Source organism: Emydura macquarii, unplaced genomic scaffold, assembly GCF_026122565.2.
Source record: "Emydura macquarii macquarii isolate MOO-44397 ecotype Brisbane River unplaced genomic scaffold, CSIRO-AGI_Emac_v2 contig_1363, whole genome shotgun sequence".
NCBI classification, from domain to species: domain Eukaryota; kingdom Metazoa; phylum Chordata; order Testudines; family Chelidae; genus Emydura; species Emydura macquarii.
The window spans coordinates 14,803,375-15,898,359 of record NW_027131500.1 but is presented as its reverse complement, the minus strand read 5'-3'; the positions used below and the strand labels follow the sequence as shown (position 1 = coordinate 15,898,359).

Genomic DNA, 1,094,985 nt, shown 5'->3' with positions numbered 1-1,094,985 from the left:
TCCAACATGAAGCTGGTGAGTTTAGTTGCCTGCAAATCAAACCCCTGTCTCTTTCAGAGTTCACAAAACCATAGGACCCAGACACCATCTCTTGCTGCTGTGTTATTTCCTCAATATTACTAACAATGCTACGGTGTAAATTATCAGTCCAAACCAACATTCTACATATAATTAAAGGTTCATGATCAATCAAAAATGAATTGTAATATGTAAGTGTGTGTACGGTTGATACTGGATTTTGAACTGGTTTGTTTCTCCCTTTAAGTGTTCTGAAGGTACATGTGTTGTACTCAATAATTAATACATTTATATGTAATACACAGACCTTGGTGGGTTTTTACCCCCTCCCCCCCCCAAAGTTGGCTGAATGCTTTATACAGAGGCCTGCTGAGTTCATACTGTTCAGGTAATAGCCTTTTTGGCTTCAAATTGTGAACTTCATTCAGCAGCATGCTTCTTTTTAATGGGATTTGTTAGTTTGTTAATATTAATTATTTCTTTGTGTTTAATATGACTAGGTTTCTACACAACTTAGCAAATTAAGGTCTGTGTCACCTGGCTAAGATTTTCAAAAATAGGTGCTGTCTCAGAGTTTAACATTGCTTCTGGATGCCCAGTGCCACTTCTTTAGGTGCCTAAATGAAGCTTTAATTGTCTAATCTGAGGCACTTATTTTGGAAAATCTTGACCTCTCTGTCTAAAGAGAGATACATAAATTTAGTTAAGTTTCAGCATTCTAGGAGTACCAGGATTGGGAAGTAGCACTTTGGTAGGATTTTCATAGTCTTCTCATACTTTGTACATATATTTAGCAAGGCTGCCACAGCTGAGTAGGAGTTCTTTAAGAGCCTAATTTAGAGCCCACTGCTGTCCTAAAAACTTTAAAATGGCACTTAGATGGAAGGAACTCCTTTTTGTGACTCACAGTATGTCTTGCCAGCATTCCAGTTGCAGAAAACATTCTTAAGTCATAAATCTTACTGTCTCAGTCCTGTTAACCAGTGCCACACAGGTCTTTGTGTCTCTGTTTGTGTCTGCCCTTCCATTTCTTCTCTCTCGCCATCCATTTGCAGAAGCCCAGACCTGATCTTTGCTTGTAAAGGTTACATAGACTTTTAAAATCTAATCTTTTACACATTTTATTCTCAGAGCTTGCTTTAGGTTCAGTAATTTTCTAACATTCTTGTATTGATTTCTAGGACTGGAAAACCATCAGTCCTTTTTCGCAGGATCTGTGGGAACATTGCTTTCTGTCATTTACATTCTGTCCCATATACTAGTATAGCTGATACCTTTCTCTAGGGAATTACTTTCTGCTTGGAGGAGAAGATCAGGGCAGAGGCACTCAAGATAGACAGGAGCACAAAAAAAAAAAAAAAAAACATGCTGTAGCATCTGAGATGAAAGCATGTAGCTGTAACTCTGACCTGAACAAACTATTTGCCTGAATCTAACAGAGAATCTTCACCTCCTACAGTATTTATTCCCAACATCATTTTCGTACCAGTTTAATTATCAGTCCCATTTTTATAAAAGATTTTGAGGTATTTTAATAGTTTAGTTAAGTAGTTCGTGTGTTTTGCAGTGCTTCAAAGCTGTAAAACAGTGCAGCAGTGAAAAGTATTATAAATAATTTAATTTAAAAAGCATGATTTTGCCCATCATGGAACTTTAGATCAACAGGATAGAAAATAGTAAAGGAGAGGCATTGGAATTCTGTCACAAACAGATTTTTTCAGAGGTTATTTTTATGTGTAGTGCCCCTTCAGACCTGTTGCAGGTGCAGAGAAATCCTAGCTCATGTAGTTCCAGACCACCAGCCACAGCCTGAAATGCTCATGTGATGTTTACTGCTCATGCTCCAGTGCCAATACCCATCTAAATCAGGGCGGAGTTTGAACTACTTTTAGGCTGACAGAGCTCCATGGTAATAACTGTGTCATCTTAAGAATCATGGTGTTGACCTTGGCTGATTTCTTCTCTTTATTTAACACCCTCCCACACAGCACCACCACAATTTCTCATACTACTTCCAGATGAGGACCAAACAGCCCCAGCTGGTATTGCATAGGAGCAATGAAGTAGGTGGTGGGAAGGAAAAATTACATATTAAATATGTGTAGTATTATTGGGCCCCAGTCCAACAATTTCACAACAGGGGCAGGTTTGCTTCAGTTGGTCCTGTCTATGGATTATAAATCATCTTGATATGAGTGGTGTATGCCAAATACTATCATATAATAGCAGATTATATTGTTGTAAAAACAATAGTATTACCCCTTTTGACCTGAGCAGTTAGTCAAAATTTGTGGTTCTGGAGATTGTCCCAGCTTTTTCTCAGGGTCATGCTAAAAGTCCTTCTCCCACTGTCCTTGGTTTCCTGCTCTTTCTCTATTACATAAAGAAGCTCAATTGCTTTTTATATTTATCCTACATGAAGGATGGCTGTTCTACCACCTTCTTCAGTGAAGTTTCACCTCACCCCCAGCTCACCAACAGTTTTTGTTGGGGAATATACTACAGGAGTTGTAAACTGGACTTTTTGTTGACAATGGGTTTAGATGCTTACCCAGACAAACCCACCTTATTTTTTCCAAATACTTCCATTAAGCAGTACGTCAGTGTGCACTAGGGAACTTATAGTGTGCAACAGCAGGGTCTACTAAGATATAATGAGCCGCACACTAGTGTGGAGTAGACTTACATCCCAGCATGCTGCAGTAAGGCCAGATCTATACTATAAACTGAAATCAGTATAACTACGTCTCTCAGGGATATGAAAATTCAACACCTCCTAGGGACAGTTATTCCAACCTAACCATGGGCTTCTGCTGTTGACGGAACTACAGCCTCTCACGGAGGTGGAAAAACTCCACTGATGGGAGAAGCTCTCCCATCGTCATAGTAGTATCTTCACTAAAACTCCACCGCATTTTAAGTGTAGACCTGCCCTGGTGTTCCTTAGGCAAATCCTGATTGTTTCAACTCAGTCCACAGGTTTTCTGATTCCAATTTTCTCTAGCATTAATGGAAATCACCTGTATGAATCCATGTGCATCAATATATGCAAATACCCTTATATTTCCCCCCCACAATGTATCATGACTACAGCCAGCACCACTTCTAAATACATTTCAAAACCAGCATTTCTCATGTCATGAAGTACACATAGTAGCTGTATCTTGAACTACCATTTAGGGACACAGATTAAGGTGCTCCTGTACCTTTCACTAAAATAAACCATTTTTAGAGAATGTGCTTATGTCCCAGCAGCTATATTAATAGAACAGCATTTCAATGAATGGTGCATCAGGACACATCAGCTATATTTGTCTTCATCAGCTTTAAAGGTTTTCTCATTAAATTGGTACAAGTACACCTGTACTACTGTGCATCTTTACTTGCTATTATGTGTTTAGTTTTGTATCAATATTTAGCACTCTCAGAAGGTAAAATAGATTTAAAGCTATCCTTGCTATATTAATTTTAAGAGCAAACAAAGTCGAGCATTGTGGTTGAAGATGTGCAGTAGAAGTAGCCAAATGTGGCTCATGAGAGTTCTACAACATCGCCAGAGGCCACCCTACTCTGTTATACAAATGTGCAGTACAGGAAGACCAAAGACCATCAGGCAGCTTGGATGAAATGTGCTGGAACCTGGAGTCCACACTGGCATTAAAGATGAACTAGTTGCAATCTACTCCATTTTATTAAGACGAATTGTGGCCCTTGAGCTCCTGGCCATGTTACTGAAGTGGTTTGCAATGGCAAACGTGAGTTAAGACACTCCTGGCACATAGTGGCCACCACTAAAATGTCCAGGATATATCAAAGTTATTTCGCTTTCAAAGCATAAGGAAAAACTGCTTTCACAGTGTTAGTAATAGTTGGCAAATACTTTTTATTGTGATCTTTTGCATTTTGATAGGGTACATGTAATATACCCCTCCACCTCCTTCCAGTGGTGTGTGGTGGGAGTAGGTTTTTGTTTCTGTTTTTAGGAAAAAGCATGCCCACTTTGTGGTAATCAGATGCACTGATGTGCTGGGGAAAAGAATGGAATTATATAGCTCTATTCTAATCTCTCAGTTTACAGCAATTGGCTTTTCGAGGTATAGTAGTTGCCACGGTAAAACTCTTGGCTGCATCCTTGATGTAACCTATACTTTACAAAAATGTCAAATCTCTGGCTTGAGGATTTCTATCTTTGAAGAAGGAAAAAACAGCTCTGCTCCAAAGTCCTAGGCCAGCTGTCACACTTAGACTCCCAATACAGTTGCTGTTCTTGTCTCTCACAGACAGACACAAAACAATATCACTCTTTACTTAGATTCTTAGTTATTACTGAGTTTTCGGCAGGTTTATCTGCTTCTCACACTTAAGTGAGGAATTCTGTAGTGACATGAAGTATGTCACAGAGAGCAGCTATGTGGGGAGTCTTAACACAGAAGCTAACGGTAATGTGGACAGTGTTCAGACTGATAGCCAGAGAGTTGATTGAGTTAGCTAGTTTTTCAAATAACATCAGCTTCTTCAGTCCCAAATAGTGACTTGTGTTTCTGATACGTGATTAGCTTCGGTAAATCAGTGTCCTCAGCAGCTTGGCTCCCAAATTATGAATCGTCACATTGGTAGAAAACACTGATCCCATGCTCTGGCCACCTCTACACTATTTATAATACATTTAATCCATATTCTAGTGAATTGATATCCATTAAATGGCAAAACCATTATAAAATAAGATCTGCACTTCCCACCTAACTAATACCTCATTCAATCCACCCCATCGGATGTACCCTAAGAAACTAAAGAAACTAAGAAACTAGGGTCTTTTTGCCATGTGCCTAGAGACTTTCTGTTTCAAACAGCGTTCACCGCCTCAGTTTGTGGACAGTTACAGGCTCAAGATGGCGTCCAGGGTCACATGAGCATATCACATGTCCTTACATGCTTTGATGACTCAAAGGAGCAGCCATTGCCCATATTCTTTCTAAAGCATCCAAAGGAATGGCTTGCTGGGTGGGATTAGTTTCTTTGATGTCGCATTGTTAGTGTGAAGTGTCCTTAATGAGCTATTAATGCATAGCTGTTTGGCTCAAATGTAAATCTTAACCGGTGGGTATCACCCAGGAACAAACGCATTTGGGATCAAATACATAGCCAGTATTCATAACATTAGATATAAAGATGATATGCATATAAATAGGATAATCATAGTTGATAGATTGTTACTTTTCCATTGACACCTTACATGATATACGTCGTACAAGATTTGTTGCAACTGTTGAAAGTGGTAGCAACAAAGATACAAATGGTCGTATTTCAATCATACAGCATCACAGTGAGCTAATGCTTTAAAAAATTAAGCACTGAGTAACGGCTTTAATTTAAAAGCAACTAGACTAGAATGATTTTCTGGGCTACTTAAATCCTAAAGTTTCTCCAGATTCAAAGTTACTTTGGGCTACAGCCACACAGGGAATTAAGGCTCTACATTGCAATGCTTAATTGTAGGTGGTCTGTCATCTTGTGAAATCCACAGCCCAGTTAGGTGTCCAGGCTCACTATGCAGTGCACAGGGCAAGTTAAGTGCCTAAGAATGGGATCCAGCAAGCTGAGCAGGGAGTTGCTTAAAATAACCGATAGGAAATGCCAAGGAGAAGGGTGTGGCCTAAGCTCCATCCCAGTCACAGACTTAGTTGTCTTCCTCAAGCCCAGAGTTAGGCACATATCTTCACAAGGGATTCACAACCATGAACCCTTTCCTGTAGATGGGTGCCTAAGCTAGGTCAGTCCTTTTCTCACAAAGAACTGAGGAGGAATGCCCGCTTTATAACTAATAGTTCAGTGGTTAAACAACTCATGCAGATTCAAAGATCCACTCTCTCTGAAAAGATCAAGGAATTGACCCAGGTTTTCCCCCTCTCAGGAGAGTGCCCTCACAAGCAGTCTATAATGTATTCTACAACGGGACTGTCTCAGTCTTTCCTGCTTAGAGCTATTCCATGGTGTATTAAGTACTTCAATAGTGATTGGAGCAGCTAGTTGAACTTGAGTCTCCCCTATTCCAGTACCACTAGGCTACTGAATGAGTTGCTTCCCTGCCGCCAGGAATATTTAAGTATTCACTACAAAGTACAATATTTAAGTATTCAGGACAAAGCTTCAACAGGAGAAATGAACACTCACCTCAAAATATCCCACAGCCCAGGGGTTAAGGCATTCAGGTTGGGGATTGGGAAACCTTGCTTCAAATCCCTGCTCTGTCAGAGGAAGTGAGGATCTCATGTCCTGGGTGAATGCTCTTACTACTGGGGAAAAGGGAAATGGTGTCACCACTGTCAATGCTAGATGTTCCCTTCCCTATAGGACTGTGTCTCATAGGGATGCTCTACTATAGCCTCTGAGCTTGCCCACTGGATTGGGCCCTATGAGTGACAGAAGCAGAGAAATGCCTAGTTTGAGAATTTCACTGGCGTTTAAGCATGAGATAGGTACTGGGCATCAGGACTTAGGTGGCTATGCACATGCCCAGTGGTAGATTTTTAATGCCAGGAGGAATCTATCACCAGAATTTAGATGCCTAGGGAAGTTTGATGCCTACGGGTTGAAGCAGCAGCTGAATGGAGGTTTTGATTATCTACATTTTAGGCTTAGGCACCTTAAGTGGCAGTTAGGCACCTAAATCCCTTTGTGGATCTAGCCCTTTGTCTACTCATATTTCATTCAAAGAATTCCTATTGAAATGAATGAAACCACTGTACAAAAAAAAGGGGGGGGGAGATCAGGTTGGAACGTTTAATATAGCAATCAATATAAAATCATTTTCATTGTCTATAACGTCTGATGAGAGCTCTACTAAAAGCTTGTGTAGTATGTAAGATAGGGAAGACGAAAGTATAGTCTGTCTAATTTATGGTATAAGAATAAACTACCTTATATGCATGATTGTTTGTCTTAGCAAAAAACATGAGCAAATTCTGCTTGTTTCCATCTCAGTAATGTTTTTTTATTTGTTGGTATCCTCTGTAAATTGTTAGCACTTCCCATATTCCCTCTGCATTCTTTCTACTTAAAACTCATTTTTCTTTTAGTTATATTTTTCCCTTGGCTTTGTCATGAAGATTTGAGACTCAAATTCATTTCAATCATTTAAAATGTATGCTGTTCTAGGTATTGTAGCAGCATGGAGAGAAATATAGTACTCGAATTAGCATAGGGAGACACTATTAAACTCAGAAAACTACTTATAATAATGCAATAAAAAATTTTCCAAGCAGGAGCCTAGAGGAAAATGTTGTTTCATTCCTTAATTTGTCATTTTACCCAGAAACTTTTAATCGATATTAGAAGGCTCTAATGCACAATTTGTAGGTGGTAGCGGTGGTGGGTGGACGTGATGATTTTAGAACAAAGTGGCATATTTGTTTAATACATTATCACCTTTGAAAATTACATTTTATTCTTGTTCTCTTTTTATTTTCCTGTTCTCATAGGTTACATTTTGTCATCTTTACCTTTATTCCACTTTGCAGGGAAAATACAGTACAGTTGAGAGGTAGATTCTGGATAATGCAGCAATGTTAGACAGCACAGGGTGTTCAATAGACACATTAAGTACATAAGAACTAACTTCAAAAATTTCAGAGGTCCAGTTCAGTTCAGATTAGCACTGCCAAAGTACAGGTGGTTATCCTATCTGAAATGACCCTGGTAAGGCTGAAAAAGTGGGATGGAACCCCCAATTTCCCAGGAAACTTCCATCAATTTTTTCCTTCATTCATGTTGGAAATACCACTAGGACAAATTTTCTTGGGGCAGTTTAGAACCTCCCTGCCCTTGTCCTGATTGGTATCAAAGAACAAATAGGTACATGGAAAAGAAAAATAATAAGAAAAGAGTTAAGAGAACATTTCCTCTTTTTAATAAAAAAAAATGTTGGATTCATTTTAAGCTTGGAATGAAGGTAACAGTGCTGCTGCTAAAAGAGCTGAAGTCTAGGCCCCAACACTTCCTTTTCAATGACTTATAATTTGCTATCACATGCATAAAACTTGCCGTCAAAAACAGGCCTGTAAGGAAGGAATATTATGCACATTTAAGCTATTATATTAAAAATATTTGCATAGCAAATCAAAGTCATTCAATAATTATTTTTATCTTTATGTATGGGTCAGTACATATTGGTATAGTTTCTTAATGTATTATACATCCAGTAAATGAAACATCTCCCTTTGTTTGTAGGCCACATTGTCTGTATCCCGCTTGCTCTGAGTGAGAGCTCTGACCACTCCTTATCCTTCTCTGATTTTTCCCTACCCCTATTAGCAAGTAGGTAGGGAGGGCTCTCTGGAGAGCTGGAGTTGTGCTACACAGTAGATAAAGACCCAAGATCTGAGTAAGTCTTAATCACTCGGGGGGGGGGGGGAAAGGGAGAGTGGGAGATCTTATTCCTTCTTACTGCACTATTGGCCAAGTAATGTAAAGATATAATGTGACACACTGCACCCCAATGTACACCCTTATGGTGTGATTGTGAATCATTCATGTTCACACTTATAGTGTAATTGTGTACTGTTTAATGCACTGTGTGTAAAGTAAGATGTTTTTGGAATGCTCCTAGCACACTAAACATTATTGTTATAATGATATGTTTGTTGCAATGTCATATGTATGGTTATGAGGCTTCACTATGTAATATTCCCAAATATGTGTCTCATGGCTTGAAACAGATTTAGGCAAAACTCTACAGAGCGGAGAAGCAATTTGCACTTCATTAGGACTTGTATAGAATAACGCAGCTCAACATTCCAGGAACAAAGTGCTGGCCCAGACAAATGAATCCATAAAGAACCACAGTGACTCAGGGCATGGAGGAAACCAAGCACGGATACTGTTTGTCACCTGGCCCAGAAAGAGGGATTAAGGCCCCCGGGGGTGGGGGGAGGGGAAGGACCATGTTAAAAAGGAGAGACATTTTGCAATCACCCTCTGTCTTTCACCTCTATCTATAAACATCATCAAGCAACTGAAATGCTGACCCAGGGGGGACCCTGGCTGGGAGGCACACCATGCAGTCTGTAGTGAGAATCATATAAGACTGTAAGGTTGCTGAAAGTGTTAAGCTTAGTTTAGAATGTGACTTGCCTTTTATTTACTTTTGATTAAATCTGATCTGCTTTCTTCTGATTTATAATCACTGAAAATATTTCTGTACTTAATAAATTTGTTTGTTTTAATCTAAAGCAATGCATGTGGTTTGAGGTGTGTGAAGACTCCATTTGAAGTGACAAGATGGGTGCATATCAATTTCTTTGATAAATTGATGAACCAATGAGCTTGCAGTGGGCAGCACTGAACATTGTAAGACAGTAGTTCCTAGATTTGCATCTGGGACTGGTGGTGGTGACTGGGGTCATACCAGTGCATGATCTCAAGAGTGGCTGGCCAGAAGTACTCACTCACTTAGTTGAGAGTAGCTTGTTTGCTGTAGGCTGTGCATGGGCTGACCCAGGTTCACACCAGGATTGCCAGCTGTCCGTAAATTTAGGAACAGTCAGGAAAAAATGTATAATTTTAACACGGTCCATAAATCCATAAATAAATGAAAATGTTCATAAAATTGGGTATAAATAAAACATATTGTATTTTGACATTGATTGTCATAATTGAGAATCACTTCTTGTATCATAAAACTACATTGACCATGACTTTAACAATTTCCTGTTTTCTATTATTGCACTCGCCCAAAGAACCTGATTGATCAATTAACTGCAGCTAAAACAATTGTATAATTCCAAACTCCTGTGTACAGTATATCATGAGTGAGTACACACTTTTGTGGCATTATTGTATTGCTTATGGTATTTTTAGTGATATAAGTAAAAAGTTTACCATGTCAGTAAAAAAATCAACTCCAGATCTTCATGTCAAGAAAAACTAAAATGCATGGTTGGCAACTGTGGTTCACACAGAAGGGCAGGGTAAGATGGGCTCTAGGAGTCAGGGATTGGGGTGACACAGCAATACACCAGTCCAGATTGCAGAGGGGAACTAGGGGCTGTGCTCCTCTTGACCTGCTGCTCACAAACAGGGAAGATTTGGTAGGGGAAGTAGAAGTGGGTGGAAACCTAGGCAGCAGTGACCATGAGATGGTAGAGTTCAGGATCCTGACAAAAGGAAGAAAGGAGAACAGCAGGATATGGACCATGGATTTCAGAAAAGCAGACTTTGACTCCCTCAGGGAGCTGATGGGCAGGATCCCCTGGCAGGCTAATATGAAGGGGAAAGGAATCCAAGAAAGCTGGCTGTATTTTAAAGAAACCTTATTGAGGGCACAGGAATAAACCATCTCAATGTGCAGAAAGAATAGCAAATATGGTAGGCGCCCAGCTTGGCTTAACAAAGAAGTCTTTGGTGAGCTTAAACACAAAAAAGACACTTACAAGAAGTGGAAGCTTGGTCAGATGAATAAGGAGGATTATAAAAATACTGCTCGAGCTTGCAGGAATGATATCAGGAAGGCCAAAGCTCAATTGGAGTTGCAGCTAGCAAGGGATGTGAAAGGAAACAAGAAGGGTTTCTACAGATATGTTACCAACAAGAGGAAGATTAGGGAAAGTGTGGGCCTCTTACAGAATGGGGGAGGCAACCTAGTGACCGAGGGATGTGGAGAAAGCTGAGGTACTCAATGCCTTTTTTGCCTCTGTCTTCACAGACTAGGTCAGTTCCCAGGCTACTGCACTGGGCAGCACAGAATGGGGAGGAGGTGAACATCTCTCAGTGCTGAATGAACAGGTTCAGGACTATCTAGAAAGATCAGACATACACAAGTCTATGGGGCCAGATGCAATGCATCCGAGGGTGCTGAGGGAGTTGGCTGATGTGATTTCAGAGCCATTGACTATTATCTTTGAAAGCTCGTGCCAGTTGTGGGAGGTCCCTGATGATTGGAAAAAGGCAACTATAGGTCCTATCTTCAAGAAAGGGAAGAAAGAGGATCCAGGGAACTACAGACCAGTCAGCCTCACCTCAGTCCCTGGAAAAATCATGGAGCAGGTCCTCAAGGAATCCATTTTAAGGCACTTAGAAGAGAAGAAGGTGATCAGGAACAGTCAACATGGATTCACCAGGGAAAGTTATGCCTGACTAACCTGACTGCCTTCTTTGAAGAGGTGACTGGCTTTGTCGATGTGGGGAAAGTGGTGGACGTGATCTACCTTGACTTTAGCAAAGCTTTTGATACAGTCTCCCACAGTATTCTTATCAGCAAGTTAAAAAAGTATAGGTTGGATGAATGGACTATAAAATGGATAGAGAGCTGGCTAGATCATCGGGCTCAACGGGTAGTGATCAATGGCTGCATGTCTAGCAGGCAGCCGGTCACAAGTGGAGTGCCCCAGGGGTCGGTCCTGGGGCCGGTTTTGTTCAACATCTTAATTAATGATCTAGAGGATGGGTAGATTGCCCCTCAGCAAGTTTACAGATGACACTAAACTAGGGAGAGTGGTAGATACCCTGTAAGGTAGGGATAGGATACAGAGTGACCTAGACAACTTGGAGGCTTGGACCAAAAGAAACCTGATGAGGTTCAACAAGCACAAGTGCAGAGTCCTCCACTGAGGATGGAAGAATCCCATGCACAGCTACAGACTGGGGACCGACGGGCTAGGCAGCAGTTCTGCAGAAAAGGACCTGGAGGTTACAGCAGATAAGAAGCTGGATATGAGACAGCGCAGTGTGCCCTGGTTGCCAAGAAGGCTAAGAGCATATTGGGCTGCATTAGTTAGGAGCATTGCCAGCAGATCGATGGAAGTGATTATTCCCCTCTATTTAGCACTGGTGAGGCTGCATATGGAGTATTGTGTCCAGTTTTGGGCCCCCCACTTCAAAAAAGATGTGAACGAATTAGAGAAAGTACAGTGGAGGGCAACAAAAATTATTAGGGGGCTGGAGCACAAGACTTATGTGGAGAGGCTGAGGGAACTAGGTTTGTTTAGTCTGCAGAAGAGAAGAATGAGGGGGGATTTGATAACAGCCTTTTACTACCTGAAAGGGGGTTCCATGGAGGATGGATCTAGGCTGTTCTCAATGGTAGTAGATGACAGAACAATGGTCTCAAGTTGCAGTGGGGGAGGTCTAGTTTGGTCATTAGAAAAAAGTTTTTCACTAGGAGATTGGTGAAGCACTGGACTGTGTTACCTATGGAGTTGGTGGAATCTCCATCATTAGAGGTTTTTAAGGTGTGGCTTGACAAAGCCCTGTCTGGGATGATTTAGCTGGGGTGTTGGACTAGATGACCTCCTGAGGTCCCTTCCAACTCTAATATTCTATGATTCTATGACATATAATCTAGCTCTAAATTTTTGCTGTACTTACATATATGATACTCAAAATAAATTAAAAAGCTGTATAACCATTCTACAAAAATCTATTGTGCAGCAGCCAAATACATAAGCCTTAGGTTACACTTTTCTTTTCAAAATACCGAAAGTGATTGCAATATGCACCAATCCCTTGTCAGTTCATTTCAGATCAGAGCTGTAACTTCACTGATACAGCGACAGCATATTGACAAAGTAATCTTTGCCCAAGGAATGAGAGTCGTGATGCTGTCTGGATTAGGGGTGACCATTTATAATTTTGTTTATATCAATATTGCAAAATTACAATAATTCATATGAGATATGCCATGTCAGGTACCCTTGGAAAGGTTATAATTCGCTAAGATTGATAAGCACATTTATATGTATATGTCAATTTTGTATGCTAAATTCTAAATATATAGGGTATATTTGTATTTCAACTTGTACTGTATTTCTGAGTGACTCCCCAGACAGGATGGCAGCAGCACTAAGCCTGCTTAATCGCCCATCAAGGGAACTCACAGATACCCAAAGAACCCAGGGGCCACATCTTATGAGTCACCATGGCATATCAGAACATGCCTACGGACAGGGACTCTGAGGCTTTTCCAAGCCATATGCTGTGTGGTTGTGACAAGCCACATGACAAAGGAACATAAAAGGCAGCTGACCATCCCCATCTTGTCTTAAGTCCTGCTTCTTAGCTCTGGATCAACAGATCCACAACCAAAGCTGTGAAACAAAGGACTGACACCCATCCAGGTACTAGATGTTCACCAGAGGGACTGCACAAGCCTGCAAACTCCTCAGTTCTACTGAGAATCCGATATATATGGACTTTACAGTCATTTGTGTGTATCTGATTGTTTTGACCAATTTAACATCTCTCTTATTGTTTCTTTCCCTTTATAATAAACGGTTAGTTTTAGTTACTAAAGCATTGATTGGTAGTGTGGTATTTTGGGTAAGATCCAAAGTTATATTGATCTGGCAATGTGGCTGATCCTTTGGGGTCAGAAGAACATTTTGGTAAAGGGAATAGAATCTTAAATAACGTCTCTCTTTACTGGATCTATTTGCTACTGGGAGTCAGAGGCTGAAATGCAGTAAAAGGGACTGTGTAATTTTTTGTTTTAGCTTCTTGATAACCAGTGTGGGGAATCAGAAGCACTGTTAATAACTAGTTGGTGACTCTAACTGCAGTGTTAGCCACCAGTTTGGGATAAGCTGCTCTCCTTTTTGCAGTCTGCCCTGACCTTGGCATTTTCAGGTGGGCTACCCTAGGCATGGATTTTTGCTAAATATATATTCCCATACTGTAGGTAATAACTTGCATTGGCAGGGGGATGGATTACATAATCTAATAAATCCCCCTGTCATCCCATCACTAGTTTCTCTGAATCTAGCAGTTAGCAATTTTTTCATATTGTAAAAATGTCTTTAAATTTAACCAATTGGCTCAGTTTTGCTACCAAATTAGTATGAAATTAAATCTAGGGTTTGCACTAAACTATGCTCAGGAGCCTTGATTTCTGCCAAATGTATTTGGTGTCACTGACATTCTTGCACACAAGAACAACATGTGGATTAATATATGCTCAAACCAAGATTAGCAACATATTGTCACATGGAAACATTCGTTGAAGGTTTGTGCTTTATAACAAGAATAACTACCAGGTTCTCAAAAAGAAATTGCATATATGTTCCAAGAGTATTTGTTTGTACAACTGTAGAGGAATCGAATGTCCATATATGTAGGTACTTGGTAAAGTCCTTGCAGACCCTACACAGCTTCCCAAATGGACAAATCTGCAGTGCCAGTAAATGAGCATTTCAGTACTATGATAATTCTTGGAAGTATCCTTTTCCAGAGGAGTACTTCTGAAAGTGATGCCTGAAAACACTTACAAGATGGTAAAGAAATTGTAATCAATATCAATATACTCATTCCCTGTCTGCATTAGCAAGTATCCCCAGGCTCAAACCTACCCTAAACATTCACAGATGTCTCTAACTGTATGTTGTCAACTATATTTCAAGTGCAGCCCCATATACATTGTTTTTGGAGACGCTAAAAATTGTTGCTTAAAACCATATATTACCATGCACTCATCCTCAATTCAATCTTTTTAAATGGTATGTATAAAACACAGTGAATGCATACAGACATGCTGCAGATATGTGATCTAAACACGGAACAATTCAGTTCTACAAATAGTCATATTACTAGGTAAGATACAGTATTTTATCACAGGGGAAGTGCATATCTTTTTGATGGAAGCATGTCTCATTTAAAAATATATAAAAAAGCAACCATAGCAATAAAGCAGTAAACATTTCAAATGCAAATCTGAGCACAAAAAATTCCTATTGTGACAGGGGCTACCGGAGGGTGGTAGAAGGGCGCTACGTTAGCCCAAGAATGATCAAAGCCCTGTTCCCCTAGCAGCTGCCCAAGGCTCCCTCCAGGCTAATCAGGGTCAGCTGAGGCCAGAGCCAGCTGGGATCAATTAGGGTCAGCTGAGGCCAGAGCCAGCTGGTTCCCATTAAGCACTGCCAGGGAGCAGATATGCGGTCCCTGCCAGCCAGGCAGGGTGCTCTGGGAGTTTGGAGAAGGAGCTGGAGCTGGGAGAAGGAGCTTTGGAGTTTTGGAATTTGGAGAAGGAGCTTTGGGGAAGGAGAAGGAGAACCGTGAGTGGCAGAAGCCAGAAGAAAGCAGAGGGGCCACTTAGCCCCGACGGGGTCCCGGGTAGGGAAGCAGCCCAGAGAAAAGACTTAGAGTTTCCTTAGAGCAGCAGCCACCCACTGCTGTCAGCCAGGGACTCTGGGCTGGTGTCCGAAGGAGAGGGCGGGCTCGGACACCCCCTACCCCCCAAACCCTAGACCCCAAGGTCCCAAGGACAATACTCGGCCTGCGAAGACCTGTGGGAAGGCCGGTCCGTAGAGAGACGGCCGCCATCTTGAGGCTGGTGGGAGCCCCGGGTGGCCATTTTGTGTCCTGCCCCAGTAAAAAGCGCTCGGCCCAGGGGAGCACGGAGGCCACCCCATCACACTATTATGAAAAAAAAAACAAAACAGTAAGACACAAATAAAATGAAAGTGAAATCTATGTCATAGAATGAGAGGGTCTGTGTAATTGTAGTTAGAGCAGAATGTGTTTAAGCCTGGGGAAATACTGAAATGCAGATGTGCCACTTATTGAATAAAAACAAACGAATAATTTTGCTATAGTATCATAGCTACAAGGTTTTTGGAAGCTGACAGAATTACATCAATTTTTATGTGCCATTCAAGGTGTACTAGATTTTTTTAAAGTCTGTATCTGATCTTTTCTTCAACTTGCAAAGCTTTTCTTCATTGTCACAAATGCCGTTAAGCATTCAAAATGTTGATTTTACTTTGCCAATTAATAATAATTTGTGAAGGTTTTTTTTTGATTGTGTGTGCTGTTGTTGGGTTTTGGTTTTTTGTAAACACCCGGGATCTGAAACGGTTAGCTGCCACCCCCCATTGCAGTGAATTTTACTTTCTATAATATTTATTTTTCCTGGGTGACACCTATACCATACCACTTTTGTATTTATACTCTTCTCACCCCTGTATTTTACTTTGTATTGAACTATACTGCCCCCATTTCAATAAGGAACAATGAGCTCTTGCAAAGAGGAAGGATAGTCCTGTGATTAAGGTCCCTGGACTTACTCAGAGGTTCTGGGTTTAATATTGGGCTCTGCCCCAAACTTCCTATGTTACCTGAAACACTTGATTGGGGTTACACTAAGTTTAGGCAGTCAGTGAGCACTGGGTTGCTACACCAACCCTAAAGCTAGAGCTGGCTGGCTTTGAATTAAATTTTGCCCACAGTCACAATCTAGCCGTGAATCTCCAAATGTCTTTTATCTTTCTTTAAGCGAACAGAAGCAGGAAATGCTTACATAGAAAGTTACCCACAGACAAGAACAGCCTGGATGTACTTTCTGTTTCCTGGAAGACGTAATGATCCTCATGCTCTCCCTGGACATCCATCTACGTATCCATTTATCTTTTCTATGTGGAGTAGATTTTTTTTTGTTTCTTTTAAATCAACTTTTGTTAATGAACCTATCCTTGTTTCTATTTCTAAAACTAAAGTTTAGTAAAACACGAATGTGTATGTATCTGAATAGAGTATTATTTTTGCTATATGTATTTATAAAACATACACTACCTGATCCAGCCATAATTAACTATGTGGAAACAGCATGGAAATCAATGGGAGATTTTTACACCAATTAATGTCAGGAATAGTTAATGTTCAATTTCAGTGCATGTTCAAGTGAAGGAGTTTGATACTATTGAACAGGTCTCTGTAGTTTCTGGCAAAAGTTCCTCAGTCTTAGGCTACAGAAGTTAATATTCATGCTGAGCCTACTTTCAGCAGGGAAGTGTTTACTATAGAAAAATGTATTGGCTGTGAAATCAAGAATACGAGGACAGATGGATGAATAAGTGTTGAAGTAAGGAAAAATGAAAAGGATATGTTATTTCTAAGTGACGGTGAATTATATTGCTTTTGCCCTTCATAATGATGTTTATTCTCATCTGTTTCTTCTTTCTATGATATCAGCAGAACAGAAAAAATACTGCAGCCTGGTAATTAACATGAGAGAGAAACACATTTAAAAGGCAGATTTTTCTTTTTAAAAGGCAGATTATTATAATATCTCAGTATGTTTTCACATTAAAAATCTAGGTTATGCACTGGCAACCTATTTAACAATGTCATATTGTCTCAGCTTCTGCTGTTTGTACAGTGGTGAAACAAATGGTTTTCCAAGTCAGATTGTAAATGTATTGTATATTATATAATAATTATATTATAAGATTCTTCTTAGTAACTTTGTTAGGTAAAATTAAGATACAGTACTGTATAATAATGTCTCCTGATATATTTGTATTCTAATTTGTAAAGCAATTTGAGTCTTCATTTTATACAGAATCTCACTCTGTTTCATTGAATAATAGTAATAGAAGTCTTGATCCTGCAATCTTTATTCAGGTAAGATTCTCAGTTATTTCAATTCCATTGTGTTTGCATATTTACACTGTAAACAAGTGTTTTAATGGGAGTATTGTCTCAGTAAGAACTACTCTAGCCCACTAGTTGTGAAGGTATCAAATAGCATCATTAGTATTAATGGTAGCACTCTGTGGTAGTGCCTTCAGGTCCTGACTGGGATCATTCCCATTGCACTGGACACTGCACATACATATAGCAAAAAGACAATCTCTCCAGATACCAGCATAGAACTTCTCAGGGATGTGCACTGATCCACTAGAGAGGACTGATTTTTGAGGAAAGGTTGTAATATTAAATGGTATTTTTAAAAGGACATGAAAGACATCTGAAAGTATTTGGTAGGCACAGTATTGTAATATCACCTTTGAAAATTCAATCTTTCAGATCACTCACACCTAGAGATCAGACACAACAACAGTCCTTGTGCTGGTAGGAAGACAGAGAGAGTTGGGCGGTGCAGGGTAAGACTATGAAGCTGGCCATGCACTCTGCGGAGGACTGGGGTCCTGAAGTACAATTCCTTGCAAAACTCCCCTTGAGGTGGTGTGGTTGTGCACCATCCTTGACATGGGTTAGCTCTCAGGGACACACTCTGGCCCAAAGCTGCATAGAACTGATATAGGCCACCAGCCCATCATGTGGGGAATATTTGAAAGAACTCCATCATTTTCATCCTGTACATTTTTAAGCTTTTAAGTTTTTTTCTGACTCAAGAGAACAAAATCATAAGCAGGCTAAAAGCCCATACACAATGCTGAATCAGCTAGGTAGGTGAAAATATAGTTATTACAGCTTCCATTGCTTTAATCCAACTGACAGAAGCCACAAGATTCTTTTTTGCTGAGTCAAATCCTGAAGAAGTTAACATATCCTGTTTTAAAATTTCATTAAATCTTCCAAATATTCAGGGCACATCATTCCCAGAAATGTGCAGAAAATGCCTATGACATAGCCAACCAGCCCTTTTTCATTGCCTGACTTGCGAGTTGGATCTTCTCCATATAGACTGAGCAACTGTTTAAATATTATCCATTAGCCCTGCTGATGCCTTTTTTTGTTGTGAGACAGCATTTTTTTTTTTTTATGTTCGAATATCTTTGTAGAAAATGAGTACTACTTTTGGGAGAAATTGTGCCCCAAGCTTCACATTCATGCAGGGGTATAAAAGGAAGCAAGTACCTCTTTGCCCAGCCTTTTTGTGCAATGATCCAAGTGGAAAGGGTAAGGAGTGCTGCTTATCTGCTGTTTTCCCAGGCATGTGGATGGAGAGTAGTTGAAAGGTGGGCAGAGTCTTGACATCACCTCCCCCACTACAACAGTCCACACAACTGAGCCACTGCTGAGGGGAAGTAATTTACCACTTCTCCCATACTCCAAGAGGAACCAGGGAAGGATTTGTGACTCCCCGCTATTCACCATCTGTTGTGTATCTTGTATTATTGCCTAGGTTGCCATAGCAACAGAGCTTAGCTTGTTGCCATAACAATAGAGGTAAACTATTAGGGGATAGCCACTCCTGGTTGGTTTTAGTGTAGTTCAATAAAGACTTTTGATGGGTTTACATCTCTGTGTTCCCTGCTGATTTCTCTCTGAATACAAGTACTTTCCAAGGATTTAACATAACAAAAGTGGCAATGGAGGCTGGGATCAACCTGTGCTGCAGCAGCAAACAAGTAAGAGTCATTGTAAGAAAATAAACCTTTTTGCTGTTTTGGGGGCTGGGCTGTACACTGACGGTTCAAACTGAAACTAAAACAGGCTCTGCTTTGTTCTGAATGAAGTGAAGCAGACAGACTGGGAATGGGGAAAAGCAGTGCTAGTGAATGGAAATCACCAGCAATTGTGTGTGAACGACCCCAACACACATGAATAAACAACACTAAAAGACAAAAGAAAGGGGGGAAAAAAAGAAAAAAATGAGGGGCAGCAATGGCTACCCTTATGGGGCCCCTGGGACTTTTTGATGACACTCTAGAAGTCTAGAGGAATGGAACTCATATATGAAGCGTTTTCAGCTTTTTGTTATTGTAAATGAAATTACAGATGCAAAGAAGGTGCCCATTTTCTTAAGTGTTGTAGGAGCTAAAACCTATAACTTATTGAGCAGCTTAGTGCACTCTGATAAGCCATAAAATCTTACAGTGACATTGTGAAAATCCTGGACGCACATTTTTCTCCAAAACCAGTGGTAATTGCAGAGAGATTTAGGTTCCACAAAAGGAATCAAGAAGAAGATGAAATTATTGTGCAATTTGTAGCAGCTCTGAAGAAGCTTGCTGAGCACTGTGAATTTAATGATGTTTTAAATGGCACCCTATATGATAGGTTAGTGTGTGGTCTGCACAATAAAGCAATACAGAGGCGCCTATTGACAGAGGCCCAGCTCAGCTGGCAGAAGGCCATTGAAATTACAGTCTCTGTGGAGCTGGCCACAGAGGAAGCCAAACAGCTCAGTGCATTGACCAGAGTACATAAGATGTCACAAGAATCTATCTACAAGACAGTGAGGAGCCGAGAATGCTACCACTGTGGCAAGCCGGATCACTATGCATCGGAGTGCTGGTGTAAAGACTTAGTGTATCGACAATGTGTCAAAAAGGGACACATTGCACGTGCCTGCAAACAAAAGAAAGAAGAGTCAAACAGAACAGGCAAGCCAGAGAAAAAGAAGCCTGCTGCCTGGCGGCCCAAAAAGAAAAATCTCCATGCGGTAGAGCAGACTCAAGATGATCAAAGTGACAGCCAGTCAGAAGAAGAAGTGCCACTCCATGTCTTGTCCATGGCAGTTGGCTCACATGAATACTGGGTAACCCCACTGTTGGAAGGTAAACCTGTACGCGTGGAACTGGACACCAGCACAGCAGTTTCGCTGTTCTCAGACAGTGTGTACAAGGAGACGCTAAAGCCGACAAAAATTGCTCTGAAGATGTACACTGGAGAAACTGTGCCTATGTTAGGCACTACTGATGTTAAGGTAGAGCTCAATGAACAGACTGCTAAATTGCCACTGTTTGTGGTGGATAGCAATTACCCAGCCTTAATGGGAAGGTCATGGCTTAGGAAGGTCCAGCTGAACTGGGCAGAAGTGCACAGAATGGCTAAAGAAGAAACAGGTCTGACAGCTGTATTAAAGAAACATGCTGCTGTTTTTGGAGAGGACCTGGGAAGTATGAAGGGAATCACTGTGAAATTGAACATTAAGTTTGACAGCCAACCAAAATGTCTGAAAGCCAGAATTGTGCCATACGCCATCAGGCCAAAGGTTGAGGTGGACCTGGAGCACCTGGTCAAAAATGGAGTCCTAGTACCAGTTAGTCACAGTCAATGGGCAACCCCAATTGTTCCAGTATTGAAGAAAGATGGTTCCATTCAGATAGTGGGGATTTTAAGGTCACTGTTAACCCAGTGTTGTGTGCAAAGCAATACCCTCTTCCCTGCATCATGACCTCTTCGCTGGCTTGGCTGTGGCCAAAAGTTCAGCAAGATTGATCTGAATCAGGTGCATTTACAGATGCAGGTTGATGAGACGTCCCAAGAGCTGTTGACTTTCGTGACACATAAAGGACTGTACCGATACTGTCGGTTGCCCTTTGGAATAATATCTACTCCAGCTTTGTTTAAGAGGGCTATGGACCAGATCTTGAGTAGGTTGCCAGGAGTCCAGTGCTATCTTAATGTCATCCTGGTCACTGGCAAGAATGAGGAGGATCACCTTAAGAACTCAGAGGCTGCCGTACAAAGACTGGAAGAGTATGGCCTATGAGTCCCCTAAGACAAATGTGATTTTTTCCAGTCCTCTGCTGAATATTTGGGACATATCAATGATGCTACTGGCCTTTGTAAAGCTCCTGTAAAAGTCAAGGCTATTGTGGAAGCTCCACCTCTTCAAAACATAAGTCAACTTCATTCTTTTTTAGGGCTATTGAACTATTATGGAAAGTTTATTCCACAGTTTGCAACACTGCTGAAACCACTACATGAACTCCTTGGCTAGAACAAGGTCTGGAAGTGCACTGAAGCCTGTGATGTTGCATTTAACAAGGCTAAACACGCATTGCTAAATTCAAAGGTTCTGATGCATTTTGATCCGTCTTTACCTCTACAGTTGGCCTGTGATGCCTCTCCTTATGGAGTGGGAGTGGTCATGTCACACATTATGCCTTCTTGAGAGGAGAAATCCATTGCTTTTGCCTCACGCACCTTAAGCAAAGCAGAAACTAACTATGCCAAAATCGAACATGAAGCACTGGGAATCATTTTTGAAACTTGGAAATTTCACCAGTACCTGTTTGGATAGAAGTTCACACTTCTCACTGGTCATCGACCTCTAACATCAATTTTTGGACCATGCACAGGCATTCCACCTTTGGCTGCTAGTTGTCTGCACACACATATGAGATCAAATATTGGAAATCCACTCTGCACTGCAAGGCAGATGGTCTCTCAAGGCTGCCTTTACCAGTTAAACATCAAGATATTGGCCAGAAAGAAATCTTCTACTCTGAATAGGTAGAGAACACACTCATCACTGCTACTCAATTAAAGGCAACTCGCAATGACCCAGTACTGTCCCAAGTTATGTACTTAGTGATGCACGGAACATCTCTATTGGACTCTCAGGTCTCACCTGACCGTCTTCCTTATGTGTTTAGGAGGATGAAGTTATCAATTCATTCTAGTTGCTAGTTGTGGGGGATGCGCGTCATTATTCCATCACTACTGAGATCACAAATGTTTAGAACAGCTACATTCAGGTCACTGTGGAATAGTGCGCATGAAAGAAATTACACGAAGCTACTTTTTGTGGGGTGGCCTGAACAGTGCCATTGAAGAGGAGGCAAGCGCTTGTACTTCATGTCAGAATGTGAGGAACGTGCCTCAGTTGGCACCCCTAAACCCATGGGACTGGCATGAAAATGCGTGGCAGCGTATTCATGTTGATTTTGCCGGCCCATTTGAAGGAAACATGTTCCTGATTGTGGTAGATGCCCACTCTGAATGGCCAGATGTCTCTCTAATGCCGTCCAATATTGCTGAAAGTACTATCCAGAAACTGTGAAATCTTGTCTTTTCGGTCTGCCAGAACAACTTGTGAGCAACAGTTGTTCATCTCTCAGGACCTTGAAAATATTGTGAAAGCAAATGGGATACATCACTTCAGCACCATATCATCCATCCACCAATGGATTAGCTGAAAGATTTGTGCAGACCATGATTCTTAAAGACCATGATTCTTAAATCTGCAAGGGGACATTCATCCATTCAAAAGTGTCTGGAAACCTTCTTACTATCCTACAGAAACACACATCATGCTATGATCAAAGCGTCCCCAGCCTTTCTAATGATGGGACGACAGCTGCACACTTGCTTTGATCTACTGAAATCCACCAAAGCACGGATAGTTGTGCATCAACAGCAAAACCAAGTCATCAGACGTGTACAGAGCAAAAGACCGAATCTTTAGTCTTGGACAGCCTGTCCTAGCTCAGGACTATGCTTCTGGAGCTAAATGGGTCCCTGCTACAGTCATCGCCCAAACAGGACCTGTTTCCTACACTGTCCAGACTGCAGGTGATCTCACCTGGTGGAGGCATGTAGATCAGTTGTTGCCAGGTCACACATGTCCCAAGGACACATCACCAGTTGCATTGCCTGCCCTCACCATTACAGGTGAGATATCATTGAGTCAAGAGTCACCTATTCCTGACTCCCCTTCTTCATCCACCTCTGCAGCTGATACAGCTCCCTCCCCTGTTTGAGCAGATACAACATCCCCATCTGTTCGAGCTATGAGTCCTGAGCCCATTGTTATACCCGCACCAATAACAACTTCCAGTGCAAGAACACCAGAAATCCGCCTTAATCCACCTAGAGAGAGAAGACATCCTCAGAGGCTGGATCTTTAGCTAGGGCAAACCCATGTTATGGGGCAGAATAGTCCCCAGGGTTTAGCCGGGAAATGAGGCAGTCTACCTTCATTCCCTAGTTTAGTGATTGTTCTGTCAAATGGACGTTTTCATTAAGGGGGAGGAAATATTTTGTGTATTTTATGTCTTGCCTTATTGCCTAGGTTGCCGTAGCAACAGAGCTTAGCTTGTTGCCATAGCAATAGAGGTAGACTATTAGGGGATAGCTCAACCAGTTCTGGATGGTTTTTAGTGTAGTTCAATAAAGACTTTTCATGGGTTTGCATCTCTCTGTGTTCTATGATGATTTCTCTCTGAATACAAGTACTTTCCAAGGATTTAACATAACATCATCCCTTATTCAGGGCGACCAGGGAAGTGATAATCTAACCCTATATTTTAGATTCTTTCTCTCTCTCATTCCTTTCCTTTTACTTGGTAATGGATAGCTTATTTTGTGCTTAAGATGTCCAACCAGACGATATTATATGATATAGAAGATATGAAGCATATTGCTTAGATAAATTTATAATTTCTACCACTTTTTACAATATTATTCGTCCTTCAAAATAGAAAAAATAATGCATGTTCCTGAGACATTTTATTGTATCATTGGTCTCTGACATACAGTGAAATATGTCTATATGAAAAGTTCTGACTGTTAAAATAAATGTTCTCTGTAACTGTCTTAACAATAGTAATACAACTCAAGACAGTTTTTACTTCCCCCATTTCTTGCCTTCTATAAACATAACCTTTTGGCCATTTTGGGGAGATTGTTTTGGACACCAGCTGAAAACTTCAAGCTTTCATCATTTGACTTTTCCATCATATTGCAATGTGACAAGGGGTAATTCACTATAAGTCCCACAATTCAGTGGGTTTCTGCAGGGAAGTGATTTTGGGATCAGAGACAGTTAAAGGAAACCTACATAAAATATAGGTGGTGTATCTATGGCAGTTGCAATAAAGAGGGATCAATATAGGAACAGTGCAATTATTCACCTAGGAAGACTTTATTTTACAATATTTTAAATTAAATTCTTACCTGAGTTTTAGAAATGTAATTTTTCTGAGAACTCCCAAAATATTAAATTATTACTATTGATTGACTATGCACAACTGGTTTCGATTCTAAGGATGCAAGCCACAATAGTATAAAACAAACAATCCAAACTAAAAGCAATCTAAAGGAGATTATCCAAATTACATTTGATTGAGACACACACTAGGCAGCATGGCAAAAAGGTACAAAGGCAGGAATGAGCAAAGGAGACAAGGGAATGTATACAAGTGAGAGTTAGTTCAAAAAGCAGGTTCAACTTGTCCAGTTTTTATTTGTTTCTGACTAAATAATTTCTATAAAATAGTCCACATTCATTGCAGATATAAGTAATGAATGAAGTCAAGCCCACTTTTGCCAGTGGTGAATTTGGGATGGTATGTTTTAGATGACTAAATTTTACCTACTAATACGTAACATCCCAACATTTCTAGCTTTTGAGCAAGTATCAGAATCATTTTAAAGCAACAAAAGAATGACTAAACCATAGGTAATACATGAATGGCACATCAGTGATGCTTAATTGAGGGACACATTTATCTATAAGGAACTGATGGAAGAGGGTACTGAAAGAATATTGCCTAATGTTTCTCTAAGGTACTAGCAAGCATTAGTTCAATTAAACTGATATTCAGAAAAAAGTATTCGTTTCTTATTCTTAAAAAAGGATACATCACATCAAAGGTTTGGATAAAGTTAGTAAACATCCATTGGGAGGTAGAAGTATTGTATAACATATAGTGGAGGCTTGTGTACAGAGAGAAAGTGAATGATATGGCTGGGGCATAGATCTTACAGGTGATAGCTTTAGTCTTCACATAAGAGGGAAGAAAGAGGGTCCCTGATGCTCAGACTGGTTGTACATTAGACAACTTACTGAGGGCTCTTCTTAGCTCAGTAACAGGTAACAAGTAACCAAGGAGCCATCTGCTGGCTGGAGATAGCTCGAGTGCAATGTATTCATTCCTCATCTCCTTGATGTCAGACATCCTCAGCAACAAAAGCTCAGAGGGAAAGTGATTTATGAGCTGGGACAGTACAGAGAGGCAACACACAGACTGCAGTGACTGGAGGAATTCTGCATACGAAGGACAGAGGTAAGCAGGATGACCTTGTAGGTGATGGGGAAGTTCATGCAAGAGTGGTCATACAGAAATTATCTCCCTGATTCTGAGCCTGGAGCAGAGGAACAAGGTCATAGTCAAATTCCTACCACAGATAGATACACCCTTTAGGGATGTTTAACACACTGCTCCTAATCAATGCCCTCCTACATCTTTTCAAATAAACTGAAAAAAATTCTTGATGTTTTCCTACTCGTTATACTGGAAATAGGACTTCAAATTCTTTTATTACCTTGAAAGTAAAATTACTTTAAAACCTACAGCATTGGCCTCACAAATATCTTACTAAGGGATTTCAGCTTCTGGAACAACACATCTTTATATTTTTATGTTTTTGATGTTATTTTACAGCTTGTTAACCTCACTAGCTTTGTCTTCTACTTTCTATTATTTTCTTTTTCATCTTCTTCTAATAACTCCATTTCATGTTCAATGAAGTTGTTAGCCCTGATCACACCTGTTTTATGTTCATTGTTTTCCTCCACAGTAAAAGCCATTTTTAGTCTCTTTCAATTTCTGTTATATTTTCCCCTTCCCCACTCCCCAAACACACACTATATTGGCTTGTGTCCTGTGTGTACATATGTAGTAAAATTTACCTGAGCCTTCTTTCTCAACACAAATATAGCAAATAATACAGATTTAGATTAATGTCTTGCTGAAAGGCATATATACACAGAAGACATTTTAGAAAGAGAAAAAGGCATCCAAATCAACACATTTTATTGCATTTGATTTCATTCTGATATTTTTAATTTCAAATCATTCACCTCCAAACTCCTTTTCTCCAATAACTATTTGTTTAAAAAGACATTTGTACATTAGCTGAGATCTCTGACAACTTATGTGAGATGTTTGTTAGATATTTGTTTAAAAGTCAGCTAACTGTCTGCTCCCATTTTTCTCATTTTTCGATGATTTATTTCCGAATTCTTTATTTCCGAACTCTTGACCAATGTCAAGAGTTGTTTACTTCATTATTTCCTTTATAGTTTTGAAAAAGTATCACAGGTAACCTCAAAATTTAGTCTTTTCCAAATAGATGATAAGACTTGATACTCTTTTATTGATGCACATTGCATATGCTCATGCAATTATCCAAGAAAATGAAGACCTGGAGTCTTTCAAGATCAGAACAGATTTAATAAGTGACCTATAATATTTGCTTGCATTCAGCTTTATGTTAATATGACCTATTGTCTATTTCACCTTTTTCTTGCAGCTGTGGACTACCTTGATATTTTCAATGATTCTTCCATAACAAATCCCAATACAGAAAAATATTAGATTATTGTTCCATTTTGAACATTATTAGTATTTAATTATTTTATTACTGCCTTATTATAATTATGATAATAATATAATGTCTAGGAGATGAAGTTATGGACCAGGACTCCATTGTGCTAGATGCTGTATAAACACAGAACAAAAAAATAGTCCTGCTTCAAAGAGTTTACAATCTAAAGGACATATTCCTTGATTTGATTCTTTTCTCCAGGAATATTTTTATCATCTTCAGTTACATTAATTTATGGTCATGTTGACCTGATCATCTCATCATATCTAATCTAATCTTTTGATTCTGGTGACATTTTGCATTATTTGTTCTGCTTCCATGTTTAGAATTATCTGCAAATTTGCTTGTCTGGCTTCATCCAATGATGAATGATATATTGACATTTCTAGGTTGAGCAGGAGCTTTCAATTGCTCCAGATTTTGATCTCAGTTACAGTGATGTAAAATCCAGAGTAACTATTGAATTTTAATGAAGATATTCTGGGTTTGTATTGATGTAATTGGGATTAAAATATAGTTCAAGAAGTTGATTTGTTCTTTTAGGTGAGATAAATGAGTGAACACACACACACACACACACAAAAATTCAATACATTAACTCAGTATACTTTATTTGCAACAGATCCTGCAGAAGATAGGTGGAATAGCCTCCAGAATAGAGTGGAATAGCCTCCAATGCTACAGTTTTGTTATCTAATATTATATATTTCTAAAAGGCTTTTGCATTTATGCTAATTATGAATTAGATTTCCAGCATGCTGTTCACTTTTGCTAAGCTTCACTGCAGAAACTTACTAGCAGATAAACTCTTTGTAACCTGTCATTTGTATATGCAGAATCTTTCAGAAGTGATGCCAAATATAAACAGTGTGCTGGGATAATTGGCACCCATGTTTTTTTAATTAAATAAGGTGCTAAAAATAATGGGGGTAAGTGTCTGATTTGTGCCGCCTGAAAAACAGAAGGTGCAAACTAGATAAGAGAAAAAAAGAAAGTTCTGTGATAATTGGGGTCTTTTCTGTCTGTTGTAGACAAGGAGTGCATAAATTTACCTTAAAATTAGTTCATATTCTTTGGAGTAGTGAAATTTAAGATGCGATTAGGAAAAGTCTCAACCCTTTCTGTATAGTGCCAGTCTATCTTTGACTGATAAACAATGGGTGAACTGAGCTACCTGATGTCTCATTAATCAGTAATATAGAACATATCCATCTAACATAAGGGAAAAAGGTTTGTATGTATGTTAAATCCTGCTAACCTATTAACTGTTATTTTTTCTCTCTGAAATTTACATTTTTTACACACCTCTGCCCCTCAGCATCTTGAGAAACCTTATTTATTGGGAAATGCCATTTAAATGTAAATCACTGAACTGTAATTTGAGGTCCCACTAATTTGCCAATTTACTCCCCTTCCTACTGCCCATACTGTGAGACAAGCAAGGTAGCAATTGCAACCCAGACAACAGAAAGAGAGAGAGAAACACCTCAGCCAGATTTCTAGGTATAAGTAGTTTAGAAGGACAGCAATTGTGGGACAGCAAAGGAGAAGTACATGATGAGGAAGAAGCAGACAGGCATTACTGAGGAGCTAGTTAGCAAATTTTGGAGTAACAAAGCATAGGGGATCTTTTGGTCAAAAAGGCAGGAGATGTTGGGTCAACATTTGGGAGAAGCAAATCGGAGGTGATCTTATCAAAGGCAATGGGTAGAGGTGCAAAAGGGAGCTGTAGGAATCAATATAAGCGAGGCAAGAGCACAAAGGGCCTTGGGAGCAGGAAAGGGGGAGAATTCAGTAATTTAGGGGAAAGAGGGAGAGCTGAGGCTAACAGCTCTCTGACAGGCGAAATACCCCTCTTGGAGCTGCCAACAAACCATGAACAAACCAGCATCTGTGTTTTGCCCTTTTTTTCAGCCTACGGATCCAGCAGAACCTCTCTTGTTTCTAATATGTGGATAGAGAGAAGATAATCTATTTTTCTTTCCTCAGTACTCACAGCTTACCAGCTGAGAAGCAAAGTACTAGTGGACAGGGGGTAACAGTATTCAGGAGAGCAGGGTCTTCCTATATACTGGAGAGGATCTACAGCTGCTTCTGCTTTCTCCAGTATTCAACTACTCCCTGGTGCTCAGCTGATTTTGGCTCTGACCTCACTGTTATTTGCATGACTCTTCCAGACATGCAAATTGCAATGATGTCACTAGGAGGCAAGGCTTGAGTTTCTCTCATTGTATTTTTCCCATGAGAACAAAGGTCAGATACACTATTTTTAAAAACATTTATTTTATAACAGATACAGTGACATACACAGTAGTGGGAAATATTGGCACACAAATCATAGTTATACAGATATGAATTTAACTGATCAAAGCATATTTTATGGGCTTTTCTTATAAAACTTGGAGTAATGGGTTTCTACTGAGAATCCACAATCTTATTTAAAAAATATAAACAGCAGGTTTTTTAATGAATATAACAGAAATGGGTCTTCATTAATAGTAAATTGAACAAACTGAAATAAGATTCCAAACGCAAAAATATATTTTTTGGTCATCTTTAAACCCACCTACTCAGAAATTGCAAAAACTTTGTTTAATTAAAAACACTATGAAATTAACAAACAGGGTAAAACTCGAGTTATGCAATGATGTATCAAGGCTTAAGTGTCCCATATCACACAGTGTAATTGTAAAAGACAACTAAGTGTACGCTGATGTATTATGAACGTTCACATGTTCTCTAGCTCCCTAAATTTCTTTTCTGTGTTGACTCACATGACAGAATACACCCCTGTATTGGCTATTATACTATTATAATAATCTTTGTAGGAAGTATGCTTTATAAGATATCATTTGAAAACTCATAATTTGCTGGTCAGTGATGTGCTGGTAAATATGTGGGGCAACATTGTACGTGAAGTTATAAAAATCCCCTTTATGGTGTTATTAACACATGTTCCAAAACTCACAGCCCTGCCCAAAGAGAAGTTGTCAAACAGATCTGTCCTAAACAAAAGAATGTATGTTCTGCTTAATTTGCATGTAAGCAGTAAACAGAGTCATCAAGTGAGAAGGGAAGACGAAGGAGATTCAAACAGGTGAAAAGAACAGCAGGGAAGATCCTTCTACATTGACTGTTTGGTTCCTGCTTCTCAGACAGATAGTTTTTCAAAAAGCGGAATGATACTGTAAAAAGGAAGAACAAACACCCCAAGGAACCTCCCCTCCCCCATTGTCTTCACGGCATCTGAAAAGACAAAAGAACCAGGTTTTGTATTCTGGGGGAGAGGTTTTGACCTGAGAGTTTGGTGAATAATCTGCTGGAGGATGTGGTGAGAACCTTTACTAGAATTTAACATAGTTTGTTTAGTTAGGCACTAATGAACATCTTATCTTTATTTTTCCTGTAACCATTTCTGACTTTTATGCTTTGTTACTTATATTCACTTAAAATCTCTCTTTGTAGTTAACAAACTTGTTTTACTGTTTTATCTAATAGTCTACAGTCTGTTATCTTGAATGTAGGGAGGATAGCAAAATGGTACTTTGATTGCTATATTTCATTTAGACTAAGTCAAGAATTTCTACATTAAATCCATCCGACTTCCATGCCATGCAATCCATAAAAAGTCTGCTGAAGTCCACTTCCAAACTGTTTAGATGTATTGGAAAGCAATATCTGGATATATCTTTTGATGAAGTGGTCCCTAAGATATGTATTCACACATATAGCTGAGATCACCATTGTTTGCTCAAACAACATCTATCCCAAAATTAATTAATACAATTGCTGCAACAGAAAATAGGGTTCTTTGAGCTTCCTGTTCTGAAAAATGAAGACATTTAACCAATGTCAGAATTGATAGTGAACCAAAAAAGACTTATCTCCAGTTGGAGAATGCTTTAGTATCAATTCAGCTTTTTCTCATAAACTGCCTTTAAGATATATAGTAAAACTTTTTAGATTAAGCACTTGATTGATTGGTGAGCATTATAAAAGGGAGAGTCCATGAACCAAAGAGTTTCTATCTAACATTTTAAAATGGCAACTTCATGATCTTGCAGCACAAAAAATCATTCTCCTTCAGAGCAATAAAAACTTTTCATAACAGTGAGAAGTCTGTATAAGGGAATGTGGATATCATAACATTTCCACATCTCTGAAGGATTAGAGATATTTCACTACACCTCTAATCTCTCCACTTTACAATTTGCCAGTGCTGTGATTATCTTCTGATATCCTCTATAATGATCAGGTTTTATATCTAATACACCTGAAACATTTAAGACATTACTTTTTCTACAAACAAACATGTTTCCACTCCCCACTGACTTCTTTTTCTTTAAACTACAGAAACAACAGGTAAATGCAGATAAGCTTTTTGTAGACAGAGTGTAGGTATGCAGCATATCTGAGATCTGGTTTGTATGAGTGGTCTGTCAGTGTAGTTTTCCTTCATCGTCCATTTATTTTTTTAAATCTTTCCACTAAGTTTAAGCACTTCTATTATTCTTCCATTGATTTTTTTTTAATCTCATCTGGTACAATGATGAAATGATTCAAGCTCATCTATTGAGTGCAAAATCTTTTTTTCATGTAAGTCTGAGTATGAAAAATGGAAAGAAAAAGTTGAAATGATTGCTTAACACACTAATGCTTCCTGCCTTTGTTCACTGATCCTTTACAGTCTCTGTTGCCACAACTTTAAATCCCATTGGGGGATCAAACTCAGAGACTGTAGTGAATTTCTGAATTTATATTGTGTATCATAGAGGTCATTTTTCTTAGTGATAAGGAGCATGATTGCATCTGGAGAGAAAGGAGAAAAAGAATTGGTAACATTTTACAGTCTTTGAGTACAGCAACCCATTATGACTGAAGAGTAGATATGAGGAGAGTTTGCTCCTTGGTGAATGTGAAGTTATTCCATTTCCACCTTTCACAGCAGGTGTATCAACAACTCTATATTGGCAGAAGACAATGCGAGTAATGAAAGTATGACACACAGGAGTGATGGTAAGACATAGAAATAAAGTTCTGCCCTGGCACATTACAAGGGTCAAAGTTTCAAAAGGTTAATACCTTTGTCTCATGACATGAGCCAGCATCCACTGACTCCAATGCTACTCTGTCAATAAGGACAAGTAAGTAATACCATAACAAAATACAGGTACGTTTTAGGAATGATTTTGTTCTTATCTCCAAGATTATGTTCAATCTTGCACTGATGTAGCACCATTATCTTCAATGGACTTGCTCTTACACTGCTGAGATCAAATTAATTTCCATTGGTTGGTAAATGAACATTTGGTTGTAACTGAATTCTCCATGAACAAAACAGTACAAACACCTTGATTTTAGTTAAAACAATGAGAGTTTCAGATCTTTATTTAAAAAATCTGGAATCAAATTTGGTCTAAGGGTCTGATGTGGTGACCACAGAAGTCAATGGAAAAAGATAACCAATTTACATTCATGGCCACTGGATCAGGCTCTAACTATTAGACTTAAACTAATTTACAGTAGTGTACATTGACTTGAATAAAGAATCATTATTTTGAAACAATCTTGTACTAAACAATAATTGAGAAATCTGTGTATCTGAATGAAAATTAACTGTGAGACAGTCCAGCAGAGAGAAATGGAGATTGCAAATGATTAAGGAAAAGTGTCTGTGGGAACAGGAAGAATTATATTAAAGTTTGCTGTAGGTTTGAATTTTAAAAAATCAAACTTATAGAAAAAACTGCATTAGTGTCAGGTTAAAGATTTAGAAATACAACATTTTGAGCAAGCTACAGACTCTGGAAGATGATTAACCATTTTGTAGTCCTCCATTAAGTATTTTTAGCTGCTTTAAAAAAAAGGCAGCAATTTTCTTTCTATCAGCTGAGCACATTACAAAATGCTGGAGATGATTATGAAGGATTTCTGAACTCACTTTTTCCAGAAATTCTTGTGATAAGCATTCATGGTTTTCACTGTGGCATTTGGATTTTTAATCAATATTAAAAAATATGTTTTCCAGGGTCTTAAGCAAATAAACCAAGAAACTGACGAACTCCAAGAAATGGCTGGCGACTCAGGGAAGTACAAAAGCACTGGAAAAAAAAAACAAACGTGCCAGTCTCTTCAGTCCTAATTCAGCAATGTACTTAAGCATTTGCCTAATTCAGGTACAAGTGAAAGTCCCATTGAAGTCAACCAGTGTACTCATTCTTAAAAGTGAGGCAACATTTGTAAGTACCTTGCTGAATCGAGTTAATGAAATATTAAAAAAAACTCTGAATACTGAAAATAATCATCTATGTAAACTCTTCATGAAATAACGGAATGAATATTTTGATCTCTAAAGGGTACTGTAACCATAACCAATGAATAATACAAGTCTTAATCACTGTTTTGAATGAATTGTAGCCATCGATGATGAGGAGAATGTAGGTGTGTATGTGTACTGTATCTGGAAAGTAAAGTATTTGATTCTGCACTGCACAAGTTTTACTTGAAAACTTAATTCACGGACTTGGATAAGAGCATTTATATATGTATATAGTAAACTATTATAAAGAAAAGTCTATAACAATTGAGACTATTCTGAGGTAGAATTTTGCAAGGATTGGAGTTAAACTTCCTTAATGATCTGACTGTCAATAGCATATGCATTAAGAAACACATCCTTTTGCACAGCCTTAATAAATGGCCACTCTATTAAACATTACTGTAGAATGGCAGAAGAATTGATCCATATATGTAAAGCTAATACATCCAGAGAAATATAGCCTGAAATTAGATATTAATTTAGAGAGGGAGACTTGGAAAGACATATAATATAACCAGTATAATGCAGATGAAATTCTAATGTGCTATATGGTAAACAAATTCCAGGCCCTATGCTAGAGTTGAATATGTAGAGCCATCATACAGTAGTCACTCCAGATATGGCACCAGTGAAATAGCTTCTAGAACACTACGCATAGTTTTGGGGATCTCCACATCAAGTAAGATGTCAGCAAATCAGAGGGAATTCAGAGAACAACAAAATGAGTTAAGCAGCTAGAAGATATTAACATATGAGGGGAAAAAGGCTATAAGTGATAAATATGTATAGCTTGCCTAAATGACAACTGAGTGGAGTAGAAAGGAAGGGCAGGGATATGCTAATGAGTATCTGAAGGGTGTAAATGCCAATTAAGTAGAAGGATTATTTAATGCGCTCCTAGGGAGTAGGGATAATTAATTAAAAATTAGCCAAGGAAAATCTAAACTGAAAATAGGCTTCACTATTAGGAATTTTGTTCCTATTAGACTGTGAAATAATCTCCCAAGGGAACTGGTGAAAATCATATCACTTGAGCCATTTAAAACAAGGTGTTTAAATCAAAACACTAGAAATATACTGTAGGGAACAAACTTGAATTTGCAGATAGATAAAGAAGCTGATCTAATTGACCTATTTCCATTGTCAGAAGTTACGATTCTGTGATAGCAAAAACACCCCTCCCCCCTCTCCCCCCCCCAAAAAAAACAAAAAAAAACACCCAACTCCAACAACCTACAAGAATGGTTGTAGTATGGAGTAACTAGATGGAAGAAGGCAAAAAAGATTCATATATAAAAAGAAACCTCAGAGTTATTCATTCTAGCAGTTAGAGCATCCAGCAGCAAGTTTTAAGGGGTGAGAAAAATTCTCTGGTTTTAAAATTCAAACTAAAAGCAAAATTCCTTATAATAAGTTATCTGCAGTGATCGAAAGGTAGTAGAGGTCTTGCAAGGAGAGAGAGGGAATTCCTATTGTAGGAATTATCTTTTCTGTGGACAGTACACTGGAGGCAAAGCACTATGAATGTATGTCAATTGCTTAGCTATATTTTTTTCTTCTCTTTCCAAGTCAAGTCTCTTCAGCCATACTGTACTGCAGCCTGTGTACTAAAACTGAACAGAAATGAGTCAAAATTGAATTTTCAATGTATTGATCAAATCCCAAAGGAAAGATTGTAAGTGAAGTAGTACCTGGCCTCTTTAGATGTATCAGCAGACTACCACCAGGACAATTAAGGTCTAAGTGCAGAAACAGGAGTACTTAGAAGGGAGGGAAATTATATGCTAAATAGAAAATTTTGATCCTCACACTGAAAAGCTTACCTTAGAGCATTTTCATTATGTGGAGCACATTTTAATAGAGATTCTCATTGACTTTTCCCTCCCATCCGCCATCACACAACATCCCTTTGCAATTATAGTATGACGCTCCGAAAGTATACACAGGGCTGTGAGGCACCTCACTACTATTTGCCTTTAGTGTGAAGCAGTCTTGTCTGTGCCTGCTGCATCTCAGCTCCCTGAATTCAGATGCCTCCGGCAACACACAGCCTGCCATCCAGGTCTCCTCAGACCTTGCTCTCTCAGTTCAAGCTAGTAACAGGCAGAACATTCCCTCTCTGTAGTATCCAGCCCCTGTCACTAAACGCTCTCAGAAATCAGAAATAGAGAGAGTGTACACACAACTTGACTGGTAGAACTTCAGATCAGGTCTTTTATAACACAGCACTGTAATCTATCTATAGTAAAATCAAATAAAAGTTTATTAACAGAGGTAGAGATTTAAGAGCTGCGTAAGGCTAATAGAAATAGAAATGGTTACAAACAAAACAAAGTATTTTCGAAAGACTAAAACTTAACTTTAAGAGGTCACAATCCTTTGTCTAATACAGTCTCTCACCTAAGCTTTTCTGCAGAGCTTGCTGGATTTTCAGTCAATGAGGGATCAAGAATGTTCTCAAATCACTCTCCTTGACCAAGGGTGATCCTCAGTGAAATGGATAAAAAAGCATCCTTTGTGTTGGCTTTACAATGCTTAATTTACGTTAGAGACAGGCATAGCTGAATAGACTTGCTTTTGTCCAGCAGAAGGCCTGTTTGTCCACTCAGCCTTGGTACAGATTTTAAAACATAATTTCAGTGTGCATACACAATTTCTTATATACTCTCAGTACATACATTTCACAACAGTATTAATGACTGATGTGTCATTGGCTTTTATTTGATACCTTACGAGACCCTTTTTATGTGACAGCAATATGTTAAATGCAGTGAGCTTGTCAAGCCTGGCAGGAGTTGCTGTTACAGAACTTTGAGCTCTTTGTTGGTTGTCACTGAGGTATTCTTAGGGACATGTAGTAATTGCTTACATGGAAAATATTAGAAAAGTATTTTTAGCTGCCTTTGATGTGATGCAGTAGTTGGAAACAACTCTCTCTGGACTACCAGCTAGTGCTGTGCAGACTGGCAGTGGTCCCTGGACTACAGCGTGAGAACCACTGCCAGAAAGGATGGTTTTGCTTGTTAATCGAAATGGCTTTCTATTGCTCATTCCTTTTATTTTGTTTCTCAAATATATGTACAATTGCTATTTCACGATCAGCCACATCAGTGTTTTACAGTGATATAAGTTTTATGATTGCTGATTCAGAACTTATACTGTTCTTTGGCTTGTTCCTCCTCCCCCAGATTTTCTTTGGAGATTGATACAAAGAAATAATTTAGCTTCTTTGCAATGTCTAATCTTCCTTACTTGCGTTCTTTACCGCTTGGTGGTCCAGTAGACCTACCAGTTCTCTCACAGGCTACCTCTCTTTGAGAGATTTTGCTAATTTCATATTATTTGTTTTTCTATCTTTAGATATATGCTTCTCAGCCCTTGATTTAGTCTTCCTATTTTCTTTGTACACATTAACTGCTATAGTTTATGTTCTATTCCATTGACTTCACCAGAGTTGGATTTCTATTTTGCAAATAATACCTGTTTTGATCAAGTAACGTCTTTAATTTTGTCACTTAGCCATACTGAACAATTGATAAAACACTTATATAATGTTTCATATATGATAGAGGAAGAAATTTTCCATCAGAAGCATTAAAATCCCAACAGGAGCCCAATTATATTTTAGAATCACAGGTTAATTGAAATCTTAATTGTTAAAATGTCACCTTTTCTACAGTTCAGTGAATAGGATCATTGCTGTGATGGTACCCCCCTTTGTAGTGTAGCTTAGACATAGTAAAAACATAGCTTACCTTTAATTCAATGCCTCTTGCTATCAATTGTCAATGGTTATATTTGTATTACATAGCAAGATCAGGCAGACTGGCTCTGAAACCAGCATAGGAAACCCATTTGCCCAACCTCCAAATCATATGGTCAATGCATGCTTAGCATAGAAAACAAGGAAGGCTGTATATGATCATGAGAAGTGGCAGTTTAGGAGTATGAACTTTAATAATTAAAAGGAGTGTTTGAACAGACTGGAGCTGGAGAGGCCTGATTTTTGGGGATTCTGTTGATATTCTGGCTGAACAATTGGCTCTCTAATTCTTTGGAAAGGATTATCCTGTACAAGTCAGTTGTACTGATGTGATTTTGACCCTGAATACCTTTAAAGAGACTCTTGAGGAAGATGAAACGATAATCCAGAGCAGAGGAGTTCCACAAGGACAGCCCATCCCCCCATTAATTACCTTCTAAAAATGCAGTCATTTAAAGCGAAGATTTACTGACATGGCAGGAGAGGATATTGATACACTATTCAGAGTGAAATAGAAAGTATGTGTTATACTTAATGTTCTGGCTAAAAAAAAAAGAAGAGAGGCATGTGAAGTACCATAAGTGATATCAGAGAAAGAACATCTGTCAGGCCAGTATTTGTGAGCCTGGTTGCCTGAAGGTTGGCTCCTATGTCTATATTTCAGCACCTATGTAAAAGTGTTTTGATTTTTTTAAAGGTGATGAACCCCAAATGTGTTTCACTGCTTGTGAAAGGCAGACAATGTATTACACCATTATTCTTCCTCAATGGTTCCTGACCTAGGAAGCCATCTTAAAAATGTTGCTGGGTCTCCATAAAAAGCTATCCAGCTATTCTGTTAAGCAGACTTAATCAACTTTTTAATTTTACTAAGGACAACCTGTATTTAGCTCCCCATCTACTATCCTGAAAGTATATTGTGTATATATTTATTCTGTTGCTTTATATTTCATATATTTATAGATGAATCGATTATTTTAATATTAGGAATAAGATTATAGTTATATTTCTGGCAAATACCTACTCTGTATCAGCAAGATACTTACAGAGAATGTATCCATGCATCCATCCAGATTCTTCTACCAGGCACATCTTGACAGTATCTTAGTGCTTATAATGAGCTCTCTGTACTTCTATCGTAATAATAAATCCTAAGCAGAAATAATAATCTTCAAAGAAACAAAAATACACAAAAAATGTAGCTTTATTTCTTTGATAGAAAAGGTTTAGGAGTTTAAATATTTATAAAACAAGTATTCATAAAGTTAAACACAATAGAAAAGTATCCATGTTTAAGAAAAATTGCAAAAGAAACAGTCATTTTTAATCATTCATGTTGTGTTTGCAAGCCACAAGAACTTAAAAAGTAAAACTGATTATAAACATTACAACTGACGTTCATTCATTCCCTCGTCCAAACAGAGAGAAAATATCCAACAAAGTAATCAAATGGCATAAATGATAAAGAAATAATACTGGTACAGGGCAAATGGGATTATTAAAATTCTTTATATTTTAGTTGTTATTAGTAACGTATATGCATATATCAATTTATTTTAAATATATGATTTACAACATAATATTTTCAAGTTTTATGTTGTCTCTTTAAATCTATATTGGTTATATAAAACAGAATTACTTTTTTTTAAGACTTCATTGTTTTGTTCTATTATAGTTTCCACGATAACCCCTGTGGATCAAAGATTGAATGTGCTGTCCTTCAGATGACGCTACCTATTAGTCCATTTTCTTCACAAAATTTCTTTTTTCTACACATAAAGGCAAACCCCAAAGCTATCCTCTAACCTCATTTAATCCTTTCACTACCTTGATAACCTGCCCTGCAGTATTTTATCTTTATCATATTTGGGAAAGAAAGCATTTCATCTGCAACTTTACATGCCACCAAAATTGCAACTCAAGCCCATGCTCTAAAAAGATATGACACTATAATACAAGGAATCACGACGCAGAATCTGTTTTTGAAGGGTATAGATTCTGCCAGGGCTCCCAAGCAGGCCAGCCTTGACCCCAAAGTGGTAAATGGTAAGGGGCATAGCCAGGGCATCCTTGTGGTTATATGATTCACTGCATCCTAGGACAGGCTTTGTCAGTGGGACTCATGTGGGTGCAACTTTGTGCAACCACTGCTGCTCTCCCCTTTAAGTTACTGTCCCTCCACTGGTGCAGGAAGATATAATTTACTCACCATATCACACCAGTGAGTTGGAGACCTAGCAGATGTTTATTGTTGACTTTTACATAACTGCAGTTCCATGACTATTTATTTAGTTCTCTATTCTGCAACCTTTGCTCACATAGGTAGTCCTATTGAAGGGATGTTGTTTCTTCTGTGCTGATATGCAAAAATGGAAGGTATACGTTTTCCCTATAGGTCCTGGTTATAAGAAGTTCATAGTTTAATTTTTGAAACAGCAAATAAGTGCAAATATTAATACAGTTTGTCATCTTCAAATTATGATTTAAAGATGGAAGGGAATGGTAAATCACTTGAGTTTTTTGTTTGTTTAGCTTTTTTGTGTTCTTTATTTTATTTTTAATTTAATTATATTTTAATATTAATTTTGTACTAAGTTCCTTACTTTTTTAAACAAGCCTTTTTAAAAAAAAATTAATTTCAACGGAATGAATGAGACATTCCTATAACCTGTAAATCAGTGGCTCGATGGGTCACATTGTCTCCAAGAAATGTAAAAGTTTTCTACAAGAAAGAAAGAAACATTATGTCACAGCTCATCTGTCAGACATCAACACTCTTCTATTCTTTGCCATGTAGTCCTTTACTTTTTGTTTTGTTTACTTTTAAAAAGAAAAAGAAGACAAGTTTGTCAGTAGCAGCAATTATGCAGCAGTGGGAGTTATGTACATCAATATATTATGCAAATAGAGGAGGCATAAGAGACTTCTACAAGTTGTTCAACTCCCTTGAAGGCTTTTTACCAGTGCTAGTGGGAATAGGCTGATGAGTCCAATGGAACATTTTTATAGAACAAAAGATTTTTCATGAAACTCACAGAAAGTAAAGCTATAATTTGACCTACCTCTAAATTTAGATTTCTCTATCCTACCAACTGCTAGGGAGTTTAGCACTTGTTCTGAAATTTGGACAGCAAAGTGTACATGCATTATGATTTCAATAGGGTTGTTTTTTCCCCCATGTACTACATCTTTTTGACTATGTACATTTCACTTCTTTAGGAGAAACTGTGACCTTACTTCAGATTTATTATGACAGTAAAATATTTTGCATTGGGATATGCTTTATTACAAATGATAAATAAATGCCCTCATACAGAACTTAAGGGAAAACATTTACACTGATGCTAGTTAATACCAAAATTATTGAAAGGATAAGTGTGGATAAATAGTCCAACGAGGTATATTTATATCTTAAGGACTGAAGTTCATGCCATATCATAGTATGTAAGAAGAAACAGAAAATGGTTGTAAAGCAAAATCAAAACTGCACTTTGAAAACTTTTTCTCTGGTCTTTCTTCTTTTTCTATGATTTTTCCCCCTGTACTGTTCTTATCTAACAATAAAGAACTTGAAATATTTCAGTAATAGTTTTGCTGATCAGAATGGACAATTAACCCTCACTTTCCAGCAAAGAGAAATGGAAAATTCCTGCAAACTTAATATTTTCTCTTTTCTTTTTTATTCACTAACATAATCATTCAAAACCATTTGGTTTATTAACAGAAGTAAATAAAGAACCTTCTTTTCAAGCACATTATATAACTTTGGTTAGTTGGTTTTTTTCTTTGACCATGCCATTTCTTTTATCTTATTTCTAACAACGGTTACATAAGGACCAAGCCTTGCAAACTCTCTGTGGGCTTCACCCTGAAATTGCTGAGTTCACTCTACCATTATTGATTTGAACTGAATGGAAGTGGAGGTTGCTTAGCAATGAATGGGAATGGCCCCAAATTTTATATACTTTTTTTATTGCAACAGGAGTATAGAATGATTGGGCTTCAAAAGTTAAAGTGTGTCCAGTTTTTCATGACTAATCGTTATTTATGATAAAGTGTCTCTTGTAATTTAGGATCTAATTCAGGAAAGCATCTCTGTTCAGGGCAGCAGGTAGAATTATCAAAATCACACAGAAAAGGCAGAAGTTTTCAATAAATATTTCTGTTCTATACTTGCGGGGAAAAGAGATGATGTAATCTCATTATACGGTGATGATCATACTCTTTTTCCATTCCACTAGTATTTCTGGAGGATGTTAAACAGAAGCTACTAAAATTAGACATTTTTAAATCGGCAGGTCCAAATAACTTATGTACAAGAGCTTTAAAAGAGCTGGCTGAGGCGCTTGCTGGATCATTAATGTTGATTTTTGGAAGGTCTTGGAACATTGGAGAAGATCCATAAGACTGGAAGAAAGCTAAATTTGTGCCAATTTAAAAAAAAAGAATAAATAGGATGATCTGGGGTATCACCCTCACATCAATTCTGATCAAGATAATGGAGCAGCTGATACAGGACTTGATCTATAAAGAATAAAAGGGAGGGTAATGTAATTAATGCAAATAAACGTGTTTCTGGAAAATAAATATCACACTAACTTGATTTTTTTTAATTAATTATAAGTTTGGTTGATAAAGGTATTAGTGTTGACATAATATACTTCTGGTATCACACAATATTTTAATTAAAATACTAGAATGGTATAAAAGTAATGTGGCACACATTAAATAGATTAAAAACTGGTTAACAGATGGGACTCAAAATGTAGTTGTGAATGGGAAATTGTCATTGAGTAGGTATGTTTCCAGTGGAGCCCTGCAGGTAATCACGGATAAAGCTTGCAGATAACACACAAAAATTGGGGAGTAATAAATAATGAAGATCACAGGTCATTAATTCAAGACAATCTGGATCGCTTGGTGAACTGGGCTCAAGCAAACAATATGCATTTTAATATGGGTAAATGTATACATCTAGGAAAGAGAATGGAGGCCACACTTACAGGATGGGGAATCTATACTGGGAAGCAGGGCTCTAGAAAAAGATTTGGGGGTCATAATGGATAATCAGCTGAATATAAGCTCCCAGTGTGACAGTGTGGTTAAAAGAGCTAATCCAATCCTGAGACGAATAAACAGAGTTATCTTGAGTAGATGTACAGCATTATTGTATCTTTATATTTGGCACTGGTGTGACCCTGCTAGTGTCCAATCCACAATTCAAGAAGGTTGTTGATAAATTAGAGAGGGTATAGAGAAAACCCACGAGAACGATTAACGTGATAGACACGAAAAGCTCAATCTGTTTATTTTAACAAAGAGAAGGTTAAGGGGTTACTTGATTACAGTCTATAAGTATCTACTTGGGGGGAACAAATATTTAATAATGGGCTCTTTCAAGCAGAGAAAAGTATAACACGATCCAATGGCTGGAAACTGAAGATAGACAAATTCAGACTGGAAGCAAGGTGTACATTTTTAACAGTAAGAGTAATTAACCATTTGAACAATTTACTAAGGGTTGTGGTGGATTCTCCATCACTGACACATTTTAAATCAAGAGTGGATGTTTTTCTAAAATATATGTCCTAACAGTTATTTCCAGGAAGTTCTATGGCCTGTGTTATAAAAATGATCTCATGGTTTTTATGTGTGCAAAATTAAGCAAGGAACAGCTTTCTCACAAAGCATAGCATGAAGAAAGGAGGAAAAAGAGTCTTACTGCTAAAGCATAGGACTGAGAATCATGACATGTAGGGTCTGTTTTGGACTCTCAAAGATCTTGTGTTATTTTGGACAAGTCTCTTAAACTCTCTATATTATAATTTCCTCATCTGTGAAATAAGGGTAATGATATTTATCCACCTACCTTACAGGGATGTTGGGAAGCTTAATTTGATGTTCGCAAAGCATTTTTAGAGTCTCAGAAAACAGGTGTAAATCAATATTACTGTGAATATATTTAAATAACCAACGTTTTCCTGAAAAAAATATTTTCTATAATTAAAATGTGCGTAAGCAAGAAATATGTGGAAAAGGCAGTGATAAGCTTATATGTACACATGTTTCATTTGCAAAATGTTTTATCAGCTATCACTTTTAATTGTACAAATGCAACACTTCTTTTTCAGACATCTCATTTTGTTTCAGATTTAAAACTTTTATGCATGTTCAGTGAGACTCAGAAAAGCACTAGAGCAATCCCCCGGTTTTGATGAATTAAACCAATTTTACCTTCTTTAAAAATCTCTTCACTTCTCTATGATTCCATTGTTATTCCCTAGCTGTCAAGATATTTCTGTACAATGTGGCTCATTGATCTTTTTCCCTATATTTCATTTTAGCTATATGAAACCTGCTGGACAGCTAATAGCTAATAGTAATGTAGGATTCTGTCTGTTTTCAGAAGTTATTGCCTTCTCTTTTCCACTTGTGTTAGTGTTTGCAAGTCTTCCAGCTTTGAGCTACACCAGTTATTGGAGTTAATTTCATTCCCATTAAAAGATACTGAAATTCTTATAGCATGTATTACCATAAGTTTACTGGGGCCCTAACTCATAGTTTCCAATAAAATGTACCAAATACAGTAGCTTTGGTCATATTTCCAGGATTTAAATTTTACTAACCTTTTTGCAGTCAAAACATGAACAGACCAATTAAAGGCTTTGTTCAGTGTAGAGAATGATGGCATTACATGTATCAATTTTTTATAAATATCATATGCCCCTCAGGTTATTTGTTTGATAGTAACTTGCCTGGCTGCCAGGAGTTAAATCTAAGGAAGCTGTTAAGGGAGAGACCAACAGAAAATGAAACAATGATGCATAAAATTCCTGGATGAAACAATGCAAAAGCTGTTTATTGGGGAATACTCTGGAGCTAGTCCCTTCTAGGCTAAAATGGTTTACTCTTCCTCTTCCACTTTGAAGCTGAATGTGATGATTACTGGTCTTAGACCTCTTTAAGGACCTCTTGAGAGTACCCCTGAGGCGACAGGCCTAGCTTCCTGCACCTCACTCGAGGTGGAACCACATAGTCCAATCACTCTGAGATTGGATCTCTGAACCACTGCCTTGTGGTCTCAGTTTTGGCACCTGTAAGAGCTTCCCTTCAGGAGCCTGTGACAGTATAAGTGTGCAGTGACACAGAAACAGCATCTTCAAAGCAAAGTTACATTTATTCAAAGATACAAAGCAGGTAGAGCACAGAGGAAAACCAGTAAAAGGCCTCCACACATGGGTATTTCTTACACCTCTTCAAGAGATATCTTGAACAAGCAGCTGAGCCTTTCAGAATATTAAGGAAGCCTCTGAGAGTGTGTTTACACAACCCACAGCAGAGAGACTCGGAGTCAGGGTCATGCTACACTACTAACAATAGCTCTGTAGACGTTTGGGCTTGGGCTAGAACTCAGGCTCTGAAGCCCAACTTCCTCACCAGGCTCCAGCTCAAGCCACACCTTCTACAGAGCTATTGTTAATGCCATAGTGTGACCCCAAGACTCTGAGACTTGCTGCAGGCTTCTGCTCACTGTGCAGACATACCCTGAAAGACATAACCAGAAATGCATTTTTGATGTTGAATATCCTTATTTGGCATCCTTTCTCATGGCTTCTACCAATAAGAACAATGGAAAATACTGCCAGGATATTGATGCACTACCCACAGTTTAATGCATGAGCTTTTTTATTTTTTATTTTTGAATTAATGAACAGATCCCTCTCTACTTCCTCTATTGGTGAAAAAGGAAAAATGCTGCCAGAGAACTTCATTTACATAGGCTAGCTTACCCACAATTTCTCTGGTGTCACACTTGGGGAGTCACCATAACTATATGTGAACTTGGATTTGGGGAGGGTAGCAGGGTCCCAGAGAAAACTCAGAGACAGAATGAATTTTTGTTTTGTAGTAAAGAGTCATTTTTAAGCACCTAGGATTCTGCTTTGGGTTCCTAAGAGTTCTTGGTTCCCTTCCTATGGGACTCTGTACTGAGAAATAATGCACACTAAGGACTTTACTGCAAGAGCTGATACAGAAGACAGCAGCAGAGCTGAGTGCACTGTGGTGAGGTCTACCCAGCATCTTAGTAAATTTGACTCAGTAAAGTGGGTTAGGTAGTATCACCGCCAGCGGGGATTAGGCACAAAGCTCCCTTGAAATTGGAGACAGATCTTCAAGCAAACAGTTGAGTTACTGCTATTTACTGATCCAAACCCCAAATGGGGTTCAGTGGATGGATGAAGTGATGAAGCCAAAGGACTATTACCTGTCAGACATAGTTAGTGATAGTGGGAAGGGAGTTAGAGGGACTATTGCCAATGTTATGGGAAGTTGGGGGGGTGGTATTTTACTCTTTATTTGCATATATATGCTCTGTTACTGTGTTTCTGAAAATTTATGACAATGTTCCTTTCCACTAGTAAGAGTTCCTTGTTTATATTCAGGATCATTTGTGAATGGGGAAAAATCTGCCTTGTTAAGGACAATAGGGTTCATTTTAGACTATTTCTACTCTATGAGCTAGGGTGTGATTCTGCCTGAAATCGGGAGCACATTCTTGGCACTGCTCAGCCACTACCCATGCTACTGAAGGTACACTGCTATTTATACTTGCACTAGCTCAATGAGAGCTCATGTGAGTATGTGTATATGGGGCAAGGAAATCACATCCCTAACTTAGTGCAAACATAGCCTAAACTTCTTGGGTGGTGACTTATCCTCATTTAATTATTTCTGGGTAAGAGCTTGAACTGGTTCAGTTATTTGTAAGAGGGGCCCCCAATACATTGAACCCAGCCCTTTTGTAACCACCTGGCAGAAGTCTTTTATGCAACTATTAAATGATAATAATAATTGGCTGTCCTCGTGATTTCAACATCTGAACAGAAATGTGGGGAAGCACATCTTCTTGTCACCTGGTTAGTAGCAGGCATTAGGATTCTTGTGTTCTATTGTTAGGCAGGTCACTTAACTTTATTGCTGTACTTGTAAAAAGTTCTCATATTCCCTACTTATTCAATGTTTAGCTAAGATTAAAAATAAAAATGGATTTAAACCAGGGATGAGTTTAGCCCATTTTATACCTTTAATATCTCTTTGCAGATCTTTATTTTTGTTGTTGTTACTTTCTTTGAGTTTCTGCCAATTTGTTTTCTGGCAGTGAAGTGCCCCGATCTGTATGCAGTATTCTAATTAAACTGCTGTTTAAAAGAGGCTATCTCTCTAGTCTGTAATGTAATGATTCTTCATGTGGTGCTCAAAATCCATTAGTGTTTTTTTTATAATTTTCCTCTTCTGGTCATGGTCACAAAAATGGCCATATGCCCAGCATTTCCAAGAGATCATCCTCCATCGTCCTGAGGAATATTAGCATGTAGATAATGTTCTCCAATGTCCTTTTGCCCTACTATGTTTGAGGACCACAAGCCTATACTCCTGTGATGAAAAACACTCAGAAAAGAGTTTCCAGACTCTCCTATTCCACTGGTTAGTAGAACTTCTCAACATGCAGTTAGCTCTTTCAGTTTCCTGAACAGGTTTGATGTTTTCTTCACGATTTCAACCACCATTTTGTCAGCAGATTCAGGAAGGACTTACAAAATTCTAGAGTTCAAAACACAGTTTGGTCCACCAACAGTGCATAAGCATTCTGCTGATAGCATATCTACAACATAAAATCAGATAATGTCTTGGGATTCATATAGGAATAATTCAGTTTTTTTCCTAAGATGCACCTACCAAACAAACAAAACCAAAAACTCTTCTGCCTCTCCATGTAAAGCCTTTCTGAGGGGCTTTAGCTGAGGAACTAATGCTGGAGGTGTTTGAATCTTTAGAAGAAAGATTCAGATAATTGGGCAATGATTTAAACATAAACTTGAGATGAATATTGTAACAAGTAACCATAGTGAATTGTGAGCTGCACTCTGTATGATGTAACCTTGTCCAGAAAAGAGATGCTTAGCATCTCATTCCTATTGAAGCGATCAAGATGGCAATCTAGGGCTTTCAACTTTGAACATCGCTCAGCTGCTGACTCACCCCCATGAAGCAATGGGTTTCCTACCTAGGCTGACCAGATGTCCTAATTTTATAGGGACAGTCCTGATATTTGGGGCTTTGTCTTATACAGGTGTCTATTACTCCCCTCCCTCTGTCCTGATTTTTCACAGTTGCTATGTGGGCGGCATGACTGGGGGAGGGGGCTTGAGCACCTCAGTGGCCCACATGGCAATAGGAGTCAGAGACTCTATTGAAGCGAGCGGTGATGCTCTGAGAAGGGCTCTAACCATCAACACATGGAAGCAGGACATGCAGGAGAAATTAAGCCTGAAATACTGACAAACTTTGACTCACGGGCTGAAGGTGGGCAAGATTAGATTAAGGGAGAGTGCGTCTCAGGACTTCTGTTATTTTGCAAGGATCTGAAGCTCTTGGGTGGTTTGTGAATGAACAGACTGGTTAAGAAATTCCTTTGCTAAGCCAGTGTTCCTTGCAACCCTGCTATGTTGACCCCAGAGGGATTAAAATAGAAGCTCAGAATAAGTGGAATTTTGGGGAAGTGGGTGTAAGCAACTGGGAGGCTTGGGAATTCTGAGGCCTGGATTTCAGCATCTAGGGTGGCTAGGTTGCCACGCCTTATGTCCAAAGACACAGTGTCAGACAACAGGTCTGAGTATGGGAGTGTCCTATAGACACAGAGCTAGAAACAGGAACTAGTCTCTGCCCAGACCCAGTGACTGGGTCTACTTGCAACAAACTGCTGACTGAACATCATGGTGCCGAGCCAGACTGTAGAGGAAAAATGTAGTTTAGCTATGGAATTCTGCATCACATTTAATCTCCGTGCAATCATGCATCTCTCTCTTTCTTTTATTTTTTTACACACACATGCACTCTTGTCAGACATAATTCTCTGTGGTTGCACTGGGGGTAAAAGTTGGGAAACTGAGGCACACAATCACACAATTTAGGCTTAATCAATGTTTGCCTTTATATAATTTCAGACAGAACACTTACAGTGTTTGGACTGTAATAAAAGACAAACAACAGACAAGACAGAATCGGTAAATGAGCTCAAGTCACCACATTCTGGTGCTCTGGGCAGTTCTTTCACCTTCTCTGATAGTTGCCGCCTTCTCTGATCCCGTGGTCTAGTCCTTCATTCCTGTTCTTCAGTTTCTGGTCCAATCTTTCTCCATTTTGGGCCTATATTCACTTAGGTCTTTTATACATTTCTATGTTACAAATTACTTAATTTTTATCCAATTGTATTTTAGCAAATCAGCCCTTTGGGATCTAGGTAACCCATACACTACGCAAGCACAAGCTTTAGTGACCTGATGTCTGCATTTTTCCTGCTGGGGTGGCAGGTGCTGGGTCATGTTGTTTTTGTGTCACCCTGTCTTGGATCTTTCCAGAAAAAGGGTGGATTTTTTTTGTTTTGGTTTTATCATTACATCTTCTAGCACAGCATGTTACCTTTGTTCTGTCAGCAATAATATTTTCAGAAGATTAGCAGTTCTATGTAAACGGAGAATTGGCAAAATTCTTATGCTTATGCCTGCAAGGACTTGGCCTAAGTGTTAACTCGTCTGTACTCATTCACTATCGGAATTACAAATCATTAAAATAAAACTAACACCACTTTTAATCTTACCATTTAACAATTCAATTTATATTTCAATGTTATAGTCAGTATATATTATTCTGTGCTACCCTTAATCTACTGGAAAAGAGAGGGAGAGTTATGGAAAGCAAGATGATTCTTGAATGTCAACATTTCTTATCTTCTTTAAACATGGTTTTTTCCCCCACTAAACATCCAGTTTTGTTTGTGAATCATCACAAAGAAAATTTCTAATCAAGTTTCGTGGAATGAATTTTGAGGGGATATCTCAATTTTAGGACCTTGATGTTTAGTTGCTTTTAATGGTACCCCAACAGCTGTACTTCAGCAGAAGGTGGTAAAAGTAGAAATTCAGTTTGGATATGGCCCTTATCACTGTAGCACTAGGTTCAGCAGCATCTGTGATAAGAACGATGAGTTCTCATGCCCTGTGGCATGTGATTTAGCCTAGGCCACAAAGTCCCAGAGTAAATAAAAAGAAATAAGGATTGAAAATGGAAGTGCCAGAGAAGCAGCTAGATACTACAGAAGCTCACAGGAAAACAGAGGACAAGAGGGGCTTTCAATGGCAAGAGCTTGCAGGGAAATTATATAACTTTGTAATTAGTCTAATGTCTTGCCATAGTTTAATACAAATTCTTGTTCTTTAATAAAACTGTTTCTTGCTCTTGGACAGGAAGCTGATGTGTTCTTTTATTTTAATTCTTAAGGTAACTTTTTATTTGAAATAATACTAGTTTGAATAATGATTGATTGGCTAAAGTGTATAAGTTAGCATTAGTTTCACAATCTCTGACAAACATGGTTATTGTGATCTCACACCACTTTTGCACAGACCGTCACCCCCATTGACATGTCTAATTTCTAACCAGGGACATCAAAGTGTTTTATAAACACCAATGACTCACAAAATGCTTGCATGATGATCCAATGGGTATTATTACTGGGGCCTTGTGATGAGGTATACTTCTCATAGTGGCCCTGCAAGAACTGAATTAGGCCAAGTGGGTCCAATCAAACAATTAAGCTGCAAATGCATGTGTGGAGGGATGGGATTTTGGCTGTATTGAGAGAGCTCATTAGAAGGAAGCTCATGTGTCAGGAAACAGGTAGGGCTTCTATAAAGCCGGTAGAACAGCAACAGTGTAGGGGAGCAATAGGAAAGAAACCTATACTTCTGGTAAGAGAAAAGGAAGAGTTGAAGCAGTACAGTAGGAAGGTGTCTAGGGATGAGAGGAGTAAGGCTGGTGTGGCTGCGGATGTTAAGTGCTTGCTTCAGGGCCCTGGACTAGAACCCAGAGGGGGGGCCTGTGTTCCCCTACCAACCACTACAGAGTGGTGTTGCTAGGGGCAGTGAATAGGAAGTGAATAGGAAGACTGCTGGCACTGCTGATGCAGAAGAATGGTGAAAGACACCCCTTCCCCCCTGCCCAAAAGGAAAACCACAGCGTGGCTTGATCAGAGGGTTGAGTCATGAAGCTGCTGTACTGCAACTCTGTGAGTGTGAGGAGATCTGCAATGGGGAAAAATGAAGAAAGGAATTGCTGAACTGGTGAGAGTGAATCACCAGAAGGAGCTGCCAACCAGTGGTGAGTACAGCACAGTGTGACAGGCCTATGTATTATTATAGTGACTGGCACTATAATAAATGTCATAGCTTGGATTGGTGATCCAAAAACTTATATACATGTGTAACTTTGCTCATGTGAGTAGCCCAATTGACTTAAAAGTTAGTCACATATATGAATATCTACAGCATTGAGCCCTAATTTATAAACTTCTCAAGGTCAGACCCCTGTTCTTTTATTTAGCTCTAAAGCAGCTGTTACTCTTGATGCTAAATATGTAATAGCTGATAACCACCTTTTTATAAATGGGGTAACTGTGGCCTCTACAAAACTTAACATGCTCTATCTCCATTGACTGGATGATGCCCTCAGTGCGTTCCCAGCCCCATCCACTGGGAAGAACAAAAAGCCACATTTATGAATTAATGAATGCTGTGAAACTAGGCTTTCTAGCCAACCCAAAATTATGCTGGATTTATTTAAAATGTATTTCTTCCCACCTGCCCTCTTATTAAGTACATTGATCAATTAGCAGCACATAGCTTCCTCTTGAAATATTTATTTTATCAGCAGTTTTATCCCAATAAACACTGAATGGGATTTAATGTTTTCATTTCGTTATACAGAAACAGTAGTTGACAGATTTAGTCCTTTAATATAGTACTAGAGTTCAAATGAGTGTATTTCATGTTTTACTACTCTGAAAGATAATCACGGGGCAGTTCATTTGTTAAGATTCCACTACAAATACATGGTTGTTGCTTTTCTATAACTGATACACACACAAATCCTTTTTAACAGTTCTATTACTTCAGTGTTATTCATTTCACTCATTGTCATGTTAGATTACATTAACAGCATTTTTATTGCAGATTGGAAGGTACTAATAGAATACTAAGGATAAGTAGCAATGTTGTAACACAATCCTTCCTTCCTCTCTCCCCCTCCCCAAGAAACAAAACAACAAAAAAGTGTTTTGAAATAAAGCAGATTAATTGTCCTATGGGACACATTTTCAGAAGGGTGGCCTCCTTTTGCAAGCTCACAGTTTTGCATCTGCACTTGAATGGGGTGTGCCACTCTGGATATGTGCATTTCTAATTAAGACTGTGTCCAATTTCATCTTGTGAATCAAAAGTGAAAGTGCAGATTGCATAGGTTAAAAGGAGGCCAAGTCTGAATCATTTAGAAAATGATTTTTTATTTTTTTTTGTCGATGGTATCTGAATGTATACTCTGCATACCTAAGCTACAGTAGCTTCACTGATACCACTTCAAGAGGTTTTATGTCGATAAATATGTCAAATGTTTTCTTGTTAAGCTTGAATTACTTTAATTGAGTTGACATTTGACTCTGTTAATCAACATTCATCTCATCTCAGTTGAAGTAATTTAACCTGAGTTCGACTAAATTAAATAGCCTCACTCTTTAGGAAACTACTTACTTGGTGATCCTCTGCACAAGACATTGTTTGGATTGCCCAGAGGAAAGCTGGGAAAAGTGTCATTGGAGGCATAGGTATCCCACAGCCTTCAGTTGAAATTTGTCTATCTTCAACAGTTCCTTCTAACTGAGCTAGTGGAGCTGTTTCTCTAACTCACCAGCTTTTATTGCCCATTGTAACTGACTCCATTTCCTATGTTCACGTGCAATGCTCTTTATATGATGTAGTTGTCTGGAATCTGTGCACTGCATTGGTCAATGATCTCCCTTTGACCATGCACAAACCCAGAAGTCTGATTCTCCACTCACTCCAGCCTTACACCAAGGTCACTCCACTGATATCAATGGAGTCACTCCTGATTTACACCAATGTAAGTGACTGAAGCATCAGGCTCCAAATATCCAAGTCAACATATACTGTCGACAGGGCTGCACTGTCAGGGATAAACAGGAGCAGGAAGGTGAAGAGTTGAGATCTCCTCTGCAGGCAACTCTTTCTGCTGGGCAGTGTGGGCAGTTGTCTCTCTGGCTCCATTTTCTCACTGCTCCTAGTCTTTCTTGGATTGGTATACACCAAGGGGGGAGAGGGTTGGAGGAAGCAGCTATCACACAAACTGTAGTTGGAGCTGGCAACATACGTAGGCCAAGGTTGTGGAGAAGACTCCTTGCAGGGTTTCTTGAATATTCCAGAGGTGGGGGAGGCAAGGTGGCTGGTATTTAGGGGACTGGGCAAACCCATGGATATCTAAATATTTACAGGAAAAAGCCTTTAGATTTTAGGACAGTTGCAGACAGCAGAAGCAGTTATGTTGGTTCACTGTCTCTCCACACTTGATTCCCGGTCCCCCAGTTGCAGCTCCCGCTCCACCCCATACCAGCACAACACTCAGCATTTTTTCCAGCAAGGAAATCCTCATAGGTTTGCAGGAGAACCACGACACAGAACATGGTCATCTCACTGCCCTGCCATGGGCAGATGCCTTCCCTCGCTATGGATCCTCACTCCTCATGGAGTGGATGAGCTTAGATGGCTTGGATCCCCTCTGCTCACCCAACCCCCCCCCCCCCCAAAAAAAAAAACCCCAAAAAAACAAAAAACAAACCCTCTTATTGTCCTTCATCAGTCTTGAATTCACAGTAGAAGCAGATCTGTTGCCATTTGTGTCTATTTGTGCTGGGGGGGTTTTAAAGTACACCCACAGTTTACATAGAGGCCCCTTTGACCAGTCTCTGATGGAATTTAAAACATTGAACAGGTGTCTCAGTTACTATCTGTTCCAGATTTTTCAGAGTATATTAAATTATGACGCTATCCATATTTACATATTTGTACAATGACAGTATGGGCACTGTTGGTTCATATGGTTTAATAGACTGGTGTAATGATACTTTACACTTTGCTGCCTGAGGATATTGCTGACTTGAACTGTGGACGTTAACATTATAGAGATTTAAAATGAGTCTTGACTCATGGCCACTGGAGTGGTGTATATGTTCTATGGTGGTTCTAGCTCTTCCCCACCCTCCAGTGCTGCATTGTTAAATCGCTAAGGATTCTGTTCTCCTCAGAGATGCAGTGTGTGGTCAGTTCAGTGCATACCGTCAAAGCAGCAGCACAGACTGTCTTTTTGTTGTTGATCTAAAATAGGCCATTCTTCTTTGTGTTTATGTAGGGATAAACCAAACAACCGAAAACTCTAAATGTAAACAGTAGCTTTTTAGATAAGGGAATTGTGGAATGGAAAGAATATGTGGAAAGACCTTTCGCTCATAGTGGGTGATAAACTAATGTTTGCTCTTGCTGCCTGACATCCCTCTGAGTTCAGTTCTGCTCACTATTGTTTTATGGAAACATAAAACCTAAAACAGGCAGATAGCTTAAAAAGAGCTAAAATAGTCTTAACTTTCTGCGACTCAACAGTTCTGAAGGCTGCATTAGTGAGCAGGTGAAGAAACCGTTGTTGGAAGAATAAAGCAAAAGATAAAAAGACAGTGTGTCACCATCTTGCCGAGTTCACTCTCAGGCTACCATTTAAGGCTGTGCTGGAGCAGGAGTGAAATGCAAAAATATGTGCTGTGTTTCTGTACACACACCATCCTGCCCTGCCTACTAATGTCTCCTACTAATATGTAAAACACTGAGTGATTACAGAGAGCCCCATGTTGTTACTCCAGATATAATCACCACTGAACTCCTGAGTGCTCAGTTCAGGATTTCACATAAGCCCATCTCCTTCTGTGATACCTTTAGAACATAAGATGCTATGGTGGTTTATAGTGAACAACTTTGTACCACACTGACTGAACATATTACGCTGTGAGCCTTGTAATAGAGCCCTTGGAGGGCCAGGTGCTCTAATGGGTTGTACACCCAGTATTGCCTCTCCATTGGAAAGCCTTTCACGGTTTAGTTCCTCACCCGGGGAGGGGTTTATCTTCACCTCCAATTGCAATGACTTTGCACTCTTCTTAAAAGTGGGAGGTGGTGTTGGGACGTGGCTTATGCAACTCCTGCAGCAGAAGCCGTTAGTAGGGAAGCCTTGGCCCTCCCATTGCAGCAGGCTCTGACCCAGGAGTTAGCAGTGGCTGGCAGCCTGGAGTGCTTTTGGAGTTACTCTGCCTGGGTCACCATTTGTCTCTTCCCTATGGCTCCACATCCAGTATAAAGTAATTAAAAAAAAAAAAAAAAGAAGAAGACAACTAAACCTTCAGCCCCCCATGGGGCTGTGTGCAGTCCTACTGCTCTCTAGGAGGCTTCATCAGCACACCTATCCAGGAGCCCTCAGGGTACATCTGTCTTGCTCCCCTGACTGAGCTGGGTTCCTCCCTTTTAAGCTTCTTCTACAGTTGGAGCATGCTCTGCAGGAGTGCAGGGGTAAGGTTGCCTGGGCCCAGTATTGTTCTTTTACCCTTTTGAGCCCAGTGTGGGGTTTGTACTACCCATAACAAGCAAAAATATATATTAGGTTTAGAGTTTAGAATTTAATATTGCAAAGTGAGTGCTTGAATTATTCAGGACCCAGATCTGCAGGCAAAACTCACTGCTAATTACAATACACAATATTTTGATGACAAGAACGTACTCTCCTTCTTTCATCTCCTGCCTTTCTACCCTTCCTTAATGAGCCCATTCAGTCTCTTGCAAAATGGTTTTGTCTGTTTGAAAACTTGTTCTTACTAATGAGTTCCTAAATGCCAGGAAACAAGTTTTGCTGATACAAAGTCTTGTTACTGAAGTTTACCATATAGTTAATGTTCCTCATAACTGATACACTAACACAGTTTCAGCTTTAAAGGACTTTACCATGTCTAAAGACAGTATATGAAGTAGTAGAAAGATATGTGCTTCACTGAGAAGCACAGAAGATGAGTGAATCTACTGACTGATGCATTGCTATTTCACACAAACTTTTTGTAACATGTCAATAAGAGCTTTTGTGCAATGAGATAGTTCTACACCAGCTTGTAGGTCTATGCTATGCATATTTAAGCTATTACTACTTCAGTCAGAAAATTACTTGCATTGATTTATGGGCACTTTCGGAGTATAGTCTCACCCATTCAGCTGCATCAGTTTCTGCTTGCATACTTACTTAAAGACAACACTTTACTTGAAGAAGGTAACCCCCTGCTTATTGATTTGCTATGTGATGTATTAGTATCTGCAGAGTTTTGTATTGGCACCCTAACTTAGTAATGAACCATTTTAGGACTTTAAAAATGCAGATATTTAATGGATGTGTTTCATCTACAACTGCACAGAATGACAACTTCTGAACATATGATTGCACTGTGATAAGCTATACTTAGTCCAACACACTGAACAATGTAACTGCATTTATGCATAAAATAATACTCACAGGTGATACTGCTCCATAAATCAGACACTCTTTCCCTCACAGACAGAGAGAAATATTCTCAGGAGCTACAGAAGACTGGCATCTTCGATTGAACTGACTCTTCACAATGGGTGTCTCCAATTGTTATAAAGAAAAAGATAAAGGGCTGAAATTTGTCCTGACTTACAGGCATGCATTCATATTCAGCTCCTCAAAGCTGAGATTGCTATAATGCCCCATACTGTTGTTTCCAAGCACTACATGTATTTGCTTATTCTGCCTGGGTAAATATTGATATATTATGAAGCAACACCAATAGATTGCTTTTATACTATTACTGCACTTGATTACTTCTGTGGAAGTAATCTGGATAATAAAGGCTACTTCTGGTCAGTTACTGAAGTAATCAAATTCAACGTTTTTAGTCATGAAGGAAATCTAAAAGAACTAGTGTCTGAAAATGGACGCCAATTCACTTTGTGGAAATTAAGAATTTCTGAAGTAGAAACATTTTAAGCAGAGCTGTTCATCTGTTTACTGTCTCTCTGTCAATATGGAATTAGAACATTATAAATCAAGTTATGAACTATTGTCTGTAAACTACTGTTCTAGAAGAAAAATTCTGGGAATCATTTGCCACAGGTTTTTTTGTTTTGTTTTTGTTACAAAACTACTGAATGACTTGATGTTCAACAATATAAATGTCTCTCGGGAGTTGAGCATTCAGGCTAAATTGTTTTTCTCTAAAACCGTAAGTCTGATAAAGAGGAACAAAACAATTCAGCATAGCAGTGTATATGATAGAGCAGAATTAAGTATAAACAATTCAGAGGCATGCTGTAACACTAAGTATGTAGGACTCCACAGTGTTTCCTTGGTAAGAATCCATTAAACCTAGATTTAAAAAACAGTTAGTGAACTTCAGATTGTGGAACGTACAGATGCTACATCTAACAATCAAATTCCAGAAGACTGGAAGTGTGCTAATTTTATGCTAATGATTAAAAAGGCAAGCAGGTTGATCTAGGTAACTGTAGGCCAATTAGCCTGACATCAACCCCAGGCAAAATAACAGAAGGCTGATTTGGGATATAATTGATAAAGAATTGGACAGTAGTATAATGTCAGCCAACATAGTTATATGGAAATAAGTCTTTTATGGTAGTTGTCAATGGGTAATCATCATAAAATATCCTTATTCATTATGGATTCCACAGGAATCAAGTCTGATCTCCTGTATAACAAAAGCCATAGCATCTCACCAAGTACTTCCTGCATCAAATTTATATCTTCTAGTTAAGCCAGAACACTTTTTAGAAATGCTTCAGCTGATGGTGAATCCACCACATTTGTTGGCAAGTTGTTCTACTCATTAATTACTCTCACTAAAACTTTGCATCATATTTCTAGCTTGAATTTATCTAGCTTCAGTTTCCAAGCAATGGATCATGTATGCCTTTGTCTGCTAGGTTAAAAAGTCCTTTCCAATCAGAAATCTTCTCTCCACATACCTACTTATAGAAAATGATCAAGTTCTTACCCTCTCCTTGATCGGCTATCTAGCTTTTTAAGGCTCTTGCTTAATAAACATGGATGAACTTAAACATCAAGGCTAATAACTCACAGTGCTATATCACTTTTTATTACATAGATACTATAAAATATAGTTAAAAATAAACAGAAATCCTCTGATGGGAAAAGTTATTTCTGCCTTGGAAGAGCTGTGTACTTAATTAAAGAGATGTAAAACATTCTTTTGCCCAAAAGGTTCACTTAATATTCTAAGCATTCCATCTAATTTATAACTTGCAAACTTTGAAAGCAAACAGTTTCTAATCCAGGGAAGAAAATCAAAGAATGATTATTCCTCTGAACCTTCATAAGAAAAACCCCTCTAACACTAGTGGTTTTATTTCCTGAAATTGAACAGACTGAGGATCAGCAAAAACATAGCTCTGACCTGTGACACAAACATATTTAACTGCTTTAGCCTTATATGAAATTGCTACATTGTTTGTTTGGATGTGATTAGGTCTTTATTTGAGTTCTCATATCTTGCCCTGGGCATTCAATCTGGATAAAAAAGCTTTGTTTTTTCTATCCCCTGCACCCCAGATATGGAAAATGTTAATACTCAAATGTATTTGGGCCAGAAACTAGGTAGGATCTTTTTAGTTATAAAATACATCCAGATCTGCTTTATTTACTTAACTAGTTCTATTTTTGCTTTATTTAAACCTTCTATGAACGAATATATTCTGGTCCAGGATCACATTTCAAGTTCAATTAAGTCTGCTTTTGAAATCCTTGAAGACTCTGTTTTTGGAACTGTTTTTTGTTTGCATCTGCACTCTTCCTTTGGGTATCATAATTCACTTGAGTGTTATGTAGTGCCCACAGTACATATGGTGCATTATACATAGATCTATTTTGTTTGGTCTAGAAAGATTTTGATGTCCTACACATTTGCATTTAGATATTCCTTTGAATCCAGAGAGATTCTTTTGAAAGCTTCAATCAGGCTGTGACCTGTGAAAGCGTTCCAGGTCACAAACCATGTCAGCGTGGACTCTGCAACAATGGATTAGTAAAGGGAGGGCAGATGAAGAAGTAAAAGGTGCCAAAAACCCCAAACAACCCCCAAAATGTAATTTTAATTTAATGATTTCACAATATATTCATGGTTGCAGAAATCTAAATTCCCTGTGCACATCATGAATACATGTAACACATTTTATTAGGGATACTATGGCAACAGAAACACTAGACATGCAGGGTTAATACATTCAGCTTCTATCTTGTAAATGTGTATTATCAGACTGACTGCAGTGTTTCCCACCCTGTGGGTCCTGACCCCTGGGGGGGTTATGAAAGATTTTGTGGGGGGGGGGGAGGGGAACAACTCCATCCAGCAAAACCTGCTGTCTTTGTTGAAACCGCTTTTGACCTTGGGGCTCAGTGGGTTCAGCTCCCCACTCTGGGCATTATGACCTGGCCCCTGGCACAGGGGATTGCAGAGCTGCTCAGGTTTGGCCTGGCCTGGTGACTGGGGGCAGCTGGGACAAATTTGAGTAAATGGTCTTCAGTAGGAGTAAGACGCTGCAACCTTGTGTGCCAGGGGCCAGGTCATACCAACCAGAATAGGGACCCATGGCCAGTGGGAGAAGAGCTGCCACTCTGGGGTGGGCTTACTCTACAGTGTCCCTGGCTTGCCACACACTGCAGGCAGCACCTGATATGTCCTGCCCCCCCTCCGCCAGCCAACGTGGAGGCAGAACCTGACACCCCCACCCCCAGGATTATGTTTAGATCATATTCATGCCATGTCTGGAGTAGTAGTGTGGTTTTTGTGCTTTTAATATTGAAATACCTCACCTCTGAGATCCCTGGGGATCACGTTAACAGAGGTGAGCCCAAAGGGCACTGCAACATAAAAAGACTTGGTTACCACTGGCCTAGGGTATGGCCAGGACTGCAAAATAAATCTGCATTCTGTTCAGACTCTGCTGTGTCTACTTTAGAGCCCAATCCTGCAAGCCTCTGCGTGGAACTCTCATGACTCTGCAGAAGAAGGTTTTGGAGGATTGGGCCCCAAGCGAAAAAATCTGTAAACATTAACAAGTTAGTGAATCTTCTCACGTGAAAAGACCTAGTGATGTGACTGAGATGACGACATGTGAGTCAAGTTAAGCATCTGCTTAAGTGTTTCTAGGATCAGAGTCCAGGATAGTAATTGTTTTAGTTCACAGATCTTGTTTTTCTTCTAGATTTTTATATAGCACCTATCAGTGGGTCAATTAGTAATCCATATAATAAGATTCCAGGATTGTCCCCCGTCTGTGTCATTCAGAAGCCAAAGCGTGTATCTGAGTCAGTGTGAAGCAACTGAAACAGTTACAATCATGGTAGAGAGCTCTTTTTGTTCAGAATACCACCAGGCTCACTCATCACTAGGAGTCAGTCTGTGACTGTCCAATTTTTAAGTTTTCAGCCATTTTGACTTTACAAATTACATGTGTGCAACAGCAAGGTATGTATTTTTGCCAGGCCAAGATTCCTAGGCCATTGATATCAGAGGTAATGTAATCAGTCAGCACCCCTTTATAGTTAATTTGCATGCAACAGTTCAATTGGTTGTATCAGAGACTGCACAGATGGTGGATTACTTGGCCTAATTGCCACAGTTCTTCACAGCCAGAACCCACGCAATAACCCCAGACATACTCCCCCTCATGATAGCACATAAGCCTCATTCATCAGGTGCACAAATCCACACAATTTTCCCATCCTGACACAATATGTACACATAACACCAACCATCACTCTGAAGCTCTGAAATGATGGAAACAGCTCCAAGAATGACAGAAAGCATTTTTATTTAGTATATCACAGGTTGAATAAACACTGGGATTCAGTCTGCTTCCATACAGTTTTTAAATTCTCAGCCGTTTTCAGCTTTGTTTTCTTTTTGAGTTTTTTTTTTTTTTTTTTTAACACACACAACTTTACAAATTACCCACGCAAGAACATGGGTTTTCAGTTACTAGTAAATAATATTATGGATACTGAAATGAATAAGATACTTTAATATACCACATAAATTCACTTAATTATTACCATTTTATTTTAATAAAGGGGATTTTACACATTCTCTGCCCTGCTTTAAAATAAGATAATTGAAAATGAAGGCCTTGTTCCTCAGAGATTCAAAGTTTTTATGGAGGAAATGCAGGTTTCTAGGGCCTGGCTGCTGTTGGAGCTACTATTATTTTATGCCATCTTAAATAGTCAGACATTTTGGTCTAAGATGAAAAGCTGTTTTCATGTCTCAAATAGTGCCCCAAAAGGTAATTAATTAGACTGCAAGTTCTTTGGGAGCAGGGGTCTCCTTTTTATTCCATCTATACAGTACACAGCAGAATGGGCTTCTGGTCTGACTTAAGTTCCTAGCTGCTATTGCAATGCAAATAAATATTTATTAATAAACTGACCAAACATCTATAAACTACTAAATATCAACACAGATGCTGCTGCAAGGAAAAACTCAAGCCATACCATGACATCAAATTCCCAGTGAGAATCACAGTCTTCTCCTTCTTCGAGTCCTTCGTGCATCTGTCCTGAAAAAATTCCTAGAAAACTCATCAGCTAACCAAATCCTTTTGTATAACATCAATCCATCTAATTCTGGTTTTTCCAACCGTTCTCAGACCCTCCACATCTAAGTTTAACTACCCGTTTTCTGTATATTCTTCCAATCTTTTCTTCACATGCCCAAATCATCTATGCCTTAATTCCCTCAGTCTTTCTGTAATTGGGAATGAATGAACGAACACACGCACACATGAGTACCAATAAAATTGCCAATTTTCCAAGTGTTATGTATAAATCTAATCTAGACTCAGGAAATAAAGTTATCCCTCCTATTTAAAGAACAGATCTTGGATGCTTGCTTTTAACTATACCCACTTCTAGGCCACCCTTAGGTTACTTTTTGGTCTCCTTCCATAAATGCAGGCTAAGAGAAGTAATGTCCGGATAGAAAGGAAAATTGTAGACAGCTGTCAATGATAATACCGCTGCAGCCTATGACACTCAAACACAGGTGTTGTATAGTTTTAACAAGTAGTCTCCAAGCTCTGGATCACAATGGACATGACAATATGCTCTCGCTGTATTGTTTAACTGATTTTTCTGAGTGGCTAAAACAGAACTATCCAAATTGTTTACGTTCTACAGAACTATGGCATAGTCTCATACACAATTATTTTGCTTTTTTTCTCCCTCCATGTGAATGGATTGCCTGACCTGATTTTATGTCCATAGTAGAGCTTTACACAATTAGCTTAGTACATACGAGAGTGTGTTGGGATGGGTAGGTGTTACGTGCAGTATTCCTGCTGTGTATATTCAGTCACTTGTAAAAATTTTGCTTCCTGTTGCTATTGTCTGAAATGGCATTTCATTCTCACAGGAAACTAACTCTTTTCATGGAGATCAATGCACTCAAAAAGAAAGGGGGCGGAGGGAGTGAATGAATGCAAAGGAAGATTTAGCAAACTGAATTTTATATAAAAAAAATACTTTTGTTAGGGAGAAAAATAATCCATCACATGCATTCATCAATAACTCTCTTTAATTAGATCACAGTCCTTTGAAAGAAGAGTTAAAATCCAAACAAGCAAGACCCCAAATCAGTCAGTTGAGAATTGTCCCCTTATACACAAAGAACCAGTTTTATGCTAACTTACTGACAAAAAAAGACTAAAGAAAAAGAATACCCTGTAACCATATAAAAACATCATTAGTGGGATGTTGCAACTGAGTCTAACGTACTGAGGTAAAAAAGTACTATAATTATTTACAAATAGGCAAACTGTGGAGAAAGTGACTTTCCCTAGGATACAGGAAGATTCATGTCAGAAGTGCAATTAAAATTTGAGGTTTACACCTCCCACTCCTGTACGCCCATATCGCTAGATCATACCTATTTGTACGATATCAAGGGAAAGATGATAGCCTATAGCCTTTTATTAGTGTAAAAATTTGCTGACACTGTGCATTCATTTTGTCATAACATCAAAGTGACCACACTAAAACACTCTAATCTACAGTGAATCATTAATGCTATCAAGAGTCAAGTTTCACCCTCTGCAGCTTTGTTTATAAACTACGGTAAAAGGGAATAAATCAAAGAATTATACAAGTGGTGATTTACCAATCATCAGCATCAGTCTAAAAGGATGTGGCTGATAGTGAAATTGCTTCTCAATTACAACTATTTTTTTTAAAAAGGAATAAACTGTAGAAATAACCTCTGTGGCTAATAACTATTTAAAAGGTAATTTAAAAAAGGTAATTTAAAAAATGGGCCCAAAATAAAACTGAAGTCATATGTGCATCTTATAAAGATACATTGCAACAACTTTCTAATTTTGACAGATTTCAAATAGAAGAAACTTATTCCATCCAGATACCTGAAGCCCAATTTAAACCGTACACATTCTAGGTGCACTCATTTTTGGTTTTGATGACAAGTTACACCTTGTCGTACCTTGTTTGAGTAGAACTCTTGGAGAAATGGGTGAAAAACCTGATCACCTGAAGGTCACACTTACTATGAATAAATAATCTAATACATTCAAAGTGTGTGATGATTTGAGAAATAGCTCTGTAAAAATGATATCTACTATAATGCCTACATTTGGACAGATGACAACCTATTATTAGATAGCTAATTACATCTTTGTTCAGGCTTAGATCTGTGTACTACATTACTCCAATAGTCTATGTGAAGTCTGAAATGGGAAATTCAATCCCTATGTTGGGCTGTGCAAAGAGAATGAATATTCTAGTGGGTCCATGCTGCTCTGTCAATCATAATGGGCTTTCCACCTGGATACTATGCATCAGAAGAGAGATTCAGCTTATGTGTGTTTTTGTTTTTGGTTTAAACAAATTGCCTCCCTCTACGCGCAAGCACAAAATACTTCATACACTTTGAAAACTGATGTATATGTCCAGTGTTAGAGATGTGAAGACTAAGGGTACGTCTGCACTTCCAGCTGGGTGTGTAACTTCCAGCTCAAGGAGACATACCTTAATAGCTCTGATCCAGCTAGCACACTTAAAAAAGCAGTGTAGCTGTGGTGGCATAAGCAGTAGAAGGAGCTAGTCATCCAAGTACATGCCCTAGCATCTTGGAGGGGTATGTACTTGGGGTAGCTATACTGTTTTTAGCATGATGAGAGTAAATGAGCCAGGAATCCCACTTGCAGCTCTAGCATAGACATACCCTATGTGTTAAGTTAATGAAAAAGTAGGTCAGGAAAGATGATTACAATGGTCACTCTATATCTAGACATTATTGTTTTCATAAAAACAATCTGGGTTGGGCAGTGGAAATCTTTCTGAATAATTAAAAGGACAGAAGGAAGGCAATGACTGGTTTAAAAGTCTTTTTCCTATTAGAAATAAGCTCCCAAACTTGCCTAAGGATGGTCTTAACTTAAAAAATGTAGCACCAATGTCTTTTTTGATAAAGCCCCAGCTCACTGACTCTTCTGGCTCAAGTGATAGGTTTTTTTTTGTTTTTTTTTTTTGTTTTGTTTTTTTAAATGTCCCCTAGATGGTGAAGTAGTAAAGGGATATCTCTCTTACTGCCTAAAATGGTGGTTCGGGGGGGGGACCTGTAGACGCACATCAAAACTCCTATGTTTCACCAAAGGCGAGATAAGCTTTACCAATTGGGTGCATGATGTATCGTTACTGGGGCTGAAGGGAAGCACTGCAATGGAGAGAAAGGGTTAACATAATAAGAGAAGTTTTCCATGGCAATCTGTACTCTTCTGCTTCAGCATTTAGCATCTGCTAATGGCTTATCACTATATTAATACACTAGGAGGGTCTGCTCCATTTATATCTTAATTGAGCTGAAGCACCTACATCATATACAAATCTTAGATACATGACCCTAACAAGACCTTTTAAAAAAAACAAAACAATGAAAACCAATAAATTATCCTTCTCTTGTCTCTCTAGCCTACATTAATCAGGACTCTGGTTCACCAAGCACCTTATCATGGAGCTGCTTTGATAGATCTACACACCTTAGGGCAAATGAGAAAAAAACAAAAAATGTGTTAATTAGAGGGGATCCTATCCATGGAAGAGTCCTTGTTTCTCATCCTGAACATTTCTCTTAGCTATACATATCCCTTTTACTTGTACACTGAACTAGACCAAAATAATTGTAGCTCCCCCCCCCCCCTTCTGTTTCTCTTGCTCTTCTTATAGAACAAAGGTTTAATTTAAGAACACTGGTGTAATTTCTCCAATAAAATCAGGATTTGTATGCTTCTGTTGATGGAGTGGGCCCACTTCTAGTGAAGATGCCTTCCTTTTTGAATGACAGCTCACTCAGCTGTTGAAGGTTATTGCTACTGGGATTCTCATTATTATCAAAGTTCATTAACTTTGGAGCTTCTGAGTCTGAAGACGTGGCAAACTTTTAATGAAATATATTTGATCAATTTCCTAAGAAACTGTTCTGTACTTTTCCTATATTTCCTTTCCTAGTCTTACTTACCTGGATAGTGTAAATATCTGTAACACCTTTCACAACCTGCATATTCTTCCTTCTAGATTTATGGCAACATTATAGTTCACAAATATAGGTGTGTTTTTGATTAAGCCTTAATTCTACCACAAATGCTCACCAATGTCAGTAGAAGCTGCCTCTGCATCATTAAAATGAAATAGCATCAAGTTAGCACCAGGGGTCTCCTCTTCAAAATCTTCCATTGCATATTTGTACTCTAGAATGTAAACTCGTTGCATCTCTTCCTCTGTCATGCACAATGCTGAGCATAGCATTGCATAATTAAACATCCATTCTCTTACGCACTGGCAATGTTTCTGTGCTGGGTGGGTGGGAGAGATTTTTGGCACAACTCAAGACAACTGTCAAAGCTACACCTACATGAGAGCACCTATGGTTCAGGAAGTAATTCTGAGAGGATAGGGATGTCTGCTGTCCTGTCCTACTGGTGTCTATATTCAAAATTAATACCATCTGAGGATCAGGGAATGTTTAATACTGGGACAGTTGTCAACTGTGATTTGAGTTCCTGAATGCTTTGACATGCATCGATAAACACACATTGCACTTTCTTCACTAACAAATAGTGTGGTTAACTATATCCACAAAACCCGAACAAACTGCTCGTAGTAAAAGGGTGAGACTAAAACATTATGGGCTAACTTCTCTTCTGTGATAAGATCCATTAGCTGTAGGAGTAGGGGGCTCCCTTATTCAGCGGCTGCAACTGCTCCAGCCCCATTCTTACTGTAAATTACAGCAGCTTAAAGCTAAAGAAATGTAATTTAAAGCAGTTATCTATTGCTCCTAACAAACCATATGGCAGTTGAGAGTTGATGGAACATTAGCACAGGAACTGCCTTCATCAGCTTTATGCCGGCCAAAGCTTCCCCCTACCAGTGGGATTTCCATGTGATTAGCCTGTTAGTCAGATTCTAGTCTCTCAACATTGTGTGAAAGGGCCAGATTCTCTCTCACAATTTGGCTCCTCTGTGCTAATGTACCTTCCTCACATTTTCAGGGTTTGGTCAAGACCGTTGTGATTCTATGGTCCTTACACTTATTGCTATTTCCTGTGAGGAACTTCTATGCCCTAAAGTTGGACTCAAGAGATTTTAAACTATTTGATATCTGGATGGCTTTATGCATAAGACAGCATTCCATCATCATTAGGACCAGTCCCAGATGGCTGTTTTCTTGCAAACAGTGACCAAATCCATGATCCTTTAGACACATCCCCATGTATCACACAGAACAATTCTTTTGGTGTTTATGCATTTAAAATGTTTGTAGAATATTATGTTTCCTCTTTTTGATGTAGAAACAAACTACTTCAAAATAATGGGGAAAGAAAGGCAAAAGAGTAAGTGATAGTTAACTAAAATATGTGAGGGGAGGGGTTGTTTGTTCCATCAGAATATTTGTTTTGCTTGGGTTGGCAAATACTCCCTTCATTTGCATGGGCGGTAATGTTCATGTCAAGAGTTTTTTTTGTTTGTTTTTTTTTAATTTTAAGATTATTTTTATTACCGATAGCTATCATGTTAACACTAATAAAGCCAATTATAAATAGGTTCAACTGTCTCATTGAAAGAGAAGCATTTGGCTACTGTCATGTTCAGCTTTTGTTTGCCATTGTAGTCTGACTGAATCTAAATTACTCTTGCAAAAAAGGGAGGGAGGGAACCTTCTGAAATTGGGATTGGTACCCTTGTCTGTGTTAATTAAGAAATACTTGTTGTGTAGGTCAGAATTATGAATATTTAATCACTAATCTTGCTCAAGTGTTTTAGAAATACAGAGCTGGGCTGATCTTTTGCATTGCCATTATGGGAATTTAGAACATTACAGTAATTGGGCAGTGATGAGTGTCAGGAAGAAGAAAACTTGTACAAAGGTGCAGGTTAATTAATTTTACCACATGTGAGAAAAATACAAATAAGTGCAGTATGTATGTTCAGAAGACTACATGTTCTATGCTATTTCATTTTTCCTATGTTACCTTACTGTAACAACTCAGTGGCCCTCAACTTTCGTCCATATTGTTACAACCTATTACATTAGAAAAAATGTAAGGATATTCCTCCATTAAGTATCTGCACTCCCTCACATCTAGTAGAAAGAAAGGAATGGTGGTTGTGACACCCTGAAAACCTGTCTGCAACCTCGTGAGAGTCGTGATACCCAGGTGAGAATCCATATCTCATTTAAACATACAACACCTATGAACAATAGCCATAGCACAGCATTTGAGTTACCACAGCTACAGGGATATGCTGTAAAGTCATAGTGTAGTAACCATTAATAAATATTAAGGACCTCATGTATCATGGTACCACTCCATTTGTACATTACTGTAACTCTTGAAATCAATGGAGATACTGGTGTAAAACTGGAGAAATGCCATGATGAATAGGATCTGACTTTCCAAATTCTGGCCAGATTTCATTTGCTGTATCATGCTACAACTGTCCTAGGATAGCAGTAAACTTTAAAGTGGCCGTTTTACCAGCTTATCAAATTCCCTTTTAGTAATAACAACCATTCTTTCAATTTTATCCCTGTTATCAGTTCACTTTAGTTTATCACTCCCTGTGAAATGCATTAATTATATCAAAGCTGGCATAAGTTAAAAATATCCACTAATGGCTACTGGTTGAACAGCTATCTAACTTCTACAGACCTCTGAAGTGTCTGGTTTTTTTGTTTTTTGTTTTTTTTAAAGGAAGTGGAATTTCTGGTCATTTTTGTCACAGCAATAGACAATTCCTATGTTCTGTCTGAGACATATTTGATGTAATTTACAAGGAAATGTACTTTAGAGAACACCAATGAATACATCATAAACCCACACTCCTCTTCCACCAAAACCAGTTAAGTTGGAAATGTCACATGAAGAGACAAAATATCTGTCTTCTCCAAATAGTTGTGTAAATATCATCATTCTTGGTTGCATTTGATGATCTATATCAATATAAGATCATCTCACTGTCAGAGATTTTAGTCCAGTTCATCCCTCTCCCCCTAAACTTTTAAAAAGTAAATTAAATCACTAATATGTGCCACTTGTAGTTCACTTGTTCAAACGTAGGAAGAGACAGGGCATTGGAACTTCTCTCGCATATGATGAAAGATAAAAGGAAAAAGTAGTAATCCCTTGAATCAACTACATTTGCCATAGGATTATAATTTTAATAACTTGGCATTTGCAATCAATTATGAGCAAAAATTTAGATAGTCCTCTTTCTTACTGAGATGATCCCTATGATTAAATACAGTATCTATTACTTTAGCTTGTTGTCAGTATTAGCTATGTGATCTAGTATATGTGGGCCATGACTATAAATGATTGCCATTTTGGGTGTCTATATCATTGTTTCACATGGCACGTATGTGTTTTCTAGATTCTGAACAACACATGGAGTGCTGGCTGTCTGAGGAAGAGAATGACTTTGCCAATTGATTCAAAGGTAAAGCTAGCTGGCAGCTATTGTGATAGAATAAATGAGTGAAATATATCATTACCCCTTTCGCCTGAGATTCTTTAAAGTCTCTGTGTCCTAGCCACAATAATTTACCCATTCTATTACTTTATTTTTATATCTTCAACATGGGATAGCATTTATGTGTTACTTTGACTATTCCAGAGTGCTGGGGAAGATAAAATCAGTGTTCTCTATTGAGGGATTTTTCCTTCTTTCACATTTAAAGAAACACTGTCCACTTGAACTCTACTCAAATTTTTAAAATATATCCCACTGCCAAATGTGCACATTTGAGTGAGAGAGAGAGAGAAAGGTCTAAATGTTTTTCTCTCACCTGTTTCTATATGAAAGACTTAGAGAAACTGACTCTATAAATTTACCATATTGGAGAACAATGAAAAAAGGTCTTTACAAAATCCCTGTCATAAGCACAAATGAGAGAAGTAACTTTGCTCTCTAATCTCTTTCTGTTCTTGTAACAGTTGTAAGGAAAAAAGTTCAGACAAGTGTGGGTTGTTTTTTTTTTATTAAGTTAATGGTGTTTCAATTCTTCTTAATGAATTACGTGCCATGTGAAACAATGAATTTTCCTTTCCTCTCTATTCATGCTCTTCCTTTTTAGGTTTAAAAAAACCCCACAATTAAAAATGAGTAAATTCTTTTTTAAAAAACTGTATGTGTTTAATAGAAATATTTACAGATAAGTGTACCAGTATCTGATGACGACATCGTGGCATCTTGTGGCTGTATAGTCCAATTAACAATAATCAAAACTGTGAACAGATATCACACAGGAATGTGCGGACACCCACTGGTCTGATGCTTGGCCCTTTGTTCATTGTTTTTTGCATCTGTCTCTTCCTCAGAGCATTTAGAAGCTCTGTTCTGATCTGTCCAGGGTTATGTCTTCAAAGTTGTCAATATTTATGCTGCATGAGGTGAGATTCTGCTTAAGGGTGTCTTTGACCACCACTCTTGTGTTTTCCAAGTTTCAGCTTGCTGTAGAAAATTTTATGTGGAACTCTGTCATCGCCATTCTGATAAGACTGAGCTTTGATGCTCATTTACTTTTGCTCTTCTGGGGATGTTAATGTTTGAGCCTTTGTCTCACCAATGGCCCTTCATATTAGAGTGGCGACAGCACATGCAAAATTTTTCAAGTTGCTTTCAAGTTACTGTCACATTTTTGATGTAAACTGCTGCTTTGTATGTTATCAGTTTCGTTGACTGTTTGCTAGCTAAGCACCCTATGGCAAAGTCTTCTGAAGGCCTGGTTTGCCTTTTTATTGTTTGACATTTCTTAACCCAGAGAAATGTCACTTAAGGTGGTACTAACAACATATGTCAAATGATTGATGCTTGTTCATTATATATCAATGATGATGTGTGGGTTAGTGGTAATGGTGGTTGTTACTAAGAGGGAGTTTGATGATAAGCTGGTGAGTGTTACATTTTCAGAGTAGGTAAAACATTGAGTCATCATGCAGTCCACAGTTGAATTAAATAGATTAAAAATAATTATTTTTTTCAGTTCCAGGAGAAGTTTGTGTGTATTTTCTTGAGGAATTATACACTCAATAAATTAAGTTACAGCATAATAATTAGATCTTAAACTGTTCCTTTTGGACAAGAACTTCAGATTTTAATAGTAGAGGATCAATAAGGTTCTATAGAAGTATTACTGAGTAACTTCCATAGAAAACATGGGAGGGAACCCTATAATATTTTAATAAAGAATTATGCTCTTTGTATTGTGGGGTTTTTTTTGTTTTTGTTTTTTGTTTTGAACCACCCTCCAGAAGGGAATATTCGCTATTAAATTCTGTAGGATGGTTAAAATCTACTTTAGGACTTTTCCATATGAGATTGAACTTTTAAGGATCATGCTTTGAGCAGCAAGTGTGGAAAATAAGCCCCAGTGTTTAGTGTAAGAGAAAATGGGAACTCCATGCCTTATATTTAGCACATAGCAGCTGAAAACTTACTTATAGTGCATGTGGATGTGCATCAACCTTTACAACTGTTTCAGAGAAAGTTGCCACAGAACGGATCATGCACTCTTCTCTGAAGATGCAGAGATCTGAAGATGCAGCAGAATTGTTGGGGAAAGGATAAGGGAATTTGAATAGAATGCTTGATTCTCTTATACTAGTGTGAATCTGGAGCTGCTCAAATGAAATCAGTTGAGTCAGACTAAAGAAGATCTAGTGCAAATGAAAGGAAACTGTGACTTGGATGTTCTATGCCCTCTGTTGGCAGTGAAATCCAGCTCTGCAGTGTATGTGAGTATGCAGAGGAGTGAGGAGTGCAGTTTGCTGTACTTCCCCAGGTAACTGGACATGGGAGCATGGCAGGAGGAGGGGTTAGGGCTGGTGGATTAGCCACAATATGAATTTGCTGGTCAGTGACACCTATGCAGCAGGAGCACAATAATAGCAGAGAATACTACAAGCTTTCTGCAGCCATAGGTGGGGATAAGGAGGATTTCTCATAACTCTATCCATATGGAACATACCTGTGCCAAACTTATGTAGGCCTGGTGCAAAAAAATAAGATTTCGCCCCAAGTAAGGGTCATCCAGTCACATTAGTTAAACTGAATCTTTAATTGTACTTGAAATATACATTTTTTTTTTTTACCTTTAAAGAATAAATGTTTTGTTTAAAAAAAAAAAAAAAAAACTAGTTATTGACAAGAAACAAATTGTTTGTTAATGTATATGAAATACACATGTAACTCATTGAGGGGGAAAATAGATAGTGCTGTTTTGCTTGTTTCTTGCATCATCACCTAAAATACCTTGTAGAATATCACAGTAGAATATTGTTAACTAGTAATTGTTAATATAGGGTGAAAGAGAACGTATGGAAAGGTGGCATTTAATATCAGAAGTAAAAACAACACACAGATACCTGAAAATAAAGTATCCGCTTTCAGAGTATGAGGAATTATATTCAGTGCTTTGTCTATATTACAGAGATACTCAAGAGCAAGAGACATAGCAACCTACTTTATGTTCTCCTCTTCTACTGCAGTCAGATGCTTTATTTTCAGTTTCAGGGAGCAAAAAACTCATTTTGCTGAATAAAATGCCTTTTGACTGTGGGATTTTGTTTTGCTTTGGTTTTTTTGGCTTTGTTTTTGGCTTTTTAAAAATGGCATCAGGTCAGAAAATAAGCCAAAAGTACAAATTGCTGTTTTGCTTTCCATGAGAAAATGTTTAGGTAGGTCTAGGCAACATCTGCAGCTGTGAGGAATTGCTGATTTACTTGTTGGCTGAAATTATCTTCAAAAAGAGTATAGTAAATAGTTGCTGCTTCCCTTTAAGGCAGATTGCAGTATGTGTATAAGGAATGCTTATCAGGTGCATATTCTTGGGTTTGGCTAGAGATGGCTGGTGGAGAATTCTTCCTCTGTTGGGAACTCCTTGCAGGTGGAAATTGAGTCAAGGCAGTTCTGCCAATTCCTTCACAAGCACCTTCACCCCAGTGAAACAAGAGGGAAACGTGTTCAGAGATGTGAATGGGACGTGAAAGGGAGAGAAGGAGGCATGGCAGAACAGAGCTCTACTTCATCTGATTCTCCCTGAGGAATTGCTGTCCTGCCAAATGGCCTGGGATGTGGGAGCAATCAGCTTCATGTGACTCCCCTCTCCACTATAGCTGAGAAATGTTTAGCTGTAGTGGAGAATCAGACTCCTGTTTTTGTTTTTTGTTTTTTGTTTAAATAGGCCTAATTCCCTTCTCACTTTAACTTGTTAGACAAAACGTAAATGCGTGTTTTGAGATGAATGATAAGGACTGATTGAGAAATGTCACTTGAGCAATTGAACTGCTTTGGTAACAGCTTGAGAAATGTTAAATAAGCAATTCAATTTGACTTGTGATCCCTCTCATTTGCGATTCTGTTCCCATTGCTTTGCATCACCAGCCTAACTAAAAACATGTGCTGATTGGCCTCCACCTTTTGGTATTATTAATACACCTGACATTACCCAAATGCCATTAGAAACAGATGCTGGGGAAATAATCAAATATACAAGCTTCAAATGCCACCTCCTTTCTTTTGTGTGGAACTGGAGGGATAATTATTATTGATTGCCTTTGTAACTGTTTATTTTGGTTCTTACCATGAGCAAAATTCGCATCCTGGAGCTGTGAAATTGTGGCAATTGTAGGGCTTTGCTGATGACACTTCTGTACTAAGACTTATTTACAAGTTGTGTTTTTTTAAATGTATGCACAGGAATTGTTGCAGGGCATAACTCTCCAGCACATACACCACAAATCAACATCTGTCCATATTGAAATGAAAGATTTTACTAATCTTTGGAAACCCTTGAACAACTCAAATACTGCATTCAGATCATGAATTGGGTAGCTATGGCTACCAGAAAGGCAGATTGTTATAGGAATGAAAGTACGTAAGAATGGCCATAGCCCATCAAATCAGAGGTCCATTTAGTCCAATACACTGTCTCTGACAATAACCAGTACTCACTGATTCAGAGGAAGGTGCAAGTATTCCTATACTGGACAATTTAGGAGTTACCTGCCCACAAAGTACATTTTTTCTGATCTCAAACAACTAATTGATTTAGGCTCTGAAGCATTAGGGTTTATATGCCTTATATTTTTATCTTGTTTAATGTATCCATGGCTTTATATACATACATGGCTAATTCTGTTCTACATCTTGCTAAGCTCATGGACTTAATGATGCATTGATATTTTGAGTATATTTCTTTTCTTTGAAAAAGGGTAATTAGAAATCAGGGCCAACCTTAGAGCAAATGGTGCCCCAGGCGAGGAACATTTTCAGGGTCCCCCCCACTCCTTTTGTTAAACTTTTGAATACCTTATTTTTATTGCATTTGTAGCCCATTTCACAACTTTTGATGCATGATTTGCATGCATGGTTTATCCCTCTCATACAAGACAAGCTCACATGCTAGGATCAGTAAATCTGTATGTATTCATGCTATACATAAGCAAATTTAAAAAAATTGTTTCCGCTAAGCTAACAACAAAAACAGGCCCCTGAACCTGGCACCCTAAGCAGTCACCTGCCCCTAAATCTGGTCTTGTTAGAAGGGACTGATTTACCTTCTCTGTCACTCATTATTTGCTATTCATGTCCTTTCAAACTAAACAGCCCTAATGTTTTCAGCCTCCACATATGGAAATCTTTCCAGGCCTTATAACCATTTTTGCTGCCCATCTCTGAACCATCTAATGTTGTAATATTTTTTGAGATAGAGTTGCCAGCACTGAACACAGTAGTCAAGGTGATGGCAGAGCATCAATTTATATGTTGGCATTATATTTTCAGTGTCATTTTCTGTTTTATCCGAACAGTGTTTGCTTTTTGAACCACTGCTGCACAATAAGCAGTCATTTGCTTTGATCGCTCTGCAATAAGCCCCAGTTAGTTTTACTGAATGGATACATTAAGATTGGAACCCAGCAATGCCTAACAGCAGTTCAAATTATTCCTTTCAATCAGCATAATTTTCCTTTGTCAGCTTTGAATTTCAACTGCCTTTGTATCATTTACCTAGTTTTAAATTCCTCTGGAGTGCCTGAAATTCTTCACTAGTCCTGTCAAATAATTTTTGTCATTTGCAAATTTCATACATTTGCCAGAGCCACTAATGAATACAGTATATTTAACCACCATTGGTTCTGGGTCCAATTCTTGTAGTATCATACGGCTAACGGTTATTCATGCTCTGTGTTTTATCCAATTTCTGGTCCATGACAGAAATTTTACCTCTTTCCCTATGACTCCTTAGGTTTTTAATAGCCTCTTGCAAGGCAATTTGCCAAAGGCTTTTAGAAAATCCAAATACATTTTGTATACCATTCACCTTCATTCTCCATTTTACTGATACCCTCAAAGAATTTGAATCAATTGTCTCTCTAGTCTAATGTTCCTTTACAGAAGTCAGTAACACTATAATATAAAGATCTTGATTAGGGGTGGCCCCTGCCTCCCTGCTGGGCAGAATTCTCTAGCCTGACCACCCTGCTGCCGGGCAGAAGATCTAAGCGCCCCACCCCAGTCTGGTGGAAGGACTGGTCATAGGGGGCTCCGCAAGTTGCAATGTAACTGTAAAAGAGCCACATGCAGCTCACGAGTCAGTTTGGCCACCCCTGATCTAGATACTTTATCATTTGATTTCAGATTGTTTCAACCAATTTAGCTGTTACTGAGGGTCTGTAATTTCCAGGATCACCTAAGCACCGCTGCTAGATATAGGTACAATATTTGCTATCCTCAAGAGCTATGGGATAGTAGGTGATTTTAATGAGCTTGTTGTTTTTGTTAGCAGTTTAGCCACTTTAGTCTTGTGTTCTTTCATAACTCTTGGGGACTGATTGTTTAATTTACTATTTTGTTCTAGCACCTCCTCTTTTGATACCTCAGTCTTCAGCAGTGCCTTGTCTTTGAATGATAGTTTCTCTGATGATCTGCTTTTCAGGAACTAAATAAAAACATTTCTAGCAAGTGAATATAATATAAACTTGTTTATCAAGTGGTGCCAGCTCCCTCCTTGGTTAAATAGAATCATTTTCTCTTAACAGAGAAAATAAATGTATACATTTCCTAGTCTCCCAGTTCTCCTACCTTGGGTACTCATACCTCTCATACCACAGACTAGGGAGGATATGGTTTTGGGAGTTCCTTTCTCATACTAGCAATACATTCCTGACATCAGATTGATTTAATCCAGCAACCTGCAGGTGTATTGTTAAATTAGTGTCTAATGAACTATACTCATTAAATACCTGCTTTATCCAGTCACAAAAATAATTTTCACCACTAAAATTCAATATTTAATCTCTGTAAATGTGAGCAGCTAACTTAAAAAACCCCACATCTTTAAAGTTTCTACCCACAAATAAAAGTAGATGGAGAGCAGAAGCAACATTCACATTTCTACTGGAACAGATTATTGGTGTGCCAGCACATATGTACCTTTAGAAATATTCTTCTCGCATACTGAATATTTTATAACATTCAGGCAGAGCAGTACATGCATATTTATTTCAAGATGGTTTAGAAAGACTGTCCTGCTGAAAGTTGTTAATTTGTACAGTAATTATCTGTTGTATATCAACAAATGTAAAGTATATCTGTCACAATGAAAACAGAAGCAAGCTTCAGACTTGAGAAATCTTTAAGAGGTCATGTTTCTCTAAGAGTAACCTGCTAATCCATTTAATGGATGAATTGTTCATCACGTTTGCCTTCTAGGATATATTACAGCAATGGTCTCACTAAAGGGCTCTGCAGACTAAATTAATTACTTTTTCTTTGGAAATGACACAGGTGAAAGACACTTTAAGTATAAGAAAAACTAGTGATATTATGGCCGAAATATCTTGGAAAAGTTACTGCATTAGTCAGGAGCACCCAACCTATTTAATTCTGATAGCTAAAACTAACAAGACATTATTACATAAGTAGACTAAAGTTCAGTTAAGTGTTCCTGATCAAGTGATAAGGGCAACACATTCTTGTCATTGCATTTTTAAATTTCTTGTTAGCATTTTTTTTCCTCCTCTGGAAGTATACCAACATTCTTGACATCACCACCAGATTTTTATATTTAGGGGCAATTTAAAACCTGTGCGTTGTACTGTTACAAAATAATATTTTTATTAATCTTCAGGTAGTTATCTCTTAAGTATTTAAAGTATTTAGTATTTTTACATAAATCATCTATTTGTTTAGGTTTTTTTGACAAAACATAAGTTATACAATATTTCTACTAGATTCAGGTTTTAACTTCTGGCAGGGTGGACATTTTCTTTTATTTAAAAGGAAATCAGGAACGAGGTACTAAAATAGTTGAGATTAAGGAAAAAATCAGACATTTGAAGTGCAGAGATTTGTAATCCATTTACCTTGCTATACATATTAGGTCTTATATATAATAAAATCACTAGCCCATTCTATTTAAAAAATAATGGCAGACATTTATTTTTCACACATACAGTCCCCACTCCAGTCCCTGAACCTCAGTAAAAGATTGGCTCAATTCCCTGTCTCTGGTGTTCTATTTGACAGTTGCTTGAGTTTCCTCAGTTCTTTTTATAGCACTTACAGTTTTAGTCTGTTTTAAAATCCTTCAGTTTAGTTCCAGAAGCATTTTACTTAGCCCCAAACCATGCTTGCTTCGTAACTTCTGAATACATGTTTAGGAATATAAACTGTTTAGTTTGATTGGCTGTTAATCCTGTTTTATATTCCTCTTGTTAAATTCACATTGTGTTTAAAATGTGTAATTCACTTTTGTTTAAATTATAAACCTTTTTAAGTGGACAAACAAATGACAAATTCTTTTAGGCTCCTATAATCACACAAAATTCTTATCACAAATATGATAACCTTAATATTACCAAAGGTTGTATTTTCACCGGTAATGAATAACTCTGTTCCACAGCACAACCTTGTGATGCCTATAGGTGCGCAATAGAACCAAGCTTTCAGATTATTCACAGACTTTATCACAAATAGAGTTAACCTGTATAGCAAATTTCAAATCCCATTTCAGATCTGAATTTCTCCTCAAAATCAGGGATATTTGGATCCAAAGATCTAGTTCAGGTCCAGTTCTAGTTTATAGTGTATAAAAGCAGCAGGGATTTGTCAGTTGTTACTGAGTGATCTAATTTTCCAAGGAGTCCTCAGTGAAAGAGGACAATTTAGCACTTCGGCCACACTCCAACAAAGCATGTAAACACATTTAATTCTACATATTTGAATCATTAATGTCAATTTTTCTAAATCTGAGGGCTAGTTTCTCAAACGTGCCTTTTTAGACACCTAAGGGCATATCTAAATAAGTATTGTGCATCAAGATGGGGTGTACATTCTATACTTCTCCAGTATGCCACATACTAACTGCAAGTGGACCTTGCTGATATGTGCTAAAAGTTCCCTAATGTACATGATTCTAAGGAATGGTAGGAGGCAAAACAGCACAATAAAGATAATTGATTTCAAGAAGGCATACTTTAGCAAACTCAGGGAGTTGGTAGATAAGATCCCATGGAAAGCAAGTCTAAGGGGGAAAACATTCAAGAAAGTTGGCAGTTTTTCAGAGACATTATTAAGGGCGCAAGAGCAAACTATCCCTCTGCATAGGAAAGAAGTATGGCAAAAGACCATGCTGGTTTAACCAGAAGATCTTCAATATCTGAAACTCAAAAAAGAGTCCTACAAAAATGGAAACTAGGTCAAATTACAAAGGATGAATATAAACTAATTCAAGTATATGGGAACAAAATTAGACAGGACAAGGCACAAACAAGATTAAACTAGCTAGAGACACAGAGGGTAACAAGAAAATATCCTACAAATGCCTTAGAATCAAGAGGAAGACCAAGGACAGGGTAGGCCCATTATTCAATAAAGGGGGAAAAAACAATAACTGAAAATGTGGCACTAGCAGAAGTGCTAAATGATTTTGTTTCAGTTTTCACTGAAAAGATTAGTAGAGACTGAACATCCAACATAGTGAATGCCAGTGAAAATGAAGTAGGATATGAGGCTAAAATAGGGAAAGAACAAGTTAAAAATGACTTGGACAAGTTAGATTTCTTTGTTACTAGGGCCTGATGAAATACATCCTAGAATACTCAGGGAGCTGACTGAGGAGATCTGAGCCATTAGCAATTATCTTTTAAAAGTAATGGAAGATAGGAGAGAATCCAGAGGACTGGTAAAGGGACAAATATAGTCCCCATCTATAATGACAAACCAGGTAATTACAGATGTTACAAAAAAAAGCAAACATAATTCTGGGATGTATTAGCAGGAGTGTTGTAAACAAGACATGAGAAGTAATTCTTCTGCTCTACTCCATGCTGATCAGGACGCAACTGAAGTACTGTGTCCAGTTCTGGGCACCACGTGCCAGCAAAGATGTGGACAAATTGGAGAAAGTCAAGCGAAAAGAAATGAAAATTATTCTAGGTCTAGAAAACACGACCTAAGAGGGAAGATTGAAAAAAATTGGGTTTGTTTAGTCTGGAAAAGAGAAGACTGAGAGGGAGACAACAGTTTTCAAGTACATAAAAAGGCGGTTATAAGGAGGAGAGAGAGAAATTATTCTCCTTAACCTCTGAGGATAGGACAAGAAGCAATGGGCTTTAATTGCAGCAAGGGTGGTTTAGGTTGGACATTAGTAAAAGCTTCCAGACTGTCAGGGTAGTTAAGTACTTGAATACATTACCTAAGGAGGTTGTGGAATCTCCATCATTGGAGATTTTTAAGAGCAGGTTGGACAAATACCTATCAGTGACGGTCTAGATAATGGTTGGTCCTGTGTGATGTTCCTCTCTGCAATCTGGACTGGTATTTCTCTGTGTCACCCCAATCCCCCACTCTTGGAGCCCATCTCACATTGCTCTGCTGAACCCCCATTCCTGGGCAGTTCATGCACAGCCTCCTGCAAGCAAGCTGCACTTAACTCAATAATTGAGTGCTACTGGCCTGCCACTCATGGGATTATGCAATAGAATGACCCCAGCAACACCCCTAGACCCAGATGCAACCCAAGAAACTGTCATCTTACAGTGTTCTGTGCTGCCCATTTCACATTGCAAGCTCATTGGCTCATCAATTTATCAAAGAAATTGATATGCACCTGCCTGGTAACTTCAAATGGAGTCTTTACATACCTTAAACCACATGCACTGCTTTTAGATAAAACAAACAAATTTATTAAGTACAGAAAGATTAAGTGATTATAAATCCGAGGAAAGCCAGTCAGATTTGATTAAAAGCAAATAAAAGGCAAATCTCATTCTAAACTAAGTTTAATACTTTCAGCAACCTTACAGTCTTAGATGGTTCTCACCACAGGCTGGCTGGTCTGTCTCCAACCAGGCCCTCTGTCATCAATGCTTTCTTGATGTTTGTTGTTTGTAGCTAGGAATGGAAGAGGAAGAGAACAGCCAGAATGTCCCCCTTTTTACCATGTTTCTTCACACACACACCCCCAAAACCCCTGCTCTCCCTTTCAGGGTCATGTCCTGAGACACTGTGGTTCTTTGTGGATTCGCTTGTCGATGTCTGGGTTAGTTCTTTGTTATCAGAATGCTGAACTGGGTTGTTCTATACAAGTCTGAGTGAGGTGTGAATGATCCTCCAGCTCTGTAGAGTTTTTCCTAGATCTGCCTCAAACCATGACACACACATTTGGGAAGATTACATAGCGAAGCCTCATAATCATACATGTGAACAATGGTCAGTACGCCACGAGCATTCCAAAAACATCTTACAAGACATATGTTGCATTAAATAATACACAACTGCACTGTAAGGGTGAACATGAATTATATACAAGCACACCATAAGGTGCAGATGAGGGTGCAGTGTGTCACATCCTGCCATAAGTGCAAGGGACTGGACTAGATGACCTCTGGAGGTTCCTTCCAGTTCTATAATTGATGTAGCCCTGCGTCTAACATTTTAAGTGTTACTGAGATCTCAAACCCCAGCTGAGCTGCACTCTACCCCTGCAAGCACCTCAATATCCATAGGTGCCTAAATTTCTGCTGGTAGGCATGTGCATACCCCTTAAGTCCTCATCCTTCCTCACCACTAACAAGGTGCTCAGAGTCCTAGCTCATGCCTGAGAAACCTATCAGAGCTTAAACTAGGTGGTGTTACCCCACTTTGCCTACAGAGTCTGATCTGGTAGGTCTGCATTCTTAGCATGCTTAACCCACAAAACACACACAGAGGCAAGCAAGTTGAGAACTTTTGTAGCCGTCTGGTGCACATCTGTGTCCTAGTAACTGATAGCTCAGTGGTTAGAGTACTCAGCTGGCATGTGGGAAACTCTGAATTCAATCCCTATGCTTGTTGACTTGGAGCAGGAATTTGACCTCATCATAGCAGGATTGAACTGGACTCTCAGCTGAGTGCCCTAACCAGTGGGTTATAGAGTCATTCTGTAGCCCACTGAATATGATATATTTATACAAAACGGAACAATTTCACCAGGAAAGATGGAGAGAGACCCACACCTAATAGCCTGGTGGTTAGGGCACTCAGCTGGAAGGTTGGAGGCCTGGATTCAAGTTCCTGCTCCAAATCAGAGATTTTTGAAAACCACTCTCCCACGTCCGAGGTGAGTGTCCTAACCAGTCGGACAGGGGTGTGTCTCTCCCATTTTTTTTCATGAGAAAGAGCTGATATGGCTTAGGGACCAAACTCCAAGAGAAGGTTCACAGCTGGGACGCCCAAGCATAGGGAGGTACCTTCCTCCTTCATGTCAATCAGGTGCCTGGAGTCCAGATAAAAGGAAGTTGGGTTATTAAATACTGTTGTGAATCTAGGCCCTAAGCCTGCCCTTTTCGTCTGAAATTCAGTCCTGGCCATCTTAGGGAGTTCTCTGCTCAGTGTGTAACGTATGGGGAGCCTGGGTACCGAGCTCGAGGCTGTGAATTCCATTAGTTTAAGTGTTACAACACCTAAGACATAGTCTGCACTATGGTTTTGTCAACAAAAGGCTACTTTCGTCGACAAAACAGTGAAGGTGTGCACACTGCAATGCTCCTCTCGCCGACTTAACTCTCCCGATATGCTGACATACTAAAATAAAGCTTTTTGCGACAGTTAGATCAACGCACAGTCAGTGTAGATGCGATACTTGCTTATGTCACCCTAGTTGGCCTCAGACAACAATGCCCATCATGACTGCTCTGGTTAGCAGTTTGACCTCTGCTGCCCTGAAACCAGGTAAACAGGCATGCGCCTCTCCCCCTTTAAAATCCTGGGAGTTTTTGAAATTCCTTTTCCTGTTTGCTCAGCATGGAGAATGCACATTGCATCTTCCCAGATGACCATGCCAGCGTTCCACAGCAAGCCCATTCCCACCTGTAGTACACCAGAGTTATTGGATCTGCTGGGTCTATGGGGAGAGAAGGCTGTGCAGTCTCAGATCTGCTCCATCTGTAGAACTTTGATGCCTACAGGCAGATTGCTCATGGCATGTGGGAGAAGTAGCAGGGCCGTGCTAAGGTCAAGGAACTGCAACAGACGTACCGGAAGACAAGGGAGGCCAACGGACAGTCTGGTGTGGCGCTGAAGACATGTTGCTTGCAGAAGGAGCTGGCTGCCATCTTCGGCAGTGATCCCACTTCCACCACCAAGAGCCCATGGATACTTTGGGGGAACTGGAGGCAGCAGAGTCAACCCCAAGGCTGAAATGATGGACAAGGAAGTGGAGTTGGAGGAGGATGTGGAACATGACACATTTTGTTAATGCACACCGGGATGTCCCAGGAATCCTCCATGGTGATCTCTAGGAAACTTTCCTGGAGGTACTCTGCAATCTTCTGGTGAAGGCTCCTTGGCAGAGCTGTTTTGTTTCTTCCCCTGCTGTATGAAACTTTGCCATGCCAAACAGCAATTACTTCTGCTGGAACCAAAGCAGCACACAGGCTAGCAGCATACAGACCCAATCTGAAGTCACACGCATGCAGGATATGCACCTTTGTATCCTGGGTACCCTCTGGAGTGAGATCTGCTTCAATCACCCTTGCCTGTGAAAAATGGAGCAGGTGTTCAGAATAGTTTCCCTAGAAGCTTGTAGTGATCCCAATTGGAAATCACTCAACCATTTATTCCATCTTGCCCCCTTTTCCCAACCCCCTCCCCCAGCCTGAACTTACCATGCTTAAGGCTTTCACCATGCTGTGTGCTTGCTAAGGGAGAGTGAGAAAGAGGTGTATGTAACTGTTATGATTCAAGGCTGGGAGTGCACTCCTAATAATGCCTCTATATTTTTGCTTCTGTAAATGTGCTCTTGAGGGCCACCTCCAGCACACTGGCGAAGTGCCTCCATCAGATAAGGAAGCGAACCTGAGGAGTAAGGAGGACATGTTTAAAGAAGTGCTGCAATCATCTGAGGCTGCAGATAGCAAGCATGGAGAGAGACAATAAATTAAAAACTCCGAATGGACAGCCAGGAGAGGAGATGGGGGACGAGCGGATGGTAAAGCTTGTGGAGGACTAACAGACGCTGAGGTCCCTAACTGCGCTGCAGACTAAACACATCTGTGCTCAACTCCCCCTGCAGCCATAGACCACACTATTCAATGCCCTCCCCCAAATTCTCTCCCCACAGCACTCACAAATAGCCCGCCCATCGCAGTACCCCTGGCACTCCACCGCAGGGACATGTTTCATAATGACATTTGGACTTACAGCAGTGAGAGCCTTGTTTGAGAGAGGTCCATGTCATGTGCCTAGCAGGAAGTGGAAATCTGTTTATTGCTGTCTAATAGAAATGTCAGAAATAAAATGAATATTTTGTGTCCTGCACGTGGTGGTTGCTGCTGAAATTCATTCACACTGGCAAGCGACACATTTGGAGGCTACAGTTTAATGCTCAGGCAGCAGTCATTACAAGGGTCATTCAAGGAGGCAAGTAAACAGTTCCTGGCTGAATGCATTACAGAGACACACATTAATGAGGTGCATTGTCAAAATGCTGCTTCAGAGTCACCCTGATTTGAATAGCCCCCCCATTGAACCACTCCAATAGACCTGGTATCTGGCTGCTCAAAATCAGCTGCCAGGCAATCAACATCAGTGCTACTCCCTGGGGAAACTTTTCCCCTTTAGCTTCACAAATGTTTTATGTAGAGTACAGCAGGTGGCTATGACCATTGAAATATTTTCCTAGAGGTCTATACTACCAAAAAGGCAGCACCAGCAACCCTTTAATCTGCTAAACACACATTAAACACCTGCTGAGCCAGTTGTTAAAGCACTCATTGCTGTCAATGTTTCTGGTGTAAGGCTGCATGAGTCATGGGAGTAAGGAGTATGCTGGGTCTCCCAGGATTACTATGGGCATTTCTACATCTCCTATTGGAATCTTCTGGTCTGGAAAGAGAGTCTATGCTTGCTGCTTTCTATACAGGCCAGTGTTCCTGAAGAGGCGTTCATCATGCACCTTCCTTTACCACCCCGTATTGATGTCAGTGAAGCGACGCTGGTGATTCTCCAGCACCTGCAATACCATAGAGAAGTAGCCCTTTCTATTGATGTACTCCGGTGCATGTTGATCTGGGGTCAAAACTGGTATATACGTGCCATCTATCATCCTGCTGCAGTTAGGGAATCCCATTACTGTAAAGCCATCCACTACTTCTCACATGTTGCATAGAGTCAGTCCTTCATAGTAGGAGATGGTTAATGGCCTTGCACACTTGCATCACTGCAACCCCCACGGTGAACTTCCCATCTCCAAAGTGATACGCGACTGACTGGTAGCAGTCTGGAGTTGCCATCTTCCACCCTGTGATTGCCACTCGCTTTTCCTCCATTTCCATGTCCTTGCATTGCTTGCTGCTGCCCTGTGGCACACTCAGTTCCAGGAAGGTGACTTTGCGCATCCGTAAGTTCTGCAGCCACTGTTCCTCATCCTATAAAGAAAAACAATGTGATCCCACCACTCCGGTGCTTGTTTCCCGAGTCCAATAGCGACGGTCGACTGTTTGCAGCTGTTCCATGAATGCCAACATCAATCTTGAGTTGTTTCTTCCCATGGCACACAGCAGGGAAGGCATCATGGATTCCTGTTCAGATTCATGAAATACTGCAGAATCAGCCACGCTGTGTTCATAACACACATTATAAGACTGGAGAGCAATGAAGGATCCATGCTTTCAGGCAGAGCTGGTGGGTGTGCAGTTTACAGGTGCTGTTGATAAATTGTACGAAACATACTTGGAAGCCCATGGAATGATGGGACAGATAAAACTGCATCATGGGATGATGAGTCAATCCCCATGATGCACTGCGACCCATTCCCAGAACACCTAGTGGCAGAAGGTGGCAAGTTGCGCAGCAGGATAGCTACTCACAGTGCATTGATCTCTCTGGCGATGCTACAGCATCAATTGTGTACACGCTCCATCGATACCAGGAGTGTTGTGTGGACCTGCACATGCAATGTAATTAGACTGGTTTATGATCGTTGCCATAACTTACATTGACTTACTCTGCAGTGTAGACATAGCCTTAGTCTCCTTTGCAAATCTAGATTGCAAACCTTAAATGTTTGCATTCATATACCTTTTGTATGTTCATAGCACTATATAGATATTAGCTCAGTTCAGTCTTTACCATACTCCTGTTTGACAAATGAATATTCCCATTTACCAGATGAGGAAAATGAGACTAAGTTAATTATATGAAATATCTAAAATCTGGCACCTAGCTATTGTGGTGATTGGTGCTCTAAATATGGATAGACAGATGAAATACAATTGCATTAAAACCAACTTTTATCTACAACTTGACTGGAATGAAATTTTCATGATAGCAATACAGGTAATATACAGGCAAACAAATTATGTAGATTTACTAGTGCATAAATTTACAGGGCAAACTCAGTTACTAAAACTGGTTCATTTTTTAATTTTATTTACATTGTATATATTCATTAAGTGTAGGAATAGCTCCTTTAATAACAATAATCCCATGGTTTTGATTGTGTAATTAATCATAATTTACACAATTTATTTTATTTTAATTTAATTTACTGTTCCTTTAATGGGTACTTCTGTTCTAAATGACCCTATCCTCTGCTCCTTACTACAAGTGACATCCACAAAGCTAATCTGCTACTCCTTCCTGGTTTTGAGAATTATTTTTACCACTCCAGATTCTGAAATGCAATAAGGCAAGAACTTGAGCTTTTTTCCTGAAGGCCAAACATGTTCAAGAACAGATAATTGAGATAAACTATACTAGAATTCAGTTTCACAGAGTAGAGTACAAAATCAGGAAACAATAGTAAAATTGACAGCAATTACACAACTATGTGGATGCTATTCAAATCCCTATTTTCTCTTTAGTCTCTCTTTTAAATTACTGCTTATTTTGTGGCTTAATGAGATAAACATAAAACAGAGAAACCTGGTCCATGTCTTTGAAGTTGTGTTGTACCTATATGGTGCCTGTGAGATTATGCTTGATTGTAGAAGTCTCAAAACACTTTATGTTCAAAGAGAATTGTCAGAAAGTAGCAGTGGTTCTGAGCAACAGAATTCTGCTGTGGAGTCAGGTCTATACATCATAAAGATTTGGGGGTTTTGGTTTTGAGTCCCTCTGTAGTAGAAAGGGAGGTTCTTTGAATCCTTCAGTGTCCAGCTGAACCAGAACCAGCTGGGTTCATTCACACATTGGTGGAGGGCCAGAAACTGTAGGTTCAGGCAGAAGTTCAATATTACCCAGCCACCTTCCTCCCTAGATCCAAGGCACTCCCATCTTACCTTTCGATTTCTTTAGCTGGAGGCTGCCTCACTCCTACTATGTCCCCCTGGTGCCAAGTAGCCAGCTCTGCCCTCAAAGTGTAGTCAAATGGCCATTCACCTTCCTGCATGATTTTCAAGGAGCCACTTGTTATGCCCAGCCGCTTTCCCCACAATATGCACACAATCTTCAGCAGCAAGGTAAGATTGGAGCTGATACAGCCCTGAGTTGATCAATAAGAGAAGAAAATCAATTTTATTCCTGCTTCTATGTGCTGGCTTTACTGAGCTAGCTGCAGAGTTACCCTGTAATCCAATGCATGACAGTTAACGACCCAACAAGTTAATCTAACAGGTTACCCAACAAGGGCATACTAGGATTTATTGGGCTTCCCTTCCCAGGCCTTAGGGAACCCTGAAGTTGGGAACCCCCATTAGGGACTGTTGGAGATCCGTAGAGAGTTGCTTGCCAACAGAAACGGAAGTACTTCTCCTTTGATTGAGGGCAATAGGCCATACCTGGGAAGACCCTCTGCTCTTATTGGGGTATCCACCCAGCATCCTCAAAGGCCAGGGCAGTCAGAGGACGTTACTGGCTTTAAGATGATGCAGTACTTAAGGCAAGCCTCCCTCAAAGACATCTAAGTGAAGCTGAAGACCCCATTCCTTGCAGGGAGTGGCTCTGGGGTGGTAAACCTAGACTGATGATGGTTGAGAACTTTTTCCACAGCAGAACTGAAGATTAAAAATCACAATAGAACCTTAGTATATATTTCCACACAGAGGCAAATTCAGAAGTGGTGGTGGTGGTAGATAGAAGTCTTTATCCTCTCCATTACTTACTTGCACCCACTACCAATTTTTAAGGGAGTTTAAGTGAAAGTGGGGTCAGCGTCTACTTGTAACTTCTTCCAGCTCTTCTGTATGTAACTCAAAACAAATTATACTCATCTACAGATGGGTGGAATGTAGGGGTTGTGTGAATGTAAAGGGAAATTACAACACTTCATGCATCACTACGGAATTTGCCCCTATATGGATGCTCTACTGTGTAGATATCTCCATTTGCTAACTGCTTCCTGTGTCTGCCTTTATGATGGCCTTTTTCTAAATATTTTTGTACTGGGCTGTGAAGGTTCTACTCAATATTCTTAAAAAGAGAGCTAAATCCATTGTATGTTCTAGCTGGACTTCAGAAGAATTTAGTCATGTTTAGAGTGTGACTGAGTTAAGCAGAGGCCATTTTCCTCTGTCAGCCAAAGTGGGAGTGCAATGAAGGCTTTGGATACCGGTTTGCCTATTTCAAGCTAAACCCTGATTATGCTGGGGCGGGACATTTATCTGATTTATATTTTGGTGGTTTTCCTTAATCAGCTTTGTTTCTGGTCTGTTAGTACAAAATAAAAACAAACTCAAAGCAAGATAATAAACGCCCTTTACAGTTTTGGTTGGAACAGTGTTAGAACGGTCTCCCTGTGAAAGTCAGCAAGGGAATTCAGCTCCTTGGTCCATTCATGCAAGTCATCATCAACACTGGGCTAGGTGTAGATTTCCAAAAGGTATCTGTCTGAAGTCACAAACCATGGGCTCTGTGTCATATTTCAGGATGAAAGATTTTATACTAATACTTAGAAACTTTTCTCTATTTTTGGCAACTGTACTGCATACATCTTACATTATATCAGCCACTGGGTTTTTGCTGCTCTGTCTTAAGGACTGCATTTTGAAAGCATGTTGGCTGTGAATAAACTACAGATATACTTTACTGAAAGTGATGGGCAAAAAACTCTTCAATGCTTCAAAATGGCTTTTCATTTGACTGAAAGTAAAATTTCAGTGTTTTATACAGCTGAAAAATTCATGTTACAGCAGAAAATAAAAGCATCATGCTGTAGAATGTAACAAAAGCGACTGGCATTTATCATTGACAGATTCACAGAATTGTATCAGGTCATCCTATGTATGACTCAACTGTATGTGCATGTGTTAACTGATAATTTACAAACACTGACTTCCTCATCCATGTTGAGGTAATCAGCAGCTGTCTGCAGTGTATTATACAGACTGTTAGCACCATGTCATCTTTTGCATTCCCTCCCAGCTTTGATAAATAATAGTCAGCTAAATTCTGCCCTTATTTACATCTGTTTATCCCCCTGAAAAAATAAAATTTAAAAAACAAACCCTGTCTTGGCACTACTGACAGAGGGAGATAGAAAAATATATTTCTCTTGAACATGTTGTTTTAGGAGATGATCTGATATCACAGTAACAAAAATCAAGATAGATCAGCTAGGCATTTGCAGCCACATCTCCCCACATTTACATCCCTATAACCAATGGTTTCTGCCCTGAGTTATACCGCTGAAACACTATCAAGCCATGGGAGTTGCAAATGCTACTAAGGGCAGAATTTGGCTCCTTATACTTGGTTAATCATCTGTCAAGATCCTTATACGGTATTCTTCACCATAGTATCTGTGTATCCTCCCAGAATTATAATGATAAAAGTGTAAGAATATTCTCAGGTCTGGCCAAGATATGAAGAACATAGGCTGTTAAGGCCCCATTTCTATTGTCCCAATCCTGGGGATAACAAGGGGCTGGTATAGCAACTGGCCTAAGTTTGAGGAGTCACAGGTTAATATCATTCCATGATCAACCTTATTTAATTCTGTATGGGTATATAGCCTTTGTCCATGGTCAAAAATAGATTATCCATCAATAGCTCTGGCATAGTGCCTATTTCATAGTGCCTATCCCATAGCATAGCATGATAGGAAGGGTTCAGAACACAAGCAGTATCTAGATGAAGCTGGGGGTGACCCCCAGTGAGCTTTGCAATTAGCTTGCTCAGGAACGGAAGATTAGATACTGTTGGTTGTGAAAGACCTGGCTTATTAGGTAAGCAACATAGAGGCAGATGCTTCTGCTTATATGAGCACACACTACGGATCCCAACCCAAGAGCACAGCAGGCAGGAGTGCCAAGTTCTTTTGATCGCACAAACTCCTCAATGCTATTCAGGCCCCATAGATGGTGATAGGGTGGGAGGGGGCAAAAATGCACATGGTCTGGGCATTCTGCCATTCTTACCCCACCACCTGAAATGCAATCCATTGTAAATTGATACCAACTGAGTCAGCATTAATTTGAGACCCTTCCTATTCCTTGAGTGATGCAGTGCTCATCAGCAGGTAGGAGAGCACTTGGATTTCTCAGGAACAAAGATGTCAGACTAGTGTGGAAGGAAAGGATTTCATACCAATGAGCTCTCACTTTGACATACCCTCCTGCAGAAGGCAAGGCAAGATAACACCATCTCACATACTCAACAGAAGAATGAGTATATATTTGCTGAATTTCCAATCTTTCTTCAGGTTGTCTCTAATTGGGAGAATACTGGGCCCTTACTGCCTTCTTCCACCATTTCCATGGGTGGCATACAGATCTAATTACAGAACTCCATTTGATATTAATGGGAATCAGCACCAGCTCAACCTCTCTGCTTTGGTTTGAAAATAAAAGTGTTAAAGAGGTGCTCTCTTTTCAGTTAGGTGGTTGAAAATTGTATCTTATGCCGCCTCAAAATTTATAAAGAAAATAATGTTTCATTTAATTTTTTTTTGCAGAATTTTTCAGGTTTTCATTGAAAAATTTAGAAAAGCTTTTCAATTATTGTAACTAGTACTTTTTAAGAAGTTGACATTTCCTTTTAATCAGACCTTTTTAGCTGAAAAAAGTTCGAGGAAAAATTTCCAACTATCTCTAGTTATACTTTCGTGTGTGTGTGTGTGCGTGTCTCTTTAAGCAGTGGATACAAAAAGGAGCAACTCAGAATTCAATGCATTTAGGTGTACCTTGATCCTTGACTATCTTTTCCAGTAACCAACACACCATACAAATGCTTGAGAGCCAAGAATATTGAAATAACCTTACTTCAGCCGCCTTTGCTCATCATACATTTTACACATAGAGCTAAGTGAAATGTAGTAACCAATGGCAACACAACAGCCAGCTGTAGCGCAGACAAGTATGTTATCATCTCAGTCTCTGTAGTGGCAACCTGTTCCCCTGAATATCTCGCTCTGCCCACTCATGGGAAGCAGCATCACTGTGCTAACAAAAGGAAAACAAAAATGCTGCTATTGCCTGAACATTAGCATTAGAGCTAGTCAGAAAAAGGAATTTCTGTTTTGTGAAAAATTCTGGCATTTTGAAATGTTTTTGTTTCAAACCAGAACAAAATTCTCATGGAACAGAAATTCTGAAAAAATGATTGGGAACCATTGAAATGTTTTGATAAGGTTAAAACATTTTATATTAATACATAAACTATAACATAAAGCATTTTAATATGTCAAAACAAAATAAATCAAAATGGAAGTCAAAATAAAATGAGAGTTTGAGATTATGAAAACAAAATGAGAAATTCAAAATGATGCATTTCTGCCTTTTTCCTTTCAAAAACATCCAAATCAACATGTCCCTGAAAAACATTTTGAATTTGATTCAGCTGCATTTCTGATGGAAAACACTTGCATCAAAATTTTGGCAACCAGCTCTACTTAGCACTATATTGCTAAAAAGCTAAAGACTGTGTAACTGATAGAAGAATTTGGTCTGAGCTACATGGGGAAGTTAGTGTGGAATAGTGTGAAGTACAATAACTATACCACAGTAGCTCCCCATGGAGACACTTTTTTCCACACTAAGGTTTTGTTTATACTTGGATCTGGGGTTGTGATTCCCAGCTTGCATAGACATAGTTGTTAGCTCTGCTTGTGCTAGCACAGTGTTGCCAAGGTAGCACAGGTGGTGGTGTGGGCTAGCCACCTATGTAAATACCAGCCTGGACTCCTAGGTAATAAAGTGAATGAATATATACCATCCACTCACTGTATTCATCAGACTCTTACTAAGATATGAAAAAACCTGAACCTGTGACTAAAAGGACGATGTGAGTTGAAGGTGGAAGAATAAGGTGACTGAACTGAACATTTGTCTACAGAACATGACATTTCTGAGGCATGTAGGATCTGTGATGAACAATAGATGTGAGGATTGAAAAAGAAAGCAGTGGAACTCCCTAGCACCCAAGAGAACACATTGGGAACACTTCTAGACTACTGCTTTGAAAGCTGAGAGATCAAAAAAAAAAAAAAAAAAAAAAAAGAGATGGAACTATAGGAAGTTTAGAAACTAAAAGCTGCAGAATTTGGAGAGTGCAGCACTGTCATGAATAGGGATGCACAAACCTCAGAGAGAGGTTTAGCTGAACATACTGTATCTAATTCAGCTGAACACTGATGAAGCTGAAATGTCATTCTGAAGGTTCAATTTAGTCTTGGGACTTGGTGGTCCTGCCTAGTAGGCCTGGATTTAAATAGATATAAATAATCTAAAAACTTGTGAGCAAACTTCTGGCATGTCTACACTGCAAAAGGCAGTCGATTTAATTTCTTTTGACATCCAGCTGCCTCACTAATGAAGTCAGTCAGGCGTGATCGCACCACTCATTGCATTGGGGGAGTGCATCCTCACCAGCTGCACTTGTATCGATGAACAGAGCAGTGCACCATGAGTAGCTATTGCACAGTGCAACTAGCTGCAAGGGCTTTTGGGAAGGTCTTCAGCATCACATGATGCAGTTTCCTCCCTCCGTCCTCTGAAATCAGCTGCAAACAAATCAATACTTTTTCATGCCTGTTTTCAAAATGCTGGCTCAGCTGCGCTTACGCCATTGCCTGAGAAGCATGGAGCCCATTCAGCTCTGCATTCTCATTGTGAGCATCACAAACACCTCACGACCTATCCTGCAGTATTTCCAGGGCCAAGAGAGGAGCTGCAGCATGGAAAATTGCAATGTTACTCAAGCAGCCCTGCTGCAAGCCATAGAATGAAAAATTCCCGGTTGCTGCTGGCTATCATGCAGCAGCTGAACTCAGTGGAGCACCAGTTCTGGTCCTGGGAAACAAGCACTGACTGGTGGGATTGCATCATTATGAAGGGATGAGATGATGAGCAGTGGCTGCAGAACTTTCAGATGCATAAAGCCACTTTCCAAAGAACTTTGCACAGAGCTTTCCCCAGCCCTGAAGCACAGGAATACTAACATGAGATTTGCTGTGACAGTGGAAAAGTGAGTGACCAGCAACGCACCAGACTGCTACCAGCCAGTTGGGAATCCATTCAGAGTTGGTAAATCCACCATGTGAGCTGCTGTGATCCAAGTGTGCAGGGCCATTAATAGACTTCTGCTAAGAAGGGTAGAGAGTGTGGGAAATGTGCAGGACATAGTGGATGGTTTTGTCCTAACGCAGAGGGGCAATAGACAGCACACACATCCCTATCTTAGCCCCAGACCATCTTGCCAAAGAGTACATAAACCAAAAGGGATACTTTTCCATGGTGTTGCAAGCACTGGTGGATCACAGAGGGTGTATCTCTGACATCAACGTGGGAGGGTCTGGACAGGTGTATGATGCACACATCTTTAGGAACTCAGGTCTGTTCAGAAAGCTGCAAGCAGGGAATTTCTTTCCAAACCAAAAAATAACCACTGAAGATGTTGAAATGCCAATAGCAAGTCTGGGAGAGACTGCCTACCCTTTGCTCCCATGGCTCATGAAGCTGTAGACTGGGCACCTGGACAGCGATAAGGAGAGGTTCAATAATAGGCTAAGCAAGTGCAGAATGGTAGTGGAATGTGCCTTTGGACATTTAAAGGCTTGTTGGTGCAGTTTGCTCACTAGGTTAGACGACAGTGAAAGCAATATCCCCATTGTTATATCTGCCTGCTGTATACACCGTAATGTCTGCAAGACAAAGGGATAGAAGTTTCCGATGGGTCGTGGAGGCAGATAGGCTGACTGCAAACTTTGAACAGCCAGATACCAGCTTATTGTAGAAGCGGCATGTTTCTGGTGCTGAATCAGAACGACTATTCACCTCCCTTATCTTTGTTTGCCTAAGTTCTTTGATTTGGCCCTGGTGTTTTGAAGACGACTCAGCTTCTCTGTACAATTTCTCAGGTCAAATTAGAGAATTTCTTATGCTAGTTCTGCTGCAGTCAATTAGTTTCTCTGTCTCTGACAGATCCTCTGCCACAGTTGCTGCACTGATGCTCCTGCAGTCACATCTATGCCAGCAGTCTGTGATGTCATGCTTGCATGTTCATTTTATTTTATCTCATTTAGATGTACCATGGCCAACTGGAACAGGAATAGCTGCCGAGTGGCCGTCACTAGTGTCAAACAGGGCAGGAAGCCAATTAGCACTGACTGAGATGAGTATGAATCATAGAGGAGGGATGGAGTCCCATTGACTTGATATTTGGAAAGATAGGGACCCTCCTATTTCATCATTTTTTGTTTCAAAGGTCCAAACATTCCATGCCATGTGAATAATGAAATCTATAGGAAGAGAAGCAGAAAAGTAATCTGAATTGGGCATGAGACGTAAAGATGAAACTAAACTGATCAAAGGTTCTTCCTTAGTCATCATGGCAAAGTAGTTTGGGACAGACTAGAAAAAGCCATAGTTTTCAGCTGTCAAGTTTTCATCCAATTCTAGTATAACATAGTGTCAGATAGTTAGCCAATGGCTGTTGAAATTTTCTTTAAAAAGGGGGGAAATTGATAAGGATCCAATCTTTAAAAGTAAATGTTTTTGACTAGCCCACTTTCTGTGTTATTTCTTTTTACTGGTGGTGACATAGAAAAGATACAGCTGGTGTAGTCCATCAATTCTCACTCCCTTCCCAATTCACTAATCCTATTTTTCATTCCCCTCCTTCGTATATTCAGTTATCAGTCTACCTGCCTGAATTAATTTATTGACCATCATCCTCTCAATCTATTCAATACTCATCCCTCCTCACCCAATCTCTTTAAATCCTTCATATCTTTGAATTCATGTGTTCAGCTCTTTGGGATACTTGGGGTGGGACAATTTTCAGACCTTTTACTTCATCAATGTCCTCTCCTCAACTCATTAGTTCTTAGAACACTTCTCTTCCTTAATTCATCAATTCTGGGGCTTCACCAAACAACGGATCTCTGTTCTGGTCTATATAGGTTCTTATGCCACTGCTTTCATTGTAGTATCTGAGCTCCTACTCTGGCTTGCCTACACCTGTGGACAATCTCCCATTCACTGCTTCCTGGCTGCCTGTCACCTCTTTAGCCAGATGGCTCCATAGTAGACTCTGCCTTGACTTCACAAACTTACCTCCCTAACAAGGTAAAGGCTTCTATTACCTCCAATTCATGAACATGTAGGGGACGCTAGACCTTATCTCCTCCTCCACATCCTGCTCAAGTGGAAAAAGTGGGGCGCTAGGAGTTCTGACTCTCCAGCATCCAGGTACAGGAGGATTTGGCCCCATTACCTGCCTTCTGCTTGCTCAACAGGGGGGATGAGGGCATCTAGTAGGGCAATGAGTTGGGGAAGGTAATGCGCAGGTGCAGTTGGTGGATGCCACAGAACAGAGTGGTAGGAAGTGGTTCTGGGGAGGCAGAGGAACAAAAGAAGGAGCAGCAGGTAGAATTGCAGTTTGTGGGGAAGGAAAGTTGCAGTAAGTGGAGGGGTGGTTCTGGGGGAGGCAGTAGGGGAAGGGATGAGTAGCAGTTGGGAAGAAGACACAGAGGGAGCAGTGAATGGGAGAATGGAAGGGAGGCAAGAAAAGTGTAGGAAGGAGACCTGCATGAGGAAAGAAGATGCTGGGCCCTGAGGAAGACAGTGAACAAGTGGATTCTGGAGGGTCAATGTAGTTAGTGCCAAAACAGTGGGAGTGAGGCCAGAATGAAGGAGCAGAAGGTGGTAGGGAACAATGGCAGGAGGAATGGAGGAGTAGGGCCGGCTAGAGAGGGTAGGAGTTGGTTGTGGGAGAGGGCTCTGGAGTCTGGGGAAAGGAAAGGAGGAGTATGTGAGTGAGGCTCCGTGGTGAAAAGAGGGAGAGAAGCTTTGTGAGGCAAGTGGCTAAATAGGAGCTGAGAGGGATGTGGGATGTGAGGTTGTAACATAGTAGTGGGAAAGGTTTATTCATAGATTCCAAGGCCAGAAGGGACAATTGAGATAATCTTGTCTGACTTCCTGTATAGCACAGGCCATAGAACTGCCCCCAAAATAATTTCTAAAGCGTATCTGTTAGAAAAACATTCGATCTTGATTTAAAAATTGTCAGTGAAGGAGAATCCACCACAACTCTTGGTAAATTGTTCCAATGGTTAACTGCTCTTTACGGTTAGATGTTTATGCCAGTAGACAGGGTATGGGGAGAGGGTGGAATTCTAAGCTTAGAAAAGGAAAGGAAGGTTCTGTTGGCTGCCGATGGGGATGAACTCCCCATGCCATGGTGAAAGGCAAAGATACACCCTGGCCTGAACAGCTCTTTGTCTCAGACAGCTTACAGGCAGTCTATGGGAAACAGGAAATAAGAGATGCTGCACTTCTCATCACCTCCCCACAGCAACAGACCTTTTGGAATGAAATTATGAAAAGGACAGAAAAGACATTCTGACATTAAAAAAGATTAGCCTGGATAACCCTAATCCTGCCACAGGAGTGGGAACCTTGTTATATGGGACTTTTAGAAGCAGTCTGGACAAAACACTGAAATTGTACAGGTGAGAACAATTGTGCATTGGCAGGATATTAACTAGATGATCTACCAGGCATCTTTCTTTTGTGTCTGTTATTCTGTTTTTAAATTGATCTTTAAAATTTGGACAGAAAACTACATAAAGACAAGTTATTGCTCCAATATAAAACTTAGAAATTTATTATTCATTCCCCTGTGTTATAGATCACGGCAGAGGCCAAATTCTGCTATCACTTACGTTTGTGCATTGCCATTAAAATCAATGGGATAGCTTTAAATAACTACTTTTTTATTCATGCTCACAACAATAGAGAGCTTGTTTAGGAAACAACTGCATTGTATATAGAATCCTAAAACACCTGAGGGTTTATGGTCCATTATCCCAATTTTTGAAGGAGAACTATAATAAGTTTATTAATAAAGGACTAGAGTGCTGAGTGCATGCTAATTCATCTTTCTGAATTGAAGTGATGTACATAACAAAACTTGCTCCATAGAGCACCCAGTGCTATTAAGTGATGAAAGACTCTCCAGAACCCTCCTGGGAAGAATAGCCACGGCAACCTCATAGATTCCTGCGGGAGAGATCTGCCAAGTAATGGGCTCTCTCAAGTGGCTCTGTCAACTGATCCTTTCTCTGAATTCCTGTTGATTTGTGTCTTTATAGTCATTCTCTCATCTATGTATAGCGGGCTGTACATGTATAGTGTGCAGCAATAGCAATAATAGATGTGTGAGGCTTCTGACAAGTTTAAATAAGTTTAGAGAAGGACTGTTTTTCTGATTAAACAGCCCTTTGAGTCTCTAGCTAGGCCTCTAAGAACACGAGCCTATTATCCCTTTAGTTATCTCTACAGCAAGTTTCTTTTGAATAGAAGTTAAATGTTGTTACAGGCTTCTCTGTTTGCCCTCATTATTTGTATATTTTTAAACATTTGGCTGAAGAAAAAAGCTCATGAAGTAGCCACTCAACCCCAATAAAAGCTTCTTGTTCCTTGGTCTGAAATGTCATTTATGTCCCACAGAGGTGCATATTATCAATCATTGAGGTCTAACAGGACTCTGCATCTAATTTATAAACTAGGCAACAATAAGAAAGTTTAAAAAAGAAACAAAAATCACTGTAGCAGAAGATTAAGCCCTTTTAGTTAGCAGCATGACAACAATTTCTAATGTAGGGCTTACTATTGCTAACTTCTAATGCTACCATTGGGATCAGAAAATATAACAGCAAGTTTTTTTCCTAATTATTTTAGTGTTAGAAGGATCTAGTGCTTGCTTATGTGGCAAGCACCAAATTTCTTCTCTCTTATAGAGGAATAAGTGGAACAGCTTATTATCAGTGTAAAGAACTGTGATGATGGGCGGGAAATGCTTCTGATGTTAGTCCATTTGCTTGTTTCTCATTTGCGATGAAATTTTCTGGCCTTATCCTGATCTCATTTAGGCCCCAACCCCACAAGGTCCTTACTTGTGTGCTTAGAATTAAGTGCATGATTAGTCCCATTGAGGAGTTCTATGTTCACGCATGCAAAAACCTGGACTAAGTAACGATTCCTAAGTAGAGCCTGGATATGCATTTTATTCTTATTCATGTGGTAAAGGGCCAAATCATGGCAACCTCATGTGGATTCCTTAGCGGGAAGAGAAGGTGTGGTGCTCCTTCATTTTGTTCACCCATCCCAGTGGCAACCACAGCTCCAAAAGCAGTGTTTACTGACTGCAAAGCTGGGTCAGGCAGCTGGCACTGTACACCCAAAGGGGACATGACTTGGTTGGTAGAGGACATAGCCATGACCCTTACACGCACAGGCTACATGAAGCCTGTCAATGGGGAAAGACCCTTTAAAACATTCCACTGTGGAGCACATGCCCTCCAGTACTTATGTAGGCATTGTGTTTCCCTCTGCCTTATGCAGATAGGACATCACCAGTACTACACCTGCTTATATATAGTCCCCACTGTAGCTTGTGTACAGTATCAGCTAGAATAGTGGCAGGTGCACATCAGTGATGCTTTTGCATCATACACTATATGCCAGATTTTTGCAAGGGTGTGCAGAGGAGAAGAGGCTCAAGTGGCCTTCCCCCCATTCTGTGCTATGGCCAGTCACAATGACAGTCTCTGTGCTCAGGAGAATGCAAGGATGCACATCATCCCAAAAAGGGCAGGAAGAGGCAGAATCACTATTCCATCCCACTTCCATATCTGCTTATAGAAAAGGTAATTTGTGATAGAGGGAGGAGGCTGTCTCACCCTGGGGAATCCCATAAACTAGGCCCCATTTGGGAGCAAATCCCATGCTGAGTTTCTTGGGGGAAGGGTATCCAAGAAATATGAAAATGATGAAAATTGAAGAAAGCAGAGACATGAAGATGAAAACAAATAACGAACCAGGAAGATGTTAACAGGGGAAAAAGAGCAAACGAGGTAAAAAGAAGCAAGAAAAGCTTCGCAGAAGAGCAATTTTAAAGGGAAAATTAAACAGCATAGATGTCCTATGGCACCATGAAGTTCAACATTGGGTTAACTGTCAACTAACTTTTAAACAAGTCTCCTTATGCAGGACATGATTACTGAACAACTCACCATACGCATCCTGGATCTTGCTTTTGTCTCTGTCTTTATATCCCTAATATTGCCTGTTAAATTGAAAACTTTCTAATATAGCTAACTAAAACTGCTGATGCAAACTAAAATATTGTCAAATGACAAAAATATATCCTAATTTATCATAACTCAAAGAACCCTTGAACGAAATAGATATAGAAGGCAGGAAGATCGGTCTTTTATAAATGGCATTTTATTTGTAGTAGGATGAACATGGAATTCAAACAAATTTATTATTGCTATATTGCAAAGTTGAGAAAACAGACTCCACAACTAATCTCAGTGGATTAACAGGACATTTAAAATGTACCGAATGTTTTTGTGTGTTTTTCTTGCCAGCATGAATGTTCTGTGCTTAATGATTTTCAGTGGGATTTTGTTTTTGTTCCTTTAACAATGAAACCTCCATATCATTAGCAGAGGGAATTAAAAGATTTTCTCAGACACTGAACAAACAGATCTTATTCCCTTTGCAAGCTATTAGACAACTTGTGTATGTATTCATTTGATAATATTGAGAAAAATTGCACTATAGAACATGCAGAAAGTTTAGTGTTACCCTGCAAACTAGGCTTCCTGCCCACCACATGAGAATTTCTATTAATTATTTCTGCTTTTTTTCACCACAGGAGGTTGCTGTTTCATCAGCTGCTCTGCCAGCCATTGCATCTGTAAAAATTAACATGTTTTTTCTCCGACTCCTTGTAATAATAGCTAGATTGGAAATTCTTGTTTCTGTTTAATTAACACTTTAAAGTTGATGAAAACGAGTATTAATCTTTAGCAATATCAAATAATGCAAAGTATCTGATTGCAATGAGCACAGGAATTTCTCCTAAGAAAACGTAGATGAATGTCTCTCCTTGTTAAAGTACTTACAAGCCCCTCCAAGAACACTGATAAGACGTGAAGGACAAAGCAGTTCAGATCAAGTAAGGGCCAACATGACCTTGAGCTGTGTCAGGTAAGAGTAATGCAGCCCTCCCAGATTCATGCCAAGGAAAGATCCCACAATATCATGTATTCTTTTTCTGTATAGAATCTGATAGACACAGGAAATGCACCTTAGCACTGTAGAAGACACAAATAGCAGAACATCTGAAATCTAGGAAATATATTATAGAAGAGTGCCAGCTCTGCTCTAGTGAAGGTTAACAACTTAGTTTTAGTTTAGTCTTAGTTTAAAACTCAATGCTTGTAAGTGTAAGTGCTCAAAAATATGCAGGAGTATTTGGATTCCTTGAAATGTGTTGTGCCTCACAGGCGTGCAAACTTTGGTTAATGATCCAAATTTGGTCCCATTTAACCACAGAAATTCCAAAATACAACCATCCCTGCAAAGAACCTCCCCCCCCCAAAACTTTTCTTAAAGTAGACAGACCTGTTTGGGCACTTTTTTATGCACAGAGATCAAACCAGGTGTGATATATCAGGGTCTCACATACTTGAGATATCCCAACAGAGGGCATGCCACCCTACTAGCCTTTTGGAGAATTACAACTTTATTTGATGAAGGGTTTGGTTCTCCTCTTAGGCACACACCAAGCAGTTCTGAAGCTCACACATGAAAGTTAGCTATGTCTCCCAGGACCCAAATAGCTGAAGGGGAATGTTACAGCCATGGACTGACCCCACCACCCAGGCCATGTCTATCCCACAGTGGCTACAGCAGCACAGCTATAGCACTGCAGCTGTGCCACTGTAGTGTAGACATTTTCTACATCAAGGGAAGGGGGTATTCCATCAATGAAGTTTAGCCCCTTCTCCAAGGAGGTGGACTACACTGCGGGCTTTAGGTCAACCTAAGTGCTCAACTTGCAAAATTTTTCACTGCCCTCTAATTTTTAGGAGTGGACCAGACCCAAGACATTGAGTTCAAATGCAACCCAAACAGAAATATATTAAAAAAGAATGCATCTTGCTACAATCCGCCTCTGTCAAAGGTATGCTTTTTGAATTTTTGAGGAAATCATCATACAACAGAATATTCAGAAGGCACTGAAACTGTTTTTCAGATCCCACTGATGTAAGAGTCTTTTTCTGCTGATTTAGGCCTGGTCTACAATGGAGACCTTTGTCAACCAAAGTCAGCTTTTTGCACCAAAGCAGTGCTGGTGTACACACTGCAATCATCCCCCAACCCAACTCCCCGGATTTTGTGATAAAATAAAACCACCTTGATGAGAGGCATACAGCTTTTTGCACCAAACTTTTAGAGATCTCTTGGAAACATCCCTGGAGGTACTCACCCATTCTCTCCCAGAGATTCCTCAGCAGAGCTGCTTTGTTTTTTCCCCCATTGTAGGAAACTTTGCCGTGCCATTCGGCAATCATTTGTGCAAGGACCAAAGCTGCACACAGGCAAGCCGTATAGAGACCCAGTTTGAAGCTGATTGCCTGGAGGAGATGCACCCCTGCTTACTCTCAGGAGTGAGATATCGGCTTCTGTGGCCCCCCACCTATGGAAAATGGTGGCACAATTTGAAATTTTGTCCCTATCTACCTGCCTCAATACTCCAAACAACCACACAGAACCTTTTCCCCAGCTTGAGTGCCCCCTCCCCTGAGGCACAACTCACCATGCCCCAGTTGATCATTGAGCTGTGTTTGCGCCGGGGACAGTGAGAAAGAAATGTATTTTACAGTAATGCATCAAAGCTGGTGTTTCACTCATCATAATGCTTCTGTTTATTGTGCTTCTACAGCTGTGCCTTTAAGAGGAAACCCCTCAGCACCTGCTGAGCACTTGCAGCTGATAAGAAAATGACCATGGAGAAGCATGAAGATATGTTTCAAGAATTCCTCCAAGCAGGAAAAAAAAAAGCATGGAGACACTGTGTCCAAAAGTCAGAAAACTGATAGCTAGGCGGGGAAGGAAAAGCAGGGTTGAGCGACAGCAGGTCAGAAGCACATGATAAAATCCATGGAGGTGTGAACGGAGCTGCTAAAGTCACTCAGAATGCTGCAGGCTGAATTAATGAGAGCTTGCCCCCCTCCCTTTGCAGCCAATACAGAATTGCTTTCCATGCCTTCCCCAAACTCCACCCACACATTTCTACCAAACTCCTGGCCCCTCTTGGTACACCATTCATTCACCCCTTTCAGACAGCTTCCAGAATGATAGCTGGACTTACACCCAGCTGTCATCGCTCACACTTCCCCTCACTCTTCTCCCCTCCAGCCCAGCTTTTCAGGGGTGTTGTCAATAATTGTTATTTAATAAAGACCTACTCTGTGCAGAATAAGCACGATTTATTTCTCTTGCACACCCTCGTTGCACCTCACATTGATGCACAATGAAAGCTAGATAGCAGTTATAACATGGCACTGTGCTGTTTACAAAGACACCTTATTGGTGCTCATTGTCAAATACATCCTCAAGGCCTCCCTGATTCAAATGCCTCTGCACCCCCTTTGTCCCCCTCTAATAGCACTGACATTGGTTGTTCATATTCAGCTGCAAGGCAATCCACCTCTGCGCTCCACCCAGGTGAAAACTTTTCATCCCTAGCTTCACAAATATTAGCGCACACAGCAGATGGCTATAACCATGGGAATATTTTCCTCGTTTTGGTCTAACCTCCTATAAACCAGTGAGCTCTTAATCTGCCAAATGCACATTCAATGGTCATTTGGCACCTGCTCAGCCTGTTGTTGAAGTGCTCCTTGCTGCTCTCCAGATTGCCCATAGAAGGCTTCATGATCCAGGGCAGTAAGGGATAGGCTGGGTGTCCCAGAATCACTATAGGCTTTTCAACATCCCCCATTGGAATCTCTTGGTCTGGAAAGAAAGTCCCTATTTGGAGCTTTCTGTACAGACCAGTGTTCCTGAAGATGCGTGTGACATGCACCTTCTCTGCCCAACCTGTGTTGATGTCAATGAAATGCCTACGGTGATCTGCAGAGATCTATTGATATATTTCATTGCAAGATAGTCCAGGGCCAAAAATGGGATGTATGCCATCTATCACCATGCAACAGTTAGGGAATCCCATCGCTGCAAAGCTATCCACTCTTTCACACACAGACTCTCAGTCCTTAGTAGCAGAATGCCATTAATGGCCCTGCACACTTGTGATAACACAGCTCAAGTGGTGGACTGCCCAATGATTAGTGATGACTGAAGGGGGCAGCTCTCACTTTGGTGTCCTTGTGCCACAGGGCAGGGCCAGCTCTGCACAAAGTTCCATAAAGATGCCTGTGAGCATTTGAAAGTTCTGCAGCCACTGCTTGTCATCCCAGACTGGCATAACAATGCAATCCCACCACTGTATGCTTGTTCCAGCCACCCTAAAGCGGCAGTGCACCATGTGCAGATGCTCCGTGAATGCAAACAGTAATCTGGCATTGTTTGTTTACGTGGCACACAGCAGGTTAATCACCTGGGATTCAAGTTCTGATTGGGACCTCATGATATACTGCATGGCCAGACACGATGATGTGTTCAGAACACTGACCACAACAGTGCAGGATCCATCCTTTCAGATAGAGATGGTGGGTGCTCAAGGAACTAGAACGATTGAAAAAATGACAGAAAATGCAGTCGGAATCCCATGGAATGATGGGATGGAAATCACTGAATTATGGGACGTTGAGCCCGCACCCATGATGCACTGCAATCCCCTCCGCTTTCCCACAGTTTCTTATGGCACAAAGTGACGAGCTGCACAGTGGGATAGCTACCCATCGTGCACTGCTCATCAATGCTAGAGCACCAACTGCAGATGCACTTCGTCTATGATGAGTGTGGACAGGCACAAGCATGGTAATTACAGTGCTCTTTGATCATCACTGTAACTTACATTGACAAAACTGTCTAATATAAACACCACTTCTCTGAGTGGCAAAGCATCACAGTCAACCTAATTAGGTCAATTCAGTGTCCACATAGATGCTGCATTGATTAGGTAGACTGTTCCTGGCTTTCAGGAGCCATCCCACTATGCCCCACACTGACAATACAAATCGATACGAGTGCGTCTGGTGAGGAAGTGTACCACTAAACGAGCCAAGTGTGCGCGCGCACACACACACACACACGTGATTTAATAACTGTGGTGGCTGTATGCTGATGTAAATTAGGTGGACATACTTTTGTAGTCAAGACATGACTTGAGCCTACTCCCTGACAGAATCAAATATGTGTAAAGTTTAACAACCATTTCACAACCCTTTTACACACAGGATACTACCTAAATCTATACTTTCCCCTAGCCATCATGAAATCCAAGCCTGCTTTCTTATCCCACAATACCCATAGTAAGCCCATCTCAGTGCCCTGCTACTGATACAACCTACACAATTCTGTATTGCAACGATGCAAACTGGAACCTCTTGCACTTTTTTCTTTTGATCACACATGTTCGAGGAGGAGAAGGCTCAGACCTAGATCTCATATCACCAACATTGCTCTGTGACACTCAGACTAATCCTTTTATCTCCTCATATCATGAACATCTCTACCAACCTGCCCCACTTAGTACCTCTATCATTCAGTACAGCTACACCTAACACTGAATGCAACTGGAGTGTATGCAGATAATTCCAAGGGGCTCCTCCCAACTCTAGGAAGCAGACTTAAGGTTATGTGGGCATTCACGCATTCTGTATTTCCTAATTTTTTACACGTTTTCATTTCACTGAACTGGACATTCTTAGAAGGGAACAAGGGCAATCTTAATTCTAAATTAACTTTTTTTGTCATTTAATAATAGAAAAAAGAAAACATGCCAGGCATATTACAATATGGATGAGACAGTTAAACTGGTTTAGGAAACCAGAGTGACTCAAAAAGAGTCTGTGGTCTGACTACTGGCCAAGAAAGATAATTTTGGCTGATGCATTTTTGGATGGGTTGGAGAAAAGCAATAAGGACATTGGGGCACCTTCCCTTCCCCCCTGCTGCTCCATGTCAACCTCACCACCCTTATCGCCACCAAATCCCTTTACTAATTTCCTGTCCCTAGGCTTTTGCATTAGTTTCAGATCCTCTGACCTTCCCTTCAAAGCTTTGCACAGCTTGTCAGTCTGTCTCGAGTGGCGCATGACCACCAACCTCAGGGCAGATTGTTACAAAGCAGGGCACAAACCCCAATCCAGTTGTGAGTGCTATACTTAGATTTCACCAACCAAGTATCAAGTGTAAATTTCTCAGGCATTACAACAACCTTAACAGGCGTCACAGACAGTCCCCTTGGGTACTCTGGTCTATCTTGCCAGCCTTTGTGATAGATGCTTCCTTACACCAAAAAATCACAATACTCAGGTTACTCCGTCCTAAATGACCAGTCACTTACCTCAGGATAATTGCACCTCAGATCTCAAACCAGAGACAACACTGGTAGCTAATCCTGTAGTAAACTAAAGCTTTATTAACTAAGGAAAATAAATGCTATTTACAAGCATGTAAACAGACACAACTGAGTTACAGTCTTAGGTTCCAAAAGGGTAATAGAAGCTGCTATAATATGCAAGCTCTTTATATAGATATGTCCTTTAGGACTAACCCAGACCCAGCTGGGGAACCCTTGCTTAGAAATCTTTGCCCTTGTTCAAGCAGCATAGTGGTCATTTCTTTTTGGGTACTTTTATTCCCTTCCCCCAGAGCAGAAGCTGATGGGAGGAGTGTTTGTGCACATCTTCATGGGTGTGGGGGAAACAATCAACAAAGTATTTCATCCATGGCTGTTCCAAAATGGCTTGTCTGATGTCTATAAACTTTTTTTTTGTTGCGGAAGATGACACCTCTTGTGGTAAACTAGCATGTCACACTTGGTAATGCTTCCCCCCGTCTGGGGTTTACAATTTTAGAGCTAACAGTTATCGTTGCAAAGCAAATTTAAATACTTCAGTAGCCGTATCCCATGTTTTAAAGTGAGATTAATGCATACAGTAATTTACAAGCATTTCATAGAGTCTAAACCCTAAAATACAGTCTTATAAATCTAATACCTATTTTAACAATAACACACAGGTGAGCCAGACGATGCATTTGTCAATGTTCAACTGACATGAGCTAGCACCTGATCTGCTCCCTTCCTACAAACATTTCAGCACTCTCTTTTACTTCCTATCTTGCACGACATGACCTGCCTGTCTTCTCTTTAGTGTTCCCATTGGTTCTTTCTCCCACTCCCAATTTTATGTGTGAGGTCATGTCTATAAGTACAGTGCTGCAGCACCTCCACAAGTGGCATAAGTTATGTGGGTGGGAGAAGCTCTCCCAGAGACATAGTGCTGTGCATATGAATGCTTATGTCACTGTAATTTATGTCACTCAGTGGGATGAAATATTCACCCTCCTCGGAGATATAAATTTTGCTGACATGGGCAGTAATGTAGACATAACTTCTACCCATGCTGCACCCAATACTTCTAATGGTCTCATTGTCAAGCAAACGCAGTTCCTTCAACTCTCTCTTTGAGACTTATTTTGTTCACTTCAGCTACTATTCAGCAAAGCATGTTAGCACATACTTAACATTAAAGCAAGTGCATAAGTGTTTTTTCTGAATCAGAGCCTTATCTTTTTAATGCTGATCTAATCTCTGTTCATGCTCCCAAATCTTATTTGCATGTGTTGTAACTGTTACACACACAGTCATTCCCAGTAAATTCAGTGTTGGCATCTCAAGAAAATGTAATCCATTCAAACCAGGCATTGTCTATCTTTTTATCTGGAATATTTGATTGCACTTGAAATTGCTTGTGCATTATGTTCAGTTACTCTCTGTCTTCAGCAAATTCCATCAAACAGTTCTAAATTGTGCTCTGTCGGTACAATGCAAAACTAAAGAATATGTTCACACAGTGGTGTGCTTACCACATAGCTTTTCCTCACCACAATACTTCTCTTTTTTGATTGATAAAAATATGCAGTGGAGAATGAAAGACAAATCCTAAAAACAATCCACAGGGCACATCATCCATTCTCCCATTAGTCAATAAATGTGTGTCCCTAGAAAGATACTACAGCCTTGCCCAGCCAGACTATTTCATATCTCCAGTCTTTACTGTCTGAGTGAAATTATGCATGCTTATTTATGACAATAGGTTAATACGAGACATTAGTCCAGAGTCAGATCTCAGCTATGCTGATGTAAATCCAAAGTAACTATTCATTTCAGTATGGGAGATCTGACCATAGCCCATTAATGTTTTCTAAAAGGAAAATGTTTTTCTGAATTGGCATTTAACTAGTGGTTTCAGTGGGAGCAGGACCGGGTTTGTGTATTGGAGGAGTGCATTATTCTTATAAATTAATTTTAAACAAATATAGATGCTGAAAATGATTGTTCTCCTCTCAGTTTGCTGCCATTCTCTGGTGCAGTTTGAACATTCTCTAGGAAATGATCACACTGCTGGAAATTCTGCATAGGTTCAGCATGTAGGGTATTTTTAATTTTAATTTTTAACTATGCTTATTAGCTTGGTAGTTGAATTTTTTCCACAGGAGTTGAGGCAGTGGATGCAGTTTCCTACATGGAACAGAAAAGTAAGGCTGAGAATTCCAACTACAACTTAACACGAATATACTGTTTAATTAACTAGTGTAACCATATTGGCTCTGTCATGGCTCTTACAGAATGAGTTTATGAGCTATTTAAAAATACCCCAAACTTAAACAGATGTTTATTTTACATTTGTTGTATATAATATTTGATAAACATTACACTAAGTAACATATGTCCCCAAAATTAAGTTCTTATACATTTTTCATGTCACAAAATAAGTCTGACTTGTTTTCTCATTCATTATACATAGCTTCAACAAGTTCTTTACCTGTCTCAGGTAGATTTTGCTTTCTCAGCATCAACTGTGAATTTGTACATTGAGTATTGGTGCACTTGTAGTTTATATCAGAGAGAAGGATGGATCAGTTAATCAATAAAATAGTTCCTTCATTTTGATTTGATTGTTGTGGGAGTGTCCAGGTTACTTCTACAAACATTACTTCTTGAAATATGATACAAACTACTGTAATAGAATTGATTTGACTAGACACATACAGGTTGCATCACTCAAAACATGATCTCATGCAATTATAAACAGTGGTTTCTACTATCTGCAGTATAATTAGTTTGCAGTTTTCTGCTATCTGCACCTGGTAAGCAAAATAGCTGGAACCATTTAAAGAATATCCACTGGACTTTGAATGGAAGGATGAGAGAGGATTGCAACAGCCGACAATGGATTAAAATGAATTACACTGATTTATTCTTTATAACAATAATGTTTCTTAAATTCAGAAATACTTTTGTAGCAAGATAAAGTTGAAAACTAGTAGATCAATACAATGTGAATACCAGAGCTGATGGATTAGCAGAAAAATATCAGCAAATATTCAAATTCTAAAACAAACTTTGATTTGACCAAATTCACAAAGCTGTCAAATGAAAACATTTGAGTGTTCAAGCTTTATAAAGCACATAATTTAAATGTTGGTGCTCAAATATCTACAAAATCAAATTATAAATTGTATATTCAACTGTAAAAATCTTGCTATGTTGGTTAAATATATTAATAATTTAGTCAGGAGACAAAATGCCATGTGATTTGCATAACTAACCAACCTTCTTGTGACTAATTTGAAATTTACACTTGTTTGAACAATCTGAAGACCAACAAATACTCACTGAAGAAATTTACAAATAATCCGAGAATTTCCACACACTAAACAATTTGTAAATGTGGGAGGGTTAAATTTGAGGAATAAATTAGTTATTTTGAATAATCTGCTCAGATTCTAGTAATGATTTAACCTTGAATAAAACATACTCTGGCTTCACTGATGTCCATGAGAGTTTCAACTGAGGTGAAGATGGTCAGGATTTCACCCTCTACGTTTCATTTTCACTGTCAGTTATACTTCACTATTGACAATCATTTCAAAACCAAAACCAAAACCAAAACCAAAGTTAAGATTTTTCAGAGGTAAAAAGAAATACCACCTTCTCACCTACATAGATCTAGTCAGAATCCCTTTCCCTTCCTCCCAAAAGTAAACAAAAATGGGGGAAAAAAACCAGGAAAAAATCAAACTCCAAAATATTTCAATTCTGAAAGACTTCCGTGATGTTGTCTTGCAGTTGTACTTCAGGTGTTTCATGTTACAACTCACCTCTGTAAACTAGTCCTTGGTCAGATTACATCTCCCACGATGCACCACGGTGTTCTCTCTGAAGGGAAGTGCTGCATCATGGAAGTTGCATCACCACAGTGCATTATGGAAGATGAGGTCCATCTGGGGAGCCAAGCCAAGCCAATAGCAAAAAACGAAGACATGAGGCAACCAAACTGCAATTCCTGTTGAGCAATGTAGTGGCCTTTTGGTACTGAAATTTCAGTTTTCAAGCATTTGGCTTTTTGACACACCTCCCCCCACCCAAAAAAAAATGTCAGGAATTGGGTTTTTCAACAAAAGTTTTTCAGCCAGCCCTACATCAACAACATCACAAAAAGAGAGTGTCAGGGATTTAATGGTGTATCTATAATATTTTATTATTGTATGGGTAGGGAAGAATAAAAATATTGCTAAGTCCAAGATAGAAACATTATTTATAAGATCTCAGACAATGGCTATACTTCAGATAAAATACTAATTTGCACAACTTTTTAAAAATCCATATGAGCCTTATTAATGAAAGAAAGACATTAACAATGTGGATCCAGTTACATTAGAGAACAAAAGATTGATCAACATCTTTGTTTTCCTTGGCATAAAATACAGTAATTATGGTGGAAAAGAAGAATTGGTTGGCACAATTTAGACTTTCAAAAGGCCTTCACAAGGTCTCTCACAAGAGATTACTAAAGAAACAGTCATGGATTGAGAAGCAACTTTGTCCTGGATCAACAACTGGAATCAAAGAGTAGGAATAAACACCCAATTTTCATCATGGTTAACTGCGGGATGACTAAAGGTACTAGGACCCATGTTGTTTAATATATTTATTAAATATCTGGATAATGGTAAGTAGTGAGGTAGCAATATTTTGAAATGACAAAATTATTTAGGTTAAATTGGGACCATTAGATGTACCTTGGATCTTTCTTAGTACTATGTAACAAGTAATAGTTTGTCGTCTTTTTTTCCAGTCCACCTTTTGTCCTCTCTTTTCCATTCAGTTAATGCAAACAGTTAAAACAAACCTGCTTATGGGGGAGAAGGGGGATTAGCAGGATTAAGAGATTTTTCTAGTGTTCTACAATCATTAATCAATGTGTCAATAGGCTCATTATTGGGCAATGCAGGCCTAATGTTCTGTCTGAAATCTGAATTGCTTAGAATTCTTTCTTGGATCTTAATCTGTTCTAGACAGATGTTAATATTTTCTGACATTTTCTATAATGGATTTAGGTAGTTCCAGAGAAAGCAGCAGTGAGACAACCCTTAAATTGAACATTGAATGGAGACTAGCCCTACATATCTTGGGCTCTGGCTGAATGACATGTATTATTGAAATGTTTGTTGATGTGAAAAATATAAAGTCTGACTGTTGTAATTATGTTATAGATGGGACTGGAAGCACCAATTAAGTTTGCCTGACATATCCCATCATAAGACCCTGTTTTAAGTTACTTATAATATTGCCAAATGTTAACCCTTTGAACTGAAATTTTCTATGCTGGGTGTCTGCCTCAGGCTGTATTATTATTATTATTTTTTTAAATGTCAGTCAAATTGGTTCAGTTGTTCATGAGAATGAGGATCTGGCAAAACAATGTATTTTCCCCAAGTTAAAAAAAAAGAGACCTTTCTGTTGAAATGTGCTAGCACACCCAGGCTTTGGAGTAGGAATTTGAAATTTAGCAGATGGTGGCCTTTGTGTCAGAAATGTGCCTTTTGTCATCTCGGTGGATTCTGCCCAAATCTGGCTAGATGGTAAGAGTCTGGTGGGTGGAGGGAAGAGTTCTCACATGCTCAGTAGCTAAAATCTCAGAAGAGTCTGTCTTTGATAAACATGCTCTATTCCCTTACAGCTCATACTTGTGACCAGATGGTTAAGTTGTCATCTTTACAGAGCAATTGAGTATGGTCCCTCCAGCCCAAGGCTCCTAGGGGGAAACCAGACTTCCCCTGTAATGGATGATCCCAGCCAGGCACTAGAACTAAGACGCAATGTTTTGTGCTTTCCATGACTCTCCTACTGGCAACCAGGCAGTGTGGAGAAAGTAGCCAGCTAGTTTGAATGCAGAAGAGACAAAAGCTAGACTGGGGAGAGGGAAAGAAATAGACTGGTACAAGGAGTACGGGGAGACTGGGATGAGTTCAGGGGGTGAGAAACTGAATGGCTGGACAAGAAAGGGGAGAGAAGTCTGGGATAGGGTGAGAAGTCAGAATGGGTGGAGGGCAGGCTGGACTGGAAGCCAGGACAGGTAGGAGGAGGAGCTGGGAGGGAAGAACTGGGAATGGTTATGCAAAAAGAGAGTGGGGAGGGGGTGAAACTACGATTAGTGGGGAAGATTGGGACTCAAAGTGAGCTGAAAGGGGAGAATAGGACTTGCTGGGTAAAGAAACGGAGACTGAAATGAGAAGCATTAATATAGGAGATTGGGGCTGGGATAGCAAAAATGGGGGTGGGACCAGGGTCCAGGGGTATGAGATAGGGGACAAGGCAGAAGAATCTGCGTCCACTCCCCTCTAGATTCTGGAATGGAACTCAAGATTCCTGAATCTTGCCATTCTTTTACTGTAAGCAAATATCTATGTAATGCACCAATATCCCCCTCTAGGGCTGGTCCAAATAGAAGAAGACAACCTGTTACTGTGGCCAATCTTTGTCTGTGCAGTGGATCTAGGTATTGCAATACTGCTGATAAACCACGTGTGTGTCAATACGATGCTACATACTGCAATTAGGTGGAGGTTTTTTTCATTTTGCTTCATTAAAATCTAGAAAATTATGCACACAAAAGCTATAGCAAAAGAATATTTAAGATTGTAATGTTGAGCACTCAAAAGTTAGTAAATTCCAGAATTAAGGTTGTCTGAGTAACCAACTCCCTTGCAGCTCCTGCATTTACGCAGTGCTCAGACTGGGAGGAGAATCAATGCTTTTATTTGCAGCACTGTATCAAGGTTTCTGATGTAGTCACCAGCAATCATTGTGCCATGAAGAAGGATCTTGGGGTCTGTCAGAAGCTGTGGACTACTGGAAAGGTCACATGGAAGAAGGAGGGAACCTAGATGCCTATTAAAGGTTTGAGGGGACAATAAGAGGACCAGGAGAAATTGGTGGCCATACAAGGGTTTAGTTGGGGTTGGTCCTGCTTTGAGCAGGGGTTTGAACTAGTGACCTCCTGGGGTCCCTTCCATCCCTAATCTTCTATGATTCTAAGAAAAGGGAGAGTCAGATGGCTGCTGAAAGGGGAGAGGATAATGAAAGGGAGAGGAAGGGATACCCAAAAGGATGGGGCAGTTTGAATAAACTGCAGTCAAACATCCAAACTCTTGGATAATTCTTGAAACCTGACCAAACCTTTTGGCATTCTTCCTCATTCACTAAAATACCCACTCTACCAGCAATCTAGAAAGCACCCCTCTTTGAAGAGCAATACCAGAATCTTCACCTACTTGCCTGTGTCATAACTAACCCAAAGTCAGACCTGGACTATACATTTGGTACAAAGTACAAAACTGTGACAGTAACATTATCAAAGTTTTTACCTAGCAGAAAGAGCTTTCTTGCTTTAATGCAGGAACAGTTTGTAGGTCATAACAGTCAGGAGAAACCACCTGGGAGTGGTGAAAGGAAAATTTGTAACTTTTATGGGTAATGGACCTGGAAGTAGCAATTAAAGGAGATAGAAAATGGCAAGATTCTTCTAACTGAATGATGAACTCCTCCTCTCTTGGATTATTCTAATGGTGATCAGTATTTTCATATGGCAGAGTATAAATTTAATTCCTATTCTTGTGTCAATGAGCTGTATAGGAACTGGAGAGTAGCATAAAAATTGAAGTCAGACTTTTAATATATTGCATGCCTGAATCTCCTCAACTTTACACCAGTAAGAGGAGAAACAAGCCCTGTATGTCTAAATCAGTCTTCTACAGTATAGTGAAGTACCTTGCAATCCTAGATATACTACTAAATAGAATGGTATAATGTAATAAAGATTAATTAAAAAAGCATAAAAGCACAACTGTATATGCAAAGTTAAGTGAGACACTGAATCTAAGTATACTGCAAATATAAATCAGTCCACCGTAAACTTAAGTCAGTCCTGTGCAATATATTCGATTGCCTTTCAATATTGGGAATATAACTGAGTAAAACGCTATAACAGTGCACCCTAATGAAAAAGCCTCATAAAAACAAATATGTATGCAAAATTATAAATGACATTAATATCTGATACAAATCCAGCTTTGCATCATGGAAGCAGTATAAACATTAAAAAAGCAGCAACAACAGAATTTTCATAGACAGACTAATGTCAGAAGGGACAATATGATCATCTAGTTTGACCTCTTGCACAATGCAGGCCACAGAACCGCACCTACCCACCCCTGTAATAAACCTCTAACCTGTGACTGATTTATTAAAGTCCTCAAATCATGGTTTAAAGACTTTAAGGTACAGAGAATCCACCAGCAAGTGAGCCATGCTGCATGCTACAGAGGAAGGCGAAAAACCCTCAGAGCCATTGCCAATATGCCCTGGGGGAAAATTCCTTTCCGACCCCAAATATGGCCATCAGTTAAACCCTGAGCACGTGGGCAAGACTTACCAGCCAGACACCAAAAAAAGAATTCTCTGTAATAACTCAGAACCCAACCCAACTAACATTTCTTCACAGGCCATTGGCATATCTACCACCAGTAGTCAAAGATCAGTCAATGCCAAAGTAGGTTGTCCCATCATATCATCCCCTCTATAAATTTATCAAGCTCAGTTTTGAAGCCAGCTAGGTTTTTTGCTCCCACTGCTTCCCTTGGAAGACTATTCTAGAACTTCACTCCTCTGATGGTTAGAAACCTGTGTCTAATTTCAAGTCTAAACTTACTGACAGCCAGTTTATATCCATTAGTTCTTGTGTCCATATCGATGCTGAACTTAAATAATTCCTCTCCCTCCCTGTTATTTATCCCTCTGATGTATTTATAGAGAGCAATCATATCTCCCCTCAACCTTCTTTTGGTTAGGCTAAACAAGCCAAGTCTTTGAGTCTCCTTTCATAAGGCAGGTTTTCCATTCCGCGAATCATCCTAGTAGCCCTTCTCTGCCCCTGTTCCAGTTTGAATTCATCTTTCTTAAACATGGGGGACCAGCACAGCACACACTATTCCAGATGAGGTCTCACCAGCACCTTATATAACAGTACTAACACCTCCCTATCTCTACTGAAAATACCTCGTCTGATGAAGGACCGCATTAGCTTTTTTTACGGCCACATCACATTGGTGGCTCATAGTCATCTTGTGATCAACCAATACACCCAGGTCCTTCTCCTCTGTCACTTCCAACTGATGTGTCCCCAGTTTAAAGCAGAAATTCTTGTTATTAGTCCCTAAATGCATGACCTTGCACTTTCCACTATTAAATTTCATCCTATTTCTATTACTCCAGTTTACAGGGTCATCCAGATCATTCTCTATGATATTCCAATCCTTCCCTTGTGTAATCCACAAACTTTATTAGCACATTCCCCCTTTTTGTGCCAAGGTCAGTAATTAAAAGGTTAAATAAGATTGGTCCCAAGACTGATCCCTGAGGAACTCCACTAGTAACCTCTCTCCAGCTTGACAGTTCACCTTTTAGTATGACCCATTGTAGTCACTCCTTCAGCTAGTTCTTTATCCACCTTTCAATTTTCATATTAATCCCCATCTTTTCCAATTTAACTAATAACTCCCCATGTGGAACAGTACCAAATGCCTTAGGTAAATTTAGGTAAATTAGATCCACTGCATTCCCTTTGTCTAAAAAATCTGTTATCTTCTCAAAAAAGGAGATCAGGTTGGTCTGGCATGATCTACCTTTCGTAAAGCCATGTTGTATTTTATCCCAATTACCGTTAACCCTGACGTCCTAAACTACTTTCTCTTTCAAAATGTTTTCCAGGACCTTGCATACTACTGAGGTCAAACTAACAGGCCTGTAGTTACCTGGATCACTTTTTTTTCTTTCTTAAAAATAGGAACTATGTTAGCAATTCTCCAGTCATATGTTACAACCCCTGAGTTTACAGATTCATTAAAAATCCTTGCTAATGGGCTTGCAATTTCATGTGCTAGTTCCTTTAATATTCTTGGATGGAGATTATCCAGCTCCCCCGATTTAGTCCCATTAAGCTATTCAAGTTTGGTTTCTACCTCTGATGTGGTAATTTCTACCTCCATATCCAAATTCCCATTAGCCACCCTACCACTATCCCCAAGTTCATCATTAGCCTAATCAAAAATGCAGGCAAAGTATTTGTTTAGATATTTGGCCATGCGTAGATTATCATTAACCTCCACCCCATCCTCAGAGTTTAGCAGTCCCACTTCTTTCTTGGTTTTCTTCCTATTTATACGAGTACAGAGCCTTTTACTATTGGTTTTAATTCCCTTTAAAAGGTCCAACTCTACTTGGCTTTTGACCTTTCTCACTTTATCTCTACATGTTCTGACCTACAAGAGGTAGCTTTCCTTGCTGATCCCTCCCATCTTCCACTCCTTGTAGGCTCTCTGCTTTCTCTTAATCACCTGTCTGAGATGCTTACTCATCCATCTTGGTCTACAACTCTTGCCTATGAATTTTTTTCTCCCTCTTGGGATGCAGGTTTCAGATAGTTCCTGCAACTTTGACTTGAAGAAATTCCAAGCCTCCTCCACCTTTAGATCCACGAGTTCTTCAGTCCAGTCCACTTTCCCAACTAATTCCCTTAATTTTTTAAAGTTAGCCCTTTTGAAGTCAAAGACCCTAGTCACAGATTTATTTTTGTTTATCCTTCCATTTAGTTTTAACTGAATTAGCTCATAGCTGCTCGAACCTAGGTTGTCCCCTACAACCAGTTCTTCTATGAGGTCCTCACTACTCACCAATATCAAATGTAAAATGGCATCACCTCTTTTTGGTTCAGTAACTATTTGGTGAAGGAATCTGTCAGCTATTACATCCAGGAAAATCTGGGTCCTGTTAATACTACTAGCACTTGTCCTCCAGTCAATAATTGGGAAGTTGAAGTCTCCTGTAATCACCCAGTTCCCAGTAGTGTTTACTTCATTAAAAGCCTTAAAGAGGTCTCTATCCATGTCCAGATCAGATCCTGGTGGTCTGTAGCACACCCCAACCACTATCCCAGGGGAAACTCAGTTTTCTTCCCCAATATGATTTTCACCCAGACAGACTGTCTTATGAATTCCATCACTTCTAATTTCTTTACAATCTACCTCATCATTGATATACAATGCTACTCCACCACCTTTGCCTTTATATCTGTCTTTCCTAAACAGCACATACCCTTCAATACTTGTACACCAGTCATGACTACTATTCCACCATGTTTCTATTATTCCTATAATATCTGATTTCTCTTCCTCTACTGTAGCTCCAGTGCCTCCATTTTGTTACCCAGGCTCCCTGCATTTGAATACAAACATCTTAATTTTTGCTGTTTGAGTTCGCTCACATTCCTTACCTGTTTTGGCATAGTCATTCTACTACCAATATCACCTATTAGACTGGTCTCTTCCTCTTAATATCCATTCTGCTCCCCACTGCTTTGTCCTGCACAGTTTCTGTCCTGTGTACATTGCTATGAGTGGTTCTGGAAACATACAAGAAAGCAACAACACATTTAATTATCAGATCTATGGTGCAGCGATAATTTTCAGCAGTTTCAAACTGCATAACACTATATGATATGCAGTTGTTATATTCTAACAGATGGGCTGGGACTAAATAGAAAGAACCAATTCACTATGTGGTCTTGAGATGTTCATAAAACTCAATAGCATCATTTTTTTGGAGCAGCAGACTTAAAAAAGGATTTTGCTATAAACAAAAGGATATTTGCATTGGACTCAACCATGACAACTTGTTAATATTTGGGGTAAAACTAATGAAGGATGACAACAGGTACCATAGTCTAAATGTTCATGCACCCAGGGCAACCACAAAAGCAGCATTTTCTGCAAAAGCATGTATGTATGCACCTGTTGTGCCCTTTATTAAAATGTTGGTCCTTACTTTTATTTATTTTATTTAGTTAATTAGATTTTTAGTTAATGACAACAATTAATGATTTTCCTCAAGAGATCTAAATGAAAATGGATTAAAACAGCTGTTTACAGAAACAGTGGAGCAGTAGTTGAAACTGCCAATTCCAGTTATATCGGTTAAAGAATTTTCACCCATTTACCTTCCGCAGCATTTGGTGAATACATAATCAGAGAAATATATAAAATGTTTTAATATAAATTGGCCAAAACCTGAAGTCCTTACTTCACAATCTGGCCCAATATTAGTAATGCATTTTATTACATCAACGTCACACAAACCGTGAGACTGATATCCTTGGGGAAAAGACTGCAATTCCTTCCAGGGAAAGATCTTAAAAATCCAGAGAAAAGCCTAGGCTGAGGGTCTAAGCCAGAGCATTATTTGGCTAAGATTTTACAAAGTTGGAATTTTTGAATGTTCAGTGCTGAATATAGATCTCATCAGATGACACTGTTTACTAAAACTAACATGGAAGTTATAGTGGGGAAAAAGAAAACAAGTCACTTCTCGTTATGTGGTTAAAAGCTAGAGCTACCCGGAAAAAATTTGACAGAACCATATTTCATTGTAATGTGCAGGTCTGTTGAAATCTAAATACTTTCAAATAGACTAAAACTTGCCAGAATCTTGTTTTTAAAAAGGCAAAAAAAAGTTCTGACAATGTCAAACCATTCCTTTCAATACTTTCAGGACAATCGGTTTTGTTTTGGAAAAGACTGTGTTTCAAATATTTTAATTTTTATAAGGAGGGTTTGAACATCCTGCCAAGCTGTCTGAAGAGAGGGGAATAAGCATCAGGGCTAGACTGTATTTATATGAGCACACTCACCCTGCATAGGTGCTCAGCATGATGGGACTGCTTTGTCTAAATGATTCCTTTGGCTGGTGTTGGGTTACTAATCACTTTAGTGTTAAATGCAAAGGTATTGAAATGTTCTCATTATTGTATGAGCAAAGGGCAGCAGAACTGTGCTTAGCCTGTTCTGACTGAAGTGTCACTATCATCTGAACCACATTGGCTAAGCAAGGGGCTTGGATACCAAAGTCCTGTGAAGGTGGATAGAGGTAGGGACAAGTATTCCTGTCTGGAAGGGTGGGTTCTGCCTAAGAGCCACAGGTACGGTTTAACCTTCACCTCCACAAAGATAGAGCTAGTTAAGATTCCATTAGGAGTCTTTTGTTTTGTTAAGTGCTCGCTAGAGCTGAAATTATCTACTGTGGGACAGCGCTCCTGCCTGCTTCAGCACTGAGGTTCGCCCACTAAGCTGGCAATCATTGAGAGCTGAGAATCAGAAAGCCGGGTGGAACCTCAAGAGACAGACCTGAAGAGGTCATAGTGGAGAAGCAGGTGGTAGCAGAAGGTGATGGTGTGCAGTAGGGTGACCAGCAGGATGGCTGGCAGGGCGGCCCATGGAGTGGCATGAACAAGGTGCCTTCTTTTCCCCATCCCCCAGACTAAGGTCAGTGGGGTGCTGTGGAAGGAATGGGCACATTAAAGGAACATCTTGTTGCTGGACTTAAGAACTTGAGGCAAAAGGAAACTGCCCAACATACTCTGGGGAGGGGAGCAGGGCCTGTGCTGCATCTGCAGCCAGGTCCATGCCTTCCGCCTCCAGGGCCTACGGAGACTCCTTTTATAGTTCAGGTAGTCCTGCATGGAATGCACTGGCGCACACCTTACTCCACCACCTCCGGTATGACTGACAGCTCTTTTATCTCCACTTGAGGGGTCTTCCGCAAGACCTCTCTGAGCTGCCGGTCTTCTACCAGGACTTCCTTTGGACCTGGAGGCTGGTCTCGGCAACCAGGTCCGTGGTGGCTGGCAAGGGAGCGGATCTCCTCGTGGAGTCCATGCTACACAATCCCCATCTCAGTATACAGGTCCATGTCCCAGAACCCAAATAGAACACACTCTGGGGTGGGTGTTTTATTCATGGGTTTGTGTGTGTGAATCCTGCTTGCAGCATTTTCCCAAGATAACGTCAGGTTGCTTTCCCCCTTTTGTTAGAAGCCTCTTTTCTACACTCAGTCTCTGTGCTTGTGAGAGGGGAAGTATTGCCTCTAGAGGCACACAATGGTTGCCGTGTAATGGTGCCAAGTTACTATGTAAGGGTTCAGCCAGTTTTGTGTTGTATTGTTAAAATGAATCCCTAGATATTGAACTCAGCCCTTACTGCTGCCTACTCCAACTGGCAGAAGGATTACAGTTTGTTTATTATAATATGACAGTTTTAACAAATTGAAATAAAAACAAATGCTTTTTTAAAAAAGTGTTTACAATGATGTGAAAGAGAAGATTTTTAGAATTTTCCCTTGGAGCATTTCAGTTAGTTGTTTTTTTTTTCAGATTCAGAATGAAGCCAACATTTAAAAAAGTCTTTCACAAAACAAAACTTCTGTCCTCCACAGCTCTATTAAAAGCATACTTCCTAATGTACCCTTTTGCTTCAGTTTGGTTCCTCAGTAAAAGCCCTGTGCCACTTCTACTTATACTAAAATGTAAGTCCCAATTCAGGTAGATTCTATACTACATGCCTAACTAAGCATTTGATAGAAGTTGGTCCAATAAGAAATTCTCACCCACCTTCTCTCCTTAAAACATTTGAGTAATTCCATGGGACTGCTCATGTGCATAAATTTCTGCTTATGCTGAATTACCTTGCTGAACAGGGGCTTAAGCAGCATTTACAATAGGGGAGGCACAAGTATTTTTAAACTGTGTCATGGTGAGATTTGGCTGAGTTCAAGAAACTCTGTTATTACTCTGAAACACAATAGTTCCTGGTGGTCCAATCCATGTGTATTGGTAATGCATACATTGTTTTAACAAAAATCGGTCCCATCCGACTGTAAGTTTAAATGGAGGCATAAGTGTTTTTATTTTTATTAGGGTGACCAACAGTCTTGCAAATCATGGGACAGTCCCGCAATTGGATCCTTTGTCCTGCGTGGACTACATAATGTCCTGCAAAATATACAGTCAGGGGGAGGAAAGGGGGCTGCCCGGCTGGACTGCTGTGCTCAGTGTGGGGCTAGGAGTTGAGGAGGGCTGCCCGGGTGGGCTACTCTGCTCCAGGCTCTGGAGGCTTGGGGCTGGTGAGTGCAGGGGGGCACAGAAGGGGCAGGGCCAGGAGGGAGGGGAAGGGCCATGGACAGAAAGGGTGGGGCCGGCTGCAGGGCAGGGTTGTTTACCTTGCAATAAAGTTAACTGTATTGATAGCTAGCAGCTAGCTACTGAATGCAGAGTTTAGTTAAATGTGTTTTAACTGTTTACAGCTTCCTGAAACGGGCTATTTTGCTATGTGGTGAAATTAGTGCTCTTGGTTACATTAAAGGAATTTATTTATTTTAATTTTACCGTGTCCTGTGATGAGATCATGCTGTCCTGAACTTGGACTCATGTCAGTTGCTCACCCTAATTATTATATGTACTGGACATCAGTATTACTGTATGCTTCCCATTCATATCATTTTGGGGAGTTGATTACTGGCTTTATATTGTCCTAACAGTGTTAGGTGGAGTGGTTTTAGCTTCTGCTGAGGTATTCCTCTTTCTGTTGCAATAACTTCCAAATAGACCCATATGAAATGTACAGCTTTTATCTTTTAGAATTTCATATGTATTTGTAATTTTTATTTCTGGTAATTTCACACCTCTGAATATTTTACTCAATTTCAATAGTCATTTTTGCAAAAACACAGGCAAAACCCACCAGTTTTTCTTATGTGACTTTTATCTTCACTTTAAAAAAACAAAACAAAAAACTTATTTTTGTTTGGAAAACTTAAAAACAGTTTATACACGACACAAAAATGCTTCTCACGTGTATACGTGCCCACACAATCTTGCATTCGAAAAAAAAATATGGAAAATATTTGATTTTAAAAAGTTTGCTATTATAATAATTTCACACAATTTTATCTCCAAATTGAATACACCTTTTCCTGATGCAGATCTGATAACTGATTCAAAGGAACAGGAGTTAAGGGAGATAATGGTTTCAATTTCTATTTAAGCTGGGAATCTGGCTGTGAATTTCTGAAAATAAGAAATTCAAGTGCGTCTCTTTTAAAAAAAATAATTTCTTTAAGATTTTCCTTCCAATAGTAGTGATATTTTGAAGTCAATGCCACTGTAGAGGACATTAGAACCTGACCTATGACTTCACTGTACGATTCATGAATAGGCTATACTGACTTTACCCTTCATTGTCACTGAAAAAGAACAACATACCTTGTTTGCATTGGACTCATGCAATACTAAAATTCTTCCATTATAACTAACTTAAAGCATTGCTGCGAGTTCAAAAAAAGAAACCAATGATGTGTAAACTTGCAGTCATGGCTGTTAATGCAGAAGACCTTGATTTAAGGAACACATACAGTGTTGCAGTAATGTATTGCCACAGAAAGGGAAATTGCAAGAACTTTGTACTACAATAATATGGATCTGCAGGGGTTTTGTGTTTCTCACCATATGAAATGAAGGTTTTTCAAAGGCAGGCACAAACTTTAATGCCCACCACCTGACATCTAGGAAAACCAGACAAGTGAACAATGTAACTGCTGAGTAATTATTAATGCCTTAAAATCTTGAATTAAGCTTAAGGGCATTTATTTAAGAAAATTAAAAGAAACCTTTATTAAAACAAAGTGACCATGAGAATGCAGCCTCTCTCTCCTCACTTTCTTCCAGGATTGTAACAAACCTTTCTATTGTAAACTACTCCACAATGCTCCAAACATCCTTGTAACCTCAGGTAAATTAAATGCCAGTAGGTGACAATGAACAAATTCAGGGGATAACACTAATGGGCAGTATAGCAAACCCTAATATGGACGTTACCTATAAATTACCTTGGCAGTGCTCCACAGATCACTAGAAAAGAACTTTGGACAACTTTTTTTTTTTTTTTTTTTAATTTCCAACAACCTAATTATTTTTTGAGAAATCTAAAAGTAAGAGAAATGAAATGCATGGCAAAATAAAATAATAATATTGTGACATCTAGTAGATAGTATTAGAATTATACAAGTTAATAATGCTTATGATACTGACCACAAAGAGAAGTTACTCACCTTACTTCTGTGTCTCAGTTTCCTTATTTATACAGTGTGCTAATGTCTATCTAACAGGAATATTGTGAAATCTGTTTTATAAATATTTGTAAAGTGATTTAAGATTTTCAGACAGAATGCGCTATAGAAGTTGAGATTGTTATTAATTTATAATCAGTCATTTTTCCCTCTAGGTTGGCTTTTTATGTATAGGGACATTTTTATTTTTATTTTTTTCAGTGGACTTACCTCAATTTTACACATGTGGAACTGAAAGCCAAATTTAGCCCACAGACTAAAATTCAACACTTATAACTTTACCTCAGGAAGAGTTTTGTGTTGGCTTTACTGCACCTATAGAGAAAACAAGTTGGAGAAATTACTTATCTGAAAGTTGATAGACATATGTTACTAAGAAGGAAATTCTCATAAATACTTAGATTTTGTGAAACAAGTTTGATGGGAGGAGAATATGATGTCTAAAATATAAATATGATAGTTCGAGATGTCTTCCTTCACTTGAATACTATTTTTCATATTTCCTTCTAGTTTCACCTTATTTTTCTTCATTTTGCAGTCTTAAGTCATGTGGTGAGCGCTACACTATCAGTGCACTTGGTTTATTGGCAAAGGATGTACAGCTTAATGGTAAATGTTTGGAGTTTGAGTTGTATTTAAAACTTGTGGCTTACTGTTAATTTAGCCTCACTATGCCTCAGTTTATTGAATTGTCAGATGGATCTAATAATGTATGGACTTGATTCACCCCTGCTGGAATGGACAGAAAGATGAATTTCAAATGATTTTTTTTTAAATGATTGGTCCCATCACTACTGGGCTAAAGGGAATTCACGTATGTGTCAGGGTGGGAGGAGGAGGAAGAATCCCTCCTGTTGAATCTGTTCCACTTTGTATAAATTAAATATTCAGTGGGCCAGAGAGACACAATGACTCTATAGATTGGTGGTTCGGGCACTCGGCTAGACAGGTTCAACTCCCTGATGCAGATCAGTGATTCAAATCGGAGTCTTTCACATCCCATGGGAGTGCCCTATCTATTGGGCTATAAGGGCTTTGATGAATCTAGGCCTTCATCTTATTTTATTAAAAATACTTGGAAATGTCCAAAATATAAATAAAACTCTCCATTCAACCTGAAACAAAATGTTTTCAGAATTTTCAATTTGCCAAAAATTCTGAAAAAAAAATTAGGTTGACCCAAAATGTATTTTTTTTTTTTAATTGCCAACAAAAAATGTGTTGTTTGCACGTTTCAATTGTGAACATCCTGGGAGAGTTCAGGTGGAAGCCATGAAAGCTCCTTGTTAATCAGACTTTTGGCTGCTGGAAGCTCAGAGATTGGGTCTCCATGCAAGCTGGCAGAATTGTGGGCTACATCTAGTCTTCGGTTTATAAACTATTGCGGAACTTCTATTCACCTGAGTAAATTGCTCACCTTTGTGAGTATGGGCCTGATTGCGGAACCCTATCAGCTGAATGGAGTTATTGGCACGTAAAGTACTATCACTAAAAAAGAAACAGACAAATGCATGCTAGACGTGAATTGTTTTGTGTTTTATATAATTTTACCAATTACTAGAAATAATTCAGAGATAAACATGAGATGCAATCTAGACCACAACGGAAACAGGTGGTCATTGAGGCCAGCTAAAACTTGAAATGAATTTTTAAATGCTGGAGAAAATTAGTTATCATGCTTCATAAAATCCAGGAAACATCATTTGCAAAAAAAAAAAAAAAAAAAACAAAAAAAAAAAGGCTTTAAAGATTTTGTTTTAACTTAAATCAGGAGACTACTCTTAAAAGAATCTGTTGCAAGCTAAAGTCTTCATGTTACAGTTAAAGAAATACTTATCTGATTAACTGTGGTTTGGAATCTTTTTATGTTTGTATCTCTTGAGACAGATTTTTATAAAGGGTACAGTACATAGGAGATTAAAAATGACATCTGAGGATAACCTGCGGCTTGGCTCTAAATAGTCTGATTATACTGCAATATTTTAGTTAGGCCTAGGTAAAGCTTAGCTATCTTGTGTAACAGAAAGTGGTTAGTATTGATCCAAAATTAAATGGCTTCAAACTAAAAGGCAAAGCAATTATCATATGTATCTTCATCTGTTACAATGTGGTTACCTGCAGAATCTTGTGCAATATGTTTCAAGACACAGATTTTCCTTGAAAAGTTCAGTAAAACATGACCTATTTAGCATTCTGAATACTGCAGAAGTTCAGGGCCAAACTTTTCTGAATGGTTTTTAATCTTACACTAGTAACAAACTGACTATTTTTGTAGTGACTGCTTTTCCCAAACTTTTATGAGGAGTGAGCTCTCTTAAAGTAACTATAATCACTGTAGAACCACTAATGTGAATGAAATAGTTCGTGCACAGATATAGATTGCCAACAGCAACCACCAAACAAAACACAATCATGGACAGTCTGAAAGAAAGTTACTAAAAATAAATAATTAACCTGGTCCAATTGCATCTAACCTTCCTCTCCAATTTCTTTAGAGCAGTTACTTTTTGTTAACACTTGTAGCAAATGGTGAGAGAATGTTAGACCCTTTTGAGGGCATCATGCCCTAGCCAAAAAACAAAGTGCATTTCTCTAGTGGATGAGTCATCTTGTAAACATTGGGCAAGATTAGCCCAATGACGATGAAGTAACCAAAACAAGCAAAGCCAAACAGCCCCAATGGAGTTAGATGCTATCTACTATGCCCTTTCTTTTTCTTATCTGCATTCGCTATTGATTAGTTAGTAGTAGTTTGTCCTGCTTCCTTTCGCTATCAGCTTGTATAAACCATTTAAAACTATATCAGATATAAATTAGACTCACTATAATTTCCAACCATGCAAGTGACAACTTTACAATCCATGTTTTTTCTCTGACTACCAGCCATAAAATACAAGAGCTCTGGTGATTTATACTGGGGCATTCATGAAGCTCCTGCCTCTACTGCTGTAATATTGCCTTGGATTTTTCTTTGTACATAAAATCTGTGGAATAATCTCTTCTGCCTGAAATTAGCCCACTTTGTCTTCCCATAATCCCCCTTTTCCACACAGAGTAGTTTAAATGAAAAGGGTTACATATGGATAAATCTTTTGTGGCTGATAGAACCATTGGCCCATGGAAAACAGAGGTTGATTCATACTAGTGTGGTGTTCTTCAAAGCTATGGAGAAGGAGCAATTTACCAAGTGCAAAATAAATTCTGACACGTTATTTCTACTAAATTAAAATTATGTTTTGCTATCTAATTGATTCCTTGACTTGGTAGTAAACTCTGTTCCTGCTCTGCATAATGCAGCCGCAAAGATTAGACTGATTGTCTAATTCTTTTTAATAGATGGCTTTTGGAGCAATCCCTGGGATCACAAGTGAACAAAATATACTTTTTAATTAATACTGTAATTCTTCACTGGACTTAATGATCGTGCCTTTTCCCAAGAGCTGGAATTTATATTGGTTCAGTTGGTAAACATAGCTTTGTCAACAGTATTATTCTTGTTCCGGCCCACTGAATATTTCTTAGAAAATAACTAAAGATGAATGGCATATTTGTGATGGCCTCAGAGTGAAAGTCTTTGGGCTGAGCAGAAAAGTCTGGAAACAGCAGCCTTGTTATTTTTATTTCCTAAAAGTTATAAATAGGGCAGGAGACTTTAGGGGATGGGTTGTATTGATATTGTATGTTGCAAAGAGTTATTTAAGTAAGAGATATAGCAATGTGATCTCCTTGCTATGAATCAGTTTCTGCTGCTAGTTCAATGAATCTCAAGTCTCCTTCAATACACAGAAATTATGTAAAAGTTTCCCTGACGCATCTAAGATGATGCCTGGTCCAAAAGTTCCAGAGGGGTCCAAAAGTGACACAAGAGCAGTGCAGAGCAGTCACAGAGAGCAAAGAATCTGTCCCAATATATTTACTGTAGCTAGTAACATTGTAATGATTATGCTGTGATTTTACATTAGTTATACACTGAGAATCCAAATAATTTTTTTAAGTATGTTTAGTACACTTTTCATACTAATGGACTAACATTTTTCTGTATCACTTTATAGCTGTATCTGCAACATTCAACATTTATCATTCACAGCTATGCCAGGCTGCGGAAGGCAGCAATTCTTGGTGCCATGTTATGAAAACCTATTCTGAAGAGGTTCTATCTGTTGCGAAATCCTAGTAATGTAAATCTTTAAGGCAGCAGCAAGATATACAAAGCAGCACAGCCAACCAGGAAGTGAGAGTTGTTGGGTAAAGGAGTCCTTTATCTTAAATGAATCCTCTTTACCAGTTCTTATGAATTTTCTCTTCTGTGGCTACATAACACTTTATGACTTCAAGGCTGGAGCACAATTTCACTACATGATCATGGTTGCATGATGGATTCAGATTGGTAGACTATCTGCAGAAGTGTCCAAATAATTTTTCTGTCACTATGCCATAGTGAAATCTTCACTCGAACATAGAAAGTGCTTTCTAAGACATAGGCAATACTTTATATTTTCAAAATGCTCCTATTTTTAATGCACATCTTAGCTATGGTACTATTAAGGATACATAATTGAGATAGGCTTTTTTGTTTAATGCAACCTTCCCAGATGGATAGAGAAAACACATCATAATGAAGATAAATTATACCCACATAAATCAAACACTAAAAAATAGATCTAGGGCTAAATGGAACAAATCATTGTTAGTCAACCATTCCAAAATTAAAATCCTTTTCAGAGATACAAGCCCCAAGTCAGCAAGGTAATTAAGCACATGCCTCACTTTAAAAATATGAATGACTCCATTGACTACAAGTGGGGCTACTAATACTACTTTAAATAAGCACATGCTTTAATACCTCGCTGAATATGGACCTGAGAGAGAGAATGTTGTGTGTGCACTTCAGAAACTAAAGTCTGGAGAATAATCAGAGAAATTCAAATATGTTCATGGCAAACTTTTTTTTTTAAAAAAAAATAAATTATTGGATTTCATTGGCAAAAAATGATAAAATGTCACCCTTAATCAAATTGAAGTATTTCAAGTATTATACATGAATACTGTTGCAGCAAAGCAAACATTGGTAGTTTCTTATAGTTTTAAATAGAGTCATCCTATATTTAGAATGAATAGCTTTCAAATACATACTTCTGTGACATGCAAAAGAAAGATCATCCTGGCACAATATCACTATTTTGAGAAACACGAAGACTTCTTAAGAACTGCAAAATGAAAAAATGTTTCTAATGGGACATAAATTAAGTGAAAAGATATGGTCTCTTTACCAACCAAGTAATGTAATGAAAAACCCTGTCTGTTTGTAAATAAACAATTCATGCCAGCATTGACCCATTTACAAAATGTGATTAGCTCTGATGTAGCTACAACTGATTTACAGATGCAGAAGCTAGATAAATGTAATCTAAAAGAGAAACTAATTCTGCCGGTAGTAGGCTTGCTGCCTCTGAAATACAGCAAGATTTCTCCAGGGTCACAAAACACTTCATGCATCCTTCGTGACTTCCTAAATTTCCCCAATATAATGCCACCATATAAGAGATTTATTAATAAGCATTATTATATGCAGCAGTTGTTCAAGACAGGCTGAACATCTTTTGTGGCCCCTCACTGGATAATTTCACGTTGTGTATCTCAGTTTATCCACTCACAAGCTTGGCACCACACTGAAAAACTCCCGTTGATTTAAATGGGTTTGCGATCAAGGTGTTAGTGCTGTGATTTGATAGCATTAGGAGTGTCAAATCACAGGTAATATTACAAATTTCATTTTAAAAGAAAACAAGTTCCTTTTATCTGAAGTGCCTCCTCACCTAATTTTGTTCTACATCTCTCTTTTGATCATCTACACCACCAGTTGAAGGGTTTTAGATTAGAGAAGATTTCAACGGCTCCTCCTAAATCCCCTTTTTGCTGCTCTTCCAGTGGTGCAAGGGAGACTTAAATCCGCTTTAAGGCAGAACATGAAGATTCACCTAGCATAGCCAACTCTATTCTAGCTGCTCCTTACCTCACAGGATGGAGAGAAGCTCCTTAGAAGCCATTACCCAATTAAAGAAATTGGAGAACTCTTTTAAACATGCGAATATGTTTGACCCATTGACTTCTGACACTTGCCTTAGACATGCATTGGTGAGAGAGAGGAGGCCATTCTCCATGCCCATTTCAGTCCTTTCTGCTGAAAATGACATCAAGACTGACAAATTAGTGCCAAATTAAAATATGGTGGTGTTTTTGTGATTTGGAAATCTGTCCAGTGTAAATTGAAATTAATTTACCAACTCATCTAAGAAGGAGAAGTGTTATATCTATTGGCATCTTTTGTTTGAAGTGACATCTTACACCTTTTATTTTGCTAGTGAAAATTGCTGGTCAAAACTTTTTCTTTGTAAAAGCCCAAATAGGGCAATATACTCTAGCCTCTCTTGGAGCACGAGGAGATGCTAAACTTGCCTTGTTTTCCAAAATACTGCAGCAGTGACAGAGAACCATTGAAAACTAATTTTTGCCAATACACAGAGAGTGATGATTCAGACTTGCTTATAAAGAAATGCAAAAATGTGTCATTTTATCACGTTATTGTTATAAAGGTCTAGATTTATTATTATTATGATAGCTGTATGATTTTGAATATTGTTGACCCCACTCTCATAAAGTGAGTTAATATTTTTGTTTGATTATTTTAAGAACCATTTGGCAATAAACACTGTCAGAAATTTCAAAATCTTGTGATGACATCAGTCAATGTGGAGAGCTAGTATTAATGTAGCTAGGTAAATTTTATAATTTACCAGTGACATGCCAGATGAAATAAAGAAAGCAGAAACAATGGCAACTCTTGAACTGTTTCTTGCAGAAGTGGATGGATAGACGCTAACTATTTGAAAGCTCTTCTAACCTCTGTGATACTGCAATATTATCCCAGCTTAATTGGGAGAATTTTTTGAGAGAAGAAAAAATATTCCAATCAGCCTTATAAAAACATTTTTTTAAATTTTTGTCCTAATTCAGGGTGAATACAGTAGGTGATGTCTGTCTCTAAAGCAGCACGCTGTTTTTGCTATAATATGGAAGATAACATGATATTCCCAAAGATGGTATAAGCATCTTTTCAGTAGTTTGACCTTGGTTGCTCCCTCCTGCTGTAAGTATTCCCTGAAAGCATTTATTCATTCTCACCTTTTTTTCTTCCATAATGCTTTATCATCATGCCTTTTTCAACCTTAACTGTGCCAATATTTTCTCTTTTATCGTCTTTTTTTTTCAGTTGGCTAAATAGACTATTCCTACTTGTGGCTTTCCCCCTCCCACCCTCTGATTTTTGCTCTCTGCCATTTTCCCAACAGCCCAGAATCTCAGAAATGTGCTCAGTGGATCTGAGTAAACAGTGGTGGTGGGGAGGTGGGGAAGAGCAAGATAATCACAGATGGGTTATTCCCCGAATCTCTGGGACTGCCATAGGTCAATTTGGCCTCCAGTGTAATTAAGAACAGCCTCAAAGCTATTGTAAGTTATTTCAGCTGTGATGTTCCCCAAGAGGCCAGTTGTATTTCAGCTGTGATGTTCCCCAAGAGGCTAATTGGGGACATTGGAGTGTCCTCCAACCATTGATGTGTCCTGGAAAAAGGTCTGCTCAGGCCTTACTGTGAAGTTAGCTCTGTACCACCCCCATCTGTTCCAGTCCCACAGAATTACTCCACACAAGGAGGAGATCCTCAAGAGGTGAAACTCAGAGCAAAATAAGTCTCTAGAACAGATTCATTTTCCCCCTGCACTCTGTTGAGTTTAATTACTGAACCAAAGTCCACAATCTATACACTAAGGGTGACCTCACTCCAGGGCATAAACTGCACAATTCTATGCCTTTGCTTGAGTATGTAATAATAATCTATCATGTATCTAATCAAAAAACAAATTCCAAACAAAGCAACAAAACTTGGTGGAATTATGGGTAAACAATTTTTGTGAATGAAGCTGGCTAAAATTGGTTGTTCCTCTTCTCCCCTATAGAGGGAGCAGAGTTCCAGCCCTCTGGCCCTGTGGCTTACATATATATTAATATTTATTACAATGTAATACTTCCCATGGAGTAGCACACAAAGATTTTAATTATGTTTGGGATCCCACTGTTCTATGTGCTTTCAAAAACAGACAGATTGGTTTTTTGGGGGGCAGTTGTTAAATAATTGTGTAAATAAATTTACCTTCTTTACTCCCTTTTCCTTCAATCATAGTATAACAATAAGCTCCTTTTACAGCTCATATTAATCCAAGCTGCCCCTTCCTATCCTTCTCAATATGGGCCCCATTGTTTAAGATGCTGAGTGCCTTCTTTTCCAAAGGAAGGTGAGGGTTCTAAGCACCTCTCAGAATCAAACCCTTTACTCGTCTGTTTAAAGATGTTGTATATTCATTTAAAATTAGTGAATCCTGCTTTCAGCTTCTCTCTACTAAAAAATGTAAATCTCCAATAGACAGCTTTCTCACCCCCCCCATCACCATAAATGTATTTGTGGTTACACTCCCCACAAAAATCACGACAGGAATCTCACAACTTCTGAATCCCATTCCTCTAAAATGTTGCACCACATTATATGCCTATTCTTCCTGAAATGACATACCAGTTACTAGTGTGTATTCTGTTTTATAATCTGAGAGAAAGATTATCTCATAGGTAATCCTAGGCTTTGATGTAGCCCATAGAGTTTTAAAAACCAGTTCTCTTGAAGCTTCTTTGAAAATCTCAAGTGTCTAATTACAGTTCCTTGTCATTTATGATGCTAAAATCATTGAGGATGGAAACTTCACAAAATTCCAAATACCCAGTGGATTTCAGCAGTTTACATTAACACATTAGAATGAGGATCAATCTTAATCTTTCATAGTATGCTAATAATGACACTTGCTTTCTTTCACTACTGTTTAAAAGCCTCATTGAGGATGCTGGGAAAAGTATCTAGGGTATGGGAAAATATTTCTAAACTTTACTCCACTTTCTGAAATTTCCTCCTCCCTCTCAGCAAATCAAATTAAACCTGTATTTACAAGCAGGGAGATAATTTTTCACACAAAAAAGAAATTAATTATTTAAAAACAAGTTATGTGAACAATATTTCTCATTAGATGACAGTCATGTCATGTTACTTTTGAAATTTTTATGGTGGGTTGGTTTGACTGATCATGTCAGGTACTGATGGTACTGGTTCTTGGAGTAATTTAGTCTACACTGTCGTGGTCGGGAAGGTTAGCAAAAGCCCAGATTGTTCTCTCTGAGCTAGTGAGGGAGGAGAAAATGGTGTTAGCTTGTGGCTTTGTGCTGCTGTGTGTAGCAATAGGGAGAAGGTGCACAGGAAGAAAAACATTCAATCTTTCCCTTTGGCTTTTCCCAACTTAGTGCTTACTGGTGCAACATTAACATACACTTAACACAGCTTTTTAAGAGTTGGAGTAACATATTGGAGTATTTCAACTGAGCAAGTTTTGGTTTGTGTGATCCTGAGAACTGAAATATATTTTAGCATTTTTGAGAGGCATAAATAGAAAAGCAGTATATTTGACCTTAGTGACAAAGACTAGAGTAGTTTTAGCGGTCAGACTCTAATTGTCATTTCCCAGATGTGTCTGTCACTTATCTTAGGGCATGCCTAGTTCTGTCACTTATCTTAGGGCATGTGGGATCCACGTGAACCTCCATCTGTTTCTGAGCATAGGGAGAAAGAATGAAACCAGCCTAAAATAAGTTGCAGTTTTGTTGCATTTTAAACAAACAATATAGTGAAATGGTGAACATATGCCAAAACTCTATCAATGTATTTACATAAGGAATATTGAAAAGGATATTCTTATAAGCATAACTATAAATCTGCTGCTACCATGTTTTCAGAAAACATCAGTCACAATATTTGTTAATGGAATACATGACTTGGATCCATAGATGCCATGGTGATAGGCACCTTTGGAAGATAACCAGATATGCTTTCTTCTGCTTACATGGTACAAAGGGGAGCTGAATAGCTCACAACTTATGAAGAAAAGTCAAAGGGAGGAAATACGCTGCAAAACATAAAAGCAGCTATGTACTATATTCATCTCCACTGTGTAATTCTTTCCAATTGTTACTGCATAGTTTGACTGAAAAGCAGGGCTGGGTAAAAGCAGACATTAAGTGAACTTACATCATGCAGAACATTCTTCGTGAAGGACATCCAGACTTCAAATACACTTAGCACTGCATGTTACTGCTGTATGTTAGACAGTTGTAACCTCCATTCCACTGCTTTTACACCACAGAGAGTGATCTTCATATGCTGAATGGACCAGGTATACCCATGAAGAAAGTTGAAGTGTGAAGCATAATACAGCAGGATAACGATCTGTAGGTTTGTCCCCTGTGGATGTCTGCCTTTCTGTGACACTATCAAGCCATTCCTCCCGACCTCTCCTGCTCCCCCCTCCCGCTTCCATATCCACTCTTCCACAGGCCCCAGACTTAGATTGAACAATATGGTAGAGCGACAATAGTTCAGGAACCAAAGTAATGTCCTCCCCTTCCTGCCTTCTGTGGGTTTGAAGAGGATTTAACCTTTAGTCAGAAATACTGTTTAGCAGAACTCAACTTTTAGCAAACGACAGTGGGCCGAATCCTCCTACAGTGCCATAAATCCTTTTTAAAGGATTTAAGAGTTTTTTCCTTGCATTACTTTAAAAAACCCTGAAAAGGGGATGATGTTCAGAACCTTAATCTGAAAAACAAATGTTCCTTGCAGAGAGCTGTTCTCCACAGGCATTGTTGTAGCCATAATAACCCAGAGGAAGCTGACTGTGCATTCAGACAGTTTGAACAGAAAAAGGTTAGATAAACAGGGATGTCTCATAATGAAGGCTGCTTTGTTGATAAGAGAACAAGCTATCTGAATGCTAAATTCAACTTGCTTCCTGTTGTTGCAAAATTGTACTATGTAAAGCAAGCAGATAGCAATGGGGTACTCATTTCAAAATTGAATCTGAAGATGTGAAATCAGTGTGAATCACAGGCCGATTTTAAGAAGCCATAAATGCCAACATGCTGACAAGAGAGGCAGATTCTTGGCCTAAATAAATGTTATTATTTATTTAAGGTAAAGGTCCATGGCAGAAAGTGAAAAGAATATCAATTCCCTTATTGTAATTTGTATTTAAAAGCTTGGGTCCTGCTGATTTATTCTTTCAGATTTCCAAGAAATTAAAATATTGAAGATGGGGAAAAAAGAAAAATCATACAACAGAAGATTTAACAGAAAAAGAGCCTTCAAAGAAAACCTTCCATCAGCAGGATTACGTAGGATCCATACAACGTAAAGTCTTGATCAAAACTTGCAGAAGAAATATTGGTTCTGTTAGACTGTCAATGCCACTCTTGAAGGCAACATTCATGCACAAATGAGTGATTTTTAGGCTTCTGGTACAACAGTCACTCTCGACACTGTATCTCACCAGTTATTGTCCTGTCTTATCTTTCTCTAGGTGTGAAAATTATTGACAAAGTTATATTGCTGTAACTCTGGCAATACCTTGATGTCTTCAGACTCCTCTGACCCTTTCAAATGCATTATGTTAGAGAGGTAGCAATAGCTTCATTGGTCAATTAATGTTTCCCATTGGACAAAAGGCAGGTGTCCAACTGGATTCTTTTAGATCTGTCAGTAGCCTTTGATACCACAAACCATGAGGTGTCCAAGGACACAGGCAGCAACAGATAGGCTTGACTAACTCTGTTCTTGTCTTTTCTCTCTAGGTGAAATGAGTGTGTAGTATTACACATCTGCCCTGAGTGCACTCATGTGAAATATTGAAACTCTCTATTCAGGCTCTTTTGTTCAAGATGTGTGTGTGATTGCTAATGGAGACTGTTTGGGGCTACAGATTTAATAGTGTACTGATGACGCATAGCTCTACACCACTGTTAAAATGGACCCAGATGATGTGGTCACTAGTAAAGCTAGTCAAAAAGATGTTGCCCAACTGAAAACCAAAAACATTTAAGTGGAAAACTGACCATTTTTCAGTTTTCCAATGAAAAACTGAAAATTTTCTAGGAAAGCAGACATTCCACAAAAACCTTTGCTTAGTTGAAAACTTAATTTTCCATCTAAGAAAGCTTCAACAGAAAAATTTTGACCAGCCCCTAGTCATTAGGCTTTTCCAGTGATGGCTGAGAATGAGGCCTGGAAAAAGCCAACTAACAGAAAGTGAGACAGAGAGAATGTTAGAGGCAGTAAGTGGCCCCTTCCTTTAAAGGCAAAGGGGCATCTTATTACTAGAGTTCATACTAGCAGTCCATTTGATTAACAACTGATTCTGGGTGTCTAGATAGAAACCAGGGTCCACACTCCGCTCCGCTCCCTCCCACCCGAACAGCTGTGCTTGGCCAGGGAGGCTGTGACTTTACCCATCAGACATGGACCTTGCCAGTTATCAATGCTTTAACGTCTCCAGAGTAGAGAGGAGAATATATGAGAATTGCCAGTTCTCATTCTCCTTGTCCTTGCTTTCAAGGCCTTACATTATTCAGACCAAACATCTTTGATCTTTGTCTTCTGCATTCCTCTCTCCTTTTCCATCCATCCAGTGACCCTTTTGTCTCCTTCAGCTCCGTCCTTCATGTCTCTCCCCTACGCTGTATTGACTTGATTCAGGGCACATTGAAAGTGACATCGATTTAGCTAGGCTTTTCTGAAAGTGGACCATAAAGAGGGTTGTTTTCCTTTTAGATTTTATGGAATGGGGATCATTGTCATTTGTATTTTTAAATGAATTGATATATTTAGATGTTGAACATGCATCAAATCAGATAAATACTGAATGCGCTGGCCCTCATCGGTTTGATGGATGAACTTGGTCTTTCATCACCTAGAGCAGAAACTTGATTAAACCGGATAGCTTTGAATATCATGGGACACTTGGTTAGTTAACAGGTATTTACCAGCAGAACCTCTGGTTGCAGTCAGTAGGCTCTAGAGTGACCAGACATACCAATTTTATAGGGACAGTCCCAATATTTGGGTCTTATATAGGCACCGATTACTCCCCTTCTCCCCATCCCAATTTTTCACACTTTCTATATGGTCATCCTAGTAGGTTCCCATTCCTTTAGAAATAGGCACTATAAAACATCCTGTATCCCTACCCTTTCTATTGCTGATTTGATTCAGCACACAATCTTTTTCCTCCTAACAGCCCTATTTATTCTTGCTATTTCATGAAATCTGTACATAACTCAAGCAGCAAAAATTAAAATAAAAATCCCTGTGCCACCACCACACTCAATTAACTGCAATGTGTACAATGCTGTGATTGAGTGTTTTATACCATTAGAATTTAGGTCACAGTCCCGAGTTTTCATTACAGTGAGACAAATTCCAAGCTGTGAGCCTGATGTGAGAGATAGTAAAAGTGTGACAGCAATTCAGCAAGGGACATTAAAAACATTAATGAACAAACTACAATCTGAAACTGAAACTTTTAAGAACTTAGAACTATTCTCCATAAAAATAAAACCAGGAAAGCGTAACCGTTTAAGATAAAGACATTCCCAAAAGACCCAGCCAATGAAAGTGAAAGTTGAAACTCTTCAAACACTGTGGTTAATTTGGAACACAACTGAGTCATGAACAAAGAAACCAGCACAATAATATGGTTAATTGAGGACAAAGCAGGGGTTATTCTCACAATAAATGTTTGATACCACTAGAGTTCATGGAGTATACATGGTGTTGTTCTATAAGTTTTTTCTGAATAAAAATGAGGTGCGGTTGGCTTGGTTTTTTGTTTGGAATCTTCACGTTTAATAAGTTCTTGAAAACCCACCTACTACAGGAAATACTCCAGCTATAATGACTACACATCCCTCAGTGACTGTACATGTATTTGTTTATGTTATGATGTCCATAACATTTCCTTCAAAGTTTTAGCCTGCAAGCTCCTCAGACCATGTGAGTACCATGGTAGAATAAATGGTAATTGGCAGCCTGTTTGTGGCCAGAGCGCACACACATCAATGCCTCCTGCAATAGACAAGTATTGTTTCTAAGTGCTAAACCAGATGGCATGTGATGGATGGTCTGGATGATGTTTGTGGTAATGTATCTCATGTGACATTTTGAAAAACTCCTACATTAAGAAATGTAATGGTAAAAAAAATTCTGGAAGCGTATAAAATAGTAAGAACCCATTCACTTTATTATTGTGACTAACGTGTCAAAAGATTGCAGAGATCTAAAAGACGATTTTTGTCCAGACAACTCTTGGATATAATTGGTCTCTCTCCTCACAGGTCATCCTGGAGATGTAGTCCCTTATGGCATCTCTCCATACCTTTAACATTTATATTTTTATAATATCTGAGGTACTCTTAGATGGTCAAGATTTGCCTTGAAAGATCAATGGAATATCGTTAAATGTACTATTTTCATTTATACTTAAATGAGGGATTTAAATATGGGAACAGATTTTAAACATCTGACATGGAGCTCTTTTGAAGTGCTCAGCACCTACAATTGGGGGTCTGATTTTCAAAAAAAACATACAGGCATCTGAATAATATCCACATATTCAAGAGTGCTTAGTGCCCATTGTGATACTTATGGCCAGAACTCAGCAGCAAGTGTGCACAGTGCCTTTGAAATTCTGCCCCCAAATTATAGGGGCTGAGAGTTTTTGAAAATTCTAGTCTTAGAGTCTGAGAGGGAGATAGGAGAGGCCTGGGGGAGGCCTTTGTCCCCCAAGCCTCACTGAGCCTCAGTTAACTTTGTACAATTGGGTCTTTGAGGTACCTTCTGAGTGGCTGCTTTTCAGTAACTGTATCACTGTTGACTGCAACAGGGTAAATTCAAAATAGAAGTTGGAGGATCCTTTAACATAGGGTGGCAATGGGGAATGACCAGTTCAGGGTAGATGGGGAGATGCAGGAGGGAAAGAGTGTGTTTATCAAAATCAACTATGAAACAACAAGACTCACGCCTAACTTCACATGGCTTGTATCAGTCTGATGTCTCTCTTCTATATGTAAGGACTTCCTATAGCACCCACAACAGCATCTCTTTTGCCCCCAACTTTGTTAATTTCTACTTAGGTCTTCGCTCTGAATATCTATCTTCTTACCAGCTCTATTGCACATTAACTAAATGTAAAGAGGCCAAAGATTACCCCATCTAAAGAGATACAAAAACATTTCATTTTCCATGTTTACTATTCCAGTTACCCAAGAGAGACTAAAAGAAGGGACAAGGTAGGAGGTGGCTGAGAAAGTTACAAATAAAATAATTTTGGTTGAAGATAAGACAATTGCTCCTGTATACTTTATTATTCCTGGGGAAATTCTGTGCCAAAAAAATAAAAATTCTGCACACAATACTTTAACATTCTGCAAATTTTATTTATATAAACAACAACACAGTGATGCTAGTTTCGGTTATTTTGACAAGTTATTTCAAAATAACTAACAACTATGTCTGTAACAATATAGACAACAAAAAAGATTTCCCCATGAGTAGAGAGTTAAAAAAAACCCTACGACAACCCAGTTCCTATTTCTGTTATGCTTTTGTCAGGCATCTGAGTCAGGGTGTCACACATGCTAACTGGGCATGTCTTTGGGGAAAACACTGCTCTTCCAGTCTTTTAGTCAATTCTCGTTTTCTCACCCTGTCCCAAAATATAGGGATACCATATTTCAAGATCCCAAATCCCCCTGCCAGTGGGAAATGGAGATGGGGTACAGTTGGGGGGTGTTGGAGGAGTTATTTGGGGATGTTGAAGGGGTGTATGCGCCCAGCCAAGGGACATCCCCATCCCAGATGCCCATACCTCCTTCCCCACACCAAGCCCAGACATAGGCTCCACTTCATATAGCTTCATTACTGTCCTGCCAGGCAGAGATGACCAGTACCTGCTGATAGTGTGAGGAGCCCAGTTTAAAGGTTTGGCTACCCCCAAAACAGATCGAGTCATGCCAACAGATCTTCCCATCAGACTCCCCTCCTGGAAAGCAGTAGCCCCTCCCGGCAGCTCCTAGCTGTTGGTCTTGCCTCTACCCACAAGGTGCAGTTTACCAGCTCCAGGAGCCGCCATGCAGGAAGGGGGCCCAGCCACACATCGTGACCAAGCAAGACCGGCAAACCGGGGATCACAGGCATACTGCAAGCTGGAGAGCCAGGCTCTGTAGGGTCCAACAGCTCTTAGCAGCAACCCTACAGTGCCAGTTCTGTGGGAAAAGACAAAATTCAGCACAGAACATTAATTCAGTGCAAATTCAATTTGAGAGAAACCAAAATATGCATCAGACCTGAGTATTATGGGTAAGATTCTTACCCAGGGCTGTCAAAACATTGTACAATTTCTGGACCAGATTTTGTTCTCAATTACATGGGTGCAAATTGCATGTAATTGAGTGAAATTTGGCCCTTTTTATCCAGAAATCATGTAATCGAAGGATATTTTCATAGCCATAGAAATTCAGTTTTTGCATCAATAAAATCAGAATTAGTGTTCCTTTCTCCTTGGGGGAAGAAGAGGGGCCTTCTGATAAAGTTTATGTATTTAGGCTATCATATGGGAATAGCTGCCCTCTGTCCTCTTTGTGGGGTGTGAGTGCACCCCTGAAGCCTGCACCCTATTTCCCTTTCCTGTCTGACTGCTGGTCTACACTGCGGGCTCCGCAGCGATCCATGCAACAGGATCAATTGAGCAGGTCATGTAGACCCGCTCAATCGATGGGAGAGGGACTCTCTGGTCGACGCCATTAGTTCAGCTCCCGAAAGGAGTAAGGCTGCGTTGACAGGAGGGCATCACCTGTTGACACAGCAGGACGTCAACATAAGTACATCAATGGAAGACATGCAAGCTATGTAACTTAGCTTGTATATCTCCCATCGACCACAGGTGGCAGTGTAGACCAGGTCTTAGATTGGAATCTCATGTTTCTCTTAGACTAGACCCTAGTACATTACCCCATGAAGAGCAATCACATATCACCCTGAAGGTGTGACTGGATTTGGGATATCTGTGCTTTCCTTTGAAAACCTGCAAACAGTGATGTTGACCACCAACCTATCTGAAACAAAGTATTTCTATTTAGCAGCATTAGAGAAAGAGAAACAGGATTTTAACAGAACAAATAGCCTTCATGCAAATTTAGTTTAATCTAATCTCATTATTCACCACAGACTAAGTGAGATGAGCTTTCCTCTTAAATTACAGGAGTGGAACAAACCAATTTACATTCTTCTGGCCAGCCCAGATCCTCCTCTCAATCCTTTTCTCCCAGCCAAACCATTCTATTCAGACTGGTTTCAGTGCTTTCCAAACAGAGATGACTAGAGCCATTAGAGCTAGTCAAACTACTTGCTCTGCCATTGTCTTTTAACAATCCTTAAGTGTAAGCTGTTAAGTTAGGCAACTATTAGAAAAGACATCCTCCCTCTTTCCCACAATGGGTAGGCTCTGCTATGCCTACTGTAAATAATCTATTTCTATATACAGTGCAAAATCAACATGCTAGGGACGGAGCCAGATACAGCGTTAATTATTAAAGAACACCCCTACCCCCCATTTGTCACACAGGACATTTATAAAAAAGATTAACAGAACACATCCTGCTACCCTTCAGCCCTTCTGCTCTGTGGAAGCCAACACAATTTTTTTAACCAGACTTTCAAACTTATTTTCAGGGGGACATTACATTTAAAACATTAACTACCTTTAAAATATTGTCAGAAAACCTTAAAGTAAAAACTGCACAAAATGTGGCAGGACATCAAAGTTTAAAGAAGACTATATTAAAAATACCATTGTACAATATTTTCCAAATAGTATTAATAATTCTGACTGAATTTTTAAAGTGACTTAATTCAGTAGTTATTTTAAATTAAAATTAAAAAAAAAAACCCACCCTCCCATTCCCCCCTCCCCCTTAAAAAAAAGCTGTACAAGAAAGTACAAGATACAAGAAAGGGCTACAGTAAAGAGACTGATGGGGTTCCACTCACCACTGGTTCACCTCCTTGTGGCTAGGTCTAAGAATTAGTACACTATTATCCTCCTCCCCACCTTCTCTCTCTGGGACTCAGAATGCTACCTCTTTGTAACTTGGTCCTCCAGCCCTGTCCATGTTACCATGGAAGGGTGGGGGCTATAAAGTCCCACTGGAGAAACTGTATGAATCCCACCTCAGAGGGTCTTCCATCCTATGTCTTCAATTTCTATCCCACTTTCCTGGTAGTTGGTAGTCCCAAGGCCCATGCATTACTCCAGGTTTTAGCCTAGGGACTCTGACTAGCAATCCAGATCTGTTCAGTCTCAGATCCTGTTGCTGTTTTCCTGGGCTCCTTCCTACCCTGCCTCAGTATCTCCTTGCCTATCTCTGGTTTACCACTGAGATTCCTCTGCTTCCCATCTCAGCATCTTGATGGACTACCAAGTCCTTCTCCCTTTCCATGTAAGAAGTGATTGCGGACCTCCTCCCAGGTTTATAAGCCTATCACAGCTCCACCTCCATCTGGGCTTCATCTGCCATTAGGCTTTATCAACCCCTGGTTCCCTCCAGGTGCAGCATGGCTCACATTAACCTGGCCCACATTAACCTGCTCAGGGGTTGTGTGGGATGGACTTTGAATAGCAGACGCTAAAACTGAATTAATTCATAGTCCATTTAGAGAAAGAAGAATATTTAGAAAAATTATCACATATTCTGACATTTACATTAATGATGATCAGAATCTCATATACACACTCAGCCACATATATTTGATATGCTCTCCAAAATAATTAAACTTAACAGCAATATATTTTATGTAAAATGTAATTTATTTTTTTGTACCTATAAAATAGTTTGCCTGATATTAGGACTGGCCAGTCGCTTTTGGCTCACTGTATAATGCCATTTCAAAAATTCTTGCTTAATCAGAGATAAAGGAGCAGGGTTCATAATGGGAAGCTGTTTCTGAAAAGTCTGTGCATCCCCAGGGTATAACATTAATTAGAAGGTCCTGATCCTCCAAGAGGCTTTGTGCTTTACTTCATACGGGCTTCAAAAACAGTGGAGTACCAAGAAATGTAATTCTCAACTCCAGAACAAAGACTTCCAAACTGAAAATAAACCATTCTAGCATGAATCATTAACTGCTTGACTGATGCCTCAGGTACCTGCTAAGGTGCCCAAAAATTATAGCAAGGGGAACTATGTAAGAAAGTGGAAAGATAGGAAGGCAAAATGCACCTCCAGTCCCATTTAAAAGGCATGGCACCTTTGAGATAACATTTGCCTGGAACCCTGCCATTTCAGAGGGAAAGCATTGCATTTTGTTGTAATGCAGAAGCACAACAAAGCCAACAGATTAACCTAAGGCTGAATTTTAAACATTATATCAAGGGCTATAAAGGAAATCTTGACATAAAACATGTTTTTTATCTTTAAGGTGTTCCAAAAGGATGAAATCGGAATATACTTTTTGCTACTTTTGTGGTTTGGGGCTGTTATTTCAGTTACAGTAAGTCTTGTATAATATATGCACTGAGAGAAAGAAAGTCTAATTTTTAATGTTTGATTCCTCACCACAGAAGTCAATGAGAGTTTTTCCTATTGATTTCAGGATTGTGGCCTCATTACAGTAGCAGATCACTTATAATTTCAAACACTGCTACATATATATGAAATCAAAGATAAATCATCATTAATCTGTGTGATGTGTGTTATGATCAAACTTTATTCTGTCATTCCTAATCACACACAATCTTATATATGTTTAAGTTAAACAAAAGTACATTACTATGACAAGGCAAATCAGAAGACCAGGGAAATATGGTACATTCAGATATAATCCTTGGTTAGTAAAAGCAAATAATCCTTGAGAGCTAATGTTCTTATTGGTTCACTTCATTGTAAAGCTATTATTATGCAATACAGAATGTATCAGTGCAATGTAATTGTTGTATTTATCTTATTGCAATCATAAAGCAGAAGCAAAAGTACAAAGGATATCAAACCAATGGATTTTTCAATGAAGATGGTACTTCAGACTTCTGATACAGACGGGCCTTAACTTGAACTTTAAAACCAATTTCTATTTCCTTTCACCAAATTTTAAGAGACAATGTTAGATTTCAGTTTTTGAGTCCCAACTCACACTGATAGTTTTGAAGCAGTGGCATACAGAAAACTATAAGGGGACTGTGTGCTGGATCCAGTCTGGATTCAGCCCGAGACCATGAAAAAATTGCAACAACTCATCTGATTTAGTTTCAATTCCAAAGTCTGAAAGAAAGCAGTAACCGAACTAGAAACTAGATCCGAACATCATCTCCTCCACTGAACCACACACTTAGAGACTGAGCAATACTGGTGCCATTTATCCAAAGCAGTTCCTTAGACAGGGGGTTAATAAGACAGAACTCAGCTCAAAACCACTTCATGTTTTGGTTTTTCTATGTAAAATCCCAAATAATGAGGTTCAGTAACATCAAAATCGAGAACTCCTGATTTTGACCATGTCTACTCTTTATTTCACAATGTAGCTAATGGCAACACAGACTTTTAGTCAAAACCAAATATATTTCCTTTGTGTTCATTTTAGACTTTGACTTATGATAGAATTTTATTTACCATTGCTTCCATACTAGGCTAAAACATTCTTGTATCAGTTCATATTCCCATTCATCATGTTTTCATTAATTTATTTCTCTCTATTTTCTTTTCTCAGTTCCCTAAAATTTAAATTGCACTGATTCAATAAAATAATTATTTTATTGTATTAAATCCATTTGTATTCATTTTGGTATAGCACCTAACAGCATAAACAACCAAAGTTGTTTGAGCAGCAATAGGTTTGCAAAGCAATGGGAGGATACAGGGTTGGTTTTATTTGTGTTTTTTCTCTCCCTCATGCCATAGCTCTCAAACCTGCCAAAAAGCAAACGAGGAAGAAATTAACAAACAGGACCCAGCAAGAAGCACTGAATCAAAAAATCCAAACAACATTTGAAATATAATTAAGCAGTTAACTTGCATTTTAGATGCCACTACCGGTAATACATTGCTCATATGGCACAATCTACTCCCAATAATGATTGTCTTTTATATCTACTTGTGTATTACATATGGGTAGGCACGGAGGGAGGTGAGCAAGAGAAAAGATGGCAGGAGAGCATGTTTAATCTTGTTGACTTGTGAGCAGGTGTTTAGAGTGAAAGAGAATGTATCATGGAACTTACAGACTATAAATACAGCTAAAGATATTTTCCACTGCATTATAAGAGCATCTTCCAGTGCCATCTTAGGTAAGGCTTTGCCAGCATTTCCTTTTTAATCCTCATTTTTGAGAGGTTTAATAACTATGGTTATAATCCATATTGGACAGAAACAAAGTATTGGGCTAGTTTACAAAATATTTCTTTTTTTTTTTTTTTACTCATCTTTGAGCAATGAAACAAGTGACAACTAAAACTGACTAAACAATAGGCCATCTGCTCAGCTGGTGTAAATCAGTGAAGTCAATCAGCTATGCTGATTTATACCGGCTGAGGACATGGCCAATTGTTTACCCAGATTTAGTAGTCACTTGTTTCATTGTTCAGAGACTAGTAAAAAAAGAAATATTTTTGTAATCTTCTAATTCTACAACTAATAATTATTTGTATTGCAGCAACACCAATGAGCTCTGGTCAAGTCACCACCGTGCTAGGCGCCATACAAACATATGAGAAAAATGGTTCCTCTCCTGAAAAAGACACGTGAATTAATATATCTTGTGTACGTGTATTTGTGAGGCTTCAAGAACCGAGGGCCCACAATTGTTCCTACAGGAAAAGGGAGAAAGGAAGTGCAGAGATAAAAAAAATTACTTTGCAAAATTTCAGGAAAAACCCTATTTTTATCTAATGCAAATGAAAGTATAGGTATTTGTTTAAGATGGGGGAACGATGTGTTTGATATGGTCCTCATCATATAGTACTTTGCTGTTGGAATGAAATAAAATAGTGAGATAATGCCTGTTTGCATTGTTGCCATTAATAGTGCTAGTCACTAAAGCTGGTCAAAAACTTTTTGACTAAACATTTTTCCACCAAAAAATGACATTTCATCAAAACCCAATGTTTCCACAAAACATGTGGTTTTGACTAAACTGCCATCAGGCAGGTTTTTCAGATCCAAGATGGACATCTGGCTGAAACAAAGAAAAACACTGACTCTACAATCAAGTGGTTATGGTTACTCACCTGGGATGTGAGGAAACCCTGCTCAAGTCCCCTACCTGCATCTGGCAGAACAGAGACTTTAACATGGGGCTCCCACGGTCCAGTACTTGCTTTATCAGAGATGAATACACACCAAATCCAGCTCTGAACACCTCCATCTTTGTGAGGAGGATGGAAAACTAGATCCCATTTATGCAGCTCAGGACCATTTTTCTCTCTTATATTCCTATTTATTTATATCATTGTTCTTGGTCTTCAGCTCTTTGGTAAGCATGAGGCTGTATCTACACACAAACTTGCACTGGTTTAATTAAACTGGTGCAAAGTCCTGTGTGAACACATACTTCGGTTTAAGAGATTTACTGCAGTTTTTTAAAATCTGTTTCTAATTATACTAAATGAAAATAAGCCTGATTTAAACCAAAATAACACATCCTTTCATACTGGTGTGATTTAATCAGTTTAAAATCACACCTTAAGTTAAGACAGTGCAATGCTCAATGTTGACCCACCCTTAAGACAGGATGAAATGAATGTAGACCCTTACATTTATTTGATACTGGCTTTTTTGAGTGAGAGTGAGTATGTGGTCAATGTTTTAGGGCCAGATTCTGAGCTGTCATAAATCAGTTTAGCTCTGACTCCAGTGAACCTATGCCAATTTACAAATGCAGAGGATCTCATCCTTTAACTCATTTTGCTGGACAATGCCTCAGTCAGGTTGGAAAGAATACCAAAAACTGCTGTAGCGGCATTGGAAGTCTAAAAACGCGGTGAGACAGGGATCTGTGGGAGTATTTTTAACGGAACTGGCTATGAACCTTCTGAGAGAGTTAGGCCAGGTCTACATTAAAAAGTTAGATGGTCCCAGCTATGTCACTCGGGAGTGTGAAAAATCCATACCCTGAGTGATGTAGTTAAGCTGACCTAATCCCTCGTGTAGACAGTGCTCGATGGATTGAGGAATTCTTCCATTAACCTAGCTGCCACCTCTCAGGGAGCTGGACTACCTGTGCCAATGGAAGAACCCTTCCCATGTGCATAGGCTGTGTCTATACTGAAGCACTACAGCAGCACAGGTTCAATGGTGCAGCTGTAGCATTTCAAGTGTAGACAAGCCCTTAGTTTCTCTCCTGTTTCAGCTTTTGACATGGTATAGTCAGATGTGAAGATGAGAAAAATTCACACACAAAAGAAAGTGTTTGAAAACTGATATGACAAGTGCAGGACGGTAGCTTGCTACAACTGAAGTTAAGGTAGTAATTCACTTGTTATAATGTGCAGACCTATGTGAATAACTGATTTTTTGTTTGCTGGCAGTTCTGAAGAAACTGAAAAAAAATTATTTGATCTGAAATGAAAAAATTTTTTTGGAAGTTTTGGTGAATTGAAAGTCAAATAAAACATTTCATTTCTGGACACAAATCTTTTTTTAATAGAAGCAAAGGAAACAAAGGGCAAGATTTACAAAACCACTAGAGGAGGTGGTGGTGGTGATAGTAGAGCCACTGCAGCCCCCCCTTATGGGAGCCCCAATCTCTCCTGTTGAAGCTGAACCACTTTCATATAAATAAGTCATTGGAGCAGGAACTTGAACTCCCACATCCTAGACATGTGCCCTAAGTACTGGGTTACAGAATCAGATTCATGGTCTTGCTCTGGCCTAATGCCTATTTGAGTATTTTGTTTGAAGTGGAACAGTTTCAACAGGAGAGATTGAGAGAGCCCTTTCCCAGAATTGCCTATAGCCTGGTGGTTAGGGCACTCACCAGGGATTGGGGCAGTTTTCTAGGGAATAGATCAGGGATTTGAATTCAGGTGGCCTGCCAGCCCGACCAGGTGAGTGCCCTATTCACTGGGTGTATGGGGGTTAGGGCTGCAACCACTCAAAATTTTGTGAATGGCACTTAAGTACCTTTGTAAATCTAGCCCCAACATTTTTTGTCTGAAACAATTCAGCAAATTTTTGTCAAACCATGAAGAGTTTCAGTCAACCCAAAACTGCACTATCTGGCAAATAAACTAATTGCCTGAAAAATTTCAACCAGCTCTAATGAAGTAGCTAAATAAAAGGTGTGCCCAGAGTTTTAGAATAAGAACAATTAAATATTTCATATTTTGATTCTATCTTTACCTTCCATTAAACTGGATACATATACTTTCTCCACATAACACTACTGCAAGGCAAGGAAAAATAGCACATATAGAGCTAAACTATTGAATTCTGACTCTTTTGTAATGTTTGCAAATACATGGGGGCTGGGGAGGAGGTGGATTCTCTTGGTGCCAAGAATTTGTTGTTCATTCATTGCCAAGCAACTGACCATATGCCAATAGAATCCAAACTGAGTTTGGAATAATTAAAAAGAGGAAAATGTAAATTAGCTGGCTTGTATTTAAGGCTCCTGGGTGTCAATGACTCAGGAAAGTCTGTACCACCTACCACTTGAGTGCTGAGAAACAAAGTCTTAGAACAATATTCACTGCTGAGATAAGATGGTACACATGCCATTGACTCCAAAAGAGTTGTTCCTTCTCATGTTAGCAGGGAATGTAGCCCTCTGTATTATGTGCATTATGCCAATCAAGCATATTCTCAGTCCTAAGCAGACAGAAACCATCTGAATTTGAGGGAAGAAACTTCAACAGAGCTAAAATATTCACTAACACAAATGCAAATGATTAGACATTAAAAACAAATTCTCCCCCCACACTCTTGCAGTGCAAACAGTAAGTTTCAATCATGAACTGAAGTTGGGGACATTGGAATAAAGCTCATTGGTCTTCCATTGTAGTAAAAAACCTGCAGTACTTCCCTCATGTCATTTCTATATTTACAAAATTCTTAACATTCATCTTCCCCTTAACTTCCAGAATGCATCTAATATTTATAAGCACTTATTTTATTTACTAGGATTTGTAGGGTAATGTTATCTTACAAGATACAGTGGGCTTGCTGTAGAAAGAAAGCTCATCTGAGGACCTGTGAATGATATTTCTATTTGCCAGGTCAAATAAATTCATTTTGCTTATTATAACCTTAAGGAGTATGGTATCCTATTTCATTATAGATTTAAGGGTGGGAGTTTTCACAGGAGTCTATGGGTATGTTTACACAGCAAAGAAAAACCCATGGCTGGCCCGTGCCAGCCAGCTCGGGGCTCGGTCTACAGGGCTGCTTCATTGATGTATAACCTTCCAGGCTTGGGCTGCAGCTCAGGTTCTAGGACCCTGTTAGGTGGGAGGCTCCAGCCAAAGCCTGTAAATTTACATAGCAATGAAACAGTCCTGCAGCCTAAGCCGGAGTCAGCTGACACTGGCCAGCTGTGGGTTTTTCTTTGAGGTGTAGACAGACTCTAAAAGTCCACTGAAAGCCAGCGTGAATTAGACACCTAACTCCCATAGGCTCTTTTGAAAATCCCACTCCCAAATCTTTTAACTAGCGATCCTATTAACATGTAGGTTGCTATCCCCATATACCAAAGTACTCTGGTTAATAGATATTAATATGGCATACTATTGTTTTCTATAGCTATACTATAGCTGTAACTGCTTCAGATAAATGATGATTTTATGCAAACAGTCATATCTGTAGCCCAATAGGACTAGCCTGCTTGCTTGCATATTATGTGTGTGAATATATAAAATCTTTTCTTATGAAGTTCGTTCCTTATTAATTTAATTGCTTATGTCATTATAATAGATTTGTATTAAAAGTATTTTGGCTGTAACACAAGATACCTACAGGCCACATCCTGTATGGTGACCTAAGGCAAGTTAGCAGACATAAGTTCAGGACCTTTAGCCTAGATAATTGATGATGAGCCATATATATACTTTTTCCTTTAGCTATTACCTTTACCCTAGATAAGTCATGAGACAATAAGGTGGGAGGCTACCCCAGCTCATGCCCTCAGGAGACTTAACAGGTACACCACAAGAACATGGTGAGGCCAGAAACAACAGAGGTGAGAACAAGCGAACTGTCTGGAAAGGATATGGATGTGTCATTTGCACGCACAAATATGCCAGCCTATAGAATATGAGCACCCTAATATTTTGTGGGTGAGGAAGCTACGTTTGGATAGGAAGGAGGGCACATAGTGCTCAGTTATAAAAGTGGCAACCCAGCACATTAAGAGGGTTCTTCTGTTGGTTCCTAGTCTCAGGTCTTATGTTTAGTGATAGAGTCTCTTGAGCAGTTCCTAAGCACTCTACCTCCCACTTGAGAATTGGGGAACCTGAACATCAACATACAGGGGCGAGGCTGGACCTTTGTCTCTTACCACCAGATCATCAAGGAAGGGTGTGAGTGTATTAATCCAAAAGCTTTATAGTATATCATACCACTTGTATTTCCAGAATAATAGTACTGCCTTTGTAATTTTGACTGATTGTTATCCATTTGATTATTATCCTATTTTCTCTCAATAAAGTCTTTAAAGCTATATTTTGGTTCTCACTGAGTGTCCTTGCAAAACTCTGTGTAGCCGGATTCTGGGACAAGAACCTTGTTATCCTCTGATCAGATCAATTGGCGAGCCTATAACCCCATTCTATAAATATCATTATTAAAATTAGTAAGAACCTAAAATCAGGCAATAAGTGCTGTGTGTTAAATGGAGTGGCGCTCTAAGGTGGCTGGTGCACTGTTTTTTTGGAAGCAGCTAATCTGTGAATAGTGTGTGCGCTCTGCGGAACAGAGGGTGGACACGCCAGAGGGACTCAGGGCTTGGAGCATGCATATTACTAACCAGTAAAAGAGACAGCAGGGTCTGAGTAGACCTAGAGGGGAATGCTTTTGTTGCTCATGGCTGGTGGAGTTGGGGAGCTGACTCCAGCAGACACACACAAGGCTTCGTCATGCTAAGGGCAGGTGGTAGTGAGGTTTCTCACAACCCTAGGTACCCTCAGGAAGCGTCACAGCCAGATTCAAGGACCATATGTAACTAAGTTTAACACGCTCAGGGTCAAAGGATGGCAAGCCCTTGGAGAGTCACACAGAGAGGAAAGGGCACAAGAACCCAGAATTCCAAAAGATATTTGAGGCACCTAAACACCTTTGAGGATGTGGCCCAAGGAGTCTTAAACCCTGTATCTTTTGTGCAGAAGCTAATCATAGCTGCAGTCCTTGCATTCATCTCTGCCTCAGACAATGGGGGTAAGCAGAATAAGCAGCAGTAGAAACTCCAAAAGGATTAGGCAGGTGGAGAAGTGTCATCTTTTTGACTGATAAGAAGCAGAGAGAATACATTATTTTCCCTTAAAGGGAGGGTAAGATACCTCCCCTGCACACTGGGGAGCTCTGTTAGGCATAATGGGCCTAATTCATTAAAATTTTGCATGTTGGGCAATGATTTACACCTGCAAGCCTATATTAAAGGAGAATGATGATGTCTACGGTCACTTTGCACAGGTGTAAATGACTACAAAGGGTACACGGTATCAGAGAATCAAACCCAATGCTTTCTCTGCAGCCATTGTTGCCTCTGTTTGATTCCACATAGCCTCCAGCTCAGGTCTCTCTGTGTAAAGCACAGGTGAGCCCTACAGATGAGATTTTCAAAATGCTAAGTGTTGTCCTAACTTTGCCACTATTGAAGTCAATGGTAAAACTTCCATTGACTTCATTGGGAGCCTACTTAAGTTCAAAGTTTTTTTGTAAATTCCACCCTAAATAAGATTAAAGGAGACTAAGTCTGAAATATTGTAGGCTGGTATAACAGACAGAGAGAAGACTGGAAAAAGGTATAAATTACACTAACATGGACTGTCCTCAGAATTTGGCCCACAAAACTTAGCAAACAGTTTCCTATCCTCATTTTGTTGGTTATTTAATTTTTTTTTTGTTGCACTAATGGTGTGGCTCATGTTGAAAGAAATTGTATTCCACTTGTTTTCAGGTGTGTTGGTAAGCCACACTCAAAAACTGGGCATAATTTTGAAGATGCTGCTTTGTGTGGTGTACATGCAAAAACTCATACAAAAACTGTAGGAAGCATGGGGGAGGAGACAACTAAATGGGACTGTGTCAAACCATCAGTAGCTGGTTATGAGAGATAATATATTAAAAATCTGTGTCCTTAACAATTCATTTATTTTGTTTATTAATATATGTCACTAAACAAAGATGCTACTAGTTTGTTTCTCTCCATTTCTTTCTGAAACTAGCAGCTTGCTAATTCATATCACTGCAACACAACACAGAGGTCACGGCCATGCTCATACAACAGGCAGATAGCATGTCTACACCTTTTAAACCAGTTCTAAGAAACGTTGCCTTCTTTAAAGCTTAGGAAAGATTCAGCATGAGTCTGTATTAATGACTACCTTTTTTTTTTTTTTTTTTTTTTTGCCAGTGATTAATTTGTGGGTCACTGAATTGATTTATATTCTAGTGGGATAATGCAAAGATTTTCTGCATAAAGGAGTTTATAAATAATGCCACTGAGGGAAAAGTTTAGGGTGAAATCCTAGCTTCTACTGACTTAAATGGGAGCTTTGCCATTGACTTTAAATCAAATTATGAGGACTTCAGTAATTTAGCCCAAGGTTATGGGACTGTTATAGAAATGAGTGGGCAAGGTTCTGTTCCCTGCAATGTGCAGGTCAGACTAGATGATCATGATGGTCTCTTCTGGCCTTAAAGTCTATGAGACTTCAGTGGGCACAGGACTTTTCCTTTATTGTTTTAAGGTTTGGATTAAAAAAATTCTCAGAACAACCAGTTTAACTCAGCCCCTAATCCTTCTGAAGGATTTAACTTAATTCTTTGAAGTTTGCGATACAGAAGCCTGAGACGAGGTGTATGTACTCCAGTGGGAGAAGGGAAGATAAATTTCTGGGAACAGTTTATTTTAGTCATACTCCTGGAAGAGCTTTGTTTCATTATCCTGAGGCTGGGGAGCCAGGTTAGGTGTTTGTTGGAGAGAGAGAGAGAGAAAAAAAAAAAAAAAAGACAAGCAATAAGGACTGGTGCAGGGTCTTTGACCTTTTAGATCATTGTTGTTTTTTGGGATGCACAGCTGGCCAAACCCAGACTCTTCCTACCACTCCATCCAAAAGCTCTTGTGGATGAACCCATGAACGTAGAGTTCATGTCCACTCTGCTTAGGTATTTATAATCCCATGTTGCTCATTGTAAAAAGTAGGGGCTTGTTTTCATGTCCTTGTACAATACTTCCCTCACTTACAGCGTTATGCATCCTACTGTGTGCCTGGCTGCTTTCCTTTCATACCAGACGTGATTACACTTCAATGGTGAATTAACTCAAGTGTGCCTATAATCAGAAGAATGACTAAAAATGGCAGCTTCTTATTCAACATACCTTCTCCCATATATATTATTCTACTAAGCCCCCTAAGTGTTTACTCTGGATAGCAATGCAGAGACAATACAGCTATGGATAAATAGCTAGATTGCATTCTGCAGCATGCTCACCAACAAAATAGTTAACAAAAAGCTGACTGAAGAATCTTTACTACTTGTGGTGATGCAAGACACAAGGTCAGATTCTTATCTCACACTAGTGTAAAGCTGAAGTTTTGAATCCAATAGTGTAATTTAGATCTGAATCTGGCCTCCAGAACACAACTTGAGTTTCCAATCTCAGACTGAGGGTAGAAGAACAAAACAGTTTGTCTTATAAACTAAACAAAGCGTTATGGAAGTCATTAAGAATGAAAACAGAACCACGTATATTGTTTTTATAGCTGTACTTCAAGAACCATGGTCACTATTTTTTAGGAAGTCTCTAGTCCCAGTCAGCAGAGACCATAAGGATGTGAATTGGTACAGCAACTGGAAGCAAGAGGCCAAAGAGTGTAGTCACACTGACAAGTGGCTATAGTTGTGGGAATGGACAATGGAACTTGGACACTGTTCCAAGCAGGAAACAAACAAAATCCTGAAAAGCAAAGAAGATTGTTAATAACCCTTTTAGATGACATGGCAATGGGAAATGAATAACATACCTTCTTTATCTGTATAATACACAAGAAAATATATAGAAGATGAAATTAAATCTACCATTCAGTTGAAGCTTCAAGTAGAAGTGCCAGGAGGAACAAGAGGAAAAATATTGCACACGTGGATGTGATAATGTGCAGAACAATCCACAGGTAAAAGCATCAATTCAAGATGGAAATAAAAAAAATCATTCTTTTTGCTGAACTGGCTGAAAGTCAGAAACTGTTGAGTAACTGCAAAGAAGATTTGTTAGATTGCAGGAAAGATGCCGAATCCAAATAAAATGCAGCAATGGTGGTTCCAGCTGGAGACTGTAAATAAGATGAAGGTAGTTAAGAAGCCAAGCACAGATTATGTAAACTGTGGATGGAAACGGCAAAAGAGACACATGAGAGAAGCTCAAAGAAAAGCAGTGACTGAAGAAAGATGAGATGTGACAGAAATGTAGGTAAATGGAAGTAATACAAATCAGAGATACAAGAAAGCAAGCTCACCGCAAGAAACTGAAATTGTATATAAAATCATGAGAAAAGCATTGGATTAGAGACACTGTATAAAGATGGTGACCTGTCATGGTGAAATGCCCTATAAATAATGTGAAGAAAAAATAGATGTGGATTAGAAATCAGTAGCAATCCCACTATATGGAAAAATGGAAGTCAGTATATCATTGCTGATAGAAATAATTGTGCTATGCTATGTAAACTTTCAGAATGGAGATTTAAAATTACGGAAAATTTTACTCTGATCTGTGAACATAGATAGGACGTTAGATATGTCTGAGAAAAAAGTGCTCAAATGTACAACTGTGGCCTAATACCAATGTCAAACTCAAAAATCAAACTACATTCCTGAGAGGGCTGTCAATTAATCACAATTAATGTAGGCAATTAACACAAAACAAATTAACTAGATTGAAAAATACTTACAATTAATTGCACTTTAAAAAAGAAACAAAAGAAATAATATTTTTCAAGTCACCTCAAACAAGTCCACTCAGTCCTACTTCTTATTCAGCCAATCGCTAAGACAAACAAGTTTGTTTACATTTATGATAATATGCTGCCCGCTTCTTACTTACAATGTCACCTGAACGTAAGAACAGGCATTCTCATGGCACTGTTGTAAGTGATGTAGCAAGATATTTATGAGCCAGATAAGCTAAATATTCATATGCCCCTTCATGATTTGATTTGTAAGCTCTTAAATTTTAGTTTTTTTTATTTTTGAGTGCAGTTATGTAAAAAACCAAAATTCTACTTTTTTAGTTTGCACTTTCACAATAAAGAAATTGAACGACTGTACTTGTATGAGGTTATTTGAAAAATACTATTTTGTTTGATTCTCTTTTTTACAGTGCAAATATTTGTAATAAAAATATAAAGTGAACATTTTATACTTTGTATTCTGTGTTGTAATTGAAATCAATATATTTGACAATGTAGAAAAAACATCAAAATATTTATAATAAATTTAAATTTATATTCTATTTTTGTTTAACAGCGCAATTAAAACTGACTAATCGCTACTATCTTTTTCATCTCACAATTAACTGCAATTTTAAAAAATAATTTGACAGCCCTACTTTTCCCTAATACCACGAGACTCACTTCTGACAGAGGAACCACTTTGGCTTGATATTGAGTGTCTTTTTAAACTGACGAAGTGGGTTGCAGCCCACGAAAGCTTATGCCCGCAGAAATTTGTTAAGACTTTAAGGTGCTACAGGACTCTTTTTTTTAAACTATGCTTCTGTTGCTCTATACTCCTAATTCCCTGAAGAAGGTCCCGTAGTCCAAAATGCTGGATTGAGCTGTTTGTATATGGCTAAAAGATAAATGCACTTTGAATGGCATATGAGTAAAATCTTCTCTTGAAGATTCTCTTAAGCTGAAAGCCTGAATCCGATTAGGTTTTTACTTTGCTGAAAGATAAACATGCTTTGAACTCCATCTGAGTAATAAAAGTGTCTTTTTCCTATGGGATTAGGAGAGTCCTGCTTTTCTGTTGGCAGCACCCAGATTTCTCCAAGGCCACTAACTCCAAGAATCAACATCTAAATGTTATTCTGCTGCATACTAATAATAGTGCTGGATGTACAGCTGAAATATTATTTAAACTCTTTATTTAAAGACTGATATTTTCATTGTTCTATTTTCTCACTTATTCTTTTGCATTAAAGTTCTATTTTCTCTATTGAAAAATCTTTCTGCTCTTGCCTCTCTCATCTTTTCCCCATGCTCTTTTCATCCTCTGACTCTCACCTTCTTTGTCCTGGAATCATGGATCTTCCTCAACAGGAGGCACTTATTCAAGAAAATAGCTACAATTACACAGACACACAGAAATAGTTTCCACAGATTGAGTTCCAGTTTAGCCTCCTGGTTTATCAGGAACCACACCCTGCCTGAAATTCTATAAAGCACACAGGGTCAACTAATAATTGAATAATATACTGCAAGTGAATGATTATATTTCTCATTTGTCAAGTCCCACTTGTCCCCAGTCTCTGAACCTCTCTCTTTAAGTTTATACCTTTCTTAAACAAATATATATATTTTAATTAGACATTTTATTCCTCCTCAATTGATTCTCTTCCTTCTGTCCTAGCTATGGTGGTACCACCTCTGGAGATGCTTCTGTATTCCACAGGATGCCAGGCCAGCCTGCTGCATTCTGCCTCTGCTTTGAACATCATTCTTTGTCTATGGAGCGTGTCACTGCAGAGCACAGACTGAGATATGAACCAAAAGCAGTGGCAGGACTGTACTGAGTTGTCATAGAAATGGAACATGAAAAGCCCTTACCAATTTGGTGGATACTGATATACCAGAAATAGTATGTATATAACTTCATGTTCTCCTTTTTTTTTTCATTTTTCAACAAGACCTTCCTGGAGTACCAGAACAATTTGATCCATGCTCCAAATTAACATACTTTCTAGGCTCCTATTTAAAATGCTTTTTACTGCTAGGTCAAATTTAATTCCTAGGGTAACTTCTCTGAAGTCAAGACAGTTACATCAGAGATAAATCTCGCTTATTGTGGTTGCTCTTTGAACTCTTTATGTGTATTTTTGGTTTCATGGTTCAGTGTACCATCACTCCTTTGTTTGTTTTGTCTGTCCTGAACAAATACTCATTTGGTATAGGCTTTCTCCAAATATTTGAATGGTAATGTTCACAGAGTTACACATTTTTATTGAAATGTATTAACCTTATCACCATGCATTTATTTTTTTCATCATTTAAATTTAAAATTTAAAGAAGTGGTAAATGCTTATGTTCCAAGACTAAAAGATCTGGCAAGTCCTTGAGTGTTTTGGACTCATTCTGTTGACTTGCAAGACATTCTGCAGCTGTTATTTAAAAAAATTAAAAGTCATGTATGCTCAGAAGCAATAGACAACTTCAAATGTGGCTGAAACTAATCTAGAACAGGGGATAAAGTGCAACTTTTTCCAGTGTATCACCTACATCACTGTCAACCTCATAGAAATGTAGGGCTAGAAGGGATCTCAGGAGGTCATCTGGTTTATCCCCCCATGCATTATGTTGAAACAATGACATTGTTCCTGATTCTACCGATCTCTGACTTCTTTGCTGGTCTATTGAATTTGATGTCGTTTTCAAGTTTCAACACAAAATGCCTTCCTTTTTACATGTATAACCGTACATACACTGAAATGTGTTAGGTCAGTGGCCTAAACCCTCTGATAATTCATTGAGCTTACTTCACATTATACACTGAACAATACATACATTCCTTCACAACCTGTGCTTTTTATATGCTTTTATCTTTTCAAGGCTGATGGCTTTTTTATTTTATTTGCTACTCTTATGTAACGTATGTCTATTGTGCAATACTTTGTTAGATCTCTTCATAACACAAAAATGGCTTCAATACGGTCTGCTCTCCCTGTTACCCTCTCAAAAACAAATTCCAACAGCATAGACGGGATTTGTAATAATAATAAATATCATAGAGCCTTTTACCTGAGGACCTGTACGCACTTAAATATAAACACATGAAGACTTCTATGAGACAGATAAACATTGTGCTAATTTTATACCTAAAACTGAGTCCAGGGTGCTAAGTGACTGGCTTGGGTCTCAGTGAGCCTATAGCAGATCTAGTAAATAGATTGTTGAATTCTAGCCCTGTGCATTAGACCATGCTTATTCCATTTCAAACTATGCTAGTTATTTTAGATCAGCTCTTATTTATCCAGATGTTTTAATGTTTATTTAATTGTGCACACCAGTAACTTTGTGTGTGTACAGTTATTCTAGAGGTACTGTCGGTTTACAGATGGATTATAGACCCTCTTTCTGTGGGTACAGGGTTAGTGCTATTCTTTGTGTTTCTCATCTGGCTGTTAAGCACTTGACAATTAAGACAGTGACTCCACAGTTCATTACCTGTTACTGTGTCCTTCCCTTGTTCTATTACAGCTAAATACAGAATATGGTTCTATAAAGCACCCCATGTAACTGCAACAATCTGTCCTGTAGGGCAAATCTCTCACCACATTTATCTCATTTATCAGCAGCAACTTCTTCCTACAAAGCTGTACCTGTGTATTTTCCACAAATGACCTCACAGCACATCTCTCTCTCTCTCTCTTCTTTAAGAAGAAATAAAATGGCCCATGCATTACAATGTATAATGCAAGGCTCTAAGGTTATACTGGCACATCAGCTGGGAGTGTACTTTCCAGCCTGGGTAAACAGACCCACAAAGTGCTGCTTGAGGTAGCATGCTAAAAATAGCAGCATAGCTTGGGGTAGCATGGGCAGTGGCTTGGGCTAGCCACCCAAGTACGTACCCAGGGAGTCCAGGCAGGTGTGCATACAAGCGGTTACCCCAAGCTGCTGCTCATGCCATCCCCAGCTGCATTGCTATTTTTGTATGCTAGCTCAGGCAGAGCTAGTGCGTCTGTCTACGCACGCTGGTCTCCACAGACCTCTGCCCCTTGCACTTTCCAGGTCTGTATCAATTAAAAATTGCCTCTTTTGAAAAACTATTTCAAATCAATCACCTAGGTCTATAAATCAATTGAAACCCTTGTGTTACACGTAAACTTAATTTTGTGCAGTATTGTGACCAGGTGCCAAAAGGGGCACACAGCATGATGGATGTGGGTTACAGACACTCCTGAGTCTGGAATGTACATTCTAGTTCACCAAAGGTTGCCATGTGAGATCACCAATGAAGCTGGTGCCAGAATGGTGATCAGTGAAATACACGTACAAATGTTGTGTAAGGAGTTATGTATTTGTACTGAAATTATATTCTTGAAGTTTGTAGTTAGGCATGGTGAAAAGTGAAAACCAGGTTCAGTCAGTCAAGTAATGTTTCTCCCCCTCTTTACAGGTACACTGAGTATTGTCTCATTCACAGTGGTCTCCTTCCACTAATCTGAACTGTATGCAAAAGAAGGATTGCAAGAACTTCAGAAAGAAACTAACAGGAAGAGAAAAACAGCCGGGGAAGAGACTATTATCCTGAGATGCACTTCAAAGATTTGCTCTACTATGTTTGGAGGACAAAGACATCACAGCATTCCTCACTTAGGAAGTAAATGGACAGCAAATTTGCTTCATGAAAGAGGGATCTCAACCAGACAGTTGAAAACAAGAAAATTCTCACCCGAAGTTCTTTCCCGTGAAGCAGGAAGTCAACCTGTCAGTCAAATTTAGTATCAAGAGAGCATGTTATGATTGTGTTTTATATGTAACCATTTGTTTCCAACATTCTTACTGTCACTTGAATCTCTATCCTTTGATAATAAACTTATTCTTGTTTTCAACGTAAGAATATCTAAGCACTATGCTATTTAGTAAATGATGATCCTGAGTTGAATCTTACAATCTGGTGTGTACTGTTCCATTGGAAACAGCAGACCTGGTAATTCTATGAGTATTTAGAGGATAAGGGGCTGTGTACTGCAGGGAAAGCTCTGAGTGTTTGGGGGCTGGAGTGTGCCTACCACTACCTGTATAGAGAGAGCAAGACCTGCTGGGGACAGGAAGGCAGTACTTGTGCTGCCAGAGTCTGTAGGTTTCAGGGATCTGATCCACAGCAGGAATAGACAATACTGCTTCATGCTAAAAGCAGGTACCTCACAACCATGGATGCCCATGGGGAGCATCACAGTTATACTTTGCCAATGAGCTCAAAGTAATTTTTGGCATCAATGGGATACCACGCTTGAAATGGTGTGTGTGTGTGTGGGTGGGTGTGGGGGAGAATGGTCTATTCCTAAAATTTGTTCTAGCAGGAAACGCTAAGGAAAGGAGAGGTTATTTTATATTCCCCCTCTAGTGGATCAAATTCTTTTGACAATACTGCATGTGCCTGCAAACCACTGAGTTATCCGGGAACAACTTCTAATGCAATGCTGTATAGGATGAAAACATTCCACCTAGCTATGAGAGTAATTGGAAAAGGATTCCTGTGCTCACCAGTACAGCAGAAAGCAAGCTTTATCTTGGATTAATTATTGAACCATTCCATGAAGTAGAAATAAAGGTAAACTGAGGCACAGATGTATTACCAGTGAGTGATTAAGTAATTTTGCCTAAGGTCACAAAGATTCAGTAGCAGAGATGGATATAGATCCCAGTAATTCTCTTTCCTAGACCTGTACTACTTCATCAGTAATAAGTAATTAAGCATCATACACTGAACCTGATTTCATATGTGATTTATAATTTTGAGCTTGCAACTAACAATGGGTACAATTTTTGACAGCACAAATACTGTAGTTACATTTTATTGTCTTAAGATGTTTAGCCTCATCGTACTTGCAAATCACAAATCAAGACCAAAACGTTAAAACCCATCTGAAGTTAGGCACTTCAAATCATTGATAGCCTCTACATAAAATTAGTCTGATTTTCAGAGGTGATGCGCACTCATCGTGAAGTCATGGGAGTTATGGGTAACCAGTGAAGTCATGGATAGTCATCACCCCTGAAAATTCAGGTCATAATTTCAATTTTAAAGTAATGAACACTTATTTCAAAGGCCTTTTCCTTCTCAGAAGATGCTTCATGGCAATTGTGCAGACAGTAAATTCTTTATATATTAAGGAGGTCATTCACTAGTCTATAGAGCTACTTGAAATTTCTCCTCTGTGCTGCTTCATCTGCATATGCAGCCTTCTCCTGAACCCATGCATTTCATTCTCATCTGCATCTTTTCTCTATTTCTTCGTCCTTCTCTTTGTATCTTGGGTACTCCCCATCCCCAAGATTTCTACCTTTAACTTGCAATTTTCCTTTTTTGCCTTCATAGCTTTATTCTCCTCAATCACTGCTCATGTCCAAATGCAATTCATGCATCTTTCTTCCACCCTCTTCTGTGGCCCACTGCAGAAGAACCAGACCAAAACAGGTGGTGCCTATCAGGGACTCTCATGGACAGATACTGAAAATACATGAAGAACAAGCCAGACAATGGAACGAAAATTTCCATTGCATATTAAACTGTCCAGAGCTGACAGTCATGCAGATGCAAGAAAAATGTAAATATTGAATTACAAATAAAAGGGGGATCAGTAACACCCAATGGAATTGAAATAGCCATCAAAGGCCTCAAACAGGAGAAAGCTCTTGTGGCTGACAGAATTCAAACAGAGTTATTGAAGGTGGAAGGGAAAATTCTGAATGAGCAGCTAACAAAACTAATTAAATGTGTAAAAGAGCAAGTACCACAAGACTGGAAAAAGTGTGATCTTACTCAGTGCACAAATTGGAGAGGTATTGTGCTGCTATCAGTCCAGGCAAAATATTGGCTACCATTATGCTGAATAGAATAAAGACGACAGTGGATGAAATATTACAAGAACAATAGGCTGGGTTCCATCGAGATAAATCACTTTGTGAACAGATATTCCCTCTGACAGATCATCGAAAAAGCTACTACTATTGCTTAAAACCCATCTTAATCTCCTTTATTGACTTTGAGAAAGCATTTGACAGTGTTCATACAGGAACTTTGTGGAATATTGCTATAAGCTATGGGACAAGTTGATCAACATAATAAGGAGTTTATCTGATGGAAGTGGATGCACAGTAAGATTGGGTATAGGCCTGGGTGAATGGTTTGATATTGTAACTAGAGATAGACAAGATTGTGTGTTATTCACCAAGGCTCTTTGCATAGCAATAGACTGGGAGATAAAATGGAGAACAAAAGAGCTCATGGCCTGTGTAAAATGGGTTAGGGGAGATGAGTTACACAACCTTAACTTTGCCAACAAAATTCCTTTATTAAGTATGACCTGGAACAGAATGATTGTCCTCACAGAGGTAAAACAGGAAGCAGCAAACACTGGATTGAAAGTAAATGCACTGAAAATCAAGGTTATGGAGGTAGCAAACTGGACAATAGATGCAAAGTTGTATATAGATTAAAAAGAAATTAAGCATGGTAGAAGAGTTCTACTATCTGGGGAATGTTATGACATTTGAAGTTGGCCACAAAAGGTACGAGATTAGGAAAAGCAAACACTACTTTGGAAGGATGAACAACATCCAAACAAACAGAGGTCTCCATATCAGACTATAGGTCAATGTACCATGCGATTGTACTGAGCGTACAATTTCCAGAGCAGAGACTTGGCTGATGACGGTGGCTACAAAAAGATTGGAGACTACTCATCACAGATGGCTGAAGAAGACAGCACACATTTCCTGAAAGACAAAACAAACGCAAGAGTAAGGGACCTGACAGAGAAGGACATGTTAGAAAATATTAGAGAGACACGTACACCATATAGAAAATGGGAGACAAGCTAAGTGACCATTGAACTGGGCCCCAAAAAAAGAAAGCAAAGAAGGCCAAGCAAGAACTGGCAGAAGACAGTGATATAGGATGTTGAATGTGCTGGCATTACCTGGTAAGAAGTACCAAGAAACCATAATCAAAGGAGAAACTGGACTGCTTGATGTGTCAGTGGCACAGAAAGAACTAGGATCTAAGCAAAATAAGGTATATTAGGGAATGCTACAAATCTAAAAATATCTTTGTTTTAAGTGCTTCTTTCCAACCTGGGTTGAGAAACTGGATCTATTTGTCCATTGCCTGAAGAACAATTACAATAACTTTCCAAACATCTTCACTATAGAAAACCGGCAAATTCTAGCTATTTCCCTATGACCCCCTTCTAAATATCTGGAAGCACCAGCAACATAAAAACTGAGGTCAAATGCAAGTTTCAAAAACTTTCCCACTGTAATCTACTCTGAGTCATGAGCTGGCTCCTGGCTTTATAGGTTTATGAAGTGTCCCCTCACCTTGGTGATATTTCCCAAAAATATGGGTGAGTTGATAAGTTTAAAGAGGTAGGCCTGGTCTTGTTAACTACCACAGGACAAAGAAGGTTTCATTTATCTACGTAACAGAGACAAAGTAGTATGTAGTTCAGTCCTTCCCACAAACAGCAGATCATAGAATCATAGAAGATAAGGTTGGAAGGGACCTTGGAAGTTATCTAATCCAACACCCTGCTCAAAGCAGGACCAACACCAACTAAGTCATCCCAGCCAGGGCTTTATCAAGCCGGGCATTAAAAACCTCTAAGGATGGAGATTCCACCACCTCCTTCCAGCACTCCCATTCCAATGCTTCACCACCCTCCTAGTGAAAAAGTTTCTCCTAATATCCAATCTAGACCTTCCCCACTGCAACTTGAGACCATTGCTTCAGGATGCTTCTTTCTGCTACAGAATTAAAATCTTTCTTGGGAAGGAGGCTTGGTTTTCTATTTGAAGAGAGCAGGCACAAACTAAAATCTCTTCAGGAAAGCCTCCAGTTCCTGTTTGCTTATTCAAAACAAGATTCAAACTACAAACAAATGTATCCAGTGTACTCTTTCAGGAACTGGCAAGTAATTTCTCTCTACACAGCAGCAGCCCCTTTCCTAATGGGCTGTCCTCTTTACATGAGCTTCTAAAAATTGGGTACAGCTGTTCAGAATCCTCCCTTGAACTTTTGATGAAAGTTCTTTGGGTCCTATCTTCCCACTTCCATTGCAGGTGCTGCCTCCCATTGTAAGGGAAACAGACACAACATAGTCAATGCCAACACTTGAGGGCCTGGGTCCCAGCATGTTTGTATTTCCCATTACAGTAAGCAAGACCCTTTTCTTTAGCTGACCTGAATGACAAGAAAGTGGGGTACCTGTAAATACTTATTTTATGAGCACTAACAATGTTCAAACTGTTTGAAATCTGATTTTAAAACAGAAATACAGTGACAGTATGTGCATGACTCAGAGGGGACTGCAGTGTTGTTGTAGCCACGTTGGTTCCAAGATATGAGAGTGACAAGGTGGGTTAGGTAATATGTTTTATTGGATCAGCTTCTGTTAGTGAAAGTGACAAGCTTTTGAGCTCCACAGAGAGAGTTCCATAGAACTTGAAAGCTTGTCTCTTTCACTAACAGAAGTTGGTCCAATAAAAGATATTACCTCACCTCCCCCCCCCCCGCCCTTTTCTCTCTGATGGGATTAACATTTGACAGCACTGTGGATTGTTGGAGGATTTTTTTTTTAACAAGGCATTTGGTACAAATCACTTAGAAGTGTGGTTATCATCACTTTTTTTAAAAAATAGCAATCTGGTGTTAATGCAGTCCTAGTTAGGATTAATGCCTAAGCTATCAAAAGATCTGTCTTTATATTGCAAAATAATAGAGTTTGCCCAAAACAGTACAGATCTCAAAACACCAGAAATTCACATTTTATTAAAACAGGAGAGTCTTATTTTGTAAGTATTAAAGAAGAGCACAAAGCAGATAATGATGTTAATTCAGCACAGTGCTTAAGACACCCACTGGCTGCATGGTGTCCATAGTGGGTAACAGATGCATAAGGGAAGAACTAATTGAATTCATGACTTCCTTTGGAATAGAGATTTTTCCCCAAATAATGGTATTTTGTGCTTTGTTTATACCACCCAAAATCTCTACTGTACTTGTAGAATCCAAGACGTCTTATAAGGACTCCTCAAGTGTCAGGCTCTGTAAGTGGACTGGCAGGGCCATTTGAAATCTGAGGTTAGGTGGAACAGTCAGTCATATCAAAAATTCAAAATATATTTTCAAGTCAAATTGAAGCACTCTCTATAGAATTTATGAGTCAGTTTTATGTTTGTTAAGTACTTTACAAAAGACCTTTCTCAATAAGAAAATGGCTCATGGTAGTGGAACCATGCTAGAGCAGCTCTGCCATCACCTCAATTTAGAGCACCTCCTTTCCTCTCCAGTCCGGCTACTCAGTTTGTGACCTGCTAAGAGAGTTAGTGAAAGGCCACAGTCTGCACTGTGTTCATTTTTCTGAGGAAACTCAATTTTGTGTCTCCATTATGGCCAACCCACTGATGTAGCTGGATGAGGGCTCAAAAGCTTTACTTGGATAAGAAAGAGAATGTTGATAAGTTGGAGAAGCCTGAGGATCCTGATGAAAAGGGTGTGGTCTCCATTTGTGACATATGTTCACATGTTTATGAAGGTTGGTGGAAACTGATCAGCTACTGAATGCTCAGGTAGCAGCTGTGGCCAAGAGTGTTTCTTTTCCATTTGCACCTGATAAGATAAGTATGTTAGTTTCTTTTGGGTGAGGGCTTTCCCATAATTATCTATGCTTTTGGCACCTCAGTGCTAGACTAATGTGATATATTCTATGTTGGCCTACACCGAGAAATCATTCAAAAGCAGAAACTAGCGCAGAAGGCAGTAAACCTTTACTGAGTAGATTTTCACATCAAAGGCTCACTGAACTGCACTGTCTGGGTTTAATTCAAAGTATTTGTTTTGACCTTTACTGATGTAAATGGTTTGGGACCAAGTTATGTGGTACTTAGGGCTAGTGTTTCAGGAACTTTCTAGTGTCTGGGTTGGCTTACAGATGGACAGAATTAGCCAGCTAAGGAGCAGAGCACATGTTGCACCCTCCTAGAGGTTACAACAGATGTCACGTACCTCTCAACTCTGGGAACTGATACTTCCCGGAGATTCACCAGGAGTAGGATAATTATCTCTTACTCAGGGCAGGTCTATACTATTGCTTCAGTCAAGGGTTCTCAACCTTTATATGCTGGAACCCCATTTGAAAATATTACAGGCTGCGATAACCCCCTCAAAAAGTGATGACCCCCCGATGCCATGCCACGCTTACAGGCATGCATGGGGGCTGACAGCTTACGATACCCCCCATAATAACATCGCCACTCCTTGAGGGTCACAGCCTCCGGTCTAAGTCGATTTAACGTATGTCACTCAGGTGTGAAAAAGACACTGTCTAAGAGCTGTATACTCCCATGCAGCTGTATACTCCCATGCAGCAGGAGATGCTCTCCTCTCGTGAAGGTGGAGTAATTAGGTCAATGGGAGAGTGCTCTCCCATTGGCATACAGTATCTTCACCAGACACGCCGATGTAGTGCTTCTAATGTAGACCTGCCCTCAGAATATGCCTCAGATTTAGCTTGGTTTTGCTATTTATTGGTGTGCAAGGAATCCTGGTTACAAATCAGCAGAATATTTGTATGTCTGCATGCACATAATGATGCCACAACACAAATAATGCAATGAGACTGGTTTCCAACATCTGCTGATTGTCTTTTTGCATTAGATGGAGTGTTTCATTCACAATTTACCGCTCTGATTCTGTAAAATCAGCATTTACCCATAAAACAATGCAGAGAAGGAAATCTATTATTTTGTTCATGCTTTTGAAAACCTAGACAAATTAGGCAACATCCTATCTCCACATAATGTAAAGTTATAAATTGTGTATGCAGAAAGGGAAAATAAAAGCAGAAATATCAAAGACAAGAAATATATCATAAGGATGCTATGCACACTATTGGAAACAAGGCTGTTTTGGTATTTCTGTCCTGAACCCTTAATCTCTAGGGATTATCGATTTGAGTGGTTCTTTTGTTTGGATATACAAGTACAAAGAGGTTGTGTTTTTTGTTCTGCTTTTTTCCCCATTCATGTACACAAGAATGCCCTTCATGTCATTGCACAGGTACCAGTACTATAAAGGTGCAATAGGTAATGATGTCACTGCACTGTGCCATTATAAAAAACACACATATACCAAAGACACAACATTTGATAACTTGGCTGCCTAATATCTGGATGTCCTAAAAATATGCTGGCAGGAAAGGCCCTCTAGGGACAATTCTGCCAGCTGGGGACTGCCACAGTGCAAGGCACTTTGGCCATATCTTCTCCTAGTCCCAGCCTAGGAGTCAAGGCATAGGAATGGGCGACAGACACCACACAAGGGATTACTCTTTGTCAGAGAAATCCCCATCTGTCTTATTAGTCTGGCTTTGGGGCTTTTGTGTTGCCAGATGAGCCAAAAATGGCTGGAAAGGGAGTGCTGAGGATCTGGCCTTCTATTTTTTTAAAAAAGAAAGTCTCATTAGGTGAAATTTCAAAACTGATTGCAGGAAAGGGGTTGCAGCTTTTTCCAAAAATGAACTGCTTGTTATTGTCTGCGTTGTTTCTGCCTTTTGTGGTGGCACACAGAAGTTTATTTTCAGTTTCTTAAGAGGAAGTTCATATGAAGTGCCTCTAGCACTTTGGCAACATCAGAATTGTCTGCTAATGCACATTCATAGCCATCTTCCTGTATTTTTTCAGCAACATTTATTAGCAGCACCAGTCACCGTGACAGACGAATAATGTCAGTTCAGATTTCTACCAACAGCTTGTTGCTATGGTTAACTTCAACAAGAATGTCATGCCAAATAACAAGGCATAAAGTAAATCTGAATTATGACATTTCTGCCTGTAAGATCTTGGCTCCTATGTATGCTGCAGCAAACTTTGATCTTCATAGCTTCACCTATATCTTGCAGAACATGTTGAAATTCTACAAGCATGCAGTGAAGTGCATTCACACTTCTCTACCTAGATATAATAGAGAATATTTGAAAGTGGCTAGAATGTTATTTTCAAATGAATTCTCCTGTGTAATATGAAGACAGAACAGGGGCTGCCGATCATCCATAGCAGCTGTAGAAGGAGACAGGTGTGGCTAGCTAATGTGATATGTCATTCACTTCTAAACGCAAGTGGTGGCTTTGCAAGCAGCAGGGATGTATAAGAATATATTGGCACAGTATTTAGAACAACAACATCACAGAAGAGAGGGGTTGTGTGTTTTTTTTTTAAATATGCCACGGATTATTTATATACTCAAATTTTAGCACTTTTCATGGATAGAACATCTCACTCACCCTTTTCTACCCTTTATTGTGTCAGCAATTTCTTTAAAAGGTATTTTATCTAAAGATAGTGGAATGTTTGAAGGTTAAAAAGATTGTCTATTTCTGTGGGAAAAAAGGAGCAACAAACTTTTTTTGGATGCTGGGTTGTTTGTAAAGAGATTCTGGTTGATCTATTTTAGATTTTCAAGTTTGGAGATGTCCATCAAAGCTTTGTGATCCAAAGTTCCACTTTTCTACCTGAATAGATCTTCTTTACCTGCAGTTGCTCATCCTTCAAAGTCTATTATGGGGCTTTTTGCTGGGCTTGCAAAGATATTTGTGATGTTTGGATTCTTCACAGGATCAGAGCCTCAACAAATTCTGAAGAATGCAAAAGCTGTGAGATTTGGTAACAGGCAGTGCAAATACCGAACTGTCAGCTAGACTTGCTCAGCTACTGAAATTGGACAGGTAAAAGGGTTTGTTGGGAACTCTACATGGATATGCAGGTGGTGGGGCTATAGGATAGAAAGAGGTCTAGAAGAGATAAATGGGAGTCATTTGGTGCAACTCGGATAAATTAGAAACTTGGACTAGATAGAGTTGCAGGAGAGAAAAGCTGACAGACATGGGTGGAGGATAAGCTGCAGAGAAGCATGAGAGAACTCATGTTAGTATAATCACCCTTTGATGCTTAGCTGGCATCAGACTCTGTATGTCCATGCTCTAGACAAAGTAAGTATCACACAACATGACAAACACAGAAATCAATTAAAATGTATTTGGGAAGGTTTAAATCTGAGATCCACCTTGGACAGATTATAGAAATAGACTTGAGAAACAATGTTCAGAGCTATATCCAAGCTTCCCCAGAACTTGTGGGGGAGATGAAGGATATTTGATTCAATGTTATCTCTAGGAGTATGTTTACAAGCCAAATCAAAGGCTGATATAATGGATTTCCTCACCATAATTAGAAACCCTTGTAAACAATACCTGCTATTTTTGATGAATTTGTCTAAAAGATGTTGAAGGAAAAAACGTGGACATGGAAACAATGAGGGAAAGAAAATCTAGTAATGACAAGATCATCCCGTCACTTGCCTTGTCCTTATTTCATTTTACTATCCTCATTCATTTAAAAATGGTCTTTAACCAAGGCAAGCTTACAAAAATACAGTGGCTGATAAAAAACCAGAGCAGGGTTTAGAGCTCCAAAGTTTTGGTATAGATCTTCATACAAAGGTGGCTCTTCAGATTTGTGGTTTTGGTTTAGGGTCCATCTTTACATAAGACCAGATATATCTGGTACTGTTTATCATACAAGATTCAAGTGTAAGAATCAAGATGCCTCCACCTCTCTCTCAATATGGCCCTTTCAGCAAGGCATTTAAGCACATGCTTAAGTCCCACTGAGCTCAATGCTAGACTTTAAGCACATAGACACAGTATCTAGAAATCTTAGAAGACTAAGTCAATGGGAGCTAAGTTGCTTATGTGCTTCTGTACATGAGAAGACGACTTTGGCTCCTTAAGTCACTTAGGCACTTCTGAAATTTTACCTTATGAGGTTTAGTTATTGAAACTAATTTGGGATTGCCATTAGAGATGGGCAAACGCATTCAGATAAACTGGAGCAAATTCAAACAACATATTGAAGCAAACTGTATAAAGGTTCAAAATTGGTTGTCTAGGTTTTAATTTTTGTAGTTATTATTTCTCGGGTTCATGAATATCTACTTTTACATAATCTAGTAGCAGGAAGTACCCTAGTAATCTCAAAAAAGACAATCTATCTTAAGAATTTTCAGAATTTTGCTTACAGAAGAAATTTGGATAATTAAATACTGATCAAATAAATATTCAAAATGCAGCAGTTTTGCTAAATAAGACTACCGAGTCTTTTAAAGTTAGACCATCATAAAATTTCCTTGGCATTTACTGCAGCCAGCTGGCTTCTATAGTTTAGACCCAACCTAATTCTAATATCGATATGTACTTTATATATAATTTTTAAATGAAAAAGTCAGGAGCACCGTTCTGTTCCTTGGGAGTGCAAAAGCAGTAACTGGATAAGACAGAACTGAATACTACATATCAAAGTCAACAGCAGACAACACAGGTTTGCACAGAGAAGAGAACACAGAGAAAAGCCTATTCTAATATTGGTTTTGTTTTATTTATTTTCTGTGTGCTTCAAGCAGTGAGTTTTTATCCCAATGCAAACAGAGTCCATCCTAGGAAGATATATTTTATTGAAAAGATTTTTTTTTTTTGTAGAGCTTTCTGCATCTGCAAGGCATCCATAAAGCAAACTGAAATTTAACAGAATGCGGAAAGCAAACTACAGCACTGGGAAAGGACCAAGACATGTTTTAACTTTTTATAGTACATGGAGCAGCAGCTCTCTCCCCCAGTGCTCTTTCTTTATTCTCTGTGACTCTCTCTCCTGGACACAGGGGCATTCAAAAACAAAGTAACAATCCTTCAAAGAGATTGCCCATGAAACAAGGTATAAATCAACAAAAGTAAGGGTGACAGTATCTCTCCCGTTGTTTTCTTTGCTTAATAATTTTGTCTGTTAGTCTCTGCCTGTCTTTCTGTCCACCAAAAATAGTGATAGTCATGCATCTCTCACTAGGCTAAACAGTATCAATGGCAATAGTAGATGACTAAAATGCACAATAATCTTCTTGTGCCCATGTTCTTTCCTTGACAGCAGTAACATGTAAAAGGTATTAAATTAGCATTGGCGATCTAAAATAGTACTGTTCAAACAGTGCTACATAAAGCGGACCAGGGAATTTTTAGTGTGCACTGGCAGGGTCTACACAGACCGATTAGTGCCCAACACAGAAGTGCATTTTAGAAATTACACCCCCATAGTGTGCATTGCCACACCATGTAGACATGCCCTAAGAAACGTAGTCGCTTTTGAAAATTTTACCCATAATGGAAAAATCTTCCTTTAAACTGAAGAGTCTCAGTTGCTCGTTCACGTACACACATTCTTCAGAGTTGCTCAGTACAAGTTAACAACTCATTTGCCTAAGTTCTTCGGTTACAATACTGCTTGTGCACACAGGACACAAAGATAGCACTTTTCATGAATATGAAAGGTTAACAAAGGGATGTCACCTGGTACAGGGAGTGGTAAGAAAATCTCAGAAATAGGGAAAATTATAGCAGGTATTTAAATGGATTGAGAGTATTAGCAAGTCTCTACATTTCTCACTGATTTTCAGATGTTTCATCTTTCTCACTATTATTGCATTGAAAAGTAGCCTGAACCCAAACCTTAAAAAATGAGAATTGACCAAATGTCAAATCTATTCTCAAGCCTAATGTGCAATTTTTACAGGATTGGATAAACAACTCATCACTTTGGTATCCCCAGCTACCAACAATCTTTCCAGTGACTTCTCCACGTCACCTCTAATCTATGACCTTTCCCACAAACAGCACCAATATATATATATAGATCCCATAACAAAACAAATAGAACTGCTATCTTTTTCCTAAGCCTGGGCCTGGTGGGGATTTCACCCCCCCGCAATATATGTTCTCTAGAGTTTTCCCATCAAAAGCACTCCCCAAAGTATGTCAGTATTGAAATGAGAAACCAATTTTATGTCCAACAGAAAAGTCTGCTAGGCTTCATAATGGGGTATCAAATAAAAGAGGATGTGGCCATTGGGCATGTATATTTGGTAAGATTAGTAAGATAAGAGTCTAGAACAAGTTAGAAAGAGAACTGATGTTATGGATCTTAAGGGATATTTCAACTGAGCTTAAAATAAGCTGCACAAGCAAAATGGAGGAGAGTTTCATTTCTATTGAGTTCTATAAATAGTACAGCATTCTCCAGTAAGTCATAGGTGTCACATCACTAGCAAAAAAGCTCTTTGCCTGATCCACTCCTGAGGGAAGTAACAGCTGTTTGTGGAAAAAAGTTTAGGGCAGCAGACACTTTTCACATACAAGGTGGAATGAGGTGTTATAGAGGACGATACTTGTGGCATGAGGAGGCAGTTCCAGAATGCTGGAGTTTATAAGGAGTTAAATGAAGCCTATTAGGGGATGAAAAGAAAACAGGAATGACCTTTGGATTTTGACCCCCTTCTGGACCATCCCAGAACAGTGCAAGGAAGACTCCCCCTCTCTGGGCTCTAGGAGCCATATGGCTTCCCCACTCTCTCCTGGTATGTGGGCTTTGGGAAAAACTCCAGGGAGGAGTCAGCCGGAGACTAAAGCCAGCAGGGTAGCTGCAGAAAGTAGTTCAAGCAGGGATTGCTGGACTAGAGAAGGAGGGGGTAAAATAGGCAGGCCCACATATCACTTCCAGCACCCTCAGACCCAGAACTGTACAGAGGAGATACCCTCCTCTCTGGAGGCACAAGGAGCAACGTGGCATCCCACAACCATGTAGCTTTAGGGAGCAAATGGCAGGGAGAAGCCAGCCGGAGGTTGAAGTCAGCAATAGAAATGGGTGAATAACTGATTTTTTTAGATTGGCCAGAAAACAAACAAAAGAGAAAATAAAAAAACATATATCAGTTCCGTTCCAAAAACGTTCAGAATTTATCAGCCAGAAAATCCCAGGCAGCTTCAGAAACTGTCTGTGTATGCATGCATACACACGCCCTCCTTATACTCTTTAGGACATTTGCCTGGAATGTGGGTGACTGCAGTTTGAATCTCCACTCTGGAGCAAGGACTTGAACTCAGATTGCATCATGCCTTGGTGTGCATCGTAACTACTTGAATCTTCTGGAGTATGAGAAGGGTGTTTGCTTTCAACCTTTCTTGCTTAAGTTATTCCACTTTGTATAAATATATAAATATTAAGTGGGCCAAAGAGAGAATGACTCTATTGCGTGGTGATTAAGGCACTCACCTGGGAGGTAGGAGATGTGGACTAAAATCCCTTCTTTGAATCAGGCAGAGAAAAGTTTTGAATCCACATCTCCTACCTCCCAGGTGAGTGCCTTAATCACCAGGCTATACAGTCACTCTCATTCTCTTTGAATAAATGGATATTTATGTGTTTATATACGAAGTGAAAGAGCTTCAGCAAGATAGATTAAGAGCAACCTGCACTAGAACAACCTATGGCCTGGTGGTTAGGCTGCTCACTTGGGTGGAGTAAAGTTTGTGTTCATGTCTCTACTACAGGCTGGAGATTCAAAGCTGGGTCTATCACATCTCAGGCATGTTCGCTAACCACTGGGTTAAAGCTTACGGCACCCAGACACACTTTTTCAAAACTGGCTCTTAAAACCCATTCCTCACTAAAAACCAATCAGGTCAAATTCACAAGTTACTTTGGGTTGACCAAAGCTGCATTTTCAGCAAATAAACTTTTTCAAAAAAATATTCACTCAGCTCTGGCCAGCAGAGCAGAAGCAGAAAGCAGTTCAAGCAAGGATTGATTCATGGACACTGACGTCAAACTGATTTCTGCACTTTTGACTCTGAACTGTCTCTCCTTCGTACCGATTGGCTGTTTGCTCCATCCCCTCCATCCCTTATCTTTCCATGTAGCTGCTTCCCTCCTAACATAACATGAAAGGATTTAAATAAAAGAAAACAAAACAAAAATTATTAAATAAACATGACATTTGCTACCATTGCACTGTTCACTGAGATTGTATGCACTATCCCTTTCTCTATCTTGTCTATTTACATTATAAACTCTTTGAGGCAGGGACCATTCCTTATTCCATATTCGTACAGTGCCATTCTTGGTTGACTCTGTGAGGCACAACCATAACAAACATGGTAAATGATATAAAAAATAAACATGTAAACATTTATGGCTTTGTAACAGAGGGGAGCAAAGTACTATGCTTTTCCCCTTTCCTGTACCTCAGCTAGCCTCTCTGCCGGACTACAGATCGGAGTTTAGTCTTTTTACGACTTTGATATATATATAACTATATTATACAGATTTAAATCTCTGAGAACAAAAGTGATGCAAAATGGCTAAAGGAAAAACATTTATAAAATCTAGATGATATTGATATACATACATAAGCTAATTTAGAATCCTTGAAACAACTGTGAATACTTTGAATTACAGTTTACAGCCAACATTTTCAAAGTTTTCCCCCACATTTTAGTACTTGTTACTACCACAGGTTCAAGTACAAGATATAATTATACATGCACACATACACTCACTTCCCTGGGCTTTTTTTCTGAGAGCACTTACCCTTCTGTCGCTTTGGAATGGTGTCCAAACCCATGTAAGGCATGCCAGTTCCTTAAAGTCTGGGAAACAAGTGATCATCTCACTGTCTCCAGCAAACTCTGCTTGAGTCTTTGCAATGTCAGTCAGCAATTTGCACAGCCTGCAGCAATTCTAATCCTCTTCCTCCTCTTTTCCACTGGTGTGAGGGAAACTGCAGTCTAAATCCAACAAACTATAAACTCTCTGGACTACAATCCTTGCAGCAGACCCTTCAGAGCCTAGAACTGCTTCACCACTGAGCTATTCAGTGTCTGGCTCCCACTCCTCCTATTTATAAACTCTTTCCCTTACCCTTGAGTCCCCATTGGTTCCATTCTCAGAGCATGACTGTGGGTATGTCCCACAAGGCTGCTTGCCTCCAATGGAAATTAGCTGTTAGAAGCTACATAGGTCATTGAGCACAGCTAGTGCCCACCACACCCAATTGCTAGATGATTTTGGGTCACCATGCCCAGTCCGGCAGCTCTGCAGGAGCACAGAGTATACCCAAAACAAAAATGAGGCACTACATATTGTTCCCACTGTTTCTTCCCTTATTTATACAACTAAATGCTGCAATGCAAGCATGTGGGTTACATCTTTGTATCATAACTCTGTATCAGAGTGTAAATGTAAACCTAAACTATCACAGCTAAGCATGGTCTATGTATATCTTATTCAATTTCTTCACATGGCAGTCATGTCACATCAGTAAAATCACTATGGCCTGAAATGTGAGATATGCAGTCCTTGTGCATTAATCATATAAGGAATGATGTTAATCTCTTTCAGCTCTTCCTTCTAATTTAATGATGTTAATCTCTTTCAGCTCTTCCTTCTAATTTTTGTTAATGCTTCTATTTTGTTAATACTTTGATGAAATGGATAAATGCTGTCCTAGGGAATATAAAGTGTATATTATTTTTCATTTGGAAAATATATATGCTGAATTATCATTAAAAAACTAACAAAAACAGATGTTTCTAATGCTTTCACAGATAACAATAGAAAGAACAATTAGCTTTAAATTCCATTTACCAGCTGAATTCCCTTTCTGATCCATTCCCTAATTACTGTTTGAAGAAGGTTGGAGCAGATCGATGGTTGACTCTAAGTGTGTTTTTTTCTCTCTCTCCTTTTTTAGCATGAGGTATTGGCTTTATTGTTGTTTTTGAATTTTGCATCAACAGGGAGACCAACAGCACTGAGTCCATGAGGAGATGATAATATGGCTGAAAGGATTTTGAAATCTTTTTCACAAAAAGGACATCTTTAAGGCAGAATGTTATATTTCAGTGAAGTGGTGTGCTCTGTAATATATTCATAGTAATAAAGTCCTTATATGGTGTTCACTCTCATTCTTTAAATAAAAGTTTTTGTGAAGTGTTTAAATTTGTCTTGATGTTTGGGAGTGTATAGATTTTAAATAATGTTCTGATACAAAGCAAATCTTGCATTCAAAAATTTCAGTGGTAGCAATACTATGCTGGAAGGGAGTAGGCTGAATTGCTAGTACAGAAACTATTGAAATCTGATCAATAAAACTATTCCCTAGGATAAATGTGTTTTTTTTTCTTAAATGTAGTGTTCCTCTTTATACAAAGGAATATTACTTTACTTCTCTTGGCCACTGTTTTACTTTGACAGCATCTATGTAGAACAAACTCAAGCAGAAAATTTGCTGCATCATTATATTTCACTGTTATACAGTCATATCATCAGTTTTCTTGTCTGAAATCAGCCCAGTAGCCTGTTGCTGTCAAAACAATTGAAGAGAAATAGGTAAGAAAAGTAATATGGTTTCATTTATCTGAGGAAGGGGGGAAAAAGCCTTTTATTTCTTAACTTGAAATTTAAACCTGTCAAAAAGAAGTCATATAAAAATTACATTTTCCCTTTTATCTTCGGGTCTGACTACACTAGAAACATCAGTCGACCTGTATTAGGTCAACTCACAGCCACCACGGTAATTACTGTGGTGTTTCTGTTCACACTTACCTTTTGGGTCAGTGGTGCATGTCCTCACCATGAGCACTTTCACCAACCTCAGAGGGCAGTGTGGGGAGCTGGCAGCTCCCTGCTGGGAGCCTGGTGCCCCACAGGCTGCTGGGCTCCTGGCAAATTGCCCCCCACCTCCACTCCCTGTTCCTTGCTGGGAGCCGAGGGAAGCCCCATTTCCTGCTGGGAGAAGGGGGGGGCCCACCCGGGGCGTCTCCTCTCCTTGTTCCCTGTTGGAAGCAGGCAGGGGTGGGGAGGGTGCCTGGGGCTTCTCACCCAAGCTCTCAGTCAGGAGCAGGGTCCCAGGCTGCCCAGGCTTTTTGCCCCAGCTCCCATCCAGAAGTGGGGTCCAGACTACAGCGCTCCAGGGGAACAAGGGGCAGCTGAGCTCTAGCTGCCCAGCTTTCTTGTTAGTTTCACGGCTTCTGCCATGAAATTGACAAGGCAGCGGATGTAAGGGACACAGACACTGTGGTTGCCCTAGCAACACTGACATAAGCCTTACACCTCTCATGGAGGTGGGGTTATTATGTCGATGTAGTAGGGCACTTACATCAGTGGGAGGAAGACTGTGGACACTGATATAATTAGATCAATAAAAGCTGCCTTATGTCGACCTAACTGTGTAGTATAGACAAGCCCTTAGTGTTAACATAATGAAAGATCTACAATTCAGAGGTTGGGGGTTTTTTTGGCCCATCACTGAGAAAGAAAGACACCCACCCTGTGTCTCATCTGGATACAGTAAAAAACACTTACATGGGAATTAAGTGTTTTAAAATGGATACACTTGCCTACTGCACATCATGAAATAGATTCCTATTAAATGAAGTTGCTAGTTGGACTTATACTCCTGGAGTCCAATCATTAGTACCAGTCATCTCTGTCTCTTTCCTGAGTTTCTGATATGCAGTAGGTTGTCAAAATGACAGGGTTACTGAAGGCCAATACCTATAGGCAATTCATAGAAAGAGGAGAAAGTTCCTTTCATTTTCTTTCAGCAGGTAACATTCTAAGGTACTTTTGCTGGGACAAATATTTGCATTTTACAGGTAAATTCTCTTTCAACAGTTCAAAAAGCATGACCACTGTGAAAAGTAAGTGAAGCAAAAGTGTAATTTTAAATCATATTCCTTTCCAGTCTTTCTCCAAAAAATATTTAAAACTGGAACTGGATCATATGTATGGGGTTTCTTATTCTTCACAGCAATTTGGAGCTGGACAGAGATATTTCAATCTTAGATATTACAAACTGAGCCCGCCCCACTTTTCATTTCATATTTTAAGGCACGGTAAAAGCATTAGTGCCTCGTAGTAGAGATGAACCAGGTCTAGGGCCAACTAGCCTAAGTCATGCAAGTAATGGGGAGACCAGAATTCAAATTCTGGTTAAGGTTACAGATATTGGGTAACATTTTCAAAATTGCTGATGTGACTGAGAAGCCTAAGTCCCACTGACCTTCAATGAAACTTAGGCTCCTTAGAACCCAAGTCACTTTTGAAAATTGGATTTAATCATTTTTGAAAATACATTTTGTAGGTGTAGACAGATAGACACAAACCTGCAATTTACACTTTTCTCAAGAGAGGTTTAAGACTAAAATAGAAGAGATATTTCAGTTTAGATGGAGGACTTGCGAACCTTGACCGAGATGCTTGTGAGAGCTTGCACAATGTGACCGGTGCCTAGAATGGACCACACTAAGAATGCCACACCCTGGGCAGACTGCAAGAAACAGGGCAGCTCCATCTCAAAAACTGGTGGTTTATTGCATAATTAGGTTCACCAAACCAGAAACAAAAGAGCTTTTGAAGCACCACACTGGTTAACAAGAAGCCAACCACAATCCCCTGTAGGCATTCTAGCCCTTGGTTCCCATCCAGACAAACTGGTTTTACATGATGAGAGGTTACTCAAAACCCAATTCACCAGACATGAGGTTTCTACCAATCCCAAAGCTGAAGAGCTGATTCCTCTCAATGGTCCCTTACCACCTGAATAGTCCATCAACAACTGAATATTTCATCAACACAGAGCTGGGTAAACTGAATGTCAAACCACGGAAAATAAGGAGTACCGCTATAGCCAATTGAAATTTCAAGGGAGAGATTTAGGTAGTCAGAATATAATTACTAAAAAACTGGAATTTAGCAAGGACACCAAGGGTAACAGTTTTACACTTGTGAAAAATGTCATGCAATCTTCAATAAGAAATGTCCCAGGTCTGAATTTTATGTTTCATTCTAAAACCAGCGCACCTCCTATCATTATGGTGTAAAAAATATTGATAGTTGTCTGAACTAGCCACAAAAATGTCAAGAATGTCTTTATTATACACAGAAGTATAAGAATAGGTAATTACTAGTATACTTTTTGCAGACTTACTGGGCAAAATTTATCCTCATGCAACTCTATAGATTTTTAGCAGCGCTACAAAGAGATGAATTTGGTCCATTATGTATTTTTCTGATTTTACAGAAAGAAAATAATGGTAAAAACTCTAGTGTTTGCCAAGAGCTTCAAATTTCTTTTTGTTGCTCTAGTGAGTTTAAGTTGCTTCATTGGAATTAATAACAACCCATGTATAATTATATCAAGTACCACTAAATTATACATACATTAAGGCTATAATTCTATTTAAGGGTTCTAGTGATACAGTAGAATTACAACTTTATATATGGTTGGAGGCACATTTTTTCCTTATCTTAAAAACCTAAGAAACATTCTTTCACAGAAAATCTTGAAATTACTTAGATTAAAGTGACTTTGAAAATCATGGAAGCCTATGAATAAAGTGTAGAACAGTGTACATTCTCTCTAGGGACCATATATAACAAAGGAAGCTCTTCTACATTTTTCACAACAAATATCCCTTTCTCTGCCTACTTCTTGCCTACTGCCATCAACAGGTTTCATAGTAGCTACTTGGAATTTCACGATCTGATTCCCTATTCACTTAAATGGCTGTAAATCAGTAATATATATGCAAAACATGGGCAGGAATTACTGGGTGAAATGCCATATGTTATGCAGAGGTTCAGAGTAGTAACAGCATGACGATACTATGGGTACATGTTGAAAAACTTATAATAAAAATATCTGCATACTAGATATATAAAATATACATTTACAGAATCACTTTCTTATTCATTAAATAAAAGCCCAACTTTCCTTTGTTTACACTGCTCAATTTCCCTTTTACTTTGGGAAAATTGTGTTGACTTGAAGGAAGGACATCAATTGCAAAGTCCCTCTGAGACCAATAAATTGAGTTCCTTGTAGTTTGCAGTGTGTGAAGCTTTCAGACACAACCTTAAAAACTAGGAGTTCTCTCTGTCTGTAATGACATTTAAATCCACCATCCTTATTTTAAGAAAAAGTGATGTATCTTCAACCAAAATTATCCTGTACCTCAGTACTTTGTCTATGTGGCTTCTGTCTTCCATCCCAGGCCTGGCTGCATTTTATGTAGGCATAACATTCTATGGAGGCAAATGAGATGAAAGAGGTCTATGCAAATGAAAAAGATCATCATCAGTGGCTGTTATTGCAATTATTTCTGTAACAGACCTGTTCAGCTAGAAGCTGCACATCATGATACCTCCCTTTTAGTACAAAAAACTTTTTATTAAGGCAAAATTACAATAAAACATCAACATACTGCATTTACATTACTTATTACTTATTCAGGGTCAGTTTAATATTCAAAGAAGTTAACTAATGATTCTGGCTTGCCGGGTGGGAAGACCTCCTCCTCTGCGCACGCTTAAAAAAAGGGACCAAATTTCTAAATACAAATCTTCTCTTGTGTACATACCTGGCATGAAAGCTTTTCCATTACAAGGGATAGTCCATATTTTACTATAATACAATTCCATAGAAAAGGAGAAATCACATTTTTCCAGTAATGTGCAATGTACTGTTACTGACCCAACAGCTCTCAAAAATTAGATTTACAGGCCTTTTGACCTTCCCTATGGTTCCACTCCTCCCCCCCTCTTTTTTTTGTTTATTTTAAAAAACAATCATGGCATGAAATGATTATATTTTAATACCTGAAAGGCAAAATTCCCAAATTGGCTGGAAAGCATGTCTCATGTTAAATCCCCAGACATCCATACATTTGCCTGCCCTGTGTCATTCCTGGTTCAGATGTTTCTAATTATAGAATCTTTTGGTGGAAAGGAGCACTGGCTATCTTGGTTGGTAATTGTCCTTGCTTTATAATATGAAGGTCAAGGCAAATGAAAGCAGCTTGTTTAAAATAAATGGAAATGAAAGGTGTGGGTCTTTCTTTAGTTTGTTTTTTTGTTTGTTTTTGACGGGGGAGGAGAATGTTTTTAATTTCTTTCTCTGAGTAAAGAAAATACACAATGGAAAATGATGTGAAGTAATACCCTTGTGAGAATGAAAAGGTCACTCCTCATCTCTAGGATAAGATGCAGACAAGTTTTTTTTTATGTACACATATACCTTAGTATCATTTTACTGTGCTTTACAACCTACACAGTGAGAATTAGGCCATAGGCTACCTATTTCATATGTGGAAGTCCCATTGAATACTACTAGTCAAATTCAGCTTAGATTTTCACCCAATGCATTCCCAGTGAATCCATGGGTATGCAGAAAGTGTAAATCTGTGCCGAACTTGGCCCAAGAGCACTGAGTACAGACCCAGTGCAGAAAATAGCAAGGAAGGAAATGAATTGCAGATTAAGTGTCATAGATTCCCTGCAGACAATACTTGTGCAGAGCTTTCCCTTTGGTTCAAGTAATAGAATATTTGCTGGAGAAGTGAAAAGCCTCTCTTCCAGCACCACAGAGGAATTTTCCATATAAATTATTGTTAATTGCACATTTATTCTTGTATAGAACTGTAAGCAGGTATATGGAACAGCCTCCAGTTGTACTTATATAGAAAATGTCACTGTATAAATGATTTTTTAGCTCAGAAGTGAAGAAAAACTCAATAATTCATAAGTGGTGGAACCACAGGCAAAAATTAGAGATATTTCCACACATACTGACTAAAATCTGTCCGTGACATACTCAGCAGTATGTTTATTCAATGAACTTCATTTCATAGCTGATATTTGTTCTGTCTTTTTACTTTAATTTTCTTTTTTTTTTTTCTAGGATTATTTTATCCTTGACCAGAGAATGATATTTACTTAGTGTACATATGTTTACTTAGCGTATATACTTTTAGACATTCTGACTTATTTAAAATCACCATTCACTGACTGAGAGTTAGCTAGTTCTAAGGTAGTTGGGTAGTGGGATTGTTTTGAAATTCTATTCTGATTGAAGGGCAGAAAAGGCCATGTCAATATAGTACAATATAGAAAGAGAGAGAAAAGAGCGAGAGAGCGCAAATGCTTTGATACACCCAATCTATGTCCCTGGTCCTGCAAACAACTGTACCATTATGGACCTTTCCTCTCCTGCAACATGATTTTTTCTTTGATTATCTCTGATAGGTTGTTTTAGGAACTGAAGAAACAGCTTTTTAAAATTTCCTCCCATTGTACTTTTAAAATGCTATTTGGGAGCTCAGAACTTATGATAGGCATTTTCTTCTCTTAGTTATAAGTCTAAATAAATAAACAAAAATAGTCATGGTATTTCCCTGCCAGATTGAATCATTATATATGGTTATTCAAAAACAATAAAGATGTAAAATCACTGTGTCACAGCAGGAGAATTAATTTAGCTAAGCTGCATAAAAATGTGACAAGAAAAAATCAGTATACTTTTAAATGTCAACAAAATATGCTTCCACTTGTTACATTCACTTATAAAATGGTTTTAGTTTGATACTGTAGTTTTAAAGATAAGACTCTATTGCTTTCACAATGATCTTTTCCATTTACAAAGAAAAAAATCTGTAAAAGGACAACCTAATACCATATATAGGAGGCATACTGAAAATATTTTACTCAGTAGATAGCAACATTTGCAGGCAGAGAATAGCCTTGTATTAGAAATAAGTTGGTGTAATATAATAAGTAAAATAATCCTGTTCAAAACTCAAAGCTGCTCCTAGTTTATAATTATGTGTGATATAAGTCTTTGTCAATGTGTCCAACACTACGTGTGTTGGAAAGGTTAGAATCCATTTGACTGGTGAAGTTGAACACTTCAGAAACAAACTGGATAAAAAAAAGCAACTTACTTCAAACATGATCCTCTGAAATGCTGGACTCTTGACTTGATCTTGCAAAGCACTTAAGCATGACCTTAATTTTAAATAAAAGAATAATCCCATTGGGGCTAAGGGAATAGAACCCATATTAAATAGCAGAGCAATAGATACAACTTCAGTGTTCACTTATTTTGGCTGCAGGCAACATGACTATGTCACATATAGACAAATCCAGTCCATGTTGAGTTTTCACTACATATGCCCCCTGCACATTCATATTTAGGTGTCTAAACCTTTTTATTTCTAAATTTTAGCACAGAATGGCCATTTAAAATACTGAACAGTATTTCCCTAATAATGGGCAGCATGATAATCCAAGTTTGAATTTTGTAAAATAAGTCCCATTTGCATGCTGTAGACCCCCCAAAATGGGAACATATTCCAAAAATTAATAATTGATATATTTTCTTGCCAAATCCCCCAATTGCCAAAGCTCCTTTTCTGATTTTCCTCAAACTTCCCAGAGAAATTCTATCCCAGTGTAACATAATGGATACTGTCTTCGACTTTGACTATGGAAGGACTAATGCCACTCAATTTCCAAATGCATTTCTAATGTACTCGTCACTGTGCTATCTAGGTGACTGATAACAAACTTAAGATTTGTGTAAGAAACCTAGTTCCTTGATTTTGTTCCTGTTTTATTTTGTAGGTTTTGAGGTTTCCTCCTCACCCAGATACATTTTTTCTTCTTCTCCTCCCACCTTTTCCAAATGTTGCTCTCCTCTTCTTCCAGTTTTACAGGATGCATTTGCAATGTATCTTCCTTAGCGCAGTTAACTACAGTAGCATTTTATACTCTTTCTACCATGTATTCTGTATTTTCCTGATATTTTAAAATGACTAAAAATAAAGTGAAAAAAACTCCACAGAAATAGGTTTGATGCCTGATGTTTGACCAATTAAACTGCAGAATTTCCTACTGTCATTCTACAATGGAAATTTGAGGCTGTTTCCTGTTAACTTAATGATGACTGTACCCAGGCTAATATACAACTCAATCTTCAGCCTCAGAGTTTATTTTGTTAAAAATGCAATTAGTACCAAGTTAATAGGAAACACTGTCAAATCTAAAGATTAAGGGCAAATTAGTGCCCTGTGCTGCATAGATTCACTGAAAGGGGAAGACAGTCAATTCTCAGAGCAGCTGTCCAGGAATACAGGCTAGCACTCTCTTGAACAACGGTAGGAGAAACAGATAAGATGCCTACAGCAAAATCAGAGGCAGAAAGACAGTCTTTGCAGTGTGAATTAATCCCAACATACATTCTGTTTTAAGCAGAAGGGGTAGGGAAACACATATGACAAGAATTGGCCCTAGATCTTGAAGGTGAATCTACAAAATTATATCAAATTTCAATGTGAAAATCATGCTAAAGGGAATGACATCCTGAATATGTTCTTATACCTCATTAATATGCTGAATCTGAAATACAGGAACTTTAGCAGTAGGAATCAGCATGTACTATAATGTACATAAACGTGAAATACTGCACTGTATGCAAAATAAAGCTTTAGAAAGTGTCACAGCACAAAGCTACTCTAAACAATAGGAGAGAGGTGGATGGTGCCGGGAATCAATTTAAACCATCAATTGACGTTCAGTTCTCTAGCTGCCTACTTCTGTGCAAGTGACGTATAATATCTAACATTTCATAGCATTTTAGTACAAAAACAGAAAAATCCTAAAAGTATTTTTCAACCCACAAAAAACGAGGGAAGGAATACTGGAAAGCCAATGGGGTGGCAATTCAACAAAAAGGCCTGTTCAGAGAGGCTGGATGAATTCAACTCCAGCTCAGATTGGGTGCCTCCACTGAATGGCTTTTCGGTAGCCTATGTGAAATGGGTTTGGTGGTTTAACTGATATTCTTAGTGGATAGATGTCCACATCACAAAAAACATCAGTACAAGCTGACAATGGCAATCTTGCTGGAAGCATTCAAAAAAGAGCAGGGATTTAATGGGCAAAGAAACAAAACTATTTTCCACTGGTCCTGATAGCATAGTTTGTGTCAGATGGATGCATTCATGGGTGGAAGTTTGTACTACTGATTCTTTTGCTGTACTGGAGATTAAGGGTGAAATTAACACAAATACAAAGCAGGGAAGGACAAGGGTTATGCACCACTCAAGTTTGCTCTAAGACCTCAAAATAAGAATAAATTGGTGCTTGTGCTTTATGCCAGACCTCTGCTGCACAAGGCTGAGTTGCACCCTAAATGAGAAATTTAGTCAATAGGACTGTTATTTTTTGAGTACCAAACCCATACCAAAAACTGAAAACAAAATACTTGCAGTGGAGCTCAGGGGAAAAAATGTATCATTAGCAACATTCTTTTCAAGTTCACCCTCTGAAATGTTTACTTAATGTAAAATTATTTAGTTATTCAAAAATATTGCCATGAAAAGAAACATGTAGAGAAAGGAAAGCGATTAAAGCAATTACTTTGTATATACAAACTGACATTCTCAAGACAAAAGTCAACAGTTAAATCATTTTGTTATTTTGTCTTGTCTTTATACTGTTATTTAATTATTTTATTTAATATACGCAATTTAAAAGAAATGCAAATGATGATTGGTTAGCCTGTAGATAAGATTGGTAATTAACATGTTTACTAAAATTATGTATTCAAAAATATTGATATCAAAGTAAAATCTTAGTCTAAAAGGAAAAAAGATTAGCCTTGAGCAAAGAATACAACTCCGGCCTAATTAGACAATAGGTATTCAGAAATGTCAGATTAAGGCTTTTAATTTTCCCTTGGATCATGCCATTCCATTGCTTATATTTTCTCTGTTCACAATTGGATTTATTGGAGCAAAGGCTTATTCTTCTATGAGCTGTCCCTGATGGTTAAAAAGAACTATTATATTAATAATTCAATTTAGTATTTATTATGTGCACTCTATTTCATAATACTTGTATGACACTGTCTAACTCTAAATTATATGTGTGCAGTGTTGTTGTAATCTGTTGGTCACAGGACATTAGATAATCAAGGTGGAAGAGTAATATCTTTTATTGGACCAGAGCTCTTTTGTGTACGCTCAAAAGCTTCTCTCTCTCACTGACAGAAGTTGGTCCAATAAAAGATATTACCTCATCCACCTTATCTCTCTAATTGTCTAAATTATGCATTCTTAAATTGAAATACAGTGGGCAGGATTCTCCACTATGGCCATTCTGTGCTTGGGATAATAAAGGAAAGGGAGGGATGAAGAACAAAGGTGACTTTAAGCCACGTTGTGTCTCCTGAATGCTTTGCTTTTGCTGGGGACTCAGGGCAATTCTAAACCTAAGAGGCTGGTCCACAGAAGTGCAGCATGTCCTGGCCAAGAAACTAACGTGAAGGTGTAATTACTGTATCACAGAATCATGGGGACCTTGATAGGTCATCAAGTCCAATCCCTTGAGTTGTGTGCAAGCATACCTAGACCATCCCTGACAGGAGTTTGTCCAATCTGTTCTTTAAAAAAACCTCCAGTGACGGAGATTCCACAACCTCCCTTGGTAACTTATTCCAGTACTTAACTATCCTTTTAATTAGAAAGTTTTTCTTAATATCTAACCTAAATCTCCCTTGATACAAATTAAGCCCACTACATCTTGTCCAACCTCAGCGGCCAACAATTGATTACTGTCCTCTTTATAACAGCTCTTCACATATTTGAAGACTACCAGGTCCTGCTCAGTCTTCTTTTCTCAATCCTAAACATGTTTGGGTTTTTTAACCTTTCCTCCTAGCTCAGCTATTCTAAACCTTTTATCAGTTTTGTTGCTCTCCTCTGGACTCTCTCCAATTTGTCCACCTCTTTCCTAAAGGTTGGCACCCAGAATTGGGCACAGTGCTCCAGCTGAGGCCTCACCAGTGCTGAGTAGAGCTCCCATGTCTTATAAAAAACACTCCTGTTAGTGCTACCCAGAATGATGTTAGTGCTTTTTGTAACTGCATCACATTGTCTCATATTTAATTTGTGATCCACTATAACCCAGGTCGTTTTCAACAGTACTACTGCCTAGCCATTTATTCCCTATTTTGTAGTTGTGCATTTGATTTTTCCTTCCTCGGTGTAGTCTTTTACACGTCTTTATTGAATTTCATTTTTGTTGATTTCAGGCCAATTCTCTAATTTGTCAAGGTCATTTTGAATTCTACTAGTGTCCTCCAAAGTGCTTGCAACCCTTCCCATAAATTTTATAAGCATACTCTCCACTCCATTATCAAAGTCATTAATGAAAATATTGAATGCAATCAGACCCAGGACTGACTTCACTGGTACCCCACTAGATATGTTGCCGTAGTTTGATAGTGAACCATTGATGATTACATTTTGAGTACAGGCTTTCAACCAGTTGTGTAACCAACTTATAGTAATTTCATCTAGACCACATTTCCATCGTTTCTGTATGAGAGTGACGTGTGTCTGTGTCAAATGCCTTCCTAAAATCCAGATATATCAGGTCTATTGCTTCCTCCACCCACTAGGCAAATAACCCTGTCAAAGTAGTAAATTATTCAGTTGGGAATGATTTGTTCTTGATAAATCCATGCTGTGTATTCCTTGTAAGCCTATTAGATGTTTACAAACTGATTGTTTCCAAGAATCAAAGTTAGGCTTATTGATCTATTAATTCTCTGAATCCTCTTTGTTCCCCCTTTTAAAGATAGGTACTATGTTTGCCCTTTTCTGGTTCTCTGGGACCTCACTTGTCCCGTATGAGTTCTCAAAGATAATTGTTAGTAGTTCTGAGATTGCTGCAGCTAGTTCCATAAATACCCTAGGATGAATTTAATCAGACCTTGCATATTTGAATACACCTAAACTATCTAAATATTTATTCATTTGTACTCTTCCTTTTGTAAGGTTCTGTTGGTTCTATGTCATCTAGTTCCTGGAGGCCATTTCTCTTTAGGAGTAATGCTCCCTTTATACCAGTTGAAGCTGGAGCAATATAAAGGGGCCACAGTGGAACAGGAACTGAGTGGTTTATTTATTTTCAATGGAATCATAGCAGTTAGAGATGGAAAATATTTATTAGTGCATTTAATCTACCTCCCTGTCAACATAGGACTATTTCCTTATATAGTTTTTCCTACTGCTTTGTTTAGTCTAGTTTTTAATGTGTCTCAGTACAAGATTTTCATGATCTCTCTTAAAAGATTATCCCAAATAGTTGTATAGCTTTTTTCTGATATTTATATCTTACAGTAACCATTTCTATATTTCACCCCAATATTGCTTCTTATATTTTGAGAATAGTCCACTGTATGTCAGAACATTTGGGGTTGGGCAAGGGAGAGAGCCATATACCAAGCAGGGATCCAGACACACTCCCCCCAAAGAGTAGGGAAGGGTTGAAGTCACTATTTCCACTTGTATGGTAGAACAAAGGTCTTGCAGGAGCCCTGCTTTATAGTTCTGCAGTGGGCCTTTTGGTTAAGGGATTGAATTTCTTCACTCCACTCATAAAAACCTTCTTATTTCTTGCACAAATTCACCTCTGTGCAGAGGGCCAGTAACAAGGCATATGTGCCACTTAAATCTCAATTAAACCCTATTTGAGGGCTTAAATTGGATTTAAATGTTACACAACCAAAGCTTGTGCTGGCCTGAATAGGACTGAATTTCACCCTTCAAGCAAGTTCCAGTGTGTACAGTAACATTAGATACAGCCTAGAACTATCCAGCAAATTTTATGTCATGTTAGCAAATATGCCCTCTTATTAAACCCACAATTATATTTTTGTGACTAGGAAGATAAACAGGGATTACAGTACACATTATATTGCACACAGTAATGAGCACAAGGAAGATTTCCAGTCCCAGATTAACTGATCTTTACCTTTGTTATGCAGTGTTTGCTTTTTTACATTCAGTATTTGCATACTTAATCTCTCCTTAATTCTTCTGTTTTGCGATTCTCATCACAGATTAGGACACAACTCAAAGAAGAAAACAAACAACAACAGTACATTTCAGGATGTAAGAGATTCTACACTCCAGCAAGCCCTGAACAAGCTAAAATATTACCAAGAAGTCTATTTTCTTTAATAAAAAAAACCTGCCAGGCAAATAATACTGACTGAAAAAAAGGTTATCTTGGTCTCTGCAATTTCAGTTTTGTGTATTTGAGCAAAACCTCACATTAATACTTTACTATATAGCACAGTCTTTTGATAGTGAAAGTAAATATCCCAATTTTTATTTTTAATCATATCATTAGTCTGGGGGGAAATGAAACTAGAGACTGTCAAAAAAAGTGATTAGATAGTTAAATACAGCAGATCAAATTAGGAAAAAAATGACACCCATCCTTGAATAACTGTGATCAGTAAAACATTAGCACAAAAAATACACCAACGTAACATTACAGTTCTGATTTAAATAAAAAGCCAGCCCCCTGAAGTATTGGAGGATTATGATCCAAATACTTGAATGTATGTAGTAGTATGGCATGTATGATAGGCTACTATCCGTGAGGATCAATTTAATGTTATGTTTGTAGAGCTTTTAAATTAATTAATTTTTTTAAATGATGGCTTGAAGGAACTCCAGTCCCCACATTGGCCCCCAATAAAATAGGCAGAGAAGAAAAGAAAAGTTTAAAATTTCCGCATTGAGATAATATTTAAAAAAATGATAATAGACTTACAAAAATCAGTTTTACTTCTGAGAGTGAGAGAATTCTTCCAACAGATTAAAATCATCAGTAGGCCCATGCATGAGCAAGTTCACCTCCAAGTTCACCTCCTGAAAGCAAACAATATAAAAGGTAGGGAAGGCCACTGTCTTAAAAAGGATGTGGCCATTTTTGCAGTTCAATAAATTCTTTCAAATGGGCCTCCCTCTGTAGATCAAACTGGCCTTAGTCAAGGTGGCCCTAGATACAGCAAGGAAGCCCTGTATAGATCACCAGAGGATGGGGAGTTTATTGTTGCAAATGCATGAACCCCCCCTCAGATATGAACATTATTTTTTTTAAAATAAACCTTATGGTGTTGGTCTTAAACTGCTATAAAAGAGAATAGGGATGAAATCAACAGGATTTTATGGAAATTACAAGACCATTGTTAGCTTGAAAATTGTTCCCATCTGAAAATGTTATATGTATCTGCTATGGTCACAAGAAACAGAAACATGGTGAGGCACAGCTGTCAAGTTTTGTGCAGTTCCCGATGGCATTTTATACAAATTCTTTAATTAACTATTTTGCATACTTGCAAATAATTTTTAACATAACCATAAACTTTAGTTTGAAAAAAAATGATGATGAAAGTTGTCAGCTTGCCTGCTCTGGTAAATGGAGTTTATAAACAGAGAGGCAGTGGAATACGCTTCTCACAAACACAGCCCTTCCAATGTGTCTCCACCCCAAACCAGGGACTTTCTTTTTGCTCAATCTCCACGGCTCGTGTTCTTCTTGGTCCCTGTGCTGAGTCTCCCAATAACTGTAAAGCACACTTATTGGTTTGTGATGCAGGAGCTGCAACTAAGCCCTACCAAACCCATCTCATAAAGGGGCTACCAAACATCCGTTCAATGGGACTAACTTTTAATACCTCTTAAACTGAGCTAGGTTCAAATTGGTGACCCAGAAATGAAAGACTTTGTCATTCTTTAGCAATATTATATATTATACTTTAAAATACTATGTTAATCAAATGTTGTGAATGCAAAATCAAACTTCTGAAAGTTAGGAAATGCCAGATTTATGGTTAGCCATGCAACCTTAATTCAGCTTCCTTGTGCATATGTGGTATGAAGATATCTTTAATTAAATGATCACAAACTATTTCTCCTAGCGTGTGTGGTCAACAGGATTTGAAGAGGACCAGCAGCTCCACAGTACACAACTCTTACCCTTGAGCTAAAGGAGTAACTACTACAGAGCTAAGAGATAACTTGGCACAATTGTGGTGGATGGGGGGCAGGCAATGGATATTGGGGGGTTAGTTATTGAGGGAGTGGGAGACCTGTACACATCCTCTCCTATTTTCCCCTGTACAGCTCAGACTCCCACATTCCCATGGTTTTTAGCCATTGCCCTATTTTTCCACCTTCTCAGCTCTATTTAGCTCCCCGCTTCTCAGTTCCCCACTTCTCAGTTCCCTCAGTATTAGATCCCAATTCACTTCCTAATTCTCAGCTTCCATGTTCTCAGCTCCCTATTCAGTCCCCATCTTCTAATACTTCCCCATTTTATATTCACATTCAGTTCTTCCATATCAGTCTCTTTTTTTCAGATCTCCATTCAGTTCACCCCCGTCTTAGCTGTTCACCTCCTGACCAGTTGCTTCTCTGCAAGCAAAGTGAGGTGTCCTCCTCTCTGTCCCTCCTGCTGGCTTGGCCTTCTGAGCAGGTAGCATTGCAACCTCCAGTGGCCAAGAGTAGAACTGCAATTCTAGCCCATAGCCTGGCTTGATGCTGTAATTCAAGGATATCTGACACTTGACCATCCTGAATAAGCTCAGAGAGCTGCTGAAAACACATGCACAGATGGTTGGGGAAGAGGAAGAGCAGGACTGAGCACACTGGTTATTGTTCCAGAGGGGTAGCCGTGTTAGTCTGTATACAGCAAAAACAACGAGAGTCCTGTAGCACCTTAAAGACTAATAAATTCCTGCAGGCATAAGCTTTTGTGGCTGCAACCCACTTTGTCAGATGCATGAAGTGGAAACCACAGATGGGAGGTATATAGTCTGATTGTGTCAAGTTGTGATTGTGTCAAAAGTCAAGTGTGTCAAGACTGGGTCTGAATAGGGACTTGGAATGGTTATCTCATTACAAGAAGTACTTGTCACTGTTCACACATTCTCACCTTCTAATCAAGAGTTGTGAATAGGCCTCATCTACCCTAACTGAATTGACTTTGCTAGCACTTGCCCTCCCCATTGTTATGTTTCTAACCTTTGGATGTATATATATACACCTCCTATCCGTGGTTTCCACTTCATGCATCTGACGAAGTGGGTTGCAGCCCACAAAAGCTTATGCCTGCAGAAATTTGTTAGTCTTTAAGGTGCTTACAGGACTCTCGTTGTTATTGGTTATTATAATTCTCATGCATTCTCAAACCTCCTCAAACCTCTCCCCACCTCCGCCCTATCCTGCTCCTGAAAAAGACAGTTACTTACCTCGTAACTGCTGTTTTTCTAAATGTGTTGCTCATGTCCATTCCATTATAGGTGTGTGCATGCCTATAATGGAATGGACATGAGCAAGCACTCGAAGAAGAAAGACCTTTATGAACAATAATACAAACCAGTAAAAAAAACCTGAATAAAATCTTTGGAAAAGGGATTTTTAAAAACTTGCGGGAATACTGTTTAAAGAGTGCACTATCAGAAAACTGAATTCTTAAAATTAGACTTTTCAAAAACTTCTGCTTACAGAGCCCTTTTAAATAAGGTTCTACTGAACTAATTCTACAAAGCGATAGATTTTCAGAGAGAATAATATCCTTTCTACAGAATTTTTAAACCAACCTATAAAGCATTATATCCCTACTATGTAAGTACAATTTCAAATTCTAAAGAAAAAAATGATATCCTGTAAGAACTCATAAAGGGACATGACTTACAAAATACATCAGTACAGGACCCATCTATTTTAATTTTTTTTTAACTTACATAGCTAAACAGTGCAATACATTCACCCACATTGGTTTTTCTAATATATAGTCTTAAACTGGTCACTACTGAATAAGGGATATAGAAAGGACACCCATTCCTATTTATTTTGTATTATATTTATTCAGTACTTTCTCATTTACACTACAATATTTTCTATCAGGTACAAAATGCCCTGTAATCATTTCCTCTATTTTCATGTCATATGGCAGAATGTGCCTCATTAAAAGTTAACTTGTTCATTTCTGTTCTAGAGGTCTGCAATACAGTATATGCTTTATACAGTACAGTGATTCCTTGTTTAACTCTGGTTTAATCATTTCTGTGTGTTATGTCGCAATTCAGGGATTTTGTTTGTTGTGCTACACTAAAACCACATTTTTGCTTAAACAACGGTGCATACCCTTCCCTTGTTAGCATATGTCATGTGTCATTTGCAGTGTAGTACATCTTTACATTAGTTATGAGGGGGATGGAATAACCCAAATTAATACTGGTGACGCCTCTTTTTGTTGAGTTATGCATATGTTTTATGAAGAACAGGGTTTACAATAGAATCAATTACAAACTCTTTCTTCATGATACAATCTCAGTAGTACTATGAACAATTTAATAGTCTGACCTGACCTTTCCAGGTTAGCAATCAGAGAATTAGCTAATCTGTCTAAAGATGCTATTTTTCTAATCTGAAATTTGACAGAGAACAATACCCTGTCTGATCAGAAGACATCTATTGCAGACATAGGAGTGGTCAAGTTGATTTTTAAGATTCTCTGCATAAGGTACACACCCACTTATGTGATACTAGGATCAAACAATCATCTGTAACATATAGTGAAGTCTTTGAAGCAACACGGTGATTGGGTCCAGGTCATTAAATATTTGTCATGAATTGTCACAGTCTTTTCTTGTTTCAATTTCTCCAATTCTTTAAACACTGAATAAGAGATTATTTGAGTGGACAATAAGAAATACATTTTTTCAATTATCTTTAAGGAGAAATTCTCAGTGTGGTTTCTAATTTTCTGTGCACAGCAAATGATGGTTCATGTAAAATTTATTTCAATGTCAGTAATGCAAGGACTGTTTTTTATAGGATTAGAATCTTTCTGTCAGTTAGTGTGCAGGAATAGGTAAACTTCCATATATTAAATTATACAATCTTCTCATCATGATTTATGTTCACCATCCATAAATATGTAGAAAAAACATTTCTCCTGAAGAAAAAATTCATTTTATTTGTGTACACAACACCAGATTTTCCTTTGCAGTGTCCATTAGAAGACATTTTGATTCCACAACTCTTACACCAGTTGTTTTTCTTAGAATGTTGTTTCAAGAGTACCATAAGGATCCTGATAATGGGGTTAGCACAAATAATCAGCATCTTGAGTTTAATAAATTGAGAAAAGTTGTATACATGAAAGATATGGAGCACAGAAACTGTCCCTGAAGAGTTGTTAGACTTTAGGACATAATCTCTGTGTGTTTAGGTGACTGTTTCACTACATTACTAGTGAAAGAAGAACTAAAATAGATAGCATTAACATTAGAAAAAATGCCTTGGTAATAAAGGTACCAAGAATCATAATAACCTAAGCTAGCATAAAGTGCTGGTACACTTAAATTGTGTATTCTACAATTTTCAAGTTAGTCTCTGATTTTTTTGTCCCCTAAAGTCTGGAAGAGTACTTAGGCTTTAGGCTCTTAGGTTTTGGGCTGTGTACATACGTGCTTGTCTGATCAAACAAATGAGAGGTTGCATGTGCAATTTATGTAACCAATTCTGAAAATGTTGTCCCCAAATTCTAATTAAAAACATTAAAATAATATTTGTCTTGGTATATGATGTATTTAATCCTCATGGAAGAAAAGTACGAGTAGCACCACATTTTGTGATTCTAGCTCATCAGGAACAAGGAAATTAATCATGCCATTCAGTCAGTGAGTAGTAACCTGTCACAAGTGCCTGCATATATTAACTTTCACTTAGTCAAATGAATAAATATTCAGCAGGGAAATTGTTTGAGTGTGTAGCACACAGTCAAGTCTCTTTTCAGGAACATTCAAAGTATAGATGAATTTACAGTGCCAAACAGAGAGGCAAGTCTAAAGCTAAAATGGAATTAATTAAGCAAGTGTTGTAGGATCATCATAGACAGATTACAAATGAGATAAAGTCTTCAGTTTCTAAAGCACTGTGCGCTGGCCAAAGCAATTGTTCTATAGAGTGCTGTGTCTGGAGAGGCAGCTGTCATGTTCTTCTGTAGCATATACAGACTCGTCATAGAGCTTGCTTAAACACACCAGGTGTGTTCATCATAAGATCCTTTAATGCTCTGACAGGTATGGCTGAGGTTCGTTTAAATAAAGTATTTTACACACTGTGGTGGCTGAATAGTATAATACAGTTGAGCATTCCACTTCATCTCCCCTTTAAGTTCTACTTTCCTACCATTTACAATATTTACACTATCGTGATGTCTTTGAAGGTCAGTATGAAACAGTCCATTTAGCGTGTCTGAATCACACTGGTTTTCTATTACATGACCCGAACATGTACCAGTTTGGTCACCCGCCTGTCCATTATTTGCAAAGATTGGCTGTCACTTACCCCAGATCAATTTGTACCTTAGATCTCAGATAACAATGGTAACCAATCCTATATTAAACTAATTAAGGATTTATTAACTAGGAAAAGGAAATGAGAGAGTTATTTACAAGTTAAAGCAGGCAACATACACACACACACACACACACACACACACACAAATGAGTTCAGTTTATGGTTCCAAACGATGACAGATGTAGTAATCTGTCAGCACTGAATGTCTTTTAACCCTTTGTTCAAATGCACTCTGAAAACATAGCTTTTGTCTTTGTAAATTGTTTGTGTTGTGAACTGGCCCATGCTGTTCAGAATACCTGCAGGACTAGTCAGAACTGTGTCAGGTGGACTTTAGCTCTGGGAGGGATTGAAAGTCATTGTAAGTCCCTTTTGAGATGACTGTGACATAATCTTCTGAGTCAATTTTAATGTCAATAGTTTTGTCATGAATTTTGAATTTCAAACACAATGTCATCATGAGTGATAGATTCCAGAAGCAATGGCTTTTGATTGTCTGTAATATGAGTCAACTCCCTGACTACATTGATGTGGCAAACAACTACAAATGTCCACATTTCATGCATTTATTACACTGTGCACCGCTGGCTGGACATGGATCATCTCTTGGGATATGACTTTTTCCACACTTTGTGCTTGTAGGCTGGAATTTGTCCTTTTTAGCCCCTCCTTGCCTTAGGGATTTTATGCTAATGACTTCTAGCACTCAAGTGTCTGTTATAGCTTCTAAGCTAGTTTCAGGTTCTTCAAGTTGCTCCTACCTTTTGTTCTGGTTTTTGTTCTTGTTGGGTTTTTTTGACTAATTCTGAGTTCTCTGATACCTGTACAGCTGTAGCTGAAGTTAAATCTCTTTTCAGTTGTAGCTGCTGTGAAACGTTTTTACCTGTTAACCCAATAACCAGCCTGTCTCTTATATTTTCATATTTAGCATTCCCAAATTCAGTTTTCAGCCAATATATGCAGAGCTCCTATAAAGCATTCACCATTTTCTCATGGTTCCTAAATTCTCTAGTGAAAATGAGCTCTTTCAAAAACCACATTTCTTAGAAGTTGTAGTCTGGTGGCATCGTCCAGCCAGGGCATCACAACCCTTCCTCGGCCCAGGCTCCGAGGAAGGCCACAGCACCTTGGTCTAGGGGAATATGCATTGCTGATTACAAACGGGCTTCGCTTACAGTCTGTAGCCCTCTGTCCCTCACGTAGGGCAGGCCTGATAAGGAATCTGTAGCCCCAGCCTTCCGACAGGCAGGGCTGTGAAATAATCTATTGCCCCCAGCCCTCATACAGGGTAGGGTAAGCAAGGAGTCTATATCCCCCAGCCTTCCAACAGGCAGGGCTGATGAAGCAGTCGGTAGCCGCTGGCCCTCAAGTGGGTGGCTGGTAATAGTCTAGAGCCTCGGCCTACCGGTCAGGCAGGGCTGGAAAAGCTCGGTACTCTGTGGTATGCAAGTCCAGAGGAAGCCAAGCACTCATGGGTGGTTAGGGAAGGGGGGAGGTGGATGCAGGCCCATCCGACTCCACTGCATCCCAGACCAGGGCCCTATCAGTCAGCGGGGATCCAACCGCAACACGCTGACTGACCCAACCACAGACTTAGCCACTCTAGAGTCAGCTGTCCCTGGGCTACTTCCTCCCACCCTTTCCCCAGGTACCTGCAGCTGGATGTCTCCCTCCGGGTCGCTGGGGTAGATGTCGAGCGGGAGCCCTATGAGTCCATCTCCATCGACCGGCGACGGGTCCAGCAATTCCTCAGGATTGTCAGCGGAGGGCAGCTCCTCCAGGTCACAGGGTCCAGGGGGTCCTCTGGTACACCAGGCTCAGGCAGCTCCAGGGGGTACCCAACATCAGGCAGTTCCTCCATGTCAGGGCCAGCCTCAGGGGCTTTTCTCCACTCAGTGGTCTCAGGAGGCTCTTCCCAGTCACTAGAGCTCAGCAGCCTGGGCAGGTCTTGGAGGCGCTGGTCAGTAGGGCAGTTGCTCTGCACAGCCGCAGGGCCTGGGTCAGGCCCAGACCACAGCTTCTGGCAGCAACTTCCTCCTCACTGAGTTGCTAGGCCAACCTTTTATATTTCCCTTGCCTGCCCTTGCTCTGCCCCTCTGCTTCCAGGGAATTTGGCCTGAATGGCCTTGTTCTGCCCAAGCTCCGAGGAAGGCCACAGGGCTTTGTTACAGAAGTATAATGCATCAAACATAGCCAGAGCCTTTGCATAGTCATCCTTGTGACTGTCTATAGTAAAGTCAAAGGGATTTAAAGATATGCTCTGCCTGTTTCCCCATGGCATAAATTAAAGAAGATACCTGTATTCTCCAGTTTCTTTGTGGAGTTTGTTTGCAATGTGAAATCTTGCAAAATACTGTTTCCAGTTTGTCCACTTTGAAGGTTTGTCTAACCAGAAATTTTCTGGGGCTATTGAAGAGTGGCACATTGACGAGATCCTGCAAGCTTTGTTGTTTTGTTCATTCTGTTCGCAACCTTTGCTCTTTTCCTTCAGTTTCTGTTCTTAGTTTACTCCTGACACCATGTCATGTACTTCTGTACCAGATGTGGACTGGTCACAGAGCTTGCTTATACAGACCGGATGTGTTCCTCATATGATCCTTTAATGCTCTGCCAGGTAGGCTGAGGTTTGTTTAAAGAAGATATTTTACACGATGCCACCTACTGTCTGAACAGTATAATACAGTCTATCATTCCATTACAGCAGTTCTAAAGGGATGCTATTTGAGCAACCTCCTACAACTAAACTACAGATTAATCTGCTGGCTAATGTTTGTCATCATGGAATGACACTGTAATGAGTTGAGTTACATTATTACTGTCGTCTGTCACCTCCCTCTATAACCATTTCCATGGAGTGTATTTGGAACTAGTGGTGAGTTTAGATTTGTATATAGAAAATCACTTAAGAAAAAATATAGAAACAAGTGTTGCTGTGATCTTTAAAATTCTTTATTTCTGATTTTTAAAAAATGCTTGCCTATATCTGTCTATCGCATTTTAACATGCCCATTACTTTATTTACAATATAATATTTTAGATTTAAAACTAAAAAGAAAAAAGTATATATGCTGTAGAATTTTCTTTAATTTTTACTGTTTTTCATACATACTGGACTTTGCTATTTTAGATTATGTAAACACAGCCAGTAAAACTGGTGTGTGCAATTTGTGGGATTGTTTTAGTAGTAATTACACTGAATTATGAGAAGCAATATTAAGCCACAATCTTTTAAAATGTACACACATTTACTTGGAGAGAGGAGTACAGGTTGCAAAAAGAAAGAGTTTGGAAGAGGCATGAGGAAGTCAGTCTATATGCACGTGAGCTGAATGCTAACTTCAGCTGTAGCATCACTGTAACTAGTTGTCTTAATGAAGTGCTGGTTTAATTTTACAAAAGCAGAGTTCTTTTATGTGGTTATCCAGCACATGGTACATGAAACATCATGGCAGTGGTCAGCCTAGTGAAACCCACAGCAAGGAAGAGTGTGTGATTAACAAGCAAACAAGGCAGAACCTAGAAACAGAACAAACGCATCGTGGAGGGACCCAGAGCACTAGGAACACTGGGTATGAGATAAAAAACCTTGAACATGCTTGAAAATAGCTGAAGCAAGAACTGTGTCTGTATACTGAACTGAACAAAGAGGATAAAGATGAGAAAATGAAGGTGAAGCTTTTTTACTATCTCACTGGGAGAAAAAGGACAGGAATACTGTAACCCCATAAAAATGAAACTATAGGGAGATACTGATTTTTTACCCAAAACCAAAAAGCAAAAGAAGGAATAGATATTTACGTTACAGAGCTGACATCCGGATGTAACTTTGGAAACATTAAAGATGCCCTGATTAAAACAGAATCATTTGTGGAGCTTACAGGAATGATTGTTGAGAGAAACAGATCTAACACTAAAAAAAATGCCTTTAAATTGCAAGGGCAGCTGAACTGTCCAGGGAAAGGATCAAAATAATGACAGCCACTAGTGCAGACTGGCATTATGATCCAGTTTACATACTGTGGAAAGCAATGTGAAAGGCTATAAGAAAAATGCCCAGCCTATGGGTATTGTTGTCAGGGGTGCAATTGCTGGGATATGGGTGTAGAAAAGAGAACTATTTTATGTCCCAGTGCTGCAGGAACAAAGAAAAATTAAAGACAGCAGTGCACGCAGTGATTGAGAATGTACAGACTTCCAGTGAAGAGGAGGATATATGTGGTGTAACTTTAGCAGATCCAAAAACTCCCAGTGTGCATGCATTGAAGAAGAAGGTTGCCAGTCATTCAACTACAATATTTGCCATTATACTCTTAGACCAATGACCAATTTGATTCAAACTGGACTAAGGAGTCAGCTGCAATGTAATCTCAGCAGCACTGATAACCAGTGGAGAAATGTGACCAAGTGCTGGTGATGTATAATAAAACCACTCTGAGGCCAATAGGCAAATGCAGGCTGTTGATAATAAAACAAAAGATGTTATTGTTTGGAGTTTATAGGAGTTGGCAGCCAGGAGTCCCACCCAGGAGTCCCACACGGCAGTGTGAACCATGGATTTGATTGCAGTACAACACCAGAATATCCTCAATATGAGACAGGAGGAAGAACAGTCACTGTAGGCCCTTGTCCAGCATTCTAACAGAATATAAGGATCTATTTCAAGGAGATGAACTTGTAGAGGGCAAGCTGAAATTTGACGTTGAGCCCCTAGTGTAACTGGAGAGACTCTCAAAATAGTTTCATTAGCCCTGGAGGAGCCACTGAAAAAGGAAGCAGCAAACATCCAAAGAAGAGGCATCATTACACCCCCTCGAAAATAATGTAAAGTTGATCAGCCCCATAGTAGGTAAACTGAGCTTCTGTGTTATCCCCAAACCACTCAACAGAGCATTGAAAAGTCACTAGTGTTACCAGTGATTGAGGACATGCTACCTTATGTATCCAGAGCAAAAGTGTTCACTGTTTGTGATGTTAAGAATGGTGTCATAGACTGCTGGCTTTAATACTCTGGTTACATAGGTAATTTCATTACAGAGAAGATTAAAGGCTTCACTGAAGTCAATTAACCTGTTATGGTGGGGATTGTTGACACTTGGTGGTAATTGTTGGGCGAATGAGGTAATTAGCTCAATAAAGGGAAGATATATATTTGACAGGAAGTAAAGGGTGAGCTGGGCATGGTAGACAAAACTGGGTGGAAGCCAACACAAGCCTGTGTTATGGTCGGCAGTGCTTGGAATCTAATAATTAAAGGTAACCATGCGGGAAAGAACTGGCTTGTGCATGTGTTGTGAATAAGAGACCATGCAAACTGGCCAGGGAGTGTTGCACAGGGAGCAGCACAGCTGAGGGAGCACTCTGGGACAAATGGCTTCTGGATTATTGAGCTAGATGAGCCTGCCAGGCACCTGATAATTTTTGCCATGCCTTTTGGCTGGTACTGTTGGGTACAACTGCTTATGGGCATCAGCCTGTCACCAGAAGTGTCTTAGTGGAACTCCCAGGCTTCAAGGTTGTAGCTGGTGACTAGAGCTGGGTGGGAAATAGTTTTCCCATCCTGTGAAACTGAGATTTCAAAAAAAAAAAATCTGTTCCACCATGGAGAAATGTTGAGACCTTTTGAAACTGAGAGAGAATGAGAGCGAGCGCGAGTGTGCATTTTGCAAGCTTTGGCATACCTGTCATGCTAGATTCAGACAATGGGCCACAGTATGCTGCAGCAAAATTCAAGTGATTCAGGAACAAATGGAAGTTTGAGCACAAGATGTCTTCCCCTTGGTACCCATAAAGTGAGATGGCAGAATAGGCAGTAGAGACAGCCAAGAGATTGATGGCAAAGGAAAAACAGACAGGCAGGGATCTCTATCAGGCAAGTTGGACCATTTCAAGATGCCCTCCGGGGACTACATAGTAGCCCAGTACAGAGACTGATAGATTGGAGACCCAGAGGGGTAGTCTGCTGCAGTCCAGTGGAGGGATAATGCACAGGACACAGAAGCAGTTAAGAGAATGTCAAGCTAAGCAGGCAGCACACTACAACAAAGAAGCCAGCAATATGAAGCCATTGCACATAGGTGAGCAGGTCTGGGTCCAGTCATCCAATAGCCACATAAAGCAATGGCAAAAGGCAAAGTCCATCCTGGGACACAGGTCATAAGCAGTAGCTACAGTCACAAGACAACTTTGGAGCTGAAACCATTGACAGCTACAGAGTGGTGAAAGACAGCTGGCACGCACAGACAGACAGGGCGAAGGTCAGGACCAAGCGAACTTAGAAAGAGCCTCAGCCATTAGCTGGTCTGATGTAGGAGGGTCAGAAGAAACAAGGCATATGAGTGATATAGAGGCCCAACAGGACACCACCCAACAGAATGAAGGCAGCAACGGGTTGGAATCAAGTCACCGATAAAGAGTTGGATTAGTTTTACGAGCATGGAGTCCTTTCATGTTATTACCTAGCATGTGGTACATGAAACACTGTGGGTAAGATCCTGAGCCTATGAAGTCAATGGTAGTTGTGCAACTAACTTGAATAGAGCCAGGATTTAGCCCTGCGAATAGTCCCACTAAAATCAGTGGGACTACTAACTGTGTAAAATGAAGCACAAGCATAAATCTTTGCAGGACTGAGGCTTCAGACAGTTGAGTTGTGTGCACTTATCAATTAAAAAGAACAACAGTTTAAAGCAGTGTGCAATACTGACAGGTGTTTGGAGAGAAATTAAGTACACTATTTAATTTGACTGAGCCTAGTGTACGTGCAATTTCACTGAAATTAGCATTCTGGATCAGTGAGAATTAGTCACCTGCTGTGAACTAAAGGAGATAATACCAAGCTTCTGCTTTGGATGCTCTGCATCAGATTCACATATCAAGGTTTAATTTTGTGTCAAGGACACTGCTAAACAAAGACAACTTAAAAAGATTACATTTTGATGCCTGGAAGACATAGTGAATGTGAAGTAATACATATACCATGGTTCATTGCTGAGATATTTTTAATTGTTTACTTACTCTTCTCTTTAAATATATATATTATTATTGTGGACCTAAATAAAGGTCCTGTTAAAATCAGTAGGCGTGTTGACATTGTCTTCACTAGGAGCAGAATCAGGCACCAGAGATTTGCTGTACTGATTAAGCATTTCTTTCCATCCTTCCTGAGCTGTGATACACATAGAAAAGGAGATCTTAACCACTGCCTGTTCCCGGTTATCGGTCAGCTATGTTCACAACGACTGGACATGCCATAGCTGGGCATTTTACAGTTGCCCCTGCCATTGAGGGCAGGCAGCAAGCTCATTTATTATCCCAGTGCAAATAGTGCCTCCCTCTAACATCAGCAGCCTGTCCAGTATCATGATGTACTTTCATTGCAACTCTGCGGCTCCACAGATAACAGCATCATTCTTTATATAGTGTCTTCTGTTAAATGGGAGGCCATACAAAGGAACATCCATTTAACAGGATTCTGTTGTATTAATTTAGCTAGTGAATGTGTGACTGAACTTTGAGTTGAGACTGGGTAGTTCCTGATAAGCAAGAGATGCCTTTGAACTCATTTATATCCACAGACCAAAAGATGACAAATAGTATCCCACACACACATTATTAATTCATTGCTTCTCTGATTTTTGTTGTACTAGCATTGACAAGAGATTTTTAAAGAGCTAGTGGATATAATTTGCTGTGGACAGTGAGTCTTTCTTTTAATATCAAAGTGATATTTTTATATAAGGTAATCTTGCACTTAAGAGTCATTTTCCTACAATCTTAAATCAAAGTATGTGGTTTATCTGCAAATGGATAATATCAGTGTCAGGTGGGTAAACCAGTTTTTAAAAAAACACAGAGCCTGTCTGAATTTCTGCTCCTCTTCTGATCACAAGCCAGACTTTGGATTCAGTGCTGTTTTTAGCAAAATTTTCTCCATATTGTGAGGCAGATAGGCCAATATATAGAATAGAATACCTACATTGTGATTCTAGGTAGAAAAGACTTGTTTCTCTGACCAAGTTCAAGTCTAACCATTCACCTAGTTTTTGTGGGTCCAAAAAGTGTTTAAAAAATAACTGTCCCTTTCTGGGCAAGGCTGAATGAATTTATGATCAGTGTTTTCCTAACATTTCATTTGCAACATTTTGTATTTTTAAAATGATTTTTCACTCAGGATTTTTGAGGCCTTTTTGAGATAATGCCTGCAAACTGACCCATGACTTCAAATGTCTCAAAATATCTACAGACCTCTTGACTCATTGTCTGGATATATTTTTGGATCTGTGGACTTTCCAAGCTTGAAGTTACTGGAATGGGAGGTTGTTTGTTTGCACAAAGGTGATCTCATCAAACCTCATTGGGAGATGTCAGCACCCTGAGAAGGGAGTGCTCAATTCTAATTCATCAATGGATTCCTAAGAGAAGTTCCAAAGGGGGCATAACTAGGCAGGCCAGCCACCATCTTCAAAAATTGAAGAGGGGAAGGAAAGCTTTGCTTGTTGAATTGTTTGGATTGTTGGCTTGCATGCCTCTTATAACTGCTACTATAGCCATTGGCTTTCATCCTCTGGCCATGTGATGCCACTCTGCCCAGCAAAGAGGCCAATGCTTGCTCCACCCTCCCAGCCATCAAGGGGTAGGAGTCCATCAGTGCAGATCCAAGATTTACCATCTTCAAGCAGGTAACTTCTAGCCGGCAGGCAAGTCCACCAACATTAAAACATATGCACTAATAAGATCACCCGCTAATGTTTAGAACCACACGTCAGCTACCTGAAACTAAATGAAACCACAAGAGTTATGACAACCATTCTGCATAACTATCAGCTTCTTTGGTTTTGTTTTCTTTTCCAAACTTTATTAGAAGAGGGATGACTCTATCTCAGCATTTTTGCACTTGTTTTGTACTGCAGCAGATGCCTGATAGCGAGCAGGTATGTGTTGCTAGAAGCCGAAGACTGTGTTTGAGAATGCCACCTATAGAACAGTTCCTCAAATACCTAAAGCACTGTTAGGTTAAACAGCTTTGCTGTCTAAAATGTTGCTCTCGTACACATGTATTTCATGTGTTAGGAGTTATATGTTTAATCTTGAGAAATCATGTTATTTTCATCTACATTTGTGACTTGAATTTTAAATGTAAAAAGCTGTATTATCTTGTATTGTAATGTTTCAAGTAACACTATGTTGGGGCAGAGTTAACAAGACTGACCATAGTCTAATTATCAATAATTTGGGCAAGGTGCCTTAATTGGCATCAGAGATGTAATCTCAATGTTGGCTTCAACCTGAGAGTGACTTGACTCTTCCTGTATCAGCTATTTGTTTAAAACATAAATATATCAATTGGCCTTGAAACTGAGATGATCCAATGGAAACTCCATGTTCAAACACACTAAATTCTAGGGGAATTCGGGTGTGGATCTAAACTTTGATCTTGTGTCCTTCTCTCTCTTTTAAATCAATTGATAATAGATCAGATTTTTTCAGTTACCCATGTAGAAACTTGAATGAAATGGCTACATTTTCAAAAGTACTGAACTCCCACTGAGAAGAATGGGAGATATTGGGTAATGAGCAGTTTTGAAAATCTGTCCATTGAAGTAGGTGTCTAAATAGAAGTTTTTGCTGAGTTTCTTTGACAATCTGACTCAGCATTCTGTTCTATTCTAGTCTAGTCTAGTCTATTCTATTCTATACAGGTTTTTATACTACACTCATCACTTTAGTGTCTGAGTGTCTTCCACTGGTGCATTGAGCAATGTGACTACATAGCAGTTGTTTGTTCTCTCATCCTCTCCCCAGAACTAGAAGTGTCCCCTACCAGGATTCTCTATCTCCCTTTGTCCATAAAGGACTGACCCAATAGAAAGAAAGAAAAACATTTCTTTTCATAACTGTCCCTACATAGTTAACCAGGAAATCAATACAAAAGAAGCTGAGGTGTGTCTCCTATGTTGTGAAGCAAGCATTTGCACTTCTAGTGAGTTCATGCAAGCAGATCATTTCTTAATGGCCAGTCTCTCTACCTTGCTGATTTAGATTTCAAATGCATGTTACATGGAATTCACTGATTCCTCTCCTTCACCACAATTTCCCTTATGGTCAGTGATGATATCCACAAATATAATGTGGATATTAAAATGCACCAGGATATCAGTTCTACAAGTTTAATAGCAGCAGTAGGGCAATCAGCATATGTACATCCTAGTCTATCTCCCTATTAATTTAAACAGTGTACTTTTCTAGTTTGTATGTCATATGAAACTTTGTCAGTAATAGAGCTGAGCTGAAACATTTTCTCAGGTATTCATGTGAAAATAATTAATCATCTATGCTCCTAATTTATATTCAACTAAAAATTATATTGCCTTTAGTAAAAATAAACAGGCTCTAACACTGTAATTTAGATCACTTCAGTTTGTGAGGTGAGGTGTGTGTGAGTGGAAGACGGGGGAGAATTCAGATAAGTTAATACTTATCCAAAAGAAAAAGTAATTGCTGGAGCAATTAATGTTACATTTTAACAGGTTACTTGGGCCAAAGAAAACCTTTTCCTAATGGTCTATTAACTCCATATTTCAGAATGCAGCTATTTAAATAAAAACGTAACATAATCCATAATCTGCAGGTTGATTTTACAAGGCAATGTAGAAACTGTCTGAATTGTGTTGTAAATTAATCTACCCTTTTAATTTCTTGCTCTCTAATTGGCAGTAATAAAAAATAGAACCTACGTGAAGTCTAGAGTACTCTGTCAAATAATTACATGGGAATACTAATCAATTTGACTTGATCATAAAAACGTTAGCCTTCTAATAAAATTTATCAAAAAATGTATTAACATTGACAGGTTATTAATGCAGTCTATGGAATGTAAATATAACCCACGGGCTTTATTTGTTTAGCATTTGATTTGTTTAGACCAAAGAAAGGGAGAGAAGCAGGAGCAAGGAGACATGGATTTTTGTTTGGAATACTGTGGGTCTCTGCACACATGAAGCATGCCAGGCTGGATAACTCAGCTAGAAGGTCCCAGAAACATCCAAAAATAGGGTTTGGAAGTTTTTACATATACTCAATAGCTGTTCCGGAAGCAATACACATATTCACCATTTGAAAGCTTATCCAACCAGAGCTCTAGGGGTGGGGTGGACATTATAAATATAGGCGTTAAAGCCAGCTTTGTTAAAGACTCAGCAGCTGACTGACATAGGACTAAGGCATGTATCTTCTGTGAAGACTGGATCTGCCTGTACTACTTTGGATACAGGTCAGTGCTGTTCCAGATTTACTTACTATGGAAGCTCTCCATTAGGACAATGTTTTTCCACCACAATGTTTTATGGAGCTAGAAGAATCATAGAATCATAGAATCACAGAATATTAGAGTTGGAAGGGACCTCAGGAGGTCATCTAGTCCAACCCCCTGCTCAAAGCAGGACTAACCTCAGCTATATCATCCCAGCTAGGGCTTTGTCAAGCCTCAGCTTAAAAACCTCTAAAGATGGAGATTCCACCACCTCCCTAGGTAACCCATTCAAGTGCTTCACCACCCTCCTAGTGAAAAACTTTTTCCTAATGTCCAACCTAGACCTCCCCAACTGCAACTTGAGACCATTGCTCCTTGTTCTGTCGTCTGCCACCACTGAGAACAGCCTAGCTCCATCCTCCCTGGAACCCCCTTTCAGGTAGTTAAAAGCTGCTATCAAATCCCCTCCTCATTCTTCTCTTTTGCAGACTAAACAAGCCCAGTTTCCTTAGCCTCTCCTCATAAGTCCTATACTCCAGCCCCCTAATCATTTTTGTTGCCCTCCGCTGTACTCTCTCCAACTTGTCTACATCCTTTTTGTAGTGGGGGGCCCAAAACTGGACAATACTCTAAATGCGGCCTTACCAATGCCGAATAGAGGGGAATAATCATTTTCCGTGACCTGCTGGCAATGCTCCTCCTAATGCAGCCCAATATACTCTTAGCCTTCTTGACAACCAGGACACACTGCTGACTCATATCCAGCTTTTTATCCACTGTTACCCCCCAGGTCCTTTTCTGTAGAACTGGTGCCTAGCTCGTCGGTCCCCAGTCTATAGCTGTGCCTGGGATTCTTCCTTCCTTAGTGGAGGACTCTGCACTTTTCTTTGTTGAACCTCATTAGATTTTTTTTGGCCCAATCCTCCAGTTTGTTTAGGTCCTTCTGTATCCTATCCCTACCTTACAGGGTATCTACCACTCCCCCCCAGCTTAGTGCCATCCGCAAACTTGCTGAGGGTGCAATCTACCCCATCCTCCAGATCATTAATGAAGATGTTGAACATTTAGGATAGCTAGGAGGGGAGCAATTGACAATCCAAGAGGCTACAGAGGTTATGGGACTTACAGTTAGTTATTAGTTAGGGAGGCCACTCAAGACTATCTGCCACTGTAGGCAAAATTTCAGTGTGGCACCCCCCTTCCTTATGGGCCTAGAACAGCAGATTTGGCCCAGCTGCCCCTTGTCATAATGGAGGGGTAGCCAGGCCAAATATAAGTGAGCAGCATTGCACCCCAGTGTACTGGGTCACAACACAATTTAAATGTGTCATGTCCATTATGACAGAGGGCTGTCAGGGCCAATATGCCAGTCTAGTTCTTCTGTAGCTAGAGCATCTATGTCTAGTTAGCTGCTTTAAACTGGGATTTTATTCCCATTAGAGAACAGGAGAGTTCAGTGAGGTGAAGATTGGTAAATGTTTGCCTGACTTAGCTGAGCCCATGTGGAAAGATAGTGTCCTATAGAGTGAGATAATTATGGAAATCCAGGGAATGGATGTTTTATATGATGATCCTCATACTTATAAACTTTGGATTTCCTATCTTACGAGATACAGATTTACTTTCTTATGTCACTGAGCAGACAAGTCCACTATGAACCCAAGGACAAGAATGATGCTAGCTGTAAGGATCCCCAGATTTTTGTTTGCTGACAAGACTTTGAGGTGGTTGGAAAAGAATAGCGATGCTGCCATATTTCTCAAGCTCTGAAGAATCCAAGTGACACACTACATATTATGGCCACAGTACAGAGAGGGAGAAATCATCTCTGAAAGACAATCACGTACACTAAAGAAAATGTGTACACTAATGTACAGAAGTGTAAATGTTCAGTATATGTAACAGCAAGAAAGTGGAGAAGTTTATATAAGGACCAGTAGATACACTACCTAACAACTTATGTGTAAAAATTATCCATAAGTATTCCAAATATTATTTATGCTTTTTGTGCATTAAATATTTGTTTAATAAACTGTATGGTAGTCCATTTTTCAACCGGAATAGGAACTATATTATTACAGGTACATTCAGGTTTTACATATGATAGCCCTTAGATTTAACACTATGTACTGCTTTCTGAAAAGTCCTGAAAACGCAGAACTCTCTCTTAGTCAACAGCAAAGAATTAAGCTGAGATGCAGGAAAAAGGAATGTGTAGTGGAGTTAAGTGTAATATTACCTCAGCACCTTGTTACATAAGAATTATATGGGATTGGATGTTTAATTGTATTACCATAGGTTCAATCTTTTTTAAAAAGTTAGTTTTTTACTATTTATTTCCACTGTCTTTACAGTTGATATGTATGTGTATTATACCTGTACTTGTAAATAAATGGAAAGAGGAATTTAGCCCAGGAATAGTATGTTCTTCCAGAATAGTATGTTCCCCCATCATACCTCAGCCTGGCTCCAATAATAGGTGTTCCTCATATTAGTCATAGTTAAGGTCCTACTTAATTCACGATATTGAGGAAATTGCTGATCTGGCAATATTAGGCTTCCACTGCAATTTTGACAGTAAGAGTCCCTGCTCTCAACCCCAGGTGGTCAACAGCTGGAGCTCCCACTCTCACCCCCAGACAACCAACAGTGGAAAATTGTGGAAAAGCTATACGGGACCTTATTACTGCATATAACCATTACTACTTTTCCACGATTTTCCATGGCTTGTCCACAACGCATCCACAATTTTTGGACAATTATTCCATGATTTAATTAGGGCTTTAGTCAGAATACTTTTCATGGCATACACACAGAAGAGTTAGATAACAAACATAAACACTGTCACCGGAAGGTTGCAGCATAACACTACTTTAATGCAGAACAATACACAAGAACCCAAAACAGAGAGAGTCAAAGCAAACTGCTCTCTATAACAGAGAAGCAAAACTCATCCCACCTTACTATAGGTTAGCTGACTGCAGGCTGACTGCTGCCAGGCCCAACTTGCTCACCCCCACACAGAATACCCTGGCCTGCCAGAATGACCAGGAAACCTCCCTGAAATTTAAAGTGACAACTTACATGTTAACACTATTCTCAATAAATCACATTCAGAATCTGGAAGTAATGCATCTCATAACTCATAGTTCTTTAGCCTTGCACAGTGAATGGTTGAAGGAAAGTGAGGACACATTAGCGCCATTTGTACACACAAATCAGCTATTTTGTATATCCAAAAATGTACTGCTAAGAAGGTGGGTTCCCCAAACTAGTCACACTTTTGGACAGTGGGATCTATTAATAGGGCACATAAAACACAGAAACAAAGGTTTCTATATAATCTAATTGGGAGTACATTACCGCCATGATATTGAAGCGGTAACATTTCTTAGACAAATCTCTGAAATGATTATTTGGGTCCTGTTCTTGCTCCCAATGAACTCTATGGCATTTTGCTATTGACTTTAATGAGAGGAGGAGTAGGCCTTTAATGTGGTTGAGATTCTCAACTGATAAATCTTGTCTTGGGACTGGCATATGCCTTGAGTGAAGATGACTTGCCCAACATTACAGATGAAGTGATTGAAAATTAGGTTTAAGGACAGAAGAAGATCCAGACGATCATCTAATTCAGAGAGAGAAGTTAAAGTTTTGTTCAGATCAGAGTAGGTAGATAACTGGTAAGAAAGGGGTTGTGATAAGACTCTCATATAATAATTACCTTAGTTAAGAAAGAAGCACCAAACTTTCTGCTGTGCCAGTTTTATGCAAGAATCTGTTCACTGGCTGGGGATTGCCAGAGCAGAGTGCACCCTCTGTAAACCCCTCTTTACCACACCCCGTTCCAAAATTGCCTTATACGCTGGAACTACAGGGAGCACATGTAGTAGTAGCCAGTTCTGCACAATGCCAGGTCTGCTGTTGACTTTCCAATGTTAGAGCAATCCTCAGCTGGGGAATTGTGACCAGTTTCCACGCCCTGGGCCAGATCTGCAGCAGACATCAATGCACACCAGTGGAGGATTTGGCCCTTGTTCTTTAATCAAGAAAGGGGGGATCTAACTGCCACTGAAACATGATACGAAACACATCTTAAATGGAACTGAGAAATATTTAAGTCTTAGCCTTATCTGCACTATTAGACAAGAAAAAGAAGGGTAATTTGGTGGCAACACAACTAATATGTATTAAAACCTCTAGATCCACTAGGTCAAATTTCCTTGTTACATTTGGTTAATATTTGTAATGAAAGCTGTAACAGCCAATAGAAAGCTTCCTTGGAAGAAAAGAAAAAGTTCCTTCAGCTGTACCTCATTATCTGCAGGTTGCCTGCTACGGTATTTTACATTAGCATGTTTGGGCTTTAGTGCAGGTAGCCCAGGCTATTTTCGGAAGTCAATCAAGAAAACAGAAAGATTATTGCATGGGCAATAAACTTTGTTTCAACCCATAAGATCTTAGTACAGAACATGCATTTCCTAAGAAAATCAGCATTCCCAACTTGATAGTGTTTTAAGGCTGCATGTGTGTGGGAAGATAAGCACAAAAAAGGGAAAGGTTGGAAGTTGCATGAGGCAACTGGTGGCCAGCTACAATAGCAGAATTTAGCCAATTAACAAAGCTCCCCATCTGGAGCAAGACTAGGTACCCAATTTATCATCAGAAGCTCAAAGTTCCCCTTTTTGTTCAGGAATTAATTTTTTTGCAATGACTAAATATTGTACCTTATATTTTGATCAATTATTGCTTGTTTCAGTGATCAAATTCCTTTAATAGCTTACAAAATTCTGTAGAATAAACACTTAACAATGATGTTGGGATACAACCCAGAACAAATTCTGGACTTTTATGTGGATAAAGAAACAAAGACTTTTATGGAGAAGTCTAATTTCTTTCTTAAAAAGAATAACTAAATGGTCTAGAAAATGAGAAATCTTTGGAAATGTTTGTCTAATTCCAACCATCGTACGCTTTAGAAGGCAGGTGAAATTTCACAACACATGACTTATTAGCTTCATTATTATGATTCATGAGAAGCAGATGCATTACCAACAAAGATGTGTTTCTTCATAACCGCTTTTAACAAAATGTTCATAAAATGATACATCTGATGAAAAAAACTCAGAAAAGCAGTTTCTCATTTATTTTTTAGTATGCATTTGAATTGCAATTCAATATATATGAAACTGTATATTAAATGCAGTTTATTTTATTCATCTATTTTCCAGGTCTGCCTGTCTACATGTCAAATGGCCTTCAAAAATTAAAGCTATTTTCAGGGAGATTTTCAAAGGCCAAAGGGAAAGCTAGGGGATCATTTGCTGTTCACATTCATTGGCTGTTTGTCAAGTAACTCTCCTTTGTGCTCCTTTAAAAATTATTATTAATTGTAAGCAGTTTTTAAATTATGAGTCCACACCTTACGAAAACCTTGTTTAAAATATAGTTTGAAGACAGGTTGCAAAGGACTTTCTTAAAAAATGGGGGGAAAAAAACCCTACATTTTGTTAATATTCGATATATTGACAGGATCAATGTGTTAATTTCTCTTCATTGTCGGCTCATTTCCACTTTGCATTTAGCAAACAAAGTTCCATCTTATTTTGGAATTGGTAATCAGGCATGAACATTCAGTCCAGTCGGCTTCTGAGCCACAGAAATGAGAAGTAATACAAGCAGCTTTTCATTCACCCTCACTGAATCATTTCATTCAAGCCTTTACCTAGTGATTAAATTACAGCTCCCGTAATAAATTCATGTCTACGATTCTCTGAAAAGGCAACAGTATAAGCCTGCCCAACGATGCTGGATATGTTCATGGGAGGCCAGCCGATGCTGAAGCCTATGCTGCTGCGGCTTCGGTGATACTAGTACTCGCACTAGCTAGATTCAAGCTAGTTCGGGTAGGTCTACATGTGCTGCAATCACACTTGTGGTTGCAGTGCAGCCACACTTGAAGAAGGATGTTAAACAACTCCTACTAAGGATAAACATTTCAAAATAAGCAGGCCAGATAATTTGCACCTGAGATACATAAAGAAATGGCTGATTGGCAGTTACTGCCAGTCAACTTGGTTTTATGAAAGATATTTCTTGTCAAACAATCCTGATTTCATTCTTTGATGAGATTGCAAATTTGGTTGATAAAAGTAAGGGAATAGAAGTAATAACCTTAGACATTTGTAAGGCATGTGATTTAGTACTGATTTAGAACATTCTGTTTTAAAAAATAGCACTAAACAGGACGAATAAAGCGTATATTAAATGGATTAAGAACTGTCTAACAGAGATCTCAAAAAGTAGTTGTCAATGTGTAATCATCAAATGGGTGTGCTTGTAGTAGGGTTGCACAGGGTTTGGTACTATGCCTGATGTTACCCAATGTTTTCTTCACTGATATGAAAGTAAACATAAAATCACTGCTGATAAAATTTGCAATAACAAAGGTTGGTGGAGTAGTAAAGATTGTGGACACAGTAGTCCTACAGAGCGACCTGGATCACTCTTACAAAAATGTATTGGAACAGAATCAAATGCAAAGTGATACATCTAGCAACAAAGAATTCAGATCAGATCTTTAGAATGGAGGACCATATCCTGAAAAGCAGTGACTCTGAAAAAGACATAGAGGTCATAATCAACAAGCAACTCAGCACGAGCTCTCAGTGCAATGCTGTGGCTAAAAGGGCTAATATAGTCGTTGGATGTATTAACAGGACAGTATGGAGGTAGTTTTGCCTCTATATATGGCATTGATGAGTCCAAAACTAGAATACTGTGAATCGTTCTGGTGTCCATATTTTTAAAAGGACGTTGAAAAATTGGAGATGGTGCAGAAACATTATTTGAGGGCTGGAAAACATGACTTACACTGAGACACTTGAAAATCTCAATCTGTTTAGTTTATTAAAAAGAAGACTGAGCTGTAACTTGACAACAGTGCATAAGCACCTAAGGAACCGTTTAACCAGAGAGAATAATACACAACAAGAACCAATAGGTGGAAACTGAAGCCTAAATTAGAAATAAGGATGATTTACCTGTGGAACAATCTACCAAGGGATGAGGTGGATTCTCTATCTCTTGATGTCTTCAGCTCCAGACTGGATGCCTTTTAAGAAGATACCTTAGCCAAACCTAAGTTACTGCGTTCAATAAAGTGATGACTGGTTGACTGTAATGGCCTGTGATATACAGGTGGAGAGATGAGGTGATATAATGGTCCCTTTTGGCCTTAGAATCTATAAAGCTATGAATTGAAGGTCTTGTGTGGGGTTTTTTAAGCTGAAACAACAGTGATGAAATATCTTAATAAGAGGCATACCTAATAAAGAATGTAATAAATAAAATGGCTTACCTGTGTCAGCGATTCTTGGCCCTTTGAGATGTCTGCCAGAAAATATCCAACATGAAAAAGGACAATGAAAATTAATTCATTAAAAAAAAACCCTAAAGTGAATTAAAACAAAACTGAACATTTAATAAATAGCAACACAACAAAATATGGTTAATTTCTTATCAGGCTTGTAAAAGAGAGAGCCAAAGAAGTTAAAATTTGATATATTCAAGATCTCTATGTAAAGTGTTATTTTCTTTTATAAAAATGTCAAAATGCAATGTAAGAACTAACTTGTAATAATATTAAGAGTGTTAAATAAAGTCATAAAATTTGAAAGAACAAGAGTAGGCTACTTTATGGGCCAGATTCAGCTTGTACAACGATATAAATTCCACAGCTTCCCCAAGCTCAGTAGAATTACACCAGTGTAAAAGCAGTTAGAGAATCAAGCCCAGTGTTCATAACACTTGCAGATACTTATTGGAGTTCTAAGAATGCAATAGCAGAAGAGTATTTTGTCTGCCATTTTGCCTTATTTCAATTATTTATTTAGGAATGAGTAAATCCCGTGAACTTTCAGGGGTGCAAATGGAGGCAGAATTTACACTAACCTTGAGGTAGCCTTCTCCTTCATTAGTTAAACCACTCAAAGGAAAAGTTAAACTATTGCTTATTATTAAAAATAAACTTGATGGACTCAATTCTCTGCTTCATCTCCTGAGAAAGTTCAGCCCAGGAGAAGGATGTCTTTATGCAACTTTGTACTGCCTAGAGTCTGGGCTGTTATGAGGGCTGAAATTTCTCATGGCGTGAGTTAGAGAAACCCTGGCATTGCTCTAAGTTATTACCATTACTTGGACTGCCTATGGACTGTTCTGCATCCCAAGAGCCCCAAGAGCACTGAGCACCAAAAGAACCACCCTTCTTCCTGATCTGCCCCCTTCTGCCATAGCTGATATTGGGGCCTACAGAGAGGGAGAGCAACACAGGGTCACAGACACTATGCTGTTCTAGTGCCTGGAGAATTCTCCCCCAGTCCATTGTAGGGGGCAGAATCTGGCTCAATATTTCTTCTGGGGAAATGCTAAGCAGTTCTCTCCCTTCATTCCCCTGGGGGAAATCACTAAGTAAATATGTGGAAAAATAGAATGTAATAGCCTGAAAGCACCCACTAATGTCTATTATGTGTTTTTAAAACTATGTTTAAAAATTGCTTGATTCCTTGTGAAGGGATTTCACTCACTATGAAAATTATTAATATGCATAAGTGAGTGAATGAATAAATGAATGATGTGCTGCCTTAATGAGAACGTGTGCTATCATGGAGGCTAATATAGAAAATGGATTATACCTCCAACTTTTGCTGAAATAGGGTTTAAGTCTTGGCAGTATGCATAAAATTATGATTACTGGTGATGGAGTGTGTGACTTAGGGCATAAGGAATTTTTGGACTGTTTCTAAATGATACATATTTTTAATTATAAAATACATTAATTATTTTTAGATGAAATACGAGAAGTAGCAAAAGAGATAAGCAATAAACTATTTATAAAAAAATATACTTCTGGTACAAAATATAAGTAATTTAAATTATTATTGTAAAATGTAGGGCAATATATATAAAATCACATATTATAAAGTATAATTATTCTGTTTCAATGTTTACCAACATTACATCAGAAAATATGTATGTAATCCATGATTTTATGAGAGTTTCTAGTTGTCTCAGAAACAAAGGTACAAAGATAAAGGAGAGGGGAAAATTGCATCTTGCTCTATCTGCTCATATAGAAGTAGATAGTGTTACTCCTTTCCTTGGGTTGCCTATACTGCCAATTTGTGCAGGGGAGTGAAAAAAGATTCTGTGGGGTCGTTACTTCCATCACCATGTAAGAGGGCAAGAAGTAGGCAGGCAAGGAAGAGGAAAGGATGTAGCTTTGGCTCCACTCTTCAAGTAACCAGTAAGCACAGCAGAGCTGAGCAAGTATGGGTTGTTGGGGGCAGTAATTTGCTACTGATACAGTAGGCCAATAGTAGATTATTTCTGCCCTAAAGCAGATGGGAGACTAGAGAGGGAATTGTACCTCTTAAAATCTTTCTGCCCTGAAAAGGGGCAACAATATACCTCCCCTTACTAAGGGTTTGAAAGTAAGATTATAATCTAGCCCCAGATGATTCCTTTGGGTCACTACCAAACCAACATGGAATTATGCACATGGAGTTAAACAAATGAATGTGATTTATGATTTTAAAAATCTGCTTAACCATCTATAGGTCCATGCAAACCCTTCCCTGTGAATAGCTCTGTTATTCATTTTGTATATGCTTTTGTGACTGATAGGTAGGGCTCCATATGTTAGTTCTTGATATCTCCCTTCTTTCTCTTGAATATTTTTGCTTTATTTTTCCCTCCTTCCTCTTGTATTTTTCTTATCTCCCTCCTTTCATTTCTCCCAGGCTGACACTTTCACTTTTAAAACTATTTAAATTTCTCAAAGCACATAACATTTTTATCATATCCTTTTCCTCATGTCATGTTCTTATTATGGAATTAACTGTGAATGAGTGTATGAATGTAGCCTTCCATTTTTTCATACAGACTTTCCTGTATTACAAGCGAATAAAGGGATATTAGAAAAAATCATATATATTTGTAGAGAAAGGAGATAAACAAAATTGTTTTTAGATTGATGATTAGAAACTCTGCTAATAATATCAGGTGTTTGCCAGTAATAGATTATGATTTAGTGTTCACATTCTGATTTTTAAGTGCCATCTTAGTACAGTGGTAAAATGCCTCTATGACCGTCACATGTTGAAAAGAAAAATGATCCATTTACTTTCTGGGAAAATGGTGTACTGTATTAACTGGTGGCAACCACCTGTTTGATAACACACCTAAAGGGAATAAAAGGAGAGTAATTAGGCTACCAGTAGGGACACACTTCACCATCACACAGTCTTGGAATACCACAATATATTTATCAGCTTTTAGAATGCTAAGTATTTACTTTCCTCTATTGCAAGTTGAGGTGAGTGTGATTTCCTAGCCTGGTGGCAAAGGATAATAATAGATAGTGGCAACTCACAGGTTGCAGGAGCAGTCATGGGGGATGCATATGCTTCTTAACTTCCACTCTTTCAGCAGGGTGTTGATTTTTGGGGGTGAGGAGAGTGTGTGTGGAGGGTGTTTGTTTTTAAGTTAAATCAAGATTAATGGATTAATGAAAATATTGTATGAGATGCTTGTAACTGACAGTACCAAATTATGAATTACTGTAGCACAGAATCATTTGTAAATTAATTCAATTTTTTTTTCATTTGTGGAAAAGATACTGATTAGGGTGACCTTGCATTTGAGAAGTAGATTCTTTGTGCCAAATTCAACACTGGCATAAGTAGGTGCAACCCTATATGAGCAGTGATATCAGTAGAGTTATATCTACTTACACCATCAGTGAACTAAGAAATACTCTATTCCTGAGAGAGATCCAAAAAGTAACTTCTAGTGAGGCTAGATTTGGGTCATCCTGAAGGATCAGCCCTTCTGAATTCCCGGGTAGACCTGCTGCCCATGGAGCAGGAAGACCCTATTTTGAATCTCAGATGAATTATTGTTTGCATGCACAGGAAGTCCTGCATCTGGAAATTCTGCTATAGGAAAAAAAAATGTGTCTAGCAAACAGTATGAGAAATGCAATTCCCACATGACATGTTTGTCATCCTGTCAGATTTGGAGGATCTCATTAGAAAAATGCTATGCAGAACAATGAATAAAATGAAATTGTGTTGAAATTATCACCAACATGAGTGCTGATTAAAGACTGTCAATACATTTGACCTTTGAAAATGCTGAATGTCGAAATTTTTATTAGAAACACCTTTCATTTGTTTGTTTCAAAATATTTCATTTGGAATTTTCCCATAAAAATTGGAAAATTTAACCAAACTTTCTTGAGAAATAAATGTCAGGAAATTTTTCCAGTTGGCAACTTTTGCCCAGTTCTAGTCTCAATTCTACACACATTTTTTAAAAAACTTGATTATGATCTACTGCCAACCCAAACCAGTAAAGGAACTTCTCTGTGCATGAAAATGTCTGACTAAAGAACTGCACTCGATAGAGTAACACGCATAAAGAATATGTAAAGGATGGTCCTGTCAAGCTTAAGCGATAATATTATTCCAGAAATTAATGGATTAGGAGTTTTAGAACTGTCTTTTAGAACTGTTAAATTGATTTTTAAGAAAGGGATAGAATGACAGCTTCCAAAGAGCTTTTATATTACTATAAGAATTACATTGTTTCTGGTGTAATTTAATGCTCACATTAGTTGCCTCCTGATTACAGTAACGTTTACTTCAGCTTTAGAGTTGTAGTAACAACAATCACTGCAATCACTGCCTGAGCAGTGGTGGAGGAGGGGAAGGGAGGATTTGTGACAAGGAGATGGATGCTGCCCAGTCCTAGGACAGCTCCACAGCTCCCATCTGACAAGCTAGGCTTTCTATTTTTTGTTCCTAAGCAGTGGGTAAACCTTTGCCTTTATAGGTCAGTCTATTGCTACACAGCCAACATAAACAGCTTTGTGAACCTTTCCTGGCCTGTAAGATCATATGTATTCTAAAGCAGATAGAGAGTTGTAAGACTGGACTTCTTGAGGTTCCTCCCAGCCCCACATTTCTATTTTTCTATATTAGAAACCATACAAAATCCCAAATCCATGACTAAAAATTCTGGAAACATTAAAATAAAGAAATAAAGAAATAAAGAAATAAAAATCTTTCCTTCAAATGATGTTAATAGTAGCATAGGGTTGGGAGATAAATATAAATCAAGAAATGAAGGGTTTTCATGAATTGCCATGTATTTTCATGAACTGCCTTGAGCAGGGCGTTGGACTAGATGACCTCTTGAGGTCCCTTCCAGCTCTAATATTCTATGATTTTAAGTCCCGGTAAGCTATAGGATTTTTTTTTTAAGAGGTGAGAAGAATATTTTTTTTAAATGTAAATTATCCTGAAGAATTAGGCTGAGAAAAGATATTCAGGCAACTGGCTTCTTAAAGAAAAAGCAGTAGAAAGCATCACAATATTTTGTTAAAAAATCTGTCAAAACATTGAAATGATAGCAATGTACTACAGTATAAAAATGCTTCACGTTTTGTTATAAATAACTGAAGTGTAGACCTTTCTGGATTTGGTTAGGATTTTATTACACCCTTTGAATAATCTTCTCTTTAACCGCACTTCCTCTTGTCTGTTGGGGCAAAAGTTTTGAGACAAAGTGGAGAATTAGGCACTGGGAATTTATCCTGTTGTACATTTTGAAGATTGATGAAATTCTATCCTCCTTAAACAACATACTGGATACATGAAGCAGGAGATGTGGGGGCTGTTTGACTCAGTGAAATTATTTCTGATTTATAAGCTGCAGAAGGCTTTCCATCAAAACAGAAGAGAAGGCAGTTGTGTTGTCTCGAATGAAATCCAGATTCTCTGCAAACAGAGAAACTTGATTTAAAGGGTATCATTTTTCCTGAAGTTAAAAGCTCCCCCTACTGCTACTTATATTAAAGGAGGCTCTCAGTTTAGATTCTGGCAAAGAGCATTTCTTGCTCTCTGATAGATTTATTGTCCTTCTGTCAAGGTTCCCAAACAAATACTGGTACTCAGAATATGAGGTTACTGGCCTTAGTCTTTTAAGGTGCAACTCTTTATCAAGTTTGAAATCATGAGTGATGCCTTGCTAAATTTATAATAGATATGGGCTACCATAGATTGAGCTTCAACTGTGACCTCATTTTAGGCAGTGTCACAAAGAGATATGATTGCGGTCTGGATTTAAGGAGAAAAGAAACTGTCCCTTCAACTTGATGAGTTCTCTTTGTTCCTGAAAGTTTTAAGACCGATCAGATCCACACTGGAGCACAGATATGCTACCCCATTAAGAGTTCTGTGAGACTTTAATGCAGCAAGACACTGGCTAACTAAAGGGTACTAACAGAGAAATTAAGTGGAGGAAAGGATTTGTAGCCTTTAGGTTTAGTTATTTGCTAGGTGAGGCATACGTATACGTTAAGGTGATTATGCAATGAGCCTACAAGCCTCAAGGCCTGTAGAACAATAGCTTAGCCAAAATAATTAAAGGATAAGGCCCAACAAGCTTAAGCATATGTAGCTAACAAAGAATAACCTTAGATTAGTGGTTCCCAGCCTTTTCGGCTCAAGGGCCACGGGTATCATTTTTACAACCCTGAAGGGCCACCGGTCTCTGCCAGCACCCCACCCTCCCACTGCAGTCAGATGGAAGGAGTTCAGCAAGGAAGCAGCCTCCTCGCTGATATCCGTCCCCCTGGCTGCCACAGGGAAACCGCATGCATCCTATAGCCCTGTGCACTCCACCTGGGTCCCAAGGAAGTGGCTCTCTTCTGCAGCCAGTGGGATGGGAGATCAGTGCTCCCCTCTCTGGCCTGCCCATCTGGCCTGCTGACACATTTGACCATCCCACTTCCCCCCCTCCCAGCCCTGCCTCTCTTCCATGTGGGCCCAGCACACAGCTCCTGGCCCTAAGCAGCACCACATGGCAGCTGCTTCCCAGTCCCGGCCCCGCCCCTCTCCCATGTGGATCTAGCAGCACCCTGGCAGGAGCCATGCTACTCCTGGCCCCAAGCAGCACCGCACACTGGCCAATCTCCCTTCCAAGCCCCGCCGCTTCCCCCCGCCACTCTTCTACGTGGGCCCAGTGTGCAGCTCCCGGCCCCAAGCAGCGCTGCACGGTGGCCACTCCCCCTCCAGGCCCCATCCCTTCCCCCCTTCTCCCCATGTGATGTGGGCCCAGCTGCTCTGGCCCACCTTAAGAGCAAGACTGAGAGATGTGGCCCTCACAGCTGAAAGTTTGGAGACCCCAATCTAGACCATTCCTGACAGATATTTGTCTAACCTGCTCTTAAAAATTTCCAAAGATGGAGATTCTATAACCTCCCTACACTATTTATTTTAGTGCTTAACTAAACTTGACTGTTAGGAAGTTTCTTCTAATGTCCAATCTAAACCACCCTTACTGAAATTTAAACCCATTGCTTCTTGTCCTATCCTCAGAGGTCAAGGAGAACGATTTTTCTCCCTCCTCCTTGTAAAAATATTTTATGTACTTGAAAACTTACCTTGTCCCCCCTCAGTCTTCTCTTCTTCAGATTAACCCAGTTTTTCCAATCTTCCTTCAAAGGTATTGTTTTTTAGACCTTTAATATTTTTTGTTTTTCTTCTCTGAGCTTTCTCCAATTTATCCACATCATTCCTGAAATGTGACGCCTAGAACTGGACAGAATCCTCTAGCTGAGGCCTAATCAGTGTAGAGTAGAGCAAAATAATTTCTTGTACTTGCTTACAATACTCCTACTAATACATCCCAGAATGATGTTTGCTTTTTTTGCAACTGTGTTACACCATTGACTCAGATTTAGCTTGTGATCCACTAGGACGCTCATTTCCGCAGAACTCCTTCCTAGGCAGTCATTTCCCATTTTGTACGCATGTAACTGATTGATCTTTCTTAAATGGAATACTTTGCATTTGTCCTTATTGAATTTCACCCTATTTACTTCAAACCATTTCTCCAGTTTGTCCAGATCGTTTTGAATTTTAATCCTACCCTTCAAAGCACTTGCAACCCCTCCCATCATTGTATCATCTGCAAACTATATAAGTGTACTCTCTATGTCATTATATAAATCATTGATAAAGATATTGAACGGAACCAGACCCAGAACTGATCCTTTTGGGACCCCACTTGATATGCCCTTCCAGCTTGTCAGTGAACCACTGATAATTACTTTCTGGGAACAGTTTTCCAAACAGTTATGCACTCACCCAATCTTCATTATGGGAAAGGGAGAACAGCTATACATCTGGGAAAACACAGAAACAAAGCATAATATTTCTTCTGCCAGTATCTTTGTCAATAGTACATCTAACTACTTTCTTGGCCACCAGTCGGAATGTCCCACAGGTAATAGTCTCTTGGCTGCACCACCTCAACAATCCACCAAACCCTACTCATGGTTAGGATCAGTGAGTAAAGTAGTCTCTTTACAAATCTGTCTCTAGTCCCAAGGACTCCAGTCCTAAGTTACTGGGTCTCACCTGAAGTGCCAGCACCTATCCCATCTCAGAAATTCAGCTTTGTTAAGTAAAGGAAAGGCTACAGTCCTCTGCATGTCTCTTGCAGTGAAGTCCTCGGTCTGCGCTCTCTCTCACAACGAAGGCTCCACAGGGGAGGAGCAAAGAGTACTTAGGACCATTGAGTTAAGTCCTTGGGCTTGGAAGTGATCTCTTTGCTACACGGCAAGAACTCTTTCCCTTCTCTGAGTCTCTCTGGGAGCCTAGTTTCCCTCCCAAAATCCAAGTTCAAGGAGACACTTCCACATCTTATTGTTCTTTTACCTGTTTTAAAAATATCAGGTATTTGTGTTGCAGGGGATTGTACATTAGGTCTAAAAGAAACAAAAAGTCATCAAAAGTTTCAGTGACTGTGTATTTTGAATGACAGAAGTGAAAGAGACCCTACAACATCTTTTGATTGCTAGGGATTTAAAGAGTTTGGATGGAAATTGTGTAAAGACATGCTTATTATATAGATTATTTCACTTGAATGCTGGAAGATTTCCAGCATTGTTTAGCACAACTAAATCTGCGCACATACAGCAGAAAACATTCTTATATATTCTCCTCAATAAACCCTGCCAATTCACTTTGCTGGTAACCACTTCTTGTATTCCCCAGTGCTTGAACATTTGGATGAGTGAGGGTTTTTTCCCCACAAAAAAATGTTCACAAAAAATGTTCATGAAAAGCAAAGGCATCCTGAACACTATTGTGAACAGATATTTTGGAAAGCAAACTGGAAATGGGTTAATACACTTTTTGGAAAGCTTCTTATTATTTCCAGAATAGCTATATTGAACATTTATGAATGTGTAGTACAGCTGGTTGGAAATTTTCCATAGTAGACTGCAGATTAGTTGAAACTGAAACAGCTCCCAAACACAAATTTGAGAGCAGAAAAAGCAACATCCATTTATAAAGATTAAGATATCCATTCACAATGTAAAAACAGTAGCATGTGACATAGATAACCAATCACATGGCATAAATATCAAATGAGAAGCAGCAAATACTCAGTGGTTAGCTCTTGAATATATCAAAGGCTAAACATTGTGCAAAATAGTTTGCAAACAATGGTGAAAAATGAACATATTTGTGATAATCATAATGTAATTATCATTGTAGAAGATCCCCTGTAGGGGGGGCAGTTCCAGTGGCTCTCCCTTGGTGTCAATCTCTGAGGGAGGCCACACCTCCTGGCACCTAACCTCTTCAAAGAGTCCAAGTTAAAGGGGCCGCCTCTGGCCCTTAGTAGGGCGAGCTTTGGGTTTGGGTTGCTCCTTAGGGTTAATAGTCTCTAGCCCTTGAATAGGGTGAGCAAACAGTCTATTGCCCAGCCCTCAGCAAGGACAGGCTGTCAGTGGGGAACAGTCTCCAGCCCCTCACAGGGCAAGTACGTCTATGGCCTGGCCCTCAGCAGGGTGGGCAGGCAGCGGTAAATAGCCTCCAGCCCTTGGCAGGGTGAGTAAACAGTCTATGCAGGGTAGGCAGACAATGGGGAGGGGAAGCAGTCTCTAGCCTTCAGCAGGGCGAGTAGCTAACCTACACCAGGCCCTTTGGCAGGGCATGGCAGGCAGCAGGCAACAGGCCCTGGCCCTCACTGGGCAATCACCCCTAGGCTGGGTTAGGAAGGGGGGAGGAGGATGCAGGCCCACCAGTCTCCACTGTGTACCAGCCCAGAGCCCCCTGTCACTGGGTCAGCGGGGCTCCAGCCGAAGCATGCTTACTCGGAATGAGCGCAAGCTCAGCCAGACCATAGTTGGCTTCTCTGGGCTACTTCCTCCCACCCTCTCCCTAAAGTACCTGGTTCCTCATCGCTTGACAGCAGGTCCGGGAACTGTAAGGGGTTATCTGCAGAGGGAAGTTCCTCTAGGTCCCAGGATCTGTGTGTCCTTTCTGGCTCACCGGGGGTTGGCAGCTTGGGTAGCTCCTCCAGGTCCTCAGGGTCCCAGGAAGTAGGCAGCTCTGGCAGCCTCTCCTCCAGGTCATAGGGTCTGGGGGTCTCTTCTAGATCCTCAGGGCCCCACACCGTGGGTAGATCTGGCAGCCCCTCCTCCGGGTAGCAGTTGGGTGTGGCATAGACTTAGGCACCAAGGGAGAGGCATCCTTCTCCCTCAGCTGCTGGGCTCTGACTGAGTGGGCAGGCCTGGCTTTTATAGGCCTAGCCCCACCTACTTACTTCTGGTCAGGTGCTGTACTCCTGGGTTCCAACACCCGGAGGGGGGCGGGTTTGCTCTCCCTCGGTATCAATCTTTGAGGGAGGCCACACCTCCTGGCTACAATCAGCAAGGAAGGGGGAGTAGGAGGGAAGCTATATTGTTGGATACATGAATTAGCTAGTTCCTGGAGAGAAGTGTCCTGAGCTGTTTTGATGGCATGAGAAAACATGATCTAGGCCACAGGATACAATCCTTATGCATCTCAACCAATAGCATGTTCACTGCTATGTCCTGCTAAAGTGAATATATTGAGGCTGGTAGAGCAGAGATACGGAAAAAAGGAAGTTGATTGGCTACTTAGATACTGGAGAGGCAAAACTGAAACAATTGCTGCACAGGCTTCCAAACAATTGTAGGGGGCCAAATTACAAAATATAGTCCAGGAGCTCTGGAAAATGTTGTGTCTGCTGGGATGACTACATGTAGAATTGTTCCAGAATTAAGCAGTAGAGCTCCACTGAGCTGCGGTGCCAGGCCAATAAATTGGAGAGAGAACATAAACATGGTGATAGGTTCTAATGAGAAACCTAAGTTATCTGAAGGCTAGTGACTTAATTCAAGAGGAACACTTTGTTGATACTTGTAAGGAGTAAGAAAGGCCTAAAACTAGAGGATTAATGGATTGACTGATTTTCTTCATGATTTTTAGAGAAGGGATAATAATTTAGATATTTTTCCTTCTTATTTCTTGCTGGGAAAAGAGGGCTATGCGAGAGGTGAAAGTAGCAGATGGCCAAAATAATTTAGTTTCACTGTCGATCTCACATGAATTTCCTTCTACAGGTCTAAAGGAGGAAAGCAAATAAATACCACTAATGGGAGAGAGAGAGGTAATAAATGTATATGAAATGGAGCACTAGCAGTTGCTTTCTACCTCAGCTTCTTTTAGGTAGCTTCAAAAGCCTCTTATGTAAAGAGCTACTCTGACTGTTGAAAAAAGGGAACAAAGTACAGAAGACTTTATAAAAAGAGGCATTTCTAGCTTCAGGAATTTTTTGACACAATGTATAAATAAACTGTTCTATAGTCAGTGACATTGAAATATATTAATATTTTGTGGTTTAAATAAAACTGCAACCTATCAAAGAAATATTTGTACTTTGTTTTGGCAAGGTGAAAGGCGGGGGGACCTGCTAGTCTCAACTCTCATTTCTATTTAAATCAACTTATGACATAACCATAGTTTTCAATGGAAGGACATCAGAGCAGCCCAGGATTTCCTGGCAGCAGCACCAAAACAGTTCCAGTGAGCAGAGGAGGAGGCAGAATTCTGGAGTGTCATGCAGGGGATACACACCCTTTTGCCAGCATAGAGGTCAGTTCCTGGAAGTCCCTTGCTGCCAGCATTTAATGGGCAGGTGATGGTAGGTCTGGGCAGGCCAGAATAGGAACAACAGCAAGACCAGAACATCTGTTGCTCTGTGGCGACTCCTTGTTTATTATTATAATGCCTAGAGTGTGTTAAGCATAGTACAGCACAGAGGCAGACAATTTCTTTCTTTCTTTCCCTGCCAAGGGGTTACAATGGGGGGGACTTCTCTCTGGGAGGAGAATTATGCCCCATAAAAGAGCAGTTTTATGTATTTGTTAAAATCAATACACCCCTGGGGAAAATAAACTACACATTTTTAAAGAAAATTGTTTATGACAAATGTTGAGGTTCATGCCATCTTGTTTAATTCTGTGCAGCTGTGCTCCTCCCTCCTCTAATGATTTTTTACTTGATGGAAATGAATAAGCAAAATCAGCAGCTTTGGCATGTTTGATTTTACATGAATGATCTTGGAAGATCACCATATCAAACATTTGTCAGAACCTAGGAAAATGGCTGTTTGTATGCATTGCATGTGTAGCTGGAAGACAAATCTGCTGGGAAACTGCAAATTCCACATGGTGAGGTTTTACAGACTTCTCAGTTACAATACAATACACTATATGTAAGTGTCGTTTAAACCAAGTCAGCTAAAACGTTTGTAGGAATCACTAATTTAATTTACTGTGGTTTCACATTTTCTATGATAAATGAATACGTATTTATTTTCAATACATTTTCTATTATAAATAGAATAAATTATATTATTATTAAAGAATAAACATGATGTAAAGTTAGAATTGATCACTGACTACATTTTTTGACACTATCGCTGTTGTAACAGCATTAAGGAAGAAATGTAAATCAGTATTGTCACTATGAAACACAAACACTATGAAACATCAATTTTAGTGCTATTTGTAATACAAAAGATCAATCTACTAACTATTATTATGTATACCATAAATAAGTACAGTGAAACCTGTCACTTATCAATAAAATCTACCATCTCCCTGAGAATTCCTCCTCTCTTTGATGCTCCTTTTGTGTCCCTCTCCTATTCATGAATCCATGCCTTTTATCTTCTTCCTAAGACACTACCTCCCTCTTCTTATCTATAATGGCTCTGATTTTACTTGGTGCTGAATGTTCTCTGTTCCCATTGCATTCAACTACTTGGATTCAACAGGAGTTGGAAACTTTGAATATCTTGCATGTTAGATTCTCAAGTGCCTGACACAAAGCCCTCTGAAATCAGTGGAAAGACTCCCTTTGATTTCAACTGATGTTGGGTATGGCCCCTAGTGATACCACCCTATTCCTTCACATTCCTCTTCAGTACTCGCTTCCCTTAACTAGTTTTCCACCACTGATCTCTAATCTAGCTCATGTAGTGGCACCAAACCTAGCAAAAATAGTAACAAAGAGACATGACACAAAACAACATATATAATCAGCTCACCCATAAGTTAAAAATGATGCTCTGTCCAGTGAAATTTTCTTTTCCCATTGATTACTGTTGTCTCCCCTGCACACCTATACACACCTGCTGTTGTTTCCATTGTTTTAATGGAATTATTTAATCTGGGAGATCTACAGAATGCAAACCTTGTCCTATCATTGACAATAGCATACTACCTACACAAGTGGTCATGTGAATTTAGGCAACATCATCATGAAAATATTCCCAGGCAATGTCAAAATAATATTATTAGAAGCTGAATGAAGAATTTATTTTACAGTTTGGTGGCTGACCCAAAGAGTAAAATAAAAACCGGTTTGTTTCTAACCAAAACTGATTTTTTTTCAGTCTCTCTCACTGAAACAGAAAACCAAAAAAATTGCCCCACCTGAATGAAAGATTTTGAATGTCTATTTGAGCTGACATTTTGTTTTTGAATATTTCATTTTGAAACAAAATGTCAAAATGGTTCTTTTAGAAAATGTTGAAACAAACCATTCCAATAACAGTTTTTTCCCCACTTTTTTTTCCAACCATATTCTCTACCATATTCAGTATTAACTCATGATTAATCTCATGGTGTCTCAAAAACTGTATTTTTCATTGAATTCACTGTTTGCCAAAAATATTTTTTGCTCACCTCTAATCATTATACCATTGGTTTGTGACTCTCTGAGTCACTGTTGGAAGCAATATTATATCTATCTCCTTTCTAAACCCTTCCTGGCTGCTGAAATAGAGAGAGAGAAGGAACCTACTCCAATCAGTTTTCCTACTTCTCCCAGCTGATTTGTAACTGAGTAGTGTGGGAAATGCATATGTAATGAGTGTCCATTTATTCTGCTTTAGATAAGGCAGAGCAGAAGGAGTTCCCGTAAGACCTACAGAATCCACAAGTGCCACATTAAGCCCCAATGTATACACACAAACCATCACTGGTAGACCATACTGTTAGGTATGTTTTTCTCTATAGAATCTACACACTAACTTATAATACTCATTAAATCACATTTCACTTAAAAGATAAAAATTATATTTTTAAATTGTTACTGGCTTTTATATTCACTACTGTAGATATTTGTTATATTCTTGTCACTGCTAAGCCAGGATATCAAATTAACTGTGCAAATGCTTCTTGATACTTGCTATGGATTTTATCATATTTTGGAAGAAAGCTGAATTGCCAGAGAAAGGTATTGAACTTAATATGAATAAAAAATTGTCTGAGAACTATCGAGTATCTTCTCTCATTAGTAGTAGTTGTAAAATGTTTAATGAGGTATTACATGACCAAGTGGATGATACTGTATTTAATAATCAAGGTGCATATGCACTGTGGTATATGCCATAAGTCTATAAATCATTCAGAGTAAATTTGCACAAGTCAATTTTATCTTGTCTAAGAACTCCTGTTGTGACTAAAGTACTGAGGAAACACACATGTATTTAATTATATATACATATATAAAGATTCAGAAAATATTGTTTTATAATATAAAGATTTACTTTCCAAATCTTTGCTTATCCATGGTGCCCCCTTATATTCAACGTTGTTTCAGGACAGAGATGGATGGTCTTCTGGTTCAAGCACAGGTATGATAATCACGACATCTGGGTACTATGCCTCCAAACCCACCGTGAGATTAGCTGCAAATTACTATAAGACTAAAGTCACAACAATTAATCACAGCTTCTTTTGGGTTGTGGCTTCCGGATGGTCAACCAGGACATCTGTGGCAGGTGGAGGAATAGTACCCAGAGCTCCTGACTATCAGTCTTGTGCTTGAACCAACAGACCATCTTTCCTTTCTCTGGTTTGTTCATCAGTCTCACTCCAAGCTGCCCATATAACTCTGACTCAACAGTGAATATAAAACATAGATAGAACTTTGATATCCCCAGTACAGAAAAAAAGAATCTTACAAAGCACGAGACAACCCTTAAACAGGCTTAGCAAGAATATAAATATGACCTTTAAAGAAAAAGATACAAGCACATGAATTACTCTATTTCCTAACAAATATAGTATGCAGCTAAGAGCTTTAAACTCTCAGCCCAAGGCTTTTAGAGATTTTTGAATGTCTTATTGCAAAATGTGCATGTCTCCTGAAAGCTTGCAAAAGGGAGTAACGTCATACAGAATAAATTAGTGGAAATTTTCATAAAAACATGTCACCAGTTTAAGTCAGCTGTATAAATGATCAATAGTAAGTTATTATCAAATTTATTTTTGGTGAAATAATGCCTTGTGCCAGTGGTAATAAATAAATGAGTAGCTTGGTACACTAACTATACAGGCTTTAGAAGAATCATCATAACATTTGAAAGCCCAAAGTCTTGTTTGAATCAAGTCCTGAAAAATCAAAGTATATGATTGCTATCTGGCCACCACAAGTTTGTATTTGGATTACCATACTTCACTTTTTAGTAGCTCCCAAAAAATCATTTGTTCAGTTTGGATTAAATATCTCCATGAAGTCTAAAGTCCTGGAAAGCACTTAAACACATGCTTAACTTTAATAGTTAATTTAGTAAGATTAATATGTGCATAGCTGTTGTTTCATAGTAACAAAACTAACTCATACAACATGATAGAACAACTAATTAAATGTCTCCTAATAGAGATAGATGTAAGACAAAATCCTAGCTGTAGGAATAGTATTTTAACATAATAATATATTGCTCCCATCAGGCTTCATTACAACTCCTGGATATTTTTAATTCTGCTCATATCTAACACAACTATCAGAAATAAAGTATATCTTCTGGCTTGTCACAAAAAACATGTAATCAATTTCAATCTAAAAGTAAAAGCTATAGCGTGAGCTTCAGTGAAAAATACCTTTGCTTACTGTCAAATATGTTTGTGAGTGGTTAGTGTCAAAAGTTTCTGTGACCTTAATTGTAATGAAAATATACAGTCACACTGATCTTTCCCTAGAACAAAAAAGGCAGCAAAGCGCAAATTTACAATTATGCTGTGAAAAGGCTTGAGATGACCAAACAATGTTTGATTATTTTTGGTTAACTATTTTGAATATTTTCTTCTGTTTTTGCTGCCTTCTTCCTCTACCAAAGTCTCCACATTTGTGCCTGGTCAAAAAACAAGCTAACAGACTAGCTAACAGACTGTTGTCTCCTTCTTTTCAACAGATGGAAAAACTACTTTTGGTTTTGCTAGTAAAAACTGATTATTCTGAACTGAGTTAACAATACTAGATGAAATCTTTATTATGGTCACTCTGACTTGTAATTTCTCCGCTTTCACTTTTACACAATAGGACAAATCCAACTCACTTTAATCATGTCAACTATATCCCAATCACCTTGAATGAGACCATAGCTTTCATGATGAGGTTGACCAGGATTTATTCCTGAATGTTCATATCTCTAATTGATAATAGTGCATAAAGATTCTGCATCATTGTTTTTAACCTCAAAAAGCAGAAAACCTCTCATATGAATGCATCCCCATCTCATTAAGTACTGACACATGGGTACTGTTGTGACATTTTGCTAAGGACACCCATTATGTAACTGCTCTGCCTTAGCAAGAATGAAAGCTTTGCTTCTTCGAAGTTGTGTGTCAGTTTTCTGCCTTGCCAGCAAACTCTACAAGACTGTCAGTCTAAACCTTGCCTTGAAGGTAATAGTCAGTGAACCCCAATTCCCCAGAGATGTCTCCCTGCAGTGTCCAATCCCTCTCACTGGATATGCACAGAAATTGTTAAGTTTGCTGCCTCCAAAGAGACAGAGCACACATCACCAGGTTAGACTCACACTTCACTTTAATGCACAGCTCTGAGATGGTTGTGTAATAGAACACGAGTAAGTTTATTAATGAAGAACAGAGATTTAAGTGATACTAAGCAAAAGAAAAAGAGGCAGGTATGGCTACAAATAAAATAAAACAAAACATGCTTTCTAGTGACTAAAACTTAATCTTAGCACGTTACAATCTTTGCCTAAGCAGTTTTCTTATTTACAATAAGTTATCAGCATCTCCAGACTTTCACACTAGGGGATCCAACTTTCACAGGCTTGAAGAATGTTGTATCCTATGTCCCTTCAGTGAAGGATAACTAAAATCTTTTTGTTCCCCTGTTATTACTCAGAGTACATTTTCTCTGCCTCAAGAGCCAGGAATGTTTCCTGGGCTGTAGATTCTGTCCCACAGCATGGTTATTCAATGTTCTTCTCCTTAGCTTGTTTAGTTTGATGGCTTTGTTACTTCATAGGTAAATGTATTTGCATTGTCCTATAGCTTACAAAGCTTAATCCAGATGGGTAAATACACATTTTTTGTATAGGACAGGCTGGGTTTTATTCTCTGCCTCTCAAACATTTTAAGAACATATTTCCCGCACACATCTATAACTCTTTGTACCCAACCTGTACATACATGACATACATACATGACACAATGATTTTCAGGACCAGCGTGTCACCAATTTCCATATGATACACTACATGACACCTTTGAGATATATATTATCAGTGTGCTGCAGCAATGGGTGTGTCAGGCCTGATGTAAGTTACAGCAAGAGGGGGCCCACTTCCAGTGGCATTGAGAGGTTCCTGGGGTCACAACTGAATCAAGAGGATAGAAATTTAAGAAAGAAATAAACAAGTGTGCAGTGGAGACCTTCAATAGTTATCTGTGGTTTATGTGTCTGGTTCAACATCTACAAACAATGCTGTCTAGTAAAACCATTGATAACATATGACACCTAATGCTCTCTATAACTTTCTCATGATGGGAAAGGGTACTGAGATTAGAATTAATGACTGACAAGGATATATAGTAGACTGCATTAACATTTTCTGATAAAGTGAATTTTCCCTCATTTAAAAAATTAAACATATTTCACTGATCTGATTTAAAGAATGGCTGCACATTTTACACAAGGGTTGCATATTATACTACTCTTCTGGTGCAACAAGAATCTTTTATTAAATGAGAGCAACTCTGCCTATGGCATTATGTAATTATGCTAGAGCCTTGGTTCTAATAGTTTTTCAATGAGTTGATTTTGAGTTGGCAGTGACATTTTCACTCATTCTCAGCTGACATCACTTAATTTCACCCACTGCAATAATTCAATCTTCCTCTTCATACCTATTTATTGCAAAGAAGTGAACTCAGAATATTAAAATGTCTTCACATATCACATATTAGAAGCATTTAAAAATTGGAGCCATACAATTTTTTTAACTTGTGTTCAGTTAAGAAATTGAAAAATAGAAGCAAAATCTGAATTTTGTTGCAAAATGTAACAATTTGTATTCAATGTAATAATGTGCATACAAAAGTATTTGTATTCTAATTCCTTTGCACCATTGTGGCAGCTGTTTTATACTGCCAGAGTGTTATGAAGGGGTCGGAATGTAAATGAGTATCGGATCCCAAGTATGCTAACTACTCTGGTATATCTGTGGCTTATCAATATAATTATCATAGTGACAATGTAGTGTCAGAGATTCCAAGGCCAGGAGGGACCATTGTGATCATCTAAACTGACATCCTGTATAACACTAGCCACAGAACTGCCCCTTAATTAATCTTAATTAAAAAATTTCCAATGACGGAGAATCCATCATGTTACTTTGAAAATTGCTCCATTCATTAATTACCTTCACTGTAAAAAGTTACCCTTGCCATTCCATTCTAATCACTATTGTAAATATTTTTCTACCTTTCACAAACACATTATTTTTGGTTAAAATTTCTCGTATGTAGTCTCATACTAAAAGGACTGTTATTTTGAAAACAAGTATTGAAAATTTTGAAAAAACTCATGGAGCTATTTTTAATTATACAGAAGTTATGAATTTGCATGTTTCTTTTTAAATGTGACCCTAATCTTCTGTCAACTGACTTGAAATGATTTGCTTAACAATATAAAGGCTCACATAAGAGCTCTGGCTAAAGAACCGCACAGGAGAAGCACAAAAAGAACTGTTTACATATATGCAGATATCTTTTGTACCAGCGAGCATCTTAATATTGCACCATTAAAGTCACTGGGAGTTTCGAAATTCCTTCTAAGACATGAAGGAGGTCTAAAACACAAAGTAGATCTCTCCTTTGCTCCTTCATATTCCATGTGGAATTGCCAGCTCTCTCATTGACCCCAAACAAGAGGGATGCCAAGTACGAGTAGCTTCCTCTCACTTTCCAATCCAGGATGGTCCAGGAACCACAGAAGCAGCTCTGGGAGTGGCTTTACATTCCTTTAAGATCTGCAAAAGACCAAACTATCTGCAGGGCCTTCAGGTTTCAAGATGCAACTAGAACCATCACACATGAACTCATCACTTCTCAATTATAATGATCGGTGGTTTACTCTTGCCTGCAACTGTCTCCCCTTTCTGCTTCAGGATCAGTTCCTTCCCTCTGAGAGTATCCTCCTTCCCACCTTTCCTTACTTTCCTTCCATTCATCCTTCTCCTCATTATTCTTCTCCTTCAAATTCTGCTTCTTTCCAACCCTTTCCAAAGCAAAACCACCTCCAGAAAAAGCACTCATTTTAAGGGTTTTTTTTTGCAATTGTTTGAACTAACACAACATTCACTTTGTCTGTCTGCTGTCTTTTTCGTGAAAGAGTCTGTCTCTTTGAATAGGTTGAGAAAGTAAATTTGCATGCAATGATTTATATTGATTTATACAATCAATAATAAGTAACAGTGGTACAGTAACTTGAAGTAATTCTCCCTGATTCTCTAAGGTGCTGAGCACCCTTGACTCCCATCTCCTAGTAGGTGCTACTGGTTTTCCAAATATGTCTCCAGTCTTCAAATTCAGTCTGTTTATCTAGGATTTTTTCATGTTTTCATTTCTTTCATTTTCTATATCCCTGCTGCTCAGTGCTCTGTAAATAACAAATTGCACTCCCTTTGCACTCCAGTTATTTTTAATAAAGGTTTCTGCTGTTGACAATTATCTAGTTAATGCATTCTTATTTTTTCCCTGAGTAAGATAATGTTTGGTTTGAGTACATTGGTTATATAAGAGATCGGTGCACTTATATTTCAATTTGAGTTCAACAAAACCCCTGATTTGATCTCTACCAAATAGTTCTTGAAATTTACTTTTTGCTAACTTCTTCTGCTACTGTAGAAGAATATTCCTAGCTAAAGAGAACGAGTTTTATTGGGGCTTAAGGTGTTTATTCTTAGCAAAATTTGGTCCTACTTGCCCATTAATACCTATTTACTCAGAGTACATATTGCTATTAATTTTATTAAACAAACAATTGTTTAACAATTGTTTATACTTCCTTACCTCAGCAATAGAAGATAGTATGGCAAATGAATTTCTCAGACTGATCCTCATAACATGAGAGTTAAAATGTATGACACTTTTTGTTGGGATGAACATTATTAGATGTGAACATTTGCCATGATCAGGAGAAACAAACAAACCACTGTAGAGAGCAGAAGAAACTCCGGCCTTGCTTGCACAAAATGAATACAATTATAAGAAACTCTGCTGATCACCCTAAATAGCTCTCCTTTGTTTCATCGCACACTCCGATTTTGTTTCTGCACAGATGGGGTCTGAAAAGAATTTCATGACACCTCAGCTATTTGTTAAAAATGAAGTTGAAAAGCCTTTCCCATTACATTCATTCACACATGTAACTTGTGATCTTTGGACAAAGATAGAAGACAGTGCCTTTCGGATCCCCAAAGGGTATTAATAGATATTCTCAGTTCAGAGCTTTCATTTTACTAACTATGGCCTGAGGCGGTAATAAATCATTTTCAAACAGTGCAGTGAATAAAAGATAAGTACAAATATCACCAGAATCAATAGCCTGGGGTTTTATCATTGTACTATAATTACTAACATAATTTAGCTCTAATGCTATCTAAAATTGAGTTTAATTACCTAAAGGGAGCAGAACAATGGGATAGAGCGTATAAACTAAAAATGACACAAATTATTTTGGCAAAAACAGACCTTCAGCTGAAATTTTCTAACCAGACTAGACATCTGAACAGCCACTTGAATCCACATTGCCAGTTCCAAACAGATGCAGGAAAGTGTAAGAAATTAGTTTGTTAACTTCTATACATTTGAAGGAAAATGTACTGTATGCCTAAATAACAATGGACTTCTGTTCCCTCCATTTACATCTTCCTTTCTTAATGATGACAGTTTTGAAAATTCCACAAAGATCTTCTTTTGGTAGGGAAATCCTGGGGGCAAAAAGACTTTTACTGTTCTGTTAGTAACTTGTACTGTACACCGCACTTCAATCCTGACCTGAAAAGACCATATTTCCCAAGGATAACAAAGTAATCGAGTCCCCATACTCATGTAAGCAAAGACTGACAGTTGTGCCAAACAGTTAGAGGTTTTTATTTATGCTCTTATCTTCACAGAGCTCACCTGAGACCACAATGCTTATTTCAAATGTCTCCATTAACAGAAGTCTTTTAAAAAAAAATGCCGGAGTTTTTCTCATTAGTGTATTTTGTTTTAAATTAGAAGCTTTCCTAGAATACAATTAAATTACATTTTTATTAACCTAGCAAATGCCTTCTCTGAATCATTTTAGCAATCCAAGTAGTTTAGATATCTAGTCTGGTTAGCCCAAGGTCTGTTTTTGCCAAAAGAAATTATGTCGTTTTTAGTTTATATGCTCTAGCCCATTGACTTTTTTTTTTTTTTTTTTTTTTTGCATTCCATCTATAATATTTTAGACTGCTCTGTGTGCATATGTAAAATAATGAGAGTGAAATCACCACCAGCTTCCATCGTGGTAAATTATTATATTGTTGGGCTCTCAGCTTCAGAAACCATACTTCTACTTCAGACACGAACTTAAATGCTGGGAGATCAAAGGATCAAAGAAAATCCTGCAGCTTTTATTCAGGCAAAACTCAGTTGAACTGAGTGAGAGTTCCGCCTAAGACATAATTGCAGTAAGTCCCCAAACGCCCAATTCTGACACCTCTATTTACCTTGAGTAATATTTAACTCCATAAGTAGCCTCACTGACCTCAACAGCAGGAAAGAAAACAAAATTACTTCAATGAGACTACACATGCAGTAAGTTCTGATCAGTGTAAGAGTGTATGAACCTGGTTCTAAATTAACCTTTTCCTAAGGAAATAAAGCTTTCTTCAGTTACAGACACATGAAAAAAAAATGTGTTCTGATTAATCCTATCATCTATGGAAAAAATAATTCATTTTTAAAAAATGTTTGGCAGCATTTTATTATATTTTCAATTTCCCAAGTTAAAGCTCAATTCAAAATTACAGTAATAGAAAGTAAGTGGGTGCAGCCATAATAAAAGATTGACGGAGCAAAGAGAACAGAATTAGAAAAAAATTGTGTGGGGGTTGACGTACTGCATTATATTGAAGTTCCAGAAAATGAAGTTCAATCTATCATAAAATATAGCCAAGTTTGGAGTGATGATTGATTGTTTTGTGAATGTTTAGAGATTTCTTGTGAACTGTGGGTTTTGTTCTGATACAGTGAAGTATACGGTTATCATCTCTATTGACCAAATGATCATAGCTCCCATTAACATTAATGGGGCTATCACACATATCAGTCTGGATAGCTGGCAAACCCAGTATACTCATTTCCTCTGGTCCTGTCTACTTGCTCCATCTAGGATCAGATATCCATTTTCTGAATGATTAAAAGGAATGTGATCTAAAATTAATTATTAATTTTAATCCTTGTCTTTTTGCGATGTAATTTACATCAAGATGTGAAGTTTCTATCTTAATCACTTTTAACAGTCAGAATAATCAGTAAAAAGCAATAATTTCTGCCTATTTACAAATTAGTGGGTATGTACATATTTCTCTAGCATTTACTGAAAGTCTGTTTTGACTCATGTTTTGAGTCTTCCTAGTTAGCTTGATGGCTTAAGATTTTTAAGTTGTTTACTTTTCTATTTGCTCTAGTACTTGATTGTGGGTATTTTACATGTGAAATGTTGGGCCAGATCCTTAATCTCATTATATTTTTTTCCCATTACTCCATCAGAACAAAGCAAATTTAAAGACATCAGTGGCACAGAGCTGGCATAATGGGTGCCTTACAGATGTGATAGATGATAAATGCTATGTAGCCACATGGAAGTTAGCCAATGGCAGCATGGCTCCTTCATGGAGTGTTGCCTGGTGGGAAGGGCCATAAGGAGAAGTGGACCCTCCCTGAGAACCCCTCTGCCTTGGTGATCTTTAGGCTTTCCTTCTGAGGATATGTGAGTTTGGAGGCTTTGGCCCTGGCGATTCTGTGCACCAACGGTCACTTCTATATCAGAGTATGACACCTGGAAGATTCAGCAAGATGATCAGCACATGATTTTCTGCCCCTCTGACCCTTTTGTTTTGGTTGGTTTGGAGAGCAGTTTACCCCCTCAAGCAATCAAAATGAGAACTGAGCAAAAGATTTAGAATTAAAAGTGCTTTTCATCTGCAAATGGCCTGTTTTTTTAACATGAAAATTTTTACCCAAACCTGACTTTCAAAATTTTTCAGAAATTGTTCATGGCTTTTTTATAAAAACTTGTAACAAAAAACAAAAGCAACAACAACAAAAAACATGTGTACAGCTGTGATGGAAAAGGCAAAGAGAGAACAAACCCAAGTGCCAAGGTATCTGTAGTTTCAGTAGTTCTACTAATAAAGATATCTTTTTGTACTCAGGGAATTCAGAGAGTCAGTAAAATAACTGATGACTTCAGTTCACCCATTTTTTTATGGCTTGCAAGGTATTTGGTATGTTAAGAATACAACAAGACAAATCCTAAGGCACTTATTCCATCTTTACTCCCTTGGACTTCCATGTGTGTTTTCCTTGAGCACATATGTCATAATCTTATCCCCATTCAAATCAATAGGTGTTTTGCCACTGACTTCATGATGCAGGATCAGATTTTGAGTGAAGGACCATGAAGTGATCCAGGAGTGAAATATTCATCCTTCCCCACCCCTCCGTGTATTTATGAAACTAAAATAAAAGAACAATGTCATAAACAGATCATCTGTGAATATCTAGATGGGGTTGGAACAGTCGTTCCAGCACTACTTTTAAATTTTTCATGGTGATTGAAAATGCTCAAATATTTCTACTTTATCTACAGGTTAAAGTTACCTTAATATCATCCTTGTCCAATTTTCGTCATTTATTTTCCTGTAAAGTCTAAAATGAACTAAGGATAATATAGCATAAAGAGTACTGCTAAACTCTACATTAGCCTCCCCTTGAGGATATTTTCATTGTCCCTTGTGTTTTGCTTTTTAGCAAACTTGCTGACATTACTTTTTTTCTCACCAAGCCTAGTTTGTACATTTAAACAAATAATTCATTGGCAAAGGCTGTGTATTCTATTTAAGCTCTCACTTCACACTGTATTTTGTAGTGTAATGTCTTTTGATTGTATTGCTGCTTTGATTCATTCATTGCCCTGACACAGGGATAGAATGCTAGATATCAGCACATATATCCTTAAACTGTGGCAGATACTTTACTGCAGGACTTTACAGTGTTCGTTGACAAGAAAAAGGTAATTAAAAATGAAGATTTACCTTTTTCTCTCCTCACAAATCACATTTATTGTTATTCATACTTTTTTTCTACAAGCATTTGAAGGGAATACATCATAAACTTTTATGATGTACATGAAAAAGTGGGTAATATTCCAAATAGGTAATAACTTTGCAAATTGTATGGAAATTAATGGTAAATGGATTGGTAGTGCTGCTACCTTTTAGATACACACTGCAGCAACATTAATCACTTATAGATTTTTATTCAAATGCTTATAAGTTCAGAAACCTCTTTCAATATAAAACACTCATTGCTTTGTTCAACGGTCCTATAGATTGTTTTGCATCACCTCTGGACATTTTCTATACATTTCCTGCTTAAATTATTGGGAAGTCAGTCTCTGTATTTGCAAGGTTATAGAATCTATGGGGGAATTCAAATCACAGTGGCTGAAATGATGGTATATAGGTGGGACTTACAGCAATCTGCAACAGAGCTGGAATGTGAAAGCTAGCTTGATGAAATAGTCACTAAAATTGGGCCATGAAGAGCCTTTCCTATCAAAATGACAACTTGCTATTGATTACGTTCTGTTATGTTCCAGTGCCGTGGGATTTTCTGGAAGAATGAGTTACACATCTGTACTGCAGTGATAATATTCACACACCACTTCTGTGGCATCTTGTCTACAACGGTAAATATTTACAATGGGGCCAATTACTATGCTGTGATATCATGATAAAGAAGGAATGTCAAGCATGACACCCGATGTATTTCCACTATTATGGACTCACTTGACAACATATTCTGTTATATGAAAAACAGATTTTAATGAACTCACTTGAAAAATTATTCATCTGGGCTGTACTGATAAGCATTTCTGGGTATGTCTACACAGCACACTAAACCCAGGTCTGTGTGACCTGTGCCTGCAGACTCGGTGGTTGCAAGCCCATGCTTGAGCATCCACACTACATTGGAAACCTGGGCCTCACAATTGTACTGGTGAGGTCATACTGCACTAAGCAGACCTGAAGTCACAACTTCGTCTTCTGTAGGTATATACTATTTATCTCAGATTTTCTAGTTCTCTCACCAGCTGAAGCCCATTTAGAGCTTGGTTCATAGTGGTTGTGGGGGAATTTGTCTTTCTGTCCCACAGAAAATGATCAGAATGTCTTGGGTAGTTTTAGTCCATGAACACATTCAGCCAAGCCATTTTGTGTCTGCACACTCCTAGAAGCTGGAATCATCAACATGCATGCCAACTTAATGGAGGAACATTGCCATCTTGTGCTGTCAGTCCTATTTCAGGAAACAGACGAAGCATCTACAAGATGCTGGTGGATATTTTGGTGGCAGTTTTTGAATTGCCAAAGGCACCTCTCTGAGAGGGATATCCTCATGCCGGCTACAACCCAGCTGATGCCGCTGATGCCTGTTGCCTTAGCTGCAGACTCCTCCTGTGAAGGTTGGTGTTTATGGAGCAGTGAAACAAGCACAGACCGGTGGGAATTCATTGTCACGCAGACCTGGGATGACTAACAGTAGGCCCAGAACTTTCATGTGAATAAGCAGAAGTTTCTGAAGCTTTGTGATCAGCTTGCCCCAACATTCCAGCAGCCCCAACATGGAATGATTGCCCCAACATTCCAGCAGCAGACTACTACATAAGACAGAATATGCCCATCCAGAAGCGGGTCACGCTGGCCAACTGGAAGATGGTTACCCCAGACTGCTAGTGGTCGATGACTAACCAGTTAAGACTTGGCAAATGAACTGTGGGGTTTGTTGCATCAGAGGTATGTGAGGTGAGCAGGACTGTAGTGTACCCAAAGGTGAAGGGCATTACAAGTATTCCTGAAATTATTGCTGGCTTTTGAGAGAATGGGGTTTTCAAACTGCACCAGGGCCATTGATGCACCTCACACACCTGTAGTTTGCCCTCTGCAAGGAGCACATAAGCTGCAGAGGATACTACTCAATCATTATGCAGGCCTTGGGTGACCACAGTGGTAGATTCACGGGCACTAACATGGGATGCAGTAGCAGGGTGCATGTTATCAGGGTGTTCAGAGATCACAACTTTACCTTCATGGATAAGCTAGTACATTATTCCCATGGAATGACATTGTAATAAATGCAGTCACTGTCCATACTGTTCTTCTAGGGAACCCTGCTAGCCCTACCATGGCTTATGACACCATACCCTGATTTCAGAGAACCTGGCAAAAGAAGGTTCAACTACACACTCAGTAGCTGGTGGAATGTACATTTGGCAGATTGAAATCACATTAGTGCTGCTGTCAAAATCATTTGGATGCCCGTGTCATCAATACAGGCCACATTATTGTGGCCTGCTCTGTTCTGCACAATGTCTGTGAGGAACAGGGGGAACCTTTTTACCAAATGGACTCAAGACAGTGCTGTATTTCTGAACCAATACACACAGCAACAGGAATCAGGAATGGTTGTGCCCTCATAATGGGTTTGCACTGTCCAATACATCAGAGGAAACAAAATGTCAGTGTTTATGGATTTCTGTTATGACAGTTGTAAATTTTTATTATGAACGTTACTGAGAATGTAATTTATTAACATCTGTGCCATTTTTAACATTACATATAATAAAACTTGCTCTTATATCCTTTTCTGAAAATTCAAACACTTTATTTTACACATGTATTTGCATACCAATGCAAGAAATAGAAAGGCAGACTAGCTGCCATCAAACATACAGCACAATAAACAAACTCAGTGCCAAAACATTCAAAGGACCAAGTTCTCAAATGGCATGTTCAGTTATTTCCTAGATGTCCCCTGTCCCTCTGTTCTCCTTGGCCTTCTGGTGCATTTTGAACACAGGGCCTGAAACTGGACTGAAGTAGATGAATACACAGGGTGCATTTGTCCATCCCATTTACTAGTGATCATTGCCTTGGACATGGTCCAGCCACCTCCTGAATTGTCCAAAATCTGCAGGGCATGATAGTACAGAGGGGACTCAGGGTCTGGGGCAGAGGCAGGTGCTAAAGGTAGCACTAGAGCCTGCAGTCTGGTAGCCATAAGCACAAGCACTCTCTCAAATAGCTCCTTCTACTGTGCTGTCTTCCTCCCTCAACCTGTAGTCACACTCCATGAACCTATCCATCAATTCTCGTCATATTAAGTAGCCTCTCTCTTTCCACCCTTCTTGCATCCTTGTTCTTTTCATACTTCCTTTGATCCTTCTGAAATTCTATCTGCAGATTTATTTCATCTAGCAGCTGTCCCATCAGCTTATCTCAGTCTTTTTGTCCTTACTTGCAATAGGTTGGTCACTACCCACACATGGTGCCATGTGTTTTCCTTCGTGGGAGGTGGAAGGGCCTTGAAATGAGAAAGAAGGAGTACATTATTATCCGACCATGATAAAAGATTACATTTCCCACTATGAAAGATGCTACATTAATTCAAGGTAAAAAATTATTCTTTTTAATCAATAGGCTGTATTTTATTCACAAAAACACACTGGTCAATTCAGATGTCCTTCAGAGCAGCACTGAAAACCCCTACACATTTTAAAGATACACATACACAATTCAATTGAGATTTCTATATCCCCTTCATTTTCTCCATGGTGAGCTGGTTGGGAGGGGGAGGAAGAAGAGCGTGGGGTTTTTGAGTGGTTTAGTTACTAGCTATATTTTTTCAATCCTGTCATATAGGGCAAGCACCGAGGAACATTGATATTCTGGAGTTCCCTGAGTGGAAACATGAATTTCTGTTCAGACCTGGGGAGGACAGCCACCTGTGTGTGCTAAGGAGGCCATCATGGGAACGGGGGAAGGAGACACTGAGGGAATGACATGGGTTCTGCCCTGAACAGAAACACAGCATATCCCAGGCTTGTATTAATTGAATAGGCCCGTAAGCTGGAAATCCCTCTCATACATATATTAATAAAAACATTACAGCAAAAACTTACCAGGCACAGACATTTGCTCTAATGATGGTTCCCCAGCAGGCTGCTCCCCAGAGTCATCCCCAAAGAGCTCCTCCAAGTACAGACTGAATATGTGCTGTGGCTACTGTGGTCATAACCACAAAGAGGCATAACTTCTTTGGTTACCAGCCTTAGCACCAGGTCACTTCTTACTTTTCATCAGATGGCTGGCTCTCCTCTAGCAGTGTCTGTGATGGGGGAATTATAAGGATGCCATCCCCACTCAGCAGATCATCATGTACCTTGTGGGCTCTGTGCTTACTACTGTTCCCAGTACACAGTCCAATTTTTCGTAAAAGACGTATGAAGATGGGGAGTTCCCAGAGGTACCATTAGTATTCTTGACTTTGTGGTATTCTTTCTTCTGCTGCTTGATTCATTCTCTGCATTGTTCTGCTGTACAGTCAATCCCCAATGCTACCAACTACTCAAATATAGTTTTGTACACATCAGCAAGAGCACAAGAAATGAAGTCAAACTTCTTGCTCATCTCTCACTAGAGGCTAACCAGAATCCAGCTGTATTCCTCGAGCCAGCTAGTAGCACACTTGATGCAGGACTACTTTTGAGTGATGCCTATACTAATACATGTGAGCATAGACTGTTTCCAGTTCAGCAGCCTGTGTGGAAGTAAAGGGTTAAATGCCAAGCAGCAGCATTTTAACCAGGAGGTTGCTTCTAGTTCCTGGGAAGTGAGTGACAAGTTGGAAATTTTGAGATTGAAGTGCAGGAAACCGCCACCCCACGGGATTGCAGGATAGCTTTGGCAGATTCTACAGACCAGTCTGGCAATCAGACTTGAGCTGCATACATACTGCAAAATGACTTTGACCAGCAGGAGTCAGGCTCTGACTCAACCCTCTAACTGGGTCCATAGACCCATACCCAGAAGGGTTCCTGAACTGAGTCAGACTGATTTTGGTGTGAAAGGGAGAAGGGCTTGAGCTTAAACCTGATTCAGAGCTCAGGCTGGATGTTTTATTCAGACATACCTTCAACATTTTAGCAGGGCAACATTTTAGCAGGGCATATCCTGCTTTATTCAGACATACCTTCAACATTTTAGCAGTGACAACATTTTAGCAGGGCATATCCTAAGATTATCTAATGACCTACATGTCATACTACAGTGACTTTGATTATTTAATAGGTATGTGTTAAGATGACCTTTCTATACTCTGATATTTTTATTGGTGTCTAATGCAGGGCCCAATCCTGCAATGTTCCCACTGACTTCAATGGAGCAGCATCAGGACCACAGCTACCCTGGAAAGAAACACATTAGATGTAGAAACTTTGACACATTTATTACATTTACTTGTCTTGGGCATCACTTCTCCCCTTTTCACATTTTTCTGTTTCTTTATTCCTTTTTCTTTTCCTCTCCTTTTACCTCCAAAAGGATTTTTTTCCATCTTCTGTATTTTTCCCCACCCAAATTCTCTTTCTATCTACCTATTTCTCTTCATCTCCACTCTCTCTTCTGCAGCTGGGATTTGACCAGCTTCCCCTTGTTCTCTCTCTTTTTTGCTCTTCTCCCCACATTCAAGTACAGATGACCCTGTATTAAAGGGGTGTGATACATAGAAGTGCCAGTAAGAGGCCAAATGAGCTTTACCTTCCTAGCTCCAGGCATCTGATGTGGGCCAGGGTTACAAAATGTCCATAGTGGTCACATAACAGCCATTAGTATCCCCTGACTTCAATGGCTACTTATCTAGTACTGACAACTACTTCTTCACTCACCTGCTTCTCTCCTCTCCCCACTATTCCTCTTTCTTGCAGCCTGTCCTTCTTTTACAAGCCACCTTTTCTCTGCCCTCGCCAAAAAGAGGTAACGGTCTTCTCTCTTCTTCTCAGAAAGTGTGGGGGAACACTAATGGGCCTACATCCCTGCCTAAGTTACTGCTGATGAGCCATGCACCTCTGCCCCATTCTCCTGACATAAGGACTGTTACAGGGGCAGAAAGCAGTGTGGTGGACTTCTGCTTTGATTATTTTCTCATAGTGGTATAACAGCGGAGGGCTGGCCCTCAGAACCAGGCAGACAGAACCAGTTTCCTGTTAGCCCCCATCTCCTCTCTGTCTCCTGCACCATGTAGCTCTCTGCCACTGAGACAGAGAAGCTAAGAATAGGTCTGCACTTAAAATGTTGCATCAGCGCAGCTGCACCATAGTAGCGCTTTAATGAAGACGCTCTGTGCCAGTGGGAGAGCTTCTCCTGTCAGTGTAATTAATCTACCTCCCCGAAAGGCCACAGCTATGTCAACGGGAGAAGCACTCACACTGACCTAGTGCTCTCTACACCAGGGGTTAGGTAGTATAAACTACACTCAAGGGCATGGATTTTTCACACCCTTAAGCAACATAGTTATACCAATGGAAGTCTGTAGCGTAGACCAGACCTAAGTGACTTGCACAAGACCACAGTGAGACTTGAATTGAGAGCAGATCTGCCTAACATCTGGCTTTGAGGCCCCACTTCAAGATTGCAGCATTCTCTGGCTTCCTGAGGTATTAGCTGCACTTTCTATGGGTTTCCATGGATCTGTGGGCAGTGCTGAGATCATGTAAGCCATGAAGATTCATTGTGACATCGTTGTGTAGGCTGTGCATATGGTGCATCTGCAGAGGGAGGAGGTACTGCTGTCCAGGAGGCAAACAGCAGAAGTGATTTGCTACTTCACATTTTCTCCGCACACCATGCTCCCTACTGCAACCTTACACAAAGCTTATTCCTGCATGTGCTGAGAGGGTAATTTTTTGCTGCTCTTCAGATATACAGGCAGTTCAATGTACTGGTGCAGCATCAATGGAGGAAAAGAGGGGAGTATTAAGCAAGCTGTTTTGAGTATTGTAGGCAGTGTAGTCTGGCCAGTGGTCATTCAAATATGGACTGAGCAATAGAGAAACATTGGAGAGGAAAAGGAAAGACAGGGCATAGAGATATATGTGGATGCTCTATAAAATTCTAGCTATGCCTAACGGAGAAAGAGAAAAAAATTCTATGACTGAAGGACAGCCCAAGCATTGTTGCAATGGCTAGTAGGAGACCCAGGATGGGAAGAAGCCTGAGAATGCCTGATATAGGAAGGGAGTCATTAGTTCGCTTCAGGAAGGGGAAGAAATCAAAGAGCTGGAAGACAAAAGGAAGAGTCTGACTGTGTGCACTGGAGGGATGAAGGTACAAAAGAGGGTTGCTGAAAAGTGCAATTCAGTTTGTATATGTATTTTTGGTTTTCATACACTTCCTTCACTTTAAGCCATAAAAATGTGATTGCTTTACTTTCACAATCCCGTCTTTAACTACATCTAACAATCTCCAATCCCATGTCGCTGAGTGGAGCTGGAGGTGATGGCAAGTGTCTGACTAGAGGCCGGGGAGGAATACCTGGTGCTACTTCATGTGTATTGGTTTGCTCTTGTTTATTACTATAAATCATAGTTTCTCAACCTGTGGTATGCGTACCCCCAGAGACACAGGCAGGGGGTACCTGGGGAAAAACTGAATGAAGGGGAGGCGGGTGGCAGTTGCTGACTTCTGGGGAAGCCGGACGGCAGCAACCCACTTTCCACCCGGTCCCAGCTCCCAGCTGGGATGCAGGCGGCAGCCGCCACAGTCCCGGGAAGCCAGACAGCAGCTGCCCACTTCCTGCCTGCTCACAGCTCCCAGCTGGGAGGCAGGCAGCAGCTGCTGGCTCCTGCGGCAGGCGGGCAGCAGACACCCCGGTACCCGCCGGGTCCCAGCCCTCAGATGGGAGGCCGGTGGCAGCCTCCTGAGTCTTGCGAGCTGGGCTCACCACTGGGTGGCAACCACCTGCACCCTGGCTCTGAGCCAAGGGACAGCCTCTAGCGCCCCGGCTTGAAGATGGGCAGCAGTCGCCTGCCCACATCCCTGGGTCGCAGCTGGCGCGGAAGCCTCCTCTGCCCCAGCTTGGATTCGGTGGCAGTCATCCACCTCCCGGGCTGGCAGCCAGGTGGCAGCCGCCTGCAACTAGCCCAGGTGGCAGCCCCCCTCCCTGGCTCAAAGCCCAGTGCCCAGAAAACTTGTCAATTTCACTGCTCTATGACAGACCCAGATTTTACCAGTTACCCTCTTTTCCTGTCTCTCTCACTCGCTCTCCTTCCCTGTTTCTCTCTCACCCCTTCCTCCTCTCAAATCTATGGCAAAAAATTTGGCGCAGCGCTTTATATTCCCCAGCATTGGCATGCCATTCAAAGCCTCCTAGCTAACATCACCTTTAGCCCAGGTACATACTTGAGTTGTGCACCTGTAGGCGTTTCGGCTCCGGGGGAGGCCACAGCGCCTTCCTACAAACGGGGAAAATAGCTCGCGCTGGGCAAGTGAGTAGTTTTCGCAAGTCACCCGTGAGCAGGGTGAGCACTCAGTCTACCGCTCAGGCCCTCAGGCAGGGCGAGCGAACAAGGAGTCTGTTGCTCCAACCCTTGTGGCAGGGTGAGCAGATCGCTCCGGCCCTCAGTCCGGGCGAGCAAGCAAGGAGTCAAGTGCTCCAACCCTGATGCAGGGTGAGCAGAGGTGGCAACGGCTTCAGGCGGGGTCAGGAGAGCAATTCTCCTGGGGTGGCTAGGGAGAAGGGGAGGGGGACACAGGCCCACCCGTCTCCACTGCATCCCAGCCCAGGGCCCTAGTAGTGGCAGAAGCAGCTGCCACTGTGTCGGCGGGGCTCCCGCCGCAACACACCGATTATATGGCGGCTTCAGCCACAGGCAGTGGCGGTCCCTGGGCTACTTCCTCCCCACTGACCCCAGTACCTGCCTCCTCCGTGCTGGGAAGATAGTCTGCCTGGGGTAGCGCCGTCAGTCCCTCTTCGTCGACCGGGGGTAAGGCGGGGAGCTCCTCTTCAGGGGGTAACTCCTCCAGGTCATTGTATGTTGGGAGCAGCTCGGCCTCGGGCAGCTCCTCCAAGTCCTGCCCCGCTGCAGGGAGGGGCTCGGCGGCCAGCAGTTCCTCCAAATCCGGCCCGGCCTCCGGGGGTGCCCACCACTCGGGCTGCTCTGGGGTCTCGGCCCAGTCTGGCGGTTCCCGAGCCCGGTCCCAGGCTCAGGCTCGGGGTAACTCGGCCCAGTCGTCCTGGCCGGGTTGCCTAGTCCAGCTTCTCGAGGGCCCTATCCAATCCCCGGGCCCAGGTGGCGCCGGGGTTCGTTGGCGGCGGCTAGGCTCTGGCCTAGGCCTCTGCTGGCGGGGCAGCACATCTGCTTCTGGCAGCAGTCTGAGCCCTACTGAGCTCAGGGGCCAGGCTTTTGTACTTCCCCTTCCTGTTGGGGCTCCGCCCCGCGGCTGCCAATTGGCCTGGCTGGATGGTCCTATCACGGCCCGGGTCCCTTGTTGCCGGGCAGACTCCGGGGCAGGGCGTGAGTTGGACCAATCAAAGCGCTCATGCCCTTCCTCAGGATCTGTCTCCGGGGGAGGCCACAGCGCCTTCCTACAGCACCTCTGGTGTAAAGGTGGTAACCCTACCCACACTAGATCTGACATCTGTCATATCACGGCCTTATATACACAGCCCTTCTTCCTACATATCGCTCACATTAGTCTGTAAATATAAAATCTAGTGGAATATAGAGTGTTGGGGTACTTATTAAAATCTTCAGAAGTTAGGGGGTACTTGCTACTTAAAAGATTGAGAAACACTGCTAGAAACGACTGAGGAAAAAAACTGATGAGTGGCAAAACTAAGTGTTTTATTAAATGTATTTTTTTTTTTTTTAAATAAGCAGCCATCCTATTTCAGTTACAAATATAGGGCCTGATCCCAACTCTAATGAAATCACTAAGTAGATTTCATTGTGCTTTAGACCAAGCACATAAGATTTCCAGTCTGTGAAAGACCAAGCACATAAGAGTTCCAGTCTGTGAAAGACATCTATACAGTACAATAATTTGATAGAATTAATTAGTTACATCAATTATTCTCTGTCAAATTTAAGAAAAAGGACAAAAGGTAAAAAACAAATGAAAAATCAAAAATAAAATTTAACAGCCCTTAGTTTAAACTGCCAATGAAATAAATCTTATATTCTCCAACTTTCTCGTTGTGTCATGTTAGGGAAGGCAGATTGGGAGAATGGCACATAAGGGAAAGTAACAAGAGGATTTGAAGAAAGGAAAGCGGAGATGGGATCTCTTGTCCAGACAAGTCACAAATAGGACAAACCCTGAGTCTCACCACTATCCAGATTTAATTCAAGTAGATAACAATACTTGGGGGTCTCCTGAACTTTTACATGTTTACAGCACAGCATTGGGAGGTGCCATGAGGAGGTACAATGGCAGCTCCATGAGGCATTGTGCCTGAAGGAGACAGAGTCCTACTGAGCAGTGTGATAAATACCACTTTTGTTGGTTGCTCATTCTTCACCTATCATCTCCACCGTGGAGAGGCTAGTATCACCAGTAACCCTGGCATGGCATAACCTTGGTCTACACTGTGCTTGGTCCTTGTGCTGCAGCATGTGGAGCAGGGAAGAAAGGGTTGGCCCCTTGGAATCTCCCCTACCCCTGGAACTGACAAATCTTAGGCTTTTCATTTTCTAAATGGATCCTAGTCCTGTTTTCAGATCATTCGTCCAGTAGATCTCACTCTCCTTACACAATGAAAGGGTAGCATTTTGGTCTTAACTGATTTTCAGTAACTAATGTAGCTAAAACTATTTGTATTCTATAGCATGTACTTTTCATTTGAGCTTTAAGCAATTTAAACTCTAACAGAGACTCCCACTTCTAACTAAATAAAATATTTTAAAAGGTCCATATTAGCCGTGGGAACATACAGCCTTCTTAATGGCAGGATATAATTTTTATGCTGCCAAGAAAAAAAAAATCAGCTAAGCAAGTCTACATTTAATTGCAAATGACCATAAATATGAACAGCCATAGGGCCTGCACAAACATTGATACGTTTAATTAGATATGGCTTCAAGAACGAGCTTTAAACTTCCATTATTTTCCTCCATAAACATCTGCTTCATTATTTTTCCATTATATAAATGGATGTTTCTCTACAATGAAGTACTGTACAGAAAAAGCTGATCAGTTAGCAATTAACCCTGGAAAAGTAAGCTCTAAATAATGTTACTTTTTTTAATGTAAGCCAGCCAATTCACAAAGAATCTCAAAACATCAATGTCTAGTGGGAATTCCATGATTTACCATCCTAATTATTATTATTATTATGGAAATTCACTAAAGGGATTCAGTTAGGAATCAGTTTAGAAAATACCTTATTTGATCTTTTAGTACTTAATAATGCTTAACACTTGTTCCAGGCTTTTAATCTTCAAAGCCCAGTACAAACATTGTTAACATTGGCTGTTGACTATAATTTTCTGTCCTTCCCCCCCGCACACACATTTATCAAAGCATAATTTTCAGTCCTGAGATTGCAATGTTATTTTGGCCAATTTTATATTAATTTGGCTGTCACTGGCAATTAAAGCAAAGACCTCTTTATAGTCAGAATAAGCTATACCATTCATTATTTGTTCATTAGTAGTGTTTCATAGAAGGAAGCATCCATTAGATCATCTAATCTAACCTCCTGCATATCAGACCATTAAATTTCACCCAGGTACCCTATATTAAGCCCAAAGACTTTAGACCAAAACATTTTTCCTCAGAATACTAAATTGTGCACCATAGATCGAAAACCACAGAGACCAAGTTAGCACTAATGCTCAGAACCTTAATGATTAAGTGAGATATGTCCAGATAATTTCAGTACACAAACCACACCACAGGCTGCAGAAGAAGATAAAAAAACCCAAAGGTCACTTCCAATCTGACCTGAGGAAAAAAATATTTTCTAACTACAAATCTGGAGATCAGTATGACCCTGCGCATGCAAGCAGGACACCAATCAGGCAACCAGCAAGGATTCTCTGTATCATCTCAGGGCAGTGGTCCACCTTCAGCTGTAGCCAATCTCTGAGGCTTCAGAGGAAAGCCAAAAACAAAACGAAACAAAAAGAAAGATAGTATACATCTAGTCAACTGTGCTTTGGGGGAAAATTCCCCCAAGCCCATTCAGGCAGCAGGCTGGAGCCCTGAACCATGAGATTTAACTATAGTCATCAGCTTAAAGCAGAGGTGCAAGCATTACGATAATGTTGAAGGTGATACAGGTAGTCATGTTCTCCCCATGGCCCATGTAAAAAGGGGAAGAACAGGGGATCTGCAGATTTACAGACCCCGAGACCAGATAACACCAACATGATTATCCAGTCAAATCTCCTGCACAGAGGCCACAAGGCTTCTCCCTGAAACTGGATGAAAGCACATCTTTTAAAATGATGTCTAATCTTGTTTTAAAGTCCCTAAGCAGTGGTGAGTCCACGACCTTCTCGGTGAGCTGTTCCACTGTTTAATCCACCCCACAGCTAGGAAATTGTGTCTTATTTCAAGATTGAGCTTGTCTAACTTCAACATCTAGCCCCTGGAACTTGTTATGCCTTAGGCAACGGGGTTGAAATGCCCCTCAGTACAGATGTTTTTCCATGTATAAGGAAGTAGACATAGTGACTAGTCACCTCTCCACTATCTCTTTGATAAGCTGGGCTTGGTATGCCTCATATTGTAAGGCCTTGTCTACCCTAGAAAAATAAGTTGACCTTGCATAGATCAACTAATTACTGTGGTGGCCGATGTTCACACTACCCTCTTTGGGTCGAAGGAGCAAGTCCTCACCAGGAGCACTTCCACCGACCTAAGAGGGGCATTAGGGGGAGCTGAGAGTCTGGTAGGGAGTGAGAGAGGGGAAAAGAGGAGGTGAGAATCCAGGGCAGCTGGACCCCACTCCCCAGGGGTAAAAAAAGTGGGAAAAATGAGTGGGAAAATAATCCTCTTCCCACTCATTTATTTGTGTGGCATATATTTAGGGCCCAATTCTGCTTCCATTGATTTCAATGGAAGTTGACCAGGTCATTGGTAATACACCGTTTGGAATATTGACTTGATTAACTACCTATAGCGTACTTTAAGGCAGTTGGCTAGTATTTTCAAAAACCAAAAGGGAGTTAGGCAGTGGGCATTGAAACTGAGCCAGTTTACAAACTTCCATTTGAAACTGCCAGTTTACATAAATAATTAATATTTACATGAGTAAGTGTTGCAGGATCAAGTCACATTTTTTAATATTTTACAGCTAGAACTATAGAAAGCTTCCTAAAGGAACTGCAAAGGAGTTCCCTCACCCAGGCATTACCCAGCGGTCAGGAAGTGTGGCAAGTCCTCATCTATCCTGGTACCACTGTTGACAGTCATTTGGATCCTGCAGTATTCTGGTCCTTCCATGACTCAGCCCTCTGGCCAGGTCATGTGGCACTTCTTTCAGGATACATGAAGAGCCAACAATGGCATAGCACTCTGGGTTAGTCAAGGATCAATGGGGTCTCCCCCTGCATTGAGGTCTCAGGGTCTCGCCCTTCAGACTTCAGAGCTTTCTCTACCCTAGATTCTTTGTATCAGAGGTCTGCTTCTGCCTTTCGCATCCCTTAGGGATTGGTAGGAGAACCCAGGCCCACTCTCTCCACTGGGTCCAATCCAGGACCTAGTGGAGGCTGCTAGATCCTGCACCAAAGTGTTATACTGCTGCTGCTCCCCCTGCATAAAATCATTCAGTGTATTTACAGAATCTAGTGCGTAGTAAATAACTAAATCAAAATATTTGGCAATTTTTCCACATTTCTGCAAAAATATTGTGGAAAATATTCTTGTTATTTGGGGACAACACTCCATACTTTTCTTGTGCCTTGGTGATAAATTTCACGGTGGGTCCTTTGCATCTTCAAATGTTTTCATTGGTTTGGAGACAGCTGAGTTTGGAGCATACACCATAAAAAAATAAGACTAGAAAGAAAGCGTTCAGTAATCTTAAATTGTCACTTACAGGTTAATTACCAAACTTGCAGCCATCAGGGTTCCCCCTCTTCTCCCCCCATAGGGAATATTACACAGAAATTTTAGTTGCCGTTTAAATACTACCCTCTCAGAGGAGAACAATCTATTCAGCTGTTTATAGCATTGTTGTAATTCAACACTCAGCAGCTGTTCAGCTCATCTGCATCACACCAGGGCTCTCTGTTCCTCAGTATATTGATGCAATCTGTGGCAGATTTAGTTCTTCACAAGAGCAGTGAGACTTTGGGTATGGCTACACAGCAAAAGCGCTGCTTGGGATAGCCTCCTAGAGCCATTTGAATGTCACTAGTTGTGGGTAAAAAAAGCAGTGAGGACTGCTCAACGTGGGCTTCTGGCCAGGTAGAACCAGCTAAAGCTGGGGAAATGCTGATTTTTCAAAATTGAAACTCTTTGACGGAAGGGGTTGGTTTCAACAGGTTTTCCGTTTTGGAAAAGTTTCAGTATGGTCAGAGTGCCCCGTTCTGATATTCTCAAACTGATACAGTTCAGTTTTTTGGTTCAAAATTACTTTTTGTTTAGAAATAAGTTAATTTATGGTAAAAATAGTTTTAAAAATTTGAAAATGTTCAAAAACAAAATGAAACATTTCAACTGACACAATCCAAAATTAGTGGATTTTAAGTTTGCAAAAATTTGAGATTTTGACTGTGTTCCAGTTTGGGCCTAGATATTTTTTATTATTTTTATTCTGAAAATTCTCTTGAAATGGGAAAACCATTTTCTACCCAGCTCTCCCCAATGCCCCAGACTTTCTATATTTTTTAAAAAATATAATAATACTCAGTCTCATCCCCCATCACCTTAACAAATATGGCAACAGATAGACTCTACACACTCACTAATCAATGGACTTCCTGAGGAGCACAGAGGAGAATATTTCCTTCCTCCCTTCATTCATAAATAAATGAAAAACAGAGAGCCATACCTTGGCAGTACAAACAACCCTCTCAAAGACAAGCTAGAAGTCATGCCCTACTCAGCTATGTTAATTATTTGTTCAGGATAACTCTGCAGCATTGCATGGGTTCTTCCTGGAAACATGGCTGTGTGCCCATGCAGAGGAGTGAAGGTTGTAATTAGTCTTCTTATACCCATATTGCCAGACCTTGTATGGCAGGAACAGCAAACTGTCACTAGGTAGCTATCCCCTTCATCTTATGCAGGTGGGCAAGCAGTGGGTGGGCATGGATGGGGACAGAGCCCAGAGGGAGCAAGAGGAAAGCTTACAGCCACAGTTCAGTCCATTCCCTGTTGCTGGGGCAGCACAGCTATGTTGCCACTTACTCAGCTTGAATTGCACGGTGCCCATCCAGCTCAAAGGGATGGGGATGAGCGGGACAATTCCACAGAAAGTGGTAATGAAGGAGATTCTAATAGAACGTTCTCTAAGAAATCTGTCAGTGCAACCTCAGCCATTTTCATTTGAATTGCAATTTGTATTTATTTTTTAAGTGAAACAAGTATATATTTTTAGTTTCATCCACAGTAGATGGGACACAACCTCCATAAACAGTCATGGGAGTTGCACAATGAATTTTCTGCATGCATCAATGAAAATGTACAGCCTAAAAATTGAAGGATGATTTTCTGACTCTCTTCCCTATGATTTTCCAGAATGCTAACATAGCAAAAAGATAAATGACTGTCAGGATTTTTGCCTTTAAGCTAGAGACAATAGAATACTAGATTTTTTTTTAATTTAAACACACACTTAAGATATCTTTCTTAGAAAAAGAGCATAGAAGAGCTGTCAAGATTTAAGTGACTATAAAACTTCTAAACACTTTGCCAGCTTTGCCAAGGCTTACATATTTAATGAATGCTTTCTACTTCAATTGCTATTCAACCATTCATTTAGCAGACCTAATAACTAACTTTCAATGGATAATTTCTTAGACTTCAGCAATTTGCCTTGAAGTGTAGATGGTATGTGCCCAGATATAATATTTCTTCTTCTATAGCGATGGTTTTTCAACTTTTTAACAACAAGATCAAATGCCACTTTCATCAAAAACATCAAAAAATAAATTTCAGCCTTAGCAAGGCTGTAATTAGAGAATGCAAGTAACACTACCTGGGACATAAACCAACCTAAACTGAATGAAATGTTATGTCCCTCTGGTAAATTCTTCATTTATCCAGATTTGAAGATGAATTAACATATACTCCATGGTAGCATAGCTAATAGCCATAGCTAACAGCATAGGTCATAAAAGTATTAGATAGTCCCTTTGCACAGGAATGACAGAAGAATACCTGAAACTGCAACAGAAAGCATGCTGCCTTTGTTGCCTGAACTGTTCTGATAAGTTTGAAGCTTATCTACTTTCAGAAGCCCAAAAGGGATTTTGCAGGGAGAAAAAAAAAAAAAACAAGCAAACTCATGATGTGTCTTGAAAATACTTTTGGGAGACATACACTTCTATTTAGGAAGTTAATATTCTATGAAAAAAAGTGCACAGTTACAAAGTTTATAGAACTGGTCAAAAATTTGCTGGGGAAAACTTTTAATCAGAAAATAGGGTTTTAGCAAACTTGAAAATGTTGGGAAACTAAGAAGGGTGGAATATTACTCACTTTTCCCCAGTTTTAAGATTTCCCATTAGAAAACCAGAATTTCCCAACAGGAAAAATTCTAGAGAAATCTTCATGTGAAAAATCCTCATATTCTGGTCAGCTCTCAAAATGTATATTGCAAAAGATAACTTTGCCATCCCCAGAGTGGGACTTCAGATAGAATGAGAAAAAATAGATTTACAATAAGACTACAGAAGGAAAGCGTAAATAGGTTAGAAAACAATGAGAGAGGAGTCATAGTTTGTGGGATTTATTATATAATTCTACCACAGTGAGTTTCAGAGATATTCACATTACATTTGTCCAACCTTGGAAAGGAAAGGAAATAGGAAGTATCCTGGCAAGCAAATCTTAGTTTAAAGTTTGTGATAACTTGCAGGTTTTACAGAGATTTGTTAATAACTATATTATGCCTAGCCGTTAGTCTCCTATATTTTCTTCTCGTTGTTGGGAACTAGTGAACTTTGCCTTGGACTGGAGCACTAAGTGCTTGCTATTGACTCTTTGAACTGCAGTTCCATCAAGTTCTTCCTGAACCTTTGTTTGTGAGCTTCAGGGTTTTGTTTTGTTTTATTTTTTTGGGTGGGAGGGAAGGGGATTAGATTTCTCTCTACGAAATCAATTTTTGATGTTTCAACTTCATTTCTTTGGATCTTTTGGCAAGAAAGCTATTTGAAGGTGGAACAAACAAGTGTTTCCTGTTCATAATGAGTGGTCTAGGAGCACATTGTTATTTCACTTCTCAGAATTCAAAAAGTTTTGAAAATATAATACACTAAAGAATAGTTCACTCTTTCAGAAGGCTGGTGTTCAGTTTATACCATTAAATACTCAAATCTGATTATGTGTGTAGTTTTTTAATATAGGAGAGAAATATATTTGGGGAAAATTTCCTGGCACTTATTAAAATTAATTCATTGTCTGGAATTACTCTTTCACTGCACTTCAATTTCTGTAGGTGCCATTGTGTTACTCCCTTAGTAATAACTCCTTGAACAGAATGAATTCCTGAAGCTGTATGTTTAACATTCTCTGAACACATACACCCAGTGGTGTAACTCAGCTTCTGCATTTCAATACACAGTAGCTAAAGGAAAAGTGATATTTTACTCCCGATTGTTAGACTCAGTGAAATCTAACACACCCCAAAATGGTGGAGGAATGTTAATACAGGGAGTAATGTTAATATATTTCAGCTGTGTCTATTAAGGCAGGACTGCAATATTAGCTTTCATTGTTAGCATCATTGTACTACCACGTTTGCTAATTCCTTCATGACTTGGCTCCAACCTCACATACTCATCTTCAGAATATCCTGCATTTTCATTCCAATCTCCCACCCATGTAAGGTATACTCCCTCAACAACCTCCCACTTATCTTGAGGCGGTGGGGAGGGGTATTAGCCTCATGCTTCCAACCATCTTCTCTCCACATGAAGCTGCTCTTTCCATATGATCTACACAAGGGTTCATAAGGTGAATCACAGAGGCCTGGTCCACACTGCAAACTTAGGTTGATGGAAGCCGCCTTCCATCGACCACATAATGTATGCTTCTCCACTGCCAGGTCCATTCCGGCAACCTAGCTCAGCAGAAACATCAACTCAATAAATCCACCTCCACGAGAGATGTAGCACTAAAATTGAAGTGAACGGATTGAATGAAAGGCAGTGCAGGCAGTGTGTTGAGTAAATCAACATCATTGACCTCCAGAAGGTGTCCCACAATGCTCTGCTGTGACTGCTTTGGGGATAGTTTTTTAACTCTGCTGCACCGCAGCAGCATGCACAGGAGACAGCTCTCTGCTCAAAACCTGGGAAATTTTAAATTCCCATTTTCTGTTTGGGAAAGAGTGGAGAGAGAACACTAGCACAACTAATTGTGGCAACTGAACGCCTAAATGTGCTCCAGCCTGGAGTAGACTTGAAGTGTTGGATCTTATCAGTCTGTGGGGAAAAAAGTATGTTCAGGCACAGCTCCGATCCAGCTGAAGAAGTGTCAATATCTACAAAACGATATCATGGGGCATGCTGGCAAAGGGGCACAACAGGGATATGCAGCAGTGCCACGTTAAAATTAAAGAACTGAGGCAGGTGTATCAAAAGACAAGAGAGGCGAACAGTCGTTCTTGTTCATCAACAAATACATGATGCTTCTATGATGAGCTGCATGCAATTCTCGGAGGCAACACCACCACTGCCCCAAAATGCAGCATTCATAACTCAGGGGAATCTCACTCCAGAGCCACTGATGATGAGACTGAAGAAGAGGAAGAGAATGGGGGGCAGGCAAGTGAGGTATCCATTCTCCACAAGAGCCAGGAGCTGTTTTTAACTCTGAAGCAGCCCAGCTGGACACAGAACAGAATCTTGGCTGACCGAGATGCCGGGGAAGGCACCTCTGGTGAGTATGGAATTTCAATCACAGTATTGCATTTACATCCCCTGATATATTCCATTTAATATGAAAAAAATGTTTAAGGTGTAGTGCTCCAAATATGCAGAGGGTTGCCCCCAGAAAAGACTATTTATGTTCACAAGGATAGCCCGAGAATCCTCCAAGGATATTTCCAGGAAACTTTCATGGAAGTATTCTGCAATCCTTTGCAGAAGGTTTCTTGGGAGGGCAACCTTATTTCTTCTACCATGATAAAGCACTTTGCCAAGCCACTCCATTATTAAATTTTCTGGCATCATCGCAGAACACAGCATAGCAGCATAAGGACCAGGTCCATAGCCAGACGCCTGCAGTAACTACTCCCTTTCCACCTGTGTCACGCTCAGGAGACTAATATCACATAGGGTCACCTATGGTAGATGGTGCAAACTTACAATATATGTTCCCATATCAAAAAACAGTGTGTGTGATCCCTCTCCTGGGCCAGTTTCTGTCTCCCTCAACCAATGGTTCCCTAACATGAGGTTGTTCTGGATAGCAGATCAGGGATTGCATGTTAATATGTTTTCTCCTGCCCGCTGCCTCCCCACCATCACCTCCTCTAGGGAAGCCTCCTTCAAAAACCAAATTTTGGTAATGATGTTCGCTGCTCATGTTCCTGGGGGAACGGGGGAAATGTCCCAAACACTTCCTGTGCTCCAGGGATTTCCGAAAACTGGAGGCACCATCCCCTTACTCACCATGGCTGCCACACAACACACACTCATGGAAGAGGTAGTGATTGTGATGCTGGGCTACCGTTCACTTAAGAATAATGAGTGAATGAGTGAATAGCAACCTTGCATTTTACCCATAGTATGCACTAACAATTGTTGCCTTGTGCTTTGTGTGCCTTGCAGTGGAAAGCAGGGCCTTCAGTGCATCTCCACTCCTGTGGTGAGGATGTCGCATATTAGAAGGCATAAAAAGAGAACTCAGGATTACATGTTCAATGAGATAATGAACACCTCTGGGACAGGGAGCACATAGCCTGGAGGATTTCATTGTCCGAAAAATTAGACAGAGAACAGGAACATGAGCATGAAATGCAGGACGAGATGTTGAAGATAATTAGGGATCAATCAGACATGTTGAGGCATCTTGTTAAGCTTTAGGAACAGCAGCAGCTGGATAGACTCCCTCTTCAGAACTTGCAGCAACAATCAACCTCTTCCCAAGCCCTGACCCCAAGTGTTCCAGGAGGAGATTGGGCAGGGTACAGTATGTATTCCACTTGACACCAGAAGAGGGGAGTGGGAAGATAAGGCAGCCATTCTAAGAACTTTCAATGTGTAGGTTTTGGTGCTTGCATCAACAAGCAATGTTTGTTTTCTCCCTCCCTCCCCAATTCCTCGAGAATGTTTGCTAACAGTTAAATTTTCCTTTTCCTCTACTATGTATGTACAATAAAAGTCAACTTCTTTGTAATTAAATACTCTTTATTTATTACATTCACATGGGTAGTGGGGGGAGGGGAGGTGCTATGACAGTGCAGCAACAAAAGGGATAGTATGGGAAAGCAAAGGACAGGTAAGAGGTGCACATTACTATGGCTCATTACAAAAACAGGTTTTCAAAGCATCCCTGAGGTGAAGAGCTCCTCACTGGGCTCTCATTATTCCACTGGTATCTAGCTTCTCAAATTGTGGCCAGTGATCTGCCTCCACGACCTAACGCAGTGGAAACTTCTCTCCCTTTGTCTCACAGACATTATGGAGCACACAGCTGGCAGAGATAATGGGGATATTTCTTTCGCTGAGGTCTAATCTAGTGAGCAAACTGCACCAGCGAGCCTTTAAACATCCAAAGGCACATTTCACCACCATTCTGCACTTGCTCAGCCTATTATTGAACAGCTCCTTATCACTGTCCAAATGCCCAGTGTACGGCTTCATGAGCCATGGGAGCAAGGTGTAGGCTGGATCTCTGAGGATCACTACTGGCATATCAACATCATCAATAGTTATTTTTTGGCCTGGAAAGAAAGTCCCTGCTTGCATCTTTCTGAACAGACCTGAGTTCTTAAAAATGTGCATCATGCGTCTTTCCAGACCACTCCACACTGATGTCAGTGAAACACCCCCTGTGATCCACCAGGGGTTGCAACACCATGGAAAAGTATCCCTTTCGGTTTATGTACTCTTTGGCAAGGTGGTCTGGGGCTAAGATAGGGATATGTGCCATCTATCGCCCCACCGCAGTTAGGGCAAAACCATCCACTATGTCCTGCATGTTTCCCAACTCACTACCCTTCTTAGCAGAAGTCTGTTAATGGCCCTGCACACTTGTATCACAGCACCTCCCACGGTGGATTTCCCAATTCTGAATTGATTCCTAACTGACCAATGGCAGTATGGCATTGCTAGCTTCCTCAGAGCGATGGCCATTCACTTCTCCACTGTCAGAGCAGGTCTCAAGTTGGTATTCCTGTGCTTCAGGGCTGGGGACAGCTCTGTGCAAAGCTTCTTGGAAAGTGGCCTTATGCATTCAAAAGTTCTGCAGCCACTGCTCATCATCTCAAACCTTCATAACAATGCGATCCCACCAGTCAGTGCATGTTTCCCAGGACCAGAAACAGCGCTCTGCCAAGTTCAGCTGCTGCGTGACATGCAGCAGCAATCTGGAATTGTTTCGTTCAATGGCTTGCAGTCAGGGCGGTTTGAGTAACATCGCAATTTTCTGCACTGCGGCGCCTCTCTCAACCTGGGAAATACTTCAGGATACGTTGTGAGGTGTTTGTGATGCTTACAATGATAGTGCAGAGCTGAGCAGACTCCATGCTTTTTGGCAGCTGATGCGAGGTTTCGAAAAGTGGCGTGAAAAATGTTCGTTTGTTTGCTGTTGACATCAGGGGAAGGAGGGAAGGATAACATTGCATCATGGGAGTCAGAAGACCTTCCCCAAAGCCCCTGTGGCTAGTTGCACTGTGGGATAGCTACCCATGGTGTACAGCTCTGTCTGTCAATGCAAGCGTGGTTGGTGGGAACACACTCCCCAGACGCAATGAGTGTGGTGTGATCACACCCAACCGACTTAAATAGTTTGGCGGGTGAATGTCGACTGAAATTAAATTGACTTCACTTCGCAGTGTAGACATACCCAGAGTTAAACAATCTATGGCTGTCTCATCTTCCATTTGCTGAGATCAAAATGGAGCACTACATGATGGAAATTATAGGGCCTGACTCACATTTAAACGAATGCCCCTTTACATCACTTGGGCAGTAAGAAGTGGCCATAATTCCTACTTTGCCAGAGTGGGATAAGGGAGGTTTAGTGAAAAAATTATTATTGGGCCCAAAGTCTCCATAGATTGCGCCCTATTTTAAGGCAAAAGGTAGTTGTAATCTGTTCCCTTTCATTAAAATAAAGGGATCCTGGCAGACTGTCAGTGCATCCTCTTCAGTAGGGCAAAATTTGGACACTGAACTATGCCCCTTTATGAAATGCCTCTAATGGATTCAAAAAGTAACAATATATAAGACGAAATATTAGGAAGTGACTGCAGTAAGTTTTGACTATTAACATTAGATTCCAATATAGAGGGAAGGAAGAAAGAGGGTTTTGCATGTAAAGTCTAACAGAATTTTATTTAACATCATTTTGACTTTATACTGTAAACATTTTGTCTTGTCTGATCTGTTTGTTCAAGTGGAGTTTCACTGTATCAATACTAATACAGAGAGGACATAAAAGTTGCTATTCATTTCAGAGTTTCTATGGCACCATTTGTTTTATGACTTAGTATATAGAAATTTGTTCTTTAAACTGTGTTTTTGATGTAATGGTATTTAAAAGGTTACCTTCCATGTCATGGCATTAGTGATTTCTTGCATTGACCCCTATAATTTTTTTTAATCTAGTTTACCAAAATAGAATCCATAGGATTTGAATTTATCGTAGGTGTATTTTTGAATCTGTTATTTAATGAATATTGATGCCTTTTCAGCATTTTAGTGAAGTTTTGTTTCCTTTCAATACGTTTTCTTTGAATAACATGCATGTTACATGCATATTTGCTCTTCTCTGTTTCTCACCACAGAGAAATAGAAAGGTTTTAATTCTGAGAATATTCTGAAAGCTCTCACTGTAATCTATCTTCATTTAAAAAGGAATATTCACAATCACTTCCTTCTGCTACATAGCCTTATTGAGCACAGTACTGTGCTCAATATAATAAATACCCTGAAAATATTAAATGTATCTTGATCCTTATTCTTTTTCTTTTCTGAAATGCTCTCAAAACATGATTTAGCGCAGGTTTGGGGGTTCATATTTTGGCTGCCACGTAATGTGTATTGTCTTTTGTGAGTATATGTGGTAGGCAGTTGCTCTGCTCTGAAGTGTTTCAGCCTGAGAGACTCATCCAATAAAATACCTGTTTTTGTATATGCAGACAACTTCAGCAATGAACTGCTAACAATGGCATGTCTTCCAAGACCTAAGCCTTTTGTTCATGCAAAGAAACAGGAACTGTAGGGCCAGGTCTAGTCCTCCAAATAAGGTATTTGTTTGTTTTTATTAACAGCAATTTCTGTAAAATCCTAGGGGAGAAAAGCACAGGGTAATTTTTAACCTGGATGTAGCTAGGCTAGGTAAAGACTATATTGCACTCAGGATTGAGAACAGTAGTCTTCTGAAGGAATCTCTTTTGAGCAATACAAGGTGCTTTGTCCCTTCAGGAGATAAATGTTTTGTGCACACAAGATTTACATCCATTCCATCAGCAATAGCACAAAGCTAGATAAGAAAGCCAGGTCTCTTTCAGGGAAATATTACATCACTGGACCACATGCTCTTTCTTGCAATTCTCCATTGATGTTTTTAATAGTAAGAAGTTTGCAGTACAACTTTCATGCCAATATGACATTCTATAGTGATAATACAGCATAATTTTGATATGCTGGAGGGTGGGTAGTTCCCTGCAAGTGCAGCTTTTATCTATAGGACAGTCACAAACCTTGCAGAAACTGGTGGGTGTTATTACCACCTTCCAGTTAGGCTAAATGAGCTATCAGTTAAATCCCCTTTGTTTAGTAATAGCAGGAAAAAAATAGACACTACCACCCAAATCCCAGGTTTTCCCTGGGGTCTGAATGCTAATGTGGGTATTGGGTATTTTATGGGGAGGAGGGGGGTGCTGTGTGTGTGTGTAAGTCAGAAGAAGCGAAAATCAAGCAGAAAACCAGGAGACAACAAAAGTAGCACTTACAAATGGTCAAAAGAAAAAGCTAAGAGCTTTTTGGGCAGAGTGCTGTCTGGAAAGAGGCTTGGAATTGTCAACAATAAAATTGTCCCCTTTTTAATTCCTATGCTCTTCAAGGGAACAGGATTTTGGGTATGCTATTTGGAAAGAAACAGGATTGCATAAAAAAAATACCCAACAATCATTTGTTTCTCCTCCTAAGAGAAAAAAACCCTCAAGGCCCTACATAGTGGTTAACTGTGCAGGTCAAAAGAGGGGCAACACTATTATTACATTTAATTTATATTAAAAAGGTCCTCTTTTGATTCAACCTCTTCATCAAAGCATGTATTGTATGTTGATTCAGGCTACTTGATTTGCAAGTTTATGTTATAACTAATTTGAAGCCTGGTTCAGAAGAGAAAGAAAGATTGAAGTGTGATGATTACTTCTACCCATAATAAACGTTTTTACAATACTAAAGTTGTGACAGCTGCCATCTTGGCCAACCAGAGATTGAAACATGGACTTCCAAAGCTAAACCCATGAGGTCTTTACAGCTTGAAATAAAATATAACAAGCTAAAAGCTGAAATAGACACATCCACAGTGGGTTGGGCATGGGGGAGAGACATAACATAACCCTCTATTCCACTGCTGAGTGCATTTTATGTCATTTTAGGTTTTCTAAGATAGGAATGAAGTTTTCAATCTTTTTGTAGCATTTCTCAGAGATGGCTTCTGTGCGCGCTACTCCCATTGGGTGAAGGAACTAAGGCTTGATACAAAGAGATGACTTGCTCTTGCAGCTGAAGACAATTCTCTGCTGTGCAATTCAGAAAAGGATAGAGAATTAAAGGGTTAAATCCTGGCTCCAATTAAATTGATAGCAAAATTCCCATTTACTTTAGCATGAAATCCCTGGCCCCATTAAGAATTTAGCTTCCAAGTATTATCTTCCTACCATTTTCAATATACATATTGTGACCTGTCCCATGCCCAGGGTAGCCCCCTGAAAATTCCAAGGTCAGGGCAGGCTGCATATGGAGAGCAGATTCTCCCAATACTGGTGGGTGACACTGAAGTTGGGCTTCCCAACCAGCCACAAACTGCGCTTCTGAATCCCCACAGAAGCCAGTACGCAAATAAACTCAGCCCCCCTTTACTGCATTTCAGCTTCTGGCTCCCAAATCAGCACTAGGTCCAGTAAAGAGACCAGTTGTTTAAACTCTATGCTCTTTACTACAAAGGTTCTCTCTGACCCCAAAGAGTCAGCCACAGTACCAGATCAATATAAGTTTGGATCTTAACACGCTGCCAGCCAATCCTTTAGTAACTAAAACTAAAGATTTATTGTAAAAGAAAGAAATAGACCATAAGAGACATGTTAAAGGATTAGAGCAATCAGATACATACAAATGATTGAAAGTCCGTATACATCAGGTTTCTAGAAGAATTGTGGAGTTGCAGGCTTGTGCACCCAATCTCTAGGTGGTGTGCACCCAATCTCTAGGTGGATCTCAGTCCCTTGTTTCACAGCTTCAGTTCAGTTGTAGGTGAGCTGATCCAGAGGTAAGTTGATACCTGAAGCTGAGTTCCGGTTGAAGCCTGGTGACTGAAGACAAAATGGATTCCCAAGGCCTCTGCCTTATATACTCTCTGGCCCTGGCCCTGTGGTTCATAGAGTTTTACAGGAACTAAAATGGAGTCCAGAGCCACATGGGCCAGTTCTGGTGCCTCATCAGGCATGCTGCTCATGGAATTTACAGGAACCAAAATAGAGTTCAGGGTCACATGGGCAAGTCCTGGTGCCTCACCAGGTATATCTCGGCTTCTCCCCCTGAGCCCCTTGCACCTGGGAATGTCTTAATGGGCCATTAAGCAGACTATTGTTCTTCAGCCCTCCTGTCTGAGTCATTACTCAGACAGCACCCTTTGAAATACAAATATATCAAATATATCTATAACTTCCATTTCACACATCACACATGAACATAAGTATTATCATCTTACTTAGCACATTATAACCTTCCTAACTGTACCTGACATGGCCTATCTCACATGAATTCTTATGATTTTGACAAATTGATGTTAACCCATATGTTAAATGCCCTCCCCACCCAGCATGACACATATCATAGGTATACTTAATTCTTTTCCAATAATATCTGACAATATAACAAAGTTTTGAGTTTATATGCATTTCCATATTAAGTTAAAGAATGTATCTGCTTTAATCTGACATTTGATAACGGTACTTAGACGAAATAGTATTTTTCAGTTCACCTCATACAAGTACTGTAATGCAATCTCTTTATCGTGAAAGTGCAACTTACAAATGTAGAATTTTTTTTACGTAACTGTACACAAAAACAACAATGTAAATCTTTAGAGCCTACAAGTCCACTTAGTCCTACTTTTTATTCAGTCAATCTCTAAGACAAACGAGTTTGTTTACATTTACGGGAGATAATGCTGCCCACTTCTTATTTACAACGTCACCTGAAAATGAGAACAGGTTCCCATGGCACTGTTGTAGATATGTAGCATGGTATTTACACCCAGATATGCTTAACTTTTGTATGCCCCTTCATTCTTAGACTTACAGATTGCACTTTAAAAGCCTTTTTTACTGTGCAAATATTTGTAATAAATAATTAGGGCTGTGAATTAATCCCACTTAATGCATGTGATTAACTCGAAACAAATTAATATTTTTTTAAATGAGCATTAAACACACACCAGGGCACCGTGCTCAGGGGAGCACCACTGCATTCCCCTGCGGCAGAGGTGCCCCTCCCCTGCTGATCCGGCTTCTTCCCCCATCCCCCCACGGAACCACCTCTGGCTAAGCTGCTCTGGACCAGGATCCTGCCTCCTCTCTGCTAGACAGAGAGGCAGTGAGGGAGTGGCTGATGTCAGGGTGTCTCCCTCCCCCCCACCCATATACCTGGTCACTGCTGGGCTAGGGTTAGAGAACAGGGGGAGCCTGTCTGTGTTGGCTCAGGAGTGAGTGCTGCTGACAGCAACTGCTGGGTGAAAAAGTGTTCAGGCTCCTGAATGGTCTGCTTAAGGAGAAAGCACTCCCCTCACACACACTTCACCCCCCAAGACCAAAATATTTAAATAAAGGATATTATATTACTGTTTAACATTGCAATTAAACTTTTTTATATCTTGCAATTAATTTATTTAATCATTTGACAGCCCTAACTATTTTATACTGTATTGTTACATACTAGCATCAATAAATAGAGTTTTAGTAATGAGGCAAATATTCCCCCACTTTTCCAGTTTGGTGTCTTGCCCTATATTTTTCTTCCATTTATTCTTCAATAAATCAGAAATCGAATTTAATTCTTGAATGTTTCGTATATTTTAGATAGCCTATTGATATCACATCTTCCTTGTATTAATTTAATCATGCTCACTAGTTTTGCATTATTATCTACACTAACACCCACACTGTTTGATGATGCTTTAAATTTGCTGTTTCAATGCATTTGGTTAGTGTTCAAATTATATTCATCTTGCAGTTGGGTCAGAGTTAATCTATTTTTGTAACCATTACATAGACAGTATAGAAGTACAATTTGTGTATCCTGTCAGAACTAAAAGCAGACACCTCTCATAAACTGCTAATCACGCACTGCCTCCGGGGCACTTCTCTTCAGCTCTTGTGCCTGATTCTCAGTTTCATTACGCTGATTTTAGGGTGGTCTGTTTTTTCACTGAGCAATGTAAATAAGGGTTTAATTATGACATGTTGAAATAATCATAGCTCATGATTAAATATTAACTCAATTTCTGTGCTAATCTAATCAATATACTGAGAGCAAATTTTTGCTTCACCTCTGCAACAGTATTGTAATGAGCTTCCAGTCCTGCACTAGCTGCATTGCAGGTGAGCGTTATTTCAGTGAAGCCAATGGAAAGGAAAGTGAAACAACGTGTTCTGTTGTGGGGGGTTGTTTCCTGCTGCAATGATTTGCTCAAAACCAGAATAGACACATGATTGATATGTATAGTACATAAACCAGGTCAGTAAGTATTGTTACTTTGATCAAAGTTACGTTGCTTGATATTTAAAGTGCAACTGGTACTATAGTATTGTTTTAGTTTCTAAGAGTTGTCTTGAGACTTTGCTATAAGCATTGAGTTAGGAACAGCACATAATTGCATATGAGTAGACCAGGGTCCAACTGCGGTATCTGTCCACTCCCCATACATCTGTACTGGAGTAGGAGTAGTGACCCTGCAGAAACTGCTCAACTGCAACCTACAATACGGGTAGCCCATCCTGCAACTTTAAGATAAATGTAGCCCACACAGGGAAGTAAGGGAGCGCTTTATTGCCCTTACTACCCTGTATGTGTGCATAACAAAGGTTGCAGTTGTGCTCAAAGTTTTCATTCTTTTTCCCTACATTTTAGTCGATAAAATTTGTTTGTTTGTTTTTTGAAGTTCATATATATGAGTACATAGAGCACTGGACTAGGACACAGGAAACTTGGATTTGATTCCTGGCTCTGCTACCAGCCTGCTGGGTGACTTTGGGCAAGTCACTTTACAGATGTGCAATCTGTAAAATGGGGATAGTGCTACTAACCTCCTCTGTAAAGTGCTTTGAGATATACTGATGAAAAGTGCTATATAAGAGCTAAGTATTTATTATTATATATGTAAATCCTAAATACATTGGAACAGATCCTCAGTTGGTATAAACCAGCAAAGATCTATTTATGTCAGTTCACAACAGCTCAGGATCCGTCCCTTTATATTTTGGGAAGCTCATTTAAAGGGCAGATGGTGGCCATGTTTTCCTCCCTTACTTCAACTGTATTGAATTATACAGCTGAATAGGTTCTTCATTTATATGATGAATGAACTCTTCCCTATAACTGGTAAACAGGTACAAAAACACTTTTGCATAGATGAAGCATAAATATGTTTTCAGTTATACTGCCATATATTAATTCAAAACAGCACAGTACCTGAGTTAATATTTAATCCCAAAATAAGATTATTTATAAATGTCATCACAATTTAAACGTTTATTTGCAGTGTTCCATAAAAGAACATTTTCCGTATGCCAAGAATAAACTCAGTCAACTTTCTGCTACCTCTACTTGTACATAAGTAGTGATGCTTTATTTATATTTTAACCAAATAAGACAGTGATTTCTTATTTTTCATATGCATTAATACTTCTTGTGATATAAAAGTGCTTAGAAAGAAGCAATGCTAGAGCTGGGCAACATTTACTAGACAAATAATTATTTGTTAGTGATGCCTTCCTTATAGCCCACTGGCCATGGCATTCACATGGGATGTGGATGACCCAGGTTTAATTCTCTACATCAGTAGTTCTTAAACTTTTTAAATGGAGCCCCTCCATGGACCTTTGTGGCGCAATCACACCCTCCTACCCCCCCCCCCAAACCTCCTCACACTTTCAGAAAAAACCAGGGAGCAGCAGCAGGGGAGCGGGGAATAGGGGTGGCAATAACTGCAGCAGTGCATGGAGTTGCGCAAGCAGCAGGAGGGTGGGGGCAGCAGCAACTGCAGCTGCAGTGTGGGGTGCGTATCTGGCAGTGGGGGGGGGGGGAGGCTGCTGTTGCTGCGGAAGGTGGGCGGTAGAAGTGGCTGCCAGCAGCAGCAGTGTGTCATGCGGGCCCGTCCATTTAGATGGAGAAGATTGCCCCTCCCCCACAGTAAGGAGTGGGACAGGAGCAGGTTGTCCTGCTCCCCAGCGGGAAGCAAAGGCTACAGTGATGGCAATCTCATCAATATACTGAGAGCAAATTTTTGCTTCACCTCTGCAAAAGTACGGCAGGATATGACTAGTGGAAAAACGAAACACTTCCAGCTTTGTTTTAGAATCAAAGCTTTTCGCACAGCTACAAGGAGTTTCAAGGTGGCTTCCTATTCCCAACTCCTAGTCATAGATATGATGGTTAAAAACCTGCTAAAATTGTAAACTATCCTTCAACTTCTCAGGGGTTCTCCCAGTTTTGCTCTAAGTCTAGAGAGCTCTGTACGGAATATGTAATCTAGGTCTAGCCGCAGTCAGTGTACAAAGAGAAAGCCTAGAGTAAGGTGGGGTGAATTATGCCTCTCTGCATTAAGGAGCAGCATCCTTTTTCCCTCTCTGTTTTTGGCTCTTCTGTGTTTGAGGTTCTGGATTTTAAGAAATAAAGTAGTGTTATGCTGCAAACTTCCAGAATGAATATTTTGTTTGTATCTATTTTTTTCTGTCTGTTGTGAAGCTAACAACGCCCACAAAAACACATTTTGAGCAGAGCAGGTAAAACAAAAAACATTTTTTTTCAGTGAAAACTTTCAATTGTTTTATTTGATTGCTCCAACAGCCCCTCTACTCCCACTCCTCCAAAAATGTTAACGGAAATTTCTCATTCATCAAGGTTTTTCAGCTTTTTTTTCAATTTTTCTCAAGAAAAAAACATTCCCCCGTCAGTTCTAATTTTGAAAAGATATTGTTGTATAGTGTATGTATACACATTAAGGTTCTGAGACTTTGGCTTCCTCCCTCTGGCATGAGGCCATTGCCTCTCTAGTCCTTTAGGACTAAATTTTAAAAGTTGTCCCCTGGCTTTATGTTTCCCTCTCGAAATACCTAAGAGGCTGATTTTTTTGGTGTGGGATGGGAAGGGACAGAAAGTTAAATTATATTGGCCATCAAAAAAGGGGATTCTTATTAGCTACCAAAAGTTTTGGATCAGTTTTAATCAGATTTAGCATCATTTAATTTTAATTATTCCTGTAACATCCAAGTAGGAGGAGCAGATGGGCTGCAAGAGAGAAAATCCTTTGGGTAAACAATAAAACTATTTTATAATTAGTAAAAGTGGCAAGGGAAATTATTAACACAAGAGAAGTAAATCGATCTCAGTTTTAAATAAGATTTGTTTGCAAGATTAGCCCATTGTGATATCTATTTTAAATTCCATTTCAAGTTTTTTCCTACCCATAACACGTTACAGAACACAAGATGACAAATCATATTAAAAAAATCTAAAATAGCTTCATAACCTACCTTTCAACTGCTTTAAACTGATTTACTGTATTAGCCCATATTTAAGGGCATATTCTCATTCTGTGTTCTGCATCGATATAGTCATCATCGTAGTATCTTGGCACCAAATAAAAAGTTAAAAAATGCAAATACCCTGTAACATGTCTCCTAACTGGCAATCACTGCAGACCCCATAATATTTCTCTCTACACTGTCTCCATGTCTACAGGAAAGATATAGCAGAACTTAAGACTGAGAGATTGTTCGATGTTGCTCCCTACTTTATAGGCAACAGCTGCATGTCCATGCCCGCTGGCAAGCTCCTTCTGCTCCTGCAACACTTCTGCGGGGGGGGACCATCGTGGTGCATAACTTCATAGCGTAGTTCACTGGCCTGATCTTTGCTTTACTGAATAAGACCATTCTCAGTCTCCTTGTCACCCTTGTCAGCATAATATTACCAAGAGTCAAGCTGGCCTAAAAAAGATGTACAGGTGATTACTATCCATCTGACCCCACAGTGTCCCCTCCCCCCCAAGTCACTCTTTACACCTCCAACGCCATAAGAGAGCCTTCAGTGCACAAACAAAATTGCAAAAACAATCAGGACCATAGCTCCAACCACCCCACCTCACCCCAGCACCCCACCTCACCTAGCAGCATGAAAGCAGACACAATGGACTGAAATCCAAATGCACCCAGCATCCTCTATATATCCAGAATACTTACCACCTCTGAGCTCCCCCAAAGAGTGGGAAGATCCTCAGGGAGCTAAAATCACAAATACATACTTTAAAAAACTCTCATGACTTGTCTGGAATACGCCCCGCCCCACTCCTACAGCCAAAGCACTTGCAACAACCAGACCATCAAGGACAGGGCCTCTCTCCACTGCTGACAGGCTGACCAACCTGAGGGAGAGAAATAAAGAGGCTTACAGCAACATGTTTGCAGAACTCACGGCTAAGTCGCACAGAAAAGCCAGGTGGACTACGAAGTGGAGACTGTACATAAGGAACCAGCAGGAGAAAGAAACACAATTCTCCCAAGAGACTGTAGCAGTGGCCAGAGAAAGTGTGGCTGTGGCTAAGGACAGAATCACCATGCTGAAGGAGAGAATAGGAAAAAACAGATGCAGAGGCAGCTCATGGATCCTGAGCCAGAATGCCGTCCTGCAAAACCTTCTCCTGCTAGTCCAGCAGACCTTGCAGTCCCATAATTTGGACTTCAGCCCCTCGGACCAGCAGCAACTCCTAACCACCACATCCCTGCAGCAGCGTGCTCCTATTCACCTCTCAGATCCAGCCTCTGGGCTCAGAACACTTGCACCTGGGAGTCCAGCTATTTTGAGTCCTGCAATACCATTGAAATTTGGAGCTGCGGCACTCAACCCCAGAGGCGTGATGTATACTCATCTGTAACTTTATGCCTTTTCCAACCCCCCAAAATTGTTGTATTGGGGGTCGTTCTTACTGTTGCACTTAGAATTCTGTTTGTAGTGTGGCATTCATTAAAGATTTGTGTATAGGTGGTTATTTTGTAGATTTGGTAATTTATATGTATTTCTAAATACAAAGATGATATTTTTCTATTTTCTATTTCTATTTTCATTAAAACGTTATTATTTTTATAGTTGTATAATAAAGCCCTTCACATATACCCATACTGTGCAGTGTAAACAGAAAATCCCTTTAAATAAAGATGAAATAATGTATATTTTGCAAAAGCACATAGGGAATAAATTTCAACCACTCACACTCAATATTCCAGTGCTCACAATGGCTGTATCCTAACACAACTCCCACAGGCTAACATGTTCAGCAATGAGACTCAAAATACATATAGGCATTCCCCACAGCATTCCCCTAGCTGTTTGTGTTGCTATGGGATGCCTTGATGGCTGTTTGAACCTCAGTGCTTCAGTCTCCCACCCTTTTTTTCCGCCCGCTCTCACAAATATTTTTGCAAAACACAACATGCAGTTAGAACAGCGGGAACATTTTTTTTCCCCTGCTGCTTCCAAGATAAACCATAAGCAGCGCCATCTGTCTTTCAGACAGCCAAATCCATATTTGACTACTGTTCTTCAGCTACTGAGGTGGTAGATAAAATATTCCTTTCTGTTGTCCAAGTGGCCTGTGTATGGGTTCATTAGCCAGGGCCCCAGAGGATAAGCTTGGTTTCCCACAATAACCAGGCTACCCTCCACACAATTAATGACTACAGCAGTCCCAGGAGCAAACTGTCCCGTCTCCATTAATTTAAATAGTACTGAGTTCCAAAAGATCCTACTATTGTGGACTGTCCTAGACCACACTGCATTTATCTCTGTAAAGCTGCCACTGCGTTCACAAGTCCTTTGAGCACTAAGGAGAAAATATTCCTTTCTGTCTATAAATTCTGTGCTATGTCTCAGGGAAGGGACAAATGATAAGTACATGGGTTCCATGCGGAAACCCCATGCATGCAAAGCCATCAATAAGCTCCTGAGCATTATCCAGCTTCATGATCCAGTTACACTATATGTTATCAATGGCAGAGAAGATCTGAATGAGAATGGCCCCAACAGTTGATCTCCCCATGTTGAAATTGGTTGGCTATCGACAGATAACATTCTGAGGTGGCTGGCTTCCAGATGGCAGTGGTGACCCATTTATCTACAGATATAGAACACAGCATGTTGGTATGCTCTCACTGAAGTTCCAGGGCCAGTTATGCACAATAAAAATGGTAGCCCTCCCCATCCTGAAGTTTTCTTGCTACTGCTGGTTATCCCAGGTCTGCAGAATGATTCTTTCCCACAAATCCATGTTGTTTTTCCAGGCCCAGAAATGGCACTAAATGCTGCATAGGTGATCCTGGAACCAGTTCTCTTGACCAGACAGCTCAATGTCATCTTGTTCTGCCTCGTCCTGCTGCCAGAGGAGCTGCTGCTGACAGAATATTCTCAGTGGTGTGATGAGTGAAGTCCAATGCTGAATTCATCCAGCTCTGAGCGCTGTAATACAGCCCAAGCAGCTGGTGCATATTCGCATTTGTCACCGTAGTGGTGCAGATAATTGTTTGGCCCTTCCTGTCCAATAGCAATTTGAAAATGATGTGAGCCAACCCAGAAAGGAAGCATGAGATGGAAACAGTGAAATCATAGGATTTTAAAAAACTTAAACCCACCTAGCTTTCTACAGTTCACAGTGAAAACAATCCCATAATGCACACTGTTCAGAAGCAATGCAAAGGATCATGGGCTATGCCTTCAGTTCACAGCAAACTGCTGCTGTGTGTTCCCATGATTTGAACTGAAAACAGAACAGGCATTCTGTGTGCATGCCATTTTTGTGACGTGTACTGTGAGTTACCTGATGCACATCAGAAAGCTTCAGATTAACCCCCGCTGCATAGACACTGGGAACATTAACACTGATTTAGGCATTGACATTAACAGAAGCAGAATTAGGTCAATGCTGAGTGCTATTGAAAGAGAGTGAAATCCAGTGATTAGGGCACTAGCCTGGGACTCTGTTGCTTTGCGTTCAGTTCATTGCCCTGCTAACGGTGTCCTGTGTGACTTTGGGCAAGTCACTTCCCCATCCCCCCATAATGTTAAGACATCTGTTGAAGGCCATGTAGTAGGCTACTGTATGTTGCACAGACCAGGAAGAAAATGCCGTAGAGGTAGTAGAAAGCTGTTAGGTATGCCCTTTCCATATAAGATAGAATAGTGAACTAGGGATGTTATAGAGAGACAGCTATGTGGGCATTGGACAGAGAAGGTCATGAATAAGGAGAGACTAAAAAGTTCAGATATTTTAGGTGTCTGAATGCTTATCTGAACCAAACTAGGACTCTAACCTTTCTGAAAATTATCCATCACTAATTAAAAGTATTTTTCTACGCCAAACCAGCTGTCAAGAACATGCAAACATAACCTTGCTTCACTAGAAGAAATTTAGTTCATATAATTATGCACTGAGCATTTTAAGTAGAGTTATAGGTATGAGTTGAGAAGTACTTGACCTTTGTGTTTCATACATGAGTTAAAATGAATTGCCTTTAATACAGCAAGGAAAGAATTCAGGGCCATTTTCAGAAAAAAGAGGAAGATGCTGGGCATGTTGTTAAATGGAGAGTCAGTGCTTTGTTCAAAGTAATCTCAGATAAAGACTGAACTCTTCTATCGTTATTACAAGTGTTACAAGTCTTACGCTGACTGACAAATATCATGGTTGTCATGTTTTTTCTCCCATCTGTTCTGAAAGCCGAGTAAAAACTCAATTAATATGGTTTCCGTGAGTCAAGACTTTGCCTGACAAATGGTAGGAAGCAGTGTAAAGAAAAAGTCCTGTGTGGGCACTGTGAAAGATTAATTTTTGAAATAAGCACAAGTTGTGCCTTTATTATAAAAAATGGAGTCTTTAGAGTTTCTTCACACAGGATAAGGAGAAATGCTCTTTTTATAACACCTTTGGCCATGTGTAACACAAGCAGTAACTATTGTCCTTAACATTTTTGTATGATTCATATTTTATTAAAGCTTACTGCTATTCCCACGCGTTTTAACTAGAGGAGAATTATCCATCAAAATGGTATTAAATGGCAATCAAAATCAATAACAAATTTACCATGCTATCATTAGTAGAATAAACAGCTATACAAAACTGAGCAGCAACTGAGGAAAAAAGAATATATTGCATTGACCTGATTTCTTGGAGAAGGCTGTTGAGGATAGTCCAACTCAACTCATGATTTGAAATATGTCCACAGTGTGCTTGATTTACCTATTCAACACAATAGACCCACTAGACCTAAATATGACTAGACTGCTTCTGAGTAAGCATACCTGCAATGAGCTCCAGGTAGATCTGTTAATGAGTTCGTGAAGATAATGATGAAATTGTAACCAAAAAAGAGAGGTAGCAGAGCAAAAAGGTTCATTGTGATACACACATTTTTCATCTTAAACCAAGGACTAAATATTGAATGCCTACCAAGTTACTATAAACAAGGAACTTTTAAGTTTTGTCTGAATCATTTCAGATCTTTATTTTTGTCTGTATAGATGCTGGGAAGTAACTTTAAATTCCTATACCATTGGAACCCTGGCTAATGTTAACAGGTTAAATCAGAGACTTCGACATCTCAGTAGATGAAAATAACTGGGTGCAAAATTAAAAAACCTCTTTGTGGTGTAGGAATTTTCACATTGTAGGCATTACAGTAAGAAATAATTTGCATCCACATGTATAAGCCCACAAAAATGAAAATGCTTAATTACATGTGGACAACATGGTTCTAAGCCTACAAGTATAGATGCTGATCATGGGGAAATACTTCCTTAATTATAGCTTTTCCTACCCCTGATCCGAATTTATACTGAAGGGCTAGGGTGTGTGTAATGGGGTGTTTACCCCACACTTACCCTGAAAGGATTAATGAAGATTTTAAGAAGGGGGCTAATTAATGCCACAGGCCACAGCAGAGAGGAATCAGGTGGCTGAGTAATCCCCCGTAATTGAGTGAGGGAGCCCAGCTGAGGTGGAATGAGTTGGGCTGGATTTACAAAAAAAGCAGAAAAGTGGGGGAAGGGTTGCTGGGAAAGGTTGCAACTGCAGTCACTCCATGGAAGGGGTGTTTGAAGGTTATATATCCATGTAGCTTGCAGTTGTTCCTTGGGATGAGGATGTGGAGAAACTGGCAGACCTAGAGAAGGAAGGGAGAGCTAGCAGGTTAGAAAAGAGCTCAGGGAAATGCAGCAAAGTCTGAGGCGGAACAGACCTTGACTGCTGCCCAGAGGATCCCTGAGCTGGAACCTGGAGTAGGAGATGGGCCTAGGCTCCCCTGTTAGCCACTAGCGGGGAGTAAATAGCAAGGCTACTTGACCTGTTTATGGGAGGAGACTTTCCAATCCTGGTAAGGGAAATTGTTTAGTGATCTGGCTGGTGGACCAAGTCATGAAGTGGTAGCAGTGGCTTGTGGACCAAGAGAGGGGCTGAAGACCTTGAGAGGAAGAAGCAGAGGATGGTTTGCAACTGCAGGAAGGGGTATCACCACTGTGACCTTTCCCAAGGAGTCCTGTGCCATTCTACTGGTGAATGGAGCACCCTGTTACAGGGAGGAAGGAATTAGAGAGAGGGACTAAAATCGGAAGTATGTTGCAGTGAAATGTGAGAATATCATCCATATAATTATAATTTTTATGGTGAAAAGAAAGACCATCTTTTCCAGAGAATGTGCAATCTCATGGGATGTAGATAGCTGAAGGGTTGGAGAAAGGGCTTTAATATATAAGCAGAGTGATCAGTGTGATGACAACCACTGTAGTTGTGTGTGTTTGTTGTTTTCTTTTTTTTAAGGAACACTATATTCCACTACCTTCCCTATTCTCTTTTCATAACTCCGTGCTTTCTGCCTCAGCAATTTCCCCCTTCACTTCCAATTCCTATGTCCCTCCCATGCTTCTAACATTCAATTTCCCTCCTTCCATATACCACTGATCCTCCTTTATTCATGAGGTAAACAAAATAAATAGACAAACAGATGTTATAGGACCTGATTAAAACCCCATGTCAATAGGAATCTTTCCAGTGATTTAAGTGGATTTTGGGTCAAGACCTTAGTCAACTAGTTTGTGTAGGCATTATAGAATAAGTGGGTCTTCAGGAGAGATTTAAGTGAAAAGGATGGCTTTGGAACAGTTCATAAAGGATGTCCCATGAATACGAGTCATGCAGGGAAAGGTTGGTAATTTTATGCAAATGATTCACACTTCTGAGTTATTCACAATAGTCAAAAGAATAGTTATTATAGACTCTAAGGTCAGATGGGACCAATATGATCATCCAATCTGATCTCCTGTACAATGCAGGCCACAGAACTTCACCCACCCACTCCTGTAATAGACCCTGACCTATGAGTGAGGTTATTAAAGTCCTCAAATCATGATTTGAAGACTTTATTGGCTGATTATCATAGGGGCACTATTGATGGTGAAGGTTAATGGACTTGCTACCTGGAAGGAAATTTGTCATCTTCTGTAGTGGATAATCCCAACATGCTGAACTAAAATCCTGCATCCAAAATTATCCCCACACCCAAACTTGAGGGTACTTTGGATCTATATCTGAACTTTGAGGATCAATCCTATCTTTATAATGGTCCTCAATTACTACCCCTCTCAGATCCATAAACACACAGACTATGGAAAAGCTGGGTCTGGATTTGAATTTTATAGTTCAGATTTCATACTGAGCTTTACTGAAAATGATTTTGCATTAGGTGGAAGTTTTACTCCATATATCTGTATGAATGTGTGAACATTATTGGATTTTAGTAAGTTCTGTGCTATAACTATTTCAAAGAAATTGTATGTAATGTACAGAGCATAAATTGCTACTTTCTGAAAACTGTTTGCGGAATAATTTTTTTCTGTCCCATTTTAGCAATGTATTCATGTTGTGGATTTGGAAAGATTTAATGTTAACGTTTATTTGCGTGTTTTTGGTCAATATGACATAAATAGTCAATTTTGTTCATCATTCCCAGTGCTAAGAGCTAAGAATTTCCAGCTAACACAAACCAGTTGTAATTAAGTGATTTGGTTGGTAACTTGCATTGTTGGCTTTTTTCTTTCTTTCTCAGAATTAGTACATTTCCCCCCATTTTTAGACATGTTAAAGGTTTTATTTCACACACACTTTTGTTGCATAGCACAAAAAGGTTTTTAATCAGTAAGGATTGATAACCATAGTTAAACAGAATATTAACTGAATGATGAATGTAGCACAATTGTTTGCTTATGCACAAGATTTTTTTCTTAAAAGAAGCAAATTTTCCTTGTTTAAGTCCTAATTGGTTCAGCACTCTCTCCAGAAATGTATCCTTCAGCTTAATCTTCTCCTGATGAACACAAATCCAAACACAATCTAATCAACTTCTCGTTCCCCATTGCTGGTCATAGCCATGTCTTGACTTTACAAAGATCTGAAGGAATATTCAATAGTTCAAGCTGAGCCTGAAAGGATATGAGCAGGCAAGATAACCATATTAATGGGAGGGTAAAATTTGATATGTTGAATATTTAGTGTAACCCATATTCTCCATGAGCATTTCTCTATGAAATCACATCTCAGACAACATAGTTGCATCTTTAAAAATGTTCACGTGTGCATTTCAAAATTATTTTCAGTTTCTTGAAAGTTGCTTGGGAGAAATTTATCTTTAGTAAGATTAATCCTGGCTAACTTTCTTCAGAGAACCAAAGGTGCAAATCTGCAAGCAGAGAGTCTGAGTAAATTTTGCATGGAGAGCAATGGTAGAATGATAGATCTACTTGGGTAATTGACTCGATTTATCTGCCATACGCGGACCTCTGACTTCCATTCCTCCTTCAGCTGTTAATTTCTGACTATCTTCTATTATTTTGATGTTGCTGATCTGAGCAGTTTTCCAATGTGGCTCATTCAGATGTTTGTTCTTTTATATAAGCTTGAATTTCTAGCAGATCTAACTAAATGGCTTGTAGATTTTGAACCACTGGCTAGGCTCATCATGAAAGGAGATGTATACTGTGACACAGATTCCTTGGCAAAGGGTTCCATGTTCTTTGATGTAATGAGTTTGTCATGTCTGAGATGAGAATTGTTTGCAAATGCATCTCTTAAAGGATATTTATCCATAAAGAGTAACATGTAAGGTATCCACAGAAAGCTCGTTATTTGTCAAGACTCAATCATTCTGATATGTATGAATAGGATATTCAATATTTAAGGAATAGCATATTTATACTGAAAGTACGCTTCATGGATTTGGCATAGAAATTAGTCATCATGGGATAACATTCCTTGGTGATAGTCCGTTCAGGCAGGAGGGAATTGTCACTCAGCGCTGTTTAGCTGGTGGTATTGAGCAAGGCTAAACAGTTGAGCCTTGCATTACAACAAGACTTTGAATGGAAAGCCATCAGAGGCAATCACAAACAACCAAAACCCCTTGAAAGTATGAAAGGAACATTACAAAAAGACAGGGGTTCATCTTGTCTATGGCTAGCAAATAAACTAAAAGACTGTTTCAATATAACACAGAGGAGGGAAAGGTCCTCTGGCTCCATTCATTGAGGAAATCCCTTGTGAAGTGGGGTATTTTCATGAATGTTTGGATCCTGGTTGTTGCGAAACCAGCCAATTCTGCAACAGACTGAACTTTCGGTGGTGGGGGGGAACCTACTTTCTCAAGTGTAGACCTACGTTCACGTTGTTGCAACACAAAACAAAATTGTACAATTTGTTTCCATCACTTTCTCTCATTTCTAGTTAAATCTTTATTCCTTCTTAAATAAACCTACTTTTGTTTTATTACAAGTGCTGTGTAGTTTACAGGAGTGGTGGTTTAAGGTTAAACTGGGATATACTGCACCTCCGCAGTAGAGGATGTGGAATTTGAGTAGCTAGTGTCAGGGCCTGGATATCACAGGGGAATGCTTCAAAGAGACTTGGGGATTGGGTTTCACCTCTTGTTAATGTGCAAGACTGACAGGCTAGCATTGCCCAGAGGAGAGTGGTTGAATGGTTGTAAGGCTGGTGGTGCTGGCGAGCTGACACCCAGCCAAGCACAGGAAAGCAGCCAGGGAATAATGAAATGACTGGACCCAGAGAACTGTCATGTACACTTGCTGAATGAAAGAATTAGTGTGCAAGTTGCCTCGTCTGTCTGTCTCTGGTATAAACAGGGCCTTGCACCCTATGTAATGGATGTGAAGTTTGTAGTAAAAATGGGAATGCTCTGGTACTTCTCCCTTTGAGTCCAGCCCATCCTAATATAGCATTGGTATGTAAAGAATGAGATATCTCCTTAAGTACTATCACAAAAATTATAGATAATTGTTTGACAGATCAGCTCAGATCATGTTACACACTTCTCATATCGTTAACAACCAGTGTACACATACTACTTTGGAGTACTTTGCTCAATATGCCATGAACACCTCTGGATTCCTGTTAATCCTGAGTAACCATCTTGTCCTGTTCATCAACTCTTTTGGAGAGAAAGTAGAAAACTCGCAACTCTCACTATTTTATTGGTTATGGCACCCACACTCAGTTTCAATATTGAAACAAATGTCAAGAATTCCTCTATAGTGAAGGCATTTCTGTGCTTAAGTTCAAAACAGCTTTCCCTAAAAAACCCAAACCAAACACTTATTCTGTTCTGCAGCCAAATAGCACTGCTGGGCTCTGTAGTGAGCTGCCTACTGCTTTGCTGTCTTAATCATACAACGCTTGCTATGCTTGAGGTTTCAGGTTGAAACAGCAGCTGAGTAGACCAGGACATCCACATAACAGAAAGTGCAGTCAGCAAGAGTGCAGGGGTAGATATCCACTGAAAGTTGTCTGAAATCACTGAAGGAGAGAAGATTGTATTGATTTGTTGCCTTCATTTCTGCAAGCCCATCCATTTATGGAAGTCTGGAAAAAAAACCTTTTGTTAATAGAGAACTAATGCCAAGGAAAGTAAGAGATGTGTCTGAGTCAGCGGAAGGGCAAATATAATTTCACCAACATAAATGTCAGGTCAAAAATGGGACCATACTAGTAAGTTACAAGTCACTTCACCTTTCTTTGCCACAGTTTCCTAATCTATAAAATGACCTCCTTTGTAAAGCACTTGAAGAGCTATGGATGCAAAGAGCTAGTCCTAGTATTAGTAGTAACAATTTACTGAATATGAAAAATATTTTAGCTTGCAATATTAATATCATTTTGTTTCAAATGCTTATCAAACAGACAAGACACTTCAAATTCAAATATCTGGATTGAGTGTGGGGACAACTGCCTCCATGTCCTTTCTTCTTCATAATGAAGGCCAAGGATTAGGATTTGGAGGAAAGTGGCATGCAAAAAAAACTGACCTGTATTCCAGAGGAATTCTTTTTAAAGACCCTAACCTAGATGTGAGGGGTGGAGAGAGAAGAGGAGAAGGTTTCAGCCAATTCCTGCTTTCTTTCAAAAATCTATTCCAATCACTGCAGCACCAAAAGTTTATAAAAATTGAGTTGGGTTTCACCACTTTCTCTGGTCTCATTGTTCCTGCCCTTCTTTAAATTGTTTAATTTTGTAGTTCTGTGGAAAAGCCTAAAAACTGAATTTGCCTTTGGCAGACAGAATTATTTCCAGAGTACCTTTGAAATCTCTTAATTTTCCTATGAAAAAGGAAACCAAAGGCAAGCAAGGTGCGGAATTTGAAAAGCTTTCCTGAAGTTTATAGAGCCTAATTCGGATTCAAGCATTCCAAAGCACGCACAGCTTTATATTTAATCTCTCTGGTTCCCCCATCCTCAATACACTTCCTCCCTTCTGATAGATGATAAAATTGGTAGTACAGATCCTTTTGTTATTTATAAAGGGCATTAGATTGAGATGTATCTCCCAATGGACATCCTAATTGCAAAACTGCTCTCTACTCTCAAATAATAACTAATAGAATCTGCTTGATTCTTAATTGAAGACTTCAGGCAATCTATTTTCATCATGCAGTTGTTGATGCTATATGCTCAACTGACTGTGGTCATTATATCATGAAAACCAAAAGTTTCAGCTTCTTGTTTACCATGCAGTAGATTTGTATTCTATTCTAATGTGTTTTTTATTTTGCATTCCGTTCCATTAGGACATGTCATGAGAATTTATCCTTGGCTACAGTTGCTTCTTGAAGTTGTCAGTTTTTGAATTAGTCATCTATTAAAGGCAATATTTCAGTACGAGGTCTGATTGTATCAGGAATTATAACATGCTCTTTTTCAGGTCAGAGGAGAGTATATTTTCTTTATAATTTTGGTTTTGAAAGGATTTAAAAGGTGTAACCTGAGATAAGGAAAGTCATTTATTAAAAATGAAATAATGTTAAATGTATACCACTCACCATTTGAAATCCAATGTTATGAAAGGTAGGTTGTTAGGCCTAGGTAAAGTTTTGTTAATTCAAATTCTGCATGTAAAAAGTGTCCACCTGGCTGTTTGGGTGCAGCCTTGATATAGCTGGGAGCAGTGGAGATACCTTCTGGGGTTGGAGGGGTACAGAGATCTTAACTGCAAGCAGCTGAGGCCTCAGTGTTCCACATGCCACCTTTCCTTTCTTTTCTCTCTTCCTGTCCCTCTGCTTTCTGTATGTGGGGACTGTTTCTTCTCCCCCTCACTTCTTCATTGTATTCAGAGCACTAGGAAGGGAGGCATCACATACTGAATCCACACACTGGACTCCAGGGCCTACCTCTCCCACTGCTGCTGTGGCCAGGTGAATGGTTCCAATTTGGTGGTGGTGCAAGGAGATGGGGTTGCTACAGTTTGCTGCCTAGCCAGGATAGTTATTATGGGCTCCCAGTTTCAGTCCCACCCTTAACTTACTAGCTGGATACCGAGGGCTAGGACAATCACCAGTTTGGGCATCTGCAAGAAATTTGTACCACAAGGCAAAATTGGCCAATTGCTGTGTGTTTTTTTCACTTTCCACAGGTATCCATGAGATCTGATTTGGGGGGGGGGGAAGAGAGGTGTTGGTTACAAGTGCTGCAACTTTCAGAGTTGGAAAAATTAGGGCCAGAAGGGGACCAGGAGAAGTCATCAAGTAGAGACCCCAGCGCTGAGGCAACACAAAATAAATCTAGACTATCCCTGACAGGTGTTTCTGTAACTTTTTAAAAACCTCCAACCCCCCCCCCCCCCCCTTGGCAGCCAATTCCAGACGTTAATTACTGTGACGTTCTGGAGTGGAAACAGACCAGGGCGAGGTTGTGTCTCCACCAGCCCTGCAACCTTGGGTGCCTCACAATGCTTTGCTATTGTAGTTCCCAACCTGAGCCACTCCTAAACAGGCTGACAGCATGCAGGTCATACCCTGAGTGTCTGTGCATAGCTGCAGCCCTTGTCCAGCAGCTCTAACCCCAGCTGCCTGTCAGCAGCACTCCAGTCATACTCTGGCTTTCAGCAGTCTTGGTTACTACTTGCAGGGTGACCCCAACACACTCCCAGTCCTGAATTTTCCCCTAAAACAGGTGTTCTGCACTGTCCAGCCCTTTCCTGCACTGTTCAGATATTAAAGTCCATTGTCCCTTAAAAGGACAGGGACTGCTACTTTAACTGGAGATACCAAACAGTTCACTTTAATCACAGCACTGGATTGGATTTTTTTAAAATGTAACCCAAAAGAAAAGACAGGATATTAAGTTAATTCAAGTATCAAGTATTAAGTATCAAGTCAGAAATGGTTTAAAGATTAAGCATTAAAGATTAACAGCTAAAGCTTAACAAGCCAGACTTGGTTCAAGGTAAAATCCTCACCTCATGTTCCCAGCAATGCAGCTGACCAAAATGTTCAGGTCAAAGTCAAAAAGCTGGTTCCTTTGTCTTCCTAAGTGAAATAGATAAGCTTGCAGTTTTCTGCCCTTTCTTTTATAATCCAGTTGACCTTTGAAGTGGATTCTTCTGAGAGTTACACCTCAAAGCAAAGTTAAATCAAAACAGCAAAAAAGGCGATATGGAGTCTGGTGGTGCAGGAGGCTCCAGGCTCTTTCTTCTCACCTGTGTTTGCTGAAATGTAAATTTGCTTTGTTTCCTGCCATTTCCAATCCCTGCTGTCTCAAGAATTCTGTTTACTATTTATAAGTAAATTGAGGTAAAGATTTCTTTGCTGAGGTTACTTCTGTTTGGGCAAGGCTTTGTAGTTTTGACCATGCATTAAGAACATCATCCAGGAGGATTCCATACCTTTACATATTATGTTGCTATATACATTTCACCATGATATTTTTGACCAGCAAGTTATTAGGTTTCAAATTATACCTCACAAGGCATATTTTATATAAAGATCACTACAATAGTGTGTAGGGTGCGAATGCAAGGGCGTGTTTGATCACAACTTCGACTATGACTAGAAAGATTTGCCTTATAACTAACCTCAATATCCCATGCTGCAGATTCAGCCTTGCTTCTTATCCTGCCTTTGGGTGTTATGGGGAACAATAGATCACCATCTTCTTTATAACAGCCTTAACATATTTGAGCGGTTATCAGGGCCCCACTTTTCTCAAGAATAAATATGCCCTTACAAAAAAAAAAAAAAAAGAGCTTTCCTCCTCAGTGAGGTTTTCCAAACCTTCTAGCTTTTTGTTGCTTTCCTCTGGACTCTCTAATTTATCCACATCTTTCCTAAAGAACTCACCAGTTCCGAAAGAACAATTAACTAAGTGTCTCACATACAACTCTCCTGTTAGTACACCTGAAACACACCTGTTAATATACCTTTTTGGCAACTGCATCACATTGTTGACTCATTCAGTTTATGATCCATTATAACCCCCAGGTCCTTTCCAGCAGTACTTCTGCCTACCCAGTTATTTCCCATTTTGAAGTTGTGCATTTGTTTTTTCTTCCCTACATATAGTACTTTGCATGTGTCTTTACTGAATTCCATTTAGTTGATTTCAGACCAATTTTCCAACAAAATCAACCTTTGTCAAGGTCATTTTGAATTCTAATCCTGTCATCTCAAGTGCTAGCAACCTCTCCCAGCTAGTTCTCACTCACAGATTTTATAAGCACACTCTCCACTTCATTATTCAAAGTTATTAGTGAAAATATTGACTAGTCCTAGACTGACCTGTAGCACATCATTAAATGCATCCTCCCAGTCTGACAGAAAACCAATGATTCCTACTTTGAGCATGATCTTTCAATCAGTTACACACCCAATTTACAGTGGTCTAGATGAAATTAAATGTTCTGCTTTACTTGACAATGTTATGTGGGACACTGTCCAAAGCCTTACTAAACCCAATATCTATCATGTCTACTGCTTCCCCCATCCACTACAGTGGTAACCCTGCTAACTAAGGAAATTTGGCATTTGACATTATTTGTTTTTGATAAATACATGCTGGAGAGTCCTTATTGTGTGATTCTCTAGGGCAGTGTTTCTCAAATAGTGTTCCGCGGAACTCTGGGGTTCCGCGGGCTGAGTTGAAGGGTTCCGCGAAAAAGCGGAACTGCACCGCCGAACAGCTGATGGCACCGCCGAACAGCTGTTAGCGCACCGCCAAACACTGCTTAGAAAGCGTGCCGCTGAAACGAGGAAAATTTCCTGGACTTGTCGGCAGAGGGTATGGCATGGCCGCGCAAGAGTTCCATGGCGAAATATAATTGAGAAACACTGCTCTAGGGGATTACACATTGATTATTTAATAATTTGTTAATAATAATAATAATAATTTGTTTCCAGGTATTGAAGTTAGGCTGACTGATCTATAATTCCCAGGGTCCTCTTTGCCCCTCTTTCTAAAGATAACTACTATGCTTGCCCTTCAGTTCTCTGAGATCTCACCCATCTGTCATGAGTTCTTGAAAATACTTGCTAATCATTCCAATAATACTTAAGCCAGTTCCTTAAATACCCTAGGATGAATTTCATCCAGCTCTCCCTCCTCGATTACTTCTAACTTATCTAACAATACCTGGTGAGGAGATATACTTATGTCTGGCACATCTTGTGGCTCCCCTCATCTCATTTCTCCTATCTCCAATGGGAAGCAGGGGAGCAGGTCAGGAGTCCTTTGCATGCCTAAAGGGGGCACAGCCTTCACACCCATCCTCAGGTCTGCAGTACATGGGCCCAGGTGACAGTTGTGAACTGCACTGAAACAAACCTACCAGGCAGATTGCGGGTAGGTAGCTCAGTTCATTAAAAACTTTAGTTAAAGTTCCAACATCTGCATTTAACCATCCGATGTCTCAGTCATTGTCTGTGTCCATAATAATTGGCTTAAGTTTGGAAAAACTACTTGTTTTTAAAAAACGGTTTTGAAACTTATCAAATTATAGACATTTAAATAGTTTGACACTGTTTACCAAGGCTTTCAGTACATGTCAAACCATTTCAAAATTTATTGAAATAGTTATCAGAATTTGTCAAACATCTAAAGTTGGCAAGAAATTTCAACATCCTCTTCCCTAAAAAAAATCGGTCCCTAAAAACAAACATCTTTGAAGTTTTTTTGTAAATGAGGTTTCATTTTTTGACAAGCTCTAAATGATATTAATGGCATGAGGAAAAGTCACAGGCTCATATATAGATCTTAATCTTGCAAACCTTTAAGTTTATCAACGTCAATGGGACTATTCATGTAAGTGGCGCTATACATGTATACACATACACACTGAGTCAGGGCCTTACATTGTAAACCATGATTGTCAGGATGTTTTGTGCAAGTTCTCATTACTAATAAACTATAAAGTTCAAGATCCTGTAGACACAGAAGAGAATGTGATTAGTGATTCCTCTAGCTTTTATGGTTGGTAGGGACCTCCTCACTCATTTTATTTAACTCCCGCATGCTGATACCCATCAGTGCAAATTTATCTTTTCTTGTTTAAGAGTTAAATCTTTTTTTTTCCCCTTAGAGCAACTGATAGCATTTTAATACTTTTCTCATTGGACAGGTCCTTAGCTAATGTAACTTGGCATAGAATCATTGAAATCAAGCAGTATCAGTGAAAATACCAGTCCCTCCAGAATGGGATAACCTCCAAGGCTAAGAGTAATGCATGCAGACTCAATTCTTTGGTCCATTTGATAAAACTACTAACATAGGTACACATATGGATTGTGTGTCTGTGACACTTCCCCATCAAGAATTGAACAAAGACCATAATTTTTTCACATGAAATAAGTGTAGTCAATTTTAATAGTGTGATTTATCAACAGGACTCACTGAAGTCAATGGAATTCTACAGCTGAGGATCTGGTTTAATTAGCTAAGCTATGTTAGGGTTTTCTATAACACTCATCACTGTAGTGTTTGAAACCTGGAATACAAAGCCAGAAATCTTGCAGATAAAGGTTCAATATCTCTTACCAATCAATCCCCAACCTAAGATCAATTTTAGATAAAGAAGTTGAACTTTCCTCACAACTAACTTGATGCTGCTAGTGATGGCTCGCTGTATTGTCAAAGAGGAGAGCTGAGTATAATTGCCTTACTTTGTATTCTCTCCTTGGTCCAACAGTAGTTGGGAGATGTACAAGTCAGTGAGCAAAGTCTCACAACAATCTGTTGAAAAGTTTGCAGGCACGTTTAGAAGCAGTGGTAGTGGGCTCCAAAGGGAGTTCTATCCATTTTTCCTGAACTTGAAGCTGCCTTTCAGAACAGTGTCTTAAAAAAGGCACAGAAAGACATGTGCAAAAACCTTCCATGGTTATGTATACACTGCACATAGCTGCCTAAACTGAAGATGAATTTGTTTCAAACAAGAATGGGCATCATCTTTTCCTCTAATAATAAAAAATTAAAATTGCAATAAGACTCTAGATAGGTAGATTTGATTAAAAGTCTCTGTCAAAGTATTCTTCATAGGTTTATAAATATCTGCTATGGTAAGCTAGTCTCCCAAGTATGAAAAGCTTACAGAACTGATGAAGTAAATCCTACAGAATGCTTGTAATATCAGAGCTCTTACATGTATGAGTATACAATATGGCAGATATCTGGCATGAATAGCCTGCTCTATGAAGGAGAATGACTGCTTTGGAGCTGTGTGGGAATCCATGTCAATACTCAGGCTATGTACACACTGACAGCAGCAAATTTGCCACTGTCAAATCGATCTATCTGGATTGATTGAGCAGGAGTGAAGACCCGTTTAATCGATCCAGAAGTCTATTCAATTAAACCCACCTCCTCAAAAGGCGTAGCACTGCATCGAAAGGAACGCATTTTCGGTCAGCGCAGCACAGTGAAGATGGCGTGCTAAAGGGAGTTACGCAAGCTACACAGAGTAAGCTACTGCCACCAAATTTCCGGGTGAGTATAACCTAGGCCTCAGTGAATTGTCAGCTACTTTGAAAGACTGAGAAAATTAAATTAAAGGCATTACTTTTTCTGGTGATATTGCATGTGATGCATACTGTAAAACAATGTATTTTATAAAGATGAAAATCATTGGTAAGCCTTCTAACCACCATTAAACAATTGGCATGACCTTGGGCTTCCAATTTGCAAGTATTTTTAGAAATCCATAACTGTCATAATTGATTAAACTTTGTTACCATACTTAAACGCCTTATAAACCTTCCATTATTCTTGAGTAATTGGTAATAATGTGCTGTTGTTCTAATGGGTGCTTGTGCAGGACTGCAATATTAACTTTACACTCTGATTTTTAGCACATTATAACTAACAGGAAATAGTGTATTAATTTTCAACTTTTTATATTTGACATAGCTTTAAGTCACATCAAAACTTCAGAGCATCTCCTCCTTTTGTTAAAGATACTTCTGAATACTTGAAATCATGGAACTTACCTACAGACCTATCTAATGAATTAATTAATGAAATCTGCAGAACAAGAAGGAAAAAATATTACCCTACAGGCAGCCTACATTCATCATACAGGCATAAAGCTGGGAAGCTTAACAGCTTTGACTTTTAGTGAACTCTTCATTAACAGAAGTCCAACTTAATCATGCTTTATTTAAAAAAGATATATATTCTTATAATTATGATGCAAACAGTTAATATTTCCTGGAATATACTATTTAACCAGACATGGATTATTTATTAAGGACACTGGATGTTTACTAATTGATGGAAATGATTATTTTATTTCATATTTCTCCAAGTATACTTTCAACATATAAAAAGTATTCAGTTATTACTATATAAACCATTGGTGTATTATCTGTGTTCAAGAATTGGGGAAATAGGTCTACATTAGCTCCCCTTGAAAGAGTGATTTTGTTCCCTTACACAATTACTGTAGATATGCAACCTCAAAACCAAATGCATCCTCCCTGATTAAAGTCACCCTTTCTTCCTTAAGATAGAAGTAACTATAAAAGCCATATAAAACTATAAAACAGTCAGAGATGCCCATAAAAATTCCACCTTCTTGCATGAGTACCATGAAAGCAGCAGCAGAGACCACCTTAATTAGGCAGTAGTTGTAAGACTTTTCCTTTCCAGAGACAGTGCGCACAGTTTTGCTGCACCTTTATTAAGAGTGATAGTCTTCTAACAAATGCCTATTCTCTTGAGTGACTATTGGTTGCTCCAGTTAGGTCTCACTGTATTTATTTCCAAGACTGATAGTTATCTATATTTCCAGGTTAAATGGCAACTACTGTTCATCCTTCCGCCATCCAGGCCCAAATGGAATGGGACACTCTAGGTGAATCCCTAAGCAATGAAGCATGAAAGCCAATATGGCACAAAGCATTTTATCATTGCCCAGCCTATGTCTAACATCAAAATTAATTCATCCTAGTGGACATCAGACTACAGCTCCAGCAAGCTGTTGATTCTGAAATCTCTCACTCATTGTAATACAGTGGCTTTGTGCCTATGAGGGAGGAAGTCATAGTGTTCTCTAGCGGCTGGCCTGATAATTACCTGTTACTATTACTATCATCTTCTACAATGTATGTGTGAGTCTTAGTCCCAGCTCCCTGTATGCAAGTGTACATTGTATGCGATTTATACAGTAACAGTGGGCTTGTCTACATGGTGCACTCCCAAAATGTTTCCTACAGCACCTAACATAATACTATGAGACTACATTAACATGCACTAGGGAACTTTCACTGCATGACGGCAGGATCCACACAGGCCAGTTAGTGGGCAATATACTGGTGCACTTTAGAATTTATAACCCAGAGAGTGTGAACTAAGGCACTGTGTAGACAAGTCCTGTGTCTGTTTATAGCTTTTACTACAGATTAGCACGAAGTTGTTGGCTCTGAACGGTGGATCTCAGATTCTCAGGACAAATATTATCTTACAAGAAGGTATTTAAAGAGTAATTTACGGGCTAGTGGTGAAAACAACAAACTCACATAACCCAATTATTCTTTCACAATGACTTTCACACTTCTTCCATGCTGTCCTGGGCATATAGAAGGTACTTTTCAAACTGATACACCAGACAGACTATAGAATGATCAGCATGTGCACTGAAACAAATTGGAAGCTGCCTCTTTTTAATTATTGAATAGTATCTTGGAAGAAGTCCTAAAAACATTCTTAGCCTATTATGCTTACAATTGGCTTGGATCAGGGGTGTGCATAAGAGGGGCAACCAGAGGCACAGCGCCCCTCCTCCCCCCCAAAAAAAGTTCCATGTCTCCCTGCAGCCTGGCAGGCAGGAAGCAGAAGGAGGGCTGGGTGCTGACTGAGCTCATCCGCTCCCCACCCCTACAGCTGCAGCCTGCTGCTTCTCCTTCTATGCTGCTGGAGTCCCATATGTTACCTCTGTCTCCACCCCTGACTCACCTCATCAGATGGTCTGCAAAGCAGGCAGCAGCCCTGGGACTCCAGCAGCAGGGAAGGAGAAGCAGCAGCTGTAGGGGTGCGGGGAGGAGGAACTCAGCAGGCAGCTGGACACCCTGCTGCTTCCTACCACCCTAGGCTGCACAGAAAAAAAAAAGCAATAGAACTACGTTTTCATGATTGTAGGGCGTACAACAAGGAATACTATAATGATGTTCAAGTAGCTGGGTACATAGAGTATTTAAGAATGTCTACCTTAACACAGATGAGTGTTAGGTATAAGCACAAGAAGAAAACCTTTTAAGTAGTTTTTAAGCCGTAAACAACAACTACAGCCTTGAATCTGTAAGGCTGGTTTCAAAGTTCTCCTGCTCTTATTGCAGGAAGAGAAGAATACAGACCGTGCTTTCTGTAAAAGTTCAGAAATACATTAAACTAGAGGGAAAAAATGATACTGCCACAATTTCCTGGTGATTAGGAAAGAATTGATTCCAGGTGTAGTAATTACTTCACTGGGGAAAAAATAAATGGAGGCCAAGAAAGGATAGTGAATTCCCAGTTTATTTTATTCACACTTATTTATATGCCTGAGGAGGTGTTTTTGATGGTAAAGTCATCAGCAAATCTTACAGTTCACAGGTGTAGCTCCATTTTCAGAACTCCAGCAAAGGCAGCTGTGTTTGAACAACTTCAGCTATACAACAACAGTTTCTCTTCCACTTCTCCCAAGCCACTATTCCCAAAGCTGCTGTATGTCTGCTTCACTCTTCCCCTCAAATACAGTAAAGATCTTTTTTGCTAAGGGACACTCACAGCCTTCTTTAGAATTATTGATTACAGGCATTGGTCTAGCTGCATCGGTGTAATCCCCGGGTGTTCACAGGCAAGGGCCCAATGTCAAGCAGGGGTAAGCTCTCCTATCCACACTGTCTGTCTGTCTTATTTGGTCCAACTACCAAAAACCTCTGAGTAGTGAAAGAAAATAATTGTTTGCTTGACCACAGTTACTCCATTTTAGTTGTTTTTAGTGTTCTGCTTTCTGTTGAAATCAGCCACCCCCTCCTCTTTTCTTTGTTTATGGTGCTCATCTCTGCCAAGGTCAGAGACAGAGATTAACAGGAGAAATGAGGAGTCAGCCTTAAGTAATTTTTGCTTTCTCTTCAGTCTTGGGAAATAGACTAGACAATTTTGATAGATATGTTGAAATCTTCTGCCCTTATATTTTATATTATGCATATGTTTATAGTTAGAAGATGTAGAAAGTGTAAAGCCAATAGCAATTATAATAATAATTTGAGTGTACCAATGAGCACTAAGAATTTATGCATATGTAATTTTATGTTTATGTTTATGTTTGTATAAATATGCAAGAGAGCATGCCTTCGAGGTCTCACACTGACCACTTGCTGGGAAGTGTCCGACCTCTGCAGAAATAAAACTTGGAGACTGCCCAAATACCTGCTTAGATCTCTTTTTTATCTGGTGCAGGGTAAACGAACCTCATTTGGAATATTTTTCCAACAGTAGCTCTCCTTCTTTAATATATTTAACCCCATATCACCTCTACAAAATAGGGAAGCATGGTCATTCTCATTTTGCAGACAAAGTGACTTATGCAAGGTCACACATCAACTCTGTGCCAGAGCCAGGACTCGATTATTTACATTTTGGAAGCATTCTACTATGGCAAGGTCCTTTGGGTTTATACTGTACCTGCCTGGAGTTATAGAGGATGTTACCATACTACAAATAATAGATTAGAAACTGACTTTAAACAGGAAAAAAAACTGACACTTTCAAGTCACTTTCACAGTATTAGCAACCCCAAATAATAAAAAATCATGAGTCTGGCTCACCAAAAAATCATAAAATTGGCTTAAAAATCATTAGATTATGTAAAAATAATAGATTCAGTGTTCTTTTTATTTGCCTTCTGCTTTTTGAGTCTGTAAGGTACTGAGGTCACATTTTGAAGCATTCTCTACAGCCGTGCTAGAAACTTACTTTTCCTTTAAGAATGAAGGCTGAAATCATCACATATCCACTTGATTCCAGGAGCTGGCACTTTAAGGAAAACAATAATTATCATGAGACTCATGACAAAACCATGAGAGTTGGCAACACTGCTTTCACTTCTGTTTAAAGGCTAGGTACTTTCCAGAAGACTCTTAAGCACAACACTACAGTGACTGAATTGCAGTTCTCATAGGAGAATATTTAAAACCAAACACCAAGACAATTCCACATCTTAAAATTGAGAAAAAAAAAATGAGTTTTCTGAGGTATCTGAGGGCCACTACCCATTTAGTTTTGATATATTAGGCCTGACTGACCTCTATGTACCCAAAAAAGGGGGATATTTTGTTCAGAACAGCAATAAGTAAATGAACAAAATACCTGAAGAAGTTTTAGGTTATACCTCCAATTCAATTACCATAAAAATAAAAACAAAATTGTTCACATTTTCAGCAATCACTCTCTTAATCAGACCATAAAAAATAACCAACCCAAGGCCAAGTAACAGACAAAATGTCAACACGCTAATTCCAATCTCAATTAAATACAGAGATGCAGCAGATTCCATTGTTCCACCAATTTAAGTAATTTATCCTTGAAAAGTCTTTTTAGCCTGTATATCAAAGCTAAACTTTTTACATGTTGGACATGAGGACTAATATCAAGTGAAAGTAAGTGTGGGCTAGGGAACAAATGCACCTGCTATGCTGAAGGCAGTGCAACTGAGTTCCAATAAATCTTTCTGGCATTGAACTTATCAGAAGTAAAGCTTTCTTGTGGGATCTTGGTTCCTCTTTCCCAAGTTAGCTGGGTTTGGAACTGACAGCTCACTTAACTTCATAGGGAGAGAAACTATCTCTTGCCTCAAGTAACTTAAAAGTGAGCTTTCTCACAGAGCAGGGGAGACAGGTTGCAATTGGAGACTCATCGCAACTAGATGGATGGTGTTGCAGAACAAGGCTTCAAAGGTGGTTAGATGGAGACAGGACTAAGTGAAGGATCCTCTTTTCACTGTAAGGGACTTCTGATCCCCTAAGGGAGTGAATTCCCAAGATAAACTCCAAATTTTATTCATACATACAAGCACATGTGCCTTGTTCATTAAAATAATTCAACATCATTATGTAATGCTATTAGTATGAAATATGCTTAGTGGCTACAATCCAGTTATAATTACTTCATAAATTTATTTGTAAAAACTAAATAGACATTCCGAAAATGGCAAAAAATCAAGCTAATGGCATTTACATATAAATCACATTTTACAACAATCTTCTGTATAATAGACTCTATAGTTTGATTACAACATGTTTCTTTACATAGATCAAAATTACTGAGTTCCCACTTGGCTGACAAAAGTTTGTTAAATATACACTAACAACTCTCTCCTGCATCAAATTTGTCATAAAAAAACCATGACTAAGTCTGAAGGAAAATTCTGCACTTTTACAGAAATCATTAAATAGAAATAATTGTTTTAACAGAGGGATGTTTCATTTTCCCCCACTACTTCTAGCCTGCTCTTTCACACCAAAGCTAGCTGCATTTCAGTGGAGGGAGAAATGGTTCTCAATATAATGTCATTTGGGTGCCTTCAGACTGAGAGGTAATATAGTTAATAAAGTATATTATTTACTGAGACTCGTCTATGCCTCAGTTTCTGTGCCCTCTACCAGGTTAATCCATTGCAAAGCCTTTTAATTTGGAATTCCACTATTGTCACTGTGTTGGTTTTATCTGGTCTTGAAAGCTCCTATCAGGTATAAATTGGCAAATCTGCCACAGAGCATAGCCACCTGGCATTGTTCATCACACTTGTTACCACTGAAGCAATTAACTGCATCTAAAAACCTTATCTTACTAGATAAGGTCTCAGTCCTGACTAACTGTTTTTCCTCCATATCAGTATACCCCATATTAAGGAAATATCCAGGGTACATCTACACTGCAGTTAGATAACTGCAGCTGGCCTGTGCCAACTGACGAACTCACAGAGCTCAGGCTAAGGGATTGTTTAACTGCACTATCAACGCTCAGGCTGTAGCCCACGCTCTGGGACCCTCCCACCTTACAGGGTCCTGGAGCCCAGTTCCCCTCTTGAGCCTGAACGTCTACATCACAGTTAAACAGCCCCTTATCCTGAGCCCAGTTAGCTGGCATGGGCCAGCCTGGGGTTTTTTAAGTGCAATGTAGAAATACCCCCATTCACCTAGAGCTGGTAACCTCCCATTTAAAAACTGCCAGGACAAGGACGTATTACAACAGTTGACTCGACAATATTAGGTCTGGCATCTTTTTCATGCTTAATCTGAGACAAATGTTTTTCAATTTAATTTTGTTAAAATGTCTTCTCATGTAGCAAAATCCTGGACCTGTCTGCGTACTCTTCCTTTGTTCATTATATATCACTGACATTTTCTTTTTTTCACCTCTGTTATGTGATCTTTTGTAAAATACTTTAAGATATTGTGGCCGATGGCCGACTCCCCTCTAGTGGATCTCGTGCTTTGCTCCTGTTGGGGGCCAGGAAAGTGCCCATCACCCCGTCTTCCCTGGGGGAGGGGGGGAAGGACCCGGGCCCACCCGCTCCTCCGGGTCCCAGCCCAAGGGCCCTATGAACCACAGTGGTATACTGCTGGCTCTGTATTGTTTGAGCTGCAGCCTCTTCCCCTGGGCTACTTTCCCCCCTCAGTCCTTCTGGCCTCTCAGGCCCTATGTTCTTGCTGCCCCTTGCTGGGCTCAGTACCTCCGCTCTCCCACACTCCACTACTTCGGTCTGCCACGCCACGCCACCTCTTCTCCTTCCAACTTGTACCCTGTGTGTTTGGGGGTGGGGTGGGGTGGAGCCCTTTTATGGAGCACCTGGCTGATCACTAATTGGCCTCAGCTGGCTCCTAATTGCCCCCTCATGACTCCAATTAGGCTACAGGGAATAAAGCCCTGATCATCCTGGGGCTGATATACCTCCCTTCGTATATCCTCCTGCTACCCTCTGCCCTCGATATATCACAATATGTATGAGAAAATATAGGTGACTTGACACACTGGATGGATGTTTGTCAACATTAACATATTGAATGAACTTCAAACATTTTAATGGGACTATGTTGGCCAACATCATTTGCTTCATAAATGATTGTTATCCAAAGCACAGTTGTTTCTTTCTTTTAGGAGTGCTAGATTGCAGTCCTGCATAAAATATATTAGTATTTAAAGGTTCCACAATTCATTTTCATAGTTGACTTTCTGTGCTCATGCAATTTAAAAACCAGTTTCTTAACTGTCCGTTTGGCTACTCCTTCAGTTAAAGATGTGCCCCTTAATCAGAACATTTTTTAAAAGAGTGTAATATGTATTGAACAATGCTACAAGAAGTCTTTTGGAATTATGCATTCCATCTGTGAAATTGAAATACATTCTTTAGAAATGAGAAACGCTGCAGCCTGCTCTCACAAAAAGAAGAATATCAATATTCTGTAGAGGAGAGTGCCCCCAATAAGAAAACCTAAATGTTTTCAATAGAACATATTTCAATACTGCCTATTCAAAGTCTTGAGGAAAGGAGCACAATGAAAAGCAACTCAGCTCTCTTTCTTTCCTCAGTCATGACTGAAGGCAGGAGATGCAGAAAGGGTTTTATATATCATTTAAGGGGGAAAAAGAAAAAAAACACCTTCCAGCTTGAGAACAAAACTATCAAAAGTCAATAATACCTTGCCAAATCCAAGCCCGCTGGAAATAGGAAAAAAGTTCTTGTCTCAGCAAGTTCTTGAAGAAGCCAATTTGTCTATAAATCTTATTAAAATGAGATTATCCTCAGAAATGCAACTATAAGAGCGTCTTTGTGGGGCTCCATATGTATTCTCTCAACACAATTCTGTTTCAAATGTGCTCAGTCTAGAAGTGTGTTCCTTAACAGTCAAATCTGCAAACTCACTCAGGGATTTGAAAGTCAAGCCGAGTTCTTTCTAATCATGTACTCAAGGCTTGAAATGGATGGGGGTTGAGGTGGGAAAGCATTGGCCTTCTCCTAAGCTCCACTCAGTTGAGATAGACACCAAAATGAGGGAGACACTTATGTGTCAACCTTGCTCAACCTGACTTGCCATTGGTGGAGCTCGAATCCTCCTCTGAGATCTGCTGGGCTTGACTCACCCTCTGTGGGACTTGGCTTGTCCTCCATGAGGCTTGGATGTCCTTTTGGGCTCAGTTTGTTTTCAGAGGGACCCAGGAATCCGCCTGGGATTGATAGGCTTGTTGGTTCCCTCTATTTGAGATGTTGAGTTGTTCCCTAACTGGCTACTGTGGCTGTGCTGGTGGGCATAATGTTCCTGCTGCCTCTGCCTAGTGTTCTCTCCCAGGAAGGCGGAAATGCTTGCTGTTTTTGTATTGTGAGGGTGGCAAATGAACTCCCACTCAGGGGTTCCAGACAGCAAAAGATGGGGGGAATTATCAGAAGTTGGAGGCTCAGCAGGCATCCCCTCTCAATGGGAGTCTGTGGTGGTTTATGAGGGACATTGTTTATTTTTATGCTGGGCCTTCATGGGAGGGGCTACAGCTGTGTTTGTTTTTGAATTATTCTCCCTTTACTTAGCCATTAATGTCTAGGACAACACAGAATAGCTGCAGAGCAGCAGTCAGGCAATCGTCAGGAAGCCCAGAAGTAAAATAAAAAGTGATAGCTAGCCAGAAATGTCCTGATTCATCAAGCTGGCATAAGTCAGAAGAATTTGAAAACTGCAAGCAATGCCAACTCCAAAAAGATGTATTATTGGTCTCAGTAAAGTGCAATTGACATATTCCTCTACGTACAACTCAAGGTAAAGATGAGGGTTAGGTGAGGGTTAAAAATTGTGGTTAATGATGCATGAGCGAACTAATTATTACCTCATACTGAATCTTCCTTTTCTAAGCAAAAGAATCAAGAAGATAGAAAAAACATAGTCTCCAATAGCACCCATTAAATGCCAATTGCCTGATGCCTCTCAGACTTAAGGCCAGAGCAGGACACAGAGACAGCACTTGCATCACCAGAGGATGATCACCTCCTAGTCATAAGCAAAGGAACTATCATACTCATCCTGCTGGATCTCTGTGCATCATTTGATTCATGAATGATGCCTTATTCCAACCCCAAGAGGGGTGCATTGCAATGCACTGAAATGGCTGAGATCCTTCTAATTCTGAATCACAGGTTCATTATAAGCAATTGTTTCTGCACCTCTGGGACCCTCGCCTATGGATTCTTTGCTACCTTCACGCCTTTCTGGCTGGAACTATGCGGTCTTTCACTAAGCCTGTAGACTGAAGGCCCCATTTACCACTCATGATAATCAATAGGTCTAACTGTATTTGACATCTGCTAGAACTTTCCTTCGGGACCCTGTGACCAGAAGCTGACTAACGTGACTCAAAACAGGCCCTTCAAAACAAAACTATTGTTTGTTCACCCAAAGGTACATATCATTCAGAGAAATGAGTTAAAACAACAGAAGTCTGCACACATCTGGTCTCACTAAACTTTATCCTTTCTTTGCTAGTTTTAGTAAACTCCATTTAGCCCAGCTACATCCATTGCTAGCTAGGAGACACAGACATGACAGCCCTGCCTTCTCTCTGCCTCTCTGTGTTTTGCCCAACTAACTGCTGCCCATTCACCCCCCACTCTGCTTCTCCAGGGTGCTTAACTGTTCATGGGCCTTTTTGAGCCTAGATTCTGGCCTCCAGGAAACAGGTGGCACTAGGAAACAGCATTTTTCCGATTGTAGTCTAGACACTGTAATCTTAATGCCCTTTAAGTTGTTTACTGCAGGTGTATCTGACCATTGTTTTGTTTCCTGTTTACTATTCTTAAGAACCGCTTAGATTTAACGCTGTAGTCAGACAGAATCATATCAAGCAGGTAAACTGAGGTACAGATCATTTTCATGCAAAATACATTCTCCACATAAGGCTCAGACCTCTACCTCATTTTACTCTCTCTCTATAGAAGGCTGTTGGAAAATCAGGTGAGATATCACAGTCTGAAGTACCAGCAGGTAACACCAAATGCTTTTTCAAAAATGTAAACAGGACCAATTCCCAACTCTACAAATCCCTAACCAAAATCAGAATCTAGACAAGGGGCAATTTGAACCCAATCAAGACTGAGATGATAATAGTGTGAAGTGGAATGCATGCCAAAAAAATATTGTCTCAGGGGCTGTGCTGCTCAAATAGCCGTCCACCCATAACTGGCAAGAAGACAATGTTCTATCCAATTTTACAATTCTGGCCCAAAGGTTCCATGTATTCCAGGCTTTATTATTGCAACTTCTTATATCGAAGAATGAAACCACATGCCTTGAAAATCTCCAACTTCTGCAAATCATAGCAATCTCTCTTTGCAACACAGGTGGACAAACACAGCACCCCAATACTTCACTCTCTGCACTGACACCCCAATGGATACACGGTCCAGTCTACTGTCTCAACCCTGAGATTCAAAGCTCTCCACAGGATTGTCACTAGCTATCTGGGGGATCACCTCACCCTCTGAAACAATGCGCTCCCACATATGTTCAGAAGGGTAGTCATAAATTCAGATGAGGAACACTAACCTCACTAAAAATCACAACTCATCTTTTTTACTTCCCTTCAGTAAGTTATTCGCAAATACTAACACATACAACTAAACCAACAAGCTAGTTCTCTTCAAATATGGGACTGAAGAGAGCAATTTCTATTTTTTTAAAGAATTATTGGGAGATGCTTAGATCCACTGGTAATGGGACCCATATAAATACATAAATGAGCCTGAATACAAAAAATGAACAGATCTATTAAGTGCCAGTATTGCATAGTCACTTTAAAAAAATCCAAAACCCATAAATAGCATTTACATGTCTAGACCCTGGCTCATAGAGGATTATCTATCATAAGGCCATTAGCCTGGCATGACAGGATCACAACCAACATATCATCAGGTACATAAGACAAAAGGCCTTTTAGGCAAGGCACCACCTGCATCAGCATTATCTAGCAAAAAGCAAAGAGGCTCTGACACATAGCAGTGTCTCAAGCAGTTCCTTGCCCCAGCCAGCTAGCTAAGTCTGCTTCCCTTCCCAGCAAGCTGTAAAGTCTGAGGCCTTATTTTTTGGCTATGTAGCAGCAGCCATATTAGAACAGAAGCAGCCAAAAACTTAGAAGCATGTGGTCACATCCTCGATAAATTACATCAAACAATGTAATATCAGGCTGTTAAGATGGCATTCCTATCCTTAATAGTACCACCAGATAAAGAAACAGATCTTAATGTGTTTAAAGAAACTTTGTTTTATAGCATTCTGTCTGGCAAGGAATCAATTGTCAACAGTTATGGTAGTAAAATTTACACTTCCTTATTGTTTGGTCTTTTGGTTCCCGCTTCTCTATTGTTTATCTGAATGATTTCTGTCTGGTTCTTTGATTGTTTCTGTCTGTCTGCATAGTTAATTGTGCAATATTTAAAGTAACTAAAGTGCTGCAGTCCTAGGGCTAGAGTAACTCCTATGACCTAAGCCAGGGTGGAGGGGCAGCAGACTTGGGACACATGCCATTTTGAGTGGGTCAAAAAATGCAGGACAAAAAAGTTAAAAATGTTGTCCACTCGCTCAACCAGTAAAATAAACAGCAAAAAAGTATCAAAATTGTGAGAATCCAAAAGTTTTGACCTTCTCAGACATAGGGTTTCTCTGGTTGCATTGTGTACATATAAATGTGCATCTCGCCCCACAAGCAGTTTCACAGCTCCTGACTGCACAGCAGTTGCGTTGTGCTCTGCCCCTGTTATGCACCAGGCCTGACCTTCTACAGGAGAATCTTGCCCCAAAATTATTGCAGCTAGTTTTTATGGTATGCTAGATTTCTCATGCTCCAGACTGCTGCATACACCAAGCTTAAGATTTGGCCCCAACATAATAAAATACTTAAAACACAAACTGTCTAGGTCAGAAGTTCTGATTGAATGAAAATGGAAAGAATCTTACTGAGCCTATCATAAAGCTCCAAATGTCGTCATGCACTCTTCTCTTGCTGCTGTCAGTATTATTTTCATTAATGCCAGCTTGGCCAATCATTCTTATATTCATCAGGCATGTGGCACTTTCCACTGTCTCATTAGAACTCTCAGGGCTACAACTAGTGTAAGAGAAACCCATCTGAAGGCAGATGGAGAAAGATGGAAGTTAGGAACAGGGAGACAAAGTAGAGTGCTAAGAAGATGGGACTAAATACATGATTGCAAGCAAGAAGGAGAGGCTGTTACAAATGTCAGTCTAATACATTTTTGCCATCAAGACATAGGAATAATCTGAGGGACAGATTTGCAGGTTGTCATTGCCACAGGCACCTCCAGAACATTTCATCATTTGAACATGCTGCCTTGTTCATTCTCTCTGACATCCAAAAGTTCCTGAAGGCTTTTAGAACTCTTTGGCAGCTTCTACTCAACAGATTTCCTTCTTGTCAATTATCTAACTCTCTCTGTGATTTCTTTCTCCCAAGCCTGAAGGTATTTTTTCCTTAAAATGTAGTAGCTGCTAACACTGTAGTAGTGGGAAGAAAATCCACGTCAACCAGTAATAGAATATGGGCTAATTGTATTTTCCAATTTTCTTATGATTGTGGACTCTTGAAAATTCCACCTGTCCTGCTGGGTCACTTCTACTGAATAACATTATATTTCTAATAAACACAATAGTTATTTTCTTCAAACAAAGGTGAAGATTTAAGGCTATAGGGCTATGTACCTGGAAAGTAAAAAAGATTTGAGAGATCAGATTTACATTTTAACATTGTTAGTTTGCATTCTAGCACCAGAGCACACAAAGTTACTTTGGAACAAATATCAGCTCATACTGCACACAACTTTAAACAACAGAAATATGAACATTCACCAATAGATTAGTATGCACATGCAAAAATGGCTACTTTTGGAAATAGAGTATTTGCAAGTTTAATATAGGAGAATAATTTCCTGATGCTCCATACAAGTTGTTAGAAAATGGCTGAATTCCTTAAATGGGCAAAGTCATGTCATTCACTTAGACAGAGAGGTAATCTAAAAAAATTTAAATCAGAAATACAACTGCAAATACACCGTTGAGTAGCATGATTAGTTTCTGATGGGAAGTATCTTCCTTCTCCCTCACTCCCAAATTAGAAGCAAAACTAAAAAAAAATGCTGCTTTTATGGAAACTCATGAAATCTATATCCTCAGTGCAGAGGATATTCCAGCTCTACATTTCTACAATTCTATGGTTCTATATTGTTCGCTGGCTTTGCCAGTGGTGAGAATTTTATTACATAGTTCTGGTACCTAAGTGACATCCTCATATTCACGAATCTGTAGAAACTCTCATGCATTTGTTTCTCTAAAAAGTGACAAATCTACATGCCATGTAATAGGGGGAAAAGTGGACTTTTGTTTTGGTTTTTAAGCAAAACCTAATCTATCAATTTAAGAGAGGGTGGAACATATAGAAATAAAGGGTAGTGTCACAAAAGTTAGAAATATCCTCTCTCTCTCTCTAACAACTTCTGGAGCCTATCTACAGAGCAGATTCACTGTTGTGTATTCAATCAGTTTTATTAGCTTTCTATCTGTGGGAAGCTCTAAAAGGCAAGAATTTTAAGAAACAGCAGATCCTGACAACATCAATTGTTTGAGCAAAGCCAAATGACATGTTTTACTGTGACAGCATTTGCAGATGCCAAAAGAAATTCTTAATCTATTTCCAAATCAGAAAAGAAGCAACATATTCTGTGACAAATTAAATTGGTACCCCTTTTTGATCTGAGTAGTTAGCCAAAGTTCAGGGCCCTAAGGATTGTTTCTGTTAGAAGGAGACATTGATGATAGAATCAGGTAACTTTGATGCAGTCTTTTTTATTTGCAAAGAATATACAAAGTTTCCCTGAACACTGGAGAAATCAAACAATAGAAAATAGTTTTCTTGCTCACAGCTCTAAGCATCTTTCTAGCCAGCATTCAGCTCAAAAGCTCCTTCACTTAGCTCTTTCTCAGTGATTCTGTCACTATGGCTGGTGCATCCTTTCTGCCTTATTCATCAGCTTCTCTGATCTTTTAAAAAAAACCTTTTTATACGGGCAAAGTTACAATAAAACATTAACATATTGCATTGTACACTAGTTATTATGTACTTATTCAGGATCCGGTGAATATTCAAAGAACCTCGGTAAAAATTCTGGCTTGCTGCTGTTTCTCTTACAGGCACATAAATCTTCACAAAACAATAGCCAGCGAAACCCTTCTACCCACATGTGTCTTTGCTTGGATGGTAATATGTCTGTGTTTAAAGTAGAGGCCATTATTATTTTCAGCTATATAAAAGAGCTTGTTAGCTTCTGCAACTATCTTAAAGGAAGGGTATACTCCTTGCCCCAGTTTCAAAGAAATTTAATCTAATCCATAACAATGTAATTTAATTCCTTCTTATTTTCATATACAGATTTAAATGCATCCTAGCAGCAGATGGGAAAAAAACACAACTACAACCATCATTTTCAATTTTCAGTGCCTACAGTTAGACATCTAAAAAAGTAGCCTGATTTTTACAGACGCTGATCACCCACGTTTCAGCACCTCTGCTAATCAGGGCAGTTATTTACTTGCCTATATTTTGATTTAGGAACCTAAATTTGGGCACACTTGTTTTATAATTTTAAGCAAAATTTAATTGTCTTTTTGGATCTTTTGTTTCCTATACACAATTGGGACAGAATTTTTCTATTCAGTTGATGCAGGAGACCAGGGAGATGCCATCAGGGGGCCAGTTACCTCTCCCTAGTTCTCAAGCTGAGGTAGATAGAAGCAATTTAGGGGTACTCTAATTTATGATACCCTAAAGGACCATATTCCAGCTGTGGGTTGGTATATGGAATTCTATTCTTCCCTACCTCTGCCTTGTCCCCCACCTCAAAGTTAGGGAACAGCTAATGGCATAAGAGCCAGTTATGTCAGTTTTTCACTAGCTGACTATTTCCCTCAATTGGAGGAATTCTCATCTTGCATCTACAGCCAGATTCTGGCCCCTTTGTGCTGCAAAAGGTTACAATAAAGACACAGAAGCTGGACCTACATGAATATCGTGTTCCTTTCCTTAATGCTAACTTTCACACTAAAGGTCAAATTGTCAGAAATGGTTTCTAATGTAATCGCTATTTTATGCCAACAATCAACTGTGGGAACACCTTTGTGGGCAGTTTATACTTCAGGAACAAAGGACAGAATTTAGATAAATCACTACCTGATTCTCAAGTGCAATTAATTGCTGCTATTTATGCCCTCGACTGAGCATGTAAAATTATGTCTGTAAGTAAAACTCACACCAAATTAGAGGCTGAGGTGAGCACTGTAAATATCATAGAGGATGATGGAAATCGCGCCCCAAGGAGTTTACAAATCTGTGATGACAAACATTTAATGTTTTACAATCCTCTGCCAACCTTCCTACCTTTCCTGTTCATTATTTTAAAGTGAATTTTAACTATTTGGCAATTAACACAGACTGGTCTTGCAGAAGAAGTGTGTTTTCAGGAGGGATTGAAAGGAGGAGAGTGTAAAGGTTTGTTACATCAGGGTGGGAATGCCATTCCTAGTGCAGAGAGGGCTGTGTGGGGAAGGAGGAAATGAAGGGATGAGCTTAGGAAAAGGATATAACAGGAGAGGTGAGATGGAGTTCACTGGGAGTACAAAGGGGAGAAGTATTTACAGATATAGGGTGAATCAGAGAATACAAGGTCAGGATGAGGCAAAGGAGTTAAAACATGACGTGGAACACAATGGGAAGCCAATAAAGGGACTTGAGTAAAGCATTAATATAATCAGAGGCAGATGAATAATATTAGCTTAGTAGAAGTATTTTGCAGATAGTCGGTGGAATCATTAGATATCGCAAAACCTACCACACATTTATTTAGCCTGGCAATTGTATTTCAAATTTTGGGTGTATTTTGCTTGTGTTGAGGGAGCCAGACAGGAATTTTTTCCCCACATACATGGATCACCGCACTAGCGGCTTGATGCATTATGGAAAGAACAATTTTTTCCATCCTCTGAATAATTGAGGATTGGCGACTGCCCAGGATATCCAGATTAACAGTAGATGTGATGTATTGGAATGTTCAGATAGTACATAGCCCTATAGAAATGTTAGGTTACAATTTCACCAGCAGATGTATTGTTTATTACAATGCATATTCTGTATGTTTCAATTGTCTGAGAAGCAGTTCCTTTAGAAAAGAGAAAAGATCATATTTCTGTCTATAATGTGTCTGGGTGTTTATGGCTAAAATAACAATTGTACACAACTGAAAACAAAAGGGATATGATCTGCTAATCTTGAGTTCCCATTAAATAGATTTGTCGATTCTAAGGCCAGAAGGGACCACTGTGGCCATTTAGTCTGACCTCCTGCATAGCCCAGGCCATAGAACTTTCCCAAAATTCCTGTTTGAACTAGAACTTTTGGAAAAAGTCTCATCTTGATTTAAAAATTGCTAGTGATAGAAAATCCACCATCACTTTCGGTAAATTGTACCAATGATTAATTACCCTCACTATCAAAAATGTGTCTGAATTTGTCTAGTTTGAACTTCCAGTCATTGGACCTTATTATACTTGGTCTCCTAGAGTAGAGTCCATTCTCAAATATTTGTTCCCAATGGAGGTGCCTATAGACTGTAATCAAGTCACCCTTTATCCTTCTCTTTGTTAAGCTATAGAGGTCGAGTTCCTTGAGACTGTCATAGCAAGACATGTTTTCCCATCTAGATTATATGAGGGAGGAAGCAAGAAGAGCTCAGTGGATATTTTGTTGTTTGGTTTACTGGAGTTTCTGAAAAACATGAAATAAAAAAAATAGATGCAAGTTAAACCAAATTTGAAAAATTCAAAAAAAAAAAAAAAATTTGGTGAATCAAAAAAGTCTTTTTCAATTAAATTATTTAATTAATCATTTTAATTTACTATTTACAAGGTAAAAAATATCACCCAGCTCTACTATCACGTGATATGGAGAATCTGGACTTCTCATCGTCTGACTCCAAGCTTTTCTAATGCAAATCACATTTTAATTCAACATCTTCCCCATGTACCTACATACATTGTACAATAGTTAGTGTTGACACATGGTATAGGGAAATCACATGCATATTCCCACACTTTGTTATGAGTTATCATTTCTAGTTGCCTGTATTTTCTACAGAAACAATATATACCAGGCAACTTGGATTGATAAAGCATGCAAAATCATATAATACATTGTAACTTGCTAATTTTATGGGCATCTCAGGTGTGCCTACATCATTCACTTTGTGGATTAGGTTTTTTTTTCCTTTAAAAGTCTGTGTACTAACACAAAAGATCAGTCCTTTAAAGTTCTGCCCTATGAATTATACTGTCAGTCATTTCAAAAAGTGTAATTACTAACCTCCAGGAAGCCTAAACACATAGAGGTGGAACTGAACAAGTACAGCATTACAGAGAAAAGCTCAAGCAGTAAAATATTGAGAAAACTCACCACAATTATCCCAAGAATAAGAAAACATCCTGGGACAGACTCCCCTTCAAGCCCTCGTGACCTATATTGACTGCATAATTCATGGGCTTCAATTCCACACTTTACCCAGTAGAAGCAGCAGGATTTTGCTCTAAATCTGGGCCGTACAGTAAGCATGAGAAAAGAAGCAGTTGTCCACCTTCACAGATGCCTTGCAGAGTGATACACCCGTACAGAGATAACCACCTAACTGCAGTTTTCCATTCATTACAATGAGTGCATTAGGGGACTGGTGAACATTCAGGAGCAAACAACTGCTTGAAATCTCCCAACTTCTACAAAACAAAGTAATATTAACAGAGAGCACATTATCATTGTGCAATCTGAGGTCTCCCCTTTAACAAGCTGAACAAAGTATTTTTGTCTGTAGCTCATATTGGATTTTTAATGGCAGTCTAGCAGCTTCAATGTAACAAAACTAAGAAAGATCTATTTTCCTGCCTGCAGGGCCTTGTTTGTCTGTTCTTTCCAGAGATGAGAGTCAACCATCGATAGTTACTTCACGGGAAGCAATTCTCAGCAGTCCAGCATAACAATATTTGCTGGCATTTCCTAATAATCCACAGGTGGAGAGAAAACATGCAGCTGTCATTTCTTTGTGTGGCTAAACTAGCATAAAGGTCTCTCATTCTTTTCATCCACTCACTCATTTCCAGTACCTTAAACTCTGAAAAAAGAAAAAAAAAGTGAAACAACTCCTTTGGGTTGAAAAAAGAAACTTCATCATAAATGTTTAATTCAGACATTTCTCTTTAGATGTTTTTAATATTTTGGGCTAAATGGTGGCCATTCCCGCATGAACTCACCCTGGCATCAGCCACTATTGAAGCCAAAGGATGCTAGCTTTTCCAAAAGTGCCAGGAGGGAAAAGAAAAGACAGTGCCATGTTTTTTATCTCCCTCCTGCAACCACCACAACCACCAGCAGGTCAACGATGCAAATAGGCAGCTCACACTGACGGCTGTTCTCCCTAGAAGTTCTGCACTATCCTCTACTCATGACCATTCTAAATAACATACTTTCTGTCTTTATATATGTAGTGATGTTTGCAAGATATAATAATACAAATAAATAATAGGACAGTTAATATTTCTTTGAATGGTTGTTACTCTCCTGCAAATATAATAGATGTATATGTGTAAAAGGTGAGAACTCCCTAAATAATAGAATAAGCACCTCACACCCACACATGCCAGATAAAACCTTTGTGTTTCTTGATTGACATGGCTCCTCCAATTCTAATATGTTCTCTCTTCTTTCAGATTATCCATTTTTCCCACTCATTCCCTTATATTACCATAGATTTGTGTCATTCCACACATGAGATAACACCTTAGGAGATAAGGGGCTGAATTTTTGTCTCATTTATCCTAGTGGAAAGCAGGACAAACTCCATTGAAACTAATGAAATTATTCTACTGTAAAACCAATGTGAGATCAGCCTCAGGCCCAGTGCTTTTCACTGCACTCATTCTGCTATCTTGCATCTACAAGTACATGTAGGAGCCCAAGCTTTTCTCTAAACCAATTGCCTGAATTATTGTAGTTGCACATGGCTCTTCCACTGAACCACGGGCTTGGCCTATCTGGTAGGCCAACAGTAATACAAGGAGTTGGTGCCAGTGTGACTCTAGGTTCATACAGTAGGTGGTTGTAATGTGTAAAATGAGGACTTGGCCTCTAGTATATAAGCATTCAAATTCTCCTCATTTAAATTGGTGTGTAACCAGACTAACTCCAGTGAAGTCAATCTTATTCTATCAAGTTATTCTGAATTTGCATCAGTATAACTATTGCTGATGGGAGCCACCTCAATGAAGTTGTGGGAACTGTCCTGAACAGATTAGTTGCTGTTATTTCTAACAGGTGTCAAACTGATAAAAATAAAATTTGGTCACAAGAGAATGTGAAGTACTTGAAAGATAAACAGTTAAAGATCACAACAGTAATTATGCTGAATTGGGCCACTGTATATGGGAACACTGATTAAACCATTGTTATTATACAGACAATCAAAAAGCGATAATAGTATGCATTGGGAGCCCTGTTGAAATGAAACCTCAGAGAAATTGTTCAATGCATTGTTTAAGAACTAAACTTATCCAGCTAAACGTAGTCAAATAGCTATTATGCATCTAGAACGGAAGTAAAAGAACACACACTTGTTTCAGCTAAATCTGAGTTTGTAACTTGAATCCTCTGCTTGGGTTACCTAAAAGAGAAAGTAAAATATCTTCTCTTTATTATTTTTTATTGAGACAAGTGTTAACATTGTAGCAGATACAGTTCTATGAATGAATGAAAATATATATATATATATATAAATATTCTTTTTAATCCCGTCAACTGTGGATGTTAATGGAAAATCCATGTGTTTATTTTGTAGGAGTTTGTTTATTTGCAAATATTTACCAGGCCTGTTATGATTTTCTGTTTTCCTTTTTTAAAAACAATTGTTGTTTTGTACTATAAATTAAATTTAAATTTTTAAACAAAGTCATTTCAAATTAAATACTGAACATTTTTCATTTAGAAAATGTCAAAATGGGATATTTTGACAACTTTGAATCTTTGGTTTTGACAAATTGGTATTTTCTGACCAAAATAAATTGTCAGCAGATTGCTGACCAGCGCTACTAAGCATAGTTTTGGGACACAAATTGATTGTTATAACTGGTGAGCTCATTCATTGCCTTGTGCTAGAGTACGTTGGTTTAAATAAATTTTGTTACATGACATTTACAAAAAGGGCATTCCACTGTTAGATTATAGAGGCAATTTAAGTTAGCAAGGTCCTCGCTGTGAATGCTACAGAGAGTTTTATTCTGATAAAGTAAAGTATACCTTTCAGAAGTGAGAGATCACTCAATCAGCAAAGTAAATATGAGGAAATACTACAGATTTGACCTCTTTAATGGGCCTGCCAATGAGCAGAGTGTCAGGTGCCAGTTAGATGAACAGTGTTAACAAAATTCTGAGGGGGAGGAGAAGAGATTTCCTGGAAACAAGACATCAAAGACAAATGCTTACTTACAGCATGCTATTAAATGAACATGAGTTGCTCAGCCTCAACCATGTAATGAAACTGCAATGGAATAACTAATGGATCACTGGGAAATCTCAAAATTATTTCCACAGGTAGCAATGGAAAAACCTCCCCAGTTTTTTCCATGTCAATCTTGTGTCAATTGTGTTTTCTTGTGTCAATCCATTTTTTTCAGGATTCTGTGGAAATAAATCCTGCGTGATCAGGATAATACTGATACCAAATGATACACAGATGGATGGAAGGCACTATACTACTACATGCAACTATCCGGAAGGCTCTAGCTAAATGATCACTGAAAGTAACTTTAGAAAAGCAATATGGAGACTATAATGACCTAATTTTATAGGCTATGGAATTAACAAACTTTCTGCTGGATACGCAATTCACAATCCATCTCTTTATATGAAAACTTACATTCAAGCAATGAAGCTCTAAATACGATGTTTTTTTTTTTTTTTTTTTTTTTTAAATCTCCAAAACAAACAGCTTCCTAATTAAAGAAAAGGATTGATTTGATTCCCAAAATGCTTTCTTGGTGATTAAGAAAGTAGAGTATTAGGTTATTAAAACAATCCTTGAAAAGCACTCATATTTACTGAACCAAAGGATTTCAGCGTTTGCCAAATGTAAATATTATTAGGAAACATGCTACAGAGTAATAGACATTTGTGAAACCTCTGTATAAATACACCAAAATAACCAAATGGTCATCTACTGTATTACTGTCTCTGGAAACCATTCCTGGATATATATTTTAAGTGACTGACACTCAGGATGGACCTTTGTGCTCATTTGGGGTCCCATTAAAGTCAGTGGAAAAACTCCAATTGTCTTTGATAGGAATTATACCAGATTTCTGTTTTACACAGCTGTCTGGAATGGTAGGTGTGCAATCTGGATACCATAGATGGGGCTTTTGTTTGTTTTGGAGGTCCAATAAGTATTGAGTAAGTCTGTCCTATTTGCCCGCTAGTACTCCATTTGCTTGTCATTAACTGCTATCATCATATAATGAGGGATACTATCTCACTATTTATGTATAAGCTTCAGTGTCCCCAGCAAGGGAAATAGCATGGGTCTAGCATGTGATGACAGTATTGTAGTGCTTATTGTTTTTGTTTTCTTCAGTGGAGCTCTTGACTCTGTTTTACAGCTTTCCTCCGGAGAATACACAAAGAACTGCTGCTTCCAGAGACAATGCAAGAATAATACTCATTCCCCTCAAAAATCAACAAACCGATGCAGGCAAAGTAGGCCAAGACATCCTTCTGGTGAATCAAAGAAAATGTCTTATTTGGATAACAAATAAAATAAATGAGGGTGGGAGAAGATCCCAGACGAATGTGTACTCATGGTATGAACACTGGACAGCTTCAATGGATGCTGCTGGCTCTGGTACATCTAAGCATGTCTGTGTGAGAAGAATGGGGGTCTAATGGTGGATATGGGGGCTTAGGGAGAATGTCCCTACCTCCTTCAGGTGACTCACTCTGTGGCAGTTATGTTTGGAAGTAGATTGGGGAACTAGAGTTCTGAGCATAGATGCTGCCATGCTGCCTTGGCTAGAGCTTAAAGTCAGGAGGGCCATTGCCCGGGATCTTCTAGCTGTGCTCCTGCTCAGCCTTCCACCATGAGCCCTCAGTTCTGCTGTCTCTACATAATCATTAGCAAATGACAGCTGGGTTTTGATGGTGACCTTTCAGTTATGGAGGTCAATGTGTAATAATTGTATGAATATGTGATCTACTCAGCTAGCCAATGCATTATTTTATCAGGCCATTAGAATGTGGGAATGTGTTGCACCCATTTAATATTAATCGGACTGTTGGAATAACACGAAGGCAGACAACCTTAACAGCCCAGATAAGGAATAGCCACTTAAAAGACAAGAGCAGAACTATCAGTTGTGAAGAGGCAACTTCCAGGCTCCAGCAAGCTTTGCACAGCAACTTGGCCAAGATTGGGCACCTAGAGATCAAAAGGACTAACTAATTGAAAAGAGTCCCTGGAGAAAGTGGGAAGGAGGGGTAGGAAGTTGTCAGCAGCTGGTGCAGAGGAGAGCCACTGATACAGAGCAAGTCTGCAGCAGGAGGCTCTCTCTCCATCCCAGAGTGGTGGTATACCAGAGTTAAGTGGAATTTACCAAAATCTGGAAAGGAAGGTTAAGGTTTAGGCAAGTTCTACAGTTCTGTGGGGTTTACCTTTTCCTCTGATGGCTATGTTCCTATGGGTGATTAAACATTATGTCTGTTTGAAAGGAGCTCTTTTGAATCACTTTAATTAGCCTCTAGTCACCGGCTCCCAAATAAAAGCTACTTGGAAGTGTCAAGTACAGTTGGGCACGAGGATTTATGATGGTTGAAAACAGGGAGGAGGGTTAAATTCATAGTACAGTATGTGTCATTCATCATTAACCCTTCACAACTAAAATATTGTTTCTAAGTTTCGAGTGAACTGTTAATGGACTTTGCTTGTGAGTGACCTGGTGGTAGATTCTGACTAATGCTAATGAATTGCCTGTACATAGATATTCCTCAAATCCATTTAGACTCAACTGGGGTATGAGTAAGCCAGCTGCAACAATGTCACAGTATATGACAGGGTCTTATAGGTCATTTTTGCATAGGCAGTTGTGACATATACATATGGACACATGGAGCCTCTGTATCTATTTAACAGAGCCACAGTTTCAAGCTCCTCTAGAACTGTCTGCAGATCAAAAAATTGGTCAATGGCACCCATTAGCACCTTTCAGCATAACAATACCCCATCTCAACTCTGTCCATCCTCCCAATGGAGATGACCAGGTTGATATTCTGAATAATTCATCTCCCAGGCAGAAAAAAAATAATGGTTGAGGAATGACCGAATGGGGTGAAATACAGAATTCCTGGCAGAGGCAGGGTGGGGGATCCTGGTATGGGAGGAAGGGTGTAACTGGAGGGGCAGGGGGGGATTAAAAGACCTTGTTATGCGGGGGAGAGGATGCACATCCCTGATATGGGGGAAAGGGAAGAGGGCACACAAAGCACATGGTACTGGGGAAGGACTGCAAGGAAGGTGGCACAGAGTGTGCTTGTGGAAGGGAAAGGATGAAAGGACCCCTAGTGTGTTCAATGAGTTATGCAACCCTTCCCTACTTCTTAAGCCATAACATGCTATTGGTTAAAGTGACAGTTAATTTTGTTTTTTTGCACACGCACACAAGTTTTAATTACCAGGGAAGGATATCAAAAGAAGTGTTATTAAACAAGGAGAGATCTATTGTTCATCTGCATGGGAGAATATAGGACACCCCATCAGCAAGAAGATTAAAAATAAGAATATTAACATCATGACTAATAGCAAGAGGTTATTTTTTCATCAAGAAGATTAAAGTAAGAATAATGATAATACTCATGAACAGGAGCATGAAGAGATTTTTTCACTGTTTCTGCATATACAAGGGCAATTTCAATGCAGTTCAGTCTTTTGCTAAAACTTGAATTTGTCAACCACTCTGAAGTAGAGCTCATCTGAAGATGTTAAGGTGAGGATAATTTTTCCATATTTTTTAAAAGCACTGGTACAGTCAGTGAATGCAATTTGACTATTAAAAGAGATACATTAGATATGATAGATTAATGGAAAAAGATTTTTTTTAAATAATGGTTAATAATGTTATATCAAGACAGATTAATGCATTTCTTTCTACACTTATGCTTTTGTCACTGCAATTATTAAAAATGATTTTCACATGGTTATTCTTAAAACCAGGATTCTTTTCTTTTCTTGCTACTCATGCACACTGCTCCTATTAACAGTTATTGGGAGTTTATACACAAAGGAGAATAAAACTGAAGCCATTGGCAAAAGTTACTGCGTTTTAAAGCACCTCCAGAGTGTTTGACTTTACCAGTCTACTAGTGACATAAATTAGCTCACTGTCTTTGTTTGCTGCTCCGATGTATGTCTTCTTCCCACGCTGCTTGCACTATGTGAAATGGCCTTTCAATTCCAGCATACTAGGGTTCTACCCACTTCATATTAAAATCCTCCAATGATCCACTTTTTCCATGGGTTTCCCAAGCACTAACTGCAGGCAAATGCTTTCCCCAGCCCACTGTCATATGAGAGAAGGAAGGAAAGGGAAAAGCAGAGGAACAACAATGTTACTACTTTCTCTAGATCTGCGAGTGTGTTTTGTCTTATCTGTATCTAAATTTAGGCAGATTAGAATTGTCAGATCCAGAGTTCAGGCTATAAATTTCACTTCTTCATGGTGGCTGTACTCACTATTCATTTCATTTCACTTTAGGGTCAGGTTACAGCTGCATATTTCCTCTTTACTACTTGTTCTTCCATAACAATATCCGTGTGTTCATGTGGTTATTGATAATCACAGACAGAATGACGTAATCAGCAGTGGTCTTAGACTCTGATTCAAATGAAAATCAATAAGCAGACTGAAGGGAGAATGTACAGATCAAAGCTGCCAATTTTGGCTTTCTCCAGGAGGCTAATACTATTTTCTTTGTGTGCAAAGAGTTCTCTTTGAAGACATTCATACTGTATACCTGACATGCTCTCTCCTATCTCAAGCTAATTAACAAGTTAGCTCCTCTTCTAATTTACCATTGCCCCCCATGATGAATGCAATATGATAGTCCTCTAATATTAAAAGTTTTCCCAGAGTAAAAAACACCCAGAACTGCTGCACTCAGAGTTGTGGCTAAGGGGGGGCCTTGGCCATTAGGTTCAGCTTTGTATATACTCTGTCCCAATGTTTTAGAGGTTTCATATCCAGTGCTGAAGTTGAGTTCCACTGTAGTTGTGCTATAGCTGTTCTTCCACTATTTGTAAAGGTGTGCTTAGAGTACGATGTCTTTTGCAGGCTCCTTTACAAACCTGAGTTTATTTGACATCTGAGGACTGCATTCTAGGCATTAACATGAGAATGGTCCTGCCTTAAGATGAAATATTCAGGGCTCTAAATTAGCCAAATGTCAGCACACATTTCTCAGTGTATTTTGGGCCAGATTTTTAGCCCCAACCTACCTGAGTCTCCGGGCTTTACACTTGCAAATTAGGTAATTTAACTTTAAGTGCCTAATATGCAACTGCAATCAGGTAATTTTACATTTGACACACTTAAATTATGTCTTTAATTAGTTACAACCACAGGTTTCATGAGCAAAATTGGAAGCCAGCATTTATGAATCTTGCCCTTGATGATTATGCTATCACATCTCCCCTTTGCCATCTTTTCTTCATGTTGGACTTTTAGGCAGAGTGTCTCTCCCAAAACAAATATTCAAGAGCTAATATACAAATAGCCTATCATAAACACTTATACAAATGCACTGTTGGACAAAATGAAGACTCTTTTTCAAGCTATGTAAAGAGAACTTGAAGGACTGGTTTGTGGCTAGCACTCTTGCAGCCTTTATAATAATGTCCAATGCCAATCACAAGGTCATACAAGCAACTAACTGGATTATATTATTTAAAAAATGGAATGAATATAGTGTGGATTAAAACCTGCTCATACTTTTAAGAAACACTATAACATACTCTGGTGCTTTAAATAAATATAGTTCTTTGGGTTCAATTAAAAAAACCCACCAACACCTAAAAACAAAGCTAATTTTAAACTCTTGTTTATAATATAAATTTTAGAGTCGTATTCTCTTCTCATTTATATGAAGAGTAAATCCCTTTAAGTGAATGGATTCAAACGGTGTAAAATTGTTGTAAGTGAGAAGAGAACCAGCCATTCGCTAAACAAACCAAAAGGGGCAGTCTATATCACTAGGTGAACATCTGGTTGTTTGAAGTGGTGATGGTTCTCTATATTTGTTCATCTATTACATATTGAAAGTTAGATTTTTCAGTTTCGTGCATATAAATGTGCACATACATTTGCAGCCACAGACTTTATGAATGCACGTATGTAACAAAAGCACATAGATCTGGTATCTGTATAGGACTTAAGTTAGGCCGCTAATCTCCTTGCTTAACGATCTCCTCCTGATGATGGACAAAAATTAAGTGTCCATGCTGATTCTTTTACCAGAGATAGAGAGGTGATGTGGGCAGCAGTGTCTGCAGTATGTAAATTACATGCATCGCTACAGCTGTTACATTGGACAGTTCACTAGTTTAGCTTTCCCAGCATCTAATAGAAAGCAGGACATGGCTGGTTTAGACTCAGTCCATGTAAGACAAATACGTAATATAGAATTATAGAAGATTAGGGTTGGAAGGGACCTCAGGAGATCATCTAGTCCAAACCCCTGCTCAAAGAAGGACCAACCCCATCTAAATCATTCCAGACAGGGCTTTGTGAAGCCACACCTTAAAAAAACCTCTCAGGATGGAGATTCCCTAGGTAACTCATTGCAGTGCTCATCAATGCAGCATAGAGGGCACTTCCCTCAATCTGTTGGCAATGCTTTTACTAATGCAGCCCAATATGCTGTTAGCCTTCCTGGCAGCCAGGGCACACTGTTGACTCATATCCAGTTTCTTGTCCATTGTAACCCCCAGGTCCTTTTCTGCAGAAGTGCTGCTTAGTCAGCTGGTCCCCAGCACTGCATGAGATTCTTCCGTCCTAAGTGCAGGACTCTGCACTTGTCCTCGTTGAACCTCATCCAATTTCTTTTGGCCCAATCCTCCAATTTGTCTAGGTCACTCCGTATCCTATCCTATCTTCCAGCATATCTACCACTCCCCCCAGCTTAGTGTCATTCACAAACTTGCTGAGGGTGCAATCCACCCCATCATCCAGATCATTAATGAAGATGTTGAACAAAACAGGCCCCAGCACCAACCCCGGGGGCACTCTGGTTGTTACCAACTAGATATAGAGTCATTGATCACTACCCGTTGTGCCCCATGATCTAGCTAGCTTTCTATCCATCTTATAGTCCATTCATCCAACCCATACTACTTTAACTTGTTGATAAGTATACTGTGGAGGATCATATCAAAAGCTTTGCTAAAGTCCAGGTATATCACATCCACCACTTCCCCACATCCACAGAGCTAGTCATCTCATCATAGAAGGTAATCAGGTTGATCAGGCATGACTTGCCCTTGGTGAATCCATGATGACTGTTCCTGATCACCTTTCTCTTTTCAAGTGCCTCAAAACACAAAGAGAACACAGTAGGTTTGGGGAAACAACCAGAGGAATTGTGAGAAATTATACTACTGATCGCTAATGAGGGGACTGGATTGCCCGTTGTTACTCAGACTTGCAACCTAGAAATCTTGATGGATCCTTGGCTGTTGGAGGTACGGAGATAGCACCAGAGTCAATTGTCCACCTGCGCCTAGCCAGAATGAGGATAGTGTTGGGTTTTTTGGCACATTTCTCATCTCATTTAATCATTCTTCTCTTCAGATTGTGTTAACACAGCATGTTCTTCAAACTTTAAGATAACTTTCAGACACTGCATTTGGTGCAGAGCACAAGTGTTCATTCACATAGCTGTGCTTCTTCAGACCATTACTCAATATGTGCTCTAAATTCCAATTTATTTCTGGGAGCAATTCAAGCTCTTGGTTTTGACATACAAATTATCAACAGTTTGATGCTGGTTACTTTAGATACCACCATTTTATTCATGTAATGCATTGGTCATTGAGATGAGCTGAGGTGAACATGCTAACAACCCTCAGGTTTAAACAGGAGAGGGCTGTGGCAAGGCATTGTCAGTAAATTCTGGAATTTACTTCCAAAATTTGGTCAAGCAAGACCACGGTCTGTTGTTCTTCAGCACATGCAATAAAGCTTAGTTGTTTTTGCATATTTCCCCCAAGGAATGGGCTGAATGATTGCGAAGCTGAGTGGAAACAATGGAAGTAGTATTGGATATTGGAGTTGGTGCAAATTTATCGCTAATTTACTACTAATAGATGTATTTTTAGAAGCTTTTGATGCCGATGATTTTCCTTACCCTAAGTACCGTGAAAGGTTAAACATCACAAGTATGAATGAGGAAGATGAAATGACTAACAGTGGTAAATGTAGGAAATGTATAAATAATTGGCAGCCCTTTTTCAAGTTAGCAGGACTCTTTTCCTGCCACTTAAAATGAATGGCCCATATTAAGCTGGCATTGCTAACTCAGTTACAAGCCTACTCAGGGTACCTAAATATTTTGTGCTAAGTGGGCAAGAGGATTTAATAATTATAAATGAAGTGTGTTATATAACTGTCAAAGTATAAGTCTTCTCAATAACTTTGCAAACTATATTTAAGAATAATTTCACTCATCACTGAAATGCCTTAAAAGCACACTGCAAACTACACATTTCAACTTGAAAGTGAAGAAAAAATCTGCATCTAATTTAAACTGCAGGGTAATATACATAGCAAGGAGGAATATAATTACCCTATCTGGAGTACAGCCAAGACACAGGGCTTAAAAACAAAATAGTGCCATGAGATTTTAAAAACTAAAAATGTTCAAGGGCTCGGTCCCTTACCTCCCACCCAGCAAACAACCCCTCCAGTAAAAGCCACCATGTTAATTCCACTGCTACCTATATCACTTACAGTAGCAAAAGTGGTTTTTTTTAGAAGTCTCACATCTGAGAACTTGTTAAGCCAGATGCTGCTTAGTATTTGGTTTCTTAGCTGACAAGATCACAGCTGAGGTGGCACTGCTACAGGCAAACCCCAATGATTTTAATTTTGAGCCCATATTTTTTAAATCATTACTAGTACTAGTGTTTTTAAAAAGCATCTGTAAACGTGTGAACAACAAATATTCATGTATTTTGGATGGTATGGGAGATTTTCAGGCATTTTTAGAGGTGTTTTTTGGGCCCATGGACTGTTTTGTACCATATGTCCGCATATTGGAAATAACTTGTTTGCAGCAGAGATAATTAAATGTGTTAAAGTAGGTGTTCTGAACTTAACTTACCTATTTATGTGAGAGACTTAATTGGCGATTAATTGACACTGATGAAACAGAGCAGTCTGTTGAAAGAATATAACTGAAGGCAGATGGTGAAACTATGGACCATGTATACATATTGGACGACACAACCATCAGATTTCTGAGTAGATACTGCCACTAGTTTATAAAAGGAAACTGCAGTTCCTTCCACCTTTCCTCCACTGCATTAATTGATGTAGGTACTCAACATAAGACAGGTAAATCATATTTCAACTGATTATTGGTATCAAAGAAGTTATTAAAAAGTCAGTGTTCCAGGGAGTCGCCTCCACACCATCCCTTCTCCTACCTGACTGATGGAAAATTTAACATGATTTCCTTGCCTCTGGTAGAGTTAATTCTTCTCTCTGGATACTGCCAAATCAGCGTTGCCAGAATCTTGTCTTATAAAAGTATAGCACTTTTCTGGAATAGTTCAGGTTGCAACAAATGGCAAGCTAAGGATTTTCAAAGCAATTCACAGGGGGAGGCCTCCATTCTGCTCCCATGCTCTTCAAATTACACATTTTAATCTGTGCTGGCCTTTCAATATACTCAGTTTTCAGGAAAAAACTTTTCCAGTAAATTATATGTTCTGTAAGTTTGTTTGCAATGTGGTTTTTTTTACACTTTTCTGTGTTATGACCAGATTTCTCCAGTCATTAGCTAAGAGCAGACCCTAAAGATTTATCACAGGCTATCGAGGAAAATCAGGATTTTTACCACAGGTTTCACCTCCATTTTTGTGAGAGTCCCTTGATAAAATACTGTCACAGTTCATTATTAGGCTATATTTTAAGAGAGAGTATTAGTTGGGGATTTATAACAACAATAAAGAAATAAAGAATCTGAAACTGCCTATTGTACCTTGCATAGCCACATCAGGGTGAAATTTGGCAGCATTGAAGTCAATAGGAGCTTTGCCATCGACTTCAATGGAGCCAGAACTTCACCCCAGATGCAGGAAAACTGGAAGGACTTTTTCAAATGAGCAACTAGAAACCAACCAAACTATGGACCTTTGTGATACCACAATTTTCGAACAAAGCAAGCAAACGACTGCACCAATTACCTTAATTCTCCAGTCAAAGATATACTTATCATAATGCATTTTGAACTAGAATTTAACAAATTACTGGGCCCACTATGTTAATTGAAGTTTAACATATTTAATTTACAATATAAGGGGCCAACTACTACCAAATATTTTGGAATACTTAAATAAATTTACTTTGACAAAAATTGGTAATAGACTACTATATTTATACTTCAATGAGACAGTGGGGGCTAACACACAATGTGGAACAGCTTCTGAGAAGTATCCTTTACTGTAGGTGACATAATCACACTATGCTTTATATAGCAATAGCAGCCCTAAGTTTTTCTGTGTAGCAGCGAATGTAAAGCTTCCCAATTGGTAAAGTTTCTCTTAACAATAATCATTGGACACATATATCATTCACAATATGCAGTAGGTGATGAAAGGTAGATGAGCCTCCTCTTCTCTGGCCTTCAAATAAAAACCAGTGTGATATTTTTCTCGGGTTACTACAATAAGATATAGTTGGGCTGTATTGGAACATTCACTGAAGTCAAGAATGTTTAAAATGTAAGGGGTTTATTCTCCTTTTGTCAAGCATTTTCTACATACAGAACATCCACATGGTGTAAGTTACAGAAGAAAAATGCATAAGCAACAGTCTACTGTAAATAATTGAGTAACAATTTACATGGCTCTCATTCACAATGGGAAAAATTGTTAAAAAGGAAAACAGATTCAGTAGCTAGAAATGTAAGCAGATTTTTATTTTAATTAAATCTACCTGCCAGGAAGTTTCCTCAAGCTAAAGAGAGATCTACTGTATCACACAACACAGGATGCTAAATATACACACAATTACAATGCTAGAAAATTGCAGGTTTCTAAGTGATTTTACATAATCTAAACTGGAGCAAAATTTTATTTTAAAAAGGTTTTTTTCCTAATGGCCTTTAGTTAACAGAGAACAGTTTAAGAGCCCATAAGCATCCTTTAGGAAAATAAAAATAAATAAAAATTATCCCAAAATATTTATGTCATTACTGAAAGTCTGGATAGATATTTTACTGCTGGCTTCAATTTTTGCTGGTTTCTTTTTGCTGATTCTATGTGCTAACTTTGTTTTAAATTTGAGAACCTTATCATTCCCATTTAGGTGTGTGCAGGCAATGTCCAAACTTAGAGTAATAGTTAAACTAAAAACTATTATCTTTTTTAAGATAATAATCCAATTGGAGACTTGGACTGGAAAATCTACGGAGCTAATTAAAAAGGTTATGAAGTACTTGTACATGACGTAATATACAAACAAAAACTCTATCCACTGGCTGTAGTCTTAAATCCAGTTCTGAGTTTTCTGTTTAGTACTTCAAACTGCATGTCTCATAAAATTATTTTTAAAAATAACTATTTTCTTGCCAGTACAAGTGAAGTTTCATATCAGTTTGACAAAGTGTGATTTATTCTAAGCAGATACACATGATGTTTCTCTTTAGTACAACTGAAACTCCCTGTTGATGCAACCCTGTGATAGCAAAATAGCCTGACACTTAGATCTGTTACAAAAAAGGTAAAACTTCTCCTAGCAATTGAAAGCATCTCAACTAAAACTCACAATAAAAATAAACTTCTCAAACTGCAGTGATCAAAAAACAGAGTACAGAAAACATTGCAAATATAATTTTTCATTTTTTTCCCTTAATGTGCTCCCCAATCTGACGGAGACTAAAAACTTGAGATACTAAATGCTTCTTTTCAATGACAAGCAATCCTGAAGCCACACTGGGAATACATTATATAGTTTCTACTCTTCCATTTCCTTGTGAGACATTCCTTTCAAGGCACAAAAAGATTAAACAGTGGACAGGACAGAACATTTCAGTTTAAGAAGTCTAAGGTTGCACAACACTTCTTATTTTTTGTTGGAAGGAAACCAAACCAGAATTTAAATATATTTCAGCATGCCACTTATAAGTGCAATGGATCACACTGAGTCATTTGAAATTCCCTGAAGCTTAGGTTTGGTTTTTTTTACTACTTTAAAATATTGTATCATTTCATAATTAATCTTTAGAATGCTCCCATGATTAAGGTATTTATCATAAATTTCAATATTGATTCTAATCAACCAGTGTATCCTCAGATGGTCATTACTAATAAGTCCCTTTAAGCAGTAATCACAGTTTTAATAATTTTTATGTCAAAGTTAATATCAAATTGTATCTGAGCCAAACAAATGACAGATACAGAAGGGTCTAAGTTTCAAAGGAAAACAGTGTAAATTTAAAGAATGGAGTTAAGTGCAATGTACTGTAAAACTATTCATTCAGTAATTATCTAATATGATTTCTTATGCTTCTCCAACCCAAATTACTGTGTTGCCTCTCTCAACTTCAGTGATTTCACAATTTAACTTATTGAGTCTTCCATCCAGGATAAACAGGGATTCCTTGGAAGGTGTCATAAGATACTGGCCAAAGAGGCCACTGTCCTTGATTAGCCGGTTCTTCCGGTTCCATGGCCATTCTTCAGTCTTGACAGGCTCTTTAAGGCTCTTCACCATTTTAACTTTTCCAGAGGAGAGCTCTACAAAAAGCACATCAGTTTGTGTGCTGGAGCTAGCATAGACATTGTATTGATGGGCTTCAGTAAAGGATGGCTGAAAAGCCACATCAGATATGTGTAAGTTAGTGTGAATATCAAATGCATTCTGTACTTCTCCTCTGATTGTAATGGACTGGACCCTCATGAGACCTTTCACATCATCAATGCTGACAAGGTAGTGTCCATCTGGAGAGATGTATGGGGTGCCTGTCACATCACCATTGTATCCAATCACAGAATCAGTGACACTGTCCACTATAAGCTGTGGTGGAACAGCCCCAGTGGTATCGGGCTTGCAGCAGATAAAATAATATCCTCCAAGGTGTGTATAAGACAGAGACTGAGGAATGCAATTATAATCCTTTAAACTAATTGTCTTGATGTATGACATAGTTTCAAGATCAATTTTCTGGAGCACAGGCTCATCTTTGTGAAGAATAAATCCAAACCTAAGAAGAAAAAGCACATAATCAAAGAAAGAAAGTCCGTAGTCTAATTATATACAAACATGCAATCTATGCAAGCAGAGTAGAGGAGTTAGGATGTATAACAGTGTGTTCCTACATATCTCAGCTTCAAATGTTTCCAACAGTAAGCTGCTTATAAAAATCTAATTTTTTTTGGCTGTTTTCTTGGCTTCTTTGCAATTATAATTCAGAACATGTAAAACAAAATATCTTAAAACCATAGATCTAGTTAATTGGAAGAGCATAATTAGTTTTTTTTACACAGGATAAGGGGTAAACATTATTCTGGATGCGTCTAAATCTACTGAAATTTTGATTATTCCGTTATAAAATCAAGTAACTTTTACCAAAAACAGAAGGGATATCAAGATGTAATACATCCCACATATTTTAATTCACTTCATTTAGTTCTCATATTTTGTTGAGAGCATCAAATTAATCCATCTGAATTGCTATTCAGATAATAATCCACATCCTCCTCATTTTAATTCATCTGAAATAAATATCAGAAAAGGATTTAGGTTTATGCCTTCCAACCAGGAGGACCTCATTTGTTAAATTTTTAGACATCCCTTTATGCACTTTCATAAATCACAGAAATTCCTATGAAAATCAGTTATACAATTAATCCTTAAAATCCCTAAATTTTATATTGATAGCAATTTTAATGTAAACTCCATAGTAGTTCTCTAACTATCTGCACATTGTCCCACAAAGGAGCATTTCTGTTTTCCTATAATTATTGCATTGCACTTTAGTGAACAATACTCTTCCCTTCACGAGAAGCAGTATCAGCAGCATTTTTTCTTAATAGCTGTTTCATCTTGACACATAACTCAAATTGTAACTGACCCCTGGATCCTGAGAGCCAGGTTTTCTTGCTGCTGCGTGCTAATACATCTGGAAAGCCTGACAACCTGAGCCAATGGGTTAATAGGATTAACAACAAATAAGGATACCAGTGATGCTGGGACAGGAAATTGGAATAGATTGACTGAACAAGATTAGGCCCATATTGTGTTTTGGACAGTCTGATTTTGGATGCCTTTTGTTTTAGCTTTGACCTTGACTAAAAATACTCTTCCACATGCTTTTCATGAAGCCTACTGAGAATCAGAATGCATGACATTGTGTTGCTGAAGATGCAAAATACAGTATTCAAACTTCTGCAGTAAGAACAGTGTAATTTGGCTAATGCTACATACATTGTGAAATGTCACATGGAAATGACTGTCAGAGATTTAAAACAATATTGGGCAGTATTACATACTGAATTATCAGTTGTAACAGGAGGTGACCTATCAAGCAACAATCTCAAATCTCAGAACTTTATGGTGTACCTCAATGCTCATATCAACATACCATATGCAAATGTAGAGAGGAAGCATGACTTAATAAAAGTGACTAGAAAAGGGTAAATAATAACTAAATTCTGATGTCCTTTATGTAATGACCTCCACTATGGGTTATCTTCAGGGATTGATCCCTGCTCCTTCAGTGCTAAATGTAAAGGAGCATTAATTGGTAGCTACAGTAAATTCATAATCTCCATGAAACAACCAGTATAACACACACGTAACAGTGGGTTATATTTACCTATTACTCAATCTTTCCCCATAAAAACAATGCAGCTGGATTTTTACCTGGACAAGCAATGACTGGGCCAGATAACGTCTTCAGTTTTGAAGCAAAATTCCCCTTTTACTTCACCATTAATACCAAATCTCTCCCTCTCCCCTCAAAAAAAGTTGTAATATTAAGATTGATAAGTCAAGCATTCAAAAGTCAGTAAATAAAAATCAAAAAATGGTTTGTCCCACAACATTATCTCACATTAACTACATAGCCTCTCTCTTTTATGGTATGCACTAATAAAAAAAATTACATTTAACATGGAAAACAGAATTTGAAAACACCATGTATTGGCAACACAGCTGAGTTAACATTGTGGGAGAAAACTGTAATATTTGGCATTTCTTGACTTTTGAGATAAGTGAATAAAATTGATGATGTTAAAAAGAATCAACTGAATATTTTGAGTTAAATCAGATTTTTTTTCAAAATTAAATATATTTTTTTTTAAAATAAACCTGTTTAAAATTAAATTTGAAATTATAGCAATGTATGTTAAGGCCTAATGTTACTGCAATTTATTTGTTGACCTGAGACCTGATACTGAAAAGGTTATTATGAAGCCTTAATTTATATATATTATTTGCAAAATTGCTTTTACGAGTTAAGTCAATGTAGTTAAAATGAAAGTAAGAAAACGTAGTACAAATATTAGCATTATTTATGTAAGTTTGGCAATAAAGCTGAGGCCTAGCAATGTCTATTAGTACTTATATTTTTGTTAGCATAGGTTCTAAGATCTTGCAACATGTGCCTTGCAGTAAACATGGAAAAGAATCTGTACAACATTTGAAAATAATGGAATTTTAGGGATTTTTTGTAACAGGAGCTAACTGCATTGATGTATTGAAATGATTAGGAAATCTACTGATGCAAATAGCTTATGTTAACAGCTGGAATATTGATGACAGTCACTCAGAATACCACACACAGGCAAAGGACTAAAATTTAACCAGTTATAGTCTTGGACACGTGTGGCGGTTCAGGGAAAGGGGGTACAAAAACTAATGGATACATATTCACAAATGGGCTCATCAAAATGACAAGAGCACGCAGCAGTCCAAATCCTCACTTCCACGTACAATGTGGTCCACTTATTGTTCTTTCCATCTTCATTTCTAATGGTCTCCATAAGATTTTAAGTATGAGAAATACATGGGGAACATTTTGTTATCTTTACTCTGCTTTATTATAATTTTCTGTGATTTCAACTATATTTATGTATATTACCTAAAACGCAAAGTCTCTGTGTGCACCCACCAAACTCATACTTAATAAGAATTTTTATGTAGCCACTGAATAAAAGTCTCTTCTTAGTGATCTGTACAATCTGCACTCTAAATTTATCAGAGACTAAAATTAAAACATAAATGTAAATAAATATGCTGGAATAATGAACTCTCCTCTAATTTTAATGTGTTAAAGGGTGCTACTTTTTAAATTTTATATAGAAACATGGGGAAACAATTTTAACTTTTGAAGTCAATTCAGGCTTTATAAGTATGCCACAACGTCACATTAATTATCTATATTTTATTTAGGCTTGGAATAATTTGATTTTATTTTTTCATAATTTTGACAGAAAATATCAATGTTTATTTTAAAGATTTTATCTATTTAAATTTTCACAGTTGCACAAAATGATGGGTTTCAAGCATTTGTCCCATATTTTTATCAATTTAAATTTGTATAGTCTTGGAGCATTAGGGGGGTCAGACAATTATTTAACGACAGTAGACATTCACATTAAAAAAATTAAAGACTTAAACAGTTAAAACACTTCAAAATAGATAAATCAACAAGTCATACTTATTTATTTTTTTACTATTCGTTCGCTAGTCTATTTGTAGCAAGCCTAATTCAAAAGTCAAAACCACTGGATTTTGACTCGAATAAGTTCTCAAGCAACGCTTTTCTTACATTGCTTATCTGTAAATTTCAGTTATTACCGATGGAAACATTTTTGAACACTTTGTGTGTGTGTGCAGTGAAATTGTCATTTACCAATAAAAATTTAATCCTTCCAAGCCTAGTTCATAGAATCATAGAAGATTAGGGTTGGAAGGGACCTCAGGAGGTCATCTAGTCCAAACCCCTGCTCAAAGCAGGACCAACCCCATCTAAATCATCCCAGCCAGGGCTTTGTGAAGCCGCACCTTAAAAACCTCTCAGGATGGAGATTCCCTAGGTAACCCATTCCAGTGCTTCACCACTCTCCTAGTGAAAAAAGTTTTCCTAATATCCAACCTAGATCTCCCCCACTGCAACTTGAGACCATTGCTTCTTGTTTTGTCATCTGCCACCACTGAGAACAGCCTAGCTCCATCCTCCCTACCACTTCAAGTAGTTGAAGGCTGCTATCAAATCCCCCTGCCAGCCTTCTCTTCTGATGACTAAATAAGCCCAGTTCCCTGAGCCTCTCCTCATAAGTCATGTGTCCAGCACCTTAATCATTTTTGTTGCCCTCCACCAGACTCTCTCCAATTTGTCCACATTCTTTCTGTATTTGATGGGCTGAAACTGGACACAATACTCCAGATGTGGCCTCATCAATGCCAAACAGAGGGCATTTCCCGCGATCTGCTGGCAATGCTCTTACTAATGCAGCCCAATATGCTGTTAGCTTCCTGGCAGCCAGGGCACACTGTTGACTCATCCAGCTTCTTGTCACTGTAACCCCCAGGTCCTTTTCTGCAGAACGGCTGCTTAGTCAGCAGGTCCCCAGTCTGTTGCACTGAATGCGATTCTTCCGTCCTAAGTGCAGGACTCTACACTTGTCCTTGCTGAACCCCATCAGATTTCTTTTGGCCCAATCCTCCAATTTGTCTAGGTCACTCTGTATCCTATCTCTCCCCTCCAGCATATCTACCCCCCTAGTTTAGTGTCATTCACAAACTCGCTGAGGATGCAATCTACCCCATCCTCCAGATCATCAATGAAGATATTGAACAAAACAGGACCCAGCACCGACTCCTGGGTCACTTTGCTTGATACTGGTGGTCAAATAGACATCATGCTGTTGATCACTACCTGTTGAGCCTGATGATCTAGCCAGCTTTCTATCCAACTTATAGTTCAGTCATCCAATCCGTACTTCTTTAATTTGCTGTCAAGAATACTGTGGGAGACCATATCAAAAGCTTTGCTAAAGTCAAGGTATATCACATCCACCACTTTCCCCACAACCACAGAGCTAGTTATCTTATCATAGAAGGTAATCAGGTTGGTTGGGCATGACTTGCCCTTGTTGAATCCATGCTGACTGTTCCTGATCATCTTCCTCTCCTCCAAGTGCTTTAAAATGGATTCCTTGAGGACCTGCTCCATTATTTTTCCACGGATTGAGGTGAGACTGACTGGTCTGTAGATCCCAAGATCCTCCTTCTTCCCTCTTTTAAAGGTCGGGACTATATTTGCCTTTTTACAATCATCTGGGGCCTCCCCCAGTCACCATGAGTTTTCAAAAATAATGGCCAATGGCTCTACAATCAAATCAACCAACTCCTTCAACTCCCTCGGATGCATTACATCCAGCCCCAAGGACTTGTGCATGTCCAGCTTTCCTAAATAGCCCTGAACCTGTTCTTTCACCACTGAGGGCTTCTCACTTTGTCCCCACACTGTGCTGAACAGAGCAGTAGTCTGGGAGCTGACCTTGTCTGTGAAGACAGAGGCAAAAAAAGCATTGAGTACTTTAGTTTTTTCCACATCATCTGTCACTAGGTTGTCTCACCCATTTAGTAAGGGGCCCACACTTTCCGACCTTCTTCTTACTGCTAACGTAGCTGCAGAAACCTTCTTGTTACCCTTCACGTCCCTTGCTAGCTGTAACTCCAATTGTGCTTGGACTTCCTGATTTCACTCCTGCATTCTCAAGCAATAGTTTTATACTCCTCTCTAGTCATCTGTCCAAGCATCCACTTCTTGTAAGCTTCCCATAGATTTCTCTGTTAAGCCAATCTGGTCGCCTACCATATTTGCTATTCTTTCTACACATCGGGATGATTTGTTCCTGTGCCCTTAAAAAAGTTTCTTTAAAATACAACCCATTCTCCTGGACTCCTTTTCCCCTCATATTAGCCTCCCAGGGGATCCTGCCCATCACAATTCCTGGAAGAAGTCAAACTCTGCTTTTCTGAAGTCCAGGGTCCGTATTTCTTCTGCTCTCCTTTTTGTCAGGATACTGTACTTGACCATCTCATGGTCACTAGTTATATTCAGGCTTCAAAATAGAGCAAATGCTGGTATTTCTATTTTTCCAAACATAAGTACTTTCAGTTATTGTTTTGCAGCAAAGCTTTTGCCTTAATTACTTTTGGCTTCAGTTTAGCTAGCAGATGCATAAAAATATTTTCTTCATTTGGACGAATTTATTCAAAGCTGAGAAACTGCCTGGGAGATGAAAAAATGGGAAAGCTTGTTTTCCCATTCCTATCTATAACTAAAAATTAGGTTGGAGGGGATAAGATCTACCAGTTCTAACAACCTTGAGGACAGGTGGCCAGATTTTCAGAAGTTTTTAGGTGTCTAAAGATGCAGTTAGGCACTTTTGAAAATCCCATTACGCACCTAAGCAGGTGAGTTGCCCAATGAAATCAATGACAGTTAGGAGCCTAACCTGATTAGACACTTTTGAAAATCTCATTAGGCTACTATCTGCATCTTTAAGTATTCAAATAATTCTGAAAATATGAGCCATGTTGAACAGAAACAGTCAATACCTCCTTTGTTTAATAAATCTAGTTTTAAATGCAAACTGTGTTTTGATAATCTTAGGTTTTTTCTTCTGTATTCAGCACATCCAAGGTAATTTTATTTAACAATTAAAAATTCTAAACTACTATTATTGTACATTTTTAACTAAATTCCATTTTCCAGCCAAATGCAGCTTGATACAAATCTTAAATAAAAATAATCAAGTAAATATGAAATGCATCATTCACCATTTTCTAACATAATAAAAAGTGTAAAATTTAAGAATCTGAATAAATGTATTTTAAGCTATATAATTGCCCAAATAAGTGTGTATAGATGGAGTGTAAACCCCTTAACACAAACAGTAGCAAATTCAGTATAAAGACTGTTTAGCTGTAAATTAACGTTTTAATGGTTATACAAATCAATTAAAATTATTCTTTCTTTAAGAAAAGAACTAAAAAGTACAAAAGCTAAACAAGATTAAAATCAATTATTAAAGTTGCCTGATTTAAATCAATCCACACAGCCTTTGAGTGCTGAATTAACAGCCCTAATGGTCAATTAATGCTAGATTTTTTCATATAATTGTACTTGATTTTAAAAGAGAAAAAATAATAAATTATTCATCTTAGCTCTTGAGGTCACACCAGGGAATTGGTATGTTTCTCAAACCACACCTACAGTCAGACTTTGGTTAACCAGAACTCGTTTTTTAAAAGGAAGTGTATATTCTCCAAGGTCTATCTAAAGATGAGGTACTGTGTAGCTCCTAAGAACCACAAGAACTGAGTTGCAGAAGACTTTGGTCCATCAGGGTGAATTATATCTATAGTCCAGAGCTAATCAGCCAACAAACACAGTTAACAAGATGAATTAACACATTACACAGATACCACATGCTTTTTGGCTTCCACCATTTTCTCTAGGACAATAGCCAGATTTTGACAAACATACCAATCCCATTGTGGCACCAGTGAGAGCTTGGGCCAGGTCAGGTCAGGTAGCTAGTCCAAGTCACCACTAGTGTTACATCTACTACAATTATTTTTAGTGTTCTATCTTGAGCTGAGCTTGCCCAAGAGAACCAGGAGACAATCAACCCAGCTAGAAGTATTGAATCATTACCAGATATTTATGAGTCAACTATGAGATTTAACTGCAAGATTGGATAGGATTCTGAAGTCATATGGCAAGTCTCCACTGATGTTTATATACACTGGAACAAATGACATGGCAACATGTGGAACTGCACATATTATAGAAAATTTCAGGTATTGTGGAAGGAAGCTGAAGAAGACGAAAGTCCAAATTATATTCTTGGCTTGCGAAGGGTGTGAATCTGAAGGTTTTGGTTTTGTGGAACACTGGGCCATATTCCAGTGGAAAAGGGGCCTGTATAAACAAGACAGCTGACACCTCAAAAGTAGGGGGACTAATCTTTTCAGCTAGAGTACCAGGAATGCATTAAACTAACAGTGCAAGGGGAGAGGTATGCAGGCAAATAAAATTTGGTACAAAATCAAACAGCATCTCATTAACAAATTGAAACAGTGTGACAAACAATGTGAAGAAAAGATAGAATAGGCATTACTGAAACTTGATGGGAAAATTTGCATGATTGGAATGTTAAAAACACTGGTTATAATCTGTTTAGGATGGAGAGATTGGTCAAAGATGTGGTGACACTATTAAAGACACCATTACCTATTTTACAGTTATTGATAATGCAGAACTGCAGGATCTTGAATGCATATATAATAATGTGTTAATTAACAATGCCTAGGAGCAGGTAATGGTGGGGGTCTGTTACAGACCACCAAATCACACCTGAGAACAGGATGAGTGACTCTTTAAGCACCTGCCTGTAATATGTGGAATGAAAAAAATGTGTTATGAGGGATTTTAATTTGGGAGACATGTTCAAGCTATCATGCAGCCAGTAGTAAAAACATCAATAAAGTTCCTAAAGGTTATAGATGATCATTTTCTAACACAAAAAAGTATTGCATCCATAGCATGGTAATTATTTTGGACCTCATTATGATGTTCATTAACCTCTGGACTGAAAGTTGGTGGTTGTCTAGAGACCAATGATCTTGACCTGATTGCATTCAATATGGGCAAACGGAACAATGTCAATCAGTAATACTTGGTGCTTCAAAAGGACTAATTTCCCAAAGATGAGGCAAATTATGAGCAAAATTGTTTGGGAGGAAAAATTTAGACAGAAAAAAGTAAGTGAAAATTCAGAATTCTTTAAGAAGAATGTATTAGATGGCCAAAAAGCCAAGATTCCAAAAAATCAGGAAAAGATGACAATGTTGGCTAAATGCCCATCTTTGTTCACTGGTGAAGTGAAGGCAGACATTAGAAATAAAATAGCAGCAGATAAATGGGAAAACAAGGAAACAGACAACAAGCAATATAAATGAGAAGTTATCAAGTGTAGAAAATTGATAAGGGAGGTTAATGACATCAGGGAAAAATCCATAGCTGGCAGGCTAATACTGATGAGGGGGGAAGCTTTCTTTTAGTACATTAGTAACAAAGAAACCTAGCAATGTTACAGGCCCATTACTGGAAGAGATGGTAAAAGTATTATTAATGATGCAAAAAAGGCAGGTTTGTTCAATAAATATTTCTGTTCTGTTTCTGGAAAGAAGCAGAGGGTGTATTCATCTCACATGAGGATGATGAAGTACTTTCTAGTTCATTTGTAACTAAGGACAATATTATTACTAGTAGTATATAATGATGATAAGGCAGTCATACAGAGTGGTCTGGATCACTTGGCAAGCTGGGCCCATTCATAGAAAATGCTTTTTAATACTATCAAATGCAAATTATACATCTAGGAATAAGGAACGCAGGCCACACCTACAAAATAGGCAACGCTATCCTGGAAAGCAGTGATTCTGAAAGAGACATAGGGGTCATAGTTAACAAGCAACTGGGTGTCAGTGCAATGCTATGGCAAAATGGGCTACCACGATCTTTGAATGTATAGCAAGGAAATAGTGAGTAGGTGTGGGGAGGAGATTTTGCCTCCATGTTTGGCATTGATGAGACTGATACTGAAATACTGTGCACAATTCTAGTGGCCACATTTTAAAAAAAGAATTTGAAAAATTAGAGAGGGTGCAGAAAAAAATCACAAAAGTGACTTGAGGGCTGATCAAAGTGCTTTACAGGAAGAGACTCAATTCTTCATTTGTTTAATTTATCCAAAAGATTGAGAAATGACTTGATTACAGTGTAAGTACTTTCACACAGAGGAAATACTGAGTTCTAAAGGGCTCTTTAATCTCGTGGGAAAAGATATAACATAAACCAATGGCTGGAAACTGAAGCCAGACAAATTCAAATTAGAAATTAAAGACACATGTTTTAAACAGTGAGGTTGACTAACCACTAGAATAAACTACCAAGGGAAGAGGTGGATTCTCCATCTCTTGTCGTCTTCTTCAGCCAAAATAGGTTATACTTTAGTCAAACACAAGTGGCTGGGCTCAAGACCGGGCTAACTGGGTGAAACTGAATGGTCTCTGATATACAGAAGGGCAGACTAGATGATCTAGCCTGACAATTTAAATTCATAACTTTGCTAGATACTAAATTGAACAGAAACACTGGGTTTTTGGGTTATTTTAAGAATCTATAACCCACTTACTCACCCATCTTCTTTTTTGTCCTTTCCCCAGTGTGACTGGAGAGGTGTTAACAGGATTCTTCACCTTGAATGATCCCTTAAAATATGTGTTAACTACATTTGCTAAACAGATCTCTTCTACCTTCTATTTTCCAGAGTACTTTTCTGAGACCTGAAGAAGAACTCTTGTATAAGCTGGAAATCTTATCTTTCTCCCCAACAGAAGTTGGTTCAATAAGAAATATTATTCACCCACCTTGTTTCTCTAAAACCCTGGGACCAACACGGCTACAACAACACTGTGTGGATGACTTAATGTTTCTTTTTCTGTCCTTAAATTATGAAACACTCTACTCTGAGGCTTTGTCGGCACAAGCCTCACTAAATTGGTTTAGAAACTGATTCAGTTAAATCAATACAACCTCCTTATTTATGAACTCCTTATTTTGGTTTAAGAGTGTCTATACTCAAGGGTTGGATTGATTTAACTAAATCTGTTTCCAAATTATTTTAGTTAAATTGATGCCATTTTCCTATGGAGTCAAAGGCTCAAGTAACACCAAACAGGCTTCTGGCAAAACAGCTTATTTAGGAGCTCAAAAGTTGTAATTTACCTGATCTGTTCCAAACTTTAAAATCGCCAGTTAAAAAAAATCAATGTAGGGAAAGTGGGAGGGAAAGAGATTTTAAATAACATTTTTAAAGGCACCTTTTCTACTTATAACTCTCTTTTTTAGAGACTGTCACTGAAATTGGGATGCATGGGGGTGAGGAAGGTGCAAGGGGTGTCTGGTAATTAAGGTACTAGACTGGGATTCAGACACCCAGCTTCAGTTCCTGGATATGCCACAGACTGCTTGCATGATCTTGGAGAAGTTAGTTAATTTCTCTGTGCCGCAATTCCCATCACTGAAACAGGGATACTACTACTTTCTTTTTGACACCCCTTGTCATTTTCTTAGATTTCATACTTTTTGGGACAGGGACTCTCTCTTACTCTTTTTATATACAGCATGACAGGATGGTGATCTTGGTTGGGGCCTCTAAGTACTATTGTAATAAAAATAATAAAAAGGAAAAATAAATTACACCTCCCTGTGCGGGGGGTGGGATGTATTACCTTGGAGCTTCTGTTGGGAGGAAGCAGAATTAGATTATGGTTCACTCTCAGAAGAATCCCATCGGCCAAGACTGCTGTGCGGATACACTAAACCACCCCATCCCAGTTTGGCCTGACATCTTATTCTTGACCAGATCAGCCCTCACGTTGGCTGTGCTGATCCTCTAAAGTTCTTCAATGGAGGTGAGATAGCAGCTGCCTTCTGCTACAACCCCTCCCTGGTACACTTTTGTGTCCCAGGGGCCACAACCAAGGTCTGCACCAGCATAGACACTTAGGTGGCTGATTCCAGCCCACTCTGTTAAAACACTTATGGCTGGGATTTTCAAAGGAGCTGGGCATCTAACTCACTTAGGTTTAGATTTTCAAAGGAACCTAAAAATAAACATACCATAACAAGAATGTAGAGGCTCTGTGTTCATATAGACTTTGGCTTTTCATACCAGATTTGGACCATTTTAAAAATAAAGATTTTGGTTTTTAAAATAAACCTTGCACCTTTTTGGTCTATCATTCTTATCATTTCCATACTCTCCTGGTTTCACAAAAGGGCATTTTAATTAAGCTTTTCTGAATGAAAAGGAATGAATGACCATTTGTGCACATGCATTTTTTTAAACTAAATGTCCCTTCCAGTCTAAAACCTTCCTTTCTTGTAAGGCATTGATCTAGTAACTAGGGGAGTTGGTTGATGTTTATAATTTTACATTTTAAAAGATTGTCAAAGGAAGCTCCAAGCCTGGGATGGCCACTATTTTGAGGGGTACAAATTTAAATAAATAAATACATACATACATACTAATAAAAATGCACTGTTGTTGACATGTGTTCTTATGTTAATCAGCAGTAAAATGTGGAAGCTCCTCAAGCAGTGGTGGATGGCTTGGAAGACTAGCAATGGGATAGATATGGAATCTTTTCTCACAAGATTGCCAGTTGTATGCAGTGTTGTAGTTGTGTCAGTCTCAGAATATTAGAGACACAAGGTCGGTGAGGTAATATGTTTTATTGGACCAACTTCCGTTGGTCAGAGAGACAAGCTTTATAGCTTACACAGAGTTCTTCTTCAGATCTGGGAAACATACTCAGCCCCCACAACACATCTTTCAAGAAACATGAGTCCTACAAGTGCCTATCACATCATATGGTGTACCTCATTGAGTGCACTAAATGTCCCAGTAACAATTATGTGGATGAAACCAGACAATCACTACATTTTGGAATGAACTCACACAGGAAAATGATAAAAGACAAAAGCACCATATAACCTGTGGATGAACACAAAGCGATCACTTTATATCTGACCTCTCAGTCCTCACCCTCAAAGAAAATCTGCACAACACTTTCAAAAGACAAGCCTGGGAGCTTAAATTCCTAACTTTGCTAGACACTAAAAATCATGGACCGAACAGAGACGCTGGATTTATGGCTTAATATAACAATTCATAACCCACTAACAATCATCTTGCCCTCTTCTTTTCCTCCCAATGACTGGAGAGTTGTTAATGGACCACATCACCTTTAATAGGCCTTTGAAATATGTGTTAACTACTTATGCTAAACAATCTCTTCCATCTTGTATTTAGCTGTGACATTCTGAGTACCTTTCCCAGACCTGAAGAAGAGCTTCATATAAGCTCTAAAGCTTGTCTCTCTCTCACTAACAGAAGTTGGTTCAATAAAAGATATTAACTCACCCACATTGTCTCTCTAACACTGCCAGTTGGAGTTTGGCCTAGGTTAGTAGCAAATGGCTGTTTTTGCCATCTCATGTCTTCTGTGTCCTATATAAAATGAATGGGTTGCCATCTCAGTCCTGATTCCTAGTAGAATGATGTCCATTTCACAAAACCAGCTTTAAATTGAACCCATTGTTGACAGTCTCAGCAAATCGGTTACTGACTGTATTTCACTAGCCTATTAACTTTATATAAGGTTCTGCACTGCTACCCCCTATGCTTCACCTGCTCTGGGGCTGGAGGAATTTTATCGGCTTGGCTTATTTCAAAAGCACTTAATTTTAAAATATTTTTGTTTTTAAAAAATATAGCCACTCATAATCATGCCATGAAATTATGCCTGTGGCTGTAAGGCTGTTTTATGACGAGGCCTCTAGTAGAACAACAAAGTGATACATCACAGGACCTTGAGTTTTCCCAAATGATTTATAGGTAGGAAGTGGTGTGTTTAATGCAAAGTTTCCTCTCCTACAAATTGATATGCAGAGTCCTCCCACTGTTCATTAATCCCTGATTAATATTTACGAGTTCAACCCTTAGGTCTCTTCCATGCAATAAAATCATGCACAGTAACAGGCAACCTATATGGCATTTGTCAGAGCACATACTGGGAGCTCAACAACTCAAGTCTGCAAGACTCGGTAGCTAAAACTTGGTTTTTCAACCATTTACTTTACAATTAATGAAGGTGGGAAGCTGTAACCTGTACACACATCACTGCATTTAGAGTATTTGTCAGAGATAGAAAAAACTGACTACAGCTTTTGTTTCTCCATTTATTCCACCTGACTGTCTAATACAAATCTCAATCTTCCTAGAGGTAAAGACATTTAGCCAAATTGTATTTTGTGACTAATAATCAAAAGAAGAAATCTGAAGTAATAATACTTTGTACTTCTATAGCACCGTCTAGTTGTGGACCTAGAAGCACTATACAAGCATGAATGAATGGAGCTTCATAATACCCATATTAAGTACTCTGGGTTAATACTATTATTATACTACCAACTTGGGTAAACTGAGGAAGAGAGAAGTTAAATGACCTCTCCAAAGTCACACAGTGCAGGTGGAAGACAATCTAGGAGTCCTGCCTTGCAGTACTCTGCTCTAATCATTAGACAACACTTCCCCCAGAAGTAAAGCACAACCAATGCAGATAGTTATTTGTTTTTCTAATTCAAATGAAGGTAGCCTTATTTAAAAATATAATACCTGTAACAACTAAGTTAACAATATGTTACAGTTGACTCCCTGTATTGTCTCAAAATCTACATCTGACATGAGACTTTTTTTTTCTGTTATGTGTTTTTTAATACTTAGCTGTGCTTGTATTATTGCTTGTTGCCTTCCGTAAAGATTGAGTGATGTGCAGAATAAAGTACCAAAGAAACAGCTTTCTAGATGGACTTCATATGAGAGCTGAGGTGAAATAGATCAGTTCTTATATAGTAGTTGCAGTCATAGTTAGTAGAATAAAATGCACAGAGAAGTACAAATGGGCACATTTATTATAGCTCTAACGCTAGAGCTGGAACAGGTTCTGAATGGCTCAAATGTTGGGACTTGGATGAGCTTCTCTGAGCCCTGGATTTATGAAACCAATAACCAGTTTATAGGCAAAACCAGAGAATGGTAAAAACTACCAGCTTACAGCTCTGCAGCATGTCTTCTCAAACAAACCCCCCATCATGAAAGACTTCCACCGCCTCTCTATATACATTGACAGCCACTGCAAAACTAGTTCCCTTTCCTTCAAACCCTTCAAGGCCATAACCTTAGCTACCTCTGAAAGTTCCTCTCTCCAGTTCCTCCATTCTGTCAATGATGGCCTCTTCTCCCATTTTTGAGTTACTCTTACTTCATCAGCTATGTGAAACATTTTATCTCTATTATCTTCAACCAGTGAGAACTTGCATACTTTAGGTATGACCAATTTTTCACATTCTCTCCTAGGATCATTTGATTTCCATGGCAGGTCAGACTAGTGGTCTGTCTACATCAGCATCCTGTCTGACAGTAGCCAGTACCAGATATCTAAGAAACCCTGCAGTAAGCAGTTAGGAAATGGCCTCCACCCAAGGAAAGTTTATTCCCCATCCCTTTCATTTAGAGTTGGTTTATGTCCTGAAGCATGGAGGTTTAATTCAGATTTTAAGGTATATTTATTTTTAAACCCTAACCATGATAATTTTGGAAGTTCTTATTATCTACATTACAATGACTCTATTGGTTTTTCAAGTTCTACCTGCCTCTTTTTGTTTGTTATCTCTACCTACTCTCACATTATTTTTCAATATTATCCATTGTTTTAAATGCTGAGGCCTGTAAGAAGAATGAATCACACATTATACAAATATATTAGGTTGTAATGTAGATCCACAAAAAGTGTAGAACAAAAATCTTTCACTGTATGAGAAAATATAGTACGAGAGTGCAATATACATAATTATACATAAAATATACATATTATACTGCCACCATGGGATTTATGTAACTATCTTCTTTCCATTGCTGGAAACACTTACACAAGAGGAGATTCATCATTGTCTTTTAGTACGAGTTATTTTCACAACTGATCCAACTCTATTGCTACTGCAGAAAAATAATTAAGTATCTGGTAATACCAACTGTTGGATATGCTTTATATAATACTCCTATTCAAATTCTACCTCTGTGCCATTTGGACTGACTGGAGCACTCTCACTGATGCCATAAACCAATAGGAGTAAAGATTCTCTTTTATTAGTGAAAGGAGCATCCTCAGTTTGATTGTGTTCTTTCTTCGTTATATGTATCTCTATTTGTACCCCTGCTTTAAAAATGTTTTAAAGGTATGAGTACAGTTTAACGTCTAGGTGACTCTGTGGATAGATGTATCTGAAGTTTAGATGCTTATCTAAAATCTTATATGAACTAGCAAGCTCATGGAAGCTTTCCCATTCAACATTTTCTTTACTCCCAGCCAAAAAAGCAAACAAACAAACAAAAAACCCTCTACCCCTTATAGCCAATAGGTCCCCCCAGCCTTGTCAGGGTAACTCTCTTCCTGTCCTCAAGCACTAAGAAGAAGCTGGGAAGCCATCTTCTAAACTCCCACAGTGATGAGACTCTTTCATCTATCTCTGTTTGGGGATTGCATTGTCTTACTCATCCAAACCAATATCCATAGCTGTTAAGCAAGCAGGATAAATGTTGTCCAGTTCCCCTCTAAAGATAGGAGCCAGAACCAGTGGACACACATGATAGCGGAGGCTGATGGTCATATTTAAATATGAATTTTGTAGTCTCTTTTTAAATCTATGATCTTTTTATGCTTTTATCTGGAAGCTGCATTCCCTGAGGCTGATTCTACTCCCTGTATGCCACTCTGACAGAGTATACAAGCTGAAATAGAGCCACAAGTAGCTAAGCAAGAATATCCCTGGTGAAGAAACTGCATAGGACCAGCATATGCCCCTATGCAGCCCCTTCCCCTTCTTTCCTTGCAACTTCCATGTGGGGGCAGAAGACAACTGAGGGCTATGGGAGATTCTGGTCTACTGACAGGATCCTGGATAGGCTGCTATAAGTTAGAGCAGCCCTCTGTTGGGAATCCAGAATGTGCAAGAGTGACAGAAAATCAGCTTTGCCCCCATGACCTTGTGCTGCACCACTCGGGAAGTGGAGCTCAGACGCTAACCTGCTACGTTGTACTCTGCATCGTCCAATTCTCAGGATGGCACTCTTTTCTGATAATTTATTATTATTATTGTTATAATTAAGACACGTAAACTGTTGTCATTTGCTTTCTTGGTTGGTTCTTAGCTGCAGTGATGAAAATATCTTTCATATTATACAAGGATTTTCCTTGAAAACCTTTGAATTCAGTTACTTCTTGACACATTCTACAAGTTTCTCAATTTTCTTTGTAATGAGTGGAGCAAACAGCTTTACTTCTGATGTATTTTTTTTTTTAAAGTAAAGAGAGAATTTTGGTGTCAGGAGTAGGGAGGTCATGTGACTTTTCTTTTATTTTCTCCTCTCGAAAGGCTGTGTGTTGAGTTAGTGCACGTATGCTTCTTCTAGGTCAAATGGAAGGACCTCTTAAATGTAACATGAAGACCTTCTATCGTCCCCTCCTTAAGGGATGAGCATACTGTCTCTATTTATAAATAAATTCAGTCCTGTGCTTTGGTTTATGAAATTGATGCTCAAATTTATACTTCACTATCATATAACACTGCTAGAGATGGATCCAATCGGTCCTGAAGTTTGGGGGGATTCATCATTTCGATCCAAATTCTGCAGCTTAAGCATATTTTAATCTCATCACTGCCGGTAATGTTTTAGAATGCTGAATATTAAAAAGAAATATAACTCTGCTCCTGAGGACTGTGGGCCCAAAGACATTTGACAGAACTGCAGATTATACGGCTATATTTTTAAAGTCTTGTATTTCCCACAATGTATATCTTGGATCAGTTTATGAATAAATGACATGGAGAGCACCCTGGTGTGCCTCCTTTTGGGTCAGATGTGGTCCTATACATGAGCCCTGCCTGACAGGTCTTTGCCCAGGTTATAAACAAGTCCAGATAGACCTTTTTATCAAAGAGCATCTCCTTTTCCAAGGGTCTGATTTATTAATGAGAGCCATAAGTGTAAATAGGAACTTACTCGGATACACTTGGGCATTCATCTTCTTTGCCTCCTTCATTCTTCCCTGCACCCTGCACAAGGCAACAGGCACTCTGTTTCTGAAACCCTTCCCATTTCCTTCACCATATTACTCCTTTTCAGTTCTTTCTTAAGTAGGAGGTCCCCAGCTCTCCTTTTTGGAGATGGGTTGTGTTTATTAGTTTTTCATTCTCTCCTTGAAAAGAGGAGTCTCTCCAGCTGTTCTCCCTGGAGCTGTTATTCAGATTCTCTAGGCCTTCTTAAGTAGGAGCTCTGAGCTCTCTTCTCTGGACGTAAGTGAAGGTCAGCTTCTCCTTCAGATGGCTACTTGTCCTTAATCAAATTTCAGGCTGCTCCACACACTAGGCTTTCTTATTGGGATCTCCTGATGACTGCCCTGCTATGAGGGAGGAGACAGCATTCATTTTTCCACCTCATTCCCAATTAGCTGGGGGAGAAGGGAGTCTTTCCTACCCTCTCTGAAAAGCTACTGGTCCCAGGTCTGTAAAAAACAACTGTAGCAGGTTTAGCCTACCTGAACACTTCTTGCTCCTGGGATGGCTTCTGCTCCAATATTTCTTTGTAAATATAATTGGACCTATCCAACTTTCAAAGGACTATGGCAGGTGACAGGGTGGGCTTACCATTAGGCACCACTATCCTTAAGCAGCTGTCTACCCCCTCACATGTTGCTTAAACCTCTCAGATTAATTTATCTTCAAAAACTTTCAGCTTTCTTCTTGTGTTAGGTGTCCAAAACCAGCCTGCCATTTTTGGGCAGGCCTGTTAAAGCATTATTTTTCTAACTAAATGCAACTGATGACTGTTCATTCTGATCACACCACTATTCAGTGGGGAGGCCTCTGGATTTTAGAGTCGTGGGTGCCCAACATGCCTAAAAATCACGCTCAAGAGGTTTCAAATTTGGCATCCAAAAAATGGAGGCACCAAAAAACTAGATACTTTTGAAAATTCTAGCAAAAGTGACCAAAGCTGCAGTGAGAAACAGAGCCAGAGCTAGATGTCAAATGTTGTTGGCTCTTTCCCCTGTCCAGGGCATAATTCACTAGCCCTGACAGACACTCAAGTGACTGTCCTCTGTGGCCAAAAGTCACAATGGCAGCTCAGGAGACAAGCTAGCTCATCTACAAGTAGCTGGTTAGGAGGGCAACGGTGCCAACCCCAGTGCCCACCACAGTTGCAAATTGATTTGGTTTCCTCCTAAAAATTCAGGGATCTGTGCAGATACTTTTTATAGGATTCAAAGATCAGTCCTGAGTAACTGTAATAGAGAATAATACATAACCAGTGCATTTTAGGGAAAAATCAGTTTTCAAGCGTTAGTGATCAATTTAGATATTTTTTATACTTTTACATTTTCAAGACTTGGTTCTCAAGGAAAAGGGCTAGATCCTTGAAAGAAAGAGAAAGAAAAAAAAAGAAGAAAAGAAAGAAAATAACAAAAAAGAAAGGAAAGAAATCTATGATTCTCCCTGGCATTTCTACGCCCCTAATACCAAGGGAGGCCCATGGCAAGAGATCTATAGTTCATCTCTGCTAGCATCCTTCTCTTTCTTCCCTAATGGTTCACTGACTCACATATGCCTGTATTTTTATCAGTTCAGAGGTCTGCAGAGTTCTGAGAATTGCACAGGAAATTTACCAATAAGTTTTCCAAAGGTAGCTGTACTTACTGCAAATCTAAATGGGCTAGATGCTGTTACTATTCAATTAAAAGATTTGACATACTTTGCTAGCATTAATGTGATAGCAGCCAGTGATATGGCTTTACTAGATTTCTTTCAGATATTCCATTTACTAATGTTGAAACATATTTAGAGAGGAAGATTGAACTCTGAAGAAAATATTAATATTTTCCCCAGGAAATCCTAGATACATTATCTGCAGCATAGCTTTAATATTTTAGGGATGACAGCTAAATAACTCAGGCTGATGTTTTTAAAAAATTGTACCATACACACAGCAGTAGAAAAGCACTGAATTACATTGTTAGTGTGTAATGATGTGGGTTTTTTAAAAAAAATACCATGATTGGTGTGATTATTTTTTAAATTATTCTTTTTAAAAAAGACAATTTGAGTGTGCTTTTGTGTGTACACACAGGCTGACACTGTCAAAGCTAAGGAGGAAATTGGACATTCAGTTCCCATTAATTTCTAATGGGAACTGGGCATCTCTCTGATTTACGTGGCATGTGTATACTGTTATATATTATTTCTTTACATAATATGTATGTATGGAACAGGCAGAGTGGCCATCATTAAAAAAAGAGTCAGCATTTGCCAATTGTTATCACACAATGATATTGGAGATTACTACAATTTCCCACTGTTTAGAATAGGAGACACCTGTGGGAACTGCGTGGTAATATCTGACTTCTATATTACGTGGTAGTGCTGGGTGGATAGCTCAGGCAGAAATTCAAGCCCACTTAAAGCAATAACATTTGTGTTCCTGCTTCTTCTTAGTTTTAACCCAATTAACCTTGGGTTGAACTGCTGCAACATATCACTTTGACACAAATGTCATTAGAGGGTCAGATGCATGGGCAAGAAAAACCTTGCACCTTCTGAGATCTGATCCCTGAAGAAAGAGTGTGGTAGCTGTTTCACTGCATTTCTGAAGCCCATTTTTGGAGTTCAGGTGATTCAGATTTGACCAAACTTTGTATTCAGCTGCTGAATCTGAACACCTCTAGGTTGTTCCATACCAGTAACACTGCATTCCCAATAGTACACTGTTGCCATGATGACATCTGATATAGTTAACTCCTAGAATGAAGAGTAATATCATCTGAAAAGTGAGATGTATGACTTTATTCACAGTTCTCCTGTTATTCTGAAAATAGTTTCAAACACAGTTACAAGTACAAGTGAAGATGTGCCCTTAGTCTGGTCTTATTCTAAATGTTACTTATTAGAGAATACTGTGCTCACTATTACACAGGGGTATCTTGGCAGAGAAGAAGGTCATACAGTTAATAAAATAAAAAGTTAAGGAAAAGTGCACTCAAATAGTCCAAAATTACCATTATCGCTTTTTTTTAAATGTAAATGTTATATTTCTATATTATATATTAATTTTTAAACGTTTTTGTTTATCTAATGAAATGAGAAGGAGGAGGAGTTGAATGGAACATGCTGCAGTCCCTGGGAAATATAAAGTAATTTGCAGTTTCTATCTCAGTCCTCGCTCCCACAAAATACCCACTGAAGTCAATAGGCATATTTCTGAAATGAAGGCTGAATAGAGTGAGTGAGGAATCTAAGCATTTGATCGTATGAAAGGAGATTGAGTGCTTAAAGAGAAAAATTCCCTCTCAAAATAAATTAAAAAAAAAAAAAAAAAAAGGAAAACAAAAGGCGGGAAAAAAGGAAAGGGCTGGACCAATTAAAGAGCCAGGATTTATCCCAGCTACCAGCAAAGAGCAGCAGCAGGGTTAGTGGTGCTCCAGACCTCTGTGGAACTCCATGTTGATATAATTGTCTGTCCATGAATAATCCACAAAGATTAATGTCACAAAGAATGCCTTGCCAACCAACCTGGAAAACTACTAAGTATCACAAATAAAATTCAAAAGAAGCAAAATGTAATCTACTAGCTATTTCTCTCATGAAATGGGGTAATATTCACTACAATCCTGAAGAGGGAAAAAGTCTTTTAGAAAACTAAAAAGAAAAATGTTTTTGCATGTTTTACCAGGCTGTTTGGCTCAGTTCCTTTCAGAGGCCCATTTAGATTTTGTGACAAATAAAATATCAAAATTATTATGCTTTTCATTCTAAACATTTGATCTTCTAGGAAGCTAACATTTAGTATCCCAAGCACTAGCTATTTATTTCTTTTGTTATTATCGAGTTTATAGCTACACATAGATGGATGTGTGAGCATGATTGACTCATTGCATAGATCATTTATTTGATCTGGAAGTCTTGCATTCAGACATTTTAAAGTACCACATGGATAACTTTCTTTGGCTAAAATATTTTTTAAACAGGCTATACTTCTTTACAGTCATTTTGTAATACAAATGCCCTATTGTATATTACATATACATATATTTATCTGTATATAACATACACACATACACTTTAGACTGAACTGTTTCTGATGTTAAAACCTGCACAGCAAACCTCTCGTCATGTCTTAGAAAATCACTGTTGCCTAGGACAGTACATTTCCAGCAGATGCCGAGAATGGTCCTTTGTTTAATTTCTGTAATTCAAAAATTGTTGTTTGATGATAACGAAAGGCTACGTGGATTTTGCCCAATGGCTATTGCTCATCAGAATAAAAGTTGTTTTTCTTTTGGGTGCTATTACAGTCTTTGACCTTTAAAGTTCATTTCCTTAATTTTCCTTTCCTGCTGTTCTCTATGAATAATAAAATGCTACTGTATATTTCCATCAATATTTAGTGTTCTGTTTCTGTGAAAGGAAATCATTTTTTGCTTTGAATATTTGTGTGTGAAAATTCTAAGGATTCATCTAAGAGGCACACTTTTATAATTCTGTGTAGTTTTTGTTATTGAAGGCCTTTTTCCCTTCCCCTTCCTTCCGCAATTTTACTTGTTGCAGCACAGTCAGAATGTTACAATATTCATTATAGAAAACAAAACAATATTTTACAGCACTAGCCTGCAACACTGCAGTAACACTGGTAATCTACTCATTAGGGGAATCCAAACATTGTTACACTCAGGATCATAATATGGGATGGATGAATAGGCCAACCAAAAAAGCAGAGCAGAGGAATGACAGGGAAATTTAGTCCTGTTGGATAAAAACAGCCAATATTGTGTGAAACACCCTCATCCCCCAAGTCAAAAGGAACTGAGAGGTCAGTTCTGATGAAAAGTAGGACTGATAGGACAGTACATCTAGTCCTCATAATGTTCAGGCTTGCTCAGCTCACTGCTGTTTCAAAGGAAGTGCTGGGTTCTGAGCTCTGTAAACAAACCTAAAGGTGTGTGAGCATTTATGAACATAAAAACAGAGATAAGTACTCTGTGTAGAAGTGAGAAGAATGGAAGGATTTTCTCACTTTTAACTTCATTACTTTTATTGAATGTGCATTTATTGCTCTCAGCCCAACCCAGCATGCCAAAGTGACAAACCAATAATAATAAAGATGATGCAAATCATTTGTGAGGCTTTTCTTTGCAAATCAGTATTACCCATCTAGCTGATCAATATACTTCAGAATGTGAGTAATTTTCATTGATATTTTAGATTTACTCAGTTAGGCTGCTGAACTAATATTCTTCTTGGTTGATGTGAATTCATGTTCCAGGTTTGTGAGGAATTTCATTCTGGAACAGCTTTAAAAGGTGAACTACAAATGTTTTTCTAAAAGGTTAAGAACTTCTTTGTGTGATTCCAATAATTGCCAGAATTATAGGCTTATTTTTTAATTAGCATTATGTTTTAATAAAAGAACATTCAGACCATGAGACATCAGAGCTCCTCTTTGGTTGCTCTCCAATGTGACTGGTATCACATATTCCAGAAACAAAAAGAATGACAATGATTGTTGTTGTGACATTGTTCACTCGGGCAGAGAACCACCACAATGGTCCAAACATTACCCCAAGTGAGCAATCATCTCCAAATCAACTGGATTACTCACATATAAGTGTTTGCGTGATCAGAGACAAAGTTTGCATATTAGATTTATGTAGCTGACAAAGTGGTAACACTGTCTCAAATTCTGATACAATTATACTAATTTTCACTGCTTTATGCTTTTTATATTTAAGATATGTTTGCACAAGGCAGAAATACAACATAACATTGCAGGGTACTACCGACACAGGGATTTCTTTATAGGATGATCCTGCACATCACTGAAGTCAACTGCAGTTTTGCCACTGACTTCAACAGGAATAGGATCCAGTCCCAAGTACAAACAGAAGGAAGATATACTTATGTTAGATCATGGCAAAAAACATTTTCCAGATTTGTAAATATCTAAAGGGGAGAGTGTGTGTGCATGTCAGTTGGAGGTGGGAGGATGTGCTACTTCATATGGAACTATTTGCCATGGTAAATTGCATTATCTTTTTAACAATTATTTTTTCTTTCTTGGAGAGCTTACCAACAAATGTCAGTGATTAAAAAATATATTTTCAGGTCACATTTAAGACTAAGATAATCAATGACAAACTGAACAAAAGACACTGTTAAAGATAGTATTCAATGTCAGCATGAGGAAGGTGAGAAGAAGATGTGGGACTCAGAAAAAGATAGTAACATCAAGATGTGGTGACATCATGTGGAATGAAGAGAGGAATTTGTACAAGTCAGAAGGGATGATGAGTACAGAGGGCAGAAAGAATCATGAGGTAAAGATCAGAATTGCTAATGGTTGTGAAATACCTGTAACTCAGCAGAACAAAGAGTCTCAAAAGATTTGTTTATTCATATTAAAAGTTGCACCCACCATCATGATAGCTGGACACGTTACCAAAATTAAAATGAACTTATGGAAACAGTCAAACTCACCATAGCCTCTGCCACTCCATTCCACTATCAAATCAAATCATAGAATATTAGAGTTGGAAGGGACCTCAGAGGTCATCTAGTTCAACCCCCTGCTCAAAGCAGGACTAACCTCAGCTATATCATCCCAGCCAGGGCTTTGTCAAGCCTCAGCTTAAAAATCTCTAAAGATGGAGATTCCACCACATCCCTAGGTAACCCATTCCAGTGCTCCACCACCCTCCTAGTGAAAAACTTTTTCCTAATGTCCAACCTAGACCTCCCAAACTGCAACTTGAGACCATTGCTCCTTGTTCTGTCATCTGCCACCACCGAGAACAGTCTAGTCCCATCCTCCCTGGAACCCCCTTTCAGGTAGTTAAAGGCTTCTATCAAATCCCCCCTCATTCTTCTTTTTTGCAGACTAAACAAGCCCAGTTTCCTTAGCCTCTCCTCATAAGTCCTGTGCTCCAGCCTCCTAATCATTTTTGTAGCCCTCCGCTGTACTCTCTCCAACTTGTCTACATCCTTTTTGTAGTGGGGGGCCCAAAACTGGACACAATACTCTAAAAGCGGCCTTACCAATGCCGAATAGAGGGGAATAATCACTTCCCGCAACCTGCTGGCAATGCTCCTCCTAATGAGAAAAAGCCATATATAACTGTTTTGTACTGCACCCTAAAAATCACCAGTAGAGTTCTAGCAAATGGAAGAATCAGAGATAAATCTGACTTTGCAAATTTAGGGCTCCATTTCCATTACATTGGAATAACCCCTGAAGGGAAAAGGAACTTCATGAGTTCCAATTTGTGGGTTTTCTGAATAATTCTTCTGTTAGGGTGGATGACTGGGAGCGGTGTGTCCCCAAGGAAAAAAAACTGCAGGTTCAGCCTGAGAACCCATGAATCTTGAGACTCAAATGGATGTTGAGGAATCCTCTGGAGGCTCTAATCCATCATGTAGATGTGCAGAGCTCATGAAGAGTTTAATGAAACTATACTGATGTAAATGAGAAGAGAATTTGGCTATGTGACTAAGTGCAGATGGAGACCTAAGTGTTTGACAGAAATCTTGTTACCAACACTTGCAATTCTATTGCAAGCTCATGATACGGTATTTTGTGTGTGTGTGTGTGTGTGTGTGTGTGTGTGTGTGTGGCGGGGGAAGGAGAGGGTTAAGTCTTTGAGTCCTGTCATTACATGAGAATTCCACTTTTCATGAAAAAAAAAAGTAAGTTTCTAGCACATAGAGAGAAAAGCTTGAAAATCTGAACTGAGTGTGCCTTAAAGCCTCAAAAACCAGACATCAGATAAAAATATCCCTAAAGATATTTTAAAAAACCTCATTCTATCTAAACCAATTTCCTGATTTTCAGGTGCCTGACACATGATTTTTGAAACCTTGGGTTGCCAATACTGAAGAGTGGAAAACACTTGGGTCTGACTAATTCACAGAGTGGGAATCACGAGTAATTCCACTGACATTACTGCAGTTACCTCAGTGAAAAACCTGTATAACATCTGCAAAGAAACCAAGAAATCCAAACCCCCTTAGAAATTGATTGAACAACAGCTCCTGTATATCTTTGATGGACTTTGGGTTACAGTCTACATTTTTGGTTCCTATAATTCAGACACAAGAGTATATATCTGATAAATATTTTAAAAATATATTCCATTTTATCATTTGCTATTAACTTGTAGGTAGAAAACCCACCAAAATGAGGTAAATTAACTTGTGGTCATTCTGTGCAATCAACAAAAACATTTAAACAATAGAATAGTCTCTTAGTACATTTGGGTTTTTTGTACTTAATTTAGTTTAATAATTGTGCTTTCGTGGCTGACAAAATGAGTAGCCATTAATTTCAAGATCACTTCATATATAATAACTCAATGTTTATAATTTGATTTATCTGAAATAGCTATGATTAATTAGGAGGGCATTAAAGACAAGTTACCTGCTGCCCTTTGAATAACATGGGTAGCAGGCTACACCTCTGGGGTTAGTTTTCTGCTATACTTGAATGTGTTTTAGAATATATTACACTTTGATTTATTTTCACGTAGCGCTACATACTGCTTTCTCAAAAGGTGAGAGAAGGTGCTACAATTATTTGAATTAATGGTTTATTTGGGCACTTCTAATGGTCAAAATACCCATTATCTTTCCAGTACACCTGCCCTTAAAGATATGTGCACAGACACTAGGGAAGAAGAAACATATAGGGTGAAATCCAAATCCCATTGAAGTCAATGGCAAAATTTCCATTGATTTCACTGGGGCCAGGATTTCATGCACACAACTTATTTAAGGCCAGATTCTAGCCAGTGCCTGAATTGCTGTGGAAGAGGGATTGGGCACAAGGAATTTCCTTTCACTACTACCCTTGTCCCACAGAACAGGGGCTGGTCAGAATCCCACGTTTCTAACTGTGTGTTAGGCATAATTTTTTTACAAATAGCTATACAAGATTAGGTATTTACTATCATCTTTACTTTGTTAACAAATAGCAGCTATATTTCTACAACCTTGCAAAATTCTATCACACTGAAGCACAACAAAGATTTTAGGTGTTGTTTTTGTTTTTGTTTTCTGGGTGAATTAATCAAATGTTCTTTTTTCTTTATCATCAGTTTTCGTGGTATAAAGGAGGCAAGTAAATTTCATGCCTGAAATGCTGGTCAATTTTCATGTTAGTTTTTTAAGGCTAATTTAATAAATGTATCCTTACTGATTAGCTATGTTGGAAAAGGTGTTGCCTCTATAAATCAATGGCTTTTAATAAAAATAATAAAGACCACAAGGTTAATTTAGAAATGAATCACAATCTGTAGCATACTATAAAATAATGTTTATTCTTTTTATCTATTAATTTAAATTTGCAAACAATGGTCAGATGAATCCACAGAGCTAACTTGAACTGCTACATCAGTTCATTTCTTCCATAAATACCAAATGATCTATGCAATCTAAAACTCTTGTTCATTTCTTTGATTACTTTTAGAATACAGAGCCTGGAGGGTCTCGATTTAAAATTAGAGGCAGATAAAGTCTTAAAGAAGGTTTCCATCAGGTCCATATTTTTCCTGTAAAATCTATTTATGTACCAAATTGTACCCTTTCCTTCTTTTGGGGGGAGGGGGAAGGAAAGGGAGACATGGCAATAGGAAAGAGGGCTGAAAAATTCTGCAAGACTTCCAGCTAAAACTCTCCTCAACATTGAGTGGTTTAGAGAGTTAAACTCCAAACTTGAAAAGATGCTGCTCCCTGCACAAGCAGTGCTGTCAGTAGCTGCACAGAGTTAAATGTCAACTGGATACTAAAGTTACCACTGATTGCAGCTGCTCCCCAGATTCTCTCTCCTCCGCCTCAGAGAAGGTCTCTCGGAAGTCTTAATCCCACAGAGTTGGAGCATATTAGGTTCTTTTGGTCTCAGGTAGCATGCTTTGGTGCTGCTAAGTCTTCTATGCCTGACTCGTTAAGCATCACCTGAAATGGCTTCCCCCTTAGTTTACACTACAGCTGAGAAGCACTGGTCCCTATATTATAAACTCATCATTAATATTTGCTTACTAAAATGTATGAATTGTGCATAAATTATCATTTCCCTTACCCAACTTTCAATGGTATTTGTAAAATACTGAATTGTGGTCCATTATCTTTGAACTAGACCACATTAGCTAGTTGGCTATACAACCCAAAATTTAACGATCTCTTTACTGTTGTTTTGACAAAGATAGGCACATGATTTACTGCCTACCTCATCTGATTTGCAAATCAAAGCAAAATTTCTTGATATTTAATCTTATAGGATTTTTTAAACAAAATGAGATTTTTTTTAAATGTGCTGATTTACATTTAGTACAAAGAACGTGCTTGCAGTCTTTCAGCTATTCCACAGCAGCGTGAGAGCCAATGCTCTGGAATAAAGTTGGAAACTTTTCTTGTGAGTTTTTTGAATGCATTCATTCATCCCAAGTGGCTCACTTTTAGTAACACTTACAGCAATGTATTTCCAATCTCTTTTTAAGAATGGCTCAGTTTTTAGAAAGGTTGTTGTGAGCAAATGAGTATAATTTCAGAGTGGATATTTCTCCTATTACCATCTACACAACAGAGAAAGAGAAGAATGAAACATTTCCAACAGAATATTTAATTTTATTCAGATCCCGACCCAACCCCCACTAGCAGGTTGATTGTTCAATTCTTTCACAGATTGAGGTAGGTAACTGTATGATGTTCAAAATGTTTGCTAAAAAGATTAAAGCTGCTAAAGAATTAGAGAGAATCTATTACAATGAGTTCATTTAATATTGCTTTGAAACGTTGTACAGCAGTGTAATGATAGACTTTAATTAATTCCAATTATCTTTTGTTCACTTAGATTTATGAACTGAGGAGCTGAAATAATCAGTCTTTGTGCTCTTTAGACGTCTAAAAACAGTATCGTGGGCCATCTCACACATTAATTACAAATGTCTATTTTTATGATAAGGAACAGATATTAAGAGTCAATTAAGGACAATATAATTGCTTGTATTGATCTACCTTGGCATAAAAGGTGGTTCATAAAATGAAATTTTCTTCAAAGTAAATATATGGGGCCAAAGACTCATTTTTTTTGCAGGCAAATCTCCCAGGCGAATAAATTGGGTGTAGGTTTGTCCTAGTAAAAACTGAGTAAAACTGACTAGGGGCCTTGAGATGTGGTTCACTAATAATATGTTCCATCATAAGCATGGTATCTCAGTGCCTTTGGCTGCAATGGGGAGGGGGAGGGAGAAATCTACTTTCAGGCTGTGTATACAGAAAATGTGCATAGCAGAAACTATATTTTTATACACACGCGCGCGCACACACAGAGTGCATGCCCTGGCACGATTTAACTGAATTGGCCAATATGTCACAGGTACTAACAAAGTACCAGCTGATAGCAGGTTAGGCATATTTTTGCAAGATTTAAAAATGCTAAATAAAAATAAAAATTCTCTGCTGATGACCATATGCTCCTAGCTTATTTATAGGTTTGGAATCACTGGTGCCTTAACGGGTTGTACCACAGTATCCTTCTAGCTTGTGATCTGCCTGAAATGGAATTCTAGTTCACTGGACTCAACTAGCAGATACTAGAGTCTCATTAAACAGTATGGAAGTCACTATTCAATCCCGCTGAAGTCAATGGAACTTTTACTTGAGTAACAACCTCAAGTATGTGTCTTTCATTTTTAAGTGTTAAGGGCATGAAGGTTTTTTGCTGTCCATTGGAAGAACTCCTGCATGCATGGTACAACCTTTCCCAGTGAAACTAGCAGGGGGACCTGCCAAACCATAAAGTGACATGGGGATTATGGGGTGAAATTTACAAAATTTTCAGAGTTTCAGCAGGGAATGCATCCCTGAGCTGAGAGTAATTGAGGAAATCTTAGACTTCCTTCCTGCATTTGAGATAATCGGGCAAGGATTAGGTAACTAGAAACAAGGACAGGGAACTCTGGAGATATTAGGGCCACCTTTAACAACCTTTATTATATGGTATGCTTTGGTGTTTAAAGATGGTTAACTGACAAGAGAGCAATGTGGCCAGAGATTTAGGGAGCTTGTTTAACAGTATTTTAGCAAAGGAGAAGGATACTTTGACCAACCAGCAGGGAGAAAGGCACACCCTGTGCTCCTGGCCATGCTGCAAGATGGGGGGGGGGGGAGGCGCTTACCCTTTCACCTCCCAGTGCTGGTGGCCATTCTCCTCTGCATGACTACATTCATCTTAGAGAGAAGGAGAAGGGTTTGGGGGTGGCTTCAGAGACAAAGCAGGACTCCTGCTCCACCCCATCTTGGCACTCATCTGGCTAGCTCAGGGGAGGAAACCAATCAGGTTTGGTCAATGCCTGCTGCTGCCATCTCATGAGATCTCTCTCTAGGCCCTGACACAATCTTTGTTGATGACCAAGCACCTGCTCACCCTTCCTAGTAGTTAATTGTCCTGAAAATGGCAGAACTGGGACTCCCACTATGCTGTCAGCTTAGCCACATCACCCCTTGGTTATGAAAGAAAGTTTGGGAAGGAATTTTCTCTCAGGTCAGTACTGGGCATTGCTCTGAGGGTTTTCAGGTTTTGTTGTTTTGCCTTTTACTTACAATACTTGGGAAGCTTTGTTGAGTGGGTAGGGCTGTGAGTCAACACAACTTTTAACTGGTGTCCAGCATGGGGTTAAGGTAGCTGACAGTTGGTCAGCTCCAGGGATAAACCTGAGCAAAAGACTCAAAGTATCTGCCAAATTGGATTTTTTGAAGTGAGAGGAGGTCTCTGTGGTTTAGCATGGAACACAGAAACACCTTTCCACCCTTATTCCCTTATAAGAAGAGGATGTAGTGAGGGGATCTCAGTGGCTGGTTAGACCTTTAGAGTACTTCATGGTGGAGTCCTTGTTGTGTTGTAGCATAAAGCCATATCTTCCTGTATTGGGCCACTCTTTTGCCTGGTAGAGTTTGTCATACTTTTCACCTCAGCATTAATTCAGATCAATAAAAAGTTATGGTCTGCTGCTGTGTGTTGTGTCTGCATTCACCTGTGTATCTGGGTCAAAAGCACTGGAAATAAACTCCAGATCCCAATTTTGGATTCGCTTTAACAAACACATTAAAATAAGGTTCAGACAGCCACTAACCCTGCCCTATCTCCAATATTATTTTCAGAGAATAATCAGCAGCACTCAGTTTAATCCAACTATTCAGTCAAATAGACACAAAGTTTAACTTGTTCCCCCCCCACCAATCCATTTTCTCAAAAAGTCTTTGCTCTAATGTACTAAGTTCACATCTCTTAGGAATCTTTTAAATCCTTAGAGCTTTGAAAGCTATTCGCCAATGTTCATTTAGGTGAATGGTTGAAGTACAGTACTCAGAGCACAAGTCTTGCACAATTCATTTCTGTTAATGCTGCTAAGGTGCAAGGAATACATTTACCATATTTGTCATTTAAAAGGTAACAACTTATTCTGAAAAAAATCTGTCGTATAAAATAACCTAGTGACAGCCCCAGCACTGTGAAGTAGGCCTGAACCAGAGCAGGCCCCAACCATGGATACATATTTGAAGCTTAAGGGTCAATCCTCACACTGAGAAAGAACAAAACAAGGCATTATAGATAGGGATGTTCCGGACGCATTGATTGTTTGTTCATGCCACCCCAGGCTCCACTATGATAACTGAGTGCTTGAACATATGAGTGGGAACATCCTGCCTAAACATTTTGTGATTTAACATTTATGACACATTGGGGCTCCGTTTGTGAAGATCTACGTATGAATGTTTGGGAACGTCCTGAAATCTAATTGTGATAATTTACGAGTGAAGTAAAGTGCACAATGCGTATCAGGAATGTGGTTGATGTGTAAATCATGGGGCAATAAAAGAGCAAATAAGATTTCTTTTATTTCCTTTTAGTAAAATTGGTATTAATAGAATTGGTGTAGGTATAAGGATTTTATTATGTTAGTAAGTAAGTATAAGATAATATACCAATGTGATGGGATAACAATGTAATGATTTTTAGTAAGTATGAATGAGGAGTGAATGCAGTTTGAGTCTGCTGAGATAAGACGGCAAGGAAGTAATTGCTGAGGTAATGGTTCTCAGCCTCCAAGAGCAGGCGGGAGAGAAGATGCTTTTGTTTAAATAACTTTTACAACCCAGATGGCCGAAGATCAAGATAACCCTGGAAAATAGGGGAGTTAACACCCAAGGACAGGAACAAGACAAAGTGCGAAAGGAATGAAAGAAGAATAGGAAAGCTGTCACACTTGCGATATCAAACGTAATTGATGATTACATCAAACAAGGAGACTATCTGACACAACAAAATCCATAGACCTGAATGGGGATGGACAACTATAAAAATGGGGAGAAGAAATCTGGCTTTGGGCTCGTTCTGCAAACCCCAAGGAGCATCGTGTCACGACCGACAGAGCCTGGCTCCATCCTTGAGTCTGAGTCACCTGGCTCGAGCAACACAGAGACTGGTAATTACATCCCTCCTGCAGAACTGTGTGTGTGTGTGTGTGTGTGTGTGTGTGTGTGTGTGTGTGTGTGTGTGTGTGTGTGTGTGTGTGTGTGTGTGTGTGTGTGTGTGTGAGGAAGTGTGTTTTAGGCGATTGCTTTTTCAAATATTTTCTGTACTCATAATAAACGTAGCATACTGCCTTGTCCACTGAATAAGATCCTGCTGTTTATTTCATAAGTGTAACATTAGAAGGAGTGTGTTTCTCTTTTTTAAATGTAAAATTAATAACAGCAAACTGCTAGGGATGATCAAGCATAATTCTGTCAGTGTTAGTCTCATTCAAATAAAGATATAAAACTCACCTGTATTTATATGAAGTTTTAAATAAGTACGTAATTGTGTTAAAGGTAAAAATGAAAAAGAACCAATTGTCCACCACAGCTGTACATTTCTCACCTTCATTTATGCATATGTACATACACTATCTCTCACACACAAATCTCCTCAGGCTCTTTACTTAATAAATAAAAACTCATTAGAAAGAGCATGATGTAGGTGATATCATTTAAATTGACTTACACAAGATGTATGAAATCTTTTGAGAGTTACGGTCTCTTCACAAGACAACCTCACTGGCTTCAAAATGCTTCCCCTCCTCTCCCCCAAAACAACTTAGACTTGAGTTGCAGAAAGATAACCTCAGATTTGTCCTGGACACCAATTTGGTAAAACAGGTAATCTACTTCATCATTCACACAATTTAATTTACAAATGACAAATGTGCATAACTACAGAAGGTTTTCATTATGATGGAAAAGTCTGCTCTTGCATGGACAGTGGGACTGAATTCTAACTAAGCAAAGAGGAGCACTTAAACAGTTAACCGTATCAAGTCACTCAGCCATTTGGGTTATTTCCCTTGTAGCTGTCTCTTGCTATTCTAGTTCATGACGTGTTCTCCTGGTTGGTTTATACATGAAAGGATAATAAGCAGGAAATCTGATATTTGTTGCCTAACATCCTTAACACACTTGTGTTGTTATTGAGTATTTTCATTGCTCACGGATGACAGGTTAGATTTAGAAAGCTTTTCCATACCGCTAATTTGATGGATTTCTCTGGTGCAGTTAATTTAAAACCTTCCCTGACACACTGCTCATATAGTTCATTTTTATTTAAACAAAACCTCAAAGTGTTTGAAAGCCGGGCACAGTAGAAGGTGAATTCCTTAAGTAATGAACAAATTTAACTTCAGAAAATAAAAGAAAGTATACAAATGTGATCTTTATCGCATAGTTGCTTTTTTAATACAAGATGGAGTCAGAGTTTGGTACAATTTTAACAATCAAACTGCAGCTCTTTTCGGTTTCAAATTCCTTGGGAGATAAAATTTCCATATGCATGACCAAGGTCAAGATTTGTTTTATTGGAATGAATATTGGAAGAATTTGGTGAAGTATTTGAACTATTGGAAATCAAGAATTTTTGTGGTCAAAATAATGTCAAAAAAGAGGAAAAGAAGAAATTACCTCTTTGATTACTAAATAGGAAGAAGTCATTTGCTTCTCTGGATCAGAGGCTTTTAATGATACTCTAAAAAGACATTGTCAAACTATTTTGCAAAAACAGTTTTTGATTTTGATTTTAAACACACTATTGCTTAAAAATTAAGGTCACTATGTCTCCTTTAAAAATTTGAAAATGGCCTGTCCTTATAGTAGTTTTTTCTAAGCATGAGGATGATAGTCTTTTTGGAAACATCTTTTGGGGCATTGCCACTGCAGCACAAACCAATCAAACCCTGGTGAATTAATTTCACTGGTTATATACAGAAATCAATTATGTTAACATGGAGAAAAAATATTACAGGCTCTTTCCAAACAGAGGCCATTTTATTTTGGACTATTTCTTGGAAAAAAAGTGCAAAATAAATTAGAAGTTAGAGAAATCAGAAGCATCAATAAAATAAAATAAAATTCACTAACTCTAAAAGTTGTGGTTCTTTTATTTTATGTTGTCATTCCATATTCTATTTTATTCTTTCTATATTTAACTCAAATTCTAATTTATTTTTCTTTTCTGAGTGTTTATAATTTAAAATTTAATGTGTACAATTTAATTTTTATTCTTCTTTCCTCTTGTTCTGTTGGATCTATTCCAAAACCCACTGAAGTCAAAAGAAAGATACTCACTGACTTCAATGGGCTTTGGATCAGCCTCTTTTGACCGACCTTTTCCATTTCCAGGTCTCTTTTGCCTTTTTCAGACTTGAGTATGGAGGTTATATTACCTTTGTATTTAGAATGAGTGAAGCTGCTGCTGGAATATTGTTTCTAGTTCTAGTGTCCACAATTCAAAAAGGATGTTGAAAAATGGGAAAGAGCTCAGAGAAGAGACACAAAAATGATTAGAGGGATAGACTCAAGGAACTCAGTCTAGTTAGCTTAGCAAAGAGAGGGTTAAGGGATGTTGATCTCATTTTAGAAGTACCTACAGGGAGATCATATTTTACAATGGGCTCTTCAATCTTCAATAACAAGATCCAATGGTTGAAAGTTGAAACTAGATAAATTCAGAATCTTCTATGATTCTATGAAATATGATGCACATTTTAACAGTAAGGGTAATTAACCATTGGAACAATTTACAAAGGTTGTGGTGGACTCATCATGAATGGGCATTTTTAAATCAAGATTGGATGTTTTTCTAAAAGATACCTTCCAGTTCGAAGAGGAATTAGTTTGGGGAAGTTCTATGGACTATGTTACAAAGTAGGTCAGACAAGATGATCACAGTAGGCCCTTCGGTGAACCTATGTCCATTTCCACATTTCTGTTTCCTGTTCTGACTGTATGCAAACCAGTATACCTCACTGAAATGTCATCTCTGTTTCACCATAAAAATCTGCACAGAGAATGTTTTATAGATATATTAATTTTTGGACCCAATAAAGTTGGTAGCAGCCATTTAAATAAGTGTGTCTGCCTATATAGTGTAGAATCTTTTCGTCTTTCAAGAAGCAAAATAAATATATTTATTACTAATATGGCACAATATGTACCCCTCTGAAAAAAATGTTACAACATATGCCAATATTTATTATTACGTTGACTGACTATCTTTATTCTGACCAAGCTTTTTACCGAAGCCATGCCTTGGGATGTAAAAGACTCACACACTGTGCTTTACTGTTATACTTAAGTTATACTGCTTAAACCGAATACAATTAGCAACACGTAGAAGTGCCCGACAGGATCCATTAGTTTAAATATTTCTCAGGAAGACAATTAAATCAATTAGTCCAGCACTTCAGTGTAGATCAATGCCAGCTCTTTCCTGTCAATGTTGCTCTCGATTATGGATTAAGGGTTTGTGGGCACCTTTCCAGGTAAGAACCACCACCGCTGTATGCCATTAATGATAGAATTCAATAGAAACTGAGTCTCTGCAGGGCATTAATAAGAAATAAACAAATTATATTCCATTTATACTAGGAGAAGTACTTCCTTACTTGATTGCTACTTTAAAGGCAAGGGCCACTATTTATGTAAAATACTAACTACTACAAAATGTAGCAGACATGATTTAATGATTTTCTAAGTATGAAGATAAGGATTGTTTGTGCACTTATTCAGGGATAGTGTGTATTTATGTTTAAATCTATTTATTTAATTAAATAAAAAGGATTAAATTAATTAAATAAATATGTGCATAGTAACACTTGTAATCATAATTTATTATTCAAATGTATTAATTTACATTTCACTGGATGTTTTTATTTACATGTGACTGGGTGATAATTCACTTGTTATCTAAGGATTACGTGGAAAATTAGACATTTTGTCTTTTAATGTGACAGCATCTTTAGAAGAACTGCAAAGATGCTTTCTGATTCAAAGGACCAGATTCATCAAAGGTGTAGGGAATATTTTTAGTTTTGTGAATTTCAACAGCTCAGTCTTTTTCCTACTCATTTGAATTCAGAAACCAACACTGACAAATACTTCTAATGATACATTTCTGAACTTCACTTTTAAAAGAAAGTCATTGCCAAACTTCTAAATATATATTTAAAAAGGGGTAAGGGATATATATGATTTGAAATTTTAGCTGAATCTCCCTCAGGGTGAATAATGCTTGTTCAATTATAGTGAAGATATTCCTAATTAAAGTAGTTTTGTACAAGTATCAAAAGCCTTTGAAACTCAGAGTACTAAACGAAGAGCTCAATTATTTGCAACATTGGTTTGAACTAAAAGCAGGACTCGGTGATTCTGGGGCTGACCTTGCATTCCTTGAGCACACAATTGGGAGAAAGTAGCCAACTGAATTTTATTGAGATATGGGTTAGTGGGCACTGGTCCAAGCAATATTCCCTACAGCTCTGATGAATCTGATCCTTTGTATGCCCAATGAGAATTAATGGAAATTTTGGAGGTGTTGGAGGAATATGTGGCTGAATTCTGTATCTGCTATGGACTGAAGCAGTAGTGACTGCTAGAGGCAAATAGGGGAGGGGGAGGGGGGAAGCCATTTAATACACCTGTCATCATACTCTGAGAAAATAGAAGTAGAATTAAAATTGTCATTCATTTACATATGCTGGGGACTTCCAGATCTTCTCCCTTGAAGTGGGTGGAAGGGAGAGATTGGAGTGTGAGTGGAAATTTAAGATGTTTTTCCTCCTTTCTTTCTCATTTCAAATATCTGCCTCCTTCCCTCACCTCTTCACAATTTCTCATTCCTCTCTCACTAACCCAGATCTCCATAAAATCCTACTGGCCACTTTCTCCTGTACCTGGTATGTTCATATTGCAGGCAGAGCATGTATAGTCTGTGGGATAAGTAAGCACAGTTCGTGGAATTCATAGGCTCCGGTAGTTCAACCGGTGGATTGTTACACCCTGAGAGAAATAGCTAGAGTCTACGGAATTTAGAACCTCTTTCAGCACAAATTGTAATGAGCTCCCACTGAAACCTTTGAGAGCTACACTTTTTGTCATGAAGAAACAGCAAGAAACTCACTATACAAGAATTCACACACATTCATTTGTGACAACATAATCAAGGAAGCAACTGGTTACATCTAACGTACTCAATGTCAGAAAAGATGCTCATTGGTTATCAGGACATCCAGGGCCCAATTCTACTTTGTCCATGGGACTTTCGAGTGCGTGTGCAATGCATGAGCAATACCAACAAACTGATATCTGTGATCTTCATTCAAGGAAGCATCCAAACGCCACAAATAAATCAACCCTTCCAATTACCAGAGAACACTCAATCCCAGCATTATTCCATGTGTAAGGCCCCTATTGATAGTCAGGGGAAGTTTACAATATATGACAAGATCAGGAAGATATATGCTATAACATGGCCTAAGTTTGACATCCTTATCCTTACTCAGCAAAATTCCCACTTAAGTGGGCCCATATACAATAACTTTATAACACAGCAATAAAAGTTATCATTCCTGGGGGCGGGGACTTCAAACAATATAGTGCTTTCTTTACTTGAGATATCATGGTTCATTTGAAAGTTAATTACAAAATATTATGATTCATATGGAACTTACCTAATATGGGTGATGATAAGGGTTGTAGCTGGAATGAAAAAGTCATCCACTCTGTCAAACTGTTTCCCCACTGGCTGAGTATGAATTGTGTGGTGAGAAACACTCCCACTGGCCTGTGTTATTACCTAGAGTATAATAATAATAGTATTACTTGTTTCAAAAACACTCCAATAATTAGTCTGAATTAATGGGGTTTGATTCAAAATAATAAGCAGGTTTAAAGACATCATCCTCCCTCAACTCCACCATTGTCACCACAGGAATGCTATTATGTGTAAGCCAAATTTAATAAAATGGTAAAAAGTCCACCATAATTTTTTTATTTCACCTCTGTTTGCATTATTCCTTGGCTATGCAAATAAAGAGCAGTGCAAAGGACAATGGAGTAAAACTGACTGGTATTACAGATTTTAGAGAATCATTGTATGCCCAGACCTTAACCCTGTTGTGATAATCAGACTTACACATTTATCCTAATTGTGAGCTCAAATGTAAAAAGTAAGTACAATTTATAAAATGTCACTGTAACCAAAAACAAATGTTGATGGGAAATGATGCAAAAATCAGACACAAAGACTGAATTAATATAAACAAAAAGTCCTACTAATATAATTCAAGGACTGTGTAAAAATTATGACTGGTGAAAAAGAGAAATAAAGAGTCAGAAATTGATTAACTACAACTGATGTTTAGGAAATTAGCTCTAATTGTGAACAAAATAATGAAGGAATGGGCCATTTCACTCATCACTACCTTTTGGGGGTACTTAAAGAAAGAGACTTTGGAAAATAACTGGCTACTTGACCATCATGGCTGCCACCCACCATGTCCTGGGACCTGGATCATTTTTGTCTTAATCCTGGTAAGATAGCTTGATGAAGCCAGGCCAGAAAGGGGCCTAGATGACACATCCACCAGTTCTGGAATGTGGGATTTCGTCTTTCTTCCTCACCCCCCTTCCCCCCTCTCTGCACCCCTCCAATGTGTTTTTTTCGTTGCTGTGCATCAGTGATCAAAATGAGGCAGCTAAAAGGAATGCCCTACAGCCTGATGCTGGTACAAGTTTGCCATGTCTCAGAGTGGTTAATAAGACAGTGTGCTGTGCCTGTGTGTTTCCTGCAGTAAGATTCCAAGTGAAAGTCAACATCAAAGATAGAAAATGCAGTTTATCTTTGCTCTTCTTTTCTCTCCCCTTTTTGTGTGTTTGCCTGGCTTTATTGCTTTATCTTTTTAGAAAACAGGACTGGACTTTAACAACAGCAGCTACTAAAGCTCCAAACCATTTAAACTCATTTCTTCTCTTTTCCCCATGAGGACAGTTGCTATCTTTTTTTTTAGACCATCTAAGACACTGTCAAACAAGGCTGGTCTCTCCCCCCCCCCCATTCTAAAAACTATCTACAGCTAAAGGAAAGGAACAAGGAAAGATGTTTAAATAAAAGCCTCATTTAATATTTTATATTTCAACTGCTTTAACTCTTTCTTTTTTTTAATGTATCATTAAAAAAGGTTAGCAAGATGTTTAATGTTGTATTTGCCATGGTACTAAGCAGGCTAAGGTCTCTGTGTACCAAACCTTCTTTAACATTGTTTAATGTTGGGCACTGCTAAAGTTTTGTAAAACCTTAAAGTTTTTGGGCCCTATCACAGGGCAAGGTTCCCTCATTCTGGAGTCCTTACTGCAAACAGTGTTCACGAACACAGAACTCATGGCAAGTTCAACACTCAGCGTTTTGTTTACAGTGTGAATATAATAGAACAAGTATCCTGCTTGAGGTTCTTACATTGTTGTAGACATAGTATGAGAGAAAAGAGAGAGATCGTACCTCCCTGAGGTCCTATGCTTCTCTAATCCTTCCTTCCAGCCTTCTCCTCTTCCACTCTCTCTTTTAGTTGTTCTCAGCTGATGAACTGAACCACCTTGTTAATTGGATACCCATTCAATCCTTAACCAATTATCTCCCTAGTTTGCTCCATGTGGGGATGCATAGCAAGTTCCCAGAGGAGTGAGTCAGTCTAAAGCTACTCTCACTCTGCCACAAGCCCATATATTCCATCTAAATTAATACAACAACCCTCATGTTACTTCTTATTCTAGTACAGTTTTTTTAGGCCAAGGTCAATCAGCACCTGAAATCAGGCTACTGAATCCACAATTAGGCGTTTAAGTTAAAGAGCCAGATTTTCAAGATATGTACCCAGTAGTTCCTGTGGAACCCTCCCCCCCCCCCCCCCCCTACTTGCTTAGATGCCTAAATATGAATTTAGAAGGTTCCGTTTAGGCGACCATTTAAAAAAAAAAAAATCTTGGTCTTAATCTTTACACAGAGGGGAAAAAACATATTTAGGGGAAGATTCTGTGAAGCAGTGAGAAAGGAAAAAGAAAAATGAAATAGCCAGATATCCTGACATTATGATAGAAAAATTACCACATTGTTATGATGTTATTTTAAATAGAAGTAGAAAACAGTATGAAAAAATAGAAATTTAAGTGCAACTGTTTGAAATGCATCGTTTAAATTGCTCTCCAGTGACCATACTTAGGTTTGCACATACTTGTAAAAATTGTAAAAGTGAAGCTTTTTATTCTTTTATTTCCAAAAAAGTTCAAGTGATGGGTTTTTCTTAGATTTCACACATCTCCATAAAGCCTGCATAATTTTACTGAAATGTAGTTTAATAATGCTACATCTGGGTAGCAGATCAACATACTTAAAATCCACTGAACGCTCCAACCAGGCACACAGTCATAGTAAGTAGCAATACATACAATCTACACTGAAGAGATATGCAGCTACAAAACATGCTATTCTTGTCAACTGTGTGACCCCCTGCCATTATCAATTCAATACTATCACCCTTTTGAAATGAATATGATGAGAACAACCAATTTTAGTAAACAAATTCACAGGTTAGCTGAATTATTATCAGATAATTTACTTCACCACCATTGTTGAGATGATTAAGTTTATGTTTAAAGGAAGACACACAAAATGTTGTGATATAGCAGGTTGTCGGGTTTCCATAGAATTTAATAATTTTGGAACTAGACAGCGTTTCCAGGTAATTTTAAATTACTTATTTGCTGAATGAAAAAAAAAGTATTTCCAGTGAAAAATTAATCTAGGTATACAATGAAAACTGTCTTCCCCAACACTATTCTGTTCAAGTGTCTTAGTTTCAATCCTTTTAAAAAAGGCCCACACATACACTAAATATTTTAGGTCTATTTTTCTTCTCTTGACTAGGGTCTTCCATTCTTTGTGCTCAATTTTGACAGATGCTGAGTTCTTGGGAGATGATGAGCTTTCTAGACTCCCGGTGATATCAGTGACTGTTCAAGATCCTCAGCACCTGCCATGATCAAGCTCTAGATTTGCTGTTTTGTCATGCAGGCAAGTGTCCTCTCCGGATATGCTGAGTCCATCATGGCCCGGATTTGGGACAGCATCCTTCTTCAGGACATTAAACATCTGCTTAAATGATGTCTGGAATAAGGATGGAGTTATATAAGAGTTAAATGCTTAGCTGAATTGGGTCCCAAATTTATGAACTAAAAATTTTGAACCCAGGTCTCCAAATGGTGAAATGCCAGGACATGAATCTGCCACCTACCTATCTAATTCTGCTAGTGCTGTGTACCATGTGTACTCTGCCCCAGCAGAGAGTACAGCTTGGTGATTCGGCAGACCTCAATGTTACTCAAAGGAAGACCAAAGGCTCGATTCGGTGGTGAAGGCTTGACCAAGTTTATTGTCAGCAAAGCACTGTACTAGAACTCTGTCCAAAAGGTCACAAGGATATGAACACATGTATGCCCGTGACAGGGTACTGGCTCAATTAACACTGTGTTGTCTGCTAGACTGGTACAAAGATGCCCTTCCTTCCCCTCTCTTTTTATACATTGATACATTCCATATATTACCAGGGGTCTGTGTTTTCCTGTATCACCTTCTTAGGAATTTGTTTATGTAGTTAGTTGAGAACTCTGTGTGTTCTGTACCATTCCCTCAGGTCAGGAACATGCTTACTTGGTTAGCTGATATCTAGTGTCACTATTCTGACGAGGCCTGCTTTTGCTTCACAGCCTTTCTTTAGTTCATACTTTAAGCTATACTTAGGGCTCTATCAAGGGCTGCACTACCCACTGATATTTGTTAAGCTCAATTATTAGCATCACTGCAAAGATTCACATAAATATACTGACCTGCAATGTTGGTGAATTCTTTTCCATATTTCCCCAGCTGAGCACCCATACCTGATCATGTGATTTGTCATAGTGTAGTTTTACTGGAACAGGGTCTGTGCTTACTGCCTATAGTGTAAGAAAAGTAGAAATAATCAGTCTCTTTTTGATTTTGTAAAAGGAAAATATACAAGGCCGAGTTAGAAATTTTGACTGTATGAGATCTTTCAAATACTTTAAGACTACATTTAAAAATCAGGCTGTCAATTGTTCAAGCAGGTCTCCGACTAATTTGAAGCTATTGTATTTCTGTTTAAATAGTTATCTTTATTCATTATTTGCACAATGGGACAGATATATGTTCACTCAGCACCCAATTGTATACCTTACTGGAGCTACAAAGAAGCTCAAGCCAAAAGTGGTAAATCAGCCAAATGTTTATTTAACCTCCTTACCATATTGTATAATTCTTATGAATATGGGTAAGACTTTGTATTGGACATGGACTGAAAAGGGAAGGTCATTTTGATCATGGATTTCACTAAAAGCTTTGCATTTCTCTTGAGTTGTAGATCAAAGTTTGCAAAATCCCCCTAAAAATTTCAGAGCTTAAAACAGCAAGAACATTTGTATAGTACATTTCTTTCCTAGCTGGATTACTTAAATGACAAGGCACCTTTAATAAAGAAAAAGTTCATATAGTACTGTGTATATATTAGTATTTTTATTAGTCATGCTACATTTGCTAATGGTTGGTATTTAATTTACTAAACATGAAAGAAATGACTCTCACAAAAATGTTATTTTATTCTAGCTAATTGGGAGCTTCTGCTACAGGTCAATAATACTTCAGTTTTTAAATTAATTAAAGTCATTTCGTATTTTTCATATTTTTGTACTTTTACAAAATTCATTCACTACAACACCTCGCCCAACCCGTAACAGTATTTACCTATTTTAACAATTCTCCCTCTATTGTAACTTCTGCCTCTCTTATTCAGAGTGAAAATCTTATTGCACCAAATAAAATGTTCTCAGTTGGATGGGGCAGTATGGGTGCTGGGGTATTTGAGGGAAAACTATGTGAGTGAGTGAAAGATATGTTCAGGTTTGGATTCTAGATACAGTTTTGGCAGCTCCAACTTTTCAATTTGATGAAAACTACTAGGTGACATCATATGTAATGAGACCCCAGAAGAGGCTTGGAGACCATCTTCAAAAAGAGAGCTAGCTTCAAAAGCAAACAGTTGGCCCCATCTATATTTTTGTGGTCATATAAGGTACATCTACACAGCAATCAAAGAAGTGAATGCAATTCAAGTAGGCACAACTGCACTAACTTTAATCAAGCTAGCATGGTTGAAAGTAGGAGTGAAGATACAGCATCATGAACCCTGGAGCAGGCTAGGGTTTCAGGTGTGATTGTACAGCTTGTGCTAAGACCTGTGCTGCCCTGTCTTCACTGCAAATTTTAGCCATGCTAGTTAGATTAAAGCTAGTGCACATATGCCTACCCAAGCTACAGTCACATCTTTGACTTCAGGATAGACACACGCGTAGTGTGGGCACTTCATGGCTGGTTTCAAAATATTATGATACTACAACAGAAAGCTAACTAAGCAGAAAAAATGTGTCAACATGCAATGTCACTATGCAATATCATTTCAAGGCTGTGAAACATGTAGAAAAGTGTATTGGGCACACTCAAATAAAATGTATTCAGGTGAGCTCAGAATTCCACTAGCACTGTTCATATAACCTTAATAAAATACTGAAATATTCAAACATTTACATTCATTGCAAAGCGAGAAAGAAACTGGGAATAAAGAAAGAGTAGACTTTTTTCCTCCAAGTGATTGTAATCATTCACCAAGGGTTGGATTCACAGAAGGTCTTATGTTCTGCCACTTCTGATACCTAAATCCCAGAATCACGCCACAGTGGAATTCACAAAACCCTTGTTCAGATGCCCCTGAATTCTATAGGGGCTCAGCATCACCATGACTAAGTTTCTATGTGAATCTAGCCCCAAATCAATCAATCCGGAGTAATCCTGTTGGAATCAACACAGTTATACCAGTGTGAGATCAGAATTTTGGTCAAGTAACATTCCCTGTATTTTGAAGCTTTGTGATCAAGTCCTAGAATGTCACAGAGTGCAGCATCACAATTTTAATTCAATATAAGTAATTTGAGTTCCATGCCTCTTCAGCCCCATCAATTCTTTTAGGCATTTGCATGCTGCTCTTTCCTTTCTTAGAAATGGATTGTTAATAAAAACCACACAGCTGAGAACATATCTGAAGACTTTATAAGTGTGGAATGGGGGACAACAGAGCATTTGATTAATTGACACATTGTATTATAAGTGAAGTGTCACAACTGTGGAGATTATTTTTCCATTTTGGTCATTACAGAAGAAAAAATAACATGTGGCACTCTGTTTTTTTTTGGTCTTGCCATTATAGAACAGTAAAGCACAGCTTGTTTATCAGTTTGTCAGGGAGAGTACCAGCTGGCTAATTAAGTGAACCTAATTTAAACTAATGATGTCGATCCTCAAGATAATACTAATGGCTGGATGAGACTGCAGATGATACTTAACTGTACTCTTGAGATGTCAGAACAAGCCTCTGCTGTGTCTAAGCTGAACTTAGTTTTCCTTTTGAATATATAAAATGAAGCCTTGTTTACTGGCTCTCTTTTTTAAGCAGCAAGATAACCCTTGTAGAAAGTCATTCACACTTACCAAAACTTTTATAGTACTGTGAGAGAAGCTACTTACTGTCTAAAACAATAGCTAGACTGCTGTATTGTTTAATTTACTCACTTGCCTCAAATTTCCATTTAATTACTTCAAAGGAAAGATCTGAATGACAAATATTTATGGTTACACAAGAATGATTCCATTTCTTCCCATTTGATAATGCTTCAAGTTCCCAATCCTGACTGAAACCCCATTGTGCCAAACATAGCACAAACACAGAAAGGCAGTCCCTGTGTTACCCCAGAATTGGAAATTCCTGCATGTACCCAGAGTTTGATAGTACTGCAGTCAGCAAATGTTTTATATTCAGCCACTGACAGCTGAAAACCAAACATCACATAGCTAAGAAAATCTTAGGCCTTCATGAGGCAAGGTCAGACAATGCATGTTTGCAGCTTTGCTATCAGAATGGGAGGCTGGGACAAGAAGTGAATGTATTGTGAGACTAGAAGTAATGTTTGGACAGCGACCTTGGTATTAGGTGCCTCTAATATGTTTTATTAATGTTTTATTAATGTTATGACTAGAAAATTTTTGATGATAAGAGATAATGAGTAGTTTTGCTGAAAGTAGGAGAACTGGTGACCCACTAGGTATCCCTATAGGCTATGTGCTTTGTCTGAAGTTAGTTATAAAAGATTAGGTGACAGAGCTTGCTGTGGAGCAGTGAGAGGAAGTTTTCTTTGAGTAAGGATCTGGCATCTAAGCATCCAGCAGTCAGAGGAAAGGATCCCCCCCAAAAAACAAAAACAAAAACAAAACCCTGGCCACTGATTTCTCGAAACCACTTCTTGTCTTCAGGTAAATACAAGTGTTTTGAAATGCTCTAATCCTACTGCGACAGAGTGTGTGTGTGTGCGTGCGTGTGTGTGCGCGCGCGCGTGTGCTTGAGATCTAATAAAAAAAATAGTTTAGATGAAAGCCCTCCTGCTTGTGCCAATTATTTATCAGATTGAGCTGTGCCCCTATTTTTTTATTTATTCCTGATACCATCTAGAGAGAAACAGTTAAGTTCCGAGAAACCCTGGATAACACCTGTCTTAAAGAATTGTTTAAGGCTCTTATCCTACAGATACTTAATTTTATGCATGTGAAGAGTCCCATTAAAGTCAAAGGCTCATTTGTGCTTAAAGTTAAGCATGTGCTTGTTTTCAGGATCGAGATCTAATTTATTTGTAACTCAGAACATTTAATATAGGATCAATCATCTTCACTAATTATTTTTATATACTTATTTTCCTAAAAAATACATCATCTTAGAACCAAAATTTCACATGCACCTCTACAATTTTTCCTTTAGTGCTGATTTTTATCAAATAAATAAACAGAACCAGAAACATTTCAGTTCAAACAAAATCACAAAAAAAGAAAAACGAATGAAAGCAAAATAAGAGATTAAATTTATAGAGGAAAAAAAACCCAGAATTCTGCAGCTTAAAAGTCTGCAAAATACCTGAAAAATTGATTTTAGTGACTTAGAGTTTTCTCACTTTAGAAACTTGATAGATTTTTTTATTATTGAATCCATGCCTCTCTCAAATGTTTTCCCCACTTTTGTTCCTGACCAGAACGCTTTTTTTTTCTGGCATGTCTCTAAACTTAATTTTGCAAAGCAGATATGCAGTTTTATCTTAGGAATTAGAGTTTAAGTGATATGCAACTTGTCACTAATTGTGCTCAGTATTTAAGTAACAGATTACCAAAAGAGAGGACAGCTAGAAATGGAACAAGATGATCAAAAAAGAAACAAAGGTTTAAATTAGAGTTGTCAAATGATTAAAAAAATTAATCACAATTTAAAAAGTAGTCGTGATTAATCGCAGTTTTAATTGCACTGTTAAATAATAAAAAAATACCATTTATTTAAATATTTTTGGTGTTTGGGGAAGTGTGTGTGTGCGCGCGTTGGGGGAGCACTGTCTCTTTAAGCAGAGCACTCAGGAGCCTGAATGCTTTTTCAGCCAGCAGTAGCTGCTGTCAGGAACACTCACTCCTGAGCCAGCAGCATCAGCAGTAGCTGGTGCCACTGCCACCAGGCTTCCCCTGTTTCCTGACCCCCAGCTCAGCAGCGACTTGGTATATGGGGGAGACGGGGGGGAGGCAATCCTGACATCAGTCCTCCCCACCCTCTCCCTGCACAGCAGACAGGAGGCAGACTCCTGATCCAGAGCAGGTTGGCCATGGGCAGCTCTCTATGGGGGAGGAGGTGGGAGCAGCAGTAGAGCAGGGCAGCAGGAGGAGGGGCACCATGCCCTGGAGGCACGCAGCGGTGTCCCCCTGAGCACAGCATCCGGCTCATTACAAAAAATAACATGCTAATTTGTTCTGAGTTAATCACATACGTTAACTGCGATCAATTGAAAGCCCTAATTCTTATTTTTTAAAAGATAAAAAAAGATAGTACCATGTATAAGTCAAAGCATGAAGGGCATACAAATGTTTAGCATATCTGGCATGTAAATATTTTGCAATGCCAGCTACAACAGTGCCATGCGAATACCTGTTCTCACTTTCAGGTGACATTATAAATAAGAAGCGGGCAGCATTATCTCCCTTAAATGTAAACAAACTTGTTTGTCTTAGGGCATGTCTATACTGATGGTGGCAAAATTGCCGCCGCCAGATCAATCTTTCTGGATCAAATGAGCGGTCAGTGTAGACCCGCTCAATCAATCAGGAAGTCGACTGAGTAAAACCACCCCCTCAAGTAGTGTAGCGCTGCGTCGACAGGAACAGCGCAGCACAGTGAAGACACTGCGCAGAAGGGAAGCACAGCAGTCGACGTGAGTTACACAAGCTACTCTGCGTAGTTTGCGTAACTCCCAACGACTGCCACCAAATCTCCAGGTAAGTGTGGATCAGGGCTTAGAGATTGACTGAACAAGAAGTAGGACTGAGAGGACTTGCAGACTCTAAAGTTTTACACTGTTTTGTTTTGCAGTACAGTTATGTAAAAAAATAATTCTACCTTTGTAAATTGCACTTTCATGATTAAGAGATTGCACTGCAGTACTTGTATGTGATCAACTGAAATATACTATTCCTTTTATCTTTTTACAGTACAAATATTTGTAATAATAATATAAAGCAAGCACTGTGTGCTTTGTGTTCTGTGCTGTAACTGAAATCAAGATATCTGAAAACGTAGAAAAACATCCAAAACTATTATAATAAATTTGTATTCTATTATTAACAGTGTAATTAAAACTGTGATTAATCATGACTAATTTTTAAATCTAGTTAATTTGTTTTGCATGAATCACTTGAATTAACTGTGGTTACTTGACAGCACAAGTTTAAATTAGAGGGGAAGTGCACCAAGCACCTTGTCTCCCACTGGCTGGCCAATGGGAGATAGTGAGCCCAGGGAAGAAGAGGTATCACTCCTGCATTCTGCCTGCTTGTACTCACCCCACCTTTCCTCTCAAAGTCTGTCCCCTTCCCTGCAGGTCCAATCAAGTTTTTAACCCATTGAGCCAGGTGGATTGCATTTTAGCAGGTATGGCCTTATTAATATACAGAGGAGACTGATTTTTTAGATTTTATTTACTTATTTACTTACAAAGGAGGCAATCTATTAAGAAGTAGCTTAACAAACAGTTTACTATTGTATTTTCCAAGAAACTCTGACTTTTTGCAATTTCCTGTGCTAGGAAATTGTACTCATAGGAATGACAGAAATAAATACTTTTCAAACAACTGACATGAATAAGTTAAATTCCCTTTTCACCTCATTTTATAGTATATATTTACAGACCTAACTTTAAGGGAAAGAATAAATTACTGGTGCTTCTGGGGAAAAAACGGGGGGAGATGAAAGCAGATGTCTTATTAAAAGATAAGGAGAACAGGACTGTTTTTGCAGTAATACAGGCAATGCTGAGCAATGTATTTGATGTAGTATGTGTAGGGTGCTTTTTTTTTCCTTCTTCTCTACTTAAACACTCACAGACTTTTTCAGATTGCTGTATTTTAGGTATATGCATGGTTAACAGTAACCGGTCAGATTAAGCAAGTCCTATGGTATTTTTGCTGTGTCCTTGATTACCTAAGCATATCCTATGTGGTCAGGAAAGTCAGTTCAGCTCAGAAGAAGCCCTGTTCAATCTCTTTAATAGAGAGAGTGGCTGCTTTTCAGTTCATTACTCTAGTCCAGTGGTTCTCAGCCTATTTACCACTACAGGCTGCATGTGCAGCTCTCTATGTGTTATGTGGGCCACATCCACACAATATATAATATATACTACTGTACATCACTTAGCATTGTACATCACTGTAAATCACTTAAAACTAGCACAAAAGTAGCCAATCTGTTTATTGAAATAAAGGGTTTTTCTGTTAACAAATTGGTCTATACCACTGTGGCTGAGTGGGTGTGCATGTGTATGAGAATGAGCAAGTGTGTGTAGGTGAAAGTTGTGTGAAACAGACGGGAAGTGCGTGCGTGTGTGCGTGTGTGTGTGTGTGTGTGTGTGAGAGAGAGAGAGAGAGAGAGAGAGAGCGCCACTGTGTGAGTCATGGGAGATGGACAGCATCAGTACCCATAATATATAATACTTGCCAGGCAAGGTGGGAGGTGACTCAACTGGTTTCTGTACAGTAGTCAGGATTTATTCTGGGCTGTTAATCACTCCAAGATAATTGTGAATCCCTGAGCTCAATGCTTAAAGTGGCCTGGAAAAAAGCATGTGTGTGGGGGGCAGGTCTATGATAATCCCAGCTGAAATAAATGTTCATGCACTAGGTAAGGCAGTGCTTAAAATGCACCCCTCAGTGACTCCACTCCAGTTTTCATTATTTTTTGCAGGACTGTGACCCCTTACAACTCTGCCCTCTTTAAGCCATGCCTGAGCTGGGCCAACAAAGCAGCTGCAGTGTCAGCAATGTGTCCTCCTCTGGGCTGCTGTGCTGTAGTGCAGAAGGCACATGCATGGCATGCGGCACACAGCAGCCCTGTGACCTGGGCTCCTCTCACCTGGAGCTCATCTGAGGTGGGGGCAGAGCCCTGCTGGAGGCTGCCCAGCGGCTGCCTCTGTGCATGCATGAGCAGGCACTGACCTCCAGCTGGCATTAGTAACTATGGAGGGGGTGCAGCTGGGATAGAGGTCTACTCTGAGCCCCACTCAGTGCAGCAGGCACCAGGAGCATGCACTTCAACCCCACATGGGGTTCAATACTGGGGCTCTGTCCAGAGGGTCACTGCTGTGGAAGGCATTAGAAGCCTGTAGCAGAGATTGCATGGGAGGGGGACACAGCTCCTCCTCACCCTGCCTGCTGTGGCTGCCCTGTCGGGCACATGTTCCTCCACACTTTCTTCCTGGCAGTCAGGGGCAGGGGTGATCCCACCCACCAAGCCACAGGGGACCCTAACTGGGAAGTCACCCACAGGACAAATTTCCACCCCGCACCAGCTGTTTACAAATAATGGTACACATTTTAATGTAATGACTTACAGGGCAGCACCTGTGAGCTGTGAGCTCCGGATCCTGACATGGCCAGCAGGGGATGGGAAGGCAGGTGCTATCTGCTGCAGGCATCTCGGGGCATGCCACAGCCTGGAGCATGCTCAGTCCCCCCAGAGGCAACATATAACTGTGGCTAGTGGTGGGGCACAAATGAAAGGTTCTGGGGGGTCATGTGCCCTCATTCCATTTCTCCAGACCCTCTCTGGCACAGACATCCAGAAGCAAGGAAGCAGTGCCCCCTCGGCAGTGGCGCTCCCTGTGCGTCCCTGCAGCGCGGGGAGGGAGAAAGCAGCAGGCTGCTGGCAGGAAGCACTCCAGCAGGGCTCCATGGTGCTGTCTCCCCCTTAGCCAGCCCCAGCCCGGACCCAGGAGTGAGGCAATCTCTGCCGCAATCTTTGAATTTTTTTGTAGCACACTTCTGGGCTGCAGCTGTGTGCTAGTTGGGCGGCAAGCAGCCCATGGGCTGCGGGTTGAGAACCACTGCTCTAGTCTAACAGTTAGTCTTAGGCCTATTGTCTGTCTGACTTTGCATAACACCTTTGAGGGCTATTTATATTTGTCTGAATTAAGTATTTTCAGGGAAAATGCATTTCCCACTAATATATGAGTCTCCCTGTAACATTAAGAATAAGGCTTATGTTCCTGGGCAGAGGCCTCCACGCATGAGAGAGGCCACCTCTGTAGTTCCCCAATTTGGTGTGCAGTGTATCAGTATTATCATTTAATATTTTGCTTGATACTAATATATCTCAGTATTCCAATGGGAATTGATATTCAATTTTTTCTTGTGCCAAAACTGAGGTTTTCTGGGGAAGTCATCCTTGCATTGGCAGTAGAGTCAGCACTGGGACTGGTTGGAGGAGGCTTGTGCCTCCCATATTAAGGGGCTGGCTTAGTTCCTGGTGCTCTTTTCCCCATCCACAATACCCTACCTACCTCAGCATTGGGAACTCTTGCAGGGGAACAAAGAGTTGACTCCAGCAGACAGCCTTTGCTTTGGGGTATTGCCCAGGAGGTGATGTGGCTGTTTTGTGGCCCCTTTGTGCTGCTATAGCTGACACAAAGACTACAGATCAACTGTAAATGAAGCCTGTAATATTTAGGCCCCATTCAAAGATCTATATGCTTGGGCCCAAGACTACAATATTACCTTTTGGAATTACCTTATATATTGCTTGGAAACAGAGTTACTCTTTGTATTTTAATTTTTTTTAGGATTTATAAATTCACATATTGAACAACTCTAAGCACATGTTCAGAAAAACACCCACAATAATTAAATAGCAAAATAATTCACAAATTGACCCAATGACAGTTAAATAATTCCATTAAATCTATTGATCTAAAAGGACCTCCAATCTCTCCAAGTCACATCGTCTGGTACACTCATAATGCAACAGACAATGATGAAATGCTGGCCCCACTAAAGCTGATGGAAATTTTGCCAATGACTTCAGTGAAGTCAGGATTTTATTTTTGACTCTACTAGACCATGAGATGAATAAATATGAGAGTCAAGGGACTGGAAATTATCTGCCACCAGCCCCAGTCATTTAATTTTATGATTTTTTTGCTTGGGATATATCTCAGGAAATCTCAAATGTCTAAATTGTTTTTGTTTCAATGTATTCAAAATGGACCCATTTTTCGTATTTTTTATTTTGCTTTTAAAATGTATTATTGAAAACATTACTGAATTGGTTATCAAATTTAATTTTGAAATTAAATTATTTAATTTATCAAAAACCAGGTTTTCAAAACAAAAAAATGGATAATTATTTTGATTGTCTTGTATTTTGATAACATTTCCAATATTGTGTTTGACCAAAATTTTGAAAAAAATGAAAGACACTTTTTAATAAACTAAAGAAAGTATTTGTCACAAAAAATGTTTTTGAAAGCAGGACCTTTTTATTAAAAATGTTTTATTTGAAATATTTTTGATCAGCTCCTCTCAGCATTTGGTCAATTTCAGATTTTAGGAAGAAATAATACCCGTTGTAGGGTATTACTGTACTAATGTATTAGATGCAGTAAATATAAGAATTAGTTTTAAAAATATATAAAAACAGCTTTATAAAAATATAACCTAAAATATGTAAATTCAAATGTTTTTGTAATAGTTTTTGTCAAGTATAATGTGGGCTGGTTTTGTTGTTGTTTTTAATTTAGGGTAGTTTTTGATGTATTCAATTGAATTTTATGATGACAAAAAGAATCTTAAAAACAAGTAATTGGAATGATTTATAGCACAAGTTAAAAACTAAGGGTGTATTTTAATATTTTTGTTAGAATCTTAAAGTGTTATTAAAATCAAATGTATACATGGTTACAAAGCATTTGTTATACATGAGCTTTACATCATATAACACAGAACCTTGTGGATATTAGAAACACTTGTGTGACTGAAATTTGGATGAGAACACGCATTGAGGTATTCCAAACCCTAACATTAATATTTCAACTACAGTTGCCTTTTTTTCCTGAGGAAGACAGCTGAATTGTTAACAAGTTATTAGGATCATTCATGAACTGGATTTATAGCTGCTTGCACTAGAGTTAAATTTATTTTAGAAAGTGCAGATCTCTATTTTAAAATAAATTTAAAGCTCACTCTACATGTTCTGAAATGTACTGTAATTAGAAGACGCCTCTGCTGGCAAAAGACTGTTGATGATTCCAAACTGAATGCCTGTAATTGGTTGTCCTGTGTTGCAGCTGAAAACAAAGTAAAGCTAATCTTCTTGGTCAGATGCCAACAGTCAGGAAGCCTAAAGAGTGTATGGTATAACGTACTCCACTCTATATCATCATATCTGATTAAAAATTAAAATCTGAGTATAGTGCCTTTGTAGGAGCATTAGGCTGAAACTGAATGAAGAGTAAAAAGAGTTCTATTGTAATTTTCTCTTTCGTAAATGTTATCTGTCTTGTTATGAACAGTAAACTGAGTTTATAATTTAAGCAATCTCTTCAGATTTTGGAGATACATTTTTAGACATTTTAAAGCTTATCTTGTCATTTTCCAAGCATATTTTTATATTTGAGCATTCCACATAGCTAGTGATACAGGGCCTTGATTGACACAAGTTGGAGGACTCACATGAGTAAGGACTACTGGGTTATTGACATCTATAGGACTACGCATGTGCGTAAGGTCACCAGAACTGAGCCTATAGCAAGATTTTACACCACCCTGTCAACAGATCAAAGCTGAACACCATCGAGCAAATCAGGAGGGATTCTCACCTCTGCTACAATCTTTCTGTGCCAACATAAAAAAGCTATCTATCTAGATCTATCTAGAGAAGAATTCCCTGGGCAAAGGCTTTGTGCAAAACAGATGCTGCTGCTCTGTGACACCACTGCCATTTACCCTATTCTGGCATAGCTGTGTGTCAGAAGCTGGGCTGGTGGGGTGGGAGAGAGCAGGGCCACAGCATGTAACACTGTAGGGATTTTGGGAAGTACTGTTGACCACAGGAGGCCAGGGACAGGTTGCCATAACTTAAGAAGTTCCTCAGGGTTGTTAGAGTCATGTTGGGTGCCTCCCTAGCTCCATAGCAGCCCAGAATTGAGGGGACAGAAAGGTAGCTTAAAGTCACATTAAGCCTCACTCTCCCTGGCCTGTGGAATTTTGTGCTGTGTTTAAGAGGCACAGAGCAGAACCTAACCCATAGCATGCTGAATGTCTGTATATAGGGACTATATGATCATATAAAATGGATGCAATTTTTTTAAATTGACAAATTAAAAAAATCATTTTCTGATGGAGCATCCTTTAAAAAGTAGGATGTTTAAAATATTTATAATGCTGTCCTGATTCTTTATGTTTTTAAATGTCTTTTCAGTTAGTTTCTTGCTTGCTATATACAGGGAAAAAGAGAGAGACGACACAAACTGCAGTCAAATACATAAAGTAAACAAATTGGGGGAAATTATTCATTAACTTCTTTCAGTTTCAGTAATGTTTGGTATGAATTGTAATAACAGTATGTTGAATTGTTTTCAGACAAAAATGTAATTGTCAGGCTGACTGTGTCCCTGTAAAAGCATGTAGAGAAGCAGAGCTGGAAATGCTGTGCCCAGACTTGTCATTAATTGTAAAGTTAGAAGTAAGTACCTGCACAACTTTTTGGGATTGTACATCAACAATAAGCACTCTGTCCAAAGTGGGTTGAGTTACGTAAATGAACTTGTCTTTGATATTAACAGCAGATGCCCACACACACCTCTGAACAGTATCTCTTTCAGCTTTGGGACAAACTTCATCCTATAATGCAAGAGAAACAAAGGAGAGAGAGAAATGAAAATCAAAACAAACTCGAGCAATGCAAAAGACTAGTCAAAATTACTGTTTTTACCATGTTTCCTCCTGGATCAAATACAAGGAATATTCATATCATCCAAGGGATAAAAAAAGGTTAGGGTATAGACAATTCCAAGAGCTGTCCATCTTAGCATTAAAACCAATATAAATAAAACACCATTCAATCAGATTTTTTTTCAAAATCTTATGAGTGAAATCCTGAACCCATTTAGCCTAACAGCAAAAAATCCCATTGAATTTGAAGCCTTAGGAAGAATTTGAAAAACATTCTGTTTAGAGCGGTTTAGAGACAGGATACTGGACTAGATGGACCATTGGTTTGACCCAGTATGGCTGTTCTTATGTTCTTTAGTGGAGAAGGGAAAAAGGACATTGAGCGAGGCAAGATAGGAAACTGATTCAGAAAAGCATTCTTGTTGAGGAAACCACTTATGCACTTGCTTAAATTTAAGCACCTATATAAGTGCTTTTCAGAATTGGGGCCCAGAATATTAATTGGAGTGTCTATCTATACACTGGTGATTTCAGATGTGCATTTTGAATACTGGTTTGTGTGATGAGGATATATTTAATTACAGTATTTTTTTTTCTCAGTGACTTCACAAGGTATCCTATGTGTGAGTGCATCAGGCAAACTATGGGTGTACACTCTTGGAATTTTAAAATATATTTTCTTGTGTGAAAAGGAAGTCAAAAATCATGAGACAAAAATCATGAGACAAACACATTTTATGTGTTATTAATAAATAAATATGTATTAATTAGCAATTATGTGAAACTAACCTGGAGATAAGAACATAAGTACGGCCACACTAGGTCAATGTGTCTAGCATAGTATCCTGTCTTCTGACAGTGGCCAATGCCAGATGCTTCAGAGGGAATGAACAGAGCAGGTAATCATCAAGTAATCCATCCCGTCACCCATTCCAAGCTTCCAGCAAACAAAGGCTAGGGACACTTCAGAGCATAGATGGACCTATACTCCATGAACTTATCTAGTTCTTTTTTGAACCCTGTTATAGTCTTGGCCTTCACAACATCTTCTGGCAAAGAGTTCCACAGGTTGACTGTGTGCTGTATGAAGAAATACTTCCTTTTATTCGTTTTAAACCTGCGGCCTAATTTCATTTGGTGACCCCTAGTTTTAGTGTTATGAGAAGGAACAAACAACAGTTCCTTATTTACTTTCTCCACACCCATCATTATTTTATAGACCTCTATCATATCCCCCCTTAGTTGTTTCTTCCAAGCTGAAAAGTCCCTGTCTTATTAATCTGTACTCATATGGAAGCTGTTACATACTCCTAATAATTTTTGTTGCCCTTTTCTATATCTTTTCCAATTCCAATACATTTTTTTTGAGATGGGGTGACCAGCTCTGCATGCAGTATTCAAGATGTGGGCATACCATGGATTTATAAATATTTATAGGTATGGAATATTCATAATATTTTTCTCTCCTATTCTTTTCACTCACAAATAATGTAAAACAAATGCAATCTCAGATCATAAATTAAAGAGGTAGTGAAAATAAAGTTTAATTCTAAACTCCCAATGCTTTTGCAACTACAGAGCCATTACAGTGGCTTTTTAGAAATCCACAACATGCTTGCTGACCCTTGCTCTGTCCAAAACATCCTTCACAAAGATATATACAAAGTTTCAAATCAATAGTACAAAATCAGTACAATGCCAAAACTCTTATCTAAAATATGGTTTTAACTCCATGCATGAATCAGTTCCCACTTGACTCCCTGTTTATCCAATTACCCATTGATCTGGCAGTTCTAAAGGTCCCAGAAATATTTTTGATAAATGGAACTGAAATCTTACCTTTTAAAGAGCTAAAAAATTATCTGAGAAGGCTGAGCTTGGAGTTCTCTTTAAAAAGTATACTCTCTACTGTTAAGATTCCATATTAATTTCCCCAGTGGTTGGGTAACTGGATAAAATAATGATCCCTGAAAATATAGGTATAAATGTACTATTTTTTCTTTTTAATTAAAAAGTGAGCAGTTTACCTTTCTCTCTAATTTAGTCTTTGTACAAAACAAGAAAACATCTGATAAAATAAAATGGAAAAAGTTAATTTATTTCATTCTTTTCACCACACTTCCTTAATCAGAAAATGACTCGCCCTAAATCTAATCAAGGGATGGAGGAAAATAAACCCTTGGGAGTGCAGTAAAGAAATAAGTCGATGTCAGGGGCAATAATAAAATCGAAAGAGAAAACATTTGTTTGTAGATTAATGTGGATAAATTTTACTTTCATCCAAAGCCACTAAAATCAAGATAATGATTCCATTGTCCAGCTATCCTGAAGGGAGGACAGGAGACATTACATATGGTTTTAACCAGGCCACAACTTTATTATTAGATGTATGGGACTACCCAGCAGATAAAAGTGTACAGTGCTGGTAACTCTATGTTCATTCAATACTCTACTCTTTTTCCATGCAGGTCCCCCAGCCAACCCATAGGTGGGACCTCACCATCCCCCCTCTCCTCCCCGAATAAGCGTTAAGGTGGTCTATAAGAAAGGGTTTCCTGCCAACTAGTCATGGGAGCCCTGAAACCTCCACCCTCCTTCCCCATTCCACTCCTTTAGCAAACACCTCCTTTTGAAATCCTTTACCAAGCCATTTATTCAGTCACTGTATACTTTCCCTATGGAGTACCTGCATTAGACATCCACCCCACGCTAATGAGTTCATATGACATCATAATGACTTCATAGCCTAACTCCCTTCCCTACTCACTGTAACGAATCCCCCCAAACCCACTGTGGGAAAGTTAAAAAACAAAAACCTCCACTCCACTGTGGCCAATCTGGTTGTGAGGGAAAAATTCCTTCCCAGCCCCTCCTAGAAAGAAGCAGCTAGTGCAATGCCCACAGCAGGTCCTGACCACACCCACTATTTTGCCACCTCCAAGGGGAGTGAGTGTAGGTGCTTCTCTGCCTGGCCCACTGAAAAGGGGCATCTCCTACTGGACTTGTCCCTTTTCAACTCCCCAGCCCTTCCAGTCCCTTGGGATGAGTCAGCGTCACCATACTGATCCTCCTCTCCCTTTTGCATGAACTTCTGAGACCTTCTCTTCCCTGCCCCCCCGCAAAGTGCTATTACCTCTCCCCCTGGTAAACTGGACAACAGACCCCCTGCTGCACTTAAAGATGCAGTGCAGCCAATTGTATGTCATAGGCTTTGAATCAAGCCCTTTAAACACTGATTTCATAACCTGATGAACGATTTTGTTCTATAATTGAAACCAATAATTTCCAAAAACAAAAAAAAAACCCAAAAAAATCACACCTCCTAGTTAGGGCTTTAGTTTTCAAAAAAAATAGTTTTCCATAAAAAAAAGTGTTGGGCAAGATTCCAGTCTGAAATTGAGGAAGAGCACCCCAAACATATCTCACAAAGAGTACAACTGCCTTTATGCATGCTGAACCAGTGGGGGTTTTCCAAATTATATAGCAAAGTATAGCTTGCCTTTCATAGTCTAGTCTTTTGTTTGCTAGTATAATTCATCTGAGATAGACCAGCAATCTGGGAAAGTGAGAGGACTATATATACTGCCCCCAGATAAAATCATCTGGTACCAGTGCTAGCTATTGTACAGTATCAGGTTTTACAAAACACTGTATATGTTATTATGTGCACTCATTTTAGAAGGACGGGTTCATGGTCTAAAATATTAAAACTATAATTTAACAACAGTAGTTGTGACACAATTTCAGGATAAAAAGTAGCATTTAAGAATCTGGCCCCATCTTAACTTTATATGCTTAAATGCTATCCTGAATGGGGGGATAGGGGGGCTCTGTGAACTAATTGGTATAATTGTGTAAAGGGCAGGCCAGAGTTGAAATCTTGGCTCCACTGCCAAAATGGGAGTTTTGTCATTGATTTCAACAAGCCTGGGTTTTCACCAGCCTCAGGGGAAGGGAGTGGATATGTTTTTGTTTTAACAATAACTCAATAATTTTCATTAGAATTCACTCTGCAAGGCAGAAAATCCCGTGCATGACAGGTGGAATTTTAGGGTTTCTAGAACTTTATCACAGCAGACAAAAGTACGTAATCATCAGTATGGACTTTTCAAGGCCAATGAAACTAAAAGCCAAGTACAAAATATATTTTAAGTACTTCATTATTACTCTCAGAAAAGGAGAGGTCCACTTTCTTCTGGCACAAATGTAATGAAAGGAATAATACTTGCTGAAACATGTGAAGGGAGTTTAGGTTTAAATTTTTCTGGAAAAAAGAGAGCAAGTTTGGGATGCCACTGAACCAGATATGGATGCATGCAACCAAACAATGCTTCAATCCAGCAAAGTATTCAAGCACATACTTAACTTTGAAGATGCGAGTAGTCTCACTGATTTAAACGTTAAGGACCTATATCAATGCTGGATTGAGGCTCCCATTGGCACAGTGCAGGGAAGACACTGCGCAAAGGGGAAGCACAGCAGTCGACGTGAGTTACACAAGCTACTCTGCGTAGCTTGCATAACTCCTATCGACTGCCACCAAATCACCCGGTAAGTGTACACCAGGGCTTAGTATATATATATTTGGTGGGAAATTACTTTTACCATCATCAAAATGTAGACATCTAATTTGCTGAACAGAGTGTACTCAGCTACCAAAGAGCCCTAAATATGAGTTTAAGGAATGTATGGAGCAGTACATCAGAAATGTGGTTTTTTTAAAAAGCAATTCAAAGAGCTGAGCATATGCTTCGTTTTCTTCTTCCATTGAATGGCTCATATTCAGAAGTGTTTGTAAAAATCACTGCGTGGTTTCTTGTAGACATATCAAAGGATTAAATAATGGAAATATATTATCCATGGTAGGTAATTTAAGTAATGGGGCAAAAATATATGCATAGCTATACAAGTAGATATAACTAAAATCCTACCTAGTAAAACTCTCTGACAAAAGAAGAAAGAATAACTGAGAATGCATCACGTGAATTCTCACCAGTCAACAAGCACAAGCTGAAAGTTGATTCAATCTGACTGCACCAAGATAGAATTTTTATTTAGAGCAAACTTAGAGCTTTTTCCAAAGAGGTATGGGAAAGAAATACTCTGCAAAGGAGTCAGTTGTTATCTAAAGTTCCTGCTTAATGAGTTATTTTGAGTAGCACACAGCTGCTGTCTTAATATCAAGAGTGCATACAAGGAATTCTGTTAAATCCATGCTTCAATCCTTCTTGTAGGAAGAAAATAATCTCAGTGGACTTCTCCTATTACACTCCAGAATCTTTCATTGAAAATCAAACTTTTTTTTTTGGAGGGGACAGGGAAGTGAAGATTGTATAAAACAAACAAACAAGGAAACTGTCTGAATACTCCCATGTTTCCTTCTGCAAGAAAAAGTCCCCATTAACCTGCCTATTCAAGGGAAGAAAAAGTCAGTCCTCTGATGTACATGCAGCACTATCATTGAAGTTAATGGAGGTGACCCACACATTCAACGGCAAAATCTATTGCCCTCCTTTTTAACTATATATCCATGCTACCTTATATTTTATACATGACCAAGATACATTCTACAGAGACACCAATTTTGTTCCTATTTAAAGAAAAAAGTCACTCTCTAACACTTCCTTGGCTTAATTACAATGTTATTTTGGAAAAGGAAAGCTACAAAAAAGAAATAAGGGTATTTTTTTACATTAAACTTACTTATCCATAACATTAATCATTCTGAATGTCATTAGATTCTTAAACTAAACATAAGATACATTTAAAAATATGCTGCTCTCATTTTCACTTTAATCCAATAAAACTTTCACAGACTTCTTAAATAATCAGCTTTTGAATTAACCATCCACGAAGAAAGGTCTTTGCCTTATTTTTTGACTTTGTCAACCTAATTTAACTTAAGCATCGCAAATCAAGGGATGATTAGCTGCTGAAAGTACAATTATTCACAATAAAAATATATCTTGCCATAGAGTATTGCATACTTTGACTTCTGTAATGACAGCTGCAGAGGCAAATTCCAGAGACAGTTCGGTTTTTACTTAAATGTACGTCTGGTAATTGGGAAACAAACACTGAATGGGATTGCTCATGGATTGTTAGACTGAGGTTTTCATCTAAAGGTTATCAGTCAAATCCAGTACAGATGTGCCGTGAGAAAGAGTTATTACCATTTATAATGGACTATATAAAATGAGTTAATGTAGATACTAGCAGACAAGTTGACAATTTGGTTAGCAAATGAGTTAATGCAGAGTTAATGCAGAGACTAAACTACTGTTTACCAAGTGCCACTTGTGTACACAGAGCTTTACAAACATACACAAAAACTGAACACATGAGTAGATGGAACTGGGTACTCCATTAATCGAAAAGAGACGCAACTACTTATACCAACTCTAATTGAGATCTATAGTGAGAAATCCTTGACTGGTGTTAACTGTCTCCATTGACTTCAAGGAACTATGACAATTTACACCAGTAGAAGATCTTCCTCATGGTCTCTGATTTCACAAGCTGACAATCTAATTTCGACATATAAAAGGAAACAGAAAACAATACAAACAGAAAGCGCAGAAGGGACATCATGTATTTGAAGATCAACCTTGCAAGAGATTTCTAAAAAATAGGTCTTAAGGAAGTAAGATAGAGAGGTTGTTTAACAAAGTTGCATCAGGCTCTTGCCAAGCACAAAGGGTGATATGAAAGAAGGCCTGAGGTTGAGAGTGAAAGGAGACAGAGGGAGTGGTTAGCTGAAAAATGTGGGAGGAAAGAGAAAAATGAAAAATGAAAGAATATAAATGTTGAATTGAAACAGAAGATCAAAAGGACACGCTAAGGTGAGGAGTTTGAATCTGAGCCAGCAGAAGACAGGATTAAGTTGTTTCCCCCTAACCATGATCACCCCAGTTCAGCACCAAGGCACATTGGTTTGTAGCAATTACCTGTTCAGTGGATATGTAGAAGACTTTACTTCCCATGACCATCATCCTGTCACCTTTTACCAGCATTCAATTGACATTTCTCTTGTAAAAGAAAATAATTATTCAGGGGAAAAAAACCCTATTAATAAATTTGTAAAATACTTGCCTCAAACCCAAGCAATTTTTCACTGGGCTTTATGTGTCTCTGAAATTCACATTCTATGGGTTGTATCACTTTGATTCCATCTTCATAAAAAACATAGAACATATTCCCAATTCCCAGACCTTAGGAACAAAAAACACATTAAAATGCACAAAATTAGACCATTTAAAAAACAAACAACAACAAAAAATCAGCCAACTTTTCTTGAACTAAAGCCCTCACCAGATTACTGGGATGAGATCATTTATTAATACGTATGATGTTAATAAAGCTAATCCTATGGGATCTTTTACTGAAAAGCTAAAACAAAAAGCTGTGACATTATTCAGGATTTCACATTGTTTTTTCCCCCCTGAGTAAACCAGTGGGCTTCATGAACGCAGATTTGGAAATGTATGCCATATTGACAGCTTTATTAATGAAAACAATCATGTGATTTTTTTTTTATTGGGTTCAAATGAAAATTAATTACACACATTTTCTCACTTGTCCTTTTCTGAAGGTTCAGTTAAAATAATTTCTATAACATGTTGACAGAAACTTCCTGATTTTTTGGTATTCCTTATTAGTTAAGAAGATATTCCTTATTACATTTTACTGGAAAGTCATGGTGGAAGAAAAGGGGGCCACTTCTCCAATTTGTCTACGTCTTTCCTAAAGTGTGGCACCCAGAACTGGACAGAGTACTGCAGTTGAGGCTTCACCAACACCAAATAGAGCAGGACAATTACCTCCTGTGTTTCACATATCGCACCTAATACCCCCAGAATTAGATTAGCCTTTTCCACAATTGCATCACACTGCTGGCTCATATTTTGTTTATGATCTACTATATATAACCTCTAGATCCTTTTCAGCAATACTACTGCCAAGCTAGTTATTCCCTATTGTGCAGTTGTGCGTTTGTTTTTACCTTCCTAAGTGTAGTACTTGTTGTCATTGAACTTCATTTAATCGATTTCAGACAAATTCTCTAATTTGTCAAGGTCATTTTGAATTCTAATCCTGTCCTCCAAAGTGCTTGCAACCACTCCCAACTTGGTGTCATCTGCAGATTTTATAAGCATATTCTCCACTTCTTTATCCAAGTAATTAATGAAAATTTTGAATTGTACTGGACCCAGGAGAGACCCATGTGGGGCCTCACTAGAGATGTTCTCCCAGTTTGACAATGAATCATTGATAGCTACTCTTTAAGTACAGCCTTTCAAGCATTTGTGCCATAGTAATTTTATGTAGACCACATTTTCATAGTTTGCTTATGAAAATGTCATGTGGGACCATGTCAAAAGCCTTACTAAAATCAAGATATATCACATCTACTGCTCCCCCACATCTACTAGGCCAGTAACCCTATCAAATGTTGGCTACTACTTATAACCCTATTTAACCACCCTCTAGAAGGTTATAAATTGATAGTTTAATAATCTGTTCTATTATCTTTCCAGGTATTGAAGTTTGGCTGACTGTTCTATGATTCCCCGGGCCTTCTTCATTCCCCTTTTTAAACATAGCTACAATGCATGCCCATCTCCAGTTGTCTGGGACTTTACCACATAACTGCTTCAAGGTTCATATGCATCCACGCTGACCAATAACTACAGTGAGATTCTGTACTAACCTGATTATCAACACAAACTCCATAAAGGCAGAGCGATACGTAAATATCGGACTTAAAGGAAAAAGGAAATGATGGTGGGAGTGTTACAACAGTATAGGAAAGGAGCAGTCAAAGGCCTACTTTCTCCTGGTTTTGCCTTCATTGGGTGGCTGCTGTCATCTTCCTGCTAATCTCAATTTGTTAAAGTCACAGGGATTGACCAACAGCAGACAATAAGAGAATCTGCCATTGACCTGCAAGTGTTTGGGTACAGCTATTTCACTATACCCTCTCAGTCTCTGCTGCACAAATAGGAGTCCTGAAGCCCTACAAAGGACAGGGACACGTATACACTGTTCTCATCAGTCCACACACAGCTACATTATTATTTATTATTAACAACTATTTGTTACAGAAGCAATCAAAATGTAGTAGGTGCTCTCTAATCACCGACAGAGGATCTGGCTTGAAAAGCCTACACTCAGACAATCAGGGCTAATAATGTGCTCAAGACAAGAAATGAGAGAACAGGGAGGGCGATACACATTAGATTCTCAGTCCCCACCAACTGAATCAAGAACCTTAGTATGTGACTCACAATGTCGTCTTGGAAAAGTCACTTGAGCTCTCTGGGTCACTGAGGTCAATGGATTGACTAATTTATACCAGCTGAGGATCTAGACCCATAAAATAGGGAAGTTGTAAGAATTAGTTAATATCTGTAAATCACTTTGGCAATATAAAGAATTATATATGCTAAATGTTATTTTGAAATGAGGCAATTTTCCAAATGAAATGCTATATTTTGAATTTTGATTTCTATGTAACAGAAAATTCAATCACAAAACATTTACTTGAGTGTCACCTATCAACACCAACTGTGGCAAAAGAGCACTGTAGCACAGAGCAAAATCTGTGAGAAACTTAGCTACCATGAATCTTTCACTGAAAGTAATTGGAAAAAACTTTACATTTCTGGAAATATTTGAAAGTTTCCCTATAAAACTTTAATTGAATATATGTCTACTCAGAGTTAAGTATAAAGATTCATACTAACGCCTCGGCTTCAACATTTTCCCTTGTGCCTAGATCTTGGTATGGTAAGTCATATCAAATCATTGAACTCAGATCCTTCAAAATACCTATCTATTATTGGAAGTAAACCTTAGAAAACACTAAATTGCACAAACACCTGATACTGCTTATGCTATAATATGTGTCCCTCAGAGCAGGTTTCAATAAGTCATGAAATTCCCCCCTCCTCTGTTCCCCTAAGTCACAACTTTATATCAAGAAGAACCTGTTTAGTCTCATTAACTAATTATCCCATCTGAATTCTCTATTATTCTAGGAGCAGCACAAGATGACACTCTTGACAAATGATTCACATCATGAGGTCAAAATTCTAACTACAGATAGACTGATTGGCTGAAAGATTTAGAATATCAACAGGACAAGTTAAGGGCAAAGCAACAGCCTGGATTTTCAATTCTAACTTTGAGTTTCCTTGTTCCTATGCTTTTAACCCTTAACATTACACAAATGTAGGTTAAATACAAACAATAAAAGTAAGTTGTTCAGGAACTGTAAATAATTAATTTACCCCAAAATAAAGTAAAGCAGTTGACAATGGCATGCTTTTATAAAGGCATTCAAATACCATATTTTACAAAAAAACCCAAAAACCCTGCAAATGAGAAGATAATTACTATAACTACTGACTGCCAACAAGAAATGTAATAGGCACAAAAGAAAAAAAAATATCATAGTACAGAAAAAATAACTTGTGTTACTACCTTCCTCTCGCCACAATATGTTTGCAACTGCAGCATGTAAGAGAGAAAGAACAGAAGAGACAAATGAACAAGAAAAAAAACATGAAATGGTATATCATTCCCCGGAATAATTATGGTACTACATTTCCTGGCTCATAAACTAAAGAACTTGTATATATAAAATACAGTGAAATGACCAAAAGATTCATATCAAACTATTATACTTCAAAATGGGAAAAGCGGTGATTTGTCCATGCTTGTTATTGATGTTATAGGATTATTTTTTGCAATTAATTTTCTAGCTTTTTCTTAATAACGGATGTTTTTAATATTCCATTACTAAGAACAAATCTTGAGTTTATGTTCATAGAAATACAGATAAGATTATAGTCGAAGTTAATTTTCATCTACTGTTTTTAGTGCAAGTAATGAGTTTTGAAGAATTATTCATTTTAGAAAATAGTGATGACACACACACACACACACACACACACACACACACACACACACACACACACACACACACACACACACACACACACACACACACTCCATTGACCAGATGTCCTGATTTTATAGTGACAGTCCCGACATTTGGAGCTTTGTCTTATATAGATGCCTACTACCCTCCAACCCCGTCCCAATTTTTCACACTTGCTATCACCTAACACACACACACATATCCCCCTAAAACCATATTTATAAGAGGCATTTAAAAATCATTCCTACTTCTATACTGCTGTAACAGGACTACTGACCCTTCAAAATTGATGGTATGTTTGCCCTAAAGGAGCAGAAAAGGGGCACTAACTTTGTAAGGCAACACCCATAAACTGAGAGTTACATTTACATGACATCCTTAGCCATATTTGAAATTCTTGATTTCAGTGTTTGGATTTTAGACATTTCGGATGGATGGAAATTAATTATACAATCTCTGCTACCCCTTCCACCTGGGAGGATAGACCAGACCTAAATATAACTGTATACATTCTAAAGATTTAAAGCTCAGTCTGCAGTGGAAGAAACTTATCAAGCAAACACAGAAACAAAGGCCTTGAAAAAATAACTGTCCTCAGAAATGCATGCAAATTTCAAGGAAAAAAAACAGAAGAGAGAGCAAAAGGTTTTGTAAGCCCCTGGAGAATGCCATTAGACTTTTTACTAAGTTCATGATTCAGAGACTTGGGAAAACATGGCAATTGGCTTTTTCCTATTATCTTATTACCTTCTCATTTTATTTCACAAACTGTTTCTCTTAGTAGTATTGACTCGCTGTATGACCTTAGCCACAGTACTTAAACACTCTGTCTTTCAATTTCCCCATCTTTACTAGAGGATGATTACATTTATCCACATTCAGCACTTTGAGACCTATGGATGAAGTTTTCTACATAAGTGTAAATTATTATTAGCAATAGTGCAGTGTAGTGCTATTGAATTTTGGAATCAAAGGTTCACTCTTCTACATCAAAGCATCAGAGATGTACACGTTATTAAAATATTACTGAATGAATGTTTACAAGCTTTAAATTGTTTAATTTTTGTGCCCTTGTGTGCATAATACCTTCAAACTCCCAATGCTGCATTATCTTCAAAATGTGACCCGTTAATTTGCTATACACTACAAATGATTAATATTAATTGTGGTCCTGATTCTGCCACTCTTTATTCACACTATGATCTTTCTATATATGGGGGCAGATCCTCCTCATTTGATGTAAATTGTAAGAGAGCCACTGACATCAAAATTGAAACAACACAATTTTATATCTAATTGTATATTCTCTCAATAATTTATTTTTATATTTGCTCTTTTGATGTCAGATTGACTTCTTATTTCAAAAAGAGATCGACATCAGTGGAGTTATGACAATTTACACCAGCTCAGGATCTGTCCCCAGGTATCCTACTGCTTTCAGGGGGACTATTTGCAGAGTAAATTACTACCCAGCAACTGTGAGGAGGGCGGAACTGGGCTTTATGTTTACAGCACAACATGAGCTTGTCTTGCAGTGTGATATTACACTGGCAACCATAAAGTAGTTAATATGCCTCTGGTAGAGTGAGGTACAATGTTTTTTACTTGGCTACTCATGTGTAGGCAATTTGGCAGTTCTGCTAAATTATATTTCTTTTGTCCTTGTGTAAAAGGGTTTAACAGTTTGCTGCAGATCTAGCCCTTTCGCTATAAGCTGCATTCATGTAGGGATGGAATATTAGCTTGATGTCTTATTGACTGATTCTTTTTGTGAAGTAATAAACCAACTTGACATCAGAAGAACAAATATAAAAAAGAACAATTGAGAGGGTATAAAATAGAGATTTTAATTGTGTTACTCCAGATAATGGAGAGGAAAAAGGTTGGATTTGGATTTTTTTCTACTTAAAGAAAATTTTCAATGAGATAAACATAGTCCTGCTGCTAAAGACTCAAGCACCCCTTCTTCTGAACAGGAAGGTGGAGGGTGGTAAAAGGAGTACAAAATCCACCCAATGAGTTTCAATACCCTTTAAGAGAAGGAAGTACAGTCAAAGCATTGCCTTTCCCTTCAATTCCTTAGAAGCCCCTTCTTGCAAACAACCTGCAGTGGAGTCTCTTCATGCACAGGGGATGCCAGCATGAAGGGCTGGGGGGAATAGAACCAGGAAAAACACTCTATATGTCATGCATCCCCAGTGACTCAATCTCTCCAAGAACCCCCCCCCCCCCCCCACAAGAGTTAACACAACAGCATTAACTACCCCCTCTGTAGAGCTGCAGGGAGGTAGGGCACAAACAGGGATCCAGAGAGCAGCCTGGATGAGTAGGGCATCCTTGCAGATGCACTAGTGTAATGTGGGTGGAGACTGTATTGTGCACAAACATTCAGTATTTGCAGCATTTGTGGGCTCAATTTGCCTATGTAATATTATGAAGTTAATTGGGGTCTCTCTGCAAGGCTGAAAAGCTGTCTCCCTAGGGCAAGTTGGAGGACTATTTCTTAAAAATTAGTTTTACGCTCCAAAGAGTTCCTTAAGGAAGACAGCATGTGACCCAAATGTATTGAAAGCCTCCTGCAATACCAGTGAGCTGTCACTCCTACATTTGAATAATAGATTCTAGGGACAGTGGAAGTGGGGAAGGGAGATAAAAGAAAATTAAAATAATTCTCTCCAATTATTTCAATTACATGTAAAGAAATGGCATTAACAAATGCACAACATTTAAGACATTCAATACAGAATCCAAAGAATCTGGTTAATGCAAAATGACATATATAGTCTAAATTTGTTACAAAAAGGAGTAAAGGGAGACAATCCTCTGCTTTAGAAAAACTGACTTGCTACTTGAAAATACCATTAACAAACCTGATAAATTGTAGTGAGGAGAAGATTTAGCATTGCTTTTTGAAACTGCAGCTTGGATGCGCAATACAGATTTCACAGATTTTTAGAAGGGACCATTATCAACGTCTAATCTTTGGCACAGACCAAAGAGTCTCATTGAATAATTTATGCATTAAGTCCACAACTTCTATTTGAGCTAGAACATATTTTAAGGAAGATATCCAGTCTTCATACAAAGATTGTAATAATTGAGGATTCACCACATCTGCAGGTGGAAGGCACTATAAAGAACATATTCTTTAGATTCTTTTTTTAATAAAAACTAATCACTTAGCCATACCCCAACACTCAACTCTTGCATTTTTATTAGGCTGAAGATGGGAAAATGTATGATTAATATAAATAATCTCATAGATGAAAATTCTTCCCATATATTAAAATGGAGAGTTGTCATGTTCCAGGCTTGTTATTTTTGTTTCATTTGTATTAAGCCTAGGGTGGGTTTTTTTTTATGTTTTTGTCAAGAAATGCAGGATGTAATGTATTCAAAATACTTATTAAATAGTTACATATTTAATAATACAATTATTAAAGAATAATAATACAGGTCAAGATCCAGAACTTTTCCCCTTGAACAAGTGGTCTTAACAACATCAGAAACCTGTGCAAATAGATTTGCACAATATTTCCCTAGGTGTTTATATACAGCCCAAGAAGCTCCCAGTGACTAGCAAAACATACATATGCAGTATTTACAAAAGATGACATAAATAACTAAAATGTATTGCAACTACAAATTATAAATATGTGTATATGCTTTTGTGGAGTGTTCCACGTTCCCAATACCTGACCATAAATTACGAATATGCATTTTTAAAACCCACTTTTTCAATTTTTCAGCCATTTATTCATCTTCCTTCCTTGGTGTCCACTGCTTTTTCTCTCTTTACGGAAGGCAGCTCTACAACTATCTATAAATATACTGTTAGCACTTCGTAGATTGTCCAGAATTAATCTTCTTATACAGTGCAACTTCTTATACTATTTGCATAGAAAAAAAAAACCCACATGCCACTGCTGGAAAAGGTTGCTAGGACATTGTTCTCAAAATGAAATCTCCTGTTTCCTACTACACTGTGCTGCCACCAAAGTATTGTCATTATAGTTACTCTAACTGCCATAAGAGCTCCTTAAAACAGCCAAAATATAAACTTCAAATGATGTGCCACATTTCCTGGGTGGCACCCTCTGGTGGACTCTCTGGACACAACTTTGTGGGTCTCTGCTCTTATGTCATTGCTTTGATAAGGTCCAGTGTAGTGGTGCATTGGCTCTCTGACCAGAGTACCCTTCAGTCCTGCCACTTTCAGGGTGTAAAGGTTCAAAGGTAAACAGGAACACAACAAACTCAATTCAAAACAAGGTCATCCCACAAAATCTTTGGTGGGGCTCCATTCAGAGCTGGTATACCAAAGACTCTGTACTTCTGCCAATTCCCTTCCCCCCTGCCACTCCATTGGGTATGGTTGACCCTTCTAGGAGGGCAGATCTGGCTGTCAAGCAAGATCTGTGTCAGGGCTGCAACTAGGTTTCTATCCCATCAAGAGAGGCCTGGCCCTCCTTCATGGTTAACAGCAAATTAGGATAGTTCTCCTCCTTTTAGATCTCCATTCCACATCCAAGATTGGTTGCAGGTGTAGTAGGGCAGGACCTCCTGGATTCTCAGACTTTCCCTAACCCTTTAATTACCAGTGGAGGGCCTGCCAGCTTTCTTAAACCCCTCATTGCCAGCGTGGGACCTCTCTGCCCTATCACATGATATTACAATGATTATTGAGCCCATGTCCTAATTTTTTCTTTACAATGAAATGGCAGAAAACAGATCAAATTGTGGTCTTTCTTGTTTGTTTTTCACATGACTTGAACTTCAACAATTTTTCATTTAAATTAATAATTTCCTTTTGGCAGCATAATTAGATCATCACATTGCCAGCAATCAATGAGCAGTATACTATGTTTCCAGACAAAATACAGGGTAAGGCCACTGAGAATCAGAAAAGTCATTTGTTTTGTATAAAAAAGATGTTCACGTTTTCCATAGAACAGTTTTACCTTTGAATCACATGCTTCAATGGCCATCAACTAAAAATGGCTGATGACCTTTAAGATCTATTAGCTTTTATCTTCACTAAAACATTGTTACTTTTTTCTGGACCGATATTATGCAGCTTGTGGTTAAATAAGCTTTCCTTCCCTCTCTGTTGGTATTTCAAATCACAGGGCTAAACAAAACATTTTCAATACCATTTTGTTGTTCTGGTTCTAATATAGACTAAGTGGAAATCAATTGAAAGCTTAAGCTTATAAAAGTTTCCAGAATCACTATGCTGGCTGAACAGTTTAATTCAAAGCAGCCTCAGAAAAGGGGGAAAAAACCCTAATAAAAAAGACAATTTTCTTCTGGGTTTACATACTGATCTAGTAATAAATACATTGTTTTGACATCACCATTTATAATATTATATTAACAGATTTAAAACTGAACATCCATTTGTGGAAACCTGGCAAGTGGAAAAAACCCCGCAATGATCTCTCCTGATACCTCATGAAATAAATACAACTCAATTGCTCCAATTTCTGGATCTCTAGTGCGTCAAAATGCCTTTCCATAGCTTTGCATTTATTAAGAATATGTAAACTGAAAAATTGATGGTGAATCAGCAGTTTCATTTTGCAGGGGTTTGGCCATATTTTTTATTTTTATTATGTCAATTAGGACATGGGCACAAAGACCCCCATCATCAATGGCACCTCATTGGGCTAGTCTGTATACAAACAAATAGGAAGACACGATCCCTGTTCAAATAACCTGCAACGTAATTAAGGGCATTGCCATTTTATTCATCTGTTTCTTTATCCCCTTATTAGAGATTATCTCCAAAAATTCCTTGGACTAGTATTATTAATTCTAATAGATAGATCGACACACACATACACGGTCCTCAACTCAGGTAATCTCCTTTCACATAAATCGCCCTACCCACCCTTTGGCGTCTGCTCTCTAGGGAACAGGAAATCCACTGAGGGTTCCTTCTACTGGCTCTGGTGCTGCTCAAGTTGTCAGCTGCTAAGGGCAGTAATACCAAATGTTTTCATTAATTGCGATCAACATGAATTCATACCACATGAATTTTAACTTAAAGGTTGGATTCAAAACCATTTGGTTTCATTTGGTTTCTTGCTGACCATTCAAGCCCACACAATTTGAATACTTCTAAATGAACCCCATCTGGGTTTTGGATTAATCATGAAACCTGAAACAAGGAAAGAATTTTTGCATGCATTTGGATTTTCTGTGTTATCTTTCAATAGTGTAACCAGACATAACAAAGATGTCATTTCGGTGATAGGGGTGCATATTATATGACACACATAATCTTGCTGTCAAGAGATTAAGTATTCACACCTTCAGTGAATCTGACTTTTCAGAAGTAAAATAGATCCAGTGCTCATCATCAGTATTAGTCAGCTGTACACTGCTCTCTTTTATTTTCTTTCTGTAAGCACCGTACGTGGTTTCACATGGCTTGTGATTAGTGGTTATAAAAAAATTAAATTAAACTTTTATAATTTTGTTTACAGCCTTAGCCACCCCAATACAACACACTATAATAGTAATGACTGCAGACACTATGGCTAAGCCTGGCCTTTTCAGACTCTTTTCTTCTCTCCTTATATCAGGAATCTTGGTTTCTATTCCCAACTCTATCTCAACTGTCCTGTGAGACACTGGATATGTATCTTATTCTGTGGTGCAGGTTTCCCATAACACCTTAAACATCTTAAATGATGTTTTCTGAACTTCCTCGTTACCATTTAGTTTCCCTTTATTGGAATTTTGGGTAAATTTAATAATGATATGAGATCCTAATTCAGATTTTCTCAGGGTTCACTATCTACCAATCTTATTGTCAAATACTGCTCTTTATCCACAGTGAAACTCATATTAACATGAATTAAATGTTCATGTGTGGGATCACACCAATATATGGTCCTAAAAATTCATTTCTAAGTAAGTTTCAGGCCTGTTTACACAGTACTGTGTAAATTAGTACAGACAGCATGAGAGAATTCTGGGAAGGTAGTTGCAATACACTTTTACTGCTCTTTGTTATACTATAGGAGTAATTGTTGAGAAATAATAATTTCACCTTTTGGGAGAGAGATTCTCTGCTGGATTCATATGGTGATAACTCTCATAGGCAGCAGCTGTATATACATATACGCACATCAAAAAGGGACCATTATCCCTAATGGTATAGTTTGTTTTTGTACATCTAAAGCATACACACGATACTCCTAAGTGATAGGGACAATGCTGTGTCATTATTAAGCCTTCGTACTGGAACAAAACAATGCACTTTTTCAAACCATGAAACCATGGCTTATTTTGGTTGCTATTCATGTGATGGAATATATCTGACAAAGTAAACCTGATTCTTTTGTCCTACATTAGCATCATCTCAGATTTAAGAGAAAAAAATGAGGCTGCTCTGCTTTCATGTGATACATGCTTTGATTTCATTTTGGGGTATACTAAAACCAATTACCTAACATCTATTGTCCTGACTAATTATTAAGCTTTTACTTTTCAGTTAAAATGTCACAACTGCCATATTACTTCCTATGATCATATTGTTCAGAGCAGAAGGTTGTTTGATTTTAATTTTTCATAATTATATCTTGAGATACTGTAACTAAGCATTGCAAAGATGACATTTCAGTGGTAGGTATGCATATTATGACACACATAATTTTGCTGTAAGAGATTAAATATTTACACCTTTCAGTGAACCTGACTTTTTAGGGGTAAAATAGTTCTGGAGCTCATCATCAATGTTAGTGAGCTATACACTGCTCTCTGATTTATTTACTATAAATTCTGGTAGTGATCCATCCTGAACTCCTTTGTCATCGCACATTAACACAGTATAATGTATATGAAAATCTGAAAGTTTAGCCGTATTTAGCTTTGAATACCTAGCCATAAAATGAAATGCCAGCATAAATTATCTCCAAACAGATTAGGTAAATAGGTATAACTGAATATGAGACGTGACAGGGAGATTCCATTAAAGGTGCATAAAGCCTTGCAGGGAAAATTTGGGCAATAAATCATAGTAAAAAAGCTTTTAGTCTTATTCCAAATTTTAGGCAGTGGAGATGCCCAGTTGCTTATGATGGCCATAAACCTGTCAAGTCAGTAGTATTCAGATCACATAACCTCTTGTTAGGTGATAAGACTATGACATTACTCCAAAAAGGCACTGTTTTAGAAATAGATCTATTTAATGACATGGAAAAGGCATATTATTTTTTAAATACAGCCCCAAGATACAGAATGCACGAGGCAGATAATTTTCAGCTTGTTCTGGGTGAACAGATGAAAGGATTTATAAAAAAAGTTGCTTCATGAAATGTGACAGTGTCACAGTGGCTAAACTGAGTAACATGGGAAGTTGTAATTGATGTTAAGGAATCAAAACTCCTTAATAAAATTTTAAAAGGTCATCAAATACTATTAAGCTGCTCCAGAAATACCATAATGACATTATATGACAAATTTCCACCTCACTATATTATTAGGTACATCTCTTACATGCAAATGTAAATCTGGGTTGCAAAATAGTTAAAAAAAGATGCTTGAAGAGACACTGTTCAATTTAAGCCCAACATTTGCTTTGTAAACCAATCTTCTAGAAAGCTTGAAAGCAATAGAAATGTTGTTTGATTTTAAAAACAAACAGACAAACAAAAAATCAAATGAATTATTTGATTTTTAAAAGAGGTCATATATTTTCATTATCTGCAATTCAAATATTATATTATTCAGCTATTGTGCAATGACCCAACAGTGAAACTGACCATAAGCATTGCCACCTAGATGCTTTCAACTCAAATTTACTCACATTCATTAATATTTAATGAATTACAGTACCACAACCAGAGCACCTGCACCCTTCTTATTTTGGCTTTGCCTTGGGGCTTTCAAAACCCAGGTTGATCAGACTGTAATTCTGATAGTAAGAACACTTATACTAAACTGAATCAGTACAGGACCTGCTGCAGGCTCGCACTCACATAATCTCATCAATGATACATTCATTATGATGGAAGGAGAAGGTAGCTCATATCAATGACTTTAATGAGAGAGTTGAGAGCTTTTTGAAATGCAGCTGCATGTACTGCAAACTACAAAAAGAAACAGCTGTCTTATCAGCATAGTTATTGACTTCTGCTGACCAAAAACACAATCCACACAGAGCACTAACCACAAGACCATTGGAATGTTATGTACAAAGTATGACTGCAAAAGTTTTGACTCTCTAAATTGTGGGAACTCAAAATGGAGTGTTTTAGATCTGAGAAAAAAATGTATTTATTGGTATCATTGGATGGTTAAAAGCTTGTCAGAGTGTACTCTACTGTAGTCTCTATTAAAATAAAACTGGTGTCAGGAATTTGTTTGCAGAATGAAGTCTATACCCTCACATGCTATTTCTTAGTGCACAGAATAAAAAATGAATTATAATATAGGTAGTGGTCTACATTTAAATATGATCATTGCCGGACAATCACATTGAATATATGTGCTAGAAAATTAATCCATTTTTGGTGGATAAAAAGTTGCTTTGATTGTAGAGTATTTTATTTTAATGTTAAAGAGGGGTTTTTCTTCCAAAATGGGTTAGGTCATTAGTTTAAGATCAAAATCTACAAAGCAGGATGCAATGGCTAGACATAAAAAACTATATGCGTAAATTAACTCCCATACTCATAACATACTCATCCCATAGCATACTCCCATCTATGTTAACAATGCATTTGTATACATTTGTATGTGCTATTTCCTGATTTTCATGCACAAATGCCCAATTACATAGGCAAAGAAATTTTTTGGCCTGCTTGTCTTTAAAGACTAAAGGCTCATATACAACTGCATTTCAAAAACAAATCTTTCTCACACACACACACACACACACACACACACACACACACACACACACACACACACACACACACACATTAAAAAAACTATGTTAATGAGAGGTCTCAAAGTCAAGCGTTCAAAAGTTAGGAAATGACAGAATTAAGGTTACCCATGCAATCTTAATTTGTCCTCCTTGCATGTATGCATTAGGATACAATCTTTAATTACATGGACACATACCATTTTTTCCACAAGAACTCTGCCACACAGTGAATCAGCATCTATTCAATATTTATTTTATTCTCTATATTCAGTGTTTGTCCCCAGGCCTTATTTAACACACACCATCCAATCCCTGAACTGAATACAAAATTATTAATTTCCTCATGGGTGTTTTTATGGTGTTTTCATCATAGTATCTGAGTGCTTCACAAACATTAAGGAGTTTAACTTCAAAATATCTTGTGAGATTAAGTGGCAGCATTAAATCCAATTTACACATGGGGAACTGAGTCACGGAGAGATTAAAACTGTCAGAAGTGTCCACTAATTTCATGAGCTCAACTTGAGTGACCTATGGCCTGATTTTTCAGAGTACTTAGCATTATGTACTACTGTATCTGTTCACAGCACAGCTCCCACTGACTTCAGTGGCAGTTGTGATTGCTCAACACCTTTGAAAATCTGTCCTGAGGTTTCTTACGCTGGACATCCAGAAAACGAGGAGAATACTTTTAGTGGCCAACTGTGCACAGTTTGGTTTAAGAGATTTGCCCAGCATACCGCAGGAACTCTGTGACAAAGACAGGGATAGAATCCATTTGTCCAGGGCAGAATACTACTGCCTTAACTATTAGACCATCTTTTGCAGTTCCCTGCTATCTTACATCTGCAACAAATTAGGCAGGTGTTCTACAAACAACAGCTTCCTTCACTACATATTTCTGATTAATTCTTGGAGCACTGTCCATCCTTGACATTGAATGAAGTAGGGATCCTGTGGAAAAAATAGTATACAATCATACCATTATAGGCTATCATAATGCATGCACAAAAGATGGATGAATTAAGTTTACATGGGAAAACTTAATTCTAGCATTTCCTAACTTTTGAGTTCTTGGCTTTGAGTGCTTATTTCTAGCATATTTTTACATATAATTTCTTAATTAAAAAATCTATCATGTGGAACAACACTGAGCCCCAAATTGGGTCACCGGCAGGGTTCAGACAATTACAGCACACACCTCTAGCACTAGTAATCAGTAGCAGTAATAGGCAGTTTTCTTCTATATGGACCAGATATTAGAGAGTGGGTGAGTCACACACCTGCCCTTGATTTCATATCTATTTGCTAACAACAGAGGAATATAAAGAGTGTGGACTCCTGGGTTCAATTCCAGGTTTGTAGAGACTGTGCTCTCATGGTTTTAGACCCCTCTACTCCAGTCTGACTCCATTCCCTCTGTTCTTATGCACCCCTCCTGGCTTTTACTCCATAACCACACAACTCTATAACCACATAACTCTATAACTTCAGAACCACAGCCTCTGATCCTATCTTCACACCTGTTGCTATCCCTGCCTCCTTTGCTTCCTCACACTCTTCAGCTCCTAGTTCTGGGAACCCTCTCTTCTTATCACTGATTCCTCTTCTCTCCGCACTCCAATCAGTCTACTTCCTCCTATTCTGCTACAGTCTAGGTGCTAGCAGGATAGCACTAAGAGTACAGGAGGGAAAGACACTGCTTTCAGTTTCTGTACCAGTTCCACAGTGGTCCCCAGCAGCAGGAGAGCAATTACAGAGAAAGTCCTGCTCAGTTTTTGAAGCCCCAGGGATGGAACATGCCCAGTACAGACAAAATTTGAAGGCAATTCAGCTGCCAAGCTTTAATAAGTCTCTATATACCATGGAAAAACTGTGATTATTTGGAGTCTTATAATGTGGCCAAATCTGGGCAGATTTTAATTGGGATGACAAAAGGTACATCCGAATGCCATGTCTCCTCCCCTAATGTAAGTCCTTATTCGAAAGTGTGGATATGTATGGGGAGATTTTGATGGATCAGTAAAAGGGCCAGGGACCATTACTGATAGTGTAATATTGATTATCATACTTGATGCTAACAGCAGGCAAAATCGGTAGGCCTTTTTGCAGGCCTGTGCAGCTGAGCATGACTAAGCCAGGAGGAGAGGGGGTTTCAGTGACCACAGGATGGGAGCCTCTTGTTCTACCTTTACATGATCCTGCTCCCCTCCCTGATGAAGTCTCTGTTGAATGTGCTGGGGTCTCTGTTTTAGGAGAAAAACAAGAAGCTTATCTATATTTACCGTCTGGGTTGTGTCTGTCAGGGCCTCAAGGTATGCAGATTCTGCAGGAACACATCTGGCTAATTAGTGATCTGAGAAAACCTCTTGCTTAGCTTCTGAAATTGCTTGCCAACAAGTTTTTTGATTGACATGTCATTTTCTACTAACAAGGATAAATTAGGGGGGGAAGAGGTTTGGACTAGTGAGATCTCTTTATGGGCACGGTTTGGGGTCCCCAACGGCATCTTAAAGATGGGCCAATCGGACAACTGCTGCTATATCACTTCATAGCCACAACAAACTTCAATAATTATTGAGGGTTGGAGGGTGTTTTACCAACCTGTTGCAAATGTGTGTAAGTGCTTGAGACTACATACAGTACAGCTTTAAGTGAGAACATTCTTGTATTATACTGTTTGTGCCAGCAATCTATCGGTTGGACAGCCATGTCTCCATTGATTTATTTCCTAACACCACCTTGCACAGAGTAGCTAGCAAGAGCTTTGGGTTGAGAGAACCCCAGGTAACAGATATTCTAGAGCTTCTCAACAAACTATTTTTTTAAACATAAGCAAAACAATGTATTTTCTCCTAACTTTTTTCTCAGAAATAGCTGAACCTATTTGTTGAAACTTAAACAAAGAAGCAAACAAAAAAAGCAGTCTAAGGCAGACAACCAAAATGGAAAGTTTCAGCCTGAATGGTTAAGATTCAGCAACTGAAAATAGAATCTAATAATGGGAAGTGTGTGGGAATTTTACTCAGTCTGCATAATATACATATTTTGAGGAATAATATGTAATAGTATGTAACTTGAAAAAATAGCATTTTTTCAGATCTGGCAAGAAAAAGATATTGATTCTTAGGCTCAAAAAGGAGTTTGTATGCTGACATAGTAATCCCTGAGAATATGCTGTTTGAAAGAAAATGCTCTCGCACATTCAACTATTATGCTTCTTGGGCAATCCTAACGTAAAAACGTATTTTAAAAGTTTATTTTGTTTTGTTTTTAAAATACATACTGTATAATGCTCAAGGGCTAACAAGAGGCTAGATTTTTTTGAGATTGACATCATTCGTTAAAATCTTACCTATATATAAAAGAACATCGTCTTATTGTTTAATGTAGGCATAAATTTAACAGTTCTGGATGACAAAGCACATTCACAGTGTTTTTCATTTACTTTAATCTTGAATTTCCATCTTGATGATGAATTATTACCATCTAGCTGTACTGACTTCTCCTGGGAATGGGAATGTGTCAAATATCTGTGCTACCTGCTAGAAACTTTGAAATAAATAACGTCCTTACTGATCTACCTAAACCATACCTCACACTATTTATTTTCTTTTATTCTTGCTTCTAGCATCAGACACCACACAATCCACTACAGGTCCTATCCATCACTCTATTTCTCTTTCTGTTATAAACCACAGGATATTCATCTCTAACACACATCATCATGAACTATTAAATCTCAGCAAAATAATCTCAAATGTAAAATATAACAGTAAAGGAAATGCTCTGATTTTTTTGTTTACAGTTAATAGCTTCAAAAAAGTAAATTTCAGAGTATAACTTTTGTTAATGAAACCTAAGAGATAACAAATGGAAACTGTCTGCTTTTCATTAAGGCAGAGGTACAGAAAAATGTAAGCCTTTCTATCATATTCTACAAGACCTAATTCTTTCCAAGAGTTTTTGTAGGGACAAGAAGGGATTCATTCTCTACACCAGATAATTCTAGGGCTCTGGTGAGATGATAGCATTTTTGTTTATGTCCACTCCGCTATATATACTGTAACTCTTTCAATACACAAATTCAGCAACTCATTTTGGTTGGACTGAACAGGAGATGTCAGAAATAAATGGCCAAATGGATTCTATTATGCAACACTGATTCAATATTAATTGTCAAAAGGTTTTACATGCATACAAAAACAGTAGTCGGGATCAGTGCAGAAAGTGAAATACTTATAGCTGTAAGGATTGCATCCTGTGTACTTTTGTTTGTTGTCTGGACGATTGTGTTAGTACTGTTAGGCACAATGTAATACACTATAAACTCTTTAAACTCAAGATAGACATTGGAAATGCTCATTATAAATCTTGACCTCTTCAGCTGCAAATTGACATTCTGAATTTCCCAATAGTCTAACATACTGTTGTTCTTAAAAAGCACAGGAATTCAGGCAGGCTGACAAGCTGGAGAGGAGCTATGTTGCTTTCCTCCTGATGCAGCATTCCACTACAACATTTACAACAGGACAGTTTCTGTGTTTCAGTACGGAAAAATAAAAGCCTAGATTAAAAAACTATGTATCTCTGCTTTATTCCCTTAATGGAGAATAAAAGTAGAATCTTTTATAATGAATGTAATATATAAGGGCTACAGCTTATGTGAGATGATATGAAATCACATTTGCACCACTCACTAGAGGACATTCTTGGATCATAAGCTGTAGCCTCCTCAGCAGGAATTGCATTAGAGTTAAAAAAAAAAAAAACTTTGTATTTAAGTAACAAATAACTAACCAGATGGTTCTGGCGATGTCAGTCTCATCCCTGTTAAGGGCAAAGCAATTTTTTTCCAAAATGCAGTGCTTTTGAGGGCTATGAATAAAAGCAGCTTGAGGTTAGAGACAAAGCTCTCCTCCTATAACTTCAAATGTCATAAATTAAATAAATATTCTGCAAAGGGGCATCTTTTTCAACAAGAACACAACAGAAGTACTAACAAAAAAGCATGTGCCCTAGTATCTACAATAGATCAGCACTGGGGCAGGCAGGCTAGCATTTGTGCATGTAAAAACAATAACTGGATACTGACAGTAAGTACCCATTTCCATGCATGTGCCTATTCTCTGATTTGCACATGAGAATATGGGTTGTGGTACCAGAATGAGTGCACATGCATCTTGTGGAATATTGAACTCATGTCAGAAATATTACAATAAGATGTAATGAGGTATAAGAAGCTGAGGACAATAATGTCCATTTTCCTATAATCAGATTTTTAGAAAATCATGTTCAGAGATCCTTAAGAATAGGGCAATAACACTCCCTGTCCCCAATATACATAGTCTGACTAGAACATTCAAAGTAAAGCAAGCAGTCTGTTTTGCTCGGATGGATCATCTTAGAAATATTTAGGTTTATGTTCTGTTTTTCTTCTGTTACAAATTTCAGCTAAACCAAAAGTCTACACTAACTGCTCCTGACATATTGCTACTAGACTTGAATGCATTTGCTGCATGCATTATTTACTGCCTGTTACATGATTCTGTAAGTCCTGTAAAGTAAGTTACTGTAAAGTCTTGGCATCATTTTATGATTCATGAAAACAGGACTTTGAATTTATAAAGGGAATCTTTTCTGAGTTTGGACCCCCTAAAAATTACAGCTTAAAGTGATTTTTCTCTGCCTTACCTTAGTTATGAGTTTTATAAATGAAAAAGAATGAACATGGTTGTTAAGCATGACATAATAATGATAATAATAATAAAATACTAGATATTAAGTTAAAAAAACTTTAAAAGGATATATATTGAACATTAAAGGTGAAAGGCCCCAAACTTTATCTCAAACACATATATCATTTTAAAACATGACCTTCTGATTTTGGAAAAATCTAACAATTATTCAAATTGAAGATGACAGCCTTGATAAAAATTAAAGGCTACGGTATCTGTTTTGTAATTCGACAACAGCAAAACTAATGTACAGGATTTCTTTGCGATCATGGATGTTCAAGTGAGCTTTAAATTGTCCTTCACACTCTTTAGTCCACTCTTAACATCATGAAGAATTTATTTTAATATCCCCACATCTCACAGGGGTGTTTTTACAATAAATCAGTTCATGTTTGTGATGCACTCTGATACAATAGTGATGACACTCCTGAGGAAATTACTAATTCTCTCTTCAGAGCAGGGTATGAATAGTGTGCAGTAAATAAAACCTAGGGCCAAACACTGAATAATGAAGATACAACAATATATTGAAAGCTGCACAGTAATTTAGCACCATTCATCCTATGCAGCGAATGAGGCAGGGATTCTGTGGAAAAATAGTATGTGATCATGTAATTAAAAACTGCATCAAAATGCACACGCATAAGGAGACTGAATTAAGGTCATCAGAATTAAAATTACCTTTATATTTCCTAATTTCTAAATGCTTGACTTGCAATCTTAATAATGTTCTTTCAGTGTAGTTCTTTGTGTACAACTGCCTAGATTTAAAAAAAACCCTGCAAAAGAGATCATCTATCACATGGCATCATAATGACTCCCACTGGTTCATCAGAAGATCAGACTGTTTAGATCAGGAATTCTCAAACTGAGGGCCGTGAAGTTATTATGGGGGGTTGCGAGCTCTCAGCCCCTACACATGCTGGGGCTCTGGCTGTCAGCCCCATGCATGGCTGACAGCCAGAGCCCTTCAGAGTTGGGTGGCTAGAGAGCAGCGGCTGCTAGTGAGGTGTCCAGCTCTGAAGGCAACGCCACTCCCAGCAGCAGTGCAGAAGGGTGGCCTGGCATGGGGGGGGAGGGTCATCACTTTTGGGGGGTGGGGGGCTTGTCACAACCTGAAATATTTTCAAAGGGGGTTCCAGCAAAAAAAGTTTGAGAACCCCTGGATTAGATCCACTGTATAGACCTTTTCCACTTGAGCTAAGGGAGCAACTGATAAAGGATGACAATCTACTGTTTCTAAGTGGACCAGCATTAGAGGGAGATTGTGATGGAGCTTACCCCCTGCACCTGCAAGGCAAGGGAAAGAATCCATGTTCTACACCTGGATGCTGATTAACTGATTGCCTTCTGGCCAGAGGAGGCAGAACTAGGCCTTATAATTTTTCTGAGGGAGCTCATTTGGGAAAAGACCACAGAAGTGACTGGTCTCTCTGGTGGAGAGAAGCCCTAGGTTAGGGTGTAAAAGACAGGAAGTAAAAGAAGAACAACTCTACAAGAGCAGGTTAGGCTCCTGCAGGAGAAGACCTGAGGCAGAGTGAACAAGTGAGGCTTGAGAGGTGTGGAAGGGCTATTAGTTACAAGATTTGTTTAGACTTCATTTGGAATTGTTCATTCTACTCTGGAAGGGCTTCAAACTTTTATGTGACTTGGGCTGGAAAGCCAAGCCATACAACATCCCAAGAGGGAGTCAGGAAAAATTGGAAGCTAAGAAAGAAGATTGTAGATCCAAGCGAGAGTCCGGGGGGGGGAAGGGGGGGATGCCAGAGAAAAGGACCCCATGAAATACTGTGACCAGAGACAAGGGAGCAGTCCTGAACGGAGAATGCACTACTAGAAGGATAAGACATTTTGTCAGTGGATTTAACAGATATTTGCTGACAGAAATGGAATAATCATTCTCAGGGATCTTGGGTTCCGTTCCAGATTCTGGAGGTCTCTAGAACACACACAGACTCCAATCCCAGTTTCTTCCCCCACATCCCTCTGATTGCCATCTATTCCTTCACACCCCCAGTCCAGCTCCTGTCCCCTCTGCAATTCAATTCATGGAGCTTCCTGCTCCACAATGCATGGTCCCAATAAGGTGAGCACAGGGGAGATAGGCTTCCCTGACTTAATTTGGGTACCAGGACATAGCATAGCAGAGTAGCAATTGCATCGGTGGGAGCATGCACAGACGGACTCTTTGGAGATTTTGGCTGTTAAGCTCTACCAAGTCTTGACAAAGGATATGCAAACTGCAATTTTTCAAAGGCTTATAACTTAGCCAAATTTGGGTGGATTATCATGAGGACAGCAAAAGACACATGCCTGACATAAAAAATAGCTCCTGCCAAATTTCAAGTCCCTACTCCAAAGTATTAGAGCATCTCCAAGCAAAGGTGACCAGAATTTTTTAAACATGTGCATAAAAGTATTTTTCCTGAGCCTTGTTCTCAGAAATGGCTGAACATTTTTGGTTGAAATTAAAAACAAAAACAAAAAAGCAAAAACAAAAACAAAAGCACAGCAAAGCCCAAGATAGATATCCAGCATGCAAATGTTTAAAGTTTGGTAAAATTATATGCAACTGAGAACAGGAACTTATAATGAGAAGTGGCAGGCAACCTTACTGTAATACAATAATATATATTATCTATAATGTCTGTGATTGCTGAATAATCATGCAGTTTACTAGGGAATTAATTAATTGAATTAATGCAATAAGACTCATTATTAAGTTAACCATCAGTTTTACTGGGTGTACTTGCAATGAATGGACATCTGCATGGTATTAACTAAAACTTTCAGAGTTGTTCTGCCATGAGCTAGGCTTAGTGTAATACTAGATGTGGATTCTTTGAAGAGTCTCTTATTCAGTTGATATAAAGACCAATGGTAAGATCCTTTGTAGGAGCAGATTTTTTGATAGCCCAGAGCCCAGTAACATGCTTAAACCAGGGCCATCAGTAGGAATGCCAATTGTTATGCTTATTGCTGAAATCAGCTAAAAGGAGGTCTTCCTTGTGCTAAGATGTCAGAAACAGATCAGAAGGGGAGGGTGAAGTGAAAGCCCTCGAGGAGTAAACATGACCCTCTGCCCTCCTGACTTGAGTTGTTTGTCCAAAGCAAGCGGTTTTGCAAGATGGAAAACCTGGCAATAGTTAACTATTGCTATACAGCTGGTTAACTGATGGAGAGTTCCCCCGCATGACTGATGGAAAATTGCCTACTTGACAGCCTGGAAATCTCCACTCTTAACTTAGCTTCTGCTCAGCAGTTTTTTTTTTTTTTTTTTTTTTTTTTGATGAACAAGCTATGTAATACTAACAAACTGGATATAAAAAGAGGAAGAAATCTGAGCTCGGTGGACACTGGGACACCTCTCAATTCCCCTGCAGACAGAAAGCTGGCCACTGGAAGTCTACAGTTATCCACTTGAGACCTCCTCAAAATCCTAAGTAAATAGAAATCTAGAGTTAATCTGGGGTGCTCTACTAACCTGTTATGGACATGTGTAAGTGCTGGAGACTAAATAAAATAAAAGTTTTGAGTGAAAGCAACTTTGTTTGCCTGTTTGCATCAACCATCTATCGGATGGATGGCCATGTCCCAATTGATTTATTTCCCACCACTTCCTCACAAAGAGAAAAGTGACCAAGAGCTTTGGGTTCAGCAAACTCTAGGTAACACCGTTGCCTCTAAAATTCCTCGATACCACTCTAGTTCTACCAAAGGCACTTAAAGCTGCCTTAAGATAACAGCTAAGGATTTCCTTTGGATAGTAGAATCCTGTGCTGGCATAGGACTAGCGTCACTGCTGATTTTTATTCCCTCAGGCTAGCAGGTGCTTAGGAGAGGGTTGGGTATGGAGGGAGAATTACAAGAGCACAAGATGGCAGAGCCAGACTACTGCTCATTGGAGTCTGTTATCCACTGGAGCAATTAGAGCTGCCCTGAGGCTACTCTAATGTGAACCAGGACCATGTTTGACTCTCAGTACACTCCAAGATCAGAGGAGCAGAAAAATGGCAGAAAGTCACCTATGCTTCTTCTCCCTCAGCTGTGCTGCTCTGACGTATCTAGGGATCCAGATCCTAGACAGAAATTAAGAGGGTATTTTTTCCAGGACATTACAATATGATAATATGATCCTCAGGGAACGATCCAAACAATAATCCTGGTGTGCGGAGGCAACAATTCACAGAATTAGACATTTCACATTACTTCTGGATAAAATTAATATTTTAAATTAAACACTTTTCAATGGCACGTAATTATTATTACAACTCCTTTTTTTAGTTTTTAGCTATCTAGACATACCAACTATAATTTATTTAATACTTCACCGTGGTTTTCAATATCAATTTTCTTAACATAGAGCTGAGCGCTAATATAAGAAATAGACTTTCTTCCCAATACATACGGGTCTTTCGAGCAGAATCTTCCACAAAGAGAGAAGAAATATCTTCATCCACTCCTGCTTCATTCTTTGCAAGACAAGTATATGCTCCTGTATCTTCATAGCGCACATTGCTAATGTGAACCTCACTGCCATTTGCTGAAAGCAGAGGGAGAACATGCCATGTGAACAACAATTTCAGTTTTGCCTCAGTGCTTTCACATTACACACTCAGGCAGTTTTTTCAGTTCATCCTAATTAAATGGATTTCCTTTCTGAGTTCATGCATTGAAGCCACACCAAACTACTCCAAATGTATTCAGTTGGTTAGTGAACTTTACTATTATCCATTTCACAGAGAACAGGAATAGTTCAACTGTACTTGCTGCTTGGATCTGGATGTCAGTCCCAGATTATATACTTGCTCGAGTGCTGATATGAATATGAAAAATCAATATGCCCTTTTCTATAGACTTTAGCTATTGTTTTGCTAATGCTGTATACAATCATTTGACATTCTGGAATCTAGAATTGCTGATTTAACACAAAATAACATGGCTTCCATAGAAAATAATGGGATAAATTTTCAGCATAATTCATGCTGAGAGATACCGCTCCTATCTTATGGGATGCTACATGACTGAGCTTCTTTATAATTCAGTATAATTGAGTTAGAAAAACAGAGGGTTGAATTTGCATAAACCAACCTCTTTTTCATGTGTACACTGCTGCTCACAAATTAATAAGACTGCCAGTGCATACTCAGATGACAATTTATATGTGCAAAATGTATTTGGACAAATGGATTTTGCACATGAAAATTCTCTCCTATGTGCTTACAGCTGTAAGAGTCTAACAAATGCAAACTGTCAAAAGAACTACATAATCACATGCTGAAAGCAGATATAGGTTATGGGATACTAAACAAGGAGACTGGGATGAGAATCCTTTGAAATATCAGTCTAAGAAAATCCACCTGTCTGAAACAGTTCTCAAATATACACTGTTGCTCTAATACATTTTTCAGTTGATAAATCTGTTTTTTTTTTTTTGTTTTTTTTTTTAATTTGAGCAGCCATAGGGACTACTACATCTGGGAGTGAATGCAGAATGGCAGCTGACATTTTTGTGCAGAATATTATAGTAGGATTCTGAGGAACTCTGTCTCTAACAATTTCAGAGCTACATTTCAAATATGCCTCTGAAACAGTACTCACAAATAGGGTTTGTGCATAAATTTGCACATGCAAAACCAATATTTGTGCGTACAAATGGGAAATTGGATGTGGAATTGGGTACATAGGTGTACAGCTGTCCGATTTTCATATACAAATGCCTTTTTATAATAGGAGTGCCACATTGCTGTACGTGCAAAAGGTGCCTGCTCAACTTCAGAATCCGTCTTTAAAAATCTGGCCTTTCCAACTGTATATGGACAAAATGTGACCCAGGAATGTGGCATAGAGCTTGTTAAGGAGCACTTTTCTTTTGTTCCAGTCTTTACATTTATTTTTTTACTGCTTATTTGAAGAGTATGGGATAGAGAGGTTATAGGAAAAATGTATTGAGATTATCCATAACTTAATTTTTAATAAAGTGTATTAAGCAAGAAAGAATGAAATATGTTTTCGTTGAAGAAAGATCTTTCTCCTCATTTTATTTATCCCTAGATATCTAACATTAAGGCCAGAAGATAATCTCCCCATACAACCTTGCAGAGCATAAGTGAGCTGTCATGAGTCCAGAGGATGTGTTCCCATAGACAGTGGTCCTGCAGAAGGGAATGTTCCCATGGTACAAAGTGCTCCTTCAAGGGGAAAGTCGGTATATCTCTTGGAGTTAGGAGAGTACTATACAGGAGCTCAGGATGATAACCTATAGGAAAGACGCAACACTCTCTGCACCGAGCCATCTGCTACCCACCCATCTCTGCATTTTTCCCAGCTGCACTTCGGTATACTTGTGGGAGAGACTCCATACTGTCTCACTCTCCAGATACCTCTCTGTCTAGAGGACTCATTGCCCATGCCCTACCTTTGAAGTTGAAAATAATAAAGTTGTGAAGGGAAACTAACACCACAGGGTCCCTTTAAGTGGCAGATCATCCAAGAGGAGGATGGAGGTGAAGGACAACAAGAAGCTGTGCACATGGAACAGAAGGGAGCTCAGTGAGCTAGCTTTCCTACATTCAGACAGACCTAAGATCCACAAGATAACTCCCCTTTGCTTCACAGAAACACTTCCCTTTAGATGCTTCTGTTTGCAAGAGTGCCTACCACACATCCATGAAATAAATCTCTCATGGCACCCCACACCAGCTATGTATCTTTTGGGTGCTTCTCTTCTGGCCTGGTCTACTATCAGATCCCTTATTAGAGGCCTGAGGGTTCCTTTCCCTCTAACACCTCAGCAGAGCTTGTTAGGGCACTTTTGTGTTTAGGCAATGCACCTTCTAATGCAGGTATAGCTGCTTGCTGACAACATAGAAACTCTCAGCATTGAGGGACCCTTTCCAATGAAAGGTTGGGAAGTCCTTGGGATTAAGTGGGTAAGATTGCACTTTAATAATCAGAGAAAGAGGGAGAGACTAACAGGCCAAGATCAGCCTTTCATTTACACTTTATACAAAGTATAAGTTCCCAATATAGAAACTTTGTACTTTAAAAGATGCAGGATCTCCCATACATCCTATTACATTCATTTTGATGTATGTTCGATCAAAGCTCCTAACAAAGCCCAAGACCCATTTTATAGCAGTCAAGAAGTTAAAAACATCAACACATTTCCAAAAGCAACTAGTGATTTGTAGTGCTTCAATATTTGGATGTTCAACTTGAGACCTCTTAAGGAGTCCTGATTTTCAAGAGTTCTGAAATAAGACCCTTTTGAGGTGTCTCAAGTTCAGCAAAGGCTAAGGCATTCACAGTCACTAATCACTTTTGGAAATTTAGATCTAAATGACTAAAAATACACTAAAAATTAGACCCATCAAAGCAACTTTAAGTACAACTGAATCTAGTGTGAGGAAAAAAAGGATGTTTTTAATTTTGTTTTAGAGTTAAAGACAAAAGTGGACCCTAGAATTAGATCACTCCAAACTTCGGGAAAGTTTAGATCCAGACCTAGACTTTGTGGCTTGGGATTCTTCTTTCATATTAAATAACAGATTGCCATTATTTATAAATAGAATTTTAATATTTAATACAAAACATATGGGAACTTGTAGCCTCCCTTTGTTTTGATCAATTATTTAACATTTCAAAGGATTTAGATATATCATATGTATGGAAAGACCTACGCAAAATAAAGATGCATAGTATTATGTGAGACTGCATTCCAAAAAGCCATATTGACATTAGGCAGCATGGAGGCAGCTTCAGTAAGGTAAGAACTGACCTGAATCCAAACTGGATATGAACCAGAAGCTAATTTTACTAGGAGTTTGAAAATGTTGATTATTTTTCTTTTTCTTGGATTTCTGCATGTCTCTGTGTCATGATTTTGGTTACAACAGGAAGTACCGAAATACTGCAAAAGGCTATCCTCGTAATATTTCTGACCTGAGCAGATTCATTACGTCTAGAAATCTCATGAAAGAGCCTGCTTCTATCCAATTTCCAGCCAAAAGTGGCATCCGCATTTTTAATGCTTTCTCAGACATTGTGATACTATTTACCCTGAGTAAGAGTGCCAGAATCTGGCCTATATTCTCAAAATAAAAACCAGGACATACTTTGCCAAGAAATATTTCTATAAAAAGATAAAAAAAAGAATACATTTTTAAAAACGCTATGCAGTTGTTGCTAACTTACACCTGCACATTTCTCAGAGTGGAGGATTTTTTCCAGTCACTTAAGGCATGTCTCCACTGCAACTGGGAGCTTGCTTCTCCGGGTGGATAGACAGACCTGCTTAAGCTTGTGCACTAAAACTAGCAGTGTTGAGACATGGGCTAGCTGCCTCAGTACAAACCATGTACACTAATGGCTCAGTTCTGCAACCCTTTTTCAGGTCAAGTTACAGATATTCAAAGTAGTATTCCCCATTTACTGCAATAAGATTACTCATGTAAATAAGTACCACTCATTGAATATGTCTTTACAACACAGCTAGCTGGAGTTAGCGCTTGAGTTAACTGCACTCAAAGGAGACTAGCTTCAGAGAGTATGTCCACACTTCAGTATTACTACCTAGCAGCAACAGATCTTTAACAACCCTCCTCCCTCTCCCCTCACAAGAGCTAGCTAGCTTGAGTTTAAAGCACCACTTAACTCAAGCTAGAGATTTTTGTGCATGGAGAGGGGTTGAGTTGGGGTAACACTCAAGTTATAACTCAAACCAACTGTGCTGTGAAGACACATCCATTGTAAGAAAAGGTTGCAAAATATGACCATGACAATTCAGATACTTAACGCTTAGATTCTTGTACTCAACCTACAAAGGACACTGCTAGTATTGCTGGAATGTCTTTTATTGCCCATTCATGTCCAGCAGAGAACTCTGGTTTTTAAATCTTAAAAGACTGTATTTTCAGCCTGGCTTTTGGCTGTGGGTTTTTTCACCTCCTTGCTTCCATTTTATTTACAGCACGTGTCACAAAATGGTATGAGATATCTTTACTAATGACTTTATATGTGTTTCATTATAATGTACAATAACTGATTAATGCTCTGTTGTTTTAGTCATTCTTGACTTATCGCAGTGAACAGTTTTTGCTGGTTACAAACAGAAACTGCAAAATTTACAAAATTCACTTACATCCTAATCCATCCCTAAATCAAACTCTTGTTTTCAATGGAGTTAGAGTAAAAAATGAATTTGGCACAATGGGTCAAGTTATGCTCTCATTTATGGCGGAGTGAAGCTGAAAAAACTCCATTAAAGTCAATAGAATTAGTTTGGATTTAAACCAGTGTACAAACAAAAACAGTGAGTTAGATTCTTGGCTATCTTCTTTGAGACATATTATTTGCTCCTAAATTAAATAAATAGTAAAAGCAGCTTTTTCAGTTTTTTCAGCAATTTTCAGTATTTCCAAGTAAAAATCTTTAGCGTTGAATTGCAACAAAACTATTGTCTGGACTATGCCTTGTACTACACTCACCTGTCAAGGGGAGTAAGGGAGAATAAGAATCATCACCCCTCACATGGATCTTGGGTTTAAGATCACTTTCTCCATCTGGTATAGGTTAGAGGGTATGGGAGGAGCCTTAGCTCAGCTCTGTCAGTGTTCTGACCACACGGCCCTAGAGTAGGACTGGGGACAGGTTCAGATATTGAAATTTACTGCTGGCAGAGGCCAGAATCAATTACTCTCCCCATTCCATCGCTAAAGCAAAGGGGAAGCAGGGCAGGATTTGTGCCTCAGAGGGTATCTCTAAGGTACAGTGTGTCCTGAGGTGCTGCAGTTCACACTTCAGTCCTTGGTACAGGGCTGCACCTAAAGGCACAATTTTTCCCTAAACAGATAAATGAAAGCAGCATAAAAAGTCAGATTCCACTGTAGAGACATTTTGTAGTGCTGTTTTCAAAAAATCCATGTCTATAACCTTGAACAATGGTAAGTATGTCTCTTTACCTTGAAGGGTTAATTGTTTGGATAACTTTGGAGTAATATCAATTCCATTCTTCAGCCAACCAAGCTGTGGGTTGGGGATACCTTCTGCGTGGCATCGGAGGCTAGCTGTCACACCAGGCTCCCTAGCCTGACTCTCTGGATAGACTCGAATGACTGGGGGAACTAAATAAAGAAAACAATTTTCAGTCAAATAAAAAGCAAAATTATCACAATTTTTTAAAAAACAATTCTCCAAGCAATTGATGTTAAGAATCATGAAGCCATATACAATAAGATAAGGAAAGGGCAATGTGATATTACCATCATACTTAACAGCATCTGACATTGAACTCTATTACAAGTCAATTTATGAAAGAGAAAGATCGCCTCTGAGAAATTCCTCTTTCCATTGTCAACAGTGTGGTTGCCCAACTCTGAAATTTAATTCAGTTGTTCTTTGGGTTTGTTATTGATTTTTTATATTTATTTCCTTTGAAGAACTGGAGTGAGTGTGAATCATTTATAATATACCAGCATCTTTCATTAACTTCTACACATAATGTTCAGATATGTTTTACCTACACTTCACAGCTTGACTTGAGATTTTTGGTTGATTTACAGTCTAAAAAAAAAAAGTCTGTTCTCCTCCATCTTCTTGTGCTCTCATACATCTTCCTGTCTCTGCCTTCACCCCATAGCTTTAGAAAACATTTCCTCCAAGCAATGAGCATTAATCCATTTTATATAAATAACCCAAATATCCATACTTATAATAGTTAATGCTAACAACATTTTTTGAAAGTGATAAAAACTTCATGATTCAGGACTTAAGTCAACATTCTACTCTTAGGAATTAGAAAGAGTCCTTCAACAGGGACAGATCAGCTCACATCTGCCTATTGCAGGGTTTCCTGTCCCTTCCTTTGAAGCATCTGGGGCTGGCCGCTGTCAGACGTAGGATAGTGGGTAAGATAGATCATGGGTCTGCTCCAATACAAAAATTACTATAGTTATAATTATTTTAATTGATAAATAGGCTGGCTGGATAACAAGGAATGAATTTTGTGAAAAACTTTGAGGTTTCAATTTTTGTTTTCACTGTATATCAGAACAAAACAGAGGTCTTTGGAAATTTTTACTGAAAAAACAAGGGAAGAGAGACAGACTCAATTTCAACTTCCTGCTCTATCTGATCAGAGCAATGACTTGGTCTCCTACATCAGGTAGGTGATCTAACCACCAAGCTATTGGCAGTAGGTCTTTTCTTGCGCTCTCTTCCTTCCTTCCCTACCCCACGCCACAGAGAAACCCTCCTGGACTGGAGACATCTTCCCAACAAAAGCTTCATTAAAAATGTTTCTACAAAACGTTCCAGTTTCAACAAATCAGCATTTTCACACACAAAAAAAGAAAAATTTCTATTCAGCACTACTGAAACTACCAGTAAAATTTACAAGACATAACTATAAAAAGCTGAACATGTAAGACAAGCATGTAAACATCCAAGCAACTCTTAAATGTATTATATTGTTCTCAGCCTCCCTTCCACCAACCCTTCATCCCTTTTTGCCTGTTATCATTTGTCACATTATTTTTAAGTTTAGACCCAAAACATGCAAATGGATCTATGTGGAAGGATTTTTATGCATGCATGGAGATTCATGGACATCAATGCAGCTCTACTTGGACTTAAGATTCACTTTCATAGATTCAATTCCAGGATCAGAGTTCTAGATTGTAAGATATTTGGGATATACCTTTTTTTCTTCTTCTGAAAAATCTCATGCATGTGTTTGAGATTGTAAGAGGAAGCATCAGGAGAAATTAATAGGTCTGTATCAGAGCCTCATGTTCCCTTTACCAATAAAATCCACAGTGGAGTCTTTCTTGATGTGTCACTGTTTTTGTATGCCTAGACAACAGCAATGGTTCTTAGCACCTGTAGAATTTGCTCTTGTTGAAGGTCCATCAGAGTTCACATTTAATGAGATTTAGAGGCAAATGCTTGCAATTTTTTTTCTTTAATTAAATCTCATTATATTCCCCATCATTTATTAATTTAAACTAGTTGTTCTTAAGTGGTACTATTTTATGTATACTTTAAATGCTGTTATGGTGCCCAAATACCTATGGTAACAGGCACCGTTTAAACATAAAGGAAGAATAAACAAATAATGCATCAATACTTCTTTGTTCTATATAGCACTGAAATTATTAACATATGGTGTGCGTCATTTTCATATTATCCTTAGAGGATTTTTGGGCATGCTTTTTCTGAAATACTGAATATCTATATTTTACACATTTAATTGATACACCCAAAATTCCACTAGCAGCCAGCAGGGAAAAAGAAAGATCATGTTGCATGGCTAAGTTGCAATCAGAAGTTTATATTCATTTGGTCACTCTGTTACTCAGTTACTGAAGATCTACAGTATAATGTATAGCGACTGTATGACAACTGTAAATATAATTTCTAAAGTCAAAGAAAAAATAATATTTTATGCTAACAGTGAAATCCTCTAATTAAAAATGATTGTTGTTTCCCACTTTTGTTGGCTGTTCAGTTTAATTGTGCTTTTAGTAGATCCCGGTAAGGGCTAGAGCTAGCCAAGGCTGATTACAGAATGAGTCAAACCTGGGAGAAATCCGGGTACTTGCCCTATAAATAGCAGGAGGAGGGTGCAATGAAAGCTCAAAAAATGATAAAGAGTGTGAATGGCTCCTGCAGGGACGATCCTGAGACCAAGGGAGTCATGACAGAGAGGAGCTGTAGGAAGAAAGTGGCTCCTATTGGAGACCCTGACTGAGAGAACGGTTTGGAGTCCTGGAAGCCAGAGGGCTGCAGAAGGCTGAGCTCCAGTGACGTACAGCCTGAGGATCCATCTAAATGGTAATAAAAAAAACTAGCACTGAGTCTCAGAGCCTGGGTGAATCGATTTGGGTTTGTGGGGCTTGGGGCTAAAAACTGCAGTGTAGATGTAGAAGCTTGGACTGGAGCCCAGGCTCTGAAACCCACCTTCCTTGTGGGGTGTCAGACCCTGAGATCAAGCCTGTGCCTGAATCTCTAGGCTGCGATTTCTAGCCCTGCAAGCCCAAGTCAGATGACCCAGGCCTGCTGTGGCTGTGCTGCAGGTCTTCTATTGCAGAGTAGCCAATTGGAGAGAATTTGTACTGGGATCCAGCCTTGGGAGGAAGGAAGTCCACAGCCCTAATTTAAAAGGAAAGAGTGAATGAATTGGGAGTTGGCCTGGAGTGCCAATCTGTAAGGTCTCAATAAATGGGACCCCAGCAGGGAAATGTTTTAATTACCTGTGCGCTGTGAGTTACTGAAGGGCCCTGACAAGGAGCAAACTGGTAGCAGAGTGATCTCTGGCCATGAGGGGAAGCTCAGTAAACAACCACCCTAGTACACTGCCATTATAACTAAGTTTATATTTCTGTCTGGCTTACTTAATATTGCATTACTTACACTTAGGCAGTTTCTACTTCTCATTCAATTTATTAATCTGAATCAGTGCACAAACATATACGTAAAGCATGTCTTAGCTATTTTACAGGTTTACATTGTTGGTTACTGTATGAACTTCATACATATGACTGTATATGTGTGTATTTTATCATACAGTATTTTACAATAATTGAGATGAAGCTACCCAACTAATTGTTCTTAAGTCATAGAGCCAAACCATCTGTTTAAATGAGCTCCAGAGGTACAGGCCACAGTAATCTGCTTTTCTAACTATGCCCTTAGCAAAAAATAATGATGATTAAAAGCACATATCTAGGTCTTGTAAATGTGCTACAGTACACACTTATCAATGAAAAATCTGCTATGTAACATGTCACTATTGGCAGAAAAAGCATGTGATATCACAGTGGACTTATTCCTACTAGTAATCAATGATTAAGCAAGATTTCTTAAGTCTGCTAATTAGATTTTTTGAAGCACAGTAATTGGTGATCTTATCTTTAATTATACATTAAATAGCAGGGATTTTGAGCTTCTTTGTAAAAGAGAAACAAGTTGTAAGGGAAGTTAAAGCAATATACCTCCCTTTCACCAATGTTTTATTTCCTGTAATTAAATAGAATTTGGAGCACTTAACTGGTGTCACAAAACACAGTTGGAGAGATAATGAAGTACGATAACTCTAAAATAATCAGTTAAATATTTTCAGGTATTATCCAACTGCTTACAAGGAATGCCCCAGCATGTTGTCCCATTAGGGTCCTGTTAATAAGGAAATGCCTCAGATTTCTACCTACTAAGAAATACACAAATGTATTGTACCTGAGGAAGGATTTGTAAAATTAGAGGTAGCAAGGGTTTTCTAAACATGTAAAATGACAGATAAAAGGCTTTTAAATAATAGATATGGCAGTTAAAACACCCTTTTTCTCAAATTTAAATTTGATTTTTGCACATTTTAAATCTTTATCTATTACTTCCTGCAAGTGTCTCAGAATGCCTATAGGACTCGTCCATTTCCTGAAAATAAACAGTTCTATTAGCTAAATAGTTGGACAAACTCCTATACTTACTACTATAGCGACCTGACTAGTTCTATTAAAATTGCTGTTTTTCTGGCTACTTCCTCCTAACCCCGCACTATAGGTATGAGTTCTAGTTCCTCTACCTGATGGAATATGTAAGAGGTGCTCAGATATGTAAATTGTTTAAATGCTAATCCAAAATTAGTCAGCAAATGTTTTTATTTACAATAGTGCCACCCCAAAGAGTCAAATTAGGAGTAAAAAATGTTTATATATTTTTTTAAAAAATTGCTTTGCTTTTTCAGTTGTCTTTTGATTTTTTTTAACTTTCCCTGTCCACCACTGTGTGCGGAGCAATTAGCATTGCCAACTCTACCAAATTCATTGCTTTTTGGCCCATGCTGCAGGGGCAATAACCCCCACATCATCTTATCCCAGCCCATCAATCAATTCTGCCCCTTAACCCCCACATCAATCTTGTGCCCACATCTGCCCAACTCCCACATCAGTTCTGCCTGTCCCACATTGTGATTTTGGAACAGCATCTTTTAAATGGTTTAGCTTCCTAGTCAGGAAGTCTAGGAGAGGCACTGCAGAAGCCCATGTTCTGCTATGCAACAGCTTTGAGGAACTGCATCATGGCATAAAGAGTATCCCTTTCAAATGCCTTGTCCCAGAGTGATTTCTGTCCCCACATCAGTTCTGTTCCTTCAGCCTCACCGCAGCTCCTGCTGCAGCTCAAGGTGGTCTTCACCCCTCTCCCAGGCCTTGAGAGGGTATGTAGCAGGGTCTTCTTTCCCCGCTCAGGTGTTGCAGGGTCAGAAAGGGGTGGGGAGGAATAGAGAAACCATTCCTATTGCTCACAGGAAGGGAGGGGAAAAGGATTAGCAGGGCCCTCCCCTCTTATAAGAATGGTGTCAGCTCCTAAAGGGAGGAACAGAATTCTGCTGGCTTTCCACAGCAACCCTGATTGGCTACTCTTCCCCAGAAGGGCAGGTAAGTGAGGAAAGCAGCCAATCTGAATGGATTTTCCCCAGGTAGGGGTGACATTGGATTGGGGCTGAAGCTCCTCATGTCATCATCAGATTGGGTCCAATCCTATTCGAAATTCCATCACTTGTGAACAAGCTGCAAGATAGCAACACTCAAAGTTGTGAAATAATTCTTGAATCACTCATCCGTTTCTACATCCAGCTGAATAATATCCAAATGATATAATTGAATAACATTAATTTATTTTTCTTGTGTCCACCCAGTATCAATGATTATGAGTATGTCTACACTGAAAACACCTATGGCTGGCCCATGGCAGCTGACCCAGGCTTAGGCTGCGAGGCTATAAAATTGCAGTGGAGACATTCAGATATAGGCTGGATCCCAGACTCTGGGACACCACAGGGGGGAAGGTCCCACAGCCTAGGATCCCAGCTGAGCCTGAATATCTACACGGCAATTTTATGGCCTTGCAGCAGTCTGAGAGTCTGAGTCAGCTGACATGGGCTAGCCATGTCTCTTTTATTGCAGCGTAGACATACCATATGTTGCCCGGTAACTGCTGCAACCTATAAAGGATAAAAAATGCAACATTACTACAGAAGAGTACATTTTAGTAATTACTACCATTAAGAAAAATATATATTACACACACAAAACTATGATAAGAAAGTTAAGATAGGCCAGAATTAAAGTTGCCTTTGGGTTTCACACCTATTTGCTGATAGCATAAGAATGGTGAAATTCAGGAATCTTGGGTGCCATTTCTGGAGGGGAATGTTCTCTAGTGGTCACAAGCCCTTCTACTATTGTTCCTGCCAAGCCTGACTCCTTCTGCCCCATTCCCAACCTGTCCCAGTACCTGCAAATAGTGCCAATCTGTCCCAGTCCTGTCATCCCACTATAGCTACTCATGCCAGTCCTAAACCCATTCTTGACCCCTGGCTCCTCATCCCACTTCCACTTTTCTTGCCTAGATAAGTGCTACTCTTCTTCTCTGGGCTCCCTATCCAACTCTCAGCCTTTTCTGCACCACAGCTTCCAATCTGTCTCCCTGGGCTCCTTATCCCAGGCTTCTCATTTCTGCTACTTGCCCCAGACAGTCCAAGTCTATCCCTTCCCAGTCTCTGTATTTGATCTCAATCCCACTATTCCCAGTTCCCCACACTGACTTTCTCCCAGTCTTCTTGCCCAGCCAGTCCCAGTCTCCCTTCCCAATTTACTAATCTGATATCCCACAACCCTGGGGCTCCTTCTCAGACTTCCCTGCCTGGCTCCTTTTCCAATATCAGTCCTTCCCTACCCCCTGGCTTCCAGTCCACCTCTCATCACTATTTCCCCACTTTGCCCCTAGTCTCCTCCTCCCACCGACCCAAACTCCATTCCCAGTTTCTACCCAACCCCCAACTCACAATCCTAATCTATGCCCACCTCCCCCAAGGGTTTCTTGTCCTTATGCTGCCTAGACATCAACAGAGGAAGTATTGATAGTACAGGAAAGAGAGTCTCCTTGCTGTAAATTCTGTCACCCATTATCACAGCAGCCACCAGCTACAGCTAACACTGCAAGAAAACTTATTGCTCAGCTCTGGGGTTGAGCATGCTCAGTTTCACTGAGGGGGATGGAATTTTCAAACAATCAAAGTAAAGTTACTAAAGTTGCAAAGTCAAGCACTCAAAGGTTACAAATGTCAGAATTAAGGCTATTCATACAAACTAAATTATGGCCCCCGTTTGTATGCATTATAATATATTCTTTAATTATACAACCACATTTTTTCCCAAAGCCTGGTTGTGATAACCCTAAGAACTGTACTTCACCTTAAGAGTATTTATTCATTTTTAAAAACTTCTTTGGTACAGCTGTGCTTGTACCCCTCCATCTTAACTTTTGCCCAATTGAGTTCTACTTGCATGAATGCTCATGAAAAACAAATTTTAAGCATGCATGCTAAAGCTCTCTCTAATTGTGTATTTTAAATGCATATGCTTGAGTACTTGCACCAAAGTAGTATATTTTATAATGGACAGGGGATCTCATGAATAAATAGTGGGGATAGGGTTTGTAGGTCCCCTCATCAGAAGCCTGCCAAATACACAATTAAATGAGTCAAAGAAGGTTCTGAGCTACACTCTTTTTAACTAAGATCATCAAAATATATGCAATTACTGATTTGAATGTGATGCAGGAGAAAATCTATATCCAGTTAATACATAGAACAGTAGCCTAGTGGTCCCAAAATGTTTCCTCTCATGCACCCTTTTATAGTAATAGAATGTGTTTGTAACCCCGCTGGGCTAGGAGAGGAGTTGTGGCTGGGAGTGGAGGCTGGCAACCAAGAGCAGGAGCCGGAGGCTGGTGGCTGAGCCAGAGGCCGGTGGCCAAGCCATGGCCAGGAGCAGAGCTGGGGCTGGGGCCGAGAGCTGTCCCCAGAGCTGCGGCCAGGGGCTAGGGCAAGGGCAGGGCCAGAGCGCTGCCACACTGTGCATCCCCTGACATTTCTCTGCATCCCCCTAGGGGGGCACACACTCCACAGTTTGGGGACCACTGCAGTAGCCTAATTTTTCGAGGAATGATGCCTCAGGCAAGAGTTGTCAGTCCTTATACTCCAGAGAAAAATAACCACTACAAATGAGATGAAATCCATTTAGTAAAAATAAAAACAAAATTCTATAATGAACTGGAAACTACCAATGCTCTAAAAGATCAGCTTTTCTTTTACAATTAAGGAGAAATATGAAACTTGGATGCAAAAAGCAGTTCAGGTTAATGAATACAATCTGCCAGTTCCTCAACTGGTGTAAATCTGCATAGGTTTATTGATTTACACCGACTAGGGATCGAGCTCAGTGGTAAAATATGATCTCACTGAAGAGGGTTTAGTTCAGAACCCAAAGGTGGCCATGGGGAAAACACAATCATTCAGCATGGAAGTTTCATAGGGGGCTTTTGAGAAAAAAATCAATAGTAATGATCAGGGAGAAAGATCTCATGATATGTTATAACTTATTTAGATATTTTGTAAAATACACAATGTGATTCAAAGAGTTTATAATCAGTCTTTGAAGGCAGTCTTTATTTATTTATTTATTTTAAATAAATAAATAAATATACATATTCCTGAACAAACAGGTAAAATCTTCGACTTTTCTGTATCATAAATGATCACCTCAAGTCCTGGAATGTATCCTTTGGAAAAGCCATGCAAAAATATCTATGGTCATTTCATTTACATGAGAGAATAACAGAGCTGTAAATAAGGATCTAGTCTCATCGAGATATTGTGCACATAACTCCCAATAGATTAACACCAATGTTCATGGAGAGAATAGAACCATAAGAACATCCTCATACACACAGATGTCATGGTAAATATTCAGGTAATGAGAACCCAAATGCAATTACTTCTAAGGTATCTACATTATGCTTTTCCCAGGGTACTTTTGAGAACTCGTATGTGTCAGATGTAGTAGAGTCATCATTTGAAACCTCAGGTTACTGTAAATTGTTCTAATGATATCACACTAACATAATCCCAAACAACAACAACAACAACAACAAAATGAATGAATTATTTTCCTCACTGGTCCTTAATAAATACATTTAGTTAGGATAAAGCAGAACATCCCCGAGCAAGGAAGTAAAGTAACTCTTCTATGATACAATCTATCCTTTCCCTCCCTAGTATCAACATGTGATCTGTTATCTTCAGAACTAACTGAATTGTTGTGATTCTAGCAGGAAAACTGCATGATATAGGTACTTTGAAAGCAGTGGGTTGGGGATATTTGGGATGAACAGCTGACCCACTGCAATTGTTTTATTCCAGAAGAAAATAAAAATGAATTGGAGGTGAATCATAAGGTCATTCACAAGTAAACCAATCAAAAAAGTTAGATTATTTTTTAAGTTTCTTGCTGCTACCATTATTTTCTATTATTTTGAAGAATTCTGCCACTATTCTTCCACAGTTTATTCATACAGCTGCTGTAAAAAAGGTTAGAAATAGGTTGGAGGGAAAGAATACAAATATCTTTAAAATACCGATAACTCACTACTGCATTTGTGGTGTTCTATTTGCCCTATATGTTCCTTTGTCATGAAAGCAAGATTTTAATGAAAAATTATGGGGCTGATTTTATAAATGTTATGGGTTAGTGAACTAGCCAATGCCTCTTTGTACAAAGCATTATTAAAGCAACCATTCTCCCATCACTGTCCTTGCACAGGTTTTGTCTATTCATGATTTTCATATTAGTTCATGCCATCGAAAACACATAGAAATACGTCAGATCTTTAAAATATGCAAACATACTCCAACATCCAAATCATCTGGTCCAAACTCTATGGCCACATTAATCCCTCATTTTTATCAGCATCAAATCACAAATTTTAGGGGAAATTTATTGACAAAATTTAAGTTTTTTTAAAAATAGATATTTCATAAAGAAATTGAGAGTAGCCCATTTCAGTTTTTGACATTAAAAATTATGGGGAATAATCTATTGGATCAGAAAGACTCAGCTACATGAGCTCTTCACCATCAAGCAGGACTTCAATGATCAGCCAAAAATGGTCCTATGCCTAATTATCTGTTTAGTGTGAAGCCAAAAATCTTTGCCCATTTTTGTTGAGTAGGTTCAGTTAGTCTTGTAATTTCATCCCTCAGGTTAGAAATAATTTGTCATACGGAATAATTCTTTAATAGTTACATTTTACATGTGGAGTTTTAAAGAATTCCAAATGTGACATATATTCGTTTAATACAGGGCCCCAATCATGCACTGTTTTACACAGAAGCGTGGCTACAATATTGGATCTGTAACATGTCATGGTAGAGCTACCTACTATATGCTGGCAATATATTTTAGCTTGATTTCACCATGGAAAATTGAGCATGGATCCATGGAAACATTTTGATGAAAGGGCAAGAATTTAAATTAATTCTCTCATTTATTAGGATTCATTATTCTAATGATTCTATAACACTTTGACAATGTAAAATATTATATAAGTGCAAAGAATTATTAATCAGTAAAATAATTATTCCTGCACCAGCATTGTTTTGTGATATGAATTGTCTATTTACTATATGTATGAGAAAAGGCATAAAATAATTAACTCACATAAAACATTATTTACATAAAATGTAAAGAATGTATTTTATCCATAAAATACAACTTTTTATGCAGTGATTATCTGTATTAGTATTTAAATATGGGCTTCATTGAAAAGTTGTGGGTTTTTTTTAACACTTAATATGCCAATTCAGAACCAAGTTAGTAAAAGAGCATTAGAGTTTAATCTTGGTACACACAAAATAAGTCAAAGTAAAATATTTTTTTAAAATGTTGAAGGATTGGGCAATCTGGTGAATGCAAATTATATAGAAAACACTTCTGAGAAAATATGGATTAACATACATGTGTATTGCAAAAGTGCTTAAAATCTAATTAAAGTGTCTTCAAAGTACCCTCATGCTAGATGTAAGAACAACTAAATCTCACTATCTCATTAACTTTCTTTTGACTCTTCTGTTAAGACAAATGTCATTATATTAACTAGTTATTCTCTTAGCCTATGAGTACTGACCATCTTGTCTCTCTTTAGGAACATTACAGTTTAGATGTTCAGATGTAATCTATGGAAGTGCTGTTCACTTGACCAGAGTGTTAAACTTAATGTTTATGGTCCCATTTAATTACAACATACAAATTCTAATGGTTTAATCAGCATACACTCTTATTTGATAATGCTATAACAAACAAAATAATTATGCAAGAGTGTCTTCGAATATATGATACTCTTGCTATTACATTAAATACATAATGGTACAATTCATGTACATTATAAGATCACCCACCCATCTAGGCATTAAATGCCTGTCAGGATTTATTTTAACCTGATCCTAGATCTGACAGGCCAAAGGAAAATTGTACCCAAACTTATGTGAGAAGGGATGGCTCAACTGCTGATTTTTAGAGCAGCAGCTGTCAGGGCAGAGAATATATGGACTAGTCAATTTGTCTGGGTAGCTTTAAATAATCTGATAGTGACATGTAGTAGCAAAGGTAGCTATTGCTTCAGCACTATGAACATTTACAATATTCTCTGAACGACTAACAAACAGTGACCATGTGCTGATGGACATACACATTCTTGCAGTTTTGGGATATCAAAAAACAGTGTTTCAGCCGTGGATGTTTTATTGTATAAGCACCCATTCTGAAAGAAACGTGTTTTTTCTGAAGATAGCCAAGAAAAGCATAAAATAGTTTCCACCACTAGTGCCCTGCATTTCTTATGGTCTGATTTTCAGAAGCATTGGGCACCAACAAATCATACTAAAGTCAAGGGAGTCGCAGAAGTTATGTTCTCATGGTTTCCTTGTGCACTCTCTGCCTATCTGCTGTAGCCATCTGTTGTCTCTTGTCTTAGCTCTTCAGGACAGGAACCATCTCATTGTTATATGCAGGTACAGTGCCTGGCACAATGGGACTAGGGACTGTAGGCACCGCAGCAATATAAGTAATAAACAACAGTAGCAGCAGCAGCAGCAAAGCAGGTGCCCAGTACCTTTTGATAATTAGGCCATTGATGTATAGTGATTAGGAACAATCCAGCATTACTTACTCAGGCAAAACTTCCACAGACTTAAACTGGAATTTTGCCTGAGTAAGGAGCACTAAACTGGATCCAAATGCCATACAATAAGAACTGAATAACACACTATTATTTGTGTTGTAGTAACACCTAAAGCCATTCATCAGAATAGGGTTCCTATTCTGCACTATGCAAATATATAGGAAGCTCCTAAATTTATAGCTCAATCTGAAACAAAGACACAAGAAGTGGTGGGGGGAGATGATGATGATATGAGTAATACTAATATGTCCATGCCGTTATATTGCCTTGTTCAATTTTCAGGTGTAATGTTTTATAGAATCATAGAATATTATAATTGGAAGGTCTAGTCCAACCCCCTGTTCAAAGCAGGACTAACCTCAGCTAAATCATCCCAGCCAGGGCTTTGTCAAGCCACAGCTTAAAAACCTCTAAAGATGGAGATTCTACCACCTCCCTAGGTAACCCAGTCCGGTGCTTCACCACTCTCCTAGTGAAAAACGTTTTCCTAATATCCAACCTAGACCTCCCCCACTGAAACTTGAGACCATTACTCCTTGTTCTGTTATCTACTACCATTGAGAACAGCCTAGCTCCATCCTCCCTGGAACCCCCTTTCAGGTAGTTAAAGGCTGCTATCAAATCCCCCCCTCATTCTTCTCTTTTGGAGACTAAACAAACCTAGTTCCCTCAGCCTCTCCTCATAAGTCTTGTGCTCCAGCCCCCTAATCATTTTTGTTGCCCTCCGCTGGACTCTCTCCAACTTGTCCACATCCTTTTTATAGTGAGAGGCCCAAAACTGGACACAATACTCCAAATGCGGCCTCACCCATGTCAATAGAGGGGAATAATCACTTCCCTCGATCTGCTGGCAATGCTCCTACTAATGCAGCCCAATATGCTATTAGCCGCCTTGGCAACCAGGGCATACTGCTGACTCAAATCCAGCTTCTTATCCACTGTAACCCCCTGATCCTTTTCTGAGAACTGCTTCCTGGCCCATCAATCCCCAGTCTGTATCTGTGCACGGGATTCTTCCGTCCTAAGTGCAGGACTCTGCATTTGTCCTTGTTGAACCTCATCAGATTTCTTTTGACCTAATCCTCCAATTTGTCTAGGTCACTCTGTATCCTATCCCTACCTTCCAGGGTATCTACCACTCCCCCTAGCTTAGTGTCATCTGCAAACTTGCTGAAGGTGCAATCTACCCCATCCTCCAGATCATTAATGAAGATGCTGAACAAAACCGGCCCCAGGACGAACCCCTGGGGCACTCTGCTTGTGACCGGCTGCCAGCTAGACATGGACTTATAGATCACTACCAGTTGAGCCTGATGATCTAGCCAGCTCTGTATCCATTTTATAGTCCATTCATCCAACCTATACTTCTTTAACTTGCTAATAAGAATACTGTGGGAGACTGTATCAAAAGCTTTGCTAAAGTCAAGGTAGATCACGTCCACCGCTTTCCCCACATCCACAGGACCAGTCACCTCTTCATAGAAAGCAATCAGGTTGGTCAGGCATGAGTTGCCCTTGGTGAATCCATGTTTATCTTTAAATAAATATCAGCGGGCCCCATTTCCCCCTTAGGTTAGCCAGAGTTTACTGGCTGGCTTCTTCTTGGCATCAAAAGAACTCTTGAGGAGAAATTTAAAAGAGGAAGGTTAGTGGTTTTATGCATTAGTTCAGGAAGGGCATTCAACATGCAACAGGCAGCATGGAATAAAATGCAAATACACTTGTGGAAGATATGGACAAACGGACATTCAAGGCTGACCTCACTGAAGGAACAGAGGGAGTGGAGACACAGTGTGTGAGTGAATGATCATGAAGGGATGAAGTTGGGGCAATAACAAGAATCTTGAACTTCATGTGAGAGAAAGTGGAGTTACTTGGGGAATTCAAAGGTGGAGTTGGTGAACGTAGTCAGATTGAAGGGCGAGGAAATGGTCATGGTAGCGGCATTTTGTATGGGTAGGATGGACAGATGCGGATAGTAGTTATCATGGGAGGAAATGAGAGCATGGATTAGAATCACTGATGTCTGGACTGAGAGGAAAGGACATATATTAGAGTTGAGGGAAGAAGTGGCAGGAGTGGATACATGTTTAATGGATCTTAGCAGAGAGGGAAAGCCAAAGTTGATAAGAGTTTGGGCCCTAGCTAACAAGGAGAATGTTAGTGGTATCAACGGTCCCAAAGAATGGGAGAACGGAGTGGGCTTCAGAAGAATAAGGGGTTTATGGCTGCTGGCCAGATATCCAGGGACAGATTACAGAGATACAGGCTTTAAAACTTTAATCCTGCCAAAAATATCGGATCAGATGAAGAATGTTTAAATCGGGAGTGGAAAGGTAGATATCATCATAAACATGGAAACTGAAGCCATGAGCGCAGATAAGGTCTTTCAAAGAAGTGGCAAAACAGAAATGAGGGAGGCAAGGAGAGCACCCCTGTGAGTCCCCTCATGAGAAGTCTCACAGGGGAGGAGGATCACCACTGAAGAGTAACTTGAAAGAACAACCTGAGAGATGGGAGGAGAACCAAGAGATGAGTATCTGGCAAGCCAAGGGAAGGGCAGAGGTGGAGGATACTGATTTCAGTGCAGGTTTTGCCTGAGTAAGGAATATCGGATTGGGGCTTTATATGCTGACAAGGATTTTGAACTTCTTAGCCAAGATTTTCAAAATCAGAAGCCTAAAGCTGGACTCCAAAAACCACAATTAGGCACCTAAATAGATGGTCTGACTGTTAAAAAAATTAGAGCAGTCAATGACTCTCATGGAGATTAATAGGAGCGCAACACTTTAGGCTTCAATTTTTTAAAACAAATGGATTTTTTTTTTCAATTTGTATTATACTTAATAATTTTTGCAAAGCAACAGAGCTGCAAACATTTTTTCACAGATTGTACAGTATAATGATTATATTGCTATTCGAAGTTACTTTTTTTATAAATACCTATTGTACAAATAGCATGATAATAATGTGTATTAACAATATTAAGGGCTTAGAGTACAGAAAAAAATTGGTTTTGTATTATTCTTTTTAAAAAGTATTATTTATGTAGGATCACTAAATACTGTGATTATATTTTGTTTTCCTGCAAGCTTATACATAGAAGGAAAGCTATTAACAAAAACATACTGTCTGTATCTACTATTGCATTCAGCTGTAATATAAAGTTAAATAATTGAAAAAAAAATCTACTGAATAAAATCCAGACACTGTCCTATGACTAGGCAATTAGAACATCTTTCCTTACCATTTACTTGGAGGATATGAGTTTGATAGAGATTATCATAGCCATCAGCATAGCAGCTGTAATTTCCCATGTGCGTTGTGGTAACCTTAGTAATGTACAAGGACCCATCATCTCCAAAATCCTACAGGGAAAGATTAAGAAGAAGGTGATCATAATTACTTCAGCAGCACTACAATAATTGTGTTCTTCACCTTGGCAACAGAGCTGTGACGCAACTATCAAACATCTACATTTCAAACCAGAATATGCTGAAGACAATTAGGGTGACCAGCTGTCCCGATTTTATGGGGACAGCCCTGATATTCAGGGCTTTGTCTCATATAGACGCCAATTAACTTTTACCCCTTGTCTGATTTTTCACTCTTACTATCTGATCACCCTAAAGAAAATCGAGTAACTCCAGATATGCATTGGTACACATAAGAGAAGATTTCCATCTTAACATCTTATCTAAAGTTTTGTGCATCTTCCCCACCCCACTGTTTATCTTAAGTAAAAGGAAATACCAGTTTTCTGGGATTGCTATTTACCAGAAGCTCGGAATGGGAGACTGGATGGATCATTTGATTAACTGTTCTATTCATTACCTTGGAAGCACCTGACATTGGCCACTGTCAGAAGACAGTACTCTGGGCTAGATGGACCATTGATCTGACCTAGTATGGCCATTCTTCGTTTTTTTTGTAATTCATTAAACCTCAAATTTTAGTATTAGTTTACTTTTTATTGTATCTAATATTTGTATTTAATTATTGTAGCTATGGGAGAGGGGTTAACTTTGCCTCTACCTGTTCACATGGAGAAATAAATCAATCGCTGCCCAATTTATATCCAATAATGGTTTAAAGTAAGAAACTAAACATGATGCAGGACTAAGATTATATTTAACCTTGATAATGAGCTATTATACAGAGAAAAAAAGCTTTTTTTCCCCATGAATTTTGCTCTCACTTTTAAATTATATCTCTTAGTTCCACTTTAAATAATGGACAGATTCCACAGGATTAGGGCACAGACTGGAAATCAGAAGACCTCGGTTTGTTTTCCCATTACCAATGTCTCACCATATACAAATCACAACTGTTATATTCTTTACTTTCCCCATCTGCAAAATGGTGATGATATTTACTTTTCATTGTTAATTAATGTGAAATCTTTGGAATAAAAGTGCTAAGTTTAAAACACTATTTTAGTATTCAGATACAACCTTAAATTTACAATATGAGGTTAAAATTATGGCAATTATTTGGCAGATTTATGATAATATAGCTATTCAAACATATTCCGTTTTCCTGGTTATCTTTCATTTCTTCAGAGATTACAGTCTGGTGACTTTAACATAATAATCATCTTTCTTCTATGTTCTTCATGTGTCCCATGAATTTTAAAGTACTATGTACAAACCCTACCAGGTCTATATTGTTCTACCTGGTTACTCTACATGATTTACTTTAGGAAGTATGTTTCTTGACCTTTCTTTTTAATTTTGTTTATGTATTGTATGTTTTTGTGCTGCATTTTTCTTAGTGATTATGTTCCTTTCTGTGCATTTAGAAAAACAGAGAGCATATTTTCATAAAATACAAGTTAATTTGAATAAAAAAATTCTACATATTAAAAATGCCTGACTGCTTGTTACCTAATAGCATGTGGTTGCATTGTACTCGTATAATTCTCCAAGATCACTTCTGTTGTCTGATATTTATACAGCACCAAGAAATACAATGGAAAATGAAATTAAAGAATACAGAAAACTGTAAGAAGGCTATATTCCTTCCACTTTCCCAAATACAACAAAGGCTTTCAGAGCCTAGAAACAAGCAAGGACAGTCAAGAATATAGGTCAGTGGGACTAGAGCAGTCTTTCTTAAAGCTATCAAGAGTTGAAAGGGTTGAATGTACATATCTAGAAAACCAAGTATGAAATAAACCTTTGATTCACTAGAATTGTGCTAAGCACAAAGCAGTCATGTCTTATTAGGGTCAAGGAGTTTGTTACAAAAGCGATACATTTATAAACATTAATTTTCAAACTAAGAAGAGTTATTGGGCAGATTCTCAGGTATCTTTGCACATAGACATAATTGGGCTGCAACTGGCTAATGGTGGTGGGTAATTCTCAGCTACATAAAACCACTGAAGGTGACTCCTATGTCAACTGTGCCTGGCATAGGAAAAGCATAAGGAGTAGGCCATACCTCCAATTCCACTATTTCAATTCTCAGTTGGCATATAGCCCATTTATACCAGGGTTGGGCTAACACCAAGGAAGGCACCTTGAGAATCAGGAAGCAGTAACCTGATGAATCTCCATCTCCCCCCTGTGCTGAATGTATTTGGATGCAGGAGAGAATCAGGCCCATCTTCTTTAGTGGCTTTATGGCATTGTATCTGGGGAGGAGTGGTGACATTCTGAGAGAGGTGGAGGAGAGAAAATAACTTACTGAGAGTTCCTGCAAGATGTCGCAGAGAGCTGTCTATCGGAAACAAAGTATCAGAGCAACTATTTTGTTTAATCATGGATGAGACTGAATCTTCATCTTCATTAATGATAGGTAGATGCTGATACTATGACTGTTCTTTTAAAAATCCAGTTCAGATAACAGGACATTAGAGTGCCAGTAAAAATGTACTTAAAAATACATTATATACCTCCCTAGAGACAATTCAAAATCAGATAACAGAACAAAAGCAAATTCTAGTACAACAACCAGAGACAATTATTGACTAATATAAGCAGCTGATCAAAGACAGACAATTAAGTAATGAAGACCTAAATGCTGTTGTTGTTAGTCATTGTATGTAGAATATAATGACAGTCCAAAATGCCTATTTTCAGAAGCATCTATTACAGTAATTATGAGAGGTATTAACATTTTGAGTTCAATCTTGGCATTATGTTTGTCTAGCAACAGCTGTGAGTCTATCATATAGGTCCAGTGACCAGGATGATTTTTTTTTAAACTGCCTCTAGGCATGACATGCAATTATTTCTCTTGGCTGTGACCCTTGTTGTCATTTATGCCTTTGTATTTGAAGATTAGATTATTGCTTTATATTCTGCATAGGCTATAATTGAGTCCCTGGAGCAGACTAGAGTGAACTGTTTTGTGAGTTGAGGAGAATAGATTATGCCATCCAGATGCTAGCGGTTAGAGGTGGGGGCGGGGCGTGGCAGGAAGGAGAATCTGTAGGAAGCTAAAACCAACCAGGATCCCCATGTGGAAGATAAACAGACACACATTAAGCTAGACATGTACAGTCTATTTATTGTTTTAAGACCTTTTTCTCTGAATTGCTTTGGTTCCAATGAAATAATACTTTGCTTTAAGAAGATTCTCTAGTCATTGATTTCCACTGCCATTGCTGACCTCATAGCGCCAAAACCCCCTGACTTTCACACAGTCCTGCCCCAAGCTCAGAAACCATCTACCTAAAATAGGTGCTCAGGTGCAGAGGATCTTCCCCCAACTTCCTAACCCCAGCTCCAAACTTGGAATTCTAGCCCCACAGAAGCAGGATGGGAGAGGAAATCTGAATGATTGGTACTTAAACTCTGAATGATAGCATAGCAAACTCCATTTGGGCTCTGAAAATAAATCTGGGATCTGTGCTTCTCATGCATAATCACCATATAGTCAAAAATGTGCCCTTAGTTACACCTGAAACTCCAGAAGGGTTTGATGAAATGTGGATAAGCATAAGGGTTAACAATGTGGATAAGCATAAATCAAAAGACCTGTAGAATCTTTGGTACTAGTGATAATCCATGAGAAAGAAAGAACCCAGCATGCACCTCAGAGCCCAGATGAGTTTGTAGGGCTGGTATTTCGAAAAAAAAGTGTGTATATATAAATTGTACATATTTAATATGAGACACAAACAAAAATTATTCTAATCATTAGAGAGTCCTTTTTCAGAATAGAACCAAACTTTAAAGTATCCAACTTCTGCTGCTCCCATTCTGTTCTTTTATCCAGTTAATGGCATTTTGCCCTTTTTTTTTTTTTTTTTTTAATTGCTTATATATTTTGCTGTGTTCTGCACTTTATTTCAATTGCTGTTCTGTCTAGTTTTTTTCCTTTTACTCTGGAGGTTGTTGCTATTTGCTAAAATATAGGCCTTCCAACTATCTTTCTTCCTCACCTGTTCTGCTCCTTTGAGCTAAGATGTGCTTCAAGGGTTCACTGTAGAGCTGCTGGTTCTGTGTTTGATTTTGATGATAAATTAAAGATTCACTGCACAGTTACTTGAAGTCAGCTGATCCTTGTTGCCAAATGTAGTTTGGTTTTTTTTATTTTTTGTTTTGGTCATGAATGAAAGAACACTAGAACTGTTTAATTATGCAACATATCCTTTTTGGAAGACCTTACCAGATGTAAGCTCCTTTCTTCTTTACATATAGTAAGTTTTCTATACATTTACAGTCTAGCGTTGCTAGTAGGGCTGGCCAGAAAACAAGAATTCTGTAGTTTTGACATTTGTTTTAATTTCAGTACAGAATGAAAACAAGACCTTTTAAAAATTTATGAAAAAAAAATTCTCAAGAGAACCACTCCAGAACAGCCAATAGCCCTGTGGTTTAGGGCACTTAGCTGAGGTATAGGTTTAAGTCCCTCCTCTGAATCAGGCAGAACAAGGACTTGAAACTGGTGTTCCACATCCAAAGTGCCCTAACCTAAGCACCTGGCTGTTCCTCTCACTCAATATTCCATCCTGTATCTGAGAAATCTTCCTAATAAATTTGGTCATTGAAACCAATACATTTCTGTGAAACATTTCAGTTTCAACAACATGGTATGTTTTAATAGGAAAAAAATAATTGAAAAAAATTGATCAGCTCTATTTGCTAGTGAAAGTCCGCAATGCATTATGCAGTTCATTGAACCGGAGTCTCCAACTCTACAGCAGATTATAGAGAGACATCACTGGAGTGGAATTCCTACCTTACAGTAATATAACTCAGGCTGCTGCCGTGGCTTAAGCAATTCTATATTCTCTGGTTAGTAGTTGTCTTAAGCCACTATATAATTGGCTACTCTAACTTTTTTAGAATTTAGAATGATTTTTACTCAAGAGCTGGAGCTCCTCAAAAATGTGCTTAGTGTGCTGATCAGTTAAACTCTGCCCTTCAGTGTATTTTAATCATTTGAAGCAATGTTGAAGTTCACCTATATCATAGCTCCCTCTCTTATCTCCACTGTTCCTTGGAAATACGTCTTCTGTTTTAAACATGGAGATGACAAGTTATTCTACCCTGATTTGTCATACTCTGGCTGTATGTACTTAAAATTCATATTGACTAAAAATTAATATTCTAGAAGTAGTACCAAACTGCACTGAATAAAGGACACAGCCTTATGTAATGACCACTGATTAGTTTTGACTGTACACATTAAGTCTTATTCCCTGAACGTACAACTCAGATCAATAGACCTTTTCACCATTATTTCACGTGAGATAATGTTATACTTATGAAGAAAATGCATTTTAGAATTTATCATTCGGATGGATTATTTGAGCAGATAAATCTTGGTTCATCAGCAGAAAATCTCTCCAGACAAACTTTGAGGTTTGATACTTATATTCTTTATCACTTGCTTGGCTCTATAAAGTAATAAACCTCTTTGACTGACATTTTTCTCCCTGCTAGCGTGCCACATGTTTTCAAGGAGTGGTGGTTTAACTAAATGGTGGAAGTAGGTACCTTCAAAAGAGCCATGACAGTGGTAGAGGGGTAGACAACAGGCTGCTCTCTCCTACTGCATACACAATATAGATAAACCAATCACATGATCTAGTTTTACTTGGACAGAGCCATTTTTCCATATGATATCCCAGGAACTTTTATTGGGACACATGAAATAGCCCAGTTTTTCATTTAATCAATCAAAATGGTTGGGTTTCTTTTTTATAAGTACAGAATAAATGTTCATGGCATATTATACCAAGGAGACTGTTCCCTGTGTTACCAATAAAAATTATTCATTCTGAAAAACAGATGTCGCTGTTGTGCCAGGAACTGGTAATAGCAACCTCAGCACACATGGAGGCAGAGGAAAGCATTTTATTACCTTTTAAAAGGCATTTTAGGGTTTTGTGATCTGGAAAAAAAAATTGCTACGAAAGCTTCCTAGTTTTTGAATTTGAAAATATGGTCATCTTAACCATAGAGTGTATGTATGGTAACCACTGCTGAAATACAAACTATTAGAACTTCTAAAATTAAGTTGATAATCTCTTTCATTTTTATCACACAAAAACATTGTGAAATTCAACTGTTATTTTGGAAATGATGATTCTTAAATGGCCTTGTATTCCGCTAAAGGACTCGGCCATTTAAAGATCATGAGGTGTGTGATGAATATAAATTAAAGGGATGGTGTTAAATTAAAAACTATGTTTACAATCAATTTTCACTTAATTACGTTACTGACAATACAATAGGAACCTAAAGAGATATTTGTTTTCAAAATGGTTGTTTTATCTTCTTTAAATTTACAGTTTATTTTCATGTGTTAATTCCTATACAGATGGAAGGAATTTGGGAACACTTCCTAGTCCTTGCTTATGTGTGACTCTAGAAGCCACTGGCTTCCACCCAATGTAATAAACAAGAAGTGCATATAAAAAAGCAATTTAACTCCAATCTGTGAGTTATTGTAAAAAATGAGAATAAATTCATAGATATTTCATTATATTAAGCTATTGTTATATTACTTTCTTGAAGTGTTATTTATAATTTCTACGTATTACTATATGCCCTCACAATCTCTGATCTTTTCCCTCTGTTAGAAAACACCAACTTCCTTTAACAAAAACACAAAAGCAGACCACCAGTGGATTTCTCCCTCTCATCCCATCCTGCCAAATCTCCCTCTGTAAAGATATCATGCACAACACACTCAAGAGGTCTTCCAGTATCTCCTCACAATACACAACTTTCTAGAATTTTTGTGGAGGTGGCCTGCCACAGCATTTTGGAAATAATCTCCTGCAGACGTACAGGATTTCAAAAAGGGAGGAGAATTTAACATAGGCATGTTGGGGGGCTGCCTTGACACTATATTTTGGAGTAGGGCTCTTGGTTTGGCTCTTTTCCTCTCTCAAACGAGGGATTAAGGGCTGAAGTTCTCCTTATCCTCCATGACTTCAAGAACAACTCCTCTTGTCCTTCTGATAGCAGCACAGAACTGGTGTGCTCCTAAATGACCTGTCATAAATAGGTTCCATGTGCATATGCACACACCTACAACGGTCTTTGTTGTGACCTGTGATAGGCAAGTCAGACTAGACAATCACCATGGTATCTTGTGGCCTTATACTATGATTTTATGGATTACAAATGACTCCAAAACATTAATGTGGCATGTTTACCTGCTTTCTAAAACTCCACATTTTGGAGCAAAAATAATGAAAAAAGGAAAGTTGCAGAAAAAAGGATGGCTCATAGAACATAGAATCAGACCTTATTTTGAAATAGAAATTTTGCATTAAAATGAATTATTAGCAAAAACATAAAAATTAATATTTCTATAATGATAGTATATAAAAATTGTCTTTCTTACTGCAGTCCCTAGGATGTAGCACTAATGTACAAAAAACAGTACATCACTCAGTACACAATGAAACTATAGTGGCTGGTATCTGTTTATTCATAGCCGACAAATCAAAGGCTATAACACCATACTACTAGATTTCTGGTATATTAGAACAACAATTTGTGAGGGATTTTACACTCCTCCTTCTTGCTAAATTCCCGGTCTCACTGAAGAAAATGGTGTGGGGGAGGGGGGGAATCTCTCATTGAATTCAAGAGGACAAGGATTTAGCCCTTAATACTTAGCAGTTCACAATGGTATACTATGGGAAAACTTGCAGCAGTCATTGCTGTAATCTAGGAATGTCGTGAATGGCAGTTGTTTGTTTGTAAAATTGTGTGTGTGTGTGTGTGTGTGTGTGTACATTTATCTTTCTATACACTGTTCGCATCTGTTTTTAATTGACACCTGTAAATTCCAGTAATAATTAGACATTTTTCTTTGCATACTGTATATTTTTATTTCAATAATTATAATCTATGTTTTTTTATGAGGAAACCAAGAAAGGAGATAACTTTTTGAGATTTAACTGACAGAATTTAAAAAGAATCTTTGATGTATGCTCTGCTTGTCAGATAAATACCACTCACATGCTTCGTGTTAATGTCAATTTCACAATTTATAGTTTTGGTAGTAATCAGTTTCTCTCTTTGCATTGGCAGAGCAGTACTACTATGGAAGGAATTACATTTCTATATGGAAATCTGGGAATAGCTACACAAATCAAGGATCCAGCTGCACTAATCCAGGATCCTTTAACCTTTTCCTTATAACAGGAGAAGGAGAAACAAATCAAAAGGTTCTTTAAATACCCAATTTTTTACCTTGCTTATGTCTAGTCTGGGATTTTTCAGCTGCAATAGAAACAGAATCCATACTAAGGCCCACATTCTTAAAGGTGTTTGGACATTTCTTCACTGAGAGCTGTAAGGTCCAAGTCTCATTTTCATGATTCTGGGATTTAGGCTCCTAAATGCTTAAATCACTTTTGAAAATGAAATTTAGGCTTCTAAAGCAATTAGGCATAGCACAGCAATGCCTAAATACCTTAATAAATCTGGGCCTAAGTCTACAAGAAAGCAAAACTACCTATAAACAGCATACTGTTCCTACATTATTTGCTATTTCAAAGACCACTTGTGTTCCAGAAGTGCTGAACATATAACTCTAGCAGAAATCAGTGGGATCGGAGAAGGCTCAGCAAGTCTTAGAATTGGTGGACAAAGTTTGTTAATGTAAAAGAGTGAAATCCAGTGAAATTGATTAAACTGTGTCTGTTTATACCAGCAGAGGATTTGGCCTTAATGCCTGCCTCCCTCTTCACAATTCTGAGTATAAAATAGGAGTTGAAGTTTTACACAAGAGACAAATAAATGGCATCAGCTATTGCCTGCTGCTGTTTTATGCTGCAAATATCCACCAGTTCTGTGCTCTCCAAACTCTGCAGGCACACTGAGGGCTGCTTTTTGGCTGTGCCTTGCTAGGGGAAAGTGTCATTTGCTCAGGACTGAAAAGTTGGAGATATCACTTGACCCCCTCTAAGAAAGTACTGATAAATCCCAAAATTCTAGTAGCCCCACCACCAGACAGTGGACGAAGACTATTCAGTCCCTGCATATTAACAGAGAAAGTGACTCTACTGCTTGTAACACTTCTGGCTGAAGTGTGCTAAGGCCCAACGCTTCAGAGTCAAGGACAAAAACAGTCATGAAAATAGAAGTTGGATGGCATATATCAGGATGGTTATGAAATTTGAATTTCAATTTAGAATACCGACTCTTGAGGGTCATCTACTGGAGTGTGTTTTGGCTTGCTACTTATCATAGAATCATAGAAAATTAGACTTAGAAGGCACCTCAGGAGGTCATCTAGTCCAATGCCCTCCCCAAAGCAGGACCAACCCCAACTAAACCATCCCAGCCAGGGCTTTGTCGAGCTACACCTTAAAAACTTCTAAAGATGGAGATTCCACCACATCCCTAAGTAACCCATTCCAGTGCTTCACCACCCTCTTAGTGAAAAAGTTTTTCCTAACAGCCAAGTTAGACCTTCCCCACTGCAACTTGAGTCCATTACTCCTTGTTCTGTCATCTACTACCGCTGAGAACAACCTAGCTCCATCCTCCCTTTCAGATAGTAAAAGGTTGCTATCAAATCCCTTCTCATTCATCTCTTCTGCAGACTAAACAAGCCTAGTTCCCTCAACCTCTCCTCATATGTCACGTGCTCCAGCCCCCTAATCATTTTTGTTGCCTTCCGCTGGACTTTCTCCATTTGTCCACATCCATTCTGTAGTGGGGTGCCCAAAACTGGACACAATACTTCAAATGTGGCCTCGCCAGTGCCAAATAGAGGGGAATAATCACTTCCCTCGATCTGCTGGCAATGCTCCCAATAATGCAGCCCAATATGTCACTTATCTTCTTGGCAATAAGGGCCCAATGTGGACTCATATCCAGCTTCTTCTCAACTGTAAATCCCAGGTCCTTTTCTGTAGAACTGCTGTCTAGCCAGTCGATCCCCGGTCTATAGCAGTGAATGCGATTCTTCAGTCCTAAATGCAGGACCCTCCTGGGTATCTACCACTCTCCCCAGCTTAGGGTCATCTGCAAATTTGCTGAGGGTGCAATCGACCCCATCCTCCAGATAATTAATGCAATATACCCCCAGCACCAACCCCTGGGGCACTCTGCTTGTTACCAGCTGCCAGCTAAATATTGAGCTGTTGATCACTACCTGTTGAGCCCGATGATCTAGCCAGCTTTCTATCCATTTTATAGTCCATTCATCTAACCCATATTTTTTTTAACTTGCTCATAAGAATACTGTGGGAGACTATCAAAATCTTTGCTAAAGACAAGGTATGTCAGGTCCACCACTTTTCCCACATCCACAGAGCCAGTCATTTCATCATAGAAGGCAATCAGATTGGTCAGACATCATTTGCCCTTGGTGATTCTATGCTGACTGTTCCTGGTCACCTTTCTCTCTTCCAATTGCCTGAAAATGGATTCCTTGAGTACCTGCTCCATGATTTTTCCAGGAATTAAGATAAGGTCTGTAATTTCCCAATCCTCCTCCTTCCCTTTTTTGAAGATGGACACTATATTTGTCTTTTTCCAATCATGCAGGACCTCCCCCAATTGGCACAAGTTTTCAAAGATAACTGCCAATGGCTCTGCAATCACATCAGCCAACTCCCTCAGCACCCTCGGATGCATTGCAGCCAGCCCCATAGACTTGTACATGTCCAGCCTTTCTAAATAGTCCTGAACTTGTTCTTTCAGCACTGAGGGCTGCTCACCTTCTCCCTATTCTGTCCGCCCAGCACAGTAGTCTGGGACATGACCTTGTCTGTGAAAACAGAGGCAAAGAAAAAGCATTGAGTACTTCAGCTTTTTCCACATCATCTGTCACTAGATTGCCTCCCCCATTCTTTAAGGGGCCCACACTTTCACTGGCCTTCTTCTTGTTGCTAACATACATGGAGAAATGCTTCTGGTTACCCTTCAAGTCCCTTGCTATCTGCAACTCCAATTGTGCTTTGCTCTTCTTGATTTTACTCCTGCATACTTGAACAATATTTTTTTACTCTTCCCTGGTCATCTGACCAAGCTTCCACTTCTTGTAAGCTTCCTTTTTGTGCTTAAGGTCACTGAAGACTTCTTTGTTAAGCCAAGCTGGTCGCCTGCTATATTTGCTATTCTTTCTGCACATTGGAATGGTTTGTTCCTACACTCATAATAAGGTTTATTAAAATACAGCCCGCTCTCTTGGACTCCTTTCCCCCCTCATATTAGCCTCCCAGGGGATCCTGCCCATCAACTCCCCAAGGGAGTCAAAGTCTGCTTTTCTAAAGTCCAGGGTCCGTATTCTGCTATTCTCCTTTCTTCCTTTTGTCAGGATCCTGAACTCCCACATCTCATGGTCACTGCTGCCCAGGTTATCACCCACTTCTACTTCTCCTACCAATTCTTCCCTGTTTGTGAGCAGCAGGTCAAAAGGAGCCCGGTCCCTAGTAAGTTCCTCCAGCACTTGCACCAGGAAGTTGTCCACAACTCTCCAAAAGCTTCCTGGATTGTCTGTGCTCTTCTGTATTGCTCTCCTAGCAGATGTTAGTGTGATTGAAGTCCCCCTTGAGAACCAGGTCCTGTGATCTGGAAACTTTCACTAGTTGTCTGAAGAAAGCCTCATCTACCTCATCCTGCTGATCTGGAGGTCTATTACAGACGCTCACCATGACATCACCTTTGTTGCTCTCGCCTCTAAACTTAACCCAGAGACTCTCAACAGGCTTTTCTCCAATTTCATACTGAAGCTGTAGGCAATCATATTGCTCTCTTACATACAGTGCAACCTGCTCCACCTATTCTCCCCTGCCTGTCCTTCCTGAACTGTTTATACCCATCCATGACAGTGCTCCAGTTGTGTCAGTTACCCCACCAACTCTCAGTTATTCCAATCACAACTTAGTTCCTTGACTGTGCCAGGTCTTCCAGTTCCTCCTGCTTGTTTCCCAGGCTTCTTGTGTTTGTATACAGGCACCTAAGATAACTAGCCACACTTGGTTATCTTAGGATAAGATAGTTCTCACCAAGAGTGACAAAATTAAACGTTTTGGACAATCAAATCTCCACTTTATGACCAGGAATGGCTTCTTTTTACCGAAATGTCTGAGTGCTCTGATAGCGCTGATGCTTATGAGATGGTTTATTTTAGATACTGGGTGGGATTTTAAAAAGTACCTAAGATTTTTAGAAGCACAAATCTCATTGACTTTCTAGGGTGTTTGTGCTCCTAAATCACACAGGAGCTTTTGAAAATCATACCCATGTTTTGATATATTTACTAATATGTATATAATCAAGTGTACGCTGATCAGGCTTCATAAATTAAAAGCTAATGTGCCATTTGCACAGTTCACCTTTCTACCTACTGTGGACTTTTCTCTTCCACTAAAATAATTTTTTCTATCTTGGCTAGTTCTATCACATCATGGTTCTTTTTCCTGCTTTGTTTAGTCTCGCTGTCTTTGATTACTCACTTGAGTGTTCATATTATAGGAATGTTTTCTCACAACATTAATGAAAATTCAATTATTTTTTTAAATAAAAAGAAAAGTAACTTTTAAAGTATTTCAGAATTTTTGTGCTGTAAGTGGATCTCTCATTTTATTATTGTTATATACTTCAATTTATTTAGGTAAAGCTATCTAGCATTTCCCCAGCAGGGTTAGATCATATTTTTTCCCATTAGACAGTTTTAATAACCGCTTATGTACTGTTTTGACATTCCTCTGTAATAATTACTCCATCTTCATAATCATAAAAGATAAGTTAAGCTGGTATGAATTTAACACAGCATGTTCCATATAAATTCTGAAAAAATATAACCAAAAAGCTGTACTAAAGCATTCCCATTATTTTCATCAGCAGCATGCCACCTGTTACAGTAGAAGCAATGCAATGCATTCCATCTGTAGCCAGGTCTCAATGTATACTTTCTCAAGAAACCAGCCACTCCCGCAACCTTTTCTATCAAGTTCTGTTTAACTGACTCTATTTAGAAAAACACTTTGGGCTGGATCCTGCACTGAAGTAAATCAGTATTGCTCTATTCAAATCAATGAAGCTGCACTGATTTACATTACTTGAGGACCTGGCATTATTTCTTCATTCTGAATATGCCAATCTTTACTCCTCTAAAGTGATCTTTATGTTCTACTTGTACAGGATCCAAGGGGCTTCTTATGCAGTAGTAGCACTACTCACTGTAGGTAAAGATGGCAGAATATAGCCCTCAGTAAGATTGATTAATTTCAATGAGTCTGTATCCTCAAACACCATAATACATCATTTGGTATCTCTTTTGGGCCATCAATTTACCGTTTCACTAGTCAGTTACATCACCTTTGGTTTTTTTTAACCTAGGTGTGGGTTGATGATATTGGGTTTCATTCTTTCATTTGCAGTTACCATTTAACTATTTAATTCTACATATTTCTAAATAAAATAACCTGTACTCTTGGGTTGCTTCCAGCTTTGAGTACAGCTCCACTGAAAGTGCCCCGTCAATTTTCATTTGCAAATAGTGAGCTATTTTGATGGCACTCTATTCAAAAGAAGATATGGTTTGTAGACAGGTTATATCTAATTATTATTTTTATATCTCTTTCCACGCATAATAGTGTAATAGTCTGAGAACTGATATAACTAATGGCTGAAACCCCAGCAGGGCACAGGGGCATCCCAGCACTGCCCTCTTTCCTTTAGTCACATCCTTTTTTTCCTGCTACTCCAGTAACAAGACAAGGAATGTGAATGGCATAAAATTTCCATATTCTGGGATAATTTCCCCTCAATCAGTGACACTAGATTTAACGCAGACACTGTCAGCAGCATGGCACAAAAAGGGTACACACACTGCACAGTCTGATCCAATGAGTATAACTTTAGTATTCTAACACTTCACATTCAATAACACAAGAATGTGTGCTAAAAACACCCAACTTCTAATGGTTAAAATTGTCCCGATGAGAATGAATTTACCGTTCATTGATGTTTCAAATAAATGTTAAAAGCATTCTTTTTCCCTTGAAGCTCTGCTCAATGTACACTGCTATTCTACTGCCAGTATCATTTGCCCTTAATATTGCTGCATTAGGAACAATTTGTTGTCATCTATTGGAGGTGACTTTAATATTACTTTTATTCCTACCACTTTGCTCTAAAAGCCGCACTTGAGTCTGTTATAGCTGTTTAAAGTATTTCTTTTTAATATTATAGAAAACATAATTTTGGGGTCAGATTTAACTCTATCTGTGGAAGCCCCTTTCCTTATAATGGAAGTAATTTATAATTTTAGAGTGAAGGGTTAAAAGTATATTTTTGTTCCTTTAAGATACATTAGGTAACAGTTTTATCTTTTTTTCCCTTTTGATTATAACAAATGTCTCTGGATGCCTGTTTATGAGTTTAGACAATTCAGACAATTAAATTACAAAAATGAGTCTTAAAACCTATATGTTACTGAAATCTTCATCAAACCACATTTCCAAAACTGTCAGAAACAGTGCATGTCTCTAAATGCAGTTTTGAGCTTTACACAGGCAACAAAAGCTCTGTGGGCTAAATCTGCATTTGATTACTGCGGAACAACACTGCCCTGCACAGATATGAGAAAACAACCAAAGGACAATAAAGTACCCTGCCAAACACATACCTTTCTTTCAAGTAAATTACAAGCAATGCAGATATTTGAGAGCCACCTCAAAATGTTGTTTTACATAATCCTGCTTGCACCTAGAATGCATAAAATGGCTACTCTTTCTTTCTTTGTTTTTCAATATTATATTTATACATTGGAAAGTTTTGGAAATTCGGATGGTTCCTCTGCCCTTTGTTACAGTAGAATTCCAAGTGTCCTAATGGTCCAAAATCAGCACTGTGTTTTCATGGCTTTCTTTTTGTTTGAATTCAAAGTCTATAAAGTTCCTGCATCTTGACAGGGGGTTAGACTAAATTACCTTGTGTGATAAAGTCAGGCCAGAGGGCCTCAGAAGGGCATACAAGGGCCAGTATGTAAGCCCAAGAATGCCAAGGGCCCTTTTTCCTGCAAGCAGAGGAGAGATGATTGCAGAGCAACTAGAGACACCTGGACCCAATGAAGGGCTACTCCAGGTGTACTTAAACCCTGCCTTCCCTAAAGCGGGGGGGAAGCACAGGAGAAGGAAGCTGCCAGAAAGCTTGTGGCAGCTGGAGGAGAATCTTCCCCCAGACTAGGAGACAGTGCTTCTCTGCAACCAGAGGAGCAGAGAAGGAGACAACCCTTGGCCCCAGCAGCAGGAGGGAGCCACAGTAAGGTGCCTCCCCTGGCCCTGGGGGCACGCTGAGTGGAAAGGACAAAAGACTTGTTCAACCTGGGGAGACGGGGTAACTGGTGACTCCCTGGTCCACTACAAGGGGTAGAAGTGTGAGACCCACTAGGGGGAAGTTGGCTGTTTGCCACACTTGTCACTTCCTATAAATAGTCCTAAAAACCATAAAAGAGGGGCAAGTCAGTTTCACCACAACAGAACTAGCAAGTGTTAATGGCATACATGGGAGGACAGGGGAAAGGGAGACTGCTGAGTACAGTGGCCTGAATGGTTCCCTCTGGGTCCAGTTGGGGGACAGGAAGACCCTGAGTTATCCTCTGCACCCCTGACTTTAGCTGGTATCACAAAAAAAGAGCTGTTATTGTGGTATTTCTGGTTGAGAAACTCGAAAGATGACTACTTGCAAGACATCTCTTACCCAGTTTAACATTCAGGAAGTTCAAATAAGCTGCTTACAAACTTTTGGGTGCTCATCTGAACCAAAGCACTGAAGATTTGTCATAATTCATTTAGTCATTGCCCGTCTTCCCCCTCAAAATAATTGCTAGTTAGACGATAAGAAAGTATCTGCTGCTTAGATGATGGGGGAAAAAAGAATTGTGAATTATCATTCTGATACAAGGTGGGGCCCTATCCAAACATTTAGTTCTACAGAATTAGACAGAAAATCTCACAAGAACAGCTTCTCCTTTAGTAGTCCAGGTCTTTTGCTTAATGTACAAATGGAACATAGATGTGAAAAAAAATCAGTAATAATTACACCTACTAGCCTTAAATCTAGACTTTTAAATCAAAATGATTCAGTTGTTTAATTTTGGGGAACACTGGGAAATGAAAACTCTTATTTGGACTTTTTTGCCAATCTCTAGCTCTTTTATTTATATGCAGCACTCACACATAATCCCCTAATAACAACATAGTGCTAGTAGTAACTGTTGTATTTCTCATCAGGATTAATAACAGATTGCCGTTTCTGGTAATTCATTATGCATTATGTTACAGAAAGAATGAAATGACACAAATATGCATACAAAGATTTGAAGGCCATTTGTTTTTCATAAAAAGCCTATATGAAGGATAGGGAGAGAATATAGGCTGACACAGACAACCATGCGCATGTGCACACGAGTGACGTATTCCTCCTATTATCTTCCTTAGTTCCTAGCCTATGGATAAAGAAAAGTGTTGGAAGATGACATTTGTTCTAGCTGCTTCATTTTAGCAAGGGTTTATCCCCGCTTAACATACTTCGCACCCCTTGTATCTTTTTTGTTAAATAACTTATTTGTGAAAACAGCTTAACTCCAGTCAATCTGAACTAAGAACTTAGCATCAGGTAGAGTACAGCAAGTAGAATGAATTAGTAAACAAATGCACAGCAAATGATGAATTACACTAATTAAAAACTGCAAGTTTAGAGACACTTGGCATTTATGTTTAATGTCAGTCTTAGTTAGGTGTAAACTGAATACCTAGACATGGCCTTTCTCAGATCTCTTGCACAATGCAACATCCTTGTCAGCTTAACCTAATATCATGAGAAAAATTGTACTGTGCAATATCACTTTTGTTATGGAAGTGGAAGAAAAGACCCTTCAGTTCCATTAGCAGCATGTTCAACACTTCTATTGTAACTATTGAAACCAATTATGTAAGATTGACTCAAATTTTTTCTTCTACCAGAAAGGGTCATAAAAGTGGCCTCTTTAAAAATGGCTTTTGTATTTCACTTTGATACCATGTTCTGAACAGGCAAGCTGTAGGACTATTAAAGGAGGGCAGAGCCTGCCAGGAAAATAAAAGACTGTTCGTTACTGTTTTGGAAAAGCTATATTCACAAAAGGGGTTCCGCAGCTACATGGCATTGGCAGAAATTCCTGACTAGGGCTGAACCAGTGTTCCTCTAAGCTACTGACGTATTTTCTTTTACCCAATGATGTGAAACAAAGATGTTATCAACAAATTAAATAACCCTACCAATATCCTATTGTGCCTCATCTTGCCAAGTTGTCTCTGTATTCCCACCTTCTGCAAAAGTTAAAACAAAGACACACACGCCCCTCTCCGCTGCCCTGCCCCCCCCCCCCCCAAAAAAAAAAAAAAACCTTCAGGGCACACCACAACAGATTTTGACCATTCTCAACCAAAAGAAAAGTGAATTCCAAAATCACAGGAATGCCATGCTGACTGTTTCCTTTCTTTCACACACAGCCAGTGATCTCCAGCTCAGGCATTGCGCAGGAAGTGGGGAGGGCAGGCTCTGTCTCAAGCAGACAGGTCCTAGGAAATTTAGGGCTTTAACTGTTGACATCAGTGCCTTATATTCTACCCAGAAGGCAACTGGTTAACCAGCGCTGATCTCAGAAATCTGGTGCTAGGTACTGCCAGCAAGAATCTCACCAAGGCACATCAAAAGTGCAGCTTCGTTGCACATCAGCTTTAGCTTCTAAATGGACTTCAGATGTAGCCTTATGTAATATCTAATTGCAGTAGGGTAACCCTGAATTACCAAAGGCTTGGACTTTTCTACACACTATGGCCAATAAAACATTTGTTCCTTCTGTCTCACACTGATTTTTATTTTGCCTGATTCTATACCTATGTGATGGAAATCTGTGTGGAAATTACCCATTTACTGGTGTACCACAGTTTCTGGCTGCCATAGTGCTACAGAAAAATCCTGCAGATATTGAGTTACTAAGCTTTTACTGAATCCACTGGTCATTTGTTACACATCTAAAATTTGTCTTTTGCCACTCCTGTTTTGATAACTATAGACTGCTGGGGAGTAAACTGCAAAACATAATGTAGAGTACATGTATTTTCTTTCCATGCACTGTAACATTAAGAAGAAAACATTTGGCTTCAGTGTGTTAAACACACAATGGAAAAATTAAACTATGAGGCCCTGATCCAGCAAAGTATGTAAGCATATGTTTAAATTTAAGAAAAGTAGTCACACTGGAGGCAAGCAGATGCTTGTGTGTTTCTCTGGATTGAGGCCCAAATTAGCTATTTCTTTTGAGAGAAATCATCTACTGTTATTGTAGCACAGTGACAATTCAGCTCAATAACCTTGTTCTTTTTTTATTGCAAACACTACTCATTAATTCCTCACTATCAGATTTTAAAATTTCTATCATACCTTCAAAAACATTCTGTTTTTCAACAAGTTTTTATTTAAATTCCCTGTAGCACATAATCAGAAATACAAGGTAACTTTTGAGATACTTATCTTGACTTCTTTGGCAAACTATTGTTAGAAAGTTGATGGGTTTTTCCTTAAAAATAAAAATAATAAAAACAGCTAGTTGATTTTAGTTTACTTGTTTAGTCTGTTTCTTTCTTTCACTCAGGTAGTTTTCTAAATTAAGCGTCATTCAGAACTTCATTCAGATGGCATATTGCTTTGTGTACCATAAAATCACATACCTAGAAAATACTTGGTTTTTTGCAGCATTGTCCCAAATTTCCATACTAGACAATGCAGACGCACTCTTATTGTAAACCATGAACGTTAATGTCAGTATGTTTGACTGGGTTACGGAAGCACCAGTAAAGCAATTGTTGTTAGGCACAGTTCAGACTTCGCCTGGAAGGCTGACGTGCACACAAGGTCCCTTTCAATTGTTGATGCCATTTGCTAAACCCTAGATTCAATTATATTTTACTCTATTTATAGCCCTATCATCAACAGTTGCTGACAGGTCATGCTACTCATTCCAGAAACAAGACCTTTAGTAAAATGAAATCATATGTGGGGAGGAAGGGCAGGGACATCAAAGGAGCTTTATTTCTTTACTTCAGATTTAAAATGTTAATGTTTAAATGTTATGTGCTTAAACTGTACTGCTTTCATTCCAGAATAAATTGTTTAAAATTAAGCATAATGTGTGTCTGTGTCCAAAACGTGCATGCAAGGTAAAGCCTCCCAATTTCCTCAATAATCACCAGTGATTATTCTGTTTCATAGAATTGAAAACAAAAATCTTGCCTATTGAAATTTCATGACATTATCATTTTGCATATTTACCTCTACTTCCTTTTACATTATTTATTATTATGGGAACATCCAAGGCCCCAATCAGCATCAGGACTCACCGTGTAATATGCCATAGACAGGAAGACAGTCTTTGTCCCAAAAAACTCACAATCAAATTTGAAACAAGGCCAGCAAGTGAGTGTAAAAGAATCCAAGTCAGAGGGGAGGAAGATGAGGGTAAGATTAATAAAATCACACAGTTACATGAGTTAGCTTTCACACAAATCTGAATTACTTGAAAGTTTGGCTGTCAGGAAGGCCAGTGAAAGAGTGGTTTCGGGATGTGAGATGACAAGACTTGAGCAAACTTTCAGGTGTGTGTACACAAAGACACAGATTTTAGAAATCTTATGGAGAACGACGTGGCAGGATGTAGAACAGAGAGGGTGAAAAGCAAAATTCGATTGATGGACAAAAAAGTCAGGAGTGGAAAGGTAAATTTATGAATCATGGGCATGAAGAAGGCTGTTGAAGCAAGGAAAATGGAAGCGATAATCCAAAGAAAGGGTGTAAAGGAAGGAGCGGACGGAGGTTAGTGAGAAGTTTTTGGAAAGTAGGAGAGGGGAGAAGGAGGCCCAACTAAAATAGATGATAAGGGAATGGTCACAGGAAAACTAAGAAGGTGGCAAAGGGCAGTATCACAAAAGTCAAAGGGAGACTTTGTCAAGAAGAGTACAAGCAACATTGTCAAAACAAGCAGAAAGTTCAAGGAGGATGAGGAATAGAGGCCCTGAGATTTGGTGTGAGGATATCATTAGAAGCCTTGGTGAGCGCAGTTTCAGTGAACTGGAGAGGGTGAAAACAAGAATGGAAAGGATCCAAGAAAGACTTGGAGAAGAACTCAAGGCAATGCTTTTAGACAGTACACTGTAGTGAGTTTACAGGTCAAGAGAGAGAGAGTAAGAATAGGAGAGGCCAGTGTGGCTATGAGTGAATTTTTCTTGGTGATAGGAGAAGGAAGACTAGAACATGCTGTGAGCACGAGGAACGAAAGAAAAATAAGAGCTTAAGAAGGAGACTGATGTCGGTGACATGAACGGGAACAAAGGAGGTCAGAAAGTAAAATACAATGAGATTATTAAGGCAGGTGGAGGGGTTAGAGAAGATCTGATGAGAAACCTGGATGTCAATAATGAGGGGGAGGAAAAAGTTTGCAAGACTGTGCTTGGAGATGTATGAAGATATCAGAGGCTGAGTGAAGTTTTAATTAGTCTAAGGTGGTAAATAGGATGATGAGATTATGGGCATGGGAGACAATGAGAACACAGAAGTAGTGTTGCTTGAGCAGGATAATGGCAGAACTCAAGGAAGAGAGAATGAATTTAGAGTGGAGGAAGTCAAAATGGCCATGTGCCTTTTTCCACAGACATTCAGAGGTGTCGAAGCAGATGCTGGGGGTAAACCAGGGTTGATGGGACAGACTTTACAGAAGGATAGCAAGACAAAGTTACACGGACTTATAAGACATTTAGTTGCAAAGAGACTTTTACAGGGAAGAGGGAACATTGAGACTAAAGAGCATGTATTAATAAATTAAGAAATGTATAATAAATAAATTATTAAATGTATTAAATGTATTAATAAATGAAGAAACCAAATAAAAGCCATCCATGCTTTTCAAAAAGCAAAAGCAAGAGGATGAGTACAAGCAACAGCATTGGGAATCTTCTGTGCATGCTGCTACACCATTCAATACATAAGAATAAATAAAGGAATTACACATTTTTAGGGAGTTTTGTACACACAGGCAATGCAAGACTGAGCCCTGAAAAAGTTAACAAGGAAGACAGCAAATCTGGATGTCCATTACATCTTGATTGAATCTGCTGATATGTAACATGCTTATCAAACTAAAGTACAGGTTCTTCTAGAACAAACAAAGGTTGTCCTATAACTGAAGAGAGCAACCACTAAAGCAGATATATATTCCTGAGCCTTACCATCCTCTGTATACCCCTGAGAATGGAATGGACAGAACCAATACAAAATGTAAGCAGAAGTAGCACTACCAAAAACAACAAGGAGAAACAGACTTACTACTGATGATGGTTATTGGCTAGTAATGTAAAGATCATTCATTTTCTAAAACCATATGTTATAGCAGGGATCAGAAATTAAATCAGCAAGAGGGAATATTTATGTACCAGAAGTGGCATCTAACACTCAAGGGAAGTTGATGATGTTTCTATTCATTCTCTGTTCGATAACATGTAGCATTAAGGGGGAAAATGCATAGAAAATAAAATAAAAATTATCTTGTAAAGGCAAACAGAAGACTTAACAGATGGCACTTCAGCAGGACCATAAATAATTGTGCTTCTGCATCCAGGTGCTATCAGTTTTCAAGACAAAGGGGGTCTGGATTTTCAGGAAACAGAGAATAGGAAATGGAGCCTTTCACCTTCAGATCACCTATTCAAATTCAGCTGAGGCAAGCAGCCATCATGTATTCTATATCCTATGTAAATGAGTTTGGTGGTGTCTGTCAAATTCCCAATAGAGAGGTGTCAAGATAAAAAACAATGTCCAATAAATGGCACTTTTGTTGGGAGAGGGAAATCAAGACAGGAATGGCCATGGAGACTGCAACATCTTCTCACTCCTTGAGATGATCTTTCTAGGTCATTGTTAAGGCATAAAGCCATGGAAGGGTGGAGAAAAAATGCCCTTTATTTGGCTGAGCTTATTCTGGGCTCAACACCTTCATGACCATTAATTCACAAGAAAGATTTAAACTAAAAAAAATATGACATAAGATGCATTTAAAAATGGCAATTTAGCATAATAGGCATGGATTCAAAAGATGGAAACTATTCCAGACAATCAAGTAAAAAATGTATAGGAAGTATTCAAAGTCTTATATGGGGAAGTCATTGTTATAATTTACTTTGCGTTTAGGAAAACTATGTAAACTGTGTACAGTGCTGTTCAATACTTCACAATAGAAATGTGAAAAATAATACAATACCAATATTTGGACATAGAAAATGCCTTGGCTATGAAAACAAAGGGTACTAATTTATGTCTGGAAGTGGAAACAGTTCCAGATGAAAAGTGGTGAAAAATGAGTGTTATAGTATATAAATGGATTTTAACTTAGTATAAAAATGACAAGAAAGAATTCACAGGAAGGTGATAAAGTTTACATATGCTAGAGAACTTGCGACAAGGAAAGAGAAATCAGTCAGTACTAAAGTAGATCATCAATAACATTTACAAGTAAATAGAGGTATGGTAGTAGGACCCTGGGTAGATAGATCAGTGAGAAGTTTAATTTAGAAAAATGTTAAGTGCCATCACTTGAGAAGTATGTCAGACAGACCATCTTGTGCTGTAATTCTGTCAGAGCTCACATATTAAGCAGGGGTGATCTGGATAAGTAATTTGCTGCATCTCAGTCCTGCTGGCTGCAGTGTTGGAGATTTTATAGGTGGGTGGCAGTGTGCTTTTTGAGTTAGCTCTGATCAATGCCCCAGCACGGTCATGAAACACTTGTGGTCCTGTCCTCTTATAGTACTTAAGGGTTGTATGGTATTCTGGGGAACATTATAGATGTTATCTCTGGCCAAATTTCCATCAGGATAATTACATTTTGCCTGTCTAAACTCTCCCTCCCCAGATGCTGTATTCTTTTTGCACTTCCTGCCCTAAACCACAGGGTATTGCTGTTGGGCTCAGTTAAACAGCTGATCAAAGACAGAAGAATTTTAGTGGTGGGTAAAGTAGCCTCCCGTTAAATACACTATAACAGTGATTCTAAAGCTAGGGTCATGAATCATTGAAGATCCACAGAATTTCTTCCTCCATAACAAAGTATCTGTCTCTTTCTTCAGGCACTGACATTTCCTGCTAGTTATAGCCTAGTCCAGGACACACTCTAGCTTCCTAGAGACTTTCTTTTAACCAAATAATCTGAAAAACAGTCTCCTTTTGCATCCAATGCAGTTACTTCATTTGATTCTGATTAAAAAAACAAATTGTGGATGGCACCAAAACTGGTAAGGTAGCAAATACAAGGAAGGACAGTGAAAGATGACAGGAGGAAGTTAGAGAAATAACCAGCAGTGGGGTAGTACTCAAATGTGAAATTCTTCATTAGGAGAAGAAACCAACGGCACACATACAAAATGGGGAGGAATATAACTGAAGTTGCTGTATAACGTGAGTATATTCACAATGGTAATCTAAATATGGGTTTAACAGTTTTTAAAATGATTTAAGTGAACTATAATTTTGGAATGGATATACCAGGTTTCTGAGATCCCAATATGAACAAAAAGTTAAGAACCACTGTCTCTACATTTATTTAGAAACAGAAATGGAGAGAACAATGATACACAGAATCTGAGTTGTAGAGAAAAAGGTTAGAGATACTGGATTTAAAAAGGATCTAAGAGAAAGATCGAAAAGGAGACCACAGTGAAGTACACAAATTTTGAAGTGAGCTGACAGGATAAAAAGTGTTTTTCTGTGCTACAGTCAAATGCAAGAATGATGAGGCCTGAACTTAAAGGCAGGACTGGACACTAAATCAGATGGAACCTCTTTGAAAAATACTAAAATCTACTGTAGTAATAGAAGTAAAGAATGGTTTTTGAAAGAACAAATTCAGAGAAATGCAATGCTAGATATAAAGACTGCCTGCTAAAAGAAAGAAATAAGTCTGGAAGGGGGGTCCCTGACCTCCTTTTTTCTTGAATCATGAACAATTCATGACTATTCACGTCATATGACTTAAAAATGGAACAGGTATCAAAGCAAGGCACAACTGTGCAGAATACTACTAACAACAATGGTGCAAAGCAGGAGGAAGAATTTTTGTTTTCTTTCCAAAGACAAAGATAGCTCTATAATTCCTGTAGTAGAAGAAACTAATTTTTTTTAAACCAAAAAAGACTGTGCGTCAGCGGAAAACAATAAATAGGATGCTTACAAATAAATGAGAACACTGTCATGCTTTACAAAAAACCTGGACATTTGTTTAACATTTGAAATTGCAGAAAAACTCATACTCCTTCCCATTTGTTTGTAGTGTGTGTAAAATGAACCATGTAACATTTTGTGTGCAAAAGGGAACTATGTAACACGTGCAATATCTTGGTTCCCTAAAACAGCATATAAAATAGCCATGCCCTTTTTTTGTTTTTTAGGAGTATATTTCCTTTGTTGAAAATTTAACTCAGATATATCCAGACTCTTTCCAAGCCTTTATGCTTCTGCTGCAATCTTTGGCTAGTATTTGTTCTACTTAAGTGACTACATCCCTGTAATGTGTAAGAGAAATCCCAAGTATGGAATTAGCAAACATGAGCCTCTGTCCCAGCTTTCATATATGTTTTTTGTTTCCCCACTATTTCCTCATGAATGGAAGCTTGCTGCTTACTTAAAGTGAATTTCCAAGTCAAGATTTTCAAAGGGGAATAGTGATTTGGGATGCCTCATTTTCAGGGTGCCCAACTTGAGATACATAAAAAGGCCTGATTTTGTACAGACTGAGTTCTCAGCACTTTCTGAAAAATCTATCCTTTTCATGGTTATTACAATAAGCAGGGTGGATAGATTTAAATTACCAATTTTAATCATGATTTAAATCATTAATCAGAAAATCTAGATTTAAATAATCAATTTTAATCATGTTTTCCATTTGTACTTTTTCCATTATTTTCCTAAAGAAAGATTGATTCTTATTGGTTGGTAACCATTAACACATTAATTAAATATAGCCTTTACACTAAATGTGGTGCTTCTGTTTGACAATCAGGAGGCTATATCTATTTATGTATATCTATATACATTTATTTAAACAATTATATTGCTCAATTTACATTTATTTAGATTCTTATTTTTTACATTTTTCTTATGTTAGAAAATGATGAATGATGCATTTCTTATTTACTAGATGACTCCTTTTTACTTGTGATTTGTGACAAGCTGTATCTGGGTGCAAATTCAAAATCAAAATTAACAATTTTAAAAATTGCATTTTATTTAAAAATTAGCATTTTAATTTTTTTATTGTTATTAAATAAAATTGTCTTATGGTCTGGAAAGTGTACATTTATCAAACATATTTTGAATTTAAAACTGACTGACTTATTAAACAAAGGAAGTTTTATTTGTAGTTAGTGAATTGAATTGATTGTTTCTGGTCACCATGTCCTTTAAGGCTTTAAAACAAGTAGATAATCTCTCACATCTAGTTTTTATTAATCTATTAGAAGAGGAAAACAAGCTTTCCTGCTTTTTCAACTGCCAATCTTTTTTTAAAACTTTGAATGAACTAGTCATTAAATTGAACTAGTTGAATCAACTAAAATAAAGAAAATATTCTTTCTGCACCTGCGGTAGAGGCTACTGCAATCAAAAGCTGGTTTAGCACTTCAACAAATTCTGGATCCAGATGCTTAGCCAGTGACTTCCACCAGTTCAGTGATTTGACTTTCTTTAAAACTTGACAGAAAACTTGACAAAACTTGCTTAATATTAGTTTTGTCTTCAGTGTAAATGAATTATTGTATTATAGTAAGTTTAGGCCTTAACATAGGTTGTCAATTTTAAATTAAATTTTAAACAGGTTTTATTTAAAGGAAAACTCTGTATTTCATTAAAACTTTTAATAAGCCAATCTAAAAAATCTAATTTAAAAAAAAAAATCATCACTTTTTATCCATCCTGGCAATAAGTGTTGCAGCAGACAGGCCAAGTTCTGGGCAAGAGATCTGCATTTTTTGCTTCTTTATAGACACCATGCTGCTTATCCAGGGGGCAGTGGACTCTAACACAGGAATGATACCTTCCTCTGCAGACTATCCAGCTCCTTGAAGACACAGTCATACAGTGCCAGTGGAATTTTCCTGTGTGATGAACACACTGCTTCAACCAAGCAGCACCTCTGCTTCCAGCCACAGCTCTCCTCCCAGACAGCCATTACCCATTCTTTCAAATCGTCTCCATAGTCCATCGGACTAATCTTTTGCTTTCCTGTACTGCACATACGAAGTTCCAGTGCTGTAACTGATCAGATCCCTGGCCTCATCAGCTGGGTCACCGACAGCTTTCATCCACTACCACAAATTTCAATTTTTTTTCTGATTTGTTAACATGAGATTCATTTTCATACTGGTTGTATTGTGCTCTCAATGTACATTGCCTAGAAAGTACCCGTTCCGACTACAGAGTCAAGTCTGGGAACTACTACATTAAGGCCTCATGTAATCTTACTCCCAAACAACATTGTTATATACAATGATGTTAGTATTCTGCCCCAAGTCTCTAAACTATATGTATATCTATACGTATTTGGAATTAGGTATAGTCAAGACATCCATATCTTCTACAGTCTGTGGAGCCATCCACTTCCCATAAAATTCTAAAACAAATGACTAAGACGTACTCTCCTGTACGTTCTACTAAAATGGTTCCATTTTCCATACTCCTTACAACAATGCCCAAGTGCAGTTTTCTTTTATCCATTTGTGCCTTTTGCCACAGTAAATGTAACTCACTATAAATACAGGCCTCTGAATACCCCAGTCCTGCCCTGCTCACATTTGCTTCTATCTTGCAGCGTGTACCACTGCAGGTGTTTAGACTCATGTCACTTAGGCCTCTGTTGTACAGGTTTAGTCTAGCTCTGTATTTAAGGTGAGATCCCCATCTTGGACTAACCACAAACAATGTACCACAAATGATGTACTCCCGAATCAGGGAGTCTGTCAGATCACAAAGCTGCATGTGTCCCCCATGTCCACAATATTGTCACTTAGGGTATGTCTACACTGCAATGTAAATCCAGGGTTAGTAAGCATCAAGTTAACAGACCCTAGGTTTGTTAACCTAGAACTTGAGCATCTACACTTATTTGTAGCCCCAGGTTAGGAATTGTTGAACTGTGGGTCCCAGCCTGGTGCTCCAGCATCTACACTATTATGCAGACCCAATCCAACCACACATATCCCTGACTTTATAGCACCCTCCCAGAATGTGACCTCTCTATCCCTTTATACAATCAACTTTTCCACATTGTACTACAAACACAGGACAGAAAGTGGACTCATGGGATTGTGGAATACTTTTGGTGAACGCCCAGAGAATGAATTCAGTAGGGCTACGTCTACACTGCAAAGCAATAGGGCTTCAACCGTGGATCCCAGCTTGACTTAGATTCAGACCTCCCACCCTATGGGGTTGTAGGTCCCTGAGTCTGAGTCTTGGTTAGCACGATGTATGTGTAGACAGAAGAGGGGTTAGACTTGAGCCTACATTTGAACCCAGGGCTTATATTGCAGTACAGAATTACCCTTAGTGGTCTATCCCTTCTGTCTCTTGTGAAGAACTTGTACAGCTCCAAAGTTTAACTGTGCTTTGGAGAGCTGCTCATGCTAAGTAAGTGTTGACCTTCAGACAGACATCCATTTCTCTGCCCTGCTTCATAATGAGATAAAATAAAAGTTCTATTTTCCAACTTTCTTCCTTCTAATGCTCAAATTCCTGCTTTTAGTTGGTCCACACCTGGCCTCTCTGAAAAATACAGGATTCCTTGGGGCTTCAGGCCATGTACTGTGATTCACGTTGCTGCATTCTGGACATTTTCGGAGACAAATCACTGCTGCCATGGTTTGCTAGCAATGAGTGATACAGCAGGCAGACAGAGTTGTAGGAAAGATCTTTACTGAGCATGCTGGGGCCAGGAAGCAGGTGCAAGGAGCACAGAGAAACACATGGTTACAAAGAGGTATGCCCTTTACTAATGAACCCAGAAGTGATACCAAACCTGAGTCAATGCCACAAATAATTAACTTTAAGTGCCTTCCAGCATAGTGCCCTAAAGTCCAGCCTTTTCCCCTTTCTTTCTCAACTTCATGTATTTTCAAGCACTGGTCCACATCACTAGAACAACATTTCTTCTTCCTGTCTCTTAAGTGTCTTTGCTTTCTTCTTTCAATCCTTCCTCAACACTCAACTGTTGGAGTCTACTCCTGTGTGATACCTCCCCTCTTTCCTGATCTCTTTTTAAAAAAAATTTAAATACAGAATTTAAAGTCTGATAATTATATAATACAGTTCACATTATTTTTGTTTAAAACCTTCATCCTTCTATTCCTTGCCTCTTCCTTGGTCTACTGTCTTCATGTTCTCTGTTTGTCTCAATCATATAGTAAACTCTTCCAGTATGGTGTTGGGGCAGAGCAACTTCACATCACTCTTAGTGAAGAGTTGTGCCTTGATAGTGCAATCTAGCTCTAAATTAACATATTTAGTAGAATTACTAATTGACCAGTGCAAATACATAGAAAATTTTCTTAATATTTTAGCTGAAAAAAATAATAATTTTCTATTATTTGATCTGCCATCTTCATTTTGAATTTCACACAGCCGGATGAGAATGATAGCTTTCATCCAAGAATCATAGCACTTGACGACAAATATTAAAGTTTCACTACATCCCTGAAAGTGAAGTAAATATCATCATAAACATTTTACTCATGGTTAAAATGAGACACAGAGGTGAAGCTGAGGTACAAAGAAGTTGTCACGCAATATCAGTGACAGAACTAAAAATTAGTGCCCAAAAGTCACGATTGACTCGATGTTCTCTACTTTAATTACTAAACTACATTCTTCTTAATTGGATAGCAGCTGTCAGTCCTTTTTAAAAAAACCAGAAAACACAATGTAGAACTTTACATTTCCTATAGGATATAGCTGTCACAGATGCAACAAATTAAATACCCAAAACACTGAAGCAAATCATGTGGCCTGTGCCAAACAACCTCACTTGACAGACTACTTTCCCATGGAAACACGTGCCTGGGGCAGATTCATCCCTATGTCAGTGCAGGGATAAAGGGGGAAGCTGCTTAGGCCTCCACTGTTCAGAAACTGATGGACAGTCCTAACTTGAGTCCCTCTTGCAATGGCTCCTACGGACACAGAATTACTCGGAGGCAGACCTATCTGCCTATATCCCATCCTGCTCCTGCCACAGCCTGCACACACTCCGATCTTGCCAGGGCACAGGAGGCATTTATGTCCGTACTACCACCCTTTTTCACCAGCCTAGCTGGCACAAAAAAGAGCTCTAGAGCCAAGATGACTGGGCCTGGATCTTTATCCACTTCGTTTAACCCCATTGATAATAAGGTGCACCTACATACAATGTATACTATCTATACACAACCTACGTTTCAAATGGCACATCAGAAGTCTAGAGTTAGTCTAACAAGTAAGTGGTGTAACAAAGGGATAAAATAAAATAAATATTGTGGGAACTAATTAAGTCAGCATCATCAGAATATGCAGCTGCATCAAAGTTAGGAAAACAGTAGTCTATTTTCTTTGTTTGTTCAACAGACAATACTGAGTTTAGTAATTCTTACTAACAGAATAACAGTATCAATGCTTAAAATACCTAAGATATGGAAAACACAGTATTTGGTATATTTTTTTGAGTCTATATTGTAGACAATAATTCTGAAAGTGTTTGGATTCATTATAATTTATGTTGGAGAGATGAATGCTGTGGAAGGAAGTTCTTTTTCTTTTAAGTCAACTAAATTCTCTATAACGCTGTGTCTTTATGGTAGAAGTATTGAACCTCTAGTGATTAAGTCCTTGAATCCCTTTAGACACAAAGCATAATGAAACAATAGGTAAATTCCCTAGCCCTCTTGTGTATATACTATACATCATTTTGTTGCATTGATTATTGCAGGTCCACTTTAAAAAGCTATGATCTACATTGTACTTGGGGCAAGGTACTAAAGTGGGAGATTTAGCAATTTCAAGCAGAAAACAGTTAAAGATAAATTTTAAGTATGGGTATTGTGTTAAAATATTAAAATTAGAATATAATACAAAACACATTTCATTAGGTATGTAGCTATGACCTGATGCAATACTGTTTGAGAAAACAGTGTACTGGGCTGATCGTATACAAATAGCAAAATGTATTTTCCTAGTTAGTACTACTAAAATATTTCAGGTTGTAAAAGGTGCAAATAAGAATTTTTAAAAAATTAAGAAGAAAATAAATGCTTTAAAAATGTTGGATTTTCAAGGGACATCAAACTGAAAAGCACACATCTGTTTTGAAATCTTGTACCTAGTGTTATCACAAGAAACTCCTTGGATTTTTATAATTCAAAGAGACTGGGGAAGGGAAAGATCTCTCTCTCTATTTCTGTTTATTATGTGCATCTGGCAGCATCTTGTATAAGGTCAGTTTCACTTATTATTTATTTATATTGCAGTGCTGTGTAGAGGCCTCAATCAGGTCAATGTCCCATTGTCCTAGGCATTTTACACACTCAACAAAGAGGGGATCAGTTCCTTCACAATCTTACAATACAAAAGCAGTCAGAGGAGGGGAGCACCAGGGTCTGCATCCACATAGGCACTTAGGTGCCAGAATCTCAGATTTAGGCATTACTGAGAGCCACAAAACCTCTGCTCAGCTGCCACCTAACCCTCTGGTGCTTAAACTCACTCAGCACCCTACATTTCTGCTGTAAATGTTCTTTGGGTGCCTAAATTTCTGCTTCTGGGGATGCATCTTGCTACCTCACTCTAGCACCCTGGATGCCTATCTCCTAACTAAGTGCCACTGTGATCCACAAACCAGGAGAAGAAACTTATCTTGTTGGCAGGAGTAGTAGGTGTGGTCAGAGGTGTGTGCGGGGAAGTGGGGGGGGGGAAGATGGAGGACTCCACCTCTTATAACCCTTTAGCCTGACGGTTAGGGTACTCACCTGGGATATGGGTGATCTCACTTCAATGTTCCCCTCCCCTAATGAGGATTTGAACAGGCATTTCCCACCTCTTAGTTGATTGCCTAATTACTGAACTACAGAGTGATTGTCACTTTTTCTCAGGTCCAATTAATATTTAATTATTTACTTAAAGTGCTTCAACAAGAAAGACAGAGAGACCCACATGAGAATAGCCCATGGCCCAGTGGCTAGGGCACTAACATAAGAGGTGGAGAAACAACTCATCAAATCCATTCACCTCATTAGGCAGAGGGGGAGGGGGACTGAATCAGGGTGTCCCACATCCTGAGTAAGTACCCAAACCACTGGGCTATAGGTTATAAGGGAGGCCTCATCCCTGGCCATTTTGTGTGAAGTTAGGGAGGCACCTAACTCATTCTTGCAATAAGTGGCTTAGGGAACTAAGCCTCCTGAGTCCAGGAGGGTGGTTCCCAGATGCAGATTACAAGCAGAAATAGACGTCTTCCCCAAAGCCTGAATGTAGGTGTTGAAGTTCTGTGACTGGAGTAGGAGTTTACGACACATCCCTCTTGTCAGCACTTCCCATTCGCTAGCTTGGGTGTCTTCCCACCTAGTGGGCTCACTTTTGTGGATTGCATTTTTAGGTGACTCTCTCTCTCCATGCATTATATAGGGAGTCTAGGCTTAGACTAACTTAGGCTTTATGGATACCAGTTTTGCTCCAGTGGTTTTATAGGCACTTAGAAATTAGACATTGCAACACCTAAGTCCCTTTTGTGGATCCATGCCAAGGTGACAGTAAGATGGTCACAGGGTGAGCTGGCCCTTTATGTGGGCTGGGAGGTGCTTCCACAGGTGACGGGAATGAGTTCAGGAGTCGCATGATAAGAGTACATGACTCACAACCAGGCCTGCTTCAAGATATGTTGGGCAGTATGAGATCAGCGAGGGACTTAAAGAAACAGGAGCTGCTCTCCATAGAGAGATGTACTGTTAGATTGTAAACTCTGAGGGGGACAGGGGCCATCTTAATCTTCTGTCTATGTACAGTGCCTAGCACAACCAGGTTCTGCTCCATGCCTGGGGGCTGCTAAGCAATACTGTATATTTATAATAATAAATAGAGACTCTCCTTAGTTCTAAGGCATAGGATCTGAAATCTTTAGGGAGCAAGAGCCAGCTAGGAAGTGTGGAGAGCAAACATGCTGGAAGAGAACCTCAGCAGAGGCAGAACTAAGAAGAACCCTGTACCAGAGATGGTGAGCCATCTGGGTGGAATTTTTTGTGTTGTATTGAAATTGACATTAACAAACTAGATTCCCAAAAGGGGAGAATTACTGAAAAAACTCCCACAGAGTGAAGTTTCCTTAAGTGAGGAAGAAGTGGAAGCTCAGGCAACAGCAGGGAGAACTATAAGTATGATAAATTGTGGCCACAGCACATGACTTTGTGTAGGGCTAGTTTCACTGTTGATGGATGGCATGCCTTTCCCCCAGCACTAAAAGGAGCATCTTTACTATTAAAAGCAGCAGTCGAGCTGAAACTGGATGGAACAGGGAACAAGCTGCAGGAAGCTGTGTGTAGAGAGAGCAAGGGGAGAGGTGAAGTCCTAAGCATGTTTTGACGAGAATGTACTTCCACTCAAAAGACCCTTCTAAACAAGCAGGGATGAGAAAATGCCTTTTAACTGTTTTTTAAAAGGGTGGTTTAGAAAGTGTGCTCAGCAGTGCCATGGTAGTAAACTAATTAAAAAAATATAGTTAAAAAAAGTCAAGTTGACAACGACCCTTTCATTTTGTGAGCATAACAGCTAACAAAACAGATATATGTAAGGGTAAGAAAATGTTTAAAATGCTCAGAGTGATGTGCAAGATAACAATTTCTCATTTTGTTAGCAGTTCATATAAAACATTTATTGTGTATCTCCTTCCAGCTAGGTTGCCTCAGGTTATTCTCCTGAAGATGCCTTCAGGGCAGTGGGGACTGGGTATACATCTTACATAACAACCTTTCAATGCCACAGGGCCTTTCAATTTGGAATTATAAAAGACATACACAAATTAACAACTCCAGCTTATTCAGATGTGTTTAAAAGAAGAGACAGTTGGATGTAAAATTAGAATTAGTGAAAAACAAAAAATTAGACCCTAAATTGATATACCAGAAGTTGTCACCCATCTATTCACTGGGGACGATGTGGAGCTGCACTCCTCATGTCAGAATCTGGAAGACAACGGACCAGACTCTGCTCTCGGTTATTCTGATGTAAACCTGAGAGCGGAATGCCATGCACTCAGCTCAACAGGTCAGAGACTTAATTGGACCTATAGTGTGGTGAGCAGCTCCTGAAAGAGATGTGGAAGCTAGAGAACGCAGGGGTGGGACTCTCCTTCTCCATGGCTCTCCCCCTCTCACTAACTAGCCAGATGGAGACAGGATCTGACTGGCCAGTTTCCCCCCACCCAATTAATTTAAACTTTTGACAGGGTCTTTTGGAGCCTCTCTCTCTTTTTAGCTGCCCCACACTCCTTGTAATTGTAGTACAAGAGCTGAATTTTTTAGGATATTTGCTTGTTTTGGGGTCAGGAGGGAATTTTTTCCATTGGGGACAAATTGACAGAAGCCCCGTTAGATTTTTCACCTTACACACAGCATCATGGAGACACAATTAGATCAAAGAGGAGGACCTAAAAATATGTATTAGGAATTTGTAGGGTATTTAATTAATCAACTTGTGGCTGCAATTCAGCAGAGATAAAGGGAAAAAAGACCAGCTTCCAGAAGTAATAGACACCTCAAATTTCATTGGTGGTCCTTGCACCTATGGGAGAAAGGGAGACCTGAAGATTTTGCTCACTGAGGTCTCCCTCGTGAGTGGGAAGGTAAGAGGTTTTGCCAAAGTAAGCGGAATCCTTTGGGTAGGCTGAAGGGAGTCTACTCTGTATAATATGTTACACAGGGGGAGCCCTGTAACTCCACACTTCATAATTGTCTCTTCTGGCCTTGGAATCTGTGATCATCTGGTCTGACTTCCTGTATACACAGGCCATAGAACTTCCCCAGAATAACTCCTAGAGTATATCGGTTAGAAAAACATCCAATCTTGCTTTAAAAATTGCCAGTGATGGAGAATCCACCACAACCCTTAGTAAATTGTTCCAATGGTTAATTACTCCCACCATTAAAAATGCACGCCTTATTTTCAGTCTGAATTTGTCTAGCTTCAACTTGCAGCCATTGGATTGCGTTATACCTTCCTCTGCTACACTGAAGAGCTCACTACCAAATATTTGTTGCCCAGGTAGGTACTTGATTGAGCTCTTTGAGCCTATCAATATAAGGCAGATTTTCTAATCCTTAATGATTCTCATAGCTCTTTTCTGAACCATCTCCAAATTGTCAATATCCTTCTTGACAATATCCCTCTTGAATTGTGAACACCAGAATTGGCACATTATTCCTACAGCAGCTGCACCAGTGCCAAATATAGAGATAAAATAACTTTTCTATTCCTACTCAAGATTCCCCTCTTTATACATTCAAGGATTGCATTAGCCCTCTTGGCTACAGCGTCTCACTGGCAGCTCATGTTCAGTTGATTATGCACCATGACACTTGAATCTTTTTTCAGAGTTGCTGCTTCCCAGGATAAAGTCCGCCATCCTGCAAGTATTTGTTCCTAGATGTATACATTTACATTTAGCTGTATTAAAACACATATTTAAGGATAAGATTATGTCACGAATTCCGTGACTGCCAGAAACCGCTGAGACATTTACTGCTTCAGCCCTGGGGCAAGGGGGCTGGAGCTCTCAAGGGTGGCGGAGGGGCCTGGAGTTCCCTGCCGCTGCGAGCAGCGAGGGGACTTGGAGCTCCCAGCTGTTGCAGGGAACGGGGTGACCCACAGCTCCGAGTTCACCCCTGGGGGATCCGGAGTTCCCTGCTGCCAAAGTGAGGTCCAGAGCTCCCTGCCTTCGCTGTCAGTGGGGACACCCCCGCAGTTCCTAGCCATTGCAGGTGGCAGGGACACCTGCAGCAACCTTCTGCCATGGGAGGCTGGGCGATAGACCCAGAGCTCTGAGCTGCTGTGAGGGTCCCCCCAGCTCCAAGTCCCATGGGTGGCAGGGGCCCCACAGACCCGAAGCTCCCAGCCCTTTCTGGTGTTCTGAGCCATGCAAGGGTCCCAAAGCTGTCAGCTGCAGCAAGTTCTTACCCATCCCACATCATCCCCTCTCATTGCCCCAGTCAGCCACATTTTGTCACTGTTGTTTTTAGTAAAAGTCAGGGACAGGTTTGTGAACTTTTGTTTATTGCCCGTATCCTGTCCCAGACTTCTACTAATTGTAACTGTGACAAAATCTTAACCTGACACATAGTGTTTTCTTTTTCCCAGTTTACCAAGAAGTCTAGATCACTCTGAATCACTGACCTGTCCTCTTTTTTGTTTACCACTCCCCCAAAGTCTCCACTTTGATGATGATTCCCCATTTACAATCACATTTTGAGACCTACTAGTTAGCCAGTTTTTAATCTATTTAATGTGTGCCACGTTATTTTATATTGCTCTAGTATTTTAATCAAAATGCCATGTGATAGCAAGTCAAATGCCTTACAGAAGTCTAAGTATATTACATTAACACTATTACCTTTAGCTACCAAACTTGTAATCTCAACAAAACAAAGATATGAAGTTAGTTTGACGGCATCTATTTTCCATAAACTTCTCTTGATTTGCAGTAAATACAGTATATTTTAATTCTTTATTAATCAAGTCCTATATCAGCTCCATAATCTTGCCCAGGATCAATATCAGGCTGACAGGCATGTAATTACTCGGGTCATCTGATTTACCCTCTTTAAAAATTGGCACAGCATTAGCTTTCTTTCAAATAGCTTTTTTTCCAGTCTTCTGGAACTTGCCTTGCTCTCCAAGACTTACTGAAAGTCAATATTAATGGTCTAGTGAGCTCCTCAGACAGCTCTTTTAAAACTATTGGATGTAAGTTATCCAAACTCACTCATTTAAAAATATCTACCTTTAGTACCTTCAGTTTAACATCCTCCAGAGAGACTAATGGAATGGAAAGAGAGTTACCATCATTTTTTGATGAGACTATATCATCTTTATTTATCCCCAAATACCGAACAGAAATATTTACTGAACACTTTTGCCTCTGCTGCACGGTTATTGATAATTCTACCATTTCCATCTAATGAGTGGCCTATATAATTGCCAGGATTCTTTTTGTTCCTAATGCATTTTAAAAAACTCCTTATTGTCCTTAATCTTCTGATCTCTTAACCCACTTAAATGTCTGCTACAGGAGAGTTGGGAGAGACAAGGTAGGTAGCACCCTAGTGTTAAATTACTAAAGTTGAAGACTGCCACTAAAAACTACCCCTATTTGTCTTCATTAATCTGTGTGTCCTGATCAGTTTGGCCCCTCAGCTTGATTTTTCCCCCATTGAAATCAATAGTAAGATTCCCATTGATATCAACAAGCATAAGTTCAGGCACATGCTGCTTCTGAAATAACCCTGTGGCACAAAGAAAGTGGAAAGCCCATGTATCTCCCAAGCAGGGAATTCTTCTAGCAAGACAGAATCCCCAATGGACACATGGCTGATGTAACTAGCTAGCCACCAAAATAATTGGGGAACTGTAAGTAGTACCCCAGTGCTTTCTCTCCTATCCTGAGTAGATCTATGAGCAGCAGAGTACCTAGACCCATAGCACTTACTCTATAGCACTGAACAGTATAATAAACAATATTAAAATATAAATTTATGAAGTCCTCTTAATGTTCAAACAGATGAAAGCAAATGGGGTGTTACAATATAAAAAAAGCCCAATTCTACAAAACTCCTTGAATGCTAATGGATCATGTAAGTAATACCACCATTTATTTAAATACAGCTCATTGTGGATAAAGGTGAAAAGAAGAGATGGAAAAAAGTGTTTGTGGAAAAGGGCTGGTAAATATAGGGATAACACTGGTCAAAATAAAATACTTTTCACATAAAAACATAAATAAAAAAAAATATAACCATCTTGTATGAACAGTAAGGACTAAAAAACCCTGAAAGGCATATGTATTATTAAATAATAGGAAGTTGTATCAGTGAGAATTTAAAATAAACATAATTGTTTTGATGTTTAATTCTAAAGATCCAACCAAGCCAACAGTATTGGTATTTGATCCAGTAAAGAAAGAGGAGAAAAAACAAATAATACTCAAGACTTAGAAGAAATAAAACCTAAGAGATAAAGGACAACTCAGTGCAGATAAAATAGAAATGTGCCAACTTTGGTGAATAATTATTAATCAAGTATGACTACTTTAAAAACTATAATAAATAAAAAAGTATAGGAGCTAGGCAAGAGACAAGTTTTAGTCTATCAATAAAATAATATATGAGGAAAAGTAACAACTAGTTTGTTAAAATGAACTTCATACAGCCTGTTGGGAACACATACTGAAGATAGTGCACCAAGTGGAATTTGTGGAAACTAATTGCATTGCTGGTTGACTGACCATTATTTACAAAGGGAAATCTAAAAGAATGTGTTTTAAAATTAGCTATCCAGAAACCAGATCACTCTGAAACAATACTGTATTTTTATCTAGCTAGACAGAAATTCTAATCTGAATACAAAATAAATACAGAATACAAAATTCTGCTGGGCACAAAGGATAACCATATCTGGGAACATTGCCATCAGCCACAAATATCTAAAAAATCACTCTCCAATCATCCATACAATGTGATAAAACAGGGGCCTGATCACCTCATTCTGCAGGAAAGGTCCATGGTCAAGGAGTACTCCACTAGGTCCTCCTAAGAGCTTTCTCCAAACCATTCAGTAGAGTGAGGGCACGTTTCTTCCTTGCAGTTCTAACGGGGGAGCAGAGATAGAGAGGCTCTACTCCCACAATCCATAGATTCTAGGGTATCTCAAGGAAGCTTTCTCTGTGAAAGCCCTGCACTTTTGCAGTGTTTTTTTGTATCAGCTGCTGTCCCCTTTAGGCTTCCTTCATAGAGGCTATGCTTGGAACCTTTAATGAAATACAATACTACACTATGGAAGGGAGCATTGTCTCTGGCATATTAACTTCTCATGGATTCACTGCTGGGCTTTGGGGAAAGAAAATGGGGAGAGAGGGCAAGAAGGAACATGCCTTTGCAACTACAGGTAGAATAAGTGTCTCTCTCAGGCGTCTGATACTTCCCTGTGGAAGAAAATAGTGGAATCCATGCACAGTTCTTTCCCTCACAGTGCAGGACACAGCAGGATGATTAATCTTCAGAGGTGTATTTGTAGAAGCTTAACTCCAAAAAATCTATAAAGTTGTTTTTGAGAAAAGAGAAATTGTTTTCTCCTTGCAAGTTAGACCACCCTGTTCACATTTCTAAAAAGGTACCACATTTCTCTTCCATCCAGGTACTTCAGAAATAGCTGGGATGCCTAGAAGCTATACTGAGAACATCAAACTGAGAACAACCAACTGAGCTATATCAGCAAAACTTAATCTTTTGTAATGGACTAGTTATGTGACTAGTTGTAGTATAAATATAATAACATTAGAAGAATGATCAGATGTTGAAAGGAAAGAAAAATGCTATTTCTGGTAGCGAGTAGGTAAAGAGATGAGAGGGTGGAGAGCAGTAAAAGGAGACAGTAGAAAACTCAATTAAAAAGGTCAAATGAATGAATAAAAGAAAATTGGGAGGGATAAAAATCAGATCCAAAATGAGTAAAGCCAATTAAAATGAAGTATTAAAAACAATACATATTATGCATTAAATGTAAAATGTGTTTACTATTTCCCCCTAATATTTATTGCTTTCCTTGACTAGGAATTATTTTTGATAGTGGGATGATTGATTGGAGATATATCATATCACACTGTAGAAAAATAACTCCTAGTCAAGGAATACAAGAAATATGATTGAAAGATAAACACAAATCTGAACTTAATGCTATTAACCTACATTTTGCTAAGATACTCCAAATGTTTATTAACACAATGATAAAATGCCCAGAGCTTATCAATTCTATAATGGGTCATGGCACAAATGTATTACTTTATGAGTCATGTAAAGTCTGCATAGACATCATTAATTCACATTCGGACAGTTGCTGATTATTCACAAGTCCCAGTAGTTTAAATGGGAGAAATATCAGGAGCAGAATGGATTTACACCAACAGTAATCATATGAACCATAAGAAGAGCTCAGGAATAGTTAGCACTCCTAGAATTGCTACTTTGCTGCTACCAATAAGTATTTGGTATTCAGGATGTGACAATATCTGTGGTAATACACACAAAAACCATGAATACAGATGTATCTGTTTAAACTGCATTCTGGTACAACAGAATAGTAATTAGTAAAAATATCTTATAAAAATGAAATGCTCATCTCTTGACAAAATATAGAAAAAATACTGTGTGTCTATGTCTAAGCTAGGGGGAATGGTAGATACCCTGGAAAGTAGGGATAGGATACAGAAGGACCTAAGCAAACTGGAGAATTAGGCCAAAAGAAATCTGATGAGGTTTAACAAGGACAAGTGCAGAGTCCTGCACTTTGGACGGAAGAATCCCATACACAGCTACAGACTGGGGACCAATGAGCTAGGCAACAGTTCTGCAGAAAAGGACCTGAGGGTTACAGTGGATAAGAAGCTGGATATAAGTCAGCAGTGTGCCCTGGTTGCCAAGAAGGCTAATAGCATACTGGGCTGCATTAGTAGAAGCATTGCCAGCAGATTGTGGGAAGTGATTATTCCCCTCTGTTCGGCATTGGTGAGGCCGCATTTGGAGTATTGTGTCCAGTTTTGGGCCCCCCACTACAAAAAGGATGTGGACAAGTTGGAGAGAGTCCAATGGAGGGAAACAAAAATGATAAGGGGGGTAGAGCACAAGACTTATGAAGAGAGGCTAATGGAATTAGACTTGTTTAGTCTACAGAAGAGAAGAATGAGGGGAGATTTGATAGCAGCCTTTAACTACTTGAAAGGGGGTTCTAGGGAGGATGGAGCTAGGCTGTTCTCAGTGGTGGCAGATGACAGAACAAGGAGCAATAGTCTCAAATTGCAGTGGGGGAGATCTAGGTTGGACATTAGGAAAAAGTTTTTCACTAGGAGGGTGGTGAAGCACTGGAATGGGTTACCTAGAGAGGTGGTAGAATCTCCATCTTTAGAGGTTTTTAAGATGCAGCTTGATAAAACCCTCGCTGGGATTATTTAGCTGAGGTTAGTCCTGCTTTGAGCAGAGGGTTGGACTAGATGACCTCCTGAGGTCCCTTCCAACTCTATGATTCTATGACTCTATGATTCTATGTCCTCAGAGTTTAAAGAAAATAGCACCAATGACACTTGATCACCTAGCAGTATCTTTCACCATTGACTGCCTCAGGTATGTATCCTGTACACTCCCAGAAGTGGGGCTAATTTATGTTTCAACAAAATAGCAATTCAATACCCAGATTAAACTTTCAGGATTGGATATAAGGAGGCCCTGACCTATGTCTGACTCCACTTTTCCATTTATGTATTATGACACAAAACTGGCGTTTATGGTGGGTGATTTAGTTATATGGAATGAAATTCTGAACCCAGTGAAGTCATTGGAAAAAAATCCTATGGACTTCACTGGGTTCAAGATTTCACCCTAGACTGCTGTGTGAAAAGCTGTATATGGGAGGAAAGATGTAATTTTTACATCTGGGCTGTTTTCATGTGCACTTGCCACATGAAATTCTCTTAATGCTTGCATCCATGCTGCTTAGACCGATGCAGTGTCAATCTCTCACACACATGCGATCTGGGTCTCGGAGGCATTTTGCTGGCAAGAAGTATTTAGCTGTCCTTCTAGGTCATCTGTTGTGGTCATGTCATTTCACAAAGTGTGCCACTAATGACATCAGCCTGTGTTGCTGTTGTATAACTGCAAATTCAAATAGATGCTTTCCGTTAAGCAAATATACCATAGTTTATAACAACATTACAGGTGAGCACAAAACACCACCTCTGGAGATCTTTGAAATACAAGTGCTCTGAATGTTAAAATTGCCTCAGTAAGTACAACAAATGATTAAAGTGTGACAAACGGTAACACACCGTTGTTCTCTTTTTTAGGTGTTTATTTTAAGATCCATGTATCTTTCAGTGCTAAATTCATTTTCTGTTGTGGGATTTCAAATGCAGTTCTCCTCCGTGGAGCTATCCAACTATGGTTCTTCTTTTTCCCAGGTTTTTATTTTTGCCAGTTTGCCCTAAATGGATATTAAATAATGACTGTATGACAACTCGAAGTGAATGGGAGTCTGGAAAGGATTAAATAGATGAAGAATATCAAATGAAACAAATACTAGAGGAGCATGGAATAACCAAAGAAATACCAGAAAATCCAAGCGGAGAACAGGAGAAGAAAAAAGGTAGATCAAAGTGATGCAAAATAGCTCAACATGGAAAATAATTCTCGTGGAATAGCAATGACTTAAGGAGTAGCAATTCAATATTAGAGTAAATTGGTGCAATTCCACTGGAGTCAATGTATTTATGCCCATCTATGCTTGTAGTGATTTTAGCTTCAGAAGTTCCAACTTGCTTGGACTAGTTGGAGGATGAGCAAAGAAGCTACAGAGTTAAGTAGCAGATCAGAAAGGATGGGAAAAATATTAGTTGATTGTGGGCACATCATCCAAACAAAAATTACTGTGAAGTACAACAGCTGAAAATTAGAATGCTTGCAAGATTGATATGCTCTGTTTATCTAAGTTTGCAAACAGAACAAACAACTACAACTGGAAGCAAATCTTGACCTATTCTTGAGTGGAAGATGGCAGCATGTATTCTTTGATCAGTACAATCTATCGGCAGTTTATCATTCCAACTACAGCGATCTGCAGGTGTTTGTAATGTAATGCTGTGCCATGACTTAATCATATTACAAGCTTTATGGGGCAGGTATTTTGCTATTTGTGTATAAAGTGCTATGTGAATTCACAGTGCTATATGAATAGACTTGGGTGAATTTGATTATTTTTTAAATATCATTTTGATGATAGTATGTTTATTTTTAAACATTTATTGAATTTTAGCAATTTAAATTTTAACAGTTGTGCACCATATTGAGATTTAAAAAAAAAATTCCATCCATTTAAGTTTTCACATTTGCAAGAAATTATGGGGGCGGGAGGGTCAGACAATAATTATTTCATGAGAGTAGATGTTGAGATTGAAAAATTAAAGCCTTATAATTGTTAACACAAATAATCAACAACATCATGTGTCAAAAAGAAAATAGCCTGAAATCAAACTTTAATAAGTTTTCAAGAAGCATTTTTCTTATTTTGCCTATCTGTAAATTTCATTTATTATTCAAGGTAAATATTTTTCTTTGGTTTGTGTTTGTATGATATCAATATTTATTGACATTTGCCAATACAAATCTAATCCTTTGAAACCTATCTATGAATAACATTAATATGGAGATGTTCTTAAAACAAAAAATATGAAAGAACCTCACAGTTCTAAGTTTCTATTTTTGATAACTTAAAATGGCCAGATCAAAGCAATACATTTTAAAATACCCAAAACTTTAGCTGAAAGTTTGTATGGCAAGTTTCATCTGGAGGTGTTTGTTGTGTGTGGCAAAATTGTAATTCTAAAGAAAGTGGTTTATAATTAAAAATGCTACCAAAAACTTTAGTGTTATTCATGATCACATTAAGAAATACAATATATATTATCAGATTCCTAATAAAACCACCAATTCACAGTAAACCCCTTATTACAAAAAACAGTTTCCATTTTTAAAGAAAAAAGTCAGTTACTCTTCTTTTTATGATCTGTTTGCATCATGATTCATTTTCATGGACAGGATCTTCATGTTGTTATATGTAGTATGACACAGGTTATATTTTAATGTGACCTCATCTCAGTATTCTTACACTGCTATATTAATTCTCTGAAATGGTTATCCTGTACATCTGGTCTTCTCTGTGTGAGACTCTTACTATTGAATCCTATGCTATGGTGGAAGTTTTATCATTGACTTCAATGGGAGCACAAGTAGATGGTGCAGTCACTATTAGTCATTATAAAAGGTATAACAAAGTCAGCTGCTGATGAACAAGGAACCATAGACAAACGGGTGAACGTTGGTACTAAAAGACCAATAATTAAATTAAAATTATAATATGTATTGAAGTGCTACATTTAAAGGGTATTTTCTTTGTCGCTTCGTTTTATGGATATATATTGTATGAAAATGTAAATCTTTTATAGATCTACATTCGTTAGCAGAGATCACCATGGTCAATTGACAGATATTTTATCTCAAATTGCATATACATCACAAACTTGATTATCCAAATGTTGCTGGGATCATATTGTAGCAATGCACAAAACTTCCAAACAATAGATAAGTATAGATCTAAAAAACAATTCAATTCTCATTTAATTTCTCATTGTAAAGAAACATTTACAGTTTACTATAACCAAGTGCAGCGTGACTCAAAATAAGGGAAAGAGCTGTAAATAAAAACAATCATATTAACTCTCATTTCTTCTCTTTTCTGGCAAACACCTGGTTAAAACATTTGTGAGTAATATCACATCAGAGGCAGTTATCAGCTTGTCAAATAACACTACTGATTTTTCATGACAAAGATTTTATAATGATGCCATTAAATCATTTTGGAGCCCTGCATTACTTACATTGATGTCTTCCAAATCTAAGTTATTTAGAATGACATTGTTCCTCTTCCAGATGATAGGCGGTCTCAGGGCTCCCTGAATGGCACAGCTTAGGACAGCACTTTGTCCTACTGTTGCTGCAGTGACACTTATTTTCTGATCATCTGGCAGACTCAGCTGAACAATCTCTGTAAAAGATGTATTGTTTGTAAAGTTAATTAGCATGCAGTTTCATAAGGTTAATTGGCATGCAGTTTCCACACCATAGTGATTTAAGGATTCTGATTTGAATGAAAGGGAAAAGAACTTTCAAAAGACTGTTGGAAGTTTAAACTGTTCCAAATAAAAGGTCAGCATGACATTTCGATTAAAGTGACAGACAAGTATCACCTAGTCGGAAGAGAAGCATTTAACATGAAATAAATATCCAAGATAATGTTATAACAAATATGGCAGACTGGATCCAAAAGTAGATCCACAAAAGTTATTTAACTGCCAAGCCAGCATCTGCATTTGAACCAAAACAGATCAGTTTATTCACCAACATAGAATTATAGTAGCCACTGAGGCATGTTCATTTCCTGCTAAGTCAGAACATAAATGGAGCTGAATGAATAAAATATGCTGATGTATTTGGGAACACATAAGAGGGAAATAAAATGTGTTTGGGAAGTCTAAGATAAGGCTCTGAAACAGGAGATTTGTAAAGTGTAGTTTTATTTCTTTATATCTAGTCCACCTTTGTTTAGAAACAGTTTAACTCAAGAAAGTAAGGTTATGGCAGGCAACTGATAAGTTGATTTTAACAGATTTATTGTTGAGGTCAGAATCATTTGTATAAATATTTGTATACCTATTAAAAAAAAAAATAGTATTTTGATGAGACTACAAAAAAAAATCAACAAAAAAAAAAACACCCTACTTGGATACTATGTGCAAACATTTGCTCTAATGGAACAATTTACAATGGTTGCAGACAATGTGGGTAAAATCCCAGTTTAAATCAACTTAAAAATACTAAAAGAACTCAGGACTGTGTTAGAAAAAATGTCCCAGAAACATGAATATCCAAAAGAAGACTTTTCCTACTTAATCTAAAATTCTCAAGGGAAGAGGTGAAACCTGAAAAGAGAAAGTAAAGTTTCCAAAAAGCTAGGGAAAAGTGTAAATTTTAGTACTCATAAAAACCTACAAATAATGTCCCACAGTATAATAAAGTGTTAATGCTGTATTGACCAAATACTGGGTAGATCAAAATCACTGATTTTTTAAAAACAAATAAATATAATCAGAATTTTTTAATTTAAATTTGATTTTTAATTTAAATTACATACATCTTTATTTTAAAAATATACCTATTCAAAATTAAATTTGAAATTATGATAACCTATGTTAAGTTTTAAATTTACTATAATATATATTAAGATAATTTAAATTAAATAAAAAGAAAATAGATTAGGCAGTACATTTGCTGCTTTAAACAAGTTTTAAAGAAAGTCAAAGCACTGAACCAATGGAAGCCACTAGCTAAGCACCTGAAACCAGACTGTGTTGATGTGCTAAACCAGCATTTGACAGCAATAGCCTCTTCTGCAGATGTAGAGAATATTTTCTTCATTTCAGTTTACTTAACTCATTCACGTAAATGACTAGTTCATTTAAAGTTAATGTTCGATAAATTGTTGCAGAAGCCATTTTGTTCCCAAGATTGTTACTGGGAATCCATGTTGTACTCCTCTTCTTCATGGACTTCAGCACATTTTTTGTCAGAGGCAGGAAAGTGTCTAGATCATGTGACCTGTAATCTGCCTAGAAGCCGGACTCTATATAAGGACTGTGTGAGGCAGTTCTTGTGGCTGTCCATTTTGGTGACAATCATGCTCACATCTCACAGAAGACGACATCGGACCAAGATTAAGCTGGGAAGAAGACGACTACCCATGTTCCACTCATTCCTGATCTTCATCCATCCTGATTGCATTCCTGTTCCTGTCCCTCTGGTGTCCTGTTCCATCGTTGTCCTGTTCCTTACCTGTCCTTGTGGTTCTTACCTGTATTAAAGGCATCAGTGGCAATGTACTGATTTATTTGTTGTTTCCCAGGGTTATCATTTGGGCCTTGGCTTCATTGCCTATATATACTCTTTAAAACCACTGAGCTATTTTCCTGTTGTTTCCCAATAAATGTTATTTGATTTATCTGATTGCTGCTGGTGATTCTGTTACATGAGTAATTGGTCCTGGTGACAGATATCAGTGGGGGAATGAACCTGGGGATGGAAGGGTCCTTTGTACATTGATTTCATTGTAAAAGCTTTTGGAACTATTCTGCTCAGCATAGAAGTTCTAACATTAAGAAACTATTTGGGAGTTGAAAAAAACCAAGAAAGCTTGTTCTCGTCTTCTCATCCAAGAATAAAAACTAATACAAAATTTCTAAAGTTTACAAGTTCTACTATCTTGAAGGTCATGGTGACCAGAAAAAAAAAATCAGTTACATTTACAAAAAACATAAAGGTAGTTTTATTTAACTTAAAAATAAAAATAAGAAACCTGTTTTTGTTCATTTTCAATTGAATTCCAATTTCCATCCAAATAGAATTTAGCCAAGTATGAATATAAAAAATCACCTAGTAAATAAGAAATGCATCATTCACCAATTTCTAACATAATAAAAACATGTAAATTTTAAGCATATGAATAAATGTTTGCTGAGATATATAATTACTCAAATGAGTGTATAGATACAGCATATCCACTTGGTTTGCAAGAAGAAAAACAAATTTAGTTTAAAGCTATATTTAGTTGCAAATCAACATGTTTTAATAGGTTGATTCTCATTGGTTGGTAACTTTCTTTAGGAATATAATTTAAAAGTATATATGCAAAACAAGATTAAAATCAATTATTTAAATCAAAGTTTCCTGCTTGATGATTTAAATCATGATTAAAATAGTTGATTTAATTGAATGTGGGAATGTTCTCTCATTCTAGCTCTCAGAAGAACTGTATTATTCATGATCTATTGGGCACAATAGGATTTTAAATTATTTCCTTTAAAAACAGAACTAAGTTAATTTCTACTGGATTACTGCAGTAAATGAAACATTTCCTTTAACTTCTTATGAAACTCATAACAATAATAGTAAAGAGCATATTTTACTGCATGAAATTCGTTTGAATCCAAAAGAGACCAAACACTTTACAGAATACATACACGAATCACTGCATCCACCAAGCAAGCAACCTCTGTGACAGAACATGGAAGATATTATAGAGTATAGCAACACTACACAACAGCAGAGGACAAAAACTAAAGTGCGTGTAGTATTCTAAATGAAACAGTAAGGGGAATAGAGGTAGGTTAGAATTTAGGTAGGAATGATATGCTGTGTTCTGATGACCTTTCTGCAAAAGCATATCATACAAAGAGCAAAGATGACAGAATTCAATAAGACTGGAGGATCTCAGTAATTCAAATGTAATAGGTTAGAGAAACTGAATATGTGCAAAAAGAAGATGACCCTATCTACAGTATACATGGCTCTCTAAAGAAGAGAGAATTACTGAAACTTTGACAAATATTGGAGTAAATAAGCTCACAGATATTTGTTAGGGAAAAGTGAGACAGTATTTCTTTAACTGGTTAGCATTAGAAACACACAATCTACATTATCACTCTGGCATAATTAATACACACATTTTTAAATAGGTACTTGTTAGAAACTAGGTGTTCTTAGTGGCCTGAGAAGAGAAATTGGAACCAAGGATACCAGAGTTCTAATTCTGGCTCTGACAAAGATTCCTTCTATTGCCATTGGCAAGCCAATCAGCCTCTCTGCCTCAGTTTGTTTTCTGTAAAATAAGATTGATAATTACTTAATTAGCTACCATCCAGGTTTGGCATAAGGATTAATTAATTTATATTTGTAAAGTACTTTCATGGGGAAAGTTGTTCTTTAAATCCTAAGCATTTGGAGGAAACACACTGTGGAGTGAAGCTAATAATTTAAAGAAGATTAAAAGGGCTGCGTGGACTCTTCATCCAAATTTACCATTTAGATTATGGTGAAAATTAAAGAGGCAACATATTTCTGATTTAGGGGAAAGTTATGTCATAGTATCTCAGATCCATATATTTATCACACACAATCCCCTATGCATGGAATGTCCTCTCTAACTCAGTTTGCCAAGCCTCCGGAAAATCTACTTATTTTATGATGCTCACAAGATGCAAGTAAATAATATTTAAAAAGCAAATGTTCAACTAAATTATCTCCGCTTCTGGATTGTCCAGTGTTTTCTGTTTTATATGGGTCTGCTTTTCAGAACTGCTGATCACACAAAAGTCCAGTTGAAGTTTATGAGAGCAGCGCTTATTCAACACCTCTGAATAGTTAAGCACAATGTCAGTGCTAAACAAATAACATTATATGTAACACTTCTTACTAAAACCACAACATTTTTCACTGTAGCAGAATCATGTAATTTAATACAGTCATTGCACTTAAAATAGGCTAATTCTGCCTCTGTGCATTTTTTACTGTCCTTTTTATACATACTACAGGGAACACCTAAGGGATATTGCAAATAATAGTAGTATTTTGTTATCTAAGAAAAATCAAAAGTTTTAAAGTGTGACTACTTACTTATACCACAGAGAGAGAATTACATTTATTACATTTTCCTACTGGAATTATAACAGGGCTGGCTATTATCCATTTTATGAAATATCCAAAGTGCTCCACTAAAAATGTTTATATATTGTATCTTTTATTCATTTATCTTTATTGCAAAGTTTGAGTGCCTAAAGCGTGAGATAGCCCTCTCCTTTTTTATTCTAAATAAATTCAAATTTAGAATAACAACGCTTATGAACACTTGAACCAAACATTGATAAAATAGACTTAAGCAGCTTTATTTTTGTTGTACAATATTTTAGAGCTTGCCATGGAGCTAAGGGCAGTCTTGGCAATTTAAACAGGCCAGCCTGCTGTAAACAACACAGTTAATGTGTGACCCACTAAATGATTCTTATATTAGAAAAGCATGCTTTTTTAATAATTGCATCACATCACACAGAGCCAGGAGGATTTTCTCTACCAGAACTAGAGCTAATAAACCTAAATCTGTATAATGTAGTGAGGACTGACACAAAACAATGCTGTTCTTCACCTATTTCCTGGACTTCTTAATAATGTGTCGATAAATCCACTAGCCTCCCATGTACACATACATAATTGGAGGAAAAAAGGAAGAGCTCGTTACACCCACAGCAGTTAAAAAAGGCAACAACAGTCCTAACTTTCTCCAGACTGAATTAGAAACATACAAACACAGTCCACTTAGAACGCGTTTCTATCTTCTGTCAAGCTTTTATTTAATGAATAATCTCAGTGGGCTTTCCCCTGCAAACAAAGGGGGCAGAACGCTGACTCCCATTATCCAAACAGGGAATCAGTATATCATAGGATACTCTGAGGGCACTAAAACAACAGTCAGGAGGGGTGGGGGACATGAGGAGCAGAACAATGGAAAATCAGGCCAAGAGCAACCTCCCTATATTGTCCAAATCTATGCCTCAGCCCTGAGCTAGTGGGTGAAAGGCTCCAGGTGAAAGAAGAGATTATGTCCTTTCAAAATCCATGGCCTCATCTTGATGCCAACAAAGATGTGAGTAATTGCTAATTAAGACAGTTCTTCTGTGGACACCAGTACACTACGAATTGGACTGAGAACAGCAACTTATTTCACCTAGACAATTGAAGAGCCATCAGCTTGTAAAGACTCAAACTACTGACCTTGATTCAATGAGAACCAGTGTCCTACAAATGAAAAATCTTTACCCTATAACAAATTACCTTAGCCAAAAACAAACAAAACCAAGCTACACTTCTGCCAGGTCCTTGTTTGAACCAATTCCATTCCAGCCAAAACTAAAAGCTTTTGATCTATTTTTAGAAAGTCTGTTTTGGTGAGATACGGAGCCTCGTTTTCACTTGAGGGTTGTCACAGCTTCTCATTTTGGGGAAGGGAGATGGGGGTTCTGAGAGTTGGAATGTTGAAAATTGTATTTTTGGCTGCTGGATTAATCTAATCCAAAATAATTTAGAGGTGGCATAATTAAATGAAGCTCTATACTTAGGAACATGTGTGGAATTTAAAGCTGTCAGACAAAAAAGTGCTGAGGAGGAATTATTGCTGTTACCACCAGCAGTAACTCCTGGACAGATTTTCATGGCAACAAGGTGTGGCTTCTCTCAATGTGTTATCTCCTACCACAGCCATGCTGACTCACGAAAAAGGGCAAAAAGGCTAAAGAACGTTTAGCTGGAAGCACTAGAAAGGAATACACAGGATTTAGGATTAAAGTGGAGCAAACACTGGACTGGCTACTCTGTTTAATTCTGATACTTATTTGAAGTCTTTCTTGCCCATTATGCTTTCTTCTGCTGTGCACATCATCTTACCCTCAGGAAGACATCCTGGTTTCCATTTGCAGAAATCATGTAACTCGCTCATCCATCTGCTGTACAATTCTTCAATCATTCATGGAGTCAAATGAAACTCAGTTTGCAACAAATTCTTCATCTCTCTTTTACATCTCAAACAAGCAACTGGTGAAATGTGAAAATATTAACTTTATGGGGCTGTCGTCCTCTAATGAAATTAAGGGAAGAAAAAATTGGATATTCTGAGTAAGTTTAGTGTGCTACCTTCCATACACTGGAGCCCTTCAATGAACCATGACAACCTTTCGGGATTCATCCCAGGCTAACCACTTCACTGCTAAATGCTACACAGTTACAAAACTTCAGTTATTTTATCTTTCAGTCTTTAAATAATTGGAGTGTCCCCCAAAAGCATCACTTTTTTCCATTCTTCTTTAATTAGAAAATTAGGTTAATATAAAATAGGCATTAATCTTTAGAGTATGGCAAAAAACAGCAACCTATGAACACTGCTGAGATCTTCAACTTGCTCTTTTTTAACCACAAAGGCAACACTTAGTAATTAGCACAATTAAAAAGAGAGCAAATTTTGTCTAATGTGTTTCAAATAGTAGGCATCAAAGAAGCATTTCACTAGCTTTAGGAAGCACAGCTTTGTTGTTTCATCATTAAATTATAAAACTCAATATTCCGGTTTTCTCTGGAGCATAAATATTAATCTTCTATTTAGACAAGAAGAAATATTACATCAATTTGTTCTTCTCCAAAAGGCATGCTCCATAAATCAGAGTTTAATATATTGCCCAGCAGAGACACGTAAATGTGATTTCCACATTTTTTACTGGAATAATCATGTGACATACAGTTATGAATGTCATCAGATAGAATAATCTTTAAAAAAACCCCAAAACATTGTGTGAATTAAGTGGAATATCTGAAGTCATGTACTATAGCTTCTAAAGTCAGACATATCCATGTGGAATATTTCAACCCTTGCTCCCTCCATGTTATTAGAGATGTATATGGGGTGGACTGCCTAAAACCACCTGTCTAGCCGCTGGCAGATACAAAACAGATATTACTTCTAGTAGACAAACATCCCACTGTAGCATTTTTCACCTAATGATCTCAAAGAACTTCCAAAAATGTCATTGGTGGTATTAGTGGTTGTACCTGTGGTATGCAGGAGGTCAGACTACATGATTTGGTGGTCCCTTCTGGCCTTAAACTCCATGACTCTATTACTCATAACTTACATATGGGGAAAGAGAGGCATGGAGGGGTTCGCTGACTTGTGCAAAGTTACACAGCGAGACAGTGGTAGAGTTGGGGCTAGTCTTCAAGACGTCCAGCCCTGGCTGTAACCTCTAGACATGCCATAATGCCAAGTGTTGTTTGCAGGGTGGCAACTTTAAAAAATAAAATACAGAAGTCTGACTTGTTGTAAGAATGTTTTTTTCTTTCCTTTACGTCTCTTTGAAGAATTAGAAACACTGCAAATTGAAGTGTTCAGTGGAACAAAGATTATCAGAAATATTTCCATAGAATCTTTCAATCTATAGTGTGTCCAGAGTGGAAAACATCAACCTTATGTTTATCTTCTCATTTTCTTTAGCAACTCAGCAAGCTTGCCTTTCATACTAGCTCCTGGTGAGAATGATTATGTTTCTTCATGCTGTAAGTCACCAGCAAACTTTGTTCATATCTTTATCTTTAGTGCAATATAGACTCTAGTTCAATCTTGAAAACTGCACTAAAAGTTTGGGGCCTGATTCTCTTCCCTTACTAATGTTCAGTAGTACTTTGTTCTAGCCCCATTTCAGCAAATGATTTAAGTACATGTTTAAGTTCATATCTATTCAGCAAAATATTGAAGCATTTGCTTAACTTTCAGAGTGTGTGCTTAAATGCTTTGCTTAATAGGGCCTTACGAATACTCACTGATTCCAAGGAACTACTAAAAGTGAGTAAGGATGGAAGTCTGGATTTCTTGATTTTTTTTTAAGGGCTGGCAGTGACAACGATATATACAGTACAGCAATGTACCCCAATGGAAGATACACTTTTAATACTAGGTGTTAAGATAACTGATATACTACTTATGCATAAATATAATTCTAGTTTCTATGTTTCTCTGGGGACCACGAGAGAACAAAGTGAAAAAAGACTATTTACAAATACTTTTTTTTTTCTTTAAACATATGCATGAACATCACTATGAGTCTAGTTTTATGAATGGTTAGAAACAAAGCCTACTCGTACTAAAGCACATTTTCCCTCCCTTTCTCTTACATCCAGTGTATTCTCTCTCCCTCTCACAGCCAGCATGTTTATATCATTGGAAGTTCTTCTGTACAAGCCACAAGGGTGCAAATAAGCATACGGAAATAATTGCTTTCTAACTGCAGCGGACAATCAATATTGCGGTGGGGAGAAAGATCAGTGAATTATAACAGCAGAGGTAATATATTCTTACATTTCAAACATTCACATGGGTCAAACTCTGAAATCTTTATTAAGGCTAAATTTTAATTTAAGTTACTCACAGAGTAAAATCCTGAGACTTTGTACTCAGTTTTTACATTATGAAATCAATGGGAACTTGTCAAAAGGACAAAATAAACATGAGTAATGTTCTTATGTTTCAGGGTTACTGGCAGTTTTGTCTAAGTACTAAATAAAATTACTCATGTCTGTTATTCTGCTTGTATCTAGAAATAAAATTAAATAAATGTACAAACGTATTTTTACAAGACAATTCCAGAATCTTGACGACAGCTGCTAAAAGATGATGAAAAAGTATTTGTGAACATTCATTCAAATAAAAGTCTTAAATTCACCTGGATGATAATTGCAATACTTTTTATATACTTCACAAACATTTGTAGGACTGATTTTTTGAGGGTCCCAGTAACAGACATGGAACGAGAAAGGTGAGAATATTTGTGCAATCTTCATACCAATAGTACTTGTGAGAATGTGTGTTCTCACTTCTATTTGAACCACAAGTTACCTATTCAAACTGTCCTCCTGTTTATCCATCAAATCAGTGAACGTAATGTATATCATGAGACTTAAGTGATCATTCATACCATGTGAAGAATAAATTAGAAACAATGAGGCAATTGTTGTAGCAAATAGTTCGTGAGCAATCTATAGGCTCTAGCTATGAGTAATCCAACTAGCTGTATTTATGTTATAATGTAAGAGGTAGAATTTGTGAGAAGAGCTATAAAATAAGAGCTTTCATATTTTCAGTTTCTCCATGAATATCTTCACTTGTAAAGTTCTGACCTAATGGATATTAGGAATTTTCTGGTTTTCATTGAGTTTAGATTGATTTGGAGAATAATCTCTATCTATACAGAAATGGTACTGATTGGCCTGATCCACTGTTATTTAACACAGGATATTCTTGAAGCAATAGTTATTTGCTATTGTCTCTTCATTGAACTGAAGTGTGCCAGCACAAGCCCATTTTTGTGTGCATTTGAGAAATTTAAAAGTTCATCAAGAGAAGGAGGACAGACTTCCAAATATTGTTTTCCACCTGACAAAGAAGCTGAAAGAAGTATTATGAATATTATTTTTAATTAACTACTCTAAAAACTTGTATATAGAAATATACAAAGACAATGAGTTAGGCTTCATATAACAAATGTTCGTTAGCTTTTGTAAAGTTTGAGAAAAGGTATACATTTTCACCAGCAGAAAAGGCAACTTTTACCACTTTAATCAAGATGGCATACTCAGTTAAAGAGATATACTAGCTCTACTGTTTGATTAAGACGACATAAATAATCTATGTGTAAGATATATTTTTCTACTGCTCTGCTATCTAGTGGTAATGATAACCTTATTCACTAAGAATTCATGAAATAGCAAATAATAAAGAGCTGCAAATCAAGGTAAAATTATAGTACTGATATTGATAGAGGAATTCCCTAAAAATGTCTTCACTAACACTCAGTCTTCTATATGATATACATTCATATTCATGTTTGCATTATGATTATGGGCTTATCTAGTAATTATATATGCTGGTGCATAATGTTTTTAAAACCTAAACTGAGTGATGCCAGGTCAGAACTAATCAACGTATTTAAGTTGTAAAAAAATGTTTCGTTGGGTGCACTATGAAAACAAACAGTGAGATGTCTATTTGCAAGTTCTTTATGTACGTTACATATGTAATGCATGAAATTATGTTTTTCATTTGGGTTTTTTTTATTGGTTTTGTTTTGTTTCTTTTATAGGTAATACTATGAAAAACATCTCTTGGTGAAGTTGAACAAATCCCACTTTTTTCTGATATTCTAAAAGATCAAAATATATTTTATACACTAGTTTTCATAAAGAAAGCTACATTTTACCAGTGAAACACTCATTTTTGGCATAATAATCTCTTTATACTTTAAAAAAATCACAATTTTACTCATATAGTAGAATTTACCAGGTACAGCCCTAAAAGTAAGTAGCAGAAATAGCAATCTTTTTACTAAATAAAATAAATAAATAAATAATAAAAAATAAAATTCACTAAAGACTCATGAATATACCTATTTTTCCAAATGCCTATTTGTAATTCAATAAGTTAAAAGCCGTAGGTACATAGGACTTTCCATACCCAAACAGACAAATGGTATGGTACACTGTTTCCAACAATGATCACGGTCAGATTCCTCACTGGAGGGAATAAAACAATATCTACACTATAAAAACACCTCACAGTATTGTTTTACAATGGATGGCTATTTCTTTCTTACACTAGCTGATCATCAAGATTAGGACTGATAACAGAATTCTAAGTCATGGTTTTAAACAGCTCATTGAGAGCAATGTTATCAGATGACTGAAGATGAGTAAAACTGGAAACAAGAAATTAATGGAAAGTTTGTCTAACATCAACACTGTGTAAAATATTTGAATAAATAAGAGAAATAAATTTCAAAATAAGTACAAGACAGCAATTTCTTGCACAATGCACAAAATGAATTTAAAAAACAAATTGTAACAGAAAATCCTCAATAGTCAATAGTACATTTTATACACAGGAAATGCAGCAATCGTAATATATACAGATTTTACTCTAACACTATACTATAATGTGTTAACTTAGTTGAGCAATTAAATTGATGATTATCCTATGATGATCAGCTAGATAAGAAGTTGGCGGATGAACTAGGAATAAAGAGTAATTCTAAATAGCAGATAGGAGATATCAATGAGATAGAAACACAGGTTCCACAGACTTTGTACTGAAACCATTCCTTTTTAACATCATTCTCAATTATCTTGATTAAGAAATACATTGTGTATTAATCACATTTATAGACCATATTAATTTGGAGGGACTAAACATACAGACTTTGAAGGAGAGAATGAAATTCTAGAAATTGTTCAGAGAAACAGACAAATACCAACGGAATGAATTTAATTTAGAAAACCTTAAGATAATACTGACACCATGCAAAAGAATACAGTGGGAGACTGCTGGTTGCAGAACAGTAATATGAAGGACAGAGATATAATTGGCTTGAGTTTACAGTTTGAGATTATCAAGTAAAAAGTGAGATATGTTGTATGCAAAAATGTATCATATGAGCTCATTCATATTTCCTTCAGATATAGTCTTGGTAAAGTCACCCTGTGTACCTGGTGTATGCTATAGTTCTTCACTATAAAAAAGCCATTGATAGATAATAGAGTCTTCAGCAAAGGGAAACAAAGGCATGATAATTTATGATACATTATAGGAATGCTGTGTGCATAGTTTAGAGAAAATGACAACAGAGAAGTGATAGACAATTGTGCATAAATATCTGCTTAGAAGTAACAAAAGAGGGAGAAGAAATTGTCATATTTTCAGGGCTGACTGTACCACAGACAAGCCCTCCCGGCTTGGTCTTCAAGGACATCAACTTATGGTTTCACCTCTCTCTCAGATAGAGACCCTTGTCCCACTCCTTTTTTAAAAAAACAAACAAACAGGTTTTAGAGGTTGCACTGTCTTTCTGATACTGTAATATCCCCAGCAAGCCTGGGTGCCCTCAAGGAAGACCAGCAGGGAGGTCAAAGGTGCAGTTAACCTTAAAACTGTAACTATATGGTGGCAGCATGTATGATCTATGCCAGTAGGAAATTACCAGTAAAGTGCCAACAGCAGTGCAAGGAGGTACTATAGAAAGAAAAAGCACAGAGAAAAGTCTTTTTTTTTTTTCAGGAAAGGAACTGTGAAAAGAGAGAGAAGGGAAAATGAGTTATGAACAGCTGAAAGAAAGGCAGCTGGTCGAGATATGAAGAGACAGGCAGCTGAACACTGAGGAGCAGACAAAGGCACAACTGGTTGACCTGCTATACTCTGAGGACTAGAAAAGGAATGACAGTTCAAGATCCCAGGAAACACCCAGCCCACTGGCAGAGACAGCAGCAGGGGGGAAATCTTGGAATCTACTCCCTGGTGGAAGCAGGTCAGATGCTGACAGAGACAGCAAGTGCGCCCCACTGTAACAGGGATTGAGGACAGATGGGCAGTTAGAGCACAAGAAGCTACAGCTGGACAGGGACATTCTGGAAGATCTGTTCCCTGCATGTCAGGAGAAGCAGCATCAACTCCAGAAAAGTATCACCTGTCGAGGTTTTTGAATATAATGCTTCAAACTGGGTTTTCCAGAAACTCAAACGAAGAAAGGGCTTTTGGTATAAAAAGGCTGAATTTGAATTGACACAGGGCCTTCCTTCCGATCAGCAAATGGAGTGTCCTAGGGAGGCCCCAGCCCTTGTGGAAGGGTTGGAAAGACTTTGGCCTACTAGGGTCCCACAAGACTGAGCGGCAACTCTGGTATGTTTAAATCTGGTTGTTTGTTTTATGTTTTCTCTGTAATGTTTTAAGAATTAAGAATAAAAGTTCTTGCTTATAAAGAGCTGCGTGGTAACATGTCAGTGGTGCCAATACACTATCCATAGCCCTAGGAACCAAGCAATGCCCAGACTGGCTTGCTGGGAATATTACAGGATAAGACAGAGGAGTGTGCAGCCTTTAAAACGTTTGTCAGAAGGAAGTGGGAACAGGATGTCCACCTGAGAGAAATTATGGCCAGGAGCCTGAAATCTTAAAGTGGGTGCCCTCAAGACTGAAGAGGGAGTGGTTCAAAGGTGCAGTTAACCTGGTATCTGCACAGAAGTACTTAAGTTTGTACCAGAAGTTAGACACTGAAACTAGACTAAGCATTAAGCATTAGGAAAACATTTCTAAACAGTGACATCAGTTAGAAAATAGAATCTCTTGCCAAGGGAGGTCATTAAAGTCTTCAGAAGGAGACTAGCTAAAATATTTAAATGATCAGCATAGGGTAGGCCTACATTGGTGCAGGAATATGTTCTAGATAGGTGAAGCCTAAAACCATGCCTATACTTCAAAATGGAATTATTTATCAATGGTTAACAGTGGCAATTCAATTTTGTAGCATAAGCAAGACCCAGGAGGTAATTTCTAGCCCTCATTTATGACTTCCCAATTTTCTTATACTCAAATGTTTTCAAAAGAAAACATCAGTTCTTATTATTCTAAAACAATTTAGAAAAGCACCTTTCCGGGATGGTCTAGATAAACATAATCCTATCTCACCACAAGAATGGGGGTGAGAGGTTGGATTTGATGACCTTTTGAGGACCCTTCCAGCACTACATTTCTATGATTCTGTGATTATTTATTTGTGACATGGCAGGGATTAAAGGCCCTAACAGAGTTCAGGGACCTATTGTGCTAACATACGTTGAAAAACCACAGTTATTGTCCCCAAAAGTTTACAATCTACCAACCATGAACATACAGCTACTGGTTCTATATCTGTGTTCACTGATGAAGTTCACTGCACTAGACAACTGGGATCATATTAGGCAGGTTTAAGATTTCAGCAGCCAAAGTAAAGGAGAAGAGATGAGCTGAAAGAGATTTCTGGGGAAGACGTCACAAATGCTGAATGATTAAAATGTCTCCGAGAATGGAAATATTTTATTTTATTCTAAATAGTTCCAGCTAACAAGTATGTAACAGGAGGTCTCTCTATTTACCAGAGACAGACAAACAACCAGGGATCAAAGAAAAATAAAAGTTGTCAGGCAAAATGGAATTTCACAGGGATGTCCCTCCTTCAGTAGGGAAGCAAACTTCATGCCACTCACCTCTCTGAGCCTCATGGACTGTCATAATTGATGTTGCAAGTTAGCTGCTAATAGCAATAATACCGTCCTCTAAAAAAACATACTAAGAAATTGCTTTAGAGACAAGGACCAATGATCTTCAGAACTTGCAGTCTCCTTTGTGCTTCCCTAATTCTGGAGATAGCTGGGCGCTGCTGTGGCCCGCATTATAATTTGGAATAGCCTCTGGGATGTCTAACTAAAGCTTGCTTATAAAAGCTCCCTCCCATCCCAAGAGCTGATACATTGGCTGGGGAATGCCAGAGAATAATGTTCTCTCGGCATACACCTCCTTATAAGCCTCTGATTGAAGAAAAGAGGTGGTGGCATAGAAAAAATTATGCCAGTTCTAAATCAGGCAGGGAATTCCTTCCCTACACATTGGGAAATTACACCTCCAGCTGCCTTCACACCACAGTGCAGTCTTCAAGGGCTGGACACAAACACAGACCCTCCTAATGCCTCTGGGGAGCAAGCCACACCTGAGTAGGAAATGGCAAGTTCTCACATGGTGCTTCTTTTGGGATAGGTTGTCAAACCGTGCCCAGAAACTGGTATCAAAAAGCTGCAATTGAGCCCAGAATGGGAATATGGAAAGCTGGAAAGTGAACTTATGAAAATGTTATATTCTAAACTTTATATATCACATTTTAATTGATAAAATATTATGGCAGGAAACCATTTAATTAACCAAAACAGGCTACAATTATATATTCCATTAACAATTGCACAATTTGAGCCTTCCCATTTATTTATATAGGTTTTAATTTATTTATGGTGCCACAAAACACTCTTTGGAATCTAAACTAAATGAAAATTATGCAGGCTGGTGTTCACTATCAAGAATTAAGACTGCATTAAGCCTGTATTCATTTTGTTTGCCTACTTAGAATCAGAGCAATCATCTTGTAAACCCACACAAGGGAGCCTTTTGTCTATAGTCTACAGTGTGCTTCAAGTCTATGTAGTTCATGGAATCTAAAATCAACTGTTGTGATGGGATAACTTCTGCATTTCATTTTTGTATGGCTTTAGTGTCAGTTTATGTATTTTTGAAAAGCTTAGTGTTATTGCATACGATATTTTCTTTTGCTGTTACTTCAAAAGGGTACTAATTACAATACAAAATTACAAAATCGAATAGGGTCAGGTTTGCTTTGCCTGACTATTGTTTGCCTCACTTTTGAGGAGAGATTTCAGGGTTTGTCGACACTGCAGCAAAACACCCATGGCTGGCCCAGGACAACTGACTCGGGTTCTCAGGGCTTGGGCTGCAGAGCTATAAAATTGCAGCAGAGACGTTTGGGCTCAGGTTGGAACCCAAGTTCTCGGACCTTGCAAGGGGGATGGTCCCAGAGCCTGGGCTTCAGCTCAATCCCAAACATCTATACTGCCTGTCGCGAGTGGTTTACTGAAGTGTAGACATACCCTCAGTTTCTGCTACTAACACATTACCAAATAAATAAAGCCCCTCATTCTTCCCAAGATTTAATATACAAATGTACCATCCTAACTGGGACCAAGATGGTCAGCAGAACATACATTTGTGCTAGAAGATTAACTGAAAGGTGATTTTACAATGAATTATTCTGGACAACATTTTTCAAAAGCTTTCTTGTCTAAAAAGGATATAAAATCATGTAATTGGACCATCCATCCAGAGGCTATGGTTCCAAAAAGAAAGTAGTAAGATTTCCAGTAATTTCTGATAGGTGGCATTCCTGTCAGTTAATTGGAAAATGTGTCAAACTTCTACTTTTTGGTTGTGGCAAGTCACACCGTGCCATTAAGAGTTTATAGTATAGCACAGTTCAGCTGGTATGAAACAACTGAAAAGCAAGTGAAGTGCCTTTTATATCACTGGCATCAAAACCATCTACCTCAAAATGCTGTAACAACCTCTCAGATCTGGGTATCTTTATTCTTTCTGTTCTTTCTCTAACAAGGTTAAAAAGCAGTACACTAATTAATAACAACAACACTATCATTTTGATCAGCTCGGATTTCTAAATTTTTAAAAGGCAAAATGAATTTCTATATAGGTAATATCAGAATTTGTTCTTGCTGAGAAGGACTCATCTTTTCATTTAAGTCACTGGACAGGACAGTAAAATCCAAATTATTCTGCAGAAAAACCCCTTTATTTCCAAACCACAAACATATTTTGTGATTGCATTTACCATAATAAGGTGGTACAAAGGCAACTTAAAACACTGTTTGGAATACTGATGATTTCCAAGAATTGCTATTTAAGCAGCACAGCAAGATAATACTTTATTTATGCATCTTATCGAAGCCAACACCAACAAATCTGATGGAAGAATTTGGTTGCTAATGATATCATTTAGAAGTAGTTTTCCAACGTTAAATTTATCTAATTTTGTTATCAGCCTAACTGCATATATTAATAAATATAAAAATAACAAAACACTAAGATGTTGTCACAGGAAAAATCATGTAATTATTTGCTGAATATATACAGTACCAGCCCAGTCCTGAGTCAGGTCTGAAGTTCCAGAATATTATGATAGGTTTCCAAAATAAACAGTATAGGCGGTGGAACAAATAGGAAATAACCTGCTCAGAGTATTGCTTATGAACAAGTCCAAGACAACAGATGTGCCCTCCTTTGCTCTAGATTCTAGTATAAACAAATTATTCCCATGTTCAATGAAATGTCTCAGCATGAGACCTGTTTGAGTAGATGTTGTTTTCCAGGCATTGTGCCAACAATGGGACTTCTTAAAAGTTAAACTCAATTCTCACAGGTCTAAAAACTAAGCAGCCCCATGGCAGCTGTCTGAAAGAAAAAAAATAAATAAAAGCACTGACCAATTGTGAAGCTAGACAGTTGTAGCTATTTCCCCATTCTAGCTGAAGTGATGCAAAATGGGTTAAAATAGGAGAGAAGTAAAGATAACAGAACAGCACCTTCCAAATTCAAAACATTCTAATACAGCAACTAATCACCACAATTCCCATGTGAGAAATATTTGTATTCTTATCATCCCATTTAACACAGACAGACACAAAATGTTTAAGCAACTTTCTCACTACTACACAATGTGCAGTGGCAGAGCTGGGGTTTGAACTCAGGAGTCCTTGATTTAAAGAACATAAGAACCACCTAAGAATGGCCATACTGTATTAGACCAGTGGTGCATTTAGTCCAGTATCCTGTCTTCCAATAGTGGCCAATGCCAGGTGCTTCAGATGGAACGAACAGAACACAGCAATTAGTGAATGAGGCATCCCCCGTCATCCAGTCCTAGCATCTGGCAATCAGAGGTTGAGGGACATACAAAGCATGGTGTTGCATAATTGACCATCTTAGTTAATGGTTATTGATGGACCTATCCTCCTTGAACTTATCTAATTATTTCTTTAACCAAGTTTATGTTTTGCCTTCACAAGCACCCCGGCAAGGAGTTCCACAGGTTGACTGTGCACTGTGTGAACAAGTACTTCCTTTTGTTTGTTTTAAACCTGCTGCCTATTCATTTCATTGGCTGACTTCTGGTTCATGTATTATGTGAAGGGGTAAACACTTCCTTCCTTATTCACTTTCTCCATACCGTATCTCTCTACCATATCCCCCGCCCCTTTAGTCATCTCTTTTCCAAACTGAACAGTTAACGGTCTCTCCTTATATGGAAGCTGTTCCATACCCGTAATAATTTTTGTTGCACTTCTCTGTACCTTTTCCAATCCTAATGTATGTTTTTGAGATGGAATGACCACAACTGCATGCAGTATTCCATGCTATATCTTGATTTATATGGTGGTATTTAGTGTCTTATTGTCTATCCCTTTCCTAATTTTGTTAGCTTTTTTGACTGCTGCTGCACATTCAGTGGACATTTTCAGAGAACCATCTGTGACGACTCCAAGATCTCTTTCTTGAGTGGTAAAAGCTAATTTAGACCCCATCATTTTGTGTGTATAGTTGGATTATGTTTTCCAATGTGCATTACTTTGTATTTAACAATGGTGTATTTCATCTGCCATTTTCTTGCTTATCATCCCGTTTTGTGAGATCCCTTTGTAACTCTTTGCAATTTGCTTTGGACTTAACTTTCTTGAGTAACTTTGTATCATCTGCAAACTTTGCCACCTCACTCTTTACCCCTTTTTCCAGATCATTTATGAATATGTTGAACAACACTCATCCCAGAACAGATCCCTGGGGGACACTAGTATTTACCTCTCCATTCTGAAAACTAACCATTTATGCCTATCCTTTTTTTCTGATCTTTTAACCAGTTATTGATCCACGAGAGGACCTTGCCTCTTATCCCATGGCTGCTTACTTTGCTTAAGAGCCTTTGGTGAGGGACCTTGTTAAAGGCTTTCTGAAAATCCAAATATACTATATCCGCTGGATCATCCTTGTCCACACGTTTGTTGAGCTCCATCAAAGAATTCTAATAGTTTGGTGAGGCATAATTTCCCTTTACAAAGGCCATGTTAACTCTTCCCCCAACGAATCGTGTTCATCTATGTGTCTGATAATACTGTTCTTCACTACAATTTCAACCTATTTGCCTGGTACTGAAGTTAGATTTACCAGCCTATAATTGTGAGGATGACCTCTGGAGCCTTTTTTAAAAAATCATGTCATGTAGAAGCTGGTACAGAAGCTGATTTAAGTGCTAAGTTACATACCAGAGTTATTAATTCTGCAATTTCCTTCAGAACTCTTGGGTGAATACCTTCTGGTCCTGGTGACTTATTACTGTTTAAATTATCAATTTGTTCCAAAACCTTTGCTATTAACACCTCAATCTGGGGCAGTTCTTCAGATTTGTCATCTAAAAAATGGCTCAGGTGTGGGAATCTCCCAGACATCCTCTGTAGTGAAGACTGATGCAAAGAATTCATTTATTTTCTCCGCAATGGGTTTATTTTCCTTGAGTTCTCCTTTAGCACTTTGCTCATCCAGTGCCCCCACTGATTGTTTGGCAGTCTTCATATTTCTGATGTACTGAAAAAAATTGCTGTTAGTTTGTGTGTCTTTTGCTAGTTGCTCTTCAAATTCTTTTCTTGCCTGCCTAATTATACTTTTAGTCTGGACTTATCAGAGTTTATGCTCCTTTTTATTTTCCTCAGTAGCATTTGACTTCCAATTTTTAAAGAGTGCCTTTTTTTCCCCCTCTAATAGCCTCTTATTCTCTGTTTAACCATGGTGTAATTTTTTGGGGATCCTCTTACTATTTTTTTATTTGGGGTATACATTAATTTGAGCCTATATTATGGTGTTTTTAAAAGTTTCCATGAAGCATGCAGGCATTTCACTCTTGTGACTCTTCCTTTTAATTTCTATTTAACTAGGTTCCTTATTTTTGTGCAGTAATCCTTCTTGAAGTTAAATGCTATTGTAGTAGGCTTCTTTGGTATTTCTTTGGTTACCAGCTTTTTGTTCAGCCCAGCAGAGCACTCTGCCCTTCTAACACAGTAATATGGCATCCAAAACCAAAATACATTCTTTTTTTAATCTGTTCCCAACTCAATTGAAAATCACTTTTCTGTTGACATGTAAGGCTAATAGTAGAACAGCTCAAGTTTGTAAGATACTTTGCACAAGCTGATTCCATAGGGAGCATTACACACAGGACTGATAAGGTGAAATACATCTATTCACATCTTGATTTAGTCAAATCACTATTAGATACTTGTATTAACTGGAACTGATGAAATATCTTTCATCTTCTGATTAGGTTAGGGCCAAAATATTAAATAGAAGCAGATGTTCAAACGAGACCTATCAGCATTGAAGTAAGTGAATGAACTATATGCAGGTATGCAGGAGACCAGAATTTCTGTAATATTAACCAACTGCTATACATTATATTTACCAATAACCTCAATATAAACTTACGTGATTTCATAGTTAATAAGATGCATGCATTTAGAGTTAAGGTCAATTTTAGCTTTCCAACAGTACAATCTGTTGAATGTGCTCAGTACAATCTGTCAGTCTTTCCTAGTATTGGGACCACAATACACTAAACAGACATCCTGGTGTATCTAAAAGTTGTCAGTCCTTGTGCAGTTTTCCATCTGAGTTAAAGACTGCCTATCTTCCCAGTGCAAAAAATATTTATAGTTATTCACATCCATATATAAAAATTCCCAAATATATAACATCCATAGGAATATATATCTCAGGGGCAGATTAAGCCTGTATTTAGGTTCCCAACTCCTGGAGTTGAAGATAATGTCTGCATTTCTATTTTTGTTGCTTTTCCTTTTTAGGAAAAAAAATCTCATGGTTGTGATGACTGAGTGCAACCAATTCAATGACATCTGTCTGAATCTGCAGGAAGCCTGAGATGTCCCACTCATCATAATGGGTTGTTAATTCTCCAACTCGCTGCTCTGCAGACTCTCCAGACAGTACCTCAGCAGAATGGGGAGGCGTTGTTCATTGCTACCACTCCATCAAGATGGTAGGGTGCCCTCCTGAAGACACAAAGCAGTGGTCCACAAGAAGGAGACTCAGCCTGCCCAAAGAGGAGTTGTTGTGGGCTCCCAACATACCAGTGTGAGTGGCCTGGCTAATATCATCCCAAAGAGGAGTGGGGGCTCCTGTATTAGAGTCTGTGTAATCTCAGACAGTATACAAATTAAAAAAACAAACAAAAAAATGCTTTATCTGCATTATGTATCATTCCACATAAGAGATGAACACTATGGTCTAGATAGAGCTCAGCTACAATGGAAAGCTGAGAAAGGAAGAAAAGGTCTTCGATTCACAGATTTTAATACCCTTCCCCTCCCTCCCACACACACAGGGTCCCAGAGCCTAGGCTCCAGCATCTACATCATAATTAAACATAATTAAGCCCCCTGAGCCCGAGTCACCTGCCACAGGCCTGCCACAGGTATTTAATGGAAGTGAAGACGTAACTTAAATTTTTTACTGAAAGGTATTTCTCCAGCCCTCAAAATAATTTTTGTGGCTCTTTTTGGCATCTTATAACATCCTTTTTCTAACATCCTTTTCAAAATGTGGACACCAGAGCTGTATGCAGTATTCATCTCACAATGGTGTATTCAGAGATAAAAAATCACGTCCTTATTCCAATTCATTACTGTCCTATTTATACATCCTTCATGAAATGACCCTCAAGTAGTTTATTAAATATTGATTGTTTCCTTGGGAGAGGGAGTTTATTCCCTTCCCACAGAATGGGCAGAAGGTTCCATTTCCAGAATCCACAGATTTAGGAAGATACACCAGAAGCAAAAAAAAAAAAAAAAAAAAAAATTGATACAGAAGTCTTATACCTCCACACTGGCTTCAGAACCTCGTTTCCTTTATAGGCATTGTTTAAAAGTGGAGTCCTGGATTAAGGACTGGTGGCAAGAGAACGATAATATAAAAATCAAATAATAAATAAACTCCCTCAGCAACCCAATTCCCATAGTAATGACAAAATAGTACACATTTGTTTTATTAATGTTTTATTCTTCACATTATAATCTTAAATCGGAAAAGAGCCATAGTTAAAATAAATTTTAAAGATGTTAATTCTGAAAACTTATGAAGAATTCATGAAGCAGGCTAGTGCCTATGCAAAATGAGTTGTGTTGGGGTTGGAAATATTTAGTCAATCTGATGAGATCTGATTGGCTGAGCATCCCTAAGTACTTTATAGAATTAATGAAAGGATTTTATTTTATTTTGATTTGTTCCTTAGCATTTTAACAACATTAAGGAAATTATATGCAAACTGTTTTGTTGACAGAATCATAAGAGCCTGGTTACATGTTGCAGTGATGTTCTCTAGTAAGTTATTCAGGAATGTCATGTTTAGTTACCAGCTCCAGGGCTCTTGTTTCTTGGGCTGACAGGAGCTGGAAACACTGCAAAGACAATATGCTTGTTCCATGTTGGGAGGGGAGCAACGGCCGTCTGTCAGTTAACAGTGACCTCTTATTGATCATGGGGCTTTTAAGCTCCATTGGTTTTTAAGGCAGACCTATCTAGACAGTCATCTTCAGATAAAAGGATGATGCTAATGCTGCAAGACTTTCAGCAAAACCAGAAGGGGGTTAAAGTTGGGACATAGCAGGGTTCTGTCAGAGATGCAAAGGACTCACTGAGAATTAAATTGTATTGGATAACTTGAATACATGTACGGAGATGGTTTAAAGTGGGGGCTTTGTGCATTGATATAACTGCAGTACAAACCCTTGTGCTCTGTATTTTTATTTTACAGAAAGTATTTCCAAGGAGAGTTGGGGAGGGGAGGGAAAAGGCGGCCAGCTGGACTCCATGAAATAATGTTTTTTAACTACATATTTTGTTTGGGAAATAACTTTTCTTTGCAGGAAACTCCCTCACTTCATGCTACCCCTCAGAGCTCCAGGACAATCCTAATACTGGAATCACATTGTCAGGGAGCCCAGGGAAGTTGCATGATGTCCAGTGTGGTGGTACAGGACCTTTAATGAATTGCTTGATGTAAAACCTGCCTCCAACAGAAAAGTTTTCTTCTCTTAGAAAGTCTTGTCCATATCATTAACTTTGAACTTAGTTCCTGTGTGCTGTAAGACTATTCCAAAGGATGTCTGGAGAAACAACCCCTCCCTCAGACTCCAAATACACAGAGGGGGAGGGGACAAGCTAGTCTATAATCCACTATACCACAATGGCTTTAATAGAGAATGGGATTTGCAGGTCAGACCTTGTGAGTCCCAAGAAAACAAAGTAAAATAAACTAAATTTACTGGCATAAGTTTGCCAAAACTATGCAAACCAACCTGTGAGTTTTTCATAATGTTATTATAACAAAATAGCTCCTGCTGGTTAATTAAACATCAGTGCTAATTAAAAACTTTAATTTCAAACTCATAGTATATATATGATGAGATTTGCATCTCAATTCTCACATTGTAAAACTGAGAATTTATACTAAATTAAAAAAAAGATGTCAAAGATGTCACACAAGATTATTGGTAAGAGATTGCTTCATCTCCTAGTTCCTAGCATATGACATGGTTATGGGTTGTAACATTTTTATTTGTTCTGTTTTGTACTGGAAAGAGCTTTGGGAAAGTTGCCTTCACCTAATGTAAAATCTGGGCCAGATCTTCAGCTGGTGTAAATCAATGTAGTTCCATTGAGCTGAAAGCTTTGCTGATTTACACCAGTTTGATCTGGCTCCCTATAATCTTGGAGTGATATTTTAGAAAGATACAAGCAGTGACACTTAGGTTCATACATGGCACTCATCTAGCAAATCCTGTTTCTAATGTCTCCTCCCAGATTTAGTATTTTCACTTTTCAGCTATGGGAACAAAGTCACTCTAGCACAACTCCATTGACTCCAATAGGACAAAAGTTTTGTATTACTCTTAAGTATTACTGTAATACAGTAATTTAAATATAATACAGTATACTATTTTATGAACCTCAACAGTATTACCAGGGATTATTTAAATAATGTGATATATATTGTTTTCTAATTATTCTGATTTTTTAAATTGCTCTTAACGACTACATTTGAAAGGACAAACAAGCTTACAAGTATATTAGCTTTAGGATGAAAAAAATGCAAAATGATGCCAGTAGGGATTATTAGTGTCATTAATATTTATCATTTATTTCTATCTTAAAACAAAAAATCCAAAAACCCACCACTACTCATAGCCAGCTCTTTATGTAATTTCTCACCATTACCCTATACCATCATACTCACTTATGTTTTGACTTAAATTAGATCGTAAACTCTTTGGGTAAAAGGAACAGCTCTTGCCTTTTGTTTGCTCAGAGCAGAGCACAATGGGACTCCATTTATGACTGGGCCCTCTATTGCTACAGTGATGATGAGGATGATTCAGACAGAGGAATACATAATAAAGTATATGCCTTTAATTGTTTTGTGGGGCTCTTGGCACATCTCTGGAATATTTGGAAAACAAATTAAGATACTGCATACATGGAAATGTTAAGGCATTAATATTACAATATTTTTGTATTTAAAATTACCAATGCCACTGTTGAGGAAGACTTAGAATGTAACTACATTAAAAAAAAAGTCATACAGAAACATAATCAGCACAAGAAGATTAGCGATAATCCTTAGCTCATTTCCATATATTCCACTTTGGAATGAAATGAGTTGGTTTGCAAAGAATGTCTCCGAGAAGCAGCACTGGGAAGGAATAATTGCCTTCACTAATAAAAAACGTGCACAGGAAAATAACTTCTACAAATTGTACGCCTTAAGCAAAGGAATTACCTTATAGATTTTCTATAGGTAATGCAAATTACTACAGCTGCTACAGGCCAATGCAATTATCTGATTCATCAACACCTACCAAATAATTATTATGAACCAGGGGATTTTGTAACTGATCAGAGACTGATATGATATTAAAAAATCAAAATACAAATCTCAAGATTCAGGAATATAACTATTTTATAAAAGGTAACAAGCATACACAAACGCATACAATTCAATCATATGAATGCTTTATAGACCATCATAGCTACTTTCTTCTGGATTATGAAGATTTTCTGGAAGTCTTGAATATGTTCCATGGAATTTTAACATTTTTATATGTGCATATTTTAAATTATTAGCAAATACATTTGTGTAACCTAGATGTAAATGTAAACAACTATATTCAGCCAATTCCTTGTTACTCATGTAAGACTGCTTACTGTATATTCACTTGTTTTAATAATGAGAAATGCAACATTTGTCATGTTTTAGTCAATTCCCATTTAACTTTGACATATTAATGTAGTTTGTCTGTGTGAGGGGGCTGCGGTGTCTGTCAGATCTATCATTACAACAATTGTAATGGTCCTGTCTTCAGGAATTGATAGTGTGTTCATGCTCTTCAAAAAAGGAAAGAAACTAATGACAGATATAAAAGTGAATATATAATCTGTACAACACTGATCAGTACAAGGTAAAACAAGGGCATCAACATTTTACTTTAGAAGTTGTTTATAATAGATTGTGATTTGGTACTAGTGGTCAATGTAGTAATGACAAGTATGAAAAATATAAATTATGAAGACAGCCCCAGAAAATAATTATTAAAATTACAGTATTATGAAATGTTTGACTACCATACTTTAAATAATAAACACCATGTTATATTCAAGATTATTTAATAAATACATTTCTGGGACCAGGTGCCATTACTAAACTACTCTACAAATATACTCTACATAGTTTATAAGATTCAAACATATCCCCCTTTCCTGGGGGCACTGGGGTTGGCATTTTGTGGCGGGGAGGAGAGAAACAAACAGAAAGGTGAATAAGGTCAAACAAATCAGCTGACACCCCTTTTTTCAGGTTTAATTGCTCCTAGCATTCTCTCTCAGGACTATATAACACACAATCTAGATGCTCTGACCCAGAGAGCCACTCCTACTCCCTTTATATCCAGAAAGGAAAATGAGTCACCTGGCTCAGTGAGTCAGTAGGACCTACTTAACCCCTTCACATTAAGATTAACACCTGATAAATAAAGTGGAGTGTTCCAGGGACATAATGCTAGCTTGATACAATTCCTTTGTAGTGGGGGTGGAGCTTGTTTTTGTTTTAAATTATTATTATTATTATTAACTGATTTCTTAAACAAAACTATCAATCTTTTCCAAAAGTTGCCCTCTGAGACATAGATGGGTTAACATATTGTGATGTTTTCTGATATAAATGTACTAATATATGTAATGTATACTGGAAGTTATCAGGTAATAAGTTTCTAAACTGATGTTTTTGATCATAGTGATATCATTTTCGTCTTGGTCTTTTATTGAGATCTAAAAGTGTTTGCCCCCCACAGAATCTGACCTTGTGCGCTAAATTACTAATATTAACCTAGTACATAGTAAAGGCTTACTGACAGTTTGACACATTAGCCTAAATTACAGCTGACAGCTCCTTTTTTAAATACTTTATTTTGCTTCTCTCTCTCAAAATATCTTCTGTTGTCTAGGCTCTGAGTTTCGGAAGTCACTTTTTTGGTTTAATGAGAATGGAAGAGTCAGATAGCAGAACATCTTTTTTCCTACCCACTTAACTTCAATTTTTATATAGGCCAGATATACTGCATAGGTGATGACACATGCAGAAGGTGAAAGAAAGAGACAACTTGCACTGTCAAGTAAGAATCCCAAGTAATGTTTTCTTTTTCATTGAGTTCAAATATAGTCTTACAGTGCAAAGTGTTTGAAACCGGGCTTCTGGAGTCTGTGTGGGGGGGGAGAAAGGAAGGGTCTCTCTCTTACTATGTGTTCGTAGAGTGCCTAGCACAACAGGGCTCCAATCTTGGAACCTTTCAGTGCTATTGTAATCCAAATAAATAATAAAATATTTTGACAAGCAATTTTCAATCACAAAAACACAGCGTTTGAGTTTCAGAATGAAATTTAGGGATGGTATTTTAAAAATAAAATTGATTTATCTGGAGGGGGGACTTTTGGGATAAAAAGCTGATGCTGTTGGGGAATGAAAGAAGAGAATGAAATAGTGGGGACTTTGCTTCCCTTCCTCCCTAGCTCCATACCTTTTTTTTTTTTAAATTTCTACAGTGATGCAAAAGTATTTCATTTTTTGTACAGTTTTGCAAATATGTAATCTACTGGTTTTCAATCTGAAGATGTTGTCAGGTAAGACATAAGGACCCTGATGCTACAAATAGTTACACAGTTGCTTAATTATAAGGACTCAAATAGTCCAACTGAATTCACCATTGCGGTGCAACCTAAGGAAATTAGCAAGATTTTTAGAGTGATAACTAAACTATTAAAATATTTATTCCCAAACACAAAGTTAAAAACAATTCAAGGTGGAGATGTGTTTCGATGTACTCCAGCTATCACTCCCCGAACGCTTAACTTTTACGAAACTTTGGAAAACAAACATTGAAAGACAGAAACAAAAAATTAAGAAACTCAATCAGTTTCTGCTGCCATCAATCATTAACACACCCAAGCTTCGGTTTTCCCCTTGGTTTGTTCTCTAATTGATTTTGTGTTTAGTAAAGATTTTAAAATAAGTATAGAATTAGAATACATCACGTCATGCCATAATTATATCATTTTTCTCATAACATGATGTGTTTGATCCAAGAATGTTTTTATAAATGATATTGGAATGACTGGTCTGTTCAGTGTTCTCAAAATGTCTGGCTTTCGTAAGTATAAACAGAGTTTAACTTTTATTCAGTAAATATTCAAAATTATAGAACAACTAATAGTATTTTGTAGCCAATAAATTTGTAATAAATGTTATGTTAAAGTTTATTTAGAAATTGATTTCAAAAAAGAAAAAAATGTATAGTCTTAGTCATTTGTTATTTTCTCCCTTGCACATATTTAACCACATTTTAAGTGGTATATTTAATATTGGTTGGGCACTGTTAAAAGAACTGCACACTACACATGTTCCCTGCAGGAACTGAACCCACAGTAGTTTGGAAAAGTGATTCGCCCGCCCACCAACAGTGCTACATCACTAGGGAAACAGCTACTTCAGTGAGGCCACGTAATGAGCTGCAGTGGCTTTTCCTGTCATATGTGATATGACATGGCAGTGGAAGTAAGGACAGCTCACCAACCCCATTATCCTTATTCATCCATTCAGACACTATTCATTAATCCCAGTGCATTCCTGCACCCAACCTGTGGTGACAATTATTTAAAAAATTGCTACTACTGTGGTGGTAATAGTTGCTAAAAAATTCCACAAGGAAATATGATCTTCAATGTTAAGAGTTGCATGGAAAATAAGACTTTGGGTTCAGTCTGGCCTTAACTAAGTTTGCTTTTGTGAAATAAAGAGGGGAGAGTTGGAATGTACCAGTGTATTGGACTAATTAACCATATATGTCTAAAAAGATAAAGCACGATTGGGATGGACTAGATCTTAATTGCCTTGTTTAGTCTGTGATATTTAATACATCATAATTCTATGTTATTTTTAGTGTTCACCAAAGAACAAGTTAGACAAATGTACAGGGCAATAGGTCTCACTACAGTAATATTGGTTCCTTTGTTAACTAAAGAGAACGCTAGGTATGCTATAAGTGGTTTTGTGCTAATAAACACAGGAACTTTTCTTGTTAACTTTATGTCATTGTGGGTATTTAGCAGGTAAACAATAGTAGCAGCTGGTGGTGCTTCTGCCCCCTCCTCCGAAATCAAGAGCAAAAAAATTAATAGTCATGTTAAATTTAGCCTCAGTATCTTCTAATGAAATTTCTATGTTTTGGTAGGGGAAAAATTAGTATGTGCAACCAAAGTTTTAATCTTTTATTAACTGTGGTGATGTGGGATAATAGTAAAGAGGAGAGACTTGAAGGAAAGCACAAAGGTACAAATGACCAAATAACTAAGGTAGGACAGACAGGGAGAAGAAAGGAAACAGAAGAAAATGAGAGCACAGAAAAGGACAGAAAGGGAAAAGTGGAGAGGAGGAGCTAAGAGAATGGGATGGAAGAAAAAAGGACCAAAAAGAGGAAAAAAGGATGCAAAATAAAAGGAAAGAAAAGATTAAAGATAGTATATGAGGAATCCTCTTTTACTATCATATAGAGATCTTCAGAGATTAGCAATGGCCTGAACCTAAAGGAATCATGCCCAAGAGCGGAAATAAATCAAATATTTTGCAAGATTATTAGGATGAGTCACAATTTCATTCTGACCGTTATCTACATGGATTTTTGGCTATATTTTAGATTAGTCAAGGGCAGACAAAAATCTGCAACTGAAAAAAGGCTATATTACTATATTATATATTGTATTTTTATGTCATTCCAAGAACATCACCCCCTCCCATATTCCATACTCTCCCTCTAAACTGCTCCCTTTATCTCTGTCCTTGTCTACACTATGGAATAACAATTGCAGTTTAGCAGCTGATGCTCAGTAACTGGTGTAGCTGAACCAGAGGCTTTCAGTGCAATTCCTAAATGAGTTATGCTAGCTTTCATGGAGGAAGGTCAACCTGGAAGAGTTACAGTGATACAAGGCACTCAGAAAGACCACGTATTGTGCTAATGGACCCCATGAGCCAGAGCTGCCCCAAAAGCAGGTGGCACCATCCAGGAAGGATTGGGGATATACAGTGATCTTTGCTGACAGGGCTTCCATGGGGCCCAACCACAAGTTAGAGCTGAAATCCCCAGAGATGCCTCAGGAGTGAATTCCCCTGGTGCACAGAGACATACAATTTCAAGCTCTACAACCAGCAAAGGTGAGTACAGCCCAGTGTCTTGTAAAAATCTTATACGGAGTCAGTTTACAGTTACAGTACTTGAGGAGAACATCATAGGGATGGAACCTTAGTTGGTGAGGCTGTACTGACCTTGGTGGGACCACAACGCTTTACATCAGCTGAGGATCTGGCACACAGTGTTAGAAACAAACACACCGTCACATTTAACATCCGTAGATTAAAGATGTGGCAAACGTATGGGGCTTTTAAGGGTTAAAAAAGGGTTTGGGAGCTTTTTAAATAGTTCTCAACAAAATACTTAAAATATTCACAGGTTCCAGGGAATACTGTATGTTCCAGATTACTCCTGGGAATGAAGCCCCTGCAGGAGAGTGGGGGGAGCCTTCTCTCTGACAGTTCCTTTGGAAATAGGAACAAGGACAAGAATGTCCTTACACAATTACCATTCTCTTAAGAGGTGGCTAATTTTAAATTAAGGGAGAAGGGGGCACCTGACTTACTGAGTAAATGGCTTTGGTTTTTTGCTTACTTTTCTGAGGCTGATCAGCCACCATCTGGCTCTCCTTCTTGCCAGATTGTTCCCTCAATTAAAACTTACTCCATCTTCATGGTGAGATAAGAGAGAAGGAAAAGAAGAAAGGTGCTGCACTTACTAACCCCAAACTCAAACTGATAATAATAAGTCTGATAGCCTATATGCCAGTTTTAAAAAGGAAGGATTCAGGCAGGAGTAGCTGATAAGCAGGAAGGGTTCTAAAGAATGACATCTCTGGTGAAATAGATTTTAGTAGTGTATATTTTTTTTCTATCTCCTAAATGAAGTAGTAGCTGGTAATAGAAAAAGGAAGTATTTGAGGCTTATTAAAGCCTTACACTGGAGTGATAGAGTCAGTCTGACTGTGGCTAGACCGGGGTACAAACTCCTAGAGCAGGGCTCAACCAGCCACTATGAGCAGCCCAGCCAACACCTTCTGAACAGTTCATCCAAGGCATGGTTAGACAGAAGGGATAAATCCTTTGTAAAAAGCTAGGAGCATTCTCCACAGGGACATGTTTTGAAAAATACCTGTAATTTGATGCAAACTGTTCCACTCAAAAAGACAAAAAGATTGATTTTCAGAAGTATCTTCAAAGGACGTGTCTTAAAAAATACATCCATGCAAGGATGATTTAAAGGTATTAAGAAATGAGGTTGAAATCCACCAAGGGCAAGGATCCCCTTGCAATCCTATATTCAGTTCAAAGACTGCTCTCATATATATATATATATAAATAAATAAATCACATCTATAGAATCTAGGACAGTATTTATGTATTTAATAGTAACATTTTGGCAATCTATTTCAAAATTTTTTTTTATATCTTTCTTGCTGTTGTTTCTTCCTTCACTTTCATTTTATCCTAGTAGTAAGCCTTATTGTCCTTTCCTCCATCGCTTTTAGTGATCTTTCATTTCATCTTTTTTAATTCATAGCTTTTGTTTCATTTCTTTTTTCCCCTGAGTTATGCTATATCTCCTTATCCCCACCAATCTAATTTCTTCTCTGCTCCATGACTTTTTTTTAAACTTTGCCCTTTAACCTCACCACTCTTCTGCCCAGTGACTCCATTACATCCACATGTTCATTCTTAACAGTGCTCTAATACACAATTTATGTATTAGCTTAGACTTCAGGATGTGCACAGGTCAATGTTCTTTCGGTTTGTAGTTTCTTATAAACACTCCACATCACTCTTTATATATAATGAAGATAAGAATCAGCTTGCACTCCTTGTACCAAATCCTCTTGGGGAAAAGGTGGTCACAGAATCTCCTTTTAGACAGACAGACAGACAAACAGTTTATACTATTACATTTAACAACCAAAATTACCTCTTAAGAGTTACTGGAATTTAAGTCCAAAACAGCAAGTAAATGCATATATAAGGATCAAAAACTAACTGTTACACTGTTCAGCTGAGATAAAGAAATACATAATTTTGCAGTTTTCAAGCCACAGATCCTTGCTACAATATGCAATTATATTTCCAGTCACACAGTAATGGCCTATCTTGTTACAGCTCATGCACTTTTCTGTTTGTACATCCATTACTTGACAGAATATATCACCATTGACACTGTCTTTTACACTGAGGCAAGCGTGGTACCTACATATTTAACAACCATAGTTTAAAATCTTTCAACCATATTCTCCTACTGCAGAATAGGAAAAACCCTCATTGAAAGAAGTAAAAGGACCACACACATTTTCTCAAAACTTCCAAGAACAAAAGTGGGAGGGAAGAAATGCACAAAAAAAGGAATACTAAGGAAGATTAAAATACTCGTTCATGGGGTATCAAAAGAGGGAGTTAAGCAGGTGGAACAGAGAAAAAGTGTAGTGTTAATTGGACTACTAGCAGAAATTCAGAAATAAATTTTCCACCCTACTGCCTTAATATATTAGAATTCCTTCATTTAGAGAAGAGGGAGGAGTGTTAGTTCCTCCCTCAAGTAAAAAAAAACCAAACAAACATAAACCCATTACTGTATGTGTACAGTGAGATTTTTTTAAATCTAATAAAGTAAAGGTACAAAATTACTATTTTTTTAGTTAACGAAGAAAAAAATATCTTCAAATCACCTTTGCTTACATTTTTCAATGATTAGCTAAATCAAAGACCCTCACGCACTCCCCACCTTCCAAAAATTAAATATGTTCTTAGGCTGATGCCTCCAACTATAACAAGTCATGAACCAAGAGTAAATCATCTGGTTAAATTTCAAACCCATAAAATGAGAGTAGATAATGATAACAGACCCGTATGACAGAGGAAAGTCAATACTGTCAGAAGAAAACAATAATTCTTTTTATGGAAACAACTGACTTATTCCAGTGATAGAATGAGTAAGGAGTCAAGAATGAAACATTGGGGCATATCAATCCACTCATCCAGTTACAAGTAGAAACTCCATTTATAAACAAATGGAATGGAAAATAGGAATGAAATGAAACAAAACAGAATTGTCTGGCCCTGAGGGTGAAACAATGCTAGGATAATTCATCCTACTTGGTCAGAGAAACTTCAACAGAATTATATTCTGTCAGAATATATAGTTTCATCAAAATGCTTTGCAAAATCTGGTCGATATTACTGGAATTTCATTTATAAAAAAAAAAAAAACAAGAAGTTCTGGCGATATGAAATGGGATGTTTTTGACATTTTTGGAAGGAACCATTTTTTATTCTGAATTTTTTTTTCAATTTTTAACATTTTACTTTATTATGTAACAAAATTTAAAAAGTTGAAATAGAAACAAAATATTTTGACTAACCTAAGAAATTTTTTCAGCATTTTCTTTCATGAAAAATTGTGACGTTTTCGGGTTTTGTTCCATTTCATAACTAAACCAAGTTTCAAAATATTTAAATCCTTTGTGAAATTGAACTTCCATCCTTCACACAGCTCAAATAATTAATTTAACAGTATCCTGTGATCTACTGTTACAAGATCTGCTGTAATCTCAATGTGTGTCAAGGGGGACAGAGACTAAGGGAGATCTTGACTATGAGGTTTCCAAATTAATTGCTGCTCTTATGTTCAAAAATAAATGTTTTTGGTATGTGAGGACCCAAGGCAGTTGACTGGTCCCACGACCTAACCTCTTACAACATGAATACAAATGCATTATATACAAAGTAGTAGTCAAAATATCTCATGCTCAGCTCAAACAAAATGGAATTTCAGTACCCAAATAAAGAACCATGTTTAATTTTTTTTATAAATTTGATATAATTTCAGATTCAACTAATAATGCTTCTTGAGTGCTAGGTGAAATACATTTTATTATATTACACACCAAAAGCTGTATTAAGAAAAAACTATTAAGGTCGCATAGCCAGGCCAGAATTAAAAAAGGCCAGAATTAAGATTGCCTGTGCAACCTTATTTCAACATCCTTATGCATTTCCTTAGCTTTCTTAATTCTGGCTTTTCCTAACTTTTGAGCGATGGTCTTTGCAACCTTAATATTTGTAACATAGTTGTGTGTGTGATATCCCTTTAAAAAAAAAAGTAAAAAAAAAAAAAAAGAATATTCCTTGTTTTTAAAAAAGTTATTCCATCATGTGGCATATTGATACACATCTGGGTCATCAGCAGGGCTGGAACCTTTAGATTCACCATACAGACAGACCTCTGCCACTTGAGTTAATGGAGTAATGAATAACATTAGTAAGCTCTCATCCTTTACATGCCCAGCACTAGAGCGGGATGAGATATACACCTTGCCAATGGTATCAGATATTTGCAAATAGAGGAATGAGGAGACTTGGGAGTTTTGGGTTCCATTCCAGGCTCTTGAAGGGAGTGTGCTGTAGGGGTCATGGACTCTTCTCTTTTTCCCTCAAGCATAACCTCTTATGCCCTTATATCTTTCTCAGTCCTATCTCTTCCCTCCTGCCTCTTTGTCTCATTTTCTTGCCTATCCCATCCTAGTTCTCTTCTCCCTCCTGCCCCAATCTTCTAGCCTGGCCAGTCCCCAGTTCCCTCCTCCAGGCTCATCCTCCAATGTGTATCCTCCCTTCCCCATAACGTGGTTCACAACCCCAGTCTCCCTCCTGGGTTTTCATTCCAGTCTCAGTATTCCTCCACCCAGCTCCTTAACCCAGTCTCTTTGCTACCTAGGTCCTTGCTCATTCAGTCCCAGTCTTCCCCAGCACCCCAGTTCCTTTTCAGACCTATCTCCCCTCCCCACATCCCCACTATCCTCCATCCTGCTTCCTGCTCAGTCCCTCTTTCAGCAGAATGAGTTTGGCCACCCATCTCCATAACATATTTGTTTTCAGAACCATACCCTATTGTTAGTTAGATCCTGATTCTACACTCCTTATTCAAAATTGAAGTTATTGAGTAAAATCTTGAAGTCAATAAGAGTTTTGTCACTAAGTAGTGCAGGATCAAACCCATACAATTGTTGAATTCTTTACCAGTTGCACAACACAAGAGAGTTTTATTTAGATCACTACTATCCCAGCTCCAAAAATATTATATATCAATAGGATGAATCATCTGTCGCATGGATTCCACATGAGATTTGGAGGCCTGGCAGCTAAGTAGCACCAGTCAGACCATATTAACCTGCACTGAAAATCTGAACTTATGAAAAAAATGCACTCCTACATACTGCATCTCTCAGATACAAACTCTCAAACCCTGACATTTTTATAAACAAGTGTGACAGAGTGCTGGGTGGTATCTCCCTAGCCAGCCCTCTGGATGCCAGCACCAGCTAACTAAGGTGCATTTGAGCTGGTTAGGAGGACTTGTACCTGATTAGGGAATGGGAGACAGCTGTCAACCTAACTGAGCTGAGAAGTTGCTTATAACTGATTAGCAGATAGGAGGCAGCTGCCAGGCTGACTAAGTAGGGCTAATATGCCAGACAAAAGAAGAAAGGGGGAATCCAGGGGAGTGAAGAGTCTCTACCTGTCTCATAGGAGGAGAGAAGCCCCAGAGGCTGCTAGTCCTAACCAGGCACTGTCTGAAGGTGGGGGATGCATAAAGGCACTGTAAATAAACTGCACTAGTGACTGCTAAACCAGAGGGTCTTCAAGTCATTTGTGAGCAAAAGGGTGGTGGAAGCGAAGGGACTGTGGCAGGGCACTCTTACAACAAGCAAATAAGTAGTACTATATACAATACTACATACAATATATGTAAGGTATGTATGTATACATTTACTTACCAGTAATATTTTCATGTTAAAGCTTTTCAATAGATACTTATATTTCACTTAATTAGGCAGTGAACCATTGTGATTGTTTCCTTTTCAACAATATTTGAAGTAGAACTCCCCAACTTCCATAATGTACAAAAGGCTGACAAACAATAGATCAATAGAGTGATTATACAGTGCTTTTTCTAAACCCACACAGGAAGTCTAATGAGGAATAAAATCAATCATGAGTCTTGATATGTCTGATTATGAAGGTTTATCACATCATTAACATCACATTCATCCAATATCAGAAATTAGAAAATGATAGCACTATATGCCATCAAGCTGAAAATAGTGTTTCCCATGGAAACAGTGGCATGTTACAGCATGCATGGTTGATGGTATGTGAAGAGCAAGAACTGAATGCTAATTTTTGGAAAATTAAATGAATTATTTCAAATTATACACACAGAATGATGACAAATAAAATATACAGCTGTTAGTTATAAGGGGGTGACTGATAAAGTTATGAAAGTTTTTATAAGTACAATTCAAGTGGAAGATTATAGGGTATATGGACAGACAAACATTGGAAATATTAGAAAAGTTGCCCACATAGATAACTATATATTCCTATCACCATTTCTCTCATTCTCCCTCTCCATTCACTCTTTTTGTTTGCTGCAACTATTTGTTGCATCTTTTCTTAAATTATATTCTAAGCTCTTCAATTCTAGACTATATATAAGAAAACTATGTATAAAATATAAATGAAAAACTTTTATGTTTGAAATCTGTTTTGTGTGTATATAATTACATTACAATAATTAAACAAATGTAAAGGTTGCAAAGTCAAACAGGACACCGGCCTCATTCAGTTCAATATTTCTTTTTATCCTCCACATTCAGTGTGTGAACCAAGGCCATATTTACTACATACCATTCCAACCTACACTCAATACAATATTAATTTCCTCCTTAGTGTTTCTGTGGTGTTCTCGTTATGTATGTGAGTGCTTTGAAATATTAGTGAATTTATCTTCACAACACCACTGTGAGAGTACGTGGTATTATTTTTGCCTCGTTACAGATTGGGGAACTGAGGCCTGGAGGGATGAAGGTCAGAATCGTCAGTGTCCATTAATTTTGGGTGCCCAATTTGAGATGCCTGGGAGCTGATTTTTCAGCGTACTTAGCATTATGTAGCACTTGATATATTCAAAGCACATCCCATACTAACTTCATTTGCAGTCATGACTGCTCAGCAGTTCTGCAAATAAGACCCCTGGATACTCATAAAAGGAGAGCACACAATTAGTGACGACTGTAAACATTTCTGCTCAAGCGATGTGCCCAGCATCACATAGAAACTCTACCAAAGACAGGGATAGAATCCAGTTCTCCAGGGTAGCATTCTACAACCTTAACTATAAGGCCATCCTTTCTTTTGCTGAAATCCTATGTCTCGTTCACTACACCCCTTCTAGTTTCTGCAATGAATGGGGAAAACCCTGATTCATTCTCAGAACTTCATCCATCCTGTGCATTGAATGAGACATGGTCCTTTCGAATATATATGTATGTGATCATATAATTAAAGTTTGTATCATAATGCACACACTGGGTGGCTGATTAAAGATTGCCAGGAAAACCTTAATTAAAGCATATCTTTACTTCTGAGCACTTGACTTTGCAACCTTAATGTTTTTTTAAATGCTTCCCATCTTTTAAAATATTTATTTATTGAAACAAACTGAAAAAAAATCTGTCCTATGAAATCATATTGACCGCAAGCTTGGCTCATCAGCAGATGTCAAGTCTTTAGATCCACAGCACAGACCTACCTAAGATAACATATTAACTGTGGTAGGAGTAGGTTTGCATCCTCCACATTGACCAGTCATTGAAAAAGAGACACTTTACCTGTGGGTTTCACAGGTGTTTTCTGACAGCAGAGAATGTAGAAATTGGGTTCAATGTCAGGTTCTTCAGGAATTATTATAATAGTGATTATAGAACTTTCTGACACTGTGACAGCCTCTCTCTTCCTCTACCATACCCACCCCCTGCTGCCCCATTCTATCTCTTTCAACCTTCTCCCCCCTCTATTTCTTCCCCACACTTCCACCAGCTCCCAACCATCTGGCTTCTCCAACCCCCCACCATCATTATTCCTCAGGCTGTATATATAATCAGCTAAAATTAGATCAATAGGAGTCATTCCTGAATAAGGACTACATTTGGCCCAAGCTTATTATCTCCCCTTGAATACAAGAACTTGAATACAAGAATGCAATGGAACTTTCTACAGTGTCCATCAAACCACTAGAAATACAGGACATAAGCTCTCCAGTATACTGTATGTTCTTGTTTTCATAATTAATTAGTATCCCCAAACATTTCATCTAAACCAGTAGCCTGAGGGACAAAATAGGAACTCAGTTCAGATGTACAAAATGATGTTGTGCAACTTTAGTTGAGGACTTGTCTAAATTTCCTTTACTCAACCCTTTTAAAAGCTAGACAGCATCCTAAGCACTTAATAGGGTGGCAGCCTGGAGAACAATAATGCTCACAGGGTTAAAGATAAATTTGTTAAATTCTCATATGATAACAATGAAAGGATTCTTCCAGTGTTTCATTTATAACTTCAAATGATGCCTTGGCTTTCTTTTCTTTAATGTCTTCAAGATATGATCTCATGATGCTAGCCAATAAAACCTACTATCTGATTCAAAAAGTTGAAATTAAGCATAATTCCCAGTCAGTATAGTGATGCAGAACAGAAGGAGCATTCTCAGGGACAATATTTGATTAAACACTCTAATCATGACATATTGCAGATGACACTAAGCTAGGGGGAGTGGTAGATACCCTGGAAGGTAGGGATAGGATACAAAGTGACCTAGACAAATTGGAGGATTGGGCCAAAAGATATCTGATGAGGTAGGACAAGTGCAGAGTCCTCCACTTAGGACAGAAGAATCCCATGCACAGCTATAGACTGGGGATCGACGAGCTAGGCAGCAGTTCTACAGAAAAGGATCTGGGGGTTACAGTGGATAAGAAGCTGGATATGAGTCAGCAGTGTGCCCTGGTTGCCAAGAAGGCTAATAGCATATTGGGCTTCATTAGTAGGAGCATTACCAGCTGATTGAGGGAAGTGATTATTCCCCTCTATTTGGCATTGGTGAGGCCACATTTGGAGTATTGTGTTCAATGGACAGCAACAAAAATTATTAGGGAGCTGGAGTACAAGACTTATGAGGAGAGGCTGAGGGAACTAAGCTTCTCTTGCAGAAGAGAAGAATGAGGGGGGATTTGATAGCAGCTTTTAACTACCTGAAAGGGGGTTCCAGGGAGGATGGAGCTAGGCTGTTCTCAATGGTAGTAGATGACAGAACAAGGAGCAATGGTCTCAAGTTGCAGTGGGGGAGGTCTAGGTTGGATATTCGGAAAAAGTTTTTCTTTTGGAGGGTGGTGAAGCACTGGAATAGGTTACCTAGGGAGGTGGTGGAATCTCCATCTTTAGGTTTTTAAGCTGCGGCTTGACAAAGCCCTGGCTGGGATGATTTAGCTGAGGTTGGTCCTGCTTTGAACTAGATGACCTCCTAAGGTCCCTTCCAACTCTAATATTCTAATATTCTATATTGTGAAGTACATAAGAGAAATTTGAGTCATTCATGTTATGCTTTTTAGACTTTTCCAGTTGTTCACCATAAATGAATTAATTAATTAATTACTTTTAAAATTATATTTCTGCAAGGTAACCCAGTAAATCTGGGCCAATTGTTTCCTTCTGGCTGAAGGAAAGAAAAACACTATAGTGAATTTAATTATGTCGAGAGAGATGAAATTTTGCTGTTAACTACACTTTCATAGACCTATTAAAGTCAGTGGGGTTTATGACTATAAAATGAGGCAAAATTTTACCAACGATGGCCAGTAGTTACAAATATACACAAACAGTAACACTGACAGAACTTAAGGGATACATTTTCATTACTTTTAATAAAATTATTTGACTTGTTCTCTGAAAACAGATTTTATATAAAACAATTTTATGGAAAACAAAGTTTAGCCCCTATATCATGCGCATGTGTCAGTTCACTAAAGTGACAGTGATATAATTAATATAAAAGGATAATAAGATTTGACCTAATATATTGAAGCTTAGCTTGATAAATGTATCTAACTGGAAAAGGGAATTTATGCAAAAATCAGTTTCATTTGGCATCCACACATGTATTTGCACATGACTAGCTCAAGCAAAAACATTTTACTTAGATGTTAAAAGTCTAGCAAACATTTTCAAGCAATTTTACTGGTATGAATCCCTATTTAATTATTATTATGTTTATTAAAAATAGAGATGCTGAATATTAATATTGCATACCTGCAGTTACCTCAGATTAAACATTTGAAATGCAGCAGTTAAATCTACAAGGTATTTCTGGAGCTAATCAATAAGAAATGGAAATTTTAAGAGAAGAGTTGGCATCCCCAGTAACTCATGGTTTTATACATGAAGGTTTAGTATTTTTAAAATATAATAATTTACCCATTTTATTTAGTGCATAGCTTCATTTACATTCTGAATTTCAATATTCCTTTCTCAAAACCATAATAGAATGAATAAATATTTAGAACCTCTGAAATTACCTGGAATTTCACAATAATCAGATTTTAGTAACTATTGTCTTTACTTCTAATTCTATCAGCAAAGCGATACAACGATCAATCTAATATAGTTATCAATACTAAATCTTCCTAACTGCAGAGGGGCTTCAGACATGCTGAAACGTAACATAATTGCAGTAGTTCCAATGGATCAGAAGGAGAGAGAGAGAGAGAGAGGCCACACAAGAACGCTAAAGTGCTCTGTGTACTATGGAATGGGGCTGTGCAGGAGGTCTCTACAGGAGTCTGAAATGGGGAAATAGGGTGGGCTGGAGTGGCAGTGGTATAGCCAGTGACTCTGCAAATCTATCAATCAATTGGAAAAATATTCATAGGCAAGGGGAGAGGGAAGGAATATAGGATGGAGGGGGAAGGCAATGGCCTCCACCCAGCTGTAAACGTGCCATTCATTTTGGCTATAGGTTGAGAGAAGGTTTCCATACTTCACCAATACTGATTTCCATAAAATGTTTGAACTTTGCCTTGGAGTCAAATTTCACCTCTTACATTAAACTAGTTGATATGCCCTGAGCATAATGGGGCATGTTCTCTAAGCTTCATAACTGTTTGATCCCCACTAACACCAGTGGGCCAAATTCTGTCCTCAGTTACATCCCCCATAACTCCCACAACTTTGGTGGGGTTTCCACAGGATTTGAACCAGTGTATTTTAATCTTGGAAAACAAAACCAGACAAACCCCAGTCAGAAGAAAACGCAGACAACCAATTATTGTGCTGGGGGCAAGAAGGGGCACTCAGTATCCCTAGTGGAGTGAACCACCATATTCTTAAAAGTTCTTATCACACTGGACAGTTAAATTGGTTTGCTGGAACTCCTGGTGTCTAAAGAGCAGATGGTAGTAAGATGGTAGTAAGATAAACTATGATCCTAATCAGCCTCTACAAATGCTTCCAGCCTATATTAAAATAAACTTCGGTGAAGCTCCATGGATGTGATAGCTAAATATTTAGATCCCAATTCTGCAAAGACTTAAACACAAGTATACTTGTAATTTTATACACAGTGAGTAGCTCCACTGCATAAGAATGTGCTTAACTTGAAGGCAATGGGACTTAAGCACATGCTTAACTTTAAGTATTATTCCTGAATCGAGGCATGAATGTAACTCTTTTTGCAGAGCTAGTAGCCAAATATGTACAAAAATTAAAGAGCTGAAGTAAAAATGTATTAAATGAGAACTGAATTTTTTGCATAGCTCTACTGCTGGATTTATCATTTATAAAAGTGTACAGATTTTTTTCATTAACAGAACTTAGATGAATGACATAAAATTCAGTAGTAGATAGGTATTGTAACTAAGACTAATCAGTGTATATTTTCCTATTAAAATTACTTTGTGCACTCAGTTAATTACTATGGGTGACGTAATGTACTGTAAGGGTATTTCTACAATGCAATCAGAGATGTGATTACAGATCAATACCTGTGCTAGCTTTAATCTAGCTAGCACAGCTAAAATAGCAGTGAAGACATGCCAACATGGAACCCAGCATGGATTAGGAGCATGAGTATGATCCAGGATTTCAGACAGACTTATACAGACCACAGCGTGGGTCCATGCCACATATCTTCACTGCTAATTTCAGCAGTATTAGCTATATTAAAACTAGGTACACCTACCCAAGTTGCAATCACACCTCTGACTGTAGTGAGAGTCAGGAATATAGCTGATTAAGTAACATACCTTATGGTTGCTAGCAGTTCTGGAAAGCAAATGTTTCAGATTCAAAAGAAAATTATTTTTTTTTTTTAAAATTCAACAAATAGAAAAGTAAAAAACCCACAAAGTAACAACTTGTTTTGGGTCAAGTGACTATTTTAATGTATTTAAAAATAAATATATAGAAAATATTAATGTAAAAAGTAGTTTCAAATAAAAATAAATCAGAATGGTTTATTTAGAAAATGTTGAAAAACATTTTGATTTCTTTTCAAGAATTTTATTTTATTTTTAGGTTTGTTTCTTTGGTTTTTGTTAAACCAAATCACTTTGCTCCAGCCAGAGACCTGAGTGGAGGCAAAAGATCTCACCGCATGATTTGATATTTCATATACAGTAATTCTTTACAAGTCAAATGATTCAGATGACACAAAAATGGACCCAGTGCTCCACCCCACTTAATCTGAAGAGAACTTTTTTGTTTGTAAAAGGTTGGATAACTTCTACAATTAAATTTAATTTTCACAGTTTTGACTATCAGATTGAACCAGAAACAGAATACTGAAAAAGTGTGAAAACGTTTGCTCTTGTGATACATTTAGTCTAATCAGATGCAAGAAATCTTGTAAGTGAGCCCATTTTTGCAAACATTTCAACCCAGTGTTGTAGGCGTAGGATGTTGTGAGAATTCATAAAAGCATTCAAACTTGCCCCTGAACCTAAAGGTGGATCCACTAGCATGGGACCATGCACCCATGCAGAGCCTGTCTTCAACAAGGCTCCGCACGGCTAGAAATATTTATGCTGGGGGATCCAATTGCAGGAAAGAGTTGGAAGACTGCTGAACATTCTCAGATTTGCCCCTAAATAATTATAAATATGTAAAAATCAGTTAAAAAAAATCAAATTTTAAACTATAAACACAGAAAAAGAACACTTTTTACCTTAAAAGTTTACCAAACAAAATGTTACTTTCATAACCTTAGTCTAGTTATTGTGCTATAAACAGAAAATGTGCTATAAACAGTTCATTACCGCTATAATTTTGAGATCATTGCCCAATTGGATCCTGTCCTTATGGTTTATGTAAGATACAACAAATGTAAATGACTTATGATATACACAAGAGTAAGAAAGACTCAGGCCGTATATTAAGTCATCTTGAAAAGGAGGCAAACCAAACCAGCAAGGACAATTTGCATTCTTGGTTGTGAAATTCTTAAACAAAACAAAGATTATCTACCTGAAAAATGGTTTTAATATCATGAAATTGTTGAATTTATGGCTGTTATTGAAGGTAGCCAATGTCATAAAAACAGAAAGGTTTTTGTAGTATAACTTTCATTATACGTTGTTAGACTAAGTTTATGAACTGTATCATACACGTTTAATTCCATATCTTATTTTCAACTAGGAAGATAAAAACACTAATACTAGTTGAATATCATCAATAGTCATCCATTTTCAGTCTTTTATGTTTTCTGTGTGTCATCACAGATAAGACCAATTAAAAACCCCATGCAGAAGTCCACAAGCTCTATCATACTAATGTAAACAAATTTTGTGGGCTCCTATCAATAAGTAACTCCACTCCTTACCCCCAACACTCTTACTTCACCAAAAAAATAAATAGATATATAAATTCTACAAATATGTGAAAAAGACTTGATTGTTACAAGCATTCTAGGTCAGGGATGTGCATCAACCCTCTCTTTAGCTAGGTGGAGTATTTAGATGAAGATAAAACATTTCAGAAGTGACCCATTTCTCCTCTTTTGCTATTGCTGTTTGATGAGAGGCAGAGACATTTTCTGAACCCAGGAAGCCATTTTACTATACTTCTCTGAAATCCAAAGGATTCCAAATCCAGGAGTCCTATCACAGACTAAATCCCTGACACTGCAAATACCTACACACAGGCTTAAATCAATGGGATTACTCATGTGTTTGAAGTCAAGCACTTTTATAAGTGTTTGCAGGATCCTCCAAAATGCTAAACACTTTGGCCCTAATTCAAGCAAGCATTTGAGCAAATGAATAATTCCACTCAGACAGATCAGACTTAAATGCTTGGCTGGATCAGGAAATGAGAGAAGAACTATTTGTTGAGTCCCTTGTTAAAATACTAGTAGTACACCTTAGCACTGGAATAAACTTTCCAGCCCACAGCAGAAAACCCATACTTAAACACACTTACTTGGTGGCAGAGAGAGAAAGATATGTATATTAACCACAACTTTAAAAACATCAGACCTCTATATAATTGTGGTTTTTTTTAATTAAATTTTGAAATCATTGTTCATTAGTACCCAACACTACAGATAATAAAAATTAAATGCATAAAAATAGTCAAAATAATGGATATCAACTAAGCACTTCAGAAACACATCAATAAGGTATTAATCTACACCATTTATTATATACAAAGTCCAATCTGTTTTTGAAATAATATAGATGTTCCCTCCAACACAAGTACTACCATATGTCCTCAATGTGAGGGATTGTATCTATAATACAATATGAATAAAATGCACTAACATTGCTTCTATCTTCAGTGATTTATTCATCTGTGGAGGAAGTAACCAGGTGAATTTCCCCAATCTCTCTTCCATTCTAGACAATCTATTCCCTGGCTCTGTATATTTAGCAACTCCCCACACAGGGAATGCATTTGTTCCTCTCCTCTATATTTTTCCTTTATTTTGCATTATCTATTTCTAAATGTTTTATGACACAACACTGCAATATATTTACCTCTCCCTGCAGCTTTGAAACCTTTGTGTTGTGCCCTCCACCCCTCAGCAATTTCATAAATAAATCACTACAGTTACACAGAATTCTGAGTGCTTAAGAATTCCAGGGGACAGGCTCAAGAATCCATGGACAATTTTATTTTCAGTACGGCACAACCCCAGTTTTTAGAAGGGATTTGGAATGAATCTAAAAATCATTGAAAAACAGGATTTTGGATAAGTGGAATGCAGTGTGTAGGATGACATGTAGTAAAGACAGGACTGACTGTTGGCTACCAAAGAACTTTTACCTATACAGTGACCAAATTAACAACATATCAGGACAACCAACACACACACACACACACACACCCCCCTCCCTATACAATATACATGTAAATATATGCAATTATGATGTACTATGTGAGTATGCAGAGAACCAGCAGCAATCAGGAGTGATGAATATCAGTGTAAAACAACATTAGCTTTCATAGATTCCAAGGACAAAAATCCCCGAATCTGACTTCCTGGATAGCACAGACCATAGACCTTCCCCAAAATAATTTCTAGACCATATCTTTTAGGAAAAAAAAAAATCCAATCTTCATTTAAAAATTACTGGTGAAGGAAAATCCACCATGACCCTTGGTAAATTGTTCCAATGGTTAACCAAAATCATACAAATAGCTATAACTGAAGTGTTTGATACTCCCTCCCGTCTCCAATACACACATGCACTGGTTTCTATGAAAAAGTCAGCATTTACTAAAAATCACCACACCACTTTATCTGGGACACTACAGTTATTTTCTATTCTACATGTAGAAATAGACTTCAGTGTAGCAACTATTGGCAATTTTTTGACTTTGTAGCAGTAACCATAACAGACGAGCTTTATGTAAACAATAAAGAAAATCTAATATATATTACCATCCAACATGACAAAAGATCCATGGTTTATAAAGGGCCTCATACATTTTTGTATGTTCCGGCTTTAAAACATATTGAAAGAAATCTATCACAAAGGATTAAAGAGACCAACTTTTCCAGACTTCATAATAGCTCTTAGGACATGGTTCAGTAAATAATATCTTCAGCTTTCATACCACATCATTTTCTGCAATCCTATTTTTCATTTTTAGTTTAGACTTTCCAAATCTATCAATGAGTCAGAAGAAACCAACTGTCAAAATGGAAGCTTTTTAGAAAAGCATCTTGTGCATGCACCAAAATGATGGACACAGTCAAATATGGTTATTGGAAACTATCGTTATTATACACTGCCCTGCTGAGATTATTTGATGGTTTAGAGAGATAGAAGTAGTTTCTCTTTAAAGAAAGGTTTCCTTCATATCTTTTTTTTCCTCCAAAAAGGGTGCTTTTTTAAATGATAACCTTTAGACTACTGTATAGCAGGAGAACTAGGAAACTAAGAAACTAGGAAGATATAATCAGTTACTCGCCAGCTAAAATAAGCACTCATTTGCTAACTGATAAATTTACTCATTTCTTAATGAAAAATAAAACTCTAAATTTAGATTTTTATGATTTAAGTGATGACTCAGTGCTCTAAAAGTAAAAAAGCATTAAGAATGATCCTGTCCCAGAGTATATGCAATATAAATGAGACAAGGAAAGATAAGGAAAGGGAAGGAGCTACCAAAGCTTTTTTTTTTATTGTTAGTTTTGTTTTTTCCCCACTTTTTTGTAAAGATGGGTTGAGATACTGTGAACAGTTGTGTAATGCAATCGTCCCATGAATATAGTGTGTAAAACTTGGAACTTTTAACTCATCAATATTTTGTGTCTTTAAATTTTCAAAATGAAATGAAATTTTAAAGCTTCTTTGCTATTTTGAGACGCATTTCCAATTTAGGGACCAGGACCTCTCACAGGGATGTCCTAACCACTTCAGGGGGTACAGAGAAGGGAACAATATGTAGATGGATTCTTTGGATCTGCTCTTCTGCAGTGCAACTGTGCTTGTGTAACTGCACGTAATGTATCCTCTTGAAAAGCACCCCTTTTCCCTTTCTTCCACAACCATCTCCAATGGTGAAGCTGATGTGCACAGGGCTGCAGGCTCAGGAAGCAGCTCTCTGGATTGAATCTTATTCCTCTTCTCTAATAGCACTCAATTAGACTGCAAGAACACATGAAACCCCAACCTCTAACATCATTTAGCCTTCTGCTAAGGTGGGAGTAGAAAGAGAAAGCCACAAAACAAAAATTAAACACACTAAACTTTAGAAAGCAAAACCAAAAACAAGTTACATTTTTTAATGGGGGGAAAGAACGTGGAACAGATGCAGAATGGAAGATAGAAAATGGATAGGAAAAAAATGATATAACTGTGCAGGGCATGACAAGAGGAGACACAAGAGGGGTACCCTGAAAACTTTCATAAAGGTTATTGTGACTAATAATGGCTTTTCAAAGGGGCTGACAATTAGGGTGGCACCACCAGAAGAAATTGGTAACCAGTGAATTAGAGGTATCCTTCAAAGACTTGCATATCCAGCTGTAGTATTTTTCCTAGAAAACGTCTGCGGAGTGAGAGGTGGGGAAGGGAGTTGGGGGAGACAAGAGACAGTGCACTTCCCCCAATCTTTACACTTCCTTCTTCAATCAGCCCACTGTAGCCCTGATCAATCCCCAGGCTCTGTGAGAAAAGATGAAGGTAGGAACACCACAGTGAAACGGGTACACAGGGGCTCTCCCTACTTCCATGTGAAGGGCTATGATCTGTGTGGATGGTCTCATGCAAGCTTGGATCCAACCGATATAATTGGGTCCATTCAAAATATGTATGCACACACACACACACACACACACACACACACACACCCAACGCATCCCCACTCCACGGTTATAGGCCACTGGGCACTAAAGAAAACAAAAACAAAATTCAACAACGTTTTAAAATGCAATATTACCCATTTTAAAAAAGAAAAGCAAGGGTTTAATTGTTTCTTGAAATAAGTTTGTTGTGCTAAGATAAGTAATAGATAAATCAATGCTTTTTTTAATATTTCAAAACCAAGTATAATATGCTGACTATATATAGAATAAGAATTAACTATTTTCTCCCACTCTGAGGATTTCTATTTCCAATATTACATTTTATTTCAGTTGGCCAGCAATAATCTCTTCCCAAGTCTTTGACGTAGGCAAGATATGAACTTAAAGAAACTGCATATGATAGCCCATTACGGCAGCACAAGATTAAAGAGAAAAAAAAGACTATAGGAGTCAAAAGCTATGGATTAATAGCATAATAATACTTGAAAATGTGCTTATTACTTTTGGAAATGAAGTCTGAAATGGAATTTCCTGAAATCGGTACATTTTGCCAAGGTGTTGTTTTCTAAAGCAACAGAATGAAACTAAAAGAGTTTCCCCTCTAATATTGTTCTTTGAAAGAGAGAGCTTTTTTAATGCTGATTTTGTTAGCATTATATACATTTGAAATTTAAGAACAGTCAGTAAAATAATTTGTCCAGCTTGTATAACAAAGTTCTACACAAGCTTTGCAAAAATGGAAACAAGATATGATTTTTTTTTTAAATAAGCCCTGTCCTGTGCATCTTAGATATTTCTAATAGACCTATCATGCATGATACTACCTTGGTGCTCATTCTAAAAGAGCAATATGAAACATAACCTTCTGTATATTGTGACTACCATAAATGCTCAGTAAATCTAAGAAGTCTAGATCATACAAAAAGGCTTTTCTGAAAATTGTTCCTTTCTGTGATTAAGGTTAATATTTTAATTTATATTTACCTATTCATATAAAGAGAAATCCTAAGCTCCTTTCTGCTCTGAGTCAGTGGAAAAAGCAATTGAGTAAAAAAAAAAAACAAAAACAAAAACACAGATGGATAAGCCTTTGTGGTAAACTTACATATTCTGGGAGGTCTGTTGGAGACAGCAGCATGTTCCCTTACTTAATTCAGTAAGCTAGGCGCTGCCAACTACTTTCTGAGGAAGTGACCAATTGAATTCAATTTACACAGGTCAACTTCCAGCTGGATGCCCAAAGATCATCCCTAAACTCAAACTTTGACCTTAGCTCCAGATGCTTTACATTGGCATGAAGTTACATTGGCATGATTTCACTTTTGGAGGGGGATGGGGGAATTTGTTTTGTAATTACGATGAGTATATAAAATGATAAATATTCTTTCAGTAATTGTATTTAGCAAGTGCCCATGTGTTCTGCAGCACAAGCATGTTAATTATTTTAATTTACAGGTCAGTATGTTCAAAAAAGGCTGAATAATTTGGAAGCATAAGTCCTGTTGGCCTTCAAAAGGGGTTTGTGTTTCTCAATTACTTAGATGCTTTTGCTAATTCCATCCTTATTCTGGCAACATGAAATATTCATCTCTTTTATTAAATAGATTTTAAATGAGTGGCTAAAAATGGTCTGACTTCAGGGCTGCTCTGCACTTTAGAAAATAAAGCAACTTATTTAGGCACCTAAAAATGGACCTCACAGACTAGCTTTAGGCATTCATTTTTGAAAAATCTCATCCACATCTTAAAATACAATGGATATGTTTAGGTCTTTGCATTATAGCAGAAGAATATTGCCTGGTGTATGTGGTCCTCCTAAAGACCTTGACACAGCTCAAGAATGTGAGGCTATGCCACAATTGCATTAGCACAGGCTGAGACTGAGTTAACACAAAAGTTTATGCTGTCTCAGCCACATTTGAGAGTTTCTGTCACAAGTGGTTTTCCACAACACAGCAATGTTTTTATCAGATGATTTATTATTGGCAACATTGTTTGGTGCTGGGGTATTTGTGTAGAGACCAAACGTTGGCTGGCACAGGAGTTGCCATAGTTTTCTTACTTTGTGGAAGGAAAATGACCTTTGTAGGATCAAACTATGACCTCTTTCACAGACTGGGATCTTGCTTTTCAGCCTATAGATATTTGTTTTTTTCCTCTCATCTACTTCTACAAAAACCTCTTTAAACTTTCTGAGCACTTGCAGAAACACTAAAATAATTATTAATTTCCTTCTCTTGTGCATTCAGTTCTCTTCAGCAAACTGTGGGTGGGAGGAATATTGATGACGTGGGTGGCAACAGGGATCTTTGAGTAAATTCTATGCAGAATCACGCACAATTTGGCAAGGGATTTTCAGCCAGGAAGCCTAATTCAATTTCTAGTCTGACATGCTGTCCACCATAACAAATAATTTTATTATGACTTCTACAAAGATGTATGGGTAACCACAGTGTGCAGTTCCTTTTAAATGATGAACCACTTATATTTAATATGCTCCCAATGGCATACAACAGCCTTGAATGGGTACTTGGAACTTGTTACACATGGACTGTTGCTTTTATGATGGAGTTATTTGCCCTTTCTTCCTGTTGGTAAGGAAAACTGTTTCCTTCAAATATTTCCAAGGGTCATTGTGACTATGGATGGATTTTCAAACATGCCTACAATAGCTTCCTTATATGCACCTGACAAATGGCATCCATGGGAAGAGAGTCCCTTCTGAAAATGAGTCCAAGTCTTTTAATGAATATTACATTGTCATGCAAAGATATGAATATTCTCAGAATTGATTCATAAGCCATGACACTTACAACTAATGATTTTTACACAGTACTGAGAGGCACAGTAGATAGCAATTGGATTTCCAAGATATTAGGGATGGTTTCAGTCATTGTCTTTTGCTAAGATATAGACAAAATATTTAAAATTGGTCTCTGCTCACTTGTTTCTGAATATTTTTTCATCATTGGGTGGGATTTTCAAAAGCACTTAGGTGACATAGAAATACAAGTTCAGTTGCTTTTCAGTAGGACTTGTGCTCTCTAAGGCAGTCAGGTGTTTTTGAATATCCCATCCAATGACAAATATCAACCAAGTGGATCTATTGCAACCCACTGCTACCTGGCAAGAAGATGGAGAAAGGGAAGGTGAAACAATCTCAGTCTCATCAATCCCAGGCTCCAGAGACATATCCCCTGTCTGGCTCCATGGAACAAAGTTCCTACGCAAGTCCATTGGTGGTCTGGTATCTACCTCCGTGCAGAACTCATGCGCAAGAGCTACTGACCCATACCACACTGTCTGATAGCTGAAGAGGTTGCAAAACTTGCTGTCCAGGCATTTATAGGCACCTCACTGGGATCTTACATCAATTATCTAACCGCTACCATATGGAGAAAAACTGTCAGGTACATGGTTGCAGCAAAATGCACAGTTCTACAGCTGTGGAACTGCAAAATTCACATGACCGTGCCTTTATATTTATTTAAGCATCTAGGTGGCACCAGGAATAAGTACAGTAGTTTTTCATTTCTAGACATCTGTGCTTAACAAATACTGGCTTAGTCACAGTAAAATGTGATTGGTGCACTCTCACTTGTCTGTTTTACAAGTCAGCTATTTGATGCAAACATTTTCTGTACAAGAGTGATCTAGGACTGATGTAACGTGTTCATCCGGTTAAGATCAAGGCACTTGGTCAGAGCTGTGTGAGATGCATAGACAGCATTGATTTGCACTGTATCTAGCTAAGTAAACTGATATTAATCCTTCATTTCTATTAACAGAACATTATTCAAATTTTTAAAAACAAAAAAAATATTTAGTAAAATTACATGATTAAACATCAAGGGAGACAAGTGTGGTGAAAACCGATGTTTGTTTTCTCGGTTGATCTGCCTAGGTACAATGTACCGGGGTTCTTGGAGATCTACAGCTACATAATTTGACAACCATAATGACAGCATTTTAGATTTAAAAATGCACTCAAGGAGTTGTGGAGTGATCTACAGCAGAAAGCAGAATTGAAAGAGAACATTGTTATTTTAACAGTAAAGTAACCATTTTAAATACTGATAGTAACCTTGCCACACTGCTATTGTATGTGACATTCCACCTATAGAACCCAGTTTTGCCCTCAGATACCAATATATAAATCTCTGCAATTCCAACTAAAGTCAGCTGGAGCTGTAAGTGCATATAAGAGGGCAGAATTGGCACACTGCATATTGAGGTTTGTATTTAACGCCATAACCACTCATCCAAAATACTCATCTGAAGCCAATGAGAGTCTTGCACCTGGACTTCTACGAGCTTTGGATCAGGCTCTGTGTGCATGATGTGGGTGAGTAAATGAAACTGAGTTACAGATAAGCAAAAACTGTGAAGTTGAAGAAGGTTTGCAAGCTCCAAATGCCACCTTGAAATGCGTGGGGCTCACAAATGTGTTTTCAAACAAACACTTAGATAAAAGTAATCAAGAATTATTACTTTAAATAAACAAATCCAAACCTTAAAGCACTTCTATGCAATTTATAGAAATTTAGTAGATTTTAGTAAGATAGCCACTATTTTGGTCACACATAGGGTTGTTTTTTTTTCAGATAGATAAAGAACTTGCTTTGAGTCTCAGCAATTACACATACACTATGGAATCCTTCCATATCTGGGAATCACTTGACATCACTACCAATGAAAATTAATTAGGCATAATGTGAGAAATAATTTCAGCCATATTGCAACATAACATTTAAAAAACCACAATATCAGTTGCTAAACTGTGTCATTCAACAAAATAAAGTGCATGATTCTTCATCTATTCCCTGTCAATCTCCAAAATGTAAAATAAATAAATAAAACAGGTATGGGAAATTTAAAAAGATAGGAAAGTAGACACAAGGGGATCAGAAAATGTTAAGACCAAATCCTACAATCCCTTCTTATGGCCTCGCACTGAACTCAGTGGTTCTGTGGGACTGTATAAGGACTCCATGATATGGGCCTTATGGACCTGATCTAAAACTCACTGAAATATATGGAAAGATTCCCATTCATTTTAGTGAGCTTTGGATCAGATGATGTATTTGTATTATTGTTGGGCCCTGGCCTCCTTTATAACTGGGCAGAAGAAGAGTCACAGATTTGGTAATATGATTTTGCAATATTTCCATGGAATATCTGTGTTTGATAAATTTACAACTAAATAAGACTAATTAAAGTGAAATGTACATCAAAATAAGGCAGGAGTCTGAAACAAAATCTTTTTTGGGATGGAGGAGCAATGGAATATCAACCCAGATTGAAATTTTAAGGAAGATACTGTCACTTTCGTAGCCAAAACTCCCTGATCACCCTGGAAATATGAAATGTTTACTATCCAGATCTGAATTTTCTGACCCTAACCCTATCTATACTTTATTTTAAAGTGCATTCCATTATTTGAAGCATACTATAATACATTATGTAGAGAACTAGAACATGGTATTCTAACCTGTAAGTAATCACTATGGATCAGATTGGGATATCCTTATTGATTCTGTGCAGCCCCTTACACCACTATCATTGAGAGTAAGGGTATCAGAACTAGGCCCTCTATTGTTTTGCACAGCAATTCTTCAGTTAGCTCCTCGTGTATTCAGTAGCATTTAAAAAAATCCAAATTGCCTCAATATTTGTTTCCAGGCACCTTTATTCACCATAAATTGCCCTGAAATAGTTCTACACTATCTTCTGTAGTGTGTTACCCTTACTAATGTAATATTTTTTTCTCCACCACACAGAGGTGCCACTTGCTACAACTGGAACTTTACTTTGTTGCATTATTTATGATAAAGCTTGTTATTAACATTCATTGTATTCAATGAGCTCTATTCAGAAATATCCACATTACCTTAATTCTTTTCTACTGCTACCATAAATGGAATTGCCTACAAATTTATCTGCATCTGTTAAATGATCACACAGAATAATTTACTACTATTTATTTGCTTGTAGTAAAGCCTTGAGATTTTCTAAACCTTTGTGAAGGCCACCTGAGCTATACGCTTCAGAGATTTTCATTTTAGAAGTGACATTAAAGAGGACAATATATTAATATAAAATGATTTGTTTCAAGAAATTGAATAATACTGCTAAAGTATAAAGACAAAAAAGACTGTATCTAGATCATATAGAATTACATTGATATAAGAAATGTTATAGCAGACCTATTGTTAAAATTAATATAACCATTTCTGTTTAAAGATTGACTGTTCAAAGTGCTCTAAAATCCATACGGTTAATTGGACTGCCTTGAAATCTCTTTTGCCTTATGGGGGTGCAGGATGTGGTCAGTGATCCAAATTTGGGGCCAGCTGACCAAGTGGTTTCCAGAATATAGCATCCAGGAAGAAAAACCCAAAACTTTTCTTAGACATTCTGGCAATGTATTTTTGTGCACAGATAGAGATCAACAGGGTCTCCAATGCTCAAGGATTACCACAAACAGAGTACATGCCACTCAGAGTGCCAAACATTTCCCCAAGCTCATCCATTTAATCCTCACCCATAACATAATATTCAACAACAAACACTTTGTCCAAACCATGGGAACAGCCATGGGTACTAGGATGGTTCCCAGTATGCCAAAGTCTTCCTGGGCCACCTTGAAGAAGAATTTCTGGACAAATGCACTACAAAACCAATGACATACTTGAGATACATCGATGATATTTTCATCCTCTGGACAGACAACTTAAACTCCTTCATATATTTCCACCATAACTTCAGCAACCATCACTCATCCATTAAACTGTCTCTAGAATACTCCCACACCAACATCAACTTCCAGCAAACAATAATCAGCTTCAACAATGGAACCCTACAGACAACTAGATACACAAGAAACCCACAGATTACAGACCTACATTCATAGATCCAATAGCCAGCCCAAAACACATCAAGAAATCTTATCTACAGCCAACCACTCAGATACCACAGAATGTGCTCTGAGGAGGAAGTCTGGGACATACACGTTAACTGTCTCAAAATCGCCTTCACCAGACAAGGACACTCCATGAGAGAAGTAGATTGTATTATGGAATGGACCTCCTAAATACCCCGAGCAACCCTACTTCAATACAGAAATAAAGCCACCTCCCAACTGCACACCCTTAATTGTCACCTACAGTCCCACACTGGAACTCATATGGGCGATCGGAACTCCATCCTGAAATAATTTTTTTCAGAATCCCCACTTTTGGCCTTCAAACAACGCCCCCAACCTCATCATGTGAAGCAAGCTCCCCATAGAGCAGGACATACCCACTCAAAGTGACATCAGACCCTGACAGAAAAACATATGCAAAACCTGCAGACATATCTCCACTGCTACAACGATCACACACCCCCAACACATCTTTCAAGATCCAAATGTCCTACACATGCCTTCATAACACATGGTGCACCTCATCCAGTGCACTAGCTGCCCCAATAGCAAATACATGGGTGAAACCAGACAATCACTGCACTGTCCAGTGAACAAACACAGGAAAATGGTAAAAGGCAGCTGTATGTACACACTTCTTACAAAGTGATCACTCTATATCTGACCTATCAATTCTCACCCTGCACAACACTTTCAGAAGTCAAGCTTGGAAGCTTACTCAACTTTGCTAGATGCTAAAAATCATGGACATTGGATTTATGGCTTATTAAAACAATCTATATCGCACTAGCAAACCCTCACCTCCCCAGCTGCTTCCCCCTCCCCCTTCCTTTCCTCTCTTTGGCTGGAGGGGTGTTAAGAGGCCACTTCATCTTGAATGGTCCCTTGAAATATGCATTAACTACTTATGCTAAACCATCTATTCCATCTTGTATTTAGCTGTGACACTCTGAATAAGTTTCCCAGACCTGAAGATCTCTGTGTAAGCTCAAATGCTTGTCTCTCTCACCAACAGAAGTTGGTCCAATAAAAGATATTACCTGACCCACTTTATCTATATGACCCATAACTCAATTAGTAAGACTTCTTAAATGTATTACTGGTACCCAGAATGGATTGAATATGCAGAATTGCACATTCAGAATCAGAGGTTGCTTTTTTGAATATCTGTTCCAGAAATTGGTTAAATGGACCAACATTTATTTAAATGAGTTATCCAGTCCCTAACTATCATATTCAGTATCTTCTTTAAATGTCCATATATACTCTTGGTTGTAGCCAATGAGAAAAACTACAGAACATAAAGTATGTGATATTGACTATATAATACCATACCTTTCTTCATCTTTTATGATAAAAATATTATACAGATTATGCAGTATGTTCCCAGTGGATCCTGCATATACAAACAAGGAGACCAGTAGTTTTTATTGTTTTCACAAAATGTTGAATATGCTCTAATAATTTAAGCAGAACAATCATCCACTGGCCATTTCCTAAGAATTTTTAAAACCATACCAAATAATTCATATGGAATCATTTATAAATGATGTTCATCATGTTTGCACACTTCAAAGAGCGAGAGTGTGGTATTTCTGGATTCACTAAACTATTTCCTTTTTAAAAAGAGTGAAGTCTGGCACTCATGAATGAGAAGGATGAGTAGCAATTAATAGCCAGCACCAGAGTTAATGCATGCAGTAGTTGTGCAGGTTTCTCCACATACTTCTGTCACTGAACCTCAAGATTGATCTTTAACACTCCTGTGCTTCATTGTTGATTATGCCAGATTGTGGCAAATTATTAAATAAGTTAGTATTGCCCTTCATAGAGCAATAAGAAGGAAATTAACTTGGTTTTCTACTTGTGATCTGAGTGAGAATTAACACCCAAACACACCTTACACTCCCAGACTGCTCTGCTCTCACTTATATAAATATCAATTATATGCCTCTTAAAATTCAATGCAGTTACATCAATTTGGAAAACAATAAGAGGTGAATCGGGCTCTTCATTTCATAACAGAAAATCTAAGGTGGCTGGGAAGCCATGCTTCCAGTATCCATCAACTCCCATTTGTTTTCTAATAGCTTCCCAATTTTAAACATTGTCTCCTCTAACATCCTGTAGCAGTACGCAGAAAAGAAAAACTCTTAAATTATAATATTGTTACCCCAAAAATGTAGGGTCATGAAACAGGGAGAACAGCAGTATCTGGAGATGTGATAATACCATATAGCAGTAAACATTTGCTCCCAGACACCTAGGGCATCTAGTAATGAGAGAAGGTTGTCAAAGAACAAGGACCACTCACAAGTTGCACTGAAAATTCATGAAAATACATGAATCCTCTATGGAGTATCCTTTGACAAATTTTGTTCAAGAAGCTCAGTGGGGAAGATCAGCATGAGAAGCATATCTGTATCTTTTAGGCTTTTGGCAATCAAAATACAGAAAAAGGAAATGGCTTGACCAATTTTACGGATTACTACCTGATCTTGAACATAGTAGCTTTTCACTAGTGCATCCATAAATTCATTTGTTGGCATAAAAACAGATCTTCTACAGATACCCCTTTTATCAAAATCATTGTCTTGAGAAATCTGAACACCAATGCATCTCCTATTAATTAATTCTGTTTCAGGATGTTCCCCCTACATCATAATAGTCAAATTGTGCTCACTGTTGAAGCACTTCATCATGGCACTTCAAAATTAGGGAATTTTATTCTTAAAAAGAGTGGGATAGAAAAGAAAACGTGAGCATAGTAAACAAAATCTTGTCCTTACCAAATGCTCTGTAGAATTCTTCCAGAACTAGGTGCTTGTCACTGTTATAATCCTCATATTTTAGCAGATCGAACAGAGAGCAGTCCGATAGATCCTTGCCAAGCTCATCCTGTTTTATTACCTGACAAGAAAATTATAACCATGAAATTACATTTGAGCTCTTAGAGTTTCACGGTATAATTAATTGTTTCTAATAATCATTTAATAGATCATTTTAAGGCTGCTTTGGGGCAATGAACTGAAACTGTGTAAAGTCGGGGATTTCTACTTGCTTTATAATTATCGATTACAATTTAAAAAGTTAATATCTTTAAGATAGTGGCAATGAGTTTACACAAAATTTTTTGAAATATGAGGAATATATAGTATGGCACAATATGTAACACTCTATAGATATTCTGGTTTGCAAGCAAGATTTCACTGTATTGAAATTCTTTACAAAGACATTGACAAAAAACAAGAACTACGATCAAAGACATTGTCCCCTCCTTATACAAAGAATGTATTAGTAGCAAGTCTCTCCATCCTATTACCCTCCCTTTCCTCAAGTCAGAACTTTTAGAAGCTAACTAAAATAAATTATTACATCAGCAATTTCATCAACTTCTTATACACATCTGACAAGCCTATTATCTATCTTAAGAACCTGTTATAATAGACCTGAAAAGACATCTCAGTGTCTCCACAGGGGGGACATCCCTTTTGTAAGTGGCTTATAATTAGTGGTTATTAGATTTCAACATTAATGAACTTCTGCTGAAGGAATGTTATCATTTGTGAATCATTTATGTTCAGTCTCTAGACTTTGCAGGGACAAATGTAGATTAAATCAAAAATTGCCAGATGCTAGTCTGTAAATCCCATTGATGCACCTAATATCTTAAAAGTACAATGAGATCTTTCATAACAACATATGCTCAGGACCTATGTTTTACATCACACCTTAAAGAAAAAACCATAAGAAGCAAAGAGAATACAGCCAACTGCTGAAATGCTGCAAGCACCTCAACCTCCTGCAATGAACTTAATTCAGTTTAAAACATCCTTTTTTCCCTCCAAAATAAATAAATAAATACAATCTATACTTCCGCTGAAGGGATATTATAGTTTACACTATTACTTTTGAATTCTGTGTCTTCCTGTAACCATATGTAGAGGATCCAGACCATTTCACAAATACATAATTGGGATGTTCCAGTTGCTCCAACCAAAGGGCAACAAGAGTAGAAAAGAGCAATGCTGCCAGCTGAATTCCCAGCTATCTTTAGGGCAAATGAAAAAACTTCTAATGATGCAAATACCATAAAATAGAAGGACCATAAAGATAGGAAGTGCAAACATTTTCCCCCAATAAATCGGAGGGCTCTCCTATACATCTGTATAAAATCCTCTAAAAATGTGACAAAATGTATACATTATTCATTAATAATTTATAAATGATAATTTATAAAGCACAAGCACAAAAAGCTTAAAAATTACTATGCAAATAGTTTGGCTCTTAAATAAAAAGATGTTACCTGAAGAAAATTAGTTCAATTATGCATTTTTATCTAGATTGTTTATTACAATTAATGCCACTTGAATGCAAAAAAAATATGTATGGTATCTATGCAATGAAATAGGTCCTTAACCACCCAAACAAGCATCTCCTTAGCTGGCTGATAAAAGGCAGAATTGCAGCCAAGGCCAATTAACAAATATACATACCTTATGTTCCAAGTTAGTTACTGTGCTTGTAGCATTTGGAAATCTCATTGTTACAGAAGTCTTACAAGTTTCAGCTAATTAACTTCTAAATTTGAGATGCTTGAGGATGTTAAAATTCACAGTTAGCTCATGAAAACAGAATGTTATGTACACAGAATCCCTCAGGGCAATGGAGCCTTCACCATCCAGCCCAGGGGTAAAAGGGCAAAACCACACTTTCCCCATAATAGCTACTCTGGGTTAGGCATCTGAACTGACAGCAGGGAGCATGTCTCTATGCTCCGAATCATTGCTGGGCCCCACTTGACTCAAATGCAAAAGGGGAAAGAGGTGGGATGTTGAGGATCCTGAAAAAGGCAGACCAGAACTCAAATGTGGGGGGGCAGGGAGTGGGAAACGAAAAAGAGAATGAAACTGGGAGCTGGAAAGGGGATTGGGGGGGTGGGGAGGGTTTGGGACTTAGAGCCAGAAAGAAACAGAGGAGGCAGACTGGGAGGCAGTGGGTGAGCACGAAACTGAGACTGGGGGAAGAACTGAGGCAGACTGAGTTGGGCAAGGAGACTGGTACTGTAAATCAGTGTAACAGGGGGTAGAGATGGGGGAAGGAAGGAAGAAAGAGCCAGGGTGCGGGAGGAGAACTGGGGACAAGGAACTAGGAGGCAGAAGGTAGAGGAAACCAAGAATTAGCTGGGTTGGGAGACAGACTTGGTAAAAACATGAGATGTGGAGACTGGCCCCAATAATGTGAGAACGAAGAATGGAATAATGTGTACCAAAAATACAAGACTGGATTAGGTCAAAAGGAACAGAGAAGGCATCATTGGGGGGAAATGGGAGGAATCTGCAGTCAGCAAACATCTGTGAAACTTGCTTGCAAAAGTATCCCATCTCCTTTTAGCACTAACATATGGGTTAAACAACCTACTACTCCTATCAGTCACTCAAATAGCAGAGGTCAGTGTAGTGAATCTAAATGCTGATGATGAGCCACATGGGTATCAATATGCTGCCATTTGATATAATTGCTATTCTTTATATTGGCTTTTTAATAAAACCTATGAACCCCCCCCCCCTCAAAGTAGCAAGCTTGTAAAGTTAAGCATTCAACAATTAGGAAATGACAGGATTCAGGCTGCTCATGCAATCTAAATTCACCCCCCTTGTGTATATGCGTTTAAAGTGTGTATTAAATTACACTATCACCTTCATACATTCCATAAGATCTCTGCTTCGTTCAGTGCACAGGATGGATGGTTCTCTGGAGATGACGGTATGTCTACATTTACATTGCTACAGCGGTGCAGCTGCATCACTTCAGCTGTGCTGCTGTAGCACTTCAGTGTACGTGCTACTTAAAGCAATGGGAAGGCTTCTCCTGTCAGCATAAGAAATTCTCTCTCTTCTCTGTCTATTTATCAGAAGCCTTAAAATATTTTTAATTTATTTGTGTGTATAATATATATTTTCAGTCATATGATTTGAGTAGTGGAAACAACTTATTTGGTTCCATCAAGGGTAACAATGTGTTCCCAATGGTAGATAAAACAATGAAGAAGTTTTTCTACTAAAAACAAAGCAAACAATCATGGCAAGATATACATGTACCTCTCTTCCCCACCCATCTTTTTCCTAAATCATTTTTAGTTTCCTATTCTTTTTTCTTTTCTTTTATCTTTGACTATAAGATCTTAGGGGGCAGACACTATCTCTTTTTATATGTTTGTACAACATGGAGAACATTTTGGGCACTTATTAGTAAATCAAGCTCAATAAAAAGCAAAGGAGGTAAAGCTGAAGAGCCATAACCTGGCCCTACTTGTGCCACAGGTATGAAAGTGCACTACCATTTGGAAAGGAAACTCAGCATGATGGAAGAGATGACTGAGGGCATCTCCCTGTGAGAGGGAGTATGGCAATACCAGGTTTCAGCTCCTAATGATGGATTTCAAAAGTGAGGAGCTATACAATGAATGATGCTACAGCATTCTGTCAGGATGCTGTCTGGAGGCGGAGGGCAATGGTGTGACTGAGGATAGTAGTCATTGCTGTGTAAATAAGGGATACAAGGTACTGAAAGCAGTAAAAAGAAAGAATGGCATTACTATATAAGGAAGAAATAATATGCCATTCTTTTTAGATCTCAGTGCTTTGACACAATAGAAGAATAATACAGTTGAGGAAACTTTTGTCTCTGAGGGAATAGATGTTGCTGTTATTCAACCCCAAGCAATGGGTTATATATAAAACGATGGACCCATCTGCTCTAAAAAAAATAATCAGTAACATTTTATTGCTAAATGTAAGTACTGACAGTGATCGGATCAAAATCTAGTAACAAGGGTCTTGAAGATGAAACAGTTACTAGGAAAAATTGATGAAAATGTCTACTACCCTGCCTGTATCTCTTGGAAACAATGAGTGCTAATACTACGATAAAATTAAAATGACGGTAAAGTTAGAATTTTTTTTTTTTTATGAACTACCATGCAATAACTTTCATTTGTGGACATTACTTTTCATCTCATCTGTGAATAAATAATTAACTTAATATGTCATCCATGTAGGCACCACATGAATTAAAGACCATGCCTGTGTTTCTGTGTGTCTACTACCTAAGCCTTAAGTAAGACAGATATGCAGGCAGACCTTTGTTGTGTTAACCTCCTTTTCTCTTTGTTCCTACTATTGAGCTTAAACAATACTTCCTTTAGAATAGGCTGTTTTGGGTCACTGTTGACTGCAGATAATAGCTCCTGAAGGGAAGATGTACAGGATACCACACCCAGTCACGCCTGCTGAACAATCATGGTTGGTACACAGGGTGCTGTAGCCCTGATACCTGGTCTAAAGAGTGGGAAAAACCGTGGGATTCCTTCCAGAATAAGTGAAGGCAAGGAGCACCTGATGAGGTGATGAGAGATCAAAACTGCAGCTAGCCCTGAACTGTGACATATATTTAAATTGTACTTGTCCTGTATCCTGTACAACACTCTAAATATAAATAGGGGTCTTGTTCACATTGCTGTGCTTCATGAGAAACCAGTCACTACGCCTCAACATATGCTTGCAGAGTAAGATTTTTGGTTATAAATTATAAATTAAAAAAAGTGTATTCCTATCTGACTTTAAAGATTTTTCTATAGGTTCAACTCCTCACCTCTGGAAATGGCAGTCAACTTCATAAGTCAATTTATCAACAGATAGTAAGTCTCCCCGCATCATAACTAGAATGAATTCAAACTGAGACAATATCAAACTAAAATATGAAAATTATAAGTTTTAAAGATATCCCACCAAATGTTTTCATTTGTCCTATTTTAAACTGGTAAATACAAGAAAAAATATATCTTGACATCTGATACTCTAAATAGTAGGTCATAAATTAGAGTGTGAAGCACACCTCATTCTTAATCATTACTCCATCTGACGTGCTTAACCTGTTTTTGGATCAAGTCATTTTAGGAGAATTTCCCCCTTTTACATCTGTATAGTTTGTTTTTCACACAAGCATAACGAGTAAATAAAGCAGCAAAACAAAACATAGCTTCTAGGGACTTAATCAAGTATAAAACTGCTTCATCTTTTTGTTACACTACTGCAAAATAATGCACTTCAGCATGACTAGTTGAGTTTGATGAAGCATATTAAAAGCTGAAATACCTTTCAGTGAACACTTTTGGTAAATAAAAAAAAGATTTACTGTTTGTAAAAAGGTCAGTCCCACCATATGGGAACTACTGCATTCTTCACAGGAAGAGCACAATTTTATTCCCATGTCTCTCCTTAGGATCCTTGCTTGCACACTTGTGCGCGCGCACGCACACGCACACGCGCACACACGCACACACAGTATAAAATAACAAAAGTAATAAAGAGATCTACAATAACAGTAAAACAAGCAGAGTTTATAATCATGTATTAAAGTATAGTTCGTTTTATGTGTGAGAGAACAGATAGCGAGAGAGTCCATTTGCCAGGTGCAGATTCATAGCTAACCACCAGCAGGGCAATCTTCTTTTATTATGCATAACTTGAAGAATGATCCTTCAAGGTACCAAGGTACCAAATGTAACTTCAACCATTACTGAAGTTTCTTATTGTTACTAATAGTTTAGATATTTTGAATTACTGTTATTTCTGAGAGAGGGGGGAAAAAGATGAAATCTTTATCACTAGATCTCTAGATTGTGCAAACCTTACCCATGCTGGGTTAAGCATTTACCTACGAGTGGTCCCATTACCGACCATGAAAATAGTTGCATGGGTAAGTGTTCATTAACATGAGTAAAGACTCCACAATTTGTCTTACATTTACATCGGATAACTGAGGTAAATATATTCTTGAGCTATAATACTGTATTAAATTATAGGAAATCACATTCACTTGTTGGTAACAAATTACAACAGGATTATGGTTGTTCAAATGAAAGGGAAAACAAGTAGTTGTTAGCCAACTTTAAATACTATAATGATACATTAAACAAATTGACTTTTTTGAAAGGTCTCACTCTTGGAAAGATCACTTTTAACAATTCAGAAAAGGATAGGGCTTTACCATTGCAAAAGCCATAATCCCTTTGCTGGGAAAGGTCTTTACATCTCACATACTGTGGGAAGAAATTTCATGACTGAACCTGCTGTCCTTATTTGAAGTCTCCAGCTGATTAATTTAAGTTGTGCATTAGTAAGAGCTGACTATATATAGCACTTTACATACTCTGAAGTAAAGTGGGTTTAGATTATGCAGCAAAACTTTCTAGTTGCTATAACATTTCAGTGCTGCAAATTGGAACATTTGTGGAAATAGGATGTAATGAAACATTGATGTTTTTTAAAGAATAGAAATGGACAAAATGACTTCAGTATTCCTTAGAGGGGTTATATTAATTAATTTTTTCATGCTTCTCCAATATTTCAGATTTTTAAAGGGCTGCAGATTTTTATATTGGTGATTGGTAAATGCATTGTAGAAACTGCAGCATTGCCAATTCCCCAGGGTTCAAAAATCAGCAATCAAGCCTCCCCACGCCACACAAATCATGAGATTGTCTTTAAAATAATTCATTGTGGTTTCTTGATATTTGCCTTCTGGTTTTTGAGCCTACGGGGTGAACTCAAATCATATTTTCAAGCTTTTCATCCAAGCATGAGGACTAGAAACTTAACTTCTATTTGGAAAAAAAAAGTGAGATCATCATATATTTTGATTACTACAGGAGTAGGGCCTTAAATAAAAACACCAAATATGACAATACTTGCAACAGAGTCATGAGATTTGGCAACTGTGAATTTGTCAGGTGGGAGGGTCTTGCAGCTGGGACATTTGGCTCCCAGGAAAACATGGACATTGTTTATGTGTTTGTACCCAGGAGATTGATGAGGCTTTTGGCAATAGGAACGATGTGCCTCTGTTCTCTTCTTCCCTCCTCCAAACAAGATTAGAGGTGATAATTTCTAGACCTTTAACACATCAGTTATTACCCGAACAACTGTTGACAGCAACTAGCTGCCTCAGCAACCTTGCTATTGTCCATCACTGTTATTCACCATTGCTAGGATTATTCAGGATGGATGTTTCCATTAACAATAGTAAAGTTAAAATTTAAATCTTCATAAATGGGCTTATAGCTACTGTCTGAATCTGTTTGCACACTTGGGAAAACAGTACTCCATTAATTTACACTCTGTTCTCATTTTGAAGCTTCTTTTTTTTACACACATCCATGGTAACTGAAATGTGGAATACACAGGGTGCTGGGTACTTATGCATTTTTTAACAAGTTTCCCAAACTATAGTGCAGTATATTAATTTTCTCAGCACACATTTTCCACTATTAAGCACTGTTGCTTTTTATTTTATTTTATTATTTGAGAAAATGTAGGGTTTATGAAAGAATTGGGGGTGGGTGCAGAGGCCAAGTCAAAAATACTTTGACTCAGGCATCAGGAAATTTACCCATATAGTTCTGTAAATGCTACTTTATCCTGACATTCAACACTACTATTTTAGTCTGGATCTTCTCACACAAAGGCTGCCAGTCATTCAAAATTATATGGTGGATTTGTAGTGTAAACAAATGGGGATTAGTGTGAAACTATGAAGCTAATTTGGAATTGTGAAATAAAGAAGGATTTGAAATTCAGTCTCCCTATAGTGCAAATCAAGTGAACTAATTGATATCACCATCTGTTTTAATTGTCAATAGTATATTTATACTAGGTATCTGGAATTTATAAACTTTAACTTCAGTCAAACACACACCGTTTCAGAGCTATGGCTTTTGGGGGGTATTTGGCTCACCATATATATATATGTATATGCTGGTGGGATTTTTCTTTTTTTTCAAGATTGTAATAAAAACTGTAAATGATTAGTGGTCTTCTATTTATTGATATGCAACTTCCATTAATAGGAAGTATGTATGTTAAGTAGGGAAAGAAGAAACAACACCATGATTGGTAGTAGAAATGATGACTACTCTGAAAACCCTCTCTGCTCTTAAGTCCATCAAAGGGTTGGTAGAGTAACCCAGACCTGCTCACTGTACTGGGTTCCAGCTCAGGGCACTGAAGCTAGATAAGCTGGATGAGGATTCATCAACTCTGGCTGTGCCCTGAGCTCCTTCCTATCTTACCCTGGATTTCTGCAGGCTTGTCAACGCATAGGTCTGGTCGTCTCTTTATAGGGTGTTGTATTTGAGAAGCTCTTCAGCAGGTTGCTGACGAGAGTTCCATTCTCTAGCCATTTGTCTGGTAGCTGCCCTGCCCCTCTGCTTCCCAGCCCTTTTATCTTCCCAGCTGCTGTGAGGCTGCCAATAAACAGTGCCGACAGTGCCTATGTTAGCTCTTTTGTTGCTGAGCCAACATGGGGTACATACACCCCCTGACATGGTATACAGAATGGGGAGGTATGAAGATTATATTGGGATATAATGTTAAGTAGTGCAGTAAGTACAGTATCAACAATTTTACAGAATTTTTGAATTTCCTGATGTATTTCAACCTTAACATAGTACTAGTGCTTCAGGATAATAATAATCCATTTCAAGCCGTCTCCTTGAGTGAAGTCTCCCATCTAATAAGCTTACATATGAGTATCAAATAAAGCAAAAGGGTTGCATCAAAGGGCACCAGATATCATATCTATGCAGCACTAGAGATTTTCCAATCTTGGCCACAGGCAAATTGAAAAGGTATTGTGCTGATGAAAGTAAAATCCAAATTTACCTGAGAGAGTTCATTACTGTCCACAAGTCCATTGTTGTCAGAATCAAAATATTTAAACATCTGATCCACCAGCAATTTCTTTAACACCATTTTATCTTCAGTGTTTTTTTCTTTTTCTTGTGCTATGTATCTCTGGTTTTGTAGCTCCAATAACATAGTTTTCATCTTGCTGTATTCAGTGGATTTGCACTTGTCCCCTGGAAAGAAAATGAACAATTTGAGATAATTTTGAGGAAGATTTTAAAAATGGTTTAAATGGATAAACAAAACTTGCAAATACAGAAGACGATATCTTCTCCTACTAACGCTATCCAACAGGGTTGACATATGCATGTGGGTACATTGCTGTTTTCATTTGTACCTCTATTGAATTAGAGATCTGTTCTATAAAGGCTGAATCCAAATCAGTGGGAGGCTTTGCATTTATTGACACGGGCTTTGGATCAGTCCAAATATGATTGTTATACTTTTACAATCCTATGTGGTAGTTCGGTTTTCTGTCTCACAAGACTTTTGATTAAAAATATTTTGTAACTTACAGAGTATCCAACATCCTGCCATTCTTTTCACTGTAGGTCATTTTAGAGCTGGACTATTCAAAGATTTTCATAAAATGTCATACATAATACACTTTGTATGAACATTAATAATGTTTATGTTGCAGTGCAATATAATGCAGTAACGATGGTAAACATGATAGAATATGGTTCATAACAATATTTGACTTCAAAAAGCAGAAATTACAACTGTGAGTGTTCATAAACCAACCCAACCTCTTTATCCACTTGGAATACTAATTTAATTTTAAATAGGGAGGGAGAGGAAGAGGGAGCAAGAATGGCATAAGATCTATAAAGATAAAGTGGTGAGGTAATATCTTTTAGTGGACCAATGTCTGTTCGTCCACTAAAAGATATTACCACACCCACCTTGTGTCTCTGATATCTTGAGACCAACATGGATATGACAGCACTGCATACAAAAAGATCTACTTTATTCCTTTCATTGTCAAGTCATTTTATATACCAGGAACTACATTCTGCACATGTCCCAGCTACAGTGACTATAAAAGCTATTTATTCTTCAACAAAATTTAATAAAAGCTCCCCATTTCCTCTAACCTCCATCACACACATATAGGCCACATTTCAAAGTGAAGGGAGAAGTTTTGTTTCAATATTAGAAACAAGTTTAAGGTTTTAAGACAGAGTTGTTTGTTGAGATCACAGAAATCAGAGAAATGTTGGACTAGAAGGGACCTCAAAAAGTCATTTAGTCCCTGGCTAAGGCAGGATTAAGTATACCTAAACTACTCCTGCTGGGTTTAGTCTAATCTGTTCTCAAAACCTCTAGTGATGGAGATTCCACAAACTCCCTATGTAGCCTGTTCCAGTGCTTATCTATCTTTATACTTAGAAATATTTTCTGATGTTTAGCCTAAATATCCCTTTCTGCAAACTAAGCAGATTTCTTCTTATCCTACCCTGAGTGGACACTGTTCTCTTTATAACAACCTTTTACATATTTGAAAACTTATCATGTCTCTCTTCAGTCTTCCCTAGACTAAACATGCCCAGTTCATTTGAACCTTTCCTCATAGGTCATATTTTCTAAACCTCTTACCATTTTTTTTTTGCTCTCCTATGGTCTTTCTCCGGTTTGATCACATCTTTCTTAAAGCACAATGCCCAAAACTGGACACAATACTCCAGCTGAGGCCTCACTAGTTCAGAGTAGAGCAGAATAGTTTTATCTCGTGTTTACATATGACACTCCTATTAATATATCCTCCTCCCAATCCCTGCTTGACGTTTGCAACAGCATCACACTGTTGACTCATATTCAATTTATGATCCACTACAACTCCCAGGTCCTTTTCTGCTGTACTACTACCTAGTCAATTATTCCCTATTTTGTAATTGTGCATTTGACATTTCCTTCACAAGTGCAGTATTTTGCCCTTTGATTTACATCTTATTGATTCAGACCAGCTCTTAAATTTGTCAAGGTCATTTTGAATTCTAATCCTGTTCTGCAAAGTGCTGGCAACTCCTCCCAGCTCATTGACAAATTTCATAAATGTACTTTCTGCTCCATTATTTAAGTCATTAATGAAAATGTTGACAAGCACCAGACCCAGGACGGATCCCTCCTTGACCCCACTTGATCTGTCCTCCCAGTCTGACAGCAAACCATTGATAACTTCTCTTGAATATGGCTAGTCAACCAGTTGTTCATTCACCTTATAGTAATTTCACTGCAACCATGTTTCTCTAGTTTGCTTATGAGAATGTCACTTGGGACTTCCTCCCTATCTACTAGGCCAGTTCTCCTGTCAAAGAAGGAAATTAAATTGGGTTGGCCACTCTGTCCCATATGCGTTTCCAGACAGTGGCACAAGACATGTCTGGCACAGGCATTGCCATAACAGACACTGCTGATCAGGAGATTCCAATGGCACACCTAAAGTGGGATTCACACAAAGACTTTAAGAAAGAATGACATCTAACATTTATTGTGTCTAACAAGCTATTGGGTCTCAAAGCTGAACAATACATGCAGATCCTGCCTCATATCTTATGCATGGTCCCTGATCAAAGGGTTTACAGTCTAAGGCACCAGTTTCGCAAAGGATTCCACCTATCTTAGGACAGATGCCTTGTGGTTAATGCACTGTACTGAGATCCAGGAGATCTCAGCTCAATTCCTATTTCTGTCACAGAAATTTTATGTGACCTTCAGCAAGTCATTTAGGGTTTGTCTAGTTTTGGAAAAAGAGAATGAGGTTAGCTAAAGAAACCACAATCTTTTCCCTAGTGTAGACATAGGTCAATATCTTTTACTTTGTTAGCTGGACCAAGCTGACTCTGGGCTCTCCCATCTGTACAGATGAGATAACACTTCTAATACATAGAGGTATTATAAAGTTGTGTTCATTATTATATGGGAAACGTTCACATGAAAAGCATCAAGTCTTTTTGTGGACACAAGATTCCATAAAGTCTGAGTTTAATTTCATAGAAAAATCATAATGCTTAAACAATGAAGGTTCAATATTTTTACTTTAAAAATATCACTGCATTTACTTAGGTAATTATGCAAGTGTGCTTTATTGAAAAAATTTAATCACTTACTAATGAAGACATTTTTCATGCCGTAATGAAAACCATTTTAGCTCTCAAGCTTGAAGAATGGGTCAGTTATTTGAACTAATTACACTTACTATGGACAGGTAGAGGAGGAATACAGAAAATTTTCTGTGACTCTTATTTACTCTTGTTTATCTCAAATTGAGTAAAATAGTCATATTTAGACAAAGTGGACTACATAATTATAATCTACATCTAGATTTGACAATGATAGGGAATCTATTGTTTTTGTTCTGTATTAACTGACTAAATAGAGACTGCTCATACAGAGTGATGTATGGCAATTACTATTGGCATAATAATTTAGATACTGTCTTTTAGGTGATTCACAATGACTACAGATTAAGGGAGAGATGAGTTAAACTCTTGCCTGCAGTCACCCTTCTAATTACAATATAACAGTGTCACTGTCAACTAAATACCTTAAAATTATCCCCTATCAGTTGTTAAAATGGTTTATACTTACTACATTGATTAATCAAGTCTTCATGGACAAAATGTTTCACTAGGAACAGAAACTGCCAGCCTTAATTAAAACTATGTCATGGGTTTTCTACCCTTGAGGTAATTTCTGGTCCTTCTACCTCTAGTTTCTGTTGGAAATTAATATTTTTTCTAAGGAAAAATCATAACCATTGGTATAACTTGCTGATTACAAAAAAAAAAGTTTTTATTGTGCTTGTATTTTATTAATGATTGTTATGGTAAACAATTTTAATGTGAAAAAAGATTTAGGAAAGAAACTACCATTAGTCAATTTGAGACATAAATGGGTAGCTAATTATTTTATAAATTCTGAAACCAAACAAGGCTTGTCTGTGGCAAGCCAGATATGAACTAAGTAAACATAATCCACAAAGCAATTTTATATGTCTATAGTCCAAGTCTTACAGATGATCATTTTCAACTAAACTGCTGTGTTTAAGTCTATTCTTTCCATGTCATTATTTGCAGCATTCCTGTAAAATAATAGCTGTAATTTCCTTTCACTGTGTACCTGTTCACTCTACAGATCAACCCGATTCTGAATTAGAATTCCAGCAATGGTAGTAAAGTGCCATCCAACATATTCTCCATCTCTATGAGAGTGTTATACAAAAATTCTAATTTTTAACCAACTTGCTTAAAAGACAGTCATTTTTCTCAAAACATACAATAATGGTCATTATTTACAGTACTTAAAAAACCCTCTTTTTCTGAATCAGTTAGGATTTAAACAGATGCCATTGCACTTTGCACACTCTATACAAATAAAATGGGTCAACAACTGTAATTAAGATGCTCTAATTGTATAGGTTCTTTCCCAGTTAGGACTGTGTTGTTTGTAACCTTGGCAAGTTATTTAACCTCTCTGTGACTCATTTCTCTTCTACAGAATAAGAATAATAATACTCCCATAACACACAGAAAGACCCCTCAATTTTTGTACTCTGAGTTATTGTGTACAATGCATTATATAAAAGTATTGTCAATAATTATGTTAGTATCTTCCAGCCTGAGAAATTATAAAAGAAAATAACTCATAAAACATATGCAGTAAGTTTTCTATGACTATTGTTTTTGTTTGTTTCTTTTTAATTGTTCACGACAACTATCAATAAATAATGCAAAAATAGCCTGAATTTATTGACCTTCAAGCATGTTGCAAAAGCCATCAATTTGACAATACTTCTGGCGAGGGCTGAAGCCAGGGGGACAAATATATATATATAATTCTATATATGTATATATATTATATATAATTATCAAAATAATGTTTAGATAAAAATAAATACTTAAATACACATGCTCAAATTCTTTAGACTTCATTTTCTCTACACAGTTTTCTCTTAGCATTATAAGAAATCAAAGAAAGGAGGATGGGTAGAAAGGTAGAGACTAGCACTGGGATTCTTTAAGAGTAAGAATGAATCAAGAACCTGCACAACCTTTGACAGTTCTATAGAAAAGTGTGGTTATGTCTAACTTTCCTTACTATGTTTCCTTTTTCATTATATATGACAGACAGAACTTTGCTTATCTTGATACTTTGTATCAAAGTTGCTGTGAAGGCTCTGGAAACTTCGGAATAATGTGCACCTTTCAATATCACTAGGTGTTCCTGCAAAGTATTTCTGTTTTATGTTAGAAGTAGTTTAACCTTTGGTAATGGTTTAAGGTTATTATTTGTGATACAACAGGTTTATATTAGAATATTGAATTTAAATAGTTTGGTTTTAGTTCTCTTTATCTGTAAAATGATTAAGTATCACAGACCTAGAGAGCATTTTCTGTGCATTTGACCTGACTCTCCGATTACCATCCCATCTCCTTTCTTTTCACCTCTAAACTCCTTGAAATTTCATTTAGATGCCTTGACTTCCTATCTTCCAACTCCTTCCTATGTCTCTTCTAATTTATATAAATACAATAAGAATGCATGATACCATGCTACAGTGTAAAGTTTGTATTGGCATGAGTTGGGATGGCCAAATTATTTTAAAATGGCAAAGCCAATAAAGCCTTTTATAATCACACCAATATGCCCTACATGCTATAGAAAATTACGTTTTAGAGTCTTAAAAAATAATTGAGACCATTTTTTGAATGCTGCTGCAAAATATAGCTCTATGCCTTAGTCACCATGAGTCCAACTGTACAGGAGTCATAGGGAGAGAAAAATCATAATCAAAATTTAACATACCTCTAAAAGTGATCAGAAAGTATCAGAAATAGTTTTCCATATTTCAATGTGTCATGACTTTAATATTGTTGAGACTTCCAGAGCTAGACAGTAGTGATGGGCATCCAGATGGGAAGCTATGAATCTTTCCTTTCCAAAAATATAAAGCTCCTAAACTGCGCAGCTAGTTAACAAATCATAAACCTATCAGCCTTGATCCAGTTCTGAATATTGCCATTTATTGGCCTCAAGAAAAATACATTTCAGGGGAGAGGAACAAACAAGCCTCTGTCATTTTAAAAAATATGATTTTTAAAATAGCATCGGTTAGAAACTACTCATAGGTTCAGATTATTAAAAGTAGTCTGGGCAAAAATGGATTAGTGTGTGCAAGGACAGTCAGCGACTCCCACCACATTCTTGGCACTATGAACATAGGTAGTCCTGCTGACTTCAGAGGAACTATTATTTATTACCTGCATTGTTGTTGCAGCTGGGAGCCCAAGTCATAGAGTAGCTCCCCATTTTGCTAAATACTACACAAATACATAACAAAAAGGGTCCCTGTCCCAAAGAGCTTACAATCTATACATAATACAAGAAGTGGATATAATAGATGGACAGAGAGCACAAGGAATCAAGCAGACAGTGCTGGTTAATATGATAGGCAATGGTCTCAGCAACCCACTGACTATTTTCAAGTTTGGTTGTAGGACAAAAGGCAAAGTGTTTTAAGTGGTGAGATTTAAATGGGGACAATGAGGTGGCTCTGCAGATATTTACTGGTGAGAGACAGCATGGAGGGAAAGAGAACAAAGATGCTTGTTTGAAAATTTAATAAGTAGATGAATGCTGGCATTTTTCGCAGCGTGAAGGCAGGAATTGACTTCTCAATAGCATCTGACAGATAGCAAGCAGAATGGGGATAGGACATGAAGACTTTGAAAGTAAAGACAAAAAAGTAATTTGTCTTTGATGCCATGAAAAAATGGGAGCCAGGGGGAGCCACTGAAGGGATGAAATGAGTGGGGTGACTTGGCCAAAGTGAGGAGCCAGAAAAATGATCTCTGCAGCAGTATTTTGAATAGTTACAATTTAAGCAAGATTGTGTTTGCCAAGACCAGAGAAGATGATGTTATAGCAATCAAGATGCAAGAGTTTCAGCTGTGGGGATGGAAGAAGAAAAGCTGAATCTTTGGGTATTACAAAGGAATTCTCAGCAACATTTAAACACAGCCTGGATTTGAGGACCTAGAGAGAGATCTGAGTCAAAGATGACTCCCAGGTAATGGGCCTGAGTGACAGGGAGGATGATGGCATTGTTCCTGGTGACTGAGGATATGTCCATACTTTGAGCCAGGGATGTAAAGTCCAGCTTGAGGAGATGTACCTGTGCTAGCTCTAATCATATTAGCATAATAAAAATAAATGGTAACCACAGCACTCTCAGCAGCAGGAGAGGCTAGCCATCTTGAGTACACATTTAACAACTTGGCCTCAAGGTGGTTAGCCCCCCTGCTGTTTTAACTGCACTAGATCAGTCATAACTAATATGGGTATTTCTCTGCAAGCTGGAATTTACACTTGAAGCTTGAAGTGTAGACATACCTGAATAAAGGAAGGAGGGGGAAAGGGCTTGAGAGGAAAGATTAACAGCTCAGTTTTAGTCACACTGAGCTTAAACTCACAGCTAGATTCCACAAGATTACTTAGATGCTTAAGTATAAACTCATGCTTTGCTGGATCTTTTTCCATCTCCCCCTTTTTGAACATGCACCAAGGAGCTGGGTAATATCTTGCCTTTAATGTTTCCCATAAACATTACAATCTTGAAAAAAACTTAATAGGAGATACTATTGGTAAACACTAATTATAGTCTATGTTTTTTCCTTTTCCATCTCTATCATTTGCTTGAATGCTCCAAGGGAGGAAGTAATTCAGCTGTAAGGTTTTCAGGTTTTTGTATCTACAGCATTTTTCTCCTAATACACTTAATGCATTTCATTATTTTTTTATTTGCTTCATATTGGGTTTTAGATAATATGGCTGGGGGTTTTTTTTTCTCTCTTTTTTTTTTTTGTGAAATGCATGATGAAACTTAAACAATGGTAAGTGAACCAAAAAAAAAAAAAAAAGAGTAAAAGAAGTGTCCATCCTTTGTCCCTTAGTTTGGGAGTATATTGTATATTTTGTAGTTTTCAAATATTAGTAAGTGTGGGTGGAGGCATGTTAATAAGAGTTCAAACTTTGTGAAGAAGTGGAAATATTTGTGTAGCACAGTGCAACACCCCGCCTTGGTGCTTCCTGCTTGTTATCAGGGGTTTCAGCCCCGGCAGACGCCTCTGTCTGCGGTGTCTCGTGCCTGCCTCTGCTCATCCCTCACCCTCATGACTCAGCCCTTCGCTCCTGTCACAGTCTGTGCTTCCCCTCTTCTGCGGGATTTTGCAGTCTGGCCTAAACCACTTCCCACAGTGACCACTGTAGTCCTGCCACCAGTGCTATGGTAATGAGGGGTTGTGGGAGGGACCCGAGTCTGCCCACTACTCCAGGTCCCAGCTCAGGGACCCTAGGTGCAGCAGCCTTTCACTGCATCCCCCTAACTCCTCCATAGCTTTCCCTGGGCCCTTTTCCCACAGCCCAGGACTTTCTCAACCCTTGCTTCAGGGCCTTTGGCTCTGCTGATTCCCAGCAGCCCGCCACGGCTCTGTCCAGGGTACTGACAGTCTTTCCCCTTTGAGCTTTTGGGAGGCTGTGTCCCTGCTCTGCTTTGTCATTTCTTATATACTGGCCCCCTGGGCCCTGATTGGCTGCCACCCAGCTCCTTTGTATTTGCTGCCTTTCCAAGGGCCCTCTTAATCCTTTCCTGGCAGTGAGGGGCAGGTGCCCAGTCACAATTTGCCTATTTGTTTCCTTCCACTCTGTGCAATTCATTCTAACAGCTTTGTGTTAGTTACCTAGGAAACAGCTGTAAAGTAGAATTTCTAGGTACTATTGTGCTGATAGGCAGAGTTTTGAATAGATGTTTGCCTATTATGCATAAGAAAAGTAAATATTTGACAATTGAAGTTTTTTTTGATTTGTAAGGGGAACAAACATTGAAAATTAATTAGATTATACTTATGAAAAGTTAGTTAGGGTAGGGAAAACTGTACTAGCCTTACAACTTACTTTGTGTGAATAAATATTTCTGATTGCTCTAGAAGAGGGTATTCACGGAATTTTTTTTTAAATCTCAAATTTCAGCCATTGTACAGACCGTTGCTTTAGACGGTGTCGTTTCAGCACAGGGTTCTTTAGTTTTGTCTATCAGCTCTTTAAAGGAGCGATGAGACTCTTTGTCGAGGAGGTCAATGTACCTGAGGAACCTAAAGCCTCTGGTACCAAAACTGCTCTCTTTTTCTGGTGACCTCCTTTTCTTGGCACGCTTAGTTGTAGATGAAATAGTGCCTTTTTCTGGTGTTTTCTTGTGAGGAGCCATTACCATGCCAGGGTCTGAGACAGGTCTTAGTGACAGCTCCATGAATAGTAATTTCAGGAGGAGATTCCGGTCACGCCTCGCTCTGACCTTTAGATTTGTACAATGGACACATTACTGGGTAATATACCCTTCACTGAGGCATCTGATGCACTCAGAGTGTCCATCCGAAGCTGGCATCGCGCCCCTGCATGAGGTACAGTGTTTGAAGCCGTGAGAACCCAGCATAATCCTATGTATAATGGAGGGGTAAGTCTGAGGGATTTTTTTTTTTTTTTTTTTTTGGAATGGGAAAGGATTAAGTTAAGGTAAACTAAACTATGCGTAAAACTGAGTAACTTTACAGAAAAGAAAGGACTTATTGAAGATTTCTAGTGGGCTGTGAAGAACTATTGGGAGCTTCATCTTGGACCGTGGACGGTTGAAAAGGAATTGAGGGGCCCAGATGGGTACTGCTGGTGAAATCTCTGATCAAAGACTTGCCAACACCTGGATTGGAGCACACGCCGGGGCACTACTCAAAGAAGAATATTACTTATCTCACAGTTTTTGGAAAATACTTGTGTGTAGAGAGAAAAGTTGGTCTCAGTTCAAAAAATAATAAAAGGGCTATTTAACTCATATTTCAGAGGTCCTAGAGTCTTGGCTCCAGCCTGAGCTTGAACATCTACACCAGTTAAACAACCCCTTGCCTAAGCCCTGTTAGCCCAAGTCAGCTGGCATGGGCCATTTGCAGGTTTTTAATTGCAGCACAGACATACCTAAAGAGGCTAAGTGACTTGCCCAAGATCATGCAGGCAGTGTTTGGCATACTACTGCCAAACCTAGAAGTTCCAATTAAGTTTCCAAAAAGCAACCAAATTTCTGTGTGTTCTGCTGGAACAAATTATAGTTTTCAGAGTGCTAAAAGATGCACGTAAAAAGATCTTTTTATAATATCATAATGGATACCCAATGTAGGATCTTTGACATCAGTAAACAGCTTTGTGAAAACTAGGGAATTACCTCAAGGCATATTAATTAAAAAACTGGAGATTTCTTTGATCTTGGTGGCATGTTATATTTCAGGTATTTACTTCGACAGAAGGATGTACAGATGTTTGTGCAAGTGAGCGAGTGTAAACACACACATCTATCACTTCTGCTTGAACATGTAATCAGGATTATTCTCCTATGTGTTAGGAGACCGCACTGTTAAAAATTAAAAGGAGATTTTTTAGTTCCAGATAATACTTGTGTTTTTAAGACAGCAGGATCTGAATATTCATCTCCTTTATGTGTGTGAAATTTTAGTGCCTATCACATGCTGTGAAAATATATCTGATACATCCATTAAGTTACCATGATAGTTGTTATAACAATATGTAATAAACAACATATATAACAAGGTTTTATAGAACAATCACATACAATGGAATTTATAAGGATTACGTCTCCTACAGATACTTCGGTCCCATTACGAACATTTTCAGTTGATTATCATGTTGCTTCTAGATTCGGATCTAAATTACAACTATGTAAGTCTTAAAGGACGCTAGTGTACCTGGCTTTTTTTTTTTTTTTTTTTTTTTTTTTTTAAAGATATTAAATTATAGCCAGAATAATTTTTCAGAGCTGTTGGAGTAATAAAGTTATAATATACTGAATTAAAAATATGTTTCAAATCAGTAATTGGTCTGGTAATGACATCTTTACCAGCTATATTTTCTGAATTTCAATATAAAAGGATTTCAAATGTAGAACTTGAAAACATATCCTCTAGAATTTGAAATTTCATTAGATTTGTTGTATAAAACTCAAGTTTCTGAAAGTCCTACACTGTTTTCTTTAATTAAACATCAAGTTGACATGTGTGTGTGTGTCATGTCTTGTCTACAGACACCTATAGACAAATCTTCAGTACTTAATAACCCACAGTGTTCAGGTAAATTATTCCGTCTCATCCAAGAGATAATGTCCCAGTTAAGGCAAACACTATTAGAGGCTGAATTAAATTAGCATTAAAAATACAGGTATTTGTATTTTAAAACACTCAGCTCATCCTTTGAGAGGAGTAGCTGTAACAAATACTGTGTCCTAAAGGTGTTAAAGCAGATTTAATCCTAAAAACTGAAGTCAGGAGAAAGCATTCCCCCCCCCCCCATTCAATTATGGATAGAAACAATGATAACTGTGTTAAAGAAGTCAGATACTGAAAAATGTTGCCCTACTTGTTAACACATACTGGTCAGCATGTTCACTGGAAGTCTTGATAGATGAATATGGGAAATGGAAGCTTTCATCTTTAATTTGCTGTTAAAACATCAAATCAGGTTGACAGGAGCAACCAAGAGTCATCATCATCACGTTTTTGGGGGTAGACCATGTGAAATGATTTGATTGTCCCCAAATATACTTTCCGTTGTATATATGTTCAGATCACAAACATCATCACTAAAGTTAACACCACAGATGGAAAATGCATGAGATAGGCCAAAGACTGAACTAGCATTGAGACTATTTATACAGTTCGACCTGCTTCTAAAACGGAAAAAAAAAAAAAAAAGGAAATATGTATGTGTTCAGTGACTTTTTGCCAAGTTACACCAGTCCTAGATTTGACTTAATGTCTCTGATATATAAGTCACAAGGCTATATAATAAAAAACATTTATTGAAAAAGAAAACAGATATAGATGGGAACACATAATAAAGGGACTTAATTTTCAATCACAGGTTACTAGTACTTCACAGAAGTTACTCATTTTCCAGCAGAAGAACAGAGCCTCCTGATTGTCTGCTTTGCTTTTCCTATTGTAAAGGATTTTTAAAAGATTTTAAACCTCTCTTCCTGGAATGTAACAATGAAACTGTCTGCTAGACGTTTGATTGCACATAAATAACTCAGTTTAAAAAACAAAACAAAAAGTATTTTGGCATATTCAGTCAGTTGAGAGACCCAACTGACTGAACTTTTCAGGTTGCTTCAGAATTTCAAGATGATCGTTAACAAAAATATGTAGGATGTCAAAAGTTCCTTTATATAACTTGTCTGAATGTTGTATGTGCCAAATTCTGACCTCAGTTACATATCAAATCACACAGAGTTGCACAAAAGTGACAAATAGCTTGACTCTGACTACATTCATTCTATTAATTACTGGCGACTCTTCATGAGTCACAGCGTCTAATGTTTGCTTTTTCCTTAATGCAAAAGTGTTTTTCTATTTAAAGATTCATATGATTTTCCCTTTTTGTTAGCATGATCTTAGCTTTATATTATTTCAGTAGATGATACCATGTTATATTGAATGCCATAGATCTACATAATGAAACCTTTAAATCACACAATTCCTTAAAGCTGTGTTTTCGTTGACTGTAACGCTCTCCCAACTGACCTACTTTGACAGCTGGCTATTTTGGCTACTAACCCATTGTGATCCACTAACTACTAGACTGGTCTTTTTGATCATCTGAAGATTTTTATTTCTACCTTTTTATTTGTTCAATGTTCTTTGATTATATTAAATAAGGATCCTCAAACATTACTGGTAAGCTACATTAAAAAAAAGAATCAGGTTGCTTCAGGAAATAATATATCTATGCATGACTTTGTTAAAGAAAATATTTAATCCAGACACTCCATTTAATTCCACTTACAGTTTTTCATATTTATCATCAATTCTTTCGAGGCAGTGAGAAAATTTACCTTTTTCAATGCTTTTTGATCCTTACCATCAAGATTTCTCTTGTTTTATTTTTCTGCATGACCCCCTGAATTTGCAATTTCAACAGTACTGGAACACCTTTATATGTAACTTTAGCAAAAAGTTAACCCTGGTTTTCTCTATACTTTCCATTCACTCAATTTATCAAAGAAAAAAATAAAAGCGAGGAAGACATAAAAGCATCCGGTCCCCAGAGAGGACATTGCTGAAAGTGAAGGTCAAGACAAGAGTTCAAAATGGTGCTTTATTTTCCTCTCTAGTGGAGTTAGCCCTACTATTGCAGTCATATCTTCTGCCATAGGGTCTGGACATTTTTTCGTCTTTCAATATTTATTCAGAATAATACCATGAAGGCATAAAATACCCTAGTTTTAACATGTTAAAATAAATACTGAAAGATAAAAAAAAGCCCAAACCCAGAAGGAAAATGCTTAAGGACTTGAAAGGCTGACACAAAAAGACAGAGAAAAGTTGTTCTCTCTTGCCCCAGAGGACATGACAAGAGGCAATGGGTTCAAACTACAGTATAGCAGATTTAGATTAAATCTCAGAAAAAACTTCCTAACTGTAAGTATAGTAGGATAACAGAACAGACTGCCTAGGGATGTTGTGGAAGCTCCTTCTCTGGAGATTTTCAAAAGGAGGCTGGATAGCCATCTGTCTTGGATGGTTTAAACATAGCAAATCCTGCATTTTTTCAGGGAGTTATACTAGATGACCCTTGTGGTCTGTTCTAACCCTTCAGTGATTCTATGGTTCTATGATTCTAAGGCAGTTTTGAGTTAGCCACAAATCCATACAGATGGTTTACTTTTGTTTCTTGTATTATCTCTACCACAGGGTTATATTGCTATTCTTTCAAATAGTATATGGAAAAGGAAAATGTGTGTTATGTTAAGCCACTATCTTACTTTAATGTTTCCCACATACCAGGCCAATCAATTATTCTCTAGAACAGGGGTGGGCAATAATTTTTGCAAAGGGGCCACTCCACGAATACTGGTAAGTCTCATGAGCCTGGGCCACTTCCAGTCACATGACCGGAAGCAGGAGGGACACGACCAGACAAGAAGCTAAGCCACCCAACGCTCCATTTATCTTGGCAACTGGAGCATCGGGCAGCTTAGTGAGTGATTCTCGACTAGTCACTTCCTGAATTTCCTGCTTCTGGTCATGTGACTGGAAGCCAGAAGTTTGGATAGCAACTGGCTGACAACTGCCTTATACTCCTGCATGGCGGGCCAGACAGAAAAGTTAGACGGGCCAGATCCGGCCCATGTGCTGTATTTTGCCCACCCCTGCTCTAGAGAGATTCAATTTCCATATAAAAAAAAAACAACAAATATGCAAAGTGAGTGAAACCAATGAGTTTGCAGAGACAGCTGAAGTGTGAACTGCCTCATTCATTTAAATGGCTGTTCAGTCTGTCCCCTTAATTATCAATATGGAAGTTTAAAGTATCTCAATGATCGTATTAAACCAAGTAATTATCATATTATAAAGGTTTATACCAGCATTTTCCTTAGAGGTTTGCACAAAGAACTAGATACTACAGTTAGGGCTGGTCTGCACTGGAGAGTTTTGTCGAGAAAAGTCAGCTTTTGTCCACAAAACAGTGGAGGTGTACAGACTAAAATGCTCCTCCCATCGATGTAACTCCCCTGCTACGCCAACATACTAAAAACACCTCAATAAGAGCTGCAGGGTTTATGTTGGCTTAGTCAGGGCAACATAGTGTCAATGTAGACACTGCATCCCTTACATTGGCTGTGGGGCTGAGCAGTGAAATTGACAAGAAAGCCCCCTGGAAAGCTGAACAGCTGGTCTCTGCTCCAGACTGGAAGCAGGGCGAGAAGCCCAGGCAGATGGTCTCAGCTCCCAGTTAGGAACAGGATGAGAAGCCAGGCACTTCTCCACCCACTCCCTGCCAGGAGTCCAGGCAGCCTTATCAATTTCACAGTTGAGCCATGAAATTGACAAGGCTACCCAGGCTCCTGGGCAAGAAGCCAGGGCAGGTGGACCCCACTCCTCAGGGGCGAGAAGCCACAGGAAGCTTCCGCCTGGGAATGGTGAAGCCCCGGGCAGCTTCCCCTAGCTCCCGGCAGGGATGAAGCCTGGGGCTGGCTCCTGACCGGGAACTGGAGGTGAAGGGGGGAAAGGCAGCCCACTGGGAGACTCTGGGGCTCCCGATAGGGAGCTGAGAGTGCAGTCTCTCAGCTCCCCACATTGCCCCTCTTTGGTGAGTGGAAATGCTTTTGGCGAGGACACACTCTGCCGATCCAAGGAGGATAGTGCGGACAATCAGACACCTCAGTAATTACTGTGGTGGCTGTAAATCAATCTATGTTAGGTAGACTTGTTTTTCTATTCATGACAAGGCCTTGTAGTCCACACTATAAAGTCCCTAAATTTCCATGGGGACATGGAATACGTATAAATGAAGATGTGTAGGCCGTTAACAGCACATGGTAGAGTACATGGAAGGAGGGAGGCTTATTGGCTTCATTTTCATGAAGGGGAGTCAGTTTTCAAAAGTATGAATAATAATTTTATTAATATTCATCATTTCTTTTGACTTGAATCTTGAGTACAAAATATAGAGGAATGACAGAGTAGGTTGGACTGGTGGAGGAGGGGGTGTGAAGCACTCTACCTGAAAAAAAAAAAAAATAGAATCAAAGTAAAAGCCCTAAATGAATCCAGCTATATCATAGAATCTCTATGGTTAGAAATTCCATGCTTGAACAAGAAGAGTACAGCAGTCAGAATATACTACTGACCACCCGACCAGGATAGTGACAATGACTGAGAAATGCTCAAGGAGCTCAAAGAGGTTACAAAGGCAGAACAGAAAATAATAATAAGGGGTATTTCAACCTTCCTTGCATTGACTAAGTATTTGTCACCTCAGGAAGGGATGCAAAGATAAAATTTCTAGACATCTATAAATGACTTCTTTTTGGAGCCCACAAGGAGAGAAACAATTTTTGATTTTGTCCTAAGTGGCACACAGGATCTGGTCCAGAAGGTGACTATAGCTGAACCATTCCTTAATGGCGGCCATAACAATTAAACTTAATATCCTTCTGTTTGTGTGTGTGGGAGGGGGGGGAGGTGGAGAAGGCGGAAGAAACCTATCACAATAGCATTTAACTTGAAAAAGGGGAACTACACAAAAATGAGGAAGTAGTTAAATGGAAACCGCAAAGGTGAAATGCCTACATCAAAACTGCATAGATAGTATTTAAAAACACCATACCAGAGGCTCAAACTAAATGTATAAGACAAGTGGAAACACACACACACACCACACACCACACACACAATGGCTAAACAGCAGAATAAAACAGGTGGTCAGTAAAAAGCCAGTTTTAAAAACTAGAAGTCAAATCCTACTGAGGAAAATAGAAAGGAATAAACTCTGGCAAGTCAAATGCAAAAGTATAGTAAGGCGGGCAAACAAAGAGTTTGAAGAGTAACTAGCTAAAGACACAGAAAGTAACAACTTTTTTTTTTTTTTTAAAGCACATAAGAAGCAGGAAGCCTGCCAAACAATTAGCAGGGGGTACTGGATGATCAAGGTGCTAAAGGAGCACTCAAGACTGTTTCAAAGAAGCTAAATGAATTCTCTGCATCGGTCTTCAGTAATATATCACTAGGACCAGAACCCATATGAAATTGCAGAACTACTAATGCTGGTATGTAACCTATCACTTAAATCAGTCTCTTTATCCATTGATTGGAGGACAGCTAATGTTATATTTTAAAAAGGCTCCCCCAGCCATTTTGGCAATTAGATGCCAGTAAGCCTAACTTCAGTACCAGGCCAACTGGTTGAAACCATAAAGAACAAAATTATCAGACAGAGAAAAACACAATGTTTTGGCAAAGAGTCAACATAGCTTTCATAACAAGAAATTATGCCTCACCAATCTATTAGAATTCTTTGAGGGAGCCAACAAGCACGTGGACAAGGGTGATCTGGTTGATGCAGTGTACTTGGAGTTTCAGAAAGCCTTTGTCAAGGTCCCTTACCAAAAGCTCTTAAGCAAAGTAAGCAGTCATGGGATAACAGGGAATAACCTCTCATGGATCAGTAATAGGTTAAAAGACGGGAAACAAAGGGTAGGGATAAATGGTTTCACAATAGAAAGAGGTAAATAGCAGGATCCCCCAAGAATCTGTACTGGCACCTTTGCTATTCAGTACATTCATTAAAGATCTGGAAAGGGCATGAATGTGCTAATGATACAACATTACTCAAGATAGTTAAGTCCAAAGATGATGGAGAAGAGTTACCCAGTTTAATGAGATCTCTTTGTGACTTGGCAACAAACTTGCAGATGATATTCTGTGTTAATAAGTGCAAAGTAATGCATATTAGAAATAATAATCCCAACTATACATACAAAATAATAGGGTCTAATTTAACTGTTACCACTCAAGAAAGATCTCGATATGCGGCATCAGTCAAAAAAAGCTGTTAGTAACTATTAGGAAAGGGATAGACAATAACAGAGTAAATATCACAATGCCAGTATATAAATCCATGAAACACCTACTCTTTTAATACTGTGTGCAGTGTGCACTCCTATCTCAATATTATATATATATATATATATATATATATATATATATATATATATATATATATATATATATATATATATATATATATACAGCTTTCACATGAGCAGAGATTAAAAAGATTGGGACTGTTCAGTTCAGAAAAGAGATGACTAAGGGAGCATATGATAGAGGTCTATAAAATTATTAATGGTATGGATAAAGTGAAGTGCTATTTTTCCCAATCACATAACACAAGAACTAGGGGTCACCCAATGGAACTAATAGGTAGCAGTTTTAAAAACAAACATAAGGACTTTCTTCACACAATGCAATAAATCTGTGGAACTCACTGACATGGGATGTTGTGAGGGCCAAAACCATAATTGGATTAAAAAAGAATTAGATACATTCATGGAGGATAGGTCCATTAATGGCTATCAGCCAAGATGGTCAGGGACACATTCCCTCTGAAACATCTGACATCAGCCATTGTCAGAGATAGGATACTGGGCTATATGAACCATTAATATGACCCAGTATGGCCATTCTTATGTTATGTAAAATTAATAGTATATATACACACACTTGTTGCAGCAGAATTTCCAGCATATGCCCACCCCTCGCCCTCCTGCCCGCTCGGTGCAAACAGTAAAACCGTGACCTAACCTTATTAGGCTGCATCCGTTGTTTTTCCCATAGGCATCCAGGTGCCATGTTGCTATTCTCTATTATGGGAACACCGCCTACATGTCCAGTGTCTGTGTTGTTCACAGATAACCGTCTCTGTAACTGGGGCCTTTGTTGCCCACTAATAACGGGCTCCGTGCCCAGTGCCATAGTCGCTTCATCCAAGGCCACATGCCTTGTCATAGTTTGGCACGTACTATTGTGTATTCCTCCTCCAATCCAAAGCTAGTAAATTTGTGACGCATTCTCTAGTATAAAAAGGGATACGCCCCATGCCCAAATTGAGAAAGCGTACGCCAGCCTGATCAAACTGGACCCGCCCCGCTTCTCCCGCTCCCGTACTCTGAGCGCGAACCGCAAGCCGGCCCGAATTACGTTTCCGTAACGAATGACATGCGATTCCTTCTGTGCCTAGTGGTAAGATATAAGAAGTAACTGCTTTGCCTTTTTTTTGCTTGTTGCATATATAATCGTTTAAGCTAAGTATTACAGTGTGTACCCCATATTCCTTAATAAAATTTTGTTGTATTATCCAACTGACTCATTATTGACCCTGGGGGATCCATAACCTGACGAGACAACACTGAGTTTCAAACTTTTTTTTTCCCCAGCCAAACAGAATTAAGAAATAGTTCCACCCCCCACCCCCCAGAACAAAATGAAAAAAAAAAACCCCAACCATTTGGCTTTTACAAACCAACAGAACATTAGCCAAATGGGGAAAAAAAAAGTAAAGCTATGAGAGTGAAAAAAAAATATTAGCTGTTGTATTCGCTACCAAGCAAATAGTACAATAATTTGGCCTACTGTATGAATTACATCTACAAAACAAATGAAGGATCACTAAACTAAAATTTATTTAAAATAAAAATTATTGCATTTAATATTGTAATGTAATGCAACTGTAATGTTAAAGACTACCGCATTCACAATTCATTTTTAAAATAAAGAGCTGCAGATTACATACCACGTGTCACATTATTCACTATTATGTGATCCTATAATTAAAGACCCGAACATCTCTCTCATACTATTATCATACAAATGGTGAAGTTAAAGATGCCTTAAATTGGTCATTCCTGATTTAGGGGATTAAAATAAAAATTCACTATTTATGTTAAATTAACATTTTTGCACTCCATGCAACATAATGAACCTGATTCTTCTCTCTTACCAGCCACTGGAGTCGCGCCCATATAAACCAATGTGAAAGGAAAGTCAGGCCCAGATATGTTCATAGTGGCTTACTTTCTGATGTGTGATTTGTTTCATGAGTTATGGGATGACACATGTAGGCGTGTTGTGACAAGTCATTCCTAAACAAAACCTGCATCATGGTTTCCTTTTACAGAAGAAGACATAAAAGGTTATCCTAAGAGAGTAGATCAATCATTTTATTCTGGCTTCACTACTAGGAAATAAATGTTTCAACCAAAGATATCTCTGTACAACTACAAAGGAGGCTGCTGATCTAATAGTTGAAGATAGCCTGTAACACCAACTCAAGTGCAGTCTCATATCTCTATCCTTCATTTTGGTTTGACGCAGAAGTGTGTGATTAAAAAGGATTTGAATCCACAGCTACTATAACTTGGTCCCAGATTTTTTTTTTTTTTTTTTTTTTTTTAAATAAAATAAAATAAAAACAGTGAAGCTTGTCTTTCCTTTGAGCTTTTATTTCACCTTTGGCCTTCAGGATAAAGGATACAAAACCTTCTAACAAAAAAGGTATGTAGTTTCTATTCTATTTCATATTATGAATATGATTCTGCTTCTGTTTCACAGAAACACAAATGAAAATGGCTAAAGACTGTGCAAACAAGTCATGAAAGACACTTCTATCAAAATGGAAAGTATTTATTTAAATTCAGCTCCACAGATATCAGTTTGGATACGTAATTCCAACTATCTTGCCCAACTGTCTTATGCAGGAAATGGAATAATTAGTTAAGGGGCCAACCCAAGGAAATGGTATGTTGCTATTTAGATCACACTACTTTGAAGCATATACACTTTTCACAGAAATTTAGAGGTATGACGTTATCTAGCATACAACCACCTATTAAGAAGGTCTGATTAGCAGTGAGGGAACAGGATTTGATTAAAACAAAAACAAATTCATGACACATCCCTTGTTTTGTGCCACTCTCTCTTGTGAATTGCAAGTGAGGATGGAGATGGACATTTGGATTTTTGGTTAAATGGCTCCCACGTTACTATAATCTTGTAATTTTAAAACAGGAGGACTCCTTGAGGCAATCTGTCCTGACAATAGTGAAAAGGGGGAAGTAAAGGTCACCCCACACTCTTACTGGCCTTTTCCCTTTAAATGTTTGAATCCAAAGGATCTTGCAAGTCCCATGCTTAGTCTGTGTATTTAAACCATAGGCTCTAGCATGGCTGTCATTCTATGGCCTGCAACCCAAGCTACTAACCAACTAAGGAACCTAAGCAAGGCTTGCAACTCTATAAAAGCTGATGCACAAAGGCACTTCAGTGATATAAATATTAAATTTCACATAACAAATGACATAAAAAGAACATTACTCAGATTGCAAAATAAAGCAGTCCCACTCCACTCCCAGTCTAATGCTTGTCCCCTCTTCATTCAAATCAGGCAACTTCCTCCTCCAGGCTGTCTGGGCAGCAGCACAGGGGCCATTGAGAACCCAGGAGAAACCACTCCCTGATCCCATTTTTGGTGTCTGGCCCCAACATGGCCCTCAGGAGCCCAGAGTCAGCCCTGGCTGGAGCATGTCCCATGCAGATGGAAACTTGAGATATTTTAGCTGTGAAACTGTATTTAACTGCATATCCGAGCTGTGATTTTTTGGAGGCCTATAATTTGGCCAAAATTTAGGCAAATTCAAACACCACCAACCTACCAAATTATAAGTCCCTGCTCTAAAACATGAGGGTGCTACAGTTTCTCAAAGAAAAAGTCATCCAATTTTTTATTTATTTTTAACATGGGCAAAACAATGAATTTCTCACTGGCCTCATTCTCAGATATGGCTGACCAATAATGGCTGACATTTTCTACAGTATACAACCCACAGCTGATACCCAGCATGAAAAATGGCAACCTGAATGGTTAAAGTTTGTGAATGTTTTAAGCAACTATGCACCGGTTTTCTGATCATGGGAAACACCAGGCTACATTAACAGATGATGCTACTAGCCCTTCCTACAGTAATAAATATTTTTAAAAGGAATAACAAATCACTAAATGAAAAGCAGAAATTCGGGCACACCTACTGGAAGTATCCCTCAATAGAGTAGTTAGATGAGAATACCGTTTCAATGACCCATATCTTCATGCCATTTTAATTTCAGTTTTTACACTATTGTTGCTCACACTACATGGCTGACAAGCATTTAAGAAAGGAGCAGAAAAGAAAGTGCAGCATTTGGGCAGAATAAGTTATAAAATATCTCAAATAATTGCCTGCTTCTAGATTTAATTTGACTTTGTTTCAATCAAGAATCAGTTGCGAAAACAAGTTTGCAAAATGTTATATCATGTGAAAATGTCTCAGCCAATTGCATTTTTATGGCAATTTGAGGATAAGTATACGTGCTAATTATACCATAGACAACCCCCCCGCTTTCTATCTGATAACAGGGTAGTCTAACAGAGTGTGATGTGCCACACAGTTTTCAGAAGTAAGTCGAGTTCGAACCATTCTTCTGCCTTGCTTGACAATCAATTCTCTCCTAGGAACTTGTGTTTGAGACAGGAAAGGACAGTGCTGTTTGACCAAAAACCAGTTTCCCACGCATCCTTTCAGGTCCTTTGCTGGAACTGATCTGATTTTAAATGAGGGATTTTCTCTCTCAAAATGGTTACAACTTATTGAGCAGACTCTGAAATCTGTGTTCAGGGATGGGCATCTGTTCCGCTCATTTTACTATTTGAAGATTTGAGTTGTCCAGACTCTTGTGGATAACTGAGGTTCTACTGTATATAAAGACAACCTGAGAATACTGGCACACATTTCTCCTGAAGAAAATGTGACTTTTTTGTTTAATTGCACTTTCTGTACAAAGTATATTTATTAACAGATTGTGTGATGCCTCAAATAACTAAATCTCCTTTTGAAACACATTGAGATAAAATATTTCTGTATGTTGTACAAAGGTACTTCACTGTGTTCATCAAGTTGTTCATATTCCAGATGAGTTGTGACTGAAATTTAGGGAGAACAGATTAAAAAGGGCCACCTAGTGAGACTTCCTCCTTGTGAGAGAAAGGAGGCACAGTGAACTGAAATGTATAATGTTATTTCAAGACAATCTTTGAAGACACAGGGATTTCTTCTTTTCCTTAGAGTTCTGGAAATATTAGAGAATAGAACCTTTAACTAACAAGGAATTCAGATCAAAGATACACATGATAAAATTAGACAAAGCATATCTATAAATTCTCATCATAATAAAATACCATCACTGAATCCTTATTATCAGTAGATTTCAATGCACTTTACAAAATGGAAGCAAGCATCATCATCCTCATTTTACAAATGGGGAAACTGAGGCAGAAAGAAGTGACGTGATTTGTCTAAAATCAGCTAGCAGACCAATGGCAGAGCTGGGAACGGAACTAAAGTCTGTTTTAATAATTGGGGCCTAGCAGACCTACTCCAGCTGTAAGCCTAACTGTGGGAAAGTGGACAGAAGTTTATAAAATGGCTCAGTCACTTGCAATAACAAATGCTGATAGGAAAAGACACAAAAGGAAGACAGAAAAGTTTAATTAATCCAAACAAAAAGGCCTACTGCTACAGCACAAGAACTGAGTTAAGACCATGCTTGGTAAACAAGAAAAGTGTCAGACCAGAAATTAATGAACCAAAATTTATGTTTCAGACATTAGGCCTAATTGGTGGATAAAATAAGCAAGGGATGGACTATTTGTCCCATCATTCCTTTCTTTTGGGATTCTCAAAAAAAAAAAAAAAAAAAAAAAAAAAAAAAAAAAAATTGGTGGAGAAAAAGCTGGCTGCCTCGATGCTGGGTGACCAAAAGAAGGGGAAGAAATGAGCTTCACCATCATGGCTGCCACAACCACCATATTCTTGGACCCTAGATCTTCTTTATCTTAATCCACAGAGATGTCCTGACCAGACTGGGCCAGAAAGTGGAAGTCAAATGACATTGCCACCTGCACACACACCAGTTTGTCCTTCTTCTAAACTTTATTTCTTCTCTTTCCTATCCATTCCTTTTGGCTAATAAGAGTTGTGCTTAGCCAGCCAAGGCTGCATATTTTGCAACAGTGCTATAAGCCTGTGACAAGAAGCTTACAAGAAGTGGAAGCTTGGTCAGATGACTAGGGAGGATTATAAAAATACTGCTCCAACATGCAGGAATGAAATCAGGAAGGTCAAAGCGCAATTGGAGTTGCAGCTAGCGAGGGACATGAAAGGCAACAAGAAAGGTTTCTACAGGTATGCTACCAACAAGAGGAAGATTAGGGAAAGTGTGGGCCCCTTATGGAATGGGGGAAGGCAACCTAGTGACAGAGGATGTGGAGAAAGCTGAGGTACTCAATGCCTTTTTTGCTTCTGTCTTCACAGACAAGGTCAGCTCCCAGACTACTGCACTGGGTAGCACAGAATGACGGGGAGGAGGTGAACATCCCTGAGTGCTGAAGGAACAGGTTCAGGACTATTTAGACATTGGACATACACAAGTCCATGGGGCCATATGCAGTGCATCCAAGGGTGCTGAGGGAGTTGGCTGATGTGATTTCAGAGCCATTGGCTATTATCTTTGAAAGTTCGTGGCAAATGGGGGACATCCCTGATGATTGGAAAAAGGCAAATATAGTGCCCATCATCAAGAAAGGGAAGAAAGAGGATTCAGGGAATTACAGATTGGTCAGCCTCACCTCAATCCCTTGAAAAATCATGGAGCAGGTCCTCAAGGAATCTATTTTAAGGCACTTGGAAGAGAGGAAGATGATCAGGAACAGTCAACATGGATTCACTAAGGGCAAGTCATGCCTCACCAACATGATTGCCTTCTATGAAGAGATGACTGGCTCTGTGCACGTGGGGAAAGTGGTGGACGTGATATACCTTGGCGTTAGCAAAGCTTTTGACAGTCTCCCACAGTATTCTTATCAGCAAGTTAAAGAAGTATGGGTTGGCTGAATGGACTATAAAATGGATAGAGAACTGGCTAGATCATCAGGCTCAAGAGGTAGTGATCAATGGCTCCATGTCTAGCTGGCAGCCAGTAACAAGCAGAGTGCCCCAGGGGTCAATCCTGTTCAACATCTTTTTGTTCAACATCTTCATTAATGATCTGGAGGATGGGGTAGATTGCACCCTCAGCAAGTTAGTAGATGACACAAAGCTAGGGGGAGTGGTCAATACCCTGGAAGGTAGGGATAGGATACAGAGTGACCTAGACAAATTAGAGGACTGGGCCAAAAGAAATCTGATGAGGTTCAACAAGGACAAGTGCAGAGTCCTCCACCTAGGATGGAAGAATCCCATGCACAGCTATAGACTGGGGACTGACGGGCTAGGCAGCAGTTCTGCAGAAAAGGATCTGGGGGTTACAGTGGACAAGAAGCTGGATTTGAGTCAGTAGTGTGCCCTGGTTGCCAAGAAGGCTAATAGCATACTGGGCTGCATTAGTAGAAGCACTGCCAGCTGATTGAGGGAAGTGATTATTCCCCTCTATTCAGCATTAGTGAGGCCGCATTTGGAGTATTGAGTCCTGTTTTGGGCCCCCACTACAAAAAGGATGTGGACAAGTTGGAGAGAGTCCAGCGGAAAGCAACAAAAATGATTAGGTGCTGAAGCACAAGACATATGAGGAGAGGCTGAGGGAACTAAGCTTGTTTAGTCTGCAAAAGAGAAGAATGAGGGGGGATTTGATAGCGGCCTTTAACTACCTGAAAGGAGGTTCCAGGGAGGATTGAGCTAGGCTGTTCTCAATGGTAGTAAATGACAGAACAAGGAGCAATGGTCTCAAGTTGCAGTGGGGGAAGTCTAGGTTGGATATTAGGAAAAAGTTTTTCACTAGGAGGATGGTGAAGCACCGGACTGGGTTACCTAGGGAGGTGGTGGAATCTCCATCTTTAGAGGTTTTTAAGCTGTGGCTTGACAAAGCCCAGCTGGGATGATTTAGCGGAGGTTAGTCCTGCTTTGAGCAGGGGGTTGGACTAGATGACCTCCTGAGGTCCCTTCCAACTCTAATATTCTATGATTCTATGACCTGAAAGAAGCAGCTCAAAACAATGCTGGTACATGTTTGTCATGTCTTGGAGTGGCTGATAAGACCATGTGCCATGCCATGCCAGCAGTGAGGTTGCCAGTGATAGTCAACACCAAAGACAGAAGCAGCATTTTATATCTCTGCTGTTCTTTTGTTTACCCTTTTGTATGTGTTTGTTTTGTTGTGTTCTAGGAAATGTAATTGGACTTTAAAAACAGTTCCAGCCCATCTCAACTAATTTCTTCTTTTTTCCAAAAGAACAGTTAGTACCATATTTAATACTATGTAAGAGATTGTCAAACATTTTTTCCCTTCTAAAGACTGTACAGCTAAATGGAAAGGGAACATGGGACCTTGTTAAAATGAAAGCATTACTTAATACTTTACATTTCAAATACTTGAACCATTTCCCCTTCTTTTTCTGTATTGTTAAAAAGAGGTTTAATGGTATCTCTACCATGTCACTAAGCAGGCTGAAGTCTCTGTATACCAGACCCTGAACTTTATGCATATTACTGAACCTTGTTTAAAACTGTTTAATATTGGACAGTTTCAGAGTCATGTTAACACCTTTGACTCTTTGGCCTCATATATTCCATGTAAATTAATACAACAGGTCTCTTGAGCCCCATTCCAATACTCTTCCAGGTCACACTGCCTCTCACTCTAGGTAAATGAACTGTATTATCTTAATAGATATTATTTTGACTTTTTTTTTTGAATGCGAACATACTGATTCATTTATTCTAATCCTACTGGATTCAAATTCTGGTTGTAACAGAATCTTGAGCCACCACATAAAATAGGTCATAGGAACATTAGGTTATTATGTAGTTTCTATAGGTATAGTTTGAACCACATCCCAAAAAGGAACTTATCTTTGGGCATACATGACTCTAAGCTGTGTAGACAGCTCGGAGCAGAGGGTGGGGGAGAAAGGTAGAATTCTGAAAGGAATTGTGTATACATGTTTGCATATACATTTGTACCAACAAATAGTTGTATTTACTATAATTCTAAAGGGGAGAAAAGAATCTCCATTTAAGAGAAAAAAATAAAATCAAAGCAATTTCAAAGTCAGGAAAAAACATGCCTACAGGTGCTCAAACTACTTCCAACCATTTGGCACAAAGGTCTGTCTCAAGCAAAGGAATGTGTGCTCTGCTTAATTTGCACTTAAGCAGTAAACAGACTCATCAAACAGGAAGAGAAACAAAAGAAGCTTCAATAGTTGAGGAAAAGCAGCAGGGAACATCCTTCCCTATAGACTTGTCTCCTGTATCTCAGCTGGAAATGTTTTTCAAGAGGGGGACTGGCACTATAAAAAAGAAGGGACAAACATGCCAAGACACACCCCATACTCCCTGCCATCACATTCACAGCACCAAAAGGGACAAAGGAAGCATTCATTGAACACTGGGAGAAGGAGTTCTGACCTAAGAAGTGTGGTCAGTAAGACTGCTGAAAGCATGTGGTAAGAAAATTGTGGCTGGAATTTAACATAGTTGGCTAAGTTAGGCACTAGTAGCATTTTTTATTTTTATTTTATTTTAAACATTTCTGACTTGCATGCCTCATTGCTTTTACTCACTTAAGAATCTCTTTGTAGTTAATAAAACTTATTTCATTGTTTTATCTAATCCAGTTTGTTTAAACTGAAGTGTTTGGGAAACTTCATTTGGGGTGGCAGGTTAAGTGAATATTATTTCTATTAAAGCAACAGCAGACTTCATATAAACTTGTATTGTCCAGCAGAGGGCTGGGCAGTACAGGACATGCATTTCTGGGTGAAAATCTAAGTCTGGGATCACATTGCAGTATAACCAAGGCAGGTAATAGCCACGGTGTGGCTGGCAGGCTACAGCAGACACAGACATAGCTGGGAATGACTTGATTGCAGGAGGCCCTTTGTGAGCAGTCTAGGCTGAAGGCATTGTGAAGGGCACCCCAGGTTAGAGGACAGAAGTGACACAGCTACCTGTTAGTCTGGATTGTACCCTGGGTAAGTCATAGCAGGGTATTAGGATTGTAGACTTAATTCTCCATATTCTAACCTAGAAAGGCACAGACATTTTTCAGGACCCTTTAATTTTAATATGAGAGCTATTCAGATGAAATTATAGAATAAAATTGATACAGTATGGCTTACAAATTTAATGAGCCATTAAACATGCCACAATAATCTAGATACCAATTTAGAATACTGTGCCAGAGGACCAAAAATACATAATTAACTTGATTACTAACACATCAACAGGTGTATCTGTGGAGTGTCTCCCTTCATCCAATTATTAAATAACAATCTCCTAATAATCTCCAAAAGGATACTCCAGCCAAAAAATGTGCTTTGACAGTTAATGTATTATTTGGTCTATCAGTCTGCTAAACCATGAACACAAATTTAGAACAAGTTCCATGTTGGCACTGGAAACTTACCCTTGAGCTGCCCCTTTGAGTGCACTAAACAATAGTCACTATTAAGAAGCCACCTCTTGCTGAGAGATACCACAGTTACTACTAGAGTTAGTAAAATATCCTGAAAAAATGATATAGGTGTGTGAGTGTGAGATATATTATTCATCAAATAATGGCAAAAGTTGTTGCATAATTTATCTGATAAATATTTGTTCAAAGCTTCTCACATACTAAAAAAATTGAATCAATTATTCAGTTAAAATGGTCTATTTCACTGTGTAACATATTTGTTAAAGTTTTAATTACCACTGTTATTTCCTTTTTAACTGTGAAGGTGACACGGGAAATGTTGGCACACCACTGTGGTAAGTGCTGGCAAGTGCTTACTTTTTAATATCACACAAGGCTAACTTATAGTAGGAGATGTAACAGCCAATTTCTCTTGTCTTTATTAGGAACACTTTTGAGTACTGAACATAAGTGGAAGCTATAGGAATCTTTTGTTATGAAATCCTAATTTAGGCAAAACTCAGCTATAGTTTGGTCAACATGCAACTTCCTACAGTGTCAATTAAAAGTTTGAACATTTTGGGCTGAGCAGGTCCCAGGTTGGGGCAAACCCCTATATAGTTTCCCACTCTCCAACAGTCCTAGAATCTCTCACTTATCTTTTGTTATCTCTGGGAAATGTGAGGAGGGATAGAAAAGAAGGTTTGGCCTGCATATGCTTTTCCTTATCTTCCCAATCATCAGTTCCCTGCAAATCCTCACAAAAGACATTTGGAGAAATGAATTTCTAACACCCCTGCTCCTCCCCGATATAAGAAATAAATAAAGTAAATGAAATATTTGTGAAGAGAGTGTTTGTTTACAATTTGTTTGGACACAGAATGATACTTTGTGGATTTGGCCAAGTTTCACTGTTTTTTTCAATTAAAGGAATGTAAAACCACATTAAACTAATTATATGTATATACTTTAAGGGTAACTGTGATGGCAGGAAGCCTCTGAGTCCTACCACACCATGCCCCAGGAAAGGAGCAGTGAAGGTGGCCTGCTTAGAAAGGCTGCAGGGAAGAAACCAATCAGAACACAGCAGGCTCAGTTAAAAGGAGTTTAGGAGCTGAGCAGTCAGCTCCTGGCTAACACCCAAATGTCAAGGAAGGGTGTTCTGCTCTGGTCACGGGAGCCTGAGTGATAACCAAAAGGTTTGTTATGGCTGCATTTTACTTTCTGCAAGGAGAGAGCAGACCTGAGAATTGTAACCCTAAGGTACTGGAAGAGACCTCGTGGGAAAAAGCCCAGGAAAAACAGTAGTAGCTAATTGATGGAGTTAAAGGAGCAGTGTGTGTGACTGCTGTTCATAGGGTCCCTAGGTTGGGGCCAAGAGTAGTAGGTAGGCCCGGGTTGCCCCACTAGCCACTAGGGAAGTGGCCTAAGCCCAAAGAAGGGGATAAGATTCTTTACTGAAGCCTGAAAAAGGGACTGGAGTTTAAACATCCCAAAGACGGGGCTCATCTGTCAAATTTTGCAACCCCAGAAGGGGACTGAACTCAAAGGGTGACTTGGCAGGAGAGCTGGGGCAGTGAAAACCAGTGACGACAGAGTCTCAAGGGTGTGCTCTATAACAGAGCAGGGTCGGATTTAAAGTTAGCCAGAAGGGGCTGTGAACTGAGCCCAGAGAGAGCTAAAGACACTAACTAACAAGGGCACAGCAATAGGCTCTGGTTTGACCTTTGTAACTATGGAAGAGGTTCATCCATTGACAACTGTGTGACTTAGATCAAGGGCTCAGCCACTGAAGACTTGCCTGAAGAGGTCACCTACCTACAAAGGTTACCAGGAGAAAAAAACTGCAGCACACCACACCCATCTTACAGCAGGCACTCACGAGAGCAGAGTGCACCCCGTCACAGTAATAAGAGTCCTGTGATTCAACATCACAGTTTCATTCAGCTCTGAAACTCTTTTCCAACAATTAGAAGCTGTGTTACCATAAGCAAATATTCCAAAAGTATGTCTGGCAACCGGAAGCTAGTATTTATGAATAAAAATCTCTAGGATTTCTAATTCTACTATCTGATTGCCCTCATAGCTTTCATTTTTATGGCCTTAATCTAATAGAAGAATGTATTGTGTTGCATATTCAGTTTTATCAGTCTACTTTCCATCGGGCTACGAGGGACACTTCTGAATCTTTATGGTCAAAAGTAGTTCTAATACATAGGAGTGTCCCCCTCTCAGTTAAATCTGCCTCTTGATTTTGAGCATGGCAAGAGTGGAAACAGCTTTCAATCCCCAAGGCTTTTTCCTAAATTATCTTTTTTTCAGTTTTATTTTTAAAATGTTTTAAAACTTCCTATAATTGATGGGTCACCAGCCCGTACTGAGTCATTAATCCCAGAATCTCCACTCACTCTTGTACTGACAGAGGTGCCCTCTTCATTCATTCATTCATACATCAGAATACAGGCAGCTTAAAAGGCTTTATCATTTCTTCTAGGGAAGGAGCTGGATTTAAGTACTCTGAGTTTGCTTGGCAAGATTAAAGTTTTCCTTAGTTCAGTTCTATCCCATGTGTTATATGTTTGACACTGCTGGTGAAAATTTAATATTGTCCTGCATTTCCACCAATAGGGCATAGTTTCCTGACAGCTAGAGGTTAAAGAGAAGATCCTGAGGATGAAACTCGATCACTGTTCTGCTTTTTGTTCGCTCAGTGGGCAAAAAAAAAAAAAAAAATGTTTCCAGCCAAAAATTGCTGTGTTTAACAAACAAAACTGAATCTAGCAACTGAATCAAAGTTGTCCAATGCCATCCAATATTGCAGTGTTATTTCTTTGTTCCTTGTATTTAATTTGTTACTATAATTTGATTTTAAAACTAATAATAAAGATCAGTCCTCACCTAGTTACTTCCTAAAAATTCAATGCTTTTCCATTATATATCCTAACAGTAGACATGCTGGAAAAGTTTTAGTGGTAGAAATTACATCTTTATGAATGTCAGCTGATTCCACTTCATTGACTGCAGCTGCTAGAGAGAGTAAACAAGATTCTATTCCCAAGATTCAGAAAGTGACATTCTGGTGTTACATATGAATTATTTACGTTGGTTAAGAAATGTGCATTTAATATGCACCCAGACCAAGTGCAGCACAATATCTTTACCTTGTTACAAGTAAGCAAACTCCGGCTGAGTCTTGCTCAGGTAGCTAACTGTTCAATGGGTATTTCAGTAGGAGGGCTGAGGGCCAGGAATTTTCAGAAATTCTATTCCATAGAAGCTTTTTCAGTCCAAATGTTGAAACCACCTTAATGTATCTAGGTGGGGAAAGGACTGGAGAATTCTGTGGCCTGCCCCATTCCTTCCATATACAGGGTACCATGCTGACAACCTCTGGGCCAGGATAGCGCACAATCCCTGCTTGTTCTTTTAAATCCTGTCCCTGTTGCACTGCAAAAACTACCTTTATGGCTGAGAAGTACCTCCTGGCAGCAGAACCATGAAGGGAGCTGGTCTTCACTATAAGCCATTCACTATAAGGCCTTTATTTTTGTATCTCGACATCTGTCAAACAGAATTTTTAGCCAGTGACAAGACCTGTGTTGTTTCCAGAATTCTAAGAAGTAGCTTTCTAAAGAACTGAGGTTTTTTTTTTGGGGGGGGGGGGCCTTTGAAGTTAGAAATCAGGCCTACTTTATCAAGATAATTAATTGTTTGTTCAGCAACAACTATTCTTGGTGCTGTAAAAAATACAAATAAGATATATGCTCTTCAGAGAAGGGACTACATTCTAGAAGACAAACATGGAAGAAAAGAGTATATTTTAGAGGGGATTTTTTTTTATTTGTATCTCCACCACTGAATTTTCCTTTAGGCACAGATTTTGAATCCCTTACTCACTGGTGAGCACTAATGAACGCAAGCAGACCCATTGATGCAAATAGGATCAATCATGATAATAAGAAGCCCTATATGGTAGTATGTTAGTACTGTATCACTTAAATATCATAATGCCTTCCGTCTCAGTCTACCTATCAAGTAATGTGTATGGATTCTTCTCAATATATACTGAACATTTTTCATGCCTGATTAAAAATTGTTCTATATCATTGCCTCCTCTTTCCCCTGCAAATAGAAAAGAATGGTGTTAAAAGCCTTGAAATGCTTTCCCCATGGAAAAAGATATTTCTATCAAGCAGATGGGTGGATATTCCTCAATCTTTCTAATAAGAATTAATGGAAATTAAAAAAGGATTTATTGACTGACGGCAGATGGCTGGAGGATTCTGTGGAGGTGTGACTTGTGTAAATTACAGCAACAGCAAACTCAACCTCTTGCTGTGGACAAAAGGTTAGTTCTGCATTAAATTAGGACTGTTCTGCTTGATTAAATGTTAAGATGAAAACAACAGCTTTGTTCTACCTTCTCAGATGTCAATATGTAAGATCTACACTATCCTTTGATCATGATATTTAACTAACAGCGGACCTATTTAGCTTCTTGGGAATTTGTACTGCACAACTCTCTCTCGTACTTAACATTCTTTAGGCTCAGGTTTACCAAAATTGCTGTGTGGAATAGGAGTGTTCTACCTTCTGAACTTCATTTCTGCACATATAAGCCACACCCTCCCACCATCTCTGCCCACAGATCCCATTCTGTTCTGCTCTACCAGTCCATTCCTCTCCCTCTCTTGCTTTGGAAACACACACACTCCAAGCCGAGTCAAGTTTGTTGGTCTCTTAACGTTCTCCTGATCAGCACTGGGCTCTTTGCTCGGGGTGTCACATTGAGTCTGGGAGGACTGATAAGTGAGTCACTGACTGAGGCAAAGGATTAGGCTGACAATTTTAAGGTGTGCAACACTCCAACTACCGGCAGGTTTATAGGCAAATGAGGCACAGGGGCGAGAGGGGAAGGGGACAGGAGGACAAACTAAATCCTACACTGTCTTCAGCATGGTATAAATCTCCCTCAAGCCTCTGGCTGGGTCTTGGGAGTTCTGCAGTCTAAATAGCACTGTCATGCTGGCCTGAACATACCAGATACAGAGGTAATGGAGCTGAAGAACTTTGGGTGCTACTCCCCTTTTGGCTGTTCTGCTCCTAGGTCAAAGCCTAATAGATCCTCATGCATGGCGAGGGATTTTTAATTTGTTTTTGGACAGCTGTTCTTGCAGCTTGGTTATTTGCATTTTTTGTAGTCTTTCCACAACTCCCACACACTGGTAGTTATAACCCTAGAAGCCCTGTGCCTCCTGCTCAGTAGGGGCACCCCATGAGGTACAACCTCTCACATCTACTGAGCAGGGAGAGATGGGCCAATCTGGGATCCACCCAACCACCTCTCAAATGAAACAAATGGCACCAGTAGCAACCCTTGCCTCATAGGGAGGAAGCCACCCCAACTGCAGAGGAGAGAAAGCCAGGTCAGGCTGGTCTTCCTTCTGAACAATTTCTGGACCCAGCAGTGGGAATCAGCACTCCATCACTTACACTGGGGAAATCAACCTTCCTGCTGCTGCTGACTAAATGTTGTTAGTCTTGAAACTCAAGTATTAGCAGCTTATCTCTCAGTGCTGTAGGTGAGGGGTTCAAACTATGCTGATGATTCCTGCTGGGTGTAAACGTTTGGTATAGTTGAATATAAAAACAAGTTCTATTATCTTTTTCCATTTTTTAGAAGTATGGAGGAAATTACACACAAACTATATAAGCAAAGTTATTTAGGTTGTGAAATCAAGCACTCAAAAGTTAGGAAAACCAGATTTACAGTTGTCTTTGAAACTAATTCTGACCTCTTGTGCATATGCATTATGAAACAGGCTTTAGTTATATAACCTATATTTTCCACTTTTTTCAGTGCACAGTTTGACACATGAGAGGGAAGCATTAAGATTGCAAGAGCAACCATAAATGTGGCATTTTCTAACTTTCAAGTGATTAAGTTAAAATAAAACATTATTGGGAAGTCAGTTTTTTGTATGCAGTTATATTGTAAACTTTCAGAGTATGGCTTTATCTTTAAATCTTTTATTAAGAGCCCACCACTCTTGCCATGATACAATAAAGAAAAAAAGAAAGCCTACCTTCTAAGAAATTTTCAAACAGAGTGCATGCCAAATTCACAGGGTAATTCACACACACCCTACCAGATCAAACCATTAAAAAAATAAAAAATAAAGCATTAACGGTGGTTGTATAGGTTTTACTTTTGCTTCTTTGTTAAAATAAAGCAGGTTACCCTGCTTCTCCATACACACTGAAAGAACACCAAACTCATCACCCAAACCCAACTAAGGGATATCTATACTGCAATTGCAGGTATGATAACATACCCTCTGCTAAGCTTTAATCTAGTTAGAGCAGCTAAATCTAGCAATGAAGATTCAGTGGTGCAGGTATCAGTGTGGGCTGTGAAGCCCACGTGGAACCATGGGTAGATACTCGTGTTGCTAGCCTACACAGAGGTCCATGACCCCATTTATTCACTGCTATCATCATGTGGGCATGTTTCCATGAGCTTCAATCACACTTTCAATTGTAGTGCAGACATACTCTTAAGTCTCTGAAACCATCACAAAGCTGTCATGGACCTACAGGAAAACAACCACTAGATGAAGGGCAGCTGGCTCAAACTCAAGGTAGGCAAGACCTAAAGAGACATTGTCTAGAAGAGGGAAACACTTAGAGCAGACATTGTGTTCTCCTTCCAACAAGGTTGTCTCCCCCATGTTTATTCAAACACTGAGATGGCTGGTAGACTTATTACTAGGCCTACATGATAAGGGAACATTAGTGACAAGAGTCACATTTTTCCATTTTCTATTGGTGGATAAACTTTGCTCTCGGTCACTGTGATCTATGCATTTGTCATCTCCAGACTAGCTTACTGCAATTCAGTGTATCTGGAACTAAAAGGATTAAGCACTGCAAAGGCTCCAGCAGTAAACAGTTGCTCACCTACATAACTTCAGGGGTTCCTAGTCTGCTTCATTTGCCAGTTCTAGGCCTTGCTTCTATACTTAAAGCCATCAGTGACAGAACCAGCTGAATCAACCACTGCGTCTCTGTGCATGACCAATCAAGACACCTAAGCTTCTCTGAGAAAATGCAGCCGACAGACCACATAGGATGAAATCAATGAGTGCTGGTGATAAGAATTGTTAGTTGAGGGGTTTCAGCTATGGAAAGAGCTTCCAGAAGAGATCAAACTAATCCAGATTCTGACTATATTTAGGGCACACAGCAAGATCCTTCCCTATGACTAATTTCTCTCACAGTAATCAAACTGATCATATTTCACATAATATGCATGCACACAACAAACAGTTTTCTTTCAAGTGGGAAGGGAGAAGAGCAAAAGATTCCATGAAGACCACTAGGAACCCGTCTTTGCAGACCGAATTTACCTGGACAGTGTTTATGTACTTCAGTGTTGGGTGCTAAAGAAAGATAGTAATCAAGATCAGAATCTAATCTATAGAATCTTTTTTTACTAGTCTTTCAAAGCATTCATTGTCATTACACTGCACCAATAGAAAAGTACTACATTCATTGATATTAGTGTTGGAAAGGCCTTCTTGGGCAATCCATTCATGTCACAGTATCATTGCTAAGTAGATCCTTAAATCCATACACTGCAAATAAAAAATATTAAAGAAACATTTCTCTTTTTCTGTAAGTTTTAAAGTAACTGGAAAGCATATTCAGCAATACATTTATTTCAATACCATATGTCAAGTTTTCAATAATAGCAAAGTCACCTAGCATATCTCCTTAACTCAAATTAACCCCTGGAATGTTCTTTGCAGATGTAACATATGTATATAAATTGACAACTGTATGGCCATTTGAGATGTTTGTCTCACATCCTGCAGCACTGTTTTTTTTAAACACGCAAACGAAGGTGGTAATTTTCCATCATGAAAGCATAAGAAGCAGCACAAAGACTGGAAATGTTGTTTAATGTATATTTATGATGGTTCATTATAGGCCAAACTATAATGAATGGCATGGAACCACACAGAGTAGGATGTCCCTTTACCCCTCCACTCCAGGAAGCATAAGCTATATGCTTCATTGCAGATCAAAGCGCATGTGGTTGAGCTGCCTCCTTGAGGCCACCACTACCCCTTCTGCCCACTCAAGTGCTCAGGAGTGAGGACTAGGCAAAGCCTTGATACATTTCCCCCCTGCCCACCCTCCAAACTCATTGGTCAGTATGGCTGAGCTGAAGCAGAGAAGAAGCAAACTGCACTAGGTAAAGCACAGGCAAAGATTACCAAGAAAAGTGGAGACTGAATTGTGACTGAGACACAGTCTAGTCCCTTGTGTATGTAGGTGCTGTCACTTTCTCACCACTTAATGTAATTCCATAACCTATCCCTACATTCTCTTTTTTCAGGTGCTGTCCCCACTATAAAACTGCCAGGGTAATAAATTACACACACATGTTTTGTGGGACTGAAGAGCTGCAGCTGTCTCATGAAGAATTAATTTATAACCCAGAACTGGCTTGCACATTCACTCTGCAGAATACTTGGAATGTACTTCCTTCCACCTGGTAATTTTCAGGTGTCTAAGAATAGCTGCAAACAGAGTTTTTCCTATCTCTCTCCCTGCCCCCATTAAGGTTACATTTCTCTACTTAACAGAGACAAATAATTTAAAACACTTCTCTACCATAAATTTGAATAATAGTAATTGATTATTGCTAAATATAGAAGTAAGCACCTGTAAATCAATTTCATGGACACACGTGTCAGGCTGTGATTCAACAACAATGCATGCATCAAGCTCTTTCTTTACTTAGAAATGGATGGAGAAATTCAGAGACACATTTGGAAACCATTTAAACAATTGTGCCGATACTGGTGTGTGTGTGGTGAAGGATGGTGGTGGAATGGCCTCAAGAATAGTACCAATCATTTGCAATTCCATAGCATCTTCCATTCAAGGATCTCAAAATACTTTACAGAGATAATGGTGTTGTTCTAAGTCTCATGCCTGGAATATTGGTAAAGAGGTTATAGCTTGTTCAGGAAGATCAGGTGGAGAGAAAAGGCAGATGTCATATTATATATCAACATGTAAGTCCAGAAGGAGGTGAAGTAGACCAGATGACAGTGTCTGAAGTGAAAATGGGAAAAAACTAGGGGTGACATCATGGTAGCAGTCTACTAGAGATCACCAAATCAGGGAGAGAAGGTAGATGAGGCATTTTCAGAACAAACCAACTGATATCCAAACTACAAGACTTGGTAGTAATGGGGGACTTAACTATCCAGGCATCCATTGGAGAAGAAACATGACAAAACACAACATTTCCAAAATGTATTGGGGACCAAACATTTTGTTTCAGAAAGTGGAGGAAATAACCAGGTGGGCAGCCTTTTTAGGCTTGATTCTGCCCAACAGGGAGGAATTGGTCACAAATCTGAAGGTGGCAGGGAATTTGGTTGAAAATGATCATGAAATGATACATTTCATCATTCTAATGAAAGGAAAAAGTGAGAGCAGCAGAATAAGGTCAATGGACTTAAAAAAACACCAGACGTTAAACTCAAAGAACTGGTAGGTAAGGTCCCATGGGGAAACAATATAAGGGATAAAAGAGTTCAAGAGAGCTGATAGTTTCTCAAGAAGACAATACTAAAAAGGCACAACTACCAACAAAAAGGTAGGATAGGAAAAATAGTCAGAGTTTATAATGATTTAACAGGTCAGATTTTATCTTTTACCTCACCTAGAGATAACTCACTGAGACAAGAGGTGTTATGTTTTTCAAAACATACATACAAAATCTATGCAATGTATATTTCTCCCACCAAAAATCTAAAATATTTATGTGAAGTCAAAATATAGTTATTTTATAATTAGGCGTAAAATTCAAATTTAATCTAGACATTTGGCATGTAAATCCACATGGTGATGGGATTTTAAGTAGATTGTTTTGAGTAAATTGTACAGCCTCAAACAGCAAAACCAATTGTAAAAGACTTTTGAGAGAGAGTTTTTTGCATCATCATACAATATGTTTCTGGTAAAAAATTACAAGTTTATTTAGTAGCAAGGACATTGTCAAAAATGCTTTTTTTACCTCAAGTTGTGATTGCACTTGTACAAAAATAAACACATTATCAATCACATCCAAATGCATCTAACCACTGAAGAGGCGCTATATGAATTTGGTGATTTGCTGCTATCATTTCAGAAATGTACACTCTGATACTCTGAAATATTAAGAAATTAAATGTCTACATACAAAGGTAAATAAAGGACATAAGCCATGATGTCTGATTAAAAATATGGATTCAGCCACTTCATCCCTCTGCAGAAATTGTTGGAGATTCTATGCACAAATTCTGTAACTACAGGTAATTTAAAAAAATAAAAAATACTTTTGAAAGCAGAAATGGGAGTTAAACTGAATTTAAAATTACTGAGAAGATGGTGAGGTAATATCTTTTATTGGACCAACTTCTGTTGGTGAAGGAAAGAAACAAGCTTTTGAGCTCAAAGCTCTTCTTCTGAATCCACTAGGACCTGAAGAAGAACTAGGAACAACACGGTTACAACACTGCAAAAAAAAAAAAAAAAAAAAAAAGTTACTGTAATTTTACTGTGCAAAGAGGTTCTGTTGCTTTAGCTGCACAGATTGCTAAGGTTATGTCATTTTAGCAAAGTTCCATGATCATCAGCCTCATGTTTCTACACCATGCAGCTGCAAAAGCACGTGACACACAGATACTATAGCTGAGTGAAATGTGCTGTGAAAACAGAAACATTCATAAAAGAGGGAAAGGTTCTTAAAAAGTTGATTGGCTGACAGAAGCACATCAGCTAGTCCATAATTTCTCAACCTGTGGTATGCCTACCCCTGGGGGTATGCGAGACACAGACAGGGGGTATGCGGCAAAAAACGCAGTGAAGGGAGGTGAGCAGCAGCTGCCGGCTTCTGGGGAAGCCAAGTGGCAGCTGCTGGTTTCCTGCCCAGTCCCAGCTACAAGCTGGGAGGCAGGCAGCCCACACAGTGTGATTTGCCCCAGGCCCGCAACCCTCTAGGGTGCCATGGGGAGCGCTACTATCCACTCTGGTGGGCTGCTTTTGCCTGCTCATACCTCACAAGTTCCCACCTGTGTGAGAAGAACCCACATGACCCCACCATCAGGCCATAGGGATTGGCTGGCGGTCATGTGCTCCTGTGTGGAGGAAGGGGAGAAGGAAGCAGGGGAGAAGGAAGCAGGGGGGGTTGTGATCTGCCACAGAACTCAGAACTCTCCTGCTTTACGAGAAATACAGTTGTCCAGCGATAAAGGGGAAAAAGATTGTATTTCTCAGAGTGGAAAACTGAGTGTTGGGGTACTTATTAAAATTTTCAGAAGTTAGGGGGTACTTGCTATTTAAAAGGTTGAGAAACACTGAGCTAGTCATCACTAAAGGGAAACATAAGTCTCTCTAAATACCTGAAAGGCCTTTGCCAAGAGACATTCAGAGTCTCATAATGCACACAAAGTTCTCTGTTATTCTGTCCTTTTCCTTTCATCTCCTGTAAGCTGTACAAAATCAGGTGCAAATGAAGATGGATTTTATGAAGAATCAATATTTTTAAAAATATATTTTTGCCATTACTGCACATCAACAGGCTTTTTGAAGATATACTCTGTGCCTACTGTTGAATGTCTGCTCTTTCACCTGAAATCCTCTAATCTTGAGAGCTTGTGCTCTTCACTCTTACTGCACACAAAATACCATCTACTCTGTCACCATGGCAGTGTGACCCTTTCAATCAGTTATCCTTTTTGGCAGCTGTGCACATTTTGAGGGAGATGGGTAGTAGTTCCCTATTATATTAAAGTTGTGGCCAGTTCCAATTAAAATCTATGGCTGTCTGTGTTTCTCTATCTTGTATATCCTGAAGAGAGTGCGATAAATGTAAATTAAGTTGTTCATAGACCAGTAAGCAAAATACCAACCCTACACTTATGCATGTAAAGCAACAAATAGGGTGACCAGATGTCCCAATTTTATAGGGACAGTCCCGATATTCAGGGCTTTTTCTTATGTAGGTACCCCTGTTCTGATTTTTCACATATGCTATCTGGTCACCCTAGCAACAAAACTTATATGAACATCAATTGTGGTTGATGATTTGATCCCTAGCCAAGGGCTTCCATCGTTAGCTTCAGTGCCTATGGTTAAGGAAATCTGCTATTGTACCATCATCATAAAACTAGATTAAACAAACAAAATACTATTAATTGCTCTACCAGGATGGTTTGGGGCCTTTGATGAATCAGGATTTGGTTCCCTGGAGGGGAAGAGCTGGTTATAATAAAAATATCCACCTTCATTATGATTTTTCATAGAAAACCTTTCCACAGACTATACAGAGAGAAGGTGGGTGAGGTAATATCTTTTATTGGACCAGCCTGTGTTGGTAAAAAGAAGAGATGAAGAAGAGCTCCATGTAAGACTGAAAGTTTGTCTCTTTCACCAACAAAAGTTGGCCCAATAAAAGACCCACCTGTCTCTCTAATATCCTGGAACCAACATGGCTACGACTACTTTTCACAGAATTGGTTAACAACCTTTTTTTGCAGATGCAGAATTTCTGCTGAATAAGAATGTCTATTATTTGGTCTTCAACAATATTACACTTCTGAAAAGAGTGCTTGAAAAGAATATAAGACAACCTTGTTTTCACTGAACATGTAAAAGAAATATAAAAGCTCTTTGGGATTATTGTGTCTTTGCTAGAAACTGTGTACTTGAATATGCTTTCTAAAGCTTTTAAGGACTTTCATAGTAAAGCCAGTACAAATCATTTAACAGAATTACTTTTGGCTCTTAATGACTTCTGTATTGTTGAAAATCAATAAATGCATCTAAAAATTTACTATTTGTTCCAGTAATGCATTTTTACTGGTAGTTTTCAAACAAAACATATCCCATGTTCTGTTCTTAGTCTACTCCATGAATAATTTAATATAATATTGAAAAGAAATGTGTTGAATGTATTTGTAAAAAACCCTGTAGCTAGAGAATTTGTAATTGTGGTTTTCTCTAACATGATGAAAGATCATTGTTCCCCATCTCATGTACTGGGTATTAAATAAATGGATTCTTACACCATTTTGTAATACAGGTTTAAATAACTGGTTTTACTAACTGCCTCTAGACTGCACTTCAACATTTCATTTTCTAATAAAATGAATCTACATTAGTTGTTTTACCCTTACTAAGGACTGCAATGTTTTTTAAAAATTAGTAAATGGATAGTAAGAAGAAGATTCATATGTTTAAGTTAAAGTTGACTTGAATTGAACTACTTGTGCTTTAAACTAAGCACATGAGTAATTGTTTGCAAGATCAAGGTCTAAATTTTCCCCATTACTAAAAATCTACCTACATAAAGTTCTCTTCTTGCATCAGTGTGCATTCTTTTTTCAAAAAATTTAATGATACTTAAGATACTTTCACAGAATTAACTGAAACAGATTGCTCATTTTTTCTTGATTGTTTTCTTCAAAAAAATTGTCTTTTACTAAAATTAATGTTACTAAATTATTGCCTCTATATAATTTAATAAATTAAAGTGTATTATCATTTATTTACATTATTTTCTTCCATTCATAGAGCAATATTTCCCTCCAGGCACACATGTATTAAACTAACTTCCAGCAGCTGTTGCTGGACAGCAGTCGGTCTCTTTTTTACTACTTTTGCACTTACTTTTGGACCCTGTGTATCTGGAGAAAAGAATCCATATTTTAAGGGTCAATTTTGTTTAATCTGTGCAGAAATAACTTTGAGCACATGTATAAGTTTGGTTCTGACAAATAATGGGAAGAAGTGCAAATACAAACAAAAAAAGCAAACACAAATTATTTTGAACAGAGTAGGTTCATGAGCTTATTAGTGGCTCATGAAGTTCAATGAAAAGCAATGTAAGATAATGAGATGAGGGACCAAAAATAATTGTATAGGCTATCGCATACAAAAAGGAATTGAATGCAGGCCAGGAAAATGAGTTGTGGATGTTATTAGATAGAATTACTGGACTATCTATTTATTATTTAGTAGAAAGAAGAAAACAAAATTAGGTATGATATAGAGTATAAATTAATTGAAGTTATTTACAGGATATTACTAAGAATACATTAAAAGGGTATTGCTGTGTTAGGTTTTATCTCAGGCATTTTAATGACATGTAGTCTTATAGTTTTAGACTATAGCCTGAAACTGATGGATTTTCCACCTATTCATTTTTCAGGAAGTCAACCAGAAAAGAGAGATTAAGGATAGTGAGCTCTGCTTGAACTAATACCAACCACATTGCACTGGAATGATGACTAAACAAGTAAACGCGCACTCAGGGATGAATCACATAGCGTGCAAAGTGGTTTAAATTATTATACTAGGAAGTTAATATGTTGTACATACCTTAACAGAAATCCTAGTATAGGAAGCACATTGTATCTTGGTTTCCTTTCAGTGATACTTCTTTATTGATGTTTACAACATAAACACTGTTTAAGAATTTCAAATATACAATATTATAGCAAAAATTCCTGAAAGGAATTTTATTTGCTTTAAAATATACTGTGTACTAGATGTGCACTCCACACATCTGGATTTCACATACTCAAAAAAAAAAATGGGATTAGCAGCATGTAGGGTTTTGGTTTGAGACATTACAGTGGTAAGGACCAGACTTGCATTACCGGTGTTCTCAGGATGTGTCTTTTCAAAAAAATTCTTCTATACCATTAAAAAGATCCTCCACATTCATTCTCCACTGTCACTAAGGCCTAGACATAGGAATAAGGCTTAGTCTACACTTGGAATTTATGTTGGTATAACTACATCACTCAGGGTGTGGAAAATGCACACTCATGAGCGATTCAGTTATACCGACCTAACTGACAGCGCTATGTTGATGGGAGTCTTCTCTTGGGGAGATGGATTACCTATGCTGATGGGAGAAAATCTTTAGGTAGCATCTTCACTGAAGTACTATAGCAACGCAGCTGCATTGGTGCAGCTATAGCGTTTAGGCTATAGCGTTTAGACAAGCCCTCAGAATGACAGTCTAGTCATAAATGACTGGAAATAAGAAAACGTATCAACACTGTTTCTGGAGAAAAATCACAATAACTAAAAGAAATTTGACTAGTTTTTATTTTACTTTGGATTTTCTACAAATTATTATTGAATAATCTTGTCTACCTATGTAGATCACTGATATACCATGCACTTTGCCTGACACATATCCTTAAACTATTCACATCCTTCAATCCTATTTTCTACATCCTTTTGTTTTCCCATTCTCCTCAATCTCCTTTACCTTACTATTTCTGTACTCACTTTTTAATTGTTTTCTCCCGCTAATTATTAAATTTTAAAAAGACACTGATTTTTTTTCAACATTTTATTACCAGTATGTTTGTATTATAACAAAAAAGAAACCAAATTTATGTATTTTATCATACCAGTTGCAAAATCCACTTATTAGTATTTTGTGTTTCATTTAATTTTTTAATTAATTTATTTAATTTTTAATTAAATCAAAAGTTAAGCAAAAAGATCAAAAGGGCAGCAGGAAATTTCCATTCTGGATCAGGATAGAGATCTCAAAACAATGCCCTCCTCCTCATAGTTTAGATGCGTTTAGATTCAGTGTTTGGTTTGGGAGAGCTAATCTCAGTGGTGTATGTTACTATTTCTTCCTTTTATTCACTTTCTTAAATATCTTCCTGTTTTCTTGAAGAGACCTTTTGTATCTCTCTCTTGTATTTTTTGTTGTCAGTTAATGTCTGTTCATTTACATTTGTGAACATTACAATTTTTCAAAGATGGTCATCAAAACTGCAGTCACAAAAATACCTATTGTCAACAAATAGTGCAATTCAACATGAAAACAAGGAGATAGTTCAAGATAAGAAAATCTCAGGGATCCCCCTCATGAAGCTCCTCCCCAGTCTTCCTCTGGTAGGGGTTTAGCTGACTTGGGAAAATAAGCCATTGTGCCTACCCATAGACCTGGGGAACTTGTGGGAGGGAAGCAGTGTTGACAATTCTCAAGATTTTGTCATGAGTTTCATGATAATTATTTTCCTTAAAGCCCCAGTTCATGGAGTCAAGTGCCTATGTGATGATTTCAGGCTTCATTCTTAAAAGAAAAAAAAAGTAAGTTTCTAGCCCTTGGTGCTGTGGAAAAAACTTCTGAATGTGACCCCAGTGCAACCCAAAGGCTCAAAAAGCGAAGGTAAATAAAAAGAAAACTATCTATTATTTGTACATTATCTCATCATTTTAAAGCCAGTTTCATGATTTTTGGTGAGCCTTACTCATGATTTTGAGTTCGAGGTTGGCACCTTCTATACTGAAGTCCCGTGCTTCCACTACATGAGCTCTGTTTCCAGGGAGCCCTCCCTATCTCTCAGGTTCCCTAAAAATTGGACTACCAGTGTGAAATCCACAGATGAGATAAGGCCCCGGATCATAATTCCATTTCTGCTGCGTTTCTGCAGGAGTGATGGAGGTAGGGCGAGGGGCAAATGTGTATGCCTCCAAGGCCACCTAGCTTCTGATCGTTTCCCTCTGATGGTTATAGAGTATGGATGGGACAATACTATAGTGGGCTTATACAAGAGAGGGCAAATCCATAGGCATGGTGTATGCTACAGCACATGCTTGATCATGGAGAGGGGAATGCTCCAACCATAAATACTAATTAGCACAAGCAAATGCAACATTTAAGCAAGCAAACACATTTTGTGACAACTTCAATTGATGCTTTGGAAAAACTGACTCTGAATGTTTTAGTCTTCCATCTACAATTTTGTTGGTGCTTGGTCAGTGGTAGGGGGTTTTAGAGACTGATCCAATGCCTCCTCAGGTTAATGCACAATGTAAGAGGCCACTGGTGAACTGAATTGGTCTTCTGTTGGATTTTCTATCTAAATGATGGCTAACATAAAACAATGACAACCTTTCTCAACTTTACTGTACTATAAAACTATTTTTATTGGGTAGTTGGAACTTTATCTCCTGTCTCCAATTTTTGGTACCTGAAGATTTCAATGGTAGTTACTAGTATTGACTTCTTCCTGTGAGTGTAAGGTGGAAGAGAACCCCCCTCTCCCCAAACATCACTAATTTTTAAAAGTTTATTTTCTTAAAAAAAAAAGTGAGCCCTTTGTTGCAACTGTAAGCTTTCAGAAACCCATAGTCCTTGGAATATGAAAGACCTTTTTTTTTCCCCATTATTCATTTAACTACTTGTTCTCTAAAAGAACAGTTATATAGCAGCTATTAATTTTGCTTTTTGTGAAAAACCAAAGAGGATAAAATTATCTATTTATTTTCCAACTTACTGGCCCAAATACTGTCATCATTTACAATCACATAACCCCACCAATTGTCAGCTGAGCATGACATATACAAGCTGTAGTTTATCAGACTACAACAACAAATATTTTGGTCATAACCCTTCTTCAGTCTCCTACTCTTAAAATTAGAAAAACAGTCCAGTACCTTGCACATTCCAAGGAGACAGGTAAGAGTTTCTCACAGTAAAGAACTTTTTTTTTTTTTGCCAAGCAACTTACTCCGCAAATAACTAGGAATTTACTGCCTGAAAATAGGAAGAACAAGCTCAGTGAATAATCTTCAAAATACTTTGTTAGCAATAAACTAAAATCTCAAACAAAATGAGCAGAGTTTACAATTTCATAGAATTAAACTTGTGCTTCTAAGTATACGCCTTTCACTTCATCGTGGATTTTCATATATATTATACATTTAGAAAAAGCAATGTTTGCATTTTGAAAAGATGACCTTTTTTAGTGATAGTAGCTGAATCAGATACTTTAATTTTCTTTCAGATCATTATATCTGACCGTTCCATTTGCACAATGTTGCTACTACTGAACAAGCAGCTGAAACCCTGCTATAAATTCAGAGAAGACCTTATTTCATTTTGATCAGTCTTTGCCAAATTCCAAAAAATTACAAGATCCATGGAAAGTGTAGTGTGTTATACTTCAGAAAATGGCTATTGACCATCACATTCGACTCAACATATTTTTAACTTTTTGCACTGCCCTAACATTCCTCTCTGAATGCAGGCTGATGATATGCAAAGGAGAATCTCATTTTGCAGTGCTTCCTTTTGTGAGAGAGACAATTGCTCCCCTGCCCCCATCCTCCCTTTTACACTATGTTTGCAACTCAGCCAGTCCCATCCACTCTTGGTCAGTGGGCTCCCCCTTCTCAGGGCATACAGTAAATGCACCACAAAGGGTAGATTTGTTCTTGTAGTTATCATAGAATTATTATGCAACAATGGCTTCTTAAATCTAATTATCCATGTAAAGTATTTAATGTCCTTTTATCTTTTTTAATGCAGTTCAGCAGCTAGAAACCAAGCCAAGAGTCTGCACCATGTGGCTAGCCAGTTCTGTAGGATCACTGACCAGTCCTCCAAGATATATGCTTCATAGAATTTTGGAACTCCTACATTCTAGTCCTCCTTCTCGACTCTGTTAATCTTGAATTGCTCATATGCGTAAACAAATAAAAATGTTATTTGGAAAAAGTGTTCTCAGGATATTGAAATTTTGGAAGGATCAGTATATGAGAAGCTGATACAAATGACGTCACTTTCTTTTTTACATCTGAAATGGTGTTGTAAAAGTATTACTGTTACATCAAGCTAGAGGATCGGAGAGACTTAGTTTAAAACCCTTTCAGAATTAAATTTATTCATGTATTTATGCTATGGAAATCACTTGGTGTTTGAGTGCCTTACAAGTTATACAGGTTCTCTTACCTTACCCATGAGGGTAGAATATTTTTCCTTTTTTCTTTCAATTCTTTTATTGTGGGAAAGCTATGTCAGAGCAACAGGTTTTACATTTTTCTCCTCAACTCACTGACATGCATGTTCATTCTAATCTCTCCCAGAAGTGAATTCTACAGCTGAGGGCCAGGAGACTGCAATCAGGAGTTTCAGGCCTGGTCTACATTGGCTGTGGATTTCGGCAGTCATCGATGGGAGATGCGCAAGCTTCTTACAGTAACTTGCGTACCTCCCGTCCACTTCCTAACGCTTAATTACCACAGCATCTCCACTGCGCTACACAACATGAAATGCCCTCCTGTTGATATATCACTATGCTATTTGCCGGGCTGAATTTACGGAGTTAACTTCCAGGTTCGATTGAGCAAGTCTTTACTGCTGCTCAATCAAACCCACAAAAACTGATCCTGCACTGCCAGCTGTGCCACTGGCAGTGTAGACAGCCTCACATTTGAGGCCAATAGTTCCATTATTCCTGTAGAATGTAGTTCTTATGAGAAGTCATGGGCAGAGAGATAGAAAGAGGAGAGAATGGGAGAAATGGTCTCAAGTAACTTGGGTAAGACTTATGAATGGTTTTGAAAATTAGGAACAAGTCTGAATTTCAGTTGGTGAAGTGAGTAAAACACAGGTGTATTGTGCACTCTGCAATCTGTGTTGCTAAGTAAGCAGGCTCTTGCATTCTTAACTGGAGCTTTTTTTGGGAACCGATACCTTCATTAAGTATAACTGGCAATAATTAAATCTGAATCATCCAAATAACCCAAGATACCCAATTTCCTGTCCAACTAGGTGGAAAGTGGTCTTAAAAAAATCAGACATAGCTATACGAGTATCTAGTATCAGTGAGGATACCAAAAGTACCCCAAAATCTCAATGATTTGAGGACACTTTTGATGGAGGGAGACAATATGGTAGTGGAGAGTTCTACAAAGGATTTTTGTCTCACACAGTTCAGCTTCAGCTATCGGCTAATCATCCAGGAGCAGATATCTCTTTAGGCACTGAGATAACAGATGATGGTGTTCACATTTGAAGTAGAGGATGTGCAGAACCAGGATTTTTTCGGTACATATTGCTGTCATTAAAGATTGTGGGCTCAAAAAATCATCATTGCTTGGACATTTTTGTGCATTTGTTCAGTTGAGCATTCATTATTCAAGAGAACATACAGTAAATCACACCTGTGTACGTAATAGGAGGAACAAGCCCTTAGACTTTCTGAGCAGTAGCTGCACCTCTAAGACATCTTCCTGGCAGCTAATTAAGACACAGAGGTTGACAAATAATTTTTATCTCTTTTTCCAGCCATATGTTGGGTGCAGCCATTCATAGCAGCCAGGGCAGGTGTTACTTGGCAATAATAATGGGAGAAAAGGAAATTCAAACAAACATCTTCTGGAGAAGACATAAAACTAATATCATTGCTTTTCTTCAGACGATATTAGCAGGTTATAAAAACTTATTGATGAAAACTAGATCACGCTGTTCTGCTAATAACCAAGTAATAAATGTATTGTACATGCCAAAGCAACAAGAGTACTTGGCTATGTGATAGCAAGAGAACCTAACAGCAGGTGCTTACAGTAAGAACAACCTTGTTGTTATATAGTTAACATCTGTGCTTCCTAAATGGTAAAGTAAATGAACATAATGGTTATTGCCCTGGATTCACATTTTGCCACCTGTTTTTACATGGCAATATACTCAGTGTAATCAAACTGCAAAAGCCAACAAAGCCCTAATTCCAGCCTTCCAGCTTCTCTTGAACATCCATATGTAATGTGCTTATATCTAGACATCCAACACACCAAGAAAGGCTTATTTAAAAAAAACCCAAAAAAACAAAAAACAACAACAACAACAACAACAAAAAAACCCAAAAAACACAGAAATCCCAGGACCATGGATTGCAATAAGACACAGTCAGGATCAACAATGCTGCTTTATAGCTGGCAAATGACAGAAGAATGTTGGCTTCACCAAGGCCAACTCCTAACATCAGCATATTTTTACCTACTTGATTGAACATACCTAATCATTTTGCAGTTCTAGTTATGCAGTGACATCACAGATACCACAACAAAACACCACCAGACAAGGAGTCCTCTAGTTGCTCAGACATACTCCTGTTGTTGCTTTCTGGTTTATATAGAGCCCATCAGCAAACTGGGGAGGGGGGGGGGAAGTGGGTAAGGCTGGAAGTTTCCCCCAGTAAGGCTCTTTGGAGACAGGGTCCTCTGCAAGCTAACACATCACTACACTCTTCCCTGGTTACTCAAGTGAGCTGCTGGGTGGCTGTCAAGTCCTGGGGACTCATGGGCCTGGGACTGACATTTGTGATCTCTCACAACCTGTTGTATACATTAATGATAGGATTTCTACCAGTCCCTAATAACCAGCCCTAGCTCTCACAGAGACAGAATGTATTTTAAATAGAATGAGGCATATGCCATCGTGGGGGTCATACTGTTTGCATAATGACTGCATTCCTTTTCCCTAGCATTTTTCTATTTGTCTTTTTAGATTGTCAACTCTTTGGGCCAAGGATGGTCTCTTGTTATATGTTTGCACAAACTAGCAAATTTTGGATATTAACAAAATAAATCAATAAATAACTACTAATACATCATGAGAGATGTGGCTCATAGGATGCAAAACACCAGATTTAGTTAATACAGTTTTTATAGAGACTGAAGCCCTGAAAATAAGTGAAGAAAGTTGTAATCTCAGATTCAATTTCATTCTTAGATCAAGTGTCATTTAATCAAAAATATTTTCCCAGAAATCTGCCACTTTGGAGAATGACCAAAATCTATTTATAAATGGGTGTATTATGAAGCATTAATATAGACAGGTTGCCTCTATCAAGTCTAATAAAGCTTGCACTATTTTAAAAAGTAATGGATTAAAATTATCTTCTCTGGCTACTTTGTAATTTTTTGTGGCATAAAAAAACCCAACATGGACTTGTAGGATAGATTCAGTTATTACTCCCAATGAATATTCAAGTTGGGAGCAGGCTTGATGGCCAGCTCTGCACAATTTGTGGAACCAAACTTGCTAAGATCTGATAAGAACTGGTGTGAAATATATTGTGGCTGATGGCCAGCTCCCCTCTAGTGGATCTCATACTTTGCTCCTGTTGGGGGCCAGGAAAGTGCCCATCACCCTGTCTTCCCTGGGGGAGGGGGTGATAGGGACCCAGGCCCACCCACTCCTCCACATCCCAGCCCAGGGGTCCTATGAACCACAGTGGTATTCTGCTGGCTCTGTATTGTTTGAGCTGCAGCCTCTTCCCCTGAGCTACTTTCCCCCTCAGTCCTTCTGGCCTCTCAGGCCCTATGTTCTTGCTGCCCCTTGCTAGGCTCAGTACCTCCTTTCAGCGTCAGTGTGTGCTCCGCACCGACTCCAATTAGGCTGCAGGTCCGCACCGCTGACTCTCCTGCTGTTGAGGAGCTGCTCCTCTTGGGGGCCCGGCTGGCTGTGGGGACCTGCTGCTTCCCCACCTGCTGCTGTGACCCTGCTCCCTCCAACTTGTGCTTGCTGTGTGTGTGTGTGTGTGTGTGTGTGTTTCTTTGGATTGCCCTGCCCCTGCCCCTGCCCCTGCCCCTGCCCCTGGTCTGTCTGCCTGCCTGCCTGCCCTGCCCTGCCCTGCCCTGCCCCTGGCTTGCTCCCTGCCCCGCCCAGGCTCAGTGGGCCTGCCTCTGGGCCTTTCCAGCTCTGCTTTGGTCCTGTTCCCCTCTCCTTTCTGCTGCAGCTTCCCCCTCTGCCCTGGCTGTCGGGCCCGGGGCTCAGGCGGTGGATGCCCCAGGAGGGGACTTTAGGGACTCTGCTGCTGCTCCAGCTCATGACTCCAAGAAGGGCAGGGGAATAAAGCCCTGATCATCCTGTGGTGGGGCTGATATACCCCCTTCACTGACTCTCCTGCTCCACCAGTTGAGGAGCTGCTCCCAGAGCGTATGCCCAGATCGCTGCGGGTCCTCCGCTCGCTGCCGCGTCATCTGGCCTGCCCGCCGCCTCCAGCACCATCCCTGGAGGCCGGGGCCCCTTCCCCACCCTTACCAGGAGGCATGGGGTCTGCTGCCTCCTGGTGCCTGCCTCGCCCCACGTAGAAACCTACGTGTGGGCGTTGGTGCAGGTGGTGGAGCCCACGGCTGTGATGGCGGCCTCCAAGATGTACGGGAAGGTGGTCTTCTTCCTGGCATCGGAGGCTGCCGCCCAGGAGGCGGTGGTGATGGGCCTGGCGGTGGGGGGCATCCATGTCCCCGTGGAGCCCCTGGAAGACCTGGGCGTGCGGGTGGTCCTTACCTCCATCCCGCCCTTCCTCCCCAATGCCGCCCTTCTGCCTTTCCTCTCTGCCCTGGGGAAGCCCATCTCCGTCATCCACTCGCTTCCCCTCGGCTGCAAAGACCCCGTCCTCCGCCATGTCCTCTCCTTCCGCCGGCGGGTCCAGCTCCAGCTGCCGCCGGCAGTGTGTGGCAGAGAGGCGCTCGAGGGGTCCTTTCTGGTGCCCCATCAAGGGGCCCAGTACAGGGTCCATTACAGCATGGGTGAGGCCCAGTGCTTCCTCTGCCGGGCCACGGGGCACGTCCGGAGGGACTGCCCCCTGGCCCGGCAAGGCGGGGAGCCCGGGACCCCTGGGACCCAGGGGGGTGCCAGCCAGGCCAGCGGCGGCGCCCCCCTCAGCCGTGCGGTCCCTGTGGCTGCCCCTCCTCCATCACCTGCCACCTCCGCTCGGGCCCTGGGGGTGCCTTCCCTGGTGTGCCCAGATGAGCGAGCGGGCCCCGCTGACGCCCGGAGCAGTCCGGCGGGGCCTGCGGGGGAGAGGGAGCCAGGGCCGCCTTCGGTGGGCACTGGAGAGGGCTCGCCCCAGGGAGAGGCCCGTCCTTCCCCTGCTGCCCCGTCTCTGCTTTCCCATACCCTGTCCCCTGCGCTCTTGCCCCCTGACCCTGCCCCCACCGCCCAGCCCTCCACCTCGGAGGACTGGGTGCCCGTGCAGGGTAGGCGCGGCAAGTGCAAGGCCAGGACCCGGCACCCCCTCCCTCTCATCACCGAGGAGGGTGAGCACCCCTACAAATCTCTCAAGGGGGCTGCTGGACCCAGGCCTTCCGCCACGCCCCCTGCTGGGGCCCGGTGGGTGGCACCGGCCAAGGAGACTGCAGCAGCAGCTGTGGCTGGTACCATCTCCCTCCAAGAGTCCCTTCTAGAGGAGTCCCCGGCTGGATGCCCCTCTGCCCCCATGCCCCTCGCACACTCCGCCGGTGCTGAGGTTGCTTCCTCCTCAGTCCCCGCCAATGAAGACCTCGTGGTGGCAGGGGGAGACTTCTCCTCCCTTATGGAGGAGATAGACGCCTTGGGCCTAACCCCGGCGTGTCCGGGGATGGACAAACCCTCCCGTCCAGAGGGTTTGGCCGAGGACGGCCCTCAGCCGCCCTCCACTTTCCCCTCCCTCCTTTACCCAGCTGATGACCCCGCTCCTGTACCCCTGACTGTCCCGGACCCTTCCCCCTCCCCGGTAGACAGTGCCACCTCCGCTGTGGCCACTGCAGCCCTCGGGGCGATGGCTGGGACCGACCAGTCCGGCCCCGGGCAGTTGACCTCCCCACCTTCTACTGTAGGATGGCCGCCCACCGACCCAGTCCTCCTTCCCCAGGAGTGCAGAGCCGCAGATGGTGCAGCTTCTAAGCCCGGCCTCGAGGCCATCTCCCCTGCCTCGCCTGACCCTCCAGCTACCGGCCTCTCTCCAGAGACACCACGCCCCGCTGGCTTAAATGCCACGGACTCTGTACCTGACCCTGTTCCTCCCCGTCCCTTCCAACGACCCTCCCCCTGTCTCGACTCCTCCCCTTCTCCTTGATCCCGCCCCTCCACCACCTTCCGTCCCCGAACCCTCTCTCCCTCCCCCTCCTCCCTGTGCCCCCGCCGCCCCTGGAGTCGTCTCCTTCCCCTTGGAGAGCTCCCAGGAGGTGGCTTTTGTTTTTGCCACTTCCAGCCCTATAGGGGCTGCTGTCTTCCCTCTGCCGCTAGCCCCGTCATCTGCCCCGTTCGGCAGCGGGGCCGCTGCAGGGGCCAGGCTGGAGGATGAACCCCCCGAGGCGCTGCGCGAGGAGCTGCGCACCTTCCTCCGGGACTCCCGTGGTGCCCACCCACCCTAGTTTGCAAATTGAAGACTCTCCTGCCGCCCTCTGCCCTTGATATATCACTCCTGCCCTTGATATATCACAATATTCAAAGATTAGTTACATTGTATATTGGAAGATAGCTGCTTTGAAGACATTGTATGCACAAATGGAGTTGTTCACATCTGCATCTCTTCATTATCAAGATAATATAAAAAAAATCTGAGTAGATCAGATCCTGTTTCTGGAATACATCTGACATTTTAAAAGTATTCTCTTTAATCATTCAGAAATAAATTTAGTGTAACTATTGAAAGAGTTATACTTTCCTAAGTGAGTTTTCTAAACTTTATAAATGGCCCCTTAATCATTAAGTTGGGGGTGGGTAAGAGAAGTCTGCATATGGAATAACTATTTTATTTGATTCAATTCAAGAGAGAAGATCAGTGAGAAGAAAAAGCAAATAAATTCTCATTAGGTTGGGGGAGGAGGGAATCAACAGCTTTGACCCTAAGGAAATCTAAAATGTGTTAACTATGATTGTTTCTGATGAGTTACCATTATGTTCAGTCAAGCTCAAGATAGTGTTAATTAATGAAAAACTAAAACATGAAGAAACCATGAGCATTATATAGGTTTGTTAATGTTATGCTTTACGTACTAATTCCTATAAATGTTGGCTTTGTAAGAATATGATTAAAGGGCAGGGTATTTACAGAAATGATTCTTTATGACCTGATTGTTTAGTTTAAAAATTTAAACTGATTTTTTTAAAGAAAAAAATAGATATTTAAATAAAAGGGAGAAAAATCTCAGTTAAGAGTTTTGTTGGAGTTTTGTTTGGGTTTTGTTGGAATGCAGCAATTGGTATGAATACAATACTTATTGCCACATTGTGCAGACACAGTGATAAGCCAGAGGCATGTGGCAGTCAATAGAGTTCCTGCAGTGACTGTGTAGGAGTTATTGGTTATACAGCTGTGGTGTATTGAAAAGTGCTTAATACGATAAGCTATTAATTTACCTTTTTTCCTGGGTACTTTTTGTCTCTTACATGTTAAGATTCTGGATATAAAAAAAATAACAGTGTTACATCGCAGCCTTCCAGAAAGACTGTTTTATATTACACATGAGAACTGGCCTGGATTTTTTTTATTAATAACATAGGAGTTTCCAAACAGGAATGTACACTGTAAACAACCAAAGATACTAGTGGAATGGGTTGAATTTCGTATGACTGAGTTGGTATCTACACATTTGTCAGTGTTATATTGAGAAGTTCTGTTGGACCAACTGATCCTGTGGGTCCTGCCTGTTTGTTAGAGCAGATTTATTTATTGACATTTTTCAATTTGCCTCTGCAGAGATGAGGCTGTCAGCCAAGGAGCGAACACTATCTGGTTTGAAATGTTAGAGAGGGACTATAACCCTAACCTGGAGAGAGAATGACAATAATGCATTAGTAACCTTGTCGGTTATAGAAGGTTTAGCTTTATTTGTCATATCTAATTCTGGGGTTTGTGACATACTGGAGCTAGTGCATATTTTTGAAACTGTTCTCTGTAAAGTGGAATATCCAACCTGCTCAAGTGAGCGTCAAAAATTCTAATACTGCCTGCCCACTGCCAAAAGAAATTCTATTTTTAGCTCAAACAGGTTTGTGTCTAAAAAATCTATGCCCAGGCTGAGTTTCTAGTTTCACTTATGATGAAGAATTGTGATGGCCTCATATCCACCACAGTATCACATTTCAGATGTCTAGTAGTTCTTTTTTGCTTGCTTGAATCATTATTCAAATAACTTCTCTTTGTCAGCCTAGGTGTATGGAATAAACCATTCCCAGTGTAGCATACGAACACAAACAAAATGTTAGCAATACCTTCTTAGGCCCCAGTCACGCGAATACGTACACACATGCATGATTTTACACTTGTGAGTAGTTCCACTGATTTCAGTGGGACAATTCATGTACACAAAGTTAGGCACATGCATGTTTGCAGCATCACAGCCTTATTTGTCAGATTGAGTAGTTCTGAGATACAAGGACATCTTTCCAGAGAATTTTTCCCTCTCCTACATATGTATATGTGATTGTACCTACCAGCCAAAGTTGATATTACAGCTGTGAGAAACAACATAGTGCCTTTCACTTATAGCTATTAAGTATTTCCCTGCATCATTTTTATCTCATTTCTCATCTTCAGTGTGTTCACATGAGGTAAGCATATTAATTCTATTATTTATCTTCCATTTCAGAATGGCACCATCTTCTGTATTGTTCGCTTTTAAGCTACATGCCAAATTTTGAACTAAACTGAAATTATTCCCTCTCCTCAGTTCTTTCCTACTCAGTTTATTGCAAGCATTTGGCATTTACATGATTTACAAACATTAAAAATACCAAGCTTATTTTTCAGATTGTTCTTTGTAATCTATTTTATGTGTTTATTGAACATTTTACCAAGAAGGTCAATAAATGTACTAGGATATATGATCCACTTGAATGCAAAATTACTAAGCAATATTCTTGAACAGATGCTCAAACCCTAAGATGTCCCATCACGGTACTGGAACAGAATTTGCCATATGTCTCCTACGGCAATTCTCCTTTGTGTATTGCAAAATTTATATATAAAAGCAAATCGGAAGAAGATTAACAAATGGATTCACTAATTGACAAATCAAAACATTTACAACCATGATTTAGTGCTCTAGATGCAAAAATCAGTGAAAAGATTAGATTGAAGCAATAATGATCTCACCCCACATTAAGTGGTGGGGGCTGCTGTCTGGCTTGTAGGAAAAGATACTGGGTCCCTTTAAGAGCTAGATAATGTGGTATAGCAACCCCCCTTAGTCTCACCTATTGGCAGCAGTCTCCTCTATCAGTGGGGCCTGCAGTAACTCCACCCCCAGACTGAACAAGTCTTTTGTCCTTTCTCCTCAGCATGCCCCCAGGGCCCAGCGAGGTACCTTGCTGTGACTCCCTCCTGCCCGCTGGGGCCAAGGGTTTTCCTCTAGCTGCAGAGAAGCACAGTCTCCTAGCTGTCTCCAGAGGTTGTATTCCAACTACAGGGAAATCACACTTCTCAACCTCCCTGGCAACATCTATGCCAGCATGTTACAGAGGAGGCTACACCTGTTAGTTGAATTCAAGAGGAACACAGTGGTTTCTGTCCTGGACATGGAACAATGGACCAACTGTTCTCTCTTTCTGACATACTCAAGGGGTCATGGGAATTTGCTAACCCAGCCTATCTTTGTTTTGTATATCTGGAGAAGGCTTATGACCCCAATATGTTTTGTGGGAAGAGCTGCGGGAGTATGAGGTGCTGCTGCATGCTATCCGTCCCACTATTCCTGAATTGAGAGTTGTGTCCTTATTCTTGGCATTAAGTAAAGTAAATTCAAGGTGGGAATTGGATGCCATCAAGGGTGTGTTTTGTGATATTCATGGACAGAATATCAAGGCACAGCTGTGTTGGGGAGTGTATTTACTATGAGGACTTGGAGGTGGCATCTCTACTGTTTGCAGATGATGATGGTTGTCTTGCTTCTTCAAACTGTGATCTCCGATGTACACTCAAATGCTTCGCTGCCGAGTATGAAATGGCTGGGATTAGAATCAGCACCACTAAACCAGAGGTCATGTTTTTTTCCCAAAAGAAAATGGAGTGTTTTCCCCAAATGAAGGGAGAGAAGCTGTCCTTAGTGGAAGAGTTTAAGTATCTAGGGCTTCTGATCACGAGTAATGGTAAGCAGGAGTGTGAGATTGACTGGCAGATTAGTGTGAAGGCAGCAGTGATGCAGGCACTGAATCGAATCATGGTGGTGAAGTAGTAACTAAGTTTTTGGATGAAGCTCTTGGTTTACAGGTCAATCTACATCCCCTCCTCACCTATGGTCATGAACTTTGCGTGATGACCGAAAGGACGAGATCGGGGATACAAGCAGTGGAAATTAAGTTTCTCCACAGAATGGCTGGGCTGAGTCACCAAGACGGGGTTAGGGCTCCAATATTTGGGAGAGCCTTGGAGTAGAGCTGCTACTCCTCCAGATTGAGAGGAGTCAGTTGAGGTGATTTGGGCATCTAATAAGGATGCCCCCTGGTAAACTTCCTTTGGAACTATACTAGGCACATCCCACTAGGAGGAGACCCTGAGGCAGACCAAGGACATGCAGGAGGAATTATATCTCCTGACTGGACTGGGAATGCCTGGGAATTCCCTGGGAGGAGCTGGAACCTGTTGCAGAAGAAAAAGAGGTCTGGTCTTCCCTATGCTCCATACTGCCACTATAACCCTCACCAGGAAAAGCAGTCTAAAGGAGAAGAAGATTTGAGAACTTTTTCACTTTATGATGTGTAAGATTGTGCTTTCTAACAGTGTTACCAAAGGGTAAAAAATACAATACCTTATGGGGGCAGGTCTGATCCTATTAGCAGAACAGACAGAGTGATAGAACAGAGCTCACAGTACTTTATGAAACCTTGTCTTGGTGTCAGGCCAAGCCAGGAGAATTCACAAAGGGTATAACCAAAGTGTCTCATTAATGCAGGCTGTATTATTGTATATTGATGATGATGATTGAGAATGAGGGGCTGTGATACTGAGCAAAAAGGAAAAAAGTAGGATATCAACTCTGCAAACTTTGTCTCCACTTAGGCAAGTGAAGTCATTATGAGTACTTGTGCAAATACTACTCCATGAGATTTCAGAATCTGGCCCATGGTAATTAACAAATACAACTAAAATTATAGGATTTTTAAATTGTTTAATGTTTTGTTTTTCTAAAAGCACATTAAACTGAATCCATTAGAATTGTCCAGCTATGCCAGAAGAAGGAAAGGAGACACTGGATGTGATTTAATTAGGCTGCAAATTTATTCCTAAATGTCAAAGAGTACCCAGCAGATAAAAGTGTATAGTGCAAGTAATTCCATAATCCTTTACAGATACCTCAGGAGGGCTGAAGTCAGCTCTCCCTCTTTATCCATCATAATCCCCAGTTGCTGCTGGAATTTTGCCACCTCCACCCCTGAATGAAAGTTAAGTGGGTGGCTATATAGGGATTAGCTATCTGTCATACCAGGCAAAGGAACCCCAAACCCTCCAGTTTCTGGTCCCTTAAAGAATACCTCCTTTTAAATCCTTTCCCAGTTCATTGTATCTGATTACTGTATCCCTTTCCTATGGAGTACGTGCACTGGACATCTGCCCCATGCTTACATAACGAGTTGCAACATCATAGCCTAACTCCCATTTCATGTTCACCCCAACTAAACCCACAGCTCACTATGGGGAAGGCAAACAAAAACACACTACCCTCACCTTGGCCAATCTGGTGGTGAGGGAAAAAAGCTTCTTCCCAGCCCCCCAAGAAATAAGTGACTAAAACAAAACCCACAGTGGATCATGACAACCTGGTATTTAACTACTTTCTTCGGAGGGAGGGAAGGAGGGAAGCTGCTGCTAGGCTTGGTTCAGGAAAAAGGTGACTTTTCCTGCACTGGAATGGACCTAAATAGGGTCTTCTCTCTCTTCTGGTCACCTGGGAAGTTGGGTCAGCACCCCCAGGCCAACCTGGTCTAAAGTCACTCTCTGACTATTGTGGTAAAGTCAGGCCAGATGGCCACAAAAAGGTATACCAGGGCTGGTATGCAAAGGCCCTTCTTCCTGCAAGCAGAGGAGAGATTACTGCAGGGCAATTAGAGACACCTGGATCCAATGAAGTACTCCAGGTGTACTTAAACCCTGCCTTCCCTAAAGGGCGTGGGGAGCAAAGGAGGAGGAAGCTGCCTGAAGGCTTGTGGCAGCTGGAGGAGAAACTTCACAAAGTGTGATGTGGTATGTACATTACATTAAACAAGTGGAATTTTATCAAGCCCTATGGACTGTTCTGTCCAGGTGACCCAATTGCTTCTGCCTAACTCCCTCTGTTCCCTCTTCCACTGGTGTCCCCTCAATAACAGCTCTTTCTGAGAAAACTGGCACTGACTCCAGATCCACTGATGATACACCTTCTCTATTTTACAGACTTTAGAAACAAATAACTGATGCCCAGACTCAGCTGGTTACATAGCCTTTGAGATAGTTTGGTCTCCTTAACAGGCAACTGCATCAGGAGCGACCTCTCTATCCACCTTTAACCTGACTCCAAGTCTAGCAAGTGCTCTCTCTGTGGAGGCATCTCCCTTCCTCATGGTTCTGTCTCTCTATTCTGTGTTGATCTCCATATATCTTTAGGCTTTTATGGGGGTTGTGTCTGCTGGCTTATAAGTGTCCCCTAACTCTTCAGATCACTTGTCCCTCTTGAATAATGACTTTGTATGACCAGGCTACCACTGAACCATTACAACTTTCTCCATCCACTCCTTGTGCTGTCTCTCTAATGGCTGGAGCCTCACAAGAGTTTTTGTCTTCAGGGCTAGGCTGACCTGTCCTACCCACATGCCTGCCCATATCACTCTAATTGTTTGCCATCTCTTCTTGGTGATGTCCCCATCTTTCTGGCTGGTCCCCCCTCATTGGAGCAGGGTCAGTAACAGCCACTCTGGGGATCATGGGCCCTCTGAATCCATTTCCATTGATCATGATGTAAGTGGAGAGTTTGCCCCTGCCCCAATGAATTGTGGCTTAGTAAAGATCTGTTATACTAAAATAATAACAACTATGGAATCCTGATCAATCACAAACAGTAATTCACATATCACACTTATCCCAGTGGTTATGGATCTCCCTTTGAAACCCACTTATTAAGGGACAGACTGGTCTGTGGCACAAAAGAATAAAGGGTGTACAGTGCATTCCCTAGCACCAGTGTGCTGTCCTGTCACTAGGCTCCATAGTACCACTAAATCTCCCCCAACAAACACACAAGCAGGAGATAGGCCAGAGGTTTGCAAAGTGTGGGGCATGCCCCCCTCCCTGGGTGGGCATAGAGGCATGTTCCAGGGCCTGACAGTGGGAGCTCCCATTGCCCGGGACCTGACAGTGGGAGTCCCTGCCATCAGCTCATCATTTCTTTAGCAACAACTGCTTTCCCACCTTTCAGTTTAGTATCATGTGTTGTCCTTACAAAGTTGTGCAGTGCTTATTCCACTGGTCAGTTTGATATTTTTTCATATAATTGTGTGGTGAAAAATTGATCGGTACTTGTCGCCAAAAGATAGTATTCCAAAACAAAGGCAAGAAGCTGAAATGGCTAAAGTTGATACCAGGAAAAAAATCTGCAAAAACAAGATAGCATGATGAAGTATATTTGGATTTTGGTTTCACTTCCATTGCAGTTTGTGGAGAAATTAGGCCTCAATGTGTAGTGTGTGCAGGAACTTTAGCAAACAGCCTGAAGCCAACAAAATTAAGATTCCATTTAGAAACAAAACAGTGATCTGGTAGGAAAGAACAGACTTTTTTCAAATGAAAGCTACAAGAAATTAACCAAAAAAAATAAATAAATAAAATAAAAAAAGAAAGATGTGGTATCCACATCTGCAAATGCTTTAAAAGCATCATATCAAGTTGTGTACCACGTTGCCAAATATAAAAAGTCTTACACAGCTGGGGGAAAACTAATTCTCCCAGTTGCGATTGATATTTGTAGGATGATAGTTGGTGACAGTGCGGCAGAGAAGTTTAAAATGATCCCACTGTCAGACAATACAGGCAGCCACCAAATCTCTGATGTGACAGAAAATATCAAAGCATAGCTGATCTCTCAATTGCAATCCAGTTTATTTTCAATCCGGCTGGGTGAAACAAGTATATATCAAAATAAGCTTGTTTAACTGCTTAACTCTCATGAAACATCAATATTGGAAGATTGTTCTGCAAGCCAATTAAGATGCATGAAACTGTATCTGAAGTAAAGTACTTCCTCGCACACTACTTCCTTACTGCATCACAATCCACACAGATGGAACCCCTTCTATATCTGGAGACAGGGCAGGTTTGAAAGCTAAATAGCTCCACATATATCATCGACTCGTATAATACAGCCAGAAGCCCTTGCAACTCAAAACATGGATTGGGAAACTTACTGATGTTCTGAGTTCTGCTATTAAAATTGTGAACTTTCTCAAGAAGCAGCCCACAAAGGTATGTCTCTTTGCAATGCTTTGTGCAGAAATGGGAGCCGTGCATGATGCTTTGTTTCACATGGAAGTCAGGGAGAAAGTGTTGCAACATATTTATTAACTGAGAAATGAAGTTCGACTTTTTCTATTGGATTTGAATTTGAGCAACGCAGACACACTGTGATCCATTCTGGCTTGTGCTTTTGGCTTACTTTGCTGATATTTTTGACAAACTATTTTCTAAATGTCTCATTGCAAGGAGTGGAAAGTGCCATTTTTGACCTCCACAACAAGATAACAGCATTCAAGAGAAAGCTAGATCTCAGGAAAAAAAGATTGAAACTGGTTTAATCATTCGACTCCCATTGTTAATTTATGCTATCGATGAAACAGAATCTGAACTATTTAGTGTTCTGGAGCCAAACACTTGACTTCTCAGAGCCAGTTTGGATAAATATTTTCCCAAAAGAAATGCACCCCTGAATGACTGGATTATCCTACCCTTTGTAGTTGAAGCAATGTCCTTGTCCCATATCTCAAATGACATTCAAGAGAATGTGATTGAACTTGAATGTGATAGGACACCAGAAATTCCATTTAAAAAACGGTTTGGGGGATTTTTGTTTGAAAGTTGGCTCAGAATATCCAGCTTTGTCAGAGTGTCTGATGAAAGCTCTTTCATTTGGTTCATATTATTTGTGCAAGATCAGATTGTCTTTAGCACAGCCAGTGCAGAGAAAGTACTGTTCGAGATGAACATTCAAGTACCATTTCAAAAATCTCCCCCAAAATTGATAAACTGTCTGCAGGGAAACAGTCGTACTCTTCACTTTAAGTATCTGTGTATTTGAAACTTACAGGTGTAGGCAATTTAATTAAAGTCCTATTAAGGTCTCTCTTATGTTTATGAGTGGGCTATCAAGCATACTTTTGCATGTGTCTATTGGGGGGGCATGATCAGAAATCGTACCTCAAAGGGGGGCCTCAGCTCAAAAAGTTCAAAAACCACTGGCGTAGGCATAGCCTTTACAACCTGGTGGTGAAGTTATGCTGGTGTTCAGAGAGCATATGCTGTGCTCATGGTAAACCTGGAACAATTTATTCCTTCCCCAGAGCAGTGGTGACTCCAACTCATAATCTGCATTCTGGCTGCTCCAGGGGCAGTTCAAATAAGTATTTCCCATTGGACACTACAAAGCACTGTTCGCCAAGAATTACACACTTCATTTTGTTCTCCGCACTCATACATATTTTGCAGTGTTTCCATTCAGCCACTTCTTTCACTTTTTCAAGGTCAGAGTTTGAGATATATCTTTAGTAACAGGATTATCATTATTACTTTTATTTAATATTTTAATATATTGCACTTACTTTATATAGCCCCTTTTATTTGGCTGCTTTTAATTAAGCTCAAGATTAAAATCTGTCAACCTGATGTTCTCCTTTTAAGTTAGCACAGTAATTCTCCAAACACAGCTAGCACTGCAGAGCCTACTCCAGTCAATGTCCCCATGCATTATCAGGTGTGCTGTGAGAATATCATTTTGAATTTCATCAGCTCTGATCATTAATTTATCATGCAGTGAAAGGATATTTCAGAATGACTGTTGCACCAGGACATACTGAAGAGGCTTAGAAAAATTTACTCAAGCATGAACCAAAAAACAGGCTGGGAGTGAGGGAAAGCAATAGTGCCTACTGTGTTTTGAAAGACAGATGGCAGAAGCACTAAATTCAAATTCAAGGATTTCTAAAAAAATCCTTATGTACTTCATGGTCATCTGGGGAAAAGAAAAAAAGAGAAACTTGTAACAAGTGGGGCGGGGGGAAGAAGAGGGAAAGCGGGAGGAAGAAGAGCTCCTAGCTGAAGAGCATAAAATCTTTACTTTCTCTGGCATGGGTCCACAGACACAAGCAAAGAAACGCTCATCTCTCTCCCCTCTGGTGGGACTTCCATAGACAAAAGGATAAAGAGTTTAATCCAGTGTCTAGCAAAGTAAATGGCAATTTACCAAGGGAAGATCTACTTATTATAATATCCTGTTTGTGTGAAAAAGCTACTAACCATAGACAAGAATATAATCTCAAGTATTGGACTGAGATTCAGATTAAGATGAACCCACTGTTGACCATGAATACTGGGTATTGGTTTGTTGCAGGCAGCTAACAATGAAACAGAAACAAATTCACTTGTATTTCTATGGCTCTTTATATTGCTATTCACCATCTATAAAACTTAAAGGGTATAATCTCCTAACATTTCCTTTATGCTGTTTAGTAAAAATTACATGCATTACTTTGCAGTGCTTCTTAATACAATAAATTGCTCAAAACTAATGTAACACAATTTCTTTTGGCCAGAATGTGATTTTTTTGTTTGTTTGTTTTTTGAGTTGTGCTTTGAACAAGCTTTCTTCCCTAAAGAGTTGGATTTACCTAAGCCAGTGTATTATTGCCAGGGAAATAAATTGTCAGGCTTATCCTTCATCTAGCTCTGTTATCTTGATAATAAAATGAATTGGTGATCAGTCCACATATTTCCTCAGAAATGAGCATCTTCCAAACAGTCCCTCCTGCAAGTTTCAGGAAAGCTGCTTTCCGCACTACTCATCTGTCATTAAATTTACCAGACCTAAACAGGACCAAGCAACTAGCAGGGAGGCATATGACTGTTATTACTGCTAATTCTGCAGAGGAGGGTTCCTTAAATTGGCCATGACTCTGAAATAGGATATATGAATGAGAGTGATGGCTAGGGAAAGGAGGAAGGCATATGAATATTGATGAAGGGATGACAACCTTTATTGCCAGACCAAAAGGCAAACCAACTATTCTTTTGGCAACAAGGATGAAGAGCTCCCACTATGTTTTATTTCCAGCTAAAATACAAAAAGTACTTCAACTGTACAAACTATTGGGTGTATCAGCATAGAAGCTATAGAGAATAGCAAAGGAAATTCTCTCATGAATTCACAATGTCTATAAGTTAATCACTGACCACAATCCTGAGGAAGAAATCTGAGCTTGTGAGAATTTGGGATTTTAGAATCTTGTTCTTTTGCTCATGCAACACCTCCGTCACTGCTGCTATTCCCCAAACTAACCCATTCATATTTTGGGGAATGTCTGATGTGAGATAAGCTCATATCAAGTAATAAAGTACTAACTGAAGGAATTCCAACAGACAGAACTATAAACCTCTGGGAGTATGTAGGCTTCTATCCAGGAGTAATAGAGTGCTAATCTAATGCAACAGAAGAATCCTGGCATCAGGAAAGGTTTTCACTGTAAAAGTAGGATACGAACTGTCAGCCAAAATATAAAATAATTCCCAGTAATGCAAGAGTTATCCCTGGTCTACAGTACAAAAACTTATATTGGTACAACTATGTTGCTCAGGGGTGTAGAATATCCCTGAGCAATGCAGTTATACTGACCTAACAACCAGTGTAGACAGTGCTATTTTGATGGGAGGGCTTTTATTTGGAAACCTGGGTTTCCCACGTCAAGCAGAGCAGGGACCTGAACCTGGGTCTCCCACATCCCATGATTGCTATTTTCAGGTGAGTTCCCAAACCACTTAGATGGGTGGATCTCCCACTCTCCCCAGAGCATCCTGGGCCTGAGAAATGCCGAGAATGTTGAAACTGAAACTTATGCAGATGTGTGTCAACAAATAGGCGTTTTCAGACAACAAAAACGATTTTTTCCAGAAACTCCCAACCAGTTCTAGCATTTTGATTTTACCAGAAGTAGAATTTACCAATAAATTGTAGAAGAATTTCCCCTCATGAAATTTCCAGCACTACTTCACTGGTTTGGATGGGATTTTATATATGGAATCATGTTTGAGTAATTTAGATAAGCTTCTGAAATTCTGGATAATTATTGAAAGAATCTCTTAACCTTTTGAAGTGTGACCATCTCTGAAAGTTTTCTTCAAATCACAAGAGGAGCACATATTTCCATGATTTCTATAATGTAATCATTCCCATTGCAAATTTATTCTAGATACTTTAGGAGAGAACTCCCTTACCCTCTAAACATTAATCAGCATAGCTCTATTAACAGCTTGGTTCCATTGACTTCAATGGACCTATGCAATTTACATTGTTTAATGACCTGCCCTTTTGTAATTTGAGACTACTGCAATAAAATATTGAATGCAGCTTGGGAAGCATCCTATTAAGGATTACTATTTCCCAATAGTTACAAGTTACACCTTGCTAGTTCCATACTGCATATTATGATAAATGTATTCAGGCTCTCCAAGAAAAATAGTATGAATGCCTATTGTACTTAATTAAAAATGTTTACCCTTTTGTTGTTGCATTTCATTTAGTCTCATTCGTTCCTTGTGTGCACATAAAAGAAATCCTTGATCAGAAGACAGAAAATTTACAAAGAATTTCTGTTACTCATAACTAGAAATAACTAAAAAACAATAGTACTAGTCCTCCAGTAGGATTTCTTTCAAGAGGTCAGATAAGAATATTGTTAATATTGGAATATTGGACCATACTGCTTTTCCATGTTGAGTCTTCAGACATAAAAATAGGCTAGGTGACCAAAAAACAAACCACCGCAACCATAAAATGAAATAAAACTTAAGAGCATCATGAGTTTCTCTGGGATTCAGAAAGATAAGTTATATTTGTGCAAGACGAACTCCCTTGGCTGTTAAAGGAGATGGAAATTCACATTACCTTTCATCTCAAAGAGCCATGCATAGAGCTTCAGATTTTCTGTATTGTAAAACTCTATTGTCAAGGTTAAAGAGAGATCGGTAGGAGGCTGCTATACTCGTCAGTTTCCCCCATACTAGCATCTTTCATTTTTGACCCCCTCCTTTTTATATTAAGGATCCACACTGAGAGATTAGTCAGTCTTCTCAACTCCCTCCACAGGAGTACAGCAATTCATTACTGCAGTTATCGTTAGCTATTTCCCTTAGTGAAGGATTCCTCACTCACTCCTATGAGAAATGGGAAAGATTCATCTTCTCTCATACAAGTTTTCTTAATGTCTGTACAGTGCTTTGAAAATAGAAAGGACTACATAAGAGCTAAATATTATCATGAGTCCACTGTAAAAGAATGGCAGCTGTTAAATTCTCCAGTTATAATTCCTAAACTAAACTAATAGATGATATGATAGGTGCCTGAAAGGTCTATAGTTAAGGCTGTCTAACATTTTCTACTAGGCATCCCTGTTTTCAAATTTGCTAAACTTTAACCATTTGGGCTGCAATTTTCTTTTCCTGGTACCTAACTCAGGCTGAATTTCTTGTTTTAAAGTCTCAGCAAAAACAGTTCACCTTTTTCCAAGAATCGAATAGAGAAGAGAGATTGTTTTCCAACATTAAAATTTTCTCACAACCGATTAATTGAGAAGCTGCAGTGCCTTAATGGAGCAGGGTAGTGAAATTTGACCAGGGAATGATGTTGCCCTGGGTTTACAGAGGTTCCTTTTACTGTTCCTATGAAAGCTCATCCAAATTTGCCTGAGTTATAAGCCCCAGAAAGTTTGAGAGTGCAGAAAGAGCAGATTTATTAGAGCCTGGGAGGTAAATTCTCAGATTCCCCATGCAATGAACATGGACCAGACCAGGAATATGGGTCTGAGCAGGACTTTGGTTAGGCAAGGGGCATGACAGGTATAGAGTGGAGTGGAGGATAAGGGAATTTATAACAGGACTAGGCTTGGGCAATAGCAGCAGAGTGACAAAGGCAGAAAGGGACAGACTAGCAGAGGAGCCATGCTAAGGCTCAATTTCTCAGACCATCAGAATTTGGAATTGAACCTGAGATCCTCAGTTTCAACATTTTTGTTTTGGTTAATAAATAGCTGTGAAACCCACAAGCAAAGTATGTGTCTCATTCCCCATTAGCTTTACCGCTACTACACTTAGTTCATTAGCTCAAATGGTAGAGGTAAATTCTGTGGATATGAATATTTAACCCCATTGATGACCTATGTGAGGGTTAATATGATTCCATATGATGGTAATTATCTTTATATTGTTGTGACAACATAGGTGAAGTAATGTCTTTTATTGGACCAACATCTGTTGGTGGAAGGAACAAGCTTTCGAGCTTATACGGAGCTCTTCTTCAGGTCTGTGAAGCTTGAAAGCTTGTCTCTTTCACCAACAGAAGTTTTCTTCTATGTCCTGAGACCAACACAGTTACACAAACACTGTAAAAAGATAAAATACTGGCAGCAACATAATGTATGAAATCACACATCAAAACAGTGCCTCCTACAGTGCACAGGATGGACAGTGCTCAACGAATGATTCAGGATTGAGAGTCAGGCTGCTGTTACAGGAACCATACTTCAATATAAAACTAAATAGCACATACATGTTCAGATCCAATCAGATTATAGTAGTTCAAGGGCCTACTAAACCATAAGGCTCATCTTCATGAACTGGCAGAATATAACCTCTGACTGAGGTGATCTTGAAGATGGGGATGATGGAGATGGAATTAAGTTGCTCTGCAGTGACAGTCCTGTAGGTACTGCAACACATTTCTTTTTGTCATTGCCTACTTGCCCAGCTCCAGGCCAGAATCTGATGAGCTCACACACACTAGCAGGGAGCCAGCACCTGTTTCCCCATTCAGTAGCCTGGTGAGACTCAGCTCCCATCTTAAGGAGACCTCCAACAGCCAGGGAAGATATGCCCAACTAAAGGAGGTCTAGTCTGCAATTTACCATATGCAGTTTGAGACCACAAGTGGTGCTAGGAAGAACAATTCTCCAACAGGGAAGTCCTTTAGAGGAAAGTGAGGTATTGCATGGGGAGGGGAGTCAAGAAATACTGTGGCAGAGGGGTAGAAGGATTGATAGATTTGGGAGTGTAAAAGTACACTACTGATGGGTTATTCTTGGTGGGAGGAAAATGTGGCAATGATACATCTTTTAGCTGAGGCAAAGTATTTTACCTTAAGTAACTTTGCACTTATTGCTGCCTGAGGTAGAATTCTCTAGGAAGACCTAGGTTTATATTTAGGCACTATATCACTCAACATCATATTCTATATCTTGTCTAACTCAGGGCCTAAACCCTTCCTCACGACTCATTCAATTGATTTCAGTGGAACTATTTGTGCGAATAAAGAGTGGCAAGTTTGGGTGTTGTCGATACCAGCGTCTGCATGGCAGGCGGGTGGGTGAAGAATGACAAAAGGATCGTTAAATGGTTGGATGTAGGCACATGACTAAATGCTTTCCTGCTTTAGTGTCTAAAGGATTACTATTCCTAGTGGGATACAGATCTCTCTGCATCCAAGTCAGCATAGCTGCAGCATAGTGCTCTGTATTGAAAACATCTGAGGCGGCAATGTTAAAAAAATCATGAAAAACTGGGGGAAAGGAAATGCAGCTTCACTGTACAGGGGGAAAAACAGAAATGAAGAGAGAGCCTTAAGGTCCAATTTCTGTTATACTTTCTAAATTAATGGAAAAATATTGAGAGAAAAAATGAAATAGTAAATGTAAACTGTTTGGGTTTTAGTAAAGTATTTGATACAGACTCTCAAAATCCTGCTCTCAAAATTAATTCAAATTGCTTTAGATGCAAATATCCATATGGGTTGAAAACTTGCTGACAGTCTGTACTCAGAGGGTTATGAGGCACTGCCGTGTATTCAGCTGTGGTGAGGTTTCAATTGGAGTACTATATGAATCTGAGTTAGGTCTACTGTTTATTTAACATCTTCCCCAATAATCTGAATGATGGAGTATCGGCAAATTGATGAAATGTACATATTATAGTGAATTGGTAGGTATAGAAATACTAATAAGGACAAAAGAATTATAAAAAGATCTAAAGAGATTCAAAATGTGGTCAGAAAATAAATGAAATTGGATTAAATTAGGGAGGGGAATTGAAACACAGGGTTTGTCTATGTGGCACAGCATTCATATTAATGTAGTGCTACATTAACACTAGTGAAATTTTAGTGCACACCAGCAGATGCTACACAGACCAGGTAGTGCACAGCACATGGGTGTACTCACATCATTCTAGTGTGCATTGCTTCACCATGTGGATAAACCCATGGTTATTGAATAGGTGATAGCTGAAAGCAAATTTGAATGTATTTTCAGTGCGAACTGGCAGCAAAAAGGGGCAGTGCAATGTTGGGCTAGGTGTATGGAAGTACCGTACATCAAGGCAGTGTTGGAATACTCACCAAGCTGTCTTTACAGCTGCCCCTGGAAGAGTATACTCTGCTCTGAGCACATTACCAGAAAATTATTGAAAAATTTACAAGCTAAGATTTGGATGCACTACATATAATAAATTCCCTAAAAATAAATTCCCTGAAACATAAGAGTCTCCAAATATTTGAAAGATGTAAAAACAAAATCTGGAAAGGAATTAATTAGAACATAAAGCATAAATAGAAATAATGGTATGAAATAAATGGAATATTTAGGCTTCATATCTAGAATAACTTTCTAACTATAAGATTAGTTTGTGGAACAACTTCTCTGTGAAAACTGTGGAAGCTGCTTCCCTTGACACACTTAGAACTAGAGTAGACAAAACACTAGAAAATAAACAGGAAGAATCAGTACTCCACCAGGAGATAGAAGATTACTTATCAGGACATCTAATCTCTCTCTATTGTCTGATTCCATGAAAATTCTATTTTTCAAAACTGAATCTATAATGCTTAAAACTATCAGACCTCTACTTTCTGACTCTATTCTGACCTCATTTATACCCATGTAACCTCACATACTACAAATGAGAGGAAAATTTACCCCGGTGTATCTCAAAGAAACTTCTTCGGGTTAAACTACAGTACTAAGGACAACAACCAGAACAATTCAAAGTTTAGCTACTTCATCATTAAGAATAATTAAGTCTGAAAGCTATTCAAAGTCATCATATTTAAAAATAAACAAAAACAAAAACCCAAAACAAGAAATACTTGGGATAATATTTTATGGGATAAAGCCTGCTTTGTATGAGAAGATGGTGTTTTTAACTTAAAATTAGATATTGGGATCTATCAGATGTCTCAGAGCTAAAAGATGAAAATAAAGGCTTGTCTACATGGTGCACTAATGTGCATCAGTAGCAAATGAATTCTAAAGTGCACCAACCTGTTATAAACTACCTTGTTGTGTAGACCCAGTTGGCACATGTTAAATAGTCAGTATTACGTTTATGCATACTCGCGTAATTTTAGTGCATGCCAGAAGGATTTACAGGGGCCAGATAATGTGCAACATATTGTGCCTTTCAGAATTCACACTCCACTGGTGCGCATTACTGCACCTTTTAATGGTGCATTGTAAACAAGACCTAACTCTAAAAAGGTTAAAAGGCTAAATTCACTATTATGCCTGTGTAAATCCAGAGTAATTCCACTGATTTTAGTAAAGTTACACTGGCATAACTCTAGAGTAACATAGCACCATTTGGCTCTCAGTGCCTACACTATTTGTATCAGTCACAGAATGATCTGTTAAGCAGGCCTGTTATAGCAAAAAGCAATGCTTATAAAAAACCCACTATATTAATTACAGTATTTATCCAGTATATATAACCCTCAAGTGTGTCCTACCTTACAGAATCACCATCATGTCATAACCATTTGGGGCTAAATTCTACTCTCATTACACTAGTACAAATCATCAGTAATTCAAGAATTAATTTAAGTTCAGTTGAACTACTTGATTTACACAATATGAAACATAATAGAATTTGCTTTTAATATCTCAGGAAGCAATTGGATACATTAGTTATGTGCCAAATATTCACGAGGGCAAGGAAAAACAAACCAAAACACATGCCCTTAAGGTAGATATTAATCCCTATCCATAGTTCTGGTTAACATTCCAATAGTCCTCATACAGTCACTTTCCTGCCTAAATCTACACAACTTTAGTCTTCATTCAATAGTAGATTCATGGTTTGCAATTAAATTTACTGGAAGGTTAGAAGAATGCCAAGCTGAACATATCGATGAAGCTTTTAATTATTTTACTAAAGAAGCCTTTTTTTCCGATCAAATATTTAATTAGCCCAAAAGGTTTTTCTTTTTGGATTTTTTTGTGATCAGACTGGAGACAATTTGCCCCCAATCTCACAAAATGAAAAAGGATAGACTTTCTGGTAGATTCTAGATGGGAACTGAATGTCTATTCGATCAGAACCAGAAAAATCAGTGTAATTTCTGTATTGAAGTTTACCTGTAAGCCTTTCTTTACATACCATAAGCCTGTATTTTGCCAGGCATTCTTTAGCTCAGAGGATTAATTTTAAAGATTCACAGAAGGATCAGTGGTCTTAGGTGGAGACTTTTTCCCTCTAGACAGTGTGTTGAGTTAGATGAATGGAAGCAGCAGCAGAGTTAGAAAGTTCACGAATTTAGGACATTTGCAATGCTGCATCTTGGTTTCTAGTAGATGTGACTTCAAAAGGCATTATGAAAAAATACTTACAAGGTCCATTTTATCTGCAAACATCAAAAACTGAATGTTTACCCTTGACTTGTGTCCACTGTGCGCTCATTTCTCCAATCCCATTTTATGTTCATTTAGGCACACTGAGTGAGTAGGCAGAAACTATTCCCTAGAAATACTGAACATAGTGGTAGTAGCAGAGATTAGTGTTTCCATGCACAAGCAACTTGAAGTCTCCTTTAGCACACACTATCTACCCATTAACATTATCGGGGGGGAGGAGAATCATACAAACACCTACCCTTTCTGCTCTCAGGAGAGATGCATGGGAACCTTCATTCTATTAGATAGAGTTATAGATCAAATATGGTCCACATGTATTTTTCCCTTGGTTAGTTAGAACAAGCTATCGAAAACACAAAACAAAAGCAAATGAGTACTCAAATGTGAAACAGTGACGAAAGCCTACTTTTCTTCACTTGGGGAATGGTTTCCTATCTTTTTTCCTAGCATTAGTACATGTATGTTAATAGTTACATATACACTGTCAGACTCCTGTCATTAAAGAATCTGTATGTTACCCAGAGACATCGAACACACTTACTAAACCAATATAATGAAGCTTTATTGTTAATATAAAAACTTTAATACAGCAGCACAAGGAAAATAGATTTTGAAAAATCGTACCTTAAGCAAGACATTACAGAGCATTTCTTACAGTCTTTATTAAAGCAAAACTTCCATGAAAATTGGATGTAAGCAAATAATCAGTAAGGACTGCAGGATTTGGCTCTATGGTAGTAGGTTTATGTAAATGGGTCTTTTAATTTTTAATAAAAAATTCTCATGGACCGATAAAGTAAGTTAAGTATGTTATATTGTATCAATATAGATACAAGTTTCTAAAGGACAAAATATTTATGGAAATAATACAAAATAAGTAGAAAAAAAAAAAGAGACCAAAGTTCACAGAAAATGAAGAGAGAATCACAAACAGAAAAAGCATGGGAAAGACAGAGATATTGGATACTGAAGCCATAGAGGAGCAAAATCAGAACAGGAAAGGCAGAAATGGAAATACTATTAGAAAGATTATAAAGGGAAAAAACAGGAAAAAAGATTTAAGCACTTAAATAGCAAGAGGATGACCTAAAACAAAGAAAAAAAAGTAAGGAAAATCTGAGATGTACAGTTGATATTCTATGATAGAGATCATATGCAACAGAATAGTAACAGATACTTAATGCAATAATAGTGAGAGGAAAAAGAAAATCAGGAGAGAATTATAACATATTAAACAATAAATGGATGATTTGAATGACTTCACATTAGCCTGATGAAATTCACACTGACTGTGTGGCTAAAGGAACTCACAGAAGAATAAGAATCAAAGGCAATTATTTGAGAATTTGTGGAAGATGAGCAAAGGGTTTTCTAAAAGCAAACATTGCTAGATATGATGTGTTAGTTCAGGAACAACGTGGTTAATTATCTCTAAATTTTGCACATGCTTAAATTAGAATGTTAATGGTTGTTGTGCTCCCATTGACTAGCAGAGTCCATGGACAGGAATAAATACATTGTTGCAATGAATGTTCTACCTTTCATCTGGCTTTAATCTGTAGAAAGGTTTGCAGAAGAGCAGTTTGAAAACAGGTGAAAAAGAGGGCTAACTTCTAAAATGCTTAAATGGCTGTTTTAATCGCTATCATTCCTTAGAAACCTTTTCTTTAATAAAACAACCATTGTTGGTTAAGTAAATTCCAGTATGTAGTTAGTCTGAGATTTAATATAGAAGATATCATAGTTATTTTTGCAAAGGAAAATAAAGAACTGCAAGTTTAATTTCAAGGAGAGGCAAATTGCTAGTATAATAAAGCAATCATTTTGTAAGCAACAAGAGGAGAAAAGAGAGTGATTAGTTTGTAATCTGGATGTGTCAGAAATTGCCATTAATGTGTTAGTGTTTCAGTATCAAGTAGGGAGGAGGAATTGAGTGAGATCCTATAGGGATTTGTGGTGAGTGTTCAATGTTACAGTTAAAAACTTGGAGGATGGAGTGGAAATCACACTATTCAAATTCACAGATGACATTGAAAAGAACTACCAAACCCTGTGATAGACAATAAAAATACAGTGGAGTCTTTATGTGACAGATTAAATCAATAAAATGAGATAGAAAACAATGCAAAGTGGGCTCCACAGAAAAGAAAAATCCAACATACGGAAATTGAACGGGGAAATATTGTCTAGGTAGTGTTGCTATTTGGACAATAGTACATTTATATTAGATAATCAATAGATAATAAGTGGAATACAGATTTGTTTGGTCTAGAATAAGGCTTCAGATGTGTTTCTCTTTCCAAAAATCCCTTTTATAATGTCCAAATACTTGAGACACTTACAGGCTCATTTATTTGTAAGAAGCTATATCACAAAACAGATCAAATTCAGCTAAAATAGTATAGGGAGGCGTGAAATAGGTTTCCCTAAGCAAGTAAAGCTCATTGCACCTGAGAGAAGATACATTTCTTTTAAAGGACAGCCTAAGTTATTATTTTTAATGCCGCCTGATCTAAATGCTTATTTATTATTATTTCCTTGGTGTTTGGACAATTATGTGACTGGTGCTTTCTTCTACAAAGTAAATAAATGCATACATGAAAAGCAAATGTAATGGGGGTTAAACAAACCTTTATTATTCATTATTATTTGCTTTACTCTAGATGAGGAGCCCCAGTCATGGACCTAGACTCCACTGTGCTAGGAGCTGTACAAACACGAAACAGAAAGACAGCTCCTTCCCCACAAAGCTTACAATCTAAATTACAATCTAATATCCATTAAATAACTGTAGCATATGCATGCCTTCAGGAACACAAAATATCATGATGCTGAAGCTAGAAATGTATTTTGGCAATATATCTAATTGCACAATGAATTGAGAATAAAATTCAGATGTCTTGGTTATTTCTGCTGGGTGTTATACATTCTACTTACCAAATGGCAATTTAAATGCACATCTGACCAGGAGACTATACCGAACTGGCTCTCTACTTCTGGAATTCCCCTGAGAATAATTTTATGAAAGTTTAAAAACTTAGACTATATCTGTGGGATAAAGTCCCAAGATCTATCCTGTTTACAGACAGCCAGTATGTTTCTATCACTCCAGTTACTTCATCCAGCTTTCATGTTTAAATAGATGGTTTTATAGAACAGGAACAAAAGCACAATAGATACTGAAAAAATATATGTTTAAGAATACCCCTTCTGATACTATTAGGAAATAAACTCTCATCAAGTCTACATTTGCCAGAAAGCTTGGGATACCTCTATTTGTAAAAATGACATTTTCACACTTAGCACACAATACTGTATATCAATCTATGCAGAGAGTTGACCACATGAATGGAACATGGCCAACAAAGTCTGAAAAGGCTGTTCTAAAGTTAAATCAATTGTTCCGTAGCAGAACATTCATTACCAGTAGTGTTTAATCATAAATTCTAAAGAGGGGAAGGAGAAAGTCACTGTCAGTACTTGCAACTTTAGTTTGGTGTTCCCAGAAGGAAACAAAAATCCCCACAAATTTTACTTGGGATTCTCCTCTGAAAATCAAAAAGAACCACAGTTACTATTTATAAATTCTGTCTGCCTCTAAATCAAGACAGAATAAGATAAAAATATCTAGGGATACAATGCCAGATACAGTATAGATGAGAAAAAAGTGGAGATTAATTTTAAAATAATATAATTGACAAGTTGGAGACTGATTTAACAGCTAAATGTATTAATTTAATCCCTAGCAGGATTTAGTCAGAAACATTGACAACAATAAGTGTGGAATTGTGGAATGATTAATATTGACTGACCTCTGTTAAGGAACTGCCCTTAACTACTATTCCGTATGTTACGTGTTCTCCTCTATGAATAGTGGATGGGTATTTTACAGCTCCCAGATATAGAAGTTGGTTCTTTAGCAATGGCTGTAAAAGGCTCATGCTTTTCACTCTAGTTCAATCCCATCATGACCAAAATGGCAGACATCCTAAAATCACATCTCATAATTAAATAGAAAAAGCCTCTCTCTCTCTTCACTTAGTTGCTATCTATCTTCAAATTCCAAGACAATATTCCAAACACTGTGATTCTAATCTCACTTACACTAGAATTAATGAAAATTAACCTCATTAAAAACTAGGGAATTACACCAGTTTACAACAGGTGTGAAATCAGATTCAGGCCTGACATGCAATTAAAACAAAAAAATCATTCTCTTTCCCCTCCCCCCCTTTTTTAAGTCAGAATTCCTGGCAGTTGGAGGTAAAGGAAAAAGAGACAGATGGCAGGTAATACAATTGCCATAGATGAAAAAAGAAGGGAGTAGAGAAGAGCAAATAAAAGAAAATAAGAGTCGACTGAATCAACAGCCAATATCCAAAAGTTCCAGTTTCTTCTATTTAACAAAAACAAAACAAAGAACAAGAAGCAAAGGAAGAAATAGACAAATTACTCCCAAACCATCCACACAACCCATTCTTACTGCCAATCATATTCTACCACTCCTTTGTTTTGACTCTGTGGTGAGTCAGGCCATAGACAGGCTAACTAGGTAATTTTTTGGGGGGGCGGGGCAGAGAAAGGGTGGCAGGGAGTGTGTCAGGGGTCAGTGTGTTGGTCATGACATGCTGAGGTGAGAAAGCCACATCACTTCCTAGCTCCTGTTCAATAATTTTTTGAAACAAAGGGTTAGGGGACTTATAACTGAGACTCCAGAAGTCCACCTGTATTCCCCTCCACACATTCATGATGTGCTACTGTCCACTATGTAACAATTGCTGGCCAAAACTGACTCTTAATGGCAACTGATTCTTAATGTGTAATATATATTTATGTGTATAGCCTTTGGCACTGAACTCATACCATTTTCTGTTGAGATGTACTTCATAGCAAAATTACATTTTATCTAGTTCAGAAATCCAATCAAAGTTCTATGTTTGAACAACTTAAACTTATTCAGAGACTTTATTCCAATTGAATTTTAGGATATAAACTTCAGTTTTTTATGTTCTACACTGTAAAATGTATAAGGTGCAAACATTTATGTCATGAAGCAGCTATGTAAAGGTTAGGATTACCTACGGGGAATCTGCCTTGTTGAGGTTTTCATTGCTTTAACTTCAAAAAGTAATATTTTATTGTAACATAAGATCAAACTTCATATTCCCTTGTTTGGGAATGGCACATTGCACACTCAAAAGTTCTTCTGAATTTCCCTACGATGGCGTAGCAGCAGGCACATGAAAATCTCAAGTTCTGGAGGGTGCTGATTGGTGGTATTTTGACCTCTTGGGCATGGTCTTGATGCTTCTTATTTTATAAATGTTCTTGAGTGGCAAGAGCTTTTCCAACCCCTTTATCATGTGTTTCCCTCCCTCCCTAGTAATTTGGAGTAAGATTTAATGGCTGTGCATTTTAACTTCTTGTCTGCGACTAGGAGGGAAATCCTGACTACATTAAAAGTAACAGAAGTTTTGCCATTGACTTCAGTATGGCCAAAGTTTCATCCTAGGGACACAAGGGCTAATAACAAAGTACAAATAGTTTTTTGGGTTTTTTTAATTATAATCTTTGTTTGAACATGAGATAAATGTATATATGCCATGTCCGTATTTATATATCCAAATATCTGACAATTGTCATTTTGTAGGAGCTACATTTATACTACTTTATTGTAACTCCAACTTGTATTACAGTAGAGTAACTTTAACCTACACTGTCTAGGAAGGCCCATAGCAAATTTCTGAGTTTTTTGAATTAGCAAGTATAGTGGAGGTGTAAAAATGTGATAAACCCACTGTAGTCAAAACTGCAAAAAAGTATGTATTAATTTTGGATGCCCAACTTGAGATTCATAGGGTCTGATTTTTCATAGTACTTAGTATTGCTATAGAATTTTATATATTTAGGAATAGATTCCATTGACTTCATTTGAAGTTGTAACAGCTCAGGACTTCTGCAAATCAGACCCCAAAAAATGAAGATACAAAGTTAGTGTCTACCTGTGAAAAGTTTGGTTTAGGTAACTTGCTTAGCATCACATAGGAATTATTTGGCAATGACAGTTCTATAGGATAGAATCTGACTGCCTTAACCATGAGACAGTGCTTTCTCTTCTTGCAGTTCCATCTCTTATTCACCACCTACCTTCCAACTTCTTCAGCAAATGAGGAAAAGATCCTAAAGACAACAGCCTCATTTACATACCAACCTCATTTATATCCTGGCATTCCGTACCTGCTTCTACCTTGCCTTCTGCCCCTGTCCTGCCAGCACACCTCCTTCTTCCCCTGTTCCCAGGCATATTCCCCCTTTCTTGTTGTCCCCTCTTTTCAGTGACCCGATCCCTACTGCTCCCATCATCCCAAGCCTGTTCTTAAACCCTGCATCCCCAACCTCCCTCATATCCCCCTGCACCTGTAACCTCCAGATTGTTCCTATTCCTTTTTACTACCATCTCTTAAGCCATTCCCTATCTCTCCCATATGGCATTCTAGTAAGAATGCCCCCTTCTCATCTTTCATTCTGCCTGGAAGTTAGCAGTTCTGCTCTTAGTTCTGGTAGTTCCAGGAGGAGCAATTACACAACAAGTCTTGCTCAGCCCTTGTAGTTGTCAACTATAGCATGATCAGTTCAGATAGAATAATCAATTTTTTTAATACCAGCCTATAACAAATCTCTACTGGGCAGGTGAAAACAGCAAAGTTTCAGAGGGCTATACTCAACCAAATATGGCTGAATTTTCAAAAAGACACCAAAAAGGAACTCTCTCATGCCAGAGTTACCCAACTGCAAAATTCCAAGTCCCTACTCCAATGCATGGAAGTAGCACAATTTCTCAAATAAATTAACATATTATATACTAGACCTTGCGAATTAATTTATAAGGGTTCTGGACACAGTGTTTCACTGGTTTCTATTTTGCTATTATGGATTTTTTTAAAGAGGAAAAAAATAGACAATTCCATAAAAAATATACTAAGGTTGCAGAGTTAAACACAATTCAGTACGTTCTAGAGTTAAGGTGGTTGTTGTTAATGTGGCACATACATTAACATGCACAAATATTATAAATGCATCCATAATGATTTGATCACAGACTATTTCTCAAAGAAAGTGAAAAATAAAGTAGTTGATTTTCAGTTTCCAGTGTGTCTTTCAATTTGAGTACATCAATTATGGCTATTAAGTACACTTTCTGTGCAAAGATCATCAACAGAATATTTTTCAGGTCATGAACCACTAGACAAACAAGCTCCAAATATATGATCGTTGTTTCAGTCAACTAATGCATTACAATCCAATTTATAAAATAAAACCTTCAGTCAATTCATTATAGATATTTGGACCTTGTAAACTATTTTAAAATAATGGTATTCATTAGCATGTTGTCCAGAGGCTAATACAATTTAACCTTAAATAATGAACATGGAACATAGAGTAGATATTGGAGAAACACTCTTTGCATATCTTACTCTTACTAGTAAGATACATTTGTCATAAATCTGTTCTTCTACAACCCATTTTCTGAACAAACAATAGCTACTGATGATTTTCTTATATAAAGATCATGGTACTTAGCTTGTAAGGAAAGCCTGCTATTTTCTATTTTCATTTTAAACAACATGTTCTCTGTATAATAACTACTATTTAGTAGGATCCTTATGCCTGAATATGATGACCACTGTATTCCACTTGTCTAAAAGCTATTTGAAAGCATAAGAGACCTTCCATTTTATGTAAAATGTCATCTCAAAATAAGGAGAAAATTCTTCCTTCAGAAGCTGTTTTGCCATCAGATTAGACTCTGCACATTCAATACAGAACTGAAATACACTGTGCTTCTGAAAACAAGGCTCTGCATTAAATACTGTAGGAACTGAATTTGTTTTGTATGCTAATAATTCTGCCTGTGGAACCATTATGTAAATTATAAGTTCCAGTAAAAACAATGTAAAAAAATCAGTGTGAATGACATTAATTTGTTCTCACCTTCTCCTCTGGCCTTTCTCCATCACCTTTTTCTCCTTCAGTCTAGCCAAGATACCAACTACATTCATTAGCTCTCTGTCTCTTACAACTTCAAATCCAAACTCCCTGTTCTCACTTTCATGGTTCTAATTACCCTAGTTCCCACCTACCTCAATGTTTTCAGTCACAGATTTCAACAAAGCACTTAAGTACCTGCTAAATTTTAGGTCTCACTGACTTCATGGACTTAATCATTTTACTGAATAGGGATAATTTAAGCACAGGTTTAAATGCTTTACTGAACTGGGTCCTTATTCTTTCTACTTTCCATCTCTCCCCTTTCTCCTTCCATTCCTCTGGTCTTACTGTCTCCCATTTTTGGGTCCACATGCTGTCTTCTAGGCAGATTCCCTTTCATCTATCAGGTTCACTCCATCCCTCTCCCATTTTTTAAATTCCTCCTTAAAAGCCACTACTAGCAGGAATTCTACCCCAGCTACTAGTTCTCACCTGTAATTCATCACACCCTCCCTTTCCTTAGCTTTGGCTAAATTACATTGCGAGTTCCTTGGAGCAGCATAGCAGGGAATATGTCTTACTCTATATTTATAAAGTGTGGTGTACATTTACTGAGCTATAATGATTTTCATAGCAGAGCATGAGAATCATTTTCCATATGTATATTCCATCTCTGACCACTTATGAACTCAATAAAACTTGTGCTCAAATGTTTTGTGTTAAAGGACATGTGGAGTAACAGGATTTGGCTTTTCTTTTTGTCCCCAAGCCTTTTTATCCCAAAGGCTTACATTTACATCTAGCTAAGGTTTTTTGTGAAGCAAGTTTTCAGTTTTGTCCCTAAATCTTATTTCTAAAATAAAACAAAATAAAATGCTTGACCAGGAGGTTGGAAGGACTGTATAAGCAAGTGTTCCAACCTGTACAAAATTAGCTGAAATACAAACTTGAGGAACACCTGCTCCTGCAGGTTTTGGCTAATGCTATTGGTCTCTCACTACCCTGACTGCAAATTTTTTCCAAATTATAAAAAACAAACAAACAGCCATCTGTATTAGACCACATGAATTGAATAGAACATTCACCAAGGGTATCTCATTTCATGTACTGCATACAGCACTCCCCAAGGTGAAGCGTTTTTAAAATATTTCTGAACCCATATTAGTTATGGAAAGACAATAGATTTTTCTCAGTGCTTCATCTCGTTACATTTCTCATTGTAAGAAATAGCCAGTATTTTATATAACGTTGTCTAAATAATGTTGCTCTAAAAACTGGTCAGTTTTACAAGAGATATTTAAAGTGACTAATACAGACAGCTGTACAATATAAACATATTTTATAGAAAATGTTTATTCCCCCAGTTAAAGATGTAATTTTATTTTCCAGTAATATGTATCCTCTTGGATCTCATGTTCAATAGTCTTCCTCTTCCTGTGCCCTACAAAGTAAATTCTTCTAGAAAAATTTAGCAATTCTTTGCTGTCTCCTCACATGATGAGGAAACTTTTGGCTTGTAAGTCAAAAGTTTTAAATAAAAATTACAGTGAATCTGTTCTACTTGTATGTTTAAGTAGAACATTTTAATAATCATAACCATATATCATCAATTTTACATTTCCCAGGATAGATTCAGTGCAAAATTACATTTATTCCTTGGAAATCCTCCCATAGTTATATTCTAAGGTTTCCCATACCACCTTTATTTACTTAGTATGTCTCAAATTTTTACATGAGTCTCCTTCTATGGAAATATGCACATTTCTCCTAAAATACAATTCCTCTCAGTTAAGATGAAATGTAATATAACTTTGTCCTTTAAATTAAAGAAGACTTTTTGGCATTGTGACACCATTGCTTAATGTCTATTCTATATACCAGGCCAACATGATTAAGAAAAATGCAGCATTAACATAAACACATGGAAGTCATTTCATCACTTTTATTTCCTTCAATAAGCTAATTATGTCCAAGATGATATTTCTGTCAAAGTAATGTTTTCAGTTTTGCAAGCATTATTTTTGGAAACAAAATTGGTGTAGAGTCTCTAAGCAAAATCATTTATGAATGTCTAGCTTGTTTGATAAAAAGGACCATTTATCTTTGGCTCAGACTATATCCCAACTTGTGCAGCTGGCCAGTAGTCATAAGGCTTAAGGGTCCCCTTTACTACCTTGTGGCAAGTATCTGTATTACCACATACAGAGCACAGAGAGGAAACCAGACTCTGAAAAGTTGCTACATTCACCCATGGACACTTAGGACAGAGGGCTGAGCCTTGGCTTTGCTGCACTGAAAGATATATCTTGCATTGGGTACAGTGTAGGAATAAAATTGTAATTGTAACCCTGCAGCTTAATTCATAGCTTTTAATTGTAATTGTAACCCTGTAGATTAATTCATATCTTTTAATTCATACCCTTATTTGTGTCAACCTCTATATGGTTATTATTGATATCATGTAACATTTGAACTTCTCTCAGTCATACTCCATATTGTGAATGTAAAACCCCATTTTGACCTATGTACTCCATCTTGTGTCAAACCCTTTCTAAACCTTTAGATGAATAAGAGAGTTATCTGAACAAGGTATGAATGGAGGGTGTATGTGTGTGTGAGTCAGACCCAAACTGCCAGCTTGTCTTGATGAAGCTGTCCTGATGAAGTGTGAAGTCCATCCTAGGCTGAAGAGTGTGAACATAGCCCCAAAAAGCAAAGAAGGATCCACCCCAGAAAAACTTAATCAAACTTAATCAAAGACATCAAAGAACAAGCTGAAAGTCACGTCTGCTATTGTACCAGCAATCAAGGGTCACAGAGAAGCGACGTGACACAGCAGAACTGAAAAACCTATAAAAGACTGGGTGAGATTTCAAGGCTTTGGGGGGAAAAACAGCGTTCTACATATCATCTAAAGAAGAGCGTCGGTGCGCGCCCGACAAGGACCCTGCTCTCCTCGTGCCCAGCTTCCCTGGCCAGGTAGCTGCCACGAGCCACGAATTCCAGCAACGAACCCTAGCTACCATCTCAAGCCACAATCAGGACTGGTAGCTATATATAACTATAGAACGCTTTCTGGTATGTTTGGGCACGTGTATGTGTGTGTGTGTGTGTGTGTGTATATGTGTAGGTTTAAGTTAGTTATTACTTTAGTTTCTGTCAATAAATGCGGCATACTGCCTTTTCCCCTTGAAAAAGTCCCGAGTGCTTAATTTTGCACAACAACAGACTAGATGCAGTTTATTCCCTTCCTAAAGCAGGGAGAGGAATATTGGGTTGGATTCCCAAAGGTGACTTACTCTGCTACCAAGTGGAATCTAAAGCCCTGAGTTAGGTGCTCAAGCTCCCCATGTATAGCATGGGGAGAGTCAGGTGCCTAAAAATGGATTAAGAGAAGCCAGCAAGATGAGTGGGAAGCTGCCTAAGATATCCAACAGGAAATTACAAGGGTTGAGGGGGGCTAGGCCCTGCCTCTCGAAGACAGGTATTTAATACTGCTTGGGATTAATAGTTGTGAACCCTCTCCTAGAGTTAGGTCTCACAAAAAACCAAGAAATCTCCTGTCCCATTATTGTTTGTATTTTTGTTAATGGAGTTGTCCCTTGAAAACCTGGAGGTAGCACTTGACCGTAAAGTATGTTTGTAAGAGACAGAACAATATGTGGCCAATGTTTGCCCATGTGTCCAGATAATAGGAGATCCTGCTGAAGCAAGAAATGTTGCAAGTTGATTTAATAAACATTTTTTTAAAAATAAATAAACCTCACTCTAGATTGGTATAAATATAGCACATATGTGGGGATTAGACACCTTAGGGCATTATTAATGAGCTAGCTCACTAGTCTGTATCCAGCACATCTTAGTATGAATCAAAGCTTGTTCCCAATCATTGGATGTTTGGAGGCCCTTGCATGAGATTAGTTTGGTGGATTTTAGTACTGGTTCCTACATCATGATCTTACCACCACGCTTTGCACTAATTGAGAAAAACAACAGGCCAAGAAATGCACTGGCCACAGAGACTATCTACGTTATCCCTAGAAGTTGCCTCATATGAAAGTTGAGAGATGCTGGTAGTGCAGTGTGAATGGGAAACTTGCCCCGCTGCTGCCCTTCATTTATCAGGGCTGTCAAGCCAATGCCTTTCACAAGCTATAAGACCACCCATTTTTATTTTAAAATGAAGTGTATGGTTATGTGAAAATAAGCTGATTAAATAATTTGTATAAAATGTCATACATGGAGAACTGCACAAAACTTGGCAGCTACATAACAGCAAATAAAAAAATGCCAAACAAGAGTGATAAAAATCACCTCAGGAAAGGTCCCCTCATGGAATGGATGCAAATAATTAATAAGAGTTATTGAAGGATTCCATGAGATAAACACACTTTCAAAAACTACATGACAAAGTTTAAGCAAATTGCTCTTACCCTTCCTGTCCTTTCGAGGTGGTTTAGAAAGTGGGGAGAAGGGAAATGTATAACATTAATTTGTGATATTTCCCATTATGGGTCTTAATTTAAAACACTGATCACATGCATCTATGTTTTCTGTTTATTTATGTTTATAATGGGGATTTGGTTCAAGGCACAGAATTTGGGGGTGTTCAAATTCAACTTTAGTTTATAGCTTAACAAACTTTACAAGAGGAAGTAACCAATGAACTATATTAGGAAAACGGAGACTGCTGGGTAAATAGCGTTTCTGAATTTGGGGTGTGTCTCTGAATCCAGTTAACTCTCCAAAATAGTTAACACACTAAATGAGGATTAGACTGTGTGCTGAGTGCTTGTGAATGTTACCAAGTGATAACTATACCACAGAGCAGTTACAGAAAGGGTAAGGGTAGCACACGCTCTTTCATGTTATGCCTAAATCCTATTCTACAGGAATTGCCTTTACGACCTCTCCATTTAGACTAACAATAAAGGTGCCAGTAGTGGTGGTGGTGGTTCTGTTCTTGGTGGAGTCACCTTTTCAGTGGAAATGGGAGTAAAATCATTAAATTTACTTCAAAGTGTTTCAAGCTAAACAGCTATTGGATAATAACTTTCAATGACTACAGATCTGAGGTGGATTCAGTCTGATGACCTAGAATAAAGGTTATATAGAGTTGATCTACTGTTTAGTGCAGTCAATAGAAAGATTCCTGTTGACTTAAATGGCTTTTGTATTAAGCCCTAAATCACATTACTAAACCCCATGCAGTCCCCCATGTCAGCACCACCCTCACAATTTGGGTAATCTGGTCCTAATGTTTTTTTTCCTGAAAGGAAAATATTTTAGCACCACAAATCCTAACTAAAGTATTTGTACTAGGTGGGAGGTTTGCATATGTGTAGGCAAAACAATACTTTTAAAATAGAAACACAAAAAACAAACCACTGACACAATATGTTTGCAGGATTGTTTAAAGTTATAGTTTTCCTATTCTGAATTAAAGAGGTGCTTTTGGATTTGTTAAGCTGACTCAATTGCTGTGACATGATTCAGCTGTCATAACAGGATGGGATGTATCTGAGAAATGATACTGCATGTCAGCTGAGGAAATTGAAAACAGTGCAATTGATGGGTTTTTACCTTTAAGAGGTTTCTACTCTATTAAAAAAGGAAATGGTGCAATTGCCTGAAAATGGAGTTTAAAATGCTATTAAATGCCTGTACTCTGAAACATAGCCCAAAGCTATTTGGTGGCCCTTTATGCAACTTATCAGCATGCTCAAGACAATTCAAATATCCAAAAGATTCAGGAGTGTTACCTGGAGAAGACTGATTTTTTTCTTGGAAAATTTGGTGACCAGATAATTAAGGAACATTTTTTTGTATATGAGTTTGAATTGGTCATTTAAAGTTCATGCTGAAGAAAAAAGGTCGTCATATCTTCAGTCTTGTTTTTAGACTCACTCATCAGCTGCTTTTTTTCCCTTCTAAATATCTTTTTATATTACCATTCTCTTTCTGGTCCAAGTCTCTTTAGATAAAATACAATTTATGGATGGTTTCTACTCTGAAAAAAATCCCAAAATTTGCAGCCAACAAGTTTTAGTCTCAGTTCTCTGTAGTTTTATATTCCCAACTATTTTCTAATCTATTTTAATAGGCTAAACCTATCATATCATCTTAAATATTAGCTAACTTCTGTGACTTCCTTCTGATATTGTTGTTGCTACTCTAGATTGGTAAGGATTTTTTTCCTGTAAGTATGCATACTAAGTGTATATCTAGATGGTCTTTCCACATCGTTAGTGACAACCCACAATTGGACAAGAAATTTCACTGTCTATAGGTTCAAAGAAGTTCTCTCCTTGGCTGACTAATCTGTTCTGGAGAGCTCAAGGGAAAAGAAAGGAACCCGATATGCTGAAAATGTCTTCCTTGTATCTCACAAAACTTGAGGTTATATGACTGAGGAAACCTGAATCACAGAATTCCCAATAATTATAAGTGGTGGAGGGACCTTCTATCTATCCTCCATTTCTCTCCAGCAGTGAGGAACAAGAGAAAAACACCACTCTCCTATGGGTCAATAATTTCATACAAACAGATACAAGATAATACTATTTTTGGACTGGGCTGGTTTCAGGCTCACCAGGACCTGTGCCTCTCTCCTTCTTGGAGATGTACACAGGAGTTTATACATTAGACAGTAGCCACTTTGATGAGTTTTAAGACCCGAGTGCAGTCGGGGGGGATGGAGAGTGGATCCATGATAAAGAGGGTTGCATGGGAGCTTGTGACCACATTGCAACTTCCTTATAATGCATTTTTGGAGATCAGGAAATGCAAGTTGGTGAGTGGGTGAGACGACCCTACCATAGCAACTTCTTGATAGCATGGCCTGCTCCCCAATCAGCACCTGCAACATTACAATGCTTCTGTGATCTGAAAGTTGGCTGCCATGGATAGAGACCTTAAAATAGATATGAACCTTGACCCTATGTGGAGAATGAGGGAGCTTTCTGTAGTATTTTTTGTAAATATAATATGCCCCCCAGGTTATTTGTTTGATATTATCCTACCTTACTACCAGGAATTAAATGAATTTGATAAGTGGGAAACAAAGAGCAAACAAAACAATGTAACAGACTAAACAACCTGGGTTAAACAATTCAAAGGAGTTAAGATAACAATGGAAAGGGCCACTCTGCTTGACTCTCTGCTTGACTCCCACCAGGCTGCTATGGTTTACTTTTTCTAAGGCTGAAAACCTAGGAGCAAAGGAGATCCTTAACCTTAAAGATGCGGGCTTCAGGAAGGAGCGAGGCTGCCTGCGGAGTCAGTAACAGATAGTTGACAGACATACAGGGAACGCAGAAAGCATGCTGCGAGCTAGACAGTCTGCTTCTCCCTGCCAGAGGTGGGAATGAGCTGGACCTACCTGAGCTATAGATAGAGTGTATAGATAGATAGATAGAGCTATAGAGCTTAAAAAAGAGTCCTACACATATTGTCTTCTCTGTGTTAACCCATTTCCTACATGCAGTGATCCTTCTGGCAACTAAATGCTACTTTGTTTTGAAGATGCTGTTTTTGAGTCACTTTAATCATCTACATTAAGATGGTTGGGAAGTGTGTGTGGGGGCAGGGGAAATGGGGGAGGCTTGAAGCCCAGGGACCCAGTCTTGGAGTGGCAGGACTCTAGGCTCCACCCATAGTGAGGTGTGGGAAGCCAGGTCTGTCATTTGAGGAATGCACTCGAGAGGACTAAGAAGGATCTACAAAGCACAGCTTGCCCAGTAACTATGACAACCTTTTTCACAAATATTAATGTGTGAGCCAATACTGGTATAAAATTAAAAGCCAAGGATTGATAATATTTTAATCTAAATTACTCTTCCTCCACCAGACTCAACAAAACCAGTATTTAACATAAAACCATGTACTTATTTTTCAGATTAACAGTTTAACACACTGGTAGTGTATATTTTTCATAACACAAACAATTTGTTTAAGCAAATGTTCTAAATATATTAGTTTACTATGCAAAAACATTCCCTTTATTGTGTAGTTTGGAACTATATATTTAGTTTGGAATATTTTTGGCATAGGTACAGGACAGTTACAAATTATATGTTTTAGTATTAATGCTTGCTTGTAGTTGTTGGTTCAACAGTTCAGACTAAATACCTTAATCAAATTGCATGGGCATATTTGTTTCTGAACATAACTGAAGTGGTCTGTTCACAACCACTCTTTAGCTACTAGCATTACAGAACTTACCAAAAATCATGAAAATTTCCATACAAACCAGGCTAACATGACTATTTTATTTCAAAGCTATTGTTTTATGAATTCATAAATCTATGTAGACATGTGAACTTGATTTCTCTGGTACACTTCAAAAAGTTGTGTCAGGAACTAGTCTGGTGGTCAGTGTAGGGAGACTGACACACACTGCTCAAATGTCAGAACACCTGATCACTGAATGGAAAAACAGCATTCTTTACATTCTGTAGACTTCACTGAAATCTGCTCATGGGCACAAGAACCAGATTGCAGATTAAGCAATACTACAATAAGGCTAACATAGAGATTCCTTTCTCACAAGAAGCCATGTTTTCAGAACTGCTAAGTACATACTCCAGATTAATGAAGGTAATGAAAGTAATACTTAGCACTTTGCAAATATTATCTAATTAACCCTCATTAGCCCTGCAAGGTAGGTATTATCCTCATTTCAGAGATACATAAATTGAACCATAGGCAAAGTAAATTGCCCATTGACACAGATAAAGTAAGTATTGATGCCCAGACAAGAACCCTGAGAACAAGAACTCAGGATTTCCTCAGTCCAAGTCCAGTACTTAAACTAATGGTCTACAATTCTCTCTATCAACACAAAGGATGTGGTGGAAATCACATCTGCATTAGGCTACAATGACTGAAACAAAATCATATACTTGATTTCTACAGAGGAGGGGGGAAATTTTTTTTTTTTTGGGTGTGCAGTTCAGTTCTGTTTCCTTAATAACCAGCATGCAGTGGGATTTTCAGAATAGAAGGCAACTAAGAGAGTTGTATTAGTGAGTTTCATTCTAAAAAATAACAGTAACTTAGAATAAGTAGCCAAATGAGTCGCGCATTTTCAACCTTGGATGAGAAAGAAACAAAATAGATGGAATTTCTTATCAAACAGAAGGATAAAGAGGTGACTTGATCACAGTCTATAACTACATACATTGGAAGAAGACTTCTGATATTAGAGGACTCTTTAAACCAGTAGATAAAGGAATAACAAGATCCAATCACTGGAAATTGAAACTAGATAAACTGAAAGTGGGGAAAAAACACAACATTTTAATACTCAGGGCCGTCATCTTTGGAACAAATTATTAAAGGATTTGGTTGAATTTCCATCACTTGAAGTCTTCAGATCAAGAGTGGATATCTTTCTAAAAGATGTGTTCTAGTTCAGCCAGAAGTTATGGCCTGTGATATTCATATAGAAGGTCAGATTAGATTACAATCTATGAATCTATGTGAAGCCTCGTACACAAGGAAAAGTCTCCAAAAAGGAGAGAGGAGACAAATTATGTTGAGAGCCAGTAGGGAAGCTATGCATCAGCCAGGTGCTAAGAAAAGCTGTCTTTTATCTTATTAGTGTCTCATCCTGGGCTATTTTCCTGCACAGTTGAATACTGCCAGATCTCATGAGTGCCATAGATACCCGGAAGATGTGTAGAGCAGCTGCCAGCCAGTCAATTCACCAACAAATGCAGCCAGCAATTACTTGCCAGGGAAGAAACTGAGATGCCTGCAATAGCCATTTTGAAGGATTTGTCTTGTCAGAGATTCCAGCCTGACAGTTTGAAAAAAAAAAGGCTGTCACTTTTCTACCTTATTGCAGCTTTTACACTTGTTAGTTTAGGAATTAATTAGCAAGACCCTGGTACTGAGACTGTCTTAACAAGTACACGAGGTCCATAGCCAAATAAAAGTGCTTTACAACAACTGCGGTACTATTAAACTGCATATTTCCCCAAGCACAAGGTATATCCTAACTCCATACAAAAACAAAAAAAATTCCTGTCTTAAAAAATATGGTTGCTAGGTCAAGCATTTGAAGTTTAGGAAATGCCAAAATTAAGGTTGCATGTGCAACACCTGTGTAAATCTGAGGACAATCTTTAATTACATAAAACACATGCTTTTAGCATCCCAGTGTCTCACAAACATACAAATTTTTCCAGTACCAATGCAATTATTTCAGATTTACATATGTGGAACTAAGTCACAGAGTGATTAAGACCAAAATGTACAACAGCATCCATTCATTTCAGTGCCACAATGATTGGGTGCCCAATTTGAAATGTCCTGGCCCTTATTTTTTAAAGGTACTGAGTATCTACAATTCCCATTCACTTCAAATGGAGTTACAAGTGCTCAGTTTCTTCTGAAAATAAGTTTCTAGGTGTCTCAGGTTAGTCACCCAAAAAATGAAGTCCATCCAATAAGAAGCCACCCCTGAAAATTTTAGTTTAAGTAAATTTTGTAGCATCCCACAGGAATTTTATGGCAGAGTCAGATATAGAATCCTGTTCTCCAGAGTCAGAGTCAAGTATTTTAAACACAAGATCATCCTCTCTCTTCAGCCAACTTCACCCTCCCCCATTCATTGCACATGTTCAGATTTTTGCAGTAAATGAGGCAAGGCACCTACTGACAACCTCATTCACTACAGAACCCTAAATTATTCACTAAGCACTATCCATTTATAATGCAGGGTCTGGTGGAAAAATCAGCAGGCAATCATGTGTAACCAAATGCTATATCATAATGTAATTGCATGAGGAAGAAGGCTTAAGGTTGCACACGAAACCTTAATAAAGATATTTCATAGTTTTTGAGTGCTTGACTTTTCAACATTAATAACGTTCTTTCAATTTAGCTTTTCTGTTTGTTGGTTTGATTGACTGATTAATTGTTTAATGGAATGTCCCACTTAAAGAAATGGCAAGTGAAAAAAAAAGAAAAGAAATTACATCATGTACAACGCCATGCATGACTCATCAGCAACGTCTGAACTTCACCACTGACACACAGACCTCTGCTAATTGAGTTTAAACGTCTAATAACTTCATTAGCTGCCAGCAGGAATAGGTCTGTGGATCAACTACAAGAGAGGGCATGTAATGCACAGAACAAGTGATTTACATATGCCAAAGTAGTCCGATTTATACAGCATAAACAAGCACATAAACAGAGAAGATTGGATGAGACTTGAGTCTGTCATATTAGAAACCTGGTTTCTACTGGAAGTAACCTTGATAACCTCTTAGTTACTCATTCTGTAAAATGGGAGGGGGGAGGCTGATATTTGCCATCTACCTAGGGTTAACATATCAGATTTGACTCAATAATGAAATTGTGAAGTTCATAGAATTATTAACTCCAGTCAGTAAAGGAGGTAAGACTAGAAGTTAGTCTCCTGGCTCCCAGTTGAGTTCACCCTCCCATAGGACAAGCTTTATTTTGAGGGGCAAAAACAGAAAGAGAATCCCCTTGGTCAGTGTTCCATGGTATAGTAAAAGTGCAAACGGCATTTTTCCACAGCTTGGATTTTTAAAGGGCCATCAAAAGGCACTTTCTGACCCCAAAATTATTCCCCTATCAAACTTCAAATTCTTACCCCAAAACACAGAGATGCTACAATTATTTCTTAAAAGGACCATTTTTTGAACATTGGCAAAACTATTTAGTTTTCATGAACATTAGTTCTCATTTTGAGAGAGCTAGGCTCATGATTACAGTTTTGCTTAAACTTACAAAAAATGTAATCATGAACCTAGCTCCCAAAAATAATGAAATTGGCTTAAAAGCATGAGATTTTTTTCTTTTAAAGTATTTATTTACCTTCCTGTTTTTTAGCCTTCCAGGGCAAGCTTCAAAGCTTTTCTCTGAAACTATATAGCTAGCAACATATTTTTGTTTCAATGAAGCTAAGATTCCCACAAACATGGCACTAGGAGATGGAGTTGAAAGAAAAAACACCATACGCTGCAATATTCATGATATAATCATGTGAGCTGCTTACATGGCTGCACAGACTGAGCGTAGAACATTTAGAGCATAGAACAAATAAAGTTTGGGAAAGTTATCAGCAACTGAAAGTAGGGGGTTGTAGAGGGAGGTGTTTAGCAACTTTATTACAGATGTGACTTCCACTCCACCTATAGTTAAACATCATCTTCAGACACTACCACATTTACTAATTATCTCCATCTATGTTAGTTTTAATCACGTTTATTGTTTGTTAATAGTTTAAATGTAAATAGATGCAATCCTTCAGAATTTCTAGTATCAGTTTATCACTAAGGTACCATACCCACTTTTATTGCTGTGAACAGGCCACTCAGCAAGGTATTGAGGCCTCAAGAACTGTCCTGATTTTAGGCCTTAAACAGTTTACTATGCATTGCCTTCACCACCCTGCTCTCCCTTCCATCAGATAGATCTAGCTCTGTATCTACTGTCTAGTTACTGCCTCACACCTATAAAAGGGGTTTTCCTTGACTAATTCACTTGTGTATTATATCACACATGCAGAAGTGTGAGGCATATCAAAACATCTTGGTAAAAAAGATACAGGAAAAGAACCTGATCCCACTGAAGTGAATTGGAGTTCTTCCACCAACCTTAATGGACTTTGGATTAGGCCCCGAGTGCTCAGTCAACACACAGGCATCTTCCAGATAAAGGAGTCACCTAGCAAATTTCAATCAGAACCTTGTATTTGAGATGCTGTTTCAGATTGATTTTGGCTATAGCTTCACACTTGGATTTTTAGGTTGAAAAAGAGAACTCCCCTAGGATTATAGAGTATTTGTCAAGGGTGTGGCTGCACTGAGACCACTTCCTCAATGGATTACGTCTAATTTAAAGGGAATGATTGGCATATTGTATCCTAGCATTTTTGTCCTTATTCTATTTGCAAATTGTCAGGAAACCAGTCATGATTTTTTATGAATTTGTTTATCAACACAATTGGATGAATATTTTTCATGAACAAGTTTTTTAGCCTCTGAGCTATTTGTACAGTGGTTATTATTAATAATCACCATTCATGCTGTATGATTAGTCACTTGTATCTAATCCCTCACTGGCTACTCAAAGATTTATAAACAAAAGCCATTTCCTTTGTCCACAATTTTTCTACAAATATCATTTTTCACCCCCAATGAATTCATTGTGCATATAATAAAAAGTGTTTGCCAAAATAAGTATGGAAGCACTTTGAGAGTGAACAATTCTGTGAATACTTGTTTGCATTAGTTTTCATGATACTTTTGCTTTCCACAACTATTCTTGGGAATAAAACTCTTTTCCCTCCCGAATGTTTAACAATAAGCAAATAAAGGGGGTTGTGAGTACAAGTAAGGGGTGTCAGAATTTTAGTGCCAAGAATTTTTATTCTTTTTAAAAATGAATGTATTTTGCTGTTTTCACCCAATTCCAATGATGATCACTGTAAACCATGAAAGGAACATCTAAAACATGAGATAAGATTAAGGTACTTTATTCCAGGACACCTCTTTGATTTTAGGAAGTAAAAACATCCCTTCCTGCATTCATTAAAGAACTTAAATGCCCTTAAATAATACATTATAAAAGACATTTTAAATACCACGAATATTGAACCATTCATCTGCTAAACTCTAAAATAAATGTATGCAATATCAAATTAATATTTCAAAGTCCTAATCTCTGTCAAAATGAAAGAAAAGCACTGCCTTATGTTTAATAAAAATAAGTGCAGGACTTGTAAGTTACCTGTGCCACTATTTAGTTTTCAGTTTCAAAGGAACACTGTTCTGTTTAAACACCCAGAACAACTACAAAACATTTGCAAAACAATTTAGGAATATGTTCTCAATACTGACTGAAGAAAGCAAACAACAACATTCTTTGTTGAATTTAAGTAGGATTTTTTTTTGTACATTTGATTTTTTTGATTGATATAAGCTTTTAATCCTTCTGTATGGGTCAGCTTTCAGTATAGGCTTAAGATAATTTACAAACCTTAATTAAGCGTATTAGAAAGACTGCCAAGTGTTATACCCATTTTATATTTGAATAAATAAAGGAGCAAAGATTATAAGCAGTAATCTGAAAGGTAGTGTTACCTAGAGGTAAGGAGTCCTGGGTTCTACTAGCTGTGCATCTGACCCAATGTGTCTCTGGGCAAGTAACTTCACATTTCTGACTCTGCTTCCTTTCCTAGCCTTTGTATGCCTTATTTGCTTTGACTTTAAGTTCTTTGGAGCAATGACTGTCTCTTGCTTTATGTTTGTACAGTGCCTAGCTCAATGAGTACGCAGCAACAGTTGGGGTCTACAGGTGCTACTGTGGTACAAATAATAAAATTAATCCAGTTCTCACACTGACTCAGTGGTAGAGCTGGCAACAACAATCTTAGCTCCCAGTGCTCTTTAACACATACACAACATTGTCTAAAATCAGTGGATGTAAATGGAGTGGTCCAAGTGTTTGTCCCACTGTAGTTTCTCGAAAGTTCCCAAAAATTGGATCCATGTTTCAATGATAGGTACAGTTTTTATTTTAAAACTCATCAGACTTGGTACAAAGGGTACCATTTGGGGTACTATGTAAAATGAACAAACAGCCACCTGTTAGGGTATCATCAAACCTGCCGTTGCCGCTGCCCCTCCCAATTTTTCACTAAGAAAACTAGATTTATTTACAGAAATTGCTACATGACCTAACTCAGAGGCACCATCAGTGCTGACACCTTATCATGGGACAATTTTACTCTTGCCTTCCTAATGTCTCTCTCCCAGAGCTGTCCAGTAAACAACAATTCTATTTCACTAAGAACTTTGAGGTTTCTGAATCTGATTTTGTTCCAATATTCAGCGAACCTGTGACCTTTTTGACATTTTTTGTGGAAACAGAGACAGACATTTCTTCACCTGGAATAGCCAATAGCCTGTCTGGGAATGGTGTTGGCAGGATGTTTTCTCTGTTTTCACAAAATATTCAAAAGATCTTGGGTTTGTCCAAGTCTGGTATATCAGGCACTTGAACCCATACTTTCCTTGTCCCAACCCAGTGCACTAGCAATTGAGTTATAGGCTCTCCCATTGCAGTTATTCCCCTTTGTATGAATTATTAAATATCCATTGGTCCAAGCAGAGACTGTCTCCATAGCCTGGTTCGTGTGCTAGTCTGGGACAGACTTCAGTTCAAGTCCCTGCTCCAAATCAGGCATACCAGGTTCTCTCACATTACCAGGCTATTAACTAAATTAAGGTGGCCTTGTGCTTTCTCTATATGATTCCATCCTGGACCTGAATAATCTTCCCATCAGAAAGTTCATACTGGCACATTTTCATGAAACTTTTTGGTTTTCACAGAAACAGACGTCAACGTATTTTCATCCTTACCTCCCAACCCTTTCATCTAATGTCCTCCTTTGAATTTCCTCTAGCTCTTTCTTTTGTGCCTGCATGATACTCCTTACGCTTTTTGCCTCAAGGGTCTGATCTAAAATCAATTAAAGTCACCAGGATTTAAATCAGGCCTTTCCAGTGAATGATGCCATTGCTGGGCTACCTCATTACCACCATAAGCCTTTTGCCAGAAATCCTTACCACTTGCTTTGTTTTAGTAAACATTCTGAAAGGATGCCTCTGTGTGTGTGTGTGTGTGTGTGTGTGTGTGTGTTAAGCAAAGGTTTATTTTAAAAAAAGTTACAAAAACAATTAAGAAAAAACCCATAAGATTCTTTAAATCCACAATATAAGTGAATGCAATTTTAGGTCACAAATCCTGATTCATGAAATCTATATCAATTTCATACACTCAGTGGTATTAGAAGCTTTATGGTCTTATACCAGTTCTTTTATATAAGGTTGATTATAGAAGTCTGTGTTTTCCTACCCCCATAGCTAAAATTTCTGCTTTAAAACTTCATCATACAGTAAAAAAGATGGATGTATTCCCAGTGTGGCCATTCACCATCTGCTTAAGCAAATACACTTAAAGATGCTTCTACGATTGTGATAAAGTGACAGCAGATCTAAGAGCATACAGAGCTCAGATTTTGAAATGATGATTGTACAGCTGTACTTTGCATCATTAGGGACCAATAAAATCTTTATGTTCCATTTGAATGGCAAGGACCTTTATCAAAGAGAAACTGAAATGGGCAAATAACAAAGAAATGATCCATTCAGCAGTTGTTTTAAATTTAGGAGTGCTAATGAAACAAACTTCTTAACTATAATTAGTATTTAACACTGGAAAGGTATATTCTGACTTTCATATGTTTCTATCAATATATCAAACTTACAATTTTACAATTTTTTCCCCAAGTGTTTTCATCTCACTTTCCTTTGGGGAATTATTACATAAGCAGAAGCTTAACCGCAACACAATTAGAGTTCTCTGTGTGTTTAAAGGATTTCATAACTTATCAAAGAGATGTTTGTGTCAAAGAGTTCTTTGTGTCTTCCTTGCACAGTGGAATTTCCTAGAACATGGAGACTGAAAATGCTTTAATTTCTTATTCACAGTTACTAAACACTCTGTACTTTTGCTTTTTCTAATCTACACAAATATAACATTGCTAAAGAGCTATAAAGTTAGTATTAAAACAAGGAGAAAACAAAGGCTTTAGTGTAGAATATGGTTATTGGCAGTCTCAGCAATAATCCCTCAGAGAGCACAGCTAAGAACCCTATTGCTTTAGGTTGACATCAGCAGTTTTCCACAGTGAATGCATTTTTTTCTTCTCCTACAGATTCAGCAGTCCTGGTCTCTAAATATTTCAACCATCTGCTCCAGCCCTCAGGGAGATAAACTTTTCAGCAAGTATTTGGTTCAGAACTTAATTGTGCCACAACCAAATAAAGATAAATGCAAAAATTCCAAACACTATCCATTACGAATGAAAGTATTTGAATGATTGTACTTTAGTTTGTTTCTGGTGGTGACATTTTAACCTTTTTTTGTTATAATATATTTTCATTTGTGTCTTTTATTTGCTGCCAACAGTTTTAAATTAAATCAGTGTTATCATTACAGGCAGACAGAAAACCAGTGAATCTAATTAGTTTGTATTTGCCCAATTTGTTATGAGTTTCATTTAATATTCACTTCAAGTATAAAGAAAGGCACATTTTCTAGGACAACTGGCCATAGAAATGTTTTCCAATCTCAAATAACCACTGGAAATTGAATTTCTCTATAAAGTAAGAAAATCAATCTCTCTCTCTCTGTGTGTGTGTTTGTGGCTTAGTTCTACTCCCATTGAAGTTAATGGGAGCTTTGCCATTGATTTCAATGGAAGCATGTTCAGGTCCCAGTAAAAAAGTACTCAATTAATATTGACGCTAAAAATCCTGGTTTATTCTTCCTGGAAAGAATTTCTTAAAAACAATTTCTGCCATCAGAATCATGTGGTCATATATTGATATCAGAGCACAATTTAGTGCTTAAAAATTCAGCTCTGTCATTTCTTTTGTTTCTAGATTGTGTTATAGAAAGTTTAATGAAGAGATACACAGTTCTATAAATAAGATTTTCTTTAAAGTATTACATTTGAATCTCTCCATTTGATCTGCTTTCTCTACCATATCAAGTTATTATCCTGGCCTCATTCAAAGCCATTGTTGCAGGATTAGCTGCACCTGTGTCCCATTGCACTCTCTCTCTGAGAGCAGCCCCCTCAGGAGCCAGGCCTTGTGCCTTCACCTATATCCCGGGGAGCTTTACCTATCTTGAGGCTTTTTCCTTCCTTCCCTTTTTCCCCAGAAAGCCCTCTGCTGGTTTAAATCATTTTAGTGACACAGAATACCCCCCAAATAACCAAGTCAACATATAGTATTCATGATTTTTTACAGTGCAGCTCCAAATCCATTACATCTTATATAAGTCTGCCCTCCCCACCTTTCAAACCTAAACTCTTACTAAGTCAACTCAAACCTTGATACCAGTTTACATGCCCCATTCACCCATTCCTATGCTTTATTTCAACCCATCCTCTATGCATGGAATGCCCTTGCTATTCCAGTTTGCCTCATTTAAACCTCTAGCTTAAGACACACATCTGTAATGCTAACAAGAAGTGAATCAATAATATTCATTATTTTATATCAGAATATTTTTATGTAAAAAAAACCTAATTAAACATCAATACGTTCTTCCACTCTTCCTTGTTGGGTCACTAAAATATATATTGTAAATAGTTTGGGATAGGTGCAAGTCTGTATATGTTTTTCAAGCATTTTGGGTGCTTTAAAATAGCTGCAGGAGCCGTGAAATGGAAAAGAAAGCTGGACAGCTAGAGAGACCAGCTGCCACCTCACTCCCCTGGAGAGCTGGGTGGCTGGAACCTGCTCCAGGCTGGGAGCCGGGGCGAGAAGCCCGGGTGGCTCTGGACTCTGCTCCCGGCAGGGAGATGGAGCAAGAAGCCTGCCCCTGCTCCCACCAAGAGCAGGGCAGCTTTGGGGCGGGGGGAGAAGAGGAGGACAGGAGGGACACAAGGAAGAGGAGGACAGGAGGGACACAAGCGGCGAACGACGGTAGGGAGCCGAGCGGGGGGGAGAGGGGAGGAGTGATACAGCAAGCGGCGGGACGGGATGGAGCCTGGGGTGGAGCAGGGGTGGAGTTTGGGCAGGACCTCGTGCGGAAGAGTCCCAGACTCTTTTAAATTGCTGGGCCCCTGGGCAATTGCACCCTTTGCCCCGTCTTGTCGGCAGGCCTGTAATTACTGTGATGACTGTAAATTGACCTAATATCGGTCATTTTATGTTTCTAGTGTAGTCATACCCTAAGGAAAAGGCTATGTCTCTCGGCTTGTGCCTCACATCGTGTTGTGAACAAATTAGCATTGTCGTGATAGCATGTAAATGGGAAGAACATGGAAAAGAGCACAAGACATGCTGTAAATTATAGGCTCTATCCAAACCAAAATTGCTTTCCCAACAGTTATTAATTACCTCTTACTCAGCACTGACAAATTGTGTGTGTTTTTATATGCCTATTTACTCTATTATTAATGAAAGAAACTGTTGCTTTATCTACTGCTATATCATATATCAGCTATTTCTGAGTTACAGCTATTATGCCAATATGTCATGTAAATGTGTAAAATGTATCCAACTGCTAACATCTTTAAAGGCCAAAAACATGTTATATTAATCAGACATATTTCCCCAGATGTAATGATAATTCTGACATGATTTTAATTAAAACTAAAAAAACCATGTTGTGTGCATTGTATTGACTGATATGCATCCGCCAAATGCTTTGTTGTTATTCTGAATTCTGAAAATATATTTCATGTAAACATCTGTGTAAAGAATAAATTTTCTCTGTTTTATTTAAATTTATGATTGGATAGTTCAAATGTAAGTGGATTTACTGTCTACTATCACTTCTCATCTCTGATTAAAAGTAACATTTGGAATTATACCTGACAGAGAGCTGAAGTTGAGAGAGCAGGCAGAACATTGATGCATTATTGGCCACTGTTGCCTATGCTTTTGCTCCTGCATTAGGAGAAACTCCCCCAAAGTAGAGAGAGCTGATATTTATTTTAACACACTAAGCGAAGTGTTTGTTCTCATTTTTAATTACTTTGTTTTAGATGAAAGTTGCCCAGTTGTCGAAGCCCCATGTACCACATCAGCCCTGCCCTGTTGTTCAAGCAGGTGGGTGGAGCAATCATTCAGCAAGCTCTGCTCCACTAGTGCTGTGAAAGGGAGGCTCTACAGTGATCCTGAATTGGCTAATGTATGGGGAGAGCTAAAGACTGGTCTTCTGGATCTCCACTATCACATATCTAGTGTCCCAATTCCCCCTCCAAAGGAACACAGAGGAGCTATGTTGCAGTTGCAACATAACTGTTGGTCATGGTGCAGGGAAGGAAGCCGGATTCTAACACAGACAGAACTCTCCACACAGGGTTTGATTACTTGTGTTGTACTGGGGATGGGAAAAGAATGGGGAAGAGGAATTTCATCCTTTATGAAAAATCTAGTACCGTGTAGACCAACTTATAAATTATGTTATATATGTTCTAGCTACAGCACATGGTAAATATACGATCTTCAGAACAGCGTGAACAAGATGTGTATCTCTTTCTACAAAACAAAGATCTCGCTTGCTCACAAAATATTAGTGAAGTCAAATTATACTAATTTTGGAGAGTTACTGTATTGCACTTGACAGGTATGTAGGTGTTTTTAAGCATTAATGCATTCATGCAGATAGTGTCTTCACTTGCAATTAAACTCACTAAGTGATAAAGCTCAATAATCTTGCTAATTCATTTTACAAGGATCTGAAAAAAATATTTTGAGAAAAAAAATGAGTGCAATGCACAGAAGGTCTTGAAACTCCTACACTGCATGAGTCAATATATTTTAGTACAATTAGATGCTGAGTTATTTGCTGTATATAAAAAATAAGGGAAGATGTGCAAAGTGAATAGTTATATAGATATATAACATACTGCTTATATGATGCGGAGATTCGATAGAGATGTTAAAAAATAATATAACTTTAATCAGGGTTCCCTTCAATAGAGTTTACATCATAACTAGGGTTAAATAGTTTTATTTTTGTTTTTGTTTAAACCCAGTAACTCCTTCCAAGAATGTATTGTTTTCTATAATGTACATACATTCTTAATGTGTTAACTAAAAATGCTGATTCCACAACAAGCAATTTCTGACTTTATTAATCTTTGTGCAAAAATTAACTAACGGAATACTAATTCTATATAATTATTTAAATGCAGAGTATGTAATGGGTTGATGCTTATTAACACATTTATCCCCAGCAATGATACAAACACAAAATTGGGACTTCTCCTGCCAGAAGGTGCTCTCCACTATAACTTAGGTGAATGTACAATCTGCAGTGCTTGAGGTTTTAATTGCCCACCTTTCCCCTCTGCATCATTTTGGAACCACTGACTTGGTCTGAGGGGAAGGAGAGGAAGGGATTTGTTATGTTTTAATTCTGAAAGGAAAAAGAGGGCTCTTTATAGCATAGATGTTTAGTTTATTCTATTTTTATGTGTCCTAACAGAACTTCTTCCCATACCAAAAAATGTTTTAAGATCATCTGTAAATGATGCAAGAACCATATGTGGAATATATCCCTAAATAAACACGATACTTGCATGTTCTACCAAGTATCTTGCAATAAACCTCATTATGATCCTTGCACTTTTGCCAGCATAAGTTGAGTTCTAAGGTCCCTACAAAGAAATGAACATCAGCAATTTACAGGCATCGACCTAAATGGCGCTCACTGCAAGATCATGGAGGCTTACACAGGCCTTCTGCAAGATATGAAGAATTTTTCCACTGTCGCTTATGTGTTATTCAGCTTTATCCCTATTGTCTTTAGTACTTTTTCCTACAGATGAAAAGACTTTTAAACCAAGTCTTTATAAGTACTATCTGGTTTTTTTCCAACAATGCTTATCTAGAACAGATCCCTATAATAGGTTCTCAGACATATTCCATATTTCCCCCATTTGACTTGGCTTTCTGACTGCTCCGCCATAATTGCTCCCATTCTGGCTTTGGTGATAAAGTGCCTGGATAGGACTATCCAACCCCACACACATGAGAACTGTAACTAGATATCATGTTCGAGGGACAAGGTGGATAAGATAATATCTTTTATTGGACCAACATCTGTTGGTGAAAGAGACAAGCTTTCGACCTACACAGAGCTCAGACCTGAAGAAGATCACTGTGTTGTTCAAAAGCTTGTCTCTCTCACCAATGGAAGTTGGTCCAATAAAAGATGTTACCTCTAATATGCTGGGACCAACATGGCTATAACACTGTTAACCATAACATCATATGTCAGTTAAGAGGAAAGGAAAGATTATCACTCATTTTTGTGAGAACTGAAACACCCAGAACGAGAGTGAGTTCTGGCTCAATACACATAGATGGTCACTTTGGTCTTATTTTTTTACTATGATTTGCAGTGATTGTGGTGGACACTGTCATTTCATTGATTGCTGATTAGTTTTATGAGGTTGGATTGTTCCTTCCGATCAGAATTTGTCCAGCCTCTTGGCTAACTAAAGTAGCAGTTTCCAATGCCTCCAAAGGAGAATGCTGTCAAGACAACATCTGCTCAACTGGTGGACTGATAGGAAGTGAGAAATAAACTTTTGTCTTCATTTAGGGATGCAGTGTCTTCTAATACCTGTTCTTTCAGATGAAGACCTCACTTCAGTTTACCATGCCTTTGTCAGGTTGCAAATGAATTGCTGCAATGTTCTCTACAACAGCTACATATAAACATTGTTCCAAAACATGAAATAGTGCCTAATGCAACTCTCTACTTATTAAGAGGATTTTACATACAGAGCACAGATATAATGTGTTCACTAGCGCACACTGTCTTCCAATTAGTTTCTGAGAAAAGGTATAATTTTTGGTTTACAAAGTTCTAAATGGTTTGTGCCATGGCTACATTTGAGATCACCTCTTTTCTAGTGATATTGTGGGAGTTGCCATCTGTAAATTCAGAGGGGAAGGAAGTATCATGCTGGTTAGATTGGGGGGGGAGGGAGGGGGGGCATTTAACATATGATTTAACATCAATATGTCAAAATCATAATAATTCATGTGAGATATGCCATGTCAGGTACAGTTAGAAAGGTTATAATGTGCTAAGTAAGATGATGATGTTTATGTTCACGTGTTATATGTAAGATGAAAGTTATGAATATGGTTGATATATCTGTATTTCAAATTGTGCTGGCTGGGTAACGCCCCAGACAGGACGGCTGCAGAACAATAGCCTGCTTAATGGCCCATTAAGACATTCCCAGGTGCAAGGGGCCCAGGGGAAGAAGCCAGCATCACCTAATGAGTCACCAGAACTTGCTCCTGTGACTCTGGACTCCATTTTGGTTCCTGTGAAATTCCACAGGCAGCATGGCCAGGGCCAGAAGGTATATAAGGCAGTGGCCTGGGAAACCATTTTGTCTTTTGTTCCTGTTCAGCTACAGCCACACACCTGCCTCTGGACCAATTCACTTGCAACTGAAACAAAGGACTAAGACCCATCCAGATACTGGATGTATGCCAGAGGAACTGTACAAGCCTGCAAACTCCACAATTCTCCCAGAAACTTGATGTATATGGACTTTCAATCATTTGTTTGTATCTGATTTGCTTTGACCCTTAAACATCTCTCTTATGGTTTATTTCTTTTTACAATAAACCTTTAGTTTTAGTTACTAAAGTATTGGCTGGCAGCGTGGTATTTTGGGTAAGATCCAAATTTATATTGATCTGGTACTGTGGCTAACCCTTTGGGGTCAGAGGGAACCTTTTTAGTAAAAAGCATAGAGTTTAAACAACCGGTCTCTTTACTGGACCTAGTGGCTGACTGGGAGCCAGAGACTGGAATGCAGTAAAGGGGGATGTGTGTATTAGTGGTCTGGCTTCTTGATAACCGGTTTGGGGGAATCAGAAGCACAGTTTGTGGCTGGTTGGGAAGTCTGGCTTCAGTGCCACCCACCAGTGCTGGGAGAATCTGCTCCCTTTTTATAGCCTGCCCTGACCTTGGCATTCTCAGGTAGCTGCCCTGGTCACGGAAGGGTCCTGCTCCCTGGCCTGATCCCAGACCCCATAGTGCCCACTTCAGTCCTGCTGGATCCCACTCTCGACTCCACCCTCCCCTTCCCTTCCCTCCGGGCATGTGTGAGTTTACACATGAGCAGAGCCACCATAATATTTCTATTGAAGGTGCTCTATCTGCTCCACCACCTTGGTTCCTCCACCTCTGAAGTAATTCCTGCCAGCTGCTCCTTGGTTTAAATGGGATAGGATTGGTAGAAGAGAATTTTTCAACTCTGGCATTTGGTTCAATCATATTGAAATGTATAGGCCTTAAGAGCATGTGGAAAGGCCGATTTTCCAGGCTCTCTCTGAGGGAGTGGACTGATCTTATCGGTGGTGGGTGCAGAAGTTGTGGGGATGTTAAATGGAGTAAAAGCGGGAACTATATTTGCAGCAGACCAAGGTGTTTTATATAGACATCAGTCCATCAGATTTTTTTCCTAAATGATTTATACAGCAGTTGAAACTTAGACAAGTGCACTTGATTAATCAAACTAAATTATTATATAATAAAATAAATGAAGTCCAAAAATAACATCATATTCCATCTAATTATTTATAAACATTAACACCACCTGCATATTACTTGTTAAGATCGAAAACCTGCTACATTAAGAAGTGAATAAGTAATCCCACATAAACCACAGTTTAAACTATCCTATCTAAAACCCCAAAACACAGATTTAACCTTGTTTAATCTATAAACTACATTTTCCAGCACCTACAATCAAATGAATATGACCATTATTCATTGTAAAAAGACCTCATTTACCAGTTGCTGAGAGATTACTTTTAGAAATATCCAGATTCCAATACAGATGTAGACCCTTTCCTATCCATTAGAGTTGAGACAATTTAACCTGTATTGTCTTTTGCAGCTATATTTACTGACTGCATGCTAATCCAGAATTTACAACCTTGGAAGCACTTCTTGTGGGTATATCCTATGGCAACAAGCAGAGATAAGATGCCTTTGTCAGAGTATTTGCACAAAACATCTGCAGTATAAACTAATCGATGAATACAGCCATTTCATTCTGCTGATCTGTAATTGTTTTAAACAGATCACATGAACTGGGGTTGCGTCGTCATGTAAGCATTCATTATCTTTGTCTGTCTCATGTAGCCCTAATGTCCATCTGCTTACCATTTTCTTTGGTACAATCAATCCATCCATCACTTCCTCAGCTTTCCTCTGTGTATCTTTCCCATCAATCTCTTCTACCATGCTATCTTCACCAGGAGTCTTTAATTCATCCTCTGCATGCATCCCATCAGCAAAGTTATGCTTCTTGGATTTTGTGAGCCACATCACAGACTTTGACTTCCATCTTAATACTTTCATTTCCTGTCTCTTTATGCAACTCATCTTATGGCACAAAGACACCTCATGTCATCTCAATATCTGTAGGTGTTGAATCTGCCATCTCTACTGCCCATACTTCTGCACAATACAGCTCTTCTGCGTGCACCATTGTTCTCTACAGTTGGGTTTTAGTCTCAGTGGCATACGTTTGTCATGCACTACCCCTGAGATGTCATTCCACACTTTAACACCCCCAAGTCTAGACCCCCAAGTATCTCACATAAAAGCTCACCAATTTCCATGGTGAGTCTGGTTTATTCTCACTCAATTAATCTCTATGTCCTCCTTTACTGACCCAAACAAGCTCCATCTTAATCATGATCATTTTCATCCCATGCCTGCTTAGCTGGTCATACCACAGGTTTACTCCTTCTTCTAGATTTTTTTTCTTTTTTTTGGAGGATGCCGTTAGTGCTATATTTTCTGCATATAGCAGCTTCTCATCTTTCCCCATTGGGATCTTCCTACTGACATAGTCCATCAATATGATAAATAGCAGCGACTTAGAGCCAACTCCTGATGCAGTCTGGCTTTCACTTCAAAAGGACTTATTGTTCCAAAACATGTTCAGATCAGTGTTTTAGGTGATCTATATAGGGCATTCATTACAGTTATTAAATCCTCAGTCACTCCATATTTCCCCAGCACTGGTGTGAACATGTGTAGCAAGACACTGGGGCCTTCCTTGGACCCTGGGCCTAAGGACAAGCTGCAACCCCCTTGCTGGGCAGATCAAGGCCCTGCAAAGCCCCCCTTCTGGCCTTACATGTCGAATACCCCAGGAGAAAAGGGATGGAGCCAGGACAAGAGAGGCCACCATAAAAGGCCAGCCTAGCAGCTCAGTCAGGGGGAAGCTGCTGCTGGAGACAGATGTGTCTTCCCCAAAGCTGACCCAGGCCCTGCAGAGCAACTGCCCCACTGACCAGAGCCTTCAAGGCCTGCCCAGGCCACCAGGCCCGAGCGACTGGATAGGGCCGCCAGGCCCCAGTAGCTGGGAGCAGTTACTTGAGACCACTGGGTGGGAGAAACCCCCTGAGGCCGACCCTGAGCTGGAGGAGCTGCCTGACGTTGGGGACCCACAAGAACGGACTGAGCCTGGTGTGCTAGAGGACCCCCTGGGATCCTGCGATCTGGACAAGCTGCCTGCTGATGATGACCCTGAAGAGTTCCCAGACCTGCCACCGGTCAGTGGTGAGGAACTGGTGGGACTCCCGCTCGCCGTCTACCCCAGCAACCCAGAGGGAGACATCTGGATGCAGGTATGTGGGGACTGGGTGGAAGGAAGTAGCCCAGGGACAGCTAACTAGAGAGCAGCTGAGGCAGTGGCCAAACCAGTCAATGTGTTGTGGCTGGAGCTCCGCTGACTCAATACAAACCACTTTGCCACTGATAGGGCCCTGGGCTGGGATGCAGTGGAGTTGGATGGGCCTGCGTCCCCCCTCCCTCTTCCCTAACCACCCCAGGAGTGATTGGCTCCTCTGAACCCGCCTGCCAGAGGATATCAAGTTTACCAGTCCCGCCGGCTCGAGAGCCAGGGGCTACAGACTGCTTAACAGCCCCGCCTATTGGAAGGTCGGGGGCTATAGACCTTTGCCTGCCCTGCCTGAGGGCTGGGGGCACCAGACTGCTTAACAGCCCCACCTGTTGGAAGGCGGGGGCTGTAGACTGCTATGCTTGCCCCGCCCCGTCTGAGGCCCGGGGGCAATAGACTGTTTACCAGTCCCACCTGTTGGAAGGCCAGGACTATAGATTCCTTATCAGCCGTTCCCTACGTGAGGGCCAGAGGGCTACAGACTGTGAGGGAAGCCCACCCCACCAGGGGCCGGGGCTAAAGACTTATAATCGGCACTGCTTATTCCCCTTAACCAAGGCACTGTGGCCTTCCTTGGAGCCTGGACCCGAGGAAGGGTTGTGACGCCCCGGCTGGACCGTGCCACCAGCCTACAGCATCTTCTTTCCCCTTGATCATGTCTTTTCTAGGTCTATAAAAGACCAGACGCTATCCTGCTGATACAACAGTCATTTCTCTATCCCTTGATAAATTACAAACATGTTATCTGTTGTTCCCCATCCTTTCCTATGCCAAACTAGTCATGTTTGAGGAGGGGTTCCACCATTGTCCTACTATTAGCATCCAGGATCCATTCCAATACCTTCATCTCATGCAACAAATAGCTTTATCCCTCAATATCTTCCACATTCATGGGTGCTTACTTTCTGTACTGGGACCAGGATAGAGTTGGAGCAGTCTTTGGGAATTCTCTTGCTTTGCAGAACGGCTTTAACTACTCTGCTCATCCTCTTTATATCTCTGCTCTCCAAGTTTTTCACCAGGTCTGCCATCACTGCACCAGTCTTGGTTTCCTGGACTGTATTTCTCACCTCCACCTTTGTTATGTCAGGCTTAGGCACCACATTAGGATCACAAGATTTTCAACACCCTAAAGGAGTTTGGCTCATTTAAGATGCTCTCAGAGTAATGTTTCCACATCTTCACTTGTTCAGGCAGTCTCCCCTAATCATTTATAAATGGTGGTACAATACCATCTTCCTTCCCTTTCCATCTCATTTTTGCAATGCTATAGATCTTTTTGCCAGCTAGCTTTGGGTAGTTTACAAGCTTAGCCTATATTAAGTTTACTACAATAGCTAAAGTAGAATAGATTTTGTTCGTGTTATTTTTATAGTTATCTATATATATAAATTTATTTCAGACACTAAGGCAAAATTAGTTTTCTTGCCAAAAATCAGAAGTTAATTAAGGCAGGAGTCATAGATCCATTGATCCAGGCCTTGCATTGTGATGGGATCCACAAAGTTTACATTCAAGGGGTTTTTTTTGAGTGGGGGGGCAACCCCAGTATGCTAGAGTGTTCATGGAAACTGAGTAGGAGGGAGCACTGATCAGGGAAGCCACAGCACAGTTGTCCTGCTCCAGCCTTCTGCCTGTCTTCAACTGGCTAGCAGCAACTTTCCTGTGAGGCTGAGTGGGAAAACACACAAGCATAGTAGCTGCCCTATTCTTTACATCTCCCTTCCCTGCCAATCAAATGGCCCAAGTTATATGTAGGAATAATTTTTTGTGACCATGTTACCTGAAGAAGGGTCCATCAAGTAGCAGTCAACCTAGTCTGTTATTAATATGGGTGTGTCAGCCACAGTATGTGTCATATCTGTGCCTCTTTTTCCTTTCACTTTGCAACCCTGAGAAGGTTTATCCATGCATCCATATGACACAGAAAGGAAAAGGAAGACGATAAAAGGGGGCACAGTATGAACAGGAGGAGAAGGAAGGGCCCTCTGCGGAAAATGAGAGGAGGAAAAGTCCTAAGGAAAAGTCAGAGTGGACAGGAGCAGTGAAGATTCACAGTGCTCCATGTGGGGAAGGGAGAGACAGAATTGGGAAGTCCCTCAGGGCTTGGACAGCAGTGGAAAAAGAGGAAGGATTCTCACTGGTCCTCTATACATTTGCAGAGAACTTAAATACATAATATTTATATTGATATTTACACAACATTTGCATACTCAGTTAACATCCCCTCAACTCTGCCTCTCATCTGCACGCCCCATTTGAGGGGATTTCACCACTGCTGTGCTCAATTCTACTCCTGCTCCCACATTTACCTGCCCCCAGGCTGGTCACCATCCCAGTCTGTAAAGCCTATCTGCATTATAGCACCATGGATCCGGAATGAGAGATGCAGACACGGAGGTGCTGCTTGCAAAAACAAACAGTCTTCTATTTCCAGTTACATTTGTGCAATTGCAGGGGAGTAGAAACAGGCACATGGCAGAACCAGCCTACTTCCTGCTCCCTCCAATCCCAGAAACTGTAAATGTCAAGGACAGACACACACACTCCATACATATGGCTGAAAGTCTTACAGCTGCAGCAGATGCATAGCAACCGCATGGGAGAGAGACATAACCTCAGGCAGCCTGGAAGATTGAAGAAACTGGCCAAAAGTTGGGAGACTGGCCAAAATCAAGAGAGTAGTCAGCTCTGGCTCAGGACAATAAGCTGCAGTGGAGAAAGAGGAAGGACGCTCAAGTTTGCAGGGGGGCAATAAAGAAGGAATGGCCTCAGGGCACAGAGGTGGGACTGCAGGTCTCTGCAAGGATCTTGGTGGACAGTGGAAGTGAAAAAGAAACAAGGATTTGTGGAGCAGAGAAAAAGAAGGATAGTCCTGCTGATTTAATTCATATCTCCACAGTTCAAAAGAAAAAAAATGTTTGGTGATTGACAAATTCTCTGCAACAAAATTTTGAAACAAGACATTTTAATAACATTTCACCCCATATTTAACCCTATTAATTTTTTCAATGTAAGCACTTTGATTACTGTTTGGTTATTTAAAAATTAATCGACCATTTCCCTATGTGAAGACACTTAAATGCATTTTAATAAAATATAAGAATAATGATAGTCATATGAATGGATTGTAAGTCTTAATGCCTAGTGCAGCAAGTCAAAGATTTTGTATGCTTTACAGAAGATTAGTTTGTAGATTAAAAGGCAACTTTCTTCACACCACAGTCTTCTGGTGCAGCTCTGAAAGACGGACTTTCCATTTTCCTTTTTTTTTGATGGTTTATAATGAAATATGGAGTGACCGTTTCATTTTTCACATTAAATCAGCAATAGTAACATTACAAAAATAAAAATGTTTCTCTAGGATTTCAAACATTTATAAATATGCTTTGAAAAATTATATGAAAAATTAAGGCAATTCACAGTAATATGTATGTAGGCAGCTTGAAATGATACAGGATACCGTAAATGGAAGTTCTGTTGCAATGAGAGACAACCACAAAGTATCATCATAATATCTATTCTCTTATTTTCTATAGAAATGTTGATCAATTAACGTACATTATAGATAATGAATGCAAGTGTCCAGAATCTATGTAACTGACGTCAATGGGAATTGTATATATGTTATTGAAAGAATTTGGCCCTAAGTTTTTATATTTTCTTTGAGGCAGAGAATATTTATTTTCCTCTATTGCACCCCACCCCTAAAACGTCATTCTTTATTGAGCTCCTGCAAAATAGTATACAGTAGGGCTGGCCAGAAAACAAGAACTCCATTTAGTGAATATATTTGATATCTGGTTTCATTCTACCTTGGAATGAAAATGTGACCTTTCATAAAAATTCACAGAGACAGCAAACAAGCTCAGAATAGCCAACAGCCTAGTGGCTCTGCCTGATTTAGATCAAGGACTTGGACCTTGTTCTCCTCCCTTTGAAGTGAGTGCTCTAACCACCAATCTATTGGCTAATCTATGGGCTGGCTCTCTCTGACCAAAAATTTCATCCTGAATCAAAACAGATCTGTTTCTGCAACAAGATTTTGTTTGAATTAAAAACTGTTTTGTTGAAAAATTCCCAACCAGCTCTAATATTCAATTCCTTTCACTTACCCTATTATTCTTTAAATACCTGTCATTATTGAGCTTTAAAATATTATCTGAAAATACTTGGGTGCACTATTCAATAATAGTTTCATAAGATAGAACAAACAAATTTCATCAACTGCATTTCCTGGAGTAATGCTCAGCATATCATTCACTCTTTGATGTATGTTGTGAGGGCTTATTTGCTGAAGGAAACTTGAAATAAATGGAGGCTGTTTTGATACACCACTTTTACAGGAATCATCATAGGGAAAACCTCAACTCTTGTCTTCTCTTAAGTGTTTCCTATCATTTCTAAATAGGAACAAATTTCTATAGTGAAAAGTTTATAAATATGATGTCCAGAATATAGAAATATGAAGAAATGGGTCTGGGGTTCTTTTCCCTCTCCAGGTGGCCAGGAGAAATATGGGTTTAGGTATTAACCTAGAGTAGTGGTTATCAACCTTTTTTTCATTTGAAAACCCCTAAACAACTTTGAATGGAGGTGCAGATCCCTTTGGAAACCTTAGACAGTCTGCAGACCCTCAGCAGTCCACAGACCACAAGTTGAAAACTACTAACTTAGAGGTTATAAACTCCCAGAGAATTTATGAATCTTGTTTCTGGTGAAAAAAATGATTTTGACTTAAAAAAAAAAAGACTCTTCTTGGTGTCACTCTGTCACTATTTTGTTTCCAAACCTGCTAACAGAAATATTCTAACATCTCTATAACCATGAAATAAAATACAATAGGTTAAATTCTGCCCATTGGGTTTGAAGCTGAGAAAAACTAAATACTAGAGACTTCCAAAGAAGACAGACCGAAGGCAGACATCAAATTCAGTATCTAAATGTTAAAGATGGAAAAATCATCTCAGCAAAGTAATAAAATAGACCAAGAACCTTGCCAATAGCAATTTATTGGAAACATAGTATTTCAATGGACAGGAATCTTCTAAAAATTAGTAAAATGAAAAGAACTAGCTAAAAAGAAAAAGAAAACAAAACAATTTAGCATTGAAGTGTGACTGTTTTTAAGCTACCAATAAGCTAAAAATATTAAGTTCTGAATTTTATATGTTTTGAATGATACAAGAAATATACACACAGAAATACACAAACATCACATTGAGTACATATGTCTCATCTCTTTCAAAACATATCAAATTTAATATTTTGCACAGGCAACAGAAAGATCAGCCTACATATTGCATTTTAATGCCAGGATCTAAACAGTTAGAATCAGGTTAAACGGAAAACAAACTTCAAAAAACAGTAAGAAAAAGGTTTAGTGAAATGAAAAGGTATTGCAATGAGAAGTGGGCCCAAATATTCCAAATCTGAAATCAACCTACTGAATTTTGAGGGGAGTTCAAATCTGAACTCACCCAACTGGTTTTGTTTTTTAAAGCAATTGGGGTAAAGGGGAGCATCAGGCTCCAATCCAATTCTTGCAGGTTTTCCAGCATTTCGGCTACAAAGCTACTACAAAACAACTCAAAAGATTTTAGTCCTATTTGTAGCTTTAGTACTGTATCCATCACATCTATAAATATGGGCACCAGGCCCCACAGATTTGGGCATTTGAGTGATGGTGGCACTAAATGAGCAGCTCAGGCAGACAACTTAGAATAAGAGTTTCCCCATAAGAACAAAAAAGTAAACAAGGATAAAAATTCCTTGCCATCACAGGGAATGCTGTAGACAGGATTTATATATATATAAGGCTTATTTGCAAAAATGTTCTTATTCTAGATGAGCCCTAGTAAATTGATGATCACAGCATTTATACTAGCTCCTCTTTAAAGCCTGCGGGACTAGAGATGGGGATGGCATTTTGTACAGAAATCCATATTGTAAGAGAAGTCCAGGCTGGTCAGTGTTCCAATATAAGTGGAAAAAGAAATCCTTAGTGTTAAAGGGGAGTTTCCAGTCTAGTTTACCATTGAAATAGAACTTTATCAAAGCTACAGACATGGATTTAGTGAGGCCAACACACAGTGCAGTGCACGTGACTAAAGAGGAAAAGCTCTAACTAAAGTCTCTCTGATGTCCAGTATTGGACACTCGCCATGTACTGTGTTATGCATCAATTATAATGTTTGATGACATCACTGCTCAATCACATGGTTCATTGTCCCACACAAAAAAGAAGTCCGGTTCCCAAGAAAAAGAACAATTCTAGCCTTTTAAACTTGCCAGATGGCCATTAGCACTAGCTGAGAATACATGCAACAAAGAAACTGGCAGAAGCACAGAGTAGAGCAGTTCTAATCAATTGCAATCACCACCCACTGCGAGTTGTTAGGTAGGTTGACAACAGCTAGCAGGGGGTAATTTATAATTATCATCCTCCTCCTCCTCAAATAGTGCAGTGTCAGCCAGCCATTGCTCAATTTTCCCAGTACACCAGTCAAAAAGTAACTTTGGGGCACAAAGCACATGGACAGAGATTGAGGACATCGAGGGTAGCCTGTACGTGGTCTCTACACCCAAAAAGCCAGCCAAACATGCAGCATGAGTGCAACAGAGCTCACAAGCTCAGCCTCCTGACATCAGAAATTGACAATTTTTAACTTCTCATTTTGTCTTATGTTATCCACTTCAGTTCACCAGACATAAACACCCTTTCCCTAATTTACCCCAATTCCTCATGCCCCTCAGCAATCTCTCTTTCTTCCTCCTCATCCCACCCTTTATTATCTGTTTGGTTGGTTGGTTGTTTTGGGTTTTTTTGCTCTTATCTTCAAAACAGTGTAAAATAATTGTCCAGAAACTGCATCCTGCAAACGAAAACGTTATCAAATAAAATCACCATGCAGTATGCAAAACAAATCGAACCAACCATATAATATATTTTTACATAACAGTTGTCCTCCCGTCCCCTTCTCTTCCCACTGACTGCAATCACTTCTTTGGTACGTTCTTAGAATGTAAGCGCTTTGGGGCACAGATCAGGTCTTTCAAACATTCTGCTAAGTGTTCAGCATATTTTAGGCTTGATATCACTAGTAACAGGTTTAAACATCCACATATGGTAAAATTTGATCCCATCTCTGACAGTGGTAGCTGTACATTGCATTCATTGGCTGGGGATACTTGACTCTGAAGCTGAGTATCTCTCTGGCTCAGAAGATACTGTTGAGTAATATAATTCTACTTTCAGGGTATTTCATATAGAGGTTAGTTTCCATGCAGAGTACATCTGTTCTCCTCCCTCCCCCCACCTGCTTCCCTCTCACAAAGCATACAGATCAACATCCGACAAAACCCTCAGTGTTGAGCCATGCTGCTAAATGGTTGTTGTGTGTCCAATGGCTACACAGCAATGCTAGTAAAAGGCTAGTGAAAAAACTATTATGCAAAAGGGAAAAAAAATCCTTTTTGGCTTAGCAGTCTTGATGCATCCGATTCATGTCATAGAGTGTGCAGTTTGCATAAGAACTCAATCAGCAGGGAAAGGAAAGGAAACAATGTATCCCTTCTCTTTTGATTGCTATTTGATGCTGGTGCACTTCAGCACACAGGAGATGCATAAGATTTAATTTACTGTTGGAAAGGAAGATGGCAGAGGACAGTGCAGGCAGCAAAGAGTCCAACGAGTCTTCCCATGACCATATCAGAACATTCTTTATCAAAGACACTGGAGAGGAGAGAACAATGGATTTGTTGCTTCTGCTGCTGTCAGTTCACTTAGCATACACACAGACTGACAGCTTGCCATTTGGCACCAATGCAAAAATTTGTTTAACTGCTTTAGAAACAAATAGGTTATATCATAAACAGCAAAGATGTGAATGGCTGAAGATATGCAGTTTTGGAGGATGGCATCATACCATAAGAGGAGGTACTGACTCCATCTCCTCAAAAGCTCACAGTCCCCACATACATATTTCAAAGGTATTTCAGGTATTAGTACAGAATGTTACTCCTTCTGTCTAAGGGCTATATACTGACCTCAGACAAGACAAGCAATTTTCTCTGATGTCAATGGAAGTTTTCACACATAAACCAAAAGCTTTTTTTGGTCTAATATGCCACTCCTTCAATCCCACACACAAACACACCAGTCTGTTCAAAGGGCAATTTTCCCATCACTAAGCCAGGGTTCTGAAGTTCTTTAAGATCAATTTGAAAAATATTCAAACATATATTGTATTATTTTAACAATTATAGTTGTTAAGCTATTATTTGTGATGCTAATTGAGGTGCACAGAGCATTTCATTCTCTGGTCAGTGAATGGCAAGTGGTTTTCCATGTAGCTATGTTTCTTATATTCAATTATTTTGTTTTAGGATTTATATTCAGTTTCCGTCTGAAGCTTTAAATTTAAACTCTGAGTAAGTAAATTATGTTTTCTAACAGACTGACCCTATGTCAAGGTTAGAAAAAATTGTGCTTGTTAGAAACGACTGCATGAATTAGACCAGTTGGAAAATTCTAGGAAAAATGACTAAGTAAATGCCTGCCTAGTCTGAAAACTGAGGGACTAGGCATGACACAGAAATTGAAATCTTTATATTAATATCATTATAATTATATAATTCTAAATGTATCTATGATGCCAGGGACAATAGATGCTGCTTTATTGCATCTTGTATGGAAACAGTAAAAAAAAAAAAAAAAAAAGTTATTTCCTACTAAAATAAATAATGAATTTCTATGAGTAAACTCTGCCTGTGATAATACAGAATGCTTAGCTGTTTTCTGCATTTAGTTTCAAAATCATTAAACATGACTTATAACCAATGGTCGATTCAGGCCAGATCCTCTGTGCATGAGGATCCAGGCTTTGCCATACAGGGGACTTGCCGCACAGCCCAGGTGAGAGCTGCTGTTGGTTACGGAATTCTTGTTCTCTGAAGATGCCTTTGGTTCAGATTCTGACTGTTAGCTCTTGTCCTTCCAGTGAAAGTCATGCAGGAAAACTAGCTTAGCTTTTAAGATTTTGACTATGGATTTACTCAAGGACACTGCCTTACTGAGCACGGTTCAACCTCAGGCACCTCAGAATCCCTAGAACATTCCAGACAATTCCTTGCAAGAGCTAATCACACATAAAACACAACATGAAATCCTCTTTCCTTTTCATTTTAAATTGACACAAAGGAATTATTCATTCCAGAATAAGGAGAGCACAGTGGGCAATTGAGGGCCTTTAGGAAAAACCCAAAGCACAATGACTTCATCTTCAACCTCCAAAGTCTGAGGCAAGGTAGGCGAATGGGGATTCTATAAAATGAGATGGTCAGAGAAGCAGAACAACTACATTCATTTTGTGTGGGAGGGAGAAGAAAGCCCATTCTCTCTCTTGTTGCATAAAAGCATGTGAAGGGTGGGTGAGAATCCAGACCCAGTAACTTCAGCCTTTCAGGAATGATGCATTTTCCTTACAAGACCTTCCTTTCTGCATTCTCTCTCTGAATTGGATGCTGTACAACACAGATTCCTGCACCCAACTTCCTGTCATAACTGTGGTGACAGAGGCAATAGAGAGTGACTGTACTGTGTGGTGGCTGGGCTGGTGAGTGGGAAAATGTTCAGTGATTTTAAAAACAAATTCAGATAGTAAAATAGGCCACCCTTTATATTAATTAGAAGAGGAATATATCTACAAATTCAACTGCTCTTAGACTGCAATGGAACCGTTTAATTTCCAGAGGCCATATTATGCCATTCATGTGCAAAAGTCCCTACTTAAATTTAAAAAAAAAAAAAAAGAACAGCATGATATGTCCCCATAATTAACATAAACAGGTAATGGAAAAACAATATTGGTCAAACTCTGCCCCCAGTCTCATCTGTGCAATCTCAGCAAAGTCATAGTTTGACCCAATGTTCATTTCAGTCTTGTAGAGCTAAGCCAACAAAAGTGCAGTAAAACTTCTGGCAGCATTTGTCCAGCAATCTCAGTAGAAATACAATCTCATTTTCTATTTCTATGCAAAAGTGCCCTGTTATTCTCTTTGTAAAAACATACTGTAGTTCTCACCTTCTAAATTTATGTAAGGGCTGTATGATGTATTAAAGAACTGAAAGTGTCCCTATAACTTTAGCTTCTTTGTGGTAATAAGCTTGCAATGGCCATAATGTTTTCTGTTTTTTTTAATCTTCCTGCGACACATGTTGCTTTTTAAATTTTAAAAAAGGAGGTTGTGATCTCTTAGAGATATGGATCAGTTATCCATGCTTTGTCACCTCCAGATGAATTATTCCTATGCGCCCTACATGGGGTATCCTGAAGATCACTTAAAAGTTTCAGCTAATGTAGAATGTGGCAACCAGTCTAGTCACTTCAGTGGTGTTTCTCACATGCAGAATATAATACTAATGGTCTGCAGAAAGCATATAGTTAAAATTTTAAAACTAAATGCATTACATGACTTTAAATGCAGTTGCAGTTACAAGTGTAGATTTTTATCTATAAAACTTTCACTGGTTTTGGTTCCTGGCTATCTTAGAGACTACTTCTCTTAACTGATCACCTGGTTTGCACAAACTAACAGTCTCCAGGTTTGCATGCTAAGATGGTGGAGGAAGCTTTCTGATGAGAAGGTCCTTCACTTGTTTTCCCCATCAGTCCAACACTGCCTAAATGTGTGGAAGTCAGAGTGTACGTTGCAAGAACTATCTTATTTTCCTAAGCACTTGACTGAAGAGGATGAATTTTTTGTGTTACCTGAGAAGTTTTTTCTTAGAGTCTTTCTTCAGTTCTTTTAGGCAGTGAGATTTTTGCATGCACAGTATACCTAGAATAGGTGCACTTGAAATGTTAAAAATAAATAAAACTTGCCACTTTAAATATATCTTTCTAAACTTTAAAGTTAGTGGAAAACTCAACGGTGAAAATTTTAACACTTACAGCATTTGCATAAATTTACACCGGAGTGTAAAATAATTAACGGATTTAAAATACATACACACTTCCTCTTAAAAATCTGAGTCTCTCTTAATTTCTATTCCTCATAATTATTGTATTGAAATGTGATAGATGTTACCTAGTTGTATTGTTCTATGTGAAATGGAACTCTTTCCTATGTTTTTAGCAGACATCTTCCTGTAGTGGTTGTTTTCATATGCATTATTGGACCACTGAGCAGTTCACAATTGCTTATACAGGGCAAGTGTTTATATACATAACTTATAAAAAAATGTTAATAAAATAATAAGTCAGTCTTAAAAAGCACGCAAACTCGTTCAACCTAATCAGGCCCATTAAGAGTGTCTCACTTGAAAAAGCAGTTTTTCTTGAAAAGCCATCTACCTCTCTCTGTTTCAAACAAGGAAAAGCTACATGATTCAGAAAAATATGTATATTAAAATAATTTCATCATATACATTGGGTGCATATAAACATTGTTTCATCACGGACTGTTCTGGTAGTGTTTCAGGAGCCTCAAGGCTGCACTTCAGTTGCATAAAATGGAGCAGGCTGTGACTTCTCTCATCTTTAATATGATAGATGTAGCTTCTGCCAACTGCTGTCTCAGCATGTAGTGTGGCCTCCAATTTACAGCAAGAATTGCAAAGGGTACCCCTGCACTATCATAGAACCCCATGGAAGTCTTTGATTGCATTCCTGTATCAGTGACATGAATTTACATTGCATATTGGGACTAACATTTCATGTTAAGATGAACGTGGTCATTGGCTACATTTGTATAGCTTTTTGGGTGTATTGCTCCCAGAGCCACACTTTGACTTATCCAGGTTCATACAAACTGTTTTCAGAGGATGTTGAGTAAAATGAAAAAAAACAGCCGTAAGAAATCTCTAGAGTGAGATACTTGCCAAATCAACTTTTTGCATCACTTCTTCACAATGCACTCAGTGCAGCTTTGCTGGTGCCTTAATTGAATTGCTTCAAAATATGTAGCTGATAAGAGTATTCCAGACTTTGTCCAACCACTTACCTTTGAAGAAGCAGTCTTCATTGTGAACGATGGTAACCTTTTCCTTTTTCAAGCAGGCAGCCCTGTGCACTTCACAATGGTTTTTATAGAATTCTCCATCAGAACCACACACAGGCTTGTAGTGAGATTTGCAGTGTTCCATGCATGCACATTCAGCTTGGCCAATCTCTCTGTTAACAACACAGTGCCTGCCTAGACCACAGTATTTATTTTCACAAGATCCAAAAGGGCCATCCTGATCCACGTGCCCTGAGGAAAAGAAAAAAAAAAGGAGGCTATAAAATTACGTCATCATCTGACATCCAGGATAATGTATAACACCTGACCTGCAGGTTCTCTTTTAAAGCAGAAAGTGGAGCCCTATGAATCTCATATAAATTTTACATGCCATTGTGGAAAGAATTGCCTGGTGATACTAATGGGTGAGAACTGTGAAGTGAGAAAGCATAGTTCTACAATCCACATAGTAGGGTATGTTGTAAGTATTACTATGAATGGCATTGTTTCACTTTAAATCACCTTGATTTTATCAACTCATTATCCTCTGCATCTTATTTGCATACTTTGTATAAGTAGTAAGAATCCAGTTATAATGCAATGTCCTACTGGGAGAATGCCAAACTTGTCCTGCAGCCAAATCGGATGTGTAAGGTTTCTGAAAAAGGTACACTTTAATGTTTAGGAAATTAAGAAATAATTGGCTGATGAAGAGACAACGATATACTACGGCTGCAGGTCTTTTGTTAAGTAAATTGTAACCATAAGATCAATTTGCAATAATTTTAAATTCCAGTACTATTCTCTCTATTATTTCAAAAAGCTTAAAAAATACAGTATTTCTCCCAGGCCCTGTAAGAATTATTTGTTGCATGCACTTAGTTTACAAAAAGATTCTGAATTAAATCAACCCTCGGTCCTCTTGTGATTGTGGGTCCCCTCTTTCTTTCTTTCTTTCTTTTTAAACTCAGAGCCTCAGTAGAAGATTTTAATAACTCCCAACTTAATAGCCCAGTTTTGGAGGAGCTGACTTTACTTTTGTGGACGGGGACTTGGAGCTGTGAACCAAGGAAGAGGAATGGGTTTTTTTCTATGTTCTTAAAAGTATTGACATCTGTGTATTTCAGGAAAGAAAATAAAAACCACTGAAAGGAATAGGAAAAGGAATTCTTTTAAAAAAAAATTCAGAACACTCCATTCTCACTGGTTCATTTCCCTTCTCTCATCTCTCTTTCTATTAAAAAAATAACTATATCTCCCAGCAGAGTAGAACAGTCACTTCCTTCCGCTCATTCACTCTGCTTCTTTCTCAGATCACCCCATTTTTCTTCTCTCCTCCCTCCTCATTTGTTCCTCTCTCCCTCCGCCCCGCTGTTTGCCTTCCACTCAGTCTTTTGTCTTCCTCACTGCTCACATACTCTACCCCAATTATCTTGCTCTCTTCCTTTTTGTCCATTGTCCTGTATTCTATCTATCCCCTTCTCTCCTATCTGTTCTTTTAGTCACTAGAATCCAGTGCATACAAGATGTCCAACCTTGAAAATACTTACATGTTTGAGTAACTCTATTCCACATATGTGAGACTCCCAACGACCATGCAAAGCATTTACAAAATCAGGCCCTCAAAACAATTATAATCATATGTTGGCTAACGGGCCAAATATGCTAAACAGAGCAGAAAAGGACTGCAACACTGAGAGGTTTTGGTGTAGGTTTTACTAAGGTATCTTTAGGGCATTGGTGTTATGAAATTACAATATTACTATGTTGTCTATAGAACAAAGCCTCTAGTTTCTGCTCCACTACTACCTATGCTGACTGTTTAGATACTTATGTCAAGTAGTGAGCACAAGAGCCCACTTTAGTCTTTACTGCAAAGAGCAGTGGAAGGGACTAATGCTTTTCCTCATAGAGAAAACAACCTGATAAATGGCAGCTATGGATTCCACAGAAGGGAAGAGTACCAGCCTAATATGTCAAGTAGGCTTCAAACTGAATAGCAATGATGTGAAAAAAACTGGATGTAGTGAGCATTTACAGTACAACATCAAATCTGGTATTCCTATAACTAGCAATTCAGATAAACTGGTTGCATTAGAAAATTAGCCATTTTCTAGGAGTTAATGACCTGTTTTACACCACCTACCAATGTACAGATTTTAAGTAGCTTCAATACAATTAAACAAAATGCAATTAATCCATATGAGATCCAAAAGGATGCTTGTATTATGTAAATGAATGGTGAGAACATGGCCTTTCTGACAGTAATTATCCATGACTAATGCCGAACATAGTTCAGTCTGAGATTAAATCAATTTAATCTGATTATCATGACTAGGTATACATTCAGTTGTCATTATACACAAAATGAATTGCAATCAGCAGCAACAATAACTTTGCATAATTTACTCTTTGTAAAAGACATATTTTCAGACTAAATCATTCCAATTCTTACAATTCTTCTTTAAAAGAAAATCTACTACAATACTTCATATCACTGGAATGGTTTACTATATAGCAGGGGCGGCCAAATTTACTGATCCCCCGAAACCTCCTTCCCTACTGGACAGAATCCTGTAGCACCCACCACCCTGCCACAAGGCACGAGCTCTGAGCTCCCCTTCCCCCCCCCCCCATCTGGGAGGCGGTGAATGGGAATGTGGGGAGGACAGGGGGCTCTGCAAGCTGCACTTTAACGGTAAAAGAGCCACATGCAGCTCACAAGCTACAGTTTGGCCACCCCTGCTATATAACTATATATTTAAAAAAAAAAATCAACACACAAACAACTATATTAAAAAGGCTGATGGGGGAAAAAAACATACAAAACAAAAACAAAATTGCCAGCCATGTTAATTACCTCCTGTGTATGTCAATAATGCAGAATATACAATATGGTAATCTCTATCCCATAGTCCCTTACCAACAATAATACTAAATACAAGAAAACACTTCCCTATATGGGAGCAACCCAGTGTGAGGGTCTGGAAACTCCATGAAGAATTTTTTTTTTAATTGTTGTTCTCTTAGGTTTTGCTTTTCACTCCCAGAATGAACAATACGCTTAACTCCCAAAGTGTGTCCATTTGTGACTCTTTTCCAGTCCCTCTCTAGATCCATGCTGGACTCTGCTGCCAGTCAATACCCCCAGTGATCTCATAGTGAGAGGAAGAAAGGAGTGTCAATGGTAATGCTGCCTTAGCATAAACCTGGTGTTCTACTATGAAAATCAAGAACTTCTCACTCAACATATATGCTCCCTGAGTAACATTCAGTCTCATCTGCTGACTTCAATGGCTAAAATAAGTTTTTATTATTTTTTTATAATTGCCTTGTTAGTCCTGCAGAACTAATACATCCAGGACTTGGGTTCTTTCCTTTCCTGTTCATCTATACAAGCGGTTTTCCAAGTTTCAATAACAGGGCCAATAAATTGCATCTCTGCCAACGCATTGAAGGCAATTGGTTTATACAGGTGTCACTGAGGGAATAACACAAAGACAATGGGAAAGTGAAGGTACAGTTTGGCCTTAAGAATTTTATTACTGGTGACGATGCATTAGAAGGAAAGAACTCAGCCAACCTGACACCGAGATTCCAGGCTTAGTTCACAGGGTTGGCAATTGGGAAATTTGCTCATAAACTGAGCACATGTGAAGTAGTTAATATCAAGAAAAAATATAACTATGGAAATCCATTAAGCCATCGTAGATGGCTGCTTTGTCAGAAGAGAACCACACTAATTTAGATGGAGATTTACCACAGGGTAGGGTAATGACGCATAGAGGAAACACAACCACTTGGCTCCACTCTCTCATATCAGTCTGCCCCTTGCCAGCTGCAGCTATGGATCCATAGTGAGCCCCTACAAAAGGGTTTCTACAGGGACAGGGGGAAGGCTGTGAAGTAATTCCTTGGTTATTGTCCCCTATAGGGATCTGATAGTTTGTTTGGGTTTTTCCAAGTTCCCTTTGCCCCGAGTGGCATTCATTAAATTGATTTTGTTATACACTGAGAAATTAAAAGGTACAAAATACTTGCAACTAATCCATGTATTTAGCTCATATTAATGGGGAAAGGCCCTTTATATTTGATTTTGATATAGTCTATCTGATAAGTCTATCTGAATAAGTTATCCCCAAGTATTTTCTATAGCTGTACTTTTCTTTTCTACCTGAAGCCTCGCGAATAAAATATTTCTCCTGACCAGTTTTTCCATTTCAGTGGCCAAATACTGATTTCTTTCCCCACTACGAACAATATTTTTCTTAAAAAAAAACATGACCTTCAAAAGATGCTCCAAAATATTTCAAAATAGGGCAGCATTAAATGCATATGGTAGTACATCAAATCTAGGTAAATATGTAAAAGTGGGAAATGGGTACTGTTTCAGTGAATGGAGAAGGTCCAAATAATATACAGTTGTTTATCTACAGTAAATGCAATGAAAGCAGCTGCATTTTGGCTTTTAGAGACCAAACATGAAACAGAGAGCATGTAACAACGGAAATGACAGATTCTTTTCCTGCATTATCTTACACCCATTTCAGGGTAAAAGTTAAGTCTGCATGTGGTCTTTAATGTGTGATACTTCTAACATATCTGTACATTCCATTGGTGTTCAACATACATGAGAGGAACTGGCTAGCCAGGCTGGTGTTAATGGGTACAATTTTCAAAAGCACCTAAGTGTCTTAGAAGTTTAGTGCTATTGGATTTAGGCTTCTAAATCATTTGGGTGTTTATGAAAATTTTACCCAATATGCCAAGATGTTATTATTATGGATGGGCATTAGACATCAACTGATACAAGTGAATGTAAATCCAAATTCCTTATATAACCAGTAACCTCAAATAAAGTAACATTTTTCAGGATCTGAGATTACTTTATGGACTAGGTCATATACACACATTACAAAATTATGAGACTCCCTCCCATGAAAGGATAGAATTGTTGTAGTTTGAAGCCAAGGTCTATAAATCATTATTATTTCTGCTTTCTGAATTGGAAGATAAAGATCAGAGAATGACAACTGTTCTGAATTATTGCAGTATGTGTGGAGACAATGTATAGTGCTGCATACTACTGTGCCTGTAGAGACAGAAGTGAGACTTCACTTGGGATTTGATTTTAGTACTGTAATTGACTCTGATACCTGACAGCAAAAGGCCAACTAAATAGCTTCTTCAGGACAAAGGAAAATAATATATATATAATACATATCTGATATCCACTATATAAGTATATGTCAGAAGTAACATTCATACACGTCATTAAACAAGCAAGCTTTCTTTCCTAGTAGAAGCAGAAGTTTGCTGGGAAAGACTTTTTACCAACTCTTTGCTTCATAATACTAACCGTAATTATTCTAATACTATATATGTACTTGTATACATCATTGCACACACAATCTTGGCCCTGATGAAGTAAATGGAACAAAACTCTCATTGACTTCAATAGGGTCAGGTTTTCACCCACAATCTTAATCTGGAATTCAGTTGTTATTGAATGGCCTCAGTATATTCAAAGAGTACAACAAATAGCTTTGCAGGTTTTAATTTGAATTTATAAACTGACACCATATTTTCCAGTGACCTTCATAAAAGCAGTAACAGTGCAGAGTATTTGAAGCTTATGTATCATACAGTAATATGTTTTGAAGTACAATACTTTTTAGATTTATTTTTTAAAAAGAAGGTCATTGACCGATGCTTACTGGTCACATAAGGCAAAAAATGAAAGAGAAAGAAATCCACACTTTTCACATAAAGTGGTATGTGGCTCACGATAACTGAACTCTAAATCTAAACAAAGTTATTTACCAAAGCCTGAAAATGTAAACAAACTAATAGATATTAAGAAGCATCAGGGAAATAAGAATAATTGAACAAAAAAAAAAAAAGATTTTAAAATAATTGTGATACAGTAAAAAATATGAATTAAGGTCACCTATAGAAATAAAGACTTGATCCTGAGCACTGAAGTAAATGGGAGCTTTACTGTGTGCAGGATCAAACCCCAAATCAATAAAAGGTGCAAAGTTTTCACAACTTCCTTAGAACATTTTCCCTGAGAAGATCAGAAGAAAAGAGAAAACTAGTGCATTAGTAAGTGCTATGTCTGAATAATGCATCGAGAGGAGAAAGGAAAATGGTGTGAAGTACTGTTTTAAAGAAAAACTGAGCCAATTCTTCCCCCTAGATGCATGCTCACATCTCTCTCATTGAATCCAGTCAGACACACATGTGCAGCAGAGGGAAAAATTAGACCCCTAAGCTGCAAATAAACAAATATAAAAGAGCCCAGATGTTTTGAATTGCCTCAGTAAGGGGCACTTTTAGCTACAGATGAAAACACTGACATTTTGATGTCAAGAGCTGACAACTTACAGTATATCTGACCCAAAAGTGACGGTAAAAAGATGTGCACAGTGATCAATGGCCCTTCCATCTATCTATACATGTAATCTATATTCTTAGACTGCTATCACAATAAGCCTCCATGTTGGGTTGGGGGGAGGAAATATACCTGTTAAGTAGGCAACTAACTAACTTTTAGCTAGGTAACTTACCTATTAACACTGCAGAACTTTTGTGGGGAACTTCTGCTAGATAAAATATCATCTCCTCACACCAACGACTCACAGATTTCTAAATTATGTCACCATCTGGTTTAAATCCAGAAAGACAAGTACAATATCAGGGGTGAAATTTCATCATTAATCCAGTTAGTTCACCTAGGTAGAACAGCACAATGGAATTTTAATATTATCATGGACTGTTTCAAAAGACTTCCTGTAGCACTTAGGCACAATAAAGCAGCCTAAGGCAAAGAAGACAGATCCTTCAGGCTAAATTCTGATTTCAGTTACAATTATAGTGATTATACTGGTGTAATTGAGTGAATACTTGGTCCTGAAAGTTGAATACTGAAAGAGAGTAGTCCCCAAAATTTGAATTTGAGGGGATAACTGCATTTTCTATTTAGACCAGTAGATGTGTCAGAGTATGTGTGTTTCAAAAGTAAAGTTGGATTAGTTACAAGCATCTGATGGACCTAAGCTTTAATATTCCCTGAAGAAGCACCATTCTTAAAGAGTAGAAGGTTAAAGCCTTGCACATCAATGTCTTATCAAAAGTAAGTGTAGCTTATGTTCATGTTTCATGAACACAAGATTTCACGTAATTGCTGGAATAAACAACACACGAGACTTCACAGCTGTCTGGTCAATAGTTTTCTTTGCCTTCATGTGACCTTTAATCTAAGTCAGTTATAAATGAGATATATTATGTAGATTTTTGACACTGTCCAAGAGACTGAGTCCATAAAAAATGAATACAATGTACTTGAACATACATAAAAGTTCTCATCTGAAACAGATATATTGATAATGTTCTTTCTTTAACAAGCAAGTCAAGCTCAATTCAATTTAACTTCCTCATAGACATTAGAAATGGTTTATCTTAGTTTCAGAGAACACAGCCAAATAGGAATTGCTTTTAAAGAGCTGTGTAAGTTTACAGGATAAACCACAGGAATGGATCACTGTAAATTATGTTCAGTGCTAGAAGGTAGTCTCCACTGATCTTGAAATGCACTAGGTCCACCTCAGATCCCCATATTTTCCATATTTCCTTGGAAAAAATGCAAATATCTTGGAAGGATTGGGATTGCCTAACCAGTAGCCTCCAGAGTTGAAAGATAGACCAGAATTGATACTGAAGGACCAGTAGCTCTACTTATAATGGCTTTTGTCTGTTTTGTAATAAGAAGAGGAAAATTAAGCATTCAGCTTATAAACATGAAATATGAAATATTAGAAAACTCTCCGAGAATAGTAGCGACTACTCTTGGCAAGTTCCTCTTGAGAGTCTTGTCTTATTTTCTCTCAAAGAATCAGCATCATAGACTCATAGACTCTAAGGTCAGAAGGGACTAATATGATCATCTAGTGTGACCTCCTGCACAATGCAGGCCACAGAACCACACCCATGCACTCCTATAATAGACCCCTGACCTATGACTGAGTTATTAAAGTTTTCAAATCATGGTTTAAAGACTTTAAGGTACAGAGAATCCACCAGCAAGTAAGCCATGCCCCATGCTACAGAGGAAGGCAAAAAAAACCCAGAACCTTTGCTAATCTGCCATGGGGAAAAAATTCCTTCCTGACCCCAAATATGGTGATCAGTTAAACCCTGAGCATGTGGGCAAGACTCACCAGCCAGACATCCAAGAAAGAATTTTCTGTAATAACTGAGAACCCATGCCATCAAACATCCCTTCACAGACCATTGGCATATCTACCACCAGTAGTCAGAGATCAGTCATTGCCAAACTAGGCTGTCCCATCATACCATCCCCTTCATAAATTTATCAAGCTCAGTTTTGAAGCCAGCTAGGTTTTTTGCCCCCATTGCTCCCCTTGGAAGGCTCCCTCTGATGGTTAGAAACCTGAGTCTAATTTCAAGTCTAAACTTCTTGATCGCCAGTTTATATCCAATACTTCTTGTGTCCACATTGGTGCTGAACTTAAATAATTCCTCTACCTCCCTGGTATTTATTCCTCTGATCTATTTATAGAGAGCAATCACATCTCCCCTCAACCTTCTTTTGGTTAAGCTAAACAAGCCAAGTTCTTTGAATCTCCTCTCATAAGGCAGGTTTTCCATTCTGTGGATCTTAGTAGCCCTTTTCTGCACCTGTTCTAGTTTGAATTCATCTTTCTTAAACATGGGGACCAGAACTGCACATAGTATTCCAGATTAAGTCTCACCAGCACCTTGTACAATGGTACTAACACCTCCCTATCTCTACTGGAAATACCTTGCCTGATGCATCCTAGGACCACATTAGCTTTTTTCATGGCCACATCACATTGGCAGCTCATAGTCCTCCTGTGATCAACCAATACGCCAAGGTCCTCCTCCTCCTCGGTCACTTCCAACTGATGTGTCCCAGCTTATAGCAGAAATTCTTGTTATTAGTCCCTAAATGCATGACCTTGCACTTTCCACTATTAAATTTCATCCTATTTCTATTACTCCAGTTTACAGGTCATCCAGATCTTCCTGTATGATATCCCAATCCGTCTCTGTATTGGCAATACCTCCCAACTTTGTGTCATCCGTAAACTTTATTATCACAGTCCCACTTTTTGTGCCAAGGTCAGTAATAAAAAGGTTAAATAAGATTGGTCGCAGGACTGATCCCTGCAGAATTCCACTAGTAACCTCCCTCCAGCCTGACAGTTCACCTTTCAGTATGACTGTTGTAATCTCCCCTTTAACAAGTTCCTTATCCAACTTTCAATTTTCATATTAATCCCCATCTTTTCCAATTTAACTAATAATTACCCATGTGGAACTGTATTAAATGCCTTAGTGATATCTTGGTAAATTAGATCCACTGCATTCCCTTTGTCTAAAAAATCGTATCTTCTCAAAAAAGAGATCAGGTTGGTCTGGCGCGATCTACCTTTTGTAAACCCATGTTGTATTTTATCCCAATTACCATTAACCTCAATGTTCTTAACTACTTTCGCTTTCTAAATTTTTTCCAAGACCTTGTATAGTATTGAGATCAAACTAACAGGCCTGTAGTTACCCCGATCACTTTTTTTCCCTTTCTTAAAAATAGGAACTATATTAGCAATTCTCCAGTCATATGGTACAGTCCCTGAGTTTACAGATTCATTAAAAATCCTTGCTAATGGGCATCAAAGTTTCAAGGCAACCCCAGGTCCAACAAGAGCACCCACGCTCGACTTCTAGCTCCAGTTGTCACCTGTCCTGAGCCAAGGTTTTTAAGGTTGCTCAGCTCTCTGATTTATAATGTGATCTCTCCAGAAAACTAGACAGCCTAACTTCAGTGAGCTGAGGGAGAATACATCCCTGTACAATTGGTAAGATTCCTGAATTTGCTGCCCAAACATCCCAGACCCCACTATTTGCAATAGTGAAATTCCCAGAAGAAGAACTGTTGATCAAAAGAACAGTCTGCTCAGCTGCTACTTTCATCACTCCATCTCAGCCCCTGGAGCTGTTCAACTTTGTATAAATAATTAAATATTCATTAGATCAAAATGAGAGGAGTTGATTCTAGAGCCTTGTGGTTAGGATACTCACACAAGATGTAGGAGACCCAGGTTCAAATCCATTTGAACTAGGCAGAGAAAGGAATTTAACCTGCATCACATAGCCCCAGTAAGTGCTGTAATCACAGAGCTATTGGCTCTTCTGGGGTGGAGCCCTCTCATTTTTAGTGACAATACTCAAAAGGTCTGAGTTTCGTCCTGCTGCTGGCATGAGAATTTTCTTAATATCTCAGAAATGTCCACAGGATGGGAAAATCGTTACTGACCCAGTCCTGCCCACACCTATTCCTCTCAATGGTCAGGACAATACCCTAAGCACCATGTCAAAGCCTATCTGTGGGCTGCTTCATGTCATTTGCTCACTGGCACTTAATCTGTAAATCATCCATGTGCTCTAGGCAAGTTAACTGCTTTAAATAGTGGAAATGGAAAGATACAGATTTGAAACAACCAGCTGAGAAGACTTAGAATAAGAATGCCACTGTGCTCACATGTAAATGTAGACTGATGTTCTTCAAGCAGTTTCAAGACAATAATTCATTAAATTTCATTACATTTTTTGTTGCACTTAACATTTACTGGGGTTTTTTCACATATTTTGTTGTTTAAAAATTTTATTATTCAATTATGTGAAACCAGTCTCAAGCAATGGATATCTAAAGCAAAATGAGGAGGGACAGACTTGCCTCACCACAGATACAGGAACCGGTATTCAAACGGGTTGAGTGCTTTTCAGTAGCAACTCACCAGCAAGCCTTCACTCTGCAAGCTTTGCTTTACCCAGTGTCACCAAGTAACTGAAGGAAACATGCATCACAATCATCACTGTTTTGAAAAGGTCATACCATGAACTTTTGTAGATATTTCAACATTTACTTTAAATGTTGCTTAACAAAAATCTCAGAGGTGTGGATTAGTTCTACCACACAGGCAATGCTACTCATACAGTACATTCAGTACTCAAAATAAAGAGATTAGTTAGCGTTAAAGTCAATAGTTTAAACTTAGACAAAACTGAGTGAAATCACTGGGATTTTCATCTTAGTCATGATTTAATAAAAACAAATGAATAAGGACTTTAGCATTCAGCCTTAAAAGAAGTAATAACTATAGTATCTCAGATATCTGGGCTGTACTAATTTTCCTGGAATGTTGACTTTTAATGCTAAGCAGAGATTCCTAAATAGGACCCATTGCATTCCTAAAAGTCTATTCTCTCCTTAATATGTGCACACAACTCACATTGGATTAAATAAAAGCACACATCAAAAAGGAGTATAATCAGGATTTTAGACTCTTCCACTGACTCAACATCAGACACTAGGCAAGTCACTCAGCTTTCTCTGTTACACTTCAACATATCTTAAATGGGTATGATACTAATAAGGTTTAATGAACTGATGTTTTAAAAAATGCTTTGAGATCCCCACAGTAGAAGACAGTTTGCATCTGCTTTTAACTATCTTCCCTAAGAGTCTTTGTTAGCAGAAGTTACAGTATACAGTGAGCAGCACCTAACACAATATGGTTGAAAGATACAAACAACAAATGACAGCACCATAACTATGCCGGAAAAACTAAGAACTCAGTAGATGTGAGAGTGTTGGTCTGGTCCTGACATATTTCAGGCATCATGACGACATCTTGCTAAAAAAAAAAAAAAAAAAGGAAGAAAGTGGTGAAGGAGAAAAAAAATGGAAACAAACAAGACATTGATATAGTCATGAGGGTAAAAAAAATTGAAGTAATTTCTAAGATGTCCTTACAACTCCAAAGTCAATGAAATTTGGAAAGAAAATTGTATTTGAGGCAATACAAGAGCAGAGTTGATATATAGAGTTTCTACTTCAAACTAGTGAAAGGATGATATCATAGACAAAAATGCTAAGGGGCATAAACCATTCTATCATCTCTCCATCACCTAGCTGGAGCAAATAGTCTCATGAAAAATATAATCTTTTGGGAATATTAAGGAGGGTAAGAAAGTCCTATGAAATCACTACAGTAGCATCATCCAGAAAGAGCAGCAACATGCACTTGTACCATTTGTAAGTTACAGATTGCTTCCATTATTTATTACAAGCCCAGTGTAGGGCAGGACATTGCCAACAAATTCAGCCTGCATCATCATCAATAGAAGTACATAATTCTGCCTGGAAAGGACTATGGATACTAGCAGAGGACTCCTTGCTAAAATAAGAAGTTGGAAACCTGCTGAAAGCAGCTCTGACAAAAATTAATTATTATTCATTTCCTGAATTGCTCATTGTCTAGCAAGCACTCAGAAGCTGCTCCTGGTGGCATGAGACCAGACTGAAGAATCCTGCTTGAGGTAGTCAGGGCTGTGGATAAGGAATACTTTGATACTAGTTCATCTCTACCAGTTAATTTCAGGTTATCACAAATCCATAACATGCTTGTACATGTGCTGCCATCAATTATTCCTTTTATTACAGAAGTCTATTCATGTTTCTCACACATCATGTAAAAGTGATTGCAAATAAGTCATATGAAGTTTTGACTGGTATTTCTAGTTGATTATGAAATGAGTTGCAGAATTAGAAATTCTATTTCTACAATGTATGTTTTCCTGCTTACTGAACTTAAATGTGTACGGTCTTTTTAAATTCTGAAACAAAACTGAATGCCCCAGAAATTCCCAGCTCAAAAAAATATATATATATTTAAATTTATTGTTCAATATGGAATCTTGTTTCTTAGAGTCAGGCTCTTGATGGGCAGAAGAAAGGAGAAAATATGAATTTAGAATTACTCAGCAAAACTGACCTACTTTGGATTTTTCTAACAAGAGCATATACTCTCTGAAGACACCTAACTCAAATGACAAACTTTGGCACTCATGCGGGTCTGGATTTCTGGATAAAGACCCTTCAAACCTAAATGTAATTTCTAACGGCACCATCAATGGCATTTCTGAAAATGATGTTTCAGAGGCAGTAAGATAGAATCTTCAAAGGGATGGTTCTTCTAAAAAGGGCTATATGTGCCCATTGTTTTTGCTTCTATGGACAAGGAATGGAGCATGTGACACTGATTTTTGTAGATACTGGCATCTTCATGGCTCAGCTCTGTCTTCTTATGTAAGCATGCACTGCAAAATTACTTGTCAAAAGAGTTAAGAATCCATAAGATGCGCAATGTGTGTCTGTTTCCGTCTATAGTCTACAAATTTCAGCAGATAGTGCTTCTTTCAGCACTGAAAACCTAGATTTCCTCTGATGAACTCAGTTGTTGTAAAACTTCTATACTCATTAACAACTGTGAATAGACAGAAATTCACTAAGACAGAGAGTAAAAAGATTTTCTCCTCTCTATTTGGAATGAATATTTGCTGATTAAAATAAATGTAGACGGCAGGGTGAAGTAATGGAAATGTTTAATTCGGGTATATGGTAGAGACTGAATATTTGCAAGGACACTGCTTTTTAAAACTATACAACAGAAGAAGGCCACCTAAAGAAAGGTCTATTGAAAACTTGTTTTTTAAAAGCTACATTTTCTCTGTTCCCAAATGTTACCTGTAAAATACTGTGCTGCATAAAAGCCCATTGAAATGAGTCAAAGCAAAAGGAATAAACTATTTCTAAGGATGATGTCCTTTGCTAACCATAAAAAGATGACCCAGTTAAACAACCGAACTGTTGAAGATTATGTTTTCCATTTATTAATGACAATACACTATCTGTTAATACAATGATGTTTTCATAAATACATACATGATGACAAATGTTACAAAATACATTTGCTGTGAAACCACATTAACAGATTTTAAGTATATAAGCATGATCAACATTCTTGGTTAGAAACCTTTCATTCTAAAGGCAATTATTTCAATTTTCTTTATCCTTGTGTTCAGTACGTCATAGATGCTTAAAGCACAAATAAAATGCATCCCATATCCTTCATGCTGAAAGATGAACTCTTAAGAAAGTACATCACATGGAAAATGCCAGAGAAAAGTATTTTAGATCAGAGTAGAAAGGGTAATTCATGTTCCAGTCACTGATTACCTAGACATTCTGTATTCTGTGTGAGGTTTTATGGAAGTAAAGAAAATCTGGTACTGATTCATTCTGGATCGTTCCCTTAGCATGTAAAAAAGCCTAATTGCAAGGCATTGGCTGGCAAGTTGTACACCTCTTGGAACAGGCACTTTATCTTTTTCCTCTGTAAAGCAACCTGGTGCTACATAAATAACAGTTGAAATAATTGTAGGTGGTGCAGTTAATGATACCTACCATGAAGGTTGTCTAAATCTTTTCAGTATAAACCCTTATTTTCAATAACTTTTAACTTTGGTAAACTTGCAAAATGGTCCAGCCATTTCTAAGAATGGGATTAGGGAAAACAGAGAGACAAGGTGGGTAAAGTAATATCCATTTCATATCCTGGGACTGACACAGCTACAACATCAGGGGAAATACACCGTTTTGCTCATGTTCAAAAAACTTCTTCCAATCATTTTGTTGGTGAACTCTAGTACTTCCATGCTTTGGAACAGGAACTTCAAATTTGTCAGCATAATCACCTTGATGTCATGGATGTGGCTTTTGCCAACCCCATGAAAATTTTCCCAAGTTTGGACAATTTCAAGCCTCTGAAATACACAATTTGTATGTATGTGGCAAAAGTGGATAGAGAGAGTCTGTGTGGAGAGGGGCAAAATGGTCTGTAGCCACTAGAGACCACTCCTCTACAGAACCTAGAAATGAACCCATTATTCCTCAGTATCAACATTACTTTGCTGTCCAGAAAATAGGTGTGAAACCCACTGGCAAAGTGTGTGACTACATCCCACTCTAGTGACAGGTCTACACAGAAGATAACAGCATTCTCCTGCCGTTAATAACTCCATTAGCTTAAGTGATAGAGAACTGTAGTATGGAGCTAAAAATTGCACAGGCAGTCTTAATTCAGGCAATTCTCAACATTGAGTGCTTGACTTTGCAACTTTAATATTGTTTTATTTAGTTGTATTTTTAAAGTAATTAAGTATAAGGTATATATTAATTAACACTAAGGATCATATTGCAGAATTTCTCTTTGCAAAGAAAGTGGCAGCTATGAAGCTTTGGTTGGAAATAATCCAGTTCCATACTTTAAGTGGTTGCGAACCTGAGGCATAAAAAAATATGGATCACAATCATCAGGATGTTAAGCAACTGAATGTGAACAATGAGCATGGCCACTCAGAGAAAAATTACTTAACATTTTTTGGTTATTGAAGGCAAAATAGTTACATCATTTACTAGAGATTACTTAGATTTGCTAACACCATATATATTTTGATTATTAAGAATTACTTAAAATCAGATGATGTAATTGTTGAGAAAACTAGTGCAGATCCGGAATTAGTCAAGTAATGAATACAGCCTCAATTGCCTGATATGGAAAGGCCTGTATTCCAAGTTGTTCAACGAAACAAGTGTCCAGCCAGTCTGTTACATAAAATTGTTTATTAAAGTCAGCAGAAGTTGGAGCCAGAAAGACTGGTACAACTGTATTATTTAAATTAAAAGAATCATGATAACATGTCCTCAAGGCTGTGAAAATCATATATTTCCTTAACCATGAGCTGAAAGATTTTAGAAATGGGAGGAAATATTTATAGTTAAAAATCACCTATTGTTTAATTTTAATGGGATGCAGATGCCACCTCTTTCTGGGCATTGCTAATCTACGGATCATAGAGGAATGGACTAGAAGGTGTGAGCTTCACCATCAGGACTACTGCCACATTCACTATTTCCTGGGAGCCTCGTACCTACCATGATACTACTGGGTCTTTGTTGTAGTGATCCTAAAAGCCATCCTTATCAGACCAGGTGAGAGCGAGGGAATCATATGACATCACCACCTTCACTCGCTTCAGCTGTTTTCTGAACACCTGAGATGTAAGACTTGGATTCCTACTGTCAGTTTGTAATTATATCATACTCCTTTCCTTACCTGCCTTATTTCTCCTCTTTCCTGTCAATCTCTTTTTGCCTTCTGTCTAATGACAGACATTTCACTTATCTGATCAAGACAACTCCACTTTTTTTCAACGCTGCTATGAACCTGCGTCCCAAGAGGCAAACTATAGACTAATGTCTTGAACAGCCTGACAATACTAAAAGTTTGCTAGGTCTCAGAGTAGCTCATAAGTTTGTGTGCTGGGCCTGTGTTTCCCCAGGATCTTGCCTGAAAGTGAAAGTCAACCCCAGAGGCAGAATCTGTGTTTTCTATCTTTATTATTCTTTTGTCTCCCTTTTTGTATGAGTTTGTCTTGTTTTGTTGTTAGAAGATCAGACTTCAACAACAGTTTGAGACCATCTAAACTAACTTTGTCTTTTGCTCCCAAAAGAATAATTAATGCCATCTTTAATACTATTTAAGTGTCAATCAGACATTTTCTCCTATAAAAGACTATACACACCAAAGCTAACACGAATTAGGGAAATGAATAGATATGGGAAACTAATAGATTTTTAATGGTGTGTGTAATGGAGTAAGCCAACAAGAACTTTACAGAAAACCCTGGACTGTGTTTAACTGTTTAGCGTAGTAACACTAAACAGAGGTTTTATCAACATATTATCCCTAAACACCCCCTTATCAATTCAACATATCTTCCTACCTGTTGAAAGCATAAATCTAACTTCATCAGTGATGTCTAAATTAGTATATGCCCATCTATGATAAAATTAAAAAATAAAATCTTCAAAGCTGTTTGTTTGAAATGTTAGGCTTCCTTGGAATAACTCCAACAAGAAGAAAAATATTTTGCATACACTTGAGTAAAATATTCATAAAGCAGACAGAGGAAAAAAACAAGTTGAGACTACAGTCCGTAAAGTAACTGAACAGAGGGTTAAAGAAACCATCTGAAGTTGTGGTTTTACTATATGACCCCCAGGATCCACACAGAATGACAACCACCTGGTAATAATTAGATTTGGCAGGTCTTCAAAGTGTTGGTTTCTTTTTTTCACTTGGTGTTTATTTGCTGAACTATATATGTATTAAAAAATGAATAGTCAAGCTGTGCATTTTTTGAGCAGCCTCCATGAAATTCTGTTTACTAAAGTCAACTAAATATGGTTAATTGATATGATATTAGGGTTTATCTCCATGACAAATTCATAGGGAAATTAGTGCAAAATAGTTAGTGTGTTAATCTAAATTGCAAAAGCTATTTTTCACTAATTCCTACGTAGGTGTTTTTATTCTGCACTAAAGTGCCTTTGTTGGATTTAGCTTAATCCACTTTCAAAACTAAAGCTCAATAGTTATTCTGTGCTTCCTAAATCGATTACCTAAACTGTACAAAGGCACTTTTAGTGCAGAATAAGAGTGCCCAGCCAGGGAGTTAGAGAGGAAGAGCTATTCTGGTTTTTTTCCCCATAGATCCTGAATCCGAACCTCCCTTGCATGGTATAAAAATTAGGAATGACTCTGCAGACCTCAGAGGTACACTGGTGTAAAGCTAGTTTAGGTGAGTCTGAAATTTTTTTTCAAATATTTTTTAAATTAGTCAAAAAAATCAAGCAGACATTGTCCCTTCAATCCTACATAATAAGTAAAGAAGAAACAGTCTAAATATGTATTTGATATTTTTAGTATTAAATCATCATTTTAACAAATTCCCTTATTCCTGTGCTCTTCATTTGTTGGGGACCTTTTACAAAAGTGAAAAACCCATGTTTGATAATCTCTCAGATAGCATTAAATGTCCTCGTTGAGAAAAAAAAAATCTATTTTACATGGCTGCTCTCAGATCTGGCTGATCCAGTCTTTTCTTAAGATAAAACAAGAAACATGCATGCAAATGGGGATAAAGTAAAAAGAACAGCAAAATATGGGAAACTAGGAAAATACACATTCCACCTCCGCCTTGCATTGCAGTTACTGGAAGACTGCAGGCACAGCACATCACATCACATAGGACCTACTGAGCCATTCCTGGAATCCTGTTTTCCTCCTTTGGCTCTGAAAGATCAATGGCTACCTTGCCCTGATTTTCCTCTATCAGTTAGTGGAAGTCAAAGCTTTCATTAGGTTCAGTCTGCTTAAGAATTGTTTTAGCTTGCCAAACTGCTGACAGTAAAGTGCTGAAAAGTTAGAATGGTCTCTGCTAGACTCCTGCTCCACAGAAGACAGAAAGATAGAAGAGATACAGGGAATAAAAAGTGAAAAAAATTGATAGGTTCACATCCCAAGAATTGTTCAGGACAAAGCCACAGAAATCTCAAAGCCATCTGGTTTCCTTTCCTCATGGAAAATAGATGCTGTCAAACTAACTTGATATCTTTTTCTGATGAAATTATCAGTTTGGTTGATAAAGGTAATAGTGTTGATGTAATATACTTAGACCCCCGGTAAGGCAGTTTACTTGGTGCTGCATAACATTTTAATTAAAAAAAACCAGAATGATATTAAATTAACGTCATATACTTTAAATGGATTAAAAGTTGGCAAATGGGTAGGTCTCAAAATGAAACTATAAATGGGAAATCATCATCGAATGGACATGTTTCTAGCTTGATCCTATAGGGATCAGTTCTTGGCCCTACAGTATTTAACATTTTTATTAATGACTTGTACAAAAATCACTAATAAAATCTGCAGATGAGACAAACATCGGGGGAGTGGTAAATAATGAAGAAGACAGGTCACAGATATAGAGTAATCTGGACTGCTTGCTAAACTGGGCACAAGCAAACATATGTATATTAATATGGCTAACTATAGATGTATACATCTAGGAAAAAAAGCACGTTGGCCATACTTACAGGAGGAGGACTCTATCCTGAGGAGCAGTGACACTAGAAAAGACTTGGGATAATGGATAATTATCTGAACATGAGTTCCCAGTGTAATGTGGCCAAAAATCCAAATGTGATCCTTAAATGCATAAGCAGGCGAACCTCAAGTGGGATGAGAGAGGTTATTTTTCCTCTGTATATGGTAGAGGTACCACTGCTTCTGAACTATTGAGTCCATTTCTGGTGTCCACAGTTCAAGAAGTATGTTGATACATTGAAGAAGGTTCAGAGAAGAGCCATGAGAATTATTAAAGGATTAGAAACCATGCCTTAGAGTGACAGACAGACTGAAAGAGATCAATCTAACTAGCTTAATAAACAGAAGGTTAATGGGTGACTTGATTAATGTCTTTAAGTAACTACCATGGAGAACAAATATTTAATAATGGACTCCTCAATCAAGCAAAGAAAGGTATTACATGATCCAATGACTGGAAGTTGAAGCTAGACAAATTCAAATTGAAAATAAGGCATTATTTTTAAAAGTGAGAGTAATTAGCCATTGGAATAATTTGCCAATGGTCATGGTGGATTCTCCATCACTGCAATCTTTAAAACATGACTGGATGTTTTTCTAAAATATATGTTCTAGGAATTATTTTGGAGAAGATCTATTGCATATGCATACAGGTGGTTAAACTAGATGATCATAATGGTCCTTTCCATAAATTTCAGAATCTATTAATCAGGTCTGGTTAGAACATCTTTCAGGATAAGGAAAAAGTTACAATTATATGATGATCTCGGTATGTGGTAGTAATGGTAACAGCCAAAATTATGATAGTAATGGTAATGAAAATCCATAATAAACTAATTCATATCTATGTACACTTCCTCTGTCTGTGCTTTTAACACCAATTTATTTAACATATTTGTCAGTAATAATGTGTCATGCCATTCATATAAACGACTGTCTGCATGCCAGTAATTCGTGACAAAAAGCTGAAGCCAAAGAATAAAATAGTTCATAACCATACATTTAACCTTCTTTAAATCCAAGGACAGAAAGCAGGGCCTTTTATGTCAAAGACCTCTGATTTTCTGATATGTCAAATAATTCTGAGTATGGCTTAAATTAAACAATTAGATAAAGTTCCACAAAACCACCATCACCTCCTCCCCCCACATTTAGAAAGACCCAGCCAGCAAGGCTTTGGTCACAGGTCATCCTGGAAAGATCAGGGATCCAGATACTAATCTATCTACCACAGAGTACTATGTACTCTTTAGTGACCTAGAAGAGAAAATGAGGACAAAGGGGGATTGGAATTAGCAGACAAAGGACTGGTGTGTGGAAGCAGAAGAATAAAAGCAGAAGCTTGATTTAGCTGCGGGGGGAAGGACAGACAACAGGATCTGATGGGCAGCTGCAGATCAAACCTAACATTTTGGGGGAAGAGTCAGAACAGAAAAGCAAAGAGTACCCCATATGGAAGCAGCTATGCAAGGGGCTGCAAGAAGACAGGGGAACCAATAAGTAAAAGCAGCACTAGTGTTTGGGGAAAGCATAGCCTGTGGACTATAGTCAGTGGACTGCATAGCTGGGCTGGCAGCAGCTGACAGAGCAAGGAATGAGATATGGCAGAATAGTTGCCCGGACCCTGATGATGGGTCGATGGTTGTGTTGTGTAATGTATCACTTACAAAAACCGAGAATGTGGGCCAATAGCACTCAAGGCAGCAGGGAGAAGACATGAAGGGGGCTACCAATGTGACCATCAGGAGATACCCAGAATACCAAGGTAGAGAAGAGACCAAGTCTCTGGATCCAAGTAACTTTGACTGTCTCCAAGAGAGATCAAAATAGTCAAGTGAATTTAAAAAACTGAAAGAGATCTACAAAACTCTAGCATCATGGTATATCACAGCCAAATCTGTTATTTTGATATTAGAGGCCTAAAATGGTTTACGAATTTTAACCACTCTGCCTGATTGTAAGTATTGTATTGTTTTGTTGCTTCTCCAAATAAACTTTATTTTGCATCTCCTTTAACTCTCTTTCTAACAATTTAGTCCTAGCTTCTACAACAACATTTTACCAGAGAATCCATTTTTGCATTTGTTTGGTCAAACTTAGATTCTACGCTTTAAATGGCCTGAATTTTTCCTCCAGGTATTAAAAAAAATAATCTTGAGAGACTTACAGGTAGCAACAGAAATTGGTTCTTGAAATTATGAAGTTTTGTCAGCAAGATTAATTCTCTCCAGAGTAGCAGTTGTTAAAAAGACAAGTGACAAGAACTGGAATGTGAGGTAGGACTATCATTTCAGTAGTCCCCTTAGATAACAGAGGAGTGTTAGGAGGTAAACCTCTATCTAAATAAGTCCCACCTTTGTTCTTCTGCTCCATTTGTGGAGCTAGCTTTATAAACCACATAATGGGAAATATACCTCCCTTTCATGCACAGGGAATACTGTACTGTTGTGGAATGTTTCACCAAAACAAAGTCCTATTAAATACTTATTAATCATCATCTACAATTACTGCAACAAGTCAAATACATTCTTAAAACTATTGCACTGGAAATGATGCATAGGATAAATAATTTCCTGGGACGTTCCCAAGACTAACTGAAAACAGAGATTTAAAACAAACATTCGATTTTTGGTGCAAATGGAAACCTTCTAAATAAGCACTCATATAATTTGAAGCTAAATTGAGTTGAACAATGCATTTTTAATCAATAAGTTATAGTCCCATAGTACTTGTTTAGCAACAGAAAAGATAATGTGTACACACAAACACACCCCAGTACACAGTATACATAATCATATACACTTTTATATTTCACAAACTATAGTATAAGTTACAAGCTATTATGCAAAATTGACTTTATACTCTATTTGCATGCACCACTTTGTTCCGAGTATACCAATGACATCAGTAACTCATGTAATTCTAAGAGGGGATGTTCAGGGAGAGAACCAAAACAAAAGGAAACCAAGTATAATACATGATCACAGGTGTGCTACGGGGCTTTCATTGCCAATAGATTGGCAACACCTGTATAGTGTAATTAACTTGTGAATATGAGTTAAACTATAGGGAATCCAGGGATAAGAGTCTTGTCAGCTGCTCTCCCTTTTCTCCCTAGGTTTGGTCACACTGCTATTCTTGATCTAGCCCCCTCCCTTCTTTCTCAATAGTAAAATGAAGATATAGTAAACAGGGGAATCTGATATGGGAGCAGAAGACAGAGCTGGTGTCTAGATGGTTAAGGAGTATGTGGCTCTCAGCCTTCCTCCCAGGAGATGGAGAAGTAGCAGCATCTAATGGTGGAATAAAGTTGTTCCAGGCAGGAGTCTACTGTTCACTTCTTCTCCCCTAAAAACTTCTGTCCTTTTCACTATCTCCTCTTCTCTCTAATGCACAGTTTTGTTTAGCTGTCTGCACACCTTCTGGGTAGTCTGAAAGATTTACATTTCTATTTCTTCTTTGGTTCTTATTCTCTTCATCTTCTTGCATCCCATCACCACATAATTATGCAATATTGAGAGCTGTGATGGCAGCCACCAAAACTGGTCAGACCACTCTTCTATTCTGATGTACTCCGGCTACTCCTAGAAAAGATAGGATGTCCATCAACCTTGTTAAGTCTTATACGTTCATTTCAGGACAACATGAGAGCAAATGTCCAGTTTGACGGGTCTACTTTGGACAACTTTGTGATTAAAAGGGGAGTGAAGTCAGGATGTGTTCTTGTCCCTACCCTCTTTGAAATCTTCTTCTCGGTACTTCTGAACTGTACGTTTAAGGACATGAAAGATGGAGTTTATCTCCACACTAGATCGGATGGGAAACTTCAGTCTCTCACAACTTAAGACAAAGATAAAAGTAAAAAAGGTGCTAATCAGGGAACTTCTATTCACTGATGATGCTGCCCTTATAGCCCACGATAAAGATCCACTATAAGAACTCATGCCTTTCAAGCACTTGCCAGGCATTTCCTTTCAAAAGAATGGTTGTATTAGGACAGGGGATTCCACGAGATCTTTTAATCATGCTAAATGCAAACCAACTAGAAGTAGTCCAAAATTTCAGCTATTTAAGTTCTACAGTGACTACCAACCTCTCACTAGATGAAGAACTAATTGTTCACATTGGAAAGGCTGCCACCACCTTTAGGAGACTAACTAAAAGAGCATGGAACAATTCAAAGCTTATCATCAAGACCAAAATGCTAGTGTTCCAAGCTTGTCCCCTCAGCCCCCACATGTATGGTGCGGAAACATGGACAACTTACGCTTATCAGGAGAAAAGGTAAAACAGTTTCCACTTACACTGCTTATGCTGTATACGCCACATCAAATGGTAAGATGAAGTTACCAACGCAGAGGTTCTTCAAAGGGCAGATGAGTGAAGTTTGACAGTCCTGCCCAAGCAAAGATGACTGCACTGGCAAGGCCATCTGAACAGGTTGGATGCACACCTAAGGATATGCTATATGATGAGCTATCAGAGGAACAAGAATATAGTGAAGCTTGGGACGTCCTGTTAAAGACACATGCAAGCAAGATATGAAGAAATTTGGAATTGATCCTGACCAATAGGAAACCTTGACAAATGATCGTAACAAGTGGTGCCATCGTCTTCACCAGGGCATCAAAGTCCATGTAGAAACTTGTTCCTACAGCTTGAAGAGAAAAAAGAGCTTGTAGGAAGCAAGCAGCTCCCATCCAAGCCACATATATTTGCAGTAACTGCCAAACATTATGCAAACCTCAGATTGGACTATTTAGTCACATGAGGCATTGCAAACCATCTACATCATAGGCTGCAATTTCCACCTCAGATGAAAGGATGCCAATCAATGCCACTCCTTGTAACTTAGACACTCTTGATCAATGCAGTCATCCCAAGATTATGGATACCTTAAAGCACCCCTCACCACTAGATAGTCTCTGTATCCTAGACTATATACATATCAATCTCTATATATCCTCCATACAGTACATACATATCAATCTTGCATGACAACAATAGGAAATGTTCTATATTGGCATATATTTTATGTAAAACAGACTATCATTGCATTTAACAAAACATTACCTTGCTAATGAACTGAAAGTTTGCTTTGAAAAATCATATTAAAGGGAATGCAATCTGGCTTGATTTGTATGTAAACAAAAAAAAGTCTAGTATTTTTACTCGGAATTATGTTTCTCCCAATCTTAATTCAAATTCAAGAAACAGAAGATTCTGAAGTAGTGGAATAAAAAAACAGTTAGCCTATTCAAGACTAGGTAAATTCACTGTATATGGTCTTGCAACCTCTGCAACATACACTTATATTTGTGTTGGATATTTCACTTGAGAAAAACTGACTTCCGAATCAATATCTTACAGCTTCCTAAATTCTGAAACAATTTCCATCTACATTTATCAATCATCATGTCCCGTTAAAATACACATATAATAACTTGTAGAAGTTTTTTGCTATAATCCTAGAACTGTGAGGTAGTGATTGTTCTGAAACTAGAGAACTAGGTTTACATAGCAGGAATGTCAGTGTTAATTATGTTTCTTGTACAGTCTGTATTAAATAAATCCCTAATGCATATCAACAAAATTTATTCAACATCATGCACAGGTAGCCAAGACTTCTTTTTTTTTTTGCCCTGCTGGAGTCTACTAGAATCATGGACACAATGGGGATGCATATCAAAGTTTTGTAAAGGAGTCATTTTAAGGCTATTTTCCCTTTTGTTGACAAAGGACTGACATGCCTGTAAGCCTTAAGTAATGCTAATACTGGGTTTGAAACTGTATTTTAAAAGTTTATGTTAATATTATCAAGTTCTGATCCGAGGTCCCTATTGTAGCCCATAATGAAAATGTCCAGTTCAGGGCACGCTGCAAAAAAGAGAGCAGATTCTCCCAAAACTGGTGGCTAACACTGAAGTTAGATTCACCACCCAGCTCTTGATTCCTCACACTGATTATCCAGAAGCTAAAACAAAGAAATCACACAGCCCCTTAATTGCATTCCAGTTTCTGACTTCCAATCAGCACATGCGTCCAGGAAAACTCTATTCACTATATAAAATGTTCTGATCACCAGATGGCCAGTCACATTTCCAGACCAATAGTAGTTTAGATCTTAAACAAAATACTATGCTGCCAGCCAATCCTTTAATGTCTACAACTAAATGTTTATTATAAAAGAACAGAAAAGAATGAGAAGAGAAATGTTAAATGGTCAAAGCAATCAAATGCATACATATGACTTCAAAGTCTATATATTAGGTTCTTAGTCAGCATTGGTGAGTTTGCTGGCTTGTAAAGTCCCTCTGGAGCATATCAAAAATTTGGATGGGTCTATCAGTCCTTTGTTCAAAGCTTCAGTTTGTAAAGAAGTTACTCCAGACAGAGGTAAGAAGTAGGACTGAAGACACGATGGAGATGATGAAGCTGCCTTTTATATCCTTTGCCATGTGGCATGTCCCAAAAACAAGCTCACAGCACATGGGCATCAAAAACCACTTGGAGTTCCCTGTTCACAGGCATGTACCTACATGTCCTCCTGACTCATGGGCATAGCCCCAGACTTCTCTCAATGGGTCCACTGTATTGCTGATTGCCCTTGATGGGCCATCAAGTAGGCTGGATAGTGCTGATGCTAATCTGTCTGGGGGTGTCACCCAAAAGCACAGCACAAGTTTGAGATACAGATATATCACACACATTTATAACTCAGAACACAAAGAACACTATCGGACACCACTAAGGGGATGATGCTACCTTTGTTCATACATTCCAATCCAAGTCAGGAGGGGATCCAGGCATCTACTAGAATTCCCCCAAAATATCTCTTGCTAATGAGAGGAATCCAGGATCAGATGAGGAATGTCATAAGCCATATATATGACATTGAAACTGAAGACCACTGTCCAGCTGCCCACTACTGGTCCCAGACCAACTTCTTCCCAGCTCTGCACTTCAGATTGTGATCAACAGGCAATCTCAGTTATATTATCACTCCTTCAGAGACTCCTGCCCCACAAAGTTACAATAAATGATCACTAACATCAATGGGCATTACATGCCTATATCAAGGAGATTGTTGGTAAATACTGTACTCCTCCAAGCTTTCAATAATATTAAATCCACACTCCAAAGTCAGCATGAACCTTGAAATAGCCAAACAAGCAGTACAGTGCCACATATTTCAATAATTACAAAATACTGCTGCAAGTATACAATCTGAAAAGGACTTTGCTGAATATTTTAAAGAGACTGATTTCTTTTTGCATACAGTAGTGTCTGCCTTCCATCAGAAAGTGTAGCTCACTGTGTGTGTTTGGAAATGCTTGACATGTCATGTTCTGATATGCTACTGCTTCAGACAGAAGAGAAAAAACACTACATTTCACCAATTTTTATTACTTGGCATGCTGAGCCCTAGAAAACAAACGTGAAGCTATTAATATTTAGAGGTTGAGAATAAAATAAATGTTATAAATTAAAATTATCTGTTTTCACAGGAGTAGATTCTGTCTCCTTACTCATGTTTATTTGCACCTAACTTCACAAATGTACAAAAAAAAAAAAAAAAAGACTGATTTCAGTGGGACTACTTCCAAAGTAAGGGACTACTTAATGTATGTGTGGAAGAGTCTGGCCTACAGACAGAAGGAAAATCTGACCCCAAATGGTGAAAAAGTTTTTAATATGGTAACAAAGATAGAAAGGCAAAAGGGGATCTTTAAAATATTTAGCCATTAATGTTATCTAAGACACCAGCTTTCTCATGTAAATACAATAATATTCTATTCTGCTATGGTTACTCCTGATCTACCATAGTTAGGATTATTCTGGGCAGCTCTAATCTAGATCAAATATAAACCATTACTCCATGGAAACAGAACTTTTCCTGGGTTCAAAAGAAATATGATGCACTTTAAGCATGCAGAAGAAATGCCAAAAGTTGCACTTCAGAAATCTGACAGAATTCTTCCTCATGTATGATTCTGCTAGAAAATGTCTTCAGACTAGCACTGTCATAACCCTCTATATTTTATTAATGTTATCACTACAGTCTTGCAAATTTTGCAGTCTGAAATCAAAGTGAAAGCATGATAAATTATGCATTAATTAAGGAATCAAAAGAATAAAAGATGTCAGTGAGCAAACTTGTGCAGATACTGTTTTCTACTGAAGAAGAACTCTGACTCCAGGTTTTCAATTCACATCAGATGGTTGTCAGTCCGTAACAAAATCCCAGAGACGCTCATCAGAGTACAATAAAAGCCATCTCAGATTCAGCAGTTTTACTTATTAAGCACATTTCAGGGTCACACAAGTGTTTAGAATGTACAAAAAAATTATTTTGATGCTAAGAAGAGTGAGCTAATAGCAGAATCCATAAAGTTTGAATGAGATCAGCAGGGAAACACGGTTCTTGCACATCTTATTCCATGGCATCTTTTTTTGAAAAGGCAATCTGGTGATATATCAAACATGACATTTACTTTATCAATTGAGAATAAGAGCACTACATAGCTTATGTCTGCAAAAACACATACAACTATATGGAATATACACCAATTTATAGTGGATCCATACCCCTGAACTTCACATCTGGATCCAAACTTTGTCATATTCCAGCCAGGCAAAAACTAAAGTAAACTTCATCCCTTGTCATATTTCTGCTCATTCCAACAAATGCCACACCCTCTATCAAGCCACACCAACTGTCTATGTATCTTCTGGACTCTGTGGAAAGGAGCAAAACTGACATGCAGGAAACAGTATTTCTTTTGCACTGTGAAATTCTGTTTTCTTTATTCTCCAAAATGCAGAGGCACCTAATAATAATAATCTATAGGATTATACAAATCTTGACAAATTCATTCCCTCACACCCGTCTATGATTTGAATTCTGATCTAGCTCTGACTTGCTGCATGGTCTTGAGCAAATAACCTCTGACGGCTTCAATTTTTCAATCCGGAAAATGAAAACATTACACCTACCTCTCCTGGTACATATAAAGCAAATTTCATATCTCTGTAATAGGTGCTATGTAAGGGTAGTGATAAGGCTGCACAGTGTGGCAGAGCCAGGGATAGAACTTATGAAGTCCTAGCTCAGCCTGCTGCTCTGTTTCTTAGACCATTTTTTCCTCAGTATCTCCTCCTAATCCCAACATACATAGAATTAGCCTTGTTATCTCATGTTGGTCTAATATCAGCACTGTGTTGTTGTTAGACCACACAGAGTCATTTTAGGTTTGGAAAATATGAAATGAGTACTTTTAAAATTCTATCTTACAATTTCCCAAAATGTTAGAGACACCAGTGCTTGCTGAGGCTAAATAAGAAAAATAAACATGGAGTATGGAGTGATAGGCAGGTGAAGTTCTTACTCTGCTCTGAACAATGTTTGAGCACGTTGTAAAAAAAGCCCAAATTTAGCCAAAATCCTAGGATGAAAGTTTCTTGTTACCCTAAACCAAAACACAAGAGAAACTTCAGCCTCAGATTTGTCCAAGCATTGCTGTACCTCTCTTTTTTCCCGCAGGTCCTCTCTGTCCCAAACCCTAGTTCCTTCCGTTCTTAAGAGAGGCTCCAGCTCCCTCCATATCCTGGTTAAAACTAATATAATCCACTGACTATTATGATTTAGTAATAATTATACTACACCTTCATGGAGGGTTAAAATATGCATGGTACAAGCACATGGTTACAAGAAGATGCAAAGCAGACGTACTATATCCTTATGTGTCTGGCATCTTGTTAATAGAGCCAAACGATTTTTGATAGGACATTTGAAAATAAAAGGACAATACTGAAATACCTCCAAGTTTAAATTATTGAATGTCATTAAATGACTTGTACAATTCACTGCAGCCCAAACTTTATAAAAGACTTTTCTCCTTTGGCAGAGAGGAAAACATGAGACCTTCCATGTGTATTGGCGGAGTTTTGGTAAAGTGAAGGGAGACAAATTGAATTAATAGACAGGAAGCCCAACTTGAACAAGCTACTGCTCTATAAAAATCACATCATATTGTCTATCATATTAGAATGTTTCTGTAAACAGCAGAATAAATATGCACGTTTTTAAAATAGCAAGGTATTGCTAGTATAACATTTTACATGAACATGACTCTTGAAAAAAAAGTAATTTACTCTAATTTGGGGCCTGGATTCTCTAGGCCAGCTGTGCCACACTTGCCACAAGTCAAGTGATGGGAACAGGGTATGAAGGCAGCCTTAACCCATCTTTACACACCTCCAGTTCTGCAACCACCAGGCAGCAGCCAGGGCCCTGGTGTAAAACAGAGCAGTTTGCTTTATTCTATAGCAAATGCAAATGACCTCTACAGGCAATATGGTCATCCAGGGACCGTCTGGGTGCAAGGAGAAAGGAGGGGCATGGAGGACAGAATCCTCCACTGGCTAGATAGGTTACTCAGAATAAATTTTAAGGACCAGAGAATTCAGCCCTGATTTTGTATGAATTCATACTGCTAATATATCTTACCTTTATTCCATTTATCTTGTTCTTTGAGAGTACATTATCTTTTAACTAGGATTAGAACTTTCAAATAACATTTTTGCTAAGATTCAGAACATTATCAATTAATATCTGATATGTCAACTGAGGGGCTCAGTCTTGCTCTTGCAGGAGAATGTCTTATTAGATCTTAAACTTCATTTTCCACTCTAATTCCTATGATTTTATACCAGTCTCCGTGCTGAGGAAAAACCACACGCTCTGCTTTGTCCATTAAGAATTACAAATACATGAAAAAGAGAAAAAATGATATTCTCCAGGAAGAACAGTGTCTTGTCTAGAAAACATCCAGTTTGCTTTCAAAGAGTCTTCTACAAAAATAATTTTTGTCCACGAGGTAAGGTACCCACCCTGAGCTTTATTAGAGGCGTTAAAGCAATGGTTCTCAACCCGTGTCCCACAGGGTCTTTCAAAATGGCCTGCAGAAGGCCATTTCCACTGGCTACAGAAGGGAGCCACTGCCTAAAGACTCAGGTGGAGCGCATGAGTCTACAGGACGTGTGCCATTTCCATGCTGCAGCCAGGGGGATGAGAGATCAGCACTTCCCTCCCCCTGGCTGTAACAGGGAGCATGGCAAAGCACTCTGCCTTCGTCCATAGGTGCTGGGGTCCCTTCTGGAGCCACAGGTAGCGGAGATCATCGCTCTCCTCCCCCCACTTCAGCAGAGAGCAAAGAGCTCTGCCTGGGACCCTAGACACTGGGGTCCCTGCTGGAGCCAGAGGGAGGGGAGCACTGACCTGCTGTCCCCCTGGCTGCAGAAGGGAGCCACTGCCTAGGGACCCAGGTGGAGTGAATGGGGCTACAGGATGCGTGTGGTTTCCCTGCTGAAACCAACGGGACGGGAGATCAGCGAGGAGGCTGCCTTCCATCTGGAATTCCTTCCATTTGGCTGCAGTATGGGGAGGGAAGGGGGTCTGCTGGTGGAAAGTGGTGGCCCTTCAGGGTTGTAAAAATGATATCTGTGGCCCTCGGCCAAAAAAGTTGGGAACCACCATGTTAAAGTGTTTCACAAAATATTATACACTGTATATAGAGAGACTCCAGCTAAACATTGGTCCCAACAGATAAATTAATTGGGTGTGCTAGGACTGGAGCTACTACTATAAGTCAATAAATCCCTGAACCTAACAACACTATGCTCACGAGTGACAGTCACGTTTGTGTGATGGCATTAGCTTGTTAATGCAGCAGTTCAAACAAATCTTGTGATAGTCCTAAAATGATTTTGTTATTGCTGAATATGCTCAACAATAGATAAATCTTTAAAGGAGGTTATTAGCAAACTTATCACCTCAATTGGTCTTTTAATTAAACCCAAGCTATATATAAAATACCAACCCTTAAACTTTCAAAAATTTGTGCAGAGCCTTTACTCACATGATGCATTAAAAATAATGGGAATCTAAGTTACAACCACATGTAATACTTTGAAAATTCACTCCTATCAGCAGCTTGCCCTTGAATCAAAGATAGGCTCTGTGTCTAGTATCTATAATATGTGCATTAGTATCATGGAAGGAACATTCATGTACCTAGCAATTTATTATATTATTTTAAAATAGACACCACGTAAATATTAAATCTTAAACCTCAACTCAAATGGTTTCAACCAATGTAATTTACACATGATTAACATGATTTGTTTGGTCACTGTGTGTAAAACCAACTTATATAATCAATTGGTATAAACAACTTGAAAACGTGTGTTTGTTTACTTCAGAAGTCTACATTAGATATACCCCACAGGACAAATTCAACCCTGGTTTCAACAGAGTTGAATGCCAGTGTCTAGAATATCATTTCAAAATAGTTGTGACTTGTCTACATTAAACCAACTTAGATAAGATGGACCCGAACTGAGAGTTTGTGTGCTGGTCCCATCTTAATTTTAAACTACATGTAAGAACAGCCCTATTTGATGGCAGTTTTAGCCCTAGTGTACACTAACCTTTACGTAAATTATGTGATTGTTACATCGTAATTACACTTGAAGAAACTGAGCAAACACCTGCAGGTACTCAGAATCATAACTGTTTATACAATATTTATCAAAGTAGATAATATGTACAGCAGACAAGGAATAGTTATAATACTTATCACAAAAACATTGGGCATTTGTTCACAGTTGGCGTGCAGATGTATCAGAGTTTACGTTTCCCCCTATTCCTAATATAAGACCTTTGCTACCATTTGGAAAAATGTTGATTTTTAATGGTTTCAAATGTGGTGACTGCCATCCCAAATAACTGGTAGGGTGACATAAAAGTATGCTTGGGGTGAAGGTGTCACTGGGAAGCATTCTTCTGGGGGTAAAGAAGGTTGGTGGGGAAGTGAGAAAAAAAAGGGCACCTCTTCTTTCTCCTGTCTGGACCTTTCAAAATAAATGGGCAGGATAGGAGAACACAGTATTTATGCATCTGTCAACCCTTCACAACCACTCCCCCTTCAATGTAGGTGCTACTCTACCATTTCCCTAAACTGTCTTCCCTCCTTCCCAGTACATGCACACCACCATTTCACCCATACCTTTCTCACCAATTGACTCCATTCTCCCACTGCATTCAACTCTGCCTACCCAACCTGTTCCTCTTCCTTCTAAGAACCAATCACCCTTAACTCTCTCCAACCCAGTAGCTCAGAGACAGCCCATCCAGACACACATTTGCCTCCACTAAGAATCTTCTCCATTTCCTATCAACTATTCACAGTTCAGAACCATTCCATTAGCCTAGAATCTGACTGCTTCCTACCTGACATCCACCCACACACCACCAGGCTCAGAAACCCCACCCTTGCACAGTTCAGAGCCACTTACTACTTGCTGGACCTACGCTGGAGAAGCAGTTGGAGGCAGCAGGAAAAGGAAGAGGTTGCAGGGAACTGCTAGCCATATGCTCTGCTTCAGAAAGACTTAGAAGAATCAGCCCATACCTGTATTCTTGTTTGTATTTCCTCCCTTTGCTGCTTCCATTCTGTGTGCTGCAAGAATACAAGAACTTGGTGGTAGCCAGATGTATTGCAGTTGCCAGGCTCAGGACATCTTCATTTCCACCAGGGGTCCCGCCAGTTGCACAGAGTGATCTGCACCATACAGTATGTCAGCTTCACTACCCAGTGTCTACACCCTGTGGCAGATTAAGATTTATGGAGGCCCTGGGCACAAAGAACATTGAGGCCCCTCACACTCCAGGAGTCCAGGATTGCCAGAAATGGGGGGACAGGAGGGCTGTGGTCACCCCGATTTTTAACATGGGCATAGTAGCCTCAGGCAGGTGCGGAGCAGCGGTGGCAGGGGCTGCACTTCACAGCAGGGGAGCTGATAAGGTGATCAGCTCTCCTTCCGCAAAGTGCAGCCGGTGCTAGTGGCACCAGCTTCTTCCTATGGGGGACCTTAGCCACCCCCTCGCTACGGGACCCTACCCCTTGATCTTCCTCTTCCCCCAAGGCTCTGCCCTCTTGCCAGGCTGCAAGCCATAGCCAACTGGTAGTAAGAGCCGCCCAGAGAGCCCAAGCCACTGTGGGTAGCCCTGGACTCTCCACTTACCTTGGGCAGCACACCCCAGGGATGGGTACACTGGCTGAGGGCTGCTGTTGGGCACCCCTTCCCAGGGAAAGTGGAGGTTCTGGGGATCCCCACAGCATACTGGGCTCCCTGGGCAGCTTTTACCACTGCCCAGCTCTTGCTACCAGCCTGGCCAGGGGGTGGGGCTTTGGGGGAAGAGAAGTAGGGGGCAAGACTACAGTGGTGCCCCTCTCCCCCATTCTACACAGGTCCCAGGCACTCCTGCGGAGGCCCCCAAATTGTCTGGGGCCCCGGGTATGGGCCCATCTGCCACCATCTACACTACATTGCAGCTAATAGCTATAGCATTATTCTTGGGTATAATTAGTGCCTATAACCACATGCTCCTGCTGTGTATGACACTGTACCCTGTACCACAAAACATCAGACAGAATACTTCTTGGATAAGGAAGCACTTTCAAGGGGGGGAAAAAAGCACTGGGTTACCACTGAAATACGAATTAAACTCACTTCAAGAAAGAAAAATGCCATGAGAGTTTGAGGACAACGTCAGTTATCAAGCTTCTCTGGATTTTATACAGGGCTCAAATTGTTCTGCAGTATAAAGATAACATAAAAATGCAACTCCTGTGCTTTTTATGCCTTGATCCTATTTAAGTTTGAACATTTGTACACATTTTCCTGAGACAGCTCACTTGGATTTTCACCAACATTTCAATTAAAAAGCAGGAAAGTCTTGATAAGAACATAGTAACAGCCATGCAGCGCCAAAAATACTTTTTTCTATCTGTTCCTGGCAAGATGAGTGCAACTTTTTGTCTCTAATGTGGACCTTGACACAATTATCCATTTCTCTGTCACTTCAAGATTAGAATGAGTTCTAGGTTGGACTACAGCTTAAGAACATGAGGCCAAAATAAAATGTTGCAGCCTGTTTATTAAGTAGCGTTGTACACTGGGAGCACATTGGATCAGTGCTCCACGATCTTCACTGGCTTCCAGTAATATGCCAGTGGAATTCAAGGTGTCGATTTTAATTTACAAAGCCCTAAATGGTTTGAGATCTGGTTGCCTGTGAGATCCTCTCTCCCCATAATATGTTGCCACAATTGTGATTAGGAGAAGCACTTGAACTGCAGCTCTCTTGGTATAAATGAGCAGGAGCTGCTGGCAGGGTGTTCTACGAGTGGGTGGTTGATTTTGGAACATGCTCAATTGCAAGAGAGCCAGATTTCTTAACCTTCCAACACACTATAAAGCACATCTTTTCTCTCATGGCTAATGCTGTCGAGGAAAATGTGGAATAAGATAGATATATTTATAGGAAACCCTTTGTTTAGGATGATGTTATAGTTTTTAATTGACGGAATAAGTGTCCAGAGGTCTGGATGGAAGCCTCAAGAGGTATTTTAAAAAAATGTGAATGAATACATAAATAGGAACCTGATCTCAGTTGGAGCTTCTACACGTTACCATAATACAAGTAATAAATAATAATTGTATACAGCTGAGCCCCAATACACTGTAAAGGGATATATGTTAGAAGCAAGAGGAAGACCAAGGACAGAGTAGACCCATTACTCAATGTGGATGGAAAGACAATTACAGAAAATGAAGCAATGCCCTAAGTGCTAAATGTCTTTTTTGTTTCAGTTTTCACCAAAAAGGTTAGCATTGATCAGATGAGTTACAAAATGAACATCAGTGTAAATGAGGTATGATCTGAGGCTAAAATAGGGAAAACAATCAATTGAGAATTACTTAGGCTTTGTGTACACTAACATGTTTGTCAGTAAAACTTTTGTCAGTCAGGAGTATGAAAAAAACCCCCAACCTTAACTGACAAATTTCACTGACAAAAGCACCGGTGTGGACAGTGCTATGTCAGTGGGAGTAGGAGCATCTCCCACTGACATAGCTACTGCCGCTTATTGCGGGTGGTTTAATTATGCCGGCAGGACAGCTCTTGACTTTCAGCATAAAGCGGCTGCCGTGGTGCAACCGCAATGCTGCTGTAAGGTCTGTAATGTAGACATACCTAACATAACTAATGCTGTCTTATATGCAGTGTTGTGGCCGTCCCACCATATTAGAGACACAAGGTGGGTGAGGTAATATCTTTTATTAGACCAACGTCTATTGGTGTGAGAGTCAAGCTATTGATTTACACAGAGTTTACACTCTTCTGAAGACGAGCTTTGTATAAGCTTGAAAGCTTGCCTCTTTCACAAACAGAAGTTGGTCCAATAAAAGATATTACCTCACCCACCTTGTCTCTCTACCTATCCCCTAGTCATTTTGTATTTCACATCCCAATCTAGTTATTATGGAATCACATAGTTCACAAAACTCATGTGATTGAGCTTTAAATAAGTCATAAGCATTAACTGGTTCACATGGTTCTTGACTAAGAATAATAAAAAAAGTCCCTCATTAAAAACTTTTTCCTGAGGTTAACATAGCTTAAAAATATCCTTTAACTGAGCTAAATCCTCTTCTTCCTCCTCCGATGTAAAGATATTCTATATGTGCAGCGATGTTGAGCCTACTAGGTCAAGAAACATCACTGCATTTTAAGGTGTTTCCCCTGCTCTGCAGTGTAAATAATTTCAAAGTGACACCATTTTTCCATGAAGTTTCCGCACAAATCCAGCACTCTTGGCAGTCGTAATTTCTCATCTTTAGTTCAATACAACTTCTAATGCTATGGTCAGTAAGGGCAGTTGATGGGAGAGAAGACGCAGCAGTTTTATTTAATACACTAACTGACATCTCAGACAAATTGTTCAAGATTCTAGAAATATCTCGTTCACAGCAGGCATGCTCAGAGATTTAACCCAGGCATCAGTGTACTTACTGCTATATTAAAACACATTCTTTTATTTGTATTGCCATGGCCATACTTGTAACATGATACTACTATCTTGAGGGGTACCAGTGATTGCATGGGTCACAAACCTGAGATTGAGTGTGAAGACACTATTTATTTACATAACTGTCAGGAAATGTTCATCACAAGTCCCTCCCACACCTAAAACAAAAGGGTTATGTAAATCCAGGAGTTTTAGATTGGGTGGGTGGAACACTGTTTTGAGTAGGGCTGCCAATTAATTTCAGTTAGTGCATGCAATTAACACAAAACAAATTAGATTAAAAATAGTCACAATTAATCGCAGTTTTATCGCACCATTAAACTATAATAAAATACCAATTTAAATTTTATTATAAGTATTTTTGGATGTTTTTCTGCCTTTTCAAATATTTTGTTTCTGTGTTGTAAATGGAATAGAAAGTGTAGCATGCTCACTTTATATTATATTTTACACCAATTTGCACAGTAAAAAAAGATAAACAAAAAAAACCATATTTTTCAATTCACCTCATACAAGTCCATTCAGTCCTACTTCTTGTTTAGGCAATTGCTAAGACAAACAAGTTTGTTTACACTGATGGAAGATAATACTGTCTGCTTGTTATTTACAATGTCACCTGAAAGTGAGAACAAGTGTTCGCATAGCACTGTTGTACCTGGCATTGCAAGGTATTTACAGTGGCAGATATGCTGAACATTTGTATGCCCCTTCATGCTTTCGACTTGTAGGTTCTAAAGTTCTACATTGTTTTGTTTTTGAGTTCAGTTAAGTAAAAAAATATAATCATTCTAAATTTGTAAGTTGTATTTTCACGATAAAGAGATTGCCTGAGGCCCGCATCCGATGCGTCCATCTGCCGGATGAACTGTCTTAAGAAGTCAGGATGGAAGAGAACTGGTTCCTAAGTTAGATAGTTCTTTAAGGGTTTGAAGGTTGCAAGTCTCCATCCATTTAACTTTTCTGGGGCTAGTGTCCTTCACCGGGTGGGTAAGGGGGGCTGCTATCACAGCAAAGTCTGGTACAAAATGCATGTAATAGCCAGCCAAGCCCAGGAAGAGTTGTACCTGCTCTCTGGTCAATGGCATCAGGCAGTCAGCTAGTGCTGGGATTTGTCAATTAGCATATACAGCTGGTCCTTCCCCACATCACTGAGATACGTTACCTCCCTCTTTCCTTGACTAGAGTTCACTGTACTCCACCTTCTCAAGGGGCCAAACAACCGCAGTAATATGCTTTATGTGGTACTCCCAGCTGCAACTATGGTGAATATGTCATCAATATAAGTGGCTGGGTACTGGTTGTATGTTCGCACCCTTTGGTCCATTAGCTGCTGAAAGATGGCTCTGACCCCATAGAGGCCTATCAACATGTTTACAAATTGGTACAGGGTGAAGGGGGAGGGAAGGTAATTTTTTCTCGTGGCTCTGCCAAGAGTGGTATTGGCCAGTACTCTTTTGTTAGATCTAATGTGGAGATATATTCAGTAGTCCCCAGCCTCTGTAGCAGCTCATCTACCTGGGGCATTGGGCTATCGTGTTGACTTTTCTAAAGTCTATGCAGAATCATGTCAACCAGTATGGTTTTGGCACCAGCACAATAGGGCTCTTCTACCTGCTGTGGGACTCCTTGATGACACCTAAGACTAGCATAACCTACAGTTCTTTGTAAACCACTTCTCACATCCTTCTTCACCAGGCCTGAAGATACCAGGGCATGGGGCCTTAGCTCCAGCTCATGTAGATATGGTGTTATGAACAGGCCCTCCTGATCTTTCCAGGCCTTTAAGATGTTTACATTGTATATCTGTGTCTCCTCTTGTATTCCTGGTTGACAAATCTTATAGTTGACTGGCCGCACCCTTTTTATCACCTCATGTCCTCCTTGCCATCTGGCCAACAATTTTGATTCAGAGTACAGAAGTAATAACAGTACCCTATCACTGGGTTCAAACTCACATAACCAGGTTCTCTCTGTTGCAGGTGGATGCCTGGTACTGCTGGGCTTTAGTGACATTTTAATTTTCAAAACCCACTAGTGTTTTTAGGCTCTCCTTCAACCAAGCCCATAACCCTAGGTTTCTGTTCCTCCCATGCTTCCTGAAGGAGGTCCAAAATCTTTCTGTGCTGCTTCCTGTACAGCAGTTCAAATGATGAAAATTCTGTGGAGGCTTGAGGGACCTCCCATATGGCAAACAGTAGAGGCAGCAGTAGTGGGTCACACTCTTGGGGGTCTGAGGCCACAAAATTCCTCACAAACTTTCCTTCAGGGTTCCAGTGAACTGCTCCACTTGCCTGTCTGTCTGCAGGTGGTAGGCTGATGTCACGAGGGATTTAATCTTTAGCAGTTCAAATAACTCCTACATTAGTCTGAATGAAAAACTGTACACCTGGTCCATCAGTATTTCTCTTGGTACACACACCCTCGCAAAGGCCTTCAGAATTTCAATCATGATGGTGGGTGCATTAGTCAAGTGGCGGGGAATAGCCTCAGAGTAGACTTGCACAATCCACTATCACTAATATGTGATAGTACCACATGTGTGACAGCACTTTTCTCCAAGGGCCTTATCAAGTCCATTCCTGTTTGATCAAAGGTTATCCCCATAACCAGAAGGAGGACCAGAGGAGTCTTCAGCATTCTCTTGGGCCCTGTCATTTGGCACAAGGTGCAAAAAAATCATGCCTTCTTATGCATCCCAGGCCAGAAGAAAGTGAGGCTCACCCCCTCCAGAATCTTTTCTCTCCCCAGGTGCCAAGAACACAGGACCGAGTGAGGCAGGTGTAACACCCTCTGGTTAGAGTCTCTTGGAAACCTGGAACTGAACCCCTACCTCTTGGATTTAGGAGTTCCGTTTCACCCAGTAAAGTTGTTCATTTTGGAGTTTGAAGTGGAGTCACTGCCTTAGTCATTGAGGCTCGATCTCCTCCCCATTGGAGACAACCCTCTGTCCACATCTGACTTAAGACCTGGTCCTCTCACTAGTCCCTCACAAAAATCCACCTCTTCCATTAGCCATTTGATTCTTATAACTTCGGGTGCCCCTTAGTTAGCAGGTCACCTAGCCGAGTTCTCTGGCTGCACGGAGGTACCGTCTCTGGGTTCATCTGTCTTGTCATTGCCTGCTCTTGCAGTGTGGTTGTTCCCATCATTTCCAGCCTGGCCAGCTTCCTCCAGCTGGTCTCTGCCCCATATCTTCAGGATCTCTCTGAAGGGTTTTCAACCCGAAACTCAGATCACAGGGTAGGCCAGGGTGGCAGACAACCCCAAGCAGCGAGTGTCCATGTGATTTCCCATCTTCAGCTGACCAAGAAGTCCTCTGGGTCCTCCCTAGAGACCATTTTTGTGAATCTAACAGGAACTCCGGGGCTGAGGACATTGTCTTGGGGTGCTGATGATGCAACATTAAATGCTCGTTGAGGCTGTAGGAGTCTTACTATCTGCCAAAATAGGCATTGTTTCTGCTCCTGGTGTTGTGCTGCCAGGTCCCAAAGGAGCCATTGCTGCTGCTGCTGCTGCTGCTGCTGCTGCTGCTGCTGCTGCTGCTGTTAAGACACCTGCTTCAGCAGCATCTATACATCAGATTGGGCCAATGCCCACATTCTCCATTGGTTGTGATGGGAGGTGTCCTCTAGTGGTTGGAGAACTAGCTCATTATAACTTTCTGTGGCACAAGTCTGATTGGTTTGCAATGGGTACTCAACTGAAAGGGGTCCAGAGGTTCTTCCCCTTCACTCAAGACTGGTGCTCCACTGTCTCTTGGCAGCAGCCTGCAGCTCTACATTGACGTCCACTTTGGGCAACATGGGACTCCTGCTGTTTCCTTGCAGTAGCTACCAGTGCAGGTCTGCTCTCTTGCCGTGACCGAGCTGTGCTGTGCCCTTTTAAGCTCCATCTCCATTGTGAATATGCCCAGCAGATGCCCACCAGTTGGTCTCCTGGGCCCAGAGCTGCTCCTTAATCCTCTGTTCCCCAGTGTGGAGTTTGTACACTCCATCATAGGGAAATATGCATATACTAGTTCAAACTGGATTCTCCAGAGACCAACCGACAAAGGAAAGGTTTTTGGATAAAAGCCTGCATTGGATTAAAGTCTGTAAACTGACCTAGGGCCATCTTCCTGATCCAGAAAATGGAGAGGATTTTTGGTACATGGAAAGCTCCAATCCGTAGGAGAGGATTTGAAGCACTTGGGCTATTGAGGCCTCATAAGACTGGGTGTTTGTTCTCAGAAGCTCTGATGAACTTGTAACCACAAAGAAACTCCTAGGGTAGGGTGAGCCGGTAAACTTGTCAGCACACATGCAGGTTCTTTTATTGTTTTTAATATGTTTTCTCTGTAATGCTTTTTAACTTAAGAATAAAGTAGGCTTGCATAGCTAGTGCAATGAGGTAATTTACATCTGTAGCGATCACCCTGTTATGGTCTCTGAAGAGAAAGCAAGCAGGTAGGTTTTGGCAGACTGTCTCTTTTGGGAGATACAGAGTGAAGGCAGGGAACTGTGCAAGCCTGGACATACCTAGTCAGAAGAGAGTGAGAGACAGGTCTCCACCCAAGGGAAGCAAGAGCTGGGGAGCTGGAAGCCTGAGTGCTTGTGCCCTTCCTGGATCACTGATGGGAAATACAAGTGCAGTTGCTCTCAGGTGGCAAGTTTCTCTCAATAGTCTTGCATACTTAGAAAAAATTACTAAAAATAATAATAATAATAATAATAATAATAATAATGTTTGTTGCTAGACATGTATGCCTAAGTCACCTGAGTTCCTCTAGGATAAGAGCTTCATTTCAGCACAGTATTTTATATTCATTTTTACCTGGACTTTAGCCTTAATATAGGAATTTTATTTTTTTTCTTATGAAGGAAATAAAGAGAAACCAAATCTGCCTAAATGGGTTAGAAACTTTAGTATACGGGTTTATTCAGAACTTAGTCCAGCTTTAAACCATTTTGGCAATATACAGGCTTTTGAAGCTATAAAACACTTACAAAGTCTGAACAAAAGCACGTATCATCAATGTGTTTTCTTGATGAAGGCTGTATTTCATGTCTTTTGCCAAAGTTGCTTAGTATGGTGACATACTGCATAAGCTTAAATGAAGTTTCAATAAATATTTAAGTTAGCCATTACAATGCATGCTCTATGAACACAATTATCTAGTTCACAATTACTGCAAAAAAGAAACTGTAATATTGAACATCCCTAGGATGCTCTTCTTCTTCCCTCTCCTCTCTGGCCCTGAGAGGAGCTCATTCTTCCCTCACTGTCCCCAGGGCTCCCAGACTGGAGGAGTTCTGTGCCCCCCGACGATTACTGGGGAGGGCAGTGCCACTGTTTGCTCAACCTTGTGCATGCCCCTGTCTGAAGACATCTCACTATGATTTTTTATGTTTAACACATGCCACTCTGTGGATGATATTTGTGGATTGGAATGAAGGTAATACTCATTTCATTGGCATTAATTATTACAGCAAATGCAGGAAATATTATACTATGAATTAACAGTACACTGCAGCTCTGTTGTTAATAATGTACAAAAATAAAGTGTAGTTTTACTATCAAGCAATGAGCTATGTCATTTATGTCTTCGGGGAGCACCTTTAGTAAATCCTATTGAGTATGTGATTATTGTTAATAGTGTGTGTGTTCATGCATGTGTCTTTAACTATAGAATCCAAAAGTATGCTAGGCACTTCACAGGACAAACAAAATGATATGGGTCCTATTCTAAAGAACTTACAATGTAATTTTTATGTGAGACAATGACTGGGGATAAAATAATAGGGAAGGAGAACAAGGACTACAACAATAAAATTACAGTTACTCATTTTAGGCATGGACACTTCTAGAAGATTTAATTAAAGTTTGGGGTTTTTTAAATGATAATGAATATTTAAGAGATCTTGTCTAGGATGGTAGGTCAAACTCTTGGCCTTCTGTACTTGAATACTTATTTTATTGTAATATTTGCTTTTGAAACTCCAGTGTACCTTTTTATTTATACTATTAAATGATACAAAGGAAAATTTAACTGAAAACATGTGCCTTACTGTTAGATTAAAAAGGAAACAAATTAAGATAAATATTTTTTAAAAGCATAAGAGTAACAAATGGGCTTTCGTGATTTGGTTTTGTTTAGCAACTATCCAGAAGTATGGACTGGTAGAAGAAAAATGGATTTCCAGGTGAGACCTTTGCAGTAGAAGAACTGTCAATGTACGTTAGTGCCCTGGCCTAACCGCTATGATAGTGCCCCCTTTTAATACTCTCTATTAAACAATATCAGAAGAGAGGAGCCTGATAAGAGTTAGAGCAAACCCCAATAACAACAAGTACTGTATTATGTTTTTAAAGTATTCCAACTTTTAGCCTGTGGGTACAGAGAACTGAATTTCCTTCCTAGGGCTTAATGCCAGTATTAGGACACAACAAGCCTAATCTTATGAGGTTGCAAGCATTGTATCTCCCACTGGCTTACGTGGGATTTTACATGCTCAGCTCCTTTCAAGATCAAGACCAATATAACCAGTAGCACCAAGAATTATGGTTCCATTCCCACAATGACTTATGCGTAGGAGAAATGGCATTGACTTCGATCTGAGTATTCACATCTGTAAACTTGAACAAAAGCCTTTAAACTTTGCAGGATTAGGGCCTAAACTGTATGGAATTCTAACCTATTAATCATTAATAATGTTCCATTACACTGATTCTATTAAAAAATCCTAATGTATGGTTATGAGCATAAAATTCTAGTCTATAAACTATTCAGAGACAGTTGCAAAAAGAAAAAAAAAAGAACAACAATATTTTTATTTAGGGAAGTAGCAAAGGAAAACTCATCTTCTGCTAATCAGAAGCCAAATTCACCTCTACCTTTCTCAAGTTCTCCTACTTACTCCTACTCACTAAACAAAAGAAACAGCAAGGAAAATCTTTTTTTTAAAAAAGAAAAGATAGATGCAATTATATGCACCCACTTTCTCAAGTTATAGATTATATAATGGGTTTAAATGGAATATACTGAGTGTAAAATGTTTCTGGTTGTTAAGACTCAAGATAAGAACTTAGCTTTCACTAATCACTGAGTTATGATGTCTGAAGAGAAGATGAAGTCAGATATGAATTTTCAGTTATTAGACTAATACCACAAACAATTCGTTATCAATTTTCCAAACAACATAAAATGAAATGATTTATTTTTCATTATATGGATTTCATTATTTAGTAGGGGGAAATAAACTGTTTCATTATTTATCATTTGCTGCTTATTTATTTAGTGTAGGGCTGGCTGAACTTTTTGGCCCAACAACCAAAAACCTCTCAGACATGCTTCTTTACTTACAAAAGTAGAGAACAAAATGTAAAGGGGAAGGTGGGAAAAGGAGCAGGAAACCAAAACACTAAACTAAACAAAAACCGACAGGCAAATTCAGTGGCAGTTGATGGAAGTTATGCAAGCTATATAGAGTAGCTTGTGTAACTTACGTCGACTTCCTAAATTCCCTTCTGCACACTATCTGTAGTACCTTCCACCAACGTGAAATGCATATCCATTGATGCAGTGTTACACTTTTTGGGGAGGTGGTTTTATTAAATTGACTTCCGGATTGATTGAACGGGTCTTCACTTCCGCTCAAATTGAGCCGGATAAATTGATCTGACGGTGGCGAATTTGCCGCCGTCAGTATAGACGTACCTTATAGGAGCAACAGGAGAAAAGCAGCAGCTACTGAAAACACAAAAAAAGTAGTAATAACACTCAATGTCCAAAATGCTTATTCACCCCACTTATCTTTTAAAAGTTAAAAGAAATAAACCTAGACATGTAAAATGGTTCCAATTTTCCTTTCTTGAAAATATCTTTCAGCTTCAACCTCTCTCATTTCCCATCTCTGTTTCACTATTTCGCCACATCTTAGAAGTCCACATATAGGTACACAACCAGTCAGGGCCCAATGCACACTGTCTCGCTCAGGTACTTGGTCAGATGCTTGAATAATAAGGATAGCTCTGTTTAGGTAGGAAGAATGGTCTCTAGTGGATAGGACACTGGAGTGGGATTCAGGAGATCTATGTTCAATTCTAACTGCATCATAGACTTCATATAAATTTAGCCTCTGCCTCAGTTCCCCATCTGTAAAAGGAGGACAATCCTTCCAGGCCTCACAGAGGTGTTATGAGGCTAAAATTATTAAGCACTCAGATAATATAAGCAATAAGAGTACCTGGATAGATTACATATAAACTGTTCTATTGTGTTGTGTGGCAAATTGTCAGCTCTGATGCACTTTTTCCTCTTGTGGTGTGTCAGGGCACCACCTGTTGCCGCTGTTTCTGGGTGTCAACCCCTCCAATAGTGTCCAGTGAGGTGAGGGGGGTGGAAGAGAAAGGACCTGGGCCACCTTCTACTCCAGGTCCCAGCCCAGGGGCCCTATTAATAGCAGCTATGTGCTGCTGACAGTGCTTGCAGCTGCGATTCTTTCCCCTGGGCTACTTCTCCTTCTCTGGTTCCTGTACTTTCTCCTGGCTATTCTCTGGACAATTGCAGCACTCCTCCAACACTACTGTGCGCTCTCCCAGCCCTCTTCTGTCTGGCTGGAACAAAGGTTTTTATCAGGTCTCTGGCTGGGCCTTAACTGGCCTCAGGTGCTCCTAACTGACCTGTAGTAACTTCTGCTCAGTCAAGGAACAAGGCTTTGATCATCTCCCTTCTATCACCCTCCTGCTGCCTTCTGTCCCTGATGCCTCACAGTTGGTAAAACAGGACGTGATAGAGGGGGCATAGCTAGGTACCATGGGAAGGGAATAAAGTATATGTACTGGGACAATATTTTCTGACACTGGAGTTCTCTCCCAAGGGATTGTTGGAAGATCAGGTATATTGGTTTAGACAATTCTGGCCAATTACAGCAGCTGTGGATTCCCATATCATAGGACCCCCATCCCAGGGATAAGTTGAAACATTTATCTGATCCTTGCGACATGTGCACTTTTGCCCCATGGTGGAAAGTATCAGCTACTGCTTGTTGACTGAGAGCTCTGTGGTGATGATAACTTGGCCTCAGTGGGAAACTAGATTTCTCCCTCATGTCATTGCCTTCCACATCAAAGGTTTCCCTTCTTAACAGGAAATCCTCATCCACTATTTCCCTAATTCCTATATTATATACACACAAATTCTGAATATCTTTAGATTAGATGCAACAACAGCTCAGTCCTGTTTCCCCTCTTCCATGCAAGTTAATGGGATTCTCATGGTCACTATAAAGATTTGGACACCAGCTTTGCTTAGTATGCCAGACAGCTAGTATTTCTGAACTCCTCTGAACCTTTTAAGTAGCAATCCTGTATTGAGAATGAGACAGCCTTCCAGGTCCAGCCAATGGATGGTTAAACCACAAGGACATTCTAATTTTATGAAAATTCTTTTCCAAAGTCTGCTGTCAAACTCCAAAGAAAACCAAAGACTATCTGGTGCATATCGCAGAGTTAATTTTCTTCCTGATCTTAGTCATTATATTGCAAAAATACCTGGGCACTCTTACCTTCTGGAAATGCTTCCCTAATTGTTCTGAGGCCCAAATGAACACAGCAGTACTTGCTCATTACTGAAAGATACCATCTATGAATAATGGGAGTGATGCCAATTTATAGTTTCATATAGCACCACTTGGTGGCCGAAATGCTGTATTACAGTTTCTCATTAGATTGAATGGTGAGCTGCAAAATAGGTGATTTTGTAATGTTTTGTTTCCACATCTTTTGTTGTTGTTAGGTGATGGGGTATTGGTAGATCCTATTTTGTGCAGGTCAGAGGATGCAGACAGTTTTTTTATGGCTAAAACCAAACACACACAAAAGTTAAGGGGAAAAACCAACATGAAAAGAGCTGCCTGGCTGAAACCAAAAGAAGTCAAAGCCCTTTAAGATACATCTTCAGAATTTAAGCAGGCAGTTCAGGACAGACCATGTTTTTTAAGTGTAAGTTTGCATTGTATTATATAATTTTGAGCTACACTAAATTTTATGGTTTCAATAAGCTGGAGGAGATGTTTATGAGCTACACCACCCATTCTCTCTTTAGAAAATAACCAAAAATAAATTATGCAGGTAATTAAGCTGTATAGCAAAACTAAATCAGATTTTTTATTAATTATAAATTACTGGATAAACATCCCACGAGGTTCCAAGGAATTGTTGATGTTCAGAATCTCTCAGGATCTAGTACATTACGCTTACCTGGGGCCCAATCCTAATTCTGTTCACATTGATGGAAGTTCTTTGATTCCAAAATGGGAGAAGGATTGAGCCCTTATTTTTAATCTCATTGTAATATAGCATTGGTCTCTTAAAATTCTCTCTCTTGCTTTCCTTTCAGTGACAAATTGTGGCTGGCTTTGCAGAGATACACAGAATGCAGGAAAGGAATCATACATCCCTGGCCGCAGTATGGCTGGGAAGCACAGGCGGTATGTATAGCCAGAGCTACCGACAGCTGTAGCCTCCACAAAATGGGAGAGAGAAAGGGCCAAGAAGGCTGGCTCACCTCTCCAAGCCTAACCCTGCTACCAGTGGGGGTGTGTGTGTGTGTGTGTGTGTGTGTGGCTGGATACAGAGGGCAGTGTGGCACTCTCACAAAACAGCAGAATAGCCATCTCAGCATTCCCTGGAAGCCCCCCCTGGCAGGGTCAGTCAGAATTCCTCATGAGGACTGCATTCCTTTTGCATAGTCAGTAATATGGGTGAGTTGGTAAGCTACAAACTGGCCCTTAATTATTTGAAATTACTGTTTACAGAAAAATAATAGGTTGTTGATAGTTACTTTTAGATGAGGTAACAATTACCTGGAAAAGAACATATGACAGCCTAAGTATTAGAGAAGTGCCAGGGTGCTACAATTCATGTTTCTTTTTGTCTTATGAATACAGTGTTATCTAATACCCACTGTGAGAATACTCTCAAGTTCAGCTCAGTACGTGATTTAGAAACTGTCCAACAAAAATTGTACTGTTGGCATGTGCTTCACAATGTCATATGACTGGATGCGTCATGGTATTTGGAAAGCAAGAGTATATTTGTGAGATGAAGCAGTAAAAACAGAGCTGCAAGCTTTTAAATGACTGATTCCCATTCATTAGTGTCCAAATTATCTGTGAACAATTTGGCAAATGTATGTTCTCTGTTTCTTCTGAATTCTTGTGAATTCTTTGGAAAAAGAAAATGATAATTGCAGGATGATCTTTTTTGTTTGAGACAGGCCTGTCAAAAGATTCCTAGATGAAAGCTGAAATAATGAGGGCCATTTACCATAAAAGAGGATAATTTTAGCTTAGTCAGAAAACTCAGTTTCAGAATTGGTGGCGTGATCTGGTTTAAGTTTATTGAGTTAAGCGCCATCTATGCTGGCAGATCCCCGCATCCTTGTATTGTCCCACTGAAGTCAATGTGGGTCCATGTGGCCTCAGGGGTCTGCCCACACAGAGCAGGTGAAGGGGCCATAGTCTGTAAATCATGACTTCACATCAAAAGTAAACATTCATTATTTTGCCATATCAGCCTTAGCTAAAATATGTATTGATTAGGAAGAGATAAAAGTTATAAAGTTACTCTCATCATCTCGCATCTCGATTATTGCACCATTTTTACTCTGCCCTGACAAATGCAATCTTCTCTGCCTCATTTATATCCATTCAAAATGCTGCTGCAAAGATCATTTTCCTAGCCCATCAATTTGACCGTGTCACTGCTTTCTTTTCATCCTCACACTAGTTCCTCTCTTTTCCATCATATCATATATAAGCTACCTGTCCTTACTTTCAAGGTTCCTCATGACCTATCTTCATCCTACCTTTCATTTCTCATTCAGCATCAAAAAGACAGCTCCCATCTCTGATCAGCCCCAGCTGTCAGATTCCAATGCCCATCTGTTAATTTTTCAAACAAGCACTTTTGTGATGTCGCCCATGCTGCCCCTTGCACTTGGGAGAAACTCATCATAAATATCCACAAAACTACCTCATTATCCTCCTCAAAGTTCTCTTTTGCTGTGAGGCCTATAAAAAGCTTGACATCATTTAGGCTGCTGATGTGCTGAGATCACTGCCTAGCATGCTGCCCATTGCTATCGGTGTTTCCTTATATTCCTAGTTTTTTGCGTGTATCCATCTTTGTCTCTTGTCTTACACTTAGATTGCAAGTTCTTTGGGACAGGGACCATCTTTTTTGTTCTGTGTTTATATAGTGTCCTGCACAGCGGGGTCCTGGTCTATGACTGGGACTCCTAGGAGCTACAGGAATACCAATAAACAACAATAACCACCACTAGAATGGAAGCTTAAAAATGGAAAGAAATAGAGATTCAAAAACATTGTTAGTCCTCTTAGACAGCTGAATTATAAGATAATGCTTCTGTGTGATCAATCTGGTTCAAGGGCCCCCAGTGAAACAATATATTAACATACTACAAGTGCCAATAATAGCTGCTTCCTTGCTGTATGTACACTTAGCACTCTATGGGCAAAACAATGTTCTTTCGTGTTTTTCTTCAAGCTGTCCTTCCAGTGCTCTAGTTGATATAAAGAAATAAGTCTGTTTTATTTGGAATAGCAAAAAAGAGTTAATTCTAATAATGAAATAACCCCTTACAGTGTTGTCTTTGAATCATTAGAGGATTTGCAGATAGTATCTTGTGAATGCAAACAAGATAATCATACAAGTGCAGATATCAAGCAGTCCTTTTCCCAAACAGAGACGGGCATGCATATTCAACAGAATGCAAATATTGACTTTTCTGACAGCAACCAGATCAGATTGCTAAGGTGTCTGATGGGAAATTGCAATCCCATTGTGGGAAGCAGTACTGACCTTCATGCCCTATATGGCTAGCATCTAGTCTACTTGCATTTATGATTCCCCTAACCTTTAAACAGTTGCCACAGTTGGAGGAATAAAACAGACATCTGGAAAAGTGCAGTCTCTGTCAGTACAAAAAGGTTTGAAAGAAAGTAAACAGGCTTCATGTCTCATAATGTGTCTCTAGAGATGCAAGGCAAGTAAGAACTGGAGGTTGCAATAGACTGCTCATAAAGACAAGTCAGCACCATGAAAAGGGTCTTCTTTCTGAATAAGCAAGCAAAGGTGATGATAAAAAGGTCAGATAACAGTGTGCTCACTGATCAGTATTGCCAGCAAATATATTAGTACATGTAAATGTATTCAAACATTTAATATTTTGAACAGTATCTGATCAAGCCAGGATACAATCAGACAGACAGTTTCCTCTCCTACAAAATTTTACAAAACTCAAACTGTGGCACAATAGCTTTCAGTGGCTCTCCATAGTATATCCAGGAATATGTTTTAATGTGGAACTGCATTTACTGTATACTTCAAAAAAACTTTTCCAGATGCTTAATCCAGCATTTCCAAATGAAGTACAAGGAGATAAAAGGAAGGAAAGGGTCTCAGGATTTTCCACTATTTTTATTACATGTGCAACAGGCATTAACAGTGGTGAGAGGGTAACTTCAAAAACTTTGCTCAACTCTACCTCTGATAAATTATGATAAATTATAGGCAAAAACTTTGATTCATATAATTCCCAAATGTTTAGGTGACTGTACAAAGCTTATCAAAAACTTTTGAGGTCTTCTTTCTTCCATCCTACATCTAATATCAACCTACTTATCAACATTCTTAGATACTTACCTTCATTGCTAGCCAAATAACCAACACCCGATGTCTCTCTCCCTCCATTACTGATTCCTCAACCTGGACTTCCCTTCACCCTTGTCTTGCTGTTTCTTTCTCCCCTTTCACCCCCATTCTCTACATTTGGCACCCAAAGAGTAACAAAATGGAATATATGCTTCTGCCAGCACTCATAACACAAACGTCAACAGTCCAACAGAGAGAGCCATGTCAGACCAGACATTGTATTTCACACAGTAACAACAAAATTATGGGGCCCGTCTGACAGCAGAAGAGATAATTAATTAGGTGGGGTCCTGATTAGTTCAGCTTGGCATTTGTTCTGGGAAGCATACAAGATCTTTCCCCTCTTCTAAACCAGATTGTCTTTCCCTAGTACCAGTCTTTCTGAATTTGCCAGCCACAAATGTTATATGGTTAATTTCCACAGTTAGTTAGCAATTCATCTTTTAACTGTTCATTCTAAAGCCTCATTACATTGTTCTACATTAAGTCATTATACCAAAATAAATTGTAAAAATAAATTGTTTACACTGATATGATATACTTCCGGATGGTTATGATAATGGACATTTAAAAATACAAAACAAAACAAAAAAATCCTGTGAATGGTAGACAAGTTTAACAATACTAATTTTCAAACTGGCCTCACAGTTTAAGGCCATATGAATCTTGCTGTAGGCACAAAAAGGCGTGTAAGGGGGCATAAAGCACCCCTTAACTCCTATGTGATTGCTACCCTTTTTGTGGGTAGCTGTGCAGGAAGGAAGAATACCTTCTGCGGCATCACTCTACCCCTCCAACATGCTTCATGGTTAGTAGATATGTAGATGCCAGGAGTAGACAGAATCTTGATTCCACTGCACCCTCCATGCATTGCACTGGTCACTGAGCAGACACAGCAGAGGAAGTAATCTGTAGCAGATTCTGTTCCCCAACCCCTCATCTAAGCAAAGAGAAACCAGAGACCATATCATAACTCTGAGTCATAATTTTGAGTTCTGCCAACAAAACCCTCAACGTTTTTAGGGGAAGCTAAACCACTTCCCCTGCCAGCACAGTGCCTGCATGGACACCGAAATACCTATACAAGTAAGCCTCCAAGAACAAGTTCACAATGTAGCTGTCCCTGCAGCACTAACGGTTCTGGTCACATTTTTTAACTCAGCTTCATTATTAAGTCTGACATTATTTTCCATTGTAAAACTGAAATGTCTTTCATCATATTTTCTTGGTGTTCTGGTATCCAAACAAACTGTGCATTATTATGTTAACAACCTTTGATCTCCAGATGTTTAGACCACAGAAGCTCAAATGTAACTCTACAACAAAAGAAATAATCTAAAACACGGATTTTCAGAGTTTTTAATATTTCTCTAGTTATAATGAAGAAAAGATAAGCTGCATTTTGACTGGAATCTTATAAAGCATACTAACCGTACCACTATTTGTCATGAACAACAGGGAGTCTAAGCTAACAAGGTATATAATTTATTATCCTTCCCATCTGTGAAAAACATCTATTAGTGGTCTTATTCCTTTTGTAGAGTTAAAGTGTGCTGGATAACTCCAGAGACTCTGTTTAAAGGAACATTTTATTTGAGACACTTAAACATATTCCCTCCAGGCTTTGTGGTGCTGTACCAGCTCTGCCAATTTTATTTACTTTCTTGTAATTGTAACTCTGCATAACTCTTTCTATTTTGAGGTGTTTGATGACTTAATTATAAACAGTAACAGGATTCTTCAGTGTTGGGGGGGGGAGATCAATTTAATGTTAATTAGATCATATTGCAATGCAGAAATGATCCTCTAGGGATAGAAATTAGGATAGCAGAATATTATTTTTACAGGTTCTTTTGCACCATTTTGTAGCACATTTTTAGTGGGCAATTATCCCACTAAAACTATGAAATCACAACTTTTACATTTTACAGGGGAGAATCAATTTGTGTACTAATTAGAGCCTCCATGGTACATGTACCAGGAGTAGGCTTTTTGTGTGTCTTTTTGATTTGTTAAAGTTCTTTATTCTGCCTCCAACCTCAGAAACTAGATTAGTTAATTCTATGCTGCGTGTTCTACAGCTAAGAAGAATGCTTAGTGTAGTACTCAGATATTATTTTTGGGACAAATAATGAAGTGCTCATTCACTTTTTCTTTAGACTTAAGATGGGAGATGCACTCCCATCGATTTCTGGGAGATTTAACTGAGTAAAGACATCAGGATTTGGCCAATTATCATTAGAGGGGCCATTTACAGCGACATCTGGTTTCTTTTAATATGTACGGAATTGGGAGCAAATTAACACAAATTATTAGCTGTCCTTGCACAGGGACCCTTGAATCACAGTAACTTAATGTTGTACTCAGAGAGAAGTCTAGACAGTGGGATAAAGGATAGAGAAACAAAAGTTCATAATTAGTGCAAAGCTTGAGTAAATAGATGCATCTTGTAATATATAATAAATGTTGTCAGGTTTGTGATTTATTTCCAATTCTACAGGAGACTTTGTCCTTGGATCCAGTGAGCCTCGCTCTTGGGACAATTAGATTAAACATTGTGGATGTACACAGGTGGTGTTAAAAGGTCAGAATAGGACAGGTAATATCTTAAATAGTTTATGCTTAGGCCATTTACGGCTTTCTAGATCATAACCAGTGTGAAAGATTTATGCTAATCTGCAATAGCTCATATACAATATTCAGCAGAAATAAGGTTAAAATGGAAATACTGAAAAATAGAATCCATGTCTCTTTAAAGAACAGGTTTTGGATTAACAACTGAAACAAGGAACAGAAAACATTTGAAGGGAGATTGATTAGCATACCAAAATTATTACTTCAAAATTCAGACAGTCACCCTAGGGGTTGGGGAGCACAAATATAAACTAAGAGACAACTACTGTATGGATATACCTGTCAGCTCCCTTAAATTGGGTTTTTATCCACAGTCATTTCATACAATCTCTCCTGGAGATGATAAACAACCCTGAGCCTGTAAAAAGTGAAGGAAGGGTGTCTGGTACTCACTCTGATGAGGTTTCTCAGGCAGAAAGGTCACAAATATAAGGCATCTCTCTGCCAGAGCTGCACTCCTCAGGATGCCTAGAAATGCCTAAAGACTACAGATGACAACCAAATACAAGGAGCTTAAAATGACACCCATCACCCTGAATTTTACCTGGTGGATGAGCAGTCAGTGTAGAGAGTGGAACATTTGGGGGCAATATGCCCTCACCTATTTTTTCCACTTTTAAGACCACTCTAGCAGGAGCTTCATAGTTGTCTTTATGCTTAACCACATTTCAATAGTCTAGTTTAAGACACAGAAATGGATGACAGAGACAAGGCTGAAGTCTGCATCTTATGAAGAGAATGCATTTTATGAAACTTGCCAGGGATGAAAGGTATAAATGGGCTGGGTGGATAAATAGGAATTTTATATCTGCAAAACAGAGTGCGAGTAGAAAAATGAAAGAGAAGAGTCTAGTTCAAAAGATTAAGTTACAAGAACTCAGACCAAAATGTTTTAACTTTCATAACCATTTCATAAGAAGCAAATGACTCCCTGACTTTCATAGCACTATGGAAATCTGCCCCTAAGGAAAACCATTTTGAATATTTGCTTCAAATAAATATCGTTTCAAAATCAATAAGAATTAAATCTAATAGTACCATATTTTTGTAGCCATGATGCAAGCCAAATTTTACAAATTTCAGAAAATTACAATGTTAAACAAACAAAAAAAGCCATCAGAATTTTTTATGTTCTAGCTCCTGGTCTTTTCAACAAGGACTTGAAATTTGACAGAGTAGTGTCTTTCTGTGCAAGGAGGTGATTTTTGCTGGCCTTGTGAAAATCCAACCAAATTTTGCTTATTCAAATTTAATTTGGCCCCCATATTATTTTTTTCCACAGGATCTCTGCCTTATTCGGTGCCCAGAACGGGATTGCTCTGGGGATGAATCAGGGTTATGTAATGAAGGAGACTGATGGTAGGACCCTTGCCATATTTTTTGTAGAAGCTTGAAGAAGTGTAGTCAATGAGGCAGGATACTGCAGAAAGAGAAGGAGGTACCCATGGTCAAGGTAGCTGAATGCTGTCCTAGAGAACTGGATTCAACTGTGTTTTTTTCTTTGATGTGTAGACATACCTACAGGGCTTCCAGGCTCCCTTTCAGCCCTGAGCTGCCAGAAAGCCAGGAGCCTGGAAACCACAGCTCTGCAATAGCTTGTCCAGCTCCCTGACTTATGGGCCAGCTGGATCCAGGCTGCCTGAATCTTGAGAGTTGGGTAGTCTGGAGAGCAAGTTGCCCCAGTAGAGTAGAAGCTGTGGGGTCTCCAACTTCAAAGAAGTCTACCTGGAGGGTTGCCCCAGAGCCATAGACCATGGAAGCCTGGTGCTTACCAGTAGCCTGCCAGGCAAGCTGCAAAGGAGCAAGGCAAGCAATCTGGAAGGAACAAAGCAGGTTTACAATAACCTGCCTGGGTTCCATCAAAGCTTTGTCAAAATTGAACCATTTCCACAAATTGTTTAGATTTTGATGAATCGGCAAATTTCAATAAAAAAATATTTTGTCAGAATTTTTCCAACCAGCATGAGTGCACGCACAGCTACGACTAAAGTCAGTGGGAGTGGAGCTTTGAACACAAAGGGCTATGTAATGTTGAGTACTCTGAAAAATCAGAAGCCAGGCATCTCAGATTAGCACCCAAAAGTAATGGACACTTAATCTCTCTGTGCCTTAATTCTGCATTTGTGAAATGAGGATGATACCACACTCTCACCTCACATAGACACTGTGAAGATTAATTAAAAGTTGTGAAGCACTCATATACTGCAGAGATAAGCACCTCAGTAAAACCTCTGTGGAAATTAATAGTTCTGTCTTCAGAAAAGGGTTTGAATAGTGTGCAATAAATGAGGCCTTGGCCATACAGTGAACAATGAGGAGAAAACAATGTATCGAACCACAGCTCATTCAGTGAACACACCCGTCCTGTGCACTGAATGAGACAATAATTCTGTGGAAAAAATAGTATGTGCTCATGTAACCAAAGATTGTATCATAATGCATATGCACAGTGGGTGTAAATTAAGTTTGCACAGAATGCTTAATTCTGGCATTTCCTAACTTTTGAGTCCTTGACTTTGCAAGCTTAATAATGTTCTTTCAATGCAGTTTTTGTATGTGTAATATTTATAGATATACAAATGCAGACACACACTTTACATACATATATTGTCACATTTCCTTCTTGGAATGGAATGCAGATATGCTTCATTTCCAGATTGGAAAACGTAACATCCATGTTTCCCCCAAAAGGACATCAATAAAGGTGAAGAATAGTTAAATAATTGACAAAACTCAACGTATAGTGATAGTGGGAATAAGGCATTTATTTCCCACTTTTCCTTGTTGCGTGTAGGTATTATGGATTGCATTTTTAAAGCTGAACACAAAATAATCTTTGCAGTCAACTATAACATAATATTTCCATGGAGGTTAAAAGGATTCTGCTAGGGAATGCAGGGTTTATTCCGAAGGTCAGGGTATTGTTTTTTTTAATGTGTCCTAAATACTGTAGGTAAAAATGTTGTTCAGTTGCTCTATGCTGTCTGCCCACATCTTTCACTGATGGATGATACTGAGAAGATACTGAAATAAATTGGAAGAACTGGAAGTTAAAGAGAGGCCTCACATCCTTGAAAATGTCTTGGGCAAAAGAAAAGACCATGACGTGTATATGTTGGTCTACTAAATTGCCTTGAATTGTATAGAAAAATGGTGTGTCCTCATTCATTTGGGATGTGTGATGAGTGAAATATTGGTTGGTGTCCCTTAATGAATGAATGAAACTGCCAGGGTACTGGATGATATAACTACACAATGAGTGGCATAAAATGAATCAGTGTTAAAGATTGTATCTGAGCAGCTCAAAGGCACAAATTTCAGCTAATACTTTGTTTCCTTGTTGACCATGAGAACAAAACATGTTAGTACCCACCCAAATAATCCAATTTTTTAGTCTCTTTCTGTGTCAATTAGATTTAAGAGCAAACTCTGCTTACCCTTCCTCACGTGAAGTTGTCACACTGAAGTAAATGGGAGTTCTATCCATTTATGCTATGAGTGAATGGTTTCAGTAGGACTACTCTAAGGAGTAAGGTGAACAGACTTTGTCCCTTAACCTTGTTTACTTCATGGGCTAAGATAGATGTGGAGATACTGGCACACATTTACTGGCACTTTTCAAGATGTATAAGTGCTATGTAGCATAACAGTTGCTATGGAAGTTAATGACTGAATAGCAGAATGGTCATTAGAACAAAGGTATCTACAGTTTACCAGCAGTAACAGTTTGAGTACAGTTTGAGGAAATGTTTATACTGCTTGTTTAAAGTAGGCAACCTTAAATAATAATCCCAATCCTTCCAGTATTTTACAATCCTGTAACACTGGCAAATAAATATCTATTACATATATTTCAGGTGAGACTAAGGCAATCCAGACAGATCATTGCTAACCCAGTTTGCATTTATCTAATCAGAACTTTAATATAAGACCTCCCCTTTTTAAAAGTCTGTAATGCACAGAAATTGCCTGAATAACAATTCCTGCATTTCAGTGGCCTAACATTTTGGGATGGGGAAAAGGGGACAGAAGAGTTATAAGTAGGAATGAATGTCTACATAGAAACCTGCACATATATAGAAAAAATCTTGTTGAGTGCAACAAATACTGAATGCATAAGAACTAGGACACCTTTTAGTAATAATTTGTACTTATACAGCAACTTTCATCTGAAGATCTCAGTGCACTTTGCAAATATTAATTAAACCTAAACACTGGTGAGGTAACAGAATAGGGCTGCCTTACTCAAATACTTCCCATCTTATTTACTTGTTTTTAAACAAAAATATTCTTAGTCTGGGATGCAGCAGTATTGTCCAAGCATTCAGAAATCATGAGTCCATAAATACTTGTTTTTATTTTCTAAAATCTCATTATTTTTAAATCAATCAACGTTTTTGCCTATCTTATAATTTATTTTCACCTTTAGGGGAAAGTTACCTACCCTCAATTTCTGTGGTTCAGCTCAGATTCAAAATTCAAGCATAAATACAATGTGAAGGCCTCTCTATTCTCTATTTGGAGGGATCTCCATTTACCTTCTCCTATTCCCTAGATTGTAGGGAGCTGCCAATCCTTCCATCTCTAACTAAACAGGAAAGACTGTCCCACTCACTTTCTCTCACCATCCTCCTACACAGTCTCCTGTCCCCAACTTCCCCCACTACATTCACTTCCATCCTTTTCTCACCCCTTCCCCTCAGTCTTCTACACATCACATATTTTTCTTTCTGACACATCACATTCTCCTGAACCCTCTTAATTCCCTGGCTGGGATGATTTAGCTGGGGTTGGTCCTACTTTGAGCAGGGGGTTGGACTAGGTGACCTCCTGAGGTCTCTTCCATCCCTAATATTCTATGATTCTATGAATTCTGCATCCAGCTCCCCACATTTCCTTGAATCCCCCTCAGTCTGCTTTTCCACCCTCCGCACTCCTTACCCACCTCAGTCTGTTCCTTGCTTCCTACATAGCCCCCTGGCTTCTCCCGTTATTCTGACTCCTTACAGTGTCCTGTCCTGTTTCCCAGTAGATGCCCAGATTCCCCTTCCCTCCTACTCATGCAATGACATTCTTGGCACCTCCACATTCTCCTGTCATCTGTCTAGCCCTCATATGGTGACTAAGAGGACACCATCTTCTCTCAGGACATTCTGGCTTAGCCACATTGGAAACAGTGGGAGCCAGCTTGCCATGGGAAGTCTGACTTCAGTCCCATTGACATTGATTTGTTTTAGCATCCATTTTGAACAAGGTTTATACATCATAAAACTGATTCTCGTTTACATCCATTTTTAAGGCCACTACCCTGCCAAAGTGATGTGACGGCACCTTAGTAAAAATGAGAATCAGGCCTAATGTGTATATCTTGAGACACAGAAAAGGTCCATTTCAACTCTCTCCAGTCACAGAATTTCACTTTCCAACATTTTTAAACATTGGAATTGGTTTAATTGTGTATATGGAACATGTTATGGTATCACACTTGGGTTCATTTCCTTGAGATGCCTACAGAGTTAGCACTATTCCTGTAAGTTATTCAGAGTAGGAGACAGCTGGCAAAGAACAGCATTTCGTATTTCTGTTAAGTAGAAACAGTGGTCGGAAAGTACTGCCAGACCGGTATGTTCCTGTTTTGGGAAAAAAACCTTTAGTATTTTAATTGGGTTCCTGACAGACATCCTCAGCAAAAGGAATGGAGAAGAATAAAATCCCAATACATTTCTTACAATTCTTGCCTGAATGGATTTAGATCATCCTATTTTTAATATTTAATGTAATACAAGTTTGCAGCTGGTGCTTCCAATTGGATAGTCTCAGCTACTCAAGGAGTTATTTAAATAGGAGGATTACGAATTTTCTTTTCTTTTCTTTTAGAAAAGAAACTGACTTTTTTGTACTTGTAAACTGAAAAGGAGAAAGACATTTGATTGACAGAAGCCTCAGTTTGGATCCTTTCTGAAAAGGGGTCTGATAATTACCCACATTTAAACTGCTAGTTAAGAATGGATGCATTCATTCCTTGCAAAGTCTCCCTAGAAACACTAGACTTTAAGCATAATCAAAACAGACAGCTAGGTCCACCCTTTATGATAATGTGCCATGCAGCTTTATTAATCTGACCTTTGAAAATAAATGAGAAATTTAATACTGCCCCACCATAATTGTTAGTGGCAGGCATTTTAGCAGTCTTTAATTTGAACTTCACTTTAATATCTGCTCCCAGTTATGATGTAAACGTTAACAGGATCTGACACTATTAATAGTGTTCTAGTGTCTGGAGCAGTGGCAAAAGAGTGTTCTTGGAGTAAACTAGAACATGACCTTAATGGATAATGAAACGTGTCAACCCTTGTATGCAAAGACTAAAGCACAAAATGAATACAGTAATTGTTTCAACAGGCACCTGCATAATGTACAGTGCTGCAATTATAGCGTGCATGAAGAAAAAAGCATCCTCTTTGGACTCATATTTCAAGGTTACGTAAGTTCTGATAGTCCTTTAAATTGCTTGGAAAAGATATGCGAAAATAATATGTTCCCAATATATAATTAATAGCACTCTAAAGAATTCACAGTGAGTACAGAAAGTTAATACTCTCTTAGATGGCATAAGTAAGAAAACTGCTTCTGTAAGCCCTGTGCAACACAATTAAATCTGGCTTTTCTGCACACAAGTGTTGTTAAAGGCCATCTATATTATCTAAATGTCCTTTGCTAGTTATAGGGTGACTGATAGCTATTTAACTTTATAGTAAATGTGTAGTGGCATGCTATTTAAATTAACATATCATGTAGTTGCAGGTACTTACTGTACAGCAACTTAGTTCTGTCAAGCCAGTATATGTGATTCATTAACTTTCATTAACTCTTACATACTTCCCCTTTCATCTTTGAATTTTCCTTCATGCTACCTTTTTACATGTAAAACACTTTCCCTTCCTCAAACATTAAACTACACTTCTCCTTAGAGATCAGTGGATGAAAAGTGCTACAGATTTATATTTATTATTTAAGTTTGCTCCTAAAAAGCACTTCTATATAGCACTTTAATGATGAATCCCCCAAAGATATTTGTACCATTTTATAAAGAGCCATTCATATGTGTCATGTTCAGATCGTAAACTCCTTGATACAGAGATCACAGCTTCCTCTCCATTCACTAAGAAGCATCATAGCAGCTTCTTTTAGTTAAGGTTGCTTTGAGATTTGCAGTTAAAGCAAGTATTATACCTATTTGTTATGTAAGAAAGATGTCAAGGGTCTTTTCCAAATTTAGAGTATTAACTATTAGATTAAAACATGCATTTTCTGAGATTTGAAAATTGTCTCACATCTAGAGTATAGCAAAATCTGAGGCTACTATTAAAGTTTATTGGCGTGAATTTTTAATTTATTAACTATAGCTGTAAAAATAACTGATTTTTGAGTTTGCTAGCTGTGAAAAAAAAAAAGACTAACAGAAAAGTAAGAAAAAAATATTGTTTGGGTTGAATGAAACATTTTGTTTGAGCTGAGTTGGATTGTTTCATTTTGTTTTCAAGCTTTCTAAATTATTTTTTTTTAAACATAACTGAAGTAAAATTTTGAACTGAAAAGCAAACTGACCTGAAGTCATGAAGTGTTTCAGTTGACCCCAAAACTGCATTTTTGGTGAAAAAATGTTAGCCAAAGAATTTCATGCAGTTTTATTATTAATACTTTCAATCATAACAATTTCTATATATATATCACATTCTATCAATGTAAATATTATTATTGTTCTTTAATATTTGCTGTCAAATAGATGTTCCAGAATTTGCTCACAGACTGAAACACTAGCTCTAAAAGATCCACATTGCCTCATTCGTATAAAAGGAAACCACACAGCAACAAGCAAACAATTCTGATCTAAACAGTTATTAAATAATATCTTGTAAATAGGCACATACTTATGAATATGCACATAGCACAGAGTGCATGTCTAAATTTAAATTTTATGTATACATAGTTTAACATGGTGTATTTTATAGCTAATTTTTTTCAATATAATTGTAAATTACATAGAAGTAGTTTGTGTTTTTGACAGAGTATAAGTGTTTGAGTACCATGATATTAGTGGGCTAATACTTCAATATTGATATTGTGTTGGGTGTGAGTATCACCTAATATTTTTACTGTTTATGTGGCAAGAAAATACATTTGAACAACCTTAACTTTATTTTAGTTATGATTTTGAAGGGGAATTATTCTCCCCACAGCATTTCTGCATACAGTTAGAGCTTACTAAATAATACTATTTTACAGAAAATTGAAATTACATAGGCCTAAATCCTGCAAAGACTTTAAGCATGTGCCTAATTTTATTCAGTATAAGGAGTCCCATTAAAGTCAAACAGGACATATGATTGTAAGCTCTTCTGGGCAATTGTTGCCTCATTATTGGTACACTATCTAGAACAACAGGGCCTTGGGAGTCTCTAAACTTTTTTATTCTTCAAATACATAACAACAATTTCATTATATTTAGGAAGTAAAATGTACAAAGTCACCATATAAATACAAAGGACTTAACTAAACATGTTATTTTGAGATGTAATAATTACTCTGGCATACTGCTTTCAAAGACAAGAAGCCAGCATCCGTGTGTTCAAATTGTTTTTACTTCTATTTTAAATGTATATAATAACCTTAAATAAACTACTGATTTTGTGTTATTTGTCTTTGAAAGAGTTTACTCCAAAATGACTTTAATTATAATACCTTCCTTTCTTTCTAGTATGCACTCATGTTCTTTGTGAATTATCTGTATAGTACTAACAAACCAAAGCAGCATATTTTGGCTGTCTGAAGGAACCAAACTACTGAAAACCAGGAGAAATAAAAATCTCCCAGAAAAATTGAGGAGAAAGTGGGCCATCCTATACACACCCCATAGAAAACAATACTATTTACAATAAACAAGGGGAGAACAAAAATTGCCAATGCATTGTAAAGATGGGATATAAAACCTCATGCTTCAGGGTCAATTGATCTCTAATAGGTATTAGGATGAGACCTTCAAAGGGCGGGCAGATTATCCCACATCTTCCTAATGTGTGGCTTCTCGTAGCTTCCTATAAAGAATCTAGTACTGACCACTGTCATAGACAGGATGCTGGATTAGAGGGATGGGCCATGGGTCTAATCCAATATAACACATTCCTGTGAAGCATAGACTCAGACACTACTAGAGGAGGCATACAAGTTTGTACAGTAGAACCTCAGAGTTCCGAACTGACCAGTCGACCACACACCTCATTTGGAACTGGATGTATGCGATCAGGCAACAGTAGAGACCCCCCCCCAAAAAAAGACAAATACATACAGTACAGTACTGTGTTAAACTTAAACTACTAAAAAAATAAAAGGAAAGCAGCATTTCTCTTCTGTGTAATAAACTTTCAAAGCTGTTATGACCATTTCAGTGTTATGAACAACCTCCATTCCTGAGGTGTACATAACTCTGAGGTTCTACTGCATGTGCCTTTTGTGTATAGAAAACGAAAAACATATATGGGACAAATTCTTAGCTGCTGTAATTAAGCATAGTTCTACTGAAATAAATGAAGCTAACCTGATTTACACAATTTGAAAAATCTGACATACTGGTCCTGATTTTCATTTACTTGAACTGGTGTAAAGTCCAGTGAAATTAGTGAAGTCAGGAAAGAAATATTCCTGACTCTAGCTAATATTTTTTGTTTAAAATCATAAAATACAATGAGTAAATTCCGTTCTCACTTCAGTTATTGACTTTAATTGAGTTGCACTGGTGTAATAAGCTCTAGGAAAACATTGCGAATAATATTCACAAACATTCATACTAAAATTAAGAATTCAGTTAGAATATTTACAAATCTTATATTGAATAGTTCCAGAGGGGTAGCCGTGTTAGTCTGTATGCAGCAAAAAACAAAGAGAGTTCTGTGGCACTTTAAAGACTAACAAATTTAATATTTGTAGACATAAGCTTTCGAGAGATTTCAGCTCTCTTCTTCAGATGCAGTAATACAGAAATAGGAAATAGGCAACATGCCTCTGTGTTTCCTATTTTCTGTATTACTGCATCTGAAGAAGAGAGCTGAAATCTCTCGAAAGCTTATGTCTACAAATATTAAATTTGTTAGTCTTTAAAGTGCCACAGAACTCTCGTTGTTTTTACAAATCTTATAATTTCTCATAAATGTAAGTGCTAGTGTTATTTTTGTTTATTTGCAGAAAGTGAACATTTTTTTCAAGCAGTTATGCAAATATATTTTTGTGCTGGAAGTGTTTATGTAGCCAGGTGTATCATCAGCACCATCATCTAGTGCCTATAGGGTGAATTTGGTGCCACATTGCGCTAGGTGCTGTATGCATCTGTTTACATAGTAAGAGAAAGTTTCTGTTCCAAGAGCTTACTATTTACATAGACAGGACAGAAAGTGTTGAAGAAAGGAAGGATTATCCCTATCTTTAAGGTTGGAAACTGAAGCACCAAGACTTCAAGTGACTCGCCCAAAAGTCACATAAGGAAGTGGCAGATAGTAATCAAACGCTCATATTCCGATCCAGGCCCCCTCCCTAACCACAAGGCCATTCTTGTTCTTCAACTACACATAAAAGACAAATGAAGCCATGGAGTCCATGTATAATATGATTTTTCTTCTTCTGTTTATAAATATTGAAGTCAACCAGTAAGGAAACAAAACAAATAGCAAGTGAACAATCACACACCACAAACATTGAATAGTAAAAAATGTTCAATTTTTGTGGACAATACATATGCTGCAGTACCTTTGCAAACTATTTTCAAACAAGTTCAATTAACAAACGTTAGAAAAAATCAAAATGGATAATTAACAGACTGAAAAGTGCTCAACCCAGCAAATAAATTATTTTCCATGTATAGTTTGCTCAATTCTTCATGTAACTGCCAATCAAATTGTCTCAAAACACAACGATCTGTTCAGAGTACAAAGGAAATATTTCTTATGTACAGAAACGTCTTTCTTTAGGAAAATAAAATGTGAAAGATGTCTAACTGTATTAACAATATGCATACTTCAGTCTGTTTCTTTTGTCAGATGACATGGGGCCTGATCCAAAGCCCATTAAAGTTCCTTAAAGTATTAAATAACCCAATCACAAGGCTAAAATGTGAACTAAAATAATCCATTAAAAAAAAAAGAAAGAAAGAAAAGCAGCACCAAACAACCAACTGCACTTCTGCATGATTCGTCACTTCCTTTTCAGCCTGGATCAGAAACACAAGTACAAAAATAGTATAAGATACACTGCTTTTGAAGTATTTCCAGTCTAACATTCAGTCCAAAGAGAGATGGATAAATCCATGCAAGCTTTGGATAAGCACCCAAACTTTGTCCTGGACATGCAGGAAGAATGGCAAAATGCAAGAGACATGGTTTGATTAGGCCACAACTTTATTAACTTAATTCATTTGGGAATTATCCAGCAATAACTCATACACTGCAGGTCACCATTGCTTCCTCACTTGTTTCCAGGTATCTGTGGAGAGCTGTTGTCAGTCCTTGCCCTTCCAGACATCTTTGCAGCACATTGGTAGGACTCCACTGCCCTCCGCTCATCTGAGGTTTAAGGGGCTGGAGTATGGGGGTTATCTCCTTGCTGTACTAGACATTAGGAGCACACCCTCATTACTTTGCTTCTTTATGCAATGGTTCACCCTAAGTCCACTTCCTATTCCAGTTTATCAGAGAACTTGTCTCCTTATAGAACGAGTACCTGCACTGGACATCTGCCACCTGTTAGATTGTGACAACTTGAACCATGTCATCTGACTGACCCCACTGAACCTCTGAGCTGCTGTGAGGAAAGCAAAACACACACACACATCAACCACTCTGCCTTGGCCAATCTAGCAGAAGGAGGAAAAATTCTGACCAGTCCTGAAGGAGGTGACTAGTGCATTGCCCAGAGCAGACCATAAAAATCTGTCCTACTCTGATCCCATAGGTAGGAGGGTGAGGATTGTTGACCTGGGAATGAGATGGAGTCTGTTCTCAGAACCATGTTTCTATTTACATTTGCCCTGGTGCTCGGGCATCAATGGCTTACTTGAGCCCCTGGGGCCAACCACCAGCTCAGATGATGGCTCCTATTCCTCATTCAATCTGCAGGAGAGAGGGAATCTTAGAGGAGCTACAACCCCTTTCTTCCTGCTTGATAAACCCCTTCTCCCCCCCGCCATTGAGATTTCAGGGGTTGCATTAGGATAATTATTCAAATTTAATCTGCATTCTGAACCATTAGAGGTTCACACATCACTAACTTTCAATCTATTTAAAAAACTTAATCAAAAATGGCTAAATTCATCCCTAGGATGAATTCACTGAAGTCAGTGAATGACTTCGCCGAGGATGAATTTGTCCCTGTAAGCCCTTCTTCTCCTTCATTGTATTGAAATTCTTATTCTTTGTGTCTGTGCAACCTAAATGTTATGTGCACTACAGAGATAGGAAGCTGCTGAATAATATATTGTATAGAAATAGCTTCTTTCCAATATCATAATGTTTGTTTCAAAGTTTTAACAATTTAACAGATTATAGCCAAAATTTTAAAGAGACATATCAACAGAAAAAGAGGTTGGGAATACAAAATCTATTATATTAGCTCTACAGGCTTTCACAATATTACCACATACTGTAGCAACTGTTACACATCATCTTAATGCACACAGATAATTTTGCAATATGGGAGTTCTTCGGGTCATTTTCTCTGGTGCTTGCTGAATGACAGAAAGGTCACAGTGGAACAAAGAGCAATCTAAATGACAATCTTTCTACCTTGCAAAAACTATAAGCAGTAAAATAAATAATAATGGATTGTCATTTTTGTGTAATTCTAAAGCTGTTTATGCAACTGAAACATGGGATAAGTATTCTACATGAATTCCAGCTGAACTCTATTCCATTTACAATGCAGCAGATTAAAACTGCAGTGTGAAATAAAATTTAGCTACATATATTTTCCCATTTTACAATAATATGCCAATTATTTTAGTGCCACTAGTGACAAGTTTTCAACACTGGATGTATTTTTCCTGTGCTATTTCAAGGAACTATATACAAGTTTCAAACTGCTTGATGTGGATCATATTCTGCAGTCCTTACTGACACTGAATAACACTTAACCCTGGAAATAGTTCATGATTTCTACATCACTAGCATCAGTCATATACGTTACTCAAGATGAGACAGGATTGTTGGATTGGCTCTAATCAACGTATTAAATAGCATAAAAAAGGCATATTGCCAATGAAAGAAAACTGATTACTATTATATATAGAAATTCTTATTAGTGGTTATTTTTGTTATCAAATACATTTTGAAGTGGAAAAAGCAACCATATTTTAAAATAAATTATGTAAATAAAATAATACGTTTTCAAAGAAAGTCAAATGACCAGTACAACTTCAGTCTTACATTTCATAAGAACAAATCATTTAAACTAGGCAAATCAAAAGAGATGCAGAATTTACTTAATTATCTTTGATTTTAGAAAGAAAAAGAATGTTTAGATTTTAGAAAAGGGATTGTGAGGTACAGATTGTTACATGGATGTAAATCCAGAGTAAATTCATAAAAAGAAATCAATGGAATTTTTCCAGATTAACGTCACTGCAAGTAAGAGTTCAATTTGGCCTAGAATATCCACTACAAGTCACTCTTTGTGGGTAGAGATTTTTAACCATGCAATACTACACACAGACTGAGGCCATGTCTATACTACAAAGGTAAGTCAACCTCTGTTACGTTAATTTACAGCCACCGAATTAACTACTGCAGTGGCTGATGTCCACACTACCCTCCTTGGGTATATGGCAGTGGTTCTTAACCTCTCCAAACTACGGTACCCCTGAAGCCTGAGTCCCACCCCCACGGGGCTGAGGCATGTAACTTAGTTTCATGGCGCCCCTGTGGCTCCAGGCAATTGCCTTTCTTGCCACCCCCAATACCAGCTCTGCACTTGCGACCCCTCTAAACCCCCAGGTTGAGAAACACTGGTCTATGGTGTGTGTCTTCACCAGGAGCACTTCTACTGACCTAAGTGAGGCAGTGTAGGGAGCTGAGAGCCTGGTCTCTTAGCGCTGCTTGCAACTCCCTGCCAGAAGCCTGTGCAGGCTACTTCTCCACCCTCTTCCCATTCTCTGCCAGGAGCCAGAGGAAGCTGCCTAGGGCTTCTCCCCTTCCTGGAGAGCAGGGTCCAGCTGCCCCAGTTTCTCCCACTCCACCTCACCAGCTCCCTGCAGGAGCCACACTGTTCCGGCTCCCTGTGGGGAGCGGGTGGAGAAGCGTCCAGGCTTCTCCTCTCCCCTTTCCCTTCAGGGAGCCAGGGGAAACCACTGGGGCTTCTCACCCTGCTCCCAGTCAGGAGCAGCATTCAGCCGCTCAGCTCTCCAGTGAAGTGGGGGGGCACAGCTCCCGCGGAGCCATGAGCTTGACAAAACTGACAGCCAACAGCCAATGTAAGGAATGCAGTGTCTACATTGACACTGCGTCACCCTAACTACACCGACATAAGCCCTACACCTCTCATTGAGGTGGTTTTATTATGTGGGCATAGCAGGGGAATTACATCGGCGGGAAGAGCATTTTTGTGTGTATACCTCCACTGTTTTGTCGACAAAAGCTGACTTTTTTAAAAAAAACTCTAAGTGTAGACCAGCCCAAAATCACCTTTTTGGAGGATACTCGTATTCCCTCCGTGATTTATAGGTACAAAGGTCTTCAAAGTGTCTGATCCTAATCCTATCAAACCAACTGGCATATTTCCTATTTGGCTTCAAAGGGTTGAAAATCAGGCCCCTTATAACTTAAGAACAGAATATGCATGTCTGTTCCTGGAAGGTGAAAGGGATTATACAAGATTATATCTCATTCTCCTTGCTTCCTTATGTAACAGCCAGGTCCAACCAGAATACCTGGGAGGTGTAGGGATTGCTTGCTTCTAGCAGCCACTAAGTGGCAAGACCCCACAAAGGGCCTGAAGAGAGAGACTGCACATCTAGATGACCTCCTGAGGTCCCTTCCAACCCTAATATTCTATGATTTTATGATTCTATGATCTTCCAGAAGCTTCTCACAAGTCATTCCATGTCACATGTCGATTTATTCCATCCTGCACTTATACTGTGGTATTGAACTTCCATATCCTCATTTACTCATTCTGGACCTGTTTAACACTCCTGCAGAAGGAAGTGGCACCCTCACCTACACCCTCGTCCGCACAAGAGGGCAGGCAGGGATTGTTTGGAGGCGAAGAGTGGAGCAAGGCGCCATAGCTGGTCCAGCACACTGAAGGACATATGCTACATCAGGAACAGAGATGATACTGGGTACAATGTCCCCCACACCCCACACACAAACCCTCTTGAGCAGGGGGAAACTACTCAACAGATTGTGAGTCTTTGAACTCATACAGCGGACTTGTGACAAAGCTACATCTAACCCTCTGTGCTATTTGCAGAGCTAGTTAACCCTTCACACTTCCCAATTTAGCAAATTAAACATGCCCATCTAGTAATACATTAGGATTTCAAATTTTCAAATTTTCCTGTTCAGTGTAGGTATAGCAGGAAGGCTTTTGGGAAGGCTTGCAGAGTATATGCTTACCCAGGTTAGAAATCAGTGCTACTGATCTCCTAAATTTCATTTGCACTAACATTTTTCAGTTGAAAAAATGGCAAAATGGCTTCCTCCCCCCTCCACATTTTTCTAAGACCTTTTGATGATATAATGGACTGGCTAGAGTATGTGTGTGTGTCACTGAGACAATTAGAGCTGCTCAACCGCTACACATACCCTGTGTGAAGCACTATACTGCTAACAGCTAGAGGAAATTCTCCCTTAGCTCAAATGCTCAGGACAGTTTGTTTTTTTATCAGAAGTGTCTCAGTTCTGCTGAGATTCCTGTTGTTATTGGTATGTTATTAATACATATGGTGTGCAGCACTGTGACAACTGTAAAGTCTTTGCAGGAATCAGATCAGTGTCAGAAGTAAGATTGTGACTATAGATGCTTAAGGATGAGCTTTTTCTCAATACAGCTGTATGTCCTATACTGGCTAGTGTTGTGTATGTGTACTACCACCATCTGCTGGATGGAATCAGAACTGCTAAACTGTGAATCATAGGCCATACACTGCTAACAACTAACAGATATTCTACTTTGCCTCAAGTAGTATGATCCAGGCCCATTCTTTTTCAGAAAGCAGATTAAGGCTTTATCCCCTCGTTGCCACAATAAAATTCTGAGGATGCAAATAATAGCAACTGAGAAGTCCTAGGTGGTCACAGATTTGTTACAATGCTTTGAAGATCAACATCAAAAATAGCAAAATATTATGTTTTCTGGCTACTATTATGTTGCTGCTATTTGCACAATAATTTTTTTTCTAACCAAAATAAAAGTAAAAAGTTTCTAAAGTACAAACATCAGTCAAGTTTATCCTATCAAAAGTGAAATGAAAAAATAAATCCTACATTGCAATATTGAAGTTATGCACAAACCAATAACAGCTATTAAATTTTATGAGAAGATGGATCTCCTTGCAGATCGCCAGCCTGACATTCTGGCCAATGTTCTCACTTTGACTGGGTCAGAATTCACCACTGCATTTAAGAAATATTAAATAGTACAGCACTGATACAACATGCATGTAATATTTGAATCATCATTTACTTGGTACCACTTGAATAATTTAGATTTTCTTCATTCACAAATAATTTCAGTAGAACCAGCCCAGCAACCCCCAAGGTAAAAGCCAATGAGTCAAATTCATCCTTGGTGAAACTCCAGAGTCTTCATTAGACTTAAATGAATAATAAATTTGGCCCAATATCTCTGGACTATAAATACACCAAAGAAAGAGCTGACCTTATAACTATTCTTTTTAATTAGTGAATTCTTACTGAATATAAAGATAGCATTGAAATAAGATTCTCACCTGTTATACAATATAGGCCTATTCTAAACTTACATTGGTTTTATAACTGTGTAACTCCGTTAGCATCAGTGGCGTTACCACTGATTTACATAAGAATCAGGCCTTAAGAGTTTGAAAATTGATGTTCAAGTTATGAGTTAATTCACTGCTTCTTCATGCCAGTTTTATGCTACTGTAGCTTTACTGAAGCTAATAGAATTAAACTGACACAAAACTAGAGTGATACCTTAGGGAATCAGACCCACATCTTTTATTTTCTCCACTAAAGTTGGTTTCACAACAAACTTCAGTTGCCTCCACAAATGGAATTATGTTAAATGAAGAGTCTTTGTGTGGGAAGAACATCTTTGACACTTCACAATTTGTTTCAGAGTCTCATGTTATAATCATTTGAGTCTGTACTGTTTCATAAACTGGAGAAAAATCACAAACATGTAAGCCATTCCAAACTATAAGGTGGAAATGTTCTATTGGTGATCTAAATCTGCATCAGTGGGACGACTTGTAGAGTCAGGTGAGCAGGATTTTCTCTTACATTGACCTCATGACCCGATCCTTGGACCCAATGCTGTCCCTTTTATACTGCTTTTATTGTGTAAAAGGGATGGAGAATTGTCCTAAGAGGACAGCTGGGTTATTGGGTGTCCTTGAACTGGAGAATTTTCAAATGGCATAAAGCTAGCTCTACATAGAGGGGACACTGAAGGGTTTGCCAAGTGTTGGAGAGGATGTGATGCAGTGTTTTCTACAATGGATATTGTATATCAGCAGACTAACCTTTAAGAGGCTGTTAGTTGGGACAAATTAGAGTATTACCAACAAAAGGACACCTAAACCAGAAATGAATGTTTAACTTTCTTTTCAAGGGCATGGTTAAACTGTCCATTTCAATATAGGATGAATGTAATAGAGTAAATCTGTTCATGATTCCATTTCAGTATGAAGGACATTTTGGATTAAAAAGTCACGAGCTTAATTGATTTTTTTAATCACTTCAAACACAAACCACTTCAGTCCATATCAGAATGTATCAAGATATTCTGGGCCTGATTCTGATCACACTTACACCACTATAACTCAATTGAAGACAGTGGAGTTATTTTGAATTTAGAACAGTGTAAGAGAGCAGAATGGCATCTATGTATTAAATGACCCATGACACAAAGGAACAAAAGCTGATGTTTATACAGTAATACAATTAAGTGTGCAAATACGATGTAATATAAGGAGCAGATACAGTATATCCTACATTATAATGTAGTTTGCTTTGTTCAGTATTAAAAGACATATCAAAGAGGGACATTCTACAAGATGTTTACAATATTTTCTGTGAAGTACTCCTCACTCTCTAGCAACTGACAGCATCTGAGGACAGTCTGGCAATTTTCTAGCAGAGTCATACAGTTAGATTAAGGTCACTTTCAGACTCCTTCCTAAATGTATTTTAATGTTGAACCGTGTTCACCTGTTCCTCCCTTCTCCTTCTCCTCTTACTTTTGTTTGTGCACAGAAAAGATTAAGCATATACAATTCTATTAAACCAGCTACAGTATTAGTCTGGCATTCCAAACAGGATTGGTACTAAGTACTGGTATTGTGCAGGTATTTGTCTTTCTTCAAGAGCTAAATTCAACTAAGATATGCAAGTGACTCTCATATGGTATCCTGATAGCTAAAAGATGATAAAAGGAACAGATGTTTGTTAATAAAATCAGAAAAGGCTGGCAATATGTTCATAATAATAGAGAATTACATTTTTAAAATTGATCTGTAAGTCAACAGTCATTTTGCATTCAAATTGTTAAGGTAAGCATAAAATGAAAAGTATTAAACATATTGAGAAACTAATACTGTAATTAAAGAGCTGTCAATCAATATTCTTCTATTTAGTTATGTGTGTTGATGACACTATGCTCAACTGATCAACAGCAGCTCACAAAAACTGAAAATTCTTAGAGTCAGTTTCTAAAATGCAGTTTAAATAAAAGAAAAACAGTTATACTGTAAATGTTAACACCATTCAAATCAACCAAGCACATATGCTATTGCTTACAAACAGTGTGAAAAATTGTGTCTTTTGCCAATATCCATTTGGCCGCTTTTATATTTTTTATTCTCTCTCTTACAAGTTACTATGAGAAAGACACAAACTAACGGATTTTAATTGCTTCAGTGACTGCAGGATGCTAGTCCTTTAGATTTTGTTTTGTTTTTCCTCTTCCGTTCTGCTGATATTTGGTAAAAAGAGTTCTTGGACATTGATTGTAAATTAGTTTCTATTATCACTGAAAAGGAAATAGCAATAAAGCTATAATTATTTTTCTACTTCAACTGTGGGAACATTTCAATACAGTTTTGGTGTCAGTTCAATTTTTTATCATGAACCACGGTGGCTTATTAGACTATTTGTGCCACGATAAACTGTACATCAATGCTTTTTGCAAACTCCGCTGTTCAATCTGACCGTCCACAAACTTTCTGAGGCTGCTAATCAAAGAACATTTTGGTGTTTGATAAATAAAGTTACATGGTGTAGCCACTACCCAATTTCTGATACATTGCAAACAATAACTTCCCAAAATTACTCTATTAAAAACTATTTCCATTTTCAAACAAAAGCAGTTTATTTCATTAACTAACTTAAAAGACTTACATGAAACTATCAGCTAAAATGTACATCACATACACGATCTACTTCACTATCCAACATAAAGCCAACTCAGTTATTCCAAAAGCCCTTCAAATTAATAAGAAAATATCTATTTCTCAGCACCCCACATGGTTGGAGTTAAAAGGCTGCTCAATTTGTCTGGAGGTGGTGAATAATGAGAATGCTAAATAGTAGTTAAACATTGCAAAGGTTGGACAAGGTCGTAGCTGGTGATTTCTTGCCTTTTTATCATTGTGTTGTTGGCATATGCATTTAAGCAATCTTAGCTACAGTTTAATTATGGTTTTTATTTAGAAGAATTCTAATAAAACTTATCAAGTACACCAATTTTACATAAATACTTGAATTTGAGTTTCTAACAGTTTATGGCATGCTACATTTCATTTATGTTAAGATATCCAAAATTAGACAGGAGACCTAATCCAAGGTTATGTGCATTAGTTTACTCTATAAGGCCCTATTCTACCGTCACTCACATGTTATGTTTAAATTTGTGCATAATTAAACAAGAGGCTTGTGTTAAGATACTCCCTCATTTACTTTATGCACAATTTATATTCATTCTGACGCTCTCGAAAATCACAATCATCTCAAAAATTTTCTAGTAACATGACAGCACATTCTAGAGTGTGATTGGAACAATTTTAAATGATGTACTTTGTAAACAGAAGCAAATCTTCTGACTTATGCTATGTTGTACTGTGAAAGTTCTGAGATCAATATTATGGAACAAGGAAGAGAATATTGCAGATGGACAGACAGAAAGTGGCTAGTTTGATTATTTGTTTCTGTTTTACTGTGTGACTTGAGGATGCTAGCAGAAGTAACAGCTGAGACAGAGAAGCAAAGAAAAAAACCCACCAAAATATAAATAAAGACTCCGGCATCTGAAATGATGCAACAGGAGGACAAACTATGAATTTTATTTAAATACTAAAGGCTTGATCCTGCTCCCAATCAAATCAACAGAAGAAGTCTTATTGACTTCAGTGGTGCTGAATCAAGCCTTGACTAGGTAGATATCTTATAGAGTAAAAACTCAAGGGAATGCCAGGGTAAGTAGTAAGTATTGGAGTATAATCGGCAGCCAAGAGTTATATGGTACTGCAAATCATTAAAATTGGAAGAAAAAACCCCATTGATTTATATTTTGGGAAAGCTGTTGGACATGATCTTCATTTACCCTCCAAATTAAAACAAGATAGAGGTCCTGAAAGAGTCAGAACATTTTAGGAACCACAGACATTTATTAGTTTTATCCATCCCTATTTAAAGAGTATTATTAATGGAGTCTATTACTTCTTGTTAGAAACAAGCAATTAAAAGGGTATTATCTCAGAACAACAAACCATAGTGTATACAGTAGTTATTCTGTTTCTAGGATATAGGAAACATAATTAAATTCTGGTTTGGGAACTTAAAACTACTTTAAATTTACCATAAGAATAGGTACAGTACAGTAGACCTAGGAAGTGAATGACAGGTGAAATGTGAGTGCCTGTTGACAGTAAAGGAGTTTCTATAGACTAACATTGAATGTTGCCTTACATTATTTACAGTACTGATCCAACCTGTAAAACTTCACTGCTATTATAACATATCTTCCTCTACATATAAAATAAGGATAATTTTCTGAAACTTCACAATGACACCAGAAAAGGAATGAAAAATAGGACAATGAAAAACAAAAGAAAAGCACTAAGCAATATATAAACCAAAGCAAAACAGAATATATGAACATTATTGTAAAATCCAATCAGTGAGTTCGTCTAGTAGAAAAGTAGAATCAATTTTCCAAAGAGTGCCTTGTGCCTCAGTGTTCTTTCAAATCATTGGAATCTTCAAAATTGGATTGTCAGCTTAAGCAGACACATGCACAGCATGCAGGAAAATCAGCAGATTAAAAATTTCTTTTAGGGATGAAGATTCAGACGCAGCTAAACACCACTTTAGCTGACTGCTTGGAGGTTATGGATTTGTCCCTGAAAATAGTGCTTGGCATATTGCATTAGATGTAGTTGAGGGCAACACTATATAAGCCCCTGACAATTGTTTACTTAGTCTGCTAAACTGATGGCCCAATGCATCTCTGAATGTGGTGAGCCCTGCCGATTGGCAGGTAATTGGTTCCTTACCTTAATATATTCCTCACTGCATGGAGGCAACACACCCAGAAACAATAAATAAAAACTTACCAATCAACATGGCCTGTAACATACCTTCCAGAGGGATGATTTAATGCTGTAAGAATTGGATAAGGGGGCTGAGAGGTCTCTCCTGGGTAGATACAAGCTGCAAGTACTTAAGTATCCACACATTTCTAATTTATTTACATCTAAATGTTCTGGAAGCCATAAAGCAAGTGACTGTTTTCAACAATGTATCAAGGCATGTCAATGAGAGTTCTGAAGGGTTCAGCTGTTTATTATATTGTCTGAGAAAACACAAACGCACAGTGCGCAACAGTGAAATGTCTTAGAATGTAAACTCTTCAAGCTATGGACTGTGTGGTAGATACTTGCTGTCAATGGAGCTATGGCAATTCACAGTAGCTAAAGATTCGGCCCACATCTTCATACAGCTCTAGAGTAATGGGGCTCAAATTGTGATTAGTGAAAGCAGCTTTTATATGTATGTATATAAAATGTATAATAAATAAAACAATAACTAACAACACCTGAATAGTAATAGTTCCGACAATACAATTAAACACTTCAAAAGGACATTAATAAACAAGTGAAGAGCACCAGTTTTGGCTGTGCAGTTAGAAGATATAAATGCAATTTCAGACTAATCCAAGGCACAAACTGTAACATATCTACCTGTAATTCAGAAGGAAGACTGGGTCTTGCTGTGTCAAGGAAGCATTGAAGAACAACTGAATGCAAGAGCAGCAGAGGATTAAGTGCAAGTGTGTATATGTGTATGTAATTTCTTTTGATAATGCTTTGTGTTATTTGGGTTTGTTATAATAAACTGTATATACAATACAACATTTAGATTGTATACTCTTGGATTTTAGCTTATATTAATTGCTCAGTGTTTTTTTTCCCTTTTTTCACTCTCTTTTTTTTTCTTTTCACTCTTTCATATTCTTTTTCTTTGAGTCACAGCAAAGTTTCTTCCAGTGGCATAAAAAAAATAATAGTAAGTGCAATACAGATACAGCATCAAAAATATGATTATGATAATAAATATAGTGGAAAAGGTTAATATATAGAAAAGCCAACAGGTATCTTATCAAATATAATTCTATTTTTAGACCTCTCTGCTCCTGTATATGTTGCTGCTGCTGCCACTGTCTCCTCCTCCTTCTCTCTGGTTTTGACAAATGTTACCTCACCCACGTATGTCCAATCAAAATGCTGTTGCAAAGGGTGTTTTCCTGATATGGTTCTTTAACTGAGTCACCCTTCTTTTTGTATCCTTTAACTGGTTCCCCCTTCTTCACTGCATCAAACACAAACTCCTCACCTTCATTTTTAAAACACATCTGACCTATCCTTGCAATATCTCTTATGTGATACCAAGACATTGATCCCTGTCTCTAGGCTTTCAGTTTGGGTTCTCTCTCTTGCAATCCCTTATGCCTAGAAAGAGTTCCCTTCACATACATCCTTAAAAATCAGCTCTGCTAGCAGGGCTTCAAAAAACTCAATAATGATTAGGTAACTGGTGTGCTGTGACTGCTGCACATCACGCTAATTTGAATTATCTCACTGTTACTTGAACCCACCTTATCTGTGGTGTATCCACCATTTGTCTTTTGTCTTATATTTGCACTGCAAACTGTTCAGGGCAGTTCTTATTTTTATATACTTGTTCAGTGCCTACCACAATGGCGATGGGTTTTCTAAGTACTATCACAGTACAGATAATAGTAAAATAAATAATATGTGGAAATAACCTCTATTGGCAATTACATGTGGCAACTCAACAAGTTTTTCACATATATAATTTCATTACAATTCTTGTGTCAAGGGACTGGGGTCTGCACCCTCATGTGGAAATGGCAAAGGGTTCAAATTCTACAATGCATGCATCTCCTGAGATTTCTGAAGAGCAAGATGAATTGATATGGGGGCCCCTTGCTTCTGTGATGTCACCTGTTCCACCCTCCATTCATCTCACTCAATTATGTATCTGCACAACACTGTTCCTGCAATAACTAGATTGACAAGGGGCTCCCTGGACTGCCACTGCCTCTCTAGTGCCTGCTCAGAATAGCATAAAAGGATAAACAGTGCAAATAACTGCAGAAGCTTATTACCTGCTGAAGTAACACTCCCCTGAAGTTGAGTGGCAGGAGAATCTAGCAGGGAATGACCCCTTCACAACAGATCTGCTTGTCTGCAAAGCTCCCATGGAGTGGATGGGAAAGAGAAAGCATGTTATGGAGCCAGCTCCCTCAACCAGACTGGCCAGTTTTGGGTCCAGGCCCTTCTATTTCCATGCCTCATGCTATTTTACACTGACATATTTTATCTAGCCTATAATCACTGGAATGCAGGAAAACTGCAATGAACAATGAATGTAAAGAAATGCTTGCATGCCTAAAATACAGAATATTATCATTTCCTAAGGAGGCCTATTGAAGACTTGATTAATTTGTAAATAAAATTGGGATCAGCTCTATGAGAGGATTGGGAATGTTAGTAATTGTGATCTGCAGTTTCTCTACATATATTTTTCTATACAGGTTTTTCATATTAAGTTCCTTTGTTTTGGTTCCACATCACACTGAAACACTCAGTAAATAATGTGCAGATTATTTTAAACACACATGAAGATTAGGTTCCTGATAAAGGCATTAAAATTAGTTCTGCATTTTAAAAATAGTTAGGACTTACCTTTATTTCTTGAACGTTCTTGACTTTTTTCTTGCTGGAATTAAAAAATAAAAATAAAAATGTGTCATTAACTATATTAGTAATAGTAGCAAATAAACAAGCAAAAGGTTTATTCCACTGAGAACGGTACCATATAAGTAATAACGTCTGTTGGCATCTTTGTAAAACTTAATCAGCTAAAAAATACATAGGAGATCTGAATCATTTTTTTAAATAAGCAGAGGAAGTGAGTTAAAGTAGACACACTCAGAAGACTAAATCTAGGTGAACTGTACATAGAGGAACATATTCTGACTTTATTAATTTCTGTTATGATTATTGGCAATTGTCTGAGTAGCACTTCAAACGTATTTCAGCCTATGAACTGTTCTCCACCTATGTACTTCCACTATGCTTTCAAGTGTTACTAGCATTCTGTGTGGTATGGATCTGGTCACCGACGTCACATAGCATTGTTTCTACTCCCTGATTGGATGACATAGAAATGTAGGGATCAGACTAGTCCAGTATTATGTCTCTGACAGTAGCCAATACCTGATGCACCTTAGAAAGATGCAAAACAACCTAGGATGGGCAATTATACAATAAGTTGCTCTCAAAGGATGTTTTTTCCTCATTCCAAGCAATTAGTGGTTACAGCCCTTGTTGTAACTGCCACCTCCTTATAACCCAGATAGGCCTGAGCTTGTGTACGCAATGGTGACTGTTAATTGGTGTTGGTAGCTGTGACAACCACATCACAACCCTAGAGGCAAACTCACAAAGCAATATGGGCATTAACCCATGGTGGGTTCACTCAGGAATGGTACTGTCTCTCAGAAGTGACACTTCACTTTCCTCAGGCTGCATCTCTGGTGTCTCCTTTCCTCCCCTCAGATTCAGAGAGGTGCCTCTCTGGTGGGAGGCATCTTACTCAGGCCTTTTCTTCTTTTGGAGAGATGCATCCCGTTTTCCTGGACACCAGACTCACATTACTTTATCCTCTTGCCTTCCAAGATGTCTCCTGGTATGAATTCCAGCCCCAAAGTCATTTGACTGGCTGAGGTGGAGGGACTCAGCTATCTATCAAAGTGTCAGTCTCTGATCAGCCAAAAGCTGCAACAGCTCAGTCCTCTGCTGGGGAGACACTAAGGGACATTTCAAAGCCCAGGACAATATTTACACTATCTTTTCTCATTGTCCCTATAAGTATCTAAAAATAGTTTTTAATCCTGTAATGCTCTTATCCACATATTATATGGCAACGGGTTGCACTATTAATTATTTAATAATGTAAAAAACTATTTCCTTTCATCAGGTTTTAAATATTTTTGCTTGTCAATTTCATTAGAGAAACATCTATAGCCAACAGGAGGGAAATCAAAGAGATTTAAAGGTGTCTCCATAAGTCCTTCCAGTCTCAACTTTCCCACAAACATGTATTCAAATGAGTGTTCGCAAGACACTCACTTTCCATCAACAGTCCTGAAAACAATTAAAAATCTTTCATATAAATATTTGTGGAAAATGAACGGAGAGGGCTATGAATACAGTTGAAGTGAATTCATGGTTTGTTTGGTTTTCTTTGTATTTGAACAGAAATTTCTGAATTTTTCTGCAGTATTTTCCCATGTAGGTTATATGTTCTCATATAATAAAGCAATATCTTGAGTGAAAAGCCAATGTGAAGGTTAAGGGTGGCATATTGATACAGAAAAACAGGGTTAAGTAGCATACATCTTAAAAGCCCTGTTTTTTTTCCATTAGGAATATGATAGCAATTTAACAATAATTTACTAAATAGCTTGAATCCTGTACCTAGTATTAATAATAAATCATTGATAGAGAACAAAAGAGAAGGATCAAGCAAGCTGTGGAATCCTCCAGAAGGATACAAAGGACTCTCTCAGCAATCCTGCCAGTTAACTTACCAACTCCCCCACCCCCATTCATCTGAAACAAAAGCTAAAGTAGACAACTCTTCTGTTTATTCATTTAGATCAGTCTCTCTGTTTGACACACATCCTGTTCGTTGCCTAGAAACCAAAGAAATATTATTTCTCATTCAAGCATTAACTGCCATCATACCATATTCTTTTAATTTAATTTTAAGCATATTTTACTTTCTGATTGACAAGTTACTTCTCTAGTAGCGTTGAAGTGCATGTAGCATAAGTGTTTGGATGTACATAAGTGACAACTCAAAGAAGGTGCCTGAAAAGTACACATATATGATTGCAGAAAGTCACTAAACACCCTAATAACTTTCTCGACATTAGGAGCACAATAAAGAAAACTTACTGCTTAGTGAAATATTCAGAGTTTAAAAGAGAAGTAAATCCTCAAGTGCAATCTCTCTTCAGTGGAGCTAATATCTGCTAAGGATCTGTCCCCAACACTTTAAACATTCTTAGTATACACAATGGATACCACAATAGCCAGTCCCTGATTTCTTTACTTTGATGCATTTTTCAAATCTTTTGATCTCTATCAACTTAAATGATGCCAGTAATCTGTGCTGAGAATAAGGGAACACAAAACACCTCTAATCAAGGATCTATTTTTATTGGAGGGTATGAGTATTTACAATACTTGAAAAGTAGCTATGATACCTTGGGTTTTGTTTTTGTTGTAAATTTATATATAACTAGTAATGAGAGCCTAACCTTAAACACAATTGCTACACTGGGGATTTTATGTGTGTTTCCCTAAAAAAAATAAATCAGGCTGATTACACTTAATGTCAAATTGCAATATTCTATCTAATCTAACATTTACCAAAAATCTAACTAAAGTGTTTCTTAATTTCCTTTATTGTGGTACCCAAACCAAATTCATTTGTAGTAGCCATAAAGAGGCTAAACATTACACAGAATGTACATGTAATGGGGAAGGAGGGAGAATTAGAAGCAGATTCGCCGAGCACTATATGCTTCTGTTTAGATATCCAGAGTACTCGTCTAACATTCTTTTTTCTCAGAAGCCAACAAGTGATTGTATGCTATGACTTACCACTGTCTATTGATAATGGCAAAACTTCACTTCCTGAAACTAATTTTATGCTCCTACATACTTATTTAAAAAGCTACTAGGTATCTCCCAACTGTAGGGAGCAAAATAATCACAGCACTGAGACAGTATTTAATTATTCTAGTATAGACAGAAACTTCTACCGACTGTTAACTCCACAGTGAGACTCCCTTCCATTTGCTCCCTTCCACTGCCTGCCTCTGAGCTGCTCTGCTCCCCTTTTTAAAGCCCTGTCTTCAGAGCTACTCCTTAACACCTTGCTCTCCAGTGGCATATAAGCCCCATTAAAATGAGTTAGAAGATGTACTTCAGTCTTTATTGCAACATATTAGATGATATATTGGACTGTAAACTATTTTAGATTACATGGCTAAATGATTCCTGATCCAATAGGATGGTATTTCCTGAAGTTTTCCACAGACCACATAAATCAAATTCCAACCTAAATCTAAGGATCCAGTTCTGATCCCATATTAGTTTTACTGTGGCTAACTCATTTGACATCAGCATAAATGAAATCAGAGTTTGGCTTAAGGGAGTCTAAATTGGTGTAAATTATACTTTCTTCCAAGCCTGTCAAGGACATAATCTGCTCTCATTCCCCTGGTGTAAATTTAGAACAAGTTCAGTGGCATTAAGAGGTGATGTAACTCAAACTTTTACACATTTCAGATTCTGAAAGCAGAATTTTTCTGTTAAACAGGCTTTCCTTATAACAGAAAGTTTCATACAATAGAACCTCAGAGTTATAAACACAAGAGTTACAAACTGACCAGCCAACCACATACTTCATTTGGAACCAGAAGTATGCAATCAGGCAGCACAGCAGCAGAGACCAAAAAGAGAAAAAAAAGAAAAAGAAAGTACTGCACAATACAGAACTGGATTAAACGTAAACTACTAAAAAAAAGGGGGAAAGTTTTTTAAAAAGATTTGACATGGCAAGGAAACTGTTTCTGTGCTTGTTTCATTTGAAGTAAGATGGTTAAAAGCAGCATTTTTCTTCTACATAGTAAAGTTTTAAAGCTGTATTAAGTCAATGTTCAATTGTAAACTTTTGAAAGAACTACCATGTTTTGTTCAGAGTTACAAACAACCTCCATTCCTGTGATGTTCGAAACTCTGAGGTTCTACTGTAGTTGAAAAATGTTAGAGTTGTGTCAACATAGAGATAATTGTACTTTCCTGTATAGTTTTAATCAGAAAGAATGGAAATAGTATAATCTCTAGTAGGCTTTAAATTACAATAACTAAATTCTGAAGACTCAATCTCAGCTCTGACTGTAAAATCAGAGGTGTCTTGCAGGAAAGCAAAGTAGGAGGGGTCAATCTACTAAAAAATGAATTTTGTGCATATCAAAAAACATTTTGCAAGGGATGGGAAGGGGGAAACTAGAAAGGAGTGTGAAGGGCTTCCACTGGATGAGCCTGCTGTGTGTGCAGTGCCTGAAGCCTTCTCTGGCATGGAAGAAAGGACAGGAGAACTGTTTGGAAAATGGGGGAAGATGTTGATTAAGAAAATTGTTTTCATTCAAGTTTTCAGAAAAAAATGAAGTTTTTCTTTTTCACTGTTTTCATAAAAAAATACTGAAAAATTTCCAGAAAAGCAGATACTACCTGTAAATTTTTTGTTGAAAATCCTATTTTCAGTTGGAAAAAAGTTTAGCTGGAAAATTTGCAACAAGCCCTAGGCAAGAACCTGAAGCTCAGTTTCAGTTTCCTGACAAGAGACTGCAGTCTAGTGAACGCTAGCTTTATACCATCTAGCAGCCTAGCTTCAATGCTAATTGAGTTGCCAGACCAGAACTCTGTAGAAGAGATGCTCACTCAGGAAGAATTGTGAGTTATCAGGTTAGGAGCAACCCTAATGAGTTATGAAAGGACTCCTATCTATCCCTTCTGGCTTGCGGGAATTTGGTGCAAAGTGATGCTTTTGACCAGGAAAAAGAGAGTTAAAATATAGAGAAAGCCAGATTTCAGTGAAAGTGTTTTTATTCAGATTCCTCGCTACCTAAATTCTTTAAATCACCACTAAAACACCACCACTATTATGAAGTATACTCAAACAAAAATAGCACAGATTAGTGAGGAATCTGGTGTAAGATGAAAATAAGCAAATAGTATGTCTTAAAAAAATCTATATTTTAACAATATTAAGGTTGCAACCTTGGGGGACAAAGAATAGCCCTACTGAGGGATGAAGCCAAACTCCAGGGACTAGAGAATTCCCTTCCCCCTTGCTTGGCAGGAGTCAGCAGCAACTGCAGTTGTCACAACTCCTAGACAGCAGTGAGGTCGCAAATTGTTCTTTGTTATTTGAACTTGGGAAGATTTTTCCTGTTTTTTCTGTGTTTGTACAGCACAATGGGGCTCTGATCCTAAATGGGCTCTTTGAGTGCCATTTTAACAAAATAATGCATCAAAATAATAATACATCTTTTTAACATAGTTATTACATGTAAATCTGCAATTGCTGTTGTGTTGTGATTAAAATGGACAACTGTGTATTCAAAAAAAGTCAGAGTGGATCTCTATATAAGAGATACTACTACATATATTAGAACCCTGATCGCTTCTACTGCACTGTAATATATAAGCAAACCATTTTCACCTGATGGCTTAACATTCAGGGGAAATGAGGTATTTAAATAAAAGCAAAAATGATTATGTGACTAAAAGCATACAATAGTACCCACTGCTGCAAGTCATTTGCAACAAGCACAAATTATCCTGCTTCCCAGGGTTTCTCATCTGCTGCAATGTACCAAAATAGTTGTGAGTCCAATATGCTCCAGCCAACTTAATCAGATGTGTTGCATGACACTGCATCATAGTATGTAGCATCATCTTGTGTCAGCCTAGCCCAGTGAAATGTAGCAATGGAATATGTTAGTACCGGAAAGAAGCTGGTCTCTTGTGTCAGACAGGCTCTCTTCAATCCCAGCTTTTCAAAGCACAGCAGATGAAAGTGGAGAAAATGTCAAATTTTCCACTTTGTTTGTGAACTAGAAAAGATCATGGATGGCTGACCACACAAATTGCTACTCTAGCACATCATGAGTTATAAGCTACTAGCAGTATATCTTAAACCAGGGGCTGTAAAGGGACTGATTTAAATACACCGAAATATTTTTGCAGGGTAAAATCTTCCTTTATAGTAACTACTATAGTATCTTAGTCATAATACACAAATACACTCAATCTTTCTTAGAGAGTTCTGACATTATTATTGTTCACCTATGATGTTCTGGGTAAACAGCATGGGCGTAGTTTGAAATTTTTATTTATCAAGGACACTTTATCACTAACTTCTCAATGACTGTAAAGAAGCGGAGTAGCAGAGCTGGGAAGTGATGAGGACTCTAACGTAATGACAAGAGCAAGAGAGGCAGGTAGTCATAAAGATATGCATATTCGGTAGATTAATAGTATGTGTAAACTAAAACCTCCAGAGCATTATAGGAATAAGGAATGTAGTTTCTTATTTAGAGCCTTTCTAAATCTATACTGTGTGACTTCCGTTTTGTTTTGTTTGTTATTCCTAGCTAGCCAGCTGAAGCAAGTTGATATTTATGTACCAACAATGGGGAGATTTTCAAAAGTGCATATGGGATTTAGGAGCACAAGTTCCACTGACTTTCAATGGGTCTCACGTGCCTAAAACCATTACACACATTTGAAAATCTCTTCCTAGATAAATATGCATTCTCACTGCACTCACCTCCACAGAGATAAGCACTGTATTATGTATATGGCTTCTTGGGTCAGTGATGAAGGAGAGAAACAACATTTCTTTGTCCCCAAAGTCTCCCACAAATTCTACCCAGAATAAACAGATTTTTTGAATATTTGTTGTATGGAAAGGTTGGATCAATAAAACTCTTAAAATAAACACAAGTGTTAATTAGTCTAATATACTGTAGACTGTCCTTGGCATGTTGAATGAATGATTATAATTTGGTAAACATAAATTACTAATTAATGAAACTGGGAAGGAAGATGGAATACAAATCTATTTGCTTGATTAACATATTTTTGATAGCGAAAATTCATCCTTAGTCATATCATATGATACAGAATATGACCCTTGTGCTCATTAAATTTTTTGTTCCTTCTATGATGGTATTTCATTACTAACAACTTTATGTAATGAACCATTAGGAATAATTGCTATAAAAATATAATGTTGATATGAGAATATTTGAAATACAAAAATCAATTTTTACCACATGATTTAAACAAAAGCCCACACATATTCAAGTATTTGAACAATGTATTTATAGCTCACAATTATATAATGGTTTCATTACCAAGTAATCCCCAATATTTTTACAGAAATTTCTTCTCTCCTAGATGGGTAGCTAACTCTGCAGTAGAACAGTCACAACCAGGAAGACAACTAGAGCACAGTGACAAGAGCTTGGTGGAGAGTAAAATTTGGTCACAAATATCATGAGCAGGCACATACTTACAAAAAGAATTTACTGATCACTTTTCAGCAGATGTTCTCAATGACAACCATACAATAGCAGGGTAGCCTGGCTTTGTATAGATTATGCACATAGGACTAGATTGTGATTTACACTAAGCACCCATGTGTTTGAGACTTTACTGAGCTGGACCACTAAAGCAGTTGAAGCATGGTGGCATACCCATATGGATAATATATGGTAATGCTCCTGCACTGCTTTTATAGGCCAGCAACCAATTACTGCCCCCCTTAGGAAAGGAGGAATTATGATATAGAGGTGAGTTTCTGAGTTATAATGCTTTTGGGGGTAGTGTACCAACCCTTCATCAAGACTAAAGGCACAATCTAGCACATGACTTTTTTCAGTTGAAGCTTTTTGTCATCAGTTGCATTCAGCTCACTGCAAAAATGTGTATTATGATAACAGTAGTATTGTATAAATCATGTAAATAAGTTTCCAGAAATCTACATTATCCTAAATAACAATTCTTTCAAGAAAGAGGCAGTGAGGGAGAAAGAGCAAACACTCTTCTGGTAAGCTTACATGTGCAAAATCATTGATGACGTGAAAAAATGTTTGCTTAAAACTGCTGCCTACCGTAAAAACATCTTTGTGCGGCAGGTTGCAAATAGATCCTAAGGGAGTTAAGGACTTTCAGCGAGAGTTAGGTCCATCTGCACTGTGGTTGAAAGACGCTGACAAGTAGCTTCTATTTTTAATCTTACCTTTACATTCCAGGAACTCATTTCACTAAACTGTCACTTTCTAGTCAGATTGCAAAGCATTCTCCTGTTGTTTATTCATTTTAAAACTAGATCTACTAGCTCAAGAGTGTTGCTCTAAGATGGCTGCTGTCCTGATAACTCTACTTGGCCTTTGTCACTGCTGTATTCTCCCCCCCACTCACACACACACACACAACTTATTTTATAGAGAAAGACGTGTGATGCTGGCTGGATTGGGGGGCCATTTGTGATATTATTTAACATCAATATGTCAAAATCATAATAATAATTCATATGAGATATGCCGTGTCAGGTACCGTTAGAAAGGCTATAATGTGCTAAGTAAGATGATAATGTTTATGTTCATGCATTATATTTGTATTTGGAGTTATGGATATGTTTGAATATATTTGTGCTGTGTTTCTTGGCGACACCCCAGACAGGATGGCTTAATAGCCCATTAAGGAAACTCACAGGCACAATGGCCCAGGGGGGAGAAGCCAGGGATATACCTGATGAGTCACTAACACTTACTTATGTGACCCTGGACTCCATCTTATTCCTGTAATTTTCTACAAGCAGCATGGCAAAGGACAAAGGACATAAAAGGCAGCTGCACCACATCCATTTTGTCTTCAGTCACCTCTGTATCAACTCATCTACAACTGAACTGAAGTTGTGAAACAAAGGACTAAGACCCATCCAGGTACTGGATGTACACCAGAGAGACTATACAAGCCTGCAAACACCACAATTCTACTAGAAACCTGATATATATGGACTTTCAAATCAATTGTATGTGTCTGATTGCTTTAATCATTTAACATTTCTCTTATAGTTTATTTCTTTCCTTTTATAATAAACCTTTAGTTTTAGTTACTAAAGGATTGGCTGGCAGTGTGGTATTTGGGTAAGATCCAAACTTATATTGATCTGGTACTGTGGCTGACCCTTTGTGGTCAGGAGAACCTTTTTGGTAAAGAGCATAGAGTTTTAAATAACTTATCTCTTTAATGGACTTAGTGGCTGACTGGGAGCCAGAGACTGGAATGCAGTAAAGGGGGCTGTGTATATTTTTATTTTAGCTTCTTCATAACTGATGTGGGGAATCAGAAGCAATGCTTGTGGCTGGTTGGGAAGTCTGACTTCAGTGTCACCCACCAGTGCTGGGAGAATCTGCTCTCCTTTTACAGCCTGCCCTGACCTTAGCATTTTCAGGTGGCTACCCTAGGCATGAACGGGTCACAGCACACTGAGAATATTTTGCACTATTCATAAACTGGATAAATTGGTGCCCATAGAAAACAAAACACTATGACTCCAGCTGTTTCTGCAGCCTTTGTATTTATTACAAGTTATAACACAACCAAATGCATGCTTATTTTTCAGAACATCAGTTAACGCTATCGAGTCCCTTATTTAAAAGTTGCACCACATGATAGCACAGTATTCAGCAGACTAAAATCTTCAAGCTGACTCTAAGTCCTGATTGTGTTATGAAATATTCCTCCCTCCCATACTTAGGTTAATTTCAATATGAATTTTGGGTTCATCTTTCATTACAGGATAGGTCACTGCAAAGATGGGGGCAGTGCCACCAGGCCCTCTTGCAGCCTAGTGTGGCAATGCAGCTGTGCCCCACCTTAATTTCTTCAAGTGGTGCAGCAATAGATTCAGTTCAAAACTCATATGGCAAGGAGAAGCCAACACACATTAACACAATACTATAACCCCCTTTTTAATCGGACTTCAAGACGGGCCTTATTGTAACACACAGTTCATCAGGGTTCCCAAACTTATAGTACACATTCAGATCTCTTACTTTTGCTTGTTTCCTGGTGTCTGAGAAAACAGTTGCCATCCACTGTAGCCTATGTGGCTTCTATTCTTTCATTCCCCGTCTGGCTTTCTGTTCCTGTTTATGTAGTTCAGTGCCCATGGCAGAGCTGGGTCTCCTTGATTATCCCCAGGCTGTGGGCTTCAGTCTGACCCTTAAAGGATTAGTAAGCTTGTAGGATGGTGCAGTGGCCTTCCTCTGAGCCAGGGCCCGAAGAAGGGCCACAACCGCGGGGATGGACAGAGAAAGGGCCGGCAGCCCAGTCTGCCTGGCAACTGGGAGGCCGGCTCACGATAGGTCCTGATGGCCGACCAATCCAGCTCCAGAGGGGCAGAGTCTCAGCCAGGGCTGAGAATACAAAAAACAGGCCCCACAGCTCAGAAGGGAGGAAGCTGCCGCCGGAGGCAGACGTGTGGCCCCGCTGGCTACAGCTGAAGCCTGAACCGGGCCGGGCTGCTGTCACAAGCGAGCGCCTCCTGGGGCGCAGATCCTGGGAGCGGCCCAAGCAACCAACCGCTAAGGGTTGGATAGGGCCCCCAGACCACCTAGACTAGCCAAGGCCTACAAGGCCACAGGACTGGGCCAAGCCCATAGGCCCTAGTGATTGGACTGAGTCCCCTGAGCCGGAGGGCTGGAAGACACCCCCCTGAGGCTGGACCTGACCAGAGGCTGAGCCATCTCCCGAGCCCCAGGACCTGGAGGAGCTTCCCGCCTTGCTGCCTGTGGACGCTGAGGGACTGGCGAGCCTGCCGTGGGCAGTCTACCCCAGTGTCTCTGAGGAACCCACAGATGCAGGTACCTGGGGATATGGGGAGGAAGTAGCCCAGGGGCAGCCATAATGGTGGCTGAGACAGGGGCAAGCCCCGTTGGCGTGTTGCGGCAGGAGCCCCGCCGACTTAGTGGCAATGCCTTTGCCACTGCTAGGGTCCTGGGCTGGGATGCAGTGGAGTTGGGTGGGCCTGCGTCTCCATCCCCCTTATTCTTGCCACCCAGAGAATGAGCACTGTCCCCTGCACTCCCGATTCGAAAACACCGCCTGCTCGCCCACCCTGCCTGAGGGCCGGGGCGATAGACCGCCTGCTCGCCCGCCCTGCCTGAGGGCCGGGGTGATAGACCGCTTGCTCGCCCGCCCTGCCTGAGGGCCGGGGTGATAGACCGCCTGCTCGCCCACCCTGCCTGAGGGCCGGGGCACCAGACTCATATCCGCAGCAAACCTTCCCCTTTTAGGAAGGTGCAGTGGCCTTCCTCTGAGCCAGGGCCCGAAGAAGGGCCACAACCGTGGGGCCGGACAGGACCCCGTGCTACAATGCTTTTTAACTATACACTATTTCTAACTGTATTGAAGTGAAGAAAATGGATATAAACACATATAAAGATATATCCTGGATAAATCCATCATCCAGTGCAGTTTTAGAGAGAACTATGGTATAGTTCACTATTCTCAATAGATCTGCCTAGAAAAGCAAGGAATGATCAGCCCAACAACAATCCATAAGCATCTACTTTTTTCCAATAAGGCTGGAATTCACTTCAGTTGAGATGACCAGTGCAAAGCCCTCCACATTAAGTCCCATTTAAGATCTTAACTGACAGAAATATTTATTTCGCTTGGGAAGAATGTAGAATATGACCACTACCACTACATAGATTTCTATAACCCGTTTCTGTACTGAATTGATCATCTCCTAGTTTAAGTTGGAAAGCTCCTAAACTGAGCAGGAATAGCTTGGTTATGGCTCTGGAGCAGATCATGTTTTGTAGACAGTGGTCAGACATAGCTGAATTATTACTGTTAGTGCATGTTATTACCCTGAAATTGCTCAAGCAATAAAGGTATGCTTTCAGCATGTAAATTGTCTGTGCATGAGTGGTATGGGGATTTTTCACACATCACTACTGAGAAAGAAATAAGGCACTGTGGGAAGGCAAATATGCTGTACTCTAACAATACATAATAATAAACACCTGAAAAAGTAAGGTAACCACTGGGTATTTATACAGTAAATATCTCCAGAGTACCCAATGACTTACACCACATTTGAGCAGCATATTAAAAAGTTAAAGGAATTTTGAAAAATATGGTTTAAATGCTGCCAATTATAATTCAGTGTGATATGGGACAGATTTAATAGGTATCCAATTACCTTCTCCAGCTGGTAAGTTCCTCAAGCTCTTGATCTTCACAAAATTTCTAAGAAATATTTCTCTCCTGATGAACAGTCTTATTTATTTTTCCAAAAAAAAACCCCACAAATGGATTTTAGCTACTCAAGTTCCATTGACATTAATGGGAACTAATTTGTCTAAAATTCCATTCTGCTTTGAAAATTTTAGAGAGGGGTTTTAAGTATAATTTTCTAAAAATCACATAATTTGTGTTGCATTTCATTATTCAGCCTGTTTAAGGCACATTCTGATCTTATCAAGAAAGATATATTTTTACATTCCTTTCTCATTGCAAAAATTTGCTGAGGTAAAAGAAAAATCTGAGGGAAGAAGGAAAATTAGAAAAGTATAGCCATATGACAGCTTCATTGTCAATTACCTTCTCATAGGCCAAGAATGTAGTATTTAGGCTCTTTGAGGACATAATTATTGATCAGACTTTAGCATATCCAGTGTTATTGATTAGAAACCAGATGCTGAGGAATTTTTAGGAATAATATGCTGCTTTACCAGTCATCTTAACAGGCCAGATAAGGTAGTGTTGCAAAGAAAGACAGAAGTGGGTGATATGAATATTAATCAATTGCATCTGCCCTTTGGTAAAGTGCTTGACTAAATACTGGAAAGATGCGCTGATTCTAGCTTCAGACTTGATAAAAGATAATATTACATTGCCCACTGTATGACATTTAAGAAACTAGAGTAAAAAATTAAGATGATTATTTTCTATAAAATTTTAGAAAGTTCCAGATTATATCAGTATGTGAAAGCTGCATATCGACAATTTTTTCAGAATGAACTAGAAAGTAAAGCTATACAGACTACAGAGGTACTGACAATTGACTGCAATCACCCTCCTGTGAAGCAGGTAATTAATTTAATTTCTAGGGTTTTTTTTTCAGTGTTTATGTTAAAGGCAGGAAGCTTCTTATTTTTAAAGCAAATGCAATAATAATTTAATAATGCAACTGAAAATCAGTTATAATTGTTCTAAATATATCAGGCATTAAAATATATATTATTCAATTGGTGTTTTAGGACATCTGGCATATCAATTTTTTTAATAGCCATCAGATTTTCATCTTCTTTTCCTGAACACATCACATCATATTTTAATTTAGCAGAAATTGCTAAAGTATGTGCACTTTCTTTTTTCAGAGCACTGTTCTGCAGTGACCTCCCTGTATTAGTTCTGATGTCCTGTTAGACCCTCATTGTTTCTATGATGAGGTCTTCATTTTGCTGTTTTTTTCTCAGCTCCTTTTTTTCCACTCCTTAATTTGTGCCTTGTAAATTATTTTTTGTACCTTGGAAACTTGTCTTTATCCCCTTTGCCTTTGTGTATATCATTCAGTATTATCACTTTTGCTTTGATCATTTCTCTTAATGTCCATGTCAGCGATCAGCTTCTTGCTTTACTTCCCAATGTTCTTGCTTTAAATCATACAATGGATCTAATAACATGATAAAAAAAAAAGACTGAACTTCTTTACAATTGGCTAATGCAGTGGTTTGACATCAGCTCTACATGGTCTATCTTTTGCTGAACAATAGTCCCAAGTTTCCCAAATTTATGCATAACTCAAAAGCAGTACTCAAGCTCTCAGGAGCAAGTAGCATTCACACTCTCTCTAACTATCCACTGAGAGCTTATCAATGAAGAAGCCTTAATGTTAACTGAAGCAAAGGAAGCCATTCATCAGCCAGGCTGAATAAATTCAAGATTGCTTAAATGTAGGAAATAGTCTTATAATATCTCAGCCATTTCAAATTGCATTGGATTGAATGATAGTATACAAAGTATTAACATGAATTCAATTTTTTAAAACCATGGTTTAATTCCATTAATGTTGCTGAGGTTGTAGAGCTGCAGAAAATATGATCAAAAGTTATCTTTAAATTATTTTATTTTGTCAAAGAGTTACCGCTAATCCTGAAGCCAGTGGCAAAAGGCAGTAGATATAGGCCCAGATTCAGCATGCTTCAGACCCCCAGACTTTAATCATATGCTTAACTCTCATTCTTCTCTTTTTGCCACTTCACTATTTGGGGTTGGTGATTATATCTCCTTTTTATTTAAAAATAGTCACTAAAATGTTTTATGCCATTCATCCAACATTTCGCCTTGCTTAAGAATATAACTGAACAAACTTTTAAGATATTTGCTGCTTTCCCTTACCATAACGTCACCAGATCCACTTGTACTTGATCTTGCCAGGTGCTTTCTTCGCTTTCATTTTTCTAAGTGCCTCTGCAATCTCTTTCTCCTATATATAATCTATCACGCCCCAATTCAGTTTAAATGTTCGTAATTCCACCCTTGGCTTCTCCTCATTCATCACTCTTTAAAAATAATCACTCCAAATTTTGTTTATGGATTCACCATTCATTTACAAAATACCATATTCATTTCTAATGCAAGCAAACTCCCCTCATCATTTTGTCTCTTGCTTGGCGAGTTTATGGATGGCTTTCTGTCCCTCATGTCCTCATAGTCAGTTATATAGCTCACCACAGGAGATACTTTTAACTATCACAGCACTTCTTCTAGCCTTCTTTCTTGCCTCCACGTATGCCATTTTATCACTACTCAAGCCACTGGACTGCCATTTTTTGAAGGTTACCATTTTTCCCCTCAATTGAGTCTTTAATTTGAGGATTTTCACCACCAAGTCTCATTCTTATCCTTTTTGGCACGGGTTTCATCACTCCTGGGATTTCATGTGCCATTTCCAGCAAAGCTGACTTTAGTTCAAACCAGTTATCTTCCACATGTGCATAACCTCTTTTCTGAATAGAGGCATTGGCTGTTGGAGCTAATCCTACCCCCACTGACTTCAATGTATACAACATTGGATCAGCTGATAAACTGGGCTGTTTCAAACAAAATAAGTTTTAATGCAGCTCAATGCAAAGTCACACATGTAGGAATAAAGAATGCAGGCCTGTAAAGCAGTGTCTCTGAAAAGGATTTAGGACTCACAGTGGATAAGCAACTCTACATGAGCTCCAAGTGCAATGAAGTGGTAAGAAAGGCTAATATAATGTTGGGATGTATAAACAGGGGAATAGTGAGTAGGTGTAGGGAAGTGATTTTACCTCCTTATATGGCATTAGTGAGACTCATATTAGAATACTGTGTATAATTCTGGTGCCCATATTTTAAAGAGGATGTTGAAAAATTAGAGGGGGTAAAAATTAGCCACAAAAATGATTCAAGGACTAGAAAAATTGCCTTACAGTGAGAGATGCAAAAAGCTTGATTTATTTAGCTTATCAAAAAAGATCAAGAGGTAACTTAATGACAGTGTTTAAGTACTTTTATGGAGAGTAAATATTGAACACTAATGGCTCTTTCATCTAGTGGTGAAAGGCATGCAAAAAACAACATCTGGAAGTTGAAGCCAGACAAATTCAATTTAGAAATAAGACAAAATTTTAACAGTCAGGGAGATTAACCATTGGAACAAACTACCAAGGAGGTGGTGGATTCTCCAACTCTTTACATCTTCAGATCAAGACAGGATGTCTTTCTGGAGCACATGTTTTAGTCAAGCATAAGTTATTGGTACAATAAATGGGCAACTAGCTGAAATTCTATGGTCCAGGTTATACAGGAGATCATACTAGAGAATCTAATTCTCACATTTGGCCTTAAAAATCTGTGAGTCAATAGATATAGGACTAGGCTTTTAGTCCTAAGCATTTTCTTGTACTAATGTTGACACCAATGCAACTAATCAAGACACATTATGACATCAACATAGTTTTGATGAAGATATTGTTCTATGGAAATCTATTGGTGGAAAATGATGATACCACAACTAGATGCAGATGAAGTTTTTATCTTGATGACTCAACAATGTTAATTAAATTTTATGGCAACAATGTTACATAATCCTAAATTATGTACCACATGCTACCAGTGGGAGCAAGTCCTACTCAATACAAATAAGGGTAGCAGAATCAGATCCTATGGTAAAAAATGTTTTGCAATATCAATACAGTAATGCTTCAGTACAATAGCTTATATTATCATGGCTAGTTATACTACTCTTAAAAAAATAAAACATAACTAACTTAGAAAAATGTTATGATTGTGACCCTCAAAAATATAGTGAAATTCTACAGAAAGGCTGTAGAGCACTATTAGGGGAAAATTTTTATTTAATCCTTCCTGCAGCTTTTGGGTGGGAGTTTTGTAAGAGGAAGAATCTCATAAGAAAGGCAGGATTCGTCCATCCTGGCACACTCCATGGGCCATAGTGTGGAACACCATAAGTGAGAGAAGAACGCACCCCCATGTACATGACAGCATTTATCAGTGTCTATCAAAAAGTTCCACAGCATGCTTTCTCTTAGACAGAGGAGGCTCTGACACCATTTCTCCCCCTCTCAATCCAGAAAAATTTTCCATCTCTTTGAGGCATTTTGTCTGCCTAGTCTGCTGTGTGTCGGATGTCCCAATGTTGCTTTGCAGTCCCCACTTTAGAAAAAAATTCCTGAATATGGAAGCTCTACTGTGTCTTTGGGATCACCCTCATCTCACTTCTGAAATACTTCTCTCTGAATTTTTTTGTCTGGCCCCTCACTATCTCTTGGTTCTCTTACAGAGAATTTTTTTTTTAGCTATAATAAAACAAATAGCCAACTCTATTCTTTCTCTACAGACTTGAGAGAGTTGCACTCCTTTATAAAAGTCACCCTTTTAAAAATGGTCAGACTTTTGTTTAACCTCACATAATAAATAAAATAATAATAATGATAAGTGCTATCACTATCCTCTGGGTTGTAGAATGCATAGAGGGAGGAATAGTTTCTGCCATGTGGAGTTTACTCTCAAAATTAAACCGACAGGAACATAATAACTAGGTTGTTATTGTGATAATTTGATAGTCATGTTTCACTGATAGGTTGGAAGAAGTTTGGGGGACCTTTGTTAACAGAGCTGGGCTTCTGGGTGCCATGGATGAGAATTTCAGCTTTTGTTGAAAAAAGAACATTTTCAAAAGTGGACCCTTTTTAGGTTTCTTCAGTTTCTGGGTGCATACTTTGGGAAACCTTAGGCCTGATTTTTAGCAGTTCTGGGCACTCACAATTCCAGCTGAAGTCAAGGGAAGATGCTGATGCTCAGCACCTCTGAAAAATGAAGTCTCTGGGTGTCTCAAGGGATTACATTTGTTATAGTATATAGGAATCATGCATGGTTGGTAGAGGGAAGACAATAAAAAATGATTTTGCAATCTCCCTCAAAACTGCTTGCTCTCTCAAGGACTAAACTGACTGCTGCTCACTCAAATGGCTGCTCTGGCAAAGGTGTGTTCACCATTCCCATGATCATGGCTACTACTGTAAAGAAAATCACCTCCTGCATCCCTCCACTAGCACCACTGAGAAAACATAAGACATGAATCACATATACACCCCCAACCCCAGACAGACCCGTCCAAGCACAGGGAGAAGAGGAGACTGGGCCCTCTTGCCACTCTGCTGAATGCGAGTGCTTCAGCAGCTATAGGCCATCTTTCTCCCTTCCTAGCCCAGCCCAGAGTTTGAATAATCCATGCTAGGAGAGAGCATGGAACCCTGTTTCCAAATCAGCCAGCGCCAAAACCCAGGGGAATCCCATTCCCTCCAACATCCTAGGGAGACTCACTACTACACATGACTGCTTCAAAAACTAAAGAAAATCTATTCCCCAACCAACTACCCACCCCTTAATGAGAGAGGACCAGTTACACGGCTGATTAACCACACCCCTGCCAAACACACAGGATAATTTGCTTGATACCACTTGTTACCAGCATAGAACTTGAAGAAATTGATGCATATCCTGTGGAAACGATGAGGAGTGATTTGGGGCAGAGTCTTAGGTGAGGGGAGAAGAGTAAGAGGGTTAATATTTTACCCAGCAAATGCCACGTTCTGTTAACTAAACAAGTTTTGAGGGAATCCCTTATTAAAACAAATGTCAGTTTATCACTGTCATATTTCAAGACAGTGGGAGGACACCAAACAGGCTGGATTATTGTTGAAGGCTCCATGGAAGAACTGTGTTTTCTGAAAAGTTTTAAAATAAGGAGGGGAAGATTTGTCCAGAAGCTTCTCATCTGATAGTTGATCCTGTTCCACTCCCTGTTCTCGGTATCTGAGCATACAGTCACAGTTCTAAGCCCCATGTTTCTTCTCAGGAAGTCTTTTATCCTGCGCTGAATTTTGAGTAATTCCATGTGCTCATTCCTTATTTACTGATCTAGTTAACCCTTCATATTTCACGCAACCAATCAAATTTAGTAAAAAAGGGTTAACAGAGATTCTGCTTTAATACATTTGCTCAAAATTGCAAATGATTTAATTCTCTGGTTTTAGGATGTATATACCAGGATGTTAAACGGAATAAATCTTCAGAGAATGCAGGAATTACAGTATGTATTTATAACTTTAAGCTGGTGGGACTTAAGCTGGTGGGACTTACACTATCTTACAGGAGTAGTATTGTAGCATTATGACACAGATTTACGTGTACATTTAAAGCATTGATGAAATGCCAGGATTTATTTCTAAAAATTACAGCCTGGACTATTGATTGTTTTTCCCAAAGTGCGCACTATGCCATGCCATATATGTTTGATGTTTGGAAAAAAAGAAAGAAAAAGGTTTTATTAGAATTTTGTTTTCATATTTTGTTTTAGGATTTTGTTATAATGTACAGTGTGTGTGAATCCAGGTACAAGAGTTATAATTAACAGCTATAATTTATAACTAAAAGATCATTAAGCGGCCATGCTTTAATATAAGATAGAGAAATATCTGTTGCAGTTATTTTATTTAAGAAGTATAAGCTGTATCTGTTGTAATACTTATCTAGTTGTGGTGAATTAAGAAAGGGAAAAGCAACAGGGTTCAGATACAAGAAAAATATTCTTAATTCCTCAGCAACATTGAAAATTGAGCTCAAATTGAACCTTTCTGAAGTTTTAAAATGTCTGGATTTTTTATTTTGATTTTAATATTTTGGGGTATTCATAAGGAAATTTCATAGGGAGACCCTAGTGTCCTTTTAAGCTTTGGATACTATGATAATGGGTGTACAACAGAAAAGGACAAAGAAAAAGAACATAGAACATAACACTTACTACTTTCAGTCAAAACATTATTAGACTATCTGTTTTCCTTTGTTCCAGAACTACAAGGGGCTTTCACTTCCTCCATTAAGATTTTGAGCCCCATTTCTACAGGGAGGTAGGAAGTTGGTGGAATTTAGAAGGGTGATTAGTAGTTAAAAATGCTGCAGTTTCATTACTGTATGGCTGGATGGAGTGGGACAAAGTATGGTAATTAGAAACATAGAGGGTTTCTCAGCAAAAACTGAACATTTTTATAAACAATTTTTGGAAACATTTTTGACCAATGCTACTGGTAATAATATCTAGTTCTTCCTGGAAAAAAAAAATTATAGCAGTAAGAATGCCTCTTTATGAACTCCTGTGGTAGTCATGGATACCAAATTAGAGAGGTTAGTCCCTGAGGTTATTGCTCCAGAAACCCATATGAATATAATGAACCAGGTATCAGTGCTGGTTGAAAAGGACCTTATGGAACAGGGAATAAAAATGGTTAAACTTACTGTAATGCTCCTAGCAATAATTGAAGAAAGCAAAGCACTCACCACTAAAATCGAACTTTCGGGAAAAAAATAGGCCTGCAGTAAAAACATATGTTTGTTGGAGATCCAAAGGGCACAGAGAATGAGTATTTAATTGCATTTCTTCTTCAATTAATTCTTAAGCGTCCTGAGGTAAATACATGAAAAAATCCAACATATATTGAGGGTGTTCATACACCCCCAAAACGGGCTTCACTTGCCAATGGTGGATAAAAGGAAACTATCATTTGTATTATCTGACTTTTATGATAAAGTAAAGATTCTTGCTGCAGCCAGAAAACTAAAAGATATCATGTACAAAAGTGAACAGATTTCCTTCCTTCTAGACTTTGAACCAGTCAGGCAGGCAAGAAGGGAATTTCTACTACTCTAGTAAACATTCAAGGGCTGAATGTTGAGGCAACCTTATATCCACATAAATCATGAACAAGATACAGCTTTAAAAAGCTATATATTCAAGTGCATGAAACAAGAAAAGACAGGAAAAGGTGAAGTCACATGCTATAGAGTAGTGTAATATGCCTGAATTCTGCATAGACTTATGTACACACTTAATATTATGTACAGTGAAGACAACAGGACTATTCATGCATGCTTACAGTTAAGCACATGAGTAAATCTCTGCAGGACCAGGACGTCTCACTCTGACATAGAATTAAAGAAAAAATACAAATACAGTAAAGTGTTAATTGTTTCAATAACCACAATATTTACTATATGCCAGTAGACTATCATTCTTTTTTTTTTTTGGTATAATTTGTTCTTGATAGTTAGCATAACTAAGATATCAGTGGAGTAATTTATGATTTAGATGTTGTGACCTGTAAATTTATTAGAAATTACTTTAAGCTAGTTAAAATAGTAAGATGTGACATGTGATTGTAATACTGCATCACTACCTGTCAGTATTCTATATAACCATTTTGAATTATTATATTTATCAACACCAAATGCACATATAATTGCAATTAAAACTGGCATTTTTTCTTTCTATCCCCATAAGGATAAACAAATTAAATCACTATCTTCAATAGGGAATAAACCACGGATTAATATATATTTTAATTCACTGTATATGTAATAGCCTATTTAGAGAATCTGCATGGAAGAGTAGTGATACACAGTTCTTTTTACTTATTACTTTGTAGCTTCATGTAGCAATCCAAAGCTGTGCCATCAATGATATGATATTGACAATATAGATGTAAAAACTTCAAAATTCCAGCAACAAAAGGAATAAGTGAAAATGTGACTGAGGGGTCATGAAAGCAATTATCTCAAAGTGCATTTTGGCATATATGTAACACCTTTTCCCTCTAGTTTTAGAAATATTTAACCATTTCACAGCAACACAGAAGTCATGGACACTTCTACTCATGTAGCCATTTAAAAAAAAGATACTTTTAATAAACTTCAGTGAAATACCAGGATATTCATAGTAGGTTTGGCAACACAGCTTTTACCTTTGTATAGTAATGGAAACATATTTTAATAGATTCATTCATAGATTATACAGAACAGTGTGAACATCTAGTCTGATTCCCCCACAACGTGGGCCATAACACTTCCATGAATTAATTCCTGCTTCAACTCCAATAGCTATAGTTGCACTAGAGCATACCTTTTTAAGAAAAAAATCATTGAATTTTGATTTAAAAGTTACCAGTGATGGAAAAATTCAGCAAAATTAAGTTGTTCTGATGGGTATTTACTCATACTGCTAAAAATGTGCACCTTATTTCTAATCTGAATTTGTCTAGCTTCAGCTTCTAGCCAATAGCTCTTGCTATAACTTTGTCTGCTATACTGAAGTCTTCTCTTCTCAAATTTATGTTCCCCATATAGACTATCATTAAACTTCTAGTTGAGAAGTTAATAGATCTCTCTCTAAGGCATGTTTTCCCATGCCTTTAGTCATTTTGCGGGCTCTTCTCAGAATCCTCTCCAATTTTCAACTTTCTCCTTGAAGTGTGGACACCAGAACTGGACATTGTATTCAGTAGTAGTTGCACCAATACCCAATAAAAGAGTAATATAACCTTCCTACTTAGTATTGTTGGAGGCCCAACAACCATATCAACAAGTATCTCCCCATTCAAGGATTTCATTACACTTTTTAGTCACAGTGTTGCACTGGAAGCTCATGTTCAGTTGATTATCCATCATGATCCCCAAGTTTTCTTCAGAGTCACTACTTCACAGAGTAGTCCCTCATCCTAGAGTATGGCCTACTGTCATGAGTCCATGGGTCTGAAACCTTGGTCCCTGGGGTTCCCAGTCAACTAACATTTTCCTGCTCTCATCCAGTGGCTTGCTATGAATCTGGTAGGTGGAGAGACCATGAAAACTGAAGCTACATCAGGGAGGCTTCCCTTGGTCCCTGATTGGAGAAACTGGACCTCTGATTGGTCAGTGCTTCCTATTTAAACCCAAAGAGAGGCACAGGAAGTTGTCTGCACAACTGAGTGAATGCCTGGCTGGCTGCTACATCGGCCCCTGCCTTCTTCCCTGATTTCTGAGATCTTCTTTCCTGTTTTGTCTCTACTTCCTGGTTTCCTGAGCTTGCCCCTGGTTTCTGACTTTTTTACTCCAGCTCTGACCCTTGGCTCAACTCCCAACTCCAACTCTTGGCTTGATGCTTACTCCTGCTCTGATCACTAGGTCAGACCACTCAAGACCCAGTCATGACACCTACTTTCTTGGTTTCTAGATATATGAGCTTATATTTGGCCATTTGAAACACATTTGTTTGCACTCAGTTGACTAAGCAATTCAAATTGCTCTGTATCTATGAGATGCTCTCCATTATGTATTACTCCCTCAATGTTTATGTCATCTGTAAGCTTTATCAGTGATTTTATGTTTCCTTCAAAATTACAAATAAAAATATTAAATAGGGCCAAGAACCAGTTCCTATAGACCCCAACAGAAACACGTCTGCTCAATGATTTCCTGTTTACAATTAAATTGAGAAATGTCAGTTAGCCAGTTTTTAATCTATATAATGTGTTGTTGATTTTGTATCATTCTAGTTTCTTAATTAAAGTGTTGTGCAGTACCAAGTCAAATCCATTACAGAAGTCTATTACATCAATAGTATTTTTTTTTAATCAACCAAACTTGTAGTCTTGTCCAAAACTGATGTGAAGTTAGCTTGACAGGATGTATTCTGCACAACCTCACACTGAGTGGCATTAATTATCATCTCCTCTTTTAATTCTCTATTAACAAAGCTCTATAACTATAGTTCCATTATTTTTGCTTGGATTGAAGTCAGGTTAAAAGGTCCTATAATTACTCAAGTCATCCTATTTACCTTTATTACATACTGGCACAACAGCAGTTTTCTTCAAGTCCTCTGGAACTTCCCCAGTGTTCCAAGGCTTCTTAAAAATCAACATTGATGGTCCTGACAGCTCCTCAATCAGCTCTTTTAAAACTCTTGGATGTAAGATATCCAGCTCTGCTGATATAAATATGTCTAACTTTAGTAGCTGCTGTCTAACATCCTTCTTAGTTACTGTTGGGATATAAAGCATCTCATCATCATCATATGATATACAGCATTGCTGTCTCATTCCAAGACTGAAGTCTGATAGGCTAGAGCCTGCTTAAATAAGCCTGGAGAAGCTAGAATGGTAGGCAAGAGTCATGAATTTAGGGTTTCTTTGTTATTTTAAACCATATCACTAACTGTGTTCCTGTGGACAAATAATATGTTGTTAGAAGATTGAACTTGTCACTACATACAATTTCTGGTTACAAAGCTCTCAAGACTGAAGACTCCTGCAGGGAACCAAGCCAAATTAACCCTGTTGAAAGACCCATAATGAGAAACAGGGATGTGGATGCCTAAGGACACAGCTGGAGAGTGGCACTAATAGGACTGCCACTTGACTGAACTGGAGGCCCAAACCTATCACAAGGAAGGTGTACTCATGAGACTGCACAGGAGTACAAGGCATAGCATGCTTTTTGGAACATGCAAAAGGGGCTGTCTGAAAAAATCCCTCTTTCAAACACAGAGAGGAAAAACTTATAGGACTTAGCAACAAAGAGGACATGCAAAGAGCAGCCCAGAATAGATAGGGATGGTGGAGCTTTGTTCATGCTCTAAGCAATGTCTGATGTTGCAGGAAAGATTCAGATTCAGATAGGATATGAAAATATGCACTAGCTTTTTCCCAGATAAAAAACAGAAATATTTAAATAGTTAAACAAATGACAGAGACTTTTAAAGGTAAAAGTCAGCAAGAAGTACTGATGTATCTGATAATACTACATGACTGGCTACCATTAATAAGTGTTGACTACTGTAGCAATTATGAAACACTACTGCAAGACTTATTAAAGACAGAGAAAATTACCAGCTTGCTGTCTTTGAAAATCCATTTGATCTTATGAATATCCCTGTCTTATTCAGCTTTGCAAATGAATCAGCAATTCTGCAGTGGTGCATCTGTACGCTATTGAATGGAATACACTAATTGGAATGAATGAAGCAAGTTCTAGGACAGTATTTGCTGATACATGAACACAAGATTTAGCAAAAGATTGGCATAATGAAAAGAAGGGCAAAACTTGTTCAAATACACTTGCAACTCTAAAAATGTATGGGTTTAAAATGTACTAAACCCTGAAAATTCTGTGTGAAAAATACCTTAGAGAACAATCCAGCAGTAATAGAGGAATTTACTGCAAGGTGCTGAGCACTGTGGCCCCTTCAGGGTAAATATGATTGTGGTGGTTGTTGGACATGCAAGAATGAATGTCATCTTATCACTCCTTTCTTTACACTCTACTATACTGAAACAGATTTTTGTTTTTATTCATAGCCATGGTGATCTTCTTCCTTTTCACCTCGAAGTGGTTTCAGTCATTTGCAGTTGTCTTTGATAGTTGTCCATTGAGTGGTCTGAATACAGCAAGGGCAGACAATAGAATCTTTTTCACTTCCCTGCCTGAGTAGGGAGGGGGGGACAACTCCCTCTTGCTTGAAAGGGTCATCACTGAGACACATTATCCCTTAACCTTGACTTTATTAACCTTGACTCCAAGTCCATAAAGTGTACTTCCAATATAAATACAGTATTCCTTAAATATTACCCATACATACATTTCATAATGATTATGATTCTTGACAAGTTACAAGCTTTCTGTAGATATCTTATATGCTACTCTTTATGGATAAATATCTTGTAAGACGTGTTTGGTGTAATGACTTTCTCAGATCTGAGGGGAGAGTTGTCTGCAAAAAATAGGATACCCTTTACCAAGGGATTACAGGGATGATCTGGGTAGCTGTATGCTGGTTAACGTGACATCATTCCAAGATGAAATCATAGAACAGATGATATTGTATTCAATGAATGAAATATTCAAGGATAGGAGACTATTTAATGCCACTCAAACATGGTTTTATGGAAAATAGGTCTTGTCAAACAAAATTTATTGTTTTTTGAGGATATTTTGAATTTTTTAAAGGTAACTGTGCTGACATAAAATGTTCAGATTTCATTTAGTCATATGAGTTAATACCATACTATATACTGGCTAAAAACTACCATTATATAAAATTAATGTAATACATATTAAATGGATTAAAACAGATTTCAAAATATAGTTTAGTGGTGAATCATCATCAACAGGGGAATATTTCTAATAGAGTCCTGTAGGGATCTGTTGTTGGCCTAACGTTATGCAATATCTTTATCATTGATCTGGAGGAAAATATAAAAGTATTGCAAGTAAATTCTGCAGATGACAAAGGATGATAGAGTGGTAAATAAAAAGAACAAATTAGTTATTCAGAATGATCTGGATTGCTTGGTAAATTGGGTGCAATCAACCATTTTCATACAGCTCAAAGCAGTCATTCATAGGGGTACAAAATAAATAGGTCACACTTACATGACATAGTACTGTATTTTGGAAAAGTGGGATAGTAAAAAGGACTTTGGGGTCATGCTGGATAATCAAGCAAACATGCTCCCAGTGAGATTCTGTGACTAAAAGGGTAACATGCGTCTTTCATGCAAGGGATTCTCAAGTAGGAATTGACGGTGGTGGTAGGGGGTGATATTACCTCTGCATGCCGTATGAGAGACCATTTCTGAAATAGTGTCGGTTTCTCGCATCCACTCTCAAAGGGAAGGTTAACAGGTGATTTGACCATAGTCTAAAGGTACCTACACAGGGAGAAGATTTCTAATACTAAAGGGTTCCAGCAGACAAAGACGTAACAAGCAACAATAGCTGGAAGTAGCTAGACAAATTCAAATAGGAAATAATGCTAAAAAAATTAATAATTAAGGTAATTGACCACTGGAACAGAGAAGAAGTGCATTCTCCGTCACTTGAAGTCTTTAAATCTAGACAATGTCCTTCTAAAAGATATGCTCTAATTCAGTGGTTCTCAAACTTTTAAAATAGAGCCCCCTAGGGACTTTTGTCTAACAATCACGCACGCTCTTCTCCTGTATTGTGCCCCCTTTTCTCCCTTTCAGAAAAAAACACGGGGGCACTTCATGTACTGTAAGCCCCGTTTTCTTCCTGAAAGGAGGGAGTTCGGGGGAAGGTGGGGCACAATTGTTAGGGGGGCGCTTCCCATGCTATAGGACCTAACAATCATGCCCCCTTCCCCCGAACCTCCCCCCCCTTTCATAAAAAAACAAGGCCTACAGTATGGGAAGCCGGAGCGTGGCAGCAGCAACACGGGGAGCAGCAGGGAGCAGTGAGCATCAGCAGCAGCAGAAAGTGGGGAGCAGGGGCAGCAGCTGCAGCAGCAGGACAAGGGCAGCAGCAGTGTGGGGATCATGCCTGACAGTGGCAGGGGGCTGCTGCTGCTGTAGGAGGTGGGTGGCGGCGGCTGCTTCCATCTCTGGGGAGCTTGGAGCTGGACCGGCTCTGTGCCCTGCTCCGCGCCTCTCCATGATCCATTTTATGCCCCCACTTTGAGAACCACTGCTCTAGTTAAACCATAAATTATGGGCTTGATACAGGAATTACTGGGTGAAACTCTACGTCCTGTGTTATTCAGTAGATCAGATTATGTTTCTCTTTTTAAAATAAAATAAATCTATACATACAGTATTTCTAAACACTGGCAAATATATCAAATAAGTATATATAGTAATTTGCGAACACCTTTTCTGTTGCCTTCATATTATATTGTATACTGCTGTAATTTCCAAGGAATTCCATGACAGCAGTGCTTCACAGATTGTACACTGAATAGTGAAATCTAGTTCGCTATGATAAAATAAAAGAATGATCAAGGAGGTGCTTCAATATCATGGTTCAGTATGGTAACAAATTCTGACATCCAGTAAAACATTTATAAAAAAAGGGGGGGGGGGGCAAGGGGAGCAGCAAATATACAGTCCGAATAAAAGACAAGAAATGAGCAGGTTAAAAAGTCATGAAGCTACAGTAGGAATTAGAAGTTATTTATATTTGCTAAAAGTTATATAAATAAGACCTTTCAGCTCCCATGTGAGAGTCTAACTAATGCACCTATTAAGTAAATGGAGCACAGAAGCCTCCAGAGATCCCTTTTTGTCCCCAAAACACATATCTGCAAATAAAAATAATCTTTTAAAAAATAATCTGATTTCTTTTTCTTGTTGGAATTTAGACTAAATCAGCCAGGAAGAAATGGGAGTTAAGACTCTTGAGACCTTTTCCTGATGTTAAAAGGGAAGCCCATTTTCTAAGAAAAAGTCATTTGTTTTTCCAGCAAAGAAAAATAGGAAAGAAAGATTCTTAAAAGCTTAAAAATAAATCAGTAAAAGAAATGCATGAATTAAAAATGGGATCAGATCTTCTATCTGAATCAAATTCCACAGAAATATTGCATCTGAACCCGATAGGCAAGCACAAACAATATATATATATTTTTTAAAACAATCCTGCTCCATATCAACATGATTTGTATCCCAGTGATAGTATATTACTGTTCACATATATAACAAGTTGGTGTTTCAGAATCCAATATTTAAAGTATCTCCTCTGATTTATAATCCAGCAGTTTGCTAATTGGAATCAGAATAGACATTTTAATAATTAATTAATTTAAAACAGTGGCACTGGAGTGCATGCCATTTTGTCAACACACCAGTATTAATGATTAGATTGACTTCATTTTCCTGCTAAGATTACATATCATTCTATAAGATTTTCATATTTATTTTGAATTTTATATTTTACATTATAATTTTCTTCAGTTAATGTGTGTATTCTGGAACTCTCATTATTACTCTTATGAGCCAAACGATAGTGTGTGCAGATCACACCTCACCAATGCTTACAGTAGTTTCTTTAATTCACTTAACCCATGTAAGTACTTTGCCCCAGAGCTGCCCAAATTCTCACCCACAAAGAGAGGATGAAAGAATTACATGAACAATGGAGTCCAAACAAATGATGTAGAAATCCATTTTTTCATTTGTTCATCAGGGGCTGGATTATTCATATCTCTTTCTATGGATAGTAAAAACAGATAGTAAGATACCAGGAGGAATAGATGAAGCCAGGCAGTGTACAGAATGAACTCATTATGCCGTGCTGGCCTGATACACAGATAGAAGTGGATAGAGAATAGGTTTTTAGGATTGGGAGGCTAAGAGGAGACAGATTAGCCAGGGGAGAGGAATCTGGATCTTGCTTATATACATAGTAACCACCATTTTAACTACCCTGTATTTGTTCTGATCTTAGGAAACAGAATTGTATGAATATGAATCTAGGAGCAAAGTACCCTGATTTGTACATTAATATATTCCAATCTGGGTATTTGTCACATTCCTAAACCAAGGCCAATATGATTCAACACAAACAACCTTTTATTCATCATTAGAAAACTGAAATTGCAGCATACAGAAAAAAATTTAGAAGCAGTCAGTGGTTCTTAACCTTGTCTGTACCAGGAATTCCCAGTCTTCTCCCATCTAGCCAGGAACTAACGAGGATCTCCCTCCTAGTTAGCAACATGGGGAGGACAGGTGGTCATGCCTCCTGACAATGGGATTATGACCCCCAGGTTGAGTAGCCATAATTTATAGGGTAATTAAATGAGCTCCCCAGAACATAAATTATATACTTTGACATATTTTATTAATGGTTGTCATGGTATGGCGTGGCATGTGACATCAAGAAGCAATGCTGCTAACCAAGCTTTAGGTCATGCCCCTAATATCTGCTTACAGAAAGGGCCATATGAATGTAGATCTCATGCATCTCATGAAGAATGGGGTGAGGTCAGCCACCTCCACAGCAGGGTCTCCCAGTGTCTGAATTCACATGGGTGCAGAGGACAGTGGGTGGTGCTAAATCTCTTACTTCTCTCCTCATTGGCTCCAAAGAATTTCCCAGGTGAAGATAGTATAGCCAGATGCTGTGAAGGGTGAACAGTAGGAGCCAGCACAGGACTTCTGCATCTATAATCCTAGCCTTTTGCAGAACATAGTGTTTCTGGCCAGAACTATTGCTTCTTCCACAAGGGAATGTTACAGGGTGAGAGAAACAACATGGAGCAGACTTTGTAAGGTTCCCTCCCTGCTCCTTAGACTCCTTCCAAGGGTTTTCCATGGGAGGGAATGGTCCAGATTTCCAACTACTATCAGCTACCATATTATTATTATAATAGCATTTTTTTTAAATGGCATGTCCTGAAAACAGTAATGTACATAGGAAAGAGAACATCAGACTAGATTGTCAAATTGTATTCATGTATATCAGGAAGAAAACAATAAATATTGTTAGTGTTTACAAGACTACAGTTAAAAAAAGCTGCCATGTAGTTTAGAGGAAACCTGGAATTTGTATCTCAATCTCTGAATGTATTAAAAAGGCAATGGGTGCAGAGTACAAGGTCCTTCAGGAAGAAAAAAATTCTTACATTTTTACTACTGAGAGTAGCACTGATATGTTCTGAAGCAACTGTACTCTGAGTCTCCAGCAATCACTGCTACATTTTATAGCAATAGAAACCCTTTTTTCCAGGACAGAGAGGATTTAAGAGGATGAAATCATCTGAATTCTCAGAGTACTCAAGCAGGCAGGACTTCTAGATAAATGCTGTGAACTTTTAAACTTGGGATTGTTTGGAGACTTGATAATCTGGGTTTTATTTGCTCGACCGCTCACAGAATAGAATTATTTTACATGTCATCTTTCCGGGATAAAAAAGTCCCAAATGAGCCTGTGAGTGTAATCTTAGAAAACACATATATCACTAAATTGCAGAACATCTGTAAAAAGTCTCCCATTTACTGATATACATTATACAACATGAAAACTTTATATTTCATAATTTTTAATCAAAGAATGCTTTCTCCCAGTTTATTATACTAATTGGTATGCATCTTTCTGTCTACAAGTCTTATTTTTATATTTCTCTTCTTTGTTTCACCTTAAAATGTAGATTTTTCATAGAAAGTCCAAAATGGAAATCTTCTGATTTGTAGAAATATTTTAGAAAACTTTGATTATTATGGATTTTCTTACAGTTCTCAGACTGGTGTAAAACAAGAAGAGTTCCAATGGAGTTACTCTGGGGTGAGATTAGAATCAGGAACATTTTGTTCAAGCAGAGGGCGTTTAGATGACAACAGATAGGTCAGATATTTTCTCTACTTGTCCTCTCTCTTTTGAGATCAATAACTAAACACAATCCTCAATACCATGCCCATTCCAGCATCATGGTTGAACAGTTTTATGGATTAGCAGGCTAAATACATAGTGCGGCATGGAGGATGCATATCTTATACAAGGATAATTGATATATAACTCTGCTACACACATAGTAGTCCATGGCACATTCCATATTTCTTAGTCATGGGCAAAGAACCACAGCTACTTCTCAGTATTCTATTTAGTTGAATTTCTGACCTCATTCTTTTTACACCTGGAAATCTCACAGCATACGCTTGTTCATTGAAGTAACTTTTACCCACTGCTTTCACTGCAACAGCCATGCATATTATCAGCAGAAAATTCACTAGGGTGCTAGAAATATTTTCTAATGATTTCAAATGGGAGATTTAGTATTAATAAATTATCTACAATAGCTCATCAGCAATGCAAGACAACTTCCAAATGGAAAGGCCCTCACAAATTTATTCAGTGTTTTCACTAATGGAGAACCAAAAGTAACTTGCAAAACAGTAAACCCAGATACCATTCAGACATAGCCTAACATCCCTCTGCATAACAACAGGATAACAACTTGTGGAGTTTGGTCTGACAAAACAACCAGGAGTAGAATTTTTAGCAATGCTAAGCACTGACTTTTACTAAATGTTTCCATTGATGTCAAGGGAAGTTTTACCATTCACATAGGAGTAGGGAGTTAGGTCAGTGCTGAGTTCTTTTGAAAATTCAACTCAGAATCTTCTCTAGATTCTAGAACTTCTTATTCATCTTTCTGAAGTATTTCACCAATACAATTCCTCTTACACCTAAACTTAAACTGTTCTACCTGCTGTTCTGTTTTTGTGACCGCAATGAAAGATAGGACAATGATTTTGTTCATTTTCCTTTTCTTTTATGGCAGGGTATAATTTTGACAATGTTCTTCTTAACAAATCAGTGATGATAACTACTTAGGCAAGACCAGACAACTAACAGTACTGCATAATTAAAATATAAATATGGATCACTGTTCTAAAACTAATGATGAAAAATCTTACTTGAGGAAATGTCCTCTAGAAGAAGCTCCCTTTTGGACCACAGAGCTATGGTACAGAGCAGTGGTTGAAATTCTGTGATCAGATTTATAATAGATTATGTCACCTTATTGCTGAACCAATCATACGAATATTGGCTTGATAACTGGAAATTTCCCTATTGTCAAGTGGTCCATTAGTTTAAAGTCTAATTCATACAGTCAAACATTTGAACTAAATGGACATGATATTATGGTAATGCCTGAACTGTTGTAAATTTGCATGCATAGAGTTGACAAGTTTCACATAACTTAATTTTTATTCCATTAGAAAATTTCCAGAAGACAGGATGGGACATAATGCTTGGACAGCAGCTCGTCATTTTGTGTACTAGGTATTAAAATAGCACAAATGAAACTTTTAATAGTTTCAATTAATAACTTATCAAATTAGGGACTTCCTTACATAAAATCATTTTCTTGTATGGACCCCATCAAATTTTGAGGTCTCTTTACTGAAATACAATAAAGTGAGTTGATAATCTCAAATGGGGAAAAAATTTCTGGTAATTCCTAATGATAATATCAAAATAACATCCTATAATAATAATAACCTATCAAAATAACATCAAACATTTTTTCTATCAACATATATTAATACGTAATGGTATTATCCTGAGAAACAGTGCAAATAGGAAAATGGTAGTTCCAATGGCATTGGATCTAAATATTAATTAACTACCAGTGAGATCACCCACACCGCTAGACTGTACTGGTGTTGGCCAGGACCACTGCAGCCCAGGCCCAGAACTGAGGTATCTAGGTACTCAAAGAGTTGTATTGCCACATCCTTCTGTATAAAGTTAACCAAAACCGAAAGATTAGATATTGAAAGATAGTTTGCAAGGTTGACAATGTCTACTGATGATAGCTTGAACAAAAGAGAGTACAGCTGTCTCCTTAAGAAAATCTTGTACATACTGTCTCTAAAGGAGGTTTGACAATATTCATCAATGATGAGACTAGTTGTTATTTGCTGGCCTGCACCAGTCAGGAAGGAATATGAGTTCTCTACAGTCTCAGCATGAAATTGTTCATAATCTGTATGCTCCAATTAGTCCGAATCAGCAAGAGCTTTCCATCTACTGTTGTCAAAGCATCTTTCCTCATACTTCATCTATTGCAAGTAATTAAAATCCCAGGTGATCTGTGAAGATGGTTGAAGATAAAAAAATTAAAATAAACAGATACAAAAAGACAAAAATCTGTTGGGAGAACAATATAGACCCATAGAGCCTTCTGAACGAGCTCCAATTCCCTTAACCAGTAAGGGCAGACTGTCAACACAAGTCCCTCACCCCAACAGGGTAAGTCTGTCCCAACCTCAAAACTGAGGAAGGCAATGACCACAGCCTGTCAAATTCAAAATTACCTAACCTACAATCCCAATCCAGAAGCTAAATTAAGAGTATAGCCAATTATGTGAAATGAGCCAGTTACTATCTGTGATAGTTCCATGGTCATTCTGGTAGCTAAAAAATCTTGAGCTGATTCAGAACATATCAGATGGCTGTTAAAGGCACAAAGCATTAGCAGCCACAAAGGCTCCAATCCCACTGTGGTGATGAAACCCATAAACTCATGCAGGGACTTCGCTGACTAGCAGGTGACTGGTACAGCATAACCAGTCCCAAATTAATTCCATCTCATAACTCCCACACAAGATAGATACACTGTATTCTATGCAGTTATGGTGTAGGGCAACTCTCAAATTGCAGATTGGACACAAAAAGCACATCCATATCACCTCCTCACTGATTCCTCCTTACATGCAGACTGATTTGGTTTACAATACGTGTTATTACTCAGCTTATTAAAATCAGTGGCTTAAGAAATCCTCTCTTTTTTATTATTATCTTTAGCAAGGATGTTGCTGTCTTCAGTGGCAACTACATCTTTCCCTGGTAACATTCTTGGCAGCTATTCTGTGTTTGTGTGTGTATCATTGTGACATTATAATTATATGTGATCTTCTTTCAGAATTCAATAGGCTAAATTCCACACATTCACACAAAAATCAAATTTTGGCTATATATACTGTAAATATACTGTAAATGGTTGAAATTCTGTGATCAGATATATAATAGGTTATTGCTGAACCAACATGACATAATCACAAGAACATTTGCTTGATAACTGGAAATTTCCTCGTTGTCCGGTGGTCCATTAGTTTACAGTCTATATATTATGTTTATTATATACATATTATATATTACATTTTATTTTATATATAAATATATGGTTTAAATTAACCTTAAAATTGCCTGAATTTTCCTATACCTACTTGTAACACTGTGCAAAAAAAAAATTTCTGTGCAAAACTGGTATAAAACCCATTTTTAAACATAAATGCACAAAACCTTAATGAATGTCTAAACTTGCTATCTACAGAAATAGTGTAAACAATAACCACTTCCTCAAGATAACCTCATCATTTCAAGTTAATTAAGAAGCAATGGGATACTTTTGTTTTCACCTGACAGTTGGAACTGCTCTGACTGGACTGTAACCATTAGCAAAGCTTCCGAGTACTGCAGCAACTGTGAATCCTCATTTGTTTTCACTCTGTGCAGCCATAAAGCATGCATAAATGTTGCTTATTCAATAGAAAGCAACATTTTGGTGTATTTTAGTTGCAATAAACTATCTTGCATAACTGAATCTATTTATTTAAGCATTTGAAATATAAAATGCTGGATGAAAGCAGGAAAATACTCAGATTATCATAGAACATATCAGATAAATAATATAAAAATATTATTAAATACTTTGAAAATATATCTGTGCCAGAATTGATTGCAAAAGCTGATTTTAGGAACATACTTTCAAAGTATTTATAAAATATTATTTATCTATATATATCTGTATATATATATCTATATATTATTGAAAGCTAGACCATTTTATCATAAATAATCAGAAAATAATCAACACACATTTTGTGGGTTAGAGGTCAGATTACATTTTTGTTTTCAGTTTCATCTACTCTTCTTCAACTTTTCCTATGTTCCTTTCACTTTTACCACCTTTCCCCCTCTATTTAAAAAATTAATTTAATTTTTGCAAAGAAATAAAAACAAAAGACATACTAACAGGATATGCCATTACTTCTGCAGTAAAACATAACATTCCGGTCCCCCTCCTTTTTAACAGTTATTTTCAAGGGTAGTGGGCCTGATTCTGAGTCCCTTAAACTAGTGTAATTCAGGAGTTACTCCATTACAATAAATCAGAAGTTAATTATTTGGATCCATCATTAGAGATGGTCAGGAAATATTTTGACAAAGCAGGTGTGGGTTTTTTTGTGCAGAAAAATGCCAACATGTCAAAATCAAAACTTTTCATGGGAATTATCAGTTTCAGTGAGACTTTGATCAAAAAGGTTTCCCAAGTCCGGGATAGAACTTCGGTCAAAACCAGAGAGAGAATGAGAGCAAGGAGACACACACACACACTTCCCAGAATAGCCAACAGCCTGGAGATTTAGGCATTCACTTAAAATGTGAAAGATTCAGATTTAAGTCTCTGATCTAAATCAGGAAGATTCCTCCATATCACAGGAGACTAACCTAACCACCAGGCAATTGACCAGGGACTCTCTCTCTGGGAGTTCATCAAAAAACTTTAAAAGGTCTTGGTTTCATACCAAGGTGGAATGGGAAAGTATTTGAAAACTTGTAAATTTTCACGGGACAAGAAAACCATTTCCTGACCAGCTCTACTTATCATTGATTACACTCTGTATGCAGATGCCTTTACTAACCTACAGTAAAAAAGTCCACACTCTTTAAGGTTCAAGCTCACCACATTCCAGAGGCTTGGTTTACAACAATAAAGTAACAAACACCTGCTCACACCTTTTCCCAGGCTTGACTGTACAGAAGGTTTTTTCCCCTTAGTCCATAGTCCACATCTTTCTTCTCTCCGAGAGACTATCACACTTCCTTTATAGCCAGATGATGATGATGATGATAAGTCGTCTCATTCAGTGAGTCAACAGGACTCATTTAAACCTTTCCTAGAAATACCAACACTCAATAAAGAGAGGGTGTTTCAGGAAAACACTTCCTAGCCCAATACATTCTCACAACAAATTGCAAACAAAAAAATACAAGTATAAAATCAGAGGCCTTTTAATAGCATTGAATAAATAAAAATAAAGCAATGATGGTTTAGAGATGAGAGACCAAGAAAAAAGATAATCCTCTATTGTTTAATCTATATTAATCTTGTAATCTGTATTATATTCTGTTACAAACATAAAATAACTATCTCAGAACTAGAAGGAAAATAGTAACACTTTACTTCACCAATACAAACAGCTACAAACAGCCTAACGGTACCTAAGAAATATTAATTAGAGACCATGTAAATCTAAAAAAGGTATTCTAAATTGTTTCTTAACTCCTGCTTCTGTCTTGATCTCGGCTTTCATCTTCTTTCCTTCTCTTTTTCTTTTCCACCTATACTGTCTATGTTTTCAGTATTGTTTTCATAGTCATCCTTCCTGTTTGTTTTTATTTCCTTTTAGTTTCAGTCTATTGTTTTCTCATTTTCCATTCTTCTCCTTTCTACTATAATAGAGTATTCTACTCTTAAAGTGCATAAATAGACCTAAATAAACAAAGTAAAGTCAAGGCCCTGATCCTGCAATGTAGTCTACTTACCCACTTAAAATTAATCACGTGTATAAGTGTTTGCAGGACTATGGCCTCACGTATTCATTTCATTCTTAGCATGTGCTGATATTGGAACAATAATCCACAGAGGATTATAGCATTTCTTCATAATTTACTAAAATAAAGTTACATATTTTATGTTCCAACTATAAGAAATACATTTTACCTTACATAAAGAGTGTACACTCATGGTCAAATCTTTCAGAACTTACTTAGGCAAAACTTCCACTGCTTTCAATGGTGAGTTTCACCTGAGTATAGAGCGAGTGAGGACTTCAATACTTGGCTCATCTTTACACACCTACAACTATCAGGAAACAGTTTTGATATTTTGTAAACTGTACAAAGAAATTAAACTACAACACCTTGAAATGTGAAGAGTAACCTACTTCGATGGTTTCAAAATACTTAGATATTTAATACAGATAATGGCCCTGATTCTCCAGCTGAAGTGCACCTGGCAAAAGCCCAGAAGTACGGGACAAAGGTGGCTTTAAGTCACCTTTGTGACCCCATGCCCAGATTCTCAGGCTGTTCAGGTGCTGCTTCTGTCTTTGTCATAAATTTAGAGCAGCCTTTAAATTGCTCTAGTCTATGCCACCTTCAGGCAACCCCTATGGGCCATTATAGCAGACTGGTACCTCTTTTCATGGCCACTCCACCTATACTGGAAGCCCAGTGTAGAGCAGTTTAGGAGATGCTATGATGATTCTGTACCACTAGAGAATCACCCTATGCAAGGGGAGTTATCTTGTGGTTATGGAAACAGGATTTAAGGCTGCTTTTAATCCTGGGATTGTTGCAAAGCAGTTCCAGCAGATTGATTAATCTGAGGAATATTCTGAAACTATTATTACTGGAAAAAGTTTCTTTCCAAATGGTTACTCTGATAAATATAAAAGTCTAGTGAGTAAATTATTCCTTATTTGTGGAAAAGCAAAGAATGCAAGAAAATAATCAGTACCTTGTGGCGTAATCTTACTAGAGGCTGATAGGGCTTAAAGTCATATCCTTCCTTGGCTGGCAACCCTTCTGCTCCCAACAAAATGCATCCAAGAAATAAAACAGCTGACCACCACATAAACATCCTTACTGGTTTGTTCCTGTCAAAATAAAAATAGCAAAAGATTAATGAAGGACCTTAATAAATAATTTTGTCACAAATAATCTAATAAAAGCTAAATATATTTAAATTCTATTTGTAGACTAGAATAGATGCTATCAAAATGATCTATAATAATCTCTCTGATAACCAAAAAAAATGATGGACTAGTGTTTGAGAATCAAATGACTAGGTTTATTGGACTAAATATTTTCTAATCAGCATTCAGCACTCATACCATAGCTTGACTGTGGGGAAAAAAACAAAAACATGAAAAGGATAGTATGTAAAAGAAAAGCATTGAAGAAAATTTTTTATGTATTATTTAAATAATTAATAATTATTCAAATTATTTTTTAAAACTGAAGAGGAGAAAAGGAAGAGAACACCAATAACATGCCCACTGCTTTTGGTTCATAACCAGTCTCTAGCATTGAACTATCTACCTTAGGATACCATCTCCAGGATATATATTCGCTATTCTAGTTATCGTACAGAATATGCAAATTTAAGCTTATGTAAGGCATTGTACATGTGAACACACACCCTATTTATGTCCCAATATACTGGGGAGCTTCTTAAATCATGATACTGAGGCACACATTTATGAGCTGCATTAATGATGTCTTCACATGATGTATATTTCTATTCCACAGACTAAAATTCCAAAGTACTGTCCCAGTATGTGCTGGAATCAGGGTAAGAACTGGATTGGATTCTTTGGGGGAAAACTCTTAATTGTTCCAAAAATCCCCAAGCTCCCCAAGAAGTGGCTGAGCTCATTTAAAACAGCTCAGGAAGGGTGTGAGGGAACAAAGATTCTGGAACCTATCAGGAACTAGTCTGATCACTGGAATAAAGTAAACAAGCCCCAGGGCCTGTTCTAAAGTTACAATTGTCTGCAATGACTGCCAAGAATAGATAGAACAAGCACAGTCCCACCATACTCCTTCCATTCCCCAACACAGCATGTCCCTTGGTGCTGCAAGAATTGTGGTACAAAGCCAATATTCCACTGGCTCTGGGTCACCTGCAGAGCCCCTGGGCTGGTATTCACTAATGGCTAGTTCTGCTGATTTTGTGGCCCAGCAGAGGGGGCATAAAGAGGCCATGATGAAACCCAGAATTAGGGCCTCAGTCAGGAGCCTGGTTAGTCAAGACATCACATACAGGAGAATTAGGGATTAGGAAGGTTTCCTATATGTTTATTTAATGATTTGTTTAATGTATTTTGTTAAAACTTTTAAAACAGTTAAAACCTGTTAAATATGTATATCCCCTAAAGTATGAAATAGGGAAAATATAACTTTAAAAGTATAATATAAATATCCTGTGAACAGGTACTTTTCTAGTTATTACCCAGAATTAAAGGGGATGTGCATAAAGCACATACAGATATTGCTTTGTATCTTTGTTTTGTTCCACTATGTTCTAGGTGTAGTATCTATAAGTATACTTTGAAAAACTTGATCTTGGTTATGTTGATGTAACACCAGTAAACTCAGAACTTAAACACATGCTCCTGACTGCCCGCTATTCATGTCAGACACACCCAGAAAAATCTATTAGCCTTAAGTGAGAAGTATGTCAGAAAAACAACAAAATAACTTTGACTTTTTAACTGTTGATGTTTTCAACTGTTGTTTTGTTTGCATAACCAGTGCAGTTACTTTGTGTATATTTGTGGAGTGAAAAAGATTGTTTTGGAATACAAGCAGGGTGTGTGCATGAAGGATGATCCTGTGATTAAGACATTAAACTGGGGCTCAAGAGATTCAGATGCAGTTCCCGCTTTTGCTGCAGAATTGCTATGTGACCTTGGGCAAATCACTTCATCTTTTTTTTTTTTTTGCCTCAGTTCCCCATTGGTAAAATTAGGATAGCACTTCCTTTCTGATATCATTTGTCTCTCTTGTCTAGAGCTGGGCAATTTTTTTTTTTTTTTTTTTTTTGGGTGAATAGGAAATTTGCTGAAAAATGCATTTTTCAGGCACCAATTGCCCTAGCAAATTTGGATGGAATTTAGTGAATAGTTTTGGCCATAAGAACCTGAAAACAAACAAAAGAACAAACCAAAAACAAAAATTAATCATTTCAATTTGAAAGAACCAACAAAATGGTGATTCAAAATGAGATTTCATTTACAGAATATAATTTCATATCACCATTCCAAAATTTTTCTTTGACTTGAATACATTTTTTTCTGTCTTTCAATTTTCTGACAAAAAAAAATGCAGTTTCAATTTAAAAAACAATTGCTTTCCCCAGATTTTCAGTTTGGCCAGTGAACTGAAATAATAATTATTCACTCAGCTCTAGTCTTCTCTATTTATATTGTAAAGTATTTGGGGCAGGAACTCTCTCTCTCTCTTACTATGTGTTTATACAGAAACTAGCACAATGGGACCAAGATCTTGGCCTGCAATAGTAGTACAATAATAAATAATAATGACTATTCCCGTTCAACTAAGTTTGGTGGGCATGACGATGGAAAAAAGAGAAGGGTAGAGTGAGGGGAAGGGTGGATAAATCCAGCAGTTTATGGATTCTCCACCATTGCATAGACCCTTCACAGAACTGAAGAACAGTAATGGAAGGAGTCGCTCCGGTTTCAAAACTGTAACAGTCCATGGCCATGGGGAAAAGGATTTAAGCAATTTCAGCCTTTGAGAATCTCTCTTTTGCCAAGCCTAGTTACTGGAGTTGGTTCAGGGGCAAGGATTTCACCTTGAAAATCTCTATTACCAGTAACCTATAAAAGATATATCATGCACTATGCACATTTATGATACTATAGAAATGATAATAAATATTACAGTGTGATCTGCTGAAAATGATGGAAAGCCCACTGGTAAAACTACAGGGTTCAAAAGTATTCCACATAATTCAAAACACTGAAGCAGCCATTCTCTTTCTTTCTTTCTGGAACAAAACATCTTCTTCTGTGTTTAGAAAGCACTCAATATTTTGGAAACTACTGCCATTTTAATAATAAATAATAATAATCTCAAAAGGGTTGATTCAAGCTTGAAGTTTTTAAAATTTTAAAATAGTCTCTCAATCCCAAGCTTCCTTAGACCCAAATCCAAAAGGCACCTGAAATTTAGTTAGGTGGATTTCATGAGTCACAATATGATCTTCCAGGACCTGTACTTAATAAAATTGTATTAAAACTAATGGTATTTATTTAATGCATTTTACCTTTAGAAGCAATTTTAAAATGTTGAGATTTCTTTTTAACTTCATATTCAGCCATTTTATATGGTAGATAACATTTAAGTGTTAACAACACAAAGAACACTTTGAAAAACAGTTAATAACACAGGATAATTTATTTCACAATATTTTGAGGTAACACCTCTAACATCAAGTGCAGAAACCCTTCAATAACTAATCTTATTTGCATAGGTAATGGTCAATTTGTTGACAGCTCATTGGGATTGCTGAAAAACCCAGTGTAAAACCTGAGAGAGAGAAAGTTTAAATCCAGATCTTCTCCTTGTTCAAAGCCCAATTATTGGATATTGCTTGTGGATTATGTTGTCATCAAAAAAGGGAAAGAATCCTCCTGATTAGATGCAGAGCAACCTTCCATTGCTGCTGCACCCGTCTGTTCTGTGGGAAGAGGGGTTGGCTGTTGGAACTACACCAGTTACTCAATTTCAGGCTGTAGGGGCATTCAGAGTTTGCTCTTTAAGGATACCAACCAGATAGTTAAATGTAAAAATAAATATATGGGATAGTGATATCAATATGCTAAATTTCATACATCATGCACCTTTGACTGCCTTACCGGCACTCTACCCATTACTCCATTATCCTGGACTCATTCTAACATTCCAAACCTCTGAGCAGCTCCAAAGTACTGTTCATTTGAAAAAAACTATGTACCACACAAATCTTTGCTTCTGTCCCTCATCCCAACACAGAATTTCACTATCAAAATGGCACTGTTTTGGACATACATATTTCAGTCCCAGACCAGTGACAGGTTTAAGCTCTGATATCTTGTGATTCATTAGGATTAAAATGGTTACTTTATGTTAGTGAAAAGGGGAAAATCCCAGCTTCCTAATGCTAATGCACTTGCTTCTACCTCTGAAAGGTCCTTAGATATCAAAGACTTTAAAATTATGACAAACAGAAGAGGCTGCCAAGAGCTACTGGAAAGTCATAGAAAGTTCATGTCACAGTTGCTTCTGAGGAAAGGTGAAGTTTTTTCTTAAGAAAAATGTTTTAACATCCTCTAGTTCAGATGTCCTCACTTTCTGTTGACAGTTGTAAACACAGGAATCCACGTGTTTGGTGGAATGCCAGCTTTTGTGTGTGTTGCCCATTTTTAACTCGTTTGACCTAATGTACAACTGAAGCAAATACCATATATTTAGATTCATCTCGCTTGAGCTACAGTAATCAATAATTGTCTTGTTTCTTGGTACTTAAGAATGACACCTTCAGAAACAGAAATACAGCTGGGAAGGTAATTTATATACTGTTCCCATAAAATTTTATTTAAGTACTTATATATGTCAACCTGTATTATCTGAGCACTTCACAAACACAAGACCACCCTTCTTCCTTAACATGATATTCTCTAAAAATCAAGAGACAAATCAATACATCTGTTATTAAAATTGGTGCATTTCTCCTTTTTAGGGCTCATATAACTCCCAATGGTATTGGGAACCCACACTATATACTATATTTTATAAATGAATGTCTTATGGCTATTCAGTTTCTACAGAGTTTGTAAGTGTCTATGGACATTCCATATATTCTTCTACAAGGTACTATACAATCATCAACCGAAATACCAAAATTACACCTGATTGAGAACTCTTCAGCATCATAAATACCTTCCCTCTGTCAGACGCATCAGCCCTACATTAATGATTGTTTCTTCCAAAACAAATTCTAACCTAACCTCTGCAAAATGTCAAAGGAACAGGGATTGTTTCACTGCACAAAGGGTGGGACAGAATTTCTTTGCCATGCAGGGAGGGCTACTCCTTTCCCCTGTGAAGTTAAGCTTCACTGAACAATGGTTTCTTGTACCAGGGAGATCAGGAAGCAGCAGATCAGGTTGGAGGATGCAGCACAGAAGCCACTGCATCTGCTGAGGGGGACTGGTGATGGGTTCTCCTCCTCTTCACCACATGGAACTCGCCAACTCCCAGCCCAGCTAACTGGGATGGACAGTGGGGGAAAGCATTTGTGCAGTAGATACTTCTATCATTTAGATGAATGTTATTTGTCATCTGGAATGTAGTGGGGTGCCCTGCTCCTCCTCTTACACAAAAAACAAGCAAAATTTAATTAAGAAGTTATAACTTAATAAGTACCAGATTAATCTGCTTTATAAGAATCACACTGACACTTCTCATAAAAAGAGTGTTACAAGAGCCTAATTTTTGTGTTTCTTATAAGACCATGCATTTCAGAGATGTACTGTATACTGAAACTCATCTCCCCAGACAACGTAGTAAAAAAGATGAGGAATGAGATCTATGCAAGTCATTCTGTTTATTCAATCTTGAAATAAGAGATAAAGGTGATCTTTAGAAGCAAGCTGACTTACTATTTTCCTTCTCCCTTAGCATCCTGCAGCTAATGCACCTATGCTACCAATGTTTAGATGTATGATAAAAAAAAAGTAACAGAAGTAATTACACAGAAGCAGAAGAGTGCCCTAAGACTTCGAGAACATGACTATGTTTAGAATGTTAAAAGTCTGGATTATCATTTCCTTTTTACTCATTTTATGAGAACTCAACTAAGGTTAAAATGTGAACAAGTTGGGGAACAGTTGTTATCCTATATCCTTATGTCCATGTTCCAGGTACTACTGCTGCTCCTCTATCCTTGTAATTATATCATGCTACGTACTAACTGTAGTTTTTCAAACTCACTTGAAAGCAAGGACTATTTCTGCCTGTTTTTGTCCTTATTTATGGCTTTCACTAAACCCCTCCCAGCTTTCATTCCCTCATAGCACAGCCTGACCTCACTGGTCTTAGTTCAAAACCTGGCTCCCTGGAGAGCTCCCACCAGCAAGCCACTACTACTTTCCCACCATGTTTCCCACCACGTAGTCCTCTTCTTCCTCCTAAGGGTAAAGTTGTCCCTTATATAGTAAAGCATCCTTTATTTCAGCAGTCCCTGCTTCCAGTCTGCAGTGATGTGACCCATTTGAAAACTACAACTTCAAAAATTCCTGGCTTTAACAGGGCTGAGAGCCTTTAACAGATTTATTGGCCCATGACTGGCCTTAAACGGCTAGCATGCTCTATTACAGAAGGATATTTTGCATAAGTAAACTGATACTCAAGAATCTTCTGACTACATATGTGCTGTAACTAGAACACTTTCGTGGTAATGCAAAATCAGGCATGGATGTTACTATACCAGGTTAATCCAGAGGGAAACCAAATGTTCCCAATGGATCTTTGGTACTGAAGAGCTGAAATGGCACTAGAGCATGGAATATTTCTTTGGAATTTTGAAATTAAAGTATACACAAGGAATGGTATTTTCTTTTCATTTTCTCTGGTAACAATGATCTAGAAAAATAAATATGCTGAAACAAGGAAACCAGACTTGTAATGTTGGGGTAAAGATTATTTACCAGTATATTGGTGAAATTGTTTGAAAATAGTTAATTGTTCACTTAAAGGTCAGTATCAACTAGAGGTTAACAGTTCTGCATGCTAAAAATGGCCATCCACTTTTGGACCTGTGTCTCTCTTGTGCACTGGAGGAAAGTCGCATTGTACAATGAAAATGTAGGTTACAGAATAGTAATTTCACATAAGACAGTGAGGAAAGTCACATTCCTACACTCATCCATCTAAACTGCATAAATTTTGGCCTCATATGATGTGAAAGAATAGAACTCTTACAATTTTAAAAATTATCTGACCTTGTAGGGTTTTTTCTTTGTAGTGGTTCAAAAGGGGAGAAAATTATTACATGATCAGTCTTCTGACTTCATTGCCTCTTACCTTGATGGGCACTTAAAATGTAAATTAAAGAAGAAATGCAGCTTTTAGGACAGGCTCTGCCTAAAATCCCAGAGGTATGAGGTCTGCAGTTCTTATCTGCTGCTCATTTAGTTTGTCAAAGTCAGACAAAATTTTTCTTGATAATTTCTGCTTTAAAAAGCCAGTGTAGAGGGTACTACTCTACCTTAAAAACAATGCCTACTTTTTATTACATCTTTATTATAAGAGTAACAACATATATGTATTAATACTATTCTAGTTTGAGGAAGGAAAACTGTCAATATTAAATACGAGGAGACACTAAAACTTCATCCAAAATCTAGACTGTCCACTTACTGTCCTGCATAAGTGGCCATCAAAAGTCATGATTTGGCCCTGGGCATGTGTATTATAGTGTCTAATGCAATAGAACCCTAATTCCTCACTGAGATCTGTAAGCACTACCACAGCACAAATACATTTTAATACATTTAACTTGAAATATCATAAAAACATACTAGAAAAATGTTCCCATTTTATGTTGTACTTGAAGGATGTCTGCCATGATTCAACTACAACAAATTACTTCATGATCTTTTTGGTTTCCAGTATGCATTCCTTAGGCACCCAAAACTCCAACTGATGTTAATGACTGCAGAATTGGGCACTAAATCTTGTTTGTTTATTTATTTTAATCTGATTGTTAAGTATATAGCATATACTTATATATAAAGTATATAAGTATATTTTCATATATTTTTGTCTTGTGTAATTTTACATTCATATAGCAATTTCCTTTATTTTCTTAATAGTATATGATAGTTCTTATGTAATGTTTTATTTTTATTTGTTTTAGATCTGGATAAATCTGAGCATAAAATGGCAGTGCCCTTGTTTAACAGCTCATTACATTAGAATATGTGGTACATTTAAATACCATGCTTTTACCAAGTATGGAGTAAACAATATAAAATAATAGTCACAATAAGAGTTGTAGATAAAAAAGGGAGTTAAAGATAACTGATGGACGCAATTAGAAGTTATAGATCAAACTGAATCTCAAAGAAAATATAGCATTGAAAAAATCAAACAGATTTACCAAAAATAGTAATATGTAGAAGGAAAAAAATGTTTTCAGCAAATAAGAGAGGTATCAACAAAAGTAGCTTTTTTGGGGGGGAAGCCTGCATCCTTTGCATTTTACTTCCATCATTGCAAAGGGAGATATTATTTGGAACAGTGGTGAAAGAGGGGCTCTATAATTTTTGCACCTCTTGAACATAAAAACTGAGTACCCACTCAGGTTTATTCTGTATGACAGACAAAGGTGTTGGAAATGTCATAAGCATAAGTCATGTATAGTGAGTGAGTTTGGACAGATCAGAGAAATACTTATGCTATGTGTAAGGGGATAGTTGGAGCCTTGTAGGAGAAATCCATCCTATGCCTCAGTAAAAGTTAATTGGCCAAAATCTTTCTCTGTAAATCTGTGATTCACTGCTTTAATAAAAATTGAAATCAGAAGGTATGCTTTTAGTCCAAATAAAGATGTGAATTAATAAACCTGAGTGTCTCTCCCCGAATAGGTTTTGTTCCTCACCTAACAAAGGGCAAACAGAGCATCTGCCTCACTGACTCTTCTCAAGGGCAATGTGGTCTTTATGTTCCCATTGTTATGAAGGCTAGGGTCTGAATTTGCTGGCTGGACAAGACAGAGGTGATGCTGGCCTTGAGGGAATTAGGCAAGGGCTATAATATTGGTATATGCTCCTTATTGAATTGTTGGTTGCTTCTCTTCACCATTGCTTAGGGGCAGGTTGTAAGAGTGAACCACCCCTTTCTATGTGCTATGCTTCAGCACCAATGAATAAATCATTTGCTCATATTGCAAAAGCAGTTTGATCAGATTGTCAGATATTCATTTCTGTGTAACTTTTAACAGCTTTGTCAGTTGTTAGAGAGAGTTTGTAGCTATTCAGTATTTAACAGCATTCTTTCCAAAACTTCTGTGGAATTTATTTATCACCTCATGTGTCATACTAATGACCGCACCGCACATTAAGTGGGGGGTGGGAACATGTTGTCTGGTTTGTTGGAGGAAGGTGTGTACCTCTTTAAGAGGTTAGAAAGAAATAAATTGGATTGGTAAAGGATTTAAAAGGAGGATTTATTAAAGAAGCGAAAAAGGGGGACTGGGGCTCCTATGACTGACATGGCAGGAAGCCAGCCCTCCCTGCTTTATAGTCCTCCTTAACCCTTATTTGATGGAGGGATGGTGAGGTTCCAACTGCAGGTTGGCTGGGGTCCAGAATGGGTATGGGGGCGGACTGATGGAAGCCTCCAGGTATACATGAAAATCATCATGGAATTACCTGCACTGAACACTTTTATCTGCCGAGTACTCCCAGACAGTTAAGAATAAAGTTGCAACCTAATTAAACCATATCCAGTGCCTCCTGTCCTTCTTCTGGCATAGCCAGACAACATATACCCAAAGCCTGTGAATTACAATATGGCTTCTACTACACATTTGTAGCCATTTCAGAATAAGACAAAACACACTTTCTAACTCTATCCTCAATATTAGCATCATGTATTAGCAGGAGAGTGGGGAGCAAGACACAAGAAGTAATTCTTCCTTACTTCACTTACAGCATATTGTTCACCATGGTATTGCTAAAGTATTCTGGGTCCATTATTTTTAAAATATGTATTAGTTTTATTCTGTCTTCACCCATACCACCAGGAGCTGTGGTGATTCTTCAGCAGCCAACCCAGAAGAATATCCTTTGCACTTCCAAATACAACATTCATATTATCTACCTGTACAAGATGTATATACAACCACTGTCCTCAATCTTAAACAGTAGCAAAACCCACATAATTGCAGCTCATTTTGACCCTCACTTCTGAGACATATATCTTCCTGCTCATGCTAGAGATGCAGAAAAGAGATACTTCTGTACACTTTAATCATGCATAGACACTCATGAGACACTTATCCAAACCCAGCTAAGCATAAAACTCCCAGTTCAGCAGCTAGAATTCAGCCTAGTACATGACTGCATGCATTCTTGATTGGAAAGTGCCATAACTGAATACATTGCACACAATGATGTCAAGCAGGATGAGTCTTCAGTCTGGCCAGTAGACCATACTGGAACACATCTTTTGAATCCCGAAACCCTCTGATTGCCACTGGAGTGCTCAATGATGCAAATCATTTAGTTAGTTAAACTGCTCCTCTCTGTTAAAGTGGATAAAATGAGGGAAACTCATGCATTACACATGCTTTGCTTCACATCAAAGGCATCAGAAGATTACCTCAGTATCCCTGTTTCTTCTGCTGCTGATGGATTCTTAATGCCCAATATTATCTTATAATTAGTGTGGTGTACCCCTGAAGTATATCCAAGGCCCAAGAGATCTAGATAATTTGAATATTTATCCAAATCCTATAAATACCTGAGCTTTTGAGCTGGATAAGTTTATAAGAAGTGCATCTCCAAATATTTTGAAGTTTGACCATCACCTCAGCAATTTAAATTTTAGTGAAACTTCTTCTAAACGGTGAAATAATTCTTAAAAGGTGCTGAGCATTTACAACTTCTATATAAGTACCAGGGAGTTGTACATGCTTAGTGCCTCTCACAATTTTGCCCAGTACATGCACATACACGTTGTTATAGTTAAAACATGAAGCAATAGAATTATTTGCAACAGAAAAGGGATTAGGGATACTCTACTGCTCATCACATATTGTCTGAAATTACTGTGCCATTGTAAATATTACCTTGAGAGAACTCATAAAAGTATTTTTCAGTGTTCGAGCATAAAAAGAAATAGACCAAAACAGTGCAATATTCGAGCTTTATTCTTTCCCCCCACATAAGCTGTTCTTTCTGATCAAGCTCTTCCTGAAAGTAAAGTTCTCCAAGTTCCTACATACAGTCATACTATAGCACTTTATATTGAGTCTATTTATCCTAAACTCCTTTTGATCACATTTATCTGAGACAAAAAAATTAACCATGAATACCATAATCTACTTGCACATTTAACGTTCTATTTTATCCCCTTAAATGTAAAATCATCATACATATAACTTAGCACCAACTTTTTTCAATCTAATCAACTCTTTACTTGTTTGGCAATTTTGGTATTTTCCTCTGAGTTTGAGGCAATTGTTCTTGAATATATTAGTATTATCCATAGTTTTGTATAAACCTTGCAGGTGGTTTGTTGTTGGAAAGAATGTGGGTCTCTCTTATGACAACAGAAGACAACCTTGTCCTTGGTTCTGCTTGTGTGGTATTTTTGAGAGTCTGTTTCTTGTGTGTCCTGTGGATCAAGTCTCAGTAAAATACACATTTCATTGTCTTCCACATTTTTGGTTTTTTCTTGTGTTCTTGTGGTTGAATGTATTTGCAATTTTGATGAATATATGCCCATTCACTGTTACATAACTTGCATGAAGAAGGATTTATCTGTTCAATACATATAGCTTGCTTCCAAGTGCATGTCTTATCCTGAGGAAATAGTTTGATCCTGAAAGGATCTACCATTTGTAACTCTGGGAGGTTTTTAGTTTGTTGGTTGTAGTAGGCTTTGGCCTTTACAGGTCTTTCTTCCTTGTTGTCTGTTACGTCTTCCACCACTACCAGTTATAGGAATGCTGGGGCTATAGGCACTAAGGTATGCATGCATCATGACATCAAGTATTGTTCTGGGCTACTATTAATGCTTTGTGTGGGAGTGTTTCTCCATTCAAGGATGGCCAGCCATATATTTTTGTTGCTTTTTACAGCTCTCTTTAATACAGTCTTAGAAATGTTAAGCTATCAGTTTCGCTTTACCATATGGTGATCTTTGGTATGGTGATGATGTGATATGACTGAATTCCCATGCCTCAGGTAAATTGCATAAACTCACTGTACGTGAACTGGGGTACCTTATCTGAAACTATACAGTTTGGGATACCATGTATGATGAAATGCTTCATTGTTTTGTCTGTGATGGTCACTGCAGTAGTGTCTGACAGTTGTCCTAGTTCCCAGAAGTCTGAATAGTAGTCTGCAATAATGAGGTAGTTTGTGTGATTTGCAGTGAAAAGGTCTGTTTCTTACTTTGCTCCAATGTGTGTTAGGAATGCTGTGCATTTTCATTGTCTACGTGGCCTGCATTTCCCCAGGTGTATCACAACTGCTCCCCAGGTCTCTGATATCCCTGGTCATGTTTGGCCAGTATAAAGCATCTCTGGCTTTCCAGATACATGCTTCTATTCCGTAACCACTCTGATGTATTCTTGAGAGAATTTCTGTTCTCAATGGTCTGGATATTATGATTTGACTGCCTTTATAGATGAAGCTATCTTGGATGCTCAGCTTCTCTGGATAGTTCCAGTATTCTTGGGAGGCAGGTAGAGCTTCTCCACTGATGTCTGGCCATGCTGACAGAATGATGAATGTTGGCACTCAAATATAAACCTTGTATAGTTTGTTCTCAGATTCTTTCTAGCCCCTTCCTTGAAACTGGCACATAACTGGTTTAGTTGATTTTCTGTATTTCTACCACATTGAAGATATCATATTCTTGTCCAGATGCCATATTTTCATGCTGCAAGGCTGCTCTGGATAAGAAGTCCCTTTCATCAAAGCTGCAGCACTTGTGTTTCAGTAGCACACAATGAAGGTGTTTTGGGGCCACTACCTGTAGTTTTTTAAAGTGGTTGCTTTTTGATTTATGGTCACTTTCTACCTGAATAATTTCCCACCTTTGAACATACTGGTCGAACTTTTCACATGTGAAAATTAAGCAATGTCGTTGTAGCCATGTCGGTCCCAGGATATTGGAGAGCTGTGACACTTTGACACATTTCCCAGACCAGAGGAAGAGCTCTGTGTAGCTCGAAAGTTTGTCTCTCACCAACTGAAGTAGGTCCAATAAAAGATATTACCTCACCCATCTTGTCTCTCTAACACTGTGCAAGACATTCCCATTCACTCTCGTCATATTTTTGTTCCAATGACAATAGTAGCCTTTTTATGAAGGCTACTAGCAGTCCCTTTTGTAGCAGTGATGCTCCATGCCCTGTTTTACTGGCATTATGTGGTATAGTTGTTGATTGTTCACATTGTAGTATTTCAGAATGGGATAGTTGGTCACCAGTTCTTTGATTTATTCAATTTTATATTTACTTGCCTGGCTCACTCTGGCCGACAGATGAAGTTGTGATTGTGATCTGTCATACTTTCTACCATGTTGACTTTACATCCATTCATCAGAATGTCATCAGCTATAACCATGACACCTGTGAGTCCTAGCAGCATGTCTTGCTGGTAATGTTGATATTCTTCCACTGCATGTCTCATGCCAAATCACATTCGACCATCCATACGTACCTGTGGTATCCAAAATGTAATGATATAGCTGCTTTCTTTACTCAATAGCATTTGCCAATATCTGCCTTTGGCATCTAGTCCTGAGAACAGTTTGTGCTTTGTTTAGCAGGTAATATTTCTTCAATTTTACGCATTTGGTAATGAAGTATTTTCATTGCTTTGTATAAGTTGCTTGGGTCTATGCAAATGAACAGTACAACTCGTGGGATCTGTGACATTAGCAATGATTCTTTCTTATTCCGTTTACTTTATTGCTCCCAATATTTTTGCTCTTAATGTACTAGGTACTCTGGAAGTGTACTGGCTGAATCATTTTATCTACTTCCAGCTATAACATTCCTGGAGGACATCTCAGTCCTTCAAAAATATCTTGGTAATCTTTTCTCAGCTTTTCTGCAAGGATGCTAGAGTTCTTTGGTTTTTGTTCTGCTTGTATCTCTACTGTATGAATCATTTGTCTCAAGCTTAGTGTCACTAGATTAACGCATTGACTTGTTTTAGCTGGAAAGAGTGCCTTCTGTATTATCTATACTTCCTGAAATTTCAGCCTGTGTGTTTCCTGCTAATAAGTTTACATTTTCCTAATGGTATTCTGATTATTCATTGATATAATTTTAATTTGACTTTGCTTGGTTGTAATTTCACTTTTTCTCTTGAATACTGCTGAGAAAAATCTTTGTAGCCTAGCACATTTACTGACATCTCACCATCTATTTGGCATTCCTTTCCTGTTTGTTTCTGTTTTACTGCCTTGTCTTTGCATCTGGTTTTAGTCTGAGCTATTTTGCATGTATTAATTTCATATACATGCAAAATCTCATCCTTTGAGTCGCTGCTTGTTTCCTCGATATGGTACATTTTTTTCTTGACTCCAGGCTTTGACACACTGATTAATTTTGCCACAATTATTGTATATGACTCCATATGCTGGGCACATGTTAAACAATACTTTTAAGCACCCTGATATTGTATTCAAAAATATATTAGATAAGAAAATTAAATTATATGTTTTGCACAACCCTTACCAATCAATTACATTAAAAAGTTGAAGCTACCTGTATATAGTTGGATATATCAAAGTTCTAAATGAATGAAAGTTCATTGTCTTTTGAAACTCTGCTTAAATTATAAGAAATAATCCACATTCAAAGAGGTGAATTTCCTGTTTGAAAATGAATGTATTTATACCTGAATTACCAAGTTTTCCAGTTTTAAAGAAACTATTACAGGACATTTTTCACATATTTTTACTATTATGGTGTACTATTTGAGGGCAACTAGCCAGCATGTTGTCGTTGGAAACATTGATATAATTAATTTGACAATATGACTGTCCTATCCAAAGATATGGATGTTAATCAACAATACATTTAGAAAAAGTAATAATGGAATTTAAATAATGGTTGGATTATTGAGTTCCTTCTCGTCTTGAGGCAAGACAGAGAACATGTCAGATATGAAACTGATACCTCATTTGACCTTATCAGAAAGGTTATCTTAAAAATATCAAGGAGTGGTCCTATTCCATCTCAGGATTTAATAGTTGTTTTACTCATATTGCTAGTCTGAGCTAATCTGGACATTATGACAGGGGTGCCATTTCAGATTTCGGGAGGGGGTGGGAGGCAACTTTAACCATTATTCCAGGGGCTACTTAGGCACCTGAAAACTCTAGTTTTTTTGCAGATAATAACTTAGAAATTAGCTGACAGAAGCACTGTACCTAATTCTTATATAAAAGAAAAAATATAACAAACACCAATTAAAGCCATATTCCCAATCCCAAATCTGACGAGGCAGATAATAATGACAATACTGATCAGGCCACTGCAAATGAAACAAATTTAAAATTTTAATCTAGCTGGTAACTTCTTACATGATTTACTTTCTGCATATCTCTAAGTGTAGACAATGGGGAAAAATCAGTTCTACTACTTTAATTTATTTCACTTTCAGTGTCCTAGTGAATGCTTCAATGTTTGGATTTCAAACACTGCACAGGAATCTTGGTCTCAGAACTATTTTCAGTCAGATAGTAGCCTTTTATAAAAGGTTTTGGAATCTTTGTAGTCTATGGTTTTATAACTTTATTTTTATTAAAAATAATTAGTCATATGTGCTGGAACTAAGGGTGCTTGGGGTGTAGCACTCCATGGCTTGAAGTGGTTTCCATCATATTCAGGACCAGCACAGTGACTGCATGATTTCTAGATTACTCTTCGGCATGGTATTTCTGGAGATCTTTCTATTCCATCATGAAAGACATTTTCAGATGATGTGTTGTAACTTGATCTTTCACCACTAACATAAATGAGCTGATGCTAAACTACAGGGGTTAAGGTGAATGTTTAAAAGTTTGTCAAGGGAGAAAGTACTATTAGAAAGAAAGTATGTGCATTAATTAATAAATGAAGGAGGGGATGAAATTAATGATGGCTCAAAAGTAGGTGAAGTAACAAACTTTAAAAAAAAAACTCTATAAAAATCACTATCTAAAGTGTAAATAAATGATGGATGTTAGCAGCATGGATCTATAATAAACAAATTTTGGCAGCTAAATCTTACAAATTGTTCAGATTCGCTTGGATTTGTGTGCCCTGAAAGTTTTATACAAATAGTTATGATAAATATAAAGGATTAAGTTGGAAAGAGGTTTCTAGTGTGTTGTTGTAAAGATTTGAGAGAGTAAACATCACTTCAATGAAATTCACTCAAATACTCAAGTTTTTGAGACTCAGAAATATTAAAGAGTAAGTACAAGAGGAGCTAAGCTTACTCACCAGTTGGAAAAGAAGAACATGGAGGATAGCAGACACACAACTACAAAATGGCTGCTTGAGGGCAGCAATTACTTGTATCTGCACATATAAAGGACCAACAGCTCCTCCAAAGGTATTCTGGGAAAGAGATCCTAGAAAAGTGCAACCCTGGGGAGATTTGGTAAGATCAAGGCATTCACAGCATTTGTGTGTAACGGTCTATATGGACCTGCCTGGTAACCTGACCCAAAGACCATTGTAGGGAAGGTTTTCACAGATAAGTGGGATTAAATGGCAGAATAAATGGCCACCTCGAGGAAACTGCCATTCACTAAAAAATCAGAGAGTTGCAAAAAAATGGAAAAGTTTTATTTATATGTAATTTAAATAATATTTATGGTGTGACAGCACATGCTTCAGCGCATTCTTCACAGCAGGGGAAAGATTACAGGTGGTCATTCTTCAGTGTTGCTCTTGTAGCCTGAAACTTCCAAAGCTGGGCTATCTGTGAGGATAATTATCCCCCTGAATGTGCCTGGAGCAGCAGTCTCCTCCCCTGCCTGACCAGCCCTGTGTCTAGTGGTGACACAAGAAGTTTGCTCTTGCATTTTTAACATGTTGACATGTGAAGGTGAGGGGCAGATCATGATGAAATCTGCAGCAAACATCTTCAGACCAAAGCACAGAAATGAGAGCTTCCTCCCTTCCACCCGCTGAGCATGTTTGTTTTAGGAATGAAAAAGTGCTGCAGAGGCTCCCAGCCCTGCCATTGACTCTGCCAGATACATTTCTGCATTCTTATTGGCTGAGTAAGTGAGGGGAGGGGAGAGAGGAGCAACTGACATCATCACTCCTGGCTGGGGAGGAGAGTGGGGAGAGAAGCAAGCAGCGTCGCTCCCAGCTGTTGTTACAAAAAATAGGGGGAGTCTTCTGCCTTCCCTCACCGTCCCTGAATGGTGCCCCTGCATTATGCTCTCATTAGGAAAAAAGGCTCAATTGCTTCCATATGCGTGGTCTTCGTCAAATTTTTGGAATCTTCTGGAGGGACAAAGTCACCAACACTGAGGTGCTCTAGCGGGCCAGCATATCCATCATGCAAACACTCCTTAAACAAAAACATCTCCGCTGGTTTGGGCATGTGTGCCGAATGAATGATGGAAGCATCCCAAAGGACATCCTCTACAGCCAATTGACATCTGGAAAAAGACCTAAAGAACACCCAAAATTGCATTTCAAGGATGTGTGCAAGAGAGACCTCCAAAAAAATGGACATGGATATGGATAACTGGGAAGATGATACTCAGGACCTCAGCCTTTGGAAACAAGAGCTCAGTAAAGGTCTCCAAAACTATGAGAGAAAGTAGTCCAGTTTAGCAGAGGAGAAACAAGCTTGCATAAGGCAGAGCCCAAAGGGTTGAAAAGCCACTTTTAAATGTGACAAATACAGCAGAGATTGTTGCTCTGGAGTGTGTCTCTTCAGCAACAGTTGCGGCTGCCATAAAATCAACTGAACAAATTTTTTACCTCTTGGGGTACATATCCATGCTCTCTCAAGACCGAAGTATGCCTACTACTATTGCTAATCTGGAGAAGAGAATATAATTAATTATTTATTTACCATCAATCAGGCCTGGGTTATAAATTCAATCATCATATTTTGTGTTATCAGTAGGTTTATAATATAGATACAGTGGTAAATATAAACCACGCTTCATTGCCTATGCGTTCAACACATCATTGCATATGCTGATACAAATAAATTCCTGTCAGTGAAGAGTATACTTGCTACCAAAAAATATGGTTTTGCTAGACAAATTCCTTTTTCATGGTACCTGCAAACAAGATTACTTTTATAGGAATGATGGAGAATGTTCAGTTACATAAACTATAGATTGTTCAAAAATAAATTTGTTTGTTAAGAATGTCTAGAACGGCTGCTACAAACCATGTACAGTATGCAAGATAACCAGTCATATTTACCCTCAATGGTAATTAAATCCACTTATGTGGATTTTTTAAATATATTTTTACATATTTGGGGCCAGATCCTGGGGATGCAAGAGAGATGCAAAAGATCAAGAGAGATTCAATCATGGCCATTAATCACCATTAAGAGTCTTAAATCCTGGGGATCTACTAATAGACTGAAGATTGTTCAAGTTTATGCTGTCTGCCACCATCCCAAGGAGCTGTGGCAATGAACAATCAATGAGAGATGTGGAGGACCTAGCCAAGCCACCTTTTCCCATATTCCTTACATTGGCATCTAGAAGAGTGGGTGGGTTAGGAGTCATTTTAATAGTTCTGTGCCATCCAAAAGGTTCTTGTGTGACATGATCCACTGGATTTAAGTCTGCTTTGCACCTGCACAACAGTGCAAAGCAGATTGAAGCACTAGGGAATTCATTCTTTGGTCTGTTCCAGCAAAGAAATTCCAATCTTTTAAATAATGCAACATACTAGTATACTATTTCACTTACTAGAGATGTGTGAATACCGCAAAATACTTTCCACAAAATATTCACTTAAATTTATAAACAAATTTGCTTCAGCTCTGCACATTTTCCTTTAGGGCTTGCTTCCTTTGAAAATTATAGCAAACAAATCTTTCTTGTATGAATGTTCACAAAAAAACAATTTTAAATCACCTGATTAAGTATTCATACTGGAATTGGCATATTTTATAAAGAATGGAACATTTCTTGACACAGCTCTGCGGAAAAGGGCTCCCCAAGCCCCTTGCCATAACACTGGCACAGAAGCAATTGAACAAGTCAAACAAGTTTATTAACTATGCCCTTCACAACCAGGAATGTGCGTGCACAAGTAATTACTTTGTGTGAATGTGAGGAGATAAATTAAATTTAAACTCTGAACTGAGCCAATAATTGTTGGATTAGCCAAATTTTCTAGAAATAATGCCGAGAAAAGAAAAGGTTTAACAATTTATAAATGTCTGCATTGCTGTTTTATATGTGCTTCTCCCTAAACTTCTCACTCTCCCTGAAATATCCTTATTTCCAGTGGCTTCCTCAAGTTGTCCTAATATGTCTCATTCTCTCAAAGAATAGAAACTATGCCCTTAGGCTAATTGCAACTAACCATCACAATTAAATTTCCTAATACAGAATAATGGATTGAATTGGTCACATTCAATGTATAGACTAAAAAAACCCAAACCTCTAAATATTAAACAAATAGATTTGGGGAAATTAGTTTATGCCTGCTAGATAGTACCTTACTCTGAGAAGTCCCAATAGAATCAAGGGAAGTCAGGAATTACCAGATTAGGGTACTACTCAACATTATTATTATTATGCTGGGTGAGAAAAAAGAGAAGTCTGAGTAAATTATTGGCAATTCATTATTAACTCGGATTTAATATTAATTTTTTTCCAATAAATAAAATTAGAATATCCCAGAATGACACCAGATATCTTAATTCCTGTCACATATTTAAATGGAATATAATGAAATGGAAAATACCACAAACTTAACCCCTACTCATTACATCATTGAGATTGTAATCTCACAGTCTCTCTTGAATGCTGCAGGGAAAGAACATGAGAAAGATGTTATCCTTCACAGGCCTCAGAGGAACCTTTTTAATAGAATTGAGCTGTGCCTGTTGATCTCATTTTTCCATAAAGCTTCAAAGCTCAGTCTCATGCAATGGCTGTGTTTACCAGCAGTGTATTTGTACTGAGTGCTAGTATATGGAACATGTATAGTCAGCTAAGCAGTCCCTTTTTTTCTTGTTAACTGGGCTTCTGATTGCTGCTCTCTCAATATCCTAGAGGATTCATGTGCATGACCATGTCATTTTATGAACCGGTGCGATTACAGCTGCTATATGTTATTAAATCATGAGTATTATGTTTGTCATCTTAAAACTCATGTAAACATTGTGTTCTATGTTTTCAATAATTTTAAAATTTTGGCAAGTATTTTTTCATTACATAGGTTCAGGACAGTTATCAAGAGAGGTGCAGAAATGGTTTTAAAAAATGCAGGTGTTTGTTCCTTTTAACATGATGGGTTTAACTTCTCACCATGTTACTTTCTATATTCTCTGTGCACAACGGAAGAGATTTTTTTTCATGTAATTTTTCAATAAAACCTTAAAATAATTTTTTAAAACCATTGCTTTTAAAGATATTGATTGTTTTTTATTTTCTGTTCTGGCTATGGAAAATACTGAGCTTGAACAACAAAAAAATGATAAGAAAATAGAGCAGTTGCTAATATGTCCTTAACTCACTGTTAGGCTTATTCTAACAATTAATTGTTGTTATTTATTATTCTCACTGTTAAACTTATTCTCAGCAAGAACAGTGCTCACTAAAGACAATGGATGTTTGTCTAAGCAGTTAAACTAATCACTTGAAGGACTTGAGACTGTCCAGCCTTATATAGTATGCACTATTTATTTTACCATCCTCTTTAATCTTTTTGATACTCTAGGGAAATTCCAGGGTATGCACTTCAGTTAGAAAATAGTCAGATTGTGGGTCTGTGCCAAAGCTTCTTTTAGGTTCATAGAAAGACCTCCATGGACATGCTGAGCTCCTTTAAGAGCCATTGACTACCATGGGACTTGAGAGCATTCAGCAACTCTCATGACTGGGCCCAAATTATATTCTTCCCCACTAACTGTGTCGGAGTAATTCTCCAACACACTATGGATGAAATCCTGTCCTCACTGAAATCAATGGCAAAACTTCCATTGACTTCAGTGGGTTCACGATTTCACTGTTTATAGAACTGTCCTGATATCATTGCTGGTGCTCGTGCATAGAGAAAGAATTGAGCAAAAAAAGATCTATGATATGAAATCTGCCATTGCTCCATCTCACTATCCAATAATACAATTAAAAGAAAATGTAATGAAAACAAATCTTTCCTGTTTAATTGCTTGGGTTTTTTTTTCCCTCTCTGCTTTGTAAGGAGCTAGCTTTGGTTATACTTTAAAGCTATCAAGGTCAACTTTCTTGATGAGCCTGAATATAGTATATCCAGAAATAAGTGCAGAAAATTGCACTTGTTCTGTCAGTCATGAAAGAACTCGAGTTGCTAGGGTAATGTAATGTATTCAAGATCCTTCTCAGATCTGTCAATTGACGAAGCTTCCAGAACCTGTCAACAGAGTTTCAGTCTTTGGAAACAGCATGGGAACAAGTTTGGAGAGACATCTTTGATCCCAGTTAGAAGTGGATCCATCATGCCTGCTAACCTGGCTGCTTCATTTGGACAGTTTGGTGAAGATTAAATAGAACTGTGTGGCATATAAAGTGAATGTATGTATTTCCAAGAGTTTAAAGAAGAAAAACAAAAAAACAAAAAAAGCAGCAGCAAACATTTTAACCCATAGACTATCATGTTCAATGAAACATTGTTATAGGGGTTGTCTGTAGCATATAAATTCTACTATTGATAGAAATCTAGTCTATCAATGCAACACATATTTGCATTTTATTGCACTAATATAATCTCATTTAAACTTCTCCTTTGCAAGGCCATTGATGATATAAGAATTTATTTATTGTCTCTGAATCCCATCCATTATAATCAGGAACTTCATAGCATGTCATGTACTATTTTGCTCAAACTAATTTTAAAAGCGTTTCAATGCTTTAGTTTGATTTATTTATATAAAAATAGAACAACAGGAATGTCAAACTACTAGAATTGACAATGCCCATTTATACATAGATATATGTATGTCAGAAGTCTTGCACATGAATGCTGGAAAGCTGACACTATCTAAAGCATAATATACAATATCCTGATGAGCATTTACCGAAAATAAGTTGGAAAATAAACTTTTGAATACTCCATTAGCTAAAAAAATTAGTTAATTAAATGAAGAAAGGAATGTGTCCCCTGAACTTTCTTCCAGGTATCACTGAATTGTGAAACTGGAAAAAAAATTAACTGAATTTCTTAGCTTTGGAAAGATCCAAAAATTTACAAAACAGATATTGTTTGAAAATTGACAGAAAATTATAGGATATGTTGTAAAATGAGATATGGATCATAACTAAAGATGTAGAACATTTACAGTGCCAACAAATACCAAAAATATCTACTTTCCAGGATATTTACTCTCCAACAATTTGGGACTTTTCTTGATTCCCAAACTAATGTTTTCCACATACTATGACTGCTTATAAAGTAAATAGTAAATGCAAAACAGAAAAAAAAATCTGTTATTTTTGCAAACAGTAGAGTTTAGGCAAAAGAGATAGATAGTTGAAATATCTTTTTCCCTCCTTGTTCTTGTTTTCATGCCTGAGTACAGCAAATGCTGCAGTCTGAAACCCATTATTGGCTAATCTCTCACAGTTCTTACTTGACTGTTCAGAGTAATAAGAGGGCATAACACCCCCCCCCCCCATCCCACCCTTTGCTCTTCTGTTCAGCCCTGCTCAGCTTGTGATTCTGGCTATGGTGAAGACAGCAGGGCTTCTCTGCCTGCTGTCAAGCGTGTGGAGACAGGGAGGAACACTAACTCCATTCCTCCTATTCAACAGCTACAGTAGATGGGTAGGTGCACAGGGATGAGTAAGATAGTCCATGAAAACAGGTGAATTAATTTCCTCTTCCTCTAGAACAAGGAGGAAACCTGGACTCTCTTGAATCACAACTGATGTCTTAGTCTGCTCCAGGAATGGTGCAACTAAATTTTGCTCCTTACTCAGGGCAGATTGTAAAACCCTATGACACCTTCAGTTTCATTATACACAAAGAAATTGACCTCCATGCATAGAATGCACCACTGGTGTCCATGACATTCAGTACAGCTGCATCTTTGTCATATCCACCCGTTCTTGAAGAGTATCAAACAGCTATTTCTTAATCCTCACTACTGTAGTTTAATTTCACGCATCAACTTCCAAATGCTAACTCTTGTAGTAAGCTGAAAGAGGAGATCAAGGAAGATTAATTCTTAATGTTAAGGGATGTAGAACACTCACCATTTTCAATGGTAGAAAGTCTTCCTTAGTGAGCAACAAAATTACCTCTAGTTAAAAATATATGTGCAACACAATGACCTTATATCTCATTTCTCAAGGGAAAAAAATAGTGTGCAATATTTATCAGGGGAGGACAAGACTACTATTAAAAACGACCTGACTGTCTTTCAAATCAGAATTTTCTGTCTTCTTTAAACATCATCCTTGAAGATATAAGTCAGGTGCTGGACCAAGGTCTAGCCCTTTTGGGTCACTCTAGTGGCACAAAGAGGCTGAAAACTTGCCCTAGGAGGGCATCTAAGTATTCCTCCTGTATGAGGGAACCAGCGCTAGCATAGCCAGCACTACATGATTTCCTTCCAGCCCCTTCTATTATACAGTGCATGTCAAGGGCATGCCAGGGGAGGAAGCATAGGAGGCCACATCTATCCTAATGCTAACACTTAGTTTAAATGACTTTTGTGTAAGTTCTGGTGAAGGCTCGTTTGTTAGATTTTGAATTACTGTCAACCATCATGTCCTTCATTCATTTTTTATGCTAGATAGTGAATTTGTAGTTCCAGAGTATATTCCAAACTATACTCTTAGCATAGTAATTTTGTTTTACCTTTAGTTTCCAGTTAATTGCAAGCAAACTATCTTTACATTGGTCAAGGTCTAAGACATCTTGTAGCTCTTCAGGTTATACAGATAGTTATTAGGATAGCCCTAATCTCTCAATATCATCAGGCAATTCTGGTAAAGGGTCTTTATGTCAGGCAGTCTAATACAGTTCTTGAATGATTCTGGCCAAAGCTGTCTGGCATACAACTCCCAAATCATGGGTTAACGTAGTTTGAAACTTGTTCCTGTCTTTTTCTGATATATATCTTAGCATAATAAGGGCATATCACCTGGACTGAGAGCAAGAAATATAACTTTTTGTTCTCTGGCCCATTTGGTTCATTTGCCCTATTATCTCAAAATGAGCATAATAAGGTTCAAAAGATTATTTTACTTCAGGGCGGACAGCTTTCTGATTTGATCAATTAACCAAGCTGTCTACATAGGCACTTATCACAGTGTCTTGTGGCTGCAAACTTGTCTCTGGATTCCATAAAAATGTGTGACTTTCCTCTGTAGTACTTCTCTGAATTCCTGAAGAAGGAACTGTAGGTTGTAATTCAAACAGATACCGTCCACAGATTTTCTAGCTCAGTGTGTGATGGTCTAAAATGGACTCAATTTCTTTTGAACAAAAATTAGTCCTTGATTTGTTTCTTCTTTTACTTTGTCAATTTTATGATATGGTTCTTCAATCATTTTGTAGAATTTTTGCCTAAGTTTTATCTCCAACCATGATTATTTTGTGACAACATTCATCTCAAATGATTTCTAGCTGTTTTCATGTTTCTCATTTTTTTTTTTTTTGGATCATGATTTTATAGCAGGTTTGTACTTACCTTTGTATAATTTGTAATGTTTGGTTAAGAAATGTCCTCAAGTATACCTGGCTGCTTTTTTCCCATCCTTCTATTTCATCTTAAGTGGCTTTGATATGGTCTTTCATGTGCTTCATACATATTGATCTTGGTTAATCTTATTTTTTCCCATTAGCTGGTCTCTAATTTCATTTGCCAGGTTTTCAGTATCATCCATATTTGAAGAATGCTGATAAAGACCAGTTAACAGAAAACAGCTCAGCTATCTCTGTCAACTCTACATGGGCTTCAAGCGACGTAGTCCCAGGCAGAATTTTGGGTGTTTTCAACATAATAAATAAAGCCAAAATACACTATACAAGTGGATCTGTAGAACCAAAACAATGCGGCTCAAAACTACTACTCACCATTCCTCAAGAGTGATAGACACAGAGCTATGTAGCTCCACTCTCTTTTTGAACATCCCAAATCTCTTAGGAGTGATACATGGAAAGCCAGAATGAGAACTACATCTGTATTACAACTTAATTTAATTTACATTAAAATCCTAACCTCCTTAACAGTGCTTTGAAAGTTGACTACTTTATCATTATTACATTTATTCAAAACCTAGCCTAAATAGAGAGTCTAATATATAATCATATATTTATAAAATCTAAAGACATTAAATAAGGAAGCTAAATAGGAGAAATAAAACTGTTTTTTTCACTTTAGGTACATTAGCAAAAATTATTTGCGGTTTTCAATTAACAAGTGACACTGAAATGTATACTTTTTCTTCAACAAGGATCATCTGTAGGTTTTTCTTGTACTAACTGGTAACTATCAATTTCTGTAATTATATGTTTGCTTGCCCAGCCTCCCTTCATTAATGTGGAAGATTTGTTTCCAGAGATGCATAAGTAACTCACATGCTTTCTACTGCAGCATTTGACTTTGTTTGCCCCAAAGAAAGAGAGATAAGCAATGGAGAGGAGACATGGATTTCAGTTGGAACATTCTGTGTCTCTATACGCTTGCAGAATGCTGTGCTCAGCCTAGAAGGGCACAGAAAATCCAGCAACAGGATGTGGTGGTGAACTAAACATGCACATGTTTCTTGGTCCTGTACTATTTAACATGATTATCAATGACCTGGAAGAAGACATAAAATCATCTGATAAAATTTGCAGATGACACAAAAATTGGGAAAGTGGTAAATAGATGAAGAGGACAGGTAACTGATACAGGGCGATCTGGACTGCTTGGTAAATTCGGCCCAGGCAAACACTGGGTTTTAATATGGCTAAATGTAAATGTATAAGAATGTAGGTCAATGTACATAGGGGATAGGGGATTCTATCCTGGGAAGCAGTACTGAAAAAGATTTGGTGATCCTAGTGGATAATCCGCAGAACATGAGCTCCCACTGTGACACTGTGGCCAAAAAAGCTAATGTGCTCCTGGGATGCATAAACAGGGGAAACTCAAGTAGGAGTAAAAAGGTTATTTTTTCTCTGTATTTGGCATGACTGCAACTGCTGATAAAATAATGTATCCAGGTTTGGTGCCCACAATTCAACAAGGATGTTGATAAATTGGAGAGGGTGCAGAAAAGTGCCACAAGAATGATTAAAGAATTAGAAAACATGCCTTGTAGTGATAAGCTAGAGTAAACTGCTTGAATCTTACAAAGAGAAGTTTAAGGAGTAACTTGATCACAGTCTATAAGTATTGACATGGGGAACAAACATTTAATAATGGCTCTTCAACCTGGCAGAGAAAGGTATAATGCTGTCCAATAGCCGGAAGTTGAAGCTAAACAAAGTCAGACTGGAGAAAATAAGTCAGTTTTTAACACAGAGTAATTAACCACTGGAACAATTTTCCAAGGGCTATGGTGAATTCCCCATGACTGACAATTTTTTAATCAACATTGGATTTTTTTTTCTAAAAAAATCCGCTCTAGAAACGATTTTGGGGAAGTTCTGTGTTATACATGAAGTCAGACTAAATAATCACAATGGTCCCTTCTGGCCTTAAAATCTAGGAATCTGTGAATACCTGACAGGTGTTTGTCTAACCTGTTCTTGAAAATTTTCAATGACAGAGATTCCACTACCTCCTTAGATAACCTGTTGCTTAACTGTCCTTATAATTAGAAAGTTTTAAGCTATATAGTTATGGAGGAAAATTATTTCCTCCTGAATAGAAAAAATGACATTGTGTCCCACTATAATCTGAAGGAAGTACATGGCCCTTTGTCCCTCATATTCACTTTAAAATTATTATTTTTGATACTTAAGAACACATGCAGAAACTCCCAGAAAAGTCTGCAATTACTTTTGTTTTATTTTAATTTTCTACCTTTTCTATTTTATTTTTTCCTACTCTTGGGCAAAAGCATGATCGCCTTACTTACATTGGTGAGTAGTTACTTGGCTTTAGTTAGACTAGTTACCTGAATAACTACTCACCAATGTGATCACTAGCTGCCCTCTCTAAAAGGACCACAACAACAAGCCAATGTGCACGAAGTTTATAAGTTTAAATGTCTCATCTCTCATTGACTTAGTGGGTTTCATGTGTGTTGAGAGCAGAAATTAGCCCAGAGGTGTACTGCAGGCCATTTACTTTGTCTTTTATGTGGCTTGTTCAGGCAAATGGATTGTTGAGCAACCCCAAAATATATTATATAGAGTGATATATACCAATAAGTGCTGTTTTGAGGCCTATATAGAATAATGTAGAATTCTGCAGATAAATCTGTGCAGAAGATCATTTTTTTTAAATGTCTCTGTTTACACTTATCAAGAACTCACAGCTTAGAATGCTTTTGCCTATTTTCATCTGGGAATCTCCAGCTGCAGAGCTCACTTTCCCCATTGATCTGATGAAGCCTAAGTTTGTTAACCTTCACTGCACATTGCCAGGCTTCTCTGTTCAGACTTTTGCATTAGGGGTAGATTTGAAGAGGTGTGATTTTCTTATGTGGCTCTTTGAGCATCTTTGAAAAGATTTTTTTCTCAGTTTAGTTATGCTATAACTTGTGATTTTAAAACTGATGTGCTCTATATCCATAGAGATTATGGATTTGCACATTTTATAAACTGAAGAAATAGTCAATACACAAGATGCATATATGTTTGGGTGTGTTCAAATATTCTCTGATATATACAACAAAGAGAGGAATTGAAACAAACGACTAGCAAGGTGGTAAAAAATGCATTATAAAAATGGAAAAAAAAGCATCATAGAAGCTGGTGGACAAGATAGGTGTCAAGAGTGAGGAAAGCGATGCTTGGGACAGATACTATATCCAGCCAAGAAACACAGTTGAGGTAGAGTAACTACAGAATTGTGAGAGAGTTGATCCCTCAGATACCTGTCAAAAGCAATGAAAATTTCATATGGATTGTTAGCATATAGGCTTAGTTTGCATGAAAGACAGACAAATAACCTGAGGAACTAATTATCCCTAACTACTCACTGACATGACAGACTGCACTGTCTCTTTTCAAGTAGAGATACGCTTCTTGCTTCCCCGAAGACTCAGTGGTTTGTCAGGCAGTGGCCCTTCTGTGGTAGTCTCCTCAAAGATCAGTTCCAGTGGGGCTGGCCAACAGGTGCCCCCAGACAATGATTATGGCATCATCAGGCTAGAAGGTTACAAAGTCTGGCCTCTGCTCTCTCCCTTTCCTTAAGAAAATTAAGATGAACAGAGTGATCCCAGGGTCTAACAAGGTGCCATACCAGGAAAGGAATTGCTGGAACATCTCTCTACACAGCAGCCATCTAGGTCTGCTGAATGTTGTTGATACTAGTCTGATGATCAAAATCATAGTGGAAACCCAAAACCATTATGCTTTCAGATAATTTTGAAGCTTTAGGTGAACCTTGCTTTTGAGCCATTAAGATCAGTCTGATTTTTTTTTTCAAGTCCCTATCAAACTATTCAAACTGTAGTATCTTCAAAAAAGAATCTATTACATAAATAATTGCATTTTTTTAAAAACTCTGAACTCCCATGAGTACAAGCTATTGTTCTTTTTCTTCTTTTAAAAAAGAATCATAATTGCAGACACAGTCCCCCACTCACATTTAAGTCACATTAAGAGCTGCACTTTCAGATATTTCAAGTTTCTTTCAACGTTTATACATGTATTCACTTCATGAACAAATACCTATTTTATCCCTCAAATACAAGACTGGTGGATGCAACTTTGGCTCCCTCTCCTCTCCCCAGAGAGATGAATGGAGAAGGATCCACACATCTTTGATGTTAGTCATGTTGCTTTGTACAATGTTTGAAGCTGCTCAGGTACTACGATGATGAGTGTGGTATATGAACCTGAATAAAACAGACTGACTCATACGGGCCAGGACATCCCAAATTGCATATGAAATTTTAACTCATGGTCTTTTGTATCTATGTTTTGCAGATGATAGGGTACATTTAAACATACACACTACAATGGTGTCAGTCTTAATACTGAATTTCCACACATCTGTCAATATAAACCAGACCTTTACTATTGTTTTAGCATTTTTGTGAGTGAAAATATATATATATATATATAGTATACACAAAGACAGATGCGTACATAACCTTTGAAAAATTTAATTATAGGAGAGAAAATTTACTAAATGAGAGCCTGGAGCAGTAGATGAATGAGACTATCACAATGAAAAGAGGTAAAGAACATAAATATATTAAAATATTAGATTCTTGGCCTAGACGGGCGCCTTTGTTTAATTTCTGAGGCCTAAAGCATTCTACCTGCAAAGCAATGACAATATGGTGAAAAATATCTGATGGATTGTTATATATTGGATATTATATTTGCTTATGAACAAGATAATTTAGGAGATTAGTAATATTATAGTGTCTTTCACTTATAGATTATTTGTTACAATTTGGTTCATGGCAATAGTGGTTGAAAGCCAGTACACTTTCCATAACAGCAGTGGTTTGTCACCAAGGATGAGGTCATAACTAGTCTTTAAATAGTGTGACAAAGGGGCAAGGAGCTTTTATCTGCCTTTACATAGCACCTATAAGGGCAAGACAAAATTGCGCATAGACACTGCTGCTTCTCTGTATACTCCCAGGAGCAAGGGAAGAAGCAAAGACATAGCTATACCCCTGGATCAGCCTACAGAGCAGATTGAGGACACATTGTGAGGAACAAGCTACACCACCATTCTAGAAGAGGGGAGCTCAATCAGGGAATGGAGCTCAATCAGGGAATGTATAGTGACTATATTACCCTCTTAACTACTGCCTGATCCCAGCTGGTCAGAACTGGAAAGACCAATGGAGACAACACTGAGAAAGCCTGCTCGTCCCCATGAGGTACTTGGCCTGATGACTTCACTCTCCAGGGCTGACAATTCATCACCTTTTACAAAAAATGAATAATAACTTAGGTTCAGATGTAAAGCCCAGGAAGGTCAGTGAGAGGCATTTTGTTGACTTAGATGTGCTTTGGAACAGGACCTTAGGATGGGGGGAAAGAAAAAAATGGTTACTGCTAAAAAAATGGAAACAAGAACAAAACTGTGGGATGCAGAAGTTGAAAGGGCAATTTAAAAAAAAAAAATCAAACCTAAAGGAGAGATTTCTTGCCTGTGAAAGCAAAATATGGGCTCTCTCAAAATGGATATTAAGGATCTGTTCTCACACTGGTATATATGGGAGTTATTTGCATAAATCCCTCCCTACCACATCAATAAGAAAATAGACTCCTATATTTATAGGGGAGGAAGTCATTAAACGTTTATTCTCTTGTTCTTATGCATACTTAACTCTCAGTAACATTCATTGCAGTTCAGCACGCAGGCATTAAGAGAGCAGATGCTATTATTTGTGTTTATCTATTAACTCTTACTTTAAAAGTTCAACTGTATAGCCAATACATATGCATTGGTGACACAGATACAGACTCTCAAAGAAGAGAGCGAAGAATCTGGCCTGTCTGTTCCAAAAGATGAACATTTGGGTTTTTTTCAAAACATTTTTTTCAAAATGTGATTATTCTATTTGGAGAAATAGAAACATAGTATGGTATCGTTCCAATGCCCTCATATTTGTATTTGGTGCATTTTCATGAAGATATTTCAATTGCTGAACAAACCCTTTCCAAAAACAATTTTGGGAAAGGCAGGACATTTTTATTTGTATTATATATAATTAAATGATAAAATATAGCAAACAACTAGATAAGCTTGTTTTCTTGAACAACATAGGAACTGCCATTCTAGATCAGACCAAAGCTCCAGCTAGTCCAGTATTCTATGTCTGATGGCAGTCAATACTGGAAGGAAGGCTTTAGAGGAAGGAACAAGAAATACCATAATGGAAATATCAAGGTATAACTATATGGTATAACACAGGAGAAGTTTCTTCCTAATCTAAATTAGTGGTTGATTTATGCCTTGAAGATGAGTGTTTATATCCCTTCTAAAGTGTTTCATTTTTATGTAAGGTATTTGTGGATATTCTCACTATTTATAGAAGTTATTTTATGAATCCTGATAGTCACTTGGCTTCAGTGATAAATTGTGATAATAAATTTCAAAGATCAATTATGTACTGTGTAAAAAAGTTTTACATTTGTTGCCATTCAATTTAACTGAATGTCCTGTAGTACGAGAAAGGGTAAATTGGAACTTACCTGAATTACCTTCTCAGTATCATTCATTGTATTGTATTCCTTTATCATGTCCTGTCTTTTTCATCTTTTCTCCAGTCATTTCAATCTCACCTATTATGGAAGTCTCTACCTACGTCCAATATTTGTGTGGCTCATCTCTGAACCTCCTATATCTCTATTCTACTAAGGACTTCCTGAGATAATGTGACCATCACTGAACACAATATTCAAGATAAGAAGGCATGGAATTATAATATTATCTGCTATTTTCTATCTCATTCTTTGTACATTCTAACATTTTGCTTACTTTTTTTGGCAGCTGTTGCACATTGAGCAGTGATTTCCACTGAGCTGTCCACAGTAATGCCAAGTCTTTTTTCCTGAGTGGTTACAGTTAATTTAAACCCAGTAAGTCCTATAAGTGACACATTGTGCCAGATTATATAACATTGTGCTAAATCAAAAATATAACACAACACAAAATATTCTACCTTGATATTTGAACGGCAAATTGGTTATTTCCTGCAATAAATTAAGAGAACTAAATTTCCCTCCTGTTTACTCTTGCATTCCCTCATTTACTATGTTTGTTTTGGCAACTAAGAGCACAATCCGACCCAGAAGATTTATCCAGATAATTAATGTATTAGGATTACAACAGAATTGTAGGAATTTTCAAATAGTTGCAATATAGAAAGCATCTAGCATTTTGTGATGGCTTTTGGAATCCAAATCATTATCAATAATAATAAATGAGACATTTATATCATTTATTAAATGTGACATTCCTATGGTCATGAACTATGCTGCCTATGGCTAATATTAAAACATAAGATATACATAGTATTTAATTGTAAATGCAGGTGCTCAACACCACTGAAAATAATCCATTTTTATTTAGGCACCTAAACATGACTGTATAAACTTAACTTTAGACACCCAGGTTTAAAATTGTTGGCCCTTATTAACACAAGAATGCATTCTTAGTGGTAGAAATATTTGAAAGTTACTACGAACCTTGCTTAAATAAAATATACTTAAGTACAAAACACTATCAGACAGAGAAAAAATATCTTGAAAATATCTTTCATCATCTTCCCTCTAACATATTAAAGTACTCATCCAGTACTTTGTTATACACTAAGTCTTTCTGAAGCCTGTTCTATAAAGTTCTGCTGGACACCAATCTCAGTTAATTCAAATGCAAATATACTTGAAGTGGGTTGAAGTTCAGTTATCAGTGACAGTGCTGCCAACTGGTCCTCAGATTTAACTCTTCATATTCTTTTACAGTCTCATGGTTTGTATGATACATTCCTAATAAAATGCCACTAATTTCACTTTAAATATGTCAAAAGGGTAATTAATTAAATCAAGCTGTCATGCCTATTTCGTGGTTTATTTCTGAAACAGTGAAGTGAAATATCTCAGTGAAAATTAACTGCCAAATAAATACATATATCTACATATCACACAGAATAATAAATATATAAATCAATGTACACTCAAATTGTTACTCCAGCTCATCTGGGAATCATGCCTTTTTGGGTCCCAATAGGATTGGTTAATTTGAACAACACCAATCTACACACCTGTTCACATAGGTAATTATGGGGAGTGGAAAATTCTGTCAATGGGAAGCAGCTCCTCAGCTTCTCTGCCACAGAGACCGTGAAGAATTTTCCCTATCCAGATTTCCCAATCTTTATTGTTGAGGTAAAGGTGGGCCAGAATTAATGATAACATGTCTGTTACTTCTTTCTTTTCATTTTTACCACTGATATCTTTATTACAAACTCACAAGTACAGTATCCATCAGCAAGAAGCGCCTTGCAGCAGGAGGAATTGGAGAGGACTTCAGTAACCCAAAACCATATAATCTGGAAAGTGAACACCACAAAGTAGCCACAGAGGAAAGTCTGATTCCATGGAAGAGATATGGAGAACCATTGTGAGTGGGCTTATTCTTCCTGGGTGCAGAGAGCAAAATCAGGGAGTGGTGGGAAGGACTGTTTTTCCTGAAGATTGGGCAAATGATAGTAGCTTTTTATCTTAATAATTGTTAGATATCACCAAAGGGGTTAGCTTTTTACTCAGCACAACCCTCACTGAAATCAAAGGTCATCTGGATGGCCCTGCACCTATGAAACCTGGTCTTTATTACACAGCATAATATGTTTAATGAAAGTTGTAAGTTATGGCCCTTTTAGTGAAACACACAAGAGACCTGACTGTCTTTTCTGCCTCTCAGGAATTAAAAAAACTCCTACTGTATCAAACTCTAATATCATGACAAACAACTCTTAACCTTTTGATTTGTTGTCAGACACTACCAATGCATCTGACGAAGTGGGCTGTAGCCCACGAAAGCTTATGCCTGCAGAAATTTGCTAGTCTTTAAGGTGCTACAGGACTCTGAGCTTGTCTTCACTTACCTCAGAGATTTGGTGGCAGTCAATTGGAGTTACGCAAGCTACACAAAAAACTTGCGTAACTCCCATCGACTTCTCTGCTTCTGTTCTGCGCGGCGTCTTCTCTTCACTGCACTGCACCGACGGGAACCGCATTCCTGTCGATGCAGCGCTACGCCACTTGAGAAGGTGGTCTTAATATGTCGATTTCTGGATTGACTGAGTGGGTCTTCACTGACCATTCAGTCGATCCAGAGAAGTCGATCTGACGGCGGAGTGAAGACATAGCCTCTTGTTGTTTTTGCTGTATACAGGCTAACACGGCTACCCCCTGGAACTTTTTACCAATGCTTTAAAACAGATGCAAACTAGAAAAACAAATTAATTCATTAGGCTATCCATTTTGCTTTAGAATTACATAATGTAATGGAACAAGTTATAGTAAATAAAATATTGATTTACTAGTTTAATGTAAAATAATTTTTAAAAAAATCAAAGTTAAGACTTGACCCAGAAGTCACTCTTTGAATGCCTGGTAATTGAATACATAAGTTACATCATGCTCTGTTCTCAGATCATTGCGACATCTGGGAATAATGATGTAATATTGTTTACTGAAAACCAAATTTCTTTCCCCTCCCCCCCCCCGCCAATTTTTACACACAGACTTTGAACCATTTAATTTAGGACAAACCCTTTAGGCCAACCTCAGATTTGTTGTAAATGAACATAATGGGATTGCCCCCCTTTATTTCAGATATGAATTTGGTTTTTTAAAGGATAGGTATTATCATGGAAACAGTGACAGGACTTTAAGTGTAGCATTGCTGTCTGTAGAAGCTGGGGAATGTTAATGTAAAATATACATCTTTTACTTTGAATAGAAATTTAGAATAGTGGTTTGCAGATGGAAGTTTGTGATTTTTTTATTTGTTTATGGGTCTTAACGTAGATGGGTGAAATCTCTGTTTTTTAAGGAAACATTGAAGGCTAGGCAAGCACAAAGAAAAGTGCAGAATAACAGTTCAGTATAATTAGATCACAACAGAGAAAATCTTTCAAACAGAGTAACATAGGCAAAATTCACTTGAAACCCAATCAATAACTTTTAGTTGCCATTGTTTAACACAGCAAAATAACTGCATGGCCCACAAACAAAGGTATGCTAAGAACTACTGAAAGACCTCGATATTATCCTTGTACATGCATTTACAAATACGTTCACGTACTTGGTCAGTGTTGGCAACACTCACACTGCAGCCTTTAGTAAATGGGAGGTTTTGGCTGAGTAATGACTTTATAATAAGGGCTTAAAATAGGCAACAGTGTTGTGTGCAACTGTGTTAGTTTGAGAATTAAATATACCAGTGATTCAACTCTGTAAGTATAGTTTTCATCAGCTATCAAGAGATAATTTTGTAATTTAGATTTTTTGGAACTTTATGCTAACAAATCACAATGTAACAAGTATATAAATCTGTTGCAAGGATGAAAAATGACTGTTACAGAAGGTGCTTAATCATACGAGCTGAACAAAAGAAATATTCATGGGCCACAATGTCTGAATTACTCTTTGATTATATGTTCAAAAAAATGTCTGTTTGAAGACAGCAATACCATTTTACTACTTGGAAAGTCTCTGCCCAATACCTAAAATCTGTTATTTTTAACCTGTGATTCATAGCTCTAAAAGAAAGCAGCATAGTATACATGAAACAGTCACATATAAAGATTTACAAGAGGTACAATAAGAATTTTGTTGTAAATTCTAAGTACATAATGTATCATATGATAAATTTCTAGTAACTTGATTGATGACAATGAGTTCAACCCTGCACACTCACTGAACTGTTCATGTAACATTTCAAAATATAGTTTTCAAAACAATAACGTAATCTGTCTTTGAAAGCAAACTTATTGAAATTTCACACTTCTCAAAAAAAAAAAAAAAAAAAAATGGGGAGGAATCAATTATAAAAGAGTTCTAATTTATGAAAAACCTGAACATATTTATAAACAAAGATTCACATGAGTTAAAGGAGATACAGACCTTTTCTAATTGTAGGCTCATGAAGGTTAACAGTCTGTTTGAATGCTGCGTATAAACTTTTTTTCCCCTTCAGGGTAGGAAAAGGGGAGAGCTACTATATAATTAGCGAGGGAAAAAGCAAATTTGACTAAATTTTGTATTTCTTATATCTCAGTGATGGGGTTCAATACTAATATAATTTCATTAGAACATTAGCATTTAGAATTACTTTTGTCTCAATTTATCAGCTTTTAACTTTACATTTCAGCCTGTCTCGTGCACTTCTGCCAAGTAGCTTACTTATATTGTAACTGATAAATATTCACTACAATCACACTTCAACTTTAAATAAATAGTGCAGAAAAAATGTTACTGCAATAATGTGGAACATAACTTTTCTGCTTCTGGAATGAAGCAGATAAATGGAGATTATCTAATGCTTATACCTCTTAAGGTTACTTGTACATTACAAATATGTTATGCAGCACATGAGTTTTAGATTTTGAGTTTAAGGTTGCCAGAGTATAAAGTAATAAATAACGTCACAAAATACAGGGTGGGGACTTAATTTGTTTCCCTATCCCGCTCAGTCTGCTCACTGGCGCTGGCTACAAGCAGCAACACACCATTCGTTTCGGAATCAGCGTTTAGCTCTCAGCACACACACAAATCCCTGCTCCTCAAGCTGTATACACAGGACGTGGAGAATTCACAGCATCTTCAACAGCAAACCAAATGGAGCAGAGCACTCTGCTGAGCACGCCAAAGGTTAAACGCTGCTGAAACAGCGACATTTCATCTGCCCACGCTTCCCAGTTCCATTCAATTACCATACAGCAGCGGCCCTATAACGCAATATAATACCGTACTATTAAATCAGAGCTCCACATTTACATCTACTTCTAGCCCAGAGGAAGGCCTGACATTCACCAGTCAATACCAGAACAAACAATCCACAACTTTCAGAACACGCCATCCCACCCACCCCGGGGGGAAGGCGAGGAATAGCCCTCGCAGAGATTTCAATTTCACAAGTTTGCTGCTGTTATTTTTATCAACCACTACCCTGAGGCATCACTCCTGTTCTCAGCCACACACATACACCAGGGCAAACATCAGGCATTTCTTTGGCAAATCCTCTCTAATTCCTACTTTGCACACTACTTCCCAGCCTGACCTTACATATCCCTCGCCCACAGGCGAAATCGATTAGAGATTACCTCCCCTCCCCCCCAAATTGGCAGTTTGTGGAGTATCTTCCTGAATGCAAGTTAATTAAAAGCCATCAAAAATATAATACCCCCTTTCACAAACTTGCAATTATTTGTTCATTATGAAATAAAATATTTAAAAATCCAGCCGCCGGGACTATAGAAACTTGGCAACAAAAATAAGCCTCCAACTTCCCATTCTGCATTTGTCTCTTGCTTGCAGAGCCCATTTTGATGCTGAAAGCTGCTTAAATCTTTCCCAAGTGTTTCCTCTGCACTGAGCTCACAAGCTCACAACTTCGCACTGTCTTTCTTATTATTATTAATTATTGTTGTTGTTGTTGTGTGTCTTTTGCGCCAGTCCCCCTTCCAACAATTAGACATGCATTTCCATTCCACCAGAGCGTCCTCCTTACCTGCTCTAACAGTCACAAAAGTCCCCCAGGAGAAAACGGTGTGTCCTTTTGCAAGAGAGCGGGGCACTCCGAATTTGGTTTCCTTTCACCAGATGCCCAGACCGTGACCGCGCAATGGAGAGAAAAGGCAGCCAGCAGTTGGGGTCGAACTCTAAAGCAATCCCCAGGAACTCGTCTAGCAGGGCGCCCGGCAGCAGCAGCGCCGGGGGTGGGGTGGGCACAGAGGGAGGGTGAAGAACCTCTTCCAGGGCCGACCAGCTCCTTGGCCAAGTTGCTGCTAGGTGGGTGGTGGAGCGGAAGGGGGTGGGGGCGGCGTGGCCGGGGGAGGGCGGGCGAGGAGCCGGGCTGGCGCGCGGTCCCGGGTTCAGCACCAGCAGCGCCGTGGACAGCACCAGCTCCTCTCGCCTCCACTTGGTCTCAGGCACTGAACCCGCCTGGCTCTCCCGCCTCCTCCCTCCCCGGCGCTGCCACTCAGCCCCGGCGTGTCCCGCCTCTCCCCCCTCCCCAGCCCGCACGTCAGCCCTAGCTCTTCCCTGATTTGCGTGCAAGCCGCGGAAGGGGCAGCTCGGCTCGGCGGCCAGCAGGAGCAGCCGGCCGTAGCGGGTGGCGGGGACGGCCAAGGGCTACCCCCGCCCCCCTCTCCCCGCCCGGCCAGCCGTAGCCCGGCCGCTGCAAAAGCTCCCAGGGCAGGAGCTGCCGCTGCCGAGGAGGCTGCTCCTTCTGTCCACCCGGGCGGTTGTCGGGGTGCCCCCAGGCCCGGGGGCTCAGCCGCCGCACAGAGCTGCAGGAGGCTGGTTTCCTAAGCAAGTCTCCTTGGCGTGCGGACGTGCCGAGCACTTGTTGGGTTTCTTGAAGGGGGTGAGAGAGGGGAATTTACGCTCCCCCCCCACCTTCGTGGACTCCCGCTGATTAACTAGCACCTCTCCTACCTGCATGCTGGCCGAGGCGTTAGCGCACAGACGCCGTTTGACACACAGCCACTCACCACTGAGACCTAAAGCCAGCACCCCCCGGCCCTGGTTGTCTGCACTGCTGTGGCTGGGGGTAGATTCCAAGGGGGAGGGGGGAGAAGAGTGCAATTACCCCCAAAGAGTAAAGCGTTCCCCACTTGAACCCAGCACCGGCTTCCATGCTGAAGGCAGAATGGATGTTACACAGCATTGAGTAGATCTACTAGAGCAGTGGGCTCGTGAAAGATCAAGTATGCTGGAAGCGTTGCAGAGCCTGGAGCAGTAATCCCTACTAGCTCTCTCCTCTTTTAGTGGCCCACTTCTGGGGTACAGCTTTTCACTACACCCAGGATATCGGTCTCTCAGGCCGAATTTACAATCGGGGTAATTTTTAGTTACTAGACATAAGGAAAAACATGGCTGGAGAGCAGGACCATTGTCATTATGATACTCAGCTCTTGTGAAAGAAAGTTGGTCCCTTTGAAAAAAAGGCGGAAATAGAAGGAAAGTGACACCACCAGAATGTGAAAATAGTGCTAATGGTTTAGGTAAAGAATAGAAGATTTAAGCAAAGACAAATTTACTGATTTAAGAGATTCCCTGAAATATGTTCCACTGAAGACGTTTAACAATCTGATATATTACTTTTTAATTAATGGTGGAAGGTTAATAAATATGGTGGAAGGTTAATAAATATGTTGCTGGTGCTGAAATCACAGGTTACATGCTTCTGGCCTTTAGGGTTAATACATGTTCCAGATTAAAGTATTAAACTATTTTTACATCTTCCATGGCTAGGGTGAGAGACTCAGATCAGCTGCAGTGATCTGTGATAGCATGCTAAATTAGTTAATTATCCTTGCTGCTATATGTAAAATCCACTGCTGTAGCAGCAACCATTACACACCTAAAGATGTGGTCATTCTAAATGATTGATTTTATTTTTCAGTATTTCTGATTGGGCATGGAACTAGGTAAACACATCATTTAGCTTTAAGAACTCAACTACTTACAGATAATGTCAGCACGATTGTGGTTTTTTGGTATTGGGGTGGCTGTTTTATACACCCACAGTTAAGGCATGAAAACAGGTAACTTTACTCATAAGACTAGTCCCATTGACTATAGATGTAGTACATGCAAAGAGCCATATCCACAGCCCTTATACATCCCCCCCTTGCAGTATGCTGATTTTATGACCTCATTGCACAAGCAAGCTTAGCTGACTTCCAGAGGATTCTGGATCATCGCCAGAAGGCCAGCAGAGCTGGCTCGCCTCCAGCCCTCTTGTAGCCTACAGAATAGGTACATGGCTGATGAAAGAGAGATTACTGACCATTATTGTATTGTTGAAGCTCCTGTTGCCAGCACTCAATTTAAAGCAGCATTGAAATGTCCAAACAGCTATGCCTCCTAACCACCTAGATGCCCTGGCAAAGATGAAGATCTAGCCCAAAGAATGCTTTTGCTCCAACATCAGTAAAAGTTGCATTCGTATACATGACTGCAAAACCACCACCACCACTCCCCACATATCACATATGGAAACTACATACATTGTGGAGAATAAACCAGCAAGGAGAGCATGTATAACAATATGAAAAAATAGTCTTCTATGTCATGTAAGTTCTAACAAAGGCAATATAATATTCCTTATCTATACTGTTTGGGTTGATAGGGCTTTTGATTTAGACGACCACCAAACACAGCAGATGAAGGCAGTAGAAAAATCTTCTTATCTGTAAATCTCATGTCTAAATCTCATGTCTATTTAAGACTTTTAATTTGAATACTAAATGTGTACCCAACAAAATGACGCATGAATTAGAAATATCATTCTGTATTTCTTCTGTGTGTATAATGAATTACATTTCTCTTCTAGTCATGTTCCTGTTCTCTCCTTTTTTGGACACCTGCTGTGACATCTAATTTTGCAAGCTCCCATTTAATTATAATTCTTTTTTGTATTTGTATTACATATACAATGTTATTTCCCCCTCCCCCCTTTCTTGCATCAGTTATCATGGCAATAGTTGTTGCTAATTAAAAGAAGCATGCTTTTGAAAATCTGAGCTTTGCATCTACCAGTGGACAGATGATGTTTACTATTTTTTTTTTTTTTATGTATTCTAGAAAAGTAGGCCATAAAGCAAAATGTTTATGTGGGTAAATTAACCAAGACTTTCTTAATTATTTTAAGCAAGGTATAGCTCACACCCTCACTACTGGAAAGCTTAAGTCCACTGAGTCTCAACTGTATTACAATATAAACATTCACTTGATTACTTGCACTTTGCTCTAACACATATACACACCACTTTATGGAAAATGCATGCTGTATTTAGCAATTAGTTGTTAAACAGGAGGGATTGCGGGTGCTTAGTTTCATGTTTCTGCTTTCCAGGGCTATTTAATTTGGATGGTATTTGACAGTATCTTGCCAGATGCAGTGTAATATGCCATACACTACAATATTCTTTATAAATTTGCTATGTTTAAAAGTCCCACATGCATGATTTTTAGCTGTTTATGTTTGTTTTGTATCTATTGTATAACCTTAACTGTTAACTCAGAGCATCTACAGTTTTTATTTCTGCTGTACAATACCTGGATACCTATTGACTTTCTTGGCAGGTTCTGTGATGAAATGAATTTCAAAGTTGCCATATACTTTGTTAAGTCTATTTGAAAAAGACAGTGTCTTTTTTTCTTTTTTTTTTTTTTTAAAAACAGGCCTCAGTATGCCCCATGTAAGATGGACAACACATCAAAATTTCAGTACATAGAAGAGGAAAACAATGCAAAATGAACAACTTTAATCAAAAGTTGTTCAGCACTGAAATCTATTTGTCCAACAAATTTTTTGTCCAACAAAAGTATTTCTCTCATTTATTATGTACCAACTTCTGTCACGCTTACAATATGTTAAACAACTGGACCAGTTTTAGTCTGATTTGACTCATTTTTCCTTCCACATATGGATAAGGGCACTCTCCTGAATTCTTTTGCATTACTATTAATGGAAGTTTTGGGTGCAAAAAGAATGCAGAATTAGGAGTTGAAAGTGCAAGAACAACTTTAAGGGTAGGTTTTTTTTTTTTTTTTGCATCTGTTATCTTTTCCATTGTTAATACTTCTCATGTCATCTTTAGTCAGTTCTCTAAATTTAGGGGTTATAGTCTGCATCCATGTTGCTACAGTATATCAGCATGCTGCTACAAAAGAGAAAGTTTCAGAAGGACAGATTTTGCCATCCTTGCTCATATGGAATAGTACTTTATTCCACAAGTCCTCTCTTTGACTTCAATGGGTCAAGGTACTGCTACAACAGGAGTACATGTGCTGAATGATCACTGCATGTTTCTTGGGCAGAATCGAGGGTCTTATCCAAAGCTTACAGCAGTCAATGGAAAGACTTTCTGTGACTTCTGGGTTTGGTTCAAGCCCTGTATGAATTAATATTGCCAGTGTTTTATCTTTACTTCTTTTATGGTTTACTAAATAAAGTTCTTTCACTGAAAAACAATTTTTAAATCTACAGTATACTTTTAAAGTTTTACTACTATCAAGTCAACTTACTTAGAATTAGATAATTTTAAATCTGTATATTTCCAAGTATCAATAAAGTTTCATCCCTATTATTTGCTACTTTGTAACATACAAGTCTAAACAAACCTGAATAGAATTATACTGAAGACAAATACAAATATTCTTTGAATCAAGTCAGTATAATGATTTTAAACACACTGCACTTACTCCCTAATTTCCAATCAATCAGTTTTACACATTGATTCCTTTTATTAAGTATTCTCTAAGGAACTAATGTTAAGGAAATATCTTTAAGGGCCGAATTATATCATCCTCACCCTCCATTCTGCTAGATCCACTTTATGCTGCTTGGCACAAAGTAATGGAAACCAGACAAATGGCCTGCACAGGGGAATGTTGCTGGTATAAATCTGCTGGAGATGGCCAGGCTGCCTGCTGAACCAGTTGCCTTACCTCTCCCCTGTTGTAGGGGGAGGTAGATAGCAGTTCAAAGTCATAGTGGAGCTGAGTTCTGCTACACCTAATTCTTCATTGGTGTAAGCCCATGTTCAGGCTTTACACCAATAGTGTAATTTAGAGCTGCTCTTGCACCTAGGGCAACTGGTGCCAGATCACAGAGCTACAGCTGACTCCTAGATGTGTCCCCTCCCTCCCCTCACTGCATATGAGTAGAGATAAAGATGAGAAACTGGCCCATTGAGTGATATTGACTCCATAAGGGGTACCACTGAAATCAATGGGACTGCTTGCCACAGTGAGGTTACTACATGATAGATTTGGGCCCTAAACAAGTGTTTGTAGAATACATGGCCCAAATGATCTCCTTCCTCCAAGGTTTATTTTTCCTTTCCCTCCATATCACTACTTTAATAAGTTTTTCCTTCCTTCATTGGAATGAGAGAGTAGTTGTTCCTCTAATACAACTAATGCTAATGAAGTACATTGATTAGCTAGAAGTAAACAGGTGCAAGGGAGGTTATCTAGCTTCCTCTGTATCCACCATGAGACAGAATGAATGTGTTTCAACTATAACTAATCTCTCACAGCATGAAGCTCGGGAGCCTGATTTTCTTCTCCACATCTTCCAATAGGCACATTCGCTTGCTGTTTATTTTAATGAATTTGACTCTATAAAATGATGTTGCATACATTATAAATCCTATTTACAAAGTAAGCACAATGCAGTGAGACTTTATATTTGCCATGATCGGACTTAACAGCAGGACATCCTGAGCACCAGGCTGGCAGACACTCACAATGGTATAGAAGATAATTATTCATATGGTAGCCTGGAGAGAGGGTGTGCCAACCATCTGGCATCACAGATCTCTATTGACCAAAGAATTATAGCAAGGTAAGACATTAAGATCTCATACTTCATCAAGTCAACTTCCCAATGAGGAACTCAAATCCTAAAAAAACAAGATGACAATATACTTAAAAAATGCATTTATGGTAGAGAGAACATCTATAATAAGAAATTTGTGGTAATAAAAAGAATAATGCCAATGCATAAACAAATAACCAATGTAAACTCATTCAGGAGAAGTTGAGGTGATGTTAGACTTCTATCTTTCCCCATTATTTCTAATCAAACAAATGTTTTCATTGATCTGTAGTAACTGCAATATAATGATGCATAATGAGATAACACTACATCCATCCATTATTTCTACAAACAAAACAACTAACTACACAATGGTGCAAAAATGCACTTAAAAATCCATATGAAATTAAAATGACTATTAAAAGCCAATCTTAAAAAATGGTACTGAATATTTAATTTCTTAACATCCAGTCTTTTTGCACTTGGCTTGGGGATCTACTAGTTAATTCTTCAATATATCTTTTGAAATCTGAAAACATGACACGATATGTAGAGAGAAGCAGTTTTTATAGGTACATAAACACAATTCAGTACCAAATGGTCATGTTTACAAGAGATCTCTTAGGGCATCTATTGGAGAACCTTAGTATTGCATGTGAAAGAAAAGGGTCTGTGGAATTAATCAAGACCTAATAAACAACTCTTATTTTATATTTTCCACAAACTAATAATAAATGTATATTTTAATGAGGACTGTGTGGATAAAATTTGTCATGTTGATTATGGGATTTAAGAGAGCCAAGCAAATACATGAAAAGCAAATAGTGTATTAGTGCTGATTTTGCAATTTCTCCGACTGTATACAAACTGATAATGAAAGTGAATATTTTCCATTTATAATTTACAAACTAACCTCATCTTAAGCACTTAAATATGTTCAGACCAATACACAGTAACTGAATTTTACATAGTGTGCTGTTCATGTTTAGATCAACTGAAGTAATATTTGTTTTACATGAAAACACCAATAATCACATAAAAAGATGAAATTCAAAATTAAAGGCTAAACTTTTGATATCTAAACAAAGGTCTCATTAAAAAGGGTTTAGGATTATTCTTGTGTATTCATTAACTGGGATTGCCATATATTTTATATTTCTTTATGTTTTATTCGTTACCTTAATGTTCTTCCTACATTGCTCCACTACAGTAATACTGAAGCCTTTATCCTTGAGAATCAAAAGCATAAAAGTCTCATCTGGCTTGGTCTCTAGTGCTAGACTATTTCTGTCCTCCCCAACAGAGGATAGCCCCTTCCTGAAACACCATATGGCTGAAGAATTGTTTTGAAGACCTAAAGAGAAAGGTGCCTGGCTCAGGTATTTAGCCTTAATCTCTCAGATAGTAAAAAAGAGAACAGTTATTTACCATCCAAAAATTCTGATTATTCAAGATTTTGGTCAGTGCAGGTCACACTGTAGGTGTCCATGTGTTTTGTATATATAAAATTTCCATTAAAAATGTCTAGTGTCCATCAGGACCATACATGGAACCTGTGCCTGCTTGTGGTCCCATAAGAGGGCATAAAGGGTGGGATGTTAATGACTCTCCCTCAATTCCCTCACAATTCAAAGCCCATGGCACCTGAGGACTCAGTGTGGATTCCATGATCCACTTTCAAAGAACCACAGATACCATAGAATAACTAACAATCAATTCTTCAGGTGTGCATCAGTGACGAGGAAGCAGTATCCACTCAGGTTAGTGGGAAAGAAGAGTTTCAGCCAAACTATGATTGTAATACTGCCTGACACTGGCATCTGACTCAGCAGTTAAGTGCAAAAGTTTGGTGTCCCATTGTTACCTTAAGGATTTCTGATATTGGCACATTCCCAAAGAAGGCGGAGGATATTGCTTTAGCTCTGGTTGAGTGAGCCTGTGCATTCAGTGGGAGAGGTCCACTAGTCGACTGGTAACATAGTGAGATATATTGTTATCCATTTTGATATCCTTTAAGGAGATAAATTAACAGTTAGCACACCTGGCTATGGCTATAAATACATGGGGCAACAGTCTTAAAAGATTTGGTTCTGTCAATCTAATGCGTGCAATTTCTTTTCTCCTGGTGCAGAGTGTTTCTTCAGGAAGAAGACAGGCAGGTTGACTGACTTATTTAGATGAAATTCTGAGATCACCTTAGGAATAAACTTTAAGTGAGGTTGTTTAAGAGAGGAGTGTGTCCATAAGCACCTGAAACTCATGTACTCTCCTGGCCACAAAGATAGCAAGAAAACAGTCTCAGTGTGTGGAGTGATGACCATTCTGAGAGAAGTTCAAATGGACTCTCTATCAGTCTCAGGAAGACTATATTGAGGCCCTGGAAGTAGGAAGGTGTCCTCTTTTGGGGGGCTAATACTTGCAGGACTTTCTGTAGGGAGCCAGAGCGAAAATTCTCAGATCCCATAGAGTGTTCATTAAGGGAGTGGAGTGCTCTCTCTGTCCTCTGGTTGAAGAATCCATTTTTGTGAAAGGATTGTGGCCTGTATTACATGTGGTATTCCCAATAACTGGAGCCAAGAGTCTTGTCTCATAGTGATGTCAGTGGCCATTGACCTTGCAGCTGTATCAGGTGTCCATGGCCACCTGCAGCAACATTCTTGCTATTAACGGTCTGTGTGGAGATCTTGTGTGATGGGGACTTCACCAGTGTTGAGGTGGTTGGCATTGACATAGCTGGTGCCAGCTCTGCCAGGGTCCTCTTAACCATAAGTGATGGAACTAGGGGTGCTGCTGCACCCCCTGGCTTGAAGTGGTCTCCATTATATAGAGGGTTTACAGTTTGGTAAATGGCTCTCAGCCCCATTATAAAAATTGTTGCAGCACATCTGCTCCTCACCTTGTTTCACACACGGGGATTGGGTAGTGGAAGAATTCTGAGGAAGTGCTGGCTGATGGTGTATCTGGCACCACTTTGGTTGTAATCATTCCCTCTGGACTGCTCAAGCATTTGTCCCTGGACATGTAAGTTCTGGCAAAGAAGGACTTGATGGGGATCAGTCTGTGACACTTTGGCAGGGTGTGAATACATCATGAGGTGTGGTGTTGGTACAAAGCACCTCACCACAGCAGGGTCGATCAGTTAGTTTTTTCTGTTTTTTTTTTTTTTTTTTTTTTAAATAAAAAAGGAATGTCCTTTGGATTAAAGTTTGGAGATGGAATTCTCCACCAAATAGATGAAAAAGTACCAGTTTAGGGTCTCCAAAGAGTAGCAGCAGGTTGGACATTCGCTGGGTTCCATTTTACGGTCATGGGTGAAGAGAGGGAAATGAGGGAGGGTTGTTGCTACCCTGCCCTGTAGGCCCGTGCATGGGATCATGAGGTGGCAGAGTGCCCATGTGTGGCCCTGACAGACAGCTATTAAAAAAATGTGATTTTTCATGCATAAGGCACATGCACATCTACAGTGTGATCAAAGACTAATGTTAGATGAACTTGAGGAGGCCTGCAATTTAAATAATCTCTGCCTTTCTTTGCACTTTCCTTTTCCTAGTGTCTTTGTTCTACCACCTTGCTTAGTGTCCCTTTCTCTGCTCCAGCCATCCTTTTTTTGTATCTTTAGTTTACTCCTTTTACCTCTTTCATTGCATGATCCCTCCCCTCTGCAAACTGATCTTTGTGTATCTTTCTCCTGTTCTCCCTCACCCTGCACAGAGGTGGTCTTTCTCCTGTTCTGTGCATGTATGCACATAGTTGGTTATTCACTTGTGCTTGGAATTAGTGGCAAGCTTCATTGTGTGTTACAGGTTGCATTGGTCACAGCCTGTGGAGTACCCCATTTTCCAGATTTCAAAGGGTTGATTCACATAATGAGCAGGGTTATGCCATCTACTCCTTGGCAACTATTATACCAATAGAACAGGCATTGTTCACATATATTTAAGGATCACCATTAAGTAAGTTACTAAAGGAACCCAAGTATAGCCATTTTTTCACACATCTTTGTGACAAGCAGACTTTCATTATAACCAAAATTACAACTTGCACAAGTGCTGTCTAAGCAGTGCAAGGAGAATGGAAGAGGGCTGACAAGCTGTCTGTAAGGGTTTTTGCACCCTGCTAAGCAGAGGGCTAAGTTTTCACCAAAGCTGGAAGATTCCAGCATAGATTCTCTCTGAAACACTGACAACTCCTCCTCTAATTAGACATATTCAAGATTTGGAGTACATGTCAGTCAAAGGCAGTACAGTAGAACCTCAGAGTTACAAACACTTTGGGAATGGAAGTTGTTCATAATGCTGAAGAAAATGTTATGCTGGTTCTTTCAAAAGTTTACAGCAGGACATTGACTTAATACAGCTTTGAAACTTTATCATGCAGAAGAAAAATGCTGCTTTCCCTTTATTCTTTTTAGTAATTCATGTTTAACACAGTACTGTACTGTATTTGCTTCCCCCTTCCCCCCCCTCCCCCCCCGGTGCTGCCTGATTGCATACTTCCAGTTCCAAATGAGGTGTGTGGTAGACAGTCAGTTTGTAACTGAGGTTCTACTGTAGTTTTAAAGTAGCTATAGATGTTTGTCCCTGGCTATATCTCAACTAGAAAGATCAACAAGTATCCCATCAGACTGAAGAGAATGACCCCACTGAACTGAAACAAAAAAACAAAACACAAAAATCCAAGGGAGCTAGAGTTTCAAACCTGTCTCCTAATCCCCCTTACCTGATTGCAGGTAATTTTTAAAACCACTTCTTGCTTTTTCAGGGGTCCATCTCCTCCTTTCGGGAGTCCAGAGGAGTTAGTGTGCCATAGTGCCAGTGTTGAATGAAGTGGCAGAGCACAAAATGATAGTGCTGTGTAACACGAAAAGCGAGGACCTTCCCTGAAGGTTACAAGTAACTTCCAGTAACCTGGGGTGGGGTCAGGTATAAAAATAGGGCTCCAAGTTTCTAATGTACATGATTTTCTTCCCCACCCCCACCCGTGTCAACAACTCTAGTATGCAAAGGACTTCCCCTGCCTCTTCCCTCCCCCACCACCTCCCTTTTGGCCATCTGCAAAATCAACTTTTTCTGATTACAGTGGTGAGCTATGAAGTCAGTAAACACATCTCCTGAACCAACAACAGGTCCATGATACCTTGAGTTGTATAGGACTCTACATTGTAGAGCAATTGCTAATGAACATGCTAACAATGTAAGGCTGGAAACTGATTTTGGTTTACTATTCCTAATATACATTGTGAAAATGGGGAGGAAGGGGTGAAGAGTACTAAACACCATTACAAATATTTTATCAGCATATTACATTGTAACCAAATGTTATTCAACATTTTAATTGAAAAAGTCATCTGTTTTATAAAATGAAGTACTAAAAGACCCACTTTGACATTTCACAGAAAAGAGGGAAGGAAAAAAGTTATCTGTTAGTGAAAGTTAGGCTTCTTTATTGCCTGTACATCTTAACAAGTCTGTTGCAGGATTTAACTAATGCTGTTCCAAAATTCAGATAATTTTAAATTAAGGACTCAGTGAAATATGACATGCTAGCCAATTAAGTGCTAAAATCTATTTTTATCAGAAATGTCCTTTATTATTTAGAGAATTATGAGATTTGTCAGGAAAGTCATTTTCATCAAACATCTATAAAAGACAACAAGAAAACATACATTTCCATCTGTTCAAGTATTCAATTAAAAGATCATCTTGTGCAAAATGTGTGAAAAATTCATATAATCTTTCCTTTTGGTCTGAAAGTCAGGAAAGAGGCTGAATGGATTCTTACTGCTTATTCTTTCTATGTTTTTGGAAAGTTATTTAGAAAATAATCCATTGTCATGGGATTAAAATCAAATAGTAATCACTATTTTCAGAGGAACTAGTAGTAAAGAAATAAAGGAAACAAATTTACCACTTTTTTAGGGATTGATTAAATTAGTAGTTCATATTCACATGTCAAATCTATTTATAGTAACTTATGTGGCTTCCAGCACAATATATCTGGGCATTTTTCAAATATTTATGGATCTTTCCCTGAAGCAGCTCTGAGATATGGAAGTATTATCTCCATTTTGCATAAGGAGAACTGAAATGCAGAGATTAAGTGATTTATCCAAGGTCATACAGGAAATCTGGGGTGGAGCTAGAAACCCAGATTTTCTGATTCCTAGTCCACTATCTTAACTATAATGCAATCCTTCCTTCCAGATCAGTATACAGATTTCAGAATGATGGCTATACTTACTGCAGTGTAAGACAAGCTATTACCAGCAATAGTAAAGACATACAACACATGCTATAGAAAGGGTAGGGGGAAATAATCTCTCTGAGCTCTGTGCACAATATGTATTCTTTTTGTCACTGATGATACTGGACACTATCTCCTCCTGACATTTGACTGACTGACTTCAAATACCATTTGATATGGTGAAACTATTTTAATTTATTGCAAAATGTGTCCATTATTCTCTCACTAAATAGTGGTACACGTGATCAGTATTGAGGAGGCCCATGTTACCTGAATTTGGTTCCCTTGTATGTATGCATTTGTGACACGGACCCTTATGTGGTTCACTACACTGTCAGCAGCTTGTCAGGTATAATGAGTATGTAAGGCCTAACACACTGTTGTCATAATATGTATCTAAAGAGTGTCATAGGTATCATTTCAAAGTGAATAACTCACAGATCATTAATATTCTCATGATGTATGTATCCAGTGTGTATTAAGCATTGTGGATATATCCTGGAATTATGAATAAAACATATTTAAGCCAGGCATGTTAGGGGGAGTTGGTTTCTCTGACCAGCCCAGGCGACAGGCAGAGACAATTAAGGTCTGTTTACATATTAGCTAAATAAAACTAACAAGCTAAGGGGGAGAGAGCTTGGCCTCTACATGCCATCAGGGAAACTTTATCATTTAAGATTCAGACCCTCTGTCTTTATAGACCAGATAAACAATTGAATACATTGATAGTATACAATATTACCTTTTTATAAAAGTGTACCAAGTAAGGTCTTTTCAGAAAACTAATGAGACACTGGTGATTAATATCACTGTGAAATATGTATAAATATTATATAAGAAATTATGGATACTCATCAATATTATGATTTACAGTTCATGACTAAACAAAGGGAGAAACAGGTTTTACCCTGACAGGAGGAAAGGCAGCTATCTACCTGTCTCCAAAGAAATTAAGCAAGGTGTGACCAACAACAATGGAAGCCCAATTTACACAGAAATCAGCAGAAGGATGGGGAGACCACAGGAAGGGAAGAATAGAAGGAAGAATAGAATCAGAAAATCTGGGTTTCTAGCTCCACCCCAGATTTCCTGTATGACCTTGGATAAATCACTTAATCTCTGCATTTCAGTTCTCCTTATGCAAAATGGAGATAATACTTCCATATCTTAGAGCTGCTTCAGGGAAAGAATAGAAACAAGTTCATTGAACTTTGAAAGCTATAAGCAAAGATAGAAGCCATTTTGGCATCCATTACTAGATGGACACTAGGGGTCCAGAGCTCTTGCAAGCTGAGAAAGATGGGTCCTTCATCTAGAGGGGTGGGAGGCTGAATTTTCTGGGAACCGAATATAGGTGAGAAACTTGCTTAGGCAAAGATTTCGCACTCGGAAGACAAGGGAATCCAGCACCTTGTACTTCTGTGGAAAGTACTGACTGAGGGAAAGTCAGCCATGGCGGGGAAGAAGGAAGATTAGTGAGAAATCATCTTGAACAAAGCCTGTACCGTGTTGAAGTAAGTTTTAGACGTGCTTTTATTTGCTTGTAACCATCTCTACTTGTATTTCTTTTACTTGGCATCCCTCAACTTATATCCTATTGTTAATAAACTTTTTTTATTTTTGCTTGAAGGGAAGGATGTATTCACCCCAGTTAAGTTAATAAACTGTGATGTGCTTTTGTCTCTTTAAAGGAGTAAATAAATCTTATTATTCCTCTGAATTTGCAGGAGAGGGTTGACAGTTGCAGAGCACATTGTTTGGGGAGTCTATTGGGGCCACCCGATAAATAGTAACCAAGGCTGGTATTGACCAGGGAGTGTGACTGGTATTTTGCTGGCAAACTGCTGGGGTCAGAGTTGTTGGACCAGAGTTGCAGTTATACACAGACACTCGGTGCATGGAAGGCCAGGTGGGGCTATTGTGCTGTAGGCAGGTTATTGGAGTCAGCGTTGCCAGTTCAGGGATACACAGCACACAAACTCCTTGATCTGTATGCTTGGGGTGAACATTCCAGACAGGAATTTACAATAGCAAATCCTTTAAGGCATATAGGGCTTACAGGCCAGGCAGTGATAACCCCTCACTGGTCTGGATTGCAACCTAGGGTGTGAAGCATTATGCTACATAATTACATGATCACATACTATTTTTAATATAGAATCCCTTCCTCAATCAACAAATGGGTACTGGTAAGGAATATAACTATTCTGGTTTTAAATACTCCTCATTTCAGTGTGTGGCCCCGGACTTTTTAAAAAATGTACACACACACACCCCCCCCCACTCCCAAATCTGCACTGACTACAAAGTTATTAATCTCTTCATGTGTGTTTCTATGATACTTTACAGATATGAATGGATTTATCTACACAACATGCTTTGAAATTAGGTGGTTTTATTATTCTCATTTTGCTGATGAGGAACTGAAGTGGAGAGAGATTAAAGTCAAAAGTGTCAGTGTTCACTAAGTTTGGGTGTCCTATTTCAGATGACTGTGGTCTGATTCTTCACTATACTTAGTATTTTAATATGTTAAAGTAGGCTCCAATCAACTTCCCTTGGAGTAGTGAATGTACAGCATTTCTGCAAGTCTGCCTCCATGTGTCTCATGTTGGACATCCAGAAAATGAGGTACACAATTAGTAGCCACCTATGAAAAATTTGGTTTAAATGTCTTACTTAGCATCACACAGGACTCTGTGGTAGAGGACGAGATCGATTTCAATTCTCCAGGGCAGAATTCAACTTCCTTTATGATAAAAGTCACCCTTTCTGCAATCTGCCTCTTTCCAGTATATGCCTTTCATCGCCTGTAACACAAAAGGCAACAGTCCTATAGACAACAGCCCCATTGACTACATAACTATGATTTATTCCCAGAATATTGTCCACCCTGGGCACTGAATAAGGCAGGGTGAGAGAATTCCCACATTAAACTATTATTTGTATTACCATAGCACCTAGGAGCTCTACTCAAGACCAGGAACCCATTGTGCCAGGCATTGTACAAACAGAACAAAACATCAGTTACTGCCCCAAAGAGTTCACAATTTAAGTATAAAACAAAAAACAGACAGCTAGACAGATAGAGGAGTACAAGGAAACATTGAGACAATATTGGTCAATATGATAGGCAGTCATATTAGTGCACCAGCAGCCTAGCTGTGAAGCTTTTTGTAGACAATATGCAAAGGAGAGTTTTAAAGGAGAATTACCAAGTAGCTTTGTGGATGCTCACAGGGAGCTGCCCCCAGGCACTAAATACGCGTTATGTGTCAGGGCCTTTAAAGGGGTGGTCTGAGATGGTGTTCAGAGGCAGGGTTGGAGCCAGCAGTCACACCAAAGGTTAAAGCCAGAGTCAGAGGCACAAGCCACACCAAAGGTCAAGCCAAAGTCAGTAACTAGAATTAAGGTGAGGAAGAAAGAACAAGGTGTTGTAATAAAAGCAAGGATTAGGAACCAGGCAAGAAGGCAGAAACATTGTCTCAGGGGTCTGGTTAGCAAAAGCCTTCACAATTACTTTGTCAGACAAGGGATGTGACAGGAACTGGGAGCTTTATACCTGATGGTGTCCAATCAGCAGTCTCCTGATAGTCACCTGACCCTGTGGAGTGTAGCCTATGGCAGTGGGGAATTAGCTGCAATTCCCTCATCTCACTCTGCAGCATGGTGGTACACAGGGTAAGGCTTTTGCTCAGCAGCTTTGTGAGCCTGGGTTCAAGCCCTACAGTACCTGACAGCATGAGAGAAAGCATAAAGGTGCTTGTTTGATAGCTTAACAAGTGGTTGATGAAGGCTACCATCACCTGCTGATCAGAGGCAAGGCCTGACCTTTTCTTAGTACAGTATCTCCACCAGAGAGACTCTGCAACATGAGAACAGTAGTGGAGAAAAAGGAAGTTTGGGTGAGCAAAGGCGAGGAGTTGGCAGGGCTGACCTTGTGATGGGATAGAGGGGAAAAAGAGTTAAGGCGGGAGGAGAGCTAACCACAGAGAGATTGTCACAAATCTCACGCTAACTGCACTTCTGATCCTTCTGGGTCTCTGAATGAACCTCCTCAAGTCTCAGGCCTCAAACAGTCACCTCTCCTTGGGTAGAATCACATGAATTTCTCACTCTCAGATGACCTTGGGCTGATGTCCCCTGGTGCTAACTGATTACTCAGCAGGCTTGACTTGGTTCAGTACTTGCAGTTCTGCTCCTTAGCAGCTATGACCAGTGGCATCCAGTGAGCACACAGTCTTCTTATGGCAAAATATTGTTTACTTTGAATCCAAGTATTTCACACAAAATAGAACTTAAAAGAATAAGTAGTCTCTATAAGTGCTCATCTTCCCTAATCCTTACCTTCCCCTGGGAGTTTGGGGGGCCTCAGCTGCTTCAGATGCTCCCACATGACCTGTCTCTCTGCTGAACTCTGTTAAGGAATAACTTACCTATAGGAGAGATTTCTTCTCCTCCTCCAACTTAATTGAATCTCATGCCCACATTACCAGCTGCCTTTTTACCACATGCAACTGGATGACTTATTCCCTGAAGCATAAAAGTGTACATCCCTTATATATATTAAATGTAACTATGGGAGTTCTTATGATAAACATATGTGCCTAATAATTTTTAGAACCCTACTCAGCTCCTGACCTCAATGATATTTTGTGGCAATAAGCCTCACATGTTAGTTATGCATTGTGCAAAAAAAAAAAATATATATATATATATTTTCAATTTGTTGCCTTTCAGTTTTGTCAGAAGTTACCTCTTGTATTATGAAAGTGTAAATAGGAGCTCCAGACGACAAGAATATTTCAGTCAAGCTATATACTCTAAAGTGGAACACTTATTTGCTTTCCAGGGGACATATCTAAAAGGCATACCAATATATCAGTTGATATTTTTGAAGCTGCCTCACAATGTTGACACTTGTTCTGTTCACCACTCATCATAGACTCCGATCCTTCTTTGTGGTGCTATCTGCCAATATCCATCCCCTGCTGTGCATGCTATGTTCGTGCATTTGACTATTGTTTTCTATCTTCCCACAGAAAAGCTATGAAGTTAAGGTTGAGAGCATATATCAGTAGTTTAGGGTAAAATACTGTACAAGGATGTTGAAATTATCCCAAAATCAAGTGTAATAAAATCAAAGAAATTGTCTGTAAAAAGTTATGGTTACACTAAAGAAATCTAAACATTTTAAGATATGGAAGTGTGAGTTAGGGCACACAAAAACCAATCTTCCCTCTTCATAGCAAAACTGTGAAAATCCGTTTTTCAATATTTACATAGTATATAGGACTGGAAGTGATCTTGTTGGTCATCAAGTCCAGTCCCATGTTTTTGCAGGCATCACATCATACAATCCCATTCATAAACTTATCAAGCTCCATTTTAAAACTAGTTAGGTTATTTGTCCATCTATTAGGCTGCAGTCTATTTGACCAGATCTATTAGATTGCAATAGCAACAATTTGCAATTCACATGCTACTATTTCCATAAGTCATCCAATCAAGGAACAGAAGCAAAAACAAATATTGTGAATATTCATAATAATCTGCAAGTTATCGGCAATTGAAGACCTATTCACTGAAGAAATTCACATGTAAATTTGAACAATTAATTAATTTAAGAACCATTGAATAGAAAATTTGGCAAATGGGGGAGGCAAGATTAATGAATTATTCATTGTGAATTATTTGCTCAGTTCTATTAAACTATATCTTCGAAAAAGAAAGGCAAATAATATCAGAAACATTGATTAAGTCACGCTACAATATTAAGCACCAGTACACAGATTCTGCTAAACATAGGTATTCTTCCATGGTGTCAGCCATCGTACTGCTGGACAGCATAAAGAGATATCCAAATACATCCACATATAAAACCAAAATTACAAGTCAAATCTGTGATCTAAAACAAAAAAAATCAAATGCTGACTAAGGAAAAGGATTTAAATTCTTCTATCTTAAATAAACCACAAACAGTGAAATTACACTCCCTAATTCAACACCTGCTATTTACTTAGGGCTAGACTGAAATATGGCCCTCTGTGGACATGCAGAAGAATTAGTGCATGTAAGGTCCCTCCCTATGTCCTACAGGGCTTCCCAGTGTGTACAGGACAGTAAGTTCCATGCAGCAGCTAACTCCACCCAGAACCATGTGGGTGGAGGGAAGACAGAGGGGGTTGGTGTAACTGAAACTTGCACACACTAACTCCTAGAGCTCATTTGACATGATAGGGGAAGAGTCTGCACCCTTTCCAAGGCTGCAGTAAATTACTTTCTCCCTAAAGCAAGGGGAGAGCAGGGGAGGAAACGTGACATACCATTCCTTTCCAGCGATACTCATGGGGTGGCACATCTGCCCTTTACCAAAGTGCTGAGAGTAATCTCTCCATCTAGCACAAACTCTCAGTAGTAACTTAAAACAAATTCTGGGAAACTGAATTTATGGAATTTAAGTGTTGTGTCTAACTTATGATACATAACATACCTACCAGGATTTTGAACTCTAAACAACCTTTACAATTCAGCTTTATTTTACACAATACTTTTACTTAGAAGTGTATTTCAAAATGCTTTCTAGAAGACAGTGTCAACAAGAGCATGTTACAGACAAGCCTATTATAGTGAAATTAGGCCAGATTCTGCTCTCATATAGGTAAATCAGGAATCACTTTTCTAGTCAGTAAAACTATTCTGATGTACAACAGAATATCTGAGGGCAGACTCTAGCACATTGTGTTGTGAATACATTAAAAAAAACCACTCACAAAGCCAATAAAAAGGAGCTAAGTGGAGACAGAGACAGCATACAAAAGATCAGTCTTAAAATGAGTTTAATGGAACTCATTTACTACATTTAGTATTCAAACATTAAAACAATATTAGAACAAATAAATAAGGGCACAAACCTGCAGTCAATAAGACTGTGCGTGAATAAAGGTTGCAGAATTAGGTCTCAAATGAAATAGAACATTGTGTTACTGTATAAAAGGGAAGCAGAGAAAACCGCTTACAGTAATTTAAGTGCATGGGATCTCATTTCTACACAAAACCAGTCAACAGCTCACTCAGGCACCACTTCACAGGCTGACATTCCAATGATAGGCTTGAACTGGTCATTACACATCCTGCAATGTCAGCTGACTCAGCTCTCTTTCTCTGTGATCCTATCCTGCTGTTCAATTAATACTTGCGTTATTGTTTCATTATTATTTTAACAGTTAATCAATATTAATTAAACCAGAGCAGAAGGCATCCAGAATACTTGGGCTCATTCATTGCAGATCTAAATGTGATTTTTCCTCAGAACGGGTCTGCTCCATTCAGTCAGCCTGCAGAAAACGTTTAGACTATGATTGTTGGATGATTCAGCCCGAACTAGAACTTGTTGGAAGTTTCACATTGATTAATACGAAATTTCTCATAAAAACAAGTCAGGTTTGATCAACTTTCCCTGAATCTGATGCAGGGTTTGATAGAACCCTGACAGCTAGCCTGGCAGGCTGCTGGGCAGGCCCGCCCTGTGGTCTGCCCCAGACTTGGGAACTCCAGTCTTTAGGGTTCATGGTTCTGGACCAGCTCCACCATGCAAGAGGTTTCCAGACTTTCCAGTGGAGCTAGGAAGCCCTGAGAAACCCAACTAACTGAAGCTCAGCTCCTGGCTCCTCATCAAGGAACCTGGAAACCTCTGGGTCTCTCAGGACTTCCACGTTCACTGCGGCAGAGGTAGGAGCCTGGAAGTCCTGGGATGAATCCAAGGGTCTGCAGCTCTGGAGCATTCTTCATGACAGGGCTCTCCCCAGAGCTGTAAATGCTGGCAGCCAGTGCAGCTGCAGAATGAAAAAGGGTGTTGCCAGCTTTGCCAGTGCAAGAGAAACATGAATGTAAATTTCACTCAGCAGCTGTCAGTCCCAGGAAGTAAATTTTGTTTTGGAAATACCATCCCTCAATGTTTCCAAAATTATTTTTTTCCCCACCCCCAGAGTTTCTGGTTTGTGAAAAATTTTGAAAAAAATCATTGGAACAAAACCAATTTGGAATGAAACCAAATTTTGAAATGCCAACGTTTCCCACAATCCAGAAATGATGGGTTTCAGCCAGATTTACTACTAGCTGTACTGCCTAGCCACCAGGAATCAAATCCTGTTCAAACTACTCACACAAGAATGCCCAACTGGAATTTTCCTAGAGTCCTAGACTCCAAGACCAGAAGGGACCATTGTGATCACCTAGTCTGACTTTTTGTATAACACAGGCCATAGAACTTCCTGAAAGCATATCTTTTAGAAAAAAATCCAATCTTGATTTAAAAGTTGCCAGAGATGGAGAATATGCCACATCCTTAGTAAATTGCTCCAGTGGTTAATTACTCTCACAATTAAAAATGTACATCTTATTGCCAGTTTGAATACCCTATTTGCAGTCTAAAATTTTGCATTAATTAGATGAACAGGATTCGGTCTTAAACCCATACTACCCAAAATCATCTCACCAGATACAACACATTTACCCTTCATTTATCTGTTGTAGTTCTCAGAGTTCTATGGCATCGGTAGTATTGAATCCATTACTAGATCTGATATATGGAGCATATGATTTTCAAGTGAACATTGGTAGAGTAGTTTTTCCTAAATATTGTTATATCTCCATTTACTTAGCAATTTCATGCAAAGAAGTCTCTAGAAGGGTAGGTTTTGCTCAAGTAATTGATCATCATATCCATGAGGAGAAGAAAGGGTTGGCTCACTTTCCTGATGAAAGCCAGACAAGTTAGTATTTGCCTAGAATGTTAGCCCAAAATTTCAGGAAATTATATAGGTTCTTTGAGTTGTCACCTATTTGGGCACACCTATTTGGGCACTGAAATAAAAGACATGATTCAACACCCTTAGATCCTATTGATTTTTACAACTTAAAGTTTCAGCATTTTGGGGGTTAGTGATCTGTTTTTACATTAATGCTTTCTTCCACTGGCAATAATCTGTTTTCTTTTCTTTTCCTTTCTTTTCTTTTCCAGAAGTATAGATAACACTGATTTTATGAGTTTGCATTTACAGATCTGAAGATTTTTAACTGTGATATATAGAGTTCATTTCTAAGGTCTTCAGTTACATATAAGTAGTTTCTCTCTTTCTTCTTTGGAAACAGTTGAGAGATCTAGGATCTATGGAGGCATTACTATTTTCCTAGGATCTCGATGCACTTCATGAATGTTTTAAAAATTCAATAAGAGTTTTGCCATTGACTGCACCCTTTAAGCTGCAGTAGCACACTGGGAGCTCATATTCAATTTGTTTTCCATCATGAACCTTAATTCTTTTTCGAATCACTGCTTTCCAAGATACAGTGCCCCCATCTTGTAAATGGGACCACATTCTTTGTTCCTAGATGTATTACCCTTCATTGTCAGTCTTAAACCTCATTGTTCAAATGAGACCACTTTATCAAGCCATCTAAAAGTCAGTATGCATAACTTTACTCTACCAATTCTTATGCCACCTGCAAATTTCACCAGCAATTTTATATTTTCTTCCAGATCATTGATAAAAATATTGAATAGCATTGGGCCAGGAACTCTTTGGGACCTCCCTAGAAATACATACATTTACAGTTACTTTTTGTGATCTGTTGATGAGTTTTTAATCAATTTAAAATGGGCAATATAGACTTTTGTTAATTTATTTAAAATGTCAAGCAGGACTAAGTAGAAATCTTGCCAAAATCTAAGTGTTAGAATTTGTCAAAAAATTTCCAATTAAATTTTTTCATTGTAAAATACCAATTAATTGAAATAAAAACATTTCCATGGGAAAGTCAATTTCAACAAAATTTTGTTTCATAAAAAAATCCAAAGTGCTTTTGAGAAGGTTGAAACATTCTGACCTAATCAGAATGCAATATTTTGCTTTTAAAATGACTTTTAATATGAAGATTGTGTTTTGCTGGAATTTTCAAAATTTGATGTTCTGTTTCCTGTAAAATGAAATTTATTTTCAAAATATCAGCATTTCCCATATAACAGAAATTGCTTCCTGACCAGTTTTAGTAAGCATATTCGGTCAACAAGTTACTTTTATAAATCAAACTTGTAATCTCAAAAAGTTATACTTGAGTTAGGTCTTGTCAATCTTCCATGAAGCCATGTTTATTACCATTAATTATACTACCATCTTTTAAGTTTTTAGTGATTATGTCCCATAACAGCCTTTCCATGTTTTTGCCCAGGATCGAGGTCAGTCTAACTGCCCTGTAGTTTCCTAGGATATCCTGTTTACACTTTTAAATATTGTCACAACATTTACTTTTTTCCAGTCATTTATGTCAGTTTTCCACTGAACATCTTGAAAATATTCCTTATCTATTTGCTATGTCAGCAACTGCTTCGTTAAGTGGTAGCTTTCTATCACATCAATACCCTATTCATTTGTGATTATATCATTAAGATGGTTTGCATCACAAAGACCAAGACTGGCTCAAATGCCCAGATTAGTTTAGCTGAAGGACATATCTTCAATTTTAAATATGACTATTGTGTTGGCTTTATAGTGGCACAGTTGCAGGGATTCCCCCGCCCCCGACCTATTCAACTGTTCCCCCATATTGTCTTAAAAGAATATTAACATGAATAGAAGCACTGAAGTTGCAGAGCTCATAATTTGTTATTCATGAGTATATGGACATCTGCAGGGTATTTGTGAAAATGTTCACAAACCCTAAGTTTCATTATTCATCTAAAACTTCATACTGAGTATTATATATATGTTAACTATTTGTTATGTACTATTTTTCAACCATTACTAACGGTTTCTAGTGGGATACTGAAAATTTTTTGGGAGAGTAGATATAATCTAATCTGATATAGGTGTTCAGTCACACACCATAAAACAAGCAGTGAATGGCTGAAGCAAACTGTGCATAAACAACCTATAGGCCTAATTATTGTGTATGGTTACAAGCTAATAGGTGAATACTTGCACATAATCAATACAGTCATAGAAATCTGAATTAGTGTGTGAATGATTTCCAATGAGAAAAAAGGTAAAATGGGCAACAAATATTTACAATGAATAATCTGACCAGCTCTAGAATTTTGCTGATTGAACACTGTAGTTCTCCATGTTTTCGGGTGTTTATGCCCATTTGGTTCATGGATGGTATGACATCCAGTGACACGGCAGCCACCAGAAGCATCCCAGGGAAGGAACTGGGGCTGAAGAAGGTAGTAATTGCTGTTGGACTATGTTAGCCATACATTACTACCACTCCCTCTGTTAGTGCAGCTCTGCTGACTAGACACTTGAGAGAGGGTGCATCACCTATTCTTGGCTCCTCCCTTCTCATCTAACTGTGCTAGTGGGAAGAATTAGCATACAAACAGTGCTTCCAACACCTGCACACCAGATCTGAGAGGTCCATATGACTGATTCCCCTTATCTACCCACTCAGGTAAAATCTAGCTCTTAATATTGTGCTGATCTCGTTGACTCCATTCTGGACTGTGCACAGGTTTTCTAGAGTACCTGGCTTCCAAGGATTTTCTGTCACAAATATATATTCATTTCTCAATATCAGCAAGAGGCAATGTTTTAACTCTATCAGATTTAACTTTGTGGATGAAACCTTTGCTGATAGACATCTTGCTTTTTTTTATTTTAAACATATCTACCTCCCTTACTGTAAGGGAATTTTGTCAGTTGACCTCTGATATTTTAATTGGAGACTTAACTGTAAACACTACTTATTGATCACCCTTTAGTTTCATTTTATTTCAACTATTCCCAGATTTTCTAGTATCGTAAGACCCTATTCAAATTATATTGATTTGTTCTATGAATTGTCTGAAGTGGAATTCAATTTGCTTCCTACTGATCCCAGCTACAGATGATTTCTCCAGCTGACCATATGGTAGCTTTCATTATTCTTTTCCCATTTTAGAACCCATGGAATGAAGGTTCTGAGTCTCATATTTGTTAAATTGCATATTGTCATTCAGACTTTGGCTTACTTTATCCCCAAATTCAGCAGGATACGCAAACATATATCTAATTTTAAATATTTATGCTGAAAGTTAGTCACTTTTCTGAATCTGGGCCACAGAGATATTTCAGACTTGGGAGTTGAGCTCTTTAGAGCCCCAGTTCAGGAAAGAACTGAAGTGCATGCTGTGAAGGATGTGGAAGATTATGCATTATTATGTATTCATCTATTTGTTTGACTATTTATATTTGCTACATGGTTTCAAAGGTTTAATTCCAATAGGAAAATAGACAGCACATATGCTAGGAAGAGACAATAAGTTTCACATAATATCATTTACCAAAATACACAAGACAATGCAGAGAACAACTGTCGTGAAGCTTATCCCTGACCCCGCATGGCAGGGTACATAAATTGATTTGGCCAGGTTCAGGGAAGTTTGAGGGGGCAAAAGGGACTGATCACCTATGAAAAACAGGGGAGAGAGGGAAGGCAGAGACACTTCATTGTGTTAATCCCCTTTTTGCTTTTTATGCTGGGCTTCTTCTGCTGAGATGAAACAATCTTTTGTTTTATGTCACTGTGTTCACACTGGAAACAGCTCCTGAAGGGAGGTCTTGCAGGGCAGCTGAATCCAGTCAGGCCTGCTGAGCAAGGACAGTTGGTACAAAGGGGACTGTAGCCTAGTATCCCAGCGTGAGAATGGGAGAATCACAAGATTCCACCTCAGGGAGATGAAGGCAAGAGGCTTACCACCTGGAGGGGATATACCTGGATACTGAGAGGGGTCAAAAGACACAGATAAACTTGTCAGTTCTGGGCTAAGTCCATCATTATTCAGGAAAAGTACTTTACTTCAGTGAGACTTAAGCACACATTTAAAGTTCTTATGCCTGCTGAAATTAAATTTGTTAGTCTTTAAAGTGCTACAGAACTCTCGTTGTTTTTGCTGTATACAGACTAACGCGGCTACCCCTCTGGATGTGTTTAAGTGTTTTCCTGAATGGGGATGTTCCTGAATTGGGGGTTAAGTAAGTGGATTGTCTGTGCTTTTACCACACCAGATAAGCTGTGGCTAACTGTGCTCTTTCATGCTAAGATAGAAGGACAAGATAGCAATGCTTTTCCAGGCACTTAACATTTTCTCCCCTCTCAAGAAGATTCTTGAAGCTGAACCTTTGAGAGCTGTGATAATTTTCCAGACAATTGAGGTCATAGTGATTGACCTGCAGAACCCCTGGCTATTTATTAGAGCTGGTTGAAAATTTTCCAGTGGAAAACGTTTCCATTGGAAAATGCTAATTTTGTTGAAATCAAAAGTTTCTGGAGGCACATATTGGTTTTGACAAAATTTTGTCTTTAAAAAAAGTAGGAAAAAAAATCAGTTTGACAAGGTAAAAAATGGGTCCCACATTAAAACGTGGACCTAATATTTTCCTTGTGTTTGACTTAAACCCTGTTCTCCTGTGGCAGAGATGACTCCTTTTGTCTCATCTCTAAAGTTCTAATTACATGATCATAATGGCTTCTTCACAAACTAAATATTTTTGTGCTTGATGAATTTCTGACTGATGCTTCGCAAGTGAATCCATTTCTTCTTTTAAGAAATTGAATTCTATTTTATTCTATTGCCTGCAGATATTTTATCTGATTTATAAAGTGATTATTTTTATATAGTCAGAAAGGCAGTGATTAATCCAGCCTTAGCACATATGTTTGGTCATATTCTGTTTTAAAAATCCAGTCATAGTACATGTGCTGATTGTAGTTTCTGACTAAAACAGCCTATTATCTCAATACTGCATTCTCAAACTTTACTGGTTCAGTTACATATTTCAGCAGATGGTCACTGTGAACAATACACTTATACTGGAACATCTAAATATTTCAGGTTGAATCGCTCAAAATATGCCCAATGGAGCATGAATCTCCATTGTAAACTTCAAACATTCCTTGCAGTCCTCAAAAATAAGATCACAATAAGTTTCAGATAGTGAGAAAAGGGATGAGATTTTTCAAAAACATTCAGCTTTGACCTCACTCCACCCCTGAGTGTCAGTGGCATTGACTCCAGTAGGAACAGAGTTAGAACAGTGCTGAATGCTTTTGAAAATACTTGTGTCTTGTAGTTTCTCTTTTGGAGCCAATTCAAAAATGGTCAATTTCCTGGATTGCATATTAGGGCTGTAGACACAGGAAAGGTAAACCACAATAAAGTGGGAACAATAATTTAACATGGACTAACTATTCATGACTAACTCCATGTCTGGATGCTCTTATTCCAGAATGAGAGCACTAATGAATTAAACTAATTCAGAATAAAAAGCACACTTATTCTGGAGTAAGAGCATCCACACAGAGTTAACAGCTATTGCAGTAACTCCCTGTGTAGACAAGCCCTTAGACAGTCTAACTTGTTCTCTCAGTCACAAAGATCATAAGCTTATCTGTATTTTATGAAAGATCCTGTCATTAATTTATTTACAAGCCTTTTTATGGTGCTCATCACCGTAATGTTTAGCTCAATTTCTGACTGATGATTTGGAGTTAGGTCAATAATACTTGAGCTCCTCACAACCAGTAATGAATAAAGGATCACAGTAGAAAAGTAGAGAACTGGAATTGTTATTATCCATTTTACTGATAGGAAAATGGAAGCACAGTGAGAGATTAAATTACTTTTCCAAGGACACCCAGAAAGTTGGTGACAGAACTGGGAATAGAACCCAGCTATTTGGATTTATACGCCTATGCATTAACAAGCCTATCCTTGGAATGGTAGGTGTTTCTTGTGAAGTTGTTTCACTTAGTTTTACTCTTAGATGGCCATCTGGCTTTACCTTAATACAGATACAACTGAATTGCAATTGATTGATTCCAGACACTGGAGTATAAAGGTGAGCTTCCTTAGCTTGTACTTCAAGATCGATCTAGCTGCAGATTTTGTTAAGAGCCTTGGATCATTTGGAATTCCAGACTTATCGGAGCATACAACTACTGTCAAACTCAATGGTATCCATTTGAAAAAAAAAAATAGTCAGAATAATTCATTCACATTCTGTGCTGACACCGTATTCTTCAAGATTTTATTCTATGTATATTTGATTAGTGCTGTTCTTTCTGCTTGTGTTATACAGACATTCCCCAACGTTTCTATTATACAGCAGCAAAGCTTTCCATGTAAGTTGAAGTTGCTAATCCTATTACTCCTGTGCTTGGGTCACTTTAGGTCTTTTTTCATGTCAGCACATTAATCTTTAAATTTCATCTGTCAAGTACAGTATAATGTTCCATATGTTCTACCACCATCCTTCTTACTGAGCTGTGTAACCTGTTCAAATCTTTACATTCTTCTGCTTGGGACTTTCCTTTAGTGACCAAACTTTTCTCTATCTATTGAGTGAGCTTTAGTCACACAACGTTCTTGCAGTAATCTGGTACTGCCTTACCCGGAAGGACCCCCTCTAAGTAATTTTAAGAGTAAGGGCAAAGGTTCCCCTTTCAATTTAGCTTATGGCTGAGCCATATTGATTTTTCATTTTGATTTTCTTGCAAGGCACCTTGAGAATCACTTGCAATAGATCACCCTAAAATTGTTTTGTAGTCTTTTGTAGGAATTTTTCACATTTTTCACGTTTTTCACCGTAACAAATCCAGCTTTCCATTGCAGTGCTTTGCATTACAGAGTTCTGAAATTACATGCATTGTGTATCAAACAGAATATTGTCTTTAGAAATGAAAAGGATAGCATAGGTCATTTTTGCAGTGCATTAAGAAATAAAGATTTAGTCAGCCCTGTAGGAGAAAACATTGCATGTTCAGCCAGCTCTATCTTGATTTAATTTCTCTTCTGGGGCACTTAAGCACAGTGAAAAATGTTTTGCAACATAGGTGTTTTACACTAACAACCCAAATTCATTTAGGGATATTTATGTATTCCCAATTGTGTAAATGAGAGAAACAGCCCACTTATTTGGGGTCCCAATCATAGATTTAAAGCTTAATTTTAGACACTCAGATTTGAAAACTTTGGTGATCATCTCATGTCTGCACTGGTTTGGCTCTCCCAGCAGTGTCTGTTTTGATTAGTTAAATGAAAAATAATTAGAAGCCTCTTAATAGGGATGTTTTGTTGCAGCTTGGCACATTTTATCCTACTCAATTTTGTGCTGCTGTTTCTCTGTACCTCAGAATTTTATGCTGCTATTAGTATTTGTGCTTTTTTATTTCTAATTTGAGTTTTCCTACTATTTTATACCAAAATTTTATACCAAATATGAAATAAGGAGAAACGAAAACTGTGTGTTGTAGGTCCCTAAATGACAGATTTATTACAAATATGAAATGTCAGAATTCACCGTGTGAGACCAAAAAAATTAGCTAATTGAACAATCTGCAAAATGTTCACTATACTATATTGTGCGAGTTCACTGTCACATAATTCAAAATACGAGAAGCATGCAAACAGTATCCTTCCTGGAATTGTAGCAAATCATTGTTCAATTAAAATCTGGATTGTTAGAAGAGCAAATATCCTCCTGTGATGTGTGGACCTTTTGATTTTATTCATTCATCAGTATGCTGTAGGGCCACAATTGTTTCCTTTTCTTTTTTTGGTTAAAATAAACTTAGGTTGAAATGTACTTATAACAAATCATCAAGTACCACAAGTGCTTTAAGGAGAATGAGTTAGTCATTTTTCTGAACTTTTTGTGCAATGGTTATATAAAGAATTAAGTTTGTTTAATTCAGTTTATCTATCAGCAGTGTTACAATAAACAATGCTGTAAAAGAAAAAAAAGCACTATTAACTTTGATGGTCTCTTGGCAATAATCATTAAATAATTAAAGCTTTAATGAACTCACTAAAATTCAAGGCACTCTATTTTCAAAACTATCGAAAAATAGATTGGCTTTTAAATAGAAGAGGACTAATAAACTAACACAATTAAAATCCCCCCCGCAACATTATACATTACAAAAATGTACATATTAACTATCTGGGTTTCACTGATCAAGCTATAGGTCCAAATCCTGCTATCTTTTTTCATGCTGAAATCCCATTGATTTTGGTGCCATATGAATGACATCTTTTGAGGTTTCGCCTGAGTGATGTCTATATGATTTGACCTAGAGCTGACAATGATTTCTCTCAGCCTCCAGGCATAATTTTTTTTCTAGTTAAAATTAACATAACACATCAGTGGAATCCAGCCAATGATGATGCAAAGGTCAATGAATGTTTGCTTTCTTCTCCCTATGGCTACCTCAGGAAGAAGTAGACCATGCGGCACACTGTCATCTAATTCTATTTGATAATGCCCACTCAATATTCTACAGTAAGGTAAAAAAAAACCCAGTCCTTGTCGATATACCCTCGCTCGTTCCTTCACCTAAAGCTGGTGCTCTGTTTAGTACTGTACCTGAGAGCAAGAATCAAACTTAAATATCTAATCCCATTTATACCAAAAGTATTAATTCTAGCTAAATTTACACAGATTGTACATTAAACCTGTCTAATCTGTCTAAACTACTGTCACTCCAGCAGTGAGTGTGCTGTGTTCTAATATCCTTGTCCTTCAGGGTTTGTGCCTGCAGGGAGGCATCTTTAATTTGTGCTGGAACCCTGCAGTTGTTATACTGGCAGAAGTCACCCTGGCTATGCCCTTTTAAGTTTAAGCTTTAGAACCTCTCAAACTAAATGAAGATCCTTGGTACCACTGAACAATAAAGTAGCTTTTTCAGAGCTAGGAGCATGTGTTTCTAAGTGTTTTTATAGCATTGATCCTATAGGAGGCCTACCAGTGAAGAGCTTGCAGTCTAATTTAAGGCAAAATGCAACAAGAAGTTGTAAACAAACAATTGGACCAGGGAGGGAACACGAGTGTAAATAATGAGGAAGATGTAGCTACAAACACTAGCTATGTGATAAAAATGAATTGGCTCAAAAACCATCTGATAAATTCTTAGAAACAAACAAAGGAAACAGATATCAGAAACTCCTACTGGCCGTCCACCTAACCATTGTGCATTGGTGATTTCTGATAGTCTCACGGTAGCAGTGGGCCTTGACAAGGAATGCAAATGAGGACAGAGTCATTGCTATTTGGATTGTGGGGACAAAGCATAACTAAACAGAGTCTTCCCAAGCATATTCTAACATGCACACACACAAACCAACAATCCTCTTTTGACCTCTCTTTTCCCCTCAAATTAAAGGGTATTAGATCAAAGGCTTTTTCTTAACTATTTAATATTCTAGAATCCTCAAAGCTCGCCTTCAGGAATGTTTTTTCTCAAAGCACTTCCACATCACCTGTGTGTCTGTTTTTCATTCCTAACACCTGGACACAAAGCAATTCATTACAATGAGACATTAAAATATTTAAAATATATACCAACAAATCCCCTCCACAAAGTCCTAATCCTAACCTTAAAGGATTTTGTTGGAAGGATTTTAAGAAGTCTGTAGTCACCCTACCACTCCCTCTGACCTTGCACTGCTGCTATTCCTTACATTCCCATTTATATATCTCTGGGAAGTGACTGTCCTTTCTCATCTTTCTGATGGATGCAGAACATTGTTGATAGGAAGCAGACTGAAGTCTGAGTTCTAGAGGAGGCAGCTTTATTGTTTGCTATCCTCAATAAAATAACCTTTTCAGTGTGAAAGGACAGGTGTGGTCTCCATTACGCATGCTCTTCTGCAGTTCTGTCTGTCCATTCCCTAAACTCTCCTCAGTCTTTGTTCCATTCCCTGTTTGTGGGGTAGCAGGAACTGCTGTTATTATTTCTGAAGCATGGGCTGTTCTCTCCTGCTTGGACTACTGTTCACCTATATGGTGCTGGTTGACCAGTGGTTTACTATAGTCATTACTATATAAAGCATAGAACTAGCTTGTTGGCCATTTAAAAATGGCTGCATGAAGCAGACACTCCTATGCATGTATAGGCAAATGTTCACATGTGAGGTGGCGTAGTGGAATTCTTGTCTACCTTATCTCATTTCAGTTTCAAAAAATGGATTAAGACTAACTGAAAGAAGCCCTTATCAAATTAAATTAAGAATGTCTATATGCAAACTTGCACTGGTTTAACTAAATCAGTATAAAAATCATACAATTAGGCGAGATCTACTCTACAAATTTTGTCAACCATTATGCTGGTCATAATATGATGTGTAAATGTGGTGATCCCTGACCAACAAAAACAGATTTTGCCAGTATAGCTTATTTTGCTTGGAGGTGGGTGGAATGAACTATATCGACAAAAGGGCAGCTTTGCCGGTAAAAGTTGTGTCTACATGAGGAGCGCTTTGCTTATATAGTATAGTAATACTACCATCCTGGCAAAGACTTCCAAGCATAGACCTAGCCTTAGTTGAACCACTGCAAGTATATGTGTAGAACAGACCTGAGATGCTCCGTTAGCCCCTCTTCCATACTTTCACCAAAGCATTGATGGTCTTCAGACTTGCGGTACCAAGGAATGGCAGGGTCAGATTTCATCAGCTGCTGGCTCACTTGCATGTTTCATCCTTCACAAAGCCTATGTACTTGTAGCTGCATATGGCTAGCTGCCTCCGAATTTTGCAACATTCACAGAATTATTTTTTTTAAAGACTTTGAAAACCAAATCATCATTCACCCCTGTTCCTCAGATAACATGAGGAAGAAGGGGAGAAAAAAAATCAAGGACTTTCCACTTTGTATAGAGGCTTTTCTTGGCTACTAAGTTACACTTTGTAAAGGTTATATGTTTTATTCTCATTTTATTTTTTATATTTATCATCCTATATTTTGGTTAGAGTAATAATTTGCTATGTGCATTACTGTAAGTGTTAAACATATTCCTCTAAATCAAATGCAAGTGCTAAAAGATTTATTTTTAAATCAACTTTGGCTTAATTCTGCCATCGTTCCACATGTAGGATTCCCATTGAAACCAATGCAAGTTTGATTGATGGCAAGATTTGGCACCATGTGAACACAGCCTAAATGATATGATTGTATGTTGATTTTCTGCATAAAGGCTCTATTCCACCTTCCATGGAAGTCAGTGGGAATCTATTAAGTTAAATGTGAGTTGGATTGGGCTCATAATATGCTAAATCATCCACTTCTAGGTATTTTATGAATTGGTCCCATATTACATTGTATTTTCTTATATTTTGTCACTTTAATATAGATTACTTCTTTTGAGGCTGAGCTTCATATTTGGTCATAATCCAGGTCAAGATTGATAAAGTCTTTTTCCTTCTCTCCATCAAAGAGAACAAGTTTTGAACCTACATATAGAATGTCCATTATGTTTAACTTAATGGTTGGGGTTTAATGTCATTCTTGTATTAGGATACATGGAAAAAAGTAATTGCTACATATAGTTATTTTGCATTTCTACAGCACCCTCCAGCAAATGATATCAACATTAAATGAGGTTAGCAACCTGAGAAGTAGATATTCAGACATATATCAGCAGACAAGTTACACCTGTTAACAGAGGACCGCATAACAACATTCCTGCTTTGTAAAACCAGTCTGGATGATTAATGTAAATTGAAATAGGAGGAAGAGATGTTCCTGCACCAGCCCATGAGAAAAGTGAGCTTTTGCAGAGAGTGTCACTCACCAAAGCAAGTTGGTAGAGAAGAGAAAGCTCATCCCTGCTTCCAGCCAGGGGAGGGTGATTTACTTCCCACCACTCCCTCCTACTGAATGTTTATCCAGGGATTAAAGTAAGATAAAAGAAATGAATTATAAATATGATTTCTAGGGTTCCCCCCAGTGCCCCAAAGTACAAATCCAAAACTACAAGTGGATTAGTGACAAATTTCTGTTTTCATGCATACACATATGAGATCTATAATTTTTCTCCAAATGTATTGATGGAATAGTTTAAATTCTGAATATTTCACTTAAATTTTAAAAAAGTAGATTTGTATATGGAAATAGAGGTCTCTAATACTATGTTATATACATGTATTATCAATTAAAATGGCCATCACTATGCATTGTTCAACTAAATTATGTTTTTACCCTCAGTAGTTATGGAGTCATTTAACATACACTATGAAATTCATTTTCAAAGATTTAATAACTTGGATGTTTTCAATCAGAGTGGTTTGCAATACTGCACATGAATAAAGAATTTTCTGGTAAAAATGCCTCAAATAGGTCAGACTATTTTTTAGAGAGAGGAGAGAGAGAAAGTTTTGCTGTACCACTAGGTTGAAAAAGAGGTGGCTTGCATGCATAATATTTTAAGATACAATAGCTATGGCCATGGTGTATTTTTTACAATAAAAGGTTGCTATTTTCTTTTCTCTGTTTCTATGTTCCCAAAGAATTTCAAATCTAGTTAATTCCTGGCATAAGTCTGTTGAAGTGAATGGAGTTATACCAGAGATAAATTACAATGACTAAAGCCCAGTATATCTAATCTTTTTAAAGTTTTGGGTTTTTTTTTTTAAAACATAGGTAAATAGGTAGAGGGATGAAGACAAGAAGTGGAATACAAACTGCCATATGGGTAAAAGCATAGTGTTTACTTTGGTTCAGATACGGCAGTGAAAAATGTGACCAGTAAATATTACAAGACAGTATTTAAAGAGGAGGGTAAAATGGGTACAAAATTCATTGCCGTTTAATTGAAAAGAGGTGACAACCCATTACATTCACTAGGAAATAGAACAGAAGGGTAGTATTCTGAAGCTGATGTTTACTAAGAATTAGAAGGTTTTCACATTATCTCAGAAGGTTTTATTGTTGAGATCAAGAGCAAATGATACAACTGAACTGCCTGTAAAGGGTGACATTTTTAAATCTATTGCTGTTGATTTCCTAGATTCTAGAGACACTGAAGAATGCATTAGGATCAAAGTGAAAGCATCAAGTTGCAGTACCCATCTTACAGACAGATAAATCAGTCTTCAACATGTATGCAAAGGTGGGGAGAGACAAGGATTATTGGTTGCAGTATAGTTGTTTGGACTGCTTGACAGGAATATTTATTGGGCCAGAATATGGCTTGATTTATCACTCAGCCCAGTCCTGCTCCCACAGAAATCAATGGGAGGCTTACCAGTGTATTTCCCTGGGGATTTTTATTAGAACAGTCAGTTGGGATTTGATCCTGCATGCTACCAAAAGAGGAAATGTTGAGAACACAAATGTTAGCTTACAGAGCTCTGTGCAGGGACTGATAAATGCTGAGAGACTGCCACAAAGTACAGAGATGTGTAGAGTGCTCAGCAGTGGAGCAAATCACTACATGGGTACTCAACAAAGCACGGATGAGTAGAGCTGGGGACGTGGACTTGAATGGGGATGGACAGGGATATTGGGTGGCCAAGGTATAGGTCCTTAAATGCAATCCAATGACTGAAAATGACATCTGAAAAACCCAAAATAGCTGCTATTCATATCACTACTGCCAGAAGGGATAACTGAAGTCTGCTTATGAGATGCATTTGGGGGGGTGGAAAAAAAGCTAAGGAAGAAGAGCAGCCCCAAGCATCAGCTAATTACACACAATTATGCCAGACGGTGTGCCAGCAAGTCATATCAGCCTAACTGATTCCGAGGATACTTAGCCTGGCACAGTGAGAAGAGTGGGAGAATGGCATTAAGCAGCTGCTTAGTGGCTACATGTCTCGACTTAAAAGGGCACAAGGAGCTCATGCAAATTAACTCCTCAGCCCCTTTTATTGGATCCTGACTCTCTTTTCTTGGTGTGGAATGGTAGAAACTACTACTGCCCTGCTGCATGGCCTCCATGGAGCAATCTACAGGATAAACATACGTACCCCACATGAACTGTAGACAAAGTAGTTGGAAATCACAGCAGTGTCTGCTGCTTTCTTTCCACGTTCGGCATGGGGTGGCTGGATGAAAGTTCCAGTCTGGAGCGGTCAGTTAGCTGATGGGGCAGCTTAGACTCATTGTTACTTTCTGGCAGTCACCCTAAATCCTGCACAAGAGTGCTTGGAAGACACTTTCTTAGTGTATGTTTGGTTATAGAAATTGAGTGGGGTCTGGATGGGCACAGAACTCTTGGATCAGCATTTGATACATCTATGGTATGGACACATCAAGAAATAGAATAGCTCTGAAATTAAAAAAGGGACTCATTCTCACGCTTTGATTTATGGATTAGATATACTCTAAATTGTGTTTGCTGTTCTATGCCACGTTATGTTACATAACATCCTGTCATACAGGAAACGTTAAACTAAAACTTTCTGGATCATTAGTAGCATACTGCTGACATGCAAAGTCTCTGCAAAACAAAGAATGGCTAGCACTATGAAGGAACAGTATAACAGAAGCAACACCTTCACTTCTCTTGTGGCATGTATCTAACATCCGCTAATGTTAATAGGGGAGGTCTCTGCATACATTAAAAAGGAGACTATACTCCATGGTTTGCAAATTCACATATCCTGTCACAGTGATTGGGAAGATAACATGCCACCACTGTACAATGTCTAATTTAAAATACCCCCAAGATGTGCAATTATGGGATTTTTTTTGGTTTTTTGATGAAGTGTCAGCATTGAGATACAGTACACTACCTGCGGGCAGCCTGTGTGCACCAGTCGGCTGTTAAGCTGCAGTCAGGAGATGAGAAGTGGGGTCATGATCAAGCCAGATCAGAATGCCGGGAGTCAGCATTAGGCACCAAGTTGCAGACAGCCGGCAACTGAGTCAGAATCAAGCTGGGTCAGGATATCAGGAAGTCAGGGTCAGGCACCAGGTTATAGATAGCAAGCAAATAGCAAAATTAAGGACAAACCAGGGTCAAAAGCCAGCATCCAGAGCAAGCGAAGTCTGGAACAAGGGCAGGCAAGCAGTGTGCACTGTTGCTTAGAAAGCTCTCCATGAGATCTTCCTGGTTTACATCAGTCAATCAGTGAGCTGTGAGGGGTCTCCACTTAGGTCCTGCTGGATAGTACTTCCTAGACAGCCTAGTTCCACAGGGCCCTCCAGCAGAAACCCAGCATCAGCTTCTACTAGTGATACAGACACCAGCAGCCTACAAACCCCACCTCAGTCCCAGGTTCTAGTCTTGACGTTTCTTACACTACCGCATGTAAGTAAGTAAGTATGCATCCTGTGGTGTGACTTCATGGCTAAGGCAGGATGTACAGAGTGGAAGTAATATATTTCTTTCCTCAAATTAGTTACCCTGGTAGTAGGGCTGCCAACATTGTAGTTCAAAAATAAGGTACTGTTTTCTTAGCATCCCATCCCCACCCTGTCCTTCCTCCTGACATGATTATTAATAAAATAAATAATAAATCAGTTCTCACCTATGTTCACCAGGAATATTTCCTGCTGCTTTTTGCAGCATTCAGTGACCCCTGACCTTGTTGTACAGAGCTGAAAAAATAAAGGATTACCTTTGTAATAAGGACTGTTGGCAATCCTACCTGGTAGTAACACTGGAAAGAAAGGGGATTGGAAAAAACCCAACAGACTTCTCTCAGAGAAGTGGGACAGCACTACACAGAGCACTTCTTACAGACGTAAGAAAGGCAATGTATCTAAGTAATAAGTAGACTGAACTAACTTGCATAGGACTTAAACACTAAAATTGTAGCTCAGATATAAGTTTATATTCCCAGTAAGAGCTTTGTAAGTCTCTTTCCAACCTTAACCTTGCCTGTAACACCAGACACTGCAGTTGTGAAGGTCTCAGGAGTCAGACAAAAGCAGCCTGAATCACAGGCTTTATTTACCAGGGCTTCTTTATGAAATATGAACCTTCATTGGTGTGAGGTTGATTTAAAAGGTTTTTGTTTGCTTGCTTTTTAAATCTTCTTGGTTTGTTGTGTAGCTACCAGGGGAAGTAATTTGAGAAAGAAGTGGAAGGTTTTAATTTTGTACATGCTTCATAGGAAGGTGCAAAGAAAAATCTACAAGAGAGACATGGAATAATAAAAATATTTTTATACAATGCATTATCAGGTCTAAATGTGTTGTCTTTCAGTTTAATTGAATGTCCCCTTGCCCTTGTTTTTATGAAAAAGGATAAATGGGAGCTCCTAATTTACCTTCTTTGTATTTATCATTCTGTACACCTCTATATCTCCTTATTCCCCTCCTCTCTACACTAAACAATTATGTGCCTCTTTTTTATACATCACCCATCTCTTAACCCTCTAATCTTACTAACTCCTTTATGAGATAGTGTAGAGCCTTGACTGGTCTCGGTTCACCACCAGTGCAGCAGAACATGCAGTAGCATCAGTGGGAATTTTTAACCTTAAATCCCATTGTGTAGGCAAAGCTAAGTGCTCTCTTCTGGAGAGGGTACGAAATCTTGGGTCAACTGAAATAAATGGAAAAACCCTGAATGGACTTCAATAGGGCCAGGATTTCAAACAATTCTAATAGATTGTTAAGGCATGACTTCCCTTTACAAAAGCTGTGTTGACTGTTCCTGAACAAATTGCATTCATCTATGTCTGATAATTCTATGCTTTGCTATAGTTTCAAACAATGTGTCTGATACTGAAGTTAGGCTTACTGGCCTGCAATTGCCTCTGGAATCTTCTTTTAAAAATTGGTGTCACATTAGCTATCCTCCAGTCATCTGGTACAGTAGCTGATTTAAGTGATAGGTTACATATGACAATGAGTAGTTCTACAATTTCAGAGCTGAGTTTTTTCAGAACTCTTGGGTGAATACCATCTGGTCATGGTGACTTATTACTATTTAATTTATCAATTTGTTCCAGAATTCATTTAGTTCATTTAGTATCTCAATTATCCAGCCACCCCACTGCTTATGATGTTCTTACTTTTTTTTTGCCATTAGTTTGACTCTTTCACTATTTGCTCTTCAGATTCTTTTTTGGCCTGCTTAATTATGCTTTTACACTTGACTTGCCAGAGATTATGCTTCTGTCTATTTCCTCAGCAGGATTTGACTTCAATTTTTAAAGGATTTCTTCTTGCTGCTGACCACCTTTTACACTCTGTTTAGCCATTTTTTGTCCACTATTCTTTTTAATTTGGGGTATATATTTAATTTGCGCTTCTTATGGTGTTCTAAAAACATTTCCATGCTGCTTGCAGGCATTTCACTATTGTGACTGTTCCTTTTAATTAGCTTCCTCTTTGTTGAGTAGTTCCCCTTTCTGAAGTTAATGTTACTGTGATGGGCTTTTTCTGGTATCCTCCCCCCCACACATACACTAAATTTAATTATATTATGGTTGCTATTACTGAGTCGTTCAGCTACATTCACCTCTTGGACCAGCTCTTGTGCTCCATTTAGGATTAAATTAAGAATTGTCTCCCCCTTTTGCAGGTTCCAGGATTAGCTGCTCCAAGAAGCATTCATTAATGGTGACTAGAAACTATCTCAGCATCCTGTCCTAAGGGGACACATTCAGTCAATGAGCATAGTTGAAATCCCCCATTATTGAGTTTTCTATTTTTATAGCCTCTCTAATCTCTGAGCATTTCACAATCACCATCTTCATCCAGGTCAGGTCCGTGGCTGTATATTCCTACTACTCTACTCATTGTTCAAGCATGGATTCTATGGTACAGTTTGAGTCATTTCAGATATTTACTATATTTGAGTCTATGCTTCCTTTCACATATAGTGCCACTCCCTCACCAGCATGATTTACTCATTCAGATATTTTGTACCCTAGTATTAGTGTCCCCTTGATTGTCAGCATTCTACCAAGTTTCTATGATGCATATGATACCTTATTTAATAGGCACTCAAGTTCACCCAGTTTAGGATCTAGACTTCATGCATTTGTATACAAGCACTTATAAAATTTGTCACTATTTAGTTGTCTGATATAATTGAATGGGACTCTTTCGTTTGACAGTTTCTCTTCTTTTCCCCTCACTCCCCTTACTATGAAAGAGATAATTTTTCAGTCAAAATTACCCTTATTTTATTGATGAAAAAAATACCACTCTTCTCCTCCCTTGTCTTGTGTGTCACTAAGAAGACTGTTGCACCACATAACCATTTAGGGGCTTAATTTGACATTTCATATTGGCTTTCCTGTTTATTCCTTCAAAACATGATTATACCTGAAGTTACCTGCGTACAGTATCTGTGCTGAATGAGATTTTGTTCCTTCATGATTTCCTTTCAATCTTTTAATGGTATTTTACATTGTTGATCATGTAAGTGGTCATTATTGCTAACAAATGCTCATATTAGCCATTTCAGCACTTTGAGTAACTCCTAGTTTATGCAGCAAACTACAGTTTAAATGTCGTTTCAGGACCTCATGTTCTCACTGGCCATAAGGTCTTTGAAAGTCTCCCAGGACCTTTTATTTTGACTTTGTTTTTTGTTTTATATGCCTCTCGGTATTTTTTGTGCTTAGAAATAGTCTCCACTGTGATAGGTTCTCTGATTAGATAAGTTTCTGTCCCCCAGATTTCAGGCACCAATGAATGAAGATGAAAAAGGTGCGAAACAGATACTGGAAAAAGAGCACTACTTTTTTTGGCTTAGACACTCCCCAGGATCTGCATTCATGAGAAGGAAAATTTAAATACAAAATGCTATTGTCCCTGTGATCAGCTTGTGGAATTTCCTACTCACAATCAAGAATTTAAGAAATGAACAGAATAGCCATGTTGAAATAACAAAGCTGAAAATGGTAGGGAGGTAAGGGAAAGATGTTTTCTTAAGCCACACACTAGTGGAGGAGATTTCCAACACTCATGCTTGGACAAATCCTCTCTGACAAAGTCAAAACAAAGTAGCCAAACAAAAAAATCACTATTTGTACACCAAAGCCACCACACCTTGAGCTCACTCTCCTTTTTCCACCAGACATATTAAAACATGTCAAAGAACTACTGATGGAAAATAAAACCAAGGCTACCTCTCCCCTATACAACAGAATATCGGCCTCCTGTGTGGCTCTCCCATCCAGAGTCAGATCTTTCAAGCCCCTTTGTTTTACCAGTTCTGTGCAAATGAAATAGTTCAATGTAATAGTGTGACAACAGACAATATTTCATCTACGTAGGCTTGCTTCTGACCTTTCATTAGAGTTACCTTGGTGTATAACTGATGCGATAGAGATCAGTCATGGCGCATTATATCTCATGTTCTGTTCTTCCTCTTCCTTTTACTCCCCCCCTTTCCTTTTATTGTTGCCTCTTTGCCAGAGTTTGAGTCTTTGATTAACTTTTGACATCTTTTTGCCTAAAGCGACCCAAAAGGCTGATGTTTCTCTTCCTTTCTACCCTATTCACTCTTCTTAACACCCTGCTCTCTTCTCCTAATTTCATTTTAGTCCTCACACTATGGAATGCAAATGAGACATGGATCTGTGAAGGCCATTCTGTTATCCCTGGGATATGCGTAGGGGAAGGGGAGCAAGTGGCCAAGTCTTCCTCCTCTTCCTCACGCATCAGAGGATGGAAGAAACCCAACAGTGGGGGAATCTATTGTTTTTCCTTCTCCTTCTCCTCCACAGAAAATAGAGGTTGCTGTGATGCTTTCTCGGGGTGCTCAGAACCGTAAGCCACTGTTAGCCATCACCTCCGCAACAGAGAGCTTTGCTGGACCTTAAGCTGAGTCTACCAGTCAGACAGCCTTCCCGGTAAACTCCAAAATTCTGCCAATCTAAGTCTTGCCTTACAGGTAACATTCAGTGAACCCGAGTCCCATGTCCTTTGACACTCTCAGAAATTAAGTCCACTGTCTCCAGAGAGACAGTATACACACTAGTCTGTTTGTCCTCAACTTAATACACAGTTGAGATTGTTAATTAATTTATACTTGGGTTATAGTAAAATTAATAACATAGGTTTAAGCAAAACTAAGCAAGAGAAAAATAGGTATGATTACAAACAAAAATCAAAGGGTGCTGACTGCCTTTGTCCCCTGAACGATAGATGCCAAAATCCTTTTTCTCATCTCTTTTGACAAAACTCATTCTTTTGTCCCTAGTCAGGATACTCCTCTGGGAAGGGGGGGGGCGTGTTCAGGCTCTGTTCATGCTGTTTGCTTTCCAGCAAGCTGGGACCCTCTTCCTGCTCTTTACCTTAAATGCAAATATATTTTCATTTTGCTTTGTTTGAAATCAACCTATGCTGTTTCCTCCTTCACCTCTTAGCTTGATCACTGTTTACCACAGATACAAATATAGTACTCATTGTCTCTAGCTTACAAGCTTGACCCTGGTGGACTGGACTATGTACATTCCTTTGTCTAGGACAAATCTGTTTATCAAGTCTACTTGGATTACTTTATCCAAACATATTTCTAGCACATCTACCTATCTCTTTACATGCTAACCATGCAAGACTATTAAAGATCAGAGTGTCACCAGTTTTCATGCAATACCTTGCAAGACATGCTTTGAATAAATATTATGACAACAGTGTTATGTTTTAGTGAGTTTGTCAGGCAGTAGCAGTTATAGTTACAGACAGTGAATTCTTTGTTGGTGGGCATTGAGCGGCTTACAGGTCCTGGTCCCTAGGTGAGATGTTCTTATCCAGTCAAGTACATCTGCTGTAGAGCTGGCTGCAAGTTTTCCAATAAAACTTAATTTAGTCAGAAAATATCAAAACATTCTGCCTTTTTCAAATGGGTGACTATTACAGAGGCAACTAGGAATCTTCCTAGAAGCTCATGTTCCAGGGTCCACACCTCCATTTTATGGAGCCTGCCAGTCCCTAAAGCCAGTACTCTTGGAGCAGCTAGGCTCCCTGTATCATATCAGGGAGCCTAGAATTCAGACCTCAGGATCCAGCTGAGGCTCTACAACAACCTCACCATGTCAGTTTTCCAGGCTCCCTGAATGGAGGCAGGAGCCTGAAGAACCTGGGTGCCCAGGTCAAGCAGTAGCTTGGCTCCTGGATTCATAGCAGGGAGTCTGAAAGTCCCAAGGACCCCAGCTCAAAAGGCTGCTATCAAGTGGGGGAGTTTCTGGGGCTTTCAACAGATGGAGCAGCAGATCAGAGCTGGCCAAAACGCAGGTTCCCCATTCACGAAGAATTTATTTATGTTTACTTGCTAATTTGTGCATTTACAGAATTCCTAATGTTTTAGACTTTATTTAAAAATATTCTCTGACTAAAAGTTTTTGTGGGGATGGTTACAAGGATTCCATTGAAATACAGATTAAACCTTCACTTGATTTTATGGGCTGTTTTTGTTTGGAATTTATTAATTTAAGAATGACATTTATGAATAGTTTTGAGTCTTACTGAAATTGTTACAGAAGAAAGCATTCAACTCCAAATACAAACTAAAATAAACTTGATATACTGAGAAATAAAATGTTAATAGTATGCCATTTTCTGTTAACAACCTTTCCTTTCTCCAATTAAAAGGTGAAAAAGTTATACCTTAACTTTCACAAGAAAATAACATATTTCACAACATCATTTATTCCTTAATGCTTGACTTGCAGCACAATAATTAAGTTTACAATACAAAAAAAAGATCACACCAAATTATACACGGATCAGTCATGTGATTTGGATTCGTAGTGCCTTTTCATCAGTCAGTTTATGAACTGGCAATAGGATTAGGTTCAGAGGGACACATTTATAATGTACCACAGTATAAGAAACTGAAAGCAAGGCAAAAAGATTGTCTCTCTACACTATATTATTTATGCAAAGATATCCTAATTGGAGACCCGAAGTTATAAATTTAAGCTTTAGTTGTCTATTTAAGCACCCAAAACTATTTTTATATTTTCAGAGATACTGAGCACCTACAACTTCCATTGCATTCAGTGGACTTCCAGGTGATCAGCACTTCTGAAGAGTCATACCACTTATACATTCAGGTATCTGACTTCAGCCACTCAAGTTTGAAAGTGTGGGCCTTACGGACTAAGGTCAAAAATATACATTTTAGATTAGCTGAGGTGGCAGATGAATGTAAATAAAAAGTAAACTCTTAAGACAGAAAAAAACTGCACCTTCATTCTCTTAGTTTCTCCTATAAATGCTTAGTTCAGGTGAGAGCTTAATATCACCATATGCAATCTCCATAAGCCTCGCTGGTTTAGTTTGTCTAGACAGTAAGCAAGAACAGTGCAGTCTGTGTCCAGTAGCCTGAATAAAATTATCCCCTTTTTACAGTTGCCCCTTCTTCCAACACAAATCTTGCCCTCTGCCAACCAGTACAGATGTTGGAGGCTTGCATGTAAATTTCCCAGTGAAAGTGGTGAGTGACACGTAGTCTAGTATACACTAAGTGTAACTTATCCCAGGACTTGTGTGTTCAGAGTAAGATAGTCAATCAGCATGCAAAGTAATCCCCTCTTTCAGAAACCTCATACCAATCAAGTTCCATGTTCTACTTCAAGAATTGGCTAATGAGACCACAACTTACTCTCCTAAAAACTCTTGCATTATTCATTTAGTTATGCAAGAATTTATTCCCAAGAGTGAATATTTTCTGGCATGCTAAGAAAAAGAAACGGGAAAACAATGTGCAACAGCACCACCTGCTAAACACTACAAATACCTGTTACAAAAAAGCCCGGTCTTTACCATGAGGGACATTATACTGAATTTCCTTCCAACTGCAACAATTAAATTATCAGTACTGGCAGTAGAATCTCAGCTTTATTTTCACATTGCTAATTTTAGTATGGTTCACCACTATACCTGGTGGGAAATGAGTTTGAGTCTGAGGCTTAGTTCCAAATACAATAAGAAAAAAGAAAGGGAACCCATGATGTGCAGTATTGCTGGCTTCTATGATTTTATCAAAAGTTTTACAATTTGTTTTCCTTAAAGTGCCAGATCCTGGAATCATGTTACATGAGAACCTCAGCATTTTTAATGCAAGTCTCCAGCCTTCGTGGAGAGAGAAAAGAGAAGCTTAAAATTGAACTCTAAAAGTCTGCAGTTAAAGACCTGCAACTGTCCTATGTCAGCTGACTTGGGCTCAGGCTATGGGGCTGTTTACCTGAGATGTCAGCACTCATGGTTAGGCTGGAGCCTTGGCTTCGGGACCTTCCCCTCTGACAGGTTCCCAGAACCCAGGCTCCATCTCAAGCCTCAACATCTACAACACTATTACTCGGCCTTGTAGCCCAAGCCCAAGCCAGCTGACATGGGCCAGCAACGTCTACACTGTAGTGTAAGATCTGGCTTATCGGGACTCAAGTCAGCTGATTCTGGGTTAGACAACCCAGGGCTTGTGTGTGTGTATACTGATTCTTGATATAGGGTTAACAATTTTCTAACCCGGGCTTAACTCTGCAGCTCTGGCATCCATATTGCATCATTCAGACTCAAGTTAAACCAACCATATACCAAACTCCCTAATGCCTTCCCAAAATATGGCTGCTCTAACCTTTTGACTGTGGTATACTGTGGGAAAGTTTTACTGTCCACCCTGCATATTACGGGAAGTCTGAACAGCCCTTCAACCAAGCCTACAGAGCCGCCTTTTTGGTCTGTGTGCGCTCAGGTACTGGAGCCAGCAACATGGAGGAAGCACCTTTTGAAGAACTTTTCTTGCCTGCACTTTCACTCATGTGTCAGGAAACTGTTGGAGATTCTGTGACATGTTGGTGGACATTTTGGCAGCATTTTCTGATCCAAAGGCACTTGACAGAGCTTATGGTGGAGCAGGAGGAAAACAGACTTGGCAGACTCAGATTTGCTGATGCTGCTCATCATACTTGCTACAGCCACTGATGCCCCTATATGGACTAGCATTTCTGGAGCAAGGCCACAAGCACAGACTGATGGGAACCACATGATCTTGCTGATCTCAAATAACAGGCAATGGGTCCAAAACCCTTGCATGGAAAAAAACTCCCTCTATTTCTGGAGCTTTGAGAACAGTTTTCCCCAACCCTCCAATGGGAGGATGTGCATGAGGGCAGCCATCCAAGTCCAGCAGTGGGTTGCTATAACTGTGTACAAGCTGACTACCTCAGAATGCTACAGCTCCACTGCCAACCTGTTTGGTGTTGGAAAGTTGGTGGGTAAAGTGTTGGCAAAGGTGGAGGGCATAAAAGAATTTCCTGAAGTAATTGCTGGCTTTGAGATAATAGGATTTCCAAACTGTGCCAGGGCCATTGAGTCACATGCCCATAATTTGTCGTCCTCAGGGAGCAGTGAGTATGTAAACTGCAATTGTTAGGCAGACACTCATGGACCATAGATCAATTTATCAATGTCAGCATGGACTGCACTAGAAAAAGTTTGTGATAGGGTTTTTCCTTGATTCAGAAGAGGCTGGGATACTATTCACATCAAATGAGAAACTATCCATGCCATTATTCCTGGGGACCCCACAAATCCACTTTTGCCTTGACTTATGAAACTATACCCTGATGTCAGAGGCTCTAGCAAAAGGTGGTTTAATTACTCTCTCAGGAAATGTAGAACGGCTGTTGTATGTGCTCTTAGCAGATAGACATCTCCAATGGGATTTCAGACCCATTTGGATGCCCGTGTCATCAGTGCTGTCTGCATGACTGTGGCTTGCTGTGCTGTCCACAATCGTGAAACCAAAGGGGAGACATTTTCTCCCTAATGGACCTATGACAGCAAGGATCAGTATGCTCAGCCAGAAAGTGCACCTACCACAGCTGGAGCTGGCTGCACCCAGGTAACAGAAGTGGACGCACAAAGCAATCCTCCCATTAAAGACTTTTGTGACCCAATGGAAAAGGGAAAATAGTACACCTTTATCAATGTGTCGGGGGGAATGAGTGGACTAGAGGCTGTAACCGAATAAACACTCCGTATCACTCTACCCAGCTCAATCTTTCTTCAATCAACCCTGCAGTAGTACCATGCAGGGGACTCAAGCTGTGATGTGCAACCTATTCTGTCCTGCTGATATATTTTGTACCCTGGTATTACTAGGTATTAGTAGCTGAAGACTGAGTGCAGGAAAACTAGGGATCAGAGCTACACCTCGGGCAACTGTTCTGTTCATTCTCTCTGAAGCACCTGCCATTGGCCACTGTTGGAAGCCAGGATACTGGACTAGATGGACCACTGGTCTGACCCAGTATGGCCATTATGTTCTTAATCTGCTCCCTGCATGATCACCTGTAATGTCAATTTGTGAAGCTGTCAGCTTCTTAGCTATCTGCTGGTATGCATGGTCATTCCCACTACTCTTAAAGTTTTGCTGGCCTCGAACTATAGATTTACCATAATCTGGCTGTGCGCCTGTGACCATGAAGCAGTGCACTTTGCAAAAGACTTCCTCTGTTCATTCTCCACTGCAAACACAGAAGGTGCCCTGATGGTATGTTTGCGGCTTGGTATTCAGAAATTCATAGAAGGGTATATACTGACCCAAACTGCTGCAGTGCCCCAAGGGGGGCTTCTTCTGTTTCCCTGGAGTTCAATGGAGATTCTGGGGCTAGAGAGAACAAAAGGAGTTGCCCCATGGGATTGTGGGATACTTTTGGTGACTCCCAGGACCCAAGTCGGGGGAGAGTAGGCAGCACCTACACTTCAAAGCAATAGGGCTTAAATCTTGGGTCCCAGCTTGTCTAGGCTTTGACCATTCCAGCCCCACAGGATCCTAGGACCATAGGCCCAAACCTGAGTCTCAGAGGTGTGTGTACATTGGAGGGTGGGGGCTTGAGCCGGAGTCTGAGCCCAGGTTTACATTGCAGTGTAGACAAGCCATCAGTCCTTCTTGGGAAGGAAAAAAAAATGCAGAGACAAAATGAAGAAGAAGCGACTAGTCAACAGTACTGCTGAAAAGGACCTGGGGGTTGTAATAAGTCATAAAATAACTGTGATCCTACAGCATAATGCTGTTGTGCAAAAGGCAAATGTCCTTCTGGGATATATTACAAATGATACTCCTGCTACTACATGGAGATAAATGTCCCATTTCTACTTAGCATTGGTGAGGCCTCAGCTGAAGTATAGTGTCCAGATTGGAGCAGCACTCTAAGATCGACCTGAATAAACTGGGAAGAGTCAAAAGGAGAGCAACAAAAATGAGGTTTAGAAAACCTGACCTATGAAAAAAGGTTGAAAGAATTTGGCATGTTTAATTTAGAGACAGCTGAGGGAGAACTTAAGTCTTCAAATAAGTAAAAAAAATTGTTATAAAGAGGACAGTGGTCAATTGTTTTCCATGTCCAGCAGGGGTACGACAGGAAGTATTCAGCAAGAGATGTTTAGGTTGGATAACAGGAAGAACTTCCTCCATAAGGATAGAGCAGATTAGAACAAGTTACTTAGGGAGGTTGTTGAATCCTGTCCTTGGATGTTTTAACAAATAAGACAAACACCTGTCAAACAGTCTAGGTATACTTAATCCTGCCTCAGCACATGGTAATGGACTAGATGACCAAAAGATCCTTTCTTGCCCTACATTTTGTGCTTTCTATTAAACACTCAAAACCCAGAAGACAAAACATATATTTTTAAAAATCTTATTTTTTTGTGGGCTGACATGATTTTTCAATGCTTAGGGTTTGGCAATGCTGCATATATAGAATCAATTGCAAAAACTGACAATGGCAGCAGTATGAATCAGAATGATGAAAAAGGACTTGAAATCCAAGGAGGAAAGGCTTTTGCTTTAAAAAAAAGTAACAAGTGGAGAAAAGAACACAACGAGTTCTTTCATCTCTTTCCCCTACCCCATTAACTATCAAGGACAAGGCAACCCCTGGCCACAAGCAGATGCTTAGTAAGCAGCCGCCTATTATACAACTAGGAGCCTGTAGAACATACAGCCTGATAAATTCACTGATATATAAAAAGGTGGGTGTGGAAGTTTGGGACACAATTAATTACTTGTTTTTAAGTGTGAAAGTTAATGTGCATATCTATCACAAAAGACAGAACACAAATTAGTGGAAACAACTTCATCAGGGATTTTTCCATTATGTAAACGGAGTGTTCCTTGGATGTACAAAGTAGGTTGGGTGACATTCGTATGGGACAAGGAGAGAGAACTCTGATAGTAAAGGGAAATATCTAATGGAGTCATCTTAGTGTTTTCCATTATATAATAGGACATTTCAAAATTACTGAGTTAATGATCACTTGGTAAGTCTGTTACTAGTTTCTTTTAGTTTCTCTTATTTTTACTGTATTTTCTCCTAAGGTTTTAATCAAGTGTAGTAAACAATCTTTTCCATTCTGAAATTGATGAATATCCTAGCTATGTTTAGATATCATGAAAATTTACACTGTTTCCTTGAAACAAACTCAAATGCAAGGCCAAACAGTTCTTCCATTTCTTTCATTGCATACCACTTAGTCAGTGACAAATTTCTGGTCTTCTTATTCTCACACCAATTCAAGTCTCAGCAGGCTATTTTATAATTTGCTCATGTACTCCATTTCTAGCTTTATATTTGTTATTTTAAGTTACCTTGTGATATTTTCTGAAAAGAAAGTCAGCAAGCTATTCCCTTGCTTTACTACAAAATCCTAATTATGTGATTAAGAGACAAACACAATTCTAACTTAGTACAAACCCCTGTGTTCTAGGGCACAACACAGCTATAAAAATTTAAAATTGTAATACATTCAAGGATTTAGCCAACAAATGGAATGTTTACCAACTATTTAAATATATATCTATACAAAAAAGAGTTAAAAGTAATTAGAACTATTAACTGAATATTTATAAAAATAGTAGCCCAGATTCAAAATTCTGGGTGTCTACTTTAGGCATCACCCAGTAGTAATCACTGTCCTTTGTGTCTGATTTCAGCCTGCATGATCATATCACAACCAGTTGGAATTAATTTTGCAAACACCACTTCAAGACACTCAAGTATTTACCATAATCCAAATGTATCACACCTGCTGTGCTCTATTCATCCAGTAACTTTGATTGTGTTTCAAAAACAGAGCTTATCAACCTGTCTTCCAAGACACAGTCTATATAAACACATTGCTCATGGATCCATTATCTTAGATGCATAGAGTTTTGGGTTTTGTTTTTTTTTAAAAGTCTGATGTGTTCCATAATTGAAACCCCAGATGAAATAAACTTTACATGCCAAGAGCATTAATTGCCACAATCACTTTTGTATCCTTTTTGGAAGTAGCAGCCACACTTGCTTTTCTGCATATCATTTGTACCTCTGCATGTGCTTCATTGTTTGTATATGTTCAAGCTTTCCAATTACTCCCTTTTATCGTTAGATATTTTAGGTGTTGTCCCTAGTCATTAATTTTTTGAAGCTTTTAAAGCCGATTTTAGAGACCATGCATCAAACAATGGCCTATCTAAAAATCTCAGTACAAGTATCTGGGTAACCTTTTACCCTACTATAAAATGTGATGCCTGATAAGCGAGCAAGGATGGTGGTGGATGCCAACTTGTGGTGCATCAGTGACACCAGATCCTAAAGATCAGGTATTTCAGTAATAGCCAGTTCATAGATAAGAATGGGTCTGCTTGACACTGCATTACTGCCTTACCCTCTCATCCACACCCTTCATAAGCCTAGGTGTTTCTACTGATCTCTTCACTCCCGATCTCTGCCCTAGTCCAAGAGCAGTCATGAGCCAGAGTATCAGGATCTGTTGGGCTCCTTATTGACTCCTGCACCAAATCTCAAAATCTGCCCACCTGTAATCCTTGTTAATCTGGAGTACATATTTATCAGTAACATGTTATATTGTAACTACTGCAGGACACATGTACTCATCACCCTAAGCGATCTGGAGAACTGGCTATTGAAAACAGGTACCAAATTGCTACTCTAGCATTACAGTCTTATTTATAAATGCCTGTCCTCAAAACAATCACTGTCACCAAAATGGCAAAATTCCAGGAATGTTATGTCCTTTAATTTTTGTATTCAATCAGTGGGCCATTTGAGTACACCACCTGCTCTGGGTTAAAAAACCCCCAAAGCCAATGCCCCACAATCCAGCTCAGTGAATTTGTCTGCCTCTAGCCCATTCCTTTCTAGATAGGAATAAGTTTTTGGTGTGAGGGCTGAATTGCAAAAAATTCAGTCAGTTTGAAACAAAACTGAAGTTTCAGTTTTCTCAAAGTAAAAAAGGCATTTGGGGGCCAAATGAAATGTTATTTGACCAAAAATATTTACTTTGTGTTTTCACTCTTGGATGTTTTATTTAAGAAAAACTACAGTTAAGTTTTTAAATGCAGTGTCCTTTTGAAAATTAATCAAAATGTTTCATTTTGACAGGATCAAGACAGTTTTACTTTTTAGGGTTTATCTTTGTGCAACTGAGGCCATTCATCAAAATTGATACAAATTCTGGAATAGTTCCAGTGTTCCTGAGAAATGCAGGGTTTATTTTTTTGCCAATTTATTATTTGCTAAGCAACCCACATCCAATTCTTCTGTCTCCAAAAGGAAACCCTTTTAAAGTGACTTAAGAACACTTCATGCCCATAAGTCCTCCTTTTCTTCATTCACCCTTATAAAATGGTTGGACCTGAGTATCCCAGAGGTGGCAGCTGAGAGCTGGGCACAAAATACCTTTCCTGGGTCCAAAAGTGTGTGCAAAACTAATGATTAATAGCAGCCTGCAGTTCAAGAATCAATCTTCTTGGTTGCCCTGGTCCCCAAATTCTACTATTTTATTCCCAGGGAGTTAAGAAATACCAGTTTGTGTATCTCACTTGAACCCTAAATAGGTCATATTAGTGGAGGGCCCTTCCATCTATTCCTCTGCTACAGATACTACAAAATAAGGCATGGAATATGGCCATCATCTTGGCACACTCCTCTGAATCTGCCTTGCCAACAAAACAAGTCATCCAAGTATACCACCAGCTGTAAACCCAAGTCCTGTACCATTGTCCAATCCAGCATTATACTGAACAGATGTTTAAGGCCAGGAGCCTCATTTTGGAATTAAGTATATCTGATTAAAAATGAGGAAGCAGGTTTACCCTGGCATCACCTAACTCCCAAAATAAGTCAAATGTCATTTTGAAATATCTAATTTCTGCCTCATTCTGTTGCTGCCACTGAGCAGCAGCAGAATGACCCTATGGGTACATTTACACTAGTGACTGTATTTTTGCTAATGCATGGGCTTGTGCCATAATCCCCCACATTGTCCATAATGAAACCCCAGAAGCACAAGTTTGAAGGAATGTAAGATAGCATACATGAAATGGGTGGGTAAGCACACTCCCTAGGCTGTGGCAGGGCTCTACACCAGTTTGCAGTGTGAATGGCTGTCAGGGGCATGTAGTAGGTCTCCAGTGTTATTAAGCCTACATCCCCATTCTCACAATGCACTGAACACTTCTCTTCCTGATCTTTTCAGTCTCCCTGTGTACTGGAAGTAGTGATTTAGAAGGCAGCTATAAAAAAATAAATGGAAGGAGGGGGAAGTCAATAGTAATGAATGTAAATCAGCAGTTAGGAATTGTAGCAATTTGATAAGCAATTTGATAAGGTCCCCACCCCAGAACCCGCAATTTGATAAGCAAAGGGACAGAGCTCTATGACTCATTTAGAGTAAAAGACAATAAGAAGTTTGTTTTTAAAAGATATTAGGAACAAAAAGAATCCTGACCATCAGTCCATTCCAAGACGGATAAAGGTAGATTATCAATAAATGAAGAAAAGGGAGAAGTGTTCAATAAATTTGTTCTGTATTTGGGGGGAGGAGGGGAAAACAGGCTGTATAATCACCATATGATGAGACCCTTTCCATCGCACTAGTATTTCTGAAGGTTGTTGAACAGAAGCTACTTGTGTCAGAGACATATCAATAGGTCCAAATAATTTTCATTCAAGAATTTTAAAAGAGTTGGCTAAGGAATTCACAAAATTGTTAATGTTCAATGAGTCTTGGAGCACTAGGGAAGTTCCTGAAAAAAGCTAATATTGTGCCACTTTTTAAAAAGGGTGAATGGGATGACCTGGGTAATAATAGGCCTGTCAGCCTGACATGAATCCTGGGCAAGATAATGGAAGGGCTGATACAGGAATAGAGTAAACAAAGGAGAGCAATGTAATTAATTGAAATCAACATGGATTTATGAAAAATATGAAATTAGTTTGACAGGATCTATTTTTTGATATTACAAATTTGGTTGATAAGCTAAGATTAGTGACATAACTCACTTAGATTTTGTAAGGCATTTGACTTGGTCATATGATTTAAAAACATCTTGATTTAAAAACTAGAATGATATAAAATAAACAGCACATTACATTAATTAAAAACTGGCCAACTGATTTCCCTATTTACAGTTGCATTTTGAGACAAGTCATCAAGTGAGTGTTTTTCTGGTAGGGTCCCCCAGAGATTGGTTCTTGACCCTATGCTATTTGTTTTCTTCCAGGTTGATAAATGTTAATCACTGAAAGTTTGCAGATGACAGACCAGGGAAGTGGTTAAACAATTAAGAGGACAGGTCACTGATTCAAAGCAATTCGGAACACTTGGTAAACTGGGTGCAAGCAAACACTGCCTTTAGCCATATTAACAAACATGTACATTCAGGAATAAAGAACATGGACCATATTTACAGTTTAGGGAATTTAGGAACAGTGATGCTAAGAGAGATTTGGGACTTATGGTGGATCAGCAGCCAGACATGACCTCCCACTATAATTCTGTGTCCAAAACAGCTAATACGATGATGAGATGTATAACTAGAGAATCTCAAGTGGGAATAGACAGAGGTAAAATAATCTATCTGGCATCCACTGCTGAATACTGCATTCAGTTCTGGTGCCTGCAATTCAATATGGAAGCTGATAAATTGGAGAGGGCTCAGAGAAGACCCACAAGCCTCATTAGAGGATTAGAAAATGCACCTTATAATGGTTGAGCTCTTTGCATCTATTTTGCTTAACAAAGGGAAGGTTAAGGGATGACTTGATTAAATATTTGTTCTTCATGTAGATATTTTATCATATTCCTCAGTCTAGCAGAGAAAGGTATAAACTATTCAATAGATAATAGACAGGGTAGAAATTGAAGCTAGAAAAGTTTAACTAGAAATAAGGCATAATTTTTAACATTGAGTGTAATTAGATATTGGAACAACTTATCAAAAGTTGTGGTGGATTCTCCAGTCATTATTTTCAAATCAAGACTGGACATTCTTCTAATAGATCTGCTTTAGGCATTGGTTTTGGAAGTTCTATGGCCTGATCTGATCATTGTGACATGAGACTTGAAGATCACAATGATCCCATCTGGCCTTGGAATTATGAATAAAAGGTGAGCAGCATTCCTCATATAGTTACCAAAGTAACTGTTGGTAATGTTCTGATTTCAAAATCTTTTTATTCAACCTTCTACCTCATGCTAATATGTTATCCTTTGCTTAGCTGCGTGTTGGTGTTCCTCACTAATGAGCTGAAAAAGTGGTTTTTTGTACTTGAACACAAACTTTCTACCTCATGAAATGGAATGGTGTGTAAAAGTCTAGTGCCACCAAAGTGCAAATATGAATCTTTCCTCTCCTCTTCCCCCAAGCTTCAGAAATATGTTAAGTAATACAGACAGTATACAATGCAGTATACAATGTTATGTACTTTAAACAACTATTTTCCTACTTAACAGATGTTTAGCACATATGGGGTTGATCAGTGTCTTTAGGGCTCTTATACATATTAATGAAAACCCACCAAAACAATGAAAGGGGACACATACAGACAACTACATTGCCTCCCAGTACCCCCTCCCACAACATTTTAAACAGTTTCAGCCATACCAGGGATTTGTGCACTATAATAGCTGTTAATTGCACTCAGCCCTGCTGACAATAAAAAGTCAAACACAATGGTTGCAGTACTTCCCCACCCAAAACAAAAAGTCAAACTCCTTAAAAGGGTTTGTGCTCCTAATAGGCAGTACAGAAGTGAAACAAAAGTTATGCAGTCACTGCAATACTCGTCAGACACCTGCCACAGCACTAACCCAACCCCAAGGTGACAAAGGAGGGTAGACTAGATGTTCACAAAGGTCTCTTCTTGCCTTGGAATCTAAACCTAATGGAGGAGTCCTGTTATAATGATCTTAAGTATGTGTAGTGTCACAGGAATGACCAGCTAATGACCTTCAGCTACAGGGAAACAAAACACTCACAATGCTATGTAGCCCTACAAGGACATAGCAGTGTTCTCTTGTGTGCATTACATCCTATACAGCTGCTTGCAAAGTTGTCCCTTGGCACAGGCTGATGTCATGCTCTACCTCCCTGCTGTGCCAAGTTGTGTGCACATGTTGCACCCCTGATTTCCCTTACACTCTGGGAATCAGGATCAATGTGCACATGGTTGAGAGGCAGCTGCCTGTACAGAGTTTGTAATCAGAGCCTACTCAGGATGGAATTACTCCCCCCCAAACATTATGAAGTACACAACAGGGAACAATTATACAAGTGACATTTCCCACAATAGTGGCCAGATGGGTGCATATGAAGCACCAATGAGCTTGCAAGCTTACCAGATGTGCACTCCACTGTAATTCAAGCTAAGTAGTTGAATTCCCCTTTTCCCAAGCTCTTGGATGTCAGGGTACAGTTTCATGATCCAAGGCAGGTATGCAGGATCCCCAAAAATAAATTTGCAGACAGGCTGTGCATAACCCTATCATTTCTGGGAAATAAAGTCCTTTCCCTTCAAGGGGAATCCTGATCACTTCAGCACCATGAATCTTTTTAGCATTTCCCACCATTGTATTCAATAAACTGCCTGTTGTCTACTAAGCTGTGCACAACAAGTGAATAGTAACTTTTTTGCTACACATACTTGGGAAAAGTATTGAATATAGGTGCCATCAATGGTTCATGCACAGTTTGAAAACCCCATCCTCTGAAACCCAGCTATTATTTTTGGAACTTTTCTTAGCGCAATCTTCTGTGGTTAAATCACAGCATTAACTGCCTCAAACCTGCACAACCATAACCCTGACGGGGGCTTTCCAACTGCATTTTGGTTTGCAACAGACCTATCGCTGTCTGGCGTAGCCAGCATCCACAGGACAACAGCAACCCACCTCCGAACTAATGTAACTTCCCTGAATTGAGGGTTCGATAGTGGAGGGTTGGTAAAGCTCCTCCCACAGTACCATTAAGTCTGGTTTCTCATTCAGAAGTTCTGAAGCCACTACTGGACATCCCAGTTTTCCAGAACAATGTGATCCCACCACAGCATGCTGGTTATCCAGCCCCAGAAAGTCAAAAGGGCAAACTGTGACAATATTGAGATTCCTAGGTGTGTACTTTGAGCTGAATGAATTGTCATTGACCCTCTGGGTCAGCTCTCTTCAATGTGTCAAAAAATGCCCCAGTTCCATCCAGCATCTCACCAAGCACTCACTCCACTGCATAGCCATTTGTCAGGAGCAGAACCAGATAATCCAATTGCTCCATGTCTTCCATTTAGTTTTGTAAGGAATACCAGGAAGGAGCAACGTGATCAGGAACTGTCATCAGCAGGTGTGTGAAGGTAAGGGACAGCATCAACAACACAGGAAAAAGGTTCCCAGAGTGTCTCCCCGTGACACACAGCACCCTGGGATACTATCCCTGAATGGTAGCACTAGTGTCACGTACCTACAGTGGCAGTGTGGACACAGGTATGTATCTACAAAGCATTACACCCAGGCCCAGTACAGCATGTGAGCTCTCAGGCATGGATATGGGAAGCACTCAGGGGTGTTACAAGATCCAGTATCCAGGTACATGTGCCAGTGTAGATATACCATATATGTAGTTATGAATCTACCTGCCCATCCCCAAAACATGTCTCTTCACTGAGGGTGACAGGGAGCTCCGGAAGAAGTGCACACCAGAACACCTGAAGTTGTGGCCCCTCTGTCTGTCACTTCCCTCAACAGTTAAACCAATTAGTTCCACTACATTCCAGGCCTTCCATATACCTTGCTTGAGCTGTAGGATTCGGTTGTATTTTCTTACACTAATTCTAAATAGCAGTTTGAACTTAAATATATTCAAAGAAATAAACTTCATAATCATATTCAAAATATCTAAGAGCTATCACACAAGTAATTTATTAGGATAAATTTAGAGCAAAATAACTTTCACTCCTTTTTTCCCTTCCATAATCTCTAAATAAAATAGATGGATAAAGAAAAAAAATAGGACAAATGGAGGTCAGGTGTTTTGAAGACAAACATTATTGCAAATATAAACTAATAGAACATGAAGATAATTGAGTTCTAGTACACTATAACCTCTTTACTACAGTTTGCAAATTCTAATTCTGTCAGCATCAGCTTCTTTTATTTTGCATTTATGAAAGTAAATCAACTGTATCCAGATACTCCCTTGACAAGAAAAATGTCATCCAACATTCATAAGGTAGACCATAATATTGAAAAATTCAATTGAGTTGTCTACAGTTTGACACTGTTCAGGGTAAAGGTTATTTCCCCCAAACCTTTAACAGTTCCTCTTAGGAAAGCCGGTGGATAACAGACATCAAAGAACAGCTTAAAATAATCAGGACCTTCTTGACAGCTGTGACTGGAAGTCAAATTATTCTGATTATAAACATGTACATTCCACTTGGGCGGAAATATTTGCATTGACTACGAATGAGATTTTTTTTAAATAAAAAGTTACAATGAGCTGTAACTAGCTACTCAAAATGCATATTTGAAAACTTACAATGCTGTGCAGATTTGTCCTTTCAGAGATAAGCAAACATTAGGCTATTCACTTACTTCACCTTGCAAGTATTGCCAGAAGACAGGGAACAGGCATGGACAGTAGTTGTGTATCTCATACATTTACTATATATAATGTTTGAATTAATTTTTAGAACTAAAAATATATGAAAAGCATTGAATTACTATCAGTTCAAAGGGAAAAGGATAAAACTTAAAGATCAGTTCAGTGGCTAATATAAAATCAAAAATAACTAGCATCTTAAAAAATGATTCACTATGGCTAAATATATACCACATGCCAGTGAAAGGGTAGACTCACCGCTAGAGTGCAGCCTTGTAGCTTGGCATAGTAGTCCTCTTCCTATCTGTTCCTCTGGTGGCTCCCCTCTTTCCATGACTCAACCAGATCATGACTTAGTCCACCCCTTCCCACGTAACAGAAAGTCCAACAGAAAGCAGTCCAATGTTCTGATAAAAGGAAAGTCTGTGTCCCAAGCCGTGAGCCCCATGGTCCTTGCATCTTCCTAGTTCAGGGTTTTGAATGTCAGTCCCCCTCTATGGGGGGAGAATGGGGACACCTTCATACCAACTTCTTTAATGGTGGGAAGGAGAACCCAGGCCCATCTACTATACCAGGTTCCAACCCAAGGACCTTATAATCAGCAGCCAAGATCTGCTTTGCAGAACTCCTTACTGCTGCATCCCTGGACTTCTACCTACCCAGCCTTTTTCAGACTGCCTTCTACTTTCCAGCCTCTACTTTCCTTGTGGTTTATTCCTTTATTAAATACTGCTCAGGGGGTCTCTCCCTGGAGGTCCAGTTCCTACCCTTTGGTCAGGGCTTCTCAGTAGATTCTGCCCTACCCTACTCTAGTGACTTTTCTGGGTGTCCTACCAGACTTCTCTATTCAGAACAGGATCTCCAGGCTTTTTTAACCCTACTAGGGCTCCTCCTTAACACACCACTCTCTAATCCCACAAAATGATTGCAGAATTCACCACACTAATCCCCTTGTGCTCAACTTTCTGTGTTTATACCAATCACCCAGCTAAATCCCCAGCTGGATTTCATCATTAATTAAGCCTGGTCCACTCTCCAGGTGCAGTCAGGTAGCATAATTGGTCTAACAGGCCCACAGTAACCCATTCAGGATGCATCTATATTGCAATTAGACACCCACTGCTGGCCCCTGCCAGCTGACTTGGGCTTGCAGAGCTCGGGCTAAAGGGCTGTTTAACTGTAGTATAGATGTTCAGACTCAGGTTGCAGACCAAGTTCTGGGATCCTCCCACTCCGCAACATCCCAAAGGCTGAGCCCAGGCTCCAGTCTGAGCCTAAACATCTACGCTGCAATTAAACAGCATTTTAGCCTGAGTCCAGCGAACCTGAGTCAGCTGGCACGGGCCAGACGTGGGTTTTTAATTGCAGTGTAGACATATCCTCAAAGCCTGTGTGGGGGTGCAAACCCATCACAATACCATTGTTTGTGAACATTTGTTTATATTTTTAAAGTAAATTACACTTATGTTCAAGTCCTCTCATTAGAGACACAAGATAAATGAAGTAATATCTTTTATTAGGCCAACTTCTGTTTGTGAGAGAGACAAGCTTTCGAGACAAGTCCTTTCATCTCACTTTTTGCTGGAGCAGTTGTGGTTGTTTCCACAATATTCTATCAGAAAAGCTTACTAGCAGGAATATTGATGAATTCTGGAGAGCTGATTTTGAAATCATGATGACAAATGTTTGCACTGGAAATCTGATTTTAAAGTTTACACTATGGATTCAGAGTTACAATCATCTGAGAACAGAAACTTTTCATGTGTCTTTTATAGCCAATAAACATCTTGATTTTCTATGATACTGAATATTTGAAGTAATACTCTCAGAACAGTTTATAAACAGCACAGTTTTACATAGGTTTAATGAACATATTTTATTCCTGAACATTTTGATCTCTTTGTGAATACTATATGAACAGAAAATAAAGGACTACATTTGACAAATAAATTGCCTTTGAACAGTCTGTCTGTTGCTTAAATACCTCAGTGATACATGTCTTGGAAAAACTTAAGATGGACTGGTATATAGATGAACAAATAATGAATATAAGCCAAATTCTGTTTCTCTTTGTTTAAAGCTACTCCATTCACTCCACTGCATGGAGGTCACTCAGAGCAAAATTTAGCTCTGTGATAATAGTTGTATAATAAATATACTTATTCGTCTAATACTACAAATTTCTTCTGTGAAAACTACATTTAACAGTACAATTTAAGCATGTCTAGAGTTTTTAAAATTTCATTTTCTCTTTGATGTGCAGCAGCTTCTTTCTAATGAACAAGTTACAAAGGGCTGTCATCTAACATATTTCTGGGAGGCCATTTTTTTATAGTATAGCCGCAGGGGATTGAGATGCAAGTTTTTAATGTTAAGTTGAGCTCTGTTTTCATTATTATTTAATTTTTATAAAAGGAGGTGAAGGAAAAGGAGAGGGTTAATCTTTTTTCCATCTTTCAGCAACTCCATAGAGAGAAATTATCTTTGAACAGCAATTATGTGCAAATAACAAGATGTGGAAATTTCTATTCACAGCATGAAGGGTGTACAGTTTTTGTTCTGAGACTCATAGAATAATTCATATAAAAACAGATGTCAAAAGTTGATTACACACTATTTTGATTGATTCATTAATCATTTTTAATAATATCACTGTTGAGCTGTAATCTGACACTTTACAGTTTCTTCCATTAAAAATATTTTGCCTATTCATGTAATTATAAAATATTTTAAATTGTATCATTATTAAGGGACCTGTAAATATTATTATCCATTTTCTCTATATTTTATGAAACAGATGAAAACATTGGAATCAATTAGTCATAGGAATAATGGACAGATATTTTTATTATGTGAAATTGTAATGGTAAATGGCATTTGTATTTGTTATATATTTATTCCTGAACTTTAAAAAAAATGCATCTAGTGATAATTACCCAGTGGTTGTGCTATTTGTGTAGAAAACTGGCACACATGGAGATAATTTTGACAGATTAATTTTTTCTGTATTTAAAAATCTGAGATTTGTCACATGTAGAACAACCAAGGCATTTATGCTCTGATTCAGCAAAGCACTCAAGTACATGCTTAACTTCTGACATATACTGAAGTCTCATTGAACTCAGTGGGATTTAGACATATGCTTAAGTGCTCTGCTTAATAGGGATCCATTTGCTCATGCTCTTGAAGATAAACGTGCTTAAGTGCTTTGCTGAATCAGGGCTAAATGCCTAATTTGGTCTACGTTTGCATCCAAAATTGGGTTCCCTTAAGATTCATTGGAGGCCAGGGTCTCCTCGTGGAGGCTCGATAGTTTCATGCTGATTCTTGCTTCCCTCCTTCACATCCCAATCCTCTCAACAGATGTCCCCAACTCCCTTACTTAATGGGATTCTTCAGTATGGAAAAGGAAAACAGTAGCTATTATAACATCACATTAAAATTGTTCCTGTCTCTTTATCTGAACCTCAAATTGTTTACCTTTTAAAGTAGTTTAAGTGAGTAGAAGGGGAAGGGAGAAACAATTTCTAGAAATTAAAGCTAATTTTATGCAAACTACGCCTCTTTTTAAGTGGTTTAACTTTATGAAAAAAAATACTTTGTAAAAATAGATTATGTTCCTGGCTTTTATATTTCTTTACACATCTCTCTCAACTATATTTTTCTTTCAAAGTTTAATTGTCATATTAAGATGGTGAAATAAGGAGGTGAGTTATAGTATGGCAGCATCTTGTTTTATAGGTTCAAAATACTAGAATGTGAACATTTATTGTGGACTCCCCCTTAGCTTCAGAAGGAATGGAAATTGTTATATGAAACAATAACTCTAGGTATATGAGCTAGTGATGGGCAACTGAGTTTATTGCTGGATTTGTATTACATTCAAATTTCTACAAAGATTAAGGATGCCCAATACTCAATTGATATTGGACCCCAATTAAGAATATCATCTGCCTCTCTAAATATACCTTGCTTCCCCCATTCCATCCTCAAGAGAATCTCAGCCCTTCCCCATGTGAACCTTTCCCAATTAAACCTGGTTTCCTCATTTACTCATAGGTGACAGGATAGCAATTAATATTTTTACTAATGCTCTAATCCCTGAAATTTTAGTGTGGCTAGCTGCCTCGCTCATCAACCAGGCATAATTGATATGGGCAAATGAAATAGCTATGAGTTGAATATTGCTTTATCTGTGTTATAAACTCACCGCACCCATATTCGTTTCTCTTATCCCTAGTAGTTGCTAAATTGTCAACAGGATAAGATAGTTTAATTATAATAGTGGCTGGAAGTAGATAGGAAATCCTTAATGTTAATAATATGATAGGATACATTTTCTTCTGAACTCTTTAGCAGTAGCTAAGTATTGTTATTTATTGCGTTGCTTATCTTTTATTTGCATGCTTGTTGGAAATTTTATACTATAATGTAAATAATAATAATTTGGTATGGCACCTTCAAATATCATCATTGACATTTTCCTGGAAAAAACATTGTCCAGTAAATTACATTATATTTTTAGTTTGCATTTAGAATGTCTTTATGTAAAAATCAGGGATGTTAATAAACCTTTTAAAACTGCTTATGAATCATTCTGGTTAGACAGACTAGTCAGGATACTTTTATGGTGTGCACAGAAAAAATATATATGTGAAAATGTATTGAAATTTATCCAAAACTTTGCCACCAAGAAGATTCATGAAATATTAAGACACTTTTCCATATCACTTGAAGATTATAGTCCACATCCTTACAGTTGCACAGCTACAGCATTCAGCTTCGCTCATTGGTTGTTTCACCTTAACAGTATAAAAAAATCTTGATCTGCTGGATAGGCAGAACCTATACAAATACTTCATCAAAGATAATGTAATGCTTCGGTTATGGCAATAGATAATGTAAGGTATGTGTATTCTTGTAATGTAGAGAACATTTCTGGTTTATTTCGTTAATCAATGCTTTATGCCCTCCAGGTTGCTCTCCGAATCAAGAACAGAAAATTTGTAAGATGTCTACATAGAGCTAGAAATGGTTCTTGTCCTAAAAAAATACTACGATTGCTTTAAAAAGCTTGCCATACTCACCAGTAGTAAGAACGTTAGGGAACTGTCATTTATTGACAATGAAGAAACACTTACAGTAAATGTTTAAAAAGGGCTACATAGAGTTTATTAAACTTGACTAATGAAAATATGAAATATTCTGTTATTCATACTTCTGTTGTGTGATTAGTTCTGTATACAATTTCTCTCTCTCTCTCTCTCTCTCTCTCTCTCATTCCTTCAGAGGGTATGTCTATACTGACGGCAGCAAAGTCACCACTGTCAGATTGACCTATCCGTGATTCCCATGGGCACAGTGCAGTGAAAACACCATGGAGAAAGGAAGCACAGCAGTCGACGGGAGTTGCACAAGCTACTCTTCTTGGCTTGTGTAACTCCCGTCGACTGCTGCCGAATCGCCAGGTGAGTGTAGACCAGGGCAGAGTTAGATAAATAAGTTATTTTTTGTGTCATCAGGTGGCTTGGTGACAGTGCCTTTTGCTATGGCACTGAAGATATGACTTCAAAAGTACTCTCATGTTGCTCATCTTCTGACTGGTGGAAGAGGGAGAAAATATGGAATGGGAATCTGTGACCCTAAGCTAAGCGAGGCTGTGGTGCAAAGATGTACTACAGAAACAGATAGCCACATTAGAATATTAAAAGTCCAGTCCAGCAGATTTCAGGCACAATTCTAATCAAGTTCAACAATGAGAGCTGAAGTGAGTCACAAAGCTTTATTTGGTATCGGTCTTCAACCATATCAGATACTGAAAGATCTGCTTTGATTAACTGGCATCTACTATACTACCCTATATTGGATAGAACATTAAATCTACTCATGTGTTTGCTGACTTACTGAAGCATATCTTCTACAGAATATCTTCTCTATTAATCATCTTTAGCTAAAGTGATAGAGGCCTCTGTATTTGAAAATGAAGACTTTTAGGTGCCACAAGTGTGGGACATAGATGAAAAACATGACATCTGTATTCTTTCTGTTCCAGCTGCACTGAGCATGGAAGGAAGAGACAAGTACTCTGTTCCCGGAAGTCTAAGTACTGGAGAAGGCAGTGTTCCTTATTGGAGGCCCTGGAAAGAATGACAATCTGTCAATCTCTGACCACCTAAGTGAAGTGTGGAAGAGGCCAACTGGCTCCAAGAATTATAATAAGACCTAGACACTAACCACCTTCCACCCACCAACCACATCAAATATAAGGCTGGGCTGAGGAATATAAGGAATATATATATAAATATAAGGAATGGGATGAGGAGATGCCTGGAGAGGCAGATAGAGCTTTGGGTTCAACAAACATGAGCCTCTATTGAGAAGTAGTCATAGAATCATAGCAATGTGGGACCTTGATAGGTCATCTAGTCCAGTCCCCTGCACTGAGTCAAGACTTAGTCATCTTCCTCACAACTCTCTAAACTAACCTAGATGATGATGTGTCTCCATTGACCCAGGCAAATGGAACAGCGTGGTTCTGTTTATGAACTAAATGCTTTATGAACTGAATGCTTCAGGTGCCACATACAACTGGATTAAAGTGGAGAATTATCTCATTAAGTAAAATGGTTTATTTTAGAGACAGAATATGAAAATATCACCAATTCTGTTTTCTGCTCTCTGAAATGTGTCAAAGTACAGATGAAGTTTTTTTTAAAAAAATAGCTGGAGATTTTAAGTCTGCATCCAAGGATCAGACCTTCCTTCCTTTAGACCCATTCAAGCACAGGGATGATAACGTTTCTCATGAACATTCAGTGATTCACATCTTTTTTACTTTTTAAAAAAATATTAGTTAAAATTTCTTAGAACTCATAAGAGTCCATAGAATTACCACAGACCACTCAATTGACAAGTGCCCCCAGTATCTTCTGAATCCAGTAGAGATAAACAGTAATACATATTTGACCTCACTAGGAAGGACTGAAAATAAACAACTAATTTCCAATAATGCTCTTCTATTCAACATGTCCAAAGGGATTAGAATCATAGAATATTAGAGTTGGAAGGGACCTCAGGAGGTCTTCTAGTCCAATCCCTGGCTCAAAGCAGGACCCACCCCAACTAAATCATCCCAGCCAGGGCTTTATCAAGCCAGGCCTTAAAGACCTTGAAGGATGGAGATTCCACCACCTCCCGAGGAAACCCATTCCAGTGTTTCACCACCCTCCTAATGAAAAAGTTTTTCCTAATATCCAACCTAGACCTTCCCCACTGCAACTTGAGACCATTGCTCCTTGTTCTGTTATCTGCTGCGAACCACTGGATTCTCTAAAAGAATTTACTTTGAGTTTTTAATGAGGGAGTCAAAAGCATTAATACATTTCTAACCAAGCAAATCCATCAATCTATCTAATCTACTGAACAGTTAACACATTTCTCATCTTTCTCTTATCATGGTATTTCGATACCTTGCACATAAAGTAGGAAATTGCTGGGTCAGTGTTGGCACAGCTCACTGCAGAGGCACTCAGCTAGTTCTTGGTGATGAATGTAAAGTTGAAGACTTTGTATGCTATCAAATCATAGTTGCTACTAGTTTTATTCATTAGTTGGAAACTTTTAAATGGGAAAATAGTTACTTTGGCACCTACCTAGCCATTTGTGTGCAAATATCTAATATACAAGTTAAACTTACTGACTGAGCACATACATCAATACATAGTCACTATTGTCAAAATCTGCTATCACAGTAATCCTGTCATCAGAGTCACTACTTCATTTTTTTCTAATTTTTGATGTTTATTTTTAAATAGCCCAGATTTTCAGCAACTTTTTTATTAATTCAGGTTAAAAAAATTTCCCCTGGGTTTTTTGCAAAACAAAAGGACACACCCTGACCTCAGGCATTAGACATTCCCTGGAAACTCAAGAACTCAAGCATTATTGCCTGTCAAGATTAAGCAAATCTACAGTCCTCATTAATTCACCTTATTTAGTATTGTAGTGGCTGTTAGGGATCTTTCTGTAGGTTCCCTTTGTCAATTATAGATTATTAGAATATTCTTTTTGTAATTACAGACGCTCCTTTGGACTATGCAGTAATAAGAAGTTTAAAAAACAAGCAAAACAATATTAGTTCCAAAATGCATAAATTATTGAAAATACTATGCTAGACACTAAAAACACGTTTTGTGGTTCAACACTAAAGATATTTACCAGGTTTTTATGTAAGCTTTAGTCCTTGTTAATTTTTAATCAAGGTAGATTTAATGTTAATATGTAAGAAATCTAGTTTATACACACACACATATTGGCAGCACTACTGAAATGATAATTCTTACTATTGCTCCTTTCTTTAATAGTATGGCACTTCATGCTGTGGCCTTCTGTCTTCTATCAGTTCTTGCCTAAGCTTTCAAGTAAACATTTAATGGCAAGTGTCAGGCTTCAGGAAATATCATTCGAGCAGTAACATTTGAATTTGGTGTTAATTTCTTAAATGACATCTCCACTTCCTGCTTGGCTTGCACTCCTCTCTTAGCTGCCAGTGTTGTAATTACTGGGCCCTGAAAGGCATCTGTACAGCTTGTTGGCCAAATCACATTTCCTTCTTTCTGTGTATTAGATATTGTTCATTATTGACTTTGCATCTTTTTATAGGTATGATAATGAAATTCATTGGAAACTGCCCTGTTGTTGCAGCAAGCTGAACTTGGCAGAAAATCTGCAACATACTGTCTGCTCTCAAAACCCAAAAGATAATTTAGAGGCAAAAGGAGCATTTCTATTTATATCCCTATATGAATGTAAACATTTTAGTGGTCTAAATGGTTAGTGAAATCTTTTTATATAGGAGTTAAGACATTGACATTAGCAGAAGAACACAAAAATTACACTATATTCACACAACTCTATTTTTGTGGTTTGATTTTTTCATAACATTTTTTCTTCAGTCAGTCTTTGACCTCATGACTAGTCCCTATCCCCCTCTTCCCTCCCCACAGTATGATAGATGTGACTTGTGTACTGATTATCTGATAAAGCATCCTTTCTATGGGCAGCAAGATTTTAATGAAAAGAAAAATATATGACTTTAACTTGGAAAAAAACGTTCCACTTTTTTTTAAAAAGTAAGGATTATATCAAATAGCTAAGATATCTTTTGAAATGCCCTTAAGGACAACTTACATTCCAATCCCTACATTTTCTTTGTAAATGAGAAGCAAATTTTGTAATCTTTTAGGTAAATAAAACTGATTTTCTTCAGCAAAACCACATCTACATTTTTCTGGGAAAGGAAGGTTCTTTATTTTTAGCTGCTTGGTAAATTGCTGTTGAAATTGCAATCTCCTGTGTATCATCCAGCTACATTATCTCTCACACACATCCTGAATCTTCCAAATAAGATCTGTACTGTGATGACTATGGCTAGTGTTTCATTTTACTGATAGTTTGATTACACTGTCCAGTTGGATAAATCATTTTTATACTCTTTAAACATCAAGTTCAGTCCCACATTTTAGGAAACACCAGTTAATGTTCTTGGGCAGAATACACCTTTATTTTAGCAAACATTAATTTTTATGAAAGTCATATTCAAAACTACTTAAAGAAAAGTTGAAGACTTGACTAACTGCATCATTTGCAGTTTTGTTAACACTGCATGTCAGAGCACTCACATGGTATATTCAGGCAAGCCTGATAACATTGTTGAGGTGTTATTTGCGCCTGAGTATATATTCTATATCTACTTAGGATAAGAAAGTCACAGCCAAGAAATTATGCTCTTAAAAATCTATTATGGCACTTTTATTATATAACAATTTATATATATGTACTTAGTTCCCAGAACCATTCCTCCAGGATGCTGTACAATTAGAATTATTGGCACTTGATAGTTAAAAGCTGTAGTAAATATAGTGGCCCTGATTTTATTTGCACTTACATCAGTTTTACACTAGCGTTGCTTCATTCACATGAATAAAGTTATTTCTGATTTACACTGTCTTAAGTGAGGGGAGACTGAGACCTGTTATAATTTAGCTTTGTTGAGAATGTCAAGGCAGAATGATCCCCTTTAACTGCAATACTCAGTGAATTCTATGTCTGGGAAGAGAAAGAATGGTCTTGTGATTAAGGCGCTGGACTGGGGTTTAAATTTAATTCCCATGTAACCTCAGACAAATCATTTTATCCCTCTGTGTCTCAGTTCCCCACGCCTAATATAGGGATAATACTTCCTTTTTCTTGTCTATAATTGATAGCTCTTTACAGTTAGGAACTCTCTCTTATGTGTTTGTATAGTCCCTAGTGTAATGTACCATGATTTTGGTTGGTGCTTGTAGTCCCTATCAAAATATAATAATAATGATGAGGAACAATATGGAGCTAATTCTCTTAATAGGTCATCGTGGTCACTGCACTCTCATCTGGAAAACTAGAATTCCATGTATTAGTTTGGTAGAGGTAAAACAGTACTCAGTCTGTGGGGTGATTTGAGTATCTGACTGCAGCACATGTTGAAAGATTCAGGGGTGACATAGATATCTCTGATGATAGGGTCAATAGTGAGCCTACTCCATTTGGCAAATCAAGTGATGGGGCCAACCCAGGAAAGCAAAGTCCAGTAGAGGGGAACAATTAATAATTATAAAGGAAATATATAAACTGATTGCAGATATTTGACCTTCTTCAATTAGCTCTATTAAACTAATTTTAAAGGCACTGTCCTATAGGGGCTAGCTGGTGGTGATCTTCAGCTCTGTGTAAGCTGTGCGCTGAATATTGTCTAAGGAAAATTAATTATGGGTTTTGTAAAAGATTAAGTGTTTTTAAAAAGCAATATGTATATTTTACAAAATGTGTGATTTTTGGCTACCTTTGACTATCTGAAAAAGACAGCTATGGAGTCAGAAATCTATCAGCTAAGATAGAATACTGAAATAAACAAATGAATCACCACACATTATCCAGCCTCCAGAAGCCCTTGTATGAGAGAACAAGATGAAAGGAGTTACATTTTGTACTTTGATGCAGAAATCCATTCACCTTCAGCCATTAGCCTTATAGAACTATTAGAAAAATTCTGGCATTGAGACTCTTCACAACTACTTATCTCATCTAGGTTATCAGAAGTGACAGGTGTGCAAAGGTATAAAGAACAGCATGACCCTTCTGACCCATATGACCTTTCAATGATGGAACACAGTTTGAAAGAAAAAGGCAACTTGTTTAACAGGAGATACTTTATGGAACCAGCAATAAGTTTAAAAGCTCCTTTAAGAAAGTTTGAATAGACAATCATGAAAGGAGGAGTCTGCATTTTCCTATTCTAATTGGCTTAATTAAAGCAACCACCATTTAAAATCCACATGAAATTAGAAAAAATGGAAATTATCCCATTTTAACTATATAGGAAACCCAAATTACTTCATCCTGCATAATAATGTTGAATATGGATTGGAGATGGAGATATAGTTTGCATGTTTGAATAGAAATGTTATATATATCATTTTCTTAGCTCATTATGAAGTTAGTAACATTAAAAATAATGTGCTGAAAGTGGCTTGAAAGATTTAACAAGAATGAACAACACTCCCCCAGATTTAGCAATAGAATAAACTATGTGTTCTTATAAAACCTTGTTGTTATGACAGAATTATTCATAACATCATATTATAAAAGACCTTGGAGCATGGGTGACATAAAGGTCCTAGATAAGTTTATTACAATTGGTATTCATCCTCTCTGGTATCTTGCCATTTAAACCGATAAAGATATTTCAAATATATTATTTGTCCTTTTTAAATTTAGTGATATTTCTTGCATTGGAATTAATGCTTGAACATGGCAATAAATCTCACAGCATTTTTTTTAAGTGTACACGTTAGGGCTAAGACTAACTTGCTCATGAACAGTACATGAAAATTTAATTAAAAGACTATTAAATTATTCATGATTAATGAAATGGTCAGGAACTCTGCAGAAAAGTTCAAATACATTTATCATATTATTACATTCATGAACTTATCCTTCACAGCTAATGAATAAGAATTCATAAAAATTCCTAGATACTTTTTAAAGGTTCATGTACCTTTATGTGTATAAAATATCCCATTTAATGTTCACAGTCCTTAATGAACTAGTTTATGAACTTTAAAGAATGTTCCTGAATATAGTGAAATGAACAATTTATAAACACCTTACCGACTGATCAGATCTCAGAACAGCTAATAGACTTATTTTGCCAGATGACAAATACTAGTCCAAGAAATAAATGCAGACTAGAAAGACCCATAAAAAGCAAGAGAACTGATCATGAGAGCATTTAAACTATTCCAGCACTGACTAGAATAAAAATTTCATCTTGACTAAGCAAAATGCATATCTATTTGCATAGAATTGTTCCATAAATAGTTGTTTGAGTAGCTAAAAAGATCAAATGTTTTGTACATATAGGGAACAAAATATTTTCTTCATTATAAATAATATATGATATAGTAAATGTTTATACTCTCATTCCCTATCATTATAAATAATCTAGATGGTATCAAAATAAAGATGTCCATGAACCTCAACTTCCAATAATTGCTCTTGGGTGCAGTACTCAATACTGCAGTCCATATTTTACCTGAGCAGCTAGTCAAAGTTTAGGGCCCTGTAAACGTTCCAGATGGAAATTAATGGAGTCTAGTATTTTCTTTGATGCAGTCTTATTTATTTTCAAGGAATGTACCAAGTCCTGTGTCTTCGAACAAAAGGAGTGGTTGCTTAGTTTACAGCCTCCAAGCCTTTCTAGCAAACACCAGACTCAAAAGATCTCTCTCTAGTCCTCCCGCCTCCCCCACAAAAGCTCTTGGGTAGGTTCACATACCCCCCCCCCCCCTTGTTTTAGTCTTATGCTTGCAGTTAACTGAAGGGTGAATTCATACTATCAATCTCAACCCATAAGAAAGTTTCATCCAGCTCACAACAATACCATGAGTAGCCCTATTAGAGACAATGGGAATATCCACAGTGGTAAGGAGTTGAGTATTCAGAACAAAATGTATGGGTCTATTCATGGAAGTAAACACTACATCTAGTCACATTTGCAGGATCAGACCTTATGTTTGTTGTAGATTATGCTTACTTAGGACAAAATAGTAAGCAGTTAGGGAAATGGCACTAGATACAAAAAAAATTAGATCTCTGCAGTACATTTTTGCAATGCCTTCACTGAACATAATGGGGAAGGGGAAGTTTCAAAGAAGGAATGTTGGTGAAACACGATTATGCTGTTTGCTTATTGCTCAAGAAATTAGATGTGGGGCTTTTCAAAGGCATTGGAGTATTTCTACATTCTAATAAATGAAATAATATGTAGAAAGATTAATGAGATATAGTTTTACCTAAAAAAAACCCTACAAGATCATTCAAAAGAGGTGAATTCTGGATTTATTCTGCTTCTTCAATCCCCAGATCTTTTGGACAGAAGATTCATTTACAAACCAAAAATCAATCTTTGAGTTTAAATAAAATAACTATTTTGTGAATAAGTTATACTGCTATAATATTTATACAGTATTTATATGTTTGCTTTTGGGTAGATTTTTAATAATCTGGGTATCAACATTGTTTTAGATCTATATATTAACATATCAAAAAGCTTCTTGCCTATGCATTTATTAAATTAATTTCTATGTGAAACATGATGTGGAAAACTCTTTAAAATCTCTTTTATTTTCAATTTTGTTTTTCCAGTTTAAAACCATTTGTTGAAGTTCCACTTGGGAAAACTTTGTTTCAGAATATCTCTGTAATACAGTGTGTGAGACACTATTATCTAGTAATGTAGTTTGAAGCATATATTCCCCACTACAATAATGGCAAGTGTGGGAGTGTATTATTTGTACCCTGACCTGATGGCTACCTAAGTGGACACTTACAGCAGGCCTGGTGGTGGACACCGGGTCAAGTGAGGCTGCCTACAAGGAGCTGGAAGTTGGCCACTTTCACTCAGGCGCCTCACTGACAGCGAGTTCCTAGGACTTGGCCGCCATCCACTAGATAGTAGAAAGTATTCAAGGTCGTAAACAAGATAGTTGTGTGAGCTAAGAAGCTACCAGTAATATGTAAGCTGTTCCCGTGTGAAGCAGGTGAAATCATATAACAGCCAATCAGCAATTGCGTGATTATTGTAAGCAAAGGGGATTAAAAGATATATAAGTTGGAAAGCAAAATGGAATAAACGATTCTGCTTGCAATCATATTGGTTGTTGTGCTTTATCCGGCCCCGCGTTAAACCCAACAGGCAAGTGCCTCTTGTCTTCCATACCATAATGGCAGGCATAACAATGTTATAAAATGTAGTCACATTAATTAGTTGTCAATAGTGCTTTTTTTTTTTTTTTGCAGTTACTGTAACTTTCTTTACATTCAGATGCAACTTTTCGGTTCCTAATAATCATCCCAGCTACCTTCATTTTGCCCTAAGCAAAGCTGCACCTTGCAAGCACCTGGGAATTGGCATAAGTCAAAATATCCAGAGTCCAAATTCAAAAGTCTGGGGGCTTATTCAAACTAATGAAACCACTTCAGTGTAAAAAAATGGGCTGCAAATTTCATAACAGGCTTCTTATTTCCATCCAGAAATACATCCAGGGCAACTTCCATCTTTTTTTTTCTTTTATATATATATATATATATATATATATATATATATATATATATATATATATATATACCACTTCTAGATCCAGCCAAATGTCAGAATATTTCTGTCTGTCATAAAAAAATTAGTTCTTTTTTGAATGGTTGTCCATGGGTATGCCACTCTGGGTGCATACATACCCAGGATCTTGAGTGCAGAATCTTTTGTCCAGCACTGTCTGTTGGGGCCACTCCTATGCCCTAAATGCTATTCCTATACTCAAGTCCTCATCATCAACTAAGAGGCGTAGGATTCAGCATTGCTCCTCTAAAAAGCATAAACACAGCTCACCATCTGAGGGACCTAATAAGAAAAAGAGGCAGAGATTGACTCACTCTCTTGTCTAAGTTAAGCACAGGGCTCCCCCAAAATCTTCCATCCTCTATCTGTGGTACCAGCTAAATAACAGTTCATGCTATATCTTGTCCTGACTGCAGTTTCAGCTTCAGAGCTCTCAGTACTGATACCAACTCACTCTGTACTGACGTTGTTGGCACCATTTACACCAGCATCAGTAGTTTCTAATGTGTTATTCATGGTACAACCTTCTCAGAGCTGAGATTCATGATTCTGAGTGATCTAGCAGGATCAGGTCAGAGCTCATTGGACCAGAGTTCAAATAGCTTCTTTCAGAAGCATTCAAACCTCCAAATTATGTACTGCAGCTACCTGAGGATCAGTATGTTTACAAAACACTATTTCCTGTATTGATGAAGGAAATGATGGATGGTTGGTCCCACCCCATCCTTTATTCCCTTCGGTGGGAAGGCACAAGGCCATTTAGGAGGGAGCAGGCATGGCCCTAACAAATGCTGCTGGCCAAAAATTTCTGATCTCGTTACATGGGACACATGCACACCAAGAGTAGCATATGTATATGGGACACATTTCAGAGAACCATAATTACTGTAGATTGTGCAACAAGTTTTTTTCCAGGTTGATTCTAAAAATTGCTAAATGTTCTCAGAAGGGAGGCACCTGCTTAATCCATTCCTACATGAAAACCTGTAATAGTGTACGCATTATTCAGAATATTCAGATTTTACTGCACAAAATAGACAAATCACCATTGTAGTAAGTGTCTGCCTAATTTTCAAGGTGCTGAGTTCCAACTGAAGACAATGAGGATGATTAACATCTTTGAAAAATCAAACCTTCAAATGCTGTGACAGAGTTACTGCGTTAGCGCTCTATGTTTGGCACATCTACAGCCAGTTCCTAAAGGGTATGGTTCCTCCCAGATGGGAAGTACCTCTGGCCCAGGAAATAAGTCTGAGAGGAAGTTCAGGGTGACAGTGAGCTTCCTTGCCTAAAAGAGAAGGTAAAAAAAGTGATTTTCGCATCAGCAGAGGGAAGATGCCTCTGTATCCTCTTCCAGTGATAAAATACATGTTCTTTTTACTGATCTCGTACCCATGTCATCATTACAGGGATGGTGCCTGCTTATGCTAATCCACCAATAAAATCACCCACAAGGTGACGCAAAAATAAATACCAAATCCTAAAATGATAACATTTGCAGTATATAGCATTTTTCATCAATAGATCTCAAACCCTTCACGAAAGGGGGAGGGGACAACAAGCATTATTATTTATGTTTTACAGATGGAGAAACTGAGGGCACAGAGTGGTTAAGTGACCTGCCAAAAGTTACACACTGAGCCAGTGAAAAAACTGGGAGCACCCAGGGGTAAAATCCTACCTCCATTGAAGTAAATGACAAAACTCCCATTGACTCCAATGGGGCAAGAAATTCTACCCCCGTTTCTTAACTGCAAGTCTGATCCCTTTATACAAGCAAAAATTCACAGGATTACAGAAAAATCAAATACTGAAAATATCAAGAATACACATCTGTCAAAATCTTAACATATTTAGTCCTTGGCTCAATGGGCATAAAGGGGGAGCCTTGGCTGCAGAGCTGGAAGTTAATATACCTTTAGACATGCTAGCCTGCATTTTAGCAAAGTTTTCACTCATGTTAACTCAACTGGGTTAGCTAATGCGATTAAAAGAAAAAAAAAAAACCCTCACCCATTTTGCCTGTAAAGACAGGGTCAAATAATTTTAAGAGTTTGTTTCCACCCGCCTATACATTCGATAAGACAAGTTAACTAATACAAATGCCATTTACAAGAGTGGAAAAATCAAAGGCTTTGATGTTTCATGACCTTTTGCGACTAGACAGATTAATATTTTATTTAATCTGTCCACCTTGAACCCAGAAAGCCATTTTAACACTTCTGTGGCAATCTGCATTCTGAACTGAATGTCTTATCCTAAACCATCCATTAAATGTACTGATTATGTGGTATTTTATCACTTGAGTTACAAAATGTATATGTTTTGCTTGTTATTCTGCAAGAGGGGACAGTCCGATCTGTTTTTACAGTTCCTTGTTGACTTATTTTATGGCCACACAAATAAATAATAACTTTGACATCAGAGACCAATTTATGTCTGAGCTCCTGTAAAGCCCTGTTTAATGTTCTTTGGTTCAGATGGATCGCAACAGGACACAATGGATAATTCCTCAGAGAATCACACAATCAACATTAGCTAAGCCCATTTCTGTGCTATTTTAGTAGCCTAAATTGACCACAGATCGCCACTGCCTAAAACATGATTGAAATTTGTGGTCACTCAATGCAGGTAGATTAATGCCTATTACTGAAACTATGAAAGACAAGAAAATGAAATAGTCAAGTAAGCAGAACGTTTTAAAAGAGCCCTTTTTCACTTTAAGGTCACTGTCATAATGCTTTCTAAGCTTCAGAGCTGCTCCATTTCCACAGTTCTTTACCCTTATTCTGCTCTGCTTCAAAGCCTGCCTTTGCTGCTAACATAGTTACCACTAGATGCAGTGAATCAGGCATAGATTTTACTCTGTATGCTTTAATTAAAATTCCTCGACCTTCACTAGCATTCACTGCTCTCCATTTTCAATTCTCCTTTTCATCTCCCTTTCAGTATGTACACTTCAATCTCTATGCCTTAACTAGTGCCTGTACTCATTCATGAGATACATATCTTCTGCTGATGGTTCTTGATTCTGGACCCCAGGATCCTGAACAGCATTGAGTATTAAGAGTTAGCACACCAAATGAAGCTCACTTGTTAAGAAACAGATGCAGCTTCTGTTTCTTTCTTCTCCATCTTTCTAAACACTGTACTGTGGACCACATTAGAGTCCAGGAAAACTACTAATTTCCTAAAACAATGATAGTCCTGTAGCACCTTAAAGACTAACAAATTTCTGCAGGCATAAGCTTTTGTGGGCTGCAACACCCTTCGTCAGATGCATGAAGTGGAAACTTAGTCTTTTAGTCTTTAAGGTGCTACAGGACTCTCGTTGTTTTTCCTGTTTACAGACTAACATGGCTACCCCTTTGGAACTAATTTCCTAGCGAGAGTAATCCCACAGATTTGGCCGTAGCCCCTTTGTGTATATTAACATACCGCATGGCATAGACCTCAGGTATTAGAAACAAGAAATGTAATTGCTTGTATTTCCCAAACCCCTGGAGACAGACAGTGTAGCTGGCTACATGTGTCAACATGGGGAGGGTCAAGAAAAGTATTTTTAATATTAATTAGGCCCAAACAAGAACCCTGTGCCAGAGGAATTCTGGGATTCTAAGGGTGAAAGAGGATAGCGCTGCATCCATATTTTGCAACTCTAACTTAGGATGCCCATATCTATTTTTAACACATGTATTAGATATAGGCCTCCCAACATCCTCAAATGATAACAGCTCCGTTGTTTTACTGTCATTCTTACAGCTGGTTGAAAACTTTCACATTTCTGAATTTCAGAAATAAACAGAAACATTTTGGAACAAATATTCAGAATGCCCTCCCCCCTACCCAATGTTTTAACTAGCTGCAGAGCCAATCAACATTTTTCAAATTTAAGTTTTTGAAAAAATAGGAACAAACTTCAAAAGAATGTTAATGGATTCCCCTAGCCCTGACCTTCTCTACTCATTAATTTCTTTTGGAGGAAAAGGTTTTATTTTTCTTCATCAAGCTAAATAATACTGTATTTTTATTTGTGAAGATATAAAATGAGGTATATTAACTATGAAAAGAGCATATATAAAAATCATTTACCTAAAGAAATAAGAAATAAGAATGAAAGAAAATAGGATGCTTGTGAAGTTAGTAAAGAAAATTAAAAAAAATAAAATAAAAAACAAGCACAATGGTAAGACAACTCTTCTAATACTGTCTGACTTTTATATTCTTTCGTCATTAATGAGAACATTTGAGAGTATCCTAATTAATAATAATAGTTTTGTTATTAGTTTAAGAAAAACAATGTTAAATGTTGATCTCAAAGCGTTCCAAAGTGTAAAATCTTCTTCCAGGCAATACCAACTGCTTTAATCTTTTCCTCTGCATCTTTGGAAGGTCAGTTAGTTTGTTTATTTTAAGTGAAGATACATTTCTCTGTCTGTGCTCATTGACTGTACAGCTTTAAACCTTTCCCTAGCAGACTTTTTTTTAAAGCCGCGCCTGTTATACCTTTTTTATCTAACTACAGAAAACAGCTAGCTATCTTATCATTTGAAGTAGTTTATTGAATTTTGAAGTTGAAGTGTTACCAATGTGTCCTGAAAAACCTTTTAAAATAAATGTTTATAAGACCACTTTTAAAATAACAAGGATATATAAAACAAATAGCTGCTTCTATGCTTGACAGGAAAAGCACAATTCTGCTTTACAGTCAGAAATAGTGCAGTACTAACAAGCTTTGAAGAAAAGCCTCTTTGGGAAGTGTAGTGTTGATTCTTTAGGAGAATGCTGAGAGAAGACCTGGTGGTCTTTAGATAGCTTGTTGTGTGAAGGGGATGTAACTGACTTCTCATGCAGAGCAGCAAGAGAGGTCAATAAGGCTAGGTATCAGGTTACAAGTATGGTAGTGACTGTGGTTACACCTGTGTCATGAATCTGAGAATGAGTAGTGTGTACTAATTGTTTCAAGAATCCTAAAAAGACTCAGATGGAGCTGAGTGCATGTGGAGTTAATCTCCTGGATCTCCTTTTGCTCTATCCTATCTGCCATCTGAGTGTTCCCTGTATCAGTGTGCATACCCTGTCTCTCTCTCACACATACATTTAGGGCAAAGGGCATAGAAATTGGTCCTGGTTTGGCTGCCAATGATATGGGACTGACAAGCATAGACAGAGCCCCATAATATTTATTATATGGCATTTCTCCTTAGATGCAATCAGAAGGGAGAACTGGCTACTTCAAACACTCCCCCCCGCCGCCAAATTCAGAGCCTTTAAAAGTAGGGAGGGAATGGGAGCTCCCAGGACAGCTGTGGGTGAAAAGTTTCTTGTGCAAGATTTTTTTTCCTGGTGCAGCCAAAATAACCACCCAGAAAAACCATCTAGCACCAGTACCCTAACCAACAAACTTCACAACACTATAAACATATCTCCTAGTATCTCATCAACAACCTTCCCCGGTACTTAAAAAAAAAAAAAAAAAAAAAAGTGTCCAGTCCCTTGTCAAGACGCTGAGCCTAACTAGGCTCAGCTGCAATTGGTCACCTGGGACAGAATAAAATCAGCTGATCACACAAGAACCAACATTTGTGTGATAAATCCTAACAACAAATAATGATAATTTCTTAAACATTTCACTATTCCTGCCCTTAACAATTGCCTCTTGCATGAGCTGACATCAAGCTGTTTTAGATTTTGTGGTGTAAGGTGACTTTGTAGGCCTTATAAAGGGAATAGGGCCAAGCTTTTAATGGGGACTACCCTCTTTTTCTAAAAACCCAGTCCAGCAAACTGTTCCATGCTACAGGGTCTGTCACAGTGGAAATCTGCAGAAGCAGCAACTTAGTTTGCAGCTGCACTGTCATTTGACCTTTAAATGCAGGTTTCTACATATGTTCAATTGTGGTGCAAATTTAGAATCTTCCTGTGAAAATTTGATCCAAAGAATCATGCTCCAATTATAGACCCATTGTATAAATCAACAGCTGTTGTGGATTTACACCAGTGCAAGTGAGAACAGAATCTGAACCCACTTTTCTGATTTGAAATTTCTATTAATTGATTCCGATTTTTGTTTAAGTTAAAATGGTGTTGATTAGGACTAACTGCATTGAGGTCATTGTCATTACACAAGTGTAAAGCTGGTGTACGTGACAAGAGAACTAAGCTCATGCCTTATCTCAAGCTATCATCTTATGAAGTATGGTATTAGGCAAAAACCAGTAGGCACCCCTTTTCTCAGAAAGTACTGCAGTTAGCTAAGTGTGGACAGTAATGCAGTGAATCATGATGAAAAAGGCAAAGTGGCGAGTTTTGGGACACTTATAGGGTCCTCGGCTTCTCAGGATACAGGTCTAGCTTACCTAAGACTAATATTTCAGTGAGAATGATCCATGTGCTGTTCAGTACTATCTTACACCATTGAAGAGCTTAGGTAAGATAGAACTGTATACATCTTGGGCTGTTTTTAGATCCTCTCTCTCTTATGCTGTGTTTTCTTCCTACTTTAAAAGTAAACAATACTTTGGTGCTGGGTCACAACCTCCCCAAGGGAGAACTGAATCCAATCAGGCCTGCTAGGATAAGCACGGTTGATACACTGGGTGCTGTAGCCTGGGAACTGGTCTAAAAGTGGGAGAATGGCAGGATTCAATCCCACAAGAGGTAAAGACTCTGGGCCCAACACCCAAAGCGGTGTACTCAGATGGGAGAAGAGGTCAGAGGTACAGCTAGCTCTGAAATTCTGATAAGTGCCATTTTTAAAAAAAAATTTAAGTCTATCTACATAAATATTATTCATGTAAAGTTTTAAAGGAAGAGCTATTTTGCAATAGCAATTCTGTTTTGTTTATGTGCACACTTTTCATGCTGCTTTTTGAATCACCTTTTTAAATTTTAATTTTTCCTACAGCCTCTATTGCAATACTGAATTTTGGATACATTAATTGTTGTAAATTTAGCTTCACTTAATTGTCTGTCTTAGAGAGTTTCACATTCCTTCAAAAAAGAAAGTAATTTTCAGAATGGTATTGTGTTTCAGATGCGATTCTCTGATGGCACATTTCAGCAGCAAGTGCTGAACAGCTGGAAACTACTAAATTAGAATAGTCAGAAAAAGAGGATATTTGAGATGAATAATAATCACATCTATCACACTAATTTTTTCTTGTTTATTTAGTATACACCTGTGGGTTGCTGGCACTGCATCTGCTTGCAGTATGAGAGACTGGCCCATCTCCCCTTCTGTGATCTTTAAATAGCTTTTGCATGTTCCTTTAATTATATAGGTAGAAACTGTTTACTTCAGCAACCAAGTTAAAACTCAATTCGTTGAAAGGACCAGATAACATTTTTAATTATGATTTTTGGGAAGGGCTACAATATTAAGTTGATTTGCTACCCTCATTCTACTGCAAACCTCCCACAGATGAAAATGGGGGTATAGAGTGTTGTAAAAAGATTGATGGTAGAATATAGCCCTGTAGTAGTAATCAAGGGCTTGTTTAGATGAACAGTTAGTGTGTGGCAGACTGGGGTAAATCTACAGTGTGACTGTGTGCTGCAGACTAATTGCCAGTGTGGGCCCTGTTACTGCAAACATTTCCTCGGGAGCTTTGATCTACACAGTTTTGAAACAGGATTGGAAAAATGAACACTAGGGAACTGTTAGCACATGGTAGCCAAATCCACAGGGACATTTAGAGCAGTGGTTCTCAACCTTTCCAAACTATTGTGCCCCTTTCGAGATTTTGATTTGTCTTGTGTACCCCCAAGTTTCACTTCACTTAAAAGCTACTTGCTTATAAAAATCAGACAAACACAAAAGTGTCACAGCACACTATTACTGAAAAAGTGTTTACTTCCTCATTTTTAGCATATAATTATAAAATACATTTGAATATAAATATTGTACTTAACATTGTAGTGTTTAGTATATATAAACAAGTTTACGTTTTTAGTGACTTTGATTGTATTTTTTAATGTAGCCTGTTGTAAAATTAGGCAAATATCTAGATGAGTTGATGTATCCCCTGGAAGACCTCTGAGTACCCCCAGGGGTGCATGTACCCCTGGTGGAGAACCATTGATTTAGAGCATAGCACTCTAGTGCGCTGTGCATTTTCATTCAGCTTACTATGCTCTAACTGTTCATCTAGAAAATCCCTAAGGAACAGATTTTAAAAGTTATGTAGGCACCTAGAGATCAAGATAGATGCTATTGAAAATCCCATTAGGCCCCTACCTGCATTTTTAGGTGCCTAAATACACTGAAAAATCTGGCCCCTGGGACCTGAGCCAGCACCTACTCAAATGAATGGAAAGATTCCTATTAACTTCATTGGGCTTTGGATCAGGAACTCATTGAAGCCTAGTAGACTATTCACATGAGTGACATTAAACAAATGCATATGCAAGGGTGCCAACTCGTGCGATTTTATCATTTTTCTCTTCAAGTCTCAGCTCATGAATTCACATGATTGTAAAAATCTATCCTTCACTTGTGGAACGAAGCTTGAAAATGTACCCAAGCATGCCACAAAGGCCCTAAAAATAGGGGCAATTATGAAGTACCCAACATTTATTAATTAAAAAAAAAATCACATAACTTATGTCCATTTCATGACTTTTTAGAGCTGACTCATTATTTTTATATACTTGAGGTTGGCAATACTGTATAAGTGTTTGTAAAGTTGGGGCCTAATTTTTCAGCTAGTGCAGTTAGTGTTGCATTCAGCATCATTCCTCAGGGCGGATAATGACGCAGGACATTTTTAGGACCATCTGTATTTCTATCCTTTGATTATCTGTGGATTCAGTTCTGTATTTAAATACACAACAAAAATAATAGCTTTGTCACATTAGCTATATAATTGTACCCTATGTTATTTGTGAATCTGGTTGTCAAAATACCATTATCAGTTTTCACAGTTAACATCCCATTGCAATGACTGGGGGCAGCTCACACATCTCAGAGTTATCTAATATAGTTCTACACCGTTTCATATTCAGAAGGTTAGCTTCACAACAATAAGTACTAGAGACAAATTTCATGATATGAAATTGTACATGGTACAGAATATGAATCTGCTCTGGGGACCAAATAATCTCAAGAATCTGACAGTCCTCAGGTAAATATAATTGCATGAATATCAATTATTTTGAAAGTACTAGAGCAACTATACTAGTAAATACAGCAACAAAAGTTATACTTCTTACAATTCAGGGCAACTGCACTTGTATTTCCTTCCTCAGAAGGTATAAACAGCCTAATTACCACAGTTAAGTTACCACACAGCTCTTTCCAACCAAACACATTTATTCCTAAGGAAAAAGCATTACAGAAAAACCATTAAAAACAATAAAAGTGCCTACACATGTTAATAAGCTTACTGGAGATCATCCCAGTTCCAACAAGGGCACTAGCAACAAAACAGTCCTTCAAATGACACCAAGAGGTTTTTTCTGTGGTCACAAGTTCATAACAGTTGTTAGCTCAACACAAGCATACCCATGACCTGTGAGTCACTTTTATCCAGTTTGAGTAAAAAAATCTTGTTGTATAAAGGTGATGAGTAGACAACGGGGTTCCCCTTAGGGCAAAGCTCCAAAAGGTTGGGTCTGGAAATGAGAAGTTGCCTTCCCCCTTCTCCCAAGAATTTCCTGGAAATCACACTTAATTTTGTTGTCTAGCACATTGTTTCAAAGAGCCCTTGGAAGCTCATAACACTTCAAGGTTTATATGAGCCATGTCTCATACCCAAAGACATTACATATCATTCCACAATAATACATGCACATTTGAATTTTTAATACAATGAACTCCTAAAATACTGAAACTTAATTCAGTAAGGTTTGTCCAAGATATTGCAGGAACTTGCCATATCTGTCACAATAGTGTGTTAAGTAAAGGAGGACATGGTACTTTCTAATCAGTACAGACAAATAGTGTGGTGTAGAACAGTGGTTCTCAATGAGGGGTACATGTACCCCTGGGGATATGTAGAGGTCTTCCAGGGTGTACATCAACTCATGTAGATATTTGCCTAGTTTTACATTTAAAAGTACTATTGAAGTCACTACAAACTAAAATTTGTTTATACTGCTCTATATACTAAACACTGCAATGTAAGTACAATATTTATATTCAAATTTATTTATTTTATAATTCTACAGTAAAAATGAGAAGGTAAACACTTTTTCAGTGATAGTGTGTTGTGACACTTTTGTGTTTGTCTGATTTTTGTAAGCAAGTAGCTTTTTAAGTGAAGTGATACTTGGTGGTACACAAGACAAATCAAAATCTTGAAAGGGGAACAATAGTTTGGAAAGGTTGAGAACCACTGGTATAGACTAGTGCCTGAATTATTGGACACCTGGGTTGTATTACAGGTTCAGCCACTGACCTGTTGCGTGATTAAGTGAGTCACTTCACTTCTGTCTCTTTCTATCCTTTGTCTGTCTTGTTTCTTGAGATTGTAAATGCTTTTGAAAAAGGACTGTTTCTCACTATATGTTTGCACAGAGCAAGCACAATGGGAGAGGCCTCTCCACATACTGGAATATAAATAATGAATAATAATAATAATAATAATAAAATCAGAATACTTCAAAGTAACATTGAACCAGTATCCTTCTATCCTTACCTCTTGTAGCCCACTTGACGACCCTTCTCCTGGTAAGAACACTGAATTTTCATCATCATTTTCCAAAATGATATAGTACAAAGGTATTAAGTACAGGTGTTACTGTAAACAATATGGAAAATATACATTCTTCAATGGACCTCCAACTCCCATTTCCTTTCGTGTGGGATAGCGCTGGTCAAACGGTGATAGTTTAAGTCCATGTCAGACACACTAGCTAATCCCTGACCAGCTCTACCTTCTTAGAAAGGTGGGTTTTTTTTTCAGTCTCAAAATTGTGCACAATATTCCAATTATGGTGTCGCCAATGCTTTCAACAGTGGCACTGATCTTTATTGCATTCTGATTCCCTGTTGACACCCTCTGGTGCGCCCTTTACTTTTCTATCTGTTGCCAGACACTGCACTGAAGTTTTTAAATTTCTATAAACTCAGATTATTTTTCTTGGTCCAATGCATACATTTTCAGAATTTTTGACTCAGTCTTCAACAATATATTTTTCCACATAAAATTACATTAAGTGCTTGATAGCCTATCCTTCCAGTTTTTGTTAGGCCCTTTATACCTCCTTTAATAAGGATTGGCCCTCCAGGTTTTATTTCACATGTTAATATTCCTTTCCTTTCTCCAAGATACTGATGTTATGTAAACACCAAATACCCCAAGATATGGCATTCTAAAGTTTCCCTCCTATGTTTAAGATACAGGTATGCATGTGCAGGTGCACACACACCCCAAGAATTCAGCCATGACAGTGATAATTAGGTGCTTTCTACATAACTGATAGCAAGAGAATACATTGTCTCCAAAGTAGAGATCGTATATTCTTTCCAAACCATCTTCTCCATTAGGACTGACAGTGAAGGCATTCCACTCAGGAAATAAATGTAAATAACTGCTACAGTTAACAGAGAATTTGTCAAGATATTTAAAAAGTGACTAGCAATTTTGTGTGCCTTGAAGGGGGCTGATTATTAGAAGGGAAACACTTTAAGGCATCTGAAGCTTTTTACCCAAAGGAGGGAAGCAATGAAAATTACAAAGTCACTTTTAAAAATCTCGGTCATGAGACTTGCATCATGTTGTAAAAGTGACAATGTGTTTAGTCATGCAACTCTCCCTAGCATTAGTGGGAGCTGAACAATTACATACATATGCACTGCTCTGAATACTCCAATGTTTCCCAAGGTGAGCACAAACCCAGTCCACATCCATTTTGTTGAATTCTTCAATCTCTACTGTGGATCTTGAATAATTACAAAAATCAGTTTTGGAAAACCTCTGCTTATAGCACTGAAGATGGTTGCCATAGTTATTTCGATGGATGCTAAGTTGTCTACACAGTTCCCCTTTTCAAATCTCATTCTATGATATAGCAGCTAATTATGAATTGCCATAGTATGGTTTTTTCTGTATTTTAAAATGACGACTACTGTTCCGATCTCACCTTCATTTTTGTTATCTTAGGAAAAGGGTATCCTGAGAGTAAAGCAGTTCTCAACAGGATTAGTCTTTCCTTGTACCATTACACTTCCTATACCTTAGGCTGCAGCGGTTTCTAAACATACTTAAGGAAGACAGGTAGTTTTCATTACAAAATGTAGGGCATAATTTAAGGATTTAAAAAATGAGTATTTTTACAAAGCTAAATTCCACAACATATTAAAATTTTCCCCTCCACGTCAGGGTTAAAAAAAAAAGTAAATAGCAATGGGAAAGCGGGGCTAGCCATGGGGATGTAGGGCTGCTACCATCTGTTTTACCTGTTCTACCATTAAAGAGAACTCTTCAAAGTTCTAGGGGTATCATTATAGAAAGTTTCAAAGCACTAAAAATTCAGTAAAAAAAATTAGTGGGTCAAAGTTGTACTGCAAGTTTTTGTGTTGAATGTGAATTTGTGGGGGGTTTATTGGCTTTTTAATGCCTCTAGGAGTAAAAGCAGACTTGCAATAAAAACAAGCTACCATCGTTCTCTCATATCTGAGTGCACTGTTCCTGGATCACAGAAGAAAATGATTTTCAAGAAATGACAGTTCTGATTTTAATAGTTACAGGAGGTTTTACTGCAAGTGTAATCATTCTCTGCAAAATACTGCAGTGCTGCCTGATGAAAGAACTGCTGCTGTCAAAGATTTAAATTGGCACAGTAAACAGGTACATTTTTCCCTCTTACACAAGTCTCTGCTTCTAGCTAAATAAATGGCTCTCACCTATTTGCTCTTTAGCTGCCGTTCATAAGCTCTAAATTATTATCCATTCAAAGGGTCCCTGAAAGAAATGTATTTTCAACCCTTTCAATAGTTTCATATTATTTGTTAAATAATTCAATAAAATTATTGATCCAGATATTCAGCTGGTATATAGAGCATAACTCCATAGATGTGAAAGGAGTTACACCAATTTACATCAGCTGAGGATCTGGACTATTATTATTTGTGTTTTAGAAGCATGCAAAAGCCTCAAATCTGAATCAGCATGCCATTGTGCTAAACCCTTCATAATAAGCAATATGTCATACTCATAGTCAGGATCTCAGGCTCAAAGAGCTTACAGTTTAAAGTGATGAGATGCAATGAGTGTAGCAACTAATAGGAGGGAAAGAGAAAAGGGAGGACAAAGGATAACCAGAATAAGATAACCTTGATACATAGGCAGATATATTCTAAAGCATGAAAGAGGGTTAATTTATGAATTTTCCAGGGTGCCAGTTAGATTTTTAAAACAATATATAAAAGAATCCAAGCATAACCCCTTTCTGTTGAATGCAGGGAGCAGTTTTAACACTAAGTTCTTTTCAGTTTAATTTTTAACTTGAACAGTACTTCCCAAACAGGACACTTGCTTATTCTTAACCAATCAACCATTAATTCACCCAGAACCACATTAATATAGAATAGGGCTGTCAATTAATCACCGATAACTCAAGTGATGAATCTGTTTTGAGTTAACTTGATTAAAAAATTAATCACAATTAATCGCAGTTTTAAGTGCACTGTTAAACCAGAATAGAATATCCATTTACATTTATTATAAATATTTTCCTACATTTTCAAATATATTGATTTCAATTACAACACAGAATACAAAGTATACAGTGCTCTTTATATTTATTGCAAATATTTGCACTGTAAAAAAGAATCAAAATAGTATTTTTCAATTCACCTCATATAAATATTGTAGTGCAATCTCTTTATTCTGAAAGTGCAACTTACAAATGTAGATTTTTTTTGTTACATAACTGCACTAAAAAAACAAAACAATGTAAAACTTTAGAGCCTACTTCTTGTTCAGCCAATTGCTAAGACAAACAAGTTTGTTTACATTTACAGGAAAAAATGCTCCCTGCTTCTTGTTTACAATGTCACCTGAATGCCAAATGTGCTAAACATTTGTATGCCCCTTCATGCTTCAACAACCATTCCAGAGGACACGCTTTTGTGCTGATGACTGTTTCTGCTTGATAACGATCCAAAGCAGTGTGGACTGACACATGTTTATTTTCATCATCTGATGTTGGATGCCACCAACAGAAGGTTGATTTTCTTTTTTGGTAGTGCTGCTCTTTTAAGACTTCTGACAATATGTTCCACACCTCAGCCCTCTCAGATTTTGGAAGGCACTTCAGATGTCTTAAACCTTGGGTCGAGTGGTTTAGCGATCTTTAGAAATCTCACATTAGTACCTTCTTTGCATTTTGTTAAATTTGCAGTGAAAGTGTTCTTAAACCGAACAGCTGCGTCATCATCCAAGGCTGCCAGAACATGAAAAATATGGTAGAATGCCTGTAAAACCACAGAGCAGGAGACATACAATTCTCCCCCAAAGAGTTCAGTCACAAATTTAATTAACACATTTTTTTTAAACATGCGTCATAAGTATGGAAGCGTGTCCACTGGAATGATGGCCAAAGCATGAAAGGGCTTATGAATGTTTAGTGCATCTGGCATTCAGGTGACATTGCAAACAAGAAGCGAGCAACATTATCTCCTGTAAATGTAAACAATCTTGTTTGTCTTAGCAATTGGCTGAACAAAAAGTAGGACTGAGTGGACTTGTAAGCTTGAAAGTTTTACATTGTGTTTTTTTTAATGCAGTTATGTAACAAAATTTTTTTTAAATGAAGTCACACCACTCTTTCTTATCCTGTTGACCCTGGGATGGGGGAGAGTCCTTTTCACAAAGCTGATCTGAACATCAGTTTCACTTAGGACTCTGCAGTTTCTTGGTTGGTTCTGTCAATTGGATCTGTCAGGGATCATAGGAGCGGGCAACCCTCTAATTCCTACTGGACACATGTTGAGTGAGTGCTTAGATAGTAACTCTGTTTCTTTGCTACTTCCATGGGTATCCAGTAGATAGTGATGGTACATAACATTTCTTCAATCCTTTTCTTATCAGAGGTTTTTTGAGTTTGATTAATTTAAAGATTGTATTTCATTATTAGCCCCTCTTTATCAATTGGGATCACCCTCTTAAGCAATTTCTCTTAATATCCCAAAGTTATACTCTGGTTTAATGTCTTTTAATATTTCTTCTTTTTTGTGACACACAAGAAGAGGTTGTGACCTCTCCGTGCCTAGGGTAGACCACCTGAAAATGCCAAAGTCAGGGCAGGCTGCAAAAGGAGAGCAGATTCTTCCAGCAGATGGAAGGTAATACAGAAGTTAGACTTCCCAATCAGCCACAAACAGTGCCTATGATTCCCCACACTGGTTATCAAGAAGCTAAAACAAAAAACACACAGCCCTCTTTTCTGCATTTCAGTCTCTGGCTCCAAATCAGCCAGTAGCTCCTGTAAAGAGATAAGTTATTACAACTCTATGCTCTTTACCAAAAAGTTCTCTTAACTCCAAAGGTCAGTCACAGTACCAGATCAATATGAGTTTGGATCTTACCCAAAATACCACGCTGCCAGCCAATCCTTTAGTAACTAAAACTAAAGGCTTATTATAAAAGGAAAGAAACAAACTATCAGAGAAATGATAAATGGTCAGAGCAATCAACTACGTACAAATTATTCAAAAGTCCATTTATATCAGGTTTGCTGTGGAGTTTGTGTCAGGGATCCAGTGCGGGAAGTGAGGATTGAACATGTCTAGCCTCCTAATGCATCAGAGCTGATGGTCTGGCAAATTGCTGTCAGTACACAGCCCAGGGATCCCAGTAGGGCCATTGGGGGGTGCCATGCAGGGTAGTCTCAGCACTCTTGATGTTGACTAATTAGAGTACCACTAGGCTTGCACCTTTATGACAACTAATTATGTTAAGAAACCCATATTAACTGACTCACTTTTCCACTAATTGACTAATAAAAATAATGTAAAGAAGTGAGAAACAGTTCTACGTCTACCATTTAAGCAATGATAGACGAAGAGGAGTACATTTGCAAAGCAGTGTGTGGGAGTTATAACAAAGGTAAGGCTGGCCATGACAGCAGCTTTCACAACTGTTGATGTTGTAGCTCTGTAGTCAACCTTAATATCAGTGTGTGATTATTTTACCATCTGTCTTCTGTAGAGATAAGTGTTTTTTTCTTGTCTTTCAACAAGGTATAAAGAGAAAAATATATGCACTAGTTTCCTCGCATATAATAGCTAATAAATTACTGGAATAAGTTTATACATATTGTAAATAAAGCCGCTATTGGCATAATTAAGTTTTTTTTTCTGTTGTGCAACTTTGTCATTGAAAAATGGTTAAGTATGGAATACTTTTATCAAATGGTGTAATAAATACTGAAGGTTTTGAAACTGTAATCTTTACCCTTGTAAATTAGCCAACCTAAAGCTATAAATCAAACTATACCGACTCAACTCTGCTGTGTTCTTTTGCCTCTCAGATTTGTCACTCTTTCTTTCAGAGCTTGTGTAAAAGAAATTTGTACTATTAACAATTCTATCTTCAATTAAAAAGTTAAACGAAAAACCATTCTCCCAAACGAGATAAAACCTAAAAGACATCTCACCTTGTTAACCTAGGTTTTAATCAATTAAGACTAAATGTGTGATTTTACAAGTAATCCTGGCTAATCCCATTACTCCAGTCTACATATACGGCGGAGCTCGCTGGGTAATGCAATAGATCAGTGCTGTCTCTTACAGCCAAGCTGGAGAGAGTTATAGGTTTCTTCTTTTATGGATCTTTGCCATCCCATCCATCCAGTAATTATTCCATCATTCTGGCGATTGAATTAACCCATCATGATCTTTGTAACAGCAGCCACTAGAACCAGTGACAGATCCAGCAACTTTTTATAACCTGGACCCATGTGATGTGAGTAGGGCCAGGAAATAAAGATCAGTCTTTTTACCATCACTTTTCTTTCTTGAACTTTAATTATTGAACTAATCACTGCCACTAGATCAGTGATACATTTGGCCTTCCCATTAACTTTGATGATGAGTTTGTTCAGAAATTGCACTGACTATTTGATCTGTTGCTCATTCTGGGCACTCCTTTTCTTTAGTGAACTCTGCACTTTTGTTATTTATTTAAACAGTAGTTAAAGGAGATTTTTATATAATGTGTTAAGTCCTTTTTAATTTGCAATTGCAGTTCAGGTTTCTGAAGCTCAGAAGTTTCAAGATCAGCGATTAAAAGTCACATCATTCACAGAATATCAAAGTGATGAGATTTACTTCAATAAGGAATAAGTGCTACATAGGTTTCTTAGTTCTCAGATATATACATTCAATACACACACGTAGAATCCTATCTTGCTCTTCTATTTCAAGAGCATTTAGAGCCAGCTAAAAGTACCAGATGGACAGCACTGACGTATAAAATCCTTTGTTTATTCAAGGTCAGATTTTGCAGCCCAGTCTTGTACTAAGAAGTAGTTCCTCATGGCTTCAAAGGAATTACTCAGGTGAATAAACACTACTCACAATAACAGCTACGGTATTGGGTCTTCAGAGAGCAAGTACAGGATGGTAAGTGGCTGTGAAAGCTTCCCTAAACCACCCAGAAAATATGCCTTAGTCCTCCACTAGAGGGTCTAACTTTAGAGGTTGAAGGCTTTACAACCATTCACTCTTTGGTCTCTCAGTTGAGACTAATGCTAAAAAATGATATGAATACGAGACTATTAGGAAATGAAATGAGATCAACTCATTTCATAGAGGTCACTAAAAGGCAGTCAGCAGAGAAGGACTTTTGGTAGAGCTGGGATGGATTTAAACAGAAAACCTAAAGTGTAAGGTTCCTTCTGTATCATACAAGTCACCTAAGCCATACAGACGATCTATACTAAGGCTAAAATAATGTTATATGCATGTATATTTAAAAAAACAAGAAGTCAGAATAAGTCACAAATGTTTTCTGTGCTCAGACAAAATAGATCTGTGCTTAGATAAAATAGTATTTAGATATGTGTCATATTTGATAGTTAGGTCAGTACAGGATTCTAAGTATCTCATCTAGGTAGCGGAAAAGTGGAAGTATAGAGACTTTGTGTGTCACATCAGGTGTGTCAGAAAGTACCACAGGTATTGAATTGTCAACTTGTGAAAGTTATAACATTCTCCTGTGTGACCTGTCCAAGTTTGCATCATACACAAAGGGAAAGGGGGACTTGACAGTGGAGGAGATTTGTACATTGCTGGAACCAGTTTCTAAACACAATGACCAATGCACCCAAAATTCTAGTTACATTTTCAGGAATAAAGCTGATTTCTCTGCACATTTATAGGAATAATTGTAGCTGTTGAGCAGGCTGGGGAGAAATACTTCCACTTGCTCAGGCGCATGTAAGTCCCTACCCTTGGAAAGGGTAAGATTTAGCCTGTAACTTTCTCTGAAATTGTGAATTGTTATATTCAGCACATTTCATTCTCTCAACTAGATCGTAAGGTTTTACTATGAATTGGAAATTTATTCTGCATTTCCAATAGCCATGTTAATTGCCATGACAAAATACTTCTTTTTGTATTCAACAGCTTTTATTAAGCCTGACAGGACAGTTATTCATCATTTATCCATAATTTGATAGTTTCTCATTTAAGGATGATACACAAATTTTATTGGTCTGGTTTATAGATCATGAAAATTAGAAGAGATTCTTCAAGATGCAGTATAATAACCCTTAGCCCCAGTATTTCAACTTCATGCAATTGTTTGTGATCTACAGGGCAGTTAAGAAAAACAAATGGGGATTTTGACATTCAGCCTGTATCTTTAGATATATATATTTTTACTCTATAATCAAGTAAAACCTATCTACAAGTAATTCTTTATTGTCTTTTAGCACTTCTTCACAAAAGCTTCATGGGAGTCTTGCTTATATGTTAACAGCCTTTTGGCAAAACAGTAAGGGATGCTGGGACCTCTAGGACTACATGGCAACATGAGAATACACAGTTCATTGGTCCTTGTTGCTGTGCTAATATACCCAAGTATAAACAGAGGCAAATGTTACAATATTGTATGCTGCAAGGTCAATTAAGATTCTTACAGTTTGCTTTACGATCTCCTGTCCAAAGCCGGAACTAAACACTTTTTATTCATATAACCACATCAGAGAGATATCCAGATAACCTCCTTTCCTCCTGACACCTCTCAAATTCCATGCCAAGAAAAGCTCACCAAGATCTGTGGATTGAGGCCTAAATATGAGAGATGATTTTGTGCTGGGGTCTCTGTAAGGGAGCACGACATTCCAGGTAAAACACTGTCACAGCTATGTCACAAAGGATCCTTTCCATGTGATCCATAGAAACTGCTCCAGACAGAGAAAGCAGAACATGTAACATTCTTTTGTGTGGCACTTTGGAGCAAGTACCACAGCAGCAAAATTAGATCAGGTTTTCCATGAAACTAGAATAGGTTTTAGAAAGGGAGTTATAGTCAAGGCCTTTTGATATTGTTTTTATGTTGTTTAAGATGTCCTGGGAATTTCAGTGTTTATTACAAAAGTTAAAAAAAAATGGTGAAAATCAGTGAAAAAAGTAACTTCATAGTTTGCTGGGTAAATATTGTGGTTAAAGTTGGGGGACAGGAGGACAAAAAAAAGCAACAAATAGAGAAAAGTAAGAATATTGAAAAGCAAAAACAGTTTAATGCTGTGGTTTATATAATGAACTGTATATTAACAATACATACACCTATGCATGTGTGTGCACGCGTGCAACGACATTGCCTTACTTTAATAGACAACCTCACATTTACACTTACTGATTTGTAATAGTCGTCTACCTAATGTACTGGATTTTCTTAACATAAATCTTAAATTTTCATATATTTGAGTGGCCCAAAATTCAAATAAAAAATATCAATAAAAACCAAATAATAAGTTTTGTAAAATCCAGGACATTTTCAGTTAAAAAAAATAAGTAAAAACTAAAAGCTTAAGTTTAGTTTACAAAAAAATACTCAAGCTATTATCCCTTTAACACCAAGAAATGAAACTTCCTAATCATGGTGGGAACAAAATATAGGGTAGAAGACAGAGTAAGTCATATAAAGACAAAAAGCTCTCTGAACATGTACTCCTATCAAACACTTAAAAGGGGGAAACAAAAAACATTCATACTCACCATTTTAAGCCTTTCAATCATGTTCACTGACAGCCATCTTCAAAAGATGGATTCAGAGCATGGGGGAAAAGACTCAGTTGATAAAACTGAGAAGTCCAAGGCAGCAGCACAATCCACCGGACAGAAACATTGGCCAAGAGCGTCCAGAAAGTCAGCTAAAATATTGTAGCAATAAAAGGACAGGACTAACACTCTCAGCAGTATTCAAAAGATAAAACATCACCGCAACCCAGTTGCTTCAGTGAAAGGATTACAAGCATGAAGTAACGCACAGAGCCCATTTTAAGACAGAACACAGCTTCTGGAAAATAAAGTTATGGCACTTAAAGGAAAGGAGAAAACAAAACATCATGAGCGTGGAAGGAAATGGAAAAATAACCACTTTGTTGGGCTGTCAAAAGGGGGCTGACCTTCTAAACCTCATCTCCTCATTGGATATATGGCTGCCAGAACTTATGCACCTTCTGTTTAAGCAAAATATAGAAAGAAACCCATTACACCCTTGGCCTGGCTCCTAGGCTGATGTATTCCATATGGTCTGAACTCATTGGATTTCATGACTTTCATGAGCATTGATCAGCTAGTACCAGCATCCCTAACACACACAATATTAAGGACAGATGAGTATTAAGATATTGGCAGAGTGGTTTGAATATGAGGAAAGATACTAGTTATTACCAGGTCATGCTTCACATCTAAAACAGTGGTTCTCAACCTTTCCAGACTACAGTACGCCTTTCAGGAGTCTGATTTGTCTTGCAACCTCAAGTTTCACTCACTTATAAATTACATGCTTACAAAATTAGATATAAAAATACAAAAAAGTGTCACAATAAACTATTACTGAAAAATTGCTTACTTTCTCATTTTTACCATATAATTATAAAATTAATTGATTGGGATATAAATATTGTACTTACATTTCAATGTATAGCATATAAAGCAGTTAAAGTCATTGTCTATATGAAATTTTAGTTTTTACTGATTTCGCTAGTGGTTTTTATGTAGCCTGTTGTAAAACTAGGCAAATATCTAGATGAACTGATGTACCCCCCACCCCTGGAAGACCTCTGGATACCCCCCAGGGGTACATGTACCCCTGGTTGAGAATCACTGATCTAAAAGATGAGACTCTTGAATCCTATGGAGAACTGTTCTGTTTAATGGGATTGAAAGAGTTGAAAGGGTGGAATGACTACAACTGCCAGGTTTGGAGATTGGAACTCCAATGCAGTAGTTGAGCTGTTAAAAAGGCAAAACTGCAAGTGTTACAGTATTACAAGGCAGGGCTTAATTGATTAGACAGGACTCTATGGTACTTCAGCGCTGTGTGGAAAAGAAGAGATAAATGAACACTCATTGTTTTCACCTTTACCACTTGAGGGTCACCATCCTGAAGATGGATGACCATGCCTAAGCTCATCCCTGAAGAGAAGGGCCCACTTCGTAACATAGTTTGTCGGGTTACTGAAGAGTTCCACCGAGGCCATCTTTCAGCTGCTGTTCACTTCCAGGTACAAAGCACACACCAGGATGAGAACTGAAAGGAACTCTCCTCTTCAGATTTAAAGACCAGTTTCTCACCTTCACTAGAATTGAAAGTTTTGGAAGTCAGGCTTTTATTTACTGAGCTCTGTGAATCTACTATTTGGATCTGGATCACTTGGTAAAATGGGCACAAGCAAATAATGTGTTTTTTATTATGGCCAAACAAAGTCAAATCTGGAAACAAAGAATGAAGCCCTTACTTACAGAATGGGGTACTGCAGCCTGTGAAGCAATGACAGAAAAAGACTTGGGAGTCATAATGGATAATAAGCTGAACCTTGAGCTCCTAGTGTGATATTGTGGTCAAAAGGGCTAATGCAATCATTGGATTATGGGGAATATCAAGTAGGAATAAGGAGGTTATTTTTCATCTAATGTGGCTGCTACTGAAATACTGTGTCCAGTTCTAGTGCCCACAATTCAAGAAGGATGTTGATAAATTGGAGAGGGCTCAGAGAAAAGAGGGAAGAATGACTAAAGGAATGGAAAAGGAGCTCAATCCATTTAGTTTAACAAACAGAAGGCTAGGGGGTCACTTGATCAGAGTCTGTAAGTACCTATATGAGTGTAGTGGGTAAGTCCAATAACCAACTGACCTAGTGGTCAGGCAGTGGCTTCACAATTCATTTCAGTCTGCCTCTCCTAGAGGAGGCCTTGCCATATCATATATGGTGGGCCTCAGTCTCTTCTGTGTATCCCTTCTTTCCCCCTTTAGTGTTCTGTGACAGGAAGGAGGGGGGAGAAGGTTGGGGGAGCTGGGCCTTCCCACTCCACTGGATCCTACCTTGGGCCCTTCAATCTAGCAGACAAAATGTATGATCACTGAAAGTAAGAGCGAGAAAAATTCAGACTGCAAAACAAGGCACATGAAAAAAAAAACAAAAAACAGTGAAGGTGATTAACCACTGGAGCGGCTTACCAAGGGTGATGGATTCTCCATCACTGGAATTATTTAAGTCAAGATTTAATGCTTTTTTAGAAAATATGGTCTAGAAAAAAAAAGGAATTAATTCGGGGAAGTTCTATGGCTGGTGTTATACAAGAGGTCAGGCTAGATGATCGCAGTGCTTCCTTCTCGCTTTAGAATCTATACATTTTTGATTTCCATACATTCACCTGGCCCCTTCCCTGTATTTCTTATTTAGGGAAGATTGAATGGGATTTTATTCCCTCATCAATACCCTGAGTCATTCCTGTACCACCAGTTCAGTCAGAATCTCATCTCTATTTTAATAAGCAATATCAACAAAATTTGGCTGTATTCTGTGCAGTTCCAACTAGTGTATAATGATGGTAAATGAGACCTCAAAGCTGAAGCAGCATTTACATCCCCTAGCTCAGAGCTCATCTACTCTAGAATTATCCCTTTAGTATCATAGCAACATGCACTGAGTCAAAATAGGCATGACACATGAGGCTTCTTGGTCCCTACTGTACAATAACATCACCTACTGTACAATAACATCATCATTAAAAAGGATCCTTGTTTTCAGAGTTATCTGTCAGAGATTAATGCGTTAAGGCTCTTCAACTGATGCAGCCAGCCCTGCCATTGCCTCAAAGATGATCCTTAAGTCACATGCCTCTGAAAGACAACTGACAGAACTCCAGGATCTCATCCATTTGCTTTTTAACCTACAGTCAACAAGAGATTCAAAGCCATTCTGTTAACCTATCCCCCTAGGACTTCTATTCTGTAACTATGTTTACATTAGTGACAATAAAGAACAACAAGCAAAACAAAAAAACAACTCAATTCAGGTAGAAATCAGACCCTTTCACTCAAATCTATACTTGACAGAGCCAGTCACATCACCCTCTGGAAAGTGAGACAACAGTTGGGACTTGGGGTGTTTCAAGTCTTGCCCCATCCTCGCACCAGAAGTGATTCCTGTCTAGTGACTATCAAAACATGCCCTGCATTATCTGTAATATTATTAAAGATATAATTAGAGAACTTATTCATTTCTACCATCTTCAGAAACATGAAACCAGTATTTCCAACCCACTAAAGCCAATGAGGTGGAAGGTGTCACCAGTGTATATAGTTTTTTAAAACTCACACCACATAGTTAGATCCATCAGGTTTCTCTCACTCATCATCTGTTTGGTGCCCAGAAGCTGAAAAGACTAAATTAGAACTTTTACATAGGGAGGTTTCAATTATGCAGATCTCATCAATTCTAACTTAGTCTCACTTCCAGTGTATTGTGTAGCCCATCCTGCAACAAACCACAGTGGAACAAACCACAGTGGAAAGTGGTGTCTCAACATGATGGTGAGGAGAGCTCCTGGGCATTTCTCCATGGCTATAGCAGGAGGCCTTCTACTAAAATTAAAGAATGTCTGACATTATCAACTACACTAACTGGAGAGGAATCACATTTTCCCAGACACAGAGTAATCATGTGCAACATCATCCTGGAACACACCAAGAAACAAATACACCTTTAATTTAAGCAGAAGCAAGCAGGATTTTGATCACTGAGATCATGTGAAGACCATATGTTGTTCTCAGACATATTACAGAGCAAAGAACAAAGTAGGGTGTGGCAAGTATCTCATAATAAATTGTATAGATTTCCAGAAGGCTTTTGTGAGCATACACAGAAGACAGTCTTTGGAAAATTAGGGCATACTACAAAATATCAGCAAAAATAATTACAGTCACCAAGGATCTATGTGATAATGCCAAATATGAAGTCAGAGAAGATGATCATAGAATCATAGAAGATTAGGGTTGGAAGGGACCTCAGGAGGTCATCTAGTCAACCCCCTGCTCAAAGCAAGGCCAATCCCAACTAAACCAGCAAGGGCTTTGTTAAGCCGGGCCTTAAAAACCTAAGGAGGGAGATTCCACCAATTCCCTAGATAATCTATTCCAGTGCTTCACCACCCTTCTAGTGAAAAAGTTTTTCCTAATATCCAACCTAGACCTCTCCCACTACAACTTAAGACCATTACTCCTTGTTCTGTCATCTGCCACCAATGAGAACAACCTAGCTCCATCCTCTTTGGAACCCCCCTACAGGTAATTGAAGGCTGCTATCAAATCCCCCTTCACTCTTCTCTTCTGCAGCCCAAATGTCAGCCAATGGTTTGCAGTAACAACTGGAGAAAGGCAAAGGTGTATTATGTCCCCACTACTGTTTGCATTGGATCATTAACTATGTCATGAGGAAAGTAAACACAGAAGGCAACTGAGAAATTTTGTGGACAAATTATACAAATCACAATTGGATGATCTTATTTTTACTGATGAGATTAGTTTAACATATTGCTTAATGGAAGAAAAGACCCAGCTTTTGGCAGAAAAGGCATGCAAATTGGTTTGCTCACCAATAATAGGAAGACAAAATGCATGGCTACTAATAACCCAAAATAACCAGTAGAATGGATGAAAAAACATTAGAAGAAGTAAATCATTTTATCTACTAAGGGAGTGAAATCTGCAGTGTGCACTGCTAGATGTCAAGCATGAAATATCAAAATCAGCAAAAAAAACTTTAGTCAACCTGAAGTGATTAAAAGTAGAATGATTAGCATGGACACAAAAATACAATTTTTTAAACACTGGCATAATGTCTATCCTACTTTATGGAGCAGAGTCACAGAAAACTAAACCATAAATTTATTTAAAAAAAAAAAAAAAAAAAAAAAAACCAACTAATTCCAAATAAATGACTGCAGAAGATCTTCAAAGTCCATTGGAAAGAATTTTCTGCAACTTTCGAAATTCTAAATAGAGCAAACAAAAAGATCAAATAAAGCATCAAATATGGTAAGAACAGGACAATGAACAGCTTCAGGAAATGCTTTAAGGATGCCACAAACATGACTTCCACATCAAGTGATACTCTCAACACCAGTTGGGAAGAGAAAAAGAAGGCAGTCTAGAGAAACATTACACAGAATAGAGAAAAGCCAAATCCATCATCATGACACTCTGGAACCTGAGCAGATAAGCACAAGACCGAAATAAATGGCACAGACTGGTGGGCACTTTATGTTCCTGATGGTGTGGGAGCATAAAGAAGAAAAGATAGCAGGAGGAATACAAGAAGATTGAGTTCCTTTGCAATAGTCAAATTAAGTTCCTAACTCTCCACACCATGACCCAAAATTATTATTTGTATTATGTGCATTGGTAACTGCAGCCTCCAGCCATGGTCAATATCTCATTATGCCAGGCACTGTACAAACAAACTGAGAGACAATCCCTACTCTGAAGAATTAACATTCTCAAAAGATGAGACAAAGTGAAAGGGGAAACAGAGGCACAGAATTGTGAAGATCCTTTCTAAAGGTCCCAGAGCAGAAGCATAATTGGGAACACAACACGAATCCAGGGTTCTATTCACTGGACCACTCTGCCTTGCATAATCTGATTGTACTTTAGAGACGTAACCCAGTAGAATAAATCTCTCAATCTTTGTCCTCACCTGTTAAGCACAGAAAATTCTTCATACTTTCCTAAGCGTCTGTCAGAAGTTCTAAGCACCTCTTCTGGTTCAATTACTTCACCAGTCTCTGACTGCTCCACAACTTCAGAACATTCTGAAATGCTTGCATGGCAAAACTACAAAGAAAAAGGATCAAACAAACATTTAAGAAATGGAAATGTTATACCCACCGTATAAGAATATTTTCCCAGAGGGCACAGCAACAACGTCGAGAGACAAAGGGATGGTATGAATATACTTATGGAAAGCTCTGCAGTCCAGACATGCAGAGATGGCCTTTCAAATTCATGAGATGCTGATGGCCCAGTACCAACATGGATGGGCTCCTTTTTTCCCTAGAAAAATCTGAGTCTCAGAAGCAGGCTTTGCATCAGTTACTTTCTGAAACTGTCAACTGATCATCATTAGCAGGAGATGGTTTTGTGATGGAAGAGTCTTATCACAATTACATCAGAACAATGTAGACTGACAAGGATAATGAAATCCTCCTTTGTAAACCACTTAGAGATCTACATAAAAGCTCTATGAAAAGCTCTATATAAGATCTATATAACAAAATGTTATTTATTTAAAACAGGGCTATTCTGGATTTACACACCCATCATAACCAAGATCAAAATCTGCCCTATTATCTCCATGTTACCTAGAGAATCAAGTTGGATTTGTTAAATAAAAAAACAAAAGCAAGAACAGAGACTTAATTTCTTTGACCTGTAAGTTAACCAGCTCACAGGTTCTCAGATAGCAGGGTGCTGAGTGTAGTCCAGCTGATTAGTGATGCAATTCAATTCAGCACTTTCAAACAAGCATGGTCTCGCTGAAGATTTAACACCATTCTGTGTTTTCATTTTCCTCAAGTAACTAAAGAAATGAAAATAATTTATCCCCTTGGGAGAAAAACAGGAAATTGAATAAAATTCAGGTATTTAGAAATACAAAATTATTGACTGAAGAGGGTCTGAAAAGGAAGCCAATACATTCAGAGGGATTCAAGAATGTACTTGGGATAGATTTGGTTCCAATCATCACACAACAGTTTACACAAGGAAGGTAAGTTGTGGAGCCACACATGCTGGCATGTGGACAGCTGCATCATGCTGTTTCTGGCAAATAAAGAGTAAGCAGCTAGCTATCCACTCAACTTCTATGGCCAGAGAAGCTCTGAATGGATCCACAACAGCTCTGAGCTGTCATAGATCATGTGCTGGTTGAAGGGAAAAGGTCATCCCACAAACCCACACATTGAATACACTGGAAGGGAATACTTCATTTTCAGTACTGGGATAATGTTTGCTAGATATCTTACATCAAGATGCTTTGCTTCCTTCACCAGACTTGAGGAAGAGCTCTGTGTAGCTAAAAAGTTATCTTCCAGAAACAGAAGCTAGTCCAGTAAAAACATATTATTTCACCTATCTTGTCTCTCTTATCTTGGGACCAACGTGGCTACACCACTGCAAGCAAGACTCAGGACAGCTGGCCTGTTCAAACTTTCAAACTTAAAATTTTCAGGAGCTATTTCTCCATCCCTATCCTTCTTGGAAATGTTCTCCCTAAGGAATGGCAGGGTACTATGGATCTGGGAGGCATTAAAAGCTAGTATCTTCCAAATGTAGTAGAAACAAATAGTGGGCAAGATAGCAGAACATTAAGAACCCTAATGTGTGCTGTTGACAGGATATTATTGCATAATAATATTGCATAATAATGCCATCTGAGAGTATTAATATGGCCAGTCTCAAAATTAATATACTATCAGGCTATGATGTTAGTGCAATAGGAAGCTCGCCATTCTTCAGGGATGACAAAAAAACAGCATTGTGTTCCAAAACTCAGAATACAGTTATACCATAGGAAGGAAACAGATTAATAAGATTTAGGAGCATGAGTGTCATAGCTGCAATGTAGATGGCTGGTGGTTGAAGTCAGAGTGTCAGGCCAAGGATCAAAATCAGATTCAGAGATCAGAACAAGGATCATGAACAGGCCAGGAAAACAGGAACCTGGAACGAGGCAGAGAAACTAGCAGCTAGATATAACCCAGTTATGCAAACACCTTCCTGTTCGTCTCTTTGGTTTATATAGGAAGCATTAACCAATCAGAGTTCTTGGTGTTCCTCCAATCAGGCCCAGTGAAGCGCTTCTTGATGTAACTTCAAGTTTCAGGGTCTCTCCTGCTCAACAGGTTATTAGCAAGCTGCTGGTTGGGAACAGGCAAGGGATAGTCAACTAAGAACCCTGTGAACCCAGATTCAAAACCTGGCGGCTCATGGCAGCAAGTTTAGTGGAAAGTTAGTGATGTGCATCTAGGATATATGAGGGCAAGCAAAGGGGAAAAAAGGTGTGCAAAACATAGAAACACTAAATATAGGTGAAACTTTGATGCTTCTAGGCAGACTTGCTGGACTGTAAAACATACAAAAGGAATTAAGAGAAACAACCTGTAGAACTGGGACAGTTAGACAGACAGTTCTTGTAATACAGTGACATATTTGTGAGCAGGGAGAGATGAATATGAAGTAAAGGGGATATCCTGGAGGGACAGGCACGCGCAGAAGGACTGGTGACATGTTTGTAGAATTGTATGCCACTGATATCATGTAGGTTACATATTTCATATGTGGGTGGATAAATGGCACAGCTGTATTATGATGATCAAGCCAATTAAAAAAACAGTTATTACAGATACAACCAGGCCCTGTGGAGATATCCCAGTGCAAATGGAAGTCTCCATGGTATCAGGAAATCTATATTGACAGTGAATGCTTGGTTACTCATCTCAGATACTGCTGTTCCCCCACACACTTGTTTTGAATAGTATGAATCTTTGCAATCTGCCTGCTTTATCTCACATTGCTGAAACCTTTCCATGGAAGAGGAGATTTAATTTAATTGAGGGATTCTTCAAGCTGTCAGGATTTCTACATGTAAAAGACTCAAGGGTGACTTTTTCTTTGACAGGAGGGTGGTACTGGCTTGTCAGAAGGCCATGGAGACTCAAGATGCTGGATAGGCTCTTCCCCACTGATGTGTGCACAGTTTGGCAGATGTAGCTATAAGGATTTCCTGCACTTGAAAGGGCAAAGCAAGGCAAGAGAAAAACGTTTTCCTTTTATTAGTGATGTGCAAATTCTCACTGCAGAGAAAGAAGTGCTGGGCATGTTTTCAACAACAAAACAACTAGGCAGGCCTCTTCTCCCCATGGAATAGAGACAGTATTTATGAATAAACTCTCATTGCAAATGACAAAGCATAAGGCTATGAGTTATGCACTGTGTGTTCTGGTACAGTTATTAAATTAGTATTAAGCATCTGTGAGAGCTAGTGGATATTTCAACCTACTTAGAAACTTCACTCATCTGCCTGCACCAACCCACCGGGCCACATACCAGCTCAGTCTGGGATTTAGCACAAACCAAAGTAGATTTAAGTATGTGCCTAAGGCGCTCTCCACTGCCCTTGCAACATAACACTGGACAGAGTTTGACCCAAGGCAGTTATTGAACTCCCTATATATAAATATTCCCTGTTGGTGTCCATAATGCTAGATAAATCAGCTAAGTGCCATTTGGCTGAGCTTTAGAATACAGTGGTTTTCCTCATACCCAGAGACTAATAGAATTGTACTCCACTTACTATCAGGAAACCCATTAGCATGGACATGAAGGGGACAACTAGCACTGTTTCATAGATCTGCTCACCTTCACAATGCTTTGGTAAATAATTTCACTGCTGCAGTCTAGATTCCCAGAGGATATCATTCCAACAACAGAAACAGGTTGAGAAAACACTAAGAGATCTGATGTGAAGAGATCACTTCAGACTTTAAAATACCAATGGATCCAGTGAAGTTTTTTAGTCGTCCCTATTCCTCCAAGACCATTTGGTCTTCCAAGTTTATCTATAACACACCATTTTCTCAGATCATCTAGGGGTGGAATCTATGAAGTTTTGCTCTCACTAAGTTTACTCAGGGTTTGCTCAACTCTTGGCCTAAATCTCTCCTCACTTTCTCAGCTTACCAGAGAAATCATTTTTACAAATTAAATGGGAAAGCTCCAAGGCTCACCCAGTCTTCTCTTTGATAACCTGGTAAGTCTCCTAGTTTCACTCAGGAGACTCCAGATTTCAGGGTCTCCCCCAGATAGCTGCCTGAATCTCCTTTTTATTGCAAGAGCTGCATGGGGGAAGGTTTCATTTTTTCCTGTCCCTTGTTTCTTTTTCTGTTCTCTGGGTGTGGGACCCAGCTAGTTCAAAAACCATGCTGTATTGTGTTGCAGGGAGGGGCAGGTGACATAACGAGACATGGGTATTGCAATTGTGGCAAATGACTATAGGACTTCTCACCATTAGAGTTTAATAAAGCAGGAACCTAGGAAAAATAATTAAATGGTGCCTTTCATTTCTGTTGCATCTTTAATTTAAGGATTTCACGGCTCTTTACAAGCCTTAATTTGGCAAAAGTATTATACACGGGTAGTGAAAAGCATCAGTATTACAGGACCTGATACAAGGAACATGCAGGGATCATTCATGCCTAATAAAAAACCAGTTACATAGTCCATGAGTTCATTACACAATGTTCTTAAAATGCAAAAATTGTGCATGCATGATGTAAAGTGGTGTGCTATTAAAAGTCAGTATACAGAGAAAACTAAAATGTACCTGTGACTTCAAACTCCATGGGAAAGCACAGGATGCAACAGCTGACTGCATCACCCTCATGCTGCATTCAGCTGAAGAAGAAAGTGGGGAGATCTTAAGAGCATGCAAACTGCGGGAAAAGAGTCTGGATCATTGTTCCTAACCACAAACAGTGAACCAAATACTAGCTTCCAGACTAACCAGGAGAAGGCAAATACATTTAAAACAGGGGGCAAAGAGGCTCTAGGCTATAACTCTGAAGTTCAAACAAAATTCTTCTTCTTCTTCTTCTTTTTTTTTTTTTGTAAAACCAGAATTATCAGGCAGCTGAGGGCCCTCACTCCCATTTTTCCAAATGCACTCAAGAAGAATGACATAAGGAAGAGCCAATTTTAACATGGGAAGATGAGATCAAACCATCATCTGGTTCAAGTGAAAGTTGCCAATTTTGATAAGACTGTGGCCAACTATAGCCATAATCTAACCGTTTTTCCTTTTTCCTGGATAAGTCTGGTCAGAAAGCTCAGTGAACTCAGCAGAATCAATAGGAAGTTAACAAAGATCCCATTTTTAACCCCTCTGGTCCTGAAGAACCACTGTCATGGCAAAAAAGATATGGGCCTTTCTTCCAGAAGACTCGATATAAGCAGCATGCTACTAGCCCAGAATGGTTACTGTGTCCAGAACAGACCATTACATGTACCAGTGTAAAGAAAGAAAACATCACTATGCATAGGAAGGAATCAGAATTTATTTAAAGGGTATTTTTCAGGGGTAATTAATCCCAAATTTCAAATTATGAAACTACAATCATAAATTGTTCCAACCTAAGGTAGTTTGGGAATCTTTGGCAAAATGAACCAGGTTACAAGAAAGCTCACTTCTGTTTAAATAGAAATATTTCAACACTTGTATGCCACAGCCAAGGCAATGGAACAGAAACAGTCACATACCAAGACAATGGAGCAGATGCTAAAAAGCAGACAGTGAAGCTAGAGAGTTGTTTGCTTGGTATCATGAGAGAGAACAAAGCAAACAAACAGAAGAGAATGCACAGCAGAATAGCAAGTATCCTGAACTAAGTCCTCTGGCATAGAGATGAAAATGTACTACAATAGGGGCCACATCTGTAATTCATGCAGATGTTTACTTGAGAATATTTTGCTGTTCTCCCAAAACAGCAGCAAAAAGAAATACAGGTCAGGACTATTAAATTAAAAGTGTTATCAAGCTGTTTCATGGTCCTTCCTTACCTCACCTGGTATAAAATAATTTTCATTTCTTGCTTCTCCCCCCACCCATGACTTCATTTTTAAACTAAACTACTGAGTTCTGAACATGAAAAAAAAAGAATAAGAATCAGCTTTCATTTAGGGCATTAAAAATTCAAAATTATACAGAGAAAATTTTATGCAATGACATCATTAAAACCTGGAAGATATATTAGATGAAACATATTAGGAGATCTTGGCATTGTTGGACACTTCCAGTTAAATGTTTATGGATTAGGTATCCCAAGAACACATTCTTACTTTAGGGACACAGACTGTGTGCACCATCCCCTGGTGCTGTTCAAAGGATTTTCCCCTGCATGCAGATCTTATTGTTTTCCCTTTTTAAGACAAGAAGTTCTAATCTCATTCCAAGCACAAATTCTTTACAGCCTTTGATGCAGGTGTAAACCAGTCTCTGCTGCTTATGTGCTTGAGCAACATATGTGCAGGCATGAGCCAATACTAGTAATTCCTATGACTCACCACTGGCATTCAATGGACTTACTGAAAACGTGTTACTCCCAACCCCACTCTAAAGCAGCAAAGCAGATAAAGGTGCTAGTGTGCCAAGCAAACAAGAAGCAGCCCAAAATGAACTCGAACAGAACTCCTACATCAAACTATCCATTGACTAGTGATTGATTTAGACTTATACACACATAAAAATGGGCCCCTAGCCAAAGCTTTAGGCATCCTTGGCACAAATTATTCTTAATACAAGAAAATTGAAAGGCAGCACGCTCTCCTCTGACAGCCAACAGAACTCAACCTGCTAACCCCCCTACCCCCCCTCAAACGTCCTTTCCCCGGGCATATCAAATCTCCATTAAATCCTACCCTTTTTCAGAAGCCTCTGCAAATAGATGCACCTTATAGTGTGCTTTGAAGATCAAAAAACAAACAAACAGGGCTATTTCAGACCAAATGCAGGTAGGAATTGCTTAGTCTACACAGCATTTATGCACAGGTTTTTTTCCTGTTTATGAAAATACCGTTAACATATGCAAGGTAAAATTCTACTGATAGTGATATTTTGCATCAGTTTCTTTACAGTTTACTTTGTTTTGGTTTGTATATTAAAGAAAATATTCACAACTTTGAGAAAATGGTCAACATAACACATTCTAGATAGGACATTCTTTTTTCAGGAGCCCAGGAACTACTAAGGTTGTGTGCAACATACCTCATGAACTTCTCCAGAAATATTCCTCTCATTATCAGCAACAATGAACCCCGTTCTCAGCTCTGGTGAAGAAAAGCCACACCTATTTGTGTCTTAAGCAGCTTTGTGAGGTTTTTTTTAAACACAGCTTTTGGACAGTGTTTTTTTTAATGATTACATTTCAGTACTGTTGGTTATAGCAAGCTTTACAAGAGACAAACTGCGTTGGTTTCAAAAATGCTAGTAGGCAAAGATGTTGCAATGATGCTAATGTCACCATCGTCCTGAACTTAATCCATGAGAACATTTTTCACGATCAATTCCAGACTGCAAGAAACCCTTTGAAATGGTGGTAGAGTGAGGACATTCCTACCTAAACAAACATGACTGACCACACTTCTGCAATGTTTTTGCAGTGGGGGCACAGGTATCACAAAAAGTAACAGTTTTACTGGTGAAGAGAATGCAGAACATAGACCCCGCTTCTCCCTCTCCTCCCCCCTACACATCCACGGTGTGCCCAAAGTTTTGTTCCTTGTTCTAGAGGAATATGACATTTGAAAATATCCATTCAAGGCACAAAAACTTATGGAAACTAACAAGCTACATTAGTACAATTTTAAATGTAGAAGGAACAATATGTATTTATACTATACATCAAAAGGTGATTATCTAACTCTGCTTGCATAAAAGAAAGATGGGATTAAACCAAAATAGCCAAGGACTCACTCTACAGCTGCAAAGACAAAGAATTCTGGCTTTTTTATACAAGTAAGAAAAAAAAAAGAAGTGACAGAAATATCATAGTAATTGTAATCTTATAATACTTAGTACTTGGCCTTAGATTTCTTCTTCCCTAATAAACTTTTTAGTCAATAAGTAAATGCTGTGAACCTCAACCGAGCCTGAATAGAAACAAATCAGCCAAGTAGGAATAGACTTCTGTATGAAGAAAGCTATGATACAAAAGAGAGAGAGGTGGTTTGAATGGCTGTTCTAAAGGAGGCCAGAATGCTTACTGGCTTTTACACTTTTAATAGCAATTTTATAGTTTGAGTCAATCAATTAATATTTTCTAATAACCCTTTAAACCAGTTTAGAAAGCCAGACTATTTAGAGATGTGGACCCTTTGTGTATAGGATAAAAGACTACAAATCAAGGACCAACAGTTCTGAAGCTACTCAGGTAAATCTAGAGAGGGGGAAGTGAACATCAAGACCAGTTCAATTCCTTTTTTTAAGCTTTGTTTCAGAAACTGCAGTAATCAGAAATCCCCATTAATAGAGAAAAACAAACAAAGCAGATACACCGTTCTAGACAGAAATGTGGGGCCTGATTCTCCACTACCTTGCATCCTGTGTAATAATTTACACTTGGGCAAATTTGCATTCAGTTTGGGCATGTTTTACACCTACATGTAAATAATTACACAGGGTACAAGGGAGAAGGGAATCAGCTGATCTAATGCCTTTTGAAGTTACTAGATGCCTTTCCATTAACCTTAATCGAGCCCTAAGTCTTCAAAAAGAAACAGAATACAGGTAAGCAAATATAGATCATAGTTACATGTCATAGTTTTTATGTAACACTGCATTACAGTATACAGTCACATAAGCTTTTAATACAATTAAGAGACAAACAAATTTATTTTGCCTAGTTTGCTACATATTAATATATCACAGTCTTAAACGTTCAACTTAAATATCATTAGGTCCTTGTGCTATTTAGGAGAAACTGGGAGGGAGAACAGGGGCAGAGAGTGGGCAAGAAGAAAAAAAATCAAGTGATAAAATATGGTGTAAATGGATCACACATCAGGCAGAAATAAAAATAAATACTGAAAGATTGTGGGAAAAAGGGAGCAGAGAAGGCAAGCTAAAATTCTAACGAAAACAATATGTACATAATCTTTTCCCACACAAAAATCTTAATTATTGTGGAGTTAAGGTTGCAGGCTGTTTGAATGCACGTGACCACTCAAAACTATTATACATAAAAATGTTAGTAACCTGGCAAATGTGCATCACAAACAAATCTCTTCTGTGTTATTTTAAATGGAATAAAAGGGTGCAGAGAATCATAGGTGTTAACATGACTACCATGCACATTAAACTGTTTTACACAGGGTTCAGGGTTCTGAGTACAGAAACCACAGCCTGCTTTATATAATTGCAAACATGCTAGAAAATTCATGCCAAAGTTCAGAAATTTATTGTTTGGCATACAAAAAGAAAAAAGCATCAAAAGGAAGCAAAAAACATTGAAACTGATTTTCAGTGGTTATGCCAAAGCAATCAAAATGATCTGTGTCCCTTTTTCAGACAATGAGGATATTCTTAGCTTCTTATTCCATCAAGTCGTCCTTGGTGGTGGAGAAGGAAGGGTTGGCGCTGTTCAATTCTGCATCATGAATGAAAGTCATCTTCCTGCTTTTGGCAAAACAGACACAAATGGGATAGAATGGTAAAGGTGGGGGAAATATGGCTTTTTTGTGGTAATCCCGGGCCCCAGGTCACCTAGTCAGTCATGGATGGATGCTTTGAGATGGCAGGTTGGCTGCAACAACTGCTGTTCTGTACTCCAGCTCACCTTCCTGATCATGAATGTCATTTGAGTGGTTCGGTCACATCCTCTGCTTCACTGGGCCTTCTCAGGCTGGATACAGCAGGATGGGCCGTACCATATGGTGGGCTTGATCTCAGGATCAGATAGAAAACCAAGAAAGGGGACAGTAGAAAGATAACAGGGGCTGAAAAGAGGCACATGAGGGAGGAGAAGACAGTGCTGGATCTCTTAAATATCAAGCTGGGGTCCTCATTAGTGCACTGGTGATGATCAGACATACCCAGTAGCGTGCCAAGGTCTGAGTGTATTCTCCTTCCCATACGGGAATAAAATATAGTACTGTAAGCATTTTTATACCAATGTAACTGCATGTACACTAGAGTGAATAGCACCACTTTAACTATACCAGCATATTAAAGGTATATAGACAAGACCCAAGTCTCCTGCCAATCACAGTCCTCACTCTATGGAGGGAGAGGCTTGATGCTGTAGACGTCCTAAGACCTGCAAACATAGTCCCTGCAGTTCTGCAGTTCTCTGTAAGTCCTCATGATCAGGGCTCCTTCTGCAGCGCTTAGAAAATATTTACAGTGGTCACTAATGATTTATACTTTTTTCCATTTTGAAAGATTTTACTAGATTGAGAGCGATTCCCTATACTTACATTAGAGCTTGTAATACCTCTAGACAGAGTAACTATATGAAAAAGTGTACCCTCTTCTTGACCCCCTAATGTTGAAAGGACATCCATGAGGAAATGTGGTGGGCAGCAGGCTTGGGGAATTGCATGGCGGGGGGGAGGAAGAGAATGTCCCTGCCCCTCCTGTTGCCCCCAGCTCACACAGAGGAAACCACATGGGTTCTGAATCCCTTGCCTGCTTCCCCTATGGCCTTCTTCTGATTTCTGGGTCCCACCCAAAGGGTTCCTCTGAAGACTCTCCCTGATCTCATCCCTGGTTAGGAACTTAAGATGACTGATATCCTCCAGTCTCTGCCTCTTCTTGGCTTTAGGAAACTCACAGCCTCCACCTATCTGAGGATTAGGACTGCTAGCCCCCCCGCCCCCCCGGCTCAGATGTGCCTCTGACGAACATTAACATGATCATGACTAGCCAGACTATTAAGCGCCACTGGGATAGAAGGGATGAGGAGTTCCCTGATGAACCTCATAAAGGAGGCAAGATAAGGCTTAGATCTTGCTGTAGGTTCCTCCGCCACATCCGACTGCCATAAAGTCTGCAGGATTCAGGCTCCTTTTCATCACTTGCCTTTCATCCTGCACAGGCACTGACACGGATGCAAAGTGAGTGTGACACCACCAAACAGAACCAGAGTTAAAGTCCAAGATACACCAGGTAGGTATCTAAACCTGTCTAAAGTGTATGCATATGGAGATAGAGGTTATATCAACACTGCAATAAAACATCCACGGCTGGCCTGTGTCAACTGATGTGGGCTTGGTGGGTGTGGGTTGCGGGACTATAAAATTGCAATGAAGATGTTCAGGCTCTGGGTTGAGCCTGAATGTCTACATTGCAATTTTACAGGCCTGCAGCCCGAGCCGAGGTCAGCTGATATGGACCAGCTGCAGGTGTTTATTGCAGTATAGACATACACACAGTGACCTGGTTAGCATCACTCTGTTCAAGCTGCAAAGTGTGCATGTCTGGACTAAAACTGGATGTGATTGTGCATTAATTACATTGCTCTCATTCTCAGCCAGTATCTGGGAACAATTGTCATAAGCTGCTTGCATATAACTGCAGCCCTCAGCCACTTTGTATTCCCGTGCAAATATAGGACATAAAGCAGGTTTTTGTCATGTTGGGTATTATGGCATCCTAATTTGTAATATCCATCATAAGACTATTTCATCTATTTTTCTTTTCAGCCTGTGCAGTGCAGTAATCCAGTATGCCTATTTTGATACCCTCCCACATCCCCAAAGGTAAACTGTCTCTTTCTGGAAAAGAGATCCAGGAGGGAACTATACTCTACCACCAATCAAAAACTGATTCATTGTTTTATATGCCAGAGTAGTGGTTTGCAGAATTTTTCCTGTGAATAAGACATTTTACAATATGGCCAAACATTGTACAGAACAATGTAAAATACTGAATTATATACAGTAAATCTGAAATTACTATTACTGGATCACAGCCAGTAGACTATGAGCAACCCTTCACTAACAACCCCAGGGAACGTTACCAAGGATAAGCACTGAAGTTCCAGGGTAGACTGCTGATATGTAAATGTAATTCATCTTTCCATGAACAGGGAACCCTGTGATTTAGATGTCATTGGGCTCGCATTTGTCTCCCCCACATACACCCCAAACCCACTGAAGTTACTGGAAGTCCTTCCATTTGGATTAAGCTCTTGTTTGCATTTCCATAGCATTGATGACATGCTGTCTCTCTATTCTCCCTGTGAATCACTGCTAGACAGGCAAAGAAATATACCAAAAAGGGCAAAATGGTGTTCAGCTTCCCTATGCCTTTGCAACTGCCTTCACTCAATTATATTCCAGATGATGTCAGTAGATATGGAGTGTGGAAATTCTGGAGATTCAGAGATATGTAACTGACTTTAATATCCCTACTGGAGGTGCAGACATACTGCTAACTTTACTTGGTCATTCCACAATCAAAGCAAATGGGTACAGAGAAAAACAGTTCACAAATTCAAATTAGTTTTGTGAACACTGAACCCCAAGTGTTTAAGAGACATTATAAGAAGCCTGTCTTTTGCCTATTAATGATGTACCCACAATCTTGATTACCAAAGTCTACTGCATCATTTTAGAGTATGTTACCACAAACTTCAGCCATGAAGCAATTCTGTTCTCCTCTAACTTATGAATATTGAGTGATCCCATGGCGTTACTTCAGCAGGCATAATAAATGAAGTTAACTAGGACGTTTCAGGACTACCATTGAAGCATTCTTCCTTTAGTACAAAAGTAAAAAACCCTCTTCTCAATCTTTATAACCAGTAGAGTTAATAAAATATTTTACTGTTATTGGGTGAAGTTCATTCCATCCAGAAGGCCTGCAGAAAGTACCGATGATATGGTCCATATGGTGAATTTCTCCAGCATTAAGTCTAATTAATAGCTGCTGCCCTTGTGCCCCACTTGCAGTGTGTCATGGACACATCCTGTGTGTGTGAATCCCCAAGTTCCTCTCCTGATCCCCACTCCCCAAGCTGCTCTTCATACTATTCTGTCAGGCCAGCACATAGACCTCCTCCATGGTACATGGGGTAGAGAAGTCTCACTGTGTAGCTGCTCTGCCATGCAGCACCAACTCAGGGCTTAGATATTAAGCCTTGTTCTGGCCTTTGCACCTAGGGAAATGTCACCTTCTGAGCACAAATTTGAGAGCACTTTTGTGATGTTACTGCGTAGGAGTGACAGCAGACACATGAAGAATGCTTGCATTTATGTTAATCTCTTCAAAGTGAGCAGGATAGATCAGAGTAGAAATGGAAACTACAAGCAATTACAAATGAAGTATGCATTTGGCAGTGGAATCTTAAAATCCTTTTCAGGCTTTCAGGAGATGTCTTCCAGGGACCAAGTAATATAATCACCACGTTTGTTTAGCCAACTCAGGTACGACATAAATATTACATCAGAAGCAAAAATGCTAATTAGAGGGTGCAAAGTCATCTTTTCCTTCAGCTGGCAAAGTGAAAAATTGACTAGGGATCTGTCTCCAGTTGTGGCAGTACCAGGCATGGAACATAATTAAAATGGAGATAAGCCTATTTTTGGTACAAATAATTTGGAACCTCATGGTTTGTGAACAATTTACTAATGTACTATCTTAGATTATGTTCTTTTTATATTGAGTGCTATTTTCCAGCAGGTCAGCAATTCTGACAAGCTTGTTACAGTAGCTGTTTCCTCACAAAGCAATAGAAAAATATAATTCTTTACTCAATTGTAAGAAATGGCATTCACAAAATGGACAATTTTCTCCATATTGATTAAAAATATGAGCTCTTCCAAGCAGATTTCGTTATTTTGAGCTCACAATAATTACTTATTATAGCATACTCACCTGGAACAAGAAGAAATGTCACTCTGTGGGACTCCTCCTCCTCCTTAGTGGCATTTATAATTTTATAGACACGACAATATAGTTACAGCACCTAACCTTTCAAAATATTGACTACAGATTTATTATGAGACTTAAGGGACAAAAATATGTTTTTAGCCATTAAGGGCTAGATCCACAAAGGGGGGTCTTAGATGCAGCACCTAAGTCATCCAACAGGAAATGCAAGGAAAGAGAAGGGCCTCAAGCTCTTCCCCTCAGTGGAGGTTTAGGCACCTGTCTCCCTTTAGAATCACAGCCATGAACCCTTTCCTGGAGTTAGGCACCTAAGTCTTTTCTCCACAAAAGGGCAAGTAGGGTTAGGCAGGGGTTTTAAGGATCTAGTCACATCCAGTGGCAGATAGGGGAGTGCATCCCTTTGGAGATCTAGCCCTAAATTCCTTAATCATCAGTAGAGTTGAGCACCTGCAGTTCTCATTGAACTTCAGTTGGTGTTTCAGGGACTCAGCACCTCTGAAAAACACCACACCCTAAAAGGCTAAATAGAGAGCTATGCAAACAGTCTGCTTTTACTTGCATAAAATTTGTGAAGATCATTCATAGGACACAGTTCAAATTATGCAGCCTTTAAAATTCATGGAAGTTGTGGCTTTAGTCAAAATGAAAATCAGCTGACACTCCTGATCACTTTGCACTGCTTTTAATAAAATGTTTTAATAAAATGTTCTTTTCCCAAGACCTCCCATCACCTAACAGACCTTGTTTGACTTTCATAGTCTTTGGAAATATCAAAGGGGGTTGTGGAAATGGTGTCTTTCACAATCCTCATTACAGATAGCCTAGATATCTTTATTCCTGAGGTTAAAAAATATATCAAGATGAGGTGATACTTCATTGCATCATATGTTTGGATCAGAGCTTTCAATTCAGCCGGGAGGGAGGATCAGAAACAAGAAATATTCATTGTGCTCAGGCAACCAGCCTAATAGCCTTCAAGTTAGAAGCACATCTCACAGTGAATAAGCTGTGCAAGCTTCTTTTCAGATATTGTTCTTTACTTAATGTTGATTGTGTTGCCAACTCTTGCAATTTAATAGCCAGTAACTCAGTTTCAGCCTCAGCTGGAGCTATGACAGTGTGCAATGACAGGAAAAGATCCAGCCTTCACATGATTTTCAACCTCTCTAAGAGAAAGCTACCTCTGATGGGCTGCCTTTCCCACTCCTGCAGGAGAGCAGTCATTCAGAGGTGCTGCAAGAGTCAGACAGAGCTCTCCCTCCTTCCTTTAGGAAGGACACAAAATTAAGTAGTTGGAATTTTGGGGTTAGTCCGCACTTTATACAAGCCTGTAAAATTTGATTTTTAGTTGGGTCTTCCTGTGACAATTCCTGTAGCGGGGGAGGAGGAGGGAATGATGGACAATCACCTTTCTCGGTATATTCAGGAGAATTGGTAAAGCTGTAATCATCAAATACACAAAGGGAGTGGCAGGGGGTGTTCATAAATCAAGACACCTAAAAAAAACGTTTTGGGTGTCTGAATAATTTTTTTTAAATGGCAACACTGGAACATCTAAATAAAAATCAAACTGTTAATTTGGCAGGAGCTATGCTTAACTCTGTAGCAAACTAGGACCACAGACTAACTGTTGTAAAGGAAACATTTGTAGTTTTAACGTGCTTCCCTTTCTCTTCTGTAAACTTGGCAGTTTCCTTTATAGCTTTTTTTTTTAAAAAAAATCCCAAAAGCAAAACGTTTTGTTTTAATAAATAATAAAATCTTCAGTCCCGAGCATTAGGGTCTGATGTTGCTTCTATTGAACTCAATGGGAGCAAGATGTGACATACTGTGTTGGTATAATTTGGGTGAACTGGGTTCACCAAACCCATACAAAATTAAGTTTAGGTGCTCAGGTTTGAAATGTTTCACCTGCAAGGCTGTCACAAAGAAATGACTGTTGTGTGGTGCTGTGTGAAACTTTGGTTACAAGCCCAAACCTTGGACCATTTTTACTTCGTTTTTCAACTTGTAGGTAGAAGGTGCCAATGTCTGAGCAAACGTGAGCTGACTTATGGTTTCCCCTCAGTGGCTTTGACAGAATTTCATTTTGAATTCACTGGGTCTTGAAATGGCAGCAGAGCAATCTGCTAAACTGAGAGAAATTGGAAATTCTTCAACTAAGCAAAATGATATCCATCACAGATTGAAATGCCATCTCACTTACTTCTGTTTAGATAGTGGAATACAAATAACTTATGCATATTGCTAAAAGTCACCCGTTTAGAGTAAACTATGCCTCTTTGGAGAAACTTCTGTCAAAGGCAGAAGATCTGTATATCTTGTCTAATATGCTCTCTGGAAAAGGCACCCATGCAGTCCATCAGTTTAGGACAGAAGCTGCTATTGGTTATTCCACGTGTTAGAGATTATTATAAATATACAATTCTTCTAAAGTTTCACCACGAATTAATTGGTCTGGACCCTTAAAATTCCTGTAAAACAGAAGAGGTTTGTTTTTTTAAACAGTAAGTTGATGTTATTCAATGGCATTCACTCTGCAAAACAGGACATTTTTGCAGGACAGGGAGATTTTTAAACTCTATGGGTGAAATCCTGTCTCTGTTGTAATCAATAGGAGATTTGTCATTGCTTGTAATGGGGCCAGGATTTCACTTCATCAATGTAAGTGTAACTGCTGCTTGTTCGGAGTGGTGCTTTATGCCAGAGGTTCCCGCCTTTGAGTGTGTGGACCCCTTTTCAACCTTCAAACATTTTGGACCACCACATGCTACTAATTTTATTTGAAATTGTACATTTCCTTGGTGAGGATGTTATTTTTGTTTTCTACGGACCCCTCTGTAGTAGCCTTGCATACCACCAGGGTTCCGCGGACCACAGGATGGGAACTACTGCACCGCTAGTGATGGCTAGTCTCCCCCCCACCCCCCCGAGATCAATAAGCCTGCTCCAACCCCCCTGGCGTCAGCAGTGAGGATCAAAGCTGAGACATCTGAAGTTAAATACATGAACTAAAAAAAGACAGTGTCTACCCCGCCAGAGATGGATAGAGCACCACTCCAAGCAAGCAGTGATTACATAAGAAAGTGGAGGTGGGATAACTTACTGAAAGATACTTGAAGGAGGACATCTAATTAGGACCTGATTCAGCAAAAGCACTTGAGCACACACTTAGGTTTTTTTTTGGGTCCAATTCAGCAAAGCACTTAATCACAAGCTCAAAGGTAAAAGTGTATGTTCAAGTGCTTTGCTGAATTGGAGCCCCAAAAATCCACGTAAAACAGACACCACATTACCATGAATGTGCATCCCCTCCCAGGTACTGAATGCTCTGATTTTAATCTGTGGCTCAGCATCCATTACACATTATTTTTGCTATACCAGGAAATGTGTAAGTACATATTATTGAAGACAACTATTATATAAATTATTTCCCTGAAAATTGTTTTGCAACCTGCTAAGCTGATCCATAGAAGACTAGTGTCATCCTTTATACTGCTGAACGATAAAAATGGGACCTACATGCTGTTTTCATCTTTGCTAATGCACATACTGCAGGCAGAAAGCATTCTAAAGAAGTGACAGTATAAGGTAGGAATGCGGAAGGAAATGCATTCTTAATGATGTTTTAGAATCATTTGAGCAAACATGAGTGTAATTTGATTTTAATATTAAAAATGGTTACTCTTCTCCTTTTCCTACAGTATTTTACATAGTGCTTGGATGGATATCATGTTTGATTGCAAATTAAATACAATCTGATATGCAGCTTTCTGTGTTGCTCTACAATAATAGGAAAATACACTGACGCTGCAGCTGTCTACCCTGTTTCAAAGTCAGTACTGCCATCTAGAGGCAGTTTGAAAAAGTTCCTTTCAGTAAAACTGACTCTCCCATGTCCTGAGTTTGGGTTATACTTTATATTAACAATACTCATCTGTTAGATGTTTGCTCATCAGTCCTACACAGAGTGTAATTAGATAGCTTACATAGCAAGATCATGGCTCCATAACATTTCTTAAAATGCTCAGTGTCCTTTGGTCATGAATACACTTTCTTACCCTTCTTATGCCATTTCACAGCCCCTTTAACATGTTTTTGGGGAACTAGACACAGACCTAAATATGTAATATAAAACTGTTTCCCAGAAGAAATGCTTTCATTGCACACAAGTATAACTGCAACCTTCAACCTTTTATTTTTTTCTGACTGCCTACGTCATGTCACACTTCGTTGCACCCTCATCTTATGCTTTATTCCATCGCTTATATGGTATACATCCCTTAGGTAACAAATTCTTTTATAGGTCAACTTTAAAAAACTCGATTGCTCAGGAAGTGTTCGCCTGACATTGTCTGGGCTGCCTTATTTATGAAGGATCTTTTTTCTTCCTGTGTTTACAGTATATTAACATAGAAAAATGAAATAAGGTTAACCACAGTAATAAATGAAAAAAATCAAATACTTATATCAGACTTTTTCAATAAAATCCACTTTTAAGGATTACTATTTAGTGCTAAAATTATTGGACTTTCTAAATGAATTGCTATTTCTACCAAGAGAACCATGAGAGAAAAGACTGGTTTTGTATTCTGATATCACAGATTTTAGCAAGCTGTTTATTCGCTACAAATCTGTTTCTGTGCAGGCAAATTGTTTATAGTCAGTGTGGATTAAGAATATAGGGTTTGTTTTACTAGACCAGACCAAGGTCCGTCATACTAGATCAGATCATGTCCAATCCATCAGAAGTCCAGGAACCAAAAATCCCTGCACACTTCTGGGCCTTCTCTTTTCCTCAGGTCAGCCTGGAAAGTCTCTCTCATTTCCAATAGCTGTTAACTTCAGTCAAGGTTGGGGGGACCCACATATAGCTGAAATACCAGCTTTCCATTACTATGAGGAAACCTGGCTCAGTCTTTCCATTTACCAAATGGATGAACAGTCTGTAGCCTGAGCTTTCCTTCCCAAAGAGGCCCTCTCTCTTCCAAGTAGCATGACCACCTTTGTTGGATAGAAATGAGGGAGAACATGAAAAATAAGGGATGATGCTTTATTTTAAGGGAAATCTTAGAGAACCCCCATTTCCCATAGCGTATCATATTTTTCTCCCAAGTGTACATTTCTACTGACCTCAAGAATAAATGTTATTGTCCTACACTTCAATGTATTGCTTTAAATGGTACTTAACTACTTTTAATACATCTTAAAACAAGGGATGGGTGGTCACCTTACTTCCAGCTATTTTGTATTTCTCAGGCCCCAGGATTAGTTTTCTTCCACAGAAAAACTCTTTCCTCTACCAGGATAATGTACTCCTTGAAGCCATCTTCCTTCTTTTAAACTCTTTATTCCATCTAGCATGAGGGGCCTGCCTCCAAACTTTACATTTCTGCCAACGGCTACATGAAAGAGCTCACGGCAGCCCTGATATACAAGCAAGACCCATTAAACCATCCTTGGCCCAGTGTACAAGTTTGCACACCCTATAAACATAGTTTATGGTCAGTAACTTAAAATGTATAGCACAGCTACAAATTATAAAATGACCCAACTTATTTTTAATCAAGCTACAACATTTGACTCTAAATTTCCTTTTGTTAATTTCTTACTTCATATCCAGCTACATGTTAGTTGTCATCACCCCTTCTCCTTCCTTCACCTTGTGCCTTGGGTGTTTGCCTTGTTTAGATTGTTAACTGCTGAGGTAGAGACCAATTCATTTTATCTGTAAGTCTCCACTAGCCCCTCTGCCAATGCATAAATAAATAACTAAAAGGTCAGATCATAATATGAGATCTATGATCACAGAGGGTCCACTCCATTTGCAGACCCACAAAGGATTGGGTGTAGGAATAAGGAATCCGGGTCTCAGACATTGCATACATGGTGTCAGAAAGCAGCAAAAATGGGGCAGTTCCCTCAATCTGGAATGGGAGAATTGGAAAAGCAGGCTGCACTGTTTCTAATTTTTCTCTGAGAAACATTAGACATGGCATATTCTGTGACATGGCATATTCTGATCCTTTTTCTTTTCTAGCCACAAACCGCTTGGAGACTTTCTTTCTGGTCAAACACCTTTTGCCATTTATTTATTTCCCACAAACTTGTACAGCTCAGTAATTACAAACATGTAGTCCTTAGCTCACACAGCCAAGGAGTGGGGAGACAGAAGGTCTCTCTCTCCCGGCTCCAACTCTCAAAAGTCTGACAAACAATCAATCATATACTCACACTCTCTCCCTGGTCACTTCCTTCATGTGCTTTTGCTACTTTCTAGGCTAATGGGTTAATTAGCCTTGTAGTTCTCCCTCCCCCATCCCCAACCTGTCAATTATGCACAGCTTTAAGATCAGGTTTATTCCAGGGCAATTTAATTGGTAATACAGTGATCAGAGTGCTGTTACAGCTGCTGTTGACTAGCACTCAGTCACTCAGAAAAACCACAGAAGGGTGAAATTTCCACAGTTTCACTTGGCAGGCCTGGATTGAATTTGACATCAACAATACATTCCATTGGGAACATGAAGGAGGCTCCGCACTGCTAGATGAAGTCATTCAACAATTTGATCCACCTGCAACTGTCAAGTGGGAGTCAGTCGTCCTTGCTTTACAAGAAACTAGCTGCCAAGTGGAAGGCACACTAGAAATCTTCATAAGAACATATATCCATTTGTGCTGAGATTAAAGATATGTATGCAAATGCACATGATCAAACAGGTATCTATCTTGTCTACTGAAGAGGGCACCACATATATTCTTAAAAGATATGAAAAGGTGCTCAATGGACAGATTAATTAAGGATGCAATACATTACACTGACAGACCCATGTATGCTGCCACAAATACATACACAACATGAAGCAGCAAGAGAAAGAAAAAGGTGATCTTGACTAGATGGCATAGTTAGCTGTTACTGACTGAATACAGACACCATGAAACTGGCTTAACAGTATGGGCACTGTGATAAAAAGTCAGTCTCTTCCCAGCACTCCAATTGTAGTATCTCCTATGAATTACCTGGAAAAAGAAATTCTGCTCTATTATTTGCTTTTCTACAGAGCATCTCTGAGCCTTTGAGGGGGGGACGGAGGGGGTGTTTGGGGCAGACATGGCAGGAGAGGCTGCACCCAGAATGACCTTGGAAAACTCTTTGAGGGGCTGATCAGTATGTAGTTTTCCTCTGCCCAGACTCCTACCCACAGCTATTTCTGCAGGGAGGGGGAAGATGTGCTGGGCCAATATTATCTCTACATGATTCTGTTTCGTTCTCTCCTTTGTTGGGAAGTTGGTTCTTTTAATGTCCACACCCCTCTCTCTTAAACTGAAGGCTTGTAACATTTGTTCTAAAAGAACTTGTGGGTTTTTTTGTTGTTTGTGTTTTTAATCTTTGGCAAGCTTGTTTCATAACTGGGAAAGACCTTTTTTTATTTCTGTCCTGCCTTTAGATGATGTTAATTTACACTTGATGAATAAAATATATACCTTTCTGCCAGGAGCTACAGTGAAGTGGTTGGTATTTTGTAGGAAATTCTTGGTAAGTCTCCTTCACCAACTGGACCTCAAACATTTGTAATTAGGGGCCAAGGTATCCTGCCAGCATGTAATGCTGTAGGCATTTTACCACATATGCTTTTTGACTTGGCCTAGTCATACTTGGAGGCATACTATAACACTGCTCAAATGACTGTATCAATAAATAGGTCCAATGCAGTGTTTTGAGGGCACCTTTTAGGAGAGTGATCCAGGGGAGCAGCAGCAGTTATAGGTCAAGTAGTGGGGGATTCTGAGGAAAAACTGACTGGTGAAATGTCTGTAGCTGCACACAGTCCATATACAATGAAGTATAGCCTGTTAGCTAGAGACGTAATGGTGTGGAGGGGAGGATTTGAGGTACATCATGAAGGGGCATTGCTGAGCATGGGGGGAGTGCTGAGACTCTGATGTTGCCAACATGCCACTCTAGTGGCCCACTAGAAACAGCAAGTTAATAAGGGGAGAGGACTGCAAAGTTTTAAGGTTAAATCTAGTCTCATTGGTTAAATCTAGTCTTAACATGCCACTTTACCTCCTAATATTCACTAGCAGGTTTGCTCATGCACCTGCGGTACAATATTTTGATCTCCTACCCCATTCTGAGAAGAGGACAGGCAGGCACTCTTTCGTAAATAGAACTGGTTTTATTATATAATAAACCTGAAGCATTATATAATTGTTTGCTTTCAAATGCTGTTTTTTCCCCAGGGTGATCACAGTTAATGAATTTCCTTTCCTTACTAGAAAGGGACAGAAATACAGGCAGGCAGGATTGATGAGGATAGGCTGATGTTAAATACATCTGTTACTAACCTTATACCATGTGGGATTTCAAACTAAAAGTCAGCAAAAAGGAATTATTGGAAGCTGAATCTTAAGGGATGTAATTGATAGGTTGCTTCCTGGATGGCTTTTTTACACTTCCATGGAACTTCATAAAGTCATCGTTTGGTGCATTGTTGATGTTCATAAATGATTCTGGTTTTGTTAAGTAAATGTTTCTGAGCTGTTTGTTCTTTACTTGACAGTATACCATGAAGAACATTGCCTAGATTAAACACTGATCCATATTCTGACAGTTATTAGCTCCTATTAATGAAACGGCCTGTCAAAAAGCGTTCATTTTCAACATTGACTTTCTTCATCAAGTATTGCTGAACTATGATCATATTTGCATATTTAAAACAATACTTCTCTGATTGTCAATGGCAACAGCTCCATTACTTAAAGGTTTCTCATACAAACCCTCCTGGAAATTTTGAAATCTGTAGGACTGCATTTTTACCACAATGATGAAACTAATAACAATCACGTGATGTGCCATGGCTCAGAAAGCAAATTGTTATATGCATTATCCCAGCCTAAAATCATTTCTTTCTAGGCCATCCTACCCAATAATCCTTGCTATGCCTCTTGAATCCTACTGTGCTTGAAGCTCACTAAATCGGAGAAGCAACATTAAACACCACAGAAGCACAATGTGACTTGCTAACAGCAACAATCATGAGGAAAATTGGTTCTAAATAAACCATCTGATCACAGGGTTTTATTTTATATTAAAATCAAAAGATTACCAGAAATGAGACCATTCCATATGTTAGGGCTTTCCCCCCCTACTTTAAAAAAATATACATTCTTGAGAATAAACCTTTCAGAACAGGCTGAAATGTCTAAAAATGAAGGCTTCCAAGGAGCTAAAAATGCATTTCCTAATCTAGTATATTGCCATGCATTACCAATGGCAGATCCAGTGTCCTGTTATGTAGCTTCTTTCACAGTCTACTCATTTTTAATGGACAATACTTACAAAGAAAAAATGGAGCAGGACAGCAAATGGAGCTAAACTAGCTCCATTGTTCCACCACGCGCTGTTGACTGGCCAATGATGCAATACTGCAATACAGCTGAGGTAATATGGTGGCCAATTATGTGAGGATACTCAAAAACAACCTCAACATACACTGCCCATATCTGTGACTTACTTTTAGCCATGTTATTCCTGCTTCTTCTCCCTCTCTGTTTATGAAACTGGAAATTAGATTCTCATCATTTCCGAATGAAGTTGTTTTTATTCATGGCACAACCTGATCATTTTGTAAATTCATTCAGTTATAGATTTATGGATGTTAAAGTCAGAAGGGATCTTTATGCTAATCTAGTCTGACTTGCTGCATAATACAGGCCATAGAATCTCACCCTGTAATTCTTACTCATTAGAACTTATGGGTGTGATGTATTTTTAAATAAATTATGTTTCTTTAGCATCAGGTCAACAAAGTTAATTTCAAGCCGCTAAAGAATATTCTTAAATAACTGGTTATCAGTTGTAACATGCCCTCATGACACCGTGGGATTTTAAGGCTATTCTACATTAACACTTTTGAAGATAAGAACACCTTCAGTCTTCTGTTATAAAGTAGTATTGTCTGAGGTCCTTGGAAATAGTCAACAAATGCTATGTCATCCATGTCTTTACAACATCCCCTATGAAATGGAGAAGAGTTTTATTTGTTGCAAATACTTGATCACAATATTGGACAGAAATAACACGACCTTAACACAGACAAGTCAAGTCAAGGTATAATACTATTTGAAAGGAGAAACCAAGAATCTACTATAGGATAAGATGAGGCTGTTGTAGTGGAAGACCCTCCCTAAGAGACATTCTTGGAGGAAAGAAGCAAATCAAGGAAGAAAACCTTTAAAAAGGAAAAGGACCCAAACACAAAAACAGAGGGTATGTCAGTCAACTGAAATGGAAAACAGCTCCTTTATCTAGATGAGATTAAATAAGATCAAAATTGCAAAAATATATTTGTAAACTACCAATTGTTCAAAAAACACCATTTTTAGGTGGTAACACAAAAAAAGATTATTCTAATGAAACTTTTAAAATTAACATCTTTTTCCCTACTTCTTCTAAACAGACAATGAAGAAAGCTGAATCTGAACTCCTTAAGGTCAGAAACATATAGCATTCTTGTCAAACAGTTAAAAAAAAAATCAAGTAAAAACTTGTCATTTTCCAACAACTGTCACACAGTTTATATATATATTCTTGCAGGTGTCATTTCTACCAATATATATTTATGTCCAAAAGGAAAAAATGGCCTTGAGATGTTTAAGATATAGTCCAGAGACTGTCAGACACTGTATGTGTGGTGGGAAGAAGCCCCTAGAATTGCCGTTGGTGATAGTTATTCATCAATGCTAACATCCAGACCAGGATATTGTAGAATACTAGCCAGATAATGGTTTATATTTCTCAGAACAGAAGCATACCCTCCAACTTTTATTTCATAAAAATAAGCACCTCTTATCCTATGTACATTGAGAGAAAATGCTTAAACAGCGTTAAGAAAGGGAGTGGATTGTAACCAAAGAGGTTCTTTTTAAGGCAATTGCCTTCTCTTACCACTTAGGCTATTCCTCCCCCATTATCAAGAATATAGTTTAATCCCCAAATGTAGGTACTAATTTTGTCTAAACTGGATTTGTAGCATATCCTCTGCTAACTAATTCATATGAATAAGGAGTTGCCAAATACCATTTGTATCTAAGAGTTTCTGCAGTCTGTTGAAAATGAAGTTTTCTTGATTCAAACGATATCACTGGCTCCCTCTTTTTATGGATTCAGTCAATGATTCTTACATTGGGATCTGAAGGGACTCCATTCTGAGCTAACATCCTATTTGTGAAGTTTATTAGTTATCTTTACATCTATTCACAACTTGCTTGCAATTTCTGATCCACTGCTAGAGATCTCATTTTTACCATGAGCTGAATAGCATCAGCAGGCATTTGTCCATGGGAGACAGCTATCTTGAGAGCCATGTATGGAGATGTGGTTGGATCCTGATCCATAGATAGCTTTGGGGGTGGGGAGGGAGGGAGAAGGGGAAATTGGCATCCAGGGCTTAAATTAGCAATAGAAATCAGGCGAATCAGAGCACAGGGGCTGATGTTATCAAGATGACCTGTCCTGATTAGGAGGCAGGCATCAGTCTTCTTTGAAAGCTTGGCTTTCCATCTTTGACCACAAATTGAATTACTGTATATATTCTGGCAAGAGGTGATTACTATGTGGAATACTGTTAGCAGAACCTCAACTCAAAATAAAGGACAAAGTTCTTCTGAAGCGGAAAGAGGAAGAAGTAGTTTCTTGACACTGGAGCTACCTGTTCATCAACAATGACAGGTCAAGCAGGGCTCTGAGATTTCATGTCAGTTTGATTAATGTGGGAACAAATGACTTTGATAGACTGGAAGGCAGATTAGAGGCTCGGCTAGTTCTTAAAGTATTTATAACTTTCTTAACTATTTGCCTGGGTTCAGTTTAAACCAGAGGTTCTTCATCCAGTGTTGATCTCCTCTAGGCACTGTGATGGTGTCAATTGCCTCTATGGAAAATATATATGGCCTCATGTCATTATTTATTTTAGAGCTGATAAAAAACATAAGACACAAGAAGAAGTCATGTTATGAAGGTCTGTGTAGTCAGCTTTAACAGCTCATTTTGGCACCAGGAGTAGGGATCATTGAGGACATGCCAACCCAGCAGAGGACACATGATCATATTTTGAATATCTCCAATGTCTACTATGAGAGTATCTCAAATGGTCTGGAACTTATTTTGTAGGCAAAGCTTGTACCTCTGGCTTCCCCCCTCCCTCCCAATTTGGCCCCTGATAGAATGAATGCATTTTGCAGCATTTGGTGTTTTGGGTTCATTGTTTGGATTATGCAATCTGATAAGTTCACTATTTTCAGAATGACCCTGATGGCAAAGATAGTATTTTTCAAACACAGAAGACAATTCATTTCAATTTCCTGAGTTTACTGAACCCTAATCACCCGTAGAAAAATTGTGCTGGCTGTAATGGTCATTGTAATGGCTTCCTTAAGCCATTAGTTACTGAAATGTCATCTGTCTACAAATGTAGAAAAACAAAATTATAAAAAAATCTCACAGTAACAATTAGTTTTAATTCTCCATATAAAAATTTATGCTTCTACCTGATACTAAATCACGTATCCATAGAAGTTAAGAGTTTCATAGCTCAATTTTCCAGTTTGTAAGGAGTTCACAGCCATCCTTCAGTCACTTGACAACTTCATTTATAAATTTGACAATATTTATGAAGAGAATCAGATTTTCAGCTTCCATAACATCTGTCCTTTAGTGAAACTTGTTTAGTATACGTCTGTCATGGATTCTCTCATTCAGTTTCTAGGACTAGATTTATTTTGACGAAGTGTTTAAAAAACACACACACAATCAATATACAACTGACTTCTTACATTCCCATATAAAAGACTCACTAAGACAAAAACCTGGACTTAACCATATAGTATTGGAACACATCCCAATGAGTTCATCTGGTATTCATCTGGTGTTGGTCGGTTTTATTTAGGTTAAATATGGATTTTTAAATATATTTTCTATTAGTTTAATGTTAATGAATTAAGGGTCTGATCCAAACCCCCTTGAAGTCTATGTCACAGGCTGTCAGACAGCTTCCTCTAGACGTTCCCCTCCAATCTAAGGCCAGGATGCCCATAGGGCAGTGGCCTCAGAGGGGCCTCATGCTTCTGCAGCTGCTTTTCAAGTTGGTGTACACCAATGTCTGCATCCAAACATCAGAATATCCACTGTTCAAATTAAACAGAATATGCTCTGCCTTCAAAAAAACCCTAGGGGTATGAGGCACTCTGGTGCAGTTCTGTTGTTTCCAGGTAGTCTCTATGCCTCTTGGGGGACTTGGCCCACCCCAGGGGGTGTTGATGCTCTTCTCTCAACCCAAACAACATAACCTGGGACCTTATGGCAAGGAAGAGGCACATTTATCCCCATACTGCTGCTGATTTCTCCACCATCTAGAGTCCAATGCTACATCTACACCACTTTCAGCAGCACACGGGTATGCATTGCTACATGTCGCAATTAAAAGCTGGCTGACTCCAGACTGCACTGTGTAGCTACATGTCTGTGAAAGACTCTGGCTGTGGGGAGGCAGCGGGGAAAGGCTCCTGCAGCAGGACACTCCAGAGCTAACTGTAATAGTGTAGATAGGGAGCCCTGCCTTGGCCGAGTGAAGAGCCACATAGGATATGCATTCGTGGGCCCACCCACACCCTTCTGACATCTCTACTCTACTCACTTAAGCTGTGCCTCACGGTCTATACCACTATTTATATCTGTGCTGGGGTAAGGAGTGGAGAATACAGGGGTATGTACTCAGCATGCGGTTGAAAGCAAGCAGTGTAGATATACCCTAAATATCTTATCAAGAGATGCTAAAATATATAATGCAATGGTTTTATTAAAGATGTGCAATGGGCTGTAATTGTTGGAACAAAAGAAGAAGACCAAACTGTGCATGTGGGATTCGTTACTAACTTTAGCAGAGTTTAACTCACATTTTGCTTGCCACTTACCAACGCTATTAATGAGCACCAAAATCATGCACAAGTTTAAAAATATAAACTAACCCCCAGTCATTGTAGGGAAAAAAAAAAAAAAAGCAGGATCCCATTTATTCAGAACTCATAATAGAGCTATGTAAATTCTTGACATATTGCATACATTAACCTTTTTACTAAAAGACAGTTAATTTTACACAAGAATAACCTTATTACAATAACTGTTTGACTTAAATTTAACATCTGGATCATGCTGTGTATGATTAAAAATTTTAGAGATGTGTTTCATCTAGGAGCAACCTTTATCCAGTTTCTCTTTTGTCCCTGGGTTCTGTGGCCTCTATTCTCATGGGGAGTTGTATCTGTACAAAGTTGGAATCAGATAGATGTGCAACTTACCACTAATGAGCTGTACTATACTCTGCACGTCTGAGGACACACAAAGACGGTGTAGGTACTAGAGGTGGTTTGAACATTTTATGTATGTGTGTGGAATTCAGCTTTTTGGTCAGTCAAATATTTTTAAAGAGAAAAAAGTTCTCTTTTTTAAATTTTCTGATGAAAAGTTGAAAATTTGAGGAAAGCAAACAGTTTTCAATCGGCCCTAGTATGTACTATACAGACTCAATCTTCAAGAAATGTAGAGTTGCCACATAGCCCTCAGGCTGCCATCAAAGTTCACAAGACTCATTTTTAGTCTTCCTTGCTTACATAAAAGTAGAATTTTTTTGGTAAAAATTCTTTTGCTAGCAGTTTCAGATGCACTGACATTAGCAATCTCAGGAGTCCTACAATACATAGCTCCCCGGTCCCGGTGGCTGTATTCAGTACAGTTCAAATAAATTTGCTCAGAATAAGCTGGCATTGGTATTGAAAATGGCTGCCAGAAAGCCATATACACTGTGGTTTTTAGTGTTACACTGATGTAGAAAAATCCCTACCATAAACAAAGCTACAGAGATAGGAACAAAGACAGATGCAGACACAATGAATGCGGTGAGCAATAGCAGTATCATGTTTTCTTTATACATTATATCTTTGTTTTGGTCAAGATCTAGATGCTGATTTCAATGAGACTGCTCAAGCAGAACAAAACTCCTCAGCTTGAGTATAAGTGACAGCATTGGCCATACATAAATTATCCTGACACCTACTTCAATCATGACTGAAAAGCCACAAGAAGTGGAAAACACAGAAGTGATGCTGGTGTGACAGATTCTTAAGGATTGTCCAGGATATTGTCAAAGATGGACTTTACTGGATTAGGTTGAATATATTTTAATACAATGGATCCCAAAATGTAATTGTCAAATTGTATGTAAATTTGGGTATGCTAATGTAATTCCTCTGGTTAGCAGCCCTTTACAACCACTCTCTAGGAGAAGCTCATATATACTGGTCCAGAATGGATTCTCCAAACAAAGAAAATTTTGTCTAAATAGCCTGAGTTTAAAGACAGACTCACAGGGTTCTTCCTGATTCAGCAAACATAGAGTACCCCCTGCTTCATGGAAGTCCCCAATCCTTGGGGCAGGGTTGGAAGAACTGGAACTACTGAGGTCTCCTAAGACTTTGTTCTTGTTTTGAGCTGAAGATGTGATGAACTTGAAACCGCAAGGAAATCCCTTGGGTGGGGTTTGAAAGGACTGCTCTTGCTAGAGCCCACATTAGGATTGGTTGATCTCTACTTAACTTATTAGCATGTGTGTTGGTTCTTTTATTGGTTTGAAACTTCTCTGTAGTGCTTTTACCTTAAAAATAAAATAGGGTTGCATAGGAAGTGTTGTGGTACATTATAATGGTTGGCAATTACTGTAAGTCTCTGAAGAGAAAGTAAGCAGGCCTGCTTAGGCACAGTCTCTTTCTGGGATATCACTGTATAGCAAAAGGGCAATGCAGACTGGTCAAAAGGCAGATAGACGCAGGTCTTTGCTCAAGAGAGGTGATGGCTGGGGAGCCTGAAGCCTAGAGTGGGTGCTCTTGCTGGACCAGAGTGGGAGTACAGGTGCAGTTGCCGTCAAGCTGGCTATAAGGTGAATGGTCAAATAAAAATGATAGCTGTAAAGTCTGTACAGCTGGTCAAATAAACTACCATCCAACCCTAAATATTGTGAGGAATGTTGAGGTGACCTGGAAAAAGTTCAGATAGAAATTTGTACTGGAGATGAAAGCCAGGTCGGCTAGTAAAATAGAAGATGAGCCCAAAAAAATTGCATTGGCTTTAATGGTTTCTGGTGCTGAAGTGCGGGACAGACATCTGTTTCTTCCCCTTCCCTGTTTCCTTAGAAAGCTTTGAGGTATTAGTGAAAAGGTCATGGATCATTAGGTCATGAGTGTGTCCAGACAAAGTATCTGTGTTAGGTCAGAAGGACCCAGAAAGAAAGGTAAATGCTACAACACGTTGTAATTGACTTCTTAAAATTAAGGCTATGATGGGAATTTGGATGAGTCATATGAAAGACCAAAGACCCTAGTTTATGATGCAAAACACATATGTGAAAGGCTAACTCTAGACAGACTTGATGCTTCATAAGGCATGTTCCTATCAAAGCAGTGGAACAAACAAACATAGATCTGGTTGAAACCCAGGATTTCTGGTTTGCAAGAAATATTGGCGTTTTAAAATGTGGTTGTGTGCTGATTCAGCATTACACCAATTTTTGGAAGTGCCTCAAGTACTGGAAATGCTGAAGTAGTATCATTGTGGAAAAACTGACAAATGTGTTTATGAAATGAGATCTGCTCCCTGGACCTGCAACTGCTGATTGAAGTTGACATTCTTGTCTGTTTCACTGCTTCTACTTGAGTTGCCTGACTCCCAAGCAGGCACCCTAGTGAGCCAGCTGGCCAGGAGTCTGGGAGCCCAGGGTGCCAGTCCTAGGGCAGTCTGAATGAAGGGGCTTCCTGCAGTTGTAGACCCGGGAAGACCATCCCAGGACTAAAAAGCTCCCACATCTGCAGCCCTGAGATCCCCTAGAATTTCCAGTCTCCCTGCTGCAGAACACTGAGCTGAGCTTTAGTTAGAGTCAGGGCTTCCATGCTCTAAACTCTTTAGGAGACAGTCTGGACGTCCTGAGAACCCTGATTCGAGCTGGGTGTCCCAGGACTACCAGGGTCCAAACTCCATGGGAGGAGACCTGGAAACCCTAGCATAGGTGGGCTGCCCTGAAGTCACAGACCCTAGAAATCTGGGGTCCCCGGCCATGGTGCAGTCCACATGGCCGGGCTCCCCAGAAGCTTGCCAGGTGAGCTAGCAGGGAACCAAGCAGGTTTGACAGAATCCTGCCTGTGACTGGGTGAAAGTTTATTCAACCTGAATCACAAGAGATTTCAGATTTGCTAAACTGGCTTTTTCCAACAAGAGTCTCTTTTCTCAGAAAGTTTCAGACCAGACCTAGTTAAGTACAAATACAGGCCCTAGATAAAGAGATTATTCCAACAACTCCACATACATTTAGCCACTCTGAATTTCTTTAGAGGGTTTTATATCCTTTTTTCTATCCCCATTTCCATTTTAGACTTTGTTTTTGCCTTTCTGTGAATTTTTCCTCTCATTTTCAGACTGATATCATTCACAGTGGTACTGGTCATATCAGAAGTAAATGGACAATATCAAATGTGGGATCCGCACACAGGCAGTCATTTTCGCTTCCTTTCATGTGTCAGAGATTAGAAACATGGAGTTTTCAGCAACCCATTTTTCAAGGGACACATTCTTAAGTGCTTCTCCGAATTGAGGCTTTTAATAAGAGCAGAAGCAGAGTCTACCTTTGCACCAACAAGTAGAGCACTTTTTTTAGGACTGTGGCTTCTATGTCAAGAAAGTCAAAGCGATTTTGAAGGTGAAATGCACCTTAGTGAAAAAACAAACAAGGGGGGGGGGGATGAGGTAATATCTTTTATGGGAGATATTACCTCACCCACGGTCTCTTTCCAATATCCTGGGACAAACACAGCTACAACTACACTGCATACAACCTTAATGAAGAAGCATATACAAGACCCTATGCTCCACCAACACACTATCATTAAGAGCTCAGAAGGGATGAAGTGCAGCATAGAACCTTCTTGGGGTCCTTTCCACATGAGAGAATCTGTCCCTTCATGAGAATGACTGTTTAAAAAACAAACAAACATTCACAACAGTTTTACTAGCAATAATAAAGAGTGGTGGATACAAAAACCAGCCACAGGGAGGCAGCAAAGGATAAAAGGACACTATAGATAGATAGAGAAAAAAAAAAACCACATACAAAAACAAACAAGACAGAAAAAAAAAAAAAACACTCCACAGCAATTGTAGAACAATAAAGTCAACTGTAAAAACAGAAGCCCTCGCTTTCATGGTGCAAAGCACAGACTTGTCTAGACTCCCCTAGACTTAAACTCCCTTATATTCGTATATGGTTAAGTTGAAGTAATTACACACTGGGTGGCCAGAAGAAAGTATGAGTTAAAGCTATGTGGGCAATTTTAACATGCCTTCATATACCATCCTGTGAATTGGTTTCCTCATTAACTCCTCCATCCTAGCTGCTCAGCAAGCTTATTACACCAGCCAAGTTCCCCTTACGCTCAAGACTCAGTAGGCCAAGCTCAGAGATGTGTAAGGGGTGTGTGTGTAAGTTACATATAGGTAAGTGGGTGTGAACTTAATTTATTGCAACTTAGCATCGCTGCTGAGTTTGGCCCACTGTATTAAAAAATATGTTCAGAGATTTCCAGTTATTCCCCATTTTGTTTAAACACCTCATGACTGAGGTGTTAATATCAATTCACAAACATATTTTCAATGCAGAAAGACTGATATCTGTTAGCAAACTGAGAGTTGCACTTGACACTTGACAGATCCATCTATTGGAAGACAGCATCTTCCTGAATTCATTACAAACCTCCTATGTGTAGGTAATGGGCCCTCGAGTCTTCAAAAATAATTCAGAAGTAAACAGTGACTTAGGTCAGGTCTATACTAGAAGCTTTTGCCAACATAGCAATGTCAGTTAGGGGTAGGATTTTTTTTTTTTTAATGATAGATCAGAAAGGCCCTAGTGTAGATACAGTTGTACCAGGATACAGAAAAGTGGAGCAGCAGCAGGTATATCTTATTTTGCTCATGGAACTGGTATCAACTAAAGCAACAAAAGCACTCTTTTTCCAGTTATCAGCTGCATCTACACTAAAAAGTGTAAAGGAGATGACCACGTTAGTTATAGGCCTGTCAGTCTGACATCAATCCTAGGAAAGAAAATGGAGCAGATGTTACGGGGCTTAATACAAAGTTTCAAGAGGTTAATATAATGCCAATCAACATGGGTTTATGGAAAATAAATCCTGTCTAACTTGATATTTTTTTTTTAAATGAGATTACAAGTTTGGCTGATAACAGTAAAAATGTTGACACATTATACTTAGATTTCTATAAAGTGTTTGACTTGGTACTGCATGACATTTTGATTAACAAAAATCAGAATATAAAATTAACTTGGCACATGTTAAATGGCTGATAGGTCTCAAAATGTAATTGGAAACAGGAGATCATCAAATAGATATGTTTCTAGTGGGGTCCTGTTATTGGCCCTATATTTGCCACTTACTAATAATCTGGAAAACATCACCACTGATAAAGTTTGCAAATGACAACAGTTGAGGGAGTAGTAAACAATGAAAAGGACAAGTCACTGATAGAGTGATCAGGATTGCTTGGTAAGACGGGGCAAGCAAACAATATCCATTTTAATACACTCAGTTAAATGTATACATCTAGGAACAAAGAATGTAGGCCATATTTACAGGATAGGGGACTCTATCCTGGGAAGCAGTGACTGAAAAATGTCTGAGGATTGTGGTAGATAATGAACTGAACATGAGTTTTCAGTGTGACACTGTGGCCAAAAGAGCTAATGAGACCCTGGGATGCATAACCAGGGGAGTCTTGAGTAGGAGTAGGGAGGTGCCTCTGTATTTGGCACTGGTATTACTGCTGCTGGAATACTGTGTTAAGTTCTGGTGTCCCCAGTTCAAGAAGGATGTTGATAAATTAGAGTGTGTCCAGAGAAAAGCCACAAGAATGATTAAAGGATTAGAAAACATGCCATTATCGAGACTCAAAGAGCTCACACTATTCAGCTTAATCAAGTTATCTTTAACCTTCTGTTTGTTACAGTGCGAGAGTACCCAAATGGAGAATAAATATTTAATAATATGATCTCCAGTCTAGCACTGAAAGGATAACACAATCCAATGGCTGGAAGTTGAAGCTAGACCAATTCAGACCAAAGAGAAGGTGTAAAATTTTAATAGTTAGTAAATAGTTCCAGTGGTTAATTACTCAAGTGTTGTAGTGGATTCACCATCACCGGCCATTTTAAAATCAAGACTGGATTTTTTCTAAGAGATCTTCTCTGGGAATTTTGGATACGTTCTATGGCCTACACAGACATGAGGTTAGACTAAATGATCACTATGGTCCCTTCTGCCCTTGCAATCTATGAATCTAGGTCTGCAGGTATAGCTATACCAATAAGCAAATAAGCACTTTCTAATTCATGCGAGGCCTTATTGATGAGAAACTTCACAGAACTGCTCAGGCTCTATTTTCCCCCTCAGCTGAGAGTTGCTGCTTAAAGACAGAGAGGGCTCTCCGTGATGTGTCAGTGTGACTGAGTGAGATGCTCTCATGGCAAATCTAGCCACCAGATGGCAGACACTGCTAATCTGTTTAACCTACTCATGTTTGGCCACAGATTGACACTATAAATATAAAGAAATCAGAAATACCGAAGAGTAAAGATAGGTCTGTGGAGCTAACCACCTGTAGAGGAAAGCCTTATGCTTTTGGACTGTGCTCTTTCACAGAATATTTTTGGCAAGCTTGTTGTGCTATCAAAACTAAAGGAACATCCTGCTCAGTCAGTCACCTAGCAGGGCAGAACATTTTAATTTTCTCTTCAAAACTAAGTCAAATATCACAACTGTATGTGAATTTTCTAATTGACTGAAACATTTGTATTAGATCATTCAAATTAAATATCTAATTAGGTGCAGCACTTAGTTTTTAATTATAGGAATTTAGTGTAGAGGATGGCTTCCACATTCATTTGTCCACATAATAGGTACAGAGCAGGTAGCATAAGGGCAGGTATCCCTGCATTGTCCAGACAATAGAACTGGCTGAGTTGTTCCTCATAAATTAAACCATTCACAAACCTATTCAAAATTCTAAGAACATAGTCTAATATTTGTAAGAAGACTTACAAATATTGCATATGTAGACTAGTTAAACAAATAATTTCCTTCCTGTGGAACCAGAACCTTTTCACCACAACTATTCATTAGTTATTACTTATGATAGGGTTATTTGAAAGGTATTTAGTCAATACTTTAATCAATACATTTCACTGTTACTCATTATTTACAATATAGTTGTAAATAAATAATTCAGTATTTTCCCAGCCCTAATTTGTGGTGTGTGATTGACTGAAGTAAACAATCTTTTCCATTATACTCCACACTGTGTGTGGAGTATAGACTTATTACAGGAAACTGGCCAGCCTGTAGATTGATTAGCTCACCAGGTTCTGGAATCCACATAGTTCATCAAAATAAATACATAAGCAAACTTTCCTTCAAAACACCAAGAGTGTAAGGATTATAGAATTGCCTTTGGTTTATTCAAGGGACAACTCAGGTCCAGAGTTCTGATGTCTAAGGATGAAACATTCAAATCAACAGATGCCAATTTTATATATTAACAAAATAACTCAGCAAAATAACATTAAATACATATAATTATATCAAATGTAAGGAAAGCAGGTTACTATGAGATTAATCTAGTTATGTTAATTAAACAATATAAAGTAAACTAACAATTCCTTAGAAGCTCTACGTAATAATTTGGGAAGGCAGCAGTTGTTTAGCAGTCATCCCATGAAGTAACAAGACATTATCAGTCTCAAAATTAACTAATATATTTATATTCTAGCCAAACAGAGAATACAGAGGTCAGATCAGTCCCTGGTTGAAGCTAATGTTGAGATGATACCTCTAAAACTACTTAATGCAACCTCCCTAAATTATCTGGTCTTCCCCACTTCACTCCAACACCAGGTTACACTGAAACACAATTCAAAAACAACGGATTGTTACTTTACTATTCAGATTACATCAAGATTTTTAAAGGTATTGAGTAACTATTCTATAGGTGGCAGTCTCAAATAAATTATGTTTTACATTCTCCCCTATACACCAACTATCAACTGGAATTTTTTTTAAAAGTGCAAGAATGCTGATATAGAGGCATCCCTCCACTAAAAGATTTGAAAACAAAGCTGAAAAGTTGATATTTATGTCCAGTAATTGTAATGACTCTTTGTGGCTTCATTAAGCTTCAGGAATCTGGTAGAAAAGTTGAGTGATCTTATTGGCTTTGATGATTTATGTTGACCGATTTGCTGTCTGGCAAGAAGTTATTTTCTTGTAGATATCAAATCTTAAAAATTGCAAGTTGTTGGACTACTACCCCTTGGTGGCCCAATGGGAAGGTAGAGGAAGCACAGGACACTTGGTCAAGAATAGGGGCACTGCATGACCAGAGGCCAGCAAATAATGGCTGCAGCAGCATCCATTGCAGATAAACAAGCCAGAGGCAAGCAAACCAGCCAACTGCAAGGCCTCTTCCTGTCATTCAATTTTGAAAGTTAAATGGCTAGCTCATCCTCCCTTTAAGTCTTCTCAGGAGCTTCTTGACAAATCAGAATGAGGAAACTGGTATCACCAGATGGGATCCAATTTTACTGACCAGATGTCCCAATTTTATAGGGACAGTCCCCATATTCAGGGCTTTGTCTTATAGGTGCCTATTACCTCCCCCACCCTCCATCCCAATTTTTCCACACTTGCTATCTGGTCACACTAGGTCCAATTAGGTCACCATTATGCAAATGATTACCCTCCCTATTTCAGTCACTATGCCTCAAAGTCCACATCTTTAAAAACAGACCTCGTCACTCAATGTCACTAGATATTCTAAGTCATTTGAAGAAATGGGTCAGTACACAAGCATTATGCCAACTGCCCTAAAAAGCCCTGACTCTAAAATAATTTCAAACATGCAAAGTTAGCAGAAAAATCAGAATTGTAATCATAGCACTAAATCAGCCATGCATTCATGCCTACAGAGGACAGTTCCTGATTTACAAATGGATGCTTATAACAACTCCTTTATCTTTTAGAACTCAGCATCTCAACTTTGAACAGCTTTTTTGACCCAAAATCTGGGAGAAAGGTTTGGACTTTAGCCTGGTCAGAGTAAAACATCCACCCCTCACCCCTCCCACACAAAATTTGGAGTTTCCATTTTTTTACATGCAGATCTCTCTGCCTCACAACTATAGCATTTTAAAAGTGGATGTAAGAAATCCTGGCTTCATTCAAACCAATGGGAATATGAACATTCACTTTGTTGGGACCAGACCCCCCTCCCCCCCAAGAATGACAAATTAAGCTCTTTGATACAAGTTTTAGACATGTATTAATTATGATGTATTTAAGGAGACTATGGGGATTTTCAAACATTTCAAACATCCTGCCATTGCCTGAATATTCATTAATATGACCCTACAATTAAAAAGGACTGACCTCTACATTGTTATTTGCAAAAAAATATTCACATTTTTATCAATATTTGACAAACTTTTAGAAAGGTGACATTTACTGTCAGTTTAACTAGTTTCTGTAATGAGGACAACTGGGAGCGAGATTTATGAGTCCACTAAACTCATTTTACATAGGTTAATGAACAGCCAGCAGGTGGTAACAATTTTCAGTCTCTATGGCCTGGATTTGCACACAGATAAACTAAGAACTTGTAGCAATTTCTTGAAAGGCTGTTTATGTCTCAACTGTATCCAGATACTAATTATACAAACTAAGGACATGTTTTTCACTGATTAAATCCTCTTGAATATTGGATCTGTTCTCTGTGCATACTAAAGAAAAGTGCTTGTGGTTGCACAGTCTTACCTCCTGGGCACACCCTCATCTCTGGTCACAGAGCTACAGAGTATCTTCATCTCTAGCACCCCCTACTGTGCTCTTCCCCAACCCTACAATGGCCTTTCACAGCTTTTGTCTTTTCCCAACTCCCTTTCTGGGTGTTCTGTGGCTTGGCCCTCCAGCCACATCAAATGAAAGCCTAGACCCCTTCCAGCAGAACAAAAACAAGTCCAAGTGAAAGCACAAACAAATCTTCAAATTAATGCCACTTCCACCCAGGCACATGTGTGGGGGGGAGGGGAGGGATACAGCACGCTTCTCCAATAATTATCAGGGGCACAGAACTTCTCCGGCCCTGAGGCCATGAAAGAGCACACTCCTGCAGAGTATAGGGGAGAAGCAAACTCCTCCCGGGCAGGGGCTGTGTGGGGGGTGAGGGAGTGCCTGCTAGGGCCACGAGGGAAGGGAAGGGAAGAGCAAGCACCTCTCAGGTACTAGGACATGGGGGAAAACAGCAAGTTCCTCCCAGGGGCCAGATGAGCACACAGCATGTCCCTCCAAAAGGGGTCAAATTTAAATTTAAATTCCTGAGTATACCCCTACTTCCACTCTCTGAAAATCCAATGTAGTTCTCTTGCTGGCAAGATCACAGGAATTCCACTGCAGAGTCCTAACCTGCTCCTGTAGTATTCTTCCTGCATTGCTTGCAGTCTGTTAAACTCTATCATAGAACTTTACCAAAGAGATCTACCCTCTCTGTGGTCTCACCCCCAGTCTATTTACAAGGCCAAGCTCTACCTCCTCTAGCCAGGAAGCAATTTTTTAATCATGCCCCTCATCCAGGTGCAAAGCATGACTAATTGCAATTCTTTCCCTTGCCTTGCAGGTGATGCAGCCATCACAGTGCTATTTATTAGATCTGGTACTTTATGTTTGAAACAAACAAATGAAGTGAAATAGACAAATATATCAGAGTTAATGAGAACAGCATGATCAAAGTCGTTTGGTTTCATATTGTCAAAATGCATTTGAGGTTGAACTGTATAGCAAACATTGGAAATAAAAACAAAGGCCAACATTTTCAAACCTGGGTGCCTAAAATGAGGCTCATAAATCCATATTTAGGCACATTAACAAAAGTGGTGTGCTACGCAGCTATGAATACCACTGATGTCACCGGGGGGGGAGGCGGTGTTGAGCACCTTTAAAAAACAGGCCAAACTTTTATTTATTTGCCTAATTATGGATTTAGGAGCCTCATTTTAGACTTCCAGTTTTGAAAATTCTCACCGGAGATCTTGGTGTACAATGTTCTTGTTAATAAGAAGGTGCTATTTTTCCACCTGTAAGTAGGACCCCCCTGTAATCCATCTGTACCCAGGGCAGCCACCTGAAAATGCCAAGGTCAGGGCAGGCTGCAAAAGGAGAGCAGATTCTCCCAGCACTGGTGGATGGCACTGAAGCCAGACTTCTCAACCAACCACAAACTGCACTTCTGAATCCCCACAGAAGCCAGTACACAAATACACACAGCCCCCTTTACTGCATTTCAGCTCCAGGCTCCCAAATCAGCAATAGGTCCAGTAAAGAGACCAGTTATTTAAACTCTATGCTCTTTACTAAAAAGGTTCCCTCTGACCCCAAGGGGTCAGCCACAGTACCAGATCAATATAAGTTTGGATCTTAGCTAAAATACCGCACTGGCAGCCAATCCTTTAGTAACTAAAACTAAAGGTTTATTGTAAAAAGAAAGAAATAAACCATAAGAGAAATGTTAAAGGGTCAAAGCAAATCAGATACATACAAATGATTGAAAGTCCATATACATCAGGTTTCTACAAGAAATGTGGAGTTGCAGGCTTGTATAGTCCCCTCTAGTACCTGGATGGGCCTCAGTCCTTTGTTACACAGCTTCAGTTGCAGATGACTTGATCCAGAGGTAGGTAGGTGGCTGAAGCTCAGGATAGAAGACAAAATGGTTTCTGTGGTTTGGTCTTATATACCCTGGCCATGCGGTCTTGTGGAATGTTACAAGAACTAAAATGGAGTCCAGAGTCACATGGGACAGTCCTGGTGCTTCATCAGGTATGCTGCCTGTGGAATTTCATAGGAACCAAAATGGAGTTCAGGGTCACATGGGCAAGTCCTGGTGCCTTATCAGGTATATCTCTGGTTTCTTCCCCTGGACCCCTTGCACCTGGGAATGCCTTAATAGGCCATTAAGCAGGCTATTGTTCTGCAGCTATCCTGTCTGAGTTGTTACTCAGACAGCACCATTTGAAATACAGATATATCAAATATATCTAACTTCCATTTCACATATTACACATGAACATAAGTATTATCATCTGATTTAGCATATTACAACCTTTCTAACAGTACCTGACATGGCATATCTTACATGGATTATTATGATTTTGACATTTTGATGTCAAACAATATAACAAATGCTCTCCCCCTCATCTACCCAGAATGACACCCTCTTAATCCCCCTACCTCCTCCATTAATAAATACTTACTAATGCATGGTGGTATTTTGCTTCTTTCTTGATTGCTGGATCTTGACTGAATGTTATGGGTATCTTATATGGTGTGTTCTCTGTACCACACAATATCAGTGCTGGCAACCTTATACATCAGTATTTAAGTACTTTTTTACCATATGAACACAAACATGGGGAAGAAGCGTCGCGCAAAGGCATCAACAAAAGACTTTCAGTGTCAGAACTTTTGATATTTTAATATATGTGTATCAAAGCTGATTTCCCAGTGTCTATCAAAATGAGTGAAGAAACACCTGAATCAAGCAAACTGAACTAAACATGACTGCTATACCCATTGACAATTCATATTGGGGGACCAACAGCACAGTTAGCTCTTGTTATGCTCACTATTAATTCAAATGGTTAATATTCATTCCAATTCTCACCACTAGCTATGCCAGCTTCATTATATTTATCACACATCACTGGCACTTCAAAATGGCATGTTCTTTTGTCAGCCACAAAGAAGAGCTGTATTTTTTTCCCGTAGGCCTCACATTGCAAGGGGCGAAAAAAAATCTGAGCAACTTAACATTCTTCAGTTTAGCAGATTTTGAGAGGCCTACCTGTTTACACAGCCAAAATGACAATAGCTATGGATGATAACTTTTATTTTAATTGCTTCACTCTTGGGGCACTTGGCCACTAGATATTAGTGGGAGCTATTTATGCTTGTTGATTTATGTTCTGAGGAGAAGAAGGTTGTTACTTTTTTTTTTACAAAACGGAGAAGTCTGATCTTTACTAATGGTGCGTGGGGCAGTGTAAATGATATATGCCTTTAAGACCACAATATTATAAAGTGAGAACTTCAACACTGCTGGAGTTTGAATAGTGCACAAGCTGCTGGAGTATGGATCAAACTGGTGCAGCTCCACCAATAAAAGGATATGTGTTGATTTACTTCCACGGAGCATCACACCACTCCAAAATGTGAAGTTCTCAGGATAAAGAGGATGGTGAAAATGCTGTATCAAAATATTTCCAGACTTCTGAACCATAATTCTCTGTTTCACTGATCTACTAATTCCTCAAAGTAACTGGCTGGTCAAGATGTCCCAACTTGGAAAGTTGCAGGACAATTGCGGTGGCAAGAAAACGGACTGGGCAGTGATAGAAAGAGCCTTTGGGAAACTACAGTAAGCAGCAACAGTGAAAGTGGAAAATTTAAGAACAGAAAGTAATGACAGGCATGAGAGACTAGAACAAAGAGGAGGTCATTGGGCTTCTGCAGTAAGTATAAATACACCTAGTTCTCAGGGGCTCCATGTAACTACTATCCCCCACTAGACACCAAGCCTACAGCTTCTTTAAGGACTTCCCTCAGGGACCTTCCACAGTGCACTGGCAGCATCATAATTTTCCCTTTGTTATTTTATCCCTGATGTCACCACAGTACCTCACTCCCATCTTCTGATTTATCCTTTATCAGCCTCATTTAATTATTATATTAACTTTCCATATATTTGGATCATCTAATTCCTGCACATCATTTTAATTGTGCTCTGTATTTCACTGACTAAAACAGTACTTTACCAAAGGCTTTTTATATCACTCCCTGATTTCATCCTCATCTTTCCCGTTCCTTTACCCCAGCATCTGCTAGCCCTCTCTCAGCTTCCTTAACCTAGTTTCTAGCTACTGGCCTCTTCTCATCTCCTTTCCTGATCATTTTATCTCTCAAGCTCCTCCTGCTGCTCCCCAGATCAGTTCTTCTACTTCCCTTCTGTTCAGTTCTTGCTCCTTCCACACCCTCATTGACAAATATCTTGCTCTGTCCATGTGACCACTCCCATTTCCTTTATTTCTTCTTACCCTTGTGGCAGTGGTATTGGCTTCATGTCACTTCCTTTCAAACTCCTCCTCCCCACTCTCATTTTTTCCTTCATAATTCATCTTAGTTCTTTTCAGCTTTTCTCTCTTGCTCCCTATTATGCTGGCATATGTCACTCTCCTAGATCATCCACCTATTTTCCTGTTCAATTTTGGAATCCTAACACTTTCTCCTGCTTCCCCCCACAATCCCCTTGAGGATTTCATAGGAACATAGGAATTGCCATGCTGAATTAGCCCCATGGTTCATCTAGTTCAGTATCCTGTCTTCAACGGTGGCCAGCACCAGATCCCCTAACATTGTCCTTACCAATAAGATGAGCGAGCATAACCTTTATGAGAAAGTCCTCAAGAACAGAAGAGGGATGAAACACCGGAGTTATAAAGGAATTACTCTGAAAAACTATAGAACATAATAGATAATGTAATCATTTCTGGAGGGCTTTTTGAGTCATGCAATAGAATCTTGTTGCAGGGGTATAATTCTCTAGTAAATCCTATAGGATGGTTAAAAAATCTTTGCAATCGTGCTGGAACCCTACTTCTTTCAGCACCTTGCCCTCCCTCTGTCTTAACACAATCAATGTATAAAAATAGATGGTAAACTCTTCAAGGCAGAGACTGTGGACAAGATCCTCAGTTAGCATAATTCAGCCTACCTCTTGTAACTTCACTGTAGCTAAACTGATTTACACCAGATGAGCTGTCCTTTGTCATTTCTATGTTCTTCATCCATTTGAGAGGCAAGTCCTGAAATCCGCATCTTGTGAAACTTTAGGAAAAAGCATTTTTCATGAAAGTATTATTTGATGTTTTATTAATGTGGATTGTTGTTGATTCAAACAGTGCTATGCAAATAATGCTCCTATTGTTCTTGCTGTCTTTATAAAGGTTACAAATGCTTATAATATTTTTCTTAGAACATTTGGGATGGTTGTTGAATATTAATTTACAACATACTTGTTTTAGTGGTGCAGTATTATAAAGATTTATTTTTCTAGGATTACTTTATACTAGGATCTGCATTTTATTTTTTCATACTCACATTACATAAATTTGGACTAGAATGCTGTGACCAGAAACCTATGTAAAGTGCATGTTGTACCATAAAAATAATATTGGAATAAATAGTAATGGTGCATTTCTAAGGTTTTGAATATCTATATTTTGATCCTAAATCTGAGAAACTTAGTGTTCCTATGGATTCCAGTTACAGGGGATTTGGAGGGCCAGGCAGCCTAGGATTGGAGCACTTGATTTCCATCCCCCTGCTTGGTCAAGGTGCCTCAGGGTAGGGAGAGATAGGGTGAACCCAGCCCTTCCACTCCACAAGGTCCAGCCCAGGGTACTGTTCAAGTGAACCCCAAGTAGTGGAACTCCTAGGGGGCAGTTTATGTCCATTGCCGTGGGCTACTTCCTACTGTGGTCCCTTCAGTTTGGGGCATGACCCCTATAGTCCAAGTTGTAGTGGTGATTTGTCTCTAGTAGTGCCCCTTCGTGGATCCTGGGTAATGTCCTATTGCAGTACCAGTTTTCTCCAGTTTGGGGCAATCATAAATTTGGTGGGGTCAGAACCCCTCAAGGTTTCAGTACTTTGGTCACCCAGTTCTGTTCTAGGCCAGGTGTTCTCCTAGGCCTCATCCTCAGTCTCCACTCACCAAGGAGACAGTGCTTGTTGCCTGGTGGCTGTCTTAGCTGGCAGGCTAGTGATCCTGCTTCTCACATAGGGAGGCAGCTAATTCTTGCCTCTTCATCAGTCAGCCCCAAACTGAGCCAGGTTCTCTTCTTTTCTCTCTCCTGCAGGCCTGGGATTGGCTGCTGCTATAATGAGGCAGGGCTAGCTGTGCCCAAATGCTCTCCTTAACCGCTTTTGTGCTGGTGGATGGTTTCTCTGCTTCATCATAATTTCAATAGGAATTTTAATGGGATTTCCTTAGCACAAAGGATAAAAATGAACCTCAATAGAGGAAGGATTGATGCTTTCATTGTTTCTACACTTCTTGAAAAAAAAGACAAACAAAGAAACAAACAAAAAACCCTCACTTTTTTCAAATACCATGAAGAATGTAGGAGGGAATATATTTCTTCTCTCAATTCCCATGATTTTGCAGGCTTCCTTCTATCTCTGACTATAGATAGCATGATAAAGGTCAACATTTTCAAATTTAGGTGCACAAAGTCAGGGCCATAAATTATATTTTGACACCTACACAAGTGGCCTGATCAACCACAGGGATGAGCACCTGCAGCAACCTTTGATTTCTCTGTTACTGAAATTGTTTCAGTATACAGTTAACATGTTGGAATCTCTCTTTTGGTGACACTACTTGGTGTTAAGACATTTCCTCCAAGGAGAAGTACTGACAAGAACAAATTTAGCAGGCACAGAATACACACCAACTGCCTGCAGGAAACTTGGTGCTGTAACCAAAAAGAGACCTGGTTTTTTGGTTCCTCATGTGTTCATGGAAACGGAGCATTGTACATTCTTTGTAAATAAAGAGGATTGCATCAAAGGTACTCGATTCCATCAGCAGTTTCTCCTTACCTCATCAACCTGCAAGACCCCAACATTATGGGCTAGTTGCTCAAGCGAAAAGAGCCAACAGTATTTATGACTATTATTTTTAACACTTCTCACACAGGCACAGAGGCAGTGTATCATCTATTAAAAGTGTTATTTTAATTTGCAGAACTATTTCTGTTGCCATGCTGAGCCATGCACTGAATATTAAACTAGATCTTATTAAGTAGCACATTGTATTATCTAGTCCTCTTTTTGAGCTGTAAAATCAAAACATTTTACATTGTTGATTATCTTCAAAATCAGAGCAGACATCCTCTAGTTTTATTGTCTGATACCTTTTTACTTTTATATTTTGCTACTTTGCACCCTATGCTAATGATGTGTTCAATAGTCCTCATTGTCATCATCATCTATTATGTTAGTTTTTATTAATGGGTTTACCATGCATTTTATTTAAATTGTTTTTAGTTAATAATTAAAGAACACAGCGTTGTCATCTCAAAGATGCAGGGGCAAGTTACATGAAGTTTATACATATAGGGATATCCTGGACTACGGAAGCAATAGTCCTCTCAGTAGCACTGGTGAATGACACCTAAATTATGATGTTCTGATCTGAGCAGCTTAGTGCCAAAAGTGTATTGAAGAAATGCAGAGAAGGGCAAAAAGAATTGATTAAAGCTCTGAAGGGATTATAAAGAAAGACTAAAAAGGTGGCACATTATATACACACACACCAAAAAAACCACCCTTTAGAGGCTATTTAGACAAGTGTGTGTGTTACATACAATTATCTGAGGAATGTAAATACCAAATAGAAGTACTTGGAGGGGGGATTCTAAAGAAGAGTTTTACGAGTAATAGTGTGAAAATCAGCAAAGGTTAATTAGACTGAATATAAAGAATGAAAAAGTTAAATTTCATTGATTATATAATTTTAAAGTGTACAGAAAAGACAGTAGAGAATATATGGTAGGAAACAATTTTAGATTGCCAGGGGAATTGATTGGATGGTTTAGTATGCTTTCCTATATCTACTGTATATGATTTTATGTTAATTGTGTTTATAATAAGTAAAAAGCTGCTAATTTTCAAAGAGGTTCATATAATTCCTAAACCTATGTATAATTGACAAATTTCACACACAATGAAGAACCTAAAGGAAGTATTTAAAATGGTGTCAGCTGAACTGGCAATAGATAGAGTATTACTAGCATCCACATGGCTGGGATAAACATATACATTGAGGATTAGGTGACTTTGTGGTGTATGTGACATTCATGAAAGGGTTAACTTGTCAAAAATATCAGCTTTCAGATGCTGTTAAATGTAAGGCTTCAAGGTAAGATCAACCAAAGAGATCTGTGTTGATTTAATGCTCCTGTCCTGGTTTGTCATGGTACTCGTGTACTAACATTATTCCACACCCGAGTTTAAAGATGAAGTCTGGAAGATGCTGTGAAAGCTGTTTGCTGCATTCAATTTAGTTGAGCTCTCAGTAAATGCAGGTTATTTCTAAATTGCCTCTGGACTTGCAGTAACTATTGCTATAAATGCACCAATGGGGAGTGCTTCGTGAACTTTTCCTATGTAGTTGACTGTTTTATTTATTTTTCACTATTTATGATAGCCAGAGGCCAATATTTCTCTTGAACTTACAGTATTATTGCGGTGTTTTAAAAAAACTTCTAATTTAAATTTAAATCCCCATCCTTGGAGCTGTTTAAAACTAGATTGGTAAAAGCACTAGAAAATCTTCCACTGTTAAGGGAGTAAAAGACCTCTAAAAAAGACTCTCTCATTTCTTTGGGATCAATTAACAAAATGAGCTTTCTGTTAATAAAACAGACACATATCGCTAATTACATAGAGTAAAGTGGAATTTGCTCTATTTCATATCTTTAATGTATTGCAAATATTAAGTTTATAAGAAGGAAAGGGGCTGGCAGACTGCATAGAATTTAATTCAACATTTTTTCTTCTGTTTCTGTTCTGAGAATTCTTAAATCTTGGAGAGAATAAGGTGATAAGAACAGAACTGAGAACTGTATTAGAACCATCACCATTATTTTATCTCTAACACCAGGAAAAGAGAATCCTTTTGTTTTCTCATGTCTTTGTGAAATAAAGCCTTTTTAAAACTAATTGCAGAATTTTCCACAACTAAAAGCTTTCCTACTTTTCTTCAAAGTTATATATGGATCTTCGAGGTATATAGTTTTTCTTACAGTGAATTCAATTTGGTAATATCTTTCATAATTCTCATTGATTTTGCATCTTAAACTACATTCTGTATTAGAAACATGTTCAGAGAAGTGTTGTATTCTGTAATATTTTACCAGACATCCCAAGTTCATTCTATACTCTAAGGAAGACTGAATGGCACAGGAGATTAGTACGGGGATACAAATCATTCCAACTCTAGGTCAGCTGTGTGTGTTAATATATATTACACACAAAACACAATGTTAAAAGCATAGGCGGAGTTTGACCGCTTAATATGGGGGGCAGCCACCATGGGCGGCTTGTGAACCGCCTGTTTGGGAAGGGTAGTCCCCGGCCTCATCCCTTCTGCCTGAAGCCCTACCCCTTCCATCCCCTCTCCCATCACAACCCCGGGCCCACCCTGAGTGGCCTGAGCACCAGGCACCAGCCAGACTGGCCGGGTGGCTGCAGTGCTGGAGTACCCCAGCACCAGTGGCGGATGGCCCGAGCGCCCCCAGAGCCAGTGCCCTAGTGCTATGTCACCCCAACCCACCCCAGTTCCAGGCTGGCTGGTCCATCCCAGGCCCTGGAGCACTGCCAGCTCGAGTGCCCTTGGCTCCCAGAATGTTGCTGGCCCAAGCGTCCCCAGAACGCTGTCAGCATGCGCTGTGCCACAACACCAGTCAATACCACACCCAGGTTGGCCCCAGTCAGTCCACCCCAGCTCCCAGAGCACTGCCAGTCCAAGCACTCCCAGCCGCCAGAGTGCCACTGGCCCGTGTCGCGCAGGCCTGCCTGAGTGCCGGCCCGCTCCCCGAGGCTAGCCAATCTGCCCCAGCCAGCCACCCACCTCCTGCCCAATCGCTGCTCCCAGCTGGGAGGCAGGCAGGCGGGCTGCAGCCGCCCACCTCCAGACCAGTCCCAACACAAAGCCAGGACCCTGGTGGCAGCAGCTGGCAGATCTGGCTCTTGTTCTCTCTGCATTTGAATCAGGCAGCTTCCTCCTCCAACCTGCCTGGGTCTGACAAAGGGGTCATTATTGACAGCACAACACAGCACACTCTGCATCAGAACACAGCTGCAACTGAAAGGAAAGACCTGCTCAGCCCCAGACTTGAGCATGCCTAATGTGGACAGAATGTTCAAGGAATTTAGCTGCTAAAATCTATGGAGTCTCTACTGAGCATGTGCAAACTGAGGTTTTTCAAAGACTTTTAACTTGACCAAATTTGGTGGATTTTCAAAAGGATGACACAAAAGATAGCTAGGCCAACCCGCTGAAAAAATGTAATTCCCTGTTCCAAAGTATAGCAACATTAGAGCTGTACCCAGAATTTTTAAAATATTTTTACTTGCCTCATTCTGAGAAATAGCTGACCTGCTCTGCCTGAAATTTAAAAAAAAAAAAAAAATTAGCCTCAGGCAGATATCTGGAATGGAAACTTTCAGCACAAATGATTAAAGTTTGATACAACTATAAACAACTGAAAACACACAGTCTTATAATAGGAAGTGTCAGATAACCTTACGAAGCAGTGCTACCAGCACATCTATAATAGGCATGCACACATCCTAACACTCACACTAAAACCCACCCCACACATTTTTAAAGCTTCCTCCAAAAATGGTACTTACATTATATTTCCTGATCAGTCTGCTTGTATGATGATTCCTGTTTCCCACCCTTTGTCTTCTCTCTTTATATTCTGAGCTCTTTTAGGGGAGAAACCATCCCCTACATAACAGGGTTCTGGTCCTGGTTTTTCACCTCTCAACACTGTTGTAATACAGATAATAAATAGTAATCATGCAAACCTACCCTAGCTTCCTTATAATGACCAAAAGTTGTTACTACCTCATGGCTGCTTGAGTCCTGAAGCAAAAGAGTTAATATAGTTATTTGTAGTATAGAGCACTTGTAGTGTGCTAGGAATCTGTCCATACGTATAGGACGGCACAGTTATAATCTAAGATATAATCTAAGATAGCAAGAAACAGACAGAGTGTAAGAGTAAGAGAGAAAGGATATCCTCTATGGAACAAAAGTGTTGTCTTTAGTTCTGTATAAGGCTTCTGAATAAATAGGTTTAGCATTCTGAAAAAATATGCTGTACCATAGCAGCAGTCAACGTTTTGCCAGCTGATGCAAATGAGACATTAACCTCTAAACTTTTGCTATCTACAAACTCAGATTGTCTTGTCATTCACTGAATTCTCATTATTTTAAAGCAAAACTCTGGAAACTGCCAGGTGTTTTATACTGATGGCTGAAAACTCCTTGCCCCTTTTGTCCTTCAGGCTAATACTGGTATGCATGTTCTGCTTGCTGCTGCATAGTTTAAAATGTTCATCATGGTATGGCTAGGACTGTATCCTAAGATACATTAATAGTAAGGGAGAAAGGCTGAAGAATCACACCATCACCAGGAAAAGACAGGTCTACATGACTAGGGACTCCCTACTAAAAAGAACAGACAAGCCTGTCACCAGAGTTGATCTGGGGAACAGAAGGGTGTGCTGTCTGCCGAGAACTAAGATATGGGATGTGGACCTGAGGCTGAAGAGGATCCTAATGGAAGCAGGAAAGAATCCACTGGTTATCCTTCATGTGGGAACAAATGACACAGCTAGATTCTTGTGGAACATATCAAGGGAGACTATTGCAAGCTGGGGGAGACACTTAAGGAAATGGAGGCTCAGGTGATCTTCAGTGGGATTCTGCCTGTCCCTAGAATAGGAGAATGAAGGCGAGACATGATTATGATGATCAACAGATGGCTCAGGCAGTGGTGCTATAAGGAGGGCTTTGGGATGTTTGACCACTGGGAGGCATTCATAGACAGAAAGCAATCTCATGGGATGGACTCACCTGAATAGGGAGGGAAATAGAATTCTGGGATGGAGATTGGCACAACTCATTCAAAGAGCTTTAAACTAGGAACTCAGGGGAGACAGTTGGGAGATATTTATGTAGTCTCCATGCCTGATTTTAACACTGAGAGGAAGGAAAACCAAGTAAGAATGGATACAGCAATTGAGAAAGGAACAGCATTGAGTATGAGAAAGGACATTAAGAGGAAGGAGAGCATTAATACCAGTGAGATAGGTGATACTGGCAGTAGAATGACTGTACCCAATTGGGCAAGGAATGTGGGCAAAGCCAAGCAGCAACAATTAAGATGTTTGTACACCAATGCAAGGAGCCTGGGTAAGAAAATGGAGGAACTAGAACTACTGGTAGAGAAAGTGAAACCAGATATTATAGAGATAACAGAAACATGGTGGAATAGTAGTCATGACTGTAGTAGAGGTATCAAAAGGTATGTTCTGTTCAGGAAAGACAGAAAAAAAGGAAAAGGTGGCGGAGTAGCATTGTATATTAATGCTGAAGTAGACTGTAAAAAAAATAGAAGTGATGGAAAGGAAAAGACAGAATCTGTTTGGATCAAAATCACTTTGGGGAAGAAAACTACTAGAGGTTCCCCTGACATAGTGCTAGGGGGGTACTACAGACCTCCAGGATCCGATCTGAATATGGATAGAGACCTCTTTAATATTTTTAATGAAATAAATACTATCAGGAATTGTGTGATTATGGAAGACTTTAACTTTCGAGATACCAATTGGAGGACAAGTGCTACTAATAATAGTAGAGCCAGATTTTCCTGGACGTGATAGCTGACAGATTTCTTCACCAAATAGTTGCTGAACCACAAGAGGTGATGCCATTTTAGATTTGGTATTGCTGAATAATGATCATGTAGAGAGATTCATTGTAGAGGACAAACTTTGTTTGAGTGATTATGAACTAATTCAGTTTAAACTAAATGGAAGGATAAACAAAAATAGATGTGCAACAAAGGTACTTGATTTCAAAAGAGCTAACTTTAAAAATTAAGGGAATTAGTTAGGGAAGCGGACTGGATTGAAGAACTCAATAATCTGAATGTGGAGAGGCTTGGAATTACTTGAAGTCAAAGTTGCAGAAGCTAGCTGAAGCCTGCATCCTAAGCAAGGGGGGGAAAATCATAGGGAAGGGTTGCAGACCATGCTGGATGAGCAAGCATCTCAAACAGGTGGTTAAGACAAAGCAGAAAGCCTGTAAGGAATGGAAGATGTGAGATCAGCAAGGACCTCTTGGAGGTCAGAAAGTGTAGGGATAAAGTGAAAACTGCCAAAAGCCAAGCAAAGTTGGACTTTTCAAAGGAAATTAAAACCAATAGTAAAAGGTTCTACAGACATATAAATAAGAAAACAAGGAAAGAAGAAATGGGACCATTAAGCACTGAGGATGAGGTGGAGATTAAAGATTATCTAGGCATGGCCCAACACCTAGACAAATACTTTGCCTCAGTTTTTAATGAGGCTAATGAAAGACTTAGGGGTAGTGATAAGGTCGCTAATGGCAATGAGGATATGGAGGTAGAAATTATCACATCTGAGGTGGAAACCAGACTCAAATAGCTTAATGAGAATAAAAGGGGGGACCCAGGTAATTTCCATCCAAGAATATTAAAGGAACTGGCACATGAAATTGAAAGCCCCTTAGTAAGGATTTTTAATGAATCTGTAAACTCAGGGGTCATAACCTATGACTGAAGAATTGTTAATATAGCGCCTATTTTTAAGAAAGGGAAAAAAGTGATTCAAGAAAACTACAGGCCTGTTACTTTGACTAGTAATTTCAGAAAGTAGTTAAGGATATAGAGGTGAATGGTAATCAGGATAAAATATAACCTGGTTTTACAAAAGGTAGAATGTGCCAGACCAACCTGAGCTCCTTCTTTCACTTTTTTAGACAAAGGAAATCTTGATCTAATCTACCTGGATTTCAGTAAGGCATTTGATACAGTTTCACATGGGAAATTATTAGTGAAATTGGAGAAGATGGGGATTAATATGAGAACCGAAAGGTGAATAAGGAACTGGTTAAAGGGGAGACTACAACAGGTCATACTGAAAGGTGAACTGTCAGGCTGGAGAGAGGTCACTAGTGGAGTTCCTCAGGGATTGGTCTTGAGACCCATCTTATTTAACATTTTTATTACTGACCTTGGCACAAAAATTGAGCATAATAAAGAACTAATAAAATTTAAGGAGGACACAAAATTGGGTTGCATTGCCAATACAGAGGAGAACAGCAATATCATACAAGAAGATCTGGATGATCTTGTAAATTAGAGTAATAGAAATTGGATGAAATTTAATAGTGCAAAGTGAAAGGTTATATATTTAGGGACTAATAACAAGAATTTTTTTAAATAAACTGGGGATGCATTATTTAGAAGTGACAGAGGAAGAGAAAGACCTGGGTGTATTGGTTGATCACAGACGATGACTCAGCTGTCAGTGTGATGCAGCCATGAAAAAGGCTAATGCAGTCCTAGGATGCATCAGGTGAGGTACTTCCAGTAGAGAGAGGGAAGTGTTAGTACCGTTATAAAAGACACTGGTGAGACCTCCTCTGGAATACTTTGTGCAGTTCTGGTTACTAGTAGGATCCAATGAATGGAAAACTTACCTTCTGAGAGGAGACTTAAAGGGCTTGGCTTGTTTAGCCTAACCCAAAGAAGTCTGAGGGTGAGATATGATTGCTCTCTATAAATACATCAGAGGGACAAATACCAGGGAGGGAGAGAAGCTATTTAAGTTAAGTGCCAATGTGGACATAAGAGCAAATGGATATAAACTGGCCATCAACAAGTTTAGGCTTGAAATCAGACAAAATGTTCTAAACTCAGAGGAGTGAAGTTCTGGAACAGCTTTTCAAGGGAAGCAGTGGGAGTAAAAAAAAAAACCTAGCTGGCTTCTAGACTGAGCTTGAAAAGTTTTTGTAGAGGATGGTGTGATGGGACAGCCTACGATGGCATGTGGCTCAGCTGCAACTGCCGGTAGTAAAAACCCCAATGGCTGGAGACAGGACACTAGATGGGGAGGGCTCCAAGTTAATACAGATAATTCTCTCTCAGATATCTGCCCTGTCCATATGTTCAGGGTCCACCATATATGGGGTTCGGAAGGAATTTTCCCCCAGGTCAGATTGGAAGAGACCCTGGGAGTTTTTCACTTTCCTCTGAAGCATGGGGCATGGGACACTTGAAAGTTTAAACTAGTGTAAATGGTGCATTCTATATAACTTGGTCTTTAAACCATGATTTGAGGACTTCAGTAACTCAGCCAGAGGTTATGGGTCTATTTCAGAAGTGGATGGGTAAGGTTCAGTGGCCTGCAATGTGCACAAGGTCAGACTAGCTGATCATGATGGTCCCCTTCTGACCTGGAAGTCTACAAGTCTGTGAGACTACAACTGGTGCAGAATAATCATTGCCTGTGTGATTTAATTTATAATATTTAAGCATTTTACTTTCTTCTCCGTCCTCCTCCCAGCCCCCCACCAGGACATTTGCATACCTTTGCAGAGTTAATTGTTCATTTAATGCAGATATGTCACGTTAATTGTCCATATATGGATATATAGCTCTATTTAAACTTTGCATCTATTTTTGCATAAGCCATAAATACTGCAGTACATACACTGATGATGAACAGCAGCAGTTCCAGGTAATTTGGTTTTTTTTCTAATTACAATATAGATTTAGTTTAGCACTGATGTTACCTAATAAAACAAAATCTGCAGTACACAAATAACTCATTTAAGATATATCTTTTACTATAACCTCTCTGATTCACTGTTTATATAGTATCTCATGGTATTAAATTCAATCCTTATCATAGGATATCCAACTCACTCCTTTATAACTGCTTGTCAAAAATATGAATTAGAAGATTCAGTCCTGCAGTCCTTACTCATTACTATAAATGAGCTGACTCATGAGGTAAGTTAGGTGGTTGGAACTTATTTATAAATTGCCAATGTTTTCCTTTTGGTTGCACACTAATATTTCAGACTATTTACATTTGATAATGACATGGAGAATACACTTCTAAAGTCTGAAGACCATACCAAACTGGGAAGGGTTGCAAGCTCTTTGGGTGACAGGATTAGAATTCGAAGTGATTTTGAGAAATTGGTCTGAAATAAATAGGATGAAATTCAATAAGGACAAATACAAAATAATACATGTAGGAAGGAATAATTAATTGCACAAATACAAAACAGGAAATGATTGCATAAGAAGAAGTACTGCCGAAAAGGATCTGGGGGTTACAGTGGATCACAAACTAAATGAATCAACAATGTAAAACTGTTGCAAAAAAGCAAATATTCTGGGAGGCATTAGGAGGAGTGTTGTGATCAAGATATGATAAGCAATTCTTTCACTCAACTCAGCACTGATAAGGCCTCCACTGGAGTATTATGTCCAGTTTTGGGCAACACACTTTGAGAAAGATGTGGACAAATTGGAGAAAGTCCAGAAGAGAGCAATGATAGGTCTAGAAAACATGACCTAAGAGGAAAGATTGAAAAAATTGGGTTAGTTTAGTCTGGAGGAGAGAAGGGTGAGGGGGGCACGATGACAGTCTTCAAGTATAGAAAAGATTGCTATAAAGAGGAGGGTGATAAATTGTTCTACAGTGAGGACAGGACAAGAAACAATGGATTTAAATTGCAGCAATGGATATTTAGGTTACACATTAGGAAATACTTCCTAATTATAAGGATAGCTAAACACTGGAACTAATTACCTAGAGAGGTTGTGGAATCTCTGTCATTTGGCGGTTTTTAAGAACAGGTTAGAGAAACAGCTAACAGGAAAGGTCTAGATACTACATAGTCCTGCCTCAGTGCAGGAGACTGGACTAGATGACCTATTGAAGTCCCTTCCAGTTCTACATTTTTTACTTTGAAAAAAAACAAAGAGGAGGAAAAAGAGAAAGATGGATTGAGATTAGTGTCACATTTTGGGGATTAACTTCACTCCTGACCCCCTTCAGGGCTCCCACTTTAGACTCAGGCCTCTAGGCCTCACCTTTCTATAGGCAGAAGCCCACATCCCTCATGTCTAGACTGGAAATTAAATGTGCAGTTTCCTTGCAATTCACTGTGTTCATCTCAGCAGCTCTGCCCTTAGCATAGCACTCACAGTTTTAATCTGTCCATGCCAGGGACTATCACAGCATATACCGGTGGTCAGTCACCTTTTATAAATACATATATACTTTAGCACAAAAGCTTTACACCGAAAACGTATAATAAAATAATAAAAGATGTACACACATGTTAAGATTTGCCAGGAGTCACCCATCTTCCACATGGGGAATCAGGTAGAATTCAAAGTCCTTCAAACCCTTCCACCATGGCCTCATTTTAAGTCTCCTGTCAGTGTGGAAGTCCAAAAGTGGGAATTTTTAACTAGTTCAAACTGGCCTTTTATACTACAGGCTCTCTTTCTTTGTCTTCTGCGCCTTTTGAACCTCATCAGAACTACTGTAAGCAATTCCCCCCAGGAGATGGTACTTCTCTGGAATTGTTTACCTATTCCAGCGTCTGCATGAATTATCCCTCCTTGGTTTTAATTCCTGAAAGTATCTTGATAACCCTCCCCCCATACACAAAGACAGATACCATTTATTAAGTTGATAGTATAGTCACATTTATATTACATGTCTCAATAATACCAGAACATAATATAACAACCAGTAGATTTTCTTTTTCAGCTGTGTTTCTTGCTGTTCACCCCTAAAGATTTCTGCTAACCAAAGAGAGCAATAGTGCAGTGGCTTAAGAAGCTGAAAAAAGTAGGTACTTTTCCCTACTAGTCCTAAAATAAAGTTCACAAAGAGTGTAGAGTCAAAACTTCACTCCCTCACTGGGGATTTCTTTTATTACACTGATTAATCAGAAGATAAAATTCAGCTTTAGCCTTCTCTCATAGTTTGTAGGATTCCTAGTTTAAGTCAATTCAGCCTCAAGAGTGGCTGGTCAAGAGAAGCTAGTGAGGCTAAGCTTTACCAATAATTTCAAAACAGTAAGTTGCAATGTAGGCTCTGTTGTTTGGCTGATATATTGCAGTATGCAGCACCCCACTTCTGTCATCACAGGATTCTAGATAAAACTGGAGCTATAAAACACTTGGTTACCACCCAAGTCTCCTGGCATTGCAGCACTTAGATTGCAGGCAGCAGATGTAGGAAGCACATGGTCCCTGCTGCCATAGCATTCCTCTTTTGCCTCTCTTCCTACTTCTTCATGCCTAATAACTGTGTGTGCGGAAGGGTGGGGTGGTGAGGACTGTTTCTGCGGTAGGCAACTGGGGTTCTAAGATAGAAGAATAGCTTCTGAGTGTGGTTTTGGGAAGGAGGAAAATTTCTGACTCTCTGACCTGGAGGGTTGTGTACACTCTAGGAGTGGGGCGGGGGCGAAGGGAATAGAGGAAGTCTCTTGGATATATCTGAGACTGAGACAGTGTTTTTGCATGGGCAGTTTAGGCTGGGGAGTGAAGAGTTTCTGAGCCAGTAAAGGGTAAATCGGGTAAGTAGGATTGAATGTAGTTAATTGGTTGCATGAGGTTGTGGATGAATTGGTTGTGCATGTGAGAGTGATGGGTTTATATATAATAGGGTAAAATCTAGATTGGAAGGGAGGAAAAGGTTGAGAGTAGGAGAAAACAGTGAAGGGCTGACAATGGATATATACCATGATTTTTCAATCTTATCCTTTCCTGTAAATTTTTGATTGTGTCATGGAGAGGGATTGGGAGAGGGTGCCACTGAGCAAAATGCTTCCTGACATTCTAAATCATAGTGTCTCAGATTTTTTGCCAAAATCTGTTTTTTGGGGTTTTTTTGCACCAGCTGTCACTGCTTGCCCTAGAACCATCTACTTTTCCTCTGTCTCTCAGTACAGAGATACTCCCAGTTCCCTCTTAACTGGGTGAAGTAAGCTATCAGATTCAAAGCATCAGTAGAACCATTTAAACTGCTAACAGAGTGGGTGTTTCAGGCAAACAGATAGTTACATGAATATATTTGGAAAATAAAGCAATGTCAGAAAACACAAAAGCAATGTATGCCTCATCTCACAAGACTTGTAAATGTAAATAAACTCCTCAAACCATAACACCTGAAGTAGGGAGACAGGTTTAGTTCAAATTGGGAAAGCCTAATATATTAAAATATGTACTCCTCTGCATCTTTTTATTAACATAATCCATCTATACTTATAACATTACATCTACACAATACGCTGAATGACCCACACTTTAGGGAATGCAGGTTTCATTGATCTTTCACTTACGGGTGAGCCTGCGTGGGCTATCGCCCATCCACTTTGAAAGCAGGCCCACCCAATTAGATTTTAAGCAATTCATCCCATGTTTTTATCAGCTGCTGTTTTGCTTGTGACACAAGGCTTGTGCCCACCCATGTCAACCACAGGCCCTGCCATAAAATCAGTTCTGGCTAAGCCTCTGCACCTTAATGTTTTTTTTCTGGAGAAGTGTTTCTTGTTTAGTCATATCATTGACATTACAGATGGGGACAGTCATCTAATCCATCTCTCTGCCCTCACAGAATTACTGCCTACTGTTCATTTAAGAGTGCTTTTTCAGGCAATTTTTAAGAATCCTAAGCAAATGAGCTTGACCACTTCCATCAGAAAACAATTCCATAGCCCAACAGATCTCATGGTCAGCACTTTTTCCATTTAATTTTAGCTTTATATCATCCCATTATTCCCATTTTCACTCCATTTTAGTGCACTCAATACTTCCTCTTCCTACTTGGTGTTTAAATATTTCAAATATGCATGCAGAGATCTCTCATAACAGATGGCAAACATTTAGCTGTGCTGAATGGGCAGAAAAAAGTCAGATAATTCAAAGAAAAAATATTTCATTAGAAAAAATGGAGGAGGTTGGTTAAAGTAAGATCTGATGGCATGCTGATAGCTTGCCTTAGAGACTTTCACTCAATTTTAATTTTAATATAAACCAATAATAAAGAAGTTCACCATACTTAACTTTCTGAATGTTATCCTGGCACTTCCAGATCTTCTCAGGCACTGCTTTAATTTTCCTATTATTGGGGTTGTTCATACTATCTGTATTGGAGAGGGAAAAAATTAACAGCAAGAATGTTTATTATTGAGTACATATTTTATTTAGCAGTTTTCTTCTAAAAACATGAGTAACATCATTCTGTGTCAATATAATTGGTGCACATTGGCAACACTCTCGCTTGAAAATCAGTACGTGTACCCCAATATGTTTTCCTAAATGGAAATAAAAATGCCATTAATAGATTCAAATATAAATCAAATCATTAATATTAAGGATAAATTGCAGAGGTTTTTATGCAGTTGTTAAAGGCAGGAATATGTGAAGACTACAAAAGGGTTTGGGTTCCAAAGTATGGATAGAAAAATATGCTGCTTAGAAAGTATAGCAGACTCCTTCCTGGCATGTTGTGATGTGCTTGTTTTATTCCATGTTAAATATTCTCGGCAGTCACATGCAAGCAACATAAAATCCTTTGTCTCACTAAAGATGATAAGCCTATCTGCTGACAGAATAGATTCTGTATAATCCACACCAGGCATTGCAAGGATTGGAAATAAGTACGTGAGTCCTCTAATACAATATAAAATATAAAATTATAGGAATTATGTAAATATTCCTTTACAGAGAGAGATGTACCCTGTATAAAGCAATTGTACCTTAAATATAGCATTAAGCTATTCAAATTGAAATAACACAATAAAACATCCTAAAAAAATAAACCAGCATATTGAAAATACACCTGTGTCAGCAGCAGATGTTCTTTGCCGGAGGGAAAAGAAAACCAAAACCCCACAGACATTCACAATGGTTAATGAAGACTTCAAACGAGCTACTTCACAGAAACATCATGTGTTGCTGGAGTGCATGTCCCCTAAAGCTTTGTATAAAATAAGTACACAATTGTGCTGACTCTGTTCTTTAGAGGACTCTGAGTGAGGGAATGCATCAAATTGTTCCCTGCTGGCTTGTCTGGACCAACTGAAGATACCACTGGCAAATTGCAAAGTTCACCACAATGCAGAACTTTTGAAGTCGGAAGGAGATCAAGGGGGGAAAAGATGCAGGATCTCATTGTTTCAAGTTACTTTTACATATGGGACCAATCTTTAATATGCTGATGTTGTGTGGGGAGTGCGTGCATGCACACACCTGCAAACTACAGGACAGAATGTCAGACTTATTTATGTACTTATATTATTTGGGATTCCATGTAAAGCCCACTATGGTCAGATTTTCACAGACTCCTACAGGCTTTGCATCAGGTCCTTGTTATTCTACTGGTTGAACTACTAGAATTGCTTATTTTGTTACTCCTGATGCAACATCTAAGTCTATAACTAATGATTGTATTTATGTCTATACAGTCAAGATTATCTACCCTAAAGTTATTGCGGGGGTGGGGGGAGGACATGCATGGGTGTGCATGCACACTTACTTCCCAAAGAATTTTTCTCTAAATTGCATCTGGATGATTTTTACTCTAGCCACATCGTGGCACATTGTTGAAATAAGAAGAGAAAATGCCTCAGTCTGCACTGAAAGGACAGTTTCAGAAAACGATGCTAAAATGTGCACAAAGGTAAGGGAATGGGACAGAGAAACACTGGGGGATAGAGGGGTTGAAACCAGGGAAAGTGTTCTGAGCTAGTCTCATGAGATGCATAATACGGTACTAAAATCTGCATTGCTGGCAGATTATCCCCTTCTATACTAAAAGCTGACTTTTAGGAAGAAAATCCATTCCTAGTATTCTCATACTAGTTTGCTGTTATATAGCAATGGGAAAACAGGATAGGTTTTGTGACAGACTGACACTATCCTATAATATCCTGAACAAACCTTATAGAATTAAAATAATCTTTACTGAATTAAGTTAAACCTTATTGAATTAGGGTTGATACCTTTAGGATACATTGTATTAAAATGCAATTGTTGTGTGTTATTGTGGCATGGATATACCTTCTCTAGCGGGAGGGGATGCTAGTGTACTGCCTTTATTATCAGCTCTTTTAAGCTACTCCCTAGGGAGGTCTGCATATAGTAGTTCAAAGAGAATTCTCCAGGGACCAACAGACAAAGAAAGGGGTTTTGAATAAATGGCCTGGTTTTAAACAGGTTCTTCTAATATTTTTTTCTGTAATGCTTTTTACCTCAAGAATAAAGTAGGCCTGCACAGGAAGTGCTATGTGGTACCTTTTAATTGTAGCATTTACACCTGTTAACTATGTCTGAAGAGAAGGCAAACAGGTGTCCTTGGGCAACCTGTCTCTGCTGCAAATGACACAGTGAAGGCAGGGAACTGTGTAGCCTGGAAACACCCCAGAGTCAGAATGAAGAGAGATTCAGGTCTCCACCCTGAAAGGCAACAACTGGGGAGCTGGAAACCTGAAAGTGGATGCTGTTGTTGAAACACTGAGAGGAAATGAAGGTGCAGTTACCCTGAACTTTGACAGGTGTCTTAACTGCTCAAGGCCAGACATTCTGACGTTGGTGGGGTTAGCAACTGTACAGCAGTTTTGCAAAAACAGCATGATTTTCTTTTTTGGGCATTGGCTGTACTTCATTTTTTTTAAAAAGAAGGAAAATCACACTTTCAGTTAGGGCTAGTCAAAGATTTTCCATCTATATTGTTTCAATAGAAAATTGGGTTTTCAATAAACATTTATTTCACATGAAGCTTTGCTTTAAAATTTTGGCTGAAAACACTTGATTTTTCAATGAAAATTTAAAATTTTCCACGAATAACAAATATTTTCTGAGCAGCAAGACTTTCAGCCTTAACTGTAAGGCTTTTGTTGGTTTGTTTGTTTGTTTGCTTTCTTCAAAATAATTGAGGTAACATTTAGTGATATGTACATTGAACATTATATCAGCCAATGACATAATGTCAAAGATGTAGTTCTGGACTCTTGGGTCCACATCAATACCCAAAGACTAATAGACCTAATTACTTTATGTTGGTCCCCTTGTTTTGCAAAACATACTCTGGTCTCATAGCTGAAACACTTTTTCAGGCAAAACTCCAACTGAAGTTAATAGTTTTGGGCCTTCTGTAAATAAATTTATAATGATAAAATAATAGCTAGACAGGAAAAAAGGTGGCCTTATAATTAAGTCATCAGACTAGGTGTCTGCAGACATGGGTTCTTTTCTTATCTCTGCCAAAAGTTTCCATTTGACTTTGGATATGTCATTTTAACTTTGAGGCTTGGTTTCTTTATCTACAAAATGGGGATAATATTTCTGTTTCATGCAGGATGTTGTGAAGCTTACTAAGGGCTTGGCTCCTGTTCCTCTGAAGTCAGTGGTCTTCAGTTTTTGACTTCAGTTGTGGTCTAGCTGTAGTGTGTTAATTAAAAACATTATGCTGCATGCATGACACCACTAACCAAGCCTGTTAATAAAACTTTAAGTTATGGTAGTCTCTCTATTATAAACCATTTAGGCTTGCATGCATTGCTATTAATCATCATTTTAGGTTGTACCACATTTGAATTTCAAGACCAAGCTTATATCTTATTTTTGATTCCTAATGTGACTTCAACATCAGAGCATTCATTTGAATAATAAATGTGGAGCTGGTTGAATTTTATTGTTTTGTGTATTTATCAGTGTCTGGGAGGCCTGATACACTTATTTAACTAAAAATTCAGACTAATCTGCAATAAGAATGTCTCTGGAAGATAGACAATTAAGCTATAATTGATGTAATTTTAATATTTGTTAGGGATTCAGAAATCACTTCCAAACTGCTGTATGAATATGGTATTTTGAATAGGTGTTCTTGCTGTGCAAGAGCTTAAAGGTGGTACAGCTGCCTGAATTTGGGACACAGCAGATTCTTTGGGAATTTTCTTCTCCCAACCCTATGATCTCATCTTCTATACAAAAATTTCTGTTTAAAATGTATATAATCTGGACCTTTTCAGCAGAATGAAATCTGCCTGTACAATTAACAAAGCCTTGTCATGTGTATATAAAGAGAGACTGGATTCAACCCTTTCTGAAATCCAGAATCAAATATTTATTCTCTTTACTTATCTCTAGTTGCCATTACCATTGGTTAAGGATACTCTCAGACACCATTCCATGTTCATCAAGGCAGATGCAGGATTTTTTTAAGGAAGTTGTGAAGTGGGCACTCATGCCTTGAGCACCTCCTTGCAGCTGGGTGAAGTATTGCAATACATTTCTCATTCCTGGAACTCCTGTAGGTTATCAGCCTCACTTGGCAGGTTTTCAGTGGCTCAAACCTCTGGCCAGGTCACACAATCAAAATTAACTCCTTCTGGAGTAGCAAAGGGCCCAGCATATAAACATGCTATCTGCCATCACCAAGGTCTTCACCACTCGCTTGTGTCCTTTAAATTCAGCTGAATTCCTGGACTTCCAAATGAACCCTGTCCTCTTTTCAGGGAACAAGATAGGCTTGTCCCCTCCCCGAAGTTTATACCACTTTGCCGGTGGCCTGTAGGGGAACCCAGGCATACCCATTACTCAGGGCCTCAATCCAGAAACCCTATAAACGGCAGCCTGTACTACTCAATTTAATTTGTTGCTACTACTTTCCTGAGGCTCTTCCTACCTGGCACCTTTATTTTCAGCCTTATCTCAGGGCCAAGGTTCCATGGTGCATTGTGTTGGGATCTCCTGAAACCCTGTTCCACTCAGTTCCCCAAAAAATCAGTTTGATTCTAGAATTCATCAGTCAAGTACCTTTATTTGGTATGCAGCAACACTGCACCCAAACTGGCCAGGTTCAGACTCAAGAGATGGATGCAGGATATATCACAAATACAAAGTTACGCAGCAAAACTTTTCCTTATATATAGCTTACCTAACATCTGCATTCCTGACTATACATTGCATCACACGCTTCATGAGTGGCTTGGTTACTTTTCAGGAACCAATCCTGCACTGCATGCTCTGCCCATGTATCACCTGATCTCTATATTCCAGGTTTATCTTATCCCTCGTATCAGGGTGTACCTGCTTATCTTAGCTACAGTGACTCCAGCCTTGTTATAGCCTTCTGTACAGCTTAATCTTCCATTCACCTTCCCAATCAAGACGACAGAGAAATGAGGTCTTACTCATGTCAAATTAGGTCTACACCTTTCTCCCTGTGAACCCCACCTATGCACTGCAGCCAGAGATAAGCCCTAGCTAATCCTCAGGCTCCTGCAGCCAAAGAGGAGCACGCTTACCTACTCTTGTGATCCCAGCCACCAATCGGGCTACAGCAACTTTTAGCTGAGCCTGCTGGGCTCTGATTGGCTGTCGCTAGCCCTTTGAGGACCAGATCTCTGTAGATGGATCTCTTCCAAGATGGATTCTTCAGGGATACTTTTCTAGCCAGGCCTGGAAGACCCACCTTCATTGCTCTATTCCTTCCAACTTGCTGCTTTCTGGGGCAGGGTGTAGTTGAACTGTGGGGCCTCCCATAGGGAGCCACAAAGGCCTGGAGCACCCTGTCACAGGAGACCAAAAAAGTTTTATTTCCCCATCTCTACAGAAGAAGGAAGAAAGGGTGGGCTATTGTAAATTCTGCAGTTCAGGAAGTTGGTGGGGGGACTGCTTAAAGAAGGAGAAGAATAATATTATTGTGAAGTTGTGGGACTAGAAATCAGAAGAGTTGATGTCAATTTAATCCCAGCTCTGTCAAAAACTTCTTGTGTGGTTTTGGGCAATTTACTTAATCCCTTTGTACCGCATTACTATCCCTATTTTACAGATAAGGAAACTACCTTATTGAAATACTGAGGACGTAATTCTTAATGTTGTGTGTTTTGTGATTCTTAAATTAAAGTTGTTATTTCTGAGTATTTTATGCCTGATGTATTTTAAATGGGAATTGGCAAAAGAAAAACAGCACATTTCCCATCCTATTCAGGTTCTATACTATGCATAAGACAAGGGCCAGGGTAATGAGAATCAGTTAGTGCTAGCAGAAGGAATGTACTTTCTTCAAGAAAGATAAAAACAAAGACCTGGAAAGCTACGCTGTAAGGTAAGATTTCCTCTATAGGGTAAATTATAATAAATGTCTGATAACCAACTCTTCCCCTTTCCTGATTGGATGGAAAAAAAGGTGGGTTTTTTTTTTTTTTTTGGTATACATTTAAGTTATCAGGAGGCATAGTGTCAGTATAATCTAAAATGTTTAAACAGAATTAAAAAAAAAAAAAGACTCAACCCACATTGTCTTTTCTTGCCATCGTTCAGGGGGTACCCTTGGTAGTCTTAAGTAGGCACATAAATATTAACTTTATGAATAAGATCAGTGACCAAAATTGTTCAAATGACTAATCCATTTTATCAATGAATGTGCTAAGTTCTATGAAACCCTTCATCTTTCTTATTTAGCAATAGAGTCTAAGTCAGTAATATGTATTTAAATTAGCATGTATAATAATGAAGACATTGCAGAACATCTGTTCGCTTTCTTGAAGAAACATGGATTTACTGATGAATTATTTGTCAAAAGTTGTGTTGCATTTGGTGCAAATGGCGAGTCCAAGATGACGGTTGGAACAGCAGGCGTTAGAATATCTTTGGCCCAGAAGTATTCCAGATATACGACTTGGCACTCTCTCAGCCACAACTGAATATATATCAATCATTTTGACCCTAAGGCTTTTCAGAATTGGCTTTGCCAAATTGCACATGCTTTACAGTTCTTTGTCAAAAACATGTCATTTCAGAATGGTACATGAGAATTTGACATGAACCTATTTTCACTTGTAAGGATTTCTGTGAACCTTATGGGTCACATTGAGCACTGATCAGTAAAAGTTGTTTGGAAGAATATATACTGTTGTACAACCACACTTCAGAGCATTTTTTTAATTGGCTAAGGGAGAATTTATGGGCAGTGTTCTGTGAATATTTAATGCAATCAATAATATGTAATACTATTGTTCTTCAGCCATAGGTAACAAGTGCTCTCTACAGTAGTTAAATGTCAACTCATATTAGTCCATTCTGTCTTTTGATCAGGAAATTTAGGAAAGATTTTTGTAAGAAGACAGATATAAATTCCATTGATCAGAGGGACAAAGTGAGATGTCTTGGCAGGGATGCCACAGATGTGTGCCTCAGCCTGTGGATCCACTTCAAATACCTTTGGTTTAGGCATCATTCCTCTTGAAAATAACACTCTCTGGAATGACTTCAGAGGAAATGCAAACTGCTGCGGTTTCAAGGGCAAAAATGGTTAATAAAATATAATTACCTGAAATTTTCTGCCATCATAAAGGGTCTTCTTCTGAAAGATATATATTTCACAAAATGAATATAAAATTTTCATAGGGCCTATAGATTTATCTGCAGCTTCACAAAGAAGGATAGAGAATGGTAAACATTTTATTAGACATAAATTAAGGATAAAATGTTCAAATCAAGGTATTTAAATCCCTATTGAGATTTTGAGCATGTGTTGTCCCTGTGTCGTGACACAAGAATGATGGGACAGTCAATAAAACCAAGTTAGTAATTCAAATTCAAAATTGAGAAACGAAAAACTTTTTCCATACATCTACTTAGACTGTGGAACCCATTTTCACAGGATGTCATAGATTCCAAGAATTTAGCAAAATTCAAATAAGGATTGGATGTTTATATGGATAAAGATACTAATAGTTAAGGCAAAAAAAATAGAATTTTATAAAGGAGGTGAAGTCTCATGTTTCAACCCTTAAATTAATCTTTAACTACTAAGGATTAGGACGAGACTTTCTTGGTCCAGATTATCTCAAGTGTACCAACTGTGGGGTTTCTTGTATTTTCCGCTGAAGAATCTGATGCTGGTTAAAGTCGGGGACCTTTAAAAATAGCATAAGAGCAGACTTCAACGGACTAGATGGACCACTGGTCTGATTCTGTATGGTAATTTCTGTTTTGAGACATCTAAGTAAAAGTAGCTTGATATTTAAAAGGTTTTGGGCATTTATCACTCCCTTAGAAGCCAATAAGCACTAGAGTTACGGTCTTTGAAAATCAAGCTACTTTTCTTAGGCTCCTAAATGTGAATTCAGGTGCCCAACTTTAGGCATGCTCCTTAGGAAAGACCTCTCTGGGTCTGATAAAAGAGCTGCCATTTGTGTCAGAGCCCTCAGAGGCAGCAGAGGAAGGCATGTGCCAGCAGTAATTACCATGGTGACTGTAAGTCGACTTACATTTCTAGTGTAGACATACCCTGAGACAAACCCCAAGCAACCTGTGTGATGGGGTGTACAAGACCCACTCCAGACCAGTGCAGGTTAAGGATGTTAGTGGTATGGCCTGTATATATGGGTCAGAAATTTCAATCCTAAGGAGAGAGTCTCTCACCTGGAGGGAATAACTAGCAGGTGTCCAGGAGATAAAATGGTAGATGCAGTCCTCAAAGGCCTGAATGTTCCTATAAATCTGATATTTTTATCATGTCATAAGATATTCATTACTTACTTACCTATGGAGGTTTCTATAGTGCATCCATCACCGAAGCAACTGGGTGCATCAGAAATGTATTAAATTGGACACGAGAAGATCTTTCCCACATCTTTTGCAATATTTCTTCTATGCACATGGAGAAGGAAGGCCAGGATAAAAGAAGAATGTTGTGACTGGTGCAGTCCATAGGAGGGCTGCGGGACCGATCAATCAAGGTGATCTTCTATGCATATATTTCTTAATATTTAAGGTTGATGGTGTTACTGAGTGGTCGGTAGATCTAGCCAAGAAGTGGGTTTTAATATTTTTTGCTGAAGATGGTGAGGTTCATGGCCAGACTAATCAAATTCTTACCTTTTACAAATGATTATTGCCATAAACAACAATAGGTACAGTGTGCATTCCTTAGGAAGTTAGATTTTGGTTCCAGATATAGGTACTGTAGTACATAAGATTTGCCTGTGACTTTTCCCACATTTTGCAGATCGCATTATTTGCTGTTTGTTGAGCATTAGCAGATGTTCTGTACAGTAGTAATTTTCTCCTATATTATTAAATTTTTATATGCTATATTCCAAGAAAGATTTTGGACAGGCTTCTGTTATTGAATTTGTATCAATTTGCTACACTTTGTCCATTCCATATTCAAGATTCTTGAGCTTTTTTATCTGAAACAAGATAACACTGAAGAGTCATGATTGTTTCAGCTATTCCCTCTCTCCTGTGATTTTCCAAACTAAACTGCATAGCAGGCAGATCTGTGAAACATTGTAGTCCTAACAAAAAGAAATACCTTTCCCAATGATTTCACAGGGGTCAAAATATTTCACAGTTCTACCCATATTCATGCTCCTATTTTGTCCACAAAAGACAGGAAAGTTTACATTAGAGATTAACTATTTCCATGTTTGTCCAAACGAAAAACTTTTTTTTAAGGTCACCTTCAACAGGAAAGTGCTGTAAAATCTCCTTTTCTGTGACTTTCACAATACTGACAAGCATTTCACTAAATTAATGCTCATATAACAACACTTTGACCCATAAGAGATCCTGGGAAAATAATGGGAGTTAATGAAATTTAGTACTGACTAGTTTTGAGACCTTTTCCAGACATCACATTGTGAAGAGTGGTGTAGCAGAACCCCAGGTACTCGAAAAGCATCAAGGTCCAATTGACCAGTGGCAAAGCCCACAAATGGGTCAAAATCTCATTAAGCTCCAGGAAGCATGAGGGATATTCCTTTCCCCAGCCCCAAAGAAGCTATATAGCACCCAAACATGCTCCACCTGGGAAAAGACCACACAATAATTAATACAAGATCAAATTGTATTAAACTTTCCATGCCTTCCCAGCTGTTCTCTGGGGAAGAGAGGGTGAAACATCTTGGCTCTTGCCTTCCACCTGCTACTCAAAATCTCCCCGCCACCCATGACATTTAGGTTCTCCTCTCAGTGAGTCCTCTGAAGGATCCAAGAGTAATATGGCATGACATTGCTGAGGTAGCTGACCCCCACTTCCATACCCTACAGTAAGGACTTTATCGGGTTTTCATCCCCTCTGGCCACTGAAATGCAGATGACAAGCTGCCCCAAAGTATTTACAGTGTACAAATTTGATTCAGTCCAAACATCTGTGACCATGTTGAAATAAATTATAAATGTGAATGCTGTTCTGTATTCAGACAAACTGACCTTTTCCTGCATATAATTTTCAGAGGTTTCTTTCTTGAGGCTGTTTTAAAGACATTTAATCACAAAGTAGTAGGCAGCATTTGCTGACTGTATATATGAAATGGATGGACAATAAAATCTCATAACTGACCTTGTACTTTCATATCCTTTGCTTAAATTCAAAATAAAAATCAGAATACATATGAGTTAGGGACCTCCAGAGCTTAATTTGTAATGAAAGAGATGCTGGGGCTTAAGCAATTTTTTTACTCTCATAACTGATGCAGCAAGCCCAGAGGTGCTAGAGCTCAGGCAAGCCCTGGCACAAATTAAGCACTGGAGATCTCCAGGGGAAAAGTCGACTCTCCTCTGGGTAAAGAAGGCCCTGACCACAGTGTGAAGGAGTCAGAATTGACAGAGACCACACGATATAGCATGGAGTTCCCAGTACTCCAGTGCACAGACCTATTTCTCTAGTTGGTAGATCTAGTACTACAACCCTCTACCCCAGATGAGATAGTGATCACTTAGATAGCTTGGGAATCGGATTCCATCTACTTCCTTGAGTACTATGAAGACCTGCTACACCAACCTCAGTTTGTATTATATCCAGTAGTATATGCTGTATATACTATGGACCCTCTCACTCACTCATGTAAATCAGGAGTAATTCCACTGAAGTCATGCTGGCATAAGACTGACGCAGGTCAAAAATTTGATTTTAAGATTGCAAATGGTCCTCTTTAAGATTTAGAAGTGGGGGAGGGGGACAGGGGGGAATGAAATTGTAGTAATTTTCCATGAAATCTGAAAAAGAAGCAATGGATTCCAAAGAGTGCTGAGTTACTACAGTGAGTGCATACCTGCTAAAGTAATGAGTACATTAGAAGCCATCTCACAGAATAGTAATGGTATTTGGTGCTTGTAGAAACTTCCATCAGAGGGTCTTACATCACTTTACAGTGATGTTCAAGATTCAGATCAAAGCTATATGCTGAAAGAGAAATTTCTTTTATATGTATGTCAACACACATTGTGAAGCCCTACTTCCCCATTCCCCATGCTCCATATTCCCTATTCCCCTCACTACATCTCCTCCACACAATACTGTAATGCAGCACTCTCCCCTACTCTGTCCATTCCCACCCTGCAGAAGTGTTGTACTACAGTATTTCTGGTTTCAGGACAGAAAAATTCAAGAAACACTATTAAAACTATCAAAGAGAAATGTCCCCTTTTTGTTTTGTGTACAGTGCCAACACTGCTGTGTTGCGAAGCAAGACACTCTTTTAAATTCTCGTCAGTGCTGGACATATTTCCTCCCCATATGCCAGGCTATAATCATTCTCTCTACATTGGGACCAGAGATGAGTGAATTTGTTTTGCCTTATTTTGAATCTGCTTGAACATTGGGCAATCTAAATGTGGATTCCAGCTCAAATATTACAGAGTTCATATTCCACAAAAAAAGAGAAGAAGAGAAAAGCAATGAGATTAGGAGAGACAGACAGATAGACATGAACAGGACACATGCATTTACCACCCTAGCTTTTAGGGCATGCTTGTATCTCTACCCCATAGCACAGACTTCCTGTACATAGGAAAGACATAGGTTTTAAATTAATAAAACAAATACCTTTGTGAAAAATCCTATAGGTTGAAATGTCAGGAAAAAAGAGATCTGGAAACCCAAGCCTGCTCTTAAACTGAATTTTAGGTTTGTAGAGTCACAAAAATCTAATTCTGTAGGCTTTGTCAACCCTTAAGGGTATGTCTACACTGCAATTAGACATCCGCAGCTGGCCTCTACCAGCTGTCTTGGGCTGCGGGACTGATTAATTGTGGCATAGGCATTGTGGCCTGGGCTGCAGCCCAAGCTCTGGGAACCTTCCACCTCACAGGGTCCTAGAGCCTGCATCCAGGCAGAACCCAGTCATATGCACTGCAATTAAACAGCCCTGCAGCTCAAGCCCTGTGTTCCTGAGTCAGCTAACACAGGCCTGCTGCAGGTTTTCAATTGCTGTGTAGAATACGCCCTATGAGGGACACCACTTTTAAATAAGGTTTTGTTTGTTGTGTCCAGAAATCTAATCTGCCATCAGAACCTCTAACATCATTTAAGACTTCAGGCATCGGTTCTGCTACTGGATCTGTACAAGCATAGATCAAGGATCAGATTACACAGTCCGGGCCTGCTTTCTTTTTATCCTATTTTTCCTTTCAATGTCAGTGCTATCTATCAGCTCTGGTAGCCTTTCTGCTGTGAGAATTTCATCTTTCCATGGTCATTCCCATTTTTGTATAACTTCCAAATTTTGTCAAACAAATCATATCCAGAAAGTGACCTTTATCTGACATACTGCACAATATCTCTCCAGTCCCATGCTTCTCAGACAACCCAAAATAGCTGTTTTCTTATTTATAAGTTCCAATTCCACTCTCAATTTTAGCGAATTATTTTTTCTCCCATTTGTTTTCCTGTCTGAATATTATACTAGGAATCAGCCTAAATTCTTATTTTTTTAGAAGGAATGTCTTCTGCAGTTCAGAGTTCACTCTAATTAGGGTGTACCAGTCAGAGAACCTGTATTTTTGTTGCAACAAGCAGAGGCATTTACTTAGTTACAAAAGCCATTTGCTGAAAGAACTGTATTTTGGCATTATGGACACCGTTGCTACTTTCTTTTATACAAAAAGAAAATCTTTCAGCCAAGATATAAAACTAAAAGAACACAGAGGGATTCAGACTCGGATGCCATCTTCTCCATAGCATTGCTATCTCAATCTCCAGGAGGCTTTCCAGTGGCGTTGATGTGCAACATGTGGTGGTGGGGCTTTTTTGGAATAGCTGATTAGGGGTGGAGTTTAAAGATACTGTAGCTGTTAAATATATGCTTTGGATCTATTAAGCAAACAATTGTTCACAACATTTGTTTCCAAGTGTATTCAAGTGAGTGGTTTCTAAGAAGGATAAGGATAATGGTATAACTGGCAGAATAGTGTGTCAGTAGAAGCATGTTCACAAGAAGAGTCTGGTTAAACTGTTCCCAGCTGCAGAATCTCATTAATTAACAATGACCTCCTACATTGTGCTTCTTAGCCGAATACTTCAGGCAGATACTTTTCTTGCAGCTGAGAAGACTGTGAGCAATTACATCTTGTTAGTGCACATTTCCAAAGCTGGAGTTCTGAACAGCATTCATTGGAATTGCTACAAAGTACATGCATCAGGTCATGTGGCAAATCAGATTATTCTCTCTCCTTTTGTCTATGTTGCTAAATAAATTGTTATGGATGCTTGTCACCACTACTTGACTTTCTTTTTATTTCAAATGATACCTGCTGCTCATATGTCTAATACAATTTGCTGCCTTCAGATTTTGTTTACAAAATTGCAGTGTAATATTTCCTCTTCCTCTTTCTTCATGCCTTTCCTGTAATTTTAGTGGTGATGTTAGGATAGTTATTACAACTCTCCTCTGGAGACTGTTTTGTGACCATTGATATAGATGTTCTCTCTTATTTGTACTGTATAATATGATTCCAAGATTGTCACTCGAAGCCTAGAATGTCTGTACAGTCAGTGTGAACTGATGGAAACAGCTACAAGCTTGTCTGAGAGCACTTGTTAGAATTTCACCAGTTCAGTCATCACAGGGATTTGTGTTCTGTTACCAATGAATTTTTAAATTCTCAGCCATTTTCAGATTTTTTTTATACAAATGACTTTACAAATTTCACCCATGTGATGGCACAGGCTTTCAGCTACTAGTTTAGATATAAGAGAGGAACAGGAGCAATTCATTCTTGGAACAAACACGTAAGGGGTCTAAAGCCTTCTAAAGCCCCATAGTACCAATCTGTACATACGACTACCATCTCTCAGATGCTGTAAAGCCACCTCCTCTGCCTATTAAGCCTACCTCTATAGCTATACATGTGCAATTAAAGGTTTTATCTTGTAAAGTTACATATTGTGTTAAAGAACAAACAAACCTGAGTTAGTTACTAGGGCTATGGCTACACTAGAGAGTTTACAGCAGCGCAGCTACTCTCTAGTGTAGCCACTCTTAGCCGACAGGAGTGAGCTCTCCCGTCGACATAGTGCTGTCCACACCAGTGTTTAGGTCGATGTAACTTATGTTGCTCTGGGATTCGCTTATTCACACCCTGAGTGATATAAGTTATACCAACATGGTAGTGTAGACATAGCCTGTGTATCTGTGTTTGCCATCCTTATGTTCAGCAGTTGCTTATTCCATAAATAATTTAAATGGTACAACTCAATGAGAAAGGCACTACTCCATACAAGTAAGGGTATCAAAATATGGCCACAAAGAAGGGTGCATTATACTGTCAGGTAAAGCTTCCAGTGAGCTCAATGATAGATTAAAAAAATGGGCTGTATATTCTTTATCACTCCAGACAAAAGACTTTAAAAAATGGGTTAAATAATTTGCAACAGTTTTTAAGCTGTGTTTTATTTAAAGTCCTTTGATAAACACAAAAGCAAAATAATTAAACTGAAGAAGCTTTAAGTGCCTCAGTTCCCCTACAAATATTTTGAAAACAAACTTTACTAAGACATTTTGGTTTTGTACTAGGATAAATGTATTGATCGATTCACTCAGTCAATGCTACACCAATTTCTATTTAATCCATTAAATAATGCAATTGCAGTTCTTAGTTGTTTAGAGTTAATTTTTCTTTTCTACCATAATCAAAAAATGATTTTGCAGCTCATTGGTACTAGTAGGTCCAGACTATTACCTACGTTGAAAAGAAAGGATTGCTAATTCAGACCTCTATTCAGGGAAGCACTAAAAGTACGTGCTTAAATATAACATGAGCTTAAATGCTATCCTAAATAGGGATACTTTCTGGAACTGGAACATTGGATTGCTGACAAAACAGCATTAAATGTTTTTTAATAATTTAAATGCCCTATTGGCAACCAAAAAGAGGGCATAAGAAATTTTTTTATGCTAGCTGATACAGTAGGTTTAAAAGTTCCAACAATAGCTAAGTTTCAGGCATGCTATATTGTGCTCCATTTGTGCATGGCTGAAATTTGATCCTTTCAAATGGCTATCTAGCATGAAAAGATGTGACATGTTTTCTGAGTGGATGAAGTCAATAAAAAATAGTTAAAGAAAAGGCAAATGGAGAGTTTCTATCAATTTTAAACAAAAATACGACTTTAACAATGTTCTTTCTGAAATGAAGTCATTCATTTTTTAAAAATCTTATTTTTGTAGCTTAAATCAACTTCTGTACATAATGACTACTAATGTGCACCAATTTTTAAAAAAAGGTTCCAGAGTCAATCCTGGCAACCATAGGCCAGTAAGATTAACTTCAATACCAGGCAAATTGGTTAAACTATAGTTAAGAACAGAATTATCAGACGCATAGATGTATAGAATTCATGGGGGAAGAGTTAACACAGCTTTTATAAAGGGAAATCATGGCTCACCAACCCATTAGAATTCTTTGAGGGGGGCCAACAAACATGTGGTCTAGGGTGATCCAGTGGATATAATGAACTTAGATTCTCAGAAAGCCTTTGACAAGATCCCTCACCAAAGGCTCTTAAGCAAAGTAAGTGGTCATGGGATAGGAGAGAAGGTCCTCTCCTGGATCAATCACTGGGTAAAAGATAGGAAACAAAGGGTAGGACTAAATGGTCAGTTTTCAGAAGGGCAAGAGGAAAATAGTGGTGTCCTCCAGGGGTCTGTACTGGGGCCAGTATTGTTCAACATATTCGTAAATGATCTGGAAAAAGTGTGAACAACGAGGTGGCAAAATTGCAGACAATACAAAATTATTCATGTCCAAAGCAGACTGTGAAGAATTACAAAGGGCTCTCACAAAACTGAGTGACTGGTCAACTAAATGGCAGATGAAATTCAATGTTGAAAAATGCAAAGTAATGCACATTGAAAAAAATAATCTCAAATATACATACAAAATGATGGAGTCTAATTAGATGTTGCCACTCAAGAAAGAGCTCTTGGAGTCATTGGGGATAGTTCTCTGTAAACATCCACTCAATGTGTAGTGGCAATCAAAAAAGCTAACAAAATATTAGGAACCATTAGGATAACAAGGACAGTAAATATCATAATGCTTCTATATAAAACCATGGTATGCCCACACCTTGAATACTGCATATAATTCTGGTCAACCCATCTAAAAAATGCTATTTTAGAAATGGAGAAAGTGCAGAGCAAGGCCACAAAAATGATTAGAGGTGTGAGACAGCTTCCATATAAGGAGAGATTTAAAAGACTGGGACTGTTCAGCTTGAGAAACTAAAGGAGGATATGATAGAGCTTATAAAATCATGAATGGTGTGGAAAAAGTGAATAAGGAAGTATTATTTACCCCTTCACATAACACAAGAACCAGGAGTCATCCTACGAAATTAAAAGGCAGCAGGTTTAAAACAAATAGAAGGAAGTACTTCTTCACACAACACATAGTCAACCTCTGGAACTTGTTGCCAGGGGATGTTGTGAAGGCCAACAGTATAACTTAGTTCAAAAAGGAATTAGATAAATTCGTGGAGGATAGGTCTCTCGATGGCTATTAGTCAAGATGGTTAGGGATGCAACCCCATGCTCTAGGTCTCCTTAAGAATCTGACTGCCAGATGCTGTGATTAGACAATGGGATGGATCACTCACTAATTATCCTATTCTGTTCATTCCCTCTGAGGTATCTGGTATTGGCCACTGTTGGAAGACAGGATACTGGGCTAGATGGACTATGGGTTCTGACCCAGTATTGCCATTTTTATATTCTTAACTGAGTTCCCTGTAAACTGATTTCCTTTCTTTTATTCTCAGACTGTGTACAATAGGTACAGAAACAATGTAAGATTCCTCACTCCAGTCTTTCAATATACCTGAAATGAATAGCTTTGTTGTTAGATACCACAGCGCTGTGTGTCATGTAAGTGATTGATATTGTGGGAATCTGATGTGGAGGAACCACATTTGTGAGAGAGATTTGTGTAGTTCAGACTCCCTACTCAGTCAGTCCTTGGTATCTTTGCTGAGATTGCCATCAAGAGTGTTAATTAATTCCAGTTGTAGTGGTAGTGGTGGTTATAATGGAATAATGATTATTCATTATTTCTGAGTATCCAAAGATGAGCTATGCATTTTTTAATGTTCTGCTAAGTAGGAAATTGTCTAAGACCATCAACTCATTTCACAGCCATCAGATGGCAACAGCTTTCTGTCTCTGCAAAGCCGGGTCTTGTTTTGAAGTGGCAACCTACACTTGAAAAGTTTCATATCCCATTATCAATTCCAGGATCTTTGTAGGGGCAGACATTTAGCTACTTTGATAGCACAGGCTAAACCAGCTCTAAGCCATTCCTCCTGGCTTGGCTGCATAAGGGATATATATGGCGAAGAGAGGGAACTGTTTAAAAGCATGTCAGAGCTTTCGTGATCCCCAGACAGCACAACAGTCCCTAAGGGACTGTTATAAACCATAAATTATAACACCCTGAATAAATTTGAACACCGTGAAGTTGCTTCTGATAGAAGTTGGTACTTTAAGAGCAGACCACATACTAAGAATTGGTTGCAAACAGTCTAGAGTCAGCTTCACCAGATACTCTGCTAGGAATACATGACTCTCCTTTGTCTTATAGAATTTTGTTTTAGTTCTAATAAAGCCTTACTTCTAAGGCTCCAGACTGGGCCTCCTTCTTATGAATCCACAAGGCAACACATGGTACCAGAGTTAGATAGAAATGAAGCCAGGGAAAAGAGGACTGTGTGAAGGAATAAAGGAGTCATTTTGGAGATGGAGCAACTAAAAGCCCCCAAGGAGCTGAAACTCTTAGGTAATATAATATTAAATATATATATATATATATATATATATATATATATATATAATATTCAAGCAGCTGTCTTTGGTGAGAAAGAAGACCAGCAGAAAATAGCAATCTTCTTAATCTTATTTGAGTCAGTTGATGTCTTTAATAGCATACAACTATTTCAGGCAGAGAGAGCAAGATATGACAAAATTTCACAGAAATTTGAAGAATACAGTATATCTAAAAGAAGTGAAACATCTGAATGGTATAAATTTCACCTTAGAAGACAAAAGGAAGGAGTCCTTTGAATAATTCAAGCTAATGAGCCAAACCTGCCACTATGGACAGTTAACAGATTTAATTATAAGTGATCAAATTGAATTTGAACCAGAGATCCAAAGCCTCAAAAAAGACTATTGGAAGATATGGATCTCACTTTGGATAAAGCAGTAAGATGGTGTCAGGCAGCAGAAATTATTCTGATGAGATGAAAAAATAACTGGCAAGCAGTAAGTCAGTACAGAACAAAACCACAGAGAAGTATGAAAAAAGCAAAGCACAAGAGTTTGCAAGGGACAGCTTCAAGCACAAATGCAGACCTCACCCATGCCCAGCTTTTGGTGAGCACTGCAATATTTGTAAGAAATACATTCATTTTGCAAAATTCTGCAACCAGGATCAACAACTACAGAAGAGGAAGCAGGTATCAAGGAAGAGAGCACAGACAGCAACACAGAAAAGGAGTTCTACCTAGCAGCTGTGTCTGAAGACGAATGACCAAATAACTTAGAGACCAATGAGATCCTTATAACCTACAAATTAGACACTGATGTACAGGTAAATGTTATTTCAGATAATGTTAAAAGGTTGAAGAAAAAACAGGGAATGTGGTGAGCAAACACATTAAACTGAAAGCTTATAATAGGGAACTCATGCCTAGTGGAGGTACATGTGTACTGGAAATGAAGGTAAAAGATCAAATATAATTGATAAAATTTGTGGTAGTTAAAGGGGCTAAAAGCACCTATATTGGATTTAAAAACCAGGCAAGCCCTTGGGCTGATACAAAGAGTGCCTATGGTAGAGGAGATAAGGGACACGTTGCCTAGACCATTTGATAAAACTGTAGCAAAAACAAGAGGAGTCAGACATTGTGCATGTCAGCCCGATAAAAAATAATTGTCGTATCTCAGGAAGGAAGAGAAATGAATTTGCTGAGGCTATAGCTAAGGATGAGACTTTACAGAAGGTAATTAAGGTTATTACTGCAGCGTGGGCAGGACTTTCCATACCAAGTCCATATTTCCAGTCCAAAGCAGAACTGTCCATTATTGATGCCATATTCTTTAGAGGGAATAGAATAATAGTGGCCAAGATGTTACAAGTTGACATGCTCACCAGAATACATGAGGAACTCTTAGGCATGTAGAAATGTAAACGCAGACTCAGAGAGATACTAAACAATGAGAGAGAAAACTGTTAAAATGTCTGAAACATTAAAAAATACCAAATTAGACATAAAACATTGTTTATAATGATAAATAATGAACAGTTAAGGGCATGCTCTAAAGTTGGTGTGGATTTATTTACATATGCAGGTAAAGACTGTTTTGATTTTAGATTATTATTCTAATTATCCAGAGGTCTTTTTTTTTAGAAAATACCAAATCAAAAATATTCTAATGTGCATGAAATGCATGTTTTCCAGGCATGGAATCCCTGAAATTATCATGTCTGATTATAGTCCGCAGTTTGATGGATATGAATTTAAAAAAAATTCTAGAGACTATGGGCTTAGCATGTAACTTCAAGTCCCAGGTAACCTCAGTTCAACAGTCTTGAAGAGAATGGTGTGAAAATTATTAAAAGACTCAGGTACATTTCCATAATTGGCTATACTGAACTATACAGCAACACCAATGAATCATGGACTGTCACCTGCAAGAGATATCGTTTGGGAAGAAGTTGAGAACAAGAAACCCTAATTTAGTAGTAATTCCTAATGGTAATACTGATTTAGATTAATGTAAGCAACACGATGTATGAACAAAAGATGTATTATGACAGTGGGTCCAGTGTGTTAGAGCCTTTGAAACCCTGAGTTGCTCAGAGGATTCATGAGGGTACTTTCTGGGCACAGAGGGCAGTAATGACTCATGTGGTCACCCCACAGTCTTATGAAGCACAGACTCCTGAAGGATATGCATTTCAGGGGAACAGGAGACACCAGCCATCTTCCTGAAGAAAAAGGAGATAAGGAGGCAGATACTTCACTGACAGCTACAGGAAAAAGCAACTGAGAAAACCCTGAGGATGCCTCAGACCAGCAGGCAGAGCACTGCAGTCTGCTGATTCAGCTAGTGCAGGGAGTGAAGTGGTGCCTTGTAGATGTAATAGGCTGCACAGAGCAACTGAAAGACTCATTGAACACTTCTAACAAAGTTGAGTGTGTTATTTTATTTGTACAGAAACTGTTAGTATATATGTTCAATTGTTTGGGATTGCTCTTGCTGGAAAAGGGAGATGTTAGTCGTATTCACTGTGCCATTAAGAGCACAGCACATGCTAGAAAGATCTGGTTGAAAGAAGTCTAGAGTCAGCTTCATCAGACGCATAGCTAGGAGCACCTGGCTCTCCTTTGTCTCATGTAACTGTTTTAGTTCTAACAAAGCCTTACTTCTGAAAGCCAAGATGGCACCTCCTTCTTACCTATCCACAGGACAACACAGCTGCAACAGATGCTGGGGGAATACCATATCCTAGCTGCCTTGGGGATTATTAAGGAAGCACAAAGGTGGTGTACAGCCACCTTTTGACCTTCCACTGGTTCTATACTGAATATAGCTTGTCCAGATTTAAGGACTAGGGCCTTCAGGTTACATTAGCAAAGCAGATGATGAAAGTGCCTGTATGAAATGTGAGTGCACAACTATCACAGCCATACAACATCAATATCTAGAAAATCTAATAGGCATTTGTAAATGCAGCTATGGAGACAAGTGTTCAATTACTTGATCTGCACCACAGCCATCAACACATTTTGAATGCACAAAAGCAGTGCTCATGCAAATAAAACATGCACAAACCCTTTATTTGCATTTCAAAAAAAATGTTTTGACCATATAGTCCATTGTGTCATCTTAGTTCAATACAAAACAATCTGAACTAAAGTACCAAATCCTGGGGAATGGGTATTATACATACATTGTTTACAGCTGCCACCACATTTTGTTATGTACTTAGATCTGTGATGGAACTCTTCACAACAATGTGGAGGAAACAGGAAAAAGTACCTTGTAGTTCAGTGATTGTTGGTTTGTAAATATCCAGAATGAACAGGATTTACCTTGAGCTAACCTCAATTGCATTTAGAGAAAAAAATCAGACTTCTTTAATAACGTTACTTTTCACAGATATCAGAATGCCATTAATAATACAGGATCAGGCCCTAACGGCTGAGGATTATGGTAAGTCACCCTACAACATTAATTTTCCTTGTCTTATTTTCCCTGATCAAAGTGCTACAATTTCTATACACCAGGTCTAAAATGGAGCAGTAACATTTCTGTAAGCTTCACCGTTTTGGAGCTTCACCATAGAATACTCTGTAAGCAAGGTCTGAGTGGCCCGCCCCCTGCTCAGCCAGCTGAAAGGGGAGACGGAGACTTTATTTGCATGGGTTCGGTATTTGCATGAGTACAACCAGGCACTCAGCATGATTGCACTGTATCTGCATAAACACACAGAGGTGCTGAGCAGCATGATGGGAAATGGTCAGTCTGGCTGGTATTGGGATACAAATCACTTTAGTGTTAACTGCAGCGGTAATGAAATGTTGTCTCCCTATTGTATAAACAGATGGCAGCAAAAATGTGCTTAGTCTGTTCTGATGAAAGATTCACTCTCATATGAACAGAACTCAACAAAGGAGGCATTCAGAAGTCTAACTAATGATTCCTCTTGAATTCTTTTGTTTTGTTAAAGAACAGAGACTCTCCGCTCTGCTGGCAGCTGGATCTGTCTGTCCAATGGAAGCCCCAGGAGTTGGAGCAAGGACAATAATCCTGTGGTGGTAGGGAGGTTTCCCAACTTGAAATCACTAAAACCTGAAACTCACAGAGCTGAAATCACTGGAAGCTGAAACACTCCAGAAGTGAAGTCGCTGGAGAACTGGGAAATCCCGAGAGACTGATGCCAGCGGAGGGGGCCCCGCAGGTGGCAGGAGCCAGCAGAGGGGACCCTTCAAGTGGCGGGACCCAGCAGTGGTCGGGGTCTGCAGGCGGCAGGAGACAGCAGAGGGGACCAGTCCAGCCTGCGTCCGTCAGGCAGCAGGAGCCAGCAGAGGGGACTGACTGAGCCCCACAACTGAGAAGTGGACAGCACAACTATGATGATCAGTAGGGCAAAGGAAAGCAAGAAGGAAGAGGTGAAGGACACGCCCCACATACTCTGTGGTGGGGTGGGTTCAGCTTATGGTGTTCATGAATTTTGTTTTCCCAAACCAGTGCTGTGTTATTTACTTCTGTTTATTACAAGGTTTACTTTCTACACTCAGACTCTGTGCTTGTGAGAGGGGAACTATTGCCTTTTGTGTGATTTCCCAGGTGACTGGGTGGGGGCTCGAGCCAGTTTGGTGTTGTATCATGGACAGGATTCCCTAGATATAGAACCCGGCCCTCTCTGCTGCCAGCTCTGTCTGGCAGAAGGGTTACAACTGTAATTTTTTTTATAAGGATGAATCTAAGCTTTCACAGGACAAAAAATTGGTTACACTGCAGCTCTTTGTCAGGGAGATCAAGAAAAGGACCAAGAGGTTGGGAAGCTTGGAAAAAATAGAAGTGGTTAATTGGGATATTGGGGTTGAAGCCTGATTAATTCCTGTATCAGAATCCTCCTCCAGTAATACTTCAGTAATGATTAAGAGGACCTTTACACTCTCAGTAATTTTCTTCCTTCTAAACTAAACTTAGTGCATAGGCAAAGCCCAAAGTCCATTAGCCTCCTAAAATCCCTATCTGCACAGGATTGGGGCGAGATAAATCCTGAAGTTGTATAGCTTCTACGCTGTTAGAAATATAGACTCATAAGAATTGTCATGTTGGATCAGACATGATGTTCTTGATAACAGAACAGTACCAGATGTTTCAGAGGAAGGTGTAAGTACATTTCAGTAGGCAAATGTGGGATCATCCGCCTCTTCTTCTCTCCCCCGACATTAGGTCTCTTCTTGATCTCCAAAAGTACTAAAGAATGAAGTTTAATATCTCTTCTAAAATTGTTGTTATCATTAATAACAACTCTGGATACCACTGATATCCGTGCAAATATCTAGTACTTTTTTGAATTTTGAGTTTTTGGCTTCAGTGACTTCCTGTGCCAATAAGTTTCACAATCTAATTACACATTGAATGAAAAAGCATTTCCTTCTAGCAGTTTTGAATTTGCCCCCATCAATGTCATTGAATGTTTCCTTGTTCTTGTGTTATGAGATAGGAAGAACGGAAGGTCCTGATCCACCTTCTCTATACTTTTATTGTATCCCTTCTTATATGTTTCTTTTCTAAGGTAAACAACCCCAATCTTTTCAATTTTTCTTCAGATTAGAGATTTTACGTATCTTTAATCATTCTCAATTCCCTTCTCAGAAGCCCCTCTAATTCTGAAATAGCCTTGTTGAGCTGAGAGTTCATTTGATTATATGAAAAGGGTAGGCTGAGAGAGGGTCAGGATCTATAGCAGAGGATCAAGACTTGTGCACTATGACAGTTTCTGCAGCTGGATGACACCGAGCAGGCTTTGTTTTCTTTCATTTTTTCTTTTGGTCCTCGAGAGCAAGCCAACAGTCCCTCTGACTAGAGTGACCAGTTTCCGAATCCACCGCCTGTCAGTGATGCAGGTCAGAAAGCAAATGTTATTTTCAGCTGGATCACGTCCAGAAAGTCTGCTCAAAAACTACATCAGAGGATTATCCTCCCCTTTCTATGTAACTTAACTGACTGAGAGGTCTGCTCTTGTCTGGGGCTAGCTGTACCCATCTGAAATTATTTTTGATATAACTAGATCTATAAGATCCTGCCATAAACAGAAAAATGTGGTAATACTCTAAGACCCCTGTCCTATCATGTACAAATTTATGCATGTGCGTATTTTCATGGAACTTAGTGGGACTATTCACACTTGTAAAATCAGGCACACACTCCAGTATTTGCAGGAAAAAGGCCTAGCATATGGTCAGGGTGGAACATCAGACTTAAAAGAAAAGAGCACAGAGTGCCTCATTAGTCATTTTCTGGACGCACGAAGGGAGAATTTTCTCCAGCTAATAGGAATTAACAATTTCTGATAGCAAAACTTAGGAGGTCTTTGGAGATTCCAGGGGCCAACTACCTCACAGACAGGTTTTGAAGGCATCAGCCCGTTAGGAGCAGGCCATGGGGAAAGCGTGAAATAAATGAAATGTTGACATATTATAAATATATTAGACTATTTTTCCATAGTACACCCATGGTAGCAGGTTTATTGTCTTATGCCGCCTGTCATCTATTGGGAAGTTATTAACCACATGTTCAATAATGTATTAAAATATTAACCTTGGACATTGGTGGGAAAGGATGTTCCCAACAACAGCTTTCAGTATTATAAATATGGAAAGCAACAGCCAGTCTGACAACAAATAGCCAATGTTCTAGTAAGAAAGTGCTGCAGTGTAGTTACATGGAAAGCATTCAGATTCACTAGAAAAGAAGAGACGTGTTTTTTTTTTTTTAAATAGATGCCCCCATTCTGTCAAGTTCAGCTTATGAAATTCTACTTGATCCATAGCACTATATCAAGATCCCTGGTGAAATGAAATTTACTGCCACTATAAAAGGTGTGTGTTTGGGCGCTGGTGGTGGGTGGCGGGGGACTTCAGTTGATTACAGAGACAGATTTAGGAAATGTTTTCCCTTTTAAATTATGCCTTCACTTTTACTGATGATACTGATCATTATTTATATATAGCCTGTTAATGTCAGGACTATAATAAAAGCTTTGCAATGTTGCCTTTGCTTTTCACATATACATCATGAACTTTATATAGTCTAACAAACACTACAGACTTTCTTTTCTTCATAAAGCATTTTGAAAGGTTCTCAAAATTTAATATAGGTGATGGAGACTTTCAGGAATGGGTGCATAAAGTTAAGATCCAAAGTCCATATTTAGGCACATAAAGAACTAGCCACATTTCAAAAAGTGCTGAAAATCTAGCATCTTCCACCGACTTCAACTTTAGATACCCATTTTTTAAAATCTTGGTCACGTATATTATACAATCCAAAGGTGTACTCCCAAGTACTCCAACCACCTAGCCGAAATGTCACCCATCCTCATCAACACACAGGGGAAAATGATGGGGCTAATGGTAAAAGGGGGACAAGTCACAGTGCAGGGAGAAAGACACTTGCCAAGGGACAACAACTAGCATCTCTTCCTGTGGTCTCTGGTACCCATTGGCTAGCTGGGAGAGAGGGGTGCTGATTGGTCAGCATTCCCCCCCAGCATTCGTTCCCTGCACGATTTAGCCCAGTGCAGGGGCCATCTGGAGCCTCTTTTGGCTCTGTTTCAGCAGCCCAGCCTACCCATGAATGGGAACCTGGCCTCACAGATGGTGTGGGTCTAGATGATCATCTGTTTAGGGGACCAGGAAATAATTTTTTTCTCCCATGGGCCAATTGGAAGAGGACCAGGGAATTTTTACCTTCCTCACAGCATCTTCAAACCAAAGTGGGTTAAGTAGGAATGTGTTTAGGACCTTACTGAGCTACTGGAGTGGTGTCGTTTATTAATTGCAACTTGTGGTCAGTTTCCAGTGCAGATAAGAAAATAAAATGAATAGTTTCTAAAGTAAAAGACCTGGTATTTTGATGACGGGTCGTAGGTTCACGTGATAGGGTGAGACCTTGTGGTCCTTGCAAGCTAATGTCCCCACCCTGCTGCACCCTCTGTCCCTCCTGCAGGGCAAGGGGGATGGTGCAAGGACTCAGAGAGCTGAGTCCTGGGGTAGGGGGTAGGATTAGGTGAGCCACCCCAAGTTATGTGTTATATGGTAAGGAGCTCAGTAACCCCCGCCCAGGAACCAAATAAATGCCTGGGATAGGAGATCATAAGTGTCCTTCCCCTCTGTTAAAGTTTAATAAAAGTTGATGCCTGCCACTTAATTCCAAGTATCTGTTTGTCCTCATTTTGTCGCTGTGTCCACATCCATTATTAAAACATCACTTCAATGGAAGCATCATCTTGTGTCCCTCCCTATTGGTTTTGCAAAAAAGTACTATAAATCAAGTGTGGTCAATGGGTCTCGTGAGTTTCATTTGTGCTTTGTGTTCAGTGACAAAAGGGGACAGGATCAGCAGTCTCTCTCCACCGGTCATGTTCTATTTACTAGATTTACTTCTGATAGAAAGTAGAGATGGATGAACAAGATACTGGACAATATTTTCAATAGTGCCCAAATGACACAGGAGTCCACAGACAATCAAGAGGACTGTTGCTGGCATATAGCCAAGTTGGCACTGAAGCAGCCTATGCCAGATCTTTTCTTAAGGCTAGTGTTTGTGAAATTTTGAGTCACAGAACCCCTGCCTCTGTAGGGAAATGCTGAGGGGAGGAAGATATTGATTTTGGAACAGCTGACTTACGTGCCCAACTAAGCAGAGGCTCCTGTGGTAGCACTTGTGCTTTTATCCTTCAAACGAACCGAAGGTTTCTTAATTATCCTGGCACAGTGTGTCTTATGCCAAATCCTGTGGCAACTCTAATTAGCTTTGAACCTCATCCTTTGGAGAGGCAAGCGAATACATATTTTATGCATTCCTTGTAGCCTTTCAGTATCCTGCAATTGGTCATTTGTTTCTGAATCACCGCATTGGCACATCTCAGCAATGTAGAACTCCGTCACACACCGTTATCAAAACTTTCCTGTGTAAGAAGAGCATCTTATTCTTAGAAGTCTTATCAGTGACATGGTCTGACTCAGAGAGGATGACTCAGTACACAAAACGGTTGCAGCAATTTCAGATTGGACAAGATTCCAGCAAAATGCTGTATGAATAGCATACTATAGAATAAAAAAAAACAACAACAACAAAAGGGGGTCCTGTAGCACTTTAAAAACTAACAAATTTAATTTCTGCAGGCATAAGCTTTTGTGGGCTGCAACCCACTTCGTCAGATGCCTATAGAATAATGTACTGTAAGCAGTGTTCATGCAGAGCTTGTTTCTGAACACGTTGTTAGTGTAATACAATGCAGAAGTCTACCTTTTTTAGTAGTGGTTTTTCAGGTTACTCAGAGGCTTGTAGAACAGAGGAACAAAATGTTTTATTTTCTAGAAATCCGTAAACCTCAAGGTTGAATCAGTGGGCAAAATGTGTCATCATATACGCCCTCAACAAGTGCTCTGAGAATGTTCAATGCATTGTCAATGTAAGCTTTGTTCAGTGCTTCTGAAGAAAGCCACACTTTATCTGTGCCTCAACTTCTTGGTGCAGTATTTTCACCACAATACTGCTTAAAGCCTTTCAGACATGGAATGGCTATTTTGCTGAGGACCTTGCTGACACTGGTTTTCTTTCTCTTCATCCCACATAAACAACGAGCAGTGAGAGATATCTTCCCTCAACTTCTTAAAGTGACTGTGTACCACAGACTCATACTGTTCAATATATTTGTGGAATTTCACCAGAAAAGAAATAATATCTGAAATTTTGTACCATGGCTCCTTGCACTGAAGAAGTAGCTAGAAATCTATTTTTCACTACAGAAAATGCCATACGACTTCTAGTTTCCTCTCATGGAGAGAGAAAATAACTGTCATCAATTTCGATAGGCATTTTTATCTGTTGATTATTGACTTAAGGACTTATTTTGACATTGATGGTAGAAGTTATAATACAAACTGAAATCTTTTGAAAAGATGACTCAGAGGTGTTGGTTATGGATGTAGTTACAGGCAAAGCTGTGGTGGTAGCAGAAAGAGGTAACAATAAGTACTTATGGCTTTAGCAATACCACCCCCACTAGCATTTCCCATCATCAGAATTCCACACTGGATGACAGGTTCATAAGTGACATTTGAGTGATGTGTTCACTACATAGTTAAAAAAATAATGAAGCATATAATATCAATTTTGTGATACATGATACAAATGACTGAACAAGGATCAGTTTTTCATCATCATGGCAAATCCCAAACGAATACCTCCTTCCAGACTGAATACCACCCAGATCATTCTCTAGCTAGGTCCTTAAGGTGGTCTGGCTGGACATTCACTTTATGGCCACCTTTGGCGATCTTATCACACTACTGAAGATTTTGGTGTTCGCATGATTGCCACTCACATAGCAGCATTCCTTGGTAAACATGCTTTGTCCTTGTTGGTCTTCCATCTTAATAAGGTATTCATACCAAGAAAGCCGCTGAAATCAAACCAGTGCTAGTGAAGGTGGTTAATGGGTTTTGCTTCTATTATCCTCGTTTCAGCTCACACTATCACATAAAGAGCATCTGACAAAGATGATGAGAACTGAAAATATCGATCTGCCACTCTTCAGCCTTCCTTAGTACCATGTTTCATTGCAATACAATGGAGTTGGTATAACTGTGGTTCAGCTTTATGGCAATCTTGATGTCATACTGCCCCCACAGTGGCCACTGAAGGGCTTGAAACATTGCAGCAGCTGCTAAAGTCATCCCCCCTCATCAAACAGTTGAAAAGCCTGAACTTTGATATCCCTGGTTTATTTGAAGTATAGTAGCCTAGGAAGTGGTGGAAAAAAAGTTGAAGACCATATGTTCTTTTTTCTCAGGCTGCCATGGATTTTCACAACAAGGGATGGCCATTGTACTTTCACCCAATTCCTGACAGACATTGCATGGTTGGCAGATGATTAATGAGCAACTTACCAGGATCCAGTACTGTACCAGCTTGTCATGCGGTGTAGAGACCCCATGATGACCTGGAAACTCAGGTATTATTACAGCAACCACCATCCAGCTCTGACTGGTAGCCTCACAGCAGCTGGGAGAATAAAAGAACAGAAGAGCAAGCAAGCTGGGGAAGAAGCCACCCAGAAACAACGCCCCAGAGAAGGGATGACTAACTCTACAGGCTGGAGAAGCGTACACAACTAAGGGAAGGAGCTCAGGGCACAGCAGGAGGAATTGTAGTAGCTTGGTTCCGCCTGCCTGGTTTAAGGACCCTGTGCTGGAAACACTGGAGTGGACTGGACTGGGTTCCTCTACTAACCCTTCAGAGACTTAAGGACTAAACAGATTACTCAACCCTGTAGATCAAGACCAGCTAATCCACCAACTATGAGGAAAAACCCGTATACCCTTGCAGGATGGCAGCTAACACCCTTCATAGCCAGAATATGACTACCATAGAGACTCAGGCTAGAGGAGCTAACTGACTATCCCAACAGACAAAGCAGATTCTCTGCAGACCAATGCTCTATCTCACCAGAGGGATGCTGTTGCATTAGCATGCCCACCATGTTGAGTGTTCTTCTAATCAGCTATTTTTAAATAGGGATTTTGTGTCAAACTTTCCATAACCTGGTGACAATGTCAGCTCAAAACTTTTTCACCCAGATAAAACCATGCAAGCTTCCTAAGTCACTGAGGGTGACTCTGAGAGCCACGTATTCCAGGGAAAGAGGGGGAAGGAAGGCAGGGAAGTCAGATGACTGTCCAGTTGTGTTGTGACCTGCAGCCAAGTCAGCGAATTTCAGCTAGAGCCTCGCTGACTCAATGGTGGGACACCCTGTCACTTCCAGAGCCCTGGGCTGAGCTACAGTGGGGTTGGATGGGCCTGCGTCCCCCTTCCCACACCACCTCTGGGGTGGTCGCCTCCGCCTGGCCTGTGAAGCCTCCAAGAACCATAGGCCCAGGGCAATAGACTGCTAACTTGTCCTGCCTGGGGGCAGTAGACCACTCACTTGTCCTGCTAGGACTGGGGCTACAGACTGCTTTGCCTGCCCTGCCCTGCCAGAGGGCCCAGGGCCTATAAATTGTTGGCTCGCCTGAACTCGGGCTAGAGACTTCTTTGTCTTCCCTGCTTGTCTTAAGGGCTGGGGCTGCAGACAGCCAAGAGCTAATCCCCTTTATAAAGTTTGTCCACACAGGTGTAACTGCAAGGGGGAGTGGCCTCCCTCCGAGACAGGTGCCTGTACCCCTGAATCCAAGGGGGCTGCGTTGCTCTCTCACCCAACTGCAGCAGAGGCCACTATGGAGTGGGACCAGCTGCTGGAAAACTGGGTTGAGAGCCAGCAACGACAATAAACCACACGTCTCCAGGAGCAAAAACAGCTCTTACAGCAACTCGACACAGGCCCCCTTCATTGAAGTTGGCACTCCGGCTGATGAACGACTTCTGTGCTGCTTGAACACCCTGTCGTGAGAACAACCCTGATGGACCCTACAGTGCCCGAGGCCCATGGCCATTGGTTCTTATGGGCAAGTTTGCACCGGGGAAACCAATGCCCATTGGCCCGGTACACCCAAGGTGACGATCCTCGTGGGACATTTCGCCTGTAAGCCCTAGTAGTCTCGGGATGTGGACAGACATTAGTATGCCCGAGGCTGATCCCAGCCAACAGTGATCAGAAGCAAGGACAGATCAGTCTCTGTTGCATCCATGGCAATGTAACAATTTACCCCACGATCCACTTCACCTTGATGGTAGGCAATCTGACGTGGACAATGCCCATCGGGATCACCCCGGGGATGCCCTACCCCGTCATTCTCAGCTGAGATTGGCCTGGGTTCACGCAGGTGCTGCACTTGGTTGGCCTCCACAGAACCCCATCCGGATGGTCCTAGAGGGGGAAGATCCTGAAGACATGGAGGTGGAGACAGGAGAACCAGGCCTAGGTGAACTTGATTGGGAGGATCCTGAGGACATGGATATTGAGCCCAGAGAAGTGGGTCCTAGTGATCAGGCCACCCCACTGGAGGATCGGGGCAACGCTGAGGATACCACTTCACCTTACCCTGAAGGGGAGGATGCCTGACTCAACCCAGCGACAAACGTCTGCCGGGATCAGAAGGAGGATCCCATGCTGGGTCATGCCTATGAGCAGCTGGCCTACATTGATGGGGTGAAGGTAGACCCACGACAGGATCCACAATGGCCCCAGTTCAAGTTCACCCGAGACCGGCTGTACCAAGTTGAATGGGACCTGTGGACTCAAGAGCCCTGGTCACAACTGTTGGTCCCCCCACTGCCAGCGGAAAGCCATGCTATACCTAGCCCATGATGTCCCTGCTGCCAGCCACTTGGGACTGGAGAAAACCCTAGCCTGGGTATTGTCCCAATTTTACTGGCCATGCATACATTGGGACATTAAGGACTACTGTGCTTCTTGCCCAGAGTGCCAACTTTCAGCACCTCCGGGGGTCCCATGAACCCCCCTGGTCCTCATCCCAGTCATGGGGACCCCCCTTTGAATGAGTAGCGGTGGACCTCATCAGACCCCTTGCAAAAAGTGCCGCCGAGTTCCAGTACATCCTAGTGCTAATGGACTATGCCATCCACTTCCCTGAAGCCACCCCCCTGTGAAGCGCCACTGTAGGCCCCAGCACTGTAATGTAGGCCTGAACCAGAGCAGGCCCAGACCACAGATACGTATTTGACGTTTAAGGGTTAAGCCTCACACTGAGAGAGAACAAAACTAGGCATTATAGATAGGGATATTCTGGACACATTGATTGTTTGTTCATGCCACCCCAGGCTCCACTATGATAATTGACTGCTTGAACAATTGAGTGGGAACATCCTGCTTAAACATTTTGTGATTTTTACATTTATGACACATTGGGGGCCTGTTTGTGAAGATCTACGTATGAATGTTTGGGAACATCCTGAAATCTAATAGTGATAATTTACAAGTGAAGTAAAGTGTCAAATGCGTATCAGGAATGTGGTTGATGTGTAAATCATGGGGCAATGAGAGGGCAAATAAGATTTCTTTTATTTCCTTTTAGTAAAATTGGTATTAATAGAATTGGTGTAGATATAAGGATTTTATTATGTTAGTAAGTATAAGATAATGTACCCATGTAATGCGATAAGAATATAATGATTTTTAGTAAGTATGAATAAGAAGTGAATGCAGTTTGAGTCTGCTGAGATAAGATGGAAAGGAAGTAATTGCTGAGGTAATGGTTCTCAACTTCTAAGGGCAGGAGGGAGAGAAGATGCTTTTGTTTAAAGAACTTTTACAACCCAGATGGCCGAAGATCAAGATAACCCCGGAAAACAGGGGAGTTAACACCCAAGGACAGGAACAAGACAAAGTGTGAAACAGGAATGAAAGAATAATGGGAAAGCTGTCACACTTGCAATATCAAACGTCATTTATGATTACATCAAACAAGGAGACTATCTGACATGATAAAATCCATAGACCCGAATGAGGATGGATAAGTATAAAAATGGGGAGAAGAAACCTGGACTTTGGGCTCATTCTGCATACTGCAATGAGCATCATGTTGTGACCGACAGACCCTGGTTCCATCCTTGTGTATGAGTCACCTGGCCAGGGATTCAGCTCGAGCAACACAGAGACTGCTAATTATATCCCTCCTGCAGAACTCTGTGTGTGTGTGTGTGTGTGTGTGTGTGTGTGTGAGAGAGAGAGAGAGAGAGAGAGAGAAAGTGTGTTTTAGGCAATTGCTTTTTCAAATATTTTCTGTATTCATGGCATACTGCCTTGTCCCCTGAATAAGATCCTGCTGTTTATTTCATAAGTGTAACACCACTGCCCACACCGTAGCGGTTGAACTTTTAAAGATTTTCACCCAGGTGGGTCTAGGTTGAGAGATCCTCAAGGATCAGGAGACAAATTTCACCTCCCGGCTTCTCTGAGAAGCTTGCCTCTTTCTAGGGATTAAGAGGCTATGGACTTCGGTGTACCACCCTCAGATGGCTGGCCTGGTTGAGAGATTCAACCAGACCTTCAAGGATATGCTACGAAAGTTCTCTGCAGAGGAACTCCGTCGCTGGGACAAACTCCTACCACCCGTTACTGGCGATTTGGCAGGTGCCTCAGGCATCCACGAAATTTTTGCCATTCTAACTCCTTTATGGTTGCCAACTCCGAGGCTTGCTTGACCTCATGCAGGAGACATGGGAGCAGACCTCTTCCTGGGCTACAAGGCTACTCCAATATGTTCTCCAGCTCCAGGACCACCTAACAAAGGCCGGAACTCTCACAAGAGAGAATCTGCAAGATTCGCAAGGGGCCCAAGCACAAGGATATAACTGGGGAACCCAGGAACAGACCTTTGAACCAGGAGATCGGGTTCTTGCCCTGCTCCCCTTGGCAGAATCCAAGCTGTTATCCTGCGGGCAGGGGCCTTATGAGGTGAGTCGGTGGATGGGTCCAGTCAACAATGAGATCCACCAGCCAGACCAACTAAGAAGCAGCAGATTTATCATATTAATCTGTTGAAGCTCTGGCATGAGCAAGAAGCGACGATGATCTCACCATACCCTCCAAGCCTGAACTGGGACCCGAGGCACCCAGAGGAACTGAGCTTGAGGGACCCCCTGCTTGGTTCCTCTCAGAGGAACAACTGTGGCAGGCAAGGTGTCTGGTGACCGCCTTCCCCAGAACATTCACTGCCACACCCAGTCAGATCTCTGAGATCCACCACACCACCTCCACCAACCCTGGAGAAGTCATGGGGATGATCCAGCCTTTGCCACTCCATACGTGAGACACAGTGGAACAGGAGTTCAAGAGATGCTGAAGCTGCAGGTAATTGAGAGGTCGAGTGAATGGCAAAGTTCTATCATTCTGGTCTCCAAATCAGATGGAACCCACTGGTTTTGCATCAATTTCCAGAGAGTTAATGAAATCTCTCAATTTGACGCCTACCTGATGCCCTGGGTAAATGAATTGCTTGACCGCTTAAGGGTAGCCCAATATATTTCGACCACTGATTAGACCAAGGGATATTGGCAGATCCTCTTGAGCCCCGACTCGAAGGAAAAGACCACTTTCACCACCCCAGAGGGTATACCACTTCTCCTGAATCCCTTTCAGTTTTCATGGGGTCCGCTGCAACCTTTCAGCAATTGATGGACCATCTCCTACACCTTCATCTCAAGTACGTGGCTGCGTACTTTGATGATGTCATGATCTACAGTCGTCACTGGAAGAACCATCTGAATCAGGTGCCATCTTGAGGACACTCCAGGAAGCCAGACTTACAGCAAACCCCCAAAAGTATCAAATCAGCTGGCAGAAAACCACCTACTTGGGGTACAAGGACGGGACAAGGTGTGCCCCCTTATTGGGAAAGTACAGGCAATTCAAGAACATCCTACACCGAGCACCAAGAAACTAGTCCAGCAATTCCTGGGACTGGTGGGCTACTATAGACGTTTTATCCCTGATTTTGCAACAATTGCCATTCCTCTGACTGGACTGTTTACAAAGGACCAACCCCTGAGGGTACGGTGGACTCCTGACTGCGAAGCAGCCATTCAGGAATTGAAGCGCTGCCTATGCCATGAACCCAGGCTTTACAGCCCAGACTTTACATGAAGTTTCATAGTCCAAACTGATGCATCCGGCTTTGAGCTAGGGCTGTCCTCTCACAGAACACTGAGGGCGAAGAACATCCGGTCCTATATATAAGCCAAAAGTTGCTCCCACAGGAGTGCAATTATTCCGTGATAGAAAAGGAAGCCCTCGCAGTCAAGTGAGCACTAGAAGCCCTCCGTTTCTACCTCCTTGGGAGTCCCATCTTTGTGGTGACGGACCACGTCCCTCTGTTGGCTGCAACAAATGAAGGACACCAACGCCGAACTGATGCACTGGTACCTGACTTTGCAACCCTTCCTCTTCATCTTCACTGAGTTGGGAAGAAACAAGCCAATGCCGTTGTGCATGCCGATTCGCCTAGGGGAAGGGGACTTGACCAGCCCTGGAGATCAGTTGGGAGCACACAGTTGAAGGAGAAGCACGTCTCTCCCTTGGTGTTGGAGCCTGAGCCTGACTGCTGCCCTGAGGAGAGACTGCCTGAGCTGCCAACCAGCTGGAACCCTAAGGACTTATAGAATCATAGAGTTGGAAGGGACCTCAGAAGTTCATCTAGTCCAACCCCCTGCTCAGAGAAGGATTAACCTCAGCTAAATAATCCCAGCGAGGGTTTTGTCAAGCCACATCTTAAAAAACTCTAAAGATGGAGATTCCACCACCTCCCTAGGTAACCCATTCCAGTGCTTCACCACCCTCCTAGTGAAAAACTTTTTCCTAATGTCCAACCTGGACCTTCCCCCTGCAACTTGAGAACATTGCTCCTGTCATCTGCCACCACTGAGAACAGCCTAGCTCCATCCTCCCTGGAACCCCCTTCTAGGTAGTTAAAGGCTGCTATCAAATCCCCCTCATTCTTCTCTTCTGAAGACTAAACAAGCCTAGTTCCCTCAGCCTCTCCTCATAAGTCTTGTGCTCCAGCCCACTAATCATTTTTGTTGCCCTCCGCTGGACTCTCTCTAATTTCTCCACATCCTTGTTGTAGTGGGGGGCCCAAAACTGGACACAATACTTCAAATGCGGCCTCGCCAATGCCGAATAGAGGGGAATGATCACTTCCCGTGATCTGCTGGCAATGCTCCTACTAATGCAGCCAAATATGCTATTAGCCTTCCTGGCAACCAGGGCATACTGCTGACTCATATCCAGCTTCTTATCCACTGTTACCCCCAGGTCCTTTTCTGCAGAACTGCTGCCTAGCTCGTCAGTCTCCAGTCTGTAGCTGTGCATGGGATTCTTCCATCCAAAGCGCAGGACTCTGCACTTGTCCTTGTTGAACCTCATCAGATTTTTTTTGGCCCAATCCTCCAGTTTATTTAGGTCCTTCTGTATCCTATCCCTACCTTCCAGGGTATCTACCACTCCCCCAGCTTAGTGTCATCTGCAAACTTGCTGAGGGTGCAATCTACTCCATCCTCCAGATCATTAATGAAGATGTTGAACAAAACCGGCCCCAGGACCGACCCCTGGGGCACTCCGCTTGTGACTGGCTGCCAGCTAGACATGGAGCCATTGATCACTACTCGTTGAGCCCTATGCTCTAGCCAGTTCTCTATCCATTTTATAGTCCATTCATCCAGCCCATACTTCTTTAACTTGCTGATAAGAATACTGTGAGAGACCATATCAAAAGGTATATCACGTCCACTGCTTTCCCCACATCCACAGAGCCAGTCACCTCTTCATAGAAAGCAATCAGGTTGGTCAGGCATGACTTTCCCTCAGTGAATCCATGTTGACTGTTCCTGAGCTACCTACCCCATGTGAACCAGAAGAGATACCTGGGCATGCGAGCTGGAGGAATTGCCAGAGCTACCTATCCCCTGAGAACTAGAGGAGATACTAGGACCCTGCGACCTTGATGAGCTGCCATCCACTGGCAACCTTGAGGAGCTGCCGGACCTGCTGCCAGTCGATGATGTTGAGTGACTGTGGAACCTACCCGTAGCTGAGTACCCCAATGAGACTGAGGGTGACTCCAAGAGCCAGTACTCCAGGGAAAGGGGGGAAGGAAAGATGGAGCCCAGGGAAGCGAGATGACAGTCTGATTGTGTTGTGGCCTGCAGCCAAGTCAGCGAATTTCAGCTGGAGCCCTTATGACTCAACGGCAGGACACCCAGCCACTGCCAGGGCCCTGGGCTGGGATGCAGTGGCGTTGGGTGGGCCTGCGTCCTCCTCCCCACACCACCCCTGGGGTGGTCACCTCTGCCTGGCCTGTGAAGCGTCCAAGAGCCATAGGCCCAGGGCGATAGACTGCTTGCTTACCCTGCCTGGGTGTGATAGACTGCTTGCTTGCCCTTCCCAGACTCAAACTAGAGACCACTGTGCCTGCTCTGCCCTACCAGTGGCCTATAGACTGTTGGCTTGCCTGGACTTGGGCTAGAGTCTGCTTTGTCTTCCCTCCTGGCTTGAGGGCTAGGGGTACAGACAGTGAAGAGCTAATGCCCTTTATAAAGTTTTTCCACACATGTGACTGCAAGGGGGTGTGGCCTCCTTCTGAAGCAGAGAGGAACAGACCACATATTTTACATCTGTATTACAATATCTCTGTCTGGAGTGAGAAAGGGCTAGCCATGAGAACTGGATTTTAAGAAGGAAATTTTATAATTGGCTCTGAGGCTATGGTTTAGACATTTTAGATAATAATTTTGCTTCAGCATTAAGATATTTAATCAGCTCCAAGTTATAGATTTGATTGGATTTGGCAAAAAAAAAAGTTGGGATTTATAACCATTCAGACAACCATCTCCTTGGAATCCTTCTTAGAATTTGTATAAGGATTGGTTATTTATGCAGATTTAATTTGATGATTTAATTTCAATCCAATGTTGAGACCAATTTGTTTTATTATATTGCTTTATTTTCAGTTTAATGCTATTAATAATAGCTTAGCTTTGATATGCTTTCTTGATTTTATTTTTGTTTAAGTTTAATAAAATTTGTAAGAAAAGATATGGAGTCACATTTCTGTCCATAAGCAATATGGGTCCAAAAACTCTGAGGGTGTGGGGTAGATACTAGCCAGTCAACTGAAAAGCCTTATGAGCTCCCTCTAATTATCCTTTTTTTCTAATAAGTGTGCTACAAAAAGCCCAAGAAAAGTTGTTGTGTGACTTGTACTTTGGCAATATTGCAATGCTGGAGGCTTGATAGAGTGAAATTGATGACACTCAAACAGAACAATCCAATGACACTGATCGGTAGCCAGAGATTCATAACTGAAGCAACCCCAAAGGGTCAAATTCTCACTGGTGTAAAGCCACTGAAGAAAAAAGAAGCGTGTGCACTAAGAACATCCATAAACCAAAGAAAGTGAGGCTACTTAGTTAGGCATCTAAATATGAATGTGAGAACTTAACATTAGGACATTTGGGGTCCAAGCTTGACAGTTTTGGCTTTTGACTTCAGATAATTAAAAAGTTGAGTCAACATCTAAGAGGGAGTTTCATATTTTTGTTGATTTTAGTCCTCTAGGTGCTACTTTGCTGAACTCATGTTTGATTGTGTAGTTGTGTCATTTTAATGTCCACTTATGGACAGACATACCACTATATAACCTATGAGCAAGCTCCAATGTGTAGTCTGAGTCTTATCTCCTTATCTATAAAAGTAAGGTTTTGATGCTTTTAACTCCTGTTAGTTACCTGTCTCAGCAGTGCTGAGACAAAGGTAATGTGAGAAGGAACTGCATGGATTGTTTATTAAGCTCCTTGCAAAATTTTTATTACTGATGATGTGGGAAGTAGAAAGGACATAGCTTGATTCTCACATGTCATGTAGGGATGGCAGATGGAAAAAATATTACTTATAAACTGAAGAAAACTCAGAGAAATCACAGAGAAATAATAAAGATGGAACCCTATGAAGCTATTGTTTTACAAAATCACTTTTCCAGAGTGTAGTCTCACATCAAAGAGCCAGAAAACCAGATTCAGAAATGGTGAGAACTTCAGTGGAATTGCACCTGGTAACTAGTTAACAATTTAGCCAGTCAGTATCACTTAGAGAAGTGTGGATGTTATTAAAACAATCTTGCATTTATTAATAAACAATTTTTATATATAATTATAAATTATTAATACTTTAGTATTTTACTGTGCTATTATTCCCTATTATGTGAGAAGGAAAGGCAAGGGGACACGTTGGTAATGTCAGACTGCAGTAATTACTAATTTCTTGCCACTTGCAAGAAAGCAATATTAATAGAGGTGTGTGGTCAGCAAGTTATGTTGCAAAAGTATTGTCTTTTTATAAACTTCAAAAATCATGCACATTCCCCAGCATTTCCCCATATCTTATTCCCCGCGCCCCTCTTTTTTTGCTAGCACTACCATATCAGTGAAGTTAAGATCACAGAGGATGCATCTTCTCCTACACTGAGTTGGAGCGTAAATAAATCTGAAGAAGTTCTATAGAACGGGTTGTGACCATAGATCTTGATCCTGAAAATGAATCCAGCTAGGTGACTACTGTGCCCCTGTACAGACTTACTGATTTCACTGGGTCTCTATATGGCTAAGTTTGTACATTTGGGGTCCTAGTAAGTGGAAGGCTGGAATAGCTTATGAACAGAGTATCAGCAACGATCAACAAGAAAACAAGATGCATGCTTTTCATCTTTATTGGGCAAGCATGCAGGAGTAGTGTTGTCAGCATAACTTTGAGAATGTCCTTTTGTGTTGACATCACTATATTCTAAGCCTGCTCATTTAAATCAATAGTACTGTACACAATCACTGTTCTTCACCCTCCATATCAAAGGGAACTGTCATTTTATGCACCCCATGAAGTCCAATACGTGGCCAACACATACAGTTCCTCAGGACTGAGCACAAAGAAACTTAACTCCGAATTCGCATTTAAACAAGGAATGCAATGCTTTGACTTCTTAGTGAACAAAGACCTAGGTAATTGCAAGGTGTAGATATAAAAATAAAAAAGGCATATTGTGATAAAAAATGGAAACAATTTGTCTGAAAACACATGGTAAAAAAAAGTAGAATTACTGCATACTGTGAATATATTTTAAGCATCTTGTGTTTGACTCCATTTTTGCACAGTTGTTACAGGATGGCAAGAAGTGGGAGTGGTGGGCAGGGGAGAAAGAAGATTGTTTCTACACCAGCTTTTAAAGAGTAGTTTGTATTTAAAAACACCCCAGAAATACTCAGGGGTAGCGCTAGGGAGAGCTTGTGGGGGGCTATTGGCACCCCAAATTTGTCTTAGCCCCACACACCCGCCTGTAGCAACCCATACCAGCACAAAGGTCAAAAGCTCTTAGAACTGGTATATACTTCTACAAACCACATATCTTGAACCTTACACTTCAGTGCATTTGAAAATGAACGTAGCAAATTCTACATAAGTTACAGACAGTCCTCACTCACCTTAGAAAAAGTTCAGTGCCCAGTTTACATACAAAACTAATTTGATGACTACTGAAAATCTCCCCAAACCTATTCCTAATTGTTAGGCTTGTACAAATATGTATATGTGATATTCATCTTCAGGAGCAAGTCACCAGAGCTTTTCCCTGAACATATCGAACGAGCTGTAACATTCAGCATGCAGGATGAATCCTACTGATAAAAAAAGAGAAATCAACATGAGGCAGCTTCCCACCTCCCAAGTGACTCTCTCAAATATTGTTTAAAGTTTCAGGTTAGACTGAACCAAAAATCTAGCTCCAAAAGCCTATAGGTGATGAAAATGAGAATTCAAATCCAGGTCCAAATCTGAATTTCACAGATCATGCCTATATTTATCACAGGCTACACAAAATCACAAGATCCAAATACTCTGAGGTTTCGGATATTTGAAATCCAGATCTGAATTTTACAGTTTAGACCTGTCCTTAATGCCAGTATTCAGTCCGGTACTACTAACCTGTAATTAGAGAACATCTAAGATCTTCCAGGCTTGTTTTGAGTTCCTACGCATTTGACCCAGAACAAGATTTTGAAAAATTTTGTTTCACAAAAAATTGAATTTTTGTTGTTGTTTTTGTTCCAATTGGAATTAAACAAAATTTCAAACTTGTTGGAATTTCTTCTGGAATGGAAATTGAGAATTTTGACCAGCATGAGTTCTGAGATTCACAGTCCAGCTTCTAGAGCAAATAGGTTTTGATAATCTTCAAGCTCTGGTACTTATCACATCCATCTAATTAATCTAAATCATATTTCTAAACCTAACCTATCTAATTAGAAACTCGTCTCTTTGCTTGGTAGATCACATCCCAGCAAATAAATCACTTCTGGGCCCTAATTTTTTTTTCTTGGAATTATTCATGTTTCTCATTGAAGAATTAAGCTTTCTGCCACAAACTATGTCAATCTGTTTCTTTCTACGTCCCCATTTCTGGGGGAGGAGTTGAGAGGCAAAAGCATCAAGAAGCAGCCCACCTGAGATCCACTGGGTGAATTCACTGAAAGCTTGGAACCCCAGTTGTTTTTCCAGCATTAATAGCGGAACTGGCCAACATCACAGCAGAAGTGTGATCAATGTTAATTCTGTAGTTGCATCAAAATTTCTCCTACATAAAACATAAACAGTTCTTTTCTCTTTTACTTTTTATAAGGCACAGTAAACAAAAATGCACATTAGCACCTAAAGGGGAGTTGCAGTAGCATTAAGAATATTCACAAGAGGCCAGTCATCACAGAAAGAGAGGCTCATTGTTTGAAGCCCAAATCTACTTTTGGTTACGATGAATCAGAATAGTATATTTGGATTTCCATAAACTTTTTGCCTACATTGTGTATTATTTGGTTTAGTGATCACAACTGAAAGGCATGATTTTAGTAATGCGGCCCAATAAGTAGATTAAAGGAAGATTCGGGGAGCTGCCTCATTCTACTAGAGAACAAAATGAGCTAGCTTCATTTAAATAAGTCTGATAATACACGTAATGTATATATCCTATCATTAATTTGACAGGCTTTTGTTTTGCACCCATATATTTAATTAAAGCTGCCAAAATGCCACTGATGCTATGAAAGACTTTTTTAATCACCCATCTGGTATCCTTGGCTTGGGCCTTCCACTACACAACATTTTCCTTCAGTTTCTTTTTGATGAAGTTGAGATGGGCTGTTGCCATGGGTGTAGATTCTAATTAGTACCCCCAAAGCGTCCAAGAATCATTGATATGCGTGGGCCCTCCTCCCCATACCTAAAGCTGATTGAACTAAACACTCTGAATATCAATTCTAAAGTGTTAAGGCAAATAAATGCTGCTGTAAACTTAACTATAGGCTGTTCAATTTCTATTGACCCAACCATTTAACTGTATATCAAATCATTATATGATTGCTTGAATATGAATATATATTTAAGCAGAATTGGTTAACATTAGTGGGAACTTCAAATCAAATATCTGAAACCCAATATTCTTTAGCATGGAAAAGGAGTCTGCATTGAGTCCAATAACTTGTGTTTGACTAAAGCATAGCTGGTTATAACATAGTTTATACCAGCCTACCTTGTTCTAGTTCAGGAACCTAAATAAACTATAACAGTATTAGGCACCTTTAGGATGTGCTCTTCTGTTTGCTGACTGGAACAGAAATGTGACAAATCTACTATTTGCCAGATGTTAAACTCCACCTTAACTGTTCTTTTCTATTAGATTAATCACCGTGGATCTAGAAAGACAATGACAATCCTGATCTTGTAATATTTAGCTAATGTTGCCTCACAAAAAATAAGAGGTTTGCTGCTACCATTAAACAGAGATACTGCTGAAGCTGAGGAGTGAATTCTGCCTTAGTGATATAATATTTGAATGGTTAAGATTTTATTTGCCAACTTGTTCTAAGACCCTTCCAGTTTGTAAAGAAAAAAACCTAAACATTCATAGACTATTTTGCACAGGTATCTTAAAATAGCACATATACTGAGAAGATCTATTTAAATACATTTCTGTTCCTGCTCCATGTTCCTGCCTTTACTGACATGAAGCTGTGGAATTCCACAACAACATCATGAGATGTGGTAGTTTTTTTGTTGTCAGAGACAAGGATTTGAAATGTTTGAGGGTTTTTTTCAGCTATTATTAAAATAGTTGAATTATCGAATATTTCTGTGCAATTTTGTAGATAAGTGTGACCTTCCTATTGAATTACAATTAGTTTATGGAGGCTGAAAATTACTCAAATCAAAAAGCATCTTCCTTTCTGTGTCTTTACTGAATCTCAGTGTGAGATATAGGTTGGAATTATAACTTTCAACTGAAGAAAAAAAGCATAATTGCAAAGGCAGGTATGGCTGAGGAATATCCTTATAGACATGAAATTCATGATGCTAAAGCCTTTTGGTTTTAGTCAATTTACATAACTGTCATGCTTAAGCTTCTTAAAGCTCCTTAAGCTGAAATAGTGTCCATCTGCGTTACTAGGAGAAGCATGTCAGCTTTTTAAAATTAAACTGTCACCACATTGACTCTCAGTTTAGTATTGCATGATTGAATAGTAGAGATTCACTTTCAGTGGATGAGAAAAGAAATGTGTCATGGAGCTAATGTGTTTCATTTCAGTATTTACTCAACCCACTTTCCATAAAATGACAGCTCTCTGCTGTTTTTGTTTTTTGTTTTTGTTTTTATTTTAAATGATAAAAATAGTGCCTTTTACACACATATTGGGAAAAGGTGATTTCAGATCAGTATAATGAAAATACAGTAGTCTTAATCCACACTGCATAAGCACAGGATTTTGATCATTACAAAACAGAGCCACAAAATAAAACCAATACAGCCTGAATGAGTGAAATAGGCCCTTTTAGTGAGAAGGACAAGGGATAAACTTCACCTCTGGTGTTGTGGATTGGTTTAAGGATCTGCGTGCTATTTAAGCCTCACATAGGAGCTGCAGTGGGGGAGCTACTGGTTTAGCAACTGCACAGGTGTGCCTGTATAATCCCTGTGTATACACAGAATTATATCTGCATTGGCCTTATATAAGGGTGGTATAAAAAGGCATTTTGAGGGTAGACTGGCAGTGACTGAGGAGGAATAGGTGCAGTTTGATCTCAATATGTGAGCCCTCACAACCTGTGCCTTATAGTCTTGGAAGCTAATCCCAGGGGGAAAATTATGATATTCGGGACAAGAAGCTCCTGGCTATCAAGGTGTCTTTAGAGTGGTACCACTTCCTAGAAGGAAGCCAATTCCTTGTCCAACTCTACATATACAATGATGGGGTCTAAATTAGCTGTTACTACGCAAGAAACAAATCTTGGAGTCACTGTGGACTGTTCCCTGAAAACATCCGCTCAATGTGCAGCAGCAGTCATAAAAGCCAACAGAATGTTAGGAGCCATTAGGAAATGGCTAGATAAGAAGACAATAATTATCACTATGCCACTATATAAAGCCATGGTATGCCCACTCCTTGAATACTGCATGCACTTCTGGTCACCACATCTCAAAAAAGCTGTATTACAATGGAAAAGGTAGAGAGAAAGGCAACAAAAATGATTAAGGGTATAGAACAGCTTCCATATGAGGACAGATTAAAAAGAATGGGAATGTTCATCTTGGAAAAGAGAATGCTAAGGGGGGATATGATAGATGTCTATAAAATCATGAATGGTGTGGAAAAAGTGAATAAGGAAGTGTTATTTATTCCTTCACATAACACAAGAATTGGGATCACCAATGAAATTAATAGGCAGCATATTTAAAAACAAACAAAAAGTAGTACTTCTTCACACAATGCACATCAGTTTTAGTTAGTGGACAGTCCCATTTAAGATGTCCAGGCTTTCCACATTTCAGCAGGCTTGCTCCTCTATGGCATTTAATAATATACTCTGGTGTCCTATCGAACCCTGGTCAGGGCGTTAGCTTGTTCCTCTTGACTGAAAACCTACGTCTGTATCTCATTATCTTTTGTTGCTGTGCAGCTTCCTTCACTGCTTCAGACTTTCCTGGTCAGTATTTTCACAGCTTCCTGCACACGATTATATAGTCAATCTCTTTGCCCTCACTGCTGTGTCCCTGAGCTCCGTGGCCCCAGATCCTCAGAGTTGTTCCCTCACACCTTTCCAGCTCTCGGATCTGTTCTAATTTACTTGCTTAATTTAGTGTTTGCAATTTTACATGCTGCAGTTGAATCCAAACAGCCCGTCCTGTACTGCAATGTCCCTTCCCAGGTGGCCTATTGATACTAGCTGCCTAAACTGATTCTATAGTCTAAGCTTTTCTTTGGCCCCGCATTTCCGGTCTGCAACTGATGCCTGAGCTCAGACTTTAGGTGAGGAAGGCTAGAACTGCTGCTCCAAGGCCTCTTTCAGGGTTTTGTAATCCATTTGTACAGAGGGTGGAGAGGGAGGAAGTAAACTGGGCAAACTGGACACAAGCAAACACTAAATGTAAATGTATGTATCTAGGAACAAAGAATGTAGGCCATACTGATAGAATGGGAACTCTATCCTGGGAAGCAATGACTCTATAAAAGATTTGAGGGTCATAGTGGATAATCAGTTGAACATGTGTTCACAATGTGACTCTGTGGCCAAAAGAGCTAATATGATCCTGAAATGCATAAAGCAGGGAATCTAGAGCAGGAGTAGAGAAGTTATTTTCCCTCTGGATCTGGCACTGACTGCTTCTGGAATACTTGTCCAGTTCTGGTGCCCATAACCTAAGAAGAATGTTGGTAAACTGGCAAGGGCTCAAAGAAGAGCCATGAGACTAATTAGAGGATTAGAAAACATGCCTTACAATAATAGACTCAAAGAGCTCAAACTATTTAGCATAACAGAGAGGAAGTTAAGTGGTGACGACTACAGTCTGTAAGTACTTACATGGAACAAACATTTAATAATGGGATCTTAAATCTACCAGAGAAATGGCTTGATGTTGAAGCCAAACAAATTCAGACTGGAAATAAATCATAATTTTGTTTGACCATGAGAGTAATTAACGATTGGAACAATTCACCAATATTTGAAATCAAGATTGAATGTTTTTCTAAAAGATATTCTCTAGGAATTATTTGGGGGAAATTCTATGACCTATGATATACAGGAAGTCAGACTACATGATCACAATGTGCCTACTGGCCTTGGAATCTACGACTCTAGGAAAACACTCTGTCCAATATCACAGTCTCACAATAAAAATTACAGTTGAATGAAACAAGACTCAGTTTTCTTACAGGATTTTGTAGCAGTTTGAAATCTTGCAAAATACTAATGCAGTCTGTCCATTATGAAGGTTTGTCAAAGCTGAAGTTCTCTGGGGCACTGTGGAATGTCACATTGATGAGATCTTGCAACCTTTGTTCCTTCTGTTTCTACTCGTCTCTGGTACTAGTTTCCTCTTGACACTATGTCATGTATTTCTTGTACAGAATAACAGCCCAGCAGAAACATCTGAAGAACTAGCCATGACATGGTCTTCCTCTTCCAAAATCTATCCCATTAACGGAAATCATGCATAGCTACAGAGTCCTACTAGACTCGTTACTAAGACTAGATGACCAGGTAATGTCAGTGGTGAAAGATGACTTCCTTCAATCGCACTTTGCCAAGAAATGTTGCCTGTTTCTTCTGGATGAGGATGTGGCTACAGCGATCACTCCTTTACCACCTCCAAACTAGATTACCGTAATTCGGTGTATCTAGGACTGAAAGTGACAGCAATAGACTCCAGTTCACACAGAAGGCATCAGCTTGCCACCTCAACACATCATCCTTGTACTCCAATCTCTCCAATGGCTCCCAATGGGTTATGTTTACCAGTCAAGATCTCAGTCCTGTTTCTCAAAGCTATTAACTGGTTGGCATCCGGCTAAACCAGTGACTGCATCTCCATCCAAGAAAACTATGCTTCTTCTGGGACAATGAAGTTGACAAAATCTAGGACAGTGCATGAGAGCTTTAGACTGTTTGTCAGTCAAGGGGTTTTAGCTGTGGAACAAGCATTAAAAGATCAGACTAACCCAGAGTCTGACGATCTTCAGAGCATACCGAAGCACATGCTGCAGAGCACTCTTTGAGAAAGCATATAATAATTATATGCACTATAATAATTGGCTCATAAAAGTGGGAGTGGGGAAATAAATAAAATTATTCTCCAAACAGAGACTCCTAACACCAGGAAAGAGAGAAGAGCAGAGGGTTCCAGGATGCTCACTATGATCTCTATGAATATCTGTTCTTCTATGCAGTGCTTAAATACCATGGTGAAGGGTTTCTACAGCATCCAAAGTCAGTATTTTTAGTATATCTATCTATCTGCATTTGGTGTGGATTGCTCACAGATGGAGCTGGCTGGAAATTTTCCAATGGAATGTTTTTCAACTGGAAAATACCAAATAGATGAAATTGAAATATTTTACAGGACTGTTCCTGGGAAGTCTGGCAGACTTCCTGCCAAATTGCCCACCTCCTTGGCAGCCCACCTAGTGAAGCCCGCCTAGCCTGTTGCAAAGTGGAGAGGCTGGAAACTGCGGAAACCCTGGCTCAAGCCGGAGCTTCCAGAACCCCAGGTTTCCAGCTGTGTGGCAGGGAGCATAGAAGCAAGGTCTCCAGGCAGCTTGGGAGCCTCAACTTTGTTTAGAAAAATAGAAACAAACTGTACTTTAGCGTTGTTTTATTTTTAAAACTTTGGAATTCTTGTTCTAGAGAAAACATTGTAATTTTGTTCTGATGCAAAACAATTTTTTTGGAATTTCCAGAAGAACAGAATTCCAGGTTCCTCTCTCCAGCTCTACTCATTGCTACTTGATTATACATAAGCAACATGATCCTCATTTGCACCAAGGTCTCTTTATACTTCTCAAGCAATGTAAAAAGGTCTTAAATGGGGCATAACTTACATTTACACTGACTTTAAGGCCATTTAAATTTCCAGACTCCCTAATGGTAATGAGAATCAGGCCATAAGCTATCCATAGTTTATATTTATGATTCTAAATTTGTTCCTGCTGGTTTGGCAAGGGAGTAACTTGCCATACTAGCCATAAATGTTGAAATAATTCAAGTAGAAACTCTTGAAAGTCACCATTGGATACCCTGGTGTATATTAACCTCTGAAACTCACTCTGAGAACATTTCTAGTTTCAGATAGAATTTTTTATGTGCATAGCACCTTTCTGTGACTGATAATATTTGGAAATATGATTAATATTTGATTAATTTTGTAACAATAAAAGTTAAAACACAAGTGAGCTAAAAAGTAGATTATATGAACAGCATTTAAACAGAGTGAAAACCCAAAATGGTCAGCCGTAGATTAAATAATGATCAGATCTTATAGCCCAGCAGTGCCTCTAAGTCAAATAAGCTAATTAACTACCATAATGAGTTACTGATAAGCTTTCTACAGATGTCTCCTCTTTCTATCCACCTGAATAAATATAAGGATAGTAGTTTGTATGGATCATTTACAAATGCATTATCTACCTTTGTCTCCTCTATATTCTTTCCACTGGCCTGTAGGGAGTTGGAGAAAAGAGCGTCAAGTGTCATGTTTAAAGCATGGGACAGGGAGACAGGAATTTTGATTCTGTCCCCCACAGTGCCTCTTTTAAGCATTTAGACTCAGTTTCTGCATCAGGAAAATGAATGCAATAAAATTTTCTGTCCCTCTTAATTGACTGTGAAATACTTTGAGATAATTGCATGAAAGATTAAATGAAATATATTTGAAAAAATATGTTTATTATAATTAAGTTTTAAAAGCTAGGACTCATGCAATAGTAAGGATGTGAAAACAAGCATTCAGCTGAGAAAATTCCAAGAAACATGTCACCAGAATGTTGCAAGACATTCCGGTGAACACCTTTCTCCGGATGGCTTGCAACATCCAGGATAAATTCCACCACTGAGTGTGGAGGCGGCCCAGACACAGGCCCCCTATTACATGGATACATCAAGTCTGTTCTGACATTGGACTTTCAGTCCAACAAGCGCTTGCAGATGCATAGTAACATACCAAATGGCTAAATATCACTATGGCCGACTGTTTGACTAAGCATTGCAGAAAATATTTGCTCTGGCAACGTAAACTCAGTACCATCACAGTTCCTTTATATTTTATGGAATTCTTTAATACATGAATGGCTAAAAAGAAATGAAAATACTACAAATATACAAAGTGGCATTAGTCCATTGAAAAATCAGTTTGCCCATACTGCCCTTCACCTCTATTTGACCTGTATGTATTGTGCTCAGCATTGCAAATAGGCTTTCATTTTTCTTTAATATGATATCATTTTGTAGACTAAGGAATGGTATCTGATGATTTTTGCCCACACGCTGAAACTTTTATTTACAGCAATATATTTGTAACTTTATGAACATTGATCAAAAACTTGAACTAGTGTTTCATTCTGGCAATAAATAAGGAAATTAAATATCAGCTATATCTTTACAGACAGTAAAAGTAACTGTTGGTTCCTAAATCCTCAATCTTTTGAGTCAGCTCTTTTTTAAATCTCCACATTACATCAGAGAGTTATTGTGCTTTTACATATTAAATTTCATGCAGCTATATTTATTGAACAACTTACCCATTTTATCCAAAGCAATTAGAAGTGGCTGATTTGTCAGAGCTTTTTGACTGCTTGGCAGAATTAAATGGTTGCTCATGATATTTTGCAGAAATAAAGAAGAAAAAATAATAATTTAAAAAAGCACCCAAGAAACTGAGAGTGGCAGGTCCTTGTGTGATCTATGTGTCTCTGCAAATAATAGTCCTCTGTGCTGATCAGCAACTTCCCTGCTATTCTAAATAAATGGTTCATATGGAGTACAGGTTACTAATCAATTTCCTCTAATGATTTTTTCTGTATATTTTCCTCCTCCTCTTTTTTTAACCATTAGGTGTATACAGGCCATATACCACCCTTGATCCATATCTGCAACTCTCATTGCCATCAACACAATAGTCCTTTCAGATAAAAAGCAGAAGATTGTGTGTAGTTTACTTGCTATCAAAATTCTCCCACATTTCCTGGTTGGGCTAAAGGATGAGCTTCTCTTTTTCTCTCTGGCTTCTCCTACAGTGGAAGCATGAGGGGAGGCAGAAATGAAGCTGGCTTTTCAGATCATCCCTTGGGAAAAACCCAGTTCTAAACCACTAGGCCAATTTTTATAGTACTGCCTGAGGTGCCTGATAGTGTCAACTACTCCTGTGAGCAGTGCTATGATGGATGGTTCTGCCTAAATCCATGCAGAGAAAATAAGCAAAGCTCCCTATTCAGTCAGGCACAGCAGGAAGTGTTTCTTTCATCTTCTCCCCTTGTGCATGAACGTTGACAAAAAACTAGTCAGACGTTCATTAACATGTGCAAGGAGGCACCTGTCACATTTTTTAAAAAATCACCGTACCAACTGAAGCATCCTGAGACCACCTTAGTCTCAGTTTGATTACGCTCCTGTTGCTGTAGTGGAACACTAGATCAATTTTAATCCTCCCAATTTAAACCAATTGACAACTAAAACTTTTAGCATCAACATTTAATGATTAAAGGGATACTTAAAATCTTACATTGATATAATCTAAATGAAAAATCTCTTTAGAGTTGGCACAAATGAGGCAATTAAGTAGTTTCCGTGGCTGCTACTCTCACACAGAATGTTTACTTTGTGACTCTGTATAAGAGCACAGCAATTATCAGTCATCTATCTAGTCCTGTATCCTGCCTCTGAGGCTGTCCAGTTTCAGATGCTTCAGCAAAAGGTGTAAGACACATAGTAGACAATTATGGAAGAACCGGCCCATAGTGGAAATTCAGAAGTTGTCTTATGTCCAAAGCATGAGGGTTTACTTCCCTAATTCTTTCTTTAATAATGTTCTCATTAGCCACATAAATCATTTCTTGTAACCTGCTAAGCTCTTGACTTTGTTATTTGGTGCCAATCAGTTACACAGTTTAATTACATTCTGTTTAATTAAAATATTTCCTTTTGTCAGTTTTAAATTTGCTGCCTTTCAGTTTTATTCAATGTCCCTTCAATTTTTCATTATGGGAAAGGGTAAATAGGAATGTTTAATTTACCTTCTGAACCCCATTCATTATTTTGTATAACTCTGTCACTTTTTGTAGTCTCCTTTCTAGATTAACAGTCCCAGGGAAAGATTTCGAGCTCTGATCCCATTTATGCTGGATGAAGGGGCCAAAATGGTATGCGGGGACCTAAAAGCCCCTGTGCAGGCACTGTGGAAAACTATCATAAGGCTGCCCTCAGAGGACACTGTTGCAAGCCTGGTATAGGACTGTTCTGGGGCAGACCTGGGAATGGAAGGGGGTGTTCTAGGGGCAAGGGTACAGCATACATCACTGGAGATTCCAGCAGTGCCTCAGGCCATAGGCAGCTTGGGGAGGCTGCCGTAACTTAGACAGTACCCAGGGCTGTCTACCTTACAGCAGGGGCCGTTCTCACCATCTGAGCAGCTCAGAGGAGTACAAAGGTGACTTAAAGGCAGCTTAGCCTCTGTTCTCCTGGACTGCACCTCTTAGAGACTCAGTATGAAATGTTACCCTAGTCTTTTTAGTCTCTCTTCAGACGTATTTGGCAAAAAAAATTGGCCTGTCCTGGGTTCTAGAGAGACAAGGTGGGTGAGGTAATATCTTTTGGGCCAATAAAAGATATTACCTCACCCACCTTGTCTCTCTAATATCCTGGGACTGACATGGTTACAATTATACTGTATATCCTGAGCTCTAGGCATCTTAGGTATTTTAAAAAATATATAACACAGAAAACCCACCAATCTTTCCCAAACCAGAAAAAAACAAACAGAGATATCCAGTTACACAGCACATTAGGATACCACCAATGCATTTTACATAAGCCATTAAACAGATGACAATATTTTTTGGTCACTTCTGTTCTGGGCTACTTTCATGACAATGATCCTGAAATGAAAGGCTCCGTAGAATCCCTCGAGAACTTGTTTAGTGCTAATGAGACAATTACATTTGTTTCTGTACAACAGAAGATCTGGACACAGTGCAACATCAACAACATATAAATAAAAGCTCAGACTTTTAAGAATAAAGCTTCTTTCAATCATTTCAATCTGTCCCAAATGACTGAGTGGTCTATTACAACGTCCTCTGTTTCTTGTAAAGGTGATTGTAAACCACCTAATTTAGATTTTATAATAGAAAATGACAGCTTAATTTGTTGCATTGTTAACAACTAAAAAGAAAACTGAAGTTGCAGTCATGTCAATATCCAAAGGATACACAGCATTTTTGGCAAGCTGAAAAAAACCTGCTACTGTTTAGAAGAGAAGCTTCTAAGTATAATTCAGATCCTCTTGTGCAATTTCTTTCTACACCATTTGCAATTATTGTGCACATATTTTTTTTAAAGCAAGAAGTTTTGAGGATATTTCAAACATGGTCAGACAGGGCTGCAGTTTTTCTGTTAGGCAAAATCTAAATCAAAACTCACCCTTACTCTTTTACTAAACGGCACCATTCTAAGTCATGGAAGGCCAAGCACCTTCCATGAAACGCTGATCAACTTCAATTCACAATGGATTTCAAACGGGAAAGATGTGGCACTTTCCTGGATTGGCTTCTATGCCCCTCTGGGAAATCTTTCAAAATATAATTTAGGAATTCTCTTGTTTATTTTACTGGTCTCTTCACAGTGACCATCTCCAGTTTTGATCTCTAATTTGTATGTAACCAGTGGAAAAGGGAAACACCAAAGAGAGATGCTAAATTAGCAGATGCTATGATACTCAGCGATCATTAAGGTGTTTCAAGAGCTCTACTGTGTTCTGTGTCTGGTTCTAACTAGCCAGGCATAACAAGAGCTTTACAGAACCCTTCCCAGGTTCTGGCTGAGATGCTCAGCCCTTAAAGGCACAGTCCACCATAGCTCAGATGCACTAGTGTAGTTACAGCATGGACAGCAAACCCACACCATAATTGGGTTCCACTGCTCTACTGTGCTCCATCCAGTCCCTCCCAAAAAAACCCACCTCCCCTCAAAAAAAAAAAAGAATGTTTTATAGACTGGAGAAATGAAATAGGAATTCCATGGTAAAACAATGGGTAATTTGTCCATTCTGTAGCAATTATCCAGCACAAGATCCAAGTTACCCCAAGAGAGAGAACTAGAAAAACCTTTGAGATTCTGGGAAGTAATAGGTCCTAAGGGAGTTATAGACCTGAATTCTACTGAAATTCAACATGATTTCTAACTCCTTTGGGGTCCTTGTGCTTGCCTGAAAAGGGAGACTTTCACAGTTGGGAAAAAAATGAATGTATATATCCTTTACTTATACCATAAGTCTGTCATATGCAACTATCTACTTTTTCATAGTATTTCATGTCCTTTTTGTTTTGATCCTTTCCTGCTCATGTAAAAAGTTGTAATGTAGAACATATGACTTGCTGTCATTTTCTTGGCATCAAACAGTTGTTATAAATACACGAATATAATTTCATTACAAAATCAATCGGAAGGAGACAGCTCCTATTCAAACACAAACGTTTGCATCAACAATAGGCAAATAAAGAGAAAAATTTGCAAAATAACATTCCAATCCCAAAAATCAGTTCCATCGTAACTTATCCCTGTAATCATAGGAAGCCAATGGGGTTTTCTGTGAGGGCAAGGGTCTAACCCTACAGATCTCACTACAGTATTGAGGCCTATATTCTTACAGTAGATATATAAATATTCTGTTTTAAGGGTGTTCCGCTGTCACAGTTTCCTTTTTATAAACAGTTGGCTGTTGCCACTGGTTTAATCGTTGAGACCTGAGGAAAATCCCATTAATACTGATACAAATCCTTTAAATTCTTTAGTTTTTACCTGCTCCTTTCACAAGCAAAATGCCAACTGGGAAAAATTCTGATGGCAAGAAGATTAATGTATTAGAGTTAGAGACGCTGTTTGTAAAAACAGTTTGTTGATTCAGTTAGCCCCTTAGGAATTCTTAATGAAAAGACTTCATTTTTTATTAATTTGTTCACTCTCCAAAATCCTTCAGTGAATATTTTATGTGAAAATATGCCTCTCTGTCTTGCTTACAAACTACTCTGTGTGACTATTGCTTTGAGCATTTGCTTTTCGTAATTCCCTATTCGTGCTATGTGATTAGTCACGCAGAATTGTTCTGCTCCTTAGTTGGAGTACTGTAAGGTCTATCACCCAGAAATGGCATGAACATTTTCACACAAAGAAAACATGCAACACTTTCTGAAATATTTCTAATGCCTCACTGATTAGCAAGATAGTCCCTAGGTCACATCTGCATTTCAATGGTCTGGTGGAAATTTTTGCAAGCAAAGGCATAGTTTTTTGGTTGGTTTTTAAATTGGCACTCACATTTTTTTTTAGTGTCACTTCCAAACTAAATATAATGTCTTCCCTGACCACTGTCTAAAATGCAGGCCCAAATTCTTTGATCTGGTGGAAATGTGCTTTGTGCCAGTTTATTCACTTAAACAAAATTATGTCTTTCTGGCCCGCAGGAATATAGACCAGCAACACTGTTTGGAATCTTTCTGAACTTTGGAAAGCAATGGTAATGCTATCAAACACGTGGTATGAAGTTTTGACTCAAAAGACTTCCTTTAGTCTTGCTTTAATCACAGTTTTCCCTCTTCTGCCTCTGAGATACTGGTGACCTCTTGAGAGCTTTTACATTTTGATATTGAGTGATTCATGCACTCAGCCTCCAGACTGGATTTGAAATCTCTGTAACTCTTTATTGACCTCTCTCACGCTCATATTTTGTAATTGCAACATATACCGAATGTCACTACCTGACTACTGACAAGCTCAAACCTATTGATCAGATCTCCCCAGCTCTCTACAACTCTTATCTTTCTCTGACATTTAGCCCTCTTCTTACTATTCCTGCCTTGGACATTTAAATGTCTGATGCCTCATTTTTCTGATTGGTCAGAATTATCATGTTTCCTCTCAGATAATTAACTGTTGTCTATGGCCCAGGATAAAAAAAAAATTGATAACTAGGCATTCTCTTGCTATGCCCTAAACCTTTGACATGTGGTGAAGTCTATAAGAGATTAGTTTTGATCTAATTTACATCACTGATAAATTCTAAAGTCCTAATTTATATAAAAGGTTTATTCTCATTTGGAATATAATGGTGTTGTTTTATCAAGTTTTAGTAATTTGAGACCCAATTCTGCCTGCACTTTGCCTGGGTGCAATGGGGGAAGGGAAGATTCAAAGAGCGCCTTCTTGAACAAACTGCACAAAGTAGAATTACAGTTTCTGGACTAGGAAGAAGCACCAGGGCTGCTCTATCCCCTATTCCATCAGAGAGCAAAGTGTTTCAAAGGAGGAAAGGAGGTGGCAGGATCATAGTTCCTCACCAGTTATTAGCCCATGAAACTACTTGGCTGTGTGGGGAATAATAAGATGAACCCCATAGCAGTGAACTTGCAATCTGTGTGTGCATTCTGATACCCTGAAGAAGCTTTCCTTCCAGTCTTCCTCCTACAATCATGAGACACCCTCTCCAGGCCATTTGTCTACTATGCTGTACATCAACCTGTGTAACAGGGTTTCACTCACTGCTTTTGCATCTCCTGCTGGTCATTCTGGGGAATAACTCTCAAGGTCCAAGCTCCCCACACAGTTGTGTCTCGGCCACCATTACCTCTGCCTTAGGACCCACATCTCTTCAAAGCTTGTGGCTTTCACTTCATGACACAGCTGTCTGGCCATGCCACAATCTGTGCTCTCCCCACTTCCGGGGGATTCTGCAGTCCCAGTCTAGCCACTTCCTCCAGTGGCAGCTGCAATCCATTGTCCAGCCATTACATCAGGGCTCTCATCTGCTCCTTCTCCCGAGCCAGCCACTGCTCTGTCTGAGGTGCTGACTTCCCTCGACCTACATGGCACCCAGCCTTCCCTCCCAGAGCTTCTGGGAATGACTGCCCTTTTCTGCTGGCTGCCTATATAGGGCCTCCCCGGTCCTGATTGGCTACTCTTAGCACAGCCTCCTTGGGGCTTTATTAACCCTTTCCAGGTCAGTGCGGGGCAGCCACTCCACCACACTGTGTTTTCAAATGTTTGGAGATAGTTGTAAAAATCTCTGATTTTTCCAGATCCCTTGGAAACTTTAAATTTCAAGAAATAATTTCTTACGGTAATTTTAAATAGGCTGTTATAGCACAGCCTTACCAGAACACTCCCTTGTGGCATTGTGCAGTGCAGCAGTCACTCAGCTTCAGTTTTCTAGCTGCTCTTTTGCTGCTCCACCCAGCATCCAACTCCTTCTGAGTTGCAGAGAGTCTGGTTAAGTCACTTACAGTTCTACGCCTCCTGGGGGACTGAAGTTCAAATCAAGTATGAAACAACACAAACTTAACTTCTTCCCATTCCTCCAGGAGATCTGGTAGGCCTAGGCCTAGGCCCTCGCCAACTCTCTCTCTCTCTCTCTGCTGTTCCCTTTGAACTGGCCAGAGCTCTTCCTTTTAAGCCCCTTCCTGGAAGTCTGCTTCCTACTCCAGGTGTCTCAATTTGGACTCATTTGGACTTTCTTCAGTAGTCCATTAACTCCTCCTGCCTTGCACAGGAGTTTGTGTGCCCCATTACATAAGCATCTTAGCATATGAATGTGTGTGTATGTCATTTTTTAGTTGATCTGCCACCCAGCCACACCAAGAAACAGGTTGTAGACATAGAATTTGACTGGTATAATTTACTTCATCTATGGACCTAATCCAAAGCCCATTGAAGATGATTAAAAGGCTCTAATTGACTTAAGTAGCTTTTGGATCAAGCCTAAAGTTTCTAACAGCCTGTGCACTGTGAGGATGAGAGAAAATGGCAGCTACTACAGAGTCAGCAACTTGACTCAGTTCTCTGCAAGGCTTTTCTTTGTTGTTCCTTTCAACAGCAACCAATTGCCTGCCAATTAAGGTGGCAGTGTATGCATTCCATGGCATGCACACACAGTTGGGAGCTAGCCACACCTCTTTCCCCAGTAGTCAAATCCTCTTTTCCATATCCCCACAGGCCCCAGTGCTGTCAGCCTAGCATACCCCTTGTGCTATCAGCCTAGCATACCCCTTCTGTATGAGGCAAGGATTCTGGCTGAACACTATATCAGGTTCAAGGCTGCTTGTGCTTCCTTTTGAGACTATCCAACCATCCTTTTATTATGTGCAAGTGCTGCCAAACCTAAAAAGAGAGGTTATGCTGAAAATATAGAAGAAAAAGTTTATTTAATGTTAATTTTCCATGTAAATAATGTAAGATATAAATAATAAAACATGTTTTATAACAATCATGCCTGAAACAAAATACCAAATGTGAACATTCTGATCTTTAGGGGCTTGAAATCCAAACCAGGATCCAGTTCCAATTTTCATAACAGGTGCAGAGAAGGGCTACTAGGATGATCCGAAGAATGAAAACCTGCCTTATGAGAGGAGGCTCAAAGAGGTTGGCTTATTTAGCCTAACCAAAAGAAGGCTGAGAGGAGATATGGCTGCTCTCTAGAAATACATCAGAGGGATAAATACCAGGGAAGGTATTTATTTAAGTTTCAGCACCAATAAGGACACAAGAACAAATGGATATAAACTGGCCATCAGGAAGTTCAGACTTGAAATTAGATGAAGGTTTCTAACCATCAGAGGAGTGAAGTTCTGGAACAGCCTTCCAAGGAGAGCAGTGGGGGGCAAAAACCTACCTGGCTTCAAGACTGAGCTTGATAAGTTTATGGAGCGGATGGTTTGATGAGACAGCTTAATTTGGCAATTAACTGATCTTTGACCACTAGCAGTAAATATGCCCAATAGCCTGTGATGGGATGTTAGATGGGGTGAGTTCTGAGTTACTACAGATAATTCTTTCCAGATATCTGGCTGGTGAGTCTTAACCACATGCTCAGGGTTTAGCTGATCGCCATGCTTGGGATCAGGAAAGAATTTTCCCCCAGGGCAGATTGGCAGAGGCCCTGGGGGGTTTTCGCCTTCCTCTGCAGCGCGGGGCATAGGTCACTTGCTGGTTGATTTTCTGTACCTTAAAGTCTTTAAACCATGATTTAAGGACTTCAATAACTCAGTCATAGGTTAGGGGTCTATTACAGGAGTGAGTGGGTGAGGTTCTGTGACCTGCGTTGTGCACGAGATCAGACTAGATGATCATAATGGTCCCTTCTGACCTTAAAGTCTATAAATGTCTCCATTTATATAACAGATTTATCCAGATCTAAACTCCCCAGCACATGGGGATATTCAAAATTTAGATACAAACTTTGTGACTTCAGACCACCTTTGGTTAGAAAATTATGTCTCTTTAAACTATTGTGTGGCATATTAGTTAATCTTGCATACTAACAGAATACAGTGTTATATTTATATTAGTTTATGGGGATGTCTATATTACAATCACAGGGTGTGATTTACAAGTTGGCATATTAAAAGTAGGATCTGGTGAACTCTTGAAAATAATAAATTGACCTAAGCCTTTGCTCAAGATTTCAATTAAGTTGAATCATACTCAAACTCTTCTTAAAGTCCAAGTACACTAAGTCTCTGATCCTGCAGTGAGAAATATGAAATTCAGTGGGGCCCTCCATGGGCACTAGTCTCCTCCCGTACATTTCTCAGTGCTGGCTCAGGGCCTGAGCCAATTTTACTATATTTTACAAATGCTATATGCAGAAAAATATTACAATAAACTGCTCTCAGAATATTTCCTGTTCAGCAAGAGATAGAAATGTCATGAAACTACCCAGTCATTTTAACTTTCTAAACTCAAGAAGTTTAGAGAATTAGAGAGAAATTTTAGATAAACTTTTGCATGCTCACTCTGAGTAAACAAAACCACTGAACTCTTTTTAAGCCTTGCTCATCACTATTTATGTCGCCATAGAAATATGATAAAGGCATATTGTGATGAGTGTGTATTTTAACTAAATAATTAGTTTGGCTCATATAATCTATATACTGTATGTTCAGGCCACCTTGCTTTACTTAAATCTTTAGGTCCTTTGCTTGGGAAAAAGATTGAAAGTTCAAGTATGTGACCCTTCACAATTTAATTAGAGTATACCTTGCTTCATTTAAACCTTTTACCACAATTGCAACAATTACTTTTTAAGTGACAGACAAAATATACATAAAAGAAAAAGAAAAAAATCAATGCAAATAAATGTTGATGGACAATCTTTGTCCTTCCCTGTCCTTCACATCTGTCTCTTCAGACCTTTCCTCTTGGGTATCTAACTAGACTGCTGCTTTCACAGATACTGTCAGGTTGTCATAGTCCTGTCAGCTCATTAGGTGCAATGGAGTGCATTTCTTTGTCTGCAATAATGCAGGCAGTTGTAAATAGCTGTTAAGTTTAGCTCTTGAAAATTTCCTGCATCATCTGACCAAGTATTATAGCATCCGCTTTGAAGTGAATGCTATATTTCTGATTAGTTAAGGCCCCTCCCATTGGCCACTCACGCTTCTCCTACCATATTCTCTCCCATACCACAATATGCTTCCCACATGAGTAAGGTCAGAATTTAGGCCATACGATGAATATTATACTTAAGTATTATCCTCTTTTAGCTCAGTCTGTGTTTTCTTTTGTATGGATGCACTTTCCTATCTACAAACCAGAATTCACCATTTACATTCATAATCAAATAATCCTGTAGGTAACAGTACAATTTTTTTTTTTAAATTTATTTTTTAAAAAAATCGTATGAATCCAATAAATCTAAATTTTTAGTTAAGTTTTAAGTTATTGTAAAGTGTTACTGCAAGTTTTAGTACACAGAGTTTCTGTTTAAATGAACTACAGAGTATCTGTTTTTTAAATGCACTGCAGAGCTTCATTGTATCACCACCAGTACAATTTTGAGGCCTGAGCACAACCATGTCAACTGTATATTGGAATGATAGATAATGAGACCTCCATATTAATGAATGAAACAATAGAATTATGGCCCAACTCAAAATTCACAGAATTGGAACTGTAAAAACATTAATACTGTCAACATTAATTCAACCAAAAAGCAAAACATTGTGGTCCTTTTTATGTGTTTTGTGAATACTTGTCAGAAAGAAGCCTTACAAGTACGTGCCATTGTGTGTTTGCAAAGATTCACATTGGAAATGTTTAAACAGACATTTTTAAACGTGTTTGCTTTGTCTTCCTCTTGTTTGTAAATGTTTCAGTTTGCCAACCAGGGAGCAGAAATAGTATCATGTGACTTGGATAACACCACCATCTATGAATAATGAATACTGAATAACAATCAAAGTAAATTACAAACAAAGGCTCCCCAAAATTGATGTTTCCCTGAGTGAGAAGCTCTGAGGTAAAAATCTGGTAATTATGTATGAGAGGAACTTTTTCTAATGACTATTTCTTCTGTTGCTTTGCTGAACACTAAATAAAAAGACTTTGCCTGCTTCTACTGATACCTTAGAGTGCTGTAAGTATAACTTTGCATATAAAAGAAACAAGATTTAATAGATTAATTGGTTATAAACATATTCTCCTTAGCTTTTACTGTCAAACCAGTCTTCTAGAGAGACCCAGATTCTTTTTGACATAAGGGATACTGACTGACATGCCAATTAACATACATTCATCTTAATCTGTTCACTGAGAAGGGTCTGATACATATGACTTTTCTTAGAACTTGAAACCTGCTTCTAACATTAGATGATAAGATCTTGATATGGCTGAATGAACTGCATAATCTTCAGTATCTGGAATTTCTTTATTTATGAAATCAGAAATCCTATAGATGGATATATGAGATACAGGGTAAGGAGACAGTTGCATCAAAATCAGTGAAAGCAGGTGTCAGATTTAGGGGCAAGCGACCCAGGTGACAGGTTTGGGGGGGGTGCCAGGCTTTTTTTGGGGTGCTGTTTTTGTTAGTACCAAAAGGAAGAATAAAATGTTTGATGTAAAATATTTCAGGTATTCTGTATATGGATTAATTTTTCACTAACCTCCTAGAATGTTCTGGACCTTTGTAGACTCTCATGGAACCTTCCAGACTTTCTGAGAACTACATTTTCCTTGAACCTCCCTGGTTATCAGCCATGCCCTCATGGCTATATAAGGGGCAGGCCATTGCCAGTCATCAGTGAGATATAAGAACAAACTGAAGTGAAGTGAGAGCCCAGCTGTGATATTGTGAACTTTTTTTATTGTTTGTGAAAATGTACTTATGTTTTAAGACTTGAAGAATGAAAGTAGTAACTAATAAAGGACATATTTAATGCGACACCAGATATATCTATTGAATCCCTATCTATGCAACAATATAAAAGAAACACTGTTACTTCTTTTGCCATGCTTAACATGTAAAGTTTGACGACTTTCTAAGAATGTGGAACATTTAAAAAAAACAAAAGCATGAGAGTTCTGTAGCACCTTAAAGACTAACAAATTTCTGCGGGCATAAGCTTTCATGGGCTGCAACCCACTTTGTCAGATGCATGAAATGGAAATCACAGATAGGAGGTATATATATACACCCAAGGGTAAGAAACAACAATTGGGAGGGCAAGTGCTAACAAAGTCAATTCAGTTAGAGTAGAGGAGGCCTATTCACAACCATTGATTAGAAGGTGAGAATGTGTGAACAGTGACAATTACTTCTTGTAATGAGATTACCATTCCAAGTCCCTATTCAGACCCGATCTGAAATATTTTTGTTTTCCCTAATACTGTCTGTCTTCCCCCACAGAAGCCTTCAGGAGCTCAATATAGGGAGCAAAACGCTCAATTGCAATCTAGTTTGCAGCAAGGGGCAAATTTGATGAGAAAATATCTGAAACAGTTATTCTTAAAATTAAGAACTTTCTAGAAACTTAGAGGAAACAATTTTTTCCTTTGCTGATATATGGCATGAATAAATACAGATTTACAGATCCTAGTGTGCAAATGTACTGTCTTACATGATAGGGATAAATTATGCATACATATTGTGCATCAAAGTCGTGACATGGGCTACAAATGCAATAAAAAACATTAGGTATTAAAGTGTAACAAATGGAGGGGTGAGGGGCATTGAAGACACTCCTCGCCTGAGGTGCAATTTGGTCTAGGGCCAGCCCTGAGTGCAGGGAAGTATAATTTTGCAGCTCCTTGTAATAACTTTACCCTATGTATTGAAGAAGAAATTCATCCTTAAGAAGGGCATGTAATGATGCCTCACTCTTCCCTTCCTTATCGGTCCTTCTCTATAGTGCAACTTTGATATCAGCCAGAGGCTCCATGGGAAATATTTAAAAGGTAACTTTGATTTTGTGGGACATCGCATCAACACCTTGCAGTAGAAACTGAGACTCTGGTGATAGACACCTACAGACAAATTCTGCTGACCAGGTCTATATTTAGTTTTTGATATATCAGGTAGTCACAGCCTTCAGTAAGCACTGTTTCAGAAGAAAGTCATCTTTCATTTAATTTATGTCTAGTTAAGTATTCCAGTAGGTCATATTTTTCTTAATCATTGCAAATTTCTTGTCTATTAGAACTATATTCATTTTACTACTAGAATTATCAAGTAGTTGAATTAGTTTATATATGTAATTAATATGAATCTTCAGTATCTGTAATGACAAATGAGTACACTTGCAAGTGGATATCAAATGAGCGATTGCTGATATGTAATATCCGGAATGATTTTGTTCAGAGATATGCCAAAACAATGTCTGCGTGTGTGATGAGCCTACTATCATAAATAAATAAATAAAACATTGTTAGTCTTTTTCTGTCAAGAAATGCTGGTAGTGATTTAATCAATTACATAAAACAGCCTGGAGGCAAAAGGGTCAACTGAGGACTATGTTAAAACCTCTGGGCTTAATTAAATCACCTGGAGCCTGAGCCATATTTTGGAGTGATAGCAGGTGAGCAGCTTGCATTTTGCTGGCTGATGGAATTATAGCTAAGATTTTGCCTAGCCTCTGAAAAGATTAGTAGGGAAGAGGAATGTGCCAGTATCTACCCACTCTCTTGCACCTCTGTGTAGGGCCAGCCAGAATCAATATCAGGAGCATAATCCCTATTTTTTCCTATAAAAACTGGGTCCATTAGATAGGGCAGGGTGAAGTTCGGGCCCTTACAGAATGGGGGAGGCAACCAAATAACAAAGGATGCGGAGAAAGCTGAGGTACGTGATATCTTTTTTGCCTCTGTCGTCACAGACAAGGTCAACTCCCAGACTACTGCACTGGGCAGCACAGAATGGGGAGGAAGTGAACATCCCCCAGTGCTGAAGGAAGAGGTTTCAGGACTATTTAGAAAGATTAGATATACAAAAGTCCATGGAGCCAGATGCAATGCATCCAAGGGTGCTGAGAGAGTTGGCTGATGTGATTTCAGAGCCATTGGCTATTATCTTTGAAAGTTCGTGGCAATTGTTGTGGTCATGGTCCCTGATGCTCGTGGTCCCTGATGATCAGAAAAAGGCAAATATAGTGCCCATCTTCAAGAAAGAGGATACAGGGAACTACAGACCAGTCAGCCTCACCTCAATCCCTGGAAAAATAATGGAGCAGGTCCTCAAGGAATCCATTTTAAGGCACTTGGAAGAGAGAAAGATAATCAGGAACAGTCAACATGGATTCACTAAGGGCAAGTCATGCCTGACCAACCTGACTGCCTTCTATGAAGAGGTAACTGGCTCTGTGGATGTGGGGAAAGCGATGGACATGATATACCTTGACTTAAGCAAAGTTTTTGATACAGTCTCCCACAGTATTCTTATCAGCAAGTTAAAGAAGTATGGGCTGGATGAATGGACTATAAAGTGGATAGAGAGCTGGCTAGATCATCGGGATCAACGGGTAGTGATCAATGGCTTCATGTCTAGCTGGCAGCTGGTAACAAGCAGAGTGCCCCAGGGGTGGGTTCTGTGGCTAGTTTTGTTCAACATTTTCATTAATGATCTGGAGAATGGGGTAGATTGCACCCTCAGCAAGTTTGCAGATGACACTAAGCTAGGGGGAATGTTAGATACCCTGGATGGCAGGGATAGGATACAGAGTGACCTAGACAAATTGGAGGATTGGGCCAAAAGAAATCTGATAAGGTTCAACAAGGACAAATGCAGAGTACTGCACTGAGGACGGAAGAATCCCATGCACAGCTACAGACTGGGGATCGACAGGCTAGGTAGCAGTTCTGCAGAAAAGGACCAGGGGGTTACAGCTAGATATGAGTCAACAGCATGCCCTGGTTGCCAAGTAGGCTAATAGCATATTGGGCTGCATTAGTAGGAGCAGATCGAGGGAAGTGATTATTCTCCTCTTTTCGTCATTGGTGAGGCCACATTTGGAGTATTGTGTCCAGTTTTGAGCCCCCCACTACAAAAAGGATGTGGACAAGTTGGAGAGAGTCCAGCGGAAGGCAACAAAAATTATTAGTGGGCTGGAGCACAAGACTTATGAGGAGAGGCTGAGGGAACTAGGCTTGTTTAGTCTGCAGAAGAGAAGAATGAGGGGAGATTTGATAGCAACCTTTAACTACCTGAAAGGGGGTTCCAGGGAGGATGGGGCTAGGCTGTTCTCGGTGGTGGCAGATGACAGAACAAGGAGCAATGGTCTCAAGTTGCAGTTGGGGAGGTCTAGTTTGGACATTAGGAAAAAGTTTTTCACTAGGAGGGTGGTGAAGCACTGGAATGGGTTACCTAGGGAGGTGGTGGAATCTTCATCTTTGGAGGTTTTTAAGCTGAGGCTTGACAAAGCCCTGGCTGGGATGATATAGCTGAGGTTAGTCCTGCTTTGAGCAGGGAGTTGGACTAGATGACCTCCTGAGGTCCCTTCCAACTCTAATATTCTATGATTCTATGACTGTAGCATTTCCTAGTTTGCCATGAGGTAAATTATATTTCAGAGGAATCAAAGAGGTGAAATCCTTACACTACTGAATATGAGAGGCCTAGAAGCACTGAAGATCTACAATAAATTCCAGTGGGAGACTGAAGAGAACTGAAAACTTTTGACAGTCATTCATTCCCAAATTTCATGAATACTGAAGCTAGACACTAGATGAGACCGTTGATCATGATATTACAGACCTATGTAATAAATGTGTCATGTTATTTTGAAAAAAAATAAACAAAGTGCAAATTATCTGTGTCATAACTCATAAGTAGGTTACAGCAAGGTTATTGTGAGAAATGGACTTGAATTTACAAATGACTTTTCAGTGCATAACTTAGTAGCTCACAGTGGCATCACTTCCATAGGAGTCATTAGCTGTCAGCCCAGGCCCTTGCCCTCCTCTCATCAAGGGAGAGCAGGATTCAGCTTGAGTCAGTGCAGCTAACATCAACATCAACTTCCTTGGGACTCTCCCTATTCACTCTCTGGGTGAGAATACTGCAGAGCAGTTGTAACTCTGACAGACGCTGGTCATCAGGAGGGGCAGGGGAAATCAAACCTGGGATCTCTGAAGCTTAGTGTATGTGCCTCTACTACATGAGCTAAAAGTCGCATGCCTCTTTGATGAGGCTGCTATAGCCTTGGCTATCTCTAGATGGCTGAGGTGCCAACAGAGGCGGATAGAACGCCACACCAAGCAGCATAGGTTACACGGTCATTGCCAATTTGCCTACACTCTAGATGGGCTTTTTCTGTCCTTAAACTCTACAGTCCCAGCTGTGTGTCAGTCTAAGGAAGTGGTTTCTGCATCCTCGGTAGGAGAATGATGTTTCTTAGGCCTAAATGCTTCCAGGACCTATTTGGACATTATTTTCACTTATCTCCTGCATGTCATGCAATGGAGAAGATAATATAGGCCTGAATCTTAATTACCCATGATACACTGGACCTGGTCAAATATGCCTAAAAAATTAGTGCATACTCAGTTGACACAACCGTATTATATGCCAGCAGTTTTATGACTGACATTAAGCCAAGACTACTGCCAGCTTTATGAACTTTTTGTAGAAAACTACTTTTAAAAAGTAATAGTATACCTATCGAGACTTTACTTACAAACTGAAAACAACTGCACTACAGGCAAACTTGTAATTATTAATAAGCAGCATTCTCTTTGCTAGGTAAGCGAACTGACACTTGTAAGGTTTTTTTCAGACAGTAGCAGTTCCATTTATAATGAACAGATCAGCCATCAGTGTCACAAGATAAATGCTATGCTTGACTCTATACAATATCACAGTGTCAAGGTGGCAAAGTTGTACTTCTGGCTAAGGAATTTTCGTTAAAGCCAGTTTCAGGCATATATCAACTTAACAGAAATGGTACTCATATGTTTCTGAAGTATCTTTATTAATGCAGTTTGAAAAGTTTAGCGTATGTAATCTTTCTGTGCATTTCAACCTTATACCACTATTCTGAGTCGTACAAATACTTATATGTATACATGCATGTTTCTTTATCCTTAGTATCTTAGTACATACACAGGTAGAGTTCAACCCATTGAGATAAGTACACGCAGTATTTTTATAAATGCTGTAAAAAATAAAATGTACCAACTCACCTACTGAAATGACACACTGTAAATACCTACAAAATGCTGTGGGTAAAAATGGACTCCAGTGACTCAACTGTTGAATATGCTCTTTTTTTTTTAAGAAGAGATAGTGTTGATAATTCTGCGTCTAACATCAGATGTAAAGTTTCCTACAATACAGTCCTATCACAGTCTAATGGCAGAATTGTGAGATGTAGGTAAAACATTGCGCTGAGAGATGGTTATTCAAAGTAGAACTAATTCCCTATGCACATTTCTTTTGAGTGTCATACTCTATTATAAATACTGGAAACTGGTGCATGCCCAGCATTCCTACTAGTAGCTGAAATTATGTTTGCAATCAAATGGTATGACGTTAAAAATTAAATCCAACTAAGAGTGAAAAGACAGAATCCTGGAGTAGAATTTGTAATTCCACTACTCAGAAAGAACGTTTCAGCTTCCAGAGGCCAAAAAGACATTCTTTTGTCATCACCATCATCTTGCTGCTTGATCCAAAGAATCTGTGGATCATTCACTGTGTATCTTGCCAAGCCTACCCCATGTGGACATATCTTGCCATGTACATATCTGTCAAATTTCACTCATTTGGAACCAACTTCTGTCCCACCTTGTATCTCTAATATCCTGGGACCAACACAGCTACAAGACCACTGCGAACACTCATCTGGAATGATAATCACACATTTGACCCTGCTGTCACTATTGCTCTTTCATGCCAGCTGAAGTGAAAGACAAACTTAAAAAGGCTGCAGGGATCATGAAAAGTTTCCCCTTCAGCTGCACCCAGACTATGAAAGGCTATTTGTGGATCTTCTGAACATATACCTAAGGCTTCCTCTTTCTCTTCCCTATCTCACTGCTCCCTGTGCTGGCTTCCGCAATCCACAGCTTGTGTGTTTATTTATTATGGGTCAGACTTTGAGAAGTGTTTGTACACATTTACATACCTGCAAAGTAGGTATGCACAAACCCTGATGTGCACGCAGAAGTCATTTCCCCACATACGTTGAGCATGTTTAAATGTGTGCGTGCACTTTTGTTCACACTTTTGAAAATATCCTCCTCTATCCCTATATTTAGGGATATCTAATTAGTTTATGCCATGCAAAAAGAAAATCTATATTAAAATACATTACAGTGCCAAGAAAACCTATCATGCTACAATTAAGGCTGCCCATGCAATTTTAATTCTGCCTCCTTGTGCATTTCAAAATACAACACAACATAAATCAAAATCTCAGCGTCCTCTCTGAGCTTGGCTATCACTGACTATCACCTCCAGGACCTCGTCTGTCCTAGATCCCTAGTTCTTTCTCCCACTTTCCATAAATCATGGCTAAAATTCATGAGCCACAATGAGTTATCAGAAATTCAGTATCTCATGCAGGATTCTAACACTTGCTAAAAGGATTGGTTAGCAGAAGAGTTCCACGATTCTTTTACTAGCCTCTGGAACTGCAAAATAGCTTACTCTTCCAGAAACCACTAAAGATGACGATTAGAACAAATCTTGTTTTACTATAGAATGGACAAAAACCTGGTAATCCTAGGACCCTTTTTTCTTTTGTGGCTACACAGAATTTAATTAAAAAAACAAACATATCTATGTTTATTACCTTTTTCATTTCAGGTCAGCCTTGCAAAACTAATTTATTTTACCTAGACTGCATGGCATTTGTTTTTAACTATGTTTAACAAAACTTGAACATGAAGAATGAAGACATCTTTCTAATGCTGATAGACACAGAAGTCTTTACCACTGTTTATTCTTCTATTATGAAAGAATTTGGAGTGCTAACAATTGCAGAGGAACCACATTTCATCCTCTGTTTAGAAAGATAATAAAGTCCAATCTCATGTAAGCATTCTTTCAAAGAAGGAATTCTGAGTGTTATATTTCAAACAGTCAAAATCATTTTAAATTATAGAACTTTTATTCTCCTGTGCTTTCCATTTATTATTAAGAGCAAAAGTGCCCAGCAGTGCTAATGTACAGTAGCTGAAAAATGTAGACTGACAGTCATCTTCAAAAGCTCCAAGACAACATGATTTGTTTGGTACAATCACTGATTTCTTAAATTCTAGTCACTGGCATCTAAAACGTTTTCCATCTGAAAGGAACATTATTATAGAAATCAGCGCCACTAGCCTGCACTAATAAATCTACAATCTATATGCATTCATTTGTCTTCAATTTTGGAAACTGACTATTGAGAGCTGATAGAGTAGTACTCCATCTGTACTCTCAGATGCAATAATGAATGTCAGATTGTATTTCCCTTAGCAAATAATTACAATTACAATTCTTGCTTAGGTCAGTTTGATGGTGACAGATTGCACATCCCCAAAAACATCTGTTTTAACATTTTATTCATGCTACCATTCTGAAAAAAAACAGACTAAAACAAAGCTAAGCCAAACTCAAAGACTTTGTATAACATCCAAGCTGTAAAAATCATTGTAATCTGACAGCTAAAAATGGCTCAGAGGTTTTAAACTAGTACAAAAGACTATGGAGTAATTCACTGAAGCAAAGAATGGGAACAGTTCATCAGTCACAATTCCCACACATTACACAACTCTATAACAGTAAAGGCGATAAATTATAATATATGCTAGGATGTTAGATAGCTAGAGAAATCTAATTTCATATGAACCAAACAAAAGTCTAGTTTAATCTGAAACCATTGTTTCATAAAATCTCAACAGATCTCTAGATGCTTGAAAAACAACAACTCTTGCTTTCCACGTAACAGAAAGCTACAAGCAACATTTTAATTAATAGGACTTGATAATTACCTCTATTTTAGGCTGTAGATCCTCTAGAATAAAATCAGTCTAGTGAGATGTCTAAGCACCAAAATAAAAACGTCAAGCTGAGACAAAAGGTTCATTTTAGATAAAACGTATTTCAGATGAAGGCTTCAAGGAGAAGAACTAGCTGGAAAATATATTTTCTTTTCTGCAACAAATTCAAAATTTTGAATGAAATTAAAAACAAACAAAAGCAAATACTTCCTCACACTACACATAGTCAACTTGTGGAACTCATTGCCAGGGGATGTAGTGAAGGTCAAAATATAATTGGGTTCAAAAAATTATATAAATGCATAGAGTACAGGTCCATCTACGGCTATTAGCAAAAATGGTTAGGACACAACCCCACATTCTGGGTGTCTCTAAACCACTGACTGCCAGAAGCTGGGACTGGATGATAGAGGATGGATCACTCAATAATTGTCCTGTTCTGTTCATTTCCTCTGAAACATCTGGCACTGGACACTGTCAAAGACAGTATACTGGGCAAGATGGACCATTGGTCTGATCCAATATGGCTATTCTAATGTTCTTATTGTTATATGTAGCCCTTTTTAGTATAAATTTATATTAATTGGTTATTTAGATCTAACAACATTTTACTTCGAAGCTTATAATTGAAGTAAGACAACATTTCTCATGGTGATTGAAATTCCGTGGACTTTGTGGTAACCCACAAATGTGTCTCACTTCATTAGTCAGTTTCTCACTCTGATTACACTCTGTTTCTCTCATCTCATTTTCTTTTTAAAAGTTATGATGAATAAAATTTACAGTTTATTAAAATGCACTGCGCTGCAATTGAAACTTCCAATTCTTCCTTAATTTCATTTGGTCCCTTGGGAAGTTTTCCTACTGTTTTCCTTAAAAGTCACCTTTGATTAAATTAAACAAATTCCGCCCTAATTTCTACTAGACCTGGTTGAAAGTAGGAATTTCCATTTTATAGGAAATTTCAACATTTCAGATTTTATTTTCACTCTGATTTGGAATGGAAAACGATTTAAATAACATTTTTCTAATCAATTCTTATTTCCACCACTGTCAAATTGGAGTAATTCTATTGAATTGACTTGCATTGTTGGAATTAGGAAGAGAATCTAGTTTAACTGTATATTCTGATGTTTCCTTAAAGGAAATGGAGTAAGTGCAGATTAGGAAGCCACCATAACTATTTATGTGAGTTCATGTTTCATATAGTGTTTACTTTCAATACCATACCAGAAACATAGTCCTTCTAGTTCTTGGTATTGTTTTTTCAGAAGGCCAGAACATCCAATCAATCAATTTTCAGCAGGACTACTAACTTGACTAAAATAAAGTTCACAGTATACATCAAGCAAGACTGATATTTCAGACCGGTCAGTCATTTTGGAAATACTCTACTAATTTCAAAAGGTCTTGGGAAAATATCTCCCCCCTACAACTTTTCAGCTACGTTTGACCATTGCTTTTTCATAGGAGTGTTACTTGGCTGATTTTCAGACTTGTCATCCATCCACATAATCCCTAAGTATTAACCAAATTCTTATTTTTAACTTGTATGGTGCTAGAAGTCAAGTCACTGCGTGGATTGTCTCTGTGGCAGCTTGGCAATTGACGGACTGCTTCTTTCCCATTCAACTACCAAGCATACTCGATTAATCCAAGTCATAAGAACGTAAGAACAGCCATACGTGGTCAGACAAATGGTTCATCTAGCACAGGATCAGGTCTTCCCACAGGGAACAATGCAGGTGTTTCAGAGGTAATGAACAGAACAGGACAATTTATCAAGTGCTCCATCCCCTGTCATCCAGTTCCAGCTTCTGGCAGTCAGAGGCTTGCAGCTGAGCATAGTGGGGGCAAAAGAGGAACTGCATAGGAATCTTGTCTAAATGTATGGGTTTTTTTAAATATTTGCTATTATGTTTTCATTAAGAGGTGTTTTAAAATGTGAGATCTGAGAGTACAGTATTAAAACCTTTACAAACTATTTTTGTTGGTTGTGGCTAAACCTCAGGTTGAATTAATACACATTTTATGGATATTTGAATCTCTAGTATTAAAGATTTCTTTGAGCACAGTCTCTTTCTAATGTTCTCCCTAATTCCTTTTCAGGTGCATTAATTTTTTTATCAATAAACGCTGGTCAAGATCCCTCAAATGGAAGAATTACCAGCTTAAGTCTTTATTTTACTGCCACAGTTTATTAGATTCTAAAATTAATGCTTTGAGACTAGAAAAGGTTAATCAGTCATTCATTCACCCGGACCAAATGGCTTTCTTTAAGAAATTATATTGCTCTGTGATCCTCTATAACCTCCCAATTCGCTGGGCTAAAAATTTAGAATAGCCAGCCTTTGTCATTTTACAAAGAAGCAGAAAAGCTCTTTTTGACTGTGTCAGGTAGGAGTATTTATCTGTTGGTTTCAAAATGTCTCAGCATCTGAAACTGATTTAGAGTTCTTCATCTGCACATTTAAGGATCAACAGTGCTTTTTTGAAAGAGATTACATTACTGAGAGGAAAGAGACGAGTGTTTTTTAGCCCTACTCTCCTTAGCAATTTACAAGATATTAAAGCTTTGGTTGTAAGAAACTCATTACACATTGCTCCTCTGTGTGGCTGATATCTTGTTTTAAGAAAACAGCCAGAGAAATAAGATGAAAATTTGCTAATCCTAGAAGCTAAAACTAATGTCTCTGGTACATTAAAAGGGTCAGAAGTTAGTCTTCCTGGCCTCACTTCTGCTAATCCATTGGGCCTGTATGTCACCATGACACACTGTGTACATGGCATAATACTGAATGCTCATGGCCAAATGTTTAAACAATGGAATTAATCCAGCTCCCATTAATTTCTGTGTGAGTTTTGCCATTGACTTAATGGAAAATGCATGAGGCCCGATGTGTCCGAACTTAAACATAAAAGTGTTCACATGTGTAGGGAGGAGCTGTGGCCTCCCCCGGAGCGAAGACCCGAGGAAGGGCCGCAGCGACTGGGCCAGAGCAAACAGCCTTCCAACAACATGACTTTCTAAATAAGGCCAAATTATGATAATCTTACCTAAACTGAATAACCTCTTACTCCAATTTATATAGGACTCCTCATGGGTAAGGTGATATTCAGGGTAATGGTATCAACATCTGGCCCATTGGTAATTTCACCCACAAACCCTGTATTTCAAAATGAAAAGGTATCCTTTTGCATGCAAAGTGGGAGTATTGGGGGTGAAATTACTTGTGTCTAGGCAATTTTCTGGACACAATTCATGATCTAAAGTTTAAAAAGTGCCCTTCATTGTCCAAAGGCACTTTCTGATAGGCTGGTTGAGCCACCGTGCCTCCCCAAATGCCACAACATGCTGCAATCATCTTATCATTTGTTAAAGTTATTTTCTGGGTACAAACTAAAGTGGCTGAATTTAAATTATTCAAAAGTTGGTTTAGGTTAGATAACCAGCTTTTGTACTGGTTGTCTGATGGTCCAAAAATGCACATTATATCCTCACGTGGAGTCTAAAGTAATTATCTGGATTCAATTTTCTAGAGGAACTGGTCTCCCAACCTAGAAAAAATAAAAAGGGAAGACTCAGAAGTGCCAATGTGTAACATGCTATTCATTACAAATGGTGAAATGAGCATATCAGTTCCTTCTTTCAATGCTTGTTTAAGGACCAGCAGCACAAGGTGTCCTTTCTGTAGAAGTGATGCTGAATGACTTTTGAATCACTTTTTTCTGTGAAGTAAGTGCTTTCTTGGCTCAGTCATAGTTAATTTATAATGTTACTGGAATATGAATCCTAAAGATGAGCTAAGAAATGAAGTGCATTTATTTGATTTGCTGTTGATTTGGTGTGTGCGTGCACATGGGGAGGAGGGTAGGGGATTAAAACTTGTTAGCTGACCAGCAACTAGTAAATACAGTCTTGGTGCATCTTTGCTGTTAAGAGGAGGATTTCCAGGGAGAACCCTTGTAAATTCAATAATGATGAAGAATGAATAATTCTTTGTCTGAATGTAAAACGGTTGGTTCCAGTTGTGATCTATTTTAGGCATTTGTGGTGTGCCCTATCACTAGAGAATCCAGGTACGGGATGAAGAGACAAGTGTCATGTTGAATTTATTCATAAAGGACCCTAATCTCCTCCGTTCTTTGCTTAGTTCAAGATCACTTAGAGAAACAAATGTTTTTTTCTTCCACTTCCTGCATCCTTTCTACCGTCCATGCAAAATACAAGGTTTGTTTTTGAAATCCTCCTTATTGGGGGAAATCCTTTGTGAAAAGGGTCTTGTTTTGGCCTCAGGAACTCCTATTGTTCAGGCTTGGGCTCATTTTCATCTCTGCTCTTGAGAGTCTTATCTTGGTCTTGATCAGCCTCAGGGTTCCCGTCAAGTGTATATGTTGAGAAGAGCTGTGAATGAGGAGGAGGTAATTAAGTCTCTCACTCATAAGGACCTTAAAAGGTTACAATCAGACCTCAAAGAGTTTCCAGAATCAAGGGTACAATCAGTAGAGCATGCAGGGCACAGGGGTGATGTTCTCTAGTATTTTTCTTGTGCAAAAGGCTGGCTGCTGTTATATTTGATATAAAAACATTTCAATATTAGAACATTTTCCATCAGAAACAAAAACAAATTTTCCATGAATTTTTAATTGAAAAAAAATGTTCCTTCTTTTCAACCATCTCTAGTTGCTGTGTGGCATACAGAATAGAGATTCCATATGTCTTTTACCTTTATCTCTCAGTAGAGTGAGCTGCAGTACTTGGCTGAGACAAAAATATGATTCACAGTGGTTACTAAAGCGTCATCCAGAATGAAAAAGTATAGTCTCTGCTTGCTGAAGGTGGAAATATACATTTCTAGCCACTGTTGCAATCTGTGTTCAGGATCATTGATAAGTCTAGTCTAGTCTTATGATTTTACATTATAAGTAATAAATTGATGATCAGGGGTTAGACATCCTTGATAGAAGAAGAGGTCAATGTCTTCCTAGATACCCCCTTGCAGTGCTTCTCTCTTCGTCATAGCATCATGTCCATCTTCCATGGATTGATCTGGAGCCATCTGATTTTTAATCTACATGCTCATTTTTCACAAGCGCTGTGGTTGATTGGATGGGTTATATAGTCTAAAAGGAATTCAATGGCTGTTCAAGCCTGTGTATCTTTTCCTCCTGTAAGAAAACCAACTTTCACTTGATAAACATAGCCTTTCTGGCTTCTGTTCAAGAAACTGGAAGTTACCATATTTCACGTCAGATTATTTTGCTAATTTATGCCATAATCATTTATATTTCTGTTATGCTAGCTCTTCAAGGCAACAGACCAGATTCTCCATCTCCTTCATAGCACTGTTGTGGTTATTATTCCCAAGGAGAAAAAGAGAGGGAGGGGAAAAGTCTCTGACTTCAGGGAGGCAAAACAGAAGTGAGATACCTCATGTCTGCATTCCCCCATCGAGGATCACATGTATGAAAAGAGTGGTTCTTTCAAAAAGATGTCCTTGCAGTATATATTAAAAAGTCCCTTAATGAATAAAGCGTGAAAGGAATGAAGAGTCATAATTGCTTGACCTAAAGTTAAATTATTTCAACTTCAACATGCTGGCAGATTGTAAGCCATCTATTAAGTGAAAAGTAGAATATCATTTTTATTATGCTAACAAAATACTGACTAGCATGCTTAATGAGCAGAGGATTTTGACAGCTCTCCAAGGGAAAAAGTGTCACACATAAGAAGCTAAAGTACAATCTAAAGATAATTCAAATACAATCATTATGGCAACAGAATGATAGGAAAGTGTACAGGCAAGGAAAAGTGTATGACTCATAAAAGGAGTTTTCATCTGATAATCAAACGATAGTGTGGAAAACTTCTGGGAACCAATGATTACAGATCCAGAGGGGTAGCCGTGTTAGTCTGTATACAGCAAAAACAATGAGATTTCTGTGACACTTTAAAGACTCACAAATTTAATTTTTGTAGGCATAAGCTTTCGTGAGACTCAGCTCACTTCGTCAGATGCAGAGGTAGCAGAGGTAACTACCTCTGCATCTGACGAAGTGAGCTTATGCCTACAAAAATTAAATTTGTTAGTCTTTAAAATGCCACAGAAATCTCATTGTTTTTTTTAATGATCACAGACCCACACTTGGGGAATAATTACCAGTTTGTCCTAATATTTTACTTAATATGATCAATACTGAAATATCTGATCCATTTCAGGTTACTAGAAAAGAAGTTTTATACTGAATAACTTGCCATGTCTGTATCCGAAACCTCTGGTCTTTCAGAATATAGAAGTCCACATGCTTCAAAAGATCCTTTTTTTAAAAATCTCCTACCACTATTGATTAGGCAAGTTAAAAGGGTAGTCATGGCTAAATCTCTACCTGAATCATGTTTCTCTTATTTAACGGCTGCTGTATTTGTGTGCTATTTATTTCCACAAAAATGAAAGAAAAAGAAAAGTGATGCATAATTGGCTAAAAGGAAGGGGAATGATAACAGATGTGTCAGAAAAGGAGGAACAGTTTAGAACAACTAGGCAAGATAAGCAGAAATGGAAAATATGACAGCATTTGGAAGAGGAGTTTGTAATTGAAAAGAAGTTGGAAATAGGGCCAGGGAATGATTACAAATAATGAGAACATAAAAGAACAGCTGAAGTGAAGCAGATGAACAAGCCTCACAATCTAGATAATAACAGGAGTGGGTATCACTTTAAAGGACTCAACTAATAATTTAATTTCACTATAATTAAATTTTATTTAATTGTTCAGATTAGAAGTCTAATAAAGTTTAATAAGTGTTCCTTTAACAATAACATTCAATATACATTTACTATCTTATAAAATCTAAATTAAATGCTTATCGGAGACAATTAAAAGTATCCTTAATCCTTTTTTAATCTACAGCAATTCCAATACCTTAATTCTCCAAGGACTTTATATTTCCATTTTTCTTGTTCACTTTCATGATCTGTACAGAGCAAGTATTTTAAATTCATTATCACCTACTAACAGATACAGACTTATTTTGATTTATGTTGCAAGGGTAGTTCTAAGAGTGCTTGGGCCTCCCAAAAGACTGGGGAGGGCCTTGTATTGCTCTTAGTGTTTTCATTTTAACAGTTTTACTCATCAGAAGGGAGAATTATATCTCATGGTTAGAACCAACAAGGACTCCTGGATTCTGTTCCCAGATTTATTGCTGATTCACTATGTAGCAAAGGGAAAGATATTTGGGTCCCGACTCTCACTTACACTAAGGCCTCTTCTCACTGCTTCAGTCCTGTAATGGGGACTTAAAGTGGGTATAATTTACATTTACACCCTCTTTAAGTCCCCTTTACAATTCCAAGAGCAAAATATTCCATATATGCAAAAATAGGTATAATTATTTTCTACATCAAGAGTGCTGTGGAGATTAACTACTTAATATTTATACATAGGCATTAGGTCCTCCAATATAAGGTGCTGTATACATACAAACAAAATTTTCACATTACTTTTTTTTTCAAACTTCTTTGGAGATACTGTTATTTCTCCCTCTGGTTTACCTTTTTGTCCCCTTCTTGCAGGGCCTGATCCCATTAATCCAGTCAGCTTTGGATCAGGTCCATATTTTTCTTGGCCAAAATTTTCAAGCCTGTGTGCTTAAAATTTAGCTCCTAAATATAGCTGATTAAAATTTCTCTCTAAAATAGGCACCTAAATATAGATATAGGCAAGTCTGGAAATTCTGGCGTATAGTTGAAGTAAATAATATTGCCTTAAAAATTAAGTAAGCTTTTTCTACCACCCCTTAAAATCTGAATCGCTCATTGAAGTTTACCTAATCTCTTTGTTTTCCTGTCTAATGGCAGACTTGTCAAACAGTTGTATTTTATTTTAACGCAGTGATAGTAAAAACCAAACTTTAAAAATGTATGATGGACTTTTGCCATTACCAATGTATTACCTGCTTTGAGGTTCTGATGCCAAACAGCCATTCAGCTGTATGTTTCTCACCCAAACCACTCACTAGATGACACTCTTGTACCATAGGAGGTATTCCTATTAATATGATTGCTAGTTATGAGACTTATAACATTTAAATGAAAGAGCATCAGCTTCAAGTTGTATGACCATATACTGTGTTGTAAAGAATAGCAAAGGTGTTATATTACTCAGTTCTAAATAAAAGCAAAAAATTAAAGTTAAAAACTGTAAATGCTAACAAACAATTCAACAGCTATATACACATCATGAATTGTATCTTTGTATGTGGCATGGAGACCAAATTGTCTCATTTCATTTCATTGTCTCATTTCATTCCTCACTCTGAAGCATACAAATATGTGCTGGCTCAGATTCCAACAGAAATGAAATATTACGCAAGAGTAATAAATTAGTTCCTGAAATTTCTGAAGCTGAAGTAAGAGCACTTTTAAGATACACAGATATACTGCTTTAACTCAAGGACTTTTTAAAAAAAATCTATTAATTTTGGAGACTTTAAAAAATGAATTCCTTTGATTTTCTCCTCCCTCTGCTCTTGTAGCTTACCTGTTTTGACAGGGTTTGGGAGTTTTCTGCCTCCCTTCAGTGATTTAGGACCTCCTCTCATATCAACAGATGTAATCTTGGGGCACCACGCTTCTCCTTGAACAATTTCTTTCCATTCTCCCCCTTCCATTATTTTCACTCTCCCCGCCCTCATTCTACTTCTCCCCAGTTGTAAAGAAGTCAGGGTAATGACAAGAACATACCCAACATGCTTTGTTCCTCCAGGTGAGGAAACTTCAGGAAAACTGAAGGCAAACCGAAAGCTGACTTTAACTGTGACCACTGTATGTGGTTTTTTTCTGCAGCGTTTCTGTAGAACAGATAATATGCAGTGGGCCGTTACATTTATAATATATAAACATTCTCTGTAGATGTTTGAGATGATTCACCTATTCCAATCATGGTATCCTGCTTAGAGGCAGTTAGGTAACCACAATCTCATTTAAATTCTGTTATCATTGAACTGTGATCTTTTTATACAACTAGCATATCATCCTCTGATGAAGCATCGTGTACAGTCTTTTACTTGCAAATTTGGTTAATTTCTATTAAGGATCTGTGATAGTCTAGAACCTCTCAGATATGTAGTCTAGACATATGTGCTGTTCCCAAGTCATTCCTTATTGGACAAATAAGGTTTATTCACAAAAGTGATAAGCTAAGCAAAAGACTTAAGTTTCATTTCTAGAAATGTTTCACTGCTTTCTTTTTCTGCAATATACTGTAAATAGAACTTGCTACAGAAGGTATTGTTTGTTGTATATGGCATTTGGATCTTTGTTTTCTGTGACCTGTATTTTTAAAATTTCTGAGTACTATACATTTGTGCCAAGATATATAGTCATTCTGTTCTCAGCATAGATGCAATATGTGACAGAAGGGAGACACGCATGAAGACTTAGACCTTGTCTACGTAAGAAAGATTTTGTATGCATAGTTATACTGAAAGAGCTATACTGGCAATCTCTCCTAATGGAGATAAGTTTATATCAGCAATTTAATGTTTTTTCTGGTATAGCTTATACCAGTTCCCAAAATTAAATGAGTTACATCACCAAAAAGTGCTTGTTATGGTATGAGTGCATCTATACTAGGTGTTTTGCTGCTATAAAAGTGTCCTTAATTTTTTTTTTTAAATATCACACCCAAACTGCCATTAGTACACTGACAAAAGTTTCAAGTGTAGCCTAAACTATGCTGGCAAAAGACTTTGTAGACTGTATTTACATGGGTGTTTCACTGGTATAACATGTCTGCTGAGAGGGGTTTTGCATGCACAGCTAGGTTGGTTAGGGGAGCGATTTTTTTTTTTGCAGAAGCTTTTGCTTTAGAATAAATAAAACAAATATAAATCCTTCACGTTGAAAATATAAGGTAGCTTTCAGTGCAGAGTAATGAGAGAACATCTATTTTTAGTTCCATATCTATTCTTATTCTGGTCTGGGTTTCCTTGAAGAAGCTCATTTGAGGTTAAGGTATAAAAGAATAGAGAGGACTGGGTGGTGGATATGTGCATAATAAGGCAGGGAGCAATTCACCAGAATGCAGATTTAAATGGACCCCAGATCAGGAATTTCCAAAAGTTTTTTTTCAGTCTGTTGCCTTGTTTAGAGTTCTACATGGAATAAATTTGGTAGTCTCACTCCGGTTCCTGGTGGGCCTGTGTCCATGTCACAAAATCCACAATAAGAGGCTCTAATTGGTACTCAATGCCAGTCAGCGGAGAAGCCAAAGACTAAAGATGTAGGGAGACAATCTAGATCCCCATCTTCCAGGTCAGGGTATAGTTATTCTAGCAGAGCGCTGTAGGAAAGCTTGCACTGCTGCTCCATATGCTCTATGGCTCTGTCCTGTGGCTTAAATGAAGACCTTCATGCTGACCACAGATGTCAATGCAAATTACACTTATGCTCACACAGAAAATAGCAAATATATTGACTTTTTTCAATAAACTTGTATATATGTTCAACCTATGCAATGCTACTAATATTATTTTAATCAGTGCATAGGCAACTTTGTAATAGTTTGTGCTGTGTTTAAACCAAGTATTTTATAGCAAGTAAGCAAGTAATTAAGTTATTGTTGTGCAGAAATTGGGATGAGCATTTTATTGCATGTTAGTATTTTTTTTGTTTGATGTACTGCATGTTTACACTACAGTTAATTCTGGATTATAATTGTTCCGGGGGCAAGACACTATATTTTAATATGACTATTCCCTAAACATGTTAAAATATGGTCTGGCCTATCTGTAGAGACATGATCAAATGAGAAGTGGACTACATTTTAAGATTATAGCATATTTTCCTAATGATTTTACAGTTTTTCCTCATCTGCACAGAAACATTCATGTTTAACAGCACACAGTTGTGTTGAAACTGGGTGCTCCAAAATACTAGTACTTGTGTTATAGAAGTGTAAGGCTTGAGGTTGTTTTCAGCTTACAAATTGTAGGTCAAAACTCATTTAAATGGCTAACGAGAATACCTGAGTCTCAAGGACAATGGCTAGTGTAAACATCTGATGGCTCAGGAAGCCAGATGTCCTCTTAGTGATTCTAATTCCAATGAGAACAGCACATTTGCTTTTAGAATTTCTGTCTCACCTGCCACCTATCTGTAAGTACCCCCTCCCCTTCTTCCTCCACCCTACCCCCTCCCCAAGAGTAGCCTTGGGATCCTTGATGTAAGTAGAGTGATTAAATTGTCTCTGCATGTATGTAACAATCATTATCCCTATTGTTCTCTCTGGATGGGACAGTGTCTGTATTTGTAACTGAATTGATAAAGAATTTAAAATGTACTATGTAATTGATAAAGCATATATAAGTGACCACTGTAAAACCATGAAGTTGAAGCTGATTTATCAGACTTCCCGGTATCCTGAATAAACCTCTTCAGTATTGTCTGTGCTGCCTGATTCTTGGAGAAAGAATCCTTTGTGCTTTACAGAAGGGACTGTGATTAGGCACTCTATCAGACTCTTGTTCAGATAAGAAGTCCTCAGTAGTAATTGCTTGTCTTAACAGGATTCCAAACACCAGAAATATAATATAAACTCAAGTAGTGAATCATTTCCATGTTAGGATAGAAACTGAAATAGAAAGTTACACTTTGTATTTCTATTTATTGTTTTTAACTTGCTGATTTCAAATCTGAATAAAGGTAGCTATCAAGAGTTGAGGCAGAACCCCTTAGAAATATGTGTTCATGAAGCTGCAGGAAGTCTTTTATATGCCAAACAGTCTGTCCATATATCAAGCAGATAAAAAAAACTCTGTCTCTTTCAATAATCAGCGCCTTATCCTGTTTCTTTTGCAAATAAATGGCTAAAGTCCCATTGACTTCAACATAAGCAGGATCAGGTCTTCAGGTTCAGAAGGTTCTATTAAAATGCAAAAGCTCTGTGCCCTAATCCACACCTTCAAAGCTCATGTGGTTTTTTATTCACTGTTGAGGAATGTGTTTTGCATATGTGGTTCAAGGGGATGGACAAAAGTTATCCTTTGCTGTTCTCAGAGCCTGCTTCTTTGGCTCTCAAATATATTTGCATTGGAAAGGGAAATAGCTTTAGAAGGGGGGAAAAAGTTACAATTAACTGCTTTAGAGGACTCTAAAAGCAGCATTAGATATTCTCAGACTAGGGTTAGACACCACATGGGAAAAGAAACCTGTGCCTAGGCTACACTATAGCTTATAACTTTGGTGTCTCTAGTACAGCTGCATCAATGCTTAAAAACCCTTGAAGTTCTTTGTCCTAAGGATCCATTTTCTACATTTGGATTCAGGGGTGAGGTTTCCAGCTCAAGTAGATTTCAGCTAGCTCTGATTGGCCTTTATTCTTTTTGGTGTCTTTGAGATTATTTTTATTGCCAAAGATGTATCTTGCCAGAGGGAACAAACATGTTATATGCTTGAAGAGGTCTATGTGAACAACATTATCCTAAACAAGAAATGTTATGTAATTTTAACTTTGCTGCGCTATGGCCTAATAAAATTAAAAGTATATGAAAAGTCAAAGTCTGCTCAGTTACATTAGTGCAAATCCACAGTAACTTGACTTGTCAGTGGAGTTACTTGAAGGTCATGGTGGAATAACACTGAAGAATTCAGCCAAGATTCTTTTCCCCTGTAACCTAAAACAACTTCATGCAACAAGCACATTTTAATATTCTAAATAAACAGGCAAATAGCATAGAGATAGTACTGTTATGTTCAAGAATATATCAGAAAGGAACAATGTCAGACCAACTAAGATTACTGAGAAAGGAAACAAAATTATTCTATTTTTTCCCCAATTAATTTACTTTGTGCACTTCACAGAACTTTGTGTATAGGTAATTTCATGAGAACAACATAAGAATGGCCATACTGGTCAGATCAATGGTCCATCTAGCCCAGTATCCTGTGTTCGGACATTGACCAATATCAGGTGCTTCAAAAGAAATTAAAAGAACAGGTAATTATCAAGTGACCCATCCACTGTTGCCCATTTCTAGCTTCTGGAAACAGAGACTAGGGACACTTCAGAACATGGTTTTGCATCCCCACTCATCCTGGGTGATAGCTATTGATGGACCTATCCTCCATTAATTTATTTAGTTCTTTTTTGAACCCTGTTATAGTCTTGGCCTTCATGACATCCTCTGGGAAATAGTTTCATAGGTTGACTGTGTGTTGTGTGAAGAAATACTTCCTTTTGTTCCTTAAACCTGCTGCCAATAAATTTCATTTGGTGACCTCTAGTTTTTATGTTATGAGAAGGAGTAAATAACACTTAATTACATTCTCCACACAAGTCATGATTTTATGGAACTCTATCGTAGCCCCCTTAGAAGTCTCTTTTCCAAGTTGAAAAGTCCTAGTCTTATTAATGTCTCCTCATATGGAAGTTGTTCCATACCCCTGATCATTTTGTTGCCCTTTTCTGTACCTTTTCCAATTCCAATATACTTTTTTTTGAGATGGGGCGACCAGATATGCATGCAATATTCAATATGTGGGCATACCATGGATTTACATAGAGGCAATATGGTATTTTCTGTCTTATTATCTATTCTTTCTTAATGATTCCCAGCATTGTTAGCTTTTTTGACTGCTGCTACACATTGAATGGATGTTTTCAGAGAACTATCCACAATAACTTCAAGATCTCTTTCTTGAGTGGTAACATCTAATTTAGACTCCATCATTTTATATGTAGAGTTTTTTGTAGAGTATATGTAGCGGGATTATGGTTTTCCAATGTGCATTACTTTGCATTTATCAACATTGAAATTCATCTGCCATTTACTTGTCCAGTCATCCAGTTTTGTGATATCCCTTTGTAATTCTTCACAGTTTGCTTTGGTCTTAACTATCTTGAATAGAAATGTATAATCTGATAATTTTACCATGTCATTGTTTACCCCTTTTTCCAGATTATTTCTGAATATATTGAACAGACTCCTTGGGGACACCACTATTTATCTCTCTCCATTCTGAAAACTGACCATATATTCCCTACCAATTCCTATCTTTTAATTAGTTACTGATCCAGGAGAGGACCTTCCATCTTATCCCAGGATAGTTTACTTTGCTTAAGAGCATTTGGTGAGGGACCTTGTCAAAAAGTTTCTGAAAATCTAAAGTATACTATATCCACTGGATCACTCTTGTCCACATGCTTGTTGACCCCCTCAAGGAATTCTAGTAGATTGGTGAGGCATGATTTCCCTTTAAAAAAATCATGTTGATTCTTCCCCAACAAATCATGTTCATGTATATCTCTGATAATACTGTTCTTTACTATAGTTTCAACCAACTTGCCTCGTGCTGAAGTTAGGTTTAGCAGCCTGTAATTGCCAGGATCACCTCTGGAGACTTTCTAAAAAATGGTGTCACATCAGCTAGCCTCCAGTCATCTAGTATAGAAGCTGTTTTAAATGATAAGCTACATATCACAGTTAGTAGTTCTGTAATTTCACATCTGAGTTCCTTCAAAACTCTTGGGTGAATATCAACTGGTCCTGGTGACTTATTACTGTTTAATTTATCAATTTGTTCCAATACCGCATCTGATAACACCTCAATGTGGGACAGTTGCTCAGATCTGTCACCTAAAAAGAATGGCTCTGGTTTGGGAACCTCTCTCACATCCTCAGCCATGAAGACCGATGCAAAGAATTAATTTAGTTTCTCTGCAGTGTCCTTGTCTTCCTTGAGTGCTCCATTAACATCATGATCATACAGAGGCCTCATTAGTTGTTTAGCAAGCCTGCTTCTGATGTACTTACAATTTTTTTTGCTGTTACTTTTTGAGTCTTTGGCTAGCTGTTCTTCAAATTCTTTTTTGGCCTACCTAATTATATTTTTATATTTCCTGTGCCAGAGTTTATGCTCCTTTCTATTTTTCTTAATAGGATTTAACTTCCACTTTTTAAAGGATGTCTTTTTGACTCCAACTACTTCTTTTGCTTTGTTTAGCCATGGTGGCACTTTAGTGGTCCTCTTACTATATTTTTTAATTTGGAGTATACATTTAAATTGAGCCTCTTTATGGTGTCTTTTAAAAGTTTCCATGCAACTTGCAGGGATTTCCTTTTTTGGCAGTGTACATTTTAATTTCTGTTTAACTAACTTCCTCATTTTTATGTAGCTCCCCTTTCTGGAATTAAATGCTATTGTGGTTAACTCGGCGGGTGTTCCCCACCATCCCTGGATGTTAAATTTTATCAGGTTATGATCACTATTACCAAGCAGTTCAGCTATATTCTCCTCTAGGACCAGATCCTGTGCTCCACTTAGGACGAAATCAAAAATTGCCTCACCTCTTGTGGATTCCAGCAATAGCTGCTCCAAAAAGCAGTTATAGAAGCTGTCAAGAAACTCTTTCGGCATCCCATCCTGAGGTGACATATACCCATTCATTATGGGGATAGATGAAAAACCCCATTATTATTATTGAAGTTTTTTATTTTTATAGCCTCTTTAATCTCCCTGAGCATTTCACAGTCACTATCACCATCAGAGTCATTGTTTCTTTTAGCAGTCTGTTTCAATTTTTGGGTTTTTGTTTTATTTATTTATTTATTTATTTGGTAAACAGGAAATCACAATTGGAAACACACAAGTTGGCCACTTAGTGGTGGACGTAGAGCCTGAAACTACTTGTAACTTGTAATTTTAAAAATTACATTTCAAGTTTACATTGTTCCTTAGTCTCAGTCAGAAACAATAATATGTTGATTTGGTACCAAAACATTACTTGCTACTTTTATATTTGTTTCAAATGCACTTATTTTTGCAATTTTGTTTTCCAATTATACTTAGCACGTATAGCGCTATAGATTTTCAGAAAGTTATGCAAATAGAATTCCTCAGGAACCATTTATGGGTCTAAAGTGCCATGAGACCAGGACCTCTCATGTTATATCAAATATTCGATAGAGAAGATTTCCAAAAAAGATCAGATTTGGGGTTTCTTCTACCCAACCAATGACTGCTGATATAAAAAACAGAAACCCACCCCATATATTCAGGTTTATTTACATTCCTGTGGATTGAATGATAACTCATTCTTTTAAGGAGAGGAATCAGGTAGGCAGGATTAAGGAAATTTAGAAAACCGTAACCCTTTCTTTTATGGACCACACAATCCTTTTCTGAAGCAGCACCACCATTTGAAAATTTGGGCTATTGTTACATTTATTAGATTAAATTTCAGTTCTGCTTCCAGCTATTTTGTTATAGTAGTCACACAAGGCCAATGTGGATGTGTGCGCACGTCTCTAGTTGAAAAGGGTGCCGTCAGATCTTTGACATATTAAAGTGCATTGCCCACAGTGCCCAATCCCATATATGATATGTGCATTGTCACACATGAAAGATTAAGATTCATTTTCTTTGAGCATTCACATATGCAAAGCTAACTTATCTGCATATACTGAAGATGCAAAGGGTACAAGTACAATCAAAGGGAATTCACTTTTAAATTCAGGCAAATACACAGTCTGGACCCAGTTTTATTCTCATGTTAGCCAGGCCTCTCCCATGTTATTAATGCTGCAGTTTACACAGCTGTCTAGGCCAATAGGTGAAAAAGGCTGTTCAAGACTGGACCAGTGTTTAAATATGGAAAAATTGAGAAGCACCTGCTTTATCTGAAGGAGCTGTGTAGTTGCCTGGGAATCAAAGATGAGGACTTAACTCTGAAGGCTACAGTTATTTCCATCTACTTTCCTGCTCTGATGGAGTGGGTATGGGTTCCTGGTCTTTTTATTTTAGAGAAACAAAGCTGAAAATCCATGTTGTTGGGTGGGGTTTGGCCAGGTGCAAGTCTACCTGCTCTGTTCCCCTACTACTGGTGTTTGGAGAAATCTCTATCTCAATAGGCCCTTTTCTCACATCTTCCTTTCATGGCTCCCTGGCAGATAGTCACATGGCTTACAAGCCTCATCCCCAGAATCAGATGACTGTTAGTCAGCTGTGGGGGAGCTAGATAGCACATCCTCAGTCCCTAGCTGAAGTCATCCCAAAAGGTCCAAATGCAATATATAGCAGTTGGGGTCAAGTCCAAAACTACACCCTTGGAAACGTGAGGATTTGAGCAGCAACATAAGCCATATGCATATGAACTAGCCCCGAATATGAACTACTTCCTCAGATGTAAGTCTCACATGCATCATGAGGAGCCTCAGCACTCCAGCAGTTGCTAAGGGCAGGATTGATCTGATATTATTAAAAATGTCTTGTTACTAACCACGAGAAAATAACATTTTTTTAAAATCATTTACTTTTCAGCCATCATGAGGTCTGTTTAATTTTTCCATGTCACTCAGCTTGGACAGTGAAATTAGACTAATTGGATTAATTTTCTGTTTGTAATCATGTTCTCAAGCACTCATATTTCAGTCTCTTGTGTTGCAATAATATAACACTGCAGTGCCTGAGTTTCATGGCAGGGGAGTGTTTAAAAACTACCTTTCATTTTTCCTATAAGCTTTGGCTTCTCCTTCCTGCTTGCATTCTGATCCCACGGCCCATCTGTTAACCCTGTTCTTCTGAATTCACACTATTTGCCCAGCACTACTGGCAAACATTTCTCAGCACATTTTCTACCTGCCTGACCTGTTTTCAGGCACTCTGTGCTCCTAGTGGCCACTCACGATTGGCAGGCAAGCAGACTGCTCCAAGTCTAACAAGCTGCCATCATTAAAAATGAAAGACAGACAACATAGCTGGTAAGGGGAAGTGACTAGAACTGTTAGCCCATGTTAGATTGGTCAGAACAGTTAAAGAACTCTTTAACATGCTGACTAAAGAGCTTGGTTTTGAGCAGGGACAGACACCAGCTGGTAGTTTGGATTTTTTTTTTACACTAGTTTATTACATTGAGGGTATTGTACCCATCCTCTGTAAAATAGCTCACAGGTTGATAGTTGAGGCAGATGTCTCAGACCATAATGCAGAGCCAAGCGAAATGTTGCTTACAACCAAGCACTATAACAGCCTGCTCCAAAACTACCATTGTAGCACACAGTGACTACCACTTTGAAATACAAGTCTGTAGTGCCAAGCTGTGAAAAAGGAAAACTGATGTATGCCTGCTCTCTTTCAAAATGAGGAAAGCTTGGAGAGCAGATTCAGTATAATGGAAGCTAGAAGAAAGAGGTATGGATCATGTGACAATGAAAATATATCCTCTTGAGAAGGAGTCAACAGCAAGGTATGGATTCTATGAAAACGCCAGATTTTTAAAATCTTCTGACTCACCCTTAATCTATACTGGCAGTTCTCATGTTGCGTTTGCTCATTTTACATTACATTATGCTGCTCTATAAGGTGGTGGTTGATTAGAGGGGAAAAAACTCAGTAATTTTCCAGTAACACTACTCCCACACAGAGTATACACTTAAACAGTAGAAAACACAGCAAGCAAATGAGCACACACATATGATCAAACATTTTTTTGATGGAAATGTACAGCAATAACTTACTAAATCTAAACTGTGAGAAGCCATTTATATTACATTTTTATTTGCAATATTGTTGCAGCTGTGTTGGTCCCAGCATGAGAGAGACAAGGTGGGTGAAGTAATTTCTTAAAACAGACTTTGAAAACAAGAAAATCATCTTTCCTTCAGATCATCCCCCAAATCTCCAAGCACTGCAACTCAGCTCAGCTTCCTCAGCCTCAAGTCAAAAGAAGCAGATGAGGCTAAGGGACTTTCTTTCCACGAGGAAGGCCAGCTAGCCTTGTTCTTGTTTAAGGAACCTAGTTTTCACCTGTCAGCACTAAAAGTCACCATATTATCATTACATCGCGTCCTCAGTCCATTGGTGGACAGAGGCGTGTAAAATCCTATATTGTTTAACCTCTTCCCCTTGCTGTGTTCCTTTCTATTCTTCCTTTCCCTGCCATTTTTCAATGAATCCTGAAATAAGTTATACTGCATCCTTCCATGCCTGCCTTGTCTAAAATGAAAGAATCCAATCAAATGGCATCCCTAGTCAAGCAGCAGGTGTAGTAGTCAGCTTGCCAGCCAAAGCATTCACTTGTAATTAACCAGTAGTCCAGTGTTCCAAATAAACTGCATTTAACCCATCTTTTCTATCCTGTCTCTCCTCCACCTTATGTCTGTCAAAAATAGGATAAAATAAATGCCCTTCACAATAGTGGTTTGCTTTGCATGTTTATTTTAAATAGTACAAAGAATTTTAAAATGTATTTTAAACTAACTTTTGAAAACAGTTGCTTATTTGCTATGGTGCCAGCTCGGAGTCTGCATTACACGTTGGGCACTATACTGGGCTGCTAAAAATGTTGTATTAATTTAGATGGAATAAATTGGCCAAAAGGTGTTAACACAACATAGTGTTTAACGTTTAACTGGGTTAAACAAGGTTCGGTATGTAGAGACTGTAGCCTGCATAGTATCATGACAAACATACTATTATTCTTTAACTTTTTATGAAAGATACAGAAAAGGAAAAACATTTAAAGCATTTGAAATGTAAAGTATTAAGTCAGAATTTTATTTAAATGTTTTTCCCTTTAGTGGAGAGAGTTTCAGAAGAGAAAATAAAACCCTCTTAGGTGGCATTAAAGATAGTAATAACTGTCCTTTTGGGTTACAAAAGAAGTTAGTTGAGATGAACTGGAGTTGTTAAAGTCTAATCCAGTTCATTTTAGGTGGTGTTTGGGATTCTGCTGGAGCCAGTAGAGTTGGCAAGTCCAGTCTGATCTGAGAATTTGGAGGATGAAAGACATGTGTGGCAGCCATGATGTTGAAGCTCGCTTCAGTAGCCTCCATCTGTTCTTCTTTTTCCACCCATCTCCAAAATTATCTTTCCTTAAGATGCAAAAAGGGGGTGATGAGGGGGAATAGCCCGTCCCATCATTTTGTATCTGAATTAGGGCTCATATTTTACACCAGTTTTGGTTTACTAGTTTTCAGTTCCACATCTGTTTTTACTAAGCATAATTTTAATGTAGCTTTTGAGTTATATAAGTAGGCTTATTTGTTTAGACTAATTTAGTTTGTCTCCCTTTTGTACTTTTTTCCCATGAACATTTCTTATAGGTTATTGTGACATTTTATGAACGTTTACACAATTTCTACAGTTGAGCTTCTAACTAATGTTTTAGAGCCAATAATTACAACAGGTCCCAAATCCTGCAAACGTCTTCATCTATGTAAAGTTCCCACTGAGATATAGTCACTTTATGATGCTCAGTGGAAAATTCCTCTTGTGCAGGGGAACTCTCACTAAAGGAAAGCTGGTGGAAGTGGTATAGACATCTCTTCTGTCAGCTATATCCTCTACCCCAATTTAGGGGTGAGTGGCAGGGAGAGGAGTGGAAGGACAGAGCAGCTTCTCAGCAGCTATGATTATGCCACAGGCTGAGTGACAAAAGTTCAGGGCTCACTGTGGATGGTTGGGTAGAGTGCCAAATCTTGGCCAAGGTGTTAGTGCTACAGAATCCAGAGCTCATAACCGTATTCTATTCAAGCATAGTATGATATATAATTTAAAGGTTGAAAAATTTACTTTTAAAACATTCCATCAGAAGTTGAAAGGGGAGCTACACTGTAAAGAGGCAAATGAAAGAGTAGTGAATTAAAGCACCTCCAGCCTCTATCTCTGTGCAAGCTTTAATTAATGCAGCTGGAGGAGGCAGAAGGACTCCTGTGAACTGTAGACCCTGATAAACTGCAGACATCAAGCAGCAGTGTGTTTGAAAAGTAAGATAAATTAAACTACTAGGCTTACTGTGATGCTGGCAGACCAGGTGCCAGCTCATGCCAAGTGATCCGCAGAGAGCACTAATAAATGCATAGCTGGAAACCCGTCTGGCTCACCTTGTGTTAGTATTGGTAAAACAGATATTAAATTTGGAGATACGCGTTTAGTGTTTGGACTTTATGAAATGCTTGTGAGTTGCTGCATGCATTAATCTCACTTATAATATGGAATACAGATATTAGAAGGTAATATTTAAGTGTTTATTATGAAACTGGAAACTGCCCGAGAAGAAAAGTATTGCCAAGTGTGAAATACACGTGCAATCATTACATAGGAGGAGTTATCTCCTGCTCAACAAAGACCTATAGACACCAGATGAACCATTGTGGGACATCAGTGGGCAAAAGACTTTGTTGATTGCTTTCCCCACATCCATGAAAAGGGAACGTACACAAATGTTCGTCTCATTACAGCTTGAACTCTGGGAGAAGAGAACAAAAATCCCTGAGAGGAAGAAAATGGATTCTCTGACTGTGCAGCTTGGACTTTGGGAAGGCAAGATTTCTAAGAATATGCTGCAGATCCCCAGCTGCTTAGTCTGGGTTCCTCTAGAGGACATATAGCACTTGCATTTTACAGGAGCTTCTATTACCTTTTGGAACCTAAGATTAACTCATTTGTGTGTATGTTTACTAGCTTTAACCTTGTAAATGCCACACCATCATGAGCTCATTCACCTGCACATCTACTGATGTAATGTACGCCATCATGTGCCAACAATGCCCTTCTGCCACGTACATTGGCCAAACCGGACTGTCACTACGCAAAAGAATAAATGGACACAAATCAGACATAAAAAATGGTAACTTCCATAAATCAGTAGGAGAGCACTTCAATCTCCCAGGACATTCTGTAGCTGAATTGAAAGTTGCCATACTTCAACAAAAAAACTTCATAAACAGACTTCAGTGAGAAATTGCAGAGTTGGAACTCAAATGCAAACTTGACACAATCAGACTGGGTCTGAATAGGGACTTGGAATGATTATCTCATTACAAGTAATTGTCACTGTTCACACATTCTCACCTTCTAATCAACTGTTGTGAATAGACCTCATCTACCCTAATTGAATTGACTTTGTTAGCACTTGCCCGCCCCATTGTTATGTTTCTCACCCTTGGATGTATACCTCCTATCTGTGGTTTCCACTTCATGCATCTGACGAAGTGGGTTGCAGCCCACGAAAGCTTATGCCCGCAGAAATGTGTTAGTTTTTAAGGTGCTACAGGACTCTCGTTTTTGCTGCATACAGAATGACACGGCTACCCCTCTGGAAATTTCCACTCATTTCTTTGTTAATTAATAAATCTTTAGTTTATTATAAGATGGACTGCAAGCATTGTCTTTGGTGTAGGCCCTAAGGTGCAATCGACCTGATACTTTAGGACTAAGAGTAACATGAATATTATTATGACTTTTGGTGCAAGGGACCATCTATCACAAAGGCAAGCTTGCCTGGGTGCCAAGATAGATGGGAGTGCTCAAGGGGACTGTGTGATTCCCTCTTAAGGATATTAGGAGTTCACACTTGTTACATAGTTGGTGAGACCTAATTATAGAACCACAGTCAGTTTGGGGGTTTTGCCCTGGTTTGTAACAGTCTCCCCAGAGGTTGGCACCTGGTCATGAACCATTCTAGACAGCTTGACACTGACTTACTTTGAACTGAAAGTAGCAAAAAGAGGATTATACAAAGATCTATAACATCTGATAAAATAATAATGTATCTTAGTATAGGATTTCATGATTCCTTACCCTCCCCCTGAAGAATATATGAACTGAATAGGTGAAATGACCTGAACAAAAAAAAAAAGAAGGTATCAGGCACTTACAGGCTTTTTGTTATATAGATTCCATGTGTTACCAAAAGGTGATTTGATTTTTTTTTTCTATTTTTATTGTCTAAGATGCTAGCAAGTGTTTTACTGTACTGAAAGAATGAACACTAAGGTTATATTACCACAAGACTCACCATGCTAGAGCACTGCTGTGCTTTTTTACAATTTTAGGAATAAGTATATTTTGACTAAATTAATTTCCATACGAAGACTTCCTGTGCTGCAGTGTGAACAAATCCTGTCTTTTTGTGAACTTTCTTATTTATCTTCTGAATATATGTTCATTTTGATCTACAGAACCACCAGCACATTTGAAATCCAAAACCCTTAAAAAGACAAGGTGTTCCAAAGAGTGAGTTTGGATCACCCCAGTGTACAGAAGATGTTTCATTTATTTAAGCTAGTCAGAGGAAAATTTCAAAAAGTTATCAAATTACTTCATGTTGGATTGCGCGCCCCACCCCCCAACGAAACTGGCATGCTTCCATGAAACATTTTGCTTTGAGTGAGCTGAAAGCAACCAAAATCATTCCAATGGAAAATTTCTAACTAGCTGTAGTGTCCATACACAGGCTCTGAATATTCTGTCATTTAAAATAAATCCAAAGGTACCATTCAATCAGTTCACAGCAGCACCCAGTCAAATACTAAATACCTCAACACATTACCTATGCATCTCTCACGTTACTACTCTTCAAAGTTTAGATGAAACAAATTGACTCTGTAACATTCCCTGAAATTTGACAAAATTTGGGCCACTTTGGACTATGGTGGGAAGGCATTCCAGATTCCTGAGATGCTTTGAAGATGGCCTGCCAACCATTCCTATTCAGTTATAATCAGGGGGAAATAGCAGCAATGCCTACCCTGAACACAAGTGTCAGTGCATGATGGGGAGAGCTATGGTCTCAGAGAAAAGAATTTAGAAACATGCTAGTGAAGAGAGGTCATTAAACATGCTCCACCTTGTTACAAACCTTGAAGCACACACAATCTTCCTTCAGGAGATGCACTTTATCACTGACATGCAAATTTCAGTTCCACGCTACGCGGTCATGGCTCATCAGCATCACAAGCAGTATGGGATAGTCTTTTACATTAAAGAAGGACTGTCTGCTGTCACTATATTTACATCTAATCTAAATGACATGTGGGAGGCAAAAAATGGTAAATGAGTTTATGCTGATTAATGTCTGTAAGCCCCATCCGTTAACTTTGCCTACCCTATAGTGGCAACTTCAATTTCTACTAAGTCAATTGGGAATAACTTGACGACAATGCACACAGAGAGAAGTTAATGGTGCGGGCATCAGTCGCTAACCTACAACTCCCCTAGGACCCAAAACTGTGCTAAGCTCACAGTAGCAGATGGACAGTGGGCTGTTCACCCAACATTGCCTTTTCATTTTCCAGGCAACGGCCACCAATGGTCAGAGTAGATGGAGCTTGATGCTTTCCTGAAGTCTCAGCATCGGTCTTCTTTTATCACCATGGGCCTGCGCCTATCAGACAGTTTATAGAAGGCCTAGTGGAATTTTTGGGAAGCTTGATAGGAGGGGTTTCCGGAAGAAAGAGACATCTATCAGCAAGCTGGCTGAGTATGACTTGACAAATCCAGCCAACATAAACAACTCCGACCAGACTTTCTATTTATTAGTTCAGGCATAGTTCAGGTCAGAAACTGATCTCCAGAGGCTGTCACCAACAGTATATCCCTGGGTAGTAGTCAGAAGCAATTAAATTTTACCAGGAATTCAAACCTGCTGGTAATGAACAGGCGGCCACTAATAAGAACAGGGACCTCATTCAACTGCTGGATCAAACCAGACACAATTGCTTGAGACACACAGTCACAAAGGTGAATGTCCTATGGTTTGCCAGACTGAGTAAAGTTTTTTTTGGAGTTTTCAGCCTCAATAAAAAGGATTTTTCAGTCACAGCAAATGCTGTCACATCCTAGCTAATGGCCATACACAGAATTTGGATAAGTCTTTCAGCCATGCAGTCAAACTAAAGCTTATGAAAAACAGAAAAGGTTCTAGAGGCCTGGATTGTATCCAGCTGGAGCCCCTATTTCATGTAGGCCCAAAAGCAGGCAGCTTTGTTTTATCAATCAGATGTTTCCAGTAGAACTGCATCCCAAAAAACTGCTGCAGGGCAAAGCTTGTAGCCATTCCAAAACCAGGAATACTGCTGGAAGATCTCCAAGATCTACTGATCCATCTCTTCTTTGTGTAATATACAAGCTTACGGAGAGAGACAGATTCTGATATACATCAATAAGATTATCAAACCAGGTTGGCTTCAGATGTGGACAGTGCAGCCAAGATCAAATCATTCATCTAAACACGAGACACTGAAGACACCTTAGAGAAGTTGGTGCCATTCTGGTGGATCTGTCAGCTGCAGATGATACCATCTGGCATGTGGGGCTGCCTGCCAAGTTGCTGCACACTATTCCCTGTAAGCCAATGATGCAAATGGAAATTACAACCAACTGGAGCTTCATCTCACAAGCTGGAGACAAAGTCAGTTAACTGGCTTAGGCATCTCCATAATCGACTCCCACAAGGATCCGTTCTAGCTCCTTTCCTTTTCAACATATATACTTATGACCTATCACCATAAGAGTGATAAATACATATATATAGATGTCATCTGACTTGTTGGTGTGCGTACTACTCTATATAGGGTGTCACTCAGCACATAAATGCTCTGACCATTTATCTGAGTCAGTGGTGACTTGCATCAAATGAGTCTAAGATAATGGCCACGATCTTCTATCTGAACAATCACCTGACCAATCAGCCCCTTACAGTGCATGTTGAGGATTGCCCACTCCCTTTCCAGCTAGCTGTCACTTACTCAGACTGCAGTCCAGCTGGACTCCTAACATACTGGTCCCATCTAAAATGCTTAAAGAAACAGATCATCTCCCACCATGCCTTGTTCTAGAAGCTAGCAGGAACTTCCAGGGAAGCAGAAACAAGTTTTTGCAAATCTCAGTCCTGGATCTAGTATCTGCTCCCGTGTAATATTATGTGGCAGTTTGGGACAGAAGTCTGCATACACATCTTGTTGATTCAAAGCTGAACACAGCCACCCATATTATTAGTGACCTTTGCCACATATGAACATTTAATTTATGTGTGTTAGCTTATATAGCTCCTTTAAAATTTTGACAAGATGTCATTACCTTTAGAGCTGCATGGAGGGCTCTGATCAAACAAAACAATCTGCTGCACACAAGACTCACAATGGTTCCAATAGGTGTAAATAAGCAACACACACTTCCTATAAGAAGATCTGCCTGCCTCCAGTAGAGCACACTTACACCTGTAGTTCCTGCTGACTTGCCGCTATTTACTTTGCAATATCCTTTTGCAGCCACTGTTCATGCTCTCATGTGCAGTATTGCACGCCCAATGCCAGTCTTGGCTGAACAACCATATACCAGCGCTGGCCGCTATGTCCTTGTAGAATGGCAGCAACTCTGGGACAAAAACAGAGCTTCTGAAATTTATGAGCATGCCTAACTTACATCTGACTGTTTGCAGCCTGGAATGCAGATCCTGAATTAGGTTTAAGAGGCTGCTGACTGGAATGACCAGAGTGTCTGCCACAATGCAGACGTTTGCTTAGCCCAGTCTTCAGTGTGACTGTGAGAAAGTGATGCAGATGGTAAAACGTGGTTGAGTGCACAGTTAGAAGATAGCAAGGAGTTGCAGTCCACCTTCCAACCCTCAGTGATACAGCAGTCAGATGGCTGAACAATCCAGCCATTGTCTTATGATGAAAAGATAACCATTCTTGTACAAAATGTGAGGGCATGAATGAGGGAAGGGAGAGGAACTAAAAATATGGATACATACCTGATAAAGCAGAATCTCAGTGTTAGACAGATATATGAAACTTAGCATAGACCTAAACAAAGTCCTTCTTTTTAGGGAAAAATTGTGCTAGAAATGTGGCCAAAGTAGCTATGTCACTACAGCTGAATACCAAGCGTGCAATGAAGTCAGGTGTATGTGATTTTTAAAAGTCTGTCTGAATAATTGTTTATAGACAGCAGAAGTCAGTCACTTTAATGAAAGAATGATGCTTCCAGGGCTTAGAACTTTTTAAAAAGCAATTAAACAGTACTCTACCTTTTGTTAATTCATGTCTGAGGAAGATTTTTGTACATGAGATTAAAGTACATGAATTAAATCTAGAGAAAAATCTATTATGATATTCCAGAATACACAGAAGTTACCTGCACTTTATATTACCTTTAATTGTAATGAGGCTAGGTATACTGCTATTATTATGGTGGAGTAGTAGATCTACAGTAAAGGCTGTGTTATACATTTCAGTGTAGCAGGAACTTTAAACCTTTATTTTGAGTGTTAAAGTCATTAAATGGTAAAAGCTAAAACCTAGAATGTAAGCTATTTGATTGTTTTACCATGATTGCTTGCTAAAAAAAATTGGTTGATACAGAAAGATTAAAGACTTTAAAAGTCACCTCTTTTGGCAGATTTTCACTGGAATGTCTCACTTTTCTTTGCATCCCATTTGCAAGAAGTCTAAAACCCTAGGATCTGTTTTGTCCATGTTGGAGAGTTTCCAGAATGATGAGATATATCCCAGAACTGTTCTCGGAAGCTAGTTCTGCTAATTGTAGAACTCGAGTGCTTATGGTTAAGGGAGGTTCACTGGGATGCTCCATTTGCCTTCTTTGTTACTCCTCTAAAGACTCTGCATTGCCACTTGATCTTTCTCGCTGTGGAAGACTTGACCTGATATCTTCTGAACACTCTCCATGCTCATAATGGTTACTTATTATTTATCACTGATGTTAATGCAGTAAGTCTACGTGAAACTTATCAGATTTGGAGGGAGGGCTATCTCAAGAGTGATTAAGGTACTTCCTACCCCTTAGATCAGAGGTGGCTAAACTTACTGACCCCCCCGAATTCGACCTTCCCACTGGGCAGAATCCTCTAGCCCCACCACTCTGCCGCAGGGCAGAAGCTTCCCATCTCAGTCTGGTAGGCAGAGAAGGCGGGGTATAGAGGGCTCCACGAGCTGCACTTTAATTGTAAAAGAGGCGTATATGGCTCACTAGGCACAGTTTGCCCACCCTTGCCTTACACCTTCCTCTTCAGAATACTCAAACTTGGGAATGAAAGAGCAAGCTCAAAACCTGAACTCAGGTACCTCGCTGGGACCCTGATCCGGGAAATCACTTAAGCATCACTTATATCAGGTGCACAGACTCACTGAATATTTTGTTAGCTGTTTGGGGAAGATAGATAATGAACAGAGAAAATAAGGGTGTTTTTAAAACTTGGGACTGCTCACAGGATTAAAGTTTAGCATATGTTTAAATGTTTTCTTTGATCAAGGCCTATGGACCTGTCTTCAATGAGTATTGGATCAATGGGGGAGGGGGTGTGCTTTCCTCTCAGTCCCAGATTGTGTTGACATTGCACTTGTCCACTGCATTATTTCCAACTATCAGACAGTAAAAAGTATTTCAATAAGTAATTGAATGCTTCAACTTTCAGAATTTTTTGTTTTGCTTAGTTTTTTTTCAGATTTCTAGAAATAAATTGTCACTCATTAGTTTCTACTTGTGAAATGATGCCAGCTATGGTTAAAAGCAAAGAGTTCAAACAGTTACTATTGCCATATGGAGCTACCTTATTTCTCTCTGCTACTCTTAACTGAAAAAACATTTCACAGAAAATATGAAAGAGGAATGAATGATGGGGAAAAAAATCAAAGACAGCTGAGCTTTTTGACTAGTATGTTGTATGTGGAGCTGTCTTACCTTGTCAGAAAAAAACAAATTGTTAACAAGCCTGTTGCTCAAAACAACAACAAAAACCCACACAAGACAATTATTGTCGTTAAGAAAACAAATATAAACAAATCAATCCTGGAGTAGCTGGAAATATTAACAGAACTGGTATGGAATTTGTATGCTCATGGAATCTGACAGTGAAATAGTGCTGGTTCTTGTGAGGTCCTTGATCCTGTGGGGTGCCCTTAACTTCTATTGACTTTAATATGATTGATTTAAAAAATTCATACTTTTGTTTGTAGTGACTTTTTCTTTCACTTTCAGTCATACCAAAAAAGGTGGGGTTATGTGGAAAAAAGTGTTTTGATCATCATTCACTGGTCATGACCAGAAAAGGGGGTTTTGCCAGAGTGCTGAAGGATATTTCATAAGGAAAAGTTGATCAAATCATAACCCAGAAAACTATCAACACAAGGATGAAACATAAGGTGCACACATCTGACAAGAGATAGAAAAGTACTTCACACTCATATATTGTAAACTGGCATTTTCTTAGAATGGTGACAAGCTGGCAACCTCACAGCCACTGATTATCTTGAGCCATCTTGATACATGAAAGGAAATATTTCAGATGCTGATTTGCTCTGTTTTAAATTACTCTGTTCTGATTTGGACCTTTGCAATTTTTGTGCAAGATACAAAATCCAGCAAGGTTCCAATCTTCAAAAATGCAAGCTGTCACAATTTCTTCAGAAATTGGATGGCAGTGGGTTCTTCTGTGTTAAATTAAAATTGCATGAAATCAAGTTGTGCCTGCCAAGATAAATGTATCTGATGCTGACTGACAGATAAATAATTACCGCAAGGTAAACACCAGTGACAAGATCCTAGCTCCATACATCTCTGAACATTCTCCACATTTCAAAGAATATGGGTGAGCTAGCTTTTTTGACTCTACTCCTGGGGAAAAAAAAAAAAAAGCAGAATACTCTATCTTTAAGTGAAAAAACCAAGTAACCTGAGTGCCTCACAATGCCTTGCTTCTGTAGCTCTCTGCCTGGGATACTCAGGATCAGCAACAAGCCTGCTCTCTGGCTATGTATTGGGCAGCCTTGGTCCAACACTTTGGATTCTGAAGTTTACCTTCAATACCACAGACTTCCATGGGCCTCCACCAGCCTTGGTTAACAACTGATAAGGTGATGCCACACCCTATCCACACACAAATGTTCCCCAAAACCTGTGTTCTGAAGTGCCCATTCCTGTGCGGAACAATCAGAAGGATGTTAGTGTTTGTTGCTCCTTAAAGAAGCAAGTATGCAACAGTTTTGTTATTTTAACTAGAGTTATCAAACAGTTCTCTTTAAATGCAGTGCTCAATTGGTTTAGATTAAAAATAATTTAACCTGTATTTAATTACAAAAATAGATTCTGAGTACAAGGATTAAAGCCAGAAATGGTTTCTGGAGAAATAAAGAAAATGCTTTCTAGTAACTAAAATTAACAACCTAGACTTGGTTCAAGGTAAAATCCTCACCACATTTCCAATTAAATGGTTGATCTATCTCTCAAAGTCAAATGGCTATAATTTAGGATTTCTTGCCCCCTCTTTTTTATAGTCCAATGAGTTGTCGAAATGGATTCTCCAGCTAAAACTGTTTCCAGCTGCTTCCCTCCCTGCTGGTGTTGTGTCTGCTAAAATGCAAGTCATTTAATTCCTCCCCTCTCCTGAGTAACTGAATGAACATTGAACATGTTGCTATCACAGTGCGGCGGAGATTAACAATATTAGGCTTATCTCCACCCTTGCTAATTTGATGAGTCTCCTTACATAATACGTAAATACATTTTCATTGTCTTTCAAAGTACTTTGCCAGTAACTTTCTGGTGGAAAAGCTACTTTTTTTTGTTTGGGTGGGTCATTCCTACCTGGCTGGCAAACACAAACACAAATTAGAATTCTTAAACTATGCCATATTTTTGCATCAGTTGCTTGCACCTACATTACGTAATATTAATAGCCAGGGAGTCATGAGCTTACAAGGTATATTTTCTACAAAGATTATTACTGTAGTGTCAAGTCACAGGAGAGCACTGTGGCATGCTCACCTTGCTTTGAAATATGAAGGAGAGGCCAAATAGGAAAGCATAATAGCTAAACATTTCAATTTCATGAGAAGGATTGGTTAAAATGTATGTCTTGTGAGACATCCATTCTGTGCCCCACCTTGCCCTCTTTTCATCTTATCTGTTTTTAAGCTAATATCTAATTCAAATTAAAAAAAAAATTATATTGTTTTTGGGAAGAGCCACCAATGGAACATATCTGCATTTTAAAAACTGCAATTCCTGATTGAGTGAAATGTGACTTGAACATGGAAAAAACATTCTACTAATTGTCATTCATTAACTGCGTGTTGCTTTCCTGAAAGTTTGTGACATTTGGGGGAATATTTGAGTGATAATGAATGATTCCTGATACACAATGTAATTGAAGAACCTGAAAGAAAACTAAGTAAGACTGGGAATAGTGTTTCTATACTTCAGTTAGATTAGTTGTGTTATCCTAACAGTGCATTCTTCCTACAGCATAATCAGTCAATATTTATGCAATAAAATATTGATCCATAAAGTCTTACTGTTATAAAAGTCTATTGACAATCCAGAGGTGAGAGATGCTCCCGATGAGTAGCAGAGTTAAATCATGTCCTGAGTGGAAGAATTCTGAATCTATTAGAGATGGGCTCTGCAGAATTACTATCAGAACCACAGTTACAGGTAAGTAACCTTAAGACTGAAAGAAGAAATGCTCTGCATAGTCCTGCTCACAGGGTAGTTTAATAAGCATGTAAGGCAGGTGGGAAACGGAGTCCTATTTGAATTGGGATTGAAGTATTGCTCTGCCAGACTGAACCTCTGATCTGGATACTAGGTCCAGAGAATAGTGTTTTTTAAAACATTTATAGGCCAACCCTGTAAAGGCACAGCTTATAGCAGAGCTGGCCTAAGTGCCCCCCCTCCTCCCCTTTGCAGCACGACATGGCTCTACTCACTGTGTCCGAGTCTCCCTGGGGCAGCTGCTGCCTCTTTCAGGGTGCTGCAGAGCCTTCGTCCTTGGCTAAGATACTATCCAATTCTACCCCTTCCAGGATATCCAGATCCCAAAACAATACAAAATAAGGAACTTCAAAAGAACCTCTCAGTGAGACTTCAGCAGGACTCAGCCCTTCTCCTTGAGGGCCTCTCTTCAAACAAATGGCCACTCAATCAGTCTTCCCAGCCACAGGAAAGCTTGACTCTGAGGGAAGCTGACTCCAGGGAAGAAGCAGAGAGTTCTCTCCCATTGGCATAAAGAGTATTCACCAGTGGCACAGCTGCATTGGTGCAGCTGCAGCAATGTAGCACTTCTAGTGTAGACTAGCCCTAATTGGTCTAGATAACCACTGAAGAGACTGTGTCCCTAGTGGTTGTCTGCATATGAAATGAAGTGATTATGAGTCTTTCTGCATTCTTTGGTTATGTTAAGATAATAAGCCAAAGCTCTTTTAACATCTAAAGTATGCAGCTTTGACTCCCGTACACGAGGTTTAGAAAAAAAAAATACTGTCAGATTAATCATTTGATTAAAGGTGAAAGTCATCTAGGTTCATGGAGGTTTAAGACAAAGCATTTACCCTTGTAAAACACAGGGAATGGTGGATTAGACATGAGGGCTTTAAGTTCAGTTATCGGCCAAGCTGATGTTATGGCTATGATGAATGCTATTTTAATAGATAGGTAGAACAGAGAATCTCCTGGAGACTTGAAAGGAGGCTTCCTTAACTGTGAAAAGACTAAATTGAGATCCCACCACAGTACTGGATCCCATAAAGATGGGTACATATTAACAAGTCCTTTAATTAATTTCTTTACTGGATCATATACAAAGACTGGCCTATTTACCAATACATGAGAGGCAGCTACAGCTGCTTCCTTTCGGGGAGGGTGTAGGAAGTATTGGGAGCCTTAACTTGGGTTAAGTATTCAAGAATAGATTGGATTGGTGCTATTGCTGGATCTGTGTAATTATCATTTATAATTTATAACTTTATACATTTATGTATAAATGTATAACTTTATAAATCTTCCATTTGAGGTCATAGCAACTTCTAGTTGATTAAATCAAGAAATCAATACATGCTGCATTTCTAAAGGGCAAAATTTCCTCAATATCTGGCAGAGCCCATGCAGTCAGGTGCAAAGAAAAAGGATCTCAGTGGTAAATTCTGTCCTGCTCATTTGTCAATGAGCATAGGGACACAGAGGTCTGTATTAGAGTTGGCCAAAAAAATGTTTTCATTTGAATGATTTTCACAAGTGAAATTGACAAGTATCATCCTGATAAGCAATTAGGAAGCCAAAAAAAAAACCCAATCCATTTCAGTTCTCCTGAAATGGAATTTTTCTTTAAAACCCTTTCCATGAAAAGTTACATGTATGATATTTAGTCCCTGTTCAGGATGATTTTATTTTTGCAGTAGGGATTCCTCGTTTTGGCCAGCTCTTCTCTGTACACTCATGGTAAAGAAGGTCCAAGAATCATTGTTGCCTGTCATACTGGGCAATCAAAATTTTGGCTTTATCACCTTCTGAAAAAGGAGCAAGAGGAAAAAGAAATGGAGCAGACCTTTTATCAGTCTAAAAGGAAGTCATCCCTTACATATTGACTGCCTTTCCCTGCTCTTGAGCAAAACCTTGGACACATCACACAGATCTACGTCTGGGTAACTCCACAGGATGAGAATCACTCATTTCTTTAACCATTCATGCAATTCTCTTACATCTTTGCTCTGTTGGGCTTTGAGGCTGTTGTCTGTCTGATAGATGTAGAACTATAAGACAAATGTTCTGCTAAATATGTCAGTACCTGCCTCCTTCCACAGCTAAAGAGCATTCCCCTCTATGCTTGTTTACAAAATACATTGCCATTGTATTGTCCACGATGACTTGTGCTATCTTCTCCTGGTTATGAGTTAGAAGAGATTTGAGCCCACCATGGATTGCTCTCAACTCCAAGACATTTATATGATTCTCTTTTCTTGACAATTTCAGTGGCTATGAACTGTCAATTTGACGACACGTGCACAATATCCCTCATTGCACACCTCTGAGGTGATACAGGTGACTATGAAAGCCATCAGGTTCTCAAAGTCAGGGTCCAGTTAGAATACGAGAGGATGAGAGCATTTAGGATTCTATCAAAGCAATTAAACGTGCTTAATTTTAAGTACGTGTAGTCCCACTGAAGGGGAAGTGTTTTCCTAGCAGTTACCTTATGACACTGGAGATATGTCTGCTCATGAAGAAGGATAATTACTGCAGATAGGTCAGAGTTTGAAATATATCTGGTCAAATAAAGGCAACTGAAAGTTTTCCATTGTTTAGAAATTCAGTGTATTTCAGTATTAGCTACATCCAGATATCAGCCCCCAACTTATACTTATTTCTTTGTTTTGATTGATCTAAGTTATGGTTCAATCCTTCCCAATAAAACCAATGGGAGTTTGGCCATGGACTTCAACAAGAACAGTTCCTTATCTACACTAGAGCTGAACCAATGCTGGGAAATTTGTCAAAAAAGTGTCCCTGATATAGACAGGGCACATACAGGCCCTCACTCCCACCTGAAAAAAGTGGGTTTACCATACAGGATGTATTCTAACATTCCTGAATGATAACCCTAGATCAGGAAATTGTGATCAGCAATTTTAACACCTGTTCTCTATATTCCTCCTCCAAATACTTGTGCTGTAAATTTTAGTTATCTACCACTATGCCTCCCAAACTGATAGGAAGTGCCACCTATTGAAGAGATTCTGATCAAGACTCTGTGACATAAAACCTAAATTTCAATTTTCATCTACCTTTATATTTAATATATATGTGTGTGTAACTTTTGCTTCTCCTGAGAAATGATTTGTACAACTGTATCCAGTTAGAGGATTAATAAAGCAGAGGGATCAAGAGTCATTTTTATATGGAAAATTCTTAAATACCATAACAATAATAATTGAAAATATATTTAGATTCAAATGATGGGAGTTCCTGCTCTGGCAATGGAAGAAAGTCTATATAGTACTTAAAGAAGTTTAATTAGCTTGAAAATGCAATTTAAGCCCTGGTCTCTAATTAAGAGTGATGAAAATATCTGTAATGGTAAGAGGAATAAATACATAACTACCATGCAGCTGTACTGATGTGTAAACAATTAGGGACAGACTTTCCAAGTCTAGTATGGCTGCTTTGTGTGACTTTGCAGAATAACAATCAAACATTAAAGCTGGCTTAGTTGGCCCAAGGAGTATCAGTTTAGGATAAGGATTATCCTTTGGTGGCCTAGAACTGATAGAGGCTTTTACACCACTCCTTTACCTCTTCTGGGAGGAAAAAGATGACCGATGAAAAAAACTAGGGATTGATCAGGGTGCCCCTAAGCCATACTAGTCTAGTTTTGGTCCATCCTAGTGACTGTTTGTAGGCTCCTCTTGCATAGCCCTGCACCAAGCCTGCAGAAGAGTCAGAGGAATATAAATTTAAAGCTTTAACTTAGCTTTTCAGGCTTACTTCTGGATTATGTTTTTTTGTAGATCAGCCTCACCCCAAATTCTGGACCAAAAGGTCAGTTTATGATATATGTTAACCAATACAATCATATCTACAGATTATGGAAGAGGCAGAGGGGAAGTAGGATTTAGGTTTATTTATTTTTTATTGTTCTTTCATATTTCCAGTGACATCTCTAACCCAGCACCCACAAAACATGTGATTTCTATACAATGAAATAAGCTGAGAAGAAAAACTTACATTACTATTAATATTGTTTATTTTAATGTAGTAATATTTTGGCATAGCACCAACACAATGTAATTGCTTTGCATCAGAGACAGACCAGAGCTCAAAAATGCTAAGGGGCCTATTGAAGTAAATGGCAAGACTGACTTCAATAGGGGTAGGACTTTAACGGCAAATATAAGGACTAAGTTCTGTCCTTAGGCACACATGAAGAACCAGAAGTAAACACCTTCGCAGAAGAGGGGGAAAAAAAGCCCTAGTAGTACTATATTTAAAGCCAAATCCTACATATCTTACTCCAGCAAATCTTCATCACCTGATGTCAATAAGTCAATTGATAAGTTTTCTAGAGTAAAGACTGAAACAAGACCTGCTCCCACAGAACTCAGTGGAATGATTACCATTGACTTTAGTGGGAGTAGGGTTGGGCCAAGAAAGTGGGCCAAGTTATTTGTTCCCAAATAGAAGAACATTTATGCACTCAAGGTCTAATCCTGTACCAGTGAAGCCAATGAGAGATATTTCCACTGATTTCAGGGGAAAGAGGATCAGGGTCCCATATGTCTTAAAATACATGCAGTAGACTACTCCCACAAATGCCTTCTAGCAGTTTATTTTAATCTAAAAATCACACTTGAAATTATGTTTTGGAAGGACATACTTTAAAGGACCTTATTTGCATTTCTACCACAGCCAACCATTTTCTTTGTGCCACTCAGAATTGAGTGACACTCTAAAAAAAAAAATAATAATAATTGGCATAGCCCTATGAGCATTTGAAACTGATTGCTTTTAAATTTTTAATGTTGCAGCATGACATGAGATAATGAAAACTTTACCCAGAATTACTGTGAATTTATGATGTACCTTATGGGACCTTTTTTCCATTTAAATTAGATGCTGGCAGAGCTTGCAGTCTAAACTATGTACTTGAAATAAATCAAGTTTCTGCCATCTTTTTCAATATGAAAACATAGTATCAGATGTCCTGTTAGAAAGAAAACATCTAAATGTGTGACTGAAATATCCAAGAGTCATGGTAACACTAGAGGTTAGACACATCAAGTGAAATGGTCCCTTTTGGGAGATAAACTTGAAAAACTAAGAACTTCACAGAATTATATAAGAATTATTTCTTCATCTGATCCTGTTGTACCAGATCCTCAGCTAATGTAAAACAGTGTGGCTTCATTGACTTTGATGGAGTTACACTTAATTGAGGTAACAGATGAGCTGAAGATCTGTCCAATGACATTTTAAAAGCTGTTCCAAAAGTCTACAGTTGAAATTAAAAACGAGTCAGTCAAAATTGCTCAGTGAAACCTCAAGTAATCCTGAAAAGACGACTTCTCTTAAATAAAAACAGAAACAAAAACAACACCATTCGTTTTAGTCTTACATTTAGATCAACCCTAGTTATATGCCAAAACCTGTACAGTTGCACATAACTAGGTAAGTGCCAAAAACAAGAGCCATCCTTCTGTCACAGGGCAGGATGTCTTACAATAGGCCAACACAACATGCTAAAATAAGCTCTTTACTGTTCATCTTAGCAAGATCAAACTTGGGGTTATGGACTGTTTTCGTTCAGCACCTAGAGCCATGGGTCTGTGAGTGGGGATTCTGCATACAACCACAATACAAATAGCTAATTAATAGCACTGAAGTGAGCTAATTGATTACAGTTAGATAGTGGTGTTGGGCACTAACCAGTATGTGGCAGTCATGCCTCTATTTTTGTTAACTAGCCCATCTTTGTTAATGGTGCATATTCTATCATATTAGACAGCTCCATTCAGATGGAATTTTGTCATGCTCCCTGCCAGCCTGCTTTATATTTGGGGGTGGTCAAAATTTTCAGATGGAATGTTCCCTCCCTTCAACCCCAATCAGAAAATAAGATTTCAGCAAAATTGAAGTTTCCATTGGGAAATCTGTCAGAAATGAGTCATTTCAATCACCTGTTTTGAAGGAATAGTCTAACTGTGCGTGTCGATATCTCTACAGCTAGCAGAGCACCCCTAAACCCAATTACAATGAAGCTATGCTTTCTATTCCAGTGGTTTTTAATATTGTTGCTCTGGTCAGTTATTCATAGATCAATGAAAGGCATCATAACTGTCTCAATATTTGTCAAATCTCTATTCCAAAAGCAATTTAAATACATCACAAAAGTCTGTACTTCAGAATAACTGGTATTTCTTTACTCTTTATCCCCTTTGCCAAAGTTTAAAAAAAATGATGGCTAAAACTTGTCAGCAAAAGGATAAATCAACTAATACTAAGATTTGAATTCATACATTGGAAAATTGTTGCTAAAGTAGATCATTTTAATAATCTTTTCCAGTTTTCTTGATTCTGTAATCTATCATAAACCCTTATGATATCCTGGTTATTTACTTTGATAAATAGATTGTTTTTAATGCAATTTAACATTCTGCTTTAAACATGTAAGCCACTTTTCACTCTAAAGGTATTGACGTTCTGACCAGCTGGGTACTGTCATACACACAGCTACTTCTGGAATGCCTTTTGTATCCTTTCGGCCATAGTTTCTCAACCTGTGGTACGCGTACGCCTTGGGGTACACAAGAGACAGGCAGGGGGTAAAGGGGAGGTGGGCGGCAGCTGCTGACTTCTGGGAAAGCCAGGCGGCAGCAGCCCGCTTCCCACCTGGTCCCAGCACACAGCTGGGAGGGGGCGGCAGCTGCTACAGTCCGGGAAGCCAGGCTGCAGCCCCCCGCTTCCTTCCCGTCCCAGCTGGGAGGCAGGCGGCAACCACCAGCTTTTGGGGAAGGCGCATGGCAGCCACCCACTTCCTGCTCGGTCGCAGCTCCCAGCTGGGAAGCTCTTTTCGTGTCTCTCTCTCTCTCTCATCCCTTCCTCCTCTCAAATCTATGGCAAAACATTTGGCCCAGCCCCTTTATATTCCCCAGCATTGGCATGCCGCTCAGAGCCTCCTAGCTTTGGCCAACATCACCTCTAGCCCGGATACATACTTGAGTTGCGCACCCCTGATGTAAAGGTGGTAACCCTACCCAGACTAGATCTGACATCTGTCATATCACGGCCTTATATACTCAGCCCTTCTTCCTACATATGGCTCACATTAGTCTGTAAATATAAAATCCCATGGAAAATTGAGTGTTGGGGTACTTATTAAAATTTTCAGAAGTTAGGGGGTACTTGCTGCCTAAAAGGTTGAGAAACACTGGTTTAAGCCACATCTACATGGTCCAGAACTGGAGGTAGCAAATAGAGTACATGTAGCTACATGCTGCATCCCCTTTATGGTGCATGGCTCCCCACAGGGGGGAAAGGTGCTGGCAACTCACTGCAGCAAGACACTGAACTACTAAAAATAGTGTAGATGGGTGAGGCACTGTGCTTGGGTGCAGAGAGAGCTGTGTAGGCTACAAGTGTGTCTTCAATCTACTTGCCTAAGTAGTGCCTCACCATCTAAATGTCTAAATGGGGTTGTGTGTGCAGTGTAAATAATCTACACACCATCATAAGGAGTTTGCAGTTTAGACATACCTTTAGAGCCTCACTGTTTTCATTCCTTATTTCAGTGCCTGCCTTGGCATCACAATACAAGGAAAAGTTTCCTGATGTCAATCAGCAAGACAAGATCATATAATAGGGATAAAATATTGCCTCCCTCACTCACATTATAATTCTGACTAATGACTGTGGTAAAGAATCTGAGCTCAGACATCTGCATCTTAGAAAGAGGAATTATCTAACTAAATAAAGATTGTGTCTTAAGTGAAACACTCTTATTGTAATATCATTAGATATAACATTTGGATGATGCCCCAATTTTCAAAGAGAAAGTACAATAGACATTATTGAAGTCGCCCTATTTCCTACCCCATTTGTGACCAAACCAAACCAAAAGTGTTCATCCTAGCACATACCACCATTTTCTCAAAACCTCCAACCTAAACCCCTATGACTAAACCCCTCTATATCCTTCTGGTGGTGTTTCCCTTCTGTTAATCCTCGCCTGTGTTTTTGTCCTTTTCCTTCCAATATTTATAAATACTGCCAATTCGTAGCATTGTTTGACTTTGTTTGAATACGATGACCAGAAATTCTATACCAGAATAACCAGATAACCAGAATTTCTAACAAATACAATACAACAGCTTTGTTTAAAAAAAAAAAAACCCTATACAACCAAAACACTGCATTGCATACACTTCTGCTCCCTGAAGGGAGGATGAGAGAATGAACACCTCATAACAGATATTAGTCATGCTGCTTAATGCACTATTGGAAGATGCTCAATACTATGGTAACAAATGCGATAAGAACCTATCTAGAATAGAATTAAGATTCAATAGTGGGGGGGTGGAGTGAAGAAGCATCCTCTAGTCATCACCACCACCTTTTCTTTAGTGGTGTGGAATATGAGAGAGAATTTTGCCATATCTGTTATTTTACCAGTACAAATTCCTCTATGAATAAACAGAAATTAAGGAAGATGCCATTGAGAAATTTCACTGCAAAAAAAGAAAAAAGAAACTGAATAGATGAAAAAGTTGAACTAAAGTTATTTTTTCTGCTGATTAATATGTTGGGAATAGTGAAAAACTAATACCTGTTTGTATTTCCTTAAAATATTTTTCCTAAGTCTAATTTGTGGAAGTTAGGGATGGTAATTTGACTTCCAGAATAAGATGAGGAGCTTCTAGCCTACATTTCAGAAGGAAACATATACATAGCTGAGTTTTCCTGGTCACTTATTGCCAAACCTGTGTGTGACACTGGCAAACCAGCCAACCCATAACGATTTAATAGGCATTATAATTGTAATCAGGACAATTCTCTTGTGTGTGAATGTCAAAGAAATGTTTATTAGGCTAGCAACCTCTAACCTATTTGCTTGTATTGATGAGAATCAAAGAGTAGATAAGTATGTTTGTCAGTGACTATCTACATCTTGTAACAAGAAACCAAATATATATTCACCAGATCATTGCTGTGGCAATGTGCTGATTATCAAACCTAGATATGAATTTGTAATCATTGCTACCTACCCAAGCCATACAAAAGAAGAAGAAACCAAATTAACTTGTAGATGCCAAATTCTTTTGTGTCTTGCAATTGGGGTAGATTGAGTGTGGTAAATCAAGAGGGATATTAACATTTAAATGAAGTTTGGGAAGTAGTAATGGTATTGTCCTCATTTCTCTTTGAAAGTTATGATTCTACATTGTGAAATATCTGTAAACTATCTTGCAAGTTTAAATGGCTGCTGCGGAGGGCATTATCATTGAATGGCTCAATGAATAAAGACCACAGACTATCGACATATATGCTTTTCATCCAAGCCTATGTGGTGAAGTTGCTTGTCAGTGTGCCAGCCTGCTTCAACTATTAAAAAGGCGGCACTTCAGGCCAGATCCTGCATCTCTAGTCTGCTGAACTTTGAACAGGGAAAAGTTTCTGTTGTGGGACTGAGCTCTTCCAAGTAGTTATTTGGAATACCCTGGAAAATGCATGCAAAGACTAATAGACTTTACATCTAAGCTGTATTTGGATTTGAACCTTTTGGGATTGTTGAAAGAGACTTTTGCAAGCCAGCAGACTCATCCATCACTGCTACAAACATGATATAAGGACCTTGCAAGCATTTGTAATGTATATAATCTTTTAACCATTCAATAACTTTTCTTTTATTAATAAATCTTTAGTTAGTTTACTAAGGATTGGCTGACAGCATAATATTTGGGTAAGATCTGAGACACATATTGGCCTGAGGGTAAGTGTCTGATTCTTTGGGATTGGTAGAACTTTAAACATGGTGAATCGTGAACCTATCACTGTATTAGACCTGTTTGCCTAGATAGGAGCCAAGGACTGAAATGCTTAGAGGAGACTATGTTTGGCTTCTTGTTAATTAGAGTGGTACTACAGAAGCTCTTTTGATACTGGTTTAGTGACTCTAATTATAGAATAAGCCATCAGCTTGGAGGAGTCTACCCTATTTGTTGCAGTCTGCCCTGAGTGTGGCTTTCTCAGTGTGGCCCACCTCAGGCACCTGGTCACACTGTGGCTTGCGATAAATTGAGTTCAAGCAAGAGAAAAGAGTTGGAAATCTCTATTCAAGAGCCAATGATTCAAAAACATAGCTATTACAATCTCGGTATCTCAGTATTAAATTTTAATTGCACAAAAACAGTTTTAAATAACATTTGTTTACTTTTACAACTGTCTCAGCTTTAGATCTTAAGTGAAAATTTTGCTTAAGTGAAAATTAAGCCATACAGTTTTGTTTTCTTGTGGCAGCTAAGGATAATAAATTACTAATCAGGTTTCAAGATTATTACCTGCATATAATACAAACTTTCATTTCATAGCCAAATGGCTACGTGTCTTTGACAACACCAATCTTATGTCTCTTACTTTCCCTTGGCTATTAGCAATGCTCTTTGAATTCTAAAATAACATTTCAAAAGTCAAAACAGAATAATTTGTTCCCCATGGTGGGAAGAATTCCCTGAACAGAGCGAGCAATGAATGAAGGATAAGTGAAGAAATACATGGAAGTAATAAAATCTGTATTTTAATTTCACTTTTCAGTATTACATTATTGGATCTATTTTAAGAGCTTTTCTATTCCCCCCAGAAAAATTATTGTTTAGTTACACTAAGTTCATTTAGACTGTTTACATTAAAATGTGATATGACTGTTTATAATAAAAAAAATTGTTGTTTTAAGCATTAGTACGCAAAGAAACAGTCTAGTAGTCTTTTATGAGATTAAGGCCAATATTTAAGTTTTGGTAAATATGAGCTATTCAAAAACTAATAGGAAGGGATATATTTTCATGAATTAAAACACAATATACAATTTATCAACATTTGTTTGACAACAATTTCTGCAGTTTTGCTAATGTGCATGAGAATCTGAAAGAGAAATCGCCAATCCCTCCATCAAAAATTAGAGCCAGATCCTCCCCTAATCCCCTTCTCTAAATGTAGAGTATTAAATTAACACTTGCAGTGTCCTGTTGGGCCAGTCTTGAAATCACTACTCTATCCTTGTTCAGCGAGCCAGAGGAGTTTTACCTCCATAAAAGTTTAGGGCAAAATTTTCAAGTGTAGTGTCTGAAATTAGGCACCTCAATAGGTGGCCTCGTTTTCAAGAATGTTGAGCACCCACATTGCTGTGTGTAGAACTTGAGGTCAATAAGTCGTTCTGTAGCTTTGTCTATCTAACTTTGAGCATTTAGTCTCAGTCCTTTCTTCAAAAGAAGACTTAAAATTGACGTTCTTGCCATCGAGGAAGGACAAATGTGAAATTTATATTTTTTAATTTTTAGAAATAATTTTAGTTTTTATTGATTTAAATTTTCAGTTGTGCAAAAGTATGAGGGAATCAGACAGTTTAATGATAGGAGACATTAAGATTCAAAAAGCTAAAGCTTTAACTGTTAAAGTAAATTGTCATCACATGTCAAAATATACAAGTAAATTATCCTTATGTCAAACTGAGTTCTCAAGCAGTATTTTTCTTATTTTACTTCCACTGATAATCAAACTATACAAATAGGCATTTTGTCTGTTTGTGTGTATGTGTGCGTGCACACATGCACATGCGCGCACAGTGGAATTGATGTTTACTGATATTTACTGATAAAAATGTAACCCTTCCAAGCTGATTTATAAGTAAGATATTAGGCCATTCTGTAGAATTTTGTCCTTTGAGCTTTGACCCTAAATTTCAGCCAAGGCCTACCTGACTTCAAAGGGGTTTACAATTTTAAGAAAGACATTTAAAAAAGCTGGGAGCAGTTAGACTGTAATGTAGCAGCCTAACATTGAGGCAAGGTATAAAAAGAGGATACTTGTCATCATGGAGACAACACATAATTAAAACCAGGAAGAGTTTCTACCTATCTGGGGATACTCTTCATAGTGTCCTTCCTTTCTAGTATTCATGACCTATGGGGAAAAGGACCAGCTTTTCTCTGAAAGCAGAAGTGATATCTACCACCAAGTAATGATTTCACCCTGTGGCTGATGAGGTGAGTCATCTCATGGGATGAAACTTCAGCCACTGTTTTTGTATTCCATAGCTGTGGGACAGCAACACAATTCAGCTGCGACATGCCTACATCACAAAGCAATTCTGCATGTTCTTCAATCTATCCTATAATCTGGTCTGGTTACATGCTTGTCATTGAACTGCTAAACCAGTCCAATTTTCCAGGTATTTCAGTATAGTGCCAGTTCTCAGACCAGTACACCTGATTATGGTCCATTTGCCGGTTTTGAAGGTTTTTTGCAAAAGTGTCTGCTTCTTGGAAAGTTTTTAAACTTAAAAAAAAGACGTTATTTGACTATAATTAAGAACCAATATTGCTAATGGCTAGGATTTTATTCAAAAGGCTTTACATGGAAAATTAGCTTTCCCATCTTAACCTGCTGTGTGGATTTACATGTTAGTGTATTGCACTGCTACTTCCTACCACTTATAAACAAACGTTTAGCATCATGCAAGATATCTTCCCTTCTTGGGACTGATATTTCACATCTCTATAGTCCCACTTGCAATTCAATAAGCAAGATATACTTCAAGGATATTACTCCAATTGTTTTCAGTTTGTTTCAAAGTTAATACTTTATTGTATTAACACATTGCAAATGAGAAGGCCCAAGATACATATAAAAAGTCATTACTAGTTTCTCCCCACACATTTTCCTGGTGACATCTTGTTTTGTTACATCTAATTTCAGAAAATTCTTATTTAGGCCCAGTAGTAACATGGAGAAAAGTGTCTATGATTAAAAGTTTTAAAAGCAATCAGCGTGCAAGGTGATATTGCTGAAATGAGACATAAAAGATGTAACTGACCAGATGTCAGGTGGTCAAGATGCCTTGATACCACAAATATAAACGTTATGTCTGAAAGCTAGAAACAACTAGGGTAACTAGACATCATGATATTAGGGGCCTTGTCTTATAACCTCCCCTCCCCCCAAAAAAGTGTCCCACTTGCTATCTAGTCACCGAATAAGCAACATATTTTATCAGCTTCTGCCTTTACTCTGCTTAGAAAAAGGTTATTTCAATTGTCAGTAAGAAATTGATGCTTGTATAGATGAGGCTGAACTAGAAATATAATCTGCTTCAACATAATTAGAGTCCTTCCTAGATGGTAAGCCTGTAAAATATAGAGATGGGTGAGAAACAGTTTTCCTGTCCTGTGATTGAAGTAAAAGATCCATCTGCCCCATCTTGATTCAGAGCAAAGAGTTGAAGGCTGGTAATTTTTTGCATACTGGAAAAACAGGAAAAAAAAAGCTGTTGGGATCAATTACAATGTTTTTTGGATTTTGAATGTCAATATAATTTTTCAGACTAATTGACGAACATTTAAAAAAATGTCTTTTGAACCAGAAAACTGGATTTTGTGTGTCAAAAGTGTCAAACAAAAATGTTTCAATTCTCCTGAGTCTGGAAATTAGTCACACCAGACTCTGTTTTGCAAACTTGTTTTTTTCCCCGATGGAGACAAAACAAAAAACCTATACTGTAGTCAAAATTCCTAACTAAGTCTATTTTAAACACACTATTTAGATATACAACCTATGGCTAAACTTTCAGGAATTACAGCAGCAGCAAGTATTTTTCTGATTTTTTTATGGCATTTTTGGTGTTGCTGCTTTCAGAAGTGCTGACGATAAAGGGGGTAGCATCAGTAATGAGACATGTTAGATCTTTTAACAAGGCTTCCATTGCCAGTGTCTTGCTTTCTATAGATTTAGAATTAGATACAGTTCATTATAACTGATTGGACCTTCCTTAGGGTGTTCCTAACAAGTCTTGCTTTTTATATATGGCTCTAGTATAGGCTCTGAACAGTTTGACAAACTAACAATATCCTAACTGAACTTTATTGAATGAGGTTTAACATCTTTGGGATATGTGGTATTAAAAAAGCAAATGTTTATGTATTATTGTGAGACTTTATGGAACTTCTTTAGCAGGAAGACAAGATTAATACAATCTCTGGAAGGGATGGTAAAGACAGTTTCAGAAGATTCTCTGACCATGTGAACCTTTAAGAATAACTGAATCCTTGGAGGAGGAGGAGGTATGTATTAATTCCTCTGGTTTACACACTTTGAAGCCACCATCGCCTGTCCCAAAAGGTTTGCATATGCTAGTTCAAACTGGATGTTCCAGGGATGAACAGATGAAAAAAGGGGTTTGGGATAATAGCTTAGTTTTAAACTGGCTCAGGGCCTTCTTCCTGATTCAGCAAACAGACAGGACCTCTGGTCCATGGAGGGCTCCAATCCTTATGGAAGGACTGGAAGGAATGGGCCTACTTAGGCCCCATAAGACTGAGTGCTTGTTTTGAGCTGAAGTGTGATGAACCTGAAACCATAAGAACTCCTTTGTGTGTAGGGGGAAGGAGGGGGTAGATTGTTCTTGCCAGAATCCACAATAGGGTGGTGTTAATTCTGGTAAGCTTATAAGCATGTGCCTAGGTTCTTTTATTGTCTTAAGTAGGTTTTCTGTGATGCTTTTACCTTATTAATAAGACAGGCTTGCTTAGAAAGAACTGTTTTGTACAGATAACAGTGTTTGTCAACAGTTATATTTCTCTTCAAAGATTGCAAGCAGATGTCCTTGAATAAAACATTTGTGCTGGGAACAACAGGGAAAGCAGGGAACTATGCAACCTGGAAATACCCCACTCAGAAGGAAGAGAAATGTGTCTCCAACCATGAGAAGCAACAGCTGGGGAACTGGAAGCCTGAGATAGTGATACAGCAAGGGCACCCAAAGAGGAAAGACAGGTGCGGTTGCCATGCATTGTGACCTATAAGAAAGGGAAGATTTGCCTGGAGCTCCATGTATGACACTAGCAGGAGCTCGGAACGTGATTTAGGAAGCTATATACAGGAAGGGAAATAGGACAGTATTTTAAAATATTCAAAAGTTACGTTTAGAAACATTTAAGAAAAGTAGCTGTGAACTCAGGACCAGATTGTTAGATGCTCAGTGTGAATAAAGGTAATTTCTCACTTTGAAAGTAAGGGGCTCTGCTTGAAGTAAGATACTATTCAAAGTAATGAGTACCACAAACTGGCCTTTAAACTACTTGTAATGGTAAGGGCTTCTCGTATCTCCTACAAGAGTGTAGCGTGAAGCCTCCAGCTGGGCACAGAAACAATTTGGCAATTTGAAGATTCTTAGTAGGATTTAATCTACAGGGGAGAGGGAGAGAATCAGCAACACAGATCAGACATTGCAGGCTTTACAATGTTTATCAGCAAACTATTTTTGGTCATCTCACTGAGAGTGAGCAGAATGAAAACCATTCCAAGCTGTGCTTACCAAGCTGTTTGATAAAGCTTACATTGCTTGGCTAAGAGTTTAATTTCTCTGGATGGCAGAGCTGTTCTTTGTGGCAGTCGCCATGATATTTGTCCAGCCCTGTAGCTAGGCAGAGTGCTATGGGGAGGAAAGAAGAATTTTAATGTGGGGGGAAAGGGGGCTGCCTATTTCCTTGCAAATTGAACTTCTGCATAACAGCCTTCCCACTTAGTTATTTTCAGGCCATTGTGCATGGCTTTATGAAGTTCCTAGTGGCTTTTTTGCTCTTCTTCATGACTGCACTCGTTAATCCTGGGCGTGTGAAATGTATGAAGGGAGCCATCCTGTACTGGGCAGCACTTACCTGCCTAGGCTCAGGTCGAGGCAGGTAAGCACCCACCTTGCTTCCCCTACAGCCTCCTTAGGATCTCAGTGCTGTCTGGCAAACAGGCTTGGGATCTGCCAGAGCGCCTTTCTTTCTAACCCTCACTACGTCACCAATTGTGGGACAGTAGGCGGTTAGTGGGGGCACTGCTGCACATCTGAAGGGGAGACTGACTCATGATTTTGAACATTTGGGGTTGGCAATACTCTAAGGAGGCTGTCTGATTGTTATGACAGTGGTATCTAGCACCCAGAGGAAACTGAATTGCAAGTACTAAACCTAAGTCAGGTGTACTCGGGTAATCATTGCCAATGCGTAGGTACTACAGTCCAAAGCCTGGTCTGGGAATCATGGGATTCTACCCCAAGAGTGGTGATGGCCTAGGACTGACAGGGGGTGCACTCAAGAAGGCCAGGAAGGGTCAAAGTTGCAGTGAGACAAATGTTGCTAAAAATAGGACACTATCTCAATCTCCTCCTAACCTCTTATTTCATATTCTTTTTCCTAAGTACGCATTTAGAACTCTTGAACATATGGTACAGACTCAGAATAGTTTTTCACAGACAGATTGAGTGAGAAAGAAGATGAATGTTGAAGATTTGCTTGGGCAGTGTAAAGGAAAGGCTAGAACTCCAGTGGAAAATGATTGGGCATGCTTATATAGAAGCACAATGGACTTTCCCAATGGAGGGAAAGCCCATTTTTTGATCAGCTCTAAAAAAAAAAAAAGAAAAAATGCACTCAGCTGCTTTCTACCTTTAGATGTGTCTGTACTTTGTATCTGCTCAGGTGACTATTTGGGAAGGTGGTAGCAGCCTTTACCATAGCAGTGATGTCTTCATTCATGGCCACCCAATATATTACCTCGCAGTTGCTCTTCAGAAATGGATTTTTTAATTTTTTCTGGGTTCAAAGAGCGCCACACTACACTTTGTGTTAAAGGTGATGGATGTCTAGGTTAACAAAATTAAACTCTCAGCAGTCTGACTAAAATGTCATTTCTCAGTTTTCACCTCCTTAGTACCTTCAATTAAAGCATCCTACTAATTTCCTAGTTACCCAGAAAGTCTGCTTTCTGGGAGGGAGGTGGGGAAAGAGGGCAGACAAGACCTATTTTCTAATATATAAAGCAAGCAGAAAAAAACCCTTAAAAAACCAACTCAAACTAAAATGCCCTGCAGCCCTTCTTTAAATAAAAGCAGAAAATTGTCACCAATGCAGTTTATATTTCTTTTGCAGGTCACCTTTAAGGAGAGGGTGACGAATGTGGAAATGTGTGCCTCAGTTTGCCTATCCTGTGTATTGTTCTACACAGTGTAAGAGGGGAAAGAGACATGGCCCCGTGTCACATAAACGCTTGAGGACTTGTCTACACATCCCTGCAGCTCAGGCTACAGGGCTGTGAATAGCAGTGTGCCCCAAAGTGCTGTGCTGTAACTGCCCCATGTGAACACTGCACGCATGAATTAAAACTTCCTACATTACATTAGTGCAAACTAGGAACCTTTTAGCTCATGCCTGGAGGAGTTACAGCACAGCGTTTTGGGGAGCACTGCCATTCACACCCCTGTAGCCTGAGCAGCCAAGCAATATAGACAAGCCAGAGTTGATACAAAAGCACTATCAAGAGTTGAACAGGATCAGCACATCCTAAGGAAGAAATCCAGAAGAGACAATAGGAGTCCAAATGAGTGAATATTAACACTTAGCACCTGGGAATCTAAGTCAGGCTGAACATGTAAACACAATGTGGTTGGGACAAGAGACAGAAGGACAGGTGTGAACAGATTTATGAGTCCTAGGAGAACAGAGACCAGAAGACAAAGACGGGGAGCCGAGATGGATCACAGGAAAGCATAGCATCTTGGGACCATTGCTCCTTCCAGCATGGCATATGACTTAAGGTGAATATGTTAAAGCCAAGCTAAGGACTATGATGTATCTCAATTAACAAATAAATACTACCTTGTTTTGAAAAAGCTGTGCTGCTTCACTGCATATAGATACCGAGAAAGCAATTCAAACAGTGAAGGTATAGAAGTTGACAGGAATCTTAACTAAGGTACACTTGTGGTAAGAACTCATATTAAGCAACAGGGTGCTGAAGCCAAAAAGATCACTCTAGGAATCTGTAGGGGAGAAGCCTCACAAACGATGCATAAGTGTTATTGCAAAAACAACAAGAGTTGTGTAGCACTTTAAAGACTAACAAATTTAATTTCAGCAGGCATAAGCTTTCGTGGGCTTCAGCCCATTTCCTCAGATGCAGTTGGTAGAAATAATACAGCAAATATTGGCAACATATATTGAAGTCAAAATATCCATATCCATATATATATCTTGCATCTGAGGAAGTGGGCTGGAAATTCTCTGTGTTCCTCCTTTTCACAATTTGAATAAGTGTTACAGTGATTAGTGTGTTGGAGGATTTTTTGAATGCAGATTGCAATTTGGTTAAAAAGACAAGTGTCCCTCTTGTATAACATATCAGTTTCAGAGTCAAAAGCTGCTTTCTCGCCAACAGAGGTTGGTCCATTGAAAGATATTACCTCACCCATCTTGTCTCTCTAATACCAGTTTGATATAGAGACAATCCTTATGTCAAGAAAAGAAATGTGAAGGACAGATTTTACAGAGAGACCTGGTCATATAAAGGGCTGAGAATATTCTTTATTAAGGATATTCTAAAGAGGAAAGTAGGGAAATGGTATCTATTAAAGCATAAGGTGAACCCTTACCCCTATCTTCTTGCAAAGAAAAGACTCTAGGGAGAAAAAAAGTGCAGTTTGAAACATTTTCCTATTCATTATTTCTTAAAATGTTGAAATGTCAGACAGCTTTGTAAAACACATGCTTGCAAATGTTAGCCAAATGCAAAGCTCTTTTATGTAATTTCCTAATAGTATTGCTATGGAAATGACAAAATGTTTCGTACCAATATGGAATCCAATGACCTTGCTAAACTCACTACTAAGTTAAGATGCTGTTTAAGCATAGATATATTAATTACTTCTCTTGCTCAAACAATTTGCTCATCCAGTTCCAGACAAGAAGAATCATCTTTCCGAAAATTTGTCATGTAGAACCAACAACTATTAAAGTTACAGACTTAGAATTTTAATTTTAAATGTCTTTTGAAAACTGTAAGCTTTACATAAAGAACAGGAGTATTTGGACTGTTTGAAAATTTAATTTTCTGTCAAATACCAATAAATTCAAAGGAATCTCAGAAAATGGACTGAATGAAAAAGTTAAGCCAACTTTTAAGAGTCATCCAATGGTTTCCTGCCACAAGAAAAAAGGCAATTAGGATGCTGCATATTCATTAGTCAGTCTGAATATTCACGAGCTAAAGAAGACACCTAAGCTAACCCCCAAAGGCATGGAGCCAAAGATAAAATCACAGCAGCCAACTTTGAATGTAAACAAGCCTGAAAGAGATGTGTTTTGCTGTAATTTGATTAAACTAGGAAGAAGAAGACTGATATAAAAAAGGAGAGTATCTCCCCCCCCCCCGATCTGCTACCCTGCTCAAATACCACACTCAGTACAACTCATCCAGTCCATCCTCTACAAGCAAGCCACCACAGACAGCTAAGAACAGAGAAAGGAAAATCTCCAATTTTCAACACGGATTGTTGAAAGAAAATTATTGCCAAGGGATTAGATTTCAAAGTCGTGTAATGATTGTATTGGGATATGGAAATGCTGTTGTGATTTAACATACAGTTTCTTCTTAGTCACCAAATCTTTAGAGAATGTGTTTGTGGAGAAGAGATGGGCTAAACATTGGTAAAGAGAGAAACAGTGGGATTTAATTGGATTTAAGATTCTAGTATTTGTGCCAAGAAAGCTCCTTAAATGGTTTCCTCCAAGATTCTGATTTAAATGTTCTCTTTCATTTCATAGGATTGATTTAAGATTGCTTACTTTGCCCATTTATAAACAGTTTAGGTTATCAGTGATAACTAACACAGCACCCATCTTCCCTTAGACAACTTTTTTTGCCCAATCATAAATAATTTCCTTTTTTATGAGATACTAAATTGGGCTCACAATAACTGTGGGAAATAATATACTTTGGTCTTAATTTACCAAGTGAAGAACACCCAGAGGATTAGATTACTCGAAGGAGTAATCTCTGTTATAGTTATCTGCAGAGAGACATACAAGAGAGACTAATGGAAGTAACCAGGTTGTCATTCGTGTTGGCTTTCTTTTCCTATCTTCAATACTAAGTGTCATGGTCAATTGTGATTATTTTGCCAGGTATATAAAGGAATGCCTGCCACTAAAACAGTGGGAGTCCCACCCCTCAATCAGCAATAAGAGAAACAATTAGTAAGAATAGGCCTACCATTTCTTCTTTCCCTAAACTAATTTTTTTTTTTTTTGTAATTTTAAAATAAATGTACTTTTGTCCAACAATTCAAAGTTACCCCTTTCTACATCACAAATTGCAGAGGCTGCATGGTGTACTCTTTTGAAAAAACAGACCTTGTGGGCTGGCATTCTAGAGGAGTTACTCCCAGGAGGCTGTGCAAAGGCTAGGGCAGGTGTCCCCAAACCACGGCCTGGCCCTGCCCACCACTCTCCCACATGGGTCCAGCACACCCCTCCCAGCCTCAAGCAGCACTATGCAGTGGCTGCCCCCAACTCCCTGCCTGTCTCCCACATGACATGGGCCAGAGCCGCTAGGCCCACCATAAGAGCAAGACTGAGGGATGTGGCCCTCGCAGCTGAAGGTTTGGGGACCCCTGGGCTAGGATGTAGCACAGGCCTGTAAATCCATGGCAGAGAGCACCATCAACCACGAGAGTTTGGGACTACACTGATTGGGCATAAATTGCTTTTTCCATCTGGAATGCACAGCCTGGGTCATCATCCAAAGTAGCAAGTTGTATTCCATCCTACAAGGTGAAACAGCACATAAAACGTTACGCTGTTGTAGTTCACCTCAACAAATGATACAGTTTTCTATATCTTTGAGTCTCAGCTCATCTCCTGGATAAAGGGTTGTCAATAATTAAATGATTTCTTAGAATAAGTTTATTAGTTTGTCATATTGCTTAAGTTTAAACAGCTGTTGAATTCCAGCTGGTGCCAACCATAGACCCTTCTTTTCATGGTTAACAAAAGGTGTCCAATCAGTTTCAGGCTAGCAAACAATCATGAAAACTAAGGTACGTAGCATCCCATATTAACTATCACATTCAAATTCATTGCTTTTCTTGCTACCCTTTTCCGTCATGTAATTACTTAGCATTTGCAATGATAATAGTGCCCAAACACACAAATCAGAATAATTGTTAGGAACAGTACAGACATAGAATAATCCCTGTCCTAAAGAGTTTACAACCTGAACAGACAAACCACATATACACAGGAAAACTATTCAGATGCCAGGGAAGGAGCATTGCAATGTCACTGCTTGTTGTCAGTAAGCACTGTGCTGAGCAGTAAGTGTTTTGGACCCTAGACCCTAAAGGTTTGTCTACACTGCAATTAGACACCTATGGCTGGCCCATGCCAGCTGACTCCATTTCATAGGGCTTAGGGTAAGGGACTGTTTAATTGCTGTATAGTCATTCTGGCTTGGGCTGCAGCCCTGGCTCCTGCTCCTGGGTGTCAGAGTAGTAGAACAATGAACATCTAAAAACTGATCTTGTAATAGTCTTTGAAATAGGACAGATTAAGCATGAAGACAGAATCAATGACAAATGAAAAGTTATACTTTATGAAGTGATATATATTGTAAAAATATTGGTATTAGATGTTGTGCTCACCACAGGCAGCTGTTATCTTGAAATACTTACAGCTAATGTAAATACTTTGCTTACTCTTCTACAAATGTTTTCAATCTTTTTTCTCCTTCCGGATAGATGTATGAGCACACTCTTAATTAGTGCAAAAAATTAACAAGAGACAAATTGGCAAGCAAGGGGTTATGGAAGTCCATTTCCAACCCTGTAAAGATAACCCTAATTATTGTTTCTTCATAGTAGTCAAATACTTACAGGTTTGTATGGGCAGTTTATTTAAGTTATATATTCAGTGCTTAGGATGTTGTGGCTATAGACATAGTAGAAAAGCATCAACTAGACAGATACAGATGGTCCCAAGACAGAGTTACTTTTTGGGAGATTGATGAGGCCAGCGCAGAAGAAATATGCAGTGCCATTGTCTCTGCTTTATCAGTTCTGTGGATAGATAGAGATCATCACACTCCAGCTCTGTGCCTCTCGGAGCAGTAAAATCCACTTAATAATATAAATGCACACTGGACTAACTTGTTTCCTTTAACTGAAGCACTTTCAAAGGTTAACAGTTATTATTCTTGTCAGATTAGCCTTTGTAGGGGGGGGGACAAGATTTGCAATAGCCTTCTGAGAGACTGATTCTAGCTGAAGGCTGCTCCTTGCGCAGAAACCAAGACAAAGACACAGACAAATTACTCTGCCAATAATAGGCCAGCTTCTGCCCTCAGTTACATCAGGCTATGTTGTTCTCTAGCCCTCTCCAGAAAGCCTGTGCAGGGCAGTTAGAATCTGAAATCATAATATTTCTGCTCATTGTTCATATCTGAATTTGAATAGGTGGGAACTGGGGTTTTACACAGTACTAGTCATGAAAGCAAACATTGAATACCAACTATATGTACCAGCAAAGGACACTATTTCAGTTAAATTTAAGCTATCTAAATTATCTCAGTCTGGTGATGTTTATGGTGAATTACAGTGAAATATGATTCCTTCCACCCCCTCTTCTTTTGATCAAGAGAATATTGTACCACATAAAGGAGCAGTACCCAGGGTACTCCCATGCTCAGGCCAAACCACTACCAGGACCTTGGTCACTCCCTTCAGGCAAGACATCAACTGCTGTTTTACCCAGCCACAAGCAAGGCATACGTAACAAACAATAGTCTCACATCAAGCCTGCCTTCCATTAGGGAGACTCTGCCAGACAATAGCTACTGAGGAAGTTTTTATTCCCAGACTAACTTCTCTCACCAAGCTAATAGTCCACTGTCCTTTCCAGTCATCCCCTAGATGAACTGTGCTCTTTCCTTTTTTTATCCTGTCCCTCCGAGCCTGACACCTACAGCAGGTGTAGCAAGGCAGAGCTGATTAAACCCACAGCAGATTGTTAATCCTATCATGGCAGGGTGGGGTTTGTAGACCCCATCACATGGAGTTAAAAAATAAAGATTTATTTAAATAATAAAGTTCATGTGTTTTCAGATCTTTCACATTCATGAATCCTTGTTGACTCAGTTAGGCCTTTAAGGCACCACCTGGCCCTAGGGAGTGATACCACTGCATAGTGCCGTAATTAGAGCTTCAGGTAATAATCCAGCTCTTGAAATTGCTAAATTTCATATAGAAGAGCATGCAGTAACCAAGCCTCCTGTATAGCCAGAATATTATAGGAGTAGACAGTAATGTGGCCTTTCTCAACCTGTACATATTACAGTTAGAATTCTTCCACCTGTTTTTTAAAAAGGAATTTTTATGATGCATTTGTTAAACTTGTATTAATCTATGGTGCATTTGCCAATTCTAAAGTATTATAACCAAATTGCCTTCAAACTGAACTTGTTTTGAAGATCTACTTAAAAGATAAAAATCTAACCAAGTTGGAAGGAAAATGGTTTGGTAATATTAAAATTGTGAGTGTTTAAATTCAACAGGTCCTCTACAAACGTGTGATGAATTGGAATGGCCTTTAGAAAAAAATCGTGCAAGTGCATACAAAAATAACAGATAGATTACGTGGTAGTTGTGATTTATTCACTCCACTTTAGTTCTATACATTTAAAATACATATTTTTGATAAATATCTTTTTTGCCTTTTTGTCCCTCCAGACATACCAATCAAAGAGTGAATATAATACCATGTAGCTTATCTACCAATTGGTACAGTTTTTATTCTTTGATTGCCATTTCTGGCATAAACACTCATGCATGAAAATTTAAAATTCATTTCATGTGTTCATTTTAATCTTGCATGCAACCATGAAATTCCCTTTCTGCAAATTTTCATGCCTTTACAACTCAACTGTATGAATGTTTGCAGAAGCTAAAGACAAGTGAATCCAAGCATCATTGAAGTGAAATTAAAAATTCAAATGAACATTCATGGAACATTTTGAGGTATTTTCACAACTCCCCTGTAAAGTTCTCAGTTACTAAGTGGAATTATTCAAATGTGGTTTAAAAGTTAGGTCTTAATTAGATCTCTAAAACAAATGAAGTTTGATATTTCTAACTTTTGGACAGTTTTGAATTACTTGAGCACAGAAGCTTCATGGTGGAAAGTGAGAGAGATACATAAACAATTATGCTCAAATGTGTCTTTGCATAAAGTGATTATATTATTAATCTCTGATTGTTAGATCTAGCCAATTATATTCATTACAACACTGTAACTAAGATTGTTGGATTGGATTAAATGACTGGTTTTGGATAAAACAGCAGATATTAAATATTTAAAATACAAAGTTTTGATAAAAACCTTTTCTGCTTTTTGTCCTTCCAGACATGCCAATCAAAGAGTAAAAAAGAATACCATGAAGCTTCTGACTGATTTTGGATAAAAAAGCAGATATTAAATATTAAAATGAATTCTGATAAATTCCAGAAGACAGCATTACAAAAAATTGCTTTTTATTAAATCATGGTGGTTGTATATTTGCAAATTCACTGCCTAAATATAGATGTACATTACATGACGAATTATGCTGAAAATACAATTGAGTGCTTGAACAGAAGATCCTGCCTCGGTCTTCCTGCTCTCTTATATGGGTACAAAATTGTTTCTTTGCCCCTGAATCAACAAAGCACTTCAATTAGATTTAAGGATATGTATAAGTGTTTTCCTAAATAAGAGAGAAATTCAAGAACATGTTTTGTTCAATCAGGATTTTAAGCATCATTTAAAAGCCCATGTAATTGAAAGTGCATTGAAGGACAATTGCACACCTGTTCAGCAGGAAGTTGTCATATTGTACATCTGTTTAATATGGTTTTTAGAGAGAGCTGAGGGTTTGCTTCCCAGAATGATGAAGGGGTTGAAAAAAGCTTTTTTGTAAGTGGCAGACTGGCAGAGGTCTTTTCAGAATGATTGTTTTAATGCTGCTGAGGTTTAGTTGTAGTGGTTGGGTAATAAATGCTTGTACAGACATCTTTTTATTACTATTTAAATTCATGTGAGTAAATAAATTACACTGAGCTGGAGAAAATTTTCTGATGGAACTGTATTTACTCAGAAAATGCTGATATTTTGAAATTGAGACATTGGGAATTTGATTTTGTGAAAAAACTGATGAAAATTTTTCAAAGTGCTTCATTTTTATAAGGTTAAAGTGCTTTGTTTTAACTTTATTGCTTTGACTTTTATCGTAAATTCTATAAACGTATGCATCAAATTAAAAGTTTATATGATAAATCAAAAAGAAGCACTGCAACCTTATTGAAATTAAACAAAATGTTATAATAAGATTGTTTTGATATTTCCTAAACTAATCTTTTTTTTGAAATTTCATTACATTAGAAATTTTGACTTTTCGTTCCAATTTGGGATGACAGGAAATTTCAACCATCCAGAAGTTTCCAAAGAACAGAAATTCTAAGTACCAAACCAGCTCTAATAGGGCACAGGCATCTCTTCATGAACAGTTAGCCCCCAGAGATGGAGGAGAGGCATGAAGCCAACAGCTTCTATGAAAGGATATATTAAAGCACTACAACACAGAGTTAATATAATTAAGATAATAGTTTTAACAATAGTTGTAAAAAGCATCTATTTGATTTATTTCCTTTTTGGAGTATAATGCATTGACTTAGGTTTCTTTTGTAGACTTTTTAAACATAAAAGAATGACATTGCGTGCACATTGCTTGTTTATCCATCTTGTCTAATTAGATTGTAAACTCACAGCGGCAGCAGCTGTCTTTCATTTTGTTTAAATAGTGCCTAGCACAAAGGGGCCCTGATCCTGAATGGGGTCTCCAGGCACTACCAGAAAATAAATAACTAACAAATTAATAGTTCTTTTGAATTTGTAGTATTCCTAACTCTGTTTTTTATTGATGATCATATTCAGGATTAACTTCAAGTTTACTGAGTAAATAAAACAGAGCACATCAGGACACCATGTACACCTGAGAAAACTGGCTTTTAATTTCATCACGCTTTGACAGTCTAGTGGTTGGTCCTTCTATGCCTCCTTGTTTCCAGTTTTGGATAATTTTGGATGTCATGACTTCCATTTCCTCCTGGGCAATTTCTATCCCAACAGCATGCATCAGTAGCATGTTGTTTGCCCTGTAATACTCTCATTTATTATTCTTTATAATCCTATGTCGTTCTTCCTGATGGCTATGAGTGGCTGCATGAAATCTGGATTAGCATCATTTTGACAATCTGGATTGTGTCCGAGCTAAATTATGCCTAGTTCTCTGAATTACCATGAGTAGTACCAGAGGTAGTGCTGGGGCAGTTTGCTTTTTTCCCTGTTTGACAGCTGCACACTTCACTCCTGACTGCATGACTTAGTTGTGGTATTTAGTTAGCCTCAGCTCTAATATTGCTATCAGTTGCTTGTTCCAGCCTGAAGTCTGGAAATTGCATATTTTATCATTCATCAGCAGATGTGCCCCTCATCCTTCTTTATTGTTTTACTCCCCATTCCTGGTTGTCTCATTTTCTTCTTTTCCTGCTGTCCCATTATGTTCTTCTGCACCTTCAGGTTTTTTTTGTTTTTGTTTTTGTTTACTTTCTATCAAACAGCCTAGGTTAGGCTGATATTTTTGTCCACTTAACATCCTTCATTTGCAATTTTGTGGCATTTGTTGCTAGGATTTTCATTAGACGTCCATGAGAGTTGGGCTCCAAACTCTTATAGGCTCCCTTGAAAGTCACAGCCTAAGTGACAACCCTTCCCCCACAATACAAGATCATTCATTTTCTGCTCAAGGTGATACACGCTCCCAATGTAAGGCACTGCATGCCTGCGATGTTCAATGAAAATGAAACTGCTTGGCCGTCATTCTCTATCCTATTTTAGGACATTTGAAAAAAATGTACACCAGAGTAACTATATTGGATAATATAATATGGATTTACTTACACCCATATTAAAATCCAAGGGTGAAACTCTGGCGCCATTAAAGACAATGGCAAAACTTCTACTGATTTCAGTGGGGTCAGGATTGCACCAACAAAAAAGCCTTCCTTTGCATCAGTGTAACCCATTTACGTTTGTGGATTGTACAGTTTAACTAAATTGATATAGTTACACTGGTGTGAAGTTTCTTAATGTAAAGAAGGTTTTATTCAGTCTCCAGGACACCACCCCCAATGTCTTCACTATTGAGGCCACTCCTTTGATCCCCTCCTGTCATACTTTGCTTTACGCTCCTCCTTCCTGGAATAAAAATTGGTCTTCAAAGAGAAATATGAAAATAGTCTTATCGCACTGCAGCTAAGATTAAAAAATCCTGCAATTTATACAGTAGTACAAAATGTATTTGTTTAACACAATGCTCATTTTAAAGTATTTTAGGACTACATTTTAATTTAATTTTTAAGCTTTAAATGCTCATATAAGAAATCAATTTTATTATTGATACCCTGAATGAAAAATGTTAACTGGATGGCAAAGATCCATAATTGATATATTACCCCAGAATATGGAGAAGACACAGCTGTGTTTTCTGAGTGAGCTTAATAAAGCTCATTAACTCTTAGCTTACCTGATATTCACAGGCAAATAATGTGGAGAAAGAAAAAGATAGATTCATAGGTTCATAAACTTTATGGCCAGATGGGACTAGTCTGATCTCTTGTGTATCTGAGGCCACTACTTTTCACACATATACCTCTGTATTGAGTCCAATAACTTGCATTTGGCTAAACTATAGCTTCCAGAAAGTCATCCAGTCTTGATCTGAAGACATCAAGAGGTGGAGAATCTATTGCCCCCTGTGGTAGATTAACCATATGAACAATCACCTCATTGTTAAACATTTGTGAATAATTTTTCATTTACATTTTTCTGGCTTCATCTTCAAGCCATTGGTTCTTGTTATTGCTTTCTCTACTAGATTAAAGAGCCTTTTAGTTCCTGGTATTTCTCCATCTGAAGGTACTTATACTTTGTAATGAAGTCATCTCTCAATCTTGATAAACTAAACAGATTGAGTCTCTCACTATAAGGCATTTTCTCCAGCCCTCAAATCATTCTTGTGGTTCTTTCCTTCACCCTCTCTAAATTTTCCACGTCCCTTTTAAAATGTGGACACTAGAGCTGTATACGCTATTCCAATATCAGTTTCACCCATACTATATACAGAGGCAAAATTACCTCCTTCCCCCTAATTACTGCTCCCCTATGCACAGCATCACACTGGGTTTGGCTGTGTATTTTATGCCAAAACTCTGCTCTAAGCTCAGGAAAAAATAATCAATGTTGTGATGGGTGGGGAAAGATGTCTGCAAATTCTGCAAGGTGACAGCAATTCGGTCATTTACAGAGACACATTATCATTGGTCAGGGAAAGGCAGGCACAGCAAAAGAACTCTATTAGTGGATGCTTCTGAGTTCACATGGGACAGATTGGCAGTTCCTGGAAACATGTTTCTATAGCAGATATTTAACCCACACCACCTTAACTATCAACCCAACCCTTTGCTATGGAAGAAACACAACAAAGAAGTAACAGTGTTGGAGTACGTGTCTGTAAAATATACCATTGGTGTATATTAGAATAGGTACATTGCACAATAAGCAGGAAGAGAATATACTGAACCAAAGAGCTTTCTATTTCACAAAGACATTTTATGTGAAAACTCTGATTTCTGGTCCAAGCTTAGGAGAAGGGGAAAATAAAGCTCCCATTGCTCTTGATGGTAGCACAAAACACCTCCCTCGTTTTGAAGGAAAAGAATGAATGACATTAATACCTGTAGCTTTGCATTGGCATGATACAAAGGGAGGGTGTCCAGAAAGCTCACTGGTCAGTCTTAGATGTTGTCTGTTACATAGGACCATGAAAACCCCTTTCTGGTAGGAGCCTGTATTTGAACTTTGTTGAGCACTCTTTCTGACTCTGTCTAGGAGACTGTAGACAGCCACCTGTCTGCTTACTGGAACATTAGACATCTGGCATGTATGATGGAAGTCAATGAATTAGATCAATAATGCTGACTACTACTTCTTTGTCTGATACTATACTGCATTCCTATGTAAAATAAACTTATGAGCACCTTACTAAAAACATGTAGATATAATGGGATTTACCAATGGACACTAAAGTATCAGCTCTTTTTTTTAACCCAAACCATGTTTAAAGTGTGTTGCTCAGCGCAGCTGAAATGGATTTCTTTCCAGGCAACATAAAGCTTCTTAAAGCTTTGACTTAATTTTCAGGTGCTGCTGGTCTAGAGAAGATTCCTTTTAATAAAGACTGTCTGCCCTAGATGTTGTAGATTTTCTTCTAATATAGAATAACATTGATTCATGTAATTATTGGATTCCCCTGGTGCTTGTCCAGATGTCTATGCTACTTCCAATTTAAAAACACCATTTAGAAAATCTAAATATTTTTCAGTACAGACTTTGATATTGTGACACTTCCAAAGGTTGTAAGGCACCTTGCAACCAGCTACCCTTACCATGGGAAAGCTCTCTGTGCCTGCGGTGGGTTAGTTCCCCAACTCCACCAATTATGGGCAATACAAGCACTGCTCCCCTCAGCCTATGCAGACTCCACTTCCCCTCTGCAAATTAGTGATAGGGACGTTCCAATCCCTGAGCCCTGCAAGTCTCCCTCTGGAATGTATAGCCCCTGTTCCATTAGACACCCATCGTCTTTACTAATTATCTGCTCCCAAAGAAGCAGTACACACCAGGTTCCCTTTAGATTACTGCTCCATTTAACACACAGCACTTAGGTTTATAGTGAAAACAAGCAAAAGTTTATTTAACAAAGTATAGATATTTGAGAACTAGCAAGTCAGAGTATTGGAAACAATGGTAACATATAAAATAATATAATGTGCATTCTGAAACCGAGATTTAATGACCACGATGCTTTCCTGTCTAACAACGTTTTGCTCAAAATCTTTGCAATGTTTTTCAGCCACACTGGCTGTGACCCTCTTTTTATAAGGCAGAGCACACTGACCATTTGTTTCTTCAGTAAAGGATACCTCAGTACCCCCAGCTATACCCACCAAATCCATTGACTTTACACACCCCCAGATGTTTTTTTGGGTTTTTTTCTGCAGATCTTCTCTCATGTGAATTTACTATCTCTTCATTAGCATCAGGCTCAGTAATGCAAATAAACTTACACTGTAAGACACTCAGTAAACAGTGATCTGCCAGAGAGTAAGCGTCTGCTACCTCCTGCCTGAACAGAATCTGCTTATCACCTTCTGGTGACCTGTCTTAACGCACATACCTTAAGAACATAGTTTTCGGTATAGACGCATAACTCCTTAAATATTATCCATACATACATCTCGCAATGATTAAGATGACCAAGGTGTAGAGATATGTTTGTAGAAGATTGTGATTTAGAGATGCTCCCAAGCATGGGAGAGTGTTGTGTGAATTGAGAGATGTGCCCTACATCAGATCTAACATGGCTGCTCCTAGCTGCACACCTGGGAATTATTCCTGTCTGTGTTATTAAAGTTCTATTCCTTACTCATTCAATAGTTTATTCTTTACTGAACCCTCAAGATCGTTACACAGGGCATTACTAGCCGTTGGTAGAGACTTCTCTGGTGCACTATAATGTAGACATCTGACCCAGGGGATTCACGTAAACCACCATGCATCATTTATGCCCTCTGCCAGTTGGCACTAAAGGGTCCATGAGTAACAAATATATCACATTTTCAATTAATAGACTCTCCTACTAAAAGCTACAAGCACTCAACCCAATCATACCATAAAATCCCACATAAATCATCTGTCAACCTCCACTCTCTACCTCTAGGATATACCATGCTATATAAATGCCTGTTGGAAAGTATGGTATTTGCCCAATACTGAATGTTCAACAAATCCAGGCTTTGGTGAACCAAGGAGCAAAGCAAATCCTGTAGTCTTGGATTCTTCATATCATGAACAGTGTCCTGCTGACTATCATTTGTAGAGAAAGTTCCTGCTTTCATGCTTCCACTGAACTCTACTATAGCAGTATGAGAGAGGGAAAGATGGGGTCTCTTAGATAACTTGGTCTCAGGCCACATGCAGCTTTATAGTACAAAACCAATTCACTGGCCTCCACACAGACATTTACATAAACGTAGTATTGTTCTCAGAATTTTGGCCTAATGTGTTCTCTGCATGACAGACTGTTCAACAAATGGGCAGCTTGTTATAATAATCTACACTTATCTTTTCAAAACTGGGTGCCTAAAAATAGGCTCCAATCTCCATGCATTTGGTCTTCATTGGGAGCTTCTGAGCACTCAGTACTTCTAAACTTGGGCAAGTAAAGACACTTAAACTTGAAGCTGGGAATCTGACTTTAGGCACTCAATTTGGGCGTAGTCTTTAGGAAAGGCAGGGATGACTGTAGCAAGATCTGCATCAAATAAGAAAGGTCACATTCTGCTGAGCAGAAAAAGATGAATAATGCCTTTCTGGGAACAGTCACAATTTGATCTTTGAAAAGCAGCCCTGGATTTAATGTATTATTTTCCTGGAAAACAACTGAAGTGGCTTTGGCAGTGCAAAACATATTGAGGCTTTCTTGATGACTTGTTTCAGTTATTTTACACAATGCATGCCTTTTTCCTTTTTTTTCAGTCTACCCAGCCAGAAAATGCTTTTCGCATCCTTGTGATATTTTTTGCTTAGTGGTTTTTTTTTTAAACATAGATTGAACACTCTATTCTTTCTCAAATAATAGTAAATAACCTCCAGCAGGAAATTTCTGAAAGCTGCTGGTATCAAAACAGATGGAAGTTAAATCTGAGCATATGAATGGAAATAAATACATAAATGTAACCATAGGATGGAGTTAATACACTTGCATAGAGTAATATAATTTTTAAAATTAAAGCTCTTTGGTTTATAATTATCATGCTAGAGCAGTGATACTCTGTTCTCAGTGCTTCAGGAGACATATTAGTGAGCAACATTACCGAAAAGAGCCACAGTAATGTGAATTCATTGTTCATTTACTATAGTACTATATGTTCATATTTAAAGGGGAAATATGTAGTTATATATATATATTAATTATATATATATAATTCTCACAGGAAAATGACTGATCAAGTATTATTATTTTATCAACTACAATTGGTTAATAACATAGTAAAAGCATCCTGACTGGTTAATAATTTAGCCTGGTTAATAATGAACTCACACCATGTTTTAATATCTTATGCTGCAGAGAGCCACGGAAACACTTTAAACTTTAAACAGCCACTTGTAGCTCGCAACCCTCAGTCTGAGTATCACTGTGCTAGAGACTTACTGGTTTATGTGTCTTGCATTTTGAGTTACAAGTAACGGAGTTCAATAGGCATAGTGGGCCAAGCAGTAGAAATAGTGTATCTGTTGTTAAGACCGCTCAGTGGGTAGCAGTTCCACCAACTTCCACCAACCAGCAAATATTTCTTCTTCAGACTGAGGAATAGGAGATAACATTTAGGACAAGATAAATAGACATTTCAAGGAAGAAATGGCGATTGGATCCATCAAAAATAACTGAATTCAGTCATTTTCAAAGAAAAATGCTTTCACTTCATTTCACTTTTTGCCCAATCCATCCCTACAATATCAAATCTAATTTATAAATATTATCCCAGCAGATTTACAGAGTTGTTTGGTTTTCTTTAATTCTAAATGATGGATTTTATGTTGGCATAAAAATCACAGCCAAACCCAGTGTGATGCTATGGCAAAATGTGAACCATGGATATGTGAACAGGGAAGTAGCAATTAGGGATGATTTTAAGGGAAAGAACAACAAAATATAATAGGTGGTGCTATCAGGAGACCTCCATGTGTACAATATAATAAAAGTCCTTCAAAACTGTTAGGCAATCAGACAGCATGGAATCCAAACTATGTGACTCACCATCATGGTCACCTTCCACCCAAATAGGGAGAATGTTATATTAATGATGACTAAAACTATTAAAATGTTTTCATGTCTTACCTAAAATTAAAACTCAAAATACGTATGAAACAAAATTTACAGGCATACAGTTAACGGATTATAGGTTTAATCATAAAACACCTGTTCAAGTTTGTCAGGTAGAGCTGTGCACATAATCAGTTTTTCACTTCAGGGGACAAATGGTAAAATAACAATAAATAAATAATTTTGGATCAACCTGATATAATTTTGACTAATCTTTTGAGAAAATGAAAAACTAAAAAAAAAAAAAAAAAAAGGTTGGTAAAATGAAATGGTTTATTTCATCCCACACACATTATGCATCAGTTTAATGTTTTTTACCTTTTACAAAATATAAAATCAAAGTAAAATTCAAAATGGAAAGTCATTTCCAATTGAAAAATCACAACATTTCATTTTGAAATTGTCAAAACAACCCCAAAATACTCAAACCATTTTTTCTTCCAGACAAAATACTCAGGCAAATTTGATGTGAATTTTCAAAATGTGGTAGTCTACCCGAATATGTACTTTTTGGTGGAAAAAAGTTTCATCCAAAAAATTTCACCCCTCTCTATTGTCAGGTCCACCAGCAAAGAGCCTTTTAGATAGTAATATGGCTCTTTGGATTTATTCATAAAAAAGAGATGAAATATCATTAATGGAATCACATTTTACCAAAAACTATTATCTTATTGTTTGATGGATAAGAGTCTCTTTCATTTTCTGATAAAATCACCTAAAAGATGAAAAATAGGTCACGGTAGTGGTTAGCTGCTATGTGGTCCACAAGATGACTACCCGCTTGCTTGCTGATCAGTTTGTCTGTCGCCTGGCTCCCGGGTTGCCTGGGCAGATGCCTGGATGGTGTGGGTGGGCTGGCCAAATGCCTGTCTCCCCAGCTGGCAGGCAAGCTATCCGGCTTCCCAGTTGCCTCACTCCCAGCTGTCTGGCCAGCTTTCCAGATAGTCTGCTTGCTGCTAGCTAGCTAGCTGCCTACTGCTGACTTGCCAACTACCTGGCTTTCCAGCGGCTTGGTTTGACTGCTGATCAGCTTCCCAGGTGCCCAGCTTCCTGGCTGGCTGGCTGTAGCACTGTGGTTTCCCAGAGGAATGGATTGGCACATTTAAATCTAATGAGCAAATTAAGTAAATATTTATTCTTAGTGCCATTACTAAATAATTTGAGATCCCAGAATAAAACTTCTATAAAGATGAATCACATAGAGCTGAGCAAAACTTTCATATGGAACCAGAAATCACAAAAAACAGTCCCCTGAATTTTTTTTTTTTTTTTTTTTTTTTTTTGCTTCACAAATATGTAATTCAGCCCAGGTTCACAGAAAGGCTTGCAGACTATTGAGGGGAACCGTGGCCCAGTTCCAGGTGACCCAAGTTCCTGAAAACCTTAGGAAAGGTATGCTTTCATGTTGAAATCAGGTCATCATTAAATCAGGTGGACCTGGAGGTTTGATTTGATCTGGGGACTTTGTCTGAACCAGTAAATCCGAGTGAAATTTCAGAGACCAAGTACTGTAGGGCTTTAACCCCAATACGATCCCATTGACTTTAAAGGACTGCACAAGGTATAAGGCAATGCAGAATTTGGCCTGTATAGGAAGATACTCATAAACCCCAAAAAATCAAGAAAACCTGTGCATTGAAACGAGTTTTCAGAGTTCTGATAATTCATTCATAAAACATATAACCCAGAAATATTCCATAGTTTTAGATGCTATAGACTTTGCGTGGGGGGGCGGGTGGGGGAGCATAGCCTAGGCTCAAGATCTACACCACAGATGAACAGCCCCATGAGCCTGAGTCAACTGATACAGGCCAGCCATGGGTGTTTAACTGCAGTGAAGACATACCCTCCATGACCTCAACCAAGGTTTGTACAGTACATCTTTAGTCACAGTGCTGCTATTAGTCCCTGGTCTCTTTGAGGGGGAGGGAGGGTATGCATAGTAATTTAACTGAAATGCATTAACCAATGTGAACTCAGTTTTCTTAGAACTATTTTTGCCCTATAAATGAATGTATTTCAGAGAGACTTCATGAACTAGGTGCCCTGTATTATTAAGGGAATTTCAGTGGACAGTATCTTTGCTCCAGATGCTTAGGTTCAAAGCAGCTTCTTCTGCACCCCTGCTTCCCTGCTGCTGTCCACTGATGCTGCTTTCATCTTCTCTTCTTAACCCAGGACTATCACACTTCTTCTCTCCTCCAGTCTTTGCCCACTCCACTCTCTAATGAGCATTTGATACAGGAAAAGTTATCCAAGTCACTGAGGCCCAGGTCATCAAAGGTATTCAATGGGAGTTAGGTGCCCAAATACATTTTAGGATCTAGAACGTAGCTCCATGCACACTAAAGGACTCTTTTCCAGTCTCTTGTGTTGCTAGCTCTCTGTTCATGTCTCAGTGGCCAAGATATGTACTCTTGAGTTTTTTCATCTATGCGTGGGCAGAAGGTGACAGTTTATATTGCTTTATTAAAGGGGCTTTACTGTATTTGTTCAAGAAACTACAGTTTCCAAATAAGTCAGTGAAGAAAGATGCCCTTTTTGATGGCTGTATAAAGCATACGCATATTGTTGGAGTTATAGAATTTACACTATATGATACTTTAGCCTGGAACATGGAGAAAAATAAAAGTAGAAACCTCAAAAGATTAAAAAATGTATCTAAAGGTTGATTAAACAAGAGTTTATTCAAACTTGTATTATCCCATCCAGAGAGATCAAAGCTGACTAGGATTAAAAGGATTAAAAAAGATCTGTAAAGGATTTTTTTTTAAATTTAAGTTTGTGCCATTTTATGATACATGAATGAGACCTGAAATTTTTTATGCTGTTTTTTAATAACCATTTTTCTGCTTTTCTCTTTCATTAAGAATGTGAAGCCTGGCCTTTGCTGGTTTTCTAGAAGGACTTCTGGGTCTCAGATATTTAGCTTGAACTC

The 1,094,985-nt window shown here is 38.6% G+C and overlaps 1 protein-coding gene across 1 annotated transcript; it reads right to left on the bottom strand.

Moving 5' to 3' along the window:
* Positions 1-315,847: 315,847 nt before the first annotated feature.
* FSTL5 (follistatin like 5) lies at positions 315,848-803,862 on the bottom strand. The gene is made up of 15 exons (XM_067551803.1): positions 803,725-803,862; positions 766,347-766,485; positions 729,104-729,137; positions 652,404-652,652; positions 534,635-534,831; positions 525,701-525,821; positions 468,544-468,710; positions 424,562-424,682; positions 409,200-409,361; positions 403,646-403,780; positions 379,764-379,882; positions 372,471-372,620; positions 360,137-360,244; positions 355,930-356,054; positions 315,848-318,340 (listed from the first exon to the last, which is right to left on the bottom strand). The coding sequence occupies exons 2-15, from the start codon at positions 766,467-766,469 to the stop codon at positions 317,638-317,640; spliced, it is 2,514 nt and encodes an 837-aa protein (XP_067407904.1). The 5' UTR covers positions 766,470-766,485; positions 803,725-803,862; the 3' UTR covers positions 315,848-317,637.
* Between the last annotated feature and the right edge of the window lie 291,123 nt (positions 803,863-1,094,985).

Excerpts from the sequence above, each read along its gene's own strand:
- FSTL5 (XM_067551803.1), bottom strand. The coding sequence starts at position 766,469 with ATGTTTATGTGGTGGTCAGCTGTTTTATTTCTTGGATGCATTTTGTTG. Across the intron at positions 525,822-534,634 it reads ACAGTAATGAACTCTCTCAG|GTAATAAAACAGGATGAGCT; the intron begins GTAAATTTGGAT and ends TTTTCTTGTCAG. Across the intron at positions 424,683-468,543 it reads TAGATTTGGAAGACATCAAT|GATTTTGGAGATGATGGGTC; the intron begins GTAAGTAATGCA and ends CTTTCCCTGTAG.